The 1,153,433-nt window shown below is 37.6% G+C and overlaps 1 protein-coding gene, 1 non-coding gene and 1 pseudogene across 2 annotated transcripts; all 3 read right to left on the reverse strand.

The window, feature by feature from the left end:
- Positions 1-48,811: 48,811 nt before the first annotated feature.
- Positions 48,812-845,608, reverse strand: DGKB (diacylglycerol kinase beta). Its single transcript, XM_052638442.1, has 25 exons — positions 845,539-845,608; positions 732,914-732,990; positions 729,316-729,336; positions 712,395-712,548; positions 691,459-691,599; positions 672,269-672,318; positions 668,040-668,114; positions 663,155-663,274; positions 652,669-652,786; positions 649,835-649,923; positions 649,636-649,752; positions 635,740-635,838; positions 606,170-606,205; positions 597,272-597,388; positions 588,985-589,058; positions 584,675-584,749; positions 555,574-555,659; positions 553,886-553,975; positions 545,813-545,973; positions 439,471-439,535; positions 271,354-271,444; positions 254,741-254,936; positions 83,924-84,044; positions 79,991-80,051; positions 48,812-48,919 (listed from the first exon to the last, which is right to left on the reverse strand). Exons 1-25 carry the CDS (start codon positions 845,606-845,608, stop codon positions 48,812-48,814), a joined length of 2,412 nt encoding a protein of 803 aa, XP_052494402.1.
- A 114,798-nt stretch (positions 845,609-960,406) lies between these two features.
- On the reverse strand, positions 960,407-960,989 carry LOC128046878 (60S ribosomal protein L12-like; annotated as a pseudogene).
- A 5,767-nt stretch (positions 960,990-966,756) lies between these two features.
- LOC128047121 (U6 spliceosomal RNA) lies at positions 966,757-966,859 on the reverse strand. Its single transcript, XR_008199309.1, has one exon. It is a non-coding gene; the product is annotated as a U6 spliceosomal RNA (small nuclear RNA).
- Positions 966,860-1,153,433: the final 186,574 nt, after the last annotated feature.

Here is a 1,153,433-nt window from a genome sequence, read left to right on the forward strand (position 1 = left end):
GGCTTTACGTGAGCAGAACAGGTATCTTTGTTAGCCTCTTAGTTCAAAACACTTCTCTGCATCATTCCCATCAATTAAACCAGGCATCCCAATCGAGCTGAATCTACCTGGAGAGGAAGGCCTTCATCTCTGGGGCACTAAGTTGCTGTATGGCCCCTGGGATTGGACATTCTCTTCCCAGCTGCCAAGGCTCTATAGCATGGATTGATCTTTTCAGTGAAGCAGAGCTTCATAACTCTCTCACACAGAGTGAAAGTGAAAATCGCTCAGTTGTGCCTGACTCTTGCTAAGTTGCTTCAGTCGTGTTCAGACTCTGTGCGACCCCATAGACGGCAGCCCACCAGGCTCCGCTGTCCCTGGGATTCTCCAAGCAAGAACACTGGAGTGGGTTGCCATTTCCTTCTTCAATGCATGAAAGTAAAAAGTGAAAGTGAAGTCACTGAGTTGTGTCCAACTCTCAGCGACCCCATGGACTGTAGCCTACCAGGCTCCTCTGTCCATGGGATTCTCTAGACTAGAGTACTAGAGTGGGTTGCCATGTCCTCTTTCAGGGGATCTTCCCGATGCAGGGGTCAAATCCAGGTCTTCCACATTGTAGGTGGATTCTTTACCATCTGAGTCACCAGGGAAGCCCACACATGGTATTGCTGCTATATTAGTCATCTACTACACATGACAATTCATCTCCAAATTTAATGGCTTCAAACAACCATTTATCATCTTTCAGTTTCAGTATTGCCTGGATTTGAGAGAATCATAACTGAGTGATTCTGGCTTTAAGTCTCTCATGAGATTGCAATCCAGATCTCTGCAACCATCTGAAGTCTTGACTGTGGCTGGAGGATCTCCTTGCAAAGTTGTTATCCCATGTAAGCTCTCACGCTGCTCTTGACTCTTGGCAAGATTGTCTCCTTTCCCTGTCAGTCTGCTTCCCACAGTGCTGCTTGGGTATCCTTCTCTAATACCACCTGGCCTCTCTGTGAGGGAGTGACCCAAGAAAGCAAGGTAGAAGTCTCAGTGTCTTTTATTTTTATTTGTCCATTTTCTTTCTTTCTTTATTTTTGTCCATGCTGTGCAGCATGAGTGATCCCAGTTCGCTGACCGGGGATTGAACCCATGCCCCTTGTAGTGTGGAATCACGGAGTCTTAACAACTGAACCACCAGAGAAATCCCTCAATGTCTTTTATTACCTAGCTTTAGCTACCACATTCCATCATTGTTGCAGTACCCTGATGATTGCACAAGTCAGTCCCACTTAATACAGAAGGGCCCAATGAGACAGTGATCGTAGGAGGAGATGAAGACCATGAGGGGCCATGTTAGAGGCTGGCTCCCACAGCTGCCCCAAGGAGAACCAGGTCTCACATTTCTAGCATAAACGTTCTATTTTTGAGAGGATGGATCTGCATGCTGAAGGCCCGGATAAATGGACTTTTCTAAGGTTATACAAATATTTAACTTAGCAGTTTATGTTTAAAAAATAGTTTTCATACTTCCCTGGCTGCATTTACAATACACCTCAGCACTCAATTCTCCAGGAAGCTTGGCAAGATCAATCAGTTTAAGAGCGAAATAGTGAGAAGATGGAATCTCTCTGCTCACATCATAATAAAACATCTATTACTGGCACTCTAAGAGCAGTCATGAGTGCATAATTCTCATTAATTTAACATTAAATATCAAGCAAGCATTACCTCATCACATAGGTCCTGTTGCTATAGCAGTACCACATCAACTGTTTTCTAATCAATTTAAATGTATTTTTGAGTGGAAACAGTGATGAAACCCAAGTAATCTGTAGATTTATAATGTAATTTTTAGGTTGGAGGAGAAAACACACATGATCCAATTAAATTGGATTGATTACACTGAGAATTTCCCAACTCTTAGGGAGTTAGTGTTGTTTTTACTAGTTAACTGATAAGAACATGATTATCTACATTAATACAACAACTTACTCGGGATCTAACAAGAAAAATAGAATAATCACGAATTTAATGCGTCCTGTAAAGTTGAAAAGAACCTAATCCAACATTTAACCCAATAACCCCCAGCCCTCAACCTACCACTCCAGCTTCAACATGAATAACAAGTGGTTATCTAGACCAACTCTCAGCCAACTTTTTCTGTAAAATTTGATACCAAGTATTTTAGATCTGAGAACTAGATAATCTTCCATAAGTACATGGGCAATACATGAATTAATGAGCGTGGCTATGTTACAATACAACTGTATTTACAAAAACAGGCAGATACATGAATATTACCCATGAGTCATAGTTTTCCAATCCCTGATTTACACAATGGATCGTACACTGGCAACCCAGGCCAAATATGAAAACAATAGCAGTTTTCTTTGATTACCATTGAGTTCATGCTTATTTTTAGAATGAAATCCATTAAGCAAACATGTTCTTGGAAATACAGCCATCTTAGACTCTGCTTTTTCAAACTCAGTCAGCTTTTAAACAATTGTATTTATTGTCCATGTTCAAGTGCATTTGAGTCCAACTCACATTTGGCTCAAGTGCCTTCTGTGTTTGGAATCTCAGTATCTTTCGAGGTAACTTATTAACTGATTGAATGTATTTAAGCAAATTAATCACTATATCCTCCGTTCTCCTTCGGTATGTTCCATTACTTTCACTATTTATTAACTTTGATAGTGTAGAGACTAGTCTCTCCTGCCCAACTGAACATTTTGAGACATGAAATTATGTCTCATGTACTTTTTAACCTCAGCATCAAGTGCATTGTTCAGCATATGAAAAAGGGCTTTAATATTTTTTGCTGTTGTTGAATTAAATATGAAAGTTTATCTTCTTTTGAACTTCTTCCCGTGGACCTCTACTGCCACTGGGAGACTAATATCACTTCCAAATCCAAGCCATGTAGTGAGGACACCACGAGGCCACCACCATCGTGTGTTCTCTCAGGCTTACTTCTGATGACTTCTAACTTCTGGTGACTCAACACAGTGCATGGCCTTGGACCCTTCATGACCTTCATCCTCCATCACTGGGTGTTCTTCCACTTGTTGGCATCCCTGTTAAGATGTTATGCTCACAGAGGCACTCAACTCTTCATAAGTCTTTCTTTAGCACTTACTGCATGCCACTTGCACAGGGCAAGGCGCTAGTAAGCCCTGGGCTTAACCAGGGCAAGTGCAGGTGGTGCTTCATCTTTTTCTTTGTTTCTTTCCTTTACCTTATGAGCGTTCACAGATTATTTTAAATATTCTGAAATTTAGATCAAGATGGAAGATAAGCCCCTTGGTCTACCAGCCCACTGTTTCCATACCTTTTTTACCCTTTGGCTTCTCCACTGGTCATTATACTGCCTTCAATAGAATGATAGGGGCTCAAGGAGATTTATTAGAAAGCCCTTGGATACTACATTTCTGGACCAGAGATAAAACTCTACTTTGCAGTTTAATTGAGATATAATTCATGTAAGATTATACAAACTGAAAGAGTACAATGTGCTGATGTGGTACATTTATGTTGAAAAATGATTACCCTCATTGTGTTAGCCACTACCTCCGTCAAGTCACATGATTACCATTCCTTTTTTTGTGATGAGAATATGAGATCTACTCAGCAATTTTCAAATATACAATATAGTATTATTAACTATAATCACCATGCTGTACATTAGATTCTCAAAACTTATTCACCTTATAACTGTTCCCTTTGACTAACAAGAGATAACACTTGAACAGTCACTGCCCTCCTGTAGGCTCTTTATTTTTTACTTAAATTCAGCGTGGCAAGTAAAGAGTTTGTTAGATGCTACTGGGAATCTTTTGAAATAGTAATGATGTAAGACTTCATCTGTGACACACATGACAGAATATATTAAAATTTTACAGATTCGTTGAAAGGAACTAACAATCTGATTGACAGGCCAGGACAACAGGGTAACATTCATAGAAAAGGAAATCTGTGCAGCCTGTAAACCTCCTCAATGATCAGGGAAGCCCTGTAACACGTATGTGGACACATGTAGTTACTTTTCATAAGTATCTTATTTACCTTCCTTGAGTTTTCATGTATAGTAAGAATCTGACGTTACAAAAATCTGCCTACAGTGTGGGAGATCTGGGTTTGATTCCTCGGTTGGGAAGCTCCCCTGGAGGAAGGGATGGCAACCCACTCCAGTATTCTTGCCTGGAGAATTCCACGGACAGAGGAGCCTGGTGGGCTACCGTCTATGAGATTACAAAGAGTCAGGCAGGACTGAGTGACTAACACATTCACAGTTGTTCAGTGTTTTCTGTATTGGCTACTCGTCTTTTTCTATGAATTTTAACTCAAGCCATCAAGTTTTATTTCAGTCTCTAATCAAATACACACACACACAGAGTCATGTCTAATATCTTCATTTCCTTTAAAACACCTTTATTTCTCCTAACAAAAATTTGATAGCACCAGCAGTGCCCAAGAGACTTCCAATTTCTTATTACATAGATATGTATGTTGTGTTTCAACTAGCTTCTAAAAACATTCTAACATAGTAACCTCAGAATTATTGAGACTCGATAAATACTTGCTAAATTGAATGTAAATGCATGATGTGCATTCTGTCTTCCTATGAATCATAAAGGTGACAGCAGTGAGCGAGGTTGATATATACCACAGAATAGAGAGATACTTTCTAGCTAGCTGGGCTAAACTTGCCTCATGAGTACCATTCACCAATGGGTATTTTGCAAAGTTCTCTGACACAAATGAGAAATTTTCAGTTCTCCCATCATCTGAGAATCCTCTCTTCCACTTGAATTCTCTTTCTTCCCAAGCCCTGGATCACTGTTTTGCAAACTAATGTTAATGAAACATGAAATCAACTTACAACCAGTATTTTTTAAATCAAGTGTTATTTTAGCCTGAGTCCCTTTCATGCTCCTCTCCCCAAAAAGGAGAATTTATGTGTCTAGAATATATGTGTAAGTGGTTTATTTAGGATCTGACCCCATTCCAAGAAATAGTAGTTGGGGATTTAAGAGCCGGGAAGCCAGTACATGGAAAACCAATCCACAGGTGCTTTGTCCAGGATGTTACTACAGGCACAAGGGGCAGAGTCCACTGGTTTGACCCTGAAAAGCACGACTCCTGCATCTCAGCAGAGGCATGAAATAGAGGATGATTCTCCTGTCCCTTCACAAAAATTACTTCAAAACGAATTAATTACCTGACACTTTTAGTAATATGTATCAGAATAGTTGATGGTACTCTCATCTAGGCCAAGGTAGCAGTGGTTGAGAAGCTTCAGGGCAGACAGAAAGAAATAGTTGGCCCAGCCGAGGCAAAGACTAGCATTGAGATGCATAGCAAGACCCACAGCAGATACCTGGAGAACATTATGTAGCTCCAACACAAGTGAAATAGAATACAATAGGATGGATGAAATGACATAGGATATAGTGGGTTAGAAAATGTCAGAATAATGTCACAGGTAACAACGGCAAGTGTTATTTTATTAAAGCTTTACCAGGTGTGTGTGTTACTGAATAAAATAAAATATATATTTCTTAGCTTTGGCCTGTGGTTAGAGTTTGAAAGCCACTTTGGCAGTGCTCTTCTACTCTTGCACACACTGATACCCGAGTTTCCTCTCCAGAACCCAGATTTTTTTTTTTTTCTTACTTCTGTGATCATTTTACATTGAACCATCATAGTGTCTAATAAACAGGACCATACAGAGCAACACTCCAATCTTTCTCCTACCGTTTATGACTGAGTATTAATTTATAGTGCAAGCATCTAAATCACATACAGAGAGCATTTGGCCTAGATTGTGGTTCACCCAGGAAGTTAGGCAAAAATATATTGTGCTTTGCTTATAGCTAAGGAACAATGACTGCACCTTGGAATCTACTATGAGAAAAATCAATCAAATGAAATAGGGGCAATGCATTGAATTTTAAAAGAATTACACTTCTGGAGTATAAAACTCATCTCTATAAAGTGCATTTCACCTTATGCACTTGGTGGTTACCTAAGGAGAGAGAAAAACTAAGTAATATTTAGAGGCCTACAAGTAAGGTACAATGTTTTTTAAAAATTCAGAGTTTTGATTATTAGATGATCTCTCCTGATGTCCTCCTCCATGTAAGGTTTCTGGCTACTGTTGGGATATTTTCTAGAAGTACAGTATTTGAGCACAAAGGAAAGCAGTGAGTTGGATCTTTCACCTATATGGCATTCATGTTGAAAGACTATATTAAGGTCTGTAAATTGACAGCTTTGGATAAATTATTTTAAACTCCTCTATGTTCTGGATGATCAGGAGCAGAGCCTTTTTTCTGTAAGGTGTTTGTCAAGGCCTTCCTCAGGGAAATGTTGGAGAAGTTAAGGAATGTGTGGGCTGGGATGGAAGTTTCTGTTTCATGCTTAACATGTTTAATACTACTGGTTATCCAGTCTGTGAAGTAGGCTAAGAAAAGGTCATTTATTATTTAAATGTTGTCAACATTTTAGAATAAAAATAAAGGTATATACATTTCAAGGATCATCTTATTTTTGTTTGGTTTAGAGAATTTGCTTTGAAAATCTTACTAATGATGTCTTGGTTAACAAACACTTAAACCACCATCTCAAGCACTAGAAGTCAAGTGTTAAATTGAATTTTCTGCCTGTGTCATCAGTGTAATGTTTTCTTACTAATACTTGGCCGTCCCTAATTTTTAAATGAAATAATACTTTCAATTTCCATTTTCTATAATACTAACTCTAACAGCTTGAATGCTATTAAAGAAGAGCAGCCACTTCTTTCAAATGTGTGTCTCTGTTCTTAATACTGATGGCATTACTCATAGACAACTAACCAGTGGCATTCCAGCTTTGGGTATGTGGACATTTTATCTAGTTTATCATTCAGTCAACAAAGTCAACTAACCAGGGAAAAGGGCCAGAAGTTGTGATAATGTTCAAATTTTCTCTGCTGGGAAAGAAATAATCATTTGGAGACACAAAACAGACGGGCTTCCCCTCAGTGGCTCTGTGCAAAGACTCTGCCTGCAATGCAGATTCAGTCCCTGGGTCAGGAAGATCCCCTGGAGAAGGAAATGGCAACCCACTCCAGTATTCTTGCCTGGAGAATTCCATTGACAGGGAGCCTGGTGGACTACAGTCCATAGGGTTGCAAAGAGGTGGACACAACTGAAGTGACTTAGCATGCATGCACAGATAAACAGACAACCAATGATAGGGAGCCAGAGGTGGTAGTGGTTGGAGATTAGAGTGCTGTTTCTAAGTCATTAAGAAAAATCCCTGATACCTGAGTTTTAATGACTTCTGGTGCTGTTACAGGGCTCCAGGAGGAGAACATGTATATAGTAGAAAATACTTCAAGTAGCACCAAATCCTTAGCTGGTCTTTCATCATGGTAAAGTAAGCTGGACTTTATGTGATCTAAGAAAATTCTTTTTGCTTCTTTAAGGCTTAGATTAAGTCAAACTCAGTCTACCCTAATCTTCTTCCCAAGCTTACATTTGAAGACTATCTTCATATAGTAAGAAAGCATGGAAGACTCAGATATGCAGATGACACCACCCTTATGGCAGAAAGTGAAGAGGAACTAAACAGCCTCCTGATGAAAGTGAAAGAGGAGAGTGAATAAGCTGGCTTAAAACTCAACATTCTGAAAACTTAGATCATGGCATCTGGTCCCATCACTTCATAGCAAATAGATGGGGAAACAATGGAAACAGTGACAGACTTTATTTTTGGGGGGCTCCCAAATCAACATGGATGGTGACTGCAGCCATGAAATTAAAAAACACTTTCTCCTTGGAAGAAAAGCTATGACAATCCTAGACACCATATTAAAAAAAAACAAAAATATTACTTTGCCAACAAAGGTTCATCTAGTCATAGCTATGGTTTTTCCAGTAGCCATGTGTGGATGTGACAGTTGGACCATAAAGAAGGCTGAGTGCCAAAGAATTGATGCTTTTGAAACTGTGGTGTTGGAAAAGACTCTTGAGAGTCTCTTGGACTGCAAGGAGATCAAACCAGTCAATTCTAAAGGAAATCAACCCTGAATATTCATTGGAAGGACTGATGCTGAAGCTCCAGTATTTTGATCACCTGATGGGAAAAGTTGACTCATTGGAAAAGACCAATGCTGGGAAAGATTGAAGACAGGAGGAGAAAGGGACGACAGAGGATGAGATGGTTGGATGGCATCACTGACTCAGTGGACATGGGTTTGAGCATGCTCTAGGAGATGGTGAAGGAAAGGGAAGCCTGGTGTGCTGCAGTCCATGGGTTCTCAGGGAGTCGGACACAACTAAGTGACTGAACAACAACATTGAAGACTCAACTCATAGGAAAAGAATACCTCCCTCTCTTAAAAACGTGTGTTTGGCCAGCCATCTCACTCTTTTTGTGACCCCAAATCCCACCCATCCTGCTTGACTTTTCATCAGCAGAGAATCAAGTTTATGCTTACATTTCCATACTCTCCATTTGTGAAGAAAGAGAGGAGATGGAAACTGCTGTCCAAGTCCATAAAAATTCATGACCATTAAAAAAAAATCTTATTACATGCCATGTACTGTTCTAGTCTATTTACATTTAATATCTTATATTTATAAGGTGAGAACTATCACTGTTCTCATTTTATAGTTTAAAAAAACAAGAGTGCTGTGATTTGAGAAGTCCAGTGTGAAACAGCTTGTAAGTGGAGGCTCTGGGATTCAGAAGAGTACCAAAGAAAGACATTGGTTTGCTCACCTCCCACTTCCCATCTCTAGCTGTGCCCTCAAACCACATACCCCATCCTGCACACACAGCCGTGTGCCCCCCTTAAGGAAGGGCAGGGAGTGATAGGGAATTTGACTTACAGTAAGTGAGTCTTTCGATGTCATTTATTTTTTAACTTATGGAGTCTATTATTAACATTCTTTCCATGACAGTCTCCCTAGATTTCCAAGGAGGGAAAATTCTAAGTCTTTGAGAATGGAATCTGTTGTATTATGTGCACAGACTGAAGTGGCTCTACAAATATTTAGCTCCTGTTTGATGCCAGTGTCAAAACATCCTGCACTCATGCACAGCTTGTCATCTGAAACACGTAGCAGAGCTTGTGCCTGTGGGAGTTAGTGTCCTATAGGGATCGCCTGACTTAGGATGCAGTTTTGAAGGGGAGAGATATTTTTACCAACTTTTTTTTACACTTATTTCACTCTCCTGATGAACTTGCTTTTTCCAAATATTCTCTAAGGACAGGAGAAATTAATAGTAATGGGCTCATTTGGAAAGCAATGGGCTCATGATCATTTTGGCTTTGTTCACTCTGCTAAATGGCTCCTGCTCACTTTATTTTAGGGAATTTTGCTTAGGCAAGATGCTGAGTGCAGCAAGGTGGTTTTCACTAAAATAAACTTATTGAATTTTGGTGAGCCTCTGGGACAAAAAAAGGAAAGAAAATTGCCTATATAATGTGGGATTGTTATCTTTTGGTGAAGAAGAACAGTAGGTGTATGCAGCTTCTAAGTGATAAACATGTACATTTCTAACTTCATTTGGACACCTGCCAAATTTCCCCAGCAGCTGTCTACATTACAGCCATCTGAGCACTAATAGAAAAATCCAAAATTTCCTCAGCAACATGCATCATAACTAAACTCGAAAATGGTTTTTCTATGATCAGTTGGAAAGTTTAACAGAATGTATAGGATATTTTAGAGTACAAAGTTTGTGGAGATTTTTATTCATTTTGTTTTACATAAACATTATGGTTTCAAAGGAGAGCACATTTAACACTTGGGAGTGAAAATGGCAACAGAGACTCTTTCAGAAAGCAAAGTACCTGATATTGTTACAGAGACATAGGTAGTAACAGTTGAAAGTGTCAGTTGCTCAGTCATATCTGACTCTTTGCAACCCCGTGGATTATAGCCCTGCCAGGCTCCTCCATCCGTCCTCCATTCATGGGATTTCCCAGGCAAGAACAGTGGAGTAGGTTGCTATTTCCTTCTCCAGGGGATCTTCCCAACGCAGGGACTGAACACACATCTCTTCTATTGCAGGAAGATTCTTTACTGTCTGAGCTACCAGGGCAGCCCCATTTGATCCAAAAATGTCAAGAAAATGGTTGTATATAACAGGTTCCTATTCTCCATGAACACAGTTTTGAATACCTGGGTTTTGTTTGTTTGTTTTTGTTTTTCTGGTTGGGAAAAGTCAGGAACATGGAAAGGAGCAAACACTTCTTGCTGCTCATGGAGATTCTCCAAGGTACTACATGTGAGCCATGAAATTAACAGACGCTTGCTCCTTGGAAAAAAGAAGTGACCAACCCAGACAGCATATTAAAAAGCAGAGACATTACTTTCCTGACAAAAGCCTGCCTAGTCAAGGCTATGGTTTTTCCAGTAGTCATGTATGGATGTGAAAGTTGAACTATAAAGAAAGCTGAGCGCCGAAGAATTGATGGTTTTGAACTGTGGTGTTGGAGAAGACTCTTGAGAGGCCCTTGGACTGCAAAGAGATCCAACCAGTCAGTCCTAAAGGAAATCAGTCCTGAATATTCACTGGAAGGACTGATGCTGAAGCTGAAGCTCCAATAATTTGGCCACCTGATGCGAATAACTGATTCACTGGAAAAGACCCTGATGCTGGCAAAGATTGAAGGCATGAGGAGAAGGGGACGACAAAGGGTGAAATGGTTGGATGGCATCTCTGATTCGATGGACATAAATTTGAGCAAGCTCCGGGAGTTGGTGATAGACAGGGAGGCCTGGCATGGTGCAGTCTATGGGGTTGCAAAGAGTCAGACATGACTGAGTAAATGAACTGAACTGAACATGTGAGCAGCTCAGAAGTTTGCTTACCCAATGGAAGCCTGAAAAGGTAGACTATGGAAGCCTTGCTAGTTTTGGCTTGCATTCCTGAACCTTCTCTTACTTATTCTGTTGCTTTGTGTAATTTATTTTGTCTTTCTGAGTGTACCCACTTGAAAAATAAGGGTGAGGACCAGTGTCAACTGTGTTCAGTTATAATAACTGCTAGATAAGATCACATGTGCTAAATGCTTAGCATATTACCTGGAACATATTGCTAAAAAAAAGGCAATTAATCTTACTCATGTGAAAGCTGGAAAAATTTATTTGGGAATTGATTTTCAAACCAGGTTTGTTTACAAACCAGGACTTATTTGTAAAGAGCTTAGGAAGGACCTGAGAAAGTGTCCTGAAGGCTCTACTTTGGCACCATGAAAAGGGACCTAGTAGGAGGTCAGGTTAATGTTGCATAGTGAGGCAAGATACACGTCAGAGAAAGCAAGCTTACTCTCTCATGAAGGAAATGAGGCAGATGACTCCATGGGTGTGTGTGTCTGTGTAGTGCTTGCTTCTGGCATTTGATTGGGAGAAAGGGAATTCAAAAGCATGTTGAAATTATAGAAGACAGAAATTCCAAAAATCTAACTTCGACCTCAACACTTAAAGCCAGTAGCATTGGAACAACATTCAGAAATTGATTTTCAGTCTGTTGTTCACTGATATTGGGCAACACGTTGGGATGGGATTTTACATGCTTATAAACCTTTGTTTTTCTAATAGAGGAGTAAATAATTCTTTCCTAGCTTCAAAGTTACATGACCTTTCAGGTTTTATAGTCACCTGATAGACTAGAAAATTGATGGCTTTCAAAGCAGGCATAGCTATGGAGTCTTAACCAAATCAGTTGCTTTGAACTGAGTGTTCATAAGACAATGAAGGTTTTAATATCTGACATATAGGATTTCTGAGAGAATCAAAGCAAATAATCTATGAATCAAAGCAAATAATCCAGGGCAGTGCTTGCCTCATTGCATGTGTCTGAGAGACTATATTAGTCTCTTTACATTTCGTAATGGATTTCTCGATGTTAACTAGCAGTTGTAGTGGCAAAGAGTTTATGGACATAAACAACCAAAGATGTTTCTTGTAAAAGAGTAACTGAACCAGATAATCTTAAGAGATGATGATTTGGTAAAGCTATTCACTTAGTAATACTGCTGTTGCTGCTAAGTTGCTTCAGTCGTGTCCGACTCTGTGCGACCCCACAGACGGCAGCCCACCAGGCTCCCGCTTCCCTGGGATTCTCCAGGCAAGAACACTGGAGTGGATTGCCATTTCCTTTTCCAATGCATGCAAGTGGAAAGTGAAAGTGAAGTCACTCAGTCCTGTCAGACTCTTCAAGACCCTGTGGACTGCAGTCTACCAGGCTCCACCATCCCTGGGATTTTCCAGGCACGAGTACTGGAGTGGGGTGCCATTGCCTTCTCCTTACTGAAACCAAAACAGGTACTAGGTTAATTTCTCACATGCATCCCTAAGGCCAGTCCACACAAAAGCCCTCAGATATCAGGAAACATAGACAAGCACACAAGCTTAGAGAGAGTCTGCAGTGGTGCTAAATATTGTTCTTGTTAAATGTAGGAGGTAAAGAAGATGCAGATACAACCGCATGTACACAAATTAGTAAGTAAGCTCTAGTCCCTTTTAAAAAACGATTATTTTCTAATCTGACTTACAATGGAAGATTAAAAAGAATTTTCTGTAGTTTGGTTTCGAGCAAGACATTAAAATTAGTGACAAAGTTAGATATTCTTTTGAAGTACTATTTTTTTTTTGTAATGACACTTTATTATTAGTGTCTTAAACTTGTCTGTGGGACGTATTTGTAAAAGAGTTTTAGAGTGTCACAAACCTTCTTAAAGGCAGGAAAATGGCCAGAGTAGGCCATCATAATCTTGGGGCTTTCATTTCAAACCTGTCACAATTTATAACTTTGGCAAAGTAAAAACGTTTTGAAGCTCTCTTTACATAATCATTGCAATGAAAGTATGATCTTGATTTTGTTAGATCTCGTCTCCTTCAAAAAGTGTTCCAAGGTCATACAAATAAAACAAATACAAATCATTTGAGTCATTTGAACTGACTGCTTTTCGGCATAAAGAAACCACAACAGGGAAGCAGCAACATTTTTCCACGACTGTGAAGAATCTGCTGTACCATTTTTTACAACACGCTGAAGTGAACATTTAAAATTATTCATGAGACATTGCTGCAAGAAATATTCAATTACAATCGTTATTCTTTCAAGGGTTGCAGGCTGGTTATGTACAGATTCACTCAAAACGCATGTAAATTTAATTTTCCTTTATTTTAGATGTCACTGTTGAATAACGTATCAATACAACCCTTTACGAATCAATCCATATTGAGTTTTCGAATCCTTTTTTGTTTTGGTCATGTTAAATGCAGATTTTCCTATATGAGATGTACATCGTAAGAATATTATATTGTCATTACTAATACATATAAGAATGGTTCTGTATCAGTTCACTTTGGACATTAGATTTATTCTACCCCTTGTCAGAAGCTTACAGCTGTCATCATAAGAAGATTTTGTTTAAGATTAGAGAGCAAGTATAAAGGTTTCAGAGCTTGGTTCTATGAGGGAAACATTAACAAATAAAATCAACGTGATTTGAAGCTTTCTAGGACTTAGTGGCAAAGTTCACTTTAACTCTAAATTATTTATAGCACAGAAGGAGACACTTGGTAAATAACAGGAAAAGGGTAGAAATCAAATGAGATTGTGGTATCTGCTAACATTAACACTTGCGTTACCAAAACCCAAGCCTAGTGATAATTTATTTACTCTGAATTACTCCCCCAAAATAGTTACATTTCTGGTGGAAAAAAAAAAGTAGGCCATTAGCAAATGACTAGAAAAACTTCACAGGGAAAAAGAAAAATCATTCTTCTGATTTTATGTTAAAGCAAATTGTACAAAACTTCTAGGAATCTGAAAATATTTTTTCTTAAAACTTACAAATGGTTGAAAACAGCCAATCCTATTTAAGTATAAATTAACATCGCATGTTTCCATGTAATGCAATATACCACCTCCAGGACAGTAAACAAACCCTCACAGGAAAGTTAGAAACATAGATATGGTCAGGGGCTTCCCTGATTGCTCAGATGATAAAGAATCTGCCTGCAATGAAAGAAACCATGGCTCGATCCCTGGGTCAGGGATCCCTGGAGAAGGGAATGGCTACCCACTCCAGTATTCCTGCCTGGAGAATTCTATGGGGTCACAAAGAGTTGGACATGGCTAACACTTTCACTTTAATTCATAAATTGTTAAATAGAGGTTAGGAAATTATATATCTATATATACACACATATATATATACACACACACATATATAGCTTACTTGAGAAAGCTACTAACTAAAGAAAAAAAAAATCAAAACCAAATACTTTGTGTCAACTCCAAACCAAGCTAGAATTACAGAAAAATCCATCTCTTCTTTCATTCAATGCACTTCAATCTCCTCTATGGTATGCAACTAATTATTCTTACTTTTAAAGCATTTTCTTTTAATACTTCAACACTTTTTTATTTAAACTGACTTCTACTTGTGGATTTCATTTCCGACACCGTGAACTTGAATACTAAGGATTTGGTCAGCCTCCTTTTTCATGGAAGGAAATGGTCACAGATGATGTTTCCTTCTATTAAATTCAGTAGAGAAAACTTTCATTGGCATCTGCTCCTGATGACATCTGGTTTATTTGTTACATAGCGAAGTGTTTTTCTTTTTTAAGCTGAAGTCATAATACTTTTTTTCTTGGAATTTCCCTTAAAGTTTCACTAGGCCTACCTTCTTAAAAATCCAGTATTCATTATTTATATTGTTAAAGTTCATGGTAAACTCCCTTTAAATATAAATACCACATCATCCACTTTAGTTTCCAAGTGGCAGAGTCCAAATAGAGTAATACCTAGAGCATGAGTGCAGCTTTTCCTTTTCCACTTATCTTTGGGATCTTGTTCAGTTCTTCCTTTTCCTTCTCTCATTTTTTCTTAGGAATTTGGAGTCGAGTGAAGCTGACTGCAAAGCCAGTGTACCTTCTGCTACCCAAGGCTGTTTCTTAAAGGAAGGACTTTGTAAAAACTAAAAAATCCCTGAATATCTTAGACCTGGTTATAAACATTTCTTATAGACATGGATCATGTTATCAGTTTCTTGATCCAAGAGGCAAGTGAGATCTGTTTCAGTGAGAAACATTATGCATTCTAGGTAGAATGCAACAATTTATAGTTGAGATTCACAAGGGGACCCTTAAAGAAGATGAGAAACATGGAAGGAAAAAAGAAAAAAAAAAAACACTGAAAGAAGGTTAAGTTTGCCGAATTTGTGATTTGGACCAAGGCCAGATCAAGACACACATGCTGGAATAAAAGGTACTTGATCAGGCAATGTTTATGATTGTATCTATATATGTGTATGTATGTATGTGTCTTCTCCAAGAAGAGCTGCAGGTAAGTATAGGTTTTATGGAATTGTGAAAGGGAGGAGCTAGGAGAGCAGGAATCCTGCAGAATGGTAGGATAGAACCTTGTGACTTCATCATGACTGATTTCCTGAGGTTCCTCGCTGGTGATGGGGAAAAAGCAAGCAGCAGGCATACATGTGGGAGATTGGAAATCTTGACCCTTGGCCCCTGAAATGGAAAGGTAAAGAGACCAAAGTAGAACAGGATGTTTTCAAAAAGACCTACTGGCAGGGAAAGTAAACATCACTCCTAAAAGAAAACAGCTGTGAGGAAAGGTAAAGTCTAAGGTGGTATTTACAATAAGACAAAGGTCTAAATGCTTTTGAAGAAGGGTTGGTGTGAATAAAGCTTTCCCTTGGAGGAGGAAGTCCATCCCGATAGAGCAACCACTGCCTGGTGTTATATTTTATATTGGGGGGAAATGGCCAAACACTGTGAATAAAGTAAAGGAAAGCCAACTTTAGAAGCTATGCTCGGGGTGCAGTAACTCCTATGGCACGCAGGGATCTGCACCAGCAGAAGCATCACCAACAGGAAGTGTGTTGATAAACTTTAGTGGTGTCACCTAACGGCTGAAACAAGCAATGGCACAGTCGCAGGGGTCAAGACTCCTCTTGGCCTCTCTCTGTACCATCCCCTCATCCTTTCCTCTGCTCACACTACAGGCCCTGGTGATTCCTGCACCAGAAAGAGGTATGAGTTGGGCTTCATGAGAACAGGATATGTGAAAACATGAGCAATCAATTGTAAAAATAAATGCGATGTGACTATTTTAGAATCCTGAGTTGATGATGTAGAAGGTCAAAGATTGAACACATATACCTTTTCTTCTCTATCTGCCAGAAGATAACTCTGTTAATCTGCTTGTTTCTGTTCTTAGTCACTAAGCTGTATCTGACTCTTTGTGACCCTGTGGACTGTAGCCCACCAGGTTTCTCTGTTCTTGGGATTTTCCTGGAGTGGGCTGCCATTTCCTTTTCCAGGGGATCTTGCCCACCCAGGGATTGAAACTGCATCTCCTGCCTTGCAGATGAATTCCTTACCACTGAGCCACCTAGAAAGTCCATTAATCCACTGAAAGGGTACAAGGAAGTGATTCAGACATCATCACCAGAAGAGAGGAGAAGCAGGAATGCATGTCCATGTAAGCATGGGCAATGGCGGGAAGGAAGAGTCACTTCTGTCACTTCCAGTGCAAACCAAAGGTTGAAAACAAGCCTCGGGAGTGACTTTGACCCTAACTTAAAATCTGCATCAAGCCGGTAGAGGTAAGTTAAACGTGAGTGTCTATACTACAAAATGTGGCTTCCCCAGTGGCTCAGCTATAAAGAATCCACCTTCAGTGCAGCAGATTCGAGTTTGACCCCTGGATTGAGAAGCTCCTCCTGAGGAGGGTATGTCAATTCACTTCTGTTTTCTTGCTGGGAAACCTCATGAACAGAGGACCCGGTGGGCTACAGTCCATGTGGTGGCAAAGAGTTGGACACGACCGAAATGACTGAGTACACACAGTACAAAACATATATGAGGTATTCACTCTTCAAAGTGTTAAACTAAGAACTTCATTTTATTAGTAAAATTCCTACAAATCAGTTTTTAAAGAAATGTTTTGAACCTAAAGGAAGAATAGTATACTCTTCTTTAATCTAAGCATCAAATATTGTTATCACTTTACACTTAATGTTACGACTAGAAAACATACCTTGCTGTAGTGTTTATTTATTTTTATGGTTGTTTGTTTAATTAATTAATTTTTGATTGAAGGTAAATTTCTTTACAGAATTTTGTTGTTTTCTGTCAAACCTCAACATGCAGACTGTAGCCCACCAGATCCTCTGTTCATGGGGTTTCCCAACAAGAAAACAAAAGCGAATTGACATACCATCCTCAGGGGGATCTTCTCTATGCAAGGATCAAACCCACTCTCCTGCATATAAATATCCCCTATACATACATCCCCTCCCTTTTGAGCCTCCCTCCTACCTTCCTCCCCATCCCACCCTTCTAGGTTGATACAGAGCCCCTGTTTGAGTTTCCTGAGCCATATTGCAAATTCCCATTGGCTATCTATTTCACATATGGTAATATAAGTTTGCATGTTACTCTTTCCATACATCTCACCCTCTCCTCCCCTCTCCCATATCCATAAGTCAATTCTCTATATCTATTTTTCCATTGGTGCCCTGTAAACAAATTCTCCAGTACCATTTTTCTAGATGCTATATATATGTGTTAGAATGTGATATTTATGTTTCTCTTTCTGACTTACTTCACTATGTAAAATAGGTTCTAGGTTCATCCATGTCATTAGAACTGACTCAAATGCATTCCTTTTTATGGCTGAGTAATATTCCATCATGTATATGTACCACAACTTTTTATCCATTCATCTATCGATGGACATCTAGGTTGCTTCCATGTTCTAGCTACTGTAAATAGTGCTTCAGTGAACAATGGGATACATGTGTCTTTTTCAGTTTGGGTTTCCTTTGTGTATTTGCCTAGGAGTGGGATTTCTGGGTCATATGGTGGTTTTATTCCTAGTTTTAAAAGGAGTCTTCATACCGTCTTCCATAATGGCTGTATCAATTTACATTCCCACCAACTCCACACCCTCTCCAGCAGTTATTGTTTGTAGACATTTTGATGAAGGCCATTGTGTGAGGTGATTATCTCATTGTAGTTTTGATTTGCATTTCTCTAATAATGAGCGATGTTGAGCATCTGTTCATGTGTCTGTTAGCCGTCTGTATGTCCTCTTTGGAGAAATTCCTGTTTAGGTCTTTTTCCCACTTTTTGATTGGGTTGTTTATTTTTCTGGTATTGAGTTGTATGAGCTACTTGTATGTTTTGGTAATTAATCCTTTGTCATTTTTTTCTTTAGCTATTATTTTCTTCCATTCTGAGGGTTGTCTTTTCACCTTGCTTATAGTTTCCTTTGCTGTGCAAAAGCTTTTAAGATTAATCAGGTCCCACTTGTTTACTTTTGGTTTTAATTTTGTCACCCTAGGAGGTGGGTCATGGGTCATAGAGGATCTTGCTTTAACTTATGTCATTGAATGTTCTGCCTATGTTTTCCTCTAAGAGTGTTATAGTTTCTGATCTTACATTTAGGTCTTTAATCCATTTTGAGTTTATCTTTGTGTTTGGTGTTTAGTGTTCTAGTTTCATTCTTTTACATGTAGCTGTCCAGTTTTCCCAGCACCATTTATTTAAGAGGATGCATCTTTGCCCCATTGTATATTCTTGCCTCCTTTGTTAAAAATAAGATACCCATAGGTGCATGGGTTTATTCCTGGGCTTTCTATCTTGTTCTATTGGTCTATATTTCTGTTTTTGTGCCAGTACCATACTGTCTTGATGACTGAAATTTTGTAATATAATCTGAAGTCAGGAAGGTTGATTCCTCCAGCTCCATTCATCTTTCTCAAGACTGCTTTGGCTATTCGGGGTCTTTTGTGTTTCCATATGAATTGTGAAATTTTTTGTTCTAGTTCTGTGAAAAATGTCCTTGGTCATTTGATAGGGATCACATTGAATCTGTAGATTGTACTTGGTAGTATAGTCATTTTCACAATATTGATTCTTCCTATCTAGGAATATGGAATATCTCTCCATCTGTTTATGTGGTCTTTGATTTCTTTCATTAGTGTCTTACAATTTTCTGTGTACAGTTCTTTTGTCTCCTTAGGTAAGTTTATTCCTAGAAAGGAGTGGCGGCTGGGGAGTGCAGGAGGGGCCAGGAGGAGCTACCACACGTCCAAGGTAAGGAGCAGCAGCTGCGCTTTGTTGGAGTAGCTGTGAAGAGATACCTCATGTCCAAGGTAAGAGAAACCCAGTTAAGACAGTAGGCACTGAAAGAGGGCATCAGAGGGCAGACAGACAGAAACCACAATAACAGACAACTAGCCAATCTGATCACATGGACCACAGCCTTGTCTAACTCAATGAAACTAAGCCATGCCACGTGGGGCCACCCAAGACAGACAGGTCATGGTTGGGGAGGTCTGAAAGAATGTGGTCCACTGGAGAAGGCAATGGCAAACCACTTCAATATTCTTGCCTTGAGAATACCATGAACAGTTTGAAAAGGGAAAAAGATATGACACTGAAAGGTGAACTCCCCAGGTCAGTAGGTGCCCAAAATGTTACTGGATATGAGTGGAGAAACAACTCCAAAAAGAATGACGAGACAGAGCCAAAGCAAAAACAGCACCCAGTCGTGTATGTGACTGGTGATAAAAGCAATGTCTGATGCTGTAAAAAGCAATATTGCATAGAAACCAGGAATGTTAGATCCATGAATCAAGGCAAATTGGAAGTGGTCAAACAGGAGATGGCAAGAGTGAACGTCAACATTCTAGGAATCAGCAAACTAAAATGGATTGGAATGGGTAGATTTAACTCAGATGACCAGTATATCCACTATTGTGGGCAGGAATCCCTTAGAAGAAATGGAGTAGCCATCATGGTCAACAAAAGAGTCCAAAATGCAGTACTTGGATGCAATCTCGAAAATGACAGAATGATCTCTGTTTCCAAGGCAAACCATTCAATATCACGGTAATCCAAGTCTATGCCCAAACCAGTAACGCTGAAGAAGCTGAAGTTGAACGGTTTTATAAAGACCTACAAGATCTTTTAGAACTAACACCCCAATAAGATGTCCTTCTTATTATAGGAGACTGGAATGCAAAAGTAGAAAGTCAAGAACCACCTGGAGTAACAGGCAAATTTGGCCTTGGGAGTACAGAATGAAGCAGGGCAAAGGCTAATAGAGTTTTGCCAAGAGAACGCACTGGTCATAGCAAACACCCTCTTCCAACAACACAAGAGAAGACTCTACACATGGACATCACCAGACGGTCAACATCGAAATCAGATTGATTATATTCTTTGCAGCCAAAGATGGAAAAGCTCTATAGTCAGCAAAATCAAGACCAGGAGCTGACTGTGGCTTGGATCATGAACTCCTGCTTGCCAAATTCAGACTTAAATTGAAGAAAGTAGGGAAAACCACTAGACCATTCAGGTATGACCTAAATCAAATCCCTTATGACTATACACTGGAAGTGAGAAATAGATTTAAGGGACTAGATCTGATAAAGTGCCTGATGAACTATGGACAGAGGTTCATGACATTGTACAGGAGACAGGGATCAATACTATCCCCAAGAAAAAAAAATGCCAAAAAGCAAAATGGCTGTCTGAGGAGGCCTTACAAATAGCTGTGAAAAGAAGAGAAGTGAAAAGCAAAGGAGAAAAGGAAAGATATACCCATTTGAATGCAGAGTTCCAAAGAATAGCAAGGAGAGATAAGAAAGCCTTCCTCAGCGATCAATGGAAAGAAATAGAGGAAAACAACAGAATGAGAAAGACTAGAGATGTCTTCAAGAAAATTAGAGATACCAAGAGAACATTTCATGCAAAGATGGGCTCAATAAGGGACAGAAATTCTATGGACCTAACAGAAGTAGAAGATATTAAGAAGAGGTGGCAAGAATACACAGAAGAACTGTACAAAAAAGATCTTCATGACCCAGATAATCACGATGGTGTGATCACTCACCTAGAGCCAGACATCCTGGAATGTGAAGTCAAATGGGCCTTAGGAAGCATCACTATTAACAAAGCTAGTGGAGGTGATGGAATTCCAGTTGAGTTATTCAGATCCTAAAAGATGATGCTGTGAAAGTGCTGCACTCAATATGTCAGCAAATTTGGAAAACTCAGCAATGGCCACAGGACTGGAAAAGGTCAGTTTTCATTCTAATCCCAAAGGCAATGCCAAAGAATGCTGAAACTACCACACAATTGCACTCATCTCACATGCTAGTAAAGTAATGCTCAAAATTCTCCAAGCCAGGCTTCAGCAATATGTAAATCGTGAACTTCCAGATGTTCAAGCTGGTTTTAGAAAAGGCAGAGGAACCAGAGATCAAATTGCCAACATTCGCTGGATCATGGAAAAAGCAAGAGAGTTCCAGAAAAACATCTATTTCTGCTTTCTTGACTATGCCAAAGCCTTTGACTGTGTGGATCACAAGAAACTGTGGAAAATTCTGAAAGAGATGGGAATCCCAGACCACCTGACCTGCCTCTTGAGAAATCTGTATGCAGGTCAGGAAGCAACAGTTAGAACTGGGCATGGAACAACAGACTGGTTCCAAATAGGGAAAGGAGTACATCAAGGCTGTATATTGTCACCCTGATTATTTAACTCATATGCAGAGTTCATCATGCAAAACACTGGTTTGGATGAAGCACAAGCTGGAATCAAGGTTGCTGGAAGAAATATCAATAACCTCAGATATGCAGATGACACCACCCTTATGGCAGACAGTGAAGAAGAACTAAAGAGTCTGTTGATGAAAGTGAAAGAGGAGAGTGAATAAGTTGGCTTAGAGTTCAACATTCAGAAAACGAAGATCATGGCATCTGGTCCCATCACTTCATGGCAATAGATGTGGAAACAATACAAACAGTGGCTATTTTTCTGGACTCCAAAATCACTGCAGATGGTGACTGCAGCCATTAAATAGAAAGATGCTTACTTCTTGGAAGGAAAGTTATGACCGACCTAGACAGCATATTAAAAAGCAGAGACATTACTTTGCCATCTAGTCAAGGCTATGATTTTTTCCAGTAGTCATGTATGAATGTGAGAGTTGGACTTAATGAAAGCTGAGCACTGATGAATTGATGCTTTTGAATGTTTGATGCTGTGGTGTTGGAGAAGACTCTTGAGAGTCCCTTGGATTGCAAGGAGATCCAACCAGTTCATCCTGAAGGAGATCAGTCCTGAGTGTTCATTGGAAGGACTGATGTTGAAGCTGAAAATCCAATACTTTGGCCACCTGATGCGAAGAGCTGACTCATTTGAAAAGACCCTGATGCTGGGAAAGATTGAGGGCAGGAGGAAAAGGTGACAACAGAGGATGAGATTGTTGGATGGCAGCACTGACTCAATGGAGATGAGTTTGGGTAAACTCTGGGAGTTGCTGATGGACAGGGAGGCCTGGCGTGTGACTGAGCTACTGAACTGAACTGATTCAATTCACTTTGTTGCAATGGTAAATGTGATTGATTCTTTAATTTCTTTCTGCATTTCCATTGTTAGTATACAGAAATGCAAGTGATTTCTGTGTATTGATTTTATATCCTGCAACTTTGCTATATTTGCTCTAGTAATTTTCTGATACTATCTTTAGGGTTTTCTATGTACAGTATCATGTAATCTGCAAACAGGGAAAGCTTTACTTCTTTTCTGATTTGGATTCCTTTTCTTTCTTTTTCTTTTCTGATTTCTGTAGCTAGGACTTTCAAGAACTATGTTGAATAATGGTGGTAAAAGTGGACACACTTGTCTTGTTCCTGATCTTAGGGGAAATATTTTCAGTGTTTCACCATTGAGAATAATGTTTGCTGTAGGCTTATCATATATGGCCTTTACTTTGTTGAGGTAGATTCCTTCTATGCCCATTTTTTAAAGAGTTTAATCATAAATGGGTGCTGAATTTTGTCTAATGATTTTTCTGCATATTGAGATTATCATATGGTTTTTATCTTTCAATTTGTTAATATGGTGTATCACATTGATTGATTTCCATATTTTGAAGAATCCTTGCATTCCTGGAATAAACCCAACTTAATCATGGTATATGAGCTTTTTGATGTGTTGCTGAATTCTGTTTCCTAAAATTTTGTTGAGGAATTTTGCATCTATGTTCATCAGTGATGTTGGCCTGTAGTTTTCTTTTTTTGTGTTGTCTTTGTCTGGTTTGGGTATCAGGGTCATGGTGGCCTCGTAGAATGCGCTTGGAAGTGTTCCTTCCACTGCAATTTTTTGAAAGTGTTTTCGAACAGTAGGCATTAGCTCTTCTCTAAATGTATGATAGAATTCTCCTGTGAAGCCATCTGATCCTGGGCTTTTGTTTTTTGGAATATTTTTTATTACAGCGTCAGTTTCAGTGCTTGTAATTGGGTTGTTCATAATTTCTATTTCTTCTTGGTTCAGTCTTAGATCGAACTTTTCTAAGAATCTGTCATTTCTTCCAGGTTATCCATTTTATTGCCTTATAGTTGTTCATAACAGTCTCTTATAATTCTTTGTATTTCTTCATTGACTGCTGTAATCTCTCATTTTTCATTTCTAATTTTGTTGATTTGATTTTTCTCTCTTCTTTTCTTGATGACTCTGGCTAAAAGTTTGTCAATTTTGTTTATATTCTCAAAGAACCAACTTTTAAAATTAATTTATTGAAATTTTATTTGTCTTTATTATTGTTTCTTTCATTTATTTTGCTTTGTTCTTTATGATTTCTTTCCTTCTACTAATTTTGTTTTTTTGGTTATTGTTCTTTACCTAGTTGTTTTAGGTGTAAAGCTAGGTTGTCTATTTAATGTTTTTCTTGTTTCTTGAGGTAGGATTGTATTACTATAAACTTCCCTCTTAGAACTGCTTTTGCTGTATCCCATAGGTTTTGAGTTGTAGTGTTTTCATTGTCATTTGTTTCTAGAAATTTTTTATTTCCCTTTTGATTTCTTCAGTAACCTGTTGGTTATTTAGAAATGTGTTGTTTAATCTCCATGTGTTTGTGTTTCTTATAGTTGTTGTGGTTGTTTTTTCTTGTGATTGATATCTAGTCTCATAATGTTGTGGTCAGAGAAGATGCTTAATATGAATTTCAATTTTCTTAAATTTACTGAGGTTTGATTTGTGACCCAAGATGTTGTCTATCCTGGAGAATGTTCCATGTGCACTTGAGAAGGTGTTTTCTTCTGCATTTGGATGGAATGTCGTGAAGATATCAAGGAGATCCATCTCATTCAATGTTTCATCTAAGACTTGTGTTTACTTACTAATTTTCTGTTTTGATGATCTGTCCATTGGTGTGAGTGGGGTGTTAAAGTCCCCTACGATTATTGTGGTACTGTCAGTTTCACCTTCTATATCTCCTAGTGTTTGTCTTATGTATTGAGGTGCTCCTACATTGGGTGCATCAGTTCAGTTCAGTTCAGTTCAGTCACTCAGTCATGTCCAACTCTTTGCGACCCCATGAATCGCAGCACGCCAGGTCTCCCTGTCCATCACCAACTCCCGGAGTTTACCTAAACTCACGTCCATCGAGTCGGTGATGCCATCCAGCCATCTCATCCTCCGTCGTCCCCTTCTCCTCCTGCCCTCAATCCCTCCCAGCATCAGAGTCTTTTCCAATGAGTCAACTCTTCACATTGGGTGCATAGATATTTACAATTGTTATGTCTTCTTCTTATATTAATCCCTTGATCATTATGTAGTGTCCTTCCTTATCTCTTGTAATCTTTATTTTAAGGTCTATTTTGTCTGATATGAGGATTACTACTCCAGCTTTCTTTTGCTTCCCATTTGAATGGAATATATTTTTCCATCCTCTCACTTTCCGTATATATGTGTCTTTAGATCTGAAGTGGGTTTCTTGTAGACAGCATATATGTGGGTCTTGTTTTGTATCCATTCAGTCAGTCTGTGTCTTTTGGTTGGAGCATTTAATCCATTTATATTTAAAGTAGTTATTGATATATATGTTCCTATTGCCATTTTCTCAATTGTTTGGGTTTGATTTTGTAGATCTTTTTTCTTCTCTTGTATTTCTTCACTATATAAGTCCCTTTAACATTTATTGTAAAGCTGGTTTGGTGGTACTGAATTCTCTTAACTTTTTCTTGTCTGAAAATCTTTTTATTTCTCCATCAATTTTGAATGAGATCCTTGCTGGATACAGTAATCTTGGTTGTAGATTTTTCCTTTCAGTACTTTAAATATATCCTGCCTTTCCCTTCTGGCCTGCAGAGTTTCTACTGAAAGATCAGCTCTTAAGCATATGAGGTTTCTGTTGTATGTTACTTGTTGCTTTTCCCTTGCTGCTTTTAATATTTTTTCTTGTGTTTAGTCTTTGTTAGTTTGGTTAGTATGTGTCTTGATGTGTTTCTCCTTGGGCTTATCCAGTATGGGACTCTTTGTGCCTCTTGGAATTGATTAACTATTTCCTTTTCCGTGTTGGGGAAATGTTCAACTATAATCTCTTCAAAAATTTTCTCATACTTTCTTTTTCTCATCTTCTTCTGGGACCCTTGTAATTTGAATGTTGGTGCATTTGATATTGTTCCAGAGGTCTCTGAGACTATCCTCAGTGTTTTTTTTTTTTGGTTCTTTTTACATTATTCTGCTCTTCAGAAATTTTTTTCACCATTTTATCTTCCAGCTCACTGATTCATTCTTCTGCTTCAGATATTCTGCTACTGATTCCTTCTAGAGTATTTTTAATTTCAGTAATTTTGTTGTTTGTCCCTGTATGTTTATTCTTTAATTCTTCTAGGTCTTTGTTAATTGATTCTTGCATATTCTCCATATTGTTTTCAAGGTTTTTGATCATCTTTACTATCATTATTCTGAATTCCTTTTCAGGTAATTTGCCTATTTCCTCTTCATTTATTTGGACTTCTGTGTTTCTAGTTTGTTACTTCATTTGCATAGTATTTCTCTACCTTTTCATTATTATTTTTTTAATTTATTGGGTTTGAGGTCTCCTTTTCCCAGGCTTCAAGGTTGGATTCTTTCTTTTGGTTTCTCGCCTCCTATGTATGGTCCAGTGGTTTGTGTAAGCTTCATATAGGCTGAGATTTACGCTGTTTTTGTTTTTTATTTTTTGTTTGTTTGTTTGTTTTTCATCTGATGGACAAGGCTGGGTGAGGTGGTAATCCTGTCTTCTAATGTTTGGGTTTGTATTTTCGTTTTTTGTTGTTTAGATGAGGCATCCTGCACAGGGTCCTACTGGTGGTTAGGTGATGCTGGGCCTTGAATTCCACTAGTTTCCTCTGTGTGAGTTCTCACAATTTGATTCTCCCTAGGGGTAGTTCTCTGGTAGTCTAGGCTCTTGGCGTCAGTGCTTCCACTCCAAAGGCTCAGGGTTTGATCTCTGGTCAGGAACGAAGATTCCACAAGTGGTTTGTTATGGCATTAAGTGAGATTAAAACAAATACCCAAAACCAATAAACCAAAGAGGAATCCCAGACAAATGACAGTTACAGAATCAGGCAAATAATAATTAAAATAATGGAATATACACATATACATATACACCCCAAAGCAAAGTCAAAACAGTCCAACAAAAATAAACTACAGTAGACTGACCTGGAGAACAAAGGAAACCAAAAATTCTATCTACCAGTTCAGAACAAAAGTAACTAAAGCACAACCTGGAAAACAAAATTAAAGCAAGGTGTCAATTGGGGAATAATGCAATGAAAATAAAAACTAACAAATATGTTGAGAGGGAAGGAAAGAAAGAAATGAAAGAATAGGTGTGCAAAGTTAAATAGAGATAGGAAAAGAAGATTTATATACATTAAAGATTAACTACAAGAGGAGAAGAATAGTAGGATAAGAAAACAAAGGAATAAATGTAGAAAAAACAATAATAGGTTTTAAAAGTTAAAAATTAAAATTAAAGAAAGACAAAGGAAAAAAAAAAAAAAAAGGAAAACTCCACAGAACTGCAAAAGCTCAACATAGAGGCAGAGGTTTATTAGATTTCCTAGTACCAACAAAACTGACAAATACAAAAAGCAGGGGGGAGGGGCGGGATAAAAGGAAAAAGAAAACAAATCCAAAAGAATCTACTGAACAAGTCAAAACATAAAATTAATAAATGTTTTTCTTGAGTCTCTGCTGTCAGAGTCCTTTCCCTCGCTGGGAGTCACAGTCCACCTTACCTCCCTAGGATGCCCTCCAACACTGCTGGTCTCTGGACCTGCCGTGGGGGAAGCTCAGATGTTAATCTGGCTCCTGTGTGTTCTTGCCTCCAACGTCCACAGCTGTCAAAGCTAGTGCATTTTCTTTTGTGGAGCTCTCAGTGTCCCTTCATAAATTCCACAGAGAGAGTCTGCCTAGTTGATTGTGTGGATTTAATCTGTAGCTTGTAGAGCTGGTGGGAAGGTTTAGGTCTTCTTCATTAGCCACACTGCCCCTTGGTTTCAGTTGTGGTTTTATTTTCATTTCTTCATGTGGGTTGTCCACTGGGGTTTGCTCCTGAGGCTGCCCTGGAGAACTTGGGTTTTCCCCTGTGAGGGCCAGGGGTGGAGGTGGTGCAGCTGCTTGGGTTGCAGGGGTTCTGGCAGCACCAGGTACTCAGGGGAGATGGTGGCCAGGGCAGCAGGAAATATAGTGTTCTAGAAAGAGATGGCAAACAGTATTGGCCAATACACTCCAGTATTCTCGCCTGGAGAACTCCCCTGACAGAGAAGCCTGGCAGGTGACAAAGAGTCACAAAGAGTTGGATTACAGAGTCACAAAGAGTTGGACACGACCAGTGCAACCCTGCATGCATAGACAAGAATTTTTTTGCCTGTGACATCTCTGTTCCAGTGAGAGTTGAGCATGAAGGTGGCACAGCTGCTTGGCTTGTGGGGACCCTTGTGGTGCCAAGTATTAAGGACACTGACTGCCTCTGCCGCAGGAGTTATGGCCCTGTCAGGGTCTTTTTTTTTTTTTGAGCTTGTAGCTGATGATCAAAAGGGCCTCTTTGGCCAGTCTTTCTCCATAGCTCTGCCTTTTCAGGCACTTAGAGGGCTCCCTTGCCTGGGGTCCTTCTCTGTTGTTCAGCACATCAGGCACATAGAGAGGTCCCCCTGGCAAGGGTCCTACTCTGTAGATTGGTGCATCAGGCACTTAAAGAGACACCCTGGGTGGGGTCCTACTCTGTAGTTGAGTGTGTCAGGAGTTTGATGGGTCAGCCTCTCCACTGTTCAGCTGCCAATGCTGGCATGTGGGGAGAGAGAGGCTATGATGACTCTGCTTCCATGGCTGCCTGGCTTTCCTCCACAGGCATTTCCCACCACAGTCTCCTCCCTCACGTCCCCTCAATCTGTCTCTCTCCAGTCAACAGCAGTCCTCTCCCTGGGATTGCTCCACAATCCCTAAACTCCAGCTCCCAGCCTCTGTGCCTTCTAGGGGACCTGAGTCCCTGTCCAGGGTACATATGGCTGTGGCAAGGACTGTCTGATTCTCATTCCATTTAGGCTGCCCCAGATCAGCTGTTTCACTCTCAGCCTTAAATATTTCTCCTCTGACTTAGATAGTTGCCCCAATGTGGGGGATCAGACCCCTGCTTCAGTTCCCCCACCCACCGAGGGCAGGTCCAGTCCTACTAACACTCCTGTTTTCCCCCTGGTTCCTTCCTCCTGCCGAGTTTTGTGTGGTTCTATATATTCTTTTCCACTGGTCAGGTACTCCTGTCTGCTCTCAGCTGGTGTTCTGCATGCACTTCTGTGTCTGAAGGTGTATTCCTGATGTATCCAGTGGAGAGACATGTACTCCAGCACCATCTACTCCTCTGCCATCTTGTTCTTCTCTGTGGTGTTTCTGAATCAAGTTTTCTAAACAAAACAGATATAAAAACTTGAAAGAGTCTGGAAGCCTCAACTTTTAAAATAACAAATAACCAATAGTTAATTTAAGCATATTCATGCTTAGGTTCCCATATTGTTGTTGTCATTATCCTTAGTTATTTCAATTACCTAGCTTATTTGGGGTTTTGCATTTTACCCAGGACATATTAAAACTCTGAATAACCTTGCCAACTCATGTCCACTCCACTCCTCAATTATCCCCATTATCAGGTATCATTCTTTCAGAAGAAACAAATTTTAATATTTGCCTAATAAAATATAATTATGCAAATTGCCTCTACAATTAATTATTCTCTGAAACCAAGTGTTTTGAAAATAGCTATACTACTATAGACTTTTATTGGAGAATTCAGACTTGACTAGAATTCTATTTGAAAAGTCTATTAGAATTTGGTATTTGTTTAACAATTTGAACTATTTATGGAGAAAGAAGTAGCTTGGAATAGGTGGGTGCTTTATTCCTAGTTAACTATGAGAATGTAGACAAAGAACTTAATCTATGCAAGCATAATTTTTCAAAGTATGTTTAATGAGGGGTTCTTACAGCCCTAAATATTTGGTTCTAAAAGTGCAAAGTGTTACTGGGGCTGATTTAGATAAATTAAAAATATGGTAGAAAGTAAATGATAGTTTTGACAAGATAAAGACACCAGAGAATGGGAATTCTGTTCACATACCTGAAGTACAAATCCCAAGACATAAAAAACAATTTAAAAACTAAAATGAGCTATAAAAAATTGTTTTTTTTTTAATTTATGAAAGTCAAATTCCAAAATAGCTCAAAAATGAAATGGGTATTTCAGTAATTTAACCATTATAAAATTAGATGCTATTATGCTTGTCAAAAGATATATGGACTAGAAACCAATGGAAGATTGAGTTCTAGGATGGAATACTGATTTGATGCTATTGTTTTCTATTTTCAAATGCCCATTACCCCTTCTCTCAAATCAACAGACATTTCTAGTGTAGGAGCATTTATAAATTAGGAGAATAAAATCACTAATAAGAGCAAAGGAGTTAAAAATTTATTCTTGAACTTCTAAATATCGTTCTTAAATGCCAAAACTATGTGTTTAGCAGCAAAGTTATTTGAAACCAAAAGATCATTTAGAAACCTTAATTTATGCATTCATTAAGGAATAGAGTATTACTTTTTTAACCAAAGAATCACCACTGATCTTCCAGCTGTATGGACCAAAAGGAACCTCTTTTTGGCCTATTTGTTTTCTTTCATAAAAATAAAAAATAAACAACTGAATAAGCATTTTCCATAACAATCAAAATTCCTTTAACACTATAAAGCTTAATGCCTTGAAATTGATACAGGTTATATATAACTGACTCCCCCATTCTTCAATTAGATTTACTTTGCCAAATTGTGTGTGAGGTAGCATGTGTTATGTGTGTGTAAATAAATGAGTGGTAGACAAAACTTGTGTCTTTTTCAAAGAACCTCTTCAAAAGGTAGAAAACACACAGTGAGAACAAGAAAAAAAAATCTATGGTATAAAAACTTTAAAAGACATGCCAGATATTTAGAGTTGCATATGTTAAGGTAATCTAAAATATTACAAGCCAAAACCCAAGTAATTCTTCGTGGATGTGAAAAATAGAGCTCCCAGCATGCTGTTACTAGAGAGCACAGAAAAAGTTACAAATATGTGCAAACATTTTGAAAATATTTATTAGCACATCTGCAGCTCTTTATAGATGCTAAGTGTTTTAAACTCCTATTTTATCCATTATTTCTTGCACAATTACATTGTAAGTCACAATTTAATGACTGGAGGCAGTGAAACAAGCTTGGAATACATTAATGAGTTCTCTAATAAATAATAGGATATTAAAAGCCCTGCATTTTCTAAGATTACAAGGATGTTAGAGAGTAAAAAAATATGAGAGTAGAGGTCCTGAAATTCCTTGAAGAACTCTGAGTTCTGCTCAAAGTCTCCTAAGTTAGCTATTGCTCAATGCTTTTCTATATATGTGGTGGCTAAGGTCCCTTCTTCACTGTAACATACCTAACTTGATTCTGGACTGTGATTTTGATGAGATGATTGCTGTGTATTTTTATTACTCTTGTTCTTTCCTCCTCCAGTCAAAATAGCTTATTCTATATGCAACAGAGTAAAGATATTATAAGATTTTTAAAGCTATTTGCATGTACATGAAAAAGAATTCATTTTATTCAGCATGTTTTCCTACGTTATTAGTAGTGTATGAGTAATATACCACTGGAAAAGGGTACGGCAAACCACTTCAGTATTCTTTCCTTGAGAACCCAGTGAACTGTAGGAAAAGGCAAAAAGATAGGACACTGAAAGATGAACTCCTCAGATTGATAGGTGCCCAATATGCTACTGGAAAAGAGTGGAGAAATAACTCCAGAAAGAATGAAGAGATGGAGCCAAAGTGAAAACAGCTCCCAGTTGTGGATGTGACTGGTGACGGAAGTAAAGTCCGACACTGTAAAGAACAATATTGCATAAGAACATGGAATGTTAGAAACATGAATCAAGGCAAATAGGAAGTGGTCAAACAGGAGATGGTAAGAGTGAACATCAACATTTTAGGAATCAGTGAACTAAAATGGACTGGAATGGCGAATTTAATTCAAATGACCATCATATCTACTACAGTGGGCAAAAATCAATTAGAAGAAATGGAGTAGCCCTCATAGTCAACAATAGAGTCTGAAATGCAGGACTTGGGTACAATTTCAAAAATGACAGAATGATCTCTCTTCATTTCCAAGGCAAACCATTCAATATCACAGTAATTCAAGTCTACGCCTCAACCGTTAATGCTGAAGAAGCTGAAGTTGAACAGCTCTATGAAGACCTACAAGACCTTCTAGAACTAAAACCCAAAACTGATGTCCTTTCCATCATAGGCGACTGCAACGCAAAAGCAGGAAGTCAAGTGATACCTGGAATAACAGGCAAATTTGGCCTTGGAGTACAAATTGAAGCAGGGCAAAGGCTAACAGAATTTTGCGAAGAGAATGCACTGGTCATAGCAAACACCATCTTCCAATGACACAACAGAAAGTTCTTCACATGGATACCACCATGGTGATGGTGAATACTGAAATCAGATTTGATTATATTCTTTTGCAGCTAAAGATGGAGAAGCTCTATACAGTCAGCAAAAACAAGACTCCTTATGGAAAAATTCAGACTTTAATGGAAGAAAGTAAGGAAAACCACTAGACCATTCAGGTATGACCTAAATCAAATCCCTTACAATTATACAGTGGAAGTGACAGATAGATTCAAGGGATTAGATCTGATAAACCAAGTGCCTGAAGAACTATGGATGGAGGTTCATGACATTGTACAGGAGGCAGTGATCAAGACCATCTCCAAGAAAAAGAAATGCAAAAAAGGCAAAATGGTTGTCTCAGAAGCCCTTATAGACAGCTAAGAAAAGAAGAGAGGCTAAAGCAAAGGAAAAAAGGAAAGATACCCATCTGAATGAAGAGTTCCAAAGAATAGCAAGGAGAGACAAGAAAGACTTCCTCAGTAATCAATGCAAAGAAATAGAGGAAAATAATAGAATGGGAAAGATTAAAGATCTCTTCAAGAAAATTAGCGATACCAAGGGAACATTTCATGCAAACATGGGCACAATATAGGACAGAAATGGTATGGACCTAACAGAAGCAGATGATATTAAGAGGTGGCAAGCATACACAGAAGAACTATAAAAAAATATCTTCATTGCACTGATAACCATGATGGTGTGATCACTCACCTAGAGCCAGATATCCTGGAATGTGAAGTCAAGTAGGCCTTAAGAAGCATCACAACGAACAAAGCTAGTGGAGGTGATGGAATACCAATTGAGCTATTTCAAATCCTAAATGATGATGCTGTTAAAGTGCTGCACTCAATATGTTAGCAAATGTGGAAAACTCAACAGTGGCCATGGGACTGGGTAAAGATCAGTCTTCATTCCAATCCCATAGAAAGACAATGCTAAAGAATGGTCAAACAACCACACAAATGCACTCATCTCACATGCTAGCCAGATAATGCTCAAAATTCTCGAAGCCAGACTTCAACAGTACATGAATTGTTCAAGCTGGATTTAGAAAAGGCAGAGGAACCAAAATCAAATTGCCAACATCCACTGGAGCATAGCCAAGCAAGAGAGTTCCAGAAAGCCATCAACTTCTGCTTTATTGAATACACCAAAGCCTTTGTGTGGACCACAACAAACTGTGGAAAATTATTCAACAAATGGGAATAGCAGATCACTTTACTTTCCTCCTGAGACATCTGTATGCAGGTCAAGAAGCAACAATTAGAACCGGACTGGGAAAAACAGAGTGGTTCCAAATTAGGAAAGGAGTCCGTCAAGGCTGTATATGGCAACCCTGCTTATTTAACTCATATGCAGAGTTCATCATGTGAAATACTGGTCTGGATGAAGCACAGGCTGGAATCAAGGTTGCTGGGAGAAATATCAATAACCTCAGATATGCAGATGACACCACCCTTATGGCAGAAAGTGAAGAAGAACTAAAGATCCTCTCGATGAAAGTGAAAGAGAAGAGTGAAACAGTTGGCTTAAAACTCAACATTCAGAAAACGAAGATCATAGTATCCAGTCCCATTACTTCATGGCAAATAGGGGAAACCATGGAAACAGTGAGAGACTTTATTTCAGGGGACTCCAAAATCACTGCAGATGGTGACTGCAGCCATAAAATTAAAAGAACTTGTTTCTTGGAAGAAAAGCTATGACAAACCTAGACAGCATATTAAAAAGCAGAGACATTACTTTGCCAGCAAAGATCTGTCTAGTTAAGGCTATGGTTTTTCCAGTGGTCATGTATGGATGTGAGAGGTGGACTGTGAAGAAAGCTGAGCACTGAAGAATTGATGCTTTGAACTGCAGTGTTGGACAAGACTCTTGAGAGTCTGTTGGACTTCAAGGAGATCCAACCAGTCCATCCTAACGGAGATCAGTCCTGGGTGTTCATTGGAGATCAGTCCTGGGTGTTCATTGGAAGGACTGATGTTGAAGCTGAAACTCCAATACTTTGGCCACCTGATGCGAAGAGCTGACTCACTAGTAAAGACCTTGATGCTGGGAAAAATTGAGGACAGGAGGAGAAGGGGATGACGGAGGATGAGATGGTTGGATGGCATCACTGACTTGATGGACATGGGTTTGGGTGGATTCTGGGAGTTGGTGATGGATGGGGAGGCCTGGCATGCTGCGGTTCATGGGGTCGCAAAGAGTCGGACACGACTGAGCGGCTGAACTGAACTGAAAGGAAGTCAGTCCTGAATATTCATTGGAAAGATTTATGCTGAAGCTGAAGCCCAATACTTTGGCCATCTAATGTGAAGAAGTGGCTCACTGGAAAAGACCCTGACTCTGGGAAAGATTGAAAGCAGGAGGAGAAGCAGACGACAGAGGATGAGATGTCTATCACAGACTCATGGACTTAATGGACATGAGTTTGAGCAAGCTCTGGGAGCTGGTGAAGGACAGGGAAGACTGGCATGGTGCAGTCCATGAGGTTGCAAAGAGTCAGACATGACTGAGCAACTGAACTGAACTGAATATGTGAGTGTTAAAAAAAAAAAAAATACATGCATCATGCAGTAGGATAACCGAAAGCAGAGCAAAGTGAAAGTGGGTAGATGAGTTACATAATTACTGAGAAGAGTTCAAATGAGAGATAACAAGAAAAGCTAGCCAACAACACGGGGAATAGAAGTACAAGATAAATGAAAAGATGTGAAATGAACTGAATAGTAAACCTTGGGTAACTGATTAGATATTGAACAGTGCTATGCTTGTGCGCTTAGTCGTGTCTGAATCTTTGCAACTTCATGGACTGTAGCCCACCAGGCTCCTCTGTCCATGGAATTTCCCAGGCAAGAATACTGGAGTGGGTTGCCATTTCCTACTCCAGTGAAATAGTAGGTCATACCATTTCCATTAAATTGAAAAGGCAGCTACAGACCCGGGGAAGTTTGTTAGGTGAGAATGTAGAAGAGTCAAATTTCCAGCACAGTGAGTCCGTGATACCTGTGGAACATCCAAGCAGAGTTACCAGGAGGCAGCTGGATTAGGTCTGTGGCTTGGAAATGAGATTGGGCTCTTGGTGAAGATTTAAGTATGGAACAGGGCTTTACCCAAACCATTGTCCAAAGTCCTGATGTAATAAACCAGAGAACTCGAGGGACTATTTTCAATGACCTATTGCAAACCTGAAGCTTCACTTTAATATTTGTTCCATTTTAAACATGTGGATGGATTTCTGTTGGTTTTTACATAAATTTTTTCCCCACATTTTAGGTAGATATGGGAATCCCAAAGATACTTGCTCTTTGACACCCTACCTTAAAAGGCATGTATATGTTGAATAATGAGAACTACTTTGTGGGATTTAAGTGCCTATTCAATCTCCTTATAGCTAAAAACTCTGGATTATCTTCAACTCCATTAATTAAAAACAGCAACATCATGTAATACAAATAAAACATCTACCATATTTATTTGTTTGTCACAATAAACTGTGGAAAATTCTGAAAGAGATGGGAATACCAGACCACCTCACCTGCCTCTTGAGAAATCTGTATGCAGGCCAGGAAGCAACAGTTAGAACTGGACATGGAACAACAGACTGGTTCCAAATAGGAAAAGGAGTAAGTCAAGGCTGTATACTGTCACCCTGCTTATTTAATTTATATGCAGAATACATCATGAGAAATACTGGACTGGAAGAAACACAAGCTGGAATCAAGATTGCCAGGAGAAATATCAATAACCTCAGATATGCAGATGACATCACCCTTATGGCAGAAAGTGAAGAGGAACTAAAAAGCCTCTTGATGAAAGTGAAAGAGGAGAGTGAAAAAGTTGGCTTAAAGCTCAACATTCAGAAAACGAAGATCATGGCATCTGGTCCCATCACTTCATGGGAAATAGATGGGCAAACAGTAGAAACAGTGTCAGACTTTATTTTTGGGGGCTCCAAAATCACTGCAGATGGTGATTGCAGTCATGAAATTAAAAGACGCTTACTCCTTGGAAGAAAAGTTATGACCAACCTAGATAGCATATTAAAAAGCAGAGACATTACTTTGCTGACTAAGGTCCATCTAGTCAAGGCTATGGTTTTTCCTGTGGTCATGTATGGATGTGAGAGTTGGACTGTGAAGAAGGCTGAGCACCAAAGAATTGATGCTTTTGAACTGTGGTGTTAGAGAAGACTCTTGAGAGTCCCTTGGACTGCAAGGAGATCCAACCAGTCCATTCTGAAGGAGATCAGCCCTGGGATTTCTTTGGAAGGAATGATGCTAAAGCTGAAACTCCAGTACTTTGGCCACCTCATGCGAAGAGTTGACTCATTGGAAAAGCCTCTATGCTGGGAGGGATTGGGGGCAGGAGGAGAAGGGGACGACAGAGGATGAGATGGCTGGATGGCATCACCGACTCGATGGACGCAAGTCTGAGTGAACTCCGGGAGTTGGTGATGGACAGGGAGGCCTGGCGTGCTGCGATTCATGAGGTTGCAAAGAGTCGGACATGACTGAGCGACTGAACTGAACTGAACTTTGTTTTATTATGTAAAGTCATTTCAGGAAAAGTTCTGAGTGAAACTAAGAGTTAATAAAATTTGATTAGGAAAACTGAATAAAGAATGAAAAATGTCCTAAACTTAGTGATAATATGAAAGTTATGACTTCTCCTATAAATTACTTGTTTATAAACTTCCCTAGTATGGCCTCATGAACGTTTTTAATTAAAACTTTTAGGTACTGGCATTTTAAATGGCACCATGGTCCCATCAGTTAGAATATATTAATAATCTCCATGAGGACAATGACCTTTGCTTTAGTCACACTTCCTGAGGCATTTGATAAACATTTACAGGCATTTAGTAAACACATTTGGAGAAGGCAATGGCAACCCACTCTAGTACTCTTGCCTGGAAAATTCCATGGGTGGAGGAGCCTGGTGGGCTGCAGTCCATGGGGTTGCTACGAGTTGGACACAACTGAGCGACTTTACTTTCACTTTTCACTTTCATGTACTGGAGAAGGAAATGGCAACTCACTCCAGTGTTCTTGCCTGGAGAATCTCAGGGACAGAGGAGCCTAGTGGGCTGCCATCTATGAGGTCACACAGAGTTGGACACGACTGAGGCGACTTAGCAGCAGCAGCAGCAGTAAACACATACTAAATTTGTTAAAGGAATCAAGAGATACACATTATTTTCATCTTAGTGTTTCAGCATATTTAACCTCAGCTGAAACAACTGGCATCAACAATGATCCAGACTTCTTAGCAGAGAGAGAGAATGCGGTAAGATAGTAGTGAGTCTCATCATTACCAGGTAGACAGATATCACTATTTTTCCTAACTACAGAAGTGGCAATTTACAGAAGAGGAAAAATTCTTAGTACTTAAAAATTTGGGGCTGAACAACACTAATACAAGTGTTTTGGCTTGTTTGTTAGCCACACAGCATGTTAAAATTAAAAGACTTCATACAAAAATCTTAATTTGCCATTCCTCTTGGAAAGCGGAAGAGATGGTGATGTCAGCATACCTTTCTCATTTGGTAGCAATCTGCTTGCCCCAATGTGGCTCCAGCGACCTATAAACCAAGTTTTAGTGTGTCAGTTCTGACACAGTTCTCACCTTTATCCAATGCCCACTTACATGATTTAACCAAAGGGCTATGGTCCTTATGTTACCCCTGTTAAGGTGGGGGGAGGGGGTGGAAACAGGTTCAAAATAGAGTTGCTTATGTTAAGCTTCACATGAAACAGACTTAAATACAGTTTCAGCTCCTGAGAAGTGGAATCTTAAACCAGTCAGTCCAGAATCTCCTAATCAGTAGTTAGGTATCTGCCTGATAAGATTCTAGCCTCTCACTCAAGCAAAGTAACCTTGCAATAACCACTCAGCTTTTTGCCTCAGATTACTTCTTTGTTCCTGCTCCCTTCTGTGTATGAAAGGCTTTCATTTTGAACAAGTCCTTGGAGCTCCTTTCTTTTTGTTAAATTAGATGCTGACTGATTCTAATTGATTTTTGCTTTTTTAAAAAATTGATGATTTTAATTGGAGGATAATTACTGTACAGCATTATGATGGTTTTCACCACACATCAACCTGAATCAGCCACAGGCATACATGTGTCCCCACCATCATGAACTCCCCCTCCCACCTCCATCCCCACCCCATCCTTCTGGGTTGTCCCAGAGCTCTGACTTTGGGTGCCCTGCTTCATGCATAGTCATGAAGGTCATCTTTTTTGCAAATGATGATATACATGTTTCAATGCTATTCTCTCAAATCATCGCACCTTCACCTTCTCCCATACAGTCCAAAAGTCTGTTCTTTGCATCTTTGTCTCCTTTGCTGCCCTGCATGTATGATCCTTGGTACTGTCTTTCTGAAGTTCCACATGTATGTGTTAATGTCCAGTATGTCTTTCCCTTTCTGACTTACTTCACTCTGTAGAATAGGCTCCAGTTTCATCCACCTCATTAGAACGGACTCAAATGTGTTCCTTTTTATAGCTGAGTAATATTCTATTGTGTTTCTTTGGAAGAAATGATGCTAAAGCTGAAACTCCAGTACTTTGGCCACCTCATGGAAAGAGTCAACTCATTAGAAAAGACTCTGATGCTGGGAGGGATTGGGGGCAGGAGGAGAAGGGGATGACAGAGGATGAGATGGCTGGATGGCATCATGGACTCGATGGACATGAGTCTGAGTGAACTCCGGGAGTTGGTGATGGACAGGGAGGCCTGGCGTGCTGCAATTCATGGGGTCGCAAAGAGTTGGACACGACTGAGCGACTGAACTGAACTGACCACTCAAATTAACTCTACATGTTTAACATGACTCAGTTTACCTTTTCACATCCTCTTGGCCTTTTTGGGTATTTGTCACCTTTCCCTTAAGCTTTGATAACTAGTTCCCTTTACAAAAGCAGCAGTCTTAGGTAGGATGTTAGTGCTGCCTTTGTGCTCAGAAAAGCTCCCTCCAGACAAGGGTCCCTCCAAAGAAAAGCGAGATTGGGTATAGGAGATCAGTCCTGGGTGTTCATTGGAAGGACTAATGCTAAAGCTGAAACTCTAATACTTTGGCCACCTCATGCAAAGAGCTGACTCATTGGAAAAGACCCTGATGCCAGGAGGGATTGGGGGCAGGAGGAGAAGGGGATGACAGAGGATGAGATGGCTGGATGGCATCACCGACTCGATGCACATGAGTTTGGGTAAACTCCAGGAGTTGGTGATGGACAGGGAGGCCTGGCGTGCTGTGATTCATGGGGTCACAAAGAGTTGGACACAACTGAGCGGCTGAACTGAACTGAACTGAGTTCATGTCGAAGGTAAAACCAGGAAGCAAAAGTGAGAAACAGAGGAAGGCAAGAGACCTAAGACAAGGTAAAAAAAAAAATGTATGTCAGTGAGGGGGCTACTGCTCTAGGCAACTGGGACTCAGGCTCACTGGGGACCCTCTGAGAAACTGCACCTCTGAATTGTCAGGACTAAAAGGACAAGAGAACCTGGGACATTTATCAGTGGACTTCCACTCCAACTGGTTGAAATCTGAGCTGGGGGCTAACACTAGGCTTCACTTCCGAGTGGAGCCTAGGCATGCCCTAGCAGGTTTAATTCCTTGCAGATGAGTGTTCTCAGCAGAGAAGTGTCAGTGTAAGGACCTTTCCAGAGCTGCAGGTGAACTCAGGATCTGGGGTGTATGGCCCTTTGACAAGTGCCTATATCACCAAATTGCAAACCATCAATTTCTTAAATCTTTCCAACGGCAATAGCAGTTATTCCTACATTCTGATTTTTTTTTCAAATTATTTGATTGCATTTAATCAAATTATTTGGAAGATAAATTTCTGAAAGGGAATATTATTTTATAGGACTGGAACTTTGAGACAGTCCTTAGACTCTGGTAATGTGCCTTCATTATACGAATTTTTCATTATACCAGAGATTAATGGTAATGAAAACATTGACATTTGTTCCATGACACTTGTTTAAGCAGGGTAAGAACATCATTACTGGGGCAGGGGCTATGGCGAGAGGTACAGGAACTGTAACCCAGCAGGACCTCATGGAGCCTTTCTGACTCCAGGGAGCTCCCCACCCTGACCCTCCACCCCTGAGCCCATGTCTTTCAACTGCTTCTTTGGAGAAAAATCTTAGCCTCCTAGGGCTACACCAGGTTGCAAAGAATAAATTTTATCAGAGAAGTGAGAAAATGCAGAAATGAAGGAAAACAGTCAAGCAAGACAAAATAATAATTTAGCCATTAAATAAAGTCAAGGACCTTTAGTTCGGCCTCAAGGGAACTAAATAATATTCTCAGCCATATCCTTTGAGCTGCTTTGCAAATGCTGAAACCCCCACCAGGTGGAAGAAGTTAACTTCATGCTGCCCCAAAGCACATAGACCCCAGACCGCTTGGAACCTGAAGGTTGATATTGTTGTCTCCCAGTGATCTCACCAGCAACCAATCAGAACTTTCTCCACAAGCTGATGACATACCTGGCAACTCTCCCTCACCCTGCCACTAAAAACCTCTCCCTGAAAGCCGTCATGGAGTTCCCGCCTTTTGCATACTAGTTGCCTTGACTCAGTGCATGATGCCCTGCAGTAAAAACTGCATTTTCCTTCACCACAAACCAGTGTTAGAGGATTGGCTTTACTGTGCAGACCCAAGTTTGGTTTGTAATAGAACCATTGCAACGGAACTTTACGATAGAGGAGAGAGGCTGGACTCAACTGTAAATACGACATGGGCAAGTGGGGATTTATAGCTAAGGGGCAAATTACTTAGAATTGGATGGAAAATTACTCAGAAGCAGCATCTGGGGCAAGGGGGCAGTCTCCCCGAAGGCAGGCACAGTAATCAAGTGTCATCTGATGGGTAGTGGTGGGGATGAGAAACCTGATTAGCTATCTCATGATCAGATGTGGAGGTTGGGGAACTGGCTAAATTGCCTCAACAGGATTCTTGCTGGAGCTGGACAGTGCAGAGACAAAGAAATCCAAAAGTTGAGGCTTAGTTGGAGAAAAGTTCAGGTGAGCCCAAAGTTCAAGGAGGGAATTTTTGTCACTAAACTGTACCAAGACCACCGAATTGATTAATTTCCCCCAGGTGGGTGGGTGGCAATTTCAGTGTGTGCAACTCACCATAGTGAAGGTTCTGGAATAGGAAAAGGAGTCAGGTTAAATATATGCTAGGTTTAAGTTTTCATCTGGCTGCAATCTTCCTTTGACTTGGGAAATTCTTGTTTAGAAATAGAATCCAGTATGTCTTTTACATTGTAAAATATTGGCAAGGTATCTTAATTTCCCCCTCAAATTATCTGATATTTTTTCACATAAACCAGTTTAAATTAATTAGCATTTACCAAGCACACTCTTTCAAGGCTTCAAATTGGGATAGCATTCCAAAAGCAAAAGTAGGGCTCTGACCTGGAAGAATGGGTGGCTTCATTAGTTGACTCTGTTCAGCTATTGCTCCCGCTGAAGCTGAACTTGGAAGGGAACGTGCAGGAAACTGTGGGACTGACATAATAATTTAATTTGAGAAGGTAACTCTAAACCTCCCCTTTAAAGACATCTTTCTATCATTCCTTCCTCCTCCAGGCAAAATTTGTAAGTGTCGTTGGTGTCCCAAGAAGGGGAAAAATCATACTACAAACTTCCAAATAACTAAAACCAGGATAAAGTATATCAACGCACCCTCAAAGCCTCTCCGACTCTGATCTCCTCTTCTGACCTCTGACTGCTTCTACTTTAAAGGGCCCTTGAGATTACATTGGGCTCATCTGGATAATTCAGAAGACTCTATTTTAACGTCAGCTGAGTAGCATTCTTGATTCTTCCTGAGACCTTAATTCCTCGTTGTCTTGTAACATATTCACAGGTTCCAAAGATGAGGGGGCCATTAGTCTGCTTATCATCTCCCCAGCTTTCTTTGGAGAAGGCAGCTGTCCACTGCTCTAACTACTGGCATGGGCATGCAGATCCCGTGTAGACTGACTAACATCCGTTTGTGAGTTGAAGTGTGCCATGAGTGAGCTCAGTCCTGTCAGACTCTTCGCACCCCCGTGGACTGTAGCCCTTGAGGCTCCTCGGTCCTGGGATTTCCCAGGCGAGAATACTGGAGCCTGTTGCCATTTCCTCCTCCAGGGGATCTTCCCAACCCAGGGATTGAACCTGAGTCCCCTGTGTCTCCTGCCTCGCAGCCAGATTCTTTACCACTATCGGTCACTAGATTCACTAAGTTGGAAATACTGTACTATTGCATATGGTAAAGTGACGGGATGAAAAGGACATTAGGATAAAGTATAAGTTTACTCACCCAATGTTTATAAGGCATAATAAAGTACTTCTTCTGTGGTATTAATATCAATTTTATGATGTATTATAGACTTTTTCCTTCCTTTTTAATATTTTCTTCTGAAGCAAGGAATACATTTTATAGTGACTGGGACTTATTTTAGTGGCTGTTATTTACTCATTCAAAAATTATTGGATATCTAATACAGGATAGTCCAGGGGAATAGTTAATGATGAGGACCAAAGGCTAGCTTTCAAATGACTCTTAAGTTTAATGAGAAAATCGGGTATGTAACTATTTGAAATACAGAGTGAAAGAACTTTAGAATAGATGTCAGAGTTTTAAAGGAGCACCAAAAAAAAGAAAAAAAACCACCACCACAACAACAAACCTCACCAGAATAATTCATTCTAATGCATTCAAGACCAGGGTGGCTCCAGAAATCCTTCTGAATGGAGGTAAACAAACCCTTGAGGAAGGGAATGTGGCAGTGATTATAAAATCTTACATAAAAACAATCTTATATAAAAACAAACTGCATGGTCCTGAAAGAACATGGTATATTTGGTGAAGGCAAATAGCTACAACTAAGTTTGCACATGGGGATAAGAGGGTAGAAGATACAGGAAAGGTTGACAAGGTTCAGCTTATGAAAGCCCTCCATGCATGAGGATTTTGAACTTTTATCATGTAAAAAACAGTGATCCAATAAGGAAAATCATCTATTTCCAGACAAATACAGTTGGCATTGAAGAGGAAGGGCTGAAGTAGGGACAAAGAGGATTTTCCTGCTGCTGCTACTACCAAAATTCCTATTATTACATTTCCATTAAAGCTGAAAAGAGTCATTTGAATGCTTGCCAATAGAAAGTAACTTTGAAAGTTACCTCGATTTAATCTCACAATAACCCTGAAATGGGTGTTGTGTTTATCTGTATTTTACAGGTGAGAAAGCTGAGGCTTAGAGAGATTAATTTTCTCCTGAAACATATTCTGTGAAAAAAGCAGCTGGGATTAAAGTTTACACCTCTGTGTCAAGAGCCTTCTTACGGCTCCCAAAGGCAGAGTTATCTTGAAGTTCCCACGCTGGATCTTCCATTTATCTCACTGGAATGGGCCCACTCCAAAGCTTGATGAATACAGGGGCGGATCAGCAGCCTGCTTAGTCATACGGTTGAGTCCTAGAGCACTGTTTCACTCTGGGGACCAACTCATCCACCAGGACATCAGGCAACACCCTGCGTAGCCTAGGTGAGCTTGCACGCATGCTCAGTTGCTCAGTCGTGTCTGACTCTTTGCGACCATATGGACTATAGCCCGCCAGCCTCCTCTACCCATGGGAATTTCCAGGCAAGAATACTGGAGTGGTTTCCATTTCAATCTCTTCCAGGGTGTCGTCCCGCCCAGGGGTTGAACCCAAGTCTCCAGCAGTTCCTGTGTTGGCAGGCAGATTCTCTATTCCTGAGCCACTGTGGAAGTCCAGCCTAGGTAAGCATCCATAACTAATCTTGACCTCAAGTAAAAGGGACCCCAACAAACACAGCTCTACTCCGAGTTCAGTGGCCATTTTCATCCTGGCATACTGGCCTCTGGGTCCTGTAAGGATGTGAATGAACCAGACCATGACTAGTGGGGTTAAAGGGCCTGAATTCTCTTCAATACCAGCTGATATGAGGCATATGAGGAACGTAAAAACAACACAAAAATGATACAAATGAACTTATTTACGAAACAGGAACAGAGTCACTGACTTAGAGAACAAACTTATGGTTCCCCGGGAGGGAAGGGTCAGGGGAAGGCATAGATTGGGCGTTTGGGATCGACATGTGCGCTCTGCTATACTGAAAATGGGTAAAGAATAAGGACCTACTGTATAGCACAGGGAACTCTGCTCAGCATTCTTTAAGAACTGGAATGGAAAAAGAATTTGAAAAAGAACTGAATCACTTTATACCTGAAAGTAACACAACAGTGTTAGTCAACTATATGCCAATATAAAATAGAAATTCAGAAATGTTTAACCACAAAAATGTTATTTTGGAGGAATGACCATGGGATATTACCAACAGGAACTAGAAAGGCAAGATGAAATTTGAAATTATCAAATTATCAAATTATCATCTTCTCTGATTCAAGAGCTCCTTCTTTCTCTTTGTCTCTTCATGTAAAAGACAAGTTAGCCTGAAAAACCATTTGCAGATTTATCTTCTCTAGAGGATTTTTGGAATTCCTTCAACCAAGTAATCTTTTCCCATTTGAATATGTATCACATTTTGCTTAACTTGGTCCTTTCATGCACGTATGCTCAGTTGCTTCAGTTGTGTCTGACTCTCAGTGACTCCATGAACTATGGCCTGCCAGGCTCCTCTGTCCGTGGGATTCTCCGGGAAAGAATACTGGAAGGGGTTGCCATGCCCTCCTCCAGAGGGTCTTCCTGACCCAGGGACTGAACCTGCCTCTCCTGCAGTGCAGGTGCATTCTTTACCACTGAGCCACCAGGGAAGCCCAACTTGGTCCTTACCTTAGTCAACAATTTAGTTAACTCTTCCAACAGATGGAAAGACACTTAGAGGCTTACATCATTAAAAAATTCTTTAATTTCTGCAGCTCCTTTGTAAAATATTGTGTACCTACTCAGTGCCCATGAGATATCTAGTGAAGTCTGTTACCCAAAATAAAATCAGAAATCAGTTTCATCCAGAAAATTCAAAGTAAGAAGCCCTCACAGAACCCCCAGTCTAGTCTTTCAGTCCCCTTGATGCTATCAGTGGGTTTGCTGGCCTTCCTGGAATTTATAAAATTGGTGGAACATTGTTCTTAGCAGAATCCTGGGGCCAAGCAAAGCAGAAATGGTTCAATTCTTAACGACACCAAATTCAGTCCCCCAGTACTCAGACTCTTTATCTCTGACAAAAGACAGGTGGCCTGCCTGGTACCCCCAGTGGATATCCACTGGGGTAGATTGTCAGCTGCTTGAAGAACTAATTTATGGACAAAATTTGGGCAAAATGGTGGAAAGGAATGACATAACCGAGTGTTAACATTTTTATTTTAAAAAGCAGGATGCTATATATAATAACACTTTATGAGAAAATAAGATAGTATAATGAAATGAATTCCATGTTTTTAAATACAATAAGGATATAGAGAATCCTTTAAATGTGAGTTTATTCAAACTTTATTTAAATAGAATGCACTTTCATTGAGAGACTTAAGGGGTGATTTCTGCATTTCCCCAAATAAAAGCTCCTTTGCAAAGTTTTGCTTGTTTATTTATTTATTTAAATTTTACATCCTCAACGTATATTACAAGGGCTTAATATTTTCATTTAGAATATATGTACTATATTTGAATAGCTCTTTGGGCTAATATGTGCCAAGAAAGGAACATTTTCCTTTTTATAACCAATGACAAACAAACTTCTGACACAAAAAGGAATGGGGCTGTTTGTCTTATTCAAGTAGAATACAGTCTGAGATTCAAAACAGATTCTTCCTTGAAAAGCACAACTGTTTCCCATCCTCCTAAATAAGGAAAAAAGAACAAAATGTGAAAAAAACACATATATGTCATTCAATAATTCTCACTGGAGTTAAATTTCCCCCTGCAGTAGAATACACTAAATATCTGAGTCTTTTGCTTTATTCTGGCTATAATCACACAATCTGTTTAAAAATAAAAACTCTTTTAAAATTCTATTTTCTTTACTTCCTATCAGATATATTTTCCTTCCACAATAAATTTAACAGCATCAGATATACATGGTATACACATGTAAGTAGAGGAATACATTTATGTCCTTTAAAATTCTCCATTCTACACAGACACCTCCTTTCCTGTTAGCAGTATAGATATCCAGCTTTATTCTGGAATTTCTATTTATCTACTCATTGTATGGCAATACTCAGCAAAGCACATATCTCTTTTCCCATTTTCCTCTGAACCCAGAAATCCCAGTATAATATTTACTCAAGAGCTTCATCCATTTAAAACTTTATACAACTATATCTACTGTATTTAGAAGAGATTGACTCAACAACGCGAACGTTCACCCACACACATATAAGAAAAGTTTCCACCTTACAAAGCTAACTGTATTTAATATTTCTATATACCATAGAGCTTTAAGTTTGGAATGTTTCTTAAAATACATATTCTTCACGTGAAGCTGTCAGAAAATGGTGAGAATATCTTCTCTGATTTCAAAACTATCAAACTAGTTTTTAAAAATCACTTTCCAAACCCCTTGAGTAGTGTTCTTGAAGGGCAAGCTCATCAGTGTCTTTAGAAAGTGAGTTGGGGAGAGGAAAGTTTGATTCCTGTTTGAACATTTATTATTGGTACCAATGAATCCCACTGACTGAAGATGTAACTACAATTATTAGCTACATTGAAGGAAAGCTACAGCCCATTATTTCAACTATTGAGGTCGTAAGCAGGTTGCTTGATTTCTCTCATCTCACTGTCTATTCAACAGCTCTTCAGTGCACAGATTGTTAAAACTGATTCACAAACTGGTACTGCCTTCAAACTATGAAAGGTAGCCAGGAAATAATTGTATGCTGTCCTGAACACAAAATAATTTGTGCCTTCAGAGTATGTTTCTGACACAAAGCCTGCCGGCCCATTACAGAAAATTTTGTCATTCTGTGTGAAAATATTTATTACCTGTAACCATAGATACACAAAAATCAATGTGTGTGTTATGTAACATTATGTCAGTAATGCATTTGTTACTGCTTTGAGATTTCTTTTGGTCTAGATAACTGCTCTGCCAAATAACTTTTATTATACTAGGGCAAGTGATTGCTGTGCTACATTTGCAACTATAACGATAATTTTCCTGAGAATGCTAAATAATGTCTTAATTTATTCAAAAGCTTTTATTTTTAAAGCAATTAAACGTTTGTTGATTTATATTTACCATCCAATGTTCCTGAAACACTAAAAGAAAACGCTTTAGACATAATCTTCCAGGATAGCACATTGCCTGAGAGTAGTATAACAACATTCAGTTGAGTCTTCCAATCCAAGAACAAAAATTATAGCAATTTAATTGGAAATCCATAAGTCCATGTACAGGATTATGTTCAAGAATCACTAAATGCTATCTGTAATTCAAAGATGAATGAATCAATAGAAAAACAGAACTGAAAGTCATTAGTACTTTAATGCAGAATGGAGAGAGAAACTAATAAATCATGCATTTCAAGCACTTGTTTTCCTTATGGCATGTTTAAAAACAAAACATGCAACGAGGAGATGCAGCTCAATATGAATGAACAATACCAAAACTGCTCAGAACAAGCATTTAATTTTATATCATAGGTTTAAATGAAACACTTAAAAATACTACTGCATAATTTCTTCAAACAATCAGAGAATTCAGCCATGCCATGAAAAACTTTAATAACAATCTAGGGCATTATTTCCAAATAAATATTTGAAAAGTCATGGAGATGGGAGTGTGGTAGTTGAAAGGGAGGGTGCTAACTGCATGCATGATTGACTTCAAAGAGCTCAATATTATTACAGGGATCAATTTATACTCGAAAGGAAATGATACAATCATTTACTTTCTCAAGTGTACTTAGCTGACCCATTCAAAATTATAGACACCTATACTCACAGATGATCAAAAAAGCAAGAAATTAGCTATTGAGCTTTGATTGTGTTGCATAGCTTATTGTCTGTGAAAGGAGATTTTTAATTATAATTAATGGGTAATTCCTTCTCTTCCAGAGTTTTAGCCATCACAAAATTAATCATTAGAACCATAAATTTTCTTCATGATGCTTAATTAATTATGCATAACCCATTTCTCTCAAGCATCTTTTTCTGAATCTTTGGTGGGAAATACAGTTAGGCACATAGTTTCAAACATCTATTTGGTTACTGTTGTGATTAAGAATTTTCTTCTAGATTCACATGCAAAAGTGAATAAGGCTTGCCATATTAACACACTTTACTACCAAGTAACATGATTTCACTTATGTGTAGAATTAAAAACAAAACTAAACAAAATAAAACCACTTCCTACTTCTCAGCACAAGAAAACTTTACACCTGATATTTTATTAATAAATTCCACTCCGAAGCATCAAGAAGTCAAAGAAAAACTATTTAGATACAGCAAATAGACAACTATTTAATAAAACCTTTCAATTAAAAGTTGCTCCTCAAGTCATAGGCCAAAGATCATTGATATGCTGTTTGATTCTTAACGGGAAAAGTATAGCAATCTGCAATTATGATCACTGAAGCATTATTAAGTAGTGCTTATTAATAACTGGAATCACATTTTCTGTGACATATCCTTTTTTTTGTTGTTATTGTACAGATTTTTCTTACAGGTTAGTACATGGAAATTGGTGAAGGAATAGATGGGAGACATAAAAATCTATGGGAATGCATGCAACAAAAATATGCAGTATCACTTCATGTAAACTTCCGCTTTCTTCATGCAAAGATGCCTGTAAAAACTGAGACAATAAATTTCCTATTAGCTGAATTGTACATTAACTCAGTCACAAAAACTGTCAAACCAATTCCAAGATTCTACATGAGCAGGAGACTTAAACTTGTTCAAAGATTTCCAGCATAAGTGTTCAATGGCCCAATTATGACAATCACAGTGCCAGCAATGGAATGATACAGGATTACTCCTTGCTTCGGTTTCTGCTTCTTTTGACGAGGGAGCAGAACAACCCGGTTTTGGGAGGAGGGCCCATCAGCATTGGGGCTTGGTTCTTGTGTATAATTTTTATCTAGGGAAAAAAAGAGAGAAAGAGGAGGGAGTAATCCTTGGGTACAATACGAATTTCTGAGAATCTCTGTTAAGGTTAATCACATTGCCTGTGTTACTGAAACAGCACAAGCGTAAAATGTAGTTTCAGAGTTTCCATTATTGCAAAAATATTTTTAAGGAAGATATGAATTTAAACTATATACCAATGCTCAGGGAGCTAACAAGAAACCAAACTTAATTGAAATTACATTTTAAGTATCATACTACTTCTAACCTGGCTTGTATTAAATCCCCAAATTCCTCATTCATGCCACATGGTTATCTAGTATAATTTATTGACCATTAGTTATGTATTATTTATTTAAGACAGGAAAGGATGCACCATTATAGTACTCAGAATCTCAATTATAGCCCCACATCAAGATGTACTTGGTACCAAGGCAAGCCTTATTTACCCTGTTAATCAGATTGTTTCTCTCTTTCAACATGAACTGCAAGCCTTAATTTCAAAACAATCATTAAGAATGAAAGTCAAAAGCTAACGTGCATAAAAGGTCAGAAATGATGAACTAGCTTTCTAATTTGTTAATTAATTGGTAATAGAATAGAATCAAATATTGAAAAGCCTGCTTAAAACATTCTGAAAGACTGTTCTAAAGCTCTTCTTTTTGATTTCTTTGAAATAAAACTACGAATCACCTTAAATGAGACAACCTTAAAGTAGATTATGTCTGTAATTTTCTCTAATTCAAGTCTAAATTAGAGAAGACATTTTATGAATATATGCTATGCTCAAAGCTAATTGAAAGCAATTATCAAAGTGGCATTTTGTCTGTGACTTTAAGATACATTGTAAGATAATAAATGATTCTCATTATGTAATAAAAAGGTCACATCATGCCTTTGGGCTAGTGACGCTAAGAGTTTTTCAAAAGCAATCTGAGACATTTTCTTTAGAGAACTGCGACTAATATAAGAACCATCGCTTATTAAATATCAGTTGTCACCTGCACAGCACTTGCATCAGAGATGAGTATTTCTTTCAAAAAGAAACACCAGCTCATTACAAGCTGCAAAAATATATCTCTTAAAGTGCATAGCTGACATTTTCAAGTTAAAATGAATACCCTTCACTTGTCATTCACTAATAGCAATAAAAAAAAAAAAAGGATGTCACATGGACTGGATCATTAAAATTCACACTGAGGCTTTTGGGAAGTAGAGATCTTTCTAGACAGTCTAGAAAGACAGAAGTATGTCAAAAATCAGGATAAATGAGCAACTTTATTTAACTCTGTTGGAATCAGGTTATTCTGGGAAGATTCAGTGTTCTTTGTACTGTAAAAATAAATTGCACCTGTAAAAGGCCACCAGGTTAAACCAGCCTCAAACTCTCTGGATATCTGATTTCATTTGATTTTACTTTTGTTATCTTATTAACTGAGGAATCAATAGCCAGATACTTAAGATGTCAGAATGTACCTACCTATGTAGATTGAAAAAGATCTCAGCCAGATTTTCTCTCCTAATAATTCACACTTAGATTTCACTGTACCTCTTACCATTGATTTTTACACTCCTCTAGAGTAACTAATATACCATCATTCATTCATTTTATCAAATGTATTGAGCCCCTACTATGTTTCAGACACTGTACCAAGAGCCTTTAACAAATAGAAAAAGCACAAATCTCTACCCTCAATAGATTCTAGTCAAGTAAGAATCAGAAATTTAACAAGTATGTTCAATAGTGTTATAGATGCTGAAGTATGAGGCTAGGCAGAAAGGTACTATTTTTTAATGCTGAATATAAAAATGAATCTTCTTGTACAAAATGTCCTTTAAAAATGAATATGTGAGGATGCAGTTAATACATGGCACTTATAGAATAATCTTATATTCAAACAGAATATAAGAAGCCATGGTAAGAAAGTGAAGATTTCTGATTCACAGTTATTGGACTAAATCCTTTAGAGGGTATGTTACTATTAGGGTCTTTTGGAAAACAATATCATTATTACCAAACTATTGTTGTTGTAGGAAAAGAAGTATATCATGCTAGTCACTTAAAAAAGGTTAGCATCAATTTATAACAAAGTAGAACCAAAATACCACAATTTATTGTGTATGAGATTTTATTTGCCTTCTGTATTAAAATTTTTAGGTTATTTAGATTTTGCTTCATCATAGCTATCTTTTTATTAACAATATCTTTTAAAAGAAATCACATGTTACTATTCCTTTGAAAATAGAACAATATCTCACTAAGTGCTCTTGACACAGTAGGACCCTAATCCATGCTACTGACTACTTTGAAGTTCTAGTTCTAGTTTCTAAGCTGGATAATGGCCAGTCTTATTTTTAAAATCATCTATCCTCTGTCCTCTTAGTTGTTTAAGCACTTCTCTGGTCACACACAACTCTTTCACATTATTTCTGTAAAAACTGAAATCTGTCTTTTTGTCCATTCTTTATAAAAATGAGAAACAACTGGCTGTTTTCCTCTCAGGGAGATACCATGGAAGAAAGTTGCACTCATGAGATTTCTATTATGTATCCAGGCTCTTTGCATACATTGCCTCATTGAATAATCATAGATCTTTGAATATTTCAGCAGAAGCAAACTCTACTCCAATAAGGATGAGAATAATACCAGTCCAGTACCAGGGTGAACTGCTGGTTTTATAATCACAGAAAGCCTAGGCGTAGGCTTCAGAAAGCTGTTGGGACTAAAGTGTTACTTATGTTCAGATGGTTCGTGTTGGGGGACCCTGGTTAAGGGTGTCTCAATAGGCATGCAATAATGACTCAGATGCCTGTTCCAACTCCACACTCTTATATTTTTATTACTATTTTTTAAACTTGTTATCCATGAGGAAAACAATACTGAGAAAGGAGTAACATATCCCTCAAAGACATTAGAATAGATTAAATCTCCGCAGTCTGAAAACATAAACCAAACATTAGGGTCTCTTTGAGTGCTTCCATTATTTTAAGAGTTGGGTAGTTACTTAGTTGTTTCTGAATACATTAATATTTATTGAGCACCAACTATAAGCAAGAGAAGTTTGCAACTTGACTGTTTTGTTTGGAGGGAATCTGAGTTTATAACTGAGAGAGACCTGTTGGCAATCCTAAGCAATGGTGATGGGGTGCCTCAGAGCTGGAATGGCTGTATAAAGGTAGAAGTGTGAAATGTTAGTCACTCAGTCGTGTCGATTTGTGACCGCATGGACTGTAGCCCACCAGGTGTTTCTGTCCATGGAGTTCTCTAGGCAAGAGTACTAGAGTGGGTATCCATTCCCTTCTCTAGATGAAGGTCTAAGAGCATTGCTAAGATAAATATTGCCAGAATTAGAATGACGTTTTGTATAGTTTTTTCATTTCTACTTAGCTATTCCTTTAGAAAGCAACAGCATGAAAATCTCATGACTCTTTCTACTTCCATCTTCCCATGTCAGATTAAGATTGAGCATCTCTAAAAATAGAAAGATGAAAATAGTTGGTTTCAGTTTTATAAGTATTTAATATGAAATAAAAATGTGCATATAGAAACCAGATGAAGGATTACAAGGCACAGTTTTCTTGTCTGTATAGAACTTTCAGGGTTATATAGTATGATAGGTGGCCCCTATCATACCTTATAATTATAGTATTAACACTAATAATGACAAGATTTGACTCAGCGTGTGCAGACTATTACACTAAGTGCTTTACACAAGATATTCAGATGCTACCTGTCTCATCCTTCTCTTTGAGTTGCTCTTGACAAAAGTCTACTCTCATAAAAGTATTATTATCAAAGTACATAGAATTGAAAACCTATGTTCTAAAAGGGATAGAGGAGAGGTTTATAGCCTACAGTACATGATGAACAGTGTCTAGTTCACCAGCTGTTTGTGTTCTCTCCAAAGACTTTGTTTTGTTGTTGTTCAGTTTCTTAGTCATGTCTGACTCTTTGCCAACCCCATGGATTGTAGCACACCAGGCTTCTCTATACCTCAGTAAATCCCAGGGTTTGCTAAAATTCATGTCCATTGAGTCAGTGATGCCATCTAACCATCTCATCCTCTGTTGCCCCCTTCTCCTTTCGCCCTCAATCCTTCCCAGCATCAGGGTCTTTTCCAATGAGTTGGCTCTTCCCATCAGGTGACCAAAATACTGGAGCTTCAGCTTTCACATCTGTCTTTCCAATGAATATTCAGGATTGATTTCCTTTAGGATTGATTGGTTTGATCTTTTTTGCTGTCCAAGGGATTCTCAAGAGTCTTCTCCAACACCACATTTCAAAAGCATCAATTTTTCAGTGCTTGGCCTTCTTTTTGGTTCAACTCTCACATCCATCCATGACTACTGGGAAAACCATAGCTTTGACTATATAGACCTTTGTCAGCAAAGTGATGTCTCTACTTTTGAATACCCTGTCTAGGGTAGTCATAGCTTTTCTTCCAAGGAGCTAGTGTCTTTTAATTTCGTGGTTGCAGTCACCATCTGCAGTGATGTTGGAGACCAAGAAAATAAAGTCTGTCACTCTTTCCATTGTTACCCCATCTATTTGCCATGATGTGATGGGACTGATTGCTATGATCTTCGTTTTTTGAATGGGGAGTTTTAAGCCAGCATTTTCACTCTCTTCTTTCATCTTCATCAAGATGCTCTTTAGTTCCTCATCACTTTATGCCATTAGGGTGGTTTTATCTGCATATCTGAGGTTATTGATATTTCTCCTGGCCATCTTGATACTAGCTTATGCTTCATACAGCCCAGCATTTCACATGATGTACTCTGCATGGAAGTTAAATAAGCAGGGTGGCAATATACAGCTTTGACTTACTCCTTTCCCAATTTGGAACCAGTCCATTGTTCCATGTCTACCTGTAACGGTTGCTTCTTGACCTGCATACAGATTTCTCAGGAGGCAGGTGAGGTAGTCTGGTATTCCCTTCTCTTTAAGAATTTACAACAGTTTGTTGTGGTCCACACAGTCAAAGGCTTTAGTGTATTCAATGAAGCAGAAGTAGATGTTTTTCTGGAACTCCCTTGCTTTTTCTATGATTCAACGGATGCTGGCAATTTGATCTCTGGTTCCTTTGCCTTTTCCAATTCCAGCTTGTATATCTGGAATTTCTCAGTTCACATACTGCTGAAGTCTAGCTTGAAGGATTTTGAGCATCATGTGAAATGTGAAATTGAGCATGTGAAATGGAGTGCCATTGTGTGGCAGTTTGAACATGCTTTGGCATTTCCCTTCTTTGGGATTGGAATGAAAACCGACCTCTTCCAGTCCTGTGGCCACTGCTGAGTTTTCCAAATTTAGCTGACTTTAGTTCAACTAAAACTGAGGAAGAGAGGAAAGTCTTTCTGGATTCATCCTCCAGGCATTATTTGGCCCAGCTCATTGATATTTTCTTTCCTAGCTCCTTGTTTTTCAGCTTTGAATATTCCTACCTATTCTTTGTTGTGAAGAGTATTATTTTTCTTCCTCATGTTATAGGAACACCCTGCTTAACACCCAGTCTCTGTATGCCACATCCACCAAACCAAGTACTTATCAGAGCATCCTAATAAGATTAGAATGTGGATGGATCTATCTTCAAGGAATTATCATACCTAATACCAAAACAATATTTTTTTCATAACTTTACTTACATATTATCTAAGTATACCCTCCCAATAGCCCTAAGGAAGTAGGTGTCAACACCCTTATTTTATAATACAGGACAAAAAATTAGGTTCTGTAACCTGAAATGCCCCACTCAAGTCGGTTAATGCAAGGGCTGGGTTTGAAAGCTGATTCTCAAATCTTCCAAGCACTCCTTGCTGATTCCTGCTTCTGAATCTTTGTGCCAAGCAGTGCTCTCGAGAACCTTCCAGCAAACTTTGATCCCTGTCCTTCCCAGCTCAAATCACACATTATTTTGAAATTTCAGAGCACAATGACATACAGAAGATTCTAAATGTCCTCTGAAGCTGAAGCTCCAATACTTTGGCCACTTGATGTGAAGGGCTGATTCACTGGAAAGACTCTGATGCTAGGAACGATCGGAGGCAGGAGGAGAAGAGGGCGACAGAGGATGAGGTGGCTGGATGGCATCACCAACTCAATGGGCATGAGTTTGAGCAAACTCTGGGAGATAGTGAAGGACAGGGAAGCCTGGCACACTGCAGTCCATGGGGTCACAAAGAGTTGGACATGACTTAGCGACTCAACAACAACAACAACAACAAATGCCCTCTGAGAGGAAAAACGGGTCACTTACAGAGACCTGAAAATCAGCATGGCATCAGGCTTCTCAAAAACATTAATGGTAGAAGAAAACAGAGGAACGCCTTTAAACCTCAGAGGAAAAGTTAATTCTGTCTTAGATTTCTCTATGTTGGTTGATGTATCGATTAAATGCAAGGGTACAATGAATATATTTTCAGTCATAGAAAGATCTAGAGAGCTTGCCCTTTATATGCCCTTTAAAACATATTTGAGGGTGTTCTCCAGCAAAACAGATGTATGAGCTAAGAAAGAGATTCAAAAAACAGAGGATCAAATGGACCACACCAAGCATTGGCGAGGATGTGGAGCAACAAGAACTCCCATACATAGGTACTGGGAGGGCAAAATGGTACTTTGGAAGACAGTTTGGTGGTTTCTTATAAAACTAAATATACTCATCATATGATCCAATGTTTGCATGCATAGAATTTACACAAAAAAGTTGGAAACTTACATCTACATAAAAACCCGTACACAAATATTTACAGCAGCTTTTTTTATAATTGCCAAAACTTGGAAACAACCAAGAGGTCCTTCAGTAGGTGAATGGATAAATAAATTGTGCTGCATCAATCAAGACAAAGGAATACTGTGTGTGTGCGTGTGCTAAGTTGCTTCAGTTGTGTTTGACTTTGTGCGACCCTATGAACTGTAGCCCACCGGGGTCCTCGGTCCATGGGATTCTCCAGGCAAGAATACTGGAGGGGGTTGCTGTGCCCTCCTCCAGTAGCTTTTCATGACCCAGGGATCGAATCCATGTCTCTATGACTCCTGCGTTGGCAGGCCAATTCTTTATCACTAGCGCCACCTGGGAAGCCCAAAGGAATATTATTCAGTGCTAAAAAGAAATGAGCTAGCTAGCCATGAATGCACATGGAGGAAACTTAAATGCACATTATTAAGTGAATGAAATCAATCTGAGAAGGCTATATCCAACAAGATTCCAATTATATGACACTCTGGAGGAGGCAAAACTATGGAGACAGTGAAAAGATCAGTGGGCCAGGGGTTATGGGAGAGAGAGATGAATAAATGAAGCACAGAGAATTTTCATGACAGTGACATTCCTTGTGATGTTATAATAATAAGTATATTATTATTATAAAGACCTTATACACTTGCCCAAGCCCATGAAATGAACAACATCAAATGGACCCAGTGCAAACTATGGACTTTGAGTGAACACAATGTGTCTATGGAGGTTTACCAATTCTATCAAAAGTACCATTTGTGGGGGTAATTCTGTCAGTTGGGAGGCCATGCGTGTGTGTGGGATGAGAGCTATACGGGAAATATCTGTATCTTCCCCTTAGTTTTACTGTGAACCTCAAAGTGCTCTAAAATATAAGTTTATTAAAAACAACAATGGCAACAAAAAGAGGATCCAAGTGAGACCCTGATCTGCAAGAAACTCAGGAAGAAACCTGCAGTCAAGGGCTTCTTCCATATAAAGAAGGGAGTGGGGAAAATAGATTAATTGATATGGTGCAGTGTTTAAGAAATGAGAATTATTATAATGATGCTTTACAAAGAAAGGAAAAGAGATGATAAAAGCTCTGTAGGAAAAGAAATGTAATTGTGTGTCAGTAACTTGGTTCTATAGTTGATGACATTTTCATAATCTCAATCATTCTATGTTTTATATGGATTTAAATATTCTTTTTTCAGAAGCAGAATAGAATACTGGTTAAAAAATCAGACCGACAGGATCCCCACTTCCTGTCTGGAGACTTTGGGCAGATGACATTCATTTTCATTATCTATACCATAGAGATAGTGCCTATTTCATTGGTTGCTTGTAAGGACTAAATGAATCAATGCATACAAAATGCTTAGAACGTTATCTGGCACATAAAAATCACCCAGCAGATATTAATTATTAGTAAGATTTAAATGGAGTAATGTTACAAACCACTTTTGTAAAGCATAAACTAAGCAGAATATACCTAAAACTATTAAGCAAAAAAAACAAACACCCCCCCCCAAAAAAAAAAACTATAGCAAAGCAGATTGTTTGAGTGAAAAAAGTGTTAATCACTCAGTTGTGTCTAACTCTTTGTCACCCCATGAACTGCAGCCTGCCAGGCTCCTCTGTCCATTCGATTCTCTAGGCAAGAATACTGGAGTGGGTTGCCATGCCCTTCTCTAGGGCATCTTCCCGACACACAGATCACACCCTGGTCTCCTGCACTGTAGGCAGATTTACTGTCTGACCCACTGGGGAAGCCTCAATCAGAAGAGACAGCCAAAGAATCAAAGAATGGATCTGGTGACCCAAATGATGGGACAGAAGCTAGTCATTTTCCTTGAAATTCCATACATTTTGTTCTTTTCAATGCATACCTATAACTTTGGTACATGTATTTAACAATAAAAACCCTTTGGCAAGAAACAGCTTTTCTCTCTAGTGTTTTGGTTCTCCAAATGTGGTCCACAAACCAGGAACACTGACAGCACTGTGAGAAATGCAGTCTCCTAGTCCCACCCCAAGCCTGAATCAGATTCCACTTTATAATAAGATTCCCATGTAATTCACACACGCATTCACCTTTGAGAAGCCTTGGTCTGTGTGTCACTTGCTTCTCTTTCTAGGGGGGTAAGACCAGTAGGAATCTGTTGACTGGGTGAATAAATGAATGACCAGCACCTTCTTACACTCATTCCCCAAACGTATTGCTGAAAGCTAATATCAATGGAACCAAATAACCTAATTTAACTCAATTTTAATTAGCTTGGTTGTTCATCTACTAGGTCTAGCTTTTTTCAGTATAGTGATGGGGATTCCAAGTTGAACAGATACTCTTTAAAACATCACTGAGGTGCACAGAGTCAACTGATGGTAACATATGTAGCAGTAGGATGTGACTCACGTTGTGCTATGGAGATATTCTCAGAATGCAATGGGAACACAAGATAATGTCCTTCAGATCATGGGTGAAGGACAGGACATAATTAAACTGAGTCTTAGCAGTGAGACTCAGAAGCATGGCTTAGGGGCTGCATGTCATACCAGAAACAGGGAGATAAGATGGGAGGTGAATAAAATAATCTAGAAAAGAAGTAAACTGGATTTTAGTTGCAGCATTGGCAATGGGGACAGAATAGAGGGCAGATCTGAGAGATAGCAAGGAGGCACGTGTTGCAGGGTATGATGGATGCAGGGAGTAATCAAAAAGAGAAAGGTTCTAGAATGACTTTCATGCTTTTAGCTTTGCTTGTTGTGTGTGTGGTGATGCTTTTTCACAGAAAGAGATGTATTTTTTGGCATGAGTGAAAGGCAGTAAGTTGGTGAACTCCTATAGAGTGTGATATTCTAGAGGAGATGCTCAGTGTCTTTGGGATAGGTAGGTCTGGTGTTCAGAATAGAGAATGGGTCTTGAGACAGATTTGGATGTAATGACGCTGTAAATAACATTATCCATTGGAAAGAGATGACTAAAGGACAGATGTGTGTTTCAAATGTGAATCTCAGACATTATATTACATAATGGGGGAACATGGATATATAACAGTGAAGCAGGAAATTATATACTATGAAAGAATATGAGGACAAGTAACCCTCCCATGGATGGAGGAGCCTTGTAGGCTGCAGTCCATGGGGTCGCTGAGAGTTGGACACGACTCAGTGACTTCACTTTCACTTTTCACTTTCATGCATTGGAGAAGGAAATGGCAACCCACTCCAGTGTTCTTGCCTGGAGAATCCCAGGGACGGGGGAGCCTGGTGGGCTGCCGTCTATGGGGTCACACAGAGTCAGACATGACTGAAGCGACTTAGCAGCAGCAGCAGCAGCAACCAGGGAGTTAGGAGAAAAAACTAGAAAGAAGTATGATCAGGCAAACATTTCAAATCTGTCTTCAATGTGGCCTACTCGTTTTCTATTAATGAAGGTGAGACATTCAAATTACATGTTAAAAGATGCTTACTCCTTGGAGGAAAAGTTATGACCAACCTAGATAGCATATTGAAAAGCAGAGATATTACTTTGCCAACAAAGGTCCGTCTAGACAAGGATATGGTTTTTCCAGTGGTCATGTATGGATGTGAGAGTTGAACTGTGAAGAAAGCTGAGCGCTGAAGAATTGGTGCTTTTGAACTGTGGTGTTGGAGAAGACTCTTGAGAGTCCCTTGGACAGCAAGGTGACCCAACCAGTCCATCCTAAAGGAGATCAGTCCTGGGTGTTCTTTGGAAGGACTGATGCTAAAGCTGAAACTCCAATACTTTGGCCACCTCATGCGAAGAGTTGACTCACTGGAAAACACTCTGATGCTGGGAGGGATCGGGGGCAAGAGGAAAAGGGGATGACAGAGGATGAAATGGCTGGATGGCATCAACGACTCAATGGATATGAACTTGAGTGAACTCCGGGAGTTGGTGATGGACAGGGAGGCCTGGCGTCCTGTGATTCGTGGGGTCGCAAAGAGTCAGACACGACTGAGCAACTGAACTGAACTGAACTGAACTGAGGCTAGGCATGCCTCCATTTTCACCATGATTTGCATGTAAGTTATGTAAACTACTAAATTAATGCTAATTCTAAATCTAGAAATCATATTTGAGAGTTATATTACTGTAAGATGCTTATGCAATTTAGGGGTTGGCAAATATTTTCTGTAAAGGGCTATATGGTAAACACTTTAGGCTTTGTGGTCTATGAAGTCTCTGTAACAACTCAACCCTGCTATTGTACACAAAAGTAGCCACAGACTAAATGTAAACAAATGGATGTGACTATGCTCTAGTCAAACTTTATGTATGAAAACTAAAATCTGCATTTCATATACTTTTAACATCATGAACTATTATTATTATTCTTTTGGATTTTTCAACCACTTAAAAATATAAAAAAATATTCTTAACTCTTTGAGACTATGCAAAAACAGGTGACTGTGTAGATCTGGCTCAAAGATTAAACTTGCTGAACCTTGATGCAATTACAGTTAAATAATGAACATTAATTTAAAATTATGACTTAATGGGTCAATATCTAAAAGACTGCTTGACAGGTGGCTCAAAGAATCCAGTTGCCAATGCAAGAGGGACGGGTTCAATCCCTGGGTCAGGAAGATCGCCTGGAGAAAGAAACTGTAACCCACTCCAGTGTTCTTACCTGGGAAATTCTATGGACAGAGAAACCTGGTGGGCTACAGTCCACGGGGTCACAGTCAGACACGACTTAGCGACTAAACAACAACAAGCTAAAAGATGAATAAAAGTGGAAATAGTCTCATATGGCATCTCTTTGCTATACTGAGTGCCACCATTCAGAATTTATTCTGTGAAAATTCTGAATTAGAATATATACTAGCTTTCTCAATTTTAGTAACAGATCAACTGATCAAATTTGGCTTCAATGTTTAATCTCTTTATTGCTTTGCACCAGGGTGGGCTTAATAATATTGTGCTTCTTAGAAAGTATCTCAGAAGGTAGGATTTTCCTTTTTAAATATTTCCCCTGCATTTAGCCAAAATCTTCTTTTCCTGATTCATCTCTTTAAGACTTTATTATCACTGGATTTATTCAGCTACCTTAAAAATGAATGGGGTTTTCAGAGCAAAATAAATGCCATAAAATATCTGCAGAGAGAGCTTAATTTAGGAATTATCTGGAACATTAAAAGTTACCTAGCTTGATTCTGGAATAAGAGTGTCTCTTTCCAATAATGGAAACCATTTTGAATTCATGCGTGTAGCTGAGCCATATGACAGAGGGAATAAAGAGCATGCTAAATTTTTCAGGTCCATAACTGCCAAAAAAGCAAAGCAATGAAACATAACAATTTTCTAAAATCCCTGTGCCAGCTTCTTTATGATTCCAGCCATTATTTTCTGGAATGATAGTAATTTCCAAGTTTAATGTCAAAGTCTTTGATCTAACATCAAACTCAAAGAAATCACTGTGGAGATTTACAATGAAATCTCTAAAAGAATGGGTTTGAGAGGTTTACTTGCTGATTAAATTCACAGGAATTTTAAATAGGTATGACAATAAGAAAAGAGAAACTTTCTCCTGAAAGTGATGGGCTATTTGTCCACACAGCAGAGGAAATATTCATACCTGGGTTTGAAATCTCTTTTAAGGTATAAATTTGGTTTTCATTTTATTTCATCATTATAAGCTGGTAGCCAGGAAGGTCAATGACATTGTAAAAAACTGTTTTTATAATTTTCATGTCTTTGCAGAAAAATGATTTCACAACCTAACCTGGAAACTATTTTTCTTTTCAAGGGTCTCTCCAAATATTTGATCACATGGAAAAAAAGCAAAAATTTTAAAAAAGAACAAAACAATAAAATATTTCTCCTTGACTGTAACTGGAGAATATTAACAATATTCACAATTTTAGATTCTACTTTTCATGAATAATATTTTATATATCTTCTTTTATGTGGTCTTTTCACATAGCAAATTGTCACATGGATAAAGCAATGTACAGGTATACTTCCTGCATTTCATTTTATTGTGCTTTGCAGATATTAGGTAGTTTTTAAATACAAACTGAAAACTTGTGACAACCCCACATCAAGCAAGTCAATGCACACAATTCACACAATTTTCCCAACAGTCTTCATTCATTTCATGTATCTGTGTCACATTTTGGCAACTATCACAATGTTTCCAACTTTCTCATTATTATTCTGTTTGTTGTGATGATCTGTGCTAGGTAATCTTTGATGTTATTATTGTAATTGTTGTAGGGCACCATGAACTGTACCCATATAAGATGGCAACCTTAACAGATAAATTTTGTGTGTTTTAACTGCTCCAGTGACTGGCCATTCCTCCATCTCTCTCCCACTTTTCAGGCCTCCCTGTTCCCTGAGCACTACAATATTGAAATTTGGCCAAATAATAACCCTACAATGGCCTCAAAATGTTCAAATGAAAGGAAGAGTCATACACCTCTCACTTTAAATCAAAATCTAGAAATTATTAAGGTGAGTGAGGAAGGCATGTCAAAAACTGAGTCAAGCCAAAAGCTTGGCCTCTTGTGTCAAACAGTTAAGTTGTGATTGCAAAAAAAAAAAAAAGTTCTTGAAGGAAACCAAAAATGCTACTCCAGTCAACACAAGAATGATAAGAATGTGAAACAGCCTTATTGTTGAGATGGAGAAGGTTCCGTGGTTTGACAGAAGGCTGAACCAGCCATAACATTCCCTTAGGCCAAAGTCTGATAAAGAGCAAGGCCCTAACTCTCCACAGTTCTATGGAGGCTGAGGGAGATGAGGAAACCTTAAGAGAAATGTTTGAAGCTAACAGAGCTTAGTTCAGGAGGTTTAATGAAAGAAGTCATCTCCATTACAAAACAGTATGAGGTGAAGCAGCAAGTGCTGATGCAGAAGCCACAGCACACTATCCAGAAGCTCTAGCTAAGACAATTAATTAAGGTGGCGACATTAAACAATGGGTTTTCAGTGGAGACAAAACAGCCTTATACGGGAAGAAGATGTCAGCTAGAGAAAGTGAAAATGTTAGCAGCTCAGTTGTGTCCAACTCTTTGCAACCCTATGGACTGTAGTCCACCAAGCTCCATGGGATTTCCCCGGCAAGAATACTGAAGTGGGTTGCCATTCCCTTCTCCAGGGGATCTTCTCAACCCAGGGGTTGAACCCAGGTCTCCTGAATTACAAGCAGATTAGCACTGAGCCACCAGGGGTCAGTACTCATAGCTAGAGAGGAGAAGTCAATGCTCGGCTTCAAAACTTTAAAGGACAGGCTGACTCTCTTGTTAGGGGCTAATTCAGGTGGTGATTTTAAGTTGAAGCCAGTGCTCATTTACCATTCTGAAAATCCTAGGATGCTTAAGAATTATGCTAAATCTACTCCACCTGTGCTATATAAATGAAAGAACAAAGCCTAAATGACAGCACATCTGTTTATAACATGGTTTATGGATATTTTAACCCCAGTGTTGTGATGCACTGCTCAGAAAAAAAGATTCCTTTCAAAATATCATTGCCAATGCACCTGGTCATTGAAGAGCTCTGATGGAGATATACAATGTGATTAATGTTGTTTTCATGCCTGCCAACACAATATCCACTCTACAGTCCATGGAACAAGAAGTAATTTTGACTTTCAATTCTTATTATTTAAGAAACACATTTTGTTAGGTTATAGCTGCCACACATAGTGACTCCTCTGATGGATCTAGGTGAAGTAAACAGAAAACCTTCTGGGAAGGATTTACCATTCTAGACATCATTAAGAACATTCTTGATTCATGGGAAGAGGTCAAAATATCAACACTGCAGGAGTCTGAAAGTTGATCCAACCCTCATATATGACTTTAAGGGGTTCAAGACATCAGTGGAGGAAGTAACTATAGATGTGGTGAAAATAACAAGAGAACAAGAATTAGAAGTGGAACCTGAAGATATGACTGAATTGCGGTAATCTCATGATAAAAATTCCACCCATGAGGAGGTGCTTCTTGTGGATGGGCAAAAAAAATAGTTTCTGAAGATGGAATCAACTCCTGGTGGATACTGTGTAAAGAGTACGGAAATGAGAACAAAGAGCTCAGAAGATTACATACATTTAGTTGATAAAGCAGTGGCAGGGTTTGAGAGGACTGAGCCCAGTTTTGAAATAAGTTATCTTGTAGGTAAAATGCTGTCAAACAGCACTGATGCTACGGAGGAATTGACTGGGGGAAGGAAGAATCGATGCAGCAAACTTCATTGTTGTCTTATTTTAAGAAACTGCTACAACCACCCAATCTTTAGCAACCACCACCCTGATCAGTTAGCAGATGTTAATACCCAGGTAAGACCCTCCTCTAGCAAAAAGATTATGACTCACTGAAAGATCAAATATAAATAGTTGGTTTTTTTTTTTTAATTTAGGTTTACACTTTCTATTTTAGAAACATGCTATCATACATTTACTATACTACAATGCACGGTAAACATAACATACAAGCACTAGGAAACAAGCAAACAAAACAATTCATGTGACTTACTGTAGTTGCTTTATTGTAGTAATAGGGAACTAAACCTGCATTATCTCCTAGGTATGTCTGTAATATGTTAAAATCCTCTCTTTTAAAAAAATCTCCTCAAATTAGACATGTGCAAAGGTGTTCTGACTATTCAAGGAAATAAAAACAATAAATGAACACATGTAAGAATTAAAGATTTTAAAATTAAAAAAAATAAAAAAAATAATTAAAAAAATAAATAAATAAATAAATAAATAAATAAATAAAAAAATAAAAAGAACCACTTAAGCTAATGAAAAAAAAAAATAAATGATTAAATTTTATTCAGTGTATTTTATTAAGTTTTTAATTAAAATTTTAATTTGAAATTAGTAACCCATCTTGGGACTATTTCTATGAAATACTGTGCTCTATTCAAGGATAAAGAAGGTTTACTCTTGAAAACTTTTAGCAATACTGCATGTTACATTTTGAGGAAAAGTTTAGAATATGTTAGCCATATTTTCTAATTTTTAATGCACAAAATCAGAAGAAATGATGAACTAGATAGTCTTTCACAAGGGAGAAAAGTCAGATTCAGGCCTAATGAATCTATAGTTTGTATCCAAAAAAGAGACCTCTGACTGCTCTGGAAAGAAAAAAATCAAACTTTTCTATTGGTACAACAATGCCCATCAATTAAGAGACTTACTAACTTTACCCATTCTACAGAAATATATTTAATTTTGAACAAGATTTAAATATAAATGTCTACTGGTCCTTTAGAAAACTAATGACAAAATTCTGTTGAGTGCATATAATTTCATCACTTTTAGCATGTTCAACAGTCCCAGATCACATCAATAAAAATGCATAAGGTATTATAAACATATATATTTCTTATTTCAATTTCTGCCCTTTCATGTATTTGGACATTGTGTCCACTTTGGGTTTGGAGCTCCTACCCAAGAACATATCTATGAAAATACTATTATCTTCGAACTAAGCGGAAATGACCTTTTCTAAATTGAAACGGTGTAGATTAATCCAGGTTTCAAAATGAGAAATAAAAGAACAGTGTGGGTTTATTTCACAATATTTAAACAGAATGTATTAAAGAACTATAAAAAGGTGTAAGTCTAACTGTAAACATAACTCATTTGGGATAATTTTTAAAATACAATTCAGGAAGAAAATATTTAAAATATTTTTAATGTTTAAATATGTTTAAAATATTTAAACATGTTTAAAATAATTTTGTGCAAAATGCAAGCAAATCTAATTAGTTTGGCATCAATTAAGCTCTAACAATGTACTTCAGTATCTCTCCTAAGTAGAGCGATCTGTTTTCCCTTCACCCAGGTCGATTTGTGCACATTATGGTGTCATCATAATTTTAAAACATACTGAGAAAATGACAGAGCTGCAAAATTAAAATAAATGATTAATGGTAGTTTTTTCATGTTTTGTACTAATAGGTATTACTGAGACTTTAAATTAATAGAGCTGTCAGCCTCACGGATGTTACAGATCCAGCAATGAACCAAAATGGAAATTATATATTCCACAGACACCTAAAGATGACACTTTGGAATATTTTAAATTTTAATTAGTAGATGCAATTGTTTTGTTCCCTGTAACCACTGCAAATTAATTGGAAATTAGTCACAACCAATCCTTTTTTTTTTTTTAAACCAATCTAAGATGAAGAGGTTGGTGCTCTACACCTTAACATCTTTGTTTGCAGGCCAGAAAGCATACATGCAGTAAATTGTATTGTCAATTACAAAAACAACAACTGTTGTGAAATTAGGAAAAAATTATACACAGGTAAACAAAACTAATTAATGCATAAGTAATAGGGGAACACACAAAACAGTGCCACTAAACACTAACATGCCAGTCTTTGGGGCGGAGAAGAGGCTTAGAAATATAAATCTATGCAGGAGCATTTACCAATGAAGTCTTAGGTAAAAGGATGCTTTTAGTTTATGTTGTATTGAACTGCTTTTGGAGTCTTACTACCACTCATACCTTAAAAAGTATACCCACAAGAACAGCCATCTGATTATTCAACTATGTCTCCAGATGACAGAAGACTATTATTAATAGCCAATTTTCTTTTCCTCAAAATACCAAGATTTATACCCATAACAAATGAAGAATCTTAAGATTCATCCTTACTTTGTATTTAAATATTAAGTAAATAGTAATTTTCAGGTGTACATCCACCCATTAACAATTTTTCTCCTAATAATTTATGGGTTACCTCTTTCCTTTTAGCAACAAAAATACATGTTACCTTGTCTACTTTTTCCCTTTTCTAAAGTAAGCCCATTAGAACCTTAAGGTTCCTTAAAAATGGTGTATCTGCTACGGAGGCAAGTGTCACGTCACAATAGCTGTGTAACCTTTAATGAGAAAGTAGTTTTTTTTTATCAAATTTTCAAAATAAGACTTCCCAGGAAGTCAACCTGATGCATTAACTATTATTTAATATTATATGCAGAGTACATCATGAGAAACGCTGGGCTGGAAGAAGCACAAGCTGGAATCAAGATTGCTGGGATAAATATCAATAACCTCAGATATGCAGATGATACCACCCTTATGGCAGAAAGTGAACAGGAACTAAAAAGCCTCTTGATGAAAGTGAAACAGGAGAGTGAAAAAGTTGGCTTAAAGCTCAACATTCAGAAAACAAAGATCATGGCATCTGGTCCCATCACTTCATGGGAAATAGATGGGGAAACAGTGGAAACAGTGTCAGACTTTATTTTCGGGGGCTCCAAAATCACTGCAGATGGTGACTGCAGTCATGAAATTAAAAGACACTTACTCCTTGGAAGAAAAGTTATGACCAACCTAGATAGCATATTCAAAAGCAGAGACATTACTTTGCCAACTAAAGTCCGTCTAGTCAAGGCTATGGTTTTTCTTGTGCTCATGTATGGATGTGAGAGTTGAACTGTGAAGAAAGCTGAGCACCGAAGAATTGGTGCTTTTGAACTGTGGTGTTGGAGAAGACTCTTGAGAATCCCTTGGACTGCAAGGAGATCCAACCAGTCCATTCTGAAGGCGATCAGTCCTGGGTGTTCTTTGGAAGGAATGATGCTAAAGCTGAAATTCCAGTACTTTGGCCACCTCATGTGAAGAGGTGACTCATTGGAAAAGCCTCTGCTGCTGGGAGGGATTGGGGGCAGGAGGAGAAGGGGACGACAGAGGATGAGATGGCTGGATGGCATCACCAACTCGATGGACGTGAGTCTGAGTGAACTCCGGGAGATGGTGATGGACAGGGAGGCCTGGCGTGCTGCAGTTCATGAGGTTGCAAAGAGTGGGGCACGACTGAGCGACTGAACTGAACTGAACTGAAAGATGCTAAATATTATGGTGAAGTGATATCCTTTCCAATATGAGTTTATCTGTAAATGATTACAGGAAAACAGTAAAAATCACTGCTATATTTTCTATTAACACCTTGGCTAAATCTCAAAAAGATATCAACTACTATCCCAACACAAAATACCATGAGTTTAACTATTTTCTCTCCCTGTATGACTCAGAATAACAAGGAAGTTAGTCTAAACACTGAAAAAGAAGAAAATGTATGTATATTATTGGTTATAACAAAACTAATAAACACTAGAAAATAATATTTTTTTAGTGTTGACAAATGAGGTACAAACTAATTTTCAACAACCCTCCAGTACTGTCATAGTTTGTAGGTAGCTGGTTTCAGTAATAAAGAAACAGTTCCACAAGTAAGTAATTCTCTGAAGTCCAGAGGTTACCAGTACAACAAATATGATACCCCAGATTCTGGCTTTTATTTCTGTTTTCTTCCCATTGGGATATAGGTATTTTGCTATACTATTTCTAAGCAGCTTTTTCCTCCCCTCCTTATGAAAATACCATAAAACATTATTTTCAAAGAATGAAAAATATTTTTAACCTCAGACTACTTTGAATTTCTGCTAATGGGCTAGAGAAGTGGACTTAGTTATAGATGCCAGTTTCTCATATTTGCCCCATTCTCCCCATAAATCTTTTCATGGACTGTTTATATTTAGACTTTAGTAGCTTCTTGTCAGGAAACACTGTTCTGGCCATGATTAGCCTTTAAATATATTTATCGTATCTTTGGTAATCAAGAGAGAGGTATAAGCACATAAACGATGGAAACAAGTGATCCAATATCAAAGAAAGGCAATGCCAAAAAATGTTCAAACTACCATACAATTGCACTCATTGCACATGCTAGCACGGTTATGCTCAAAATCCTTCAAGCCAGGCCTTAGCAATACATGAACCAAGAACTTCCAAATGTACAAGTTGGGTTTAGGAAAGGCAGAGGAATTAGAGATCAAATTGCCAACATCCATTGAATCTTGGAGAAAGCAAGGGAATTCCAGAAAGACATCTATACTAAAGGCTTTGACTGTGTGGACCACAACAAACTGGAAAATTCTTAAAAAGATGGCAGTAACAGACCATCTTACCTGCCTCCTGAGAAACCTGTATGCAGGTCAAGAAGCAACAGTTAGAATCCAACATGGAACTGGTTCCAAACTGGGAAAGGAGTCTGTCAAAGCTGTATATTGTCACCCTGCTTATTCAACTTTTATGCATAGTATATCATGTGAAATGTTGGGCTAGACAACTTACAAGCTGGAGTCAAGATTGCCAAGAGAAATATTAACAACCGCAGATATGCAGATGACACCACTCTAATGGCAGAGAGCAAAGAGGAACTAAACAGCCTCTCGATGAAGGTGACAGAGGAGAGTGAAAAAGCTGGCTTAAAACTCAACATTCAAAAAATGCAGATCATGGCATCCAGTCTCATCACTTCATGGCAAATAGAGGGGGAAACAGTGGAAACAGTGAGAGACTTGAATTTTTTGGCTCCAACATCACTGCAGATGGTGATTGCAGCCATGAAATTAAAAGACGCTTGCTCCTTGGAAGGAAAGCTATGACAAACGTAGACAGCATATTAAAAAGTAGAGACATCACTTTGCCAACAAAGGTTCGTCTAGTCAAAGCTATGGTTTTTCCAGTAGTCATATATGGATGTGAGAGTTGGACCATAAAGAAGGCTAAGTGCTGAAGAATCTATGCTTTTGAACTCTTGAGAGCCCCTTGGACAGTAAGGATATCAAACCAGATATTTCTGAAGGAAATCAACCCTGGATATTCATTGGAAGGAGTGATACTGAAGCTCCAATACTTTGGTCAGTTGATGAGAAAAGCCGACTCATTGGAAAAGACCCTGATGCTGGAAAAAACTGAAGGCAAAAGGAGAAGGAGGTGGCAAAGGAAGAGATGGCTGTATAGCATCACCCACTCAAAGGACATGAGTTTGAGTAAACTCTGGGAGACAGCAGAGGACAGAGGAGCCTGGCTGCAGTCCATGGGGTCACAAAGAGTCAGACATGATTTAGCGACTGAACAAAAACAATCCATCTGATAGTATTGTATTTTCTAATATAATATCACATGAAATTCTCATTTAAATGGTATTCGCAAGCAGAAAGGATTTTCATGATATTCAACTTTACAAGTGGGCTGAAAGGGCCATTAAAACAATTTCTCTCCTTAAAGCTACTCAATTTGCTTCTCTATGTACGTGCCCTCTGCTTGGTTTGCAGTGGTCAGAAGCTGCCAGAGAAAATCTCACCGCCTGGCTGTTTGTTTTACACCTGTGCTCCTTTTCCCTCTACTGTGCATTACAAAAATTTCAGAGGCCTTGTATTTTCTCCTCTTTGAACTTTCTATCCTTAGGCAAATAAGCCCAATGAACTGATGATGAGACTGGAAAAAAACAAGTTAGAAATAGTCCCAGTTTCATAATTCTTTACTTCATGACCTCAAACATTCACCTAACCTCACTGCCACAGTCTAAAATCCTCCCATAAAATCACATAACTTACTTGCAATAGTCTTAAAACATGTTTACCTACACACGAAGTAATCTAAAAAAAAAAAAACCAAAAAACCCTCATATGGTCATCCACATCATTACTGTCTAGACAAATACCTAAAACTTACCTTTATTTGTATAGGAGGGTAGAAAATCTACGTCTTTTTGGTTGATTACTTTTACTCAAGTGACAAGGTAAATGTGGTCTCTGCTTAAATGCAGGACACAGGAATGGAAGAAAATTGAGGACGTTTTCTCATAAAGAATAAGATTTAAGATTCAAGGTTTAGAGCACTTCTGAGATTCATTTAGAAGTTTTATAAAATACATGTAAGTGGGGACTATACTGTGAAATCTGAAGTTGACAGATAGGTACTTCTGGCTAACAATATACCAATCTTATGGGGACTATTCATGCAGAGCTCAATACAGCCGAATACAAAATCTAAGGACAGTGGTGGTGTTTTCCATTCTAGTCAAAAAGAAGCAAGCACATTCCGTGACTCTCCCACTGAAGGCAACTACAAACCCTGCACAGAACGCATGGCACAGCTAAGTATGGACTGCTGAGAAGCAAGTGACAGTAGGTAGGCTGGGGAAGGAAACCAGAGCAGAGAGAGTCCCTGAACCAGTGATATCTTCCTGTTTTTTTCCTCCCCTCTCATATTTCCCAGTCTGGAGTTAAAGGTGGCTTAACACTTGGAACTGTACAAGTACAGATGGAGAGCTCCATCGAAAATCCCTGTGTTTCTGGTTCAAGGCATAGGAAATGAATGACCTGTAGGCAGAGGTCAGAGAGGGTGAGAGAGGCATCTTGCTTTATTTCGCCCCTCCCCTCGCCGCCTCAATCTCTCCTACCCCAGTCACCTGGGAGTTCCATAGCAGTGGCAGGTGCCTACAGCTCCAGGGACGCTCTCTCTGGTCCATGAAACTATCGTCCCCAGATCATGGGCAGATACCTACTGATTTTTTCTCTCTTTGTCCCCTTACCATAGGGCCCTGGAGGCAGGAGCTATATGAAGTACATGGCAATGCAGAGAAACGAAAGCCTTGTATTTATAATCAGAGGAGCCCTGGGAATCAAAAACCATCAAGGGGATCCTGGAGTGGAGAGGCCTCAAAAAGACTATCTCTTAAAGTTGTATATGATCCCCTGAGTTTTCCCCTGAGCAGTATATGCATAGATTTGACCTTATGAAGCCTAACATAGAGAACTGAATTTTACAACAGAAAAAAAAAAAATCAATGACCAAAATAAAAGTTAACTGCATGGGCTCAAGAACAGCATGGAGATAAGGGAGAAAAAAGTCAATGAGCTTGAATATAGGTGAATAGATATTATCTAGTATGAAGACTAGAAAGAACAAAGAGGAAGGAAAAAATTAACTAAGACTCAGATATTGAGATACTATATAAATATCTAAAACACATCATCAGGGTTTAGAAGGAAAGGAGAGAGACTGTGGGCTTAAGTCAATATCTGAACAAATAATGATTGAAAACTTCCCAACGTGGCCAAAGACATAAACCTACAGATTCATGAAGTTCAGAGAAACCAAAACAAAAATAAGTTCAAAGAAATCCATAACCAGACTCATCAAAATCAAAACACTGAAGAGTCAAGACAAAAAAAAAAAATTATTGAAAGCAGCCTTAGAAAAATGATGCATTACATATTGCAGAGCAATAATTCAAATATGGACTTTGCATCAGAAACTATATTATATACATGAGGTATGAGGAGGGAGTAAAGGTGAAATCATAAAATGCTTACTATTAAGTCAGAAGAGCTGGACAATATCAATAGAGAGTGACAGGAGTGCAAAGAATCAGACAGTTTACTTCAGACAGATAGGGAGTTTAAAAGGTTTCATGAGGAAATTGATGCTAAGCTTGCTGTTGAAGGAAGAGATCTTATTTTATTTTTGGTATATGTGCATTTATATTCTATTGCCTTCCAGAAAGATTTTAAAGTAACATACAAAAATATACATATCCCAACAGCACAGGATAATTAATTCAGGCAAAATAATAAACCATAGGGAAGATTAAATGAGTCCTGCTCTTGCCTGGAAAATCCCATGGACAGAGTAGCCTGGTAGGCTGCAGTCCATGGGGTCACTAAGAGTCGGTCACACCTGAGCGACTTCACTTTGACTTTTTGCTTTCATGCATTGGAGAAGGAAATGGCAACCCACTCCAGTGTTCTTGCCTAGAGAATCCCAGGGATGGGGGAGCCTGGTGGGCTGCCGTCTATGGGGTCACACAGAGTCGGACACGACTGAAGCGACTTAGCAGCAGCAGCAGCAGCAGCAGCAGCAGCAGCAGAGAACTGCTAGAAGAAACTAGATTCCCTGTGAGCATGCTTGAAGGCAAGAAGAATGTGTCTATTTCTAAACCACAAAGTAAGGGATGGAGATTTTAAGTACATAATTAAGCAGTATGAATAGAAAACCTTTGGAGAGTGGTCCCGACGAAGTATAGCTGGCAGATGGAAGCCTTGGGAGAATGACTTAATGACGTGACAAGGACACTGAACTCTATGCTGTAAGAAATGAAGAGACAATGAACTTTGAGATCAGAAAGTTGGATGATCGTAATTATGTTGCTCAGTAGTAATTCTGGCAATCAGATGGATGGCTTTGGCTATACTGGGAAGCAAAAAATAATGTATCAAATAAAGAGGAAAATGTAAACTAGGTGAAAAAGAACTGAATTCTGTCATAAATGATAAGTTGTAATTGATTACTAATACAAGCAACTGAGTGAGGCAGCAAAACCTCATAATTAAGGGAAAAGGCATTAGAGCCCACTGACTACCTCTAATTGTGTGGCCTTGAACAAAGCGGTTGGCTCATCTGTTTCAGGGTTTTAATTTTTTAATTTATGATATGGTATGGTTTCCCAGGTGGTGTAGTGGTAAAGAAGCCTCCTGCCAACACAAGAGGTGCAGGACACATGGGTTTTATCCCTGGGTCAAGAAGATCCCCTGGAGTAGGAAATGGCAACCTATTTCAGTATTCTTGCCTGGAAAATTCCATGGGCAGAGAGGCCTGGTGGGCTACAGTCCATGGGGCTGCAAAGAGGTGGACATGACTGAGCAACTGAGCACACACATAGGAGTTACAATAACTTTACTGACTTCTTAGGGTTGTTTTGAGGATCAAATAAAAATATGAATATACAGGACAGAAACTGGTAAATGATGCTAAATAATGTTAATAGTATTACTATGGTTTTTTCCAAACATCTTAATGACATCTAAATATTTTAAAATTCAATTAGCCTTCATCTACATATCACTAAATTCCTGGAACTGGAAAATCTTACATTTATAAAATTTGTGCTTTCTGTCTTAATGTCCTGAGATTAATTTGTATTTCAGCAAATGGTTTCAGATAAAATAACACTTTAAAATTATGATTATTTTAAATAATTACAACAAGCACATCAGTAAAATTATTAGGCCCCAAAACTCTGTTTCTCTTTTAAAGAGTTTGCATTTTAAAATTGTTCTGAACATATTCTCTTTATAAAAACAAGTGTCAAAATGAAGACAAACACCAAGTAACTTCAGTGTTTAGGGCTGTAGGAAAAAGATCCAGCCTTCCTAAGAGAGGGGGCAGGCAAAGGCTAGGAGGCAACTAGCCAATGTCTGAATCAATTACATGCTAGAGCCAGAGAAGGAAACTGGCGTGCAAGTCAGAAAACAGCATCTCACAGAATGGCTCACACAGTGGAAATGGGAACCGAAGGAGGGAGTTGGTCCATGGGCACTCAGTGAGCAAGTATGTGTCCCACAAATACTAGGGATCACGCAGCAAGACTACCATGCTTGGCAGGGATTGGCTGGGATTGGCTGACTACAGAGTCAGGGCTGAGTCGAGTGTTGAAGGTTTTTAATATTAGAGGCTGAGATTGGGCAAGTAGGTCAGAGTCCTGAGAATTATCATACAAAGGAAGGTATTTAAAATAGGCTAAGCAGGACCAAAACACTTGTAAACGCCTTCACTAGAAGTTGCCTTGACTTCAGCTATCACCTTCATATTTCACCTGTGGTCATTTCACCATTTAGTTCATGATGTTTTCTTGACTTCCTTCCCATCCTCTACCACATGGAAGAAAGTTTCAGGCATCCTTTCTGAATTAATCATACATAAAGCACCCAGAGTGATATTGCATTACAACCTCTTTGGCATTACTTTTCATAAAGGTAACACAAGTAATAATTCACATATGACTATTAATATTTCAACATATTAACAGAATGCAGCCTATACAATGTGTAAAATGAATACATAATTGATAATACAGAAGGAAGTGGCCCAAGAAATGTAATTGTCCTATATCAGGAAACAGAGATTAAGCCTTTTAAGGTTAAGAAAGTATTTCTTCCTGGTACATTGAAAATTCTTTGCTTTGAGAATGTAATGAATAAAGATAACTTAAAATAACTTTTACATGTATGTATATATGAAAAATATGAGAATGAATTGCTAGCCAACCTATATTATGTACAGTGAAAGATTTAGTAGAAAGCATTTTTCAAAATTGTTATACTTCTCCAAGAATTAGTTAAGGAACACAAACTCAAAATACGCATGGTGTTGGCCACTAATGATGTGTGAGGCACAGTGGTATTCTCTGGAGGTAGAGAGGTGACCAAAATCATAGTGCCTGACCTCACTCAGTAAGCTTATGTCTACCAAGAAGCTAGTCAAAAACCCGATGATTTCAGTTTAACATGGGAAGCTCTTTGATAAAGCCATATAGCACTGGGGCTGAGTTTTTAGACTCGTAGGGATCAGAGATGAGATGGAATGAAGGGAGTGGTGATATTCAAAAAAGGAAGAGTGGAAGCATGAAATGAGTCTCAAAAGACAAGTTGTATAATTCAACTGAAGACAAAGAAAAGTTTATTTGGGCAAAAGCAAAGTATATGAAAATAGCAAAAAGAAGTAATTGATGACTGCAATGAAACAGGAAGCTTGAGTCAAATATACTTTATCAGATAGAAAGTAATTAAATGTTTTAATTAGAAGAGTGCCAGGGTGAGATTAGTATTTTATAGTGATCATTTTGGTAGAAAAGCTAAGGATGGATTTAAATAGGAAAAAAAAAAAAAAGATGGAGAGGGGGAAAGACTGATGAGGTACCTGATGAGAGAGAGAGAGAAATGAAATGGGCCAAATCCAGGACAATGGTGGTAGGGATTAAAAGAAAAGACCCGGAAATATGACACTTGATCAAGTGTGCACAGATACTGAATTTCAGTGTGTGAAGAGAAGTATAGGATGACCTTATGTTTCTAGCTTAGGAAACGAACACTGAGCTCCACTAGCTCAATATGGTGAAAGGAAGGGTAGGAATTAAGGAACTTAAGAAGAAGTCATTATTAGTGGCTGGGGAGGAGATGGAAGAAGGTGCATGGAGAGTCCATCTTGGTTACATTGAATTTAAGGCTTGGTATGGTTGCTCCTCACTTAATGAAACTTAAATTAGGCACCCATCACTTGTAATACATTGGGGTGGGAGGGCTGGGTGTGCAGATCCAATACGAAATCTGACCTAGTACATGACCTCTCATACATTACTACTCTCCCTTTTCTCCTATTGAAACTATTCTTTTTTTTCTTCCCACAATGAGAACATATTGACAACAAAGTCAGTATATACCAAGTCCTCAGGGAGAAGGACTGGGGAGGAAGAAGATAGGAAGGGGAGCATAGTTAAGTTCTAGACTCCACCCTGAAGAAAGGCTCTTTATGAACTGCTTCAACATAATGTCTTCTAGAATCAACTGTGTCTTTAATTTGTCATGCTTATGCAACAGAAGATTAGATGGTTGGATGGCATCACCGATTCAACAGACATGAACCTGGGCAAACTCCGGGAGGTGGTAAGGGACAGGGAAGCCTGGCATGCTGCAGTCCATGGGGTCGCAAGGAGTCTGACACGATTTGGCAACTGAACAACAATTGTTAAATGGTTAAAATCTATTCTCCATTAACTCAGTGACTCTTACAAAACTGTGAACACAGGCATAACTAACAAGTTTCTGTTGACTACTTTATAGTAAGTTGATAATCATAAAAATAATTGCAAAGCATACATTTGAAGAGATAGCTTTAAACTCTTGCTTTCCCCTCCCCCTAGCCCCCGACCTGATAGTTGAACTTAGAATTGGTAAAATCTGTAAGTGAATATCACCTTAATTTTTTTCAATTGCTTTTTTTTTAAATTGTGGTACAACATATGTAATGTAGAGTTCACCACTGTAATCATTTTAAAATATATAGTTCAATTGCACTAAGTACATTCATGCTATTGGGCAACCATCACCACATCCATCTCCAGAATTTGTATTACTTTGGTTTTTAAAAAGTGTTCATTGATTGAAGAGTCAAGGCCTATTTGTCACTTGCTTTTCTATTTTAAATATTTCACTTACAGAAAAGCAGAACTTATGCTATGCTCTAAAATTATATCTAAAACAATCCCTTCATAAATTGAGTATCAGCTTATGGATATTTAAATTCAGCAAAGAATTTGAACATTCTATCATTTTTATGTTCTGTAAGAGGAACAATGTGTTATTCAAGTGAAGCAAAGAACACTCTTTAGTCCAACCATACCAATGCTATGAATACTAAATATTCTCTATAGTTAAAATGAAATTTAAAGTTCAGATTTCCATGTGATTCTAGGAAAAAGAGGGTATGCCAGAATGTGAAATAACAATAATGAGCCATAGTCTAGTACAGTTCTTGGCCCACTGTGTAGACTGCAATAAATGTCTTAACTGAATAAGAGAGATTACACAGAGTGAAAACTGAAGTAGACATTATATAAAACCGGTTACTAATTTAACCATTGTTTAGATCATGATAATTAATAGCTGAAATGAATATCTTGTTATTCTTTGAGAAAAAGCTAACAAAAGAGTCATTAGAAAAGCTTGTGTGAAATATGCTATAAGTATTATAAAATATTAATTAGATTTTAATAGATAACAGACTTCATCTGTTGGCTGGGGAGAGGCGGAAGGTGATTTATTAATAGCAAAGGTCATGTTCTAGCGTGGCAGGCCACAGGGATGGCCTGGGGCCTTCTCAGGTGGCGGGCAGCCATGAAGGAGACGGACAGCAGAGCCAGGCTAACTGCATTTTAGCTTCTACTCTGCCACTTACTGTGTGTGGAATCAGGCAAACTAACCTTTGTCTGCCTCAGCTGTTTTACCCATAAAATGATGCTTATTATATGCTTTCTGTGAGAATTCAATGTGTCAATACAGGTCAAGTGGCACAAAGTAAAAGCTTAATAAATGTTATATATTACTGTTGCCATTAATCTTTGTTGATTTAAAACATGGCACAGAGACTAAATCTTGCTTCTCTCTGAGAAGAGTCCAAAACAATGCAGGGTACTCATGGAAGCTGTTTGGTTTCACTATCTTTCATTTATTCTTTTGTGACCCAGACTGAAGACCAGTGACGTTTCATTAAAACAAGAAGACTGCTACTACCACTACCATCCTGCATCGTGACCACAATCACCACCACCACTGTGACCCCAAGCACCACCAACACTGATAGCACCTCTGCCAGTTCATCTTGACCACCACTGGCCGTCATCACCACTAGCACCAACATCATCAAAACGACCATCACCACAAGCTTCACCAGGACCACCACCATCCCAGTCTCTGCAATCAGCGTATCACCACCACCACTGACAGCAACAGTGACAAGACCTTTAATATGCATGTGAGTGTACAGGTGTAAAGGTCACGGGGAGAGTGAAGAATAAGAAACAAGATGTAAATATACACTTGCTGTTAAAAGGAGGAACAGGAGATTTTTTAAAACATACTTGGAATCAAGCACAGAGATACGAGAAAGCATAAGAAATTGCCATCCTCGAAAGACTTTTTGACAAGTTTGTCTTACATCATTATTATAGAATTAGTAGATTTCACACACTCGGGGCCAATTAACTACAAGAAATATGCCAGCAGTAAACAAAAAGTCACATTTATGTGTTATACCAAAGATTGATGAGCCAAATGCTTTAGAGTCAAAACCAATGGAAAGGTAAAACCCTAAACTCCCATATTATATGCTAAGCTGTGCTTCTGGAATTGGTAGCCAAAAACTAGTGATTAATGAAGGATGAAAGAGTCCTGGGTTGGAGTTCCATATGTGCTACATATCTGACCTTGAGTAAGTTAAGTGACCTTCTAATGACACAGTTTTCTCCCTCCGAAAAATGGTGATATACGTTATTTAGAGTTTGTGTGAATATTTAATAAGTAATGTTGTATGTCAATTATTCCTCTAAAAAAACACCCAACACAACACTCACCTATAACCATGAAACACCAGCACATTAGCACAATGCTTGTATTAAAGATTAAGACCTAACCTGGGGCTTCCTTGGTGGCTCAGAGGTAAAGAATCACCTGCCAATGCAGGAGATGCAGGTTTGATTGTTGGGTTGAGAAGATCCCTTGGAGAAGGGAATAGCAACCCCCTCCAGTATTCTTGCCCATGAAATTCCATGGACGGAGGAGCCTAGCAGCCCACAGTCCATGGAGTTGTCAAGAGTCTGACAGGCTGGGCAACTAAACAATAAGACCTACCTTGTCACTCCTTACACCCCTTCCCTCCCAATCTAAACTGCAGAGTAAATGGTACTGTTATTCTCAGATGGCAGCTACCTGCATGATTCATCTCCTTCCCTCATTCCTATCCCTCATCCCAAGGCAACTCATTAACAAATTCTCCCTCTTTCATGCCCAGAATGTACCTCAAATCCATCCACGTCCTAGCCACTATTGCTGTCCAAGAGCAGAGCACTTTGTTGAACCCTGTGTCCCAGTTGCTACTCAATGCAATCCATCCTCCACATAGCAGTTAAGTGAACTTTAAGAATGTAAATCAGATGATGCGTGAAGCCTTCAACAGCTTCCTAGTGTACTCTGAACCACATGTTAATTGTTCACCATCATTTTTTTCTACTCTATCTGTCTCCTGCCCATCTTTTCTACTTTGCCTCTTACACTCTCACCCTACATCTAAAACTTTGGTCACACTATCCCTCTTACTGTCTAACACACTGAGCTTTTGGATTCTTCTTTGAAAAAGACCTCCCAGACATACTTACCTGAAGTTGTCTTTTTCATGCTCCATTATATTTCATAACTCTTGTAATCAAAAGTTATATTATGCATGTTGGTCTATATTTATTGATTTATTAATTTACTTAATCTAGTATCAGAATGTAAGTCCCTTGAGGACAATTATATTATTGAATACATTCTATTTCATGTTCTTATTACTCCAATGTTTTATTATGTGATCAGTTTCTATTTTTAGTGCCAAGATTAGCACCTAACATAGTTTTGAAATGTAATAAAATATTCACTGTAAAAATGAAATTTAGCAAGGTCTAAATGTCTGAATTAAAAAATATCTCATATGGAGAGAGCAACTATAATGGAGTTTTTCTGTATAAGGAAGCCCTCAAATTCCAATTGGAGGCAAAGAAGAGATGAGTGATACATTTAGGAAGAATCATGTCTGAAGGTCCCATAAATATTTTTCTTATAAGGTGTTCGGAAATAATTACAAGAAAGGTTAAGAGAAACCTTAACAAATTTGTTTAGTTTCACATTTATAACTGTGGTTATATGTGGTTATATATAGATAACTATGGTATCTAAAGATTACACTTTGGCTAACATAAGCATTCAACTCTTAAATCATTGCCAAAGGCATATATTGCCTAATATCTGAATGCAATGGCTCATATAAAAAACAAAACAAAAAAGGCACTTGGTGATAGGTCCAAAGCTTAGGTATGGTGATTATCTACTTATAGGAGTATATGATTAGTTAGCTATGGCAGGATATAATATCTGGGAAACAAACAGGAAAGTGACCTAAGATTTTAATTACTCTGGACTCACAGTGCATGGGGTCTGCATCCATGGTTCCCCATCAATCTGCATTGGCAGAGACTTGCTGGTCCTGGAGGAAAAAAAAAAAAATCCAAGTCTAGCACAGAAATACTTTATACAGCAGACTGTATGTCCCATATAAAATGGTGAGACCAGGGAATACAAATATGGTAAAAGCTGGGCTCTGTTCTCAAGTTATCTTTTATAAAAGGAACTTTAGCTCTTGACTTGGGGTCCCCAGGAGGATCAATGGTGAAGAATCTGCCTGCCAATTCAGGAGATGCAGGTTCAATCCCTGGGCTGGGAAGATTTCCCTGGAGGAGAAGGTGGTGGCCCACTCCAGTATTCTTGCATGGAGAATCACATGGACAGAGGAGCCTGGTGGGCTACAGTCCATGGGATCATAAAGAGCTGGATATGACTAAGCACAAACCTTGACTATCAGTGAATACCCTGTATCTTAGTTACAGGAATGTTAAATGCTTCCTGTGATGATATACACAAAAAATTCTGGATAACAAAAGACAAATGTAGGGTGTACAGTTAATGACACAATCCGAATTACTTGGTTTGTTTCCAAGGCAAACCATTCAACATTACACTAATCCAAGTCTATGCCCCAAACACTAATGCTGAAGAAGCTGAAGCTAAGTGGTTCTAAGAAGACCCATAAGACTTTCTAGAACTAACACCAAAAAGAGATGTCCTTTTCATCACAGGTGATTGGAATGCAAAAGTAGGAAGTCAAGAGATACCTAGAGTAACAGGCAAGTTTGTCCTTGGAGTACAAAATGAAGTAGGGCAAGGCCTAACAGAGTTTTGCCAAGAGCTAACCCTTTCAACAACACAAGAGATGACTCTACATGTGTATATCACCATATGGTCAATACCGAAATCAGACTGATTATATTCTTTCCAGTTGAAGATGGAGAAGCTCTATACAGTCGGCAAAAAAAGACTAGGCACTGACCGTGGCTCAGATCATGAACTCCTCATTGCGAAATTCAGGGTTTAGGAAAACCAGTAGGCCCTTCAGTATGACCTAAAGAAAATCCTTTATGATTATATAGTGGAAGTAACAAATATATTCAAGGGATTAGATCTGATAGAGTGCCTGAAGAATTATGGTTGAAAGTTTGTACTAGTGTATAGGAGTTGGTGACCAAAATCATCCCAAAGCAGGGGGAAAAAAGCAAGAAGGCAAAAGAGTTTTCTGAGAAGGTTTTACCAATAGCTTAGAAAAGAAGAGAAGTGAAAGGCAAAGGAGAAAGGGAAAGATATACCCCTCTGAATGCAGACTTCCAAAGAATAGCAAGGAGAGGTGAAAAAGCCTTCTTAAGTGAACAATGAAAAGAAATAGAGGAAAACAATAGAAGACTAGAGATCTCTTCAAGAAAATTAGAGATACCAAGGGAACATTTCATGCAAAGATGGGTGTAATAAAGGACAGAAAGAGTATGGCCCTAATAGAACCAGAAGACATTAAGAAGAGGTGGTACGAATACACAGAAGAACTTTATAAGAAAGGTCTTAATTACTCGGATAATCAGAATGATGTAGTCACTCCCATAGAGCCTGATATCCTAGAGTGTAATGTCAAGTGGGCCTTAGAAAGCATCACTACGAACAAAGCTAGTGGAGGTGATGGAATTCCAGCTGAGCTGTTTCAAATCCTAAAAGACAGTGCTGTGAAAGTGCTTCACTCAATATGTCAGCAAATTTGGAAAACTCAGGACCACAAGACTGGAAAAAGCCAGTTTTCATTTGAATCTCAAAGAAGGGCAATGCCAAAGAATGTTGAAACTACAGCACAATTACACTCATTTCATGTTAGCAACGTAATGCTCAAAATCCTTCAAGCTAGGCTTCAGCAGTATATGAACCGAGAACTTCCAGATATACGAGCTGGACTTAGAAAAGGCAGAAGAACCAGAGATCAAATTGCCAATATCTGTTGATCATAGGAAAAGCAAGAGAGTTCCAGAAAAACATCTGCTTCATTGACTACACTAAAGCCTTTGACTGTGTGGATCACAACAAACTGGAAAATTCTTCAAGAGATGGGAATACCAGACCACCTGGCCTACTTTCCGAGAAACCTATATGCAGGTCAAGAAGCAACAGTTAGACTTGGACATGGAACAACAGACTGGTTCCAAACTGGGAAAGGAGTATGTCAAGATTGTATATTGTCACCCTGTTTTTTCAACTTCTATACAGAGTATATTATGTGAAATGCTAGGCTGGATGAAGCAAAAGCTGGAATCAAGATTGCCAGAAGAAATATCAATAATCTCAGATATGTAGATGACACCACCCTAATGGCAGAAAGCAAAGAGGAACTAAAGGACTCCTTGATGAAGATTAAAGAGCATGGTGAAAAATGGCTTAAAACTCAACATTCAAATAATGAAGATCATGGCATCCAATCCCATTACTTCATGGCAAATAGATGGGGAAAAAATGGAAACAGTGACAGACTTTATTTTCTTGGGCTCCAACATCACTGCAGACAATGACTGCAGCCATGAAATTAAGATGCTTGCTCCTTGGAAGAAAAGCTATGACAAACCTAAACAGCATATTGAAAAGCAGAGATATCACTCTGCCAGCAAAGGTCTGTATAGTCAAAGGTTTGTTTTCTCCAGTAGTCATGCATGGATGAGAGCTGGACCATAAAGAAAGTTGAACGCTGAAGAATCGATGCTTTTGAGATATGGTATTGGAGAAGACTCTTGAGAGTCCCATGGACTCCAAGGAGATCAAACCAGTCAATTCAAAATGAAATCAGCCCTGAATATTCACTAGAAGGACTGATGTAAACGGTGAAGCTCCATACTTTGGCCACCAAATGTGAAGAGCCACTCACTGGAAAAGACCCTAATTCTGGGAAAGATACAAGGCAAAAGGAGAAAGGGCCTCAGAGGATGAGATGGTTGAATGGCATCATCGACTCAATGGATATGAGTCTGAGCAAACTCAGGGACATAGTGAAGGACAGGGAAGCCTGGTGTGCTGTGGTCCGTGGGGTGGCAGAGTCAGGCATGACTGTGTGACTGAACAAGAACAACAGCAAAACGAGCCTCCTTGTTTCCATGCAATCCCACATTGCAAACGTGGAGGAAAGGTGTTTGCTATCTCATATTTTTCAGTATTAACTCTTTCATATACGTTAATATAACATCAGTTATATCTGTGCTATAATCTGTAGTTTCATGTTAGGGTAATATTAGAGTTTTGTTTTACTGGCATAATTTTGAAAAAAAGGGTTTTCAAAAGATTTAAATGCAATATACATATAAAATTTTACTTCATAATAATTCATTGTTTAATATATAGAAGCAATGGTGGACTTCATGAAAGAATGTATGTTAATGATGCCTTAACAGCATTTTCACTGGGTAGTTTGCCTATTAGATACTTCAGTGCTTCTGTAGATTCAACCCTGTGTGTACCAGACTAGAAGAGGTAGAATTTGTATGTTAGAATTGTATCCATGGTCTCAACAAAAGGTTATCAAATTCCAACGAACATGGTAAGTAACAGTGAATCAAATCTTTATAAATTCTGTCAATTTCCATTATTTTAAACTGTATCAGTATTAATCATTGATAACAATGTATAGATGAAACAAAATCATTATCAAAATCTTGTATAACATTAATCTAAATAATTTGTAGCTATGCCATCTCCGGTGGCTTGACAGTGAAGAATCCACCTGCAATGCAGGAGACTGGGGATTGAATCCCTGGGTCAGGAAGATCCTCTGGAGAAGGGAATGGCCACCCACTATATATTCTTGCCTGGAGAATCCCATGCACAGAGAAGCCTGGCAGGCTACAGACCACGGGGTCACAAAGAGTGAGACATGACTGAGTGACTAACACTTCCACTTCACTTTTCACATGTCCACCTCCTTGCTGAATTACAGAGAAGGGCTACCTGATGACAACAGAGGAGCACTGAGCCAGCCGCCGCCCAGCACTTTTCAGTCCTGTGTATATCTGCCCCATCTCCATGGCTCCTTCCAAGCCAACCACCTCCAGCAGCTGATCACTCAGATCTGAAAGGAAACAGAAGCCTTGTAAATTACAGTGCATATGCATACAATGCCGTGCCATTAGACATTATGGAAATGAAAAATAAAAGCTTCTTGAGAAAGAAGGCTTCTCTGTTTCAGACACCATACTAAAAGTAACAAAAAGATGGTCTGTCTTCTTCTGAAACTCTCAGTTTAAGCAAATCCTGAGGCCCTGTGGGGAAAGATGTGCTGTCAGCTTATCCTACAACAAAATGGGAAGAAAGGATTCTGAGCCAAACAATGCCAAAAAATATACCAGCAGCTTTAACATCAACAAACTTAACGTTATTCCACATGTATATATGGAACATTTATACCCCCCACATCAGACAGTTGGCAACAAATACACATTTCAGTATTATAAATAAAGTATGAGGACATGCTGTCAAACATGATTTTGTTGAATTACTCCGACAAAAGATCTTAGAGATCATGGAATTAAAGTTTCTTATTTTAAAGATAAGAAGACAAGGCATTAAATCACTGAGTGACTTGTCCATGTGCGGGTTAAATTGCTTCAGTTGTGTCCAGATCTTTGCAACCCTATGGACTATATAGCCTGCCAAACTCCTCTGTCCATGGGATTTTCCAGGCAACAATACTGGAGTGAGTTGCCATGCCCTCCTTCAAGGGATATTTCCAACTTAGGGATTGAACCCACATCTCTTTTATGTCTCCTGGACTGGCAGGCACGTTCTTTATGCCACAGTCATAGGGAAACTTGTGCAATTTTTCTTGACCTTGAAAACAGAAATGTTTTCCTGATGGTAAAGAATATGCTACCAAATTCTAGAGTAGGTTTGATAATTATCACCATATTAATACAGTGTCTTTTCTTTTTTTTTAACCAGAGGACAGTAAAAAAAAAGAAAAGCTAACGGTATTAGGTGTCGCTTGTCGAGTGTTTCCAAAGTACCTGTCACTGACTAAGCACTCGCTCCATATCATCTCACTTGCTCCCCTGGCAAAACCAATTTAAGACAAATATGATTATTAGAATTTACAGACGGAGAAGCTGAAAATCAGAGAAGTTAACTCAATTTATTTATATTAACATAAAGACGAAGTGACAGAGCCAAAATCTAAGGTGTAATCATAATGTTATATTTGGTAAATCAGCCATACCAAAGAGAGATCCTTTTAAAACTGATAGAAGTATTTCTTATTGAGGGAGTGACAGTGGTGTCTGCGTGAGCTGCCAGGTCCCTTTCCAACCTGCAAACTTTCACTCTCCAGAGTAGCAGAGGAGATAGCCATTATCAGTAAAACCCTACAGAGCACAAGTGTGGCACACAGCCCCTCCACTCACTTACCTGGCTCAGAATGCCCAAACCCTTGATTTGAAGGAAAAATTTTAGGTGTACATATATGGTCCTTGTCTATCATGATATTTTCATGTAATCCCATGTGTTTTCAAATGCAAATAAATTGTTTAATATTGTTTTCAGTAGCAAAAAGAGCTGGAGGGGTGGAATAGAGTGGTATAAGGTAAGATATGATTATACAAGTTAACTGTGTAATAACTAGTCATAGCTGAGTGTGGACTTGAAGCAAAACCAGCATATGTGTGTTGTATGTACTCCATTTTGTACAGAAAGTCCCATTTCCCACTAGTGAATCCATTTTAGCACAAAGTTCAGAGAGATGAATGATATATTTTCAGTGTTGTTCATGTGTGTGGTAAGTAGCACTTTGAAACCTCAAAATGTGTTAGGCCCATGATCTTTGGCACATTTTATCTAAGCTCTGAAAACACAATGTGTGACCAATCCACTGTACGTTTTTTGAACTGAACTGACTTTTAAAAACCATTGTGTTTTAAACTTTAAGCTCTAGCTGCAGCAGGAGATTTCTTCACATGTGGACACAACTATCCAGCTACTGAATCAAATGCTAACCAGTCATAGTATCTTAGAGCATTCACCTTGCTGTTCTAAACCATATTTAGACTGATTTCTCATCAAACTTATTCTGTGTTTCTAGTTAAAATTTATGTTGCCAAGAACAGATGGACAAGGAATGGAAACATATTCTTTCAGCTGTAGCCGGCACTAAAATGTGCTTGGCTCTATAGCCTGGGTGTTAATATACGCATTTCTTAGATATATATCAACCAGAAAACTGCACTGTGGCAAGCACTAAAACCCCAGATGTGTGTCTGGTGATATTTACAAAACAACAACAACAACAACAACCACAAAAATGAAGTTCGTGTTCAGTATTCTGTATTTTCCACTGCTTGGTTCTTAAATAGGTGAAATTTTACACTGATTTCTGTAATGATCTGGTGGATGGAAACTGTTCTACAAGAAATGAAATACTTTCTCACGACAGAGTTAATCTGTGAGCCCTAACTTTTCCATGAATCACAGGGACTGTCTACATCTACACCATATTGCTACTGTCTACCACCCTCTTTCAGATTTTTTTTCTTTCTTTTAATTTGTCTTTGTTTTTCTCCCTGCAAAAATGCTCCGAAAATCACTTCTACCATTAATCACTGGTAATGAAGACTCTGCTTATAGATTTAGAAGATGTAGGCATTCAACCTTTTATGTTCTTGCTAACACAAAGAACTGTATAGAAATAGTGGTGTGTTTACTAGTGCAAAATTAACAACATATTCCTTCTAATTAAGCATTCAGAAAAAAAGGAAATTCTAATTTGTGCTGCACAAATTTGCTCCCATAACACTTCAACAATTTTATATACAAACGCTGCCTCTCATCTACTATCTTTGGGGGCAGTGTCCTCACTGACTTCAGACAAAGATAATTTCTACATAATTTTGAATTCTATTTCTACCTGTGGTATCATCTAGAAACATCAAAAACTTCCTCACTTCACATTCTAGCTAAAATTTATTTTAAGCACAGGTCCCCTTGAGATGGCATAACCAACCAGATCCTCCTTAATTGGTTTGCTATGTGGCTATTTGCTTTGAGCTCATGAACTGAATCAAGCCCACTGTCTGTTTATGTATGGCTTGCAAGAATAGTTTTTACATGTTGACAAATGGGAAGAAAAATTGATAAATTGTGACAGCTGAAAATACATTAAATTCAAACTTCAGCATTCATTAATTAGCTTTTATTGGAAGCAGACCCCGGTTAGTTTAGGTTTCGTCTATGTCTGTTTTCACACTATAATGGCAGAAGAGAGTGGCTGCAGCAGGAACCACGTGGCCCAGAAAGCCTACAATGTTTATTACACAGACCTTTAGAAAGAAAGTGCCAAGCTCTGCCTGATTGCTTGAGTGAAATAGTAACTATTTCTGGCCACTGATGTTTTCAACGTTAGTGCATGCTGCGTGCTAAGTCGCTTCAGTCATGTCGGACTCTTTGTGACCCCCTGAACTGTAGCCCAGGAGGCTCCTCTGTTCATGGGAATGATTCTCCAGGCAAGAATACTGGAGTAGGTTGCCATGGTTTCCTCCAGGGAATCTTCCTGACCCAGGGATCAAACCCATGTCTCCTGCATCTCCTGCTCTGTAGGCAGGTTCCTTCCCCACTGAGTCACCTGGGAAGCCTGGGTTTCACTTTAGTGTTGCCTCTATAAATCCTAATGGCATCACAGTTGCCTGAAAGACATAATGTCTGAGCACTCATTCCTTAGTGTGTGTGCTGCTGGTTCATAAAAGAACTTCAACTATGGAATCTCACCATACTCATATACTGTGAGGTTTCCTATAATCAGTTTGTTGTTGATCATGAAATACCAGAGTTTCTAAATAACCCTGTTACAAAAGAAAGTAGAGCAGCTTAATGTTCAACATTATGCTCATTCATTGCATCTGGTTAGCCTTCTTGTGTGTGAAAGTTCAGTCATAGGTAGGAAGGCGAAAGTTGCACGCAGGCCTGAAGACACACGTGAGAGGTCTACCTGTGAGAGTCTCCAGCTGAGTACTGAGAAATCCTGACCTCTTGATACTAGGAAGTGTGTCTATTCCAAGGAAAATGGTGCTTTTCATCAATTTAATGTTACTTTTGAAGAGGAAAAACAGTACATTTCTGAAAGAGTTAACATATCTTTCCAAATGCCTCCATGGGTATAACAGAGGCAAGGAAAGCTGCCAAATTTAGTATTTCCATTTTTAAAATAGAAAGTCTAGAAAAGGTGTTCAGAGGGAACAGATGTCATGAAAAACAAAAACTGGGTATAGTAGAACAAGATTCTCAACACAGGGGCAGTGATTCTGAATGCAGAAAAATATGACTTTTTTACCAACATTAATTAAAATTAAGAACTTCTTTCAATTATAAATTTAGGCAAGAAACCACAGTTGTAGTAGAAATACCTCTGACTTTGTCACTGATAGATATCACACATATTTCCATATCACATTATAGTTGTTGCAATATTTAAAAATTCTATTTATACTTTATATTTAAGAATTCTATTTATATTTAAAATTCTATTTTTATAATCTTTGACATCTTAATAATTATTAAGCCTCTGCTAGATTTCTAAAAGTAATTTATTAATATGGGAAAAGAATCTAAAGAAGAGTGGATACACACACACACACACACACACACACACACACACACACACACACACACATAACTGATTGTGTCAGAGTCTTTGCGACCCCATGGGCTATAGCCTGCCAGACTCCTCTGTCCACGGGATTTCAAGAATGCTGGAAGGCTTCCCTGATGGTTGAGCGGGTAAAGAAACTGCCTGAATGCAGGAGACATAGGAGATATGGGTTCAATTCCTGAGTCAGGAAGATCCCTTGGAGGAGGGCACAGCAACCCACTCCAGTATTCTTGCCTGGAGAATCTCATGGACAGAAGAGGCTGGCGGGCTATAGTCCACAGTGTCGCAGAGTTGGACATGACTGACTGACTAACCCTTTCACTTTCTCCAGGGGATCTTCCCCACCCAGGGATCAAATCTGGGTCTCCTGCATTGTAGGCAGATTCTTTACTGTCTGAGCCACACACCACTGTTTATCAACTATACTCAAATAAAAATTTAGAAAAGAAGCACATATATTACTGAATTGAAATCTTAACATTTCAAATTATGGGTTTCCTGTGAAGCCTACATATTTTTTAATGAATTTTAAAACATTACTCCAAGGAAGAATCAGTAAATTTTATCAGAATGGCAAAGAGGACTATAGTACAAATATGATAAGAAACTCTACTTTAATCTGCCTTTGACTTTGTATACCTTTTCCTGAACATTGCTAGTGCTGCATATTGAGATATAGGTAATCTGGGGATATGAACATAAAATCTGAAGGTAGGTAGTGCAGTACAGATTTAAGAACACAGGAGCAGCACAGCTAATACATGGATAATACTTATTCATAGCTTAGGCTTTTCATTTTTGACAGTTACACACTGATAATACATCTCATTATGTAATTGTTTCAGACTGCCATATGTAGGGAACAGAAGAGGATGCATGACAAACACAGACTGAATGTGGGTTGTAGCATTTTGGCATTTCATTGAATAGAGTGTGTACTGAAGGGAGAGGGATTGGGGGGACAGGGCAGGGCACACTCCCTTGTGCATGGTGTCCAGCAGCATGCTGTAGCACAGAGGCCGGCTATGTCCTGGGGGTACACTCAGTGACTCAGAAAGGACGTTCTGTCATCACCTAAATTGCTAATTATATCACAACTCTTAAGGACTTATTGGCCAAGGTGACACCAGGCTAGCTATGGAGTTGTACCTTCTAAGTGCTAAGACTGTATGCCTTCCAGCAATGCTTATTTTAGCTAGCAAACATTTGAAACATGCCTGAGGATCCAGAATAAACTTTAAAACCCCTAGGGGTATATGAAATTACTCCACTAAAGTGAACGCTTCAAGGATGATTTTGTAGCATGTCCGTCTATTACCCACTGATTCTTTACTTTTAATTTATTTGGCTGGGTCTTAGTTGTGGCACGTGGGATCTTCACTTGTGGTGAGCAGGCTCAGTTGCTCCATGGAATGTGGTATGTGGGATCTTAGTTCCCCCACCAGGGATCTAACCTTGTCCCCTGTACGGCAAGGCAGATTCTTAATCACTGGACCACTAGGGAAGTCCCTGCCAATTGACTCTTATTTATTTATTTTTAAATATTTGTTTATTTTTTAAACAGTTTAGTTTTGTTCTGGGGTACAGCTGATTAACAATGTTGTGACAGTTTCAAGTGAACAGCAAAGGGACTCAGTCATATATGTATATATACACACACACACACACGTATCCATTCTCCCCCAAACTCCTCTCTCTCCAGGCTACCGCATAACATTGAACAAAGTTCCATGTGCTGTAGAGTAGGTCCTTGTTGGTTATCCATTTTAAACACAGCAGTAAGTGGCTTCCCTGGTGGCTCAGACGGTAAAGCGTCTGCCTGCAATGAGGGAGACCCGGATTCGATTCCTGGGTCGGGAAGATCCCCTGGAGAAGGAAATGGCAATCCACTCCAGCACTCTTGCCTGGAAAATCCCATGGATGGAGGAGCCTGATAGGCTACAGTCCATGGGGTCGCAAAGAGTCGGACACGACTGAGCGACTTCACTTTCACTTTCAAGTACATGTCCATCCCAAACTCCCTATCTATCCCTTCTCCCCATTCTTCCCTCCAGCAACTGTACATTCATTCTCTTTGTTGGTTATCCATTTTAAATAGAGCAGTATGTACATGTCCATCCCAAACTCCCTATCTATCCCTTCTCCCTATTCTTCCCTCCAGCAATTATAAGTTCATTCTCTGTGAGTCTCATTCTGTTCAGTAAGTTCATTCCTATCATTTTTTAGATTCCACACAAAAGTGGTATCATATGATATTTGTCTTTCTCTCTCTGGCTTATTTCACTCAGTAAGAGAATCTCCGGGTCCATCCATGTTGGTGCAAATGTCATTATTTCACTCCTTTTAACAGCTGACTAATATTTCATTGTATTTATGTATCTGTGTGTGTACACACACACACCACATCTTCTTTATCCATTCCCCTGTCAGTGGACATTTAGGTTGCTTCCATGTGTTGGCTATTTTAAACAGTGCTGCAATGAGCATGAGTCCATGTATCCTTTCAACCATGTTTTCTCTGGAGATATAACCAGGAGTGTGATTGCAGGGTCACATGGTAGCTCTATTTCTATATGTACGCCTCATGAACATAAAGCTGGTTTCTCCAACCTCCATAAATTAGAAAATGCAAGTAGAAAAGCAGCTGAGTGGAGAGAGCTAAAGCAAAAATGTATTAACATGAACTGTGTTTCAAGTTCAGTTCAGTGCAGCTCAGTCACTCAATCGTGTCCGACTCTTTGCAACCCCATGGACTGCAGCACGCCAGGCTTCCCTGTCCATCACCAACTCTCAGACCTTGGTCAAATTCTTGTCCATTGAGTCGGTGATGCCATCCAACCATCATCCTCTGTTGTCCCCTTCTCTCTTGCCTTCAATGTTTCCCAGTATTAGGGTCTTTTCCAATGAGTCAGTTCTATGCACCAGGTAGACAAAGTATTGGAGCTTCAGCTTCAGCGTCAGTCCTTCCAATGAACATTCAGGACTGATTTCCTTTACAACTGACTGTTTTTGATCTCCTTGCAGTCCAAGGGAATCTCAAGAGTCTTCTCCAACACCACAGCTCAAAAGCATCAATTCTTTGGTGCTCAGCTTTCTTTATAGTTCAACTCTCACATCCAGTTTTTCTAGAGAAACCATAGCTTTGATTAACAGACCTTTGTTGCCAAAGTAATTTCTATACTTTTTAATATGCTGTCTAGGTTGGTCATAGGTTTTCTTCCAAGGAGCAAGTGTTTTTAAATGTCATGGCTGCAGTCACCATCTGCAGTGATTTGGGAGCCCAAGAAAATAAAGTTTGTCACTGTTCCACTGTTTCTCCATCTATTTGCTATTTAGTGATGAGTCTGGAAGCCATGATCTTCATTTTTTGAATGTTGGGTTTTAAGCCAGCTTTCTCACTGTCCTTTTTAAGTTTCATCAAGAGACTCTTTAGTTCCTCTTCACTTTCTGCCATAAGGGTGGTGTCATCTGTGTATCTGAGGTTATTGATATTTCTCTTGGCAGTCTTGATTCCAGCTTGTGCTTCATCCAGCCTGGCATTTCACAAGATGTATTCTGCATATAAATTAAATAAGCAGGGTGACAATATATAGCCTTGATATACTCCTTTCCCAATTTGGAACCAGTCTTTGTTCCATGTTCTAACTGTTGTTGTTCACTTCTAACTGTTGCTTCTTGACCTGCATACAGATTTCTCAGGAGGCAGGTAAGGTGGTCTGGTATTCCCATCTCTTTCAGAATTTTCCACAGCTTTTTGTGATCCACACAGTCAAAGGCTTTGGCATAGTTAATAAAGCAGAAGTAGATGCTTTTCTGGAACTCCCTTGCTTTTTTCTATGATCCACTGAATGTTGACAATTTGATCTCTGGTTCCTCTGCCTTTTCTAAATCCAGATTGAACATCTGAAAGTTCTCAGTTCACATACTGTTGAAGCCTAGCTTGGAGAAATTTGGACATTACTTTGATAGCATGTGAGATGAGTGCAATTGTGCAGTAGTTTAAATATTCTTTGGCACTGCCTTTCTTTGGGATTGGAATGAAAACTGACCTTTTTAAAGTATCTTTAAAGCAAATCTTCTAGCATCTCATGGAACATACTATACAATTATAAGTCTGTCAAGGAAATAGAGATTTTATATATATATATATATATATATATATATATATATATAATGTATATGGTACACCTACTATGAGAAGACTTTCTGATAAGAGATTTATAGGCATTTTTCCAGTTAAGACTTCCAACAATACCTTAAGGCCAGTATTATTCTTTTTTTTTTTTTTTTTTTTTTTGAGGAGGAGGAAACTGTTATCTATTCAAGTCTTTATGCACAGTTGATAGTATGGTTTTCCAACTAGGTTGCTTCACTCCAAAATCCATGTAATTGGACATATCGAAAACAGTTAAGAACTAACCGATTAAATGTTATCAGTGACTGAAAGACAAAAATACAACAAAGAAATATATGATATCCTAAACGGTGCCATTAATAATCATACCACTGAATCAGGTCAGATGCTGTCACCAAATTATAATATAGTATAAAACTCTCATTCACTATGACTACTCCAGGTCATGCAAATGAATTATACTTAGAAGAATTTTGATAAGAAGTCTAAGACATGCAGAACACTTTTTGAAAGAATTTCTATCCAATGTGGTTAGAAAATAAAAATGAAAAAGGTTAAAGTGTTGTACATAAAGGATTAAGGAGAGTTACTTGGAAAATCTAGCAGTGTGAAGTATCCCATTCTTTGATTAAATCTGAAAAATAAGGAGTTAAGGTATATACAGAAACACACACACACACACACACACACACACACACACACACACACAGCAGAATCACATGCCTGACTTTAAAAATGACTTTTAAAGAATAGATTTGATCATCTCTTTTAAAGCCATCTGTTTTTTAAAAAAAACAACCAGCTAGAGCTGACTAGAGCTGACTATAACTTCATGTATTTTCATTCTAACATTCTGAACTTCCCTAAATGGATCCAAAAAAAAAAAAACCCACACACACAAGAATCATAGTAGTCTGGCATATTGTCAACAACTGCCCTACTGCGATCAAAGTGGTCCAGGGCTGGCAATCGCTTTATTATGGCATACTTGAAAGAGGACTTTCACCTGAGGACACACAACCCCAGAAATCATGGACATTTCATACACAAGGCCATAGAAAGCCAGCTTAAAGACTCCCCACAGAAAGCTATTGCTATGACTGGCAATGAGTATTATCAGTAAATGTAGGCATAGGGTTTAGGAGTACAAGCTAGCAGTGATTCTGAACACTGCTGCTTCTGGGGTCTTGAGTCGGTTTGTTCCTGTTAAGCTTTGAGGAGGGACTGAAGGCTGATGCTTGTTTTCTGTGTGAATGAGCCATTAGGGTGTGAGGGGCTGTTTTCACAACATCATGCTTCCCGTGCCCTCTTTCATAAACCAAACTACTTTACGTGTCTCCTCGCATTAGTGCCATCGCCAAACAAAGCAAGTGCACATGAATGAGGGCTGATGTCAGCAAAGTCTGGGTAACTTCTGGGGGGGCATCCTGAATTCCAACACTGAAGCCTGCTAAGGGGCTAAAGGCTTCCCTAGTGGCTCAGATGGTAAAGAATCTGCCTGCAGTGCCAGAGACCCCGGTTCGATCCCTGGGTCAGGAAGACCCCTGAAGAAGGGAATGGCAACACACTCCAGTATTCTTGCCTGGAGAATTCCATGGACAGAGGAGCATTGCAGGCTATAGTCCATGAAGTTGCAAAGAATGGGACACAACTAAGCAACTGAATCTATCTAAGAGGCTAAAGTGACCAGGAAGATCACCAACCCTTACCTTCTAAGAAATAAGTAGTTCCAATAATTAAAAAAAAATTTTAAATCCAACTTAAGAGAGGGCAGTGGTGATCTTATTGTGGCTCAGTGGTTAAAGTGTCTGCCCGCAATGCAGAAGACCTGGGTTCGATCCCTGGGTCGGGAAGATTTCCCTGGAGAAGGAAATGGCAACCCACTCCAGTATTCTTGCCTGGAGAATGCCATGGACGGAGGAACCTGATGGGCTACAGTGCACGGGGTCGCAAAGAGTCGGACACGACTGAGCAACTTCACTTTCACTATGTGATATTTGGCCTTCCCTGGTGGCCCAGAGGTAAAGAATCTGCCTGCAATGCAGGAGACACGGGTTTGATCCCTGGGTTGGGAAGATGCCCTGGAGAAGGAAATGGCAGTCCAGTATTCTTTCCTGGGAAATCCCATGGACAGAGGAGCCTAATGGTCTACAGGCCATGGGGTTGCAAAGAGTCAGACAAGGCTGAAGCAACTGAGCATGAGCATGATGTGATCTTAATATTCAGTTTCCAGAAGCGCTAGGAAAATGAGCTATTTTCTTGAAATATATTATAGAATATAATAGTATAGTCCAACAGTCTCCTTATTTTAGTTTTAATGAAATGTGAAATACAAACATGGTAATATATTGGAACTCACTTGCAAATTAAAATACAGACCAAATATAATTGTGAGGAATAGTGATTTACACTAAAAATTGTCCTGTATAACAGAGCTGGCTTTGATATCCAATTATTCCTGGTTACATATAAATATTATATGCCTAGCAAGAGTAATACATTGGGGTTACTGTGCTTTCTGAGGCTATTTGCATAAAAGTACTGCTGGTCAGAAGTAAACCTTACTCTACTGGCAGTTTGTTTTCTGAAAAGAGGCTACATGACTAATCAGAATTAAATCCAAGTAATCTTCTTTGGAACTTTTTGGTAGTGGTTAAGATATAGGATTATATCCTGAAATCACTTTGCCAAAAAAGGTCTGTATAGTCAAAACTATGTTTTTTTCAGTAGACATGCACAGATGTGAGAGCTGGACCATAAAACTCAGAGCACTGAAGAATTGATGCTTTTGAACTATGGTTCTGGAGAAGACTCTTGAGAGTCCCTTGGACAGAAAGAAGATCAAACCAGTCAATCCTAAAGGAAATCAACCCTACATATTCATTGGAAGGACTGTTGCTGAAACTGAAGCTCTAATACTTTGGTCACCTGATGTGAAGAATGGACTGATTGGAAAAGATCCTGATGCTGGGAAAGATTGAGAGCAGGAGGAGAATGGGATGACAGAGGATGAGATGGTTGGATGGTGTTACTGACTCAACGGACATGAGTTTGAGCAAGCTCCAGGAGATAGGAAAAGACAGGGAAGCCTGGTGTGCTTCTGTCCATGGGGTCACATAGAGTGCGTTTAAGGAGTTTTACTGTTATGCAAGGGCGAGGACCACCACTCGCCCCAAACAACCAAGGACAGGACACAGGAGCAGGACTGAGACAAGAACTATGACAGCCTCAAGCACTGAGAAACAACACACTTAAATCACCATTACCTCACCATTTAAAGAGGAACACTTCTTGATTCATTCAAGTCAGAGAAGACACTGTTTCATTTGGCTTATGATAAACTACAGACAGATGGGGTAATGTATCTAATATGCTACCTGTTAACAAGTTAGTATAGATTAAAATACACCTGAATTCTTCTGTTTTCTATCTATCCTCCTTGTTTTTTTCCTTATGCAGTAAGATAATTTTGTTGCATGGCTTTCTGGCCACAGAAGAAGAATTAAATTACATTCTGGATTACTAAATTGAATTAATGTTGACATAAGTAGTTTTATTTGGATGAGATTTTTAAATTAATCCCATTTGTAAATACTTATAAGAAATACAATATCCTTTGTCATGTCAATTAGGAAGTTAGCAGAGAAATCCATTACACACATGTGATCACTTAGAAGCGAGAACCTGTAACCTACTACTGTGTAGGAGCTTTGCAGTGTCTATTCAACTCATGACACTTATTAATCGTGTATTGACAAGCTTCCAAAGAGCTTGAATTTTTTAAAACATTGAAGAATAAGCCCTTGTATGTAGACATGTTGAGGGACTCAAATAAGTACAAAAGGTCTCTGTGAAAAAGTTTTTCTTTACATATTAAAAAGCATGTCATTTTAACTTTAGAAAAGAACCACACTGATACTAATTCATCTTTCAGGAAATACAGCAACATTCATGACTAATAGTAATGGGAAAAGTAGAAATGGAACATTCAAAGTATGTTCACCCTTAAAAACACTTGAGAACACAATAGAAGTTCAAATGCAAACTTTCAGATCTCCAATGCTAAGAAACTCAGAACTTTATCTCCCCTTTCAAGGACTGCCTTTGGGTGTGGGGGAAACCAAAACCTCTTTGGTAGCACAGACTTTACTAACATAACTCATTCTTCTCCTACCCCCTCATATAAGAGATATACCCTTAAAAAAATAGTTTAAAGTACTACCACATTGATACCCTCCACACAGAGAAAATTTATTCTATTTAGTATCATTCTTTGAAAAGTTATTTACTTAAAAAGGCTTTACTGTATTGGTCTTGTAGCCCTTCATACAGCTGAACAAAAGCAGTTCTATGAAAGAAGTCTAAACTTGGACAAACCGTAAAAAAAATAGCAAAGTTCCTCTCTGTTTTTATCAAATTTGATTGCTGCAGCTGTTCCCAGTTTCTGTATTTTAAAAATAGCCTTATTCAGTGCCTTGTTGGCTAAAGGCCAGAGTGCCATTAGAACATGCTGTACGGAAAACCTCTATTCAGTTACAGATACAGAAATATATTTAAGATCAGTGGGGGTCATCTGCAGCAAACACTTGGAAGGGAAAATAGAATTTTAACATGTTTGGACTGATCGCCACTTCTATCAGAAAGGTTAAAGCTCCTGTGCAGAAAGTTCCTATTCTTTTTTTTTTTTTCTCTTAGTTGGGTAAAAATGCAGAATGAGTATCAATTTCATTGGGAAAATATTATTAGAAATGTCTACCCCTCAAATAGTGTTTGTATAGCTGAGATGTGCATTTTAAAGGATACCTACTAGTGATTTCTGTTGGACAAGTATGGCTGGTATACGTCTACCCAGGGCAAAGGTGCACATTACCGAACAAATGCTATGGAAGGAACTGCAACTTTTCCCTGATGTAGGCCACCAAACTAAGGTCATCAGGCATGAAATAAAACAGTGCATGCAGGGGAAATGAGCCGAGGACCTAATTTTGGACTGATAAATCCATACCTTTGGGCTGGAAGTGTGAGGTCAAATAATTGAATTATTTGGTAGCATCTTAAAACTGTACTCAGATATTCAGTTCTTTCCTTTTTTTTTATCTTAGTAAAGGATTCAATAAAACTAGCATGTTCAGAATGGAAAGTTACTATAAATTGCAAGTGAAAAGACTGTTCTGCAAGTATCATCAATAAGAAGAAACTGTTGAAGCCCAGGAATGAGAGTAATAAGAAAAAATTAAAGAGCAGGTGTCTAGAAAGAACCTAGGTGAGAGGAGAAGTTTACACCAGAGAATGTACATCATGATCAAGAAAGGAAGTATCCAAGATTTTACCTTTCTTGAAAGCTACCATGATAACTTGCCATGATCTGAGGGAGTCTGGCAGAAGATAAGCACTTCTGGAGTCAGAGATCCAAGACTTTATTACCCACAACACTAATATCAGTGCCCTGAACTCTGGTTTCCACAAGGAGAGGCAAAGAGTATTTCCACCTTAAAGTCAAAGACAGGAAAGAAACTACGTCAGCAGTTTGCAGGCTTCTTGGGATAGGAGTGGGCTCACTGTAAACCCAGGGGCAGAAATAAAGCCCAGTTTTCACGTTATTTCCATGAAGAATGGGGATGAAAATATGATGCCCAGGAGTTCCTGGTGCAAGACATACCAGAACCAAATGTTCAGTGGGATTGAACTGGTAGGTAGAACAAAGCTGAACCATAAGTAGGCTATAGGTAGCCCATTGTAATGAAGATCTTTCTTAGATCATTAAATTAATACAATAATTGTATGGCTATTCTTTATGATTTTTGAAATAAAAATATTAGTGATGCAAGTATACAATATCTTAGATCTCTGGGAGGACTACTGGAAAATAGGACATTTCTTATTAACCACATGCTTATTATAATATCATGAATAACAGAATGTTAAAACAGAAAAACATCAAAGAAAGATTAAAATTATATGTATCAGTTGCTAAGCTAGGTGTTAAGGGTACAGTGGTGAGCAAGACATAAACAAAGATCGGATACAATCTTTGGACAGTGGAATTTCACATTGTAATATAAGTCCCCAAATGAACATGTCTGAAGCTTCTACTCTGCATGGGAGGAGCCATTCTGGTTAATAAATTGTCTGTGCACTTAGACTCAGCTATTCCTGAAATTTGTCATTGACTTCTATTTTTAGCTACATGATCAAATGCATAAATTTTGTATCTTTCAAAATCATTTTAGATATTTACAATAAAAGTGGCCTTGTTTTATCTAGTCAGTTGAATTGGGTTTCTCTCACTTGCAAACTGTAGGGCACCTGAGTGTCACGACTTACAGTTCTTACCATTGTAAAATTCACCCTGCTCAGTGTACTTGAGACTTATCATTCTCTTTCTCTGACACGTTTAATGATTCAGTTCAATTCAGTCGCTCGGTCATGTCCAACTCTTTGTGACCACATGGACTGCAGCATGCCAGGCTTTCCTGTCCATCACCAATTCCCAGAGTTTACTCAAATTCATGTCCATTGAGTCCGTAATGCCATCCAATCACCTCATCCTCTGTGGTCCCCTTCTCCTCTTGCCTTCAATCTTTCCCAGCATCAGGGTCTTTTTCAATGAGTCAGTTTTTCACCTCAGGTGGCCAAAGTATTGGAGTTTCAGCTTCAGTCCTTCCAATGAATATTCAGGACTGATTTCCTTTAGCATGGACTGGCTGGATCTCCTTGCAGTCCAAGGGACTCTCAAGAGTTTTCTCCAACACCACAGTTCAAAAGCATCAATTCTTTGGTGCTCAGCTTTCTTTATAGTCCAACCTTCACATCCATACATGACTACTGGAAAAACCATAGTCTTGACTAGACGGACCATTGTTGACAAAGTAATGTCTCTGCTTTTTAATATGCTGTCTAGGTTGTTCATAACTTTCCTTCCAAGGAGTAAGCGTCTTTTAATTTCATGGCTGCAGTCACCATCTGCAGTGATTTTGGAGCCCCTGAAAATAAAGTCTGACACTGTATCCACTGTTTCCCTGTCTATTTCCCATGAAGTGATGGGACCAGATGCCATGATCTTAATTTTCTGAATGTTGACTTTTAAGCCAACTTTTTCACTCTCCTCTTTCACTTTCATCAAGAGGTGCTTTAGTTCTTCTTCACTTTCTGCCATAAGGGTGGTGTCATCTGCATGTCTGAGGTTATTGATATTTCTCCCAGCAATCTTGATTCCAGCTTGTGCTTCATCCAGCCCAGGGTTTCTCATGATGTACTCTGCATAGAAGTTAAATAAGCAGGGTGACAATATACAGCCTTGACGTACACCTTTCCCTATTTGGAACCAGTCTATTGTTCCATGTCCAGTTCTAACTGTTGCTTCCTGACCTGCATACAGGTTTCTCAAGAGGCAGGTCAGGTGGTCTGGAATTCCCATCTCTTTAAGAATTTTCCACAGTTTATTATGATCCACACAGTCAAAGGCTTTGGCATAGTCAATAAAGCAGAAATAGATATTTTTCTTGAACTCTCTTGCTTTTTCAATTATCCAAAAGATGTTGCTAAATTGATATCTCATTCCTCTATCTTTTCTAAATCCAGCTTGAGCATCTGGAAGTTCTCAGTTCACGTATTGTTGAAGCCTAGCTTGGAGAATTTTGAGGATTCCTTTGCTAGCGTGTGAGATGAGTGCAATTGTGCGGCAGTTTGAACATTCTTTGGCATTGCCTGTTTTGGGGATTGGAATGAAAACTGATCTTTTCCAGGCCTTCGGCCACTGCTGAGTTTTCCAAATTTGTTGTCATATTGAGTGCAGCATTTTCACAGCATCATCTTTTAGGATCTGAAATAGCTCAACTGTAATTTCATCACCTCCACTAGCTTTGTTTGTAGTGATGCTTCCTAAGGCTCACTTGACTTTGCATTCCATGATGTCTGGCTCTAGGTGAGTGATCATACCATTGTGATTATCTGGATTGTGAAGATCTTTTTTGTACAGTTCTTCTGTGTATTCTTGCCACCTCTTCTTAATATCTTCTGCTTCTGTTAGGTCCATACCATTTCTGTCCTTTATTGTGCCTATCTTTGCATGAAATGTTCCCTTGGTATCTCTAACTTTCTTGAAGAGATCCCTCATCTTTCCCATTATAATGTTTTCCTCTATTTCTTTGCATTTAGTATTCCTTAAAGTGCAACAGCCTTGGCATTCAGCTGTCCGTAATTTTATTTCCAATATTCCTCTATGCAAATTTTCACACCTTGTTGAATCTAGTATTTTTCTGGTTCCTAAAATCTGTCCCATTGCTACTACTCTGCTCCTCACTATTAAGCAAAGCTTTTTCCTCACTTACTTAGACTCTGTTAATCCTTTAAGGCTTAGTTTAATAACACCTCTTTCTGTACTTTCTTTTATGCCACCAACCCACTGCTAAATGTTAAAAAAACACTCTATCTTTATGATTCTTTTGACACTCAACCCACACTGTGAGGCAGCAAACAGAATACCGAAGATTCGTATAGTGTGGATCATGGAGTGCCACACCTAGCAATTAAAAAAATGACACAAACCACTTTTCACTTTGGTCATTTCATTGCCTAATGGACTACATGAAAGCTCTAACTGTTGAATGTAATTGTTATTGATATTTTAGTCCAATTCTGATTTCCCCCCCTACACTACTCATAAAAGTAATCCCAACTTTTACATAGCTATTATGAATTTCTGATGATCTAATTTTATTCCATCTTGATTAGGAATTTTGGCAAGAATTTTTATTTCCCTGATTTAAATGTCATCTCTATTTTGTTAAATCATATATATTGTTTCAGAATAATTAACATTCATGTGTTCCTTTATCCATTCATTTCGTACAACAAAGTGACACTGAGTGCCAAGCAGATGCTCAGTAGGTCAATATGTGCCCAGCGCTGCGGAAAGTGACTGGGACTGATGCAAAAGCTGTTACAGTTCCTGACTTCAAAGAGGTCAGTATTCTTATGAGAAAGGATAAAAAGAGTAAATAAAAATTATAATGCAGCATAAATAATGCTACAGTAGACACATATTCAGGATTCCCAGGGAGCACTAGTGGTAAAAATACCACCTGCCAATGCAGGAGATTTAAGAGATGTGGGTTTGATCCCTGGGTTGGGAAGATTCCCTGGAGGAGGGCATGGCAACCCACTCCAGTATGCTTGCCTGGAAAATCCCATGGGCAGAGGAGCCTGGAGGGCTATAGCCCATGGTGTTGCAAAGAATCGGACACAGCAGAAATGACTTAGCACACACGCAGACACATATTCTAAGAATACATTGAAAACAGTGTTGAGTGTTTAATTCCATGGATGGTACCTGGGGGTGGGGAGAGTCAAACAGGAGAAGTTTAGGGAAAGTCTTGCTGGAGTGATGATGATGATGATAAATTTTAGTTTTCTGATGTTGGGTTAAGTGAAGCTCTTCCAGGATAAGAAAAGTGTATAGAAACAAAATGACATTTAAAATGACATGGTATGTTCATTGAATTATAAAAGTCTCCATTTTCCCTGGGTTATAAGAAGCACAGGGAAAAGTTATGAGAAGTGAGGTAATGAGGCCTCACTCATGAAGGGCCTTATAAACCTTGATTGGAAGCTTGGGTTTTTCCCTGCATTTGACTGGAGGCAATGGCACCCCACTCCAGTACTCCTGCCTGGAAAATCCCATGGATGGAGGAGCCTGGTAGGCTTCAGTCCATGGGGTCGCTGAGTCGGAGACGACTGAGCAACTTCACGTTCACTTTTCACTTTCACGCACTGGAGAAGGAAATGGCAACCCACTCCAGTGTTCTTGCCTGGAGAATCCCAGGGACGGGGGAGCCTGGTGGGCTGCCGTCTGTGGGGTCGCACAGAGTCGAACACAACTTATGTGATGACTGATGTGACTTAGCAGCAGCAGTTAAGATTTCTAAGCTGAAAAGTGAATACATTTAAATTTAAAAGTAGCAGTTAGGGAGTGATGTGGAAGATATATTGTAAAGAAACGAGGTAAGAAGCAGAGTGGGCAACTGGAACACTGCTGAAGAACCCTGGGTAAGGATGACAAGGAGCTATAGTAAGGCCACGGCCAGAGCATGGAAGGGAAACCGCACAGGAAGCAGAAGTGACCTTCCGTGAACTGGGAGATGGGGTGTGTTGGAAGGCACAGTGATGCCCAGGTTCATGCTTGTGAGGCCAGCCGATGGCAATGCCAACAACCAAGATGGGGAAAGTCAACAGAAAAGCAGAAAACATGGTGAATTTGGTTTAGGATATGCTGATATCATGGGCTTCCCTGGTGGCGCTGTTGGTAAAGAACCTGCCGGCCTATGCAGGAGACAGGAGAGATGAGGGTTCAATCTTTGGGTGGGGACAATCCCTGGAGGAGGGCATGGTGACCCACTCCAGTATTCTTGCCTGGGGAATCCCATGGACAGAGGAGCCTGGTGGGCTACAGTTCATAGGGTCACAAAGAGTCGGACATAACTAAAGTGACTTAGCACCCACTCAAGCTGATATCACCAGTCTCTGTGAAGGCATTCATGCAGAGCACTGTAAAACTCCAGAGAGGACTGCCTGAAGAAAACGAATCTGTAGATATGAACACTAGCGCCAAATTAACTTAAAACATTTAAGACTGAGAATCGTACACTGTGTTGCTCTGGAGTTTGTTTTTAGATCCTCAAATGCACAACTTGGCACAGAGCAGACAATCAATAAGCATATGCTGAATTAGTAATAATGTATTGTATTAAGTACACTTCAAGCTTTCTGATACTTCTCTATAAGAGTCTCCAAAAGAAAGACAGGCTCACTTTTCAATCTGTTTTATAACGAGTGCTAGCTGGGGAACAAAGAGGCTCCTGATTTTAGAGAAACATTCTTGAAGGGACAAACAATGTATTCTTTTTGATTACAGATAAATACTGATAGATTAGCTTTTGTTGTTGTTTAGTGGCTAAGTCGTTTCCGACTCTGCGACCCCATGAAGTGCAGCACACCAGGCTTCCCTGTCCTTTACAAGATTATCTTTTATGTAGTAGTAATTTCTTACACTTATATGGCTCTGTTTAGTTTCCCACATTTTTTCATGATTTAATACACTTATAGTACTTAAGGACTAGCCTTAAGCCATGGTTAGATGGAATTTTTTAATTTGCAATGGAAGATTTCTTACTGATACAATTTTGCTGATGGAGAAGTCACAGAAGACAAATTAGGGTGTCTAGGGTTCTTCTCAGGGTATCAAAATTCCTCCTTGCATCCCAAGGAGGCTGATAGAATGATTCTTTGGACTCTTCGGAAAACTGTCATTAATTAATAATGTCAAGGTCATTTTCAAAGGCAAAAACAGTTATTTGTTATCTAGCCATTTTGTTTTTGGTAACTAGTTTGTCATTATTAATTCTTCTTAACCTTTATCATGACTCAAAAATATTGATAACTTCATTATTTTTACTGACCACGTCACTGTTTTTACTTTTAAAAACTGAAATTGATGACCACATTCTTTGATATATTTTAAACCACAAAAATAAATTAGGAATATGTCTATAACAATATAATAAAGTATTATATAACTGCCAACTAAATGTTTTGTTTCAAATATTTCCAAAACTGATTATAATTCGATAAGATTTTTAAAATTAAAAAATTCTTTCTTTAAATTAGAAATAGATACTTATTTGTCAGTATAAGATGCTAATTATATCTTCACGTGGTTTAGTGTTAGAATTATTTTATGAATTTTGAATTTTATTAAATGATGATTTATTTTTTCCAAAGAAGTCACCATGCAAGAGGCACTTACTTATTACACATGTTTTTCAGCATATGTTGCAAGTTTATTTTAATGCTGAAGAGGCACATTATGATCAAAGCTGAATTCTGCCCAATTTAAACTATTCCAAGCTATTTTCATACATTCACTCATGTAATACTGTAAGATTTACATTAAAATGAATGTTCTTCTACAATTAAGTGATTCAGTCAACATTTAAAAAAAAGGTGCAAATGTGTGCAATGTGAAAAAAAATCAACAGATGTGCGAATAATCTTTGCTTGGGGTATCAAAAAGAACAGTAGCCCAAAAAAATAAGCTTCAAGCTTTATTCTTTCTATACTCTAAAGTTTTTCTGCACTACATGAAAGGACACACACATGAACATTCTCAGGATTTTCCCTAATACTCATAACTGGATTAGCCAATAAAAATTGGAATGAGGAGAAAATAATAAACTACAAAATTTATAATAGCACTCAGAGATGGATATATATTTTGATTTAATCTTGTTCTCATGCATTTTTTATTCTGATAATGAATAAATTCCAAGGACAGCAATGATTCATCCACGTTTGGAGAAATGTCATATATATAAACCAGAATATTCAGCATTAAAGCATGTAAGCTGGAGTGAGTCAGCCAGGATACAGTAACAAAAAGCAAAATTTCAGGTCTTAGAGGTCACTAAAGCTGCAGGCCAGTGCGTGCAGCTGTCCAGGTTGCATACCACATCACTTTCGGGTCACCATTCACATCCCTGTCAAGTGAATGGCCTCTCCTCAGATTTTACAGAGCACATCCTATATAATCACAGACCCCTGGGCCCTGGAAAATGTCATGAAGCTGTAGGAAATGTGAAGAGTTTTATTTAGATGGGATAAATGAGATGCAAGTTCTTCACAAAGCTTCATTTCTGTCTCCATGAGACATATCGTGGTGACCTCTGGAAGGATGTCCAGTCTTCATCTCTCTATGTCAGTAGGTGTGGGGCAAAGAAAACCTTGATGCCAACTGATAACCTGTAATATTTAGATAGGCTGACGCTGCTAGTTGAAGAGCATCCTTAATAAAAGGTACTTCAGCATCATTCCTATCCTCTCCTTTCCCAAGGAATTTCAAGATAGCTATCCTTTTGTCATGTTAACCAAGCTTCCCAGAGCCATCTACTTGAGAAAACATAAAATAGGAGGTGGTACTCATAGATGAGCATATTCCTGACTAGGAGGAAAATGAGTTGATGCAACTGTACTTAAAAATACTGTCCCGTAGTGTTTTCTCACCTACTTAACCTTTATGGAAATCACTGATACACATTATACTAAACCACACACTGCAAAATGAGGACAGGACAGTTCTTCTGTTCACAAATTTCAACACGCTGTGCTACAGTAGAGGACACTTGGACACACAGAAACTTGTTTTGCGTATGCTCAGTCCTGCACCCTTTCGCGACCCCAGGGACTGTAGCCTGATAGCTTCCTCGGTCTATGGGATTTTCCAGGTCAGAATACTGAAGTGGGTTGCGCTTTCCTACTCCAGGGAATCTCCCTGACCCAGGGATCAAACCTGAGTCTCTTTCATCTCCTGCATTGGCAGGAGGATTCTTTACCACTGTGCCACCTGGGAAACCCTGGGAACTTGTATACTGAGGCTTAATACATGCATTCATGTTCTTTTCTGACATGACCTAAATGTTCAGCTCTTCTACACAGATCCACAAGCAGCCTCAGTAGGTAAACTGAACCTTCTAAATGCGTCTAAGTGTGTTTGTCTATCCAGATAAATATGAGCAAGGAAACGGTTAGCCTGAAGTCTCTGGTTAAGTCACTGGCCATACTCCAATCCATTACATGAGACCAACTTGTTACACACATTTTAAACTGGGAAATATAAAACTGCTGAGAAAATATAGGGTTTATGATTGGCTGAAGAGTTAATATGATCTAAATTATCTGATAAAAATCTTCACTAGCTTTTTCCTCATGAGAACGAAAAGGTTTCAGTTCTTAGTGAACTGGCTAAAAGGAGACCGTGTCTTTGAAATACTATGAAATAGTCAAGATCCCTGTCATAACAAAAGGGCAGCAATTATTTTCCACACTTAGAAAGGATATTGAAAGAAGAGTCATGGGTATGGGAGAGGAACACATGCTCAAGTGGATCAATTCAAGGAGAAAAGAAATAAATTAATTGTTTCTGTTCTTTATCTCTGGTAGTTATTTTCATGCAACTCTTTGAAATCAGGGGATATGCTTTTATTTGGAAAAAATAATCATTTGAATAAAGCATACTGTGTGTGTGTGTGTGTGTGTGTGTGTGTGTGTGAGCCCACATTTGGTATTCAACAAAAATATTATAGCCTTTACTTCCTGTTAATCAACTTAATTGTGCTTAACATTTTCCCATTATCCATCTTCTTTGTACACTCCATCTCAGATATTTTAAAGAACCTTTCCTCTCTGAAAGTTGTATAATATCCAGTTGTTTAGTGTCATATTACCATGATTATTCAAGGGGCACAAGCTTGCATTTTGATGCCATGAATGTGTGGAACTGAGGAAGATTTCTGAGACTTGTCTCGGGGCTTTTTCTCAGCCCTTCCATCTGAGGACATCTTATCATCTTCTCAGGACTCTTCCAGGGTGCTGACTGTGGTGCTACAGCTGTTCTCAGGACCCATCCACAGCAACCCTCTCCCTGGCTGGTCTAGCAGAATCTTTCCTTTCCCCTTAAAGCTCCTCTTTCTTTGGAACATATCATATCATCTTTTCAGAGGGCAAAAGTCACAAATTGTTGGCCAGAGGGATGAATCTGCTTCACATACTTGTTTGACTCATACTATCAAAAGTTCTAAACTTTTAAATTGTTGCTAACTTTTTATTGGGCTTTCCTGATGGCTCAGTGGTAAATAATCCACCTGCCAATGCAGGAGATGTGGGTTTGATCCCTGGGTCAGGAAGATTCCCCTGGAGAAGGGAAAGGCAACCCACTCCAGTATTCTTGCCTGGAGAATTCCAAGGACAGAGGAGCCTAGCGGGCTACAATCCATAGGGTCACGAAAGAGCTGGACACAATTTAGCAACTAGACGACAAACATGAATCTCAAACCTTTTATTAATCTCTCAATTTTTAAAAACAAAACTACATTATTAAGGTATAACTGACATATAGAAGCTGAATATATTTAATGTATACAATTTGATGAGTTTGGAAATAAGAATACATCCATGGAACCATCATCATAATCTATGCCATAAACATCCCAGTTCCAAAAGTTTCCTTCCCTCCTTTTTTGTGATAACACCACAACATAAGATCTATCCTCTTAGAAAACTTTTAAAGTATGTAATACAGTGTAGTTAACTATAGGCTCTATGCTCTACAATAGATCTCTAGGAGTTTGCTTCTTGTACGACTGAAATTTTGTATCCTTTGAAGAAACTCTACTTGTTTTTCTGTTCCTGTAGTCCCTGGTACCCCTGCTTTTTATTCTTTGCTGCTTGCTTGCTCAGTTGTGTCCAAGACTTTGCAACCCATAGACTGCAGCCCACCAGGCTCCTCTATGCATGGGATTTTCCAGGCAAGAATACTGGAGTAGGTTGACATTTCCTTCGCTAGGAGATTCTCTCAGTTCACTAACACAAATTCTACGAATTTGACTCTTAGATTCCTCATATAAGTGGGATCATGTAGTATTTGTTCTTTGTCTGGCTTATTTCCATTAGCATAATGTCTTCCAATCCATCCATACTGTCACAAATGGCAGGATTTCCTTCTTTTTTTAAGGTCAAACAATATTTCATTGTACGTATATACCACGTTTTCTTAATTCATTCACCCATTCTCTATTCATAAACATTTAGGTTGCCTTCACGTCTTTCCTATTGTGAATAACACTGCAGTGTACATGAGAATACAGACACTGCTTAAACATTCTGATTTTTGTTCCTGTGGAAATATACCCCAAAGTGGAACTGTTCGATAATATGGTAATTCTACTAACTTTCAGAGGAACTTCTATACTGTTTTCCACAGGGGCTGCACCAATTTTTACATTCCCATCAACAGTGTACAAAGTTGCCTTTTCTCTGCATCTTCACCAACAATTTTTTTTTTCTTAATTTTCATAGGAAATAGCTATCCTAAGAGGTCTGAGGTGAGAACTCATTGTGGTCTTGATTTGTATTTCCCTGATGAGTATTGTTGCTGAGTACCTTTTATACACCTATTCTTAACTTATATGTCTTCTTCGGAGAAATGCCTATCTTGTTTTTGTTTTGTTTTTGCTAATCAGTTGGAGGGAAGTTCCTTATATATTTTGGATATTTACTGATTATCAGATACATACAATACTTTCTCCCCATTTGGTTAACATTTAGAAAAAGTAGATTACACATAAGAAGGTAATTCTGAGATTCTTGAAAGGCGGGAAGATCTGGCAACACCAAGCCAACCTGCCCTCCTTGCAAATCTCCTTGTCGCACTCAACCACGTTCCCGCCCACAGTGTTTCACTTTTGGTTCCACTTGGCAGTTGTGACTTTGTCTTCTGAGCTGATGATATTAACTACAAAAAAATCCCAAGCTGGAACATGGAAAGGTCTTACTGTATCTGTAAAACTGGGAATGGTAAAATACAGGCAGACAAGTCAAATAATAATAAATTGTGTATAAATAAAATAGAGATGCAGCCAGAAAGACGAACAAGCAGACGTAAACAAGAAAAACTAGACTTTGAATAAGACAGTATCTGCTATTTCATACTAAACAGGTGATAATTTATTAATGCACATATTCAGAAGAAATGTATGTACTAAATAAAAGCTGTCAATTTCCTTAAAGAGCTAGCATTTCTGAGAAGAATTAGGAAGACATGGTATGTATTCTCACAGAGATTCCAGCCTGATAAAGAGAGGAGGTGGTGTGGGGAATTCACATAGGCAAACAGTTCCCCAACACACTAACTGAAAAAAGGTGATAGGGATTAAGAAGGGGCTAAGTTCAAGATGCTGGGTAGCATGGAAGAAGGGAAATCCTTAAGCAAGATTTCTCAGAGGAACCTGGGAACAGCAACAACCTGAGAATATGAGACTCAGCTAGGTGAACAGGTAGGCAATGGCGGTTTTTGGCAGAGCAATAGCATGTGTAAAAGTACAGTGAAAAGTGAGAAAAATCCTGATTCTTAAAATGACTCAGAAATTGTTCAGTATGACTGCCCTCCTCTAGGGGATCTTCTTGACCCAGGGACCAATCTTCTTGACCCAGGGATCAATCCCTGACTAGAGTTCAGGGATTATGAAGGAAGAGGCAAATTAGATTCAGAAAATAAGCAAGTGCTGGGCACATGGTTTTATAAACTACCTTAAAGAGTCTGAATTTATGTTGAAGAGCTGCTGGTCTTCCACTGAAACACTTTATGTGACAGATAACAAAATCAAGTTTGGGGCACTGAGACCCCTCTGAAATCTAGTTTCTTCAATTTGTAAAGTGAAAATAATGTCATATAACAAGCTTGTCTTATTGGACTATTGCAGTGGTCAAATAATAAATGCTAGAGTGCAGCCAACTCTAAGATACAAGTAAACATCACATTGAATAAAAGTAATTTCTTTCAACTATTTTGTAGCAAGAAGTCTGATAGGGAAGTAAATTTTATTACTGGACCGCAGTGGTAAAGGACAACTTACAGCATTTGCTAAGAAATTATTCAACTAAAAGACATATATGATAGAGAAAATGTTAAGTATTAAGGTAAAAAAAAAGTATGAGAGGGAGAATAAAGGTGTTGAAAATAACTTTTCATCTTTTCTCTTATTCAGCGGTGAAGACATTTGCTTTTTTTCCCCCCTTGCTGCCCAGCACTTTTAAAGTCATCTCCCTGTGTTTCAGGAATATAAATTCTGCCTTCGGCAGAGAGCAGCAGCTTCCTGGCTCTGCCTCCTTTGGAGTCAGCATATGATCCATCAGCTTGTGACCCACCAACACATGGTGTGCCTGCACGTGACCCAGCACATGGGATCCAGCAGCATGTGATGTGGGCACTGCCAATAGGCACATCATGTGAGGCTTTCATTTGGAATGTGAGCCCTGAAGGAGGTGCCAGGCAGAAAGGACTCTGGCCAGGATGGCATGGAGAAAGTGTTTTCAGAGGGAAGACTGTCAGAAGGTAGCATCTATTGTAAGGTACCGTGCTCCTCCACAGAAGCCTTGACAGTAGCGTTCCCTGTGGAAAAGTGAGGCGATGGATTTTGCCTGTGGTTCCTGAGCGTGCAGCTTTTAAGCCTGATTCTGTCCTTTGGAGAGACTCTGGGGCTACTAATACCATTAAATAAAAAATAGGAGAAAAAAATGCAACCCAATCCTATATCCTCTTGGCAAAGTAAAATATAATCTTACAAATTAGCAATCTCAAAATTTAAATATTACTTAATACCATTTCTTATATGATCCTTGAACATGTCTACAGAATTTTGTTTGTAAAATTGCTCTATGATCTTCTCAGTAAAGTTTGCTAGTGATTAAACATGCAAATTTTATGCGCTCTAAATCCACATTGTTGTGACTTCAGTTACTAATTATGTGACCTTGAAAAATACTTTGCAAGTACCTGTCTCTTTGATTGCAAAATAAAATATCTATAAGAGAATATGTTTTAAAAAAAAGCACCATACTTGGTACAGGACAGGTTCTAAATAGCGGTTGCCAATATTGTTAACAATAAAAGCGTTTCATTTAAATAGTAAAATCATTCCAAGGGTTGAATAGTAATAGTGAGTACTAGTACTCCAGTTTCTTTTTAACAAATTATATATCTGTGAATTTATTTATGTATGTATTTATTTATTTTTGGCTGTACTGGATTTTCATTGCTGTGGTCAGACTTCATTTGTGGTGAGAGGGGGATACTCTCTAGTTATGGTGCATGGGCTTATTATTGTGGTAACTTCCCTTGTTGTGGGGCACAAACTCTAGAGCAGAGACTTCAGTAGCTGTGCACAGACAGTTGCCTCGAGGCATGTGGAACCTTCCTGGACCAGGGATCAAACTTGTCTCCCCCTGCAATGGCAGGTAGATTCTTTATAGTTGGACCACCAGGGAAGTCCCAGTGCTCCAGATTCTTGAACTGGAGTGGCAGTGTAGTACTAGAAGGCCTTAGAAAAATAAAAAAGCACAAAGATTAGTCCAGAATAAAGAAGTATATTCTATTTTATCCTCATTTTTGAAGTAGGTGGCCGGGAGGATTAATGGAGGCTCAAGTCAATTTCCAACATTTCTTGTTTATACTGGATGCTAGGGATTGCCAGGAAACAAGGCAGCTGATGTTAGGAGGTATATGGGAGTGGGGTAGGGTGAGAAGTCATGGTATATGGGAGTGGGGTAGGGTGAGAAGTCATGGATAAATTAAAAACTGGCAAGTATCTGTTGAAGCAGAGCCACTTTTTAGGGGGCATGAGAAAAACTGATAAGTCACCATTTTGGTCTCTCTAGAGAAATCCATTTATTGTTAAGAACTTAAGACCGTTTACTGCCATTCATGCTGCAAAATGCAGTAGTCACACTATTTCCAAAAGGATCCTAAAAACTGTAGTGCAAAAGGAATCTAAGGAAATAATTACAAAACCATCAACATTTTTCAAAGAAATGTGCTCAAAACAGTGACTTTAACAAAAAATGTGAATTTGTTTTAAATGAAAAAAGAATTCTCTCTGTGAAAGATCAAAGACTCATTTCACAGATAACTTATATTGCATTAATGACTTGATTAACAGGGTACGAATAAGGGTCGTAGACTCTTTTAATTAGGTCTGAGTGAACAAAGGTCCGTCTAGTCAAGGCTATGGTTTTTCTGGTAGTCATGTATGGATGTGAGAGTTGGACTGTGAAGAAGGCTGAGCACCAAAGAATTGATGCTTTTGAACTGTGGTGTTGGAGAAGACTCTTGAGAGTCCCTTGGACTGCAAGGAGATCCAACCAGTCCATTCTGAAGGAGATCAACCCTGGGTTGCAGGGAAGGATGGTGAAGCTGAAACTCCAGTACTTTGGCCACCTCATGCGAAGAGTCGACTCATTGGAAAAGACTCTGATGCTTGGAGGGATTGGGGGCAGGAGGAGAAGGGGACGACAGAGGATGGGATGGCTGGATGGCATCACTGACTCGATGGCCGTGAGTCTGAGTGAACTCCTGGAGTTGGTGATGGACAGGGAGGCCTGGCGTGCTGCGATTCATGGGGTCTCAAAGAGTCGGACACGACTGAGCGACTGAACTGAACTGAGCGATCAATATAAATACTGATGGGGGAGTGTTTTGTATCCCAAACTCCAATATTCCAGCTTTGTGTCCTGTCCTGTTATTATAATTTGTAAAAATCTTAACGACCTCACTCCCATATACCTCCTAACATCAGCTGTCTTGTTTCATCACTTCTCTGGGGTTCAGTGTGCAGTGAGCAATTTTTGTGTCAGAAATCCCCTGTCATAACAAACAGATTTAGCAAACTCAACTTACATAAAGCCACCTGTGTTCTCTTCATATCTCTGTAAAAAGATGTCCCTAATTGATTATGTAGTGTAAGAATAGTTGAAGATAGACCAGAAAGACCATCCGTGAATTAATTATCCTGCCTGTGTAGAAGAACAGTAATCACTGAAGAAAACTGATTAGTTGTTACTGGCCAGTTTAACTTATTCAAAGCCAAAACCTTTGTTATTTTATTGCATGGTAAACTAGTGAATTAATTGGAGAAGGCAATGGCACCCCACTCCAGTACTCTTGCCTGGAAAATCCCATGGACGGAGGAGCCTGGTGGGCTGCAGTCCATGGTGTCGCTGAGTTGGACATGACTGAACGACTTCACTTTCACTTTTCACTTCCATGCATTGGAGAAGGAAATGGAAATCCACTCCAGTATTCTCGCCTAGAGAATCTCAGGGATGGGGGAGCCTGGTGGGCTGCCGTCTATGGGGTCGCACAGAGTCGGACACGACTGTAGCAACTTAGCAGCAGCAGCAGCAGCAGCAGCAGGGATTGCCAGACAGCCCTGAGTTCTTCCTCTTTATATGTCTTCTTCTTCTTCTTTCTTTCTTCCAAGTCATGGATTGATGATTCTTTGCACCTATATGTACTCATATGCCGGTTTTTTTGCACAGAATCAAAGAGTTCTAAATGGAAATAGTTGCATTAATTTTAAAATATTTAAGAAACTACTTTTACTGCTTCCTTCTTGATTTTTCTGCATTCCAGCCTTATGTCTTTAACTTTGGAATACAGCACTACTAGGTAACCTCCACAGCAAGCCCAATTCCATAACTATTCACTGAATACACTGCCAGTGTTTTGTTCAGTCCTGTCCTAGAGCTCCAAGAGTTGTCAGAAATAAATCAAAGGACATTCAGAGCCTTCTGGGCTCTGGGTATAACTAGTTTTAATTTTTTTCATTTACTTCTTTCGTTTCTTCATTCTTCCTCTTGGATTCTCCTCTTCTTTCTACTCCATCCCTTAATTAGCTGGCTTCTTGATTGCCTCAATATTCGGCACAAAGAATTACTAAATTACTACAGTAATATTGATATAATGGCATGTGTTGTTTCCCTTTCCTCTGTGGGCACATGTATAAGTCTCAGGGAGAATATAATTGTGGCCATGTGCAGAACGGGAAGCAAGCAGGACATGAATATCAACCTGGAAAACTATTACTACTGATGAAAAAACTTTGAAAACCATCACCACTTATCTATTTTTAAAATATAGCTCATGTTTAAACATTTATTTGTTTCAAATGAATAATGAAAGGCAGTTCCATTTCCCCCCCAGACCAAAATTAAGTAGCACTGAAATTCCTTCTCATAGAGAGAGATCTTTCAAAATTAGCTATTTGGAAGGCTACAGATGCTGCTTGCAGTTATGAAAACAAGATCAAAACGTTTTGATGCCCTTTCCCTAGTTCAGTAAGATAGCAACTACACAAGGGTATTCTCTAGAGTAATGATCTTGCCTCCCTCCAAAGGTTTTTTTATCCCATATTCAGGAGGTCACATCCAGTCTCCAGCTGCACAGAGCTCTCTGCTATTAATTTAAAATGGGGCCTTCAGAGGTTCACATACAGGAAAATCTGCTCCTTAAGAGGTAAGCTCTACCAATCTATTTGAAGAGAACAGGAGAATTTAGCTTTGAACAAAATAATCCATTTATATAACCTATCTTCACTAATCAGAAATAAAAGCTTAAACTGGAGGTCCATAAAGTTATCTTTGCTTAAGGATAATTCAGTTTACTTCAATGTCTTAATAACATTGTTTTTATTTTATTTATTTTTCTTAGAGGGGGATCTGGCATTGTTATTTTTATCATCATCATCATCATTTTTGTCAAGTTATCTGGCAGATACAGAAGGTTATTCACTCTGTAGCTCTCTCATTAAAAAAATGTTGAGCAGTCATTGAAAAGGATGAAAGAAATCTGGTTGAAGATGCAGGTGCACTAACAAATGGGTGGTCTTTGGATTACAGTATTTATGTGTGCTATGGCAAAGCTGAACAGAAACCGAAATGTTATACATACAAAGTGGTACAACAAGAACATCTGTGTTGCAAGGATTGAACTGGCATGGCTAACACCTCCAGTGCCAGGTGCAAAGGAAATTTCAATACAGCTTGAGTAATCTTGACTGCTAGCATCTGCCTGCCTGAGATTATCTCCTGTATTCCTAGTCCACCATTCTCCATTAGAGCATTTATGTGATACATCTGGTGGTGCCATGGCCAAGCACGAAGGAGCGATGCCTCCACCACTGGGGGGTGAATGCCTGACTCTTTCACTCAACACAAAGGCAAAGAGGAATTCTTTTCAGAATCAAGGGCAGCCAGCCAATTATCTGAGGCTGGTTAGCAGACAGCACTCCAGATAGATGGCAGCTTTCATCTTTTCCATTTAGTTAGATATGAATCCATGAGCGTAATATGGAGGTTAGTTCTTCAGTTTACAATTCTGTCTCTACATATTATTGCCAGGAAAAGGACAGATTTTAATATGAGAATTGAAACAGAGTCTTAATGTGGCTTGGCTCGGCACACAGTCTCTGCATACAACTCATCTTCAGAATCAATCAGCACGGTAGGGTGAGGACGGTAGAGATCATCCATCCAGCAGTCTCTGCAGCACGGAGCCTCGCATAGACTATGTCCCTCTCTCAAACCTCCCCTACTCTCAAGAAATGACCACAGCACCTGCTGCTGAGAAACTAGAAATCGCTAGAAGGGCACTGCTTCAATAGTTTACTGTTTTAGAGCCTACACAACCCAGCACCAACCTGGTCCCCTTTGTTTCCCATTACAGTGGATTTGTGGGCTCTTTATAGAGCAAACCCATTTCCATCTACATTATATCCTCACCTTTACCTGAATTTTCATACTCTCTCTCTTTCCGTTGGATTTTTGCCCTCTGAATTAAACCCACTCAGGATTCCCTCCTTAAAAGAAACCCCCACTGACGCTTGCTCTGCTGCAATGGTTACCTTGCACCATTGCTCACCTCTTTCACAACTAAACATTTTTACACGTTTCTTTATGTTGTTCCTCTCCCACTTACCTCTCAAACCATTCAACTCTGGCTGCTTTCCTTAACATTTCATTAAAATTCATCATGTTGATGTCATAAGTCATCCCCTTCGTGATGCTAAAATCAAAGGGTTTCATCATGCTATTAGAGATGCCTGTGGCATATGATATATGTGACTGCTCTTTCTCAGGCAGTCTCTTAACCTTTGGTTTGTAATATCCCTTCATGTTTTGTTTCCCGCATTTCTGGCTACATATTCCTAGTTATGTATTCACTCCTCATTTTCTTTAACAATTAAAAAATGGAATTCTGCAAGCTTCTTTTTTTTTAGTCCTGTTAATACTCGTTCTTTAGAAATCCTCATTCACCAACATGATTTCAGTTCAATTTTGTAGCTGACTTACACATTTTAATCGCCACTTTTCTAAAACTCAGGCTTCCCTTGTGGCTCTCGCTCTTTCCATTTGCTCCTTCCCAATTACTTCTCGCACTTTCTCACTTTTGTTCTCTGATACCACCATCCTAGCCCAAAGTAACTGCAGCAGCTTCTGAACTAGTAGCCGTGCATCACCCTGTGTGCGTGCATGCTAAGGCACTTCCATTGTGTGCAACTTTGTGTGGCCCTATGGACTGTAGGCCATCAGGCTCCTCTGTCCCTGGGTATTCTTTAGGCAAGAATATTGGAGTGGGCTTCCATGCCCTCCTCCAGGGGATCAGTCACCCTCAGATGCAGATCTGATCACATCACTTTCCTGGTTAAACACACTTCAGGTCAGTTTAGTTCAGTCCCTCACTCCTGTCCGACTCTTTGTGACTCTATGGACTGCAGCACATCAGGTTTCCCAGTCCATCACCAACTCCCGGAGATTGCTCAAACTCATGTCCATCGAGTCCGTGATACCATTCAACCATCTCATCCTCTGTCGTCCCCTTCTCTTCCTGCCTTCAATCTTTCCCAGCATCAGGGGCTTTTCCAATGAGTCAGTTCTTCACATCAGGTGGCCAAAGTACTGGAGCATCAGCCTCAGCATCAGTCCTTCCAATGAATATTCAGGACTGATTTCCTTTAGGATGGACTGGTTGGATCTCCATGCAGTCCAAGGGACTCTCAAGAGTCTTCTCTAGCACCACAGTACTAAAGTATCAATTCCTCAGCACTCAGCTTTCTTTATGGTCTTAAACAAACTTAGTCTTGCTGATTATTCTCAAGACAAAACTCCAAACCCTACACAGAGCCAACATGGCCTCATATTTTCTTCTCCCTGCTCACCTCTTTGCTCCTTTCTTGAAATAAACTATAAACTATACATCAGAAGCTATAATAAGGTGAAGATGGTATTCTCTGTACTCCTATGGTGAGAATATAAACTATATGGTTATCATCACAGTTTTATAAATGGTGGAAGACACAAGACTTCTGGATTACAGATGAAGTTTAGTTTTATACTCTTAGCAACAGTAGTAGCCATAATATCAGTAGTTTTGCACTGATTCCCCAAGCCCTATTCCCCACAGAACGACTTAGAGAAGGCCAGATAACATCACCTCTTGTCATCATTTTCTACAGCAAATATAGCTTTTCTCTTTCTTGAATATGCCATAGACTTGGTTAGGGGATGTTCATTTATAAAGTCAAATTCAATATGCTATTTCAAATTTATATTTCCAAAGAAATTTATTATGATTTCATATTTTGGAAATAAGAAATTTTAAAAAAAGTGTGTTGTGGTTGTACATTGCAATATAAATACAAGTATAGGAAGAAAACATAGAGAAATTTTACATGGCAGTTATTTCTGGGTTGTCAGATCAATACCTATTTCTTATTTTAGTTATTTTAATTCCATATTCTTCCCTTTTCTGAAACAAATATATTTTATACTTTACCAGGCAAGAGTACTGAAGTTGTTTGCCATTGCCACTTCCCTCTCTTTTAATTAGAATATATTTTCTCAAAATCTTTTTTTTTTTTTTTGCCATTGTTTTGTGCTCTTCTATCACATTATTACAACAAAACAATGAAACTTCAAATGTGGTGCATGGTTCTACATGCAAGAATGCAGCACAAATTTGAAAATAGCAAGAGAAGATTAAGTGTGTGAACTGCTTCTTTATCCTTACCTAAACTAACTTCAAATTAATCAGAACTAAGGAAAAACAGCATTAAGCTGAGGGAAAATTGCACTGACTGAGAAGTTTTAGAGCCACACAGTGCTGTCTCAGCTTTTGCTACCCTATTGTTCACATGCTTCTGTTCCTCCTCCCCCTCAACACTCAGTACGCACCATCTAAGTCTGAAGGAGATCAGCCCTGGGCGTTCTTTGGAAGGAATGATGCTAAAGCTGAAACTCCAGTGCTTTGGCCACCTTGTGCGAAGAGTTGACTCAATGGAAAAGACTCTGATGCTGGGAGGGATTGGGGGCAGGAGGAGAAGGGGACGACAGAGGATGAGATGGCTGGATGGCATCACTGATTCGATGGACGTGAGTCTGAGTGAACTTGGGGAGTTGGTGATGGACAGGGAGGCCTGGCGTGCTGTGATTCATGGGGTTGCAAAGAGTCAGACACGACTGAGCGACTGAACTGAACTGAACTGAACTGAACTGAAGTGGAAGGATGGCTGCTAAACAAGTCAAGGAGCTCATGGTGAAATGGAGGAGCTGATCTAGGAACACCTACCCTCATCATGATGGCAAATGATAAGACAGAAGCATGAAGAAAATTGTTACTATAAGAGGTGCCATCTGAGTGGAGCCTCAAGGACAACGTAGACACGTGTTTGGTGGCTGAGGTTGCAGTGAGATTTTTCATATGAGGGAAACAAGAATGTTTCAACTTAGGCAAATAAAAACAACTTCATAAGAGAGGAACCTGTTATATCAGCATGCATGTCTGACAAATGGGTTAATGAGAAACCTGGGAGACAATGAAAGTTTTAAGACAAATTTTTTGTAAGAGTAAAATATGGATAATATAGTAAAAGCACTTCACAAAGTGTGAAGTGAAGTGAAGTGTAAGTCACTCAGTTGTCCGACTTTTTGCAATCTCATGGACTATATAGTCCATGGAATTCTCCAGGCCAGAACACTGGTGTGGGTTCCCTTCTCCAGGAGATCTTACCAACCCAGGATTGAACCCAGGTCTTCCACATTGCAAGTGGATTCCCTACCAGCTAAGCCAAGTGCAGGCCCATGGTAAGCATAAGTATTAATGTTCTTTCTTTTCTATCACTTGCATGCACAATTTCTTTCTCTTAAATTTCATACCAGTGTATGCATGCAGATAAGCCCACAATAATAGTGATGATAATGATAATAATAATATTAATGTTAAGAACATTTAATAAGTGCAGTAAGTATGGAAATGGAAACCACTTTCACTCAATCATGTCCAACTCTTTGCGACCCTGTGGGCTGTAGCCTATCAGGCTTCTCTGTCCATGGGATTTCCCAGGCAAGAATACTGGAATGGGTTGCCATTTCCTTCTCCAGGGAATCTTCCCAACCCAGGAATCGAATCTGGTCTCCTGCATTGAAGGCAGATTCTTTAACATCTGAGCCACCAGGGAAGCCCAAGAGAAGCAGTAGTATACAACTGTTTTATATGTTTTACCTTATTTAATCCTCAAATTGTTCCGAAAAGAAGTTACTAGTATCTCCATTTTATAGGTGAGAAAACTGAAGTAGAGTTAATTAACTGACCTAATTAATTAATGTTAGAGATGGGATTTGCAAGCAGGTAAGCAAATATCAATAACCTCAGATATGCAGATGACACCACCCTTGTGGCAGAAAGTGAAGAGGAACAAAAAAGCCTCTTGATGAAAGTGAAAGAGGAGACTGAAAAAGTTAGCTTAAAGCTCAACATTCAGAAGACGAAGATCATGGCATCCGGTCCCATTACTTCATGGGAAATAGATGGGGAAACAGTGGAAACAGTGTCAGACTTTATTTTTGGGGGCTCCAAAATCACTGCAGATGGTGACTGCAGCCATGAAATTAAAAGACACTTACTTCTTGGAAGGAAAGTTATGACCAACCTAGATAGCATATTCAAAAGCAGAGATATTAACTTTGCCGACTAAAGTCCGTCTAGTCAAGGCTATGGTTTTTCCAGTGGTCATGTATGGATGTGAGAGCTGGACTGTGAAGAAGGCTGAGTGCCAAAGAATTGATGCGTTTGAACTGTGGTGTTGGAGAAGACTCTTGAGAGTCCCTTGGACTGCAAGGAGATCCAACCAGTCCATTCTGAAGGAGATGAGCCCTGGGATTTCTTTGGAAGGAATGATGCTAAAGCTGAAACTCCAGTACTTTGGCCACCTCATGCGAAGAGTTGACTCATTGAAAAGACTCTGATGCTGGGAGGGGTTGGGGGCAGGAGGAGAAGGGGACGACAGAGGATAGGATGGCTGGATGGCATTACGGACTCAATGGATGTGAGTCTGAGTGAACTCTGGGAGTTGGTGATGGACAGGGAGGCCTGGCGTGCTGCGATTCATGGGGTCGCAAAGAGTCGGACATGACTGAGCGACTGAAGTGAAGCTTACTCCTTGGAAGGAAAGTTATGACCAACCTAGATAGCATATTGAAAAGCAGAGATATTATTTTGCCAACAAAGGTCTGTCTAGTCAAGGCTATGGTTTTTCCAGTGGTCATGTATGGATATGAGAGTTGGACTGTGAAGAAAGCTGAACGCCAAAGAATTGATGCTTTTGAACTGTGGTGTGGAAGAAGACTCTTGAGAGTCGCTTGGAATGCAATCAGATCCAACCAGTCCGTCCTAAAGATCAGTCCTGGGTGTTCATTGAAAGGACTGATGCTAAAGGTGAAACTCCAATACTTTGGCCACCTCATGTGAAGAACTGACTCATTGGGAAACACCCTGATGCTGGGAAAGATTGAGGGCAGGAGGAGAAGGGGATGACAGAGGATGAGATGGCTGGATGGCATCACCGACTCGATGGACATGAGTTTGGGTAAACTCTGGGAGCTGGTGATGGACAGGGAGGACTGGCATGCTGCAATTCATGGGGTCACAAAGAGTCAGACACGACTGAGCGACTGAACTGAACTGAATCTGATTTTGGATTTGAGGTCTTATCTAATATGATTAATAGTGATGCTATTTCTCTGTATACTAAAATCATATACATACAGAGAGAGAACAAAGACTCAGAAGGCATGTGTTTTATTCACAAAAGTCAAGCATTTTGAAACATGTTTGTTTATAGAATGCTAAGCTTATTTTCTCTATAAGTGTGCCACTGTGTACACATGGCCTGGATATTATTTCCTTAATCAGATTAAAATAGTTTCACTTACAAATAGTTACCAAGCTCTTACTATGTCTCAAGGTTTGTGCTAGAACTTCAAAGGGTTGAAAACAATTAGATACCATTCCTGCCTTCTGGGAGTTTACTGGCTAACAACATTAGCAGATTAATTTAAAAAAAAAAAAAACCCTAAGATTAGCAAATTATAAAGAATCAGTTCAGTTCAGTCACTCAGTCATGTCTGACTCTTTGCGACTCCATGAATCGCAGCACTCCAGGCCTCCCTGTCCATCACCAACTCCTGGAGTCCACCCAAACCCATGTCCATTGAGTTGGTGATGCCATCCAACCATCTCATCCTGTGTCGTCCCCTTCTCTTCCTGCCTTCAATTTTTACCAGCATCAGGGTCTTTCCCAATGAGTCAGTTCTTCACATCAGGTGGCCAAAGTATTGGAGTTTCAGCTTCAACATCAGTCCTTCCAATGAACACTGAAGACTGATCTCCTTTAGGATGGACTGGTTGGCAAGTTACTATGAAGGAAATGAACAATATACTACGAGGGGAAAGAATAATAAGGGAACACAATTTTGGTCTTTACCTTTTTAATCAGATTGGAAGTTGAATGTAAGGAGTACATTTAAGAAAGAATAGAATGACATGGGTAAAATAGAAGTTTTTAACAAAGTGTAAGGAAATATAAAGAAACTGACAGAGCTGAAGAATAAAATAAATGAAATACTAAACACACCAGAAGGAATCAAGAATAGATTAGATGATATGGAGGAATGAATCAGCGAACTGGAAGCAGAATAGTGGAAATCACGAAAGTTGAAGCGATGGTTCAATCTGAAAATCAGTCAGTGTGATAGACGGTATTAATTAACTGAAGAATAAAAATTATGGGATCATTTCAGAAATGTGAGAAAAACTTTAGACAAAATTTAACAGAAACAATTCCATTTATAATCTTGTCAAAAAGGATAAAATACCTAGAAATAAATCTAACTAAGGAGGCAAAACAACTGTACTTGGAAAACTAGAGGATACTGATGAAAAACATTAAAGGGAACATAAACAGATGGAAAGATATACTGTGCTCATGAGCTGGAAGAATTAATATTGCTAAAATAATCACATGACCCAAGGCAACCCACAGATTCAATGCAATTCTTATCAAAGTACTAATGAACTAGAACAAATAATTCTAAAATATATACAGAAACACAAAATAACCTGAATATATCCAAAACAATCTTTGATAAAGAATAAAGGTGGAACTATCACCTCCTTGATTTTAGACTATATACTACAAAGTTACAGTATACAAAATAGTATGGTACTGGCACAAAAACAGACACGTAGATATATGGAATAGAATAAAGGGCCCGTAAATGAATCCACACTTACATGAGCCATTAATCTATGAAGAGGAGGCAAGAGTATACAATAGGAAAATGATACTCTGTTCAATAAATGGTGTTGGAAAAACTTGACAGCTATATGCAAAAGAATCAAACTGGACTTTTGCACATCATGCATAAAAATATGTTCAAAATAGATTAAAGATATATATAAGGCATGAAATAATAAAACTTCTAGAAGAAAGCATAGACATTTTGCTCTTTGACATTGATCACAGAAATACTTTTTTTGAATATGTCTCCTTCAGCAAGGGAAACAAAAGCAAACATAAACAAGTGGGGCCACATCAAACTAAAAAGCTTTTGCACAATGAAGCGCATTTTCAACAAAATGAAAAAGCTGCCTACTGACTGAGATAAGACATTTGCTAACAATATTAAGAAGAGGTGGCAAGAATACACAGAAGAACTGTATTAAAAAGATCTTCATGACCCGGATAATCACGATGGTGTGATCACTCATCTAGAGCCAGACATCCTGGAATGTGAAGTCAAGTGGGCCTTAGAAAGCATCACTACGAACAAAGCTAGTGGAGGTGATGGAATTCCAGTTCAGCTATTTCAAATTCTGAAAGATGATGCTGTGAAAGTGCCGCACTCAATATGCCAGCATATATGGAAAACTCAGCAGTGGCCACAGGACTGGAAAAGGTCAGTTTTCATCTCAATCCCAAAGAAAGGCAATGCCAAAGAATGCTCAAACTACTGCACAATTGCACTCATCTCACATGCTAGTAAAGTTTTGCTCAAAATTCTCCAAGCCAGGCTTCAGCAATATGTGAACTGTGAACTTCCTGATATCCAAGCTGGTTTTAGAAAAGGCAGAGGAACCAGAGATCAAATTGCCAACATCCACTGGATCATGGAAAAAGCAAGAGAGTTCCAGAAAAACATCTATTTCTGCTTTCTTGACTATGCCAAAGCCTTTGACTGTGGATCACAATAAACTGTGGAAAATTCTGAGAGAGATGGGAATATCAGACCACCTGACCTGCCTCTTGAGAAATCTGTATGCAGGTCAGGAAGCAGCAGTTAGAACTGGACATGGAACAACAGACTGGTTCCAAATAGGAAAAGCAGTACGTCAAGGCTGTATATTGTCACTCTGCTTATTTAACTTATATGCAGAGTACATCATGAGAAACGCTGGACTGGAAGAAACACAAGCTGGAATCAAGATTGCCAGGAGAAATATCAATAACCTCAGATATGCAAATGACACCACCATTATGGCAGAAAGTGAAGAGGAACTAAGAAGCCTCTTGATGAAAGTGAAAGAGGAGAGTGAAAAAGTTGGCTTAAAGCTCAACATTCAGAAAACGAAGATCATGGCATCTGGTCCCATCACTTCATGGGAAATAGATGAGGAAACAGTGGAAACAGTGTCAGCCTTTTGAGGGGGGGCTCCAAAATCACTGCAGATGGTGATTGCAGCCATGAAATTAAAGAACTCTTACTCCTTGGAAGAAAAGTCATGACCAACCTAGATAGCATATTCAAAAACAGAGACGTCACTTTGCCGACTAAGGTCCATCTAGTCAAGGCTACGGTTTTTCCTGTGGTCATGTATGGATGTGAGAGCTGGACTGTGAAGAAGGCTGAGTACCAAAGAATTGATGCTTTTGAACTGTGGTGTTGGAGAAGACTCTTGAGAGTCCTTTGGACTGAAGGAGATCCAACCAATCCATCCTAAAGATCAGTCTTGGGTTTTCATTGCAAGGACTGATGCTAAAGCTGAAACTCCAGTACTTTGGCCACCTCATGTGAAGAGTTGACACATTGGAAAAGACTGATGCTGGGAGCAGTTGAGGGCAGGAGGAGAAGGGGACGACAGAGGATGAGATGGCTGGATGGCATCACGGACTCGATGGATGTGAGTCTGAGTGAACTTCGGGAGTTGGTGATGGACAGGGAGGCTTGCTGTGCGGTGATTCATGGGGTCTCAAAGAGTCAGACACGACTGAGCAACTGAACTGAACTGAACAATATATCATCAGATAAGGGGTTAATACCCAAAATATACAAAGATCTCTCAAAACTCATTTTTGAAAAATCCAACCTCATTAAAAAAGGGTAGAGGAGCTGAACAGATGTTTTCCCAATGAAGACATACAGATGGTCTATAAACATATGAAAAGGCTTAACATCACTAGTTACCAGGTAAATGAAAATCAGAACCAGAAAGTGATATCACCCAACACCTATCAGACTGGCTACTATCAAAAAACAGAACAAATAACAAGTGTTGGTCAGGATGTGGAGAGAAGGGAACCTACATGCACTCTTGGTGGGAATGTAAATTGCATAACCATGAAGAAAAACAGTACTGAGTTTCTTCAAAAAATTAAAAATAGAACTAATATATGCTCCAGCATTTCCACTCCCTGGTATTTATTCAAAGAAATTGAGAACAGTAATTAGAAAAGATAAATACACCCTTATATTCACTGGAGAAGGAAATGTCAACCCACTCCAGTGTTCTTGCCTGGAGAATCCCAGGGACGGGGAAGCCTGGTGGGCTGCCATCTATGGGGTCACACAGAGTCGGACATGACTGAAGTGACTTGGCAGCAGCTGCATGTTCACTGTAGCATTATTTATAATAGCCAAAAGATATGGAAGCAATCAAAATGCTCAATAATGGATAAAGAAGAGGTGATATACAAATATATACATATATATATATATATCAATACACACAAACATACATATATACATATGTACACATACACACAGCAGACTATTGCTCAGCCATAAAGAAGAATGAAATCTTACCGTTTCCAACAACATGGATAGACCTACAGAGAATTGTGCTAAGTGAAATAAGTCAGACAAAGACAAATACTGTGATTTCACTTACATATGGAATATAAGAAACAAAACAAATGAACAGTCCTAAGATGGTGGAGGAATAGGACGGGGAGACCACTTTCTCCCTCACAAATTCCTCAAAAGAACAAATTCCTCAAAAGAACATTTCAACGCTGAGCAAACTCCACAAAAAAACTTCTGAATGCTGGCAGCGGACATCAGGCACCCAGAAAAGCAGATCATTGTCTTCAAAAACAGGTAGGAAAAAATATAAAAGACGAAAAAAGAGACAAAGGAGGTGGGGAGGGAGCTCCATCCTGGGAAGGAAAGCCCATCCTGGGAAAGGAATTTTAAGAAGAGAGGTTTCCAAATACCAGGAAACACTCTCCCTGCTGAGTCTGTGGCAAGCCTTGGAAGCACAGAGGGCAACATAACAGGAAGGAAAAATAAATAATTAAAACCAAAAGATTACAAGCCCAACAGTAACTCCCCCAGTGGAAAAGCAGCACAGATGCCTGCATCTGCCACTAACAACTTGGGGCAGGGCAGGGAGGTGCAGGAGGTGCGTGCTGCAGTGCTTTGTAAGAATCGGGCAGGAATGCCCTGCGCGTAACCAGAACGAACTAACTTGGGCTAGCAAACCAGACTGTGGGATAGCTACCACGCGAAAAGCTCGAACATAAGACACTGCCAGGACCACGCACAGAACAAAGGATGGAACATTAGTAGCTGGCTACAGACCATCCCCCGCTGGGGACAGGCATCCAGAGCCGTAAGGGCTGAAAAGGGGCAATCGCAGCCCCGGAGAGACTTTACCTACCAAACTGTAAGTAGGCTTCTTTGCTAAGACTCCTGGGGGTGCTGGACAGTCACCATTTGCCTCACAAGGGGCGCCAGCAATACACCCAGAAAACTGAGCAGCAGAGACAGGAAAGGCGAAGAGTCACAGCGACCACGCTCGCCAAACTCCTGAGCTACTCGGACCTGGGAAGGGCACAAAATGCAGTCCCAACTGAATCTGTGCCTCTGAGGGCTACGTGAGCGCCAAACCTGAATGGCTTAGACTGGGGAGGTGCACGCAGCCTAGGACCGGCCTCAGACGGTTCCCGGCTGAGCATCGTAGAGCCAGAGCGGTTTGTGCGCCGTGAACAGGGACAGGCCCAGTGGGGCTGAGACACTACATGCACACAACAGTGCTATTTGTTTGCAGCATCCCTCCCTCCCCACAGCGTGACTGAACAAGTGACCCTAAAAAAAAAAGTGTCCACCACCATCCCCCCTGTGTCAGGATGGAAATCAGACACTGAAGAGACCAGCAAACAGAAGACGTTAAACAGAGGGAACTGCCTTGGAAGTGATCCCACACGGCCCACAACACCAGAGAAAGGGCCAGATATATCTTTACTATTTTTACAATCATTCCTTTTTTTTTTCTTTTTCTTTTTTTATTTCTTTTTTGTTGACACTGTTGTGGGGTTGTTTTTTCTTCTTTTCTTTTTCTTCTTTTTTTTCCTAACGTTTTAAAATTGTTAAGTCTTCTATTTCTCCTCTAATTTTTATTTCTATAAACTATTATTACTTTAAAAAAAAAAGACTATTTTTTAAAGCAAACACCATATATAGTCTTTGTGCGGTTGTTGTTGTTTTTTAATAATTCTCGTGGCTTTGGTTTTTTTTCCTTGTGTTTTTTTTTTTTCTTTTTTCTTTTTTCCTTCTTCTTCTTTTCTTTAATATAGTATTTTTGAAAATCCAACCTCTACTCTAGATTTTTAATCTTTGCTTTTCGGTTTTTGTTGTCAATTTTGTACATTTAAAAACCCAAACTTCACTACCCAATTTTATCTGAGAGCGAGATTACTGGCTTGACCACTCTCTCCTCCTTTGGACTCTCCTTTTTCTCCACCAGGTGGCCTCTGTCTCTTTCCTCCCCCATCTCTTCTCTATACAACTCTGTGAATCTCTGTGTGTTCCAGACGGTGGAGAACAACTAAGGAACTGGTTACTGGCAGGATTTGTCTCTCTCCTTCTCATTCCTCTCTCTTATCCTCCTGGCTACCTCTGTCTACTTCCTCCCTCTCCTCTTTCCTGTATAACTCCGTGAATACCTCTGAGCGGTCCAGACTATGGAGCACACATAAGGAAGTGATTACTGGCTAGCTTGCTCTCTCCTCTTTTGATCTCACCGCATATCATTCCAGTCACCTCTAACTACCCCCTCCCTCTTCTCTTCTCCATGTAACTCTGTGAACCTCTCTGGGTGTCCCCCAATGTGGAGAAACTTTTCATCTTTAACCTAGATGTTTTATCATCGGTGCTGTATAGATGGAGAAGTCTAGAGGCTACTGTAAAAATAAAACTGAAAACCAGAAGCAGGAGGCTTAAGTCCAAAGCCTGAGAACATCAGAGAACTCCTGAATTCAGGGAACATTAAGCAATAGGAGCTCATCAAACGCCTCCATACCTACACTGAAACCAAGCTCCACCCAAGGGCCAACAAGTTCCAGAGCAAGACATACCATGCAAATTCTCCAGCAACACAGGAACACACCCCTGAGTTTCAATATACAGGCAGCTCAAAGTTACTCCAAAACCATTGACGTCTCATAACCAATTACTGGTCACTCCACTGCACTCCAGAGAGAAGAAACCCAGCTCCACCCACCAGAACTCCAACACAAGCCTCCCTAACCAGGAAACCTTGACAAGCCACTGATACAACACCACCCACAGTGAGGAAGCTCCATAATAAAGAGAACACAAATTCCCAGAATATAGAAAGGCCACCCCAAACTCAGCAATATAACAAAGATGAAGAGACAGAGGAATACTCAGCAGGTAAAGGAACAGGAGAAATGCCCACCAAACCAAACAAAAGAGGAAGAGACAGGGAATCTACTTGAGAAAGAATTCCAAATATTGATAGTGAAAATGATCCAATATCTTGAAATCAAAATGGAATCACAGATAAATAGCCTAGAGACAAGGATTGAGAAGATGCAAGAAAGGTTTAACAAGGACCTAGAAGAAATAAAAAAAGAGTCAATATATAATGAATAACACAATAAATGAGATCAGAAACACTCTGGAGGCAACAAATAGTAGAATAACGGAGGCAGAGATAGGATTAGTGAAATAGAAGATAGAATGGTAGAAATAAATGAATCAGAGAGGAAAAAAGAAAAACTAATTAAAATAAATGAGGACAATCTCAGAGACCTCCAGGACAATATGAAATGCTCCAACATTCGAATTATAGGAGTCCCAGAAGAAGACAAAAAGAAAGACCATGAGAAAATCCTTGAGGAGATAATACTTGAAAACTTCCCTAAAATGGGGATGGAAATAATCACCCAAGTCCAAGAAACACAGAGAGTTCCAAATAGGATAAACCCAAGGCAAAACACCCCAAGACACATATTAATCAAATTAACAAAGATCAGACACAAAGAACAAATATTAAAAGCAGCAAGGGAAAAACAACAAATAACACACAAGGGGATTCCCATAAGGATAACAGCTGATCTTTCAACAGAAACTCTTCAGGCCAGGAGGGAATGGCAAGACATACTTAAAGTGATGAAAGAAAATAACCTACAGCCAAGATTACTGTACCCAGCAAGGATCTCATTAAAATATGAAGGAGAAATCACAAAAGTTTTATAGACAAGCAAAAGCTGAGAGAATTCAGCACCACCAAACCAGCTCTCCAACAAATTCTACAGGATATTCTCTAGACAGGAAACACAAAAAGGGTGTATAAACCCGAACCCAAAACAATAAAGTAAATGGTAATGGGATCATACTTATCAATAATTACCTTAAACGTAAATGGGTTGAATGCCCCAACCAAAAGGCAAAGACTGGCTGAATGGATACAAACACAAGACCCCGCTATATTCTGCTTACAAGAGACCCACCTCAAAACAAGGGACACATACAGACTGAAAGTGAAGGGCTGGAAAGAGATATTCCACGCAAATAGAGACCAAAAGAAAGCAGGAGTGGCAATACTCATATCCGATAAAATAAACTTTAAAACAAAGGCTGTCAAAAGAGACAAAGAAGGCCACTACATAATGATCAAAGGATCAATCCAAGAAGAAGATATAATAATTATAAATATATATGCACCCAATATAGGAGCACTGCAATATGTAAGGCAAATGCTAACAAGTATGAAAGGGGAAATTAACAATAACACAATAATAGCAGGAGACTTTAATACCCTACTCACACCTATGGACAGATCAGCTAAACAGAAAATTAACAAAGAAACAGAAACTTTAAATGATACAATAGACCAATTAGACCTAATTGATATCTATAGGACATTTCACCCCAAAACAATGAATTTCACCCTTTTCTCAAGTGCTCACGGAACCTTCTCCAGGATAGATCACATCCTGGGCCATAAATCTAACCTTGATAAATTTAAAAGAATCGAAATCATTCCAAGCATCTTTTCTGGCCATAATGCATTAAGATTAGATCTCAATTACAGGAGAAAAACTATTAAAAATTCCAACATATGGAGGCTGAACAACACACTTCTGAATAACCAACAAATCACAGAAGAAATCAAAAAAGAAATCAAAGTATGCATAGAAACTAATGAAAATGAAAACACAACAACCCAAAGCCTGTGGGACACTGTAAAAGCAGTGCTAAGGGGAAAGTTCAGAGCAATAGAGGCATACCTCAAGAAACAAAAAAAAAAAGTCAAATAAATAACCTAACTCTACACCTAAAGCAACTAGAAAAGGAAGAACTGGAGAACCATAGAGTTAGTAGAAGGAAAGAAATCTTAAAAATTAGGGCAGAAATAAATGCAAAAGAAACAAAAGAGACCATAGCAAAAATCAACAAAGCCAAAAGCTGGTTCTTTGAAAGGATAAATAAAATTGACAAACCATTAGCCAGACTCATCAAGAAACAAAGGGAGAAAAATCAAATCAATAAAATTAGAAATGAAAATGGAAAGATCACAACAGACAACACAGAAATACAAAGGATTATAAGAGACTACTATCAGCAATTATATGCCAATGAAATGGACAACGTGGAAGAAATGGACAAATTCTTAGAAAAGTACAACTTTCCAAAACTGAACCAGGAAGAAATAGAAAATCTTAACAGACCCATCACAAGCATGGAAATTGAAACTGTAATCAGAAATCTTCCAGCAAACAAAAGCCCAGGTCCAGACGGCTTCACAGCTGAATTCTACCAAAAATTTCGAGAAGAGCTAACACCTATCCTACTCAAACTCTTCCAGAAAATTGCAGAGGAAGGTAAACTTCCAAACTCATTCTATGAGGCCACCATCACCCTAATACCAAAACCTGACAAAGATGCCACAAAAAAAGAAAATTACAGGCCAATATCACCGATGAACATAGATGCAAAAATCCTCAACAAAATTCTAGCAATCAGAATCCAACAACACATTAAAAAGATCATACACCATGACCAAGTGGGCTTTATCCCAGGGATGCAAGGATTCTTCAATATCTGCAAATCAATCAATGTAATTCACCACATTAACAAATTGAAAAATAAAAGCCATATGATTATCTCAATAGATGCAGAGAAGGCCTTTGACAAATTTCAACATCCATTTATGATAAAAACTCTCCAGAAAGCAGGAATAGAAGGAACATACCTCAACATAATAAAAGCTATATATGACAAACCCACAGCAAACATTATCCTCAATGGTGAAAAATTGAAAGCATTTCCCCTAAAGTCAGGAACAAGACAAGGGTGCCCACTTTCACCGCTACTATTCAACATAGTTCTGGAAGTTTTGGCCACAGCAATCAGAGCAGAAAAAGAAATAAAAGGAATCCAAATTGGAAAAGAAGAAGTAAAACTCTCACTGTTTGCAGATGACATGATCCTCTACATAGAAAACCCTAAAGACTCCACCAGAAAATTACTAGAGCTAATCAATGAATATAGTAAAGTTGCAGGATATAAAATCAACACACAGAAATCCCTTGCATTCCTATACACTAATAATGAGAAAGTAGAAAAAGAAATTAAGGAAACAATTCTATTCACCATTGCAACAAAAAGAATAAAATACTTAAGAATATATCTACCTAAAGAAACTAAAGACCTATATATAGAAAACTATAAAATACTGATGAAAGAAATCAAAGAGGACACTAATAGATGGAGAAATATACCATGTTCATGGATCGGAAGAATCAATATAGTGAAAATGAGTATACTACCCAAAGCAATCTACAGGTTCAGTGCAATCCCTATCAAGCTACCAGCCATATTTTTCACAGAACTAGAACAAATAATTTCAAGGTTTGTATGGAAATACAAAAAACCTCGAATAGCCAAAGCAATCTTGAGAAATAAGAATGGAACTGGAGGAATCAGCTTGCCTGACTTCAGACTCTACTACAAAGCTACAGTCATCAAGACAGCACAAAGACAGACATATAGATCAATGGAACAAAATAGAAAGCCCAGAGATAAATCCACACACCTATGGACACCTTATCTTTGACAAAGGAGGCAAGAATATACAAGGGAGAAAAGACAATCTCTTTAACAAGTGGTGCTGGGAAAACTGGTCAACCACTTGTAAAAGAATGAAACTAGATCACTTTCTAACACCGCACACAAAGACAAACTCAAAATGGGTTAAAGATTTAAATGTAAGACCAGAAACTATAAAACTCCTAGAGGAGAACATAGGCAAAACACTCTCCGACATAAATCAAAGCAGGATCCTCTATGATCCACCTCCCAGAATTCTGGAAATAAAAGCAAAACAAAACAAATGGGATCTAATTAAAATTAAAACCTTTTGCACAACAAAGGAAAATATAAGCAAGGTGAAAAGACAGCCTTCTGAATGGGAGAAAATAATAGCAAATGAAGCAACTGACAAAGGACTAATCTCAAAAATATACAAGTAACTTATGCAGCTCAATTCCAGAAAATAAACGACCCAATCAGAAAATGGGCCAAAGAACTAAATAGACATTTCTCCGAAGAAGACATACAGATGGCTAACAAACACATGAAAAGATGCTCAACATCACTCATTATTAGAGAAATGCAAATCAAAACCACAATGAGGTACCACTTCACACCAGTCAGAATGTCTGTGATCCAAAAGTCTGCAAGCAATAAATGCTGGAGAGGGTGTGGGGAAAAGGGAACCCTCCTACACTTTTGGTGGGAATGCAAACTAGTACAGCCCTATGGAGAACAGTGTGGAGATTCCTTTAAAAATTGCAAATAGAATTGCCTTATGACCCAGCAATCCCACTGCTGGGCATACACACCGAGGAAACCAGAATTGAAAGAGACACATGTACCCCAATGTTCATCGCAGCACTGTTTATAATAGCCAGGACATGGAAACAACCTAGATGTCCATCAGCAGATGAATGGATAAGAAAGCGGTGGTACATATACACAATGGAGTATTACTCAGCCATTAAAAAGAATACATTTGAATCAGTTCTAATGAGATGGATGAAAGTGGAGCCGATTATACAGAGTGAAGTAAGCCAGAAAGAAAAACACCAATACAGTATACTAACACATATATATGGAATTTAGAAAGATGGCAATGATGACCCTGTATGCAAGACAGCAAAAGAGACACAGATGTGTAGAGCGGCCTTTTGGACTCAGAGGGAGAGGGAGAGGGTGGGATGATTTGGGAAAATGGCATTGAAACATGTATACTATCATATAAGAAATGAATCGCCAGTCTATGTCCGATGCAGGATACAGGATGATTGGGGCTGGTGCACGGGGATGACCCAGAGAGATGTTATGGGGAGTAAGGTGGGAGGGGAGTTCATGTTTGGGAACACATGTACACCCGTGGTGGATTCATGTCAATGTATGGCAAAACCAATACAGTATCATAAAGAAAAATAAAGTAAAAATAAACATTAAAAAAATTTAAAAAAATTTTTTTTAAATGAACAAATGTGACAAAACAGAAACTTCCAGATACAAAAATCAAAGAGGTGGCTGCCAGAGGAGCCAGGCATGAGGGGGGAAGAGAAATAGGGGAGCAAGATAAACAGGTACAAATTTCTAGTTGCAACATAAATGTCATGAGGATGCAATGCACAATGTGGGAAATATAGGCAATACTTATGTAATATCCCTGTGGGTTGACAAATGGTAACTAGACTTATCTTGCCGGTCTTCTTGAAATACCAAATCACTGCTTTGTAACAGGAACTAACAAAGTGTTGTAGAAAATTATACTTCAAAAACAATTCAAAGAGATCAGATTCATTGCTACTACAGGTAGCGGGTGAGGGGATGGGGAACTAAGTAATCAAGTTATAAGATAAATACTAGGAATGTAATATACAATATGATATAGGTAATCAACACTGCTGTATGATATATATGAAAGCTATTAAGACAGTGAATCCTGAGTACTCAACCCAAGGAAAATTTCTTTTCCTATTTAATATCGTACTTTATGAGATACATTCACGAAAGATATTGGGAAAATCTTTTCATGATCTATGTCACATCATTATGATGTATACCATGAACCTATGCAGTACTCTATGTCAATTATATCTCAATAAAACTGGAAGAAAAAAGTCTGTGATGAGGTCATAGAGGTAATTACAATAGATCTGGCTAGAACATAAATGGAAAACAGCAAAACAGACCTCAAAATAAGCTAAAGGAAAGTTCTACACAAATCTGAAAAAATGGCATCATTCCTTCACATATAGATGAATGAAAATTTCCATTCAGACTTGAGCTATTTAATTTCTTTCCCTCCCTGTGAAGTCACCACAAGTTTGCCAGGTGAACTGAGCCTTGAGGGAAAGGTATGCTCCTCTCAAGGCAGCTCATTCTCTTTCCCCTCTTCCTCCCTTCATTCGCTGAGGTCTAGGTAATAACAACTTCACTGCATCTGATACCCTGGTCCTACCCATGCTTTTGTAGTAAGTCCTTTGTAAATAAACCCTCCTCAAATTAGCCTTACTTGAGTGTTTAATCAGTTTCTTGTTAGGGTCCTTACTAATGGGCAAATGTTAAATTTCATTTAACTTTGAAATAAGATGTTTTATTTGGTAGGGTAGATTCATATAAACATAGATATATCTACCAGATGTGGCTTTATGTTCCTATCACTGCAGTCTTTAAAAAGAATTTGAGCAAAAAGAATAATCATATTCAATATGAGGTAGTTAATATTAATGTGTTCAAAATAGAGAACAGAAAAAGGAATGCACTGGTTTACTCAGAGAAAATAGAGAAAGAATTTGAAATCTTTTTCAAATAGATACTAAATCTGAGCTCTAACCTAACTTAGTTATGACACTTGAAATCGTATTTAAAAGGTAGTTTTAAGAAGTTATAAATCTTGATCAAGATTATATGTCTCAACATTGAAATCATTTTGCAAAAGCACTCAGTAGTTATATAAAAATATCACTCTAATAAAAAATTTGTAAAAACCACAATGATACTTGCTCGACCTCATAGGTGAATTTGTTGGTGGTCTAAAACTGTCTGCCAGAGAAAGCTTTTTCTGTGCTGTGAATTGACCAAAGGCCAAATGCTAATGGGAATGAAGACCTGATCTTCTTTGGAAGTGGCTCTTGCCCATAATGAATAAGATATGGCCTAAAGGAAGATAAGAAGAAGCTGATCATATTTTTGTCCATTTATGGGCTTTTCACACTACATACTTTGGGGAAGTAGCTGAACCACCTGGGGCAGAGACTGTTTTATTTGTTTATTTGCTTTTTACAGCTTTATTGAAACAGAATTCACATTCTGTAGAATTCAACCATTTAAAGTATACAATCCAATGATTTTCAATATACTCATAGTAAACTTTAGAACATTTTTATACCCTTTAAAAGACACCCTGTATCCTTTAATATTGTCCCCTTAGTCCCTAATCCCCAAATCTCTCAGTCCCTTTCTCTCCCCAGCAATTACTAACCTACTTTCAATTCCTATAAATTTGCCTATTCTGGATATTGCATATAAATGCAATCGTATGATATGTTGCCTTTTGTGACTTGCTTCTTTCACTTGGTATAATGCTTTTATGGTTCATCTATGTTGTAGCATGTATCAATAGTTTATTCCATTTCATGGCTGAATAATAATTCATCATATGAATATATTTTGTTTATTTATCCGTTGGTGGATATTTTGGTTGTTTCCAACTTTTGACTTCTATAAATAATTTGCTATAAACATTAATAAAAAACTCTTTGTGTGACCACATGCTTTCATTTCTCTTGGAAATTTACCTAGGAGTGTAAGTGTAATTTACCTAGGTCATATGCTAACTCTCAGTTGGTAAAGAATCTGCCTGCAATGCAGGAGACTCCATTTTGATTCCTGGGTTGGGAAGATCTGCTCAAGAAGGGATAGGATTCTTGGGCTTCCCTATGGTTCAGCTGGTAAAGAATCTGCCTACATTGCGGGAGACCTGGGTTCGATTCCTGGGTTGGGAAGATCCCCTGGAGAAGGGAAAGGCTACCCACTCTACTATTCTGGCCTAGAGAATTCCTTGGACTGTATAGTCCATGGAGTCACAAAGAGTCGGACACAACCGTGCAACTTTCACTTTCACGCTAACTCTATGTTTAACCATTTGAGTAAGTGCCAGGCTGCTTTCCAGAGCGGTAGCAATCATTTACAATCCAAACAGCAAGGTGTAAGGGCTGTGATTTCTTTACTTATTCTTCAACACGTATTATTAATCTGACTTTTTAACCCTAGCTCTCCTAATGGATATGGAATGGCAGTTCATTGTGGTTTCGAGTTGCAATTTTCTGATCAGTAATGATGTCAAGTACTTTTGCATATGCTTATTGAGCATTTGTATATTTTCTTCAAAGAAATATCTATTCAGAAACTTTCCCCATTTTTGAACTGGATTATTCATCATTTTGCTATTGAGATGTAAGAGCTCTTTATATATTGCAGATACAAGTCTCTTGTCAGATACATGATTCACCATTACTTACCCTTATTATCTGCGCTGTCATTTCACTTTCTGGATAGTGTCCTTGAAGCACATACTTATAATTTTGATGAAGTTCAATTTACATATATATTTTCTTTTGTTGTTCAAGCTACTGGTGTCTTACATAAGAATCCATTGTCAAATTTGGGCATCAAGATATACCCCTACATTTTCCTCTAAAAAATTCATAGTTCTAGACCCTCAATTCAGGTTTTTGACTCAAGTTAATTTTGGTAAATGTTATAAGGTAAGAGTCCAATTTCATTCTTTACATGTGGCTGGCTTGTCCAGGTGTTGCAGTTCTGTTTGTGGAAAAGACTCTTATTTCCCCATTTAATGGTCTGTGTGCCTTTGTCAAAATCAGCTGATCACAGACACATGACTTTCCCATTTCTATTCCATTGACCTATATGTCTGTCCTTATCCAAGTGCAGCACTGTCTTGATTACTTAGTGCTTTATACTACTTTCTAAAATTGGGAAGTGAGAATATTTCAAATTTGTTCATCATTTTCCTGATTATTGGCCATCCTGGATCCTGTGCAATTCCATGGGAGTTTTAGAATCAGCTGGTCAGTTTCTACAAAAAGTCTGCTGTGATTCTGACAGTGATCACACTGAGTCTGTAGATCAATTTGGGGAGTATTACCATCTTAATCAATACATGCAATCTTCCCTGGTGGCTCAGAGGTTAAAGCGTCTGCCTGCAATGTGGGAGACCTGGGTTCGATCCCTGGGTTGGGAAGATCCGCTGGAGAAGGAAATGGCAACCCACTCCAGTATTCTTGCCTGGAGAATCCCATGGATGGAGGACCCTGGAGGGCTACAGTCCACAGGTTCGCAAAGAGTCGGACACAACTGAGTGATTTCACCATCTTAACCAATCTAGACAGAATGACCAACCTAGACAGCATATTAAAAAGCAGAGACATTATTTTGCTGACAAAGGTCTGTTTTCTAGTCAAAGTTATGGTTTTTCCAGTAGTCATGTATGGATGTACAGAGAAAGTGAAAGTGAACTTGTTCAGTCGTGTCCGACTCTTTGCGACCCCATGGACACCAGGCTTCTCTGTCCATGGGATTTTCTAGGCAAGAGTACTGGAGTCGGTTGCCTTTTCCTTCTCCAGGGGATCTTCCCAACCCAGGGATCGAACCCAGGTCTCCCGCATTGTAGACAGACGTTTTACCATCTGAGCCACCAAGAAGTCAATGCAAATCCTCTCCAGTACTCTTGCCTGGAAAATCCCATGGATGGAGGAGCATGGTAGGCTGCAGTCCATGGGGTCATGAAGAGTCAGACATGAATGAGTGACTTCACTTTCACTTTTCACTTTCATGCACTGGAGAAGGAAATGACAACCCACTACAGTGTTCTTGTCTGGGGAATTCCAGGGATGGTGGAGCCTGGTGGGCTGCCGTCTATGGGGTCGCACAGAGTCAGACATAACTGAAATGACTTAGCAGCAGCAGCAGCAGCAGCATGTATGGATGTGAGAGTTAGACCATAAAAAAGGCTGAGTGCTGAAGAATTGATGATTTTGTACTGTGGTGCTGGAGAAGACTCTTGAGGGTTCCTTGGGTGGCAAGGAGATCAAAACAGTCCATCCTAAAGGAAATCAGTCCTGAATATTCACTGGAAGGACTGATGCTAAAGCTGAAACTCCCATATTTTGGCCACCTGATGCAAAGAACTAACTCATTTGAAAAGACCCCAACGCTTGGAAAGATTGAAGGCAGGAGGACAAGGGGACGATGCAGGATGAGATGGTTGGGTGGCATCACTGCCTGGATGGACATGAGTTAGCGCAAGCTCCAGGACCTGGTGATGGACAGAGAAGCCTGGTATGCTGCAGTCCATGGGATTGCAAAGAGTTAGACATGACTGAGCAACTGAACTGAACTGAACATCTTAACAATTTAAAATTTTCCATTCATGAAAAGGAAATGTTTAGAGTTTCTTTAAAATCTTTCAACAGTTTTTTTAGTATGCAGTGTTGGTTGAGTTTTGAATTTTGTTCAATTCCTGGTATATTATTTTATGATGCTATTATAAATGACATTTTTTAGTTTCATTTTTTGCTTAATTGCAAATGTTAGAAATACAACTGATTTTTATATAATGCTCTAGTATCTGATATGCATGTTCAATTTCAGTTCTAATAGTATTTTATGGATTTTTAAAAATTCCTAAATAAAAGATCATGTTTTATAAGAATAGAGATAGTTTTCCTACCTCCTAGGAACAAGAGATCAAATTGGCAACATCCGCTGGACCATGGAAAAAGCAAGAGATTCCAGAAAAACACCTATTTCTGCTTTATTGACTATGCCAAAGCCTTTGACTGTGTGGATCACAATAAACTGTGGGAAATTCTGAAAGAGATGGGAATACCAGACCACCTGACCTGCCTCTTGAGAAACCTATATGCAGGTCAGGAAGCAACAGTTAGAACTAGACATGGAACAACAGACTGGTTCCAAATAAGAAAAGGAGTATGTCAAGCCTGTATATTGTCACCCTGCTTATTTAACTTATATGCAGAGTACATCAAGATTGCCGGGAGAAATATCAATAACTTCAGATATGCAGATGACACCACCCTTATGTCAGAAAGTGAAGAGGAGCTAAAAAGCCTCTTATGAAAGTGAAAAGGGAGAGTGAAAAAGTTGGCTTAAGGCTCAAAATTCAGAAAACTAAGATCATGGCATCTGTTCCCATCACTTCATGGCAAATAGATTGGGAGACAGTGGAAACAGTGTCAGACTTTATTTTTTTGAACTCCAAAATCACTGCAGATGGTGATTGCAGCCATGAAATTAAAAGACGCTTACTCCTTGGAAGGAAAGTTATGACCAACCTAGATAGTATATTGAAAAGCAGAGATATTACTTTGCCAACAAAGATCCGTCTAGTCAAGGCTATGGTTTTTCCAGTGGTCATGTATGGATGTGAGAGTTGGACTGTGAAGAAAGCTGAATGTAGAAGAATTGATGCTTTTGAACTGTGATGTTGGAGAAGACTCTTCAGAGTCCCTTGGACTGCAAGGAGATCCAAACAGTCCATCCTAAAGGAGATCAGTCCTGGGAGTTCTTTGGAAGGACTGATGCTGAAGCTGAAACTCCAATACTTTGGCCACCTCATGTGAAGAGTTGACCCATTGGAAAAGACCCTGATGCTGGGAGGGGTTGGGGGTAGGAGGAGAAGGGGACGACAGAGGATGAGAAGGCTGGATGGCATCATCGACTTGATGGACATGAGTTTGAGTGAACTCCGGGAGTTCGTGATGGACAGGGAGGCCTGGCGTGCTGCGATTCATGGGGTCACAAAGAGCTGGACACGACTGAGCGACTGTACTGAACCGAACTGAGTCTTATGTTTGAATATAAAATGTATTCTATAGACAGAATAGAGTAGGATCATGGTTTTTTGTTTGTTTGTTTTTCCCCTCTGACAACTTCTGCTTTTTGATCAGGTTTTTAAACGAGTCACATTTAATGTCTCTTTTATATAATTGGATTTATGTCTGTCATTTTACTTTTATGTTTTTGTTTATTTTGGTATGGATCATATCGTTTTTGTATCTTTGTACTGCTGTTTTTGCAAGTAAATATTTTCTAACATAGTATTTCAATTAATTTAATGATTTAATTACTTTAAAGACTTTTTCATCATTATGTTCTTGAGCCATGTCAGTATTTGCCCTGAGGCCTACCAAATACATTTTTATTTATAAAAATCAGCTTCAAATTAATACTAGCTCAATTGCAGTTACATATAAAAGTGGTAGTCCTATAACTGTATTCCTTTTTCTATCCTTTTGTGATATTATTTTTATAATTATATCTATAAATGCTAATATTTTAATATTATATTCATAATTATCACATTACGTAATTTTCTGTCTTTTAAAGAAGTTGGGAAAAGAAATGAGAACAAATAAGCATCATTTCAGTTCAGTTCAGTCACTCAGTCGTGTCCGACTCTTTGCGACCCCATGAATCGCAGCACGCCAGGCCTCCCTGTCCATCACCAACTCCCGGAGTTCACTCAAACTCATGTCCATCAAGTCGGTGATGCCATCCAGCCATCTTATCCTCTGTCGTCCCCTTCTCCTCCTACCCCCAATCCCTCCCAGCATCAGGGTCTTTTCCAATGGGTCAACTCTTCGCATGAGGTGGACAAAGTATTGGAGTTTCAGCTTTAGCATCAGTCCTTCCAATGAAAACCCAAGACTGATCTTTAGGATGGACTGGTTGGATCTCCTTGCAGTCCAAAGGACTCTCAAGAGTCTTCTCCAACACCATAGTTCAAAAGCATCAATTCTTTGGTTCTCAGCTTTCGTCACAGTCCAACTCTCACATCCATACATGACCATTGGAAAAACCATAGCCTTGACTAGATGGACCTTTGTTGGGAAAATAATGCCTCTGCTTTTCAATATGCTATCTAGGTTGGTCATGACTTTTCTTCCAAGGAGTAAGGGTCTTTTAATTTCATGGCTGCAATTACCATCTAGCTTTTATTAATTAACCTTATCATTTCTGATCTCTTCATTTGTTCCTGTAAATCAAGTTATTATTTGGAATTAATTTCGTAGCCAAAACAGCTTAGATTACTCACTTCCATTATATTATTTTGTCAAAAGTATTACACATGTATATATTACAGGCCAAATAATACATAAAGTTTTTCGCCTTTAAAGTCAGTTAAGAAAAGAGAAAAAATATATAAATATGCTATATTTTATCTTTACATTGTTAACTTTATTACTGTTTTCATATGATTTGGTAAATTCCAGTTACTATCTGGGGTCAACTGCTTTCAGCCTAAAGATTTTCTTTTAGTATTTCAAACCATGTGGGTTTCTTAGAAATAAATTCTCATGCTTTCATTTGGGAATATGTTTATTTTGCCTTCATTTATACAATAGGTTTGCTCAATATAGAATTTTTGGTGACTTTTTTTCTTTGAGCAATTTTAGAATGTTATACATCTCCCACATTTTTTGTCTGGCTTCCACTGTTCTATTAATCTCATTGGAACTTTCTTTTAGAGTGTTTTTTCTGGTTGTTGATTTGAAGATTTTCTCCTTATCTTTGGAGTCAATATTTATACTGTGATGTCTCTGACTATGGACCTCTTTGAGTTTATATGACTTGAAATTTGTTGAGCTTCCTGCATGTGCAATGTTTTCAATAAATTTGGCAAAGTTTTTAGCTATTATTTGTAAATGGTATTTATGCTTCTTTCTCCTTTCCTTCTGGTACTCCTATTATACATATTTTGGTACACTAGATAGTGTCTCATATTTCTCTGCACTGCATTTTTCTTAATTCTTTTTTACCCTTCAAACTGTATAATCTTTATCAAGCAATTTTCAAGTCACTAGTTCAGTTGATATCTACTGAATTTTTCACTTTCAGGATCTACTCAGGAAGTACTCAGTAAGTCAGCTGAATAAAATGTAATATTCAATTTTCTGGTTGTGCTTATTTTTTTAATATACATTTTTATGATGTAACACTGTCATCATACTTTTACTTCTTTTATCATTTTTTAAATTTCTTTGAATACATTTAGATGATTACTTTGAAGATTTTGTCTGTTGAATCTAACATTTGGTTTAATCATAGGAAGTTTCTGTTGTCTTCCTCCCCCGCTCCGACTCCCCTTGTATATGGATCATACTTTTGGATTTCTCTGTAGTTGTCTCTCTCTTTTTTATTTTTTTGGAAATTTGACACTTTATAAATAGTGTGCTTTGGCAATTCAGGGTACTTCCCTCTTATCCTAAGGGCTTGTTATTATTTGCTTATTTGTTTAGTGATTATTTCAGTCAATTTTCCCACTACTACCAACTCTCCACTCACACCCCTTAGCATTAAGCCTCTGATGTTGCTTCTCAGGGAACACAATCTGGGATATTGCTACAGTCACTCTGGCACAACAAGAATTTTTGTGGGGCTCTCTTTGTCTCCTTCCCTTACCACAACCAGGCCTAATACTTGGTAATTATCTGTGCTCTTATTTTCAACAATGCCTTGAGCCATAAATTGTTGACAGACTGATCCAATCAAACTTGAGATCATCTGAAAGAACAGTTCCTGAGATTCTTGTTTGAGATTTGTTCTAATCCAAGGAAGCCACTTCTCAGATACATCTGTCACTGATTCTTCCCCTTGAAGTAGCCAACTTAAGGTTTAGCTTATATTTCCACTGAAGCTGTCAGTCTCCTCCCAACTGTCCTTTTTTCACAACCACAACTATATCTGAGAGTATTCTTCACTTTGAACTTCTCTACATTTTATTGCAGATGATGTCAGTTCTTGTGGAAAGATGTGGAGCTCCGAGCTCAAGCTCTGAAGCAGAAGTGGGGATGATAGGATGCTTCTCTCTGAATTTACAATAATTCTAGCAGATTTTGAGTGTTTCTTATTTGTTCATTATATGGTCTATGTTTGTCTTGCTTAGAAACCACTTAAGAGACTTTGAACGTTTCCTTAGGACCATTTCTGGAGGCAATTTTTTAAAACAATTTTTACCAGTTTCACTAGAGAGTGAATCCACAGAACTAAAAAGTCCAAAAGGACTACCATGTCAAAAATGAAACTTTAGAGGTGTTTCCTTGGCTGAAATTTGGGACCGGATTTACATAATTCAGCCACATTTTTACTTGAAATGTTTGTCCTGTTTTTTAACAGCTTGGTGCAGTCAAGCCACGGAAGCAGATAATTATTATATACAGACATTAAACAGCCAGTGACTGGTAGAATATTGTGATGAATTAATTTTAATTAGGTTAGCTAAAGAAAAAGACAATCATGTGATCTATTAAGGTGAATTGACAGAAATCAAGACAATAATAAAACTGAGTTTATTAACTAAGAATACAACTTTTCAATTTCCATGCAATAAAAAATGCCTAATTTATTCTGTAAATTCAGCCAGGTTTATGCCTATGACATGTGCTATTTCTGTATGAAGGGAATTTATTCTTTTAGCATAACAATTCAGGACATTTAATTTTATTATTAGTTTCTCTAAAATGAATTAGAAAAATATTATTCTCCTCCATACTTAGTAGAATTTCTATTTATTTTTCTCTCCCCATTAGGCATTGATTTTCTAGTTTCCACACTAGTCACTGACTTTCAGTTTGAAATATCTGAAGGTCAAATTATTACTTAGCTACAGAGATCCAAGGATTAAAAAAATGTCTAATCACATCATAAATAACATTTCAGAATCCCAACAAGGTAAAATAGAAATGAAATAAGTAAAAATAAATCCACACACAGAGACAGAAGCATATAAAAAATTATTACAAAAGGTTGAATTTCAGGGAAAATGTTATTACAAATATGTAATCCCTAGTTATTCATTTTCTCCCAGATTCTTAGATTTAAAGTCAGATTCCTTCATTATTTCTGACCTGATATGAAACACCATCTGGCATGTGAATGTTAGGAGGATTATATGTAAGCAAAATAGATATTTTTTCTCTTTCTGATTCTAAGACTTTTAAAATTAGATTAGTTTTAAGTTTGAAATGTGAATTATAACCAAACTGATAAAGAGAGAAGATGGTTTTCAGTATTAATTTTTTAAAGGAATTACACATTTAACTATTTTAACTGATATTCTGCAATTCTCTTTTTTGTAATTCTCTTATAAATTTCAGCCTCATGACTATTTTTCTTGAAGAAAGATTTTAAATCAAGACCTCATAAAGCAAATGATAACAAATATTTTTATAATTATTTTATGATATATACACATATCAAACTGAATCATATAGTTTACCAAATCTACATTGGCAATTTTTTTCAGATAATTAGCAAATACTTATGAATATCCAGTGGTCTTACTTATAATACATGAAATGAATCACATGTAAAAATAATTATGGCATTAGAATTAATTTCTATAATTACTTTTTTAGATGAGACACTTATGATGTCTTTAACATTCACTTAGAATCATAAACTTTTAAAGCTAGTGGCTAACAGGTCATATGGTTAAAATATTTAATTTTAATGATAAGAAACCTGAGGTCTACAAAGCTTACATAATTTATCTAATGACTGAGTGAGATATCCAGGGTTATACTACAGGTTATGAAAGTCTTGGTCTACTCTACTTTGAACTATGCTTTTTTCATAATCTTGATGAACTCCTGTCCAGAAAAATCTCACTCTGGAGAGTTTGAGAGATATATGGTTACCTCATCCTCACTTACAACACACTGGAAATTAAAACTAGATTTACACTTTAAAAAGTTCCCTTTTCTTAATTTTTTACTCAAACATAATAAAGTGTTTGAGTTTCAAAATATTTTCCCCAAATATGCCAGTTACTAGAGAAATCTATGAGTAAATAGCCAAACAAAAATAGCCAGTGTAAATTTTAAAAATAGACTATATAATAAAAATAAACAAAATTACTTTCTAAGATCAATTCACCAGGAATAAGTATCAACTGAATTTCCGTTTCAAGTATGGAATTTCACTGGGTTCTACCTTGATAACATTACACAAGGAGAAGAGAAAAGGAAGGAGGAAGAAGAGAAAAAGAGAGTCAGCAACGTTGTTTATTGTTTCAGTCCTTCATGTTTGACTCAATGAAAAAATATGCAAATACCCAAAGCATGGAACAAAGAGATATAATTCATACACATTTCATATATACATATGTAATATTTATCTATGATTTCATTAAAATGGAAAAATGCAGGTATAATAAAACTGCTTCCCTGATAGCTCAGTTGGTAAAGAATCAGCCTGCAATGTGGGAGACCCCGATTGGATTCCTGGGTGGGGAAGATCTGCTGGAGAAGGGGTAGGCTACCACTCCAGTATTCTTGGGCTTCTTTTGTGACTCAGCTGGTAAAGAATTTGCCTGCAATGCGGGAGATTTGGGTTCGATCCCTGGGTTGGTCTGGAGAAGGGAAAGGCTACCCATTCCAGTATTCTCGCCTGAAGAATTCCATAGACTATAGTCCATGGAGTTGCAAAGAGTCAGACACAACTGATCAACTTTCATTTTCACTTTAAAACCTGAGGTTCTGTTAAAGTTTGATCTACTCTCATCTCTTGCACAGAAGATCATATGTCTTCAGAATTCTGGACAACTGTGTGTGCTACTGAAAATATTAAATAAAATAGTTTAGTGAGGCTCATTAGTGTTGTTTGTTGTGTCTGCCAAGTGTATCATCAATTAAAACAGCATTTATCAAGCTATTGTCTATGCTGACTAGCTACTGTACAGAGTGGTTTAACTACTCATATTCTTTGGGCTCAGATAACTCAAAATCACTATCATAAAGAATTTCTGGCTTTGAAAACTAAGGTTGCTATGTCATGAGCTTCTGTGGCTCACTAATTCCTCTAGAAACAGGGTTCTCTGTAATTTATTTTAATTTTATTTTATAACTGATGCTATTTGCCTAGTGGCCACAGGATAGAAACAGCTACTGAAGTTGGGGATTTTTGGTTTTATATATTAGGAGCTTAAATGTCAAAACAAATAAAAAGACAAATAGACTGAAAAAATTAACTCTTCTTGGATCCTTAGGTGAGAGGAGAACACAGATCAAATTGGTCTCCAACTGACAGGCAAACGTAGGGAATCTAGGCTTATTGCAACAGACCTCAACTCACAAGGAAAAAATGCTGTGAGGATCACTGCTGAGTAGGAAAAGCTAAATGGTAAGTGATAAATTGCTGGAGGCTCAGTAAGAACAATTCAGAGTTAAAAATTCCAGGGGGCTTCAGTCATAGGGAGCCCTCAAAATACTGTAAGATTTACCTCCAAGATCTTAACCAGATTCCCACATTAAATATCAGAGAAAAATCCCCTCAGGCTTTGTGCATGGGGACAATAAAAGGAACCATTAAAAATATACCAGAATATTTTTTTCTTTTCGACAAAGCTTGTCTTGGGAAGGGGGGAAGGACTAATTAATCATAGCTTAACCTGCTGTAGTATTACCAGAGTTTAACTGAGTAGTGTAAAGGAAATACCCAACTCCAGTCCATTCAAGCCATTCAGGGAAGGAACCACACAAAGAGGGAGAAAAAAAGCAAAAATACTTCTGAAGTTTACAGTCAAGAGAACTAAAAGACTGAGACTTTAAGTGTAGGACCACAGAATGCTCCCTTTCTCTGACAACTCACTACCCACACTACTGCATGACTAAAAGTCAACGTATAGTAGTTCCTCTTACTGGATACATCATATTGCACTATCAAGAAAATTTTACAAGACACAGAATAAGGCAAAAAGGAAAATTTAAATAGAAAGAGCAAGCATCAGGACCAGATACAGCAGGGATGTTGGGATTTTCGGATCAGGAATTTAAAACAAGTATGATTGATATGCTAGTACTCTAATGAGGACAGTATGCAAGAATAGAGAATATAAGCAGAGAGACGGGGATCCTAATAAAGAATTCCAAGAAAATTCTAGAGATTAAAAAAAAAAAACAAAAACGCCACTTTAATAGAAATTTTTAAAATGGAGAAGGGAATGGCGACCCACTCCAGTATTCTTGTCTAGAAAATTCTTGTCTAGAGAATTGCATGGACAAAGGAGCCTATGGGGCTACAGTCCATGGGGTCACAAAGAGCCGGACATGACTGAGTGACTAATATTTCACTTTACAGGCTTAACTGAAGATGACTGAGGAAAGAATCTGAATGAAGACTGAAAAATACAGAATATAATATCTAAGAACTGTAGGACACCTATAAAAGGTGTAACATACATTTAATGGGAGTATCAGAAGAAGAAAGAGAAAAGGAAGAGAAGAAATATTTGAAACAAAAATGACTGAGAATTTCCTCAAATTAATGTTAGATACCAAATCACAGATCAAACAATTTTAGAGAATATCAAGCAAGATAAATGCCAAAAACACTATATCTAGGCATATCATTTTCAAATTAGAGAAAATCAAAGGCAAAGAAAAATTTTTTTAAAGAGGCAAAGGAATAAACACTTCACCTAGAGAGGAACAAAAATAAAAATTACATGCAACTTTTCCTGAGAAGTCATACAAGTAAAAAGAGCATGGATAAAATATCTAAAGTGTTATCAAACAAACAAAAAAAAAAAACCATCACCAACCTAGAAATCTGTACCCTGTAAAATTACTTTTCAAATATGAGAAGGAAATAAAGACTTTCTTAGACAAGCACAAATAGAAGACATATGTTGCCTGTACACTTGCCTTGTAAGAAATATTTAAAGGAGTTCTTTACTGAGGAGGATAACAATACAGGTCAGAAACTCAGATGTACATGGAGAAAGGATGACCAAAAAGAAGAAATAAGTGAAGATAAAAGAAAAAAATGTTTTATTTCTAATCCTTAATCAATCTAACAGGTAACAATTTATTCAAAAGAATAATAACAACAATGTATTCATATATACGCTTATGTGTGCTTATGTATGTGAAATAAATGACAGCAATGAAAAAAGGGAAGAGGGGAAGGAATTAAAATTATTTTGCTATTATAAGGTACCTACAGTACTCATGAAGTATATGGCTTCATTTGAAGGTGAATTTTTAATAACCACTAGAGAAAGTTAAAAATATCACAACTATAAGAGATACGCTAAGGATAGAAACAGAATCTTATGAAATGCTCAATTAAAATCACAAAAAGCAGAAAAAGAGTGGAAGACAAGAAAGGAACAGAGAACAAGGGCAATAAATAGAAAACAGGAATTAATATTGTAGCTGCTAATCCAATTGTATTAATAATCACATTTTTTAAAAGATTTACTTGTTTTATTTTTTGGCTGTGATGGGTCTTCATTGCTGCATGCAGATTTTGTCTAATTGAGGCAAGTGTGGTGTACTTTCTAGTTGTGGTGAACAGGCTTCTCATTGTGGTGGCTTCTCTTGCGGCAAAGCACAGGCTTTAGGGCACGTGGGCTTCAATAGCTGTGGCACATGGGCTCAGCAGTTGCAGCTCCAGGCTCTAGAGCACAAGCTCGATAGCTGTGGTGCACGGGCTTAGTTGTTCCACAGCATGTGTAATCTTCCAGGATCAGGGATCGAACCCATGTCTCCTGCATTGGCAGGCAGATTCTTTACCACTGAGCCACCAAGAAAGTCCTCACTAATCACTTGGAGTGTCAAGGGTCTAAATGCCCTAGTTAAAAGACAGAGCTTGCCATAGAGGATCAAAAATACAGCCCAACTATATGTTGTCTATGAGAAAACCACTTTAAGGGAATGTAATAATAGATTAAAAGTAAATAGATGAAGAAAATATATCATACTAACACTAATCAAAAGAAAGCAGAAGTAGTCATATTAAATATCTGACAGAGAAGACCTTAAAGCATGGAAATTTTCAGAAATAAAGAAGCACATTATATAATCATAAAGGCACAAATTCTCCAAGAAGACATAACAATTCTCAATGTGTGTGTTCCTAATAACAGAATATCAAATAAAGTGAGGCAAAAACTGACAGAACTGCACGAAAGAATAGACAAATCTACTGTCATAGTTGTAAACTTCAACATCTCCTCAGAAGCAGACAGATCTTGGAGGAAGAAAATCACTAAGGAACTGAAGGAAAATCACTAAGGAACTGAACTCAACAATATCATCAATCAAATGAATATAATTTATATCTATATGTCATTGAACAGTAGAAGAATATGCATTTTCCTCAAGCTCATAGGACACATCACCAAACAGAGCACATTCTGTACAAGAAAACACACTTTTATTAAAAAAAATCTTAAATAATGTCTACTCTCAGATCACAATGGAATTAAATAAAAAATTAGTAACAGAAGATAACTGGAAAATGCCAAACAAAGTACATGGAGATTGAACAGTACATTTATAAATAACACATGGATCAAAGAACTGAATGAATATGAAAACACAACTTATTTGTGGGATTCAGCAAAAGCTATGCTTCGAAGGAAATTTATAGCACTGAATGCATACATTACTACAGAAGAAAGCTCTAAAATCAATAATGTAACTTTTCATCTTAAGAAACTAGAAAAAGAAGAGCAAATTAAATTCAAGGCAAACAGAAGAAAATAAAAAGAATTAGAGCAGAAATCAATGAAATTGAAAACAGGGACCCAATAGAGAAAAATCAATGAAACCAAAAGCTAGCTTTTTGAAAAAATCAATAAAGTTGATAAGCCTCTACCCAGGATAACTACGAAAAAAGAGACAGGGTACGAATTACTAATATTAGAAAATGAAAGAGCAGATATCACTACAGACGCCAGAGAAATGAAAAGAATAATAGAGGACTACTATGAACACCTCTATATTCACAAATTTGAAAATACAATGAAGTGGACCGATTCCTCAAAAGATACAATTTGCCAAAACTCACACAAGAAGTATTTGCTCTGAAGAGGACTATATCTATCGATGATATTGAATCAACAATTAACAATCTTCCAAAACAAAAAGCACCAGGCCCAAATGGGCTCAACAGTGAGTTTTATCAAACTTTTTTTTTTTAAAGAAACTGTACAAATTCTATATTATTGCTTTGAGGCAGAGGGGATACTTCCTAACTCATTCTATAAGGCCAGTGTTACTGTAACACCAAAACTGAACAGAGACATTATAAGAAAACTATAGACCAGTATCTCTCAGAAACTTACATGAAAAACTCCTCAACAAGATATTACCAAACTGAGTCCAAAATGGTATAAAAAGTATTACACACCATGACCAGGTAGGACTTATCTGTTATGCAAGATGGGCTTAACATGGGAGAAACAATTATGTCTTTTTTCAACACATCAATAGATAAAACAGCAAAATCACGTGATTCTTTCAATAGGTGCAGAAAAAGCATTTGACAAAATCCAATACCCATTCTTGATAAAAGCTCTCACTAAACCAGAAACAGAGGAGAACTTTCTCAAGTTGATAAAGACTATCTACAGAAAACCTGAGCTTCCCTGGTGGCTCAGAGGTTAAAGCGTCTGCCCACAATACAGAAGACCTGGGTTCAATCCCTGGGTCAGGAAGATACCCTGGAGAAGGAAATGGCAACCCACTCTAGTATTCTTGCCTGGAAAATCCCATGGACGGAGGAGCTTGGCGGGCTACAGCCCACAGGGTCACAAAGAGTCGGACACGACTGAGCGACTTCACTTTTCACAGGAAACCTGCAGCTATCATATTTAATAGTGAGAAATTCACAACTTTCCTTTCAGGTATAAAGTTATCCTCTCTCATTACCATTGGTCAACATCAGACTGGCAGTTTTACTAATGCAATAAAGCAGGGAAAAGAGAAGGAATGGTGCCAAGATATGGAAAAAGAAATATAAAATTATCTTTGTTTTCAGCTGACAGGCTCATCTATAGAGAAAATTTGAAAAAAAAAAAAAAAAAAAAAAAAAAACAGAAAAAACTCCACAAACTCCAGGAGCTAATAAGCAATTACAGTAAAGTTACAGAACAAAAATCACTTGCTTTTTATATACACATAATGAACAAGTGAAATTTGAAATTTAAAACAAAATACCATTTACATTGACACCCTCCTAAGTTTAACACTTAGGTATAAATCTAACAAAATATGTACATGATCTGTAAGAGGAAAACTACAAAATTCCAATAAATAAAGTCAAACAAGTAAATGGAGAGATATTCCATGTTCATGGATAGGAAATCTCGATCTTGTCAAAGTGTCAATTCTTCCCAAATTGATCTGTATATTCAATACTGCTGCTGCTGCTGCTGCTGTTGCTTTGGTCGTGTCTGACTCTGTGTGACCCCATTGATGGCGGGCTTCCCCGTCCCTGGGATTTTCCAGGCAAGAGCACTGGAGTGGGTTGCCATTTCCTTCTCCAATGCATGAAAGTGAAAAGTGAAAGTGAAGTTGCTCAGTCGTGTCTGACTGTTCAATGCAGCTGCAATCAAATCCTAGCAAGCTGTTTTATGGATGTTGACAAATCGATTCTAAAGTTTATGTGGAGAAGTCAAAGAGTCAGAATAGTCAACACAATATTGAAGGAGAACAACTGAAGTTAGAAGACTGATGTCACCTGAGTTCAGGACTTGCTATAAATTTATAGTAATCAAGACAATGTGTTAATAGTTAAAGAATAAAAAATAAATCAGTGGAACAAAACAGAGAGCCTACAAACTGACCCTCATAAAAAGAGTCAATTGATCTTTGACAAAAGAGCATAGGCAATACAGTGAGGCAAAGGTGGTCTTTTAAACAAATGGTACTGGAAAACCTGGACATCTAGAAGGAAAAAGGAAAGAATCCAGACAGAGACCTCATATTCTTCACAAAAATTAACTAAAAATGGATAAGAGGCTTAAATGTAAAATATATATCTATAAAACTCCTACAAGATGAGAGGACCAAGATGACTTTGAGAATGGTGATGCCTTTTTAGACATAATACTGACCCATGAAAGAAATAATTGATAAGCTGTACTCCATTAAAATTAAAAGCTTTTCCTCTGAAAAAGACCACATAAAGAGAATTAGAGGAAAATACTTGCCAAAGGGGAAAATACTTGCAAAAGTCACATCTGTTTAGACGTATTGAAAATAAACAAAGAACTCTTAAAAAATCAACAGTAAAAACCAACCAACCAATCGAATCGCCAGTCTATGTCTGATGCAGGATACAGCATGCTTGGGGCTGGTGCACGGTGATGACCCAGAGAGATGTTATGGGGAGGGAGGTGGGAGGGGGGTTCATGTTTGGGAACGCATGTACACCCGTGGTGGATTCATGTCAATGTATGGCAAAACCAATACAGTATTGTAAAGTAAAAAAAAAAAAAAAAAAAAAAGGCCAATGATCTTAGCAGACACCTCATCAAAATCATATATGGATGAAAATATGCATATGAAAAGATGCTTCGCATTATATATCATCAGGCAAATGCAAATTAAATGAGGTACCACACACATTATATATCATCAGGCAAATGCAAATTAAATGAGGTACCACAACATAGCTATCAGAATGGCCAAATCCAGAACACTGACAATACCAAATGTTGACAAGTATGTGGAGCAATGAGAACTCTACACTTTCCTACTGGGAATACAAAATGGTACAGCTACTTTGAAAGACTGTTTGGAGGTTTCTATAAAACTAAACATATTCTTACCAAACAATCCAGCAATCATGCTCTTTGGTATTGATCCAAAGGAGTTTAAAACTAGGTCTTCACAAAAATATGAACATGGATATTTATAGCAGCTTTATTCACAACTGCTAAAATTTGGAAGCAACCAAGATATCTTTAGGTAAGTAAACGGATATATAAACTGTAGTAATTTGGAAGAGTGTAATATTAAAGAGCCTCCTGATGAAGGTGAAAGAGGAGAGTGAAAAGTTGGCTTAACGCTCAGCATTCGAAAAACAAAGATCATGGCATCCGTTCCCATCACTTCATGATAAACAGAATGGGGGGATAAAAGGAAACAATGAAAGACTTTATTTTCTTAGGCTCCAAAATCACCGCAGATAGTGACTGCAGCCAAGAAAGACATCTACTCCTTGGAAGAAAAGTTATGACAAACCTAAACAGCATATTAAAAAGCAGAGACATCATTTTGCTGACAGAGGTCCTTCTAATCAAAGCTGTTTGTTGTAGTAGTCATGTACTGATGTGAGAGCTGGACCATAAAGAAGGCTGAGTGCTGAAGAATTGATGCTTTTGAAGTGTGGTGCTAGAGAAGACACTTGAGAGTCCCTTGGACAGCAAGGAAATCAAACCAGTCAATCCTAAAGGAAATCAAATCTGAGTACTTATTGGAAGGACTGATGCTGAAGCTAGAGCTCCAATACTTTGGCCACCTGATGCAAAGAGCCAATTTATTGGAAAAGACCCTGATGCTGGGAAAAATTGAGAGCAGGAAGAGAAGGGGGCAATAGAGGATGAGATAGCTAGATGGTATCAATAGACATGAGTTTGTCTACAGACATAAGTTTGAGCAAACTCCAGGAGATAGTGAAGGAAAGGGAAGCCTGGTGTGTTGTGGTTCATGGGGTTGCAATGTGATTGATTGAGTGATTGAACAACAACATTCAACATTAAAAGAAATGAGCTATCTAGCCATGAGAAGACATGGAGGAAATTTGGTGGCTCAGGTGGTAAAGAATTGGCCTGCAATGCAGGAGAACCAGGTTCAATCCCTGGGTTCAGAAGGTCCCGTGGGAAAGGGAATGGCAACCCACTCCAGTATTCTTGCCTGGAGAATTCCATGGACAGAAGAGCTGGATTGCTATAGTCCATGGGACTGCAAAGAGTTAGACATGACTGAACAACTTACACACTAATGGAAAAAGCCAACCTGGAAAAAGATCAGCGGTTGCCATATATTAGTGGGGAGGAACAAATGAACAGGCTTAGTGCAGAGGATTTTTCGGTCAGTCAGTTCAGTCACTCAGTTGTGTCTGACTCTTTTTTGGGGGCCATGAAAATACTCCACATGAGACTATAATGTTGGCTTCATGTTATTACATGTTTGTCTAATTGCACAGAATGTACAATATCACGTGGAACCCTAATGCAAATTATGAACTTTGGATAACTATTATGTCTCAATGGAGATTCACTGATTGTAACAAGTGTAACAAGGTCCATATAGTCAAGGCTATGGTTTTTCCAGTGGTCATGTATATATGTGAGAGTTGGACCATAAAGAAGGCTGAGCACTGAAGAATTGATGCGTTTGAACTGTGGTGTTGGAGAAGACTCTTGAGAGTCCCTTAGACAGCAAGGAGATCAAACCAGTCAATCCTAAAGGAAATCAATCCTGACTATTCAATGGAGGGGCTGATCCTGAAGCTGAAGCTCCAGTACTTTGGACACCTGATGCAAAGACCCAGCTGATTAGAAAAGACCCTAATGCTGGGAAAGACTGAGGCATGAGGAGAAGGGGACAGTAGGCGATGGCAGAGGACGAGATGGTTGGATGGCATCACCGACTCAGTGGACATGAGTTTGAGCAAGCTCTGGGAAATGGTGAAGGACAGGGATGCCCTATGTGCTGCAGCCCATGGGGTTGCAAAGAGTCAGATAAGACTAAGAACTGAACAACAAAAAACAACAAGTGTACCACTTTGGTGTGGGATATTGATAATTAGAGACCCTTTGCATGTGTGGGAAGCAGTGATGATATGGGAAATCTCTATATTTTTTCTCAGTTTTGTTGTAAATCTAAAATCGCACTAAAATATATTTTTTTAAAAAGTCATAGACCGGGACCAAGAAAACATTATTAGGACAAAAATGCTCAACACAATAGGCCTCAAAAGAAGAGGTTAACTTAACATATGGTAAAAGATGCTTTCTCTTCAGTTCCTCACTTGGCAAATCCACACAATTCATTCTGTGTGAATTATTTTATTAGAACACCTGACTTACCACAAATGGGTGAGTGAATTTTTGCCTAAAACACTAATGTCAACATAAAACCTCTTATGGTCAAGTCACTCAGTATATTCTTGGGGGAAAATGTCATTTCACTGTGAAAAATATGAAATCTAGTCTATATATTTTCAAAAACTCTTGTACTGAAAAGTCATTACCTGAAGAATTATTTTTTTAATTAATTTATTTTTTACTGAAGGATAATTGCATTACAGAATTTTGTTTTCTGTCAAGCCTCCACATGAATCAGCCATCAGTTCAGTTCAGTTCAGTCGCTCAGTCGTGTCCGACTCTTTGCGACCCCATGAATCATAGCACACCAGGCCTCCCTACATAAATCTTTGTGAGGTAATCTGTAACGTTAAATATCTTCCACAAATAAAGGAAAAGGAGAAATTAATGACATCAAGATAAGACAGAGCAATAACTAAGATATTCAACTGAAAAACTGGTATAACCAGAAGATTATTGTAACATTAACAACTTTGCTACATTTCATATAGCAATACAGATTCACAAGTATTTTAAAATGCTAAGCTTCAGTAAACTTGCTAGATCAGTAGACCATTCTCACTAATCTTGTCCCTTTCCATTCTCTTTGATGTTTACTTTCCTTAGCTGAAATAAGGAAAGTAAACTCACTTTAAAAGACCCTGATGCTGGGAAAGATTGAAGGCAAGAGGAGAGAGCATCTACAGAGGATGAAATGGTTGGGGATGGCATCACCAGCTCAACAGACATGAGTTTGAGCAAAGTCCAGGAGATAGTGAAGGACAGGGAAGCCTGGCATGCTGCAGTCCATGGGGTTGGAAAGAGATACAACTTAACAGCTGAACAACAATTAAAAACAATCAAGACCTAGCCTTCTCTACTCAGTGTATCTCTCACACATGCTAATATATCTGTCTGGAAAATGACCTTCTCCCTATGTCTTGCTAAGTCTAAATACTTTAGGGCAGTCATCCTTTCTATCCTACCAGATGAAACATGTCGTGAAGGTGTAGATCTATTATAAATATCTTTAAAACAATTAAATAATTATTATGCAAATATTTGTATCTTCATTATTATGCTGTAGTCCTCCTGGAACACATGTTTCAAGTCTCTGTTGCTCATTTTTTTTTCTGTTGCTCATTTTTGATTGAAAAATTGGATTAAGCAAGAGTGTACCTTTTAAGGACTACTCAGGTGATGCCATATTTGCTAATACTATTCTACAAAAGAAAACTATTCTGTAAAAAAGTAATTCATTAGCATTTTGAAGAACTGACTATATCAGAAATTAATGACATAACTTCTACAAAAGAATAGTTTGGCATATGGTCAAATTACATATTATGTGCATATATGTATGTGCATATTTGTACATGCATGCTGTATTTATGGTATATACATATATTGAAAAGTTTCAGTCACTCAATCGTGTCTGATTCTTTGCAACTTCATGGACTATAGCCCGCCAGGCTCCTCTGTCCAAAGAATTCTCCAGGCAAGAATACTGGAGTGGGTTGCCATTCATGTTTTCCAGGGGATTTTCCCAACCCAGGGATCAAACCTGGGTCTCCTGCATTGCAGGCAGATTCTTTACCATCTGAGCCACTAGAGAAGCATATACATATATGGGTGGATTTCTACATATATGTATGTGTTATATATTTATATACATAGCCTCTTGGTATGGAATGAAAGATAATTTTTTGTTATTCAGGAAAAATATTGCCTAAAACTAGTTACTATGTTATGTCTTTGACAATGCCTGAAGTTTTATCGTATTGTAATTCTGATGAAAGAAAATCATGGTTACTGAGTTTCTGAAGGGGAAAAAAAATTTAGTTGATATGCATTTATAAGAGAAAAAAGTACAATATTATTCAAATATCCCAAATTTATCAAGTCTGGCTTACAATGTTCAATTTAGTGGAAGCCCCTTCCTCTGAGTTGGGGAGAAGTTGATTAGATTTTACTGAATTTTCCTATTAATATTTTTAAGAGTTCTCAGGAATGCTTTCATGATGCACAAACCTGCCAAGGACTTATCTCCTAGTGACCACTGCCCAGATTCTTCTGCTGGTCCACTCCAGTGAGCTATGAACTACTGGTTCAGATTGTTGTATTCCTTCTGCATTCTTCTGCCTCTCCTTTAATTCCCCTACCATCTATGATACAACTAAACAAAGATTTAACAGGAGGGAATTAAATGAAGGAAAGTAACAGATTACAGTGAGTAGTAAATATCCCCTCTTCTAGAATGCAGGCTTCTAAAATGGTTCAGTGGTAAAGAAGTCATCTGCCAATGCAAGAGACCCAGGTTTGATTGCTCAGTCGGGAAGATCCCCTGGAGGAGGGAATGGCTGCTCATTCCAGTATTCTTGCCTGGAGAATCCAGTGGTCAGAGCAACCTGGTGGGCTACAGTTTATGGGATTGCAAAGAGTCGGACACAATTGAGCTCTCATGCTTCTAGAATGTGTAAGTCTCACCTCCCCAGGAGTCCTACCTATGGGCCCTCTTTATCCTTAGTCCTTAAGTACTTGGAAGTTTCAGAAGCCATGTGTCTTCAGTAGAAAAATGGCTGCTCAAAATCCCTTCCATTCAAAGTTCAGGAAAATTTAGGAGGGGGGAAAAAAAAGAGCTCTTTTCCTCAGGATCCCAGTTTCCTTTGTGTTTGTATGATTAAAAGTGTGACCATGTATCTGCTATAGTAGAATATTTACATCCTACCATACAGGGTGGTCCAGACCATGGAGACAAAGGCAAGCGAATCTTTAAAGGAGAATGACTGGTTCTCAAAATCTATGTGATTCAGTCTCACTCTACCTGGCACATGCATGCACTAAGCACAGGGTGAGCTCAGATTCCTACTGGAATTAACTAACCTTTTAAGGACATCCAAAATGGGAAAGAAGCACCTCTTAGGAAGCACCCAAGACACGTTAAGTTAATATTTACTGTGAATTGTCTAGTCACTAGTTCAAGGTGTCTCTCAGAGCCATGAACAGGTATCTGTATGACTAAAACATGCTCTGCAAAGTGCAGTTCCCAGAATGATGAGCATGCCTGCTCAGAGGACAAATATCAGGCTCCTTGTGAAGCAAAAATTCTTCACAAGCCCTAAGATATCTGCTTCTAAGCTCCAACAATTGTGAGATACAGACTACATCCAGACCAACAGGAAGAATCGGCCGACCATTTAAAAATAGCATTTTGTCCTTGACACACAGAGACAACTCAAGCTTATTATCCATGCTTGATATTTTGCTTTAATGGTTTAAAAAAGGAAGAATGATTTCTTGAGGTGTCTTGGCTAGAGTTGGAAGACATGAAGGGAACTCAAGACAACACAAGCCTATGTATTAAAAAGGCTTGCCTTAAGCTATGAGCAGGCAAAGAAAGACGAAAGGGAACATGGACAGGAAGTAGTGGGAAATGATTTTTCCAGACAACACACCACCCTAGTCTGGTGAGCCAACAACAAACTGGACTATACGGAGAGACTGAGTGAAGAGCAGTGTATGAGTATCTCTGTCTTTCTTTTCCTTGTACTTTATCTCTTAGCCAAGGGAGGCTAAGGGAGCCAAGGGAAGCTATTTGCTATTTTGTAAAGAATTCATGCCAATGTCTTTTCTTCTTTCCCATAAATTGAGTTCCAGAATTTCCTTTTTGATGTCCTATTGAGTCCCAGGACTCATTTTTTTTTTTTACCCCTCTGAGTTGCAAACTTAGCAATGTAAATATTCTCATTTGTTCCTTTTGTTCCTTTGTCTTTGTCTTTTTAGCAAGTGTGAGAGAGGGTGATTGGGAGAAAAAGTCCTTCCTCATCAGAGGTCTGTACTGCTCAGTAGTAACCATTCTTAGCCAGAGGGATGGAAATAACTCCCTGAGGTAAAGGTAATAATGTAGTGTGTGCTTGCTCTGTCGTGTCCGACACTTGGTGACCCCACAGTCTACAGTCTGCCAGGCTCCTGTCCATGGGAGTCTCCAGACAAGAATACCGGAGTGGGTCGCTATATCCTTCTCCAGGGGATCTTCCAGACCCAGGGATTAAACCTGCATCTCTTGCATCTCCTACACTGGCAGGCAGATTCTTTACCACTGAGCCACTGGGGAAGCTCAGTTGTGACATGGGGAGTGACAAATGGAAGCTTTATTTTCTGCTTCTTTCCCTTTCTGGGGGTAGGAGTAGAGATGGCAGGGACAGAGGTAGGAGGCTCTCTTCTCTCCATCTATGGAGACATGCACCTCACCCACTCCCTCTGCTCTGCTTCCTGCTTCTTAATGTTCTTAATATAGATAATGTTCTTCTGGGACTACCTGCCCCCCTCCCAGCTCCATATAACTTAATATTCTTAGATAATGAATATTCTTAATGTTCTTAGATAATGATAATCTTAGATAACAAGGGGCTTCCCTGGAGGCTCAGATGGTAAAGAATCTGCCTGCAATGCAGGAGATGTGGGTTTGATCCCTGGGTCAGGAATATCCTCTGGGGAAGGAAATGGCACCCCACTCCAGTATTCTTGCCTGGGAAATCCCATAGACAGAGGAGTCTGGCAGGCTACACTCCATGGGGTCACAAAGAGTCAAACACGACTGAGTGACTAAACAATATCACAACTGCCTTAGCCAGAGGAAAGGCCTGGCAAGGACGATTTTAACTGTGATGCTCAGAGGAGGAAGTACACCTAGTCTGGGTTCAAAAAAGGGAAACCAAGTTGCCTAGAAGACATGCTCTCTTCAAAGTGCTCCTTGCCGGGCAAGTAACAGCTCTTGAGAGCTATAAACCTCTGCCTGCATGCTCATTCTTCTACCTTTCTTTGGGGTAAAATTTTCCAGCCTGGAAGAAAAGTAAGGAACTTCGTGATGGACTGTGAAATTCAACACACTACAAAACCGTGAAAGGAAAAAAAGTCCTCTATTCCTTCTCACAAACACAGTTACATATATACTTGTCATTGCTAAGTAACTGGGGAATTAAGCATAAGGTATCAACCACAGATTTAAAAAGAAAATGCATTTCATATACTACTCTCCAAAAGTAAATATGCAAACACACAGATGTATTTTTATGGTTCTTAGACTATTTGGAACTATCTTAGCAATATCTCCCCAATAAAATATTCCTCTTCTTGAAAATGTGAAAAAGACAATGCTAAGAGAAACACTTGCTATAAATATTTTTACAAATATTTACAAATGCTCTAAATGCCAAATTAATTGCTAGAAATAAAGATAATATTTTTGAAAACAGTTTCGTGTGGATGAATTGTTTATGCAGACAGATTTGAAAATCTGAATCAAAACAATAAAATTCAGTTTAAAACAGCCTCATTATAGTATACCACCCTGTCCAGATTTTATCAATACTTACACTCTTGGAACATTACTTCCTTATTGATACTTTTCCACTGGCAACAGTAAAATTCCAAAGAAATTAGAAAAGGTGATGGATCTAGTCTTAGATCATAGAAGTATTCACTTTAAAGCAATGTAATCCTTTTCTGTTTCTGCCCCAACATTTCATAATTATGTCATTTTACAAGAATTGTGTAATTTACATAACCACCTAAATTGTCATAATTGCTAGAAAGTGCTGAAAAAGCATACGTTAGGCATTTCGGATTCATTTCTGCTCTCTGTTTTAAATGCATTTGAAATGCCTTTTGCATAAAAATTCTTTTGGTCAACAAAAAAGTAACTTGGGTTTGATTTTGAAGGAACCATTTCTTCTGCTCAAGCTGGCTCCTCCTCCTCTTTCTTCAGGGAGCCTTTGCCAGGTGGATACAGAGGTTCCACGGAGGTAAACAAGTCTCTCATCTGGATTTTACAGACAAGGAAACTGGGACCTGCAGAGGCTGGCTGATTCCATCTGACTCTTCCAGGTCACCTCCATGGGTTAAAGTTAGAACTCACTATTTTTTTTTTTGACTTGCATATTCTGTTTACTGCTCCATACCTTTATCCACTGCATTCAGAAAGAGGAAAAAGGAAGGATAAAAGAAGGGAATGGTTTCTCCACAGTTTTCTCAGCATGCCATTTCCATTATAATTATCTTAACCATCTGTTTTGCTTGGAACAGGCAAAGGAATTTGATATTAAGAAACTAAACTGTCATTCTGTACAGCAGAGAAGGGCTTCAGAAATGGGACCCTATTTCAGGATGCGGGAGTGAATATCAATTTTATCAGGGGTTTTTGTCAGCTTCAGTGAAGCACAATGCCAATATTTGATCACTACTCTCTGGAAAATTAGTGGTTTGTAATTTCATAAATAAAAATTTATAATTAAACATCATTGAAGCATATTGTATATGGTACTTGCTAAAAGTGTAATCAGGCAACGTGTGAAGTAAGGTACTGATAGATAGATAAATGTATTTCAAAATGCCAACTAATTCTCTTTAACTCTGCTTCAACCTCTCCTCTGAAAAGCTAAACTATCCTTACATATTGAAAAACAATGAATTAATGTTTAGCTTCTTGAAGCTAATTTGGATGTTATGTAAATCTATAAAATGTTATGGCAATAATGTGCATAAATAGCAACCATATTTTTCCAGTGCTTCTGCCCCCATGCACACACACACATGTATGAACATAGGCGGCCACACAACACACATGCACAGTTAATTTATGATACTACTAAGTCAGGCTGACTTTTGAAAGAAAATAAATAAAAATGAGCTCATGTACTTATTTGATAATTTTTATCAAAAGTTACTGCAAAATATGCATTTTAATCCTGATTTTAAAATAGAATTCAAAGAGTGATGTAACTATTTTGCAGTTACAGACTTTTCAAATTACAGATACCATTTGAAGAACCAATAATACTTCATAATCATCATTTAAAATGAATTATAATTGTTACAATTTAACCAAGCATCAGAACAAGTAACTATCAACAAAAAAGGCAGCTTATCATTTCCCAAATAAGTAGGGATGGCACAGCAGTTTTCTTAGAAAAGTGAATTTTATTCAGTACAATTAAGGAAGAAAAGTAATGATAAATTATTATTTCTGCCAAGCTAAGGAACCAGAGACCCTTTGAACAAATCACTATTGTTCCAGAATATATAATTTATCATAATGTCATTGAAGAAGAAAAAAGGTAAAAAATTAAAAATATATATTTGATAAAAGGACAATTTTGAGTTTTCAATAAACATCAAATTAAGAATCAAATTTCACACAGCTGATGAATGTAACACAGTCCTCTGATTTAAATAATTTTAGAAATAGTGGGAAATCTTTATCCGAAAAAAAACAATGTTCATAGAATTTTCTAAAAATCAAAGCAATTTAACTTTTCCCAACTCTGAATTATTTATGAGAAGTAATTTAATCCTAGATTTCTCTTTTCTGACATAGTTGCTAGCAAAACATTTATCAACCTTAACTTATCAAGTTAACAGACTTAAATCAATTCAGTTTTTCCATGAGAAATACTAATAGAATGACTATATTTCAAAAATTAAAACTAATTGGAAAAAAGTTTTAATGAAAATAAGCTGTGGGCAACTAAACATTTTCAGAATATTAGGTCTATTTTTTTACTTCCTGGACACTTTTCTTTTTTTCCTTTAAGTCTTAATGTAATATTTACCCTCCATTTTCTAATTTTTTCATAACATCATAGATCAGTAAATCAGTCTGGTAAACAATCACCTAGAGACAGACATCCTGGAGTCTGAAGTCAAGTGGGCCTTAGGAAGCACCACTATGAACAAAGCTAGCAGAGGTGATGGAATTATAGTTTAACTATTTCAAATCCTAAAAGATGATGCTGTGGAAAGTGTTGCACTCAATATGCCAGCAAATTTGGAAAACTCAGTAGTGGCCACAGGACTAGAAAAGGCCAGGTTTCATTCCAATCCCAAAGAAAGGCAATGCCAAAGAATATTCAAACTACCACACAATTGCACTCCTTTCACACAAAATAGCAAAGCAATGCTCAAAATTCTCCAAACTAGGCTTCAACAGTACATGAACTGAGAACTTCCAGATGTTCAAGCTGGATTTTAAAAAGGCAGAGGAACCAGAGATCAAATTGCCAACATCTGTTGGATCATCAAAAAAGAAAGAGAATTCCAGAAAAAAAAATCTACTTCTGCTTTACTGACTATGCCAAAGCCTTTGAATCTATAGATCACAATAAACTGGAAAATTCTTCAAGAGATGGGAATACCAGACCACTTTACCTGCCTCCTGAAAAATCTGTATGTAGGTCAAGAAGCAAGTCAAAACCAGACATGGAACAAAGGACTGGTTTCAGCTGGGAAAGGAGTCTATCAAGGCTATATTTTGTCACCCTGCTTATTTAACCTATATGCAGAGTACATCATCTAAAATGCTGGGCTGGATGAAGCACAAGCTAGAATCAACATTTCTGGGAGAAATATCAATAACCTCAGATATGCAGATGACACCACTCTTATGGCAGAAAGTGAAGAGGACCTAAAGCGCTTCTTGATAAAAGTGAAAGAGGAGAATGAAAGAGTTGGCCTAAAACTCAACATTTAAAAACCTAAGATCATGGCACCCAGTCTCATCACTTCATGGCAAATAGGTGGGAAAACCATGGAAACAGTGACAGACTTTATTTTCTTGGGCTCCAAAAATCACTGCAGATGGTGACTGCAGCCATGAAATGAAAAGATGCTTGCTCCTTGGAAGAAAAGCTATGACAAACATAGATAGCATATTAAAAAGCAGAGACATTACTATGCCTACAAAGGTCCATCTAGTCAAAGCTATGGTTTTTCCAGTAGCCATGTATGGATGTGAGAATTGGACCATAAAGAAGGCTGAGCATTGAAGAACTGACACTCCTGAACTGTGGTGTTGGAGAAGAGAAAAGACTCTTGAGAGTCCCCTGGACTGCAAGAGATCAAACAAGTCAATCCTAAAGTAAATCAACCCTGAATATTCATTGGAAGAACAGATGCCGAAGCTGAAGCTTCAATACTTGGTCCACCTGATGCAAAGAGCCGACTCATTAGAAAAGACCCTGATGATGGGAATGATTGAAGGCAGGAGGAGCAGGTGATGACAGAGGACAAGATGGTTGGTTGGCATCACTAACTCAGTGGACATGAGTTTGAGCAAGCTCAGGGAGATGGTGAAGGACAGGGAAGCCTGGTGTGCTGCAGTCCATGGGGTCACAAAGAGTTGGACACAACTGACCAACTGAAGAACAACAACAACCATAGAAAAGGTAAATTCAGTTAATCCAAACAGGTATTTCCTAGTAAATCAGCAGTAAAAAATTTTCTGCAATGCAGGAGATGTGGATTCAGTCCCTGGGTTGAGAAGATCCAGGAAATGGCACCCCACTCCAGTAGTCTAGCCTGGGAAATCCCATGGACAGAGGAGCCTGGAGGGCTGTAGTCCATGGGGTTGCAAAAGAGTTAGGACACGACTTAGTGACTAAACAGCAAGAATTCCTAGTAAAAAACTTTAGTCAAAGCTGTATCTGATTTGACATATAGTTCTTCAAACTAATATTTGAGGAAAATATTAGTTGATTAACTACATAATATATCTATGTATAAATGACGATTAACTTTCTGATGCTTGTTGAAGTATTATAGGAATATTGCCTAAGAAAGTTAGAATGCTTTGTCTTAGGTCTTAATTTTTTTTTTTCTTTTCTTTTAACTTGTCAAAAGGAGATAGAGGCATATAAAGCAATGATTATATTACAGTAAAGAGAGATTTTGTTCTGTCAGCAATAGAATATCTTCCAAGGGAGATAGATGAATGCCCACTCCCAAAGCCTAACTTTGTAACTGCTTGTTCTGTTAGTTTCCTCTCATTCATTTTGCATTCGTGTTAGGCTTGCATCTGTTTATGTACTTGTCTATTATTCATCTACAGGATAACTGCTCAGCAGTCGTTACTTCCTTTCATATCTTTTCTGCATCTTTTGTTTCCATGGGTTGTTTTGGCAATAAAACCAAGAAAAGGGTACAAAGCTTATAAAAAAGTGCAGTTGGAACATCATGTTTTTACAGCTCTAGGAATGTTATTGCTGATTTCAAAAAGTTTAAAAAAATGTTAAAATGCATTCAGCAAAGTTTAAAGCTCATAGGTATGATAAATTTGAAAATCAGAGAGCATGGAATTTAAAAAGTGCTTTCTGAAAGAGTTCACTTTGATCTTTACATGGCAGACTGCTTTGTGCAATTTTCTGTAGACTGTACGTTTTCATACCAAAGTCTCAAGCAACGCAGTCACAGTAATTTCTTACATTTGTATAGCACTTCATCACTTCATCATGTGTTTGCTCATCCATTACGTACTCTGAACTTTCTAGGTAGATGATTAGTATCTTCATAGTAACTCAAAAAAAAAAAAAAAGAAGAAGAATTTGTTAAATTATCTTCTAGGTCAAAAGGTCAATGAATCTCTGAGTCTCGACTAGAATTTACATTTACCAGACATCCATCCAGCCTCATGTAAACCAGGAAAAACTCCACAGTATATAGTTGCCCCAGGCTTCTTGCGAACCAATGAGAGTAAAACATAATTTGGAACTCAGTTTATGTAAACATAGTTCTACGTGTGATTTTAAATTAGTATTGTGTTCTCAAATTCAGAAAGACTCTGCTGCTGCTGCTGCTAAGTCGCTTCAGTCGCATCCGACCCTGTGACCCCGTAGACGGCAACCCACCAGGCTCCTTCGTCCATGGGATTTTCTAGGCAAGAGTAATGGAGTGGGGTGCCATTGCCTTCTCCGAAATAAGACTCTGCTGCTGCTGCTGTTAAGTCGCTTCAGTCCTGTCCGACTCCGTGCGATCCCATAGACGGCAGCCCACCGGGCTCCCCTGTCCCTGGGATTCTCCAGGCAAGAACACTGGAGTGGGTTGCCGTTTCCTTCTCCAATGCATGAAAGTGAAAAGTGAAAGTGAAGTCGCTCAGTCTTGTCCGACTCTTAGCGATCCCATGGACTACAGCCGACCAGGCTCTTCCGTCTGTGGGATTTTCCAGGCAAGAGTATTGTAGTAGGTTACCATTGCCTTCTCCGGAAATAAGACCCTATTGGTAATTAAAGTCCATTACCCCTGAACATGGGCTTCCCTGGTGATTCAGATGGTAAAGAATCTGCCTACAATGCTGAAGACTCGGGTTTGATCCCTGGGAAGACCCCCTGGAGCAGGGCATGGCAACCGACTACAGTATTCTTGCCTGGAGAATCCCCATGGACAGAGGAGCCTGGTGGCTTACAGTCCATGAGGTCGCAGAGTCGGATATGACTGAGCGAATAAGCGCAAGCACCGCTGAACACAAAATTTTTATGTTTTATTTCTGAGGGATGATTACGGATTCTCTGAAGCCTTTTTATTCACCCCAGAATAAAAACTTCAACTCTGTATGATTAATTTGGTCTCCTTAAGCTACATTGTTTCTTAAGAATCTGATTTAACATGGTAAATTGGGCTGAAACATAATGCTAGGTTATATTCAGAAAAAAAAAAATAATAAAATTGAAGGTCCATAAAGCCTATGCAGATAATCAAAAGCAAGACATCTGTATAAACTCATGAATTCAGAATACACTTACACTTCTTTCTTTGTGAAGATTGCATACGTTTACATGAGATGATCTGTAGATTATTAGGACTAATTGCTCTTTTCCCTATTCAGATACATATTAATCTGTTCAATAAGCCTTCACAGCTATGCTGCTGCTACTGCTAAGTCTGCTAAGTAGCTTCAGTTGTGTCTGACTCTGTGTGACCCCACAGACAGAGGCCCACCAGGCTCCCCCGTCCCTGGGATTCTCCAGGCAAGAACACTGGAGTGGGGTGCCATTTCCTTCTCCAATGCATGAAAGTGAAAAGTGAAAGTGAAGTCGCTCAGTCGTGTGTGACTCTTAGCGACCCCATGGACTGCAGCCCACCAGGCTCCTCTGTCCATGGGATTTTCCAGGCAAGAACATAAATAACTATAAAAGGCAACTGCAGTGTTATTCCTTCATATATAAAGCCCATTAACCATGATAATATTACATTCCTTAAATCTTGATAGGCACAATAAAAGAAACAATGAAAATCACAATAAAGTCCTTGTATACAATACTATCAATACTTAAACTTGGTTGAGTTAAAAATGTTGAAAATGTCACATAGAATTGGTTCTGACTAGGGTGAGAATTTTATGTGAATAATGCAAAATACTCTATGGTGTGGGATGCCTAAAAGTTTTCTCAGATTTACAACAGTACTGTGAAAGTGAAAGTCACTCAGTCCTGTTCAACTCTTTGCTACCTCTTGGACTGCAGCCCGCCAGGCTCCTCTGTCAATGGAATTTTCCAGGCAAGAATACTGGCATGGGTTGCCATTTTCTCTAGGGATCTTCCCGACTGAGGGGTCGATCCCCAGTCTCCTGCATGGCAGGCAGATTCTTTACCCTTTGAGCCACCAGAGATTCTTTCAATGAAAGCCAAAGACTTCTACCGGAGCCTATTAAGATAGGCTGCTGGTGCTGCTAAGTCGCTTCCGTTGTGTCCGACTCTGTGCGACCCCATAGATGGCAGCCCACCAGGCTCCCCTGTCCCTGGGATTCTCCAGGCAAGAACACTGGAGTGGGTTGCCATTTCCTTCTCCAATGCATGAAAGTGAAAAGTGAAGGTGAAGTCGCTCAGTCCTGTCCAACCCTTAGCAACCCCATGGACAGCAGCCCACCAGGCTCCCCTGTCCATGGGAGTTTCCAGGCAAGAGTACTAGAGTGGGTTGCCATAACCTTCTCCGTTAAGATAGGCTAGGATTTCCAAAAGAACACTGAGTGGGGTCACTGGTGATGAGACCATGCCTCTAGCTGTCCTGATTGTTATGAGACTGACATTTAGTTGGTACAAGGGATTAATATGAGATGAGAGCTTAAAGATAAACCTATAGAGATAGATGTATTTAACCTTATTACAATTTATAGACCCTATAGGAACACATTTAATGTTGATGAGAAATATATTAATAATTTTAAAATAATGTAATTGCCTTACTGGCCATGATACACAAATTGTTTTTAAAACATTAATGGAAAGGAAAAGGGGAGGAAGAGAAGAAGACAGCACAGTAGAGGTCCACATATCTTCTGTGTCCCCCTTACCAATTATGCATTGCTAATATGTTGCTATTATCCAGAAAATACTTTTATGCTTAAGAGATTTCATTATTAACTCCCTCTGTTAAATGATTTCAACCTTCTACATCCCAGGGTGGCAATAGAATAACAAGGTGATCCTCCAAAGCCAAGGTTCTGCTTAAAAGAATTTTTCTTTGGTGACTAGCAGTACTTGTGAAAAATCATAGCATTTTAACAAGCCATTTGTATTGCATCCAAAATAACCAAGAAGTGTCAACGTTTAAATAGCTGTGTAATTATTTTAAAAGTTCTTATCTTTGGAGAAGTTAAGCTATCATTAAGTGATAAGTGGCAAAATGATTTTATTTTGGCTTGTGACATCCAGGATTCTCCTCAGAAACCTATGTCCGTGCTTCCTTATTATAATCAGCACAGTCACTGTAGCACAAGATGCCTTATAAGAAAAAATAAACCACTTCCCTCTTTCAATCCCCTCAACCAGAAATGTCATAAAGTGCCCCTTACCTTTTGTTCCCTCCCCAAAAGAAAGATCTTTGAAGAAAGGGCTTAGCTTCTACCATTTGGGACTCCTATTTACTTTTATCAAAAAATAAAGAGAAAGCAAGTGGCGAGAAGCTGCATTTGCTCTGACATCTTGCTCTTCCTTGTTTTTCAGTTGCTCAGTAATTAACTCTTGATAAGCTAAGACATCTTCAGTAAATGGTTACTATTTGTAAAGATGAATAGAGGTGCTATGCTATTAAAAAAATAAAAAACTAATAAGCCTAAGGAGTCCCTGGAAATTTTTAAAGTACCTCTTACTGAATTTGAGGGGCTTCCCTCATAGCTCAGTTGGTAAAGAATTTGCCTGCAATGCAGGAGACCCCAATTTGATTCCTGGGTCAGGAAGATCCGCTGGAGAAGGGATAGGCTACCAACTCCAGTATTCTGGCCTAGAGAATTTCATGGACTGTATAGTCCATAGGGTCACAAAGAGTCAGACAGGACTGAGTGACCTTCACTTTCACTTTCTTTCTTTTATTGAATTTGTAGAATCTGAGTTAATCATTTCACAAACCATTTGGGGAAGTTCTCTTCAAGTCTCTTTCAAGTAACTATGACCACAGATGTTCTTAAAGTCTATGTTACCTTTATCCTCCTTTTTGCCTCTTGATAAATAAATGCCTACCAGTTGTTAGAAACTCAAGCACCACCAAGAAATGGTCCAGAAGTGACTTAACTGCTAACTGACTTAGATTTAGTCAGATCACTAATTAAATGTATGGAGCTTTCTTCTAAGCTCATTCCACAGGCATATAATTAAAGTAAATGGTCATTATTAATATTGCTATAAACTATAACGGTAGTAATTCCTATGCATACTGTATATCAGATAAAAACTCAAAATATAAAGACAGTTAGTAATCTTGAGTATTCATTAGAAGGACTGATACTGAAGCTCCAATACTCTGGCCACCATATGCAAAGCACAGACTCATGGGAAAAGGCCCTGATGTTAGGAAAGACTATGGCAAGAGGAGAAGAGGGCATCAGAGGATGAGATGGTTAGATAGCATCACTGACTCAATTGACATGAGTTTGACCAAACTCTGGGAGATAGTGAAGGACAGGGAAGCCTGGCATGCTTCAGTCCATGGGTTGAAAGAGTCAGACATGACTTAGCAAGTGAACAACAACAAAAGCCTGATTTTCTCTTAGTAGTTCAAACATCCACTTTCTCCTAGCTAAGATCTTTATCTTAGCATTTTCTTCCACGGTGATTCATAACTCTATAAAGGCTATCAAAATCCTGAGTAACTTTGATCACGTGAAGAGGAAAGTGAAGTCGCTCAGCTGTGTCCGACTCTTTGCGACCCTGTGAACTGTAGCCCACCAGGCTCCTGCATTCATGGGGTTTCCCAGGCAAAAATACTGGAGTGGGTTGCCATTTCCTTCTCCAGGGGATCTTCCTGACCCAGGGATCAAACCCGGGTCTCCCGCATTGCAGGCAGACGCTTTAACCTCTGAGCCCCCAGCGAAACCCATGTGAAGAGGAGTCCTACATAAATCTTAATATATTAAAATTACATATGTGAGTGTTATATTCCTAAACCCAACTCATACAACTTATGAAAAATGACATACAATATTCTATAACACTTATTATGCATGTCCTAAAATGACTTTTAAGCAGCTTATATGCATTTAATATGAAACAGTACAAATGAACAGGCTCTTAAAATTTTAATTGAATTAAAAATGTTCTGTTTTAGCTGATTGGCTTTTACCTGAAAGTAGGAAAGTAAAGTAAAATGAATGAATAATATTGATATGCCTGAACTCCAGGGAACTTATATATATCATGAGAATATTTATGCAGATAGAAAAACAGAAAGAAGGCACGTGTGAGAGATATAGCATGGGAAGTCCTGGAGAAAATATTAAGAAAGAAGCAATTTTACAAATATTATAAAATGATTGTAATTTAGTGATTAAAATAAAGTATAAAGAAACTCCCTTGCAATATCTTATTTTTAGAAGTAACAGGTATCAACAAGCTAGCTGAGGTAATAGAACAAATTGTATTACATTACTGATCTGCAGTGATTTATATATTTCAACACATCAGTACAAAAGGCCAACGTGAAACAAATCAACATTCTCTGGTCCATATTTATTAGGCATATGATGCCTGGCAGACAAGAAAACCTACACTGATTTCATTTGATTCCACCAGCCCCTGACCTGCCTGCAGGCTGACATCATTTTCCTTCATAGAAACCATTTCTGGTGGTTACCAGATTTGATCTCATCTAGTGGAGAATGAGTTCTCTTTGAATTACTGGAACGGGGTGTACCCAGGATGGATAAATCAGTCAAAGAGAAAGGCCTCATGGGGCAAAGAAGCAGTAGGGCACCTCTCCTTGCATTGTCCTGAAAATGACCTTGAGAGTGACTTTCTGCAAGGTAAGAGGTAATTCTGTCTCCACTTTGGTGCGGCTTATATCACTCACAGTAAAGGTCACAAATCCTGACAGCCTTCTGTGCTTGAGAATCAGATTACTGTTTGTCTGAGAAGGCGCGCAGAGCCATGCGGCCTGCTTCTCTTAGGAATCTAGGTCAGAATTCATCCAGTAACACCACCCAGGCCCTTCAAAGCAATATCTTACATTGTGGAAATACTTTGAGTGTATCCTGATGGTTGTTCATAAATTATATTACAACCTGAAGGAAGAAAAAGTTATTCTGCTCTTCTTTTGACTCCGGCTTTTCATAAGGTAAGTTATAAAATTTAATTGGTGACCTTGGAGAAAGGTCATAGTTCTTAAATTCAACTATACCCTTCATAACTTCCAAGTCAATAATAATAACTGAAGATGATGTTACTGCTTCTAAATTCTATAGAAGTCTCATAAATATAGAAGAACCACATCCAAATATATGAAGGCTTTGTGTGTGTGTGTGTGTGTGTGTGTGTGTGTGTGAAGCTTTCTGCATGTTTCTGAGACACTGCAAGAATTCAGAGTTTGGACTTCATGCAAATAGGAAGCAAACACGTATTTCTTAATAAAGATGACAATATGAAAATTGGTAATTTGAAGATGATCTGATGGAAAAAGAATTACAGTAATAGAATAATCTTTCTTTGAAAATGTAGTTTGACGTTAAATGCAAATAAATGAGAAAGTCCATAAGCAAATGCATTAAGCCTATTTTTAGGCAATTTAGCTTTTCTTAGACTAAGAAAAGAAGAGATGGATAAGAAAAAGCTAAAATGTAAAAGGGGAGAGACTTGGAGAGAAACTTGCATGTTGGTCCGAGGCTGTACAAAGGTTGCCAAAGCTGCACCCAATGCCTTCTAATGAGTGGGAGACAGAATCTGCACTGAAGAAAGTGTGTGCTGTGACTGCAGCGTTTGGAAACCTATCGCTCCTATGGACAGAAATGGACATTTAGTTCTATCAAGGGGCAGACAGGTCAAAGGAAGTGAATAAGTGATGAGCTGGTAATGACACACAAGCAATACATTTAAAAATTCCTAGAACTAGATTTAGGTGAATGCTTTTTATTTGCTTTTAATATCAAGTAACTAACTCAGACGGAGAAGGCAATGGCACCCCACTCCAGTACTCTTGCCTGGAAAATCCCATGGATGGAGGAGTCTGGTAGGCTGCAGTCTACGAGGTCGCTAAGAGTCGGACACAACTGAGCGACTTCACTTTCACTTTTCACTTTCACGCATTGGAGAAGGAAATGGCGACCCATTCCAGTGTTCTTGCCTGGAGAATCCCAGGGACAGAGAAGCCTGGTAGGAGGCAGTCTATGGGGTTGCATAGAGTCGGACACGACTGAAGTGACAGCAGCAGCAGCAGCAGCAGCAACTAACTCAGATATCCTGATTTTTATCTTTAAAAGTCAAGGTCGTATGCTGAAATTACCAACATCTCATCCACCTAAGACATACTCAACATAGGGAAAGCACAATTTTAGCTCCTGATATGGCATTTCAGTTTCCAAAGCAAACAGATTCAGGAATCTCTTTTGAAGCATTAGCACACCAAAGCACACAGCTATTCAAATACTTCATGTAGACAAAAAATATTCAGGTTGGATTATTTCTTTAGCATACTATATCTGATACATAAAATCTCCCCTCTTAATAGTATTACTGTCCTCCCAATAAAACTGAGATGACAATTACCTTTGACTGTAGCCTCTTTCTGAAATTAGCCTATAATATTGTCAATGTTTCCTTCGAAATAACGCTTACTTTAAGAGCTGGACACAACTACTGAGCGACTTTCACTTCACTTTATCCTTTTATTTCTACAGCCATGCCATAATCTGAACCTAAACTGAGAGTCACAATAACTGATTTCTAGCCCCATCTTTGGTATTTGATACTGGTCAAATTTTCTAACTTTACTTCTCATTTTAATAATAAACATGATCCAAGCCTTGAATAATGAGAATAATGAGAATAATGTTAAAAAGATAGAGAAGGAAGTAAGAATGAATTTATCCACTATCATTCTTTTTAATAATTTTCTCACAATTTATTTTTTCATAAAATCTTTGAGCAGTATCACTAAATGCCAACCACTCCATGGAGGAGGCAAAGATTGCTAAATGCAAATTCCTATTTTTGATATTTTCCTTCTATATAAGATATTATGAGGGATTTTGTGGGAGTGTGGGGGGCAGAGATCCACTTTACAGGTGCTTCTTACTACATAAAGAGAATAAGGAGACTTCTAGCAAAATGAGAAAGACTGGGGAAGACATAAAGAGGAAATAGAACATGATCTAGGCCTTGAATAATGAGAATGATGTTAAAAAACTAGAGAAGAAAGTCAGAATGAATTTACCCACCACTGTTCTTTTTAACAATTTTCTCAAAATTCATTTTATCATAAAATCTTTGAGCAGTGTCACTAAGTGCCAACAACTAATTTTCCCACAACTTTCATTATCTTTACTCTTTATATTTCATCTGTAGAGAGAGAGGTATAGGAAACAGTTTTTGAGTGGAGAGAGGAATGATAATCATGGAAATGTCATAGAGAAGTCTTCCCCAAATTTGAAACTAATCTATCAGATTCATTTATATGAGGGAAATACACACACACACAAACATTCACACACACTATGATAAACTTTGGTAATAATAAAAGAAAAGGCTATCTGGTAAAATAAATATCCTCCTGAAAACTTTGATGAAACCTCAAATTCTAATTACTATTATTTAAGGATGTGGTCAGGTAAAGAAGATTGAAATTTGACTGCAATTAAGTCAAAACAACAACAAAATGACATGTTTAATGATATCATGACCTTTGGGGAAAATATCTCACAAAACAAAAGAAGGAAGGTTAATGAGCCAAGTAAGCATATGAAAAGAGGTATTTGAGAAGTTAGTGGGCTTCCCAGGCGTCTGGGTGGTAAAGTAATTGTGCCAACACAGGAGACTCGGGTTCGATCCCTGGGTTGGGAAGATTCCCCTGGAGAAGGAAATGGCAACCCACTCCAGTATTCTTGCCTGGAGAATCCCATGGACAGGAGAGCCTAGTGGGTTACAGTCCCTAGGGTTGCAAAGAGTCAGACACGACTGAGCAACTAAACCACAATAATGAAAATCTGTGCTAAGAATGGCATATAACTCACTGTACAGCTATGTAACAAGTTATAATTCTAAAGAATGCACTCAGTAGCTTTTGAAATAAAATTCTATGTTTTTGCTTTGGTCTTTTGTGGGGGGGGGGGGGGGGTGCTACAGAACTAGGGGTAACTAAGAAGTGAGGCACAGTGATAAGGCCTGTGAGTTTGGGTCTGTTCCCTTTCCTGGGTCCCGGCTGTCTGGCCCTGGCTATCAGCACTGGATTATCTAATGTCTCCTGAAAGGCCTGTATTACCTAGTCTTAATAATTGATTATTAACCACTGAAATAGCTACCGCTCCCTATATCTCTGTCCTTAATGCTCTTATGTCTGAAATCTCTCTGGCAACCAATTTTTTTTTCCCACCTGCCAGATTAGAGTTTTGAATACAGTAATGAGGACAATTTTTTATAGATGCCTTCAATAAAATCTTTTCATGCTTGGAAGTGAAAATTAAAAGGCCTCTCTGCTTCCTCTGTCCTCCTCTTAGAAGCATGTGTCTGCTCCACCATGGTGACTCCACCCCATACCCTTGTTGGCCTCCCCCTCCACCCTGCTGTACTCCACAAGACGACAGATCTGCTTGGCTCCATCAGTCATCTTCTGAAGTGAACACGTCTGTTTGGCTCGTCCTTGTGTGGAGAATGGTCCACTGTTCTCCAGAATACACTGTGCAGAGATGTGACTTTGGTTTAAGTACTAATGGTTATCTAGTATCAGTTATGACCAATGTAATAGGATCTCAAAAATGATTTTATGCTTAGATGCCAAAACATGGTTGCTAAATTCATGAGGGTTATGGGGAAATTTTTTTTTTTTGATTTATTTTTGGCTCTCCAATGTAAATATGAAACATTTTCCTAATAACAAGGCATTTAAACTCAATAACATTTGGTTTTCCTTTCATTTATGAAGAAGAGGAAGAAGAAAGAGATGAAGGAACAGAAGAAGAATGAGGAGAAAAATAACAAAAATAGCTACATTTCACATAGGCAAAAATCTGAAACACAGAGGGACTGAAAAACTTTTGGGAGGATATGACAAGTATCAAAATTTGAATTGAATGCAAGATGCTTGCCTGGTACTGCTATCACCTGAATTCCAGCATGGACTCCATGTTCTTTGTAAGAGTTCTTCTCTACACTCTTGTGCTTATCATATGTTTTACCAATCTTTCTCTTGCTCTCTCTCTCACACACACACAGACACACACACACACACAGAGTACTTCATATATTTCAATTATTTTAAGCTACGTCTAGATACTTAAAAATCTTTTCTAAATGTCCAAAACTGTGTTTGTTTCCCAGCTTTTCCTTGAGGACAAACACAGTAGCATGTTATCAAGTTTACCCTAAAAGATAAGAAATAAAAACTAGAACCCAATTGAGTTTCCCTGCTTTTTAAAATCTCATCTCAAACCGTTGCTTAATACTTCACATAGAATTCTTCCTTCTGTACATATTAAAAAATACTGATGATTTCCCAAGAGTGAACAATGCTCCTTAGCACTGAGAAGTGTAAACAATAGGATTTTTCTTTTCTTCTTGGCAGAGCAGTCAATGGAAACTGAAGGAAGTCCCACATCTGATCCATGAAATTAACTTCAAAAGAAAAATTCACAAATTTCTTTCAAGTAAAAATGACTACAGCAAGAAAAAGGGTTATAAAACAAAATACAGATGTGGAGGACAATGGGATGAAGTCTAAGTGGGTTGTCAAACCAATTAAATTTGCCTTCTCTTAAAGTTGTCCCCATTGTTGGAGTAAGAATTCTTGAAAATCAAAACAAACTTGAAAAGTCTTGTTGAAAGACAGATATAAATGTTGCAACAAAGATGAAAACATTCCCATATTAAGCCTTGGAAAAAATAAAATAATTTAATTAGAGGTGTTTTAATGATTAAAATATTTTAATATTAATCACCCTCCTATTGCTACTACACATAATGCAATCAGCAGAGTCAATATGGGTATACTCTTATAATAACAAAAGCTAAGACACAGAATTCAATTAAAGACATTTCACTCTACTCGAAGCATGTCCCTTGGCCCCTAATTAAGTGGGAAAAAAAAAAAAACCCTATAAAAAGTATCTTGAAATATTTTCAGAGACCTGTAAACAGGAACCACAGCCAGAGGTTACTTGCAGACCTCTCTGCTGTTTCAAAGGTAAGAGTGGAGAAGAAAGCTAAAATGATGTCTTTTCCAAAGACTTTCACACAGAGAATAATACTATGAATACATGCTTCCAGCTCCCAAACTCACCTCCCTCTCCTAATTCTCTCCCTGTGGTTTGCGAAAAAGCTCCACTTCTTTATTGGATTATCCTCCCAGCTTTTTCTCCTCATCTTCCCTTCACAGCTTTTAGCAAAATTATTGAGCTTTATTTTCTACACTTCCTCACCTGCCATTCACTCTTATGTAACTGCATTCAAGCTTTGATCATGTGCTCTGACCCCACTGAATCTGTACCAGAAAAGATCACTGAGGTCCTGCCAAGTGTTAGACATAATACACATATATTTCATTTCTTTTTCTCTTGAACTTTAGGGGGCTTGTGAACAACTCTTTCCAGAAATTCTCGTTTCAATCTCTTCATTCTAATGTCCTCTTACAATTCTCATTGTTTATTTACCATTCCTTTTAAAGCTCAGTACTTTTTTTCCCCATTATATTAACTCTTCCCTGGTGGCTCAGACACAAAGAATCTGCCTGCAGTGTGGGACACCTGGGCTCAATCCCTGGGTTGGTTCAATTCCTGGGTTCAGGAAGATCCCCTGGAGAAGGAAATGGCAATTGAGTCTGGTATTCTTGCATGCAGAATTCCATGGACAGAGAAGCCTGGTGGGCTACAGTCCATGGGGTCACAAAGAGTCAGGTACAACTAAGCAACTAACTAGACTTTCGAAGAACCAGTCCTTTTATTTGCTTATCTATGGAGTTTTTGTTTTCTAGTAAATCAGTTTCTACTATTACCTTTTATATGCTTTTCCCCTTACATGATTTTTGCATTTATGCTATTTTCCTAACATTCTAAGTTAATTTATTAACTCATTAATTTTCAATCTTTTCTTCATTCCTAGTACTTACATTATAGCTAGATATTTTTCCCTCTAAATATTGAGTTACCAAAGACAAAGTAAATAGCAGCATCATGAGAAACACAGAAGAAATGTGAGTAAAGAGCGAGCAAGGGCCAGGAGTAAGTACTTTTTCTATGAGTCTTTTCTAATCAAATAATAAGTGTAACTCATATTGGGTCTAAGCTTTAAGTTATCTGAGCCTGCACTAATGAATTGCACCTTTAACAAAAACACAGATATGATACATATTTATTATCCTAGTAAACAGATGTCAATGTAAAACAGTGGTATTCTTTATTTGGAAGTGTCCTGACTAGGAAAAATAAAATAAACCAAAGGACCATGATGAGTATAAACTGATGTGCATAGCAGTACAAGGACTTCCTTGTGACTGTGAAAAGCCTTTATATTAATAAATCCTGCTTAACATTCACTGTTTTTAAAACCGATAAGGTTTTGTGTTAGATATCACTTCCCTGATATCCTTAATTTTTGATGGGCACCCAGAATAAAATGCTGTTTTTGTGTTAGAGATAGGAAGACTTGAGCTTAGGGAAGGAACTTTGGATAAGAAGAGGAATACAGATTCTTTTCTGTTGGTGTCTTAAGATTTTTTTTTTCATAGTCAAGAATCAATAGACTTTCTGAATTAAATGCATTTTAGACTTGTAGCCCAGAGGAATAACTAAAGATACATTTTCAAGACCAAAATATGCAATTTACAAACTGCTGAATTTAGAGTGAAATGCAACAGGACACTTTGTCTTATAGCTTCCTTGCATAATCCAAGAACATTTAATCAGTTCAAATCTGCCTGAATGGAAGAGAACAAAAATTGCTAGAGGGTGAAAGAGATGGGAGGGAACAACCCAGAGATGGCAACTGCAGCTGTAGCTCTCCAATGGCAACAAGTGTTATGGAAATACACATAAGCACAATCAAGTCTATGTACAGCAGAAACTTGGTCTTTGGTACAAAGAGGAACAGACTTTTCACAGTTGATTTAATTTGCCCATGTCACAAGATGGAATAATGACTCAATAAGGAATGAAAAAGGGATCTGGAGCTCTAGGGTAAGTGTGTTTCTTCAACTAGGGTCCACCTCTCTCTAAAAAAAAAAAAAAGTGATTAGCCCTAGGAAGATCTGTAGCTTTTAAATTATTATTGGAAGGCATTTATTTTAAAACCAGAAAATTCTGATTCTTAAAGCATGAATCAAATACTGCTCTAATTTATAATGCAGATGTCTTATGTATTTGAATATGAAATTTGTTCAACAGGTTTGAAGCAACTATTCAATAGCACAGCTTTTTCCCCCTTGAACTCTACACCATTTCCTGTTAACATGATTTAAGAAATTCCTTGGACATCCATCTCTTTCCTACCTAGATTACAGATTCACTAATGGGCACTGATGGTCTCTGTCCTACCTAGTGAAAATTTTCATTGAAAGAAAAAAGTTAAAAGCAAACTCAGAAGTATACGACTATGCTCAATAAACTTTGACATAAAAGGGCTATTTCAAATATTTATCAACAAGAATTATTTTTTTAAACAATGCAACACTGGCAACATAACAAGGTTTGTTAACTTCAATGAGATTTTTTTGTATTTGTTCAAAATACAGTAAATGTTCATCCAGTTAAGTGAACATATTTAAAATGTTGATTTTCATTGTATTTGCCTTACAACTATGCAGTATATGATACTGTCAATGGAAAGCTATGGGTTTCTCTTTTTAAATAAGCAATAGGTACTTCTGATATGTCATTGAAACATTAATATCACAGAAATTTTTAATTGCATTTCCTCCTATTCCTCTTTTCACCTTTGCTTGAATGTTAAATGGTGTCTCTTAATTTCACAAGAATTATATTATATAAAATAAATACAATTTGTTGAGCACTTTATCTTCTTGGTTGGCAATTATGCATGTCCTGACTTTGAAACTTTATTGCCAATTAAAAACAGATTAAAACACACACACATATACACACACAACCTTGAATTTGCTTAGGAAAGAAATCCATCAAAATAAATAATTCATGTTGGGATGGACTGAAATCTAGTCTTTTAGGAGGTGCCAACAGATGGTTTACATTTATAGAATGCACACTTGCTGACTTCCAAACAGAAATTAAAATTCACAAAGTATGTCATTAGTACTCCTTATAAGCAGGATTATGTTTATGATATGAATTTGGATTTTCCCAGGTGAACAGTTTTCCATCATAATTTTACTAAGAAAAAAGTGAAACAAACTGCTTTCCAGTTACTATTTTGTGTTAGCAAGTTTAAAATTAAACCTTGCTGGTGATCAGCCAGCAACATAAGCCAGTGGGCTCACAGCTAGATGAGACTGTTGTTTTCATGACATCCAAGATATCATCAGAACTCCTAGACATTATCCATCATTCAAATAAAAGGGATTATTACAAATAACAAAATAAGGCAGCATCTCCAGCTTTCAATTCTTATTGCATCAGTAAGGTTAGGAACTTTCAACCAATATAATTAAGAGTGAGACTTCAGCTTATTAAAGGTCAGCCAACTAGGCATTTTTAGTTAATTTTAGCCACTCTTGGGGTCTATGTGTGACCACTTAATACCATGGAATTACAGTAACATTTCATTTCTGTGAACCTTACTACTAACCAAAATGTTAACATTTAACTCAGGTAAGGTTATGATTAAAACTTGCTTTAAGCCCACAGAAAGATACGCTTTATTGCTCATTAAGATTTTGTCTACCCAATAGAAAGGGAATATTGTCAACTATACATTGACTGTAATTAAAAGTCAAGAAAACCATTATAAAAAATAATTCTGGGACTTTATTCACTAAGTGCAGTTAGCTAAATAAATATCAAAGCTTCTTTAGGATGACTGCATTTACACTTGCAGAATGTAAGAAGATTAAATAAATGAACTGGGCAACTGCTTGATGATTTTAACTATGTTTTAACTGCTTTAAATTATGCAAGGTATGCTTTTTCATTCCCTTCTTCAACATATTGGGTTGCTTGATGTCAAAATAATTCAGACAAATATTATAGTGGCAAAAAGCTGTCATTTCAGTCAAACTGATATGTTTAGGTATCACAGAAATAAAGCAACTAATGCATAGACTGGATTTGCTATTTTTCAAGCAATATTTTCAAAATGTGTATAGCTAGCTCCTTCATATTTTTATGCAGAAATAAGTGCTGGTATGAATTATTTGAAGAAATGAAATTGTTTCCCTCTGTAAACTGCAGATGGTGAAGGATGAGAGACAGAAGTTTTGGACACAGCTATTCCAAACCACCTAGAATTAGGTTGATATTTTTGCTTTTTTAGGACTGACTTGATATTCTCTTTAGAAATTAAAATAGACTTTATATTTAGATTCAATTAATCCATAATAAATTTAATATATAGTATACACATGATCAGGCTTCCCTGGTAGTTCAGCTGATAAAGAATCTGTCTGCAATGCAGGAGACCTGGGTTCGATCCCTGGGTTGGGAAGATCCCCTGGAGAAGGGCAACCCACTCCAGTATTCTTGCCTAGAGAATCCCATGGACAGAGGAGCCTGGTGGGCTACAGGCCATGGGGTTGCAAAGAGTCGGACATGACTGAGTGACTAAGCGCAGCACAGCACATACACATAATCAAACATAAAATAAGATTGAGCAAGGTCCTCTTCCTTAAAATGGATGTAGGAAGAAACTAAAACATGGTCTATATAGCTATATTTTATTCTAACACAGAAAGTAATTTTTGCTATTTAAAAAAAGGTACATTATTGGTATCTTTTAACTGTTTAAGTACCAGGATTTGATATTCCTATGGTCTGATTCTTTTTCAACTAGACATGCAGTATGCCAAAAGATATCCTTATGAACACAAAACAAAAACAAATTCTTCCCTGTAACGCTTCCTAATGAAATAACTTGAGAACAAACTGTGAGAATAAGACTGCTTAGTAAAATCTGCTTTATATGTTACAGAAGACTTTGAATAAATTCTGGGGTTTTGTGGTGAATAATTAAGAATGGGGACTTATCTTCTCTGGCCTTAAGTTAAGAGAGGTATAGTGAGGGCAGAGGGAGTTTTCTAAAGATTCAGAGCTCTCCAGACAGTAACACAGAATTTGAATTTTCAGCTTCTCAAAATAAACTCAATATCTAATGGTGTTGAGTGGAAAGAGCCATCTCTTTTACCTTGTAGCAAGGCTGAAACCCAGATGGATACACTGTACCTGGAGGAATGGCTGGGGTGCCTCCTGGGCTCAGAGCCAGGGACCTGCCACAGGGCAACTGCAAAGCATAGTTCAAGCAGATGGAGCTGTGAAACACCCAGACAGAAAGAGGATATGAGATGCCACACACAGGGCTCTGGCCAAACCAGCTCCTACTAGTCAGACCACATTAAACTGTAGCTCAAAACACCAAACTGTAGCTCAAGTCAAACTGTAGCTCAGAACTGGACAAGCAGCGATGAGCAAGATGAGGTTTATCACTCAGACTCAAGGGAGATAGAAGACACTTTATCCAACAAGTCACACTTTCCCTTCCTATCATGAGGTGAGTTAGGCCACACCCCTCTCATCACATATCCAGATGAGATCCTGAAAATCTGAGAAGGGGTTGTACATTTTATCTTAGAATCACTAAACATTATGTAAAGAGATTCATTGGGTGTCTTAAGTGCATTTTAAAACAGATAGGACTATTATTTTTTCTTTCCTGCTACTCAGCAGGTGGTAGTAAATCAGACCCGATTAATTATTGGTAAAATAAACTAAATGTTGTCTACATACCTGAGTAAACTGTAAGTTTGCAACCTTTTAAAAGCAGGCAGTATTAACATGTTATGTGTTTATTTTGTGATGACATACCCTACAACTAGAGGAAGGAGGAAACCATGAAAAGCTCAACTTTTTAGTATTCATATATCTTTATAGAAATCTCTCTGAAAAAGCCATACCAAACATTATGGGTTTAGCTTTTCTACGTTAAATAAACCCAAAGATAAATTAAAACATTTGTTTCCAGGGATACCTCAGTAGGCCATCTAGGAATGCTCTTGTTGTTTTGTTTTCCTGGTAGAAATCCTAAAACGATCATAAGTCCTGATCATAATTAAGGTCCTTACTTAAGAGTATGGCTTCCCAGGTGGTACACTGGTAAAGAATCCATCTGCCAATGCCAGAAACTCAGGAGACATGGGTTCGACCTCTGGGTCAGGAAGATCCCCTGGAGGAGGGCATGGCAACCCACTCCAGTATTCTTGCCTAGAGAAATCCGTGGCCAGAGAGCTTGGTAGGCTACAGTCCCTGGGGTCGCAGATGGTTGGACCTGACTGAGCAACTGAGCATGTTGTTAGAGTGTAGGCTCAACTCTTGTGAGTGGCAGAGATCATCAGTAAACAGGGCCTACCCTTAAAAAGGCTAAGGAGCTACTGTGTTTGCACTTTTGGGAACTCCAACTCATTTTATAAGAAACGTGACTACTCTCATGGAGTGAACTTTAGAGAGGTCACGTGGAGAATGAGTCTCAAGCCTTCAGGGAAAGAAAGAGAGGCCAAATTGTCCAAGTGTCCCAGCGTGGGGTGCAGCATGTGAGTGAGATGTCTTGGATGTTTCCTTCCATTTGTGCACCTGGATGAACCACAGCCTCAGCCGACATCACCAGGAACAGAAAACCTGCCAAGCTCAGTACAGTAAATACACATAATCATGGGAAAAGAAAATGGTTGTTTAAGTCACTAAAATCTAGTTTGGTTTAGCAACCAAAACACACATACACATGTGTTACATGACAATAAGTAATAAAGCTGAAACATTACCAGAAGTATGGTTTTGCTAAAACATAAACCAGTCAATCCTAAAAGAAATCAACCCTGAATATTCATTGGAAGGACTGACACTGAAGCTCCAATACTTTGGCCACCTGATGCAAAGGGCCAACTCATTGGAAAAGACTGATGCTGGGAAAGATTGAGGGCAGGTGAAGGAGGCGACAGAGGATGAGATGGATGGATGGCATCACTGACTCAATGGACATGAGTTTGGGCAAACTTCGGGAGATAGTGAAGGACAGGGAAGTCTGGCGTGGTGCAGTACGTGGGTCACCAAAGAGTCAAGACATGACTTAGCGATGGAACAACAACAAACCACAAATATGTAGCATTGTCTTTCTGACAGGGATCGGGCAGAATCTGGAAGGGAAGGACTTTGAGAAGATGGTCGTGAGAGCTGGAAGGCTTCTTCTTTCAGCTTTCCATCCTTGACTCACATTTATGTAACAGTAACTTCACCTTCCTGTCTCTGGTAGGGTTTTTTTTTTTTCCCCAAGCCAGAGCTCATTCTGAAAACAAATATGTCATATCAGATTTTAAAACTTTCAAAGTAACTTCTTTAGAAATTGGATAAAAATTTTCACTTTTGTACCTGGTACTTCATGATCATGCTTTTTTACCTCTGGCCCCAACCATCAGCGCAACATTTTGGCTTCAGGAACTTTTCTCTATGTTTGGAATGCCTCTCTTTCTCTTGCATTTTCCTTTTTGTTTTTTCCTTAGCAGTTTTAGTTCATATGGGATTCAACTTATGACATAAACTTCCACACTCCTCTACTACCCACCCATACTGTTAGTTGCTCCTGATAGTCATATTCCTTTCATATTCCAAATATTTTCCTTGACTGAGCTAATTCTCAAAATGCCCTTTTGGTCTTTCTTTTGAGAAATATCTCCCCAGTTTTCCAAAACTTAGTTAGGATGTTACGTTATCCCATCCTTGTCCCAGTAACTGCATTTTCCAACTATCTGTTTATGTGTATTTTCCCTTTAGGTTCTCACTCTATTGAAGGCAAGAACTATGTCTATTTCTCTCTAGCCTAAGCATTGATAATAGGATCTGGCACATAGTATGTTCTTTAAATATATTCTGAATAAATGAATAAGTTAGAAAATGAAAAAAAAAATGATTGAGCCAAGCAGTTGTTCATTTTTTCATAATATAATATTCTTTCTGGCAAAGTAAACATACATAAAATGTCTTCCAATTTGGGGTGTTTATGTGAGTTTTAGTGTGCTACTTGCTTTTATTGCAAGGGGATTATATAGTGAAAATGAGGGTTAAAACAGGGTAGTTTGGGTTGTTGTTGAAGTACCCTCTTGCCCTTGGCCCAGACTAAGTAGGTAAATGCTACTGACTGTATGTTAGTGCTACATAAAAGGCAACCTTTTCTATGGTGGTCTATTCTCTGTGCTCATTCAATTGTTATTTTACAAAGCAAATAGCTATCAGTGTGTAGAGAAGCTATCAAGCTCTTATAGATGGTTTTAAAATACTGTTTTTAGTTTGTATGTCTTCAAATTGCACTTAAATAACACAGTTATTTTTGACTGATTGATTCTAAGAATTTTGCTATTACAGCCAAACTATGACATTTTGCATCATATATTTTTAGCATTTTTAAAGAATGAAATGCTTTTCTATTTTTTAAAATGATTTTTCATTTTGAGTTTCAGCCAAATATCTCAAAAATCCATAGCTCCTAGAACTCAGAGAAAATTAGCAAGGCCAAATAAAATATATGTGGCTTACAGCTGCAGCTGTATATTTTAAAGAAAGCTAATATATCGACTGGTTCTTAGAAGAGCATTCATAATTGCTGTCTTTGAAAAATGTTTGCAGCTATAAAGGCTGGAGATGATGTCATTTTGCTGCTACAGGTAGAGGCTTCTGTGCGTTTGACCTTTTAAGTATTTCTATTGAGATTCTAAATACCAATGTACCAAAATATATTCACCATTATTTATCCAACATGTCCAAAATAAAACAATATTCCACTGTATCATTTTATATTTTTATACAATTTTACTCTCTGGTTATTTTAATGGCTCAGTTTCCTTTAAATACACAAAGAAAATATATTGTTTTAACTAAATGGACAATGTTGTTCATTTTAATACAGTCTCATAACTTAAAATGATCATCTAATCCATTTCCTTGATACTAATATTAGATCACCAACAGCATTACAATGCAGTAATACTTAAGCAAGCAAATGTGCTTCAGTGTAACTAAAGCTTTTGTCTTTTAATTTCTCTGTCATTAGTCATTGGAAGGACTGATGCTGAGGCTGAAGCTCCAATAATTTGGCTATCTGATGGAAGAGCTGACTCATTAGAAAAGACTCTGATGCTGGGAAAGATTGAGGGCACGAGGAGAAGGGGAGGTCAGACGATGAGATGGTTGGATGGCATCACTGACTCAATGGACATGAGTTTGAGCAAACTCTAAAAGATGGTAAAGGACAGGGAAGCCTGGCATGCTGCAGTCCATGGGGTCACAAAGAGCTGGACATGACTTAGTGACTGAACAACAACATTACCTTTTATTTTAAAACCAATTTCACTTGAAATATAGATTATGAGCAAGTTGGATCCCTCTAGAGTTATCTGTTGTGTATGAGACATACTGGTGCATAAGTGCATATCTTTGCAAGTCTTCCAGGATGTGGCAGATTAAAGCTGCCATAATTATTTGATGTTTTTCCTATCATGTCCTAGAAAGCTCTGGATTGTTTAAATCAGAAGACAACAGCAGAGGTTATACTGTGCCAATTTCTGGGGAAGCCCTTAGGAAAACTGGCAGCCTCCACCTCCTGTCTGTTGGAACCATTAGATGGACCCACATGGACTTGGCCTTTCAGCTCTATACTAGGGCCGAGCTGGCGTCCAGGAAGTGACGTGATCCCAGTCATACCACAGGGAACAGAAGAAATACTCAACAAATTACTGACCCAAAGAACCTTGTTTTTTGCTAAACTGTTGTTGTTTTAAGCCACTAAACTTTGAGCATTTTGTTATAAAACAAGAAATAATCAGAACATAGGGCTTCTCATGTGGCTCAGTGGTAAAGAATCCACTTGCCAATGGAAGAGATGCAAGAGACCCAGGTTTGATCCCTAAGCTGGAAAGATCCCCTGGAGAAGGTGATGGCTACCCACTCCAGTATTCTTGCCTGAAGAATTCCAAGGACAAAGGAGCCTGATGGGCTATAGTACAAGGAGTCGTGGAGGAGTCAGAAACAACTTAGTGACTAAATAACAACAAGGGTAAATGGTGTGAATCTCTGGCTTGACACTCCACTTTGTGATTCTCTTTCATGAAACTATTTCAGAACCATTCTAATAAGTAGGCTACAATGGGCCAAACATCTAAATGTCAGAAACTAATTCATTATAAGAATATACAGAAATAATGAAATAATTAAGTCCTCAAACCCAGGGCTAAAGAAAAATCTCAGGGATGGCAACCAAGTATTACCCTATGTTTATGTTTGTTTTAGAGATATCAGGTCTGTTCGTTTCTAGCCCACTGATCTAATCCCTGAACAGAACAATATGACTTGCAGATTTTAAACATCTATCTTAAACATCAAAACAACACAAACACACTCCACATACTTCTCATCACCAATTTTATAAGTCATCTTATAAAGATTCTGTGAGCTAAGTAAGCAGTGAATTCACCTACCACCCACAGGCAGCTGCCTCTTGGGAGGAATTAATCTTCAATGCCAATAAATAAATAAAGCAAAAATGGAATGAAAAAGAACATATGCATTTTAGTATTCATATATTGTGTATATATGTGTATAAATACAAGATTCTTTAAGCATATGCAAAATTATTGATTTAGAATTCAAAATCAAGAGGTGCTCAAAGAATCCTCAGAATAACAATGTAAAAACATATAAGAAATTCTTCTTCTTCTTGGTTTCTTTTAAAATTTAAAACTGAAGCTAGCATGATTTAAGAAATAAACATGTTTTAGAGGATATAGAATCTTTGGGAATTCCTAGCATTACTAATTGGTTTTGGAGAAAGTAAATCTTGTTTTCCTTTAAAAAAAGCATGCAAATCTTCTGTTGGTTGAACAATTTAATTAAAAGTATAATATTTTACAAAGTATAACATATTTAGAATACACACTAAACATTTTGCAAATAGGGTACATTATGTATCATTTCTGATAGGGAAGCCGTTATTGACAAATAATTTGAATATCACAACATTAAGTACCATTGAGTTTGATAGTCTCTCTATAGAATGTAAGGGTAGGGTGTATATGTATACCTGTGTGTGTGTGTGTGTGTGTTTGTGTGTGTGAGTTGCTCACTCGTGTCTGACATTTTGTTACCCCATGGACTGTAGCCCACCATGCTCCTCTGTCCGTAGCATTCCCATGTCAGAATACTGGAGTGGGTTGCCATGCCTTTCTCCAGGGGATCTTTCCAACTCAGGGACTGAACCCAGGTTTCCTGTGTTGCAGGCTGATTATTTACCATCTGAGCCGCCAGGGAAGCCCCAAGGGTAGTGTACTAGTTATCTGTTATAGGTGACACACGAACTTCAGGTTTAGCAGCTTAAAACTGCAAGCATGTATAAATGCAGAGTTTCTATTGATCAGGAATCAAACAGGCTGATTATAACTTAGTTTCTCATGAGGTTGCAGCCAAGCGGTCACCAAGCATCTGAAGATTTACCAGGGCTGACCTGCTTCTGGTAATGGCTCACTCACATGGCTACTGGCTGGATGCCTCAGTCCCTCGCTGGCTGCTGGCAACGGCCTTAGTTCCTTGCCTGTGGATCTCTCCTGACACAGCAGAGGGAGGGGTCACAGAGAAAGGAGAGAGTTGCAATGCCTCTTTTGACCTAATCTCTGCAATCACATACCACAATGTACAATTATTCTAGTCACTGCTAGTGGGCCACCCAGTCTACCCTGGACTCAAGAGGAGAATTAGGCCCCACCTGTGAGCAATATCAAAGAATTTCTAAATGTATTTTAAAACCACCACTGCTGGATTGGATGAAGCACAAGCTGGAATCAAGATTGCTGGGAGAAATATCAATAACGTCAGATATGCAGATGACACCACCCTTATGGCAGAAAGTGAAGCGGAACTAAGTGAGCCTCTTGATGAAAGTGAAAGAGGAGAGTGAAAAAGTTGGCTTAAAGCTCAACATTCAGAAAACGAAGATCATGTCATCTGGTCCCATCAATTCATGACAAATAGATGGGGAAACAACGGAAACAGTGACAGACTTTATTGTTTGGGCTCCAAAATCACTGCAGATAGTGACTGCAGTCGTGAAATTAAAAGACGTTTGCTCCTTGGAAGAAAAGTTATGACCAACCTAGACAGCATATTAAAAAGCAGAGAAATTACTTTGCAAACAAAGATTTGTCTAGTCAAAGCTATGGTTTTTCCACTAGTCATTAATGGCTGTGAGATTTGGACTATAAAGAAAGCTGAGTGCCGAAGAATTGATGCTTTTGAACTGTGTTGTTGGACAAGACTCTTGAGAGTCCCTTGGACAGCACGGAGATCCAAACAGTCAATCCTAAAGGAAATCAGTCCTGGGTGTCCACTGGAAGGACTGATGCTGAAGCTGAAACTCCAATATTTTGGCCACCTGATTCGAAGAGTTGACTCATTTGAAAAAAACCCCGAGCTGGGAAAGGTTGAAGGCGGGAAGAGAAGGGAACGACAGAGGATGAGATGATTGGATGGCATCACCAACTCAATGGACGTGAGTTTGAGTAAACTCTGGGAATTGGTGATGGACAGGGAGACCTGGCATGCTGCATTCCACGCGGTTGCAAAGAGTCGGACATGACTGAGTGACTGAACTCAACTGAGTGCCAGGCTCAAAGACTCGCCAAGAATCAACTCCATCGGTTTGCTTGGTGACTGTCTAGTGCACACTGCACGGCTTTGAGTCATAGGTAGCGTATCGTTCTAAAGACTATATTCTTTCAAGGACTGTTTCTGAATTCACATTTCTCCAGTTCCACCACTCAGTCTCACAAAAATCAAATATATTCTCTCAAAATGTAACTTCATATTCTGGCAGTATGGGAGCAACTCAGGTCAAGGTACCAGCTAGATCAGAGGAAAATAACCAGCACTGAACTGCCATTCATAGGTTTAGAAACTTTTTGTTTAGATGCAATCCATTCTTCTTCTTTGTTTTATTTGTTAAGGAAATTTGGTTTTACTCCTGAGAAATATCGGGATCTGATTTGAATCTAAAATACATCTTAGAATGAACTACACAGAGAAGGTTTTATGATACTTCTTAAGACAGGTCACAAATATTTAATTATCTGTGTTTAAAATCCTGTAACATTTCATAAGATCGAGAATTAATGGGTAGGCACTGTGAAAAGATGGAAATTAACTGATTTTTCTAAATCAGGGGTCAAGGAATTCTATGCCTTTAATTAAATGTATTGTTTATTGTGTGTGTGTGTGTGTGTGTGTGTGTGCGTGTGCGTGTGTGTGTTACTTGCTCAGTCATGTCGGGTCAGACTCTTTGCGACCCCATGGACTGTAGTCTGCCAGCCTCCTCTGTCCATGGAATTCTCCAAGAATACTGGAGTGGGTTGCCATTCACTTCTCCAAGGGATCTTCCCAACCCAGGGATCAAACCTTGGTCTCCTGCATTGCAGGCAGATTCTTTACCATCCAAGCCACCAGGGGATAAGGCTCTTTACTGTTGCTATTCAAAAGAAGAATTGGAAAGGAGTTTAATTTTCAAGACGTATGTGGATATAAGCAAAAACAGAAACGAACAGCTATCAAAAGTGACGCAATTCCAGGGTTGGGCCACTCTCACGGAGCCTCTCACAGGCTGCACACTGTCTCTCACGGCATTTTCACTTTTTACTGCACATGCGCTACATTTTCCTCTCCTCCTCCCTCCTAACCAGGCTATTATGCTTACTCACAACTTCCATTCCCTCCCAGCTTGAGCTGGCCTTTGGTATCCCAGCTGTTCTCACCCCTCTGTAAACCATGCATTTCAGCTGTGAAGTCACTCCTCAGCCCAGGTTCTGTCATTTGAGTCAGGACCTCACCTGTGTCATTTGAGTCAGGACCTCACCTGTCCTTTCCATCAGCTCTGACTGGGGTAAATGTGGGCATAGGGGGCTGCAAAACACTGCCTCTTCAGGAAGAGACCTGGGAAATCGGCTCCTCTCAGAAAAAGGTTTTTGGTGGAACATGCATTCTTAGTACTGCTCAAGCAGTACAATGTTTAAGAAAATAGGCGAGTTTATGAATACACTATTTTAGTCCTATCTTTCTACTAATTTCCTATGTGACCTCAAGAAAATAATTTTATACATATGTTTTATCTGTCAAAGACAAATTCATTTTGGTAACTAAATAGACATATTGAAGGCTTCTTTCTGTGAAGCCATAGCTAAAACTTGTGGAGTTGTGAAAGATGCTTAAGAAGTTTGTTTACCTTCAAAAGCTTTTAGTAATTAACAGGACGGATGAAGCATGTAAACAAATGGGTAAAATATTTAAGGTTTTTGTATCTTAAAATATTTAAAGTGTAAAAACAAAGAAAGCAAAAATGACTTTTTAAAAGAGAAAATTTAAATATGTAGCTGTTAGGATTTAGATTAAAATTGGATAAACCATTATTATTATTATTCTGATATTGCTCAGCCATGTATGACTCTTTGTGACTCCATGGAATGTAGCTCACGAGGCTCCTCTGTCCATGGAATTCTCCAGGCAAGAATACTGAAGTGGGTTGCCATTTCCTACTCCAGAGGATCTTCCTGACCCAGGGATTGAACCTGGGCCCCCAGCATTGCAGGCAGATTCTTTACCATTTGAGCCACCATAAATCACGGAAAATAATATCTTCCTTAGAAACTTTATAGAAAATACAGTATTTTGCCTGATATAATATGCATCAAGCTCGAAGGGAAAAGACTGTAGGAATACATTTTGAAAAGAATAGAGTCCTATGGGAATACAGGCTCTCTTATGAGTAAACTGATTTAGGAATTGATGACTGACTAAAAAACTTAAAGAACGGCCTTGAACTTTTAAAAATGGTTTATAAGACTCTCAGACCTTTTCCAGAAGAAGTCTGTAGCTAAATTTAAATTCATTTTCTCAATAATTTAATAGATATCAGAACTTCCATTCAAAGGGAAATAGTATGAAAAAGAGAATATGTCATGCACCAAGCTATGCTGCTTGCTGTTTTATGTTGTTGTACGAGTCTTAATTTCCAAGGTCTCAGTCTTCCTTGAAAACATGAAATGACGTAGACCGAAGAATTTGAAAATCCATGTAGCTCTGTGATTCTATTGAGTCTGCCCCAATTAGTCAGAGAGTTACTTATCATTACAGAGGCTGTGGTGTATACATTTTAGCACCAAACCACAATTTAATAACAGGGCACAGGAGCCACACTGCCTCCTATTCTGTTCCATTACTAATTTATCAGGGGCTAAAAGCAACCAAACTGAGAATCCCGGGCAGACAATGGTGCCTTTGAGGGGCAGGATAAGCATCTTTAAAGGGAAAGCATCACCATCCTAAAATAGTGGCAGAGCACATGGCCTGAGTGCTCTGAAAGAGAGCACTACAAAAAAGGTATTCTCCACTTAAATGCCCTTAACACAAAAGCTTCTAGTTGGGATTTATAAGGAAAAAAAAAGAAAATAGCTCCCAAGAACTTGATTTCACCAGTATCCTTTTGTATGTGTGCTGCTGAGGAGGGAGTAGGGGTAAGGGCAAGCTCTGATTTGCCAAAAATCTAACAATACTATGTTTCTTATTTAGAACAAAACCCTAACGTTTTGCTAATGAGGATAAAGAGAGCAGAAGAGAAATCTCTGTGTTCTTGCCTGGTTTGGTTATGGAAAGATCATGCATATGGCCATATCCCGTCAGTGTGTTCAAGTTACAGTTCCATGTCTCTAGCCTTCTTCTTTCCTTGACACTTTGATTTAAAACAAGTAAACAAGCATACAATACTATATGTGCGGATGTGACAATTTAATTTGCTTTGAAGGGCAGCAGTTAGACTAAAAAGCAAAGAACTCTTGCTAATTATGCCATTTATATATTATCCTTCACCAACATCACAGGAAGATATTATATTTATTTGTAGAATTAGATGAATTAATCATCTTTCAATTTAAAGAAATGTAAAAGATGTATGTGAAAGTAACCTTTTAATATCCCTATCAGGTTGGCAAGGCACTTGGTCACAGACTCTCAATACTAAAGTTCTTTAATTGTAAAAAATTCTATACAAATGGCAGACATTATTATTACCATAAAGAAGGCAGATAGCAAACAACTAATGCCTTTGAACTGTGGTGCTGGAGAAGACTCCTGAAAGTCCCTTCAATAGCAAGATCAAACCAGTCAATCTTAGGGGAAGGGAAATCAACCCTGAATATTCAGTGGGAGGACTGATGCTGAAGCTGAAGCTTCAGTATTTTGGTCATCTAATGAGAACAGACAACTCATTGGAAAAGTCCCTGATGCTGGGAAAGTTCAGGGCAGAAGAGGGCATCAGAGGATGAGATGGCTGATCAGCATCATGGAGGCAATGAACATGAACTTGGGCAAACTCAGGGAGATGGTGAGGGACAGGGAGGCCTGGAGTTCTGGGGTTGTAAAAAGTCAGACACAACTGGGCGACTGAACAACAACAACGTTACTACCATATACATATGTGCAAGATTATTGGTTGGAAGAAAAATCTCCTGTGATAAAAAAGGAATGTGTTTTTTAAATCTATGTAGAGGACCATGAACTACGAAAGAACATTTATAATTTTAAATAAGAAAATCATATTTTCCAACCGTTTTTTTGGTTGAGATTTATGTCTTTGAAGCTATGCAGTTAGCTGAAGATTACACTGTAGTTTCTTTTTCTGCCATATTGTTAGAATCTTCTTCACTATGTTTATTTTCACTCCTTTAATGTTTAAACATCCACAACTGAAAACACTTTTTTCTCTGACCCGTTACTGTCTCTATATAACAAAATAAATCACATAAGAACCGAGAGATGTTCATAGTTCATAAGAATTTTTATCTTTTAGAAATGGCTGTTGCCCCAGCATTCTTAAATGAAAGATTCCAACTGCAAATCCATTCTGAATAATAAAAGATTTAAGCAGGAAATAAAAATGCAGCTTATATAGATGGTAGTACTGAGATTAGGGAGCCTATTTTTGGTGGTAGATAGAATAGTTGGACGAATGGGTGTTTCTGATAATAAGATATTTAGAATAGCAGAACCAAGAGGTGAAGATAATGCAACCCAATGTGTGTCCCATCATCAGCCTAAATCCATAACAAGGATCACAACTTTCCTCAACAGGAGATGTGATGATGTATTTGGCAGTCTCATTCCAGATGAGATTCTATAAGAGAATAAGAACATGAAACTGATGTGCATGTGTAGTTTATAGATTCAGATTGACTACTTAATACTCATAGCCAGTATATTTCTATGAAGCACTGTGAGCTCTCTGGTTTATCACATTGTGCTAGTAACGATGGCAAGGCTGGAGGGCTGGATTTGGGATTGATTAAGATTGTGCTATGGAGAAGGCAATGGCACCTCACTCCAGTACTCTTGCCTGGAAAATCCCATGGATGGAGGAGCCTGGTAAACTGCAGTCCATGGGGTCGCTAAGAGTCGGACACGACTGAGCGACTTCACTCACTTTCAGGATTGTGCTAATCCTTGGAAGGACTGATGCTGAAGCTGAAGTGCCAGTGCTTTGGCCACCTGATGTGAAGAGCCGACTCACTGGAAAAGATCTTGATTGAGGGCGGGAGGAGAAGGGGGTGACAGAGGATGAGATGGTTGGATGGCATCACCGATTCAATGGACATGAACTTGGGCAAACTCTGGGAGACAGTGTAGGATACGGAAGCCTGGCATGCTGCAGTCCATGGGGTCACAAAGAGTCAGACACAACTGAGAGACTGAACAACAACAAGGATCTTACTGTTCTGATTAGCACAAAAGTGAAAATGTTCGTCACTCAGTCGTGCCCCACTCTTTGCGACCTCATGGACTGTAGCCTGCCAGGTTTCTCTGTGCATGGGATTTCCCAGGCAAGAATACTGAGGTGGGTTGCCATTACTTTCTCCAAGGGATCTTCCTGATCCAGGGATCCAACCTGGGTCTTCTGTATTACAGGCAGATTCTTTACTGTTCTGGTTAGCATAGTATATTATAATGGCTGGTATTCATGTAATATGGTACAGAGAACAGATTATAATTGACTGACAACTCTACTTACAAATGCTGTGTATTATATATTTTCACTGATAAAATTCATCTCTTGTTCTGCAAAGGCATGTTCTAAAACTGCATAGACATATTACTCAGTTGTTACTAGTAAATGGTCTTTACTTTCCCTTCTCTTTCCTTTCCTTCACTCCCTCCCTTTTGTTCATGTTGAAGAGAGTGTGCGTGCATTTTTACAAAGATATATCTGCATATTAGTAATTTCATTTTGTACCCACAGATAAGCAATATGATAATATATGGAGTTATTTCATATTTTACTTGCAGAATGATTTTTAGAGGGATTTAAATCATTGGAAGCATAGTTATATTTCATCGAATTGTGAAAGACTGTCCTAGATTTGACCATCTATGTCCCTGTTTTTTATGAGCTTGAGCAATGCGCTTAGATGGGACTTTGGTTAGTAAGACAGCATCACAACCTGCATGCTCTTGTGCATAAACCACCCAGGATTTGAGGTAAAAGGTAACTTCCTGTGTAGTCAATGACTTCCTATTTGCTCCAGGTAGAACCTCACACCCCCACCGCCAAAATGTGACAGTCTTATCTTCAGTTTCTTCCTCTGGATTTTGGTATTCTATTTAGAAGGTTCTTTGCAAGTATTATGCAATGATCTGTCCTGCAATAGTCTCCAACTTTTAACCTTGATTTCTTCTCTTGTAACAACTTAATCCTAGTTTTATATATCTCGTCAGAGTTTTGTTTTTGTTTTGTTCTGTTTTACTAAGATGCCTACCTCCTCAAATCTATGAAAAATCGTCAGTAATTTCTAGTTATTCCAAATTCAAATGTGCTGGTATAGCAAAAAACACCCTTTATGAACTGACTCTTCCCTACCTGGCTTTAAATTGTTTTGATCACTTGATACTTGTTCTTTTTAACATCAGACTTACAGCTAGCTTCTCACATTCTGCTGTTTCTCCTTGCATGTGTAGCACAAATGCATTTTTGTCTATTTTGAAAGGCTTTCCCCTTTGCCTTAGATAAATTTCTCTTATTTGTTTAAAATTCAGATTAAGCATCACTACCTCTGAAACGTTCCTCTACCACCTTTGGGCAGAAGTAATGGACACTTTTTATGTTACAATTGCTTTGAATATACTTAACTCCCATGGTTTTTGCTTTTTTTCATTCTGTTTTTAAATGTGTATATATCTTTTTGAATCTTAAGGCAGACACCACAACTCACAATTCTATATAATCCCAATTCCTACCATTCACCCTGACATAGAGTGGTTAATCAATAAAAAGTCTTTGTGAGAAACCTTGTTGCACAAACATTTATTATAAACTTTCTTTTCCCAGTGACAGAACACAAGGTACTGGGTCATAATTCAACATAAGCCATTCCTTCAGCTGAACCAGGCTTACACTAAAATCTTTCCACACTTTTCTTTCTAATTTTTTTTTTACTCAGAAAGAGGAAAGCAACATTTAGCAAGCACGTAATCGCAGCAGGCCTCAGTTCAGTTCAGTTCAGTCGCTCAGTCATGTCCAACTCTTTGTGACCCCATGAATCGCATGCCAGGCCTCCCTGTCCATCACCAACTCCAGGAGTTCACTCAGACTCATGTCCATCGAGTCAGTCATGCCATCTAGCCATCTCATCCTCTGTTGTCCCCTTCTCCTCCTGCCCCCAATCCCTCCCAGCATCAGAGTCTTCGAAGGAATCAAATAAAGTCCACGTATGGAAATTTAACAGTTTCAATTCAAACAGGGTCTCTGCTTGTTAGAACAGCCATAGTTTCTCTGCTTCAGACATCCAGCAGAAGATAAGAAACAACTAAGAAAATACAAAATTTCTTGAGAAAATCAGCTAGCAATTCTTAATAGCCCTTAACAAATCCAAAATGTCAGTGATGTTCTCCCAGTTAAGATTAGAATTCCAAAAGTGTGGAAACACATCTCCAAAGCTAGTTTATAATGATGATGAAGCTAATGAAATTTTAGGACAATGCAAATTCTAAGTAACAAGCTAAATTGTCATTTAATCACTTATTTTAAAGTGAGTGCTTTTCTAATTGTTCATTCATAAAGAGATATTTCTTTATTCTTTAGGAATATAAATGCAAGAAGTTCTGAAATCTCATTCATGATTTTAGTTGCCAGCCTAATATCTATTAGTATACAGAAAATATTTTGTTCTTTTTTTAATACTCAAAAATCAGAAGGTATTAAATTCATGTTGCTGTGATGCAGTAGTTGAAGCTTAACTGTTTCTTAACATATTAACACACAGTTACATCAGTCCTGCTAAGGACTACAGCCTCACTATTTAGAGACAGAAATATTTTTGAACAGTGATACCACACAGCTCCCCAGTCTCTATAATAAAGTCAAGTAAACCTGCTTATCATTGTTTTATGAGTAGAACTACATATATTCTTACATCCTATCCCCTCCTCTCAAACAAACTTCTTTTATTAGGTAAACATTTCTTGAAAATCTACTGTTTTCAAAAAAGCAACTTTTTACTTAATAAAGACATAAAATGAGTTAAATTACAGTAGATTTAAAAGATAGAATATTAAACACTACTGAAATTGCATTAAATATATTTACAGTATAAAGTAGATGCCCAGGGTACATTTTAACTGAAAATTTGTTTTGCAATATTATACACCCAGTACTATATCAAATTTTTATTGTATGTATGTAATATACACATAATAGTAATTAGAAGTATACACTAAATTATTAGAGGGATTATACTTATTACTAGATCATACTACTATGCCTTATATCTATTTCTCCTAAGGTGCATTTCAGTATTACAAAAATAATATTAGCATTTAGAAAATATTGTATGCTGACCACGTGGTTAGGATCTTTCCTGTGGATTATGTTAGTTAATACAACAACCAAATGGTGTAGGTACTATTATAACTTCCATTTTAAACATGAAGAAAGAGAATAATTAAAAAATTTTTAAAGATTATTTTGAAAAAAAAAATAAACTGGAAAATTCTATTTCTATAATATTACTTAACCAGACTTTCTCAGTCTGCATCTGTGGAGAGAATTATTGGTTTATTATTTTTTTGTAAATTAATTTATTTATTTAAATTGGAGGCTAATTACTTTACAATATTGTAGTGGTTTTTGCCATACACTGACATGAATCAGCCATGGTTATACATGTGTCCCCCATCCTGAACCATCTTTCTAAATTCCATACATATGTGTTAATGTACTGTATTGGTATTTTCTCTCTGATTTACTTCACTCTGTATAATAGGCTCCAGTTTCATCCACCTCATTAGAACTGATTCAAATGCATTATTTTTAATGGCTGAGTAATATTCCACTGTGTATATGTACCACAGCTTTCTTATCCATTCATCTGCTGATGGACATCTAGGTTGCTTCCATGTCCTGGCTATTATAAATAGTGCCGTGATGAACATTGGGGTACACGTGTCTCTTTCAGTTCTGATTTCCTCGGTGTGTATGCCCAGCAGTGGGATTGCTGGGTCATATGGCAGTTCTATTTCCAGTTTTTTAAGGAATCTCCATGCTGTTCTTCACAGTGGCTTTACTACTTTGCATCTTCACCAACAGTGTAAGAGGGTTCCCTTTTCTCAGCACCCTTTCCAGCATTTACTGTTTGTAGACTTTTTGATAGCAGCCATTCTGACTTGGATGAGATGGTACCTCATTGTGGTTTTGATTGGCATTTCTTTGAATATGAGTGATGTTGAGCATCTTTTCATGTGTTTGTTAGCCATGTGTATGTCTTCTTTGGAGAAATGTCTGTTTAGTTCTTTGGCACATTTTTTGATTGGGCTATTTATTTTTTTGGAATTGAGCTGCATGAACTGCTTGTATATTTTTGAGATTAATTCTTTGTCAGTTGCTTCATTTGCTATTATTTTCTCCCATTGTGAAGGCTGTCTTTTCACCTTGCTTATAGTTTCCTTCGTTGTGCAAAAACTTTTAAGTTTAATTAGGTCCCATTTGTTTACATTTGCTTTTATTTCCATTCTTCTGGGAGGTGGGTCATAGAGGATCCTGCTGTGATTTATGTCAGAGAGTGTTTGGCCTATGTTTTCCTCTAGGAGTTTTATAGTTTCTGGTCTTACATTTCGATCTTTAATCCATTTTGAGTTTATTTTTGTGTATGGTGTTAGGAAGTGTTCTAGTTTCATTCTCTTACAAGTGGTTGACCAGTTTTCCCAGCACGACTTCTTAAAGAGATTGTCTTTTCTGCATTGTATATTCTTACCTCCTTTGTCAAAGATAAGGTATCCATAGGTGTGTGGATTTATCTGGGCTTTCTAGTTTGTTCCATTGATCTATATTTCTGTCTTTGTGCCAGTACCATACTGTCTTGATGACTGTAGCTTTGTAGTATAGTCTGAAGTTAAGTGGGTTGATTTCTCCACATCCACTCTTCTTTCTCAAGATTGCTTTGGCTATTCGAGGTTTTCTCTATTTCCATATAAATTGTGAAATTATTTGTTCTAATTCTCTGAAAAATACTGTTGGTAGCTTGATAGAGACTGCATTGAATCTATAGATTGCTTTGGATAGTATACTCATTTTCACGATATTGATTCTTCCAATCCATGAACATGGTATATTTCTCCATCTAATTGTGTCATCTTTGATTTCTTTCATCAGTGTTTTATAGTTTTCTATATATAGGTCTTTTATTTCTTTAGGTAGATTTATTCCCAAGTGTTTTATTCTTTTCATTGTAACGGCAAATAGAATGTTTCTTAATTTCTCTTTCTGTTTTCTCATTGTTAGTTTACAGGAATGAAACGGATTTCTGTGTGTTAATTTTATATCCTGCAACTTTACTATATTCATTGATTACCTCTAGTAATTTTCTGGTGGAGTCTTTAGGGTTTTCTATGTAGAAGATCATGTCATCTGCAAACAGTGAGCGTTTTACTTCTTTTCAATCTGGATTCCTTTTATTCTTTTTTCTTCTCTGATTGAGAAGAAACTTCCAAAGCTATGTTGAATAATAGTGGTGAAAATGGGCACCCTTGTCTTGTTCCTTACTTTGGGGGAAATGCTTTCAATTTTTCACCATTGAGGATAATGTTTGCTATAGGTTTATCAGATATGGATTTTATTATGTTGAGATATGTTCCTTCTATGCCTGCTTTCAAAATCACTGCAGATGGTGACTGCAGCCATGAAATTAAAAGATGCTTACTCCTTGGAAGAAAAGTTATGACCAACCTAGATAGCATATTCAAAAGCAGACACATTACTTTGCCAACAAAGATCTGTCTAGTCAAGGCTATGGTTTTTCCAGTAGTCATGTATGGATGTGAGAGTTGGACTGTGAAGAAAGCTGAGCACCGAAGAATTGATGCTTTTGAACTGTGGTGTTGGAGAAGACTCCTGAGAGTCCCTTGGACTGCAAGGAGATCCAACCAGTCCATTCTAAAGGAGATCAACCCTGGGATTTCTTTGGAAGGAATGATGCTAAAGCTGAAACTCCAGTACTTTGGCCACCTCATGCGAAGAGTTGACTCATTGGAAAAGACCCTGATCCTGGGAGGGATTGGGGGCAGGAGGAAAGGGGGACGACAGAGGACGAGATGGCTGATGGCATCAATGACTCGATGGGTATGAGTTTGAGTGAACTCCGGGAGTTGGTGATGGACAGAGAGGCCTGGTGTGCTGCAATTCATGGGGTCTCAAAGAGTCGGACATGACTGAGTGACTGAACTGAACTGATGCCTGCTTTCTGGAGGGTTTTTTGTTTTTTTTTTTAATCATAAATGGGTGTTGAATTTTGTCAAAGGCTTTCTCTGCATCTATTGAGATAATCACATGGTTTTTATCTTTCAATTTGTTAATGTGGTGTATCATATTGATTGATTTGTGAATATTGAAGAAACCTTTCATTCTTGGGATAAAGCCTACTTGGTCATGATGTATGATCTATTTAATATGTTGTTGGATTCTGTTTGCTAGAATTTTGTTGAGGATTTTTGCATCTATGTTCATCAGTGATATTGGCTTTGTAGTTTTCTTTTTCTGTGGCATCTTTGTCTGGTTTTGGTATTAGGCTGATGGTGGCCTCATATAATGAGTTTGGCAGTTTACCTTTCTCTGCAATTTTCTAGAAGAGTTTGAGTAGGATAGGTGTTAGCTCTTCTCTAAATTTTTGGTAGAATTCACCTGTGAAGCCATCTGGTCCTGGGCTTTTGTTTGTTGGAAGATTTTTGATTACAGTTTTGATTTCCATGCTTGTGATGGGTCTCTTAAGATCTATTTCTTCCTGGTTCAGTTTTGAGATGTTATACTTTTTTAAGAATTCGTCCATTTCTTCCAAGTTGTCCATTTTATTGGCATATAGTTGCTGATGGTAGTCTCTTATGGTCCTTTGTATTTCTGTGTTGTCTGTTGTGGCTTCTCCATTTTCATTTCTAATTTTATTGATTTGATTCTTCTCCCTTTTTTTCTTGATGAGTCTGGCTAACGGTTTGTCTATTTATCTTCTCAAAGATCCAGCTTTTATTTTAGTTGATTTTTGCTATAGTCTCCACTCTTTCTATTTCATTTATTTCTGCCCTAATTTTTGTGATTTTTTTCCTTCTACTAACCTTGGGGTTCTTCATTTCTTCTGTTTCTAGTTTCTTTAGGTGTAAAGTTTATTTGATTTTTCTCTTGTTTATTGAGGTAAACTTGTATTGCTATGAACTTTCCCCTTAGCACTGCTTTTAATGAATCCCACAGGTTTTGAGTCATCATATTTTCATTTTCATTCGTTTCTATGCATATTTTGATTTCTTTTTTGACTTCCTCTATGATTTTTTGTTATTCAGAAGCATGTTGTTTAGCCTCCATATGTTTGTATTTTCAATAGTTTTTTTTTTTTTCCCTGTAGTTGACATCTAATCTTACCACATTGTGATCAGAAAGGATACTTGAAATGATTTCAATTTTTCTAAATTTTTCAAGGCTTGACTTATGCCCCAGATTGTGATCTATACTGGAGTATGTTCTGTGTGCACTTGAGAAAAAGGTGAAATTCATTGTTTGGGGGTGAGATGCCCTATAGAAATCAATTAGGTCTAACTGGTCCCTTGTATCATTTAAAGTTTGTGCTTCCTTGCTAATTTTCTGTTTAGTTGATCTATCCATAGGTGTGAGTGGGGTATTAAAGTCTCCCACTCTTATTGTGTTACTGTTAATTTCTCCTTTAATACTTGTTAGCATTTGCCTTACATATTGTGGTGCTCCTTTGTTGGGTGCATATATATTTATATCTTTTTCTTGGCTTGATCCTTTGATCATTATGTAGTGTCCTTCTTTGTCTCTTTTCATGGCTTTTATTTCAAAATCTATTTTATCTGATATGAGTATTGCTACTCCTGCTTTCTTTTGGTCTCCATTTGCATGAAATATCTTTTTCCAACCCTTCACTTTCAGTCTGTATGTGCCCCTTGTTTTGAGGTGTGTCTCTTGTAGACAGCATATATAGGGGGCTTGTTTTTGGATCCATTCAGCCAGTCTTTGTCTTTTGGTTAGGGCATTCAACCCAGTTACATTTAAGGCAGTTATTGATAAGTATGATCCTGTTGCCATTTACTTTGTTGTTTCTGGTTTCAATTTACAATCTTTTTCTGTGTTTCTTGTCTAGAGATGATCCTTTAGCATTTGTTGGAGAGCTGGTTTGGTGGTGCTGAATTCTCTGAGCTTTTGCTTGTCTGTAAAGCTTCTGATTTCTCCTTCATATTTGAATGAGATCCTTGCTGGGTACAGTAATCTGGGTTTTAGGTTTTTCTCTTTCATCACTTTAAGTATGTCCTGCCATTCCCTTCTGGCCTGAAGAGTTTCTATTGAAAGATCAGCTGTTATCCTTAAGGGAATCCCCTTGTGTGTTATTTGTTGCTTTTCCCTTGCTACTTTTAATATGTGTTCTTTGTGTTTGATCTTAGTTAATTTGATTAATATGTTTCTTGGGGTGTTTTGCCTTGGGTTTATCCTGTTTAGGACTCTCTGGGTTTTTGGACTTGGGTGGCTATTTCCTTCCCCATTTTAGGGACGTTTTCAACTATTATCTCCTCAAGTATTTTCTCATGGCCTTTCTTTTTGTCTTCTTCTGGGACTCCTATCATTCGAATGTTGGGGCATTTAACATTGTCCCAGAGGCCTCTGAGGTTTTCCTCATTTCTTTTAATTTTTTTTTCTTTTTTCCTCTCTGCTGCATTTATATCCACCGTTCTATCTTCCACTAATCCTATCTTCTGCCTCAGTTATTCTACTGTTGGTTCCCTCCTGAGTGCCTTTGATCTCAGTTATTGCATTATTCATTATTGATTCTTTTTTATTTCTTCTAGGTCCTTGTTAAATATTTCTTGCATCTTCTTAATCCTTGCCTCTAGTCTATCTGTAACTCCATTTTGTTTTCAAGATTTTGGATTTTCTTTACTATCATTATTCTGAATTCTTTTTCAGGTAGACTCCCTCTCTCTTCTTCTTTTGTTTGGTTTAGTGGGCATTTATCATGTTCCTTTACCTGCTAAATATTTCTCTGCCTTTTCATTTTTAGATTGCTGTGTTTGTGGTGGCCTTTCTGTATGCTGGAAGTTTGTGGTTCCTCTTTATTGTGGAGCTTGCTTCCTGTGGGTGGGGTTGGACTAGTGGCTTGTCAAGGTTTCCTGGTCAGGGAAGCCCCTCGCCTTTCAGCTCTGGATGCTGCCTGCCTGCCTCTCTGCCTCTGGTGAGGGGATGGGCCAATCCACAGCAGGCTAGCTCTCCTTTGGTATTTCCTCAATCCTTTGTTCTGTGAGCAGGTCAGGCTGCACCTTAGGTTAGAGTTTTTCATGGGAAAGTTCTCTCTCTTTTTTTTCTCTCTCTGGCTATTCCACTGTTTGGGTTGCTATCTCATGTTAGCTCCCTCAGATTGTCCTCAGGGCATTCAGGCTGGGTCCCTATCCAAAGCATGCAACCTGAAACTCTGGGTGTTCAGCCCCTACTAACTGGTGGCTGACACGAGCGTCTGGGCTACTTCTCCACTGAGAGTTGTTGTTAGGCACGTATTCTGTGGGTTTTTTTTTTTTTTTTTTCCTCTCAGTTACGTTGCCCTCTGAGATTCCAAAATTCCCCACAGACCCACTGGTGAGAGTGTTTCTTGGTATTTGGAAACTTCTCCTCCTTGACAACTCCCTCCCTGGGATGGGACTCATCCTTAACTCTTCTGTCTCACTTTTTTTCTTTTATATTTTGTCCTACCTCCTTTTGAAGAGAATGGGGTGCCTTTCTGGGTGCCTGGTGTCTTCCATCAGCATTCAGAAGTTGTTTTGAGGAAGTTGCTCAACATTCAAATGATCTTTTGATGAATTTGTGATAGAAAAAGTTGTCTCCCCGTCCTATTCCTCTGCCATCTTAAGACTGCCCAGAATTATTGCTTAATGTTAAATTTAAAATAACTTATTAGAAATAACTCATTCCTAATATGTATATTTTATCGATTTGACCATTTATGTACACCAAGCCCTAAGTACACTAATAAAATGTACTGCCATTGCATGGGTGCTACAAAATCGAACAAGACATGAAACTTACTAGTGTGTCCAGAAAGTTATTGATTGCATCACAGTTACTGCTATAATAGAGAGGCTACGAAGTGGTAATGGACCTAAGTGGTGGGAAGGATGCAATAAGTAAATGTCTCAGAGAAGATGCCGTTTTAGGTGACGAAGATACCCTAATCTAGGGGTTTAAGCTGCTCATCCTATTCATCTTTCTCAAAGGCATTCCAAATGCAGCAGACTGAGAACTGACAAAGAACTAAAATTATGTGTACAACAGTTTAGCAGAGGTAAGGAAATGTTATTTGAGACAAAAGTCTCATAGACTACTTTGTGGAGGACAAATCAGCTGGGTTTGACTCATTGATGGTTATACATACCAAGCTGCATCTGATGACTCACAACATACATTAATTGGACCCCAATTAACTAAGCGCCAAAGATGGACATTAAATGCTTTTTACTTTTGAAATCAATTATGATACATACTTTGGGAAGGTACATTCATGTATGTGGGAAGATGTTACATAAGTAATTTAGAGAAACACAAATTTAGCACGTTTGAGAAATCCTTGACCTTAATAACCCTGATAACAGTCAGCATTTCTGGATTAAGTTCAAATAGTTAAATATCACATTATATTGTATTTAAACATTTTCAGAAAGACCTATGTTTGGAACTGCCTTTTCTGTATTACTAGAAATTATTCTGTATACATCCATGGACTGGTATAGGTTTTTCTTTTCTAAAAAATTCCCTTTAGAAAGTGACAGCAATTAGATGTTAGAGACCTCTTTGCCTACTGATCCACAAAATTTTCAATGTCAGAAATCATTATTTATAATTAGTGCAAGTATACAGCTGAGCATTCTCTTCAACCACTGTGGGAAGCCCTTCATGAAATCTATCTTATGTAACAGACAACACCTGTGAGCCAGCTTTGCCCAGGTCTGTGTGGTATCACTTCTTATCTATCCAAAGTATGTACTTCACTGAGCACTGGAGCATAATACTTTGGAAGGGTGGAGTACATATAACTGGACAAACTTAAGGAATAATATAACTTCATACATTAGCATGCCAACAATATGGGCTTTATGGCATCTAGATTTTTAAAAGTGAAATGAATAATGAGAGAGCACTGCTTGAACACTAATATCTTGTACTAAAGAATATGAGAGGAGACAAAATTTGGATTTGGATTTCAGAATCTCTTATGGTAACTAATGATGTTCAAAAGAGGAGGAGTTTGAACTGAGAATTGGGTAAGCATTCATACATGGAAAAGGTTACTTAAAAACGACATTCATGTATACTGTTCACTGTCCTAAACTCTCATTTTTGCAATCCTTTGGGAAAGATTGAGGGCGAGAGGAGAAGGGGGCAACAGAGGATGAGATGGTTGAATGGCATCACTGACTCAATGGACATGAGTTTGAGTAAACTCCAGGAAACAGTGAAGGACAGAGAAGCCTGGGGTACTGCAGTCCATGGAGTCCAACAAAGAGTTTGACACAACTGAGAGACTGAAAAATAGAAGCTGTGTTTCATAACATTTTTCAGATCTTTTTGGATGGGAAACTTTTGTAAGTTCATAAGAACTTTTTCGTAAGTTCATTGATCATTAAATGTCTGGATAAATTCTGAGATTCTAGACTGTTTTTCAATAGCTGCAGTTATAAATACATAAGCACATTACAACTTAACATATTTTAGTTATTATTAGAATTATAAAATACATGCCAAAATCTAAGACAATGTTAGAAAAATGTTTCCATTGAGAAGTGAAGTGAAGTGAAGTGAAGTCACTCAGTCGTGTCTGACTCTTTGAGACCCTGTGGACTGTAGCCTACCAGACTCCTCTATCCATGGGATTCTCCAGGCAAGAATACTGGAGTGTGTTGCCATTTCCTTCTCCAGGGGATCTTCCCAATCCCTGGAGGGAAGGGATTGAACCCGGGTCACCTGCATTGGAGGCAGATGCTTTAACCTCTGAGCCACCAAGGAAGCTTCTTTCCATTGAGAAGAAGGCACCAAAAACATAAAATTGTGAATGTCAACCCGCTCTAGTATTCTTGCCTGTGAAATCCCATCGACAGAGGAGCCTGGTGGGCTACAGCTCATAGGGTCACAAAACAGCTGGACATGACTTAATGACTAAATAACAACAACAATGAGTCCTGAGTTCTACATTTCAGTATTTCTTTTCTAATTAGGCTAGGGTTAATTCAACCAAGTAGGGTTTGTGATGCCATTTTTACTTATCGCCAAAATTTTTAATGGAAATTTTCTAGGAACTTCTAAGTTGTTCTAAATGTGTTACCATAGTTAACAATTGGTAGATGCACAACAAAGATGTGTTGAACTAATACTCATTTACTGATGGTTTTCACCTACATCTATTACATGGACTACATGACTGATATGGAAGCCATGTCACTGTAAACACACGATTAGAGTCCATGGTTCACGTGGTACTAGATCTTCACCAGGAATAACTGACAACCGTAGGCTTCAAACAAAACATTTAAGTGAAGTGCTCTTTAAATTAGGTAGTAGAATAATGAGAGAACAGTAGAGAAAGTGAGTGCAGAGATTTTTCAGTACACGTGTCCTAGAACTTGGTGCCAAATTGTTGTATTATTATACAACATGAAATAATAACAGATTTCATGAATATGCTTATATCTAAGGCATTTTAATAATTTTAGTTTAATAGAAGGGCCATTTCCAATGGGTTGAGCCTCACAGAACCTACTGTGAAATACATCTGAAAGGTCAGAATTTTAAGCACAACTTAATCCCATGGCACTGGCTCATTTTCACCTTGGTTCTTTTTGGGTACACTGGAATGTGTAATGGAATGGAAATGGCACAGGCAACTGAGACTATAACACTTCAGGAATAATAGAAGTTTTCTTTGCTAGTTTTCTTAAGATTCTTATGATCGTAATGTTCTCAGGATCAGAAATGGACAGAATGACAGATACCATGTCTAAGCCAAGAAGATCATGTTTGTGGGTATATAAGAAGTATCTTGAACTCTCTGAACTGGTTGGCAAGAATTTGAAGGTGTTAGAACTCCTGACCTTCTGGAAATGAGGCGTCTATCTGAGTTTTTACTATCAATAATCCAGGATGACTTTGGCCTGGGAGAGATTACATTTATTATTTTTCAATATTTTTAGTGCCATTGTTGTTACTGTTTAGTTGCTAAGTCATGTCCACTCTTCATGACCACATGGACTGAGGAATACCAGGCTTCCCTGTCCTTTAGTATCTCCCTGAGTTTGCTCAAACTCATGTCCATTGAGTTGGTGATGCTATCCAACCATCTCATCTTCTGTAGTCTTCTTCTCCTCCTGCCTTCAATCTTTCCCAACATCAGAGTCTTTATCAGTAAGTTGGCTCTCCATATCAGGTGGCCAAAGAATTGGAGCTTCAGCATCAGTCCTTAGAATGAATATTCTGGGTTGATTTCCTTTAGGATTGACTGGCTTGATCTCCTTGCAGTCTAGGGACTCTCAGGACTTTTCTCTAGCACCACCACGTCTATGGTATATTTCATACACTGAATTAATATACTAAGTTCATGGAATCACAAAGAATCAGACACGACTGAGTGACTAACACTTTCACTTGCACATTCATAATTTGAAAAGAACTCACTCAGGAACTGACTGTAAGAACACATTTTAGTCATTAGGCCTCACTCATGGTTGCGATGATTTACTTCTGACCAATTATATACTCCCAGGAGTAAAGTGCCCCTTGCACTTTTAACCATTACCTTCTCCTGTGTTCTTTCTTGCAACATTTTCCATGCTTGTCTGTTTCTCTTTTAACCCTCCATTTAATTGGCACCCTCTTTCTACTCTCTTTACCTTCATCATTTTATCCTTGTAGAGTAGCCAAAGTCAGCCTGTGCTTGTTAGTCAGACTCCACGGGCAATTCCCTCAATGTTTTCGTTGTTTACATAAAAGCATCCAAATGTATAGCAAATAGACCAGCTGGAAACCTCCTCACAGACAGACGTACCCAAACAGGAGGTTCCTTGATGTGTTGTGGTGGGTCAGTCTGGTTCTGCTACCAGAAAGCACAGCCCACACCCATATGCACTGTTGCTCCTGAATGCAAGGCTTGCGATAGCATCCACGCAGGCTGGGTCTCAGCCAACACTCAGCCCCTAGCACATACAGTGATACAGATAGATGTGACGACAACAGAGTTTTGGAGTACTGTTTGTAGCATGCTGTTCTTTGGCATAGCTCTTCAGGATCTAAGAACAGATTTCTCCTAATTTCCCAAGACACATGGTTTATTATAGAAACAGTCTTTGAAAATGTCTATAGATCTGGAAGCAATTGATAGATTTAATATTAAAGTCAACATTTACTGTAGATGTCTTAGAAATTGTTTTGAAATGTTGCAACAGAGACTCATGCTTGAAAAAACACCTAGTTTTTAGTGTTTTTTCAGAGTGAGGGAAGAAGAATATTAGTAATGAGACAAATGCACTGATACTTTAATTGGAAAAATGCAGTGAAGACTTATGAATAAATGTAAAATATTTAAAACTGAAGTAAATGTATTTGAAGGCATTCTAGAATACAGGTAATTTATGAACACAAATAATATATTTGAAAAAGTATGCATTTATATTAGACACCACACTTAAATTTTATTAAAAATAAATGCTTCAGGTAATTTATATGTTCTATTTTGAATATTATAGGATATGGACTAATCACACAACTTTAACCAGAAAATATTTTGTTATAAGTGATTTGAAAGAGTAATAACATAAATTTCTAAGTCTTGATAACATGCAATAACAGAAAAGGATAATACCATTAAATACTGTCTGAATTTTAGTTTGTTTTTTAAAAATACCTTTCTTTATCACTATACTTTAAAAAGAAAAAGAAAAAAGAAAAATTCCACAAAATTGTAACAAAAGCAATTCTATAAGAGAAGTGGGTTAGAGAGACATATTGTTAGCCTCTTCTAAGCAAATGCCTTGATAAAATATAAGTGTGGCTTTGTAAATCTGTATGCAGGTCTGGAAGCAACAGTTAGAACTGGACGTGGAACAACAGACATGGTTCCAAATCAGGAAAAGAGTACATCAAGGCTGTATATTGTCACTCTGCTTATTTAACTTATATGCAGAGTACATCATGAGAAATGCTGGGCTGGATGAAGCACAAGCTGGAATCAAGATGGTCAGGAAAAATATCAATAACCTCAGATATGCAGAGGACACCACCCAGAAAGCAGAGAAGAACTAAACAGCCTCTTGAAGAAAGTGAAAGAGGAGAGTGAAAAAGTTGGCTTAAAACTCAACATTCAGAAAACTAAGATCATGGCATCTGGTCCCATCACTTCATGGCAAATAGATGGGGACACAATGGAATCACTTTGTGAGAGACTTTGTGAGAGACATTTTTGGGGGTGGGAGGCTCCAAAATCACTGCAGATGGTGATTGCAGCCATGAAATTAAAAGACACTTGCTCCTTGGAAGAAAAGTTATGACCAAGCTAGATAGCATATTAAAAAGCAGAGACATTACTTTGCTAATAAAGGTCTGTCTAGTCAAGGCTATGGTTTTTCCAATAGTCAGTATGGATGTGAGAGTTGGACTATAAAGAAAGCTGAGTGCCAAAGAATCGATGCTTTTGAACTGTGGTGTTAGACAAGACTCTTGAGATTCCCTTGGATTGCAAAGAGATCCAACCAGTCCATCCTAAAGGAGATCAGTCATGAATATTCATTGGAAGGACTGATGCTGAAGCTGAAACTCCAATACTTTGGCCACCTGAGATGAAGAACTGACTCACTGGAAAAGACCCTGATGCTGGGAAAGAGGAGAAGGGGATGAAAGAGGATGAGATGTTTGGACGGCATTATGGACTCAACGGACATGAGTTTGAGTAAGCTCCAGGAGTTGGTGATGGACAGGGAGGCCTGGCGTGCTGCAGTCCATGGGGCCACAAAGTCAGACACAACTGAGCAACTGAACTGAACTTGCAAATCTGTATGATTAGTATCAAGAAAAACAGCTGTATTTTTCTGTCCTTTATGTTTGCTGCTCTGGAGTGGTCAACCTGAACTACAAACTCATTAACTGACATTCAGGAAATGTGCAAAATTAAATGGTAGAACCCAATCCAAAGTGCATGTAACACTGTTATAGATTTGGCATACATTACAATCAACATGCAACCACATGTATGGAAGGATGCACATAGACACAGTAAAGGAAAGAGAGACTCTGGCTTGACCCCAAAGCCCAACACATGTACAGGGTGAAAAGCTGTATTCCTTATTCTAAGCAACCTCAGGTTTTTAAGGTACTGCATTCCAAGAAAGAGATTTAGGAAACAGAGGAGTTAACATTAGATCTCTTATCCCTCTTTGGGAAAGACATTAAATTGAATTCCAGAGACTGATTGAAAGTTAATTATTTCATCTTCTACAATCTGAACATCTTGAAAAGAATGACTTCTTAGATTTAACTTCTGGCTTTGGAAAACATAGGTTCTGAGAGATCAATGATGAGAGATCAATCTGTCAAGAAAGGCTAGTTTATCTTGTTGCACAAAGAACCTAAGTTCTTGGTGAGTTACAATCAAAAAGCTTTATTTTTATCTGTGCTGCACATTCAAGATGAATTCTAAGTTGGCTGCATATTTCCTTCAAACTATCTGGGACACTGCTGACTGTTGTGATGGGGGTGGAGGGAGACATGCTAACTATACATTGCTTCTTGAAGGTTCTGCCCAGAGGAGACACCAACTACTTCTTCTCATATGCTATTCAGCAAAAAGGGTCACATGTCACACAGGAGGTCAAGAGGTTATAGGAGCATATGTATCCTTTCCTTCTGTCAGGGGAATATTTGTGAACAATAATTCAGTTTACCACAGATAGCATAATAAGGCAACCTAATTTCCAGGAGTTAAGTAGAGCTAAATCAGGGAATGTCAGACTCTTGGATGAACTGGGATTGCATAGTCAAGGAAAATGTCACAAATAACAGACCCATTGTGCCCCTACCCCCACAGAGTACTACTAGGGCCTAAGTGCCAAAATACCACATTTTCTGAAAAGTAGACAAATGCTGCTCATCATTAACTACAAAGAGATGAAACGTTAAATCATTTCCTAACTTGTAAATTTAAGGAATTTCTTTATTATTGACCTAGGTACAAGGAAGAATTTCATTTATGTCTCAAGGAGACATGAGTTTGAAGTGAAATTGGTCCTAAAATGTCTGCAGATTTTGGCTCTTTCCTTGGTAATCCCCAGTTGTTTTGATTCAAGTAAATCTTCCTCAGGGGGTTCCCTCATGGCTCAGTGATGAAGAATCCTCCTTCTAATACAGAGGTCATGGGTTTGATCCCTAGTCCAGGAAGATCCCACATGCTGCAGAGCAACTGAGCCCATGTGCTGCAAAGAAAGTGCCCTAGAGCTCATGCTCTGCAACGAGAGAAGCCATTGCAATGAGAAGCCTGCACACCACAACTAGAGAGTAGACCCCACTCCCCACAACTAGAGAGAAGTCCATGCAGCAGCAAAGACCCAGCACAGCCAAAAATAGATCATAAATTTAAAATATCATTTTAAAAAATCCTTCTTAGAGGACATTCTCCAGTCACTCTTAGAGTTATCTATAGTTTTGGCCTAATAGAAGTTTGAAATTCTCTCTACCATTTTTGTTTTGATGAGAAAATTTTTCAGTATAATCCCTTTTACATGACCCAGAGAAAAGCTCCAGTTTTAAAATTTTATTTTCAGAAATTTTTATAGATTTCAAATAGTAAAGAACAGGAATACATTGAGGTAATTGATTCAATGTAAGCAGAAAATTCTGCCATTGCTAGTAAAATCACAAACCCTATAAGTAGGCAACAAAGATCTTGTTGCCCTAAACATTTTGCTTCTCTAAGCAACAGATCATAAGGTTATTTTAGACAACAAAGCAAACACTGGCCAGACAGCCAACGGCTAATCTCAGGAGTTTCAGACAAAGTAACTTTTGGAAATTGTTAGTAACATCTACCATTTACCTCCTATTCAATTTTTTCATAAAAGAGGCACAATCTCTGAGGGATAAATGCTTGCTTTTGAAGTCTGAATGTTATGTTTAACATAGTATGTTGTGAAAAGCAGTAGAAATTATGACAACTTACTCATTTTGTTTGTGAAAATTCACTTTGGTTTAATATATTTTTGGTTTTAAAAAGTAATTATTAATGTATTTGGGAACATGTTAACTATAATGTTGAAATACAAAAGTCCTTCTCTATGAGAAGTTCTGTCTTTCACTGCACTTTTATCTATGGTGGCTATGACATGACTCACTTATGTGGTCTTCTCTTTCTCCTGCTGGGTCTTCCCCTGCAAAGTGGTGCTTCACCATCAGCACTGAGTCAGGATGCAGAATAGGGTAATGTTGTCTTTGTCACAGTATTTTAAGTGCATTCAAGCTGTGAAAAGTTTTGCAGCAATACTCCATTCTCTGTCATCTGAACTCTGTTTGCTTGTATTCATATCTTGGCTTAACTACAATTCAAACCTGGTTCTTTTTTTTAAATAAACTGGTACAAAGTAAAAGGTATAGTTCAGCAGTGTTTTGGAACTTTTAAATAGGGAACCAATCTTTGGACATATCTATTCTATTTCTTTCTGGAGGAGTATCAATCCTTAAACCAGAGGTGAAAGTACATGTTATTAAACGGCTCATTCTAATTCAGATCCTGGGTGGTCTTACTTATTGGATGAATTATACTACCATCTTAAGAAAACTATTTAACCTATCTGCACATGGAGAGAGCCTCTGCATACCTGCTATATTCAAACCATGAGATGAGCAGTTTCTGGTTTTGAAATCAGATTTCTCAGAGGTGCTGGTCTTGACAATGGCTCCTACTTCAGTCATTCCCTTCTCCAGGAGATCTTCCTCATGCAGGGATCAAACCCAGGTCTACTGTATTGCAGACAGATTCTTCACAGTCTGAGCCACCAGGGAAGCCCTCATTAAAAACAGTATAAGTATGCAGAGCTTTGGCTACTACTGGTTTCATCTGAGACCATCTTTACATGATGCAAAATACCAGATCAAAAATTAATCATCTAGTGTACTGGGTCTTCTGGATGGTCAAACCACAGATTGAGAAAGCTAGAATGATTGTCTCTAAATCATTCTTAGGATGAGAAAATAGAAGGAAGAAAAGTTCAGTAGACACCTAGTGACATGTCCTTTGAACCTCTTTGTTTAAAAATAATTTTCTTTATATTTAAATTAGAAATACTGCTATTTGTTGAACATGGGCATTTAGTGCATACATTATACTTAGAAACACCAATCACTGAACAGTTTGGAAATAAAGATTCTTTTATAAATTTGCTCACTTAAAAATAGAAAAACACCTCAGATATCATGTCAAGAAAGACAGTTTATCTGAATTTGCAGCTGTATGATAAAAATATCTCAGTGCCCAGCTTCTATTTGTACCTGCCAGGATGAAGGGGAACAGAGGAAACCATGAAATCTCCCCATGGTTTCTGTATTTCATTCCATCATGGGATACCCAATGTCATTTTCTCTTCTCTTTGCAGAACAGGACCTAATTATCTCATATCTGTGGCTGATTTATTCTCTATGTTCTTTGCCACTTATTGATTTTTTTTTAGCATACCATGTAAAATGTGCTCAATAAAGAAACTTGTAAAACAGAAAGAAAAAAAAAAAAAAGAAAACACATGAATTACCTGATATGTCAAAATTCAAAATAGCTAATGGTAACATGGTTTGGCTTTCTGGTACTTTTTTCTTTTTCTACTCCTCATCTCTTCCTGGGTTTCCTTCTTCTTTCTATCTGCATCCTTTTTCTAGGTGTTATCCTCCAGGCTTACCTATAATCCATCTTCCACAGAGTCGACTGAGTTTAATTTATAAAATTCTATAGTTTAAAACCCCTCCATGGTTTCTTACTTCGCTCTGAATAAATTTCAAAGTCCTTATATGCTGTTCTTGCTGAATCTTTCACAACTTTCCTCTCTGATTGTGTACAGTCTGATTTTCTTACTCTCCTCCCCTTTATTAGTTTTCCATTGTTGAAACAAATTAGCACAAACTCAGTGGGGAAGACAAATTGTTAATCTTTCAGTTCTGGAGGGAAAAAGTATAAAGTGGGTCTGAATAAACTAACATCAAAACGTTGGTGGATATGCTCCTTTCTGGGGATTATGAAGGGGAATCCATTCCCTTGTCTTTTGCAGCTTCCAGACACCATTTGCATTGCTTGGCTCCTGGGCCCCTTTCAAAGCAAGCAACTTTTGGCTGGGTCTTTCTCATGCCGCCTTCTCTCTGGTTTTCTCTCTTCTAATTCCCTCGTCCAATTATAAGGACCCTTAAGATTACACTGGACCTAACCAGTTAATCAAATATAATTTCTTTATTTTAAAGTCCGTGGATCAGTAGCCTTAATTCCTCTGCAACCCTCTTCTCTTTTGCTACATAACAACATAATTCACAGATGCCAGAAATGAGGATGCGATCCTCTTGCAGAGTAGGGAGCATTACACTGTTGACTACACTCTCAATCATTCTCTGGAAAGTCAAAGCTGGCTATCCACTACCCTCAAGAGCATGAAGCATACAGAGCCTGTGGTTGCCCATTGACAGCCACTCTGATGCGATGAGTGTCATGCTGTGCCTAACGAATCATTTGAAAAGTTGGAAATGTTGGAATATTGCCAATGGAAAGTATAAAAGAGGAGGAGGACATGAGGATGAGGGTAAAGTTATTCCAAGTTTATGAAAGATAATAAAAATACTTGTTTTGTTCTACTGATATCTGTTCATTGTGATTTACCAAATAGAGACTGTTATTACATAATTTCTTTGGAAGTGTGTCATGTGTTTTATTGCAACTTGCATTTTGGTGGCTGTCTGTTATTCAGTCATTCAAAAGATTATCTGAAAATCTATTATGGGATGACTTTGGGGAGATAGTTGTGAATAAGACCTAGGACTGGGCTTTTAAGTGACTCACCAGTTCAATGACAGAATCAGATGGCTAATAAGAACAATTAGCTTAGGTTTCACAGGATCTTTATGGGGGCTAAAAAAGAGACTAACCAGAGTTACCTGACCTTTTAGACTCGGAAAGTTCCAGAAATTTTTCAAAATGGAGCAGACCAGCTATTGAGGGATGGGATGTGTCATTGGGTACTACATTTCTCTCTTTGTTATCTTTTTCCTCTCAAAAGCCCCATGAGAGAAAAAGATCTTTCTCTTGATCATTACTGTTTCCTCAGCAGTAGTCCAGTTCCTGGCACACAGTAAGCTTTGTATAAATATTTAATGAAAGTCAGCATGATTGCATGTATAGAAAATATACACTTTTTCTTTATGAAAAGGGCATTGTACTGGATGAATTATTTGGTAACCTATTTTACTTTCAGTTAGCAAATATGTCACCATCATTGCCTGATCTCATTTTGGTAAAATTTAACCTCAAATAAATGTTTCATAGGTCACTTTATATTAGATTTATTTATTTAGAATTATAGAATAAAATACATTATTTCCTTTTATTTCTTAAATGAGCTTCAGGGGCCAAAAATGTGTTTGAATTATAATTTTTCAAAGCTCCAAACCTGCATGTATCTGTTAAAAGGCATTTGTGCTTTAGATCTTTGTGTGAAGTTTCTCAGTCGTGTCTGACTCTTTGCGACCCCATGGACTGTAGCCTACCAGGCTCCTCTGTCCATGGGATTTTCCAAGCAATGGTACTGGAGTGGATTGCCATTTCCTTCTCCGGGGGATCTTCCCGACCCAGGGATCGAACCCAGATCTCCCACATTGTAGACAGACGCTTCACCGTCTAAGCCACCTTCTCTCCATTTTCTATCCGAGTTCAGGGTTATGGGGCCTGCAACTTCATTTATCTTTTTCTTGGACATGGTTTTCTGGATAGTTTACTTTTTACATACTCGCTCAAAAACACAGAACATACTCTTGCTTCCCAGTAAATAAGTATCTGAATCTTCAACCCTCCCTCTACCTTGTTTCATGACCTTCTATAATTGGTTCTTTTCTAACACTCCTCATAATTTCAATTCATATTTATCCAAAGTTAGTGGAGGTGTTGGCTGTGGAAGTGGATATTAGAGGAAAGGTAAGTAGTAGCAGGCAGAAAAAGTGAAAGGGCATTTTATAAAAGTTCCAGGCAAGCTACAATGTAGAGTTTCCAGGGAAAAAAGCAAATGAAAAAATGGCTATGTGGAAAAGCCTAAATAAATATAAAATTACATTTCTATAATAAGAATCATTTGATCAAGGTATCATAATCTTCTAGAATAGTTTTTGACACATTTTAAGGACTCAATATTAAATGGGTGAATGAATAAATGATAGAATATATTTTTAAAAGTTTTAGGGAAAAAGATTTGCTTCAGTACAGAAAGCTAAAAAAAAAAAAAAAAACTATTGATATTAAGACTAATGTACTTCATTTAGACCAACAACTACTACAAAGTATTATACCCATTTCAGCTCATCCTTCTTTATCTTTCTCCCTCCCTCCCTCTTTCTTTTTCTCTCTTTCTCTCTCACACACACAGACACACACACACACAATGTATATCCACTGTGATAAAATTTTATGGATCAAACACTGAGTCACATGGTTTAGACCACATGGACAGGAGAGTATATGAAGAATTTCTGGAAAGGCAGAAAAAGGGCGACAGTTATAAACTCACTTGGGGGTGTTTTACACTTGGTACCTCTCTTATATTGTGTTACAGGTCCCCATGGGGCACAACCTACATTCCTCATGCCTGAGACAAATTGTCTATCAGGCTATTGCTAATAGTTTATGTTATACTTGATATTACTGAGCCCAAAGAGAAACAACACACCCACCAAAATCCCTGTATTTACAACCATTTGTTGTTCAGTTGCTCAGTCGTGTCTGACTCTTTGCAACCCCATGGACTACAGCACACCAGGCTTCCCTGTCCTTTACTATCTCCTGGAGTCTGCTCAAATTCATGTCCATAGAGTCAGCGATGCTATCTAACCATCTTGTCCTCTGCCACTCTCTTCTTTTGCCTTCAATCTTTTCCAGTGAGTCAGCTCTTTGCATCGGTGGCCAAAGTATTGGAGCTTCAGCTTCAGCATCAGTCCTTCCAATGAATATTCAGGGTTGATTTCCTTTAGAGTTGACTGGCTTGATCTCCTTGCCATCCAAGGGACTCTCAAGAGTCTTCTCCAACACCACAGTTCGAAGGCATCAATTCTTCCACGTGCAGCCTTCTTTATGGTCCAACTCTCATATCCGTACATGACTAGTAGAAAAACTGTAGCTTTGACTATGCGGACCTTTGTCAACAAAGTGATGTCTCTGCTTTTTAATATGCTGTCTAGGTACTTTTGATCAACTTTAACATTTTGTCAACTTTATATTTCACTCCTACATTAGATGTTTCTTCCATTTTTTTTTAAATACTTGTCCTTTAATCCTAACTTGCTTAAGCATCCAGAATCCAGTTTTAGCAAATACATCATTCATAGAAAAGTCTCCTCTGAAGCTCTACTCTTTTTTTTTTCATTTCCTGGCTTTGAATAGTTTTACTTTTAGCTTCAACAAGGAACTTTAAGAGACTTCCTTTCAACTAAGGCAAATGGTTGTTGAATTCACTGATTCACTCAGCAGAGAAAGTGATTAGACATTAGTTTATCAGTCAAAGATGACTTGTTTTGAACCAGATGGGTTTTCTTAAGGAGATCCTTCAACTGGATGCAGCTTTGATTGGATTTAATTTTCCTACACTATTAGGCATTGGAGTTTCATATGGCACATATTACCTGCAAAACACTGGCCATGATTTTAATAGTCAAGGTTTAAAAAATAAATTATTGTACTTTTCCTTTAGTTTATCTGTGGCATTTGAAATTTTATTTAATAAATGCACCATCCTATAATGATATTTCCAAAATGCAAAATCTGAGAACGTATTTTAAAAATGGAAAAATAACACCAAAGAAAACAATCTCATTTGACTAACATATCAAGTTGCAATGAAAGAGGAATAGCTTATCCTATACAGAATTTTCCCTTGGAAGTCAAGTTATTTAACATCTATATTTCCCATATCCTACATACCTGACAACTGGCAAGCCCTGAGATTCCTCCCTAAAGAAAAATAAGCTCTCTCCACAGATATCATGTCCAGCCAAAGATATCTTCATCTATTGTGCAGACAACAGAATTATTGATCTAGCTTATATTCTGTCTTTAATTCTTACCACTTAAGTAAACTCCATTCTTCTTAAGGTAATCAGTATTTTTAAAATATAAATTAGGAAGGCTTTACTTATTGTGATAAGAACTAGGTAATTTGGTCCAGTTCTACAAACAAAATAAGTAGTGTTGCTGTATAATACATGTACATATGCATAAGCATATCCATATACATGTACATGCCCAGGTATGTGTGTATACACCAACAGAGGTCCATATAGTCAAAGCTATGTTTTTTTTTTTCTAGTAGTCATGTATGGATGTGAGAGTTGAACCACAAAAAAGGCTGAGTGCTGAAGAATTGATGCTTTAGAACTGCGATGCGGAAGAATACTCTTGAGAGTCCCTTGGACAGCAAGGAGATCAAACTAGTCAATCCTAAAGGAAATTAAACTGGAATATTCATTGGAAGGACTGATGCTGAAGATGAAGCTCCAATACTCTGGCCACCAGATGCCAAGAGCTAACTTACTGAAAAAGACTCTGATGCTGAGAAAGACTGAGGGCAGGAGGAGAAGCGAGCGACAGAGGCTGAGATGGCTGGATGGCATCACTGACTCAATGGACGTGAGTCTGAGCAAACTCCGAGAGACAGTGAAAGATAGGGAAGTCTGGTGTGCTGTAGTCATGGGGCTGCAAGGAGTTGGACATGACTCAGCAACTAAACAACAAATGTGTATATATATGCATGGATGTGTAAATGTATACGCCCATCTACTTGAAGGCTTAGAAAGCTAATAAGGAAGTAAAGAACCTGGGTCACCCTTTGACTAAGGATGGAGATATCCAGGGAGTCGATTGTTTTTACCCTGTGGGCTTTCCTTCATTTCAGGAGGAATTCCAGGAGAGTGAAGAGTGTTTCTGTCACAGTCATGGGGCTGAGTTCCAGGCCACCAAAGCAGGTGGCTTGCGAAATACTGTTTGTCTTGGTTTGGGACCCCAAATGGCAGAACTCTAGCAATAAGAGCCAATTGAAATCATGCGATTCTCACAGGGACTGCATTCTACTTTGATTTTCTCAGTCTCTGCAATACTGTATAGCAACAAATATGACCAAACCAAAGTCAAAGACAACAAAATGAGCAGATTTCACAAATATAATACTGAATAAGTAAATGCAGATACAGAAGAATAAATGACTGAATTTATTTCAGCACACAAGTTAAACTATAATGTTTAGGGATACATTCTTAGGTGTTAAAGTTAGATGGAAAATCATGAAAGCATTTATCATCAAGGTCAGGATAAGCATCTCTAATGTGGTGGTTCAAGGCTAGAAGATGAAGAGAAAACATAAGGTAATTTTCTGGGGTGTTGCCAATGTTCTATATTTTTGGTGATGTTACACAGGTAATCACTCCATGATAAGTCACAGCAAGGTATTTTTTGTTTTGACACTTGCGTACATGAGCGCTATATTTTGTCCTAAGATTAATGAAGTGTTTATTAGATCCTGGTCCCTACTGAAAAGCTTCCAATAATCTGCCATTGTCTTCTCCTATTTTCATCTGTAAATAGCCTGCCTTCCCTCTGCTCATTTCACTCTAGGCACACAGAGTTCCTTGCTCTTGCTCAAAAAGACTAAAATATTTTGCCCACATCAGGATCTCTGCAATTCAACTTCCTTCTTTACCAGCCATATACCTTCACTGGCTCATCACATAACTGTTTCCTCATTTTTCTGCTTCAAAGTAAAGGAAGCTTTCTTAGAGAAGTGTGCCTCACCGCTCATTCTAAATAGAAAGGCATCCATCAATTACTCTATCCCGTCTTGTTTATTTCTCTCATATCAGAAAACACCATATGATGACACTGAATTTATAAATTTTTGTGTATATTTACTTAATGTAAAATCTTTGCTATAATGTAAGATCTACGACAGCAGGTATTCTTTTAGTCTTTATTCTCAACACAGAATGAAACTTTGGCCAAAAAAAAATCTTTAAGAGTCTCGAGAATAATCTATTATACTATGGAAGTTAGGAGAAGCCCAAGATCTCATTGTATAATATGGTTATCATAGATATGTTGCAAGGCAAAAAGAAATTTATTTATCCCAGCTATATAGAATTATATTAGACAAATTTCCATATGTATTCAAAATGACTTTCTTTCTGGCATACCTAAGTTAAGTATTTCTCTCAGGGACATTATGAAACATGGAAAGGGAAGACCATAGGTGGTAATGACAAAGTTTAATTGTAATATAACAAAGTATAGTGAAAGGGAAAGTGTTAGTCTCTCAATCATGTCCAACTCATTTCAACCCCATGAACTGTAAGCCTATCAGGCTCCTCTATCCATGGAATTCTCCAGGCAAGAACACTGGAGTGGGTTGCCATTTCTTTCTCCATGGGATCTTTCCAACCCAGGGATTGAACTTGAGTCTTCTGCACTGCAGGCAGATTCTTTACCATTTGAGACATCAGGGAAGCCCAACATACTGACAAACATGACTGTATTTCATTTTTATTTAAGGAATTGCATAGGTTCTTCAAGAAAATTTGTCTTGGTGTTTATGATTATTTTTCCCTTTATGGAAAAGTAAGATGAATTTATTTTTCTTTCTTTCATTTTAGGAAGGATGTTTCACATAAAACCACATTCACCCCTCCATGATAATAAATGGATACTTAGCCTGAATTCAGAAACAATGTATGTCTTACTGATTATTGATCCTTTTGATACTGTGCTTCTTTCTACTTCATTAAATACAATAACTTACCTGTTATATTTACCCTTTGAACCCTGGTTTACTTTCCCATTTAATTTATTTTTTCCTTTGCTGTTTGATGTTTCTTTGTTCAGACCAGACCTGGTCTTGATCCAGCTGCACTGTGCTTGTGTTCAGGTTCAAATACATTCACTAAATCATGATGGTACTCTCTATTAACTTATAAGCATTAAAGAAAGTCAGTTTAAACAGGGATAGAAATCCCAAAGGTCAACTGCCACTTATACTGAAACAATAGCTCCAGGTAAACACTGAAGTTCTTTCTTTAGTTATGAATAATGAGTGGCCAGGAGCCCTCTGAGTGCAGGCTGCAGAGTTTTTATGCAGTTTGTTTTCGGTCTTCTTTTGCCATCATAAAAATCATGCGAGGACTTAAAAATCTATCATGCATTAGAGGATAAATGCTATCATACACACAAACAATTCAAAGCTTTAATGAAATCCTAAACTGGAAGATGGGTTTGCTTCTTCATTTTTATTTTGTTTTATTTTTTATGTTATATGTCTGTTAGTTTACATAGCTTCCCCTTGTAAAACTAGCATCACATACACACACACACACACACACACACACACACACACACACACATCCTTATATATACACAAAACTTAAGCACAGGGGGCAGCTGCAAATAGATTTTCTCAAAAATAACAAATCAACCTGTAATTCTTCATGTTCAAGTTTATTTGCTTCAGGCTAAAATGACTGACCTGAAGATGAATTATCTTTTTATTTTTAGTTTTTATTTATTTATTTATTTGATATCTGCCTAGCCTGTCAGGGTTCTACATTTGGCATCATTACACGCAGTTAATGTAAGACAGCTTATTTTTGCAGTGTGGTGTTTTATAGATTTTTTTTTTTTATTGCACCATTAGGAGCATTTTGATTTCTGCAATATTTCCAGATTTCCTTGTCATAACATTCCACAGTGTCACTTTGTGCTAAGCCTCATAGCATTCACTTACATCCAGTTTTCTACCTCAGAAGGCCAGGTAATGAGATGAGCTTCAAGAAAAGAAATTGCAGGTTTAGTTTTTTACATTAGAGTCCAAGCAGATTGTTTTCTCTTTAAACATTAGCCAAAGCTCAATTCACAGACATTTCCCCTGGTAAGCAATCATTGCCAGTTTAGTGTCCAGTAGTGAGTTCATAAATGTCATTTGACTTTCAATTTTTACACTGAGAAATAAAATGTCTATTTTAATATGCTATGAATTTTAATAGAAATTTTGTGGAATTTTTCAACTTCTCAATAAAGTAAAAAATTGTCCATTTATGACACAGTAGGTCTATTTTAAGCCTAGTGAAAACCATTATGAGTTTACATTATTGATACTGACTACATCTGGCAATACTATAGAATTATTTCAATGACAGAAAGCAACCTCCAGTTTTGAAGTTTACACAGTTTATTACTGTATTATCTGTGACTTTTTACTCTAAGTATGTACATATCTCAAAAATACTATTTGAGATTTGTACCTCATTTCTTTTTTTGTTGTTATTAACAGTTATTATTCAGTTAACTCAATACACTTGCACAATATTTTTTGGTTTGCTTGTTTCTTTCTTGCCTCATTTCCAATGATATCAAGTAGGGACCTAATCTCTTGTAGTCAGGTGTGAGGTTGACATGCAGGGAAATAAAGCAGTCATGATTAGAAAGAACCAATTTTAAAGACAATGACTTTTCTCACATACGTGGATGTATATTCACAATCACTATTCAAATGCTGAAATTCAAGGCTTTCTGAACATGTGTAATGGCAGTTTTCATATATAGATCCAGTGGTTTGTGATCCATCAGATGGCCCCCTTGTCATTAACTTCAGAGACAAGAAGGTCTTCTTGGCACTGTTCCAATATATTGCATCAGTATAATTTTAAGACTGTGATTTGGTAATGAACTTATCATAGCAGTGATCCCTAAAGTCTTTTCAGGTTTCTTATTAAAAAAAAAAAAAAGGAGGATAATTGCTTTACGATGTTGTGGTGGTCTCATCAATGCAAATCAGTCATAATTACTTATCTCTTTTCCTCTTGAGGATCCCTTCCCCATATTCTACCTCTCTAGTAAGAAGATCCAACCAGTCCATCCCAAAGGAGATCAGTCCTAGGTGTTCATTGGAAGGACTGATGTTGAAGCTGAAACTCCAATACTTTGGCCACCTCATGCGAAGAGTTGACTCATTGGAAAAGACCCTGACGCTGGGAGAGATTGAGGGTAGGAGGAGAAGGGGATGACAGAGGATGAGATGGCTGGATGGCATCACCGACTCGATGGACATGAGTTTGGGTAAATTCCATGAGTTGGTGATGGACAGGGAGGCCTGGCATGCTGTGATTCATGGGGTCGAAAAGAGTCGAACATGACTGAGCGACTGAACTGAACTGAACTGAGGTCATCATACAGTACCAGGCTGGGCTCCCTGTATTATAGAGCAGCAGGTTTCTTATTTTAAAAGATAAATATTAGAAAGCAGAAGGTTCTGTAGTAATTGCCAGAGCTTGACAAGATGACTAGATTGCCAGCTTGAGTATTTTTTTCAGATGTTTGTATTTAAACTTTTATCTAAATGATAATGTCACTTTGCATGAGAATAGCAGAGTGCAAAAGCAGATGAATTTTCAAGGGTTAAAAAGAATGGATGAGACCATTTTTAATTCTAGGACTTAAATTTGAAGATTAGATTTATTCAACTAGTTGGCCTAAAATCTAAGTGATATTTTTCCTTTCTTTTTCCCTTAGAGCTGATAGCCCCAGGTAAGATTTTTAAACTCATTCCAAAGCAGTTGAAATTTTTGAGAAACTATTTACTTATCTGGAATCATTTGGTTTTGTCCAGTGGCACTGAGTCAGTCAGAGTCTCTGTCTCTGTCTCTGTCTCTGTCTCTCTCTCCACATACACATACCCATCTATATTTTGGTGATGTTTATAGGTAATTTGTGATAAATCACAGTAAAGCAAGATAAAGAAGTTAGACTAGAATCAACAAAAATTAATAATCCAAAAAGGTACATGCATCTCAATGTTCACTGTAGAGCACTATTTACAGTAGCCAGGACATGGAAACAAATATCCATCAAAAGAGGAACAGATAGATTCCTATCTATGAAGATGTGGTACATACATACAATGCAATATTACTTAGCCACTACTAAGGACAAAATAATGCTATTTGTAGCAACATGGAGGGACCTAGAGATTGTCATACTGAGTGAATTACAAAAGAGAAATACAAGTTAGATGGTTTACCAAGGGGTAAGGGGATGGGAAGGGATACAATGGGAGATTGGGACTGACATATGCACACTACTATATACAAAATGGGGCTTCTCTGGTGGCTCAGACGGTAAAGAACCTGCTTGCAGTGCAGGAGACCTGGGTTCGATCCCTGGGTTGGGAAGATTCCCTGGAGAAGGGCATGGCCACCCACCCCAGTATTCATGCCTGGAGAATCCTCATGGAAAGAGGAGCCTGGCTAGCTACAGTCCATAGGGTTGCAAAGAGTTGGACACAACTGAGCGACTAAGCACACAGCACATATATAAAATAGATAATTAATAAGGACCAGCTGCATAAGCACAGGGACTGTTACTCCATACTTTGTAATGGCCTGTCTGGGAAAAGAATCTAAAGAAGATTGGATATACATATATGTATAACTGATTTATTTGCCGTACACATGAAATTAACACAACATTGTAAATCAACTATATGCCAATAAAAAGTTTTTTAAAAGCTTGATAATGTATAAAATAAAGTGAGCAAGAAGGGAATAAAATAAAAGATACTAGTTGAAAAGCAAAAGAATTAGTAGAGGGATTAATGATCCTATAGCTGGTTTCTAAGAAGCGGCTGCTAATTAATATAGCAAGAATATGGCTGGGACTTGAAAGTGGTGTGGTTTTTTTTTTTGGCCAATATTAATAACAATGAAATAGGTACTGATAGTGGTTATTATATGTTTATATTGTGGCTTTTATCAAGTAAAGTGATTTTTTTTCTCAGAATTTTTGGCTTGCAAGGTTGATAAAGAACTAAAATGGAATGTTCCCTAGCTCCTATGACTCCATACTTCAGAATTAGGCCTGTGGTTTTGTTTTTTTTCTAAAGAGTTATGATGTATATTGGAAATCTTTCTGGCTTTGGGCAGAACTGAGTTCTTCATTTTACTGTATACCCACTTAGTGAGTTTGAGCACTATTTTAAAAGCTGGGTCAGTTGCATCACTTGTAGGGTTAATATTAAATTTATCTATTTGATGTGTAAGAAGTTTGTCCTCAGCTTCAGGGTTTCCAGTTCTCCTCTAGTTTTGTTTTGTTTTCACAATTAATCCTTGAGTTACTACTATGTACCAGGAACCAAGCTCAGTCCAGGGGAATATAAAAGGAAACAGAAAAGAATGCTCCTTGCCCTCATGATTCTCACAGTTTAGCAGGAGAGAAGGGGACACAATGCAAATAATCAGGCCAATCATTAGCCAATTCTAATGGGACTTCTTGCTGAATGTCTTCAGCTCTTCAAATGTGTCCTCCTGTCCCACCAGAAATCTGTTGTTATTATTTAATCATTAAGTTATATCTTACTCTTTTGCAATCCTATGGACTATAGTTCTCTGGGCTTCTCTGTTGGTGGAAATTTCCAGGCAAGATTATTGGAGTGGGTTGCCAGTTCCTTCTCCAGGGAATCTTCCTGACCCAGGGATTAAACCTGAGTTCTTTACCAGGGAGCCACCAGTGAAACCCCATCAGAAACCTAGAATAATAAAAACATTTATCTATATCTCTAGATACTTAATTCATTCTCATTCTTCAAGTCTTCACTTAATGTCATCTGTTTTGTAACTTCCCTGATCTCTTCCACAAGCTGTGGCGCTCCTAGTATATATTTCTATCACTAGTACTTCCCCTTATAGCTGATCATATACTTTATTATGGGACTTCCCTGGTGGCTCAGACTGAAAATAATTCACCTGCAGTAAAGGAGACCTGGATTTGATCCCTAGATCAGGAAGATTCCCTGGAGAATCCCATGAAGGGAGGAGCCTGGTAGGCTACAGTTCATGGGGTTGCAAAGAGTCAGATATGACTGAGCACATACTTTATTATAATTGCTGGTTTAATTTTATTTTCTACCTTCTATTCAAATCTATCACATTGCTTGACATATAAACTAGCACAATAATACTAGTAGAAAAATGGCTAAATAATTGAGTAATATGCTTAATTCTATGTTTGGAGCACAGTAGAGATCAAATACCTAACAACTATTATCACTATCTCAAATTGTACTTATCTCTAATTTCTAAAACAGGAAAATTTTTAACAGTATGAAAAAATGCTTAGAGTCATTTAATATTTCTAGACTTCAATTAATTCAAGTCTTTCATAGAAAATGATGTGGTATTATAAGCTTTCATCTAAGACATTTAATTCTAGTTTTAACATATTTCTAATGTATGACTGGGCATATTAATTAGACAGTCAAATAACAGTAAAGGTTAAAGACTAGAGAAATTTCTAAATGAAAGATGAGCTGCTGGCTGCTATATATGCATATAGGAAAAGAACAGCTGGAACTTTCTTAGGATTAGAGAAATGTGGCCATATGTGTACAAATAAAATATAAATTTTACCATGTACAGTACTGAATGCCAACTCATAAACAAACTGCTCTGTGATAGTAAACTCAGTATCAGTAGTTAATATGAATAACAGTAATGCTAGCAGACTTAAAGCACGTAATTTGTTTCACTTACATGTTGCTAACTACATCCATTGTGCTTTTCCCTAAATATTGTAATGCATCATTCACTTAATTTTTCTTTTTCTTCTAAAATCATAGTATCTTCCTCAAAATTTTTTATAAGCTCTTTAGATGTGTTCAAACCCACTGATATATTCCCATATTGACATTCTGAAATTATGTGTAAGTATCTTTCACTTTTGGAGAAGGAAATGGCAACCCAGTCCAGTATTCTTGCCTGAGAAATTGCATGGACAGAGGAGCCTGGTGTGGTGCAGTTCATGGGGTCACAAAGAGTCAAACAGTACTTAGTAACTGAACAACAACAACATGCTTCACTTTAGCTCAGATGTATCAATTAACTAATAATTCCATTGGCTTAGGGACTTAGGGTAAATATCAATAAGATTTTAAAAAAATAAAATATTGTGAAATACTGTATTTTCCTATTTTGAAAAGTACCCACTCTAGTATTCTTGCCTGCAGAATTCCATGGACAGATGAGCTTGGCAGGCTCTTCAGTTCAGGGGGTCTCAAAGAGTTGGGTGCAACTGAGTGACTCACACACAAACATAAACTAATTATAGAAAATTTGAAAAAATGAAAATAAAGTAAAAAATAATCTATTATCTCATTTTGGAGATAATTCTTTATGTACTTCATGTATATGTATATACTAAAAATAAAATAATAATAATGATTTTTGTATAGTTTTATATCAGTTTTTGTGTGTGTGTAATTCAACATCATAAACATCCTTAAATATTATTAAAATTCTGAGAGCATATTGCAATATATAAATGTATCAAATCAACACATGTATACCTTAAATCTATACAGTATTATATGTCAATAAAAGACCAAGTGAAAATATAAATGTAAAAGAAAACAATACTTCAACTTATGATTTTTGATGGCTATGCCATAACTAGTATAACATTTTCCCTAAATTTGGACATTTACATTTCTCTTTATGAAATTAATATATTTAGATTAAGTTCCTTCTCTACTTATTAACTTCTAATAGATTTCTTTAATAATGCTTATTAAAGGACCTAAATTTTTACACTATACTGCTAATATTAACATGCTATTAAATGGTATAAATATATCTATTCAGAGAATAGCCAAAATAAAAACAAGTTTTTTTCTTTTAATTACAAACATCTCTGTCAAATCTTATAACAAAAGAGAATAATATGGAGGCATAAGCATCTTTTTTTTTTTAACACAAATAAGGTGAGGTTATTGAACTAGTTACAAGGTGACAAACATTAACAACGGTTTAGAACTATTAGGTAAATCTAGAAATAAGTGTAGAACTATAAGTATTAATATAGACAGAGGGGAAATGTATGGGCTACATGAGGGAAGAACCAGGGACTATTAAATCTGATGGGAAACCTAAGGGGACAAAGCCCCTTAGAGGCTGTGCCAGGGTAGAATGAGGTCTTGCTTCTAGAATAAGCTAAAAATAGGGGACACACTTCACTCACTTCTATAAGTAGGTCTCCAACGGTGTCTATGCTCTCTGTTCTACTACTGATAAATGACCTGAGTTTCTTCACCTTTAAAAACTGGCATAGCTCTGCTTTCTTTGCAGGACTGTTGCTAAGATTAAATGAAAGGGCCTGCTAGAGGTAGAACATTCTCTCTTGTTCATCGTGTATACTCAGGGCCTAGCCTGAAACAGATCTTCCACACAATTTTTTTTTAATTGCTCAAGTGAAAGCAAATAGTATACTTGATTAATCAGTAATTCCAGGCAAAAAGGGAAAGCCAGAGGGCTTCTTATGCAAAATTGAAGGATATCTAATCTTCTATAGCCAGAGAGCAAGGACAGCGAAGGACCAGGCCTGGCACTTAGTCATGAAAGCACCGGACTTCAGAGAAGTTTAATCTCCTAATCCATGATCAGAAGAACCTTCAGAATTGTGGAATTTCTTTGGTAGTTCAGTGGTTGACACTTTGCCTTCCAATACAGGGGATGTGAGTTTGATTCCTGGTAGAAGAGCTAAGATCCCACATGCCTTAGGGCTGAAAAAACCAAAGCATAAGACAGAAGCAGTATTGTAGCAAACTCAACGAAGATTTTCAAAATGGTCCACATTAAAAAAATAAAAAGAGAGAGAGAAGAATCCTGAGAGCTACAACTGTAATAGCTGGATAGATGCAATTCAGAAATCAGATTTCCTAGATTCTCCCTGGGCTTGTAAAAAGTGGCTCTATCTCTCTTTTTATAAGATCTACTAGACCAGGTAGAGGCCTGACAAGAGGCAGGTTTCTGATATATAATCCTGCTTTCCCTTTGGATTTGCTGACATCAGTCCCCCTGACAACTAGACAAAAGTTAATGGTCACATATCAGCACCACCAGACCAGAGATGCTATGGGGTGCTAAGAGATGGAAGGGCTATCAGTGAAGTTGGTGAAGGATCTGCAGGAGCTGAGAGAGTATGCACAGCATGGGTCCTGAGGGTCCTTGTCAAGAGGTGACAGAATACACATTGAGATACAGTAGTTAATTGATATAAGAGCACTTTCCTGTGATACAGAATTTAAAACCCTGGCACATATCCTAGGAGATAGAATTAGCAGCTGCCAGGATGGTTCTTAGAAATTTGAGAAAATTTATGACCTATGCTAAGTGGGTAGAAATTCTAGAACTGCCAAGGGAGATGAAGGATGAACAGATCAAAGACTCAGTGAATTGGGCATGCCTCAGAAAAAATAAATATGTAAGGTCAGAAACCCCACCAGCTAATTATAATCTAGGGGCGAGCGCATCAGATGCTCCATTTACCAAATACTTAAGAATGTGCTATGGAGAGGTACTCAGTATCACTGAGAAGCTCAGTGGTAGCTGTCTTCTGTAGGCAAGGTTGGAAATGACATTACAGAACTGGGATTCTTGATAAAAATGTGAGTGACAGAATCTCTAAATAATAAATACCAAGAAGTGGCACTTAATGACCAGAAGAAAGGCAGATGCAATCATTGCAATGAGAAGGAACACAGGCGTGGCAAAACTGGGTATAACCTTAAAAAAAGAAGATAGAGTAAATAAATAGAATACGGAGTTTCCGCATCAAGACAGATGGGCAGGGTGTTGCTCAATTAACACAATGAGAATAAATCAAGAACAGATGAATAGAAGACTAGCTCAGGTTTCCCCCCTTGATCTCTTCCTCCCTCTACATCACTCCCGCTTCCCACTCACCATCTCTTGCACAGTTTGGAGACCTGGATTGAGTCTCAGACTTTTGTTTGAAGACTATCTGCTGAAGGACAGGACAGATCTCTAAGAGGTGGCACCGAGCAGTATTACAATAGCATGAAGTCGTAATTCCCATACTCCTTTTCCAAAGATTCTTAAGGGTCTTTACTCAAGGGACTATGCATTAGATAAAGAGAAATATGCAGAACTTTCAAGGATTGTTCACTCAGAGTCAAAACTAAAACTGATATCCTGAGGCCCAAAATGATACAACAGTCTTCCTAATAGAAAAGACATGGGAGGGAGCCAGATAATAAACGGAGTTCCGGCCTTCATCTGGCACATGGTAGTCCACAGACCCATCAGGTGGTCTTTTCTGAGACCTCTAAATATATTATTGGATTGCACATCTTTGCTAATTGGCAGATCCTTTCCATTGGTTTCTTGTTCTGTGTATAATTAATGTCATTTACAAAGATTTAAAGAAGGCAGAGGTAGTAGTCTGTCTTATTCTCATTTATGACACCAGCCTAACATCTGTTAAAAATAAGGGATGGATAATTGCCTAGAACAGTAGAAAACTAAACTTTACAAAATAGCAACATCAATTGCATTTGCTCTGCAAGATATGGTATTTTTCTGGAGCAGAGTAACACAGCCTTCAGTGTGAGGTATGGAGAATGTATTTATTTCTCTCTCTTTCAAAAGGAAGAATCAAAATAAGTTTATATCCATGTGAAACAGACAACAGTAAACTACAGATTCTTAGTTTGGGGCCCTGTTAAGTCTCTTGATCTGTCATAATGTGTACAGAAGGATGCACTAAGTCATAAGATGGAAGTGGGGCACCTGGATCAGACATGAGTAGGGCCAGGAAGTATGGAAAGTTGCAGGAAAAGGTGGGCCTGGTCTTCACCACTGCTGGACGAGCACCTCTCCTTCAGTTCCCTCCTATATCTCTTAGGACCAGATGTCAGAGAAGGAAAAAGTTTACACAAGTTTAATAGATGGTTTGTCTCATGTTATGGATCGTAGTCTGCCAGGTTCTTCTGTCCATGGAATTCTTCAGGCAAGAATATTTGTTTGGGTTGTCATTTCCTTCTTTAGGGGATCTTCCTGACCCAGGAGTCAAACCCTGGTCTCCTATATCGCAGGCAGATTCTTTACCATCTGAGCCGTCAGGGAAGCTCCTTGTTATGTTGGAGCACATCAAAAACCGGCTGCTGTTCTTCTAAAATGCTTTTTAAAGATGGAGGTAAAGGGAAATTCTCCCAGTGAACAGAATTCTGGAAAGTCATCCTTTGTAAGGATAGAAAAGTCACGTAAGGTGAAATTTACATGGACTCATGTATATCTTGATAAAGAGTTCCAAAGATGCATGCGCATGAATTTAGAGGAATGGGAACAAAGTTTGAAGATCTCTGTATCATAGATGAACACCTGATGAACATACTACTCATAGATGAATAGACGTAGCATTTCCTCCACAATATATCCAGATAGACAGAATTACTCATCTCACTAATAGGGGAAACTGATCATGTTGCCAGTGAAAGTATTAGTTGCTCAGTCGTGTCCAGCTCTTCGGCATCTCATGGCCTATAGCCATGAGGCTCCTCTGTCCATGGAATTTCCCAGGCAAGAATACTGGAGCAGATTGTCATTCCTTTCTCCAGGGGATCATATCATCAAGGGACCTCTCTTTCAGCAAAGAAGTAGAGCAGAGGGCATATTATTATTGAATACACTGATTCATTTACCTCAGCTACCAAGAAAATGCTGAACTGATAGCAAAGTGGAATGCTATTTAAAGACTCAACTGAAGTACCAACCAGGAGAAGTACTGCAAGGATGGACTGTCACCCTCTAGATACAGTCTACATTCTAAATTAATAATGGTTGTTTGGTGCTTTGTTCGCAGTAAATGGAATGCATGCATCTGAGAACAAAAGAAAGAAAGCACAAGCAGTCTTACTTATGATCACTCTTAAAATAACCCATCCTGAGAATCTGTGCCTCCAATTCCTGCACCTTTAGGCTCTGTGGAGCCACAGATCCCGGTATTCAAGGGGAAATGGATGCAGAGGGAGCAGGGGACAGTAGGTCTGATGTTTAGGTTACTATAGGAAAGTATTCTGATGCTTCCATGATCTGGCTTAATGAAAAGGGGCTAAGTAAGGACCCATAGTTTAGGAAAGACCAGGATCCAGACAAATCCATCAGATAAGCTGCCCAGTTCAGAAGAAATACTAGCTGAGTCATAGTATATATTTTTAAGATAATTACATTTTTAAATATAAGAAGAATTTTGGGTGCAGATGGCTTCAGAAAATATAGTAAGATAGTAAACTCCTTAACTTGTATTACAAGGCTGGCATAACTTTAAACTAGCTAATGAGCTTAACTAATGAGCTTAACCTGGTTTACCTTGTTAATTCAACCTAATAATAACATTATAAGAAAATAAGTAGTGATGATTCTCATGAATGCTAAATCTATTAGCAGTAAATTCAATCCAGTGCTGCACAGAGATGACAAGACATCATGCCAAGTTAGATTTTGCAATGGAATGCATGGTTGCTTTAAAATTTGAAAATTAAAGTAATTCAGGGAATGAAAAAGTAAATTTGCATGCTTTTCTCAATACATATGGAACCAAAACTTGATAAAATTCAACACTCATTTATAGTAGAAACTTAGTAAACTTGAAGGCTAAATCTTTAGTCTAAGATGTACTTATAAAAGCATGCAGCAAACATCAGATAAACAGTGAAATACTGAAATTCACCTCTTCACTCTCCAAAATCAAAGTTGCTCTCATCACCTGCATTTAGCACTTTACTGCAAACATTAAGAAGGGAACTAAGAAGAGTAAAATGGAAATAGCATAGATACATAATTTAGCATTCATGAGAATCATCACTACTTACTTTCTTATAATGTTATTATAAGAAAAAAATACAGCTGCTATCACTTGTATCTGATATGAAAACAGATATTTAAAATCCAACAGAATTGATGTATACACTGTCAGAACTGATAACTAGCTTCAGAAAGTTTTATATCTGTATAACAGCAACAATTAGGAAGTAAATATCAGAAAATATACTATTCAGAATAGCATACCCAAACATCAAATATCTAGGCATAAGACTACTATACATCAAAAATTATGAATCATTATTTTGAGAAATGTTTTTAAAAAACTAAATCAAGGAAAGATATAGTATGCTCATGAATTGGAAGACATAGATTGTAAACATATTAATTTTGCCTAAATGCACCAATGTAATTCCAATTACAATCCCCTCAGTTATTTATTTATTTATTTATTTCTTGATTGGAGGAATTAACATGCTGATTCTAAGATGTGTAAGAAAAACTTAGAGGGAATATTCTTCTTGAAAAACAAGACATTAATGAGTACAGTGCGGTATTGACATAAACATTGACAAATAGGCTGATGGTGGTGAACAGGTGTCAGCAAACTGTAGCTATGAGTCAAATCTGGCCTGCCACCTGTTTTTGGAAGTACTTTCACTGGAACAGAGCATGTCCATTCATCTATGTAGGGTTTTTGACTGCTTTTGTGCTACTGTGACAGAGTTGAATAGGTGTGATAGAGAGCACATGACCCCCAAATTTGAAATATTTATTCTCTGACATTAGAGAAGTTTGCCTATTTTTAGTATAGAAATACAGAGTTCAGAAATAAGTCAATACATAAACAGATACCTGAATCAACATTATGTTACCACTAAACAATGGAGTTAAGGAGGCTTTTCAACAAAGTGTGCTTTGTAAATTGAGTAATTATAGGCAAAAAGCAATTATTCCTGACCTCAATCTTAAACCATGCACAAAAATCAATTTCATTTAAAAGTTAAACAAATAAAGCTTCTCCAAAATAACACAGGAGATGTTAAAAGATTTAGAAAAATAATAAAAACAACCTAACCACTGATAAAAAGCAATAATCAAAAAGGAATAAATGTACTAAAACTTAAATCAAATCAAGAGGTTCTGATTTTCAAAAGACATCAATAATAAAGAAGTAAGACACATAGTGGGAGAATAAATTATCAATCCACAGAACCAACAAGACTCTAGTTCTTTCAAATATAAATACACAGTGAGCTAGCTAGATTGACCCAATAAAAAACAGGCAAGAAACTAGAGGATATCCAAATAACCTGTTCGCATAAAATGGGGCTCCACATCATCAGTCAATCAGTAACATGTATTTTTAAAACACAACAAAACAGAATGACTAAATTAAAAAGACTCATCATACAAAGTGTTGGTGAGGATATGGAATCAACTGGAAGCCTTATCTGCTGAATGGAGTGAAAACTGGTAAAACCACTTTTGGCAGTATCTACTAAAGCTGAACATATACATAACCTATGATCCAGTAATTTTCATTTCTTAGTCTATATCCAGAATAAATGCATATACACATCAAAAGACCTGTACAAGAATGTTCATAGCATTAGAATTTATAATAGCTCCATGATGAAAAAAATAGCATACTAATACAATGAATAAAATTGAAAAATAAAATTATGAAATTAAAGAAGCTTGACATAAATGAATATATGCTACATGACTGTACTTGTGTAAAGTTTAAAAACTGACAAAACTTATTCATAGTAATAAAAGCCAGGATACTGAGGAGGAAATGGGTTTGGGCTCTGTTCTGTGAGGTTGGTGATATTCTGTTTATTGATCTGGAAGAGTTGCTACAGAGATGTGTTCACTTGCCAAAACTCACCTGTTGTACAACTATGATATGTACAATTTTCTGTACAAGTGTTTTAGTTCATTAACGTGTTCAACTTTTTAACAAGGATAACACGTAGTAAGACAGGGGTAAGACAGAGAGTAGGGAGTGGGAAGGAATGGCATGATATTTTAGGTAGGTATGTGATCAGGGAAGCCCTTTCCAAAGGGAGCATATTTTATCAGCAATCTTAAAGAAGTGAAACCATGTGAAGAGCTAAGGTCAGAAAATCCCAGGCAGAGGGAATATCAGTGCAAAGGCTCTGAGATGGTGCCATGCTTGGTGTTTGTGATGAGCATCAAAAAGATAAATTTGGTGTGAGTGGAGTAAGTTAGAAGGAGATGATCACAAGTCCAATTGGCTGGTCATGTATGAAACAACTGAATGAACATCTTGTGTGTTTGTTGTTGCTTCTGGTCTTAATATCATTGCTCTTTGTTACCTATACATTAAGCATACATGTATGTTCAGCCACTCAATCATGTCCCAATTCTTTGTGACCCCATGGACTATAGCATGCCAGGCTCCTCTGTCTATTGAATTTTTCCAGGCAGGAATACTGGAGTGGGTTTCCATTTCCTACTCCAGGGTATCTTCTCGACCCAGGGATCAAACACGTGTCTCCTGTGTCTCCTGCACTGGCAGGGAGATTCTTTACCACTGAACAACTTGAGAAGCCCTAAGTATACATAGCACACTGTAAAATGATTTTAAAAATACTTCTCCTTCCTGGAGAAGGAAATGGCAACCCATTCCAGTACTCTTGCCTAGAAAATCCCATGGATGGAGGAGCCTGGTGCAGGCTGCTGTCCATGGGGTCACAAAGAGTTGGACACGACTGAGTGACTTCACCTTCACCTCAACCTCAGAAAAACAGATTTTAAACGAGGGAAATAAATTTGCTTAATTGAAGAGCTTATTCCTGTTTCACTTAATTTTTAAAGTTCTGTCCATCCTACACAATTTTTAATGACGACAAAAACCATTAGTTAATCAAGAAAACAGGTTGAGAAAAAAATGTTAATAAAAGCATAATCTGTTCATTCACTGATCATTTATGAAAAAAAGAGTTACATGCAATCTCTCTTGCTGCCTCTCTCTCTATATATATGAAGGTTTACACAGAGATAATGCTAGATATAAGACTTTGCACCAGCAATCCAGCAATAATGGAAACAATGGACTGGTTCCAAAGTGGGAAAGGAATACATCAAGGCTGTATATTTTCACCTTGCTTATTTAACTTATATGCAGAGTACATCATGCAAAATTCCAGGCTAGATTTAGCACAAGCTGGAATCAAGACTGTCAGGAGAAATATCAATGGAAACAGAAAAACAGATCATACTTTAAAGGGACATTTCACACTTAAAAGTCAATCTCTACTAGGGTTGTCCAGGAAATATTAATAACTCATATATGCAGATAACACCACCCTTACGGCAGAAAGTGAAGAGAAACTGAAGAACCTCTTGATGAAAGTGTAAGAGGAGATTGAAAAATCTGACTTAAACCTCAACATCCAAAAAAGAATATCATGGCATCTGGTCCCATCACTTCATGGCAAATAGATGGGAAAATCATGGAAACAGTAACAGACTTTATTTTCTTGGGCTCCAATATCACTGCAGATGGTGACTGCAGCCATGAAATTAAAAGATGCTTGCTCCTTGGAAGAAAAGCTATGACCAACCTAGACAGCATATTAAAGTGTAGACATTTCTATGCTGACAAATGTCCGTCTAGTAAAAGCTATGGTTTTTTCAGTAGTCATGTATGTATGTGAGAGTTGGACCATAAAGAAAGCTGAGCACCAAAGAATTGATGCTTTTGAACTGTGTGTTGGAGCGGACTCCTGAGAGTCCCTTGAACTGCAAGGACATCCCACCAGTCAATCCTAAAGGAAATCAGTCCTGAATATTCATTGGAAGGGCTGATGCTGAAGCTGAAGCTTCAATACTTTGGCCACCAGATGCGAAGAACTGATTCATTGGAAAAGACCCTGTGATACTGGGAAACATTGAAGGCAGGAGCAGAAAGGGACCACAAAGGATGAGATGGTTGGATGGCATCACCACCTCGAAGGACAAGAGCTTGAGCATGCTCCTGGTGTTGGGGATGGACAGGGAGGCTTGGCATGCCACAGTCCATGGGGTCACAAAGAGTTGGACATGACTGAGCAACTGAACTTACTGACTGAATATACCACACTCTAACTCTATGAGTCATTTTCCATATCAGTTTAAAAATTCTACTGTCAACATCACCAACAATAGTAAAACAACACATACAATAACAACAAAATAAAAATTCAAAGTCTTGAGACAATACAAAGAGTTCCCTGAGAACTGTGAACGACATGTAATGACACTGCAAGCCTGATGCCTAGAAGGAGCTTCTCTAAAGCAGGAGGCTTTAAACAAAATCAGAAAACTCTGATTTTCCTTTCCTTACTAAGTCTATGTTAAAGGGCCATAAATCTTGCTGATCATTATTGCCACATCAACTGGCACACAGTCAGTACCAGTTTGAAAAGAATTTTGCAGCTTAGCTAGCTCCCACTACCTACCCCTTGCCCTCTCCTAAAATTTATTTTCACTCCAGCAGGCAGCACCTCACAAAGTCAGTAATTGGTTACACAGCTTGTCCTCTCCAGTACAGCTTACTTAAGCAAGGGATTCATTGCAGGGTCAATTCCTGGGTCTGGAAGATCTGCTGGAGAAGGGATAGGCTACCCACTCCAGTGTTCTTGGGCTTCCGTTGTGGCTCAGCTGGTAAATAATCTGCTTGCAATGCTGGAGACCTGGGTTAGATCGCTGGGTTGGGAAGATCCCCTGAAGAAGGGAAAGGCTACCCGTTCCACTATCATGGCCTCAAGAATTCCACAGACTGTACAGTTCATGAGGTCACAAAGAGTTGGACACGACTGAGCGATTTTCACTTTCACTTATAAACAAACATCTCTATGAATCACCAGTAATGCTGCCAGGAGGGGAAACCAAAATTTAAGAGCAGCAGGTACAATCTGAACTGATGGGCAAAGTGACTTGGTGGGCAATTTGCTCATCTGGCTCCTATAGAATCAGTACTATGGCCACCACAATCTTAAGATCTTTGTGAGAAAGAAAGATGGAAGGTGTGCAATCAAAGGGAGTTCAGAAAGGAAACATTTTCCACAATTCACCATGAAGAAGAGAGGAATGAATGAGCAGATGAGACTCCAAGAAACTAACCAGCATAAACAAAGTATTTCAATCATCTCAACACCTGGAAAGAGTGAACTGAATTTTAATCAACTTGGGTTGGCACAAATATTTTAAAAGGAATTTGCATTTTCTTGGGAAAGGATGATTAATAATTGTTTTAATTCAATGGTAGATCAGTACTTATTTCCCTGTCAGATCTCATTTAAAGATTTCAAGTATTGAGAATTCTTCTATTTAACCATAAAACAGTTTCTCAGGAAAAGAAATATTTTTCATAATGTGAAGTAAGAATCCTAGTTATTTTTATAATTCTGAAGAGTGAGGATTAATTCTTAGAAGGGCTAAATTTTCCATGGATGGAGAATGACTGCTTAATCTTTGCCTCCTCTCTCATAAATGCAGGCCAAACATACAAGTGTTCCATATACTCTAGGGTGATAGCTTTGTGCATATCCTTAAGCTGATCAAATATGCACCTTACATTTCTATAGTAAATTATTTGAAATGTGTTAATATCTACAAATCACTCTGTAAGGTGAAAATATCAGAAAGGATTCTTTTCATTTATATACAGGTTAGAAAACAGATTTGCCAAGTTAACAATTGGTCTGAGGTCACAGATTTCTTTCTCTTTTCCATAAATAACTTATTATTACTATATTCTTATAGTCCAGAAAATCAAAAACTAAAGTCTATCTCTAAGAAATTCACTGATCTACATTGTCCATGTCAAAAGTCTTTCCCCTCAGGGGCTGTTGATTTGAAAAGACAGTAGGAAGAAGACAGTCTGGATTGGCATGAGGATTTTGTTTAAGACAAACAATTGGCATGATATTATTTTGCTCATTTTTTTTTCTTGCCATGGAATATAACTTCTTTTTATCACACACATCATGAGAAGACATATAATCAAAAAATAAAACGTGAATACAGTACAGTCAACAACACTGTACTACAAACTTCAGAGTTGCTAAGAAACTAGATCTTAGTTATTCTCAACACAAACAGAAATAATAATTACATGACATGATAGAGGTTTAGCTAACACTATGATGGTGATCACATTGCAAAAATATAAATGCATCAGATCAACAAAGTTGTACAGCTTAAACTTATACAATGTTATACGTTCAATTATAGTTCAGCTTTAAAAATGAAAGAGAGAAATGTCAATGCTGCATTGGTAAACAATGTCAGCTATAAATTGGCACTTGCCATCTACCTCTACGAGGATTAAATCATGTGCTCCTGCAGCTGCTGATTTTTAACACCCCCTGAAGAGAGTTCAGGATGGAGAGCAGCAATGAGACACTCTGTGCTCTGGAAGAACTGTCAGAACAGGTTTTCAGAGAGTTAGGTATTTGGGGGAGCCAATTTTATGAGCCCAATTTTTGTATCTCCTCACATCTAGAAAAGCATTAAAATCCTTCACAGTAATGACTGTTTCTCATGACTGGCAGAAAGCTTCAGGAGACTAGTAGAATCCTTCTGGAAAAATATGGGCTTGACTGCATGTACTCTCCCTTCACCAGAATCACATAAATACTGTCTTTCCCCCCACCTCTTCGGAGCAGTTTCTCAGTGCTATCTAGGTGCTGTCTCCTCAGCTCTAATATTCATTTTGCCCCCAATAAAACTTAACTTGCAACTTTCATGTTGTGTGTTTTTTTAAGTCGACACAATTTTCCCATGGACTTTCAGAAACTACTGTCTTCTGATTCATAAGTAGGTGTCAGCATACTGCAAGGATTGGTCAAGAGGGTTTAGATGAAGAGTGTTCGGCCACGTGACAGGGTCACTCTGGGATGGGCTTGCTCGTCTGAAGATGGAAGAGTAAGGGAATCTGAAGACAGCATTATTCCCAAAGGATAACATACAGTGGGGAAAAAAGGAAAGTAAGAAGGGAATAAAGAATTCCCTTCTACCTATTTTCATCTCTTTTTCCCTTGGAATAATGGGATCATGATTTATATTTTAGAGAATGCTTTGTTCTATCACGTTCCCTTCTATTGCTATTAAAACAAAAATAAAATTTCCCTTCCTTTCTTAAAGCAATGCTTTGTTTCCCCTGCTTTTCTTTCTGATTGGAACTTCCAAAATAAATTGTGTTCAAGTGATTCACTTCCATGCATCATTGGGATATCTGCATGTCCATATGTCTCACCCCATAAACTGTCAGCATATATGTCTATCTACAAAGACACACGCATACAAACTCTGTCACAGCATATACATGATTAAGGCATTTTATTTGAGTACTCACTTAATACACTCTTCTATAAAGTCTACCAAAGGTATTTAAAGTGTCAGATTTATAAAAATTTTAATTCGATTTTTAAGCCTAAATTAGCACATTTACTGCATTTTTTGTTTGCTATTTTCGATAACTTGACAATTTCTTAGATTGCAATGGAAGTTAAATTTCAATATCTACCATAAACAGCATATTCATTCCCTTCTTCAAGAATCAAAATACCTATCATAATCCCTTGTTAATCCCTAACTTTTGTATGAATATTGGATGAAATGCTTATAAATGTAACATATATAAAATATTCAGAAGCTAAATAGCACAAATAAAAAAATGAAAAAAAAAGAAATCTAAAAATAGTCTATCGTAACAAAAAGAGATGAAGACCTATATAATCCCTTCAGAAGAAACAGGTTTCATTAATAAAAAAAGGACAGAAAAATATATAAAGAAGAATTATAAAAATAACACCTAGCTACAAAAATGTACAATACCTCATATTCAACCTTTGACTCAAAATAGCATCATTAATATATCAGCATGTTTTGGTTGTATACATATAAAAGGAGACACACAGATTATTTCATTTCACAGCTCTGAGAGTTCTTCAGATCCTATACATGTTTAAAATTGCTGTTTATGTTTGATACAATTACTGTCTTTAAAAAATCAAATAGCATCTTTTATATTTTTTCTTCTCTACATTTATTTATTTATTTTAAATATAAATTTATTTATTTTAATTGGAGGTTAATTACTTTACAATATTGTATTGGTTTTCCCATACATCAACATGAATCTGCCACAGGTATACACGTGTTCCCCATCCTGAACCCCTCTCCCTCTCCCTTCCCCGTACCATCCCTCTGGGTTATCCCAGTGCACCAGCCCCAAGCAACCAGTATGGCAATTCATTTCATCATATATGATATTATACATGTTTCAATGCCATTCTCCCAAATCATCCCACCCTTGCCCTCTCCCACAGAGTACAAAAGACTGTTCTATACATCTGTATTTTTATACTGAATAAAAGATGCACTGACTCTCTGTTTCCCACTAAGCTCACTGAATATGATATCCTGTACTACAGTTTTAGCAATCTGGGCTGGATGATGCTAAGAAAAGACTACAATATAAGAACTCCAGGAAGAAAGTGTTTATCATCAAGTATAGGCTTGGCAAAATCATCAGTGATTGATATATTATTTTATTATTGTCCAGTTACTTACCATATAGATTTATGATGAGTTGACTTGCATGTGACCATGGGTAGCTTATTTCACAGTACCAACATGTTTAAATATGAGGTGCTATGTCTTAGACCTATTTTCTATTGAAGTTACATTTTTGTGCACATGAATTTCCTTTTAATTTTGAAAAGTCATTTAGTCACAAATTCTATGCAACTTTCTTGCAGTTTAAAAACAGAAAGTTCTTTGATATTGGTTGACTTTCTACTTACTATTTTTCTAAAAAGATACTCTTAAAATGTGAATGACATTTTTTTAGTAAGAAAATAGTATGATATAATATTTGGAGGAAGTAAATATTCTCAAGCATCAGTAGTGAAGAAGACTATATGCTAAGGGCTTTAACTATCAGAAGAGATATAGGTTATATCACTGTACATAAGAAGATTCTTAAATACTTTTGCTATTCAATGTTAAAAATGTTTGTTTCATTCATAGAAATTGAGTTCATTTCAAATAGCAGCTGATTCCTTCATTAAATCAGAACCAAATTACTAATTTCAGTATTAATGGTTAGCTTTGACATGTTTAAAAAGGGCAGAAGATACTTAATAGACTTGTCTTCCACCTTGAAACAAACTGTTCAGGGAAATGGAATTGTTCAAAGATACATTTTCTTTCTGTCAATCTGTGAGATATAATTATTCTCTTAATGAACCTCTCAATGAGTGGCAATCTTTCAGAACTTGAACAGGTAAAATATAATGATAATGGGAACAGCTTTATAAATATAAGGATAAAGTGAGGTGGTTATTTTATACCATATTATGGGACAATTAGAGTAACAGTGCAGCATTTGAACTTTCTCAAAAAAGCCGCTTGGGGGCTCATTTAAACTAGTTATGTTTATCCATAGAGGTTTTTAGTCTTTTTTCAAATGACTGTCACTTTACAACATTCAGGCCTCAATTTTTAATTTACTCTGATTAATAGCTGTACTGTACACCAGCCAATAGACAATGCCTTAAACAGACACCATCTGCTGCTGCTGCTAAGTTGCGTCAGTCGTGTCCGACTCTGTGCGACCCCATAGACGGCAGCCCACCGGGCTCCTCCGTCCCTGGGATTATCCAGGCAAGAACACTGGAGTGGGTTGCCATTTCCTTCTCCAATGCATAAGTGAAAAGTGAAAGTGAAGTTGCTCAGTCCTGTCCGACTCTTAGCGACGCCATGGACTGCAGCCTACCAGGCTCTTCCATCCATGGGATTTTCCAGGCAAGAGTACTGGAGTGGGGTGCCATTGCCTGCAGCCAAGTTATAAATCTATAATTTATCCAAGGAAGAACAATATGACTGTTAACCAGGAGAATAATTATTCAGTATGGAAGGAATCGTGATCTATATAAATCTCTATCAATTTCCACAAAAACAGAGTTGGCTGGATACTGTCCAAGAAGCTACCATTTCTATGTTAACTAGCTCTATACTGTATTTGTAAAAACTAAAATTCACGGCAGTGGAGCTCTAGTGGTTAGTCGTTTTGGTTAAAGGTACATACAGGTCAAAGATAATTACTTATGGTGAGATTTGATTCTTCCAAGGAACAAGTCTCTTTGCTCTCTGCTATACCCTACCCTGACCCTGGAACACTTTGGTAGTTCAGACAACTGTGTGTAAGGAATACCAGGAGCCAGACTGTGGCATTTTCATTATATCCACTAAAGTAATCAGAAATAAAACACTTATAAATAAAGAGGGGTAAAATAAAAAGTTCAGTGTCTCTTTCATGACATGAAATCATGAGACATACTATCACTCCAAAAGATGGTATAATTAAAGCTTCATTCTCAATAAGATTATATGTTTTCTTGGTTATTTTCTCTCGATGGAAAAGAAAATATGGTGTTTAATACAAATAGAAAAAAAAATAGAAACTTGACTTATATTTAACAGTTTATGTAGCTGATTTCATGTCTTTTTGATAGTTCTTTTGTCTTTACTGTTTAAAAATATTCCCCTATTATCAGGACATATGAAATCATTTTTACATGTACTGGTAATAGGAAAGCTATTTTAACTTCCCTGTTAGCTGAGTGTCAAACCATCACCCTCAAATGACAAAGTTATTTGTATATATTTGCTTTATATTTAGGACATTTCTATGAATGGCCTCATATTGGGAAACTTTTTGTGACTACTATTTGAAAGCATGCTCTACCAGTGTCAAGGAGGCGAGACTTACATAATCAGCCAATATTTATTTAACTTGGAAATATGCCTTGTATTTCTACCATGCACAGGTTAAATAGATTAAAATTTATACTGCAGTTTTAGCCTGGGTAAATAATCTGCCATTATTTAAAAAAGACTCATGACTGCATGTTATTCACAGAAACAAGTAAGATAGTTGTCTTATCCCTAATATTAGACATCAGCATTGTGGAGAAAATGACCTGTTAAAGCATTTATATTTTCCATCTTTCTCTGAATTTAAAATTAAACTCAGAGGTTGAATTTTAGTTAGAAAATAGTTAGAAACACAGAAATAATAGTTAGAAACACAGAAGAGTCTGGGAATAGCATTAGCAATTTGAAATGAAGAAGATACTTTGCCTTCGAAGACAGAGAAGGTAACAGCTGAACCTTCATTTAAAACTTCAAGTAAACAAATTCCTTTCCTTTTTCCCTTGCATCTATTAAATCAATTGCCAAATCACATATTTTTAAAAATCCAACCATTACTAAAACCTCATTTTTTTTTTCAAATTTCCCAGATTTAGTAGGTGAAAGCAAATGGCTCCTTGTTTTACAATTCCTATCTACCCGTTCTTTGGATTTTCTTCATTTTCCTAATTTCAATTTGTTTTCAGGAATAAACCTTTAATTTCAATGATATCATTAATATGTATAAGAAAACACCACATTTCTGTTTAAATGATAATTTATACCATGCTGCTGGTAAGTCGCTTCAGTCGTGTCCGACTCTGTGCAACCCCATAGATGGCAGCCCATCAGACTCCCCTGTCCCTGGGATTCTCCAGGCAAGAACACTGGAGTGGGTTGCCATTTCCTTCTCCAATGGAAGGTGAAAAGTGAAAGCGAAGTCGCTCAGTCGTGTCTGACTCTTCGCGACCCCATGGACTGCAGCTTACCAGGCTCCTCCATCCATGGGATTTTCCAGGCAAGAGTACTGGAGTGGGATGTCATTGCCTTGTCCAAAATAATTTTGTAGCCTTATTGATTTCACTATAAGAAATTCAAGAGTTGTACTGCATGTCAGATTTTATTTCTATAATTATATTGTATGTCAGATTTTGAAACTTTGACTGTTGAACATGGGGTATACGGGAATAATCCTAGTCACAAAATGGTATTTCATATAGCTCCATAGTGAATAAAATAATTTTCTAAAGATGGATATTTTAAGTTTTTATAGTGTCATGACAAGCAGGAATTTCATAAATACTTCTTCAATATATGCATGATTTTATAGGACAGCTAGGAAAGTTATGATCAACCTCGATAGCATATTAAAAAACAGAGACGTCACTTTGCCAACAAAGGTCCATCTAGTAAAGGCTATGGTTCTTCCAGTAGTCATGCATGAATGTGAGAGTTGGATTATAAAGAAAGCTGAGTGCTGAATTGATGCTTTTGAACTGTGGTGTTGGAGAAGACTCTTGAGAGTTCCTTGGACTGCAAGGAGATCCAACCAGTCCATCCTAAAGGAAATCAGTCCTGAATATTCATTGGAAGGACTGATGTTGAAGCTGAAACTCCAATATTTTGGCCACCCGATACGAAGAACTGACTGACTCATTTGAAAAGCCCCTGATGCTAGGAAAGATTGAAAGTGGGAGGAGAAGGGGACAGTAGGAGATGGCGGAGGACGAGATTGTTGGATGGCATCACCGACTCAGTGGACGGTCTGGTGTGCTGTAGTCCATGGGGTCACAAAGAGTCGGACACGACTGAGCAACTGAACCGAACTGAAAGGCCAAATACAAGAGCACATGATCTTATATTTTGAAAATATATTTTTATACATAAGAAATGTTTTGCATTTTATAACTTCTTTTTATAGTTGTTTATATATATATATATTTAATATATTCTCATAAGTTGTTTTCTGCTCTTGCTTCAGACCTGTTTGGCCCTTGTAAATAATGAGTATCCAATGGGAAAGATTTTGAGTTAGTTAGCCTGGTTTTTATGCATAATATTACTAGATTGTTAAACATTTTATTTATTTCTTTTTTTTTTTCCTGACACACTGACCACTTTATTTGTGAGCTCACTGAGTAGTGACAGAGTGCTTGAGAAAGAGTGACTAGTACAAATTTTAAATTCATGCTTTTTGTGAAAAATAAAAATAAAAAAAGGAGAGAGACCTATCACATTAAGATATACAGGTATATGATGTAATTTTCAAATGGCAAACAGAAATTTTGATATTTAGATGGCTTTATTAAGTACTTGCTATTATTTGCATTATCCATTGCTAGAAATTTTCAAAGGAGGTAGTTTAAAAACATACAATTAGAAGCTCAACTTGAGACATCTCTTTAAAGGTTACTAGACAGCAAATGTGTGGATTTATCTATTTTAAACTAATGAAATTGTCATGGTATTGGTATATGCATATATCTCTGTAAAATGCAACATCTCAAATGCCATGATCTTTTTTCAGCAATTTTTACATCGAGGTATAATAATGCAACATGAAATCCTTTTTTTGCTTCTAAATGTAATTGATTTAATCACTGAATTTAAATGCTTGGAAATTGTTCTGCTTTCTGGTGTTTGAATGCCAAATTCATCATCTACAGTTCTAAAATGAATGTTGCAGTTATATTTAGACAACTTAAAAAAAGAGGTGCCTTCTAAATTACCCTACATAACCCATAGAAATGTCTAGAAAAATTGTTAATGCATGACAAATGTCCATTTTTATCAACTTTCAGGCGTGGTTTAGTTGCTCAGTCGTGAACTACTCTTTGCAACGCTATGGACTGTAGCCTGCCAGGCTCTTCTATCCATGGGATTCTCCAGGCAAGAATACTGGAGTGAGTTGCCATTCCCTTCTCCAAAATTTCAGGTAACTGTAACTTTTACAAGGAGTAGGAAGTATTCAATTCTTATTATTTAAATATCCCTTGTACAGTTTTCTAGGCAATACAATAACAGCACACATAGGTTAATCCCAACTCTTCAAGAACTCACAGTCCCCATTTTAATGATAAAGACCTTGAAGCCTATAACCTTATTTTCAGAAACAAAATTCAACTTTAGCCAAGCTGTCACAGATATCAACTCATTTGTTTTCTTTGATCAGTTCAGCTTGGATTGATGTTTTTTTCCTTTCTACTTCTTCAGAATTTTCAAAATAACAGATAAAGTCATTTGATATAGAGAGTCCATGACAGTTAATCAGGTACACAGTTCTACCCTCTAGCTCCTAAAAAGAATGAGGGTTTTAGTCTCCCCCGTACAGAGTACAGACATCAAATAAGGTGGGGTAGGAGTATGTGCAGTGTAAGCTTATTTAGGTGGAACTTATACATAGTAAATTTCATACAAGATAATGAAGAATTTTTAAAAACTGTTTACACTAAGTATACAAAATCGGGGCTATGCAAATAAAACAAAGTGCTGGAATCTGTAATGTTAGCCTTCATGGAGTTTTCCACACTTTAGTCTTTCTGGTCCCACCATCCGTTTTTCCCATATCCATATACTTCCTCTATTATTTTTCAGTTTTGGCTCAGTGGTAAAGAATCCGCCTCTAATGCAGGAGCCGCAGAAGACATGGGTTCAATCCCTGGGCCGGGAAGATGCCCTGGAGGAAGTCATGGCAACCCACTCCAGTATTCTTGCCTGGAGAATCCCATGGACAGAGGAGCCTGGCAGGTTACAGTCCAGAGGGTCACAAAGAGTTGGATGTTACTGAAGCAACTTAGCACAGCACTATTTTAATTAAATGAACTTATTCCAAAAATGAAATTATTTAAAATTATAAATTAAGAAAAAAGTACCTCTTACCAAAAAGAAAACAGCAGCCACTGTACATTTAAAAACTATCACACTTTAAACTATTCATCTGGGTACAGCTCAGTTTTCCTTCAGTGGAGTATATACTACCCTGAGAAATTTGGCCCAAAGAAAAGAATTAGCATTGGTAAATGGGAATGAAAACATTGAAGATTTTATCGACAATATCATACGTTAATTAGCTTTTAAAATAAACTTTTCTATCTGTATCCATATGTGGGGTAGACAGTCACCTAGTTAATGAGGTTTCAAGCAGGAAGTCCAGCTGCTCCTGACAGTACCTCCCTTAGCTTTTGGCAAATGTTTGAAATTCTACGGCTTGAATGTAATTACTTTTGCTCACTGGTTTTCAAACTTTTTATAGCAGTCAACCTTTTTTTTTTTAATGAAGCAATATTTTTAAGACCAGTAAATTAAAGAGAAAATTAGAATTTTATGTCTGCAAATATATTTTAGAGGTTCAAATTGCTAACACCTGTGATATAGTCACTCTATGGGAATAATGGAGTTATGAGGAGAGCAGCTGCAGTGTTATAGGCAGCCTATTTTTCATTGATTTCTGGAGTTTTTTTTGTTGTTGTATGATATTGGGACTATCCTGATCAAGACAGATATGTAACTGTAAATGACATGAACTTTGTACCTCTCACTTGACAGTCTTGCACCATTCTGCATTCCTTACTGGAAAATGGTATAGTTAGACTTGTATCGTCAAAGCTTAAAACCATTAGAATACGTGAAAACTGCTCACATTACTTGAGAGGTCCTTGCTGTTAAAAAATACTTTTTACAAGTATCCTTTTAGTAGTTTTTCAACTTTGTCAATAAAATTTACTTGCTGCATGCTTCAGATGTTAACTCAAAGTTTCAATTAGTCAAATTTGTCTTATTTCTGCATATTATCTGAAACTATTTCAGTTTCATCACTGTCTCTATAGCAGAAGTTGTGAGCATGTTTGGGAGCATGTTTCGGAGAAGGCAATGGCACCCCACTCCAGTACTCTTGCCTGGAAAATCCCATGGACAGAGGAGCCTAGTGGGCTGCAGTCCATGGGGTCGCTAAGAGTTGGACACAACTGAGCAACTTCACTTTCACTCTTCACTTTCCTGCATTGGAGAAGGAAATGGCAACCCACTCCAGTGTTCTTGCCTGGAGAATCCCAGGGACGGGGGAGCCTGGTGGGCTGCCGTCTATGGGGTCGCACAGAGTCGGACACGACTGAAGTGACTTAGCAACAGCAGCAGTAGTGAGCATGTTTGTATCATAAATCTCTGTTAAAACTCCATTCGATATACAAAATAGTACAAACTTATTATTTGGCAGAGGCCATTCACTAATGCAATTTCTTATAATGCAAAAACTTTTCTAAGAAGTGACTTCCATTTTCATTAAAAGTATTAATTAGCATTATTATCACCACCTTGTTTTCATTTCCTTTGATTGTTAAGCTCTGTTTATTGTTTGTGCCAAGCAAAAGTACCTGAGCTTGCTGGCCTTTTAGTTGTGATTCACATACACTGTGGTGGTAATGTACCCATTTGTACAATTTTCCTCATTACATATACAATGATATATATTAAAATGACCATTGCACAGCTAGAACTTTCCAATTAATGTCACATTTATCTATTTACTCATTTAGATATATGTTTACAAACATGTGTGTGGAAAGAAATAACTATCATGTTCTCCATCTATCTACAGATCAATCCAGCCAGTGGGAAGAAGAGGAGGTGGAACAGGAGGAGGAAAGGAAGCTGTTTTGTCCAGTAACACAATTTGATGATTTAAGAATCATCAATATGACAAATTGTTTCTATAGAATGCACTTTATAGGGTTTTGTTATAGGTTTTCTGTTGTTTCAAAACATGACAGAAATGAATTATAAACAAGAACTGCAGTTATAGCTCAATGGAACACAGTGTGAAAAATAATGGTTTAGCTGAAGGCCTTTGCTTCTTTTAAAATGCAAATACCTCTACATTCATGAGCAATCAGTCATTTATATACTAATGTGAAGGAATTTATTAGATATCTTTCTGATGCTTGGATTTAATGCAGAAGAAGTAGAGAAAAATATTTATTTAGCAACTGAAAGAAATGGGAAAGACTATTATGGCTAAGGGCACTGAACGTCAAATTTGATGATCTCACAATTTTGCTTAAAGACCATGCTGTCAATATATGATACACACATTTATATTTCCTAAAGAAGTAAAAGAAAGCAAACAACAACAAAAACAAAACAAAAAGACAAACGCACAAAGAAAATGTCTGAATTAGATAAATGTACAAAAAAGTTTCAGAATTGCATCCAACTGTTCTAGAATATTTTACTAGAACAATAATGTAATTAAATTAATTACTTATAATTTTGATCAACTCAAATTAAATCAACCATAAAGTTTCCTAGTGAATTTATTGAGTGATGATACTCTGATCTGATACTCTGAGTGTCTTCAAAGATTGCAAGCATATAAATTGTACAGGAGTTACAGATCATGTAGGGCAAAGTATAAATGAGTATGTCATGCTCCAAACCTCACCTTGTACCTTATATCTATGACATTAAAAAAATTAAAACAAACTTGCAAACTTTTTCTTAAGTCTTCCCACTAAAGAATAAAAATTATTCATTTCAAGAATCAAGTTAGATATGCTTCCCCCCTCTCCCAACCACCAAAACTTCCTAAAGTTTACGGCAACAAGCTTATACTTTAATACAGCAAAAATTTAGTTTAAACTTTAAATCTTTTTACAGAGCCATATCAGAAAGTTGCTAGTTAATATTTAAAGAAGTGCATCTTAAAAAGAAGAAATTTAAATTATTAACCTATATAATTTATTTAATTCTATCTTTCTAAGAGTGAAATTATTAATTTGAACCTAGGTTAAATAAGAAAACTTGTTGGACTAGAATTATATTCTCTGTATTTCATTCTACAGACAATACCTGTCCTTTTATGTAAATTTGAAAATACAGTTAGATTTGAAATACTGATTGACCTTTAATACTATTATTTTGGCATCAAGAAATTGAAAGCAAGATCAAATGATAGAAACAATTACCATTTCAAAGAGGGATACATGCAGATATTTTAAGCAGTAAGTTTCTTTCATTTCTGATAATTAAGTATAACATTTAAGAATTGATAGAATAAATGTGAAATCAAAACTTAGAAACATTTTGAGATATTCTTAACTATTCTGTTGTGAAACATATCAAAATGAAAAAAATCTTGATAAAATTAATAAAAGGAAAGACTGGTTAATATAGAAATCTTTTAAAAAATATTCAGCTGATAAGGTAATTTTAAGCATTAACCTGCTCCAGTATTCTTACATGGAAAATTCCACAGACAGAGGAGCCTGGTGGGCTACAGTCCATGGAGTCATGAACAGCTGGACACGACTGAGTGACCGAGCAAGCACACTGATCTTGAAGTAAAACCTAATCCAAACTTACAAGCACAGTTGGTACAGAGAGGAGAAGAACAGTTTAGCCAAATCCATTATAAAGCATGTTTTTGTACTAATACAACTTTTGAAAACTCTGATCTCTGATGTTTTTCCTCCTCTTTGTACTCCCTGGTGGCTCAGATGGTAAAGTGTCTGCCTACAATGTGGAAGACCTGGGTTCAATCCCTGGGTCAGGAAGATCTCCTGGAGAAGGAAACGGCAATCCACTCCAGTATTCTTGCCTGGAAAATCCCATTGATGGAGGAGCCTGGTAGGCTACAGTTCACGGGGTTGCAAAGAGTTGGACACAACTGAGCGACTTCACTCATTTGTACTGAGAAAAATGTATCCTTAAGTCACAAACTCTGTAGGTTCTCACTTCTTTCTTTCCCAAGATTATGGAAACTCGAAACCAATAGTTTCATAGTACAAAGCAAGAAGATAGGATGGGAAGAGAGACCTTTTTCTAGAGTTATAGGCACTGACAGTCTATACTTCTGGCTGATCTGTCTGTTCTTCACTCCAAACGTGTATTCCTCAGCATACCAAGGGGGATGAATAAGGTTGTGTGTGCTAAGTCACTTTAGTTGTGTCTGACTCTTTGTAACCGGATGGAGTGTAGCCCACCAGGTTCCTCTACCCATGGATTTTCCAGGCAAGAATACTGGAGTCAGTTGCCATTCCTACTCCAGAGGATTTTCCTGACCCAGGGATCAATCCGTGACTCTTATGTCCCCTGCATTGGTAGGCAGGTTCATTACCACTAGCACCACCAGGATGCTAGATCCATAGTGAGTTTACAGACACTTATCCTGGTGGAGCACAGCCATGAATTTTACAAACTTTAACATCTCATTGGGTAAACATAGTCGGCAGCTGAGCATTGAGAAACAATTCAGATACACACCTGAAATATCTACATGCAAAGGACATGCCAAGTGTTAACATATAGTGATAAAACAGAAAAAAATAAATGTAGAAATTATTACATACATATTGTACACACACACACACACACACATATATATATAACTTCTTTTTTAACTCGGTGGACTATATTATTATATGTTCTCATTGTTTCCCTAGGGATAGAAGCAGAGATTTTTAGGTTTGGTCTTAATATGTTTCTTGAACTAATTTTTTAACTTAGAAATTTTTTAGGAATCTTTTTAGAAATCTACATTATTAGTGTCAACAACTCCTAGAAATAAATAGTTATACCTAATTCCCCTCATTTTAAAATTCATATAGCACAAATTGATTCATTTTTTCTATGTATCTCTCCCAAAACCATTTTTCTCCATGTTTTCATGCAGTTATATTAATTCTGAATTTAAAGCTTCTTAATTAATTCGGTACACACTTTCATGCATTAAATTCCACAACTCTACAAGATTTGTCTTTTTAGGATCACCAATACATTTAATGGGCATAAAAACTGTCTGTTATTGGCAGGTTGTAATAAAGACTTTCAAGAGGATACTTAATTGGCTCATCTGTCAATTTTTTTCCACCTTCGTGGTCACCACATTCCACATTACATTAGTCTCTACTGAAACTTGAATCAGATACCTGAAGACACCAAAACATGAAGCTATTTCCCACCAGCATCAAGCTGATCAACTGCCGGGAGATAGCACGGGGAGTCCCGCCCGTGGCAAAGGTCATGAGGTTAAGGGGTCAGACAGGCAAAGGCGACTCCGGCCTTAAGGGAGCCTCGCTGGATTTTCTCAAGCATCCACCCCCAAAACCAGAGTCTGCCTGCCATACTGCATTATGCTTTTGTCTTATGCTTCTGACATTAACAGGGGCTGTCCCCCCACCACCTTTTTCTGGAAAAAGTTAACTTAGAGCTTTTAGATAATAAGTCTCCTGGGCATAATAAAAGTGTTTTAATCAAAAAACCCCTCTGATGGCTTTCTAGCCTGCCTACAGGACTCTTAAACAGCTGCGCATGTGATTGTTTGCGGCCTTCCAACCGGGAGAGGCACAGGAAGCTCAAAACATCCTAGGAATGTAGGGGCTTCCAAGGAGTCAAAATCATTAGAATAGGACTAATTAAGGATTTCATTTGTTGAGCCAATACTTGCTGTCAAATTTTCATATCTTTTATTTGTTGATATAGTTGGTATATATTAAAAAAAAAAAAGTAGCAACATAGATCTTTGAGTTAAGTACCTTCTTTGTTATAACCCACTGCACCATTGTTCTATAGGGCTGTAACTTTAGTGCTTTGAGGGTGATGCAGATTAAAGAAAAACACTTCAGGGGAAATGGGATTAACATTCATTAAGGAAGAGAGCCATAAAGTGTTAACAGGCCTCTTGGCCAGAAGATAATGTAAATCACCTGAGACCTTTTGTATACAAAAAGCTATACAGAAAGGGTCAGGACTGCTGCCCCTGCATGACTCTGTATCTTCCATTATGTAAAACTTAGGGTATATAAACACCTTTTAAAAATAAAGTTATGGGGTTTTTGCACAAGCTTGGCCTCCCTCATGTCGACAGGACACTCTCTCTTTCTCCCTATCCCTCCCTCTCCTTTTCAGGCTGATCCCTTGGACTGCGGAGGCTCTCCGTGTCTACTTATTTGCCCGGGCTGCTAAGACCCACACGAGAGGGAGCCCAAGGTGGGGCACCCTCCGCTATTCAAGTGGGCGCCTATGGCCTAACGTAGATGGTGCAAGTTTCTTGTCTTAAGACTTTATAAGCTTTCTGTGTAAACCAAGGAATATCAGTCTCTTTTCTCCACTAATTTTCCTACTACACTATTCTTTCCTAATCTCTCTTTTCTAATTAAATAGTCCTCTCCTAGGTGCCAAATCTGTCCCCGCTTCGAATTCCCTGGATCCACCGGGGCTGGACCCCTACAATCAACCATGCTCACACTTTATTTCTTTATTAAAAAAACAAATTTTTATTTACTTTATTTGTCCCGTAAGTTTGTAATCACTTCCCATTTTGTCTTTGCTACACACGGCTGGGCCAATATGTTTTCTTGGCCATCTGAATGCCATCTGTGGTTTTAGGTAGATTCTAGAAGCCTAAAAAAATAGTATGGATACTATACATAAACTGGGACATGATCAATTATTAGAATACCACCAGTTTGGTGTCTGTGTAAAATCTATCATCAAGAATTCACTATCATGTCCCAATGTGAACTCTATTTCCGTGGAACTGAAAATTAATCCATCACTATGGCACCCTATTTTGTTAGCCCTTTACCTTTCATTTTCCAAACATTCCAAGTTTTACTAAATTTCTGGAAAAATAGAGGCAGATAATCAAAACTGACCATGGGATATTTAAACATGCCATTATATATGATGTTTACGACAACAGTTTCACGTAAGAAAGCTAAGAATAAAACCTGCAACACACCTCAGGAAAAGTGTTAATCTAGGCCATGTTTATAGCAACTCAAACATCTTAACCAAGATGATCACATTCTAGAATTTAATGTATAATAATCCTATATTATAATCTAGTAAAAACTCACATACATTTTTACTTCCTGTGTAAAGAACTATATCCAGAAAAGGAGAATAAAGGAGAAAAAGTCCATGAAAATATAGCCAGTTTATACATGACTTTTAGAATCTATTATGATATAACAATCTCACTTGTATATCTAATATCATTAAAAATATAACCACATAAATATACAGACTATAGGAAAGTGGAAAATGCTTTCATTTTAGAGTAGCCTTCAAGAGGTGATTATTAAGCCACTTAACAATTAAATGTTAAAAAACTTACCTTGACTTGCAAACTTCAACTCTTTGGCATCTATGAGCGTGGTCCTTTTGTCAGACCCTTTTTTCTCTATTCGGCGATGGCTTCGTCTTTTCTTAGACTCTCCCCAAAGATTGGACCCTCCATGCATGCTTGGTATATTCAAAATAGCAATTCCTTCCAGAGAGATGTTTATTAAATCAATCTGTACTCCATCACACTGATCAGAAAGATGAAAAGAACAGAAACAATATGATTTCATCTTTTGCATTTTCTCATCTTTTGGTAAGAATTTTTAAATCTATAATCTTATTCTTTCTAAACTAATCCTTTAAGAACACTTAAATGGTTACCCTAAAGGTCAATATAAAAGATAAAGCAGTCAATAACATTTACCAGGTATCATGAATAGTCTTTAAAAATGATCAAAGTAAGTCATTGATGTATCTTTGCTTACAGAACGAACACCTTTGGAAGGCACACTTTAGTGTCTGCATATATAATGAGCTGCAGATTTCCATTGTGTTACAAAGAGGTTGACTCTGTTAAGTTTGGTCACATTTCAGACCAAAATTGTAATGACTGCTTCCTATTTAGAACACACTGCAAGATATTATTGGGGGAAAATGAAGAAACAGAATTCATAATTCAGGGTCTCATTTTTGGGGAGCAGAGAAAGAAGTGGCTTAAAGATTTCCGAAAAGAGAAGGTAATTCGAAGAGATATGAATTACACTCAAGTGGCCAAGGATATTTTCCTGGACTAGATTAAGTTCCAAGCACAGTGTCAAAGGCAGAGAGATGCACAGCTATTTAGATGAGTATGGAGGAGCAGAGAGGCTGAGCACAGGAAATGCCAAGATCAGCAGCAGTAAAAGGAATTCCCATCCTGTCATTACTAGGAACTGCTGTAACAAAAGACTGAAAAATGAAATCAGTTAGTCCAGCCAGATTTTTTGTTTGCTGGGTAATAAGACATCCTTCACCCTTCTGACGGTGCAAAATAGGAAACATTCTACCAGATACTTATTCAGAATGGTCACTGTTTACTTTTTCAAATTTTCTATACATTTCCACTGATGGAAATGGGTGGAAAGTGACAAGGCCATACTGTATTTTTAAAGTATTATTATTTATTCATTTGCTTTGGGTTTTCTAAAGTGATCATTAGAGTAGTTTATAAATATATCCCAGATATTCCTCTGCCATTTTTAGTTAGAAGTTAATATGAGCAGATTAACTTGCTTTACCAGTAAGTAACCCTATGTTTTACAAGTAAATATTGTTTGGAATATGAACTTCACATATTAAAGTATAGCTTCAGTGGGATTATTTATTTGCTGTGTTTTTATTACAGAAAAAAATGTGGACATAATTTCATCATTTTCTTTCAAATAGTAATCATTGATTTTTGAACTTAGAAGAGATAATCTGCCACCAAAATTATAAAAACAAAAAAAATTAATTGTAAAAGAAAAAAACTACAAACATCTCTTCTCCCACATTTTCCTAATCATACTGAATCTAACACTGTATCTAGTTCACTAAGATATAAAAACTGTGAAATAAAGCAACACATCTTGAGCCTACTTGGAGGAGCTAGAAACAGATTCTAGAGAAGGTGCCAAGTTTTCAGTCAATTTGTTTCAACAAGGGTGAAACCAAGATCTGGGTGATGCCTTTCTTTTCCACCTCAGAAACAACTGATTTTTTTCCCCCTTCTTTTCATATATTAAATTAAGACAATTTCTTTTTACTAAAAAATTCTGCTCATGTGTATACTCACTTACTGCTATATATTCTAGATAAACAGATATTAATTTCATAATTAAAAGTAATCTTGTGTAAATACCCTGCAGGCCTCAATGAATCAAACACATACTGTGTGTCAGGCCTCCCACTGTCTTCAAGTGGAATGTACTGGCTGGATAATTAGATAGTACATATTTTTTAACCTTATTTGCATGCATATTATATCTTTTGCACACTGACAAGCAGCAGTAACAACAAAAGTCAGATTACCACAGGGAATTCCCACAAAGAAGTCTTCATTCCTTATAATTTGCAGCCTAAATTAAAATAATTTGATCTTTGACAAGGATGAAATGTCAAGCAGAAGGGGGTCCTCTACAAGCCACGGCCTGTGGCTTCTGAAATCTGCCTAATTTATGTCAGTCACTTCTTAATACATATTTAAGTATTACACGAAAAAGATGATAAATATGCAATCTGACACCTTTGGTATTTCCCTGCTGTTAATTTATAAAGGTCTGGCTTCCCCCAAACTGACTAAAATCATTTAAATAACAGAAGAATTGTGAAATAAGCTGGAGCTGGGGCCTGGCTTCCATTTTCACTCAGTATTGAACACAGCAGGTAGTCCACTAAGACAATTATTTGACTAGGCCTCTGAGCCCCACTGTGACAAGTTACTTTCAGAATTAGTGAAGGAGCATTCCTTTGTTCATCTGCAGAAAAGGAGAGCATGTTGCAAATAGGTTTTTTTGTTTGCTTTTAATTGAACTCAGGGAATCACATGTGACAGCTTAAAAACATCAGTGTATACTATTATTCATGTTTTCACTCTCTTGTCACATGTAGGTTTCAGGAAATAGTAAGCAGCTCTCTGAAAAGTCGAAAAAAATCCTTAAGAAATCCCAAAGAAGAAGGACCGATGAAGAACACTGAGGTTCCTATGAAAGGTGGACAATGTTCTTACATAAATGCCTATTTATTAATAATTTGTTTCTACTAGTTCTTGACTGCAGGCTACCTTCCTCTGTTGGCTTTAACACTGTGTTGATTAGTCTGGAAATTTCCAGAGCTGGTTCTGATGGAGACCAGGAGTTGTGGCATACCACTTGAGTGCATGGAAATAAAAGCTAAAGTGAAGGCTATGAAATATAAATGTTATAATACTGTGTCAGATAATATTTTCATCCGCTTGGAAGATTTACAATTTTTAAAAAGGTAGCACAGAGGAAAAGAATTTAAAAGCCAACAGCCTCAGTGAGTCAATAAATCCTGAATATTTTTATTATGTTGAAGAAAGTTCATTAACATATAGTGCTCTGGGAGCCATTTGCAGAGTGCAAGGTTGTCAGGCCACTGTCCACTCATTTCAGTTTTGAAATGGAAGATCTTATTCTAGAGACAAATTTACCAAAAAGAAAAGAAAATGATTTACATTTTTCTTCAAATATATTTTAATCCTAGGTTATAAATATACCATGCACCATACTACATAGAAGTATTAAAGAAAAATTCTTATATGTGATTTTAGTGTTTGAGATCCAGTTAACAAGCATTCAAAACATGTGAAGAACTTTGAAGAGCAATAAGTGTGCATAATAAATCTGATGAGATATGATTGATGATAAACTGTAAATATTTTTTCATAGTGAGTTTAATTCTATGCCCAGGTAAGATAAAATTATTCATAATTTTACTTAATAAAACATAAAACATTGCTTTGTTCATTGTTTAAAATGGCATGATGTAAAATGACTTAAATAAACCTGGTTTTTAAATGAGTTTCTGCAAAGTTATAGGTAATTCATAGTACGAATTACGTTTTACAGAAAACTACAGCAGCAAACCTGCAAGTTAAAACAGACACATACACAAAAGTGGCTCAACGGGACTTCTGATATTTGAAGGCTGTGTACTCTGTATTTCACCAGTGATTAAGCGCCGTGTTTTTTGAAATGCATTTTAAAAGTATTATCCACAAAACACACTGTAATATAGGGACTCAGAATGCCTTTTAGGTAATTTTAGTATTAGCTGGTAATCTGGTGATGGTGATAAAAGTGCTGATTACAGATAATCGCATAGTTTTTTTTACAGTGGAGTGGGAGACAGCAGGCAAAGGAGAGGAAGATGGAAGCACACCTGCATACCTGGAAAACAGGAACATTTAAACCTGGTGCCATGTATGCACATACACAGCTGCTGGACATGTTGAGCATAGCAATAGTTCTTTGGGTTCAAGAATCAAGCACTGCCACTGCTGCTGCTAAGTTGCTTCAGTCGTGTCCGACTCTGTGCGACCCCATAGACGGCAGCCCACCAGGCTCCCCTGTCCCTGAGATTCTCCAGGCAAGAACACTGGAGTGGGTTGCCATTTCCTTCTCCAATGCATGAAAGTGAAAAGTGAAAGTGAAGTCGCTCAGTCGTGTCCGACTCTTTGCGATCCCATGGACTGCAGCCTACCAGGCTTCTCCATCCATGGGATTTTCCAGGCAAGAGTACTGGAGTGGAAAGCACTAGCCATAAGTATTAGTAAAAAAAAACACTTTAATTTTGCACGTTTCTCTTTTTAGGAGATTCCCAGAAATTATAGTTGGGATATTAAATTTCTCACTAAAAGCTATTAAAAATAACTTCTGGTAAATATAGAAATTTCACCTTAACTTTTACTTATCTCATTTCTTCCTTACCTGCCTCAGTAAGAAAATATAAAATATATTTAACTTAATGAAATGGTAACACTGTCTGACCCCCCCACCACATTTCTTATTTTTTCCTGAAATAAGGAGGTATTTTGTTTGTTTGTTTGTTTTGGACTTAATTAATTCAATTTTTGTTTCCTATGATCATCTTCATTGAGATCCACATCTTACTGTTTCCCTTCATTTTTGCTTCTAGAACTGCACTGCCAAAAAAATAAAAAAACAGAACACCTGTGTAACTTTAGAAGCGAGGGAAGATCTTTTGACTGTTCTTGTCAGATATGTGTACACACACACATACACACACATGTGCACGCATGTAGAAAGAGGGCAAGGAGATACTTTTGGAGGTGATGAGATGTCAATGGCTTTGACTGTGATAATTCCATGGCATTACTTTTCTCCGAACTCATCAAGTTGTCTACGTTAAATATGTATAGTTTTACATACGTCAACTATGCCTCATAATTCAGTCCCCTATAATGAAAAGGATACCTTTTTTGGGTGTTAGTTCTAAAAGGTCTTATAGGTCTTAATAAAACCATTCAACTTCACTTCTTCAGCGTTACTGGTTGGGGCATAGACTTGGATTACTGTGATATTGAATGGTTTGCCTTGGAAACGAACAGAGATCATTCTGTCATTTTTGAGACTGCATGCAAGTAATGCATTTCAGACTCTTTTGTTGACCATGATGGCTACTCCATTTCTTCTGAGGGATTCCTGCCCGCAGTAGTAGATATAATGGTCATCTGAGTTAAATTCACCCATTCCAGTCCATTTTAGTTCGCTGATTCCTAGAATGTCGATGTTCACTCTTGCCATCTCCTGTTTGACCACTTCCAATTTGCCTTGATTCATGGATCTGACATTCTAGGTTCCTATGCAAAATTGCTCTTTACAGCATCGGACTTAACTTCTATCACCAGTCACATCCACAACTGGGTATTGTTTTTGCTTTGGCTCCATCCTTTCATTCTTTCTGGATTTATTTCTCCACTGACCTCCAGTAGCATATTGGGCACCTACTGACCTGGGGAGTACCTCTTTCAGTATCCCATCATTTTGCCTTTTCATACTGTTCATGGGGTTCTCAAGGCAAGAATACTGAAGTGGTTTGCCATTCCCTTCTCCAGTGGACCACATTCTGTCAGACCTCTCTGCCATGACCTGCCCGTCTTGGGTTGCCCCGCGGGCATGGCTGAGGAAGTAGGAAGTCAAGAAACACCTGGAGTAACATGCAAATTTAGCCTTGGAATACAGAATGAAGCTGGGCAAAGACTAACAGCGTTTTGTCACTATAATGCACTGGTCATAGCAAACACCCTCTTCTAACAACACAAGAGAAGACTCTACACATGGACATCATCAGATGGTCAACACCGAAATCAGATTGATTATATTCTCTGCAGCAAATATGGAGAAGCTCTATACAGTCAACAAAAACAAGACTAGGAGCTGACTGCGGCTCAGATCATGAACTCCTCATTACCAAATTCAGACTTAAATTGAAGAAAGCAGGGAAAACAGGTAGACCATTCAAGTATGACCTCAATCAAATCCCTTATGATTATACAGTGGATGTGAGAAATAGATTTAAGGGCCTAGATCTGATAGATAGAGTGCCTTTGAACTATGGAATGAGGTTCGTGACATTGTACAGGAGACAGGGATCAAGACCATCCCCATGGAAAGAAATGCAAAAAAGCAAAATGGCTGTCTGGGGAAATCTTACAAATAATTGTGAAAAGAAGAGGAGCAAAAAGCCGAGGAGAAAAGGAAAGATATAAGCATCTGAATGCAGAGTTCCAGAGAATAGCAAGAAGAGAGAAGAAAGCCTTCTTCAGTGATCAATGCAAAGAAATAGAGGAAAACAACAGAATGGGAAAGACTAGAGATCTCTTCAAGAATATTGGAGATATCAAGAGAACATTTCATGCAAAGATGGGCTCGATAAAGGACAGAAATGGTATGGACCTAACAGAAGCAGAAGATATTAAGAAGAGGTGGCAAGAATACACAGAAGAACTGTACAAAAAGGATCTTCATGACCAAGATAATCATGATGGTGTGATCACTCATCTAGAGCCAGACATCCTGGAATGTGAAGTCAAGTGGGCCTTAGAAAGCATCACTACGAACAAAGCTAGTGGAGGTGATGGAATTCCAGTTGAGCTATTTCAAATCCTGATAGATGATGCTGTGAAAGTGCTGCACTCAATATGCCAGCACATTTGGAAAACTCAGCAGTGGCCACAGGACTAGAAAAGGTCAGTGTTCATTCCAATCCCAAAGAAAGGCAATGCCAAAGAATGCTCAAACTACCACACAATTGCACTCATCTCACACGCTAGTAAAGTAATGCTCAAAATTCTCCAAGCCAGGCTTCAGCAATATGTGAACCGTGAACTTCCAGATATTCAAGCTGGATTTAGAAAAGGCAGAGGAACCAGAGATCAAATTGCCAACATCCGCTGGATCATGGAAAAAGCAAGAGAGTTCCAGAAAAACATCTATTTCTGCCTTATTGACAATGCCAAAGCCTTTGACTGTGTGGATCACAATAAACTGTGGAAAATTCTGAAAGAGATGGGAATACCAGACCACCTGACCTGCCTCTTGAGAAATCTGTATGCAGGCCAGGAAGCAACAGTTAGAACTAGACATGGAAAAACAGACTGGTTCCAAATAGAAAAAGGAGTAGGTCAAGGGTGTATATTGTCACCCTGCTTATTTAACTTATATGCAGAGTACATCATGAGAAATGCTGGACTGGAAGTAACACAAGCTGGAATCAAGATTGCCGGGAGAAATATCAATAACCTCAGATATGCAGATGACACCACCCTTATGGCAGAAAGTGAAGAGGAACACCCTCTTGATGAAAGTGAAAGAGGAGAGTGAAAAAGTTGGCTTAAAGCTCAACATTCAGAAAACGAAGATCATGGCATCTGGTCCCATCACTCCATGGGAAATAGATGGAGAAACAGTGGAAACAGTGTCAGACTTTATTTTGGGGGGCTCCAAAATCACTGCAGATGGTGATTGCAGTCATGAAATTAAAAGACACTTACTCCTTGGAAGAAAAGTTATGACCAACCTAGACAGCAGATTGAAAAGCAGAGACTTTAGTTTGCCGAATAAGGTTCGTCTAGTCAAGGCTATGGTTTTTCCAGTAGTCATATATGGATGTGAGAGTTGGACTGTGAAGAAGGCTGAGCGCCAAAGAATTGATGCATTTGAACTGCGGTGTTGGCAAAGACTCTTGAGAGTCCCTTGGACTGCAAGGAGATCCAACCAGTCCATTCTGAAGGAGATCAGCCCTGGGATTTCTTTGGAAGGAATGATGCTGAAGCTGAAACTCCAGTACTTTGGCCACCTCATGTGAAGAGCTGACTCATTGGAAAAGACTCTAATGCTGGGAGGGATTGAGGGCAGGAGGAGAAGGGGATGACAGAGGATGAGATGGCTGGATGGCATCACTGACTCGATGGACGTGAATCTGAGTGAACTCTGTGAGTTGGTGATGGACAGGGAGGCCTGGCGTGCTGCGATTCATGGGGTCGCCAAGAGTCGGACACGACTGAGCGACTGAACTGAACTGAACTGAACTGATGCCTCAGAAAGAATTTAAGAAAGAATATTCATCCAAAGTTTTATTTCTCCCATTCCAAGAGAGTCTTTTGGAGGGGGGAGGCTGGGCTCAGGTTCTCTAAGTACATGCTGAGATAACATCCAGGATGATTTTGATATATGGAGCATAGACAAAGCTGTGAAAATCTGCCTTACTGTCTTTAATAATTGTGCTTTACAGATTACTGGTCAATCAGAATCTTGTCTTTCTAATTCTGCTAATTAGCTTTGTGTCCCTGACACACTTCTTGAAATTTGTTAATTCTTGAACTCATTTAGGTTTTATGGAAATATCTAAGTTTTACATCTTAATCATTAAAACAAAACTCAGGATTGGATGATGGAAGTTTTGGCCTTAAAATACCATCCTCCCAAGTCTCACAAAATACCAAAAGACTGAAATACTTTGGAGAATGGGGCATTTTATTCTCTCATGAAGCTTGCCAGTACAAAGAGTAAATTAAACATTCATGAACTTCATAAGCTTCAATCCCAGTTGATGACATGAGTGTGTTAGGTACATATCCATGCTCCAGGTTAATATAAATGTTGCTTTTAATATATTACCTTGTAAATTTAAACTATTAATTTAATTTTTTAATTTCTCTATATTTTGTTATGAAGTTAGAAGATAATAAACTCTTCAAGTTAAAATTTTCACCTTTGTTAAATCTCTTTCACAGTATTTGAGCAAACTCCAAGAGACAGTGAGGGATAGGGAAGCCTGGCGTGCTGCAGTCCATTGGGTTGCAGAGTCAGACACGAGTTAGTGACTAAACAACAAAAATATGTGTGTGTGTGTGTGTGTGTGTGTGTGTGTGTGTATTCATTCTCCAATTGATTTGTTTCCCTAGATTTAAATATTTTGGCAGCAAGCAATACAATTCTTATTGTTTCTTTAAATTATGAAATAAAATGCTCATATGTGTCTCTGCACTAGAGAAACAATAGAATCTCTTTAAACGAAAGGATATGGGGGAAGACTAAATCAGGTAACAGATGTGCATTGCTTAGCACCAAGCATGAGGTATACTTAATAATTGATAAATCTTAACTATTATTACTATCAACTATTATTGTTCAGTCAGTCGTGTCCGACTCTGCAACCCCATGGACTGCAGCACACCCTATTACCTCTTGATACTAACATTATTCCAAATATTCACCTTCTTTGGGGGAAAAAAGAGCTTCCTAAATAAAAGATGTGAAATAAAGGGTCACACAGCAAATGGTTTGTTTTGAAGAAGCTGTCATCAAAAATATATATCTATTACTTGAGGTACTCTTGTACTGAAGAGCTTTTATTCTGTTATATGTTTTCAAACCATAGTTGGTATAATTTTAGGCCAAACAGGAAGCAAGAGCAAGCAGAATCAAATTTCCAAATTGCTGTTTTTATTATATTTAATTAGGAAGTAACCTTGAGGGTACAAAGGCGTATATTCTGCTAATATGATAGACTGGATTCATTAAAAAGTGAGTAGAGAAGCAGATTTTACATCACCATCCATACACACAAACACACACACAAACCAAGTTTTAGAAGTAAGATACATGCATACAAATTATAACAGTATTTCAAGATATACAACAATAGAATGAGGAGTGCACGGCGCTGGCTCTGACTTAATAAATGCTACCCTAGTGGTGGCTAGAATAAGGCAGTAAATGTAGAGCTGGGAAGCCAGACTTGGAGGACATGTAGAAACACGGCCCTAAAGAGTTCTTCTCAAGAAGTAAAGCTTGGTGGAACAAAATTACTGAATCTTACCACTTGTAATGTTAAAATCAATGTTTTCCATACTTATTTTCATCCCATGTCTTTTGCTATATGATATAAACTTTTCCTTGAACATTTTTCACTTTGTGACAAACATAATACTGTATGATAGATTGATGTGTTTTCTTTTTGGAAATTAAGAGTTTATTTTTTAGAGCAGTTTGAGGCTCATGGCAAAATTGAGGGGAAGGTATCGATATTTCCTGTATACTTCCTGTTCCTACAAGTGCATAGCCTCTCCCACTATCATCAACCCCTATCCGAGTGGTACATTTGTTACAACTGATGAACCTACCCCAACACTTCATAATCACCCAAAGTTTATAGTTTCCATTTGAGTTCACTCTTGGTATACATTCTATGGCTTTGAAAAAATGTATAATGACATGTAGTCACCATCATTATATCATATAGAGTATTTTTATTGCCCTAAAAACTTCTGTGCTTTGCCTGTTCCTCCCCGCCTCCTCCTTAATTGGCAATTACTGATCTTTTACTGTCTACATAGTTTTATCTTTTCCAGAATATCATATGCATTATACAGCATATAGCTTTTTCACCATGACTTCTTTCACTTAGGAAGATGCATTGAAGTTTCCTTCATGTCTTTTCAGTTTGGTAGCTTTTCAGCACTGAATAATATTCTATTGTCTGGATATACCACAACATATTTTTCCATTCATCTGCTAAAGGACCTCTTGTTTGCCTCCAAGTTGTGTCAATTCTTAAATAATTTTTTATTAACATCCATGGGCATGCTTTTGCGTGTACATATGTTTTCAACTCCTCTGGGTAAGTGCTAAAGAGTAGGATTGCTGGATCATGTGGTAAGGGCATGTTTAGCTCTGTAAGAAACTTCCCAACTCTCTTCCAAAGTCGCTGTACCACTTTGCATTCCCACTGGAAATGATTTGGACCCCCTATTGCTCCATATCCTCACCAGCTTTTTGTTTTAGCAATATCCTGATAGGTGTGTAGCAGTATCACTGTTGTTTTAATTTCCATTCTCCTTATGAAATATGACGTGGAGTGTCATTTCACCTGCTCATTTGTCATCTGTGTATCTCCTTGGGTGAGGTATCAGTTAAAGTCTTTGACCCAGTTTTCAATAGTGTTGTTTATTTTCTTACTGTTGAATTGTAGGGGTTCTCTGTACATTTTGAATATACAAAGTTCTTTATCAAATATGTCTTTTGCAAATATTAGTCTGTGATTTGTTTTCTCATTCTCCTGACACTGTCTTTCAAACACCAGAAGTTTTAATTTCAATTAAGTCTGGCTTATCAATTCTTTCTTCCTTGTTTTTTGCCTTTGGTGTTGCATCTAAAAGGCATCATTATATTCAAGGCCATTTAGATTTCCTCCTATGTTATCTACTAGAAGCTTGAGAGTTTTGCATTTTACATTTAGCTCTCTGATCCATTTTCAGTGATTTTTATTAAAGATGAAGGCCTGTGAAGGTTTTGTTTTTTTTTTTTTGCCAGTGATTTCCAGTCATGTCAGCACTATTTGTTTAAAAACTTTCTCTTCACCATTGTATTGGCTTTCCTCATTTGTCACAGAACAGGTGATTATATTTATGGGAATATATTTCTGGGTTCTACAGTGTTTTCTTGTTTTGTCTGTTCTTTCACCAATATCACACTGTTTTGATTACTTCGCCAGTTTCAGTTCAGTCGCTTAGTCATGTCCAACTCTTTGCGACCCCATGAATTGCAGCACGCCAGGCCTCCCTGTTCATCACCATCTCCTGGAGTTCACTCAGACTCATGTCCATCAAGTCCGTGATGCCATCCAGCCATCTCATCCTCTGTCGTCCATTTCTCCTACTGCCCCCAATCCCTCCCAGCATTAGAGTCTTTTCCAATGAGTCAACTCTTCTCATGAGGTGGCCAAAGTACTGGAGTTTCAGCTTCAGCATCATTCCCTCCAAAGAAATCCCAGAGTTGATCTCCTTCAGAATGGACTGGTGGGATCTCCTTGCAGTCCAAGGGACTCTCAAGAGTCTTCTCCAACACCACAGTTCAAAAGCATCAATTCTTCGGTACTCAGCATTCTTCACAGTCCAACTCTCACATCCATACATGACCACAGGAAAAACCATAGCCTTGACTAGACGGACCTTAGTCGGCAAAGTAATGTCCCAGCTTTTGAATATGCTATCTAGGTTGGTCATAACTTTTCTTCCAAGGAGTAAGCGTCTTTTAATTTCATGGCTGCAGTCACCATCTGCAGTGATTTTGGAGCCCCCAAAAATAAAGTCTGACACTGTTTCCGCTATTTCCTCATCTATTTCCCATGGAGTGATTGGACCGGATGCCATGATCTTCGTTTTCTGAATGTTGAGCTTTAAGCCAACTTTTTCACTCTCCTCTTTCACTTTCATCAAGAGGCTTTTTAGCTCCTTTCACTTTCTGTCATAAGGGTGGTGTCATCTGCATATCTGTGGTTATTGATATTTCTCCCAGCAATCTTGATTCCAGCTCGTGCTTCTTCCAGCCCAGCGTTTCTCATGATGTACTCTGCGTAAAAGTTAAATAAGCAGGGTGACAATATACACCCTTGCCGTACACCTTTTCTTATTTGGAACCAGTCTGTTGTTCCATGTCTAGTTCTAACTGTTGCTTCCTGGCCTGCATACAGATTTCTCAAGAGGCAAGTCAGGTGGTCTGGTATTCCCATCTCTTTTAGAATTTTCCTTTGGCATAGTCAATAATGCAGAAATAGATGTTTTTCTGGAACTCTCTTGCTTTTTCCATGATCCAGTGAAGGTTGGCAATTTGATCTCTGGTCCCTTGCCTTTTCTAAATCCAGCTTGAAGTTCACAGTTCACGTATTGCTGAAGCCTGCTTGGAGAATTTTGAGCATTACATTGCTAGCATGTGAGAAGAGTGCAATTGTGTGGTAGTCTGAGCATTCTTTGGCATTGCCTTTCTTTGGGATTGGAATGAAAACTGACCTTTTCCAGTCCTGTGGCCACTGCTGAGTTTTCCAAATTTGTTGGCATATTGAGTGCAGCACTTTCACAGCATCATCTTTCAGGATTTGAGATAGCTCAGCTGGAATTCCATCACCTCCACTAGCTTTGTTCATAGTGATGCTTTCTAAGGCCCACTTGACTTCATATTCCAGGATGTCTGCTCTAGGTGAGTGATCACATCATCATGATTATCTGGGTCATGAAGATCTTTTTTTGTACAGTTCTTCTGTGTATTCTTGCCACCTCTTCTTAATATCTTCTGCTTCTATTAGGTCCATACCATTTCTGTCCTTTATCGAGCCCATCTTTGCATGAAATGTTCCCTTGGTATCTCTAATTTTCTTGAAGAGATCGCTAATCTTTCTCATTCTGATGTTTTCCTCGATTTCTTTGCATTGATCACTGAAGAAGGCTTTCTTATCTCTTCTTGCTATTCTTTGGAACTCTGCATTCAGATGCTTATATCTTTCCTTTTCTCCTTGGCTTTTTGCCTCTCTTCTTTTCACAGCTATTTGTAAGCCCTCCCCAGACAGCCATTTTGCTTCTTGGCATTTCTTTTCCATGGGGATGGTCTTGATCCCTGTCTCCTGTACAATGTCACAAACCTCATTCCATAGTTCATCAGGCACTCTATCTATCATATCTAGGCCCTTAAATCTATTTCTCACTTCCACTGTATAATCATAAGGGATTTGATTTAGGTCATACCTGAATGGTATAGCGGTTTTCCCTACTTTCTTCAATTTAAGTCTGAATTTCGTAATAAGGAGTTCATGATCTGAGCCACAGTCAGCTCCTGGTCTTGTTTTTGTTGACTGTATAGAGCTTCTCCATCTTTGGCTGCAGAGAATATAATCAATCTGATTTTGGTGTTGACCGTCTGGTGATGTCCATGTGTAGAGTCGTCTCTTGTGTTGTTGGAAGAGGGTGTTTGCTATGACCAGTGCGTTTTCTTGGCAAAACTCTATTGTTTGCCCTGCTTCATTCCGCATTCCAAGGCCAAATTTGCCTGTTACTCCAGGTGTTTCTTGACTTCCTACTTTTGCATTCCAGTCCCCTATAATGAAAAGGACATCTTTTTTGGGTGTTAGTTCTAAAAGGCCTTGTAGGTCTTCATAAAACCATTCATCTTCAGCTTCTTCAGCATTACTGGTTGGGGCATAGACTTGGATAACTGTGGTATTGAATGGTTTGCCTTGGAGACGAACAGAGATCATTCTGTCATTTTTTAGATTGCATCCAAGTACTGCATTTTGGACTCTCTTGTTGACCATGATGGCTACTCCATTTCTTCTGAGGGATTCCTGCTCACAGTAGTAGATATAATGGTCATCTGAGCTGCGCAGGTGCAGGAAGGCCTAGAGGAGCTATCCCACGTTGAAGGTCAGGAAGGGCGGTTGTAAGGAGATACCCCTCGTCCAAGGTAAGGAGCAGGCTGTGCTTTGCTGGAGCAGCCGTGAAGAGATACCTCACGCCCAAGGTAAGAGAAACCCAAGTAAGATGGTAGGTGTTGCAAGAGGGCATCAGAGGGCAGACACACTGAAATCATACTCACAGAAATCTAGTCAATCTAATCACACTAGAACCACAGCCTTGTCTAACTCAGTGAAACCAAGCCATGCCTGTGGGGCAACCCAAGACGGGCGGGTCATGGTGAAGAGGTCTGACAGAACGTGGTCCACTGGAAAAGGGAATGGAAAGCCACTTCAGTATTCTTGCCTTGAGAACCCCATGAACAGCATGAAAAGGCAAAGTGATAGGATACCAAAAGAGGAACTCCCCAGGTCATTAGGTGCCCAATATGCTACTGGAGATCAGTGGAGAAGTAACTCCAGAAAGAATGAAGGGTTGGAGCCAAAGCAAAAACAATACCCAGTTGTGGATGTGACTGGTGATAGAAGCAAGATCCAATGCTGTAAAGAGCAATATTGCACAGGAACCTGGAACGTCAGGTCCATGAATCAAGGCAAATTGGAAGTGGTCAAACAAGAGATGGCAAGGGTGAACGTCGACATTCTAGGAATCAATGAACTAAAATGGACTGGATGGGTGAATTTAACTCAGATGATTACTTTGTAGTAGGTCTTAAAGACAGATAGTGTCAGTGATCCAAATTTGTTCTCCTTCAATATTGTTTTGGCTATTCGGGTCTTTTGACTCTCTGGATGAATTTTAGAATCAGTTTGCTGATATTCACAGAATAATTTGCTGGAATTTGGGGATTGCATTAAATCTTTAGCTCAAGTTGAGACGAACTAACATCACTACCACTGTGAGTTTACCTAACCATGAGCATGAAGTATCTCTCTCAGATAATTTTTTTCAATTTATGTTCAGTTTATGTTCAATCTATGTTCATTGGTAGGTGAAGGTACAGAGCAGTGCAAGAGGTTTCACAGTATTTACCCTATATTCAACCAAAGCCACACTTCAATTTTTTCTTTTTCATTTTTGCCTTTTGCTACAGATTTTCTTTAAGCAACAGTTTTTGAGGGCAGAAATATTTAAAATCTACTATATAATAAGTTTTTAAATAATGAGTTTTAATTAATGAGTTTTTATAAATATATATATGTACATATAGCTATATAAGTGTGTGTATATATATATATGTATAACATATACACACATATATCATCACAAATAGCAATCACAGAAAGTCCATATTGAGCCCAAATCCTTCACCTTTTGTGAAAATAATCCTTTTCAGGATTATGAGCTGTTTCAGTCATGAAGCGCCTTTCCCGTATCATGACCATCAATTTTATCTGTAATACTTTATTTATCAATCATGATGAGGAAAAAGTCCGAAGAGATATAGTCTGAATTAGTACCACTTTTGCTGTTATTAACAGTAAATTAGAAGGCTGGGATAATGAAGAACCTAGCCAGATGATCATATTTCTCTGTGGTCCCTAACTACTTTTGTCTACCAAACTTATTACCTGAAAAGTTGCCACTAAAGATTTAGGTCTCAGCTGACAAGTTGTTTCTTTTTAAAATGAAAAGTGTTAAAGCCAGTATTTCTCAATTCACATAAGCTAGTCATTAGGCATCCTTGTTTCATGATCCTGTTCATTTGTCTTTACTACTTATCAAAATTTAACTTTTCCTTTTTCTTTAACCCCTAAAATTCTCTAAATAAAACTAAGCCATTTTTTATTATAACTTGTCTCCAAAATTTTTAGTCCTACGATGTATCTAATTTTGATAGACATATTTGCTCCAAACCTTTTTAAAGTCTATCTTTTCTTGCTATCTTTGCTCTCTTTCTTGACTTTTTCACTTTCTACAAATGTAATGGGGAAATGGCAACCTCAGGAACCGAGAAAACCTAGCTAATGAATGGGCATAGGAAATGGAAAAGTATATTTTTTAACCTTTATTCATGAAAGTAAGTACAATTTTAGTGAACTGTATTTTTAAAGGTTATATGATATTGAGACCTAAAAATAATATGTTTTTTTCATGTATTCTGCAACTTTTTTCCTTTCCCTTCAAGTACTTTCTTTTATCTTACAGCTTTCTGTCCATACTATATCCAGTGATATCTACAGTTGTTTCCACCTCTCAGTTCTTTTATGCTGTGTTAAACAATGCATACTCACACTTAACTTTTCATTAGTATTTCAGATAGTGCTAGATTTTCAATGAGTGACAGAAATGACATTTTAGAATACTGGGTAAAGCTATGAGGATTGCTAAAATTCTAACTTCTTCCATGGGCTATCACAACAAATTAATAAACTCAAGCCATTTCATAGAATTATAAAGAGAATTCATTTTCTTACTTCTATTTCTACAGATTCATGTAGCTTCTTGCAGGTGGCTGAGAAAGTTTCAGATGTGCCAAACTCAAAATACCAAAATTTGTTCTTCATTCTGAAAAAGGAAAGGAAGAAGCAGCTTAGGCAATTATTAATAACAGAAGGGATTTTTAAAAATGGGGTAGACCTGTCTTGTATTATGAGTGATAGAAAAGGTGTGAGGACATGTACCATCTGTTATGTAAAAAATGCTCACATAATTTTCAAAGTTTAAGTGCTATTGTCAAATTATGTGATTGTCCTGGAGGGGATTATAGGGATGTGTTGATCTGACAGATTCAAGTATATCTTTGCCTTTTCTATAACAGTGGTTGCTCAGATTTTAAAATATGGTTTTAGTGCTTATGATTTGTAGCTAGTTCTTAGACAACTTGATTTGAGACCAGACACTCTGTAATCATTAGAAGAAAGAGAAAAAAAAAGTCTAGACTTTTCATGAGATCTTTTTTTTTTTCCTTTTTCAGGAAACTGAACTTAAATATGCTCAATTTTTCTAGATGGCTATGCATTGACTAGAAATTACCATGATTGGAAAGTATATTAAAAATAAAAAAATAGTTATCCATAGGATAAAATTTAGCATTTTTTAGATAACTATCAATTATCATTTAAAGATACTGTCCTCTGTTACATGAATGACAGTGGGAAATTATGATACAGCCTGATAGAACTAAAGAAGTAATAACAATACTTTATCAGCATGCGGCTGCTGCTGCTGCTAAGTCGCTTCAGTCGTGTCTGACTCTGTGCGACCCCATAGATGGCAGCCCACCAGGCTCCCCCGTCCCTGGAATTCTCCATGCAAGAACACTGGAGTGGGTTGCCATTTCCTTCTCCAATGCATGATAGTGAAAAGTGAAAGTGAAGTCACTGAGTCGTGTCCAACTCTCAGCGACCCCATGGACTGCAGCCTACCAGGCTCCTCCGTCCATGGGAGTTTCCAGGTGAGTACTGGAGTGGAGTTATCAGCATGACAAAGTTGCAAATAAAATATAGTTTTAAATTATTACAGTGTTTAACCTGGAATTAAGATATTCAAAATTTATTTTTTCCCAGAAATCAGTGACCATATCTTTGTTTCTTTGTACAGGTAATTAAATTAATGGTCATTTAAAGTAATTGTACAAAGGATGACTAGATTTTTATATAATCTAGTACTGGATCTAAAAATTAATTTTCACAAAAAGTTGCAGTTTTTAATTATACATAGTCTAACATACTGTCATGCCCTCAATTAGAAGAAAATACAGGTAAAATGAGATATATGTTTTCACACATGAAAGCAAAACTAAAGAAAATTTTTATGATATTCAAATGTCACTAAACAGCAAATTATTTTTTTCCTTATAAACACTGACATGTGCTTTTCACATTAGAATGCAAAACATTTCGACAATTAAAAAAGACACTTGGCAAGGACCTTACTATTTAATGCAAATACTATTGCCTGTTATAAAAAAACAGGAGTGCTTATTGTTATGCTGTCTTGTATAGAGTTCTCTAATATGAAATTATGAATTATAAAAATAATCTTATCTACCTAGACACATCCAATAATATTTAGTTTCATACAAGGTTTATTTGCTTACAAAACTTTCACTTGCCCTTCTTGCATTAATCACCATATTAAGGCTGATAATCTGAAAACCAAGGTAAGTTTCAGAGGATTCTAGCACTATGAATTATCATTCTTTTTCTCAAGACTGTCTTCCTTGGATATGGCCTGATTTCATATGTCTGAGTAGACAGAAATAGATGATAACTAGTTAGAGAAAACAATGACAAACATTTAACAATAAGATCTATGGGTCTAGGCCTACATTTATGTTAAATTAATGAAAACAGTCTACTTTATAGAATAAATGTAGTTTCACAATTTTACACATTGGTTGAAGTTTAGGAAAATTAAAAATATTTTCCTATTAATGCATCATTATCATAAAAAGATATCATTCAACAAATTGATAGGAAGACATTGTTCAGTATCGAATAGTCTCTAGACAATCTTTAAATAATATTTAGTATATGTTTTATGCTGCTGCTGTTTGGAATTGTCTTTCTACATTCAACAAGTTTTCTAATAATACTTTTCTGTTGACCTTTTATCCAGACCTTCCTGGATTCATTTTTTCATCACTCATGCAATCAACTTTCAGTGAGAACATTAACTTTCATATTCTGTGTTTATCTTAAAGATACAACTATGAACATGATTATCTTTGTCTCTAAGGAGCTCAGAATGTTAAAGTTTATGAGCATATAAAATAATTAAAAAGCTAATTCTCTAAATTAAATATGACTGAAATATTGTGAAAAAACAGTTTGGTGAATCTCCTGCTTTTACCTCAAGGGTCCAGAAAGCTTTAGACGAGAAGGTGACATCATAATGGATAAGCAGAAGACAAACAGGATGAAAGTGAGACAAGTTCTGGGGCAGGTTTTTAAGAGTGCAGTGTGACCTGGAGGGGTAGGGATGGGAGGAGGAAGGGAGGGTCAAGAAGAAGGGGATATATATACACTTATGACTGATTCCCAGTGTTGTATGGCAGAAACACAACACAACACTGTAAAGCAATTATGCTCCAAGTTAAAAAAAAAAAAAAAAAAGCATGCAGAATGACTTAAAGAGATTGCTAAGCATGGGCTAACTAGGGGTATGCCAAGTTAAGGGGTTTAGACTTGATATTACAGATTTACAGGATGCTATAGAAGTCTGTTAGCACTGGAGGGATGTGGCCAGTCTTGTTATATGGATAAAATAACATAAATGAATAACTGAGTGGCAATGGTGAAACTGTTAGTGCTATGGACAGAAATGTGGTAACTGGAATAGCGCAAGTGAAAAATAATTGAAGGCCTAAACCAAGGGGCAAGGAAAATGGAAGAAGAGGCTTAATTTAAGAGACATAAATTAGGGTGCATCAATACGAATTGGTAGTATTAGATAACACTGATTTCTGCCATACCTGCGTTATCTCTGGAGGTATACGTGGTGACGTCAAAGGGAAAGAAAGGGGGACTATGAGTTTATGAGTTTACATTTTGACAGGTTTGGTGATATTTTCAAACTTCACTGTATTGAAGTTTGAAAATTATATATATGACTTCAAATTGCATTAAATGATTACTCCCAATTTTTTTTTCCCAAAGTTCTTCATAGCTTATCCAGGATGATAAGGAGATTCTATAAGCTAACCAAGATATACTTACTTTAGCAAACACATCACAAGAAACAGAAATTCTGAATTTACATTCAGTCTTTTTTCACCATATTAGTTAGCATTACTGCTCATGTGCAAAAGCTGCTTTAAATTCTCCATTATTACAACCATTTTATGTTTCACTTAGATAAATATATGGAGGCAATAAAAAGCACATAGGATCAGATTCCACATGACAAATTAAAAGCTGTTAAATTTTATTTTTTTCAACCAAACTGGTTTTTAGGTTGTAGAAATGCAAAAAGCACATTTAAGCATGTATGCTATTTATTTTTATGGCTCACATTAGAAAATGATCCAAATAATTCAAACTCAAATTTGTCAGAGGAAACATATAGCTTTGGATTTGAAGAACAAGGTAACAGGACATTTAACCCACTATGAAATGTTCACACCACAGTCAAATTTATTGTATTCTTAGACAAGTTTTGTGATTACAGGTATGATGACATAAGTCCTCCAAAAAAAAAATTAAAAACAGTTATTCATCCTATTATAATTTTAAGCTATTAATATAGTAAATCCTATTTCAATGAATTTAATTGTAAGTCTACAGCCTTCAGTTTAATATTTAAAGTGCTTGGCTACCAGATGTTCAAGTAAAAATGAAATTAGCATTGATTTGCCAGGCATTCTTTTTTCTTACTACCAGTAATTTTGCTTCTTTTACACATTCTCAGGAAAATATGAACTATCAGAGGTATTGCTCAGAAAAACAATTATTCTTGTCACAGTGAAATTTAGGTAATATTTAGTTCGACAAGTTTTGTTCAAATAGGCATTTTAATTTCTAGCAATATATTTAACCTTAGAACTTGTCTTCCTGGTTTACAACTTTTTTTGAACTTTTGTCTGCTAAGTAATGATAATGTAGCAAACATAAAACAAAACAAGCAAAACATGAACTGCCAGTGCAATTCCCAAAAAAGAATACCGAGGAACCTAATTAGATATGAAGTTCACTTTAACAGAGATACAACATAAAAAGGGTGAAATTGCCTCATTTACCTTACTGTAGCAAACTTCAAAGTCATAAACACAGAAAAAGCTTTAATTCAGTCAAATTACTCTTAAATATCATTTTTTTCTCTCACAGGTGTGCACCTTTTTTTTTTTTTCATGTATTTAGTGGTGATGTAGGAGATACTGGAAGACCATTTATATACGTGTAAAACTGAAGTCTACTAATAGACAACTGAATGCATTATCAGACATCCTTAGCTAAGGGATTATATCTATACTATCTGAATAACATGCTCATCAGATAAAATAAAATTCTGACCTTTGCTTTTCAAATGAAAGCAAAAACATGAAGCCCTCAGGAGCTTAGTCAAAATGGATTTTAAATGAATATTTTTTTACTCATTAAGCATGTTTCAAAAACCTCATTTATATTAGCTTGCCTTCATTTTTTCCCTATTATCCTGTTATGTAAGCATTCCAAAGTCATTTCAAAACTTGTTTTAAAATTATTTTCTATGGAGAACAATGCTTCTAACATTTCATTCACTTTATTTTAATAATAAAAATTCAGTCTCACAATTTGATGGAATACTCTAGAAACAGGAATTTTGAATTTGGCTAACAATGTTGGTGATGAGAGATGTTGTACTGTTGACTTATAGCAATAGGGTGAGTGTTGAAAGTGGTACATTTATGTTGCAAAACTCAGTTCAGTTTTGTTTTTCATTGCCAAGAAATGTTACACCAAAAACAAGTAACAGAGTTACTCATTTATCCCTAAACGAGGTGAGGTGTTACTCTTAATATGATTATATCTTATAAAAAGAACTACATTTTATTGAAACCCTCAAATCTATGCTTTTTTTTAAATAGGAAGTTATATTCTCTCACAGCAAAAGAATAATGATGATAATACTAGTTTGTAAGGAAGAAACACAGCTGTAATGACTACAGTGGAGTCACTTTATATTCATATGGAAGACAGCAAACATTCCTCATATTTGCAAACAACAGGTAAAGACACATTTTTTTAAATGACATATAAAAATGCTTGCATCTAATGTGCATCCTTAAGGCACACTTGTTAAGCCCTCAGGAGACAATGAAACATGCTACAGAAACTGCAGACAGAATCATAAAACATTCTATCTTAGTATCTGAAAAAAAAAAAAAAAAAGAGGTGGGTAGTCTAAAAATGCAATTTTTAACGTGAATTACTTGTATAAGATCAAAGTTGCTCATATGTAAGATGAAAGCTGCTCTCAAAATTGAATATTTTAGTATGTTTTAATTCTCTTGAAGAAAGAAGAATATGTGGTTATATGAGACTATTTTTATATAAGAGGACTTTCTTCCTTAACAGAAAACAATTATTTCTTTCCTAAATGTTCTTTCTCCTGCTTTTTGATTCCGTGGTAGCTCAGTTGGTAAAGAATCCACCTGCAATGCCAGAGACCCCAGTTCAATTCCTGGGTGAGGAACAGCTACCCACTCCAGTGTTCTGGCCTAGAGAATTTCATGGACAGAGGAGCCTGGCAGGCTACAGTCCATGAGGACGCAGAGTCAGACACGACTGAGCAACCCACACTAGAAAGAATTAGGAGTGTTAGAATGGAAAAGTATAAAAGCAGTACTAATGTCATGTTACAGAATCTAAAATTCTAAAATCTAATATATATATACATAGTAAGACCTCAAAGAACGAGGATGAATTAATAATTAAATGAAATGTGTTTAAATGGGTGTTCAAGATGTTTAGAACTTAGTATCTTTCAATAGCAACTAGATCTCTATTATTAAAATAAGTATTTCATAATCATAAAATATTCTTAAAGAAAACTGTTAGGGAGATTAAATGAAATCTGTGATAGTAATATCTGTATGGTCATTCAGCATGGCACTGTCACAGGTGAACCCAAAGAGGTTTAAAGTCACTCACCCAACCTAACATGGGAAGCAGCAAAATCTAACTCAGAAATTCTACCTTTTTTCCCATACTGCCTCTTATTAAATATAATAATGAATGCAGCATCACATGAACCCTTTTTCTAAGCCATTAGGGAAATGTTAGAGGTCAGATGGGTGATCATCACTAAATGACTCTTTGGTTCATATTTCTATTTTGAAAGTATTTTTAACTCCCTTTCTTGAAATAAGTCAATTAAAGATGACAATGTAATCTCTAGAACAGACCAATGGGACCTGAGAGATGTTCCATTCTAAAAAAGAGACATGTAGAATGAGAAATCAAGGCTCATTCTTTCTCAGATGGTAAAAAATCTGCCCGCAGTGTGCGAGACCTGGGTTTGTTTGATCCCTGAGTCAGGAAGATCCCTTGGAGAAGGGCATGGCAACTCACTCCATTATTCTTGCCTGGAGAATCCCACGGACAGAGGAGCCTGGTGGGCTACAGTCCATGGCATTGCAGTCCATTACTGGATCTCCACTCATGTGAGATTTGTAAATAAACTCATTATTTACTTCATATATTCTGTTATGTGTAGCCAAAAGCATACTGACAGCACTGTCCATTATAGTTAGAAAGAGAATTTTCACAATATTATTACCAGTGAGATATTTGGAAAACCCAAAAGATATATATATTTGTTATACAATACAATTTTTCTAGATGTGAAATTTTGTGGTAGCTGAATTAAGGGAGTTAAGGTAGTGAATTTCTGTTTAGCATAATTCCCTGTGCTTATCCTGTGACTAGATATGCAAATATCGCTGAGAAGTTATCACCTTAAATTTTAAGGAATGATTTCTATGTTTATAGACTTGAAATAGCCTCAGCAAAAAAGTCACAAACCACCCCTTTTTGAAGTGTTCTTAATTTGCAACTAATACTGTTATCATAGTTATAGACTAGAAACCAGCTGGTAAGTTCACACTTCCCACTTTCCTCTGTCCCATATCAAAAACTTAGAAATCAAGTCAATGATATTTGAATTAATAAAATAGACCATGATATCTGAGATTATGTACAAAAATATTTAAGGGAGAATATCTCTCACTAATATAAATAGGAACACCTTTACATAGCCTAGCTGAAGTTGACAGTGAAACTGTAATGAAGGTTTATATGCCTCAGTATAAAATAAAGGTCTACTTCTTTCCAGTGGATTGTTGAATTCATAAACAGAAAATGTCCCTAATATAAAAATTCCCTTCAGTATGTATAAAAGCAAAAGAAGGTGTGTGTGTGCGGTCAGGCTCTTCAGTCATGTCCAACTCTTAGTGACCCAGGCTCCTCTGTCCATGGAGAGGAAAGCCCTACAAATGCAGGAATTAGGAACTTTCCATGCCTAACTCTGAACGTCAGGGGAAAGGAGAGAAACTTCTGCTCTCTACAGGGGAAAATTCATTTATCCATATTCTGAACACCTACTCTAGACGTGAAACTGTGACAGACGATGGGATTAGATCTGCACAGGACAGAAGTCTCTGCTCACATTACACTGAACTTCTAGACAGGAAAAAAAAAGTATATGAAATGATTTAATATCAAATGTGATGAGTTCTAAAAAGGAGGTTCATAGGATGCAATAAGAGTAAACATGTTAAAAAGGAAATGCAAATTTCTTTAAGGAAGGAAATTGGCTGGGTTTTTCAGAGTCAAGACCCATCCCTTTCCTTTGCTCTAATACCATAGTTAATAAGCAATCTGGAGCTATTCTGAAATTCCATGGATTTCGATATCATGAATATGATGTCTTGAATTATGGAACTGTTCATTCTACTCTGGAGAGGAATCACCACTCTTATCCCCCTGTTTTAAGTGGCTCAGAGGTTAAAGCTCTACCTGGAATGCAGGAGACCTGGGTTCGATCCCTGGGTTGGGAAGATCCCCCTGGAGAAGGAAATGGCAACCCACTCCAGTACTCTTGCTTGGAGAATCCCATGGTGGGAGGAGCCTGGTAGGCCACAGTCCATTGGGTCGCAAACAGTAGGACACGACTGAGCGACTTCACTTCACTTCTTCATACATTTTATTATATGGTAACTTCAGCAAGTGATTAACAGCCCGATCACTTCTGGGTGTCATGATACAATGATGTTTTTCCATTTTCTAAAAATGAGGATGAAACTGGGCTAGGATCACACAGTCAACATACTGCTCCCTGGGAAGATGTCTATAAGGCAGCTTTAAAGGCCGCTAAGCCCCAAAAGACAACTAGCTTGATAACAAATCGAGTATGTTGATCTAGATAGTAAAACAATTTCTTGCTATATCCTCTCTCTTTCTACTATTTGCCAGTTGACTTTCTTGGTTATATTTGTCTCCGTCTCTCTCTCTCTCTTTTCTCTGTTTTATTTGCTTTTACGGAATGTACTAAGCCAATCAAGTATTTAAGCACTAAATACAAGAATATAAGGCCTTCCAAGGTAGCACTAGTTGTAAAGAGCCTGCCTGCCAATGCAGGAGACACAAGAGATGTGGGTCCAAACCCAGGGTCAGGAAGATCCCTGGAAAAGGAAATGGCAACACACTCCAGTACTCCTGCCTGGAGAATCCCAAGGACAGAGGATCCTGGTAGGCTGCAGTCCATGGGGTCACAAAGAGTCAAACAAGACAGCAACTGAGGCAGTTTCCCTAGTTTCAGGGAATTTAACTAAATGTAATAGTTTCAGTAGACTTACAGTAAAAACAGCTCCAGTTTTCTGACCCGACTCATGGACAAGTCTTTAAAGCTAGAATATGAATTAATTTATAACTTTGTGCATTTGACAATTATGAGAAGGAGTCAACATTATTAAATTAATTAACTGTTTAATCACATTTGCTCTGCATGTTAAAATATTAATGACATCTGAAATCACTAAACTTGTTTCGAACATAGGGAATTCAACATGTGAAAAAGATTACATGAATATTTTTGCAAAATACATCTACTTTTCATTATTGAAAGGCCAATTAATTCTTTTCTATTACTATCCTCTGTGTCATAGAATAGCTTGCAATCAATAATGATGAATCATTAAAACATCTTTCACCTTGCTATATTTTTAATCTGTTTCTCTTAAAGAATTTTTAGATGCTGTATTTTGTAAAACTTACAAAAAATAAAGAAAAAAAGTTACATGTATCTAGCTCCTTCACCAGAGAAGGCAATGGCACCCCACTCCAGTACTCTTGCCTGGAAAATCTCATGGATGGAGGAGCCAAGTAGGCTGCCGTCCATGAGGTTGCTAAGAGTCGGGCACAACTGAGTGACTTCACTTTCACTTTTCACTTTCATGCATTGGAGAAGGAAATGGCGACCCACTCCAGTGTTCTTGCCTGGAGAATCCCAGGGACTGGGGAGCCTGGTGGGCTGCCATCTGTAGGGTCACACAGGGTCAAACATGACTGAAGGGACTTAGCAGCAGCAGCAGCAACAACAGCTCCTTCACACATTATTTCCCTTGCCTATATTCTGTTGAGGACTAACACAGCTTCACAACTTAAAAAAAAATTACTTCTAATACAACTTGTTTCTACTCTCTGAATATTAGTTAATGTTTTACTTTTGTTTTTCCTCACACATCAGCAGTCCTTTTCTAATTCTGTAGCAAGAACCACAGCTGTGCATTCTGAAAATGCTATTCACCTTAAAACTTCTCTCACGCTGGAATTAAAAATGAGACAATCCTCCTTTTCCCAATGGTATAGAGGGATGGTTTTACCAACACATTAATTATTTGTACAAAAATGATAAGGATAGGAATCAGACTACTTGAGTTATATTGAAAATACTGATATTTTCCATCAAATTGAAGAATTATGTAGTCTAACACATGAATAAGTAAATCTATTACTATTTAGATTGCGTTTTTTGTCACTGATTTATATCCTGAGGGACCCAGATGACTCCCTGAAATATCATGATCTGTTTTTGTTTCCAGTCAAGATACTAAAATTTATATAAAATATTCAGGTTGACTTGTATATGAACTAATTGACAGATGTAGGCTTTATTATTTGGAGATTAATCATTGTGCTGGTACATTCAAGTACACGTTAGACAATTCTAAGAAAGATTTCCACGTCTGTTCTCTCTAGCATTATCTATTTTTTATTTAAAAATTATGCCAAGCCCATATTCTATGTTCTACTGTTTGAAATTATGCTCAAATAAGCAGATAATAAGTGGAGATGAATTATAGTTGAAGATATTTTATAAGATAAAACTTTTTCCAATCTGCATTACCATCAACAAATCAATAAAGTAACATTTTTTGCTATAGTAATATACTTAGCAACACGTTGCATCCCTTCCCAAAATTTAAATAAAAAGTCATCTGTATTTTTCAGCTGAGGAAGAACAAAATGATACCTTTGTTCACAAAAATTTTGCTGAATCCAGATACAGTACTGAAGTCATTTCATACTGAATGTTATTGGATATTTATAGTCACTCATTTAGGTTAGTGACTCAGTGATGTTTCCTATTATGAACAGACTATAGAGATTGCAGAGGATATCTTGTTATTTTTATCAATCAATATGAAAATAAAATCTATTGGAGGCTCTTTTTAGCAAGTCGTCAAATGTAAAATAATTATAAGATTATTCATATGTATGTAATATGTTTTATTATTGCTAAATCTTGACAGAATTCATTATTATGGATTCATGGATGTATTCATGGAAAAAATATCTTACATAAAAACTCAAATAAACTTTTTGGACAACTCAATACACGGATGAGCAGAAACACTACTTGTCCCTCAGTCTTTTCCCTAAAAATTTAGAACCTAATCATTTGAGACAGATGACAAGAAAAAGTCACTTCCTTAAGAATGTAAAAATGAAGACCAAAGAAAGGGATGTCTATTAATTTTTCTCATTCATTCATTTATTCAACAAATATTTTATAAATACCTCATGCGCCAGAAATTGTTCCAATTGCTGGAAGTTCATTAGTGATTAAGTTCCTGCTCTTATACAGCTCACAGCCTTTATTTATCAAAATGTGAGATTAGATCGCCTATTATCTCTTAGAATTGATGAACCACTCTCTCCGTTTCTTCTCATTCTTAGAGCACAGTGTATATAAAATAAAAATCCAAAGCAAATACAACAAATCATAAAACATATATATCAGCCAATTCCTGGACTAGCTTCAAAATTAAATTATACTTGCATTTATAATTAATTAAAATATTACCGAATACAACAGTAGATTGTTTAACAGACACAAATTCTTCCCCATCCTGCATAAATGCCATTATGCAACAGGAGTATGCTACATTTCCTTTCCAGAGGAAAATCTTTTTCTTCACCCCCCTTGCATCTGGACTAGCCCTAGTGATTGACCAACAGAATAAAACAGAAATGATTCTGTGCAAGTTCAAGAGCTTAGGCCTCAACAGCTTTTTAAAGGCCACCCTCCCTCTCATGGAGCACTGTCTTAAGAACCTCTGGCCTAGGGTGGAAAATGATGGGATGAGAAAGATCTAATATCCTAGTTGAGCCCAAGCCCAGCAAATCCACCAGCTTATTGCAGCTGAAGAGTTGCCTTGCTAACCCCAAAACTATGAAAAATAATAAATTGCTGTTATTTTCAGGCACCAAGTTTTGGTGTGGTGAGCTGTGTAAAAATGCATAAAAGACACAGACTTATTACACATAAGTGTAATACACATGATACATTACTACACATTATAAGTTTTATAATGTGCTAAACAAGGGGGCTGCCCTCTGTGTGGTTGCACAGAGTTGGACATGACTGCAGAGACTTAGCAGCAAGCATAACATATAAAGAAGTCAGCAAAAGCTTCCATCAATTCTGCCTTAGAGACTCTGCCCTACAGTATAGTGGGAAAGATAGTAATTCTTCAAGCAAACACAAGTGAAATTGCTATGGTACCATGGGAAGGAGGAAAAGTGAGAATGTTTTCATGAGAGGTTATAATTACTAGGAGGGAAGCACATTTCTAGTATAGGTGACAGCACAAAGGCCCTGTGGCAGAAAACATACCCAAAGCCAAGTGGAGGAGACCAAACAACCCAGACTAGAATGTTAGCTCAGTGTGTCTAAGTGCTGCTAGAGGAGGCCAGACACTTTGCTGTGTAGAATATTTTTCTTATGATGAATACTGTCAGTGGCAGCACTTATACTGAATTTGTATTTCTTTGTCTATGTATATTATTTCTTTTGATACAATTATTTGCTACATGAGCATTCAGGAAGTGGCAGCAAAATACGTTCCTAAAAGATCAGCAGATAAATGCTTGAATTTCATTGTTAAAACCCTGTGCATAACCGAAGCCTCAGAGCTGAAACTAAGTAACCTGAATAAGTTTAATAATGGAAATGAATTAGAGAGAAGAGAGCTCTGGTAACTGTGGTTGTATTTGTCTTTCAATTGAATGATTTAGACTTTTACACAGATGAAGAGGAATATGATAGGGCAATTAAATACAGTAATAACCAGGCAAATCAACAAGTCTCTGTTGTACAAGTTGACTCTGTACTATGTGGTCATAAATTTCATTAATTCAGCATCATATAAAGAGGATGCAACATTCTGAAAGGGAGATACAATTTCTCAGACTCTCACTGTTTGCATGAAAGGGAAGTGTCAAGTGAAAAAGTAACAGTCAGTTACTTCCAATCAGATAAAGCTACTAAAATACTTCTTTTGGGAACAAAGTCTTGCTTTCCTCTCAGCTCAAAAAATATAGCGAATTAATGTTCCTGGATTTCCCTTCATTTGCTTATTAGACTCACAGTTACATGATTGCTCAAAGGATGAGGAGGCATTTGGGGAGATTACTGGTTTAAGAAAGAACCCCTTAAAGTAAGGCAAGCAGAAAGAAGAAAGAAAGAAAAGAAAAAAAAGAATCTGAATTCTTTTTGTTACACCCAATCGTCACAATAGAGTAATTTTCTCTCATCATCCATAAATCTATCATCCTGCTAATACTTTGGTAAAATCATTTCATTGTAGCACATAATATATATTAATAAGCTACTAGACTTTTTCTAATAATCTACTTTCCTTTCCACTTTAGATTTAACAATCATATAATAATCACTGTTCTGCTTGCGAATGAATCATATGCAATAGTAAGGAAATAGCTAAGAGGGAGATGCAGCCCATGAGAGATTTAATCATAGGAAATGGCTGACTTTTTATTTCCAATAACCATCTGCACTCATGGTAAATCAGGTGCTAATGAAGCTCAGGCCCAGACTGCACGGGAGCATAAATCTCAAGAACCAAAAGTCGTGGAGCAACAGACTTCAGAAAAACAGAATTTCCTAAGGAAATGCACCAAGATTATCATATAGAAGGTCACCATCTGCAAATGTGTCACATAAATGAATATATTTGGTAGTCCTAATTCCACTTTATGACACTGGCTGTGAACATCAAATATATACCTTTCTTTTGAAACATCATTTTAAAGTATTGTGATCATTTATGGTTTCCTCTTAGAGAGTCAACATTTTAAGGATTGAGACTCCATGCTACTGCTGCTGCTGTTGCTGCTGCTAAGTCGCTTCAGTCGTGTCTGACCCTGTGTGACCCCATAGATGGCAGCCCACCAGGCCCTGTCATCCCTGGGATTCTCCAGGCAAGAATACTGGAGTGGGTTGCCATTTCCTCCTCCAATGCATGAAAGTGAAAAGTGAAAGTGATGTCACTCAGTCCCATCCGACTCTTAGCGACCCCATGGACGGCAGCCCACCAGGCTCCTCCATCCATGAGATTTTCCAGGCAAGAGTACTGGAGTGGGGTGCCATTGCCTTCTCTGAGACTCCATGCTAATTTCATTTTAATCTTCTTCATAGTGCCACAGGCTTAGAAGTGCTCAATACTTAGAAAATCAATGATGAAAACAAACATTAATTGTGGAATCCCACTTTTAGAGCAGAAAAGTACTGCAGAGCTTTTTCTTTTTACCATCCCCCCAGCCCCCGTGAATGAGGATCTAAAGTGGGTAGAATTGGGGCCAGACATGGATTAGACTCAAGTCTTCTGAGAATCGATCAATATGACAGTGTCTTGTAAAACTTTCTGTCTCCATCATCATAATTCTCCACTTTCTGCCTCATTCAACCACTGTTGAAGTAATATCTGCGATATGAATCAACACAAAAATAGAGGGGCAGCATACAGCCCAGCATTTACAGTATCAATCAAATTCTATCACATGCACAAGAAAAAGGATTCAGTACTAAGCACTTGAAAAAATACTGACCTTTTTCTATATGGACTTTATCTAGCCCCATGATTTTTAATGATTACATTCTTAACCTTTTGCAAACACTACAAAAGCAAGGACCTGGAATTACAGGTAAATATGAGGCATGCGTTTTGTATTAACACTTGAGTCAATCTAAATTTCCTACCATCCCCAATGTAACGTGGCTTCATCATTCTCCACATGTTACCATGTATGCAGGAATTCCAGTGAAGTGCTAAAAAGTCTTTTCTCTCACTATCGTAAAAATAAATTGGAAAGCACATAAAAGATATCTAGATGCAACAGCCAATTAGTCTGTAACTAGCTTTAAGAATTATGTGAAGTAAATACAAAGAGCAATGGTTCATAGCTTTCTATGGGTCATGGACACCTTGAGAATTCAATGAATCATGAACCTTCTCTGCTGAAATACACAGGACACATATGTAAGGGTTATGCCTAAAACCTCTAGAGTTTTACAGTCTTCCTGAATTCTACTCATACTGTCCAGAACTACATAAATTCAAGTTAAAATTCATGACTGTGGTCATATTTGCAACCTTGAGAACTAACAAAAATCTTAGGTCATATGTGTTGTAAATGATAGATCTTAAAGATAAAGTATCTTTAATTTCTTACTCAAAGTTACTTGATACAGCATTTATCATGTTAGAGCACAAATGTCATTTTCAAACTGTATTTTCCCATTATCTACATAAAATAATTAGATAACTTATTTCATTTTAAATTCAGTTCAGTTCAGTCACTCTGAATAGTTCTATGAAGAGCTACAAGATCTTTTAGAACAAACACCCCAAAAAGATGTCCTTTTCATGATAGGACTTCCCTGATGGCTCAGATGGTAAAGCATCTACCTACAATGCAGGAGACTTGGGTTCGATCCCTGGGTTGGGCAGATCCCCTGGAGAAGGCAATGGCAACCCACTCCAGTACTCTTGCCTAGAAAATCCCATGGATGGAGGAGCCTGGTAGGCTACAGTCCATGGAGCCGCAGAGTGGGACACGACTGAGCAACTTCACTTCACTTCACTTCTCATGATAGGGGACTGGAATGGAAAAAAAAGAAGTCAAGAAACACCTGGAGTAACAGGCAAATTTGGCCTTGGGAGTACAGAATGAAGTAGGGAAAAGGCTAATAGAGTTTTGCCAAGAAAACACACTGATCATAGCAAACACCCTCTTCCAACAACACAAGAGAAGACTCTACACATGGACATCACCAGATGGTCAACACTGAAATCAGACTGATTATATTCTATGCAGCCAAAGATTGAGAAGTTCTATACAGTCAGCAAAAACAAGACTGGGAGCTGACTGTGGCTCAGATCATGAACTCCTTATTGCCAAATTCAGACTTAAATTGAAGAAAGTTGGGAAAACCACTAGACTACTCGAGGTATGACCTATTTCAAATCCCTTACAATTACACAGCAGAAGTGAGAAATAGATTTAAGGGACTAGATCTGATAGACAGAGTGCCTGATAAACTATGGAATGAGGTTTGTGACACTGTATAGGAGACAGGGATCAAGACCATCCCCAAGAAAAAGAAATGCCAAAAAGTAAAATGGCTGTCTGAGGAGGCCTTACAAATAGCTGTGAAAAGAAGAGAAGTGAAAAGTAAAGGAGAAAAGGAAAGCTATACCTATCTGAATGCAGAGTTCCAAAGAATAGCAAGGAAAGAAAAGAAAGCCTTCCTCAGTGATCAGTGCAAAGAAATAGAGGAAAACAATAGAATGGGAAAACCTAGAGATCTCTTCAAGCAAATTAGAGATACCAACAGAATATTTCATGTAAAGATGGACTCGATAAAGGACAGAAATGGTATGGACCTAACAGAAGCAGAAGATATTAAGAAGAGATGGCAAGAATACATAGAAGACCTATACAAAAAAGATCTTCATGACACAGATAATCATGATGGTGTGATCACTTACCTAGAGCCAGACATCCTGGAATGTGAAGTCAAGTGGGCCTTCAGTTCAGTTCAGTTGATTTCAGTCACTCAGTCGTGTCTGACTCTTTGCGACCCCATGAATCGCAGCACGCCAGGCCTCCCTGTCCATCACCAACTCCCGGAGTTCACTCAGACTCATGTCCATCAAGTCAGAGATGCCATCCAGCCATCTCATCTGTTGTCCCCTTCTCCTCCTGCCCCCAATCGCTCCCACCATCAGAGTCTTTTCCAATGAGTCAACTCTTCACATGAGGTGGCCAAAGTACTGGAGTTTCAGCTTTAGCCTTAGGAAGCATCATTTCAAACTGAGAGGCCATATTTTACTATTTGGTAGATAATTTAAGGATATGATATTATAGTTATATTATTGTTTTGATACTCTAACAAGAATTCACAAAATTAGAGTTGATTATATTTTATGGGTGAGTTTTAATCCTCAGTCTATAATCCTACCTCCTGCAAATTTACCTCGCTGTATCCTAAATACATTGACATTTGACTTCTGTTAATTGCTCAGTTGTATCCAACTCTTTGTTACCCTATGGACTGTAGTCCACCAGGCTCCTCTGTCCATTGGATTCTCCAGGCAAGAATATTGGAGTGGGTTGTTGTTCCCTTCTCTAGGGGATCTTCTCAACCCAGGGATCAAACTCAGGTCTCCTGCTTTGCAGGCAGATTTTATACCATCTGAGCCACCAGGAAAGTCCCTAATTTGCTGTTACAGAGAGAAGTATTTTTACATGTATCACATTATTTTCACTTTGAAAATAATAATTCTCAAATAATTTTTTTCTCTCATTAATTTTAATACATAGCAAAGAACTAATTTTTGCTTCATATTACAAATTATTATACTTGAAGCCAAATCCAAATCTATATTCTTAATTCCACAAATAATATGAAGCACACAGTGATTTTGTCATCTAACATTGCACTTAGGCATATTTTTGAAATAATCAATTAGTATTCAAGATAGAGGATGTTAAAAGCTAAATATTAGCTTTGAACTTAAATTTTGCCTCAAGGATTTCCTCTAGAGAGGAATATACTTTTATAATTATATCCCTGACTGTATTAAATATATTAGAAATTCTGCTAAACACAATATGAAGGAAAATACAGTTGGTGATATAGCCTATAATGAAAGTACTGAATACATCATAACTTGTGGCAACAAGTAGCAGAGTTTTAAAAAATATGCCAAAGCACTGCCATAGAAATATCTGCATCCTGTGATGCTTCTCTTTGTTTCATGATATCTTTACCATGAGAGGAATGTACATACAGAAAGAATTAAATATAGTCATGATTTCCTAAGGCAATTCCTAGAGCCATTAGATGGTAACAAAGGTGTTAGGTTTACATTTATTAATCTATTACTTTACATATTCACATTGTTTTATTCACTCATACACTTTCTTAGAACTCATATAAATCATAAATACGCTTTCAAAATTATACCTCTAGAAGACTTTATTCAAGTATATCCTTCAAATCCAGCCATTTAAAGTTTTATTTCTGTTACTTTAATCTCAGTCATTATCATCAATTGCCTTGATCATTTAATCACACAACTGGATAAATATTTTCCCTTTGGGGAACAAGATGAATTATATTTCCTGGTCCCTGTATGGTAGGATGGAGCCATGTGGCTGCTTTTGACTAATGGGATGTTAATGAACACAACGTGGGTCATTTCAGGACTGGAATATTTAATTGTCCTAGAGAGCTCCTCTGAAATTCTCTCCTTTCTTGAACGCTGAATGACAAAGTACAAGTACATGGCTGTGCTATCAACTTGGATTCTTGATTGGGCAAAGTAAACCAAGCTCCTTTGTCCTTGCAAAGAAATTGAGGGCATTATGGAGACAAATCTTTGGTGGTTTTTGGTAACCTTTAGTTTGGGATTGTTTATTATCTTAGCATAACACTTCTTAACATGTTCAAAACATGCTCTAACATATCTTTCCAAACATGCTGTTCCACTCCCAAACTATTCTCAAAAAGTAGACTTTTTTTTATTTGTTCAATTATGTAACAGTTACTGATTAAAGTGAGGTTATCACAAAAAAAAACTTTTGAGATTTGCTTTAAATTTATTCTATAATTAGTTCTTTGCTCAAAATAAAAGTTTTACATCATTAATTAAAATGCTAGTTTCATCAAAACTCTTAATCTAATTTAAAGTTGAAATTTCTTCCCTGCCATATCTAATGGTTGGTGAGAGAAGAATGCCTATAGTAAGGAAAAGGGAGTCAAATTCTTCACTCCTTTCTCACATAGGCCTTATTCTTTTCCCGCTCCATCTTACTATCTATATTCTCTGGCCCTTTTGATTTACAGCACGGAGCAGAAGAGGCAAGGAGAGCAAGATAGTTCTCATTTGTTTTGTATCACAGTGGGAAAACTTCTGTACTTTTAGTTCTGTAATATCTTAAAAATTCCCTTTTCCTTTGGGCCCTTGCTTTCATTCTTTAGAAATTTCTCCCAACACTGTCCTCCACCCCTTTCCCCCAACACTGGAGCTATTTAACCACAGTCTCCTGACACAGTCAAGATCGTTGTCACTCCAGCTCATTCTGCCCTTCTCCAAATTCTCTGGAAGACAGTCAATCTAACTTCCATCTCCTGCTGCAGCCACTTTGTCCTTTTCGAAGGATCTAAAACAATCCCAGAGCAGCTCATGTTCTCCCCTCTCCTATCCCACCTCCTCTCCCTGCACATGGCATCTTGCCCTCAAGCTGAACAATTTACCCTGGAAAACCCAGAGAGCATAATCCTTTCTCAAACTGCAGTCCTCCACTCTGCTATCAACAGCTGCCTCAGTCAGCCACCTACTGTTTACCTTGCTCAGAAGCAAATCCCACGCAATGCCCCACAAAGAGGCAGAGACAGAGAAAGATCTCCAAGTCAACTCCTTAAATCTCCTTTCCCAACACGGGTGAGGTGGGATTTGCAGGGACTGACTCCACTAGGAGGGTGAAAAGGACCCAATGGCACATCTTCCTCCAGAGAAATCCACCTCAAAAACCTTCCAGTTTATACCCATTAGACTCTTTGGTACTTTGGCATGGTGTGTCCTCAGTCATTCAGTCCTGTCCGACTCTGCACAACCGTGGGGACTGTAGCCTGTCAGGCTTCTCTGTCCATGGGATTTTCCAGGGAAGAACGCTGGAGTGGGTTGTTATCTCCTTCTCCAGGGTTGCTGTGGTAGAACATTTTAACAAGTCACATGTTGGTTCTGTATGAGCACCCATCTTTGGAATGTACGTGCCTCAGCGGAGACTCCCATTATCATAATCTGCTCCAAATAAAAGTCAAGTTTTGCCAAATCCATTTCCCCCCCACAACGTCACACCACTGCCCCCCACAGATCCTACAGTGAATTCATTTGAATTTAGGATACAATTTAATTAAGCCTATGAAGTCCTATGTGATTGTTTGATCACCTTCCGATGATAAGGTGTAGTCATAGGGGTCTTCCTTTTTTTTTTAAACATGAGACCATTATCCTGCCTTATAGCAGGATAAGGGCCAAATCATTCTTTGTTGTGGGCATTGTCCTGTGTGTTATAGAATATTTAGCAGCACCCCTGGCCTCTACTGCGCTTCCCCTGTAGCTCAGATGGTAAAGAAACTGCCTGCAATGTAAGAGTGTGTGTGTACTTAGTTGCTCAGTCGTGTCAGACTGTGACCCCATGGAAGGGAGCCCACCAGGCTTCTCTGTCCAGGGGATTCTCCAGGCAAGAATACTGGAGTGGGTTGCCATGCCCCCAGTGCAGGAGACCTGAGCTCAATCCCGGCATTGAGAAGATCCTCTGGAGAAGGGAAAAGCAACTCACTCCAGTATTCTTGCCTGGAGAATTCCATGGATAGACCATGGGGTCGCAAAGAATCGGACATGACTGAGTGACTAACAATAGCATCTTCTTGTGCCAGTAGCATTTACTGCCTTGTGACCATCTAAAATGTCCCCAGACATTACCAAATGTAGCCTTGAGGAATGGACAAACTGTCTACCTTCTGTCTTAGAAATTTCATCAAGGATACTTCCTTTGCTGGGGTTCCTTTTTATCATTTTTCACCTAGAAAATTCTTACTTAACTTAGACTTGGCTGACCCAAATTAAATAAGCTCTTCTCTCCAGAAAGCATCCCATAGGGCAACCCCTTGGACTGAAGCATTCCTGGGTTCTCTGTCCTTCACTATATCCCAGAGTTTGCTCAAGTTCATGTCCATTGAGTTGATGATGTCATCCAACCATCTCATCCTCTGTCAGCCTCTTTTCCTCATGCTCTCAATCTTTCCTAATATCAGGGTCTTTTCCAATGAGTCAGGTCTTCGCATCAGGTGGCCAAAGTATTAGAGTTTTAGCCTCAGCATCAGTGCTTCCAATGAATATTTAGGGTTGATTTCCTTTAGGATTGACTGGTTTGAGCTCCTTGCTGGCCAAAGGACTGTAACCGTTTATATTTCTCAACACTCTCTTTAACTTCATGAGTTACTTAATCCATCAAGTAATATTTTAAATATATTTTCTATCTTTCTTGTCACAAAGATTATGAAAACAGACATGTATTTTCATCATAAAAATAACCTTACATCAGTTGAAGATTCTACCAGTATGCCTCCAAAACAAAGTTACTAATTATGCAATTTTCCATTTTAAATTCCTGTCTCCAGAAACCTATTAAAAGTCGAGCACTCTATAGCAGAGGTAATACTGAATGTTCACAAATTCTAGAAACCATTGTTACAGTGCTCCAAACTCTAGCAAAGAGAATGATAAAAGCCTCAGAAAAACCATGACTGCCCCACCTCTGCCCCTCAAGCAGCATGTGTGTTGCTTATTTAAATATAAACTCATGTAAAGCCAACTTATGAAGACTTCTGTGCTAAATAATTTTCTAAGGTGATAAAGGATCATCCACATATTTCCATGCAGGCAGACTGGTGAGAAGTTGGTTTTTTAAAACAGAAGTAGTCTTTCTATAAATAACAGAACTTGGAAGAGAAGTTTGCATTTGGTATGAGAGTCTGGGACCTCTTCCTTGCCCCCAAAATCATGTGGAAAATTTCCAGGGCACAAGGCAGCCCAAGGCTTCTGTAACAAGCCAGTATTTAGGAAATGTAAGTGCCCGACTGTCTCTGCATTTTGCCGATTTCAGTGATGATGCTATAGTACGTGGGTTAAAGTGGTGGTGGTGGGGGGGGGTTATGAACCATGAGAACCCCTAAATTTGAGACAATTCTGTGCCATGAGATTCTGAGTTCTTGCTCAAGGGACTTTATCCTTTGATCCATTGTACAGAATGGTTTCCTAATCAGGTTCTTTCAAAGCTAAAAGGGACAAAAATGGGGTCAAACAGCCAGCCCCAAGTGTACCTTTTATAAATCTATCTCTACACTTGTAGAGAATTCTAACAATGGTTTCATTAATTTAGCAATCATTCAACATCATATCTATTATAATGTACTAAACTCTTAAGAGAGAAAGAAAAAAGAAAATTGTTTTATTCCCATGATTTAATCTAAAATGAAAGATGAAAAATTGCAATGATGGTAGTCTTGTTAAACTTTTAAAATTCTCTTTATGATTTTAAAGTATGGTCTTGCTTTTCTTGAGGGGCATGCTTTTGTATTCTATTTTAAAATTCCTCAGTGTGCATTCTTATCTTTCCAAGGACAGGTATGGAATCACTGAACTGATTTTAATAAAAATGGTAATATGTATTTAAATGCAGTGTCATGACTCTTTGCGACCCAATGGGCTGTAGCCCACCAGTCTCCTCTGTCCACAGACTTTTTCAGGAAAGGATATTGGAATGAGTTTCCATTTCCTTCTCCACGGGATCTTCCTGACCCAGGGACTGAACCCAAATCTCTTGTGTCTACTGCATTGGCAGGTGGGTTCTTTACCACTAGCACCATTAAACTTGGTAACAAATGCAGCCCCAAAAGCTGCATATGCAAAAAGTGCATATCAAAACAACACACCTTACCAGGACCCCAAGTTATCTATGGTAACAACAAAGTACCATGTCTCCCATCAATAATCGTATACATCACATTGGGCCCCTGTCCAGGATCCCTGGATTTTCTGGGGATTCTTGCCAAATGCAGTCACCAGCTCCCTTGGGATGATGTGCTTCTTTAGCTTTGTGCACAACTGTTCATAGTCAGGTTTTCCCTTGCGGTTTTCCCTCTGAAGTGTATTTGTAGACAGTACAATACCATCCTGTCTTCATAGTGCTCCTTGGATGGTGACCTAAAACAACTGTCTTTTCAATCCACACAGGACTTTCCTAGATTGGAAATGCACTGGGCCTGCCAGCCTATTCAGGGCCCCAGTGATTCTGCCGTGTAGCTGAAATCTATCAAAGATACCCTGTCAGAAACATTCTCAAGATAGTTTAGACTGTGCTCATGATGGCACAGCCAAAACTGTGTAAGCTATGTGATTGCAGGGGTGAAAGTCTTCTACTGAAAGCAAGAAAATAATGAAAAACAAATGAATTTAATTCAAGGCTCAAGAGGCCCTTTTCCTTCCTACTAATTTTGAAATTGACCTCTTTATGAGCATTGGTTCTTTTTGGAGATTCAGTCATTTCTAGGGGAAGAGAATGACATTCTAATCCATTTGCATATATAAACAGGAAAAAAACACATAGTAATGTTAATTTATCAGTTTGGGATGTTTACTTCTTAGTTTGGCAAATGTTTTATGACTAAGTTGTTAACTTTAGTGGAAAGCAGGTAGAAGATGAAATTATTTCATCATTGTGGATTTCCCCATCTCTGTGCATTCTTGGTATATAGAAATTCTCTATACCATCTTTGCAACTTTTCTGTAAATCAAAACTTTTTCCAAAATACATATCTGACTCAAAATATTATTTAGTAACCCCAAGCCCGAGGCCAGGGGCAGCGGGCAGGAGGAGCAACCCCATGTCCAAGAAGTGGTGGCTGTCCCAGCACAGAAGGGCCTAGAAGAGCCTCCCACGTTGAAGGTCAGGAAGGGCAGCAGGAGGAGATACCCCTCATCCAAGGTAAGGAGCAGCGGTTGTGCTTTGCTGGAGTAGCTGTGAAGAGATACCCCACGCCCAAGGTAAGAGAAACCCAAGTAAAATGGTAGGTGTTGCAAGAGGGCATCAGAGGGCAGGCACACTGAAACCATACTCACAGAAATCTAGTCAATCTAATCACATTAGGACCACAGCCTTGTCTAACTCAATGAAACTAAGCCATGCCTGCGGGGCAACCCAAGAAAGGCAGGTCATGGTGAAGAGGTCTGACAGAATGTGGTCGCCTGGAGAAGAGAATGGAAAGCCACTTCAGTATTCTTGCCTTGAGAACCCCATGAACAGTATGAAAAGGCAAAATGTAGGATACTGAAAGAGGAACTCCCCAGGTCAGTAGGTGCCCAATATGCTACTGGAGATCAATGGAGAAATAAATCCAGAAAGAATGAAGGGATGGAGTCAAAGCAAAAACAATACCAGCTGTGGACGTGACTGGTGATAGAAGCAAGGTCTGATGCTATAAAGAGCAATATTGCATAGGAACCTGGAATGTCAGATCCATGAATCAAGGCAAATTAGAAGTGGTCAAACAGGAGATGGCAAGAGTGAACGTCGACATTCTAGGAATCAGCGAACTAAAATGGACTGGAATGGGTGAATTTAACTCAGATGACCATTATATCTACTACTGTGGGCAGGAATCCCTCAGAAGAAATGGAGTAGCCACCATGGTCAACAAAAGAGTCTGAAATGCAGTACTTGGATGCAGTCTCAAAAATGACAGAATGATCTCTGTTCATTTCCAAGGCAAACCATTCAATATCACAGTAATCCAAGTCTATGCCCCAACCAGTAACACTGAAGAAGCTGAAGTTGAACGGTTCTATGAAGACCTACAAGACCTTTTAGAACTAACACCCAAAAAAGATGTCCTTTTCATTATAGGGGACTGGAATGCAAAAGGAGGAAGTCAAGAAACACCTGGAGTAACAGGCAAATTTGGCCTTGGAATGTGGAATGAAGTAAGGCAAACACTAATAGAGTTTTGCCAAGAAAATGCACTGATCATAGCAAACACCCTCTTCCAACAACGCAAGAGAAGACTCTACACATGGACATCACCAGATGGTCAACACCGAAATCAGATTGATTATATTCTCTGCAGCCAAAGATGGAGAAGCTCTATACAGTCAACAAAAACAAGACCAGCAGCTGACTGTGGCTCAGATCATGAACTCCTTATTACGAAATTCAGACTTAAATTGAAAAAAGTGGGGAAAACCACTAGACCTTTCAGGTATGACCTAAATCAAATCCCTTATGGTTATACAGTGGAAGTGAGAAATAGATTTAAGGGCCTAGATCTGATAGATAGAGTGCCTGATGAACTATGGAATGAGATTCGTGACATTGTACAGGAGATAGGGATCAAGACTATCCCCATGGAAAAGAAATGCAAAAAAGCAAAATGGCTGTCTGGAGAAGCCTTACAAATAGCTGTGAAAAGAAGAGAAGCGAAAAGCCAAGGAGAAAAGGAAAGATATAAGCATCTGAATGCAGAGTTCCAAAGAATAGCAAGAAGAGATAAGAAAGCCTTCTTCTGTGATCAATGCAAAGAAATAGAGGAAAACAACAGAATGGGAAAGACTAGAGATCTCTTCAAGAAAATCAGAGATACCAAGGGAACATTTAATGCAAAGATGGGCTCGATAGAGGACAGAAATGGTATGGACCTAACAGAAGCAGAAGATATTAAGAAGAGATGGCAAGAATACAGAGAAGAACTGTACAAAAAGGATCTTCACGACCCAGATAATCACAATGGTGTGATCACTCATCTAGAGCCAGACATCTTGGAATGTCAAGTGGGCCTTAGAAAGCATCACTACGAATAAAGCTGGTGGAGGTGATGGAATTCCAGTAGAGCTATCTCAAATCCTGAAGGATGATGCTGTGAAAGTGCTACACTCAATATGCCAGCAAATTTGGAAAACTCAGCAGTAGCCACAGGACTGGAAAAGGTCAGGTTTCTTTCCAATCCCAAAGAAAGGCAATGCCAAAGAATGCTCAAGCTACCACACAATTGCACTCATTTCACACACTAGTAAAGTCATGCTCACAATTCTCCAAGCCAGGCTTCAGCAATACTTGAACTGTGAACTTCCTGATGTTCAAGCTGGTTTTAGGAAAGGCAGAGGAACCAGAGATAAAATTGGCCACATCTGCTGGATCATGGAAAAAGCAACAGAGTTCCAGAAAAACATCTATTTCTGCTTTATTGACTATGCCAAAGCCTTTGACTGTGTGGATCACAATAAACTGTGGAAAATTCTGAAAGACATGGGAATACCAGATCACTTAATCTGCCTCTTGAGAAATCTGTATGCATGCCAGGAAGCAACAGTTAGAACTGGACATGGAACAACAGACTGGTTCCAAATAGAAAAAGGAGTACGTCAAGGCTGTATATTGTCACCCTGCTTATTTAACTTATATGCAGAGTATATCATGAGAAGTGTTGGACTGGAAGAAACACAAGCTAGAATCAAGACTGCCAGGAGAAATATCAATAACCTCAGATATGCAGATGACACCACCCTTATAGCAGAAAGTGAAGAGGAACTAAAAAATCTCTTGATGAAAGTAAAAGAGGAGAGTGAAAAAGTTGACTTAAAGCTCAACATTCAGAAAACAAAGATCATGCATCCAGTCCCATCACTTCATGGGAAATAGATGGGGAAACAGTGGAAACAGTGTCAGACTTTATTTTGGGGGGCTCCAAAATCACTGCAGATGGTGATTGTAGCCATGAAATTAAAAGACGCTTATTCCTTGGAAGAAAAATTATGACCAACCTAGATAACATATTCAAAAGCAGAGACATTACTTTGCCGACTAAGGTCCGTCTAGTCGAGGCTATGGTTTTTCCAGTGGTCATGTATGGATGTGAGAGTTGGACTGTGAAGAAGGCTGAGAGCCTAAGAATTGATGCGTTTGAACTGTGGTGTTGGAGAAGACTCTTGAGAGTCCCCTGGATTGTAAGGAGATCCAACCAGTCCATTCTGAAGATCAACCCTGCGAGTTCTTTGGAAGGAATGATGCTGAAGCTGAAACTCCAGTAGTTTGGCCACCTTATGAGAAGAGTTGACTCACTGGAAAAGACTTTGATGCTGGGAGGGATTGGTGGCAGGAGAAGGGGACGAATGAGGATGAGATGGCATCACTGACTCGAAGGACGTGAGTTTGAGTGAACTCCGAGAGTTGGTGATGGACAGGGAGGCCTGGCGTTCTGCGATGCATGGCGTCGCAAAGAGTCAGACATGACTGAGCGACTGAACTGAACTGAGAGAAGTTGAGAGAGTTAATGCTCAGGTAGGTTGATAAGAAGTCTGGGGTACCTAAGGAGGAGAAAGTGTCTGGGAAGAGAAAAAGACAAACTTTCTTTTCTTTTCCCCCCTACATTCCTTCCTCTTAGTCACAATTTTTTTTTTCTTTTTCCCTTAGGCCCAGGTCTAATGATTACACAACAAAATAACTCACCTTGCTCCAGGGTATGTTCTTCCTTAAATGCTAAACATTATATAACAACAATGTATCCTGCTGGAGGACATGTTTCTCCTTCTTAAGCACCTTCTGACTAATCCTGTTATCTAAAACATATATTATGGGAGTGGGAAGATCTTTCTATTATTAATTCTAATCCTGTTATCTTAAAATGTAAATTATGGGAGTGGGTCTGGTAACACCTTTACAACCTTGACACTTTCTTTCCATTTATTGTTAGTAACCAGTAGAAAGAGTATATAGCTCCCTTGCTAAAACTAGTGGCAGGCTCCTCTCCCTTCCTTTTCTGGTGTCTGTGTCAGAAGCTCTCTCTGTGTTTTTTCACTATAATAAAACTTCTGCCACACAAAAGCTCTGCGTGATCAAGCCTGGTCCCTGATCCTGAAGCTAAATCTTCTTCAGAGATCATGAATCCAACATGAATCCTACATCCTTCACCAGAAGCTATCAAAGTCATCTCCAGGAATTAAAAAAGTCAAGTACCGGGGGGAATCCTAAGATGGCAGAGGAATAGGATGAAGAGACCACTTTCTTCCCCAGAAATTCATTGAAAGATCATTTGAACGCTGAGCAAATATCACAAAACCACTTCTGAATGCGGGCGGAGGACACCAGGCGCCCAGAAAGGCAGCCCATTGTCTTCGAAAGGAGGTAGAACAAAATATAAAAGATAAAAAGAGAGACAAAAGAGTTAGACATGGAGATCCATCCCTGGGAGGGTTTCGTAAAAGAGGAGAAGTTTCCAAACACCAGGAAACCCTCTCACCAGTGGGTTTGTTGGGAGTTTTGGAAGCTCAGAGGGCACCATAACTGGGAGGAAAAAAATAAAAATAAAGCCCACAGATGCCTAACTGCAACTCCCAGCGGAGAAGTAGCCCAGACTCTCGCGTCCACCACCAGAAAGCGGGGGCTGAACAGGGAGGCGTGGGCTGCAATGCTTAGGGTAAGGACCAGGCCTGAATGCCCTGAGGGCAATCTGAGGGAGCTAACCAGAGAAAACAACCCAAACTGTGAGCCAGCCAGAGAGAAAAAAAAAAGAGGAAAGAGAGAGAGACAGAACTTTCCCTGGAAAAGTTCTAACCTAAGGCACTGCCAGGCCCACTCACAGAACAAAGGACTGAATGAATACCAGAGGAGAGTTAGCTGGTTTCGGACCCACCCATCCCCTGTTGGAGGCAGGGAGGCAGGCGGGCAACAGCCAGAGCTGGAAGGCAAGAGGCAAACTCGGCCCCGGTGATGGCATCCCCTGCCAAACTGCGAGCAGGCTCCCAGTTGCTAACCAAGTCTTCCTGGGATTCTGGATGGTTGACATCCGTCAGGAGGGTCGCAGCCAGAGATCAGCTCCCCAGAGGAGATACACAGCACCCCTGAGACAGCACTCCTGCTGTGCACCCAGGAAACTGAATGGCAGGGATCGGGGAGGTAATAAGACTTACTGCAGATGGGGAGAGTGCGCTCACCAAACACCTGGTTACTTGAGATGCTCGGACCTGCGAAGGGCAAAAAACGCAGGCCCAACTGAGTCTGCACCTTTGTGGAGTACCCGAGAACCTGAACCTGAGTGGCGTAGACTTGGGAAGTGCACACAACCCAGGGCCCACTTTAGACAGCTCTCCTGCAAAACAACCTGGAGCCTGAGCAGTGTAGACCCGGAAAATACACATGCTGTGAGCGGGGCAAACCCAGTGTGGCCCAGGCACTGCGAGCACTCCCCACACACACCAGTGATATTTGCAGTGTTCCTCCCTCCCTGCAGTACAACTGAACAAGTGAGCCTACATAAATGACCACCTTCACCCCCTTGTCTTAGGGCAGAAGTTAGATACTGAAGAGACTAGCAAACAGAGGAAGTCAAAATAAACAAAGAAGAGGGACCGGCTTTGGAAGTGACAGGTGCAACAGATTAAAATGTACTTAGCACTGGCTACACTGGAAGGTACCTATAGACCTTGAAAAGAAGTATAAGCTGGAACAAGGAACTATCTGAAACTGAACTGACCCCACACTGCCCTCAACAGCTCCAGAGAAATTCCTAGATATATATTACTACTATCACTTTTTAATTTTTTTAAGTTTTTTATTACTCTTTTAATTTTCATTTTTAAAATGTGCCATTAACTTGAAAAACAGACCCTATTTTTAAAGCAAATTTCATTTTTTAATAACTTTTGAATTTTTTTTTAATATTGTATTTTTGAGAGTCTAACCTCTACTCTAGATTTTTAATCTTTGTTTTTTGGTATTTGTTATCAATTCTGTACCTTTAAGAATCTAATCTTCAGTACCCATTTTTACTTAGGAGTGTGATTACTGGCTTGATTGCTCTCTCCACTTTTGACTCTCCTTTTTCTCCCCAAGGTCACCTTTATCTCCTCCCCCTCCCCGCCTTCTCTTCTCTACTTAACTCTGTGAATCTCCTTGGAAGTTCCGGGCTGTGGAGAAAACTTAGGGAACTGATCACAGGTTAGACTAGTCTCTCTCCTTTTGACTCCCCCTCCTATCCTCCTGGTCACCTCTATCTCCTTCCTCCCTCTTCTCTTCTCTATGGAACTCCGTGAACCTCTCTGAGTGTTCCAGACTGTGGAGAGCAAATAGAGAATTGATTACTGGCTAGATTGCTCTCTCCCCTTTTGATTCCTCCTCTTCTCTTCCTGGTCACCTCTATCTCCCTCCTCCATCTTTTCTTCTCCATGTAACTCTGTGAACCTCTCTGGGTGTCCCCCACTGTGGAGAATCATTTCACCATTAACACAGATGTTTCATCATCTGTGCTGTATGGATGGAGAAGTCTTGAGGCTACTATAAGAATAAGAGTGAAAGCCAGATGCATGAAGCCTAAATCCAACACTTGAGAACACCAGAAAACTCCTGACTCCAGGGAACATTAATCGACAAGAGCTCATCCGAAAGCCTCCATACCTACACTGAAACCAAGCTCCACCCAAGAGCCAACAAGTTTCAGAGCAAGATATACCAAGCTAATTCTCCAGCAATGCAGGAACATAACCCTGAGAATTAAGACACAGGTGCCCAAAAGTCACACCAAACCTATAGACACCTCAGAACTCACTACTGGACACTTCATTGTACTACGAGAGAAGAGATCCAGCTCCACCCACCAGAACACTGATGCAAGCTTCCCTAAACAGGAAACTTCGACAAGCCTCTCATCCAACCCCATCCACAGGAAGTAAGCTCCACAATAAAGAGGAACCACAAACTTTCAGCATACAGAAAGGCCACCCCAAATACAGCAACCTAAACAAGATGAAAAAGCAGAGAAATATTCAGCAAGTAAAGGAACATGATAAAACCTCACCAAACCAAACAAAAGAGGAGGAGATATGGAGGAGTCTAACTGAAAAAGAATTCAGAATAATGATAGTAAAAGTGATCCAAAATTTTGGAAATAAAATGGAGTTATAGATAAATAGTCTGGAGACAAGGACTGCAAGACAAGGACTTGCAAGAAGATGCAATAAAAGTTTAACAAGGACCTAGAAGAAACAAAAAAGAGTCAATCAATAATGAATAATAAAAAAACTGAGATAAATAGCACTCTGGAGGGAACCAACAGTAGAATAACTGAGGCAGAAGATAGGATAAGCAAGGTGGAAGATAGAATGGTGAAAATGAATGAAGCAGAAAGGAAAAAAGAAAAAAGAATTAAAAGAAATGAGGACGATCTCAGAGACCTCTGGGACAATGTTAAATGCCCCAGTATTCGAATCATAGGAGTCCTAGAAGAAGAAGACAAAAAAAAAAAAAAAAAAAAAAAAAAAAGCCATGAAAAAACACTTGAGGAATAGTTGAAAACTTCCCTAAAATGGGGAAGGAAATAGCGACCCAAGTCCAAGAAACCCAGAGGGTACCAAACTGGATAAACCCAAGGCGCAACACCCCAAGACACATATTAATCAAATTAACAAAGATCAAACACAAAGAACAAATATTAAAAGCAGCAAGGGAAAAACAACACACAAGGGAATCCCCTTAAGGATAACAGCTGATCTTTCAATAGAAACTCTTCAAGCCAGAAAGGAATGGCAGGATGTACTTAAAGTGATGAAAGAGAAAAGCCTACAACCCAGATTACTATACCCAGCAAGGATCTCATTCAAATATGAAGGCGATATCAAAAGCTTTACAGACAAGCAAAAGCTCAGAGAATTCAGCACCACCAAACCAGCTCTCCAACAAATGCTAAAGGATCTTCTTTAGACAGGAAACAGAGAAAAGCTTTATAAACTCGAACCCAAAACAACAAAGTAAATGGCAACAGGATCATACTTATCAATAACTTCCTTAAATGTAAATGGCTTCAATGCCCCAACCAAAAGACAAAGACTGGCTGAATGGATACAAAAACAAGACCCCTATATATGTGGTCTACAAGAGACCTACCTCAAATCTAGGGACACATACAGACTGAAAGTAAAGGGCTGGAAAAAGATATTTCATGCAAATGGATACCAAAAGAAATCAGGAGTAGCAACACTCATATCAGATAAAATAGACTTTGAAATAAAGGCCATGAAAAGAGACAAAGAACAGCACTACATAATGATCAAAGGATCAAGCCAAGAAGAAGATATAACTATAAATATATATGCACCCAACAAAGGAGCACCACTATATGTAAGGCAAATGCTAACAAATATGAAAGGGGAAATTAACAGTAACACAATAAGAGTGGGAGACTTTAATACCCCACTCACACGTATGGATAGATCAACCAGACAGAAAATTAACAAAGAAACACAAACTTTAAATGATACAATGGACCAGTTAGACCTAATTGATATCTACAGGACATTTCACCCTAAAACAATGAATTTCACCTTTTTCTCAAGTGCACGTGGAACACTCTCCAGGATAGATTATATCCTGGGCCATAAATCTAGCCTTGGTAAATTCAAAAACAAAAAAATTGAAATCATCTCAAGCATCTTTCTGATCACAATTCAGTAAGATTAGATGTCAACTACAGGGAAAAAACTATTAAAAATACAAACATATGGAGGGTAAGCAACACACTTTTGAATAACCAAAAAATCACAGAAGAAATAAAAAAAGAAATAAAAATATGCATAGAAATGAATGAAAATGAAAACATACAACCCAAAACCAACAAGATTCAGTAAAAGCACTGCTAAGGGGAAGGTTCATAGCAGTACAAGCCTGCCTCAAGAAACAGAAGAGAAATCAAATAAATAACCTAACTCTACAGCTAAAGCAACTAGAAAAAGAAGAAATGAAGGACCCGAGGGATAATGAAAGGAAAGAAAGCATAAAAATTAGGGCAGAAATAAATGTAACAGAAACAAAGGAGACCATAGCCAAAATCAACAAAGCTAAAAGCTGGTTCTTTGAGAAGATAAAAAAAATAGACAAATCATTATACTCATCAAGAAAAAAAAAAGACAAATCAAATGAACAAAATTAGCAATGAAAATGGAGAAATCACAACAGACAACACAGAAATACAAAGGATCATAAAAGAGTATTATCAGCAACTATATGCCAATAAAATGGACAACTTGGAAGAAATGGACGAATTCTTAGAAAAATGTAACTTTCCAAAACTGAACCAGGAAGAAATAGCAAATGTTAACGGATGCATCACAAGTACAGAAATTGAAACTGTAATCAGAAATCTTCCAAAAAAACAAAAGCCCAGGGCCAGATTGCTTCACAGCTATTTTCTACCAAAAAATTTAGAGAAGAGCTAACACCTATCCTACTCAAACTCTTCCAGAAAATTGCAGAGGAAGACAAATTGCCAATTCTATGAGGCCACCATCATCCTAATACCAAAACCAGCCAAAGGTGCCACACACAAAAAAAAGAAAGAAAGAAAACTACAGCCCAATATCACTGATGAACATAGATGTAAAAATCCTTAACAAAATTCTAGCAAACAGAATCTAACAAAATAATAAAAACATCATACATCATGACCAAGTGGGCTTTATCCCAGGGATGTAAGGATTCCTAAATATTCATAAATCAATCAATGTGACACACCACATTAACAAGTTGATAGATAAAACCATGTGATTATCTCAATAGATGTAGAGAAAGCCTTTGAGAAAATTCAACATCCATTTATGACAAAAAAACCCTCCAAAAAGCAGGCATAGAAGGAACATAGGTTCAGTACAATTGCTCAGTCATGTCTGACTCTTTGCGACCCCATGAATTGCAGCACACCAGGCCTCCCTGTCCATCACCAACTCCTGGAGTTAACTCAAACTCGCATCCATCAAGTCAGTGATGGCATCCAGCCATCTCATCCTCTGTTGTCCCGTTCTCCTCTTGCCTCCAAACCCTCCCAGCATCAGAGATTTTTTCAATGAGCCAATTCTTTGCATGAAGTGGCCAAAGTACTGGAGTTTCAGCTTTAGCATCATCCTTCCAAAGAAATCCCAGGGCTGATCTCCTTTAGAATGGACTGGTTGGATCTCCTTGCAGTCCAAGAGACTCTCAAGAGTCTTCTCCAACACCACAGTTCAAAAGCATCAATTCTTCGGTGCTCAGCTTTCTTCACAGTCCAACTCTCACATCCATACATGACTACTGGAAAAACCATAGCCTTGACTAGACGGACCTTTGTTGGAAAAGTAATATCTTTGCTTTTGAATATGCTATCTAGGTTGGTCATAACTTTTCTTCTGAGGAGTAAGCATCTTTTAATTTCATACCTTAACATAATAAAACCCATATATGATAAACCCACAGCAAACATTATCCTCAATGGTGAAAAATTGAAACCATTTCCCCTAAAGTCAGGAACAAGACAAGGGTGCCAACTTTCATCACTACTATTCAATACAGTTTTGGAAGTTTTGACCATAGCAAATAGAGAAGAAAAAGGAATAAAAGGAATCCAGATTGGAAAAGAAGTAAAACTCTCATTCTTTGCAGATGACATGATCCTCTACATAGAAAACCCTAAAGACTCCACCAGAAAATTACTAGAGCTAATCAATGAATATACTAAAGTTGCAGGATATAAAATTAACACACAGAAATCCCTTTTATTCCTATACACCAACAATGAGAAAACAGAAAGAGAAATTAAGGAAACAATTTCATTCACTATTGCAATGAAAAGAATAAAATACTTAGGAATATATCTATCTAAAGAAACAAAAGACCTATATATGGAAAACTATAAAACACTGATGAAAGAAATCAAAGATGACACAATTAGATGGAGAAATATACCATGTTCATGGATCAGAAGAATCAATATAGTGAAAATGAGTATAATACCCAAAGCAATCTATAGATTCAATGCAATTCCTATCAAGCTTCCAACAGTATTTTTCAGAGAATTAGAACAAATAATTTCACAATTTGTATGGAAGTAGACAAAACCTCGAATAGCCAAAGTAATCTTGAGTAAGAAGATTGGAACTGGCAGAATCAACTTGCCTGACTTCAGGCTATACTACAAAGCAACAGTCATCAAGACAGTATGCTACTGGCACAAAGACAGATATATAGATCAATGGAACAAAACAGAAAGCCCAGAGATAAATCCACGCACCTTTGGATACCTTAAGAAGTCGTGCTGGGAAAACTGGTCAACCACTTGTAAAAGAATGAAACTGGAACACTTTCTAACGCCATACACAAAAATAAACTCTAAATGGATTAAAGACTTAAATGTACACCAGAAGCTATAAAACCTGAGGAAAACATAGGCCAAACACTCTGATATAAATCATAGCAGGATTTTCTATGACCCACCTCCCAGAGTAATGGAAATAAAAACAAAAATAAACAAATGGGACCTAATTAAACTTAATCACAGCATTGTTTATAATAGCCAGGACATGGAAACAACCTAGATGTCCATCAGCAGATGAATGGATAAGAAAGCGGTGGTACATATACACAATGGAGTATTACTCAGCCATTAAAAAGAATACATTTGAATCAGTTCTGATGAGATGGATGAAACTGGAGCCGATTATACAGAGTGAAGTAAGCCAGAAAGAAAAACACCAGTACAGTATACTAACACATATATGTGGAATTTAGAAAGATGGTAATGATGACCCTGTATGCAAGACAGCAAAAGAGACACAGATGTGTAGAGTGGACTTTTGGACTCTGAGGGAGAGGGAGAGGGTGGGATGATTTGGGAGAATGGCATTGAAACATGTATACTATCATGTAAGAAACGAATTGCCAGTTTATGTTCGATGCAGGATGCAGGATGCTTGGGGCTGGTGCATGGGGATGATCCGGAGGGATGGTGTGGGGAGGGAGGTGGGGGAGGGGGTTCATGTTTGGGAGCTCCTGTACACCTGTGGCGGATTCATGTCAATGTATGCCAAAACCAATACAGTATTGTAAAGTAAAATAAAGTAAAAATAAAACTTTAAATTGAAAAAAAACTTAAAAGCTTTTGCACAATGAAAGAAACTATAAGCAAGGTGAAAAGACAGCCTGTGCAATGGGAGAAAATAATAGCAAACAAAGCAACTAACAAAGAATTAATCTCAAAAATATACAAGCAACTCCTGCAGCTCAATTCCAGAAAAATAAGTGGTCCAATCAAAAAAATGGGCCAAAGAACTAAAGACATTTCTGCAAAGAAGACAAACAGATGGCTAATAAACACATGAAAAGATGCTCAACATCACTCATTATCAGAGAAAATCAAGACTGAATCAAGACCACAATGAGGCACCATCTCACCCCGGTCAGAAGGGCCGTTATCAAAAAGTCTACAAACAATAAATGCTGGAGAGGGTGCAGAGAAAAGGGAACCCTCTTACACTGTTGGTGGGATGGCAACCAATACAGCCACTGTGGAGAACAGTGTGGAGCTTCCTTAAAAAACTGGAAATAGAATTGCCATATGACCCAGCAATCCCACTGCTGGGCATACACACCAAGGAAACCAGAACTGAAAGAGAACGTGTACCCCAATTTTCACTGCAACACTGTTTACAATAGCCAGGACATGGAAGCAACCTAGATGTCCATTGGCAGATGAATGGATAAGAAAGCTGTGATACATATACACAATGGAGTATTACTCAACTATTAAAAAGAATGCATTTGAAGCAGCTCTAATGAGGTGGATGCAACTGGAGCTTATCATACAGTGCAAAGTAAGTCAAAAAGAAAAACACCAATACAATACATTAACACATATATATGGAATTTTGAAAGATGGTAACGATGACCCTATATGCAAGGCAGCAAAAGATACATAGATGTAAAGAACAGATTTTGGACTCTGTGGGAGAAGGCGAAGCTGGGATGATTTGAGAGAATAGCACTGAAACATGTATATTATCATATGTGAAATCGATCGCCAGTCTAGGTTCGATGCACAAGACAGGGTGCTCAGGGCTGGTATACCAGGATAACCCTGAGGGATGGGATGGGGAGGGAGGTGGGAGGGGGGTCAAGATTGGGAACACATGTATACTTATGGCTGATTCATGTGAATGTATGGCAAAAACCACCACAATATTGTAAAGTAACTAGCCTCCAATTAAAATAAATTTAAAAATTTTTTTTAATAAAAGGGGAAAAAAAGTCAAGTACACACTAGGGAATGATGAATTTAGTCTATATAAAAGATGGAAAATTACCTAGTTTCCATCCATTAGAGCTGTGTGTGTGCTGTGCTTAGTTGTTGTCCTGTCTGACTTTTCGCAACACCATGGATTGTAGCCCGCCAAGCTCTGTTCACAGGGATTCTTCTGGCAAGAATACTGGAGTGGGTTGCCATGCCCTTTTCCAGGGGATCCTCCCAACCCAGGTATCTAACCCAGGTCTCCTAATTGCAGGCAGATTCTTTACTGTCTAAGCCACCACGGAAGTCCTTTTATTACAGACTAACATCAAATGCTTCAGTGAAGTATTTCTGTGTAACACACTTAGAGACTTGGGGGAATGCATGCAGTGGGATACAGATTGAACACTGAAAATCTCAAAAGGACCAAAACCAACCCTTGTTTTTAATAAACTGCTTACCTGCAAGCATCTACCTACTTATTTTCTTCCGATCTCTTTTTTACTTATGTATTTACACAAAGGATTAAGAAGGGAAGGGGGGAAATGAATGTTTCTGTTCCTGTCTATTATAAATACTTAGACAATTTGATGAAATAGAAAAGAAGTTGTTAGAAAAATTGGCTTGAAAGAGTAGGAAGAAGTGTTGGCTAAAAAGAAAGCATAATGACATTGAGGAAAATGTCATCTGTGGAAGAATTTTTAAATTTATTGTTTAGTTTTAGCCAACATTATTTTTTGAGAGTACTGAAGACAGTTATGTTACACACACACATTTTAAGAATTTTCCCTACTACAATAGATACCTTCAGTTTCTAAAGTGTTATCGTTAAGTCAAATTCATTTTACTGACTTCATTTTGTCTTATTAAGCTAAATTCAATGAGTGTTTTGAACCCTCTTTAAGTAAAACCTGTTATTTGTTTTTTTCATCTGTAAGTCCTCCATGAAGGAGTCCTTGGGTCTAGAAAAGAAAACAACTGTCTCAAAGGCCCTTGCTGAATCATCTGATTTCAGGGAAAACAAAACCAAACTTCAAGTCCCACCCAGATACCCCTGGCCTGTTGCATCTAGCTGGGACTTATCACCCCCTCCCCAGAAACCTCCCAACCCCTGTTAAACTACAAATGCCATCTCAACTAAAGATTACCCAAAATGTCCTGCCTGACTAATGTTTCCCTTATCACTTCCACAAACCTCCCTTTAAATATGAAGCCTCCCTGATCCCTCTCACCTCAGCCTGATCTTTAGGCTGGCTGTCGCCCCTCCCTGCCTGAGTAAAGGTAACCTACCTCCGCTGAGGTGGTCTCTCCTTCTTTTCTGCCTTGGCCCAAACTATACCTTACACTCCATGTACAAAATCATTTTTTCTTACACCAACTTCACACACCACAGTTACTAGAAATTCTAAGATAAATCCATCATTAGGTGCCTCCAAGAAATTATGGAGTTGATTTTTTCCCCCAGCTTTATTTCTAGTCCATATATGGAAGTTTGATGATTCAGGGAAAGAGGAAATAGAGTGGGGTGGGGGGAATCCTGACTGATGCCATGTGTTTGGCTATTTGATGACTTCAGCTGATTTTAAGCAACTGCTTTTAATAAAATAATTCCTGTTTTAATCTCTTCCCAGATAGACCTGTGCCCACCTCTAGAGACTGGGCAGTCCTCTCTCCTGATGACAGAATATGCTGGTGGGGACCCTTAGGCTCAAGGGTTGTCCAAGGAGATGCTGTGTTCAGGAGGTACGTGCAGACTGAGGTGCCCTGTAGATGGAAGCTAAGCCCCTTATAATGCTCCATGGAGCTGCGGTTGGGAAAAGAAGAGGAAAGGCCTGGCTGAGGGCTGTGGCTAAGGCATCACTTTCTCTGTGCTGTCATCTCCAAGTGAGAAACTTCACAAAGTTGGAACATGGCCCTCTATGTTGTTGTGCCAAGTTAATCAGATACAACTTATTTTATTCAGCATTAATAAACAAGTTGGTTGCTGCTGCTGCTAAGTCACTTCAGTCGTGTCCTACTCTGTGCGACCACATAGACAGCAGCCCACCAGGCTCCTCCATCCCTGGGATTCTCCAAGCAAGAACACAGGAGTGGGTTGCCATTTCCTTCTCCAATGCATAAAAGGGAAAAGTGAAAGTGAAGTCACTCAGTCGTGTCTGACTCTTCACGACCCCATGGACTGCAGCTTACCAGGCTCCTCCACCCATGGGATTTTCCAGGCAAGAGTACTGGAGTGGGGTGCCATCTCCTACTCCATTAGGATCGACTTAAAACTTATAAATATTTAGATATATGTATGGTATGTGGACCTCCATTTTTACTTTTTTTTCTAAGTCCTAAAATCCACAGGTACAACCTGAGAATAATAGTCCAATGATTAAAATTTAACTGAGTGGCTTCTATGTGTCAGACACTATGTAAAAAGTTCTACATGTACTACTTTATGGAATTCAGATAACAACTCATTGAGATAAATCACTTTGTATACACATTTTAGAGATAAGAAAATGGAAGTTACAGGAGTAGAAATGTATCTTACTAACAGGTTTTCCTTTTAGTCACAGAGCTTGTAGCACTGTTTCTTTCTTGGCATTGAGGTAGTGGATGTCCTCCTCAGTTTCTTTCTGTATTTAGCCATGGCTTAATCATAAACCTAAATGACAATCCTAAAGGAAATCAACCCTGAATATTCACTGCAAGGACTGATGCACAAGCTCCAGTAATTTGTATTGGAGCCAACTCACTGAAAAAGATTTTGATCCTGGGAAAGACTGAGAGCAAGAGAAGAAGGGGACAACAGAGGATGAGATGATTGGATGGCATCACTGACTCAATGGACATGAGTTTCAGCAAACTCTGTAAGATGGTGAAGGACAGGAAAGCCTGGTGTGCTGCAGTCCATAGGGTCGCAAAGAGTCGGACACGACTTAGCAACTGAACAACAACAATCGCAAACCATTTCCTAAAACATACTGGTCTTAGAGGAATGGTGATTAATATTCAGTTTCAATTCCCTCTGTGCTTAAAGTGGAATAGCACCCAAACAGCAACCTTTAGCTTTGGTTACCGATTCTACCAAATCTTTGTAATAGTGCAATCTTTTCATTTTGTCAGCATGATATCTTTCTGGATCCTGAATTATGTATATGGGTTCAAATTCAACCATCTTTCTTCAACTTATTTTTACATGACGATTTAGTCTTAGACTACAAATAGTCTTCATATAATATTTCACCTGCTAGTCTGGTAACAGTTGCCTGAATGGTCCTACAGAGAAGGACAATGGGATTGCATGTGGATACAGTATGGCAGAGCAACTTAGAAGACTAGAGTTGGGGTATGCCATCTATGAAGTTCTTACCCACAATTAACAGGGTTCTTTGTGCACAGAGGTAGCATTTTTGTGCACTAAAGTGTTATTAGAGATACCAAGGGAAAATTTCATTAAAAGATGGGGTCAATAAAGATGGAAATGGTATGGAACTAACAGAAGCAGAAGATATTAAGAAGAGGTGGCAAGAATACATGGAAGAACTGTACAAAAAAGATCTTCATGACCCAGATAATCACAATGGTGTGATCACTCACCTAGAGCCAGACATCTGGAATGTGAAGTCAAGTGGGCCTTAGGAAGCAGCACTACAAACAAAGTTAGTGGAGCTGATGGAATTCCAGTTGAGCTATTTCAAATCCTGAAAGATGATGCTGTGAAAGTGCTGCACTCAATATGCCAGCAAATTTGGAAAACTCAGCAGTGGCCACAGGACTGGAAAAGGTCAGTTTTCATTCTAATCACAAAGAAAGGCAATGCCAAAGAATGCTCAAACTACCACACAATTGCACTCATCTCACATGCTAGTAAAGTAATGCTCAAAATTCTCCAAGCCAGGCTTCAACAATACGTGAACCGTGAACTTCCAGATGTTCAAGCTGGATTTAGAAAAGACAGAGGAACCAGAGATCAAATTGCCAACATCTGTTGGATCATCAAAAAAGCAAGAGAGTTCCAGAAAAAAAAAAAATCTATTTCTGCCTTATTGACTATGCCAAAGCCTTTGATCATGTGGATCACAACAAACTATGGAAAATTCTGAAAGAGATGGGAATACCAGACCACCTGACTTGCCTCTTGAGAAATCTGTATGCAGGTCAGGAAGCAACAGTTAGAACTGGACATGGAACAACAGACTGGTTCCAAATAGGAAAAGGAGTACGTCAAGGCTTTATAGTCACCCTGCTTATTTAACTTATATGCAGAGTACATCATGAGAAACGCTGGGCTGGATGAATCGCAAGCAGGAATCAAGATTGCTGGGAGAAATATCAATAACCTCAGATATGCAGATGACACTACCCTTATGGCAGAAAGTGAAGAAGAACTAAAGAGCCTCTTTGCCAGGGTCCAGCTCTGATGGATCCAGTGAATTCGAAGCGGGGACGGAGTCGGTGTCTGGGAAAGGACTAATTTAATTAGAAATATAAAGAGATTAGGAAAGAATAGTGTAGTAGGAAATTTAGAGGAGGAAAGAGGCTGTATTCCTTGGTTTACGTGGAAAGCTAATAGTCTCAAGACAAGAAACTTGCACCACCTACATAGGCCACCGGTGCCTGCTTGAATAGCGGAGGGTGCCCTGCCTTCACCTTGGGCTCCCTCTTGCGTGGGTCTTAGAAGCCAGGGCAAGTAAGTAGACATGGTGAGCCCCCACACTCTAGATGGGAATTCAGCCAGAAAAAAAGAGAAGGAGAAAAGACCACACGGGGGAAACCAGTCTTTCCAGTGACTGGTCCATCCTTTATTATCCAGGTAAGCTTTTTATACTTTTGGTTGTACATAGAGATCAATGGATAATACAAAGTTATGCAGCATCAGCAGCCCTGACTCTTATCGAGATCAGGCTTTCTCTCTGCATACCTAGCTGTATACACAAGTCTTAAGTGATTTACATCATCTTCTGGCCAGAAGGCCTATTAGCATTTTATGGCCCTTGTCTGATAAGGGTCTGTCAACCGGAAAACTTATTTGCCTTGAAAGTGTTGTTCTTACTATAGTCTGGTGCCACTCTCAGAAAGCACTAATTAAGGTTATATTCTTATATAGCAAGGACACAACAATTTATAACAAGGAAAGAGGAGTACAGTGATTTATAACAAAAAGAAAGTTCACTAACTCAAAAGTCTAGTGTTGCTAACATCAAAACTACTATATTCCTTTTTCTATATCCCAATTACATTGATTAATATCCTCCAGGTGCCTAAAAAATAAAGAATATGGAGGCCTGCAGCAGTCATTGACTCAACAGTGAAACCCATCACCAATATAATTTTTAGCTTTTTAGAAAAGGCTCTATATCTTTAAGATGCTTTAAGCTGTGTGCCTCTTGCAGTTGAGGGGCTGTAAACAATCACAAGTTGTAAAAGTCTGTAACTGTCAGGCAAGTTAGAGAGCCATCAGAGGGATTTGAGCTGAGGCACTCTTTTCCTATGCAGGAGACTGTTAACTGGAGCTCTAAGTTAACTCTTTCCAGAGAAAGGTGGTCGGGGATAGCCCCCTGTTATGTCAGAGGAGTATAGTATAGCAGACAGTAAACAGACAGATTTTGGTTTCGGGGTAGATGCTCAGGCAGAGGAGCCCTTGAGACCTGACTCACCTTGCCCGTCAGGTCTCTCGGCATGACCTTGTCATGGGTGGGATCTCCTGTGCTGGCTCCCGGCATCTCTTGATGAAAGTGAAGGAGGAGAGTGAAAAAGTTCGCTTAAAGCTCAACATTCAGAAAATGAAGATCATGGCATCTGGTCCCATCATCGCATGGCAAATAGATGGGGAAACAGTGTCAGACTTTATTTTTTTGGGGCTCCAAAATCACTGCAGATGGTGACTGCAGCCAAGAAATTAAAAGACGTTTATTCCTTGGAAGGAAATTTATGACCAACCTAGATAGCATGTTCAAAAGCACAGACATTACTTTGCCAACAAAGGTCCGTCTAGTCAAGACTATGGTTTTTCCAGTAGTCATGTATGGATGTGAGAATTGGACTATAAAGCAAGCTGAGCACCAAAGAATTGATGTTTTTGAACTGGTTTTGGAGAAGACTCTTGAGAGTCTCTTGGACTGCAAGGAGATCCAACCAGTCCATCCTAAAGGAGATCAGTCCTGAGTGTTCACTGGCAGGAGTGATGTTGAAGCTGAAACAATTCATGGGGTTGCAAAGAGTCGGACATGACTGAGCAACTGAACTGAACAGAAAGTTTTATTCAAAGAGGCACACAACATATAGAGAATAATATACCTTGTATTCTTTCATATTTCCTTTCCTTTTATTTTCTTATCAACCATCCCCAAAGACCTTTTTAAGTACTTGCATATATAGCACACATACATTGATGCACACATAAACACACATGTCCCCAAATGGGTAAAACATTATGTAAGAAAGACCTTGATTCTGTTCACAGAAGAAATTATACTTCTTACTGAGGTATGATTACCTAAAAACAATTACTAAGGTAGTATTAAAACCAAAGTGAGTGAGTGAGTGAAGTCGCTCAGTCGTGTCTGACTCTTTGCGACCCCATGGACTGTAGCCCACCAAGCTCCTCCAGCCATGGGATTCTCCAGGCAAGAATACTGGAGTGGGTTGCCATTTCCTTCTCCAGGGGATCTTCCCGACCCAGGGATCAAACCCAGGTCTCCCGCATTGCAGGCAGACTCTTTAACCTCTGAGCCACCAGGGAAGCCCGAACAAGTAACAACTCTTACAAAATTAAGCATTTCAGAGGACATAAAGATATTTTGTAAAATAAGAGTGTTACCAATAGCATACTAGAGTGGGATATCATGCCCTCCTCCAGGGGATCTTCTCTACCTACGGATGGAACTTGTGCCTCTTATGTCTCCTGCATTGGTAGGCAGGTTCTTTACTACTAGGGCCACTTGTGAAGCCCAAGCATGCAAAGGTATTTTGTAAAAGAAGAGTGTTTAAAATAGGAAGGATCATAAAGTTTATGAGGTTTTAATGCCATGGGCTTTCCCCTGTAGCTACAGATTGAGAAGAAAGGACAAAGATGGTGTGTGGGGGTTCTGGGACTATGTTTCTGAACCTGAATAGGCAATGCTGGTGACTCTCGATGAGGTGGACTATGCATCAGCAACAGGGGCCACTGGGTGGTGAATGTGGAAGCGACAGTGAAGAGCCAAGAGGAGATCCTTCAGGAAATTTAAAATATGAAAAATATAATAACAGCATGCAGGGCAGGCAAGAAACTAATCTCATTGGTATTCTGACTGCCCATGGGGTAACATTTTGATAGTTCTGAGCAAGAAGAATTTCCTCTTCCTTTTCTTTTAGAGTAGACTGAAAAGTAAGATTTCTGATAAAAACAAAGTTCAACAGCAAAGGTTTTTTGTTTGTTTTTTTCAATAAATAGTTCCTATTTATGATGGTTCTCAGGGAAGAACATCTCTGGAGAACATAGGGTTTCCAAATAATATTTCAGATCTCCTCACCTCTTTTCTTTTGGGACTGGTGTCCAGGTAATACCCCTGGAGGAGGGTATGGCAACCCACTTCCGTATTCTTGCCTGAAGAATTCCATGGACAGAGGAGACTGGTGGGCTACAGTCCATAGGATCACAAAGAGTCTGACATGACTGAAGCGACTTAGCCTGCATGCCCAGGTAGTTGGTCTGAAGTATACCAGTTCCTTAAGTACTTAGGAAGTCAGGGTTTCATATGATCATCCGATGAACATTATAACCATTTTCAAACTTATGACTAATTCAGTCAAGTGTGATCATATTTTATAGCCCATAACATAAAAATCCAAAACCACATTAGTTTAAAAAGTTAGGAGTGCATTCATTTTTCATGTGGCAGACATCAGTAGGTACACAGTCTTTTGTGTTGGCTTCTTAGTGTCATAAGGGACCCAGATTCCTATCTTTCTGCTCAGCCATCCTCAATGTGTGGTTTCTATCCCCATTGTCCAACAGGGCCTCTACTGCTAAAGCCCTCATATCAACATGCCAGGCTAAGAAAACAAAGATGCCAAGGAAAACAAAAAGAGGCTCCTTGCTAGTAAACTATTTAAAAACATCCTTTCTGAATATCCTGCACAACACATCTATGAGCTATGTCTTAGGCCACTGCTTGAGTCATACAGTCACACGGAACTGGAGAAGAGCCTGAGAAATGTAGTCTTTTAGCTGAATGCATTATCACCTTGCAGTAAACCCAGGGTTCTAATTCTAAGGAGAAAGGGGAATATGGCTATGCAGTAGTATCATTTAACATAGCCTGTCCATAGAGGACATGTTAATTGGCTTTCATACTGAGGTTTTAATAAAGCATATAGTTTGTTTATAGGAACCAAGATTGACTATACTATGTGGCTGTCTTTGGTTATAATCAATCATGTACTGAAAGGCTTTTAAAGATGAGGTATGTATTGTCTAACATTTCTGTAACAATCCACTTACTCATTTCTACCTTACTTTCAGGCACAAGATACATAAATGTTAACAAATCTGTGAGGAATATGTCAAACTGATTCATTAATTTATATAAACAAAATTTTAGATATGATACAGTGTCAATTTTGAAAATTAGTATAATTAAATTATTAGCTGAATGTATATTGAATACATAGAATATGTTACTTAAAAATCATCTTTTCTTATTCTAGATCTAAAATTAATAAACAGCATTTAAAGCAAGAGTGAGAAACCTAGATTGCTGGCCAAATTTAGCTTACCATACCTTTTATGTAAATAAAGTTTTATTGAAACCCAGAGGCTCAAATATTTACATATTGTTGGTGTCTGCTTTCACTATATGATGGCAGAACTGAGCAGGTGTGTCAGACGGTCTGACCCACAAAGCCTAAAATATTTACTATCTGATGACACAGAAAAAGTATGCTGATATTTGATATAAGGCCTAACAAAATAAATAGGAGGGCATACTGAATTTTCCTCACATTTAGAAGTAAGGGCCACAGAACACTCTTGAAAAACTGCCTGTGTAACTGTATCATTAACTATATAACAGATCAATCAGTTTTCACCTTGACTCTGAAATGTTCCTAAAGAATGACAAATTCTCTTCTCTTATAGATATTTACTCCACTGCTTCTCAAATGGGTCCAATTTTGCCTGCCAGGAGATGTCTGGCAGTATCTGGAGACATTTTTAGTTGTCACAACTGAGGCAGGGAAGGGTACAAGAAGCTGCCACTGGCATCTAGTGAGCAGAGGCCAAGGGTGATAATAAGCATCCTGCAATCCACAGGACACAGCAGTCTACTGTAACTATCTGGCCCCACATGCCAACGGTGTGTGTTGAGAAACCCAGTGGCAAGTGAGAACATGAACAAGTGGTTGCCAATGATCAATCACTTCCCTTGAAAGAGTCTTGTGATATTCTATCTCAGTGTATGAATATAGCTCATACCTCACCTATTTTTTTTTCTCTCTCTGAACCAAAACACCATTTTTACCTGCACTTATCAACTCAACGTTTTCCATTCATCACTTAAAATGTACTAACACAATGTTTCCCACACAGGTTATCATGTTAAATGCTAGCTCTTAAGTTCTGTTCTGAAAGAGAAAAGGATTCCATGGCAAAAAAGAATTGGGGGAAGGATGCTTAGAATATCATAGTAACATCATCTTGGAGATTCACATTTACATAGGCTCTGAGAAGTCTGGGGGTGAAAAAAAACCTAGGAACCTCAGGTACATTGATCCCACTGAGGCAGCCAGGTATAGACAGAACTCTAGAAAAATGTGGTAGATCCATGGAGCAAGGGTCATGCCAAAATTTTCTCAAAAGTGTCCCCTGGAAGACTCATTCCAACTTGATTGTCAGTGGGAAAAATAAGGATTCAAAAATAAATAATTTTGAAATTACTAGGTTAGACATAGTTGAATAAGTTTATTCCTAGCAAAGGTTTTTAACTACTTTTCATGTAACAGATCCTTTTGACAGTCATCCATCCCTTTTCAGGATAATGTTATTAAATACACAAAACAAAATCTATAGAGTTTCAAAGGAAATGAATTGTACTGAAGTGCCATTATCAAAAGATAAAAATAAGTTTGTGGCAAATATCAATGCAAGTATTTATTAACATATTAAATAAAATCTAGTAATAGGTCAAATACCTACAAACATTTTAAAATAGGGTTGAGTATAAACAATTCTTCATAATAGTTGCAATAACCCTAATTTGATATGAAAACATCTGTAATTTGTAACTGGAGACAAAGTCTCAGGAACTAGTAGAGCTTTGTATCTTCATTCAAATCAAAGGAAATACTGAATTTCAATGAGAAGCTAGTAAAAACTAAAATATAAAATATCACAGAGCCTTTAAAATGTTATATGGATTGTGAATTTCCAAGAGTGAGGGTTATAGTACTTATTTGAACTTGTTTAAATATGAGAACTATTAATTTATTTCAAAACTACAGTTCCACATGGCATGTGGGAAATTTTGCTCTAAGCTAGTGCTTTCGGCCTGGAAGCTTCTAATGTCATAATGCAGTATTGCATTTATAATCATTGTTTTAAGCTAGCATTTTCAAATCCAGTTCAGCTCCCTGATAACAGCTGTTGTTTTTTTTTAATGATACATTTCACTTTCAGAAATAAATTTTTAAAATTTTTCTTTGAGCTTCCTACTTGTTCCTATCAAGTATCTCCATTTAAATTCCAAGGATAAAATCACTCTACACTTAGGGATTCAGGGCTGAGTGTGACCTTCTGCCCTAACATGTGACTATGTATCAAGGATGATTCTTTTCTAATTCAACAACTTCATTCACCAGGAAAGATCTGTGATGAGAAGGACTTGCATGCCACAGGGATCATAACATAACTACGTGCCGGTTACTGAAACAGTGGCAGAGATTTTAGTAAAAAGAAAGAGATAAGTGAGAAAGAAAGTGTGAATTGTCAGCCCATGAATTACTGCTGTCCCTGGTCTACAGTGATTACAGCAAAGTGGTGGCTAACTGTCCCTCTGGTGAACTCAAGCAAACATGTTTTTTTCAAGCTTATCAGCTTGACATGTACCACTCCTCTCCCAGGAGGTCTAGCTTCCTCTAAATGATCAAATATTTTGATAGGAGAAATGACGGACAAAAGGGAGGGGGAAGAGAGAGAGACAAAAAGATTATTAACATCAATTAGATTTTTGCATTTATTATATTTTGAAGGTCTTTCAAATAGGAGGTTTCTATGTTATGGTTTCACTAAGCAGCACTTGCCATTTTAATAACAATTAATGGATATAACAGAAAACTCAGGTAGCTAAATTTTGTACTGTGAAAGCAAAATAAATGAAAGAATCAGGTAAACCAAATTTTAAGCTATAAATTCAAATGATTGATCACCACTGCTATTACTTTATAAAATACTTTCATCCTCTCAAATATCTCATGTGGTATGTGCTCTATTATTATTCCCATTTTATAGGTTATTACTGTCAGATGGAGAAGGGTCCTTTTCAAACCCCACAGTTCCCCATCATAATGGAACTGTGATTTGAAGGAAAATTCTCTTTGACAGATTATGTAAAAATGCTTCTGAAATAATTTAAATGAAACAATATGCAATTTTTCAAAAGTTTTGGTTTTAATATTAGCAAATATACATACAAACCTAAACTCCCCCTCCCCAGAAGAAGACTGAAAGGAAAAATACTAAAAGATAACAGTACTTATTTTAGACTGAAGGACTTATGGGTGATCTTTTTAATACTTAAAATTTTATTTATTACCTAAATTTTCTGCCACATGCAAATATGATTTTATTGTCAAGAAAAAATATTATAAAGATAATTGTATATTATTAAAATTATAATAATAGATTGATGAGTGCAAAGTTCTCAATTGATTTTTACTGATAATACAATTTTTAAAATTCTTTCAGTAAGGTGAGAAAGAATAATCCCTGATAATTTTTCCAAAGAGCAAAATATCAAAAATTTAAAAGACAGTTATGGTGATGACAACTGAGAAGAGCACAGAGATGAAATGTGAAGCTTGTTGAACTCCTTTCTCCCTCTGTGGCCAACGCAGAATAGAGAACTTCCATATAGAATTTCAAGGGCCATCCTTCACCCCTTTGTTAACTCATTCTATACATGAAGGCAGGCACTCTCGGGAAGGTCATTTAAAACACTTAACTGCCCTTTCATTGCAGTCTTGTCATGCCCTTGCCCGAGTGAACAGTAAGTCACAGGCAATTTTTCGCTGTTATTGTTGAAGCATATCTTTCAATATTATAACTGATTTAAGTGTTGACATCTTTTTTTAATAGTCAGACTAACAAGGTACCATCTGGGATGAGCCCTCCTTTGTGTGTAGGCTTCCTTCCTTTGTTGGAGTTACACATTTTCTGTGTGTGGGATTGAGGAATCATGGAAAATTGCCACTTGTGTGATAAATTACTGTTTTCACCCATCAACATCGAAAATGCTCCATGCGAGCCTTGCACACCATTATGTTGTCCCATCTAGGACCCTTTGAAAGTCAGCGGGGTGCATTTGGCTGAAATTCAGTCAGGCGATTAAATTTATTCAAGCTTGGTGAACTTGAGAGCTTTCAAAAGGACAGACACTGAAGTGATGAGATTATAGTCCTGACAGGGCTCTGGAAAGGTGTATGACATCTGACGGTTCATAGTGAGGCATGATACCTTGTTCCCATTGATTTGCAACAAAGTCTTTCTCAATAAGTCTTTCCACTTAACATTTCCTCTCAGGGAACCCATGCAGTTGAAGATATTTACGAGTTGCTTTCAGCTTAAAAATAAATCATCTCTAATTCTTCTAAGCGAAATCAATCAAAAACCTGTAAAAAATGGACTGGTTGTTTGGTCGATTCAGGCAGAAAAGTAAACAGCACTTCAGCTTTTCTCCACCATTAAGGCCTAAATGGCCTAGAAAGTAAATCAATATTTCTAGTCAGCCTTCTGGCTATTGTTTAGCCAGTAGATATGGATTTGCTCTGGCTTACTGCACTCCGTCGGGACTAACCTATAATCCTCCGAGAGGAATAATAAGTTCGTTATCTAGTTCAGCTCTCTGTTGTACATTTAAATGGACCACATCCATCAACGGCCCTTGTTAAAGTTAAAAGATGATGGCGTGCCATTTAAGCCCCTTTATGGTGAAACACTTCCAACATGTACGGGGTGGGGGGCATCATAACTGGTTTGCAAATGACCTCCAAACCCTACGCGGGGGTGCAGGCAGTCATTTGAATGTAAGGAGACAGAAGTATATCACAGCTGTTTCCAGAGAGAAAATACTACTTCCCGTTTTCTGAGTGAACTGTGAGCCACACATAAAACTATCTGCTAACAGAATCTTTCATTATGCCTACTAATCACTCTTCAATATTTCTATTTAAATACTAGTGTAATTCCAAGTGGTAAGAGCTACTCAGAACTTTCTTCTCTTCTGATGCTGCAAGCCAAAATGTTTCCTTGTATTACGTCAGCAGACGAAAATCTCTCATACTCATAAAATTTAACTTTACTTATTTGTCTTAATAACTTGATAATAAAGGTCTTGAGGATTCTAGAAGAGGCTAATCTTAGGGAAGAGATATTTTCTTGAAGAAGAGAGATTTTCTTGAAGAAATAAATTTTTACTTGCCCTTTCAGCTTGATAAACTAAAATTCTCCTTTAAGTGCCATCCATGGCTTAACATGAGAAAGTTATAATGAAGGAACAATTTATCTTTGAACTATTTTATACCCTTAATTCTTATGTCATTTCATCGATTTCTTGACAAGAACCACAAAGAAAAAGATGAATTATAATCATCTGAAAATTTGAACATATTTATAGTGCACAAGACATTTCTTCAACAAAAAGACAACTACAACAACAAAACAGAAGAAATTGGGGTTATTTTTCACATATCTAAGAGCCAAAGGTATTTTATTTTATCTTGGTTTATATTTCATTCAGAGATCTTTTCCATGATTTTACTTAAGTTAAATTATCACAAGAGAATTGAGAAGGGAAAATAAAATTATTTACATAAAACATTGCAAAAGAATTTAGAAGATGGAATAGGTATGCATAAAATACTCACTTAGGTGAGAAAGGTGTACCAATTAACCAGTATTGATGGAGAGTAGATAAAATGACTTGTTTTGAGGAGACATTTTTGCTGTTTCCTTTAAGAACTCACCTCTTCAATTTCTGGAATGTTTGTTTTAGCTTCAAATAAGTTATAACTTAAATTAGAGAAACTTTAATTCTTTGGAAATTTGTTTTTAGCAAAAATTAATAAAATTCAAGAAAAATCAACATGAACCAGTATGTATTCAGTTTGACATATTTATTATCTCCACTTGCTAGTTAGAGGTATTTTTGTGATTAAAAGAACACATTTAGTAACAATATCACATTAATTCACTTTTAATTAACCACGTAAAACCAACTGTGTATGGAAATGTATAATTTTATCTATTTTGTTTTTTCCTGTGTTTAAGTCTGCGGTAAGAGTCTGACTGAAATTTTGACACTTCAAAGGTGAGTCAACTTTCTTTCCCCACAACCTTTCATATTCTATCATCCTACTTGAGCCATTCTAAGGAAAATGGAAGGAGATAACTTGAAAGATATTGGAAAATGGCCATCTGTGTCTTTCAGACATGATACACGGACACCTAAAATTCATACTTCCAGTTCTTTGGTAATACACATGTGCTAAAGATAAAATGAAAAATTCTATGTTTTCATTGTATCTCTGGATTGGAAAGATATAATACTGAGAGACTGTACTAAACCTGTAGATGAGAATTAGATAAATAGTTGATTTAGAACACTGAGTTGATTTTTATCTTTGATTGTACTTCCCATGTGACTCTAGTGGTAAAGAACCTGCCTGCCAGTGCTGGAGACACAAGAGACCCGAGTTTGATCCCTGTGTGGAGAACATCCTCTAGAGAAGAGAATGGGTACCCACTTCAGTATTCTTGCCTGGAGCATCCCATGGACAGAGGGGCCTGGCAGGCTGCGGTTCATAGGGTCACAAAGAGTCAGACACAACTGAAGTAACTTAGCATGCACACACACACTTACTTGAATATCCCTGTGAAAAGAGCTATATTAAAACTCCTTAAAAATATACATAAAAGCAATACCTCCAAGGGTATATTTTATATAAACTTCATGTGCTTCCTCAAAGAATATGTGAATAGCATGATAACACCAAAAAGTACCTGACCGTATTTTCTTTGTCAAGAAAGTTTTATGTTCTTTTGATATTAACTGCTTTAGAAATTTTAAAGCATGTACATTTTCTACTTTTACTTTCTTCTTTCTTCTGATCTCTGAAAAACACTAATTTACATAGAAAATACACTGTTGAATTTTTCAGGCAAAACTTTTTAAGACTGTACAATTGTAACCTTTTTCTGGGAACTGTGAGTACAAGAAGACAGGTAACAAAGGTCTAGCTTATTTCTCTATGTAGTTAATATCATGATGTAATCATGAAAATGGGGCTTCCCTGGTGGCTCAGCGGTAAAGAATCCACCTGCAATGCAGGAGCTGCAGGAGATGTGGGTTCAATCCCTGGATTAGGAAGATTCCCCTGGAGAAGGGTATGGCAACCGACTCTAATATTCTCGCCTGGAGAATCCCATGGACAGAGGAGCCTGGCGGGCTACAGTCCACTGGGTCACAGAGAGTCAGACATGACTGAAGTGACTTAGGACAGTACATTCATTAAAATATTCAGAAAATATTTCTGTGTCCTCATAATTATCAATGAGTGGATTATTCTATGTATTCAATAGGACTGTTTAGAAAGTATACGCAGTTAATAAGTAAATTAACATATATGAATATAAATAAACAATCATTTTGTTTCTGTAATTGAAGCTTAGGCCATTTATCCATCGATCTTTTGGGTCTCACTTGGGCACCAAAAATCACTGTTAGAGTGAATTCAGCAAGTGAATCAGATTGGTATTCTGGGCTGCATTTAGAAAGTAAAGAATAGTTGAGTATATGTGATTTTGGTCAAAATCTATTGGAAATTCCAAAACCCATGGGTAAAAAGTAATTTTGATTACAACTAATAGGATACTTTATTGTCTATTTGAAATCTTTTGAGAAGATTTTCCCTTGAAAATTCTTCTAAGAAAAAAAAATTGATAACTGCATGTGATAATGCATGTTAATTGTGTTGTGGTTATCATTTTGCAATATATATGCAGGTCAAATCGTCATCTTTGTGTACCTAAAACTGATATAATGTTTTATGTTGATTATATCTTAGGTAAAAAGACACGCAATTTTCATTACAAAACAAAGCTTCTAAATAAGAAAAAGAAAGAATTCAGTGATATTTGATCACATTTAATTGACTAGAAAACCTTTATTCTACACTTTGGGTACAGCTCTAGTTTGGGGTCCAAATATAGATATTTCAGGTAACTTTGGGCTAAGATTTCACCTAATTTTCCCATACAAGAGATAAAACATCTATAGAAAAATCTCTACCATAGGTCCAAAATAAAGAAAGGACTTGGCAAGGACTTGCAGATCAAAACAAATCTGTTTCTATATAGTTTGTATGTTTACAACTGATTTGATGACAAGGAACACAAAATTTGAAACAATTAAGCAAAGTATTACTCCCTTAAAATAGAAAATCCATTCTCATTAATAAACATGTATGACCAATATAGCACTCAACAAATATTATATTTAAATGTTATCAATAAAAATATATGAAAATGTATTTTCTTTCTTGTTATGTAATAACATATACAATACTGTTAATTTTGCACCTTACCCTGAAAGTCCTAAGCATTTATTATTTGCTTTTACAGAAAAAGTTTGTGAACCCCTTTAAGAATAGGGTATTATTGGTCTATTCCCTCAAGATCATAAAATGTTTACACTGCTAATTTACCTGATACATCTTTGGGTTTTCATTTTTTTTGTGTTTCCCTTACCATTTATTTACCTGTCTTACCGGGTTTCCAGTTGCTGATGGAGCAATCCAAGGATAAAGGTTTTATAGTTTCTAATGATTTATTTGTTTCTAAATCACGACAGGAAACTGTGACTACTACGCTGTTCTAGGAAAACTATCATCCAGCTATCTGAAGTGATTTATATAACACAAATATTGCATATGTCACCTCAGAGCCACTAAGAACAATATCAGGAAAGGACACAGGCAAAAAGGTGGCTATAGACACAGCTTGATTTCAGCTTGTGTTTCATCCAGCCCAGCATTTCGCATAATGAAGAACAAGCTGGAATCAAGATTGCTGGGAAAAATATCAATAACCTCAGGTATGCAGATGACATCATGCTTATGGCAGAAAGTAAAGAACTAAGAGTCTTAGTTCTTAGTCTTAGTCATCAAGAGAACTAAGAGTCTTTTGATGAAAGTGAAAGAGGAGACTGAAAAATCTGGCTTAAAACTCAACATTCAAAAAACAAAGATCATGGCACCCAGTCCCAACACTTCATGGCAAATATACCAGGAAACAATGGAAACAGTGAGAGACTTTATTTTGGGGGGCTCCAAAATCATTGCAGATGCTGACTGCAGCCATGAAATTAAAAGACACTTGCTCCTTGGAAGAAAAGTTATGACCAACCTAGACAGGACATTAAAAAGCAGAGACATTACTTTGCTGACAAAGGTCTGTCTAGCCAAAGCTATGGTTTTTCCAGTAGTCATGTATGGATGCAAGAGTTAGACTATAGAGAAAGCTGAGTGCTGAAGAATTGATGCTTTTGAACTGTGGTGTTGGAGAAGACTCTTGAGAGTCCCTTGGACTGCAAGGAGGTCAAACCAGTCCATCCTAAAGGAGATCAGTCTTGAATATTCATTGGAAGGACTGATGCTGAAGCTGAAACTCCAATATTTTGGCTACCTGATGTGAAGAACTGACTCATTTGAAAATACCCTGATGCTGGGAAAGATTGAAGGCTGGAGGAGAAGGGGACAACAGAGGATGAGATGGTTCAATGGGTCACCAAGTTAATGGACATGAGTTTGAGCAAGCTCTGGGAGTGGACAAGGAAGCCTGGTGTGCTGCAGTCCATGGAGTCACAAAGAGCTGGACACGACTGAGTGACTGAACTGAGCTGAACTGAGACATGGCTTTATGCTGTGTGTGTAAGTTGTTCAGTTGTGTCTGACTCTTTGCTACCCCATGGACTTTAGCCTGCCAGGCTCCTCTGTCCATGGGATTCTCCAGGCAAGAATACTGGCCATAGGTTGCCCTGCAATCCTCCAGGGGATCTTCCTGACCCAAGGATCAAACCCACGTTTCATTATGTCTCCTGTATCGGCAGGTGGATTCTTTACCACTAATGCCACCTTCCTAAACTTTATAAAAAAAAAAAATATATATATATATATATATATATATATAATAAGCACTTGCAAGTACAGTTCATTTCTTTTTATTTTAAATAGTAAGAAGGTAATCTTTTCCCATTTAATTTACAGTAGTATCTAGAAACCAGTGATGGAAAAGAAGATCAATTAGGTCATTTAGTTCCTTTCCAAGGTTTCCATTTTCTCATTCAGCATAATAACTTCTGCCTGTCCAAATTTAAGTGACTGAAGAGATAGGTTTCCACAACTTAACTTAGGAAATATTTCTAAATCAAATTCATCTGTATCAAAGCATCATTAAAGACTTTGCTATTAGAATTATCCTAAATTGTTCTGTGCTTAATTGCATCTCATTTGTCCTTTATTGCCCTTGGCTAACCAAAGCAAACTATTTTTTTCTTTGACTACATATATTTTATACCAGTGAAGTCCACATATATTATGAATAAAGAATGTACAAGTAATGGTTTCTGTTTATTGGATGTGTTGTTTCATAAATATCTGTATTTCTTTGCTCAAATTACTGTGAAAGGGAGGTGTTTATATTAAAATTTACCACATTTCATAGGAGAAATTCTTAAATTCAGCAAGGATTCCAAAGGCTTATGTGGAACATTTTCTAGCTTTATTTTTCAACATGTCAAACCATGCACACCTATATAACTTGCTCTTATATGTGCAGTTTCTTCCTGCCATGTGTTTCCCTGTCAATGCTTGCATTTTGATTTTCTGAAACCTCAATCACTTTATGCATTTCTTTTTCTGCAATAAAGCACAGCCTCTCTACCCTTCATTGATTATGTCTAACAAGAAATTCTGAGGATGCTCGGTTCCCTGGCATATTGTTCTCTTCTTCCTGCCCAGTTGATGGATATCCTGTAATACAACCTTGAATCACAAAATTAGCTGATTAAAGAAGTATTAAGAAAATCCATATATATGACTAAGTCAATCCATCAGTGTTTTGTTCAGTAGGGTCAACATTTTCTGTATGGAGAAAATAACGCTGCCAGGAGATAGTAATGAACTATGACCTCTGAGAGTTTTGTAGCAGGAACTAATGACAAGGAAACAGTTGCTATTAGACCAAATAGACTTCTAATCAACATATTATCGATCCTTTATTTTTGTCAAGGTCATTTTGTGCTTTAAAAAATGATCCTACAATGAGGCTTTAACAGGAAAAGTGGACTAATTTGATTTAAAGAGTAAATGCTATTAATTATGAAAGACAGTCAATAAAAAGCTTGTTCTTCCAAACATAAAGGCAAATCTTACAGTGCCTTTGATTTATGGTAATGAACACAATGATAAAATATTTTCACTACTATCTCTTACTTCCATCCCACCATTTGCTCTTTTTCATGCTCATACATTAGAAAAATCTTTAAAATAATCTTTGTAATTCAAAGCAAATTTTGGTTAACAATATTTCTTCATAATTTAATTACTATGCTTTTCAAATATGTAATAGATAAATATGTTAGTTAGCAGTTTGATATTATTTCTGGAATAAATGTAAAAACATAAAAAATCTTTTAGTTAAAGATCTAGGTAAAAAATTTAAAGAAGGTAATTCTAAAATGTTGATGTTCGAATTTACCATTTAATATATAAATGAGAATTCAGCACTCTAAAGTTCATATAAAAACATTTTAGAGAGCCGTCATGTCTAAATGATATCTTACCATATGGACAAATATGTACATTACCATACCATACATACAAATATGTACAAATTCCTAATATGCAATATCTTAGATACTTGGATCTATCAAACAAGTTTAGGTTTAATTAATGTATTATTCACATTCTATAAAGAAAAACAAGGTATAAATTATGTAATTGATAAAACAATAAACTCAGTTCATTTAAGGTAATAAAATCCTTGAACATTTAGGCCTACCTATTGAATTTCTCCAAGAAAATGGTAAATATTCCCCCCTAAAAATGACTTCACTGAAGCAATACAAGCTACTCCATATATCACTTTCATAACATAAAATTTCTTGGTTATAAAATATGCATTTGAAGAACTGCCTTCAATATAAGTTTTCCCATTGTGTGTCATCAATATATGAATTAGTTTGCTCTCCTAGACTGTAATTATGTGACTATGTCACCAAAGAATGACAGAGCAGGTCAACCTTGCACCTCTGTAAAGATGCTTTCTATTTGCTTCTTTATATGTGGAGTAAGTTAGGAAATAATATATTTTAAATATAATAACTAAATGAAAGTAAATGTAAATTCCCAGAGTTTAGTTTGACTGCAAAATGTTACCAGAGAAATCCCAAATATTATTCTAAATTTTACTGAGGATTTATTTATTTGAAAAAAAAAAATAGTATCAAGGTAGAAATCCAATAACAATCTTATAAAAAATAAGAACCAGTGAAGTTTAGTTCTGCATGGTGATTAAGTGTCTAAAACTTTATATGGAACAAATATCTTAGGCCATTTGTCTAAATTATTAAAAGATTATCTTTTCTAAATAAAGTATGTTGGCTTACCATTAGGAATCTCATTAATTATGGACTCAGAGCCATTATTAGTTAAACCTTACACACCAAGATCTAGAACAAAGACAATAATCAAGCTCACCCCAAAGCAAGAAGCAGCCCAGGTCTTTGTTGCTATGGGCCAAAAAGCTGTAATGAGCTTTTGTTTGTTGATTGGGATTTTTCAAACAGCATATTTAACAACATTGATGATATGTACGTCAGGCTGGTTTCCCATGTGGCTCGGTGGAAAAGAATCTGCCTGCCAGTGCTGGAGATGTGGGTCCGATCCCTGGGTCAGGAAGATCCTCTGGAGTGGGAAATGGCAACCCATTCCAGTATTCTTGCTGGGAGATACCACAGATAAAGGAGCCTGGCGGGCTATAGTCCATAGGGTTGCAAAAGAGTAGGACATGACTTTAGTAATGAAATAACTACAAGAAGAACAAAGCTGATTACACATTTAAACAGAATCAGCATTTCATTTTTAAAATGTGGTAAGAACTGTGCTTTATAGTGCTTCTTGCTCCCTTTCATACCAGGGTGATAATATGGTTCAGTCCACACCCAGCTCTCCCACAGCAGAAGCTGCCATGCTATGTGAATATCTACTAAACTGATAGAGTACTAGAACTCTAAAGACCAAGTGAAAAATAAAACCAAACAGGTTTGTTACTGAATAAAAAAGGCAGAATATGCTGCCCTGTTATCTACATCTGACTAATTCAGAGCAAGGAGAATTCCCAACTCTGAATTGGGTTGAGAAGTTGTCTACTAATCACTTCCCAAGCTTTCTATTGTAAAAATTATGCTACATGAAGATATTGGAGGGATATAATATTCTGTCCAAGGAACTTTTCAAGTTTTCTGAGAGAGTTTTATACTGATTTATATGAATTGGGGCACAGGAATCTCCAAAAGAATTACTGTTTTCTTTCAATATTGTTTAGGCAGTCAGAACATGACAGACTTAATTAATGATGGCAGATGAGATTATTAACATTAATGACATGTGTAATACTCTGTGAAGAGCTGAAATTAGAGGTGTCAGTTTTACTAGCACAGAACTGAAGAGGGGATAAGAACTGTCAGTGCATTAGCTGTGGATGTTTGCCATCCTCAAACTGTTTAAGCATAGTGGCTGGTCTACTTTTAACATGCAGACTATTTGGGAACTACAGAAGTTTCTGCTCATTACCTCTTTCTCCCTTCCCAATATTACCCAGTCACTGGAAAGAATCTATGGGCATATCTTCAGGTCCTAATGTGGTGAGTTAGACCTTAGCTTCTCTTCTCCTTTTAAGGTAGCTCACCTCTAGTATATACTTTCCATGAGTTCTGGAGTCCAGAACCACTGTGGTTCTACCAACAAAGCCGCTTTTCCTTCTATGCCTCTTCATGGTTCGGTTCATTTTCTTTAGCATTAGAGTCTCATTCACCACTTGCATCACTATCATTACCTTCATCGTTACTACCATGGTCCAATGAACCCTTCTTTACTGTCTTCCCTTTTCACTACACAATGCCACTTTCACTTGGGTTTGTTCAATATTGCTACTCTTTTGCTTCTTAGCTTTCATATGAAAAAGAAAAAGTGGATGGTTCTTATCAGCTGATGAGAGTATATACTATTTGGCTGCTTTATTATATCAAGTATAATCTTTGAGTCTTCTATTTCTTTTAGATAACTTTAGTTGTTCCTGGTTGCCTAACAATTAGACCCTGTTTTCAAGGAATTGGAGCCTCCTTCTACTCATGCTCTTTCAAGATGAATGGGGGAACAAGAAGTCTGGTTTCAGATAACCAAAATTTTACTGAAATCTCTGAACACTTAGCATTGATAGAAAAATTGGATTCACTTCAAAGAATGCTTTACGCGTTGCAGAAAATGTGACATAAGCACCATAAATGCTCACATACTGTACGCAACTACCTAAATATCTATTTTGATCTCATCCTCTTGAAGGATTTTGATCAATGATAATGACCAGCTGAAAGATTAAAGATGGTAAAAAACAAGAAATGCCAAGTTTTATACTATGCATGTAAAACATTACGTAAAACCACATTTACCAACAAATAGTCTCCTATGTTTCCTATGAGCTGAGGTTTTGAAAACGTCCTTGTGAATACAAAATGAATAATTATAAAAACAGAAAGACACCTTACAATGGATATCAGTGTGACTGGCAAACGGTTCTAAAGGTATAATTCATTCAAAGGCTTCACAATTGAAAATTAGGGCTTTGAGCACAAATTCAGATTAATGATTCTGACAAATTCATGTTATCACTTCAAAAATGAACAGGGGGGCAAAGTTACAACTACTTCCATAAAAAAGAAAACTAACTTGCATGTGTGAAGGCAAAGCCTTGAACTCTGTTTTTACTACCATTCTTTCTTCTCAAAAGAGAAAATGATCTACTGGAATAAAAGACTCAGTAGTAATTTATCTCTGATGAACTAGAATGAGGGTGCAGACAGAACAGTGGTTACAAACACATCATGGGAATGGAATTAGAATGAACAGTGGTTGGCATTTATTATCTGGAGTCATCTGTGAAGTAATGTGAGCATAGATGTTAACCCATAGTCTATGACTAAAAGGATGCAAAAACAAAAGGTCACGGCCTGCCTAAGGTCTTATTTTGAAAGTCATCTGGGTTTCTAAGCTGGCTAAATCAGTGGTGGGACCAGTCTAAGGCTACAAATTTTAAGGACTATTTAAATACAACTCTTAGCAAGCCATCTTGAGATACACCTGCAAACTCTACAGATAAAGGATTCCTACTCACATTTACACCTGGTGCAAATAGAAAAAAAGGTATGAAATTAGTAAGAAATTTTGAATAAAAAATGAATCTCCTGAAATTACCCTGTAATTGATAAAACATATGAATATAAACCAATGTTTTAAATTCTGTAAGCCTCAATTTCTTACTGGTAAAAGAGGAATATAACTATTATCATCATCACCATTACTACTCCTAAAACAAAAGCAGTCTCTAGCTTTTGAGAATATATTTCTCAAAAGAAATATATTAAAAATGCTTAAAGCACTTTAGAATGTAAACAATATATTTTTTGTTGTTGAGTCACCCAGTTGGGTCTGATTCTGTGACACAATGAACTGAAGCATGCCAGGACTTCCTGTCCCTCACCACCTCCCAAATTTTGCCCAAGTTCACATTCATTGCATTGGTGATGCCAGCCAGGCATCTCATTCTCTGATGCCCTCTTCTCCTTCTGCCCTCAATCTTTCCCAGCATTAGGGACTTTTCCAGTGAGTCGGCTGTTTGCATCAGATGACCGAAACAATGGAGCTTCAGTTTCAGCATCAGTCCTTCCAGTGAATATTAAGGGTTGATTTCCCTGTACATTGACTGGTTTGATCTCCTTGCTGTCGAAGGGACTCTCAGAGTCTTCTCCTGCGCCACAGTTTGAAGGCATCAATTCTTTGGCAATCTGCCTGCTTTTTGGTCCAGCTCTCACAACCACATGTGACCATTTGCAAGACCATAGGTTTGACTATACAGACCTTCTTTTGGCAGAAGAATATCTCTGCTTTTCAACACACTGTCTAGATTTCTCATGGCATTCCTGCCAAGAAACAATAGTCTTCTGATTTCATGGCTGCAGTCACCATCCACAGCATCTTTGGCTGCAAAGAATATAATCAATCTGATTTTGGTATTGACCATCTGGTGATGTCCAGATGTAGAGTCATTTCTTGTCTTGTTGGAAGAGGGTTTTTGCTATGACCAGAGCATTCTCTTATCAAAATTCTGTTAGGCTTTGCCCTACCTCATTTTGTACTCCAAGGACAGACTTGCTTGTTACTTTTGCATTCCAGTCCCCTATGATGAAAAGGACATCATTTTTTGGTGTTAGTTCTAGAAGGTCTTGCAGGTCTTCATAGAACCAATTGATTTCAACTTCTTTGGCATTAGTGGTTGGGGTACAGACTTGGAGTACTGTGATATTGAATGGTTTGCCTTGGAAACAAATAGAGATCATTCTGTTGTCTTTGAGACTGCATCCAAGTACTGAATTTCAGATTCTTGTTGACTATGAGGGCTACTCCATTTCTTCTAAGGGGTTCTTGCCACAATAGTAGATTTAATGGTCATCTGAATTAAATTCACCCACTCTGGTCCATTTTAGTTCATTGATTCCTAAAATGTCGATGCCCACTCTTTCCCATCTCCTGTTTGACCACTTGCAATTTACTTTGATTTTAACAGTCCAGTTTTCTATGCAACATTGTTCTTTACAGCATTGGGCTTTACTTTCACCACTGGACACATCCACAGCTGCATGTTGTTTCTGCTTTGGCTCAGCCTCTTCATTCCTTCTGGAGTTATTTTTCCACTCTTCTCCAGTAGCATATTAGGAACCTACTGACCTGGGAAGTTCATCTTTCAGTGTCATATCTTTTTGCCTTTTCATACTGTTCATGGGGTTCTCAAGGTAAGAATACTGAAGTGGTTTGCCATTCCCTTCTCCAGTGAACCACATTTTGTCAGAACTCTCCACCATGACCTGTCTATCTTGAGTGGCCCTACACAGCATGACTTGTAGTTTCATTGAGTTAGACAAGGTTTTGATCTAGGTGATTAGTTTGGTTAGTTTTCTGTGACTGTGGTTTTCATTCTGTCTGTCCTCTGATAGATGAGGTTAAGAGGCTTGTGGAAGCTTCCTGGTGGGTGGGATTGGCTGGCGGTAAAACTGGGTCTTGCTCTGGTGGGGAGGGCCATGCGCAGTAAAAAGATGATGCTGTTAAAGTGTTACACGCAGTAAGCCAGCAAATATGGAAAACTCAGTACGGCCACAAGACTGGAAAAAAATCAGTTGTCTTCAATGCCAAGGAAGGGCAATGTCAAAGAATGTTCAAACTACAGCACAATTGCACTAATTTCATATGCTAGCAAAGTAACGCTCAAAATTCTCCAAGCCAGGTTTTAACAGTACATGAACTGAGAACTTCCAGATGTTCTACCTAGATTTAGAAAAGGCAGAGGAATCAGAGATCAAATTGCCAACATCCACTGGATCATAGAAAAAGCAAGAGAATTCCAGAGAAACATCTACTTCTGCTTCAGTGACTATGCTAAAGTCTTGGACTATGTAGATCACAACAAACTATGGAAAATTCTTCAAAAGATGGGAATACCAGACTGCCTTACCTGCTTCCTGCAAAACCTGTATGCAGGTCAAGAAGCAACAGTTAGAACTGGACATGGAACAACAGACTGGTTCCAAATTGGGAAAGGAGTATGTCAAGGCTGTATACTGTCACCCTGCTTATTTAACTTATATACAGAGTCTATCATCCAAAACGCCTGGCTGGATGAAGCACAAGCTGGAATCAAGACTGCTAGGAGAAAAATCACTAATCTCAGATATGAAGATGACACCAGCTTTGTGGCAGAAAGTGAAGAGGAACTGAAGAGTCTCTTGATGAGAGTGAAAAGAAGAGAGTGAAAAAGCTGGCTTAAAACTCAACATTCAAAAAACTAAAATTATGGCATCTGGCTCCATCACTTCATGGCAAATAGATGGGGAAACAATGGCAGATTTTATTTTCTTGGGCTCCAAAGTCACTGCAAATGGTAACTGCATCCATGAAATCAAAAGATGCTTGCTTCTTGGAAGAAAAACTATGACCAACCTAGACAGCATATTAAAAAGCAGAGCTATGACTTTGCTGACAAAGGTCTGTCTAGTCAAAGCTGTTGTTTTTCCATTAGTCGTGTATAGATGTGAGAGTTGGACCATAAAAAGAAGGCTGAACATGAAGAATTGATGCTTTTGAATTGTGGTGTTGAAGTAGACTCTTGAGAGTCCCTTGGACTGTAAGGAGATGAACCAAATCAATCCTAAAGGAAATCTATCCTGAATATTCATTAGATGGACTGATGCTGAAACTCCCATAATTTGACCACCTGATGTGAAGAGCCTTAGAAAAGATTAGAAAAGACTCTGATGCTGGGAAAGATTAAAGGCAGGAGAAGAATGGGATGACAGCAGATTGAGATGGTTGGATGGCATCACCAACTCAGTGGACATGAGTTTGAGTAAACTCTGGGAGATGGTGAAGGACAGGGAAGCCTGGTGTGCTTTAGTCCATGGGGTCGCAAAGAGTCGGACATGAATGAGAAATTGAATAACAACAAAACTGTGTTTTGAATATGGATATAACTGTGGGGATAAAAAGGAATTTACCACTTGAATGTTCAGTTCTTCAGTAATTATTGATAGCTCTATTTTATGCCATCAACCGAAATATTATTCAGAAAAATTTATTTGATATTAGTCAAATCCAGAATCATTATATTGTATCATTAACACATGAGATCACTTAGTACCTCAATTCTAAAACAAGGATATTTCTCTAATAGAAACAAAGATGAAAATATTAGACTCTATATTGACCCACATTATAACCTTTAACTAATTCTATAGCCAAGCACTAAGGTTTGAGACAAGTAAGTTGATTACCATGTACAGTGATTATCCTATACATTTACTCCTATGAAAAAGTGAGTTTTGCCTTCGGCTTAAGGAAAAAAAAAAAAGAAAAAACAGACGGGATCACACTTTAATTGAGACAGACTGGGAAGTGACATTCAAAGTGTATGTTTCTAGAATGACAAAGAAAATCTACTTCAACATGGTGTCCTTTTAAAAAGCCATTTCTCCTGAAGTTCTCAGAATGAGGCAGAACAGGGAACAGATTATTTTGAAATCTTTGAATCTAACAAAATGAAAATTTAACAATCTTCAGACTGCCAAGATTTTTCCATTTTGATAGAAGAGATACATAATGACAATATCAACAAAAAAATTATTATGAAAACGACCATTAATTCTGACAAGAATAACAGAGTTTCATTTCAAAGTACTTCAAAGAATGGTTTGCACAAGTATTTATGAGACTATTAAAACCATTTGTACACTAGAGTGTGTGTAGCAATAGTTTTCTAAAAGTTCATTTTGAAATCCCATATAATTTTTTTCAATTAAGTTGTGAGTCTAACATGAAAACACCCTATATGCTCTCCCTTAGAGTTAGGATCATGATGTTACTTCCTTCCAATTCTCAGTCATGCCAAACGTAATGCATATGCAGTAAACAGAATAACCTACAGATCTCCTTGTGTTACATTTAATAATTTGTGACTCTTAGAGAAGTAAAGCAGTGATTCCTGAGAGAAATCACCCAGCTAATCCAATAATAATCTTAGTACTTCAGGCCTCTTCTGCTGTTTCTACACTGGCCAAGTACAAGCGTATACTCTGGCTTTTGGACAAATGCTGGTGCCTGTTCAGAAAGCACCATATTCTCCAGATATCTGGCAAGTCACAGGCTTCGTCTTGCCAGTGTAGAAATAGCATTAGAGCAAGACTAATTGCTGGAAAGCCTGTTCAGAAAGATTTGTCATTCAGGAGGGTAAAAATAATCCCACTTTTTAGAGTACATTCAAACTTAAAAAAAAAAAATTCCAGTATTTAATAGAGATCAAAACAGTTCCATTTCTCCAAGTGAATGCATTTTATGTAATACAGTTACTTCCTTTGATTCAAGTTCAAGCAGAGAAGCTAAAATGAAAGAAAAAAAAATCTGTCTAGACTTACCATGTTTGTTCCTCATGTAAGATGAAATTTATTAAGCCTAAAAGGCGGCTTTAGGAAGTATTCATGTGTTCCATAAATATCTTATTGAAAAGAAGCAATGCCAAGAGGGAGAGATCTTTTAGATACACATTTAAAATTACAGGAGAGTATAAACATGTTAGACCGAAGTGATGGGTCTAGAGATGTACAATAAAGGAAGTTCCATGGAACCTATGGGCCAAGCTATCCTTCACTGCTTCTTAACTTAATTTGGTACCCTGTGTTAGAATGTGACACCTTGCTACAAAAATACCACCAAAAATTCTTTCTTGTAGCAGCACTAGCCAGCACCTCTCCTGACTTTAATAATCTAATTCTGTCAGTGACCATATCTCTCATACAATCCATTGCCTCTTATTATTTTAATTGTGGGCTCAAACTTCTGATTTTTTTTAAAGGATGTCCTCCCTTAGAATTACAATCATAATCCAAAGTATCTTCCATTGTACAGGGTCAAACTGCCATAGTCTTAATCAAAACAAAGTCCAGATGAAGTCAATTTATTTACTCTTAACCTTTAATGGTGATGTGAACATAGCTGTTGTATTTCCAACATATTAGTATCCTTATCTACCATCCCATGAGCCTAAGGAAGCATATCTCTGGTTAGTAACACAGGAGAGCCAACATAACCCCAGCAAATAAAGGAGAAACATGTTATGATGTTAAGCCATGTGCACTGCTTGGCATTCATTCAGTTCACTGTAGCTGAAAAAATAACTGTGAAGTTCCATATCCCATTAACACAGTGTTAATTATTGTCATTGTCTCATCAGTGGTTTGTTTATGACAGCTCTGGCTGACAGGAGTAGTGGGATGTTCTGTCAAGGCCATCACCTGATGAGATTTTTATTGGCAAAAGATCTTTCTTCCCTTTACTCGACTATATTAGGGGAATCGGTGCTTCATTAACTCCAAACATAATCGTTTGCATTAGGCTAGTTTTAAAATGTTTTAGATAATTAGTATAATAATGTCTTTCTAGCTTTATAGTTAACAAATTCACTCTTTAAAAATGGAGAGACTCTTCAACCTTTCTCAGCTCAAAAAATTCAACTCAGGGGCAGTGAAAGGGAAACACTGCCTCACTGGGGGAGACTTTTAAAATACTGGTAGACAAATTTCTCTCTTTATGTATGACATCTGCAAATAAGAGTAATTCCATAGGAGGGATAATCCATCTCAAGGGGAAAAAACCCTATCATTTATATATGCACACACAGGCATACACACATCCTGTTCAACAAATACGAATCACTGCCCCTTTTCAACTGTGAAAAGACTTTTCAATCTCCTTCAGAGGGAGGGGGACTTCAGATTCCTTTGCAGAGACTGAAGGATTCCTCTTTAATTCTCTCTCCTTCCCTCTAGATATAGATACAGGTTATCTGAGAGAAGTAGGTATGTTTCATTTCTTAAATGATTTTCACATTTTTCAAAAGAAGAAGACAGAATCATTCTTACCATCAAAATTATTTTGTCACAGTTTACCAATTTCTGTTAAGTAAAAATATTTCAAGCTAAATTGAAGCTGTTTACAAATTCAAATGCATAGAATAATTTTAATTTAATGATAAAGATGTTCATACCAAAATAACCCTGCTACTCCTGCTGCTGCTAAGTCACTTCAGTCGTGTCTGACTCTGTGCGACCCCATAGACGGCAGCCCACCAGGCTCCCCCATCCCTGGGATTCTCCAGGCAAGAACACTGGAGTGGGTTGCCATTTCCTTCTCCAATGCATGAAAGTGAAAAGTGAAAGTGACGTCGCTCAGTCGTGTCCGACTCAGCGACGCCATGGACTGCAGCCCACCAGGCTCCTCTGTCCATGGGATTCTCCAGGCAAGAGTACTGGAGTGGGGTGCCATTGCCTTCTCCGAAAATAACCCTAATAACACCTAATTTGAATTCTAGGAATATATTTTCTTATTAGCAATTTTCTATTGGCTGCTAATTATATTCTTTATGACACTGGATGTGAACTTCAATGTACAATTTAAGACTTTAATGTTTTGAATGATTCTGTTCCCTTATTTATGTCAATGGACTCAAATTTGCTTCCCTGCTTAACTTGCAATAATGTTGGGAGAATATGAAATTTATGACTATGTAGTATGTAAAACTAGTTATAAAAATGTGAGAGTTTATTATCTATAGCACAGACCTGGCTATAAGTAGGTACAGTTAAGTCTGTTAGTTAATTTTAGGTGTCCACTTGGTCAGCCCATGATGTTCAAACACTGATACTAGGTCAAACATCAGTCGATGTGCTATTGTGAAGGTGGTTTTCAGATTAACATTTAAACTAGCTGACTTTGAATAAAGTAGGTAACCCTCCGAAATGTGGGTAGGCCTTATCCAATCAGTTGAATGCATTAAGAGAAAAGACAATGGTCCCTTTGGGGGAAGGGATTCTGCTCCCCAGATTGCAGCACAGAAAACCTGCCTGAGTTTTCAGTCACTGGATTCATGACTGTAATGCTAGTTTAGGTAAAACTTCCAGCCTGCTAGCTTGCTCTGTAAATTTTGTCAGTCCCACAATCCAACCACATGAGTCAATTTCATAAAATGTTTCTTTATCCTATATTGGAGACGGAAATGGCAACCCACTCCAGTATTCTTGCCTGGAGAATTCTGTGGACAGAGGAGCTTGGTGGGCTGCTGTCCATCAGGTCGCACAGAGTCAGACACGACTGAAGTGACTTAGCATGCTTTCTCTTATATACATATGCGTATATATACATATATATGTACGTACATACATATATACCATGTGCATATAAGCTTTTATATGTTTTATTTCATGTGTTATATATATACTATAGTATATGTCCATTCTATCGGTCCTATCTCTCTAGAGAACTCCAATACTTCTCTTCTAAACTGACTTCAGAATCCCTTCCTTGATAACAAAATATCTGACATTCTGGAGTAAGGAATCTCACTGTGTCATCATAATTTTCTGCTCCTACTACATTCCTGCCAACAGATACTGCACCCTCCTTCCTCTAGCCTTATACAAGCATGAAAGTAATTAATTCTCATGCTTATTTGAGTTTGGTTTGGCTTTAGCACAGCATGCTTTGCTTCACAAACCATAATTGATTCTGAATAATTGATCAATGACAAACATTCAATTTTCTTTATCTTCTCTTCCCTCATTCTTCTATGATAGATGTTTTCATTGGGGGACCATTTTCCACTTAAAAAAAAAAAGCCTCAAATGCAAGGCCTTTTAGTGATCAAATCAATTTATGGTGCTTTCTGCCAATTCACATCAATTCCAATGCAATTCCTCTTGGAGAACTCTTAGGGAACACTAATTAGTGTCCCAAAGTATCCATTAGTTTTCAATAAGGAAGTGAACTTCTCACATAAAGACCTCAGAAACTATTTACATATGACCACTTTGTCATCTACCTAACCACCACAGTGACTTGCTCTTTTCAAATAGCCTTTGACAAAGATTGTTATTGAAACCAGTAAACTCTATATGAATCATGGAAACTGGGAGGATAGACACCTAAAATCAAGACCTGTGATACAGGTGTGTGTGTGTGTGCATGCACTTTGTTAATTTGCTTAGTGATTATCATCTTCACTGAATGTGAAAGCAAGGTTACATTATACCAGCACCCCCACTTATCTAATTGTTATAATTTTTTAGCCATGAGCACAAGACCTTCTTTTAAGAAAGAAGTAAAAGAATTCCTTTGAGGAAGATCGTTTTCTGAGAGTTCATCCATTTTATCATGTCAGAAAGAAGTATATATCCTTCTGGCCAAAGTCATGCTTACTGTAATATACAAAGTCAGTTTAGAAAGGTTGAAAATCCTTTCCTCCTACAGTCAGACATAGGTATTAGGTAAAAATGTCAGAGTAAAGTAGGCTAGAAACTGTTTAATGCTGATATTGTGAGATGTTTCTACACACACTCTCAGATCTCTCCATTTAACCTACTCTTTCCTTAAGAAGCCACACTCTGCTTTCCACACCAGAAATCTGAAACAAAAATGCTCTCATTGGCTTCTCTTTATTGAATGCTATGCTATGTCATCCAAACCTTTCCAACCTGGTCAACTAAACATTTAAAAGAGCAAATCCACATACGGACTTTATTTCATTCTTCATTCTCCCTAGGAACAAACTAGCATATACACTCGATTGATTGACTCCGCTATAAACTATTCCTCAAATCAAATTATAACTCAGTATTCAAGGTGATCCTGCTGCATGAAATTAACGTTTACTGGGTAGTCACCATATGCCAGAAACTGAGCCCAGTGATGAAAAGAGAGATGCAACCTCATTTCATAATGAACTTCCCAATGCAGTGGTCTGTATGTACTTAAAAAAAATTAATTTATTTTTTGATGGGCAATTGTTTTACAGAATTTTGCTGTTTTCTGTCAAACCTCAACATGAATCAGCCATTGGTATACATATATCCCCTCCCTTTTGAAATTTCCTCCCATCTCACCCCTCTAGGTTGATATGGAGCCCCTATTTGAGTTTCCTGAGTCATACAGTAAATTCCCAATGGCTATCTATTTTACATATGGTAATGTAAGTTTCCATGTTACTCTTTCCAAACATCTCACCCTCGCCTCCCCACTGAAACACTATTTACAACAGCTAGAACATGGAAGCAACCTAGATGTCCACTGACAGATGAATGGATAAAGAAGCTGTGGTACATACACACAGTAATGGAATATCACTCAGCCATTAAAATGAACATGAAAAGGAACCATTTGAGTCAGTTCTGATGAGGTGGATGAACCTAGAACCTATTACACAGAGTGAAGTGAGTCAGAAAGAGAAAGATAAAAACCATATTCTAATGCATATATACAGAATCTAGAAAAATGGTCCTGAAGAATCTATTTACAGGGAAACAATGGAGAAACAGACATAGGGAATGGACATGTGTATTTTTTGATTACCTCATCCTACATGTTCCCACTCAACCTCAACCCATGTCCCCTCCCACTCTAACATCCCTCCCTCTTCCCTCCCCATCATATCCCTCTAGGCTGTTACAGAGCTGATTTCAGTTCCCTGAGTCATACAGCAAATTCCCTTTGGCTATCTATTTTACATATGGTAATGTATGTTTCCATGTTATTCTCTCCATACATCTCACCCTCTCCCTCCTCCCCCGCAACCATGTCCATAAGTGTGTTCTCAATGTCCATGTCTCCATTTTTGTTCTGCAAATAGGTTCATCAGTACCATCTTTCTAGATTCCTTGTATATGCGTTGCTGCTGCTGCTGCTGCTAAGTCGCTTCAGTCATGTCTGACTTTGTGCACTCCCATAGATGGCAGCCCACCAGGCTCCCCCGTCCATGGGATTCTCCAGGCAAGGGTACTGGAGTGGGCTGCCATATGCGTTAGTATACGAAAATCGTCAGTCTTCTCTAATATACCAAAAGTGCTCTTTGCTTCTCTTTCCTTTTCCCCCACTGTACCATTATTAATAAAAATCTTCATTATCAACGGCTTTCAGTGGCTGAAAGCCAAATCCAATGCCAGATGACCCAATAACCTGGCAAATTCATCCTAAGAATTCAACCTTCTAGCAGAAAAAGCAAAGGTCAAGGAATTGATCTGAGAACACAGTGGGCTAGAAGTAGCAGAAGATTCTTCAGGTCATTAAGGCTCACTATATTCAATACTTTGGGGAAAGGACCCTACTGCGAAGTGAAAGATGATGACCTGTAAAAACTATATTTTTAGTGATATAAAGAAAAATACTGCCTATCCCTGATATAAGAAGATGGGAAACAGACAAAAGTTATATATTCCTGATCAAGACCACACTTACAGGCCCTAACTGGCTGACTCCCAGAAAGATGGCTCTGTATGGAAAACTAGAAATAAATTTTGATAGTGAGCTTGATTTCTTTAGAAGGAAAACAAGCTTAAGGGTGCAGAGAACTGGCCCACTTTGCGACTGTCTAAACCTTTTCACTCTGGGAAATAAAGAGAGTGAGAGAAACCTCTAGAAGATCTTACACTTTCTGCTCTTAAGCTAAGTAGTGTCTTGAATAATTCATGAGCTATGGCAATATTTGCATCTCATTTTGTGGAGTTATTCAAGTTATACAATTTCCCACAATTATACTACTAGTCTGACTGAAGAAAGAATATAAATTGTGGCTTGATCTATGTTTGGGATTTGCAGGAAAGATATATAGCAAATGAAAGAGAAAGACTAGGTGAGGATTTACTCAAGTGAGTGACTATGGGTTCTGTATTGAATAGAAAGTTTAACTCAAGGAGATGCTGACAGTTATGGGAAAAAAATGGAGGCATCAATACATGAGGTTTTTTTGAAGTCAAAAAGCAATTAAGAAGGAATGCAGGAGTGAGAGAGCAAAAAGGATAAAAAACAGAAGTCAGAGAGTGAGGGCAATGATATATTTTACATATGAATATGACAAGGAGTAGAGGAACACGATGGAAATGATAGTTCTTTTAGTTCATGAATTTCAGAAACTATAATCTTAAAAGCTAAAAAGTTGCTAAAATGGATTTGGCTTCATCAAATGTATTAAGTAATTGTAGTATCTGCTAATTAGCTTTGGTCACTAATAAACAATTTCAAAATTCTCACTAGTATATAATAACAAACATTATGGTCTTTAGCCCATGGGTGTTTAGTTTGACTGTATTTAGTTGATCAAGGTTGGGCTCACCTGGGCCACTTTGTGCTAAGGTGCTTGTGTGGGATCTTTGCTGCAGTATTTTGATCTCCCCTATGTTGTTCTCATTTGGGTGGCCAAGCTGATGGGAAAGAAACTGCCTCGGCATGTTCTTCCTATTTTGGGTGACAAGAGGACAAGAGGCAAGTCTAACCATACAAACAAATGAGAGCCTTAACTCAATTAATATATACTAACATTGCACTGCCCAAAATAAATTACATGACTCAAATTGAGATTAATGATGTGGGGAAAAATAATCCACCTTTTCTAATGAGTTGTACTACAAAGTAATATGACAAAATCTGTGATTAAGGATAGAGAGTGAAGAATTCAAATGATGATGCAATAAGAATGAAGACAAATATTATATATAAGGTACCTTGAGACTACTGGCAAGTGAATGGGAGGTCAACAGAACTACCAATAAGGACAGATAGAATAAACAGAATTAGGAATTAAATTTCAAAGATTAAACCCTGCTGCTCTCCTCTAGATGAAAACAAGAGTAACAGCCTGGATAGAACAATAATGCAGCATTAAGAATAGAAGCTCCCATCCTCTGGGAAACACATGGAGGGGGTGTGGGTAACTTTGTGTTAACTATGTTCTCTGTATTTTTCTCTGCATAAACAGTATATGATCAGTAAAATACACTTGTTGGAAACTATGCATATTGACACAGGGAGATGTTAGAGGTGACAGAATTGTCAACTCTACAACAGTTTTGTACAAAATACAAAATCCAACAACACTGGAAGACATCACTTTTCAATTCTTGGGGGTCCATATTGATAACTGTTATTCACTTGGAGCTAAGGTTATATAATATATACTCTAAGAAGGTAGAACACATTTTGCACATAAAGTTATGAAGAAAAAATATGGTGGTTCTTGACAAAGTAAAACATTTCCTTTACCCAGCGTGTAGCCATCAGTTACTCATTTGAAGTTTTGGTCTCTGAAGGTTTAACAATCAGCTAGGCATTATTAATAAGTTCTGGGTGTCAGAAGAAATCAGGGACATGTCAATTATCATGGAAGTACTCCAAATTTTATCTTGGGGAGAGTAAGCACTGAAATAAAGAAATTTTTCAAATCAATAAGCAAACAACTATATATTTATTGACAATCATATGATCAGTATGGTTCAGTTAAAATAGGCAATTGGAGAAGGAAATGGCAACCCACTCCATTGGTCTTGCCTGGAGAATTCCATGGATGGAGGAGCCTGGTGGGCTGCAGTCTATGGGGTTGCCAAGAGTCGGACACAACTAAGTAACTAACACACACACACACACACACACACACACACAATAGGCTATATGGAAGGATTATAGAACAAAGCATTCATATACACAGCATATATGAGAGTGAAGTTAACCACATTATTAATGTCCAGGCTTTTAGGTAAACAGGAAATGTTTGGATAATTTATTATACTGGAAGTGTTAGTCACTCAGTCATGTTCAACTCTGAGACCCCACTGACTGTATCCTGCCAGGCTCCTCTGTTCATGGCATGCTCCTGGTGGCACAGTCAGTAAAGAATCCATCTGCCAGTACAGGAGACACAGGAGACACTGGTTCAGTCCCTGGCTCAAGAAGATACCCTGGAGAAGGGAATGGCTACCCACTCCAATATTCTTGCCTGGTGAATTACACGGACAGACAAGTCAGGCAGGCTATGAGGTTGCAACTGTCCATGAGGTTGCAAAGAGTCAACAAGACTGAGAGACTAGCACTTTCACTTTCTTTTTTTATACCGAGGTGAGAGCAAAGTAATTTGGGGAGGTACTTTGCAAATTTATGCAACTATTGCCATTTCTAACTTATTCTATAATCTTATTTCCTCTAGTTCACTGCATTTTTTATTTTAGATTTTTTTAACATTTTGCATTTTTTTCTTCATTATAGCAACAGTCATGGAATTTCAATGAATATAACACTATGATACTACAATTTACAACACCCTATCCATATGTAAATCCCTTAGCTATTCTTCTGTCAATTATTTTGATATTTTAATCACACCAAGCCTGTTTACATATATATATGTAAATACACACAGAGATATATATGTATATGCATACATATGTGTAAATATATATACACATATATGTATAGACACACATACATATATACACATATATGTATAGACACACACACATACATATATACATACTTTTCAAAAATAATCTTTCAGCAGAATCTTTTAACATATTTTAAAATTTATAATAGCATATACTTTTATGAAGTCTGGTTATGGGTAACTTTCTATTCATTTTGTCCCAAACTCATTTCATGTGTACATTCATTCTATTTCTAAAACCTTTTGCTATTCCTATCTCTAAGACATTTTTACTCAGCAAGACATACCTGAAATAAATTTTATCTACTTATATAACCAACCATTTTTACAATTTATATTTCTAAGCACACTTCTTTCAAGAATTATTTAACCTTTACCCATTATTAAAATGCTGTCAAAAGTCAAATCTTCAATATGATAAAAGCATATATTTTAAATTATTTGACTAAACAAGAGCTAAATTGATTGCAACATTAAAAGTAAATATACACATATACATATATACTTCATAAACTAAGTTAAAAGAAAATTAACAAAATAGGAAAACACCTGTAACATATGAGGCACATAGTTAATGCCCTTAATATAGACAGAGCTCTGGAGAATCAATCCTATTAAAAAAATATACCAGTACAAATGATAAAAGACCAGGCAACTCAGAGAAAGATACAAATGTACTGAAACTTACTTATACTCAAACATATAACAATGTACTAAAAATAAATTCATATGTCTTTAAATGGAAAAAAATATATTTCCTCAGTAAGACTAGAAAGAGCATTAGTACCGATGGCACAGATATGGAAATACAGAAGTATAGACTAGTATAAATTCTCTGGAGGGAAAGAAATTTAAAATGAGTATAGCCTATTATTAATAAGTCTTAATGTAATCAGATAGACTAGGACTCAAATTGTTGACTTTCCATTTGCTTGCCTTATAATCCCAGTAGTTTCCTTCATGCCATGAGTCTCAACTTACGTTTCTGTACAATGGAGATCATAATAACCATCTTACAGGATGCTTGTCAAATAAACAACATAACAAACATTAGATCTGACAAATAATAATTGCTTTTAAGAGCAATTAATCTGAAGGATTGAAACCTCTAGTATTTCATTATGCTTCTTTATCTCCTTGTTTTTATCTGGAACTAATTACAGATATAAACAGAGCTTAATATCAAAGATGCTAACCAAGTTATCATCTATAACAGTAAAATAAGATGATGGTGATTTAAAACATCTTTTCACATTCATGTGGTGGGATAATACACAGCCATTTAAGTATTACTATAGAAAAAATAATAAAATTATTTAATAAAACTAGGCCATGTTGATATAAGAAAAAAAGATTGTATACATATGTTTGATTATCAAAATTTGTATACATATGTATATGGGATAGGTTTAAGAGCAGCTATTTATATGTGAAGGTCATGTGTAGACATGATATGATGTGTACGCATAACAGTGTGCATACATGTGAAAGCACAGAGAAAAATGGGCATCTAAACATTCATTTATTAAAAAATATATAATGAATTCCTGCTATAAAGCAGATACCACACTAATATCTGACGATAAAAGTTCTCAGAAAAGATAAACACAAAGCACAGGTTTGTATAATACAATCTGGGGAGACAGATATTGTCAGAATAATCTCATGAACAGATTTCAAATAGTAATTGGAATAATGCTATAAAGGAAAAATGTATAGGAAAGTGTGTAACAGGGAAGAGAACTGTGAAGTTATCTGAGAAATGCAAGTGAGAGATTACAGGACCTTGAATGAGGGAGGTGTCAACAGAAATGAAATGAAGCGATAAATATAATATTTACTTATGAGGCAAAACTAAAATTATATAACAGTGGATTGGATATGGAGAGTACAGTGTGAAGAAAATGATAGTATCTTCCTTCTAGAGTTATGAAAATCAAAAGACAGTACGTCACTTAAACAGTCAGTACAGGGACAGGGCACAGAAAGGGCCAATACTGAGTGAGAAGGAGCTGATGAAGGTGGTTTATAGGACCCTAACTTGCAAAATGAGAACAGTGCTGCCATTCCAAGAGACAGCAAATGTTGGAATGGCATCAAGTTTCAGGAGGAAAGTTATTAAATCCATTTTATATATCCTTACCTTGAATTTACTTTCAAAACCTGCAAGAGCAGATGGCAATGAGGCAATTGGATAAACTAGCCTGGTTCTGAGGAGAAATCTGGATTGCATGTACATTTAAGAATTACATATGGGGTCAACAAAGTAAAGGTAAAAGGGGTTAATAATGAGTCTTTAGCTATTCCAGATGAAAGGGGAATAATCCTGAAGGGGAGATAGAGTAGAAGTTGCTAGAGATATGCTATCATAGTATTCAAGTGAAAAAAAAATGTTTTTAGAAGTATCCAACTGTAATGTCAATCATAAAGGCAATCAGTCCTGAATATTCACTGGAAGCACTGAGGCTGAAGCTGAAGCTCCAAAACTTTGGCCACCTGATGCTAAGAACTGACTCACTGGAAAAGACCCTGATGCTGGGAAAGATTGAAGGCAGGAGCAGAAGAGGAGGACAGAGAATGGCATGGTTGGATGGCATCACCAACTCGAGGGACATGAGTTTGAGCAAGATCAGGGAGTTGGGGATAGGCAGGGAAGCCTGGCATGCTGCAGTGCGTGAGATCACAAAGACTCAGACACGACTGAACTGAACTGTAATGAACCCTGCAGAAAGCTCATGTAAGAATTGGTTAAAAGGAATCTCACTGAAGAAAGTGACATGAAAGTCACTGGCACCCACAAAAAAACGTGTGATCCACGTAGGTAAGATTGGATCAGACTTGAGTAGTGGAAACAAGAAATATAGAAAACTCCTTCAGCATTTTGGCTATAAAGAAAAGGGGCTATAAAGCAGATTAGCTAGAAGGGCATGAAAGCATAAGAGCAAAGAGTTGTGTCCAGCTCTTTGCGATCCCATGGCCATCCTCTGTCCATGGGATTTCCCAGGCAAGAATTCTGGAGTGGGTAGCCATCCCCTTCTCCAGGGGATTTCCTGACCCAGGGACTGAACTCAGGTCTCCTGCATTGCAGGCGGATTCTTTACCATCTGAGCCACCATAGAAGGGCATAAACTATGCAAATAAAAGACTCTGTTTTCCAGTGGGAGAGATTAGGGCATATTAAGAATAGAGGTTTGCTCTTAGAAGTTAGAGGCTAAATCTACAATAATCCAGCCCAGAAATAAACCCTCACCCTTACAGTTAATCTACAACAAAGAAACAAAAGATAAATGTAGAAAACAGTCTCTACAGTAAGTGGTGCTGAGAAAATTGGGCAGCTAATTGTAAAATAATGAAATCAGAACATTCTCTAATACCATATATAAAAATAAACTCAAATTGCTTTAAAGACTTAAATGTAAGACCAGAACCTACAAAATTCCTAGAGGAAAATGTAGACAGAACAATCTTTGACATAAATCACAATATATTTTTGTATCCACCTCCTAAAGCAAAGGAAACAAGAGCAAAAGTAAACAAATGGGACCTAATGAAGCTTAAAATTTTTTGCACAGCATAGGAAATCGTGAAAAAACCAAAAGATAATTTATAGAAAAGAAGATATTTGCAAATGATATGACTGATGTGGTGTTAATACTCACCATACATAAACAGCTCACACAACTCAACATCAAGAAACACCAATAAAACTATTAAAAAATGAGCAGAAGAATGAATCAATAATATTTACATTATTTTAAATAGATTGTACATATTTTAACTTTACAGGCTTATAATCTTTCTCAGGCAGTTCAAGAAAAAGAGTAAATGAATACTGGTAAAAGATGCCTTAATACATAACAATTAGAAGATGAAGCAGATGAATACTAAAGACAAATGAATATCCATTCCATATGTCTAGAGTTTAGAAAGTGAAAGTTTGTAAGATACTAGACAGGGCAGAGAAAAAGTGTGTATAAGGAATATGAAGGAGGTTAAGCAAAGTTTATGCTCTGAAAGCAGAACAGAGCAAATTTGGGGATGATTTTTAAATTTATCTGAACAGCTGAAAAGAGTCACATGATATCAAGGCCATTTCCATATTGCCCTGGAGATGGTAACAGTACAGTATAGCTGAAAAGTCCCTTTCCAGAAGTCAGGTGCAAGGGCTTGCTCTCATCTCCGCCAATAAAAAAGAGGGGCACCTGTTTCAGATATTTAATTAATCCAAATTTTAGTTTCTTTACAAGTGTAATTCAAGAATTTGCCTACATTATCTGTCTCTTACAGCATTAAAATTCTTTACTTCTGCTACCTAAAGAAGAGAATAGGTACGCTGCAAGAAAACAAAACAAAACAAAACCAACCAACCAACCAACCCTGAAATAATCTGAAGTATCTGTATATCATGATATAGAATTTTTTTTTTTCAAATAACATGATAGAACTTTTTTTAAAATTATAGATTCCTGTAACTGGGAATAAAAGCTCCACACATTCCTTGGCTTAATACTGAATAGGTTGGCAGAGTTGTGAAATAACAATCTCCAGCCTTAGGGATGTGTGAAGGGCACTTCACATTTCTGACAAGCTGAGTCATTTGATTTGATCCCCTTAGTAACTTATCCATTAAAATTTTATTTCTTGTGCACATAATTTGATAACTATGTATAATTTACTCCAAATAAGACAGCAAATCATTTCAAGACTTTTTCATGTGATTTATGTTTAAATCAATAAAATACTACAACAGAGTATTAGTAAAGAATGGATTTAAAAGTTAACACATATTTCCTGATGTAAACATGTTAAAAAAAAAGTGTGCAAAAATAGTGAATGAATGACATATAAAGTAATTACAAGTAAATACATCTATTTCTTTTTGGAAGCTTTATTTTCTAGTAAGTATTTAAATTGGTTTGGCTTTATGCATAAAATCAATGATTAACTTTGAGTCATATTATATTCATGTATTTATAAATACGGCTTTGCTTTGATTTCATTTTATCTAAATGAATAAAATTCTGTGGTGCTTCTTCTCAGCTGTCTTATGAAACTGGGGAACTTTGATATTTTGGAAGATTTCACTTTCATTTTTTAAATTATCAAGACCAAAATTTAAAATTTTCTTAGATTATGTATCAGGACCAAAATCTTGCACTTAACTTTAAATTTATTCATAAATAATTTAAATTAGTTCATTTCTATAACTCCAATCAAAGTTACTCAACATTTCCTTTGGTGGGCGACTAACGGAAATCTTTTCTAAGTTGCAGCTCATGCTTTCAATGGTCAAGACTGTGCTCTGCTCACCAGGCATCGCTCATGGGATGACTTTTTTCCCTTCATGTTAAGTTTCTGATACAATCACATGCTAACAGTTACTATGTATATCATTGATATTAAAGATATATATATATATGATAGAAAGAGTGAGAATCATAGGAACTGATATATTTTCACTTTTCCAATAAAGCATTCTATGACATTGGGGAAGATATATAAGTTCTCTGCTTCTCTACTATTTTCACTAAGGATTATTTTCTTTTCAAACTATTGCACAATTGTGCTCATTTCACATGCTAGTGAGGTAATGCCCCAAATCCTTCAAGTTAGGCTTAAACAGTACATGAACTAAGAACTTACAGAAGTACTAAAGATGGATTTAGAAAAGGCAGAGGAACCAGAGATCAAACTGCCAACATTGTTTGGATCATAGAGAAACCAAGGGAATTCCAGAAAAACATCTACTTCTGCTTCATTCACTACACTAAAGCCTTTGACTGTGTGGATCACAACAAACTGGAAAATCCTTAAAGAGACAGGAATATGAGACCAATTTGCTTGCCTCCTGAGAAACCTGCATTTAGGTCAAGAAGTAACAGAAACAATCAGGGAAGAACAGATTAGTTAAAAAATTGGAAAAAGAGTACCTCAAGGCTATATACTGTCACGCTGCTTATTTAACTTCTATGTACTGTACATCATGCAAAATGCTGGGCTGGATGAAGCACAAGCTGGAATCAAGATTGCCAGGAGAAATATCAATAATCTCAGAAATGCAGATGACACCACCCTGATGGCAGAAAGTGAAGAACTAACGAGCCTCTTGATGAAGGTCAAACAGGAGAGTGAAAAAGCTGTCTTAAAACTCACACTCAAAAAGCTAAGATCATCACATTCAGTCCCATCACTTCATGGCAAATAGATGGGGAAACAATGGAAATATTGACAGAATTCTATTTACCTGGGCTCCAAAATCATTGCAGATGGTGACTGAAGCCATGAAATTAAAAGATGCTTGCTCCTTGGATGAACACCTATGACAAACCTAGACAGTGTATTAAAAAGCAGAGACATCACTTTGCTGAAAAAGGTCTGTTTAGTCACAGCCATGGTTTTTCCAGTACTCATGTATGGATGGGAGAGTTGGACCATGGAGAAGGCTGAGTGCCAAAGAACTGATGCTGTCAAGTTGTGGTGCTAGAGCAGGCTCCTGAGAACTCCCTGGACAGCAAGGAGATCAAGCCAATCAATCCTGAAAGAACTCAATCCTGAATATTGATTGGAAGGACTAATACTGAAGCTCCAATACTTTGGCCACATGATACAAAGGGCTGACTCATTGGGAAAGACCATAATGCTGGGAAAGATTGAAGGCAGGAGGAGAAGGGGTCAATAGAGGATGAGATGGTTGGATGGCATCACCGACTCAAAGGACACGAGTTTTGGCAAACTTCAGGAGATAGTGAAGGACAGGGAAGCCGGGCATGCTGCTGTTCATAAGGTAGCAAATAGTTGGACATGGTTGAGGGACAGAGCAACAACAAAAGTGTTTTTTGAAATCTCATTCCAAGTTATAGGATTCTACATTTTTGAGTATATTTAAGATGATTAATTGCATAATATCAAAGAATTCAGTATTTACACTTATTTTATTGTTGTTATATATAGACACTACACTAGAATAAAATAAAAACTGTGAAATAACTAGGAACTTCAGTGTTCACAGCTTCCCTGGTGGCTCAGATGGTAAAGTGTCTGCCTGCAATGCAGGAGACCCATGTTCGATCCCTGGGTCAGGAAGATCTCCTAGAGAAGGAAACAGCAACCCACTCCAGCACTCTTGCCTGGAATATTCCATGGACGGAGGAGCCTGGTAGGCTACAGTCCATGGGGTCGCAAAGAGTCGGACATGACTGAGCTTCTTCACTTCACTTCACTTCAGTGTTCACATAAAACACTTCAGGGAAACATAACAAACAGACTTACTATGGTTCAGTGAGATAAGCTATAAATTTTTTGAGTGGTAAAAGCTGTTAGAATAAGTAATCATCTTTTATTTCAGACTATGAAAATTTTCATATAGTTTCTGAATATTTTCCTGTTACTTCACCCAAGAAAAGATTATTCTTGAACTTCAACAGAAAGATTTGATAAGTAACATTTAAAATGAATAAAAATCATTCACCATACAAATTAACTTATTTACAAAACAGCTAGAGTCACAGATACAGAAAGCATACTTACGGCTACCAGGGGAAAAAGGGAAAGGGATAAATTGGGAGATTGGGGTTGACATATACAAACATTAACAGGCTTCCCTGGTGACTCAGTGGTAAATAATTTGCCTGCCAATGCAGAAGATACAGATTCAATCACTTGGTCAAGAAGATCTCCTGGAGAAGGAAATGGCAACCCACTTCAGTATTCTTGCCTGGAATATGCCACGGACACAGGAGTCTGGCATGGTGCAGTCCATGGAGTCACAAAGAGTCGGATACAACTGGGTGACTGAACATGCATGCATCCAAACAGTATACACACTACTATATATAAAATAGATAACTAATGAGAACTTGCAGAAGATAATAAGAGGTGGCAAGAATACACAGAAGAACTATACAAAAAAGATCTTAATGACCCAGATAACCATGATGGTGTGATCGCTGACCTAGAGTTAGACATCCTGGAGTGTGAAGTCAAGAGGGCCTTAGGAAGCATCACTGTGAATAAAGTTAGTGGAGGTAATGGAATTCCAGTTGAGCCATTTCAAATGACCAACCTTTATGGCAGAAAGTGAAGAGGAACTAAAGAGCCTCTTGATGCAAGTGAAAGGGGAGAGTGAAAAAGACAGCTTAAATTTCAACATTCAAACAGCTAAGATCATGGCATTCAGTCCCATCACTTCATGGCAAATAGATGGGGATACAGTGGAAACAGTGAGAGACTATTTTCTTGGGCTCCAGAATCACTGCAAGTGATGGTGAAGCCATGAAATTAAAAGACGCTTGCTCCTTGGCAGAAAAGCCATCAGCAACATGGATAGCATATTAAAAAGCAGAGACACTACTTTGCCAACAAAGGTCCATCTAATCAAAGCTATGGTTTTCACAGTAGCCATGTATGGAAGTGAGAGTTGGACAATAAAGAAAGCTGAACGCCGAAGAACTGATGCTTTTGAACTGTGGTGTTGGAGAAGATTCTCTCTTGAAAAGATCTCTAGTATTTCCCATTCTACTCAGTCAGTTCAGTTGAGTCACTCAGTCATGCCCGACTCTTTGCGACCCCATAAACGGTAGCATGCCCGGCATCCCTGTCCATCACCAACTCCCGGAGTTCACTCAAACCCATGTCCAAGGAGTCAGTGATGCCATCCAACCATCTCATCCTCCACCATCCCCTTCTCCTTCTGCCCTCAATCTTTCCCAGCATCAGGGTCTTTTCAAATGAGTCAGCTCTTCGCATGAGGTGGCCAAAGTATTGGAGTTTCAGCTTCAACATCAGTCTTTTCAATGAACACCAAGGACTGATCTCCTTTAGAATGGACTGGTTGGATCTCCTTGCAGTCCAAAGGACTCTCAAGAGTCTTCTCCAACACCACAGTTCAAAAGCATCAATTCTTCGGCACTCAGCTTTCATTACAGTCCAACTCTCACATCCATACTGGAAAAACCACAGCCTTGACTAGACGGACCATTGTTGACAAAGTAATGTCTCTGCTTTTTAATATGCTGTCTAGGTTGGTCATAACTTTCCTTCCAAGGAGTAAGCGTCTTTTAATTTCATGGCTGCAATCACCATCTGCAGTGATTTTGGAGCCCAGAAAAATAAAGTCAGCCAGTTTTTCCACTGTTTCCCCATCTATTTGCCATGAAGTGTTGGGACCAGAGGCCATGATCTTCATTTTCTGAATGTTGAGATTTAAGCCAACTTTTTCAGTCTCCACTTTCACTTTCATCAACAGGCTCTTTAGTTCCTCTTCACTTTCTGCCATAAGGGTGGTGTCATCTGCATATCTGGGGTTATTGATATTTCTCCCAGCAATCTTGATTCCAGCTTGTGTTTCATCTAGTCCAGTGTTTCTCATGATGTACTCTGCATATGTACGCCTCTTCCTATTTGGAACCAGTCTGTTGTTCCATGTCCAGTTCCAACTGTTGCTTCCTGACCTGCATACAGGTTTCTCAGAGGCAAGCCAGGTGGTCTGGTATTCACATCTCTTTCAAAGTTTCCACAGTTTATTGTGATCCACACAGTCAAAGGCTTTGGCATAGTCAATAAAGCAGAAATAGATGTTTTTCTGGAACTCTCTTGCTTTTTCCATGATCCAGCAGTTTAATCTCCACTTCCTCTGCCTTTTCTAAAACCAGCTTGAACATCTGGAAGTTCCCAGTTCAGGTATTGCTGAAGTCTGTTTTGGAGAATTTTAAGCATGACTTTACTAGTGTGTGAGATGAGTGCAATTGTGCGGTAGTTTGAGCATTCTTTGGGATTGGAATGAAAACTGACCTTTTCCAGTCCTGTGGCCACTGCTGAGCTATCCAGATTTGCTGGCATATTGAGTGCAGCACTTTCATAGCACCATCTTTTAGGATTTGAAATAGCTCAACTGGAATTCCATCACCTTCACTAGCTTTGTTCGTAGTAATGCTTTCTAAGGTACATTTGACTTCACATTCTAGGATGTCTGCCTCTAGGTGAGTGATCACACCATCATGATTATCTTGGTCGTGAAGATCTTTTCTGTGCAGTTCTTCTGTGTATTCTTGCCACTTCTTAATATCTTCTGCTTCTGTTAGGTCCATACCATTTCTGTCCTTTATTGAGCCCATCTTTGCATGAAATGTTCCCTTGGTATCTCTAATTTTCTTGATGAGATCTCTAGTCTTTCCCATTCTATTGTTTCCCTCTATTTCTTTGCATTGATCACTAAGAAATGCTTTCTTATCTCTTCTTGCTATTCTTTGGAACTCTGCATTCAAATGGGTTTATCTTTCCTTTTCTCCTTTGCTTTTCACTTCCCTTCTTTACACAACTATTTGTAAGGCCTCTTCAGACAGCCATTTTCCTTTTTGCATTTCTTTTTCTTGGGGATGGTCTTGATTGGTGTCTCCTGTACAATGTCATGAAACTCCATCCCATTCTATGTTTTCCTCTATTTCTTTGCATTGATCATGGAGAAAGCCTTTCTTATTTCCTCTTGCTATTCTCTGGAACTCTGCATTCAAATCGGTATATATTTCTTTTTCTCTTTTGCCTTTAGCTCCTCTTTTTTTCTCAGCTATATGTAAGGCCTCCTCAAACAACTCAAACAACCATTTTGACTTTTTGTATTTCTTTTTCTTGGGGATGGTCTTGATCTCTGCCTCCTGTACAATGTCACAAACCTCTGTCCATAGTTCTTCAGGCACTCTGTCTATCAAATCTAATACCTTGAATCTGTTTGTCACTTCCACTGTATAATCATCAGAGGTTTGCTTTAGGTCATACCTGAATGGTCTAGTGGTTTTCCCTACTGTCTTCAATTTAAGTCTGAATTTAGCAATAAGGAGTTCATGATCTGAGCCAGTGTCAGCTTCCAGTCTTGTTTTTGCTGACTGTATAGAGCTTCTCTATCTTCAGCTGCAAAGAGTACAATCAATCTGATTTTGATATCGACTATGTGGTGATGTCCATGGGTAGAGTCTTCTCTTGTGTTTTGGAAGAGGGTACTTGTTATGACCAGTGTGTTCTCTTGGCAAAACTCAGTTAGCCTTTGCCCTGCTTCATTCTGTACTCCAAAGACAAACTTGCCTGTCACTCCAGTTATCTCTTGACTTCCTACTTTTGCATTCTAGTTCCCTATGATGAAAAGATCTTTTTTTGGTGTTAGTTCTAAAAGGTCTTGTACATCACCATAGAACCGTTCAGCATCTTCTGCGTTAGTGGTTGGGGCATAGACTTGGATTACTATCATACTGAATGGTTTGCCTTGGAATTGAACAGAGATTATTCTGTCATTTTTGAGATTAAACCCAAGTACTGCATTTTGGACTGTTTTGTTAACTATGAGGGCTCTCCCTTTCTTCTAAGGGATTCTTGCCCAGAGTAGCAGATATACTGGTCATCTGAATTAAATTCTCCCATTCTAGTCCATTTTAGTTCACTGGTTCCTAAAATGTCATTGTTCACTCTTGCCATCTCCTGTTTGATCACTTTCAATTGACCTTGATTCATGGACCTAACATTCCACATTCCTATGCAATACTGTTCTTTATAGCATTGGACTCCATCACCAGTCACATCCACAACTGGGTGTTGTTTTTCCTTTGGCTCCATTTCTTCACTCTTTCTTGAGTTACTTCTCCACTCTTCTCCAGTAGCACCTACCAACCTGGGGAGTCCATCTTTCAGTGTCATATCTTTTTGCATTTTCATACTGTTAATGGAGTTCTCAAGGCAGGAATAGTGAAGTGGTTTCCCATTCTCTTCTCCAGTGGACCACGTTTAATCATAACTCTCCACCATGACCCGTCCATCTTGCATGGCCCTATGCAACATGGTTCATAGTTTCATTGAGCTAGACAATGCTGTGATCCATGTGATCAGTTTGGTTAGTTTTCTGTGATTGTGGTTTTCATTCTGTCTGCCCTCTGATGCATAAGTTCAGTTCAGATATGAGCTAACTAAATCCTTACCTAAGTGATGAGAAAGAAGCTATCATTCACACATTACAAATGTATATGCTCATTTGTTTCTCAGAATTTACTTCATTCATCCATCAAAATGGCTCAAGGTATTTCGGAAAAGCCTTATGTGGTAGTTTCTCACTGTTAGGCCATAAACAAATGATTTTTATGGACAGATAAATCCCTGGGTCAGGAACATGCCCAGAAAGAGGGCATGGCAAACTACTCCAGTATTCTCGCCTGGAGAATCCCCATGGACAGAGGAGCCTCCAGACTACAGTCCATAGGGTCTCAGAGAGTTGGATGTGACTAAAGCAACTTAGCAAACATGCATGCAAATAGAGAGAGAGACAGAATGATAAAGATAACACATTTTATAGGTTTTGCTCAGGCTTAATAAAATAATTTATTTTAAAAGTACTTCTTAAACTGTAAACTATTACATAATTTATCAGTTATTGCCCATGTTTTCTATGCCCCCCCAAGTCAAATAAAGTGGAAAGTGGATATTTGTTCTAAAATAAGTCACTCAAATTATCTAGAATTATCATTTAAAAAAGAAGAAATTTGCCTTTCAACCTTTATCAATGGAAAACAGTTCACTCAATCTTAAAATATAATTTCCATATATATTTTATTGGGTAGAGTATATTTTAAAAGCTCTAAAATAAGAATATTGTTGTAATGGAAAACAATGTTTAGTATCAACATTGAATAGGCAAAAAGCATACTCCTGTAATTAGACACACTTAGACAGACAGCTAAAGAAACTATACCTCTGGGAGAAACTCTGACTGCTGTTATTGTTCTCAAACAAATATGGAACTCAAAAGTACCTATTTCAGTGCTGATATTAAATGTCTCACCATGTTCCCATTATAAACCCTTCTTTTAGGAGTTTATAACAGGCAATAAAAATTCACTTCAGACAATATTTAGCATCCAAAAAAGCTATTACAGCCTCCTGGGTAAATAATAGGAATATTTGTAGAATGTATATATATAAATATTGATATATTATGTTTATCTATTTTTAAAAGTGCACTTGTGACAACTAATCTCCTTTATCATATTGCTGAATCATGTTACCATCTTCAGTTCCAGTAATCTAAAAGGAAAAATACAATTACATTTAGTGCTCTTTAATTGTTTCTAAATATGATTAATCTAGAGTCAACCAGGTATCACTGTACTTCAGAATTTGCTTGCTGGCCTGTAGAAATATCAAGAGAAGGGTCAGCTCCCTTAATGGGAATAACTTCATATTTATTTTTTTGAAGTTTATTTTTCTGTTATTGTTGAGGACTACCATTGCATAAATGTATGCAAATAAAACCTCTGTTTTTCTATTAAATAAAGAAAGAAACATAAGAGGAGAGATAAGAAAGGCTTCCTAAGTGAACAACGCAAAGAAACAGAGGAAAACCACAGAATGGGAAAGACTGGAGACCTCATCAAGAAAATCAGAGATACAAAAGGAACATTTCATGCAAAGATGAGCACAATAAAGGACAGAAACGGTATGGACCTAACAGAAGCAGAAGATATTAAGAAGAAGTGGCAAGACCACACAGAAGAACTATACAAAAAATTCTCAGTGACCCAGATAATCATGATGGTGTGATCACTCACCTAGAGCCAGAAATCCTGGAGTGTGAAGTAAAGTGGGCCTTAGGAAGCATCACTATGAACAAAGCTAGGGGAGGGGATGGAATTCCAGTTGAGCTATTTCAAAACCTAAAAGATGATGCTGTGAAAGTGCTGCACCCAATATGCCAGCAAATTTGGAAAACTCAGCAGTGACCACAGGACTGGAAAAGGTCAGTTTTCATCCCAATCACAAAGACAGGAAATGCCAAACAATGTTCAAACTACCGCACAATTGCACTCATTTCAGATGCTGGCAAGTTCAGTTCAGTCGCTCAGTTGTATCTGACTCTTTGTGACCCCATGGACCGTAGCATGCTAGCAAGGTATTGCCCAAAATCCTTCAAGCAAGGCTTCAATAGTATATGAACTGAGAACTTCCAGATGTACAGACTGGATTTGGAAAAGGAAGCAGAACCAGAGATGAAATTGCCAACATCTGCTGGATCATGGAAAAAGCAAGAGAATTCCAGAAAAACATCTATTTCTGCTTTATTGACTATGCCAAAGCCTTTGACTGTGTGGATCACAACAAACTGGAAAATTCTTAAAGAGATAGGAATACCAGACCACCTTACCTGCCTCCTGAGAAAGCTGTATGGAGGTCAGGAAGCAAGTTAGAATTGGAGATAGAACAATGGACTGGTTCAAATTTGGGAAAGGAGTACCTCAAGGCTGTATACTGTCACCTTGCTTATTTAACTTATATGTAGGGTACATCATGCAAAATGCCAAGCTGGATGAAGCACAAGCTGGAAGTGTGATTGCTAGGAGAAGTATCAATAACCTCAGATATGCAGATGACATCATCCTTATGGCAGAAAGCAAAGAAGAACTGAAGAGTCTCTTGATGAAAGTGAAAGAGGAGAGTGAAAACGCTGGGTTAAAACTCAACATTCAAAAAACTAATTCATGGCATCTGGTACTATCACTTCATGGCAAACAGATGGGGACACAATGGAAACAGTGACAGAATTTTACTTTCCTGGGCTCCAGAATCACTGTGGACAATGAATGCAGCCATTAAATTAAACGATGTTTGCTCCTTGGAAGAAAAGCAATGACAAACCTAAACCGGGTATTAAGAAGCAGAGATATCACTTTGCTGACAAAGTTCCGTATAGTCAAAGCCACGGTGTAGGGAGAGAGCAAACTAACCAAGATGGCGTGTTCAAACTCTCTAGCTCCACCTTTTGTAGATAATGACTATGTAACAGCTAAGGTCATTTATAGCACTGCGCATGTGCATCGCAAGGTACTCATTTGGACCCAGGCTGTGTGCTGTATGCATATATGAGCTTCACCTAGAAAGTCACATCATTACTGCTGTGTTACAGCTGTGTCCATTGGGTCTACTATGAGAGGAGTGAATATAGCCTGTCTACTGCTATAGCTGCTGCATCAGCCAGGAGAGACACTGTTAATAGCCGCTGTGTCAGCCAGGAGAGAAGTTGTGTTGTGTTAGGTTATGCTATGGCTGCTCCTACAGCTGTTGGGTCAGCCAGGAAACAGTAAATATGTCTGCAGTTCCCATGGCTCCTCGAGTCTTCTTCCAGCCTGTTAGCTTGCCCCTTGCCTACCCCGGGTTCAGCAAACAGTGTGGACAGTGTGAACAACAAGACAACTGGCATCACAAACAGCATCAATGTTACGTTTTGTTTTTCCAGTAGTCATGTACAGATGTGAGAGTTGGACTATAAAGGAGGCTAAGCACTGAAGAATTGATGCTTAGGATCTGTAGTGCTGGAGAAGACTCTTGAGAGTCCCTTAGACTGCAAGGAAATCAAATCACTCAATCCTAAAGGAAATCAGTCCTGAATATTCACTGAAAGGACTGATGCTGAAGCTAACGCTGCAATACTTTGGCCACCTTATGTGAAAAACCAACTCATTGGAAAACCCTGATGCTGGGAAAGATTGAAGGCAGGAGGAGAAGGGAATGACGGAGGACCAGATGCTTGGATGGCATCACCGACTCAATGGACATGAGCTTGAGTAAACTCCGGGAGATGGTGAAGGAAATCCTGACGTGCTGCGGTCATTGGGGTTGCAAATAGTAGGACACAACTTAGCAGCTGAACAACAACAACAAATACTGTCTTTAAATGATTACTTTTAAATCAGAAAAGCTTAAAATTCATGAACGTTTTATTCAGGTAAAAGACCATCCAATTTTTCCACAGTTATTCACATATAGCAACATGGAACAAAGAGAACTCCCAAGCTTTATTTATTTCAAATATCAAAGGATGCTCTTGAAAAGAAAATGCCTTTGATATATTTTATTTGATAGTATTGTTTTAAGATTTTATTTCTCTTACAGGATATTTTTAATCTTAACTGCTAACAAGTTCTTCACATTAACATATTTTTAATGCTTAATGCTATGTTATTCATCTCGAGTTTGAGCTATCAAAACTTCCATAAGTACAGTAGAATCATCAAAATAATAACACAGGTTAATAACAATATAAGAAATATTGCCTGCAAGCAATTATTGGTACTATTTATATCTCTGGTATGGTGTTAAGTTCTTCATACATTACATCATTAAATTACCTCTATGAAGTCAATGCATATTTTGATGAGAAAACTAGGCTTTAGGTACAAAGTGACTGATGTACTATTTTATAGGTAAACACTGGAAATGCTTGGACTTAATTTTTTTTCTGAGAATATAGCTTGTATTTCATGATCATGCTCTCTCTCTCTTATAGAGAACACCATTATGATTTAGTAAATTAAAAGTCCTAACAATAGGAACATTACAGCTGACCTAATTAATAGATGGATAACTATATGACAAGATAGCCAGATGGCTAGACAGTAAATAATACAATATCTATATGATATTGAGACTCAATAATATAATGTATTTTTGCCATCCTAGAAATTATTCTTTAAATTTATTACATACTTTGTATTTTAGTCTGAAAGGTAAGATGAATGAAATAGCCTATCTTTAAAATAACTGTCAAAGAGAATAATGCTATTTGTCTTCTGAAATCAGCAATGGAATATTAACTGCATGAACACTAATAAAATTATCTGACATTTAAGAAGTTTTAAATGGCTTCATAATTTACACTTTTAGTCTTTACCAAATAGGCTCAAATATCATCTGGTCCATAATTAGTATATAAAAGCCAATGAATCTTGTCATGCATAAATTTTTTATTTAACTGTCATTACTCCTTAGCAGTTCATTAAACTGGTTTGGAAATATTTTGAAAGAGTTAGCAGTAGCTTTGCATCTTTTAACTCAAGAATGTTATTCCATATAGTTTAACTAAAATTCAGAAAGGAGAATTTCTGAAAAAAGTTAACCAAAATCGTTGACATTTCACACAGTGATTACATCTAAACCACTGACATACATTTAACATTTTTAACTGTTTCAATCTTTGAATTTGGTACTTGGAAATAAACTGAAAATAAAACTCATGATCTATTCCTTATCAATCTGATTCTCCTACAATTGTCTCCCCTTAATAAATGGTTCATCTACTTTCCTAGTTGTTCAGGCATAAATTTTAAAGTTTACCATGTATTTATCTTTCACATGCTACATATAATCAACCAATGAATCCCGTTAATCACCTTCAAAGCATATCCAGAATTGAGCCTCATCTCACCCCATTCCAACTAGTATCACTCCCTGCCTAGACTGGTCTTGCCACTTAAATCCTTACTTCCATTCAGTCATTATTCCAGGCAGAAATCAGAGTTGACCCAATACAACTTGCCAAACCCCACCAATCAGTAAAACTTAGTCCTTATCACTCTGAGAGGCCCAATGTGGCCTGGACCTCTGCTCTTCTGTCCTCATTCTGCCCCCTCATCCCCATTTTTTCCTTTTGTTCATTCTCTTCCTATGACATTGCCCCATTGCCTTGAATATGCCAAGCCTGGATTTGTTCCTGGTTTTTCATACCAGTTCTCCTTGATGCTTAAAATACTCTTCACTCCAGATTTTTTGTGCATCACATTCGCAAGCAGGATCTTAGTTCCCTGACCAGGAATGCCCCTCGCACTGCGAGCACACAGTCTTAACCACTGGACTACCAGGGAAGTTCCCAGATCCCTTTCCTTTTCCTAAGTCTCTGCCCAAATGCCATTTAGCAAAAAAGCTTTTTTTTTTTTTTTTTTTTTTTGACCTCTCTTATATACAAGAGTTAAGCTTCATCACTTTCTTTCTGGAAGTTTCATTATATTAATATTCCAGGCACCCTGTAAATGTATTATATACACTATCTCACAATCTTCAAAAACAACTTTAAGAAGTGGGTTTTATTCTTTCTCTTTCATCCAGCAGGCTGGAGAGCTTAAGTAGCTTACTAAAATTTATCAAATTCTCTAGACATATGACTAAGATTCAAACTGAGTCGCCAGAGTCTTTAGCTCTTGCTCTTTGTCAACTATTCCATCTTGTGTATTCTTCCGAATTCTCCCATTTTAACAGAGGGACATGAGAGTGAAGAGTTTAAGAAAATTGTTCAGGATCCCATAGCAAGTAGATGGTAGAAAAGGGATTCAAACCTAGGTTGATCAAACCTGGCGATTAATCCCCTGCATCACACTGTCTAAGATATGTGTTAACCCTGCATGTCTTCCCAGCTTCTTACTCACTTATCCAACTTTCATTTAAGTAAATGATTACTTCAGTTCTATGGTTTGGTTGGAGTTGAAATATAAGAAAAGTATTCATATTATAAAGAACATCACCAATACTGACTTTATCCCAGAAATTGTTTAGAATTGAGACATGATTCCCACTGATTTTTCCTCCTTTTATTGGCTAATTTATTCTATCCTCTTAATACTGTAACTGTTAAACTTCTCACTTTTCAATGTCCACACTGGACAAATGCATGCATTAAAATTCCTCTAAAATGATAACTAGGAATGCCTTTAAATATACTTTTAACCATAATATAAAGCATATTCTTTTATAATCTTTGTGATGGACCACTGGCATTAAGGCCATAACACAAATTCTCTTGATTTGCTTTTATATTTAGTGAAAGATAAAGATCGATTCTGCCATACATTTGTTTATATATAAATCAGCCTTTGGGGCTTCCCTCATAGCTTGCTGGTAAAGAATACACCTGCAACGCAGGAGACATGGGTTCAGTCTCTGGGTCCAGAAGATCCTCTTGGAGTGGGAAACAGCAACCCACTCCAGTGTTCTTGCCTGGGAAATCTGATGGACAGAGGAGCCTGGCACGCTGCAGTCTATAAGGTCACAAAAGTTAGACACAACTGAAGCAACTTAGCACAGCACACACCTTATGTATCACATTACACAAATTACCTAACCCAAAATACCTGCAGGTATTGAAGCTGTTCAGTCTACTTTGGGGTTAAAAAAAAAAAAGCTTATTGCAATGGAAATTTGCTATATGTACATTAAAGGGTAAAGCTGGACTTAGAAATCTGTACACTAAGATAAGTGATTTGAGGATATGTAATCTGCTTGTGAGATATATGAAATCACACCTGATTCTTTACTGTAAAAATAAACCTCCCCTTGAATAGAGTAGGAGATCAATAAATGATTGTTAAATGAAGTATGGATAGATGGCCTAATATAAGAAATTTCCTTATATAAGAAAGCCATCCATCACAGTAAGGAAGGGCAGAGTGGGAAATAAAAAGCCTTTGCAAAATAATTTGACTAAAACATTGTAAACCTTACTGTACCCCTCTGCTTGGCCTCAGATTTAAGCAATTTTTTGATAGTGAAGTATTTCAGTCATTTCTTACTCAAATTATAAGTAGAAGAAAGAAACTATTAAGCAGATTACGATTGTCATGAAAGCTATCACTGAGCCTTGTGTTTAAAGTTTGTTGAATCCAATACAATTACTTCTACTAAATCTGTATTAAGCAATACTACTATGGAAAATTTATTTTTACTGAAGGACAGTCATATCCCTAAATTCATTTGTTACATCATTGTTTTATTGTTTAATGAGTGAAAATTATGACCTTTTTACATTTAAAAAATGATTTGAAATAAGTCTGTTTGCAGAAAAAATGATTCAAAACCTAAAATAATTAAATATTTCTTATATCACTAAAAAGTATCAGAGTATTCCCAGCTTAAGGTACTTAAGCCATTTGCTTGTTATTTATTTACTTCACTTTAATTCCATCTATTCAAGTTTCCATTAACTTGCACCTGTTTCTTCTTTAATTCAGTTTTAAAATATTTTATATCTATTTGCTCAGTTTGAATAGCTCACATTTCTCCAATGTGAAAACTGAACTGACCATAACGTTCATGTAAATATACTAAGTCACTTCAGTCACATCTGACTCTTTGCGACCCTACGGCTCTTCTGTCTGTGGGATTACCCAGGGAAGAATACTGGAGTGGATTGCCATACCCTCCTCCACGTGATCTTCCTAACCCAGGGATCAAGCCAGAATCTTATACGTTTCCTGGGCTATTGTCCATGGGTTTGCAACAAGTCAGACACAACTGAGTGACTAAGCACAGCACAGCATTGGCAGGCGGGTTCTTTACCACTAGCGCAACCTTAGCCCCATAATGTTCATACCAGTGCTAAAACAATGGTTAATATAAATAGGTGACCACTTCACTATTTCTAATGATAAAGTTGCCCATATGAATTATTTTGTTATGCATATTTATATGACTTGACATCTTAGAGCCAATTCATCTCAAACCAGGATTGATTAAATGCAGTAAGACAAAGGAACTAAGTACTTTCATTTATCAAAAGCACTTATTTAAACAACTTTCCTGACATCATTATATGAAGACATTTTTGACTTTGCTTATTGTTTCAACTAACATTTTACCTAAGATAAAACAGTTAAGCTTATAATAAGTTAATTTATATACTATAATAAATAATAACAAATATACTTCATATATTATTAAATATATAGACTGGTATTGCTTCATTATTTAAATAAAATTGTTAAAAATAAATAAGTGGTTCAAAATGGAGTCACTTTTAGCCCCATCAAAACTTAATACCTAACCTAATTGCAATTCTAGTCTCTCCCAGTAGAATTTTAAACCAGTCTGTCTGGAATATCCTGATCAAGGCTAGCAAAATAATCTGCCTGATAAGACCCTAGTCCTTCCTGGTCCCTAGGCAGAGGTGACCTTACCAAAAACAATGTATTCTTTTCTTTCACTAATACCCTTCTTGTCCCACAGTGTTTCTGCCTATGAAAGCTTTGCATTTTGTACAGCACATCCCAGTGCTTTCAACTTACTAGATGATGATGCTGCCTGATTCATGAAATGGTGAATAAACCAACTAGATCTTCAAATAAACTCAGCTGAATTTTTGAAAATAACATAAAATTATTTTTAAAAATTATTTAATTCAAAAAGTTAAAAATTAACTTTTCAGTTTCTATTTATTTTTATTTATATTTCCATTTGTTTATTAAAAATATTTAAAGAATGGCATTCTCAGTCTCAGTTCAGTTCAGTCGCTCAGTCGTGTCTGACTCTTTGCGACCCCATGAATCGCAGCACGCCAGGCCTCCCTGTCCATCACCAACTCCCGGAGTTCACTCAGACTCACATCCATCGAGTCAGTGATGCCATCCAGCCATCTCATCCTCTGTTGTCCCCTTCTCCTCCTGCCTCCAATCCCTCCCAGCATCAGAGTCTTTTCCAATGAGTCAACTCTTTGCATGAGGTGGCCAAAGTACTGGAGTTTCAGCTTTAGCATCATTCCTTCCAAAGAAATCCCAGGGTTGATCTCCTTCAGAATGGACTCGTTGGATCTCCTTGCAGTCCAAGGGACTCTCAAGAGTCTTCTCCAACACCACAGTTCAAAAGCATCAATTCTTTGGCACTCAGCCTTCTTCACAGTCCAACTCTCACATCCATACATGACCACAGGAAAAACCATAGCCTTGACTAGACCGACCTTATTCGGCAAAGTAACGTCTCTGCTTTTGAATACGTTATATAGGTTGGTCGTAACTTTTCTTCCAAGGAGTAAGCATCGTTTAATTTCATGGATGCAGTCACCATCTGCAGTGATTTTGGAACCCCAAAAAATAAAGTCTGACACTGTTTCCACTGTTTCCCCATCTACTTCCCATGAAGCGATGGGACCGGATGCCGTGATCTTCGTTTTCTGAATGTTGAGCTTTAAGGCAACTTTTTCACTCTCCACTTTCACTTTCATCAACAGGCTTTTTAGTTCCTCTTCACTTTCTGCCATAAGGGTGGTGTCATCTGCATATCTGAGGTTATTGATATTTCTCCTGGCAATCCTGATTCCAGCTTGTGTTTCTTCCAGTCCAGTGCTTCTCATGATGTACTCTGCATAGAAGTTAAATAAGCAGGGTGACAATATACAGCCTTGACGTACTCCTTTTCCTATTTGGAACCAGTCTGTTCTTCCATGTCCAGTTCTAACTGTTGCTTCTTGACCTGCATACAGATTTCTCAAGAGGCAGGTCAGGTGGTCTGGTATTCCCATCTCTTTCAGAATTTTCCACAGTTGATTGTGATCCACACAGTCAAAGGCTTTGGCATAGTCAATAAAGCAGAAATAGATGTTTTTCTGGAACTCTCCTGCTTTTTCCATGATCCAGCAGATGTCGGCAATTTGATCTCTGGTTCCTCTGCCTTTTCTAAAACCAGCTTGAACATCTGGAAGTTCACGGTTCACGTATTGCTGAAGCCTGGCTTGGAGAATTTTGAGCATTACTTTACTAGCATGTGAGATGAGTGCAATTGTCTGGTAGATTGAGCATTCTTTGGCATTGCCTTTCTTTGGAATTGGAATGAAAAGTGACCTTTTCCAGTCCTGTGGCCACTGCTCAGTTTTCCAAATGTGTTGGCATATTGAGTGTGGCACTTTCACAGCATCATCTTTCAGGATTTGAAACAGCTCAACTGGAATTCCATCACCTCCACTAGCTTTGTTTGTAGTGATGCTTTCTAAGGCCCAGTTGATTTCACATTCTAGTATGTCTGGCTCTAGGTGAGTGATCACACCATTGTGATTATCTGGGTTGTGAAGATCTTTTTTGTACAGTTCTTCCATGTATTCTTGCCATCTCTTCTTAATATCTTCTGCTTCTGTTAGGTCTGTACCATTTCTGTCCTTTATCAAGCCCATCTTTGCATGGAATGTTCCCTTGGTATCTCTAATTTTCTTGAAGAGATCTCTAGTCTTTCCCATTCTGTTCTTTTCCTCTATTTCTTTACCTTGATCAGTGAAGAAAGCTTTCTTTTCTCTTCTTGCTATTCTTTGGAACTCTGCATTCAGATGCTTATATCTTTCCTTTCTCCTTTGCTTTTCACCTCTCTTCTGTCACAACTATTTGTAACACCTCCCCAGACAGCCATTTTGCTTGTTTGCATTTTTTTTCCATGGGAATGGTCTTGACCCCTGTCTCCTGTACAATGCCATGAACCTCATTCTATAATTCATCAGGCACTCTATCTATCAGATCTAGGCCCTTAAATCTATTTCTCTCTTTCACTGTACAATCATAAGGGATTTGATTTAGGTCATACCTGAATGGTCTAGCGGTTTTCCCTACTTTCTTCAATTTAAGTCTCAGTTGTACATATATACAACCGGTAAGATTGAGGCAAAAGGAGAAAAGGGCAGCAGAGGATGAGATGGTTACATAACATCACCAATTCAAAGGACATGAATCTGAGCAAACTGATAGTTTGTGAGGGACAGAGAATTCTGGCTTGTTGCAGTCCATGGGGTCACAAAGATTTGGATATGACTTAGCTACTGAACAACAACATGCAACTTGTAGTTCTTTCATCAAGGTATCTTTAGGAATGTTTTTTGCATGTTTAAAAATATTTATGTCAAAATAACATTTTCGCTGGTTAAGAATCTTGGATTCACTCTATACACATTTAAGAATTTCATAGGAAATTTTTCCTACTATCTTCTAGCACTGAATGTTTTTTTTGTGATAAGTCTCAGACCAATCAGAATTGTTTTTCTTTAGGGCCAACTTGAAATTTTTTGCCTAGATACTTCAGAGAGTCTTTATCTATATTTCAAACCTAATGTAATATTGTTTGAATCCAAGTTTGGTCTGCTAGCCACAGAATAAGCCATTTAATCAAGAGACAAGGTGCTGAGGCAAGGGATAGGACTTTATTCAGAAAGATAGCTGACCAAGAAGATGGCAGACTAATGTTTAAAATATTCATCATGGGGGGTCTGGATGTCAGATTCTTTTATAAGTCAGAGAAAGGGAGGGGTTGAGGAAGTATAGACTGTTATATTGCAAATATCTTCCAGAATGGCCAACCTCAGGGCAGGGAAGTATTAATCTCTTCAAGCAGAGGGACAGGGCTCCTGGAGGCAGGGCACTATGTACGATTATAAAAGCAAAAGCAATGAAAAACAAAGGTTAAAGTCAATGGAACAGAATGATCACAGAGTCAGAACAGGCTCTTCTGTATAATAATACGATATGTTTTAGAGTTGGTCATTTACATTTGGCCCTATAAAACTGTAAATTCAAGTCTATATTCATTTAAGTATATGTTTATATTATTTTTTATGTGTGCAGTTTTCTTTCAGAACACCCATTTTATATAGGTTTATTATTTGTTCAACTGGCAATCAGCAATAATAAGGCTTGTTATGCACTAGAAACTGTGCTAGGCTCTGTCTTATAATTTTTTCTGATGCATACATATGTGTGTGTGTCAGAAAAAAATTTTTTTCTACAGTCACTTCCACTTTCCTTTAATTTCAGTTTGCTCTGCTTCATCAATTCTGTTCTTTGCATCCCTGGGATTTTCTTTTCTGTAATTGTTTTCTTAAATATATCTTCCACATCTTTCTTAATCTCTCTCTTCCAGTTCAGGTTTTACCTTAGTAAATCCTGAGGTATTGAAGTTTTGCCTTCTTGACTTATTGCACTGAGGCTTTCGATGGGACTGAGGGAGTGTATATTTCACAATAATAAGACAGATGTGATTTCTTTGTGCTCATGGCAATACTTTTCTGGTGCGTTTTCTCAGCCTGTATTTCTCTGTTGCTGTACCACTGTATAGAGTCTGCACTGGGACCTTTTATTGATTACTGCTTTTAAATGAAGTATTTAGTTTATTTGGACCGTGGGGATAAGTTAGGAACTCTAAGGCAGGATAGCAGAGACATTTTTGATTTAGAGAAAGCTTGTTAGGAGAAAAACATATTTGTCCAAATATATGCATGTATGCATGTGTTACATTATAAACTCTCTCCTCTTTTAACCTTGATATTTACTAATTCAGATTAAGGGAAGACCTAAAAGCAAAGGAAATTGAGCCTTTTGTATCGGATGTAGCTAGAAACCTTCATGTAATTAATAAACAGGCTACTTGTTTTAGGAAGGAAAAAAATTTATTTTGTCAGGAAAAAGAGGAATTTTTATGTTATTCATGATAGTAATTTACTATCATAGTAATGCTTTGTTTGGTTTAGTCACTAAGTCATGTCCAGCTCTTGTGACCCCAAGGACTACCTGCCAGACTCCTCTGTCCATGGGATTTTCCAGGCAAGAACAGTGGAGTGGGTTGCCATTTCCTTCTCCAGAGGATCCTCTTCACCTAAGGATCAAACCCAGTTGTCCTGCATTGCAGGCAGATTCTTTACCATCTGAGCCATCAAGCAAGCCTATGAAAGTATTAGTCACTCAGCCAGGTCCTATGCTTTGAATGTCTTTAATCCTTGTCACATGTAATATATATCTCAAAGAATCTAATCTGCACTTCATCCCGGTATTTTTCTACTTTCTGATGGGTTCTAGAATACATAAGAAAACCTATTATGGGGAAATAATGTCAAGGCTACTAGTTTTAACACATATTGTTCTGGCTTCCCTTAGTAAAATCTTTGGTTTTACTGATTTTGTCCTTTTTCTAGAGTTCTTACTTTCATTCTTTCATAGAAATGCTGTTGGGTTGGGCTAGACTGTATTTGTTGTTAAGGTATACAAAGTCCTCTTTGGTCCATTTTGGCCCCCAGCAGGGCAATGATTAGCTTACACTTCCACATATCAATCGAACCTTTCTGAGCAAAATGAAGTAAGACTCAGAATAAGATCTATGCTTTTATATCCCACCATACATTTGTCTTTTAAAAATATTTCACATTCCCATCACTTCTATTTAACATAGTAGTAAAAGTCCTAGATGACGATCAGGCAAAAAATATAAAAGGAATTAAAATTGGAAGGGAAGAATTCAATCATCACTATTTGCCAATGATATGATACTATATATAGAAAACCCTAAAGTCTCCACCAAAAAACTAGTAGAACTGATAAATGAATTCAGTAAAGTTGCAGGATAAGGGATTAATATACAGAAATTATTTTTGGTTTTTCTATTTACTAATAAGCTATCAGAGAGAAAAAAGCAAAAAAGAAAAACAATTGGTTTAAAATTGCACCAGGAAACAACAAGAACAACAAAGAATAACAGCCAAGGTATGCTATGAAAAACTACAAAACACTGATGAAAGAAACTGAGGATATAAAGAGATGAAAAGAGACTTCATTTTTAAGGACTGAAAACTTAGTATTTTTTAAATGTCCATACTACCCAAAGCAATATATAGATTTAATGCAATCCCTAACAAAATGCCCATGACATTTTCCACAGAACTAGAACAAATAATCCTGATATTTATATGGAACCACAAAAGACCCTGAATAGCCAAAGCAATCTTGAGAAAAAAAAAAAACTGAAGATATCATACTTCCTTGCTTCAGACTATACTACAAAGCTATAGTACTAGCACAAAAACAGATACATAAATCAGTGGAACAGAATAGATAGCTCAGAAATAAACACACGTACTTGTCAATTAATCTAAAACAATGGAAGCACAAATGTGCAATGAGGAAAAGACAGCCTCTTCAATAAGTGGTGGTGGGAAAACTGGACAGCTGTATGTAAAAGAATGAAATTAGTTCATTTTTCTCATACCATGTACAAAAATGAACTCCAAATAGATTAAACACCTAAATTTAAGACTGGAAACCTTAAAACTACAGAAGAAAACATTGGCAGAACACTCTCTGATATAAATTGCAACAATATTTTTTTTGTCTCTGTCCTGAAGGCAAAGGAAACAAAAGTAAAATAAATAAATGGGGGCTAATTAAATATAAAATGCTTTCTACACAGCAAAACCATTGACAAAATGAAAAAACGACATATGAGGGGGAGAAAATATTTGCACAGAATATGCAATAAGGGGCCAATGTCAAAATACATAAACAGATCATACAACTCAATATCAAACAATTCAATTTAAAAATGGGCAATGGATCTGAATAGACAATTTTCCAAAGAAGATATAAGATGGCCAACAAGCAAACAGAATGATGCTGAATACATTTAATCATCAGGGAAATGCAAGCCAAATTGACAATGAGATATCACTTGGCATCTGTCAGAATGGCTATCATAAAAATACAAATAAGTGATGGTGAGGACATGGAAAAGGGGCAGCCTTAGTACACTTTTGGTGAGGATATAAACTGATGCAAGCAGAATGGAAAACTGCATGGTCATTCCTCAAAAAATTAAAACCAGAACTACCATATAATTCAGCAATTCTACTCCTAGGTATACACCAAAAGAAAAGAAAACACTAATTCTAAAAGCTGCATGTACCCCAATGTTCATAAAGCATTATTTACAATAGCTAAGATAGGGACACAAACTAAGAGTTCATTAGGAGATGACTGGTAATGATCATGTGGTAAATACACACAATGAAATACAACTTGGTCATAAAAAAGAATGAAAATTTGCCATCGGTAACATGGATGATCCTAGAGGCATTATGCTTAGTGAAGTAAGTCACACAGAGAAAGACAAACGCTGTACGTTTTTTCATATATGTGGATTATAAAAAGTAAACAATTGAATATAGCAAAACAGGAGCAGACTCACAGATACAGAGAATGAACTAGTGGTTAACAGTGGTAAGAGGAGAAGGGGAAGGGGCAACATAGAGATAGGAGACTAAGACATACAAACTACCATGTATAAAATGAGAGACAATGATACATTGTACATTAGAGAGAATATAGAGAATATTTTATGATAACTTTAAGTGGAATATAATCTATAGAAGTACTGAATCATTATGTTGTACATCTGAAATGAATATATTTTATATCAACTAAACTTCAATAAAAATGAATACCTAAATAAAATATTACAAATTATGGTGCTTTTTGTTTAATGCCTAATAATATTGGCTACATTTTGGCTGATCTTTTGAGACTCATGTGACTTTCATCTATAATTTTGAATCAGTAAAATAAGTTGTTGCATATTAGACATGGAAGATATTGTAATCTGTCAATTTATCATTATTTTAAATTACATCCAGAAACAAAAATCCATGACTGTTTACCATGTGCTATAGTACCATTATTCTTATTCAGAATAGGTAATTCGAAGCCAGGTCCATAGTTTCAATATCTAAAATCTCATATTTCTATGATTAATAAGCAACAAAACATTCCAAACCAAATCTCTAATATACTGAGTCAGTAAATATGTTATGTCCAGCACTTAGATATCATTAGCTTATATTTTAGATGAAAATAACATTTATCTAATTTCCCTGGTGGCTCAGCCAGTAAAGAATCTGTCTATAATGTAGGAGACCCGGGTTTGATCACTGAATTGGGAAGATCCCCTGGAGAAGGAAATGGCTGCTGCTGCTGCTGCTAAGACACTTCAGTCGTGTCCGACTCTGTGCAACCCCATAGACAGCAGCCCACCAGGCTCCCCCGTCCCTGGGATTCTCTAGGCAAGAACCCTGGAGTGGGTTGCCATTTCCTTCTCCATTGCATGAAGGTGAAAAGAGAAAGTGAAGTCGCTCAGTCATGTCTGACTCTTAGCGACCCCATGCACTCTAATATTCTTGCCTGGAGAATCCTATGGACAGAGGAGCCTGGCAGGCTACAGTCCATGGGCCCACAAGGAGTTGGACAAGACTGAGCAACTAAGTACAGCATGTTCATACCACACCACATAGATTTTCTAACTCTAACCATCACCCCCTACCCCAGACAATACTAGCTCTAGATTCTTTTTCAATTCTACATAGAAATATCTAATCTAGAATTATATACCTGGAATTGCCTATATCAGAGAGGAATTTCTTCTAAAGCATCATTTCCTTGTGCTAAGTCTCTTGCCTTCCTTGTTCTGCTCTATCAGTTAACATGGCTTTCTTTCCTAGCTGTGGCTGATTTTCGGAATCTCTGATCATCTCCCAGTGTAAATAGTTACTTCTCTCTTGTACTGCTGGTTTTCTGCTTCATTATTACATATCCTTATTAGACTTTTCCTTTCGTGACTGGGTGATTTTCTCCCCTGACTTATCTGATTTGGTATCTGCTTTCCTGACCACTTACCTGGCATCTGACCCAACTATCTGTTCTACAGCTTCATTTTTACTACCAGTTGAATTTCCTTAAGCTTTACATTTTTACCTACCTCTAGTGAGATACTACTTTAAACTGTTGCACTGTAATATCCATTTGAAACACAAACCTTCTGCTTTTCTAGGTGAAAAAGTAGTTGAATGACAGAAATTTAATTGGATCAACTTAATCTTAAGGGTAGACATACACTGTGCTGCTGAAAATGTTTGGAAAATAAAACTACTTCAACACTCTAAAACCATTTCATGAACTAAAGGAACAATTTGACAGCTCTTACATAGCAGATTTTAAAATTATCTTCAAATGACATTAAGTACTTACTTTCTTAAAGGCAATACTCTAACAGCCTTAAACTTCATCTGTAATTAAGTATTAAATATTTTCTGACAATACTTTAGTTTCATACTTAATCCAATAATTAAGTTATATTACTCAAGTATTGATAAATTTTTAAGGAGAAAGAGGTATATATTGATTTATATGAGATTTCTCATAAAAATTACACTGAAGCAAAAACAATTTATATGTATGTAATCGCAAGAGCAGTGGCTGCACGGTGCAGGAGCAGTCGAGAGAAGATACCCCACGTTCAAGGTCAGGAAGGGCGGCTTTGAGGAGATACCCCATATCCACAGTAAGGAGTGGTGGCTACGCTTTGCTGGAGCAGCCGTGAAGACATACCCCATGTCCAAGGTAAGAGAAACCCAAGTAAGATGATAGGTGCTAAGAGAGGGCATCAGAGGGCAGACAGACTGAAACCACAATCACAGACAACTAGCCAATCTGATCACATGGAGCACAGCCTTGTCTAACTCAATGAAACTAAGCTATGCCATGTGGGACCACCCAAAATGTACGAGTCATGGTGGAGAGGTCTGACACAATGTGGTCCACTGGAGAAGGGAATGAACAGTATGAAATGGCAAAAAGATAGGACACTAAAAGATGAACTCCCCAGGTCCGTAGGTGCCCAATATGCTATGGGAAATCAGTGGAGAAATAACTCCAGAAAGAATGAAGGGATGGGGCCAAAGCAAAAAAAAAGAAAAAAACACCCAGTTGTGGATGGGACTGGTGATAGAAGCAAGGTCCGATGCTGTAAAGAGCAATACTGCATAGGAACCTGGAATGTTAGGTCCATAAATCAAGGCAAGTTGGAAGTGGTCAAACAGGAGATGGCAAGAATGAACATCAACATTCTAGGAATCAGCAAACTAAAATGGACTGGACAGGGTGAATTTAACTCAGATGACCATTATATCTACTACTGTGGGCAGAAATCCCTTAGAAGAAATGGAGTAGTCATCACAGTAGTCAACAAAAGAGTCTGAAATGCAGTACTTGGATGCAATCTCAAAAATGACAGAATGATCTCTGTTCGTTTCCAAGGCAAACCATTCAATATCATGGAAATCCAAATCTATGCCCTGACCAGTAACACTGAAGAAGCTGAAGTTGAATGGTTCTATGAAGACTTACAAGACCTTTTAGAACTAACACCCAAAAAAGATGTCCTTTTTGTTATAGGGGACTGGAAAAGCAAAAGTAGAAAGTCAAGAAACACCTGGAGTAACAGGCAAATTTGGCCTTGGAATACAGAATGAAGCAGGGCAAAGGCTAATAGAGTTCTGCCAAGAGAATGCATTCGTCATAGCAAACACCCTCTTCCAACAACACAAGAGAAGACTCTACACATGGACATCACCAGATGGCCAACACTAAAATCAGATAGATTACATTCTTTGCAGCCAAAGATGGAGAAGCTCTATTCAGTCAGCAAAAAGAAGACTGGGAGCTGACTGTGGTTCAGATCATGAACTCCTTATTGCCAAATTCAGACTTAAATTGAAGAAAGTGGGGAAAACCACTAGACCATTCAGGTATGACCTAAATCAATCCCTTATGATTATACAGTGGAAGTGAGAAATAGATTTAAGGTACTACATCTGATAGACAGAGAAACCTGTATGTAGGTCAGGAAGCAACAATTAGAACTGGACATGGAAAAACAGACTGGTTCTAAATAGGAAAAGGAGTAAGTATGTCAAGGCTGTATATTGTCACCCTGCTTATTTAACTTATATGCAGAGTACATCAGGAGAAATGCTGGGCTGGAAGAAGCACAAGCTGGAATCAAGATGGCTGGGAGCAATATCAATAACTTCAGATATGCAGATGATACCACCCTTATGGCAGAAAGTGAAGAACTAAAGAGCCTCTTGTTGAAGGTGAAAAAGGAGAGTGAAAAAGTTGGCTTAAAGCTCAACATTCAGAAAACGAAGATCATGGCATTTGGTCCCATCACTTCATGGCGAAAAATGGGGAAACAGTGGAAACAGTGGCTGACTTTATTTTTTTGGACTCCAAAACCACTGCAAATGGTGATTACAGCAATGAAATTAAAAGATGCTTACCCCTTGGAAGGAAAGTTATGACCAACCTAGACAGCATATTCAAAAGCAGAGACATAACTTTGCCAACAAAGTTCTGCCTAGTCAAGGCTATGGTTTTTCCAGTGGTCATATATGGATGTGACAGTTGGACTATAAAGAAAGCTGAGCACCGAAGAACTGATGCTTTTGAACTGTTGTGTTGGAGAAGACTCTTGAGAGTCCCTTGGATTGCAAGGAGATCCAACCAGTCCATCTTAAAGGAAATCAGTCCTGGGTGTTCATTGGAAGGACTGATGTTGAAGCTGAAACTTCAATACTTTGGCCACCTGATATGAAGTGCTGACTCATCTGAAAAGACCCTGATGCTGGGAAAGATTGAGGGCAGGAGGAGAAGGAGATGACAGAGGATGAGATGGTTGGATGGCATCACTGACTCAATGGACATGAGTTTGGAAGTTGGTGATGGACAGGGATGCCTGGCATGCTGCAGTTCATGGGGTTGCAAAGAGTCGGACACAACTGAGCGACTGAACTGAACTGAACTGAATTAGAGGAAAGCCACATGAATATACGGTAAGAGAGATCATGTCTTTATTATGATCTTCACTTGCACATTACCATGATTATTTATAAGGTACATTTTGCAATGTCTTGACATTTGTTAGCTGTGAAAGGGTATGCCAGATATGCTTCAGTGGAAAATGAAAGTGCTTGCCCAGAAATATGAAAACAATGATGACTCTCCTCCTAATATTTACACGTTTTTATTTCTGTTGATAAAAACAGACTTCAATATGCTTTCTTGCTGCTGCTGCTGCAGCTTATATATATGCAAACCCCCCTATTTATAAAATCCCTTACAATTATTGGTTCCTCACTGCTAAGTGAAGAAATTGCTACCATCAAATCAGAAATGTTTCCCTTTGTATCTTTCTGTCCTTATTGTTACACCTATAAAGGGTTCTCTTTGTCACTTTGGCTATGAATTATGTAATTTTCAGAAGAGAAAGTAGTAAGAAGTCCATATAATAACCCTTCCAATAATTATGTTTTACTTACATGCAGAGTACATCATGCTAAATGCCTGGCTGGATGAGTCATAAGCTGAAATCAAGACTGCTGAAGAAATATCAACAACCTCAAATATGCAGATGATACCACTCTAATGATAGACAGCAAAGAAGAACAGAAGTACCTCTTAATGAGGGTAAAAGACAGTGAAAAATCTGGCTTAAAAACTCAACATTCAAAAAACTAAGATCATGACATCTGGTCCCATCACTTCATGGCAAGTAGATGGGGGGAGAGTGGAAATAGTGCCAAATTTTATTTTCTTGGGCCCTCAAATCACTGCTGACTGTGACTGCAGCCATAATATTAAAAGACGTTTGCTTCTTGGAAGAAAAGCTATGACAAACCTACATACTGAAAGCAGAGACATCACTTTGCTGACAAAGGTCCAAATAGTCAAAGCTATTGTTTTTCCATGTATGGATATGAGAGTAGGACCATAAAGGCTGAGTGCCAAAGAAATGATGCTTTTGAACTCTGGTGCTGGAGAAGACTCTTGAGAGTCCCTTTGACAACAAGGAGATAAAACCAGTCAGTCCTATAGGAAACCAACCCTGAATATTCATTGAAAGGACTCATGTTGAAACTGAAGCTCCAATAGTTACCTGATGTGAAGAGCCAACTCAATGGAAAAAATCCTGATGCTGGCAAAGATGGTGGACAAGAGAAGGGGGCAACAGAGGATGACATAGTTGGATGGCATTACCAACTCAAAGGAAATGAGTCTACCCAAACTCAGGGAGATAGTGAAGGACAGGGAAGCCTGGCATCCTGCAGTCCATGGGGTTGCAAAGACTCGGACATGACTTTGCCACTGAATAACAGCAACAACAAGAGTCATATGTTCGTATATCACCACCAGGCTCTTTTTAGACTTCCTGGTGGCTCAGATGGTAAAGAATCTGCCTGTAATGCCAGAGACCATGCAATGCAGGAGACCTGGTTCAGTCCCTGGTTTGGGAAGATCCCCTGGAGAAGGGAATGGCTACTCACTCCTGTAATCTGGCCTGTAGAATTCCATGGAGAGAGGAGCCTGCAGGCTACAGTCCACGGAGTTACAAAGAGTTGGACACAACTGAACGACTTTCACTCACTTCACCACCTCTTTCAGTGAAAACTGGGCTGCAAACACTATCATTGTGTATTGCAGTCTCTTTCAAATCTCTTTGCTCTTTCAGGATATGTTTCTAAATTGATTCAGCCCCAAAGTCTTTCCACCTCTTCTCCCTTTCTTATTTGTGATGCTACTTCTACTTCCCCAGGTTTGGACTGCAGCCCTCATCTCTCAGAAAGAGTTTCAATTGCCCTCCATGGTCTTTGGCTTTATCTGTATCCCCTGGGTTTACTGGCTTGCTACTACTTTTAAAAGTTATACACAGAAATTGACCTGTAAGGTCCATATGGAAATGAGTTTGTGCAAATTCAGGGAGATACTATGAACCATAATCTATGAACTAATAATCTATGAACCATAATCCCCCAAAGAAGGATATTTGAGGAGGTTCCCCTGTATGTCTACCCACTGCCAAAATTCTGACTTCTTTAGCCTTGTCCCAGTTCTAAGTTCATTGCCTCCATTTCCCTCATTCCATGCTTCACGTTCTATCTCTCCTCCTGTTTTCTTTTCTTCATTCTGCTCCAGAGCCATCTTTCTTTCTCAAGTGACACATTTCAGATGTGCCTAGGAGAAATAAGGAAGTATGAAGCCCAGAAACCAATCCTAGGGAAGAAAATCAAATGCCGTAAATAGATGGAACTCAAATAGGCATAGATGGAAATAACACATGAGGACAGTGTATATTCTAGTTATCTTTCTATTTCCTCCCTTCGAAGACTAATGTTCCCATTTTTCTAGTTGCTGAAATACTGACAGCTGATTGCAGCTGGGCAAGGAAGAACCTCTAGCCTTCCATCACAGCTTCTCCTAGGGAAGAAGGTCAATCAAAGACAGAGAAGTTTCACCTTTTGCTTTAAGAAAAGTTTCACCTTTGGCCATTCTACTTCTAGAACTGTCCATGGGATCAACTGAAACTTTTTTGAGATTTAATTAAAGTTCAACACTTCTAACCATAATCTCTTTGTTCCCTCATCATTGTTGATACCAATGCATTTCCTGTATACAAAACTCCACTTCAGAATAATTTTCTAGGGAACTTGACTTGAAACTATAGGCATTGGGGTCAGAGAAATCTGGGTTTTAACCCAAGCATTTTAATGTGCTGTGTGACCTTGGGTTCTTAAGTATCCTCAGGTTCTGTGAACAAAAAATGGCAATATGAAGGCAACAGTATTGTATTTTATGAGAGTGACATCATGGATTTGTGCAACCTGATTATCTGGAAAAAAATGACTCAAGTGAAAAATTAAATAGTATATTCAAAACACATTATTTTGTAGAAAAGACTCAATAATTATATATGTGTATATATATTCCTTTCTAACTTTAGGGAGATTGGTGAAAATGAGAGGGCAATCAAGCACAGTTAGTTAAAAATATATAATTACCATTTTTGGAATACAAAACAGTCATCTCAGAATCAAAAAGACTTTAAGCTACTTTAATTGTATCAATAAATCTAAGCTAGACAAGCAGTTTCACGCTACTGTTTGTTGTGGTTTTTTTTTTTTTTTTTTTTTTGACCAGGAAAGTTTACTCTTTGTATTAGGCAGAATAATCCCCACCTCCCTCAAAGCTGTCTAATCTTTTATGTCCTCACCCCACAAAGCGATGACAATGTGACAGTATATAGTCAAAAGAGCTTTCCAGATACGATTAAATTTAGGACTTTGCATGGGGAGATTATTCTGGATACCTAGTTGAGCTCACTATGATCACAAATGTTCTTAAAAGTAGAAGGCAGAAGAAAATCAAAGGGATATGTGATAGTACAAAAGAGATTAGAAGATATGATGTGAAAAGAACTCAACCTGGATTTGAAGATAGAGAACAGGGACTGTGCTGGAAAAGTCATGAAAATGGTTCTCCTCTAGAAGAATGCAGCCCTGCCAATGCCTAATCCCTAACACAAACATGTGGCAAAAATTTCTGACCTAGCAAACTGCAAAATAATAAATAATAAGTTCTGGGGGTTCTTTATTTCCTTTCTAAGTAGTTTGTAACTTTCTAGAGACTACATTTAATGTAGACTACATTTAGACTATTTATGTATATACAAGAATTTCTTTCTTTGTCTGAAGAGAACTCAATTTTGGTCAGATTCTCAAAAGGAGATAACCAGTGGTACAGGATGAGAAAACGTGTCTGCTGTACAGTGTTTATCACATACTTCTAACATGTCGTGGTCTTGATAAACCAAAACCTTAAACATTTGTTATTTGAAATTTTTATATCTCAAGTAACAAATCAGAGACAATGTTGAATATCCCCTCCCAAATCACATCTATGCCCCATCACCCCCTGTTGCTGTAAGACACTAGGTTTGAGGTAATATGCACAGCAGCAAAAGAAAACTAATATAATCTTCATGACTCATGCATAGGACTAAGTGGTCAGATAGACTTAAGCTCAGTTTTTCCTCCCTCATTGGGTCAGTATGTGATATTGAAAAATTTATTTCAATGTCTAAATCTCTTCTGAAAAGCAGGCTGTACTGACCCAATGGGGTGATTTTTAGTACAGTAAATGCAATTAAAGTATCGTGGCAACTAGATAAAAAACAAACAACTTATTAATAAATGACATTATTTATTATTATTTTCTTATAAGAATCAATAAAAGTAGTAAATAATGCCATGACAATGCTCCCAACATGATAATCAATGTCATATTATCTTCAATGGTTTATCTGCTTCATTTCACATATTTTTCTAATTTCTTTTATTTCTCTTATGCAAGAAAAAAGCAAACTTACTTGCTTTCATCAATTTGAATATTTAATTATGTTTGAAAATATTATTTATTTAATTTTCTACTGTAAATCATGACAGAAAGCAAGTTTTCTGAATACATTTATGAAAGCAATCTCTAGAAATATGTTCCAAGCTCCAAACAAGAAGATATAGTTGCTAAATGTGACACAGGTCGTACTAACATTTCTTTTCTGGAAATACAGGGAAAATGAGTGCTAGAATTGATTATGATTTAGAAAAATACCAAAGAAAGGATCGATAGAAATTATCAGTGTTCTTCAGGCAAAGAGTATTTCAAATGGAATTTAATGCCTAACTATCCTGATTACATGCATTAGCACTTTAGAAAATGCAGAATTTTAAAAATTAATTTCCAATACCAATATTAATTCCTATTTAATTTTAACAGTACTGAATGTTTAACTTTGAGCAAAGAGAACTATGAAATACATAAAAGTTAAACATTAAATTCATCAAACTAATAGTTGTTACTAGAGTTGGATTCATTTAACAATGGAATGGATATCGCACCTCTTGTTTGGCTGCTGCTGCTGCTGCTAAGTCGCTTCAGTTGTGTCCGATTCTGTGCGACCCCATAAACGGCAGCCCGCCAGGCTCCACTGTCCCTGGGATTCTCCAGGCAAGAACACTGGAGTGGGTTGCCATTGCCTTCTCTTGTTTGGCTAAGGACTGAGAATTCTTGATCCCTGTCTTCACAGGCATTTCTGCCTCCTTGGATAGTTGTGTTGGGAGGGTGTCCACTCAGGGGAAGGGTGTCCACTCAGGGGAAGGGTGTTATAAACCTCTGACCACTCTAGCTCAGAGAGAGTGTTTGGGTGTGCTCAGTTAGTTGTGTCTGACTCTGCAACTGCGTGGGCTGCAGCAGGCATCAAAGCCACATCTGCATCCCCTGCATTGGCAGATGGATTCTTTACCACTGCACCACTTGGGAAGAACCCCCCTTAAAAAAAAAAAAACAACAACTGTTTTTTAACTAAGTTTTTCGTTTCACTCTTAGTGACTTCTTAGTGATTCATCAGCAAGTAGTATATCTATTTTGCTCATAAAATTCATTCAAGATAGTCTTGCCTTAGCTCAAACTCTAGGAGGCTGACCTTCATTTTAATTAGAATTTTTAGTATAATATTACTAAAAGTACTAGAACACAAAAAAGCAAGCATAATCTGAAAACATTTAATGACTCTCAAGACTGAAATTACCTAAGTGAACTATTAAAAACTATGTAATCGTTAAAATGCTTTCACAGAATTTACTAAGACAACTAATTTCATGTTCCTTAATGAACTTAATTTGCATGAAGGCTTTTTTTTGGGGGGGGTTCTCTTTTTGCTTATTCGTGTGTTTCTGCAGTAAAGAACTGCAACCTCAGCAAACCATAAATTTCATTTTTATACACAAAACACTTTTCTGGGAACCAAGACTTTATGATTTATGGAGATGCATTTCATTTTTAAATATATAAAGGAGATGAAATGATAATAACAGAAAAAAATCTTTATATTGAGGTTCAGAAAAAGTGATAATAAATAAAAACTAAGCTAGAGTTGATTGATTCAGTAATCAAGTCCACGAAAGTAGAGATTGAATTTTTACATTACTTAGTACTGCAGAATTAACATAAAATGACTTTGATACTTTTAAAAGTATTCATATTTTTTTACTGATTTCAAATTTCCTCCACATTTATTGGTTCCTGGTTTAGAAAAGTAAAATTTAATTTAAGTTGAGGAGCAATACAGAAAGTATGTTCTACTCTTTAAAGTGTGCTAAATATATCCATTAAAATTTTCATTAGAAATCATTTACTTACCAAATGTGACTGTACATGCCAGCTTTCTTTAAGTGCTTTATTATTTTTAATTGCATTATCTCCTAAATATATTTTCAACTAAGATAACTGTGTTAATTGGAATCTTAAAAGGCAATCTCCAAAACAGAGAATTGTCTTTAATCTCTAGGGATTTAAAATATTTTCAACAATTTATCATGAAATTTTCAAAAGTCAATTTCCCCACTTGCACTCTATAACCCCTCAAATCTCCCCTAGTATTCTCCTTTAAGTCTCTCTTAGAAAATAACTGCAAGATTGTGCCTTAGAGAATTCTAGAGAAAGCATTTTCAAGGCAGAATTTATTGGCCTTTAAGTAACTGAAAAATAAGACAAAGAAAAGGAAGCTTATAGGTTAACATTTTCTGCTCAGTATGGGAAAGATAAAATTACAAAATTTAAATATTGTATTACAAGATAACAATTAACAAAAATCATTAATACGTGACAGTACCTAGATGGCAAAGCCTTATTATCAAGTCTGCAGTTTGTGAACACATAGTATTGTGTTCTATGTGTATCTATCTAAATCAAACAGAAACGCAAGGATACTAGGACAAATTAATTCAGACTGGAGAGTTTGCTGATCCAACTTGTCAGTGTAACATTAGAATAGCCAGGATTAAGAAAAGGGGGCTCAATCTCTCCACCGTGTTATTGGGTTTTACCCTGACACTGAAGCTTAGTGAGCCTGATGGATCTGCATTAGTTGGTCAAGACAGCAAAGGTGGGGAGGCAGTCCTAAGATGGCAGAGGAATAGGACTGAGAGACCACCTTCTCCCCCACAAATTCATCAAAAGAACATTTAAGCGCTGAGTAAATTCCACAAAACAGCTTCTGAATGCTGGCAGAGGACATCAGGCACCCAGAAAAGCAGCCCATTGTCTTCGAAAAGAGGTAGGAAAAAATATAAACGTTCAAAAAAGAGACAAAAGGGGTAGGGATGGCGCTCCATCCCAGGAAGGGAGTCTTAAAAAGAGAGAAGTTTCCAAACACCAGGAAACACTCTCACTGCCGAGTCTGTGGTGAGCCTTGGAAGCACAGAGGGCAACATAACTGGGAGGAAAAATAAATAAATAATTAAACCCCACAGATTACGAGCCCAATGGTAACTCCCCCAGTGGAGAAGCAGCGCAGACGCCTGCATCCGCCACTAGTAAGCGGGAGCTGGGCAGGGAGGTGTGGGCTGCATTGCTTAGAGTAAGGACCGGGCCTGAATGCCCCAAGGGTAATCAGAGTGAACTAAATTGGGCTAGCAAACCAGACTGCGGGATAGCTACCACGCGAAAAGCTCTAACCTAAGACACCACCAGGACCGTGCACAGAACAAGGGACTGAACAGAATTAGCCAGCTGCAGACCATCCCCTTTGGGTGACAGGTAGCCAGAGCCAGAAGAGGGAAATTGCAGCCCCAGAGAGACATTATCTACCAAACTGCAAGCAGGCTTCTTTGCTAACTAAGACTTCTTGGGGTTCTGGACAGTCATCATCCGCCTGAGAAGGTGCACCGGTTGAACACCCAGAAAACCGAGCAGCAGGCATGGGAGAGGTGATAAGTCACAGTGACCACGCTCACCAAACACCTCATCACCTGAGCTGCTCAGACCTGGGAAGGGCACAAAATGCAGGCCCAGTGGAGTCCTCGCCTCTGAGGACTACCCGAGTGCCTGAACCTGAGTGGCTTAGACCTGGGAGGTGCATGCAGCCCAGGGCCGGCCTCAGACGGTTCCTGGTGGAGCAACCTAGAGCCTGAGCTGTGTGGGTAAGGAGGGCACACATGCCGTGAGTGGGGGCAGGCCCAGTGTGGCTGAGACACTGTGAGCACATGCCAGTGTTATTTTTTGGCAGCATCCCTCTCTCCCCACAGCGTGACTGAACAAGTGAGCCTAAAAAAAGTGTCCACCACCGCCCCTTTTGTGTCAGGGCAGAAATCAGACACTGAAGAGACCAGCAAACAGAAGAAGCTAAAACAGAGGGAACTGACTTGGAAGTGACAGGTACAATGGATTAAAACCCTGTAGTTAGTACCGACTACATAGGAAGGGGCCTATAGATCTTGAGAAATATAAGCTGGACCAAGGAACTATCTGAAAATGAACTGACCCCACACTGCCCACAACACCAGAGAAAGGCCTAGATATATTTTTACTATTTTTATGGTCATTCTTTTTCTTTCTTTTTTTTAACTTTTAAAAATTTTTAAGTCCTCTATTACTTCTTTAATTTTCATTTTTATAACCTACTATTACTTTTCAAAAAAAGACCCTATTTTTTAAAGCAAACTTCATATATATATATATTTAAATAATTTTTGTGACTTTTTCTTTCTTCTTGTCTTTAATATTGTATTTTTAAAATCCAACCTCTACTCTAGATTTTTAATCTTTGCTTTTTGGTATTTGTTATCAATTTTGTACCTTTAAGAACCCAATCTTCAGTACCCATTTTTACTTGGGAGCAAGATTACTGGCTTGACTGCTCTCTCCTCTTTTGGACTCTCCTTTCTCTCCACCAGGTCGCCTCTGTCTCCTCCCTCCCCCTTCTCTTCTCTACCCAACTCTGTGAATTTCTGTGTCTTCCAGATGGTGGAGAACACTTAGGGAACTGGTTACTGGCTAGATCTGTCTCTCTCCTTTCCATTCCCCTCTTTTATCCTCCTGGCCATCTCTATCTCCTTCCTCCCTCTTCTCTTCTCTGTATAACTCCGTAAACATCTCTGAGTGGTCCAGACTGTGGAAGTGATTAGGAAGTGATTACTGGATAGCTTGCTCTTTTCTCTTTTGATTCCACCTCATCTCATTCGGGTCACCTCTAACTCCCTCCTCCCTCTTCTCTTCTCCATGTAACTCTGTGAGCCTCTCTGGGTGTCCCTCACTGTGGAGAAACTTTTCATCTTTAACCTAGATGTCTTATCAACAGTGCTGTATAGAAGGAGAAGTCTTGAGACTACTGTAAAAATAAGACTGAAAACCAGAAGCAGGAGGCTTAAGTCCAAATCCTGAGAACATTAGAGAACTCCTGACTCCAGGGAACATTAATCAACAGGAGCTCATCAAATGCCTCCATACCTACACTGAAACCAAGCACCACCCAAGGGCCAACAAGTTCCAGAGCAAGACATACCATGCAAATTCTCCAGCAACACAGGAACACAGCCCTGAGCTTCAATATACAGGCTGCCCAAAGTTACTCCAAAACCATTTACATCTCATAACTCATTACTGGGTACTTCATTGCACTCCAGAGATAAGAAATCCCGTTCCACCCACCAGAACACCCATACAAGCTTCCCTAACCAAGAAACTTTGACAAGCCACCGATACAACCCCACCCACAGCAAAGAAACTCCACAATAAAGAGAACTCCACAAACTACCAGAATACAGAAAGGCCACCCCAAATGCAGCAATATAAACAAGATGAAGAGACAGAGGAATACCCAGCAGGTAAAGGAACAGGAGAAATGCCCACCAAACCAAACAAAAGAGGAAGAGATAGGGAATCTACCTGAGAAAGAATTCCAAATAATGATAGTGAAAATGATCCAAAATCTTGAAATAAAAATGGAATCACAGATAAATAGCCTGGAGACAAGGATTGAGAAGATGCAAGAAAGGTTTAACAAGGGCATAGAAGAAATAAAAAAGAGTCAATATATAATGAATAATGCAATAAATGAGATCAAAAACACTCTGGAGGCAACAAATAGTAGAATAATGGAGTCAGAGATAGGATTAGTGAAGTAGAAGATAGAATGGTAGAAATAAATGAATCAGAGAGGAAAAAAGAAAAACGAATTAAAAGAAATTAGGACAATCTCAGAGACCTCCAGAATAATATTAAATGTTCCAACATTTGAATCATAGGAGTCCCAGAAGAAGAAGACAAAAAGAAAGACCATGAGAAAATACTTGAGGAGATAATAGTGAAAACTTCCCTAAAATGAGGAAGGAAATAATCAACCAAGTCCAAGAAACCCAGAGAGTCCCAAACAGGATAAACCCAAGGCAAAACACCCCAAGACACATATTAATCAAATTAACTAAGATCAAACACAAAGAACACATATTAAAAGCAGCAAGGGAAAAACAACAAATAACACACAAGGGGATTCCCATAAGGATAACAGCTGATCTTTCAATAGAAACTCTTCAGGCCAGGAGGGAATGGCAAGACATACTTAAAATGATGAAAGAAAATGACCTACAGCCCAGATTACTGCACCCAGCAAGGATCTCATTCAAATATGAAGGAGAAATCAAAAGCTTTACAGACAAGCAAAAGCTGAGAGAATTCAGCACCACCAAACCAGCTCTCCAACAAATGCTAAAGGATATTCTCTAGAGAGGAAACACAAAAAAGGTGTATAAACCCGAACCCAAAACAATGAAATAAACGGCAACAGGATCATACTTATCAATAATTACCTTAAATGTAAATGGGTTGAACGCCCCAATCAAAAGACAAAGACTGGCTGAATGGATACAAAAACAAGATCCCAATATATGTTGTCTACAAGAGACCCACCTCAAAACAAGGGACACATACAGACTGAAAGTGAAAGGCTGGAAAAAGATATTCCATGCAAATAGAGACCAAAAGAAAGCAGGAGTAGCAATACTCATATCAGATAAAATTAAACTTTAAAACAAAGGCTGTGAAAAGAGACAAAGAAGGACACTACATAATGATCAAAGGATCAATCCAAGAAGAAGATATAACAATTATAAATATATATGCACTTAATATAGGAGCACTGCAATATGTAAGACAAATGCTAACAAGTATGAAAGGGGAAATCAACAATAACACAATAATAGTGGGAGACTTTAATACCCCACTCACACCTATGGATAGATCAACTAAACAGAAAATTAACAAAGAAACACAAACCTTAAATGATACAATAGACCAGTTAGAGCTAGTTGATATTTATAGGACATTCACCCCAAAACAATGAATTTCACCTTTTTCTCAAGCACACACGGAACCTTCTCCAGGACAGGTCACATCCTGGGCCATAAATCTAGCCTTGGTAAATTCAAAAAACTTGAAATCCTTCCAAGCATCTTTTCTGACCATAAGGCAGTAAGATTAGATCTCAATTACAGGAGAAAAACTATTAAAAATTCCAACATACAGAGGCTGATCAAGATGCTTCTGAATAGCCAACAGATCACAGAAGAAATCAAAAAAGAAATCAAAATATGCATAGGAACGAATGAAAATGAAAACACTACAACCCAAAGCCTGTGGGACACTGTAAAAGCAGTGCTAAGAGGAAAGTTCAGAGCAATACAGGCATCCCTCAAGAAACAAGAAAAAAGTCAAATAAATAACCTAACTCTACAAGTAAAGCAACTAGAAAAGGAAAAAATGAAGAACCCCAGGGTTAGTAGAAGGAAATAAATCTTAAAAATTAGGGCAGAAATAAATGCAAAAGAAACAAAGGAGATAGCAAAAATCAACAAAGCCAAAAGATGGTTCTTTGAAAGGATAAATAAAATTGACAAACCATTAGCCAGACTCATCAAGAAACAAAGGGAGAAAAATCAAATCAATAAAATTAGAAATGAAAATGGAGAGATCACAACAGACACCGGAGAAATACAAAGGATCATAAGAGACTATTATCAGCAATTATATGCCAATAAAATGGACAACGTGGAAGAAATGGACAAATTCTTAGAAAAGTACAATTTTCCAAAACTGAACCAAGAAGAAATAGAAAATCTTAACAGATCCATCACAAGCATGGAAATTGAAACTGTAGTCAGAAATCTTCCAACAAACAAAAGCCCAGGTCCAGATGGCTTCACAGCTGAATTCTACCAAGACTTTAGAGAAGAGCTAACACCTATCCTACTCAAACTCCGCCAGAAAATTGTAGAGAAAGGTAAACTTCCAAACTCATTCTATGAGGCCACCATCACCCTAATACCAAAACCTGACCAAGATGCCACAAAAAAAGAAAACTATAGGCAAATATCACCGATGAACATAGAAGCAAAAATCCTTAACAAAATTCTATCAATCATAATCCAACCACACATTAAAAAGATCATATCCCATGACCAAGTGGGCTTTATCCCAGGGATGCAAGGATTCTTCAATATCTGCAAATTATTCAATGTAATTCACCACATTAACAAATTGAAAAATAAAAGCCACATGATTATCTCAATAGATGCAGAGGAAGCCTTTGACAAAATTCAACATCCATTTATGATAAAAACTCTCCAGAAAGCAGGAATAGAAGATACCTCAACATAATGAAAGCTATATATGACAAACCCACAGCAAACATTATCTATATGGTGAAAAATTGAAAGCATTTCCCCTAAAATCAGGAACAAGACAAGGGTGGCCACTCTCACCACTACTATTCAACATACTTCTGGAAGTTTTGGCCACAGCAATCAGAGCAGAAATAGAAATAAAAGGAATCCAAATTGGAAAAGAAGTAAAACTCTCACTGTTTGCAGATGACATGATCCTCCACATAGAAAACCCTAAAGACTCGAACATAAAATTACTAAAGCTAATCAATGATATAGTAATAGTATCAATCATATAGTAAAGTTGCAGGATATAAAATCGACACAGAGAAATCCCTTGCATTGCATTCCTAATACACTAATAATGAGAAAATAGAGAAATTAAGGAAACAATTGCATTCACCATTGCAACAAAAAGAATAAAATATTTAGGAATATATCTACCTAAAGAAACTAAAGACCTATATATAGAAAATTATAAAACACTGGTGAAAGAAATCAAAGAGGACACTAATAGACAGAGAAATATACCATGTTCATGGATCAGAAGAATCAATATAGTGAAAATGAATACACTACCCAAAGGAATCTACAGATTCAATGCAATCCCTATCAAGCTTCCAACGGTATTTTTCACAGAGCCAGAACAAATAATTTCACAATTTCTATGGAAATACAAAAAACCTCGAGTAGCCAAAGCAATCTTGAGAAAGAAGAATGGAACTGGAGGAATCAACCTGCCTGACTTCAGGCTCTACTACAAAGCCACAGTCATCAAGACAGTATGGTACTGGCACAAAGGCAGAAATATAGATCAATGCAACAAAATAGAAAGCCCAGAGATAAACCCACGCACCTATGGACACCTTATCTTTGACAAAGGAGGCAAGAATATACAAGGGAGAAAAGACGATCTCTTTAACAACTGGTGCTAGGAAAACTGGTCAACCACTTGTAAAAGAATGGAACTAGAACACTTTCTAACACCATACACAAAAGTAAACTAAAAATGGATTAAAGATCTAAATGCAAGACCAGAAACTATAACACTCTTAGAGGAGAACATAGGCAAAACCCTCTCCAACATAAAACACAGCAGGATCCTCTATGACCCACCTCCCAGAATATTGGAAATAAAAGGAAAAATTAACAAATGGGACCTAATTAAAATTAAAAGCTTCTACACAACAAAAGAAACTATAAGCAAGGTGAAAAGACAGCCTTCACAATGGGAGAAAATAATAGCAAATGAAGCAACTGACAAACAACTAATCTCAAAAATATACAAGCAACTCCTGCAGCTCAATTCCAGAAAAATAAACCACCCAATCAAAAATGGGCCAAAGAACTAAATAGTCATTTCTCCAAAGAAGACATGGCTAACAAACACATGAAAAGATGCTCAACATCACTCATTATCAGAGAAATGCAAATCAAAACCACAATGAGGTACCATTTCACACCAGTCAGAATGGCTGCGTTCCAAAAGTCTACAAGCAATAAATGCTGGAGAGGGTGTGGAGAAAAGGGAACCCTCTTACACTGTTGGTGGGAATGCAAACTAGTACACCCACTATGGAGAACAGTGTGGAGATTCCTTAAAAAACTGGAAATAGAACTGCCTTATGACCCAGCAATCCCACTGCTGGGCATATACACCGAGGAAACCAGAACTGAAAGAGATATGTGTACCGCAATGTTCATCGCAGCACTGTTTATAATAGCCAGGACATGGAAGCAACCTAGATGTCATCAGCAGATGAATGGATAAGAAAGCGGTGGTACATATACACAATGGAGTATTACTCAGCCATTAAAAAGAATACTTTTGAATTACTTCTAATGAGGTGGATGAAACTGGAGCCGATTAAACAGAGTGAAGTAAGCCAGAAAGAAAAACACCAGTACAGTATACTAACACATATATATGGAATTTAGAAAGATGGTAACAATAACCCTGTATGCAAGACAGCAAAAGAGACACAGATGTATAGAACAGTCTTTTGGACTCTGTGAGAGAGGGAGAGGGTGGGATGATTTGGGAGAATGGCATTGAAACATGTATAATATCATATAAGAAACAAATCGCCAGTCCAGGTTTGATGCAGGATACAAAATGCTTGGGGCTGGTGCACTGGGATGACCCAGAGGGATGGTATGGAGAGGGAGGTGGGAGGGCAGTTCAGGATTGGGAACACGTGTGCACCCGTCACGGATTCATGTTGATGTGTGGCAAAACAAATACAATATTGTAAAGTAATTAGCCTCCAATTAAAATAAATCAATTTAAATTTAAAAAATTTAAAAATAAAATAAATTACTACAGAAAAAAAAAGAGAGAGAGCAAAGGTAGTCTTTTTTTTTTTTAACAGTCTAACGAAACGTGACATTTTGGAGGAGGACTTAGTAAAGAAACCATCAAAAGCAGTGTTATTTTTGTATTGATCTTCTAAAAAGGAAAAAAAAAAGTAAATGTGGACTCTCTTATTAAAGGAATACTGTCAAGCAGACTTATGTGTTATTGAGAACCATTTAATACCCAAACCCACTATACAGACAACATAGTAATTTAGATAAAAACAGAAAGTGCAGTGTATCTTGCTTCCTGGAGTGACGGAGGTTGGAGCATGGGTGAGATTTCAATGAACTTCACTTAGGAGTGGCCATGAATTATAGATGACAGCATTGTTAGATGCATTATTTTATCTCAAATTAGACGTGACTTTGTGAAGCAAGATGTCCTTCTAGCAATCTAAGTAAGTGTTGGCAGCAAGAATCAGTTTCAATCTAGAAATATATTCCTTAAAGAAACATTCAATTAAGTATCACCTAATTATCTTCTCTATGCCTTTTGAAAGGTTAACACTTCCATGTCTTAAAATCTAAGTAATAAGGAAAAAAAAATACATACTGAACTGAATATATTCCCTAACCTTTAACAATTTCTAACATTTTAAACATTTCAAATCCTTTAATGATGAAAAAATTATATATTACTGGGAGATAGCCTTGCACTTTTTTAATTCAGGCTTTCTCCAAGTCAAGAGTGCCTGATATTTAATTGAAAACATAGTCAGATGAGACATCACCAAATAAAGTGTGTTTAAGGGAAATAAACATTGAAGGAGATGTGGCTTTCCTAAGGTAGGCTTGCTTTTATTACATGTACTTATATCTAAACTTCCTCTTTATACTTACTCTGTATCACACTCATTCCTGAAATAAGCTGATGTAATGTCAGTGTTACTCCTACTTCAGTAGAGAAGAAAATGAGATTTTATGGCATTTGCAAATGTTTGTTAAAGTATTTCAATATAAAAGCCATATACTTTTCTATTTCTATTGAAATATTATTACAAAATATTTCATATATAACATGATGAATAGAAGTATTATAAAAATACTGGTGATCCCGTCAGATAGTTCCCCTCCTCTTTTCACATAGATAACTACTTTATTTCACATAGATAACTACTGTCTTTAATTTGACACTTGTCATCTCCATGGATTGATTATGCTTTCTCTATGTATGAATTTCTAAAACATAAAAATGTTTGTAAGTTTTAAAACTTTCTGAAAATATTATTAGAGATATGCATTTTACTGCACTTTCCATTTTTGGATCAAGCATTGGGGTCTTTAAGATATATTCAGGCTGACAGATGTAACTCAAATTCTTTCATTACCATTTCTGAACACTATTCCACTGTTCGAATTTGCTACCACAGTTTATTTATCGACCTACAGTTGACTGTGTGGATCACAATAAACTGTGGAAAATTCTGAAAGAGATGGGAATACCAGACCACCTCACCTGCCTCTTGAGAAATCTGTATGCAGGTCAGGAAGCAACAGTTGGAACTGGACATGGAACAACAGACTGGTTCCAAATAGGAAAAGGAGTACGTCAAGGCTGTATATTGTCACCCTGCCTATTTAACTTATATGCAGAGTACATCATAAGAAACGCTGGGCTGGAAGAAGCACAAGCTGGAATCAAGATTGCTGGGAGAAATATCAATAACCTCAGATATGCAGATGACACCACCCTTATGGCAGAAAGTGAGGAGCTAAAAAGCCTCTTGATGAAAGTGAGAGAGGAGAGTGAAAAAGTTGGCTTAAAGCTCAACACTCAAAAAACGAAGATCATGGCATCTGGTCCCATCACTTCATGGGAAATAGATGGAGAAACAGTGGAAACAGTGTCAGACTTTATTTTTGGGGGCTCCAAAATCACTGCAGATGGTGATTGCAGCCATGAAATTAAGATGCTTACTCCTTGGAAGAAAAGTTATGACCAACCTAGATAGCATATTCAAAAGCAGAGACATTACTTTGCCAACTAAGGTCCATCTAGTCAAAGCAATGGTTTTTCCTGTGGTCATGTATGGATGTGAGAGTTGGACTGTGAAGAAGGCTGAGTGCCAAAGAATTGATGCTTTTGAACTGTGGTGTTGGAGAAGACTTTTGAGAGTCCCTTGGACTGCAAGGAGATCCAACCAGTCCATTCTGAAGGAGATCAGCCCTGGGATTTCTTTGGAGGAATGATTTTAAAGCTGAAACTCCAGTACTTTGGCCACCTCATGAGAAGAGTTGACTCACTGGAAAAGACTCTGATGCTGGGAGGGATTGGGGGCAGGAGGAGAAGGGGACAACCGAGGATGAGATGGCTGGATGGCATCACTGACTCGATGGACGTGAGTCTGAGTGAACTCTGGGAAATGGTGATGAACAGGGAGGCCTGGCGTGCTGCAATTCATGGGGTCGCAAAGAGTCGGACATGAGTGAGCGACTGAACTGAACTGAACAGTTGATGGCACGAGCTTCCCTTGTAGCTCAGCTGGTAAAGAGTCAGCCTACAATGTGGGAGACCTGGATTCGATCCCTGCATTGGGAAGAGCCTCTGGAGAAGGGAAAGGCTACCCACTCTATTATTCTGGCCTAGAAAATTCCATGGATTGTATAGTCAGTGGGGTCACAAAGAGTCAGACATTACTGATCAGCTTTCACTTCACTGTTGATGACACAGTAGGAAGACTCAAATTTATCTTTCAAGTATAAAGAATGCAAAGAATGTTTACCATTTTCAAACAAATCTCGTGGCATATATATGTTAGAATTTCTCTAGAATACATAGCTAGAAATAGAAGTGCGGGATCCTAGCATATGTACATCTTTACATCTGCTGATACACTGTTCTTCAAAGTGTTTCTATCAACATAAACGTGATAGGCAGTGTTTAAGATCTGCCTTTGCTTCTCATGCATGCCAACACTTGGTGTTATCAGACCTTTAATTTTAATTATTCTGAAAGCTATAAAATGGTAACTTTTAATTTGCTTTTTCCTAATTGAAACCAACTGAATAATTTGTATTCATTGGGTACACATTTTGCCTTATAGAATTGCTTTATTCATATCTTTTGTCCATTTAAATTAAAAAAAAACCTCACTTTTCTGTTTACAACCACAGAAAGTTTTTTCATGTTCTAAATAATAATCCTTTAACAGTTACAGACATTACAATTATTTCTCCCTAGATACAGCTTATCTTTTGTATTGAAGTTTTATTTGAGATACAGATGTTGTCAACTTATCTGGTCAATTTTATTAACATTAAACTTTTTTTTAAGTTTGTGATATGATATAGAGATCTGATTTACTTTTTCTGAAATAGACAAATAACCCCTGAAGACAATTTAAACAATCTCCTCTTTGATTTACAATGCTATTTGACATATGCTATGCTTTCCTGTGGTGGGACTTGTATCCAGGCACTCCTTTCTAATTGCTGTTGCTGTTAAGTTGCTCAGTCATATCCAAAACTGTGACCCCATGAACTGTAGCACAGCAGGCTTCCATATCCTTGGCCATCTCCCAGAGATTGTTCAAACTCATGTACATTGAGTTGGTGACACCATCCGACAATCTTGTTCCCTGTCGTTCCTTCTCCTCCTGTCTTCAACAGTTCCCAGCCTCAGGGTCCTTTCTAATACGTCAGCTCTTCTCATCAGGTGGCCAAAGTATTGGAGCTTCAGCTTCAGTATCAGTTCTCCTCATGAATATTCAAGGTTGATTTCTTTTAGGATTGACTGGTTGGATCTCCTTGCAGTCCAAGGGACTCTCAAGAGTCTTCTCCAACACCACAGTTCAAAAGCATCAATTCTTCAGCACTCAGCTTTCTTCACAGTCCAACTCTCACATCCATACATGACCACTGGAAAAACCATAGCTTTGACTAGATGGACCTTTGTCGACGATGTATTATCTCTTCTTTTTAATATGCTGTCTAAGTTTGTCAAAGCTTTCCTTCCAAGCAGCAACTATCTTTTAATTTCATGACTGCAGTCACCATCTGCAGTGATTTTAGAGACAAAGAAAATAAACTCTGTCACTGTTTCCATTGTTTCCCCATCAATATTCCATACATAAAGTGATGGGACTGGATGCCATGATCTTAGTTTTTTGAATGTTGTGTTTTAAGCCAACTCTTTCATCAAGAGACTCTTTAGTTATTCCTACTTGCTTCCATAATGGTGGTGTCATCTGCATATCTAAGGATACTGATATGTCTCCCAGCAATCTTGATTCATGTTCAAACTAATGCGCAGTTGCACTCATCTCACACATTACCAAAGTAATGCTTGAAAATCATCCAGCCCAGCATTTCACATGACGTACTCTGCATAAAAGTTTAAGTAAGCAGAGTGACAATATACAGCCTTAATGTATTGCTTTCCCACTTTTGAACTAATCCATTGTTCTAAGTTTGGTTCTAACTGTTGCTTCTTGACCTGCATACAGGTTTCTCAGGAGGCAGTTAAGGTGTTCTGATATTAGTATCACTTTAAGAATTTTCTACAGTTTGTTGTGATACACAAAGTCAAAGGCTTTAGCATAGTCAATGAAACTGAAGTAGATGTCTTTCTGGAATTCTCTTGTTTTTTCTATAAACCAATGGATGTTGGCAAGTTGATCTCTGGCTCCTCTGCCTTTTCTAAAACCAGCTTGAACATCTGAAGTTCTCAGTTCACGTACTGTTGAAGCCTAGCTTGGAAAATGTTGAGCACTACTTTGGTAGTGCGTGAGATGAATGCAACTGTGCATTAGTTTGAACATTCTTTGGCACTGCCTTTCTTTGAGAGTGGAATGAAAACTGACCTCTTTCCTGTCCTGTGGCCACTGCTGAGTTTCCCAAATTTGCTGGCATATTGAGTGCAGCACTGTCACAGCATCATCTTTTAGGATTCGAAATAGCTCAACTGGAATTCCATCACCTCCACTAGCTTTATTCGTAGTGATGCTTCCTAAGTCCCACTTGACTTTGCACTCTAGATGTCTGGCTCTTGGTGAATAATCACACCCTTATGGTTAACTGGGTCATGAAGATCTTTTTTGTATAGTTCTTCTGTGTAGTCTTGCCACTTCTTCTTAATATCTTCTGGTTCTGTTAGGTCCATATTGTTTCTGTCCTTTATTGTGCCCATCTTTGCATGAAATGTTCCCTTGGTATCTCTAATTTTTTTGAAGAGATCTCTAGGCTTTCCCATTCTATTGTTTTCCTCTATTTCTTTGTATTATTCACTTAGGAAGGCTTTCTTATCTCTCCTTGCTATTCTTTGGAACTCTGCATTCAATGAGTATATCTTTTCTTTTCTCCTTTGCCTTTCGTTTCTCTTCTTTTCTCAGCTATCTGTAAGGCCTCCTCAAACAACCGTTTTGCCTTTTTGCATTTCTGTTTCTTGAGGATGGTTTTAAATACTGCCTCCTCTACAATGTAATGATCCTTTGTCCATATTTCTTCAGGTACTCTGAGATCTAATCCCTTGAATCTACTTGTCACTTCCACTGTATAATCAAAAGGAATTTTATTTAGGTCATACCTGAATGGTCTAGTGATTTTCTCTACCTTCTTCAATGTAAGTTTGAATTTTGCAATAAGGAGTTCATGATCTGAGCCACAGTCAGCTCCTGGTCTTGTTTTTGTTGACTATATAGAGCTTCTCCATCTTTGGCTGCAAAGAATATAATCAATCTGATTTCAGTATTGACTGTCTGGTGATGTCCAGGTGTAGAATCATCACTTTTGTGCTTGTTGGAAGGTGTTTACTATGACCAGTGCATTCTCTTGGCAAAACTGTTTTAGCCTTTGTCCTGCTTCATTCTGTATCCCAAGGCCAACTTGCCTGTTACCTCAGGTATCTCTTGACTTCCTGTTCTTGCATTCCCTTCCCCTATGAGGAAAAGGACATCTTTTTTTTTTTTGGTGTCAATTCTAGGTCTTATAGGTCTTCATAAAACCATTCATCTTTAGCTTCTTCCGCATTAGTGGTTGGAGTATAGACTTGGATTACTGTGACATTGAATAGTTTGCCCTGGATACAAATAAGGATCATTCTGTTGTTTTTGAGATTGCACTAAAGTACATGTTTTGGACTCTTTCATTGACTATAAGGGCTACTCCATTTTGTCTAAGGGATTCTCACCCACATTAGTAGATATAATGGTCATCTGAATTAAATTCTCCCAATCTGGTCAGTTCAGTTAATCAGTTGGGTCCGACTCTTTGTGACCCCACGGACTGCGGCACGCCAGGCTTCCCTGTCCATCACCAACTCCAGGAGCTTGCTCAAACTTATGTTCGTCAAGTCGGTATTGCCACCCAGACATCTCATCCTCTGTTGTCCCCTTCTCCTCTTTCTCCTCCATTTTTGTTCACTGATTCCTGAAATGTCAGTGCTCACTCTTGCCATGTCCTGTTTGACCATTTTCAATTTACCTTGTTTCATAGAGCAAACATTCCAGATTCTTATGTAATATTTTTCTCTACAGCACTTAATAATAAATTTAAATAATATCCTCTTTGATTTACAATGCTCTTTGTCATATATTATGCTTTCCTGTTTTTTTGGGGGGCCTTGGGTGGGCTTGTTTTCAGGCAATCCTTTCTAACAGTATTTTTCCATTTTTGCACCCAAACCACATTTCACATTGCCTTAATTTTCATAACTTCATAATACATATTAATATTTGGTAACACAAACTCTTATACTCTATCTTGATAGTTTGTAAACATTTGCCTTCCATATACATTTTAAGATAAGCTTGTCCAGTTCCATTTAAAAAATACGTTTTTAGGATTGTAAATGAATTAAAAGTTAAGGTGAACTGACATTTTGATGATAGCCTTCTTACTAATGAATAGGTTTTTAATACCCTTTTATAATGTCTTAGATGGTAAAGAATCTGCCTACAATGCAGGAGACCCACGTTTGATCCCTGGACCAGGAAGATCCCCTGGAGAAGGGCATGGCAACCCAGTCCAGTATTCTTGCCTGTAGAATTTCATAGAAAGAAAAGCCTGGCAAGCTACAGTCTATGGGATTGCAAGACTGAACACCACCAGGCAATAATCAGATATGCATAGGGTCTAATCCTAACTTCAACATTTACTGGCTGTGCCCTCCTGAACAAGTTCTATAATCAGGGCACAACTGAACGACTAACACTAACACAATAAATGCATCTTATTTTTTTGTTCTTGAGGGTCTTATGCAACTTTGTTAGATTTATACAGTGTGATTTTTATTTTCTGACATGTTTGTAAATAGAACTTAATTCTCTTTCCTTTGGATTATATTTGAAAACTACAAAATATCAGATGGCTCATATTGTTTCTAATAACTTGAATATAGACTATTTAGTGTTCTCCATATAATCATGTATATAACAAATAACACGGACAATCTAGTTTCTTCTTTCCCAGTCATAGTAAATTTTGTTTTACTTCATGTTTTTGACTTACTAATCTGATACATTCTGGTATAGTGTTCCAGAGAAATAATGAGATTGTAAGCATCTTTGTATTCTTCCTCATAAGTATATACTTGAGTATATACATAAGTATATACTTTCAATTTTCATCATTATCTATCAAGTTTGTTAAATTTTCTAATATTTTTTATCTTTTATTCCCAGTTGCTAAGGATTTTAATTAGCAGATTCTTAATTGTATTTACTGTCTTTCTTTTAATATTTTAATGGGATATATAAACATTATTTTAAAATGTTTGCTTTTGATATATGTCTACTACAAAAGTATTCTAATTTTGAATAATTCTTGTAATCTTGGGATAATCTAACTTGATATAGTATACTTAATATTTTAAAATCTGGTTTAGGATTTTATTTCCAAGCATTTGCTTAGAATTTTGCAGCTATTTTAATATATGAAATCAGGTTTAGTTCTCATCATTCTATTTTGGACTATGCTTATCAATATGTTCAAAAAATAAAATGAATGGTTTATACTCTCTAGTGGTATGTTCACTATTTAAATTCACACATCCTGAGTATTTGTCCAAGCATGTTTTAAAAAAACGTTTGTTAATGAATGAGTGCTTTAATTTTTAACTGCTATTTAAATTTTTTTGTTTTATACCTAACAAGTTTTAGTTTTGTTAAGTTTTATAAATTGTATTAATCTTACAAATTGCCCTCTTTCCAGATGCACTGTATTCAAGTTATTTATTTTTATTATCTTGATTTCTGCATTTCAATTCTCTTACAAAATTCCTGAAATTCTTTATTATTTCTGTTGTGACCTAACTTCCTAAAAAGTTTTATCTTCTCCATAAGCAAATATTTAACTTTTTTTCAAATTTGTTTTTGTTCTCTATATATATTTCTTTAATATCATCTCTTATAAATATTTGGAGAAGGAAATGGCAACCCACTCCAGTACTCTTGCCTGGAAAAATCCCATGGACGGTGGAGCCTGATAGGCTAAAGTCCATGAGGGTCTCAAAGAGCCAGACATGAATGAGCGACTTCATTTCATTTCATTTTCTTATAAATATTTTAAAGATACTAAATATTTTAAAGTATCTGTGAATTATTTGAGGGTATGCTAACTTTTTAAGTTAAATGATTGATTCATTAATTTACCTTTTTTCCCCTAAGATAAGTGTTTACAGCTATAACTTTCCTTTAATTACACACTAACTATCATAAAAGTTTTAATATATTTTCATTATACTTCATTGCTAAATATTTTCTGCTGTCCATATGGCTACTTTCTTTGATCTCTAATTTGGCATTTCTAAATAAGGGTTTTACTTATTTTCTTTCTGTTATAGATAATAATTGATATGGCTGATTAACTTTTTGTATAAAAATATAATTTTCATTATCATGATTCTTGAAAACATAGATAATATCACTTACATATGAGGCATTTTCATAAATACAAATTGCCAATGACTGTTCTGTACCTGTCAAGTTTAATTCAAAATAATATGTTGGGTATGCTTTTATGTTCTCTATTTTATTCCATTTTCTGTAGCTCTTTTGCAAATTCTTTTATCTTCCTTTGTTTCACTTAACATTTGATTCCTTATTTTTTTCTTTACTGGCTTGGAAGTAGGGTTCTACTTCTGAAGCATACAGTAAACCTAAAATCTTTATACCCCTTCATTTCTCTCTCAACTTATGTGTTTGAATTATACTGTTATCTACCTCTCAGTTAGACATTATTGATTTATTCAGCCAATACTTAGACTTGTCTTCATTTACACAAATATCTTCTCACATGCTAACTTTTATTCTGAACAGAAGTTAAATTGAGAACTTCCTGAAGTAAAAGTTTATTGGAGATAAACCCTCTTATTTACTGTAAAAACATGTTTCATTGTTTTGTAGTCCCCAAATGATAAATTAGCTGATTTTCAAATCATGGGTTATTGGTTACTTTCTCAGAAATGTGAAGATACTCTGCAGTACTCTGACTTTTATTGATAATGTTAAATAATTAATTGTCCCTTGTGTTCTTCTGAAGAGAACCTGTCCTTTCGCTCTGGCACTTTTTTAAGCCTCTCACTCTGTTTCTCTCCTTCTCTGGTACTCTGTCGTTTTACTAAGATGAATCTGGAAGTTTTATTTTTTATTTTTTCTTACTTTTTGGATTATTATTTTTACTATATCAACTTTGTGTCTAGGCCAAAATAGGTTTGTTCTTTTTTTTCCTGCCTAAGGATGGACTTTTCTTTCAACTCTCTTTTCATTTAGTTTAAAGCATTTCAAGTGTTTAGCTTTGTGGGAAGGTAACCTTCTAAAACTAAATTAAAGACACTGAAAATCTTAGCTAATGACTCCATTGGAATAGGTAAAATGTAATTTTTTAGAATACTAAATTCTGTAGACACACCCAAAGCAGCTTTGCTTCCAGTTAAACTTATATTATCAATGTTCCTCTCCCAGTTTTAAAACACTGAGAAACTCCCTGTGAATTGCAACACAGCCATGAATTTATATTTTGCATTTTATCATAGCCAGGAATTTATATTTTACTCAGCATTTTTAAGTGTTTGGCTTGAGGGTTGTCACAATATCTATCCACTACAATTATTGTTTAGTCACTAAGTCATGTTTGACTCTTTGTGACTGCATGGACTATATCCCAACAGGCTCCTCTGTCCATAGGATTTTTCAGGCAATAATACTGAAGAGGGTTGCCATTTGCCATTTGCATGGGATTTTCCTCACCTAGCGATTGAACCCACATCTCTGCAGTGGAAGGTGGATTCTTTACCACTGAGCCACCAGGGAAGCCCATCCACCATAATGCAAAGAAATAAAACACTATTTAATTACCTGCATTTTTTACTTTGGAGAAGAAATTTATAAATGTTGGCTATTACATGGAAATAATTATACTTTATAAATATAATTAAAATCATATTCACTGCAAATATTCCTTAAGTTTAGTTATTATACTGCCAAATTTTATAAGTCCTCTTTATATCTACAACTGTAGTAATTTGATAATGATGATTCTCAACAATATCCATGATTTATTATATCTGTAAGCTGTAATTAAGTTGCATGGAGATTTTAAATTATCCATCCCTAATAACTGCCAACATCTGCTGGATCATCAAAAAAGCAAGACAGTTCCAGAAAAACATATATTTCTGCCTTATTGACTATGCCAAAACCTTTGACTGTGTGGATCACAATAAACTGTGGAAAATTCTGAGAGAGATGGGAATACCAGACCCCTTGACCTGCCTCTTGAGAAACATATATGCAGGTCAGGAAGCAATAGTTAGAACTAGACATGGAACAACAGACTGGTTCCAAATAGGAAAAGGAATATGTCAAGGCTGTATCTTGTCACCCTGCTTATTTAACTTATATGCAGAGTACATCATGAGAAATGCTGGAAGAAGCACAAGCTGGAATCAAGATTGCTGGGAGAAATATCAATAACCTCAGATATGCAGATGATACCACCCTTATGGCAGAAAGTGAAGAGAAACTGAAAAGCCTCTTGATGAAAGTGAGAAAGGAGAGTGAAAAAGTTGGCTTAAAGCTCAACATTCAGATAACTAAGATCATGGCATCCGGTCACATCACTTCATGGCGAAAAATGGGGAAACAGTGGAAACAATGTCAGACTTCATTTTTTGGGGCTCCAAAATCACTGAAGATGGTGATTGCAGCCATGAAATTAAAAGATGCTTACTCCTTGGAAGGAAAGTTATGACCACCTGGATAGCATGTTGAAAAGCACAGATATTACTTTGCCAACAAATGTCCGACTAGCCAAGGCTATGGTTTTTCCAACAGTCATGTATGGATGTGAGAGTTGGACCGTGAAGAAAGCTGAGTCCCGAAGAATGTAGTGCTGGAGAAGATTCTTGAGAGTTCCTTGGACTACAAGGGGATCCAACCAGTCCATCCTAAAGGAGATCAGTCCTGGGTGTTCATTGGAAGGACTGATGTTGAAGCTGAAACTCCAATACTTTGGCCACTTCATGTGAAGAGTTGACTCATTGAAAAGACCCTGATACTGGGAGGGATTGGGGGCAGGAGGAGAAGGGGACGACAGAGGATGAGATGGCTGGATGGCATCACCAACTCCATGGACATGAGTTTGAGTGAACTCCGGGAGTTGGTGATGGACAGGGAGGCCTGGTGTGCTGTGATCCATGGGGTCACAAGGAGTCGGACAACCATGAGCAACTGAACTGACTGAATAATTCTAAATTTCTGGGTCAGATTTTGATATTATATTAATATATGGCTGTTATAATTTGTAGTATTATTCAGTTGATATGTATTAGCACTGTTTTTCTCACTAACAACTGTATACTATTTTTCTTTATAAAACTTTAATGTCACAGCAATATCATGTGAAAAAAGATATGGTATACTTGTTTATTAACATAGCAGGTTAGCCAAATTCATAGACTTCAAAGATGGACAGATTTTAAGGATGGATAGACTTGAAAGATGGTTAGATAAGAATTCAAATAGTCTATCCAATAATTAAGTTTTACAATTTATGTGACCTCTCTTATTTACCTTCAATTCCAAATCTGGAAAATTGAATAGTGAATACTGTATCATTACGTGCTAAAGTAACAATAAAAATAACAGCAATGACAAAATAGATAAGGTTGAAAATTTCCTGAAATTTGCACTAAACTTTTGTTATTGATCAGACTTTTCATCTTGACAGGAAACGATAAATGAGGTCCTATTGTTATTTCCACTTTCAAATATATGTGATGTATATAAAGCCCTTACCTTAATACCTACTAAATTATAAATAACCCCCAAATTAATGTATGTTATCTTTATGTATTGTTATAGCTAGTATTACTAAAACCTACAATTTCAAGATAAACTCATGAATACTGTGTTTTATCACTGCAGATGGTGATTGCAGCCATGAAATTCAAAGACACTTACTCTTTGGAAGAAAAGTTATGACCAACCTAGATAGTATATTCAAAAGCAGAGACATTACTTTGCCAACTAAGGTCCATCTAGTCAAGGCTATGGTTTTTCCTGTGGTCATGTATGGATGTGAGAGTTGAACTGTGAAGAAGGCTGAGCGCCAAAGAATTGATGCTTTTGAACTGTGGTGTTGGAGAAGACTCTTGAGAGTGCCTTGGACTGCAAGGAGATCCAACCAGTACATTCTGAAGGAGATCAGTCCTGGGATTTCTTGGGAAGGAATGATGCTAAAGCTGAAACTCCAGTACTTTGGCCACCTCATGCAAAGAGTTGACTCCTTGGAAAAGACTCTGATGCTGGGAGGGATTGGGGGCAGGAGGAAAAGGGGACGACAGAGGATGAGATGGCTGGATGGCATCACTGACTCGATGGACGTGGGTCTGGGTGAACTCCGGGAGTTGGTGATGGACAGGGAGGCATGGCATGCTGCGATTCATGGGGTCACAAAGAGTCGGACACAACTGAGCGAATGAACTGAACTGAACTGAACTGAAGGAATGTTATTTAAAATGGCATAAAATAATAAATAATATATTATATTTGAAATACCTTAAACCACCCCAGAATATACCTATTTATGTCCTGTAGCAAATTTACTTGAGAAATATCATGATTAGCTATTTGTTTGCTAAATTAAAAAAATTAATTTTCCAATTAAAGAGTCAGACATGACTAAGGGACTGAACTGAACTGAACTGAATGAGTAATAAAGCCATAGCATTAACCTTTAATATATTTCCGATTATCTACTATTGTCTCCAACATCTCTGTCATTTGTATACTTCTATATCTTCCTTTAACAGCCATCCTGATGGTTCCTTTATCTTTCTATAAGATCCAGGACTAATTTCTTTTCTGATTATTATGGTTGCTGCTGCTGCTGCTGCTAAGTTGCTGCAGTCGTGTCTGATTCTGTGCGACCCCATAGCACAGAATCTGTGCTTCTCCAGGCAAAAGTACTGGAGTGGGGTGTCACTGCCTTCTCCAATCATTATGGTTACCTGATACCAATTCCCAGGTTTCTTACACTAATACAAAACAAATAGCAGAGTATATTTTGAAGGTCAAACAAAGAAAATCAAGCAGAAATGTTAATCTTTTCTCAAGTATAGGATCTATTAATTATGAAATTTTTATAATGTCTATTTTCCATGTTACAAATGAAAAAAGACTGTATATATTGTTTTTCCTTCACTGAATGAGTTTAAAATACTATAAAATCTATCAAAAGGTACATATTTATTAGCTGTAAAATGAAGGCATTTAAGTTACAAAACATGGAAGACAAAAGAAAATACAATTTTAATATGAAAGACCAACTAATACATAGAATCACATACCTAATTAAAAAACTTAAAACAGAAAACAAACCAACTATCAAGTCACTCTTAATGTTAATCCTTGAATGATTTCTTATTTTAAGTTCATGTAACCATATAAAGTACACTAGATCTTCAAGATGACTATTTTCAAGGAATTGTTCAAAAATAAATAGCACTTAAAGGTTATTATGGCCAATTTAATTTAAAAAAAACTAATTAAACATTCCCAGGAAAAATTTGTGCAGGCAAATTTTAGCAACATCATTTAGCAGATGACCATTCTGTAGAGACATTTAATAGGAAAGAAAAGTGGGGGAATATGTCCAAATCCTAATGCTCTAGCTGTTAAAAAAAAAAAAAAAACCACTCTGTATAATATCAAAACAACTTATTATATACTGCAAAATCATTTCAGAAAAAAGTATAATTGTTAAAAATTTGACTAATCATCTCCCTAGCTTATTTCTTAATTCTTGCTGTTTCTTTTCTTTGTGGCACCTTGTCATGATGTATATTATAAAATGTGCATGGCTTCTAGTATGACAAACTGTGAAGAAAATGAAGAAGTAAAGCCCCTTATCTCTTAATTTCCGGTATTTTCATGACATATTTTGGATATGCTGTCTCAAAGACTGTCCACATTCCACTGCATTATTATCTTCAAGGTGAAATTAGTGTTCATTATCAAAGCAAAAATTGATCTATACTGAAAAAAAAATTCAAATAGAAATATCCCAATTTTGCATGTCTTTTTTATTTGTTAATCATATTTCTTTTTATTTCCCCAAATTATTTAATAATGATTTACTAGTACACATAAAATTCAGAAATATAATTAAATAAGATGAAGCAGCAGAAAAGAAATAATGGAATGAAGGTCATAATAATGGAGCCCCAAGTATGAACTTTGGCTTTACTTGCTCATGATAATAAGAATAGATAAATCATTTTCTTTAATTTTAAAAGCTGGAAACTATTTCCAAGGATCATAAAGAAAACCCTGCATCTTCAAAGATAAAGTGTCTATAATGCCATATATCCATTAAACACAGCCACAAGTTTCATGTTTCTTATAAACCAAGACATCTATCAAAATGCTATTTTTTTGTTAGAATTATGATTTTCAAAACAAATGCAAGTCTTAAAATAATGCCTTCTATAAAACTCAACTACTTTTTGTTGCAGAAATTCCTTTGAGTTCACAGTTCTACCAGAAGAGGAAGTCTACACTGAATTTTTTAGAGGCTTTTTCTTTTTTAGATTTTAAGTTAAATTTCAATCAGCATAATTTGTAACATGAGGAAAATCCATTTTTCATTGACTTCTTTGGCTGTTTATCCTCTCTTTTATATACATCACAATCAAAATTGTCTCCAACACTTCTAGCAATCTCCTGTTCAGTCAATGTATAGGGCCTCCCCATACATCATGAAATGAATTCCCTTTGAAGTCAATTTGTGTTCTAAAAGGAATGGAGAAAACCCTGTCAACAGTGGACCCAAGAATCATACAAAGTCTGTGTGTTTTGAAAGGCAGCTGCTTAACTAATGTTCCACTCCAACAAAATGTGTTCTTTTCTAAGACAGTTATCTGCACATCCTTAGAACCACGTCTAAGAGCCTCAGCAAACCTTCGTGAGAACTTAGGTAAATTGGTTTACTTAGTTGTTTTATCAATTGCTCTATTAACTCCTTAAGAATGATACAAGGGCGGAAAGAGGTACAGTTTTCTTTAATAGAAACTTGCTTTGTTAGCTTTTTCACACTCCATATATGACTTTAACACATGACATGCAGCCAGAAACTGCATGTTATCATAAACGTCAATCAAAAAGTTCAATTAAACATTGACCAATGATCAAATCTTTGATTAATAATACTTGCAAAGAATTATGATAAAATACCAACTTGTATTCCATGTGTTTTAAGAGCTTTCTGTATTTCTCTCTTACTCAGCTTACCACTTTCTCAGTTTGTATCTAAGGACATATTTAAAGTGTCTCCTCCAGAGTTCTGGCTAAGAACTTATCCAAGGACATATGGAGGCTCAAATAAAAACAAGCTCATAGGTATTATTTAACACAGGTCAGAATGGCCATCACCAAATGTTTATAAACGATAAATACTGGAGAGGGTATGGAATAAAGGAAACCTTCTTACACTGCTGATGAGAAAGCAAATCCATACAGCCACTATGGAAAACAGTACAGAGGTTCCTTCAAAAGCTAAGAATAGAGCTAACATATGATCCAGCTATCCCAATCCTCCGCTAATACTCGGAGAAAATTCTAATTTAAAAAGATACATGAAAACCACCTAAGTGTTCATTGACAGATAAATGGATAAAGAAGATATGGTGTGTTTATACAACAGAAAAGAATGTCATAAAAAGAATGAAATAAGGCTATTTGCAGCAACAAGGATAGACCTAAAGAATATCATACTAAATGAAGTCAGACAAAGATAAGTATATATATTATATCACTTACATGTGGATTCTAAAAAAAAAAGAAATACAAATGGACTTATTTACAGAAGAGAAAAAGATTCATGGACACACACACACACACACATAAAAAAAATTACTAAAGGGGAAAAATGGTGGGAGGGATAAATCAGAAGTGTGAAATTAGCAGATACATACTACTATATATAAAATAGATAAACAACAAGGACCTCCTGTATGGAACAAGGAACTATATCCATTATCTTTTAATAAACTATAATGGAAAAGAATCTGAAATATATGTGTATTTATGTGTATAAAACTGAATCACTTTGTTGTACAGCAGAAACTAATGGGATGAAGCAGGGGTCTGTAGGGCCCACCCTGGTACAAATTCTTTCCATGTCTCCTATTTCTTGTTTGCAGAAAACAGGCTCCATTCATTCCCCTTGACCTCCCCTGCATTCTAAAGGGGTGATTCAAACAGTTGCTGATCAGGAAGGCAAAGGAATACAGACACAAAGGAGGAATGGTCAATTATAGCCTTGGAGCAGGGTCCTGGTTCTTCCTGAAGAAATATATATATACATATATATATATATTTGTACATATATATATATACAGACATGACATTATCTTTGAGTTCTTCTGTAGGAACTAAGAACATATATATAGAACTAAGAACATATATATATATATATATATATATATATATATATATATGTACATATATATATATACAGACATGACATTATCTTTGAGTTCTTCTGTAGGAACTAAGGCTCCCACCCAGGTGGAGGACGGTAACTTCAAGCTGAACACAATGAACAAAAGACTCCTGGAACACCGCCCTGTTACCTTACCACCAGTCAAAGAGAAGAAAGTCGCATACCCTGTAATCCTCACACCAAATTTTGCCTTTAAAAGCTTCTCTCCCAAAATGATAGATGAGTTCAGGTTTTTTTTGACCTCATTAATGCCAGGTTCTATTCTAGTAGCTTTTAAAATGTGGATCATGGGTAGGGTACATCAGTATATTACAATGGGTCTAAAAATTCACATATCCAGAAAACAAGTTAGAAATATTTTGCACCTATATACACAAATAATTCTCAAAGATACTCATCTTAATTAGGTTATAAGATACACTCATTTTAAAGCATTAGTATATTTATGCTACTTTGTATAATTATTTTCTGTCACTGGGTACTGAAACTGCCAACACATCCAGTTCTTAGACTTGAAATAATGAAAACCCTTCTTAACAGGAACAGGCCTATGCTAATAATCATGCAGAGGCTATGTTGACTGAAGAAAAGATGCACAACTTGAGAGCTGTGAGTTAGATTTTATTTGGGACAAAATGAGGACTGTAGCCAGGGAGGCAATACCTTAGAAAGCTCAGCAAGACTGCTCCAAAGAGGTATTGGGAGGAAGTTCAATATATAAGGTTTTGGAGAAGGCGGAGTCCAATGCAATCAAGTGTGTACTTTACAGGAGGTTTTCTGCTAGTCAGGAGGATCTTATGTCACCATGAAGGGATTTAGTGCTTTTCTAGACATGAGGTCAAGTGTCAGTTTTATGAAGCTGACATATCAAGTGCCAATTTGTAGTTTACACATCAACTACAAATTGGCACTTGCCAAGGGCATTGCCAATAACTGAACAACAAGGGCATTTGCCATCTGCCTCTGCAGAGACTGAACACTGTGCTCTTGCAGCTGTTGACCTTCAAAACCCACCGAGGGAGTTCAGGGTAGAGTGAAGCACTCTTTGCTCCATGGAATCTGGTGGGACAGGTCTTTACATAGGCGGATATTTTTAGGAACAGATTTATGATCTCAATCCTTGCATTTCCTGATATCTACATATTGACCTTCCTCCCAATGTCTCTTTGGAGCAGTCTCTCAGAGCCATCTGAGATGCTGCCTCCCAGGCTACAGTCCTCATTTTGCCCCAAATAAAACTTAACTTACAACTCTCAAGTGCATCTTTTTTTAGTTGACAGCTACAACTGTTGCTTCTGTCATAGCACATCCACTGGCATTCTCCAAGATAAAACCCATTAACTGTTTCTAAGCTTCTGTGTGTATCAGAACGATTTTCTGACTTTGGTCATCTCAAGTAACACTAATTCTGTGCTTTCACTGAAAATTTTAAACTAAGTATCTGATTTTTAGTGGGCTCTTGACTAGAGACATTTTCTTAAACCTGACAGAATGACACTGAAATTCTGAGAACCTGAGGCCTTCTAATCTCTTTAAAACACAAGAAATCCATTTGTTGAATACTCCAATTTATGCGTGCATTTACTTATCTGCATATTTATTTTCTCATTCACCATAGACTTAGGAGCATCTTTTGCGTGCAAGGATAGGCACTGAGTGATGATGCTACATACACTCTTTAAGAATTTAGCAACTTAGCTAGAGAGACACTACGGATTACAAAAACAATTTATCACCAACACAACATCGTTATATGTGTGTTTGAGGAATTTGAAAGGGGAAAACTACATCAGGAGAGGGTGCAAAATAAAGCCAAGACACAGGAGACAGGGTAAAGGAGGTATCTGAATGTTGTGCCTGATCTAATATACAGCTTATGGATGGACATGAGTATGGTATTGGAATGCTGATTAGCATCCTAGTTTGAGGAAAGCTACAGGTTAAAAGATGCAAGCAGCAAAATACAAAAGGAATGGAATACTGATGGTAGAATACCTGCCTATGGAAACAAGATTGGTTAAGACAGGAAAATCAAAGGCTGGTTGAAAAGACCTTGAATGCCTAAGAATTTTTAATTTTTTGTTGTGCAGCAGAGAGTCCTAAAGTTTTCTGAGTATGATCATGACCTTTATTTAGTCAAACACAGTGCACTTGAGAGGTGTCCAGCATCGCTTTAAATCTTTTGCAAATAATAACACATTTATTCTTCTTAATGAAGCCACATAGGACCATGTGGGACTCCCGGACACCAAAGCCTTTCTCGGTTGTGTTCCCAGTTTCTTGTTTGTAGGAAATAAGTTTCAGCCTCCATGACCTTCCCTGATTTCTAAAGGGCAAGTTCAAACAGTTGCTAACCAGGAAAGGGAGGAGATGCAGAGACAAGGGAGGAACAGCCATGAAACAATAGTGCAGTCTTGGGGCAAGGTCTTGGTTCCGCCTCAAGGGATACTCATAACAAAATCTTTGAGCTCTTCTATAGAATTACCACCCCATCCAGTGGAAGCATTCTTCACTCCATAGAGAAGGTCACAGTGTGATAACATTGAAAACCACAGATCATCAGGAGACCACCGGAGGCCAGATGAAAGGGATGCAGGCTCTACACACACTGATTCTTATCAGCAACCCTGCCCTTGAACCATTGCCATAAAACTCCTTGTCAAATTCATCCCATCACAGGTTGGGACACAGTTTTTAAGGGCACAAGCCCCTCTGTCCCCCTTTGCCTGGCAAAGCAGTAACACTAGACTTCACCCAAAACTCTGTCTCCAATATTTGATTTGGCACTGGTGCACAGAGGTTGAGTTTTTGTTATCTATAACAACTTTCTGAGGTAAGTAATTTTAACATCCATGTATTTGATATATACTTTTAGAGCTAGTAAACTGAGAAGTTACAAGTAAGTTGCCCAAGATCATAACTAGGAAGAGGCAGAACTGGGACTCAAGCCTGGGTAGTCTGTTTCCAAGTTTTATATTCTTATCCATGAATCTATCAAGTGAATGAGTAAAACCAATTTTTAAGAAAATCAATCTGAATGTAACATATTGGTTTCTTTAACTGGAAAGGCTGGGAATGGAATTAGATTTTCCAGTGGTACTTGCATGGGGTAATGTTATTTAAACCAGAATGGAGGTTGTAAGTAATGGCTGGATGGGATAAATTCAAGAGTCATTGTGAACTCAGATAACAAACATAATGACTACACAAGTTAATCCATGTCAATTCTCAAACAATCTATGTGTATGAAATCTTAGATGTTAATCATATTTTTTAAATGCTTGATGAAATCTGATCTTTTAAAACTCAAACTCAGAAGGCATATTAGTAAAGTTTACCTAATTAGTAAATTATTTTTTGTTGATAAGCAACAGCCCAGTGTTAAATGTGAAAATATTGACCATGGTTTGCTAAGTTCTATTTTACATGTTAACTTTCTGTTTGTGTAATTTTGCATTTTTCTGATTCCTTACAGCCGTAACTATGTCTTTGTGAATTGTCTGTAAGCTTTCTGGGATATAAATTTCAGGTTATTTTGAAGTTATGCCTGTTTGTATCATTCGCCCACTCAAGATATCACACATTCTTCCAACCACCCCCTACACTTGGAACAGGCACTCAATTAATATATGCCAGGCAGGCAGGCCACCTTGCTCTTCTCCTTCAAAAACTCCTAAAAAACCATCTGCTCTGGGAGGCATTCCAGCTAAAATAACCACCTACTACTTTCAATTGCCTATAATATCTACATCCACTTTCTTGAGCACAGCTGACATATTTTACCATTACAAATTCCATGAGATATTTTTTAAAATATCTTATCATGGTATTTAACCTTCTCTCAAACATCTACATTCCCTTAATAGATATTCTTGCAAGCTTTTCTTTCATGGCCGATTAAGGAAATACCAGCTTCAAAAGAATAAGAGAATTAACATTTAATTTGTGTGTGATTCTTGGGTCAAAATGTTTAGCCAACCCAGTTAGTTATTCTGTTCCAGTTTTGGGCCAGACTCACATGGAGAACATTCAGTGAAACCATCTAATTGGTGACTTTATAAACATACTACATAGCATAGAAAGTAAACAAAGGAGTACATTGTGTAATTGAATTAGTGGACTTTGATTTTCAAAGCTCAGTATGGTTTACTTTTAAGGTAAAAATAACTCACTGTAATTTTATGATATTTCTGATAAATTATTTCATAGAATAAAAAATAATATAAGAACATATTTTGTGATTATGCCACATAGATACAACAAAGTAGTTTTTCTTATTTTTGAAATATTACATTCATGTTTGTCTTGCTGGTTAATAACAAAATCATGAATGCCTGTGAATCCCCTACTAATTACATAAACATGCATATCATTGTGGGGATGGCATTATCCAGCTAATCAACTAAAGACACACATTTCTGACTTTTTAAAAAACCAGGCCTACTTGAAAGACAAGGGGCCTTTGTACTTCCACAGCAGAGATTTACACTTCAAGAGACAGGTACCAGAAGACTGAAATGAATTAATGCACAGAAACTGCAGAATAAGGAGACATAGCAGGGATTTCTGCTAAACGAGAAGGGCAAAGCCCTACTGTTACTGGGTGGCAGAGGTGGGTGACAAGATGGGAGAGAAACCGCTGGTAATGGAAAGACAAGAGATTATGTCCAAGTGTTGCTTCCCTCACTCTTCTGGTCAACCACTCAGATTGGAAAAGGAAAATACCTACATAGGATGAGGCAATCAAAGAACCTAAGAGCAACCTAGGGACATCCCATCTGTGAGTAGAAAGAACAATGTTTGTATAATTCCATGCCCTACATGGCATAGGCTAAGTGAAGTAGTAATGGTGAAAGAGGTGTCCAGTCAAATGCATCTGGAGAAAGACCTTGAGGGTGACAGAGACCTTACTATGGCAAAGAAAAAGTATCTTGGAATTCTAAGACCTTTCCAAAACATGGACTCAAAAGTGTTAAGAGGATGAAAGAGAGGAGGCATAGATTAAGGGCAAGTTGATAGTGAATGCAGAATGCTGAGAAAGAAAGCCCTTACACAGTCCACAGTCCTGAGAAGCAGGTATCAGCCATCTCCACAGAGGATACCAGACAGAGGAAGATGCCCAGTGACTCCTGCTGCATTTCATTAGAGATAGAGGCCACCTGATAGAGATCAGATAGTTTTTCCTGTGTTAAGAGGAAATGTCTTATGCCTTTTGTATCCAAACACTGTTCTGGGAAGGAAAATGGGCAGGACAAAGGCAGTGAGTAGAGACTGATACCTAGAAAAACTGGGAAGCTAAATGAAAGAGAAAAATCTCTTTTTTTTTTTTTTTTACTTTTTATTTTATATTGGGGTATAGCCAATTAATAAAGTTGTGATAATTTCAGAAGGATAGCAAAGGGACTCAGCCATAGATATACATGTATCCATTCTCCCTCATGCTCTTCTTATATCCAGGCTGCCACATACACTGAACAAAGTTCCCTGTGCTATACAGCAGGATCTTGTTGATTACCCATTTTAAATACAGCAGTGAGGAGTGTCTACATGTTGATCCCAAACTCCCTACCTCTTCTCCCCATTCTTCCCCCCAGGTAACCATGAAGTTCATTCTCTGTAAGTCTGTTTCTGTTTTGTAAATAAGCTCATTTGTACTGTTTCTCCTTAGATTTTGCATGTAAGGGATGTCACACAATAAAGAGAAAAAATTTTTAATAGAAATGACAAACATTTTAATTGACAAAACCAATTGTTTACTTCTTCAGTGAGAATAGGGACTCAAAAACAAGATGAGATCAATTATAGAAATTAAAAAAAGGCACTTTTTTGCACAGATTTATGATTGCTTTATATTTTACTGCTTGTATTAATGTAGTTTATTGCCAAGGCTAGTAATTTTTATATAATAATATGAAATGAACTTAGCTACTCTTACCATTAACTCTATTCCACAAATATTTAGAGATCATTAAAACTTCCATTGAAAGGTAACAAGAGACATTTAAAATTTATATCCTTCGATACACTTTGAATATCTACTGTGTACTAGGCACTTGATAAAGAAGATACAAAGATGAATAAAGCATGATCTCTATCTTTAAAAATTAACATAATCATTTGTAACAACATTCAAAATAGACTTTCAAGACAATTTCTACTTTTTTTTAAAGTTCTTTTTGAAGTCATTCAACAAGTTTGTTTTGAGATCTATTTGGAAAGGTACACCTGTTTTCTGACTGTTTAGAAAATATTAATTATCACCATCAATATGCTTGCAATATTTCCTGCCAAATAGAAAAGAGCATACGTGACATACATCTCTGAGCTTGAACATCTCAAGATCACACAAAATAATGCATAAAAAGTAAATTAAAAATTGTACATCAGTATGTACATGTATTTTATTATTTAAAAAATAATGACAAAGGTCAAAAATTTTTTTAGAACTCAAAAAACAAGCGATAATTACCTAGGATATGTTAACACTTTTATTCTCATATGAATTTAAAACTATTCAACTATGTCTTTTAAGATAATATTTATTTTGAAAATAAGGATAAACTCAGAACTCTAGAATTGCAAATTTTGTCTTTTAGTACAAAAGTATTTATGCTTCACTTCATCTATTGAGGCCCCAAAGAAATATTTATATAGCGACTAACATTTAGATAACTATTGTTTGCAAATCACTTTATAATACACTTTCTTGACTGAAATTTTCAGATAAGAGTCCATTTGTCCAAACAGATATATCTATATGAAGGTAAAATTAAACCAGAGCCCAATGAATGCCAAAAAAAAAAAAAAAAAGTCAAATGAGACTGACTGAGTTCACACTGCACAATGTAAATCATAAATAGTAAACAGAAATGGTACAGGTAATATAAACTAATATATGCATGTGCATGGAAACACAAGTAGCAATGGCTTATGCATATTGTGACTAGTACATGCCAGTCATAGTTCTTTGAGTTCTACATTAACTCATACACTGCTTTCCTACTCTCAAGGACAGGAATTACAGACATGCCTTTTTAAAGAGAAGGAAACCAAGGCACAGAGAGGGTGCCCTGCTCACCCAATTGGTAAACAAAGGAGCCTGGATTGAGATCTAGGCTGTCAGATTCCAGAGCGTGTCCTTGTCATTGAGGACACTATAGCCATCACCATCACTATAGCCATTTCTAAGATCAAATTAAACGTTTCTGGTATCCTAACAAATAAGCAAAGCTGAACCAGATACAGACTAAACACAGAGTATCTATTTCACATGTCCTAGTTCACAATTTTGTGTAACACATACGGATCAGAACTAGAATGTATTACCTTTTGCAGAGAACTCTCAAAACTCACACATGATTTAAGATTAGAAGTCTACTTAAATTCTTCATCCACAGTACAAGTAAGCCCTCACGTATTGCAAGTTTGCTTTATGTCATTTCACTTTTGTGAAAGACTATTTTCCCTAACTTAAAGAAATCCTGACAGGGTCTTCACTTTCATGAAAAAAGGAGAAAAGCAAAAATAGTGTTCAGGTTGATTTTGTAGTAACAGCAGGCACCCCAACAACAGAGTAACACGTTCAAGCTCCTTCCCTGAGAACTAAGCTCGGCATTTCAGCAGTAAGTTATCCTAGTTCTGAACTGCATCTGTGAGCATCTCTACTTTATCTTGAATTATCTTGTGTATCCACAAGTTAGCTTCTTAGCTTTACGCCATTTCGGCTTAACGAAAGATATCATAAGAATGGCCCATTTTCAGATAGTGAGGGAAACCTGTATTTCTCAATTGTATCTATTGTTTATGTCCCTATGGTATAGAACTGGAATTTTCTCCCCTCCTTTCATATCCTCTGATATCTACCCTCACTCTTTTGAACATTTGCTCCATAATTATAGTTTTCTATCTCTTCCAGGGGGTAAATTCTTCTGTAAAGGACCTGATAGTAACTATTTAGGCTATGCGGATCACATGGTCTCTGTCACAATTCAACTCTGCTCACGTGGTTTGAATACAGGCATAGATAGCAGGAAAATTCAGAAACTTGGCTGTGTTCTGAAAAAAACCTTTTTTCTTTTTTTTTTTTTTTCACAAAGCGATCAGAGAAATAGAACTGGTATGGGACACTATAGTTTTCCAACCCCTGATCTATCTTGCTTGGCTATACTAGAAAGTGATCATAGCTTGTGCTGTCTTCAGGAGGGAAGGATATTCTGAAAATGCTCTTCCATCTAGAGATACCGCTGAATTCTACAGCATTCTCTGTATGTACATGTGGGTTAAGTTGCTTCAGTCATGTCCGACTCTTTGTGACGCTATGGAGCCCGCCAGGCTCCCCTGTCCATGGGATTCTCCATAGGAGAATACTGGAGTGGGTTGCCATGCCCTCCTCCATGGAATCTTCCCAACCCAGGGATTGAACCCACATCCCTTATGTCTCCTGCATTGGCAGGTGGGTTCTTTATCACTAGTGCTACCTGTATGTATCTATCAACTTTATCTTCTCTTTTTGACCATGATTTTTATTGGAAAATCATCTTGAGCCAATTCCTGTGCTAGCCTGTGTTTTCATGAACATTAGGTTAAAGTGCCTGCCTTCAATGTGGGAGACCTGGGTTCGATCCCTGGGTTGGGAAGATCCCCTGGAGGAGGAAATGGTAACCCACTCCAGTATTCTTGCCTGCAAAATCCCATGGACGGAGAAGCCTGGTAGGCTACAGTCCATGGGGTCGCAAAGAGTCGGACACGACTGAGCAACTTCACTTCACTTCATCACATCAGAGAGGTACAATGAACCAATGATGTGTCTGATCAAAATCATTCCAGTTTAGAGGAGGTAACTTCCACGACCAGGAATAATAACATACTTTGTAATCTAAATTCTGTGCTCTTTTTACTATCACACAATTTTTGCATTACATAGAAAAATCCTATGTGATTATCAGACACATGCTATCTTTTTTTTTTTGGCCATGCAACATGTGGGAACCTTAGTTTTTCAACTAGGAATCGAACCTGTGCTCCTTGCATTGGAAGCAGAGTCTTAACCCCTGGACCACCAGGGAAGTCCCATGCTATTTACCTGTTAAATACTAAATTTTTCAAAAACCTCCTACTTCATTTTCCATTTTCTGTAAATCACTTAGTATTTCTCACCTGCCTTCCTAAATTCCAGAGAATTACTGGCCCCTTTATTCTGACATCAGTATTCCTTATGCACTTCAAATGATAATATTGATAGTAAATTCTGATGGGAATAAAAAGCAAAGAAAATGGAATTACTTTAGCTATATCTTCTGCATTATTCAATTTAATCTTTTAACAACGCTGAGAACTAGGAATTCTATTATTATTCTGTAAATGTTTCTGTTGTTTTAAGTGATAAAATGGTGCTGATTTGAAATAATCTGCCCAAAGTTTCAGAGCTGGTAGAAAGCAGAAATAGAATTCACACACTGTGTGCACTTGCTATGACAACATGACGGGCCGATTTCAAATTTCCGCATCATCAGTCTACTTTTTCTTATGTAAGCTCTGTTTAGAGTCTCAACAATTCTTAATGAGGACCAGGAAAACTTGCTTGTATCATTGGAACAATAAAGTTAAAAATCACAGAAATAACTTCAATATGAGTTTTATTACTGTTTATGTGCTAGAGAGCTTGAAACATTCAGAATGAAATTAAAATCATTTCATTGGTACGGAATCATGAACATTTGTCAAGTTGTTTTGTGCAAATTCTCTAGGTTTTCACAGCTGTATAAAAGCTCCCTCAAAGAAATAATTGCAGAATGAATAAAAACAGATGTGGCATTTTTGCATATTATCAATAAAATCTCCTTTTATCTTGCCAGTGTCTTACCATAACTTCATTTATGTCATAATTCTGTATATAACATGCATAAAGAAAGTACATGACATTTGCAGTATATGTAACAAGGTTTTCTGGTTACTTACATTTCTCTACAGATTATCTTTGAGCAGGAGCTAATTCTGTATGTTTTCTAACTAAAACCCAACCTTTCATGATGTACAGTCAAAGCTACACCAAACATTCTTCACTCTATTAAAAATAATTGAATCAGAACATTTAAAGGTATTTTAAATGAATGTGCACTGAACAGTCTCCAACTTGGTTCAGGAAATAGATTTAGGAAAGTTTTTAATACTCTGAAAACTTTAAGAAGAGGAAATTACCTTTGGTTATTTAAAGCTAGAGAAAATGAGGCTTTAGAAATTTAAGACAACGTGCCATCATCAAGCACAGGCAATGAAAGAGTTTTTCTTTTTAAAAAATCACTTAGTGTTTTGCTTTTATAAATTCTGTTTTCACTGTTGGAAATTCAAACACCATAGAGTACTTTTCAGTACTCTTCCTATTTGTGGGACTGAGTTAATTTTGTGTAATATAAAGTTAAAAATGAAATATAATCATTTATAGTATCTGACAATGATTTAAGCCCTCAACATTAGAAATTGAGGATGTTAATATACATGCACAAACTGATTCTATGTGACTTCTGAAAGATTAAACTGCAAGATCTGTGTGGACAGAGCAAGAAATTAAATCAGGATATGAATGAGTGTAGTTTTATTAGGTAAATGTTCCAGCAAAGCCTAATACTATTGCTTTACCTAAAAAGTTAATCACCTCTTACATTATTTTTCCAATTGTTAACCTTCCAAAGAGTAATGTTAGCTTAAATTAACTTGGTATATTGGCTGTATTCACCTAAAAGTTCACACAGAATAATATTTTACAGCTTTTAATTGTTTCAAGTTTGTATAAAGGATTAAATATATTTTAACTTGCATCTATATAACAGACATGATTATTTTATTCTAATCTGAAAACCTAATTATCACCTTCTTATGAAGGACAGGGAACAGCTTTAGAGGCAAATTAATGTATCCTATCAGTGGGACAGTTTGTCACTTTATTAAATAATCATCATCTTGGCAAACTTGGCAAACAAAATTGTAACAAGCTTCATCAAATGAAGAAAAGAGGCTGGACCCCCTCACACTATTAAACATTAAAATTAACTTCCTGCAGGTTTCTAAACAGTTTACTACACTTCCACTGTGTTGGATCATAAAGTAGAAATGAGAATTTTTAACTTCTCTTTATAACATATGAAGCAAACATATTTCACAACAGCTTTTAAAAGTAAACAGATTTCAGCAACTCAACAGATATAGCATGTATTTAATCGAACACAGTTTAAAAGTATGCTTCATGTTACAACAACAAGAAATCAGTGTATGCTGGTAAAGAGGGCATTTAAAAGGGCCAGCATCATTAAATTAATATTATGAAGCAATTACCTAAAATACACAGTTGTCAATAAAGTATATACATTAAAAAGCTTCTCTGAACTTAAAAATGTTTTCCTTATTTTCTTATCTAAATGGAAAATTTAAGAAAATAATAATAAATATATGTAAAATATGAAATTAGCTAAAATGCTTTTTAAAGAAAAATATTATATTTTCTAATATTTAGAAGATAATATTTTTGCAAGATCATTAAATATTCTAAGCCCAGGAGGGGAGGGATGTTGAAAAAAATCTTAGAAATAATTTATGTATTATAGCATAGTAATGCTATTGGTCTTTAATTATCTAAGAATTTTTTTAAGTAATATTTTTTCTTAGAATGCCCTCAGTTCCAATTAGACAATTGCTACAGACATTTGGGCTTTTTTTAATTAGTAACGTTACAATTAAGAAAGTATCAAAACTTTGACATTTAGTTTGCCTTAAGTAACATCCTTTCCACATCAGATTAAATCTGGTCCTGTCTATCAATTGTGATCAAAACCTCCTTAGCTGGTTAGCAGGACTAGGGTACACAAATGTCCTTTGACCTCTCAACACAGATTGCTCAGATTTTGACTTTTTATAACAAACTCTCAAGTGTTCAAATACAACTCAAAGTGCACTTTGCTAAAACAGATGCATATTTACATAAGATAAGGACTACTGGTATAAATATCTACCTTCTGGTACTAACAAAACTCTCTGCAAAACAATTACTTTGCCAGTGAGCTTATTAAGAAAGAACTCCCTGCCTTGATGACAAGGATTGCTGCAATGACTGAGTGTGTGTGGGCCACCGCCCTCTGCTGGTTTGATTTTCAACTTCTTTAAAGAATCATTTCAAGACTTTTTATGATAAGGATGTCCTGTCTTTCTTTCTGGAATTAAGGCTCTATGGAAAGGAAACTATGTAAGAATGTGAACTTCAAACTTAATTCCAGGAGTTCTAACAAAATGAAGTTTTCTGTGAGGGTCACAATAAAGGTAGATTATTAAATTTCTTATCCCAAAACAATTAAAGACAGAACTTAATATGCTAATATTCCAAAATAATGAATAATGCTTCTGAAAAAATAGCCTAAATAAGCAAATAAATTAAAAAATCTACATAAATGCCTCTTCTAAAACTAGTTATTAATAATGTATATAATTGCATATATTACTAGAGTTATATGTAATATAATTTTATCTTATAATATGTGAAAATACATTAATAATTCACTAATGACTTTAAGTCAGTGTCTTCAAAAAGCCACTTATTATAGCAAGTATAGTTCAAAGCATCCAAAGCCAGTCAAATGACAGAGTTATCACTAATCTGGATTTTACCAGTGCTCTACCTTATAGATGATGTGCCAAGAATGGTTCTTTTAATAGCTCCTCATCTCAACCCCAGACGCTTCATAGAATGCCAGGCCAGTAAAAAGGATCTACTGTCCATGGAACTGATCTGGCTTTTCCATAGACAGATATCTCACATTCAACAAGCATAGAATCAAATTCATAATCTTCCTCCCACATACCACCTCTTCTTCCTATATTCGCCTCTTGGTTGGTATTGCTACCATTCTGCCTTCATTCAAATATTTTCATCCCCTATTTCCTTCAAGCCCATATTCACAGCCATGTCAATTACTAAGTCTGATAAATTGGCTCCTTTTCTAAAAATCCATTTCCTTAGTCTATATCCTGTCGTAAACCCTATTATTGTCTCATATTACCTCAAGGACATAAAGTCCCAGTTCCAGTGGCACTATCCAAGTTCTTTGTGATCAGAGTATGATCAACAAATACCCTTCAATTTTTTAATATTTTTTACATTTCAAACTCATCTATCTATCTATCTATCTATCTATCTATCTATCTATCTATCCATTCATCCATCCATCGATCTATCTGAAACTATTTATGGTTCTCACTACATATGGGTGTGCTTTATGCCTCTTTATCTTAACATATGATATTTTTTTCTGTTAACTCCACAATCATCTTTCAGAACTATGGTCAGGAATCACATTTTATACAAAGCCTTCCCTTGTGCTACCACATGAAAATTATCTTCACCTTCATATACTTAGGTATGATGCTGTGATTACTGCATTCATTTCATAGTATGGTAAATATTGTTTCCCATGTGTGTACATAGTTGCTAAGCCATGTCTGACTCTCTGTGATCCCATGGACTGTAGCCCACCAGGCTCCTCTGTCCATGGGATTTTCAAGGCAAGAATATTAGAATGGGTTGCCATGTCCTCCTCCAGGGGATCTTCCTGACCCAGGGATCAAATTTGCAGTCTCCTGCATTGGCAGGGGGATTCTTTACCAGTGAGCCACTTGGGAAGCTGCTACTAAGCCATAGATTCCATGTCACTGGAATGGTATCAAACTCATATCTTACCTTGAGCAATAAAAATATTTTCTGGTTAGTAGATATATACTAAATGACTTCATCAGAACAGAAGGCTTGTAACTTGCTGAATATGTAAATTAAACAAGTTCCTTATAATTCTAACTCTATTTTCCAACAAAGAGTGGGAATAATGATAGCGCCAATGTCATAGGTTTGTGTGCAGATTAAATAAAATAATATAAAAAAACCATTTGGTAGCATAACTAGAACATAGTGGAGCCTTTAAGACATTTGTGATGAGTTTTATTATAGTACATGGTTAGAACAAAATACAACTATCAGATTTGTAACTACTAGGCTATGAGAATATAAGATGGGTACTAATAAATGTGATATTATGTTAAGTGTTCATGGTAATTCATGGTATTCTTAATGAAATAATCTTTCTAATAAATAATGAAAATGAATAAAGAGAAACAATACAGTATTTATTAGACTTTTTATTCTTTTATGCATGTCACATAATTGTTTCAGCTAGTTTGTATATATCTGAATACTGTTTAGATAATACAAAACAGGCTAAAACATCTAGTTTGAAATGTAAAAATACCAATAAATGTAAAGTGACTGAGTATGACTATAACTATAGTTATATTCATAAATTCACAGATTACATGAATTAAAGGACATGAATGTTTCTGTACTTCAAAAGTTATTATCAAAATTCCAAATGACCTTTGTAATTTGAATATGACTTAAAAACTAAAGCAAAATGTATTAAATAAGGGAAAAATGTAATGACAGCAAGATGAAAACATGTAAAAAATACGTGTAAAGAAGTGAGTATGTCTATGTGTAAAAATAATCCAAAACAAATTATGCTGTCACAGTAAATAATGAACTTTTCAGCAAACTAGAAGGGTGACATAAGTGGCATGTGCCCTGCCTAGAGATAAACAGACAAGTAAAGATTTAAAGTTACAAAGCTGATAAATGTGGGACTGACCACTTGTATTATGAACTGGTTTTATTATGTAAGGTTTTTTTCACACTATTAAGTATTTTTGTTACATTATTAAGCACACGTAATAGAAGATGAGGACCACAGAAATTCAGACATAACTGACTTCTGAAACCTGACAAAGTGAACTAAGTATCCTAAGGTCCATGAACAGCCCAACTCACTTTTACAATACATTTAGATTTTGGCAGAGTCTGCTGCTCAACTTCCATTTTCCTTTCTTTCTATGTGTAGCGCTTCCCAGGCTTCAAGTGGGCACCTATCCCCACAGTGGGAGACCACATTTTCCTGAGCTCTTGCCTTTCAGGATGGCTGTTTCAGAATCACACTGTGAGCAGAAGTGACATGTGTGACTTTCAGAGGAGGGACTTGGCGATGATGCTGTAAGCAGTGGACATGGCTATAGAGAAGACTAACTTTTAAGGGTAATAGCCTCTTTCCTTCTTACCTCCAACAGAACCAGACACTTCTCCTAGTAGCATACTGTACTCAATTTTTCAGTTAACTTTAGCGATAGTTTTTACCACATTTTATTGCGATTACATGTTTGGTTTGTCTTCCCCACTGCCCTAGAGGCTTTTCAAGGGCAGGGAGGATATTTCATTATTAACCTCACTTATTTTCCAAGCACTTTTATATTAGAGACCAGGAATAAACATTTCTCTCATGTTACATGACTGAGTGACTAACACACACATTGAATGGAGAGGGTAACATGGAATCATACACATTACCATATGTGAGATAGATGGCTAGTGGGAATTTGCTGTATGACACAGGGAGCTCAGTCCCTCTGCGACAACCTAGAGGGGTAGGATGGGGTGGAGTGGGAGGGAGGTAAAAGAGGGAGCGGACATATGTATACTTATGACTGATTCATGCTGATGTATGGAGGAAATCAACACAATACTGTAAAACAGTTATCCTTCAATTAAAGATAAATTTAAAAAGTAATGGAAAAATATGAAACTGTGTTAAGGGTGTTTGAGTTAAAATTGTGGAACTTTTTAAAATTTGGTAGTAATAGTTTTTTTGCTTTTATCAACAGACTGTAACTGTGTAAATCTTTAATTCTCTACTGAATAAGATATATGAGTATTCTTGGAAATTTAAAACATTCAGCCATAAACTAAGAAGTGATTAATTTTTCAAGAGTCAATATTTGCCTAAAAGAATTATATATATTTGATGTATATACATGGTACACTTCTAACATTTTCGTTATAGGGTAAATCTATTTGTTGATTAGACAGTTTCTTAGAAACTTGTACTCAAGTTTTCTCTCAGCACTTAGAAAAATTTTCAGAGATGAGCCATTGCACACCAAAGACAGAGGAGACAAAGAGAGAGCTGGAAAAAATGAGACCCAAAGAATTCACATTTACTTAATTATTTGAAGATTCACATTTATCTAATTATTTGAGGATCTAGCTATGCTAGGCCCTTTCATCTTTTATAGAATAAAATTATTTTAATGCTGATTGTAACTCCTTTAACGTTTTCAGGCAGCTTAAAAGTAATTTTATAAATGAGCTTAGGACTTGCACAGATATTCAAATACCAATATTCAGCAGCACTATTCACAATAGCTAAAAGGTGAAAAGAACCCAGATGTTCATCAACAAATGAATAAATAAACAAACTGTAGTATATATGTACAATGGAAGATTATTCAGCCTTAAGAAGGAAAGAAATTCTGACTATACCACACTACAAAAAAGTTACAATATGAATTAACCTTGAAGACATCATGTTAAGTGAAAGCAGCCAGTCACAAAAGGACAGATATTATATGGCTCCCCTTACATGCAGGAGTCAGATCAGAAAGACAGAGAGTAGGATGGTGGTTACCAGGGACTGGAGAGAGGGGAGAAAGGGGATTGTTGTTTAAAGGGTACAGAGTGTTACTGAGAAAAAAGAAAAGTTCTGGACATAGATGGTGGTAAGGGCTTCCCTGGTGGCTCAGACAGTAAAGAATCTTCCTACAATGTGGGAGACACAGATTCAATCCTTGGGTCAGGAAGATCCCCTTAAGAAGGGAGGGCTACCTACTCCAGTGTACTTGCCTGGAGAGTTCATGGACAGAGGTGCCTGGTGGGCCCCAGTCCATGGGGTTGCAGAGAGTTGGACACGACTGAGTGACTTCACTTTTTTTTTTTCAGCAGACACTTTACGATCTGAGCCACCAGCTGTACACATAAAAGTAATTAAAGCAGTACAGTTTTGCTGTATGTATTTTACAATTTTAAAAATTAGTTAAAAACACAAAATATAAATCAAATTTTGAAAAAACATTCATCAAAAGAAAATAGACATCTGACTACGACTTTATTTATGCCCTTATGGCAGAAGGTGAAGAAGAACTAAAGGGCCTCTTGATGAAAGTCAAAGAGGAGAGTAAAAAAGTTGGCTTAAGGCTCAACATTCAGAAAACTAAGATCATGGCATCTGGTCCCATCACTTCATGGCAAATAGATGGGGAAATAGTGGAAACAATGGCTGACTTTATTTTTCTGGCTCCAAGATCACTGCAGATAGTGATTGCAGCCATGAAATTAAAAGATGCTTACTCCTTGGAAGGAAAGTTATGACCTACCTAGATAGCATATTCAAAAGCAGAGACATTACTTTGTCAACAAAGGTCCATCTAGTCAAGGCTATGGTTTTTCCTGTGGTCATGTATGGATGTGAGAGTTGGACTGTGAAGAAAGCTGAGCACCAAAGAATTGATGCTTTTGAACTGTGGTGTTGGAGAAGACTCTTGAGAGTCCCTTGGACTGCAAGGAGATCCAACCAGTCCATCCTAAGGGAGATCAGTCCTGGGTGTTCAGTGGAAGGACAGATGTTGAAGCTGAAACTCCAATACCTTGGCCACCTGATGCAAAGAGCTGAGTCATTTGAAAGAACCACAATGCTGGGAGGGATTGAGGGCAGGAGGAGAAGTGGACGACAGAGGATGAGATGGTTGGATGGCATCACTGACTCAATGGACATGGGTTTGGGTGGACTCTGGGAGTTGGTGATGGACAGGGAGGCCTGGTGTGCTGCGGTTCACGGGGTCGCAAAGAGTAGGACTCGACTGAGCAACTGAGCTTAACTGATGACTTTATTAAAAGTCATACAAGTATGTCTACATTAATAGTCTTTATTCAGCATACAAAATTTGTTATGTGTTGTATATGACGAAGCTTACATTAAAAAACTGAAGTCTGAAAACTGAAAATTTGGAATTATGAAACAACCATGACTAGATTAGAGAAATAAAACTAGGAAATTTTAACAACTATAAAGTACATTGGAAATAGCACTCAGTAAGGTCTTCCTTTTTTTTTTTTTTTTTTAATATTTTCATGGCTTAATGCAATTGTCATTCTTTCCCAGGCATGACCAACTCCAACATTAGTTTCCTAAGTACATTGCTCTTTATTGTCAGGTAGCTTTGAAGTGCTATAAAACTACATATTTTAAAATAAAGCTTTTCTGTTGTTTCAGATCACTTCAGAGATTCTGCAATATCAGAATTATGACTACAACAGAAATATCATGCCCTGAGTCCTTCAGGCTTCCACTTTTGATATTCGCAAGCTAGGATTATGAAATTTTAAAATCTGTTCTCAAACATGAACTTCAAGTATTTTGAAATTTAATTACTGAGATTTGTGACCCCTTCTTCCCTAACCTTATCATGAAGTAGTTGCTGTTGTTCAGTCGCTAAGTTGAGTCTAACTCCTTGCGACCGCATGGACTGCAGCGTGCCGGGCTAGCCTGTCGCCACGGTCTCCTAGAGTAGACAATGCACTGAAATACAGTTTGGGGAAGGGAAGAGCCCGGAAGCTAAATCAAACTTCTTCAAGGAATTAAAGACACACCAAAGATTGGTCCTCTTAAAAACATACAAAAAGAAACGCATAAAGTAGTTCAGGAGCCTAAAACCCAGTCAAGTGAAACAAAGAAGCAGTAATTCAGTCAGTATCATTCTAATGAAGAGCAACAGCCAATCTAAAAGGCAGGGAGATGCCAAAACAGCAAAGGACGGAGAAAACGTCAAAAGTCAGGCCAGGAAACGAATCACGGAGCACCTTATAAACTAGTAGGGATTGGAGAAATTAGTGAGCTTGATAAAGGAAGGTGGGCTAACTCTCACCTTCCTTTGAGATCACTCTCAAAGAAGTTTCTGGAAAGACTCTCAGAACTTATTCAGTATTTAATGATAACAAGAGGATCGTTAAAGTAGTTGTTCCTCCTTCAGAAGTTCTGAGATACAAGTCATTTTCCCAATAGAGTTTGGGATAAAGTGCCAGGATTTTCCCCAAATAACAATTTGCTCTTAATAAGTTACAATAGCCTGTTTTCCAAACCAGGTCATCTCAGTTCTGCCTATAGACATGAAATAGTGTCCATGTTATTTATATAACCTATCTAAAGAAGATTATATGTAAAATCTAGCATTCCCTTTGTCACCCTCACCAATCCTTAGCAAATTATAGGCACCTAATAAGCACAGTGAAGATCTGAGTACTTGGGACAGGTTTCAAACTCAGCAACCATGCTTAGCAGTAACTGGTAATAATGAAACACAATTAGCAATAAAACTACTGAAATGTTACCAGATTTAAAGGATCTAGAAAATGAAGAAGGCAGTTGGGAATTCCAAGAGAAGATCTAAGTCAAGAACCAAAAGAAAGTAAGTACCATAGGAACAAGGGCAGGGCATGAAGATAGTGTGGAGACATCATTTACTCCTGACTATGCTTGTGTCTCACGGGCATGAGCTTTGGTTCTCCTATGAAGTGTTTTTGGACAGTAACCATGTCTACTACACGTCTACTACTACTACAAAAGAAAGACAGCAATAGTTACAGAGCAGCCATTCTTTAAGGATTAAAGAAGTTATCATATGATAAACTCAGTTTAATGATGTGAATCCCAAAGGAAATCAACTATAAATATTCACTGGAAAGACTAATGCTGAAGCTGAGGCTCCAACACTTGGCCACCTGATATGAAGAGCCGACTGACTCACTGAAAAAGACCCTGATGCTGGGAAAGATTGAGGGCAGGAGGAGAAAGGGGTGACAGAGAATGAGGTGGTTAGATGGCATCACCAAATCACTGGACTGGAGTTTGAGCAAACTCCAGGAGATAGTGGAGGACAGGGAGGCCTGGCCTGCTGCGTGTGGTCCATGGAGCTGCAGAGTCGGACGTGACTGAGAGACCGAACGGCAGCGACAACAAATGATGTGAAAGTGTTATTTCTAAATAAATAGTAGCTTTTACTAAATGGTATGTTGTGATATTGTTCCCATTAAACTCAGTTGCTTTGAAACAAGACCTTAGTATTCTTCATCACTGAATCCCTTCTGTGAAGGTTACTGAACATATTTCAGTATTCCTCTGCAAAGATATCAATGTCCCCTCCCTTTGAACCTGACTAAGCCTTTGACTACTTCAATCAATAAAAAGTACAGTGAACATGAAACTCTGTGACTTCCAAAACTAAGTGATACAGCTTTTCCCTGTCTTCTCAGGACACTAACTTTTGGAGGCCTGAGGGGCCATGGTAGCAGTCTGGTTGTCCTAGACCACCAGACTCTGAAAATGCCCAGGTCACAGGGAGAAGTCATTCGTAGGTACTGGTGAGAGTTAATTTTATGTGATAATTTGGTCACAGGGTGCTCCAATTAAACATCATGTCTGGGTGTGTTTGTGATAGTGTTTCTGGATGAGACTAGCATGTGAATCTGTGGACTCAGTAAAGTAAGGTATTCTCCCCATTGTGGGTGGGCATTATCCATACTGTGAAGGACCTGAATAGAATAAAAGGCAAAGGAAAGAGGAATTTGCCCTTTTTCCCCTGCCTCACTGACTGAACTGGGACATCTTATCTCATCTTCTCTGGCCTTCAAACTGAGATTATCACCATCTGCTCCTCTGAGCCTTTGGCTCAGACTGAATTACACCACTGTATACCTGGGTCTCCAGATGGCAGAAGGTAAATTCTGGGACTTTTCAGTCACTACAGTCACATGGCTGATACCATATACTGGTTCTGTTTCTATGGAGAACACTGACTAGTAAATGCTTCAGATAAGGTCTCAGGCAACAACCGGCATCACCCACCAGATACCCTCCATTGTTTATTCGCTAAGTCGCGTCCGACTCTTTGTGACCCCATGGACTGCAGCCTACCAGGCTCCTCTGTCCGTGCGATCTCCCAGGCAAGAATACTGCAGTTGGGTTGCCATTTCCTCTGCCAGGGGATCTTGCCAAGTGAAGGACCAAACCTGTGTTTCCTGCATTGGTAGGTGGATTCTTTACTGTTGAGACACCAGGGAAGCTACGATCCCATCTACTAGCTATCAAATCACTTCCAACCAGTGAGTCTTCCCAGCTGAAGATCAAGACGTGGTGAAGCAAAGAAAAGCCATCCCTGCTTCGTCCTGTTTGTACTGCTGACCCATGGAAGCTATGCATATAACAAAACAGTTGTTTTACATTGTCAAGCCCTCGAGTAGTTTATTATTTAGCAATAGTAAAGGAAAGAGATTTTGATATGTGGAAGTGAAAGGCAGCAAAACAGATAACATGTGACAACTGCCTTGGAACTGAAGGTTGAAAAGAACCTGGAAGAGACAGGAGGACACCGACGGCCTTAGGATACTGCCAGTGAGGGCTTCCACCATATAGGAACAATGTTATTGGAAAAGGGAAGAACTTGAACTCCTATGGTGGCAAAGAGCTTGTTATGGAGCAATAGCAAAGAGAATACCTTGGTGATTCTTAGCGTATTTTGGGCTCTTGTAAGTGTTTGCCAAACAAAATCTTAAAAAATACAATAAAGTTACACCATGTTTGCTACTTTCCTTGATAGAAGCTGAGGTGGAGAGGGAGATAACTTCTAAAGAAGTTAAAATTAAAAATTTATAATAAATCAAGGTTTTTTGTACTTCTACTTTCTAAGTCTCCTCAGAAATTTATCCATTAAGGAAATTATTTTTTCTTCATATTTTAGGGCTAATACATGGAATACTGACGGTGACTTAAATAAGATTCCACACTTTGTGAAAATACTGGTCATGTAGAAATACAAAGCAGAAAACACAAACTTCAAGATGCTGCATATCTGAGAATATCATCTTTCTCTCCAAAGAAAAATATATGTGGGAAAACCGTTTCTTTAAAAAAAAGTAAGTCTGCCATTCAAGGTTATCTTTAAGAATTAATTATATTTAGTCAGAAAATAATGCCAAGCATACCCATATAAGAACACGTATTCCAAAAGGAAAAGCATTAGTAACTAATGCTTAGGTGGGGCAAGAAGCAATGGAGAACATCTAATTAGTTCCAATTAGCCATGCAGGAGGATTACTCTCCAGGTAAAATTACCTTATAATGAGGTGATTAACCTCTTTGGAAAGAGTTCAAGATAGACTTACTTTACACTTAATATGTCCCATAAAGAACTGGTACAAAAAGGGTCTTCAAGGATCCACGCCAGGGATAATTTTTAACAGGAATCAATAGATTTTATTTTGCAAGGCCCCAAAATATTTCTATTGTATTATTGATGGAATAAATCCTAAAGCATCTGGATACTATAAATGAGGCATTTAAACTTCATATCAAATTAACTAACTTATCTGGGACTAACTTTATCTATACTAAAGAATGTAGGAATTGAACTCTTAACGAATTACAAATGCAAGCCTCTAGATTACCGATGAACATTAAAGGAAAAAAAAATTCTGTCCTTCACACTGGTCAGTGTTACAAGCTCTTTCCCCAAAATCTTCTGTCCACGGTCTAATTAGTGCAGTGGATCCCCTCAGCCCCTAGAGCACACTTGGTTCTTGTTACAGTTAGACTAATGCTAAACCCGGGAAGAGGCCTGAACACAAAGAAAATAGAAGCTTCAGTGCTTCCAACACTAAAACACTTGGTAAATTGAGGATAGGGTTCTTAGAGCTCTATCTTCAATTCAGAGCTTAAAAAACAGCAGCTTTAACTTATAGCTAGGCTTATCTTTGGCTTTTCTCTTAAAATTGATCATTTATCATGGATTTCTTAAAATTATATGTATGTATATATATGTACACATTTTTATATATATTACATATATATATATGCTGTCAGCTTAAACAAGAAATAATTTAGTGTTTCAATTTGATAATTTTTTTCTGAAAGATTCCATGTACACATAGAATCTATAATAATGAGCAGAAATTCTTTTTAAGTTGCCTTCTGTTTAAATTCTTCCCTGTAAGAAAATACTTTATATCTTTGATTATTTATGTCTTGGATTATTCAGTTGTGGCTTTTCAGACATCATCTCTGAATTAACCACTGTTACTTCACAAATTTAGTTTCTTAATTTGGTATCCTAGGAATTGTGTTTGTGTGTGAGTCAAAAGCTTTGCATAAAACAGTTGCAAATTCATGTAAAGCAAAAACACAAATCCTGAGAATAGAGAGGCAAAATCAAGGAGGAAAAATTTGGAATATTTGCATGGAGATGATACTAATAAAATATCTAAAAGTATCTTGCAAGCAAAAACTAGAAATGTTTCTTCTTTAGCTAAATCAGATAATATATAAGCAACCCTTACAATACTCCTTAGAGCTCAATGTTCACCTTAGCTTGAGAGCCCCATAAATTATCCCTCTGTACTGTTACAATGTCGAATTTTCTCCCAGTTTACATTCTTCTGCAGGACCTAGAACCATTTATGGTTTCTGTATAACCCCAAATTCATTTTCCTCATTTGCCTTAGAGACTTTAAAAATTCAACATCTGGTGCGCTGCCCATTACATGAAAAGAACTACTTATTAAATGTCTACGGAATAGTCAACCAAATCAATAGCAGACACCGATATTTTATCCAACTTCAAGACCATCACTATTCCTTTTGTTACTCCCCTGCAGTGTCAAAAATAAATAAAAAAAAGAGAGAACAGGAATAAGAAAGCTGGAGAAAATGAAGAAAAGACAGTGAGAGGCAAAGATGGAAGAAAAAGTTACTGAATCTTTTCCTGATTTATGCTCCAGTTCTCACTCACTCTATTCCAAAGAGCTATCTTACAAACATGGTTTTGAACAACTCTGATATAAAAGTTAGCATTTCAGTTTAATGGTACCAGGAAATAATGCACAAAGATTCAGGGGAATCGAATCTCTTGTGTCAGTGTTCACAAGGCTTTAACTCGCTTAACCATTTATATTTCCACCTGCTCAGATCAGACACACATTTAATGAGTTTCAACATACAAATGAAACTATATGGATAGGATAGCTTAGTAACTAAATTATTTTAACTTCTATATTACAAATACAGCAATAAGACATATAATTATGAAAAACAGTATGATATGAAAAGCTGAAACTCTCAGAAAATATATATAGCATGTGAAAGTGAAAGTGAAAGTCACTCAGTCGTGTCTGACTCTTTGCGACCCCATGGACTGTCCATGGAATTCTCCAGGCCAGAATACTGGAGTGGGTAGCCTTTCCCTTCTCCAGGGGATCTTCCCAACCCAGGGATCAAACCCAGGTCTCCCACATTGCAGGCAGATTCTTTACCAGCTGAGCCACAAGGGAAGCCCATGTATAGCATAAATGTACCCAAATAAATAAATCTATGCAACACAAATGCACATTTGCATCCCCATGGACTATAGAGCCTGCCAGGGTCCTCTGTCTATGGAATTCTCCAGGCAACAATACTGGAGTGGGCAGCCATTCCCTTTTCCAGGGAATCTGCCTGACCCAGAGATAGAATCTGGGTCTCCTGCATTGCAGGCAGATACTTTACCAACTGAGCCACCAGGGAAGGTGTGTATATATGTACACAAAAGTATAAATCTAAGTTTATATACCTATCTATTTATCTACACAATATATCTTATATGAGGATAATAGTTCAGCAATCTGTAAAAGCTGACCTAATAATGCTTATACAAAAAACGAAAGAAATGTTATTTAAATGATATAATTCAGTAGTCATTCTAAGTGCCAATGAAAAATGAGTAAGTTTTATTTTTAAACATAGATCAAAGTTGGCTAGGTACACAGAAAATAAAGACATAAAAATGCTTTAGGTCATGAGAATCTCATGAGTATATAATTCTGTCTAAAACGTCCCTGTTCAATTTGAAAAATTCTAATGAATACAGCTTCATTCAAAATGCTAAATGACAAATATTCAAAATTTTAATATCAATAATGTCATTTCCCTAGTTGGTTTTTAAAAGATGGTATCATTTACAAATGTGGAAGTTTACAATGAAACATAATCTGTATTTTTAAATAGAAAAAAATGTTTCACTATGCAATAATGAAGTTGTCTTGACTGGTGGATGCGAAAGTGGGGTCAAAGGCCTAAAATAAACTGCCACACAGAATTTGAACATTGCTTGTGAAGCTTTGAATGTTTATTTTATTGAATTCTAAGAATATATTGGGCTTCCCAGGTGGCACTAGTGTTTAATGAATCAGGCTGCCAATGCTGGAGACAAAAGACACATGGGTTCGATCCCTGGGTCAGGACAACCCCCTGAAGAAGGAAATAGCAACCCATTCCAGTATTCTTGCCTGGAAAATTCCATGGGCAGAGGACTCTAGTGGGTTACAGCCAATGAAGTAGCAAAGAATTAGACATGACTAATCAGCTGAGCACACACACACAAGAATATATTATGACTGGTTTTGACTGATAAAAAATATTTGTGTAGTAAAATATCTCTTCAGATTGTTATAACTTAGGCAAGATTTAGTTTATTGTCTTTTACTTAATATCACATGATATACAACTGCAAAATAATTATTGCATATACCTGTGTACAGAGAAGGTAAGACAGAGAGACCTTTTCTATTCACTCTTTAGTTAAACACCATCACAGGGTGCATGCTTCCTCAGTCACGTCAGTCATATCTGACTCTTTGCAACACTATGGACTCTAGTTTGCCAGGCTCCTCTATCCACGGGGATTCTCCAGGCAAGAATACTGGAGTGGGTTGCCATGCCCTCCTCCAGGGGATCTACCCCACCCGAGGATCAAACCCATGTCTCTTATGTCTCCTGCACTGGTAGGCGGGTTCTTTACCAGTAGTGCCACCTGGGAAGCCCAAGGTAATATTAATAACGGAGAATTACATATTGTTAACCTATAAAGTTGATAATACAAGTGTTAAAACAAATCTATAAGTAAGCATATGCTATTAATTAGCAAAGCATTCACAGTGCTCAGGGATTTATATAGTAAAAATGTGTTAACTGCTGGCTGAGGTCCTGGGATATTAAATACATGAATATAGAAAAATCTTATAATACCTAAAAGAATAGTTATTTAGAATCAAGACTCATTGTAGGCATATTTCAACTCTCTTTCCATTATCTTTCTCGGCAATAAGTAGTTATTTCAAAAACAAATGTACCACTTAATAATGTATAATTTAATGAATAAATTTAGTAAATATCTATTGAGTGCTCATTATAGTCCATGCACTACATAGATACTAAAGTCCCAGAGAGAAAGAGTCTCATTCCATGATCTCTCAAAGCCTATCATCAGGGAAAGAAGTCAAGAATCACTCCACAGCGTGAGTGTGTTTTTAAAGGCAGAGGCAAATCTTCTAAATTCATGTTGACTATTAATTTGAGCAATCTGCAGAGCACAAATTCTTTTCAAAATTAGGTTTTATTAATATAGTGGTGGTGGCTTAGTCTCTAAGTCACGTCTTACTCTTGCAACCACAGGGACTGTAGCCCACCAGGCTCCTCTGTCCAAGGGATTCTCCAGGCAAAGAAACTGGAGTGGGTTGCCAATTCCTTCTCCAGGGGATCTTCCTGACCCAGGAATCGAACCCAGGTCTCCTGCATTGCAGGCAGATTCTTTACCAACTGAGCTGTGAGGGAAGCCCCTTGTAAATATGATAACATCAAATTATCAGTCTAGAATACTAATTTTTCAGTTTTGTTTGTTCTCATACATCTAGAAGGCAAAGCTCCTCTGTCATATCTTATATCACTACCTAGATTCTTAGTTAAACTGCATTATTAAAATTTACATACCAATTTAAGTTTTCTACTTACAGATTTCTTCATAAAACAGCAGAAAGTAGGACAGAAATAAGGCTCATACCTCTTGAACAGGGGACTAAGAAAATGATCTTTGTTTCATTCAGGGAGTTAGAGATGAGATACTTTTAAGTGATTAACATGACATAATGAAACAGCATCTTTGTGGAGTACTGCTAGCCCTTGATGTTTGATAGCAGGTTCATTAAGTGTTGTATGTTAGGAATTAGAATTTGTACTCTAAAAACAAGTTATGACTACATTATTAAGAAATTTCTGCAAATAACTAAGGCTTTTTCCATAGTTAGCTGCATTTTGCATATTACTTATAAGTCCTTGTCAGTGTTACACATATTTACACATAGAATTCAACCATTTTCTCCAAATTATTATAACCCTTCATAATTATGTTAATATTTTAGTGTGTTTATGTCTAGTTAATTTTTTTAGGAAAAGTGAAAACTTAAAATTCTTCTTCTAAATAAAATTAGGAAAAGTATAATGAATTTGAATTATGAGCATAAGACATAGTAGCACAGACACTTCAAGAATTATTTTTTCCAGCCTAAAAGAACAGAAATATTTATTTAAATTCAGTTTGATTAAAGACTATCTTAAAGTTTAGAAAGTTGAAAAGCACATTTCCTTTTAACAGTTAACATAGATTTATGTCGAAATTTTGGAAAAAAATGTGATAACCCTCTCAACTAGCACTTGCTTAAGCACCACCAGAAAAATCATTATCTTTCCCAGTTCTTTCAATTTCTGTCATAAGAAGCATAGAGAACAGAACTATATATTTTGGTAATTAATTTCCTTAAGATAATGTTAGAAACATCATGTTCTTTAAAATATAAATGAATTTCAAGGTGAGCATGCTAGAGGATAATATTAATGGCGTATGATTTATTGTGACAAGAGATCTGATCTGAAACATCATTATTAGGAGTACTTAAAAAAATCCATTTGCAAATTCCTGAACATATGAAAGTGCTCTAGCTGAACCTGTATCAATGTTGAAATCTAGAAAGTTGTCCTTGTGAGTATGAAAGTGCTTGTGCACACTATCTGGCCTTCCTCCTCATATAAATTTATTAGAATATTTTCATATTCTGAATATGCTGCATTGTAGTGCAGGGAATTACATAAATGCTCATAACACTGAGTGAAGACAATCTACAAAAGTACAGACTCAATAAATATGGATAGTTAACTTGGCAATATATATAATTTTAGGGCTGACTGTTACCTAAAAAAAATAGTCAGCGATAATTCACTGAGCAACTACTGATATAGCTGGCAGTCTTTGAACTCATACTAGAAACATGTGAGCTGTGTCAATATAGAAGGGATTTTCTATGTTATTACCGTTCCAAATGAAATACTCCCTTTATATAAGCGAGAGTTACTTTTGACTTAAATTTACACTTAAACGTTTCAGTAAGATGCAATTTTACATCTTCTAATTTGGGATACATAAACACATTGTAGTCAATGACATCTAACCACATGTTAGGCAGTGAGCAATGTCATAGATTAGTACTGCAGTTAATAATAAAAAACCTAAATAGACATATATGAATAATAGAAGTCTTCATTATTAAAATAATTAAAATTATTCTGGAGAACAGAATTGATTAGCTTTGAAGGAGCATTATAAATACTGGCATTCTAATAAAGGCCATCAAACTTGAGCATCTCATATATCGATACACTGCTCTGTACTCTTCTCCTTTCTGCCTCCCCATCGCACATGTCTCTCTTTCTGTTTCTCTGGTTTTCTCCACTCTCTCCCTCATCCTATCTCTGTTGAATAAGTTTGGAACAAAAATTTCCCCCTGTAAGCATATTTTAATGCATTGATGGGCTTTTAAATTGTAAATCTCCTATAGGGGTGCACTGCATGCAGCATTTCTCAAATAGCATCTTTTTGGCTTGAAACCTATTTTAATATATGAATATCAACACATGAAAGACTCATAGAATGGCACTGGGGAAAGCATAAGAGAGTTGATTCTATAATATGGCTTTATGTGCATTAACAAATGTGTTCATTTCCAGTATATTCAAGGTGGATCATCAAGTGCTAAAATACTTACAAGGTAAATCTAATTTTATTGTTACATCATTTTTACATAAATTTCATGAAATAAAATCAAATCTTGTAAAATGAAAATGTATAGTCTAGATATAAAGAAAAATGGTGTAAAGTTTTTAAGAAATTACTTTTGACTTAATTTTGTAATATAGATGGCATAAAATTAAAATACTGCAATAAAAATTCAGTATCCATCCCATCCATTTCTTTCCCTTTTCTAGAAGAAACCAAAGTTAAAAGATTTTTGCAAATCTTTCTAAAGATAATATATGCACATATATATATATTTATTACATACTTTTTTCCATTTTCCTTAAGACAAAATCATAGATGCTTGAACTATGAAAGAAAAAGTAAACCATAGCATCATGATTTATCATCTGTAGGGTAGGAAGATCTCAAGGTGATACCTGGAGTACATTTTAGAAATACATTTTCATATGTCTTGCTAAAACATTTAAATAGATCAATATAATGAAAAATTAGGTAGGATCTTCCATGAAACTATTTAATATGATAATTCTTATATAAAGAAGTACACTAAAGTCTATTGTTAAAACATCTAAAATAGATTTAAAATACATTCATTTATTATGGAATCACATGGAAGAAAATTATGTCAATCTCCTAGTGTATAACAAAACTGAAATAAACAGAAGAATTTCCAGTAGTTCTAAGTGTTCTATAACACTCATGGTATAATGTCAACCTAGCCAAATAGAGAGATCCCAGGGCCTTTGACTTTGAACATTAATATATAAATCACTTAAATATGTATATATAAATGTTGACTATTATTTTGTAACTGGGAAATGAACAAAGTAGAAATGGGTATAATTAAACAAAATACCCTTCTGCCCAAAATTTCCTGGGTAGTGGGATGGAGATGGCCATATTTCCTTCTAGAAATGGGGAAGATAACAAAGCCAATCTTTCTCAATTTCCCTGAAGATCAGCAAAAGTCGGTATCTACATTTCTGAGGAAATAATGTCTGTGTATTGTTACAGCAGCAAAACTAATTTTGGCTTTCAAGGGCTTTTGCTTTGAAGAGAAAGTCTTTAACAGTAGTTTTTGTCAGCACTTATATTTCTCTGGTTTATTTTCCATTTAGCTGAAGCCAATACAGGACTGATAGTACAAAAATTAGAGGTCTTATATGATACCTATGGAATGTACAGTTACTCAGCATGACCAAATCAGAGCCTCGTGTTTCTCCTTCAGATTTAGGATGATCACCCCTCACATACTGGGCCATGTAAAGGCTTCCAGTGTATCCTAATAACTACTTTCACCTTATACTTGATATATTTTTTCTCAGTATGAAAATGAACCAAAGATGACCACATTGTATTCCCTATTATAACCTCCCTAAAATTTAGCAAGGAAAATTACATATGTTTACATTTATGTCTTAATACTTATACACATGCCAAGCCCTATTCAGTCATTTATATGTTAAATGTTTTATATCATACAGTGACCCTTTTTATGACACAGTCCATCAACAGCAACCATAATTATAATGAATCATTTTTTCATCTTACCTACTATTGAATTTTTCTGGGTGTTTCTCTCTCATGATATGGAATCTGTGTGCAATGGAAGCATCCTAAGGAGAGAAAGAGAAACAAAAGACAGGACAGTTTATGATCCTAATATCTTGTGGAAACAATTAAAAGAGAAAAACTTAATTAATAATATTTTAAATTAACCTTTCCTAAAAAATACCATTGTCAAGAAGATATTGTGTAATCAGGCAGAAATGAGTAATACACATAAATTCTGCACAAGTATGAATTAGTCACTATTGGTTACTTTTCATATTTACTTCAAGGAATTAATTCCTATATAATGCATACACCTCCTCTACATGCCTTTGGTCTATGCTTAAAGAATGTTTAAAATAGTTCATATGTACATAAATGTCAAAAAATACTTAAAATTCTTGTTATACAAAAGCTAGAAAGATGGTGTAAGTGGAGAAATGATCGAGTGGAGAAGCTCCTAGTCTCGTCTTTTGAGATCAATTATGGGTAAAAATATAACGTGAGTGTTTCTATTTAGTAAAGATAAGTTTAATACATGACTTCAAAGTTTGCTAAGAATGTATTGGATATGTAGTTATTAACTGCTCATTTCACAAGCTACTTTCTGACTTATCTTGCTTACCAGAGAAAAATAACAAAGGGGAAATTTATTTCTGGAAAATTGGTGACAAGTGTAACTAAACTCTGAGATCCCAAATATACCAGTTCCACACCCCAGTGGATATTTCTTCCATTTAGGAAATGCATTCAGAGTTTCTATGACACAGAATCACACAATATGTGAGACTGGTGGAATATTGTGATTCATGCTTCTCAACTTGCTGTTCTTTCTGACTTTTAATAGTTGTCTCTGTTATTCTAAGCAAGGAGATATTTTCCCTTTCTCCATCGACACATGATTAATCACTCCAATGAGAAACTAATATATTTACCAGTCATCTCAGAAGAAATGGGGCAATTTTGGTGAATAACTGTTAATTTTGTTTCCTAGTAGGGATAAAAGAAAAAGATAAACCAAACAGAAAGGAAATAAAGAAGCTGTGTATTTGAAAGAATCCTGAAAACACTAATCAAGGATTAAAAGTCTAATGAATGAAATGAAAAGGCTAATGTGCTTACTCATGCATAACAAAGCATTAGGCACAAGAGAGGGACCAATGCCCTCTGCAGATGGCAGACAGAGCGCTGCTTTCCCCCAAGATAGAGATGTGATAGAACTCTAAATGTTTGTGTATATTTTATCCTCTAAAAAATTGTTGAGTAATTGAATTAATCCACAAGGGTAAAGGACACAAAGGTATAGACAGATGTGTACTGAAACAACACTTGTACAATAAAAGTTATTGAAAAATTCTATGTTTTGATATTCTGATATAATTTTGTTATACATACATGGTCAATTTCCTGGTTTACTAAGTATGAATATCAAGGTGTTTACTCTTATTAGTCCAGTAGCTTTAAAACTTAAAGTTTCTTCCTTTTAAAAAAATTTTCACTAATAACTCATAAAAATACATTTTAAATAAAGCAAAGTTCTGTTGCTATGGTATGAAATTATAGGAAAAATCTGAGTTGGGCTATTTATGGTGTATTATACAGCATTATCATTAATTAAATTTTAAAAATCATTTATTTTGATTTTATCCCTAATCTGGTTCAAAATTGATTTGGAATACCTTATTATGTAGTTAAATGCCTTCATCCAATAAACTATTTAAACAAACATAAAGAAACATGAATCAAGTACTAAGAATGAATGGTCAAATTAGTTATCCACAGGGATATGATCAGTGAATTTACCTCTGCTTGAATTATTTGTTTCTAAGTTATAGTAGTGAAACTTTTAAAAGTGGATTGTTTCACAAGCATATATTTTTGCAATAATAGGTCTCTTCCTTTCCAAAACAACATAAATAGGACAGATGGAGGGAGAGGGGGAGGAGAAGAGAAGAGAAAGGAGAGGATCGAATCAAAAGACCATTTATGTAGACTGGACTATAACTGACTAAACTCCTAGAAATACAGAACAACACACAGCCAAAGATAAACTTAGCCTTAGCTCCTCTATTTCCAAGACACTCAGGCAATGAATCATGTAGGAAAGAGAGGAGGGAAATAAAAGCTAGTGAAGAACACTGGCATGCCTTTTCCTTGTGTTGAATGGGTCCCACCACAAAGAGAGAGCTGGCATTGCTGACTAAAGGATGGATAAGGGACAATGACAGCAGGTGTTCATTTGGATGAAAATTCAGACTAAATTCCCATGGGATCCTGTCCCTTTGGCATAACCCCAAGAGACTTCAAAGAGAACTGCCAAACCCTGCAAACTTACCCAGCAGCCATATTTCAGGGACACTAAAGGTTCTCTAAGAAGACCAAATAATAAAACACCGGCTTCCCAAGTGGCACAGTGGTAGAGAACCTGCCTGCCAATGCAGGAGATGTAAGAAACATGGGTCTCATCCCTGGGTCAGAAAGATTCCTTGGAGGAGGAAATAGCAACTCACTCCAGTATTCTTGTTTGGAAAATTCCATGGACAGAAGAGCCAGATGGGCTATAATCGATGGGTTCACAAAAGAGCTGAACACTACTGAGTGTGCACACACACACAGTGTTGGTTTTTTACATGAACTTTGCCCTTTCAGTCTCTATATATTGCAGTTTTTTGGAAACAAAACCTAAACTGGCTTCTCTTTCATATCCTAGAATGGTTAAATGTTGAGTTCAGACAGCCTTTCACTTCCAAGACTTGTTACTTTGAGCAAATTACTTATTTACCATGAGTCACAGTTTTCTTACCTTTACAAGAAGATACTAATACCCCTTTATAAAAGTACTCTGGTGAGATATTTTTAGATTATTCTATATAGCAATTGCAATAGTCTTCTGTATAACTGGGGTGTTCTTATATTCTACACCCACATTAGACTGTTACTAAAAGTTAAAGAGAATGCTAAAAAATAGTTGAATTGGATAATTTTGAAAGATATATTTCAGTTCAGTTCACCCCAGTTCAGTCGCTCAGTTGTGTCCAACTCTTTGCAATATATTTACTGACTCTCAATTTGGTTTTATTTCCTGAATTTAAAAAATTTCACCTTAATTTAAAAAATAAAATCAGATAGAGGAAATAAAACTTACTGATCTTTTTTAAAGCAAAAGAAATTAAATCTCATTAGGTTGATTTTCAAAGCAGAGTATTTTGTGTAGTACTTTATAATTTATATATATGTAAATATGTACAAGTGTGTGTGCATATATACATACATAGGAAAATGTGTATATATGTATGTTTATATATATATATACACACACATGCATACAAATATATCAAAGAATTAGCTTCTTAGCCATATCTACCTTTAATACTCTGTACTGCTATTTCTCTAAAGACTGATTTTTTTCTTTTCTATGAGAGCTTATTATTTTTTAAAAAAATAAAGTTACCCTAAATCTCCAAAGTTGCATTTTAAGTTATGAAAGACTTGATTATTTTCTGTAGGTTATAAAATTTTAAATAGAGCAAACAAAATTGCTGAGATATCTATAAAAAGCAAACTCTACTAAGAAGACATTATCAATACTAATCTTTTACTTGAGCTATAAAATATGCTTACCTAAATATTATCATAGGTACTATATTTTTAATTCATTTAAGGAATATTTCTCTGATAATTATTTTTACAAAACTTGACAAATAATTTATTTCTGAATATTATAGCAAATTAAACATTTTCTCAATTCCATTACAGTTTATGATAGAATATAAATCTAACCAATGACAAATGGATGTTATCGAGTTATTCCAAATGCAACCATAGAATTTAAAATTAAACTTTGTATACTAGATGAATTTTCATTGATTTCCTGAAATAGTTCAGTTCCTCCTTAGTTTTTGATGAATAAATTACTTCCTGTGTGTGAGCTTTTTCTTCTATAGTAACTGTGATTTCTTCAAGAGCTTCAAAAGCTGAAATGTGTGATGTTCCATTTGTTATTTTTGGAATATTTTTCAAAGATTTTCAAATGAAATTTTGATGTATTATTTACATATAATAAAGTTTACCAATTTTAAGGGTACAATTAAATGTCTTGAGGAAGGTTTTAATAACTACTTTCAACAATCATGATACATAAAATTTCCATCACCCCTAAAGTTCCATAAGGCCCTTTGCATTTATGTACTTTCATACATATATACATATACAAATCATGGATCTGCTGTCTTTATAGTTTGTCTTTTCTAATATTTCCTATAAATGGAAAGTACAAGTACTCTCATGTCTGGATTCTTTCATTTTACTGTAATGTCTTTAAGATTCAGTCATTTGTTCCAATGTTGGGGGTTTCTCCCTTTTAATTGCTAAGTAGTGTTCTATTAAATAAGTATACCACAATCTGTTTGTTCACTCACTAATTGCTGATGTTTGGCTTTTATGCATAAAGTTGCTATGAACTTTTGAGCACAATTCTTTTTGTATACATGTGTGATTATGCCTTTTTGTAAAAACTTAGGAATGAGACTGCTGTGTTAGATGGTATGAGTACATTTAACTTTATATTTTAAAAAAACTTATTTTTCAAAGTACTTGCACCATTTTGCATTCCTACTAGTAAAGTATGTGAGTTCCAGTTACTCCACATCTTTACCAACACTCCACATCTACAGTCACTCTTGATAGGCTTTTTAAATTTTACCCTCCTAAGATCCGGTCCCATCACTTCATGGGAAATAGATGGGGAAACATTGGAAACAGTGTCAGACTTTATTTTGGGGGGCTCCAAAATCACTGCAGATGGTGACTGCAGCCATGTAATTAAAAGACGCTTACTCCTTGGAAGAAAAGTTATGACCAACCTAGATAGTATATTCAAAAGCAGAGACATTACTTTGCCGATAAGGTCCGTCTAGTCAAGGCTATGGTTTTTCTTGTGCTCATGTATGGATGTGAGAGTTGGACTGTGAAGACAGCTGAGCGCCGAAGAATCGATGCTTTTGAACTGTGGTTTTGGAGAAGGCTCTTCAGAGTCCCTTGGACTGCAAGGAGATCCAACCAGTCCATTCTGAAGGAGATCAACCCTGGGATTTCTTTGGAAGGAATGATGCTAAAGCTGAAACTCCAGTACTTTGGACACCTCATGAGAAGAGTTGACTCACTGGAGAAGACTGTGATGCTGGGAGGGGTTGGGGGCAGGAGGAGAAGGGGACGACCGAGGATGAGATGGCTGGATGACATCACGGACTCCATGGACGTGAGTCTGAGTGAACTCCGGGGGATAGTGATGGACAGGGAGGCCTGGCGTGCTGCGATTCATGGGGTCGCAAAGAGTCGGACATGACTGAGCGACTGAACTGAACTGAACTGAAGAAATGATATTCTGTTTTAGAGCGTTAACCCTTATTGAGTCACACTATCTGCTTCAGTACAAGGGTCTGTCAATTCTGGTAAAATTATAGGATTTCAAAGTTCTGGTACAGATTTAATAAATGCTTGAAGCTTTATCACAATTTATTCATTCTCACAGCTTTTAGTATATCTTCTCAGCTTTGCTATATTCAACAATTACAAAATAGCAATGAGCACTCTGAAAGTCCATTTGTGCATTCAACTCAACACTCATCCCATGCACATCCTCAAGGATTTCAAAGGATTTTTTTTTTTAATTCCTTCAAAAGATATTCAGAGAATATCTTAGGGTATCTCTTTTTAAAGAACTTGAGCTCTCAAGTTGATTATGATCTTTTTCTTTGGTTAAAGTGAAGTAAAATTGTTAGTTGCTTCAGTCTGTCCAGCTCTTTGCGACCCTATGACTATAGCCCTGGAGGTTCCTCTGTCCATGGGATTCTCCAGGCAAGAATACTGCAATGGGTTGCCGTGCCCTCCTCTAGGGGATCTTTCAAACCCAGGGACTGATATGTAGCATTAGTTAGTTAGTTAGTTGCTCAGTCATGTCCAGCTCTTTGCAATCCCATGTGCTGTAACCTGCCAGCCTTTTCTGTCCATGGAATTATCCAGGCAAGAATATTGGCGTGGGTAGTCATTCTCTTCTCCAAGGGATCTTCTGGACCCAGGCACTGAACCTGGTCTCCTGCATGGCAGGCAGATTCTGTACCATCTGAGCCACCAGGGAAGCCCATATACTTTAAATAAAAGCAATATTACAAATTTCAGGGTATATAAAAGTATATAAAATGTGAAAGAACCACCTTTCCCCAATTTTAATTCCGACAGATAATAACCAAGGTCCTTTCTCATGCATCATTTGAAAACAGCCTATCTAAAAAGCATAAATGTATGAAAATATATATGCACAACTGTATATTTACCAAAATGGAATTATACACACTGTGCTGAAACTGGGTTTTTTTTTCACTTATTAATAAAGCATATACATATCCAGGAAACAAGAATTTTCCTTATGTTTTTAGTGCCAGTAGCCTATTGTCCTTAATAGATGTGAATTATTTATGCAGCTATCTCCTATTTGTAGTGGTTTGGGTTTACTATTTTGCTACCAAAATTAATATTATTTAATGTTTTGTTACCAAATTCTATACAACCTTCATGCATCTCTGTGAATATATAGTTACAACAAATACTCAGAAGTGGAATTCCTGGCTGAAAGTGTAGGTAAGTATTATGTTTTATTGTGTAGTGAAAAATTACTCTCCAAAAGGTTAACACATTCCCACTAACAGTGTCTAACGTGACTAGTCATCATTATCACCTTCTGAATTTGATGGGCTAAAAAGTATGACACAATTGTTTAAATAAAGTTTTGTCATTGTTGACTGAAGTTGATGATCTTTTCATATGCTTTTGTTCATATTTATTCGTTTGTGGAGTACCTACTTAAGTACATTATCCATTTTGTCTGTGTACATTAAGAAACTATTTATGTTAATAACCATAGTGAGGAAATAGTACTTACATAGTTACTACTACTGAAGCACTGTTTTAAAAGCTTTATATGTAGTATTTCATTTAACCCCATAAAAAATTTTATGAGCTAGCTATTGTTATATAGCATTACAAATTAGGAAATAGGATTACAGAATTTTTAATCATCCCAGACCATATAAGAAAGGGCTGTGGAATTAACAGTTGAATACAAGAAGCATCTTTATCATGCAGGCATTTCATGCCTTTTTATCTAGTATAGAAAAAGTCATGCATTGCCAATATTTCACAAGTCTGTTTTCTAACTTTTTTACCTTGTAGAGTTTAAACTATTTATATTTGTTATATCAAAATTTTCTGAGTTTTGAGTCATGCTTAGAAATCTCTTTCTTTTCTCCAATTTAGGAATAACATTACTTTTTGTATGTCTTGGCCATTATGACTTCATATTTTACAGTGTAATATCTGAATCATTTCATATTATTTTGGCATAAGAGTTAAGCAGAAATCTTGCCAAATTTTTGCCAAAAGATATATTATTTATGTTAATACGAGTTTGTCAACAGTTCGTTTCCCTCTTTGTTTGAAAGACAAAACTTATATATAATAAATGTCCATCTCTGCATTTCTCTGTTACTCTGAACCAGTATACCAAATTACTTCAATTGTTGTAATTCTGTAATTAATTTTCATATTTGTTGGGCAAGGGTCATATTCCTCATTTAACTCTTTTAAAAATGTACGATTATTTAGAAGATTTGATGAAATTTGACATCATTTTTATTCACATTACCTTGCTATGAATATTCAGCTAAAATCTTTGGGTTTTGCAATTAGATCTGACTTGATAGATAAATTTTGGAAGAACTAGAATGTTTTATAATATTATGTTCTATTTTTTAAGATATATTTCTCTGCTTACTATATTTTCTCATATGATTTTTAGTAGGGTCCAAAATTTTCTTCACATTAAGTCCAATATATTTTTATTAATTTCATACATACTTATCTTACTTTTGTATTTACCATAAGATGATTCTTTACTATTTTGTCTTTTTAACTATCTTTTATAGAGAAACATTTTTATTATTTATTATTAATCTTTTTTTAATTTTTATTATTTATTTATTTATTATTTTACTTTACAATACTGTATTGGTTTTGCCATACATTGACATGAATCTGCCACGGGTGTACATGAATTCCCAATCCTGAACCCTCCCCCCACCTCTCTCCCCATATCATCTCTCTGGGTCATCCCCGTGCACCAGCCCCAAGCATCCTGTATCCTGCATTGAACCTGGACTGGCGATACGTTTCTTACATGATATTATACATGTTTCAATGCCATTCTCCCAAATCATCCCACCCTCTCCCTCTCTCACAGAGTCCAAAAGTCTGTTCTATACATCTGTGTCTCTTTTGCGGTCTTGCATACAGGGTCATCATTGCCACCTTTCTAAATTCCATATATATGCCTTAGTATACTGTATTGGTGTTTTTCTTTCTGGCTTACTTCACTCTGTATAATCGGCTCCAGTTTCATCCAAATCATTAGAAATGATTCAAATGTATTCTTTTTAATGGCTGAGTAATACTCCATTGTGTATATGTACCACTGCTTTCTTATCCATTCACCTGCTGATGGACATCTAGGTTGTTTCCATGTCCTGGCTATTATAAACAGTGCTGCGATGAACATTGGGGTACACGTGTCTCTTTCAATCCTGGTTTCCTCAGTGTGTGCGCCCAGCAGTGGGACTGCTGGGTCATAAGGCAGTTCTATTTCCAGTTTTTTAAGGAATCTCCACACTGTTCTCCATAGTGGCTTTACTAGTTTGCATTCCCACCAACAGTGTAGGAGGGTTCCCTTTTCTCCACACCCTCTCCAGCATTTATTGCTTGTAGACTTTTGGATCGCAGCCATTCTCACTGGTGTGAAATGGTATCTCATAATTCTGTTATTTTATATGGTTCCCTTCAATTGATTCATTTTTTTCTTGGAACACAGTCCTACCATCTATAAACATTCTCCAGCTCCTTTCAGACATTTCCACCTCTAAGTCTTTTTTGTTATCTAATGGCTTTACATAGTACAGCCAGAACAATACCAAATGGAAATGCTGGTATACATTTTGCATATTTAATTTAATAATAGTAATATATGTAATGTGTTGTTATTACTCAAAATTCTTGCTTCACTTTTGAGAAATTTTGTTTTTATCAGACTTAGAGATGTTTTATTCAGTTATATTTTATTAAGAGTTTGTTTCCCTTTCTTGCTTTATTTTTTCTATAATACCAATTATCATCTTACACACAGCATGCTAACACAATATGACAGGCTATGTATTTGTCTTTTGCAGCTTTTTTATCATCTCCTCTTAAGCACTGTGCAAGGTGATGAAAGCTCAGTGAGTATTCACATTTTCTACCTGCCTGATTCACTTTCATACCACAGAACTGGATATCATATCATTTTACTAGCCTACGAAAGACCAAGCACTCAAATTGTGATTGACTGAATGGACGAATTATTAAAATAATCACCAGACACTGACTGACGATAGCAGAGAGGTTAAGAACTTGGACTCTGGAGTTAAACTGCCTGGGTTTGAGACCTGCTGCAAACTTAACAGGATCTTTGACCTTAAAAAGTTGCTTAGGCTGTCAGTGTTTCTAATTTCCTATTTCTAAAATAGGAATGATACTAGTACTACCTGTTTTACTATGAAGACGTGGATGTTCTAATAAAATAGTGCCTGACATTATAAAGCAAGCAAATAAATGCTAGCTCTTATCATTACAGAAATATATTTATCACTTTGAGAGTCACATGATTTTCTCTTTTGGTTTGCTGGTATAGTAAATGAAATAAATTCCTATATGCATTAGATGAAGTACTTAAGAGACAGTTGGGCTTTGGTATTTAACACTTTGTGGACTTCAGAAAAGTTACCCTATGCATAAAAGATAAATTAAATAACAAACCCAAAGGGTCAGGAACAACATGTTGTAAAATTCACATTTTTCTGTACTAGGACATATGGATATTGACTACACTGCAAAGAATATGCCAGTTCAGATTATACATCTCACAAAGTAAATAATGAAAATATTAGTTTTCTGAGCTTTGTTAGGTTTTGAAGTTTTAAATAAGAGATGCCAGTCCATAATATATTACCCATCTGCAGTTAACAATCTGTGTTCTCCTGACACTCTTTACCTGAATATCTGAAATACACAATGTATTTTCTGTTAATATTTTATTTGAGAACATTACATCAATAGTTACAGATAAGATTATTTCATAGGCAGATTTTTGTCAGATATTGATATTCATTGTATTGCCTTAAAAAAGGGAGTCAGGTTTCCGTTTTATGGTTCACAATAGTGAATACAGCAAAGAGTTTGTTCTTTGAAGGTTTTAAAGGACTATGTATGAATTACTGGCCTAGCAGTTTTTGGAAGAAGCAACATTATGACAATTTTTAAAATTTCTGTGATTTACTTAGGTTTTCTCTTTACATGTAAGTCAGTATTTTTCATGATGTCTTCTGTAGTAGGCTGAAAGGTGGCCACCTAATTCCTAGAAGGTATTAAAACCTAATTCCTACAGCCTTGTAACTGTGCTATCTTGCCCTTTCTTTCAAGCAGGAATGTTTAACTGTTATACTGTGTTTGTTTCATCACCATAGAAAGCAGTTAACTTGGTTTCTAGTTTTATACAATAAATAATTTTTTATGAGACTCATCTATAACTGATTCTGATGATTTAGAAGATGGGATTTGGTACTGTGAGGTGATGATATTTACATCTGATTTCTGACTAGAGGTGTGATTAAACCAGTCATAAAATAATAAAGTATGTCTGAAGATTTTCCAAGCCAGGCTCAAAATTCTCCAAACCGCACTTCAACAGTACATGAACCCAGAACTTCCAGATGTTCAAGCTGGATTTAAAAAGGCCAAGACAGAGATCAAATTGCCAACATCCATTGTATCACCAAAAAAGGAGGATAGTTTCAGAAAAAAGATCTAGTTTTGCTATACTAAGATAAAGCCTTTGACTGTGTGAATCACAATAAACTGTAGAAAATTCTTCAAGAGATGGGAATACCAGACCACCTGATCTGCCTCCTGAGAAACCTGTATTCAGGTCAAGAAGCAACAGTTAGTCCTGTGCATGAAACAAAGGACTGGTTCCTTTGAATCAGTCTTATGAAAGGAGTAGGTCAAGGTTGTATATTGTCACCCTGCTTATTTAACTTTTATGTAGAGTACATCATGTGAAACGCCAGGCTGGATGAATCACAAGTGGGAATCAAGACGGCTGGGAGAAATATCAACAACCTCAGATATGTAGATGATACCACTTTAATGGCAGAGAGTGAACTAAAGAGCCTCTTGATGAAGGTGAAAGAGGAGAGTGAAAAAGCTGGCTGAAAACACAACTTTCAAAAAACAAAGATCATGGCATCTTGTCCCCCATCACTTCTTGACAAACAGATGGGGAAAAAGTGCAAACAGTGACAGATTTTATTCTCTTGAGCTCTAAAATCATTGTGGACAGTGACTGCAGCCATGAAATTAAAAGATGTTTGCTCCTTGGAAGAAAGCTATGAGAAACCTAGACAGCGTATTAAAAAGCAGAGACATCACTCTGCCGACAAAGGTTCATATAGTCAAAACAAGGTTTTTTCCAGTACTCATGTATGGATGTGAGAGTTGGACCATAAACAAGGCTGAGCACCAAAGAATTGATGCTTTTGAACTGTGGTATTGCAGAAGACTCTTGAGAGTCCCTTGGACTGCAAGGAGATCAAACCAGTCAGTCTTAAAGGACATGAACCCTGAATATTCATTGGAAGGATTGATGCTGAAGCTGAAAGTCCAATACTTTGATCACCTGATGCAAAAAGACAATCCAGTGGAAAAGACTCTGATGCTTGAAGGACTGAGGGCAAGAGGAGATGGGGGCGACAGAGGATAAGATGGTTAGATGGCATCACTGACTCAATGGACATGAGGTTGAGCAAACTTAGAAAGATAGTGAAGGACAGGGAAGTATGGCATGCTGCAGTTCATGGTGTCACAGAGAGTAAGACATTATTTGGTGCCTGAACAACAGCAACAACAATGCCATGTGAATCTATAAGCTAAATACTATGGTAAAGAAAACAGTGAAGTTTCATCAGTTTGTATAACCTACCATAGGTTATCAAGTTGGAATAGTCACACACAGAGACACATACACACAGGAAAAAGTAATCCACTGTCTCTAAAGGCCAATTGCTTCCAAAATAATTCTAGCTTTATTAAAGAATGATTTCCAAATATGACTATATTCTTTATGTCTGAAAAATGATACTAAGAAATGGTTGATTTCAATAATGTACCTGGAAGTGACAGTGTATGTTCTTCTCACTTGGTCTGTCTTAGAGGACAAGCTCACTGGAGTACTGCACTATATTTCATTTCCTGTCCTCTTTCCCATTCCTGTCCCTCCACCTTCTCTTTCCTATCTATCTGTCATCATTCTCTGTCTTTTTAATACACACATACTAAAAGTCCCTTAGGTAGATTTCATCTTTATTTTTCTCCAAGATATTCCTTTCCTAAAACAGTATACCTACCCATAGCATTTTGGTTCTAATAGGGTTAAACATAGGGTTAAACTGGTCTGTGGCAGGTGCCACCTTATGCCTTTCCAATATATATTTCCATCCTCTTTTTAACCAATGGAACTCTCATCTCATCTGGGCAGCTGTGTACCCACCCAGCTAATAAACACATGATCAAGCAAGAAGCAAGCAAACCCTAAACCCTCAAGGTTCCTCTTTATGGCAAAGAACTGTGATCTAGATATAGTTTCTTTCCATCCTTTACCACCACCACCACCACCAATTTAATCACAGGAAATTGGGTGTAATTCCTAAGAGGTATAAGCAGATAACTTGAAAACATAAGGATAAAAGTCTCTGCTGAAAATTGCAAAGGAAAAAAATAAGAAGCCTGATTCTTTCAAACATCTTGATGGTCACAGTAGCACCTGAACACCAGATATCCCACCAAAAAAAAAAAAAAAAAGGATCCCCTGATTTGTCATTTTGTAATTGCTTCATAAAGTCAAATACAATAGAAGAAAACACAGGTGATAACTTCCCAAGCAACTCATTCCTCTGAAAACATAATGACAATTCAAGTGAAAATGTTAGCCACTCAGTCATATCCAATTCTTTGAAACTCCATGGACTGTAGCCTGCCAAGCTCCTTTGTCTATGGAATTTTCCAGCAAGAATCCTGGAGTGGGTTGCCATTTTCTACTCCAAGGGATCTTTCCAACCCAGGGATCAAACCTGAGTCTCCTGCACTGCAGTCAGATTCTTTACAGTCTGAGCCATCAGGGAGCAACTTGTTCCTCTGAAAACATGACAGGGAGTCTGCAAATTCTGTCTTGGTGATTTCTGGGAAATATTTCCCTCAACTATTTTTCCCTATGTGTAAAATTCAAAATGCTATATTTGTACAGAGATATGATTTCTAAAGGACTTCTGGAAAATTATCTATTTTGACTCTATTCATTTTACAAAATTAGGTATTTGCCTTTTTTGACAGAAAAGACAGATACTAATATCTTTATTTCAGAATGAAAAGATCTACCTGGGTGTAATGGCCCTTCCTGAGGTGATACACCTAACCAGATGGACAAATGACTTCAGTCTTTCATCCCCCAGTCCATTGCTCATGGTGTGACCCCCTTATTTAATTCAGCAATATGGACAGGTCACTTAATGTTCCTTTTGATCACATTCTTTTCAAGAGGTATTTCATCATTAACTGCTGTTAATGCTATCAGCATATTTCCTAAAACAACTATTATTATTTAGAGAATCAGGAGACACTGCTTGCATCCATAACTCTATTTGCAATGTAACAGTAAGCTTCATTTAGTTAATGATGTATTTCCTAGGTGAGTCTGGGAAACAAAATGAAGTTGACTGGTAGTCATTAAATAAATAAATTTGCCCTTATTATTTGTCCTCAAGAACAAATGTAACATTAGCTGTCCTTTCATATAATTATATTCACTCCTTGAAGAGAATAAAATCAGTAAGTCAGTAGCTTCAGACCATAATCAGAGATGCCTGATTCATGTAAGGTAGAAGAATTTGACCAAAATCCCTCACCCAAGATACCTTTTGCCTTAGTGCTACAAAGAACATCATACAAAGTAACTACAGACCTCCCACAAAAGTAAACTAGTGAGGATAAAGGGCTATAACATTACTGTTATGAATTAGTAATATTGGTAAGTAAATTTGCAAGAGATTTCAGAGATAAAAGTACTTTCCTTCTAACATAATAATTAAAAAAAAGTTTACTCAATATCTAGGAAAAGTTAAAATTATAAGGGAAAGTTGTCCTTTCCGTCTGTCACACAACTCCAAAACAAAATTGTTTGTCCTACAAAAGATTTATCATAGTGACAAATAAAGACATGTAACCCTTACATGTTTTAATGTATAAAACACTAATTGTGATAGGATACACTGTAAACACCCAAGGACTTACAACTTCCTTCTCTGACGTTTGCCCACTTCTTTTTCTCTTTCTCTATCTATTGCAAATGGAAAGTTCAGATACCTCTTAAATTGAATTTTGGAGGAAAGCACTATTAGACAAATAATTCCATTTCTTATGAGATATCTAAAAGAGTCAACTTAATAGAATCAAACAGTGGAATGGTGGTTGTCAGGGGCTGGGGAGAGGGAAAAACAAAGTTACTAATTCAAGGGCATAAACTGTCAGTCAAATAATATGAATAAACTTTAGAGATTTGCTGAACAACACTGTACCTGAGTCTGTATATACTGGACACTTAAAATTTTCTTAAGAGGCTGAATCTCAGTGTTTTGTTTTGTTTTTTTTCCATAATAAAACAACATAAAAATAATTACAATACCCAGAGGGAGGATATAATATCTGAATGGGAATATAATATATCTGATGCACACCTTGTGGGGCTGTGTCATCAAAAAGAATGCAAGGATGAAGAAGGCAACATAATGCAAGGGAAACCATTGAGTGCTGTTGGAACTGGGGAGTTTAGAGGTGCCGCCTATGGGGTCACACAGTCGAACACGACTGAAGCGACTTAGCAGCAGCAGCAGCAGAGATGAGTTCATATGAGTTGTGTTCAAGGAAAATAATTCTGTTTGGCTCAACCTTTAAACTGAACTTTATTCCAAAATAAGCTAGTTGGTCTACAGGTTCTAACTGAATGACTTTGACCTTTTGGGCATATTACACATTCTTACTCTTTCCACACCTGTGAAGGCGGACTTATTACCTATAACACACATACACACAGACACACACACACAGACACACACACACAGACACACACACACACACAGACACACACACACACACAGACACACACACACAGACACACACACACACAGACACACACACACACAGACACACACACACACACAGACACACACACACAGACACACACACACACAGACACACACACACACAGACACACACACACACACAGACACACACACACAGACACACACACACACAGACACACACACACACACACAGAGACACACACACACACAGAGACACACACACACACAGACACACACACACACACAGACACACACACAGAGACACACACACAGAGACACACACACAGAGACACACACACACACAGAGACACACACAGAGACACACACACACAGACACACACACAGAGACACACACACACACAGAGACACACACACACAGAGACACACACACACAGACACACACACAGAGACACACACACAGAGACACACACACAGAGACACACACACAGAGACACACACACAAACAGACACACACACACAGAGACACACACACAGACACACACACACAGACACACACACACACAGACACACACACACAAACAGACACACACACACACACAGACACACACACACACAGACACACACACACAGAGACACACACACACACACAGACACACACACAGAGACACACACACAGACACACACACACAGAGACACACACACAAACAGACACACACACACAGAGCTAACCAAAGAAACTTTCCAAATATACCAGTTCTCTTCCACTCTAACACAGGTCCCCTTCATCCATTCCAAGATCAGCCCCCAAACCCGTGCTTAGATCCTATCTCTTATCGACCTCCTAAGAATCACAATACCTCAGGAGTTTATACTCTTTCTCTCCAGTACCTCATCCTCTTCCTCTTTATTGGCTCTTTTTTTATAACATTAAATTGCTTAGGTCTCCATAATGTAAACAATAATCTCTTAAACTCCTGTACTACAAAACATTGACACTTTTCTTCTCACTTTTTACTCAGACTTCTTAAAAATACTGACTTAGACTTTCTGACTTCACTTTGTCAGTCTCTCTGACCATACCGAAGTCTGGCTTTCAATATTACAACTTAAAATTTTCACCTATGATTTCCCTCTTTGCTTTCTCTACTTTTACTCCCTACCGTATTGCCATCTAGAGTGTAATTTATCAGTCCATTATCACTGATAGCCTTGATCTCAAGGTAAATCGGATTCTAACTTGTTTTGTTCCTTTAATACTCTCCTCATTGATTTGTATCAGACCAACTCAACTCCTGGTTTTCCTTCTATTTTCCAGGCCACTTCATCTTGGATTACTTCATTGCTTTTCTGCATATCACTTCAATAATGACCTTTCTTGGAATTCAGTCCTCATACTCCTTTTTACTAACTCTACACGACTGGGTCTTAAAAGTAAAGACTATTCATGTTAGGAAGATGAGACTTCATTCTAAAACCATGAAACTACAGGAATGTTTTACACCAGGCATCTGGTTTGCATTTTAGAACTATCACTTGGACATTGCATGAATGATTTATTTGGTGGGGTCAATATTAGGGAGATACAAAATAACTACTGAGTTAGAACTGCAATATGTATAATAGTAAGGGTGGAAAGGAATGTACCTGCTCATAAAATATTTATAAGGTCAATACTTTAATCAATACCTGATGATTGATTGACTGATTAGGCAGTGACTGAGTGCTAAGCAGGAAGAAAGGATTAAAAATGGCTCACTGGTTTTCAGTTTGGGTAATCTGATTCATAAGATACCTCCCTCCAACTGAGATTGAATAAGATTAGGAAGTTCATCAGAGATAACAAAATCCTCTGTGATCATACTGAAACTTTTTGCTAAACTTTGCACTGAAATTTAACATCTAATTTATAAAAGTGTATACAATGAATAAATGAACACAACTGTGTAACTAACATTCAGAGCAACAACAAAAACTGAACATTTGTGAGGTCACCAAAAGTCCAGTCCCATCATGAAAAGCAGAGTTTTACTCCTATAACAGTTTGTAGTGAGTTCCTGACTTGACTCAAGTGTAGCTCATATATAAAAATTACACAAACACCTACACACACAAAGCTTCACCTCAATATTACAGTAAAATATGCAATTTGACTAGAGTCATTGCCTATGTCTTTGAAAGGCTCAATGGCTAAAAGCCTACTTAAAGTTATTTCTGGAATTCATGAACTTATATGAAACTATAATTATGTCATGGTGTCAAGAATGACTTTTAAATAACAATACAGTAGACTGATGACTAATGAGATTATCATTAACAGGAGATTCTGTGTTAACTAGAAAATATTAAGACTATAAGAATATCAAATCTAAACTTATGTAATATGTTGCTATAGTATTAACAAAGTGATTTTTTTCTACAATTTATGTTTTCTTTGAAAACTGGCTTCCGATAGAGCTATTTCAAATCCTAAAAGATGATGCTGTCAAAGTGCTGCACTCAATATGCCAGCATATTTGGAAAACTCAGCAGTGGCCACAGGACTGGAAAAGATCAGTTTTCATTCCAATCCCAGAGAAAGGCAATGCAAAAGAATGGTCAAACTACCACACAATTGTACTCATCTCACATGATAGTAAAGTGATGCTTAAAATTCTCCAAAAAAAAAAAAAATCTATTTCTGCTTTATTTTCTATGCCAAAGACTTTGACTGTGTGGATTACAATAAACTGTGGAAAATTCTGAAAGAGTTGGGAATACCAGACTACCTGCCTGCCTCTTGAGAAACCTGTATGCAAGTCAGAAAGCAACAGTTAGAACTGGACATGGAGCAACACACTGGTTCCAAGTGGGAAAAGGAGTACATCAAAGCTGTATATTGTTACCCTGCTTATTTAACTTATATGCAGAGTACATCATGAGAAACGCTGGGCTGGATGAAGCACAAGCTGGAATCAAGATTGCCAGAAGAAATATCAATAACCTCAGATATGCAGATGCCACCACCCTTATGGCAGAAAGTGAAGAAGAACTAAAGAGCCTCTTGATGAAAGTGAAAAAGGAGAATGAAAAAGTTGGCTTAAAGCTCAACATTCAGAAAACTAACATCATGGCATCTGGTCCCATCACTGAATGGCAAATACATGGGGAAACATTGGAAACAGCGGCTGACTTTATTTTTTTGGTCTCCAGAATCACTGCAAATGGTGATTGTAGCCATGAAATTAAAAGAAGCTTACTCCTTGGAAGAAAAGTTATGACCAACCTAGACAGCATATTAAAAAGCAGAGACATTACTTTGTCAACAAAGGTCTGTCTAGTCAAGGCTATGGTTTTTCCAGTGATCATGTATGGGTAAGAGAGTTGGACTATAAAGAAAGCTGAGTGCTGAAGAATTGATGCTTTTGAACTGTGGTGTTGGAGAAGACTCTTGAGAGTCCCTTGGACTGCAAGGAGTCCAACCAGTCCAACCTAAAGGAGATCAGTCCTGGGTGTTTGGTAGAAGGACTGATGTTGAAGCTGAAATTCCAGTACTTTGGAAACCTGATGCAAAGAGCTGACTCATTTGAATAGACCCTGATGCTGGGAAAGACTGAGGGCAGGAGGAGAAGGGGACGACCGAGGATGAGATGGTTGGATGGACATGGGTTTAGGTGGACTCTGGGAGTTGGTGATGGACAGGGATGCATGGCATGCTGGGTTCATGGGGTCGCAAAGAGTTGGACATGACTGAGTGAATGAACTGATTGAGTGAAAACTGGAAATCATCAATGCTTAGATAAAACTTAAATTACATATATGAATAAATTTATGGAATGCTTATATGTATATGAACAATTCAGATTTTGCTACTTCATTATTCCAGCAATGTCTACTCTTATTTTTTTATACATTAAATGAATAACCATTCAATTTTTCACTGGGAAAAAAAAAACAAACATGATTCAGTATTAAATAATTCTTACTTTAAATATTTTCTCCATCACTTACTAGCAGTGGAATCCTGGGGAAAGAGTTTCTACTCTTTGAAGTTATGGTAAGGATTAAGTTAGAAAATAATTTCATAAAGCAGTCAAACTAACAGCATTATAGAAAATACTTGATAATAAAAATGATAATTATTTTCTTTTTTAATTTCTTTGGATTTACTAATGTAAACACATGGACATCACCAGATGGTCAACACCGACATCAGATTGATTCTATTCTTTGCAGCCAAAGATGGAGAAGCTCTATACAGTCAGCAAAAACAAGACTGGGACCTGACTGTGGCTCATATCATGAAGTCCTTAATACCAAATTCAGACTTAAATTGAAGAAAGTAGGAAAAACCACTAGACAATTTAGGTATGACCTAAATCAAATCCCTTATGATTATATAGTGGAAGTGAGAAATAGATTTAAGGGACTAGCTCTGACAGACAGAGTGCCTGATGAACTACGGAGTGAGGTCCATGACATTGTACAGGAGACAGGGATCAAGACCATCCCCATGGAAAAGAAATGCAAAAAAGCAAAATGGCTGTCTGGGGAGGCCTTACAAATAGCTGTGAAAAGAAGAGAAGTGAAAAAAAAGGAGAAAAGGAAAGATATAAGCATCTGAATGCCGAGTTCCAAAGAATAGCAAGAAAAGATAAAGCCTTCTTCAGCGATCAATGCAAAGAAATAGAGGAAAAGAACAGAATGGGAAAGACTAGAGATCTCTTCAAGAAAATTAGAGATTCCAAGGGAACATTTCATTCAAAGATGGGCTCAATAAAGGACAGAAATGGTATGGACCTGACAGAAGCAGAAGATATTAAGAAGAGGTGGCAAGAATACACAAAAGAACTGTACAAAAAAGATCTTCACGACCCAGATAATCATGATGGTGTGATCACTCATCTAGAGTCAGACATCCTGGAATGTGAAGTCAAGCGGGCCTTAGAAAGATCACTACAAAGCTCATGGAGGTGATGGAACTCCAGTTGAGCTATTTCAAATCCTGAAAGATGATGCTGTGAAAGTGCTGCACTCAATATGCCAGCACATTTGCAAAACTCAGCAGTGGCCACAGGACTGGAAAAGGTCAGTATTCATTCCAATCCCAAAGAAAGGCAATGCCAAAGAATGCTCAAACTACCACAGAATTGCACTCATCTCACACGCTAGTAAAGTAATGCTCAAAATTCTCCAAGCCAGGCTTCAGCAATACGTGAACCGTGAACTTCCTGACGTTCAAGCTGGTTTTAGAAAAGGCAGAGCAACCAGAGATCAAATTGCCAACATCTGCTGGATCATGGAAAAAGCAAGAGAGTTCCAGAAAAACATCTATTTCTGCTTTATTGACTATGCCAAAGCCTTTGACTGTGTGGATCACAATAAACTGTGGAAAATTCTGAAAGAGATGAGAATATCAGACCACCTAACCTGCCTCTTGAGAAATCTGTATGCAGACCAGGAAGCAACAATTAGAACCCAATGGAACAACAGACTGGTTCCAAATAGGAAAAGGAGTACGTCAAGGCTGTATATTGTCACCCTGCTTATTTACCTTCTATGCAGAGTCCATCATGAGAAACGCTGGGCTGAAAGAAGCACAAGCTGGAATCAAGATTGCTGGGAGAAATATCAATAACCTCAGATATGCAGATGACACCACCCTTATGGCAGAGAGTGAAGAGGAACTAAAAAGCCTCTTGATGAAAGTGAAAGAAGAGAGTGAAAAAGTTGGCTTAAAGCTCAACATTCAGAAAACGAAGATCATGGCATCTGGTCCCATCACTTCATGGGAAATAGATGGGGAAACAATGGAAACAGTGTCAGACTTTATTTTTGGGGCTCCAAAATCACTGCAGATGTTGACTGCAGCCATGAAATTAAAGGACGCTTACTCCTTGGAAGGAAACTTATGACCAACCTAGATAGCATATTCAAAAGCAGAGACATTACTTTGCCCACAAAGGTCCGTCTAGCAAGGCTATGGTTTTTCCAGTGGTCATGTATGGATGTGAGAGTTGGACTGTGAAGAAAGCTGAGCACTGAAGAATTGATGCTTTTGAACTGTCGGACATGACTGAGCGACTGAACTGAATTGAATGTAAAACTTGTTCAGTTCAGTTCAGTTGCTCAATTTTGTCCCCCTCTTTGCAACCCGATGGACTGCAGCATGCCAGGCTTCCCTGTCCATCACCAACTCCTGGAGCTTGCTCAAACTCCTGTTCATTAGTCAGTTATGCCATCCAACCAACTCATCCTTTGTCATCCCCGTTTCTTCCTGCCATCAATCTTTCCCAGCATCAGGGCCTTTTTCAATGAGTCAGTTTTTCACATCAGGTGGCCAAAGTATTGGAGTTTCAGCTTCAGTGTCAGTCCTTCTAATGAATATTCAGGAATGATTTCCTTTAGGATGGAATGGTTTGGTCTCCTTGCAGTCCAAGAGACTCTCAAGGGTCTTCTCCAATACTACAGTTCAAAAAATCAATTCTTGGGTGCTCAGCATTTCATAGTCCAACTCTCACATCCATTTGTGACTACTGGAAAAACCATAGCTTTCACTAGATGGACCTTTGTTGGCAAAGCAATGTCTCTGCTTTTTAATATGCTATCTAGGTTGGTCATAGTATTTCTTTCAAGGAGCAAGCATGTTTTAATTTTATGAATGCGGTCACCATCTGCAGTGATTAGGGTCCCCCAAAATAAAGTCTCTCATTATTTTAATTGTTTATCTATTTGCCATGAAGTTATGGGACTGGATGCCATGATCTTAGTTTTCTGAAGTATTTAAGCCAACTTTTTCACTCTCCTTTTTCACTTTCATCAAGAGGCTCTTTAATTCTTCTTTGCTTTCTGCCATAACGGTGGGTCATCTGCATATATGAGGTTATTGCTATTTTCCCCAGTAACCTTGATTCCAGCTTGTGCTTCATCCAGCCTGGCATTTTGCATGATGTACTCTGCATAGAAGTTAAACAAGCAGGGTGATAATATACAGCCTTGATGTACTCTTTTCCTGATTTGGAACCATTCTGTTTTCCATGTCCAGTTCTAACTACTGCTTCTTGACCTGCATACAGATTTATCAGGAGGCTGATCAGGTGGTATGGTATTCCTATCTCTTGAAGAATTTTCTACAGTTTGCTGTGATCCACATAGTCAAATGCTTTGTCATAGCCAATAAAGCAGAGTAGATGTTTTTCTTCAACTCTCACGCTTTTTCTATGATCCAACAGATGTTAGCAATTGATCTCTGGTTCCTCTTTGTTTACTAAATCCAGCTTGAACATCTGGAAGTTCATGGTTCACGTACTTCTGAAGCCTATCTTGGTGAACTTTGAGCATTACTTTGCTAGCATGTGAGATGAATGCAATTGTGCAGTAGTTTGAACATTCTTTGGCATTGCCTTTCTTTGATATTGGAATGAAAACTGACCTTTTTCAGTCTGTGGCCACTGCTGAATTTTCCAAATGTGCTGGCATATTGAGTGCAGCACTTTCACAGCATCATCTTTTAGGCTTTGAAGTAGCTCAACTGGAATTCCATTGCCTCCACTAGCTTTGTTCGTAGTGATGCTTACTAAGGCCCACTTGATTTGCATTACAGGATGTCTGGTTCAAAGTCAGTGATCACACTATCGTGGTTATCTGGTTCTTGAAGATCTTTTTTGTGTAGTTCTTCTGTGTATACTTGCCACCTTTTCTTAACATCTTCTGTTTCTCTTAGGTCCATACCATTTCTGTCCTTTATTGTTTCTGTCTTTGCATGAAATGTTCCCTTGGTATCTCTAATTTTCTTGAAGAGATCTCTAGTCTTTCCCACTTTTTGTTTTCCTCTATTTCTTTGCATTGACCACTGATCAATAATTAATGTAAAACTTGTTACTGAAAAATTATACGAAAAGTGTAACATTTATGATTTCACAAGATTTTTAAATAACTATATGTATTATTTGGAGAAGGCAATGGCAACCCACTCCAGCGTTCTTGCCTGGAGAATCCCAGGGACGGAGGAGCCTGCCGTCTATGGGGTCGCACAGAGTCGGACATGACTGAAGCGACTTAGCAGCAGCAGCAGCATAAGTATTATTATCCTTTATGGATACCAGTTAAAATGCTCCTCACTTTCATGTTGTATACAATATATGGGTCTATTTTTTAAATAAAGTGTTTCCTTCAGAAAAGTAACTTCATACACTTAATATAGATATAATTATTGTTTTATTCCTAGATTCTCTGTATCTTTTCAGCAATTCTTAAAATTTACACATTTAAAAATGTGCCATATATTTGTTTCAAGATCTTTTTTGAGTGATACTGAGAAATATTTCACTGACAATTCTGATGAGAAATCAGTTATTCGTAGTCCACAGTGTGAGAAAATAATCCCAAGTCACTGAACTCCAAAGTGTTTTTCAGAATTGTTCTCCTGCCCTGCAACACTGTCCTCCATTTCTTCCAAAAGAAACAGTCTTAAAATCCAATGCTCTTAAAATCTCCACATCTCTGTTTACACTCTTCTCTACAGCTTTCAGCTATTCTGATAAAATCTAGTTCAGTATCTGCAACCTCGGCTGCGCTCGTTCTATTCAGACCCAAGCTTCCAAATCCATACTTTATTCTGCCATTCAGGTCCCATGTTGAAAATTCAAATCCAACATCATCTTTTCCCCCCAAAATGGATGCAGTTCTCAAACTGTTATTTCCATCACTGATGCCTTCATCCAAATACTAGCTACTTGGATTCAGAGTAAAAGTTATTTCTTACTTTCCCTTTTCTTCCACATCCGGTCAATAATCAGTCCTATAGATCTAACTGAAGCTATCAAGTTCAATTGAAGCTATGCTAGTTCAGAATTTGAGGCTTAGCTTTCAAGCCCTTTTATTCCCTGGCCACTCTAACATTTAAAACTTAGTAGCTCTGGGAATCTATTCAATATTTATGAATATTTAAATATAATCTTTATACTTCTGTTGTCACAACTCCTCTGCAATTAACTAGTACATATATCTAGTATGCCATTATAAAGTAATTTCACAAACAGAAAACTGCTTTGAGTACCTTATGTAATTACTGAACCTTCAAAATGAAGAAACATGGGTCATCTCTAAAAGAAACAGGTACCAAGAAATTTAAATCATTTTGATATTCTACATTCAATAGCAATACAAATCCTAACAATAAAAGTATTTATTTACAGTACATGAAAATAAAACATTTAAACTTGAGTGGAGTTGAAAAGGTGAAAAATCTGTTAATTATACCCTTTGTAGGTTTAATCATAGTAATAACCACAGGCAAACTTTGCATAAGTCAAACTAACACACATACTTACTCAGACATAAGCATTTTCAATATATCTACTTTGAATGCTTAATCCGTGCAAACACTTTTAGAGACATATTTGCCTACTGTTACTATTTTCTGATAAAATAATTTTATATCAGTGTGTTTAGCAAAATGGTGCTATGATTAGGCAGACAACGATGTTCAATTCTGTTTATTTGAAAAAATTAAAAATGGAGTTTCACATTCCATATTGCTATTTGGAAATTAAATTTCTAAGACTCCGAAAATTTTCATTCACCATGAAAAATTCCACATATAAAACTATCATTTTAACTTTAAGCACAAAAATCATCACAGAGTTCCATATTGTAGTTATTTACTCATCAGAGCACTTAAACAGAAATGAACCAGTGAAGTTGCTCAGTCGTGTCCAACTCTTTGCAACCCCATGGGCTGTAGCCTACCAGGCTCCTCCATCCATGGAATTTTCTAGGCAAAAGTACTGGAGTGGGTTGCCATTTCCTTCTCCAGGAAGATATTCCCGACCCAGGGATTGAACCCAGGTCTCCCACATTGCAGGCAGATGCTTTACCGTCTGAGCTACCAAGGAAGCCAGCAATGAGATCTTAAATCAAATGCCATAATATGTGAGTGGGTAAAAAGTTCCATATTTTGGTACCAACATATTAGTTTCAGTCTTTTAGGGGCTTTGAATGTTTAAACATATAGAAGTGCTTTCCAACTCAAACTATAAATTCTCCCTGCTTAGAGAAGATGTATGACTAAAATGTATTGTCTTATAAAAATTGTCCTTTAAAGAGTAAATCTTTAGTACATTTAGTATTTTATCTCATTTAGTATTTATAATTTTATCTTATATGGTAATCTGGTATTTTAGTTTATTTAGTGCTTCATAAAATGACAAGATTTTAGATGTCTAACTCAAAATGTATGCACAGCTTAAGACAAACTATATTTAATATTTCCAATGGGATAATTTTTCATTTTTGTGCTGGTCTTAACTCAGGATCCCATTATTTAAAAGAAGTACAAAATCTCTCAGTTTTTGCAAATATAACAAGATAAATTTAAACTTTATCTCGTTTCATATTACCAACATTTATAAAAATAGCTTTCAATTGAGGGAGGGGGGTTCATGTTTGGGAACGCATGTACACCCGTGGTGGATTCATGTCAATGTATGGCAAAACCAATACAGTATTGTAAAGTAAAATAAAGTAAAAATAAAAATTAAAAAAAAAAGAATTATAATGACTTAAAATTAGTCTTACATGCAAAATATTATGGGGTACCTGGGACTGAAATGGTTTGCTAGGCAAAACATCACTGACTCTGACATCAAATATGAAAATAGAAAGTTGATAGCACCTATGGCTTTCTAAAGATATTCAAAATTAAATGTCTGTAAAACACTACTTTGCTTCCATGATTTAGTTAAATCACTTTATGTAAGTTACATTATGTACTATTCTTTCACCCTAATGTGAAATGAAAAAAAAAAAAATATATATATATATAGACACTAATCCAGTATCTAGTATGACTACTGTTGGCAAGCTTAGTGAATATATGTGATACGGATTCATGATAAACAGTTATCTTTCCATGATTAACAATAATGGTTCAACAAATAAACTAAAAGCAATCCTTCAGAAAGGCAAAGGTATTAAGGTGGTTAAAATCAAATTTGATATTATTTTTGATATTTATCACAATCAAATTATTTGCATTGTTTAAATGAAAAGTCCAAATACATTCTTATTATATTTCAGGTTGACCTGTGAACATCTAGATGCCACTAATTAGTGGCACCATGGAATTCAGAAACAAGTCTTTTCTGATACACACAATGGAAAAGACTTTAATAAGTGAATGCCTAAGAATCTATAATACCATTACACAAAGAGAACTATAATAATAGTCAACAAATGGCTTTTTAAAAATGTACTATTTGTCACTAAACACACTCCCATTATAACAAGAAACCTTTTGTGCTTTAAAAGGGTAACTTTCTCTCAGTAAAATATTTATGCTTTATAAATTACCAGAATATATAGCTCATCCACAACAATTTCATTGTTATTGCATAAAATAGTAAATTATTTCTTTTAAATTATTAATTCAATAGAGAAAAGAATTTTTTCAGGCATATAGTCTTTTGAAAGGACAGCAAAATAGATGAAACAAAACCAAAATGACAATTTCAGCATTTAAAATTTACACATGATAATTCAAACAAATGTTATGACATTTAAGATAATGAAACCCTTCATTTATTCTACTATCTGGTATGAGTTTTGTTTCACATATAAGGAGTCAGAACAGATGTCCAAATATTGTAATGCCAAAAGAAAGTTAGGGCATATCTTGATTAATACCCTCAGAGCAGTCTGAAGTGTCTCTTTAAAACTGGCATGCATTACCTCAAAACAACTATTCAAATCCATTCTAGGAAATATAGCTAGTCAAAGCGTTCCCGAGACAAAAAGAAAACAATAAAGCTCAGAATAACCCTTTTAGCAATGTGAGTTGCATATTATTGACAGATCATTCATTGCAATCAGGGAATGATTAATTGCAAATTTGTTGCTAAATTGACCACACTCAAAAAAAAAAAAAAGAAAAAAACAGATAGGCTTCAGGCTACTGTTAAAGAGGAAAAACTAATGTTAAAAATGATGACAGACTTTTTGCAGTGAATTAATTCTAATCAATATGCTTGTTGACTACAAAGTAGAAAAATGACTTCCTTAAATAGCAGAAGTACCCATTATTGTAGACATTGAAATTAATATTTAACCTACTGACTTGCAGTTTTAAAAATTTATTGAAGTAGCATTTTCTTGCTTTACCTTTAACAAATAGTCCATGTTTTATCAAACATGTGTGTAAGATTTGTTTTCCTATTTCACATGTAGATTGCAGAAGTAATGCCAATATGGTCAAACTTAATAACTGCCTGAAGCATTTTGTTTTTGGACTTTTACCTTAGTGGCATATTAAAAAAATAAAAGGTGATAAGATAGTACAATGTATGAGTATTTTTTTCTTATTTACAAATGGCTGTTATTTCTTAACAGAACGTCCTCAGGTTCTTTTATTCAAATCAGAGTGATTCCGGCAAAACAAAAAAAAGAATGGTACAGGGGTATATTATTATTGTACTTTATTGAAAACGACCATTTTCATCAAACTAACTTTCAAAGTCATTTCTTGTATAAATATTTATTCAGAATCTACTATTGGCTAAACATGGTGATGGGTTCCAAGCTGACAAAATTAAACATACTTAGACCTGTGCTTAGGAAAATCACAACAGTTGTAAATTTCTATTTGTCTTACTTTTCTTTGATGCAACAGTGACAAAAAGACAGGAACAATACTCTGACGTTCTTGTAAACAGAAGAAGCAATGTTTTTTGCAATAAAAATGAAAACAGAAGGTGGAGTTGCTTCAGGTATTTACAGAAATTATATTACTGCTCTATAATTATGTTGATGATTATGCAATTCCAATTTCAGGTAGAGTATCAAAAAGTCGACATACCTAATAGGAATGTATTTCTAAAGATAAGTGAGAATGCTTCAAGATGTAGGTTGTACAAGGCAGGAGAGTGGTATAAAAAGTGAAAAATCTTTAAACACTAGCTCTCCACATTGACATTACTTTATTTATTTGGGAAAAGTACATCAAACTCTGAACTTCATCCCCCATGTTACAGAGAATGTCTTCTGTGGCTAACTTCATGCTCCTGGGTTCTTCAAACAAGGCATCTAACAGAATGTGTCACTCTGTTTCCCAACACACATCTAGACAGGGACGAGTAAGCTTAAACAGCCTGCACTACATAACTTAAGAGAATATCAAATGACCCAGAGTTTGTAAGCAAGAACCGAAACTTGGCAGGATTACCAAGAATAATAACCAGAGAAAATCATAATTCAAAAAGATATATGTACCCCAGTGTTCATTGTTGCACTATTTACAACAGTTAGAACATGGAAGCAACATAAATGCCCACTGAGGAATGGATAAAGACCTGGGGGCTGTGTGTGTGTGTGTACGCACAATGAATATTACTCAGCCATAAAGAAGAATGAAACAATGCCATCTGCAATAACATGCATGAACTCAGAAATTGTCATATTGAGTGAAGTAAGTCAGACAAAGACAAATGTCATGTGTTATCAGTTATAAGCAGAATCTTGAAAACTGGTACAAATGAACATATTAGGAAACTGAAATAGAGTCATGGACATAGAAAACAAAATTATGATTACCAACAAGGTAAGGCAGGGAGGGATAAATTGGAAGATTAGGATTGACATATATACCCTACTATATTTAAATAGATATAATTAATAAGTGTTTACTGTATAACACAGTAAACTCTACTCAATAGCCTGCAGTGACCTATCTGGGAAAAGAACCTAAAAAATAGTGGGTATATGTATATGTATAACTGATTCACTTTGCTGTACAGTTGAAACTAATACAACATTGAAAATCAGCTATACTCAAAAAAATTAATTGAAAATAAAAATAATCCACTGAGTTTGGATATTACTGTATATACAGTTGAACAAACTGACGTTCAACAATGCTCAATAATCGTGCAATGTTTTAAAATCAATATCTGGTTTCAAGTGGGATTCAAATAGCTCTGTTCTAGGAGACAGTCGGTTATCTGATTTACATGTCACCAATGCTGAGAAAACTGCTATCACCAAATGCTACTCAAATGCTATGTCACGCATTTGACATCCTGCTGCTACTGCTGCTGCTAAGTCACTTCTGTCGTGTCCGACTCTGTGCGACCCCATAGACAGCAGCCCACCAGGCTCCCCCGTCCCTGGGATTCTCCAGGCAAGAACACCGGAGTGGGTTGCCATTTCCTTCTGCAATGCATGAAAGTGAAAGGTGAAAGTGAAGTCACTCAGTCGTGTCCGACCCTCAGTGACCCCATGGACTGCAGCCTACCAGGCTCCTCCATCCATGAGATTTTCCAGGCAAGAGTACTGGAGCGGGGTGCCATTGACATCCTAGCATTACTAAATCTCAAAGCAAAAGTTTGGTTGTACACTTAATTTTATTAATATAAATATATATTTAAAGTGTTTTGATTTTAAACTTTTATATCCCACTTATATTGAATTAAATTCTTATAATTTTAAAATATATGGGGAAATACTCATATTTTACTCTATCTGAAGGGTTTAAGTCCAGTCCAGGAATATTTTCCATTTCAAAAGTTATGTAATTTTTACCTGTTTCTTAATTTGTGAAAAGTACCTTTTGAAACAAACAAAAATTATCTTGGAAAAGCCAATTTGCTGCCTTATACATTCTATTTAATAGCATTTGTTGAAGATGCTTACTTTGCTTAAATGCCTTTAAAGCTCATTAAAATATATTCACAAACATAACTGTTACATTAAAAATAACCTCCTCTACTAAGGATGCATTAATATCGCTAACCTAATTAACACACAGTATTATAAAATTATACAGCTAAAAACTGAAAAGAAAAACAGCATAAGTAATAAGCCATGGAACTCTAAAACCTTGAAGAGGCTTTCGAGAGTCATCGATTCAGAGGATAATCTGTACAACAAATTATTCAAAATCAAAATCCATTGTACATTAAATCATTTTAATTAAGGTCATGAAGTAATTCCAGGGAATTATCAATTTTTTTTCCTCAAAAAGTATAGAATTCTATCAATGAGTATCAAGATTTATCTATAAGCACTTGTCAGTTTTTTGCTAGCAAGGGCATATAGGACCAAACTAATTTGGATGGTACAATGAGAAAACATTCATCCCAACAGACTGAAAATGTCAAAACTACTAATTACTTTAAATAGTGATATATATTTACTTGCCTTACATTTATTAATTGCTCACATATGGGGAATAATTATAATTGATAGGGAAGCAGAAGAATCACATGGAGATGAAGTTAGAAGAAAACTGGATTTTTAAGAGAAAAAATAAAGACATTTGTATGAATATGAAAGGGCTGTGACAATGTGAAGGCAAAGAGTTTTAATTTGATTTGATTGACAATTGAGTCCTCATCATATATTCTTGAACAGAGTGGGTAAAGGGTATATCTTAGAGTCTCAATCTAAAAAGATAGCTGTGATTCTGTTTTGGAAAGCTTACCTTATCACAATATTAATAAAAGGTTTTTACATGTGTTTCTTAAGTGGTAAAATGCAGCAAATAATGTCCCAAATATAATTATGCTCAAACTATTTTCTGTCCCTTTCCCTGGTTTTGCACAGCAATATAATTCTGTTCTGAGCTGGCATCAAGTAGTTATTTGAGGTACAGCGTTACCAGCTTTAATGGGAAGCAAGGTTTTGTTTCATTAAAATAATAAATGTTTCCATTTTTCAGTATGTTTTGTTTATCTGGAACTATTCAAGAGAGATCAGTGAGTTTTTTGTTACCATACAAAGCTTGACAAACTCTGGGAGATGGTGAATGACAGGGAGGCCTGGAGTGCTGCAGTCCATGAGGTTGCAAAGAGTCAGACATAAGTTAGTGGCTGAACAACAATCTACAAAGACATGATTTGTATTGGCTATCAATATCACTTTTGAAAGATTCATTTTTGGTTTGACTCCTCTGTCTTCTGGTGCAAGAATTCCTAAATACCGAAAATGAAATTAAGATATTTCAGACCAGGGAGAGATTAACATAATCATAAATATGTAATCTCACAGATCATCTTGTTCGAAATATCTCGTACAAGCAAGAAAACTGAGGGAAACACTCTGAATGGAATGATTTGCAAATAGTTAACGAGCTGTGGCAGCAATATCTGTCTCTTGAGTCCTAGCATATGCCCTTATACTATACAATCTAACTTTGATGCCAAGTAGCAAATAAATCAAATACTTTCTGAAGAGTGGTAGAAGTTGTTCAAAGCATGGCTGAGTGCAATAATAGAAAATATAGAACAATTAATATTTTTCTACATACTGAAAACAGAATATCTAAGACCTATCAAAATGGATAAGATGCCTGGCTATTCTAGTATTTTCTTTTCTGGCCATGACAATGAGAAGAGGACACATTTCTCCTCCCACAGGTCAAGCCCCAAATACATTAAGCTGAAGCACAATTATCCTTATGATGTTATTATCATGAATCTGTTATAGCTTTTCTGAATATTTTATATATTTCTGTTTCCCAATTTTATATGGTCTATAAATAATATTCTGTGAGTTTTATTTGGTATAAATCAATGTTAACTTTCAAGAATAAACAATGGCTAATTTTCCTGTATTTTTAGTTTGATTCACATCTTTCCCCTTTTAACTTTACCAACCTAGACTATAAGTCATCTAAAACTTCGTCTTTTGGGATTAAAAAGTTTGTAAGATTTTCATGGTTTTATTGATCAGCCTTTCAAATAAAATTATCTTACCTTTCTCTGCATTTAAACATTGCTCTTTTTTTATGGTACTGATGGTACTTATGATGCTCTTTTATGGTGCTCTTTTTTACGGTAGGGCAGGAATAGAGATGTAGGCGTAGAGAAAGGACTTAGAGGGTGGGGCCATCTGAGAAAGCAGCATTGGCGTAAATACAGTACTATGTGTAAAGCAGATTGCTAGTGGGAAGCTGCTGTACACAGCAGAGAGCTACGCTTGCTGCTCTGTGACGACCTAGAGGAGTGGGATGCGGAAGGTGGGAGGGAGCCTAACACAGGAGGGGATGCTATTTATACTTATAGCTGATTCACGTTGTTGTAAAACAGGAACCCAAACAACCTTATACAATTAGACTCCAATAAAATAAATGCAATTTTAAAAACTGCTCCTATTTTTACGATTAATTCACTTGAATTTTCATATATGTTTGGTACCAGAATTAGGGCTTGAGTAACAAAAGGACATGATTGAAAAGTTCCTTGATCTTCTATTGCTAGCATAACTTTCCTAAAGTGGGATAATCAGAAGCACTGTAAGTAACTCTAGTAGTACTCCCATGTACTCTGTAAAATCTCACCTCCACCCTTCTGATTCTACGATTACTATTACCAATAATAAAAACAACAAGTAAATGATATATATACTACACCTAAACATAAGCAATCTACTGGTACTGTAAGCATTTTTGCTGAAAGTATTGATCTGGGGAGTGGCTGATGTGCAGAAACTCAAAGGATATCAGAACATCTATTGGTGAAATTTGAACTGTTGTTCAGTCGCAGAGTCATGTCCAACTCTTTGCGACTCCATGGACTGCAGCATGCCAGGCTTCTCTGTCCTTCACCATCTCCCAAAGTTTGCTCAATCTTATGTCCATTGAGTTAGTGCAAAAATGGTACTGGGAATTGAAGAAAAGAGGACCTTTGTTATATAGTGGTGAAATGCTGAGTAACATTTCTCCTCCTTCTTACATGGAAGAAAGGAATGGTATCTAATAAATTCATGAATATGGTCGCAAAACTATCTAGGCAAAAGGTAAAAAACAATCCTTTCACATCTTCTAGTTGCCTGTAATAAAATGCAAGACAGAGAGGGAGGGAAAGATGAACCAAATATAGGAAGTTTTAAAGTAAAATGTAAAGGAAAAAACATAATGAGCCAGGATTTGATGAGTTTGAAAAAATTGTTTCTCATTCTCAATCCCTCTCATCAAATATTCTCAAGAACTGGCTTCAGAGGGAAGATAAAACCCAGGTACCACAAATAACATATGGAACCAGGCTTAAGATCACAAAGTTGCTACTATGGTTCTTTGTTAAGATATCAAAAAATTTTAAGGTCCTGCTTAGTGGGTCTTCTAAGACTCTTAACAGTATGCTTTATAGACTCAGTTAATAGGGTTTTAAAAATCTTAAGAGAATTCTCCCACAGGAGACTCAGGAAAGCCAAGTTAGAGAAAAGTCTATCAGGAAGATATATAGGGGTATGCCTGCTGTCTAGTGGGGTGGATTTATCGTTTGACATGTAGGCAGCATGAAAAGTTTTTTAAAGAAACTCTTCCAGTTGGACCGATGGGGACAGAGACAGAACAGAATGAAAAGAAGTTGCTGTAGCCCCATCGTACTATGGGAAGGCAGAAAGCTGAGTAAGAATTTAACAGAAAATACGGACTACATTTTTCTGGAAACAAAACAGTGTTTCAGAAAGCAGGACTAGGCGTTCAGAAAATCATCTCCAGAAGCCTGAACTAGATGCTAAACACAAAACTGACAAGATGTGCTCTGGTGAATTTCAGAATTGTTATGAACCAGTCACCGCTACGACTTGATACTTCGCATTTCCTTACTTTTCAGTGGGAGTGTCTTCGGCTTCTTTTCCCATGTCATTGTATGTTGGGTGTGTACAGAGGGTAGAGAGCTCTTAATAGATCTTTATTTCAGGATAAATCATACTCAAGGAATTGTAGTAGAGGAAGTGCACTCAGGAACCTCATCCTTGCTTGCACCTGATTTCAATAATGACTTTCTCGAATTTGAGCTGATGTCATACTGGGCTGAGGCTCTTGAAGGAGATGGCATATTCTGCATGTAATATGGCCATAAATTTGAGGAGGGGTGAATGTTATAGCTGTCTCAATAGCAGTTGCTTTCTATTCCTGTATCATACCCACATGAAATGTAGTGCAGTCAAATGTACAGTGTATTGTCCCCTTTTTGTACCTGGGCCTGACTGAAAGAATGGAGTGGAAGTGATATTCCAGGCCTTGCAGCTGCCTCTTCAGTCTCTTGGAGTGCTGTTTCTGAAATATTTGCTTTGCGGGGGACCCACCGGGCCTCCATGTAAGAAGCTCAACTAAGCTGAGACCTCCATGATGTAAGAGAGAGAAGAGCCTTACCATCCTCGAGGCAGAGGAAAGGCAAGTAGAGCACCACCGGGCCAGATATGTCGGTGAAGAACCTATTTTGGATTTAGATCCCACAGCCCCAGCTGCCAGAGATAATGTCCATGAATTAGAGATAAATCACCCACTGATACTTTCCAAATCTCTGCCCTTCAAAACCGTGAGAAAGATAAAATGGTAGTTTTAAGTCCTCACAGTTTGAATTGGTGTGTTACACAGCAACAAAATAATTTTTAACTATGCCAAATACACCTATCCTGTCATTTCACTGTTCATTTATGATTTGGAAATCCTTTGGCAATTGTTTTTTTCTGGCACTAACATGTTATTAATAAAAGTTGAGCCTTGAATGCAGTTGATGGAAATAAAAAGATCACAAAATTTGACATTAGATTGACAACTTAATTCAAAGTTGATTTAGACTGTCTTGAGTCTTATAATTGCTGTTAAAATGCCAATACATAGTCCTTGAAAATATGATAAGATCTGTACTATTGCTCCCATCACAGTGCATCCCAACTGCAAAACTGCTCTTGCTGCTTGTCCATATCACCCAAAGCCCCTTACATTTCCTACCAGATTTCAAAAACCTTACCTAGTGTTCTGACTCTCAGACTTCCTTTCTCCTTCACTTAAGAACTTTCTACTACCCTCAGCTACATTCTCCTCCAATGGTGGGCTACATTGTCCCCCAATCTTCCATTCAAGGACGAGTTTTCTTATTTAAAAAACAACAACAAAAACTGGAATCAATGAAAGCATCACTAGAGAGCTTAAGATTTCAAAGGTCTTGCTCTGTCCTTCTTTTGAATATTTGCTTTCACTCCAGCAATTAAGTTTTTGTCTTTTTCCTCTTGTGATTTTGTTTCTCCGGGATTTAATGTAGGTGACTGTATGCTGTTGCTAGTCTTTCCTTAGAAACGTCTGCATTCTTGTACAAACTCTGCATTTGTGACTAAATTTCTCAGGAACTGACCAACCCTCGTCTACCGTGTTATCCTTATGGAGGAGACTGACAAACCTCTTTCTTTCTACTATAACACTATAAGGGTTACTTACATACCCTGATTTTTCACATACTTTGAACTTACGATCTATATGCAACTCCTTTTTATTTAGGTAAAAGTTTAATCATTTTATTAAACTGGGAGTATATTTTACATACTGGTATTCTGCCCGAAGTGGGGCCTCCCTGGTGGCTCAGCGGTAAAGAATTTGCCTGATAATGCAGGGGACATGGGTTTGATCCGTGGGTTGGGAAGAATCCCTGGAGATGGAAATGGCTACCCACTCCAGTATTCTTGCCTGAAGAATTCCATGGACAGAGGAACCTGGCTGGGCTACATTGTCCATGGGGCTGCAAAAGAGTTGAACACGACTTAGCAACTAAACAATAAACAATTTTCACTACAGAAGCGTTTTTCAAAGATTAGTATAAATAAAATCAATTCCTAGACTTATACAGAGGATCTGGAAAAGAGCTTAAAATCTGCATTCCAGAGGTTTCTGGTCCAGAGACTACAGTGTAAAGAGTGCTCTATACAATGAGGTTAAAAGTCAAGACAATTGTCTACTAGTAACATAAAGAAGTGACAGACCAGCAAACGGGTTCAGTTAGAAAACCTTTGTAAAAGTGTAATGAAGAGCCACCAGAAGCCTGATCTAAACAGCGGAATTATGGATAGAAAGGAGGGGACAGATGGCAGCTAAACTAGCTATTAATAAGTTTGTGCAACTGTTTTCTATAAAAGCTGCCTTGAAACAAAAAATGAAAATGTACTGTTGTTGAGTACTAAAACAAACACAACCAAAAAATGTTTTCTTAACTGGGAAATTATGATGTGCAGTTATGTTTGGTACGTCAATGCAAATTCTGCACGGAGGCTGCATTTATGGAAGAACCGAAAACCACCACAATATACCATATTATAACAAAAACAAAACAAACTAGCTGTACTTGGCATAGTAATGATAAACCCTTTAAATTAAAGCTTTATGCAGATTCTATTTCCTACTCCAAACTTTTCATGGAGCCTGTGTAATTTTGATGTGTAAAGCAACAAATGGATATGCTGTGTGTACTGAGTAGCTGGTTTGGGTACCAGCTGGCTTGGCTGCATGCCTTTCTAATGGTAATGAAGTCACACAGCTGCTAGGACAATCAGCTGGAGTTCATATTATCTCTAGCTAAATGGATATCCATTGACTTGCTTCTTATCCGGACTCATTAAAGTTCAGTATTGACAAAAGAAGGGTGGTTAGAAGGTTGTAGCTAAGAGGCATCTAGAAATGAACTTGTTGACTTTTTCCCCTATAGGTTTCTCGTCATGATACACAGGGTACCATTCATCCATTTGAGACGTGTAATTACTATAAAATTTTAAGTACTCTCCATTACTGTTTTTAAAGCGAACAAATACTCCAAAGTGACTAGTTACATGCATCACTAAGAAGTTGTCAATATATGAAAACAAAATCATCACCAGTAAGTACTGTTTTTCTTTCAACCAAACAGATAAAGACATGATTCTCACAAAAACTTCATAGTTGAACTGAAATTGATTTTTATTTAGACTCTTCTTCACTGGCATTTTAGTGGATAATCTCCAAAGTTTGACTCCAACTGCGCTAGTCTGTGTGTCACTGAAAATGAAATTTCTTTCAACCTAACAAACCAGTAAAGTAAGTCATGTAACTTAGTTACTTCTATATGTAATCACTCCTTGAATGTGCTAAAATATTTTCAAATCCTCAAATTCACAAGGATTTGCATTCAATACCTGTTACACTCTAAAGATCAGAAGCAGAAAATAATATTTTACATTCCAACAAAGCTCTCTAATGTTGTTCTTTTAGCCCCTGCTGCAGTCAAGGCATAGAGCTCAGAAATAATATCCCCTTTTCTGAACTTGTCAACTATTTATTTCATGTTCTTAATTTTTGTTTCATCTTGTTTCAAGACTGCCTAACCTTATTTCCCACACTCATCTGCATCCTCCATTATCTTGTGTAGACTACCTTCTACTTGCCACAAGTTCACTGCCTTTGCAAAGATTTTAAAAAGGCTTAGTCCATGTTATTCAAATTATACCTTCAAAAATCACCTTTAAAATTGCCTCCTAAACATATATGTATATAATTATTTGCCTTAGGCTTTGATTAAATATTCTTTAAACCCTTTCTCTTTTTGAAACAGAAAACAAATCTTTAACTGACGTTCCTCAAGAAGATGGGTTTCCCAGGTGGCGCTAGTGGTAAAGAACCAGCCTGCCAATGAAGGAGACTTAAAGAGATTTCTGGGTTGGAATGATCCTCTGGAGGAGAAAAAATGGCAACCCGCTCCAGTATTCTTGCCTGGAGAAGCCCTTAGACAGAGGTGCCTGGTGGGCCATAGTCCATGTGGTCACAAAGAGTATGGAAATAGCAAAGTGCTGGGGTAGTACACATGTGAATGAAGCTCAAAACCCCAGTTTATTTTATTTGCTTCTTTACAAAGTCCACATGTAAATTCTCTATCCTCTCTCTGATCTGCAGCACATTTGTTTAATATCTAGGTCTCTTCACTTGTGATTCTAAAGACAGAGCAACCTTCTTCCCCTGCCAGCAACGTGACTTAAAATGCTTTCACTTTTAGCTACACACAGATTCTTCTGTAAGAGCTGCATCGCATTTTCAAGTGTAAGGACCACAAGGCAGAACTTATGGCATTATCGAATGTATATTCTCTAATTCACAATGCACTACCACTATGACTAACCACACTTCCTGATAACTCACAAGAAAGATTTTGGCAGAATCCTCTTAATAGGGAAGAACAAAATTCCAGGCCTTCCACAAACTAATAACTGTAAATGCACCCATAGCAAGGACGTTGTCCTGACTGCACAGAGCATGCTTACGGCAAGTCCAGACCGTCACACAATGCACGTTTGTGGGGAGGCAAAATGGCAAACTCCTACAGTCAAAAATGACTTTTTAATCATTTTTTAAATTTCTTAAATTGGACAACGATGTTGTCCAGCTTCAAAATATTTACGCCAAAAAAAGAAAAAAGGTAGAAAATCTGCAAATAAAGTGTCCTCTGTATTGGAACAGAGCCTCACCTGGAATCAGAAGATCTGGCTATTTTGGAAATTGATAAGAATCATTTAATCTCTTTTGAGTTGAGCAATACTATACGAGAAGAGTTTTCATTCATTCATAACACAAAAACATGCCACAGACTGTGCAAGGCCCTGGAAACATAGAATCAGAAAGCCATGAATAGACCTGTGAGGAGATGACACCTGGGATCCCCAGGGTATATGAAAATTCAAGATTCTGTCGGCAGGTGAATGGGTAGGAACATCGTGACACCCTTGGACCTTCCACACAAAAAAATGTTTACTGCTGACATCTGCTGCTGTAGCAGTGGCTGCTCACACTCCCTGATACTCTCTTCTCCTCTGTATTTCCTAGCAGGTTAGCCACTGGCTAGTTCTGGCCAGTAGATTTTAAGTGGAGGAAGTAGGAGAAGTAGCTACACTTGTGTCCAGGTGTAGTTACCTGTCCAGGGCTCCTTCGTTTTGCCCTATTCCCCACTCCTTCTGTAGGCTGGATGATACCAAGGTGACGATGTACTTACAACATGGCAGAGGTAGTAGCTGCAAGAGCCCGGGGTATTTAGAAGACAACTGCCTAACCCATGGACAACATATAATGTCTACTGGGTTAAAGCATAGAGATTTAAAGGCTTGTTTGTTGTTGCAGCATCAGCTCCCACTTGTTCTTGCTCAGTTGCTCAGTTATGTCCGACTCTGCAACTCCATGACTGCAGCACGTCAGGCTTCCCTGTCCTTCACTGTCTCCCGGAGTTTGCTCAAACTCAGATCATTAAACTGATCATCCAACTATCAGTTCAGTTCAGTCGCTCAGTCGTGTCCAACTCTTTGCGACCCCATGAATCGCAGCACGCCAGGCCTCCCTGTCCATCACCATCTCCTGGAGTTCACTCAGACTCACGTCCATCGAGTCGGTGATGCCATCCAGCCATCTCATCCTCGGTCGTCCCCTTCTTCTCCTGCCCCCAATCCCTCCCAGCATCAGAGTCTTCTCCAATGAGTCAACTCTTCGCATGGGGTGGCCAAGGTACTGGAGTTTCAGCTTTAGCATCATTCCTTCCAAAGAAATCCCAAGGCTGATCTCCTTCAGAATGGACTGGTTGGATCTCCTTGCAGTCCAAGGGACTCTCAAGAGTCTTCTCCAACACCACATATGCTTAATTCAAACAACTATATAATATTAAAAAGTCTCACTCACTGACATAAAAAATTAAGATCAACCAGTGCTTTCCATGAAAATTCTAAAACCTAGCATCTGATTCTTTGACCCACAAAACTCAAAAGTATTTAAGCTCTGATTATTTTTTCCAAGGAATACTGTGATTTTAATGAAACACTTAACTCTCTGAGCATATTATCAGATATGCTCCTGAAATAGTAAATGTGCTTATAAAAATCTTAATGGTCTATTACTAATCAACATTTTCATGGAGGTTCCACATATGACTTAATTTTAAATATGTCAAGCCATAAGGTGTATGAGAATGTTTTCATTTCGTACTTGTATAGACATCGTCACAGCATTCTTACTTTTGTTGCCATTTGGGAGTATCTGTGGATTTCCTGTCTCTGTTCACCCTTTCTCCTCAGGTATTCATGGAAGGCCATATGTTGAACCAACGTGGTGCCCCCTGAAGCAGGTTTTCTCCTTTAAAATGTTACATTTTGCAGCATTCTATGTAACATCCATCTACATTCCATTATGTTGGCACAGGTCTGACCAACTTGCAAGTGGGCATAATGCCAAACACACAGATGGCATGGTGTGGGGGGGAGCCAAAAAAAAAAAAAAAAAACACCACAAAACATGTGACTTAACTGTGTGTACTGATGGCACAATTCCCAGACATGAAAGTCCAAACACTTGTCCATCCTAAGCTTATAGTGCATGCTCACGGATACACAGATTTGTCAACAGTCATCTAACACTGATAGATTTACATTATAAAATATTTTTAAAGTCACCTTTGGTTGCTGAGGATAATAGCTACAAGGCAATACTGCTACAAAGGCTGATGACAGTCTTCTATCACCCAGGTAACTCTCCAAGAGACAACTGGGCAGGACTCTTTAAAAACTGTTTCTAACGAAATCAGTTATAAACAATGGAAAAGGTGTATCTTGGGTTTATTCATATATACTGTACAATAAAATCAGGAAACTATATGCTAGGACCAACGATTATATAGCAGGCTTCAAACTGTGGCTTTGTTAATATTCACCTTTCACCCTTCTATCTGTGTGATCAAAAAACATATTGCTTCATTTTCTTATTTTTAAAGAATATTTATTTATTCATTTGTCTGTGCCAGGTCTTAGTTGTGAGATGCAGGATATTCCATCTTTGTTGCAGTGTGTTGGACCGTTAGTTGCAGCATGTGAATTCTTAGTTGCAGCATGTGAATTCTTAGTTGCAGCATGTGGGATTTAGATCCCTGATCAGGTATGGAACCTGGGGGCCCTGCATTGACATCACAGAGTCTTAGCCACTGGACAACTGGGGAAGTACTCAAAAATGTATTGTTGTAAAAACTAGTAAAATATTATCAGGATTGGATCTGGGAGCACCTGAAATGGACAGTACATGATTTGAGGATTCAGAAAACAAAGCTCATGGCATCTGGTCCCATCACTTCATAAGAAATAGATGGGGAAACAGTGGAAACAGTGTCAGATTTTATTTTGGGGGGCTCCAAAATCACTGCAGATGGTGACTGCAGCCATGAAATTAAAAGACACTTACTCCTTGGAAGAAAAGTTATGAACAACCTAGATAGCATATTCAAAAGCAGAGACATTACTTTGCCAGCAAAGGTCTGTCTAGTCAAGGCTATGGTTTTCCCAGTGGTCAATATGGATGTGAGAGTTGGACTGTGAAGAAAGCTGAGCGCCGAAGAATTGATGCTTTTGAACTGTTGTATTGGAGAAGACTCTTGAGAGTCCCTTGGACTGCAAGGAGATCCAACCAGTCCATTCTGAAGGAGATCAACCCTGGGATTTCTTTGGAAGGAATGATGCTAAAGCTGAAACTCCAGTACTTTGGCCAGCTCATGCGAAGAGTTGACTCATTGGAGAAGACTGTGATGCTGGGAGGGATTGGGGGCAGAAAGAGAAGGGGACAACAGAGGATGAGATGCCTGGATGGCATCACTGACTCAATATACGTGAGTTTGAGTGAACTCCAGGAGTTGGTGATGGACAGGGAGGCCTGGCGTGCTGCGACTCATGGGGTCGCAAAGAGTCAGACACGACTGAGCGACAGAACTGAACTGAACTGAATAGGGATCATCGACTTAAAGAATGCCTTCCCTACTGTCTTGACAGGCTGTCTAAAATTTCTTAAATTACTGCTACTTAGGTTAAGCTATTTTACCTCCTGAAGATGCCTATTTGAAGGAAAACATTTTTTTAGGGAAGAAACAACAGAAGATTTCGATTTGGGGGACAGATGATGTGCAATTATTGCAGCAAAGACCTTGTGGACCTATTGGGAAAGACTCCCAGAATCCTTTCTCCTTACTTATGCACTCTATGGGAATGTTCCCAACCCTAGGATCGAACCTACATCTCCTGCATTGCATGCAAATTCTTTACCATGTGAGCTACCAGGGACACCGATACTAAGCATAATTCCTATTAAATCAGTTTTAGAGATAACATATATTAGATAAGTTGATACTGAACTCTTTGAGGCTGAAAATACTTAGAATATTAATTTAGGACCTAGATTACCTAATTAATATATTTAAAGTGACTGAGTGAGTCATATATTTAACTCAGGTTTCTTGAGCCCAAATCCAATGCTATTGTTATTATCTCATTATCCTTCCATCTTACAGGGTTGAATTAGGTCATCTACATAACGTTTACAGTTTAAGATGTGAATAGGAATATTATATTCAATTTTTAACTGATCTTTTATGAAATGTCTACTATCATATAAGATTTCAATCAGGAATGGAGGAAACAAGTTGTCCTTTCTAAATGGTTGATTAAACTATGTTGTATTTTCATAATTTTCTTCAATTTCATTGCATATAGTATACACAGACATTTAGTCTTTTCTACAATTAGACTGCTCACTACTGTTTTAACGTTCTTGTTGTTCAGTGGCTCAGTTGTGTCTGACTCTTTGTGTCCTCATGGACTGCAGCACGCCAGGACTCCCTGTCCTTCACCATCTCTCGGAGCTTGCACAAACTCTTGTCCATCATGTCGGTGATGCCATCCAACCATCTCATCCTCTGTCATCCCCTTCTCCTCTAGCCTTCAACTTTCCCAGAATCAGGGTCTGTTCCAATGAGTCAGCTCTTTGCATCAGGTGGCCAAAGTATTAGACTCTCAGCTTCAGGATCAGTCCTTCCAATGAATATTCAGGCCTGATTTCCTTTAGGATTGACTGGTTTGATCTCCTTGCAGTCCAAGGGACTCTCAAGAGACTTCTCCAACACCACATTTCAAAAGCATCAATTCTTTGGCGCTCAGCCTTCTATATCGTCCAACTCTCACATCCACAAATGACTACTAGAAAAACCATAGTTCTGACTATATGGACCTTTGTTGGCAGAGTAAGGTCTCTGCTTTTTAATGTGCTGTCAAAGTTTGTCATAGCTTTTCTTCCAAGGAGCAAGCATTTTTTAATTTCATGGCTGCAGTCACCATCTGCAGTGATTTTTGACCTGATATCAAATTTTAATCTTGATTCCAGTCAGTTTGCATCCATTATCTATAGGTATCTTATTTACCAAATGATGAATACACACCTCCAATACAACATATTCACATTTGTACAACATTAAATACAGTCACAGAAACTGGTATATGAGAAGTCTGCTATATTGCTTATTTTCCTACAAGACGGAATTATTCTGCTTCATTTGATTACCAAGGAGGATCTATGTAAGGGATATATATTTAATGACTACTCAAACAGTAAAGTTTTTTCAATCACACCTTTGTTTTTCTTGAAAGATAGTAAAATGTTAAGAAATAAATTATCTCTTGAAGTGTACCTGCATATGTGGTAGTATTATGCCCTTAGATAGCTTGAATCTTCTAAAATGTCATCTGGAGAACTCCATCTTTAATTTGTCTTAAAATGTTCCTATAGATAGCTCAGATTTTAGAAAATGGATTAATAGCCATTGCCAAAACAAAGAGTATCATACACATCTCTCAAATTATAATTAAGGTATACAACTTGTAAAAACTTACTGTGTTATCCATTTTTCCTACTAAATATAGTTGAGAGTCCCAGTCGATTAATATACCATAGTACTCAATTATCAAAAAGTTCGCCATTACAAAGGTTTCAAAAGATGACAAATCAAAAAATCTACCTGGCAGTAGAAGTTTACACACCAAAACCTGAAAACAGTTTACCTGAACTAAAGAAAGAGATTTTTGCTTTGTGACAATTCATTTCTTTTCTTTTTTATTCTTTCTTTCATTTAATCATGAGATCATTTATGCATTCACCAAACAACTGGTGAGCATTTATTACATGTCAAGAACTGAGGCAGTTACAAAGAAAATGTGGTATGTAGTCAACAGAAAATTCCTCTGGTACAAGATTCCAAATTGAAAAGATTGTATAACTTCTGCAATGAATACATGAAAGGAGATGAGATTTTCATCCAAGGTAGAAAATGACATCCATTATAAAAGTGCTATTAATAACAGACCTTTAATATTTAATAGAACAGAGTGATTAAGACAGAATCCATACTTTATTATTCTATCTTCTATGTATTAAGTAGGTTTGACCACATTTGGGGGTATTACATATAATTAAGAATAAATGTAAAAAAAGAAAATTAATGTCTATAGAACATAGTAGATGCTTATGTCCGTTTAGAACAATTGTATCTATGTCAAATGCTTATTCTGCTTTTATTACATGCAAAATTGGGTAACTTTTACTTTCTCACTAAAAAAATAAATAAAATGAATTAGCTCTGTGACCATGATGGGGGAAGTTTTTTGAGAGTTTATTCATTTAAATTTTAAGAGACAGACTCACTCTAATTCTGGAATCAATTAAGACTTAAATAATTATTACCTACATTTTCCTATTATACCAACAAAAAGGTTTTACTAAAACAAGATTTTTTCAACATACCTACTAGATTTTAAACACTATAGCTGAAGGTCAATTTTTTATCATGAGTGTTGCCAAAATTTTATACTGAAATACATTCTTTTACTAGGCTGTAAATCTTCTTATGGGTAGAACTATACGTTATTCAGCTTTGCTTATTCCCTAGGACCTAGGATAATGTTTCATTTAATGAAAGAGTGTTAGAATGAAACTAAAATTGTGAACATATGGATGATTTTCTAAATATAAAACTCCTCTATGCAGTTACTATGTTCCACTGATTACTACTGGTTAAAATGTTCTACCTGCTATTTTGTGCCTAAATTTGCTGGTTCTGCTTTTGGGTTACCGACATTTCTAGGCAGTTAATTACCAAAAAGTAATCTGATTCTCATTTTAAAGTTCCATTTCTTTGCAAGGCAAATTAAAATCTTTAAACCCAGGAGATAAATGATAAATGTTAACTGTATAAAAGTGCCAATGAAAACCCTACTAATTAACTTGAAAACCAATTATATTTTGGATACTATTTAAATCACAAGGCTTTTATAGTTCTAGCTAATGAAATACTTTTTGTGATGTAACTAATAAACCAAACTTTGATCTTCTTTTTAAATCATGCAGGTACCTCGCTCACTATAAAAGTAACTTGTTTTCAAAAACTTTAGTTTGGAACTGACAAAGGAAAATATATGAGGGTCATATTCCTACCTCAAAATAACATTAAACATAGGACATTAACTTGACTTTCTTAGAAGTTATACTCAAGTCGAACTGTATAAGTATCAATTTATTACTTGAATACTATTACTTATACTCCACAGAGTTGCTTATAATTGCAGATAATCTTTTAATATCTGAATATGAAATATACTATGGATTGGTAATCTAATTATAAAACAAGCAAGTGATTAAATATGTTATGAGCAAAAGGTGGTAATACGAAGCATTCAGATATCAACAGATACTGAACTATTATTTTGTATCAAATTAATCTATTTTTAACTTTACCTTGTATCAAGTATAGTAATAAAATGAATATTCTGAATATTTTACTACAACTTTACAAGAAAGGTGCTATTAAATTCCCAATTTAAAAGATTAGTAGACAAAAAGTTAGCAACTTCGAGATCCCCCACTCAGAGCTGAGATAGTCCTTCAACAATATAAATCTTTAACTAACAATTCTCATGTTTAGAGAAGCAGAAGGTCAGTTAATAAATATTAAAATCAGCAAAAATAAAAAATGGGGACACTAATTATAAGTATAGTTTCATTTTTTTCTATTTCATTACTAATTTGAGGAAAATTGTTCCAAATCTTTGAGAAAATTGATTATAGCAGATTCTGTGACTATTTTCCAGGAAAATAATGAAATCAGCAGTGGCAGTGTTCAAGGTCTCAAAATAAGTAAAGGAGTTGTTTGCTCTGAGATGGATTATCTCGTAGTTGTTCCTGACAGGCAAATCAAACACTTCTCCTTTCACTATTATGAATAAATCAGAAACTGATTCAAACAACCTAACATGTTCAATAATTTAAATTTATTAAACTATCTTTTCATTAATCTATTAAGTTGAATATCCCTGTTTTCAAAAAGACTTAGGAATCTAGTCAAAAAAAGTATGAATCAGGGAGAGGGAAAAATCAATAAATTTCACATTTCAAGGGTTTAATAAAAAAATATTCACACAGCTGGGTACAATCTGGCCACCACCTCAACCTTCTACATTTTCACCTAGAAATAAGAACTTTATCATTAAATTATCTAAATAATCACCTTATCTTTTTTTAAAGCTATATAGGTTATAAATAAATAGTGTGGTTGTTACAGAAATGTAAGAAGATTTCTCATTGGAAATTGCTATCACAGAAGTTCTATTATTTTAAAAGGCAAAAACTGTTTTACCAACACAAGCAAATCTATCCACTCTAGGAATAATTAAACTGTGACTGAGAGTCCTGAGACTTAAAAAGAAAAAAAAGTAAACCCTCCAAATAACTACACAATGTGAACATAGTCATTGAACTAACTGAAAATATGGCTACAAAATCAAACTCTACATACTATCTCCCAGAACTGTTACAACAATACTATATTAAAAATATTTTCTTGCATATTTGAATAATTAAATGTGGTTTCCAAAATCTGTAAGTTGTACTGAAGTAGTTTGGGATTTAATTGAAAATTAAAGGTAAGGAAATTAGACCCCAAAGGGTCATGCAGATAATGAAGATGTGTGAAGGAAGCTGTGTGGGATGAAGACACATGAAGAGCCCTCTGTGTCTCAAGGGATACACAGGACCTGCTCCAGCTCAATACTGCCATGGAGGGAAGAGCAGAGGAGTACTGACTCATCCTGTGGTTTTTTCCAAGAGAAATATGAATTTATGCTTTTGTATATAATACTTATGTTTAAAAAATACTTGCCTATTCAACCTTAAAAAAAAAAATAAAAACAGTATTTGGCTTGTGGAGACTTAGGAGCTGTGTATTTATTTTCACTCAGAGAAAGAGAACCACACTACTATAGGAATATGAATGTATGTGGCTCTGAAATTCAAGCATACAACAGAATCAAGGTGAAGGCTTACTAAAATAGACTGCTGCCTCCCCTGCCCAAAGTTTCTGATTCAGAATGTCTGGGGTAATGTTTGATAATTTGCATTTCCAGTGATACTTCTTCTGCTACACTGTGACACTGATGTACATTATTCTCTTTTGAGTAAGAAGTAACAAATCATAAGCCTCCATTAAAATTTTTAAATGTTACTGAATAGAGATACATGTATTTCCACCGACATAACTTTTCATTTCCCTTGGATGAATTAAATTTTTAAGAAATTGCCTAATGTATTGAAAGCAGTTGTTCCACATAACCCATCAGAAATTAATGTGGGTCTCATGTTTTGCACCTTCTCTCCATCACTCAGTATTATCTGGCTTTTGATCATAGATTTCCTGCTGGGTATGCAGCAGTATACTTCAGCAAGCATCACTACACAAACAAAGCTAGTAGAGGTGAAGTAATTCCAGTTGAGCTATTTCATTTCCTAAAAGATGATGCTGAGAGAGTGCTGCACTCAATATGCCAGCATATTTGGAAAACTCAGCAGTGGCCACAGAACTGGAAAAGGTCAGTTTTCATTCCAATCCCAAAGAAAGGCAATGCCACAGAATGCTCAAATTACCACACAATTGCACTCATCTCACACGCTAGTAAAGTAATGATCAAAATTCTCCAAGCCAGGCTTCAACAATTCATGAACCATGAACTTCCAGATGTTCAAGTTGGTTTTAGAAAAGGCAGAGGAACCAGAGATTAAATTATCAACATCTGCTGGATCATCAAAAAAGCAAGAGAGTTCCAGAAAAACATCTATTTCTGCTTTATTGACTATGCCAAAGCCTTTGACTCTGTGGATCACCACAAACTGTGGAAAATAATAAAAGAGATGAGAACACCAAACTACCTGACCTGCCTCTTGAGAAATCTGTATGCAGGTCAGGAAGCAAGTTAGAAATGGACATGGAACAACAGACTGGTTCCAAATAGGACAAGCAGTATGTCAGGGCTGTATACTGTCACCCTGCTTATTTAATTTATATGAGGAGTACATCATTAGAAACGCTAGGCTGGATGAAGCACAAACTAGAATGAAGACTGCTGGGGGAAATATCGATAACCTCAGATATGCAGATGACACCACCCTTATGGCAGAAAGCAAAGAAGAACTAAAGAGCCTCTTGATGAAAGTGAAAGAGGAGAGTGAAAACGTTGGCTTAAAGCTCAACATTCAGAAAACTAAGATCATGGCATCTGGTCCCATCACTTCATAAGAAATAGATGGGGAAACAGTGGCTGATTATTATTGGGGGCTCCAAAACCACTGCAAATGGTGACTGTAGCCATGAAATTAAAAGACGCTTCCTCCTTGGAAGGAAAGTTATGACCAACCTAGATAGCATATTGAAAAGCAGAGACATTGCCAACAAAGGTCCGTCTAGTCAAGGCTATGGTTTTTCCAGTAGTCATGTGTGGATGTGAGGGTCGGACTATAAGCTGAGCACCAAAGAATTGATGCTTTTGAACTGTGGTGTTGGAGAAAACTCTTGAGAGTCCTTTGGACTGCAAGGAGATCCAACCAGTCCATCCTAAAGGAAATCAGTCCTGAATATTCATTGGAAGGATTGATGTTGAAGCTGAAACTCCAATACTTTGGCCACCTGATGCAAAGAAATGACTCATCTGAAAATACCCTGATGCTGGGAAAGATTGAAGGCAGGAGGAGAAGGGGATTACAGAGGATGAGATGGTTGGATGGCATCAACGACTTAATGGACATGAGTTTGAGTAAACTCCAGGAGTTGGTGATGGACAGGGAGGCCTGGTGTGCTGCAGTACAGGGTATCACAAAGAGTCGGACACAACTGAGAGACTGAACTGAACTGACCTGCTGCAGAGGTTTATTATTGTAATTTATTTTCCTATTGATTAAGAATGCTATGCTCTTCATGTACTTGTTTTTTAAAAAGTATCTGAAAAAAAATTTAGGTCAATATCATATGCAATGCTGAAATAACCCAGAATTATTTTCTCAAAATTACAATTTCCTGGAAATCTCAGTCATTTGTGGGCCTACAATGAGGAGGAGTAGTTGAGAATCAAAGTGACTTTTTTCAACCTGGAGGGTCATATACCTTTGAACAAATTAATGTTTGTTACTAAAAGCTTTAAATCGAATATAATTTATTCTGCACCTTAAAAAAATAAATAAATGTTTTTGGTGAAATGTATATTCATTTGTCCATTTTATTAATCAAGTTGTTTTATTATTCTTGGGTACTTATTTATATAATATGGATACAAGGCATTTATCAGACATAGGATTTGCAAATATTTTTCCCACTTTAGCTTTTTGATATTTTTCTTACTTCTGTCTTTTAAAGGACAAGAATGTTTAATTTTATTGGAGTCCTAATTTTCAATTTTTAGTTTGTGGGTCATGGTTTCACTAGCATGCCTAAACTCACTTTGCCTAATCCAGAGTCACAGAGATGTTCACCAGTTTTCCACTGTGAAAGTGTTAGTCACTCAGTAATGTCTGACTCTTTGTAACCCCATGGACTGTAGCCCACCAGGCTCCTCTGTACATCATATTCTTCAGGCAAGAATACTGGAGTGGGTTGCCATTTCCTTCTCCAGGGGATCTTTCTAATCCAGGGATTGAACCTGGGTCTCCTGAATTGCAGGCACATCCTTTGCCATCTGAGCCAGCTGGGAAGCCTAGTTTTCCTCTATGAGTTTTAGTTATTATTCTGGATTTTGGTAACTAGTATTTTTTTTCTCGTATTTTCTTGGTTAGCTATATTTCATCAATTTTGTTCATTTTATCAAAAAATAAATCTTCAATTGTTTCAGTGATTTTTTTCTATTACTTTCTATTTTCTATTTCACTGATTTCTGCTCTAATATTTACTATTTCATCCCTTTTGTTTGCTTTGGATTTAGTTTGGTTTCTTATGATGGAAAACTAGGTAACTGATATAAGACCTGTCTTCTCTGATGTGAGTGAGTGAAGTCGCTCAGTCGTGTCCGACTCTTTGCGACCCCGTGGACTGTAGCCTATCAGGCTTCTCCACCCATGGGATTCTCCAGGCAAGAGTAGTGGAGTGGGGTGCCATTGCCTTCTCTGATACAGGCATTTAAATCTATGAATTCTGCTCTAAACATTGCTTTAACTACATCTCGTAAATATGCTGGGGTTTTATTTTCATTTAGCTAAAATATTTTTATTTGTGATTTTTCCTTTATTCATGTATGATTAGAAGTGTCTTGTTTAATTTTTACTATTTGGGGTTTTCCCAGGTTTCTTTCTGTTGTGGCTTTTTCATGTAATTAGGCTGTGGTCAAATTATATACTACATAAATATATACTGTATGTCAATATTTTTACATTCATTGAGACTAGTTTTGTGGAACAGCAAATAATTTATACAGGAAAATGTGCCATGAGTGTGAGTGAGTGAACAAAATGTGTATTCTGCAGTCATTTGGTGGAATGTTCCCTATATGCCAATTTAATATAGTTGGTTGATTGTGTTGTTAAAAACTCCTATATTATTGCTATTTTCTGTCAGTTTTCCTATAAATTACAAAGAGTGAAGTATCAAAAAATCAAGGCAATGATGTTAAAGTTTTCATTTTTATTTTTAATCTTTTAGCTCCTGCTTCTGTATTTAGCAGAGAAGGCAATGGTACCCCACTCCAGTACTCTTGCCTGGAAAGCCCCATGGATGGGGGAGCCTGGAAGGCTGCAGTCCATGGGGTCGCTAAGTCAGACACGACGGAGCGACTTCACTTTCACTTTTCACTTTCATGCACTGGAGAAGGCAATGGCAACCCACTCCAGTAGTCTTGCCTGGAGAATCCCAGGGATGGGGGAGCCTGGTGGGCTGCCATCTACAGGGTCGCACAGAGTCGGACACGACTGAAGTGACTTAGCAGTAGCAGCGGTATGTATTTAGGGGCTTCATGCATTTAGAAGTCTATGTATGTTTATATCCTGAATTCCATGGGTACATACACATTTATAAGTCTTAAATAATCCTGATGTACTGCCATTTGTCATCTTTAAGCACTCCAGTTCTCTTATGGTTGCTATGTGCATGGTATTTCTTTTACTATTCTTTTACATTTAGCCTATGTTTGCATTTGAATTTAATGTTAGTCTCTTACAAATAACATATATAACTGGATTTGTAAAATCCACTCTAACAATCTCTATTTTTAGATTTGGGTATTTAGTCCATTCTCATTTAATGAAAGTATTAACAAGGCTGAATTTATGCTTGCTATTTTGTTACTGTTTCCTATTGTTTAAGGGCATTTTACTTTTTTGTTTCTCATATACTGCCTTATTTTGTGATAAATGTTTCCAGTGTATCTGTTTAATTTCTCTGCTAATTTTAAACATGTCAGTTATTTTCTTAGTGGATTTGCTAGTGATATCAATATGTAACTATACTTATCAAAATCTAATTTAACTTAATCCTGCTAAAATATAGAAATCTTCCTCCAATATATCTCTACTCCACTGGAGTGGGTTGCCATTTCCTTCTCCAATGCATGAAAGTGAAAAGCGGAAGTGAAAGTGAAGCCGTGTCCGACTTTTGCGACCCCATGGACTGCAGCCTACCAGGCTCCTCCATCCATGGGATTTTCTAGGCAAGAGTGCTGGAGTAGATTGCCATTTCCTTCTCCAGGGCATATTTCCGACCCAGGAATTGAACCCGGGTGTCCCACATTTCAGTCAGATGCTTTACCGTCTGAGCCACCAGGGAAGTCCATCATAATGACTACTTGATACCATATTGTGTATTTTAAAACAATTAACAAGTGAAACAAGAAAACGGGACTCACAGAATCTTTTTATATTTCCTTACATATTTACCATTTCTAGCAATCTTAACTACTTCCTGTAAATCTGAGTTCTTCACTGGTGTCACTTTCTCTCATCATGAAGACCTCTTATAGTACTTTTTGCATGGCAAGAAATTGTATAGGAAATCTTCCAGTCTTTGTCTGAAAAGATCTTTACTCATATTTATTCCTAAGGATAATATTGCCCAATAAGTTATTCTTGTTGACAGGTTTTTTTCTTGCAGTACTTTGAATAAATTACTCCCCCTTCTTATCACCTTCACTGTTTCTGATTAGAAGTTGCCGATTTTTTGTTCTGTAAGAGTTGCTTCTCTCTTGCTACTTTCAAGATGGTGATTTCATCTTTGAACAGTGTGACATACAGCATGTCTCAGTGTGATTCATTTAATATTTATCTTATTTGATTACTTCTTGATCTCCAGGAGTTTCAATTAGTATTTTTCATCAAGTTTTGAGAGTTTTCAACCCCTGTATCTCAAACCCCCTTGCTCATTCTAAGACTGTCATTATCTGTATCTTGGTATATGTAATATTGTCCCCCAAATCCCACACTCTGTTCATTTATCTTCAGTATTTTTGTGTGCTCAGATAAGAAAATTTCTATTGCTCTGTGTTCATGTCCACTGGTTCTCGTTTCCTTCTCTCTTTCCATCAATCTGCTATTGAGCCCTTCTAGTGAATTTTTCATTTTTCAGTTACTGTACTATTACTTTCAAATTCCCACTGCTTTTTAAATATGTTTGCCCTTGTATATAATCTATTCACTGAGTCATTATCTTCATATATACTTGAATTCTTTTAATAAAGTTTGTTTTATTTTTTAACATATTTATAATAGCTAATTCAAAAACTTGGCCTACCATTTTCAACATTTGGAAAAATTCAGACAAATTTCTCTTTTTTATTTTTTTCATAAGTAGGGTCATACTGTTTCTTTGAACATCTCATAATTTTGTTGAATATTGGGCTTTTTAGATAATAAAACAATCAGAGTATTGCTTTCTTTGCTTAAAGATATTGCTGTTGTTCTGCTAGCGTGTTGTGCCCAGACTAAATCTATGAAATCTCTCTCCCCAGCAATGCGTGATCTGCAACGTATATCTCTGTTCAGTTGGTTTTTTCAAGCCTGGCATTGTTAACAGCGGCCTCTGTTATTATATAGCTTAGCGTCCAAAGAAAAATTTGGTCACTGTTTGTGCTCACCTATCTCAGCCATTAAGGCTTTTATTTTCTGATGGGTCTACTTGTGACCCAGATAGTACACTTACACTTTAGACTGTGTTTTCAAGTTCATCCTGGGTTTTACTTCTTACAAGGCTCTCAGATGTCTGTGCCACCCAGTGGGTCTATAGCCAAAGACTGCACGTTTCTTAGGACTGTTTTGTTACAAGAAAGCCTGTAACAAGACAGCAAAAGAGACAGAGATGTAAAGAACAGACTTTTGGACAATGTGGGAGAAGGTGAGGGTGGGACGAAATGAGAGAATAGCCTTGAATTACATTACTATGTAAAAGAGATGACCAGTGCAAATTTGATGCGTGAAGCAGGGCACCCAGAGCAGGTGCTCTGGGACAAACCAGAGGGGTGGGGAGGGAGGTGGGAGGGGGGTTCAGGATGGTGGGACATGTACACTCATGGCTGATTGATGACGATGCATGGTGAAAACCGCCACAGTATTGTAAAGTAATTAGCCGCCAATTAAAATAAATTAATGAATAAAAAATTAAAAAGAATGCAGCTAAGTTTCTGTCAACTTGTGATACATGGAAAGTTTGCCAAGCCCTCTACGTCTTCCTGACCTCCTAAACTTCTGTTAAGTTTGTGGACAGTCTCCTGGACCTGCGTAGGCCATACGGGCCTGTGCACTAAGTCTTAATAAAGTATTCATTATCTTCGTCAATTTGCTCCTGAGATGACCACTTTAAGTGACAATACTCCAAACTAACTGAGCCACAGTTGGCAGGGGCAGCAAGAAAGTCCCCTCCCTGATTTAACTACCAGACTGACACAGGGGAAGGGAGTGTGGGAGCACACCCAGGCAAAAATGATACATAGACTTGAAGTGTTCTTGCCTAAAGTTCACATTTTTCATGAATCAACACCCTTCACTTTATATTTTTGCTTTAATTCTAGAGCAAATAACTGTTTGCTTTATGTTTGTCCAACTTTAGACTTGTTTGGGGGGGGTGAAAGGATCTGTTGACTCTTCACTTGGTTATGCCACCCACTGACTTTTGATTTACAGAAGATTACTAAAAAAATAAAACAAGCTACTGAGATCAAGAAACCTAACTGTTTTTGTGAAGAAAACACTGAGACAGGAAAAAGTATAAAACTAACCAGATCTGAACTGAATGTGTTCGACCAAGTTGAACCTAAACCCACCTCTTATCAACAGCCCCATACCAACTATCACATTATGCTTCCTGAGCCAGGAGACACAGGAGACATGGGTTCAATCCTTGGGTTCGGAAGATTCCCTGAAGGAGGAAATGGCAACCCACCCCAGTATTCACTCCTGGAAAAATCCCATGGACAGAGGAGACTGGTGGGCTACAGACCATGGGGTCACAAAGAGTCAGACACAACTTAGTGTCTGAGCAAACCCAGGAATGGACTATCAATAATTTAGTGTTTTCTGAGCCAAAAAAGTCAGAATTTTTTGATGCTAAGATAAAAGATAAATGTCAATAATAGGAAGCTGCAAATTGAGATCAAATGGATAATATCCTTTCCTCTGTTTCTTAAAAAATTCTCTTTAAAAACATATTTGAAGGTAAAAATGATCAGTCATAAGTTCTCTAAAAGTCATTTAATTTTGATAACATCTCCTTTGACAGAAGATATCATGGAAACTGAGAAGATAGACTTCAATTTCTCTTGTTCATGAAAGTTGTTTAAACTAAAGAGATTACAGTCTTTCGAACAACTGGTATAAGATATTCCCCAAGCAAGTCTGTCACAGGTACAGCCTTTTTGACTAACAAAAAAATAGGTTATTCCTCTATACTGAAGAAACGTTTCCTTCACACAGTTCAGTTAACAACCTAGAAGACAGGCTCACCTACAGTAAGCTGTAGATCCCTGAGAATATCTGTTAAAACTACACTCCAAATCAAGGCTACATACAAAATACAAATGTTTATATTTTAGAACACAGTGTAAAATGGATGATGTCAATGAAACAGTCATATGCCATCTTGTTTGGATATAATTATTATTTACAAATGTTCTCTACAAATAATTATGAGTCACAAGATGTAAAACTGCTGCTAAATATGTTTCATAGGAAACACAGCATACTGCAGTAAAAAGAACGTGAGTTTCAGATTAAGACACATCAATGTCTGAATGCTAATTCTACTACATATTAGCTGGGTGATTAATGTGATAAAGTCTTTCTCTGCTTCAGATTCCTCATCTTTATAACAAGGATTGCAATAGCATCTATACTGAATATCTCTAATAACTAAATGATGCACTATACTGTATAAAGACAATTATTAAAGTATCTGACATATATGCCAAAAGTAAAACCTGTCCTTTTCTTTGCACCCCCAGCTCTGAATGGAGGCATATAGGCATACTGAATAAATTAATTGCCTTGTATCTCCTCAAAGAGTCACTTTGGAAATGTCTAACATTGATTTATTAAGACCTGAGAGTGACTGTCTATTAAATTTTTGTATTGTATATTTATTGTGTTATATTCAAAATATTGTAAGATACATTCCAAAAGAGTTTCCTAGGAAACACACTAGTAGTTTAAATTTAAACTTGAAAAAAACAAAATCCAACGTTCTTGGAAAACAGCATTCCCAATGAATTGGTTATAGTTCCTTTCTCTGAGTGTAGGCCACTATTCTCACTCCCTGCTGAATTCCAGGCAAGAGAATTTAAGAGCAACACTCTCTTCCCAAATTGGAGCCAGGCCACTTGTTACTCGTGAAATCCCCAGATCCTATCTACATATTTCAAAATAGTTCATTCATTAAACTATACCCAATTAGCCCAATTTGATTGTGCCATTTTTTTTCTATTAGGATTGTGAAAACATTAAGGAATTATTGCTAATTTTGTTAAATGTGATAAATAGTAACTGTATAATAATGCCTTTAGCAGTTAGAGACACATACTATAATCCTTACAGCTGAAATAAAAATTGGCAAGATTCTATTAATTATTGAAGTGGCTTTAAAAGTATATAACCATTCTCTACATTTTCTGGTTTAAACATTTCCATGGTAAAAAGTTATTTTTTTAAACTATTCCTACTTATTTTTTTTTCTATTTTAGAAAACTATTGCTACTTTAAATCCCCTTGATAATATTATTCTTAGCATTATCTCTGATTTGGTGGCCCTGCCATGAATATAAATAGAAAAACCATTTTAAGGCAAGTGGGTTAGTATTTTCTGTTTCGTCCACTCTGTAACTCTGATCTTGGTAACTTTCTCCAACTTCAGTTAAAATTTTCTTTATGCATGATTCCAAACTTCATCTTCATTTGTTTCAGGGGAGCTCTAAGTTTCATTTGTGATGTTAGATTGAGATTGAAGAAAAAACGAGAGAGAGAGAGAGACATTCTGAGTGGTTTAAAAGTTAGACTTCGCTGGAAACAAGAATGACTGTTCTGGAAATTATACTCTTTTGCTACATTTCTACCATGTCTCGAAAAGAGTGTTATCAAGTTGTCTCCATGAAGCAGCACAGGAAAAATCATTCTGCCCAACAAAGATTTCTCTCTCATTTGGCTAATCATTGGGTACATGCCCTTGACAGGTCACTTAAGTGACTTGGTCTAATGACCTTTAAATTAGAGCCATACACTGTTCATAAAAGGCAAGACGTGATGATCCAATTGCTATAATGGATGTAGAGACACTGGTAATTCAAAAGAAATAACCAGTAGGCAGACTGAGACAGTTTTACATGTGCAACAGTAAAAATATTTTAGCCTTTTTTATGATTTACTAAGCCAACTACCTATCTACCCATCTAAACATATTCCCCATGAGTTATTAATCTCTATTAATAGCATCATAACAACTGTGTCCACAGTTTGGTTATGAAAGAAGTATTTGAAGAAAATTAGCATTAAAAAGGGAAAATTTTAGGATTTTTATGTCATTAAGAATAATGATTTAGTGTAGCTTTTTACATATGCTGAAAATTATCTGCCTGCTTCCCAAAAGCTAGGCAGGCTAATTTTTACTTTACAGTTTATAATACTTTTCAAACTCAATCTCATGTAATTTTTTCTTCATTTGTGTATGTTTTAAAAGATTTGAGCAAAACAGAAAACATTCTGCTAAAATTCTATAAGGTTAATATAGACTCTTAAGCCAAATGTATGCTCATTCCTTTAAAGCAGGGTTTTCCAATCCCAGGTCTATAGAATTAGAACTGAGTAATTCTTCACTGTGGTGGGCTATACTGTATACTGCTGTGTACAGTACTTATACTAAGGACTGTACTATATACTATTTAGGAAAATCCATGGTTTCTATTTAATAGATGTCAGTAATATCCCTCCTAAGTCGTGACAATCAACTCATCTCCAAAAATTGTCAAACGTGCCTAGGGAGACCAAATTACCTGCTGTTGAGAACCAATGCTTTAAGGTACATTTTGCTTTGCATCTACCTAAATTCTAATCACTCCCAAAGGGTTATAAGTCAAATAACAGGAAGAGTAAAACAAGAACAAGACATGAAGAATTTTGAAAAAGGCATTGAAATTAGAAGTTTTCAATTAAAAACATTTTTAAACTAAATAATTTCAAGTAATGTTTACTGAATGTGAGGATCTAAAAAAGAGTACCACAATGAGCTGTGGCTTTAAAATCTAAGTTGCTTATAAACACCAGGAAATAGTAGGAAGACAAGCAATGCATTTTTCACCAATTTGCTTTGATATATTTTGATCTAGAACAGTTCATCATAGAAAAGGAATGAATTTTAAACCTTAACACATCCAAACCAAAACTGGCCAAAGGTAAATACACACACACACATTTTGACATGAGAAAAGTTAATTTTTAGTTACTTAACATTTAACCTATTCTCCCACCTCCCTTTTTAAAATATCAAGTGATAATGTTAAATATAGTTGAACAGCTAACCGAATTTCCTCTTAGGTATTTACAAAGCCTGGGCTTGCCAGGTGGCATTACATGGATTCAACAATCACTGGGTCAGGAAGATTCCCTGGAGGGAGGCATGGCAACCCACTCCAGTACTCTTGCCTGAAGAATCCCCACAGACAGAGTAGCTGGGCAGGCTACAGTCCATACGGTCACAAAGGGTCGGACATATATGAGGTGATGTAGCACACGCACACATTTACAAAGCCTGCAAGTATAAGTGATTCATTTATTTGGCTTTTGAAAATATATTCTAAATAGCATGAACACGTAAGTTCAAAAACAGCCTTGAACTACTTTGAATATGCTTGCATATCTTAGCATTGTTCTCTGGCTGATTTTATGTCTACAAGTAAACAGGAAGCTCATTTGGTTAGCACTGTCCACTGTACAAAGAAAAGTATTAGGACGACAATAAAATCTGAGTAAGTGTTTAAGACTTAAATTGAGAAACATTTTTCCCTGTTTTGTGGTTACCTTAACTTTTAGTATCTCCATCAAAGAAAAGTCAAAATTAAAGAATAATAAAAGTACACATCCAAACCACTGGTGAACTACCAACTTTGCCAGTTCTGGCATAGATCTATTACTTAAGAGAATTAAGGTTAGATGGATTTCAACTCAGAGTTTCCCTGGGATTTCTAGACATGCCTGCTTCTGTCTGAACTGCTTTTGGGAGTTTTGGAGAAAGTGTAGGACAATATGACCATAAATGTTATAAATTTGGTTGGGTTTGAGATTTACTTTTTTCCTCTTAACACCAATAATGCCAATTTCTTTTCATGAAACTTGACTATAATTAAAATAAACATGTAGAAAATAAAGCATTAAAAGAATTACATAGCTCAGTATGCAATTCAACCATGTACAGCTATTTTTAAAGCATCAACTTTTATTTAACTCTCAAAGTGAAAAATTATCAATTCTTGCCATGCAACAACTCAATAAAAAGAAAATGTGCTAACTATGATCTTTTGCTGAGTGCCAGGTGCTGGCACTTAAAACTTCTAGCTATAAGAAAGTGAGATGGGAATTTTTAGTGTGTGAACCTTGTACCGTATAATTTAAAATGGTCTATTAGTAGCCCCCCAAAAAGCATCTTTGGATAAAGTGAAAAGAGATACTGTAGAAAAAATGACTTGCTGAAAAGAACAAAGTGATGGACTACCAAATTTTAAACAGTTAATATAAATTCTAGGTTTTCTGTTTCTATACATATTTTATATTTACTTTTAAAAATGTCAAAAATCTCAAAAACCACTACTTCACTTTAATAGGCCTTTCTACCTTACTGCCACCTGCTCTCACCTTTACAACATGGCCCCACTCCCTCAGGCAGTTCTTCCCCAATGCAGCCTGCAGTGACCTTTCCACGCCTGAGTCATGAATACCTAAACATAGGGGACGAAATCACTGACATGCCTTACATATGCTGGTGTGAATGCACTACAATAATTGCTCTGTAATTACATGGTAATTATTGACCATTTAAGTACATTTAAGAACAGGGTGAGTACTATGTAATCAAAGACTAATTATCTAATTATTTCTGTCTTTTAAACTGCAGGCTTACAAGATATAAAAATTGCAAGTAACATGATGATTAGTCATTGAACTACATGCTAACTTGAAGTATAATTATGAAGTAATCTGTAGAAATCGTATTTTTATTGTGGGTCTCCTCAAAGGTGATTGCAGAGTAGCTATATTGTAATATACAGTCTCTAAAGCATAACAGAAAAAGTCATCAATATGTTATACTAATGGAGCATGCATATGGGTAACCAAAGATATCACACAGTTCATTAGAAAAACATGTGGATGGGGAGATACATTTTACAAGATAGGTAGTAAACCTCTGATTGTATCTTTTAACAGCTGTGTAATATTTTTGCACATTGCTTCAACAAAGATGACAGGGCAAATGGCAAATAAGATAGGGAAAGAGAAGTGGAAGGATATTACAAGGTCAAAGCAGAATAAGTTCAGAGACTGATCATTTGCACTGGTGTTTAGTGGCAGAATCCAAACCAAGAGTGAAACTTAAAATATATTACTAATTGGTATTCTGAAGGAGATCAACCCTGGGATTTCTTTGGAGGGAATGATGCTGAAGCTGAAACTCCAGTACTTTGGCCACCTCATGCGAAGACTTGACTCATTGGAAAAGACTCTGATGCTGGGAGGGATTGGGGGCAGTAGGAGAAAGGGACGACAGAGGATGAGATGGCTGCATGGCATCACAGACTCGATGGACATGAGTCTGAGTGAACTCCGGGAGATGGTGATGAACAGGGAGGCCTGGCGTGCTGCGATTCATGTGGTGGCAAAGAGTCGGACACGACTGAGCGACTGAACTGAACTGAACTGAGGACCCAAGTTGGAATCTTCGCTGGTGGCTCAGGGCTTCCCTGGAGGCTCAGATGGTAAAAAAAAAAATCCACCAGAAATGCAGAAGACCTGGGTTCAGTCCCTGGGTTGGGAAGATTCTCTGGAGGAAGGCATGGAAACCCACTCCAGTATTCTTGCCTGGAGAGTCCCATGGACAGAGAAGCCTGGTAAGCTATAGTCCATGGGGCCACAAAGAGTCAGACATGACTGAGTGACGAAGCACAACAAAGATATTTACTTAAATTATTTTCAAAGCTTCGACTTTAAGTTTGGAAATGGATAATTATGGATTCTCTCCTGAAAATTTATTTGATATTGTCTGAATTTAAAAACCTAAACAAATATTAAAAGTGCAGCGTGCCAATGATAAATACCAGGAGAAGGATTTCGTGGAATATGATTTACTTATGTATTTGCTGAGGGTGAAGATCAACTATTTTGCTGAGGAATGCCCCTGCCCTCTTGTACTTATCTGGGATTGCATACTTACTTTGGTAATAAAACGTAAAACTGTCTGTCAACTCTGGGTAAAAGTCTTTAAAATCCAGTACTGAATCCAATACCATTTCCCCCTGTGACAGTGAAAGATGCTCTGGATGGGGACGACTATCAGCCTGAGTCCCTGAATTAGCACACCAGGAATATTGTGCCTGCTGGACAGTGACAAATATATAACACATTAGCAAGAAATAAACTTTCAATGTTTTTTAAGTTCCTACATTTTGAGGATTTGTTTTCTCAGCATAAACAATTCTATATTGGCAAATACACTTATTACTTTTATTTAACTCGTTACTCTTTTATCCAGTAATTGTATCTGTAAAAATACTAAGTCAAAAATAACAAATCGATTTTTTCATAGTTCTTCAATCTTCTCAGCTAGATTACAATCATTTTTAAGGGAAATATCACTTATTATGGTACTTAAATAATAATCTTACCAACAAGGACAATTACATTCATGTAGGTAGAAAGCAAGGATTTGAATTAATCTTTCAGTTTCCTTCTTTAGTGACTTCCCAAGTGTTTTTAATGACTTTTGGTGAGCATATTTTTGGCTTTGCCTGTCAAAGAATGCTTTCCTCTTTTTCATAATAAAATGTCTCTTTACAATGAGCAACTTATTCTTTGTAACTCAAAAAGGAATTAAAAATCTGTAAAATCAATTTAAGCTACTATTTCTTATTTAATATTATAATTAAAAACATCAGTAACATGAGCCCTGAAATAGAGATAATGTCAATTCCATTACATAGTAATTATGATGATATTTTGTATGTAATATTGAAATGGACCTCTGGAATGTGTCAGTACCATCACTGTCCATGAAAAAAATGTTTTGAGCAAAAGATAAAATTTTCTTACCTAAAGGATAAAGATGATTTGACAGCATCCAAAGAAATGATAATGCTATCATATTGGAGCTTGCTTACTTTCAAATCTTTGCAAAATTTTTCAACATAATCCAAATGCTGTTATTTTTTAGGAATTGTCTATTTTTTCCCACAGTTCCATGAAATACAACATATACCTTCAAGTATTTCTACATGGTTTATTTTGGATTAAGCCTTAATTTATATTGTTTTGCCTGCTGTGCCTTCTCCAAGGAATTCTATACTACAATAAATTATAACCTGAAGTACTTTCAAATATTGTCCTATACAATTAGCCAGATACAAATGCATAGTCAAGTGAAATGCTATCAGTAGTCACTTATGAATTTGTTAGTCTTTTGACCTGGGCGGCTACTCATAAAGTGAAATCCAGAATGTACTATGGTAGATTTATTTGATCAGCATCGATTAATTCTTATGTCATTAATGAAGCATTTTTTTGATTGAGATCTCATTAAAGGTTTCTGCCTTACATAAAAATGTCAATAATCCTTCAGAGACAGGAATGCCACTTTACTGAGGCTATATTTTTTAATGTTGTAACTAAAAATTATTTATAAATGCTTTCCCAAAGTGAATCGTTACACTATTAATTTTTAAAATAAATTATTATACACTGCTTCATGAAGCATAAAAAATTGGGAGGTAATAAATAAAGATCATGCATTGAGTAATGCCTTTGGTCAGCCTGAAGAAGGGAGTTGGTAAGTAATTAACATGGCTAGCCAGTCTGTATGTACAATAACTCATCTCAAGTTGCCTCCTCCCTTGATTATTTAACTGAAATAGCCTACAATTTAAAATTTCTGTCTCCTTTATAAAGAGGGAACCGTGAAAAGTGAATGGCATATATAAAGTATGAAAAGATGTTTTACGTGTGTTTACCATACAATATTGGGTGTCTCATGAACACATCCATGAGATCAAGCTACTCATATTTAAGTTCCTGAGAAGAAACATGCCATCATACAAAAGACAACAAAGGTAGATTAAACCGACTTAACAATCGCACCATGAATCTTTTCTGTAATTTACCATTAGACTAAACATCTCCTCTGTCTTCCTTTCCCTTACTAATTAGTTGCTCTAGTACAGGATAACATTTCTCATAAAATAAAGAAGGTAGCGTAAAATGCCATGAATGGATACCAAGTTTTCCAGTTCATTTTATCTAGGCTGTTTCCCCCTATAAAATAATTTAAAAACATATCTAGTAGACCTAAAGACTCTAAATCTAACAGAAAACATTAAAAATTGCTATATAATATGTAATAAAAAGTAATTTTAGTCTGTTTAATAACATTATCAAATATTGTCAAAAATATTCTACAATTACATCACATCTTTATATTGGCAAACACATAAAAAGCAAAGTTTGTGTCCTCAAATCCACTTGAATATAGCCCTTAAAAATTGCTGCACTAAATGGAATATCCTTTCATCACTTATAATCAAAGCTTCCACTAAAGGTTACAGCTAGAGAAACAAAGGGAATAAAAGGAATTACATATGTCCAAAAAGAATGGAAAACTGCATTTTATTTGCAGATGACATAATCCTTTATGCAGAAAAAGGATTCCTCCACTCCTACAAGCCCAGTAGAAAATTACTAAAACAAGGAGTTCGCTGGTAGCTCAGTGGTAAAGAATTCACCTGCCAATGCAGGGGACATGGGTTTGATCCCTGATCCAGATGGACCCCACCTGCCATGGAGCAACCAAGCCTGTGCACCAAAACTACAGAGGCTGTGCTCTAGAGCCCAGCACCAACTACAGAGCCAATGTGTCACAACTTCTGAAGCTCCCACATCCTAAAGGCCGGGCTCTGCAACAAGAGAAGCCACTGCAACGGCATGCCTGCACGAGAGACTAGCCACCACTCACTGCAACTAGAGAAAAGCCCAAAGCAGCAGTGAGTACCCAGCACCATCAAAAATACACAAAATTTTTTTAATTACTAAAACAAGATACAGAAGTCAATCTAGCAAAATTGATTCTATTTCGACATACTAGTACTGAACAATCTTAAAGCAAACCGACAAAATACTATTTATAATAGTTCCTAAGACTAAAATTCTTTAAAAATACCTGAACAACACATTGCTAAGAGAACTGAAGGAAATCAAAATAAGTGAGAGACATTTTATCTTCATGGGTTGGAAAACAGTGTTGTCAATATCACAACTTTACAGAAATGCACTACAGATTTAATGAAATCCTAATCAAATGCCTTTTCATACTGTTCATGGGGTTCTCAAGCCAAGAATACTGAAGTGGTTTCCCATTCCCTTCTCCAGTGGACCACGTTTTGTCAGAACTCTCCACCATGATCCATCCGTCTTGGGTGGCCCTACACTGCATGGTTCATAGTTTCAATGAGCTGTCCGTGTGATCAGTTTGGTTATTTTTCTGTGGTTTTCAGTCTGTCTGCCCTCTGATGGAGAAGGATAAGAGGTTCATGGAACGTTCCTGATGGGAGAGACTGACTGAGGGGGCAAACTGGGTCTTGTTCTGATGGGCAGGGCCACGCTCAGTAAATCTTTAATCTAATTTTGTGTTGATGGGAAGGGCTGTGTCCCCTCCCTGTTGCTCGACCTGAGGCCAAACTATGGTGGAGCCAATGAACATAATGGCGACCTCCTTCAAAAGGTCCTGTGCCCCACTGCTGTACTCAGTGCCCCAGCCCTGCAGCAGGCCACCGCCGACCATGCCTCCACCCGAGACTCCTGGACACTCACGGGCATGTCTGGCTCAGTCTCTTGTGGGGTCACTGCCACTTTCTCCTGGGTCCAAGTGCACACAAGGTTTTGTTTGTGTGCTCCAAGAGTCTGTTTCCCCAGCTGTGTAAGATCTGATGGTTCTATGGTGGGGAGATCCAACATGTCCATCCTAAAGGAAATTAATCCTAAGTATTCATTGGAAGGACTGATGCTAAAGGTGAAACTCCAATACTTTGGCCACCTGATGCAAAGAACTGACTCATTTGAAAAGACCCTGATGCTGGGAAAGATTTAAGGCAGAAAGACAAGGGCATGACAGAGGATGAGATGGTTGGATGGCATCACCAACTCAATGGACGTAAGTTTGAGTAGGCTCCGGGAGTTGGTGATGGACAGGGAAGCCTGGTGTGCTGCAGTCCATGGTGTCGCAAAGTGTCAGACACAACTAAGCGACCGAACTAACTGACTAACTTATCAAATGCCAGTAGCATATTTTGGAGATACTGACAAGATGATCATATGACATATGTGGAAATAAAAAGAACCCAGAATAGTAAGAACAATTTTTAAAAGGAAAAAAATTGAAAGACATACACAATCTGATTTCAGTACTACAAAGCTGTAGCAATGGGGCATATGGTATTGGTATAATGATAGCCATGTAGACTAATAGAACATGTTTAAGAGTCCCAAAATAAACCCTTAAAGTTATAGTCAACTGAATTTTGACAAGGACATCAAGTTAATTTAATGATGAAGAGGACAGAATATCTGCGAATGGCAGTGGGATAACTGGATATCAATAAACACACACACACAAAGAACTAAGGATTTTCCTTCAAGCCATATACAAAAATTAACTAAAAATGGAGCCTACATCTGAACAGATGAGGTAAAACTACCAAACTTCTGGAAGAAAACGTAGGAGAAAATCTTCATGACCTTTGGATTGGACAAAAGAGTTTGTAGACGTGACACCAAAAAACAAAGATCCACAAAATTTTTTAAACTGGACATCATTAAAATTAAAACTGTTAAACATCAAAAGACACAATTCAAAAATGGAAGACAAGTCACAGACTGGAAGAAAACATTAAAAACATATATCTGATAATGGGACAATGCCCAGAATACACAAACATCTCTTATAATCAACAGTAGAGACCTTTTTTTTTTCTTTATGGACAAAGTTTTAAGTAGATATTTAACCAAAAAGAGATACATCCTATATATTCTAATATACACATGAATAAATGATCATTGTCATTAGTCATTAGTAAAATGCAAACTAAAATCATGAGACACTGCTACACCCCTTTCTTGATGACTCAAAAAATGACCATATCACGAGTTAGCGATGATGTGGAGGAACTGAACTGTTCGTGTAATGCAGGTAGGAACATAAAGTGGCACACAGAGCCCCTGTGAAAAGCAGTTCCACAGTTTCTTAAAATGTTTACCAGGTACTTGCCAAACAACTAAGCAGGAATCTATCTGACAGAAATGAACATGGGTATCCACATGAAGAAATGCATATGAATGCAGCATTATTTATATTACTAATAGCTCAAACTGGGAATAATCCAAATACATATTAATTAATGAAAGAATGTACACTACTTGATATAACTATATAGCGGAACACCACTCAATTAAAAAAATAGACTAGTGACATATGCTATATTACAAAACTTAAAACATTGTGCTAAGTGAAAGAAACGCCAAAGTCTGTGATTCTAGTTTTATAAATATTTATAGACATTCATACAAGGTAGACGTATACATGGCCAACAAGCACATGTAAAGATGTTCAGCTTCACTAATGAGCAAGGAAATGCAAATCAAAATCACAATGAGATACCATCTCACACCTGTCAGAAAGATAACAAATAATAAGTTTTGGCAAGAATGTGGAGAAAAGGGAGCCTTCTTGCTCTATTGATGGGAAGGTAAGTTGGTATAATCATTATGGAAACAGTATAGAGATTCCTCAAAAAATTAAATGTAGAATCACCATTTAATCTAGCACTTCCACTCCTGGGTATTCACCCAAAGAAAATGAAAACACTTATTAGAAAAGATAAGTGCAGCCCTATATTCCCTGCAGCATTATTTACAATATTGAAGATATAGGATCAAGCTAAGACAAATCTATCCATAGAAAAATGGATCAAAAAGATGTGATATGTGTATATATGTCTATATTAATATATATACATATACACAGAAATATATGAATATATATATAACAGAATATCACTCAGCCATGAAGAGGATGCAACCGTGCCCTTTGCAACAACATGAATGGACCTAGAGGGTACTGTGCTAACTAAGGTTAGAGAAAGACAAATACTGTAGGATTTCACTGATATATGGAATCTATAAAAGAAGACAAATGACCAAATGTAACAAAATGGACACAGAGTCAGAAACGGAATAAGAAAGTGGTTACCAGAGGGGAGGAGCGGGGGAGAAGAGAAAAACCGGTGATGGAGATCAAGAGAAACAGAATTCCAGTAAGAAAATAAGTGAGTCATGCTATAAAATATACAGTAGGGGGACACAGTTAACAATTACACAAATTTCTGGAAATAGAACTCCCATATGACCCAGCAATCCCATTGTTGGGTATACACACTGAGGAAACCAGAATTGAAAGAAACACCTGTTCCCTAATGTTCATCACAACACTGTTTACAATAGCTAGGACATGGAAGCAACCAAGATGTCCATCAGCAAATGAATGGATAAGAAAGCTGTGGTACATATACACAATGGAATATTCAGTTCAGTTGCTAAGTCGTGTCCGACTCTTTGTGACCCCGTGAACCACAGCACGCCAGGCCTCCCTGTCCATCACCAACTCCCAGAGTCCACCCAAACCCATGTCCATTGAGTCGGTGATGCCATCCAACCATCTCATCCTTTGTTGTCCCCTTCTCCTCCTGCCCTCAATCATTCCCAGCACAATGGAATATTACTCAGCTATTAAAAATAATGCATTTGAATCAGTTATAATGAGGTGGATGAAATTGGAGCCTATTATACAGAATGAAGTAAGTCAGAAAGAAAAACACCAATACAGTATATTAACGTATATATATGGAATTTATAAAGATGGTAACGATAACCCTATATGCGAGACAGCAAAAGAGACATAGATATAAAGAACAGACTTTTGGACTCTATGGGAGAAGGCGAGGGTGAGACGACTTGAGACAATAGCATTGAAACATGTATATTACTATACGTGAAACAGATTGCCAGTCCAGGCTCAATGCATGAGACAGGGTGCTCAGGGCTGGTGCACTGGGATGACCCTGAGGGATGGGATGGGGAAGGAGGTGGGAGGGGGTTTCAGGATAGGGGCCACATGTATACCCATGGCTGATTCATGTGAATGTATGGCAAAAACTACTACAGTATTGTAAAGTAATTAGCCTCCAATTAAAATAAATAAATAAAAATATTTCGGTACAGTGGCAGTAACTAGACATATCATGGTGATCATTTTGAAATGTATAGAAATAACAATCATTATGTTGTTTATCAGAAATTACCATAGTGTTACAGATCACTTGGATCGCATGTACACCTGTGGTGGATTCATATCAATGTATGGCAAAACCAATACAGTATTGTAAAGTAAAATAAAGTAAAAATAAAAATTAAAATTAAAATTAAAAAAAAAATTTCAATAACTAAACAAGCTAACAGAGTCATAGAAAAAGAGATCAGAATTGTGGTTACCAGGGGTAGAGGGTGGGGAAAGGAAGAATTAGATGGAGGCAATCAAAAGGTACAAGCTTCTAGTTATAAGATAAATAAGTACTAGGAATGTACAACATGATAAATAATTCACACTGCTGTATGTTATATATGAAAGTTGTTGAGAGTAAATCTGAAGAGCTCATCACAAGGAAAAACATTTTTGATTTATTTAGTTTTGGATGGCAACCCACTCCAGTATCCTTGCCTAGAAAATCTCATGAACAGAGGAGCCTGGTGGGCTGCAGTCCATGGGGTTGCAAAGAGTCAGGCGCAACTGAGCGACTAACTTAACTTATATCTATATAAGATGATGGATGTTCACTAAATTTATTGTGGTAACCATTTCATGATATATATTATTCAAATCATTATGCTGCACAACTTAAACTTACACAGTGTCAGATGTCAATTATATCTCAATAAAATGATATGCAGGTCAGGGAGCAACAGTTAGAACTGGACATGCAACAACACACTGGATACAAATAGGAAAAGGAGTACGTCAAGACTGTATATTGTCACCCTGCTTATTTAACTTATATGCAGAGTCCATCATGAGAAACGCTGGACTGGAAGAAGCACAAGCTGGAATCAAGATGGCCGGGAGAAATATGAATAACCTCAGATATGCAGATGACACCATCCTTATGGCAGAAAGTGAAGAAGAACTAAAAAGCCTCTTGATGAAAGTGAAAGAGGAGAGTGAAAAGGTTAGCTTAAAGCTCAATGTTCAGAAAACTAAGATCATGGCATCTGCTCCCATCACTTCATGGCAAATGGATGGGGAAACAGTGTCAGACTATTTTGGGGGGCTCCAAAATCACTGCAGATGGTGATTGCAGCCGTGAAATTAAAAGACACTTACTCCTTGGAAGGAAAGTTATGACCAACGTAGATAGTATATTGAAAAGCAGAGAATTACTTTGCCAACAAAGGTCCATCTAGTCAAGGCTATGGTTTCTCCAGTGGTCATGTATGGATGTGAGAGTTGGACTGTGAAGACAGCTGAGCACCGAAGAATTGATGCTTTTGAATTGTGGTGTTGGAGAAGACTCTTGAGAGTTCTTGGACTGTAAGGATATCCAACCAGTCCATCCTAAAGGAGATCAGTCCTGGGTGTTCATTGGAAGGAATGATGCTAAAGCTGAAACTCCAATACTTTGGCCACCTGATGTGAATATTTGACTCATTGGAAAAGACCCTGATGCTGGGAGGGATTGGGGGCAGGAGGAGAAGGGGACAGCAGAGGATGAGATGGCTGGATGGCATCACCAACTTGATGGACATGAGTCTGAGGGAACTCAGGGAGTTGGTGATGGACAGGGAGGCCTGGCGTGCTGTGATTCATGGGGTTGCAAAGAGTCAGACATGACTGAGCAAGTGAACTAAATAACTAACTAAAATGTCTAAAAAGACAAATATATTCATACATAGTATATCAGTAATAGTTTGGCTGAAGATGGGACTGGTAGTAGCTTCAAGTGAACATTAAGAAGCCAATGAATGGTATACTTAAAATGACTTAATTTTAGACTGTGTAAATTATACTTCAACTGTAAAAAAAAAAAAAAATCAGAAGAATAAAAATGATACAGAATAGAAATTTGTTAAAATCCAAAAAATGAGCAGTAAATGAAAACAAAGGAACAAAATTTCATGAGATCTGCAGAAAATAAAGACAAAACAACAGATGTGAAAAACATACCAGTAATTATAGAAATTGAAAGGACTTCTTACTTGCAGAGAAGATCAACTTGGATACAAAACAAGATTCAACCATAATCTGTCTACAAGAAACATGCTTTAGATTCAAAGACACAACTAGGTTGGAAGCACAGGGGTGGAAAACAGTATAACACATAAGCCGTACTCCTAAGAGACCTGGAGTCAATGTAGTAATACTTAAGAAAAGAAACTTTAAAGCATGAAAGACCGCTAGAGGCAACAAGTTTCACAACGACAACCTGTCAAACATAAGGAAGGTATGATAATCATAAAGTAAACTCATATCACAATAGATCCCAAGACACACAAAATAAAAAGTGACAAAACTGGAAGAAAACCAGACAGTTTAACAATTGTATTTACAGATTTAAAGATTTCACTCTTAATATTAGGTAAACCAATTTAAATATAGATGGCTAAAACAACACTACCAACCATATCGACTAAGCTGGCATTTCTTGAACACTAGACCCAAGAATAGAAGCTACACATTCTCTTCTCGTGTATGGGAAGTATCATCCAAGATAAACAATTTAAACCAATAAAAAGAATCAGCAACTGTAAATTAACTGTAATGGGTCACTTCAAAGGATGTGCTTCAATCACGACATGAAACTGGAAATCAATCACATAAAAAATACAAAGAAATTACCAAATATTTGTTAAATGTCACACTTCTGGATGCACATTGGTCAAAGAGGAAATCATTAAGGAAACTAGAAAATGTCTGAACAGATATCAAAACATGAAAAAAAAAGTATGGGTTGGAGCTAAAGTGACGCACAGAGGGAAACTGATATCTTTAAAACACTGTCATTTCTATAGGTATTGAAAAATAATTTGGTAAAGTACAATAAAACTCACCATGATGATCTATCAACAATCCAGCTTTAAAAAGGAAGTTTCTCACCTTTAGAAAAGACCCTTGAATTTAACTGCTAATCTCAAGTTTATCCCTATGATTGCAAACAAGAAAAATATACCCACTTACCAGATTGTAATCAGTGCAATAAAGTAAGAAACAAGAGACTGAAAGGAAATTGCTAGATGTTGGAGGTGACTACTACAGAACTGCCTGCATGAAGGACTGACTGCAAAAACAGGAGGTACTCTGGGGATGACAGAAGTGTTTAGAACTGTTTTATGCAGATGGTTACACAGTGATACAAATGTAGTAAAAATCACTGTGTGTCGGGGCTCAGTCAAGTCTGACTCTTTGTGAACCCATGAACTATAGCCCACTAGGCTCCTCGGTCAATGGGATTTCCCAGGCAAGAATACTGGAGTGCGTTGCCATATACTCCTCCAAGGGATCTTCCCCACCCAGGGATCCGTCCTACCTCTCCTGCATTGGCAGGTGGCTTCTTTATGACTAGCACCACCTGGGAAGCCAACCTGAGTCCTACTTACTGTGAAAAACATTATATATATATACACAGATACATATAATTTATTTATATATATTATTTATATATGTAAGAGTTTGCAGCTATATAGTGGGTAACTAGGAAACAGCCCCATGATACTGAACTAGATGTTATGATGCTATTTGTTGTTGTCTCAGTCACCCTGTCATGTCTGACTCTTTTGCAACCCCATGGACTGGGATTTTCCAGACAAGAATACAGGAGTGGGTTACCATCTCTTTTCTCCAGGGGATCTTCCCGACCTAGTGATAGAACCCATGTCTCCTGCATTGACAACTGGATTCTTTACCACTGATCCACCTGAGAAGCCTCCCAAAATCACTGAACTTTATTCTTAAATGGGTTAATTCTATGGTGTGTAAATTTTATTTCCTAAATGTTTTAAAAATACTGCCAAGATATGAAACCTGAGTAAATTACTTACATTTACATTTCACAAGAATTTTTAAATTTTTCATTTTTCATTTCAAAATCAAAATTCTTCTTGACAGCCAGAAGCATTCAGGCTGTAATAAAAAATATAACCCTAGAGTTGCTTCTGCTCAGTGTTCTGTGATGATCGAAATGGGAAGGAAAACTAGAAACGAGGGGACATATGTATATGTAAAACTGCTTCACTTTGCTGTGCAGCAGAAACTAACAACATTGAAAAGCAACTACCCTCCAATAAAAAAATCAATAAAGAAAATAGCACAATCCTACAGTTGCTATCCAATTACTCAAGCAGCATACTAAAATAGTTTATATTTAGGACACGCCTTTTGGTCACCTTCACACTACTGATTTGTGCCTATACTTAATCAAGATCCAGAGGTGGATATTGATCATTAAATAGTCACAGTATGGGGACTGTCTTTCAGGAGTAACTCCTTCAGAGTATAATACTTAGACTTTTTAATTACTGACTGTAACATACCTTTAATTCTCTGTAGTGATTTGAAAAAATTTGACTAATCTTCCACAGTACAAATTTTCACATGATAAGCAGATAAAACATCACTGAGCCCATTTCTCTCATCATATCATTGTCATCCTTTAAGCGAAATATGTGATAGAATGCAAAACTCCCTTGTTTGTTCTTCTAAGGTATAGGTCAATAATGCTATGATACAATCAATAGTATCATTTGACACAGGAATTTTCCCATACATCATTTTTTGGGGGGTATGAGATTTATTAACCTTGCAGATGTTGTTATAATACTCTCAGCAACCATGTGACATATTTCCTACGAAAATGTGACTTTAATGATGCCTTTGAAATGCTGCTCTTTTCCTTGCCTTTGGCAAAAGTAATAGTAATCAATTTTGTAAACACTGTATTATGACTGTTCTGAAATAACTCAATTGGTTTGCCACAGATATTATTGTTCTTTGTTTGAAAATTAAGCGTAAGTTCATACCCCCAATTGTCAGAGATATCTAACCTAAAAAGCTCTAGGGTAAGGTATAAAAAGTCATTAATACAATAAAATCTAATTTTAGAAGAGTTTTATCTTCATAATTCCTATCATATCATTTTCTGTTTTGGCTGCTTGTGCAAAGTCATTACACTTGTTAATGTGCTTCCCTGAGAATATTCAGTTTTATCTTCTACACTTACAATACAGTCTGGTTCACAGTTTGAGTTACAACTTCATGACTGATTTCATTATATTTATATTTGAATGGCCCATTTTGAGGCTCTAGTTAACTTTCAATGAATTGTGGATAAAACTCAATGTAACAGTAAAAATGACAAATGCGTATTTATAACATGCAAGCAATAAATGCAAGTAATATGAACATATCAGGTGAAAGGAAATTCACCCTGTTATTGGAACATGTTTTAAGACAAGTGATCAACGCTGTCCTTTTAGCATGGATATATCCTTTCAAATGCAACTATTATTATAGTATAATAGGGTATTTATGAAAATAGTAATTAATCTTATTTTCAAATTAGCGCGATATATGTGGACAAAACTCCACTGTGCTTTCATCTAAGCCACCAGACACCTTGCTGACATTTGATAGGTCATCAATATTCACTAGCGGTTCATGGTTTACACTTGGAAAAATATTCCATTAAAAATGTTTTTTTCCAGACACATTCATATGACAAGTGATGCCCTATCCAAAGATCTGTGATATTCTTTCATTCATGGGGACAAAGAATAACTCAAAGTAAATGACAACCGCAGCATTACAAAAATAATGATTCTATGCTCATAAACATTGAAATAAAAATTATTCAGAGATGTGGGTCAGTTATAGTACCATTTCACTTGTAAGGCATAGTGAAGTGCTTCCCAACTGAGTTAAAGATTTGGCAGTGCTTTATGGCCCAAATGGGACTGTAGGAAATATATCTTGTTACTTGCTATACATGAAAATTGAAGCAAGAATGAACTGAGCCCAAGTATAAATAATAAAAGATAAAATATCACTGAGATTTCCCCACAAATACACATATAGAATAACATATTTTAAAGTAATTATTTGTGCTTTAGAGTTCCAATACTAAGAAACAATAGACATTTTTGTTTCTGATACTTAGAGAACTGTCTCTGCTGCTGCCAAGTCGCTTCAGTCGTGTCCGACCCTGTGTGACCCCAGAGACGGCAGCCCACCAGGCTCCCCGGTCCCTGGGATTCTCCTGGCAACAGTGGAGTGGGTTACTTAGAGAACTACACAGAAGCAAACTAAACATTTTTAAAGTCCTCAAGGTATGACTTATTCTCTCATTCAGAGACCACATTTTTTTACATTCTATAGGATTTTCCCAATGATATCCCATAATAATCTACTCTCAAATTTACTACCACATCCTCTTTTGTGTTACAGACCTGAATTTTCAATTCAATCAGAAGGTTCTGAAGTCATAACATTTTTACTAGCCATATGGACCTCAATTCAAATCCATTACCAAAATTTCTCAATTGTTCCTCAGGTCTTTAGCATAGCTTGACTTCTGATATCGCCATTCTAATAATCCTATTCTGTTTCATTACATCATCATCTAATACCATGGAAACTGCTAGCCTCTGAGCTCATTACTGGTCTGCCTGCCAGCACTTTTAAATACATTTATTGGCTGCAGTCAGATTATTCTTCCTAAAGTATCATTCCTTTCAAATGATCAACTGTTTTCCTAAAATCTTCAATGGTTCTTTACAGACTGTATGTTAACCTCCAAACTCCTTATCAATTTTTTCATGGTGAAGCAGACTGCTGTTCTTGAACTCTCTTAGGGTCATCTACCAGCAGATACCTGTTAAGTCACAGTGGTCACTTTCCCTCTCCCCTGAACACGGTTAGTCTAGTGAAGTCACTCAGTCGTGTCCGACTCTTGGCGACCCCATGAACAGTAGCCAACCAGGCTCCTCCATCCATGGGATTTTCCAGGTAAGAATACTGGAGTGGGTGGCCATTTCCTTCTCCATGGGATCTTCCCGACCCAGGGATTGAACCCAGGTCTCCCTCATTGTAGGCAGACGCTTTACCATCTGAGCCACCAGGGAAAGAACATGGTTGGTGCTACCTAATTCCCTACTTCACAACCGCTCAAATCATTCTTCTTGTCCAGGAAACTGCGCATACTTCATTTTCCTAGATAATGCTTACACTCCTTTATATAATCCTGGAGAAAAAGATTTTCTGTACAGTTTTACCAATTTTGCATTTCATTAATTTGCCTAGTCACCTGAGCCAACCTGTAGCTGCCTCTCTCTTGTGGAGCCAAACGATTCAGACATTCAGATAAGAATATAACACTTCTGCCTGTCAGTGGCCCATGCACATAATTTGCAGATTTTCTGTTGGGGAAGATCCTGCTTGGGGATGTCTTCAGTCATGCCTCCTCTCTTCTCTCCCAGTACAATGCCAGCCAGGTTACTATGGAGGCCACAGTACTTCAGGAGATATTGATGTGCAAATAAAATGCCCTATCTCTACAACTAAACTGCTCCCAAATAAAGGATTATCTGATTTTGCTGTGATGGCTTTGAAAATAGAGTGGTTCCATTAGAACCATTTAAGGATTCTGCAATAAAGAGTTATTTGCACAGTTTTATACTATGGACCATAAAATATTACAGGTCCGCATCATATTTTATTCTTTCTTAAAAAGGTGAGAAATTAATTTCTATATATAAAGTGATGAACAAATTTCCATATTATCAAGGCTACAGTATTTTAAAAGGATATATTTATAAAGAAGGAGATAACAATAACAGTTATAAAACCTACCTGAAAAAAGTAAGAATTTTTAGATCACCTTCTCCTGTACCAGCTGCATCAATATGGTAAAAATGATCTCCCCGAATCTCAGTTTTCTCATCAACAAGAATGAGAGAGGAACTGTAGTCACTAGCTCACAGTGATGTGAAGATAATCAAATGAATTAAAATTTGTAAAGCATCTAGTACCAAGTAACTTTCACATATAGAAGAAGCTCAATAAACAATAGGTCATTATTATGGTAATAAATTTAAAATCAAGACACTGCTACCTCAAAAGCTATGGATTGGTTGCAAATGCTAGGGAGAGAGTTCCACAGATCATTTCTGGACATCTTCATATACGTCAGGGATTTCAAAAGAGATAGAAAGAACATTGTAGATGTAGAACACAATATGCATTTTATAAAAATTACACGTTGATAAAAAGAATATTAACTAAAATTCCTTTTTAATATATTAAGCATATTACTTTGTTTTCAGGATAGAAGGTTTACTTCTTTATGATCTAGCCATTAATTCTGAAATTTCAAGTCACCTTTAGATAATTAAAAAATATTCAGGTTACAGTTATAAGGTAACCATCAGATATGTAAAAATCACATATATTTAGGACATTTCAGCAGGACATCACAAGACAGTCTTTGTGTTGGATCAGGTTATAATAATGAAAGAAAATAATCCCCTCTTTAGGCACAGTCATTTTGAATATTAAATGACTAAATTCATCAAATAAAAATTATACAATATAATTTTTTATAATGTTGCATTTATGAATATTTAGCTGGTGGGAGTATAAATTGGTGCAGTCATTATGGAAAACAATATAGAGGTTATTCAAGAAATTAAAAGTGGTGGTGGTGGTTTACTCGCTAAGTCATGTCCAATCCTTGCAACCCCATGTATAGCCTCCTAGGCTCCTCTGTCCATGGGATTCTCCAGGTAAAATTACTGGAGTGGGTAGTCATTTCTTTCTCCAGGGGATTGTCCCAATCCAGAAATTGAATCTGGGTCTCCTGTAATGCAGGCAGATTCTTGATCATATGATCCAGAAATTCCATTTCTGAGTATACATGCCAGGGAAGTAAAAACAAGATCTCGGAGAGAGATCTGCATTGCCATATTTACTGCAGCACTATTCACAATAGTTAAGTTACAGAAACAATCAAAAATATCTATCTAAAGGAAAAATGATATATATACATAGTTATGTATGACTCCTGCAAGCCCATGGACTATATAGCCCACCAGGCTCCTTTGTCCAAGGGATTTCCCAAGCAAGATTACTGGGGTGGGTTGCCATTTCCTTCTCCAGGGGATCTTCCTGACCCAGGGGTAGAACCTGGGTCTCCTGCAGGCAGTCTCCTGCAGGCAGTCTCCTGCATTGCAGGCATATTGTTTACCGACTGAGACACCAAGGACACCTATATAAATATAATGGACTATTATTCAACTATGAGAAAGAAGGCCATTCTGCTGCTTGTAACATGGTTGGACATGGATGGCATTAAACCAAGTGAAATAAACTGGAGAAAGATAAATACTGTATGATATCACTTAAACCTAGAATCTAAAAAAGCTGAACTCATAGAAACAAATAAGAATGGTAGCTACCAGGGTCTGAGGGGTAGTGGTAGTGGACAGACACTTGTCGAAGGGTACAAATTTCCAGCCATAAGATGAATTAAGTCCTGGGGATCTAAAGTAGAATATGGTGATTACAGTCAATACTATCATATACTTGATACTTGCTAAGAGAAGAGATCTCAAATGTTCTCATCAATGAAAAGAAATAGTAATTATGTGACATGCTGCAAGTGTTAGCTGACACAATGATGGTAACATTTTGTAATTTATAAGTGTATCAAATCATACATCTTAACCTTTGACAGTGTTATATGTCATTGATATATCATTTACATCTCAATAAGTTTAGAAAATCTTATGTAATTTTCTATTTATAAATGTTTAGTAGAAGAGCACTGATTTTCATAAGCTTTGAAGATACTGGTCAAGGAATATAGGCTTATAAAACAAAGGAAATACACCTGACATACAGAATCATTCAAATAATAGAAAATCTTCATTAAAGAAATTCAAAATTCACCAACATGTTTGGAGAGTCCCTCATTTTGTTGGTATAAAAATGTCCAGTTATATTTGATTCTCATGGGTCCCTAACACTCCTGATACACAAGTCAAATTTTTGTCTTTAGAGGAAAACAATTCGGGGTTGGTTTTCAAAGAATATTCAGATTATCTGGCACCTTTATTATTAGGATTGCATGAATAGTCAAATATGTTGGGCTATGAATAATAGTAATGATAAGACTACACATGCTGTATTTGACAGGAAAATTCTTCTAGGACAAGAGTGTTAATAAATTTCTTAGTAGTGTTGTTTTCTCTTTTTATAGAAATCCATTTTTGCTTTTCAGGCCTATCACACTTTTTTTTTCTCTATATAAGTCAGTTCTTCCTTTGCTTTCTAGGCTTGCTCCCAAATGTCAATTTTCCCTTTCATTCACTCCCACTTGTATTCCTACTGTCAGATGCTTCTTCATGTTGATGCCAAGATATGCCTTTTTTTTTTTTTAATAAACTCAGGTTTTGAAAGTTTACCATTTCCTTTAAACCTGCTATTCTACCCATTCTATCACCATCCCTCTAACCTCCCCCTATTGCTAAACGTTTTCTCCCTTTTACAGGTTTTCCTAAAATTGCATTTACTTTTTCTACTCCTCTTTATGCATTCAATCTGCGATAATCATTAGGGCTGTTTATCCGAATTTCAGTTTCCTTTTCCCAGGCACTGAACAGAAATTAGGAAGTGGGCATGTGACTTGTTAAAGGAAAAAAAAAAAAAAAAAGTGAACCAAAGTGATACATATCACTGTCAGTCAGATGCTTTGAAGAGCCTGTGTGTAATTCACTGTATCTCTTTTCTGCTGCCAAGACAACCATCAACTTTCCAAGTTGTAGAGACAACATCCAATTATGGTCCATGAATGAGGATGATATGGATCAGAGAATCCTGGCAACATATGCTGGACACAGAGCTTGAATGAAAAATAAACTGTTTTTAATCCACTGAGACTTGGAGTGTTTTTTGTTACCACACTGTAACAGAAATTGTTATCTTATAGAGGAAATTATCATGATTTGAAGAAAAAGGAAAAAAAGAGAAAGAAACCCTTACGACACTGGCATAGCAGTTAGGCTGAAGATGCTGTATAGTAAGGAAACTATTATCAAAGATAGTAGGAAAGAAGGTCATTACACCTTGGTGAAAATGAACAGGATCATACGCTAAATATCTAGAGCTCTAGGAGAAACCTTTAACATAAGTACTGTGTGTTGGTTGCCACTGCTAGCATTTGGCAAGGTCTTTCAAGAAAGAAATAAGCACAGAAAAGAACTGGAGATTTGTAATGAAAAATAAAAGAAGATAAAGATAATTCATTAGGGCTGGAAGAGGAAATTTCTCAATCTCATACAGTACAAGATAAAACTGACACAGTTTTAGAGAAACAAAAAAGCAGATTAAAACTCAGTTTTCATAAAGAAAGAGTATGAGGTTTATACGGATTATTAAATTTTTTCAATTTATTAAACTGGCTCAAGATAAGGATGTGATTCAAGATACAGTCTTTCTCCCATTGTTAATGGGCTTCCCTGCTGGCTCAGATGGTAAAGAATCTGCCTGCAATGTGGGAGACGTGAGTTTGTTCCCTGGGTTGAGAAGCTTCTCTGGAGAAGAGAATGCAACCCGTTCTAGTATTCTTGCCTGGAGAATTCCATGGACAGATGAGCCTGGTGTCTAAGTGCATAGGGTTGCAAAGAGTCAGACATGAATGAGCATTCACTTTCACTTTCCACAGTGTTAGAACCTCTGAAAGACTAATATTCACTACAGAAAAAGCTAGGCTAATGTGGGTGGCACCCAGTAAATTCTTATAGTTGCACAAGATGGCTCAAAGAAAAAAATAAGATCAACAAGGTTGAATGTCTATAGTTGAAGTTTATATAAATTAAGCATCAATTAAAAGGGATTGTAGGTATATGTATTGGACCATGTTGCTGACTAGAATCGAACAGCAAGTCAACTTACAGGTCAAAATGCTGTATATTTATTTCCTACTCTTTTTATGACATCATTCTCACCATAGGTCTTGACACACTTGTATTCATGTATTTGGCTGTGCTGGCTCTTCGTTGTAGCACACTGGATCTTTGATCTTTGTTGTCATGTGCGGGATCCTTAGTTGCAGCATGTGGGATCTACTTACCTGACCAGGGATTGATCCTGGGGCCCCTGCATCGCCAGCTGGGAGTCTTAGCCACTGGAACACCAGGGAAGTTCCAATAGTCAAAATATTTTGAAAAGCAAGAACTAAAAAAGCTTAAATCTACAAGATTGTAATGACCCATGAGGCCTTAACAACCTTTGAGTAGAACCTTTGCTGAGAACACATATCACTTCTCGAGAGACCAATTTCCAAACACCTACCCTAGATGTAGCCAAAGAGGACAATGAAAAAGGCTACAGCAAAGGAACTGGGAACAATGGACAGCAGAGTCTTTGGAAAGCAGAAAATAAGTTTAATTAGGTCCCATCACACTTTCCCATTTAGCCTTTTTGCATTTCTTTTTCTTGGGGATGGTCTAGATTCCTGCCTCCTGTACAATGTCATGAACTTTTGTCCATAGTTCTTCAGGCACTCTGCCTATCAGATCTAATCCCTTGACTCTATTTCTCATTTCCACTGTATAACCATTAAGGGATTTGATTTAGGCCATACCTGAATGGGCTAGTGGTTTTCCTTACTTTCTTCAATTTAAGTCTGAATTTGGCAATACGGAGTTCATGATCTGAGCCACAGTCAGCTCCTGGTCTTGTTTTTGCTGACTGTACAGAGCCTCTCCATCTTTGGCTGCAAAGAATATAATCAATCTGATTTTGGTAGTGCATTCTTTTGGCAAAACTTTATTAGCCTTTGCCCTGCTCATTTCGGTACTCCAAGGCCAAATTTGCCTGTTATTCCAGGTATTTCTTGATTTCCTACTTTTGCATTCCAGTCCCCTATAATGAAAAAGACACCTTTTTGGGGTGTTAGTTCTAGAAGATCTTGTAGGTCTTCATAGAACCATTCAAATTCAGCTTCTTCAGCATTACTGGTTGGGGCATAGACTTGGATTACTGTGATACTGAATGGTTTGCCTTGGAAACGAACAGAGATCATTCTGTCATTTTTAAGATTGCATCCAAGGACTGCATTTTGGAATCTTTTGTTGACTGTGATGGCTACTCCATTTCTTCTAAGGTATTCTTACACTCACCCATTAAAGTCCATTTTAGTTTGCCGATCTCTAAAATGTTGACGTTCACTCTTGCCATCTGTTTGACCACTTCCAACTTGCCTTGACTCATGGACCTAACATTCCAGGTTCCTATGCAATATTGCTTTTTACAGCTTTGGACTTTACTTCCATCACCAGTCACATCCACAACTGGGTGATGCTTTTGCTTTAGCTTTATCTCTTTATTCATTCTGGAGTTACTTCTCCACTCTTCCCCAGTAGTGTCTTGGGCATCTACCAAACTGGGGAGTTCATCTTCTAGTGTCCTATCTTTTTGTCTTTTCATATTGTTCATGGGGTTCTGAAGGCAAGCATACTGAAGTGGTTTGCAATTTCCTTCTCCAGTGGACCACATCTGTTTAATCAAAGCTATGGTTTTTCTAGTAGTCTTGTATGGATATGAGAGCTGGACTATAGAGAAAGTTGAGCGCTGAAGAATTGATGCTTTTGAACTGTGGTATTGGAGAAGACTCTTGAGAGTCCCTTAGATGGCAAGGAGTTCCAACCAGTCCATCCTAGAGGAAATCAGTCCTGAATATTCATTGGAAGGACTGATGCTGAAGCTGAAACAGCTGATGCGAAGAACTGACTCATTTGAAAAGACCCTGACGCTGGGAAAGATTGAAGGCGGGAGGAGAAGGGGAATACAGAGGATGAGATGATTGAATGGCATCACCGACTTGATGGACATGAGTTTCAGTAAATTCCAGGAGCTGGTGATGGGCAGGGAGGCCTGGAGTGCTGCAGTCCATGAAGTTGCAAAGTGTCGGACATGACTGAACAACTGAACTGAATTGAATTGAACACTTTTCCACTGTTGGAACCCTTACGGTTATATAGGCTCAAGAACCTTTAAGAAATGCTAAAAATTAGGGTCAGCTGGGTGATTTCCATTCTTTCCCTTTGTAGGAGCATGTATTTGGGTCATCTTGTTCTGAATCATCATATACATGGTGAGAAAGAGGGCAGGAAATTGCTATTTTTAATTCTACATTTCTAACTCAAGAGAGGTCAAACAAAGAACTGAGATAGACTACTTTCTCAGCTCCTGAAGAAGAAACAAGTATGATTAGGTCAGAGATTGTGGACTGTGACCAGTTTGGATGTGACTGGCTAAGCGTGTAGGGTTGGCATCCTTGATCAGAGCACAAGTGTACTGGGTATAGTGTAGAGGTTACACTGTTTCCTAACCAAAAGATCTAATTCTGCTAATCACTGCACATATTCCTCAATATTATTATTCTAATGGGTTGTGTGTTATTTAGTTGTTTTTTAGTTGCTAAGTCACGTCCAACTTTTGTGACATCATGGATTATAGCCTTACAGGCTCCTCTGTTCATGAGATTTCCAAGGCAAGAATACTGAAGCGGTTTGTCAATTCTTTCTCCAAGGGATCTTCCCAACCCAGAGATCAAACCCAGGTCTCCTGCACTGGCAGGCAGATTCTTTACCACTGAGCTTGTTCTTCTAATGGGTACATGGGGCAAAAATAAACTTCCCTGCCCTCTCACAGTTATCTGGGGCTTCACATTTCCTTTGATAATGAAGTGTAAAACTCTTTTGTGTCAGCTTTGGGCAAAAGCTTTTAAATCCAACATCAAATCCAATACCATTTTGCCCTGCCATAATGAAAGGAGATGTTCCGGATGGGGAAGACTCCATCAGCCAGAGTCCCCTGAATTAGCACACCCAGAATACTGTGCCTTCTGGACTGTGACAGATATGTAACACATTAGCAAGAAATAAACCTCTGATTTTTTTAAGCTCCTAGATTTTGAGGATTTGTTTCCTCAGCATAACCTAGTCTGTTTTGGCAAATACACTTTTTTTTTTTTTTACTTAACTTGTTATTCTGCTTTTATCTAGTAATTGCATCTGTAAAAATAAGTCAGAAATAACAACTCAGTTTTTTTATGATTCTTCAAATCTTCTCAGCTAGTTTGCAATCATTTTTAGAGGAAATAACATTTATTATGGTACTTAAGTAATATTCTTACCAACAAGGAATTATGTCCATGCATGTGGAAACCATGGCTTCCCAGGTGGCATTAGTGGTAAAGAACCCATCTGGCAATGCAGGAGACATGGGAGACACAGGTTCGATCCCTAGGTCAGATAAATTCCCCTGCAGAATCCCATGGACAGAGGAGCCTGGTGGGCTATGGTCCAAAGGGTCGCAAAGAGTCAGACATGAGTGAAGCATCTAAGTGCACACACACAAGTAGAAACCCAGGATTTCAATAAAATTTTACTTGAATTAATCTCTCAGTTTCCTTCTTTAGTAACTTCCCAAGTTTTTAATGACTTTTGGTAATCATGGTTTTGGCTTTACCTACCAAATATCCCTTCCTCTTTTTTTCATAATAAAATCTCACTTTAAAAAGGACAACTTATTCCTTGTGACTCAAGAAGAAATAAGCTCATCACCATCAGCACCACCCTTCTTTGGTACAACAGTTCCCCAGGACACGGGGATTGCTTCAGGCAAGAGTCCATGCTGAGCTGAGCTTCAGGGGCATAGGACTTGTGTAATCAAAAAGGGCCTCATCATCAGGAGGGTCTTTCAGTAGGTTCTACTGTTTTATTCTTGAAACTCTTAACCGCTGAACAGAAGGCTCTTCCTTCTCAATTTGCACTGGGCCTCACAAATTATGTAGCCCATCTTGAATGTAGGTTCAAAAGTTTTTCAATCAAATGCTTCCCTAGGGTTTGTGGCTGCAACTATGAGGCAAGACTGCATCTTTCTACTATGGATGTAGAATTTCAGGAAATGAGTTCTTCCTCTAGATGAGGCGAGTCTGAAGTAGATCAGAAAATTGAGATAATTTCAGAATTATCCAGATAATACTTAATCCAGATAATACTATCTGGACCAAAGCTAGAAAACAAATCAAAGATCAACTGAATTGAGGGATAAAATAAGAAATATGGTATTGATGATTGTGTTGAGCCTCTAAACCCAGCTTGAAGCCTGAAACACTACTTACTGATCAGTTATGTGAGTCAAATTATTCCCATTTTAGCTTAAACTAGCATGAGTTGGGTTTTGACCATGTGAATCCCAAGCAGTTCTTAGAACCAAATCATGTTTTATATCTGTGTTGAGTCTCATTTGTTTTCCTAATTCACTAAAATGTTCTTAAACGTGTCTAGAAAAGCACCATACTTTGAAAAAAGTAAGCTCTCTCCTGGCTAACTCATATCCATAACAATCACTGAATGCCTGAACTTGTGAAGATTCAGTATTCAGTATGGAATGTATGGAATAAACACCTGGTTTTTAAAGTCAGTATTTACTTACTTTCTTTGAATCTTTTCTCCTTTACATGTATTCAATGCAGACTGAATGCCACACCTCTGCTTTACTATTTATTGTATACATCTCCACATTCTCAAATAACTCAAAATAGACCTGCTGCATGAAGTGTCAGTCAGAGGTAATCACAATAAATCAGGCTTTATCTTCAATTTATTCATTTCTGTACATACAATGTGAAGAACTGACATCTAATCCTGCCTTTCAAACAGAGGGGTAAATGGAATAAAATGAAAATGGATGACAATTATATTACGATAATATGACTGAAGTATTAAGATGAACTGTTAATCATTACTTAGCAAATTACAACTTTCATATGGAGAAAATAATACCTTACATATATAATGAATAACATTACACTTGGACTAATATGGCTGTAAGTTAATTACAGACTACACAGCTGATTTAGTTTCATTTACCTAAGGAGCTGTTCTCACCCTGTTGCAGATTAATTACATCTTCAGGAATACAGTCTCATTTATCAATGTCACTTGCAGCATTATAGCTCTTACCAAGTGTGTAGGGCTTTTTTTAATATTAAAAAAAAAATTCCTTGTCTGTGATAACATTTTGCATGTTTAGTCGTTAAAAGCACATGGCAGCTAAAACCAGGTAAGATTAAATTAGTTATGGAACATTAGGAAAGTCCATGTCCCAGAAATTAAATGACTTTATGAAAATAAAATTCTGTTAAAACCATACAAGTCAGAAAAGGCCTCTCCTGTACTTACAGATTGTTTGAGAAAACCCCATGCTTTGAAATACATGTATGAAAAGTATGCAACACATTATGAATTCATTTATACACATTAAGCAGATTTACAACCTTCCTATTTTCCAAAGTTAGTAAAAATAGTCAAAAGAATACCATGTCAAACTTTCTACATATATAGAAAAGTTTTAAGTTATGATGGAAATTCTTTAATGCTTGCTTTTCTCTAACAATGAGAATGTTCTTAATTAAATGTGAGCAAGAAAAAGAACCACAAAGATCTGACTGTAGCTTGGAAAAGAGTGGAATATTTATTCATTCACAGTAAATGAGCATTTAATGTCTATTAACAAATGCTATATGCTAATGTGTGTGCAAAGAATAGGCATACTTGAATAACTTACATTGCTAATCTCAAAGTGCTCAGATTCTAGGGAAAGACAAACAGATGACTATAAAATGTGATTAATGTTAAATAAAGGTATGTGAAGAGAGACATGAGGTACAAAAAAAAAGAGTGTCAAACCTAGTCTGACAGCTCAGGAAAGAATTTTTAACTGAAACATAGCATGAGTTGATTATTCACAAGTGTACTGCTGCTAACCTTATAATTTGTGAATTAGAAAAGGGTAGATATATTTGGGGAAAATTAGTGATGGGGGCTGGGGGATTGATGAAGGTGATCTGTTTCACCCTGACAGAACTGCTGGCATGAGAAAAACTGTAGATTACGGAAAAGCATTTCAGAAAGGACAGGCAGTTTCCAAAATAGAGATAAAGCTGAAGATATGTCAGGGCCAGACATGATAAGGAGGTTAGAGTTCATCTATATGACATATCGAGCCACTGAAGGCATAGCTGCTTAGGCAGAGCCTGGATTTGAAGAGTTAAGATGGAGGCAGAGAGGAGCCACATGGAGAGACCAGAACAGTGAAAATTAGAGGTGATAAGAGTCTGAGCTCCTTAGAGGCAAAATAAATAAATAAAAATAAACAAATAAAAAATAAATAAACCAAAGCAGAATAAAAGAAAATTGAAAAGGAAACACAGAATATTCACATACAGAACCATCACAATTCCTTGATTAGGTGTGGAGATTTGTGAAACTCCAGAAGACATCTACATGTGTGATACAGAGATTGCTACCCTATTTCCAGATAATGACTAAAACCATGAGGAGGAATGAAATAGCCTACCAGACATAGAGAAAAAAGTGCAGAGCTGGTGATTATTTACAATTAAAGGAGAGATAAAGTTAGAAAAGTACATGAAGGTGACACATAGTCAGCAAGGTGGTCAGAAAAGCATTCTAAGTTTTGAGAGGGTATGTGGCCAAGGCAGTGCAAAGAAGTGAGAAAAGAAATTCAGTAAACAGAAAGTGATTCACAGTTTGCTGTTGTTTAGTAGCTCAGTTGTATCCAACTCTGCAGCCCCATGAACTGTAGCCCACCAGGCTCCTCTGACCATGAGATTTCCCAGGAAAGAATACTGGAGTGCGTTGCCATTTCCTTCTCCAGGGAACCTTCCTAACCCAAGGATCAAACACGTGCCTCCTGCATTAGCAGATGGATTATTTACCAGTGAGTCACCAAGAAATACAAAGTGATTCACAGTTAAGTGCAGCAAAATATTGGGAAACCAGTGTCACTGAATTGGTGAATCTGAAGGTCAAGGATAACAAAAGAAAAAGAAGTTTTGGGAAAGTGGTGTGAGAGAAAGAAGAGATAATAAAGCCATCTTGTACTGGTTCCGCAAAAGGGAGAGGAAGTAGGGGCAACTAAAATTCTTTGGACTGAGATTTTACCTAAGGATAAATATTTCTTTTTCTAAATGTAATATGTGTTTTACACTTCCTTCCTTTCCCAAATTTTATATTCTATTTAAAATTTTACAATAAAATTTTATATTTCATTTGAAATTATTTAATATTTAATTATTTAATGTTTTAATTAAGGATTTTAAACACTGCATGTATCATCTTCACAGATCAAAGATCTGTGTCAATAATCAAAACCACTATAAATTTTCTTGAGTGATAAAGGAAGTGCAGGATAACTAACTCAAAGTATTTAAACATGCACATTAGAAAAACTGAATACCTGGAGAGAAAAAAAACAGTCAGAAAATACAGCAATCAGAGGCTTAATGAAAGAGCAATACTTGAACATTTATTAATATATGAACAAATTTGTCCCAACTTCAGATACAACGTTGTAGTTTGGAGTTTTTGGTTTTGGGGGTAAAATCTAATTATAGTATTATCAGTTCTTATTTGATGGATCTGTTTTTCAAACAGCTCAATAGAGTCAGCAAAAACAAGGCTGGGAGCTGACTGTGGCTAGAATCATGAAATACTTTCTGCAAAATTCAGACTTAAATTGAGGAAAGTAGGGAAAAATCACTAGACCATTCAGGTATAACCTAAATCAAATCCCTTATGAGTTTATAGTGGATGTGACAAATAGATTCAAGATATTACATCTGATAGAGTGCCTGAAGAATTATGGACAGAGGTTTATGACATTGTACAGGAGGCAGTGAACAAGACCATCCCCAAGAAAAAGAAATGCAAAAACAAAAAATGGTTGTTTGAGGAGGCCTTATAAATAGCTGAGAAAAGAAGAGACGCAAAGGCAAAGAAGAAAAGAAAAGATAAACCCACTTGAATGCAGAGTTCCAAAGAACAGCAAGGAAAGATGAGGAAGCCTTCCTCAATGATCAATGCAAAGAAATAGAGGAAAACAACAAAATGAGAAAGAATAGAGATTTCTTGAAGAAAATTAGAGACACCAAGGGAACATTTCATGCAAAGATGGGCACAATAAAGGACAAAAATGGTAGGGACCTAACAAAAGCAGAAGATACTAAGAGGTGGCAAGAATACACAGAAGAAATATACAAAAAAAAAAAAAAAATCTTCATGACCCAGTTAACCACGATGGTGTGATCACTCACCTAGAGCCAGGCATCCTGGAATGCAAAGTCAAGTCAGCTTTAAGAAGCAACACAAGCAAAGCTAGTGGAGGTGATGGAATTCCATTTGAGCTATTTCAAATGCTAAAATATGATACTGTTAAAGTGCTGCACTCAATATACTAGCAAATGTGGAAAACTCAACAGTGGCCACAGGACTGAAAAAGGTCAGTTTTCATCCCATCCCAAAGAACGGCAATGTCAAAGAATGTTCAAACTACTGCACAATTGCACTCATCTCACGTGCTAGCAAAGTAATGCTCAAAATTATCCAAGTCAGGCTTCAACTGAACATGAACCATGAACTTCCATATGTTCAACCTGGATTTAGAAAAGGCAGAGGAACCAGAGATGAAATTGCCAACATTCGTTGTATCACTGAAAGAGCAAGAGAGTTACAGAAAACACCTACATCTGCTTTATTACACCAAAGTCTTTGATTGTGTGGATCACAACAGACTGTGAAAAATTCTTAAAAAGATGGGAATACTAGACTACCTGACCTGCCTCCTAAGAAATCTGTATGCAGGCCAAGAAGCTACAGTTAGAACTGGATACGGAATAACAGACTGGTTCCAAGTCAGGAAAGGCGTACGACAAGGCTGTATACTGTCATCCTGCTTATTTAACTTAAACGCAGAGTACATCATGCAAAATGTCAGGTTGGATGAAGTACAAACTGGAATCAAGATTGCTGGGAGAAATACCAAGAACCTTACATACTCAGATAATACCACCCTTATGGCAGAAAGCAAAGAAGAACTAAAGAGCTTCTTGATAAAAATGAAAGAGAAAAGTAAAAAAGTAGGTTTAAAGCTCAACATTCAGAAAACTAAGATCATGGCATCTGTTCCCATCACTTCATGGCAAATAGATGAGGAAACAATGGAAACTGTGAGAGACTTTATATTTTGGGGCTCCAAAATCACTGTAGATGGTGACTGCAGCCATGAAATTAAAAGACGCTTGCTCCTTGGAAGAAAAGCTATGAGCAACGTAGATAGCATATTAAAAAGCAGAGACATTACTCTGCCAACACGGTTCCATACAGTCAAAGCTATGGTTTTTCCAGTAGTCATGTATGGATGTGAGAGTTGGACCATAAAGAAAGCTGAGCACCAAAGAACTGATGCTTTTGAACCGTGGTGTTGGAGAAGACTCTCGAGACTCAGGAGAAGGAAATGGCAGTGGATAAGATGGTTGGATGGCATCATTGACTCAATGACATGAGTTTGAGCAAGCTCCAGGAGTTATTGATGGACAGGGAAGCCTGGTGTGCTGCAGTCCATGGGGTCACAAAGAGTTGGACACAACTGAGCGATTGAACTGAACTGTTTTGAAAAGAATTCTCAATATTTTATATGACACTTAATGAATAAATTATTTATCATTCAGTAAAGAGTAAGTTGATTATTCTGTAATTTACTAAAGAGTTTAATGTGGCTGAGCCAATAAAAGAAACACTATGTAATTTTAAGAAATTGGTTAGAAGTTAATTTGCACTGAAATTTTGTAGATAAATTGCTGTGAGGTAAATTTATCAAGTATTTGAGATCACTAATTTTTGGTGGTTGGCAATTTACTCAAATACTATAAATCTTTTTAAAATAGCCTATTTCAGAAACAAATATCTAATGAAATGGAATCTTCCAAAAAAAATATGAAGTTAACTATCCAGAAAAACATATTATTCAATATAGCACTAATATCATTATAAATTTCTCCTTGTCATAAAATGTGGAAAAACACATTTCAAAACAATTTCATTTTATAATGAGAATTGTAGACATTACTTGATTAATGTTTCTAATTTCTAAAATGTATAATCCAAATTTCTCATTTAAGAAAATACACAATGACTGGCTTAATAACAGAATTATCTTTATTAAAAATTATATAATGTTTATAATAAAAGGTAAATGAAGTGGACAAAGCAAGGAAATGAGATTTTAAAACAAAACAGATTTGCTTTAAATCTGTTTAAATTTAAACAGCCTCAAATCTGTTGAGTCTAATTTAACTGATTTCAGGACCAGACCAAAAACTCTGTTTTTAACCAGTCTGTGATCATAGCTAAATGTATGCATGTGTGCTAAGTTGCTTCAGTCCTGTTTTTTGCAGCTGTATGAACTGTAGCCTGCCGGGCTCCTCTGTCCAAGGGATTCTCCAGGCAAGGGTTGCCATGCCCTCCTCCAGGTGACCCAGGGATTGAACCCATGCCCCTTCGGTCTTCTACATTGGCAGGTAGGTTCTTTACCACTATTGCCACCTGGGAAGTCCACCTAATGTATAAGGTTAAGATATTTCCTTTGTATTTGCAGTAAAGGCGTAAGGAAACATGTAAGATGAGGCTAATGACTATAAGAACTCTGATTGCTAACTATTTCACTAACTTGATATTTATGGTTATGAGAATTAAGTAGTCACATTTTTCCTATACTGGAGAAGAAAGAAGCTCTTAGTGACTGACTAGGGTTGAAGGCTATTAAATCACAGCCATGCAAATATCTATTTGATAGGACGTCTGGGTGGTAATATATACGATGCACTAAAAGTCTCCTAGTCTTTCTCAGATTTCTTCCAGACTCAGAGAGTAATTCTACAGGGATAACAGACCCACTTCCAATTTCAGAAGTACAAATATGAATAAGGTTTTAAATTTCATGTTGGCTTTCACTTTTTACACAGCGTGTGATACTAACTTGTTTCTGGATACGTTCTGCAAAAACTGGAGGACCTTTCCAGAAGCCTTTGAAATTCTTATTGCCTTGCTTGTTTCTGCTCACAGTGCTGACTTCTGTGTTGAAGAGTGTCCAAATTGGAACTTACTGGGATGATTAACAGCTGCTACAAAATCAATACTCTATGTAGGGAAAACAGAATTGGACTAAGATGATCTTACATGAGCACTAGTCTGTGACTGAATATCTAGCAATGTCAACAAGCCAGATACAATTTATGTTAGTGGAAGCGTTTCCATGGATATAATCCATGGTCTTTTCAGAATAGCCCTTAGAAACCTAGAGGGCGGGGGAGATAACTCATAGGTTTTAATTATGCATAATTATGCATGTTCTCAGTTGCAAAGATGATCACTGATATACTTAGTGAGAAATGGGTTTTCTTATATCTTCCATTATTTTAACATTTATTATGGTTGAAACACTGAGTCATACTATTGCTTCTGCAGTGAAAGTGAAAGTCGCTCAGTAGTGTTCAACTCTTTGCGACCCCATGGACTATACACTCCACGGATAATCCAGGCCAGAATACTGGAGTGGGTAGCCTTTCCCTTCTCCAGGGGATCTTCCAACCCAGGGATCGAACCCAGGTACTGAAAGGTAATACAGATGTTTGTATATTTATTTTATTATACACTGATTGTCCAATTAACAGTAAGGTAATAGCTGACATACATCCTAAAAATCCTATCTATTTTGGAAAGCTAAGTATTCTCTATAATTATGTATTGTTCTCTTTATACTTAATATCATTGTTCAGTTCAGTCACTCAGTTGTGTCTGACTCTTTGTGATCCCATGGATGGATTGCAGCACACCAGGCTTCCCTGTACATCACCAAATCCCAGGGCTTGCTCAAACTCCTGTCCATGGAGTTGGTGATGCCATTCAACCATCTCATCATCTGTCGTCCACTTCTCCTCCTGCCTTCAACCTTTTCAAGCATCAGGGTCTTTTCAAAGGAGTTAGTTCTTCACATCAAGTGGCCAAAGTATTGGAGTTCAGCTTCAGCATCAGTCCTTCCAATTCAGGACTGACTTCATTTAGGATTGACTGGTGGAAAATGCTTGCAGTCCAAGGGGCTCTCAAGAGTCTTCTCCAACACCACAGTTCAAAAGCATCAATTCCTTGGTGCTCAGCTTTCTTTACAGTCCAACTCTCACATCCATACATAACTACTGGAAAAACTATACCTTTGACTAGATGGACCTTTGTTGGCAAAGTAATGTCTCTGCTTTTTAATATGCTGTCTAGATTGGTTATAACTTTTCTTCCAAGGAGTAAGTGTCTTTTAGTTTCATGGCTGCAGTCACCATCTGCAGTGATTTTGGAGCCCAAAAAATAAAGTCTCTCATGTTTCCATTGTTTCCCCATCTATTTCCCATGAAGTGATGGGACCAGACACCATGAACTTAGTTTTCTGAATGCTGAGTTTTAAGCCAACTTTTTCACTCTTCTATTTCACTTTTATCAAGAGGCTCTTTAGTTCTTTTCTTTCTGCCATAAGGCTGGTATCATCTGCATATGTGAGGTTATTGATATTTCTCCCAGCAATCAGGATTCCAGCTTTTGCTTCACCAAGCCTGGCATTTTGCATGATGTACTCTGCATGTAAGTTATATAAGCAGGGTGAATAACACATAGCCTTGACGTACTCCTTTCCCGACTTGGAACCAGTCTGTTTTTCCAAGTCCAGTTCTAAGTGCTGCTTCTTGAGCTGCATACAGATTTCTCAGTCAATATCATAACCTTAAAATAATAAGATAAAGACTTCCCTGACGGCTCAGCTGTAGAGAATCTATCTGCAATGCAGGAGACCTGATTTCGATCTTTGGGTAGGGAAGATCACCTGAAGAAGGGAATGGCAATCCACTCCAGTATCTTGCCCGGAAATTCCATTGACAGTGGAGCCTGGTGGGCTATAGTCCATGGGTTCACAGGAGTCAGACATGATTCAGCGAGTAAACCTCCAATAAGATAAATATGCTGACACTTTAAAGGGACAAAAATTAATTCCCTGAAACATTACTTATTGGTATACCTTCTAACCACATTAAAGGAAAGATGCATGTGTGTAATGACTTATGTTCCACATGGTGGAATTCATACTTTTTTCTGGCTCAGTGTTCATCTTTGTACCCACTATAATGCTTATCATGAACTGCAACAGGCACTGAATAAATATTTGTAGAATACACTAATAAATAAACTCCCTTGTGACTAAAATACTAATCAGAACTAGGGTACTATATGACCATGATGAGTCAATATTTTAGATTTTACATGTTAATGTAAGTACAATCAGAAGTTATGAAATATTTATTCTATATGCCATTTATAAATTCTAGTAAATGGCCCATAAGAATATTCTGCTACTCTTTTAAACTGGACACTGCACTAGGAGTACCTTTGGTATTAACAACCTTCCTTCACTGATCTTATACATGAATACTCTCCTTGTTGCAATATGGCATGTTTTGTTTAGGTGGATGATTACAAATAGGGCAGGGAAAACGTAATAGTTACAGGGACTTATAATGATCTTTTGAGTCTTCCCTTGTGGCTCAGCTGGTAAAGAATCCACCTGGAATGCAGGAGACCTGGGTTGGGAAGATCCCTTGGAGAAGGCAAAGGCTACCTATGCCTATATTCTGGTCTGAAGAATTCCATGGACTATATAGTCCATGGGGTCGCAAAGAGTCAGACACGACTGAGTGGCTTTCACTTTCAATGAACTTTTTGTGTATTTGAGGCAGCTATTACTAATTTGAACTATACCCTCTGCATTTTAAATATATAATCTCTCTTGCTTTCTTTACTGGTAAGAAAAGTGAATCAACAGAGAACTTTCACAGAGTATGAGTTCTACAGTTTCCAGATGTACACACTTCCGATGAGTACTGACTCACCAGGAATTGACTCACCAGTGCAAAGCCACAAAATCAAAAACATGACAAGGCAGAGTCAGTGTCATTATGGAGGGGAAAGCCACAGCTATCGAAAAAACCAGAAAGCTGAAAAATAAAATTAATGAACCAGAAGTCTTTAGGCTAATAATAAGTACCTTGATACACTTGGGATGCATAAGGCCAAACCCCCAAAGGGAAGATAGACAAGAGAAAGTGGAGTTGTAAGAAGCAAATGGAGAAAACACTAATTGGAAAAGATACATGCACCCCCAAGTTCATTCATGCACTATTTACATCAGTCAAGATTTGAAACAAGCTAAGTTGAATTGAGGGATGGACAGATAAATGAGGCATAATGCACAATGGAATATTAGCCATAAAAAGAAAGAAATCTTGCCATTTGTGACAGCATGGACGAACCTTGAAAAATCCATGCTAAGTGAGATAAGTTAAAGTGAAATACTGTAAGGTTCTCACTTGTATGTGGAATCTAACAAAATAAATAAATAAACAAAAAAAGCTCATAGATACAGGAAATGACTAGTGGATGCCAGGAGAGGGGATGAAAATGGGTGAAGGGGGTCAAAAGGTATAACTTGCCAACTATAAAGCAACTGTGACTGGAATGTAGTATACAGCACAGAAACTATAGTCAGTAATACTGAATTGCATATTTCCAAGGTGCTATACAAGAAAGTAGGTCTCAAAAGTTTTCAACATGAGGAAAAAAGAAAAAGAAAAAAAAAACTTGTAATTGTGTATTGTTCAGTTCAGTTGCTCAGTTAAGTCCAACTCTTTGCGACCACATGAACCACAGCAAGCCACGCCTCCCTGTCCATCACCAACTCCTGGAGTCCACCCAAACTCATGTCCATTGAGTCGGTGGTGCCATCCAACCATCTCATCCTCTTCATCGTTCCCTTCTCCTCCTGCCCTCAATCCTTCCCAGCATCGGGGTCCTTTCAAATGAGTCAACTCTTCGCATCAGGTGGCCAAAGTGTTGGAGTTTCAGCTTCAGCATCTTTCCTTCCAATAAACACCCAGGACTGATCCACTTTAGGATGAACTGGTTGGATCTCCTTGCAGTCCAAGGGGCTCTCAAGAGTCTTCTCCAACACCACAGTTCAAAAGCATCAATTCTTCAGCGCTCAGCTTTCTTCACAGTCCAACTCTCACATACATACATGACCACTGGAAAAACAATAGCCTTGACTAGACACACCTTTGTTGGCAAAGTAATGTCTCTGCTTTTGAATATGCTGTCTAGGTTGGTCATAATTTTCCTACCAAGGAGTAAGTGTCTTACTTTCATGGCTGCAGTCAACATGTTCAGTGATTTTGAAGCCCAGAAAAATTAAGTCCAGCCATTGTTTCCACTGCTTCCCCATCTATTTCCCATGAAGTGATGGGACCAGACGCCATGATCTTCATTCTCTAAATGTTGAGCTTTAAGCCAACTTTTTCACTCTCCTCTTTCACTTTCATCAAGAGTCTTTTTAGCTCCTCTTCACTTTCTGCCATAAGGGTGATGTCATCTGCATATCTGAAGTTATTGATATTTCTCCCAGCAATCTTGATTCCAGCTTGTGCTTCCTCCAGCCCAGCGTTTCTCATGATGTACTTTGCATATAATTCAAATAAGCAGGGTGACAATATACAGCCTTGATGTACTCCTTTTCCTATTTGGAACTAGTCTGTTGTTCCATGTCCAGGTCTAACTGTTGCTTCCTGACCTGCATACAGATTTCTCAAGAGGCAGGTCAGGTGGTCTTGTATTCCCATCTCTTTCAGAATTTTCTCCAGTTTATTGTGATCCACACAGTCGAAGGCTTTGGCATAGTCAAGAATGCAGAAATAGATGTTTTTTCTGGAACTCTGTTGCTTTTTCCATGATCCAGCAGATGTCGGCAATTTGATCTCTGGTTCCTCTGCCTTTTCTAAAACCAGCTTGAACATCAGGAAGTTCACGGTTCACCTATTGCTGAAGCCTGGCTTGGAGAATTTTGAGCATTACTTTACTAGCATGTGAGATGAGTGCAATTGTGCAGTAGTTAGAGCATTCTTTGGCATTGCCTTTCTTTGAGATTGGAATGAAAAGTGACCTTTTCCAGTCCTGTGGCCACTGCTGAGTTTTACAAATGTGCTGGCATATTGAGTGCAGCACTTTCACAGCATCATCTTTCAGGATTTGAAACAGCTCCACTGGAATTCCATCATCTCCACTAGCTTTGTTCGGAGTGATGCTCTCTAAGGCCCACTTGACTTCACATTCCAGGATGTCTGGCTCTAGGTGAGTGATCACACCATCGTGATTATCTGGGTCATGAAGATCTTTTTTGTACAGTTCTGTGTATTCTTGCCACGTCTTCTTAATTCTTCTGCTTCTGTTAGGTCCATACCATTTCTGTCCTTTATTGAGCCCATCTTTGCATGAAATTTTCTTGAAGAGCTCTCTAGTCTTTGCCTTTCTGTTGTTTTCCTCTATTTCTTTGCATTGATCACTGAGGAAGGCTTTCTTATCTTTTCTTGCTATTCTTTGGAACTCTGCATTTAGATGCTTATATCGTTCCTTTTCTCCTTTGCTTTTAGCTTCTCTGCTTTTCACAGCTATTTGTAAGGCCTCCCCAGACAGCCATTTTGCTTTTTTGCATTTCTTTTCCATGGGGATGGTCTCGGTCCCTGTCTCCTGTACTTTTATATTTATATTAATAGGTAATTTTATAAAGGAAGGATTTAGGGTCATTTTCCTATATGTTTACCTAGTATTTGGCAACTGAAGTTGATTTACTAGTTTCATTTTTAGCTGATGCATATTGACTATATATGACATCATATCATCTCCAAATAACATTATGCTTGTCTCATGTCTATATTTATACACTTAAATTTTTATTATTAAATTAGCTCATTTTCCAAGAAATACTAACTACAGTGATGACAAATATAATCCCTGCATTCTTTTTGATTTTATTTGGGATGCCTCTAGTATGCCACTATTAATATGATATTACATGTTAATTTGTAGAAAATGGTTTACACATTTTCAGTGGTTTTCAATTATAAAACTCACAAACCTGCTTTTTATTTAAATAATTATGCTAATAACACATTTGCCTTTGTTGAAATAAACCCTACTCTGTCAATAGGTTGTATTCCTTAATTTCAATACTTGAATTTACTTGCTAATGTTGTTGTTTGCAACTGTTGTATTTATATACTTGTTCTTTTTGGGGGTTGTGTTAGAGAGGTTTTTATATTGAGGTTTGCTAGCTATACAAAATGAAAGGGAAAACATTCTATCTTTATACTCTGGAACAGTTTTTAAAATATAAGAATTATCTGTGCCATGAAAGACTGTTTAAATGACACCAGTTTTAATAGCTCTTTTACTATGTTCTCACTTCTTCCTCTTTGGTTGTATGCTTAGAGAAATGCTTCTCAAAGTGTGACCATGGACAAGAGATACTGGGATCACCTGGGAGATGTTAGAATCGTCAATTCTTGGACTCCATTTCAGAGCTACCAAAAGCCTGGGCTTGAGGGTCACAATCTGCATTTTAAAAAGTCCTGCAGGTGATTTTGATACATACTTAAGTTTGAGAACTACTACCTTAGATTTCCTACCCCTTCAGCAGGGGTTCCCAATTTCCTGAATCTAATCTGTAAGAATCTAAGGTGGAGCTGAGATAATAATAACAGAAATAAGGTACACAATAAATGTAATGTGCTTCAATCACTCTGAAACTACCACCCCCACCCAACCCCCCAAAAAGTGTCTTCCACGAAACCAGTCCCTGGTGCCAAAAAAATGTTGGGCACTGCTGCCATTAAGCATATTTCACTTTTTCCATTTAGATGGGCAATACTCAATTTCTTCCACATTGTAAAGTTTATTGGCACAGATGCACATGATTTACTCTTATAACCACTGAAATATTTTCCATAACTGTGGCTGTATTTTCAGATTTATTATGCTCTGTGTTTATTTCCTTTTGTTTAAAAAAAAAAAATCTTGGCGGAGAAGTGGGCAAGATAGTGCAGGGGGCGTTTTCTGCAGTCACCCTCCCCCCATCCCCACCTCAAGAAATACAGCTTTCCACAATCACTAAGGAATAGATAGTACCTTAGCCGAGTCAGGGAGTCCAGCGGAGAAGTTCCAGCACAGCAAAACATCCAAGAACAGCTCCACTGAAGGGGTTGCGAACACCTTTCCTTTACTGGCATGTCCCCTCCCCCAGCGTGGCCCAGCTCAGTGCCAAAAAAGGCTCCATTCAGGCTCAGATTTCCCTCAGCATCGGGATGGAGTGTTCAGCTTCCTGTGCCTCGCAGGATGCTGCCGCAGAGGCCACTTCTTTCTCGACTCACATGGAGCATCGAGGGTCTCAGCACCAGTTTGGTGGGGAGTGAGTGGCAGAGCCTGGGAGCAGGTAGGAGAGAGAAGGCTCCACAATCACTAGGGCATTTGGACCTCAATGAGGAGCGATGGAGCCTACAGATCAAAGCAGAGATTCCTCCAGGAGCATGGCCCATGAGCTGCTTCTGAAGCCTACACTGATGATTTCAGCAGGCAACTGACCCCCCGGGTGCCTGCACAGGTTTGCAGGCCTCCTCTCTCCCCACCTCCTGGCTGGCGCTCCGTGCACAGGCACGTGCGCTGCGTGTGCCGCGTGCGTGCGTGCGTCTCACGTGGGCAAGCAAGCCGAGAGCAGGTGAGCACCTCTAGATGGCAAGCTAACTTCACGACTAGAGGCAGATTCTAAATGTGAGCATTTGGGGACTCTGCCCTAAGGAAAACACACAGGTGGCGCTCAGCACCCAGCCAGGCTTTGGGGAATGAGAGAAACAATCCTAAAACTGCCTCTCCCCTACCTTCTCCAAGAGGGAAGGAGGGGTGAGGAGTTCATCCATCTATAGAAAAGAGCCTAGAGAGCCTCGGGATCCCTAGTTGGGCTGACAAGGTGTTTCTCTCTCCAGCCTGGTTGAGACTGGAGAAATTGCTTTTTAAAATGCAGACTATAGATCTATGTAAATATATATATTTATTATTTATTTTGGTGTCCTGGGTATTAGTTGCAACACGCGAAATCTTTAACTTGTAGCATGAGAACTCTTAGCTGCAGTAGATGTGATCTAGCTCCCTGATCAGAGATTGAACCTGTGACCACTGCACTAGGAGCTTGGAGTCTTCAGTCAGTCGACCACCAGGAAAGTCCCAAGACTATGGCTCTTGAGGCTGCCCTGTAACCTGGCTGCAGTCCCCCTCTTAGCTATGGTAACAGGGTCCTATTTGCTCAGGGATCCAGGAGACACGCTCATCCTTGCCCCAGAGGAGGCCCACTTACATCTTTCCTATTGTCCCCTGAACATACTGAAGCTGCCTGTAAGTCAGTATAATTCCAGCCCTTCTCAACTATTTCTTTCTGCGAGTGTTTCCACATTCTGAGGTTTATACTTACCAAGAGTCATTTGTGTGGTTTCCAACACTGTTTATGCCAATTTTAGTCTTTATTATAATTATATCATTTAATTACCTATTATAGCAATGGAAAATATAATTACAAAAAGAGCCTTTGTTTTATATATGAAAACAAAGATGATTTGGGAAGATTGGATATAAATGCAGTTGTGAAACTGCTATAGAATTATACGTTCTTTGCCATAGAATTATATGTAAGAGAGAGCATTATAAAAGGTTTTTGAAACTATTGTAAAAATCTAGAAGGATTTTATACTCAGATTGCTTCACAAGTATCTCTTGAGTTTTTGTTCCACTTAAAAGAATCTAAAAATGGAAATAACAGATGGTTTATTATGGAGTGTGATTTATACAAGCAAACTTTGTAGAACCCCCATTGATGACCGACATTCAAATAAATGACAGTAGCTGGGCCTTTAAGAAAAAATTGGTCAATTCAATTATTTTTATAGATTTTAGGTTAAAATGAAATATCCAAAGCTATATGGATCATTTTTATGACACTTGTTTTACCTTTCTATTAATGTCTAACTTCACCTCTAGTAGAAGACCTTCTGCTACACATAAATTGGACTAATTCATTTCCTGATTGTATTCACTGAATCATTCAATGGCCTCTCTTAAAAAACAAAGACCACATTTTGGCTTCAAAACATCTTTAAGACACAGAAGCAGCCATTTCTGCTATTGTCTTTTTTGTTATTCATTCCCAGCTTCTCTCTTTATGTTCCAGGCACACTGACCTTGTAGGTCAGAACACACCAGGCCATTTCTCTCCTCAGGCTCTTCACATATAGTTATACCTGCTTGGTATGCACTTTCCATCTCTTTCGTGTCCACCTGACTTACATGTATTCCTTAGATCCTCTCTTAAATGCACCTTGTTTATACTGACCTTCTTTGACTATGATAACTAAATGTGTCCCTTATTCTAGCTCTTGGCAACTTTTGTTGTCTTTCACAGTATATATCACAGTTTCCCCCCAAAAGTTGTATTTGTGCATTTTTTAATACTTCTACTATTAAAATCCAGATTTTAATAATGAGGTGATCTGTCTCTTTTATTCATTTCTACAACTCCAGGGCCTGACCAAAAAAAAAAAAAGATACTTTTGATGAATGTAGATACTGATGAATGAAGAATCAACAATGAGCGTGAAACTAATGGCATATATGAATTTGATGTTATCCGGTGGATGAAAAATTTTCTAACTGTAAGTTCTGAGATTATCTATAGTCATTAAAGTACAAAATCAGACTAAAAAGTAGCAACTATCAGTTTTTCTTATTAATTTCCATCATCTGTATTTCTAAAACCCAGATGGTAAGTCTCTCATGACAATTCTGTCTCACCTCAAATATTGTACGTTTAGTGATTACATAGACTTCTTCTATCCTTTTCACTGCCAATCCTCAAACAGCATCTAACACAAGAAAATAATTAATAAAGAATCTTTTATTTAAGGATCACCACTGTAGATGAATACCTATTTACAGAGTTAACTGTGACTTCAGAATTATTTCCACTGTTCTGGCTAAAAGTGAAAGGCATTACAAAGAAAAAATTAGGAGAAACTGGCTATTTACCAATTCCCCCTTTTCATCTTGGGCAAACAGAATTCCTTTCTGAACAGTCATGTGCATGCTAAGTTGCTTCACTTACATCCAACTCTGTGCGAACCAATGGACTATAGCCCACCAGGCTCCTCTTTCCATGGGATTCTCCAGGCAAGAATTCTGGAGTGGGTTCCTGTGCCCTCCTCCAGGGGATCTTTTCAACCCAGGGATCAAACATGCATTTCTTACACCTAACCTGCATAGGCAGGTGAGTTCTTTACTACTATTGCCACCTGGGAAGCCCATCCTTACAATTAGGTGTAACTAATTGATTAGGATACGGCCAGTGGGTTATAAGCTGAACATCTTCCAGGCCTGGTCCATTTAAAAAGAAAAAACACTTTCAAATGCCAATATTTCACCCTCTTTTATCACCCAGTTGTTGAATAGAGAGGACTCTGTATCTAGAGGATGGTAGAGCCACAAGACAGAAAGGAGCCTGGGTCAATGACCAACTGGAATAGAGCCTCTCCGAAAAAGCCAACTCCTCTGTCTTAACATGTGGAGGAAGAACTAATCTTCAGTTGTCAGGCCACTAATTTTTGAGGTTGTGCCAAAACCCACTCTAATACAAAGGTTATATCAAGCTGTATATGAAGATTACATTTGTATATTTCTAACTCACAGATTCTCTAAAAATTTGAAGCAAGGCTTTATGTAAACTGTAAAGCACTTACAGTCAGCATATGAAAGGCAACCATCGAAATAATGAAAACAACATCGACGGTAAAGTTTTGAGAATATCTTACAATTAGGAGGTAGGAGGGTTCCTAGAGATAATTTCAAGTACAAATTATAAGCCATCTTAAGCTTTCTCATGCTGGTGATAGCAAAAAATGGAAATGTGCCCCTTATACTTTCATTGCTCCAATTCAACTGTTTATTACATACTCAGCAATAACTTGAGGTGCATGATTCAGTTCTTTTTGTTGTCTGGTGGATTTACTCACCGGGGCAGAGGATCATGAGTTGATAAATAGAACTCACTGAGTGAAAGCTAGAACTTGAACTCTATAAGGTCTACTGGTCTGATTTGACACTGAGTGTTGATCCTCCATCTTGCTGGGACAGAGGCAAATATTTCAGGCAAGAATGCTTTCCCTCTTTTCACACCTCTCCTTCCCATGTCATATTCAGTGAAAGAGGCTGCAAGTTAAATAGAACAGCACTCTTCTAAAGAAAACAGTCAAAAGCTGCCTTGTTTAGTTCTGTGCTACCTTAAAATCATAAATGAGTGCCATTGCATATTATTTTATACTTTTATTAGGCCCTAAACCTTCCATTTCAACTTTAGTACTTCAGTATTTCTAGCAATTGCCTATGTAATGTGAGACAGAGTTCTAGCAAAATTTCCTCTCCCTAGGAAGCTAGTATTTGAACACATATCAACTGAGCACCATTATTTTTCCAATGAGATTTCAGGCTACATCCATTCTGTCAAGTTTCTGTATGTGTCTCTCTGCTTTTCCATTGAGTTCTTCATCTACTAATTCATTACACCATTTTAATTATCCAATTCATTTGAAGCATGTCTAATTTGGTAAAATTCTTTCTTCTTATTAAGATGTAATGAGCTACTTTGTTACATATATTTTGGAAAAAGTTTTTCAAATTTTTCATACAAATCCAGCTCTAATTTTGATTAGTTATAGGTTAAAGGCATACATTAATGTGCAATATTATATTAAGCTATCTCATCTAAGAATAGAAACTATCTCTATTTATTCTTATTTTTATGTCTTGTAGAGAGTTTTAACATTTCTATTTGTAGGTCTTGTATATTCTTTATCAATTTGTAGATACTTCCCATTTTTGCTTGCTGTTTTTGTTAATGTGTTGAATATTGCTTATATATGGAATACTATTGAATAAATTTATTTTCTACTCAGTAACTGTGCTACACTCCCTTATTTAGTCTTAATATATTTTCAGTTAGGATATTACTTTTTGTCTTTATGGAGTGATTTTTGTTCTTTATCATTCTATATTATTTGCAATTCTCTTTACAATATTTTTAAAACATCAGTTTTGCAGTAGATTTGATTATTCTTTGCTATATGTCCTATCATTTCTATTACAGCTTTTCCTTCTCATTTCTTTAGGTTTTAGCTATTTTCCATTTTCCAACATCTTGAGTTTTGTAATTAATATTTTTTTCTTAATATTAAAGTTTCTCAGCCTCAGTTGTATTGACATGTTGAACTATGTGGTTCTTTCTTGTGCATTTGCGGGGCTGTTCTATAAAATGGGAATGTTTAGCAGCATTCCTATCTTCTACCCATTAGCTGGCAAGAGCAATATTCTCTCACCCATGACAAGCAAATGTGTGTCCAAACATTGCCAAATGTCTCCTGTGATGGAACAGAAATAATTTCTCTTGAAGACCACTGAAAATTCATCAGAGGCCTATAACAAATTGACAACTGTTTACCAAAAAAAAGAAAAACACTACTGAACCTACGATAAGAATGCTGGCAATCTGTGATGTTTCAATCTTGAGCTTCTACCTCACACTTCAGTTCCATCAGTGCTATAGTTCTAGCAGGGTTGGGCACACTAAGAGCGCAAGCAACTTTACTGTCAGGGGAGCTAGCATGATTTGGAGTGGAAGCTAGAGAAATTCCGTTACCCAGAGAGTTATCTAAAATAATAGTCATCTCAGTGGCAAATGTAGCAGCTTGCCTAAGTTTGCAAAACTGATTAAGGCAAGCAGCTAACCAGGCAACTAGCCAAATTTTTAATAGGAGATCTTGGGAATGATACAGCCATAATGGGCCTCAATGCTGCTGCTGCTTAGTTGGTTCAGTCAAGTCCAACTCTGTGCAAACCTATGGTTGTAGCCTGCCATTCCTCCGTCTGTGGAATTCTCCAGGCAAGAACACTGGAGTTATTGCCATGCCCTTCTCCAGGGGATCTTCTCAATCCAGGGATTGAACCCAGGTCTCCTGCATTGAAGGCGGATTCTTTACCATCTAAGCCACCAGGGAAACCCCATGGGCCTCGATAAGTTGCCACATATTCCTTGCTGTCTGAAACTCTATATGCATAGTTGTATATATGTGCAGGACAGACTAAAGAGGGTTGCATATGTGTTCAGAACAGACTAACCCAGGCCCTAGTTATCTACACATCCTTGGCTAAGTGAGCGGCCTTGTACATGAGCACAAGACATAAAAGGGCCAACAGATATTAAAAGCTGAATTAATAACTGCCTGAAGTTTGTGTGTGTTCCCCAATGAACATACAGATACAGCAGCAAAGGGATGAAAACCTACTGTCTCAAGGGGTTTAAACACAAACTTTGGTCAATCATACTGACATAGGAACAATCCCCAGAAGCCAGTGTTAATATAAAAGCAAAAGGAAAAACAAAAATTCAGAGGCATCATTATATCCATACACTAGAAGAGAGAACAGCTCCATATAATTAGTTCTGGGAACTCTCTAAACAAACACAGGAACAACCATAACCCCTGTGGGAGAATGCAAATCCACAGCTGTTACAATATGTTATAATCTCTAGTTTCCAACCAAATGTTCACAAACAGGCAGAGGAATGGGAAAGTGTAACACATACTTTGGAAAAAAGCAAACAATGTCTCTGATGGATTCTAGATGTTGGACTTAGCAGACAAAGACTTCAAAACAATATTATATGTATTTTGATGTATTATATAAAATTGTGATATATTATAAATACATCAAAGAACTAATGTAAACTATGCTTAAATAATAAATGAAAATATAACGATGACTATTCAAATAGAAAATGCCAATTAAATGCCTAGAAATATAAAAAAGTAATCAAATAGAAATCCTTGAGTTAAAAAGTATACTAACCAAACTAAAAAAAAAAAATTAATTACAAGGACTTAAAAGAGTAACATTATTTATAATATCCAAAGACTGGAAACAATCTAAATCTACATCAAATTGTGAAGAGATGGACAATATGTTATACGTCCATACAATGGGATACTTACTACTCAGCAATAAAAGGAATACAGTATTTCATGTAGTTCATATAAGTGAACCTCAAAACATTATGTGAAGTGACAGAAACCAAATGCAAAAGACTATATATTGTATTATTTCTTTCATATGAACTATCCATAAACTTTCTATCTTAGAGATAGAAAGATTAGTTGTTGTTTGGAGCTAGGGTAAGGACTCAGAATTGACTACGTGTGGGCATGAGGTTTCTTGCCTTGGTGATAAAAACATTTTAAAATGAGACAGACTTATTAAAATCATTAAAAGGTTTACTTAAAATGAGTGAATTAGGTCAGTAAAGCTGTGTTAAAATACTGCTATTCACATTCATATAAATGGGATTTTTACGGGTCAAATGCATTACATTTTTCTTGAAATAAATAATTATTATCATACTATAGTAACAATTGTATACTTAGCCTTCATTATACATCGTTATATGAGGCTCTTTACATGCATAATCACATTATTTATAACTATGAGGGAGAAAATAATAACCATCATGAAACAGGTAAATTGTTGAAAACTAAGAAGGGAAAAAAACTGTTGAAGAACTCTTATCAAGGTAGCTTGACTCCTAAGTTAATGGACTCAACCAATACTTTCTATAGTTTGCTATTTGTGTTTGTGTGTGTGTGAGTGTGTGTGTGTGCATGCACATCCATAAGAGAAATGAGACATGACATACATTAATATTGGGTGAATATGTTCAATAAAATGTAATGCTGTAGATATATAGTTTAAGACTTCATAAGTCTGGGTAATATATTTATATAATTACATGTAATATCACTGTTAACTTTATTAATTCCTTAGGGATTGAAATTTCAATAACTCTTTAAATTGCCAAATGATATTTTAATTTCAGTCTCAAATTTTAAGAAATTAAGACAAAAGTTAGTTTTTTGACTGATTAACCACTTGAAAATACTAACAGCATTTTTCTTAGCCTTTAAACTAAATCATAATTTAAAAAATAATGTCTATAAGTAGAAAAGTAATACATTGTGATATTGTAATATAGATTTCAAAATAAGATAACATTTGATGCATTCTTGTCACAATTTTAGTAATGTGAAACTTAAAACCGTATAAACCATTTTACAAACCTTATAAACCATTCTAAGCTTAATTTTACTAAAAAATGATCAAACAATTACATATAACTTCTTTTCTTTGTTTTTCACATAAAAAAACTATCACTGATTCTCTGATTTTAAATAAATTCAGAAGTTTTACTATTTTTACCCATTAGAAGAGGTGTTTTGCTGACACAAAGCTAAAATAAATTACTTATAAGCAGTAAATCTTTATAAATAAGAGCTTATGTCAGTGATTATGCAGAACTGGTTAAAAAAAAAGAACATTTAGTGGAAAATCTTACCACGCCAATGGAAAAATAATTATTGATGATACTGTAAGGCACTGGGTCTCCCTTCTCATCTTTGTCATTAGGTATGACTTCAAACTTCCACCTGTCCAACATGATTTCTGTGCTGTTTTCAATGTCTTTTAAGATTTTCATCAAATTCTCACCTTCATAACCTAATGAAAAAAAATTATCTTGAGAAAAAATATAACCAAACAATAAAAGCTATAACTTATATGTATTTACGTGTGTGAATGTTTGTATCATTCTAAAGCTAAATAATGCATTTCAAAGCAAATTTAATGCAAGTTGAAGAATTAAGACCAATCTTATTATACTCATATCAATATTTTATCTGTAGCTTTAATTTGCAACTCATATTTCTCTCCTGTGGTACAAATTCTCAGTATAGCCACTGCATACCCCTCACAAAACTTTTTATCAATATATTCAAAATGGAATTGATGATCTGTGTGGGTATCATCCTCCTGTGAATTCTTGCTCCCAAAGAAGACACCCTCCACCCACTTGCTAAAATAAAAGTTCTTGCTGCCACGTTGAACTTGTCCTTTGCTTGTACTCTCTCTGCAGGCTTTACATTTGATAATACTTTTTCCCAGAAGCCACCCTCCCAAAATGATAGATTCTATACAGGACCATAACACACAGTTCTCAAAACCAGCCATACCATAGAACTAGTATACTGCACTATAAATATTGACATCTTTCTCCTTAGATGTTCCTTTTCCCAGATGTACCCTCCAGTAATGCTCAACAAATCCATTTTAAATAAATCTACTATAGATAGTAACCATGGCCTGAGAGTTATTGCTTAATATTGTATTTTCTCTTAAACATACCTTTAGTTATCTAACGTTATAGTAAATTAGAGCTGTGGCCTAATCCTAGCTGTGTTATTTACTGAAGTGTTTGCTTTTAACATTCGAAATAGCTTCTTTCTCCATAAAAACTTAGCTTTGGTGTGAGACTGAAGTGAGGAAAAAAGAGAAAATGCATAAAAGGTCCTAGTCTATGAGGCAAAAGAGTAGAAAGTTGTCAACAACAATACTGATGATGACATTAGGATATGAAATAACTAATGTATCTCCCTCTAACTCTATACACACAGATTCTTGAAATGATGTTTTGAGTTGGAACATTGTCATAGATGTTTTTCTGTGTCCAACTCAGGTTTATATTTTAATAATTTATCTGTTGAATAAGTATATGCCCGAGGCTATGAGTCCTCATTAGAGGTGTTAACATACACTTAAAAAAAATGAATTGGGTTAAAAGAAAAAAGAGTAAGTACCATATCATACCAATATGCTCTAAAGACAAATAAATTATATTTATGGTGTATTTGTTGAATTAACTATTAGAGGATTAACTATTAACCAAGAATCAGGAATACTCATCCTGGAACCTACATCTCTTCTTATCATACACAGGTCTAAAAAAATAATTATGCACTATTCAATACACAGAGCAAAGAGTACAATAAACAGTGATTACACTCACATAAACATTAAAGGAAATAATAGATCCCATATCACATTTATAACATAATTCAGAATTGATGAACATATATAAAATGCATAGAATAGTAGTCAGTGATAAAACAATTGTTTCAACTGCAAGGCTACAAAAATTAAGTGTGCTTATTTTTCAGATCTTCTTAATAGTTCCATGCTCATTCTCAATATTTCCTTTTAAAATTTCTTTTAAAACTCCCAATTATATATATATATATATTCCACATTGAATGGAATAAAAGTTTATGTTCATATATTTTCCAAATTCTACTCTTATTTGAAAATAAGTTTGATGGTTTTAGATATAAATAATTTTTATATATTAAACTAATATTGTATAATATAGTATGGAAATATATACACACTAAGCATAAATATAAGTAAATGATAATGCTTTAAACGAACATTGAGCTTCTTTTCAGCTACAGCTTATGTTAATAGAAGCATTGCCAACATAACACTGGAAAAATGGAGGAATGGAACTGATGAGGAAAGAACACAACAGAATTTAATTTAATGAAAATATTAATAAAGTGAGATTAAGTAGGGTCAATCAACTTAAATTCTTAGCACTGGAAATGTTCTCAAAGTTTTTATGGGTAAGTATGAAAAAGGCTGGGCTTCCCTGGTGGATCAGATGGTAAAGAATTTGCCTGCAGTGCAGGAGACCTGGGTTTGATCCCTGGGTCTGGAAGATACCCTGGATAAGGAAATAGCAACACATTCTAGTATTCTTGCCTGGAGAATTACATGGACAGAGAAGCCTGGCAGGCTACAGTAAACTGGGTTGCAAAGAGTTGGACATGACTGAGCAACTAACATACAGATGAAAAAGGCCGGTATCAATCAGTCTTCTAGCCAAGTAAAAATGGAAAGAGAGGCAATAAATCTCTTTTGAGAATCATACGTGAAGTTCAGTATTAATTCACAAAGGTGAAGAATTCCAAATTGTTGTTCTCCACTTAACAGATATCTATGCCCTACATGTTTGTATTTATCTGTGCTCAAGCTTGTTAAATAGTGATTCATAACTATAAATAGCATTCCTGAACTCAGTATGATTATATTTTTTAAAAAGATAAAGTTACTAATAAGCAAACAAAAGCTTGCTCTAGAAAAGAATGATGCTACTCTGTTTATATTATTCTGATTTAAAGCCTATAATCACTCTAGGCTGAAAAATCAAATGAAAACATAATTAGTATTTACCTTCCATTTAATGATATGATGTTATCATAATACCTGAAACTATCTAGAAAATCATTTTTACAAATTTAAAATCATATGAATAAAACATTTATAAGAGTGTGTTCCATCTAAAACTCTGTCTCTTACTCCCTTACTCTTCACGGTATTTTTTCATGCAATAATTTTCAGAATTTTGTTTGAGGGATTAAGTATTGCCAGAAAAAAACTGCAAAGGAAATGAAAATTATTTTCTCAAATGTCCTAAGAAGTCCTACATTTGTACATGTTATATTTTCCAAAATTTCTAATACATTCATAAAAATTAAACTTCCAGTCAATAGATTCCAGTGACATTAAGTGAACCAAATGATTATTAGTCAAATAAAGTAATTTCTTTCCCAAATATTAAGTATAATGATAATTAGTATAATTACAAGAAGGGCTCAGACACTGGGCAAATAACTTGATATCTGGGGTGTAAGAACCCTCAAGGTAGGGTTCTTAGTGCAAAGTGTCAGTCGCTCAGTCATGTCTGCCTCTTTGAGATCCTATGGACCATAGCCCGCCAGGCTCCTCTGTCCATGGGTTCTCCAGGCAAGAATAATGGAATGAGTTGTCATACCCTTCTCCAGGAGATCTTTCCAACTCAGGGGTCAAGCCTGTGTCTCTGCTGTCTCCTGCACTGGCAAGCGGGTTCTTTACCACTAGTGCCACCTCCAACTATTTTCTTCAAGTTCTGATGAAGAACCTGAAGTTCTGATGAATCTGAAGCACACAGTTTTAAGCAACTTGCTCAAAGTTAGACACCTGACAAGAAATAATTCACACCACTTCAGAGTGTGTGTCTACTAGTAAACTCTATCAAATGGCACCCTCATTTTCCTAACTGCTCATCTTGAGCATCTTGCAGTGCCCCCTTAATACCCCACTTTCACCAAAGCCCCCACCCAATCCACGGGCAAGCTGTATCAGCCTATCCCTGAAAATGTCAGTGTGTCCACTTGTTTCATTAGCATGACCACTGCCCTAGCTTGGTCTGTTCATCCTCTAATTTCAATGGTCATACAAGTTCTGGTCTCTAAAACTATGCTTCCCCACATCTCCACATTTTCTTACCATTTTTTATGTCCCCAAATTAACTTATTTTGAAAACGTAAATGTCATTGTGTCACTCTGCTTTTGAAACTCTTCCAAAGCTTTGCTGTGTGCTTCAATAACATAAGTTTCTATCACGACCACTAAGACTTACATAATCTGCTCCTCCTTCTCTTTCCAACATCATATTCTTCCCACCTCCCTCCGGAGGCCGTACCTACCCGTCACCCAACAACCTCTTAGAGTTACATCATCACTCTTCCTTCATTCCTTTCAATACAGAGAGCTCTTTCTTTTTCCGCATATTTTAAACCCAGCTTAAATGTTACTTCCTAAAGTACATCTTCTTGACTATATAGCTGAATAGTTTCCCTCTGTGTCTTGCCGTGCTAAGTCACCTCAGTCATGTTCGACTTTTTGCAACCCTATGGACTGTAGCGCAACAGGCTCTTCTGTCCATGGGATTCTCCAAGCAAGAAAACTGAAGTGAGTTGCCATGCCCTCCTCCAGGGGAGTTTCCCTCTATTATTCTCTGAAAAAACATTCTGATTCTTTTATAATCTTGACTTATTTTGTAATTATATATTTCATTATTCACTGATCTATTGTCTGGATACTCAGTGAAAATATAATTATCAAATAGTAAAAGCCCTTTATTTCTCATTCACTATTTAGCACCTTAAACAGTGCCAACATATACTAGATACAAAGAGTTCATCATCAATATACACTCTAACAAATACTATAATCCACCTGTCTCTGTCCACTGATAATATCTTTAAAACTGTTTTATAAGGAAAAAATTAGAGGATACTCTGGAACTTCTATACTCAATTTTGAGATTTAAGTCATTTGCCAGTTTAGAACTGAATAAAGTTATTAATTTTCAAATACCAAAAATACTTTTGAGAAGAATATATAAGAAGCCACATGAACGAGTCTCTTCTTTTTAATCAATATGCAAATATTAACACTGGAATATATGAGCATCGCATAAGCAATGGTTCATTCTTTCTATCTATCTTTAGATTCTATACAATTTAACACATCATTTTATAATATTCTTTTATTGTTATATCCTTAATGAAAATCACAAATATATCATATGCCATGTTTTTAACTTGGTTTCAAATTCTGTCATTTACACAAATACATATACACGTTGTAGAGTCCATAAGTTATCCAGGAACAAATGGAACAATTGTTCTCAAATTTTTCTGTGAATCAAGTTACTTCAGAGAAGGCAATGGCACCCCACTCCAGTACTCTTGCTTGGAGAATCCCATGGATGGAGGAGCCTGGTAGGAGGCTGTCTATGGGGTCGCACAGAGTCAGACACGACTGAAGCGACTTAGCAGCAGCAGCAGCAGCAAGTTTCTTAAGGAGTTTGCTTAAAAAGGAAATCAGCTGTGCAGTTTCATCCCGAGAGATTCCAATTCAACTTATATGAGGTGAGGTCAGTCCACTGTATCTTTAACAAGCTACCCAAGGGTTTCTGACTCACACTGTCTTAGTAGACACTTTTCAAACTTCACTGGGTTTAAATGCTAAAAATATTTAGGATTCAGTTCTTGCTTCTTAGCAAATATGGTTTTCTTTTCTTTGATATCTTTAGGTAAGTTTAGCCTATTAATGATATTTCAAATTATTTTAAGATTTCATCTTGAAATATTCTCCATTTTCTCATCTGTTCCATCTACAGTATTCCATTTTTGAGTTCCTTCAGTATGTCAAGTGACTTCCTATCTCTACGGCTTTAAACCTGATGTTTCTTCTGCCTGTCAAGTCCACCTTCAATACTATATGGCTCTGTCATTATCCACCTATTAGAGTACTCCCTATTTGGGGCTTTTCTCTTAGCTCACATGGTAAGGAATCTGCCTGCAATGCAGGATACCTGGGTTCGACATGGAAGAACAGACTAGTTCCAAATCAGGAAAGGAGTACGTTTAGTCTATATATTGTCACCCTGCTTCTTTAATTTTTATGCAGAGTAAATCATACAACATGCAGGGCTGGATGAAGCACAAACTGGAATCAAGATTTCTGGGAGAAATAGCAATAACCTCACATGCGCAGATGACACCACCATTATGGCAGAAAGCAAAGAAGAACTAAAGAGTCTCTTGATTAAAGTGAAAGAGGAGAGTGAAAAAGATGGCTTAAAACTCAACATTCAGAAAACTAAGATCATGGCATCCGGTCCCATCACTTCATGGCAAATAGATGGGAAAACAATGGAAACAGTGAGAGACTTTATCTTTTTGGGCTCAAAAATCACTGCAGATAGTTACTGCAGCCATTAAATTAAAAGACGCTTGTGACTGCAGCCGTGAAATTAAAAGATGCTTACTCCTTGGAAGAAAAGTTATGACCAACCTAGATAGCATATTCAAAAGCAGGGACATTACTTTGCCAACTAAGGTCCGTCTAGTCAAGGCTATGGTTTTTTCTGTGGTCATGTATGGATGTGACAGTTGGACTGTGAAGAAGGCTGAGCACCGAAGAATTGATGCTTTTGAACTGTGGTGTTGGAGAAGACTCTTGAGAGTCCTTTGGACTGCAAGGAGATCCAACGAGTCCATTCTGAAGGAGATCAGCCCTGGGATTTCTTTGGAAGGAATGATGCTGAAGCTGAAACTCCAGTACTTTGGCCACCTCGTGCAAAGAGTTGACTCATTGGAAAAGACTCTGATGCTGGGAGGGATTGGGGGCAGGAGGAGAAGGGGACGACAGAGGATGAGATAGCTGGATGGCATCATGGACTCAATGGACATGAGTTTGAGTGAACTCCGGGAGATGGTGATGAACAGGGAGGCCTGGCGTGCTGCGATTCATGGAGTTGCAAAGAGTCGGACACGACTGAGCGACTGAACTGAACTGAACTGAACTCCTTGGAAGAAAAGCCATGATCAATCTAGACAGCATATTAAAAAGCAGAGATATTACTTTGCCAGCAAAGGTCCATCTAGTCAAAGCTATGATTTTTCCATTAGTCAGGTATGGATGTGAGAATTGGACTATAAAGAAAGCTGAGTGCTGAAGAATTGATGCTTTTGAACTGTGGTGTTGGAGAAGACTCTTGAGAAAGTCCCTTGAACTGCAAAGAGATCCAACCTGTCCATCCTAAAGAAATCTGTCCTGAATATTCATTGGAAGGACTGATGCTGAAGCTGAAACTCCAATACATTGGCCACCTGATGTGAAGAGCTGACTTACTTGAAAAGATCCTGATGCTGGGAAACATTGAAGGCAGGAGAAGGGGATGAGATGGTTGGATGCATCACTGACATGTCGGACATGAGTTTGAGTAGGCTCCAGTAGTTGGTGATGGACAGGGAAGCCTGGCTGTGCTGCAGTCCATGGCATCGCGAAGAGTCAGACAGGACTGAGTGACTGAACTTATTTGGGGCTTCTCTCTTAGCTCAGACCGAAAGAATCTGCCTGCAATGCAGGAGACCTGGGTTCGATTCCTGGGTTGAGAAGATCCCCTGGAGAAGGAAATGGCAAGCCACTCCAGTATTCTTGCTTGGGAATCCCATGGACAGAGAAACCTGGTGAGCTACAGTCCCTGGGGTCACAAGTGTGGGACAGGACTTAGTGACTAAAGCACCACTACCCCTCACGTTCTCCCTATTTTACCTTGTCAATTCCTAAGTAAGGTCATTCATTATGCTGATTAGTATCTTGCTTGTCAGTAAGAAGTCTCACAATTTACATATGACTTCCTATTCCACTAGAATTTAAGGCCCTTTATAAAGCAGATCTTGTGTTCTTTCTATTCTTAACTGTCTATTCCAAGTGCAGAACATACCACACAGTGCAAAGTGAGTCTCAGAAAATTGGTTACATCTTGTACTCACTCCTGGACAAGTTTTCCTTTCACCTTTCAACATTTTTCCTTTGTTTGTGATTCTTTCACACAAGTCAGAGATTAAAAATATGAACATTATTTTAAATTTAACCCCTGCTTACCTCATTTCTTCAGTGGGAAACCCCAAAACCAGAGAAAGTTTGACACTTGCCCTCTCATCTAGTGTATAATTAGCAATCGCAGTCTAACTCTTGGTCCACCGTTTGTTTCTCTACCCTAGACTATTATTCAAAATTATATTACATATCTGACAGCAATTACATTTGCTAAAAGCACATGAAAGCTGTCATGCAGTGAAGAAACGCTAAATTGCGTGTATTGAAAGAGGGCGCTCTGCACTATATTACTGTTTTTTAAGATTTTTGTTGTTGTTGTTGGTTTGTCATTTCTATTTACCTCCTCCCCATCGCAGGCATCTTGCTAGATCATTGCCGGTCCCGAGAGGCAGAATAGCCACTGGAGGATGCTTGACTACATTAGCCTTTTCTGTATAATTGAAAAATTAAAAGAAAAAAAAATTGATCACTGACTGAACAACAATTAAAAAAAAAAAAAAACAACACAGCTTGGCATGGAAGGCATTGTACAGGGTACTTAGAAAAAGTCACATTTTATAGATATATACAATTATAAATTCTGATGAACATATGCATTTGTAGAAATTTATAAAACAGGTAAATACCATAATTCACAGGCTGACAGGAATTTTTAAGACTTATATGTGAGGAAAGACTTTTAAATATGTTAATTTAGTTAAAAATTGTAGCACGTTTGACTTAACTCAGTTGAAATTCTCAAGGGTGCAGGTATATGCAACACAAGGATTTCACTAAAGTGGAAAAGTAGGTTCCTTAGAAAGGTCCTTTGGCAACATCAAGTCTAGGTATACTTTAAGAAAAAATATATTTTGAAAACAGTTGAATTCTAAAAGTTAGTGAAATGCTAACAATGGTTGTGTTGCTCTGTGTCAGAGTCAACAACAGAAGACATTACCAGGTTTTGTTTGAGATTCAAGTTAATATAACATAGTGTTTGGGTTCAGAAAAGATCATATCACTGAAATTCCACATGCTTTCATTTGAGTCACTGAAGACATCTCACAAACATATATTACTTTATTTTTCTCCCTTCTCCGCCCCTCAGAGTAAGCATATGTGGGTAAAAATGGGTAAGGAATAGATTATGTAGGGATGTGCCACAGTAGACTACCAAAGGCTTAGATTTTAGGGACTAATGAAAACCAATAATTCCTACTGTTTTCACTAAAATTCTTACAAGTCCTCAGACACTGTTCAAAGGACTCCTTAATTTTGGTCGTTCTTGAACTCTGGTTTTGTCCTTAAAATATCAATACTACTGACATTGTTTATTGGTGGGCCAAAGAATACAATTTTCCCTTTTCTTTTCAAAATTCCAAAAAAAAAAAGTTAGTAGAGTAAAATTGTTAGGTGCTTACCAAAAGGGTGTTGACAATATGTATTCATCTTTAATCTGAATATTTTTGAGGGTATGAAAAGTTCAAATATTCTCAACTGCATTGATTGAATGAAACTTTGCTTCAATACATATAGATAGTAAAGCTTCTTTGAATCAGGTCTTTCCTTTTTAAGAAAGGATCTATTTTTAACAAAGAATTGGTCAGTACAGAGCTGGAAGTATCTGTGAAAGTCATTCGGTCATGTCCAACACTTTGCAACCCCATGGACTATACAGTCCATGGAATTCTCCAGGCCAGAATACTGGAGTGGGTAGCTGTTCCCTTCTCCAGGGGATCTTCCCAACTCAGGGATTGAACCCAGGTCTCCTGCATTGCAAGTGGATTCTTTACCAGCTGGGCCACCAAGGAAGCAGGTTTATTAAATTCCACGAAAAAAACTGAATGAGAAAACAAGCATTTCTAGTTATTTGTAAATTATTTTGATGGTTAAAAATCTGAAATACAGAATAAATTAAGCCATCAACATTCCAGATGTCTGTTATCACTGTGTATTTTATTTAACAAAGATATGGATGTGTTAAATAAACAAATGAAATACACAGAATTTAAGGTTTCCACTCTGGCCCAAGCCACATGTCTTCATTACCTATGCAGTCCAAAATCCACCCTACAGTTCCATCTCCACCGCAGGCTAACACTCTGAAATCAGGAACATCACGGAAAAAGTTTAACCTGAAAAATAAGCATGTTACAGCATATGATTGATATTTCAAAGTTAGGACATTTTTATTTTTATATATTTAGCATTTCACCTAATGAAAGATTTAGGTTTTGTTGAAAAATAGTAAACCCTTATCTACAATGAAATTCTAAAATAGAAATATCAACATGTCTTAATTTAAATGTTATCATTATAATTTCTATATTCCATAATATATTTTCTTTTAACAACTCTAAAGTGAAAAAATAAAATTAATAAATTATAATAATTTTCATTAAGGTACAGTCCCATATGTGATATGCAGTTTACCTAAACTATACAGATTATCTAGACATAGGTATAAAAACCTTGTTTTATTTACTAATTTTTATTTACCAACAATTCTCTCTTGAACAATTATATACATGTAACTAATAGCTCAGTAAAAAATGTCTTTGAGAATTTTCTGCCTTCTCCCTTGCTGGGAGAAATTGATCAGGCTGTATCTGAGGTTTTAGCCAACTGTTTTCAGGGTTTCCTTCTGACTTTGAATCTGTGAATAGAAGCCAGGCTTCCTCCTCTCTTTTGACCTCCGTGTCAGTGTTTAACACCCAGGAATACACAAAAATGTCTGGGTTGGTTGTGATAATGCTCACCACTTCTGCTGCTACCGCATGTAGCATGCTTATTAATGCAACCTACCTTGGGGAAAACTACAAAGACAAATAATGCATCTAGCTATACAATCATAACATGCCTATTTTCTTGAAAAAAAAAAAAAATGAAACAGGACAGAATATCTGGAAATGTGTCTCTTCAATTTTCTAGCCCTGGTGGTAACAATATAATACAACTGGCTCTTCCTATCTGTAGGTTCTGCATCTGCAGATTCAACCAACCAGGAATTGAAAATCTTTAAAAATAAAATCCAGGAAGTTTCAAAAAGTGAAACTTGAATTTGGTGAATCACAACTTATTACAAAGCAGGTATATTGTATTTTACAACTATATACATAGCATTTCCATTTTATTAGGTATTATAAGTAACCTAAAGTTCATTTAAGTGTATGCCAACAAATGCCACTTTATGTAAGGGACTTAAAGCTCCTGTGGATTTTGCTATCTGGAGAGTCCTGGAACCAGTCACCTGTGGATATCAAGGGAAGACTGTATGCAGTCATCTAAGAAAGTTTTCTTTAAGATTACATATATAAACGTACACGTCAATTTTATCACACTGGGGCTTCCCTGGTGGCTCGGATAGTAATGAATCTGCCTACAGTGAAGGAGACACAGGATCAATCTCTGTGTAGGGAGGATCCCCTGGAGAAGGGAATGACAACCCAGCTCCAGTATTCTAGCCTGAAGAATTCCATGGACAGAGGAGCCTGGCGGGTTACAGTCCATGGGGGTCACAAAGAGTCGGACACGACAGAGCGATTAACACAATATAACATTCTATGATTAAAAATACTGTCATTTCATGTACTTTAAAGTATTTTTAGTGTTTCACTGCCACAAAATAACAGGTATTATAGTTAACATTGTTTGGATACATTTATTTGAACAAGTATATCAGTTTTGAAAGCTAATCTTCTAGAAGGGAAATATTCCATTTCAAAAACACATTACCCTCTGGATGGTTCCCGCTATAGAAAATGTACGTGTCCATTTCCTTGAAACTTCAAAACACTACTTATAAACAACTTTATGATATTTCTTCAATAAGTAGAAAAAAAAAATACCATGGTGCTATTATTGTAAAATCAGATTCCCCTTTTTACTAGTTGTTGAACATATTTTTGTAGGCTCACAGACCTGTTACCTCCTTTGTGAACTGCATCATCAAAGCATTGTACCTCTTTCCCATGAGTTGTATTTTATTCTTATAAACACTAGACATGATTAGTAATATTTTCATTCAAATTAGCATCATTAAAATTTTGGATAATGTAATACAAAATGTGTAAATATAACAGTAATATAAACAAATCAACTGAACCACCACTACATAGTAATAGTAAGCACAGATATTTAGAGCACAAAATTGTCCTGTACTTTGTTGTGTATTATATTGTGGATATTTACCTTTTGTTAGACACATTGCAAAATTTTCTTCCAGATTATCACTTTGCTTAGATTATATAAGCAATACAATGTACCAGCTGTCCACCCCAGAGAGTAGAACATTTCTAATAACTTACATATCCTTCTGTGTTCCTTCCCCATAGGACCCTCCTCCCTTGTTAACAAAGGTGGGCATTATTCTGAATTTCAGGTTATCATGTACATGCCATAAATAACACACTGTTTGTATTCTGCCTGTTCTTCACAGCATTGTTACTAAGATTCCTCCATGTAGTAGCTGAATTTCCATCCATGAGTAGTTGAAGTTATTTTATACCTACTGCTGTGTTCAATACCATTTGTGTGATTATGCTTTTTAAAATCCATGCCATTGGATATTTGGAGTATTTTATATTCTTATAAAAATCCGTTTTCGGAATGGTTTCTAATGCACACGGACAGTGATCACTCTTGCAGTTTGACAAGATATTACCAATTGGTATCCTATAGTAGTTATAGCAATGCATGTACTTATCAGGAATATTAGAAAAAGTGTGCTGAGCCCATCTACTCTAATACTTTAATGTCACTTTTTTAAAAATTTCATGTGTTGCCTCATATGTGCAATGTCTTCCCCATCTTTACTCCTTACTTCTTGCTGATTTGTAAAAATTCTTCACTTTTTTTAACTTTTAATCCTCTGAAGGATTTTTTTGTTTGTTTTTTTAGTTTGTGGTTTTCTGCAAATACTTCCTCCAGGATGAAAGTTTCTTCTTTTACTTTACTAAATGAGTATTTTAACAAACAAGATTTTAGTTTTAATGTACTGAAGTTTATCCATCTTATGATAAATGGCTAGCACTTTAGCTTGCTTTGGGTAACAAAATAGTTGTTTCCTCAGTGGTCAGAAGAGAACACATTTACTCTCTTAAAATTTCAGTTTTATTTTTGACAAAGAAATTGTCTGTGGTGATGTGAGAGAGGATGGTATGAAGTATTAACATAGAAGAGAATATATATTATACATAAAATATTCACAGCATTCTACACTGGTTGTGTCAAAAAAGGATCCCTTTCTTTTCCCTTCTTCACTACCTTTCTTCTTCCTCTACCCTCCCTCTTTCTCTTTCTCCATTTCTCCCTTTTTCACTTCCTGTCCTCCTTCCTTTAAGAATTGTGAAACAATTTCCATCCGTAAACCCATCTTTTCATGTTTTGGATAACTCAATGTAATATCACGCCGATCCATCATGAATCAAATTTCCATATGTGGGTATTTTTCTTTTAGACTCTATTCTATTTTTTTTTTATTTTTTTAAATTTTTTTATTTTTTATTTTTTACTTTACAATGCTGTATTGGTAATTCATGAATGTGTCCATCTCTGCACCGTACCACACTATTATAATAGTACAGCTTTATAGTTAGTCAATATTTCAATGAGCATGAAAAATTTTAGCTATTATTTCTCTTTTGCTTTTCTATATACATATTGAATTTAATTTCTCATATTCCATAAAAGCCACAAAAAATCATTATTTTTAAAAAATTGGAGTTACATGAAGCCTATGTATGATGTTATTTATTTCCTCATCCATGGATATAGGATGTTTTGATTACTCTTTTAACATCCTTAAATTTTTAAAACTTTTTGCTTGCAAGTCTTTGTTACATTTATTCTTAGATGGTCTATAGTTTGTGTTAGTATCTTAAACTTTTAAATTGTTTATTAATGTTTTTGTTGCTGGCATGTAAAATACATTTGACTTTTCTTTATTGCTCTTAAACAGCCACATGATTCTTCATTTTTTCTATTGCCTATATTTTATTTGTAGACTTATTTGGATTTTTATTTAAACAACTGTATCATGTGCTAATGACAATGGTACTGTTACTGATCTTCAATCCTTATAATTGTTATTTCTCTCCCTGTCTTATTGTGCTGCCCATGGCTGGCTTCAATAATTTGCTGAATTAGATAATGTATAGCTTGTTCCTGAAATTAAATGGAATACTTTCAGAATTTCCCCAACTAAGATGATGTCTGTGGTAGGCATTTTCTTCTTCTTTTCTGAGTAACATCTTAGATAAGGTTAATAAAATTTTCTTCATATAGAAAGAATTTATATTCTAATTCAATGTTAATATTCTCTGTACCTTGTGAAATACTGATATGATTCATTTAACTGGTAATGTAGGAGTATACATTTACATATTTATGTATCACTAAACCATTCTTACTATACTTTCATGTGCTCAAATTGACACTATTTATTAACATTTTTATAGAGAATTGGGTTTGGTTTGCTAACATTTTATTTACAACTTTTCATGTATATTCATGGACACAACAGATTTAATATATTTTTCTTCATACCAGCTCTAATTTTTTATCAAATTATTCCATCTCCTAAAACCCCTGGCAGAATATGCCCTTATTTTGGAGCATCTGTATATAAAAATTGTTAGCACTTGCAACTACCCAATTTCTGGTGAGTCTTTGATTTTTTAAATTAAGAGGTATTAAATATTACAATTCCTTTAATAATTATTGAAAGAGGCAATATTTTTTCATTCTTCCTAAATTAGTTTATACCAACTATATTTCTGTATTAATTTGTCTGTCTCCTACATTTTCAAAGATCTTATCATTAAAGTCTCTAAAAGCTTTTCAAATATGCCAGTATCTGAAATGTCAACCATAACTGTTTCAAGTAAAAGCCTAATCACCCATATGACTCACCATTGCTCTTCTATTCCATGGTGGTGTTTCATCGGTTATTCATTCTTGTTTTCTTTTAAAATGGTCATACTTGGTTCTTCTGCAAGATCCTACCCCCAAACAATAAACTGTGTGTGACTGTAAAATCAGCTTACTCTCTGTAAACTGATTGCTAAATGGATTGAAAAACTGACTTCTCTCTCTTAACTTCTTATTCTACTCCATCCATGCACTTTTCCCTAGAGATTAATTCATTACTTACTTCATTCATTCCTTGAATACCATGTGTGTGTTAGTCTCTCAGTCATATTTGACTCTTTGTGACCCCAGGGACTGTAGCCTGCCAGTCTCCTCTGTCCATGGGATTCTTCAGGAAAAGAATACTCAAGTGGGTTTAATTCCCTTCTCCAGGGCCTTGAATAGTAGCCTTAGGAGAGCTTCAGTTTTGTATCTTTAAAATGGAATTAATACCTCCTGCTTTATTTGCCTGTTTTGTGGAATAAACAAAGGATGTATATAAATGTAATTGTATTATAAGCCATGCTCTGTAGAGACACCCAAGACAGACAGGTCATGTTGGAGAGCTCTGACAAAACGTGGTGCAGTGGAGAATGGAGTGGCAAACCACTTAGCATCTTTGCTGTGAGAACCCCATGGACAGAATGAAAAGGCAAAAAGACAGGACACTGAAAGAGGAACCCTCCAGCTTGGCAGATGTACAATATGCCACTGGAGAAGAGCACAGAAATAATTCCAGAAGGAACGAAGAGGCTGAGCCAAAGTGGAAATGACACCCAGTTGTGGATGTGTCTGGTGATGAAACTAAATTCTGATGCTGTAAAGAGCAATATTGCATAGAAACCTGGAAAGTTAGGTCCATGAATCAAGGTAAACTGACAGTGGTCAGACAGGAGATGACAAGAGTGAACATCAACCTTTTAGAAATCAGTGAACTAAAATGGACAGGAATGCGTGACTTTAATTCAGATGACCATTATATCTACTACTTTGGACAAGAATCCCTTAGAAGAAATGAAGTAGCCCTCATAGTCAACAAAAGAGTACAAAATGCAGTACATGGATGCAATCTCAAAAACAAAAGAATGATCTCAGTTCATTTCCAAGACAAACCATTCAATATCACAGTAATTCAAGTCTATGTGCCAAACACTAATGTTGAAGAAGCTAAAGTTGAATGGTTCTATGAAGACCTACAAGACCTTCTAGAACTAACACCCAAAAAAGATGTCTTTTTCATCATAGGGTACTGGAATGCAAAAGTAGGAAGTCAAGACATACCTGGAGAAAGAAGCAAGTTTGGCCTTGGAGTACAAAATGAAGCAGGGCAAAGGATAACAGAATTTCGCCAAGAGAATGCACTGCTCGTAACAAATACCCTCTTCCAACACATGGTACGACTCTACACATGGACATCACCAGATGGTCAATGCCATTATCAGATTGATTATCTTCTTTGCAGCCTAAGATGGAGAAGCTCTATACAGTCAGCAAAAACAAGACCAGGAGCTGACTGTGGTTCAGATCATGAACTCTTTATTTCAAAATTCAGATAAATTTGAAGAAAGTAGGGAAAACCACTAGTCCATTCAGGTATGACCTAAATCAAATCCCTATGATTATACAGTGGAAGTGACTAATAGATTCAAATGATTAGATCTTAAAGTGTGCCTGAAAAACTACAGATGGAGGTTTGTAACATGGTACAGGAGGTGGTGATCAAATCATGCCCCCAAAAGAAATGCAAAAAGGCAAAATGGTTGTCTGAGGAGACCTTACAAATAGCTGAGAAAAGAAAAGTGAAAGGCAAAGGAGAAAAGGAACAATATGCCCATCTCAATGCAGACTTCCAAAGAATAGCAAAAAGAGATAAGAAAACCTTCTCAAGTGGAAAATGAGGAGAGATAATAGAGGAAAACAACAGAATAGGAAAGACTAGAAATCTCTTCAAGAAAATTACAGATACCAAGAGAATATTTCATGCAAGATGGGCATGATAAACGATAAAAAGAGTATGGACTTAACAGAAGCAAAAGAGATTAAGAAGAGAATATGCAGGAGACTTGTACAAAAAAGGTCTTAATGATGCAGATAACCAGGATGGTGTGGTCATTCACCTAGAATCAGACATCCTAGAGTGTGAAGTGAAGTGGGCCTGAGGAAGTATTACTAAGAACAAAGCTAGTGGAGGTGCCGTTCCAGTTGAGCTATTTCACATCCTGAAATATAATACTGTTAAACTGCTTCACTCAATATGCAGCAACTCTGGAAAACTCAGCAGTGGTCGCAACTGGAAAAGGTCAGTTTTCATTCCACTCCCAAAGAAGGTCAATACGAAAGAACATCAAACTACTACACAATTGCACTTATTTCACACGCTAACAAGGTAATGCTCAAAATCCTTCAATCTGGGCCTAAAGAACCGAGAACTTCCAAATGTATAAGTTATATTTAGAATAGGCAGAGGAACCAGAGATCAAATGGCCAACATCTATTGGATCATAGAAAAAGGAAGGGAATTCCAGAAAAACATGTATTTCTGTTTCATGAACTACGCGAAAGCCTTTGACTGTGTAGATCACAACAAACTGGAAAATTCTTAAAGAGATGGAAATACCAGACCACCTTACCTACCTCCTGAGAAACCTATATGCAGGTCAAGAAACAACAGTTAGAACTGGACATGGAAGAATGGACTGGTTCAAAATTGGAAAAGGAGTATGTCAAGGCTGTATATTGTCACCCTGCTTATTTAACTTCTATGCAGAGTGCATCTTGTGAAATGCCGGGCTAGATGAAGCTCAAGGTGGAATCAAGATTGTGGGGAGAAATATCAGTAACCTCAGACATGCAGATGACACGTTCTTAATGGCAGAAAACAAAGAGGAACCAAAGATCCTCTTGCTGAAAGGAAAAGAGGAAAGTAAAAAAGCTGGCTTAAATCTCAACATTTAAAAAACTAAGATCAAGGTATCCAGTCCCATCACTTCATGGCAAATAGATGGGGATACAAGGAAAACAGTGACAGACTTTATTTTCTTGGAATCCCAAATCACTGCAGATGGTGACTGCAGCCATAAAATTAAAAGAAACTTGATCCTTGGAAAACTATGATAAACCTAGGTAACATATTAAAAAGCAGATATGTTACTTTGGTCCATATAGTCAAAGCTTGGCTATTCCAGTAGTCATGTATGGATATGAGAGTTGGACCATAAAGAAGGCTGAGCACCAGAGAACTGATGCTTTCAAACTATGGTATTGGAGAAGACTCTTGAGAGTCCCTTACACAGCAATGAGATCAAACCAATCAGTCCAAAGGAAATCAACCCTTAATATTCATTGGCAGGACTGATGCTAAAGATGAAACTCCAAAACTTTGGTCACCTGATGTGAATAGCCAACCCATTGGAAAAGACCCTGATGATGGGAAAGATAGAAGGCAGGTGGAACAGGGGACACAGAGGATGAGATGGTTGGATGGCATCACCAATTCAATAGACATGAGTTTCAGCAAATTCCAGGAGACCGTGAAGGACCAGGAAGCCTGGTGCACTGAAGTCCAACAGGTCGTGAAGAGTCAAACACTAGTGAGCACTGAACAGCAACAACAATCCAGAGATATTATTAATTCAAGAATTTTCTCTTTATGAAAAGTAGTAAATATGTTTTATAAATCAGATTGTCCCTCCTCTATTTTACCACCGTCTTCACCCATCATGTTCCGACAAAAAGGAGCAAAGCTGGACAGTGATGAAAGTCCTATCTCCCAGCAGAAACTACTGGGAGACCTACTTATGGCAATGGGGACAGAAATTGCATAGGGAAACAGCTCTGCCTGAAAACAAAGGCAAGAGACTTGGCAGAGTCAAAGTGGAAGGCTTTGTGTGACAATTGACTTTTCATTCATTAAGCTGCAAAAACCAGCAGCTATGAGGCTCATACTTCTTAAGTCATACCAAGGATGCGGAGGATGAGAGAATGAGGAGTGTTTGAAAAGATTCGCCTTTGTGGACACTTTTGTACTGTAGACTATATGTTTTATCTGTGAAGGTAAACGTTTCACTTGAAGAACCAGTAGGTTCTTTTTTTTTTTTTTTCATTTTGCAATGAAATAATCATGTATGGGTCCTGAATTTATTTTTTTGCCATTTAATAGAAATTTTTTTAAAATAAATTGGGACACTTTTTAAAGCAAATCAATGATTCTTGCGTTTTCAGTGTTCATCATTATAGCACTGACTCTCCTAGAGTATTTTTTATTTATCCCTGATAGCTAAACTCGAGCAAGAGCCTATGTAATGTGTGGGTTAAGTAACTCTGTGTCTAATGCCTTCACACTTAAAAAAAAAAAAAAGTGAGTAGTAAGATCAAGATGGTTAATGCCACTAAAAGCAAGTAAAAGTATTTCATCTAAGATTCAGAAGTCTACTTTCCATTTTAAGTACGTATTAGGATAAAACAGGTACAGAAAAATTAGGAAGTTTTCACTTGTGTCTGATAACAATATCTAAAAAGCACACCAGAAAAACTTGCTAAGAGAGAAGAAAAATTGCAGCACTGATTCCATTATCTTGGAAAGTGTCTTATGACCGGATTTTTTAAAGCACAATATGTTGGAATTTCTTTTAATTCCAATTTCACATTTTATTATTGATAGAAAATAAGTGATACTGCCATTTGTATATAATTTTTATGTATCAGATTGAGCATATAAATATAAATAAACATGGTTATTAAAATGTACATATTGTATATTATATATTGCAAAATTATATTCTTTGATACTTATAGGAAATAAATGTGAGACTGACAAATATTGTTAGCATAATGATCCAGAGTGAATGCTCATTTCATTGTACATATTCACTTCTTTGTATTAAGGATCCCAAATAAAGGCTTCCCTGATAGCTCAGTTGGTAAAGAATCTACCTGCGATGCAGGAGACCCCGGTTCTGTTCCTGGGTCAGAAAGATCTGCTGGAGAAGGGGTAGGCTACCCGCTCCAGTATTCTTGGGCTCCCCTTGTGGCTCAGCTGGTAAAGAATCTGCTCACAATGCAGGAGACCTGGGTTCGATCCCTGGGTTGGGAAGATCCCCTGGAGAAAGGAAAAGCTACCCACTCCAGTATTCTGGCCCGGAGAATTCCATGGACTGGACTTTAGCTTTCACTTTCATTTTTTCCTTCTCTTTGTTTAAAATAGTTTACTTCAAGAGTTTGCCTTTAAAAAGGTCTACATTTTGATTTAAACATTTTGAGCCAGAAACAAGGATATTTAACTCTTATTATTCAGCTCAATTCATATTCATTCCTCCCTTCTCCAGCAGATCTTCCCAACCCAGGAATCGAATCAGGGTCTCCTGCATTGCAGGCGGACTCTTTACCAACTGAACTATCAGGGAAGCCCTCATACCTACATATACATAGATACATATTATTCTTACACTTATAAGATTAGATGGTTTCACAACTGTCTCGCTAAAATTAGGCAAAATATTTGGTCTGTGATATTGTTATGATTTGAAACTATTTTCTTTTTGGTCTAAAAAAACAATTCTTAATACCTTCCACTTTGATTTAGTATACCCATATTGTGTCTATACATACTTTGATATCATTGATATTATTACTGCTGTTGCAGCCAATCTGAAAAAGAACTATGCGTTTTTATATATTAAAAATATTTTTTTTAAATGTAATTAAAATATTTTTCAGTTTGTAAGTCATACAACTACAACACAGGTAAAACTGACTAACAATTTTAGAATGAAGTGAAAACTATAATAAGGGGGTTAATTTAGCCAGAAATTATACATATTTCCTGATCTTTCAAAGTTGCTGCTAAGTCGCTTCAGTCGTGTCCGACTCTGTGTGACCCCCAAAGACGGCAGCCCACCAGGCTCCCCTGTCCCTGGGATTCTCCAGGCAAGAACACTGGAGTGGGTTGCCATTTCCTTCTCCAATGCATGAAAATGAAATGTGAAAGTGAAGTCGCTCAGTCGTGCCCGAATCTTCGTGACCCCATGGACTGCAGCCCACCAGGCTCCTCTGTCCATGGGATTTTCCAGGCAAGAGTACTGGAGTGGGGTGCCATTGCCTTCTCTGTCTTTTCAAAGTTAACTTGAAAAAACTCATAATAATTCTTAATACTTTCAATTGGAAAGCATAGATTTATAATCTGTGGTACAAACAACAGTCTAAACCCCTAACATGTCGCAGTAAAAGTGATTACTTTGTTTGGGGCTGTTTGGCAAGGCCACTCAAATCCATTTTGTTATCCCAATGTTTTTAATAATTAGGACGAATTTTATTTCATATGCATCAGATCATTCTACCAAGTGACTTCAGAATGTGAAGTAAGAAGTTATTCTAAATTAGGAAATAATCTAAACATATATAAAGATAAAATTTTACTTTGACTAATATCAAATACAAAAGAATAGTTATATCTATAGAAAGGGATACATTTAATCCAAAATCCATATACCTAAAAAAATTTATGAATGATATAGGACCTGCATCAATTCTCTTATTTAATATGCATTTATTAACAACAACTGTGTACCAGAAACTAGGTTACAGTCCAGAGACTCAAAAGCAGTTAGAGTCCTTGCCATCAAGTATCTTAATTGAGAAGGAAGACAAGAAAATATCCAGTTCATATCACTATGGGATGTTTTCTGAAAAAAGTTAATGCATTTAATGCAGATTAGCAAGAGGAGCCTGCTGCCGTCTATGGGGTCGCACAGAGTCGGACACGAATGAAGTAATTTAGCAGCAGCAAGCAGCGAGAGGAGAATAAATGCATAGGAAAGTGAATTTTTTTTTTCCATTCATCAAGTTATAGTCAGTGAGCAAGTTTGGAAAAGAATGAGAGAATGAAATGTATAAAATGTAAAATTTGAGATGAAGTCAGGAGGAGAAGGGGACGACAGACGATTAGATGATTCGATGGCATCACTGACTTGATGAACTTGAGTTTGAGCAAGCTCCAGGAGTTGGTGAAGGACAGGCAAGCCTGGTGTGCTGCAGTCCATGGGGTCGCAAAGATTCGGACATGACTGAGCAACTGAACTGAATTTAACTAATGGGACATTAGCATGGAATTGTAGACTAATTAGTAAAATAAGTCTACATGGGGAGATAAATCTGAGATGCAAGAAAATATTCATAAGGAATCCATGTACACTTGATGATCAAAATCATGAAATGAGAATAGGTTCCCTAAAAAACTTGAAACAGAGCTACTGTATGATCCAGCAATCCCACTTTGGGGCATATATACAAAGAAAACTATAACTCAAAAACATACGTGCAACCTTATGTTCATTGCATCACTGTTTACAATAGCCAAGAAATGGAAGCAACCTAAATGTCCATTGACAGATGAATGGATAAAGAAGATGTGGTTTTATATATATGATATATATATATATGATTATTATTAGGTTTAGGGGTGTGTGTGTATATATATATGTATGTATGTATATATATATATTTTTATATATGCATACAGAGTTGGGAAGGTAAGTAGCTATGCATTTGTACAGAGACGTTCTAATTAAAAATGAAAGTGTCCTCACGTTAACCTGTTGCTCACATTTTGCAACTCTGGAATGACCTAGGAAATGTTATTCTGTTTTCCCCTTTGTTCTTGAACCTCTCTCCTCTAACCATTCCTGTTTAATCTGTGATTATAACACTTTAATCATCACACATGCTTCCATACACTAACCCATATTATTTTATGCAGAGTAGTTATATATTAAGAGAGCTTACATACTTGAAATACAAAGCCAGTAGTATAGGAATAGCTCAATATGAAGCAATGAGATGAGGTGGATATAAATAGAGTATCAAAGAAGCAAGAGGAGCAGGCACCCAGAACAGAAGCTGAATATACGTTATGTATGAGGAGAGATGCCTCTTCAGTGAGAGAACGGGGAAGGAAGTCAGGATGGGTATGAATATCAACATGTTCATCAGGGCAGGAGTAATGAAAATAAATTGAGATAATTTACTTGCCATGCCCTCTGATTGATAAATTAGGGTTAAGGATGAATACTGATTTTCTGGAATGTGATGGTTAGAAAAATTGGAAATCCTCTTTAAAAAATATGCAAAAATATATACAAATTTAGGTGTATATAGATTATATACACATATATAAATCAATATATAATATACACATAAAATTTATTAAAATAAATCATAACACTGAAAATTTAAGGTAGCTCATAGATATCATCATAAAATCAAGAATAAAAACACAATTATATTAATTAGCTTGATATACTTAAATTTTTTCATTTAATTGGCTTTTCATATGAACAATTTTGAACAATAATTTTATGAAAAATGAAAAGATAAGATCAAATTGTATATTTCTATAAGCTGATTGCCTCCATATCAGATTATCTTAAACTTGAGTTTTACAGTTTTACATTGATAAGGAGGGCATAATTTGAAAAAGTCGAGCCAGTATACTGTTATCCATAGAGATTCTGAAGACTTCATTACCTCAGTGACCTAAGATTTGAGTCTTACTTTTTTCCCCCTAAAGGTCCCTTAGTGTCTGTAGAATCAGTAAGAGAATGATTGAATAATTTGTGAATGTGTGTGAGCATGTGCTTACGCATACAACTTGACAATTAAGGCTTTCATTGTAATTCATAAGACTGTTAAAGTGTCTTTGAAAGCAATTATGATTTATGTGCATGCCACAACCAATTCAAAGCATATATTTTTGTCTATGTTTCTTACTTTAGTAAAAAATATTTTTGTCATAATAATGTGGTTTACCAAGATGTCTATTTAAATTATCACCACAAAAACAAATAATTGAATCTTCAGGGCTGTACTTTTTAACTGAGTCTATGGATAACATTATCACTGATGTCCAGTGTTTTCCATCACTGAAATGAACTTCCAAAAACGTGACTGTGAGTTCACAAATTGAATGCACCAAAATAATTATTGCAATAAATGAATTTTCTATCTAAAATATTCTGATGCCTCTTATGTAAAAATGGCATCACTTTCTGTTTTAAAAGTTTTTCTTTTACTTGTATAACCAAAATTTTAATAAATATTCTTACTTATACCACAAAGAAGAAAGTTTGAAATAAAAAATGTACATTAAAAGTCACACTATATCTAAATGAAAAAATCATATTTAAAAATGTGCACATGTGCTAAGTCACTTCAGTTGTGTCTGATTCTGTGCAACCCTATGGACTACAGTCTGCCAGGCTCCTCTGTCCATGGGATTCTCCAGGCAAGAATGAGTACTGGAGAGGGTTGCCATGCCTTCTACATGGGCATCTTCCCTACCCAGGGATTGAACCTGCATCTCTTATATCTACCTGAATTGGCAGGAGGGTTTTTTACCATGAGCACCATGTGGGAAGCCCCATATTTAAAAGAGTGATATGCAAACAGATTTTCTTCAGTTAAAAAGATTGCTTTCAAGCAGAGAACTCACTATTAATTTGAAACAGAAACTGATGCTTCTTTAGCATATTTGTGTTTATGGTTTCCATGTGGTCTGTGATATCACTAAAGTTCCCATCACAAATGGAATAGATTGGTAAATATTTCATACAAATGATGTATTCATCATCAACACTTTTTAAAACACAGAAATTCAGACCTTAATTTTTCACTTAATATGCATTTTCCTTTTTGAGAAATATTTGATGAAAAGTTTTATTGCAAAATAAAAATGTTTTATATAAAAGTATTTTAATCAGAAAGGCTCAACACAATATTTATGTATGATATATTTGTTTAATAAGACACTTAGGAAGAGTATTCAAACCTCATTAAACGTGTTGAGCAGACTGTTCAACTTCTCTTCCTCACATATATTTCATGTCCATCTATTCTATGATTTCTCAGTTCTACACTGACAATGCTGATTATTATATCTGTTTCCCTTTTCATCTTACAAGGAGATGAGAGGCACAGGCCACAGCATAATAGACTAGCATAACAAGTATACCAGTCGGTCAACAAGGTTTTCCAGTGAACATTGACTTTTATCTTTGAATTCTCTGTATATTGTATTTCAGAAGAAATTGTTGCTTTCATGTGGGAAGGGTTGGGAAAAGAGGTTTTTTTCCTGCTTTTTTAGATGAAATAATTATAAGTCAAAATGAAAACTCTGTTCATTAGATGTGTTCATGAACTCTGTTCATTAGACATCTTGCATCCTGTTAGAGGATAACAGTAGAAGCATGATGAACAAATTAGACAAATTACAAACCCCTCAAGTTTATTATAATGTACCCATTATATAACATACCCATTAATAATCATACTTAAATTAAAAATACCAAATTCTTATGCTAATACTAAATTGGGTTGGATGCTGGAACACCAGGAATAAACGAAGAGAATCCCAGGTAAAATAATTATTATGGTCACAGTAGCTGTAAGACCCTATGTGATGTGGCCCATCAGTACTATCCTAATATGCTATCTCTATTCATTCTGCTCCAGCCACCCTGACCTTCCTGCTACTGTTTCCCAATTATGTCAAATATTCTCCAATCATGATGCTTTTACTCTTGCTCTTTCCTCTGCTTTAAATGCTCTTACATCTCCTGCACTGGCAGGCAGGTTCTTTACCACTAGTGCCACCTTAGAAGCCCAGATGTTATTCTATAAATAACCAAATGACTTGTTCGCTCATCTCCTTCATGTCTATACTCAGTGAGTCCTTCCCTGCTCAGCCTATTTAAAAGAACCGTCACAGAACACTGACTATCAATGTACACTCTTTGCCTTCCCTGCTGACATGAATATATTTTATTACTTTAATGTGTGCCTTTTTCTACTAAAATATAAGACTATGAGAGCAGAAAGTGTTGTCTCTTTTGTTCATACTGGGTTGGCAGTGCTAACACTTTTTCCTGGCAACTGGTAGCCACTGAATGAATATATGCTGAATCAATTTACATTACTAATATTAAATATATATATATATACCCATATATGTTGTTATTATTAAACTACCATTCCACATTTAGTTGTTGCATCATTATTCTGTTTAGAGTGGACTACATTTAATAGTCCAGTTATTATTTCTAATATAGGAGTAGTTTACTAAATTATCATTAATAAAGGATTCTGAGATAATCATCTGCTATGAGTTTTCTTATTTTCACTCATTAGTAAGACACTGCTATTTGACTCCCTGGGGCTGACAATAAAGTTATGCCAGGGAGCTTGCTTAACAGACTTAGTAACAGCAAACTGAGGACAGTCAACTAAAATAGCTTGTGATACTTATTAGAAAGTTGACTTTTGTAGAATAAAATAAGCAACAGGTAAAAGGATATAGACAAATGAATGATTCATTTCCAACAGCCAATTTAGGAGAAAATATCATTTTTTTACAGTATTCAATAATTTGGATAAGTAATCACCTCTAACAATAGCTTAGGATCTATAACCTGTTGTTGAGCTATTATTTCTCTGTGAAATGAATGATAAAAGGTCAGATTTTTCAACATCTTTAAAGTCATAATCAATTTGTTGATGTTTGTGGAAAGTGACTATAGAATTGTAATACCCAAAATTCTTTTGCAAGACTGGAAGTTATATGACTTTGTTAACTCTAGGAGCATGTTGTATTTTTGTTACTTGTATAACCTGCAGATCTTTAGTACAGAAGCATAGATTGATTCTCAGACTCAGTTGCTAAGACAGAATTATGGTCAAGGCAGAGACAGAATTATGCCCACACACTTAACTGGGGGGTTGCAAAATCATCTACAGCACATTTTATGATTAATTAGGATTGAAAGGGTAAGTTGAGAGCTTTATTCTTACACTACCAAAACAATGCTTATTTCTCTGGAAATTTCCAGTAGAGCCAGATTGAGTTTTTTTTAATTAATTTACTTATTTTAATTGGAGGCTAATTACTTTACAATATTGTGGTGGTTTTTGCCATACATTGACATGAATCAGCCATGGGTGTACATGTGTCCCTCATCCTGAACACCACTCCCACCTCATTCCCAATCCCATCCCAATGGGTCATCCCAGCACACTGGCTTTGATTGCCCTGTTTCATGCACCAAACTTGGACTGGTCATCTGTTTCACAAATGGTAATATACGTGTTTCAATGCTATTCTTTCGAATCACCTCACCCTCACCTTCTCCCACAGAGTCCAAAAGTCTGTTCTTTATATCTGTGTCTCTTTTGCTGTCTCGTATATAGGGTCATCATTACCATCTTTCTAAATTCCACATATATGCCTTAATTGAACTGATACTGTATTGGTGTTTTTCTGACTTACTTCACACTGTATAATAGGCTCCAGTTTCATCCACCTCATTAGAAATGATTCAAATGTGTTCTTTTTAATAGCTGAGTAATATTCCACTGTGTATAAGTACCACAGTTTTCTTATCCATTTGTCTGCCAATGGACACTTAGGTTGCTTCCATGTCCTGGCTATTGTAAACAGTGCTGCAGTGAACATTAGGATACACGTGTCTCTTTCAGTTCTGGTCTCCTCAGTGTGTATGCCCAGCAGTAGGACTGCTGGGTCATATGGCAGTTCTATATCCAGTTCTTTAAGGAATCTCCACACTGTTCTCCATAGTGACTGTACTAGCTTGCATTCCCACCAACAGTGTAAGAGGGTTCCCTTTTCTCCATACCCTCTCCAGAATTTATTGTTTGTAGACTATTCGATAGCAGCCATTCTGACTAGTGTGAGATGGTACCTCATTGTGGCTTTGATTTGCATTTCTCTGATAAAGAGTCCTATTGATAATCTTTTCATGTGTGTTAGCCATCTGTATGTCTTCTTTGGAGAAATGTCTGTTTAATTCTTTGGCCCATTTTTGAATTGGGTTGTTTACTTCTCTGGTATTGAACTGCTTGTTTATTTTTGATATTAATTCTTTGTCAGTTGCTTCATTTGCTATTTTTTCTCCCATTCTGAAGGACGTCTTTTTACCTTTCTTATAGTTTCCTTTGTTGTGCAAAGCTTTTAAGTTTAATTAGGTCCCATTTGTTTATTTTTGCTTTTATTTCCATTACTGTGGGAGGTGGGTCATGAAGGATCCTGCTGCAATTTACGTCAGAGAGTGTTTTGTTTATGTTTTCTTCTAGCAGTTTTATAGTTTCTGGTCTTCCATTTAGATCTTTAATCCATTTTGAGTTTATTTTTGTGTATGGTGTTAGAAAGTGTTCTAGTTTCACTCTTTTACACTTGGTAGACCAGTTTTCCCAGCACCACTTGTTAAAGTGTTTGTCTTTTCTCCATTGTATATTCTTGCCTACTTTATCAAAGATAAGGTGTCCATAGGTGTGTGGATTTATCTCTGGGCTTTCTATTTTGTTCCAATGATCTATATTTTTGTCTTTCTGCCATGAACATACTGTCTTGATGACTGTAACTTTGTAGTATAGTCTGAAGTTAGGCAGGTTGATTTCTGCAGATCCATTCTTCTTTCTCAAGATTGCTTTGGCTATTCAAGGTTTTTTGGTATTTCCATACAAACTGTGAAATTATTTGTTTTACTTCTGTGTAAAATACCATTGGTAGCTTGATAGGGATTGCATTGAATCTATAGATTGCTTTGGGTAGTATACTCATGTTCACTATATTGATTCTTCTGATCCATGAACATGGTATATTTCTCCACCTATTTGTGTCATCTTTGGTTCCCTTCATCAGCGTTTTATAGTTTTCTATATTTAGGTCTTTAGTTTCTTTAGGTAGATTTATTCATAAGTATTTTATTCTTTTCATCACAATGGTTAATGTGATTGTTTCCTTAATTTCTCTTTCTATTTTTTCATTGTTAGTGTATAGAAATGTAAGGGATTTTGGTTTATTAATTTTGTATCCTGCAAATTTACTCATTTATTCATTGATTAGCTCTAGCAATTTTCTGATGGTGTCTTTAGGGTTTTCTATGTAGAGAATCATGTCATCTGCAAACTGTGAGAGCTTTTCTTCTCCTTTTCCAATCTGGATTCATTTTATTCCTTTTTCTTCTCTGACTGCTGTGGTTAAAACTTCCAAAACTATTTTGAATAGTAATAGTGAGAGTGGGCACCCTTGTCTTGTTCCCAACTTTAGGGGAAATGCTTTCAATTTCTCACCATTGAGGATAATGTTTGCTGTGTGTTTATCATATATGGCTTTTATTATGTTGAGGTATGTTCCTTCTATGCTTGCTTTCTGGAGAGTTTTTGTCATAAATGGGTGTTTAATTTTGTCAAAGGCTTTCCCTGCATTTATTGAGATAATCATATGGCTTTTATCTTTGAATTTGTTAATGTGGTGTATCACATTGATTTATTTGTGAATATTGAAGAATCCTTGCATCCCTTGGAAAAAGCCCACTTAGTCATTATGTATGATCTTTTTAATATGTTGGATTCTGTTTGCTAGAATTTTGTTGAGGATTTTTGCATATATATTTAGCAGTGATATTGGCTTATAGTTTTTTTTTTTTTTATTTTGTGGCATCTTTGTCTGGTTTTGGTATTAGGGTGACGGTGTCTTCAAAGAATGAATTTGAGAGTTTACCTTCCTCTGCAATTTTCTGGAAGAGTTTGAGTAGGATAGGTGTTAACTCTTCTCTAAATTTTTGGTAGAATTCACCTGTGAAGCTATCTGGTCCTGGGCTTTTGTTTGTTGGAAGATTTTTGATTACAGTTTCTATTTCTGTACTTATGATGGGTCTGTTAAGATTTTCTATTTTTTCCTGGTTCAGTTTTGAAAGGTTATACTTTTCTAAGAATTTGTCCATTTCTTCCAAGTTGTCCATTTTTTTTTGCATATATTGCTGATAGTAATCTCTTATGATCCTTTGTATTTTTGTGTTGTTTGTTGTGATTTCTGAACTTTCATTTCTAATTTTGTTGATTTGATTCTTCTCCCTTTTTTTCTTGATGAGTATGGCTACTGGTTTGTCTATTTTATTTATCTTCTCAAAAAACCAGCTTTTAGTTTTGCTGATTTTTTGCTATAGTCTCCTTTGTTTCTTTTTCAATTATTTCTGCTCTAATTTTTATGATTTCTTTCCTTCTACTAACCCTGGGGTTCTTCATTTCTTCTTTTGATTAACAGTTTCTTAACATATTAAGGATTTGTTAAGCTCTCTGACATAACAAGATTTCATAACAAGAGATATAAGTAATAGGTCTTAAATTCTGATTCAAGAGGGTTTTTATTTAAGTAAAATATGGTAGAAATTTTGTTACATTAAATAGCATTTTAAATTAAGAAAGTCATGAAATCTGTGGAATGTGTTATGTGTTTTCTAAATTACAAATTTATTTTAACAGGAGACTATATTCCAAGGCTTTAATATGGAAATATGTGTAATACTTGGAATATGCGAATCTGTATGTTGACTGTTACATTTCTTTTTTTTTTAATTATATATGTTCTACATTTAGTTCAGGTAGATGAAACCAAAGACTTTTATAAGGCACTCATTCCAGAACAATTATTTATCCCTAACTATGCTGAAAGATCTGGAAAAAAGTTTACATAATTTAAAAATATTGATCTTGTATATTTTTTTCAATTCACTAAATACTTTTTATTTTTTACTTAAATATTTTAGGGATGATATGAGAATAAGCCATCTGTACTTTCATGAAGCTTAAAGTCAGAGTGAATAACCAATATCACACATATACAGAAAACTTGATATTAACTTTTCATAAGTCACATTAGCATATGCAGTTGGTATAACAGCTAGAGATGTGCATATTTATTATCATGTTGTGAGGGAAAGAAAACTCATTCTATGAAGACCAGTGATATATATACATACACACATATATATTTCTTTTTTGCAACACATTTGTACCAGCAAACAAATTATTCAATTTTATCACAATATGTTCATTAGGATGAAACAAGTTATAGGATACAGATTCTAGTTTCAGATATGTTTAACTAAAATAGTCATTACCAGAGTGAAAGAGTTTATGTAAAGAGAAATAATAAAAACAAAGAAACACTTATTTATGTCTTAAAAACAAAGATAAAAAGGGAAGTGACTGGAGAGTTTTGGTAGTTCTAGCTAACTCATACCAGGTATCAGCAAGGCTTCAATACATTAAAAAAAAAAAAAAAGCTTCTAAACAAAATGTGAGAAAAGAAATAAAGATAAGATTAGAGAAGAGATGTACTCAAGAAGATTTTAAAAATTGGGGAAAAGGAAAAATGAAAAATAGGAAATTAAAAGAATGAATAAAGTTTCTGCAGGTTCAAGGTGGCAGATAAAATGTGTATTTTTAAAAAATATATCTACTTTTTAAAAGTAGCAATGGAAAAGTAATAAACCAAAAATAAAAATAAAATCACAATGGTTATTAGGTTAGTAAAGAAACTTAACAGAGTAGAACAGTTTCAAAAGCAATACATTGAAAGGGCACCACTGTAAAGATACCTCCTGCAGCTGACCCAGGATCAGGGATGGTACAGCTAGAAGCAGGGATGGGAGGAGTTATAACAAGTGAGCAGGTCAGCTATGGGATTAGTGAAGGCTTACAGCATCGCCTGACCAGAATCCTGTTTCTGAACAGCTACCTATGGCATTTGCCTCCTGGAATACATCTGAGGAGCAGCTCTCTTAGAAATGTGGGTCTACCACTAGCCATGCAGCCTGGACACTGACATCAGAGATAAAACAGGTCACCCTTCCCCAATGAGAAAGTAATTTTCCTGCCAATAGTGTGGTCAATGAGAAAGGCAACTAAAGGAAGAAAATTTCCAGTTGAACTAATATGAAACCCATTTGCTAATCATGGGGGGAAATAAAGCTTTTAAATAGTATAAAAAGAAATGATTAAGATTAAACTAGAAATTCAATCCAATTCCATTCAAACTCATATTTTAAGATTCAAGACAATAACAACATATTGAGGAGAGTAAATGTCATTAAATTTTGAGGGCATAATAGGGACTTACAAAAAGACAGTCACTAGTGAGAACCAATAAGAAGATCAATGAAGCAAAAACAAGTGCAATGATAGTCTAACATAAATATGCTTTCACCTTATATGAAGGATGTCAAATCAGTGGTAAAATGGTGAACTAATGAACAACTTTTGTTGGGACAGCTAGATTTTGATGAAGGAAAAAAGCATTCCATTCTGATGTCATCCTTTCTGTCCATGCATCTCTAAAAAACTTGTAATATTCAAAGATTAAAGGTTAGAATTTAAAACAAAATATAAAGACTAAAATATATAAAGAATATTTCAGTAATTTTGGCTTGAGGAAAAGTTTTCTAAAACATAAAATTGAGAAAGCATTCAGCATAGAATTAACAGATGAAATTTTATGTATTTATATGGACAAAAAAGAACAAACTATATAAATTGAAAGCAACTAGAACAAAGTAAAAGAAAACTCTTCCAACATATATAAAATGATGATGTAAATACTTATGCCATAAGATTTTAAAATGAACATGAGAAAAGACAAATCAAAATGAAAATAGGCAAGTAAAAGGTCATATGCTTTACATAGGAAATAAACAGTTAATATATGTAAGAAAAAGTGTTTGTTTGAATCATCTGTTGCTTTGGTCTTATTTGATTATAGAGGAAATACGCTGCTGAATACAATATCAGAACATCTATCAAACAAAGAAGCCAGCTATATTGACCCAAACAATAGGATAGGCAGGTAGCCAAACCTAGGTCTATGAGATTGTTTTTCTAAATTTGAATAAAGATCAAAATAGATTCCTGATTCAGCCATATGAGGCAACCTACAAAAATGGTAACACAAAAGATTCATGGTTGTCAAATAATTTAAAGTGATTATTTATTATTAATTTAATTGGGAAGTTACTCCAACTCCATCATATCAGTATGGCCTGTAATACCTATTATATAGCAATTAATCTCCTAAATCAGTGCTTATCCATGCCATCTCCATATAACCAGTTGGGGAGCTTTGTCTAGGCCCACACCTCAGATATTCTACATCAGGCTGTACTCCCAAACCCTCTTACAACCCATACCTATGCCCTCATAGGGAGTCCTCCATTCTCATTGTTTAAGGATAAAATAAGAGGCACTCATTTTCCAGTGCCTCTCCATGATATATCAGAAGTAGCTGGCAGTAGGCTACAGTGGCAGTACAACTAAACCAGGAATAATTTGAGTATAAGGAAAAAAATGACCTCTGACCAGTGGGCAATATCTCAAACAATAAAATTTCCTGTTTACCTTTACTGGATAGAGAGATGTTCAGAGTTGAGGAAACACATGAATTCAATAATACTGACTAATTACAAATATGTGTCACACTATTAAGGAACTGGAAAAGACAAGAATGGACTATTAGCGATGGGAGGAAAATTTATGCAAGTGAATTTCTCAGAGTGGACCCAGTATTGGGACTATTCCTGGTCCAAAGAAATGCCAGTTGGCAATTTTTCATAGTCACTCCATGAGTGTTCAAAACACTCATGTTCATGTTGGTAGGGACAGAAGCTCTGGAAGGGATAAAGAACACGAATTTAACTTTAACAAGAAGAGTAGTTACTGACTCTGGAGTACTCAATTTTCATTGAATGAACCAATTAGTTAATTCCAATATGTTACTATAACTCAAGGGAATTTAACCCATTTACTTAAGGGTAACCTAAAGTCACTGGTCCCTTTCCATAATACAACTGCAGCCATTTGTCCTTACTACCTAGACACTGGTTCTAGAAATTGTACTAACTTTGCCTTCCCATTATGCCTTTGTCAATGGTCACAGCAAATGGCTTACTGAATGCTTTATCATATGCCCAGTCACTCAGTCAGGTCTGACTCTTTGAGAGACTATGGACTGTAGCCCACCAGGCTCCTCTGTCCATGGGATTATTCAGGCAAGAATACTGGAGTGGGTTGCCATTTATTTCTCCAATAAACTATCATGGTGTCTCACATATTGCTGTCTCCTTTCAAGAAATGCCTTTCACTGAGAAGGAAGAAAGAGAGTGGGTTGATGCCCTAGAGACATAAAGGTCATCTTATATGTTTTATCAGGGAGAAACAGTTGTTCATAGCACATTGAAATGACCTACTAAAGACTCAGTCACTGAATCAGTAGGAGCACTAAGAAACAGCTATGTCATATATTCTGAACTATATGATGCTATATGAACTATATATATATATATATGATATATATATATGATATATATGATGCTATATGATGCTGTCTTACCCAATTCAGAAAATATGGTTCTAGAGCCAAAATGATTCTGGAGTTTGAGTATTGAAACTTATAATTTATTATAGTTAATACTCACTGTGAATCTTAATTTTATGTGTCAAATTGGCTAGGCAATGGATGTCCAGAGAGCTGATCAAACATTACTTTGGGTGTTTCTGTGAGGGTATTTTTCAATGAGATTTAACATTTAAATCAGTAGACTGTGTAAAGCAAACTGCCCTCTCTAAAACAGGTGAGCCTCATCCAATCAATTGAAAGTCTGATAGAACAAAACGCTGATCCTATCCCAGGAATGAGAATTCTCCAGTGTGATCACCTTTGAACTAGGATATTGACACTTCTTAGTTCTATAGCAGTTTACCAGCCTGCGAAAGAAAAAATAAATATCCACTCTATAAATTTGGATTTGTCAGCCTCAATTAACATGTGAGCCAATTCCATATAATAAATCTTTCCTCATAATATATACTATTGGTTCTGTTCCAGTAAAGAATACTGGCTAATATACTCTTTCAAACATTTTGCTTCAGACTCTCTAGGTGTTTAACTCTTATGTTTCAAATGTTTTAACACCAAAGAGGAATGCTACCATTTAAGATAAAATTTTCATTGAATTGAAGCTGAAAACTAATACCTGGACATCTTGAGGTGCCTCATACCACTAGACAAATAGGCAAAAGTGACAAATATGATGTTGATTGGTATAAAACTGACTCTAACTCCCAAGGAGAAATAGATTCACTGATCTACAATGGAAGTAGGGAGTACTAAATAAGATTTCTGCTCCAATCACTGGTTTAGTTGTAAGGGTGAGGTTACACACAGTACCAAACAACCCCCAGTATTAGTGGCATAATCTTACAGAGGCTTATTTATCATTCATTCTATGGAGATCTTGGTTGGGTAAGGCTGGGGACGGGGGCCCTCTCTCACCATATTTTCATGCCAATGCTGCTGATCACTGTGGTAAAGGAAGAGAAAAAGTGGAAACTCTACTTTCTGGTCACACTTTATTGTAAGAGAAAGTCAGACACCACGCTTAATACCAAGGTGAAAGGAGTAAAGTCAAAATCAAGTGCCTGGAAGGAGATCTGGAAATATTTGCTCAACAATTCTAGTAGTGCCATGTACTACCACACCTGTCGCTCAAAGTAAGTGAAAAATGAATTCTGCTCTACACAAGCAGTACAACCAAAATCTCAGACCTATCCACTAAAACTACTTGAGTCCCTACACTAGGGAAACATTTCCAAGAAGCTGAGAAATGTTTTATGCTTCAGCTATAGCTTTTAATCAGTAGTAAAACTAGGACTATAGGCCTATAGATTTTCCACGTGTTTCATTCTTCATATTATTAACACTGTCATTTAATGAAATTCACTTATAGTTAAATATACATTTTTCTTATTGTATTTATGTACATTGAGGTCAAATGGATAAAGATAAAGGAGAAAATAATCATCTCCAGAAATGTTTCCAAGAACCAGGACTTGAAGCTGGATATAGTAACTATACAAGATTCTGGGTTATCTACATTTTAGGAAGACGTGTATTTTTGCTGACATATTTAGTAGCATTAGTAATGATTGGGTTTTTTTTTTCAACTTTTATCTTCAGAAAAGAAAAGATATTGGATAATTTGGTGGTTGGATGGTGGTGAACACATACTGTTTACTCCCGCCAAGAATTTGTCTTTCATGCTCAGGTTATGACATCCTCATCTGGCTTTGAGGAAACAAATAATTTGATAGTAATCTTGTAAATCAAGGAGCCCTATTCCAAAGTGCTAACACTGTAACATGGGAAACAAGGAAAACCAAAAATATGATTCTCCTAAGGATCTGAATCTTGAATAGAAGAATAAGGATACCTAAAGCATTTGGAATCAATTTCTCTTAGGAGTAACCTATGGACTCTGTCTTCTTAGTCAGAGTTTCCTCAAACTGTTCTTTTCTTTCTTTCTTTCTTTCTTTTTTAATTGAAGGATAATTGCTTTACAGAATTTTGTGGTTTTCTGTCATGCATTAACAAGAATCAGCCATTCCAACTTGAGGAGTTGCCTCAAACTGCTCTGATTCCTATCTTTTCTGAAACATATTTCTTCATTTTTCCATTAATTCTATGAGCAACTTCATAACTTTTCAGTAAACTCTATTTTGGGTCAGAAACTAGATTTTATTTCTGTTGTTTATAGGAAAGTCTATCTAACTAATGCCATTTCCAACTTTAAAACTGATTACCATGCAAATAAAAATAAGGATATATTTTTACCTTTGACAAAAACAGAAATTACTGAAGATAGCCAAGTTAAAAGATGTTATGGGAAATAAAACATTATATATTGCTTTGGGGATTATAATTCAATACGAAGTTTCTGTATAGTAATTCAACAGAACCTGACAAGTAAAATTTAAGATATTTGAATATGCTTCTAAAAACAGATTGATTGTTAAATTATTCCAATAATTTTAAAGTGCAGGCAATATAAATATTTCCCAGTAAGAGTAGCTAAAAAAAAAAAAAAAAAAAAAACTATGGAATACTGTACAGCTCTTAAAAACATTTAAGCTTATCAGTATCTACTGAATTTGGACAATATTTACCATATGCTTTTGAGCAAAAAGAAGCAAGCTGCAGAGCAATAAAAAAACTATACTCTAAATTATACAAAAGATCTATTTCTCTATACAAAACATACATGTAGGTCTATATATGAATACATTGTATATATACAAATGCATTCACTCAGTCATGTCTGACTCTGTGTGTGATCCCAGGGACTGAAGCCTGCCAGGCTCCTCTGCCTGTAGAATTTTCCAGGCAAGAATACTGGAGTGTGGTACCATTTCCTACTCCAGAGGATCTCCCTGACCTGGGGATTGAACCCATGTGTCTTGCATCTCCTACATGGGCAGGCAGATTCTTTACCATTGCACCACCTGAGAAGCCCTAATATACATATATTAATATCTATATTTATAGAAGGTCTTAGAGGATACACACAAACAATTTGCAATGATAATGATAATGAAAGGTGCTAGACCTTAAAATGGGGTCCTTAACTTAATCTCTAAATTATATTCATTGTAGTGTAGAATTATACAAGTGCATATTTTACTTTCATTTTTCAACATATTAAAATAGATAAGGTAATAGGATGCCTAACAGTCAAAGAGTAAAAGGAAACATGTAATATATATTTAAAGTACAGTAGAAAAAATGAAATGTGAAAATAAGGCTAACATCAATGTTACTACAGTATATTTACATAAAGCTACACAGCAATTATGTTATTAACTAACATTACCTCAAATGATACTGATAACAAATAAAATTCATCAGGGACATATTATGTAGTAAGCACTTCATGGAACTCATCCCAAATTTACTTCATAACTATCCTATGATGCTGGTCCTATTTCTTCATTTCATGGAGAAGATTATGACAACACAGGGCAGTTAAATGATGAGGTTTATAATTATGAGTCAGCAGACATTTAGTTTAACTATAAAATACCAGCAAATCCTAGATTTACTTGGTCTAGTAGAGCTACAGAGGTCTTGGAGTAGCTAAACTTCTTAAAGCACAGTTCCTTAATCCTGCAGTGAGTGCCGAATAAGTCGCTTCAGTCATGTCCAAGTCTCTGTGATACTACAGACTGTAGCCTGCCAGGCTTCTCTGTTCATGAAAATCTCCAGGCAAGAATACTGGACTGGGTTGGCATGCCCTCCTCCAGGGGATCCTCCCAGCCCAGGGATGGAACCCGCATCTCTTACGGCTCCTGCATGGGCACACAGGTTCCTTACCTCTAGTGCCACCTGGGAAGCCCCTGCAGAGTAAGAGCTATTTTTTGAAGTGCAGAGAATATTAAAGAACCAGAAAAAGAGGTGCCCTGCTTGAGCATCTGTGTTAATATCAAGGCTTTACTTTTGCTTGTCTTTGACAAGGCTGGAACTTACTGCATGTGGCTAAGTTAGTCAATAATCTGATCATGATCCTCTACTGGAGTTTGACAAAGGCAGTGTTCTGAACTAAATTCCTATGGGGAGCCTGCCTTCTACAGCAAGGTGGTTCCACCCATCACTGCTCAGCATTTGAAACTGGCCCTGGACAACAGGTAGCAGGGAGGGAAGAAAAAGATGAGTATAAGTGTGGGAGCCTGTGCTAATTAGTTGCATATAGTTTCATTTATCTAACAGAAGATTTGATGGCATACATTTTATTCTGAGCATTTAAGAGACAACTTTAACATCTGCTTTCTCATTTCTGAGAATAACCTAGAAGACTTACTTTGATCATACTGACATATTTTTCAAAAAGAACTTTGTTTATAGACCTTTTTTCTACTTCATCTGGTATAATGTTTCCTATCATGTTGATAGACAGAAATCAGATCAGTGAAAGATGACATTAATTAGTTAAACGGGCCAAACTAATAATGATTTATTTCAGTGCAGACTGATGACATCAAAAGTATATGGTATCTGTTGAAAAATAATTGTATTTCACTACATCTTGCCTATTACAAGGTATCTTATAAGAGAGTGATAGCTATTGGATTTGGTAGGTAGTAAATGAAAAAATCACATTATGATTTCCAGTCTTTGTTAACCAGCATTTTTTCTTCTGTAGTAGATCTGTATCTTACATTTAATAAAGAAAGGAAAAGAGAGCAGCACTTCCAACCAAAAGATGGTTTAGTTATTTCAGCATCCAGCTAATACACATGTATGTTTGTGGTGCAATTATTATTATTATTATTAACATTAGCATAGTATGAGAATTACTTCACAATATTTTTAAAAGGAGGACAATCTGATTGAAACAGGTCATTTTGAAAACCAGCATCTGCATTAGTTACTCTTATGTAGTTGATATTCAGTGTTGTTATCTATACTAATCTGGCTGCTGTATTTGAATAACATTATTTCTAGGTTTGTCAGGCTGCTTATTTAATTAATTAGTAGTAAATAAGTTAATGGCAATAATATATTTAGACTTACCCTGGCATTGGTCCATTTCCAGCAAGACTGTAAACCTGACGAGGATTTAGTAGGTATTGGAATTTTCTGTAAATTCTATAAAGGTGAAAACATAGAAGAAAAAAATTAAATTTAGTGGTACCTCCAAGTTTTTATTCTAAAATGCACATTGATTTGGAACATTCTCTATCCTGCTTTTGCATATTATTTATCTAATAAGATTTCAAATAAATACTTTAAAATACCAGGATAAAATTAGTTAAATATCTTTCTTAATAGATCCTTGTGTAATTTACAAATTGGACCACCCTAACAGAGATGAAAGTTATTTATCCCATATATATAATGGTTTTGGACACTTTGTATGTATATATGTATGTTAGTGAAGACTGTGATCCCATCTGCTTAATTCCTTCACATAAACAATCAGCTTGATGAGCTAGTTCACAAAATTACTAAACTATTTCACCAGGAACATATCAAACAATTCATTTTTTTCTGAAATAAATTAATCATTGTATAACCAATACAATAGAACTGTTTCCAAGTATACACACAATCCCAAGTATACACACATATCAGAATTCTGAGGCAAAATATCACATGTAAAGAAATATTTTTAGTTTTTAAAATTAGCTTTTACATACATGTGAAAATACTACTATATATCTTAATGCATCCATCTCATGTTTACTGATAGGGCTTCTTTGATAGCTCAGTTGGTAAAGAATCCATCTGCAATGCAGAAGACCCCAGTTTGATTCCTGGGTGGGGAAGATCCCCTGTAGAAGGGAAAGGTTACCCACTCCAGTATTCTGGCCTGGAGAATTCCATGAACTGTATAGTCCATGGGGTCACAAAGAGTTGGACATGACTGAATGACTTTCTCATACACACACGTTTACTGATAGAAATCTCCAAATATCTGTTTATATCGTCCTGCTTCCTTGAGCAATACCCTTGCATTCTAGATCTTGAATAATGATTACCACTCAGTGTCTTAAGAATGATTTTAGTCATTCTCGGGACCTCTTTTTCCCCAGCACCTGAAACAGAGGACAATCCTGTACCTTCTAACTGAGTAATGTCTACCATACCTGGTTATTCTATCTCGTGCCTTACTTCAGGCTTTCAAGTTCTCTCACCAGATCTGTGAAAGTCTTGCCTATACAGCCTTCTTCTGTTCTGCTACTTAAGTACAGTCATGCTGTTTCCAAGAAGAAAAATCACTGCCAGTCAGGAAACATATATAATATTTTATTATATTTTCTCATCTTTCTCCTCCTTCCTCTTAAATTTCAACCCCAATGAATATCTTCTGGCTCCCTACCAAAACAGCACACTCATCCACAATTATGTCTTTTTTTTTTCCTTTACCTGTCCAATACCTGCTGCTGCTGCTAAGTCACTTCAGTCGTGTCCGACTCTGCGCGACCCCACAGACAGAAGCCCACCAGGCTCCCCCGTCCCTAGGATTCTCCAGGCAAGAACACTGGAGTGGATTGCCATTTCCTTCTCCAATGCATGAAAGTTAAAAGTGGAAGTGAAGTCACTCACTCTTATCCAACTTTTAGCGACCCCATGGACCGCAGCCTACCAGGCTCCTCCATCCATGGGATTTTCCAGGCAAGAGTACTTAAACCAACTCAAAAGCTAGACTTTTGAGTCTTCAGAGACAATGACTGTTTTCCTCTGAACTTCCATGGCAACTTTATTTTAAACACGCTTAACTAAGCTTCTACCTTGGGGCTGCTGTAGAAAATCTATTTATGTGTCTGCCTCCCTGTAGGACTATATCTTCTATCTCATCCCCAGTTTCTAGCAGAGACTAGATTCTCTCAAGTGTTGCCGTCTAAATGATGTGTGAGCACTTCCACAGCTGTTGATGGGTATGGGAAACTACCTATGTGTGAATATTTATTTCTGTGACCTTTTCCTGCTTGCCTAATACATCAAAGAAGAAAATCTACATATTTTGAAAGGAAAACCCTGAATGCTGTGCTGTGTGCTTAGCCACTCAGTCATGTCTGACTCTTGGTGACCCCATGGACTGCAGCCTGTCCAGGTTCCTCTGTCCATGGGGATTCTCCAGGCAAGAATACTGGAATGGGTTGCCATGCTCTCCTCCAGGAGATCTTCCAAACCCAGAAAATTGAACCCAGGTCTCCTGCATTGCAGGTGGATTCTTTAGCATCTAAGCCACCAGGGAAGAAACATATTTTGAAAAGAAAACCCTGAATAGAATCCCATTATTTGTGAAAGATGGCCCCTATGCATTTATGATCACACACATAATAGACCTCCTTTAAACATATTTACAGTTCTTTTGATTTTGAATGGTCCTTGTTAGCGTATAAAGGACAAAACGTGAGTGAGTAATACTGCTGCTGCTAAGTGTCTGACTCTGTGCGCCCCGTAGACGGCAGCCCACCAGGCTCTGCCGTCCCTGGGATTCTCCAGGCAAGAACACTGGAGTGGGTTGCCATTTCCTTCTCCAATGCATAAAAATGAAAAGTGAAAGTGAATTCGCTCAGTCGTGTGTGACTCTTAGCGACCCCATGGAGTGTGCATACAGGAGAACTCAAATATCCTCCTTGCCCCATTAAATTTAATTTATTGATAATTTCAGTGTATCTATCAATATTTTTTAAAGAGTTATTTTTAGGTACTAGGAGAAGAGGGAGAAAGATATTTCATTTAAGGGTCATTTGGCATGATTAATGTTATTTTATTTTGAGGGAGATTTTTCCACTTGAAAATTTTTTTCACTTTATACTCCATTTGTTTCTAATTTCAAATATGAATTTTAGTCTCATCTATTGCTTTGTGAAGAGTGTGCTTCTTTTCAAGATATCTATAACATAAACAACAACAAACTATGAGTAGTAAAGGAGGAAATGATTTTATCATCATCATTTACTATTTCATGGGTCTAAAAGTAAGGCAACTAGTCTCTTTAGTAAAACATTATAAATACTTTATATCAATAAGCCACTAGTTATTTAAAATAATTTCTATCATATTTAGCAGAGTTTAAAATATATATGGTGATAAAAAGGGAAAACTTTTTAAGCAGAATTAATATTTTATTGAATGGAAAATGACTATTCTTCATTTAACTGAAATAAAGTTGGAAAGTTAAATGATAGAAAAGTAAATTACTTTTCAAAATTCCATTATTCATAGAAACATTTCAACTTCGTTATTTGGTAAAACCACAATAGAAATTTCTATTTTATTATCATAGTGTTTTTGTGAATGCTTTTATCTGATTGCTCATTTTTTGGCTGGGATCAGTAAAAATTTCTAGAAATTATTAAGGTATCAGGTAACAACTAAATTTCTGTTTATGACACTCTTTAGGAAGGAATGATGCTAAAGCTGAAGCTCCAGTACTTTGGCCACCTCATGCGAAGAGTTGACTCATTGGAAAAGACTCTGATGCTGGGAGGGATTGGGGGCAGGAGGAGAAGGGGACGACAGAGGATGAGATGGCTGGATGGCATCACTGACTCGATGGACGTGAGTCTGAGTGAACTCTGGGAGTTGGTGATGGACAGGGAGGCCTGGCGTGCTGCGATTCATGGGGTCGCAGAGAGTCGGACACAACTGAGCGACTGAACTGAACTGAGGATGACATAAAATTTACTCTTCAGTGTGGCAACTTTCATATCTTTAGTAATTATTATAATTTAATCATTAATTTTACAAAAAGGAAAAAAAAATAGTGTCCACAAGAATACTGAGACTATAGGTAATGCAGCTCATTATTATTCTGAGTAAATATACTATTCTTCTCCAGTGTATATGTCATCATGTTCTCCAAACACACATGCAGATAATCATTAAAATATATTTTGTCTAGAAGCTGAATGTAAATTCCATTTCTCACTACTGGGCAGGCGATGAATTTTGTTCCTCACTACTGGGTGATGATTTACCTGAAGTCACCTGTTGACCATCTAGAGAATGAATTTTCATCCAACTATATTTATGGAGCTGTGCTATATGCAAAGCTCTTTATTAATGGCTAGGGAAGTTAATAGGCAGGGTGGAGAGAATTCAGATATCTGAGATATGATAATAAAATCTCTGCAAAAGGCCATTACTATATTAAAATTTCAACTGTAAAACAGGGAGAGTCATACCAATATACATTGTTACACAGAGATGACAGCACCATTTATTTCACATTAAAATTACTGAACCATGAAGGATAATAGTTTTAAATGTTTTTATACCATAAATTTAGTTTCACATGTATATGACATAGTAATAAAGCTGATTTTTTTAAAAAAATCAGTAAATAAAGCTGATTTTTAAAAACATACCGTTCTCCTTGCTTCCCACCACTTTTGGGGTTCACAAAAACTAAAAGTGGATGAGTACCAGGAACTGGAGTGATCTAGAAGAAAAGTTGAATATGTGGACAAATTATTTACATTAGATATAAAGAGAACTCCTTGTTATTTCTACTTTATGACATGCCAATTAGCAAATTCAAGAATATGGTTCTTTCGTCCTGTAATGAGGAGATAAACAGCACAGATAGATAATAGATACTAGATCTATTTAATAACCTAGTTAAATCCTGTGCTTCGTCTCCATATGTATCAACAGGAATACCCACTCCACTAGGAACAGGGGCAGAGGGTAAGGCAGGTATAATATGGAAAGAGAATAACCTCTCAGTAGCTATGAGATGAAAACAATAGGTCCAATTGTGGGACACTGAATAAACCACCCAGAATAAAGCAGAATATAGTGGGGAAGAAAGTTAGGAAAGAAAGAGCTCAAATTAGATCCATCTTAGAAATGATCCCTACTCCAGAGCTTTGTAGCACGTTTGGAATCCATCTTCCCAACAACTTGTGAACGAGACTCTAAATAAGATCGTTTGAGGCCACTTTCAGCCTGAGTCCCCATCTGCACAGCACCTCCTCAATGCTTTCTTTTCCTACTTGAGAAGCAGAATGCCAGTTAATCCAGGCTACTTGCTAAACAGGAATTCATTAAATTGACTGAGCCCCTATACACCATGCACTTTTCATCATTATATACTTGATTTAATCCAAAAAAGTGCCTGCTCTAGTGGAGCTTGTAATCTGGGAGATAAACATGAGAAACAAACAAATATATATTTAGTAATGAAAAGTATCACCAGAAACAAAGCAGGTAAGGTAATAGCATTTCATTGACAAGGGGGAGAAATTATCTTTTGATAGAGTGGCAAAGAACACTTGTATTTTACTTAAGTTCTATGTTAAGAGATAAGCTCTTTTAAATAAAAGTATTTCTATTCAATGTATGACTATGTAACTCAGATATGCTCTTTTAAATAAAAGTATTTCTATTCAATGTCTGACTATGTAACTCCCATTTAAACATAGTTTGATGATAATAATATTTTAATAATAAAACATGCAACTAACATAATTCTCTAAATAAATATTAAGTTGAAAGGTTTTAGATCAGTCTACTTTTTGAAAGTAGATTCGAAATATCCTTTATTGCTCTGGTATTTTTCCCTTAGAAAGTACTTGAAATATTCAATGAGGAGATTAAAAACAACCATTTCATCATATCATCTTTTTTCCTTTTGCTTGTTAAACAATATGTTAAAATATCCTACCAATCTATTTTCTTCTAATTCTTCTGAAATGCCATTTTTCTAATGATTATAGGCACTGAGAAATTGGTGACATCTGCAGACTGTATGAGGAGGTTGAATAAAACATTCACAGTTCTTCTACTCTTACCTAACTTGTTCTTCTCACAAGCTATTTTTTTCTGACTCAGTTTTACTTCCCTTTGTAAAGAGGGCACATGGATTTTGTTTCTGATTAGTCTCTCATTCAGCTGGGAGATGAGATGGATGAGCTGAATGAACCTGGAGTAAGTTTCTAGCTCTTCTCCCCTGAACTCCATGAGCTCAATTATTATTGTACAGAAGGTGCCTCTGAGGTTAAGCCATTGTGTTACAAACTTGCAGTGCATCTTCCCCTCACTCTCATTAAAAGCTGAACACCAAAACACACCTCTGACAACTAGTATTCAGTCTCCTTTACTTCTCACTCTATTACAAATCAGACGGCACTCCTAACATTTTCACATGCAAAAAAGTAATAGATGTGGATCTTAGTTGATTTTTTAACTTCATTTAAATTGCTAGTCCTTATTTTTAAATGGAAGTGGCATTCTCAAGGTAAATAAAAATTTTTAGGAAAACATAGCCTCTGAACCCAAATACTAAGTTAGGGTGATCATCTGAAAATTCAACATTCAGCTTACCATTACATGAGATTACATTACATTTATTTGGGCAAATTTTCTAATTCACTTGAAAATATATCCTGGAATGTCTTTCAGAAAGGCTTATTAATTGAAATGTTGAAAGACATAATTATGATTTATCAAAAAAAGGCTGGTATCATGCAACAGAATATTGTGTTCTGAGGAAACATTATTATGAAGATCCCACCAGAATATAGTATAATCTGTTGTTTAGTCACTAAGTTTTATCCAACACTTTTGTCAACCCCATTGACTATAGCCTGCCTGGCTCTTCTGTCTATGGGATTTCTCAGGTAAGTGGGTTGTCATTTTCTTATCCAGGGTATCTTCCCAACCCAGGGATCAGACTCATACCTCCTGCACTGGCAGGTGGGTTCTTTACTACTGATCCACTAGGGAAGCTCCAATATAGTCTGCCGAGGATCTCAAGATACAAAAACCTAGATGTCATTTTTAGGAGTCAGTAGATGGATAATTATGTCAAATGGATTAAAAAATATGAGAGAATCTAAATAAAGAATTTAGGATAATGATGATACTCTACTCATCACAAAAGTTAACTACCAAACAAATGGAAGAACAGAAATAAAACCAAGCTATCAAACTTGTCCTCACACAGCCCCTTCCCATAAATTAGACTTGTTAAATAATACTATATAAAAATAAAACATTAAACACTTCAATATTTATTTGTAAGTTATCAGAGACTACAGAATAGTGCCTATTTGACCATTATTCTAACAGATAAGTCACCTGACCTAACATAACTTCCATTGAAGGAGCAATATGTGATTCCATATCAGAACCACAGAAATTCTGGTATCAGGGAATCATTTAACAATGGTGGTATTTATGTAAGAAATGTGATGGTTTCAGGCAAATCAGCATCTTTTTCAGCGCTCATTCAAAAAGCTCCAGAATTCTGCTAAACTTTGTTACTATAAAGTCTAGCATACTAAATTTGGGTAGGAGACCAAAGACTGTGTTTTTAGATTTGAGAGCCAAAGACCTACAGTACTACAGAGCCATTTTCAAGTCTGATGAGATAAAAATAAACAACTACTGTGTTCACTTATAGTCCTGAAGTGAGAAGCAGCACGTTCTGGGAGATGGTGAAGGACAGGGAAGCCTGGTGTGCTGCAATCCACGGGGTTGTAAACAGTCAGACATAACTGAGCAAATGAACAACAAGAGGCAGCATCTTAGTGACAGAGTCTATAATTCGTAAATTAAGTCTCATATTCCTCTTCATCCTCAGTAAAAGAAGCCCGGGCTTTTAGGATTGCCTACATATGAGAACATTCTCTTATCATACATAACACAACCATAAAAATCAAGAAGCTAGCATGATTCTGAACTAGTTTCTTTTGTTATAAAAGCATTATTGAGACAACTGATGAAACTAGAATGAAATCTCAAGATTAGATAGCACTAATACATCAATTTTACATTCAAGTTCACTAATTGTCTTTTGAATTATACCTAATATAGTCTTTAACAGGACAAATTTTGGATTTTTACTTTTATGTAATAACTCTGAAATAAAATGTAAAAGAATTACTTTGAAAACTGATTTATTGTCATCCTAAAACCTCATATGCATTTTGCTACAGATTTTCGTGGGATGGGAAAGAGTAAGACAAAAATACAAACTCTGTCTAAAACTCTGTTGTGCCTGTGTATATGCTCAGTCATGTCTGACTCTTTGCAATGCCATGGACTGTAGCCTGCCAGGCTCCTCTGTCCATGGGATTTTCCAGGAAAAAATACTGGAGTGGTCAGCCATTTCGTACTCCAGGGGATCTTCCCAACTCTTTGACCTTGGAAGTAAATATTTATATAGCGCTTGAAATAATTTCAAGTGGAACAATATATAAAACAGATGAAAAGCAAATTACTCTGTCTGATGTGTAAAAGAACCCTGAACCTGTTCTCAGCTTCCCATCACACCACTCTTGTGCTGGAGGTATGTCTATGCAACCTTTCTCAGAGCAGTCTTTAAAAAAACAAAAACAAAACATTGGGAATGGGTAATACAGTATAGCAAAGAAAACACTGATGGTGGGGGAAAGTGTTCAGGAATATTTTATAGCATGTGTGATACTTGAAGTCCTGCAGAATGGTTCTAAACTAGGTGTGAAGGCACTACATGCAGTAGGAAAGAGCTCATACTGGGTTCTCCTCTATAAAAATAAATCACGCAAGATCGCATTTACTCATATAGAGGAGCAGTTTCATTTATATATTGTAAACACTTTAGAATATGGCTTTAGGGTCAGACTGGTTCGGGATCCCAGTTCAACCATTCTCTCGACATATACTCTCTCCCTTAGCAAATTAATATGTGATGGTATTAAGTGCAATCAGTATGCCTTTCTGTCCCAAATTCATATCTACTCTCACCCCTGAATTCTAGACTCACATATCTGTCTGCCCACTCAATACTTCTATTTGGATGTTGAACAGCATCAGACATTTTACTACAAATTTTATTCATCCAAACCCCCTCCATCTCAGGCAATGGCAACTCCATCATTTCAGTGCATGGGCCAAAGCTCTTGGCAATGCCCCTACTCTTCACTTCTTAATGAGACCCAGTCTCTCTATCTTACATAAATTATACACAAGGCCGATTCTCAGCCCTGACACATCTTATTCAGTTCCATATTTTCATTTATAACTGAGCACATTTTATATATATGGAGACCAGAACTCATTTTAGAGGTTGTTATAATACCCAAAATATAGAATAGGAATTCCAGACTTAAGAGACTTAAAATGACAATGAAGAGCTGATTATAAGAATCAGTAAGCCTGAGGATCCCAAAGTGGACATACATATACATATAATCAAAGAAAAAGAATAAATTTGATACCCATGCTATACATTTCTGTATAGTGCATATATGCATGTGTAGTTTACAGTTTGGGGAATTATAAGAATGCGATAATTGTAAATAATAAAAACAGTAGGGAAAGAGAAAAGCAGTTGTGGTGGGCACAACACTAGTTCACTTTCAGATATTTCATTATAAAGGTTCCTCTTTATGTTTTGCTAAGAGTACTACACGCTATAGACTTTTTGGTTTGTAAGTGACACATTTCGGAAATTTTTCTCAAAAGAATGTTTAGGGACAAGGTAACATCGGCATAATACAGTTTAAACAACTGTTCTGTTTTTCTAATTGTTTGTTCTCATGTAGCTAATCATCTGTATTTTCACATCGTTTGCATGTTTCAGTTACATTTGATCATATGTATTAAATGTAAACCTGTGGTGTGAGCGATGACAAAGACGGAGTGCCTAACCACCTCTATTTGAAGTCCCCTAGGACTCGGGTTAATTAATGAGACTCATCCTAAGGTTATACATGATCTATTACTTCCTCTAATTAGAAATAATAATCCTGATCATTATGCTGGTTAGCTGGAAAGAAGTAAGATGAATGTGCTTAACTGTGATTAATAGTCTATAAGCCATGTAGATCTCTTCTGTCACTGAGTTATATGCAAACTGGGCTGCAACTCAATGCTTTTTGGTGATATATATTTTTATAACTCGCAGAAAATTAATTTTCTGGAAGATATTTTTAAATTTTGTGACAAAGAATAAGCATTTTATTATTTTAAAATTGATTACCACAACAAAAATTATTTTTCCATTTTGTATGAAATAGCTATCCAATAATTTATTGTCCACTATTTAAATATTTTCTCCCAAATTATGTGAATACCTATGTGCATCATATTTTAGTCCATTCTGCTGAGGTGAAAGAGATTGCATGTGAAAGTGAAAGTGAAGTGATAATGTACAACTATTTTTAAGATAAAAATTAAAGTGATGATGATCACAGTATTTACTTACTGATGTGTTATAAGGGCTGATGCCTTCCCTTTGCTAACCAACAAATTTACCTGACAATTTTATATGCCAGAGAAAACTATAAAGTTATTATCTGGTTAGAAAAAGGAAACACATACACAGAGAAGGTTAATCATCTATTTTTTTGATATGATTTAGTTATAATAAGATTGAAAATTTTGCATCCTTTAGAATAAAAAAAGAAAATACATCTTATATTGCTATGTCAGTTTAAAGTCTTTAGAACACTCTGCATGCACCATTTAGTTTTGGTTTTGATGTTTGAGGTAAGACAGGTGTAACTATAGAAATATTAAGAAAGAGACTAAAGCAGTTATAATTCTAGCACTTTCAAATTTTTGTTTCAAAATTTGCAAAAGTAGTACATGGAAGAGCAAGGAGGTCAGAAATTTAGCATTTCTAGACCTGTTAAAATTTGTTAACCAAGGGAACAGGGATCTCAAGAGTGTAACACAAGCTCTGAGTCTGATGACCTTCGTTCTCACCTCACTAACTGAGAGGCCCTAGGAATAATTTTACTTTAGAACATCAATGTATTCATTTTTAAAGTAGTAATAATAATATTTATTATATGTTGGAGACAAGAATTCATAATTATCTCAGACATCATTGAGAAAGATCACTTAATATTCATAAAATATTATCACAGTGGCTAGCATATACTGTTTAACAACTGATGCATGTTTCCCATCCATGTATGCTGGAAGTACGTTGTGAAATATATTTGAATTTTAAAATCTGTGGAAAATATTTAAATTTCAAAATTAGGTTTCCTTTTGTTATTTTTATTGCAGGAACCCAGATTAACTATAGATTTAAACTAACCAATATCATCAACTGAGCTATTAAAACTACAAATGTTGATTATTTTTCACTAAAAATTTCACAGGATCACTAACCTAAAAGTTTTTACTATCATAATTGTGGATAAATTTTATATTTGGGACTTTCAATGAGATTGCTTAACACACAAGTATGCCTTTCAAAATGTGTAGACATTGACTTCCTCTTTTGATAATTAACTTCTATACTCTCTAACCAATGTAAATAAATTTATCATTCAGAATTTCCTCTTTTTACATTTGAATTTAATGACTCATAAACAATTTTCTATTTACAATGTTTTATTATGTCAAAAAATCAGTAATCTGATTATCGTTAGCATAATTATTGTTTTCAGTGAATGAAAATAATGAAAAAGAAAGCATTTAGGCAACTACCATGTGATCTCAACTGTCCTTGCAAACTGAGGACATAAAAGACATAACCCATAGAACCACAGATAAAATAGTAAGTGAAAAAGATATAAACTATATTGAATTGACGTATGTAACATACTATATCTTTGTGTGGTAAGAGGTTGGTAAAGTTTCTTGGAGAACATGAAGACTGCAGCATATTCTTAAGGAAAAGAATTAGAAATTGGAAGAGAGAAACATACAGATAGGAAAACAGAACAAAAATGACTTCAGAAAACAAAACAACAAAAACTTAATCCATAGATTAAGCCAAGTTCTTTGATTGTGTTCATGTTTGAAAGGGACACAGGTTCAATTCTTGGTCCAGGAAGATTCCACGTGCCATGGAGCAACTGAGCTCAGGGGGCCACAACTACTGAGCCCGCATGCTATAACGACTGAAGCCTGAGTACCTAGAGCCTGTGCTCTGACACAAGAGAAGCCACCACAATGAGAAAGCTGAGCACCACAAGGAAGAGTAGCCCCTATTCTCTATAACTAGAGAAAGCTAGTGCACAGCAACGAAGACACAGCACAGTAAACTATTAATTAATTAATTAATTAATATTAATCATTTAATATATAGATGGTAAGAAATGTTTCTCTTGATGTCAGGGACCCCTAGGGGTAACTCAGAGATTTTTAAAGTACTAAAAACATGATTTTGAGTTACCTGTGTTAAAACAGATACATATATGCAGTTTCAATGTCAACTTAAAACACTGGAAGATATGGATAAATTATAATGGATTCTTTATTTTTATTATTGATTTGAAAAAATTCTACACAGAAGAGTTCATTTTATTATTTTCTGAAAACATGTTTTTCAGTCAAAATGACTTCCAAATAGATACAATAATATATACAGGGAGAAAGTATGCTTGGAAATAAATAATGCATATATATAATACAAATGTATATATTTTATACTAATTTGCAAAAGCTTCAGATTGACAAAAGATCTCTTATAAATTTAAGTTTAAATGAAGACAATGTCATAAATGATTAATCTAATCAGAATGTCACTCTGTCAATCAACTATAAAACTGTCATCTTGATAAATTAATAAAAATGTTTCTAAAATTATCTACTGAACAAATTTGCACATTAAATAAATGTGTTGATAGCTGGACATATGCCCTTCTAAGAGCACCAAAGTAACAAATATGAAAGCTACTAAAATTTGGATTAAAATAATCCTACCTGCAGGCCTTGTCCATCCACAGTAACGGAGTTGGCTCTTTGCATTTTGTTCTTGTCGGTCACTTTGTTTGACTGATGGGAACCACCCTTTTCCCTTTTCACTGTCGCTTGTCTTTCCTATTAGGAAAAAATCTTGTATCAAAATATTGAAAATATTTAATTGCTTTACTACAAAGGCAACATAGAGAAGAATCTCATGGCTACTAACTTGGATCCAGCTTCTTAATTTGGGGTTTCTAGTGAATAATATGAAACCAGATGCTTAGAACTGGCTCAAAATATATAATAGATGCATGACCAAAATATCAGTTAAATAAAGGTGGTGAAAGAAAACCAAAACATATTATCATAGGTGCCCAATTATGACTCTGTTAAAAGTTCTTAAGGACTACTAAAGCTAATCATTTTCATAAACAATGGTACAGATAATACTACAGGACTGTAAAGGAATTTGTACTGAGCACTAAATTTAATGCTTATAAATACAGGCAATATTGAAAACAGACCCTTAAACTACTACTGATCAAGAATGACATAAAACTTAAAACACACATTCCTTCCCAGCTAATATTTATATTCACCAGAACAGAAAACATTTTCATAGTTGTCTTCTTCCTGTTTCTATTACTTCTCCTCTCACTCTTTCCAACCCAACCTAATAAACCCTTATCACCATTAATGCACCAAATCACCTTTTATTCAAATCACCAGTGACCTGCTCATTTGCTGCACTTGTTGATCAGTCTTTAACTTCTCAATTTTTAAGCAGCATTTGACAGAATTGACCTTTTCTTCTAGAAAATTTGGTTCAACTGGGTTCCAAAACACCTTTCTTAGCTCTCCTCTTACTTTACTAACTTCTCCCTAAGTCTTTTCTGTTTTTCCTCCTCCAGCCTTATAATCTCAATGTTTAACCCTTGACCTTTCCCTTGGGCCTCTCATCTTCACTGTCTACACACACTCCCTAGGTAACTTCATTTACACCCAAAGCTTTCGACTTCAATTTGATAATGAAGACTAAGTTTATATTCCCTGTTGAGAAAAGGAATATTCTTGCCATATCAGTAAACAAGGATATCACAGAGATCAGCAATTGCATCCCTCTAAATGTGGATTTCTGACCCCTAAGGGCAACCAGGAAGAACAATACCACCTTGCTGCAGCCACTCCCTATGGTGAGCACTGAGGAACTCAGGGTGTGAAAAAAATGCAGGATGCTGGTCCTAGATAGCTGAGATGCATATGAAGGGAATGATTTCAGTGTCCAGATTCTTGCATCTTCCCATACAGAAAAAGCTCCAAATTTCTTAACCTGAGATATCTGGTTTTAATTCACAAAAACATTTTTGATGTTCATACTACGTGCCTTTTGTTGCAAATTTCTATATATCCTGACTCCTGCCCCCACATCCTCAGAGCAATTCTCTCAGGGTTACTTGAAAGGCTTTCTCCCGGGCTTGACGTCCTAAAAATTCCCACCAAATAAAACATAACCCTGAGCTTTTAGGTTGTAACTATTTTTTTAAGTCAACACTGTTCAGAGTTTCCCCAGGAGCTTAATTCCTACAAATAAATGCCCTTTCTCTCTGTCCACATAAGTATCTAGAACGCATATGAATCCTGAAACAATAAAAACTAATTAAAAGTTTCTCCCTATCCACCTTAAAAATAAATCCCGAACTGGATGATTATTCATCACATCTATCATTACATGTTTTAAGCCCCCATTATCTTATTTGCCTTAATTATTGTGGCCATCACCTTAATGAGTCAATCACTTTCCATTTTGTCTCCCTCCAGTTGATTCTCTATGTAACAGCCACACTCATTCCTTATTATTGCAATCCAGCTACATCAACCCCATCTTTGTTTCTTGATCACAATAATTGTGCTTTTAATACTGGGCTCTTACATCCATTCTGCACTCTGCTGGACAGCTCTTCTTGCTCCTGGTCAAACATTAGACTCTATTCCTTTATATGTTTGTGTGTATGCATATTGTTTTATATAATTTAAAATGTTATCTATTTAATACTGGTCTTCCTACACTTTAATCAAAGCTTCATAGAGAAATGACTTTGCTTAACTGTTTCACATTAAATCCTAGATCAGTGCCTGATAAAATCACTATAAATGAATGCAGAAATAAATCAATTTTAACATTCAAAAAATCAAGCAATTTGAAGTGCCTGAAATACTGTGTTGAGAAGAACTCCTAAGGCATGTCTAAGCTTGATGTGAAAAACAGTCCTGATCAATTACCAATGTCTCCCATGTGTGCTTAAAGGTTTGAGTGCCATGTATTCTCTGTTATATATTCAGATACATATATATGTTTCTGTTCCTATATTTGCATGTATTTTGTAAATTACTTCTCAATTACTGTCATTTAGGAAAATATATTTAAGTGCAATTAAAAGTAAAGCTCTTTTTTATATATATTAAGGCCAAATGGAATAGAAAACTTCTTGGACCAAAATAAATGCTAATCAGCATAGCCCTTTTATAATCCTTGCAATTTCATGGTGCACTGAATATATTTTTGTGTAGATAAAAATGGCTTGTGCAATAGGATTCCTGAAATTTAAATTCTTTGGAAACTGATATATTCTCATATAAGCAGAATTTCTGGCAAAGATATTGATATTTTAAGGAATAGATCATTCTTTCTAAGCTTGCAACTTACATTTTGTCCACAGATAGTTAAGGGTATAATGAATAAATGAGTGAATTATAGGATGAGATTTGAAGTCAGAAATCCCAAGTGGAATCCATCTCTGCTACTTAAATACTATGTAGCCTTAGAGAATTGAGTCTTACTCAAAATGGAGTCAGCAATACCTATTTCTTAAAGTTGTATATGACTTAAAAGAAAATATATAAAGTTCTAGCCTATATTAGTGCATGTGCTAAATAAATGAAAGTTATTGTGAATAATGTAAAATAGGTATGGTTCTTCCATTAGGGTGCTCTTTAATATCACCATTATGTAAAATGTTTGTTATATTTTCAAATACATATATATGAAAAAGTTAACTAATTACAATAGGCATATTTTTAAATGAGTAAAGCTCAGCAACCTACATTTGAAAATCCACAGCATGTTGTGCTGAGTTCAAGCATGTCATACTTGGTGGGTAAGGGGATTTTTTTTTCTGAGTTCTAACATTCAGGTAAATAAAACATGGTAACAGTGTTTTATAAAAATCTATATTGTGAAAGTTATCATTTGTACATCGTATATTCTGCCTTGTAATCCAACATTGTTATTTAGCATTAAATTCCTAAATGCTTGAGTTATAAGATATAAATAAAATTTAAGTTGATTAGTTACAATGGAACTCAGTATTTGCATCCAGACTATTTATAAATGTAACTCTGGGCATGTAAACATGTGAGTGTATGTCTGTAAAGAATTACCAAATTATCAATTAATAATATTTTATTCTTAGCCCATAGAGCTGGGCTTCCCTGGTGGCTTAGCGGTAAAGAATCCACCTGGAAATGCTGGACACATTTGATCCATGGGTTAGGAAGATCCCCTGGAAGAGGAAAGGACAACTCTCTCCAGTATTTTTGCCTGGGAAATCCCATGGAGAGAGGAGCCTAGTTGGCTACAGTCCATGGGGTCCCAAAAGAGTTAGGCATGACTTAGCAACAAAACAATAAAAAAGTGTATAGCTGGGGAAAATCCTGTGTGACTGAGAATCTCTAGCTGGCAGAAAGCACTTGTTTAAGTGATTTCATTTCTTTCTAGGGGGGTCATCCCTCTGAGAAAACTGCAGACTAAACTAAAGCTATTTCTAGTAGCAATTGTAAAATTTAAAAAAAAAATTAAAAACCTTAAATTGACTTTTCAATTGTTAAAACTTTATTTTTAAAGTCTAGAATCATAAGAGGTATATCACAGATTATGAAAAAAACTTCAGTCAACTCATCAGCAGGTGAATTTTACTATATGATCTAGATAACAAAACATATTTATTCAAATACACACACACCACCGAGAACAAAGTGGTTTCTTTGTTTGATGGAAATATGCTTAGTGGTTGGAATTTCTAGAATTAATCAGACTGACAATTTATAAACAAGAAAGACTCATAAACCATTTAATATTTTTCCATGGTTTTCTTTGTATTATACTCATTTGTTTCATGTTTATTTCCAAATTATATGGAAGTCTCTCTGAGCTATTCACTATATTTTACTTAAGCAGCATAGGATAACAGGAGGGTAGTTGAATACTTTTCCCTATTTCCACTAAGAAAATCTTCACTTCTTTTTGATTCTATATGAGCCACAGGAAGGGCCAAGCAATTACATCTTTGAAAAATCTGATGTCCACCAAAATGTCACTGGCCCGTGTTGGGGGTTGATTCTCCCTGACTGGCCAAGTTCTATTATGATATCTAATAATGTTACTTCCAATGCTAAAGTTATAGAAAAATTTCAGGAAGAGCTTGCTGGCATTATTTTGCATCTTTATTCAGGATAAAAGTGCTCTGTGATAATACGGGGCAGTACTTATCACTTCACCTTCAGATCTTTTTTTTATGTTTTGGGGCTCTAAATCACAAACTAAATTACTTTGTTATAATTAAGGTAAATTTTGTTCTGCCAGATAAATTATCCTAGATATAAAGAGTCAGAAAATTATTGCTTCAATCAATAGGAATTATTCAAACACTGAAAAGAGCTGCTTTAACCAAAAAAAATGAAAGAACATAGAACATATAACTACAAAATATAAAATACAGTTATCAATATTTCAGCATTTTCAAATATCAACCACTTGTGTTTGCTATGCAGACATTTAAAACATAGAATTCAGTGTCTTGTGATCCTTAGACTCCACTAGTAGCACAACAGATCTCAACTGGGTAATATGTTCTATTAGAATTCCAAAATAATCACCATCATCGTAAACAGAGAAGAAAAGATGAAAAGACAATCCACAGAAAACAGAAAGATGCGATAAATGAAATAAAAAGACGTCACTTTAAATATGTGCTCTAAAAAAAGTCTTTTTCTATCTCACGCTGGTTCTCAGGAGTATTTGTAAGTTGCTGAAAAGTGCTTTCACAAAAGAGACGTTTACCACAATACTTAAGCCTGCTGTTATCGATCACTCACAAACGACAAGCAGCAAGTGATGATTACCTCAAGCACAGGATTTTCTTCTCTTTGTCCAGTCTCAGCATGAGAGACAGGCAGTGGCAAAGCGCCTTGATTGGTACAAAAGCCACAAAGGGTGGGGGCGAGTTTTGCTTGCCTGCCAACAGTATCCTTTACTGGAATCTCATAACCTGCTTTCTCTGCTACTGCATTACTTGCCCAAGTGGTGACTTAGCCCGTTCTGCCACTGCAGCTAGTCCCTAAGCATTTCCCTGAAACTCTAAGATTTTAACCTAACACAGTGTAAAATATCTCCCTGAAGCAGGAGTGTTACCATGTTCATCAGGATTTAGACAAGTTACAAACTCCAAGAAAGCAACTTAATGACAGTTGCAAAGCTGCACCTTTAATTATCATAACCTTATTACAAGATTTAAACGTGTTCCTGCTGAGAAACATTAAATCATTACAATCATGGTGAAGGCTCAAAATCTACTAGAAATCCTTAGAAGTTGCAGTGAAACACAGCTGAGTAGCAAAGTAGTCTTGATTTTTTATAAATATTTTATATAGTTTTAAGCATAGCTATGACAAATGATATAAAGATTTCCATTTCTTTTTAATTAGTTAAATACTTATTCAACAAGCAAAAAATATTTTGTACAAAGGCAAACAAAACATGTGAGCTTGGGGGCTATATTCGAGCTTTGTCTCTGTAAAGACTTGGGCAAGTAAGTTATTTACCTTTCTAAGCCATCCCTTAATTCATCTATAAAATGGGAAGTTTCATGTGATGATAAATTGAGAAAAAGCATTAAGTAGCATAAAGTACTAGCATAAATTAGGCACTTGGTAAATGACAGTGATTTTTAAAATAGTTTTTAAAAAAGGCTACATTTTACCATTAACTCAGGTAAGCTGTTTAGTAAAGATGGGTATTGTGAAGAAGTACTTTATTAACTTTACAGTATTTTATTTGTTTTTCAAGGATGTCACCATAACTCGGTGTGATTATCTGAGTCTTTTGTAGGAAGACAGAGGAAAACAAACGAGAAAGACTCATTCCTAGTCTTAACATACCTGCAGGTGCTACTCACCAACTCAGCCTGAAGGTAAAATATATACTTTGATCCACAGCCCTGGTTTTCATATATCACACATGATAATGTCTATTCTCATCTAGAGTATAGTTATGTATGTTAAGTATGAAAGATTAGAAGATTTCTGTTCAAGAAATTTTGATTGGAAGAAATGAAATTTAGGAATGGGAAAGTCCACGCCAAAATCATTTGGGCTGTTTACTAGCTATGGCTGGGCCACTGGAAAATCAGGTCCCAGTATATAGAGCTCAACACCACTCACTCTCCATTCCCTTGATAAACCGTAATAATTGATGGCCATGGAAAACTGAAGATTAAAAATCTATAAGTAGCTCTCTTGTATTTTCATAGTCATTATCTCTTTCTATCAGGTGAGTTAAAAGCTTAACTTAGTAATTTCTATGTAGCCCCCTATCTGTTTATGCAAGTTCTAAGTAGAATTTATCTTTTAATTGAAACTGTATAATTTAATTATCACTCAAACCAATAAGTTTTGATTATAAAATAAGGTGTTACCGTGAAAAATTACTTACATCCTTTGGAAAGGCACATAAAACAAGATACGTGTGTGTGTGTGTGTGTGTGTGTGTGTGTGTGTGTGTGTGTATGTGTGTAGGAAAAACAGTCAAGTTGGCCTGGACACAATGTCTATGAAAGATCTGAGAATTAGTAATAAAAAGTGAGAGGTTTTTTTACACTGAAATTGATTTGTAGATGTCTATGAGTTTTTCTTATACTTTTAAACAATTGAAAGTATTTTCTTACTAAGCAAATATCTTTTCACAAAATAAGGTATACTTTTGTTATATTTTGAAACAATTGATAATTGAAACTTATTGTGGGCAATAAGGCTATGATGTATGCAAGAAAGGGTCTATGCCACTTCTAAATATTAGATGTATCCACAAAGAAAAGCTCTTGCTCCCATGCGAAAAGTTTAGCCAAGAAATATACATTTACATGTATGCACACACAAAACCAATATAGCTTTATATACCAGTATAGGAAGACTTTTTAAAACTTCATAGCAGAAAACATTGACAAATTTAAAAAAATCACGTTTTGAAAACAGCAATTTTGGTCTATTAATTTTATTTATAGTGTATAAATTACATAATTATATATGGGAGAGCTTTTGAGATTAATAAGTCTAAAGAGAAAATTTTTAAATTCACAGTTAATTATCTAATGAGCTATGATGGGGCAAATATAAACTCAATTATCTTAACCATAAAGTTAATTCTCTGACACTAAAAAAAGTAGCCTAAATAATAAACTTTCCTAATACCTATGTTACCTGAGTGTGTAATTTAACATGTCTACTTTAGAATAATTATAATAATAAGAGTATCAGCTGACTTAAAGAATACCAAAATAGTTTGATATCTCTCAGATTAGAAACAGTATATATCAATCATAGCTACTAGTATATTTTAAGTATGTCTGTAGTTATAAAAGGAAATTTTAAAAAATGTAATGAGGCAGTCTACAATGATTAGAAAATATTTTAGAGCAGAAGAGAGAGAGGTTATTACTTTCTGTGCAATTATGTAATGTTCTAAGTGGTGTTGGAGAAGACTATTGAGAGCCCCTTGTACCACAAGGAGATCCAACCAGTCCATCCTAAAGGAGACCAGTCCTGAGTGTTCATTGGAAGGACTGATGCTGAAGCTGAAACTCTAATACTTTGGCCACCTGATGCGAAGAGCTGACTCATTTGAAAAGACCCTGATGCTGGGAAAGATTGAGGGCAGGAGGAGAAGGGGATGACAGAGGATGAGATAGTTAGATGGCATCACCAACTCAATGGACATGAGTTTGGGTGGAATCTGGGAGTTGGTGATGGACAGAGAGGCCTGGCGTGCTGCGGTCCGTGGGGTCGCAAAGAGTCGGACACGACTAAGCGACTGAACTGAACTGAAAATAAATCATACTCATATAGTATTTAGATATCATGAGTAATATATTCTAAGCAAGCAGAATCAAATTATAATTTTAAGTGAAAAAATATCATCTGAGCATATGCTTTAGAGATAATAGCAACTGAATGGGGATCATCACAGAAAAATGTGGAGGCTTTACTTCATTAACTTGAAGGTAAAGTTAACACTTAACTGAAAATAAATGCTGTGGCAATGCCTACATTTATTTTCAAAATCAAAGTAATTTATTTAATGACTATATTGTATTCCTATGACTTCCTATGCAATGTTATATGCTAAGTGATTAATGTAGATGTACTCTTTTAGAAGTAACAGGCACTTCAACGTGAACAAGAGTTTCTCGATTTACTATCACTGCAAGCTACATTTTAAGGGCTTACACTAGTGAACTGTTTGGGTTTTCTGCGAAGTGTAAATGTGACAAATAGGAATAACGCTATTCTTACACACTGGTCAAAACTCTGCAAAGTCACTATTATTTTATCCTGCTTATTCTGTGCCACATAACTTCTTGTTTCCCTAATGCCTGTCACGAAGGTAGACAGTATAGGCTTCAAGTCTATCCCAATATGAAAATGTTAATGCAAAGATCCCAATTCCAAATATAAGAATATGAGACAAAATAAAACGTACGAATTAACATTAGTATGTCACTCTCACAGCCCAAAATGGTATTTATAACAATACAGATAGATAATGACCTATAATTGTAAGTGTGAAAACCTTTTTTGCTTACGCACCTCAGGGACTGAAACTCCTGAAGTGGGCAGAGTCTGCTGAAAAAGAGAAGTTCATATTAAAGCCGAAAAAAATGTCATACTGAAAGCAAATACCATGAAAATTATTATACCACTATACACTTGCGAAATAATTGAGTACATTACAAATGCATTTCTTTGTCATAATTTTTCTTCTTACTCTGTTTAATAAACAAAGATCTCTTCATGAAATAAAGATCATTCTAAAGCAGAAGAGATCATGTTATAGAGTTACTTATTCAAAATACAATTTCATATGTTTAAAGTAGACTAATATTTGGTCAATTTCACAGACCTCTCTATAATAACCGTGATATATTACACTCGTATTTTGGAATGAGACCTCATCTCCAAGTTCCATTATCATTCATAAACCATTCTTACTAACTTTTTAACTGGCCCATTTACTCAGCCCACTATTTCACTTTCCCGTCCGACTCTCAATCCTATCTCAAAAACACTCATCTTTTTGATGTAGATACAGCTATGGAGTTGAATTAATTTGTGATATTCTGGAAATAAAAAGTATATATTCTATTAATAGCAGTAAGAATTCAAAATATAATGAAATAAGTAGAAAATTTTACTTGAGGATAATTATTACAAGATTAAGTTAAATACACTGAAACCAGTCTTTGTGACAGTATATCTCCAATTATCCACGATCCATCCTTTTCTGAGTCAGATGGGGCATGTTTTGTTGCTGTTTTGTTTTGTTTGTTTGTTTTGTTTTTATTTTTTCTGGCAAGAAACAGAGATTCATTTACCAAAGTCCAAAAGGCTGTGGCCTATGGGACTTCATACCATAAAACACAAACCTGGACGAACAGGTGATAAATTACACTCATCATACTAGATAAATATTTTCTTTGGTTCAAGCGGGAGTAGGAAATGTTGATAGGAAGGTAGTTCTTGGACACTGTGTGTCTCTAGAAAGAAGAGAACACTCGGAATATTTGAGTTTCCTCTCCTGTACCAAGCCATGTGAGGAGAACTCCCAAAATGAAAATGAAAGAGCTAAGAGTTCAGATATTAGTTTACTCCCTTACCCAGTAGAACACCAGAAAGGAAGCAAAACCCAGAAGAATAAATGCCTACATGAGAGGTTCGTGGCTACCTGTACAGGGATGGACTAGAAGGAGCCAATACACCCAAGAGCAGAACAAAACAAGTGTAGGACAGCCCTAGAGGAAATCAGTGTTCAGGAATAAAACTCTTTTTGCCTGTTTATACTGTGAAGGAGGAGAGTGAAAAAGCTGTCATAAATTCAACATGGAAAAAAATATCATGGGGCATCATTTCATGGCAAATAGAAGGGGAAAAGGTGGAAGCAGTGACAGATTTTTTCTTCTTAGGCTCCAAAATCACTGTGGACACTGACTTCATCCATGAAATTAGAAGATGCTTGCTTCTTGGAAGGAAGGCTATGACAAACCTACACAGTGTATTAAAAAGCAAAGACCACTTTCCCAACAAATGTCCATACAGTCAAAGCTATGGTCTTTCCAGTAGTCATGTATGGAGGTAAGAGTCAGACCATAAAGAAGGCTGAGCACCGAAGAACGGATACTTTCAAATTGTGGTGTTGGAGAAGACCATTAAGAGTCCCTTGGACAGCAAGGAGATTAAACCAGTCAATCCTAAGGGAAATCAACCCTGAATATTCATTGGAAAGACTGATGCTGAAGCTGAAGCTCCAATCATTTGGCCACCTAATCTGGAGAGCCGACTCACTAGAAAAGACCCTGATTCTGGGAAAGATTGAAGGCAAAAGGAGATGAGGGCTTTTTTGGATACAATCACCAATTCAATGGACATGAACTTGGGAGAACTCCAGGAGGGACAGGGAGGCCTGGTGTGCTGCGGTCCATGGGGTTGCAAGCAGCTGGACATGACTTAGCAACTGAACAACAATAACAACCACAATTCAGCACTAGAATATATTTCCAGAGAATAAGCATAAAATACTGTAGCCACAGATTTCCTTCAAAAAAAGTTATGGCGTCTGGGAAGATGAACTTGGGACAACTATCCCATTAACAGGAGAAGCCTCTGGGGGCCACTGATGCTGTTTCTCAGATGGATTGACAACAGGTTTGATAGAACTTTCATTGAAAGCTTCTGGTGTTGATAATATGCTTGACTTCTGAGCCCAAGTCAGTCAAAATAACACCCAGGGCAATTGGAGGTAGGGAAATTGTGTGTGTTAGCTTCTATTTGGGCCAGCTCAGAGCATCTTGTCAGTCTTCTACCTTTCTTGCTTCTTGGTTGAAGTTTAGATCTAAATAAACATTTAAAGACACAGATGTAGCTCTTCTATCTTTATTACAATATACCAATGTGTGATCTCCTTAAATCCAGATTAAGTGGCTTATCCTATTCTATGGCAATGACCTGAGAGAGTCTCCACGGACTCTCAAGAAATCAAATAAAGATGCTCAACCATGCTACACATGGACATCACCAGATGGTCAAAATCAAAATCAGACTGATGATATTCTTTGCAGCCAAGATGGACAAGCTCTGTACAGTCAGCAAAAACTAGACTGGGAGCTGACTGTGGCTCAGATCATGACTCCTTACTGCAAAATTCAGACTTAAATTGAAGAAGTTAGGGAAAACCACTAGGCCATTCAGTTATGACCTAAATCAAATCCCTTACTATTAAACAGTGGAAGTGACAAATAGATTCAAGGGGTTAGATGTGATAGGCAGAGTGCCTGAAGAAGTATGGATGGAGGTCTGTAACACTGCAAAGGAGGTAGTAATCAAAACCATCCCCAAGAAAAATAAATGCAAAAGGCAAATGTTGTCTGAGGAGGCCTTGCAAATAGCTGAGTAAAGAAGAGAAGTGAAAGGCAAATGAGAAAAGGAAAGATACACCCATCTGAATGCAGAGTTCCAAAGAATAGCAAGGAGAGGTAAGAAAGTGTTCCTAAGAGAACAATGCCAAGAAATAGAGGAAAACAATAGAATGAGAAAGACTAGAGATCTCTTCAAGAAAATTAGAGATACCAAGGGAACATTTCATTGCAAAGATGGGCACAATAAAGGACAGAAATAGTATGGGCCTAACAGAAGCGATTAAGAAGAGGTGGCAAGTTACACAGAAGAACTGTACAAAGAAGATCTTAATGACCGAGATAACAACAATGGTGTGATCACTCACCTAGAGCCAGAAATCCTACAGTGTGAAGTCAAGTGGGCCTTAGGAAGCATCATTACGAACAAAGCTAGTGGAGGTGATGGAATTCCAGCTGAACTATTTCAAATCCTAAAAGATGATGCTGTTATAGCGTAGCACTCAACATGCCAGCAAGTATGGAAAACTCAGCAGTGGCCACAGAATTAGAAAAGTTGTTTTCATCCAAATCCCAAAGGACAATACCAAAGAATATTCAAACTACTGCATAACTGTACTCATTTCACAAAGTAATGCTCAAAATCCTTAAGCTAGGCGTCAACAGTATGTTAACTGAGAACTTCCAGATGTACAATGTGGATTTAGAAAAGGCAGAAGAACCAGAGATCAAATTGCCAACATCCATTAGATCATAAAAACAGCTAGAGAATTCCAGAAAAAATGTCTACTTCTGCTTCATTGACCATGTTAAAGTCTCTGACTGTGCAGACTACAAGAAACTGTGGAAAATTCTTCAAGAGATGGGAATACCAGACCATCATACCTGCCTCCTAAGAAACCTCTATGCAGGTCAAAATCAAGAGTTAGAACCAGATATGGAACAACAGACTGGTTCCAAATTGGGAAAGGAGTACATCAAGGCTGTAGATTGTCATCCTGCTAATTTAACATATATGCAGAATACATCATGTGAAATGCCGTGCGGGATGAAGCACAAGCTGGAAACAAGAGCAGGGAGAATATCAATAAATTCAGATATGCAGATGACACCCCCCTTACAGCAGAAAGCAAAGAGGAATTAGAGAGCCTCTTAATGACAGTGAACTAGGTGAGTGAAAAAAGGCTGGCTTAAAATTCAACATTCATAAAACAAAGATCATGGCATCTGGTCCCATCACTTCATGGCAAATAGATGGGGAGACAATGGAAACTGCGACAGAGTTTTATTTTCTTGGGTTCCAGAATCACAGTGGATGGTGACTGCAGCCATGAAATTAAAAAATTCTTGCTCCTTGGAAGAAAAGCAAAGGCAAACCTAGGCAGGGTATTAAAAAGCTCAGACATCACTTTGCCTGCAAAGGTCCATATAGTCAAAGCCACGGTTTTTCCAGTAATCATGTATTGATGTGAAAAAAAAAGACTGAGCACTGAAGAACTGATGTCTTCAAACTGTGGTGCTGGAGAAGACTGCTCAGAGTCCCTTGGAAAGCAAGGCAATCAAACCAGTCAATCCCAAAGGAAATCAACCCTGAATATTCATTGGAAGGACTGATGCTGAAACTGAAGCTCCAATACTTTGGCCACCTGATGAGAAGAACTGACTCATTCGAAAAGATCCTGATGCTAGAAAAGCCTGAAGACAGGAGGAGGAGACAAGAGAGGATGAGATGGTTGGATGGCATCACCAACTCAAAGGATATGAGTTTGAGCAAACTCTGGGAGATGGTGAAGGACAGGGAAGCCTGGCATGCTGTAGTCCATGGGGTCACAAAGAATCAGACATGACTGAGAGATTGAACAACAAGGGCATGAATCTCGTATGCCTTCTATACCAAGTGAAAAAACTACAGTTATCAAATGGTTCAGAATAATAGCCAAGTGTAGGGCAAGAACTTCAAATAGCTCCTGTCCACCCCAGCACTACCAACAAAGAGATAAAACAATCTACGTAAGTCATTTTTAGATAATTATTGGCATAGAAATATAGAAAGAATTATTACTGATTTATGGAATAGCTAATATTTTCATAATAATATTATAAATGTTGTTCTTATCTTAGAACTTACCTGCTGAAATATTTAGAGATATGGCGTCATACTAGCTGCAATTTACTTTCAAAAGGTCCAACTTAATAAATCATATATTAGTGTGTATATTTTTATAAAATATATACACATGCATACATATAACCATATATACATATATAAGAATCATTAAAAATTCAATCATTTTATATATATATGTATATATTTCATAAGAATGACTGATAATTTATACAAGCTTGGGGATATACTGGATTCATATGTATTGTGTTTGAGAATACTTGCAATGAAATTTGTGGAAAAAATTGATCTCTCTTTTTCTCTTCTACCTACATCCTCTAGTTCCTAAAAGAGTGCAAAATCTATAGTGAAATAAAATATATGTATGTGTGTTTAAATATATATATATACATACATATATACATTTTCCATGAAAACATGGCAAATTCTTAAAGTTTAGGTGGAGACAGCATGATGTGCATGGCAGGCAGTAATGAGCACTATTTTCATGGAGATTCAAGAGTTCTCTTTTCAAAATTAAAAAAAATTAGGTATTCATCCAGGTTGCTGGGAGAAAGAAGCAGAGAGACACACAGAGGGACCATTTGAAAATAAAAAATAAAAGGAGGTACTTCAGAAACTTTTTTCAGATGAGGCAGAAGCTTATATAAAAGCTATTAGTCTTTTCCAAATCTATTCATTTTGAAAGTGAAAAGAAAGAAAGAAAGAAAGCGAATGTCTCTCAGTTGCGTCTGATTCTTTGCGACCTCAAACTATACAATCAGTGGAATTCTCCAGGCCAAAATACTGAAGTGGGTAGTTGTTGTCTTCTCCAGGGGATTTTCCCCATCCATGGATCCAACCCAGGTCCCCCGCATTGCCCCCAACTAAGCCACCAGGGAAGCCTAAGAATACTAAGAAGCCTATCCCTTCTCCAGAGGATCTTCTAGACCCAGGAACTGAACTGGGGTCTCCTGCATTGCAGGTGGATTCTTTACCAGATTGCTTTTGGAGGGGCCGTTGAGAGGGGAGGGGGGCATGGTGCAGGTTTCCCTGGTGGCTCAGTTGGTAAAAAATCCGCCTGCCAAGTGGGAGACCTGGGTTGGATCCCTGGGTTGGGAAAATTCCCTGGAGAAGGGAACGGCTACCCACTGCAGTATTCTGGCCTGGAGAATTCTCTAAGCCACTATTCACTTTGAGGGAGTGTCAAATGGTGAAAAAAAACAGCTTTGAGATTGTACTCACAGGGGTTTGGAATGCAAAAGTCTATAGGGACCAAGAAGATAATACAAATAGGCCCAATGCCACAAAAGGCAAAGACTGTGCCAAGTTGGATAATAAAAATCCGATTTTAAGGTATCCCCCATGAAAACACTATGGGGTGAAATTGAAGCCTGGCTGCCATTTTGCTATCACTTTCATAGAGAATCTGTTACTTACAGATACTCATGTTTGTAAGCTTCATCTTTCTCAAGAGTAGGGGGGATGTGAGTTATCTACAGAGGGTGGGTAAATTTGGCAGAGAGGTAGTAGAGAGGAAGAAATTAAGGAAATAGTACAAATTTTGTCACTATTTCCCAGAAAATGGGAAAGCAGCTGATGAATAACAGGATCAAGAGAAATTAAGAGCTCAGTGGGAACTAAAAGTAATAAATACATAAGAGAGAAAACAACCCGCTCTGAGAATTTCACCATCAATGCTCAGCCATCTGATAGCAACACTAGAAATTCACTCCAAGAATAAATGTGATGGAAACAACATATACATGAGCTTAGTTTCAATCAAGATATGTAGGCAAGGAGTATACATTAAATTAACTTGCTTATCAGTAGCCTGAGTTACAATAAGAAAACATGGCATCTGGGAAAAATAAAAAAAAGCAACTTGACAGAAAACAAATTCAGAAATTTCATACTTCTTTTTTTAATTTCTGTATATAATTTTTAAATATCAAGGGTGAGCAGAGTAAATGTTTCAGTTTTTAAAAAATTATCATGAATGTGTAACTCTATATGTAATGTATTTTTAATCAGAATTAATACAAGAGATGTGTATTGTTTTATTTAAGCAAATGTGAGGTGTGACTACAGAGGAATGTGATTGATTTTATTTAATCAGTACCATTTTAATATTAAACAGAATACAAAGAACAGATAATTAGTTTAAAAGATACATTTGCCTTCAGGGCACTTATTAAGTTTAACTTAATATTAAGAATTTTTAAAAATCCTATTATTCTTAAGTATTGAGATATCTCTTGTCTTCATATTTTCTAACATGTAATCATTTTAAATTGACAATTTAATTCAAATTATCATAAGACAAAGGAAAAATCTTTGGTGGAGAGATTAGAAGTTTGACAATGTTTAAAATATAATCATAGTATAGTGCTAGCATTAAAAGGGTCATAGTTATTTCAACAGAATACCAAATTAACAGAATTATATCATTAAATGTATTTGCTTATTAAAAATGTCTGCTGCTGCTAAGTCGCTTCAGTCGTGTCCGACTCTGTGCGACCCCAGAGACGGCAGCCCACCAGGCTCCCCTGTCCCTGGGATTCTCCAGGCAAGAACACCAGAGTGGGTTGCCATTTCCTTCTCCAATGCATGAAAGTGAAAAGTGAAAGAGAAGTCACTCAGTCATGTCCGACTCTTAGCGACCCCATAGACTGCAGCCCACCAGGCTACTCCGACCATGGGATTTTCCAGGCAAGAGTACTGGAGGGGGTTGCCATTGCCTTCTCCATAAAAATGTCTAATTAGTTATAAATCATTATTAATTATATTAATACCTTATACCAATATAAGAATATTTATACATTTTTGAAAATGCTTGTGGTATCATTTAATCCTCCCAGTAAAACAAGATATCCCATTTTCTAAATTGGAAAATAGAATCAAAAAGCTTAGATGACTAGCCAAGAAATAAAGTTAGTGACAGAATTCAAACCTATTGCTTCTCTGTGCAGGAGTCATTAAAACAAAAGCAGACTTAACAAAAACTTTTTTTCAAAGCTTTTGTTTTATAACCACCTCTATTTTTTAAGTGATTTGGAAACAGAATTAGTTTAAATGTTGACAAACACAGCCAAATAGTTATAAACCACAGTGTTTTCCTGTTCTGACTGAGAGAACAGGCTTGCATGTCAGCATGGATTAGTTAAATACAAAAACTTTCAGTGCCATGATAAACCTAAAGTGTCCAAATAAAGCTACTGGAGTGGGTTGCCATGTTCTTCTCCAATGCATGAAAGTGAAAAGTGAAAGTGAAGTTGCTCAGTTGTGCCGACTCCTAGCGACCCCATGCACTGCAGCCTACCAGGCTCCTCCATCCATGGGATTTGTCAGGCAAGAGTACTGGAGTGGGTTGCCATTGCCTTCTCTCTGCACTGCTTATCCCTAAGAGGGTAAATTATTCCTTCCTCACACATGATAAATTATATATATATATATATATATAGCTCGAGGACATCTCTAGGTATAGAAACCTAATATGTTTCTAGGAATTTTATATTTTACATTGAAGTGTCATAATTTATTTAACTTTTTATGATTTTGCACATTCTTAAGTATGTACACTCACAAATCTGAACACAATACAGATTTTTAAAGGAAATGGATCAAAATGATTTTTATGCTTTCATTGTTTATTAACATCTTTAACCAAAGGTTATTTCAATGTATGGCAAGTGTATCAGAAGAAACATGATTTGTTTCTCCTTTCCCCTGGCCCTTGACATATTTGATTAATATGTGAGAAGGAGGGATGGATTCAGAGTTTGGGATTAGCAGGTGCAAACTATTATATATAGAACAGATAAACAATAAGATCCTGTAGTATCCTATAATAAATGAAAAAGTATATGAAAAAGAATATGTATATTCATCATATATAATGAACATATATATGACGAATATATATATTCATTACAAATAATTAATATGTATATATATGATTATATATATATATATATAAAACTGAACTACCTTGTTGTATACCACAAACTGAAATACCACTGTAAACTGACTATACTTCAATAAAATTTTGTTTTTAGAAAATACACATACTGTAATCTTATCCAGTGTTCTTAGCCTAACCACTTCTCACTGGAGCAAAATTTTGAACCTTGCACCAACATAACTTTAAAGATAAACATATTTTTAACTGAGATGATTTCACTCTCTTACAATCACTCACAAAGGTGTTCTATTCTTACTTTTGTTGATGTGATTGTTTCTGTGTGTTTGCAGAGTATGTTCAGGAGATACTGAAGGGAAGGGCTCCCTCCTTATCTCAATAAGCTCACTCAATATTCGTGCCTGTGTCCAGAAAGAAAGCACACTGAACCATCTGGGAATGCATACACCTGGTAAAATGGACAACTGGAAACAAAAGTGGTGCCAAATGTTTTCAGTGTAAATATTAAAAATGTTTAATGGTGATATCAAAATCATTTCAAACATCACTATCTATATATAAAAACAATCAAGAATAATGTTATCGTTTGCCTCCCTGATTACATAATGAAATAAAGCCACTAGAAATATTATCCGATTTGGTTAGGTCTCATAAAATTATCAGAAGCCAGTACAGTGAAGGGAGTGTTTTCAATTTCTTTCTGGCTGTGATTCACAATAAATGTAACTTCACAAAGACTGCTTACATTGCTTGCCTACTCTCTGATCTATTATTCTCTTTTCATTTCTTTTCTCCTCTACTTTACTTCAGTACTTTTCTTCAGCATTTTTCTTCTCATTCCTTTTTGGAAGGTCTAGATGCCCCAAATTTATTTCATATCACCAATTTTGGAGGATGGTAGTATAAACATAAAAGATAAGTTTACAACATGGGATTCAGGGTAAGGCAGGTATTGCTTCTAACACTTGCATGTTGTGTTAACTTAGTATATTCCTTCTTCTCTCTAAGCTTCACTTTCCTCAAATGCAGAGGGAACATCATCATTATATCACCTTCAGAATTAAAAAGATGTCTGGCAAGTAAGTTCCCAATTAATGTTAACTGTTTTATGAACTGTAGAACCCAAACCTTTCTACTGCCTGCTCAGGGCTCAGCAAGAAAGGACTGACTGTATTTTCCTTATCAGAAAACACTTTTGTTGCTAATAAGGACATGGTACCAGGCAGATTTATCTTTTAATGAAAGGATGTGAGGATTATTAGAAGAGAGAAAGAAAGAAAGGGGGTGGGGGTAAAGAGAAGTGATCAAAGCAGAAAGCAATGAACAAAAAGGAGAGGATAAGCGAATAGTTTTAGAAGACAAGAGGGTTGGAAAAAGCTAGCCTCCTCAATCTTGGAGAATGTCTCTTCCAAAATCTGAGCAAAGGAAACAATGAAATTGAGTAAACAAAGGATGAGAACCAATATTTAGACCATGTCCTCAGACTTTGGCTTGAAATATTACAAAATTCTAAATATCAGATTTAAACATCGCCAAAATGCATTCCAAAATGAAACATACATGACTTATTGGTTATTTTTTCAGATAATTCTTTACAACACTTACTTTATAAATAGATAATTAAAAGTTACCTATTTGTGGGAATGTAATATAATTATCCTTTGAAAGTGGGGGGCAAGAGTCTGAATGAAATATGGTAGTTTGAAATAATAAAGCACCCTAATACAGTAGATTAATGTCTACTGAATTTACATCCATTAAATGAGTAATTCTTCCTGCTATGCCTATTTTTTCTCTCAACAAATATATGAACCTGTTCTAGAAATGTACCATTCATTGTATCTTTAGTGACTCACTTTCTAAAATACAGAAAAATCTCTCAAGGTAATGAAATAATATTGATAATAATATTTAGAATTAAAGCATGAGGCTGCTAAGTTTTCCTTTTCATCAATCTTGGAAAATACCTTGAATTTAGAAATGAATAAGTTATAATGAAATTTGCTTTCATCCTTTGCCCCTCTAAATATCCGCTGATCTCACACCAAAGCATTATCTAACCAGGTTAAAGTCCAATTCTGTATTCACATTTGGCTTAGATTCAGTTGAGCTAGAATTTTACACTGACTGCCAGTCAACCTTATCATGAACTTTCATTATGTGCATGTAATTAATTGGGTCCAATGAACAATATCAGTACTGAGTTATAGACTCTTTTCCCCCGACCATATAATTAGAATATAATTACCCACAGGATATCAGAATGATGCAAAACCTTTCCTCTAAATGCGCCCTCATTAGGAAACAAGTCTCAATGTACATTTATTCAATCAGTGTGAATTAATTAAAATGTTACTGAAATAAAAGAGGGCAGCGATAAAAAGTATCTGATATCTATTAAGAGACTATTACTGGGGCTCTGCATGCACTTTATATTTAATCCCATTTAGCTCATGTAGGAACTTAGCCATGATGTTACATACATCCAGCATGTTAGGAAATCTGAGTAAATGAGTCAGTGTGTGCCATTATTTCTGAAAAGAGCATAATACAAAATGCATATACACATCTTAAAGAATCTGGATAAAATGCCAGAGGCCCCTTTATTCCCTGATGAATCCATAAATTTGTTATCATCACATGGAACATATTGGGTGGAAAAAAAAATATTTTTAACTTGAAGTATTCAGGCAATTAGGTGTTCATCTCATAGCTTTTTATTTAAGTCTCATCTATTTATTCTAATCTGGCTTAGGAGATAATGGTTGGAAAGGCACTATTTTCTTTTAATAGAGAAGATATCCTTAATTACTCATGCTAGATCAAGCTCCTTCAATTGTATATTTCCTTTAAGCAGAAGATTCCTGTGTACCTAAGGATATATTCCTTGTAAGAATACATATAATATCACATCACATATTCTGATTATACAAAATATGGAAAAAATAGTAAATGCATAAAGAAGCCACAGGACATAAGATGCATATCGCACAAGAAGCTGCTGATTCACATAAAGTCATTCTTCCTAAAAGCTATTTATCTTAGTTTAATACCTGGCATAGTGTCATATACAATAAAATTTTACTGAATAAATTAAAAGATAAATAACCATCACACAAAGGAATACTCAGCATTATTCGAGAGCAATATCATAAACAGCAGCAAAAAATTTTAAAGCTATGTAGCATCTCTGTATATTTAAGTTAAACAGAAAATTTTAAACCTTCTATATTACATAATCCCTCAGACATTTTTAGCTTTAGAAGTAGGTTTAATAAAACTTTATCCTGGTAATCAAAATTCAGTATTCATACTTACAAACAAATATACAGAGGAAATTTGTAATGGAAATTCTGAATGAGCTCTAAGATAAACTAAGCCATCTACAAATTGCTCTTTTTCATACATGCTTTAGAAGCAAACTCCAACCAATCTGTCAATATTGATAATTATAGCTTACTTTTTATAAGATATTTTAACTTCATAAATTATATATTTGTAAATGTTCTGAGTGCATGTTATATTTACAAAATGATATAATGCTTCATTCAGATATTAGATTGATCTCAGGAAAACCCAAAACTGAAAGAAATAATGGACTCATTCTTGCTAAGCAAGGAGATTATCACATACTAGTTTGCTTTATTTTGAACATAAAAGTTTTTTTAGAACTTCAGTTAACAGATATGCAACTATGGTTCCTTACTGAAAATGCTGCGATTTGAGTAGCATTAACTAAAATAGCACAGGTACTAATAGTAATCACCACAAAAAGAACAAAAAAAAATCTAATATAATACGAATAATGTAAAAATTGCATCTTGTAGTATAAATGAATTTTGAGAATTAAGAAAATATTTATAATATTTCACAGGAACTACTGTGCTACTTAAGCTATATCCTTAAAATCCAATTTTAAATATAATTTAATATCCAGGAGAAAACATCTTAATTCTCCCAGAATTTTTAACTGTTTGCTTAAACTCTACCTGCAATACCACTTTAAACATTAGGCATTTTACAGTACCATCTATTGGATACTTTATATAACTACAACACCATAACAATCACAAATTTTTCAAAGTATAGTAACAATTTTAAAATACCTCAAGTGCCACTCCAAAAATACCATGCTAACTTGACATTCACTAATATTATCATGACACACTTCAAACTCAATTTTATTAGCTTATAACAATAAAATTCAGTTATCATAGGTTATCTACGATTTTTTAAAATATAAGCTTTGTTACTGCATATTCACTTTAATTTGTATTTAATATTTCTATCGTTGTGTGATGTATTTTCTTCCTGACTCAGGAAAAAGAGAGTGATGACTGTTTGGAATAAAAGAGCTGACTGTTAGTCATTAACTCAGTAAATATTCGTTGAGCACCTATTATATGTCAAATTGAATTAGGTGCTAAGCATAAAGAGATACACCATTCCTGGTACATTGGCTTTGAGGCCTCCAAAGGAAATTTAAAATGTGACATTGAGTATTCAGATCTAAAGTGTGTAAGGGAGAACAGATATATTCAAATGCAGTAGTTGTGCTCATGAAATTGGATGAGGTAATTTATATAGAACATAATGACATGAGAATATAACTTAAAATGGGCATCTACACATATTTAAGAATAGAAAGAGGACTAGGAGTTTAGCGATGTGGACGTGTGGCTAGAGAAGCAGGAGCTAGTAGAAATGCCATAGTTGAGTTTGACAGAATATGACAACAGAGCATTTCAAATACTATCAAATACTGTCGAGGATTCAAAAAAGATCATCCTTGGAAAGCGTGTCTCGTAGATGCTGCTAGCAGTCCAAAGCAGATCCGCAGTTACTTGAACAGAGCATTGATCCCCAACTGCTCTGAGTATTGACGGCTGAGAACTCCCAGCTATCCCGTTTTCAGCAGAATTATCCTTTGCTCATCGGAGCAGGCTCTCCAGGGAGCACCTCCTATTCTGCAGGAGGCCACAGCTAATAAATGACTGATACAGCTAGTTTTAGAAAAGGCAGAGGAACCAGAGATCAAATTGCCAACATCCGCTGGATCATGGAAAAAGCAAGAGAGTTCCAGAAAAACATCTATTTCTGCATTATTGACTATGCCAAAGCCTTTGACTGTATGGATCATAATAAACTGTGGAAAATTCTGAAAGAGATGGGAATACCAGACCACCTAACCTGCCTCTTGAGAAATCTGTATGCAGGCCAGGAAGCAACAGTTAGAACTGGACATGGAACAACAGACTGGTTCCAAATAGGAAAAGGAGTATGTCAAGGCTGTATATTGTCACCCTGTTTATTTAACTTCTATGCAGAGTACACCATGAGAAACGCTGGACTGGAAGAAGCACAACTGGAATCAAGACTGCTGGGAGAAATATCAATAACCTCAGATATGCAGATGACACCACCCTTATGGAAGAAAGTGAAGATGAATTAAAGAGCCTCTTGATGAAAGTGAAAGAGGAGAGTGAAAAAGTTGGCTTAAAGCTCAACATTCAGAAAACGAAGATCATGGCATCTGGTCCCATCACTTCATGGGAAGTAGATGGGGAAACAGTGGAAACAGTGTCAGACTTTATTTTTTGGGGCTCCAAAATCACTGCAGATGGTGATTGCAGCCATGAAATTAAAAGACGCTTACTCCTTGGAAGAAAGGTTATGAGCAACCTAGATAGTATATTCAAAAGCAGAGACATTACTTTGCCGACTAAAGTCCATCTAGTCAAGGCTATGGTTTTTCCTGTGGTCATGTATGGATGTGAGAGTTGGACTGTGAAGGCTGAGCGCTGAAGAATTGATGCTTTTGAGCTGTGGTGTTGGAGAAGGCTCTTGAGAGTCCCTTGGACTGCAAGGAGATCCAACCAGTCCCTTCTGAAGGAGATCAGCCCTGGGATTTCTTTGGAGGGAAAGATGCTGAAGCTGAAACTCCAGAATTTTGGCCACCTCATGCAAAGAGCTGACTCATTAGAAAAGGCTCTGATGCTGGGAGGGATTGGGGGCAGGAGAAGAAGGGGACGACCGAGGATGAGATGGCTGGATGGCATCACTGACTGGATGAACACGAGTCTGAGTGAACTCCGGGAGCTGGTGATGGACAGGGAGGCCTGGCGTGCTGCGACTCATGGGGTTTCAAAGAGTCGGACACGACTGAACAGGTTACAGAGGGGCTCCTCAGGTGGCACTGGTGGTAAAGAACCTGCCTGCCAGTACAGGTAGACAGATACGAACTCAATTCCTGGGTTGGGAAAATCCCCTAGAGAAAGAAATGGCAATCCACTCCAGTATTCTTGCCTGGAAAATCCCATGGGCAGAGGAGCCTGGTGGGCTACAGTCCATAGGGTCGCAAAGAATCAGCCACGACTGAAATGACTTAGCACGCACACATGGGTTAAGAATGTCACCCCCTTGTTTTAAGAAAAATCCTATGATATGATTTTGTCCAAGAGCCTTCAAGATTTAGGCCAAGGTTTAAACTCTCTCTATGACCACTTCCTTGCTCAAAGCCTGCCTCTTGCCTCTTCTGCTTTCTCCTCCCTTAAAGATTATTTTTGCTGAGTCATTCAGTCGTGTCTGACTCCTTGCGACCCCATGGACTGTCGCCTCCCTGGGCTCCTCTGTCCATGGGATTTTTCAGGCAAGTATAATGGAGTGGGTTACCATTTCCTTCTTCAAAAGATTATTTTTAATAAAGAAATATTCCTATCACACACAACTAAACCGAGTTCACGTTCTACTCCTTGGGAATCCAACTAAAAAGAGTGTCCTTGGATTTAGGAAAGCCAGAGTAGTTTTTAGACCCATTTTACAGTCAGAAATTAGAATAATGTAGGTTGAGGAGGAAGGAGGAAATTTGATACACTGAATGTATCATTACACCTGCAGATACCTATACACTGAATATACACCTGCATATACCTATGGCTACATTAAGAGGCAGGAAAAGACAACATCGATACATAACTATGGAAAACAACATTGCACATGAGAAAAAACAGCCCCTTCATCTGGTATGGGCTCTTTGACAACTAAACAACTACATGTATAAACAGAGAAGTTCAAGTGCTGGGTTCAAATTATAGTGCCATCAAATGCTACCTATCATAAACATGTTAAATTACACCTTGTTTGAGATTTTTTCAATTGGAAGTTTGCAAATCAGTATATTATTAGATTGTGACTAATATCATAAAAGGAAAAAATTGGGGAGTTCTAGGAAAGAGAGGGCAGACAATGCTTGAATGAAAGAAATTGGAGGAATATAGGCCTTGGATAACTTAAGGATGTTGGAGAACTGGTAACCACATGGCATAATTTGAGAATATTAGTGGTGGGGATGAAATAAGAGTAATGTCATAGGAATAAAACAAGAGGAGATGAGCTGTAGTCCTCTAGAACTTGGGTTTCCTTGGGCAAACAAGAAAGAATTGGTGAAAGTTCCTATTTAGTGTTAGGAACAGAATTTGGAATGATAGATTTTATCATCTAGACTGAAAAGCAGAGTGGGGCATGGAGGTCTCCCACAGAACTAAACTATCCTTATTCCATATTTAGAGAAAACATAGGTTGACCTAAGATTGAGTTAAAAAAAATCACTGCACTATGTATCAAATTGATGTATAGACAAAAAGTTATATATAAATCAATTCTGGCTCAGGTTTCAAGTGAAAGTTGAGAATAGACAAGTTATATTTAACAGTAAAACAGAAGAAAGCATGTATATAAGTACTTTATGAGTGCCACCATTTCACCTAGAATCATTAAAGCCACAAAAACTTAACCAACAAAGGTTACCTTTGCAAGATGGATTTATTCTTAAATGTCTACTGGTGAAGGGACTCATTGTTACTGAAATCAAAATTTAAAATGTAGAAGAAAGGAATGATATAAAGCATGTATTTCTACTGTAATGAAATCAGATCTGTATATTTGTCCTGTACTAACCTCAATCTTTCTTTGGTGAGGGGAATGGGATTGGGGGAACAAGCAGAAATATCAACCCTAAGATGTATTTGGGAGCTTTTAAGACAGTTGAGGGCAATTTGATCTTACCAATGTTTGAAGAGAATAGCCAATTTTTTTAATCCTTTTCAACAATGAGGAATATAATTTCAAAAAAGTTTATTTCATTTTTCAGTGTGATAGTCCTGACTATTCATAAGCTTTAAGTCTTAAAACTGTTTTTTAGTTATTTGCATTATTTTTACACAACAGGGCTTTTTGTTACAATGCTATCTTTATCTTGATTTGTAAGTTTTAGCCTTTACCATTTTCTAAAGAAAATTTTGAATGGCCAAGGCTGTCAACTTTTATTTTTCTCTTTAGGAAAAAAAAAAATAAAAAGCCTTTCAAAAGGCAAAAATTAAATCCTCAATCCACATTTGATTTTGGAAAAGGTGGAAAGTAGAATTTATCTTAATTTAGCTTATTATGTGGCTATAGAGTAATCTCAACATGCATAAATTTCATTAGCCCCTACCAGATTGGATATGCAACATTCATCATATACCACACAATTACATATAGTTCAGTATGTTTTATATCTTCTTCCAGTTCTTTGTAACTCCCAGAGCTACTATTCCATCAATGTGATCACTGTAGCTTTAGTAAATATATTCTTAAGATTTGTTAATACAGGTCTTTCCTTACTTTCCTTCCTCAGAATTTATAATATGTTTGTGCACATTTATTCTTTCAGGCAAACTTTGGAATCATTTTGTCAAGCAAAAACTATTACATGGAAATTGCATTAGGTAGATGGGCAAATTTGAAGAAATGTAGGCTCTTTTTCAAGAGGCACAGTGGTAAAGAATCCACCTGCCAATGCAGGAAATGTATGAGACACAGACAGGTTCATTCCTTGGGTTGGGAAGATCCTCTGGAGAAAGAAATGGCAATCCACTCCAGTATTCTTGCCTGGGAAATCCCATGGACAGAAGAGCCTGGTGGGCTACAGTACATAGGGTCTCAAAGAGTTGGACAAGACTGAGCACTCACCTTTTAGTTCAACTTGACTTTCTTCAATATTTAGACAAAATAGATTTAATTTTTTGTTTAGGGGGTAGTAAAGTCTCTCTATCTTCTCATTCTCCTTTTCATTGTAGGAGTTTCTTAACCTTTTCCTCCAAATTACTGATCCAGTTGTTCTCAATGTTGATTTTCCCTGTGTGGATACTGATGCATTTTAGTTTCTGCTAAGGCATTATTTTTTTTCTCCACATATTTCCTTGACCTTCTATATATCCCTTTCAAATCAGTATGTTGTGAAAGAGATGTTTTATTTAGTATTCTTGGTCATGTAATTTTATCAGCATTTTCATCTGTCTGATTGCTCCAATCAATCTTTATTTATTACATCCATCTAAACTTTTAACTGCTATGCTTGTTTATTTACTTATTGCAGAATTATTACTATATTATTTTGGCAATAGGCAGACTCATTTACACTAAAATGCACTTTGGCCACAAGCCATCAGTCTGCATTGACAGTTGTTATAAAAAGTGAAACAAAAGGAAACAAACACTACCAGACCGATTACAGCAATATTACTAAAGTGTAGTCCCATACCAATATGATCTCACATGGAAGAAATTAATTTTGAGTCTTAGTAATAACACTAACAAAAAGAAGAGTTTCCTCTAAGAGAATCATTTGTTTTTAAGGTGTGAATGGTCAAATCAATATTTTCCCCCTTTTCTGAAGGCTACTAAGTAACTCAGGTACAAATTTTTGAATTATCTTTGTCAACTTTTTAGGATACTTTACATAAATTTCTAAGTCTAACAATTTGGCACAAACATTACGTTTTATGTTACTGCTCACTGTATGTTCATATAAGTTGCCTAGAATATTGTTGGTGCTAAGTTGTAGAATAACAATTCACTAACATAATCTTACATCCTCACATTAAAGTCAGGCATATACATGATATTCTTTACTTTGAGTCTATTTCATAGATTTTTAGGTTTTGAATATTTTTAATGCTTCATTTTTGTCTACATGTTTTAGATTTCAATCAGATTTTCAAGTAACTGAACTTCCAGTTTATGCCATATTAGTCATTTGTGTTTTTTTGGGGGGAGGGGGGTTGCTTGCTTGTTTTTAATTTTGGCTGTGCTGGGTTTTTGTTGCTTTGCACAAGCTTTCTCTAGTTGCAGGGAGTGGGGGCAACTCCCTAGCTGCAGTGCGTGTGTTTCTCATTGTGGTGGCTTCTCTTGTTGCAAAGCATAGGCTCTAGGCATGCACACTTCAGCAGTTGCAGCATGTGGGCTCAGCAGTTGCTGTATGTGGGCTCTAAGGTGTACAAGCTTTAGCAGTTGCAACACATAGGCTCAGTACTTGTGGTTTGTGGCCCCTAGAGCATGGGCTTGGAGGTTGTGGTGCACAGCTGAGCCACTCCGAGGCATGTGGAATCTTCCCAGAGCAGGGATTGAACCCATGTCCCCGGCACTGGCTGGCAGATTCTTATCCATTGTGCCACCAGAGAAGTACCAGTGTTTTATTTTTGACAAAACCAAGAAGGTATATATTTGTTTCTTAAAAAAAAATGTTATAATTTGCTCTGGATACAGCAATATTTTAGACATAAAATATCACAGAAACTTGTAGGAATATTTCTGTAGTCCTATTAAAAATAAACTAAAACCATTTAGTCTCAGAAATAGAATTCTACCATAATCACTAAGTAAGACTGTAACTCTGATATATTAACTTTTCTGCTATATTAGACCCTGCCTATGGGTATACATATTCTGTCTAATATAGCCTAGGTTAGCATAACGATGGGTTCTTTAGAAACCAATAAAACTGACTAAGACAAAGTAATATATAAACGGTTAACCTCACAAGTACAGATGATGGAATCATCACTAAATGATGCTGGGTCCTTTTCAGCCTTCTTGTACTATGGCCCATTAAAGTACATGAAGACTACGCCCAAACAAAATGGATCTACAGATATTTTATAAACATTATAGTTCTCTCCAATAATATATCCTTCATTGGATTTTGAAGCAAAAAACCACAGGCAAAAAATATAAGAACATTTAGAATTTAATTTTATATATGTAAAAAATAAATTTAAAAAAGCAGCTCTCCTTTATGAATAATGCCATGAAACTGAGTCTGAGTTAGATTTTCAAAATATGGGGAAAAATGAGATTCCTTCTTGCCTATCATTACTCTGATGACAATTATGAATTGATCTATAATGAATATTAATTAAATGAATATTAAGTAATGACACTGATGAAACATTTATTGAGCACTGACAATGTGCTTTGTTCCACTCTTTAGACAAAAAGTGAAAATTACATAGCGCAAACCTGTGGTACCTTACATAAAGAATTTTCAAGGAAATAGATGACTTTAGTAACTGTGGTTAAGGTTAAAGAGGTAAATGGAAAATGAAGCAGCTGAAATGATGTTAAATAAAACGTGCAGCAAGTCACATCCTTAGCCAACTGTTCACACCTCTCTCCCAGACTCTCTACACTTCTGTGCACTCTCTGACTAGTTCAGGAAATAAGGTTAATGAGAATTCAATATCCAACATTCAGAATCACAGAGAATTCAAATATCTCCCTCCTTCTTTTAATGAGCTGATGTTTGGTATTGAGGTTGTTGCTATTAACAGTTACTGGTTAGGGTTAAGTGAAAGATGGGACAGGAAGAATTCAGAATCCTGGGACTGTGACAAAGAAAGCGTATGTGATACTTCCACTCCCTAACAGGCCTCTGACATCACTGGGGAGTAAACACATGCTCGAAGGAAAGATTTAACATACTCTCTGCTATTTAAGACTTACCATATCTACAATGCATAATTTAGTAGAATTCTTATAGTAGTGGAAGAGTAAGAAAGATCGGAATAAGAGGAAAAGTTAATAGAGACATATGGTTCTCTGAGGCTGTTATACCTAGAGATACACAGATTGCTGCCTCAGCAATACCATGACTTGGACACATTGCAAAGTCACAGTAAAGAAGAGAAAGGTAGAATTAGAATCATATGAATCAAATCTAAAGACTATGTTTAAAACCTATATTCTCTCAGTAGTTTTGCTTTCCTTTCTCCGAGCTAACAAGTTTTATTATTTATTTTATTAGCATTCATAAAGGTGAATTTAAGGTATAGGATATTACAGTAAGAGAAAATGTTCCAGGAAGAACACACCACAATTGGTCCAAAGAAGCATGTTGCTGAACATATTATTTGTTTTATATCGCTTCCTGTCAATGAATACTATCTTTACAGTATATTCTGATAATATTATGTTTGTTTAAAAGTAAGATAAAGTAGTCCCACCAAATTAATCTTTTAAATGTTTAAATAAGGAATGAGTTCAGTTCAGTTCAGCCACTCAGTCATGTCTGACTCTTTGTGACTGTAAAACTAGTGTTTGACTTTAGGATGCAACTCTGTTCTGTATTCCTGACTTGGAGGTGTGTTCATAGCACAGAAAAAACAAAACCACTGTGAAATCTGATTCATTTGCAGAAGAAAGTAAGTTTGTTTGAGGAAGAAGTAATACTTTGTAGTTCTGATTAGAGAGCAACTTGGAAAAGACACTCTTCATAAAGATGTTCACTAAAGTGTTATTTCTAAGATCAAAGTAAGAATTGCAAATATGCTAAAAATAAATACTGTTTCAACTGAACTATGTCTTCAATTAATGAGATATTATACAACCATTAATAGTGATGTTACACAGTATGTAGAAATATATAGACACTTAATGATGTCAGTTTATATGTTAAAATAGGATGGTACATGATATGCCAAGGCTAATTACAAAAATGCCAAAATAAACATTTAAACATCAACAGGTAAACTTAAGTAGTGGTTCTGCTGCTGCTGCTGCTGCTGCTGCTGCTAAGCCACTTCAGTCGTGTCGACCCTGGGTGACCCCATAGACGGCAGCCCACCAGGCTCCCCCATCTCTGGGATTCTCCAGGCAAGAACACTGGAGTGGGTTGCCATTTCCTTCTCCAACGCATGAAAGTGAAAAGTGAAAGTGAAGTCACTCAGTCGTGTCCGATCCTCAGCGACCCCATGGACCACAGCCTACCAGGCTCCTCCCTGTCCATGGGATTTTCCAGGCAAGAGTACTGGAGTGGGGTGCCATCGCCTTCTCCGAAGTAGTGGTTCTATTGATACATTAATAATTGTTCTTATATAACTGTTTTAGAGACTTTTAAATGTTTTTCTAGTCATTTCATATTGTTTCAATAAGTTATATACAATAAATGCATAGTTCTCATATAATAAAGGGTTAACACTCATTTTCTGGTTCAACATAATGGACTTTACCATCCTTTGAAATTAATTTATCTTGAAATAAAATCAAGCCCTAATATTGTGTTCTCTGCTACTATCTTCTATCCTCTTTCCCTCAGTTTCTTCCTCTGTTGGTGTTTTGTGATTTTTTTTTCCCTCACAACCTAGTAATTGTACTCTCATATCTCCTCTGCTCTCTGCTTTAAATTTACTGAACTTGAATTATCTTTCTAAAACACAAATCTGATCATGTAGTGCTTTATCTATATTGGATAAAGCCCACTTCCTTGACAAGAAAGGTCAAGATTTTCAGCATCTCAGACTTTGTCTTGTCTGTCTCTCCACACCTCGCATTTCTTCATAAAACTTAATAAACATTTTGCTGTTTCAAGATCTTACCCTGCGCTGTCTTATTTCTGAGACTATCTATATGAAGCTCACTTTGCATTTGCTGGCCAAATCCTTGTTTTATTCAAGATTCAGCTCACGCATCTTACATTCAAGAAAATTTTCGGTTACTCTTCGAATTACCCTCAGAATAGATGAAGATTCTGCTCACTGAAAAGCCCCAGTAAGCCAAGATTTACCACACTGGAATATGTAATCTCCTTGCCTGTCTTGCCCAACAGAGTCAAAATTACAGTGAATAAGAGAACTGTTCTGATCTGAATTTTTAGCTTTGGTGACTTATATAAAAGTCAGTGGAAGAAAGGAAGAAAGAAAGAAGGAAAGAGAAGGAAAAACAGGAGGAATCTGGCACTGCAGCTATTATAAATAAAAATAATATACATTGTTGATCAGCAATGATCTGAAAAACAATTTAAAGGCATAGTCTTAACAGTTACATGAAGAATGGATACTTATATGTAATATAAATCCAGATTTAAAGTAATCAACATTACATAGTCCCCATATTTTATCAACTTTACTAATATATGTTGATATAGAAAATTACTAAATAATTAGCTCCTTGTTAGTTAGAAAATAGAAGCTTGCTTTTAAATTCTAATGTAAAGTAATTGTTTTATAAAGAGAAAATTAAATCACAGAGCTAAATATAATAGAAATGATTTTTATGATGATCAGCTTTTGTTGTTCAAATATAAAGTTAAAAAAGCTACTTCCTCAGGAGACATCTCAAGTATTCATTTGTTGACAGGAGCAGAATTAATTGAATAAAACCCCAACTCAAACTGAAAAACTATTATAAAAACACATGTAATCACAGACACTCAGTTACCCTGATCATTAGAAAAAAAATACATAAAATTTATAATTAATGTAAGACTTCCCCTATTTCTAGGGAAGTATCAAATGTAAAGCTTCCACCATAAAATTATTCTGAAAATCAGATGGACTCTATCTGGCCTATTCCATTGATTTTGGGGACTTAAAAAAATTTTGTACTATCAAAAATAATTTGAGAAGGACTGAATGAGACTATTATAGTGAACTGAATTTATGAAATGGATAACAACAGACTTATAGATTAGCACACGGAAATAAATAACATACAACTGAGCATCACAGTCAAACGTCAGAATAAATTTTACTCTATTCTTCTTAAGGATAGAAGATGAAACATGATAATAATACTAATATTCAGAGGTTATTAAACGATAATAAACACAGTGGAAAGGGACTTCTGTTAGAAAATGAAAGAATCTCTAAAAACATATCTTTTTCGTTACAATGGAGCAGCTTCATATTATTTTTTAAAGCCTTTCAGTGTAGGTTGATGACACAGTGGTACAAAATAATTAAAGCAAACCTCTGAGGGACTAAAACAACATGGGCCAAATCTGCCTGGGTTAGGAGTAAAACTCATAAAAGAGTGGGCAATTTTCATGCTCATCAGGTCATGGTGTATATGAAATTATTACAGTTTTTACATTGACATTTGATTGGGATTAGGAATCTGAAATTTCTGAGAGTGATCCAAAACAAGAATCAGGAATGCATTTTTGATGGAGTCCATTAAAGGAAGAACATCTGTTTTGACTATCATTTGATAAGGGTTAATGGCTTTTTCTAGAAATTAAGCTGCTGATCAAGAGTCCTGACTAATTGGACTGGATTGGATTCACTTTCCAGTTGTTTGGAAGTGAGATGAGGATAGACCTTCAAGAAATTTACCTTTGTAAACAGTCCTGAATTATCCTCAGTATGGAAGTAGAGAGAGAATAGTTCTAGTCATTATAGGTTCATAAACACAGTCACAAAGAACCTAGATAAGTTACATGATGAAGTGTCTTTTGATCATATACTTAAAATATGCTAGGAATCAACTGCAATTCCAGAAATCCATGATTACATTTGATATATGGAATCATTGATTACATTTCTATTTTAATTTCAGAATAGTTGGCTTTATTTTATGGAAGTAGACACTATCAAGACAAATTAACTGCGGAAGTAATTTTTAGTGTATGCTTATAAAAGCATGTCATCAGTGCAAAGAACATGCTGACTTGGCTAATCTTCATAACAGGTAAGCACATATCTATTGAATCATTAAAGCTAATCAGTATCTGGGAGAATTTGGGGTCTGAGAAGAGAGGTATAGAAATTTTCAAAATAAATGAATAAAATTGATACCTGAAGGGATGCTCTAAAATATAAGAAGACTGTTGCTACTGACCTTGACCTAGAAGTATGCCATTAAAATGCTTCAACCAGAGATAAGATATCTAATCTGTAGTAAGTTTACATTGCTTATTCAATAACTGATTCCTGACAACAGAGTCAAAGGGATTAAAAACTTCAATGAAATGTTAGGTTTTAATTCTTCATTCCATATTTTCTAGAATGAGCTATTAAATAATGTTAATGACCACATTGCTACTGGGTGAGAAACTGAGAACTTATATTTTTAAGAAGAAAGTTGTTATTAGATAATAAAAAATATTGTATTATGTGTGAGGACTAAGGATTTTCTTTCAATGAAAGTTTAAAAATTCTAGTAGCAAGTACAGTGTGAAATCATTCCTGGGAAGTTATGGAAAATTCACAAATTAAAAAGCCTCAGAGTCTATCAGTTGAAGCATATTAGGTAATTTTGTGTGCAGAACAACTTTATTAATTTGTTTAAAGTTTTAGTATTTAAATAGCTAATGGGTTTAAGAATCAAGCACTAATTCCATGATCAGAAAGCAAACTTTAATTTCTACTTAGCAAGGCAGCAAGGCAAAATGATTCAGGCCAATTTATTGACTTGTACAAAACTACAAAGGCTTTGGAGAGCAGGTATACTTAGAGAATTTCAAGTAGTTGAAATCCTTGATTTCTAGTGTGTAAGACAGTGTGTAAGGGATTACGTGGAATGATTCAGTTAAAGAGCCTTATTTACCTTGCTAGATACTTTGTAATTCAAATAAGAATCACTAAAAATATTTTAAGTAGTTTAACATATTTGAGTAGGAAAATCTTTTATTGTGTTTTTGAAAGTGGATCCCGGAAGCAGTGTGGAGAATGAAAAGAAGAGGCAATTCTATAATAATTCTACTAATATTAGGAAAATTCTGGAAAACAATTTGCGAGTAACATATGAGACAGTTACAGTTGGGTTGAAGGCAAAAGAGAGAAGTAAGAACGTCAGTATAGGCTGCCTAATGATAAAACTGACATTCAAGATGAAGACCAATGATAATTCTTAGGGTTCCAGCTTGGGAAGGTTGGAGAATGAAGGCTCTAGAAAAGGCCAATAGCAGAAGACCTATCTTGGGACTTGGAGAAAGGCTAGAAATGATGAGCTCAGTGTACAAGCTCTGGAATGATTGTTCTTGTGTTCCAATCTTGGATTGCTACTTCATAGCCATCTGACACCAAAAATGTACTTAATCTCTCTGTTTCTCACTTTTCTCATAGGTAAAATCAAGAAAGTTGCAATATTTACTTTTTTGCATCACTGTGATATTTAAATTAATTCATATCTATCATCATCAATAACTGCAACCCCTCCATAATTTCAATTGTTATCTCACTCATTCTTGTAACTTGACACTAATAAGGTTGATTTCAACAATCTTTGATCCCACTGTAACCCACAAATGTATTTTCCTAACATCCCTTACTGTACTTTACTCTCCATGTCCTTAACTTCCCTTGTTTCCCAGCTTAAATTCCATAGCCAATCCCAATTACTTGCTTGCATACACTCTCAACTCCTTTGATTCCCTCTCCTTTGATCATATTGGGTAAAACACAGTCTCATTAAAGCTGACTCATGGCTATTCTACTCCTGGAATTAGAATATAACTGGAGAAATAAGACTGAATATCACCAGAGAAATGTACCCATTCAAGTTTACTGATCTTGTTCTAAATTCATTATTATTAACCCGAGACTATTCCTTATTCCCTGGCAATCATCTGGTATTTCCTTGATCCACATACCTCCCATTCTCCAAGTGACTGTTGTGTAATTTCTTTCTGATCCGCAAAACTCTCAAACTATCCTTTTTCTCAGCAATGAGCCAGCTTCCTACTTTTCTAAAGAAAATCTAAGTGCCATTTCCTTTTTCCACTGTTAGCCCCTAAACACACCAGTTAGACTGATGTTCTTTTAAATATATAAGTCAGATCATTCTCTCATCTGGTCTGACTTCCAATTTCTTTCACAGTAAAGGTTGGTGATGGACAGGGAGGCCTGGCATGCTGCGATTCATGGGGTCGCAAAGAGTTGGACACGACTGAGCGACTGAACTGAACTGAACTGAAAGGCTAAAGACCTTAGAATAACCTAAATTGTCCTAGGCATATGAAAATCTTAAGACATATTTGAAATTCTCTACTATTATTTGCGCTGCAAAACAGACCCAGGCACTAATGTCTTAAGATATATCAGGCTTCTCCTGCTGGAGCCTGTGCTTCTCTTCCTCGGTGACTCCTCTGTCTACAGAGTTCTGTCCCCAGAGAGCCACAATAGCAACTCTCTCCCATTCCTCAACTCTTGGCTCTACGATTTCCTTGAACTCTATTTTCCTTGAACTCTATTTTCCTTGAACTCTTCACTTGCTCTCTTATAACTGCAGTTCCAACATTTCTTCTTTTCTTTTCCCACTTTAATTTTGTCCTTTAAACTTTAAATACCACCAGTAAGTTAATATAAAATTGAAAGTGTTTGTTGCTCAGTCACGCGCAACTCTTTGTGACCCCACGGACTGTAGCTCTCTAGGGTCCTCTGTCCATGGAATTTTCCAGGCAAGAATACTGGAGTGGGTTGCCATTCCCTTCTTCAGGGGATCTTTCCACCCAGGGATTGAACTTGGGTCTCCCACATGGCAGGTAGATTCTTTACCATCTGAGGCACAAACAGATACTAAATCACTTACTTATTGCTTTGCTTATTGCCTATTTCACACCACTGGAATGAAAACTTTATGAAGGCAAAGATTTTATTTGGGCTTCTTTCACTGTTAATACTATTGGGCATACTAAACAATAAACACTTTTCAAATGGACTAAGATATTTAGCATAGTAGCTGGTATAATATATGTGCTCAACAAGTAGAAGTTGCTGTTATTACTTATAATAATATATCATGCATGTAAACAACATGGAAGCTCCAGGTTGAGCACTTGAGACTCATAAGTGGAGGTTGAACTTAATATAAATTAATACAATAATGAAATAAATGAATAAGCAAGATCTCACTGGGAAGAATGTTAAGAGCAGAAAGCCATGGCATGTGAGTGAGGGTAGGGCATATGGATGGGAGCCAACATGGGGCAGGCTGACCTCTTGAAAACCAGGAAAGATATAAGAAGCAAGTAGCTAGAGAAACACAAGAAGAATCAGGAGAGGGTGGGATGATGGGAATCAAGGAAGGTAGACATTCATGAAGGATGAGGTGGTTAACAGTGCCTAATACTTCAGTTAGTACCAAGAAAATGATAATACAGCAAATGCTGAGATACAAATCATGATAAAAAAACTTTAGGAAGATTTAATGAGAAAATAAATCTTCAGAATCAAATGTGTCTACAAAAGCAATGAAAGAGTCTGCAAGACTGTTCAAGACAAAACCATTTATTCAACACATGTTCTTTACCTTTGATTCTTTCAAAGAAAGAAAGGATGGGATAATAAAAGAATCTATCTCATTTTTGAGCTTATAAGACTAGAGGCTGACATTAGTAGGTCAAAGAAATTATCCCCTGGCTCACTGAATTTAGTAGGGTTTTAAACAGATAGCTGGATAATAGAATGACGTAATAGATTTTTTCCTTAGAGTTAAAATCTGAGATTAAGAATGCATCTAAACCAGTACAAATTACTATGTATTTTTTTAAATGCAAATATATAAAAATTCTACAAGTTCTTTCTCTTTAAGAAAATACTACAAAAGAATAAAAAATTTAATATGGCTCTCATTAATTTTAATTAATCTTATTTACTACAGGATGTCTTATAATTCTTACACGATAAAGGGAAATTTAGAATTGGTTATTGCTATCCTCAGCAATATGGAGGTATTTTCTTCTGCTTTTTCTTTGCAGTTTGAAAAAATAAAGAGTTTTTAATTTTTTTTAAATAAAGGCATTTAAATACATCCAGTATTTTACAGATAATTACAAAATGAATCATAAGTGGGTGCAAATTGAGTAATTTGATTAATTTCTAAGTTGACCTTTAGAAAAGTATTTGTCTAACATTTCTTAGTTGTTGTATTTTTTTACATCAAACTGAAGTTGCAGCTAGTTAATTCCCATGTTGTTTAAAAAAAGATGAGAACTGCATTATGGATATAAAATGGTTTGTTTTGTAAAATAACTGCTTCACTTTAGAAACAATTTGTATTTTGAAAGGTAATGTGAATATTATCTTTGAATAGCTGCTTCTCTTTATATCAGGATTTGCTCTTATCAAGGTTACTTTACTTAGGCTTTTTTTTTTCACTTGTATATTTATTGAATCAAGTAACTGTTTTGCAGGTAGTTAAATTTATTGTTCTCTAATAGAAGATAAAATACACCTCGTGGCAGTGCACAGCTCTCTTCAGGTGTGTGTCCTCATTCTAGGTAGCCTCTGACTTAGGTGAGAGACTTCCCAATTGCAGATACATAATGTGCATCTCCAGCAAAACTGCCCATAAGAATAACTTCATTATTCTGGGAAGCTCGATCTATAAAACATGTAAAATGTGGAAGTGTTCTGCCTATACAATTTCTGGTAAGTACAACATGACTGAGTGATAAAACCTGAGTCAGCTTCAGTTAGAGCATACCTTACTGATAAGTTTATTGTGCCATGAAGGCAAAAGGAAATATAGTGGGCAAAGAGGTCTTCTCTAAAGTAAGGAGGTATTTTAGGTCTACTGAGCTCTGCCTTGATCAATGGAAAATGACCTCTGAAAGCATCGAGTGGTAGGGTACACCGGTTAGTTACAGAAATCCCAAGTTATATCAGAATGATGAGAAGGAAAAACTCACCAGTACCACTGGACAGATTGTGGTGGGTGGTAAAATATGGTCCTTCAAAGGTCCGCAGTCACATTCAGGTTTCAGATGAGAAGCACATTTATTATGCAGCTAGGGAAGGAGAAAGAGGAGACCATCATTTTGCATAACAACAGCAAACATGAAGCAGGTTCTACTTCACCTGAGATGCAGCAAATACATTTAAAGAATTACAAGAACAAACAAACAGGATCATAAAGGGACTCCTATGACATCTGTTCTTATACAGTCTGCCTTAAATAAACTGTGCAGCAACTTCCGTGACCCAGCCTATATATTTTCTAATTCTCAGAAATGTTTATATTAGAAATGTCCTTTAGGTTTTTCCCCTGAAAAGCCTGATTTCTTTGACAAACACACATTATCATCCATTACAATCCTTCCTATCTGTTAGCGTAATCTTGAAACCACTGTGCACTGTAGCTGCTTTTTTTTTTTTTTTTTTTGACCCTCCTGTTTTCTCAAAGTCATTCCAAAGTGCACAGCTCAGTATGGGGCATAATTGATCCCATCATTAGTTTTAACTTTCTAATTCAATATGTAAATGTAACCAGAGATTCATCTCAGTAGGAGCAGGATATAAATATAAGAAGATGATTACGATTATAAAAATTTATCTGTATATTGTATTTATCAGCTCTACATTAAGTAAGTGTATAATCATAAGTGTAATTTACTTTTCAAAATGTATGACTTTAAACTGACATTTTTATCAAACCTGGCCACAAGTTGAAATTAAGGTATTATATTATGGTATATTAAATAAGTGATTTTTTTTAATTGAGGTGATAATTCTTATTGGAGCCATATAGAATTGTTAAGGTAATAGTTGTTTAAAGGCACCTATGGACACCTTTATCCCCAACTCCCTATCAATGTAATACGAAATAGTCATGCTTTTAAAAAAATTACAGATGTTAATAAAATAACAGGTTTTGTTCAGAACCAAAAAGGAGTTGACTCATTTTTCAGTTTTGAACCAAAAGCCACCCCATTTAAATCTTGGTTATATTAATTTCCAACACAAGCCTACCTTTTTAACAGTTCCTTAACACAAAGCACAGGAGTCTAATGAGGAGATGTGCTGCTGGCGATAATAGCTCACCTGAGTAGCGCACTACTGAAGGGCTATCTCTGTTGTCCTTGGATCTAAAACATCTATCATGGTAACGCCCTGCCTTGGAATTAAGGCTACTTGTACTATAATTAACTTACACTAGGCCACATTACATGAAATAAAAATACCTTTACACATTCATCCATAATTAGCAGTTTTGCTTCTCAGTGACACGTAAACTCCTTATTAAAAAAGTGGTTTCATCTTACCAGGCATTGCTTTGTCAAGAGGCAAGGGGTATTCAAGATAAAGAAGCACTTGAAGCCATATGCAAAAAGAACTAAATTAACAGGCAATCATCTGGCAAGTGGAAAGGCACAGTTTCCACAAAATAAAATTAGTGACTGGTTTAAATATATTATTAATATATTAGACTTCATCAAGTTTCTCAGAATAAATCATGACCCTGAAATTTGGGATTCAGACCAAACAGAGTATCAAGGGTTGCAGGTTACATTGAGTCTTTCCCCAGTTAATGTCCTGAATTCTAGTATCTGTACAATATGAACTCATTGAGAACTAAAATCTTTGTAGGCATATTCAAGTTCAGTTGAAGTTATACTGAAATAGCTTGGAGTTTAACCCAATGACTGGCTTTCTTATGAGAAAAGAGACATCTGGATATAAAGAGACAGACACGGAGGGAAGCGGTCACGTGACAACAGAAGCAGGGATTTGGTGATGAAGCCAAAGGCCAAGGACCACCAATGATTGGGGGCCACTCTCAGAATCAGGAAAAGGTGAGGGTGGATTCTTCATCACAGGCTTCACAGGGAGCATAGCCTGCTAGCATCTTGATCTTGGGTTTCTAGCCTCTAGAGTTATGAAGAGAAGGCAATGGCACCCCACTCCAGTACTCTTGCCTGGAGAATCCCATGGACGGAGGAGCCTGGTGGGCTGCCGTCCACGGGGTAGCAAAGAGTCAGATATGACTGAGTGACTTCACTTTCAATTTTCACTTTCTTGCATTGGAGAAGGAAATGGCACCCCACTCCAGTGTTCTTGCCTGGAGAATCCCAGGGACGGGGGAGCTGGTGGGCTGCCGTCTATGGGGTCGCACAGAGTTGGACACGACTGAAGTGACTTAGCAGCAGCAGCAGCAGAACTATGAAAGAATAACTTTCTGCTCTCATTCTCAGCGTTTCGTTATGGTAGCCTTTGGAAAGGAATGTACCAATTGCTATGAAAAGTGAACCAAAAATCAAAATCAGGCTGTGTGTCTTGAAGGCTCTTTTGTACCGTGGTGTCACAGAGAAAAAGCTTCTGCTTTTCAATCCTGCACTACCTATTTAAAACTGACAATGCAAGACTCTAAGATAAAATTTCTGTGTGCACAGAGTGAGAAAAAACTGAATTTCCACACTTGCTTGCAGTGACTGAAGTTTTACATGCAACTCTGAAGGACAGAGAGGCAGGATACTAAGATCTTGCCAGCACTGACCACCTACACAAGCTGAGCAGCTCAGCCTCCACCCTGCCTCCATCCCATGCCTTTCTAACAACCTGCAACCGATATGGGAAGGGATGGCTAACCTCTCTATACAGTTATTTGAGGGTTACCAGATGTAATAAAAGACAACAAAAATAAAATGAATTTAATGACAGCTTTTTGGTATTTAAGCTAGTTTTCCAGCAAAACAAACAAGGAACTGAGCACTCAGAAAGAATCACGAAGTTGATAAGCCAAACAGAATATATGGAGTACCTCTTCATATTGAGGTTTGAGGGTTTCAGAGCATAGGTACTGGACCGGGTCCTATGAAACACTGCTCCCTGCATGTGTACTGTGTGCTAAGTCACTTCAGTCACGTCTGACTCTTTGCAACCCATGGACTGTAGCCCACCAGGCTCTTTTGTCCATTGGGATTCTGTCCAGGCAAGAATACTGCAGTGGGTTGCCATGCCCTCCTCCATGGGATCTTCCCAATCCAGAGATCAAACCCACATCTCTTATGTCGCCTGCACTGGCAAGTGGGTTCTTTACCACTACCATCACCTGGGAAGCTCTGGCTTCCCTGCAGAGGTAAGTGAACTCAGCATGGCACTGCCCAGTTTGATTGCCATGTGGTCCAGGTGGCTATGAGACAGAGTCTTGCAGGAACATAAGCATGTAGCAGGATCTACAAGGATGTCAGTAACCATATCATCATCAGTGGAACAGGAAGACACGGTGCAAGAAAATTCTCCTCAAGAAGTCTGCATTAACTAATAACGTATAAGGTACCTTACATTTCTCTTAAGACTGGAATCTGGCAGCTGCTAAATATGTGTGGGTGTCCATCAACATCATGACATTATTTGTAGCCGGAAGTATCAAAGCTGAGGACACCACATTGGAAAACACTGATTTTTCCACAGTGTATATAGCAGGTCTACTGCACTGACCGTATTGTTCATAAACATACTTGAAGACAAACTATAAAATATGAAGGACAATGAGAAAATGCTTATGATTCCCAAGACTATCAAGATTAAAAGTGTACATAATTTTTGCTGTAAAATTAAAACTTTGCAACAAATGTAGTCTATTTAACAACATAGAAAATATCAACAAAATAGAAACCATATACTAGAATTTAAAAGCCACTAGCCCCGAAAAGTATCTTAGGTTACTGGTAATGCTTTGCTTCTCCATCAGGTGTTAGCTACACATAGTGTTCATTTGTGCAAAATTCACTGAGCTCTCTCCCTGGGATATTTATAATTTTCTATATGTATGATATGTTTCAAATAAAAATGTAAAAAGGAATAAAGTGAGTATAAACAGTAGTAATAACAAGTTGCTTAAACTCATCACCATGCCGTTTTACAGAAAAAAAAAAAAAAAAAGTCAAAACTGAGTCCTTCTCAGTGACAGTAAGATACTGAAGTCTGACAATTATCTTAAAGATAACCCAGATTCTAAATCAGCAAAACAGAGGAAAAGCCTCATCAAGAAGAACAATAAACTAGAACACTGATGAGTCCTGCCTCTTAAATGGAATGGCCGATGGAGCCCCAGAGTAAAGAAATTGTTACCTTTTAAAGTGTTTTTATTTTTGTTCACAGTTAACTTTGCATTTTTAGAGTAAGGCATAGAAATCATCAGGTCGTATTTTATTATATGTACAAAAACTTCCATTTCTGTGTAAGCGTAGCTGTATCATAGCTAGAAAATTCATAAAATATAAACCAGCTATTTCTGGAAGTGAATTAAACATTTGGAAATAATTTCAGAATTTACAACATTTCTAATAGCACTTAATTTAGAGCCAGATCTGTGTTTATCGAAAAAAGCTGTCTCAATTTAGGAAGAAAAAGAAAATGTGTGAATAAGCTTGTGTGTATATGTGTATATGTATATGTGTTTATGGGATGGAGTTGAGAAAAGAGTGAAGGTGTTGTACTGAGAAGAAAACAGAATCTAAAAAGTTGAAAGGAAGAAAAATAGAAAATAAATTTCTGTAAGAATTTGGAAGAAAAAAGAAATAGATTTTCTGCTGAAAAGTGAACTGACCAGATTAGAGGAACATTTGTTGATTTATATGTATTTTTATCTCTAACATTTTTCCATTTCAGGTGCTGCGTTAACGCTGGCATTTGCTAAAGCATGAATCTCTCTATTGTAAAGTCATTGGAAACCTTTAAACATTATTGTTAGGAGTTGACTATTTTAAAATAAGTAGTAGTCCTACATGATACCAAAAGTCAATAATCTATAGTCACAATATAGGCTTGCATTTGCCAAGCTCAAATGAAAAGTAGCATCTACCAATACTGTGAGTCCTGCCCGACCATGGACATTTTACCACAACCAGGAGCAAATGACAACCTATTTTAATAGAATGTCAAGAAAATGCTTTCATGGTAGAAATCAACAGGTATAAACAGTGAGATCTTTTTCTAAAAAAAAAAAAAATTTTAATTGAGTAATGATTACAGTATTATGATGGTTTCTGTCATATATCAATAAGAGTCAGTCATAGCTATATATATGTCCCCTCCCTCTTAAACTCCCTTCTATCTCCCTCCCCATCCTACCCATCTAGGCTGTCACAGAGCACCAGCTTTGGGTTCCCTGTGTCATACAAAAAATTCCCACTGGCTATCTATTTTACATACGGTAATGCATACATTCCAATGCTACTCTCTTAAATCATCCCACCTTCTCCTGCCCCTACTGTGTCCAAAAGTCTGTTCCATGTCTGCCTCTCCATTGTTGCCCTGTAGATAGGTTCATCAGTACCATCTTTCTAGATTCCATATATATGCATTAATAAATGATATTTCTCTTTCTGATTTACTCCACCCTGTTTAATAGGCTCTAGGTCTGTCCACCTCATTACAACCAACTCAAATGCATTCCTTTTTATGGCTGAGTAATATTCCATTGTGTATATGTACCATTACTTCTTTATCCATTCATCTGTCAACTCACATCTAGATGGCTTCCACGTCCTAGCTATTCTGGTTTCCTCAGGGTATATGCCTAGCAGTAGGATTGCTGGGTCATATGGTAGTTTTATTCATAGATTTTGAAGGAATTTCCATACTGTTCTCCATAGTAGCTGCATCAGTTTGCATTCCCATTAACAGTACAAGAAGATTCGCTTTTCTCCATACCCTTTCCAGGATTTATTGTTTGTAGATTTTTGATGATGGCCATTCTGACCCATGTGAGGGATACCTCACTGTGGCTTGAATTTGCATCTCTCTAATAATAGTGATTAAACAGTGATATCTTAAGGATCAGAGAATATCAGCAAGAGGAGGAAAAAAGAAGTGATGAAGACATTCAGCCCAGATGACTGAATTACAAAGCACAGGAAAGCGGCTGCCTAAATGTCAGAAGGCAGATTATATGGTTCTTTCTTAGGATTTTCCTGTTTTCATTTTTAAGTGGTGAGACTTACAAAAGGAGATAAAACTCAGTTCTAAGAGCCTAACTTTCTATCTAAATGATGGCAAAATTCTGTAACATCAGGAATCCACAGGTTCTGAATAAAAAGGGTTGTTTTCCCTGGTGGCTTAGACTGTAAAATATCTGCCTGCAGTGTGGAAGACCTGAGTTTGATCCTTGGGTTGGGAAGATTCCCTGGAGAAGAAAATGGCTACCTACTTCACTATTCATCCCTGGAGAATTCCAGGGACAGAAGGGCTTCATGGTCTACAGTCCCTGGGGCTGCAAAGAGTCGGATGCTACTGAGTGCTGGGAGCCAGCATGGGCCATCCCACCCATGACAAGGTCATGTGGAAGAGAACTGTTAAGCAAGGCTTCAGGACTCAAGGGGCTCCCTAGACCAGCTCGAGCATCTACCCCAAAACCAGAATCTGTCTGTCTTACTGTTTTGTGCCTTTCACCAACTCTCCTGACATTAACAGGGGGCTATCCCGACCACCTTTTTCTGGAGAAAATCAACTTAGGGCTCTAGCTAATAAGTCTCCTGGACATGAGAGGAATATTTCAAATCAAACCCCCTCTGTTAGCATTCTAGCTTGCTTGGCAGGTTTATCCAGACTCTTGCAGCTACACATGTGATTATTCGCAGCCTCCCAACTGTGAGAGGCATGGGAAGCCTAAAACATAGAGCCTTTCAAAGAGTTAAAAGTTATTAGAGTAGTGCTGGTGTAGGATTTCATTACTGGGCCAATGCTTGTTGCTAAGTTCCCATATCTCTTATCCACTGTGCACCTGGGAGTGCATTAGTTAACATAGTTGGAATGTAAGAAAAACAAGTGTAGCCTTGAATTAACCACATCAGACCTTTGAGCTAATTGGTTCTTTCTTTCTTGTAACTCATTGCACCTTTGCTCCATGAGAAATGTAACTCTGTTTAGCATTTTCTGGGGCTGACATAGATTAGAAATATAAAAGAAAAAACACTTTGAGGGAAAATAAGTTTTCTGGTTGAGCAGCCTTTATCAAAAGAGGGTCAAAAATGTTCACAGGCCTCCAAGGCCAGGAGATAATGTACACAACATCATTTGTGGGAAAGGTATGCAGAAAAAATTCTGGTTTTGATAAGGGCACAACTGCTGGAATGTTTGGGCTGACTCTGTTTGACCTTGTATCTTTCATTTCCCTCTATGTACAAATTAAGGTATAAAAGTCCCTTTTGAAAATAAAGTAACGGGCCTCGCTCGAAGAAACTTGGTCACCCCATGTCTTCATGTCTTATTTTTTCTTTTCCTTTTCTCTCTTACACTCTTTTTCAGGCTGATCCCTTGGAGCATGGAGGCTCCCTGCGCTCACTTATCTGCCCGGGTTTCTAAGACCTGAATGGGAAGACGTTCTGCATCTTCACTCCCTCGGGAGACCGGGAGGGCACCTGTGGCCTCCGTGAACAGAGCAAGCTCCTTGTCTCAGGGCTTTCAGTGTGAACCAAGGAATATCAGCCTCTTTCTCTCCTCTATTCCTCTCTCATTCATTTATTCACCAACGCCGTTTCTCCTGAGGGTTCCCCTGGATCCTGTGGGGGCTGGACCCCATCAGCTGAGTGACTAATACTTTTTTTTTACCTTTAAGTATTTGTATACACACACTTGTATACCTGATGTATATTTAAGGATTACAGGATGTTTAAAAAAAAAACAATTTAAGTCATACCTTTAAAATTCACTATTTAGCAGTAAGAAGAAAAGGATGCCTGTCATGAAGGTGAAATTGTTGAGGATATCCTCTATATTCGGCACTGAACCAAGATTTAGGGTGATCAGGGTGACCCACAGGTGCATATGGGATTGGGAGCTGGATAAGACTGTGATCAAGCAGTGCAGACAATGTTAGCATGCACACGTGACAGTTCTAGACAGCAAGTCAGTCCTCTTTTGGTGCGGAATAAAAGTTCGGAAAGTATTCTGAAAAAGTAAATATATAGTGTCAAGGAAGATCTCAAGGGAAATACGGAACTTAATTTGGTTCTTGAAGTGTAGTTAGAATTTGAGGTGGGTGCATCCAGGACAATCAGAGTGGGCAAGGGACTTCCATGGTGGTCCACTGGTTACAATCCACCAATGTAGGGGCCACAGGTTCAATCCCTGGTTCGGGAAGACCCCACATGCCATGGGGCCACTAAGCCCATGTGCCATAACTACTGAAGCCCACTCATCCTAGGGCTTGTGCCCTGCAACAAGAAAAGCCACAGCAGTGAGAAGCCTGAATATGAGTGGCCTTCACTTGCTGCAACTAGAGCAAGCCCACATGTGTCAATCAAGACCCAAACACAGCAAAATAAAGAAATAAAATCTTTAACAACACTAAAAAATAAAATAAAGCAAAGTGAGCTAAATAACATGGGGGTGAAGTATGGCTTTCCCTGGGAACTGTCCACAGACACACTCAACTTACAGCAGGGCCTGGGCATGGAGGGGAATATTACATACGTCATGCACTTAGGCTTTGCTCTCATATTTGGGGAAATGAAAACCAGGTTGAGGTAGGAAGAGGTGAGCTGCATTTATTTTCACAGAACTATTATGGGTTGCCAAAGGTGGCATGTGATAACAAAACAGTATTTTCAGAAGTTGATTCTGGAGGTGGTTTGCAGCCTGTGTTATAGGAAAAGTACCTTCTGTTAGGGAAGTAAGCCAAGATTTCTGACTCTAATCTAGTTAAGAGGTGCTAAGAGCTTGCACTTGGGCTGTGAATGGTGAAGACAAAAACCAAATCTGAGAGAGATATTTTAAGGAGGAAACTTAGAGGCTCAGTGACAGGTTGAATAAATGAGATAGAGGTGAAAGACAAGGATAAGAGATTGACTTCCAGCTCTATTTCCAATCATTGCAAGCATGATGTTACTATGTTTCATAGAAGAGAGTTTGTGAATATAAATAAATCAGCTTAGTCTAGGCTTTAGTGATATTCAGGACCACATGTTTCTGGATGCTTTTAGAACATGCAGGTGTTATTCTTAGACTGGGAAATTAGAGATCCTTCCAGAAGGGAGAGAGATGGTTTGAGTAACATTCATGGAGTACCCTCTGTGAGCCAGAGGTTGAGTTTTGTGCCCCCACATGACAATTTACCTGGGCTTCCCAGGTGGTACTAGTGGTAAAGAATCTGCCTGCCAATGCAAGAGACACAAGGCATGTGGGTTCAATCCCTGGATTGAGAAGATCCCCCTGGAAGAGAACATGGCAACCCACTCCAGTATTCTTGCCTGAAAAATTCCATGGACAGAGGAGTATGTTGGGCTACAGTCCATGGGGTCGCAAAGAGTCAGACATGACTGAGCACGCCCACACACACATGCACACACACATACACACGACGTTTTATCTAGCCTTCGCTGTGAAAGTAATTGCCAATCACTAAGCACTAGTACGGGCTTCCCAGGTGGAGTTAGACATAAAGAACATGCTTGCCAATGTAGGAGACTTAAGAGACTCGGGTTTGAATATCCCCTGGGGAAGGAAACGGCGACCCCCTCTGGTATTGTTGCCTGAAGAATCCCATGGACAGAGGACCCTTGTGGACCACCGTCCATGGGGTCTCAGAGTCAGACAACTGAATCAACTTAGCACACATGCAAGCATTGTTGTGTATGAGATTCTGCAGTAAAGATATTTATAAAGGGAGAAGTAAATAAAATAGAATTGAAAAAAAAAAATCTTACAAGATAGGTAACATTATATCCATTTTGACAATTAAGAAACTGGCCAAAGCTTGTATATACTTTGTCCAAGATTATACAACTACTGCCTTAGTTGTTGAACAGAGACACTTATAGGAATATGGTCAGTCTAACTTATGACTAAATTAAGACTCAAGCCCTATGTTTAAAGGAAGTGATAGCATTTGTAAAACCACTGAAATGAAACCAGGTTTCATTCTCTTTGTTCCTCTCTACAATCTATTCCATACAGACTCCATTCAGATAGGCCTCCCTAACACTCAGCTCTGATGGTGCATATCCCATCACTTTCACAGCTTCTGCTAGCTCTTTCGTATATTTATAGCACTTTCTGGGAAGCATAAAGATATAAGAAAGTAGATTCAGTTTGTTTAAAGGCAAGCAGGGGACTTCCCTGGTGGTCCAGTGGCTAAGACTCTATGTTCCTAAGGTGGGAGGCCCCCGGTTCAACCCCTGGTCAGAGAACTATATCACACGTGCTGCAACTAAAGAACCCATGTGCCACAACTAACAGCCAGTGCAGCCAAATACATAAATAAACATTTTTTTTAAAATAAAGGCAATCAGGAGTGTGTCAGTCAAAACCAGATCAACTTTAGACTGAAATCTTCATACAATAGCTCAAGAACAAAGTACAGATCATAGTAAATATAGAAATGGTCAGAGGTAGATATCTTCTATTTAACCTAGGCAGAAAATCAATAAATTGATAAATACATTCATATAATTGCTTAACGTTAAAAAGCCAAAAGAGTACAGAAGCTGAAGCTACGTATAAGAAGCTTATATATATATATGTATGTATGTATGTATGTATGTATGTATATATATATATTCTTTCTTCTGGAAACATGAGAACTTTTTTTTTTTTAATTTTGAGTTTTGTTTCATGAACCAAACACAGAACCCTGGATATCACAGTTTATAGCAAATAAGGCTGAAGTTACCCAGAAGCTTCAGGTCTTGGGAGAGTTTAGTAAGCTAAGAAGCACCCTGAGAAGCTTCATTTCCCTCTGACTCTGCATTAAACCCTTCCGTGTTCCCTGTTAGCCTATACTCTGGGTAGAAGGTGGGATTTGAAGACATTTATAGTTTATATTGTGCTTTGTTGTAGTGACAAAAGAGTCATCTTCAGGTACACATTGACCTTGAGAGTAAGATGTTAGGGGCATGTTGTCTGAACTGAATTGGACCTGAAATCCTCAGATTACAAAAGCAGAGTTTATTCAGACACGGTGTCTTCTTTCCTACAAAAGGAAAGGCCTAATTTCTTATAACACTAGGATCAGGATCAAGACCAAAAATAAGTGTATAACTGGAGATTTATGGGGCTAGAAATGTAAATTTTCAGGGTCAGAACCACTGCAACAAAAGAAAGAAAGCAAGAAAAGCAAAATGGAATATAAAATAAGAAAACACATTTCAAGATGCCTTGATTATCACTAAGACACTATTAGCAATGGTAACTCTGAGGAGAGTAATTCCCACAGAATGAAAAAGGCAGAAGACGTTAAATCAGGTAAAGAGAAGAGGAGTCAAATAAAGAAGCTTAAAATCTCTAAAAGCTTTTATAGCAGGAAAGGAGGCAGTGCATAATTTTATACTGTTCAAATTTTAAACACACAATTTAAAACATACTGCAGTGTTCACTGCAGGACTATTTGCAATAGCCAGGACATGGAAGCAACCTAGATGTCCATCAACAGGGGAATGTGTAAAGACGATGTGGTCCATGTAGACAATGGAATACTACTCAGCCATGAAAAGGAGTGGAATTGTGCCATTTGCCAAGACGTGGGTGGACCTAGAGTCTGTCATACAGACTAAAATGAGTCAGAAAGAGAAAACCAAATGTTGTATATTAACACAAATACACGGTGGAACAGATGGACTTATGTGCAAAGAAGAAATAGAGACAAAGACATAGAGAACAAATGTATGGATACCAAGAAGGGAAGGGTAGGTGGACTGCACTGGGAGATAGGAACTGAAATATATACACTGCTGCTGCTGCTGCTGCTGCTGCTGCTGCTGCTGCTGCTAAATCGCTTCAGTCGTGTCTGACTCTGTGCGGCCCCATAGACGGCAGCCCACCAGGCTCCCCCGTCCCTGGGATTCTCCAGGCAAGAACACTGGAGTGGGTTGCCATTGCCTTCTCCAATGCATGAAAGTGAAAACTGAAAGTGGAGTCACTCAGTCGAGTCAGACTCTTAGCAACCTCATGGACCGCAGCCCACCAGGCTCCTCTGTCCATGGAATTTTCCAGGCAAGAGTACTTGGAGTGGGGTGCCATCGCCTTCTCCGATATTTGCACTACCATGTATAAAATAGACAACTAATGATAACCAACTGTATAGAACAGGGAACTCTACTCAGTGCTCTGTGGTGACCTAAACAAAAAAGAAATCCAAAAAAGAGGGACCATATGTATACATAGAGCTGATTCACTTTGCTGTACAGCAGAAACTACTAACACAACATTGTAATGCAACTATACTCCAATTAAAAAAAAGAAATTGAAAATGCGAAAGAAAATAACACATTTGAAATGTATCAATGATGGGAAATAACTTGAAATACAAGGAAGAAACAAATTCTGATATTCTCCAACTTCAGTTTACAGTAAAATAAAGATATAACTTACAAAAGATGTACTCCATGGGGAAAATAAGAGGAATAGAGTTATATAAAATCTGAAACAAAAATTAAATTTTTTATAGATGTTTAGAAAAGGAAACTAATATTTTAATGAGCACAAGTTTTTAAGAAATAAAATAGTTATGGTCTTCTTAAAACTGAGAAATCAATATGTTTAAGTCATTCACATGTATAGTTTAAATCATTGTTAGACATTTTAATACCCAACCACTTCAAAAAAATAAAACTGTCTTTCATAATTGAGGAAATTTCAGATGTAAATATAATTTAACTGAGTAATAGCTGAAAATGATTGAAGAAAATGTGTTCATTTAAAAAAAAGTACTTAATTGTACTTTTGAATTACAAGTCACAGTTTGTTTTTCTCATTATCCTGCGTGTGTATGTGTGCTTGAGAAAATTTTTAAATGCTGTGTATGTTGGGGAGGACTGCTCAGGGGCACTACACAGAAACTTACTTGCTTAAGTGATACACTGCTCTCTACTGTTTAATTCCCACAACGCAAGAACAATTTGTCCTATAAATAAGGTGACTCACATACTAGATGTAAATAGAAAACAAAGTCAATGGGGGGAAAACTCAGCCCCATAAATGTTTTTGTACTAAATGGTAAAAAATGGTTATTCTTAAAAATGTGCGTTCTAATTAATTTCCAGAAATACAACATGAAATACTAGAGGTTCCACCTAATAAATATGTTTATCCCAGAAATTATTTGAAGCAGCTTTTTCAATTATGCAAGCCAGGGAGAGTGTATAGATTTCCCAGAAAAGACCAAGTGACCTCCTCTTTCTTCATTGTCAATGCCATTAATGGTTAGCATTTACATCCATACCTGTATCCCTCAATCTATGACTTAATGAAAGGAGCAAGGCAGCAACACATTGTAAAGAAGGATTAAGTGAGTTCTTAGAATCATCAAGAACTAAAATATGGACACACCTGCATCTCTGCTTAGCTGTGTGGTCATTAATGATTTGCTTAAATTTTCTTGGTCTTAGTATCTTCACTATAAAATTAATTCTTTTGATCACATTATTCATGGTTCTACCCTTTTTAAGCCTAATAGATCCTATACTTAAAATAAATATAGAATATGTAGAATAATAAATTCTACCAAAATAGAGTTTCAGGGCAGAGAGCTAGCTGAGCTCTACCCAGTCAATATTCCAAGCTCACTGCCCACCCACAGCCACGGTGCCTTGTTACCTTTCTAGAACTCCAAAGAGCACAGTTTGAAAGCCTCATGACAGTACTATCTGTAAGGTTAGCTCTAAAATTCTGGACCCTCTGAGGTCAAATTCGACTCTGACCTTTATCCCTTTGGGAGCCACACGTGAGATGAGAGGTTCCCATTATGCTATGCTAACTTGGACTTAGTCTAAAATTCAAGATGGCCTTCTAAGACTCATCAGAGAGCATGGGATACAGCGTGTTCATCAGGAGTGAATGGAAGAGATATATTCTCCAATGTTACTCACTGTGATCTGACACCAAACACAGTGCAGTCCCGTCAAGCCCTGGTAGCATTTGACCGTTTTGTGGCACTTATCACACTTGGTTGGGCAGTTGCCTTCAACCCAGTAATGATGCATCACCTAGAACAGAACAAGAGCGCTGCAGTGAGAAGCAGCATCCACAAGCAACGCACTCCAGCAGCCAGCACGGCCATGCACTCACATCAGTGTTCTTCTTGGACTTCACGTAAGTCTTGATACACGAAGGAGGCGCTCTAGCCACGCAGCGCTCATGGACTGTGTACTTGCAAACTGAAAGAAAACGTGTACACAAATTCAGAGCTCATCCGGGCCCAGACTGCAATTTTACAGAGAAAGAATGACGTTAACAGAACCTTGATTCATAGCCACTGCTCCCTAATCAATCCAATCAGCGACATCAAGAAAAGGCCCAAGTCTACTGTTTTGACCATGGAACACAACAGGCCAATTAGTACAGGAAATATTATGCATGTGAAAAACCAAGATTCTTCTCTCATGGCACAGCAGGAAATGCTTAATTAAATCAGGCCTCACTCAGATTTTTCACAATGATTCCCAGATGACAAAAATATTAAAGACAAATTGATGACTGCCAAATGGCTTGGTGTCATTCGTTAGAAGGAAAAGATCTATATTTTACAGAGTATAGGCATGAGAGCAGCTGGCAGGCATGGGAGTAAAAGCCCATGAGTTTCTGCTGTTTTGTCTATTGATTTATCTAAATCTTAAATAGCTGGTTAGTCTATTTCCAGAGAATAGATTTCCTCATACATGCCAGGCCTTCAGCTAAACTTCACCCTTCATAGCCATCATGGCAATCTGTCTCCAAAACGAAAAACCTTTGCTAGACAGCGTATGGTGTGTGTGTATGTGTGGGTGTGTGCATGTGTGTGCATGTGTATATAAGTATTTTATGATATATAGATGCAAAAATTAATATATATACACAAATGTGTATATACACATATACAAAGATATAAATGAGTATGTATATTTATATTTTATGGTATATATATATATACACACACACAAAATTAATATGTATATGCAAATATGTATGGGTTTCCCTGGTGGCTCAGATGGTAAAGAATCCATCTGCAATGCGGGAGACCTGGGTTCAATCCCTGGGTTGGGAAGACTCCCTGGAGGAGAGCATGGCAACGCACTCCAATATTCTTGGCTGAAGAATCCCCAAGGACAAAGAAGCCTGGCAGGCTATAGTCCATGGATTTCCAAAGAGTCAGACATGACTGAGCAACTAAGCACAAATATGCATATATTCACACATACAAAGATATATATGGGTGTGTGTGTGTAAAATGTGACACAAAGCCAACATATACAGTTTACTGCATCTGTAATTCACTACATAGCTTGATTTTGAGTATACCTCAGGGTCTTATAAAGATATTCTTTAATAAAATACTGGTTTCTAATTAAGAATAATAAATGCATAAATACAGGGAATAAAAATTAAGTAAAAAAGCAACCAGGTAGCTCTCTCAACAAAACAAAAAGAAATTAACCACTACATGGAATTAGAATGAAAAAAATACTAAGTTCACATAATACTTATATAGTAAAACTCTTCCCCAATAGCCACATCTGTGACTCCCCTTGGTAACAGTGAGGAAGAAAAGGTAGTTCCTCTTCTGTTCCCTAATGGTAATAATGTTATATATTACATTTGCTACACTTACCAGTTAAAATTTGGGAGTAAGATTCTCACTCTTACATGACACTACCCACATTATTTGAGAATTACCATTTTGTTTCATAAGCTCCCATCAACAGAAAATACTCTGAAAAATTATTTTCCTTAAAAATAATAAATCCTTGAAAATAAATTACTTCCTTTGTATATGGAGAATGTTCTGGGGTAACCAGCCTCTTAAATGTGGCCACCAGAAACAGCCCTCTGAAGTGGTATGAGGTAATTTTACGGTACTTTATTAAAATCCATAAACACTTAAAAGTGGTCCTAAAATATGGTTTTTAATGTCAAATAAAACATCTGAAAGTCTTCTCCCAAATATGCTACCAAAGAAGCCATTAGCTAAAATTAATATCTGAAAAGTATATATTATATGGAAGCCAGGTAAGAAATTAGATTTATTATAAATGCACAAAAATGGGATGTGTCCAATAAACCTGACAGGTTCAGCGAACATACACTGCAAAAAAGGGTATGGTTGGGCAACGTGCTGGACTAAGACAACGTCGCCCTTAGTGAGGAGGACTCAGCATTCCCCCTGTTTTAGCAGAAGCAGCACAGAATGCAGAAGTTCCTCAGGAGTACACGCTGTTGGTTTAAAAATTCTTAAGTGCCTTTTGTCAATCGATGCAAGCATTATTCAAAAATTCTAGTGGGCAGTATTCTGTAGAATAAAATAAATATTGCAAAGATAAGTGTGCTGAAATAAAAATAATGGCTGCAATTCATGAACAGGCAAAACTTTGCATTCTAATACCCATTAACCATATATGAAGAACTTCTCCATGATAGAATTAAAACTCATGTGTCTGAGGTACAAGATTAGTTTTTATTCCTTGTGATTTCTTAATCTGAGTGCAAACTGATCAAGTAATTATTTTTAAAAGACTGAAAGGAATAAGCTCATTATAGGAAAACAATGTGAATAAAGCATCTAACTTGGGGAAAAAAGGACAAATATGCATAAATGTAAGATATAAGCATGAGAGGCCAGTGGAAATTTTCCTAATACTCGCAGAAGCAGTGAGAATCATGAATAAACTAAATTACAGTGGAAAGAAAATGGCTTGTGAGTTGGAAAATGTCCTTATTCCTTTCCCAAGGAGAGGGTTTTCCAAAATTGAAGGAAGTTAAAACTAGAATGACCTAAGTCTTCAGAAACATACGACAGGGAGACATAAATCATAGGAACAGGAAGGATCAGGTTAATTTCTTGACTCTGTCTACAAAGAGGACTGTGCCATGAAATCAACCTTTCCTCACCGGAGGTGATACTGTCCAGGCAAAGGGAACATACTCACAGGAGCAGCAGAGGCCCTGCTTCCCTACGCCGATCAGCATGTTCAGGCAAAGATTGCAGTAGGCAGGCTTGTTAAAGTGCTTGAGTCGCCACACATGCTGTCCGTCATCCTTCACATTCTGCACGGGACGTAAGAGAAACAGATTTCACTTAATGAAATAAACAGTGGGATAAGAAAATGCCAATAAAATTCAGAGCTGGACGGCAGCATTTGAAGACAATCTGTTATTTCATCCCTGACTTTCTGCAAGATCGCCACAGAGTCTAGAAAAACACATGTGCTCTAGTGGAATGGGATCCTGCTAACAAATCTCAGATGCTACAGCAACCCACAGATTCCCATCTAATATCAACAGTTCAACAGGACGTCCCGAACCAGCATCACGGTCTGCCCAGTTGAGCACTCCTGAGAACAGAGGCGTGTCTGCCTCACCTGGATATTTCATTTTTAGGACAATTCCATAAATAAATACATGAATAAAGAAAGACAAAATATTCTTGATTAGATGATTCTAAGAGGTGAAAAGCTAGGCTGAATATATTAACATTGGATCTTCCAGACCAAAGGATCAAACCTGGGTCTCCTACACTGCAGGCAGATTCTTTACTGACTGAGCTACCAGGGTAGCTCCAAAGCCTTGCTTAATAGTACGAATATACAAATTTCATGGTGGTGACTAGGTCTTTCTTATAAGGAAGCAGAGGGGTAGGATAGGATGAAAACATACGACTTAGAAGTAAGTTACTGATGGTATTCTAAGGCTTCAGCTGGGGGATTCTTTACATGTTATAAGTTACATTCATATATTTTTGTATGTCTCCAATAGATAAATTTTAAAAAAATAAGTATTTGTAAGGCTCTAATTAATTTTTTCTTTACTTCTCTTTTGCAAAACATGAATGATCATAAGAAAAGAAAAAATATGAATGAATTTAATTTCATTGAAAAAATGGCAAAATATTAAGTTATTGTCTTTATTTGTAACAATATCATTCTTTACCACAATAAAATCGAGTTTAATTAATCCAAAATCTTGGCAAAACTGTAATTATCATTTATTCTTCTAAAACTCTATATAATATCATAATAGTTATCCTCTATCAGATACTGAATTACATCTGCATTGCCCAACACTGAAGTAAAACAAAATAATAGGATGCTTACAAATCTCTTGAATTCCTTACAAGGAGGTCAAGATATTAAATGAAGTTACTATATATTTGTTACTTTTATCACCATCATTTTCTGTATTAACATGTACTCCTTGCGCATCATTCACCAAATTGTATCCAACTCAGATTAATTTTAGACAGCATTTATTGGTATTCTATAGAAATCACTGCCGGTCTTGGTTCTTCAGGTCAGTCAAGTTGCCATATTTCTTAGAACACACAGACCTAATAATTTTTTGAGCACCTATTATGTGCTGAGTCACTAACACAAATTCTGTGGGAGTGAGATAATATAAACATGTCCTGATCATCTTGTTTCTCTAAATAATAAAATAGTAATAATAATGCTTCCTAACCACTTTTTCCTATTCCTAGTCAAGACATAAACCACCAGATTTGAAGCACTCAATTAAATTCATAGTAACTGATTCTTACATTAGAACCAGAAATGTCAAATTTGCATCATAATATGAAACATTAATGAAAATGCTTCCTGGGAGATAGTTCTCCATGGGTCTCTTGATCATCTGCACATTTTGTAAGCAGAACTGTCCTCTTTCAACAATGTACAGCCTTGCATTTTGAGACATATCTCCCTCCAGAGCAGAGGGCAGGTTTACTTACAGTCTGATATAATGAAAATAATCTGTCTTTTATAGGCAAGCTTGTTTACTGCCTATGATAATATGGCTCAGCCCCGGTGGCTCAGACCGTAAAGAATCTGCCTGCAACACGGGAGACCTGGGTTTGATCCATGGATGAGGAAGATCCCTTGGAGAACGAAATGGCTACTCACTCCAGTATTCTTGCCGGGAGAATCCCATGATCAGAGGAATCTGGCGGGCACAGTCCATGGGGTTGCCGAGTCAAACGTGACCGAGTGACTCACACTTTTCCTTTCACTTTAGTTACCCCAGGCCAGAGGGTTGGCTCTGATGTTGTTACTTGGGCCTCTGCATCACCCCAAGACTTTGCAGGCCTGGAGAACTAGATCAGCTCTGAGACTCTTACTGCTTCTTTGCTGTGACAGAGCAATCTTGGTTTCTGACCCAGACACATGTCCTCTGCCAGCACCCACAGAACTGTGGCAAGTTCATTTGTTCACATACAAGTAGGTAACTCTTAGAACCTTCACAGTTCTTGATAATACACAGCTTCATTTTCCAGACAAAAGACTCACAAGCTCTCCACAAAAACACTTCTGCAGAGGGTGTCGTGGAGAGGACATCTCAAGACAATGGGGTTTCATTTTTTTTCCCAAAAACTTAAGAAATAGATTTTATAGTAATTTCTGAATCCAATTCTGGTTTGCTTGAGTCATAAGATTTCTAGTATCTTCTATGAATGGAATATTTTACACGAGTGTGTGCTTAGTCATGTCAGATTCCTTGTGACCCCCATGTAGCCTGCCAGACTCCTCTCTCCTTGGCATGTCCCAGGGAAAACTACTGGAATGGGTTTCCATTTCCTTCTCCAGGGGATCTTCCTAACCCGGAGATCAAACCTGTTACTCTTGTATGTTCTTATTGGCAGGAGGATTCTTTACTGAGTTACCTGGGAAGCCCAGGTGGGAAAGCTTTATATATTTGCTTAATTCTGCTATAGTTTATAATAAACTGTCTATATTTTAAAATATTCTATACCTTCAAATAAGAATAAGGTAGCCTGATACTAAAAGATTAAGAGGTGAATTTTTAAAAAATATATTGATAAATTTAGCATTAAATATTATGTAATAGGATTAATGCTTAAAAAACATTTTTAAGTGAAAAAGAGAAAGGAAAATTTAATTCTCATATGTATGACTGTTCTCATAATCCCTGTCATTTTATTTTTAAATGAGTGTCCATTCCTTGTGAATAAGCCTCCTCCCGTGGAAGAACACATATGGACTAAGTTAGCTGGCATTTTCCTTATCAAAAAATAAACAAGTCTGAACGTGGGTGTTCTGTCAATCAGAACACTTAGCCATGTTACAGGCTGCCACTGATGTACAAATCCATTATCCAGACATCAAACGCTTTACCAAAAAACAAATTAAATAGCTTTATAGCTCTTAGCCGGATACATCACCAAACTATGCAAAGGATGAAATATGTATGTGACTTCAAGAGAAGAAATTGAAACCAGGAGCCAACTACTTCTCAGCAGTGCAAATTACACTCCAACGCTCTGTGTTTTCATGTCTTGTCTTGTTTGTCTTATTGAGATGGTAAACTTGGTGGGGGCGGGGGAGGATGGGTCCCTTACTATATTCCATCAGCGGGGACAGCATATGCCTATTAGTACTTCTATTGCAAATAAATATTTATTGTCATAGGAAGGAATTCATTTTTCTAAAAAAGCAATGAAGAGCTAATCTGGAAGGCTTGATTCCTGGCCCTGATGAAAATGTGGATAAGCCATTTCACCTTTATTTTCCTCTCTAATAAAATGACAGTAACCACTTTCCTCACCCAGACCGTGGTGTGAGGTTTCATTATACAATACCTGTGAAGTCAATTTAGCTCCTCAGAAGATTGGTGTTACATAAACAGCAAATATTATTACCATCATTGGGTTGAGTTGTGTAACATCCCAGCATTTCAGCTAAAAGATTTGAGAAGGATGTTTGTAGATTTAAAATGGTTTATTTCATAAAAATTGTGTTCTCCTATTTTTTTCCATCACTAGACATTACTCTTAATAAAAATGTATTCCTGATATTTAGTAAACACTGTATATTATAATGAAGTAGTTCAGTTCTGTGCTGACGTCAGAGAAATGTTTAATGAAATCCAGGAAAATTCAGAGCAGCATCAGGGTTTTCCTCACCTTTTAATTCCTTTTGACCTTTTAAGTTAAAAGGAAATTTCAAAGAGAAGAATGCTCTTTGGAAAATATTGAAAACTATTTCTTTACCTAGTGATTTGTAAAGTTTTAGCTTTTTCCCCTGAATACCTCAGGATCGTACACAGTGCTCAAGTGAACTGAGGATGTTGTAAATATCATTATTTTCTATAGATGGAGAAGGAAATGGCAACTGACTTCAGTGTTCTTGCCTGGAGAATCCCATGGGCAGAGGGGCCTGGTGGGCTACAGTCTATGGGGTTGCAAAGAGTCAGACACAACTAAGCAACCAACACACACACACACAGGTTTTCTAAAAATGTCATGGAGAAATTTCACTGATGTCAAAGCCAGAATGCTCCCATTCCCCTGCTAGGCTCATTTCAGCTGCCTTCAATTATAACACATAGAGAGCTAAGGTTGCAAATGGATTCCAACTCAATCAACAATAAGCACCATTAAATTATCTTTCTTTCTTGTTCAATGTCTCAAAAAATATAACAATACAAAAGAAACTGCCCTTTTAGACAAAAAGAAAATGTAGAGAGTTTTAAAATTCTGAGCAGAGCTACAACCAACTATCCTTCTCCAGATCACACTTTCTGAAGTCAGGCTCAGACCCTGATAATCTTATGGTTCAAATGCCAGTTCAAAAGACTGTAACATCACATGGTCATTTTCCTTGAATGACCTGATGTGGAATCTCAAGAATGGTTGCATTTATCCAGCTTCATAACTCCTTTCCTGATTGAGCAATGTATAAACAGCAGAACAACATTGCAACCAAATTTAAAAAATAGAGTGTGAAACATGACTTTTCCAAATACAGCTTAGAAGACTACATCACCTTCTGCTCTCCATTCATATTCACCAGGGGACATATTTCATCAGAAATCAAACCAAACAATTCTTCTACTTTATTGAATCAGGCACAAAAATACATATACCAAAACATTTCAAACAATGGCAAAGTTTAAACTGTAAACTGCCTATAGGGTTTAAAAACCAGGACTCTGAACAAAAATAAAGAAATCAAAATAAATAACCACTCAAAAATCACACAGGCCAGACTTGGCACCAACAATCCAAGACTAAGAATTTAAGGTATCCTTATTTTAAGCCAGGCTTCTATTTAAATCTGTATTCTAGTTTTTATGATAGTGTGAATTTAGAAATTTTCTTTGAAAAATCTAACAATGATCCTAAATAAAAGGTTTCAGGATTTGGAGCATCATTAATTGGGGCTTCCCAGGGCGCACGAGTGGTAAAGATTCTGCCTGCCAATGCAGGAGACTTAAGAGATGTGGATTCAATCCCTGGGTTGGGAATATCCTCTAGAGGAGGAAACGGCAATCCACTCCGGTATTCTTGCCTGGAGAATCCCATGGACAGAGGAGCCTGGCAGGCTACAGTCCACGAGGTCACAAAGAGTCAGACACGACTGAGCAACTTAGGACACGCTCACAGCATCATTAATTATCTTGTTCATGTAGTACAACAAACGTTTGAACTGAAAGAATATTAGAAAAGGAAAGGGATATTCCTGTCTACCTTCTTTGAATGTGTCCAGAGATGACTGTCTGGCACAAAATCACCTGCTTAGTTCATAACCGAGCCAGTTATTGTTGTTGTTTAATCACTAAGTCATGTCCAGCTCTTTGTGACCCCATGAGCTGTAGCCCACCAGGCTCCTCTGTCCACAGGATTTCCCAGGCAAGAATACTGGAGGTATTTTCTTCTCCAAACCAAGTCAGGGTGAAGGCCAATTTGATAATGTTAACTGCCATTCTATCATCTCTTCATTGGTCCTTACTGGAATGATCTAATTGATCTGTTTTTTTTTAATCAGACTTTTCTTTCCAAAATGATTTAAAACCAGTTAAAACTCATTGTATTTTATGACAGAATATATAATATGTAATTTGTGATATGGCATAATAACAATAGAATAAATCAGGGGTCAGCAAACTATGGCCCTTGGGTCAAACATAGCCAACAAGCTATTTTTGTAAATAAAGTTTTATTAGAACACAGCCCTGCTCTCTCAATTAGCTGCTAGAGTCCGGCAGTTGCAACAGAGACTTTATGACCCACAAAGTTTAAACTATTTGCTATCTGTTCTTTAACAGGCAAAGTTTGTCATCATTCAGAGTTTATTGCTAGACACAGTTATTTTAATACATTTTATCCATTCAAAGTAGATTTAACAAAAAACATATTCTTAATTGAGATGAATGCTGAAGGAAGAATGATTCAGTGGCATACATAAGGTTTTTATTGTAATGAAATGCCCCCCCAAAATGACAGACTATATCATTTTATACTGGGTCTCATGAAGTTTGAAGGAGCTCTTCTAAGGGAAAGAAAATGACTCTTACCCTCTAGCATTTGATAAAGAACAAGGTTCGGGTAAACTACGATTCTGATTTTGGCACCAAAATAGGTATAATGTAAAACAGCGTAGATTTAAAGATCCTGTTGGTGGAGAAAACTGAACTACAGTAAAATCACAACGGCTCTGCCTAACATTACAAGTGACGACTGCTCTCCCAGGACAATTTTCTATCTGTGTAATTGGGCTAGTACACCACGGTCATTTTCAAATACACTGTGATATTTAACATGCACTATCAATTAGCATCTACTCCCTGAGCTCATAATAGACAATAGACAAGAATATATAGGACAACATAATAAGACAGGCCTCATATTAAGTGGCTGAATTCAACCTAAAACTTTTAGATTTCTAATCCGAAAAGTAAAAGTAGGGTGTAGGGTATGGGGGAAATGGCTCCATGAATTAAATTCTCCACAGGTAATAATATAGCACATTAATTGCCTACAAAAAAGGAAATAAATCTCAGTTACTAAAAAGAAAAGGCCCTCATCACTCAGTTGTCATTGCGTCATTCCTGGTTTGTAAAATACTTACCATGTCTGGGAATTAAAAAGCTCTTTTTAACAAACAGATGCTCTGATTTGTGAATAAAATTAATGGCTTCTCTATTTTATAAAAGACAACATTAAAAACATTATCAGCTTTTTTTTTTGTTTAAGAAGTGAAGAAAACACTCTCAGAATTGTTCTTTACAGGGAAAACATCCAATCTCATAGTCCATCTACAAAAGTTAAACAATGTAGCCCTGCCATCTAGTGGCCATCACTGGAAACGCGGCTCAGGTTTCTTTGAACCCTGAATTAATTTCTCTCATTAAACATCCCCCCAAAAAATCTTTTAACGAAACACATACACTATAAATCTAAGAATACCAATATAAAGTAAATTATGTAACATTAACATGATGGACATTAATGGCATAGAACTTTCATTCCGCTGAATTAAAGAAATTGCTGCTAGAAACCGGAAGGAAAGGAAAGAGAAGCCGCTCAGTCTTGTCAGACTCTTTGCGACCACACGGACTGTAGCCTATCAGGTTCCTCCGTCCATGGGATTTTCCAGGCAAGAGTACTAGAGTGGGTTGCCATTTCCTCCTACAGGGGATCTTCCCGACCCAGGGATCGAACCTGGGTCTCCAGCATTGCGGCAGACATTACCCTCGAAGCCACCAGGGAAGCCCTCTAGTATCTGGGGTATACCATATTTGTTTAATATATTTTTAATTAACATTCGTACAGATTTGTGGACCCAGGCAATGTTCATAATTTCACAAATATCTGTACTTATTAGTAAAGCTGTAAAAAAATTTGTAAGCAATGTCTTCCTAAGAAAAATATTATTTCAAATTTTTTCTGGGATATTAAAAATATGGAGGTTTCCAATTCTCCAGTTTCCTGTCAAACCTGATATTATCAAATAATTTGCTTGCTCATTCCTAAATCTTCTCTCATACTAGAATTTCCATAAATGTTTAAAAAAAAATTTTTGGTTTTAAAAGTATAAAACTCCATTCTCGGGAACCACTATCATTGGAACATCTTGAATAGTCATTTGCCAACTATCTTTCAGTACAGAACATACACCAAACCTTCTGCAGTTAGGATTTTGTCAGTTTATTTTCTGTTTCACCCAATATTCTGATTTATATATGCCTTTGTCAGAAAGTATATTAAAAGATGAAACAAATATTTTTGATGCAGAGATACATAGTAAGTTATTACAAGAAGATACTAGGTTATGTATAGTATAAGAACATCAGACACAAGAAGTATTGCTTTATTAATTCTCAAAATGTGTAACTATGTATCTATTAATAAGGCCTATATTATTTTTGTTTTAATAAATTATTTACCTTAAGATTAATTTCCTATTTATCATCTATTAGTAATTCTACTTTTCCCTCCTCTGACCATTTCTAAAATCCCATGGGCCCCATAAGATTAACCTGAATGTAGAAGAATTTGAAGATCCAGATGAAACAGACGAATTCCACCATCCCAAAGCCTATTTATATATTCCCAAAATAATATGTAAAAAATGTGCAACATATTTTTACACACTATCACAGATTTTACACAGACTGCAAGAGCTCTTGGGAACTGACTTAAAAATTGGGTATCTTGAGTTAACTAGAGCATAGTCGTGACTTTGAAAACTGTTATTGCTGGTAACAAGAAGTATAAAAGGGGCTTCCTTGGTGGTTTGGTGGATAACAATCTGTCTTGCAATGCAAGGGGTACCAGTTCAATTCCTGGTCCAGGAAGTCCCCGATGCTGCAGGGCAACTAAGCTCAGCTGCCACAACTACAGAAGCTGTGCTCTAGAGCATGGGAGCTGCAACAAGAGGAACCATGCAATGCGAAGCCCACGCCCCACAACTAGAGAGTAGCCCACTCTGCAGCTAGAGAAATTCCACACACAGCAACCCAGACTCAGGGCAGCCAAGTAAATAAATACTTTAAAAAGTACGAGAAGTTTGGGGGGCAGCAGAGAAGCAATGAACATTATGATCTTGCATCTCAAAACTCTAACTATTCTACGTGCCATGCTGCTTTCCATAAGTAATGCTCTTTGAATCTAATTATACATTATACTATCTGAAGGTGATAGTTAATTCTTGTTTATTAAAGCTAAGTATAAAAATCCAGTATTGAATTTTTAAATTAACTATTACCGAAATTCAACCACACTGGGGTAGTAAGCTCTATATTCAAAGTCACTATCACATCACATTCTGATCTTAGGTTGCTATGTTATTCCCCAAACCACCAGTTTTAATTACCACTGGAGGCAGTGATATGAGAAAACGCTGACAGGATTAGAAGGAAAAACTTTGGCAGACTACTGCTATGTAAGGAAAACAGAAAGATGCTTGCTCCTTGGAAGGAAAGCTATGACAAACCTAGACAGCGTATTAAAATGCAGACACATCACTCTGCCAACAAAGGTCCATATAGTCAAAGCTATTGTTTTTCCAGTAGTCATGTACAGATGTGAGAACTGGACCATAAAGAAGGCTGAGCGTCGAAGGATTGATGCTTTCTAATTGTGGTGCTAGAGAAGACTCCAAAAGTCCCTTGGATAGGAAGGAGATCAAACTAGTCAATCCTAAAGGAAATCAACCCTGAATATTCACTGGAAGGACTGATGCTGAAGTTGAAGCTCCAATATTTTGGCCACCTGAGGCAAAGAGCCGACTCATTGGAAAACACCCTGATGCTGGGAAAGATTGAGGACAGGAGGAGAAGGGGCAGAGAATCAAACAGCTAGAGGGCATCACTGCATCAGTGGACTTGGATTTGAGCAAACTCTGGGAGACAGTGAAGGACAGGGGAGCCTGGTGTGCTGCAGTCCATGGGGTTGCAAAGAGGTGGACACGACTGAGCGACTGAACAATATATATGGAGTGCTGTGGAGTGTTGGTCACTCAGTTGTGTCCGACTCTTTGCCGTCCCATGGACTGTAGCCATCCTGTGTCCCTGGGATTCTCCAGACAACAATAATGGAGTGGATTGCCATTTCCTTCAACAGAGAATCTTCCTGATCCAGGGATCAAACCCCGGCCTACTGCATTGCAGGCAGATTCTTTAACGTCTGAGCCACCAGGGAAGCCCAAGTCCAAAATATGCATACACTTACGTGTACATATAGTCAACCACCTAGATTATAATTGGCTCCTCCACTTACGGGTTTGTTTACCGATAAACTAGATCATCTTCACGAGGAGAGGAAGTATAGAAATGGATGGAGTGTGGTAAGAACCACAGCATGCAATCATGCTGGGGCGTTTCTTCCATTAGATAAAATGAGGTCGATACTTTATAAACTAGATTGCACTTTAAATAGTGGGGAAAAGAGAGCAATCATGTATTAAACAATAAGGTAATACCTAAAATGAACTAATATATTCATGGCAAGTATTACTATACAAGGAGCTACTGTTAAATTGCACAGTGTCATACCTATTAGAAGGATCAGGCACTCAATAAATACTTAATTGTAGAAAACAGATGAATTTATAAGCAAAATGTATAAAAGAGGCCTCCAGTGACTTACCACCAGGTTACCTCATCTGTGTAAATACTTACATTTTCTAAGCCCAGGAGCACAAGGAGTGGAATTGTTGTCATGCCTCCTTGAATCCATTCCTCCAGAGAGACTGTCCCATCATGATCATAGTCAATTTCTTCCATCATTTCATGGAGGATCTGGAATAGAGAAGTTGAGGAAAAATTTGATAATGAATCAATAAAATAAGTTTCATGTGATACAACCAAGTATTACAATGAACTGATTATAATAAACTCATGTGTGTGTGTGTGTGTGTGTGTGTGTAAGTTGCTTCAGGATTGTCTTACCCTTTGCGACCCTATGGACTATATAGCTCTCCAGGCTCCTCTGTCCACGGGATTCTCCAGGAAACAATACTGGAGTGGGTAGCGATCAAACCCGGGTCTCCTGCCTTGCAGGCAGATTCTTTACCATCTGACCCACTTGGAAGCCCAATAAACTGTGACTAGCAGCCAACTGCTCCCTCCCCATACCATCCCTCTGGGTCATCCCAGCGCACCAGCCCCAAGCGTCCTGTATCCTGCATCGAACCTGGACTGGCGATTGGCTCCTCCCAATTCAGGAGACACGGGTTCAATCCTGGGTTGGGAAGATCCCCTGGAGTAGGAAATGGCAACCCACTCCAGTATTCTTGCCTGGAAAATTCCATGTACAGAGAAGCCTGGAAGGTTAAAAGTCCAGGGGGTTGCAAAGAGTTGGACATGACTCAGTATGCATACCCACATGTGCACGGGCACACACACACACACACACACACACATACACCAGCAGCTAACTGGGAAGTTGAGGTGACTATCTAGATAACTTGGTACAATGTTAATCCTGTCATTGAGAATAACAGTAGTTTTGCTATGATTTCTAGATCATGACTACTTATACTGATCAACTTTTAAACATAATTGCTTAACTTTTTAATATTTTGTCATTGAATGGCAGGGCTCAGACAAAAAGGTACCTTTAATTTATGGATGAAAGTGATCTTTAATTGCTGTCTCTAGATTATTTTTTTTAATTCAAATATATGCCAGATAATGACTGAACAAATTAACTTCATGGCAAAGAGCTGAAATAATTCTTTGCTAAGTGGTATGGGGCAGGGGAATTAAGTCACTTTTAATTGCCTATCAGGACTTAATAGAGCCAAGAAGTTAAACAATCAGACCATTTGGATTAGATTTCTTTTCTAAAGATGACTCGCATACAGTGTCCCGAAGTGTTCTCCACAGTATGTGTGATACATTTACCTCTTGGCTGCATAGTGCTAATGTGTGTTGTGAACGCCAAGGGTTGGTGTGAGAGTCAGATGCGCTAATACAGTACAAGTATCTTTGAATAGTTTCTAGCATACATAGTAAGTTTAATATAGGTGCTGTTAGCGTTATATTGTCTGTTCAGTGGGTCAGTCATGTCCGACTTTGTGGCCCATGGACTGTAGCCTGCAAGGCTCTTCTGCCCATGGGATTCTCCAGGTAAGAATACTAGAGCGGGTTGCCCTGTTTTTCTCCAGGGAATCTTCCCAACCCGGGATCAAACCTACGTCTCTTGTGTCTCCTGCATTGGCAGGCAGATTCTTTACCCTCGTGCCACCTGGGAAGCCCTATGTTACATTAGCAGAAATTATATTACCCTCGGCTGCTGGAAAGGCGTAGTACCTCCTATCTGATGGCACCAAAGAGGAAAATGGGGAAGAATCCAGGGAAGGAAGTAACTCACCACCTTTATCTAATATGGAAGTTTTAATCCATTCAAAAGGAAAGAAAGAAAGAAACACAGAGCACGTTAGAAGAAAAATGTGAAGAGGTGCAATAAATGGAATACTTGATATGTTTGTTGATAGAAGGATCATTTGCCCCAACATCGCTGAACTTGGTTGATTGGTGTTTTTCCTCAAGAAGTATTTTAAAATCAGATTATTTTCCTTCATAGAAACAAATATATCTATAGGTATTGGAAAGAGTCTTGGGAAAAAATGATGCTGTAATACTTTCATTACTCTCAAAATGAAGGACAAGGGAGTTCATTTAAAATTGGACATAAGGTCTGATTAAAAGGCTTTACCTCCTTTTTGTTCGTTTGTTTGGTTTGTTTTAATTTAAATTTATTTATTTTAATTGGAGGCTAATTACTTTACATTATTGTACTGGTTTTGCCATACATCAACATGAATCCGCCATGGGTATACACATGTCCCCCATCCTGAACCCCCCCTCCCCCCACCATCCCTCTGGGTCATCCCAGTGCACCAGCCCCGAGCATCCTGTATCCTGCATCGAACCTGGACTGGCGATTGGTTCTACCTCTTGAAGGCACTCTCATGAACTAGCAGAAACGAACAAATGGGAAGAGAACTAAAACACAGAGCATTTGTTTCAGAGAACTGATCCATTCATTTTGTACTTAATTATCTAATGGGAGAGCCTGGGTTAGTTTTTAAGAACTCTGTTCAAGGACATCTCATCTCCCCTACTAACTGCCATCAACATCAAATGTACCCTTCTCGTTATTTATCATGCCAATTTAAGAGTCAAACAATGTATATAAAAGTATACACGCTTGAAATGGGGAGAGTTGCTGAATCATCAGGCAGGATGAGGCAGTTACTATGACAGCAACTACAGACACAGGCAAGGCTTTTATCCTGACACTCTATACTGCCCACAGAAAGGACAGACTTATTAGTATATGCCACAAATGACTAATACTGCTATTTAGCTTCTTAATCACATTTTCCAGTATGTATTTGTTCTAATTAGACCACCCAGCCACCACTATCCCTTCCATAGAGCATCCAGATCCCCATTTTCTCAAACCCCACCACCACCAAATACTTTTGTTGTGATGTAGTGGTACTTCCGTCTGCTTAGAAAGCTGACTAAAAAAGGGTCTCTTCCCTTTATTACTCCAGTGAGCACAAGAGGCTTGATTAATAGATAAATTATATTCACAGGTATTAAGTATGATAGTGAAAGCTGTTTTACATAAACACAACCAACAAAGGCAGCAGAACTTACAAGAAGTCCTTTGATTTCAGTGAAAACGGTATCACGGTGAATCAAGAGATATGCTTCTAATTAAATATGTTACCATCTACTTTATTATTCCATATGCAAACTGAAGGTTTGTCAATGATATCTGCCACTCATTCTGTGTACAGTATATGCATTTCCACATTCAAAAAGGAAAAAGAAAAACCAGGTGAGTTAAAACGTGGAAAACCCTAATCCCAGTAAGAATGGCGCTGGCCCCGTGCACAACATTGCACTGATCTGGTTGTGCTTTAACTGCATTAGTTTGCAACGCAAGGAAAATGTGATTTGAGCTCTCCTATCACATTATCATGCCATCACCATGGAGCTGACTGCATAAATGGGAATTTATGTGGTTAAATGGGCTCTTTGAATTCATATAAAATGTAAACCATTTAAATTAAATTGATTTGTATTTACTTAATTAATGTACAATTTCCTAAACTGAGTTGGTTTCAAACAGAAACTAAAATCAATAACATTCATTAACTCTCCCCCAAATATTACCTGTGGCTGAAATAAAAATTTCAAACCACGTATGTTTTAATACATATTTGAATAATATTGGTAACTTGGATATACATCTATGGAAAACAAGACGTTTTTATGCTCTTATAGGCACTGTTCGATACTGTTTCTTTAAACAATATGATTAATGTTTCCTAGATCAATCTTTAACTAGCTAGAGAGTTTGGGGCAAGTCACTAACATTTTGGGGTCTCCCTGCAATCCTGAGCATGTATCTGGAGGAAATACGATTCAGAAAGATACACACACCCCAATATTTATCGCAGCACTTTTTACAACAGCCAAGACATGGAAGCAACCTAGATGTCCATTGATGGAAAAGTGGATAAATAAGACCTGTTACATAGACACAATGGATTATTACCCAGCTATAAAAAAAAAAAAAAAAGATGAAATAATTCCATTTGCAGCATCAAGGATGGACCTAAATATTATCATTTAAAGCAAGGTAAGCCAGACAAAGACAAACACCATATGATGCCACTTACATGTGGAATCTAGACTATAATGCAAATAAACTTACCAATGAAACAGAAACAGGCTCACAGCCACAGAGAACAGACTTGTGCTTGCCGGGAAGGAGGTGGATGGGAAGGATGGACTGGGAGTTTGGGGTTACCAAATGCAGACTATTATACATAGGATGGATAAACTACAAGGTCTTACTGTATAGCACAGGGAACTATACTCACTCCTGTGATAAACCATAATGGAAAAGAATGTGTATATAAGTATAACGGAATCATTTTGCCATACAGTAGAATGTAACACAACATTGCAAATCAACTATACTTCAATAAAATAAATTAAAACAAAAACTTTTGGGGTCTCAATTTCCTCATGTGTAAAATGAGTCAAACAGTAGTATCTACCTCTTAGGGTTGCAAGCCTTAAATAACACAGATGGAAAGATAACAGTGTTCTGTGCACAGACTACATCACTATCATCTTCATAATCACCTTCTTCCTCTTTCAGGTTGACTACTCCAGCTATTTCCATATAAGGGAAAACGTGGAGATCCTAAAATATGTGTCTATTTGATTTTTTCATGGCATGGTATGACCTTGGTAGTGTCATCAACAGCGTGTTTAGTTACACTTATTTAAGACCATCATTCAGATTAATTTCCATGAGAAAGAAAAGCAAGATATCACTGCTAAGAACTTCAGAAAACCAAATACATTATTTTATACTCAGAATCCACTTTGACTACTGATTATAAATAGTAACTTAAGAGTTATGAAAAGATAAAATCAAATGCCAGTTACATACTAGGATGGCAAAAAAGATGAAAGAGGCAAGTGCCTTCTAGAAAGTAGCCAAGAGTTAAATCATCCCTATACTTACTGGATTCAGTTCAGTGACATCCCATTCGAGGTACTCGGCCACATGCATCATCTGACTGATGATGTTTTCTAGTTCCTGGAGGAGAGGGGAGGGGGAGAGAGAGAGCGAATACAAAGTCTTAGTAAGTTCTTCAGCTTTGACCTGCAGGAATTGATTTGTTCAACATGTAGCTCAAACACTAGAAGAGTGCAATGATTACTTTTATATAAAAAGTAAACATATGCATGCATGCTCAGTCATGTCCAACTCTTTGAGACCCCATGAACTACAGTCCTCCAGGCGCCTCTGTCCATGGCATTTCCCAGGCAAGAATACTAGAATGGGCTGCAATCTCCTCCTTGAGGGTATCTTCCGGACCCAGGAATCTAACCAGCATCTCCTGTGTCTCCTGCATGGGCAGCAGGGTTCTTCACCACTGTGCCAACTGTGAAGTCGACTGTACTAAATATCTGCTCCTTCTGGACTTTGTCTAGAAAGCTTCACCAGGAGAGGGCACAATTATACAAAGAAAGAGTTCCTTCCAGCAGAAGATTTTTAGGAAAAGTTTTGTTTGGAAAGCAGTATCTGGTGAAAGTAGGAGCAAGCATAATTTCACAAACTGTCATTTTTTTTAATTTGTTCTTTAATTGAAGGTTAACTGCTTTACAGAATTTTGTTGTTTTCTGTCAAACTTCGATAAGAATCAGCCACAGGTACACCCTTGTTCCCTCTGTTCCAAACTTCCCTCCAAGTATCCTTACTCCACAGCTTGAAAAACAAATGTGGAAGGGTGGGAGGAAGTGTTTGAGGGTAACTCTGAGGTTTATTTTTATTCTGATATAATGAGAACGTATATTGACTATTTTAGCCATTTATTGGTATAATTTGCTCTGCTAGAGGTGTGTTCAGGTCAAGGTTTGGAGGCTAAGGCATGTAGAATTTATTTTACGAGGAGACAGAATTTTAGTTTGAATTTTCACATTCTTCTGCTCAGTGACAACTTTGTGAAGAAGTGCTGGTTAATATAGATGCCTTGGCTAAATAACTTAAAATATATTTTCATACCGATTTATTTAATGTTTTAATTCTTCTGTATCTTTAGAACAGACTAAATGCACTTTGTGAATGTTAATAATTTTAATAGTCAGTAAATGATATAATTAGAAGTATTGTTTTATAGTATGACAATTTAAAGTATAAGAAGTATAAAGGAAGAAAGCTGAAAAGCATATCAATAAAATATATTCTACTCAAATCTCTAATCTAATATATATGGTTAATATAAAATGAAGAAGAAAATATGGTTAAAGAGGTTCTCTTGATAGAAGGATTTGTGGATCCTTCTGAGAAACTGAAAAATATAACTCTAATCATAAAAGTATTATTTTTATAACATAGGCTGTCTCAGAAACAATGCAAATACAAATGTATTTATTTATTACAGATAAGAAACAATTTTAAACACATTTGGCCAGGATCAAGTGTAGTATCAGGACTTCACTGTAGGTCAGATGGTAAAGAATCTGCCTGCAACACAGGAGACCTGGATTCAATCCCTGGATTTGGAAGATCCTCTGGAGAAAGGAATGGCAACCCACCCACTTTTGCCTCAAGAATCCCATGGACCGAGGACCCTGGTAGGCTACAGTCGGTGGGGTGGCAAAGAGTTGGCCACGACTGGGCAATTAACACTACTATTTTGGAATTAGAGGCTAGAATTTGTGTGTGTGTGTGTGTGTGTGTGTGTGTGCGTGCGTATGTGTAACTAATCTTCCAGATACTTTATCTTTGCGTATGTACACCTTCCTACTTCTGACAATCCCCTCATTGGGCTTCCCTGGTGGGCCAGTGGTTAAGAATCTGCCTGCCAATGAAAGAGATGCAGGAGATGCAGCTTCCATCCCTGGGTCAGGAAGATCCCCTGGAAAAGGGAATGGCAACTCATTCTTGCCTGGGAAATCCCATGCTCAGAGGAGCCTGGTGGGCTACACTCCTTGAGGTTGCAAAAGAAGTGGACATGATTTAGTGACTAAACAACTATGATTTGGGACCATTGAGGTCTCTGGCTATGTTTTGAGAAATTGAAACTATTTTAGGTACGCTATTGTATGGGCATGTGATATCAGATAAGTCATTTAACCTCTCAAAGATTCAGTTCTTTCAACAGTAAAAATCAATATGCTAATAGTACCTAGTTCATAGAGTTGCTACAAAGATTAAATACATTATATAAAATACATTGCTCTTATCTGACACAAGTAATCAATAAACATTAACTAGTGTTATTAGACATATTGGTCATTTCTCAAAGCATTAATTTTCTTCTGCTGTGTCTCCAATATATGAACAGCTAAGCCTTTAAATTTCTAAGAAAATGAGATTGGAATTGCAGTTCCAACCTGGTGGTGAAGGAAATCTCCTGGGGCAGAAAATTGTGTGGCCAAAAACCATAGAGCTTTATTTACAAAAAAGACTAATTCAATCATAAGCAAACATTTATCCTCAGCTTGTGTAATATTCAGAATATAATTATAAATATTGTTAGTAATCTACTATATGTTAACCAAAAAATATCCAGAGACCAAAAGAAGCATTTGACTGGATTTTCAAATCAGTTGCCAACCCATGGCTAAAAGTCTAGTAAAGACACATTCTTTAATTAAAAAGAAAATTATTTAAATAAACTAATTTTTTTAAAATAAAGTAATAGAACTATTAAAAAAATAAAAATTAAAACAAATCTGATTTAACAATGAATTTACATTAGTATAGTCAGAAGTGTTACAATAAGCATATTGACATAGGTGGAAGAAACCTAAATGCCTAGCCATGAAATGCCCCCAGAAAATGAGAGAATGTATCATGCAGCTTAATATTCCTAAATGCAAAGCTGAACACTACTAGGCACTAAAGATAACAGTATTTGAAAAATTAGAAATACCCTAACATAAGAAATCCCACAATCACAGCATCAGTTCAGATTGGTGGTCATTTTCTAAATGAGGAATTATATATTTTTATCTCTCTGTGGAGAAGCTAATGTACCATTATCCTACTCAGTGTTACATTAATGTGTGTCCAACTTCATTGTTCTGCTTGTAAAATCTGTTTGAGTTCTGCCATTGGGAAGTACATCAGATGATGAGAAAAACTCATTGTCAGAAGTGTTTATTTTAATCAGTATTCAGTATATTGAACCATTTGTTTTTATAGGTACCTATGTACTTCAAATTTTCCATAATCTGATACTTATTCTTTTAATAATATTCTTATATTTTCTTCATACAATAGGACATGATATAATATCCAAAATGTTAGAAAATATATCTGAAATACATATATACATTCATCTGTTAAACAGATATATTTATAAGGCTCTGATTTGAGAACTAAGAAGCTAACTACTCCTCTGAAACCTGTGAATGATACACCTATATTATGAATAAAATAAACATTTATTTATTGCTTTCTGTGAGATTATATTTTCTTCTATTTCTTTTCATAACTAAAACCATAGAGTGTAAAATGGGATAAGGTGTTTTTCAAAGGGAAGTTTACCAAAGCATTTTTAAAGATAACTGCCAATTTTATCAACATATGAGACTAAGAGTACTTTTAAAATGTGTGTGGGTGCTATGTGTTGTCATGTCTGACTCTTTGTGACCCCATGGACTGTAGCCCGCCAGGCTCCTATGTTCATGGGATTCTCCAGGCAAGAATACTGGAGTGGGTTGTCATTCTCTCCTCAGGGGATCTTCCCGACCCAGGGATCAAACCTGTGTCTCCTTCATTGGCAGGAGGACTCATTACCACTGCACCACCTGGGAAGCCTCTTTAAAAAGTGGGAAAATAATAAAATGACTGAATTGACTTTATAATTCCTTTAAATTCTACCTGTATTCTTGACATTTTCCTAAGTGTCAAATCTCATTGATATATATATATATATATACCTTTTTAGAGCATTGCCCTCATCTTTCTCTTACACTTTATTCAGACAGGGCTGGAGTCTTTTTCTTTCTTTGTATAAAAAGTCACTTTTTTTGTAGTAAACTTATTTAATAGAACAACTATAATCCTAATAGTTTCCTCAGACCACTTGCTTTCAAAAAGTCAGATGATAAAAATGTTGTATGAGTGCATGGAAATTATATTGTGTCTTCTGTGGTAATAGGTATAAATTTATTCATTGCATTTTTCAGAACAAACTACTCTGAAATTTTCACAGAAAATTTGAAGAAAAAAATTACCGAGCTGTCCAGGAAGCCATTTCCATCTGTGTCATAGAGGCGAAACATAACTAGAAATAAAAGAGGTGTTGAAAAAAAGATTAGAGGTGAGTAAGATCAATGCTAGGATAAGGCATACTCTTGAAAATTTATTTTCTGTCAGAAATAAACACTACTAAATCCCTCCCCACCTTTAAGTAGTTGATTTATGGGATCATTTCTTAAGCTTTCAATGTGAATTAATCATTAATCATTAATAAAAGTACTGGATATCAGATATAAGTTCTACTTATTTTTGTTATTCAGCTAGAAATCATGAAAAACTGCTATTGTTTGTTCAAATTTTTTTACAAGATCATTAAATGGAAATTCAAAAATAACAGAAGAGAAGGAGTTTAGACATTCAGAGTCTGGATATTAAAGAACACTGTGGATAAGAAGAAATAATTGATTTAGAGGTTTGGAGATCAATTATAATCTGAAAACTGCCATCCACCGTTATGTGAGCTTAGTCAAACACTGCTTTCTTATCTATACTATGAGAATCCTCACCATGTCCTAAGACACATATTTGTTGTAAAAGTTAAGCAAGATGATACACACACACACATATATCAAAAGCTATAGGTCATAACACACATATAAGCCGTTGATCTGACTGATCATTAGACAGTATGTGAAAGGAAAACTTAGTGTAAAATACAGGAGTTTTTCTGATAGAAGATGCAGAAATAAAATTGTGTTATTGTCATGGGTATAGTGATATATTTGTTTAAATCTGAGCTGTAGTTTCATGGGGTAACCAATTTTTGAACTAATCAAACATGAAAAAGATGCTGTTGGCTCCACCACAGAGAGCTCAGGAAAGCAGGATGGCAGAGGTCCATGGCTGGCCTAAGGACCCCTTGAAGAGCTCACACACCACCAGGATACTACAGAAAAGGCTGCAGGTGCTGGGCTGAGATCAACAGAGAAGAATGCCACAGCTGTAAAAATAGAGGAATGGAAATGAGGGCTTATGTTGGGTTTGTATAATTTTCTGAAGAGCCTTGATGTCTGAGGCTTATAATGAACTAAAGACAGCGACAACTAGGAGACATAGTTATGAAATGATTTTAATCTGTAACTCATTATTTTTCATGTTTAAAAATAAGTATTATATTTTAAAAATTCTAAGATATTTATAAGATGCAAAACTAGCCTGCTGTTGTTCAGTTGTTAAATCATGTCCGACTCTTTGTGACCAGGAACTACAGGACTTTAGACTTCCCTGTCCTTCACTATCTGCTGGAGTTTACTCAAACTCACGTCCACTGAGTCAGTGATGAAAACTAGCCTGCATATCACTAAAAGGAAAAAAAAGTCTACCAACCTAGCTATGATGTCCTATTTATTATAAAATGGAAACAGACTTTAAAGATGTTGAAAAGTAAGGGGAAAATGTATACCTATTGAATTAAACGATACAATGTTAGGCTTGCTTAATGACATAAATATCTTGCAGACCATGATAATTGTTCTTATATACTAAATAATAAAATTCAGGAAGAAAAAAAAGAACTTATCACAACATAGATACTATGCATTTCAAGATTTTCTAGTATACCACAAAGCTACAGTCATCCAGACAGCATGGTACTGGCACAAAGACAGATATAGAGATCAATGGAACAAAATAGAAAGCCCAGAGATAAATCCATGCACCTATGGACATCTTATCTTTGGCAAAGTAGGCGAGAATATACAATGGAGAAAATCTCTTTAACAAGTGGTGCTGGGAAAACTGGTCAACCACTTGTAAAAGAATGAAACTAGAACACTTTCTAACACCATACACAAAAATAAACTCAAAATGGATTAAAGATCTAAACGTAAGACCAGAAACTATAAAACTCCTAGAGGAGAACATAGGCAAAACACTCTCTGATGTAAATCACAGCAGGATCCTCTATGACCCACCTCCCAGAATACTGGAAATAAAAGCAAAAATAAACAAATGGGACCTAAAAAAACTTAAAAGCTTTTGCACAATGAAGGAAACTATAAACAATGTGAAAAGACAGCCTTCAGAATGGGAGAAAATAATAGTAAATGAAGCAACTGACAAAGAATTAATCTCAAAAATATACAAGCAACTCCTGCAGCTCAATTCCAGAAAAATAAACCACCCAATCAAAAAATGGGCCAAAGAACTAAACAGACATTTCTCCAAAGAAGACATACAGATGGTTAACAAACACATGAAAAGATGTTCAACATCACTCATTATCAGAGAAATGCAAATCAAAACCACAATGAAGTACCATTTCACACCAGTCAGAATGGCTGTGATCCAAAAGTCTACAAGCAATTAATGCTGGAGAGGGTGTGGAGAAAAGGGAACCCTCTTACACTGTTGGTGGGATTGCAAGCTAGTACAGCCACTATAGTGAACAGTGTGGAGATTCCTTCAAAAACTGGAAATAGAACTGCCATATGACCCAGCAATCCCACTGCTGGGCATACACACCGAGGAAACCAGAATTGAAAGAGACACATGTACCCCAATGTTCATCGCAACACTGTTTACAATAGCCAGGACATGGAAGCAACCTAGATGTCCATCAGCAGGTGAATGGATAAGAAAGCTGTGGTACATATACACAATGGAGTATTACTCAGCTATTAAAAAGAATGCATTTGAATCAATTCCAATGATTTGGATGAAACTGGAGCCTATTATACAGAGCGAAGTAAGTCAGAAAGAAAAACACCAATACAGTATATTAATGCATATATGTGGAATCTAGAAAGATGGTAATGATGACCCTATACACAAGACAGCAATAGAGACACAGATGTAAAGAATAGACTTTTAGACTCAGTGGGAGAAAGTGAGGGTGGGATGATTTGAGAGAATAGCATTGAAACATGTATATTATATGTGATATATATATATTACATGTGAACCAGTCCAGGTGCAATGCATGAGACAGGGTGCTCAGGGCTGGTGCACTGGGATGACCCTGAGGGATGGGATGGGGAGGGAGGTGGGAGGGGGGGTTCAGAATGGGGAACACATGTATACCCCTGGCTGATTCATGTGAATGTATGGCAAAAACCACCACAATATTGTAAAAAGTAATTAGCCTCCAATTAAAATAAATTTTATAAAAAAAAAAACAAACAGAAAAAGATTTTTTAGTATAGCATAAAATGATAAAAATATCTTTTAAGTGGCAAGAATTCTTACACCACTCAAAGAAGGGGTTAAATGCCAGGAACAAGGCCAGGACTTTCAAAAACCTAACTATATTTTACAATGAGGGACAGTTGTGACTGTGTTAATCTTTACTGGAATAAGGATTAAGTAAAAGCCAAACAATTTCATACAGCTCTGCTAGGTGGAAAACCTATGCCTACTGGCAAGTTTTCGTGGAAATATGAGCTCAAAGACGCACACACAAGTGGTGTGAATGTGTGGGTATCTGCCATTCATTTTGGGCAGCATCTGAAACTTCTTCCTCGATTCTAAAAGCCAGACTTTATAAAGCACCATAACAGGTGAAAAGTTAGAGCCTTTTCTCCACCAGCCTGACTTGAAAATAGAGTTTGCACAAGAGGCAGCCTCCACCGATCAGAAGCACAAGCCTAGAAGATTAGCCAGATGGCAGTGACCCAAGGAAAAAGGACCTTTTCATAACCCACGGTGAGGACAGGCAGCAGCAGTGATAATTGAAGAGAAGGATATGTGACAGGGGGCTAACACTGAAAGGTGCCGTCTGTGCACAGAGAAGCAGCGAGGGGTTGGCATACATATAAGAAAATAATTATTAAAACTATCTTTAATTACAAATGATGCATCTGTATGTTTACACAATTCTATTGAATCATCAAAAAGAATTGGAACTTATATATAATAATATATATTTCATATATATAAGAACTTACATATGTATTAGAACATATATAACAAATATATATATATATATGAAAGTGAAAGTGTTAGTTGCTCAGTCATGTCTGACTCTTTGCAAACCCATGGACTGTATGTAGCCCACCAGGCTCCTCTGTCCATGGAATTCTCCAGGCAAGAATACTGGATTGGGTTGCCATTCCCTTCTCCAGACGATCTTCCCAGGGATCTAACCTGGGCCTCCTGCTCTTACCATCTGAGCTACTAGGGAAGCCCCATTATATATATATAGATATGTCTTACATTGAAACATATATATCATATTTATTATATCTATATTAGAACTTATATAACTATGTTAAGTAGTACATCTTATATAACATATGTTATATATTATATTAGAAATTATAATGTATAAATACTGATATAGATGTTTACCTACAACTATATATATGTATACATATTCAATGATGTGGTAAGATAAAAGTGCAACTGCAGTTTTATTTCTTGTAAAAAAACAAAAAATTGAAATTGAGAAAAACAAAAAATAGAAATTGAAACAAAATATACCTTTCACAATAATATTCAAAACCTTAAATACGTAAGAAAAATTTATTGAGTTGGACAAGACCTTTGTGCTAACCATATAAAACTTCACCAAGAAAAACTACATAAAACCTATATAAATGAAAAGATATATTATGTTAATGAATTGAAATATTTAATATCATTAAAATGTAAATTCTTCACAGATTGTTCCATATAATGGAGACAATCTCAACAAACATAACAGCAGCTTTGTTTTAAATATTCACACGACTGATAACTTAGCAGGTAAGAATCTTCTGGCAGTGCAGAAGACACAGGAGACTTGGGTTCAATCCCTGAGTCTGGAAGATCCCATCAAGGAGGAAAGGACAATATACTCCAGTATTCTTGCCTGGGAAAGCCCATGGACAGAGGAGCTTGGTGAGCTACAGTCCAAAGCATTTCAAAAAGTTGGACACAACTGAGCAACTAAGCACAGAAATATAAAAATTAAAAAAATAAACTTGGAATATCCAAACAACTTTGAAAAGAAAAAAACAAATCTGAAGGATTTACCTAACTTCAAGAGTTGATAAAAATCCAAGGAATCAGGACAGTGGCATACTGAATATGCAAATAAAACAATGGGAGCTAGAGAGGACAGACAGAGATCCGTACATGCATGGTCAACAAGGGCCAAAACAACTCAGTGAGATAAGAAAAGTCTTTACATCAATGTATGGCAAAACCAATACAGTATTGTAAAGTAAAATAAAGTAAAAATAAAAATTAAAAAAAAAAAAAGAAAGAAAAGTCTTTACAAAAAATGATGGAACAGCTGGACGGATATTCATACTAAAAAATCACCATGACCCTTACTTCACACCAAGTATGAACATTAAGCTCAAATTGAATTACATGAAGGCAGAGCTTTAAAAATTCTAGAAGAAAAGATAGGACAACATCTTCATAAATCAACATAAGCCAATATGAACCATCAAAGATTGTATTTTTTAGTAGTTAAATTAAAATTCATCAAAATTAGAACTTCTGTTCATCAAAAAAAGACTATTAATAAAATAAGTCAGCTGCAGATCTGAAAAAATATTTTCAGAACACACATCTATATAGCAAAGGACTTGTTTCTAGAATATTATGAACAGACCATATAGCTCAGTAATTTTAAAAAAACTGCATTTAAGAAAGGCAAAAAAGTCAAGCAGATGCTTCAGAAAAGGAAGATGTATGAGTAGTTGATCATAATAAAGTACTCAAAGTTATCCATTATAAAGAAATTGGAAATTTAAATCGCACTTAGAAGCATAATACACTTACTAGAAAGACTCCAGAATTCAAGGTTTTCCCCCAAGATCTGTCTACCAAAGCTCTTTACCTTTCAGCCTCTCAGGCATCTAAGAAATTACAGTTTAAAAATATTGGCAAAAACCTGGCTCCCCACTCCCACGAAATTGACCCACAAGTTGGACAACATTGTCTTAATAAGTTTACAAACAGGTTTTTTTTTTTTTTTTTTAAATATAGAGTTTAAATGTTCTAGTTGTTTTGAGCAGGAAAGTTGATCTGAAAACACTTTGTTGCAGAAAAGAAGCCAATTGTGACTCCATGTTGGAACTGTTTCTTTGACTTGCTTTTAGTTGCTTTTGTTATTATTATCATACAGAACGGGCTGCCTCAGAGAATGCTGCCCCTCTACCTGACTGTTAAAGCACCTTTGTTCAGAAAGAGGTCCACCTGTAATTGGCAGGAAGGGAGAAATTAACACATCCCCTGCCAGAGGCTTGCCATTCTAGAAAATGTTTGCAAAATTAATAGCTGTTTTACTTTGCTTCCTCACCTTCCCCCCCGTTTCTGATCTATAAAAGAACCTGGCATCCAGACCCTGATAAGACAGTTTATTTTGAGGCAGCAGCCTGCCATCTTCTCAGTCACCTGGCTTTCCAAATAAAGTCATTTTCCTTGCCTCAACACCTCCTCTCTCAGATCCACTGGCCTGTCATGCGGCGAGCAGGGCAAGCTTGGACTCGGAAACAGTTTCACTACTGAATGAAATAGAAGCCCTAGTATACTTTTAGTGTTGATTTCTAAACACATTAACAGGAGTTAACTGCTGTCTACAAATTCAAATTCATCAGGGAAGAAAGCTGGAGAAATTCAAGTTTTAGTTATTATAGCAATAATAAAAATAACATACATATATTGAGCACTAAGTATCCAGTAGTCCAAATCTCATCAAGTATAAATCAAAGACAAACATTTTCTTTGATCCTGGATGAGACAGAGGAATTCTAAAACTTCTATTTTCAAAAGTAAGTCCACTTTCCTAATTTAAAATTGTAGCGGGGTCGTGCAAAATATGAAATATTAAACATGTACATTTAAGTTACCTTTCTATTGAAAGTCCACTGGCAACAATTAGGGATGAAACAGGCATAAACCCACAAGTAGAAAGGAAACGTGAGGGGAAATAGGAATCATAAAATTTTAAAACCTGGAAAAGACATGGGGACTGACCGAGAAACTTAAGGAATATAAACTTAAGCTGGTGGTGAAGAGGGGGCACAGATTCGCACAGAAAGGGAAACTAATTAACATTTTTCATGAAGAGAAATTAGTCCTTTCAGTGCAACCCCCTCACACCTTGGACCTGAGGGTATGCCAACCCCCCTAACCTATAGTATACTGGACCTTTGACCTTTACAGCAGTCAAACCACAGGGGCTCTGAGCTCAGGGTGTTCAGGTATTCTGATGGTAGGTGTATCATACCAAACAGACTGTAATCACATGAAGGTGTATACACTGAACACTGAGAAAAGTTAACTCCCCCTTCCTCATCTCTCATGAGTCAGGCTTAAACCTCACCCACCCATCCACCTACCCACAAGCACCAAGCAGTTGTTTCAAATCAAGGCAAAGTATTTTGGAAGAAACCAGCAAGCAGGAAAGGAGGAAGGGGAATCTTATAACTAAGAGGAAAGTCTCAAGCTATGAAATAATAATAAAGGTAAATAAGGATGCTGTTGAGAACAAAATGGATTCTCTGTGAAGTGCAAATTATGCTACAAAGAGTTTAAAAAAAAAAAAGGCATCATAGATGCAGAAGATGTGCTCAGTCATGTCCACCTCCTTGGGACCCAGTGGACCGTAGAGCGCCAGGGTCCTCTGTCCATGGGATTTCCCACGTAAGAATACAGAGCGGGTTGTTGTTTCCTCCTCCAGGGGGTCTTTCCAACCCAGGGATCAAACCCCTGTCTCTTGTGTCTCATCTCCTGCTTTGGTAGGCTGACTCTTTACCACTGTGCCACCTTGGAAGCCCATAGTAGATGTCTCAGATGTCAAATAAAAGACACAAGAAAACAAGTTGTAAGATTTAACAATATTATAAGTTCTGTCTTGGAACTCTAACATCTAAAAATAGTGATTTCAAAGATTGAGCAATGAAGATAAAAGTGGAAGGTAACTAACAATGAAAGGTGAGGGAATGGATGAAGAGCACAAGTTTCTAAACCAGAATTTAGGGTGGAAGATTTGAAAATTAATTAGTTATATAGGAATAGAAAAACTAATCAAATAAAGAAAATAAGGCAGTTATTAACATTATGGAAGATGAAACTTATTTGGCTTGGTAAGCCTATAGATCCCATGGATGGAGGAGCCTGGTAGGCTGCAGTCCATGGGGTCACTAAGAGTCAGACACGACTGAGCCACTTTACTTTCACTTTTCACTTTCATGCATTGGAGAAGGAAATGGCAACCAACTCCAGCATTCTTGCCTGGAGAATCCCAGGGATGGGAGAGGCTGGTGGGCTGCTGTCTATGGGGCCACACAGAGTCGGACATGACTGAAGTGACTTAACAGCAGCAGAAAGCCTATAGATACCTTCTGTTCTAAAATCATGTCTGAATAATATTGATAAAATTAATACCTATCCTCAAACATTATAATAAGCCTATTTCTGTTAGAATTTAAAAATACAATTAGTCTCCAAGGTCAAGTGAATTATTGAACCAATAGGTTTTATTTTTAAAGCCAATATATAAGGACATAGAATTTTAGGTGCAAAAATAATTTAAGCTCAATATTAAAATTATTCTGTCAACACGATACCTTCCAAAGATGGGTACCTGTTACAAAATCACAAACTCATTTAAACTACTTTTTTTCTATTTTTATGCTCATGCAATTACACTTTATATAGAAACAATTATGTGCCCACACATGAATTTGGTTAAAAGATCAAAGGAAAGGCACATTATGTAATATGAGGATAATTCATCTAGAATTAGTTTGTTTTCCAAAAGATTTTCAGGTTTTTAATCTATCTTTGCATTGAATATGTCTTTGTTTTTTGCATAATATGTTATTGATATGAAAATATTATTATGGAAATTGTTTTTAAAGATTACAGTCTATATTTTAAAAGACATTTAAGCCAGAAATTATTTAACTCTTAATTTTTTACTGTTTTATGTATTTCAAGACCTACTTAATAAACCATAAGGGCAGTGGCAAAAATAATACTTAGAGTTTTGGCATCTAAGGTAATGGTGTTATACTTTTTCCTATTTTCTACAATAGAAACAGTAATCTAAAAAAGGAAAGGCAGCTTTGCAAAATAAAAAGAGCATCAAGTCAGAGGGATTTCCTTGATGGCTAAGACAGTAAAAAATTTGCCTACAATGCAGGACACTTGGGTTGGTCCCCTGGAGAAGGAAATGGCAACCCAATCCAGTATCCTTGACTGGGAAATCCCATGGACTGAGGAGCCGATGGACTACAGTCCATAGGGTTTCAGAGTCAGACATGAAAATGACTAACAGACACACAGCAGGTCAGAAATCATGCATTTTAGTCAGAGCCAGCTAAACTTATAGTATAAATAATAATAAACCTCTCTGGGCTTTAGATTTTTCATTGACAATACAGGAAGATTAACTAGATGATGTCTAAGGAGAGTGAAAAAGTTGGCTTAAAGCTCAACATTCAGAAAACGAAGATCATGGCATCCGGTCCCATCACTTCATGGGAAATGGGGAAACAGTGGAAACAGTGTCAGACTTTTTTTTTGGGGGGGGGGTTCCAAAATCACTGCAGATGGTGTTTGCAGCCGTGAAATTAAAAGACATTTACTCCTTGGAAGAAAAGTTATGACCAACCTAGATAGTATATTTAAAAGCAGAGACATTACTTGGCCAACTAAGGTCTGTCTAGTCAAGGCTATGGTTTTCCCAGTGGTCATGTATGGATGTGAGAGTTGGACTGTGAAGAAGGCAGAGTGCCGAAGAATTGATGCTTCTGAACTGTGGTGTAGGAGAAGACTCTTGAGAGTCCCTTGGACTGCAAGGAGATCCAACAAGTCTATTCTGAAGGAGATCAGCCCTGGGATTTCTTTGGAAGGAATGATGCTAAAGCTGAAACTCCAATACTTTGGCCACCTCATGCGAAGAGTTGACTCATTGGAAAAGACTCTGATGCTGGGAGGGATTGGGGGCAGGAGGAGAAGGGGATGACAGAGGATGAGATGGCTGGATGGCATCACTGACTCGATGGACGTGAATCTGAGTGAACTCCGGGAGTTGGTGATGGACAGGGAGGCCTGGCGTGCTGCAATTCATGGGGTCGCAAAGAGTTGGACATGACTGAGCAACTGAACTGAACTGAACTGAAGGTCTTTTCAATGTTAATTTTCAGTAGTTCCAAGATTGATTCTAGACATAGCAGTAACTTTAACGTACAGGGTAGTTCTCATTATCTGTATGTCAATTATCTATTTTCTGGATATTTTTGTATTGATTTCCTTTTCACTAACTATAAGCTCACTTAGAACTTATTCTAGCTAAGTCATCAATAATTTGATAAACACTAATTCAAAACTGAATGGCAAGTATTTTAAATAAATGTGTAAAATTAATATTATTTGATAACTTCAAACAGTTCAGTTCAGTCGCACAGTGGAGTCCAACTCTTTGCAACCCCATGGACTGCAGCACACCAGGCTTCCCTGTCCATCACCAACTCCTGGAGCTTGCTAAAACTCATGTCCATTGAGTTGGTGATGCCATCCAACCATCTCATCCTCTGTTTTCTCCGTTTCCCCCACCTTCAACCTTTCCTAGAATCAGGGTCTTTTCCTAAGAGTCAGTTCTTTGCATCAGGTGGCCAAAGTATGGGAGTTTCAACTTCAGCATCGGTCCTTCCAATGAATATTCAGGACTGATTTCCTTTAGGATGGACTGGTTGGACCACCTTGAAGTCCAAGGGCCTCTCAAAAGATTTCTTCAACACCACAGTTCAAAAGCATCAATTCTTCGGTGCTCAGCTTTCTTTACGGTCCAGCACTCACATCCATATGACTACTGGAAAAACCATAGCTATGACTAGACAGACTTTTGTTGGCAAAGCAGTGTCTCTGCTTTTTAATATGCTGTGTAGGTTGGTAATAGCTTTTCTGAGAAGGAGCAAGCATCTTTTAATTTTATGGCTGCAGTCACCATCTACAGTGATTTTGGAGTCCCCAAAAACAAAGTGTCACTGTTTCCATTGTTTCCCCATAAATTTAACATGAAGTGATGGGACCAGATACCATGATCTTAGTTTTCTGAATGTTGAGCTTTACGCCCACTTTTTCACTCTCCCTTTCACTTTCATCAAGAGGCTCTTCAGTTCTTCTTCGCCTTTTGCCATAAGGGTGGTGTCATCTGCGTATCTGAGGTTATTGATATTTCTCCCGGCAATCTTGATTCCAGCTTGTGCTTCCTCCAGTCTGGCATTTCTCATGATGTACTCTGCATATAAGTTAAATAAGCAGGGTGACAATATACAGCCTTGATGTACTCCTTTCCTGATTTGGAACCAGTATGTTGTTCCATGTACAGTTCTAACTGTTGCTTCTTGACCTGCATACAGATTTCTCAAGAGGCAGATCAGATGCTCTGGTATTCCCATCTCTTTCAGAATTTTTCACAGCTTGTTGTGATCCACAAAGCCAGAGACTTTAGAGTAGTCAGTAAAGCAGAAGTAGATGTTTTTCTGGAATTCTTTTGCTTTTTCCATGATCCAGCGGATGTTGGCAATTTGATCTCTGGTCCCTCTGCCTTTTCTAAATCCAGCTTGAACATCTGGAAGTTCATGGTTCATGTACTATTGAAGCCTAGCTTGGAGAATTTTGAGCATTACTTTACTAGCATGTGAGATGAGTGTAATTGTGCAATAGTTTGAACGTTCTTTGGGATTGGAATGAAAACTGACCTTTTCCAGTCCTGTGGCCACTGTTGAGTTTTCCAAATTTGCTGGCATATTGAGTGCAGCACTTTCACAGCATCATCTTTCAGGATTTGAAATAGCTCAACTGGAATTCCATCACCTCCACTAGCTTGTTCATAGTGATGCTTCCTAAGGCCCACAAGACTTCTGACTCCAGGATGTCTGGCTCGAGGTGAGTGATCACACTATCTTGGTTATCTGGGTCATGAAGATCTTTTTTGTACAGTTCCTCCGTGTATTCTTGCCACCTCTTCTTAATATCTTCTGCTTCTGTTACGTCCATACCATTTCTGTCCTTTATTGTGCCCATCTTTGCATGAAATATTCCTTTGGTATCTCTAATTTTCTTGAAAAGATCTCTAGTCTTTCCCATTCTATTGTTTTCCTCTGTTTCTTGGCCTTGAAGGAAGGCTTTCTTATCTCTTCTTGCTATTCTTTGGAACTCTGCATTCAAATGGGTATATCTTTCCTTTACTCCTTTGACTTTAGATTCTCTTCCTTTCTCAGCTATTTATAAGGCCTCCTCAGACAACCATTTTGCCTTTTGCATTACTTTTTCTTGGGGATGGTCTTGATCACTGCCTCTTGTACAATGTCACAAACTTCCATCCATAGTTTTTCAGGCACTCTATCAGATCTAATCCCTTGAATCTATCTGTCACTTCCACTGTATAACTGTAAGGGATTTGATTTAGTCATACTCGAATGGTCTAGCGGTTTTCCCTACTTTCTTCAATTTAAATCTAAATTTGGCAATAAGCAGTTCATGATCTCAGCCACAGTCAACTCCGAGTCTTGTATTTGCTGACTGTATAGAGCTTCTCCATCTTCAGCTGCAATGAATATAATCAATCTGATTTTGGTATTGACCATCTGGTGATGTCCATGTGTAGAGTCTTCTTTTGTGTTGTTGGAAGAGGGTGTTTGCTATGACCAGTGCATTCTCTTGGCAAAACTCTATTAGCCTTTGCCCTGCTTTGTTTTGTACTCCAAGGCCAAATCTGCCTGTTACTCCAGGCATTTCTTGATTTCCTACTTTTGAATTCTTGTTCCCTGTAATGAAAGGACATCTATTTTGGATATTAGTTCTAGAAGGTCTTGTAGGTCTTCATAGAACCATTCAACTTCAACTTCTTCAGCATTACTGGTTGGGGCATAGACTTGGATTACTGTGATATTGAATGGTTTGCCTTGGAAATGAACAGAGATCATTCTGTCATTTTTGAGATTGCATCCAAGTACCACATTTAGGACTCTTTTGTTTACTATGAGGGCTACTCCATTTCTTCTAAGGGATTCTTGCCCACAGTAGTAGATATAATGGTTTATCTGAGATACCTTCAATAATTTCCATTATTTTTCTCTTGTCAAGCACCCATAGTCTACAGTTCCATATAACTATCCTTAATCAAGCATCTATCTTTTGAAAAATACACAGACTCAAGTGGTAGGTACTAGAGTGGGAATTTATGCCCAGCATAAGGGTACAAGGAAGGAGAGTGAAATACTTTAATTAGAGATGGCAACACAATTCATGATGTGGGCAGGGCTTTAAGTGCAGACTATACCAGATGGCGATAGTGGTAAAGAGCCCATCTGCCAATGCAGGCGACATGAGAGATGCAAGCTCAGTCCCGGGTTTGGGAAGATTCCCTGGTGGGAGAATCCCATGGACAGAAGAGCCTGGTGGGCTACAGTCCACGGAGTTGCAAAGAGTCAGACACAACTGAAGCAGCTTATCATGTATGCACAGACTGGATCTAATATACTGTGGGAAACATATACACATCTAGCGAAGGCACATTTTAAGCAAAGGCATGAAGCTGGAGAAGCTCCGGGTTTGTCCAGTGACTAAAAAGTAGATTCATGAGCCTGGGACTTTTTATGCAAATCAAAGCCAAATGCAAGATGGGCCCAGTAGGTTGGGGTCAAATTGTGGAGCTGGATTTGTATATGGATGCTTAAGTTAAGGGCTCACTTTTGTGTTACTCAGTAGGGAATGATCAAAGGCACACATTCATCCTGAGTCAGAAAAGAAAGAGGAAAGCACAGGTGTAAAAGCTGACACGATTTAGGTAATATGAGAGGAAGTTACAAGAATTCACAGCTCAGTGAAATGACGATTACATAGTAGGTGTTTGAAGTAACAAAACACCTAAATGAACTTCTAACTAGAGGAAAATCAATGATTAAAGAAACTCTGAAGGCACTGAAGGCCAGCTGAGGTTTGTGAGTAGAGTTATAATCCATTGAACTGTATTTGTATTTCACAGTATCTCTGGCAGCTTGGTATATTAGCAAATAAACTGGACTGTCAGAACCTAAGTGAAAAGGAATGGTTGACCTCACAGATTATGAATCAGTCTTTACGTGATGGGGTGGGAGATGCAAAAAGTGCAGGCAAGCTCAAGAGGAAGTGGTCAAGGGGTGAGAATTCTCATTTTTATTTCACTTAACATTCACAGAAATGTAAAGGAGTTTATGTTAGCAAATAATGGTTCATTTAATTCTTAAAGGAACATACAAGATAGACACTATTATTATATCAGTTTTACAGTTGAGGAAACTAAGGCCTGAGAGGTTTTACATATGTGCCCAGATCACTTAGATAGTAAGGGTCAAAACTAAGATTCATTCAATTAGTGAAATGAAGGGTCCAAGTTCTCAAGAATTGTGCTATAAATATTTAAATTAAAAGTTGGAAAGTAAGTTAAGTAAACACAGGCTGTAGTACCAGTAAAACCCCAGAATTTAAATTTTTAGAATGAAAGTAGTCTTTGGAAATTACAAGCCTCGCGCATGTGTGCTAATTTGTCTCAGTCGTGTCTGACCTTTTTCGCCCTTATGACTGTAGACCACCAGGCTTCCTCTGTCCATGTGATTCTCCAGGCAAGAATTCTGGAATGGGTTGCCATGCCCTCCTCCAGGGATCGAACCTGCATCTTTTCTGTCTCCTGTATTGGCAGGCAGGTTCCTTACCACTAGCACCACCTGGGAAGCCCTACAGGTTTTAGGGTGTAGCAACAAAAGTGAGTGGCTGAAATAAAATGGAGGTGAAGTCACAGATTTGAGGAATGTAAGGAGACTCTAAGAAGGATATACTGAATGACTCTCCATAAAGCACTGTCGTGGGCTTAAGGGAAAGAGGGCAAGTTGGCCCTGGCATAATGTTCTCATCTATGCGTCTGGATGGTTGGTAACTTGTGCCAACGAGGACACATAAAAATAGAATTCCTCCACAACTTGAGGACATGCACACACATGCATGCACACCTACTTTCCAAGGGTGCGTGGGAGCAGGTGAATAAATACCTTGTATTGATTGGTGGGGGGAGGGCGGCGAGGGTGGTCTCAGTACCTGGAAAGCCCACATTTGGGCATTAGCGTTGAGTTAAAGACTAGTGATGGAAAGCAAGTTGAAAATGATGTAATCAGGGGAAAGTTCAAGAGCTTTGGTTTATCAGTTTCCTTTCAATGGGAAAAAAAAAAAATGCTTTCTTCTAAACATTTTGTAAATGCCTGGCAGAGAAGAGAGGTGGAGAGATTAGAAGTGGCAGCAATCACTGAATAGATCTATAAAAGATTGTTTTGTGGGGGGAAGAAATTTAAAACAGTCCCATTCATTTGTGTAATAACCCAGGCAAGTGAAGTGAAAGTCACCTAGTCGTGTCCGACTCCCCATGGACTGTAGCCTGCCAAGCTCCTTTGTCCATGGGATTCTCCAGGCAAGAATACTGGAGTGGGTTGCCATTTCCTTCTCTAATGATCCAGGGAAAGCATATCAAATACTGTCACAGACAATTCCAAGAAACAATTGTAGTTTCAGGTGAATTGTGTGTCTGTGTATGTGTGTGTGTTAAGTATTTTCATTAGACAAAAGGAATTGCATAAACCAATGCTTCTCAAAATGTGGTTCCTGCCACATAAGCATGACCTGAAAATTCTAAAATCCCATTCCAAGCCTGCTGAATGAATAGAGTTGAGGCCCATTAAGTGTGTTCATAAGTCCTGCAGGTGATTCTTACACGTGATAAAGTTCAAGAATCTCTGACCTAAGGCAATGTGTCTCTACTGCTTTATTACTTAGCTACTTGAAAACTGAGATTCTAAAACAACACTCAGCTGCAAAAGTTAATTATATCAGGTGCTTCATCATATCCACTTTTGTGTTAATTTTAATTTTCTTAGTTTCTTCTCTCTAGAATATATTGTGTTTAATAAGTCATAACCATTTCGGAAATAAGTATGTATTAAATTAACTACCAGGGGTTTCCTTGCTGGCTCAATGATAAAGAATCCACCCACAGTGCAGGAGCTGCAGGAGATGCTGTTTCGATTCCTGGGTTGGGAAGATTCCTTGGGGAAGGAAATGGCAATTCACTTCAGTGTTATTGCCTGGGAAATCCCATGGACAGAGGAGCCTGGGGGGCTACAGTCCATGGGGTCGCAAAGAATCGGACACAACTGAGTGACTAAGTACACAGGCACACCAATTAACAACCATTATATTTTTTAAAAAACTTATTGAAAAACTTTTCAGAATCTGTAACTGTAATACAACATATGAATGTTCAGTTCATTTCAGTTCAGTTGCTCAGTCGTGTCCGACTCTTTGCGACCCCATGAATTGCAGCACGCCAAGCCTCCCTGTCCATCACCAACTCCCAGAGTTTACTCAGACTCACATCCATCAAGTCTGTGATGCCATCCAGCCATCTCATCCTCTGTCGTCCCCTTCTCCTCCTGCCCCCAATCCCTCCCAGCATCAGGGTCCTTTCCAATGAGTCAACTCTTTGCATGAGGTGGCCAAAGTACTGGAGTTTCAGCTTTAGCATCAGTCCTTCCAATGAACACCCAGGGCTGATCTCTTTTAGGATGGACTGGTTGGATCTCCTTGCAGTTCAAGGGACTCTCAAGAGTCTTCTCCAACACCAGAGTTCAAAAGCATCAATTCTTCGGCACTAAACTTTCTTCACAGTCCAACTCTCTCATCCATACATGACCACAGGAAAAACCATAGCCTTGACTAGATGGACCTTAGTCGGCGAAGTAATGTCTCTGCTTTTGAATATGCTATCTAGGTTGCTCATAACTTTTCTTCCAAGGAGTAAGCGTCTTTTAATTTCATGGCTGCAGTCACCATCTGCAGTGATTTTGGAGCCCCCCCCAAAAAAGTCTGACACTGTTTCCACTGTTTCCCCATCTATTTCCCATGAAGTGATGGAAACAGATGCCATGATCTTCATTTTCTGACTGTTGAGCTTTAATCCAACTTTTTCACTCTCCTCTTTCACTTTCATCAAGAGGCTTTTAGTTCCTCTTCACTTTCTGCCATAAGGGTGATGTCATCTGCATATCTGAGGTGATTGATATTTCCCCCAGCAATCTTGATTCCAGCTTGTGCTTCTTCCAGCCCAGCGTTTCTCATGATGTACTCTGCATATAAGTTAAATAGGCAGGGTGACAATATACAGCCTTGACGTACTCCTTTTCCTCTTTGGAACCAGTCTGTTGTTCCATGTCCAGTTCTAACTGTTGTTTCCTGACCTGCATATAGGAATTTGTAAATGTGCAATTGTAAAAGGGAAAATGTACAAGTACATGGCTAGGGAAGTACATGAAAGAAATGTTTCTGATTTAATTGGCAGAGCAAGGAGCCAAACACTGGCATTTAAGAAACAGACATAAACAGAAGCTCCAGATGAGTAAGAACCAGGTTAAGGTCCTCCAAACTTGAGGACGGTAGAGAGGAAAACCACAATATAGCTGGTACCTTCATGTGCTTCTGAAACTGAAATGCATTTACTTTCCAGACCTGGTGAAAACCACAGCAGTAATGTCAGGAGCTAACAGGTCTGTCTATGAGGAAAAGCTAAAGATATGGTTAAGACAAAAAGAAAATGTAGCTGAATGTTATAAGCTCAAAAAAGAGCTGGAAAACAAAAAGAACAGAGAGAAGGGGAGTGATAACACTGAAGAAAGGTAAGCGGCAGATCAGGTTTGACTTGATTCATCAAATGTTTTTGAATCATTCCTGGGTTAACATTCTGCCTTGCAATAGCGGACAAAGACTACAGATTCAAAGATTCAAACAGAGAACTTAAAACATACCAAAACATAGCTCTTAAGAATTCTACCTTAAAAACAAAATACTTCCAGTTGACCTAAAAATAATTAAACTGGACCACAAAGACTGTCTTGGGAGAAGTAATGCTGTCTTTATTCATTCTCAGACCTGGAATAGAATATTTGTCTTTGGATTTTTAAAATCATCCCAAACCTGGCCCTGATAACACCTGAGAAAACTTTCTCGCTGGCCTTTACTTCAATAGAAATTCACTAAACATTAATATTTATTTTGGAATGAGAGAGATTTCTACAGGTTCTTAGGAATACAAATAAATCTTGAAATGCAAATATTCAACATTTAGAACTAATAAATATGTATTTAAAGAATGATGTTAATATGGTTTATTCATAACCAAAGCAGGTGTGACTTAAATAATCATATATTAAATTCTTTATTAGTAACAGGAATATTATTTTAAAAGTTATCATTAAATTTAACCAATCATGCTACCTAATCATAGTTCTGAGCTGTCATAATATTCTATATTTGATTTTAAAATATCAAATTTAGGATTCATTGTCTTTACTATCATCCCAGTAGCTAGCAAGAATGTTTAATTCATTTTAATGCTATCTAATATAACCAGGCTAATCAGATTACCGAACAAACCACCAGCTCTCTATTTAGCAAGGACTTTAGAGACAGAATAGATTATTAAATGATTGGGCTTACAGTAAAGGTTTAAAAAAAAGTATATTCCTGCCTTGCAATGAGTACAGTCCGCCACCAGAGAGAGCTCAGTAACTGTATTTTATTAAAGAGATCACATTTCCTTTCAACTAGATTGAAATTCTCTATCAGAAATGCCTGCTACATGCTAGAAGGAAAATAGCTATTTTTTAATTATAATATTCAGAGCTAGTTTCTAGAAATGAAACTCTCATATTTGGCATTTAAGAAATTATTTGTTCCTAGCGAAGAAACTTAGTGCAGAAGCTTTCAATGAAGATTTCCAAAGAGAAAGGCTCAGATGGACTGTGTATAATGAACTGAACCCTCTTTCTGACCAATGAGAAGATCTTTTATATATTAGAAGTAAGCGTTTTGTTTTTTTTTTAAAAGAACACAAAAGATACTTTTCAACATTAACCTGGTTAACAAACTGAGCAAGTTAAAAAAAATAGGTCAATTGATGAACATACTCAAATACTCAGAAATAAATAGACTTTGATCAATAATAACCTAAAATTGATAGATTCTTAGTATCTTTTAACTGTCTGATTTTCAGTTGGAGGATTTTTTATTACTAATAACCAAGGTCACTTCATTTAATAAGAATGTAGGCAACCCTAGTAGAAACAATTTTAGGTTTGTCAATATCCGGCCCTTCCCCCACCCCAATCATGACAAGTAAATCCAATGGAGAAGCACATACACTCCAGTTTATCCTCAGGTCTTCCTCTTTCAAGGAGAGACAGGTAACAGACTATGTCTTTCAGGTGGATTACTTCCGGGGAACACGTGCTTGCTGGAGAAGTACGAGGAGGGGTGATGGCACCTTTATTCATTTTCAGACCTGGAAAAAAAATGATTTGTCTTTACATACTTAAAGAAATTCACAGTGCTCTCAAACAAACAAACAAAAAAAGGAAATGGAGAGATAATGAATGCATAGACCATATAAAGAACTGTATATTTCTTAGGCATCAAACAACCCAGACCTCTGGTACTAGTACAACGGAGACAGACATTCCATGACTCTTTTAAGCAATGGAGAGTTCTTCGGCATTCAGGGACACTAGGCTGCTCTGCAGACTCACTGGAGGGTATGTGGGTCAGAATTCTGTTGCCCAGGGTTGGCTGGTGGACAGAATCCAAAGCATGAAGCACTACTTTCCTATTCCACCTTTCTCCACTTTAGGCAGTGACAGCTGTAAATCATTTGGAAGACTGAAAAACGGTCTTTCATTAAAATTAAAAAAAAAAAAAGCTGAGGATGTGTGAATCTGTCACAATACGATTTATATACTGACAACCAGGTATCATTCGTACATAAAAACATGCATTTATGTCCAATCATGCAAAAGACATCCTTTTTGCCATCAAGGAATCTTCCCGTGGGTAAGAGAAAAAGAACATACAAAACACCTGGATAAACATGACACATTTAATTAGCGAAGTAAGACTACACAACTGCAGTTTAAATGCGGTCCATACTTTATTTCTGACACCTATTCATTGTGCCTATTCCAAGACAAGGGTAGTGAACTTGAATGTGTACTCATAAGAGCTAATGACTGCAGATTATCTGGATGATGATAAATAAGCTGAAACCTTTTCACAATAAATAGTTCCGTCTTACGAGAGAAGCCTCTGAAACAAGACCATATGCATCTGACAAGGTAAACCCCGATCATCCTCTGAGGTCTGTTTGGTCATATGAAAAGTATGAGGGTGAGATGGCTAATGGGGCGAATGGTTACATGGTTCCTAATCAACCAGGAGTTACTGGAACAGAAGGAATAACCTTAACCAAATACAGTCTAAAAGCCTGTCATTCATCTGTCATTCACCAGCACACCTCAACCTAATGACATCTGTTGCTCTAGTTTATTTCCTTCCATGTGTAACTTTGATAAAATACCTGTCATTTCCTTCAGCCATGTCAAGATATCCAGGAATACAATTTCATGCATTATGAAAAGTCAGAAGTTAGTTTAGTAATCACAAGGTTACTACTAAGAAAATGTGTCACTTACTGACTGTGTGATATGCCCAGGAACCACGCTGGGCACTTGAACATGAAACATTGTCTTACTTAACTCTCCCATTAACCCTGTGAAGGAGACTGCATTATTACCATTTTACAGATGAGAAACAACCTTAGTGAAATTAATTGCCAGAGTTTCATAACTAGCAAATTTGTCCTCTTTAGTCTACACTAAGCTTACAGACTATTTTTGTTCAAGGCCAATAGGAAGAAAAAGTAAGGAAAACAATTTACATCTTAATCCAGCACAAATACACACACACACTAGGAGGTTTCCTACACGTGCCAATATTTTCCTTCCACTGCTAACCTATTCTCTTCTATTTCATTCTTAAAATTCTTTTGTCAAAGACCCCTTAAGTTGAATTCATTATGGGCCACAACCCACAGTTTGAAAACCAGTGCTTTACATCTTTCATTTTTACCAAAGCCTTATTTCAAATATAACTCTATGCTTCACGTTAATGCTACTTCTGTTTACCATTTTGAAAAAGATATACACACACACATATATATACATATACACATACATACATTATAAATTGATTTCCCCCCTTGACAAAGTGTCACTGTATAGCTAATGCAAAGTAATATGGTCACTTTTATAAACCAAGGGCAGAGAATAGAAGACAATCCTGAGCTTTAAAAAGAAAATACCTGACTACTTCTAACTAACCATCTAAAGCCTCATGAGCTGCAGGAATAAGCAGTTTCAGTCTATGATAAAAGACATTTTGGCACTGATCCTTCACATGGCCATAACTTCCAGACTTGGAGAATACAGCACTTGAATTATGGTTGGATAAACTATGACCTAACTCATCCTGCATGAAGAGCTAATCCTCTCTTCCGTGCTCCCCCTTTATGGCACTGATTTAATAAGTTACATTTAATTCTTTTACACCGCAACTCAGCACAAAATAAGAAAGAATAAAAAGTGTGTGTTGTCACATTCATCTGGAAGAAAGACAAAAAGTATCCATTTTCATTTACATCTTTTCATTTATGATCATCTTTATTTATAAAACGAAGGTTATGGTATCTCAGTATCAGTTTTCATAATACTGAACACGAAACTTTGGAGAACATGAGTATCAGTTTTCTGCTTGCCTTTCTTGTATGTAATGTACATACTGAACATAACACAAATGTATAATTTAAATTTAATACTACTTTTGGTCAAGAAACATGTTACTCTACTAAAATTGTTTCTGCTAGACAAAAGGACCATTTGCCATTTGCAATTCATGATATGTTATAAACTAAAAGTTGTATGATGCTTTGAATTGCACCTTAATTTCACATATAAAAGAAGTGAAAAGTTATTTAAAAAGAAATTATGGGCATATATGACAACTTATAAGGAAGAACGAATCCAATTTTCCTTAAGCCCAAGTTCAGCTAAATTTGAGAGGTAAAATGTGTACTTTTTGCAAAGATTTATAGGCTGCATCAGAGAAAACAAATAAAATGTCAAAGGCCTTTTTCACAATTACTTTACAACAACAAAAAAATAGAGAGAGAGCTGGACTACTACTAAATCTCAAGGTATTGCATTAAAACCCTTGGGATGGTTCTTGCCCTAACCTTTTCCCTTAGATCAGCCCACTTTTTCTTACTTGATGAAAATGTTTATTTTTTCATTTAATATTTTGAAAACAGGTCATAGGGCCTCAATCTGTCTTCACAGAGGTTATTTTTACATCTGTACTCTACCCTGTAAAATTTTTTTTCCTGTCCCTAAATTTGGCTGTAGGTCTTACCCAGTACTTACTCATCTCTCAGAAAGTACACTTCCCTGAAGAAAAGTCCTTTTCCTTTTAAGCAGTTTGTGCTGAGGGTTGTACAGAAAACAGGAGATTGCAAATGGCAAATGAACATAGCAAGCCTGGTTTCCTGCCTACAGCATCTCATGAAGTGAGATGGTAAATGGAAATCCACAAGTCTCTTTAGCAGTAATAGCCTCTGAAGAAGAGGCTCAAAAGCCTACTTCCCTTTAACAAAGCCCGTTTTAACCCATCCAATCACTGGCAAAACTTTCTCTTCGCAATTGGAACTGTACGTGAAGCTAGGTATAAAAGCAAGGTGTCTTTGTTTTGCCTCAAGTGGTCAATATTTAGTTCTGAAGATCATGTGATTGACACCCAAATTCACACATTCTCTGACTTGCCCAAGGTTATGCTTCTTTAAAAATTTCCCCACAAAAGTGAAGAGTATACACCTGCACATATGCCATTTATGTCCACAGACCCATATATAGCTATACACATATAATATATATTACAAGGTACAACAAAGTACAAAATAAAATGAAAAATAAGCATGGCAATTAGAGTCTATTAATTTTATTGGGAATAATTAAACTGTACTCTGACGGCATTTTTCTGCTTTTATGATGACTTTATATATATGTATATATACACATATATATAAACATTCTTCTCTGCAAAGTTTTAAGTACAAAAATAATTAACATTAGTCAAATTGAATATTGTTTATAACTAACAAATTCTTCAAACACCTTATTTTCATTGTATTCTGATATGGATACTCCATTTCTTGAAACAATGATTTTAAAGGTTCTATTCTAATAGATACATTTAATTCCAGTCTCAAGGTTCAATTATTAGCAAATCTGTCTTGGTACATGTTCAATTTCCGTCTCTGCTCCAGTTAATTTTATTTTCAAACACTAGCATTCCAGATAATGAAAACGGTAGTGTTATTGCCATTATTTCCCGTCCTCTATTAAAATGAAATATTCAAAGCTAATAACATAAATTAAAATTCTGAAGTTATCACACAAGAAAACACTCTGGTAATTTGGTTTTTCCAGTTTTTATACTGGTTCAATTTGCAGAAATTTGTCAGGCTTCTCAAGCAGTTTATCACATAGTATAATCAACATATCGAGGTTTCCCAGGTGGCTCAGTGGTAAAGAATCTTCTGGCCAGCGCAGAAGACACAAGAGATGTGAGTTCAGTCCCTGAGTCAGGAAGATCACCTGGAGAAGGAAATGGCCATCCGCTCCGGTACTTATGCCCACAAAGTCCCATGGACAGAGGAGCCTGGCAATCCCAGGGGTCACAAAGAGTCAGACACGACTCAGCGACTGAGCATACAAGCACATCTTATTTCAAACTTCTGGCTCTTTTCAAAAAGCAGTAAAAACAAGACTTTTCTCTCAGTCCTGACCAGTATAATATTCTGCAATGATAAAAATTTTCTGTACATTGCACTGTTTAATACAGTGCTATTAACCACACACAGTTATTTAGAGCGTGAGATGTGGCTGGTATTTGAATAAAGAACGGAATTGTTTTAATTGATTGTTGAATTTAGATTTCAGTGCTACCTTGAGCTAGTGGCGACCACAGTGCAGGCGACACATTGTCTGTCCACAGGCTGCGTATTGAGAGTTTGTTGAATTAATCTCAGTTCCCTAAATATACTCTAAGTGTGGGAATTAAACCACCACATGTGAAAAGTCGTGTTACCAAAATTCCTGTATTTGTCACATTAAAATGAAATCTCCATAATACTTTTTATTTTTAATTAAAGAATTAACTAATTTGGCTGTGCTGGGTCTTCATTGCTTCATGCAGGCTTTTCTCTAGCTGAGGTGAGTGGGGGCTATTCTCTAGGTGCGGTGTACAGGCTTCTCACACGGCAGTTCTTTTTTGGCTAAGCATGGGCTCTCGGGCCCACAAGGCTTCAGCAGCTGTGGCCCTCAGGCTCTAGAGCACTGGCTCAGTATTTGGGGCCAATGGGTTTAGTCACTCCATCGCATATGGGATCCTCCTGGACCAGGAATCGAACCCATGTCCCCTGCCCTGCCAGGCAGATTCTCATCCACTGTAACACCAGGGAAGTCCCTAATAATACTCTTTAAATTTTACTATGCTCTTTCTGGATGTATGATATTGTAAGGGGGAAAAGACTACACTGAATTTGATCTTTATTCTGTATTTGCAAAACTGAAATACAGAAAAATGACCTATTTGTGAATAACAGTAATAGCCGGCATTGTTAATGTAAATTACATTTTTGAGTCTCACACGACCCAGTAAGACAGATATTATTTCCATTTTGCATTCAAGAAAACAAAGACCAGTTGTGTACCCACAATTTAAAAGGCAACCTGATGCAGGATTATTTCAAGCTTTAAGTATACTTTTGTGGCGCTACAGAGCAAAAACCAAATCAGTGAAATCTGTCTCCTGCCTCTCAATAAATGACCTTTTAAGACTGGTTTTCAAGACTCTCAAGAGTACCTATACTGATTATTTCATAAACTTCTGGAACGAAATTAGAGATCCTAGCCATGGCTGAGAGCTCTTAAACGTTCACCTTCCATTCAGATCAGTCCTTGGGCCATCTATTTAATAAAGGTTTGTGAAAAGACTGTATACACTGGCTTGCATGTATGAGCATGCACACATACAAATACATATTTACCAAATCTTTACATGCATTTTCTCAGAGGGAAATGGATTATGAATGATTTTTCTTTTCGTTTAATAGGTATACAACTAGCATATCCTTTATAAGCATGTTGTTGTTATGTTTAGTCACTAACTCATGTTTAACTCTTTTATAAGCCCATGGACTGTAGCCTAGCAAGCTCTCAGGATTTCCCAGGCAAGAACTGGAGTGGGTTGCCATTTCCTTCATCAGGGGATCTTCCCAACAGAGGGATCAAAAAACAAACAAACAAACAAAAAAAACCCACTGTCTCTTGCATTGGTAAGTGGATTCTTTACTGCTGAGCCACCAGGAAGTCCCAAACGTAAATAAATATTAAAGACCTTTAGTGTTATTCATGTAAAACTAGGTTCTAGGCACAGGAGATCAAATATTGAACAACACAGATGAAAATCCCATTTCCATAGGGCTTCTGTTCTAGCGCCTAAAAGCAAATACCTAATATCATGGCATATTTTCTAGCTTGCTACTAAATATTTTTAGAACACATCACAAAGTAAACGATACCTATGATTGATTTGAAGCTCTGCAAACTAATCCAGCTGGTTTTAGAAAAGGCAGAGGAACTAGAGATCAAATTGTCAACATCCGCTGAATCATGGAAAAAGCAAGAGCGTTCCAGAAAAACATTCATTTCTGCTTTATTGACTATGCCAAAGCCTTTGACTGTGTGGATCACAATAAACTGTGGAAAATTCTGAAACAGATGGGAATACCAGACCACCTCACCTGCCTCTTGAGAAACCTATATGCAGGTCAGGAAACAACAGTTAGAACTGGACATGGAACAACAGACTGGTTCCAAATAGGAAAAGGAGTATGTCAAGGCTGTATATTATCACCCTGCTTAATTAATTTATATGCAGAGTACATCATGAGAAACGCTGGGCTGGAAGAAGCACAAGCTGGAATCAAGATTGCCAGGAGAAATATCAATAACCTCAGATATGCAGATGACACCACCCTTATGGCAGAAAGTGAAGAGGAACTAAACAGCCTCTTGATGAAAGTGAAAGAGGAGAGTGAAAAAGTTGGCTTAAGGCTCAACAGTCAGAAAATAAAGATCATGGCATCTGGTCCCATCAATTCATGGGAAATAGATGGGGAACCAATGGAAACAGTGGCTGACTTTATTTTTTTGGGCTCCAAAATCACTGCAGATGGTGACTGCAGCCATGAAATTAAAAGACGCTTACTTCTTGAAGAAGGAAATGGCAATCCACTCCAGTACTATTGCTTGGAAAATCCAATGGACAGAGGAGCCTGGGAGGCTACAGTCCATGGGGTTGCAAAGAGTCGGACACGACTGAACAACTTCACTCACTTCACTACTCCTTGGAAGGAAAGTTATGAGCAACCTAGATAGCATATTCAAAAGCAGAGACATTACTTTGCCAACAAAGGTCCATCTAGTCAAGGCTATGGTTTTTCTAGTGGTCATGTATGGATGTGAGAGTTGGACTATGAAGAAAGCTAAGCAGTGAAGAATTGTTGCTTTTGAACTATGGTGTTGGAGAAGACCCTTGAGAGTCCCTTGGACTGCAAGGAGATCCAACCAGTCCATCCTATAGGAGATCAGTCCTGGGTGTTCTTTGGAAGGACTGATGCTAAAGCTGAAACTCCAGTACTTTGTCCACCTCATGAGAAGAGTTGACTCATTGGAAAAGATTCTGATGCTGGGAGAGATTGGGGGCAGGAGGAGAAGGGGACAACAGAGGATGAGATGGCTGATGGCATCACTGACTTGATGGACATGAGTTTGAGTGAACTCCAGGAGTTGGTGATGGACCAGGAGGCCTGGCTTGCTGCGATTCATGGGGTTGCAAAGAGTCGGACACGACTGAGCAACTGAACTGCACTGAAACTAATAAATATTATATTGCCCTTATAAGGTTTCAGGATAAAAGATTTATTGGAGTAACATAATGTAAGCATTACTACTAATAATAGTACTAATTAGAAGTCTGAATTTGGCACTATAGAGGTACAAAAAATGTAATGGTAGATATATAAATGCTAGTTGGCCAGTGTATAAAAATTCTTTTATCTGTATTTCTAAAGCATATATATGTAGGCACATAAACTGCACAGACTCTAATCATGATTATCAATAAAGTATATCTACATTAATAAATGCTCAAATATCTTTAAAATGGCCTACTGTGTGCCAAGAATCTACTCATCTCATAGTTACATCATCGTGTACTGTGTTCAGTTTGCATTTGGGGGCAACTGCCCCGCCTCTGCATGGTGGAAACTGAATAGCTTATTAGATGCAAAAGACCTACAAAACTTACAGTAAACACACACAAACACACACACATCCACTGAATATCCTTAAGAAAGTCCTGATAAGAGTAATACTTTCTTCTCAGCACAATTAATGAAGTGCGTCTTCTGGCAAGAACATTCAGCAAGGTCATTCGGCAAAGGAACATTTTCCCAAAGTTTAAGTACCTCATTTTCACTATACAATTTTCTGTTCTTAAGTTGATTAACCTCCTTATGAACCAAAAGGATTTGCTTCACCTTTTCTGTCTAAAACAAGCCCTTGTGGTATGACTGTTTGGTTATGCAGACAATATGACAAGAGCGAAATACCATTATTGATAATGGAGCATCTCAGAACAAATCCACTGTGCTGTGGCCACATCAAACGGGCAATGAGAGCGGACCCAAGATGAAAAGTACCTTAACGTTTGTCAGAAATGGTTTTTATTGTTCTCAATTTTTTATACTCTCAACCTCATCTGCCTCCATGATAGCTTCCACACACCTGACAGTGGGTATTTTCTGCCTTACATTCTTTCCACAGCTCTCCATTTTCTTCTGGATAAAATTCAAAATGCAGCATGATGGACAACGCTTTCCACCATGGGATCCTGGCTACCCAACTCATCTGTGCTCTGATCATGTCATCTGTCCCAGTCTAAATGAGTCAAAGCCCAGCCTAGGTCTCTCAGGGTGCCCAAAAAGCCTAGCTTCTTGCCCATTCCAAAGGCCAACAGGACTCTTATCCTGCCAGAACCCCTCTCCAAACCCTATCTCCAGGCTGAGCCCAATACTTCCAAAGTCATGACTACTATCCACTCTGGCACCATCAAAAATTACCTCCTTCTGACCCTCATACCAGTTTCAATCAACCACGAGAAACCTAGGACTTTCATTCATCCTCAGCCTCTACTCACAGTTCCTGATTCATTATTGCCAAAAACACTCATTACCATCCAACCTGATATAATTTTTTTTAACTTTTTTATTAGTCTTTCTTTCCCCACTAGAATGTAAGTGACTATGGGAGGGTTAGTTCTATTTTGGTCACTGATGTACTCCCAGTAATTTTAATAATACCTGGAACATTGTAAGTGATCAATAAATATTTTTGAATAAATAAGTATTGACTGTCTTAAAGTTTGTGCTCTGTACTGTGATGGGACACAATTTTAATATTTAAAGAGAAATGTACAGGTTGCTTTCTATTCCTGGAACTTCCAATCCACTCCCACTCATACCTACCCCTACCTCTAGCTGACCTGGATATTTTTAATTTATGGTTCAAATCTCAGACACTCCTGATAAATAGAGGGGAGCATTTATTTTACTGTTAGATAATTGATCACCTAACTGCCTGTTTTTCTCCCTGACTCTAAAGGATCCTCTGTTCCTTAAGGAATTCCTGACACATAGTATGTTTTGGAAAAGGAATGTATGCATGAATTAATGAATAGTAAAATGAATAATTATATGGCACAACTGGTCAATTCACTGCAAGATCTGATTTAAAGGATACTAGGAAAATGGTCTCTTTGTACCCTATAAAACAGCTAATAAGAAATAACCACCTAAATTTTACACTGACCTAACGTCCCATCGGAGAAGGCAATGGCACCTCACTCCAGTACTCTTGCCTGGAAAATCCCATGGACAGAGGAGCCTGGTAGGCTGCAGTCCATGGGGTCGCTAAGAGTGAGACATGACTGAACAAATTCACTTTCGCTTTTCACTTTCATGCATTGGAGAAGGAAATGGCAACCCACTCCAGCGTTCTTACCTGGAGAATCCCAGGGACGGGAGAGCCTGGTGGGCTGCCGTCTATGGGGTTGCACAGAGTTGGACATGACTTAAGCAACTTAGCAGCAGCAAGGTCCCATCATATCATGGTAAATAGATGGGGAAACAATGGAAACAGTGGCAGAAATTTTTTTGGGGGGGAGCTCCAAAATCACTGCAGATGGTGACTGCAGCCATGAAATTAAAAGATGCTTACTCCTTGGAAGAAAAGTTATGAACAACCTCGATACCATATTCAAAAGCAGAGACATTACTTTGCCAACAAAAGTCTGTCTAGCCAAAGCTAATGGTTTTTCCAGTAGTCATGTATGGATGTGAGAGTTGGACTATAAAGAAAGTTGAGCACCAAAGAATTGATGCTTTTGAACTGTGGTGTTGGAGAAGACTCTTGAGAGTCCCTTGGACTGCAAGGAGAGCCAACCAATGCATAATAAAGGAAATCAGTCCTGGATATTCATTGGAAGGACTGATGTTGAAGCTAAAACTCCAATACTTTGGCCACCTGATGCGAAGAGCTGACCCATTTGAAGAGACCCTGATGTTGGGAAAGATTGAAGGCGGGAGGAGAAGGGGACGACAGAGGATGAGATGGTTGGATGGTATCACCAATGTAATGGGCATCAGTTTGAGTAAACTCCAGGAGTTGGTGATAGACAGGGAGGCCTGGCGTGCTGCAGTCCACAGGGTCGCAGTCAGAGACAACTGAGCAACTGAACTGAACTGATGGCTAGTAAAGAACGTTTACTGTTATAAGGGAGATTCCCTGGTGGCTCAGTAAAGCATCTGCCTGGAATGCGTGAGACCCGGGTTCAATCCCTGGGTCAGGAAGATCCCCTGGAGAAGGAAATGGCAATCCACTCCAGTACTCATGCCTGGAAAATTCCACGGATGGAGAATCCTGGTGGGCTACAGTCCATGGGGTCGCAAAGAGCCAGAGACAACAGAGTGACTTCACTTCACTTCACTTTTCTGTTATAAAGTTAATATTCTGGGCCCTGGGAGCCCAACAGGAATATACAGAATGAGTGTTTGAAGCATCTAATAAACCATACAACCTCCTCTTCTAATTGCCCTATTATTAGAGAAAGGAAGGTTACAAATGTCACAAATATCTACTTTGAATTGCTATCTTATACAAAAAGAAGTAATATTTAGCTGAAGTGCGTTATTTCTAGGAATGCATGTGCTACAACAGTCACAGGTGGGAGCTAGAGACAGGCATGGATATGCCAGCTATCCTGCAAGCAGCAGATGGTGGGACTTTTACAAGGGTGCCCAGGGTGCTTCCCAGCAGCATTCTCTAGGGACCCCATCTCTCCCATCACTGCACCCCTAATATGGAACACAGCATATCCTCTTGAATTAGAATGAAGCACTCTCTGAGACATGAAGGAACGGTGTTTGCTGTGAAATAAGGGCAGAGGAAACATGCAGAAAAGTTCAGAGTCCTGAGTAAGCAAAGCACGTGTTAAGTCACAGCTAACAGTTGGACATGAAAAGGATCTGGGTGCATGGGGCAAGGAGACAGAGAGTGAGGGCTGGGGGCAGACTATGCCAGCTGATGTGCATGCCTGCGTGTGTGCTCAGTCATGCCCAACTCTTTGCGACTCCATGGACTGTAGCCCACCAGGCTCCTCTGTCCATGCAATTCTCCAGGCAAGAATACCGGAGTGCCTCGCCATGCCCTCCTCCAGGGGATCTTCCCGCCCAGGGACAGCACATGTATCTCTTAGGTCTCCTGCACTGGCAGATGGGTTCTTTACCACTAAGGCCATCTGGGAAACCTCCTGAGTGAAGTGAAAGTCACTCAGTTGTGTCCTCTTTGTGACCCCAAGGATTACACAGTCCATGGAATTCTCTAGGCCAGAATACTGGAGTGGGTAGCCTTTCCCTTCTCCAGGGGATCTTCTGAACCCAGGGATTGAACCCAGGTCTCCTGCATTGCAGGTGGATTCTTTATCAGCTGAGCCACAAGGGAAGCCCATGGCATGGACTTAATGCTATGAAACTCAGACTTTGTCACCTTCTTGACTGTCCTGCCCAGGCCCTGGAGGCTCAGCAAGGGCACTTCAGGAGGGGGTGTATCCAGCCTGGGGAAGGGGGTGGCGATGAGGGTGTAGGAGGGAGGCAGAAAGATTAGGACTTCCTTGTACTTAGACCTCTCCTGTACCATCCCCAAAGCAAAGGAACTCAGCTTTAATTAACTTTAAATAACTAGGATTTACATTTACTTGGAAAATAAAGGTTTAAAGAACATTCCAGCAGGTGACAGTGAAAGCCAGAATCTCAAAATAATATTATCACACTGCTGTGTTAGAAAAACCATTTTGCACACAGAAGGGTAGGGCCTGGGAGTCACGCTAACTAAAAGTCTATGACACAATGAATCAAATGACACTGGCAGAACGTTTGAGAAGAAGAAGTTACAACGAGTAACAGAGAGCACTTTTCGATTAATTAAACCTGAGGAGAAAAGCAGTGAAGGGTAGTGAGAGTCCAAGATTTTCAGGTAGGGAAATTGATAAATACTCAGGTTCCATTCACCAAGACAGAAGATAGGCATAGAAGCAGATTTGGGTAGAATATAATTATTTGACTTTCAGATACAATTAGTTTGATTCCTTATGGAACACTCAGACGAAGGGCTCCATCTGGAATATAGTAATATATGTTCTCCGAAAGGGTAATAAAGAGTTTTGGATTGTGTGAGAAATAACTGAGGCTTTTTATGTTAGACAATGCCTGCTGTGTGTGTGTGTGTGATGTTAAAAAAAAAATGTCATCTGTTGAGAGTGAGGGGAAAGATATGAATAAACTAAAGGAGGTTTCAAAAGTTTAATCTAATTGATCTAGGAGATGAGAACAAGACTAAATACTTTTCAGAATAGATTTTTTTCTTTTTTTTAAAGCTGAAGAGGTGTTAAGACCATGTTAATACTGGGTGTTAGCCTGTTGTTCTTTAGTTGCTAAGCTCTATCCATTATCTTTGAGACCCAGTGGACGATAGCCCACCAGGCTCCCACGTCCATGGCATTTCCCAGGCAAGAATACGGGAGTGAGCTGCCATTTCCTTCTCCAGGGATCTTCCCCAACCAGGGATCGAACAAGCATCTCTTGCACTGGCAGGCAGATTCTTTACCACTGAGCAACCAGGGAAGCCCGTGGGTGTTCAGTCACCATGAGTAAATTAGATAGCTAGCAGGAAGCTGTGGAGAAGGCAATGGCACCCCACTCTAGTACTCTTGCCTGGAAAATCCCATGGACGGAGGAGCCGGTGGGCTGCCATCTGTGGGGTCGCACAGAATCGGGCACGACTGAAGCAGCTTAGCAGCAGCAGCAGGAAGCTGAGGTACAGCACAGGGAACTCAGCTCTGTGCTCTGTGATGACCTGGAGGGAGGGAGGGATAGAGACTGGGAGGGAGGCTCTGAAGAGAAGGGATACACGTATACTAATGACTGATTCATGTTGTTGCATAGCAGAAACCAACACAACCTTGTAAAGCAGTTATACCCCAATCAAAAAATAGAAGGGAAAAGATACCTGGTGTTAGGAATTTATAGTGGCAAAAATCTGTGTATTTACGAGATTTCTCTCTGGTTATGTTGTGTTCAAATCATAGGGACTGAAATATGGGATCATAATAGTGATCCATGACTGAGGGTTTGTGAGCCTCTTGAAAGGAAGAAAAAAAGGGATTCCAAATGAGAAAACCTTTTTGTAATGGTAATAGTTCAAGTGATAGATTCTAGAGAGGGTAAAATGAGAAATGGGTCATTGGAATAGTAAAGAGATTTGGGATGAAGGATTTGGCATTGACAATGAAGCAGAAGAGGTTATGGGAAAGGTGGAAAGATGGTACATAGGAGATACATTCAAAAACTAAGAGTACAACATGGGAACAATAGAATTAATCATCATATGTTTAAATATGTGATAAGAGGCACTTATCGGCAACAAAATGTTCCAAAACAATATATCATCTGCTACATGAAATGCCAGGTGGATCATTAGGCTTTACGAGTTCAACAAACACAACTACCTACACACTCATAACACTTATACCTGCTGCTGCTGCTGCTGCTGCTGCTGCTGCTAAGTCGCTTCAGTCGTGTCCGACTCTGTGCGACCCCATAGACAGCAGCCCACCAGGCTCCTCCATCCCTGGGATTTTCTAGGCAAGAATACTGGAGTGGGTTGCCATTTCCTTCTCCAATGCATGAAAGTGAAAAGTCAAAGTGAAATCGCTCAGTCGTGTCCGACTCTTGGTGACCCCATGGACTGCAGCCTACCAGGCTCCTCCGTCCATGGGATTTTCCAGGCAAGAGTACTGGTGTGGGGTGCCATTGCCTTCTCCTTATACTTACTTATGTTTATCTTAAAATATTTTATTCTATAAAAACTAAGTATTTTACTTTTACCAAATACATGATCATTGTTCATTAATAAGAACAATAGTTTTTCCTTTTAAAATGTATGCCGTCCTGTTAAGAAGCTCTTATTATTCAGTCTATATAATCAAGAATGGCTATCATATTCCTGATGGTAATGTGGTGATGAAACAGATAAATTCTCAGAGTGATCAACAAAGCAGATTATAGCACCTCATTATTCAATAATAATTTGTGACTTGTTTTCAAACATGAATACATCTTATGTAGATAACTTAGATTATTTTAAGTCTCAAGGAATTATATATATATATATATATATATGGTTTCTGAGTCAAGGTTACCCCAGGTCTTGAAAATTTTATTATTATCCAGTGTTCTTTATTTCCCAGAAAAAAAAAAAAAAAACTATCAAAGGTAATCCTGCAAAGTACATAGAATGAGAAAGAGTGCTACCAAGGACACTATGCACCTATGTTTTAAAATTGGAGGCCATGCTTTGAAAAGGCATCATGGTTTAATTTATTCTTGTGGTATAAGAGTTACATAGCCTACCTTGTAATTCCTTTCAAGTAGGTCTTTGTAGAATGTGTGATTATCCCAAATGAAGTACAAGCTGTTAGTCCTTATTTTTTCCCCATTTTGAAACCCCATTTGATCTCTACTCCTTGTAAATCTGGCATCTTACATGTAGCACTTACTATATGCTATCTAAAGAAAAGAGGGTTTGAGACTTGAATTCCTTATGAGACTACCAAAATAATTCAACTTGTCTCTTTCTTCCAAGTCTGACACAATTAGTCTGAATCTGTTGACTCAGAGAGAGAACATATCAAAAAATATTCCCGCTTTTTTTTTTTCAAAACCCAAGGACAGTATTGCTTGCTCATGTAAATTTAAATAAGGGACAACTTTGCTATGTCTGAATGTGCAAACCATTTATAGAATGAAACAGAGAATACAGAAGTTTTAATCTCTAGATCCAAGTAAGAATCTCTACCATTTAAAAATATGCAGCACAGAACACTGGAAAGCTGAAACAGACGCATCAGAATAAACTAAATGAATTCCACTCAGAGAATCAGCAAGTGTGGGGAGTCCTCTCACTTCATGAGATATGGGGAATTATTTGAGGAACGAAAATATTTGATGGGTAAAGGCATATTAATTGTTTAATATTTCAAAGGGATAAAAATATCACATATGAAAGGTGTACATCTGTTTTAAAAAGCAGCTGCTAAGTCACTTCAGTCGTGTCCGACTCTGTGTGACCCCATAGACAGCAGCCCACCAGGCTCCCCCATCCCTGGGATTCTCCAGGCAAGAACACTGGAGTGGGTTGCCATTTCCTTCTCCAATGCATGAAAGTGAAAAGGGAAAGAGAAGTCGCTCAGTCGTGTCCGACTCTTCACGACCTCATGCACTGCAGCCCACCAGGCTCCTCCATCCATGGGATTTTCCAGGCAAGAGTACTGGAACGGGGTGCCATTGCCTTCTCCATTTAAAAAGCAGGGAACAACATAATTACCCAAGGAAAAATATATGACTTTTCTAACAGAAAGGGAAGGAGTACAGTATAAGACTTAACAGTGTGGACTCTTCATCAGATTGCTCACTTTTGGTTTATGACTCAATCGCCTATTTCTTAATTACATGTTTTATTTTTTGTTGTTGTTATTTTATTTATTTTATTTTTTCAGATTTTATTTTACGTTACTTTATAATACTGTATTGGTTTTGCCATACATCAACATGAATCCGCCACAGGTGTGCACGTGTTCTCAATCCTGAACTCCCCTCCCACCTCCCTCCCCGTACCATCTCTCTGGGTCAAGTGCTAACTAGTAAAACTCCCATCATTTCTTTACCCACACTTTGATATTCTACATTGTAATGTCGGAGCAGGAAGTCTCTAGACCTGTGGCTCCCATAGGATAGCTGAGTCTCTCTCAGGAGATTTGTAAGGTCAATATGGTATAAGTTTGGATTCTGAGCTGTCATTTGTTTTTTTCACTCTCATTTCCTCATGAGGGTACAGTGGAGTTTTCAAGGGGTTACATGACATATATGTTGACACAGAAGCAAATGTGGTTACTCAGCTGTCTTCTATGTAGCTGGACAGTAGTCATTTGTAACAGTATAATATAATGTATACCTTTTCATTATTTAGTTTGAAAATGATCATTTTTCATAAAGATAATATTGTTGTCAACATCTAAGGGGTTTATCCAAAGGAATATTTCATGCAAAAATGGACACAAAAAGGAGAGAAAGGATATGGACTTAACAGAAGCAGAAGCTATACAAAAGAGATCTTAATGACCCTGATAACCAAGATGGTGTGATCACTCACCTAGAGCCAGACAGCCTGGAGTGCAAAGGTAAGCATGCCTTAGGAAGCATCACTACAAACAAAGCAAGTAGAGGTGATGGAATTCCAGCTGAGCTATTTCAAATCCTGAAAGATGATGCTGTGAAAGTGCAGCACTCAATGTGCCAACAAATTTGGAAAACTCAGCAGTGGCCACAGGACTGGAAAAGGTAGGCTTTCATTCTAAATCCAAAGAAAGGCAATGCCAAAAATGTCAAACTACTACACAATTGCACTCATCTCTCACACCAGCAAAGTAATACTCAAAATTCTTCAAGATGGCTTCAACAGTACATTAACTGATAACTCCCAGATGTTCAAGCTGGATTTAGAAAAGGCAGAAGAACCAGAGATCAAATTGCCAAATCCTTTGGACCATAGAAAAAGCAAGAGATTTCCAGGAAACACCTATTTCTGCATCATTGACTATGCTAAAGCCTTTGACTGAGTGGATCACAACAAACAGGAAAATTCTTGAAGAGATGGAAATAGAAGATGACCTTACCCGCCTTCTGAAAAACCTGTATGCAGGTAAAGAAGCAACAATTAGAACCAAACATGGAACAACAGACAGTTTCCAAATTGGGGACACCAAGGCTGTATATTGTCATCCTGCTTATTTAACTTATATGCAGAGTACATCATGAAAAATGCCTGGCTGGATGAAGCACAAGCTGGAATCAAGATTGCGAGGAGAAATATCAATAACCTAAGATACGCAGATGACACCACCCTTATGGCAGAAAGCAAAGAGGAATAAAGAGCCTCTTGATGAAGATCAAAGAGAGTGAAAAAGCTGGCTTAAAACTCAACATTCAGAAAACTAAGATCACGGCCTCTGGTCCCATCACTACATGGCAAGTCTATGGGGAAACAGAGAAAACTGTGAAAGACTCTATTTTCAGGCTACAAAATCACTTAGAAGATGGCTGCAGCCATGAAATTAAAACACGCTTGCTCCTTGGAAGAAAAGCTATGACAAACCTAGGCAGCATGTTAAAAGCAGCGACATTACTTTGCCAACAAAGGTCCATCTAGTCAAAGCTATAGTTTTTTCAGTAGTCATGTATGGATGAGAGGTGGACCACAAAGGAGGTTGAGCACTGAAGAATTGATGCTTTTGAACTGTGGTGTTGGAGAAGACTCTTGAGAGTCCCTTGGACTGCAAGGAGATCAAACCAGTCAATCCTAAAGGAAATCAGTCCTGAATGTTCATTGGAAGGACTGATGCTGAAACTGAAACTCCAGTACTTTAGCCATCTGATGTGAAGAACTGACTCACTGGAAAAAACCCTGATGCTGGGAAACATTGAAGGCACGAAGAGAAGGGTACAATAGATGATGAAATGGTTGGATGGCATCACCGTTGCAATGGATATGAGTTTGAGCAATCTCCAGGAGATGGTGAAGGTCAGAGAAGCCTGGCATGCTGCAATCCATGGGGTCACAAAGAGTCGAACACGACTCAGTGACTGAACAACAGTGGGTTGATCATTTTCATTTATAGAATGTGTCATCTTTAATATGATAAATAGAAATAAATATCACACATATAAACAAAACCGTTTGGGGATCTTTAAGGATTTATGGTGTGATCACTCACCTAGAACCAGACATCCTGGAATGTGAAGTCAAGTGGGCCTTAGGAAGAATCACTACGAACAAAGCTAGTGGAGGTGATGGAATTCCAGTTGAGCTGTGTCAAATCCTAAAAGATGATGCTGTGAAAGTGCTGCACTCAATATGCCAACAAATTTGGAAAACTCAGCAGTGGCCACAGGACTGGAAAAGGTCAGTTTCATTCCAATCTCAAAGAGAGGCAATGCCAAAGAATGCTCAAACTACCGCACAATTGCACTCATCTCACACGCTAGTAAAGTAATGCTCAAAATTCTCCAAGCCAGCCATCGGCAAGACATGAACTGTGAAATTCCAGATGTTCAAGCTGGTTTTAGAAAAGGCAGAGGAACCAGAAATCAAATTGCCAACATCCGCTGGATCATGGAAAAAGCAAGAGAGTTCTAGAAAAACATTTATTTGTGCTTTATTGACTATGCCAAAGTCTTTGACTGTGTGGATCACAATAAACTGTGGAAAATTCTGAAACAGATGGGAATACCAGACCACCTGACCTGCCTCTTGAGAAACCTATATGCAGGTCAGGAAGCAACAGTTAGAACTGGACATGGAAAAACAGACTGGTTCCAAATAGGAAAAGGAGTACCTCAAGGTTGTATATTGTCACCCTGCTTATTTAACTTATATGCAGAGTACATCATGAGAAACGCTGAGCTGGAAGAAGCAGAAGCTCGAATCAAGATTGCCAGGAGAAATATCAATAACCTCAGACATGCAGATGACATCACCCTTTTGGCAAGAAGTGAACAGGAACTAAACAGCCTCTTGATGAAAGTGAAAGAGGAGAGTGAAAAAGATGGCTTAAAGCTCAACATTCAGAAAACGAAGATCATGGCATCTGGTCCCATCACTTCACAGGAAATAGATGGGGAAACAGCAGAAACAGTGTCAGACTTTATTTTTCTATGCTCCAAAATCACTGCAGATGGTGATTGCAGCCATGAAATTAAAAGACACTTACTCTTTGGAAGGAAAGTTATGACCAATCTAGATAGCATATTGAAAAGCAGAGACATTACTTTGCCAACAAAGATCCATCTAGTCAAGGCTATGTTTTTTCCAGTCGTCATGTATGGACGTGAGAGTTGGACTGTGAAGAAAGCTGAGCACCGAAGAATTGATGCTTTTGAACTGTGCTGTTGGAGAAGACTCTTGAGAGTTCCTTGGATTGCAAGGAGATCCAACCCGTCCATCCTCAAGGAGACCAGTCCTGGGTGTTCATTGGAAGGACTGATGCTGAAACTAATTCTTTGGCTACATCATGTGAAGAGTTGACTCATTGGAAAAGACCCTCATGCTGGGAGGGTTTGGGGGTAGGAGGAGAAGGGGATGACAGAGGATGAGATGGCTGGATGGCATCATCAACTTGTTACACATGAGTCTGAGTGAACTCTGGGAGTTGGTGATGGATAGGGAGGCCTGGCTTGCTGCGATTCATGGGGCGCAAAAAGTCGGACACGACTGAGCGATTGAACTGAACTGAAGGATTTTTCAGAAGCCTTAAAGAGTCCTAGATCTGAGTTTGAGACATACTGCTGAAGATTACATTTCTCCATTGACTGATGGAATCTGGCTGGGTTCAGAGAGGGCATGAAAGAGACCTGAGAAGGGAGAAGAGAGAAGGGCTTGGTTCCTGCCATTCTACCTGCACTTCCTCTTAGATCTTTCCAACATCTCACTCTCGCAGAACCTGGCTCCAGCAGCAACTGTCCTCTAGCCTGCAGCTTACAGCCCGCCATTCAGTCCTGCAGAGACCATGGTGATGTTGAAAGAGGTCTGACTTCCAGGGCTGTGGGCTCCTCCCTGAGTTCCTGAGCTACCAGAGCCTGTCAGGAAGGATCCTCTGCACAGGAGTCTGATGGTCACCATCTGCCAGGCAAAATCCCCTACCTTCAAACTCTGCCTTCCAGCTCAAGAGGTCCTCCTTCCTAGCTTCTGGGTTTTGATGACTCCAACCTGGGGGAGGCATATGCTTCCCGTGGTTGTACCTCCGCATGCCTCAGTGTTCATCTTTGCATTTCAAACTCTCCAACACTGTTTTACCCATTTCCTATTTCACATTCCCTAAAGTAACATAGTGAGATTTCTGTTTTCCTGACTGTGTGGAGAGTGACATACTTAGTGACAGGTAGTAATGCATTAAAACCTACACCTAATAAGAGACCTAAACATCTCTATGGTGACAAAATTGAATTAAGTATCTAAGAGGAAAATTAATACTCTGAGGTTACAAATCTAAAAATGTGAAAGAATACTGGTAATTTGAACAAGTGATATTAAATACTATGTTTTTTAAGACATAACTGCCTTGTGACTACTGATATATGATATATGATACATGGTGTATGATACATGATATTATATATATCCCAGTAATTTAAAAGAGCACTTTCTTAAATTTTATGGAAGTATCTCTTAAAATTATTACCTAAAACATAGACTTCTAAGACACTGTAATGACAAGTGATGTATAATGATAAAGTATATTTTCTCTAATGTTTAGTTGTACAATCTTAGTTTGAAAAGATAAATCCTGCAACAAAGGTAATTTCTAAGCAAATCATCTCATCTTATAGAGAACTTGTACTGACATTGCCCTTTGAGGTTTTTTGCATTATATAGACTTTTAGTAAATACTTGGACTTACCACTTGAGAGGAGAGCAGGCTTACTTTTTACCATTGGACTAGAATGAGGAAACTTGTTGCTAAATGACATGAAAAGGTGTGTTGTGAAATCATCAGGAAGCTCAGCTTCCAGGAACGTCTTCATAAATAGCTTGAAACCTTCAAAATCTATTGTCTGAAAAAAAAATTTAAATATATATTTTAAGACTCAGCCAATGTTAAGATTGTTTGCAGCATTCAAGAGCATTAGCAGGAGAAATGATCTCAAACATTCGTACATCCAAGTCTACAAAAGGAAGGTAACTCTTTGAGAAATACACCAGGCAATCCTACACTGACACTGGTGATTAGATTTAGATGTCTTACCTGCAGCAATGGAGCAAGAAAAACAGGAGCTTTCCAGTCAGGCATCCCTATTTCCATAGTGTCTGTGTGGCCTTAAAAACTTTACTCTTTGAAAGTTAATTTCCTCCTTTGTAAATTGGGGAGAATAGTCACAATTCCATGGAGTCATGATGATTAAATCAGACAACTATGTGAAGGTGCTGATGCAGAATCAAGAACACAGCATGAACACAGAAAGTTATCCCTCTTGACTCCTTTCTTTGTCTCTAATAATAAACACTATTTTCAACCACTGGAGAAAGTGGTTAACATGAAAGTTTTACCTTAACACCAAGACCAATGGATATAAAATCCTGAAGTGAAATTCTAAATCTTCCTAGGCAATTGTCAAAGAAATCTACTTCAAGATCTCTGCCAGCTCGTACTCAGAGCAGAGCTATAAAAGAGCTGACATTTGCATGCAAAGAACCATTGCTACACTGAGAATCTCCATGTCCACTTGGGGAAATGGTGATGGGCGCTACCTTCTATTCTCAAGTTCGTGGGAGAATTTCACAGGAGCTACTGAGAGAGCTTGCTTTCTCCAAGCAGATGAGAACGGTGGGCCAAGATCTGACTCCTGCCTGGGAAACTGCCTGGGTGCAGGTACTTTAGGGCCAAAACAGGACAATGGCATTGCATTGGGCTTAGCCAACCCTCCTTGTCACTGCAGGGACACTCGTGCATAAATGTTGTCTGGGAAACAGATGTAGACCTCATGGAAGAGAAGGCCCCTGGAGTTGTGTTGGATTACTATCTACTAGGCCATTTGAAGGGACTAGGAGACTTACAGAGAAGAAACTGAAATGAAGCCACATCTGTCCAGATCAAAGGACTGCAAGAGCTATAGGCCTCATAGGAAGCCCTTAAAAGGTTTCTTTTTTCTTACCAATTACTTCAATATAATGGAGATGAAACTAAAAATAAGGCCCAAAAAAAACTACCAATTTTTTTAAAACTCCTGGCAGATGAGAATAAACTTAATTCCATAAACTGCAAATTTTGGATACGAAAAGCTTATTTTTTCTTACATAAAATTATTGGGATATGGTGGTAGGGAATGACCAATTTTATCACTGTACTACTTCGAATAAACCTAAAATGGAATAAGACATATAAGGATATCAATATGAGAAAGTAAATTTTTGCATATTAGATCATATAACATTTAACTATATATACTATGTATGCTTTTGTACCAAATATTATCTCAAGCCAATATAAAAAACACTTATTTTGTTTATTAATGGTTCTAAGATCCTGTCTGCAACTTAATCTGACATTTTTAATTAAGTCTTGTTTTGCTTATTCATTCTCAGTAGGGCACTTCAAATATTTTTATATATGTGTGTGTATATGTATATTTATATATATGGCAGTGGTGGTTTAGTTGCTAAATCGTCCCTGACTAGTGCAATCCCATGGACTGCCAGCCTCCTCTGCTCATGCAATTCTCCAAGCAACAACACTGGAGTGGGTTGCCAGTTCCTTCTCTCATATATATATATATATATATATATATATATATATATATATGTATATATATATATATATATATTTATAGTGGGTTATATATTGGCGGTGGTAAAAAGACTTCATCTCTTTCCATGTTCAATGGATCATCACCACCACAGAATATTACAAATTCTACTAGTAGTTCAGTTCAGTCTCTCAGTTGTGTCCGACTCTTTGTGACCCATGGACTGCAGTCTACAAGCAGCTGAACCACAAAACTAAAATCTATGGATATCATGAATATTTAAAGAACAGCATCAATCAGCTGAAGTACTTTCAGAAAGCATTTGCTACAACAAGTGAAGAAGGAAACCAGGAGTTAATTCAAAAAGTTATAGGAAATTTGTGTGATAAACATATTCACAAGTATCATGACTAATATTTAAGTTACTTATAGTATCTCTTCTCTCTGTACCTTTTGGTAAGTCAGCTTTATGTTTGGAAACATAACAGATGATAGAAGCGTGGTCTTGAAGTCAGACTCCTTGGATCAACTCTTGACCCAACACTATCCAGCTGTGTGACAGTAGGCAATTTATTTATCTCTCTGTGACTCAAGTTCTTCATCTATATTAACAATCTCTTAGTTTGTTAGGAAAAAATCCCAACAATATTGGAAGAATGAACCTTAAACCAAATCAACATAATGTTTCCATTTGCCTTTAATAAATAGATCATTACCTAGTCTACTTTTTTCTTTCCTTTCTATTTTTGTTTGTTTGTTATTTGCTTTTCCTTTGTTTTTGCTTTTGAGAAATCTGGTAATTAAGTGTGAACCAAGGACTGTAATTACTGAATTTTTTCCTCTGAGTCTTCCTTTATAGTAAGATTATATTTTAAAACAGAAGTTTTTCAAGTCAAGGGTTTAACACAGAAAAACAACAACAGCCAACCAACAAAAACAACAACCAGGACTTCAGAACAAAACCATTTTGTTTCATATTCCAATACCTCCACTCACCACCTGAGTGATTTGGGGCAAGGCATGCATCTGCTCTTTTAAGGAAAACTCTGCCTCATCCCAAATGTGTTTATGCCCTTTATAGAGCCCTATATCACCCACATAGAACATCCTTGAAATCGGTGCCTGTGACTTAATGATGAAAATCAGGAAAATAGCCAGTCCAAAGGAAAAAAAAAGTGAACTTAATGTATGACATCTCTCTTAATGAGGAATACATTTCTCCTGGATACTTTTTTTTTTCAGGTCTCAGGAAAACGTTTTTGAACTTGCTCCAGTGTTGCAGCTCTCCCTTGCTCAGCAAGCAAAAAAAAAAACAGCTTATTTTTATTATCTGACACCTCGATACCTTAATTTCCTCCACGTAAGATGAACCATTCAGCAGTGCTGCCTCCACATAATAATAAATTTATGTAAAGCACTTAATGTACCCTTGGCCATCAAGGATGTAAATACCCTTGGGCATCAAGGATATAAAAGAAATAAAACAGTTTAAAAAAGAAAAGTGAATAAATAAAAAGAAGCACTGATTTGAAGTTAGACTTTTGTAACCTTAATTTGCCCTAGTCTATTGATTCAGAATATTGGAATTTCATTGCATTTTTCCAAATTTAACCCAGAGTTTTTGTGTCTTAGATATTGTGCTGTAATTGTTCTGGGTCAGGCAACATTGGCAAATGATTGCCTTCAGAAAACAAGCCTTTAAAAGGAGATTAACTTACTTTAAAATAACTAAAAGCCTTTCAAAGACATAAGAATAGAATAAAAAGTTCCTTAGTTCTTAAATGATTTCCACAAGATGATGTCATCCTATTTATGACTGATGTATTAGTGATGATGTCAGCTTCTTCCTCTAGCTTCTTTACAGTGTTGGTAGGAGCAAACTTCCTTTCTCTTACATTTCCTGTCATTACACACAGCTTGCTGCTGCTGCTGCTGCTGCTAAGTCACTTCAGTCATTTCCGACTCTGCGCAACCCCATAGACAGCAGCCCAACAGGCTCCCCCGTCCCTGGGATTCTCCAGGCAAGAACACTGGAGTGGGTTGCCATTTCCTTCTCCAATGCATGAAAGTGAAAAGTGAAAGTGAAGTCGCTCAGTTGTGTCCGACTCTTTTCGACCCCATGGACTGCAGCCTACCAGGCTCCTCCGTCCATGGGATTTTCCAGGCAAGAGTACTGGAGTGGGGTGCCATTGCCTTCTCCGTACACTCAGCTTACAATGTTGTAAAACCCAAACTTCTTCAAAGCCAAAAGGCAGCTGCTTCAGTGTTTCATGTTCATTGAGGAATTAATCTTCAATTCCTTTCCTGGTTAAGTCATTTACTTCTCATTAGCAAAAGATTTTCCAATCTTCTCTAAAATTTTGTGTTTTACATTGATACTATCCTCAGTCTGTACATTTTTCTTATCTCACGATTTAGCAGAATATTTCCAAATTTACATCTCCTATTTTCTACTGCTGTCATGTAGCAGCATTAGCATTGGTTTCTGAAGATCGTGACCTTTAAATAGAATGAAATCATTTATATGCATAGCAATAGAAACACTAACGCAAAAAGTAGGATCAAACAACCAAATGAGTTCTCAAAAATCAAATTGGCTGGAAGTTCAGAGACACACAATCCAAATTATATTTAAGATTTTGAAAACTGTTTTTTCTTTTTTTTTTTAACTTGAAGGAGCGGCCACAGACTATTTAGGGAGATAGAGAGAATCTCTAAAGAATACAAACTCGGGAAGCTGCTCAGAGCTTGCTGCCAAGTTGGCACAAATTCAAAACACATTTCTATGTGCCTTTCATTATTCTATCTGACCATCTGGATTCTTGATGTTTAAATTCCTACTAATACTAAAGAAATAGCTCTAGTATTCATCCAAGAAGATTCAAAGTGAATGAAAAGAAATGCCGTCACTCTATTAATTTATTTTGGTAGTTTCAGGATGAAGATTTTCTCCTATTCAGCAAATGTACATTATGCGTATATCCACTTTGTACTGGGCTCTGTTCTAGGTCATGGGGTAAAGATGTTACTGATACATGCAAAATCCTTCCATCAAGGGGCTTATCTTCCAATAACGGGAATAAGAAAAAAATAATACATAGCTTAAATGTATAGTGTCTGAAGGTATTAAGTAGTGTGTACATATGTGCTAAGTCATATCTAACTCTTCGTGACCCTATGGACTGTAACTCACCATGCTTCTCTGTCCGTGGGATTCTCTAGGTAAGAATATTGGAGTGGGTTGCCACTGCCCTCTCTCCAGGGGATCTTCCCCATCCATGGATCAAACCCACATCTCCTGCTTTTCCTGCACTGCAGGTGGATTCTTCACCACTAGCACTACCACCAGGGAGCCCAATTAAATGTTGTATAAGAAATAAAGAAGGAAGATATTGTATATTGGGGGTGGTGCTTGTAGTTTTAAACCTGATGATTAGGTAATAAGAATCTGTTCTTTGAATAAAGACTGAAATGAGATGAGGGAGCAAGCTTCACACATATTCTGGAGAAAAAAACATTCCAGAGAGATAAAAACAGGTGGTGCAAATGTCCTGAGGCATTAAGATGTTCTTGTTTTAGAGGATTTTCTATAAGAGGTACTGAAGAAAAGCAAGAGACTAGAGCAGGATTGAGGAAGGACTAGAATTATAGAAAGGAGGTCAAAGACAGGGTCTTTGCCGGTGTGTATATGGGGGCAGACTCTGTAAAAAATATTTTAGACCATCAATACAGTGCTATGGTGAGACTTTCCTGGTGGTCCAGTGGTTAGGACTCTATACTCCCAATGAGAGGGCCCATGTTCAAACCTTGGTCAGGGAACTAAGATTACACAAGCCACAACTAAGCTTGGTACAGCCAAATAAATAGGTAAATAAAAATAAATAAATTTTAAAAATAAACCATTATGGCTTTAAAGTCGAGTGAGAGTAACAGTTATTGGAGGGTTGCAGCAGAAAATCATGTGATCAACATAGTTTAACAGGATCATATCATCATAATAGGGCTTCCCTGGTGGTTCAGATGGTAAAGAATCCACCTGCAATGCAGGAGACCTAGGTTCCATCCCTGGGTCCAGAAAAGCCTCTGGAGAAGGTAATGGCTACCCACTCCAGTATTCTTGCCTGGAGAATTCTATGGACAGAGGAGATTGGTGGGTACAGTCCATGGGGTCACAAAGAGTTGGACATGACTGAGCAACTATCACTTTCATGATCACAATAGGATAGTAAGACTAATAATAATAGGATAGTTTTATATAACAGGATCTTACAACATTTATATCAGACAAAAAGTCCAATTTTCACAATTGCTAATGAGCTTGTATACACCGCTGATTAATAGGTGATCTTTAAAAGACAAAAATGAATCACTGAAGTATCAAAGATTAAGTAGCTAAAACCATTAACAAAGAAATTACTTCAATTCATTTATCATTAAGTGTTGACTGAGTGCCTACTATGTGTACAATACTGCTGGCTACTGAGCAAAAGAACTCAAATGATGTAGGCAGTAATTTGTTAGTCAGAGGCTTTCTTTCACCATTTCCATATCAATTTTCCTAGTTTGTATCATTATGTGTAAGTTTATAACTAATTTATATCATTAACTAATTATGTTAAATCAAACACTGATATAAAGGTTACTGAACCAAAACATATACATTAATATGTAGTATGGCTAACTTTCTGAGATTCTAAATACATAATTTTGATATTAAAATATTTTCAGAAAAGAAAATCTACATTTTAAATGTCTCATTGCTTATGCTTATCAGAAGGCAATGGCACCCCACTCCGGTACTCTTGCCTGGAAAATCCCATGGATGGAGGAGCCTGGTAGGCTGCAATCCATGGGGTTGCTAGAGTCAGACACGACTGAGCGACTTCACTTTCACTTTTCACTTTCATGCATTGGAGAAGGAAATGGCAACCCACTCCAATGTTCTTGCCTGGAGAATCCCAGGGACGGGGGAGCCTGGTGGGCTGCCGTCTATGGGGTTGCACAGAGTTAGACACGACTGAAGTGACTTAGTAGCAGCAGCAGCAGCAGCACTGAAACTGATTCTGCAATAGACTGTACATTACTTCAGATTTCAGAGCACTCCTTGATAATCTCCTACACTGCCACGGAGAAACTTCCATCAAAGAGAAAGAGTGAAAGTGTAAATTTCACATTGGATATTTAAAACTTAGTTTTGGCAAATGGAATTAGCTTCACTACCTCAGAAGTGCATAATTTATTAACTGTACCAGTCTTTACTTAAAACTAACATTTATTAAGTCTCACAGAGAAAAATGGACATTTTTTTTCAGCAAGAGATGGCAAATGGCAAGAATAACAAACAATGATACTTCAAATTATTTTAGTAATTATGAAATGCACATAATAGATTAGAAAAATTTTAAGCGGGTTACTTTTATTGTGATTTTCAGTATATCTTGTGATCAAGAGTCTGTATCCAACTAAATTTTGTACTTCAGCTGAAATCTACTCTTTTAAAAAATTTTTACTGGAGTATAGTCGATTTACAAAGTTGTGTTAGTTTAAGGTGTTTAGCAAAGTGAATCAGTTATCCATATACATATAAACACTATTTTTAGATTCTTTTCCCATATATATAGACCACTGCAGAGTATTGAGCAGAGTTCCCTATGCTATACAGTAGGTTCTCATTAATTCTCTGTTTTATACATAGTATATATATATAAATATATGTCAATCCCAACATTCCGATTTATCCCTCCTCTTCTAACCCCCTTAACCATGAATTTGTTTTCTACATCTGTGACTCTGTTTCGGTTTTGTGGACAAGTTCATTTGTACCATTTTTTAAAAATAGACTCCACCTTCATCTCGTAGGATGCTGTCTTGCCTATGTTTCAGTGTTGTCACTAGAACTGGTGTGAGTTATAACTGCACCACACACCAAATGCTCTAAAAGTTATTTCTCCTCGAAAAATAAAACAGAATAAAGATTTTGTGAATAACCATGCATCTGTAAGTTTTTAAGGATTGCATACTTGCATCTTCAAGGAGGGAGATGGGAAGGCGGTTCAAGAGGGAAGAGACATATGTACACCTATAGCTGATTCATGTTGATGTCTGAGATAAAATAACAAAATTGTGTAAAGCAATTATCCTTCAATGAAAAAAATAAATTTTTAAAAATTACCAAATGACTCTCTTAATGCATGTATGTGTACAGACAGAATTACAAGTATCTCTTGTTTCCTGCTAGACTATAAGATCCAACACAACTCTGCACCACAGAGTGCTTAACATAATTCTTTTACATTGCAGGTTATCATGATATATTTGAAATATGGACACTGGAATAGCAAAAACAAAGAAAGAAGCACAATTTCACTTAATACCTCTTTGTATGACATCTAGCAAGAAAGAAAACTGATTCAGGTAGGATGGTAAGAATTTGTGAAATAGAATAAATGCAAAAAGTTTTTGACCAGGAATATATTGTTTTAATAAATCTCAAATGAGATTATTTTAAAGTACGATAGCATATGGATATATATGTAATATTGTAGCAAATTAAAATAAAACTAAATCAACAAAACTATTGATAAGAATATAACCAAAAATTTGGAATGATTTCAAATACATATTATCCTAAAAATTATCTTCTTTCTAATCCATCAAGGCCCAAATATGTCTGAGTTATTATTGGGAGAAACATCAAGATGACATGCTCAGCTACCATGTGAGAGTAAGGGATTGAGAGTCTACAGGGGGGTCAGGGAACTCATTGATTATTTTCAGGACTTAAGAATTCCTTAGTAGTTTAGCGTTAGTCTCTCAGTTATGTCCGACTCTGACTCTATGGACTGTGGCCCACCAAGCTCCTCTGTTAATGGGATGCTCCAGGCAAGATTTCTGGAGTGGATTGCCATTCCCTTCTCCAGAGGATCTTCCGGCCCCAGGGATCAAACCTGGGTCCCCTGCCTTGCAGGCAGATTCTTTACCATCTGAGCTACAGGGAAGAGTCCCTAGTTGAAGTATTTGGCCAGCAATTTGTAAAATATATTTAATTGCTTGATACTTCTTGGTAGCAAGGATCATCTTGACCATTTCTATTTCTTCCACATGTCCAGATACAATGCAGGTAAAAGTAAAAGTGTTGGTCGCTCCGTAGTGTTCGACTCTGTGCAGCCCTATAGACTGCAGCCCACCAAGCTCCTCTGTTCATGGGATTCTCCAGGCAAGAATACTGGAAAGTGTTGCCACTTCCTACTCCAGGGGATTTTCCCAACCCAGGGATTCAACTCCTGTCTTCTGCACTGCAGGCCAATTCTTTATTGTATGAGCCACCAGGGAGCAATATCTGATATATAATACACATGCATTATTTGGTATGCAACCCAGTAATTTCTCTTCCAAGTGCTTTTCTCACTTGCTATATGTTATCCTCACTGGTATCTTTTTTTTTTTTTTTTTGCCAAACTACTTCTTAAAGACTTCAACCTCTCCTTTCAATCTTTATAGTCAGTAATATGCTCTATTATCCATAAATGAAAAAATTAAATTAGAATTTCCTTAAAGTATTTGTTGCATATATGGAAACTTATCTAAATGTTATTGTGTTCTAGGAACTGGACTAAGTATGTTATGTGTATGCTATACTTTAATAATCACAATAACTCCATGAGCAAATGCGACTATCACTCCTATTTTATAGCCAGGAAGGCTGTAAAATGAATTTTCTGAGCCTCAGAAAAATCAAGTAAAATGCCCAAAGTCAAAGGTTCCTATTTATTGCCAAGGAGCTAAATATTTATGATTTCAAAAGCTTCTATGTTACAGCTAAGTAAAATTCTATAGGCAGATTTTGATTTTCCAAAATCCATATCTAGTACAACTGGTTTGTCACCAACAACTCTGTTGACTAGTCTAACAATAAGCTAATCATTAGACAAAAAAGGGAAACAAATATAAAAATAAACAGTGATGATTATCTCAGTTCGACAATCTTGAAAACTCTGAGTTGACTATAACTCTTTTTGATATTCTAAATGTAACCTATTACTTTTGACCACATTACTGAAAAATATTCTAAATCTGCCCTCAGGCTCTATTATAATCCTCCTTGCCATTCCAGTTTTCATCATTTGATTGGACTTCTTCAATAATATATACCTGGTCTTCTCTTGAATGCAAGCCTATTATTCCCATTGGCTTTAGAAATAAATTAATAAATAGAAAAGTTAACTTATTGATCTTCAGTTCAGTTCAGTTGCTCAGTCCCGTCTGACTCTTTGCGACCCCATGAACCGCAGCACAGGAGGCCTCCCTGTCCATCAACAACTCACGGAGTTCACCCAAACTCATGTCGATTGAGTCAGTGATGCCATCCAACCATCTCATCCTCTGTCGTCCCCTTCTCCTCCTGTCCTCAGTCTTTCCCAGCATCAGGGTCTTTTCAAATAAATTAGCTCTTTGCATCACATGGCCAAAGTATTGGAGTTTCAGCTTCAACGTCAGTCCTTCCAATGAACACCCAGGACTGGTCTCCTTTAGGATGGACTGGTTGGATCTCCTTGCAGTCCAAGGGGCTCTCAGGAGTCTTCTCCAACAGCACAGTTCAAAAGCATCCATTCTTCAGTGCTCAGCTTTCTTTATACTCCAACTCTCATATTCATACATGACTACTGGAAAAACCATAGCCTTGAAGAGTTGGACCTTTGTTGGCAAAGTAATGTCTCTGCTTTTGAATATGCTATCTAGGTTGGTCACAACTCTCCTTCCAAGGAATAAGTGTCTTTTAATTTCATGGCTGCAATCACCATCTGCAGTGATTTTGGAGCCCAAAAAAATTAAGTCAGCCACTGTTTCTACTGTTTCCTCATCTATTCGCCATGAAGTGATGGGATCAGATGCCATGATCTTAGTTTTCTGAATGTTGAGCTTTAAGCCAACTTTTTCACTCTCTTCTTTCACTTTCATCAAAAGGCTCTATAGTTCTTCTTCACTTTCTGCCATAAGGGTGGTGTCATCTGCATATCTGAGGTTATTGATATTTCTTCTGGCAATCTTGTTTCTAGCTGTGCTTCTTCCAGCCAAGCATTTCTCATGACGTACTCTGCATACAAGTTACATAAGCAGGGTGACAGTATACAGCCTTGACGTACTCTTTTTCCTATTTGGAACCAGTCTGTTGTTCCATGTCCAGTTCTAACTATTGCTTCCTGACCTGCATACAGGTTTCTCAAGAGGCAGGTCCGGTGATCTGGTATTCCCATCTCTTTCAGAATTTTCCAGTTTATTGTGATCCACACAGTCAAAGACTTTGGCATAGTCAATAAAGTAGAAATAGTTGATTTTCTGGAACTCTCTTGCTTTTTTGATGATCCAGTGCATGTTGGCAATTTGATCTCTGGTTCCTCTGCCTTTTCTAACACCAGCTTGAACATCTGGAAGTTCACGGCTCACATATTGCTGAAGCCTGGCTTGGAGAATTTTGAGTATTATTTTACTAGTAGGTAAGATGAGTGCAATTGTGCAGTAGTTTGAGCATTCTTTGGCATTGCCTTTCTTTGGGATTCACATGAAAACTGATTTTTTCCAGTCCTAGTGGCTACTGCTGGATTTTCCAAATTTGCTGGCATATTGAGTGCCGCACTTTCACAGCATCATCTTTTAGGATTTGAAATAGCTCAGCTGAAATTCCATCACCTCCACTAGCTTTGTTCGTAGTGATGCTTCCTAAGGCCCACTTGACTTCACATTCCAGGATGTCTGGCTCTAGGTGAGTGATCACACCATCATATCTGGGTCAAGAAGATCTTTTTTTGTACAGTTCTTTTGTGTATTCTTGCCACCTCCCAGTCTTGTTTTTGCTGACTGTATAGAGCTTCTCCGTCTTTGGCTGCAAAGAATATAATCAGTCTGATTTCAGTGTTGGCCATCTGGTGATGTCCATGTGTAGAGTCTTCTCTTGTGTTGTTGAAAGAGGGTGTTTGGTATGACCAATGCGTTCTCTTGGCAAAACTCTGTTAGCCTTTGCTCTGCTTCATTCCGCATTCCAAGGCCAAATTTGCCTGTTACTCCAGGTGTTTCTTGACTTCCTACTTTTGCATTCCTGTCCCCTATAACGAAAAGGACATCTTTTTTGGGTTTTAGTTCTAGAAGGTCTTGTAGGTCTTCATAGAACCATTCAACTTCAGCTTCTTCAGTGTTACTGGTTATTGATCTTAAGAATATCATTTATCATTTCCTCTAGCTATTAAAACAAACAAAAAACTTAAACTCCTTAGACACTCTACGTCCTTATACACAAATGTCCAGATTTTCCACTAATATCCTTAAATGTATTCCTGCTGAAAATATCTATTCCTACTGATGCAAGTATACAAATAAACACAATAGACAAACCTTCAGATAAGTTTTAGGTGTAGCAAGCACCTAAAGAATTTTCTCTATTTGCCTTTGTGCTCTGTCACTCAGTCATGCCTGACTCTGCAAACCCATGACTGTAGCCTGCCAGGCTCCTCTGTCTACAGGGATTCCCCAGGCAAGAATACTAGAGTGGGTTGCCATGCCCTTCTCCAGGGGATCTTCCCAACCCAAGGTTCAAACCCAGGTCTCCCACGTTGCAGGTAGATTCTTTACTGTCTGAGCCACCAGGGGAGCCCAAGAATACTGGAGTGGGTAGCCTATCCCTCTCCAGTGGGTCTTCCCAACCCAGGAATCAAACGGGGGTCTCCCGCATTGCATCTGGATTCTTTACCAGCTGAGCTACCAGGGAAGCCCTTATTTTTCCTTAAACAAGTAAAAAAGATCACCTGAAGTTCCCAACATCACTTTTTCTCTGATTTTTAACTTTTATATGAATTATTTAATAACATAAAAAAATGAAAGACCATCTGCAAGTCTTCTTTGGAGAAATGTCTGTTTAGGTCTTCTGCTCACATTTTGATTGGCTTGTTTGTTTTTCTGGTATTGCGTTGCATGAGCTGCTTGTATATTTTGGAGATTAATCCTTTTTCAGTTGTTCCATTTACTATTATTTTCTCTCATTCTGTCTTTTCAACCTGTTTGTAGTTTCTTTTGCTATGCAAAAGCTTTTCAGTTTAATTAGGTCTCACTTGTCTATTTTTGGTTTTATTTCCATTACCTTAGGAGGTGGGTCATAGAGGATCTTGCTGTGAGTTTTGTCATAGAGTGTTCTGCCTATATTTTCCTCTAAGAGTTTTATAGTTTCTGGTCTTCCATTTAGGTGTTTCATCCATTTTGAGTTTATCTTTGTGTATGGTGTTAGAAAAAAAAAAAAAAAGAAATGAAAGAGTAACCTATACAGAATGTTTACTACATGTCAAAGTTAGTGCTTATCATCAAATTAAAGAGAGTTAGCAGCCTATTTTTCAAATTATTTAAGCTTGTTTTAGCAGCTCATCTGTAGAAAAAGCAATTGGAAGCAATTAGTATAATTACATTTTATATATTCTAAATATTTACTTATTTTCAAATTTCTGTATATTTATTACAGAACATTAAGGGAGAAATGGATCATTTGTGACATGTTGACTGTGACAGATATCACCTAGTCACTTTAAGCAGTTAAATCATTAAGCTTGCAATTTAGGATAAGATGTGGCAGATGGTCCATTCTCAAATTCTAAATATTTTCACAGATATAAAACAGTGTGTTTTTTTGGAAATGATGAGATTTGCTCCTCAGTGCAATTACTAGAAACCTGCAAGGAATTATTCAAATTGATTTGTTTAATTATGACATAACTAATTAATCTCACAAGGAGCTAGGCAAATATTTTCTCAAATTTTTGGACATGGTCCATTCCATGTGAGAGCAATTCTTGGAGTATCAAGGGCATAAAAACTGAGGCCACGTGTTGAAATAAAAGTTACAAAGTATTTCAACAATAAGTAATACAGGTGGGAGGGGGGTTCATGTTTGGGAACACATGTAAGAATTAAAGATTTTAAAATTAGAAAAATAAAATAAAATAAAATAAAATAAAAAAAACTATAAGTAATACATAATCAAAATCCCGACAGGATGATAGTAGGCATTTTATTCTTCCATTTCATGGTATGTTTTCAAAACTGTGTTCTGGCTATAAGTTTGATAAGAGGAGGAGATGACTGAAAGTGTTTTGATAGCAATAGGGTAGAAGTGAAGCAGAAATATTGGTAAACATGTTACATCCATTCCTTGCTAACTAATTGTCCTGGCATTTATGCAGTCGTGGGGCATGGGGAACAACAGACACCCTAACTCGACCACCAGGACAGCATTCTAGATCGCAACAAGGCTTGATCAGGGAAGCAAATCACATGACTTGTGCTCCACTCATACCTTAGAAGGAAATCAATTGAGCGATGGAAAAAGACATCAGAGTCACCGTGTTATACCTCCTAACTTTTTGGATGAGAAACACTGAGGCTATGAGAAAATTGAGGTTCTAGGATTGGTTGGGATATCTCAGATATTCTTGGTTTTATTGTTTATATATTCTCCAGAAGTTTCATTGAAAGCCTGTTGATCCCTACAATGTGACCAACAACCGCTGCCTCAAAACATCAGTGGAACACCTGTCAGACACGGGGGTTAAATATTTTACATCTACTTTAGAATGTTACCTTTCCAACAACTAAGCAGAGGCAATAGTCTCTTCATTTGGTAGGTGAACAAACTGAGGCTAGGAGAGATGAAATAACTCATCTAAAACCTGCTTGTATGTGGCAGACATGGAATTTGAACTCAGTTCAGTTGGATTCCTAAGACTGTATTTTCTCTATTACACTTCAAGGTGGTTTCTTTAATGGCAAAGGTTGAATTTGATTCTGGAAGGACAATTATAGCTTAAAATAGAAGGGTGTTTATCTTTGCTACTAATTATAATAGCATCAATATCCTTTTTAAAGACATTTAAAATATACATTAGCTAGCAACACTACAAAATGTAGGTTCTGAATTCCCAGGTTTCTTCTTGAGGGATTGAGGCAACTCACTTGTCTGAATATAAAGGCTATGCACATTAGCATAAACCCAGTACAGAGTACTGAGTACAAAGATAAGGTATACCCAGGGAGCTATAAAAAGTTAACTCAGCCTTGGGCCAAGAATCATCTACTGACAGGAAATGTAAAAAGAAAATCTTACACTCACAGGACAAGGTAGACAAAAACCACATGGAGAGCAATAAGTATGCAAGCCTCACACGACTTTTTCCCTTGGGCTACCCTCAGCTTTCCACGTTGTTTATACTCTGCAACTGAAATGGCTTCCATGCTAAACTACATCCAGAACAAAGACTGAACAAGGAACAGGAAGGAGGCAGCTCACTAGTCTGACCCCATACAGAGACAGGCTCAGCTGCCACCAGTTTTCAGACAGCCTGGAGCGGGAAGGCAAGTTGTGTGGGATGGTGTGTTTGTGAACCAAAGTATACAACAAATGCCCTTCAGAAGCTAGAGCCTGCTTCATAAAAACAACTGCTTATTCTGAAGTGGTGGTTGTTGTTTAGTTGCTAAATCATGTCAGACTCTTTTGCAACCCCATGAAATGTTGCCCACCAGGCTCCTCTGTCCATGGGAGTTGCCGCCTAATAACATAAACCTCATGGAAGTGCCTTTGGGGGAGCTAGTAGGTTTCCTGTGAGGTCAGGTCTAAAAGGGGCTAGTAACAATTATCACCACCAGTGAATTTCCATTTCAGCTGTGTTGCAGCCTAGGAGAGTGTAATACATAGGATCAGCATCTAAGTCAGTCAAGTTCATTCTGATGTAATCAACCATACTGAAACATGTCAGGGACGAAACTACAGTGCATGCTGTCACTGAAACAACATGGAAACTAGCAAATAAGAAGCAGCTAGTGCATTTTTCTCCAAAACTCTAGATAGAGTTTCTAATGAGTAGCCATGCTTAAAAGCAACTGGACTACATGATGACCCTTTATCCAACTTGTTTCACTTTTTCTATTGCATACTCAATGCTTCCATTTCATTTAGTTTATGTTTTCCAATTTCTCTATCTCTTCTTTTTTTGATGTTCTTTCTAAGCCTTTATCAAGCATAGAAAAAAGCCTTTTCTTTTGCGTATTATGTATAATATATGTATTTTTGAAAACATGAATTTTTTCCTAGCTAAAATTTTTATTGCATTTTGATTCCATTTGTTTGACTTAATATGAATAGAATGCTAGATTTCTAACTTAAAACAATAGATATGCAACAAGCAAAAAGTTTAAATGTATAGCACAGGGAACTATAGCCAATATCTTGTAATAGTCTATAGTGGAAATCATCTGAAATGGAATATATGTGCATATGTATAACTGAATTGTGTACCCGACACATTATAAGTCAACTATACTTCAATAAAATATATGTATCTTAATAAAAAAATAAGCAGCTAATACATACCTAGTATGGTCCAAGGGAGACAATATGGTTTTAGACAGCTCGTGCATTTTATTAATAGTAAAATTGCATGCACACATTCCTACTGGGATATAAACATCCATTCAGAGAACTCGCCAATGTATTGTAATTCTGTGCATCCAACTGAACTATGGACCTTAAAACCTCCTTTACGAAATGGACATTACTAAGAGAGAGTGGCTGAAACCACAGATGGGTTTACTCTTTTTCCCAGGAGGGTGAAAATCAAGAGCTTTTCATTCATATTTTTCTCACATATGCTAATAGCACTGTAGACCAATCAGAAGTTCTTATCAATTGCATTTAAATCCTATTGTTAAATCTCTCATCATAAATTAATAATTTAAGACTTTCATTAAACAAATCTTTTTACCAGAGCCTGATGATATTTTGGTGAAATTAGAAAAATTAAGCTCAAGAGTCTACAAAACTGAAGCCTGCACTCTGGACCCTTTTTGATTCTATTGAGGTATAGTTTCTCTGTTTGAGAAACTTGAACAAATATCAGTCACTTTTATCTTTATAAGTATTACAGTTAATCTTATATATGCATCTCACTGGTACAAAAGTATAGCTCAGTGATATAGATGAGAAATTCATAGCTCACATCAGAATAAAGAAAGAAAAGACAGATTTTAATAGAAAAGAAAATGTCTTACTTGATTAAGAATGTCTTGTTTCTGTGCATGCAAGGAAAGAAAGAATACATGTGTTAATGTAAGATAATTTATACTCATCATCTCATACTGCTGATAATGTAACTACAAAGTCAAGTTTACAGATTGATTTGAAAACACACTTTAGATGCAGGGGTCTCAAAATGTGGTTCCGAAATAGCTTCAGCATCAACTGGGAAACTGATAAAGAGAAATTTTTGAACTCCATTCCAGAAACTAAAGTGGGGAGTCAGCAAACTATTTTAGGAAGACCCCAGGTGATTCTGATGCCAGCTAAAACTTGAGACTCATTGAGTAGATCAGTCTTAGAATGTAATAAGCAAACAGTTCTAATTGACATAGGAAAATATAATGAATAACACATACAGTATAATGGAAACCTTCCAGAGAAGAATATAAATATATAATAGAATATATAAAGGTATATTTGATTATACTTATTCCCCACTTCTAATGATTCCTCCTGTCAGAATAACATGCCTAGCTTCTCTCCATCTCTTTAAAGGTCAATATTTAATTTCTCTACGTATATGCTACTACTTAATTTCTTCCCATTGTTTTAGATGCCAACAAAACAGTTTGATACGGAATTTGAAATCCAGAGGAAAATATTTACATTTCAATGCCACACTGATGGTCATATTACAAAATTCTACTACTCTTATGAATCTATTATATCTGTGATGTTCTGACTGGTTTACTATGAACCTTCTCACTAAGAATGGATGGCCATTACAATCTACCTATATGATAAGCTTTACATTGTTCACATAAGATTAGGTGAAACTAATAGGCATCTCTTACCTTACTGGGTATGAGTTAGTGATAATTGGGTGCGATGGAACATACCATGCTCATATATAAGTTATGCCATTCAATGCATAGGAAATAGGTTTTCCTTCCCCTCATCCTTCTCATATCCCCTGGTTTCCCCTCTCATTCTAATGGCCTCATCAATTAAGTAAACAGGAAATATCTTAAACTGGGATTACACACATCTAGATTTTAATTATAGTTATTGTCACAAACCTAGATGGTGCATCTTGGGAAAGGCATTTTACTCTACTTAAAGTGAGTTTCTTTATTTACCATCATTTTTGGTTCTCTCAAGACCTTCCTCAAGCTTTTATGCTTAAAACATCTTTAAAGCCATTGTTGAAATGTATATTTTATGATTCTGTCATTTATTTCTGCATAGGAACTAAAATAAATGATTCATCCATACATTACACTTAATATTCTCTGTTCACATAGACTAAAACAGGTCACATTTTCATTCGATTAAGTTTGTATGCACAGCTTTTATAATTCAGTAGCTCAAGTAAGTGATAACAAAAATAATGCATCTACCCTTTAAGGAACTTTACTTAGTAAAGGAGAATATGATTTGAGAGAGATTTAGGTTGTAGTCTCTTTGAAAATACATTTTCCATGGATGATACAGACTATGTCTATTTTAGAAAGCAAAGTATTAGTCATTTACTATAAAGCATGACTGGATTAATCACTTTCCTAGTTTTTCTTGTATAGCTGAACATTAATTAGGTACTCAACTATGTCTACTCTGAGCTCAACTTGACCAGTCAATAGAGTGATATTTTCACACATGTGAGTTGACAGTATGAATTATTTTCTACTATTAGAGCAAATTTTTATAAACTTGATGAAGGTATGCACCAAACAGAATCTTTAGACCTTGAAGTTTTAATTCTAAACACTGAATCTAAATATTTAAATATTTAGATTTAAACATATCCTATTGATTTTTATAAAATACATACTAGTGTTTAAAAGATTCATAAAAACTTTAAATTTTTCTCCTGAAAGGAAAATACCCATCAACTTTAAAATTTGAGAGAGGTTTTACTCAAATTAGAGATAATTTTGAGTCTTAATAAGATCTAGCTTTTTGTTTTTCAACTGTTCATTATTTTAATAATGCATTTCAAGAGCAAATCTGTGCAATTATGGAGAGGTATTACATTATTGAGAAGGCTGACATCATATGCATCTAATAACGGATCTAGTAATTACCTCAATAAATCCAGTTATCAGTCAGATTAAGTCCTGAAAGCCCTTTAAATAAGAAATAATTGAAGCAAAAAGTCTATTTGCAAACAAGACCACATTCCAAATGAATTTATAGATGACAACTATCTTTAGGGAGAGAAAACTGGTTTTCTCTCTGTATATAAATAGGTACATGCAGGTTTTCAACTATGTTTGAGAATGTAAATAATTACTGAATTTTGGAGGTCTTGTAACAATTCAGTAAAGCTGTCATTTTTACCTTTTTAACCCTGCTTTCTTGGTGTTTGAGATTTTCAGTTCTACAAATTTACCTGCCAACATTTTTTTTTCCTCTCTCTCTAAAGATCTAGGAAAATAAAATCTGAGCAGAATGAGGGAAAATATGTGATTTTTCCCCCACGATATAGGCAAATGGAAATGACTTTAAGTTGTCTATTTTCTGTATCATTTGTAGGCACTAAACATTAACTTTATTTTTTAGAAAAACAAAATTAATCTCAGATTAAAAAGTTTTAAAAAGTATATGTATTGGAATGCAGACAGAATAAAAATATAAAAGGAAAAAGAGTAATTATTGTAGTAAAAATAGTAAGTATTGAAAATACTAAAAGGAGGTCAGAATTTAAAGACTGGGTTTTGACTAAAACATTAGTTCTATAACTCCCAGAGAAGCAAAATATTAAGGATAGTCAAGAACTGTCATTTTGTGAACATTCAAAACCACAATAACAATGATAACAAAAACCAAATCACATTTTAATCAGCAAACAAATCCGTCTAAATAAATAATATATCCAGGTAAAAGAGTTCTGGGCAGTTTGTTTTAACTACCATACAACCCAACTATCTGGGCAGTTTAACTCCCATAAAATCCAACTATCACTTGGTAAAGTTGCAAAATAACTTAGAGCAGTGGTGATCAAACATTTACTATGTAGCATTTCTCAGCTAACATAAAAGACAAGGTTATTAACAAATAATTAGGAAGATAAAGGCATTCATTTAAGAAAGGGGTTTCAAAGCAATTGGACAGTACATCAGGTTTTTATAAGGAAAGAATTTCAGGGACTCAAAAGCTTACTGGTACCAGACAAAAACAAGATAAGGAGAATAAATTCCTCTCTTTGTATCAAAGCTTGCTTTTTAAAGTAATAGATCTGATATCCATCACAGAATTTTTCTTCAATCAAGGCACCACTTCCTGCCCTGATGCTGAGTTAACATTAAGTCAGTCTTAGAGAGAGTCAGACACACTTTCTCTCTTTTTCTATCTAAAAATTTTTCCTGACTTTTAGGAAAAGAACCTAGCATATATTATAGATAATCTATACACTACCAAGCATACAATATAGAAATGCAATTTTCAATAGCAAAAAAATTTTTGGATGAAAATAAGCAGTATACCATTTAATGTGTCTTCCAGAATAGCATCTCATTATGAATTTCATTTTGGATATGAATGTATGTTTCCAAGAACTCTTCGTTAAGAAATCCCTCCTCCAAACATCTACATGAAACTTAAATAAAGAAAAGAATAAAAAGGCTTTACCCCTTCAGGATTATACTTTGCAAGCACACCATTACCATGGAATTCTTCAAGTACATCTTTTAATTTCTTTGTAGAATCTATAAGAAATAGAAAACACATTGTTTATATATGCTAGTACGCTTGCATAACCCAGTTCAGAAACAAAGACTTCTTAAAATATAAATAAATACCATCAGATACTAAATTTTAAGATAAATATGCAAAACATTCTTTATCATTTTTGAAGGGATATATAATTGGAAAAGGCAATCACACATACACACAAAAAGAAAGAAATGGGAATTTTCTGGTGGTCCAGGGGTTTGGGCTCAGCGCTTTCACTGTTGGGCCCAGGTTCAATCACCAGTCAGGGAACTAAGATCCAGTAAGTTGTGTGTGTGGCAAAAAAGAAAAAAAAAGAAAGAAAGAAAGAAAGAAGAAAGAAAAGAAACAGAAGAAAACATGTTCTGTCCAAGAATGGGGCCACTGTTTATTACTATATGAATTAATATGCAAATAATGAATCAGTAGCATGTTTTTCCCTTTTCTTTTCTTTATAACATTTAAGTGAATGACAGTTTAAAAAAAAAAAAACAGAAAACCTAGCTGTTCTCTGTTGAACTTTACCATACACAGTGCATTTTCCATATATCACTCCATTAACTAAAAATAGCCCTGCTGGATAAATAAGAAAAATAGGATCCATTCAGAGGCAAACTATACATCTTTGTATTTTGCAGGAGAGAATTTTCTAAATATCCATAAGGCTCAATTTACCTTATGTCAATTAAGAAAAAAGTTTAGATATGTTACCAAAAGTATTTTAAGTTATGATTTTCCAAAAGTTTTATACCTTTGTGGGGAGGGAGGTGGGAGGAGGGTTCATGTTTGGGATCGCATGTACACCCGTGGTGGATTCATGTCAATGTATGGCAAAACCAATACAGTATTGTAAAGTAAAATAAAGTAAAAATAAAAATTAAAAAAAAAATTAACACAGGAAATCATGTCATGAAAGGTCACAATTATGAGCTTAAAATTTATATATAAATGTAATAAAAATGTGTGTAGTCAACCTGCTAACATAATGTTATCATATCAAAATACAATTTTGACCAAGACATCTAAGAATTACAATATATTTAAAGAAGAAAGTTACACAAGTATCATTGTCTTTTAAATATTCAATCAAGTTTAAATAACAATGATAAAATGAGCTTGAAACTAAAATCTGGGAAATAAGCAGATTTTTAGTTTTCTGTTATGGGCTAGGGAGTGGATACTATTTCCCAGCACTTGAATATAATCCTTCCTGCCTACCCTCAAAACTCAGTTATATTTGAATCACCATAAAACATTTTCCAGTTCCCAAAACAACTAATTTACAAATGAGCTTTCGAAAAAACTCTTAGAAAATTCACTTTTAGATGCCCATTAAGTGCATCATGCCTATATTTTACAAATGATACTTTTATTTGGAATTTATAATTTTCTTTATATTGCAAATTGTGTTTAGTTTTAAGTGTATGTGACTGTACTTTTTTACTGCAATAAAATTCACAGAACATAACCTTACCACTGTAACCATTTTAAACTATACAAGTCACTGGTTTATTAGTATATTCACAACACTGTGTAGCCATCACCACCATCTACTTCCAGAATATTTTCTTCACATCAAAAAAGAAACCCATGTTTTAGACATTTCATACAAAAGGGATCATATAAGGCATTGTCTTTGTGTTTGACTTCTTTCATTTAGCATAAAGTCTTCAAGGTTAATGTATGTTGTAGCACATGTTAGCACTTCATTCCTCTTTACAGCTAAAAATATTACATTTTATGATTATACCACATTTTATTTTTTATTCATCAGTTCATACACGATTGAGTTTTTTCCATGAATAAAAATGTTACAAACATTCACGTATACATGTTTTTATTCAAAAATATGCTTCAGTTCTTTGGGTATATGCCTAAGAGGACAATTGCTGGGTCATATGGTAATTCTATGTTTAAAGTTTTGAGGAATTGCCAAACAGATTTTTACATGGCTGTACTATTTTACACACCTACCAGCAATGTGTAAGGGTTCCAATTTTTCTTATCTTTGTCAATACTTGCTATTTTTTAGTTTTTGTCCCTTGGACTGCAAGGCGATCCAACCAGTCCATCCTAAACAAGACCAGTCCTGGGTGTTCATTGGAAAGACTGATGCTAAAGCTGAAACTCCAATACTTTGGCCACCTCATGTGAGCTGACTCATTGGAAAAGACTCTGATGCTGGGAGGGATTGGGGCAGGAGGAGAGGGGGACAACAGAGCATGAGTGACTGGATGGTATCACCGACTTGATGCACATGAGTTTGAGTGAACTCCAGGAGTTGGTGATGGACAGGGAGGCCTGGCGTGCTGCAATTCATGGGGTCGCCAAGAGTCAGACACGACTGAGCGACTGAACTGAACTGAACTGAACTGATGGATAAAATGATTACGATTTGTACTGGAGTAGTCATTTACTAAAGACTAATGATCTTCAACATCTTTCCATGTGCTTATTGGCTATCTGAATATCTTCTTCAAGACTTTTGACCATTTTTAAGTGGATTGTTTTGTCTTTTGGCTGAGATTCTCTGGTTTGAGTGTTTGTGTGTGCATGCACTATAACATGCTTAAAGCCTGTGCAGCTTTCTATAAATAATTTTTTTCATTATATATTTTGCTAGCAATTTCCATACTGTGCTCCCCTTTTCTGGTCATAGTTCACCCTGGAATAGTTTTAGAGGGAGACCACTAAGAACAAACTAATGAATTAAAAGCCAAAATCTCTATTTTGATGACTGCATTTTCCATGATCTGAGGCTCAGTGACGATCAGGGTCTGGGACAATTTAAGAAGCTCTGATTCATGTTCAGATGAATCACCATCAGCTCAACTGGTACTCCTCTTCCAATTCTCAAGTTCCATTTTTAACGTCTTGACATCTGAAGTTTACCCACAATTCAATCCCCACTCCATAATCTAGTTTAGAACCTGGAACCTTATCTTGCTCTTCTATTCATGTCCCAGGAACTCCTCTTGGGTCCAATCTTTCAAAGACTGAGGTCTTGACTTTTCTAGCCAACCTTCTATAGATAGAGATTTTGGTACAGAATATCAAAACATTCCAGATATCTTGTCTTAGCCTCATGCTTTTTAAACAGAATCCCCTTATGTAAACTGTCTACACATCTGCTTGGATTCCCAAATTGCGCTAGACTGTGAAATACCTACTGCTGTGTGCTAAGTGCCTTTATAGGAGAATTACATACTAACTTATTTTGTATATCAGTTGCTTTTCTGGATTTCACCCTATTACCTATAATCATAAATATTGCTAACTTTTTGCTTATATCAACTCTAAATCATGTCTGTCTAAAACAATACTGGACAGGAATTCCCTGGTGGTCTGATGGTTTGAACACTAGCTTAAACTGCAGGGAGCATGAGTTCCATACCTGGCCAGGGAACTAAGATCCCACAAGCCACATGGCACCTCCAGAAAACAAAAACAAACAAACAAACAAATGGAGCAACAAAGAGAAGAAAGGATGCCTAGCTATATTCATCCTACCCTCTAGCAGAAGATATACCAAGGACGTGACGCCTAGATGAACAGATAGCAGCTGAGTGAAAGACATAATTTCAGTCATAGTTCAGCTAATATTAGAGCTTCAAGTGTAAGAGCACAGTGACAGATTCTGGGCTGAGAAATCCAGGCAGGAAGCCAAACAGGCAGGCAGCTGTGAACTGGGAGATCAATTCACAGTAAATATGTATTTGTAATGGGACAAAAGTCCAGCTTCCAAAAAGACTGACAACTGAAATACTGAGCAGCCAGATTCAAATAGCTGGTTTAACCCTTGGAATAAGGAATCAGCATAGATGCTCAGCACAAAATACCGAGTCTCCTACAAAGCCAAGGAGGATTGTGACTTGAGGCAACTCTGAAATACAGGGCTAATTCCAGAGCCCTCAAAGCTTGCCCTGGCTACTAGGAAAGGAAACTTGGAGAAGAACACTGGATACCAATTGCTGCCTTTGACTAGCATATCCATCCTACGAGGAAGTAGTTTAATGTTAATAACCACAACAAAGAGAATGGGTTCATTTTAGCTGGTCTTTTCCATCACTCTTAGCGTGATCTAAAAAGCAAGGTGGTACCGAGTCTAAAAGCAGGACTAATTTTGTTCAGCAAATGCCTTTGATGTATGCTTGAATGGAGGAAATTTACCTGGGAATTGATAGAGGAGATTTTGGCTTCTCTTTCTAACACCTGCTCTATTGCATGAGTTGTTCCAGAAGTCTTTTAAAGGGCTCAGTTTCTGAATCCTTTCAAGTTTGGCTGAGTCACAGAAAATCTAATGCCAAGAGAGCTAAACTAGTTATATTTTAGAAATGTATAGCTAGTAAAATTCTGAATGTGTACATGATTTTCAAGGAAAATTTAAATCCTTTTACATAATTCTGACATAAAAATAAAGTGTATTTGGCAATGTTAAGAAAATAAAAGAATCAAACTAAAAGGTCCTATAAAACACAGCTGAAAAATAGGTTTCATATCTCTTTAGGTGTCTGTTGCATCTCAAATGAGCTTCCTTTGTGATTTCACTGCCTCTTTGCTTCCTTATTCCAAAAAGGCTCAATGTGCAACTGTCAGATTAATTGCAAAGGTCCCATAGAGTCTTGGAAAGATTTAAAGGCAGATAAATTTGGATTTGAGTCGTGGCTCCAGAACTCTTTGTCTGAATGTCCCTGGGTATATATTTAATCTCTCTGTGGCTCAATTTTCTAATACTTAACATTATAATAATGACACAGACCTGGAAACACTGCGTACAGCAAAGTGTCAAGTATCCAATAAATTCCTTTTCCTTTCATGTTCCATCCTAAACAGACTTCAAACATATCACCATATTTCAATGCTTTCTTTCGCCTTTGAACTGAAGTACAAGCTCCTCCTATTGGCATCACAGATGTGTCAAAATATGATCTACAGCTACCTGTAAATAATCCTGTTCTGTGCCTTCCCTGTCAGCAATACACAGACATCTAATTCCCAAGGCAACTCATGATTTCAGAGCCCTTCCTTTCTTCATGACGTTCTTTTTACCCAGCATCCCCTTCAATATCAAGTTCAAGTTCAAGTGTATCCCATATTTATCTGACACCTTGTCCGCAAAACTCTCAGGGTCATCTTGAACTATAGCAGACAATTTGCCCTGTGTGGAGCTCCTCATCACAATTCTCTTAAAATCTATACCTGCTTTATGCTCTGAATACTATGAACACTATGAATTAAAGTTTGTGTGCGTAGAGTGTTTTGGAGATTGCAGTGTTTTATCTTAAATTAGTTAAAACTCAAAATTACCTTATTACTTAATCAAACTTTCTCCCCACTTAACAAATCAAGGTTAAAGAAGCCATTATTATTCAAAGTCTCACAGATAAAAGAGAGTAACATAGTGATCCAAACTCTTTTGTATAACATAAATCTGGTCTGTTTATGATAGAAAAATAAGTAAGAGAATTTTCCATTACAGCCAGGTCTTCTCCTTTGGAATCCATGACTTTTGTGAGTTCAGAAAATTATATTACTTATTTTTCTAGTACAAGAAAATAGTCTATATTTTTACTGACTTAAATTAACAGATGAAGAAATATCATCTATGTATACAACAAGCATAACAGGAGGGGCCAAGAGAGTGGAGGAGAAGTTTATCTCCTTCCACGGCACACCAAAATTACAACTCTTTACAGAGCAAACAGCAATGAAAACAATCTAAAGACCAGCAGGAAAGATCTTATAAAACCATAGATACAAAGAAGCCACAAGACTAGAGAAGGGATAGAAATGTGGTATGGATGGTCAAGACCCACAAACTGGAAGGCGCAACCTGGAAGCCTTGCACTAGAAAGACAAGTCCCCAGAACATCTGGTGCTGAAGAGTGAGATGGGTATTCAAGAGAATGGAAGGATGGTGGGAAACAGACACTCTCCCCTTAAAGGGTGCCCACAAAGTCTTCACATGATCTGAGACCCAGAGCAAAGGAGTAATTTGAAAGGAACCTGGGTTGGACCCATCTACTGATCTTGGATCTACAACCCAAAGGCAATCTCTACTTGACTTTTGGAAAGGCAAGTCCCTAGTGTCTCACCTGGGGACACAGGACAGCCAATAGTTTTACCGTCCAAATAACAGTCATAACTAATAAGAGAAGATAATCATCCCACGGGTTAACAACATGACTATTCAACTTGTCAAATTCATTTGCCATTTTTAAAAAATAACAAGTTTTAAAGAACTCATAATAAATTAATAATCTTATCATTTATTTGCCAAACTAAACAATGCCATGGGTCCCTCCTTCAGTGAGGACATGGGGTTTTCAGGGAAAAATAAAAGCTTTGATAACCTGAAAGAGGCTAACAATGCCTTTAATATTCATGTTAGATGGGACTATGGAAAAACCATCTTTTAGTTCTCTCAACTCAGTGTTTTCAAAAGTTTCCTTCAAAACCTAGACTTATCAGCAGAGGTTTTCCCCTTATCACAAAGATTTGTGACTTAGAAATCTTTCCTGTGCCCAGTCAGAAGCATCTTGGCAGTGGCTGTTTTAACCCTGTAATAGTAGGGTTGCAGAGCTGCAACTGTGTAAAGAGACACACACTTTAGACATACTTTTCTAATATACGTACTGAGTTAGCATTCATGTGTATAACATACTAGCACAGATATTCGTAATTTTGATGGGGTAATGTTCTAATAAGCCCAACATAAGCTACAAATACCATAACCTGAAAACACATTTAAGACATCTAATATCTCAGCAAACACCACAGCATAGCCTAGCCTAATGGAAATGTGCTCAGAACATGTACATTAATGTTTTTAGTGATTCAGCAAAATCGTCCAACACAAAGACAATTTTACAATAAAGTGGGAAATGTGCATTCAGATGCTAGTCATGTCCTACTCTTTGAGGCCTCGTGAACTGCAGCCCGCCAGGCTCCTCTGTCCATAGGATTTCCTAGACAAGAATACTGGAGTGGGCTGCCATTTCCTTCTCCAGGGAATCTTCATGACCTGGGGATGACACCTGCGTCTCATATGTCTCCTGCATTGGCAGGCGGATTCTTTACCAATACCAATAGTGCCACCTGGGAAGCTAGGTGGATCTCATGTGGAATATCTCAAGCCATTTGTTGAATACTGTTGTGGTTCAGTTGCTCAGTTGTGTCATGGACTAAAGCATACCAAGCTTCCCTGTCCTTCACCGTCTCCCAGAGTTTGCTCAAACTCATAAACATTGAGTTAATGATGCCATCCAGTCTTCTCATCCTCTGTTGCCCCCTTCTCCTCCTGCACTCCATCCTTCCCAGTAACAGGGTCTTTTCCAATGAATTGGCTCTTCACATCAAGCGGCCAAAGCACTGGAGTTTTACCTTCAGCATCAGTCCTTCCAATGAATACTGTACAGAAAGTGAAAAACCAAATGATTGTATGGGTAGACAATGGTGGTAAGTATGTGGGTTGTTAACCCTTGCAATCCTGCGACTGACTGGGAGTTTCAGCTCACTATTACTGCCCAGGATCATGAGTGAGTAATGTACTGCAGACTAGCCTGGGAAAAGATCAAAATCCAAAACTCAAAGTAGAATTTCTATTGAATATATATTTCTTTTGAACCACCATAAAATCAAAAAAGCAGTAAGTTAATCCACCATAAGTTGAGGACTATCTGTAAACGGTACAAAATTATATGTGATAATTAACATTTCCCTTAGCAACATATGGTATTTAAAATTAGCAAAAGAGTCAGACATCCTGGAGTGTGAAGTCAAGTGGCCCTATGAAGCATTACTATGAACAAACCTAGTGGAGGTGATGGAATTCCAGCTGAACTATTTCAAATTGTCAAAGATGATGCTGTTAAAGTGCTGCACTCAATATGACAACAAATTTAGAAAATTCAGCCATGGCCATAGGACTGGAAAAGGTCAGTTTTCATTCCACTCACAAATAAATGCAAAGCCAAAGAATGCTCAAACTACCATACAGTTGTGCCCTTTTCACATGCTAGCAAAGTAATGCTCAAAATTCTTCAAACTAGCCTTCAACAGTACATGAACCAAGAACTTCCAGATGTACAAGCTGGATTTAGAAAAGGCAGAGAAACCAGAAATCAAATTGCCAATATCTGTTGGATCAGAGTAAAAGCAGGAGAATTTCAGAAACATCTACTTCAACTTCATTAACTATGCTAAGCCTTTTATTGTGTGGATCATGACAAACTGGAAAATTCTTAAAGAGAGGAGAATACCAGACTGCTTTATCTGCCTCCTAAGAAAAATATATGCAGGTCAGGAAGTAAAAGTTACAACCCAACAAAGAACAACAGACTGGTTCAAAACTGGGAAAGGAGTACATCAATATTGTATATTGCCCTTCTGCTTATTTAACTTATATGTAGAGTACATCATGCGAAATGCCAGGCTAGATGAAGCACAAGCTGGAATCAAGATAACTGGGAGAAATACCAATAACCTCAGATGTGCAGATGACACCACTCTTATGGCAGAAAGGGAAGTGGAACTAAAAAGCCTCTTGTTGAAGGTGAAAAAGGAGAGTGAAAAAGCTGGCTTAAAATTCAACATTCAAAAAACTAAGATCATGGCATTTAGTCCCATCACTTCATACCAAATAGATGGAGAAAAAAATGGAAAGAGTGGCAGATTTTATTTTGGGGGTCTCTGAAATCACTGCAGACAGTGACTACAGCCATGAAATTAAGACACTTCCTCCTTGAAAGAAAAGTTACGACAAACCTAGATAGATCATTAAAAAGCAGAGACATCACTTTGCTGACAAAGGTCCATATAGTCAAAGCGATGGTTTTTCCAGTAGTCATATACAGATTTGAGAGCTGGACCATAAAGAAGGTTCAGGGAGGAAGAATTGATGCTTTTGAGCTGTGGTGCTGGAAAAGCAAGATCAAACCAGTCAATCCTGAAGGAAATCAACTCTGAATATTCACTGAAAGGACTGATGCTGAAGCTGAAGCTCCAATCCTTTGGCCACCCGATGTAAAGAGCCAGATCACTGGAAAAGACTCTGATGCTGGGAAAGATTGAGGGCAGGAGGAAAAGAGGGGAACGGAGGATGAGATGGTTGGATGGCACCACTAACTCAATGGATATGAGTTTGAGCAAACTTCAGGAGACAGGGAAAGACAGAGAATCCTGGTGCGCTGCAGTCCATGGGGTCTCAAAAAGTAGGACACAACTTAGCAACTGAACATCAACAAAAAGCTTTATCTTTGTCCAACCCAAACAGTTTTGTGTCTAATCCAGTGGTACTCAAACCTAGATCCATCTTACAATCACTTGTGTAACTTTTAAAATATACTGATGCCTGGGCCCAAAACATTGTGATAAACAATACATTGGTCTGGGATGGATCTCAAAGACCAGGATTTTTTAAAAAGATCCTCACATGATTCTGATATTCAGGTAAGGTCGAATTAACCATAGATCTGATTCTCTAAAAGATATACAAATAAATTGAGAATTAATCAGCAATTAGTCCCTGCTGCATTTTCCTATGCATGTGTGTGTGTGTGGGTGGTGTGTGTGTGTGTGGGTGGTGTGTGTGTGTGTGTGTAGTCTGGTTATTGCTCAACTAGCTTCAATCCATGAAATAAAATTGTATTAGAACATTTTATTTAAAAATTTATGAACTCTCACTCCACTTACAATGGCCAAAAAACGGTATGTTGAAAATCCAGAAATTGATATTGCTGTTAAAGCAATTCCTCAGGTGATACAGAACATGCTCTACTTACACTCTATTCAGTAGCAGAAAAGGAACACCTATGGCAACATAAAATAAGATATTTGGAGAACTAGTCATCAGGAGACAGAAGTTCACGTCTCTTTGTATGAAAATTACAGTAAAAGCACCAAGAGACTGAAAAAAACAGGGTAACTTGTTAAAAGTAAAGAGTCAGAGAGTAGCACTACTGGAACCTATACACCTGCAGTTTAAAAGAACATCCTAAGAAGAATATTCTAGTGATACAAGTACATAGAGAAGAGATATAAAATAAACTCTTGACCTGTTCTCAGTGTATGTTTCCTCTCCACATATGCTTGCAAATTTCTCGGGATTACTATTAACTTATAAGGTGATGGCCATAATATCATAGAGAAAGGGGCTACAGGCACTGCAGTAGTTATCTCCATTATTCCAGAAAGACAAATATTTAATTCCAGAATAACTATTGGTTTGAGACTATGAAGAAAATTTCCTTTCTCCTTTTAATATTCCTTATTTGCTGATAATGCTCTTAAACAACTAATCCTGAAAACACTTTTATGCATTTGCTCTTATTTCTTCCCTTCTTCATCTACCTATACTCAACTTCTTGATGTGTGCCTCTGCCGCGATGTCTTGGACAGGATATTCGTAGGAGAGAATCTTGGGTAAATAAAACATCTGAGAATTTTGTTGACAAACTGAAGGCATCTGGATACTGTCCTAAAAGCCAGTGAAATAATATATATTGTATACACACTATTGAATAGGAAATTCGTTATGACAATATATACTTTTATTTGAGCCACTCATATATACAACATCACAAAATTGATAAGGAAAACAATTTTATTTAAGAATTTTAATTGGTGGCTGAATTGACTGGCCAGATGCAGTGTTGTGCTTGCAAATGTTTAACAATTACTGAGGATACAGGGTGCTGACTTGATGTGTTTGCTGGTTTAGCTCTTATAAACATTCCCATCGTGGCCACTTCAAGCCTTCGACGAGACATGAATGTGGAGTTGGGAAGAGATGATAACACTGCACTCATATGGGCAGTATTCAATGAACTAATAAACACAAAATGTTTATATAAAATATACTTCAGGGAGAAAGAACAGGTCTTTCATAACAAACAGAGATAAAGACAAAAACAAAAACCCCAGTTTTAAGTGTGCAATTATTCTTCCAAATATTTTTTCTAGAACAAGTATTATTCTAAGTCCCTGAAATATATATCATTGCACAAAACCAAAAATATTCCAGTTCATCGGGTTTATAGTCTAGTACAAGAAGATAGAAGATAAACATAATACACAAATATAGTATGTTAAGAGATTTCAACTACTATGGAGAAATATTATAAGGTAAGAAGGATTATCCGCTTGCAGAAAGTTTATGGTTTAAAAGAACAAGATTAGAGCAGACTATTGTGAAAAAGCAAGATCTGGGCAAAACCCTGTCTAATTTATACTTTAAAAGAAGCACTCTGTTCATGTAAAACTGATGAATAAGTTTTGTGGATAATACCGACATTTATTTTCTGGTTTTGAGAGAATTTTATAAACTGTAGTTACATAAGAAGTAACCATCTGCAACTGGTACATGGAGCCTCCTGTACATATATTTTGGTACCTTTCTGTGAGTCTATCACTATTTCAAAGTATTTTTTAAAGAGCACTATATTGTATTAAAAACAGACTGTAGAAAAGAAGGATAAAAGCAGGGAAATAATTATGGAAGCATTATATCAATTCAGTCAAGAGACATGATGACTTTGCATGAAAGTATTAGTCTTGGAGTAGTTATTTTGAAAGCAGAGTCAAAAGGATTTTCAGATGGATTGGATATGGACTGTGAACGTGAAGAGTCAACAAGGATCCCCAAATTTTGTTGATATGTTTCAAGAATTAGAAGGATGACATTGCCGTAAAGGGGAATGGGGAACACCACAGAAGGAGCACTGAGATGGAGAGTTCTCAACTTTAGTTTAAGGCAGTTCATATTTGAGAAATCTACTAGACATCCAAATGTGTCCATCAAGAAGGCAATAGCTACTCAGTGTGGACTTCAGAAGAAGGTCTGAGCTAAAGAACTAACTTTGAGTGTGATTTGTATAAATGACATTTAAATGCAGAACTGGATGATACTACGTGGACAGTGAATGTAGAAAAGAATACCAAGGACTGAGACCAGAACAGTCCAAGGTTCAGATGTCAGGAAAAAAGGGGGAACATGCAAGGAGACTAAGAATGAGTACTGAGTGAAATACCTCAGATAAGCAGATGACACTGTCCTTGACAGAGAGCGAGAAGGAACTGAAGAGCCTCGATGATGGTGAAAGAGGAGAGCGAAAAACCTGGCTTAAAACTCAACATTCAGAAAACTAAGATCATGGCATCCAGTTCCATCTCTTCATTGCAAATCGATGGGGAAACAGTGGAAACAGTGAGAGACTTTATTTTGAGGGCTCCAAAATCACTGCAGATGGTGACTGCAGCCATGAAATTTAAAAGACACTTGCTCCTTCAAAGAAAAGCTATGACCAACCTAGACAGCATATATTAAAAAGCAGAGACATTACTTTGCTGACAAAGCTCCATGTAGTCAAAGCTATGATTTTTCCAGTGGTCACGTATGGATGTGAGAGCTGGACTATAAAGAAAGCTGAGTGCCAAATAATTGATGCTTTTGAACTGTGGTGTTGGAAAAGACTCTTGAGAATCCCTTGGAATGCAAGGAGATCCAACCAGTCCATCCTAAAGGAAATCAGTCCTGACTATACATTGGAAGGACTGATGCTGAAGCTGAAACTCCAATACTTTGGCCACCTGATGCGAAGAACTGATTCATTTGAAAAGACCCTGATGCTGGGAAAGATTGAGGGCAGGAGGAGAAGGGGATGACAGAGGATGAGATGGTTGGATGGCATCACTGATTCAATGGACATGAGTTTGAGCAAGCTCCAGGAATTGGTAATGGACAGGGAAGCCTGGCACGTTGTAGTCCATGCAGTCGAAAAGAGTCAGACACGACTGAGCTGAACTAAACTGAGTGAAATAACAAGAACACCAGGAGACGCAAAGAGGCATGAAAGCAAAGTGTTATATAATGTAAAGTAAGATGAAGAGCGGACTGGATTTAGGAAGAAGAACGTCATTCATGTTTTGTTAATAACAGTTTCAGTTTGCTGCTGCTGCTAAGTTGCTTCAGTCGTGTCCGAATCTGTGACCCCATAGACGGCAGCCCACCAGGCTCCCCCGTCCCTGGGATTCTCCAGGCAAGAACACTGGACTGGGTTGCCATTTCCTTCTCCAGTGCATGAAAGTGAAAAGTGAAAGGGAAGTTGCTCAGTTGTGTCTGACTCTTCACAACCCCATGGATTGCAGCCTACCAGGCTCCTCTGCCCATGGGATTTTCCAGGCATGAGTACTGGAGTGGGGTGCCATCGCCTTCTCCCAATGGTTTCAGTTTAGAGGCTGAGAAAAAGCCCAGTCAGAGTGAATTAAGAGAAAGTAAGATGAGGAAGGGTGCAGCAAACAGAGGCAACTCATTAACAAGATTGCTCCAAATGGAAGCAAAGAATTTGGGCAGTAGCTAGACTGCAGGAAGTGGACTCAAGATGATTTTTTAAGAGGAGAAAAAAGAAAACAGCATGCTAATAGAAATGATCTAGTAGATGGGGAATTGTTGAAAATGAAGAGAAAAACCACTAAAATAGTGGGAAAGAAATGATGCAATCTCATTCACAGCAGGAAGTCAGAAGGTCTGGGTTAGGTAGGGGTTTGGACAGTTTACCTAAGGGAGATGGGAGAATATATGAGTTCATGTGCTCGGGCAACTAGGTGTCCAGTTGGTATATGTAAAGCTCTCTTCCGATTAGAGTAAGTCTTCTACATACAAACCTTCAAGTTGTGAACTTTCAAAAATGTGCCCCTGTATGCCAGTTGTACTGTACCACTGTACAAGGCACTGAACTGTGAAATTAAAAATATTTCCTTTGCTTTTTTATATATCATTTGTGTGAAAGGAATTATAAACCTATTACAGCACAGTGCTATATAGCCAATCGTGTTAGTTAGGTACCTAGGCTAACTCTGTTGGTTGATGTTCAGTTGCTCAGTCGTGTCCAGCTCTTTGCGACTCCATGGACTGCAGCACAATGGGCTTCCCTGTCCTTCACTATTGCCTTGGAGTTTGCTCAAACTCATGTCCATTGAGTCATTGATGCCAACCACCCATCTTATTCTCTGTTGCCCCTTCTCCTCCTGCCCTCAATCTTTCAGAGCAGCAGGGTCTTTTCCAATAAGTCTGTCATAATGTGGTCCACTGGAGAGGGAATGGCAAACCACTTCAGCATTCTTGCCTTGAGAATCCCATGAACTTTGTTGGACTTATGAGCAAACTGGACTTACAAATGAGCTCTTGGGATGGAACTTGTTTGTACATAGATGACTTACTGTACTTTACTCAATGAAGAAGAAAGAAAGGGCATTAACTGAGAAGAGAGAAGAGAGGAATTCATGGAGATTTGAAGAAAGGTCTGGGGTTTTGAGGGCTTCCCAGGTGGCACTAGTGGTAAAGAACCCATCTACCAACGCAGGAGATGAAAGAGATGTGGTTTCGATCCTTGCGTGTAAAGATCCCCTGGAGGATGGCATGGCAACCCACTCCAATATTCTTGCTTGGAGAACCCCATGGACAGAGGAGCCTGGAGGGCTACAGTCCACAGGGTCACAAAGAGTTTGAACTATGGTGTTGGAGAAGACTCTTGAGAGTCCCTTGGACTGCAAGGAGATCCAACCAGTCCATTCTGAAGGAGATCAGCCCTGGGATTTCTTTGGAAGGAATGACACTGAAGCTGAAACTCCAGTACTTTGGCCACCTCATGCGAAGAGTTGACTCATTGGAAAAGACTCTGATGCTGGGAGGGATTGGGGGCAGGAGGAGAAGGGGACGACAGAGGATGAGATGGCTGGATGGCATCACTGACTCGATGGACGTGAGTCTGAGTGAACTCCGGGAGTTGGTGATGGACAGGGAGGCCTGGCGTGCTGCGATTCATGGGGTCGCAAAGAGTCGGACACGACTGAGCGACTGGACTGAACTGAACTGAAGAGACTTAGCACATACATGCTGGGGTGTTGGAAAGTCGTGCAGAAGACAGCCAAAGTGAACAGATAAGAGAAATAGGGCATGACTATCTCACTAAACCAGTGAGATATATTGCGAGGGAAGAGTTCAAGTTACCTAGGGTTATGGTTTGTCCATCCAAGTGCTACGGAGTGAGACAGGGCCAGAGAGCTGCAGGAGGAAACAAGGGTTCAAGTTCAATGACTTCTCATGGGGGCTGCCCTTGGGTTTTAGATCATTACTTCAACTTGGGAGGACTCCACTCTGATGTTGCTGGTCATCCTCTTGAGTTTGAAAGAACAATTTTGAGCAGTTGCTATGCTTTTCAGAGCTTTATGCCTTCTACTTAGACACCAACCTCCTTTGTACCAGCTATAATGGGATGTGGAAGAGAGAAATTGGCACCTCGGGTTGCTTTCTATGTGTGCTTCCCTGGAGCCAACAGTACCTCAGTGGTCCTCATCTTTCTTTGTGCTCCCGTTCCTTCCATTTTCTCTCTATTCTGTTAAGTGTCCAATTACACTTAGACTCACAATGTTCTGTTCAATAATGGTCCTTTTCAGCCTTCTTCCTTGTTCAGAGGAAGACAAAATAGAAAGCTCATGCAGTTCAGCTCTAAGTCGAGTCATCACTATTCATAATGAAAAGGATTATTTCTCTAGAGAGGCAGGATAAGACTCTTGTCCCCTTTTCTACCACCCTTGCTCTTCCCTGCCTGTCGGATGATTCTCCACCCACGCCAGTACAGACTCATTCAATTCACTTTGGAGAGGGTGAAAAATAAAGAGTGAAATGATTCTTAATACTCTCCATTCCTTGATGACACTTCTAACTCGTGTGTGGTTGAAATTACTTATTCTTTCCCCAGTCTTTGAACTTAAAGTCAAGCTCATTTATTCTCTATAATTTTTTCTTTCTTTTAAAACATCATCTTAAGTCATTTATCAGCTTCAGTGAAGGTAGGCTTCACATACTGAATATGTTGCATTAATATTTTTTTCCAGAAAAAGACTATACAGACAGATATATAGGTAGATAGACAGATGTACAGTGGCAAGAAACAATCATTTCATGCAGTATTGTTCAAGCAGCCCCTTCACACATATGATGTAACATCTTCAAATTAACGAGCTCCTTTTCAACTAAATATTGATTTTTAGATTCCTAAAGAGTCTGACACAACTGAGCGACTTCACTTTCACTTTTCACTTTCATGCGCTGGAGAAGGAAATGGCAACCCACTCCAGTGTTCTTGCCTGGAGAATCCCAGGGATGGAGGAGCCTGGTGGGCTGCCGTCTATGTGGTTGCACAGAGTTGGACATGACTGAAGCAACTTAGTAGCAGCAGCAGCAGTGCTAATTAAGGGGGTTCCCTGGTAGCTCAGCTGGTAAAGAATCTGTCTGCAATGCAGGAGACCCCAAGTCGATTCCTGGGTTGGGAAGAACCCTGGAGAAGGGATAGGCCACCTACTCCAGTACTCTTGGGCTTTCCTTGTGACTCAGATGGTAAGGAATCCACCTGCATGGCGGGAAGCCTGGGTTCAATCCCTGGGTTGGGAAGATTCCCTGGAGGAGGACATGCAACCCATTCTAGTATTCTTCCCTCAAGAATCTCTATGGACAGATGAGCCTGATGGGCTACAGTCCAAGGGGTCACAAAGAGTTGAACACGACTGGGTGACTAAGCATAGTGTTAAATAACTACCATTCACTATTTGTGATGACAAAACTGCTATTTGTAAATTGGACAATGATAATACCTTCCTTTTGCTTCTGCTGAGATTAGTACCCGGGACACTTTAACTATTATTATATTATTAGTTAATTATTTTTAATATAAATTTATTTATTTTAATTGGAGGTTGATTACTTTACAATATTGTATTGGTTTTGCCATACATCAGCATGAATCCACCACAGGTATACACGTGTTCCCCATCCTGAACCCCCCTACCCTCCCACCCCGTACCATCTTAACTGTGAGCCCTTATCATCATCTGTGCTGTCAGATTTACACTGAGCTCTGGGAGTGGTTTTTTTTTTTGTCATAACCTTAATTTGAGATTATTATTCATTTTCATTCTCTTTGCATTTTCACTAGATATTTTAAACTTCTTATTTACAACAATAACCAAGACATAATATAAAATGTTTTAAAGTTATATTTAAAGTATTAATTTTAAGCTTATGGGAAATTCACTTATAGGCAACAGAATTAAATGGCCATGTATATGTGCTTCAATCAAAATATTTAATGAAATGCAACTATGAGTTATAATTTTAATCTACACATCATTAAAAATTCTGAAACTCATATAAGCTCAGATATGTAAGTTTTATTTTACTGTTTAAGTTATTTTGTGGGCTGCAAAACATGTACTGAGGAACCAGACATTCTGGAAACAATACTATATTCTGTAGTTGCAATGCTAACAATACCCTGTTTTAAGACAATACAAAAATCATCAAAATTTCTAAATAGTTTCTGACTGTAAAAATTTCCAGCACTCTGTACATTTGCTAACATACACAGTATTATGCAATCTGGAAAAATGGAAACTTATTTATTTTCCTGGTATACAGATTTCAAAGAACATAATTTGCTCACATACATATTTTAAAGAACATAAAACTCTAAAATACTGTCCCCATGTTTTAAATTCAAAGCAGAACTCAGGGAAATGGGCCATATTTATCTTGCGGCTTTCTGCACCCACTCATCCTTACCATGCCTCTGGAGAAAGTGAAAGCTTTAATGTGAAAAGGAGAGCTGTCACCATACATGGAATTATTCTAGACCCCAGATCTCAGATGATCTATAGCAGTGGTCCCCAACCTTCTTGGCACCAGGGACTGATTTCATAGAAGACAATTTTTCCATGGATGGAGGTGGAGGGGATGGTTTCAGGATGATTCATGCACATTACATTATTGTGCACTTTATTTCTAATCTAATGCTGCTGCTGATCCGACAGCCCAGAGACAGAATGGGGACCCCTGATCTATAGTATAGCCCTCTCATAAGACAGACCTTCAGTTTCTCCCTCTAACACTGATGAAATTAGAAGAAACAGTATTTAAGGACTCTTCTAGCCACAACAGTCAATGACTCATAGTTGAAAACACTACCAGATATGCTAGAAGGACACTCAGCTCCGCATGCCATAAACGTTCCCTTCCTAATATGCTCATCTCTCTTAAATACTTCTCAAACTTCTCTTAAATACTTCTCAAACTTCTCTTAAATATTATCCAATTTTTAAATAGAAAGTTCAGATTGAGGCACTTGGAGATTTCTGATCCCACTACCAGATAAAGTGAGAAAAGGAGAGAGGAGCAAGAAATCCAGGTCTAAAAGGAATATGCTTTTCTGGCATGTCAAATTCCTCAGGACATCAGAACCTCTAGTAACATTAGCACAGGTATCAATATTTGAGAAATGTATTTAGAATTATACCGACTACTCTGAAAAGTGATTGGCTTTGATTACATTCCCTTAAATTGACAATGTTAAACCGAAAATTTTACCTACCATGTGACAATCAATCTTTACATTTTTACAAGTTATTGATCAGAAAGTAGACTGGAGATAAAACACTGGGTTTGGATATTGTCACTTAGTGTTTTGAATATCACTATCGGTATTCAGAAGATAAACTTATGGCGTTTTTTTTTTAATGGTTTCTCTCACATTCTACAACTTACATTGGAATATTTGCTATAACAACTTAAAACTGACTTTACCATAATCTGCAATCAAACTAAAAAAAAAAAATCTTGCTAAAATGCTAATAAATGTGGTGGCTATTCTGAGTGAAAGGATTTATTTCTGATGCAGTTTAACTGTGTTTCAAGCATTCATCTATTAGAGTAAAAGCTTGCCCCACAATATTTAAATATTTTTGAAGATCTATAGAAAAGAAGGGAATGATTAAGGGTGACGATTTTGTAAAGGAGTTTAGTTACAAAGCAGCCAGAAATGCTTTAAGGACTGTGCACCATTGCATCAGTTAAGAATCAGAAATGAGAGAATTGAATGGGGCTGTAGCAGCCTCCCCAGGGAACTGCAGGAATCCATTGATCAAAGTGTTCTACTACAGAAAACATTCTCAGTCATGTCTGAGAAGGGGGAGAAAAAAAAAAACCTGCCACCAAAACAAAAGCTGCCAAAAGTAAGTTTAGGTGTTTCTTAGGCTGCTGTAAAAAAAAAAAAAAAAAAAATACAACAGACCAGGAAGTTTAAAACAATAGAAATTTATTTTCTCATGGTTCTGGAAGCCAGTAGTTTGATATTAAGGCAGCATCAAGGATGGTTCCTTCTGCAGACTCTGATGGAGAATCTGTCTTCTGCCTGCTCTTTAGCTTCTGGTGCCAGAAATCTTTGGCAATCTGGGCCTTGTTGACCCATCACAACGATCTCTGTCCTTATTGGAACACGGCCTTCTCTGTTTCACTGTATCCGCTCCTCTCCTGCCTTTTATAAAGGACACTGGCCTCTAGACTTAGAGCTTTCTATAAATCCAGGATGAGATCATATGGAAACTTTTAATGACATTGGCAAAGACCATTTTCCTCCAACAGTTTCCAGGGGGTTGAATTTGGCCATGTCTTTTTGAGGGGCACTATTCTACCTCCTGCACAGTAGATTCAGGCAGAAACTTTAAAGGTGATGTTCAGCCAAAACTTTTATGGCAGCATTGCTTTGAAAAAGTCAGGGATCTTAATGGAATCTTGTGAGGTTAATTTTTTGTTAAACGGTATGTTACCTCAGCTTCTCTGAGATGTTCATGTAAAAAACATGGAGAACATGTGTGAAAGATAAAAGGGAGAACCTTCAGAGTCTAAAGCTGGTCTAGCACTTGAGGAAGGAAATGAGAAAGAAGAGAAAAGAGAAGCCAGGCCTATGAAGTGCTGCAGCTCTGAGAAAATCTCCACCAGAGCAGCGAGGAGCTCCTGAGCAAACACCACCCGCTGGAAGCCTGTCCTGTTGAAAACTCGATCTATTGCCAACACTGTCATGCTTGGTCACTGCCTAGGAGCAATCCAGGAAGAAGACTGTGGTGAGTCCAAAGCGTAACATGTACATGATGAAAAGGCAGTCACAGCTCAGTGACAAGCTTTCTGCCACCATTCACCAGAAGTTTCAATGTTCACTGCAACATTATTTACAATAGTTAGGACATGGAAACAACCTAGATGTCATTAACAAAGGAATAGATAAAGGTGTGGTACTGTGTGTGTGTGTGCTCAGCTCTGTCCAACTCTTTGCGACCCCATGGACTGTAGCCTGTCCATGAGATTCTCCAGGCAAGAATACTGGAATAGGTTGTCATGCCCTCCTCCAGGGGATCTTCCCAACCCAGGGACTGACCACGTCTCTTATACCTCCTGCAGTGACAGGTGGATTCTTTACTATTGAGCCACCTGGGAAGACCCAGATGGAATACTACTCAGCCATAACAAGGAATGAAATTGGACCATTTGTAGAGACGAGGATGGGCCTAGAGACCATCATACATAGGGAAAGTATGTCAGAAAAACAATTATTGTATATTAACCCACATTTGTGGAATCTAGAAAAAAATGGTACAGATGATCTTGTTTGTACAGGAGAAATAGAGACAAAGATTTAAAGAACAAATATACGGACAGCAAAGGGGAAATGGGGGTGGGGGGAGTTTGGTGAATTGGGAGATTAGGACTGATACATATATACTATTGATACTATGCATAAAATAGATAACTGATGAGAACCTACTGTATAATTCAGGTCACTCTACTCATTACTCTGTGGTGACCTAAACGAAAAGGAAATCCAAAAAAGAGGGGCTGTATGTATGCATAGAGCTGATTCCCTTTGCTGTACAGTAGAAACTAACAAAACACTGCAAAGCAACTAAACTGCAATGAAAATTAATTTAAAAGAAGTTTCAAGAAGAAAGAAACCCCCACAAACAACTTTCCTGCTATATCTAGGGCATGTCTTGCTCAAGGACATCCTTCTAGGATTGTTGATTATGAGATAAAATGCAAGCAACCTTTCTATCTCCCCTTACCACTGTTATTAGTACAGCCAGCGATACTGGCAATATTGGAGATAATATGATGTGATGCAGTATCTGTGGTGGGATGCTGATGCACATGACTTTGCTCTGATGGAAGATTAATTATAATGGTCCTGATATCAAAAAGATACTCAAATCAATCAACTGGGATACAAAACAGATCTCATGCCTAACGATAAATAAAATATGAAAAAAGACCTTGTTTTATACTTCGCTGCTAAACTTTCAAAACTTTTATGAAGAGAAATAACCAAACACACATCTTGGGTCTAACACAGAGGTCACATTTACTACTATGAACAGTAAAAATATTGCAGAATAAGTTTGTATGCAACAGCAAGGAATTGCAACAAGAAATTCATTCAAATAAAGTATTATTATAAATTGAGAGAAAATATAAATATTTGATGCAAATCTTTAAATAAATACTAGACCATACAGATGAAAACAATTTGGCAAAACGTGTTAAAAAACATAGTCTGTCAATTAATTATTCTTTCAACTAAAACTGGTATCCTATGAGAAAAGAGATTAATTCATCTAGCACCTCCAATAATTATGCAAGTGCTTTTCCTTGGGAAAACATATTTCTCTGTCCATCAGAATTAATAGTGCCATGTTGGTAATGTTTTAGTCACTAAGTCTTGAGACTCCATGGACTGTAGCCCTCCAGGCTTCTCTATCCATGGAATTCTCCAGGCAAGAATATTGGAGTGGGGTGCCATTTCCTTCCTCAGGGGATCTTCCTGACCCACCCAGGGATTGAACATACTTCTCCTGCATTGGCAGGTAGATTCTTTGCCACCGAGCCAACTGGGAACCCCCTTACTAATGCATATTTCTTATTAATCTTTTATTACATCGAATATTAAAAAGACACACTCAACTGCAAAGATTGAATTAAACTGATTATTTTAATGCTTATTCAAAGACACCCTTAATTAACTAAATAAATTTTAAAATAAATGCATGTTCTCATGAAAGGAATATGAATAGCTCAGATTGTCATATTATCACGTTTTATTGACACAAACAAAGGGAATGGAAATGGACGTGGAGTTAAGAGTTTCAGCCTCCTGTTGTTATATATAGCATCAGCTGATAGTTTTACAAGCATCCATTTCTAGAGCCAAAAGGGCCAAAAGGACAAAGCTGTCTACTGGTTGCATGTACTTGGACATGGCTTTGTACTGAGACATGGTCAAGCCTCAGGCATTTATTCCTGCCTCGCTCACACTTTCACCAGCCCCCTCCTGCTCCTCTTTCCACTTCAGCAAGCAGCAGCAGCTTTGCCTATATCTTCCACCTCTTTTCTCACCACTAAACTTCAATCAAAAAGTCTGAGTTTAAGTTAAAATCTACCTTGTCATTTCATTGTTTCCCTTTTCTAAAGGTTATTTTTATTTACTTCATCTTTAACACATTAATCATTCTTCAAGTCTGTGCTTAGGAGGAAAGGTAATTTGTATTTCTAATATTTTACATGTCAGTGTCATTATGGACTGCACACATATATACTAATACACTCCAAAGTGCTAAATAATTGTGTTAAATGATTAAGTAACTGTTGCTTTAGTGCTTTACATTATGCAAAAGTCTGTGAAATTTTTATCAATATATAGGTGCTTCAGTATTCATTACAACTTCGGAAAATTTGGGTGTTTTTATAGGCTGGGAATGCATTTTAACTTTCCTATTAAAAATAATGGCATAAGACTTCTATTTAAAAAATCAATAGTCAACACATTTTCAATAATAGATTTGATACAGATAATGAGGGATGCATACATTCCAATTACTATGTAGAAATAGAATGTATACACCCAGCGAATTCAAAGTAACTGCAGAATAACGAAGGTAATGAGGAAGAGACCACAAGAGTGAGAAAAGCCAAGAATGGCACTGGAATTTAATGCAGTCTATCAGAGGATCCAGGCAAACCTGAACAGTACGATCCCCAATATCAGTTGTTCTCAATAAGGAGTAATATTCTCAGGTGTATTTTTAAAAAGTGTGAAGTCATCAGTAGTGAAGAGCAGAGAATACCTAATTAAACTATACTGTAGAAAATGTCAGGAAATGAGTATCAGAGGACAAAATATGAGATCATCAGGAGACATAAATGAACCATAAGTAAAAATGACTATATTGGGCAATATCTCTGGGAAATTCTTTTTTGTTGTAACCTGTCAAACATCATGATAAAAGCACCTTTGTATCAGACAGTGATGTCTTCATAAACCTGTGAAAGTGAAAGCCACTCAGTCGTGTCTGACTCTTTGTGACCCCATGGACCTATAGTCCATGGAATTCTCCAGGCCAGAATACTAGAGTGGGTAGCTGTTCCCTTCTCCAGGGGATCTTCCCAACCAAGAGACTGAACCCAGGTCTCCCACATTGCAAGCGTATTCTTTACCGAGTCACCACAGAGATCCTCTATAAACGCATACTGCCTCACAAATTTTTTTGCAGTGTCTGCAGCAAACAGCAAAAAAAATGACAATAAGCTCATTTTCCTGACAGTGTGACTTCTGTAAATTGGCTTGAGTTACTAGAATGTGTAACAGCCAGCTGCCTTGTTGGATTTTTGGCCCTTACTTGCATCAGAACCATTTGCTCTCACTTACAGAATTGGGAAGAGTATAAGGACAAGTTGGGCTTCCTTGGTGGCCCAGACTGTAAACGGTCTGTCTGCAACGTGGGAAACCTGGGTTTGATCCCTCAGTCAGGAAGATCCCCTGGAGGAGGGCATGGCAACCCATTCCAGTATTCTTGCCTGGAGAATCACACTGACAGAGGAGCCCGGCAGGCTACAGTCCATGGGGTCTCACAGAATCAGGCACGACCGAGAGACTAATACACACACACACACACACACACACACACACACACATACAGACAAGTTACAAGCCTGAATGATTGGGCATAAGAGATTTACAGGCTATGGTGAAATCATCTTGATGTTGTTTCTGTGACAGGAGAGACTGAGAAAACTGAGAAAGTATCTCCTCCATAGTTTAAGAGAATCCCAAGAAATTAAAATAAACTCATTATTATCTAGCAAGAGCTTTATGTAACTCAGGCACATAATTCAAGTACATACACAACTATAAAGAAATTCTAAATAGTTTTGAAAGTTGTTTCAGTTGAAATCTGAAATTATGGAAAAGTTGAGAATAGTGTGAAATGGAAAGTGGTGAAAGGGTTTAGGTTTTCTCTTACTCATTTGTTATTATCATTGTCATTTTGCTGTGGCATACTGACTGGTTTTGCTTGAATGTTACTCTGAAGTTATCAGATTAAGTCTGTAACAACTGTCCCTTTGCCAAGGCTATTTAAAGCTTAAACAGATTACAATGGAATATCAATCATTCTTTTTTTAAGTTTAAGAAACTATGTATCATATGCAACAATCTTTTCCAAATTATTAGATTTTCTAAGAAAGTCTAAGTTAACCAAGACAGATGGCCAATTACATGAAACTGGCAGCCAATTTATCCAAACTTATGACATTATAAACAATAATTTGTTATTGTCTTAGTATTCTCCAATTACTTTCCTCCCTTCTGTCACACATTACTTTACATGTCTCAGCTCTCAATGCCCAGAATGACATCATGTTAAGTGGCGTGTGTTCCTTTGCCATTAAGATTTTCATATATAAAGCCAAGATCATTGCATTTTTTATGAATATATAGATCATAATGCTCATTTAAAAAACAGAATGCACTTAAATATAAAAAGATATGACCATTTATAATCTCTCTACCTGCAAATGACTACTATTAACATTGTGATACTCTTCTGGAATGCTTTCAATATGCATGTATAAATATATATTTAGAAAACTGTCATCAGAACTTATGAAAAATGTGATTACAGATTACATCACATTTTCAAGTTGCTTTTATATTTACTGTATTTTAAATCTTTTTTTAAGTTGATAGACATATATCCACGCCATTAGTATCATTAGAACTGGATGAAAATTATGTCCTTGTGTGGGTGTGTTTCATTTATGAATCTCTTATATTTAAGAGCTATTTTTTTAAAATATGTTAATATTGAAAGCATCATAGACATGCATGCGTGCACGCTCAGTCATTCAGTCATGGCCAACTCTTTTGTGACCGCGTGGACTGTAGCCCACCAGGCTCCTATGTCCGCAGGATTTTCCAGGCAAGAATACTAGAGTTGGTTGCTATTTCCTCCTCCAGGGGATCATCCTGACCCAGGAACTGAGCCCACGTCTCTTGTGTCTCCTGCGCTGGCAGGCAGTTTCTTTACCCTGCTCCACCTGGGAAGCCCATAATGAACATGACATATATATACATGCATCTTTACACCGTATTCACTTCTGTCCTTGGATGAATTCCTGAAGGAAACATAGACGCGTCAAAGGTTTAACGTATTTTAAGACTTTTTTTTCCATCATGTTGATTTGCTCTTCACCAAGTTTGAACCAATTTAATTTGTCATCACAGTGTATACGTGGTACTGGGTACAGAGTCTGGACATGATTCAAACGTGGTGCAAATCTACTTGCACTCTAACTATAGTGATCATGTGCTCAAGTAAAAATGCCACATTAATTTCTGATTCTATACTGCTATGGATATTAATAATTAAGTTGCGTTAGTTATGTCCGACTTTTCCCAGCCCCATGGACTGTAGTCCACCAGGCTCCTCTATTCATGGGATTTCCCAGGCAAGAATATTGGAGTGGGTTGTCATGCTCTCCTCTAAGGGGTCTTCCCAGCCCAGGAATGGAACCCACATCTCTTTCATCTCCTGCATTGGCAGGCAGGTTCTTTACCACTAGCACCACCTGGAAAGCCTTAAGTAGACATAGGTATTACTAGTAAATTATTTTTTCTTGCATTGGAGCAATGTGATTACTGAACATCATGCTCTTAAAGAATATCAAGATAAACAGATTGAAGAATAAAAGTGCTCTCAAATGGATTGAACACAAGATTCAGAGTTAGGAGAGCAGTACCACTAGGGCAAATATACTCCTTGGACCTAATTTTTGTTATCTGTAAAGAGAGATGATAGATTGAGCAATTTCTAAGCCTTTTCCAGTTGTAAAACACTCTATATATGCTATATTGCAAACTCCATTAGGTAAATGACTATGACTTATTCCTAATTTTTTCCACAGCACCTGATATATAAAGTACTTCCATAAAAGTTTTTTCATAATTGGTACACTGATTATGTTAAAATCTTTTCATAAATGAGTACACTAGCTGCTTATTAACCAAATCTCATTTCATAGGATTGTATCAAAATAAACTGAGAATTGATTTTCTAGTATTAATTACTCTAGAACCCTTTGGAGATGGAATCATTTTTCCTAATTGCTTGATTTTTTCTAGAAAGTAAAGAGAAAAAGGTTGAGGTCCTGTGTAACACTTCTGATACAAAATATCCAGTCAACTAAGAAAGCATTATTTTCTTATTTCTTGCCTTCAGCTAAAAGAACTGAAGGAATTGACCTTTACCTTTTATTCTTGTAGAGACAGCACTGCAGTTTCAATATATTTTAATTAAGAGACACAGCTATCATGTTTTAACATTATTCTACTTTTAATTACAGAAATACTATTACTGTAACCATCATTTAAGACTAATATGGTTAAAGTATTTATTTTATGCTGGATTAAAATATTCAATCAGTACCAAAAGGTATGAAAGTAAAAACCTCACCCAAACGCCAGAATTAACCATTTTGCTATCTCTGTTCTTCTCTCTCTATCTGCTGTTCTGCTCAGTGATCTGTTTCTTGTCACAATATCTTTTATTATAAAAGAAAAGAACTGTGTTGTAAATAAACCTTTCCCAAAACACACAGACCTATTCAAAATTTTACTGGTTCTATCCCTAGTTTTAGTTCTCTTGATTAGCATTTTATAACTGCAAACAATTCACTAAAACTCTATCTCTTGATCCTCCAATCTCAATATATCAGTTGTCTGTTCTCTATGCAGTCTGGGAAAATTGTTTGGTCTACACTATTTCACTGCTACTTTTCCCAATTTTTCTTAACCATGTCTTTATGTTTACATATTTATTCTGTGATGGAGATTCCTCTAATGTAGTAGCTGGGCATATGGCCAGCTTAGATGTAAAAATAGGGCATGGAATACCAGGAAGTTATTTGTGCTAATTCCAAACTGGGACACTTTGATAGTGATGCACCTTCTTCAGGCTTTCTCTTTCCTGGTTTTGCCAGCTGGAAAATGAACAGGACCTACTCGCAGCCTAGAGTGTGCTCTGGCAAGGCCACAAGATAAAAGGAAATGACTCTGTGATGTAGAACCACCCACAGATCTGGAACATTCACTACCCGTTTTATGCAGGAAGGGTATAAATTTGTTCCTTTTATAAATCAAAGAAAGTTTAGTTCTCTCTGTTTGAGCTCCTGAGTTCAATGTAACAAACATACTTCAATATTTTCCCTGTTCTTTGATTCTAAAATTTCAAAACCACTCAGCATTTATAAAAATAAGCACTTACTAGTAACATTTACTTCTTAAACAAATAATGTGACTTCTCCCTGAGGAAAAGAGCTGTAAAGCTAATCTTATGTTATTAGAAATGCATCAAGTAGATGCCATTTCTTACAGTCAACAGCTCAAACCATTCCACACATTTTAGTCTGCATAGCATTTTGAACATGTTATTTTTATGTAGATTTTTTTCCAAATTCCCTAACATCTTTATTATTTCTAAGATTTTTACTAAATGAATATTAGACTTTACAGCTCTCTGTTATTTTGCCCTTTGTGCAAAATGGATCCATTATTTACACTCACAGCATCAAGGTCTTCTTCACCTATACATTATTTGTATTACTCAACATTTTTTTAATATTGGCATCATAATTTTAATATTGGAAATGTCTTGCTAATCTTTGTTCCTACTTCATCATAAAATTGCTGTTTTATTATATAGCAAAATTTCTTAAATCTCCCTAACAATTTAGTGAGAATTTCTTAATTAACAGTGACAATAATATTTACAAATGCTTTTTTAAAATATTAATTAAATCTATGGCTTGGTTAGTGGAAAATAGGTGATATTTTTTTATAGCTTCCTAGCCATGAATATGAAATATGACACCTTATATTTATGTCAGCTTCAATAAACTGTAATAAAATGTTATGACTTTCTCCATTAGGCTATTGTACATATTTTGTCAGAATTATTTTTAAGTACAGTATATATTTACTGCTATTTTGAATAACATCTTTTTTCTTTTTAATTACATTTTCTTGCTGTCATTTTTGGAATGTAGATGTTTTTTGTATTTTTCTTACATCTTCAGTTCAGTTCAGTTCAGTCGCCAAGCTGTGTCCGACTCTTTGCGACCCCATGAATTGCAGCACACCAGGCCTCCCTATCCATCACAACTCCTGGAGTTCACTCAAACTCACATCCATCGAGTCAGTGATGCCATCCAGCCACCTCATCCTCTGTCGTCCCCTTCTCCTCCTGCCCCCGATCCCTCCCAGCATCGAGGTCTTTTCCAATGAGTCAACTCTTCGCATGAGGTGGCCAGAGTACTGGAGTTTCAGCTTTAGCAGCATTCCTTCCAAAGAACACCCCGGGCTGATTTCCTTTAGAATGGACTGGTTGGATCTCCCTGCAGTCCAAGGGACTCTCAAAAGTCTTCTCCAACACCATGGTTCAAGAGCATCAATTCTTTGGCGCTCAGCTTTCCTCACAGTCCAACTCTTACATCCATACATGACCACTGGAAAAACCATAGCCTTAACTAGGCGGACCTTTTTGGCAAAGTAATGTCTCTGCTTTTCAATATGCTATCTAGGTTGGTCATAACTTTTCTTCCAAGCAATAAGTGTCTTTTAATTTCATGGCTGAAATAACCATCTGCAGTGATTTTGAGGCCCCCAAAATTCAAATCTGACACTGTTTCCACTGTTTCCCCATCTATTTCCCATGAAGTGATGGGACCAGATGCCATGATCTTAGTTTTCTGAATGTTGAGCTTTAAGCCAACTTTTTCACTCTCCACTTACACTTTCATAAGAGGCTTTTTAGTTCCTCTTCACTTTCTTACATCTTGCACCTATTCAATTATTAATCCTCAAAATGTGTTTATAAAGCATTTAATTTTTTTTTGGCTTAATCACTAATTTTCAGTTAAGTTCAGTCGCTCAATGTGTTCTACTCTTTGCCACCCCAAGGACTGCAAACCATCATGTTTCCATGTCCATTACCAACTCTCAGTGCTTACTCAAACTCATGCCCATCGAGTTGCTGATGCCATCCAACCATCTTATCCTCTGTCATCCCCTTCTCCTCCCACCTTCACTCATTCCTAGCATTAGGGTCTTTTCAAATGAGTCAGTTCTTCGCATCAGGTGGCCAAAGTATTGGAGTTCCAGCTTCAGCATCAGTCCTTCCAGTGAACACCCGGGAGATGGAACACCCAGTGTATTTCCTTTAGGATGGTCTGGTTAGATCTCCTTGCAGTTCAAGGGACTCTCAAGAGTCTTCTCCAACACCACAGTTCAAAAGCATCAATTCTTCAGTACTCAGCTTTCTTTATAGTTCAGCTCTCACATCTATACATGACTAGTGGAAAAACCATAGCTTTGACTGGAGGGACATTTGTTGGCAAAGTAAAATCTCTGCTTTTTAATATGCTGTCTAGGTTTGTCATAGCTTTTCTTCAAAGGGTCAAATGTCTTTTAATTTCATGTCTTCAGTCAGTATCTGCAGTGATTTTGGAGACCAATAAAATAAAGTCAGCCACTGTTTCCATTGTTCCCCATCCATTTGGCATGAAGTGATGGGATTGGATACCATGATCTTAGTTTTCTAAATGTTGAGTTTTAAACCAACTTTTTCACTCTCCTCTTTCACTTTCATCAACAGGCTCTTTAGTTCTTTGCTTTCTGCCATAAGGGTGATGTCATCTGTGTATCTGAGGTTATTGATATTTCTCTTACTAATCTTGATTTCAGTTTGCGCTTCATCCAGTCCAGCATTTTGCATGATGTACTCTCCATGTACGTTAAATAAGCAAGATGATAATATACAGCCTTGACATATTCTTTTCCCGATTTGGAACCAGTCTGTTGTTCCATGTCCAGTTCTAACTGTTTCTTCTTGATCTGCATATAGATTTCTCAAGAGGCAAGTCAGGTGGTCTGGTATTCCCATCTCGTAAAAGGTTTGTGGTGATCCACACAGTCAAAGGTTTTGGCATCATCAATAAAACAGATGTAGTTGTTTTTCTGGAATTCTGTTGCTTCTTCTATGATCCAATCGATGTTGGCAATTTGATCTCTGGTTCCTCTGCCTTTTCTAAATCCAGCTTGAACATCTGGAAGTTCATGTTTCATGCACTGTTGAAGCCTGGCTTGGAGAATTTTGAGCATCACTTTGCTAACATGTGAGATGAGTGCAATTGTATGGTAGTTTTAGCATTCTTTGGCATTGCTGTTCTTTGGGGTTAGAATGAAAACTGACCTTTTCAAGTCCTGTGGCCACTGCTGAGTTTTCCAAATTTTTTGGCATATTGAGCGTTGCGTGGTGCTGGAGCAACTTTAAGGAGATGCCCCATGTCCAAGGGCAAAGGAGAAGCCATAGTAAAATGGTAGGAGGGGTGAAATTTTGTTTAGAATCAAACCCCATATCCACCAGAGATGATCAGGGGGCTCAAAAATACCTTGTGTGCACCAGGCCCCAGAGACCCCACAGAGATTGAGACAGAACTGTGTTTGAGGGTTTCCTGAGGAGGTACAGGTCAGCAGTGGACTGCTGCATGGGCAGGGGCTCTGGATTCAGTAGACCTGGGTATGGCATACTCCCTCTTGGAGGAGGTCACCATTAACCCCACCACAGAGCCACAGAACTTACACAGCACTCTTGGAGGGCACAAACAGAACCTTGTGTGCACCAGGGCACAGGAGAAAGGAGCAGTGACCCCAAAAGAGACTGATGCAGACTTGCCCGTGAGTGTCCAGGAGTCTCTGGTGAGGCGTGTGTTGGTGGTGGCCTGCTGCAGGGCTGGGGGCACTGAGTGCAGCAGTGCGTGCATGGGACCTTCTGAAGGAAATCTCCATTATCCTCATTACCTCCACCATAGTTTGGCCTCAGGTCAAATAACAGGGAGGGAACACAACCCTGCCCTTCAACAGAAAATTGGATGAAATATTTACTGACCATGGCTCCACCCATCAGAACAAGACCCAGTTTCCCCCTCAGTCAGTCTCTCCCATCAGGAAGCTTCCATAAGCCTCTTATTCTGCTCCATCAGAGGGCAGACAGACTGAAAACCACAATCACAGAAAACTAACCAATCTGATCACAGCGACCACAGCCTTGTCTAACTGGATAAAACTATGAGCCATGCCCTGTGGGGCCACCCAAGACGGATGGGTCACAGTGGAGAGTTCTGATCAAACATGGTCCACTGGAGAAGGGAATGGCAAACCACTTCAGTAAGGACAATGAAAGATGTCCTCCCCAGGTTGGTAGATGCCCAATATGCTACTGGAGATCAGTGGAGAAATAACTCCAGAAAGAATGAAGCAATGGAGCCAAAGCAAAAACAACACCCAGTTGTAGATTCGACTGGTGATGGACGTAAAATCCAATGCTGTAAAGAGCAATATTGCCTAGTAATCTGGAATGGTAGGTATGAATAAAGGCACATTGGAAGCAGTCAAACAGGATGGCGAGAGTGAACATTGACATTTTAGGAACAAGCAATCTAAAATGGACTGAAATGGGTGAATTTAATTCAGATGACCATTATATTTACTGCCATGGGCAGGAATCCTTTAGAAGAAATGGAGTAGCCATCATAGTCAACAAAAGAGTCCAAAACGCAGTACTTGGGTGCAGTCTCAACGACATAATGATCTCTGTTCATTTCTAAGGCAAACCATTCTATATCACGGTAATCCAAGTCTATGCCCCAACCAATAATGCTGAAGAAGCTGAAGTTGAACGGTTCTATGGAGACCTACAAGACCTTCTAGAACTAACACCCTGAAAAGATGTCCTTTTCATTATAGGGGACTGCAATGCAAAAGTAGGAAGTCAAGAAACACCTGGGGTAACAGGTAAATTTGGCCTTGGAGTACAGAATGAAGCAGGGCAAAGGCTAATAGAATTTTGACAAGGGAATACACTGGTTATAGCAAACACCCTCTTCCAACAACACAAGAGAAGACTCTACACATGGACATCATCAGATGGTCAACACTGAAATCAGACTGATTATATTATTTGCAGTCAAAGATGGAGAAGGTCTATGCCACCAGCAAAAACAAGACCAGGAGCTGGCTATGGCTCAAATCATGAACTCCTTATTGTCAAATTCACTTAAATTGAAGAAAGTAGGGAAAACCATTAGACAGTTCAGGTATGACCTAAATCAAATCCCTTATGATTACACAGTGGAAGTGACAGATTCAAGGGATCAGATCTGATAGACAGAGTGCCTGAAGAACTATGGATGGATGTTTGTGACATTGTACAGGAGACATTACCCATAGACTATATTAATTTGCTCCTCTTATTCCAACCCTGTATCTTTTGTTTCTTTTCTTATTTTACTGATAAGAACCTCCATTATAATGTTCAACAGAATTAGTGACAATGGGCATCCTTGTTCTAGATTTTAGAGGAAACACCTATACTGTCTTGCCATTACAAATGATACTTATTATACTTTTCTGCTAAATGCTTTTAATCAAGTTAAAGACTTTTTCTGTTTTTCTAGTTTATAAATAATTTTTAATCAAAAATGTCTATTGACTTTTATTAAATGTTTTTAATTCTCCTTTTTCAAGCACAATGTGATATTGTAAACTGCCTTAATTGCACTTTTACTGTCAAAAACTTTCATTTCTGGAGTAAATATAGTGAGATTAGGATATACTGTATTAATAATTTTTTCAGCTATCACTATCTACTGACTTGCTGCCCTCAGCTCATGTTCTTTTTTGTACTTTTCTGCTTTGTATGTCCTACTCTGTAAAATATTATTTGAATGGTTACACTTGAGATAAGATTATACTTATATTAATAAAGTCTAATTTTAATAAAAATCTGAACAACAAAAGAGCCATTGAATACTTTAAACGTATTCACCTCCCTTCCAAATTATATGCAAGTTGATTAGAGTTCTAACTATGCATTTTTTAGTCTTCATAATAAATTATTATGATTATCTATATATTTAAGAGTGATTGAATTATTGATAGTATTCTTTTCCCCAGGGTAACAAGGTTTCTTTGTTCTCTTACCCATTCTGTTTGTTTGTGTGTTTTTTCCTTTGGAAATTTTTCATGGTTTTGTGTGTGTGTGTGTGAGTTCAACAACAATATATTTTAGTGCATGCTTACTTTTGCAAAACTTCTCAACATGGCTAGACTGCCACACTGCTGAAAGACTCTCTCCTTCCTTTACCAGAGCACAGCTGTCATAAACTAAGATGCTGGCTGTGTCAGAGTAACATGTCCCACATCACTATGTACCATAAGATGAAGGTACTAATGTGCTTTCTATGATAAAGAGCAAGTCAGAGTCATCTAAATACTCTGAACGACTTTCATCTCTATTTTCCATTTTCCCTCGACAGTTTACATTTATTTTCCATATGATTATTTCTCATATCAAAGTCTCAGAAAAATGCATGGTAAAAAGTAATATGATATAAAAATATGATACTTCAAAGATTTAGAATTAGCTAATCAGCTTTTTTTTTTTTTTTTTTTTTTTTTTAGGGGATTTTTATTTATTTATTTATTTATTTATTTTTTAATTTTAAAATCTTTAATTCTTACATGTGTTCCCAAACATGAACCCCCCTCCCACCTCAAAGACCCTGATGCTGTGAGGGTTTGGGGAGAGGAGGAGAAAGGGATGACAGAGGATGAGATGGCTGGATACCATCACCGATGGACGTGAGTCTGAGTGAACTCCGGGAGTTGGTGATGGACAGGGAGGCTGGCCGTTCTGTGATTCATGGGGTTGCAAAGAGTCGGACACGACTGAGTGACTGAACTGAACTGAACTGAAGAAATGCCTTTGGTCATGCTTTTCTAACCTTGCCTTGTCATTTGATTTATTTTTAAGTAAAATATTTTGGCTGTAATATTGTTAGGTCATTAAAATCATACATGTATGTAGGATTATACATATATGTAATCATATACCATCCATATATGTAATAGAGAACTAAATCACACATATATGTAATAGAGAACTGAACTAGAAGTCTAAGGCCTCCTGCATGAAAACAGAAACTTGTGAGAAAGAGCATGTAACAGGATGAGTGTGACACAAAGAAAGTCAAGTCCGATTTTCCAAGCTGAAAACCCAAAACAGAAAATCAAATATTGAATCATAATCGCAAACTGTACAGACACTGTACGTTCAAAAAAAATCATAAATAAGACCACTTCTGAAATACCAGATTAACATAAACATTTATTTCATATACCAAAATTTGGGGTAAATCAAATTTACCTCAATAGTATTGAAAAGTGCAATATTCAGATATCAAAGGAAGAATTTTTCTTTTTTCACTACAGCTGAAAGATCTGTGGATCAAAGAAAGCTATATTATAACTTTCTGTCCCATAAGTTCAAATAATTATTTACAAATAGTGTTTGAACTCTTTAGCAGAAAGTCATTAGGAAGCATCACCTATCTCTCTTTTTTTTTTTTTTTTTTTTGCTTTTCATGTTCCTAAGCAATAACAGATATCTCCTGTTACAAACTTCATAGGAAGCAAAGGTTCAAAAAATTTTCAGAAATACACAAACATACACATTTACAGTATTATAGATTCTGAAAAAAATTCATGGCTAAGACTAGGCTAGAGCAGAAGAACAAAGACATGCCACGGGACCCCAGGGGACTGGACTGAGTAACAAGCAACAGTAGGACACCGCTGGGGAAGGGACAGACAGCCCTCTGAACCGATACCAAGCAAAAGCTTGCTGCTATTGAAAGAGGAGCAAGAAAATCTCTAATGCCTTTCAGAACATGGCCCTGATACAGAGCAGAGGTATGTTGCCTCTGAGAGAAGGCCAGGAAAATTCAGAACCTCGGGAGCCCTGAGGAGAGCGTCCACAGACTCTTTCTAGGTCTGAGAACACAACAGATGATATGAAATTCTCCGCTGTCGTTCCTATTCCACCAAAAGCATTTATATTGACCATGCCTTTTGGTTTTTGTACTTTCACGCTTTGATGTCTTGGGCCTTGCTGAACCTGAAGGGATGGTTCCTTGCAGGGTGAGCTAACTCTCAATCTTGCCTGTGGGCTTCCCTGATAGCTCAGTTGGTAAAGAGCCCACCTGCAATGCAGGAGATCCCAGTTCGATTCCTGGATCAGGAAGATCCCCTGGAGAAGGGATAGGCTACCCACTCCAATATTCTCAGGCCTTCTTTGTGGCTCAGCTGTTAAAAGAATCTGCCTGCAGTTCAGGAGACCTGGGTTTGATCCCTGAGTTAGGAAGATCCCCAGGAGACGAGAACGGCTACCCACTCCAGTATTCTGGCCTGGAGAATTCCAGTCCATGGGGTCACAAAGAGTCGGACATGACTGAGTGACTTTCACTTCAATCTTGCCTGTGGGGTTTCCCCGGTGGCTCAGTGGTAAAGAATTTCCCTGCAATGCAGGAGACCCAGGTTCGATCCCTGGGTTGTGAAAATCCCTTGGAGAAGGGAATGGCAACCCACTCCAGTACTCTTGCCTGGAGAATTGCATGGACAGAGGAGCCTGTCAGGGAATAGTCCGTGGAGTCACAGAGTCGAACATGACTGAGTGACTAACACTTTCACTTCTTGCCTGTGAGCAGACCTTTTCATCTCAATCCAGAACTTACAGTCCAACCTCTCCTTAATCAGATTTTTACTGTGGACCATCTATTTGCTCTGTTGACCCCAGAGTCAAGCGCCATGCAACCAGAGCCAGGTCCAAGAACCCACAGCTTGCTGAAATTAATTATTCAGATTAACCAATCCTCAACTGACTTACCCTGCCTCACTCATTCTTTCCCTGCCTCAACTATTCTTTCTCACAGAAATCATAATAAAGGCTCTCACTCAAGCTTTCTCCTCGCTTCCTTTGCCTCCTGATTGGCCCTGGTACTTCCACATATAGCCCCTCATCAGAGGATGTGCCCCTTCTCTTAAGATCTGTGAATGCATCAAGCTGTCTTCTCAATTGCCAGCATTTCCTGATCTGTTAGCCTTGCTACACCTAATAATAATACAATCTATTTTTTAAATTGTATTTTCCATTGGAGTGTAGCTGACTAACAATGTTGTGATAGCTTCAGGCGGACAGCAAAAGGACTTCATGTATCTATTTTCCCCAAACTCCCCTTCCAACCAGGCAGCCACATCACACTGAGCAGAGTTCTCTGTACGACACAGTAGGTCCTTGTTGGTTATCCATTTTATATATAGCAGTGTGTACCTATCCATATCAAACTCTCTAATATAATGTATTTTTAAAACACATTACACCGAGCAACAGAGGACCGCAGTCTACTACTGTAGCATGGGAGGCAGCAACAAAGCTTCATCTGTGCCATAGGCACTGAGGGTCTGCTGAAAGAGGCAATGGATGCAGCAAGGTCACAGAGAAAACTCCCTCAGTACTCCCACCCTGAACTTTGGCAATGAGCAGCTGCAGTTTACCCTGGGGGGTGGGGGTGGGGGTTAGGTCAAACATTTAAATCTGAGCGTACTGTAGACGTATATGTAGTTCTAAGAAATGAAACAGAAATCTCATGTGTTCTTCTCCTAGCTTTTCTCAACAGTAATATCTTGCCATTTCCCAGTTTGCTCTAGCTGCTACCTCCTTCTTAGTCTGACAAACACTCATCTCTTCTTTGTTTTTATAACTTTGTATTTTCGAAACCATGATATATATGACATCATACAGCACACAATATTTTTTGGATGACTTCTTTCTATCAGCATAACCTCCCTTAATTTATCCAGGCTGTCACATGTGTCAATAGTCAGCTCATTTGTATTTCTGGGTACCATCCTTCTGTATGGAGCTCCCAAGGTTTGTTAACCATTCACGAGGTGAAGAGCAACTAGGTTGTTTCTAGTCTATGGTAATCACAATGCTTTTTAAAAGATTTATGTACACATTTTTATGTGAACATAGTTTCAGCTCCCTTGGATAAATGCCCAAGGTGGCATTGCTGGGTTATATGGTAGTTGCATGCTTAGTTTACTAAGAAAACTGCCAAACTACTTTCTAGAGTAGCTGTAACATTCTAAATTCCTGCCAGCAAAGAATGAGCAGTTTCTCCACATTCTCTCCAGCATGTGGTGTTGCCACTATTTCTTTATTTAGCTATTCTAATAGGTGAGTAGTGATGTCTCATCAATGATATTGACATCTTTCCACATGCTTATTTACCATCTGCATATCCTTTTCAGGGATATAACTGTTCAGGTCTTCTGTCTATGCGCTAAATGGAATGTTTGTTCTGTTTTCTACTGTTGAGTTTTGAGAGTTCTTGGAATATTTTAGATAGTGATCCTTTTTCACACACATTTTGTAAATACTTTCTCCCAATGAGTAGCCTGTTCTTTTTCCTTGTAACAGAGTCAAGTGCACAATGTTTTATTTTGATGAGGTCCATTTTATCAGGTTTTCCTTTTATGGACCTTGTTTATAGTATCAAGTCTAGCATTAAATCTCCAAGATTTTCTTCCATTTGGTTTTTCCCTAAAGGTATTATATCATTAAAAATAAGGTTGTGATTCATCGTGAGTTAATCTTTTAATAAATTTTAAGATTTAGGCTCATTTATTTGTAGCTTAATGTTTAGCTAAAGCATGCCTAATCGCTTAAGCACTTCTTGTTTCAAAAGTTCTTTTCTCCATTAAGTTTTGCACTTTTGTCAAAAATTGGCTAGGCATATTGTTTGTGGGTTTATTTCAGTGTCCTCTGTCTACATTAATCATGTCTCTAACCTGAAAAAAAAACACACAGTCTTGATGACTGTGGTTATACAATAAAATTTTGAAAGTGAGTAATTAATTCCTCTCACTTTATTCTTTTTCTAAATTGTTCTGGCTATTCTAGTTCCTTCAGCTTTTTGATATATATTTTAGAAAAATACTGTCTGTATCTACTTAAAAAATCTTGCTGAGGTTTTGATAGTAATTGCCTTAAATCTGTGTATTATATTAGGGATAATTTCCATCTTTGCTATGTTGAGGCTTCCAAACCATGAACATATCTGTCCATTTACTAAGATTTTATTAGATTTCCTTCATCTCAATTTTTAATTTTGAGCACACCAGTCTTATGCATATTTTGTTAGAATTACATCTAAGTATATTTTGACTAATTATAAATAATATTGTTTTGAACTTCAGTGTCCCTATGTTCTTTTCTAATTCACAGGAAAACAACACATATGGTAATCTTTATATTTTATCTTGAAAACAGAAACTCTCTTAATAATTCTAAGTTTTAAAAATTGATTTCTGAGGATTTTCAACAAAGACAACTATTTTATCAGCAGATAGTGATAGATTTATTTCTTATTTCTTTATTTTTATTTCCCTTTCCAATACTTTGGCCACCTGATGTAAAGAGCCCACTCAATGGAAAAGCCCCTGAAGCTGGGAAAAATTGAAGGCAAAAGGGAAAGGGGGTGGCAGAGAATGAGATGGTTAGCTAGCATCTCTGACTCAATGGACATAAATTTGAGCAAACTCCAGGAGATAGTAGAGGACAGAGAAGCCTGGTGTGCTGCAATGCGTAAGGTCACAAACAGTCAGACATGACTTAGTGACTAAACAACATTTCCTGTCCTTTCCTTATTGGGTTGACTAGAAATTCAAACACTCTTTGAATTAAAAGGGGAAAATAAACATCTTTCCCTTGTTCCAGTCTTCAGGAGAGACATTTTGTCTTTCACCATTAAGCAGAATGTTGGCTGTGTCTTTTGTATAGATGCTCTTTATCAAGTTGAGTATATCCCTCTCTCTTTTTTTGACAGTTTTTCTTTATGACATATATTTAATTTTATCCAGTGATTTTTCTGCATTGATTGAAATAATTGTGCGGTTTTCATTCTTTGGCCTGTTAACAAGCTATATTGAATTGTTTGATTTTTTAATACTGAGTCACTCTTATATCCCTGGAATATAGCCAAACTTAAATATACTGCATTGCTTTACACATTGTATTTGCCGAAATTTTATTAAGAATTTTTGTGCCATTTTTGTGAGGGATGGCAGGCTATCATTTTTTGATATTCTACTATCTTCATCTGGTTGTGGTATCAGGGTAATGCTAGCTTCATAAACAAACTGCTCAGTATTCCCTTCCTTTCTATTTAATAGATCAGTATGTGTAGAACTGGTGTTCCTTCTTTAAATGCTTGATAGAATTCTTCAGTGAAGTCATCTAGGCCTAGAGATTTCTTTTAGGAAATTTTATCAAACCACAAATTCAATTTATTTGATCGTTATAAATGGGGAAACAGTGGAAACAGTGTCAGACTTTATTTTTCTGGGCTCCAAAATCACTGCAGATGGTGATTGCAGCCATGAAATTAAAAGAGGCTTACTCCTTGGAAGAAAAGTTATGACCAACCTAGATAGCATATTCAAAAGCAGAGACATTACTTTGCCGACTAAGGTCCATCTAGTCAAGGCTATGGTCTTCCAGTGGTCATATATAGATGTGAGAATTGGACTGTGAAGAAGGCTGAGCACTGAAGAATTGATGCTTTTGAACTGTGGTGTTGGAGAAGACTCTTGAGAGTCCCTTGGACTGCAAGGAGATCAGCCCTGGGATTTCTTTGGAGGGAATGATGCTAAAGCTGAAACTCCAGTACTTTGGCCACCTCATGTGAAGAGTTGACTCACTGGAAAAGACTTTGATGCTGGGAGGGATTGGGGGCAGGAGGAGAAGGGGACGACAGAGGATGAGATGGCTGGATGGCATCACCGACTCGATGGATGTGAGTTTGAGTGAACTCCAGGAGTTGGTGATGGACAGGGAGGCCTGGCATGCTGCGATTCATGGGGTCGCAAAGAGTCGGACACAACTGAGCGACTGAACTGAACTGAACTGACAGGGCTATTCAGATTATCCACTTCATAGTATGTGAGCTAAGACTGGCTCTGCTCCCTGCTTCATTCCTGATAGCAGCAATTTGTGTCTTCTCTCTCTTTACTCTGTCACTGTTTCCAGAGATTTGTCAATTTTTATTGATTTTTTTCAAAGAACCAGCTCTTTGTTTTATGTAATTTCTGTGTTGTTGTTGTTTGTTTTCAATTTTATCGACTTCTGCTGTCTTTGTAATTTTCATCCTCCATTCTTGGTAGGATTTAGTTTGGTCTTACTCTTCTAGGTTCTTGAAGTGAGAGATTGGAATATTGATTTGAATTGTTCCTCTTTCTAATATATGCATTTAGTGCTGTCGATTTCCCTCTTAGTCTTCATTAACCACGTCCCACAAATATTGATATGTTAAATTTGCATTTTCATTAAGTTCAGCCTTGTAAGGCGATGGTCCGTCCCATGGTTATGAGAGCAAGAGGTAAAAGAATAACATTGAAGTACCTAGGAAAACGCAAATGAGTCCTTGAAGAGAGCTAACAGAAGCACAGGAATGGTGGAATAATCAGCTTTGCTTTGCTAATATCCATAAAAATATTAAAAATAAATAGGAAAATTATTTGGTGCATCTTAAAAGCTGTCTTTAATCTGCTTTTCTGAAAGAGTTCATAGAGGTCATTTTCAGCTATAACATAAAGCATCTTACAGTCCCCATCAGGAATTTAATATGAACAGATGTGTCTTCTTATTTGCTAGTCCTCTGTCAAATGTTCAAAAGCAATAAAAAGTGACAATGAGATGAATCACAGATCAGAGGGCATCTTGCCAGTTTAAACTGTCTGAAGAATTTTCTGACATTTTCAGTACTGTATTACTTAAAATAGCCATCTAGCTGGGTGTGGTGGTTATTACTGTTCCAGGAATAGATTTGCTTACATGTGGCAGGAAGCCTTGACAGAATTCAGACTGAGTTGTATGGTCATTAGCCTTGTTTCAAGAGCTATAATCTGGTTTGCCTTCCCAGAGCAAAATGTTCTAACATCACCAAATATGAGAATGAAGAAGTGCAGAGCTTATTCATGCCACTGTAATCCTCAAATCCAATTAACATTCAACCTTGTCATGTAGCTACCCTTCTCATGCTTTTTTAGCTCCATGCAGTTCTGCAGCTCTGATTAAAACCAGTGGGTGGCCTTGATCACTGAAGATGCTTCTTATAAAATCATCAGAAGCCTAGCACAGAAAGAGACCAAATAGAAAGATGGAGTCTATATAACAGTTCAAAAGAAAACCGCACTGCTGTATACCAAGAAAGACATTTTCATCTTAAACATTTTTTCATTCGTTGACAAGACTGGATGAGGAAGATGGAAAAGCAAACTCATATTTTTTATAAGATTAACTTGAATAATAACATACGGGAAAGAAGATACAATTTTCTACTATATGGCTACAATATGTTGCATACTCTCTCTGTTCACATTAATTACCTCATTTACCCTCATCATGATCTTCTGAGGCATCTATTATTTTTCTCATTTTACAAAGGAGGTAAATGAAGATCAGAGATGCTAAACAACTAATTTGTGTTCATGGATTCAGTAAGTAGCAATGAAGACTTCAAATCCAGGTCTCTCTGATCCTAATGACTATAGTTTAGGGGAGGGGGTTTGGTCTCCAAAACCTCTCATTATATCATTCCACTTTTTAATTCATCAATTAACTTCCTGGCATCTCAATAACTACACTGTCTTTTATTCACACCACATCTCTGATATACCAATTTGAAATGACTTTATCTCTGTAATTACATAGAAGTATGAGATGAGTTTGGTAACTGCCAGGAGTGAAAAAAAGATCCTTCCCAATTTCTAAAACAAATATATATATGTATATATATATACATATATATATATATATACATATGCTTTGAGGATCACTGAAATAGGACTGCTACAGGGAAAATTTCCTTAGATAATAAAGAATACAATGTAGCTATTAAGAAATAATGAGAAAGATCTTTATATACAGCTAGGGAAACAGTACCAGTTAAGTAAAAAAGCAGAGTACAAGAAAAAATATATATCTCAGAAAAGTTTTGCTTAAAAAGTAAGAAAGAAAATGATGTATATTAGATGTTGCTTATATTTGCAAAAAGAGACCCTGGGAAGATAAATAAGAAACCAATAAAATGAGTTACCAACAGGGAACCAGAGATGAGGAAAAGAATCAATAGGGACAGCCCTTCAGTGTTATGGGAATGAGACTTCTTAGATTATTCTCTTTCTTACTGTCTAACTTTTAAACCACATACATATTCAACCTATTCAAAAATAATTTAAAGAGAAAACTAAAGATCCATTTCAGACAGTGAGAAGAGTGAGGACAGCAGTTGATAAGGACAACCTTAAGGGCTGTTCAGCACAGGATCTTGGAGAAGGCGATGGCACCCCACTCCAGTACTCTTGCCTGGGAAATCCCAGAACAGAGGAGCCTGGTAGGCTGCAGTCCATGGGGTTGCTAAGAGTCAGACATGACTGAGCGACTTCACTTTCACTTTTCACTTTCATGCATTGGAGAAGGAAATGGCAACCCACTCCAGTGTTCTTGCCTGGAGAATCCCAGGGACGGGGGAGCCTGGTGGGCTGCCGTCTCTGGGGTCGCACAGAATTGGACATGACTGAAACAACTTAGCAGCAGCAGCAATGGATCACAAACATTTACTGTTCCATTCAAGTAAAGGATCAAGAAGCTTAGTTGTAATGTCAGTTGGGACAAGATTGGACATTGGGACAAACAGTCATGAGTTTAAATTCTAGCTTTCTTGTTTCCTAGCTATGTGATACTTGCAGGTTACTTAATATCTCTGAGTTTCAGTTGTATTCGTAGTAATAATGGTATCGACATCAATAGGATATAATGAAAGTTAAATGAAATAATGATTGCAAGGTCTTACACACATTGAAGAACTGCCATCATGATAATCATCATTCTCATCTTGAAGTGGAAAGGAAACAGACAATACTTCTTAGAAGCCATTCAAAGAAGGAGTAGAACAGTTTCAAGTAGCTGCACAATGATAGAACTAAACTGTTCTGTCTACTTTGAAACTTACTTTGTAAATATAATATTAGAGCATTTTGGATTTGTTTAATATAATGACACCTCATCTTTTTGCAAAATGTCTTTAAGGAAAATGCATCATATCTCCAGAATTATCATTAAGCCCTTCATACTTTTTCCGTTCAAACACCTTTAAGTCAATCCACTAGAAAATTTCACCACATGGAAACATAATATTAGTTTCGTAAAAAGAAATTCTATAGGAAATTATCTCCATGTTAAACTAAATTTCTTGAATCTGACAATTAAATTTAAAGAAATACATTCTTTCAGCAGAACACTAACATCCTCATTAAGGAGAAAAGGAAAGCACATGTCTATGAAAATATATACATGATATAAAAAAATCTGATGAGGCAAAATTACCAGTTGAGATGCTTAAAAAGGACTGCACTGCATTAACCATACTTGTGGATAATATACACTATAATATACATCTTAGAAGAAGAGGAAATGAAAACATCCGAGACAACAGCTAGAGAAGCTTCTTAGAATTCCTAAAGGAATAAGATGCATTTGCTATTCTGCATTAATATTGGAGTGAATTTTAAGAAAAATAATGGCAGTCATTCTGGCAAAAGACTATTGGCAAAAGACTCATGGACTATAAGAAATAGTCCATGGAGCTTCTCAGATTCAGAAAAGACAAAACTATTTGAATGGGATTCCTCTCTTCATCATGACTTATCAAGATGTGTCAATCCACCACTAACGTCCCAAGAGAGCATTCCTGCCTCTTCTCCTTCCATCCTTCACTTGTGATATTCAAATACTGTTATTTCCTCTTTCAGCTTCCATAATGCATTGACCCTGCATCTGCCTTCTCTGTCTGGGTATCTGAATCTTACCACAATACTCAGTTTTTAGAAATCAGGGAAAACTGTATGATATTTAAGTATCCCTCAAATATTTCGTATACTTTGTACTCAGAATTTTAAAGAAGACGATTAATAATGCTTGTATACTTTGGCCACCTGATGCAAAGAGGTGATTCATTAGAAAAGAACCTGATGGTAGGAAAGATTAAAGGCAGGAAGAAATGGGGATGACAAAGGATGAGATGGCATCACTGACTCAATGGACATGAGTCAGAGCAAGCTCTGGGAGATGGAATGACAGGGAAACCTGGTGTGCTATAGTCCATGGGGTTGCAAAGAGTTGGGCACGACTGAACGACTGAACAATAATATTGCTTTCCAGAAGCAGAGAGATGTACACACATCTCAGGTTTTACAAAAAAATGTATGTACAAGTTGACTTTAAAAGCAAACTTGTGATAAGATTAGCAATCTCCCTGAGAAATTCTTATATCTAAAGTTACATCTATTGTTAACGTCAAGGATTTTGTCCCAAATTTATGGTCCTTTTAAATCAAGAGTTCACTATTATATTATCAATTAAAGCCTATTAATTTGATTTTAATCATTTTTGTACTTGATTTAATTTCCAATTTACAAAATCGCTGCCACTACTGTAACTGCAATCTAATTTTAAAGGAGTACTCCTTTCTACAATTCTTTTTTGCCTTCTTATTTCTCTGCTGTCATGAATTTTACAAATGCAATTATTTTTCTGCAAATGTTCATTACAACCAGTAGGAATGTGGGGTAGATCCATTAAGTTGGTAGATCCATTAAAATCTAGCCAGCCTGATATTAATAAGGCCAGCAGTATGTATTTGGCTTCTCTCAGGCTATTTTGTGAAGATCACACAAAATATTATTTTTAATTTCTGTGATCATCTCTGAATTTTTTTTAAATCTTTACTTGTTAACATTTGTAACATTAACATTTGTAATAACATTTGTTATTACATTTATAATGTAATTAATTTATGAAACAAGGTTGAAATGTTATCAAATTCTGATTGAAGAAATTATTATTCTATTAGTAATATTTCAAAAATGCAGAGAAGCTTAGAGAATAAAATTATAGTCATAAGTATACCCACCACACATATTTAACAAATGCTGTGTTATATTTTTCTTCAGTTCACTTTTAACAATTCAAAATAAAATCCATTCAAAATAAAAAGATTCATTAAGCCTGTATACATATTCCTATCAATACCACCTGCAAATAATCACATCATAAAACTGAAGAGGATCTTCACCATCCTGATTTCTTTTTACATTTGCTGCATATTTATGAATTCATAAACAGAAAGAGTATATATATTTAATACTTGCAGAAAATTTTTCTCATAAAAATTTTAGCAATTTATCTTTATTCATAAACTAAAAAACAAACTATAAACATAATGAAAAATCTCAGAAATTACAAGGCTGAAAAATAAAGCAAGAAAGGAGGGTTTGAAGTGTTTGAGCTGAGGGTAGTTTTCAATATAAATAGAGGAATGAATTTTAAGTTTCTTGGAGAAGGTGTCATTTGAGCAAACATTTTAAGAGGAGAAAGTGTTTTATTTTCCTCCCCTATAATTACATTGGTTTGGATCCCTCAATACCAGCAGACAGCCTACTTATTTTTATTAACACTTTTGCTTTTAATTCTTTTTTCTAGCATCGTTATACCAGCTAATTGTGTGAGTGTGTTTGTGTGCAAAGAGTGATTACAACTTTCCTAAATATCTCCTGCCATTATTTTAGTTTCACCCTGTCTTGTTTATTTCTCATGTCTTCATTTTTGGTTGATTTAAAAATATCAAATGGCTGTCTTTTTCTTCAAACCTGTTAGGCACCATCCCTTCATGACTGAGTTAACGTGTTTGACTTAATTATGATTGCTTTTTAATTGAACTTATTTCTATCACATGGTATATGTGAGTGTCTATGTATTTGCGTAGTTGGGTATGTGCGCTTTTTGTACCATTTTTTCTTTGTTTTATCTTTAGAAAACTAGACACGATGTTTTAAGTTGATTATGCTTATATGTATTATACCAAGAGCCAATATTTCTAATATCTAAAATAGTTCTGTTTTTCTATTACTGTTTCAAAAGGGTGTTAGCATATTTCAATAACAAGTGAACACTGCCCTTATTTTCCTTGTAACTATTGTCTAGAATTGTAATATTTTCTTTTGAAACTTAAAAAAATCCTTATTATTAATTTTTCTACTCAACAGTGCATTACATTTACCACGTTGCTTCCTGTATGTTTCTTTACATTGAGTTCACTTCTGTTTTTGGTGTTTTTGTCAGTAGTTTTTTAAATTCAGGTAGTTTTGGGGCTAAGCTTTGAGACTGAGTATTTACTTGCCTCTACTTTTAAATCAGTTGACATCAATTTGAAAAAGTATATTTTTTCCAGTTAATTTCCTTGAGCAGTTTGAATTATTTTTTCATTGTGTGGTGATTTCACTTATTGAAGAAGATTTCAGCCCCTAAGCATTTAAAAAATAGATCAGGTATTGTCTTCTTCATCAAATTTCTTTTAATATTTACTTCTTATATATTCTGCAGCTTCAACATTATAGTCTCAATACATTTTTTGTGTTTCTGTGCTTATCTACATATGCATGTATGTATCTCTTTATTTCTACTCAACCATCCATCCATCTATCCATCCTTCCACCTTTCTATCTTTCTTGGTCAACACTGGGCATTCACTTTCAAATAGAAGATTTGTGTCTTCCTTCAGTTCTAGATAATTCAGGGGAAACATTTTTCAAACATCAACTCACAACTTCCATTCTCTTTCTCTAGCACTCCCAACAGTCACATGTCACATATTTTCAATCTAATTTTTCGTGTCTTTGTAATGTTCCTTTCTTATTTTAACTTCATCTGTTCTACATGGGGAATCATCCTCTACTATCTTCCAATTTACTCATCTACTTATTTCCAACTTAGGCATTTTTCTACCTATTCAGTTTATTGCATCTCAGTAATGATATTTTCTTTCCCAGAGATTTCTTCGCCTCTTTTCAGATGCACCTATTATTTCACTTCTATTTGTTGTAATTCATCTTGTCTTGTTCCTGCAGTTGTTTACAAATTCTAGTTCTTTGTGAAATTTTTCAGTCATAAAATTATTAAAATTCTGTTAGAACTGATTTTTATTAGCTGCGTTTTGTTTGCTTGTTTTCTTTTTCCTTATTGGTTATCATATTTACATTTTTAGGTTTATTTTGAGCAGATTTATTCCTTGTTTTAGTCTCATCTCTTTCTTTATAGAAATTATATAATTGCCTTCATTCAGTCTTAAAGCCCACTGCCTAACCTTAAGATTTAGGTTGGTGAATTGTTATCCTAAGACCACGCAACTCTAGTGGATCCATTTATTTGGGCTACAATGCAAATCATAACCCTGAGAATTGTGCAGTATACCATCCATCTAAACACTGCAAGCTGCTGCCCTGTGGAATACTACTCAAGCGAAAATGGAACTATCACAGAAGTTATAATCCAGTGGGTAGTCATTCTAAGATTCTAGCTGCTTTGTTCCCCTTTCTTGTTTTTGATGTTCCAAGCAACAAGGACATCATCTTCAAGCTTATTCTCACAGATTAGACTCACCAAAGAACCTGTTTCCTAACTTTGACCATATTTCTGGCATCTCATCTTTTGTGAGGTCCTTTTAGCTCTCAGTGATACACAAGCACTGAAATCTCAGCCTCTTATATATGATTCTAAAAGCAAATTCCAGGATGCCTACATATTTAATTACACATTTCTCTCCAGTTTCTAGTCCATGGAAGCGTATAGATTTTTTTAAGATAAACTATGATTGATTTTGTTTTCAACTATTGAAATACCTAATTGATCAATACTAGTAAGATTTTTAAATAAAAGGTGTGACCTTACAATTCCATCTTGGAAGTATTCCATGGAAATGATCTCTATGCTTCTTTCTGGTTCTCAAAATTTTTAAGCCTATAACTTTTCCTTCCAAAGTAATTTTACTAAGAATTCATAGAATTTAAATCTCAAGTGTATTTATATATTTTTAATTAAAATATATCCTATATTTGTAATCATGTTTTAAAAAGATCTTTATACCAATTCAAATCATTTCTGCTTACTTGAATTTGCAGTTTACAATGTTCTGGTAATAACCACTATTATTTTACATATACACTAGGATGTTAATAGTTCTTCATATTTTATTCCAAAAATATTTGAATACTTTGTGCAAATTTATATGTCATGTTATTCTCTGATTTTTCCATCATAATTTTACACAGCAGTGTTTAGCTTCTATTTTTCTTATAACTCTATCTTAATTTACAATTTTCCTGAATAGTTAACTTTAATTCAAGGTGAAGTTCAGAAAGATTAAAAAAATGTTCTATAACTAGTTTATATTTGAATGATTCTAGTATTCTTTCACATACGTATATGGGATTACTTCCTAGCATTGTACTGTATTTACTGATGATATGGCTATAGGTCTTATAGGCTTCTATAAAGTTCCTAATGAGTCTCTGGATCTTACACATGTATAAATTAAAATACAGTGAAAATCATGACACAATACCTAGTTCTTCATAACTAGTTCTGTAAATACATGATCCCAAATAAAGGGAAAAGTAAACACAAATAGGCAACTTATTCTCTGCTTTATAAAAGCCATGTGAATGCATGTATAGTGCTATAGCTAGTAAGAGGGAAAATTTTGAATATGAAATCATACTCTTGCCCTTAATTCACATGGAGTCACCTTGGTTGATGTACAGTATCCCTCCTAAGCTTCCCCAAGTACCATGTAACATCTTATTTGTCAACATCTCATTTTCTGCAATGAATAGCTGTCACATTTGCCTACTTACCAATCTCCTTTAGAATCCACTTCCCTCATACTCTCAGTGTTATTCCAGAGGCCCTCCCTGAATGGCACTATAACAGAGGTCCAGACAGTCAAAGCCACGGCACTTGTGGCAACGAGCGAGTTGAGACGCTATTTAGCATCATCAGCTCTAGGATTTCCCTGGACAATCACAATCACAGCTCTTTCTGCCAGGTTTGTACACCAGTAAGGTATTCATGGATCACTGCTCAAGTCACCCTGCCACCAGAAGGAAAGACAAGGAAGCTTCAGGGAGAGAAAAATCAGAGTTGAGAAATGGAGACAAATTCCTGAAAGCAGGAAGCTATGCCTAAAGCTAAAGCAGTCCTGGAATTTTTCAGGTAATTAGGTAAATTCTCTCTCTCTCTCATTCTCTCATTTTTCCATAGACAATTAAAGTTTAGCTTCTTTGTAATTGCAGGAGCTTTACCTCCCAGATCATATAATTTCCCATTCTCTCCTTTGTATCACCCACTATATTATGTCTCTTGAGAACAGAGATGATGCCTTATTAATCCTTTTATGTTAAGTTTCTATCATAGTATCCAACTCAAATACTTAATAAAAAGAACAAATGAATAAGCATCAATTTTCATAGCTATAAGACTAGATCTTAATAATTTAAAATAATTGATACTTTTGTCCATAAGTCTGGGTTAAATAATTTGAACTGGCACTAAATAAATATTATTTTCCTTCTACACTGCCCCATGGGGGATTACTATGAAAAACTGGAACATTAGTTTAGAAAAACATGGCATCAAATCACACTGATGAGGAAAGATTAATATTGATGTGTAACAGAAATTATATAAGTGGCATTGAAAGGGATAGTGTTGCAAGTCCTAGAAATGCCTCCTAACACACATCTTCTCATCTCTGTCATAGAGTTCCTACATTCCAAAATTATATTATCCAACAAATAGGAGAGAAACATTTGGGTATTACTGCTTTAGAGCATCTTCTTAGTATAATAGTCCTTTGTTTGGTTTCAGTTTTGTTTATAAAAAATTTCACAGTATGAAAAACATCCCCTCAAACCAGCTTCAGTAATTGTAGTATTGTGTCATATTTGTTTATCTGTCATTTATCTGCATAAATACATGTTTCGGTGTTACTTTATGGTAAGTTATAGACACGACACCTCACCTATACTTTCTTCATCATATAACTTCTAAGAATAAGGATCATGACAAAGTTAAAACACCATTATGACACCTATAATAACTGACAAAAATTCATATCTAGTCTTTAAACCATATTCAAATATCCCCAGTTGTTATAAGAAAGTACATTAGTCTCCTTTTTTAAATTAGATTCATGCACTGCAAGTGGTCATTCAGTGTTTTTATTCTAAACTAACAGGATTTCTGTGAGTACTGTTTCTATGAACAAATAAATCAGATTTTCCTTACTTGAACACTCCCCAAAATACTACTGCTAAAAATTGTTAATATTTACAATACATAAAATATTATAATGAAGCAAATAAGTGCTTCAGAAAGAAGAGTCCTGTACAAAAGTAATAAATAAGAGGACACATTTGTTAATAAGTGGAGTAGCTGTACAAAAGATTTTGAACTATTCAAGTCAGGCATAAACACTAAGAGTTCATCACCCTCCATTAAAACTCTGAAGAGTTCAAAAGAAATGTAGTAAGGCTGAATTTAAAAGAGAGAGAGAGATTGCAAATCAAAAAGATTTCAAGGACAGTTTAAGGACACTGAACTGGAATGAGTAGTCAGTGAAGGAGTATTGTACAGGATAAAGACTTGATGAAGACAATAATTGGGGGGAGACATAAATGTAGCAAATTTTTAAATTTCTCATTTTTAATTTCAAAAATGAAATTCTTGATAGCCAGGGCAATTCAGTAATAAAATATACAACCCTAGAGTTGCTTCTGCTCAGTGCTCTGTGACGATCTAATTGGGAAGGAAATCTAAAATTGAGGGGACATATATATATATATATGGACTCCCCTGGTAGCTCAGCTGGTAAAGAATCTGCCTGCAATGAAGGAGACCCTGGTTCGATTCCTGGGTCTGGAAGATCCCATGGAAAAGGGATAGGCTACCCACTCCAGTATTCTTGGGCTTCCCTGGTGGCTCAGACAGTAAAGAATCTGCCTGCAATGTGGAAGACCTGGGTTCGACCCTCCAGCAGGGAAGAATTCCAGTATTCTGGCCTGGAAAATCCCCACGGACAAAGAAGCCTGGCAGGCTACAGTCCGTGGGGTCACAAAGAGTCGGACATTACTGAGCAACTAAGCACAGCACAGCCTGAATGTAGCACAAGAGATTACAAAAAGGAAATAAAGCATGGACTTGGGCTGTCATAGCAACCCAAGTGAAAACAGACAAGAGAAGAATGTTGCCTTTAATTCACACGATTCATTTTGCCAGGAAAGGCCAAGAGCTTCTTCAGAAATAGTGGAAAAAACTATACCAAGATACAGATACTCCAGGTCTTCACCCCAGATATGTCACTACTTAGCTAGGTGACCCTGTATAACTCACATACCTAGGCCTCCTGAAATCTGAGGGACAAAACAGATGACAACTAAGGTAACAGCTCCAAGTGTCTCTTACTTCAGGAGTAGCTCGACCATATCAGACACCCTTCATACACACTTAAATTTTAAAGTTTTCAAATGATGTGGATATAAAAGCTCTTAGTTTTTAACAGGAGAACTCTAGAAACAAAACTTGAGAAGGTGATACCTTAAATGTAGGCCAAGTTTTTGCCTAGCATCCTCTTTCTAGCTCTTGTGGGAAGTGTAACTAATTAAGAGGAAGACATAAATCAAAGCATCTCATTGTTGTTGTTCAGTTGCTCAGTCATATCTGACTCTTTGCAACCTCCTGAACTGCAGCATGCCAGGTTTCCCTGTTTTTCACTATTTCTCTGAGTTTGCTCAAACTCATAAGTCAAGCTCATAAGAAAGTCTATGTCTAGGTTTAAAGATTCTCACTAAATTTTTCTAAGTAACATAAGTGTTTATATTTAAATATTTATTTGCATGTGAAGTTTGTGACTTAATTTACAACAGTATTAATTATTTGCCCATAAGCATCAGGTTTCTTGCTGTAGGCCAAGGGTTAATATCTGATAGTTCAGGTCAACTACTAATAGAGGTCATATTTTCAAGGTCATATCAAAAGGAGTGAACGAACATTAAGTTTAAGATTTCAAGTTCAACTGAAGCTAGGGTCAAGGAGTGTGTGAATTATATAAGAGGTGCCATCATTTCCAGAAACATGGAGGTCTTATTTTACCTTCCACTCAAATAAGAAAAGCAGGAAATTTTTTTTTAAACAAATATTCTAACACATTTGGGATTCTCTAATAAATGTTCATTTTCATTAGTAAACAATGTCTAACAGTGGGCAATTTTTTTTTCCATGAAGATTCTTAGGTTTTAGGAAATGTTTTACAAAATCAGTGTGAATGCATGTCTGATCAACGGATATCAAATAAAAACATATAATAATTTAGAGCCAACAATGCAGCAGAGTTTTAGGCAGTAAAAGGATATAAAGTGAAAAACATCATTCAAAACAGTAAATGCAGTTCTTTCCTCAAGAAATTTTAACCTTATTTCTTTAGATTACATATATGAAAGTGAACAACAGATCCTTTACTCAGGAGGCACATTTTAATGATATCAGTGTGCTGCATTAATAGGAAAAAAACGCATCTATGTAGATTTCCAATATAAAACTTCTAGGATTGTGCTTACCTGCCTCTTTTCCACTTACTCTGGCCCACAAGCAAATTCCTGTTAAGCCTGTTAGGATCTTGTGTTAACTCTTTCAGCTCACTGAATTTCACATTTTTTAGTCTCCTATTTAAGTTTTTCCCAAAGACTTGAAAAAATGTACTATAGTGCAAACTTGAATGACTTATTAACTTAGAAATTGTCCTGAAACTAGGAAAAATAACTCTCAAAGGCTCTACTCAGAGATCAGTGGCAGAAGCATCCATGTTGCAGCTCTCAAGAAATGGCAGAGATTTGGGAAGAAGGAAACTATGGTTTGGGGCTTCCCTGGTGGCTCAGATGGTAAAGAATACTCCTGCAATGCAGGAGACGAGGGTTCGATGCCTGGATTGGGAAGATCCCCTGGAGAAGGGAATGGCAACCCACTCCAGTATTCTTGGCAAATTCCATGGACAGAGGAGCCTGGCAGGCTTCAGTCCACGGGGTCACAAAGAGTTGGACACGACCGAACAACTAACACTTTCACTTTCAAGCTATGGTCTTGCTTCTGGTAATCTAGCTGAAACCTAGTCACTCTTGACAATTAATCTCTATTCTAAGTGAATGCATCTCATCCTGAAGTGGTTTTCTCATTGTGAGGTTCAGCTATGTTTAGGTAATAACATTCTAGGACAGCATTTGCTATTATTTAAATAGAATGCAAGCCACAAAGGTAGTTTGCCAAAAAAGTGCCACAAAAGTTGGTTAAAATTTTGTAGTTGCCATATTAAACAAAGATAAAAAGAAATAGGCAAAATACTTTTAAATAATTTAATTCACAATACCTAAAATATCAACATTTCAACATGTATTGATATTTTAAAATATGAATGAATATATGTACTGATATTTTAAATTATGAATTAATACCTTTATCTTACTAAGTTTTGAAACATAGTGTTCATTTCATGTTTGTTGAAAATTGGAGTAATACCAAGTCACACACTCAGTAGCCACTCATGGCAGTAGCTACCGTATTAGACCACGCAGTTCTGCAATGTTCAGTTTTCAAAAGCTTTAAACAGTGCCAAGTAGAGTGCCGTGAGCTGGAAGATTATTTAAATGCCCTTTGATTATCATAGTATAACTAAAAGTTGGGGCTTTGGAGGACTGGAAGAGACCTATTTGAAATATTCCATACTTCTCAGTCGCTATTAATATAATACTTATAAAGTTGTGTTGCTTTAAAACCAAATAGTAAGGGATAAATCAGGTGTTTGAGAATAACATATACACACTACTAAATATATATATAACCAACAAGAACCTCCTATATAGCACAGGGAACTCTACTCAACATTTTGTCTCAACCTATAAGGGAAAAAAAATCTGAAAAAAAAAAAGATATATATGTATGTATAACCGAATCACTTTGCTATACTTCTGAAACTAATACAATATTGCAAATCAACTATACTTCAATAAAAAAATAGGACGGGCAATGTTAAATTATTCTTGGTGTTTACTTATAAAGAATTATGGACTTCCCTGGTGTTAATAATTAACTAGAGATTAATAATTAATTGGAGATTAATAACAGTCTCCAATTATTATTGGAGAAGGAAATGGCAACCCACTGCAGTATTCTTGCCTGGGGAATCCCATGGACAGATGAGCCTGGCAGGCTATAGTCCAAAGGGTCACAAGAGTCAGACACGACTTAGCGACTAAACCACCACCCTGGGTATTGCAGTAAGTAAGAATTTAGTTGCCAGTGCAGGGGACACAGGTTTAATCTCTATTCTGAGAATATTTCTCATGCTGCAGAGCAACTAAGCCCATGCACCACAACTACTGAGGCCATGTGCTGCAACTACTGAAGCCCACACGCCTAGAGCCTGTGCTCCACAACAAGGGAAGTCACGGCAGCGAGAAGACCACCCCTACTCGCTGCAACTAGTGAAAGCCCATGCACAGCAGTGAAGACCCAGCACTGACCAAAGTTAAAAAAAAAAACAAATTATATCTAGGAGTTATACAAGAAGAAAGAGTACATACTTTAAAACAATGGCTCTTCTAAAGCAAAATTCATAGTTTTCATTAAGGTTTTATTATTCAGATATGAAGTACTTTCAATATTTTTTATTTATTCTATATAAGTGGAAATGAGTACATTATCTACTTTGAATGAAAGAATATTCAAATTATGTACATAATTTGTTAAAACAGCCTAAGATCACAATTTCCTAAGTTGATTGTTTTCATCTCATCCCTTAAAGTTTCTAAAATTGGGGAGGGGGAGGCTTCACTATTTTTTTTTATTGTGGTAAAATACACATAACACAGAATATACAGTTGTAACCATTTTTAAGTGTATAGTTCTGTGGCATTAAGTACATTCAGGTTGTTCTACAACTGTCACCAGCATCCATCTCCAGAACATTTTTATTCCTCCCCCAAGGACATGACATGTTCTACCCATATCAAATAATAACTCTCCCTTTCCCTCTTCCCCTAGTCCCTGGAAATTAACATTCTGCTCTTTGTCCCAAGGGCTTTGATTACTCTAGGTACTTCATACAAGTGGAATCATACAATAGTTGTCTTTTGAGACTGAAATATCTCATTTAGCGTAATGTCCTCAAGGTTCATCTAAGTAAGAGAATGTATCAGAACTTCCTTCTTTTTAAGGGTAATATTTCTTTCCATGGCATTTTGCTCATATATGCATCATTTGATGGACATTTGGGATCCTTCTACCTTTTAGCTTTGTGAAAAATGCCACTATGAACTTGGAGCATACAAATAACTGAGTTCTGGGCTTTTGCATTTATTACCTACCTAAGTTTGTGGTCTGTCTAGTCAAGGCTATGGTTTTTCCAGTAGTCATGTATGGATGTGAGAGTTGGACTGTGAAGAAAGCTGAGTGCCGAAGAATTCATGCTTTTGAACTGTGGTGTTGGAGAAGACTCTTGAGAGTGCCTTAGACTGCAAGGAGATCCAACCAGTCCATTCTGAAGGAGATCAGTCCTGGGTGTTCTTTGGAAGGAATGATGCTAAAGCTGAAACTCTAGTACTTTGGCCACTTCATGTGAAGAGTTGACTCATTGGAAAAGACTCTGATGCTGGGAGGGATTGGGGGCAGGAGGAAAAGGGGACGACAGAGGGTGAGATGGCTGGATGGCATCACTGACTCGATGGAAGTGAGTCTGAGTGAACTCCGGGAGTTGGTGATGGACAGGGAGGCCTGGCGTGCTGCGATTCACGGGGTCGCAAAGAGTCGGACATGACTGAGCGACTGAACTGAACTGACTGAAGTTTGTGGAGCACTTATCTTTCCTATTCTTCTTTCATTAAAATGGTAGCAGATTTTTCTTTCACTCTAAAATAAAATCTTTCCTCTTAGTGCTGGCAATACAATATATTTTCCTAATAGAATAGACAAACTTATTCTCTTGAAACATCTCAGTTTTTTCTGCCCCTTGCTTCCTAGTTCTTATTTCACTATATTCTTCTAAGATTATCATTCTTTAATATTAAGTCATTGTCCATGTAGAAATATTTGCATAATGAATTCAGAAAATTAAAAATATCTGTAGAATATTCTAACCTACAGCTCCCTGGGTCCCAGATAAATGATCCCAGTTTCACATTTGGGTTGGAATTTATCTTGTCACAGACTTGAGGCTTCAGTCTTTCAACCCTCTCTTCACTCTATTCGTTCTCTCAGCTCCCACATGTGAACTATTCTTGGTATTAAAAACTCATTTTTAAAGCAATACGATTTCAACAACTAAAATACCATGTGTGCTTGTTAGGTTAAATTTAGCCTTGTGAAATTGCACCTTAGCAATTTTGCAGCATCAGTAAGTGTTTCTCCTATCTTCAGTTCCCTTTTATCCTCAATCCACAACTTGGATTCAATTGTAATTTCTTCCCCTCTAGTAAATACGGCTTTGAGGGCACAAGATCCAAACCAAGGAGAAAAATAAACACAATGATGTACTAAGTATGATCTCAAAATATGAAAACAAAGCTCATAAAATCTTGAGAACTGATGCGCAAAGCAAAACCAGCCTGTTCTCTTACTTTTGCAATGCCATACTTAAAATGTTCAAAGACTTGTGAGAAGCATAAGATCATTTTGTTAATAACCAGCAGTATTCCAAGGACCTTGACTGTGTGAATTTCTAACACATTCAGTCCTCCTAACTTGCAGCTATTTCCTTTAGCAAGCCTTAGTAGGAGAGGAAGAGAGATATAGATGAGCAGATGTAAATAATGCAGCTTTCAGTTTTTGCTTCAATTGCAACAGAAAAACTACTCTCATATTTAGTATACCTAAGGCATATTTCCCCAGCTTTCCCAGCCAAGATTGCTCTTGGGAACATCAAGCTATCACAGAAATGAAAAGCAGTGAGAGAGAAAGAGAAAGAGAGATGACATGGAAAAAATATAGGCATACATATAAATGTTGGAACCACTATGAGCCAGGATTTCTACTACTGTGGCCCAAAATCCTGTTGACGGTAAGAATTTCTTCAAGTAATACTATTTTGATTAATAAAGAACCAACTGATTTCAAGATCACAAAACTTATATAAATATCTGGGTATTCATCTCTATTGTGTTCATTTATGAAAGGGTTAGCTTCCAAATCTTAAACCTATTCTCCACTCAACTTTAACTAGCATAACTTCATCTTCTTCTGCAAACTGGCTCTGAAGAGGGAAATCTGAAATCTGATCAAATGTTCTAATTTAGAAATCACCTGCTTAAGTACATATAAATGTTTTCCTTATCCTTCAAAGTTAAAAGTATTATGAGAGTATTCTAGGCAAGTGTTTCTTTTTATTAGCTCTGTTCACTCTTTTGGTCAGTAGACATGTGTCCTTCAGCTCAGAAAGGCATATTCTAATATATAATTAACTACCGTTTATGATCAATTTCTTCTGCTCTTTTGTTCTGGCATTTCAATTACAGTATTTTATAATTTCTCTAGTCTTCATATTTTCTGTTTTCCTGGCAATCCATATTATTTTAAATGAAACATTATGAATTATACATGAAATGTGATGAATTATGAATAAATATAAAGGGTTATAATCAGGAAATGGAGGGATTCGGAAGGAGGGGCTACTGTTATGTTTTATTTGTCTCTTTGGTGCTTCCTGATTTCCAACTTGCCATGTTATCCAAAGTTTTTCTGAGCTCTTATCCATGTTGATGGCTGAAAATTATCATTGATCATTATTTTTGGCTTCTACTTGCTATAGGACAGAAGGAATCGTGACCATTCAACAGAATAGCAAATGAAAAAAGAACATAGAGTATGTAATCAGACACACATATATTCCATTTCTGACTACATAGTAAAGCTGTGCCACCTCTTAAAACCTTAACCTGAGGCTTCTGGTTCAAGTTGAAGTAACAGACGGACATGCACCCACCACCTCCTGTGAGAGCATCACAATTACAACTGGTTGTTGAACAACCATCGAAAAGAGGATGCTGGAACCCACCAAAAAAAGATACCCCACATCCAAAGACAAAGAAGCCATAGCAAGATGGTAAGAGGGGATCAATAATGATAAAATTAAATCCCATACCTGCCAGGTGAGTGACCTACAGACTGGAGAACAATAATACCAAAGAAGTTCTTGCACTGTTGTGAAGATTCAGAATGCCATGTCAGACACAGACAAAGGGGACCAGACAAAGGGACAAGGAATCCCCAGGGAATCTGGCCTTGAAGCCCAGCAGGATTTGATTATAGGTCTTCCAGAGGACTAGGGTAAACAGAGACTCCAGTCCTGTAGGGCACAAACAAAATTTTGCATGCACCAAGACCCGGAGGAGAGGAGCAGTGACCTCACAGGAGACTGAACCAAAATTGCCTGCTAGTGTTGGAGGGTCTCCTGTGGAGGTGTAAGTTGGCAGGGGCTCACCACAGGTTTGGGAGCACTCCAAGGTCCTCTTTGGCATAAACCCTCTTGTAGTTTGCCATTAACCCTACCAAAGAGCTCCTAGATCCCAGGGCTGAGTCCCCTCAGGCCAAACAACTGAAAGGGAGCACAACCCCACCCATCAGCAGATAATTGAATTAAAGCTTTCCAGATGTTCAAGCTGGATTTAGAAAAGGCAGAGGAGTCAGAGATCAAACTGTCAACATCTATTGGGTCATCAAAAGAGCAAGAGAGTTCCAGAAAAACATCTACTTCTGGTTTCTTGACTATGCCAAAGGCTTTGATTGTGTGGATCCCAACAAACTGTGGAAAATTCTTAAAGAGACAGGAATACCAGACCACCTGACCTGCCTCCTGAGAAATCCGTATGCAGGTCAAGAAGCAATAGTTAGAACTGTATCTGGAACAACAGACTGGTTCCAAATCAGGAAGGCAGTATGTCAAGGCTGTATATTGTCACCCTGCTTACTTAACTTATATGCAGAGTACATCATGAGAAATGCCAGGTTGGATGAAGCACAAGCTAGAATCAAGATTGCTAGGAAAAATATCAATAACCTCAGATATGCAGATGAGACTACCCTTATGGCAGAAAGTGAAGAAGAACTAAAAGGTCTCTTGATGATGAAAGTGAAAGAGGGGAGTGAAAAAGGCTTAAAACTCACTGAAGGCAGGAGGAGAAGGGTATAATAGAGGATGAGATGGTTGGATGGCATCACCAACTTGATGGACATGAGATTGAGTGCGCTCTGGGAGTTGGTGGTGGACAGGGAAGCCTGGCGTGGTGCAGTCCATAGTGTCACAAAGAGTCAAACGTGACTGAGTGCCTGAAATGAACTGAACTGAGCAAGGCACTGCCCACCAGAGCAAGATCCAGTTTTTCACATTGCCAGTCCCTCCCATCAAGAAGTTTACACATGCCTCTTGGCCTCATCCATCAGAGGGCAGATAGTAAAAGCAAGAAGAACCAAAATCTCACATTTTGTTTTGTGGCTAAAACAAAAACCATATTACAGAAAGCTGATCACAATGAAAAATCAGAAAGTTATGTCCCAGATAAAAGGACAAGATAAAACCCCCAAAAGACAACTAAATGAAGTAGAGATAGGCAACATTCCAGAAAAAGAATTCAGAATAATGATAGTGAAGATGATTTAGGATCTTAGAAAAAGAATGGAGGCAAAGCTTGAGAAGATGCAAGAAATGTTTACCAAAGAACAAACAAACACAGATGAAAAATACACTAGAAGGAATCCAAAGCAGAATAACAGGGGCAGAAGAATGGATAAATGAACTGAAAGACAGAATGGTGCAAATCACTGCCATATAATAGAACATAGAAAAAAGAATGAAAAAAAAAGAAGATAGTCTAAGGGACCTCAAGGACAACATTAAACACAGCAACATTCGCATTATAGGGATCCCAGAAGAAGAGAGAGAGAAAGGAGCTGAGAAAATATTTGAAGAGATAATACCTGAAAACTTCCCTAACATGGGAAAGGAAATAGTCAACCAAGTACAGGAAGCACAGAGAGTCCCAGGCAGGATAAACCCAAGGAGGAATACACTGAGACACATAGTAATCAAATTGACAGAAAATAAAGACAGAGATAAAATAATAAAAGCAACAAGGGATTAACAACAAACAACATACAAGGGAATCCCATCAGGCTATCTCAACAGAAACTCTATAAGCCAGAAGGGAAGAACCTACAACCAAGAATACTCTACCCAGCAAAACTCTCATTCAGATTTGATGGAGAAATCAAAAGCTTTCCAGACAAGCAAAAGTTAAGAGAATTCAGCACCACCAATGACCTAGGGAATTCTGTAGGCATGAAACACAAGATAAAGAGAAGACCTACAGAAAATAAATCAAACAATTAAGAAAATGGTAATAGGATCATACATATCAATAATGACCTTAAATATAAATGGACTAAATGCACCAACCAAAAGACATGGACTGACTGGATAGATGTATGCACTTCCACTTACCACATCACTCTGCTTGATGACCCCATCCCCACCCAAATTGTATACAATTATTTTGGCTTGTAATTATCTTTATTTATTTATTTATTTCATCTGACTATTAATTATAAAAACTAATAAATATCTTTTACTATTGTGATTATGTAACTATTACTCATTTAATGCCATTGTTATCATGATCGGTCAACAGAAAAATAATAGAAATCTGTATCACCAAAACTAAGATCTAATAGAAAAATCTGTAATCATTTTGTAAAATACAGATGCATATCAGACTTATCTTGAAATTTTTTGAAAAATATAAATGCTTAGGTATTCCTTTTTATCTCCAGAGCTCCAGATATGTCTATAATGACCAGTCATGTTTAAAAACAAATGGAAGATATGATGATCTTTATTATTATCAAGTTTGTTTCATTTTTTGTATTTCATGTCCAGTGCTGCCATATCATTTAGTTTATATTCTCTAATTTCTCCATCTTTTTTTTTAATGTTCTTTCTCAAATCTTTATCCAGTGTAGTAGAAAAGCTTTTTTGTCTGTGTATATATATATATATATATATATATAAAACATGAATTTTTGCTTTACTAAAAAATGTATGGCATTTTGATTCCACTTGTTTGACTTCGTAGGAATAGAATAAGTCAGTTCATTCACTCAGTCGTGTCCGACTCTTTGCAACCCCATGAATCACAGCACGCAAGACCTCCCTGTCCATCACCAACTCCCAGAGTTCACTCAGACTCGCGTCCATCATGTCAGTGAAGCCATCCAGCCATCTCATCATCTGTCATCCTCTTCTCCTCCTGCCCCCAACCCCTCCCAGCATCAGAGTCTTTTCCAATGAGTCAACTCTTCGCATGACGTGGCCGAAGTACTGGAGTTTCAGCTTTAGCATCATTCCCGTCAAAGAAATTCCAAGGCTGATCTCCTTCACAATGGACTGATTGGATCTCCTTGCAGTTCAAGGGACTCTCGGGAGTCTTCTCCAACACCACAGTTCAAAAGCATCCATTCTTTCGCACTCAGTTTTCTTCACAGTCCAACTCTCACATCCATACATGACCGCTGGAAAAACCATAGCCTTGACTAGATGGACATTTGTTGGTAAAGTAATATCTCTGCTTTTCAATATGCTATCTAGGTTGGTCATAACTTTTCTTCCAAGGAGTAAGCATCTTGTAATTTCATGGCTGCAATCACCATCTGCAGTGATTTTGGAGCCCTAAAAAATAAAGTCTGACACTGTTTCCACTGTTTCCCCATCTATTTCCCATGAAGTGATGGGACCAGATGCCATGATCTTCGTTTTCTGAATGTTGAGCTTTAAGCCAACTTTTTCACTCTCCTCTTTCACTTTCATCAAAGGCCTTTTAGTTCCTCTCCACTTTTTGCCATAAGGGTGGTGTCATCTGCATATCTGAGGTTATTGATATTTCTCCCTGCAATCTTGATTCCAGCTTGTGCTTCTTCCAGCCCTGCGTTTTTCATGATGTACTCTGCATAGAAGTTAAATAAACAGGGTGACAATATACAGCCTTGACGTATTCCTTTTCCTATTTGGAACCAGTCTGTTGTTCCATGTCCAGTTCTAACTGTTGCTTCCTGACCTACATATAGGTTTCTCAAGAGGCAGGTCAGGTGGTCTGGTATTCCCATCTCTCTCAGAATTTTTCACAGTTTATTGTGATCCACACAGTCAAAGGCTTTGGCATAGTCAATAAAACAGAAATAGATGTTTTTTCTGGAATTCTCTTGATTTTCCGTGATCCAGCAGATGTTGGCAATTTGATCTCTGGTTCTTCTGCCTTTTCTAAAACCAGCTTGAACATCAGGAAGTTCACGGTTGACGTATCGCTGAAGCCTGGCTTGGAGAATTTTGAGTATTACTTTACTAGCATGTGAGATGGGTGCAATTGTGCAGTAGTTTGAGCATTCTTTGGCATTGCCTTTCTTTGGGATTGGAATGAAAACTGATCTTTCCCAGTCCTGTGTGCAGTGGAGAGGAGCAACCCCACGTCCGAGGTCAGGGGCGGCAGCCAAAAGGAGTTATCCCCTGTCCGAGGTCAGGGACGGCAGGCTAGAGGAGCTACCCTGCCTCCGAGGTCAGGGGCGGAGGCCAAGAGTGCCAGGCTACAACAGTTCAGGAGTTTTTGAGAGGAGATACCTCCGCCCAAGGCCAGGGGCGGCGACCAGGAGGAGCTGCAACACACCCGAGGCCAGGGGTGGTGGCCAGGAGGAGCAACCACATGTCCAAGGAGCAGTAGTTGAGTGGGCACCGGAGGGCCTAGAGGAGCTATTCCAAGTTCAAGGTCGGGAGGGGTGCAGTGAGGTGATACCTCTCCTCCAAGGTAAGGAGCAGCGGCTACGCTTTGCTGGATCAGCCGTGAAGAGATACCCCACGGCCAAGGTAAGAGAAACTCAAGTAAGACGGTAAGTGTTGCAAGAGGGCAGACACACTGAAACCATAATCACAGAAAACTAAAATGGCTGTCTGGGGAGGCCTTACAAATAGCTGTGAAAAGAAGAGAAGCGAAAAGCAAAGGAGAAAAGGAAAGATACAAGCATCTGAATGCAGAGTTCCAGAGAATAGCAAGAAGAGGTAAGAAAGCCTTCTTCAGTGATCAATGCAAAGAAATAGAGGAAAACAACAGAATGGGAAAGATTAGAGATCTTTTCTAGAAAACTAGAGATACCAAGGGAACATTTCATGCAAAGATGGGCTGGATAAAGGACAGAAATGGTATGGACCTAACAGAAGCAGAAGACATTCAGAAGAACTGGCAAGAATACACAGAAGAACTGTACAAAAAAGATCTTTACGACTGAGATAATCATGATGGTGTGATCATACATCTAGAGCCAGACATCCTGGAATGTGAAGTCAAGTGGGCCTTAGAAAGCATCACTATGAACAAAGCTAGTGGAGGTGATGGAATTCCAGTGGAGCTATTTCAAATCCTGAAAGATGATGCTGTGAAAGTGCTGCACTCAATATGCCAGCAAATTTGGAAAACTCAGCAGTGGCCACAGGACTGGAAAAGGTCAGTTTTCATTCCAATCCCAAAGAAAGGCAATGCCAAAGAATGCTCAAACTACCGCACAATTGCACCCATCTCACATGCTAGTAAAGTAATACTCAAAATTCTCCAAGCCAGGCCTCAGCAGTATGTGAACTGTGAAATTCCTAATGTTCAAGCTGGTTTTTGAAAAGGCAGAAGAACCAGAGATCAAATTGCCAACATCTGCTGGATCATGGAAAATCAAGAGAATTCCAGAAAAAACATCTATTTCTGCTTTATTGACTATGCCAAAGCCTTTGACTGTGTGGATCACAATAAAATGTGGAAAATTCTGAGAGAGATGGGAATACCAGACCACCTGACCTGCCTCTTGAGAAATCTGTATGCAGGCCAGGAAGCAACAGTTAGAATAGGACATAGAACAACAGACTGGTTCCAAATAGGAAAAGGACTACATCAAGGCTGTATATTGTCACCCTGTTTATTTAACTTCTATGCAGAGTACATCATGAAAAACGCTGGACTGGAAGAAGCACAACTGGAATCAAGACTGCTGGGAGAAATATCAATAACCTCAGATATGCAGATGACACCACCCTTATGGAAGAAATTGAAGAAGAACTAAAAAGCCTCTTGATGAAAGTGAAAGAGGAGAGTGAAAAAGTTGCTTAAAGCTCAACATTCAGAAAATGAAGATCATGGCATCTGGTCCCATCACTTCATGGGAAATAGATGGGGAAACAGTGGAAACAGGGTCAGACTTAATTTATTTATTTATTTATTTAGGCCTCCAAAATCACTGCAGATGGTGATTGCAGCCATGAAATTAAAAGACGCTTACTCCTTGGAAGAAACGTTATGATCGATCCAGACAGCATATTCAAAAGCAGAGGCATTACTTTGCCGACTAAGCTCCGTCTAGTCAAGGCTATGGTTTTTCCAGTAGTCATGTATGGATGTGAGAGTTGGACTGTGAAGAAAGCTGAGTGCTGAAGAATTGATGCTTTTCAACTGTGATGTTGGAGAAGACTCTTGAGAGTCCCTTGGACTGCAAGGAGATCCAACCAGTCCATTCTGTAGGACATCATCCCTGGGTGTTCAATGGAGGGAATGATGCTAAAGCTGAAACTCCAGTGCTTTGGCCACCTCATGTGAAGAGTTGACTCATTGGAAAAGACTCTGATGCTGGAGGGATTGGGGGCAGGAGGAGAAGGGGACGACAGAGGATGAGATGGCTGGATGGCATCACTGACTCGATGAACGTGAATCTGAGTGAAATCCTGGAGTTTTGATGGACAGGGAGGTCTTGCGTGCTGCGATTCATGGGGTCGCAAAGAATCAGACACAACTGAGCAACTGAACTGAACTGAACTGAATCACACTAGGACCACAGCCTTGTCTAACTCAATGAAACTAAGCCATGTCATGTGAGGCCACCCAAGACGGGCGGGCATGGTGGAGAGGTCTGACTCAATGTGGTCCACTGGAGAAGGGAATGGCAAACCACTTCAGTATTCTTGCCTTGAGAACCCCATGGACAGTATGAAAAGGCAAAATGATAGGATACTGAAAGAGGAACTCCCCAGGTCAGTAGGTGCCCAATATGCTACTGGAAATCAGTGGAGAAATAACTCCAGAAAGAATGAAGGGATGGAGCCAAAGCAAAAACAATACCCAGTTGTGGATTCAACTGGTGATAGAAGCAAGGTCGATGCTGTAAAGAGCAATATTCATAGGAACATGGAATGTCAGGTCTGTGAATCAAGGCAAATTGGAAGTGATCAAACAGGAGATGGCAAGAGTGAATGTCGACATTCTAGGAATCAGCGATCTAAAATGGACTGGAAGGGTGAATTTAACTCAGATGACCATTATATCTAATACTGTGGACAGGAATCCCTTAGAAGAAATGGAGTAGCCATCATGGTCAACAAAAGAGTTCAAAATGCAGTACTTGGATGCAATCTCAAAAACGACAGAATGATCTCTGTTCCTTTCCAAGGCAAACCATTCAATATCACGGTAATCCAAGTCTATGCCCCAACCAGTAATGCTGAAGAAGCTGAAGTTGAACGGTTCTATGAAGACCTACAAGACCTTTTAGAACACCAAAAAAAAAAAAAAAAAAGATCGATAGAATGCTAGATATCTAATTAAAAAATAGATGTGCAACAAGCAACAAAGCTTTCAGTTCAGTTCAGTTCAGTCGCTCAGTCATGTCAAAGCTTTACTCTATAGCATAGGGAACTAGAGTCAATATTTTGTGATAACATATGATGGAAAATAATTTCAAAAATAATATGTGTATCTGCATGACTGAATTACCTTGCTGTGCACCTGAAACACTATAACTCAACTATACTTTGATGATTATATATACATATATATATATATGTATGGCTTCCCTCATAGCTCATTTGGTAAAGACCCTGCCTGCAATGTAGGAGACCTGGGTTTGATTCCTGGGTTGGGAAGATCCCATGGAGAAGGAAATGGCATCCCACTCCAGTATTCTTGCCTGGAGAATCCCATGGACAGAAGAGCCTGGCAGGCTATAGTCCATGGGGTTGCAAAGAGTCGGACACAACTTAACTATTAAACCATATGTATTAAAAAAAAATACAGGGAACATATAAAGGAACAGTGATCTAAATACACACTGGAGGCAATGGAATAATGCCTTCAAAAGTCTGGAATAGAATTATTTCTAACATAGAATTCTATACTCAGCCAAGTGTTCCATCAACCGGCAAGGTAAAACAGGGATATTTTTAGATATTCAAGTTGCAAAACAAACAAACAAGAAACAAAACCAGGATGCAAAAAGAGTGTGCCTACCTTAATAAGAGTGGAAAATGTGTGTTACCAAAATATGAGACTAAACCAAGAAATTAAAAAACAGAGAGAAAAACCCCAAAACTAGACAAAAAGGAAAGGGAGGCATAGTTAAGAGAGAAGACCCACAAAGCACTTATTCAGATTGAAGCAGTGCAATTCAGGAGACAGGATTTGGGCAGCGGTCATCACGTCTTTTGTCATTTTCAACCTGACTATTTTACTGAATGATGCAGCCTTTTGAACAAGAGAGTAGAACAAAGAAAGAAGAAGGCATAAAATCCATGAAGTGGGTAAACAAACTCAAAAAAAAGGTAAAGGGAATTCCAAGGATGAAAGCAAAAAGAAAACAAGGGAAGCTCAGATGAAAGAATTTCTCAAAGGAGTTCTCTAAGAAAAAATATGTAACTCTTCATGCTCTAATGTTATGAAAATGATATCAAGAGATTAATAAAATGTATGAGAAGAATAAGTGTGTAGCCATGAATCAGATACAATAATATATAATCAATGCCTTAAAAAATTGGGGGAGAAAGAATAAGTACAAACAGAAAAAGTTACTAACTTCAATAAAAATAAAAATAAGAAAGAAAAAAAACCGTTAAACTTTTTAGTCTAAAAAATAGTATAAATAGTACTGTCTCTTAAGTTCAAAGTAAAGAATAGCAAAGGACATATCACACTGCTTTACATATGGGCGCATGATATTATAGGATGATACCTGTATTCCCTGTGAACGCTTTTACTGCAACAACAAACACTCAAATTTCTGAACCAACATGGCTTATAATAATGATGTTCACAAAAAGAAACAAACCTGAATGAAAAATGCCCTGTAGGAAAGCCGACATATTTATGCACATATCATTCAGGGATGAACTCTTGATGCAAAGTATGACTTTATGTTCTACACTGCTGCTGCTAAGTCGCTTCAGTCATGTCCGACTCTGTGCGACCCCATAGACGGCAGCCCAGGACACAGTTACTAAAGAGAGCTCACAGACTACTGCCAGTTTTCTGTCTGTAATATGCTCCATTTCATATTACGCATCAATACTTGTTTTTTTATTTTCCTCATTTCAAATCCCTTCTAAAGTTCAGACCTTGTTCCAGTTTTTGAGATTTCATGAAATACCTTAGGGCTAAGAGTATCATGAAGTTCATCTCCCGCTTTAATTTGATCATAATCTCGCTCAGGGATTGTGACATTCTGTTCTGAGGATATTGGTTTATAACTGCAACTACCACACACACATACATAAAATGAAATGCCATTGAGATACTTTAAGTCATCTGTCCCACTAAGAACCCATCTCATAGTCTAGTAAATGCTGCAAGTTTTAATTTGTTAACCATAATATTAATGTCTAGTTACACTAGAATAAGAATTTAATTACAAAAAAAAGGTATAATATTTATTAAAAAAAAAAGATGAAATCTAGTCTGACATTCTTACTATAATTTTAAAAACTCAAATAACCAACTATATAAGTAAAAACATAAAAGCGTCAAGGGGTTAACTACAACAAAAATGATCAAGGAGAGATTAGTAATAAAACCGAGTAAATATTAGATTAGAGTTTGAAGAGTTTTAAAAAATATTCTTTTTCAAGGTGTCTAACAAGTATGCTTCTTTAGTAATATACTGATTTTAGAATTTGAATCAGAAGTAGATATGTTAATTAACATACATTTTTGCTTCTTACTAGGGAAATACACGTTTTCATCTAAATCAAACACAACTGACACAATGTCTAGATTATATTGTCAAAACCAATTGTCTACTTAGTGTCTATTCCCATATCCCTGTCACAGATATTGACAATAATGATTCAGTACAAAGTAAAGTCTATTTTTAATCACTTCCCCGTGAAATATAATAATACAAATGTACATGTGCTTGCAGAAGCACAGAGATCATGGCCTGATGCTGACAGCAAGAATCAATTCTTGCAAAAACAACAATAAAGTACCAGTAGGCGTCGTATGTATCTGCCAGGCTTAATTCTGAATTGCTCTACTATGTGCTAATATAAGAGAAAGCAACCCAGATAACAACTGGGAAAAACTCCAGGTTTTCTCTTGGGTATACAAATCGTGACTTCTGCTAGGAAGCGCTGATAATATCAACGATCCAGAAGATTAGAACATGAATTCTTAGGAGCCTGAAACTGCTATAGGCTCACTGAAGGGGAGCTTTGAACAACTAAGCACATTTGTTTCAAAAATATCAGGAGAATTTGAGACATTGTAGCAATCCTCCTACAAGGGGCTATTGAAAGTGGTTGAAAGGTATTTTCCAGAAATAAAAATACAGTGACTGAAATCAGGGGTGGTCCAAATTCTATTCTTTCTTAATTCAGTTATTTTAACTCTGCCCCCTCTAATGCATGCAGTTCTAGAATCTTGAACCAGCAGGCTAAGATGAGAATGCCAACCCGCCTACATCAAAGGAGAGCAGTAAAGAGCCAGGTGGAGTGGCCCCCTCTGCTCTCCAGCAGTGAGGAGAAACAGTCCATTAAACCCCTGCAGGCGCCCCTTTCCCTTCTCCCTCCTGTCACAGCACCAGAAAACTGGGTAAGGCTGTCAGTAGAGGATTTGAACAAAGGAACAATAAAACAGCTGCAACATAAGGGAAACAGAAGCAGAGGCAATGGCTGTTTGGTAAAGAAAAAGAACTAAAAAACACAATTGCCTCCAGTCCAGTTATTATATTAGTCAGCATTCTAAATCCAACTTCCAGTTGTTAAGCGAAGTTTCCACCTTGCAATCAAGAAGAAGGGAATAATGATAAAGACGATTGCGTGTTTATGTTGTTGAAACTATATTTGGATCACTGTATGCTCAAATTTCGGAGAAGGCAATGACAACCCACCCCAGCACTCTTGACTGGCAAATCCCATGGACGGAGGAGCATGGTAGGCTGTAGTCCATGGGGTCGCTAGGAGTCAGACATGACTGAGCGACTTCACTTTCACTTTTCACTTTCATGCATTGGAGAAGGAAATGGCAACCCACTCCAGTGTTCTTGCCTGGAGAATCCCAGGGACGGGGGAGCCTGGTGGGCTGCTGTCTATGGGGTCGCACAGAGTCGGACACGACTGAAGCGACTGAGCAGCAGCAGCAGCATGCTCAAATTTCATCTATTAGGGATGGTACTATCTGAATGAGGGACAGAGAGAACAACTAGAGATAATGGGACTGTAAGGATGGGCAGAAACACAAAGTCAGGCATGAGTGCCTGTTACAAAAACAGGTTTAGTTCTGATGCAGTTTAAAAATAAATATAAAGCAACAAATATTTAATTATTCATTAAAAGAACTGACTGCACTTAATCATTAGAGCGTTTGCTCTTGCCTTTATGCTACTCGCTTTTCATTTTTGCTTCCATTATTCCATTCTCAATCATTTCCAGATGCAAAGGATACACTTTCCAAATTTGCTTTCTTTTGAACAATATCTATCATTTTTCTAATACATACAGAGTGTATATGATACAAAACGGGAATAAATAGGCATGGAGACATTGATGTCCAGTTATATGTATTCTATTTGGATAAACTAATTGGTTTATTGACCAATAATGACAAGAAGTAAAGATTATACTTACTGGCAGTACGTCCCCATGACATATATACTATAATCATCTACATTTTACAGATGAGGAAGCTGAAGAACACAAATGAAGCCATTTGTCCATAGCTGCTTAGCTTGTAAAGCAAAATTCAAACCTAAGCAGCTTAATTCTAAGACTACATTCTTAACCACTATATCATATGACTTAGAGTTTTTTTAAAAGTACGTAAACATTAGGTTAAGTCATTAAATGAACAGTAAAATGAATGGTATATCCAATAAATCTAATAAATTCTGAAAAGACAGAGATTAGGATAGGTTGAAATATTCAGAAAGAAAACCCTCCTCCCCCACCCCATATGTTTGGGGATCCTGTGGGTAAGAGAAAAAGCTAGAAAAAAAAAAGAGAAGGTGGGAAGAAGAGAGGGAGAAGTTACCCATTTTTTTCACCCTTTCAATATACTGCCTCATGCCAGTTCATTGAACAAAGACCTAGTAACCTTCAATTATCATTCATCTAACGATGCCCTATGCCTTAAATCATGCTTGGTCACCTTCTATATAAACAACAGAGATTCTAGATCAATTAGAAAAAAAAAAAAACTTTTAAACTCAGTTTAAATAACCTCTTTTTTTAAACATCATCCAGAAAATCCTACCCTTTTAGTATAATAATATGTAGGCAATCTTGTATTATATAGCACTGATATATAGTAGTGTCTCGTTGTTTTCCAAATTGCTTAGAGCACACACTATTTCAAGATAGAGTTGACTATCTCCATAATCTAGTTCCGTTAAGTACTAAAATCTTCAAACAAACAAACCCAAAAACCAAAAAGACTTGACACTGGCATTTTGTAGTGAGTGATGATTTAACACTTGGAGAAATGCCCTTGCATTGACCATTTTAAAACATTTTTCAAAAATTTTAACTGCACATATAAGCAGGAAATAGTGTTTATTATTTATGGTTTCCCATTAGCTAAAGTCATGTATTAAATTAGCTTGCTCAAAAAAAAAAAAAATCTTGTTGAAAAATTCAAAGTATTTCAATTCAAAGATAAATACAAAAAAGAAGCAAAATACTCTCGATGAACTTAGAGTTGATCATTGGGTGGACAGTTGGAAAATGTTTAATGTAAGTGGACTGTGTATGAAATGCTTTGAGGGAGATAGACCTTGATATGTCTTTTTTTTTTTAAATCAGGTTTAAGCCCAGAAACTCTAACAAAGTTAATCTAAAACTATCAAAGAGATTTATCTCAGAACTAGAACTCTGAAAAGTATAGAACAAAGTGTGGCTTTGTTGTTAAATCAGACCCGGAAAACCTTAGTGAGTCCACTGAATACTTTTTGACCAAAATTTCATAGTTATAATCTCAGACTAACCTTTTTAGAAACACTTCATATATCTGCAATAAATGTGCTAAGTTCTCTGTATGATTCCAAAGGTGTGTCCTACAGACACGTTATTACTTGGAGATTAAAAAAGAAGATGAAAAATAAAGGTCTATTTATATTCTTCACATCTAAGTCAATAACATACCCATGACTAGAAGAAGGGAAATCTTGAAATTATAAAAGCTTATCTTTGTATCAAAAGTTTATTTTTGTTTATTTTTGAGTATCCTATCATGTCCCATTCTATATATACAGACTAGAGCAATTTTCTCTATCTTAAGTTTCATTAATTCAGTAGTTTCTTATTTATTCAATGCCCATTGTGTGTTAAACGCTATGTTTAAAGTTGGATATACACTTGTGAATTCCAAAGTTATGGAATAATAATAGCACAAATTCAAAATGCAGCAACCTAATAGATTAATAGAATTGTATTTTAACTTTTGTTTTATTTTGATGGAACAGAAGGGAATTAAGAATTCAATTTTAGATGTGTTAAATGTGAAATGTCAAGGAGACATCCCGCTGAAGATGTCTACTAGACAGCTGCAAATTTAGAGCTGAAGTTGAGGGGAGAGGATTGGGTTAGAAATATACATCTGGAAGTCATTGTCCTATACACTTCACTTAGAGGAAATGAAAGCTGAGTTTTAGAAGGTAAGTGAATAGGAATAAAACACACGCTTCTTTGGCGTAGTGATTATTTAAGCTGGCTGTTTTTAAGAAATGGTCAACACAAAGTAAAGCTCTGAAAACTAAGTACAAGTTACATTTTTGTAACAACAACAACAAAAATACATTCAGTAATTGCAGGTCCCAGATTCCAGAGCACAGGTTCAGTAGTTGCATGGGCTTAGTAGCTTTAAGGCAAGTGGGATCTTCCCAGACAAGGAATCCAACGCATGTCCCCTGCACTGGCAGACTGATTCTTAGCCACCAAACCACAAAGGAAGTCCAAGGTAAGAATTCTTATGATGTCAGTTTCACAAATCTCTGCCAATAGGGTCTGAGGAAGTGGGAATCCTTTCATTTTTCTAAATTTAGCATAGCAGGAGAAAATACCTGTGAAATTAATTATGTGAATATAGCTAAAACCAGAGGGAACGCAGCAGGGCACAACTTTTGAAAGAATGACATAGCCAGAGAACACAGCATAAACTGATTAGAATCAAATGGGTCCAAGATGGCAGACAAGTTAACTTCCACTGGCCCTTGATCCTCAATCAGCAAGCTAAATGACACACCCAGAGGCACCTTGACAGTTCCAAAGCACTGTCAATTGACCAAACAGTGGGCAGTGGCCCAATTCCTCCACCCCTTCCCCAAAATAGTTGGAATAATTCTCCCATTCATTAGCCTATGAAATACCCAGCCCATAAAAACTAATGACACCACATTTTGGAGCAACCGCACTCACCCTCTGCAATGGCCCACACTCTGTCTATGGATTGTGTTTCCCTCTGCATAAATCTACTTCTTTGTATCACTTTGTCTCTCACTGATTTCTTTCTGCAATGAGACATCAAGAACCTAAGCTTCATTAGGTCCTGAAACCAGGTCTGTAATATCAGTTGGAAGACTGTGGATTTTGGCTGGGTTCAAGTCTTGGCCACGTGGGTTCAAGTTCCAAACTAGGTTTTGGCTGTGTTTGAGTTCTGCCTTCATGGATTCAAGTCCCTATCTGAGATTAAGGGTTTCATAGCGACTTTGGTAATAATTTCTTTTAAGTACTCTCATTTTATGATTCAGAGATAGTTATTGTTTTGTTCTGTGTGTCATTGGTATAAGGAGGAAAATCACAGTCTGATAAGGTTTTCCTTTCATCTTGTCCTATGTCCTGATAGACTGACTTTGTTACCAGTGAGAATATTCCCTCTGGTCTCCACTAATTGGAGGATGTTTATGTACTGGGATGCATTTGGTGGACAGCTGAACAGGCTACTGATCCAATAAGCAGCATTCTCTTTGTTCAACCTTGATGGCTCTCAGAGGAGTTTGTCAAAAACTTGTTGCAATGCAGGGTCTTTGTCATCACAACCTTCATTGTTTTGTTAGTTCTAGGAAAGTCCCATTCAGGTAGCACCTGAACAATGTCAGAGATTAGTGGGTCTACTGCTGGAAGCATCTCACATTCTTGGAACCTGGAATGTTCTATGACAAGGAAAGTTCTTGCTTTCTTAGGCTAACTTTGGGAGTGAACTTTCCAAATCTTCTTGTGTTTTACCTCTTACACCCTTAGTCAAGCCACAAAATGGCATATTAGTTTAAATTACTACTGAGATTAATAGACCCTACTCATCAACAGGCAGATAATGGATCGTTTGCTCTCATCCTGAACAACTGTATTATTGATACCTAAGGAAAGAGGACACAAAGAAGTATAACACCTTATCCTTCTTCTAAGGCCGTAGGAGTTCCTTAATAGAATGAAAGAACAGCAAATGGACTTAGAATAAAAATTAAGGTCCACATCCAATGTAAATTCTCTTCACAAAATCTCCCCCCCATCTGCCTGTTTTAGCTTCCCTTATCTTATAAGATTTAAGATCACTCCAGCCTGATCTCCAGGACCTTGGTATACAGGTTAGTCATGTAAATACTGAAAGCCAGGAGGTGAATTTAGCGAAAGAACCTAGGACAGGCAGTAGGGCTCAGTTTGCTGTCTCTCAGCTCCTCCTGAAATGGAGCAGGACTCGGTGGGACTCTCCCAGGTACAAATTATTTCCATATCCCCTGTCTCTTCTTTGTAGGAAATAAACTTGACTTTCCCTGAGTTCCAAAGGCAGATTCAAACAGCTGCTAATCAGGGAAGGTTCACAGTTTCATTGAGTTAGATAAGGCTGTGGTCCCTGTGATCAGAATGGTTACTTTTCTGTGACTGTGGTTTTCATTCTCTCTGCCCTCTGACTGAGAAGGGTAAGAGGCTTATGGAAGCTTCCTGATGGGAGAGACTGACTAAGGGGGAAACTGGGTCTTGTTCTGATTGGTGGGGACGTGCTCAGTTCAGTTCAGTTGCTCAGTCGTGTCCGACTCTTTGCGACTCCATGAATCGCAGCACGCCAGGCCTCCTGGTCCATCACCATCTCCCGGAGTTCACTCAGACTCACGTCCATCGAGTCAGTGATGCCATCCAGCCATCTCATCCTCTGTCGTCCCCTTCTTCTCCTGCCCCCAATCCCTCCCAGCATCAGAATCTTTTCCAATGGTCAACTCTTTGCATGAGATGGCCAAAGTACTGTAGTTTCAGCTTTAGCATCATTCCTTCCAAAGAAATCCCAGGGCTGATCTCCTTCAGAATGCACTCGTTGGATCTCCTTGCAGTCCAAGGGACTCTCAAGAGTCTTCTCCAATATCACAGTTCAAATGCATCAATTCTTCGGCGCTCAGCCTTCTTCACAGTCCAACTCTCACATTCATACATGACCACTGGAAGAACCATAGCCTTGACTAGACCGACCTTAGTCAGCAAAGTAATGTCTCTGGTTTTGAATATACTATCTAGGTTGGTCATAACTTTCCTTCCAAGGAGTAAGTGTCTTTTAATTTCACAGCTGCAATCATCATCTGCAGTGATTTTGGAGTCCAAAAAAATAAAGTCTGACACTGTTTCCACTGTTTCCCCATCTATTTCCCATGAAGTAATGGGACTGGATGCCATGATCTTCATTTTCTGAATGTTGAGCTTTAGGCCAACTTTTTCACTCTCCACTTTCACTTTCATCAAGAGGCTTTTTAGTTCTTCTTCATTTTCTGCCATAAGGGTGGTATCAATCTGCATATCTGAGGTTATTGATATTTCTCCTGGCAATCTTGATTCCAGCTTGTGTTTCTTCCAGCCCAGCGTTTCTCATGATGTACTCTGCATAGAAGTTAAATAAGCAGGTGACAATATACAGCCTTGACGTATTCCTTTTCCTATTTGGAACTAGTCTGTGTTCCATGTCCAGTTCTAACTGTTGCTTCCTGACCTGCATACAGAGTTCTCAAGAGGCAGGTCAGGTGCTCTAGTATTCCCATCTCTTTCAGAATTTTCCACAGTTGAATGTGATCCACACAGTCAAAGGCTTTGGCAGAGTCAATAAAGCAGAAATAGATGTTTTTCTGGAACACTCTTGCTTTTTCCATGATCCAGCGGATGTTGGCAAGTTGATCTCTGGTTCCTCTGCCTTTCCTAAAACCAGCTTGAACATCAAGAAGTTGGCGGTTCATGTATTGCTGAAGCCTGGCTTGGAAAATTTTGAGTGTTACTTTACTAGCATGTGAGATGAGTGCAATTGTGTGGTAGTTTGAGCATTCTTTGGCATTGCCTTTCTTTGGGATTGGAATGAAAACTGACCTTTTCCAGTCCTGTGGCCACTGCTGAGTTTTCCAAATTTGCTGGCATATTGAGGGCAGCACTTTCACAGCATCATCTTCCAGGATTTGAAATAGCTCCACTGGAATTCCATCACCTCCACTAGCTTTGTTCATAGTGATGCTTTCTAAGGCCCACTTGAGTTCACATTCCAGGATGTCTGGCTCTAGGTGAGTGATCATACCATCCTGATTATCTTGGTTGTGAAGATCTTTTTGGTACAGTTCTTCTGAGTATTCGTGCCACCTCTTCTTAATATCTTCTGCTTCTGTTAGGTCCATACCATTTCTGTCCTTTATCAAGCCCATCTTTGCATCAAATGTTCCCTTGGTATCTCTAATTTTCTTGAAGAGATCTCTAGTCTTTCCCATTCTGTTGTTTTCCTCTGTTTCTTTGCATTGATGGCTGAGGAAGGCTTTCTTATCTCTTCTTGCTATTCTTTGGGACTCTGCATTCAGATGCTTATATCTTCCCCTTTCTCCTTTGCTTTTCACTTCTCTTCTTTTCACAGCTATTTGTAAGGCCTCCCCAGACAGCCATTTTGTTTTTTTGCATTTCTTTTCCATGGTGATGTTCTTATCCCTGTCTCCTGTACAATGTCACGAACCTCAGTCCATAGTTCATCAGGCACTCTATCTATCAGATCTAGGCCCTTAAATCTATTTCTCACTTTCACTGTATAATCATAAGGGATTTGATTTAGGTCATACCTGAATGGTCTAGTGGTTTTCCCTACTTTCTTCAATTTGAGTCTGAATTTGGCAATAAGGAGTTCATGACCTGAGCCACAGTCAGCTCCTGGTCTTGTTTTTGTTGACTGTATAGAGCTTCTCCATCTTTGGCTGCAAAGAATATAATCAATCTGATTTCAGTGTTGACCATCTGGTGATGTCCATGTGTAGAGTCTTCTCTTGTGTTGCTGGAAGAGGGCATTTGCTATGACTAGTGCATTTTCTGGGCTGTCCTCAGTAAACGTTTAATCCAATTTTCTGTTGATGGATGGATCTGTTTTCCCTCTCTGTTAGTTACCTGGGGCCAAACTATGGTGGAGGTAATGAAGATAATGCCAACCTCCTTCACTCAGTGCCCCCAACCCTGCAGAGAGCCACCGCCAACCCACGCCTCCACGGGAAACTCCTGGACACTCACAGGCAAGTCCAGGTCATTCTCTTGTGGAGTCACTCCTCCTTTCTTCTGGGTTCTGGTGCACACAAGGTTCTGTTTGTGCCCTCCAAGAGTCTATTTCTCTAGTCCTGTGTAAGTTCTGGTACGCTTAATGGTGACCTCCTCTAAGAGGGCTTATGTCGTACCTGAGTCTGCTGCACCCAGAGACCCTGCCCCTGCGGCAGTCCACTGCTGACCCGTACTCCATAGGAGACACTAACACAGCTCTGTCTCAGTTTCTGTGGGGTCTGGGTCCTGGTGCACACATGATTTGTTTGAGCCCTCTGAGCATCTCTGGCGGGTATGGGGTTTGATTTTAAATGCCATTTTGCTCCACCTACCATCTTGCTGGGGCTTTTTCTTTGCCCCTGGACATGGCGTATCTCTTCAAAGTCGCTCCAGCACCACGCAGCCATCGCTCCAGCACCATCCATCTTGCTGGGGTTTCTCTGCCCTTGGAAAAAGGGTATCTCCTCGCAGCTGCTCCAACACCGCACAGCCACCAATCCAGTGGCTTTTCATTGGATCATTGAAAAGGCAAGAAAGTTCCAGGAAAACATCCACCTCTGCTTTATTGACTGTGCCAAAGCCTTTACTGTGTGGATCATAACAAACTGTGGAAAATTCTGAAAGAGATGGGAATACCAGACCACCTGACCTGCCGCTTGAGAAATCTGTATGCAGGTCAGGAAGCAACAGTTAGAACTGACAGACTAGTGGAACAACAGACTCATTCCAAATAGGAAAATGAGTCCGTCAAGGCTGTATATTGTCACCCTGCTTATTTAACTTATATGCAGAGTACATCATGAGAAATGCTGGGCTGGAAGAAGCACAAGCTGGAATTAAGATTGCCAGGAGAAATATCAATAACCTCAGATATGCAGATGATACCACCCTTATTGCAGAAAGTGAAGAAGAACTAAAGAGCCTTTTGATGAAAGTGAAAGATGAAAGTGAAAAGGTTGGCTTAAAGCTCAACATTCAGAAAACAAAGATCATGGCATCCGGTCCCACCACCTCATGGCAAATAGATGGGAAAACAGTGACAAACTTTATTTTTGGGGGCTCCAAAATCACTGCAGATGGTGACTGCAGCCATGAAATTAAAAGACACTTGCTCCTTGGAAGAAAATTTATGACCAACCTAGACAGCATATTAAAAAGCAGAGACATTACTTTGCCAACAAAGGTCTGTCTAGTCAAAGCTATGGTTTTTTCCAGTGGTCATGTATGGATGTGAGACTTGCACTGTAATGAAAGCTGAGAGCCAAAGAATTGATGCTTTTGAACTGTGGTGTTGGAGAAGACTCTTGAGAGTCCCCTGGACTACAAGGAGATCCAATCAGCCCATTGTAAAGGAAATCAGTCCTGAATATTCATTGGAAGGACTGATGCTGAAGCTGAAACTCCAATACTTTGGCCACCTGATGCAAAGAACTCACTCATTTGAAAAGACCCTGATGCTGGGAAAGATCAAAGGCAGGAGGAGAAGGGGACAATAGAGGATGAGATGGTTGGATGACATCACCAACTCAATGGACATGAGTTTGAGTAAACTCTGGGAGTTGGTGATGGACAGGGAGGCCTGGCGTGTTGCAGTCCATGGGGTCACAAAGAGTCGCACACTACTGAGCAACTGAACTGACTGAATCAGGGAAGGAAGGGGATGGAGAGAAATGGAGAAAACAATAGTGCAGCCTTGGGGCAGGGTCCTGGTTCTTCCTCAAAGAATATACATAATATACAGAACAATACCTTTGATTTCTTCAGTAGGAACTAAGGCCCCTATTCAGGTGGAAGATGGTAACTTTAAGCTGAACACAAGATTCCTGGAGCAACACCCTGTTACCACGAAATCAACCATTCTGATGAAAGTTGTAGATAACATGCATTCTGACCCCTTCCCCAAATGATTCTCCCTTTAAATGTTTTCATTGGTTTTGGACATGAATATGCCTTCTCCCCAGTCTGCTGGCCTCCTAAATAAAGCCATCTTTCCTTTCAACCAACACTTGCCTCTAACATATTGGCTTACAAGCTACAAGCAGCCAAACCTGAGTTCAGTAACACTGTTACTTCCCAGGCCTCTGTAATCAGGATCTGCCAACTTTAGACATTTTTATACAATGTCCTCTGCAGATGTATCCTGGATCCCCAATGCAAAGAATTCAGTTCTCCTGGACAGTGGCAGATTTTCAAAAAACTATGCAAATCAGAGGGTATAAGGAGTTGTTTCATTTTGTAGATCAGTGTCATCAGGTTCCTAAGGAAACTACTGAAATGCTGTTGATCCTTGAACAGTGCAAGATTTAGGGAAGCCAACCCCTCACATAGAGAAGGCAATGGCACCCCACTCCAATACTCTTGCCTGGAAAACCCCATGGACAGAGGATCCTGGTAGGCTGCAATCCATGGGGTCTCAAAGAGTCAGACAGGACTGAGCGACTTCACTTTCACTTTTCACTTTCCTGCATTGGAGAAGGAAATGGCAACCCACTCCAGTGTTCTTGCCTGGAGAATCCCAGGGACAGGGGGAGCCTGGTGGGCTGCCGTCTATGGGGTCACACAGAGTCGGACATGACTGAAGCGACTTAGCAGCAACCCCTCACACAGTTGAAAATCCATGTATAATTTTCCTGTTATCCCTCAGTATTTGTCGTTCTACATACATGGATTCAGTCTACTACAAATCTTGTAGTACTATAGTATATATTTATTGAGAAAATCCTACAGTAATTGGAACGATTAAGTTCAAACTTGCTGAACAAGGGTGATTAGTTTGGAAGTCATGTCTTCAATTTTGAAGACATGGCTCCCAGAGTAGAAAAGCATGTTTCGGTTGATATAGACCCAAGAGCTCACTACCCAGGTCACATGGTAAATGCTATAATTAAGGGGTCCTTTGCACAGGAGCACCTCATATAATCTTATTGTTGCAAAACCTAAAAGCAGTTTGGGAAAGCTTATTAGATTTGTTGTCTGATCTTCCCCTTAAGGGTCTTACAGATGCTAATAAAAAGATTAAGTTAATTAATAAGAGTAAGAGAGGAGGCCAAGGGGACAGTAAGGAGAAACTTCCCTAAAAGGTGGAAAATTTTAAATTATAATTAAAGAATAAACTGAATACTGACTGGGTCAAAACAAAGAGGAAACATAAAGGGGAGAGTAAGAGGACTCATCCCAACATTGTAAATATCCTTAGATTTTTACTAAGAATTGGTTAAATCAACCACTGATGGAGTCAAAGTAAAGGTTGAAAGTTATAGTTACTCTAGTAGTCATGTATGATGTGACAGTTAGACCATAAAGAAGGCTGTGCTGAAGAATTGATGCTTTTGAACTGTGGTGTTGGAAAAGACTCTTGAGAGTCCCTTGGACTATAAGGAGATCAAACCAGTTAATCCTAAAGGAAATCAATCTTGAACATTCAGTGGAAGGACTGATGCTGAAGCTCCAACACTTGAGTCATCTGAGGCAAAGAGCCAACTCACTGGAAAAGACCCTGATGCGGGAAAGACTGAAGGCAAAAAGAGGAGGGAAAAGCAAAAACTAAGATGGTTAAATAGCATTACCAACTCAGTGGACATGGATTTCAGCAAACTGTGGGAGACAGTGAAGGACAGAGAAGCCTGGTATACTGCAGTTCATGGAGTTGCAAAGAGCTGGACAGTGACTGAACACCAACAACAAAAATAAAATAGATGGACTTGAAGCAAAAGTTTTGATACAACACAATCAAAGGTTCGTGTGACAAAAGGAACCTTCTGTTGGTCCCCCAAAATTAAAGGTCCCAAACTAGTCCACTCTAGATACTCTAGCTTGAAGAAATTTTAAAACGGGAAGGTAGTAATTACAATGAAATATCAGACCAGCAACCATTTGGGTTAGCACTTAGGCAGGTTAGTCAAGTTAAAGGCTGACGAAAGGGCCAACGTCCCTTGGCTCAGTTCCTCACTGAGTACCCACAGCGTTTTACAGAAGAGTCAGCAAAACCATCATGAGGTGAAGCAAAGAAAGTTTCCAGGAGTATGCAGGAGACTCATGCACTGTGGCCCAAAAACCACTGATGAAGCCCTGGTGTGGGCAACAGTCAGTCTGAAAGACTACAGGAATGTAAGGGATTATAGGATTCTAAAGAGTATAACATTTAAACAAGCTTTATGTAAAGAACTTGTGTCAGTTTTACCTGAATACTTTATGGGAAAAGATATGTCTGGCCAGGAGCACTTGTATTCACTACGTAAAAACAAAACTTCTTGAAGTTTTAACTATATTCTTATAGTTAAGATATAAGAGTTGATGGAATTAAGTACAAAGTTTACAGTGTGAAGTAACAATCCTGTATTATGGCAAGACATTAAAAATTTTGACTTTAAAAAAATGTTCTCTGCCCCTCCTCTTTCCCCATTATTGCATTATACATGGATGCCGGGAGCCAGCGTGAGGAATCCCGCCATGGCAAAGGTCATGAGGAAGGAAGCCCGACAAAACGCAAAGGTGTGATCTAGCTTCAGGGGTTCCCCCTGGGTTTTCCTGAACATCTACCCCCCCAAAAAACCAGAGTTGGCCTGCTCTATTGTACTGTGCTTTTCATTCTTGACATTCTCTGGAAAAAAGTTAATTCAGGGCTTCAGTCTCCTGCATATGAAAGGAATGTTTCAGCTCAAACCTCTCTGATGGCTCTCTAACTTGCCTGACAGTTCCCCCGGACTTTTTACAACTTGTGACTTGCTTACAGCCCCCCAACCATGAGAGGCACAAAGCTTAAAGCATCTTAAAGATATAGAGCCTTTTCTAAAGAGCTAAAAATTATATTGGTGATGGGTTTTCACTGTTGACTCAATGACTGCTGCCAGGCCTCCATATTCATTATCTTTTAGGCACCTGGGAGGATATTAATCAATGCAATCGGGATGCAGAAATAGGAATATAGTAGTTTTGATGTTAGCAACACTAGACTTTTGAGTTAATTACTTTTCTCTTTGTTATAAATCACTGTACTTTGTTATAAATTGTTGTATCCTTGCTATGTAAGAATGTAATTTTATTTAGTGCTTTCTGAGAGTGGCACCAGACTTTGGCAAGAACAACACAAATAAGTCTTCTGATTGACAAATCCTTATCAGAAAAGGGCCATAAAATGTTAATTGGCCTTCTGGCCAAAAGATGATGTAAATCACTTAAGACCTGTGTATACAACTAAGTATGCAGAGAGAAAGCCTGGTCCCGATAAGAGTCAGGGCTGCTGACGCTGCATAATTTTATATTATCCATTGATCTCTATGTGCAAAAAAAAAAAAGGTATAGAAAGCCTTTACAACAATAGGGGATGGGCCAGTCACTGGAAAGACTGGTTTCCCCCGTGTGGTCTATTCTCCTTCTCTCTTTTTCAGGCTGAATTCCCATCTGGAGCGAGGAGGCTCACCATGTGTACTTACTTGCCCCGGCTTCTAAGATCCATGAGAGACGGAGCCCAAGGCGGGGCACTCTCCGCTATTCAAACGGACACCGGTGGCCTAACGTAGATGGTATAAACTTCTTGTCCTGAAGTTTTATTGGCTTTCCCCGTAAACCAAGTTATTCAGCCTCTTTTCTCCACTAAATTTTCCTATCATACTATTTCTTCTTAATTTCTTTTATATTTCTAAATTAATAAGTTTTTCCTCACCATGCTGTCTCCCCTTCAAATTTCCTGGATCCACCGGGGCTGGACCCCGGCACATGGACCAAACCTCCCCGTGTACAACCAGCTCAACCATGAAGAGCAATGTTCTCCTAGCACCTATCAGACAACTCCTTAAAGATAACATTTCCTCTTGATCTTGTAAGGGGTTATGATGACCTACCACTTTGTACCTGCAGATCTGCATTGTGTAAACTGTCAGTTATACATCATTTAATGCAGAGCTTTCTGTTTCAAAAACATATCACTGTGCTCTGAATACTAACTGGTGGATTCTAACTACGCTGACTTAAAACTATGCTGGGTTATAATCCACAATTTGGCTCTAAGAAAATTTCCCACTTTTTTCTTATACCAACTGATTAATTCTTCATGGACAGTAGGAAAAATGGTATACTTTAACAAGCTTTATGTAGAGTGACTGTGTCTCTTCTACTTGTATTTTGAGGATGAACATTGTAGCTCAATGGTGAATGTATACTTTATCCAGTACTGTAAAAACAGAAGGCATATAGGGCTAAGCAGTATTATTTGTACATGTTAAGGGGACCAACAAAACTGCCAGAAATCACACAGTATGGCACAGAAGCTAGAAGTTGATAGTTAAGGCTTGATAGAAGCCACATTAGAGGTTTTTTCCCCTTAGAGTGAACTGGTCTAAGATTGAATCATGCACTTAGAAAAAGAATATCCAAATGCCTTTGTTAGAAAGCTTTATCCAGAGTTTAAAAAGGTATAAATCTTTTGGTTTCCATCTTAGCTGGAAATCTTCTACATGATATAATAAAGGAAATAGAAGATAATTTAGTTGATGAGTGAGCCAGTGCTTGATATTCAATATGCAATCCAATTCTTTGAGAATTTGGAAGTAACCATTCCCTCAAAGACTCTCAAGAGTCACTTGGAAAGCAAGGAGATCAAAAGAGTCAATCCTAAAGGAAATCAACTCTGAATATTCACTGGACGGACTGATGCTGAAGCTGAAGCTACAATATTTTGGCCACCTGATACAAAGAGCTGACTAACTGGAAAAGGGCCTGATGCTGGGAAAGACTGAGGCAGGAGGAGAAGGGGGCAGCCACAGATAGGATGGTTGGATGGCATAAGCCACTCAACGGACATGAGTCTGAACAGACTCCAGGAGATAGTGAAGGACAGGGAAGCCTGGCATGCTGCAGTCCATGAGGTCACAAAGAGTAGGACATGATTTAGTGACTGAACCACATCCCATCAGAAAATCTCCACAAGGCCAGTGGTGTGGTTCCACAGCCAAGTCTAAGCCCTACCAAGACCCAAACCCCTATTCATCCCCAAAGGCCTGTAGGTACTGGGAGATTACAAACAGAATTGTTCTCCACCTAAGAAGAGAAAAAAATTAAATACTAAGTACTCTAGATCTGTGATAATAAACAAATGTGCCCTGAAACTCCATCCTGGAAATAAACAAAAGCAAAAAAAAAAATTTGGAAACTTCCTCTGTGCTTTTGTGATTTGGATTGTCTAGCACTCCTGTTTTCTAGGACCTAAGAGCCATTCTTTGAAATGCAAATTTTAGAGAGAGGTTTCTAATCAACAAGAAGAAAAAAATAAGAAGGAGGGTATTTGGAAATTGGGCAAGAGAAAAATCCTCTCCACAAATATTAAAACTATATAAATTCTCTGCATCTGTATTTATGTTTATTTGTGTCTACACAGGTACACTCTAAATAGAATATTTCTCTACCAATGGATGATATTACCAACATTAATTAGTAAAAGAGGGTTAATTAGTCAGGTGGAAGGCAAGCATATAAGAATTGCAAGTATATAAGGCAGGTAATCCTCATATAAGATTTCAGTTCAGTCGCTCAGTCATGTCTGACTCCTTGCGACCCCATAGACTGCAACACGCCAGGCTTCCCTGTCCACCACCAACTCCCGGAGTTTACTCAAACTCATGGCCATTGAGTCGGTGATGCCATCCAACTATCTCATCCTCTGTTGTCCCCTTCTCCTCCTACCTTTGATCTTTCCCAGCATCAGGGTCTTTTCAAATGAGTTCTTCGCATCAGGTGGCCAAAGTATTAGACTTTCAGCTTCAGCATAAGTCCTTCCAATGAACACCCAGGACTGATTTCCTTTACAATAGACTGGTTGGATCTCCTTGCCATCCAAGGGACTCTCAAAAGTCTTCTCCCACACGACAGTTCAAAAGCATCAATTCTTCAGTGCTCAACTTTCTTTATAGTCCAACTCTCACATTCATACATGATTACTGGAAAAACTATAGCTTTGAGTAGACAGACCTTTGTTGGCAAAGTAATGTCTCTACTTTTTAATATGCTGTCTAATTTGGTCATAGTTTTTCTTCCAAGGAACAAGCGTCTTTTAATTTCACGGCTGCAGTCACCATCTGCAGGGATTCTGGAGCCCCCAAAAATAAAGTTTCTCACTGTTTCCATTGTTTTCCCACCTATTTGCATGACGTGGTGGGACCAGATGCCCTAATCTTAGTTTTCTGAATGTCGAGTTTTAGGCCAACTTTTTCACTCTCCTCTTTCACTTTCATCCAGAGGCTCTTCAGTTTCTCTTCACTTTCAACCATAAGGGTGGTGTTGGGGTATACTAAAATTTTCAGAAATATAGAAACTAACCCAAATTTTTTTCAAGTTCATATAATCTGGGGTAATCTTCCATAAATAAAAGCTAGTTGAAGTTTGTTGGCTTAATTAAAATAGCATATCTTCAGAGCTACAAGGACTTCCCAGGTGGCTCAGTGGTAAAGAATCTTCCTACCAGTGCAGAAGTCATGGGTTCCACCCTTGACTTAGAAGATACATGGGGGAGGAAATGGCAACCCACTCCAGTATTCTTGCCAGAATAATCCCACAGACAGAGTAGCCTGGTTGGCTACAGTCCACAGGGTTGCAAAGAGTCAGACATGACTGAGCACAGCACAATTCAGAGTTATAAGTATTTCATATAATTCAGACATACAACTTTAATTCTGCCCGAGTTTACTAGTCATATAAATTCATATTATATCTTTTACAAAATTTGTCAGCAAGAAAATTAGCTTGAGATAATGGCTGAGTTTGTCTAATGTCTCATGAGTTTTCATGAATAATCCAAACAAAACTGTTAAAAGCAATTGACTTATTGTAGATAGATATAAGTAGGATAAGAGTTTTTAAGTAAACCTTTTGCAATTATTATGTTTTAGGGTGTGTGTGGGTGTGTATGTGTGTGGGTGTGTATATGTGTGTGCTCAGTCACTCAGTCATGTCTGACTCTTTGCTACCCCATGGACTGTAACCTGCCAGGCTCCTCTCTCCATAAAATTTTCCAGGCAGGAATACTGGAATGGGTTGCCATTTCCTCTTCCAGTGAATCTTCCAGACTCAGGAACTGAACCCATGTCACTTGCATCTCCTGCATTGGCAGGCAGATTTTTTATCACTGAACCATCTGGGAAGCCCCATGTTTTAGGGTGAAAGTGTGAAAGCATTAGTCTCTCAATCGTGTCCGACTCTTTGTGACCCCATGGACTGTATGTAGCCCACCATGCCCCTCTGCTCGTGGAATTCTCTGGGCAAGAATACTGGAGTGGGTAGCCATTCCCTTCTCCAGGGAATCTTCTCAGCTGAGGGACAGAACCCAGGTCTCTTGCATTGTGGCTGCTAAGTCACTTCAGTCGTGTCCGACTCTGTGCAACACCATAGACGGCAGCTCACCAGGCTCCCCCGTCCCTGGGATTCTCCAAGAAGGACTCTGGAGTGGGTTGCCATTTCCTTCTCCAATGCATGAAAGTGAAAAGTGAAAGTGAAGTCGCTCAGTCATGTCCGACTCTTAGCGACCCCGTGGACTGCAGTCTACCAGGCTCCTCCATCCATGGGATTTGCCAGGCAAGAGTACTGGAGTGGGGTGCCATTGCCTTCTTGCATTGCCGGCAGATTCTTTTCTGAGCCACCATGGAAGCCCCCATGTTTTACGGTATATATACTTAAAAATAGCTTCATAATTTTTTTGATAAATTGAAAGTTCAGTCTTGCTAACTTAAATGTTGGAAATTTACTTAATTCCCAACGAAGAAATCAAAATTTTAATAATATGTATACATCCTATATAGGCTTCCCATGTGGCACAAAGGTAAAAATTTGCCCTCCAATTCAGAAGATGCAAGAGACACAGGTTTGATACCTGGGTCCAGAAGACCTCCTGGAGGAGGAAATGGCAACCCACTTCAGTATTCTTACCTGGAAAATTCCAGGGACAGAGGAGACTGGTGGGCTACAGTCCATGGCATTGCAAAGAATTGGACACGACTGAGTGACTGAGCATAGAATATATCCTGTATATGTGACAGAAACCCAGGAAAACTCAAAATAGCCATTTTGAGCATCCAAAATGGCCATCGCCACCACCTTAAATACTGTTTCAAGCAAAAGACAAAACAAAGATTTTGATGTAGGAAAGATCATTTAGGGGAGGTGATAGGGAAATTAAGTGGAAATAGTCTTATTCAGGCTTTAGAGACAAGAAAGCAGAGCAGGCCTCTGACCTTGCTTCTGACCTGCCTGGACACTGTGCTGACTAGGTATCTGCCAGTAGGTGCACGGACTGTTACCAGTAAGATGAGCAGCAATACAGATAAAATAGGGAGCAAGTCTTGGAATTCTTGAGCCCCTGGAGGAGGTCTAGCAAACCGTGCATAGGGCTTAACAAAATCCTATAACTCATAAGATAAAACAAATAACATTATAAAAAAGATTAATGTGATATTAGACCTGCAATTTGCTCACAAGCTGATGACTATATCAGTTTTTGGTCTAGGACTATAAGTGGAAGCCCTCAAAACTGCAATTTTGAAGTCTCACTTGTCAGGTGTACACACCACCTGGGTGAAAGTGTTAGTTGCTCGGTTGTGTCCAACTCTTTGTGACCCCATGGACTGCAGCCCACCAGGCTCCTCTGTCCATGAACTACTTATGCCAAAGAGGTATATTGGGGGATGGCAAATTCTGTTCCCCTTCATAGTGAAGGAATAGTGAGGGACTACATAAAGGGACAAGGGAGCTTACGAAAGGATAAGCATAAACTACTAAAAGACAGATGGAACTACTAGAGCATTCTGCAACTGTTCTTGCAAGCACAAAATCACAAATTTAAGACTTTGAAGTTCTGATTATGATGGCTTATTTGTAGATTTTTCTTTCATCTCAGAAATCATGTATATCTAAAACTATAATATTTTTCAACTTAATATTTTAAGCATAGTTGAATGATGTAATCTATTCTCAGCTAAATTCACCCAAGATTTAAACTAATTTATATATTTTTATTGTGTGAAATGAAATTCATATTTTATGGTGAAACATGAAAAATTTAAACATAAAAAAACTTTTCTCTGCCCTTTATCCTCCATTCTCCCTCCAATTTTGCATTGTATATCTACATCATGCATTAAACAAACCTCCCCATTGGCAGAAATACTGGCCCCACCATAAAGTACAATATTCTCCTAGCATCAACAAGACAGCTTCTTAAAAGATACATTCCTTCTTGATCCTGTAAGGGGTCAGGATGACCCAACACTTTGTACTTGCAGATCTACCTTGTGTAAACTCAATAATACATCATTGAATGGACAGCCCTCTGTTTCAAAAAACTGATATAACTGTGCTTTGACTTCTAAAGGGTAGAAGAGTTCTCAGAGTTTTCTGAGTTGTTGCTCCCAGGTTGTATGCTCAGTTTAGCCCAGACAACATTTTCCATTTCTTTCTTAGATCAACTGATTTTTTTTTTCATGGACAATTGTGAACAATTCATTTGATAATTAAATTTATATCTACTTATATCATTTGAGACAAGTTATGAGCCTAAAATTTCTTCATACATTAAAAGAAAACTATAATTGAGGAAGCAGTATGATCTCAGTGCAAACTAAAGTTAAAGTAGGAAGGACAAAGAAATGACTAAATTAATGGATAGAATATTGAAATATATAGATAAGATGCAACATTTAATTATTAATTGATTAACATTTCTTATATCCTCAAAACGACTTTTGATTCCTAAACCAGCAGATTTTTAAAGTGGCTTCTTAAAAACATTATGTCTGTATACACTGAATATAGGATATTTTTGCCAAATTAGAAATTAGTTTTTGATTAAGGAAACAATTCCATTCACCATTGCAATGAAAAGAATAAAATACTTAGGAATATATCTACCTAAAGAAACTAAAGACCTATATATAGAAAACTATAAAACACTGATGAAAGAAATCAAAGAGGACACTAATAGATGGAGAAATATACTGTGTTCATGGATTGGAAGAATCAATATAGTGAAAATGAGTATACTACCCAAAGCAATCTACAAATTCAATGCAATCCCTATCAAGCTACCAGCGATATTTTTCACAGAACTAGAACAAATAATTTCAAGATTTGTATGGAAATACAAAAAACCTCGAATTGCCAAAGCAATCTTGAGAAAGAAGAATGGAACTGGAGGAATCAACCTGCCTGACTTCAGGCTCTACTACAAAGCCACAGTCATTAAGACAGTATGGTACTGGCACAAAGACACAAATATAGATCAATGGAACAAAATAGAAAGCCCAGAGATAAATCCACACACCTATGGACACCTTATCTTTGACAAAGGAGGCAAGAATATACAATGGAGTAAAGACGATCTCTTTAACAAGTGGCACTGGGAAAACTGGTCAACCACTTGTAAAAGAATGAAACTAGATCACTTTCTAACACCACACACAAAAATAAACTCAAAATGAATTAAAGATCTAAATGTAAGACCAGAAACTATAAAACTCCTAGAGGAGAACATAGGCAAAACACTCTCCGACATAAATCACAGCAGGATCCTCTATGATCCACCTCCCAGAATTCTGAAAATAAAAGCAAAAATAAACAAATGGGATCTAATTAAAATTAAAAGCTTCTGCACAACAAAGGAAACTATAAGCAAGGTGAAAAGACAGCCTTCTGAATGGGAGAAAATAATAGCAATGAAGCAACTGACAAACAACTAATCTTAAAAATATACAAGCAACTTATGCAGCTCAATTCCAGAAAAATAAATGACCCAATCAAAAAATGGGCCAAAGAACTAAATAGACATTTCTCCAAAGAAGACATACGGATGGCTAACAAACACATGAAAAGATGCTCAACATCGCTCATTATTAGAGAAATGCACATCAAAACCACAATGAGGTACCACTTCACACCAGTCAGAATGTCTGCAATCCAAAAGTCTACAAGCAATAAATGCTGGAGAGGGTGTGGAGAAAAGGGAACCCTCTTACACTGTTGGCAGGAATGCAAACTAGTACAGCCACTATGGAGAACAGTGTGGAGATTCCTTAAAAAATTGCAAATAGAACTGCCTTATGACCCAGCAATCCTACTGCTGGGCATACACACCAAGGAAACCAGAATTGAAAGAGACACATGTACCCCAATGTTCATCGCAGCACTGTTTATAATAGCCAGGACATGGAAACAACCTAGATGTCCATCAGCAGATAAATAGATAAGAAAGCTGTGGTACATATACACAATGGAGTAATACTCAGCCATTAAAAAGAATACATTTGAATCAGTTCTAATGAGATGGATGAAACTGGAGCCGATTATACAGAGTGAAGTAAGCCAGAAAGAAAAACACCAATACAGTATACTAACACATATATATGGAATTTAGAAAGATGGCAATGATGACTCTGTATGCGAGACAGCAAAAGAGACACAGATGTGTAGAGCAGACTTTTGGACTCAGAGGAGGAGGGAGAGGGTGGGATGATTTGGGAGAATGGCATTGAAATATGTATACTATCACGTAAGAAACGAATCGCCAGTCTATGTCTGATGCAGGATACAGGATGCTTGGGGCTGGTGCACGGAGATGACCCAGAGAGATGTTGTGGGGAGGGTGGTGGGAGGGGGGTTCATGTTTGGGAACGCATGTACACCTGTGGTGGATTCATGTCAATGTATGGCAAAACCAATGCAGTATTGCAAAGTAAAATAAAGTAAAAATAAAAATTTTTTTAAAATTAATTTAAAAAAAAAGAAATTAGTTTTTGGATGTAACACAAATGATACTCCAATAAAAATTACCTTAAAAAAGAAATTAGTCTTTAGAGGAAAACACATAGCTATTATAGCATCTTACTAAAGGTAAAAATAATACAAGGACATAGAAAGCTTTATAGTTCAGTTAATTTCAACTGAGAGAATGCAAAAAGTTGATAGTACTTTACAATATCAGAGATAAATTTTTAAATTTATGATTATTTTCTTAACTGAGAGAAAAATAAACAATATTTACAATCAATTCAGTTCAGTTCAGTTGCTCAGTAATGTCCTACTCCTTGCAACCTCATGAATTGTAGCATGCCAGGCCTCCCTGTCCATTACCAACTCTAGGAGTTCACTCAGACTCATGTCCATTGAGTTGGTGATGCCATCCAGCCATCTCATCCTCTGTGGTCCCCTTCTCCTCCTGCCCCCAATCCCTCCCAGCATCAGAGTCTTTTCCAATGAGTCAACTCTTCGCACGAGGTGGCCAAAGTACTGGAGTTTCAGCTTTAGCATCATTCCTTCCAAAGAACACCCAGGACTGATCTCCTTTAGAATGAACTGGTTGGATCTCCTTAAAATCAATTACCTCCAAACAAACAACTCTTAGAAAAATAGATTAACAATGAAGAAAGAAGTGAAACTAAAGGTATTACATTTTTTCCCTCTTTCTCTATATTTTAGAGATTACCTGAAAAGAAATACATGGCTTTTAAAATAATTTTAATTCATTTCATTGTTCTCACTCCCCAGTCTATATTAGCATAACCTGTAACCCTATTAACTTTTGTTTTAGATGTGTTATCTTTTTCACCTCATTTATTTTCTCCCTAAATAAACAGCAAGTAATAAATGATGCAAAATTCCATGTCAGAGAATAAAATAATTTTGTTTTTTCCAATGAGGATACTAATTTTTCCTAGGATGATAACTTTCTCTCTCAGAATTATGATTAAAAAATGGTGTTTGAGGGAAGAAAATAGGAATGAAATAGAATGACTATAGAATATAGCCTGAGAGGAAAAGAGGATGAGAGATGGATCAAATTCAATTACTTAGGAGAGGAAAATTAGTAGCAAAATATTTTCATTACTGATTACAATTCAGAATGCTACATTATATAGCTAAATATATATATATATATTAACATATTTGAAAGTTTCTTCAATAGCCTAGATTTGGAGAAGTTTGTGTATACCGTTTGATGTATCACAGCGAAGTTGGGTTATTCCAGAGATCAGAGGCACATTAAGTTTATTTACACCTACCATTTATTTAAATCACTAAATTGATGGTTTGATTAGTCTTTGTTATTTGAGATCACATTACAAAGTTATATAAAGCAAAACTTAAGGATCTATTTTTATTGATTGTAAAACAATAATTTTAGATGTTTCAATTCTCATGATAAAGGACCCATTTCATATGGATTAGTCCCAACAGAAACAGCTTGCTTGATGGACATATAAATTGGAGCCAAACTAAGAAAATTGTGTACCAGGTGAGCAGAACTATTACAGAGCATTCATTCAGCTATTGTTCTGCAAGTTTTCTAGGTGGGGGGAAATACACGGTACCCTATAGGCTTGAACTGAAGATCCCCTTTCTAGAGCCAGGTATCTCTTACATGTACTAGGCTGTTCATTGGCTACCGCCTAACAAGGCACTGCCCCAACTCTACAAAAATACTTTTCAAAACGGTCACAATTTAAACAAGCGATCCAGGCTATTTCTCCTTTCCCTAAAATCAACTCTCTATTCAAAAGAAAAGGATAACTGAATTCCTACCCATTTAAAACAAAAACATAACCGAATTCTTACCTCTACATCCTAGCAACAAAGGATAGAGTATGAGGTGGAGTGCAAAAGGAACACAAACACAGAGCTATCCTGGGCTTCCTGGCCGATTCATTTCATTTTTGTCAATTGCATTAACTCTCCAATCGCAAACTTCCCTTTGTCCACTTACTAGATTATACCTTCAGCATTTCTTGTTACTGCTGCTGCCTGAGGCAGCCCATTTGATTTTGCCCACACTGCTCAGGGACTTCCACAGAGCAGTAGTGTTAAACTTGCAATAAAAAGGAGCCAAGCCTTTAATGCTTCCTCAAATAACTTGGCAGACCCCATCATGCTTCTTCCTACTAAAGTCCAGAAATAGATTCTGCCCGGGGGAAATATAGCTTCTTCATCAAAGCTTCTGTCCATAATCTCTAATTTTTTTCATGAGACTCTGACTATTTTCAAGTGACTCCAACTCCCTGTCCATTGGAACTCTCTTCAGGCTGCCTTAAAAGGTGTATTTTCACACCTTTTCCAACACTTGGAAAATGATTCATTTCATAGCCCAGCAGCCTTCAAGAAATACCATACTTTATATTTTGTCTTCTTGGTCATAGCAAATATGCACATCCTTTATGAATCATTTGAACTTCTTAGGACCTTCATTCATTTTTCCCCTTCCTATTCTCATTTCTGCTGGAGAGCAATTTTGTTTGTTTATACTTTGTTTAAAACTAATGATCAACCAAAGGATAACAGTATAGCATGGTGATTAAATGCATGGATCCAAGACACAGTCCACCTGATTTGAACCATGTCTATACTTTAATACCTCTGTGACCACAGGCAAATTATTTAATTTCTCCAGACTTTCATTTCCTCATCTTTAAAATGGAGATAATCACAGTAATTGCTGGCCTCATAGAGTTGCTATGGGGATTAAATATGTCAGTATAGTTAAAGCACAAGTACTTAGAAGAATGTGACCAAAATGAACTCATGGTAAACTCTTTGTAAGTATTAGACAGTATATTATTTATTTGTCATCCAAGGTGTGTTCTGAGTAATAATAAATATCAGCATGCAAACATTTTGCTTGCTTTAAAAGTGCACCACTCTGAATACTCTAAAATAGACCCAAGGTCTGCAATGAGCTATCTTTTGCCCTCATGGGATGAAGCTATGGATAATAGCTGATCATAACTACCCAGGACACCAAAATAGTGGTCTTGTCAGCTTTGATCCAGTGGGACTCAGGCAGGAGGGAGCCAAGACATTGCAAAGAGCTATGGAAAAAATAGAGAGAGAGAGACAGAAGAAGGAAAACAGGAGAATAAAGGACAGAACAGATGAACAAATGTTTTGTCTTATTTTTTGTATTCTAGGTTATGTTTTTGATCAGATATTACATTTTTTTGTGAAACATGGACAGTTCCTGAACACCCTTTGAACTTCGTATGGAGTAATAGCATGGGACTAGTTGGAGAAGGCATTGCTCAGGATTTTTGACCTTCAGAATGGTTTCACTTACATTCAAGCATACAATAGACAGTTTCAGAAACTTCCACTGTGGTATTTTACTTGACAGTAGAGTCATAGAGCATTTTAAGAGAAAAGGCACTGGCAGCATGGAGATATCTTAGACTCTGAAGTGAACCTGAAGGAGAAACATAAGCTTTGAGAATAATGTCTCCACTCAAAAGCTAGGAACAAGCTATACTGTGTGTGTGTGTGTGTGTGTGTGTGTGTGTGTGTGTGTGTGTCGAGGAAAAATTGGAGGAAGTGGCAGTATCTCTGTATACTGAGGTCTATGCTATTAGCGGTTTCAAAAGCAAATTTTTATTAGAGAAGGAAATGTCCAGATACCTATGCTAAGTTCTTGATCACCCGGGCAATAGAAGATAAAATAAATGCAATTCTGTGATACACTAGAAAGTTTTTACAAAATATGCTGGAGAGGAGGGCTAAGAAAAAGAAAGCCAGGTACAGTTCAAACAAGACCTCGTAGGAGCAATTATATGGCCCAGTGTCATGCTCTGCCAGCCATCCATCTCTCTTAGATGTCTGGGTATCTCTGTGGTTGTTATTAATTCAAACAAATCAAGAAAAGTCAGAGGTTATGGTGAACCAGAAAAAAAAAAAAAAGCTGATAAAGCAAGGGTCATATCGACTTATAAGATACAGACAATTGAAAGCTGAGATGTTAGTAGACACTTTATGTGGCTGCAATGAGAATTTCCAATTTTCACCTCATTAAGTGAAGCGACACAGTGGGCAAGCTACAGGATTCACTTCAAAAAAATCATCCCACCTACTACTGAGGAAGACATTCTGGAGAAATGCATAGTACAGGCTGGTAACTATGTTTCAAATGGACTCTTTCCTTGAGCTGGACAAAAATGCCATACTATTGCATCTGACTGCACTTCCTATAGTAGTGTCCTGCTGGAGCTACTGACTTGAAGACCCTGAGAGAAGTGTAACGATTCCAAGGTATCTGCACTAACAGAGGAAGAATTCTGGACAGAGTCTCCGGGGACTGTTACTATTTAGTTCACCTCTGGACATTACTGTTCACATTTCCTTAGAAAGAATATGGGCATATCTCTACAGTCTAAATGTAAAAAAAATCTGTGCAGCTGGGTTGACTACACTGAGAAGGCTCTGAAGTTGCCAGAGGAGAACAAGGGCTTCAGAAAAATGGTGGACTCAGAAAAATGTGGGCTTCAGAAAAATGTGGACTCAGCACCTGTAAGCACCTGTAAGCAGACTAATGCTGCTACCAAAGGTCAATTTCAACTTCTTTTAGGTACTGACCTATTCTTTATCTCTCACAGGAAGGACTAAGTGGTACCTTAACATGTTCCCCTTATGTGCCTTTGTGCCAATTTGTATGGTCAGTTAGAGGTCAAAATATCATCAGAACAAATCCACATGTCTTAGCCTATAGACTGCAGTGGAAAGGAGCCAACAGAAAGTAGAAACTTTTTTGATATTGAAAGTTTTCAGGTACCAAAGGACCTGCAAGAAGTAGATGAAAGGGAAACTACAAAGTAGGAGAAAGAGTTCTTTCACTTTATACGGAATATGGACTCAGGAATACTGAAGCAGCATATAATTATAGGAGACATGGAATTTTATCCGTGATCCATTTACAAATGTCTGTTTCTCCAAGATGGAGCCTTTGAAGGATTACATTAAGTAACTCTTAAGTTAATGGTGTTGTTTTTCACTTTTGAACTCTATGCTTTTTAGATTAGACTGGGAGATAATGTAATATAAGGAAAATGAGCAGAGAATTCAATATAATGCAGATGGCAGCCAATAGTGGAAGAAGGAGGAAGAGTTCTGCAAGGTTCTTTGGCCAGAAAGCAGCTTGGGAAATGGCAGAAATCATCATTAAATGTACCATATAACAGTGCTTCATGAAAGGCCTGTGAAAGTACTTATTGCTGCTTCAGAAATAATTCCCAGAGACACTGAGAGAAACACCTGATGTCTTTGACACCCAAGAAGAGAAAAGAGGCTGGATATCATGAGGATGTAAGTTTTCTGGTCCCAAAGACTCCAAAATGTTTAAGATGTCTAATTTTCTTTAAAATTCTGCCATTCGTCAAGTGAATATATGAGAGGAGTAGAAAGGAAAATATGCCCTCCCAGAAAGGTTTATTATTTTAAAATAATTCTGGCTCATTTATAATATTTTCTTATCATAAACAGTTTATTTGATATTGGTAACAGGATATATCAGTAATCATATCAAATTATATCCTACCAATAATCAGAATATAAACTCTGTTCCATGCTTTCCTTGGCATTCCTTTCATTACAGGCTACCTCCTTGAATACTTAACTAAAGCATATCTTTCATGAGTAAATTTCTAGATAAAGATCCTCATTTGAAAGAATTTAAAAATTACCACTACCAACGTCTGATATCCATAGGGAAACTGTAAATAAGAAAGATTTGGCAGAATTTTGTAAACATCTGGGGGATGCTCATGTCCAGGTTGAATTTATGGCTACCACCATTTTACTCTTTTCATGATTTTTTTTTTTTTTTAATGTGAGAGTTTTGATTTCCCACTGTCTTCAGTTTGGGGGCATGTTTCAAGGGAGAGTGGATTATCCTAATTTATCGATAAATTAGGATATCCTAATAGATCCTAAGTCTTAAAAAGATCTAGAAGTCAGTTATCATTTGGCAGCTGTAGAAGCTCAAATGAGCTTCCCTGGTGGCTCAGCTGCTAAAGAACCCACCTGCAATAGGAGAGACCTGGGTTCGATCCCTGGGTTGGGAAGATCCCCTGGAGAAGGGAATGGGTACCCACTCCAGTATTCTGGCCTGGAGAATTCCATGGACTATATAGTCCATGGAGTTGCAAAAAATCAGACATAACTGAGAAGCTTTCACTTCTACTTTGAGAACTCCTTGCAATTGCATGAATGTTGAGGGTCCTGCCTCATGTCATCAGTACCTTTGGAGCAGAACGTATTACTATTTGAGCTTCTGAAAGTGAAAGTCGCTCAGTCCGACTCTTTGAGACCCCATGAACCATTCGATCCATGGAATACTCAAGGCCAGAATACTGGAGTGGGTAGCCATTGCCTTTTCCAGAGGATCTTCCCAACCCAGGGATTGAACCCAGGTCTCTCCCATTGTAGGCGGATTCTTTACCAGCTGAGCCACCAGGGAAGGGGCAACGTATTCAACGAAAGGGGAGAATTTGCCCGGAGTGAAGCTTTTGGTCTCCCTCTCCCAGATCCTTTCTTTCTGTGCTCATTCTATAACAAAGCAATGAAAAATAAATTAATGATTGCTACTTGCAAGAAAAAGGTGTGTGTGTCTGTGTGTGTAACTGTATTTTAAAAGACTGACTTTTAAAAAATAAAATATAAGAATTATGCCTCTTTTTCACAGTAGGCTCTAAAATAGCTTTAACTAACTGTATTTCCCTTCATCCTCTCTGGATGAATATAGAAAAGTAGGTGACTCTCCTATCTTGAAAAGTAGGGTGTAAATAGGATGTACCTGAAAACCCAGTGTTGGGGCAGAGGGAAAGAAGAGGAATCAGAGACCAAGACAAGGAGATATCTGGGCACAAATCTGAAGTTGTCTTTATATGAACTGAAAGGCAATCTGATGGGAAAGTTTTCAACAATTTGTGGGGTACTGATTATGGTGGTAAAGACAATCACAAGTTCTTCTAAGACTATAAGTACGGTAAGATCTCAGACCCACTATAGTCTTGGCAGTGTTCTTCCTTATAAAATACACTTTGGGAGTATGCAAAAATAATCCCTGCACCTGATGTTCCCTAGGCAAGGCTTTGAAAGAGGCAACTGGATTTGAAGATAAATTGTGGAAAATTAGGCCACAAGAAATAGGATGGTATTTCTTACATAATCTCACAGAAACAAACTACACAATTCAATAAATAATAAGATTATAAATGTGTATTTGCAAGAAACAGAGATACTGAACTACAAAAATGAAAAGAAATAGCAGAACGATAACTCAGAACATTCTAATGATAGTAACAATAAAAACAATAATTAGCTTACATATGGTAGTTTGCCATTTACAATGCATTTCCACACATATTATTTTATTTGAGACTTACAATATTCTTGTGAGTGGGCTTTTTATTTTCTTAATTACACAGTAGAGAAAATTAAACTTTAGAAAGGTTACGTAACTTGATAATGACCAAAACTAATACATTAAGAAAATAAACAGTAGAGAAGGACTGAATAAGAAAACTGAATAAAACCAAAACATAATTCTAGATTTGGTTAAGCTCAAAATCTTTCATCACCAAGTGTTTCTCTTTATATGCTGCCCAACTTGTCTCCTATAAACATGTCTTTCTTTCGTATGTGAAAGAACAAAATCCCTCTTTTTATTCGATTACCTTTGAGTCTTCCTCTTTTTTCTCATGGCTAAGATTCTATGAAGAGCTTGTATATATTCTGCCTTTCTTCCACTGAGTATCTTTACTTTCTCCCAATGATTATATGTTGATAGGCAATGTTTTATTAATGCCACTTACAGATTGGTATTGTATGACTGGCGCTGAATTCTTTAGTATTGTCTTCATACACATGTCCGTGTACACACATATCTGCTGAGACACAAATATACACATACCCCAACACACATTTCCAACTCTTCCCTACTTTCCCAACTTTCTTTCATGCCTCAACACATGCTCTGATATCTATTTGGAGTTTCTCTGCTTTTTGAAAAACTCTATTCAATACTTTCAATTAACATTCCTCTCCCCTTTCAACACCTATCCATGTGAAGAAGAGTTAAAAGCTCTCAAAGAGTCTTGCTAGATTTTGGTTCAAAAAGGTGACTCAGGAAGCTGCTGAACTCACTTCCTCTACAGCTACATGGAATAATTCCCTAAGTAAGAACGCTGTAAACAATGAGGATGTGAATGACCCCTACGTATAGGGCAAACAAGAAAAAATCCACATCAAAATAGGTACTAAAGGCTGAGGTACAATTCTGCCATGAGCCCCGGGCCTACTGTGGTGATCCACAACTAGGAGGGAACTCATAACTACCAGCTTTTCCCTGATGAGCCAGGGGTCTGAACATCACATATGGTGTCCCAGCTTTGAATCCTTTCAAAAAAGAGGGGCCTCCAAAACGTCTATCTGTGAAAGCCAATGGGGCTTGTGTCTAGGAGGCCCACAAGGCTTTTGGGAACTGAGAAAATGTTCATAACAGCCCAAGCAGACTTACTGTGGCTAAGCCCCCAGGTCCAGTGCAGAGGCAGCAGATTAAATATGTAATGCTCAGATTTCAAAATGAAACATATTATGTATTGTTTATCAGACATCTGTACATACATAGAGGGATGTAGATATAGATATATTAATGTAATCAATACCACTGAGAGATCATGGAGTGATGCAGAATTTTAAATGAGTAAAATTATATCTTCCAGAACAAAATTTGCAAAATTTTGTGTATGAAAGATGTCCAGTCTTTTCATTAAAAAGGGCTATTTTCTTAGCTTAAAAGCTGTGGCCTGAGGAGCAAGCATCTAATTTAATACCCATCTAGGGGCTGACTGTAATACTCTCCAAAGACAGGGGGCTAGCAGGCACCATCTTTGCTCTCTCTTTCTCTTTACCTGCCTTGCTCCAGGTGGCCTGACATTCCAGAAAGGAGTTTGCACAGAGGTCTGGTACCCCAGCTTTTGCAGCTGTGCCCAGAGGATTTACCCCCTGATTATCTGGCTCTCCTGGCCAACAGGGTTTATGTCCCAAAGTCTCACAAATCTATAATAGAATATAAGTTTTCAGTTGGCCCACAGGACACAGTGCAGAAGCTATGGATTGAAACACCCATTTGCTCAGAGAAAGATGCTTATTTCTGGTACAAACTGGGGTGCTCTACATCACTTATCATTAAGAAAATGCCACATGAAATCACAGTGAGATAACACTTCACACCTCTTCAAATGGACATCATCAAAAAGAGGTAACAAGTATCAGCAAGGATGTGCACGAGAACCTTGTACACTGTGATGGAAATAGAAATTGGTATAGCCACTATGGAAAACAGTATGGAGATTATTCAAAAATTTAAAAATAGAACTACCATATTATCCAGCAATTCCACATCTGAGTATTTATATGAAAGAAATAAATCAATATCCTGAAGAGATCTCTGTACCTTCATTTACATTGCAGCATTATTTGCAATTGCCAAGATATATAAACAACCTAATTGTCCATAGACAAATAAATGGTAAATAAAATTATGTGTATATATATATATATAATTTAAATGCAATACTTGCATGCAATCTCAAAAATGACAGAATGATCTCTGTTCATCTCCAAGGCAAACCATTCAATATCACAGTAATCCAAGTCTATGCCCCAACCAGTAATGCTGAAGAAACTGATGTTGAACGGTTTCATGAAGACCTAAAGACCTTTTAGAACTAACACCCCCAAAAAATGTTCTTTTCATTATAGGGGACTGGAATGCAAAAGTAGGAAGTCAAGAAACACCTGGAGTAACAGGCAAATTGGGCCTTGGAATGTGGAATGAAGCAGGGCAAAGACTAACAGAGTTTTGCCAAGAAAATGCACTAGTCATAGCAAACACCCTCTTCCAACAACACAAGAGAAGACTCTACACATGGACATCACCAGATGGTCAACACCGAAATCAGACTGATTATATTCTCTGCACCCAAAGATGGAGAAGCTCTATACAGTCAACAAAAACAAGACCAGGAGCTGACTGTGGCTCAGATCATGAACTCCTTATTACCAAAACCAGACTCAAACTGAAGAAAGTAGGGAAAACCGCTAGACCATTCAGGTATGACTTAAATCAAATCCCTTATGATTATACAGTGGAGGTGAGAAATAGATTTAAGGGACTAGATCTGATAGATAGAGTGCCTGATGAACTATGGACGGAGGTTCGTGACATTGTACAGGAGACAGGGATCAAGATTATCTCCATGGAAAAGAAATGCAAAAAAGCAAAATGGCTGTTTGGGGAAGCCTTACAAATAGCTGTGAAAAGAAGAGAAGCGAAAAGCAAAGGAGAAAAGGAAAGATATAAGCATCTGAATGCAGAGTCCCAAAGAATAGCAAGAAGAGATAAGAAAGCCTTCTTCAGCGATCAATGCAAAGAAATAGAGGAAAACAACAAAATGGGAAAGACTAGAGATCTCTTCAAGAAAATTAGAGATACGAAGGGAACATTTGATGCAAAGATGGGCTGGATAAAGGACAGAAATGGTATGGACCTAACAGAAGCAGAAGATATTAAGAAGAGGTGGCAAGAATACACAGAAGAAATGTACAAAAAAGATCTTCATGACCCAGATAATCATGACGATGTGATCACTCATCTAGAGCCAGACATGGAATGTGAGGTCAAGTGGGCCTTAGAAAGCATCACTACGAACAAAGCTAGTGAGGTGATGGAATTCCAGTGGAGCTGTTTCAAATCCTGAAAGATGATGCTGTGAAAGTGCTGCACTCAATACACCAGCAAATTTGGAAAACTCAGCAGTGGCCACAGGACTGGAAAAGGTCAGTTTTCATTCCAATCCCAAAGAAAGGCAATGCCAAAGAATGCTCAAACTACCGCACAATTGCACTCATCTCACATGCTAGTAAAGTAATGGTCAAAATTTTCCAAGCAAGGCTTCAGCAATACGTGAACCATGAACTTCCAGATGTTAAAGCTGGATTTAGAAAAGGCAGAGGAACCAGAGATCAAATTGCCAACATGCGCTGGATCATGGAAAAAGCAAGAGAGTTCCAGAAAAACATCTATTTCTGCTTTATTGACTATGCCAAAGCCTTTTGACTGTGTGGATCACAATAAACTGTGGAAAATTCTCAAAGAGATAGGAATACAAGACCACCTGACCTGCCTGTTCAGAAATCTATATGCAGGTCAGGAAGCAACAGTTAGAACTGGACATGGAACAACAGACTAGTTCCAAATAGGAAAAGGAGTACATCAAGGCTGTATATTGTCACCCTGCTTATTTAACTTATATGCAGAGTACATCATGAGAAACGCTGGACTGGAAGAAACAGAAGCTGGAATCAAGATTGCCAGGAGAAATATCAATGCAGATGACACCACCCTTATGGCAGAAAGTGAAGAGGAGCTAAAAAGTCTCTTTCTAAATTCCATATATATGTGTTAGTATACTGTATTGGTGTTTTTCTTTCTGGCTTACTTCATTCTGTATAATTGGCTCCAGTTTCATCCACCTCATTAGAACTGTTTCAAATGTATTCTTTTTAATGGCTGAGTAATACTCCATTGTGTATATGTACCACAGCTTTCTTATCCATTCATCTGCTGATGGACATCTAGGTTGTTTCCATGTCCTGGCTATTATAAACAGTGCTGCAATGAACACTGGGGTACACGCATCTCTTTCAATTCTGGTTTCCTCAGTGTGTATGCCCTGCAGAAAGATGGCAATGATGACCCTGTATGCAAGACAGCAAAAGAGACACAGATGTGTAGAGCGGACTTTTGGACTCAGAGGGAGAGGGAGAGGGTGGGATGATTTGGGAGAAGGGCATTGAAACATGTGTACTATCATGTAAGAAACGAATCATCAGTCTATGTCCAATGCAGGATACAGGACGCTTGGGGCTGGTGCACGGGGATGACCCAGAGAGATGTTATGGGGAGGGAGGTGGAAGGGGGATTCATGTTTGGGAATGCATGTACACCTGTGGTGGATTCATGTCAATGTATGGCAAAACCAATATGGTATTGTAAAGTAAAATAAAGTAAAAATTAAAATTAAAAAAAAATAAAACAAAAAACACAAAAAAATAAATAAATAAAAATAAAAAGTCTCTTGATGAAAGTGAAAGAGGAGAGTGAAAAAGTTGGCTTAAAGCTCAACATTCAGAAAACGAAAATCATGGCATCCGGTCCCATCACTTCATGGGAAATAGATGGGGAAACAGTAGAAACAGTGTCAGACTTTATTTTTTGGGGCTCCAAAATCACTGCAGATGGTGACTGCAGCCATGAAATTAAGAGATGTTTACTCCTTGGTAGAAAAGTTGCGACCAGCCTAGATAGTATATTCAAAAGCAGAGACATTACTTTGCCAACTAAGGTCCGTCTAGTCAAGGCTATGGTTTTTCCTGTGGTCATGTATGGATGTAAGAGTTGGACTGTGAAGAAGGCTGAGCGCTGAAGAATTGATGCGTTTGAACTGTGGTGTTGGAGAAGACTCTTGAGAGTCCCTTGAACTGCAAGGAGATCCAACCAATCCATTCTGAAGGAGATCAACCCTGGGATTTCTTTGGAAGGAATGATGCTAAAGCTGAAACTCCAGTACTTTGGCCACCTCATGCGAAGAGTTGACTCATTGGAAAAGACTTTGATGCTGGGAGGGATTGGGGGCAGGAGGAGAAGGGGACGACCGAGGGGCTGGATGGCATCACGGACTTGATGGACGTGAGTCTGAGTGAACTCCGGGAGATGGTGATGGACAGGGAGGCCTGGCGTGCTGTGATTCATGGGATTGCAAAAAGTCGGACACGACTGAGTGACTGAACTGAACTGATACATATGTTATCTATCCATTAGAAAGAAAGACATTTGTGACAACAACATGTGTGGTCCTTAAGGACAATATAGTAAGTGAAGTAAGTCAGAAGAGAAAAAGACAAATATTGTATAACCTCACTTAAATGTGGAATCTCAGAAACTTACAGGAACAAAATTGTGCTTCTCCAAAAGCAAGGGGCAAGGAGTAAGTGTAATGGGTAAGTGTGTTTAAAAGGTACGAACTCCCCCTTATAAGAACAGCATAGTGACAATAGTTAACAATGCTGTATTATATAATTGTAAGTTGCTAAGAGAGTGCCTCTTAAAAGTTATCATCATAAGGAAAAAATCGTCATTGTGTTGATAGATGTTAACTAAATTTATTGTGGTAATCATTTTGCAATACATATCAAATCATTGTGTTGTACACCTAATACAATGTTATATGTCAACTGTATCTCATTTAAAAAGAACCTTGCATATATATTAGCAGGAGTAAGTATTTTATTGCTTTATCATCATTTGCCATGGTATTTACTCTCTCTGAATAGACTAAGCTCTTTGACTAAAAGAACCATGATATTCATTTCTATATTATCTGAAACCAAGCTTACTGCCTAAGAGTAAAAGGTACTAAATATTTCTGGCTAAATAACAAGCAGTGAGTAAAATTAAGTTCCTCTAAATAGATGGGGAAACAGTGGATAGAGTGTCAGACTTTATTTTGGGGGGCAACAAAATCACCGCAGATGGTAATTGCAGCCATGAAATTAAAAGATGCTTACTCCTTGGAAGGAAAATTATAACCAACCTAGACAGCATATTAAAAAGCAGAGACATCGCTTTGCCAACAAAGGTCCATCTAGTCAAGGCTATGGTTTTTCCAGTAGTCATGTATGGATATGAGAGTTGGACTGTGAAGAAAGCTGAGCACCGAAGAATGATGCTTTTGAACTGTGGTGTTGGAGAAGACTCTTGAGAGTCCCCTGGACTGCAAGGAGATCCAACCAGTCCATCCTAAAGGAGATCAGTCCTGGGTGTTCATTGGAAGGACTGATGTTGAAGCTGAAACTCCAATATGTTGTCCACATGCTGCAAAGAGCTGACTCACTGGAAAAGACCCTGATGCTGGGAGGGATTGGGGGCAGGAGGAGAAAGGGATGACAGAGGATGAGCTGGTTGGATGGCATCACCAACTCGATGGACATGACTTTGGGTAGGCTCGGGGTGTTGGTGATAGACAAGGAGGCCTGGCGTGCTGCGGTTCATGGGGTTGCAAAGAGTCGGACACAACTGAGCGACTGAACTGAACTGAAGTATACATACTCATATTAGTGCATGTGTGTGTGTGTGTATGCATATGTGTGTGGGGGGCACTTCCTGCTAAAATGTAGATGGCAGCATCTAAGGAAATTTCTAGAAAATAGCAACCTTTAATTTACAACTCAATTAAGGATGAAGTGCATAATTTAACCTATATGAATTTTTGTGATAACTTTTGTTACAATTCATCATACTAATATTAGTAATAACAACAAGACTAATTATTTATAAGTGGGGAGTACTAGCCTCATTTTATAAGGTGAAGAAACAGAAGCTTAAAGAGATTGCAATGACTTTCTTAATGATCCACAATAAATACTTGTGAGTTACTGTTCACATTTGTAGTTTTCACCAAATATTTCTATCTTCCCCGATGCTAGACAGACAGAAAGAATGCACTTCTGTACTCCTTTCAAGTTAGATGTGATCATGTGGATTGCTTGGGCCAAAGAAACGTAAGCAATGACATTATCAGGATGAAGCCTTAAGAGTCAGCCCCCAGTGTACAAAGTCTATTTCTCTCTGTTACAGCATGTGCCAATTTTTAAAGCTGATGACTACTCCATCTGACTGGGACTTGATTAAGGACAATGTGAAATTAAACCATTTGCTGATTCAGATTTGGAAATGTACATAGGACCAAGAAATAAGCTTCTGTTTTGTTAAGCCACTGAGATTTTGTTAACTTTTCCAATCATAGCCCAATTTGGTCCACTCTGACCAAAACATTTCTCAGAAATCCTAACTTCAATATTAAAGTTTGTTTGACCATAAATCTTAATTTATGGCTTTGGGGCAATTTTGAAAAGTTGAAAAAAAAGTAGATGTTAAAAGTCATTGAAAATGATGGTTTTTCAGGATACTGAAATAATGGAAACTTAGACATTCATAGTTATTACTTTCTTTGACTACTACAAGATTCAGGTATTGAAAAACTTCAGCTACATGGACCCAGAGAAGCCACCAGCAGGAAATTCGGCCTGAAGCAGTACAACAAATAGCAACCAAAGCCAGAGATGAGGCGAAAGAGATTATGCAGCCAACATACATTCCAGAAATAAAATCTGGGTGAGAGCCAGGAACTGCTGAGTTAATCAATGTGAATAAGAAGAAACAGGGTTGGAAATGAAAGACATGGATTATCTAAAATAGAGTCACAGATTCCAACTGCAGACAAGTGTCAGGGCAAAGTCAAGACAGTCTGCGTGAGTAGTAGAAGTGAGTAGGCATAAATCCAAGAACAGAGTCCTCATTTTTACAGGAAATCACCTCCATCACCACCATTAGGATTCTCAACAAAAGACTAATTTATTGAGTACTGAGCATGTTACAGGCCTCTTCACGCTGAATCATTATTGCAATCCTATGGCATAGTGAGGAAAACAAGGTGTGCATCACAGCCCTTGAACTCAAACCCAGTTTAACCTAACAAGGAGTTATGTGTTTTCAGCCACTATGCTAACTGACTCTGAGCCATTTATTCTTCTGTCTGGGCAAAGAGAGTAATTAGCATTAAGTGGCTTGGCCTCCCAAAATAGAGCCAATGTAACAAAGAGTCAAGGACAAAAGTAAGAGAGCTAATCCCACTGAGATGAATCAGAGGGCTAATATGTGATCTAAACTTGTTTACCAATAAGCTGAATATGCACAGGGGAGGTCTAGTCTCTCCCTTCACTTCCTTAAACCTTCAGGTATGGATCAAGCACAAAAGATATCTCAAAGATACAGATCATCATGCTGAAGGGTGGGGTTTCTTGCGAGAGGAAAGCTACTTAAGACGGAAAAAGACTCTGCCAATTTTTTTTATTATTATTACAATTGTGTGCTGATTTTATTCTCCTCTCTTTTCCCTCCCATGTTTTTCATAACGAAGAGTAAGGGAGGTTCCAGAAATAGGAGAAAGACGTGTGGGCAGGATGAAGAAAAATGACTCCACTTAAGACAGGGCATCATGGAAGTCCACACAGGATCCAGTGTGATGAAGCAGAATAAGAGAGCAGAAGGGTATATTTGGGAGCAAAAGCCACAGCCACAGTTAGAAGCTCTGTCCTGTACACAAAAGCCCTTTGAGAGATGGTTGTGGCTGTTGGAGATAAGAGGACCCGATGAATCCTGGATTCCAGTTTCTCCTACATGTGAAACATGATTAACAGCCTGTTTAAGAACAAAGTGATCTTTGTAAAAAATACTAAATGAATTATTACTGTTCTGATCTTTGCCATCACTTATTGTGCCACAGCAATGGGCCAAGTAATCTTCCTAAGAGATCATCTGCCTCCTCTAAGGTTTACTGTATTAAATGAATCAATACTTGTATTTAGAACAGGGTACTAAAAATCTATTACTGATGATGATGGCTACTGTCTCATTAAATCCTACAACACTGTGAGGTGGAATTCCACTTTTCCAGGTGAGTAAGCTGAGCCACAGGTAGTATATATAACCTCCCCAAGGCCCTAGGGCTAATAAGTTGAAGACAGAGCAGGGGTTCAACGCTGTCAAATATTAGTTTGCCTGCAAAGCCTGTGTTTTTTCCACAAAGTCATACTGCACGCCTCTCTCCAATGGAAGAAATTGTACACTTGGTCCAAATATTAGGCACACTGGTCCTTATTGAAAAGAACAAGTTCATCATATAAATTTGCAACCCTCTACAATGCCAGCTGCTATAAACAGTATGAAATTTATGAAAGTTCAGAAGTGTTCCCACTGTAATAACACAGTATTTCTCAAAAATAATTTACATGCTCTATAACACTCTTTATAAATAGCAAATAAAAAGATAATCCTAAGTGACAATATGTGGGCAGATAATGAATCACTTGGAAATACTGTGTAGATTTTACATAGAAAATATGTTCATCCATGAAAAGATTTGGAATTTCTTAACCCTTTGCTGTGTCTTGAAACCACAGCAGGAAGCACTGACAAACTAGTAATCTGATAAGCTCAATTCTCTACACGGCAGGAGTGAGAGCTCTTCATTTTACAACAACAGTTTGGATGACTTTTTATAGAGTGGGAAAGAAAATTATACTCCTCTCCCACATATCAATGGAAATGCTTCCCATGGAGTGACTCAGTCTGAAAACTTAAACAGGAGCATGCGCTCAGCATGCTGTAGGCGGCCACAGCGGGCTTCGCATTAGCTGCCTTGAGCATTTGTGGGGACAACACAGATCTGAGGCTGCCAACAGCACCAGAAGCTTCTACCTTGTGGGAAAAATTTGGTCCTGTAGCAGAAAAAAAAAGACATTGGTTCTTCATGCTCCAAAATGTGGCACTTTTTAACTCGATCATCAACAATATGTTCAAACAGCCAACAAAACAGTCCCTCCTTCTCTACTAAAATAATGATTGTAAACAGCTACATTACTTGCAATTCACAAGGCACTGTTCTCATTACTTGACATATATTAACTCATTCAATTTAATACTCACAACATTTGACATATTTATTATTTTTCCCATTTTAGAAGTATGAAAATTGGGACACAGAGATGTTATATAACTTTTGAAAGTCAGACAAAGTACTATGTACTTTGCTGCACTATGGTGGGACCAGGACTTGAACACAAACTGATGTGCTAGCTGCCTAACCAGGAATGCTATGCTAATATCGTTTCATTTTTCCCCAATTAATTATGAGGAAAGCCTAGAAGTTGAAACAACATGTATAGTTGCAGGGTATAATGGACTAAAATTTGTGTCTCCCCGAATGCATATGTTGGAATCCTATTTCACAATATGATGGGGGGGTTGTGGTTAGGAGGTAAATGGGCTTCCCTGATGGCTCAGCCATAAAGAATCTGCCTGCTCTGCAGGAGACGCAGGAAACCCTGGTTCAATCCCTTAGTCAGGAAGCTCCCCTGCAGGAGGAAATGAATTTCTCCTGAGGTCCGGAAGCTAGAACTCTGATTAGAGCCTTTATAAGAATCCCAGGAGAACTTGCTGCCCCTCTTGCTCTTTCGACCATGTGAGAATACAAGAAGCTGACAGTTTGCAACTCAAAAGACCTTTATCAGAATCCATGCCAGGCACCCTGATCTCAGAATTCCAACCTCCAGAACTATGAGAAATAACTTTCTATTCTTTATAAGTTACCCAGTCTGTGGTATTTCATTTTAGCAGCCTAAACAAAGTAAGACACGATATATTATGGCAATTGTGGAGAGAACTCAAGATCAGATAACTTGAGGAAAAGATCTATATGGTATTATAGGACTAACACTGAGTGATTTGGTTTTGTGGGGGTAAGAGTTCCATGAATTCATTCATCTCAACCAAGAAATTGACAGCCACACCTTCATTCCCCAAAAGCATATAAAACACTTATTTGAAATATATCACATATAACCTTGGCATGCTACAAATATAGACTTAAGTTAATAACTTTTAAAAATTGAGTCATTTAATATATACAAACAATTTCTTATTGAAATTCACAAAACAATTAAAATCAAGAAAGCAATTAAAATCTAATATAGCATTTTTCTAATAGACTGTGGAAGAATGTCACTTTGCCAACATTGCATTGCAACATGAAAAATCTGATTTAAAGCTGCAAATAAACTGATGACATGTACTGAATAGCATGGAAAATATATCCCTTTTATAATCTTCAGGCTAATAAATTTGTTTCCAGTTATGTTTTGACAATGGCAATTTGTTACACAAAGATACATCCTAATCGTAATGGTCTTTGCTTTTTAATTATACAGGAAACTTCAAGGATTAAATCTAGCACTTTTCATTGCTGTCGAGGTTATTTAAAAAAGAGAAGAAGTTTAATGATCATGGAACCAGTACTATTTATTTCTTTACAGTTAACTTGTCTCCTTAAAAAATCTGCTTTAATAATGTTCTTATACTCACTGGGTCACTGCTCACTATTTTATGGAATGCCCATTAGTCTTTGTCTCAATAGGTTACAACTTTTACATTTGACAATTTTTATTATACCTGTCATAGGTATTTCTGCAAATTTATTACAAAATGAAGGATTTTAATGATGTAATTAAATGTACTCCCATATTCCTTAGCCAATAAAATAAAAGTAGTGGTCAATAATATATTTAATACTTTAGCATTAAATTCTACTTATCAGTTCAAATGCAATTTGAATATTTGAGCCAAAGTTATTCTAAATAATAATTTAGCTGCTCTGGCAATAATTTATCTGTTTTATATTAGTGCCTCCATAGGTATGTTTCCTGTAGGTATCTAAGCACTGGAAAATATATTTTAAAAGTCCAGCTAAGTTCAGTATAACCTAAACAAAACTATCATGTTTATTCTACTTGGGGAATTATGTCACCAAATTCCCCGGTCTTTCCAATCAAATTTTTAGAGCTGAAATCTGCTCCTCTCTCTCAATTCTCATATTTTATTATTGCCTAAATTCTCTTCCATTAGTTTTAATGATATAATATTAAATCTATGTTTTTATTATCATCTTTCTCCATTCAAATTTTTAATTTATTGCAGTAGCTCACTGCCATAATTTCAGTCTGTTTCAAATACTATTTTCATATTTGCAAATCCAAATTCTTGGGCTATAATGCTGTTCATAACAACCAACCCTTAGCATCCTACAAATACTTTTCACTGTCTAACTCAGGTTGGGTATTGTATATTTTAATTCCATCTCAGTTTTACAGCCTTAATTCACTCACTTCTTTAATTTGTGTTGTAGCTAAATGTGGCTCATCTCACTTTCTCAAATATATGCTAAATTTTTCTTTTAAAATATATCATTTGTTTGCATGTACCTTGTCTTTTTTTAAAATTCATTTCAAATTCCTCTTTCATGAAGATTTCACTTTCTCCCTATCTCAAGTGGCACACTGTAACCCTACAGATACCTAAACTTTGCTTGTAGCCCTTCGATTATATTTTATCTAGATCTAGAGTCATTTATCCATCAGTTCCTAGCCTTCACTAAACTGTAAATTCCAAAAATGCATACCTTCATTTCCCACCATGCCAAGCAAAATACTCTCCGTAAAGATGTTCAGAAATATTTACAGTAAAGAGCATATAAAAATTAGAAAACACAGGTGAACCAATTTTTCAGTTTCAGTTCAGTCGCTCAGTCGTGTCCACTCTTTGCAGCCCCATGAATCACAGCACGCCAGGCCTCCCTGTCCATCACCAACTCCCGGAGTTCACTCAGACTCGTGTCCATTGAGTCGGTGATGCCATCCAGTCAGCTTCAAAACTACTGAGTATAAACATGCTGACAAGAATTCAGCCATTCTGGACTAAGCTGTCCTCATGAGATAAGTAGATGAACTGGGCTTTAAGGGGCTCCAAACAGTTTTTGAAGCTGGGACCACATTTTGATATCAATTATTTGCCCTCCTCCCCCCAATTTGGTAGTCGCTGTTTGTTTTGTTTTGTTTATTTTTAATCATTATTGATGGAGAAAACTCACAGGTTCTTATAGGAATTTGCATCTTCCTTACAAATACCCATCAGCACTCTCAAAACCTTACCCAGAACACTTCAGCCCTCCAGTTAGAAAGACTGGAATACCTATTTATTGGCCTTTTCAGATAAACAGACATTCTAAGACAGTTCCTGTCTTATAATATGTACCCCATAAATCAGTCTTATTATCACTCACCTATCTACTTATTATTATTCAAGATCCCTCATTTGGGTTTAATCCTTTTCTCCACCTGTCCTTCAAAACATCATTCAGTTCATTCTTGTCACTTCTCTCCTACACACCCCAACTCTTGGCATAAGCATCTCCAGCCAGCTGCTCCACCTTCTGCCTCCTTCACTACCGTGTGCTATTGGTTCTTTCTCACTGTCCATTTCTTGCATTTTCGTCACTCATAATCACCATTCTTATGGCATTCTCTGCTTATTTTTTCTCTACTCATCATGCTCCCAGCAACCTCTTGCTGCTTTCTATTTCTTAGTTGCTTCATTTTCTCTAATACCTTGACACAGCTGCCCCCCACATTTACAGCTGGAACTCAATTTGTGAAATACATAAATTTTCAAAAATCCATGGTAGAAACAATAAATACAATCCTGCTGTTTATGTGTAAAGATAATCATATTTAAAAATTGCACACTAGAAAGCAAATCACCATGGCTTATCTTCATACTAATACACACACCCTAATACCTTCTCTTTCTTTTACAATCTCTTATTCTATTCTGTATTTTTATTTTACAACCTCTTATTATACATGTGGGATTGGCCACAATGTATCTAAGACTCCCTGTTCCCAGTCTTATAGAAATGTTATGCTAACAAACAAGGGGAAAAAAATTTCACTTTTCCTCTTACTTCTGCTAATCCTTCTTCTTGGTTACAGACTCACCAATCTCTCTTCTCCCAAACTTCTTTATCCTTTGCATCGCACCTATTACAGCTGGAAGGTTCCCAAGTTCAGTTTTGCATCTAACATCCAGTTCTTTTTCTTCTAGATTTAGTGATTTTCCTTTTCCTCATGCCAAACAAGTAGCTTCAAGTCCACTTACTTGCCAACACAAAAGACGTTTATCCCAGTGCTGAACAGGACCTATAATCTGTTATTGAAAGTATATAATATGCCATTTAAAATAGATACCAAGTAAAGTCATATCAATATGAATACTTACACTCAGCATATTTCTGAAGCTGGGAAAATTCTGAGGGGCTGAGATGGGCCCACTTTTCCTGGTTTGTCATGGTGGTGGTCAGGAGATCTCTTACATACCAGGTGAGGAATTCTTTATTCAGATTTTGGCAGAATTTAGGCTTCAAAGTTTCCACATGGCATGTTTCATTATAAAATATGTCATGCTTTCAAACTATGTAATCTGTCAACATGAGACCACTGTGGATATGAGTTTGTAGTTTCAATAAGGTATTAAATCACTGTAGAAAGAAAAACATAAAGATTGAAAGATTAGCATTATTAAATGAAGAAAAAAACTGACAAGTTACAGAATGCTAAAGATTTTAAATTCCTAAATAACATATTTCAAAGTTATTTTATTTTGCATAATAATATTTCATTGCTCACTCTTTAATGGCATTTTATATACATTTTCTAATACCAAATCACAGAAGAAAAATGATTAAAAATACAAAGTGTGCAGTAAATTTTATAAGGTCTAGTTTCATACAAGTAGTTTTTTTATGTTGTTCAGCTTTATAAACTCCATATTCCAAGAGCAAAGAAAGGTGCCATTTTTATCAATCTGAATTATCAGTATTTAAACATCTAAATAATGTTATATTTAAACCAAAATTTTTAAATGAAGCTAAGTAAGATCTAAGTTACCTATACAAACAATCTGATGCCCTGTCCATTTTCTAACAATGGTTTGCAATGGTAATCAATGGTAGCACAGATATTTGTGCTTGTGTGTGTGTGCATGTGTGTGTGTTCAGTCACTCTGTTATGTCCGATCCTTTGTGACCCCATAGACTGTACCCTGCCAGGCTCCTCTGTCCATGGGATTTTCCTGGCAAGAGTACTAGGGTGGGTTGCCATTTCTTCTTCCTGGGGATCTTCCCAACTCAGGGACAGAACCTTCATCTCCTGCCCTACAAGCAGATTCTTTATCACTGAGCCACTGAGGAAGCCCACAGCATATATATTTACAATTATGCATATCAGTATGGGAGTCGTATAAACTGCCTGTTTTCTTAGCAGTAAAAAAAAAAAACAATTAATTTTACCATGTGTAAAACTCCCAATAAAATTTACCAAACTAAAGCAATTTCAAATGTCTGACAGACTTTCATAATGATAGTAGATGGAACTACTGTGAGTCATGCTTAAAAATAAGCTCCTAGGTTGTCATGGCCCTACATTCACTGCAACATCTATAAAAGCAAACAAAATGAAAAACCATCTGGCTTTAACTTTTTATCAGAGACAGTAATCAATCGCTCACTGACCCACCAGACTGGCACTGTCATCATTACCGAAACTAAAATATTTAGAAACAATTACTTAGATATTTATGCAATTAAATCACTGGAAGGCTTAAGTACATAGATGTCATTACCTAAAGGCATGGAACCTGTATTTGGCATTATTGCCTAATCTTTTTTCAATATCTCTTTACTCTTCTCCACTATCAACCCTACAACCTTACTGTCATAGTCTGTCATCTTACCCTAAAGAAAAAACAACAACAAATCTCTTTGTGTTGGTTTAGGGTTCTGGCAATTAGTTTTACAAGGTGATAGTTTGCTTTTAAATGGAAAAAAAAAAGAAATGAAGATACCAATGCATTAACAGAGGCCAAATTGCTAGATCTTTTTCTTTTCCTCCCAGGATATGCTCTTACAATCACAACCATAACATTGTGGAAGCAACACAAACTAAAAGGAATGAGACTATGTGACAGACAATTTTGCGCTTTCCACCCAGTTTCTTTCTGCTGATTTCATCCTTCACATTGATTTCATCCTGACTCTTTGCTTCTCTCCAGTTAGATGCAATTTTGATGGGACTGTAAAACAAGGTGCACTGTTGTATCCAAAGGGAGACAGATGATTCAGTAACATTTTGATCATCAGACTCCATCTCATGGGGCTTTAACTGTTGAACAGAGTTATGCAAGAACAGCATGAAAATAGCTCTGGTCTTAATGATTATAGCAATAATGAGGATACCTGTCCCTGTTTGACCCTGACATTCTAGGTATCCTGTCACTTCTAAAGGTATCATTATTTTAATAACAAATAAGCAGGCCAGAATCAGTTTCTGTTACCTACAACTCAAAAACCTAAACTGATGACAATGGCAGTTCATTAATTTATTCCAAAAAATGTTTCCCAATCTCTTATGTGCTTGAAAGCATTCCAGACACCAGAAATATAACAAAGAAACACATAAAAGATGAAAATAAGGCAATTTCAGGAATGTGTCAGTTTTACTAAGAGCCTACAGTATACAGAATGTTCTCCTGACAGTATTTATGTGTTGGATTATTCAGTTCAGTTCAGTTGCTCAGTCGTGTCCAATTTTTTGGACCCCATGAACCGCAGCACACCAGGCCTCCCTGTGTATCACCAACTCCTGGAGTCCACCCAAACCCATGTCCACTGAGTTGGTGATGCCATCCAACCATCTCATCCTCTGTCATCCCCTTCTCCTCCTGCCCTCAATCTTTCCCAGGAACAGGATCTTTTCAAATGACTCAGTTCTTTGCATCAGGTGGCCAAAGTATCAGAGTTTCAGCTTCAACATCAGTCCTTCCAGTGAACACCCAGGACTGATCTCCTTTAGGATGGACTGGTTGGATCTCCTTGGAGTCCAAAGGACTCTCAAGAGTCTTCTCCAACACCACAGTTCAAGTGCATCAATTCTTCAGCGCTCAGCTTTCCTTATTGTTCAACTCTCACATCCATACATGATCACTGGAAAAACCATAGCCTTGACTAGATGGACCTTTGTGGACAAAGTAATGTCTCTGCTTTTTAATATGCTGTCTAGGATGGTCATAACTTTTTTTCCAAGGAGCAAGCGTCTTTTAATTTCATGGCTGCAATTACCATCTGCAGTGATTTTGCAGCCCCAAAAGATAAAGTCTGTCACTGTTTCCACTGTTTCCCCATCTATTTGCCATGAAGTGATGGGACCAGATGCCATGATCTTCGTTTTATGAATGTTGAGCTTTAAGCCAACTTTTTCGCTCTCCTCTTTCACTTTCATGGTCAAACTACTTCACAATTGCATTTATCTCACACGCTAGTAAAGTAATGCTCAAAATTTTCCAAGCAAGGCTTCAGCAATGCGTGAACCATGAACTTCCAGATGTTCAAGCTGGATTTAGAAAAGGCAGAGGAACCAGAGATCAAATTGCCCACATCCACTGGATCATAGAAAAAGCAAGAGTTCCAGAAAAAGATCTATTTGTCCTTTATTGACTATGCCAAAGCCTTTGACTGTGTGGATCACAATAAACTGTGGAAAATTCTGAAAGAGATGGGAAAATCAGACCACCTGACTTGCCTCTTGAGAAACCTATATGCAGGTCAGGAAGCAACAGTTGGAACTGGACATGGAACAACAGGCTGGTTCCAAATAGGAAAAGGAGTCCGTCAAGGCTGTATATTGTCACCCTGCTTATTTAACTTCTATGCAGAGTACATCATGAAAAACGCTGGGCTGGAAGAAGCACAAGCTGGAATCAAGACTGCCGGGAGAAATATCAATAACCTCAGACATGCAGATGACACCACCCTTATGGCAGAAAGTTGGATTATTCAGTCTTTACCAAACAACTCTGTGAGGCACTAACAGTCTCCCATTTTGACAAATGAAGAAACTGTCACACCTGTTAGGAATCTGACAGGACAGAGACTGCTAGAAACCCACACAATACCCATTCTTTCTTGCTTTCTTCATAACAAGAAACCTAACTTTATTAAATGAAAATATATCCACCTAAACAGATTCCTTTGGTGCTTTGCATGAAGAAGTACTCAGTGAGATGTGGCAGATGTCGGGTGAGATATGTAGGAAGGTTCTATTTGAGAAAAGAGCTGGAAAGTGCTCTCTTAATCTCTTCTCTCTGCCTCCAACTTCCCACCTGGAATGTTGACACACTGGCTACAAATTCAGCAGTTTCTTATGCTAGTGAGATAACTTCTAGAATGGAAGCCATAAGCTAAGAATGGAAGTCTCATAAAGTAGACCTAGGCTAGGCAAACAACTGATTACAGAAAATATTGGCTCACCACCTATTTATGTAAATAAAGTTTTACTGGAATGCAGACAAATCTATTAGAGAAACCAATAAGAGGCCAATTTTTACAGAATTTCAATGCTAAATAGGGAGGTTGGGGCACTTTTCTGAAAGTAACAAGGAACAAAAAGAAATACAGGAAAGGCAAGAATCCTGATTACATTGGGAAAATGTCATTTTGGAAAAACGTCAATGTCTTCATTTAGTTTCTCATTCACTCGGATTGTGATAGCTGCTTCTTCTTTTTTTGTGTGTGTGTGATAGCTTCTTAACCTGCTCCCCTGGTCTCTCTACTCTCCTTAACATGGCCTGTCCGTGGGTATTCATGAACTGACATGATTCCAGAGGTCTGTCTGATAAATTACCAACAAGCTAATTAAAATTACAATAGTAATTTATTAATTAACTACAGGTTTCCACCTGGATATCTGCTCTGAAATTTACTAAAATTCCTCAGTTAATTTGGTATAAGAAACTCAAATTTAAAATGATGCATTAAGAGTGAAATAAGTCAGAAAGAGAAATACAACTATCGTATATTAACACATATATGTGGAATCTAGAAAAATGGTACAGATGATCTATGTACAAGGCAAAAATAGAGACACAGGTGTAGAAAATAAATGTATGGACACCAAGCGGGGAAGTGGGGTCGTGGGATGAATTGGGAGATTGGGATGGACATTCATATACATATTATTGATACTATGCATAAAATAATTCACCTACATATAAAATAGATCACTATTGAGAACCTACTGTATAGCACAGGGAACTCTATTTAATGCTTGTGGCGACCTAAATAGGAAGGGACTCCAAAAATGGGGAATATATGTATACACATAGCTGATTCACTTTGCTGTAACAGCAGAAACTACTAACACAAATTGTAGAGCAACTATACTCCAATAAATATTTATTTTTAAAAAAGACTGATTAACTAACATTCTTCAGATCTTTACACAAATTATGTTTTCTCAGTAAAGTCGCACCTGGTCATTCAATTTATACTTGAACATTCATACACACCATCCCTCCATCACACTTTTGTTTGGAATACAATATCTTATTATCAAATGTTCATATCAAATTTGTTTATTATCAAAAAGAGACATGTCCAACTCTTTGCAAACCCATGGACTGCACAGTCCATGGAATTCTCCAGGCCAGAACACTGGAGTGGGTAGCTGTTCCCTTCTCTAGGGGGATCTTCCCTACACAGAGATCAAACCCAGGTCTCCCACATTGCAGGCAATTCTTTACCAGCTGAGCCACCTGGGAAGCCGAAGAATACTGGAGTGGGTAGCCTATTCCTTCTCCAGGGGATCTTCCCGACCCAGAAATCGAACCAGGGTCTCCTGTATTGCAGGTGGATTCTTTACCAGCTGAGCTATGAATTAAGTAACTAAAAATACTTATTGAACCTGCCTTTCATTGGAACCATATTTATTAGATTTTGAGTCACCATCCTCTCCTGTGCTCTAAGATAGAAGTTCCATGAAGGCATGGATTTTTATCTGTTCACTGCTGGTTCACAGGGCTTAGAAGAGTGCTTGGGATATGTAAATATTTATAGAATGAATTCACTTAAATGCTTTTTTCCATAATGAAAAACAAGGATAGGGCAGTTAAAAGGTGGCCCTGAAGTTGATAAAGACAAAATGGCTCAGAAAGAAGGAGTCAGGAACAGAAGTCACCAAAGGTTCCACTTTCCCTAAAGCCACCTCCCCTCCCTTCAACTGACTGGACATAAACAAAATAAGTTGAGCTTAGAGATACAAAGTTTTTACAATTAAAAAAGAAAAAAAAAGCTTTACTTCCCATAGCTTCTATGTTTGGTTGTTAAATATAATTGACTTTGTATAAATGAGCATTTCCAAAGGATGCCATAATTGAGCTGTCAGTTAAGCAATATGTAATAACAACACTTACACATGAGCACCAGGACAATCTATAAATTACATCTAGATATTTAACAAAAGCACTACTTAGCTTTTCTTTATTTAGCATTATCTTGTCACCTTAGGTCTGCACTTTTTGTATCAAGGACAGGATTTCTGAATTGATCTAATCCATTTGCATTTCAGCAAGAGGTATTTAGAGGGTAATGACATCCCTGAAGGATTCAAAGTAAGTTCTCTGGTTCTTTGATCTGGTTAATCCCAACACCAGTGTGCTCTGAATAGAATTTCTCCTTCTGAATCTTCTCCTAATGGAAGCCTTTTGATTTTCACAATTCTGGTTATTTCCAACTCTCACCAAATGGCATGCAGCCAAATAAGAAAATAAGTAAGGGTGGGGTAAAAATGAAGACGGTTTTCCTAATCAAATGTTTTAAACTAGATGAACGAACATTTCATATTTCCTAAGCAAATATTTTAAACTAGCTGAAATAATGTATCATAAGTCTGTAAAGAAAAATGTTGCATGTGTAATATTAAATCAAGAGGCATAGCTATGCCTCAGAAGGAGGTGGGAATGATGGCAACATTTCCTTATAGTCTCTGCCTCTGTATAAATGTATACAAAGAAAATAGCAGTATTCAGCTGAGATTTCTTATGACACTTTCAACAGACTTACTGTTTTCCTGCATGGGGATTTCTCTGGGCTCGTAAAATGAAAGCCAGGAAGAATCCACTCTGCTGGCTGTTGGAGTGCATTCTCAACTAGTCAATGGATGTGCCACTTTGCTTAGTTGGTGGTAGGAAATACACATAGTGGAGGAGTTGGATAAGGCTCTTCGGCCTGTTGTACCTGAATTAAAACATTTCTCCAGAATTAGGAAAAGAAATCAATCTCTTCACGAATGAGGCAAAAACAATGTCTGGATAAGGGGCTTCCCTGGTGGCTTAGGGGTAAAGAATCCACTGAGCCATGTGGATTCAATTCTTGTGTCAGGAAGATCCCCTGGAGAAGGAAATGGCAACCCACCCCAGTATTCTTGCCTGGAAAACAAACCAACTACTGAAATAAATAATTATAAGCTGCAGTGTGTGTGCTCACCCACTAAGTTATGTCTGACTCTTCACCACCCCATTGACTGTAGCCTGCCAGGCTCCTCTGTCCATGGGATTTCCCAGGCAAGAATACTGGAGTGGATTGCCATTTCCTCCTCTAGGGGATCTTCCCAACCCAGGGATCGAATCCACACCTCCTGCGTCTCCTGCCCTGGCAGGAGGATTCTTTACCACCACCCCAAACTGTAAGTAAGTTATATGAGATACAGGTAATGGAACTCTATGAAAGAGCCCTGGTTTAGATTAAGAGTTCCAAAGTAGAGTACACAGAGAAGTTTTATTTAAATTAAATCATAAAAGTTGAGTAATAGTTATAAACTTGAGTGAGAAGAAAAACATTTTGAGCAGAACCTGGAAGTGAAGAGACAAACACAAAACAAAAGAATATAAATATTAGAAGACCTCCAGAGAAGGCAAGTGTGACTGAAGCCTGGTGAGGAAGAGGGGAAGGGGATTAGACCTCAGAAACAGGTAAAAGCCACAGCATGAACTTTCTCAGAGGCCATGTTGAGGATTTAGCTCAAGTAAATTAGGAAGCCACTGACATCTATGACAGGAGACAAACATATTCCCCATATATCTTACAAAGTTTTTTTTTTTTTCTTCTTCAATGGATTGGAAGATAACAGGAATGGAAGTGGGAAGGCCAAAACAGAAGGCTATTCCAGTAACTGGATAAGAGCTGGTAGTGGCTTTAAGTAGGAAAGTCACACTAGAGGTGACAGTGAAAAGCCAAAATCAAGATACATTTCTGGAGTCATATCACACAATAGGATACACTGTGTCCAGGATGAGGGGGTCAGGAATGACTCCTATAGTTTTGGCTTGAGCACAGTTGTATACAGGGCTTCCCTGGTGACTCAGTGGAAAAGAACCCACCAAGCACTGCAGGAGACAACTGTTCAACCCCTGGGTCAGGAAGATGACATGGAGAAGGAAATAGCAACCCATTCCAGTTATTCTTGCCTGAGAAATCCCTTGGACAGAGGAGCCTGGCAGGCTTCAGTCCATGGGGTCACAAAGAGTCAGACATGACTTAGCAACTCAACAACAACAACATAGGGTACATAAGGGTGGAGTTTAAAGTTTCTAAATACTAGAGCAGTATCAAGTTTAAGAAGAAGAGAAAAATCAGTATATTTGTTTTGGGATGTGGTAAATTTGTGAAGAGAACTCTAGGTTTAAAGGATTATTAGAAAGTGAGATAAGCCTAGAACTAATTAAAAAAATACGGTGGCATGATATTGTGAATTTTCTGATACAGACAATATGTGAGGATACGGAAATACAGTTTCCCTGATACGGCGACCATAAAGCTGTGCTACCAAGCTCTGCCTTCAAGAAAGAACTTGCATTCAGCTGCAAAGGGTTCAGTTAGCTGACAGTTTTGAGTTCTTTTTCCTTCAGAATACATGTAGCTTTTGAAGCAAGGTCACATTCTTCAGAAGTAAAGGTTGATGATGAAAGATGATGGATGTATGAAGGTCATGCCACTTTGTCCAATGGAGGAATCCTTTAAAGATCCATATTTGCTCCAAAACTCCCCAGTGGACTGGCTGAGACTGGCCTGTCTGCATTATAATCTGATGCTATTCATAACCAATGCTGCATCTTCCACCTTCCTTCTTTTCTCAGGTACTTGAGCTACATTGTTGTCTGAAGGCTCTTTCTGCCTTATCTTCCTTTTCTTCTTTTTTAATCTTTCACAGGAATAACTTCCAGATAAGCCTTTGTTTCTGTAACTCCATCTCAGTCTTTGTTTCCTGGTGAAGGATCCCATTTGTCAGGATCCCAGTAGGAAACAGAAGATACCATTAAAATGAATAAGTAGGAGTTTAATAAAAGGATTATTTAGGAAGTGTAGACAGAGATTAGAAAAGCTATTAGAGGCTGGTGCTGTATCCTGCTCTAGAAAAAGCTGGGAACTTACTGACCCTAAGCCCAAAGGGACTAGAGATGTTGCAGCTAAGAAACCCCAGAGTATACAAAATCACGATAGGAAGCACAGACTTGTATAGTAGGGTACTAGAATGTATCTCCCTTTCAATGATTTAGCTGGGAGGAGATGGGCAATAACTTCCCCCACCGTGTTATCCTCCAACTCTCCAGTATCCTCCCTTGCGTCACACTGACCAAACCCAATCATAAGCCATAGTGCAAAGACAGCCACTGGTGCAGCCCATAGGAAACCGCCCCATGAGTCACCAACCCAAGTGGGAGGAGGATAAGTAGGGAATCTGAAGGGACAAATATGAAATATCAAGCACATCAGCACAAAGTGTGTGGCATGAGGAAGTGGGCCCAGACAAAGCTTTAGGGCATTTCCAAATTAGCGATTACAAGTGGAAAAACACTGGGGGAAAAAAGAATGTGGTGTTAAACCAACTACAGAAGGGAAAGAAAAGAATCTTTTAAGGACAACGAAGAAAGGCACTTTTCAAACGTTGCTAAGCAGTTAAATAAGAAGAGAATTGAAACATCCAATGGCAATATGCTGGTCTCTGGTGACTTCAACAAAGCAATTTCTCTGAAGCTGACTATGCCAAACTGAAATGGGTTGCATAGTAAAACTGGATTTGGGAAGACTGTGAATATCATCAACTCCTTGAGAACTGTGATTGTGGGGGTGAATGGACGGCCGAAAGGAGCTATGGAGAGGAGAGAAGAATGGGCAGTGGATTTCATCTGTTTGTAGGGCTCCCTGGGAAAAAAACTTGTAAATTGAAGAGAATAATTTATAGTAAGAGTGATTCAAACTTCAGGAAAGAGAGCAACTGACTGGGGTTTCAAAGTCCTTTTATAAAGGATTTTAAAAGTCCTTAACAGCAGGAGAAGATAAGTTCCATGCATTACATAAGGACCAAAATTAATCTTACCAATGTGTATAGACACAAGTGGTTTTATAGATTTGGTGCTGATAAAATGAAAGACTTCTGATCGACAATTTTGGTTTTCTCAATTTTTATATCTCTATATATCTATTATTAGCTGAGAGATTAGTTAGGCAATGATAAGGGAAGAGGAAAGTAACAGTGTATAATTGAAAACAATTATACACCAGTGTGGTAAACTGAGCTCATTAAAGGCATGTAGTATAAACAACAGGCAGAGTTAAAAACTAATGGGATATTGCTTTTCATTAATTTAAAATTATAACAGCCTGATTTTAATTGGTTAATTCTTAATATATTCTTAAACTACCACTTCTGAATCTGATAGCTCTGTATCCCCATTCAAGTTTTGAGTTGTATTCCTGAGGTAAAGCAATTTAATTAATCTATCTGAGCTTTAATTCCTTTTTCATGAAAAGTAGATAATACCATGCACCTCCCATAGGTATTATTAATGAAATAACATGTGCTTGGTGCATAACAAATAAAAGATTCTCCATAGCAGTTTCTCTTTCCTTGCTTTTGTAAGTAAGGATCTAAGATATATCTATAGTATTTAATTTATACATATATACAGTATGCATATATGGGAAACAGATTAGAAGTCTACAAACCTTTTAGAAGACTGTGTGGGTGGCTTAATATAAGATTCATAATTGTGTTATTTTTGAACTCTGCCAACACTTTCAAGGGAAATCTTTGATGATGTAAAACAGGGAAATAAATCAAGCTTTGTATTAATAGTCTGCATTTTGGACTCCTGGTTTTTAACCTGACTATTTTATTCTTCTTAAGAAAATTACTTTACGTGAATTTTCTTCTTCTTTTCACACATAGTCTCAAGGAGGATACCCTCAGGATAGAGGATAGACGGTAAGGGGAAACGATGATCATGCCCTGGGCACAACCTTTCTCAATGTGAACTTGAGTATAAATACCCTTCTAGATCTCTGTATATCGTACCTTTCCAACAGGTGCAGTCTGTTTCCTCCTTGTGTGAGTACATTACAGCTAGTTTTTCGCCAGTAGATTACACTGGAAGTGATGCTCTATGATGCTCTGGAAGAGAGCCTGACGCAGTCATGTGAAGGGACCACCTGCAGATGCCATGTGTGGCTGTATCAGTCAACAGTCCAGGGGAGTCTCGGTCAACATCCAAAATCACTCTCAAGTATGTGAGTGAAGACGCCTTCGGATGATCCCACCCCAAGTTATCAAGCAGTCCCCTTCTTCAAGCTGGCAGTTTCCCAGAAGAGGCACCAAAGAGTAGGAAAAAAAAAAACAAGTGAACCCACGAAACCCATTCTAAAAGCCTGACCCACTGAGTCCATGAGTGCAATAAATGGTTTTTTTAAAGCATAGAGTATTTTGTACTTTCTTATGGGACAGTGAAAAGAACAAGTGACTTGGAGCAATATTTGACACACACAAAAAGTACAAGAAGTATCATTTTACTATGGTGACGGTGATTACATTTTCATAGATGTTCAAATATGCAAAATGTATGTGAGTATATGAGTGTTTAGCTGTTAATTTACTATTCTTACATTATACAGTCAAGTTCATATGGCCAAGTATTTTCTATCTCCCTCTGAAGGGAGGAGTAGAGCCTTTGGGAGTGGAGTATAAATATTTAAAGTGGGTTTTCTTCTAACTTTGGACTTTGCAGTGATGGATTGCTCAAAGACTGAGAATCTTGGAACAAAAAATCAAAACCTAGCAGGATATATTACTCAAAGGCAAAGATCATGAACTCAGAAAAAGAAAAGATACATTTCATATGCCAGTTTTTTGTTGGTGTTATATTTTGACAGGAAACAAGGCTTGTTTGTCTTCTATAAAGATTTTCCAAGTATAAATTTAAGCCCAAATAAAGAGGAGAAAATGAAAAGGAAAAAGGATAACCCTTTCCTTCCACCTCCAGGATGGAACACTGATCAAGGAAGAATGCCATTAAAAGGCTTTTTCAATCTATTTGACCTGGGACTTCTTCAACAGAAACAGTACCTAGAGTGCTGATTATGGTAAACTGATAAACGTTTCTTTACTGTTTTCGACATCTAGCTTAAGAAACCAGAAATTCACTAAAAATAATTCTCCAAATATTAACTCCTTTCCTGAAGAGCCTCCAATATAATACATTCAGATTTTGTATTGAATTAAGAATGCAGGTGCTTATAATCTTCTATTAATTAAAAAAATAATAAATTCAGTCTCAGGCACTTCCTGTAAATTGATGATTGCTGGAAGAACTAGTATCCTTCAAACATTTAATCCCTTGAAAATAATCAACTCTAAAGATGTTATTCAACTTCAAGTTACAGTACACAACTGCCTAAGGAAAATCATTATTGAAGTACACCAGGGACCTTTTTACCAAATGAAATTTGATCTTTGCTCTGAGGAACAAGTAATGCTTGTAGCAAATCCACAGTACAAAAACACAGAGCTGTATTCAATTTACGGACACACAGGTAGATATCAGCAATAGAATATTAAACATCTTTTACCAGCCAGCCCATTCTAAAGGAGATCAGTCCTGGGTGTTCTTTGGAAGGAATGATGCTAAAGCTGAAACTCCAGTACTTTGGCCACCTCATGCGAAGAGTTGACTCATTGGAAAAGACTCTGATGCTGGGAGGGATTGGGGGCAGGAGGAGAAGGGGACGACAGAGGATGAGATGTCAGGATGGCATCACTGACTTGATGGACGTGAATTTGAGTGAACTCCAGAAGTTGGTGATGGACAGGGAGGCCTGGCGTGCTGCGATTCATGGGGTCGCAAAGAGTTGGACATGACTGAGAGACTGGACTGAACTGAAAATTACCAAGGGTTCAAGATTAGTGATTTTTTTTTTACCATAAACTACAGAAACTTTTAGAAGTGAGCTTGTACATTTTTTGAATGTAACTATTTTCCCTAAAATTTATGTAAAAAAATGGTGGTTAGTTTAAATTTCACATGACATCCTATAAGCAAAACATACATTGTCTCCATCCCTCTGGTCACTGCATTACAAAATATCTATATGACATCTTCCCTCATTCATTTGACCCCAGCCCTCTTTATTCCATTATCAGCACTGCAATCAAGGTACCCTTTCTAAGAACCCATCGGCATTTGTGAATCTGACCTCTGATCTGACCTCTGACATCCTTTAATGGTTCTTTATTACCTACAGAATAATGTCCAATTTGTATCATTAAGCATATAGAAGTAAACCATAAACTCTAAACTGACTAAGAAAACACAATTTTAGCATGGTAACCTCAAAGCCATATTTGCCCTAAAACTGTTACTTGGAACAATATTTAATTTCTTTATATCCTACCTTGGGCAAAATGATAATTTAAATAATCTCTGCTGCTGCTGCTGTTCAGGGGGTATTAAATATGTTGTGGAAGGCACTATATTTACTACACTGAATAACTGAATGGAAAGAAGGAATTTTTTTTTTTTACAAGTTAAACTTTTAGCCTGCAGAAGTTTGTCCTCATAATTACAAAAGGAACAAATCAACTAATGAAATCAGGCATATGTTAATTGTCATGAAGGGCAAAAAAAAGTGAACATTTCTATAACCAAAGAGACATACACAAAAAGATTGTTTTAGTTATGGAATTATTCTAAAATTCTGGAGTAATTCCTCAGGAGAAGCATGCTGTAGGGTAATGCATTCCAGACAGCCTGTAGGACGTCCTTCAGAAACCAGAAACAGTGACGAACTGAACCATATGACAAAGGTTGTAATGTACAAGAGGTTTCTTTAAAAAGGTACTGAAATTAAATCACTCTTTCTGAGAAGAATTCAAGGTGTGAAATGAGGTTGTAATATTTTAAATCAGGTCTATCTCAAAAAAGATTGAGGAACAGCAGCAGCTGTTTGGAGATCAGCAGAGAAATAGCACACCTCAGCCTCTCCTGGTTAGAATGGCCTAAATTTAGCAGCACTTGTAAATTCAAGGAGAGCCTAAATCACCCATGAGAACTCTTTCCAACTAACAGATTCTATCTTCAAAGTTCTTTCAGAGACAAGCTGTATATCCCTTCCACTTAAGGCATATACTTTTAATCTTGAGATGTTTGTTACAGCTGTTTCTATGACACATTGGACAAGGATGAAGATCTGAACATTTGATTCTGTAAATGTGTATTTCCATTAATCAACAGACATAGCTGACTCTCATACGCTTACACAAGTACACACACACTCAAAACACATGTACCCATTTTGTCAGAGACTGATTGAGCATGTTGCTTTCCTAAGTTAAAAGTGATTAAACTCTTTTAGTCTCAGATATTTCAAAAGCGTTTTTGAATAGATGTTTTTGGAAAGACCAGATTCTTTCTATATTCAATTCATTGTTCTCATTTTAATTTCTAAATATTAACACTATTTTGATTGCAAATGGCTTTAGATAAAATTCTATTCTTTTGAAGAATAGCTCATGTGCACTTTAAAAGATATTTGTTTACCCTGAGAATAGGGCAAAAGCAATAAAAATTAAAAGATAATGTAAAACATGCAGAACACAATATATAAAAATATCATTTTATAGTTATACTATGGCATTAGTTTCAATTTAGACGGTGCAATAAATACTAGTAATTAAATTTTTCCTAAACCTATAGTACAACTGAATTTCTGGATTTCCATCAATTTTAATGATAGAAATAATACCATAGTCAAATATGAAATCTCATAATATTCAAGATACTTTTTATAAGGGAACTTATAACTGAACAACTTTCAAGGAATAAACTTCACCTTATTAGCCTCCTGAGGCTTATTTCTAAGAACAGAAAAATTCCAGATTAAATTTTAAAAACTGTCTGCATGGAATATAGCAAATAGATCCCCAGGTGTCCTTTGAAAAAAGTTTCTTATTGAAATACAAATTAAAAAGTTCTTAGTTACAACTGATATTTTTCCAACTGGTAAGCATACATTTTTTTCATGCATACAAATTCACTCACATCTTCTAAAGTTCAGATGTTAACACCACTATTTATCACTTCTAGCTTCTTTTTTTCTTTTACTGTGTCTGTAACATATCAATAAATAGATAGATGTGTGTAGGTATAAACACTATATAGTATCATTTTATATGTTTTGTCACTTTATATACTTTGTATAACACTTTCTATATCTTGCATTTTTCACTCAATTCTTCTATAAATAAATATCTACATACATTCATACATATATTTTATCTATATATATATGTGAATGTATAGCTCTGATTCATTCATTTTTACTGCTCTGTGGAACAAAAGTATTCATTGTATCAATACATTGTATCAAAAAAGAATAAAATAACTTGGAATAGATCTACCTAAGGAGGGAAAAGACAAGTACTCTGAAAACTATGAAAGAAAGGGAAGCAAACTCAAACAGATAGAAAGATACACAATGTTCTTGTATTAAAGAATTAATACTTAAAATGACGATATTACTCAAAACAATCTATGGATTCAATGCAATCCCAAATTACCAATGGTATTTTTCATAGAACTAGGAAAAAAATGTTTAAATGTATGTGGAAACACAAAAGACACTAAATAGCTAAAGAAGCATTCTTGAGAAAGAATTACAGACCTAGAGGAATTAGGGTTTCTGACTTCAGCCTATACTACAAAGCCACAGTCACCAAAAGAGTATGGTAGCAGCACAAAAACAGACACATAGATCAACATAACAGGATAGAAAGCCCTGAAAAAAAATCCCATGCACTTATGGTAAATTAACCTATGACAAAGGAAGCAAGAAAACACAGCGGAGAAAAGAAAGTCTCTTCAACAAGTGGTCCTGGGAAAACTGGACAGCTACACGTAAAAGAGGGCTTCACTGGTGGCTCAGCAGTAAAGAATCTGCTTGCCAATGCAGGAGATGTGAGTTTAGCCTCTGGGTCAGGAAGATTCCCTGGAGAAGAAAATGGCATCCCCTCCAGTATTCTTGCCTGAGAAATCCCATGGACAGAGAAGCCTGATGGGTTACAGTCCATGGGGTTGCAAAAGAGTTGGACACGACTTAGTGAGTAAACAACAACATGCAAAAGAATGAAATGAGAAGACTCTCTAACACCATACACAAAACTAAAGGCAAAATTAAAGACCAAACTATATGGCTGGATACTCAGAGAAAAATACAGGCAGAACACTCTTTGACATAAATTGCAGCAATATCTTTTTGAATGTGAATCCTAGAATAATGGAAATAAAAATAAACAAATGGGACCTAATCAAACTTACAAACTTTTGCACAGCAAAGGAAATGATCAAACTAAAAGACAACCTACAGATTGCAAACTTCGCAATTAACAGGAGTTTAATTTCCAAAATATATTACACAAACAGCTCATATAGATCAATATCAGAACAACAACCCAGTGAAAAAATAGGCAGAAGATCTAAGCAAGACTTTTCTCCAAAGAAGACATACAGATCACTAATAGGTACATGAAAAGGTGCTCAATAGCTCTAATTAGCAGAGAAACATAAGTCAAAAGTACAATGAGGTATTGTCTCACTCTGGTGAGTACCAATCATCAAAAAATCTACAAATAATAAATGCTGGACAGAGTGTGCAGAAAAAAGAACCCTCCTTTAGTGTTGAGGGACTGTAAATTGATACAGCCACTGTGGAGAGCAGTATGGAGGTTCCTCTCACAACTAAACTAGAGTTATCTGCAATTCCACTCCTGGGCATATATCCAGAGAAAAATTCTAATTCAAAAACATATATGTACCCCAATGTTAATACAGCAATATTAACAACAGCCAAGACATGGTAGCAACCTAAGTGTCCAATGATAGATGAATGGATGAAGATGTGGTATATATACACAATGGAATGTCATTTGCTGTAATAACAAATGAAATATGCCATTTGCAGCAACATGGATAGACCTACAGATTATGATACTAAGTGAAGTAAGTCAGACAGATACCATATAATACTGCTTTTAGGTGGAATCTAAAACAAAAAATGATACAATGAACTTATTTACAAGACAGAAATAGACTCATAGACATTAAAAAACAAATGTGTGGATACCAAAGAAGAAAGCGGGGTTCAGTTCAGTTTAGTCGCTCAGTCACGTCCGACTCTTTGTGACCCTATGAATCGCAGCACGCCAGGCCTCCCTGTCCATCACCAACTCCCGGAGTTCACTCAGACTCACGTCCATCGAGTCCGTGATGCCATCCAGCCATCCCATCCTCGGTCATCCCCTTCTCCTCCTGCCCCCAATCCCTCCCAGCATCAGAGTCTTTTCCAATGAGTCAGCTCTTCGCATGAGGTGGCCAAAGTACTGGAGTGGGGTAGGGAGTGACAAAGTAGGAGGGATGATCACCCACTACTACATACACAATAGATAACCAACAAGGACACACTGTATGGCACAGTGAAAAAGTGGAAAAGAATCTGAAAAAGAATACATGTGCAGAACAATCTCTCTACATAGAACTGAATCACTGTGGTACAACTGAAACTAACATCATGAATCAGTTATATTTCAATAGACTTTTTATGAATATGTCAAATTTATCCATCTACTTTTCTACTTATAGAATTTATATTTTATTTCCTATTTTTCATTATTAAGAGCAATAATGCAATTGGACATTTTTTCATATATCTATCAGGCACATAAATATACATGTGATTGCTGGCTTTTTAGAGCACACTTTACTATATGCTGCCAAATTTCTCTTCACAATGAACTTATGTTAGCAAGCTTAAGTTTTTGCCCATGAGTGTGAGAGACACATTTGAGGTTGAATCCCAGTGAGTTACACCCTAAAATAATCCCTTCCCCTTAACTGTGGATGACAACTGTGATTTACTTTTAACCAACAGAATATGGCAGTGGTCACTCCTTTGATGAAGTTTCATTATATGCCAAGGGGTTTGTAGATAGAAAAAGTCCTATAAGACCTCTAAGAGTATTCTTTCAACAGAATCCAAATAAATATTCAAGATTGTGTTAAGAATTTGGAATGTGAGCTGAAACTGTTTTCTAATATTGGCCTGTTGTTATTGTTTAGACACTAAGTTCTGTCCGACTATTTTGCGACCCCATGAACTACAGCCCATCAGACTCTGTCCATGGGATTTCCCAGGCAAGAATGCTGAAGTGGGTTGCCATTTCCTTTTCCAGGGGATCTTCCCAATCCAAGGACTGAACCTGAGTCTCCCACACTAGCAGGTGGATTCTTTACCACCAAGCCACCTGGGGAGCCAATACTGGCCTGTGCTGCTGCTGCGAAGTTGCTTCAGTCGTGTCTGACTCTGTGCGACCCCATAGACAGCAGCCCACCAGGCTCCCCCATCCCTGGGATTCTCCAGGCAAGAACACTGGAGTGGGTTGCCATTTCCTTCTCCAATGCATGAAAGTGAAAAGTGAAAGTGAAGTCACTCAAAGTGTCCCACTCTTAGTGACCCCATGGACTGCAGCCCACCATGTTCCTCCGTCCATGGGATTTTCCAGGCCTATAGCACTATTGAAAGAAGAAAACCCAAGAACCACACTTTAGGTTGTTTGTTTCCAATTGCCTCCATAAGATGATACTTCAGAGATTGTCCACAGCAGATCTTTAGGTTAAAAAATAACAATTAAAAGGATGTTGAAGACCAACAGTAATATACATCAAAGAACTAGCATGACTACATTCTTCTCATGTTATTGTAGGGTATGAATGTATATATCCTGAGGAAAGTAAAAACAGAAAGTATGTGTATCCAGACATAGAAATGCATGCAAAAGCAATGGGAGGCATATGCAAAAGGACACAATCAACTCTACATGAGATTAAGATCCTGCCCCATGGAACACAAACAAAATTTGTTTAGTGAGGTGGCACTCGCTTTGAAGGGAGCACAATTACTTGGCCTGCCAAAAGGGTATTATAATTAGGTGGGAGAGCTCCATGAGGGATATTAAGTTGTCACGGTGTCACATGGCAACAGATCAAGGAAGGAGAGGAAAGAGAAAGAACCACTAGAACAGCAGGAAGATACGAACAGGAGCCTCCGTTAATGACCAACAAAGCCACCAGGCAGATCATCCAGGGAGCTGATAAAAACCAGCCAGAGTGGGCAAGGCACTGATATTCCAATCACACACTCATCAAGTGACAAGTGCATGTCACTGTCGTGGGTTCTGGAGAAAATAAACATAATTAAGCAGTGTTTTTGCATCTCAGTGAACTCATAGTCTATCTGGAAAAACAAACATAAACACATTCACCTTCACATGAGGCGGCTCGGTGAACAAGCGCACTACTGGAAGCACGGAGGTGAGAACGTGATTCTGGCTGGAAAGATCAAGGTGAGCTACAAAGCGGAAGTGTACAAGCCAAGTCTGACCTGAATAACATGTTCACCAGGGGACAGAGAACAGGACAGAGGGCTTTCCAGGCAGCAAAAGCATTGTGGTCAGCAATCAAGAGATAACCCAGGCAGAGAGTATGGACTGTAAGGTATGTCAGGTAAGAAAACCAAAATCTGAGCAAAAGGGGTTGGCACCTGGACAAGAGATCTGAATATAACAAAAAGTTAGTGTTAGTCGCTCGATAGTGTCTGACTCTTTGTGACCCCAAGGACTGTAGCCCACCAGGCTCCTCTGTTCAGGGAATTCTCCAGGCAAGAGTACTGGAGTGGGGTGCCATTCCTTTCTCCAGGGGATCTTCCCAACCCAGGATTCAAACCTGCATCTCCTGTGTCTCCTACACTGCTGGCAGATTCTTTACCATCTGAGTCACCAGGGAAGCCCGAGTATCAAGAAAAGAAGGTAGTGAAAGGATGTGGTATCAGAGTTGAGTCTCCTTACTAGTCTTGGTAATGACATTTGATTCTTCAGTCATATGTGACAATATTGGGTAAGGAGGAAATAAGTTCTGGAACCAATCCCCAGTACATACCCAGGGACAAGATGTCATTATCAAATATGTGTTTTTTCAGAGTCATAATATAAGTGAGTGCCATAAAAGATAGGAAAGCTTGACTCCAAAAAGATGAACCAAGAGAACTGAAGTACAAAGATCACTGGCTTTCATCTTCAGACAAACAAGAGCAGAGAAGGAGGTAACTAGCAGTGTAGGATGTTGGAAAGACACTTTTTTCTCTCTCATTATTGTTTCAAGAGTTCACAATTTCCTTCTCCAGTCTCCTCCTACCAAACCACTGAAGATTACTGCTGCTTTAATTATGGAATCTTCATGTTGTTTAATAAATACCTTCCTTTCTCACCTCCTTTCTTTGCTAAATGCAAATATTAATACCTAAATTAGATTAAATGCATATCTCACAAGAGTTATGTTAGATCCAAGAATTATTTTATGTAATAATGTCACTTTCAATATACATTAAGCACACCCCAAAGAGATGCAAAATATAGCCAAAGTTGTAACAAAAGGCCTAGTAGCAAAAATTAAGGTGATTTCAATAAACAGCCATATGGTCAGAAAACAGTAGCAAGACATAAGAAACAATTTGATGACATGTATTTACTTATTTTCACTAAAACAAAATGACAAGAAAAAATTTCATTAACTATACATATATGGGCAGAAGTGGCTTTATATTTTCATACTTCAATGATAGGCACAGTCTAACAACAATGTGCCAGGTATTTCCTTTGTTAAGTAACTTCTTTGACTATAAAAGACAGCATAATAAATACTTTAAATATAATCTATCATTTCTGTCATTTTAGAAACTGAAACTTTGTAACTTCAAGCACCTGTTTTAAAATGTTTTGTATCTTAGATCTATTAGGTGCTAAGTATTTTCTTACAAAACACAAATTCACTTTTGAATGACAAAAGTCATCCACTCTTGAAAACTCTTGGCCTCTTTCGTAATATAAGTGCTTCTTGAACAAACTTTGAGCTCTGACAACAATCATGTACATCTATATTTATCTCCCATTATATATTTCTTTTATATGTGTACATAATCCTAATAAACTGGAACTCAGGAAACGATTTTGTGAAGGGCAGACAAAAACTGAGATAAGACAGGAAGCAAAAGAAAATGATTTTAAAATGGCATTTTGGCATCATTTTCTAAAGACAGATACTCTATTCTCTTTTTATTACACTGTAAAATTGGATGATATGTAAATACTAAGAGGCATTTCATTTCTCCAGTGTTAATCTGGGTTTCCCTGGTAGCTCATTGGTAAATAATTCGCCTGCAATGCAAGAGACGTGGGTTTGATTCCTAGGTGGGCAAGATCCCCTGGAGAAACAAATGGTAACCCATTCCAGTGTTCTTGCTTAGAAAATCCCATGGACAGATGAGCTTCATGGGCTACAGTCCATGGGGTGGCAAAAGAGCCAGACACGACTTAGCAACTAAATAGCAATAACAGTCCATATTTATTTACTAATTTTATAGTTTCAAATGGCATAGTTAAATATTATTCACGTTTAGAGGATCATGTATAACAATCTCCTTCCTTCAGTTTCTCCCCTCAGGATATTTAATCATTCACAGACAGTGTCAGGGAATCTTTGAACACCCTATTAGTATGTGCAAAATTGTCTGACTATGTATATAAACAAGAGAGAAAATTCACAGATTTTGAGACATTCTAGAAAGGCTCTAAGAATTTAAATACTGACTTCCCCTGGGAATTTTGAATGATGCCAAACACTTCCTTCATAAACAGTGAATGATACATTATATCCCTGTGTTACTACATTGGGGTAAGAAAATGACTCTTAGTAGTGATACAAGATACCACTGTAGGGAAAATTCACACTCAGAATTCAAACTCAGGATGATTTTTCCCACAATCTCATTTTATTTCAAGATAGCTGGCATATATATATAATACTAGGCCCCTGACAGTCTTCGGCCACTGTGTTTATTTATGAATCATATAAATGTATGGGTTTTTCTCACTATTTGCATTTGCACATGTTATCTTTCTCATTCTAGCGTGGGCTCAGTTGGTCAGTCATATCAGACTCTTTGTGCTCCTATAGCCTGTAGGCCACCAGGCTCCTCTGTTCATGAGATTTCCCCAGGCAAGAACACTGGAGTAGGTTGTCATTTTCCCCTCAGGGGATGTTCCCAACTCAGGGATCAAACTTGAGTCTTCTGCGTTTCTGCATTACAGATGGATTCTTTACTGCTGAGCCACTGCAGAAGCCCCTTTTCAGACTCTAAAACCTCCAGGAAAATATATAAAAATATTTCTGCTCAATTATACTTTCAAATATAAGTATACTAAAAAGATTTTACAACAGAAGAAAATGTGCTTAAATGTTTAACTTTCAGCATAATCTAAGTAAACTGTGAAATGGTTAAAAATAGGAAATGATCAATACATCGAAAAATATAAAAAGATAGGTAACATTTATTAAGTGTTCTCTATAACCTAGATACATGTTTAACCCTTTATATTTATTTAATGGTTATAACAACGTTCCAATAAGGTAATATTATTTCTGTATTTCATATAAGAAAACTGAGATGAAGATTTATTTGCCTCAAGTTACACAGTTAAATAACGATGGAGTCAGACGGCAAACTCATGGGGTCTAGTGGAGGAACCTCCTCTCAATGGATTGCAACCACTAAATTCTACTGCTAGCTCATTTATAGACTAAATATTTTAAAGGGCCCTCATTACTTCTCTTTTCTTTTTTTCTTTTTAACATATACTGTAGTTGTATCATTAACTTGGGTTTCCCTGGTGGCTTGGATGGATCTCCTTATTCACCTTCACAATTTTTTTTTTTTTAATTTGTGCATTTACAAAACATTTTGTATATTTCTGTTTTATTTCAACCACTCTACTTCTATTGCATTAAATGTATTATAAAGGTCACAAAAACCTTTAAATTTACTTTGTTTTCTGTGCTTTCCCTTAGGAATTATTATTTAAAATAACTCTCAGTAGAACTCATTGTCTACTAGACATGACAAGAGGTGATGAGAAGAGGACTAGTACAGAGTCAGGAATTGCAGACTTGCCCATGGCACTGAGCTCTGAGGAAATGCTGGATGCTTTTGAATTGTTCTTAATCTATTTTATTTGATGATCCAGGAATGGTAAACCATTGTAAATTACACTTCTTTAAGTTGTAGTGAAGCTGTGAGCAACTTTTGATATTTATTAGACATTTGTAATTTTCTGTCTCTTCTTTTTCACTTTGTCCATTTTCTACTGGGACTCTGCTTTCTTATATATGTAATTAATTTTTTATATTAGGTATTAATCATTTGGGTCTCATATGTCATTAATATTTCTCTCATTTAAATTTCAAAAAATATTGGGTATAATTTGCAATTATAGCAAAAGCAAAAAAAAAAAAAAAACAGACCATTCTGTGCTAGGGTTCCAAGGTGTGGGAACATAAAGACCTAAGGGAGACACCTGACAGGTTTTCGGGGGCTTTGTTGGTTTTGGGGGCAGATAGCTGAGCAATGGGTGCTGAAAGGACAGCTCCTACCTGCCCCACTGCATGAAACAGCACCTCCTTGTGTAGTCTTCCCCTCCAATGCCCACCCTGAGTGGACCACCTGCCAGGCCTAAAGGGATGCTAAAGGAGTCAAGGTGAAGGGTGAATCACAGAGAAGGTTTTTAAGGTTATCTACTAAACCCACTCCTTCAAAGTCAGAGCCCAAACCGAAAAGGCAAAACGAAAACTAAAAAGATCTTGATTAAAGTTACATATTTTAGAATGAAATAGAAAAGTAAACTTCAAAATATACTATTTAGTATGAGAAAAATGGGAAAACCACTTCAAACCTAAAAGGAAAGGGTATTTACTACTTATATCTAGTTGTGTAAGGATTTAAGAATATTATAAGATACATTAAAATATAATTTTAAAATTTCAGGTAGCATGTGTTAAAATTTAAAAGATACCAAATTAAAGGTAGGATACTGACTTTGCAAAATTAAAATTGTAAACGTTAATCTTAATTTAATTTTCCTATAGAAGCTACTTTATAATGATCTTTATTTTACATAATAGATACATTTCTGTAGGTATCCCTACTTGTTCTTAAGTCAAAGGACAGAGTGTATGTATTAAATTATTAAATACAAGGAGATAAATATGGGCTTGCACGGTGGTAACGAATCTGCCTGCCAGTGCAGGAGATGCAAGAGATGTAGGTTTGATCCCTGGGTCAGAAAGATCTGCTGAATAAGGAAATGGCAATCCACCCCAGTATTCTTGCTTGGGAAATCCAATGAAAAGAGGAGCCTGGTGGGCTACAGTCCATGGGGCCACAGAAAGTCATACACAACTGAGCATAGTACAGCAAAGGAGGAGATAAATACAAATAGAATTACATATGACTAGGCATTAGAGAAAAGGTTTTGCGAAAAATGAGGCATTTGAGAAGAATCCTATAGAAGCACTAGGAACTAGCTAGGCTGAAGGAATAATACATATAAAGAAAGAAAAATAAACAGGTAACAGCTAAGGGTATTATAAATCATTTAAAAGCACTGAAGAGAGGCTATGGAGAAAGGGATGATAGATGATAACTGGAGGAAAAAAAAATGGAATCAGAGACCAGGCTGAGGCCTCCAGACTATTCTTTGGAAAATTGGTAATTATGGCAAAAATATAAGCAGGAGAATCTCATGGTTCTAATCATATCTCAGCAAGAACTGTGCTGGCAGTGAAGTCTAGAGGCAGGGCTCCTGTGAGGCAGCTCTCAATTCAGTTCAGTCACTCTGTCATGTCTGACTCTTTGCCACCCTAGGGACTGCCCACACCAGGCTTCACGACTGTCCATCAACAACTCCTGGAGCCTGCGCAAACTCATGACCATCGAATCAGTGATGCCACCCAACCATCTCATCCTCTGTCATCCCCTTCCTCTGTGCCTTCAATATTTCCAAGCATTAGGGTCTTTTCAAATGAGTCAGTTCTTCACATCAGGTGGCCAAAATACTGGAGCTTCAGCTTCAGCATCAGTCCTTCCAGTGAATATTCAGGGTTGGCTTCCTTTAGGATGACTGGTTTGATCTTCTTGCTGTCCAAGAGACTCTCAAGATTCTTCTCTAGCACCACAGTTCAAAAGCATCAGTTCTTCAGTGATCAGCTTTCTTTATGGTCCAACTCTCATATCCATACATGACGACAGGAAAAACCATAGCTTTCACTAGACGGACCTTTATTGGCAAAGTAATGTTTTGAGGTTTGTCTAGGTTTGTCATAGCTTTTCTTCCAAGGAGCAAGTGTCTTTTAATTTCATGGCTGCAGTCACCATCTGCGGTGATTTTGGAGGCAGCTCTGTAAGGGTACAAACAGAGCTCTAATGGGCTTCCCTGCTGGCTCAGATGTAAAAGAATCTGCCTGCTGCTGCTGCTGCTCAGTCGCTTCAGTTGTGTCTGACTCTGTGCAACCCCATAGACGGCAGCCCACCAGGCTCCCTCGTCCCTGGGATTCTCCAGGCAAGAACACTGGAGTGGGTTGCCATTTCCTTCTCCAATGCATGAAAGTGAAAAGGGAAAGTGAAGTCACTAAGTCGTGTCTGACTCCTAGCAACCCCATGGACTGCAGCCTATCAGGCTCCTCCACCTGTGGGATTTTCCAGGCAAGAGTACTGGAGTGGGGTGCCATTGCCTTCTCCGAAAGAATCTGCCTACAACGCAGGAAACCTAAGAGACTTGCATTTGATCCCTAGGTCAGGAAGATGCCCTGGAGAAGGAAATGGCAATCCAATCCATTCTTCTTGCCTGGGAAATACAATGAACAGAGGAGCCGGGCAGGCTACAGTCCATGTAGTTGCAAAGAGTCAGACATAACTGAGTGACTAACACTCTCACTTTCACGGTTAGACGCAAAAGTCACAGGGGTGGGGATGGAGAGGAAATGGCAAATTCTAGAGATATTTCAGAGCTAATTTTGTAAAGAATTGACCTACTGATGAACTAAAAGACGATCACAAACAACCCAGGTAAATATTAATTCCATTAATAGGACTCTAGAATGGGATTCCCTGGTGGCTCAGATGGTAAAGAGTCTGCCTGGAATGCAGGAAACCCAGGTTCGATCCCTGGGTCAAGAAGATCCCCTGGAGAAGGAAATGGCAACCCTCCCAGTGATCTTGCCTGGGAAACCCCATGGACAGAGGAGCCTGGTGGGCTACCGTCCATAGGGTTTCACAGAGTTGGACACAACTGAGCAACTTCACTTTCACTTTCAGAAGAGGAATGGATTTGTTATCATCAAGGAAAAGGACTCTAATGAAATGATCTTTTGAGATATATGAGCTCTAGTCTGCTTATTTACAGTTCCTGTTATTCCTACTATAACCTCACCTCCTTTGGTATCTGAGGTTAGCCAACTGTGACATAACTCCCATACAGAAACCAGCTCACAGGAGAGTCAGAAAAATTAATCTGGTTTTTAAAAGTTTCAACTAAGTTTAGAATTACAGATGGCACCTATTTTTTTTAGTTGTATTTGAATTTATTGGGCTCTTCCTTAGGTATAAGAAGTCCATTTCTAAAAAGCAAAATGAGAGTAGTTGTCAAAGAAATTGACATTCAACAAAGTAAGTCTGGTCACAGGCAGAATGTTCCACAAATAACATTTTATCTCTTCTGAAGAGCATCTTCAAATAAAATGACTTTAATTAATTTATTCATTAGTAACAAATAATCTTGGTTGGCCAAGATGGAAAGGGTCACAATACTAATTTTTTGAGCTACAGTATTATACAGAGCTTGTGAAAGTCAGCACAAATAGGAAATCTAAATTATTTTGTAATAATTATGAATAATATGAAAGTGTGAAAGAGTTAGTCACTAAGTCATGTTTGACTCTTGCGACCCCAGAGGAGCCCACCAAGTTCCTCTGTCCATAGGATTCTCCAGGCAAGAATACTGGAGTGGGCTGCCATTCCCTTCTCTATGGGATCTTCCTGACACAGGGATTGAACCAACGTCTCCTGCATTACAGGCAGATTCTTAATCACCTGAGCCACCATGAATAATATAAGCAAGTATTAAGCCTTAGAATAATGTATGAAGGTAGCTCAGATGGAGTTAAAGATGACTTTGATGGGGCACAAGCTCTCACACTGTAACAGTTTTTCCCCGGGAGACAGTTGGCAATGTCTGGAGAGACTTTTGATTGTTAGGACTGTGGGTGGGTTTGAGGACACTATCGGCATCCAGAGGGTAAAGGTCAGGGATGTTGGCTACACACCCAGTGATGCCCATGACAAGCCCCAAAGAATTCTCTGGCCTCAAATGTTAATAGTGGCAAAGTAGAGAAATTCTCTTATAAAGCACTGTAATGTAAACTAGTATTTTTAAGATATTGATATGCATAGTCTTAGGTAAATTACTATATTTATAAGGCTGGTGACTACTTTAGAGGCTACTTAATTATTTGAAGAGAGTGGTACTATGTTCTAATCCAATCACATAAATTTATGAAATACTTTCAGAAAATACTCATTTTCTACTTACACTGTTCTTCTAAAATGTCATTTCTCTTGAGTTTCAAGCACTTCAAGAACTAATTTCCAGCAGGAGGCAAAATATATTAAAGCCAATATTTTTCTGCTTACATTAAAAAAAATATACATTCTTGAACTGCGTTTCATTTTATGAGATAGTATTGCTAAATTACTCTTTAAAGCCTGACTGTGTGTTTTTTGAAACTGGAACAGTAATTTTTCAAATTCATTTGCTTAGCAGTGTTTATGAAAAACAGTAATAAAGCTCTGAATATTTTTAAATTATTAAAAGAAAATGTAGTTAACCTATATAAATATCTGAAATGAATCATATTTTCTCGTTTACTTTTAATGGAATGTGAAACTAACTTAGGCTTCCATTCACTCCTTTGAGAATCATCCTTAATAATACCAGCAGAGCTGAGAAGTACACTTCCTTAGGACATATTACTATATTCAAGAACCACTAGCACTGATTCTCTGACTGATGTCTAATTCTCAGATATCTGTCAAAACAATCAAATCAGCTATCCAGGCATCGTTAACAGAATAATTACTAAGCTATCATCAACAAAGGATATAGCAGTGTTTCTGAGGTGTTTCCTCTTGGACTGATAGCTGATCTCAAATGGCATGCTAATGGAGTAGCAACATATGAGATTTGGCATCAGACAGACCTGGACTGCACTGTTTTTAACATCTCTGCTTCTCCATTTCATCATCAACATGTAATCTTCATCTAAGTGAACTTTGTTCTGGCTCTAGTCTGACCAAGAACCCTCCTGAGGTCAGTTTCTCACTGACAACAATGTGGACTATATGGAAGGTTTTACAATTCAATACAGAAGAAGGAGCTATTAACATTTTCCTTTAACCTTCCCTGGTCAGTTCAGTTCAGTTCAGTCACTCAGTCGTGTCTGACTCTTTGCGACCCCATGAATCGCAGCACGCCAGGCCTCCCTGTCCATCACCAACTCCCCGAGTTCACTCAGATTCACGTCCATCGAGTCCGTGATGCCATCCAGCCATCTCATCCTCGGTCGTCCCCTTCTCCTCCTGCCCCCAATCCCTCCCAGCATCAGAGTCTTTTCCAATGAGTCAACTCTTCGCATGAGGTGGTCAAAGTACTGGAGTTTCAGCCTCAGCATCAGTCCTTCCAAAGAAATCCCAGGGCTCATCTGCTACAGAATGGACTGGTTGGAACTGCTTGCAGTCCAGGGGACTCTCAAGAGTCTTCTCCAACACCACAGTTCTAAAGCATCAATTCGTCAGCGCTCAGCCTTCTTCACAGTCCAACTCTCACATCCATACATGACCACTGGAAAAGCCCTGGTCACCACTCCTCTATAGCTTCCGTGCTCACAATCTCACTTAGAGAAGTTCTATGCACGGTGACTCTGGTTCTACCCCCAATCTCAGGCCTTCCTCCCACCTTCGCTTTAACTCTCCACTTCCTTTCATGAACTGTTTCTCTTCCATTCAACTTTTCTAATGTTCCATTTTCCAGTTTCCCTCTTTAGAAGTGGAGAAGAGGGTAAATCTTCCCTAATACATGAAATGAGAAGACAGTACCTACCTCAAGGGGTTCTGATGGAATTAAAGTGTAACCCTAAGAAGCTACCATAGTCTCTGTTCATATTTCAGCACTCAGTCTATATTAATAAGCTGTGCACTCCTTGCTTCCTGGCACGAAGGCAAATTTCAGATGCCTCAAAAGGAAGATAAAGACATTAAGTAGTTCCAAGAAAATAGTGGAAAAAGAAATCCCTGCCACTGCATCTTCAAGACAGAATGTTTTTATCAAACTGCAAGGACATGCCCTCTAGATTTTATAATCTAAACACTGTAAGAATTCTTTATAACTAAATGTTATAAATCCTTGTGATGGCAATCACTAAAATTTAAACCTACAGAGATGAGCAATGACATCTTGCCAAAGGGAGTATTACATACAAAGAAAAAGAATTACGTTGCTCATCAAAATGAGTAATGAAAAGCCAAAAATATCCTATGTAATTCTTGGAAAATGCAAGTAAGAATTCAGTCTAGGTTTTTATTTTACATCATGGTCCACTCTAGAGACTTTGAGACTCTATCATGTTTTAACAATTAAATACGTAGGGCTTACCTCAGTCCATAATTTCCTGTACATTTTATCTTGTACCAATGCAGTTTATCACAGTTTTGTAATTGAGCATACATTCCTCCAAAAATAAAATATTCATTCCACTTGTAGGAAAATGTTTACGCTGCTATGTTGTATCATATGGTTATCAATACCCATTCTTAAATAAATCAATCAATTCATAGCAGTTAAGTACTTTACTTTGAACAATATATAATTAATCATCTCAATAAAAGTTTCTGAAAGTTTATTCTCATTAAATTTTATAAAGGTAGTTCAGTAATAGGAAAGTAAACATACATTTACTATACATGGGCATTTCTCTGTTCTATAACCAATTTTTCTTTGAAACAATTATATATACAAAATATACAGATTTTTAAATTAATTATGCTGTGCACTTATAATAATTTACTGATATCTAGTTACTATCAAGGAGAAGTAAATGGCAACCCACTCCAGATTTTCTTGCCTAGAGGATCCCAGGGACGGAAGAGCCTCTTGGGCTGCCATCTATGGGGTCATACAGAGTCAGACACAACTGAAGTGACCTAGCAGCAGCAGCAGTCACTATCAATGACACAGCAGTAGACAAATAAGAGATAACTCATTAATGTTCATGCTATGTCAGATCTAGTTTATAATCTGGGAGACAATAGTAAATTATGTTTTATAATCTGGCACTTACTTTTTATATTATGCTCTTTGATGATACTTCTACCTCTCTATTTTCTAATTTCTGTTATCAACTTTTCTTAATTTCCACAACACTTTGGCCCAGAGTTGTATCTTGCGGGTCTTGACTTTACATACTTTTTGCCTTAGTGACCTCACCATATCTATGGATACACTGACACCTATATGACAAGCCTTCTAAACTTATCTGAGTCCCTAATTTTCATGTAAAATCCAAGCCCACAGAGTCATATATTAACTTGAGCTTTTCATCTAGGTATTCCACAAATACCTTAAATTAAGTGGTTGCTTCAATCCCCTGTTTATTCCATTTTGCAGCTTCCTATAATCTGCACTATAGGTACACAAGCAATTTTTTGGGCATTGAATAAATGAGTGAAATGAAATAAATACACACATGAAATAATGAGTTAATTCTTTAGAAAATACTTTGGCCTTCCACTAAGGCTATTTTCTCTAATGCCTTGGAAAAAAATCTTTTCTCATTTTCTCTAATTATGGAAATCCTGACAAAGACTAACTTAAACCTGACCTTCTTGAGAAAATTTGTCTCTAGGTTCCAAGATTAACTTTATTCTGATTTACTATCCGTAAGGTCAGTCTTATACAGTTTATTATTTATTTATAACATGCTTACTGTTTTTTGCCTTTGATAATGTTAATATACCTCAACATTTGGTATGCTAATATTATATAGAATTCAGACTCAGAAAGATTAGGTTTTTCATTTCTTATAAAATATGCACAGTATAGAGCTGAAAAAAGACTTAGGACACATAGACCTGCCATCTATCAAATAACAAGCATTCAGTGAGCCTTTACTAAGTACCCAGCACTGTTTAGATCTTGTAAAAACATAAACAAGTTTACTGTTAATTGCTACATATGGGGAGATATAAAGACAGATGGCACGGTGCAGACAATAGCCGATCATTATCAAAATGAACTGTAATGTTTACCCATTTAGCTTCTGTACTTTTTTATCTTAAATGATCTTTAGAAGCTTGAAATGTTAACATTCTCTAATGTTTTTTGCTAAAACTTCTATCATGGTTATGGCACTTGGCCAAAAACAAGCTATCATTGAGACAGGACTAAAATTCTCAACAACATTCACCTCTCTAAGTTCATTGTGAAGCAAAGGGCAAATGGTGATTCATTAGATCTAAAAATAAATACGAGTTTGTAAAGGATGAAGACTCTAGCATCATAAGTCATTTCTGCAGTTTAATATAAAAATTATTAATCTGCTCATATTATATTTATATTTATATAAATATGATACCTATAAAGCACAACTACTTTTTTTCAGTGAAATGCCAATTCTAAAAAAGAAAGTTGTAGAACAGGGATAGCAAATACATCACATACCTGCTACCACTAGACACTCAAACAGCCACGATAATAAATAAACAATTTAAATAGTTTACTGCGGCACCAACAGGCAGGCTCAGACATTTCCTCTGTACAAAGCACTGGAGGCAAATACTAATAGTTGATTAATGCTGGCATATGTAATGAAACCTATTTCTTGCCTGCCCTAAAATCACAGAATTTACAGGAAGTATCTAGACAAAGTATCTGTCATATATTTTATTATATTCCAAATGCCCAGCACAGTTACTGATTTACGGTAGGTACTAGATAAATGCTTGTTGAATGAATAAGATAATCATTAGTGACTATTTCTATAGCACTGACATCATCAGTATTGTTTCAAGAACCCAAGTGGCTCCAAAACTTCTGAAAATGAACCCTGCTTGTTTTGCTGCCTTTAGTTATTTTCAGAATTGTGCCCTTTATAAGTGCCTTTTCTCTAAGACATTCTTCCAGCCTCACTCTTAGCTCCCAGCAAAGAAACTTGCTTATTAAAATATTTGCATGCTGTAAATAATAAATATTTCTCTGAGAAGCTTTTTCAACTCTGAAATAGCCAATGTGAAAGGCGTAAGGAATTTAACATTTTATTTGACAAACAACTTAGTAGGAATACAACTATTTAGTGATAATCATAACATACTCAAATGCAATCCAAAATGTAAGTTCAAAAAAGTCATCAAAGAGTGGTGTCATCTACAAGAACTGACCAGTGTAATGGAAAATTCTAATCACTGTCAAAAGTAAGAAAAGTATCCTGGCTCAAAAATAGAATTTTCCAAAAGCTCTGTTAAACTTCTTAGGAATAATATATTATCTTTCAGTTCAGTCGCTCAGTTGGGTCCAACTCTTTGCGACCCCATGGACTGCAGCACACCAGGCTTCCCTGTCCATCACCAACTCCCAGAGCCTACTCTAACTCATGTCCATTGAGTCAGTGATGCCATCGAACCATCTCATCCTCTGTCGTCCACTTCTCCTCCCGCCTTCAATCTTTCCCAGCATCAGGGTTTTTTCTTCACATCAGGTGGCCAAAGTATTAGTTTCAGCTTCAGTATCAGTCCTTCCAATGAATATTAAGGACTGATTTCCTTACAATGGACTGGTTGGATCTCCTTGGAGTCCAAGGGACTCTCAAGAGTCTTCTCCAACACCACAGTTCAAAAGCATCAATTCTTCAGCACTCAGCTTTCTTTATAGTCCACTCTCACATCCATACATGACTACTGGAAGAACCATAGCCTTGACTAGATGGACCTTAGTCAGCAAAGTAATGTCTCTGCTTTTTAATATGCTGTCTAGGTTGGTCATAACTTTCCTTCCAAGGAGTAAACGTCTTTTAATTTCATGGCTGCAGTTAATTTCTTGTTAGAAAGTACAAATTCAACACAGTCAGCATTCCTTCCTACTACCCCTCTGCAGTCTTCCATTCAAATATGAACCCACTCAACTTCATCTTTACTTGTGTTGTTATGAAGGACAAATAAACATTTTCACATTTTGTTCTTAATCATGAAAGTAGCCTGTTTAGTGGGCTTCCTAGGTGGTTCAGTGGTAGAAAAACCTCCTGCCCAAGCAGGAGATGTAGGTTTGATCCCTGGGGTCACGATGACCCCCAGGAGAAGGAAATGGCAACCCACTCCAGTATTCTTGCTTGGGAAATCCCATGGACACAGGCACCTGGAGGGATACAGTCCATGGGGTCGCACAGAGCTGGTCACAACTTACTGACTAAACAACAACAGCCTGCTTAGGAGTACAATAATTAACACCTGAAAATATTTATTGATACCTTATGCTCTTGTGCGACGGCACACAAACGTGGGTGGCTGCAACGGTGCACGAGCACGGCCAAAAGGAGCTACCCCACGTCCGAGGTCAGGGACAGCAGCTGAGAGTGCCAGGCTGGGACAGCACAGAAACGGCCGAGAGGAGCTACCCCCCAAGTCCGAGGACGGGGCGGTGGCCAGGAGGAGCTACCCCGCATCCAGGGTCACGGGTGGCAGCCAAGAGTGCCAGGCTGCGACAACGCAGGAGCATCCGAGAGAAGCTACCCCATATGCGAGGCCTGGGGTAGCGGCCGGGAGGAGCTACCCCACGCCAAAGGAGCAGTGGCTGCACGGGCGCAGGAGGGCCGAGAGGAGCTATCCCATGTTGAAGATCAGGAGGGGCAGCGGTGAGGAGATACCCCTTGTCCAAGGTAAGGAGCCGGCTGTGCTTTGCTGGAGCAGCCATGAAGAGATACCTCATGACCAAGGTAAGAGAAACCCAAGTAACACGGTAGGTGTTGCAAGAACGCATCAGAGGGCAGACACACTGAAACCATAATCACAGAAAATGAGTCAATCTGATCACACAGACCACAGCCTTGTCTAACTCAATGAAACTAAGCCATGCCGTGCAGGGCCACCCAGGACGAGCTGGTCATGAAGGAGAGGTCTGACAGAATGTGGTCCACTGGAGAAGGGAATGGCAAACCACTTCAGTATTCTTGCCTTGAGAACCCCATGAACAGTGTGAAAAGGTAAAATGACAGGATACTGAAAGAGGAACTCCCCAGGACAGTAGGTGCCCAATATGCTACTGGAGATCAGTGGAGAAGTAACTCCAGAAAGAATGAAGGGATGGAGCCAAAGCAAAAACAATACCTAGCTGTGGATGTGACTGGTGATAGAAGCAAGGTCCAATGCTGTCAAGAGTAATATTGCATAGGAACCTGGAATGTCAGGTCCATGAATCAAGGAAAATTGGAAGTGGTCAAACAAGAGATGGCAAGAGTGAACGTCGTCATTCTAGGAATCAGAGAACTAAAATGGACTGGAATGGGTGAATTTAACTCAGATGACCATTATATCTACTACTGTGGGCAGGAATCCTTTAGAAGAAATGGAGTAGCCATCATGGTCAACAAAAGAGTCCGAAATGCAGTACTTGGATGCAACCTCAAAAACGACAAAATGATCTCTGTTCGTTTCCAAGGCATACCATTCAATATCACAGTAATCCAAGTCTATGCCCCAACCGGTAACACTGAAGAAGCTGAAGTTGAATGGTTTTATGAAGACCTACAAACCTTTTAGAACTAACACCCAAAAAGATGTCCTTTTCATTATAGGGGACTGGAATGCAAAAGTAGGATGTCAAGAAACACCTGGAGCAACAGGCAAATTTGGTCTTGGAACACAGAATGAAGCAGGGCAAAGGCTAATAGAGTTTTGCCATGAGAATGCAGTGGTCATAGTAATCACCCTCTTCCAACAACACAAGAGAACACTCTGCACATGGACATCACCAGATGGTCAACACCGAAATTAGACTGATTATATTCTTTGCAGCCAAAGATGGAGAAGCTCTATACAGTCAGAAAAACAAGACCAGGAGCTGACTGTGGCTCAGGCCATGAGGTCCTTATTGTCAAATTCAGACTTAAATTGAAGAAAGTAGGGAAAACCACTAGACCATTCAGGTATGACCTAAATCAAATCCCTTATGATTATACAGTGGAAGTGAGACATAGATTTAAGGGCCTAGATCTGATAGATAGAGTGCCTGATGAACTATGAACTGAGGTTCGTGACATTGTACAGGAGACAGGGATAAGAACATCGCCATGGAAAAGAAATGCAAAAAAAACACAAATTGGCTGTCTGGGGATGCCTTACAGATAGCTGTGAAAAGAAGAGAAGTGAAAAGCAAAGGAGAAAGGGGAAGATATAAGCATCTGAATGCAGAGTTCCAAAGAATAGCAAGAAGAGATAAGAAAGCCTTCCTCAGCCATCAATGCAAAGAAATAGAGGAAAACAACAGAATGGGAAAGACTAGAGATCTCTTCAAGAAAATTAGAGATACCAAGAGAACATTTCATGCAAAGATGGGCTCGATAAAGGACAGAAATGGTATGGACCTAACAGAAGCAGAAGATATTAAGAAGAGGTGGCAAGAATACTCAGAAGAACTGTACAAAAAAGGTCTTCACAACCAAGATAATCACGATGGTGTGATCACTCACCTACAGCCAGATATCCTGGAATGTGAACTCAAGTGGGCCTTAGAAAGCATCGCTATGAACAAAGCTAGTGGAGGTGATGGAATTCCAGTGGAGCTATTTCAAATCCTGAAAGATGATGCTGTGAAAGTGGTGCCCTCAATATGCCAGCAAATTTGGAAAACTCAGCAGTGGCCACAGGACTGGAAAAGGTCAGTTTTCATTCCAATCCCAAAGAAAGGCAATGCCAAAGAATGCTCAAACTACCACACAATTGCACTCATCTCACACGCTAGTAAAGTCATGCTCAAAATTCTCCAAGTCAGGCTTCAGCAATATGTGAACTGTGAACTTCCTGATGTTCAAGCTGGTTTTAGAAAAGGTAGAGGAGCCAGAGATCAAATTGCCAACATCTGCTGGATCATGGAAAAAGCAAGAGAGTTCCAGAAAAAACATCTATTTCTGCTTTATTGACTATGCCAAAGCCTTTGACTGTGTGGATCACAATCAACTGTGGAAAATTCTTCAAGAGATGGGAATACCAGACCATCTAACATACCTCTTGAGAAACCTATATGCAGGTAAGGAAGCAACAGTTAGAACTGGATGTGGAACAACAGACTGGTTTCAAATAGGAAAAGGAGTACGTCAAGGCTGTATATTGTTACCCTGCTTATTTAACTTCTATGCAGAGTACATCATGAGAAAAGCTGGGCTGGAAGAAACACAAGCTGAAATCAAGATTGCTGGGAGAAATATCAATAATCTCAGATATGCAGATGACACCTAGAGAAGGAAAAGGCAACCCTCTCCAGTATTCTTGCCTGGAGAATGCCATGGACAGGGAAGCCTCTCGGGCTACAGTCCACGGGGTTGCAAAGAGTCGGACATGACTGAGCAACTTCACTTCACTTCAGATATGCAGATGACACCACCCTCATGGCAGAAAGTGAAGAGGAACTAAAAAGCCTCTCGATGAAAGTGAAAAAGTTGGCTTAAAGCTCAACATTCAGAAAATTAAGATCATGGCATCTGGTCCCATCACTTCATGGGAAATAGATGGGGAAACAGTGGAAACAGTGTCAAACTTTATTTTGGGGGCTCCAAAATCACTGCAGATGGTGATTGCAGCATGAAATAAAAGACGCTTACTCCTTGGAAGGCAAGTTATAACCAACCTAGACAGCATATTGAAAAGCAGAGACATTACCTTGCCAACAAAGGTCCGTCTAGTCAAGGCTATGGTTTTTCCAGTAGTCATGTATGGATGTGAGAGTTGGGCTGTGAAGAAAGCTGAGCGCTGAAGAATTGATGCTTTTGAACTGTGGTGTTGAAGAAGACTCTTGAGAGTCCCTTGGACTGCCAGCAGTTCCAACCAGTACATTCTAAATGAGATCAGCCCTGGGTGTTCTTTGGAAGCTGAAACTTCAATACTTTGGCCACCTCATGCAGAGTTGACTCACTGTAAAAGACTCTGATGCTTGGAGGGATTAGGGGCAGGAGGAGAAGGGGACGACAGAGGATGAGATGGCTAGATGGTATCACCAACTCGATGGATGTGAGTTTGAGTGAACTCCAGGAGTTGGTGATGGACAGGGAGGCCTGGCGTGCTGGGATTCATGGGGTCGCAAAGAGTTGGACACCACTGAGTGACTAAACTGAACTGAACTGAACTGATACTTTGATCACAATGACCAAATAAAAACATAAAGGAAGAATATAATAAAACAGATATAAATTTAGAAATTTACTTAAGTAAACGTTACTCAAGAATAGCAAATAGTAAAAGTTCAAACAGATTACATTTTTTTGAAGACTATACCTATGAATTTGTGTGAAATATTCCAAATATAACAAAACAAATAGAAATATCACCAACCTAGTATCAACTATCCCAATAACTTTTTAAATTACTTTTTAATTGAAGGATAACTACTTTACAGAATTCTGTTGTTTTCTGTCAATTAAGTTTTTATATGTTTTTATATATACACATGCACATGTTCATATATACATATATGCAAGCACACATTTATATATATATACATTTGCACATGTGCATGGTTTTTTATGACACATAGGTGTACAATGATGTAGTTACTTTTGCGTTCCACTATTCCTGGGGAAAGTTACCAAAGTGCAAACTTGCAAATTCATTATTACTAAAGATGTCTGAACTTAATGAAAATTATTTAAAACTGTTTCAGTTTCTCAAAGAAATAAAAGTGGCAGATTCAGTAATGGCAGTATTTATGTATTCCATTAGTAAATTAATTATAAAATATTACATAGGTGGTGAGTACACAGATATGGAAAAATAATTTTTATTAGTCAAAATGTGAAAAACTAGAATGCTAAGTAACTAACAATGAATAAAAAATATACAGTTGTGATTTTTAAATATTTTTAGTAATAGCTTTTTGTCCTCTGAATAAAATTCTACTAGTTCGGTCAATGCATCAGAGAATGAATTTCTCTAGTTGAAGAGACTTATCCTGTTATCCTGCAGTATTACCTATGTAAGTGTGCATGTCCATGCATGTGTGCACGTGCAAACTCACACACACACAGACATACGCACATACACACACACCTGTCCTTGAGAAATCTGTTTTGAAAATGATGATAAAATAAGGACCTGAGTTCCTCTGCTCTATTTATTTAGTTGCCCCATTTACTTCTCTTTAATCAGGATTTATTTTATCATAATTGAACTCATGGATCATTTCAGTAGACATGCATTCACTATAATGCAATTTTTGTGGAGAAAAGTTAGTTGATACAGTTTAGCACTGGAAATAGAATATACTTTCCATATTTCAGATTCAATCCATTAAGGTTAATAACATGAACAAACTGTTTACCTCCATTTGTCCTAATATATCAGATGGATTAATGTATGAGAATTTCAATTTTGTTATCTACAAAATCTCAACATGAGTTTATAATTAAGAAAAATATTATATTACTTTAAAATACAGTAAGCAATATGATATTGCTAATAGATAATACTAAACATTAACATACAGTTAAAATACTGAATATACATATATGATAAAAAGGAGAGTATCACTACAAAAGATTTAAGTCATCTGAAATAGGGCTTTTTTTCAGTAACAACTGGAAAAAAGTAACATTACAACAAGATTCATTATATCCTGAGCTTTGAGGCATTATTTGAAATCAGTCCCCCTACATGGATTTATTATTAGATACAACAAAAAACTTAGATCACACAGTCCCCTGAATGTAAATTTTCAAGTTGTTCCTCTAAAATAAGAAGGAAGAAAAAATAGCTTTGCAATATCTTCCTTTCCCAAACCCTTTTTTCATCTTGCTAGCTTATGGGAAGAAAATTAAATGACTAGATATTTTTGCATAATTCCATAAGCATCTTTGCATGGTAAGGGATTTTCCTTCTGTGTGAGAAAATAATGCTCATTATCTACAGAGGAGTTCGATGTGTCATTAACAATTTCAGCGTGATGAATTTCCCTGAGTTAAAATGAATTTACCTGAAATCCAGGACAGCATTCAAAGAATAAGAATTTAACCACAGTTCGATCAATAACATATTAACAGAAGTGACGATGAAGAAATGAAGCTGTCTCTACAAGCTGCAGACAAAATAAGTTCTGTTCCTCTAAAGTTATTTGCCATCTAGGACTTTCTATTCTTTTTCAGGCATCCTCACTAAATGCCAAAACCACTTCCTTTATTTTGGAAGGGAAATTCTGCTTCCTATATCTGCTTGTAGCTTAAAAATCTAAGAATATTTTAACAGTCACTTTTTAGAAGTCATCATGCTTTTTCTCATTAGGCCACAGAGGTAAGTGAATGTTCTATATTTGAACTATAGCAATTTGCACCCCTCTGTAAAATAAAAATGCTTCTGGTAACTACTGATACAATGTCTTATGAATATCATTTAGAAATTAATGTGAATGAATATGTACATACATGCTAAATGTTAGATTTAGTACACACATACCATATCCTTAACTCACCATCATTCATATTAAGATAGAAAGAAATTATCTTGCCTAATACACTATTAAGCATCATTCCAGTAAATAACTGTTGTGGCTACATTTTTGCCTTGAAAACTAAGAAGAGTCAAGCTAGAACCCAAATAATTTTCCTCGGCTGTTTTTGTTATATTTGTTAGGTTTTCATGCTTATTTATATCAGTGCTACTATGTCAGCTTTATACTGGTTTTTTTTGAATTGTAAATTGCAACAAATTCAACTCAACGTAACTCACCTGCATTTCTGAAGTTGTCTTTCCTGTACAGCTGGTGCTCAAGACAAACTGCAGGGTGCTCTACAGTGTCATTTGGTGACATGGGCATGTCTCCTTAAACAGGCCACATACATGTTCTGTACTCCAAATCTACTGTGCCTAGCACTATCTATAGTCTATTCAATGTAAATAATTGTCATCAATAGAATCAAATCATAAAAAACTTTTATTTCAAACTGCTGCCCGCATATCCTGTGTATCCTTTAATGAAGATTAGTAACAGCCACCAAATTCTGTTTTAGAAAATAAAAATTTCTCAATGTTCGCCATTTCAAGATCTCGAAGCTTTTTCGGTGCTAAGAACTGTGCTTAGTGCTGAGAAGATAATAAAAGGACATTAATAGTCTTAGACATCATGTGAAAAAATTAAGAGGACTTACATGACCACAGTTTTCTAAACTCATTCATTCATTGATGTTTGTCTGTGCTGGTATTTGTGCTGTGCAGGCTTTTCTCTAGTTGTGGCAGGCAGGGGCTACTCAGTGGGGTGGCTGCTCTCACTGCAGAGCACAGGCTCTAGGCACACACAGGCTTCAGTAGCTGCGGCTCGCGGGCTCTGTAGCCGCGGCGCGCGGGCTCTAGACCGAGGGCTCAGTAGTTGCGGCACCCGGGCTTAGTTGCTCCATAGCACATGGACTCTTTCTGGACCAGGGCCTGAGTTCATGTCCCCTGCATTGGCAGGCGGATTCCTATCCACTGTACCACCAGGGAAGTCTTGACCACAGTTTTAGTTAAGAGTTTTTCTCCTTGTGAAACAATGCTGGGGATGCTAAGGGAAGTTTCGTAACTACTGTATATCATTACTGTTGTCTCTGAGAACTCACATATGTAATTTAAGGTCTACAATATTATTGCTGAAATTCAGCCAATTTTGGGGTCTCATTCCTACTGATATATTCTTTTGAAAAGTCCTGTTTTGGGTAATCACTTGGGCACTGCACTTCCATCACCCTTGTGCGCAGCTGGTGCTGGCTTGCATGTGTCAGCGGCTTATAACTTATATATATGCCTTCTTTAGCTTTGGAATGTTCTCCAGAATATCAAGCTTGTGATCGATGCTCACTGTTTATTTACTAAAGAAACTTTTCCTAGGGGATAATGAAGTAACTCTCCACAGAGCAGCGTTCTACAAAAAAATAGTCCCTTGAAGCTTTTGAAAATACGCTGATTTGTCATGAGGAAAAACTATATATAGGAGAATTAAACCAAAGCCCTCGCTTTGAGGGACTGATTGTCATTTTATGATTTTTTGTAACTCTAGTGCCTAATTTATATGTGTTCAAAAAAAGAATTCATATTTGTGCCAATTTTTACAGAAGGGGCAGAAATAGACTTTTCATTTTAACTTACAGTGACTTTGAAATTGTCCAATTAATGGGGAAGCTGATAATATTTTATCAGTGAACTGTGTACATACACAAATAAAGTCTGTCAACAAATTTTTTATGTCTAACTGTTATACATATGCATCTATAAATCAAGTGAACTAGAAAACTTTATGCCAAAAATAATCCAGAATTTAACACTTCCACCTTTCCCTTTATTTCATCTGTATCCATAAAGAATAATGGAGAGTAAAACTTGGACTAATGTTCTTGCATTGAAGCTTTAAGTGATGTCAGCAACTACAGTAGTTATACAACTATATATACATAATTTATAAGCTGGTGAAAAGTTGTAGTTTATAAACTATATTTTTATTGGGTATAAAAAACTCAGATGCAAATATTTTTATATTATGTGATCTATTTAAATATCTTACATACTAATTTTGCTTCCCTCCTATTGAATTAATTTTATATCTTGCATATATTTTAGCTTAGGAGCATAGGTCATAAGATCTCCCCAGGCCATTCGACTTGTATCAAAAACCCAACAACTATGTAAACATCACCACCAAAATAAAACCTATAGTTCTATAAATCATTCTATTTTAGGACACGAAAATTCATGCCTTTCTTTGATAATGAATGGTATACTCACAGCCTCATGTAACCAGACAGAAAAATCTATCATACAGATTTCTGATACATCTGTTTTATTAAAGATGTATTGTGTATCAAGGCTCACACTCAGGGTAATGTAACTCTTTCCAAACAAAACAAATAAAAAGATCTATAGTGATGTGTTTCAAAATATTCATCACCTGGGCTTCCTGTTGGCTCAGCGATGAGGAATCCACCTGCCAATGCAGGAAACATGGGTTTGACCTCTGATCTGGGAAGATCCCACATGCCGTGGAGCAAATGCTACTGAGCCTGTGCTCTGGAGCCTGACAGCCGGAACTACTGAGCTTGCGTGCTGCCGCTACTGAAGCCCACAGACCCTAGAGCCCACGCTCCGGCAGCAAGAGAAGCCGCCACAATGAGAAGCCTGCACACCACTAACGGGGTAGCCCCTGCTTGCCACAAATAAGAGACAACCCTGTGCAGAATCGGAGACCCAGCACAGTCAGAAAGTAAATAAAAATAACATTATTTAAAAAATATTCATAACCAAGGTAAAGGATATCCTCTTAAGATATGATTTGTCTATGGTTAGCTAGCCAGGCCTATCTAATGCGACAATTTAATATGATAAGCTTCCACTCTTTGCATTCAGTACATGACTCTGGTCAGATAAATCATTTGAAAGAGACTGTTTCTATTACTTCAGTGGGAGTTTGCCCCCTAAATATAAAACACTTCACTCTTCTTCCAAGTTAGTTGGATAGTTTATACTTCATCTTGTCAGAACATCCAACATAATGCTTCATTCTATCTAAATATTTGTCTTTAGAAGGTTCCAAACCAAATAGTCAAAACTTTTTTTAAAATCTGAAACAACCTAAGTCTATAAAGTCCAAAAAATAGGCCTATGATCTTAAATATTTAGGCTAGTAAACAAATTTATAAAACTCCCTTCTTTTATCCAATGAAAATGTTTCCAATTAACCACCTTATAGTTGGGAATAAAGATCAAGCAAGGACAGTCATTCTTATCCAAGGCAAATTAATACTATGTTGAAATAATCTTGCCACACGAGACTTTTGCATGATAAGTCAAAATCCTTTCTAAATGATACAGTCCAGAATTGTACACCTGACCCTTGTTTTCTCTCATAATAGGGTTCTACTTTTTAAAAATTACATTTAATGAATATTTATCTAGTTCATCTTGCAGAGCATGCTCAAAATCTTCATATTAGCAATTCTGAGCTTCATATGAGGTCGATTTGGTTTCTATTAAAAAACTAAATTCTCCGGAATCCTTATGAGAATTCATGACTGGGGGACCTAATTTCTACTAAAGGATCAAAGTGACAATTACAGGCAAGTGACAGAGTGAATCAGCCAAAAAAATTTCGGGAAATATGGTTCCAGCGAGAGTGTATGGTAGTGAATAGAAAGTGTTTAAGTTAAGAAAGAATTACTCTTTTTCAAAATAAATTAAAAATTAGATATTATTCCTCAAGGCTGTTATGGAGTACTAGAGTTGCTCAAGGTCAAGTTGGAGCAGAAGTGAATCACAAAAGACTTACAGATGGGGAAAGAAGTTTAGATTGCATTCTTCATGCCATAAGAAGTGCCTTGAAAGATAAATTTACATGTAAACTCAAAAACACTAATGTTCTTTTAAACAAAATGCTAAATTATCAAATTTTAAAATGTATTTTGGAGCCTCATATCAGTCTCATAACTGCAATCTGATCACTGGTAAAATTTTGTGTGTAACTTTTCTCTGCTGATACAACCTCATCATAAATAGGAAATACTTAACGCTCTTCTCTTAGATGTTTTTTCTTTTTTAAAGATATGATCTTCATGTAAGTCAAATCACTATGCTATATACCTCAGGCTTATACAATACCATATGTCCATTATAATCTCAATAAAACTGGAAGAAAAAAATAGTCGATCATAAGCTACACATTCCATAGTTTACCATTATTACTTTTAAAACAGAAAAGACATACGGTGATTCTAACATTCTCTGTATCCACAGAATATTACATGTATGGAAGTATAATTTACTCAATAATATCTATTGATGCTTATTTGCTCTTATTTCCAGTTTTATGCTATAATAGATAATGCCACAATTAAAAAAACACTGCCATATTTTATGTTCAGATATCTTTACTGAATAAAAATTAGTGGAGCTGTTGGGCCAAAAAATGATGGGAAATTTGAATTTTAATAAGTTATGGCAAGATGCTTTTCAAATTTTCCACAGCATTTACAGAATTGCTGACAGCTCCTAAGAGCAATTTCTTTATATCCTTGTCAATACTGGAAGCATTTAAATGTTTTTAAATTTCTCCAATCTAATGGGTGAATTCTGAATTATATTATTGTTGGTGGTGCTGGTGGTATGGTGTTCATTTTGTTTCTATGACAACAATTGAGACCGGGATCATTTCATACTCTTAGCTATCAGAATCACTTTTATAATTTGTTCTTTCTATAGCTCTATCGCCTTTTCTAAAATTGTTTTTTACACGTCATTGAACATGAGAGAATTGAGCACTTGACTCTTATTTGAATAAAATGTATTTCCTCCCAACAAATCACTTTTAAAATTTTAATTGATACCTTTTTCATAAAGGTGATTTAAATTTCTATCTAATAAAACTGTCAAAATATTTATAACATTTTACAATTTCCTAGGGAAAATAATAGGAGTTAAGACTATACACAGAAAAATCAAGTCATGCACTTTTGTCTCTATTTGGAAACAGCCAAAGGATTACCTGGTGTTATTTCTGTAGAGTGGTTGAGTGCTATATACCAGACACACCCAAAGGGGAGATTTTTTGACTTTCCAGGGCTGGATACTTTTGTTCAGCTTCCTATTTATTATTGATCAAGATATGCTGCAACTACCTAAAAGTAAAGGTTAACTTGTAGAACTGACTGAAATGCTGATGACCCTTCTTTGAGAAAATTTTAAATGATTTTTGTCTAGGAGAAATAGAAATGACTTCTATGGCAAAACTCAACTGCTATTATTTATTACCTTGTATGACTATAATAACCACTTTTGTATCTTTCGTTTAGTTAATTTTTCATTCCTAAGTGACCAACTCTGTAAATTTCAACACTGTCTAATTCTCTTTTGAATCATTCTGGGCATTTTACTAGGTCCTTCAGTAACTGATAAAGTGAATAAAATCTTTGGAATGAGCTCATATTGAGTCACTTCCATCAAAGTCATATTTTTTGCTATGAATATTCTGCATTTATTATATACACATATACATGTATACACACTTTTTGTTTTATATATTTAACTGTACATATGGATATATACACATACACAGACACATTACTTAAATTAGTACATGCTGCTAAGTCACTTCAGTCATGTCCGACTCTGTGCGACCCCATAGACGGCAGGCCACCAGGCTCCCATTCCTGGGATTCTCCAGGCAAGAATATGGAGTGGGTTGCCATTTCCTTCTCCAATGCATGAAAGTGAAAAGTGAAAGTGAAGTCGCTCAGTCATGTCCAACTCTTTGCGACCCCATGGACTGCAGCCTACGAGGCTCCTCCGTCCATGGGATTTACCAGGCAAGGGTACTGGAGTGGGATGCCATTGCGTTCTCTGAAATTAGTACGTACACATGATTTAAATTTCAAGAAGTTAAGTATAGGTACTAATCTTGTACACTAGATCTCTAGAACTTATTTATCTTATATAATAGAATTTTTATTGTGCACTTTAAAATATTAAGAGGTTAGATCTCACATCAAGGTTCTCCCCAAAAATACAATCAAAGAAACCATACACACACACACACACACACACACACACACACACACACATACCGCCAAAGAACACAAGGAAATTTGGGGGAATTTGGAAGTAATAGATACTTCAGCTTTAACAGAAGTTTCGTAAGAAAGAAAATTTGGTGGTTTCAAATAGAATGATGAAAATAAACAGTAGGGGAGTTTGGAAGTAAGAAAACAGAAACTGTAAATATATTTGAGAGAATGAGGAAGAAAGAGGATAAAGGATAAGACAAAGAATGAATGAGACTTATTAAGGGAAACAAGGCAGTCCACAGAAGGGGAGAGAGTCTGGCAGAGTATATACTGAGACCCTGATGCTGGGAAAGATAGAGGGCAGGAGGAGAAGGGGGCAACAGAGGATGAGATGGTTGGATGCCATCCCTGAATCCATGGACATGAGTTTGAGCAAACTCTGGGAGATAGTGAAGGACAGGGAAGCCTTGCATGCTACAGTCCATGGGGTCCCAGAGTTGGACATGACAGTCACAACCAAACAACCACAAATGCTGAGACCGTTAGACTCCACAGAGGACCAAATCTTCCTCTCATACTAGCAGAAAGAAGGAAGGGTGGGGATGGAATCATTCTGTAATTTGGTAGGGAGCGCTGTATTTCCTGTTTCAAATGTTTGAATTTCTGTTACATGTTTCTACATGAAATAGGAGCTCCAGTGTTCTGAGAATTGCATGAAAAGTAATGGCTGAAAATTTAAGGAGAATGGAAAAGTTAAGTGTCATTTTAAGCATATAAAAACAAGCTTTTAGAAGCCCCCTTGTGGCTCAGACGGTAAAGAGTCTGTCTGCAACGCAGGAGACCCAGGTTCAATCCCTGGGTTGGGACTATCCCCTAGAGAAGGAAATGGCAACCCACTCCAATAATCTTGCCTGGAAAAGCCCATGGATGGAGGAGCCTGGCAGGTACAGTCCATGGGGTCGCCAAGAGTCAAACAGAAAAAAATTAATGGGATTAGCAGAGTGAAGTGGAAAAAAAAAGTGAAGTAAAAGTGTTAGTTGCTCAGTCATGCCTGACTCTTTGGGACCCCATGGCTGGTAGCCCACCGGGTTCCTGTCCATGGGATTCTCCACGCAAGACTACTGGAGTGGGTTGTCATTCCCTTCTCCAGGGGATCTTCCTAACCCAGGGATTGAACCGGGGTCTCCTGCAATGGAGGCAGATTTTTCACTGTCAGGGAAGTCCCACAGTGAAGTACTTAGTATAATTATGAATGTATAAAGAGACTTCTCTGGGATATATTTTCTCCTCTCATCTTGTTTTTTTCCTTCTCACTTTTTGCCTTAGCTAAATAATTACTTTATTAGAAAAAGGTTCTGTAACTCTTCTGTCCAAATGATCATGCCCTATAACAAACTCTGTTTTTACCTTCTGTATATGGCCCATGATAAATTTGTCATTTTACATATTTTTTTTTCCTTTTTGATGTACTTATTTATCCCTAACACTACCTTGTTACACAAAAGACAAAAGGCTCAATGTGGTCAAATGTACCAAGACTTGGAAACTGCCATCAAAAGATGCAAAAAGACAAGTGTTGCAATCAGCAGGCCAGGCAGGTGGCCAAACCAGGCAAGTCAATCTGCTCCTGTTGCCTGGAGAAGGGAGTACACACACCCAGGACAACCAAGATCTGTTTCTCAAAGGATGGCAGACATGCACAGGTCCTGATTTGTGTGTATCAGAAACTCAGTGCTTTTGGAATTTCAGGCCTGAATCTCTGAGGTTAGAAGTCAGGCAGTGCTTTCCCCTGAAGGATGGGGATGACCAGGATGGGACATCTAGGGGAACAATGGGAATTTTCTGTTTCTTGATCTGGCTTAGCTACATGGGTGTGTGCAGCTTGTATTTCATGGAGTCATACGCTTAAGATTTGTGCCTTTCCTCTCAGATAGAAGGTAAATGGGAGAAAAAAATATACATGCATGTGAAAGTATGAATTTGTCTGTGATGTATTGTCAGGGAATGTTTAACAGTAGGATTCCTGTGTGCTGTTTCCTATCTCTCTTGAGCCCTCTGTTCCTTATCAGTTCCTGATAGGAGCAAGCAGAGTGGCAAGCCACTCCCAGGACTGAGATCAAAGAGATGGGATTTTTGCATAGGATTGCCTTCATTCAGTTCAGTTCAGTTCAGTTCATTTAAGTCGCTCAGTTGTGTCCGACTCTTTGCGACCCCATGAATAGCAGCACACCAGGCCTCCCTGTCCATCACCAACTCCAAGAGTTCACTCAAAATCATGTCCATTGAGTCGGTGATGCCATCCAGCCATCTCATCCTCTGTCGTCCTCCTGCCCCTAATCCCTCCCAGCATCTGAGTCTTTTCCAAGGAGTCAACACTTTGCATGAGGTGGCCAAAGTATTGGAGTTTCAGCTTTAGCATTAGTCCCTCCAATGAACACCCAGGACTGATCTCCTTTAGAATGGACTGCTTAGATCTCCTGCAGTCCAAGGGACTCTCAAGAGTCTTCTCCAACACTACAGTTCAAGAGCATCAATTCTTCGACGCTTAGCTTTCTTCACAGTCCAACTCTCACATCCATACATGGCCACTGGAAAAACCATAGCCTTGACTAAACGGACCTTTGTTGGCAAAGTAATATCTCTGCTTTTGAATATGCTATCTAGGTTGGTCATAACTTTCCTTCCAAGGAGTAAGCGTCTTTTAATTTCATGGCTGCAGTCACCATCTGCAGTGATTTGGGAGCCCCCCAAAAATAAAGTCTGACACTGTTTCCACTGTTTCCCCATCTATTTCCCATGAAGTAATGGGACCAGATGCCATGATCTTCGTTTTATGAATGTTGAGCTTTAAGCCAACTTTTTCACTTTCCTCTTTCACTTTCATCAAGAGGCTGTTAGTTCCTCTTCACTTTCTGCCATAAGGGTGGTCTCATCTGCATATGTTAGGTTATTGAACAAACCCACTGAACCTATTGTTCAAACCTACTGAACAAACCTATTTCTCCCGGCAATCTTGATCCTAGCTTGTGCTTCATCCAGCCCAGCGTTTCTCATGATGTACTCTGCATAGAAGTTAAATAAGCAGGGTGACAATACTCCTTTTCCTCTTTGGAACCAGTCTGTTGTTCCATCTCCAGTTCTAACTGTTGCTTCCTGACCTCCATATAGGTTTCTCAAAAGGCAGGTCAGGTGGTCTGGTATTCCCATCTCTTTCAGAATTTTCCACAGTTGATTGTGATCCACACAGTCAAAGGCTTTGGCAGAGTCAATAAAGCAGAAATAGATGTTTTTCTGGAACTCTCTTGCTTTTTCCATGATCCAGCAGATGTTGGCAATTTGATCTCTGGTTCCTCTGCCTTTTCTAAATCCAGCTTGAACATCTGGAAGTTCATGGTTCACGTATTGCTCAAGCCTGCCTTGGAGAATTTTGAGCATTACTTTACTAGCATGTGAGATGAGTGCAGTTGTGCAGTAGTTTGAGCATTCTTTGGCATTGCCTTTCTTTGGGATTGGAATGAAAACTGACCTTTTCCAGTCCTGTGACCACTGCTGAGTTTTCCAAATTTGCTGGCATATTGAGTGCAGCACTTTCACAGCATCATCTTTCAGGATTTGAAATAGCTCCACTGGAATTTCATCACCTCCACTAGGTTTGTTCATAGTGATGCTTTCTAAGGCCCACTTGACTTCACATTCCAGGATGTCTGGCTCTAGGTGAGTGATCACACCATCGTGATTATCTGGGTCATGAAGATCTTTTTTGTACATTTCTTCTGTGTATTCTTGCCACCTCTTCTTAATATCTTCTACTTCTGTTAGGTCCATACAATTTCTGTCCTTTATTGAGCCCATCTTTGCATAAAATGTTCCCTTGGTATCTAATTTTCTTGAAGAGATCTCCTTCATTAGCTTTTCCTTATGCTGAAAGGGATTATCTAAGACCCTGTTTTCATATGGATTGTCTTTTGGCTTTATGGCCTCTATTACTGTTGTTTCCTTCGTAACTTGTAAAGTCTGGTCTTTTGATCTTTATCTGAAGAGGCTACCTTGTAATATGGTATGTATATCCATACAGAATTCATTAAAGTACCTTTGTTCCACCAGAGACTTGGGTCCCCGTGTACTTCTTTCTCTCTCTCTCTATCTCTCTTTCTGGCTGATTCCATGGAGTGCGGAGGCCAAGCTCATTTTCCTGCCTGGGCTTTCAAGACCTCTCCAGAATTCTTGAGAGGGCACCCTGCGCCTACATGAGCGGTACAAGCTCTGTCCTAGGGCTTTATTGGTTTTCTGCATAACCCAGGGAATATTAGCCTCTTTCTTTCTTTCACTTTTTCTGGTCCATTAAAGAACCCCAACAAAGTATTAAATATTTATCCTCTCCAATTATGAAGATTTGGCAAATTTGGGAGTTGTGCCTTTTTGCTCCCTTTTAGTACCTATCACAGTGCTAATATTTGATTAGATGATCATCAATGAGTGCTTGTAAACATTTAATACATAACTAGAACACAAAATATGTAGATATATATAAAGTATTAATACATTCAAATTTTCTAGTTTTTTGAGTGAATATGTAAGATGGAAGAATACACAGACACAGATTGAGATGTTAGAGACGAAAAGAGACAGAGACAGAGGTAGAGTGTGGGACAGTCTATAGGGCTTTTGCTAGGAGTTTATACTTAAGGCTTTGTGGTTTTACATTAACCACTGTGACCATTTGTACTTTTGAACAGTTTGGAGACCCTTGAACCTACAGGTTTAATTGGCAATTTGCTCACCCCAGTAGACTGTGTAGCTCTACAACTAATACCTAACTCTGTGACGTCTAATTAAGCCCCTCATCAATACTTTAGTTGGATGAGGCTGATATAAATTTATTGTCTTTTCACTGTTAGCCCTATTTTAAACCCAATTATATCTGACAAATGAATCAATCAGTAAAATAGTATACCAATAATTAATAGATGAGCTTCCCAGGTGGTCCAACGGGTAAAGAATCTGCCTGCCAATGCAGGAGGTACACTGAGTCAGGAAGATCCCCTGGAGGAGGAAATGGCAGTCTGCTCCAGTATTCTTGCCTTGGAAATTCCATGGACAGAGGAGGTTGGCTGGCTACAGTTCATGGGGTCACAAAGAGTCAGACACAACTGAGTGACTGAACACATACACACACAATAAACACAGCTGCCATCACAATTCTGTCATTTATCACAATTAGAGTAAGCTTCTTATTCATGTCATTCTAGAAAACAAAATAGAAAAAAATGTCCTTCTTGGCCAGAAGTTAACGATCTTTTTCTTAAAGGGTCACCAAGCAAGTACTTTAGGCTTTGCAGGACTAAAGGTCTCTGTTGTGACTACACAACTCTACTGTTTTCGTGCAAAAGCTGCCACAAACAATATCAACCAATGACTTCAGCCACGTTCCCAAGTTTTGTTTACAAAAACAGGCCAATATCTGCTTTAAGCAAACCTGGGACAGTACTTTTTAATATAGTTATTTCTCATATCAGGATATCTATTCCCGAAACAGAACTTAACTAGCCAATCTTCCTCAGTTCTGCATTACTACAGGGAAAAGAAATATTCATGTTTGAATAGTCATAGATTTCAGATTATTCTTTATGCCTGGGCAGCCCATAAATTCTAAACAAAATGGACAGAAAGCCATGTCAGACTGACCTTCTCCCTTACCTTAAAAAGTTCTCACACAGGTTTTTAAAAGGTCTGTGCTTCTCCTGCCCCTGCTTCCCAAACGTGGAGATAAATATGTTCCCTGACAGCCTGACTTTCTCTAAGGCAGCACTCAATTTATCACTGCTCCTGGAGCACATTTTCCAAAACCTGACAAAAACATCCCTGAAACCTTCAGAGGGGAAAAATAAACCCTCATCTCAGGCTGTGTAAATTACCACCAAGTATAGCCATGAATAAAATAAGAATCAATCTTGATTCATGCCTTTGGAACACCCTAAAAACCGGCAGCTCATGCTCCAAAGGCCAGGACTCGGCAAAACTTCGACCACAGGAAATTAGGCAGGAAACAGAAAAGATATTAAATATTCTTCTTTTATGACACTTTTTTTTTAAGAAGCCAATTATTGGAGATCTCTGAGTGGAACAGCATTAAGCCGGCTGTTTGGCTACCTCTGCTAAGACTGCTTCCTCCAAATTATGAATAACTGGGAGAAAAAGACACCAAAAAATCCCCCAACTAATGACTTGGAACACAAAAGCAGGCCCATTGTTGCCAGAAGGGCTTAGTTAAATGTACTCAGAGTTCCTGAGAGCACAGGAAAACACATTAGCAATGATTGGTTTAGAAGCCTGCTGACTTAAAAGCTCCTATCCTTAAGGAAAAAGATCTGGGACAGGTAATTTGATGTTTCTGGATGTGGAGTAGAGCCAAAATCAGTGTGTGAGAAGGAAAAGAGAGAATATGTACAGGTGATTGAAGGAATTTCCCACTTACACCATACTCATTTCTTTACAAATACTGGAAACACTATGAATGTTATACAAATAAATTTCCTATGTTCAAGGACCACTGGGTGGTTAAGGCAAGAAAGCAACAGACAAGGCTACAGATAAAGAGCTGATAAGATACTGGGTTGGGCAAAATGTTCACTTGAGTTTTTCTGTAAGATGTTACATGTTGAGGTCTATAAACATGTGGGGGAACAGAACCTGAGACTGGGGAGAGGAAGGGCTGAATGAGGAATGCTTACAAGAGGGAGAGAGAAGTAAACAGGGAGGGGAAGGGAGAGGAGAGAGAGTGAGAGAGAGAAAATGGACCTGTTCCTTCAAGATATGAAATAATTCAAACAGGAAGAAATTGTGTTGGGGGGAGAATCTGCCAAGAGAAGGAGAAAGCATTCTAGACAGAAGTATGTGTGATACGCCATGTGCTCCACGTCCAACTCTTTGGTAGTCTACCACGGAAGTCCACCAGGCTCGTCTGTCCACGGGATTCTCCAGGCAAGAATACAGGAGTGGGTTGCCATTTCCTCCTCCAGGGGATCTTCCTGATACAGGGATCAAAACTGCTGATTTTCTTTAACTTGCTACCCTGTCTAAAGCAATAAAAAGTGAAAGTGAAGTCGCTGAGTCGTGTCCGACTCTTCAGGACCCTGTGGACTGTAGCCCGCCAGGCTCCTCTGTCCATGGGATTCTCCAGGCAAGAATACTGGAGTGGGTTGCCATTTCCTTCTCCAATGCTTAGGTTCAAATCTTGACTTTAGCACTTAAACCAGTTGCATGATTTGGGTTGTGTTGTTTAGTTACAATTTACATCTCCTCTGTCTCCTGTATTAGCAGGTGGATTTGTTACCCACTGAGCCATCAGGGAAGGAGTCTAATATGGCACCAAAGGGAATTGAAAGGTGTGCTCACGATGTGGTTAAATCTGTGTCTGCATACAGAGCAGGCACATAGTGCAAGACTCACAGAATTATCCCAGAATTTGTATTAAATGTGTGTCAGCTTTGTGCCAGGGGCTGTGCAAAGAGAATCTCATGTATTTTGACATTAAAACAACCATGTAAAATGAGTTGCTTTTATTAACTCCATTTGAAAAACAGAAAATTGTAACTAACCAATGCAACCCAAATCACACAACTGGTAATTGCTAAAGTCAAGATTTAAACCTAAGCATTGTCTTAGACAGTGTAGCAAGTTAAAGAAAATCAACAATTTTATTTATTTATTTATTTATTTTTAGCTGAATGCAAACCCGAGGGGAACTTACGGCTTATTTCAAAGGAAATGGGGAGACACTGAATTATTTTGAGCACAGACATGAGAAAGTCAGAATCTTACACTGAAAATTTGATACGGAGGATTAAAAAAGAAGTACAAAGCAAGAAATGGATTGAAAATGAAGACACTACATAGCAGGTTAAGAGTACACATGAGTAAAATTTAACAGTTTGAAATTGCTTGGTTGTGTAAAAAAGGTAAAAGAAGGGAAAAAAATGTGAGAGAGAACAGATAGGAAAGATCAAGAGGCTTGATCTTGAGTCAGCTAATATGGAAGCTGAGAGGGTACCAGGAAGAGGGGACATTTAGGTGACTGAGCCTGGGATCATGGAAAGGAGAAAGTTGGGAGGATAAACATAAACTTAGTTTTAATAATACTCTTGAGAAGTCAATAGGATGACAGAAAATTCTAGTAGGCAGATGAAGAGGGCTCAAACGTCTCTCAAATGCAACTGAATTCATTAAGGCCCACAAAATTAATAGCAAACCCCTAGAATCCTGCTCCAATTTTCTCTCCATTTGGTACCAAGGTACTGCCTCTCTACACCAAATGATAAAAGTTTAGAGCTCATTTCAACTTCTCTACATCATTTCCTCATCATCTCATAACCAGATTGCTATAAGCACTATTCACAGTTCATAAATATCACTCAGATTTATCTTTATCTCCCTTGGACAGCAAAGGAGATCAAATCAGTCAATCCTAAAGAAAATCAACCCTGAATATGCACTGGAAGGACTGATGCTGAAGCTCCTTTGGCCACCTGATGCAAAGAACTGACTCATTGGGAAAGAGCCTGATGCTGGGCAAATATAGAGGGCGGGAGGAGAAGGGGACAGCAGAAGACACAGTGGTTGGATGCTATCACCGACTTAAAGGGTATAAGTATGAGCAAACTCTGGGATAGAGTGGAGGACAGGGAAGCCTGGCATGCTGCAGTTCACCAGTGGTTCTAAGGTTTCCATTTTTCACACGAGGTCGCAAAGAGTCAGACATGAATTAGCAGCTGAACAACAACGACGACTTTCACTATAACTGCTATAAACTAGACGAAAAAATCACTAACCTTTCTCACCACAATGCCTTGCTAATGGGTTACTCAACTGCCATCAACCTGCTATTCATTCTATACACACTACAGCTAGAGTAATCTAATCAGAATAGATAATATTTTCTCCTTAACAGCAGCTCCCTTAACGCAGCTTTATACCGTCTGACCCCTCTTTAAGCTCATACATACTCCCTCCAAACTGAAAAGACTTCTCTTTCACCCATCAAGTATGCCATGCAATTAACTCTTCTTATATCATTTTCTATTTCTGCTTTATTATCTAGCTGATACTTTCAGACCTCAGTTTATTATCACTTCATAAAACATTTCAAGCCCTCTTGACTGGGTCAAGTAATACTGTTATATTTGGACCATTCATTTTGTATGTGATTTCCCAATTTACTTGCACTGGTATTTAATTCGTCTTCTTTCTACATTAATACCAATCACTCACATTTCAGTCTGCTTAAGTCTGACTTTTGCCCCACCACTCCCCTGAAACTGCCCTTTGCAAGGTCAACCAAGAACTCTCTCTTCCAATCCTGTGATCGACCTGTAGCTATCTTGCTGGTCTTCTCAGTGGCAACTGCACATTTCAGCAGACCTTACTGAAACACTTTCTTATTTGGCATCCTGGGAAGTAGTGATACGCTCTCCTGGCTAGCTCCTGCCGCTCCTTCTCAGTTGTTTTTGTAGATTCTCCCACCTCTTCTCTATCCCATGAAATGTTAGTTTACCCCAAGGCTCAGCACTGGATTTCCTTTACCTACATTCAACCTCTAGGTGACCTCCCTTGGTTCCAGGTCTGTACACATGTTCACTTTTTTAAACTGAGGTAACACTGATTTGTAACATTATAGGAATTTCATGCATACAATACTATTTCTATTTCTGTACACCCTGCACAATGACTGAGACCAGCAGTGTAGTTTCCACCCATCACTGTAAAATTGATCCCCTTTACCCACTTCTTCCTTCCCAACCCTCCTCCTCTGGTAACCACTACTCCGTTCCCTGTATCTCTGTTTTTGTTTGGCTTGGTTTGTTCATTTGACTTGTTGATGCTCACATTCTTTTGTCTCCAACAACTTCCCTTAATTTCAACTTTGTTGACCCAACTGCCTACTTAATACCACCTCTTGAATACATCAAAAACATTTTAAACTATTATATACAAAGTAGATAAACAACAAGGTTCTACTGTTGAGTGCAGGGAACTTTATTCAATATCCTGTAATACATCATAATGGAAAAGACTACGAAAAAGACGCACACACACCTATATATATATATACATAAAACTGAATCACTTTGCTGTACACCTAAAACTCAACCAGCACTGTAAATCACCTATACTAAAGAATTTCAAATGTAATATGTATACATAAAATGGGACAAATTTTTAAAATAAATATAAAATAGTACAGTATTTAAATTAAAACCTGTTCTCACTTTCTTCTTGTCCTTAGTTTTTTTCACGACACTCATATATAAAATTATATATTTCATTGTTGAGCTTCCTAGGTGAGACAGTGAAATTCACACGGACAGAGGAGCCTGGCAGCCTACAGCCCATAGGGTCACAGAGTCCGACATCACTGACAACTCCTCTAAGAAAATTTAAGTTTTTCAATGTCCTATTTTTTACACTCCATTTCTGATGCCTAGAATAGAACTTCACACCACATAGGTAGTATGAAGTGAAGTGAAGTGAAGTTAGTCATGTCTGACTCTTTGCGATCCCATGGACTGCAGCTTACCAGGCTTCTCTGTCCATGTAATTTTCCAGGCAACAGTTCTGGAGTGGGCTACCATTTCCTTCTCTAGGGGATCTTCCTGACCCAGGGATCGAACCTGCATCTCCCACAATGGTGGCCAAATATATTTATTAAATTAAATAATAAATGATTAATATCAATCCAGCTCCCTAAACTGTAAGGTCAGTAGGGACAGAAACTATTTATGTGTTTGAATAGCATTGTTTTCTGAGTGCCTGGCAAATAATGGTCATTAAATGCTTTTGACTGCTTGAATAAATAGAAATGATGCTATAGTAGTGCATTCTTAACACATGACAGAGGATAGAGATGTGACAGTGAGTGAAGCTATCAAAAATGGCTAATGCTGAAGAGGCTGAAGATGATAAGAAATGATAAAAGGTGAATGCACCTGATAATTCAGAAATTATTAATAAATTATAGGTCAATTATAATGTAGGTGCATGTTGATGGCAACTGTAACTGTTTACAGAATTAGTGGGTGGCGAAATGGTAAAGAATCTGCCAACCAATGCAGGAGAGCCAGGTTCAATCCCTGGGTTGGGAAGATCCATTTGGAATAGGAAATGGCAACCACTCCAGTATTCTTGCTTGGAAAATTTCATGGACAGAGGAGCCTGGTGGGCTACAGTCCCTGGAGTCGCAAAGTGGCAGACACAACTGAGCAACTGAACACACACACACACACACACACACACAGGCCACCAGAGTAAGAATTCTATAGTAGACATTATTCTTAACACCTGGGTCTCCTTCATTGTACATGCCAGTGTTGGTATTTCTTGAATCATTTAATCAACTAAGACTCTAATACCTCTCTTCCCTGTGTTTAACGAGTCCTCTTTCCAATTGCTATCTTAAATCTGAAAGGATCAACCCTCTTCATTGTCAATTTTTTGTGGAAAGAGAGGCATATATCTGAAAATTAGAAGGCAAGGTCATTGCTTAGAATGTTCAGTTCAGTTCAGTTCAGTCACTCAGTCATGTCCAACTCTTTGAAGCCCCACGGACTGCAGCACGTCAGGCTTCCCTGTCCATCACCAACTCCTGGAGTTAACTCAAACTCAGATCCATTGAGTCGGTAAGGCCATCCAACCTTCTCATCCTCTGTCGTTCCCTTCTCTTCCCACCTTCAATCTTTCCCAGCATCAGGGTCTTTTCAAATGAGTCAGTTCTTCACATCAGGTGGCTTCACATCAGCTTCAGCATCAGTCCTTCCAATGCATATTCCAGACTGATTTCCTTTACGATGGACTGGTTGGATCTCTGTTCAAGAGCATCAGTTCTTCAGTGCTCAGCTTTCTTTATAGTCCAACTCTCACATCCATACATGACTTTTGGCAAAACCATAGCTGTGACTAGATGGACCCTTGTTGGCAAAGTAATGTCTCTGGTTTTTAATATGCTGTCTAGGCCGGAGAAGGTAATGGCAACCCACTCCAGTACTCTTGCCTGGAAAGTCCCATGGACGGAGGAGCCTGGTAGGCTGCAATCCATGGGGTCGCAAAGAGTCAGACACGACTGAACGACTTCACTTTCACTTTTCAGTTTCATGCATTGGAGAAGAAAATGGCAGCCCACTCCAGTGTTCTTGCCTGGAGAATCTCAGGGATGGCGGAGCCTGGTGGGCTGCCATCTATGGGGTCGCACAGAGTCGGACACGACTGAAGCGACTTAGCAGCAGCAGCAGCATCAGGTTGGTCATAACTTTTCTTCCAAGGAGCAAGCGTCTTTTAATGTCATGGCTGCAGTTACCATCTACAGTGATTTTGGAGCCCAAGAAAATAAAGTCTCACTGTTTCCATTGTTTCCCCATCTATTTGCCATGAAGTGATGGGACCAGATGCCATGATTTAGTTTGTAGAGCATAGAATATAGAGCATTGCTATGAAGTTTCAAAGTTCGTAACATGTATGTAGTGTTTGAGCTCTCTTATTTAAATACTGAAATTAGGAAGTATAAGTAAACAAGCATTGGTAAGAGTAATATCTGCTGACCTGTCAGAATTTTTTTTAAACTTAATGATTTCTGTAATATTTATTAAAAGTGTACATCTTGCACTCCAGGGGGTATGATATGGATAAAAAGGAACACGATGGAACCAGGTAGTGGTGATGTTATAGAGGACGTGGCAAGGAATCTATGCCTAGCCCAGGAAAGATCTTTTCTATCATTGACTCTAATATGGTGAAAAGAAAAAAATCTGGTTCAGATTCTAGCATTGGCAAGAATTAGGACCATGACTCAGCTCTGTTTGGCTTTCACTTTGATTCACAATTACACTAGCAAATAATCCTTGCAGAGAATAAACACAGGATTAAGAATGTGGGTGAGTAGGTGCTCCCTGAGGCTTTGTTTTATTCCACACAAGGGCACAGTCAAAGTTCAAAGTACCAGAATATTATGCAGAGGGCGGAATCCTCCCCACCAACACAGTGTAGGACCTGGGATTTGGTTCTTTTAATCACCACCTGGGTAGGAGGACCATATCAGTACTAAAGGGCCAGCCCTCTTCATGTAACTGGCATTCTTGCTGCACCAAAGAGCTATTTCTTCTTCTCTTTCCTGTCCTTTATTAGGCCAACCAACCAAACTGCAGAGGGCCTAGCTCTAGCCTACCATAAAGCCCACTGGGAAAATCCTCCAGCTCCAAAACAGATGGGAGAGGAAGGTCACCTCATAAATCAGTGCTCATTTTAAGAAACAGAACTGCATATTACCTAAGAGACAATGAACATCCCCTGGTTTGTAACAGGCCACCAACACATTGCTCATTGTATGGTATTGCTGCTGTTTACTGGCTGTTTTGTCCCTCTCCTTGTACCCGATGGACTGTAGCCTGCCAGGCTCCTCTGTCCATGGGATTTCTCAGGTAAGAATATTGGAGTGGGTTGTCACATCCTTTTCCAGGGGATCTTCCCAACCCAGGGATAAAACCCTTGTTTCCTGCTTGGTAGGTGGATTCACTACCACAGAACCACCTGGAAAGCCCAGGGAAGAACAAGTCTTCAGGTGAATCAATGAATAGTTTTTAATTAATCCCTTGGCAATATAAAGTGGAAAATAAAAAGGAAAGATGTCAAATAAGAAAATAAAATTCCACCCCCAACTGACAGAAACAAAATAGTGGAATAAACAGACTCTGGACAAGTAAGACAGGGGGAACCTTGACTTCCACCACCTTTAATTCAGACCAATCAAGGAAGTCATTTTTCAAAACCGAAAACTAGTTTTTCGTGTTTTTTTCCTGTTTAAAAAAGTGAAAGTCACTCAGTCGTGTCCGACTCTTGGCAACCCCCTAGACTATACAGTCCATGGAATTCTCTAGGCCAGAATACTGGGATCTTCCCAACCCAGGAATTGAACTACGGTTTCCTGTACTGCAGGCAGATTCTTTACCAACTGAGCTATTCCTGTTTTGCCTACAATAAATGTTATACAGAAATACATTAACCTCTTTCAGTGATGTAAAAAAACAATAAAAAGGAAAAAATCTAGCATATCCAGTTACATGTGTCAGCTTACCAGAATTTACCAAATGTAAAATCTAATAGCTTCCCAGTTTGAAAGGCTTCTCAAAAAAAAAAAAAGAAAGAAAGAAAGGCTGCTTTTTCCACACAGTTTTAATTTCCTTGTGAAGTTATACTTTTTTTAAGTCCTAGAAATAAAATTAACGAAGGCACATACTATACTGTGTTCTAGGCAAAATGACACTCTGGTATTCTTGCCTGGAGAATCCCATAGACAGAGGAGCCTGGCGGGCTACAGTCCATGGAATCACAAAAGAGTCAGACATGACTTAGCAACTAAACAACAAGTTTTTTATAGGTCTCAGTTAACCTTACTTATTTATATTGCTTAGGTAAAAGTACATAGGAAAAAAAAAAACACTAGAAATTCAAAAGCTTTTTCAGGGACACCCTCAGTCTATGATTTCTGAGACTATATGTAAGTGAAAAGTCCAAATTGCAAAGCAGACTAGTGTATAGCTATGAATAAATTCACTTGAAATCAAAGTTGACAGGAATAATATTTCCTCCAGAAAATGCCCTCAGTTATCTCCTTAGTTGAGATCTGCTTCTATGGTAAGACTGGAGGATGGATGGGGTTATGGGAAAGCAAGAATGTGAACAAGTGACCACCCACACACCAGTTGTGCCTGAAAATCACAATGAAAGCTTTCTATAAGAATTTTTCCACATTTTTTCTAATATGCCTGAGAAAACTATTTCTTTTTCTGTTATTGGCACATCACCATTTAAATAAGGCTCTGAGAAAGTGTCCCAGCACCGGGGAAAACAGACTAGGTTATTTTCTATTCTCTCCACATTGGTGACCTCTTAGCTTTCTGTTTATTTCCTATAAGCCCTCAAAGTCTCCCTCCTTGTTCTTGTCAAATATTGAAAACAACCCTGATCCTTTTCCCTCCTTATATTCAGGTTCACAACTGAATGCCAATCATCAATCCGCAGATAAATGTCACAAATAAAACAAATGCCTAAATCTAATGTAAGCTGCCAATCTTGCAGAAATAAAGCTCTAATTCCTACCCTCATATAAAAAAAATAATCTCTTCCTGTATGGCAGAAACCAACACAACATTGTAAAGCAATTATCTTCCAATTAAAAATTAACAAATTTTTAAAAATTAAAAAAGATTACTCTCATTCTCTCAAAACAGAATCACATGACTTCTATCCAATTGAGCAAATATATTTATTACTATTATGTTCCAAGGGGAAAACATATGCTAAAGCATAGACAGTTGTTCAGAATCAGTGAAAAATCATGCTGAAAAATGCACAGGGAGGACATAAGAAACAATGTATTTCAGAGAATGAGGATAAAAACATTGCTGACCCAGGGAGAGGCTCTACAAGATAACTGATCGACCCTAGTCTAGAAAGAGACATTTTCAAAGTTCACTTACATATTCAGTGATTTTTTAAGGTACCTGTTTTATACCAGTTACTGTTCTAAGCTCTGAGAAATAAAGAGCGTGAGACACAATGGAGAACAAGTCAGATGAGAAAGGAGCACTGACAGAAAGGGTATTTTAAGCAGCTTAATGTCAAAAGAATACTAGGTTGGAAGAGAACAGAGTGGCAACAGGCATTCTTGCAGAGATAAAGAGGGGCAGTGTCATGGAGTTTTATCTCCATGCATGGTTAGTCACATCTGACTCTCTGCGACCCCTAGGACCATAGCCCACCAGGCTCCTCTGTCCATGGGATTCTCCAGGCAAGAATACTGGAGTGGGTTGCCATTTCCTTCTCCCCTGAGCAAGGGTATAGAGAAGGTGGGTGGCAATGGGGAACAAGGTTGAAGTAATTGTGGATATTCATATTTTTTAAAATTCAAACCAAAGTTAATTAAAATATTTAAATGCCAGTACAAAAAAGTAAATGACACAGAGGAAAGGTTACAGATATTCAAGAGTTTCTTTTCTTAAGGAAATATGCAGTACCTGTGCGGCAGGGTTATGAGAAGACTGCTGTGGAGAATGGTAAGGAAAATAAAACATAGGCACTTGAAGAATTACAAAGATGAGACTAAGATGGGAGATCACAAATTTATTATGGTACTAGTTTTCTTTTCTTTTTTTTTTTTTTTTTTTTAATTTTCACAAGCATTCAGTACCCCAAGTGAAAAAGCAAAGCCAGGGTGCTCAATAGAGAGATGGTAGATTTTGTCAGATATAAAATGAAAGAAAAGAATACAAAGGAATAAAGATCTGGTTGAGCAAAGAGGTATTTATTGAAGTTTTACACTAGTCCTTGCCCGAATAGTATAGAAAAGGTGAATGAGAAAGAAAGCATTGGAAGAAAAGAAGGTATGTCAAGGTACTAGAGACTGGTAGGAGGTAGAGAGAATTAGGTGATGACTGCTTCATGATGCATTATCTCAAACATGATAAATTTCAGGTAATATCAAGATTCAGACTGGAGTCATTGTCCAGTGGTTAACCTGCAACAGAGTGGTATGTTAACCAAAGTAAGGTGGCTAAGGAATTTCTGTAGGGTATTGATTGACTTATCTACCTATATACTTTCATTAATCATTATCAAAATAGGAGATATAAAAAACTGTCATCCAGATTTCTAAATTTGAAAGAGTAATAAAGATGACAGATGATACCAAAGGCAGTTGCTGCTGCTGCTGCTGCTGCTGCTAAGTCGCTTCAGTCGTGTCCGACTCTGTGCAACCCCATAGACAGCAGCCCACCAGGCTCCCGCGTCCCTGGGATTCTCCAGGCAAGAACACTGGAGTGGGTTGCCCTTTCCTTCTCCACCAAAGGCAGTAGGGGATGATAATATAAAAAGCAAAGCAAAATGAAACAATGTATCTCAGATGAACTGTTTTTATGCCATACCCTGACCTGCTGAAAGGAGTCACACATTGAGTGATAAACAGTAATTTACTACTATCATTGTAAATTGATTACTTAAATGCCCCCCACTATAATCCAGATTCTAGATTTCTCTTATCATAAAGTCTCCAGCACTGTCAAAAAACTTTCAATTTTCCCCACTTTGTACAAATTCTACAAAATAAATTTAAATTCCAGAAATATCCTCAATTTAGCACCACAAAACATGCACACCTACTCAGATTGCTCTTCTCCTCCTTCCTTTCCTCTTTCTTTATAGAGAATGTTACTCGTGGCCCAAGCCACCAATTCAATTCCACATTCTGTGGTATCCATAAAACATCCCTTTAGCTTCTACATTTTAATTATTTCAACATCTCATAGTTATGTAAACATGCTCAAGAATCTCCCACATTAGAAAAGAAAAAGCTTCCTCAAATGTCTATGATTCTTCAGAACCAGCCTATCTTTTCTCTAAAGCTTTGTAGACAGACATGTAGCATGAGTCACTCTATCTCCGTTTCCTGAGCTCCTACTCAGTCCTTAACACATTTTTTATGTCGGCTTCACCCCAATCACACCATTAACTAAGGAAGATCAGCATGGAGCCCCCTGTGTTCAAATCCAAGGATTTTTTTTCTTTTCACTCCTCATCTTAACCTCTCAGCAACATCTGGCAGCTATGAATACTTCGTCTTTCTTGTGGGAGGTTTTTCTCTGGTCTTTGGAATACCACAAATCTCTCACTGTTTTCCTCCTCTGTGACGATTCATTTTCCTCTTCAAAATTCCATCTACTCCAATACACTCAGAAATATTAGAATTCATCAAGATGTGTTCCCTAAATTATATGCTTTCTCATTCTACATTATTTTCTCATGAATTGTTATCTATTTCAAAGGAATGAATTACCATCTGCACCACACAATTTATATATCTCTTTCCCTTCTTTGCTGCTCTCATCTCTTTACTCATGTAGCCAACTGTTCACTCAAGAGTTGTGCTGGATGAACGAAAGGAATACTGGTTTCCACTTGAGGGTAAAAGAATAATGATCTCTTGTGAATATATCCTTGTGGATACTTTTATTGTCCTTTTTTTTGATAAATTCCAAATTTCCCTCAAGACCCAACTCAAACTCTAAATGATCTGTGATTAATTTCTTAGTGTCTTATTTCTTCATCTCCTATAGCAATCAGGTAAGCCTCTGCAACTACTTTTATTGCTGCACGTAGACCATGATATTATAATTTCTACATCTATGTGTCTTCCTGCAACACCCAATTTAGAAGCTACTTAATGTTAGGGCCAGATTCTATTTATAATTTTCTTCCCAGAACTTACTAATCTGATGTATGGTAGATGCTTGGAAATTAGAACAACACATTGTGTTCTGGGGTTTTCAAGTATATATTAATAGATACTTCCATAAAGAGGGATTCTGTGATTAAATAAGGTCAGAGAATTTTGTACTAAATCTCACTCCAAGAGAATCTAACACACACTTGCATCTGAAGAATTGTAAGACATCCTTAATATGGAAAACTATTTAACTTTGCTTAATGTGTAGATGGGTTTCCCAGGTGGCACACTGGTTAAGAATCTGCCTGCCAAGCAGGAGATGTGGGTTCGATCCCTGGGTCAGGAAGATCCCCAGGAAAAGGAATGGCAACACACTCCAGTATATTTGCCTGGAAAATCCCATGGACAGAGAAGCCTGGCGGGCTACTGTCCATGAGATTGCAAAGAGTCAGGCACAACTGAGCAACTAAACAACGTTTAGATAAGGAAAGCTTCCTTTCCCTTTTCTTCTCTTAAAACACATTGGTATTTCTCAAACAATTTTTCCTTATTTCTTGAGATAGTTAGGATTTTAACTTATTAGGATCAGCAAAACAGATGTCAAAGACCCAGAGAGTATGGCACATCCTCTTCACCCATGATACTCAACAACGTATAGCTCCTTCAAAAGAGCTCTGACACTTAGCAGAAAAGAAATTTTGATCAACAAAGTACTACAATTCTATTGACATATACATCAAATCTAACAGATTCTTAGTGTTTCCTTTTTTGCAAAGTTATTAATTTCAAGAATTCAACCATAGAATAGGAAAATTATTACAGCCACATTGAAACCATTCTTTTGGGGTTTTTTGAAAGTGCGCTTATAAAGATAATATGGGCTTCCCAGGTGGCGCTAAGTGGTAAGGAACCCACCCAGCTGCCAATGGAGGAGATATATGAGATACAGGTTCAATTCCTGGGTTGGGAAAATCCCCTGGAGGAGGGCATGGCAACCCACTCCAGTAGTCTTGCTTGGAGAATCCCATGGACAGGGGAGCCTGGCAGGCTACAGTCCATAGGGTTGCAGAGAGTCGGACATGCCTGAAGTGACTTAGCACACAAAGATAATATAGTTACCTCAACACCAGCTGTGCCACCACGCAGTTCTGCAGGTAGTTTGAATGAAAGGAGCATTAGTAGCTCCAAAACAGAATCCCCATTTGAAGCTCAAAAACCTTACCACTTTACTCCCACAGAATGCTGTCTAGTACACTTTGGATAGAGCACATTTAAAACCAAAGACCCAAAACAAAACAACAGCCCTCCCATGAAAGGCTTTTATGCTTTGCTTTCTTCCATGTGTTATAGGGAAGGAACCTCTACTTGCCAAACAGAAAGTTCTGACATATGGCATGGCAAATAACATTATATAACAATAAAGCACCCATCCTGGTAATCAGAACTCTTATTAGGAACAACAGGATCGCAAAGTGACTCATCAGCTTGCGTGCTCTTTCCCGATTCTAGTAATTTGGGACAAGTGTGGGGAAGTTACGAGTTGTTTATGTGCAGCCCAAAATGACAGGCAAGAGAAGTTACTAAGCAACATTGAGTACATGCATTTTTCTCATCTTTAAAAGCTGCCACGAGCTGAATAATCCTGTAATATAAAGGTAAAGGGAAAAGCAATGTGGGAGTCATGTTTTTGCCTGAATGAAAATGTTTTGCTCAATAATTCTGAAATTCTGATTCACCATGAGTTCATCTGTCTTGGTTTAAAGGATTATCTCAGGTGTATAATCCCCTTCTATTCACTGTGAACACTAGAAATTTGTTCTATAATGAAAAAGGAAAAAAAAAAGAGGGGGGTGTGGGGGAGAGTAGTTTTCACGGGTCTTGAAACCAGTTTGTCCTCCAGTAAATGGGATCTTTGTTCTCTATTCAGCATTTTGTTTTTTTTCATAGCATGTATTACAACGATAACAACCACAACAATAAATCACGCCCTGGGGTCTTTGTTTAATCTATCTGCTTCCTGTTTCTCTCTCAGTGAAGTGAGGCCAGTACTGTAGGAACTTGTCTATTATTTTCCACTGCCTTCCCTGAGTCTGGCCCAGTGCCTGACAAAGACAGTAGCCCATCCATGACTGAGAGATGAAACAGAATCCAGTGTCATGGTGTTACGAGTTGTGTTTCTTAAGGAGATGGTTTTATTAATAATGTCTACTGAACCTTACATTTCCCAGAAATAGTTGAGTGTTGCTGACAATCTCTACGACATATACTACAAAGAGCAGGCAAGTGAGAATTCCGCAGCTCTTATGTCTTTTGATTAAGGAAGCAGCAAAGGGATTCCTTGGTCAAAAGCCCAGGAAGAGCTTTTCCTTACATTCTCTGTCTCAGCAAAACAACTTGCTGAATAAACTACAAACTCATCTTTTGTGCTTTAAGCCTGTTTTCAGGTCAAGGATCCTATAATGCTTTTGCACAGCACCTCTGTTTCTTCCTCTATCCAGTTCATCCAATTCAAAAGGAGCTGATCTAGGGAGTAATCAGTCTCCTCACAGAAGAGGTCACATTTCCCAGCAGGCTTGGCTATAAACAGCAGAGTAGTCAATATCAACGAAAACAGAATATCATTCTGTACCTTAAATGAATGATGTAGGTGTGTTAGTCACTCAGTTGTGTCCGACTCTTTGCAATCCCACGGTCTGTAGCCTGTCAGGCCTCTCTGCCCGTGGAATTCTCCAGGCATGATACTGGAGTGGGATAGCTGTGACTATACTTTTAAGAAGAAGAATGAAAATGAAAGACCTCTTATTATGATTCTAGTTAAGAGGAGGTGAATTAAAATTTTGCCAGCCACTCTATGGGTGGTCTTTACATGTGTTATTTAAATGATCTGGGTTAACTGTTACCATTTTTTAAAATTCAATAAAACCCTTTTGGGAAAAACAATAAGACTCTATAGAGAATGTTGATTATAACACTTAATAGATTTTATGAGTCATATTTTTAATAATATAAAACTAAGATTAAAAACTACTTTTAGATTTAGATTTTATTTCAAATATTTTCTGTTATTGATATTTCATTCTTTACCTAAGACAACATCCCCCAAATTAATAGGAAATCATAAATAACTAATACTTTTAAATATTTATTATGTGCCTTCTGTTCTCAGACCCTTACATGATTAAATCATTTAATTCTAAGAAGTGGGTATCATTTTCATTTATCCCTGCTTTTCAAAGAGAAATCTAAAGCGTAGAATTTAACTAACTTGCTGAAGGTCATCCAAGTAGTAAAGATTTGCAGCTAGGCAATTTGAATATAAAATGTAAGTTTTAACCCCTATATCATAGTGTCTAAGAAGGGAATAATGAAATTCAAATGAGCATTGTTGCATGTTCAGAAATTATACATGGAGTCAACTTCTCCACAGCTTCAAGATGAATCATCAAACTATGATATGAGCTAAGATTCTTTCAACTTAATTGTAATTATATTACAAAAGAAGGCCTAGCCACCTTAGTGGGGGAAGCTTATCCAGAGATTAGTCTGTTGACAGAATTTCAAAGAGATTTTAAATAGCTACCGCACTTCTCATTCCGTCTGTCCTTTTCCTGGTTATAATTTAATATTTCATAACTAATTCATGTGGATTAGAAAGAGACTGAAATAGAATCATTTGACCTAAGATGATATTTTTAATAAAAATATTGTGTTTTGGAAAGCCTTATGTGATGTCCATCTAGTTCACATTGTTATAATATTTACATACTTACTGAAAGAAATTTTAAAAATCATTTACCAAGTAAAACCCAAATTATCCCATAAACAGAAAATGCTTCTTTTGGAGGAGGAGAAATGGGGATTAATTTTCCCACCATTATCCAGGCTTCCCTTGTGGCTCAGCTTGTAAAGAATCCTCCCACAACGCAGGAGAACTGGGTTCTATCCCTGGGTTGGGAACATTCGCTGGAGCAGGGAAAGGCTACCCACTCCAGTATTCTCACCTGGAGAATTCCATGGACTGTATAGTCCATGGAGTCACAAAGAGTCGGACACAACGGAGCAACTTTCACTCTCACCTTCATCCATTTCTTCATTTTTCTCTAGTGGTAGTCAAATTTCTATCGTCTGGTCACAGATATGACTCAATATTTTTGAGCAATGACTGAATTAAAGCCTCAAGACTTTTCCTCAAAAAAGAGTTCAACAAACAATTTATAAAAAGCACCATTTCGCAACTTTATGGTCCCACAGAGCAAAACATTTTTAATGGATAATTTATTCCAATATTTATTCCAATATTTCCCCCTTAAAAATACATTAGTACCATAAACTAGCTATCATTACAAATTTCAATATTATGATTTGGAAATAAGTATGACATCTATCATATCATAAAACATTAGCTCCTATGTTCTAGATATGCAGTCCCAGACAGGGTGAGAAATATCTTGTGAGTAATTTTATAATAATTATGAGTTCAATGTATTAAAATATACTACATGGCTCAGACCTTGCAACTTACAACTGAAAGACTATTCTCTAGCTTTCCTTTGCAGAGGTAAAGCCTGTGAAGGGCCTCCCTTGTGGCTCACTGATAAAGAATCTGCCTGCCAATAAGATCCCCTGGAGAAGGAAATGGCAACCCACTCCAGTATTCCCTGCCTGGAGAATACAGAGGAGCCTGGCAGGCTATAGCTCATAGGGTCGCAAAGAGGCAGACACGACTTAGCGACTGAACAACAGCAAAGCCTGTGAAAGGGACTAATTTTTTCATAGACTTGAATTAGAGCTTTGAATCCAGTGTACCAGCACTGAAGTCCCAGAGATAAAAAAGGCTTGGTTTCCTTAGATAAGATTATTCAACCTTCTGTGGCATATTCAATTTTAAAGTCAAGCACACATTTCAGTGGAACCATTGAGAAGGACAGTGGGGCCAGTGGTGGAATATAAACAGAATTCAAGAAGGTGATGATACTAGAGCAGAAGCTTAAGAGATACAGATGCATAAGCAGGTAAATCCTAACAGACTGACTGTATCCAGAAAGAAGTTATAGACAGAGATAGCCTTCTCCAGGGGAATCTTCCTGACCCAGGGATCAAACCTGGGTCTCCTACACTGCACACAGATTCCTTCCCATCTGAGCAACCAGGGAAGCCCCAAAATAGCCATAAGTGAAAGTGAAGTTGTTCAGTCATGTCCAACTCTTTGCAACCCCATGGACTGTATCCTATCAGGCTCCTCTGTCCATGGGATTTTCCAGGCAAGAGTACTGGAGTGGATTGCCATTTCCCTCTCCAGGGGATCTTCCCAACCCAGGGATCGAACCCAGGTCTCCCGCATTGTAGGTAGACAGACGCTTTACCGTCTGAGCCACCAGGGAAGTCCCAAACAGCTTGTAACATGCAGGGTCATAACAAACCAGTGATAAGAGTAGGTTGGAGCTCTTGGTTAAAAGCATGGGCTCCAGAGCCAGACTGTTGGGTTCCCATCCCAGCTGGATCCTAGTCTCTAACTGTGTGGTAAGTCATTTAACCCTCTTGTGCATCAGTGTTCTCTTTACAAAATGGAAATGATGATGATAATAGGATTATCCCATATGAGTACTTTCAAGATTATACGCTCAAAATGCTTAAACAAGCAACTAGCATGTAGGAAGCACACAATAAATGTTACTGTCACTATTTTTAAAATATGAGGGCAAGAAAGCCAAGGCACCACATTGAAAAATCAACCCTTGAAACTAACTCTATTCCTAACCTCCACCGGCAGTATCACAAATGATAAAGAAAAGAGAAAGAATCAGGGCTGACATCATGAATGTATTTGCAAAGCCCCATCACCATACAGATCTATGAAAACAGCTCAGTAGCATCACCTTTCCTTATGGAGCATGTACATTTATACATTGATTTTGAAGATGACAGCTTTTGTGCTCCTTAATCTGTAGTGACTGGCATATTGCCAATAAGAAATAACTGAGTCAAGGACATTGTGTTTCAAACTTAAAATGCAATACAGACTCCCTGTTACAAGGCAAATTCTTCATTTCCAATTGTTGACTCAGATAATACTTAAAAAAAAAAGAATTTCAGCTGTTTAAATTTAGCATGCTGAGAAAGACCAATCTTAAAATATTGTTTGGCATTATGCCCATAACATTTTCATTTTATTCCTTGTTAGTATTTGTCTTCTGTGATGAGATGACAAATGACAGTAATCATGTTATTCTTAACACTTCAAATTTTACCTAAATGAACCATTTTGCTTTTATCCTCACCAGTTAAAGATGGCCTTTCATTTCCTGGCAAATTTTCAGAAGGTGATTATGCAAGAGCCAGTGATATTTCCAAGCACTGTTTTTCCTCTTCAGTCATCATCTAGTCTTTATCCCTACTTTCCTTTGAATCATCATTTTTACTCTTGAACACACATACACGCACACACACACAAAGGAGATTATCTGGACACAAGGCTAATCTAATTTTTATAATCAGACCTATTTAAGGAGATATTTTGATTCTCTGCTTTATCTGTGTCTTTAAACATCTCCACCCCACACATAGCCCAAAGAGGTTGTTTTTAAGAGTTCCCCAGAGCACAGAATCTAGACAAGGTCTCAGCCCAGCCTCCAACCATGTGATCTCCTTATTTTACTCCCACATTAACTCCATCATCTTTCTTCCCAGCAAAGATGCCCTCAGCTTCATTTTCATGATTCATGAAGCCAGAGCAGAACACTGAAATTGGAATTGTAAAGTACGCCACATTTGGTTTTGGGGTCAATTTAGGTTCCAATTTAAGCAGATTCAATCTTGGGTATCAACAAAGCTGAGAGTTCTCTCTTGACTGATATAATTTTTCAAGCACTCTGAGCCCACACCATCCACAAAACAATCAGCTCATTCCACTTGATCCATGGTAGAGTACCTTTGTAATAAAACAAAGTGACAAAGTGATGAAGGGTTGGAGCTCGTCACACTTGAGGGCTAATGCAAACCCACCATTACTAAATATGTTCTTTTGGTAATTTGCTTATTCCCTCTGGGGCTGAATTTCTTATAAATGGGAGAGAATGCCATCTCTCTCCTGTAGCTCTTATCCCATAAGTGAGAAAACATATTCAAAGTGCTTAACCTTGGGAAGGGCATGACAGGGGAAGGTACAAACTACTTGGTTTGAAATAAATAAAATACAAAGATGTAATATACAGCTCGGGTTATACAGACAACATTTTATAATTTTTCAATGGAACACAATCATAACAATACTGAACCACTATGGTATACACTTGAAACTCATACTGTAAATTGACTACAATTATAAAGCAAACAAAGTGCTTAACCTAAGTCCTGCCATTACTGCTCACTATAACCAGGAACTTCTAATGGGTTACATGGTGAGAAAACCACGCATGCAAATAACTTAAGGAGCTATCAAGGAGTTGAACCTACTTCACAGTCAATACCTTAAGGATGAACAGGCGGGTGGGATTCTTACTGGAGGTCATATTTTGTGTTGGTGTTTTGCAAGAGAAAGAAAATGCCATGGATGCAAGGGGAACACTAGGAAGAGGCTTCACCAATATCTTGTCTAGAACTCCCTCCAGGCAGGTGCTTCTAAGCCAAAGGCGTTACTCTTATAAAGAGAATAACGCTAGAGTACCAAGCATACATAAGCACAGTTCTATTCCTGAGGCCAGCCAGAAAGAGAAGCACCCAGGAAAGGATATTCTTAAAATATCATTTCAAGCCTGGATATCAACGTCACAGTCATGATTGGTAGGCAGAGTTAGATTGAGGGACCAGATGATCTTCGTCCGGCTTGTCTGGCCACAGCTCTTCCTTCTTTCACGTGTGCAAGGAAAAGCATGAGTCACAGGAGACTTGTCTAGTTCAGACTCTGTTCCAGCAAACCTTACCAATGGTTTAAACTTCAAAATAATTATTTTATTCCAAAAATGGCTTTGAAAATCTTCTCGGATATAACACGAGGTTTGTTTACCGATAGGACAACCAAAATACCAAGCAAAGGTATTCCCCAAACTCAATACCACCTGCCTAAGATTTTTTCTTTAAAAGATCCTGAAGGATTCCTATTCAATCTAAATTTTTATCAATTTCAACCAGGTTCTCAGGCTGATTTTTATTCTCTTTAGCTAAATTATTGAAGTTCGGATAATGATTTATTCTAGAGTTATCTGGGAACTACTTATAAACTCACCACAAACATATTCTTTTAGTCTTTGTATAGATTTTTTTTTCTTTTTTGCTAAAAACTTTAACCACCATCATGCATGCACTATCATAACAAATATATCCCCTGGATTATATTTGACTTTGTGATGTAAGTTTTTTTGCACTGAGAAATTATGCATGTGTGGAATGGACTATCTCCAACAAGCTGTGTATTTCAATAAGAACACAAATATACCTGGAGATCCCTAAGATGCATAGGCAAAGTAATTTAATTATATTCAGAATATGTTTATAAAAAAACATAATTAGGTAGCTAGACAAATATTGATAAAACTGAAAACTATAATATTTGGAGATTATTAAACTAAAATAATTGGAAAAGACTGATCTTTTGTTTCCTCTTTTCTAATAATAGAGAATTCCGATTACTTTATATTTCACAATAGTTGCCTCATAAGGCTTTGACACCCCTTTCCACCTATAGAATTTATGGCAGTACATGAAAGTGTTCAGCTCAAAATTCTGGATTATGTTTTGGATAACCTCTGCTTTTCCATTAATACTTCTTGGAGAAAACTATAGTAACATAGTATTGTCTTCAACTATCCTGTAGCTAAATCTAGTATTTTTGTGACATATTCTTTCTGCTTGAGAGTCCTCTTTTTTTCTCTATTATAAAAATATAGTCAGTGTAAGAGAGGACCTGGTTAGAAATACCCCAGTGTTCTTAGATTATTCCTGGTTTCCTTTTTGAAAAAGACCTTTCATGTTCTGCTTGTATTCACATTCATTTGGTCATTTGCTTTACAATGGGCTGACCTGTTTCTACCTCCCTTTAAAAGTTGGTTATCTGCAATTTGAGCAACCAGTAGAAGTCATTTTCTTAAAAAGTTTTTTAAGCCTCATTTTTTTTTTCCAGTGAACACAGTGCTGCTTGGATCTAAGTATAAATCCATGTATGTAATAAACCAACACTTAGAAATTTCAAAGAAGGCACCGTTTAGCAAGTGGAAGAGATTATTGCTGGAGTAAGAAAGTGGGGAAATCCTGTACCCACTAAAGAGTACTTGAATGTTTCTCACATCATCAGTGTCGCCTCAGGTTGTTGCCTAGCAATTATTTAAAGACCTAACTTCACGTCTTAATAAAGTAAATCAAAGACTCTTGTTTTGTTTGATGGCTTCTTTACAGGTTACCAGTAAGTCTGGAATGAAACTTAATTAACTGGGCATTTGAAAATCTAAGCCAGCCTCCTCACAAATTTTCTGTTGAAAATGCAAGCTGTTATGCACTAGTAACTTTCAGAAGCCCACTCTTGTAAGTAAATCTAGAAAACGTATTTACCAGTGTTGTTGCCGAAAATCACCATAAACAGGGTGCTTCCTGCAGACCTACCGGACAAGCAGTGTCCGTAGGTACCTAACAGAGTAACTCGGTCACAGCCTAACTAGGACGGAAGTCAAAGAGACAAACCGATTCAATATCTCCTGGAGAATCCAAAGCTCTGCTTTTCTAACTTTCCTCGCCATTTCTGGTCAGCTTCCCTTCCCCCCGCACCACATACCCAGAAGCCACTCAAATTACCAACCGTGTCGAGCTGAACTTACTGCAGTGTGATGCAGGCGAAGGCTGGGCACAGCTCTGAAGCCAGAGCGACTGCTTTTCCGGAGAGGAACCGGGACTCGCCAGCTAACAGGATCCCTTCCAATTCACACGCTCCGCTCAGTCAGAAGGCTCCCTCTCAGCTCGGCTTCCCCAGAGGAGTGGAGCTTCAAGAACTCTGCTCTCAGCATCTCCTCCTCTCGACTTCCACCCCCCTTCCAGAACACCCAGCCCAGTCTAACTAGTGTCTGAGAGATGGAAATTCACTTCCAGTCAACAACACGGGCTGCCGGCAGCCTCCCGGTTCCTGACAATTTGCAACTCAAAAACCGCGGAGGCTGAAAGCTGGAGGTTTCCGGAGCCTCAAAGTCATCTTGGCAGCCCCCCTCCCCACCCCTCACTCCTCCCACTTCCCCCCTCCTCTACCGCGGCCGCCTCCAGGCTCCCACTAGGTATCACGAATGATTATTTTATTATCCATACCAATAAGCATCGGGAGGAATTTGTCAGAGATGAAATACCTGTTGTCCATGACTAATGCTCTTCTCTCGTGTCTTTGAGTCCTTGATTTATAGCAAGATGCGTTGATATTGAAGTGTGTGTGCGTCTGTGTGTGTGTGTGTGTGTAGCGAGGAGGAGGCGATCCACGCAGCGGCTGCAAGCAACAGCCTTGCCTATCTCTGGCTGCCGCTTCTACAGCTGCTGTTGCTACTACTGCTGTTGGAACTCAGGGAAAATGAGACAGGAGATGGTGCTCTACAGCTATTTAACTGCTGGACCAGTTATAAGACAAGGGAGGAGACTGGACAGGTATGAGTGGCTGTCGTTGAAGCACTGAGCTTGATTCACGGCAATTACTACCATTCAGAATACAATTCCCCTCCAACAGGAAACCTGATACCTGTCTGTCTCTCCCTTCAGCCAGCTAAAGTCCTTGATGGGTCATTGTTCATCAATGACCTGCCTAACCCACTTCTAGAAACTGTAGCAGCTGCACACTCTTTCTATATTCGGACTTGGTAACCTGGGAACAGGTGACTAGGGGATGGATGAGGATGAAGAAGGAAAGGATGGGAGAGAGTAGGCGAATATTAAAAGAGTTGTACATCTGCCTAACCAATCAGGGCACAGGTAAAAATGAAAGTTTTGAACTATGTGTATAAAATGATGAATTGGGGGGTAATAAAAATATGTCAGTAAAAAAAAAAAATGCCTGTTTTACAAAATGTGTGCAAAGACAGACAGCTATTAAGGAGTGTGTTTAACAGCTTAAATGCAGACAATGTTGATATACATGCCCCTGGGTGTCTCTCAGCTCCCCTGTGATACATCTACTGTGATTTCACTGTGTTAATAACACTGTTGGCTACAAATTCTGGTGAAACCTACTGGTTACCGCTGTCTATGAATGTTCCCTTTCTCCTTATTGGCTGCTCGTTCCTTGCCCTGTTATATCTCCAGATTATTCTCACATAAGGTGATATGCAGCAGAATTTATAAATTAAAGAGGGTCTCCAAACCCCCCAAGACTAGAATACTTCTTAATGACTAAATTTATCTGCTATAGTCTGTCTTCGTGTTCTTGTTCTGTAATAGGATGGGAGACTATGAACACACATATGCAGGAGCACTCATGCACTTACCTTAATTGAATATTACTTTTAATCCTCTTTCAGCATTCAATTTTCTGAACTAAAAATAAACTTAATTATTTTTTATTTTATTAGTAATGAACACCTTTAATTATCTCTACCTTGCTCTGAGCAATCTTCATATTTGCCATACATTTTCCCAGTTGTTAGAGATTGTAGAGTCAGGATTAAATTGAACAGATGTTAATGCAAAAAAAAAAAAGAAAAAGCCCCTGGAAATACAACAGGGAACCCAGAAGGATGGAAGAAACCCAAAAGGATTAGATAGTACATCTTTTCCTGATCTATTTACATTAGAAAAATCACTGCCTTTAGCAAAACAAAGGCCAGTTAATGTTCAGAGCATTTCTCAATTATCCAATAAATATCAATTTTACTAAACCAACCCAACTACACTTGTAACAGAAAAAAAAAAGTTTTCTTTTAAAAATCATGCAATACAGTAAATTCAGAGTATCTACAACTTTTCAAATGTCAAATTCTAATGAAAACTGATGCCAAACAGCCACATATTTTTGCCTCAATCTCTCCCCTGGTGGCTCAGATGGTAAAGCGTCAGCCCGCAGTGCGGGAGACCCAGGGTTTGATCCCTGGGTTGGGAAGATCCCCTGGAGAAGGCAATGGCAACCCACTCCAGTATTCTTGCCTGGAAAATCCCATGGACAGAAGAGCCAGGTAGGCTACAGTCCATGGGGTTGCAAAGAGTCAGACACAACTGAGCAACTTCACTTTCACTTTCATTAAATAAGTATCATATAACATGCAACTGATATTAAAAATCTGAAAAGTAAATAGCATGAAAACATATACACTACCATATGTAAAACAGATAGCCAATGGGAATTTGCTATATGACACAGGGAACTCAAATCAGGACCCTGTGACAACCTAAGGGGTGCAATGGGGGGAGAGGTGGGGAGGAGGTACAAGAGGGAGGGGACATATGTATACTGGTGACTGATTCATGTTGATGAACGACAACACAATATTGTAAAACAATTATCCTTCAATTAAAAATAAACAAATTAAAAACATAATAAAAAATGTGAAGAGTAACTCCACACTTCGTATTTATATACAATGGAACCTAAGGAACTAGCCAAAAGTAGTGTACATCACTGAAAGACACATTTGATACAGAGACTAACTTTATTCCTAGGTGATGTGATGTGAAAGTTATTCTGCCCTTCAAATCCCATCGTTTAGCAATATGGGTGGGGGGCAGGGGTTCAGCTTTACTTTTACTCTCATTTTAAAATTCAAATATATTTAGGAGGAGTAATTACATTGTAAACATTCTCGAGAGAGAGAGAATTTCTTAGATATCTTTATTACAGACAAACAGGAAACTAAAGATCCAGCCTAGACAGAAAAGAAAGAACCAGGAAGAATTGAAATAATTGATCATGAGCACTTAGTTTGGCTGGCTTTTAAAAACTTGCTTACAACTTTTGTGAGATTTAAAGAAGAAACCACTTTCTTAACAAGACTACCACACAATCCCCAAGGTTTGATAATGGAAGAAAAAAAGTTTTGGTTGGGGATTGATGGCTGATCCTTATCTCTGACCCTTGTAACTCAGTATTTTCCATTTTGGAGGAAAACTTAAAAATAACTGCTTCATAAACTCATGCCCATTTCTCTAAGATGCTTCTTGGCCCCCAGCTCTAAATTTTCAGAAACTTCCTAGGGATCATTGAATACTTAATCTAAAAAGATAGTGATAGAAAAATGAACTTGTCCTATAAATTCCCATTAGTCAAAAAAAAATCTGCAATTTATGGGAATACAGAAACAATTTCCTAACTTTCAACTAAATCTCTTTTACCATAGAAACATGTATTCTCAAACTAAATTCAGTGATTTAATAATACTCATTCACTGCAAAGAAAAGCCAAAGTTTAGTAAACCTACAATGGCAGAAGTCCTGTTTGTTTAGCTCACTCATGTACCTCTGGAATCCATCAAAGTGCTTAAAATATGTGTATGCATAGTAAATAGTTGTTTTTTTTTAATAAATGAGAAAATGAGTCAATGCATTAGCCTATGAATGCAAGGCATTGGAAAGATAAGTGGACAGGGAATAAAGATGTTTAAATTCACCCAGCCCTTACTCTGCTGGTAAATAACTGTGGCAGTTTAGGGAAGTGACTCAATTCTTGTGGTTTCAAGCATCCTTTCAGGCGTATCACTCAGACCCCACAAAACTGTAATAAATGCCTCTCCCCAGTACTTCTCCAAAATGGTTTTTCTACTATACAAATTCAATCAATAAAATTCCCTAAAATCTCATTTCCTGAACATTGTACAAACCAGTCACAACAGGACCCATATAATCTCTAAGAAACACATGGTTTTCTCCCACTTTTGACTCTTAAATCTGCAAATGGTCTAATGAGTACTGGGCCAGATGCTTAAAGAAAATAGGATGTTACACGCTTAAGCGTGTGTTTCTAAAATAATAGTCCTGAATCGGTGATTACAAGCAAGACCTTTGTTGACCTTCTACAAATAGAAAGAAGGTAAATCTTATACAAACAAAAAAATTATGAGAAGCAAAGCTTAAATAATGTAATACCATAGATTACTTACAGTAAATATAAGTCCATGTTCAATCACAGACTTTCACGTAAGCTGGTATTTAAAAACACCTTGTCATGTTAATTTTATTCAACAAACATTTACTGAACATCCATTTACTGCAAAGCATTGGAAAGATAAACACCATCCAATTGCATTCACAGGACATATGGCCCCATAAAAAATGTATTCCTACTTTGTAATTAAATTTTTTTGATTTAAGTATATTATGATTTATAAAAATAAAATAGTTCAAACTTATATCAAACATGATTTAAAACCTAGCCAAATTCGACTTAGATGATGAAAGGAAAGCTACCTCTTAAATTGAGCAGACTGTCACATGGGGAATATTCCACTGGTTTCCAATCTGTGAATCAGTAGATGTCGCCTGGGAGGTTGGGGAAGATCCAGAAAAGATACAATCTTATGGAACTGACTTTAAAAAGTAATAATCACATGCTGGCTATGGACAGGCCCTTTGACCTCATCTAGTTCAATTTTCATATTTTATAGGCTAGAAGCTAACATCGTATTTCATCACGGTTTACTGCTGGGAAGGTTATTTATGAGTTTCTCCACTGTGAAAGAACAGCACAGTGTTAGAGACTGGAGTACCAGACCATCTTACCTGCCTCCTGAGAAACCTGTATGCAGGACAAGAAGCAGTAGTTGGAACTGGACATGGAACAACAGACTGGTTCCAAAGTGGGAAAAGAGTACGTCAAGCCTGTATACTGTCATCCTGTTTATTTAACTTTTATGCAGAGTACATCATGCAAAGTACCAGGCTGGATCAAGCACAAGCTGAAATCAAGATTACAGGGAGAAATATCAGTAACCACAGATATGCAGATGACACCACCCTAATGGCAAGAAAGTGAAGAGGAACTAAAGAGCCTCTTGACGAAGGTGAAAGAGAAGAGTGCAAAAGCCTGCTTAAAACACAACATTAAAAATGAAGATCATGGCATATGGTCCCATCACTTCACGGCAAATAGATGGGGAAATAATGGAAACGGTGATAGACTTTATTTGCCTGGGCTCCAAAATCACTGTGGAAGGTGACTGCAATGATGATATTAAAAGAAGCCTGCTCCTTGGAAGAAAAGCTATGACAAACCTAGGCAGCATATTAAAAATCAGAGACATCACTTTGCTGACAAAGGTCCATATATTCAAAGCTATGGTTTTTCCAGTATTCATGTAAAGATGTGATATTTGGACCATAAAGAAGGCTGAGCACCGAAGAATTGATGCTTTTGAACTGGAGAAAACGCTTGAGAGTCCCTTGGACAGCAGGAGATGAAACCTGTCAATCCTAAAGGAAATCAGTCCTGAATATTCATTGGAAAGACTGATACTGAAGCTGAAGCTCCAATACTGTGCCATCTGATGCAAAGAGCAAACTCACTGGAAAAAGACCCAAGTGCTGGGAAAGACTGAGGGCAAGAGGAGAAAGGGGCGACAGAGGATCAGATGGTTGCATGGCATCACTGTCTCGATGGACATGAGTTTAAGTAAACTCAGGGAGACAGTGAAGCACGGGGAGGCCTGACATGTTGCAGTTTATGGGGTCACAAAGAGTCAGACACAACTTAGCTAATGAACAACAACAACAACATGTACATTATCAGGATCTCAGAAGGAGAAGAGAGAAATGGGCAGAAAATGCAATTGATGCAATGACGGATGAAAATATCCCTTCACTGAGGTATAATCAACAAAATTAGAATATATTTAAAGTGTACAGTGTGATAATTTGAGGTACATATACATTATGAAAGAATTCCCATTACCAACTTAACATACCCATCACTTCATGTATTTGATTTTTTTCTTATTTTTGTGAAAACACTTAACACTTCTACTCCCTTGGCAAATTTCTATTATAAAATATAGTTTTACTCACTATGTCACCATGTTATGTATTAGGCCCTCACAATATATTCATCTTAAAACTGAAAGTGTGTATCCTTTTACCAGCCTCTATCTAATTCTCCCACTACTGTTGATAGTTCAAGTATTTTTTTAATTCCATATATAAATAAAACCATGCAGTGTTTTTTTCTCTTACTTATTTTATGTAGTTTAATGCCCTCCATGATCACCTATATTATTAAAAACCACAGAATTTCCTTCTTTTCAAGGCTGAGTTATATGTGTGTGTGTGTGTGCGTGTGTGTGTGTGTGTGTGTGTGTGTGTGTGTGTGTGTGTGTCCCAGGTAATTGCAGAGTGGTGGAGGCCACAAAAAGGAAAATGCTCTTTTTGGATTAACACTGTTGGCAGGTCATGGGTGGGACTCACAGTGACCTCATTCCTGATTCTTGCAGCTAATTCTGCTGCCTGGAGTGAGAGCTACTCCCTGGTTGCCAAAGGGTACCCACCTGAGGACACAGAATAGGATGTCTAGAATGAAAAATGCAACTTAGGGTAAAGGGCAAGGAGAAGCAGATGCTCTGCAGTGGCCAGAAAATGTTTACATGCTGAGGTGGAGGCGCATCCTGTTAGGGGGGTGTGGGTGTGGGTGTGGGTATAATGGCTTCCCTGGTGGCCCAGACAGTAGAGAACCTAACCACAATTCAGGAGACCTGAAGAACCTAACCACAATTCAGGAGACCTGAAGTTTGATCCCTGGGTTGGGAAGATCCCCTGGAGAAGGGAATAGCTACCCACTCTGGTGTTCTTCCCTGGAGAAGTCCAAGGACAGAGGAGAAGCATCTTCTTTATTCATTCATTGGTTCACAGGCCCTTAGGTTGTTCCCATACCTTGGTTATTGTGAATGATGCTGTCAGGAACATGGGAGGAGAAATACTTCCTCAGGATCATGATTTCCTTTCCTTTGGATATATATGTATATACACACAGAAGTGAGAATGTTGGATCATACAGTATTCTTAATTTTCTGAGGAATCTACATACTGCTTCATAGAGAGGTCACACTGGTTTATTTTCCCACCTACAGTTCATGAGTCCCCATTTTTCACATCCTTGCCACCATTTAGCTCTTGTCTTTTTGATAACAGACATCCTAACAGGGGTAAGGTAACATATCACTGTGGTTTTGATCTGCTCTGATCTATGCTATTTCCTTCCTTCTGCTAATGAGCTTAGTTTGTTCTTTTTTTTCTAGTTCCTTGAAGTCTAAAGCTAGGTCATTTACTTGAGATCTTTGCTTTTTCTAAATGTAGGCATGTATCACTACCAACTTCTGTCTTCCAACTGATTCTGCTGCATTTCATAAGTTTGGTATGTTGTGTCTCCAACTTCATTTGTCTCAAGATTTTTTTTTTTTCATCCATTTGTTGTTAAGGAGCATGCTGCTTAATCTCTATATATTTGTGAATTTTCACTTTTTCCTCTTGCAGTTGGCTTCCAGTTTTATACTGCTGTGCTTGAAAAAGATACCTGATATGATTTCAATCTTTTTAAATGTATTAAGACTTGTTTGAACTCTGGGAGTTAGTGATGGACAGGGAGGCCTGGCGTGCTGCAATTCATGGGGTCGCAAAGAGTCGGACACGACTGAGCGACTGAACTGAACTGAACTGAAGACTTGTTTTGTGGCCTAACATTTAATCTGTCCCAGAAAATGTTCAATGGGCATTGTGAAGAATGTGTATTCTGTTATTGTTAGAATGACTGTTCTGTGTATGCGTGTTATATCTATCATATAGCCTGAGTCCACTCTTTCCTTATTGATTTTCTCTCTGGATAATCAACCATTATTGAAAGTGGGGTATGAAGTCCCCTGATGCTGTACAGCTGTCTATATCTCTCTTCAGATCTGTTAATATTTGCTTTATACAATTATGTACTCTGACACTGGGTGTATAAATATTTATAATTGTTATATAATCTTGATGAATTGACCTCTTTATTATCATGCAATGGCCTTCTTTGTCTCTTGTTGCCATCTTGGCTTAAAGTCTGTTTTCTTTGATATAAACATACCTGCCTCTGCTTTCTTTGGCTTGTCTGCATGAACCCTCTCTTCAGTAAATCACCTATCCCCTTTTCACCAAGATCATTTTCTAAAGATTTATCTTCTTCTTTTGTTTGGAACATATTCCTATATTTCTTCCTTTCCCTTGCCTTTCCAAGTTCGTTTCTGAACATTAGGTAAGACAGCCACCTCTCCTAATCTTGACACACTGCTTTCTTGTAGGAGACGAAGTCTATCAGTCAGTCCAGATCAAGCTCTGGGTTTTCTCTCAATCCTTTGTGATTGTCCAAGCTGCAGTCTTTGTTCTCAGTGGCTCCCAGTATTTGAGGGTGTGCCAAGACCTGTCAGTACACCAAAGGGACTGCTTGCAATCAGCACCTAACAGAGTATCTAGCAGGGTAATTAGAAGCCAGATCCTCAAGTATCAGCTGGAAAAGTATGCAGTTAAGCCTCCACCCAGGAAAAACTGGGAGATGGGCAATTTTGCCTGTTTCTTCTGTGTTGAATATGGGTGTATAATCATGGTACGGGGGTGAGGTACTCCTGTTCCCATTTAAAAACTGCTTCTTTTTAAATTAAACTCATTTATTTTTAATTGAAGGATGATTGCTTTACAGTATTGTGTTCATTTCTGCCAAACATCAACATGCTAACAACTGGTTCTTTAGAAGACACAGATACATGAAAAGATATCCTCTGCTCATGAATTCTAAGAATTAATGTTTAAAAGTGACCATTCTACCCAAAGCAATCTGCTGATTAAATGTAATCTCAATCAAAATCCAATGACACTTTTTACAGAAATAGAAAAGCCCTAAAATTGGCGTAAAATCACAAAACACTTCAAACGGCCTAAGCAATCTTGAGAAAGAACAAAGCTGGTGACACACTTCCTCATTTCATACTGTGCAGCGCTAAGTCGCTTCAGCCGTGTCCAACTCTTTGCCACCCTATGGACTGTAGCCCACCAGGCTCCTCTGTCCGTGGGATTCTCCCAGCAAGAACACTGGAGTGGGTTGCCCTGCCTTCTTTCAGGGGACCATTCCGATGCAGAGATCAAACCTGTGTCTCTTATATCTCCTGTGGGTTCTTTACTACTTGTGTCACCTGAGAAGTCCAAGTTCCTTGATTTGTTTCTGGCAAAGATTTTTTTAGATATAATATCAAAATATAGGAAACCAAAATAAAATGTGGACTACAAGAATCTAAAAACTTCTGCACAGCAAAGGAAACCAACAAATAAAAGGGCAACCTATGCAATGAGAGAATATATTTGCAAACCACATATCCAAAAGGGTTAACATCCAAAATATAAATGATATTTACATTATTCAATAACCAAAAAAAAAAAAAATTACAAAATAGAACAAAGATGTGATAGTTTTTTTTCAAGGAAGACATACAAGTGGTAATAGATATGTGAAGGAATGCTCCAGTCACTAGGAACATGCAAATTAAAACTACAGTGATGTATTGTCTCTCACCTGATAGGATGTCTCTCATCAAAAAGACAAGAGATTGCAAGTATTGCTGAGGATATTGACAAAAGGGTACCCTTGTGCTTTGTTGGTAGGAATATAATTTGTGCAGTCAGTGCAGAGAACAGTATGGAAGTTTCTAAAAAATTAAAAATAGAATTAGCATATGACCCAGAACTTACATTATTTGATATATATCCAAAAACTGAGAAGAGGATCTCAAAGAGACATCTGCATCCCCATGTTCATGGCATCATTATTCACAATAGGCAAAACATGGAAACCTAAGTGCCCACCAAAGAATGAATGGCTAAAGGTGAATTAAACCTATAATATATACACACAGTGGAATTTTATTCAGTGATGAGAAAGACAATCCTGCCATGTTCAACAACATAGAAATCCTTTGATTTGTATACATGCCTTAAATCATCACAATATACACCTTAAATATCCTATAATTTTACATGTTGATTACACCTCAATAAGGCTGAAACTTTAAAAAATTTAAATAGAAGCTATGAATTTATATACAAAACAGAAAGAGACTCACAGACACAAAATCAACCTTATGATTACCAAAGGGGAGAAGGGAGGAGTGATAATTAAGGAGTTTGAAATTAACATATACATACTAATTATATATATATATATACATATATATATATATATATATATATATGTATATATATACATTTCAGACTCTTTTGTTGACTATGATGGCTACTCCATTTCTTCTAAGGGATTCTTACCCACAGTAGTAGATATAATGGTCATCTGAGTTAAATTCCCCCATTCCAGTCCATTTTAGTTCACTGATTCCTAAAATGTTGATGTTCACTCTTGCCATCTCCTATTTGACCACTTTGAATTTGCCTTGATTCATGGACCTAACATTCTAGGTTCCTATGCAATATTGCTCTTTACAGCATCGGACCTTGCTTCTATTACCAGTCACATCCACAGGTGGGTGTTGTTTTTGCTTTAGCTCCATGTCTTCATTATTTCTGGAGTTATTTCCCCACTGATCTCCAGTAGCAAATTGGGCACTACCGACCTGGGGAGTTCATCTTTCAGTGTCCTATCTTTTTGCCTTTTCATACTGTTCATGTGGTTCTCCTAGAGCCAGACACCACGGAATGGGAAATCAAGTGGGCCTTAGAAAGCATCACTACAAACAAAGCTAGTGGAGGTGATGGAATTCCAGTGGAGCTATTTCAAATCCTGAAAGATGATGCTGTGAAAGTGGTGCCCTCAATATGCCAGCACATTTGGAAAACTCAGCAGTGGCCACAGGACTGGAAAAGGTCAGTTTTCATTCCAATCCCAAAGAAAGGCAATGCCAAAGAATGCTCAAACTACCATACAATTGCACTCATCTCACACGCTAGTAAAGTCATGCTCAAAATTCTCCAAGCCAGGCTTCAGCAATACGTGAACCACAAACTCCCTGATGTTCAAGCTGGTTTTAGAAAAGGCAGAGGAACCAGAGATCAAATTGCCAACATCCGCTGGATCATGGAAAAAGCAAGAGAGTTCCAGAAAAACATCTATTTCTGCTTTCTTGACTATGCCAAAGCCTTTGACTGTGTGGATCACAATAAAGTGTGGAAAATTCTGAAAGAGATAGGAATACTAGACCACCTGACCTGCCTCTTGAGAAATCTGTATGCAGGTCAGGAAGCAACAGTTAGAACTGGACATGGAACAATAGACTGGTTTCAAGTAGGAAAAGGAGTACATCAAGGCTGTGTATTGTGACTTATTTAACTTCTATGCAGAGTACATCATGAGAAATGCTGGGCTGGAAGAAGCACAAGCTGGAATCAAGATTGCCAGGAGAAATATCAATAACCTCAGATATGCAGATGACACCACCCTTATGGCAGAAAGTGAAGAAGAACTAAAAAGCCTCTTGATGAAAGTGAAAGAGGAGAGTGAAAAAGTTGGCTTAAAGCTCAACATTCAGAAAACTAAGATCAGGGCATCTGGTCCCATCATTTCATGGGAAATAGATGGGGAAACAGTGGAAACAGTGAATGACTTTATTTGGGGGGCTCCAAAATCACTGTAGATGTTGATTGCAGCCAGGAAATTAAATGACGCTTATTCCTTGGAAGGAAAGTTATGACCAACCTAGACAGCATATTAAAAAGCAGAGACATTAACTTGCCAACAAAGGTCCATCTCGTCAAGACTATGGTTTTTCCAGTAATCATATACAGATGTGAGAATTGGATTATAAAGGAAGTTGAGCAATGAAGAATTGATGCTTTTAAACTGTTGTGTTGGAGAAGACTCTTGAGAGTCCCTTGGACTGCCAGGAGCTCCAACCAGTCAATCCTAAAGGAGATCAGTCCTGGGTGTTCATTGGAGGAACTGATGGTGATGCTGAAGCTTTAATACTTAGGCCACCTGATGGGAAGAACTGACCCATTTGAAAAGACCCTGATGCTGGGAAAGACTGAAAGCAGGAGGAGAAGGGGACAACAGAGGATGAGACGGTTGGATGGCATCACTGACTCAATGGAGATGACTGTGAGTGAACTCCAGGAGTTGATGACGGACAGGGAAGTCTGGAATGCTGTGGTCCATAGGGTCATGAAGAGGCAGACATGACTAAGCGAACTGATATATAAACAAAAAACAATCAAGGGCTTAATCTGCAACACAAAGAACTGTATTGAATTCTGTAATAACTTTAAATGGAAAAGCATCTGAAAAAGAATACACATACACACACACACACACACACACACACACACACACACAAATCACTTTGCTGTATACCTGAAGCTGACACAATATTGTAACTATACTTCAACTTAAAATAAAGCAAAAGAACAAAACAACTCTGCTGTAGTTCTGTTGGAGTTGTGAATGCAAACTCTACTGGCTGTCAGAGCCAGGCCATCTGATGGTCACACACCTCAGGTGGTTGTCATAAAAACTGGGACCCAGGCTCTTTAAATGAGCTATTTCCAGAAAGATGTTGGTGATCTCGTTTTATTGTTAGAGTGCACTGGAGGAAGGAAGCAGTGGAAGTACCCACTGGCTCCTCCTGACATCGTGGAGAATCACAGCTTGCTCCTAGACACAGGCGAATTAGACCTGAGAAAGGAAGTATCATGCGAAGCATGTAATAAAATCCCTTCCAAGTGAAGACTGAGAGCATGGGCATTTTTTCTCCTCCTCCTGTGTTGAGCCCTGGGGTGATAGTTTGGTCAGTTCTTGAGTGCCTGTTAAGAACGGCTTCTTTGTTTTCTATAGCCCAGATAGTCTTGTGGACATAAGCCCCTTTGACTTTCAGAACCATCCCTCACATGGAAGCCTTAAAAGTTGGTCCATTGAGGGGTGCTTCAAACCATTCACTCCTCAGAGAGAAGCTAGGAGTTAGGGGTTCCCTCCTAAGTATATGGCTCTGTGCCAGGAGTGGGGTTTCTGGGGAGAGGATGTCTCAGCTTTTTCTATCCACTTTGATGTGGGTATTTTCTCATTCACCCGACGTGGAGGAGTCGCTCAGCTAGTGTCCGGGTTTCTCTCAGCTCTGTATATGTAGCTGTGCAAGTGGTGCCGCCGTGAGCTGCTCCTGCAAGGTGTTGGGAGCCAGTGTTGCCATCTTGGTCCCTCTCAAAATGAGGATAATAACAGCGCCATAGAGTGATTTAGAAAGTCAAAGAATTTGGCACGTGGAAAGCACACAGGTCACTGCCTGGTAGAGTTCCATGTGCACTTATGCACACGTATGCTCGTGCAAGTCTCCCCCCACATCCACACATGCATTCACACATGCATACATATCCACACATTCACACACTTTCACACTCACACACACATGCTCACACTCACATGCACACACATTCACACACACACACACAAGAACTATCCGTTTTATGGTTATTATCTCTCCTCCTCACTGGAGGTCAAGTTTTAAGTAAACGGCTTTCCTGTTATTTAATTTACTTTAAATGAATAACATTGTAGAATCTGCATGATTCCCTTATGGGCAGCAAGCATACTGCTGGTATGAGAAAAGACACTTTTTAAAATCACACAGAATTCCCCCCTCTACTTCAAGGATGGTAAATGGTAAAGAGGTCTGACAGAACAAGTGATAATATGAATTACTGAAGAAACAGCTCAACGAAATTTTTTAAAGCATCCACACTGTGTGAAGTCCTGAGCTACACACATGGTTAAACATTACAGGAAATGCAGCAAAACATGATTCAAAGCACAAAACAGAAAGCCTATGACAGACAAGTTGGAGTATTGAAATGGAAGTTTTACATGGGAAATTAGCAGTCTAGCCATTCATTTGACTGTCTGCATGATAGATGTGGATTACTCTGTAATTGATTTAGCAGTGGTCATCCACAGAGTGAATTGTAAGACAATTCCTGCAAATGGTCATATTTTATATTGTATATTTATTAATTGGGCCAATGACTTAAAAGAAGACAAAGCATACCTATTCTGCAATGACTGGTTTTGTGTTACTAAGAAACCAGATAGGTGGATTTAAATAATTCTCTAATCCTAGAACAACAACCTTGTCATTCTCTCTAACATTTTAGAGCTATTTGTTTGTCTTTTCCTAGATCTACAGGTCAAAATGTACGTGTATTGTATTTGTACATGGCTTACAAACATAAAACACTCATGTATACTTATGGCTGATTCATGTTAATGTATGGCAGTAAACAGCACAATATTGTAAAACAAGTATCCTTCAGTTAAGAATTTTAAAAAGAGAAAACACTCAAAGATTTTTCAGTTGCACTGATATGGAGTTGTAATAAATAATCCTTTTAAATGCAGTTTTTGAAAGAGAATACCTAAGTCTTCATTTAATAGCTGGATTCTCTCATAGCTCTGTTAGCAAAGAATCTGCCTGCGATGCAGGAGATCCAGTTTTGATTCCTGGGTCGGGAAGATTTCCTCTGGAGAAGAAAATAGCAACCCACTTCAGTATTCTTGCCTGGGAAATCCAATGGATAAATTTCAAGCTTATTAGCTTGATAATTTATAGATACTTTAGCTTTAAGCTATTTAACTGGTTAAATATGGTTTCCATTACTTAAGTTTAGGAAAGACGGCCATAAGACGAAATGTAGGGATTTCTGACTAGGGGTAGAGGTTGAAAAGCTTTCTATTGTATCCTTTATGTGATTTAAACTTAAATGTCTATTAAACTGGAACTTACATTTCTATAACTTCTAGAGTGGCAAGTAACCTGAAAGGAAGAGCCTGTATTAAAATCTGTAACAGTAATTATGCCTATCTGCACTATGGGTTGACAATGTATATACATACAGATTGTTTCAGGTGAATTTAACAAAGCACTTTGTTGAAAAGACAAATGCTATACAATCATGAAAATTTTAATAAGATTCATTATCTTTATCTTCACTACTATGAAATCAGCCATCTGTATGATATTTGAAATTAGTTTGAGAAACTTAGGATGTATCTTTTTAATGAAACGTCTCAGTCTCAGTGAGATAAATATTTACCAAGAGATAAATATAAATATGAAAATATTAAGTACATGCACAAAATAGAGAAGCTCATTCTAAGCCTTAAGTAATTTTTTTTTTCTTAAACTGAACTCATTTCTTTGTGATGGCTTTCTATGAATTTTTTGCATCCAGTTTGATGGAGGAAAAAATCATATATGTGACCTGTACACCCCAAGCAGCTAATTCGTTTCTCCCTACAGTGAGTAATTTCTTCTCTTCAGATTGTAACTATTTTTAAACATCAGATTCTCAAAACACTCAGTGTATAGAAAGATTTCCTGAAAGAGGGGATGTTTCGGTGTCCTGTTATCTTTTTCTAATCATTCTTAACAATTTTTATAATCTTGCCATTCTTCTTATGTATACCAATATCAGGTATACACTGCATTATTGGGATGCAGCCTTGTAGTTCTTCTTAAAGTAATATGAGGAGAAACACAACAGTATTTTTCATTGCAGATTTACTAAATAGTTATATATATACCCAGGCCATTGTTTAAAACTAAAATTTCTTGGCCAATATGAAAAATTAAATTTGCAAATGGGCTTCACTACATGTCAGCCTACAAATAAATTGCATAATTAAAACAGACAATGACTAAATATATTTTTAAAAATCAGTCCTTTTCCTCAGTTGGCATGACCTGAATTCCAGGCACTGTATTTGTCCTGGATGATTTATCTAAAAATGGTTTTTGAGGTTGAATAGTTCCATGAAGTACTGGCTCATAAGCACTTCTATATCAATGGGAATTGACGTCAAATGATTACAGGAAAGCTTACACCTATTATGATAATCCTGGGAAGCTGTGATGTCATGATACTTTGTACAAAAAAAAAGTATGACATTATTTTAAAAGCTATAGAAACAAACGCCTATAGTAAGCAAATATTTTATTGGAAAGATTTATTCAAAAATACATTTTTAAAAAGCTTGACAGCTTTTTTGTTTCCTTTTCATCCACCAAAATATATTCATGTTCAATAAGAAATCATTTTCTTCTAGGCAATAATCTAAAAGTTATATAATACACAATGGTACTTCATTTAATAATCAAACCCATCTCAAAAGGCAGATACTGTTGTGATTTCCAGTTTTCAGAGGAAGAAACAAAGCATTGAATATTTAGGTAATTTATCCAAGGACCATATTCAGTGATGAATGGTGAAGGGCCTAGAACTTTATAATGTGGCTCCAGATGTCATATTCTTAACAGCTCTGCATTATCATTTCTCTACTTATAACAGGGAAGTATCATTTAATATATGAAATTAGAATACTTAAGGCAATACAACAGATAACTGATTAATCTATGTTTAATCAGTACAGGATGTAACTAATATTTAAAACGTCAATAATTTATATTAACATTAAATTACTTGGAAGCAGATTTCTTGACAATTTAAAATCTTAATTAAGCTATGTTTCTCATCCTATAATTTATTTCAGGCAGATGCATATTTATTATAACTGATACTTTGTATCTGATATACATCATACCAAATTAAAGATTAACAGAACCATTAATTTATGTGTTTTAACAATCTTGTTAACTCTAAATGCATGCATGCAGTGGGACAGGCTACAGTAGTACAGTTACTCTGTGGGCTCACCCTCATTACACAATAAACTCAGTGAGGAAAAGACACTCATTTGCCTTTGTGGTTTTACTTCTTTGGAAAAAAACTGAAACTAGAAACATGCCATAATTATCACAGTATCAATAAACGTGTCTGTGTGTGGATCTGTCCAAATGCTGAAAACACTTTAAGCAGTTGATTTTACATTATGTAAATGTTATAGCCAGGTGTTGAAAAAGAAGTATGTGTTCCTTTTGAGGGCTTAGGATAATTATGAATTAAATAGTGCATTTATTGTTTATTTGCTTAATATTTGCCAATGTCACTTGTAAGCTCTATGAGAGGGAGGATTCTAATTTTTCTTTTCTTTTTTTACTATTATAGTTTCAACATGTAGCTCAATGTCAGATAGTCACTAAAGTTTAATGATTTATTAATTACTCACATCTAAATAAAATTAATAAATTCAAGAAGAGGTGGTAAGTCTTTTTGTTTGTTTGTTTTCCTTCAAAAACCACACTGACTTTTCCAAGTCTCAATCATCTGATAAAGATGGGTATGATTATCGGAGACTTTCAGGAGTGCTTTAAAGTACATTGTAAGCACCTGAGTACCAAAAGCCAAAGAAGTTAAGCTGCAGCAATATTGTATTTCATTTAATCTCAGATGGGAGACCAAGGGTGTCGAAGTAAAAGTGAGAGTACAGGTGGTGGTTTAGTCGCTAAGTCGCGTCCGACTTAGTAAGTGATTATTTATTTTCTGACTTAATTTATATAACAATATGTTGGAATGTCGTTGCTCAGTTGCTCAGTCATGTCCTACTCTTTGTGACCCCATGGACTGCAGCATGCCAGGCTTCCCTGTCCATCACCATCTCCCAGAGCTTGCTCAGACTCATGTCCATTGAGTCGGTGGTGTTATTTGTATAACAATATGTTGGAATGTTGTACGACACTAAAATAGTATATGGAAGCCATACAAAAAGAAGAGCTTGGCTAACAGGCTAAGATCTTTGGACTATATTCAAAACATATCTGAGTTTTGATTTTTGGACTTGTTTTAGTTTCTGTCTACTCCTACTTAGCTCTACTTCCCTGTCTTCTGGTAACAAACTCTGATTTTCCTTTGGATACAATTTTGTTGGATGGTAAATAAAGATATCTTTTTCCTAAAGTCAAGGGAACTAACTTAAGCCAGTAGCACTCTCTCACTAGAAATTTAAGTTTCCCAAACTATATGAAGATATTGCAGTTGATAAACTTCCATAGAAACATCCTCACATGTTTCTGTCTAGATCAAGTCAGCCTGTTTTCTAAACTTTCTGAAGACTTGTCCTATTGTGGCTTATTTAATTTATGAACCATTTTCTCTTGGTGGAATGATACGATCTTGCGTCAAGTAGCCAGGATCTGTTTCACTGGTCAGCAACAGGAACATTAGCAGTTGATCAAGCAACGTTGAAACACTCAGAATGTGCTTCAGAAGAATGAGTTCATTGGGAGAACAGTTAGGATGATTCACTTGGTGATAATGAGTAGAATGGACTAGAATCAAAAGAGACAAGCACCAGAAGAATAATACAGGAAACTGTTGAAAACTTCACATGAGAAGCCAGAACTGTTTTAGTGACGCTAAAATGAAAAATATTTAGTGTTATATAGATTCAGGGAAGCCTGGTATGCTGCAGTCCATGGGGTCACAAAGAGTCAGACATGACTGAGCAACTGAACAACAACAAGTTTCAGACACAAAACTCATCATTTCCCCCCCTAGGTACAAAAGTGAAAGTAAAGTCACTCAGTCGTGTCTGACTCTTTGTGACCCTGTAGACTGTAGCCTACCACATTCCTCCGTCCATGTGATTTTCCAGGCAAGAGTACTGGAGTGGGTTGCCATTTCCTTCTCCAGAGGATCATCCCAATTCAGGGATCAAACCCAGGTCTCCCACATTGTAGGCAGACGCGTTAACTAGATACAAAAGTAGAGATAAATAGATGCCAATGTCAAAGCTAAGTATTTTAGTGGAAACCTATTATCTGGGGCTTCCCCCAGTGTTTCAGCTGTAAAGTATCTACCTGACAATGCAAGGAGCAGTAGGAGATATGGGTTTGATCCCTGGATCAAGAAGATCCTCTGGAAGAAGAAATGGCAACCCACTCCAGTATTCTTGCGTGGAGAATCCCCTGGAGAGAGAAGCCTGGTGGGTTACAGTTCATGGGGTTGCACAGGGTTGAACGTGACTGAACATTGCCTTGTCTGCTTCCTCACCATTTTCACTCTGATGATCCCAATGGTGGCTTCAGGCTTATTTCTTTTGTAGAGTGCTAAGTGTCCTGCACACATGATGGCCTACACTTCTCTATGTCTTCCCTACCTTCACACCCTCTCTCACATTGCCTTGTTCCAGAATTTCTTCTCTGTTCCCTTTAAGTTGCCCCTTCTTGTTCTGAACCACTTTCAACGGTCACTACTCTCATTTCCTTAATAATACACTATTTCAGGTGTTAGGGTTTTCCTTGAGACTCCCACTTGACACACTCCTCTTACTCAGAGCAAATGACCTTGTCTTCCACTTCACTGAGAAAGTTGATACTGTCACGCATTCTGCTCAGCTTCAGCCAGACTCACACATAATGTTCCAACATATGGATCAGTGAGTCTTCACCCCACCATGCGGTCACTCACATTCACACTCTCACTCAAGATGTCATCTCTGTTCTTTCAAGATTGGTCCCCCTGGGACCCTTTTTTGTTTTGTTTGATTCAAGCAACTCTTTCATATTGAGTTCAGGGTTCCTCTTCTCTAGAATACATGAAACTTATCCTCTCATAGGTAGTACCTGTGCACTCAACAATTTTTGTACTTTTTACCTTATATATAGAATACCTATTAGTTTCCCTGTTACTCCAACTAAAACATGTAAGTTAAAGTTAGGCATCATATTGATCATAATATTCATTACTTTTGCATATGAAAATTAAGCCCTGCATGCTAGATATGGTGCTATGCATTATAAACACTGAGATGAATGATACACCACTTTCCTAACATAAAGAGCCCACCAAGCAATTCAAAGATTACAGACGAAGGTGATAGCATTAGTAAAAGTAGGAGAAGGAGAGTAAAGAAGGGTATGCGGTAGATCAAATCAAATAAAATAAAAATGGGAATTTTTATTATGACATGAAAATTTTCATTAGGTGCTTGATATTTGAGGAGAATTTTTAAGGATGAAATGCTAAATGGAAAGAAAAAAAGATAGTCTATTGACTCAAAATGTTACCCTTGATATATAAAGAGCTTAGAACTTGTCATTCCCATCCTCACATCAAGACATATCTGAAAAATGGAAATCAATGACTTTTCTTATAACTATTAGAGATCTGAGGTCACAAGGCAAAATACCATCCAAAACTAGAGAGACCAGCAAATATAGAGAATCACAGTGGTAACCAGCTTAGCAGTGGCAGAAGCCATATATTTTGAGGCTTTGTTGAGTAAGTTAAGATCACTGTGTATTCTTGGCAGATGGAACCTTTTTTCATTATGTAAGGGCTCTCTTAGTATCTAGTAATTCTCTATGTTCTGAAGTCTACTTTATTTGATATTAATATAAGTATTCCTGTAATTTTCTACTAATATCTACAAAGTATATTATTTCTTTTTTTTTTTTACTTTCAACCTGTGTATGTTATGTTTAAAATAAAATTGCAATAGTTGCATTGGGTTTATTTTAATCTGTCTTTTAACTGTTGTATTTTGACTACTTATATTTTAGTAATTATTCATATCTTAGATCTTAAGTATGTGATGATAATTTATGTTTTGTATTTTGTTGGTTTACTCTTTTTTACTTTTCTTACATTTTTATAGTGAAGTGAAATCGCTCAGTTCACGTCCGACTCTTTGCGACCCCATGGACTGCAGCCTGCCAGGCTCCTCCGTCCATGGGATTTTCCAGGCAAGAGTGCTGAAGTGGATTGCCATTTCCTTCTCCAGGGGATCTTCCGGACCCAGAAATCGAACCCAGGTCTCCTGCATTGCAGGCAGATGCTTTACCATCTGAGATTCCTATAGGTGACTTTAAAAGTTTGTTTTTTAAAGACTTCTTCTTGATTTATTCGTAGTGCTTTTGACTACTGATATATTGCATTGTATGTTTTTCAGTGGGTGTTCTAGGTATTACCATGTAGTGCTTCACGACAACTTTAAATCTCACTTCCCTTTAGAATGATTTACCTTACTTTTAAAAGTGAAATTTTAAGTTAATGTTCACTAACAATTCTTTTTTAGTTTTCTTTTGTCTGAGAAAGTCTTTATTTTTTCCCATTCTTGATGTTTACTTTCATCAAGAATTTGCAGTTGACATTTTTCTTTCAAAACTTGAAAAAGGTCATGTCCTTCCTTCTGGCTTCCATAAATTTCAGATAAGAGGTCTACTATCAACAACAGACTAGTTTCAAATAGGAAAAGGAGTACGTCAAGGCTGTATATTGTCACCCTGCTTATTTAACTTCTATGCAGAGTACATCATGAGAAACGCTGGCCTGGAAAAAACACAAGCTGGAATCAAGATTGCCGGGAGAAATATCAATAACCTCAGATATGTAGATGACACCACCCTTATGGCAGAAAGTGAAGAGGAACTATAAAGCCTCTTGATGAAAGTGAAAGTGGAGAGTGAAAAAGTTGGCTTAAAGCTCAACATTCAGAAAACAAAGATCATGGCATCTGATCCCATCACTTCATGGGAAATAGATGGGGAAACAGTGGAAACAGTGTCAGACTTTATTTGGGGGGCTCCAAAATCACTGCAGATGGTGACTGCAGCCATGAAATTAAAAGACGCTTACGCCTTGGAAGAAAAGTTATGACCAACCTACATAGCATATTCAAAAGCAGAGACAGTTCTTTGCCGACTAAGGTCCGTCTAGTCAAGGCTATGGTTTTTCCTGTGGTCATGTATGGATGTGAGAGTTGGACTGTGAAGAAGGCTGAGCACTGAAGAATTGATGCTCTTGAACTGTGGTGTTGGAGAAGACTCTTGAGAGTCCCTTGGACTGCAAGGAGATCCAACCAGTCCATTCTGAAGGAGATCAGCCCTGGGATTTCTTTGGAAGGAATGATGCTAAAGCTCAAACTCCAGTGCTTTGGCCACCTCATGTGAAGAGTTGACTCATTGGAAAAGACTCTGATGCTGGGAGGGATTGGGGGCAGGAGGAGAAGGGGACTACAGAGGATGAGATGTTGGATGGCATCACTGACTCGATAGACGTTGAGTCTGAGAGAACTCTGGGAGTTGGTGATGGACAGGGAGGCCTGGTGTGCTGCGGTTCATGGGGCCGCAAAGAGTCGGACATGACTGAGCGACTGAACTGAACTGAACTGATCATTCAAATTGGTGGATTCTCTACAATTAATGGCTTGCTTCTCTCTGGTCACTTTTGATAATTTTTCCTTTGTTTTTAGTTTTCATAAGTCTAATGATAATGTGTCTTGGATCCCTTGAGTTTATCCTTTACAAAATTTAATTCAGCTTTAGCTTTTAGATTTATAGCTTTAACCAAATTTGTGAAGTTTTCTGCCGTCATTTCTTTGCATACTGTTCTAGTCCCACCTCTGTCTTCTCTGCTTCTGAGACTGCATGAGAGGAATGTTAACTTGTACTGCAAATTTTACAACTTTACTTTCTGGCTGTTTCAATATCACCACAAAGAGGCTGTGATAAGCACCCATGTGATAAGGCTTGCTGTTGCTACAAATTACCCCATTCACTTTCCTATGACTGAGAGCTAGTGACATTCAAAGAACCAATGTAATCCCCTTGCAGCTTCTCTTTGTGTACTCCACCTGACCCCACAAAAGGCATTGCCCACAGGTCCTTGCTTTCTCAGCTTTCAAGCAGTGGCAACTGCTTGGTTGAACCCGTTCTCTTAGTACTCATCCCATCTGGTCATCTGTGGCATGTGGTGACTCTGTTTCTCTAGAGCATGTGAATATGATATTAAATTTTTGTGAGTGTGTGTGTGTGTGTGTGTGTGAGATTCTTTTCTCTTTATCAAGCATCAAGTTTTCAATACAGGCAACTCCCTTCTGTTGTTGGAGTTGTTGGGAGACGGATGTATCTACTTAACTGTTTCAAGGTGATTTAGATTTTGTGCATCCTGATTTTATGCAGATGGGGAGGATGGTGGTCTCGTCCACAATGAGTGGAACCTAGGCTCTTTTCTTCTCTCTCCTGTATTGCTGTTACAAACATATCACTCATAGTACTTTATCTAGATGAGATGACAAGAGCAAGTAATGGAGTTGCTTGAAATTTTGTGATATCTAATTAAATAAAATTTTATTGCAGAAGTCCTTTCAACTTGGCAACAAAAAATCTATTTAAAATTAGATTTATAAATAAAAGTTAATGAAAATAGATATGCTAAAATATAGAATAAGTCTTTCAAATATTCACTGAGCAAATATTATTTGTCAAACACTAGTAATTCATAAATGAACATATTTATGGCAACATAAAGATTTATCATATATATAAGAAATTCTAACTATATAAATACCTAGTTATCCTAGCAATATGCTAATTATAATCAAGCTTTCCTTAGAATTTTATTGAAACCACTAGCATCTCAAAATAATATGTTCTTTTCTCTGCCAGACTATAAAAATCTCTTGGATCACACATATTTCTTTGTCTGTTACTGAATTTCTCTGTTCTTTCAAAGCAAACCTTTTTTTCAGTAGAAATATACACAGCCTGGATTAATATCTTCATTGTTTCAACACACTCTTCTCTGTATTCTGTGTTCTACATGTCATTTAAACTACTCTTAACAATGCCAGCAGGGCCTCCCTGCTTCACTGAGTGTGGATCATGGGTAAAGAACCCTCCTGCCAATGTAGAAGAGGTGGGTTTGATCCCTGGGTGGGGAAGATCCCCTGGAGAAGGAAATAACAACTCACTCCAGAATTCTTGCCTGGGAAATCCCATGGGCAGTCTGGCAGGCTATAGTCCATGGGGCTGAAAAAGAGTAGGACACAACTTAGTGACTCAACAACAATGATGTCTGCAAGGACTTCCCTTCTATCAAAACCAACTCACATTTTTGGCTTTATCTGAATTACTAGCAGTTTTCCAAATGCATACCATACTTCCAGATTATCATGCATTTTATTAATCATATAGACAAACTTTGTAACACACATGACTTGTTATATCACATCCACGGCAAAATCTCCCAATGCTTTTTTAATTGAAGTATAGTTGCTTGGCATCACTGACATGATGGACATGAGTTTGAGTAGGTTCCAGGAGTTGGTGATGGACAGGGAAGCCTGGCATGCTGCAGTCCATGGGGTCGCAAAGAGTTGGACATGACTGAGCGACTGAACTGAACTGATAGTTGCTACACAATACTAATGGAAATTACAGGTGTACAATATTGTGATTAACAATTTTTAAAGGTTTTACTCAATTAATAGTTATTATAAAATATTGGCTATCTTCCCTGTGTTATACAACATACACTTACAGCTTATTTTACCTCTTAATCCCATACCCCTGTATTTCCTCTGACCTTTCCTCTCCCCACTGGCAACAACTGATTTGTTCTCTGTATTTCTGAATCAGTTTCTCTTTGTTACATTTACTAATTTGTCAAATTTACCGATGCTGTTCATATACATTAAGGGACATTCAAGAATTAGGAAACAAGCTAAGCTTTTCAAACATGGTTGCTTACTGTAAATAATTGGTTACTCAGATATCAAAAGGCTAAAGGAAAAATGGGCTATAAAAGAAGTCGTTGCAGTCCCCAAGGCAAGAAAAAAATAAAAAGATTCAAAAGTATCATCAAACTGAGAGTTGAACAAAACTACTGAATGATGGGCAAATTTAATTGAGATAACCATTATACTGTGGACAAGAATTCCTTAGAAGAAATGGAGTAGCCCTCATAGCCAATGAAATAGTCTGAAATGCAGTACTTGGGCACAGTCTTAAAAACAACAGAATGATCTCTGTTTGTTTCCAAGACAAACCATTCAATATCACAGTAATCCAAGTCTATGCCCCTACCACTAATGCTGAAAAAGCTGAAGTTGAAGAGTTCTATGACGACCTACAAGACCTTTTGGAACTAACACCAAAAAAAAAAAAAAAAAAGATACCCTTTCCATCAAAGGCGACTGGAATGCAAAAGAAGGAAGCCAAGAAACACCTGGACTAACAGGCAAGTTTGGCCTTGGAATACAAAATGAAGTATAGCAAAAGCTAACAGAGTTTTGCCAAGAGAACACACTGTTCAGAGCAAACACCTTCTTCCAACAACACAAGAGATAACTTATCTCTATACATGGACATCACCAGATGGGCAATACCGAAATCAGATTGATTATATTCTTTGCAACCAAAGAGGGAGAAGCTCTATACAGTCAGCAAAAACAAGACTGGGAACTGACTGTGGCTCAGATCATGAACTCCTTATTGCTAAATTCAAACCTAAATTGACAAAAGTAGGGAAAACGACTAGGCCATTCAGGTATGACCTAAATCAAATCCCTTACTATTATACAGTAAAAATGAGAAATAGAGTCAAGGGATTAGATCTGATAGACAGAGTGCCTAAAGAACTATGGACAGAGTTTCATAACATTGTACAGGAGGTGGTGATCAAAACCATCCCCAAGAAAAAAAAATGCAAAAAGGCAAAATGGTTGTCTGAAGAGGCTTACAAGTAGCTGAGAAAAGAAGAGAAGCAAAGGCAAGGAGAAAAGGAAAGATACCCATCTGCATGCAGAGTTCCAAAGAAAAGCAAAGAGAGATAAGAAAATCTTCCTAAGTGATCAATACAAAGAAATAGAGGAAAACAATAGAATGGTAAAGGCTAGAGATATGTTCACGAAAATTAGAGATACCAAGGAACTATTTCATCCAAAGATGGGCACAATAAAGGGCAGAAAAGGTATGGACCTAACAGAAGCAGAAAATATTAAGAAGTGGTGGCAATAATTCATGGATGAACTATACAAAAAAGGTCTTAATGACCCAAATAACCACGATGGTGTGATCACTCACCTAGAGTCAGATCCTGGAATGTGAAGTCAAGTGGGCCTTAGGAAGCATCACTACGAACAAATCTAGTGGAGGTGATGGAATTTCAGTTGAGCTATTTCAAATCCTAAAAGACATATGCCCTTCTAGTGCTGTATTCAATATGTCAGCAAATTTGGAAAACTCAGCAGTGGCCACAGGACTGAAAAAGGTCACTTTTAATTCCCATCTCAAAGAAAGGCAATGCCAAAGAATGTTCAAACAACCACACAATTGGACTCATTTCACAAGCTAGTAAAGTAATGCTCAAAATTCTCCAAGCTAGGCTAGGCTTCAACAGTATGTGAACCCAGAACTTCCAGATGTTCAAGCTAAATTTAGGAAAGGCAGGGGAACCGAAGATCAAGCAAGAGAATTCCAGAAAAAAAAATCCATTGTTGCTTCATTGACTATGCTAAAGGCTTTGACTGTGTGGATCACTACACACTGTGGAAAATTTTTCAAGAGATGGGAATACCAGACCACCTTACCTCCATCCTGGAAGCCTGTATGCAGGTCAAGAATCAATGGTTAGAACAGGGCATGGAAGAATGGACTGGTTCCAAATTGGGAAAGGAGTACTTCAAGGCTGTATAGTGTCACCCTGCTTATTTAACTTATATGCAGAGTACATCATGTGAAATGCCAGGCTGCATGAAGCACAAGCTGGAATCAAGATTCCTGGGAGAAATATCAATAACCTTAGATATGCAGATGACACCACCCTTATGGCAGAAAGTGAAGAGGAACTAAAGAGCCTCTTGATGAAGGAGAAAGAGGAGAGTGAAAAAAGCTGGCTTAAAACTCAACATTCAAAAAACTAAGATCATGGCATCCAGTCCCATCACTTCATGGCAAATAGATGGGGAAATAATGGAAACAGTGATAGACTTTATTTTCTTGGGCTCCAAAATCACTGCAGATGGTGACTGCTGCCAAGAAATTAAAAGGTGCTTGCTCTTTGGAAGAAAAGCTATGAGAAACATAAACAGCATATTAAAAAGCAGAGACATTACTGTGCCAACAAAAGTCAGTATAGTCAAATCTATGGTTTTTCTAGTAGTCATGTACAGGTATGAGAGTTGGGCCATAAAGAAGGCTGAGTATCTAAGAACAGATGCCTTTGAACTGTGGTGTTGGAGAAGACTCGTGAGAGCCCCTTAGACTGCAAGGACATCAAACTAGTCAATCCTAAAGGAAATAAACTCTGAATATTCATTGGAAGGACTGATGCTGAAGCTGAAGCTCCAATACTTCGGTCACCTAATGTAAAGAGCTGATTCATTAAAAAAAGACCCTGATGCTGGGAAAGATTGAAGGCAGGAGGAGAAGGGCCTGACAGAAGACGAGATGGCTGGATGGCATCACTGACCCAGTGGACATGAGTTTGAGCAAACTCCAGGAGATGATGAAGGACAGGGAAGCCTGGCGTGCTGCAGTTCATGGGGTCACAAAAAGTCATACAGGGGTGAATGACTGAACAACAACAACAACGGTAATCATGACCGAAGGGCTTCCAGGTGGCATGCAGGAACCTGGCTGGGGATTACAGTGTAAGAAGAAGAGGTGACGGAATATGGTAGGAACTTTATGAGTAATTCTTGGGCCACCTTGGAAATGCTAAGTGGTTGACTCTAGAAGTACCGAACAGCACTAGAGCTGCTAGAGTTTGCTGATGCTAAAAAGATGCAGATAGAAATTGTAGGGAGAAAGACAATCCCTGCTCTTCTCTAACCTTCCAATAACACACCATCGCTTCCCAGATAGTAAAGAAATTGCAGAAATGGAGTTTGTTGACTCCCATTCCCAATATCACAGAGAATACAATAAAATGGGTGAAGCTGGCACTGAGAAACAATAACCTCCACAGGATATTTCACTTAGGATATACTTTTACTTCCAGATTAATCATCTACTTACGCATCTCCAGGCTTCGCTGGTGGCTCAGTGGTAAAGAACCTGTCTGCCAATGCAGGAGGCGCGGGTTAGATCCCTGGGTTGGGAAGATCCCCTGGAGAAGGACCTGACTTAGCAACTAAACAGCAACAACAAAGCATCACCACTTACTCTCTAATAGATTATTCTCTGCCACCTGAATACACTTAAACTTGCCTTTATGCACATTACATCATGACAACTTTGTATGCCTGGAGTTGTCTTCCTGTTCTCTCTTCATCACTGGAAATTGTATCTATCAATCCCTTAGTTCCTATCTTAAATTGATTTGTTTATAAAGATTTTCCTTATCCCCAGAGTTAAATTTTTATTCTTCGCACAGTGTTGGCATATAATCTATGGGAACTCTGTGCTGCATGAATGAGGTCCAGCTATATTTCTACCTCTCTCAAGGTTACTACATTCTGCCTTTTTATTTAAGTAATTATTGTGCTAATTTGATCACTTCACAAGTTCCTTCAGGGTAGAAATGATGTCTTACTTATAACTGCAGTCCCCATATGTTAAGTGCCCATCAATTGATGGAATTTCCAAAAGTGATGTACAAAAAGAGAAGAAAAAATTTCACATACACACAAACAATAATTTTATGAAGATAAAATTTCAACTAGCTTCAGAACTCAATTTTTTTCAGTTTTTCTACTTTCTGCTTTTCTGCTCATTAATTATAGTTAATATTTAAAACAACAAACATACCTCACTTTCAATGGTTCCAGAAGCTTCTCTATTCAATTGATGCTTGAAAATTACAAGGCACTGCTTAGTTATTTTCTCTGTTATCAGTTATGGCACAGAAGTGAAGAACTGGAAAAGGCTGCCTCCTTAACAATATTACATCTCAATATATCCTCTCCAGAATCTACCCCCTGACTCTGTAGAAAAAGGATGCCCTGTCAGTAGCAATTTTTCTTTGTGGCATCACAAAAAACGACACCCTTTCTGACTACCCTTTCATTGTTTTGTATCTGCAGATGATCAATGTCCTCAGGAAAAAGCAAACATTTAAAGTACCTGTCAGCTCTAGATTCAGTAAGTATGCTTTCAGTGTTTCAACCTCATGAATAATTTCAACTTCCGTTCGATCAGCAGAAAAATAATTTCAATTATTTTTCCCTTTTGACATCTCTAACATTCAAAATTACTAATTTAATAAATCACTCACAGGAGAGGAATAGTACTCCAAAAAATTTTAATGGCAAATCTTATTTTTTGTTATGCAAATATGCTACAAGTATATTTTAATATGATAAATAAACATTTGTAATAAGAATAAAAAATATGCTATTTATAAATGCAATTATCTGATAATCTGAAAATTATCAATTCTTTGAGTGCAGGAGTGCTTGGCATGCTATAAATTATCAATATGATCTCATTGAATTAAAATTTCATTTATTTATTTTCAGTCATTGTTGAGAGATTAAGCTATTGCTTTTTGAATGTGCTGATTGAGGACTCCAAAGTAGAGAATTTATAAACAATAAGAAATCATTAAATGCTAATTTTAAGAATAATCAAGAGTGAATTTTTATATATATTCTACCACAATTTATTCCTATTTATATCTCTACAATATAATCTGTCTAATATAATAAATTTTATCATGTAAAAATAATATGCAGAAATGGGTATATTTCTGAATGAATACTCACTTAAGCAAATGAAAAATAAAGCCAAACAATTACAAAAGAAATGTCTGTTTCAATCAGCCCCCTTAGCTTGATTAAAATGCCATGTGGTATATTGATATGTACCTGATATCTGCCCAATTTTTTTAATTCAATGACTTTTATCAGTGACTGAGGCAAACAAAAGAAAACCCATACAACTGTATTTCTTTTCCATCATCATTTTCTCTACAGCCTAATGTTACATTTGGAGTCTTGTGGTTCTAAAAGCACTTTACTAATGCTGAGACAAGCCTTAAACTGCTTTGAGTTTTATTGGACAAGAAAGCATTCACGTGTCATCTTTACTTTGGACATATCAACTGACAGATCAGTGGTGACTAGGTCCTATCTCATTGCGGGCTTTAATGAGCTTGCAAATAGGATAGCAATTTAAAATGGCTTCGGCAGCCTTATCTGTCTGTGAATTCATGATGTTTTTATAGGAAATCTCCAGAAAGGAAGACAGTCTTTATTGTGAAAATGTGCAAGATAGGTGAGTGTGTCACACTGAGGGTATTTTTTTTAACCAAGGAGAAAAATAAAATTTATCTCACATCAACAGCAGGATGAACTCTTTAGATTTTAAAAGAACCATGAAAGAGTCTCAAAGATTCAGGAACACCTCAAATAAGATAGTGTATATCAAGAAATTTTTTTCTAAAAATATCCTACCATATAATTCCAAACCAAAAAAAATCTGTGTAAAAATAATATAATAAAGCTATTACATGCATTTTTGACTGAAAATGTTCACATAAAACAGTCACATAAATGTTTACAGTTAGGTTTGATAATCATGAATAAGAGCAATAATGCTATATGAAACAGAAAATGAGGGAGTTGGTGAATTAGACCAGTGTCCAATATGCTCTTTACAAGACCTCTAAAGTATATTACATGAAAATATTCTTTCTTTATGTAAGGCTTTAAGCAGCTCATCACACCGGGAATATTTAAGAGGAAAAACAATCGGTACTCTCTCTCTTCTGTCTGCTGCTTCCTTTCCTTCCCCCACCCTTCCCTACTCACCCCTTCCTTCCTTCCTCCTCCTTCCCTCTTTACTTTCCTCCTTCCGTCCCTCCTTCACCGTTCCTGAGTGCCTGTCTCTCTCCAAAAAATTTCATGGAACTCATATTTGACAGAAAATGAAGTGTTAGTCATTCAGTCGTGTCTGACTCTTTGCAACCCCATGGAGTGTAGCCCACCTCTGTCCATGGGATTCCTTTCTCCCGGAGATCTTCCTGACCCAGGGATTGAACCCGGGTCTCCTGGATTGCAGGAGGATTCTTTACCATCTGAGCTACCAAAAAAAGGATCTTATTAAAAATGTAGGTTCTAATTCAGTAGGGTCTGAGGATTCTTCAATTCTAGAGTAGCATTGAAACATATACATTATTATACGTAAAACAGATAGTTGTGGGATGTTACTGCATAACACAGGGAACGCCACCTGGTGCCCAGTGACAAACTAGAGGGTGGGATGGAGGTGGGGGGAAGGAGCCTCAAGAGGGAGGGGACACATGTATCCTTATGGCCAAATCACGTTGCGGTATGGCAGAGACCAACACAACACTGTAAAGCAATTATCCTCCAGTTAAAAATAAATTTAAAAAACAAACAAACAAAAAATTACCTGATGAGAACTATATAGCTGGTGTCTCAACCATACTTTGAGTAGCAAGACTATAGGATTCATCCTGAGAAATGCTAATCTAGGCAAAAAATAAATGGGCAGCCAGTCAGGAACTGTTGTCTATAAAACTGAGAAGAGGGATTTTTCAGAGCCAGAGGTTGAGTGATGAGAAGCATCTCCATGAATTATTAATGAGAGGGATTGATAAGAAAACAAAGGTGATATTCTTAGCAAGAATAGAGGTGTCACTATTTTGGATCTGACTTGCTGGGAAGCAAGTTCCATTTTGGTATGGTTGAGGCAACAGCAGGATAGTAAGTGAAAGTGAAGGAAAAAGTGAAGTCGCTCAGTCGTGTCCAACTCTTTGCGACCCGTGGACTGTAGCTCACCAAGCTCCTCCATCCATGGGATTCTCCAGGCAAGAATACTGGAGTGGATTGCCATTTCCTTCTCCAGGAGATCTTCCCAACCCAGGGATCGAACCCAGGTCTCCCACATTTGGCAGATGCTTTAACCTCTGCACCACCAGGGAAGCCCTTTAGTTAAGTGAAGGACCTAAGCAAAAGTTAGAAAGTTTTTAGTGGAGAAGTCACACTTATACCTATACATTTAGCTGAAGTCTAAACAGAAAATGTTTAGCACAATGAAAAAAATGGTTGAAAGACAGCTTAGAAAACACACATATTTTAGAGGTGGGGAAGGTAAGAAATATCATAGCAGAGACAGAGAAGTAGCTATCAGAGGTAGGAGGGTAACCACACATGGAGTGCTTGAAAAATGAAAGAGAAGAAAGTTTCCATCTGGTGCTTTCTGAAAATACAGAGAACATGAGAGTAAAAAGAGTAAGGACATACATGAAACAATTTTATTTGCTAGTTATCTTTTTAAAAACAACCTGTGGAGCATTCAGCATCAGACCCCAAAGTGTAGGTGAAAAATAGGAACAAGAAAATGAACCTAGCAGGTATAGAGTAAAAAAAGAGAGAGAGAGAGAAAGCAATGGGGAGAAAAAGAAAGACTGATTGAGAGGGTATTAAGAGTGAAGGAAAGACTTGTTTTGCTTTCTCTGCAAAGGGCACGCCTGAGCACACCAGCTGGGAATTGTACAAAGGAAAATGAAGGAAACTGATGTAGAACAGTTCTTGTAAAAATTGGCTAAATTGAATCAAAATCACAAGTGAAAGTACTCCACCTGAATGAATACGGACATAATTTAGGAGCAGAATGGAGAGGAGGATGAAGAAAAAGAAATTCCTGGGAAGCTTCCCTGTGTTATAACAGTGGGGACTTGGGGAATGGCAGACAAGCATCTCTAGAGGGCACTTTCTGTTCCTTTTCTCAGTCCTTAAATGTCCTCCTTAACTTTGACTTGTCTATATAGAACATTCTTCTGCCCCCTAAAGAAAACATGAAAGGAAGGAGAAAAGAAACCGAGGAGGCAAAGATCACAATTTATGGCTGCACGTAAACAAAGGGCAGGCTCATCTGCCTGCTCAGCATCCTTTCCACCCTCTTTTGCAAGCGGATGTAGACTTCTCTTTGGGAAACTCCTTCTATCATTCTGTATCATCCTGTTCAAATCTTTACTCAGAAGTCCAAGTTTCTAAGCCAATAAAACTTGCCTTTACAGAAATGCAGAGTTCCAAAGACCAGCAAGGAGAGATAAGAAAGTTTTCCTCAGCAATCAATGCAAAGAAATAGAGGAAAACAACAGAATGGGAAAGACTAGAGATCTCTTCAAGAAAATTGGAGATACCGAGGGAATATTTCATGCAAAGATGGGCTCGATAAAGGTCAGAAATGGTTTGGCCCTAACAGAAGCAGAAGATATTAAGAAGAGGTGGCAAGAATACTCAGAAGAACTGTACAAAAAAGGTCTTCACAACCAAGATAATCACGATGGTGTGATCACTCACCTAGAGCCAGACATCCTGGAATGTGAACTCGAGTAGGCCTTAGAAAGTATCACTATGAATGAAGCTAGGGGAGGTGATGGAATTCCAGTGGAGCTATTTCAAATCCTGAAAGATGATGCTGTGAAAGTGGTGCCCTCAATATGCCAGCAAATTTGGAAAACTCAGCAGTGGCCACAGGATTGGAAAAGGTCAGTTTTCATTCCAATCCCAAAGAAAGGCAATGCCAAAGAATGCTCAAACTACCACACAATTGCATTCATCTCACATGCTAGTAAAGTCATGCTCAAAATTCTCCAAGCCAGGCTTCAGCAATACATGAACCGTGAACTTCCAGATGTTCAAGCTGGTTTTAGAAAAGGCAGAGGAACCAGAGATCAAATTGCCAACATCTGCTGGATCATGGAAAAAACAAGAGAGTTCCAGAAAAACATCTATTTCTGCTTTATTGACTCTGCCAAAGCCTTTGACTGTGTGGATCACAATCAACTGTGGAAAATTCTGAAAGAGATGGGAATACCAGACCACCTGATCTGCCTCTTGAGAAACCTGTATGCAGATTAGGAAGCAACAGTTAGAACTGGATATGGAACAACAGACTGGTTCCAAATAGGAAAGGGAGTATGTCAAAGCTGTATATTGTCACCCTGCTTATTTAACTTCTATGCAGAGTACATCATGAGAAATGCTGGGCTAGAGGAAGCACAAGCTAGAATCAAGATTGCCAGGAGAAATATCAATAACCTCAGATATGCAGATGACACCACCCTTATGGCAGAAAGTGAAGAGGAACTAAAATGTCTCTTGATGAAAGTGAAAGAAGAGAGTGAAAAAGTTGGCTTAATGCTCAACATTCAGAAAATGAAGATCAGGGCATCTGGTCCCATCACTTCATGGGAAACAGATGGGGAAACAGTGGAAACAGTGTCAGACTTTATTTTTCTATGCTCTGAAATCACTGCAGATGGTGACTGCAGCCATGAAATTAAAAGATGTCTACTCCTTGGAAGGAAAGTTATGATCAACCTAGACAGCATATTAAAAAGCAGAGACATTACTTTGCCAACAAATGTCCATCTAGTCAAGGCTATGGTTTTACCAGTAGTCATGTATGGATGTGAGAGTTGGGCTGTGAAGAAAGCTGAGCGCCAAAGAATTGATGCTTTGAACTGTGGTGTTGGAGAAGACTCTTGAGAGTCCCTTGGCCTGCAAGAAGATCCAACCAGTCCATTCTGAAGGAGATCAGCCCTGGGATTTCTTTGGAAGGAACGATGCTAAAGCTGAAACTCCAGTACTCTGGCCACCTCATATGAAGTGTTGATTCATTGGAAAAGACTCTGATGCTGGGAGGGATTGGGGGCAGGAGGAAAAGGGGACGACACAGGATGAGATGGCAGGATGGCATCACCGACTTGATGGACCTGAGTCTGAGTGAACTCCAGGAGTTGGTGATGGACAGGGAGGCCTGGCGTGCTGCAATTCATGGGGTCGCAAAGAGTCGGACACGACTGAGCGACTGAGCTGAACGGAACTGAACTTACAGGAATAGTCTAGTAGTATTACACCAGGATAGAGAATGATTAAAGTAAAACTATTGTATTTGTAGGTTTTATACAAGCATGCTCAGTTGCTCATTTGGGTCCAACTCTTTGTGACCCCATGGACTGAAGCCCACCGGGATCCACTGTCCATGGAATTCTCCAAGCAAGAATACTAGAGTGGGTTATCATGCTCTGCTCCAGGGGAGTTTCTTAACTTAGGGATTGAACCTGGGTCTCCTACACTGCAGGCAGATTCTTTACTGTCCGAACAACCAGAGAAGCCCCAGATGACTTCAAAGCTTTAAATGTTCTTCTTGCATGCTTTTTTAGCATTCTGTGTACATACTTTATATCATATGTAATGATATAAAGTCATCTTACTTATCAAATTTTAACTCTTCAAAACTAGAATACTTCATTAATATTTCTGTTCCATGCATTTTATTCTGTGCCAATCAAGTAGGTGATCTATATATATATATATATATATATATATATATATGTTTTCCACAGTATGAAAGAAATAGTAATAAATCAGATCGCTTTCCTGCATGTACAAAGAGTTAGCCTCAATGTTAAAATAATCACTTGCAGTTATTTTGGAAACATAAAGTTAGTGATTTGTGAAATGTCCAAAACTCCCTTAAGTGTTTTATTCTTAACCTTGGTGGTAAAAATGTTTTTCTCCACTTAAAATCTTCTTTATGCAATACTCAAATTCTGGGAAAAATTTAACCGAGCAGAGAGACTGGCAAGAGTGGCAATGTTCTTTCTTTCATGACATTAAAAACATATATATAATATGTATGTTCTCTAAAACATCTGATACATGTAACATGTGTTATCTCATTTGTAAACTAGGATGATGATTAATACCAGCTTCATAGCATTGTTGCAAAAATTAAATGAAATAATATATATGATACACCTAGACAGAATCCAATCAAACAAGCCATGAATGAAACATCTGTGCCTTGCCTTTTCTTTCCTCTACTGTTTTTACGGCCTCTGTGCCCAGCTATAGCGTATGTAAACCTGCACACAACACACAAGGACCCGAGTAGGCAAACGTGTTAATGCTCACGGATGCGATTAGCGACACAGAAACCATGGAGGTTCTGCATGTTATCTGTACCTCCGCAATACACACACAATTCCAAATTGGTTAAAAATATGAATACGTTGTCCATGTCCAAAAGTCCCTGAAAGGATTTTTAAATGCAGTTTTAGAAATGACATCCAAGAGAGGAAAACAGCAAGTAAGAAGGGCCCTAGAGTAAAGACTATTAGGCACTGGAGTTGGGCTGACTGAAATAGATGAGCAGATAATAAGGCTTGAGTCTCCCTCATAGACAGGCTTCCCTGGTGGCTCAAATGGTTTTCTTTCTTTTTTTTTTAAACTGCCTGCAATGCAGGAGACCCCAGTTTGATCCCTGTGTTGGAAAGATCCTCTAGGGTAGGAAATGGCAACCTACTCTAGTCTTGCCTGGAGAATTCCATGGACAGAGGAACCTGGCGGGTTACAGTCCATGGGGTCGCAAAGAATTGGACATGACTGAGCAACAATACTTTTCAGAAGAAATACATAAAACTTTCAGTTGCATTGTTTTTCCTGTCCAATAAAGCAGATCATATCAACAAATGTATAAAGTTAAATATTTCATTCTGGAGACGCAACAATATTTTTCTGTAAGGCACATTTGTCTGGAACCATATTTTGCCAAAAGCATCATAAATCAGTGTTCAAAATTTAACATTTCCTATGTTACCATTTTTTTTAATGACTAAGGACACTGATAAATCCTATTTCAATTCAAATATATATATTTTATCATAGTAAGATATGATTCTAGGTATTTTGTTTCATGGGAACATGAAATTAAAAGGTTTTTAATAATCCTCAGACTGTTCCTTTCAAGTAACATATGTCCAAAATAAAACTTTGATTGAATATAAATTTATTATTTGAAGTCTCGAAGTATACAGATCATACCTTTACCTTCAGCATTTTTTCCATTGAAGTATAGTTGATTTACAGATCGTACTTTTTGTAATGGTAAGGATCATGATTTAAATATTAGATGTGAGGAAAGCAGAGTTATATTTTTTCATGAAAATTTATGAGATGAATTACTTATTCTTGCTCAGAGCAAAGGTCAACTAACTTCAATAGAGCATAGACAGTGGGAATGATTATAAAAAGAACTGATATTATCATAAGAACTGCATCTGTTCAAGCACATATAAAAAATTATTAAATCAGTAGTGTCTTATATAATGAATAGGAATCTTAATTGGAGATTGTTTGGGGGAGGATTTTTGAAAAGACTGTCTTATCCATAAAAGAATTCAATGTGTGATTTTAATCGATGTTTTTTTATATAAAAGATGATTTTTGAAATAGTAATTTAAATCAGAATTCCTATCTTGTGTGTGTGTTCAGTCGCTCAGTCATGTCCAATTCTTTGCAACCCCACGAGCTGTAGACTGTCAGGCTCCTCTCTCTGTGCAATTTTCCAGGTAAGAATACTCGAGTGGGTTGCCATTTCCTCCTCCAGAGGATGTTACTGACTCAGGAATCGAGCACAAGTCTCCTGCATTGGCAAGCAGATTCCTTACCACTGCACCACCTGGGAAATCCCTGAGGCTTGTAGAATTAAGGGGTGCTTAAATGGATTTTATAGAGAGTGTTCACTGCAGAAAACGTGCATAATTTATACACGTATATGTTGTTCATGGAGATGGCTGATAGTTTACAAAAATTCTTGAGGTGGTTCTCAGGTAATTAATAATAATGATTGAAATATTGGTGAATAATATCCAGTACTAACTTAAATTTCTTGTCACTTATTCTGAAAAATCCTCTGGAAGTGACTAACTAGCTAGAAAGGTCAATTCCTAATCACTTAAAATAATGATCACATAAGATTTTAAAAATAATACTAGATTTTAGAAATTGGTTATAATGGAAAGATACAGAAATTATACTAAACAGTTTAGGTAAAAATTAACAAAGTGTACGCTTAGAAGCAGTATAGATTTAAGATATAATTTCACAATTTACTAAATTATTACTTTGAATGCAACTTAAGTAACAGTCAATTTTAGAATCCAATTAGTAATAGTTTCTTTGGAGCTGTACTCATTTATATTAATCTAGTTCACAGATTTATCTTTGCTATTGCATGAAAGATTTATCAGTTCAAATAAACTGAGGAACATAAAGTGACAGATATTGTTTGCCCACTCAATAGCAATTATCCCCAATCTTACCTTCCTTTTAAACAGAATCATAAATTTATTTTTAAAAAATTACATTAGGCAAATAATTTGTTAGGTAAAGTGAGCCTTTGTCCCCACACTAGATCCTGAATCATGGATGTCCAAAATGAGGAACTCTGTCCTCCTTTGCCAGTGACAAATTTCTACTGAGACCTGATAGAGGTTTTCATATCAGTTCAAAAGAGAAAGAGGCATGAGGAGGTGAAACATGCATTGAGAATTGCTTGTCTCTTACATTGGTCAAAGACATGATACATAGAGGACAAAAAGAATCCTTAGGCCATCAGAGAAAAAGAGTAAAAATTTGTATAATATAAATTTCAGTGGCATTCTGACTCGTTGAGCCTTTAAATTGCCTAGAGTTGCCTAACTCTAGCTTCTAGTTCAGGATAAAAAAGAATTAATGACGATTCCTACTGTTTAAGACACTTTGAGCAGAGGTTTCTATTACTTGCAGCTCAAAGTATCCCAAATGAGTCCATGGCATACTATCTTCAGGTTGTTTTACATGGAAATATTCCTACAGCTGAACTTTGAGTTTTATTCATGATAATGTTTTAAACTACAGATAAGCAATATTTAAATAAGCCTATTATAATTTCAACCACATATGTTGAAACATATAATCATAATCATGAAAATTCTAAAGTTTTAGAAATAGTATTTTACAAGAACTGCGTATAAAATGATGAATCAAAAGTGTGTTAGAGAGCTAGAATAGGGAGGGAATATAAAAATGTCTTTATAATATTTTCAAGCGCAAAGTTGAATACGGAGGGTAAACAACACTGAGAAAAGGAAATTTTTCATTGCACTTCTTATTTCTTGCTCCTAAAAAAGAGCCTGACACTAAAATGATGCATATAAATACTCAGTACATAAATGAATTAATGAAGCAAATTTCTCCAAAGAAAGGTTATTATAACAAAAATGTGCACAGAAGATGGAAATGCAGGTTAATTTAACAGGAATAATACTATGTTCATTCCTGTTCATTTGTATTATTATATTATTAATAATAATTTTATTTGAAAGTTATTTCTCATATATATTTTTTATACAGGGGCAATTGGGGGTCATAATTTCCCTGTTTTAGTTTTAATATTGTGATATATCCTAACAGGGCTTAGCAATTATTGATTCAGTCTGTGATTCTGTTTTCTTTTCCGTTTACTATTCTCAGTATACTCTGCTCCAGCTTGCTTTCCAGGTGGCGCTAGTGGTAAAGAGCCTGTCTGCCAATGAAGGAGATGCATGAGACTCTGGTTTGATCCCTGGGTCATGAAGACCTCCTGGAGGAGGGCATGATAACCCAGTCCAGTATTTTTGCCTAGAGAACCTCATGGTCAGAGAAGCCTGGTGAGTTGTAGTCCATGGGGTTGCAAAGAGTCAGACATGACTGAAGTGTTGGGCACGCATGCAGCTTTCTTCACTTCCCTCTGTCCTTTGAATTCTCCAAACAAGCTTCTGCCTCAGGGCTTCGGCACTTTCTGCTATCTCTGCCTGGAATTCTCTTCCAGATAGTCCCTCCCCTAGATATGTGCATGACACAGTTTCTTCTTTTACTTCAGCATCAACTCAAATGTTATCTTTCCTAAGGTCCTTCCTTCATCACTTTAAAAGACCTTCTCCATTTCACTTGCAATCCTCTTCTTTTCAAAGAACAAACATAAATGAATCAACATGAAACGAAGGACAAGCTCCGAAATGAATGCAAAGATGTGCTCTATTTTATTCATACCTGGAATAATTTAACAAGCACACTATAACTGCTCATTAAATATTTACTGGATAACCAACTGACTTATTGAAAAAAGTATGTTTATTTTCTTTATTTTTGTATTTAAAATACAGAAGTATAAAAAAATATATGTACAGATTCCTTTACTTGAGATATAATGAAAGGTCATTTTCTGTTGTATTGTAACATTGCTTTTAGCAGGATGAAAACAGAGATTATTAAAGTTAATGAAGTCTTAGTTTTAGAATGGAAAAAATCATGTTTATACACATCAATGAATTTATTTTCTGAATTCTAATGCTATACATAATATGTCATAGGAAAATAAAACCCCACAAAAAATTCAGATTATCATAATAAATCAAGTGTAGCCTACAATAGATAACAATGATTACAAGTAAATGGTTATTTTATAGACATATTTTCTGTTCAGGGAATGTATGAACTCATAATCCAGAAGAAATTATCCACATTATTTTTATTGTCAGGGAATGATGAAGATGAGTCTTAGACTCTGGTTTCTAGATAGTGTGATAATATGCAGATATTTTTTGCCAGACATTTGGTGAATAGAACTTTGATTGTAATGCCTGTTTTGAGATAACAAAGCACATGTGCAAATATCACTCGTGCATTTTCACAATCAGTGTCCCTCAGTGGTTTGCAAAAGGCAATTGTACCACCTCAGGAGAGTCAACTGTACTACTGAATTTTCAAAACTCTGCTGATTCAACTGTTAAACACAGCTATTGCTAGAATTAACTTACAGTTAAACAAGGTACATTAAAATAAAGTGAATAAATATGCAAATAAATGTCTTCTAATTACTACATTTTACTATTATCAAGAGCATTTCACTCCTCTCTTGGTCCCCACAATTCTTTCCTTCACAGTGTTATTTGACTTCTCTTTAGCTGTGGATTACTCTTAAGCTATTACCCTACAAAGACTGTCCCTCCTTCTCTCAAGAAATGTGCCCATCAAAGGTCACTTTATCACTGTAGCAGGGTTTTTCTGGGGGTCATTGTTAAATAAATTCAGGCTCATTGTCAATAGCATCTAGACAATTAGATTTCATTGAATGACCTAATAAATTCATCCGTGTTGTGCTTTATTATCCCAATGTTTCACATACTTTACATGAGGAATTGCATTCAAACCTCAGAATAACTCTACATACTAATGCCAATATTCTATACATGGGAGGATTGGGAAAAATAGAGACTCACTAGCTTATCTACTATTACAAGATTTGTAAACGGTAGATTCAGGAACCCAGCATTATTTGGACCCACTTAAACACAACAACTTGCATTAGAACTTTTTGGATGCTGCAATTAGCTAATTAAAGAAGAAATCTGTGATACTTGTGAAGAGATGCACTAAGCAATAACTGCTGATGATAAAATTTGGGGGGAATTTATAATAAGGAGTTTAAAGTCATTCTTCTGGATTTTGTTTTTGCTTTTTTTGTTGTTGTTGTTGTCAAATGATCCTTTATTTTTCTTTTTCCTTTGCAGTTCTTAACTAGTGGGGTGCTCCACTGTGCCACTGTTGATATCATCTATGATGTCATGAGGGTGGCGGCCATCAACATTGCAGCCCACAGACTGGGCGGTCCCAAGGAGCTCTTTAATGGTTCCAGAAACTTCTCTAGCTAGAGACTGATGCCACATCTGCCAGGCAATGTTGACAATCTCATCAGATCTCATCAAAAGTGATATTTCCATTGTGCTTAGTGTTTTTCTGCTTCTTTCTGTCCCTTGGTGGTTCCTTGAGGGCTTTGATCAGGGCAGAAGCAGAAGGTACCATCTCAATCTGGGCTTGTCTGTTCTGAATGGTCAGTTTCACTGCAATCCTCAGACCCTTCCAATCACCAGTTGCCTTGGCGATGTCATCACCGACCGTTTTTGGAGACAGACCCAGAGGGCTGATCTTGGGGACCAGGGCAGACGTGGCACCGATTTCCCCACTGGTGCACCTCAGGTACACGACTTTGATCTCTTTGGGGTCGAATTTAGGTGGCATGGTGGAGGCAGCTGGTGTCGGATGAACCCGGATTCCGAAGGACCGAAGAAAGTTGCACCTTTGCCGCCTCCAAGCCAAAAGCCGAAAGCTGGATTTTGTTTTAAATGGGATATTCATGCTACAATTTGATGTAGAATAAAATTTTTAAATTATTTGTTATGGGGGGACTTCCCTGGTGGTCCAGTGGTTAAGAATCTGCCTTCCAATACAGGGGAACCAGTTTAATCCCTGGCATGGGAACTAGGATCCCACATGCTTTGGGGCAACTACTGAGCTAGTGGAGATAATGGAATTCCAGCTGAGCTATTTCAAATCCTAAAAGATGATGCTGTTAAAGTGCTGTACTCAATATGTCAGCAAATTTAAAAAATTCAACAGTGGCCACAAGACTGGAAAAGGTCAGTTTTCATTCCAATCTCAAAGAAAACCAGTGCCAGAGAATGTTCAAACTACCACACAACTGCACCCATTTCACATGCTAGCAAAGCAATGCTCAAAATTCTCCAAGGGCTTCAGCAGAACATGAACTCAGAACTTTCAGATGTTCAAGCTGGACTTAGAAAATGCAAAGGAATCAGAGGTCAAATTGCCAATATCTACTGGGTCATATAAAAAACAAGAGAATTCCAAGAAAACATCTACTTCTGCTTCATTGACTATCCTAAGGCCTTTGTGTGGGTCACAACAAAGTGGAAAATTCTTCAAGTGATGGGAATACCAGACCACCTGACCTGCCTCCTGAGAAATCTGTATGAAGGTTAGGAAGCAACAGTTAGAACCAGACATGGAACAACAGACTGATTCCAAATTGGGAAAGAGTAAATCAAAGCTGTATATTGTCTCTCTGCATATTTAACTTATATGCAGAGTACATCATGTGAAATGCCAGGCTGCTGAATCACAAGCTGGAATCAAGACTCCAGGGAGAAATATCAATAATCTCAGATACGCAGATCACCCTATGGCAGAAAGTGAAGAGGTACTAAACAGCCTGTTGATGAAGGAGAAAGAGGAGAGTGAAAAACCTGGCTTGAAACTCAACATTCAAAAAACTAAGATCATGGCATCCGGTCCCATCACTCCATGGCAAATAGATGGGGAAACAATGAAAACAATGACAGACATTATTTTCGGGGCCTCCAAATTACTGCAGATTGTGACTTCAGCCATGAAATTAAAAGACACTTACTGCTTGGAAGAAAAACTATGACAAAACTAAACAGCATATTAAAAAGCAGAGACAAATTGCTGACAAAGGTCCATTTAGTCAAAGCTGTGGTTTTTCAGTAGTCATGTACGCATGTCAGAGTTGGACCATAAAGAAGGCGGAGCGTCTAAGAATGGATGCTTTTGAACCGTGGTTCTGGAGAAGACTCTTGAGAGGCCCTTGGACTTCAAGGAGATCAAACCAGTCAATCCTAAAGGAAATCAATGCTGAATATTCACTGGAAGGACTGATGCTGAAGCTCCAATACTTTGGCCACCTGATGCGAAGAGCCAGCTCATTGGAAAAGACCCTGATGCTGGGAAAGATTGAAGCAGGAGGAAAAGGGGATGACAGAGGATGAAATCATTGGATGGCATCACTGATTCAAAGGACATGAGTTTGAGCAAGCTCTGAGAGATGGTGATGGACAGGGAAGCCTGGCATGCTGCAGTCCGTGGGGTCTGAAAGAGCAGCAAAGGACTGAGCCACTGAACAACAACTGAGCCCACACTCCACAGCTGGGGAGCACATGGGCTCTGGAGCCTGCACACCATAAGCAGAGGAGCCTACTCAGAAGAGCCTGTGAGCTGCAACAAAATATCCCACACGCTGCAGCTTAGACCTGATGCAGCCAAAAAAATAAACATCACTGACTCGATGGACGTGAGTCCAAGTGAACTCTGGGAGTTGGTGATTGGACAGGGAGGCCTGGCGTGCTGCGATTCATGGGGTCGCAAAGAGTTGGACACGACTGAACGACTGAGCTGAACTGAATATATTTTTAAAGTATGTGTTTATTAAGTTCTTTTTGTGTGCGCTTTTGGATTTTCATGATCTGCTCATCACCTCCAGTAGAATTTAAGCTTGACCTTTGACAGAAAGTTTTCAGAAAAAAAAAAAAATCACGCACCAATTCTTGCAGAGAAAAATCAATATACCGTCTGTTTTCTTAACTATCACATTTTTCTTTAGGCCAGACTCCACTTGCTTTTACACTCATTTCTTAATATATTTCTATTTTAATCACGGTAATCTTTGTTTTAAACTGATTTCACTCCCCTTAAAACACACACACATGCTGCATAAAAACAAAAATTCGGGCGTCCCTGGTGGCTCAGGGGTAAGGAACCTACCTGGCAGTGCTTCAGTCACTGGTCCAGGAAGATCCCACATGCCGCGGAACAACTAGCCCCGTGTGCCACAACTATTGAGCCTGTGCTCTAAGAGCCCAGAAACCACAACTACTGAAGCCCACACACCCTAGAGACCCATGTTCGGCTGCAAAGGAAGCCACTGAAATGAGAAGCCTGTGCACTGCAACTAGAGAGAAGCCCCGCGCTCACCACAGAGCAGCAATTACTCAGCACAGCAAAAATAAATAAATACAATTTTTAAATATATTAATTAAAATAAATTTAAATCTACATTTCATAAGTTGTAGTCGATTCTGTATCTTTTTAATATGATATAGCTCAATGAGAGCATCCTCAATTCCCATTTCAAAACTATAAGCGTACAGTTCAGTTCAGTTCAGTTCAGTCGCTCAGTCGTGTCCGACTCTGTGCAACCCCATGAATCGCAGCACGCCAGGCCTCCCTGTCCATCACCAACTCCCGGAGTTCACTCAGACTCACGCCCATCGAGTCAGTGATACCATCCAGCCATCTCATCCTCTGTCGTCCCCTTCTCCTCCTGCCCCCAATCCCTCCCAGCATCAGAGTCTTTTCCAATGAGTCAACTCTTCGCATGAGGTGCCCAAAGTACTGCAGTTTCAGCTTCAGCATCATTCTCTCCAAAGAAATCCCAGGGCTGATCTCCTTCAGAATGGACTGGTTGGATCTCCTTGCAGTCCAAGGGACTCTCAAGAGTTTTCTCCAACACCACAGTTCAAAATCATCAATTCTTCAGCGCTCAGCCTTCTTCACAGTCCAACTCTCACATCTATACATGAGCACAGAAAAACAATAGCCTTGACTAGCCGGACCTTAGTCGGCAAAGTAATGTCTCTGCTTTTGAATATGCTATCTAGGTTGGTCAAAACTTTCCTTCCAAGGAGTAAGCGTCTTTTAATTTCATGGCTTCAGTCACCATCTGCAGTGATTTTGGAGACCCCCCCCCAAAAAAAACATTGTTTCCACTGTTTCCCCATCTATTTCCCATGAAGTGATGGGACCAGATGCCATGATCTTCGTTTTCTGAATGTTGAGCTTTAAGCCAACTTTTTCACTCTCCACTTTCACTTTCTTCAAGAGGCTTTTTAGTTCCTCTTCACTTTCTGCCAAAAGGGTGGTGTCATCTGCATATCTGAGGTTATTGATATTTCTCCCAGCAATCTTGATTCTAGCTTGTGCTTCATCCAGTCCAGCGTTTCTCATGATGTACTCTGCATAGAAGTTAAATAAGCAGGGTGACAATATACAGCCTTGACCTACTCTTTTTCCTATTTGGAATCAGTCTGTTGTTCCATGTCCAGTTCTAACTGTTGCTTCCTGACCTGCATACAGATTTCTCAAGCGGCAGGTCAGGTGGTCTGGTATTCCCATCTCTTTCAGAATTTTCCACAGTTGATTGTGATCCACACAGTCAAAGGCTTTGGCAGAGTCAATAAAGCAGAAATAGATGTTTTTCTGGAACTCTCTTGCTTTTTCCATGATCCAGCGGATGTTGGCAATTTGATGTCTGGTTCTTCTGCCTTTTCTAAAACCAGCTTGAACATCTGGAAGTTCACGGTTCATGTATTGCTGAAGCCTGGCTTGGAGAATTTTGAGCATGACTTTACTAGCATGTGAGATAAGTGCAATTGTGTGGTAGTTTGAGCATTCTTTGGCATTGCCTTTCTTTGGGATTGGAATGAAAACTGACCTTTTCCAATCCTGTGGCCACTGCTGAGTTTTCCAAATTTGCTAGCGTATTGAGTGCAGCACTTTCACAGCATCATCTTTCAGGATTTGAAATAGCTCCACTGGAAATCCATCACCTCCACTAGCTTTGTTCATAGTGATGCTTTCTAAGGCCCACTTGACTTCACATTCCAGGATGTCTGGCTCTAGATGAGTGATCACACCATCGTGATTATCCGGGTCATGAAGATCTTTTTTGTACAGTTCTTCTGTGTATTCTTGCCACCTCTTCTTAATATCTTCTGCTTCTGTTAGGTCCATACAATTTCTGTCGTTTATTAAAATACAAATATCAAGACCTCAAAGTTTCTGACTGTCTTGCACCCAAGGAGTCTATGTCATCATGAAAGTTGGGCAGTTGATAAATTTCAGAAGGAGACATGACCTGCCCACAGTTACATAGCCAATGAGTAATAAAAAAAAAAAGAAAGAATGAAAGAAGATTACTCTGTCTTTTGAAATTCCTTTCTCAATACTGTACCTATATCACTTGGCAAGATTCTTCTAACATTTGAATCAAGTTTCTTAATCTGTTGTTGTTATACTGGATTGATTCATCAAAACTAGCCACTTTATATTTTTCATCAGACAGAAATAGTGGAAAAATGTTTCCAAATAAAATAGTTTGTTTCTAACATGCAAGAAATAATAGGTTACAACCTAAGAGAATATTTAAATAATATTGTATTTTTTTAAAATTAAAAAAATTCACATAGTGAGACTGTTGTTAAGACAAGTGATTAACAAAAAAAGGCAGAAAGTCTGAAGAAAGAATTATCTGTTGTATACAGTTTCAAGAACTAGTAGAAGAGCAAAATTCTAATTTTTATAGTGAGTCATCTTCTTATTTTTACTAAGCATCTTTATAATGTTTCAGTTTGTTATGCTTAAACCTAAAAAGTATAAGGTCTGTTTAGGTATCTAAGAGCCTAGCAACAAGAATATTGTTTTAAGCCATTTGTCACTTTGCTTGTAAAACAATTTCCTTTACAAAAACAAAACTGTTCTCTTATGAGTCTTTTAATTTATGTTTCTGTCATTCCACTTGTTTCTAGGTGAATTACTGTTCAAATGTAAATTTCTACCTAATAATTTATTTTTGCATCCTTAGCTTTTTGAAACACAGAAAATATGTATACGTATATTTAACCACTATTCTTGTATTAATGAGATTTATTCTGAATACACTGGAGTCAGGTTAATGTAATTATATGATCGTATAATAGAATGTCGGAGAAGGCGATGGCACCCCACTCCAGTACTCTTGTCTGGAAAATCCTATGGACAGAGCAGCCTGGTAGGCTGCAGTCCATGGGGTCACTAAGAGCTGGACATTACTGAGCGTCTTCACTTTCACTTTTCACTTTCATGCATTGGAGAAGGAAATGACAACCCACTCCAGTGTCCTTGCCTGGAGAATCCCAGGGATGGGGGAGCCTGATGGGCTGCCGTCTATGGGGTCGCAGAGTTGGACACAAATGAAGTGACTTAGCAGCAGCAGCAGCATAATAGTATGTACTGAATAATCCACATAAGAAAACACTCTTCTTGGTTTATATACATAAAGCACTTTAAAATCAAACAAATCTGAAAATACATGTGGTTATCTTAATTTGTATCATAAATAGTTTATCATGTATCTTCAAATAGAAGTTCAAGAAAAGCAATTGCTGAAAGAGATATATTAGACATAGCTGAATGTACTCAGTTCCAGTATTTTTGTCCAATCATTTTTTTTTTTAATATGGAACACTTCATGAATTTGCTTGTCATTCTTGAGCAGGGGCCATGCTGATCTTCACTGCATCATTCCAATTTTAGTATATGTGCTGCTGAAGCAAGCCCTATCCATGCATCTCTCATTTTTTCTTTATTTTAGAGGGTTCAATAACTCCAATCAGTCCATTACCATTCATCTACGGCTTTCATTGCACAACTTTCCACATTAATTCTTAACCTTCCCCAGTCACTGGCTTCCACATAAAACCCGCATATTATGAAGACCCAAAGTGAAATATACTCCTCCCAAGGTCAAAATACTAAAGGGTAAAAAGTCATTTGTTTAACCAACACACCTGGAGCAATCCCCTCTATTAATAGGTAGTTTACAAATCTAAGTATAACATATTGACGATTGTATTTTCCTATCTGAAGAGAAACTTGCAAGAGAAGAAAAATAATTCTTGAGGTCTAGAAAATGTGGTTCAATAGGAAGACTGTATCAGAGTATCCAAAATAGAATAATTCTGAGATTACAAACATCCTAATGTCACCCTTTTCTATCTCCACTGGTTTTTTTCCTTAATCTGGACTGAAAGATTATTTACTTTAAATCCACTCATTATGAAAATTCATAACAACTCTTCCCTCTTATGTTTGTACTGAAATTTTACTTTTTAACTTCAAACTTTTCAGCATGCCATTTAAAACAGTGACTTGGCAGACGAATCCTCTAAATACCCACCCTCCATCCCACTGAAATATGCTAAGTCTCTGTATTAACTACAACATACAAAAATTTAACACTTTACTGGGTTAATTAGAATGTGGAGGACATTTCCAAATTGTAAATTCACAACAACAAACATGGGGTTTAACTTTCAGCAGCAATAACAGACAAGAAAATCTTAAAGTGTTTTATCTTAAGATAGTAATCAGAGATCAGGATGTTATTATAGGTCCCCCAAGTATCTGAAGAAGCTAACGCTTGCCATCTTAAGTTCAGGACCCATAGGAAGGTCCCAGAAATGCTTATCTAACTGACTTAGCATGTGGTACAGGAATCAGTGTTTTTTTTAAAAAAAACTCCACCAGTTATTCCTACCATGCAGCTAAGACTGCGAACTTCTCAGCAGAGCAAGGCTTCTTAAGGTGTGGTCCTTGGACTTGCAGCATGAACAGCACCTGGGGACTTGCTGGAAACATGGATTTCGGCCTTTCATACCAGCCTTACTGAGTAAGAGACTCTAGGGTTGGGACCCAGACATCTGTGATTTACTAAGCCCTCCAGATTGAGGAGCCTGGTAGGCTGCAGTCCATGGGGTCGCTGGCAGTCGGACACGACTGAGCGACTTCACTGTCACTTTTCACTTTCATGCATTGGAGAAGGAAATGGCAACCCACTCCAGTGTTCTTGCCTGGAGAATCCCAGGGACGGGGGAGCCTGGTAGGAGGCCATCTATGGGGTCGCAGAGTCAGACACGACTGAAGCGACTGAGCAGCAGCAGCAGCAAGCCCTCCAGATGATTCTGATGCTGCTCTAATGTGAGAAGCACTCTATCAGGGGATCAAAGAAGGCTTTTCTAAAGTTTCATCCATGTAGGGAATCTCAGATTTAAGTATGCGTGAAGAGAGAAAATGATGTAGATCTGCTTGTTCAAGTGAAAAACCTGGATGTCATCTCCGACTCTTCGACCTCCACATTAAATTGCTCTCTATGTGCCGAGATGCTGCACTTCTAAGCGACAACTGATGTCCATGGTGATGGCCATGACAAAGAGTCTTTTAGTCATGGGTAGAGAGCACTTCGGAGAGATGAGCACTGAGGATGAGTTTGGAGAAATACATTAAATATTAGGTAGAGAGTTATGAGGTGAGGCTGAAAAATAAAAAGTTATGCAAAGCCTTGCAAGGAGCACCAAGGTTTTGAGTTTTATCATATTACAGTAAGCTGTTAATTGATTTAAGCAGTGTAAAGATGAGATTTGCATTTAAAATAATCACTCCAGCCACAGAATTGAGAATAAACTGCAAGAACAGAGAGAGTGAAACTTAGAAGGTTAACAGGAGGCTCTTAGAGTCATTCTGGTAAGCATGGTGATTCCTTTGAATTACAGAGCTGGTGTCAAGATAAGTAAATGTGGACCTAGTTGAGACATTCTGGAGGAAGAACCAAATCCAATAATTACTTATATATTAGATATTTAGTTCAGTTCAGTCGCTCAGTCGTGTCCGACTCTTTGCGACCCCATGGACTGCTGTAGTATGCCAGGCCCCCTGTCCATCAACACTAACTCCCTGAGTTTACTCAAACTCATGTCCATTGATTTGGTGATGCCATCCAGCCATTTCATCCTCTGTTGTCCCCTTCTCTTCCCACCTTCAATCCTTCCCAGCATCAAGGTCTTTCAAATGAGTCATTTCTTCGCATCAGTGTCCAAAGTATTGGAGTTTCGGCTTCAGCATCAGTCCTTCCAATGACTATTCAGGACTGATTTCCTTTAGGATGGACTGGATGGATCTCCTTGCAGTCCAAGGGATTCTCAAGAGTCTTCTCCAACACCACAGTTCAAAAGCATCAATTAGGTAAAGACAAAGGAGATAAGAAGAATATATAATAAAATATATTAAATATAGAATATATAAAATATGTAAAGTAGATGCCTACTAGATATCTAAGTGGGGATTATGAGTAAATAGTTGTCTACATAGGTCCAGAGATCTGAAGAGAAGTTTAGGTTCAGGATCAAATTTAGATGTCACTGGTATGTAAATATTTTTCCAAATACATAGAAGCTACAGGGAGAACACACAAACAGGAGCTGGTATACAGTTGAGTCTGAAGAAAGTCTACAATTAGAAGGTTCATTAGAGGAAGAGTGGCCAACAAAAGAGACTTAAGCCAAAGAGTCAGGAAGAAGTCTCAATAGGGCTTCCCACTTGGCTCAGTTGGTAAAGAATCTGCCTGCAATGCAGGAGACCCAGGTTTGATACCTGAGTCAGGAAGATCCCCTAGAGAAGGGATAGGCTACCCACTCCAGTATTCTGGCCTAGAGAATTCCATGGACTGTATAGTCCTTCGGGTTGCAAAGAGTTGGACACGACTGAGCAACTTTCACTTTCACTTTCTCAGAAGACTGTCAGGTATAAAGAAAACAAAGTGTCTGGAATCCTGTGAGATCAACTGCGATAAGTTGTTGAGACGTCAAATAAAATTAGAACTTGGAAGCACACATTTGATTCAACAATGAAGATAATTTGCAGGTGCCAGTCCAATGGAAACTTTAGGGCAGAAGCCAGATTTTTCAACTGCAGAGTGAAGAAGAGAAGTAGAGAGAACCCCTGTGAACAAGTCTTGTCAAAGTTAGTGCTTCACACAATACTGTTTGCTAGTTGGCTATACCCTAGATCAAAAAAAAAAAAAAAAAATTAAATAGTGCTTCACAATCTCTTTTGCAAGCTCAATTCTCTTTTAATTTCTTAAATCTTGGAATTCCACTCTTTGACTTTCATTCTACACACTTTTCATAAGTTATCAGAACTATACCTTTTCCATTAAGTAGAACTTTGACCTCAGAAATATTTCTTTGTATTTGCCTAAGTTCTTTCTAGAAATAGATTTCTATTATTAGTGGTGCTTCAACCTCAACTTTTCACCCCAAATAAACACATGTATACTTGATCATCCTCCTGTTTTCCCTTCTTCTGTGATTGGCATGAACTTCAACAAAGTTGCTCAAGTCAGAAACTCGGGAGTTATCTTTGACTTTCTAGTCTTCACCCTGACTAAGTACAGTCATCCATACAGCCTGTTGATTTCTGACTCCCTTAATCACTCTATCAAGTACTCTATTCATATGTCAGCCTTTGTTTCAATCCTTTTTTAAAATATTTTTTCAATTTACCTGCATTTTGTTTTTCCAATCTACAGTGCTCTTTCTCTCACAATTTATTCTCCAAATTAAATATATTCCATGAATCTAATCTGATCATCTTATTTCCCTTCCTTCCTTGTAACCAGAAGTCTATAGTTTTTTAGCAAAATGTGCAATTTGTAAAATATCACTATTTGACAATCTAGTGAAATCATATCCTACCACTTTCACTGTCATGCCCAATTCTTAAACCATAAAGCATCTGGTTTCCCAAAGCACTGTATTATTTCTGTTTGCTCTCACATGAACCCTTTCTTTTATCTTTAAAACTCTATCTTTTGGGCACACCATCAAAAATTACTTTCTCCTCATCTTTCAAAATTCAATTTAGGTATCCGGCTCTTGACTCTTTGTCACTAAGTCATGTCTGACTCGTGACAACCCCATGGATTGTTGCCCACCAGGTTCCTATGTCTTCGGAATTCTCCAGGCAAGAATACCGGAGCAGATTGCCATTTCCTTCTCCAGGGCTCTTCTTGACTCAGTGACTGAACCCGGGTGTTCTGTATTGCAGGGAGATTCTTTACGGTCTGAGCCACCAGGGAAGCAGGTATATTGTCCCACATTAACTGAGTTTTTAGCCCATTCCCCTTCCCAACCTCTGCTGTTGGGTCTCTTTCCCAGGCTTACATTGTTTCTATTATGGCACCTTTGCAAACTGTAATTGTGTGTTAACTTGTCCCCTTGACCACACTGTGAGCTCCTTTTTTCTGTGGCACCAGCACTTGTCATATAGGAATAATTCTGTTAATACTTGGAAAGGAAATGGGTAAATACTACATGTATTAAAAATGGTTGCTTTGCTATTGTATTAAGAGTCAAAAAGAATGTTGTTGGAAAATTATTTGTTTTCAAAGTAGGGTAAAATTATTAAGCCATGTACAATGGTTTAAAACAAAAAATGATAGTTGGAGACAGATGGTTTTGATTCAAAATCCAACTATAATGTAATAGTCAATGTCCTAGGAGAACCATTTAACCTAAGTTTGTCACTTAAGAGATTTAATGACCCTATAGGATGGTGTTATAGACTAAATGTGTCCTCCTCAAATTCCTATCATGAAGCAATAAGCCCCCAACTCCAGTGCGGTGATATTTGGAGGTGGGACATTTGGGAGGTAATTAGACATAGAAGATGACATGTGGGTATTGTCCCATGATGGGATCAGTATACTTATAAGAAGAGGAAGAGACCAGAGCTTGCTGTCTGTTTCTCCCCATTAGAGGATATAAGAAGAAGATGGCTGAATTCAAGCCAGGAAGAGAGTCCTCCTTACCTGGAAACCTAGGTGTTTGCACTGAGATCATGTACCTTTCAGCCTCTAGAATAGTCAAAAATATTTATTGTTTAAGCTACCCAGGTTCTGAGATTCTAATATAGAAGCCTGAATGAATTAAGACAATGACCAATATCATAGGATAGCCAGGTTTTAAATAAGATACTGCATAAGAAAATGATTTATGTTCTGTGTTGCTTTTAGCAAATATTGTCTACAATTTTGAAGACCCAGTTCATGAAGCTATTGAAGAGGCAGAACAAGGACCAAAAATCTAGGTTTATTTACTCTTAGTTCAATAGGTTTGGTTTGAGCATAGCACTGCTTGGATCTCCTAACCTTCCAGTGGGGCCATGTAGGCCTACAGAGGCCACAATTCATCCCTCTGACTGTAACTGGTCCTTTACATTTTCTCAATGTACTATACAAATGGTAATGTTTTGTAATTGTGCAGTGACTGCATCAAATTTAGATATCACTAGCGTACAAAACCAGCCCACCTCCCCCTTACTTACTGATGGTCTGTCCTGGTTGTCAGGCTCTGAGTGGTTTTAAAGCAGAACACAAACAGGATTTTGGACAGGGAGCTGTAACCCTGATGCTACTGGCTAGAGGCAGTTTCAATGTCCTTTGGAACCAAAGAGGCCCTGTTTATGGCTATGAAAATGGCTTTCCCACTACTCCTGCATCAGCTGCGTGGTACTTCAATGATACTGTCTAAATTATGAACACAAGGGTCAAATCTCCGAGTTTCCCTTGAAAATTTTGTTATATGTTGCTTTGATTACTTGCAAAGTAAAAAGTTGGCATACTTTGAGGGGCAATGACCTAGCCAAAGGATTTGCTGCCTGAAGGGTAGAGTATCTTAAAGTCAACAGGAGGAAAAAACTGATTACATACACCTTCAATGCCTTTGAGCCATCTGTAGTGGAGGCCAGTCCTCTGATGCCACAAACCCTCTATTTGGCAAAACTTAATGCTAATACTGAACAGGTCCAACTTTTCACTGGAGGATAGAGTCAACCTTCTTGGCTGAGAACGGGAAAGCCAATCCTATAAAAAGCCAGTCCTATAAAATTTTACTTCCTGGACTAACGGTGACTTATCTGGAAGGACAGTCAAGTTCGCTCAAAGAACCAGCCAAAGTGCTCCAGTTCAAACTCACTGACTTCAAAAAACACCTGAAATTCATCTCTGAACACTGCAAAGCAGCAGAAGGAGGAGGGAGACATTTAATGATATTGATGTGAACATGTAGCTTCAGGAATACCTAGAACTGCTTGTCTAAGAAGATGCCAGCTGGAAACAGAGTTCAGGAGCTGGGACAGAAAGATATGGTTTAAAACATCAACACCCAGTGAAAATGGAAGGCAGTGATAAACAGAACAGGATAAAATGTCTGACTGAAACTGTGCTAAGTTGATAGTCACAGATGATACACAGGATCATGAATATACAGGTAATAACCATGTAAGTATTTGCTGTACAAGCACTATAAGCAGAAGGCATATCTGAAGGTGGGCATCTCTTCATTTGACTTTAGGCCTTTAGAATGTAATTCTTTAGAAAGAATGATCACAAGTTCCATTGACGAAGCCAGTATGAGATATATATATCTTCTGGGGGACAATAATACCTGTAACATGGAAAAGTGATCATTTTAAGAGACAGATTAAAACTAACATTGGCAAAGCTCAAGTGAGGCTACTTGACACTTTTCAAAGACTTTTGAATACAGTGATTTATGTAAACAAATCTTCCCCAAATCAAAACTAGTTTTGCCTCCTCACAATGACTCTGATGCCCACATAGTAAGTTTGGTTCAGTTCATTCACTCAGTCATGTCTGACTCTTTGAGACCCCATGAATTGCAGCACGCCAGGCCTCCCTGTCCATCACCAACTCCCGGAGTTCACTCAGACTCATGTCCGTCGAGTCCGTGATGCCATCCAATCATCTCATCCTCTGTCATCCACTTCTCCTCCTGCCCCCAATCCCTCCCAGCATCAAAGTCTTTTCCAATGAGTCAACTCTTCACATGAGGTGGCCAAAGTACTGGAGTTTCAGCTTTAGCATCAGTCCTTCCAAAGAACACCCAGGGCTGATCTCCTTCAGAATGGACTGGTGGGATCTCCTTGCAGTCCAAGGCACTCTCAAGAGTCCTCTCCAACACCATAGTTAAAAAGCATCAATTCTTCAGCACTCAGCTTTCTTCACAGTCCAACTTTCACATCCATACATTATCACTGGAAAAACCATAGCCTTGACAAGACAGACCTTTGTTGGCAAAGTAATATCTCTGCTTTTGAATATACTATCTAGGTTGGTCATAACTTTTCATCCAAGGAGTAAGCATCTTATAATTTCATGCCTGCAGTCACCATCTGCAGTGCTTTCAGAGCATAGAAAAATAAAGTCTGACAATGTTTCCACTGTTTCCCCATCTATTTCCCATGAAGTGATGGGAACAGATGCCATGATCTTCATTTGCTGAATGTTGAGCTTTAGGCTAACTTTTTCACTCCCCTCTTTCACTTTCATCAAGAGGCTTTTTAGTTCTTCTTCACTTTCTACCAAAAGGGTGGTGCATCTGCATATCTGAGGTTATTGATATTTCTCCTGGCCGTCTTGATTCTAGCTTGTGCTTCTTCCAGCCCAGCGTTTCTCATGATGTACTCTGCATATAAGTTAAATAAGCAGGGTGACAATATACAGCTTTGACATACTCCTTTTCCTATTTGGAACCAGTCTGTTGTTCCATGTCCAGTTCTAACTGTTGCTTCCTGACTTGCATATAGGTTTCTCAAGCGGCAGGTCAGGTGCCTGGTATTCCCATCTCTTTCAGAATTTTCCACAGTTGATTGTGTTCCACACAGTCAAAGGCTTTGGCAGAGTCAATAAAGCAGAAATAGATGTTTTCCTGGAACTCTCTTGCTTTTTCCATGATCCAGCGGATGTTGGCAATTTGATCTCTGGTTCCTCTGCCTTTTCTAAAACCAGCTTGAACATCTGGAAGTTCACGGTTCATGTATTGCTGAAGCCTGGCTTGGAGAATTTTGAGCATGATTTTACAAGCATGTGAGATAAATGCAATTGTGTGGTAGTTTGAGCATTCTTTGGCATTGCTTTTCTTTGGAATTGGAATGAAAACTGACCTTTTCCAGTCCTGTGGCCACTGCTGAGTTTTCCAAATTTGCTAGCGTATTGAGTGCAGCACTTTCACAGCATCATCTTTCAGGATTTGAAATAGCTCCCCTGGAATTCCATCACCTCCACTAGCTTTGTTCGTATGACGCTTTCTAAGGCCCACTTGAGTTCACATTCCACGATGCCTGGCTCTAGGTGAGTGATCACACCATCGTGATTATCTGGGTTGTGAAGATCTTTTTTGTACAGTTCTTCTGTGTATTCTTGCCACCTCTTCTTAATATCTTATGCTTCTGTTAAGTCCATACCATTTCTGTCCTTTGTTGAGCCCATCTTTGCATGAAATGTTCTGTTAAGTCCATACCATTTCTGTCCTTTGTTGAGCCCATCTTTGCATGAAATGTTCCCTTGGTGTCTCCAATTTTCTTGAAGAGATCTCTAGTCTTTCCCATTCTGTTCTTTTCCTCTATTTCTTTGCATTGGTGGCTGAGGACGGCTTTCTTATCTTTCCTTGCTATTCTTTGGAACTCTGCATTCAGATGCTTATATCATTCCTTTTCTCCTTTGCTTTTTGCTTCTCTTCTTTTCACAGCTATTTGTAAGGCCTCCTCAGAAAGCCATTTTCCTTTTTTGCATTTCTTTTCCATGGGGATGGTCTTGATCCCTGTCTCCTGTACAATGTCACCAATCTCTGTCCACAATTCATCAGGCACTCTATCTATCAGATCTAGTCCCTTACATCTATTTCTCACTTCCACTGTATAACCATAAGGGATTTGATTTAGGTGATACCTGAATGGTCTAGTGGTTTTCCCTACTTTCTTCAATTTCAGTCTGAATTTGGCAATAAGGAGTTCATGATCTGAGCCACAGTCAGCTCCTGGTCTTGTTTTTGTTGACTGTATAGAGCTTCTCCATCTTTGGCTGCAAAGAATAGAATCAATCTGATTTTGGTGTTGACCATCTGGTGATGTCCATGTGTAGTCTTCTCTTGTGTTGTTGGAAGAGGGTGTTTGCTATGACCAGTGCATTTTCTTGGCAAAACTCTATTAGTCTTTACCTTGCTTCATTCCTCATTCCAAGGCCAAATTTGCCTGTTACTCCAGGTGTTTCTTGACTTCCTACTTTTGCATTCCAGTCCCCTGTAATGAGGAGGACATCTTTTTTGGGTGTTAGTTCTAAAAGGTCTTGTAGGTCTTCATAGAACCGTTCAAGTTCAGCTTCTTCAGTGTTGCTGGTTGGGGCATAGACTTGGATTACTGTGATATTGATTGGGTTGCCTTGGAAACGAACAGATATCATTCTGTCATTTTTGAGATTGCATCCAAGTACTGCATTTCAGACTCTTTTGTTGACCATGATGGCTACTCCATTTCTTCTAAGGGATTCCTGCCCACAGTAGTAGATATAATGGTCATTTGAGTTAAGTTCACCCATTCCAGTCCATTTTAGTTTGCTGATTGCTAGAATGTTGAGGTTCACGCTTGCCATGTCCTGTTTGACCACTTCCAATTTGCCTTGATTCATGGACTTGACATTCCAGGTTCCTATGCAATATTGCTCTTTACAGCATCAGACCTTGCTTCTATCACCAGTCCCATCCACAACTGGGTATTGTTTTTGTTTTGGCTCCATCCTTTCATTCTGTCTGGAGTTATTTCTCCACTGATCTCCAGTAGCATATTGGGCACCTGCTGACCTGGGGAGTTCCTCTTTCAGAGTCCTATCACTTTGCCTTTTCATACTGTTCATGCCCACACATAAAGGACTCTAAATTTGTTAAAAGGCTGAGTACTGTTACTGTAAAGTTGATTATTATGTATGTGCTGTTATTTCATTAGTTTCATTCAATATCTGGTAAAGATTTTATGAAGCCTTTTTTGAAATGCAAAATCTGCTGCCAAGTAGTAACATATTCATTGTTGTTGTTTAGTCACTCCGTTGTGTCTGACTCTTTTGGAACCCCATTAACTGTACCCCACCAGGCATTTCCCAGGCAAGAATACTGGAGTGGGTAGCCATTTCCTTCTCCAGGGGATCTTCCCAACCCATGGTCGAACCCGGGTGCAGGAAGATTCTTCACCATTGAGCCATCAGGGAAACCCAGTAACATACTAGAGGAGCCCACATTTTTATGGGATGTGAAAGTGTGTTGCTAATTAATTCTATTTATCCAAAAATTGATATGCATTCTATCTGTACCAGAGAGGCTACATGAATGAGTATGACAGCTTCTCAGCTTTTAATTAGAACCTCTTGGCTTCTAACAACATTCCTGTGTCTGTATAAGAAATATTATCATAACATCACCAACCAACTTAATTGCATAAAAAATATGGGCTCTTAGAGAAGAAAAAGATAAATATACCCATGTGTGCAGCACAGCAGATGTTAAGATGAAGTTTGGGTTGTATATGAAGCATGAGACTTTGCTTTGGTTAAAAAAAAAAAAAGAGAGAGAGAGAGAGAGAAAAGACATTTCATTCAAAAAAATACAAAAGGCAAATGAACAGAGAACAACGTTAAAACATTTATGTAGCCTTCCTTCTTGTTTCTCTCTCCCTGGCTTCTCTAAATCACCCTTCACAATTCCATTGCAAAAGGAATGGTCTCTCTAACCTGTAGCAGACCAATCATATGCTAACACCAAATCTGAATTTGTGAACCTCTTAGTTTTTTAGTTTCATGGTTCAAATTTCATATTTTTGAATCTATTATCTTCTTAAATATTTTTGCTTCATTTTTAAAACCAAAAATGGTGTAAAAACCATTAATAAAAAACTCTAAGCATTTTTCAATGCCTCCAAAAATTAGTTCTCAAGCAATCTTTGAAAATTGCTGATTCTCCTCTTTTTTTTTTTTTTTCTTTCTATATTACTTCTGAAGGTTTCTGGAAATGTCCCAATAGGAACTGTGTGAAAGCTTCTTTGACCCACTTAAAGAGTTATTTACCCTGTGATAACTTTGGGATGGATAAAATAAATAATACTGCCTAGTACTGGAGATATTTTCTTATATCACAAAACCAGGCTCCTCCGTCCATGGGATTTTCCAGGCGAGAGTGCTGGAGTGGGGTGCCACTGCCTTCTCCAGAAATATAAAATAGAATATGTTAAAAGTAGGGATTGGGAAGCGTAAGAACATGAGAAGGAAATAGAGAGATTAATTCCAACCAAGGAAGACTGAGAAATATTACAGATGTGTCTACAAGGATGGGAAGGGTTATGAATATGTTTTCTGCTGCTAGCTATTATTCACCTAACAATAACCCTGATACCCTTCCCTCACATTACATCTTGACATGTGTTTTGTAAGCTCCTCTTTTTAACATGAGTCTGTGATGATTTTTACCATGCCTATTTCTATATACTACAGATTTTATACCTGTCCCAAAATATTGTACATAAAGGCCTAAATGATATAATTTGACAATAAGGCAAATAGACTCATTTATAGAGTTTTGCATGAATGAGTGAATATAACATACAGTGAAATTTCAAAATTAAGTTCACACTTGTATAGTTGCACAGAATCTGTTATACTGCAGACTCTATTATATTGTACATGTACAACTTAAATGCACTGTTTTGAAACCCTTATACAACTTCTAAATCATTATATTATTCAAACAATTTTTACAAGAATTAAATCAACATCCAGTCAACCTGGCACCCATATCATTGTATCTTTTAGCATCCCCAACTGCTGTGATAGGCATTTGTTTCCCTTCCATCTGCAAAATTTTCAATGATGTAGCTAAGAAGGCCTCCAGGCAGTTCTGGTGACCTCATGAGGATGGGATCTTCAACAGAGGAACCCTTTCATGACAGAAGATATTTTAGTAGATGGCAGATGGTAAACATGCAAAAAGGAACTGGGTAGTTTCTTACCTTGTGAAGCAACCCTGTTAAAAGATAAGCTGAGGCACATTTAATTTTCAAGAGTTGATTTTAGCATATACCAATTTGAATTGGGTAGGATGAAACCCAGTGTAGTGAGGAGGGCTATATTGACAGGAATTAGGGGAGACCTTTTTATAGAGAAGATGAGGAAGCAAAGCAAGGACATTGATTGGCTATAGTTTAGACAGTTGCCATAAACAGGAAAGCCTAGTTGGCTATGCAATAGGTTGTTCTTGGGTTTTATCTCCTCAGACTTAGTGGCTGCATTGACTCTGACTTAGATTTTGGTTTGCTTCCATGCGCTCCTGAAGCCTGAGAGCCATCTCGGTCTAGTGGCCTTCTTGTTTAATTACATTAACACCACTCTCCACCAATCTCTCTACATATACATACCCCTTCCAGAAGATAGTACTAAAATAGCAAAGAGAGAGAGAGAGGAAGGAGGAAGAGAGGGAGGGAGCAAGAAAGTCAAAGTCTCAGGAAATGTGTTCAATACTTTTCAGCCCAAACTACCTGATTTTCTTCCTTTAATGATTGGTTTTATGACCAAAGTTCCCAAAGATACCATTTCTAGTTCTTAAAGTAACTGATGTTTTCATTACTTCAGGGTTTTCAGCTCCACCCTCTTTGTTGATCATCTCCACACAGGTACCATGCAGATTCTTAGCCAATTTTTAAATCATCTCTTCATGTCTTTACATCTCATCTTTTCACAGTGATTCCTATGAAAGAGACCATAGGTCGTCCATGGGAACTTCTCTTGAGAAGGAACTTTTAGGTGTTCTAAAATTCTAGGCATAAGGAAATGTCCCAGTTCATAGCTAAATAAATAGTTTTATTCTTACATCAAAAGTCAAGAAAGAACCTAGCTATGTAATTCCAAAGTTTCATGGTGGTCATTGTTTTTGAAATTAACTTCTTTTTGTAGAGAAATCACTGATGCTGATTATTTTACTTGGTATTTTGTTTGGGATTGGACTGAGTTATAAATGAATAGGAAGGGAGGTTAGACGAAACCTGACATCTTCACGAATATGTATTCACATTTAGGAACAGTGAACTTGCTTCCCCTTGCTCAGATCTCTCACACGTTTTTAGTAAAATGCTATAAATTTCTTGATAAAATAACTGCACATTTATTGATAGGTCTATTTCTGGTATTAATAGTTTTTTTCAGTTACACTGTGTAATTGCCTATAGTTGGGTTATGTGAGAACTGCTGATTCTGACAGAATGATTTTGACACCTGGCTCTGACTCTCTTGTTTGCCAGCACAGGAGGGAGATCTTTTTTAAAAACACATTTTTCATCTTTTTAGGGTATTTCAGGTAAACAAGAGTTACATGCCTTTATTTACTCCATCTGCCATCATGATCCAGTTTCTTGAACTAAAAATTTTTAAATTTGAGGGAGGAAACTAAATCAGGTATTCACAGTCCTACAGTCCACTAAGGGCGGCATAACTCATTTGTAACCAGTAACCATTTTTGTTACTAAATTACATATTGTGGTGCTAGCTCACTAAGTACCTGCTCCAATGTGCCAACCTGAAAGAGGTCACTGGAAATCTCAGTAATTTAAACAGTTTAGTTCTATTCTTCCAGTCCCTGCTGTCAACAAATGAAAAGCTCTAAACATAAGATTTTATTACTGAAAGTGAAAAAGAAAAAAACGCAAATACAAACTTGTTTATGTTATAATTTGAGAAAATTTAATTTATAAATATCACTTTATTTAATAGAGCAAATCTAGCCGAGGAGTGAAAATGACAGTGACAACTGTGATTTTCCTCCAAAACCTATATTGACACTGACTAGTGTGATACTGCTGTCAATGTCCCATAGCAGATCCTCTTTTGCTTCATTCTAAAGTTAATGTGAACACTGTATGCTCAGTACTGAGAATCCACTTATCTTCTCTATCCAGATTTTGAAAGTTTTAATAATAAATACTTCTTTTTCTGTCAAATAAAATAAAAGCCATTGGTAAATTTTTCATTACTCAGGATCTCAGGCAGAAGGGCTCAGACACCAGAGAACATCACATCCGAACTTACAGATTTATTACATGTTTTAATTCCACATACTCACTTGCACATCTGGCAAACTCATTCTTGGAGGTGATAGTTATTTTAGGGGTTGTATGGTTTCTTTAATATATGTTCCAGTTTAGAAAAGACTTTTTTAGGTCCTTCTTTTATTCCATTTTCTTTGGCATGGCTCTACTTATGCTCATCATCTATTTCCTTTTATCCTTGAATTTTTATTCTATTTTGAAAATGGCTTTGTGTTTCATTTGTTTCGAAGATTTGTATACATGCAGGTTAACTGCTTATTTTTGTTTTATTGAACAGAATATTGATTTTATTTCCATATCTCTCCTTCCAATTGCCACTCGAGCACTAGATACTTCAGTAAGCAAAACCTTTCTAATTTAAAAACACAGTATTTAGAATTTTGGCCAACGGTCCTGTTTCTCAAAGAACTGTGCTTACTAACTTGATTAACACACACCTTTCTTTGTCTATGTATCTCCAGTGTGCCCAGATGGCTCAATTGTAAAGGATCCTCCTGCAATGCAGCAGACACAGGAGACTCAGGTTTGATCCCTGGGTTGGGAAGATCCCCTGGAGGAGGAAATGGCACTCCATTTCCTTCAGTATTCTTGCCTGGAAAATCCCCATGGACAGAGAAGCCTAGTGGGCTACAGTCTGTAGAGTCGCTCAGAGTCAGGCGTGGCTGCACACCACAGGGATGTGCCATGGTGATGCAAGGACAGCATCCTTGACCAGCTCTGCAGAGCGTGGTTCAGATGATGGCTTCCATTTACCAGGTCTTTCTCATTCATCACAAATTTTGAGCCAAGGCCACTCTTTGGATGCAGCAGATAGTTGAGTAAACTGTGGTATACAAGTTGGGTCATTTCTGCTTAACAAAGGACTCTTCTAATGAGTAACCTTTCTTTCAGACTTCTCTGTTGGATCGACAGAATTTAATAAGTTCAAACCTTGGACTGAACATTTCTCCTGCAGAATCCTGCTAATTCCTCCTCACCTACTTTTCTTTCTTCTTCTTCTTCTTTTTTTTTTTAACAAGTTTCTTTTTTTTTTTTTTAATTTTACTTCACAATAAACCTTCACAGCCCTTCTGAGTAGATAGATTGTCAGCAACTACTTCTCAGAGGATCCACATTGCATATAATAGAAAAAATATAATAACATGAAGACACGTAGTGCAGGCTGCTTCATTACGACATCTATCCACTGGCTAGACACACTTCTCTTAGCCTTGATATCACATGGGATGATATATTTGTGACTCCTTTATAAGCATAGTCTCACCAACCACACAACCATTTGTCTAGAATTGTGAAAAAAATACTTGTCAGTATGAACACTGTATGAGAAAGTTTATAATCACCAATAATCATCAGTTTGACTTATTACTGATCATGTAATGGTTTACGCGTTTTTATGAGGTACTTCAGACTCTCCAACTTGAGAAATAAATTTATAAGCTCCCCTATCTCTCCAATTTCAGAAATGAATAAGGTACTTTCCAATTTGAAAAGAGTTGTCATAAATGACATTCCTCACTTCAGCTGCAGAAGTATAGAGGACGTCACATTTTTGCTTGAAAATAACAGCAGCAACAGCAAAAGCACAGCATCACCTTTTCCAAAGATCAGAATCAGCTTAGCATTTTACGTTTTGAATAAAATGATTTATCCTGGGGTAGAAAGTACATGTTCACATTAGAAAAAATGAGCTTTTCATCACAATCCTGGCAAATCAAGATTTTTGACTCAATTCATTCAAAGTATAATGAAATGTCTCCCTCTGCCTCTTTAGAACACATTAATGTTTATGGAATTCTTTGTAAATAGATACAGGTGTAGTGTGTGTGTGTGTATGTACACACAAAACAAGATAGTACTAGTAGCAAAGCTAATAAATGCTTCTACGATTATTTCAAGTGGTAGTTTTCATTTTCCATCTTACTTTCAACAAATATACAAAACCCTGAAGCTGTTAATAAAAATACACATATATATGTATATATACTCAATTTTATTTTTTAGGATTCCATTGGTTTCAAGGGACAGAAATGCAGGTAAAATGAGCTCAGGCCAGATATGGACCACAGGTCCTAAGGAAGGCCACCAGAAGTGAGAGCTTACGAACCATTTGTGTTCTCTGCCCCTCTGTCTGTCTGTCTGTCTGTCTCTCTCTCTCTGCTGCTCAACTTTGTCTCTCTTGGCCTACTTGTTTGCTTGTTTGTTTTAAATAAGTTCACATTGGATTAAGAGTGGGTGGGATATCTGCCCTTGAGAATCAATTACCTCACTAAAATCCAAAGACAATTGTTTGATGTGCTAGGGAGTGATGGAGCAAGATTTGACTGGCAAATAAGCTTGTTCTAGAATTCCTGGTGTTAAACATGAGCTATACACCCACTCCACAGCTAACATGTATCAAAAATTCTTTATTCTTCCTTTCAGTAGGTGGAAGATTTATTCTGATTCAACCGATATTAATAAAAATCTATCATACTGCAGACACGGCATTAAGCAATGGAAATATGTAGATAAATATAGAATAGACCTTTCCCTGAGGTAGTATATAATGCAATAAAAAAGAAAAATATATAAATAAAATTTAAAATATAAATCTATGATATTTACCCTAAGGAGTTTACATATAAAACTTTATATTAGTAAATTTGATTATCTTTAGGGAAAAGGGTTGAAATTTAGGAGTAAGGAAAGACTTTACATTGGAAGTGATGTCTGAGAAAAATTTGGAAGAGCTGATGTGTTGAATAGTGGAATTTTATAGATAAGAATATAAAGTGCTACATCATAGAGTCACAGAATAACATAGCACTCTGAATAATTGTAAATATTTCAGATAAATGGCAAGTAAAGAATGTAAATTAGTTTAGTAGACAAAGAATTAGATAATCAAATAAAAAAAAGATCTTATAGATTATCAAAAGAACACTGGAATTTATTCTAACATAATTAAAATTTTTAAACAGGAGTTGGGTAATCTGGGAGCAGTGAAAAATTATTTCTAAATTTTCATTTTAAAGAGATCTTGCTGACAATAGTGAGGAGAAAAAACTAATGAATAACTGACTGTTGGCCATTAAATGAGATAGGGGCAAGAAGTATAATTTCTTTAACCAAATCAGTGACGCTCAAGATGGCAGAATGATGATAGAAACTGGAGCACCATTTACAGCAAGGTCTGTAAGAAAAAAATTCCAATCTACATTTTAGAAGAGACATTAAATTAAACGAAACCAAACCAAAACACTTGTCTCTTAATTGTGGTTTAGTGATGATTTGTATTCATTACATACACAGACCACTTAGTTATCATTAGGAAACACAGATTTATTTCAAAACATAGAAAAATAAAACAGAACAGAGTAATAATAACATATTAACACCACCATCCAAACCCTATTAAATCTGGATAGGCCTACCATCAAAAGAACATTAAATATTATGAACAAAATTTCTGATCAGTTCTACAATCATATATTTGACTTTTCAATGCTCTTCATTATTTGGCAGCACTCCCATATATTTAAGATCATTTTCAGGAAGGGGAGGGTGAGATGAATCAGGAGAGTAAGATTGCCATATATACATTACCTTGACAAAAATAGATAGCTAGCGGGAAGCTGCTCTGTAATACAGGGAGCCCAGCTCAGTGATGACCTATCTACAGAGGTGGAAATGGGGCAGGGTCGCTGGAAGTACATGAGGGGGGGGATGTATGTACATATATAGCTGATTCACTTGGTTGTTCAGCAGAAAGTAACACAACATTGTGAAGCAATTACACTCCAATTAAAAAAAATCCCAACTCATACATAGCAAGCACACTCCCAAATGGCCACTCCTTTCTCCCTCTTAAATACGCTATTTCTTCCTGACTCATATATTTAATTATATTTTTCCCATCATAACCTATCTTTCATTCTTTCTGTCAACAAAACTATAACCTCCCAAATTCTCAAGGCCTGACTCAAGTCTTTTTCTTCCGTGGTGATTTTATAGTAACGGCCCATGCTAATCATTTCCTTCTCTCATTTCCTGGGAGTGAAGGAATAAGATACAATTTAGCTTTTTAATGTGTCTCCCTAGTTAAGACACAGTGTCTTGATGGAAGGACTAAGGCTTAAAATGCTTTTTTATATCTCACATAGTACAGCATTAAAAGCATAGTAAAATTTTGCTAAATAACTTTTTAGTGATTCATGCTGGTGATATCAGAATGGATTGGCACCATTTTCCTGGTTCGAGGGGAAAATCCTAATTAGACAGCAATGGGAGAAGTTTGTAAAAGAATGTTCAATCACTGTTGCATACTCTCGGAGTCTGTGCTGCCTCTATTAAACCGACTGGCCAGATGAGGGATCGAGTTGGATTTTTCCCTCGGCCCCAGTGCACGATAACCTTAGGAGGTCTAATTAATTTTTAATTTTCTTATGTGGTTAACTCAAGCACAGGGATATTGTAAAGACAAACAATTGAGAATTAGAGAAGGAAATACTTCCATTGGATTGCTAACACAATTTTGTTAAAATATACCATATAAAATCTATATTAGAGATCATTATATAAAAATAAGAAGATGGAAAATTCTTCACAGGTAAAGCCCTTTAAAATTGCATCTTAAGGACATAATATGAATAAACTGTACATTTTTACAACAGATTCTGACATGTTTTATTCATTCCACATGTAATGGAAATTTTATAAGAGCCAGTTATTTGAGGGTTCTCTTTTTTAATACTTATTTTATTTATTGTTTACTTATTTGGCCTCACTGGGTCTTCATTGCACATGTAGGATCTTTAGTTCAAGCATGAGAACTCTTACTTGTGGTGTATGGGATCTAGTTACCCGACCAGGGTTCAACCCTGGACACCTTACATTGGGAGCTTGGCGTTTTAGCTACTGATAGACCAAGGAAGTCCTCTAGGAGCCAGGTATTTGAAATGAACAAATTTAATGACATGCCTCAAAATAGTTATTGGTTCAGTTAAACTACTGAATTAATACTAAGTGTCAGACTGAAACATAGCTGGCTATCTACACAATTTTTTTTTTTACATGAAAGATGAAAGCACTTTTAAATGAAAACTGTAATCCAAACGTGCTATGGAAAATTTAAGATTCTTAAACTCTCAAATAAATAGAAATAATAAACTATTTTATACACAGCATACCTTAAATAAGAAGAGCTTGCTAACTTTAAACAATGTGATTGATACTTTAGGTGAATGGCTTTTATAATTAAAGAAAATTATGAAAAACTACTTTGATGTGACATACTTTCAGATTTGATTTGGGGGCAACATGTAATTGTAGAGCTGAAAAGACTTGAATTATATTTGTTGAAGAACAATATTGTTTAAAATATAAAAATTACCAAAGTATGTACAACTAATAAACTCTACTGGAAATGTCAGCCAGAAAAATAATTGGAGCTCAAGGTGTCTGAGAAACTGAGAGACACGGGGAAAGACAGACAGGCAGACAGGTTTACATTTAAAAGAAGGAATCTACTCTAATATTTGCTGGAGATCTTTCTGGCAAAGAAATGAAGAGAAACATGTGGTAGCCCATGAAGCCATGTTCTATGTATCAGAGAAAATTGGAACAGAAATATCTGTGTCTACGTTCTGTTTTCTTTCTGGAGTTATTTCTCCACTGGTCTCCAGTAGCGTGTTGGGCACCTACCGACCTGGGGAGTTCCTCTTTCAGTATCCTATCATTTTGCTTTTCATACTGTTCATGGGGTTCTCAAGGCAAGAATACTGAAGTGGTTTGCCATTCCCTTCTCCAGTGGAACACATTCTGTCAGACCTCTCCATCATGACCCGCCCGCGGGCATGGGTTAGTTACATTGAGTTAGACAAGGCTGTGGTCTTAGAGTGATTAGATTGACTAGTTTTCTGTGAGTATGGTTTCAGTGTGTCTGCCCTCTGATGCCCTCTTGCAAAACCTACCATCTAACTTGGGTTTCTCTTACCTTTGGTGTGGGGTAAGAATGAAGGGATGGAGCCAAAGCCAAAACAACACCCAGCTGCAGATGTGACTGGTGATAGAAGCAAGGTCCGATGCTTGAAAGAGCAATATTGCATAGGAAACTGGAATGTCAGGTCCATGAATCAAGGAAAATTGGAAGTGGTCAAACAAGAGATGGCAAGAGTGAACGTCGACATTCTAAGAATCAGCGAACTAAAATGGACTGGAATGGGTGAATTTAACTCAGATGACCGTTATATCTACTACTGTTGGCAGGAATCCCTCAGAAGAAATGGAGTAGCCATCATTGTAAACAAAACAGTCCGAAATGCAGTACTTGGATGCAATATCAAAAACGACAGAATGATCTCTGTTCGTTTCCAAGGCAAACCAATCAATATCATGGTAATCCAAGTCTATGCCGCAACCAGTAACACTGAAGAAGCTGAAGTTGAACGGTTCTGTGAAGACCTACAAGACCTTTTAGAACTAACACCCAAAAAAGATGTCCTCCTCATTACAGGGGACTGGAATGCAAAAGTAGGAAGTCAAGAAACACCTGGAGTAACAGGCAAATTTGGCCTTGGAATGTGGAATAAAGCAGGGCAAAGACTAATAGAGTTTTGCCAAGAAAATGCACTGGTCATAGCAAACACCCTCTTCCAACAACACAAGAGAAGACTCTACACATGGACATCACCAGATGGTCAACACCAAAATCAGATTGATTCTATTCTTTGCAGCCAAAGATGGAGAAGCTCTATACAGTCAACAAAAACAAGACCAGGAGCTGACTGTGGCTCAGATCATGAACTCATTACCAAATTCAGACTGAAATTGAAGAAAGTAGGGAAAACCACTAGACCATTCAGGTATGACCTAAATCAAATCCCTTATGATTATACAGTGGAAGTGAGAAATAGATGTAAGGGCCTAGATCTGATAGATAAAGTACCTGATGAACTGTGGAATGAGGTTCGTGACACTGTACAGGAGACAGGGATCAAGACCATCCCCATGGAAAAGAAATGCAAAAAAGGAAAATGGCTTTCTGAGGAGGCCTTACAAATAGCTGTGAAAAGAAGAGAAGCGGGAAAAAAAGGAGAAAAGGAAAGATATAAGCATCTGAATGCAGAGTTCCAAAGAATAGCAAGAAGAGATAAGAAAGGCTTCTTCAGCAATCAATGCATGTTGTACTCTGCATATAAGTTAAACAAGCAGGGTGACAATATACAGCCTTGACATACTCCTTTTCCTCTTTGGAACAATGCAAAGAAATAGCGGAAAAGAACAGAATGGGAAAGACTAGAGATCTCTTCAAGAAAATCAGAGATATCAAGGGAACATTTCATGCAAAGATTGGCTGGATAAAGGGCAGAAATGGTATGGACCTAACAGAAGCAGAAGCTATTAAGAAGACTGGCAAGAATACACAGAAGAACTGTACAAAAAAGATCTTCACGACCAAGATAATCATGATGGTGTGATCACTCATCTAGAGCCAGACATCCTGGAATATGAAGTCAAGTGGGCCTTAGAGAGCATCAATATGAGCAGGGTTAGTAGAAGTGATGGAATTCCAGTACAGCTATTTCAAATCCTGAAAGATGATGCTGTGAAAGTGCTGCACTCAATATGCCAGCAAATTTGGAAAACTCAGCAGTGGCCATAGGACTGGAAAAGGTCAGTTTTCATTCCAATCCCAAAGAAAGACAATGCCAAAGAATGCTCAAACTACCACACAAATGCACTCATCTCACACGCTAGTAAAGTAATGCTCAAAATTCTCCAAGCCAGGCTTCAGCAATACGTGAACCATGAACTTCCTAATGTTCAAGCTAGTTTTAGAAAAGGCAGAGGAACCAGATATCAAATTGCAAACATCCGCTGGATCATCGAAAAAGCAAGAGAGTTCCAGAAAAACATCTATTTCTGCTTTATTGACTATGCCAAAGCCTTTGACTGTGTGGATCACAATAAACTGTGGAAAATTCTGAAAGAGATGGGAATACCAGACCACCTGACATACCTCTTGAGAAATCTGTATGCAGGTCAGGAAGCAACAGTTAGAACTGGACATGGAACGACAGACTGGTTCCAAATAGGAAAAGGAGTATGTCAAGGCTGTATATTGTCACCCTGCTTGTTTAACTTATATGCAGAGTACAACATGAGAAACGCTGGGCTGGAAGAAACACAAGCTGGAATCAAGATTGCCGGGAGAAATATCAATAACCTCAGATATGCAGATGACACCACCCTTATGGGAGAAAGTGAAGAAGAGCTAAAGAGCCTCTTGATGAAAGTGAAAGAGGAGAGTGAAAAAGTTGGCTTAAAGCTCAACATTCAGAAAACGAAGATCATGGCATCCGGTCCAATCATTTCATGGGAAATAGATGGGGAAACAGTGGAAACAGTGTCAGACTTTATTTTTTGAGCTCCAAAATCACTGCAGATGGTGACTGCAGCCAAGAAATTAAAAGACGCTTGCTCCTTGGAAGAAAAGTTATGACCAACCTAGATAGCATATTCAAAAGCAGAGACATTACTTTGCCGACTAAGGTCTGTCTAGTCAAGGCTATGGCTTTTCCTGTGGTCATGCATGGATGTGAGAGTTGGACTGTGAAGAAGGCTGAGCGCCAAAGAATTGATGCTTTTGAACTGTGGTGTTGGAGAAGACTCTTGAGAGTCCCTTGGACTGCAAGGAGATCCAACCAGTCCATTCTGAAGGAGATCAGCCCTGGGATTTCTTTGGAGGGAATGATGCTGGAGCTGAAACTCCAGTACTTTGGCCACCTCATGCGAAGAGTTGATTCATTGGAAAAGACTCTGATGCTGGGAGGGATTGGGGTAGGAGGAGAAGGGGATGACAGAGGATGAGATGGCTGGATGGCATCACTGACCAATAGACGTGAGTCTGAGTGAACTCTGGGATTTGGTGATGGACAGGGAGGCCTGGCCTGCTGCAATTCATCGGGTCGCAAGAGTCAGACACGACTGAGTGACTGAACTGAACTGCACTTTCTGCTTAATGGTGATGGTAGCAGAAAATTCAAGAACATTTCTATTATCCTCATACCTTTAAATCTCAGATAGATTTGATCTTTTTGCTTCCTTCTTTCCCGTCAAATATTAAAATGCATATCACAATGAGAAAAAAAAGCTTCAGTTGACTTTCTTTCAGATTAGTCAAGAAACAGTAAACAGAACAAGCCTGCTCCAAATTGATAAGCAAGTATGTTGATAAGCAACTAGAATGTGAATAAGGAAAAAAAAATGAGCTTCTAATAACTTGAGGCTTTATAAAATTTTATTTAAAAGATTTTTGATTTGTTGAGTCTGCATGTATGGCTAACTGAATCAAAATATATGCAACAGTACTGTTTTCACAGTGAAAATTAAAATATCTGTGATAATAAATTACCCATTTGTAGCTCTTTTTAATACAGAAGGTGGAACTAAAATTATACATTCTCAAGAGAGCTCTCTTGAAAAACAAATTAATATATCCACTACTTTTGATAACTGGAAACAACAGATTCTGTCTTTACCCATTTCTTCCTGGGGTTTTTGTTGTTGTTACTGTTTGGGTTTTTAGTTTGTTTGCTTTCTAGTCTTGAATTACTTAGCCAATAATCTCATTTCAGTCTTGGATGAGACTTGAATATCATACACTCCTTTCTACTATCCATTACTGGAATGTTCCCTGTAACTTGACTGAGAGACAATTATTCATTTTTTCCCCAAAGATCTCCTTGGGGTGAGGGTCAGGTTTCTTGCTCCAGAAGAACGTGAACTAAATCAAATCATCCCTGTTGAAACAGAAGTAAAATTTTAGTATCCACCTGATAAATGCAATGCATGATATCCTTAATTTAAGCATATATTTTTACCAAAGAACATGAAATTTCATGCTTTTAGCATTTTCACTATACATTTGCATCATTCAAAGAATGTGGTATGTTTTGTTCTCACACTAATATTCTGGGCATTTTCTTATTATGCATTGCTGACTATTTTTTTTTTAACTTAAATACAAGAATTTCCATTAATTTTTGTAAAACACTAGCTCTTTATTTTGACATGTTTTCTGTGTGTCAAAATTATTTTGATTGTTCATGGCGCCCCTACACGTTCATTGTCCTGTCCTGCATTCTGCCATTCGTAAGGGACCTGTGGTCCAGTGGTAAGGAATCTGTCTGCCAATGCAGAAGACACAGATTCCATCCCTGGTCTGGAAGGCTCCCACATGCCTTGGAGCAACTAAGCCTGTGCATCACACCTACTGAGCCAACGTGCTGCAACTACTGAGCCCACATTTTGGAGCCTGTGCTCCACAAGAGAAGCCACTGTGATGAGAAGCCCTTGCACTTCAACAAAGAGTAGACCCTGCTCACTGCAACCAGAGAAAGCCTGCATGCAGCAATAAAGACATAACACAGACTAAATAAATATTAAAATAATAATAAAAGTTAACAAAAACTCTGATAGCAACAACCGTGCCAGAGGCAGAGGATGTTGGAATCAAAACAAGGATACACTCTTGTTGTTACCATCAGTCTTCTTTAAGGATTTTTGAATCATAAACAATATAAGGACAATTAGGGGCTTTGCCTCAAGTGATGGTTTCTTTAATACATTGTTAATCTCTCACACACAAAAAGTAATTCAATACTATCATGTAAGAATCGAATCACCAGTCTATGTCCAATGCAGGATACAGCATGCTTGGGGCTGGTGCACGGTGATGACCCAGAGAGACGTTATGGGGAGGGAGGTGGGAGGCGGGTTCATGTTTGGGAACACATGTACACCCGTGGTGGATTCATGTCAATGTATGGCAAAACCAATACAGTATTGTAAAGTAAAATAAAGTAAAAATAAAAATTAAAAAAAAAAAAGTAATTCTAATGCCTGTGGAATACCAATGGGCTGGAAAGATGATGAAAAGGAGAGATTGCAGAAACCCTCTGACTATAGGAAACTTTGGGTTATCTGAAAGTGAAAATGTATGGAATCAATTGGTCATTAAGTACATTAACATGATTGGGGCCTTATCAATGCCAATGATTCCCCTAGTAAGACTTCCTTCATTCATGCTTTCATTTTTGAACAAACATTAAAAAATTTTAACAAAAGGTAGCTACTTAAATATTATTGTTGATGCCAGGCCACCCACTAAATCTGGGAGAGTCAGCATTGAACAACGTGGAGACATTCTTTTTCTCACAAGGTGCAAATTGTGAGAGGGAAACAGACAATGAAGCAAACATTTGTTTGGATGGCATCAAGTAGTGAAGAAATACTAGATGGTAATAGGAAAACGCAAACTCTCGTATTAGGAGCAAATTCAGCAAATAGAGTGGCTTGCTGCTGGTGCTAAGTGGCTTCAGTCGTGTCCGACTCTGTGCGACCCCATAGACGGCAGCCCACCAGGCTCCGCTGTCCCTGGGATTCTCCAGGCAAGAACACTGGAGTGGGTTGCCATTTCCTTCTCCAATAGAGTGGCTTACAATGCTAAAATGGTTAGTACATACTAGTTGAATGAATAAGTTAAAGAATGAATGACAAGGGGAAAAGGAAATAAATGAATGAATGACTTGGAGGAGAAAAAGACAAAGAGGATAGAAATCAACCTCAAAATGCTTCCCTCATCAATATCAAAGAGAATGCAAATAATATTGCCCCTCAGAATTTCCTGCCCATTCCCCAAAGTTGCCTTTTTGGTGATTTTTCTCCTGGGAAAGCTATCCTTGTTTTAACAGGGAAACAAATCTTAATGAGAACATACTGTGCAATAGTCCTTAGACTCTCTTCCAAAAGATGGCCCTGAACTCCTGCTGTGGAAACCATTTATAAATCTCTCTGTTGAGTGCAGATCAGCTGTAAAGACTAGGTTGGCACAGAACACAGGGCTAGAGGGTGGCGGTGTCACAGGGCTCTTGAACCATTTTTGTGCTAAGTCCTAAAGTGAAATTTCAAATGCAAATCTGAATGAAAAATGATTAGCATTTTCTTTCCATCCCAAGGAGTCAGATCAAGTAAACTATTGTATCACAATGAAAAAAAAAAAAATTCCTCTACTCCCTAAAGGACAATTTCAATTGTTGGAATAATTGATTTCTCAGTTGAACAACATCTGCACATCGGCTCATTCTTTTGCTGCCTCTATTCAACTCAAAATATTTTCTGACAGATGGTGATATAGCAAGTAAATAGGGCCTATGTATTTCAGAGCCTGAAACATGTCTGGGCTCACAAAATAAATATCATAAATAAATATATTTTATGGTATCCCTATGTATACTGAGCTCTGAGATGGTAGAGGAAAAAAATATCTCATTTATGTTGCAGAAAATAAAGCTTCCTACCTTCTTTTGCATAATATTAACAAAAGACTCACCTCATATTCATAGCAGAAAAGTCTGGTCCCAGGATATCTCATTTGTGGACACTAAATACAATATTTTTTAAACAGTTATTTGATTTAAAATTTGTAGGTGAGTAAAAATATCTATCGATTTTCTATTTCCTAACTACAAAACAAAATCTACTGAATTTAAAACAAACTTTGTGAAACCAATTAGGTTTATACAAGAAAAAAGGAAAGGAAAAATAATTAGGTATATTAACATTAAGCTTGTGAAATACAATACTAAACGTGGAAAAATTCCTCGATTCATGAAAGCCTTTTTTTTTTTTTTTTAGTATCTGATCATACCTAAACCTGCTTATAAAAGAACACTGAATGTAACTTTAAGCTAAATCAAGATGATACTGTTTAAGGAAAGTAATGACACACTACTTTGCCTTAGGAACTGGATAAGGTAAAAATCAGTGTCTGGGATCTTTGTCGTGCTAGTCACAAATGCCATTTTTACCACACATTGCACAGAAACTAAGGCTTGATATATACTCTAACAAATGTACTAGAAAAAAGTTTCCATTTTAAATTGAATAGTTTTTTAAACATTAGGATTCCCTGTGTGCGGTAAAAGCTATTTGATGTAACTTAAATAGGCAATCTGCAATAAATCAGTCTGTGTATAACACAGAGATTATGCTGTCCTTTCATTCTAAATTTATAAGCAATAAATTTTATTTATTTCCAGAGCAATTAAATAAAACACTTGCTTTTTAAATCCTAAAGAAAGAAAAAGACGAGTACTTCACTGTCTTCTATTTCTGACGTGCTATAAAATCACAGAACTTAAATTTAAAATACTAGGTGAGGGAGTATTCATCATGTTAAAGTGATTGATTTAGTAGGATTAATATCCTATTAGATCTAAACCATATTCCTTAAGATTTGAACTCCTTTATGATTCTGATGCCCTAGCTCTCTCAGAGATTACCATAATATCTATGGCTGCTTAAATCTTCAAATAAAAAATTGTTCTCAGGGAACGGAGTTTTAAGTTGGTTTACTTTTGTAAGAATTTTAAAGGACAGACATAAAAATAAAATTATTGTAAACCATATCAGATGGGTTAGAGAGAAGAAGAAACATAAAAGCATGTAAGTGTGTGTTTGTGTCTGTGTGTATGGGAAAAGGCTGTAGAAATTAGGTTAACTTTATAGAGGATACAGGAAATCTAATGCTCGTGTTATTATATGATAAAAATAGGTTAGATGAGTGATACTGAGCAGATTTTTTTAGTTATATACAATATGCTCTGCTAAAGGCTTACTTTAAAATAGAAACTATAATTTGCAGGGGAATTATGCCTCATGGAAACAAATTTCTTAAAGCAATCAATTTGAAGTTGTTGTTGTTTTCTCCCACTAAGAGTACAAGTCTGAAATTCTCTCTTCTCTTAAGTTTCTGCATAGCCAACAGATTCTTGATTATTTTTCTTCTCTTCATATCTATGCTTATCTGTGTTTAATTTTTGCTCAAGATGCCATTGAAATATTTTCAAAACACCTTATATTGAAATATTTATTTTCTTCTTTGTATACTAGATGGTGTTTAATGCAGCTATCATAAGTAGAATTTGGAAAACAAAAGTTGTTTAATTTAAAAAACAGCATAATCAGGGAGCGAGGAAAAAAAATATAATCAGAATATGTACATTTGTGTTCTAAGACAGAGACTTATACCAAAATACATACATATTGAATGTTGAGTTAATCATATCACTTCTCAGAGAAACTTCAGGATGTTTACAGATAAATATTATCCATGTTCAATTTTTTGCGATTATTTTCCCCAACTGTTTCAGATGGATACTCGAGTAACACAAAAACATAGTGTTTTTGCATCAAATAATATACTTGGAATAGCACGCCTTTTGTCAAAAATGTTTATTTTTCCTTCAGTGTGTCTAGCACCAAATGATGCAACATACATTTACAATTAAGAAAAGTCTTTCAATCATGTTCATTAAGGATTTTGTAATTAAGGGAACACATTGACTAACTCTATGACTGCAGCTCCTGTTTCTATGTGATATCTGTCATATTATCTTAACTCTCAAAATGAAAGGTAGAATTTCAAAATCAAGATAAGTCATACCTTTGCTTTCCTTTTTATAGGTCAACCAAGTCTTATAAAGAAGGAATTCCTCTAAAGAGTTTCTGTTTGGCTCAGATCAAATAAAAAGGCAAACATTCCTGGGAAGATTGACATTTGCCAACTGCTTCATGTCATGTTGTGTGGTGATAAAGTTCTCTAAGCAACAAATGTCAGAATGCTGACACTCTACTGTACAAACCAACACAAGCACAAAACTGAGCATAAATATTCTAAAAATGTAGGCAGCAGAGTGTGTTTATGGGGGCTAATGTTGTCTCTCTAAGGGTACAGCATACCTTTGTTTATTTTCTGTAGGACATCCCTATTGGAAGGGGAACAGAGATCGCAGGAGAGGCAACTTATTTTTAAAGCTAACAATGAAAACATGGTTTTGAATCCTTGCTTAATTAAAAATGGAACAGTACAAGAGGGTGACTCACTTCTATCACAAGAAGCTGAAAGTTAAAAATTATGCAAAATCCTAAAATCATAAAGACTGATTCAAATACTGCTTCACATAGAAAACTTCAAGATCCCAAAGCTCACTTATTTATTCAGACCGTTTGTTGATATCATAGCTCTGTGCTTCCTTAAATGAAAAACAAACAAAACAAAAAAGCAGATGAAGAGTACTTATTGCCTCCAATACTTCCTTATAATGATAAAACAATTGATTCCTTTCTAACCTCCTGAAAAATTAAAGTATAGAATCCTCAAATAGTCAAATCTTACCTTTAGGGAAACATAAACAGGAATGGGGTCTTCATCCAACTGTGATTCAGAACTCCCTAGCCATTAAGGTACTAATTTATGCAGGAAAATAGAGATTCTAATGTGTGTTACATTTTATTCGCAAATACAGATGACAATTCCTTTTACTAGGTAGCTGAGAGTGACTAGTTCTTGTCATAATGTTGTCATAGTGATAGTGACATCAATGTACTTCATGGTAATCAGTGCAGAGATTTATCTGAGAAAATAGTCGTGCTGATTCCTGATGCATTTTATATTTTAAAATGTTGAAAAATAGGCTATCTAATATATTACAGGTAGATGTGTTTTCCTTAAGCAAAGCAGACAGAAACTCTAGACTAACTGATGGATATATAAATATATCCATATATATATGAAATACACACACACACAAAAAAGCAAGCATCTGAATGGATGATGGGGATATGGGTGAACAAGCCATGAGATCATGATTAAGTGGTTGCTAAGGAAGAGCCTGCTCTCAAGTGCCTTTGCCAAATGCAAAAGCTCCTCTAGTCATGAGCCTGGTTTAATTATTTTGTTAAATCCTTTTTAATATTTTTGGACTCCAAGAGTGATATGGTGATGATAGTCCTGAATTCTGGATTCCGTCCCTCACATCTTGGCAAAACACTTTCAGTCCTCACCTTTCATGCCAAAGGGTTGTCATTGAAACTTCAGATGTTGCACTTAGTGGTTTAATTACCTCTTACTCCAACACTTCGCAGATGGATGTCACGATAAGCAAGGAGAACACTGGCAGAATCTCTCAAAGATGGAGAGAAATCCCATTTTTAGGTCACCAGCATATTAAAAATGAAAACTATATATATATATAGTTTTCAAATATATATACATTTATATAAATATATTTAAATATATACATATATTCAAATATATATATTTATATATACACACAAAAATGATTATAATTCTCTATATTTAAAATGTCTGTTTAGAAACTAACATCAAACTATGATACAATAAGTAAGCTTTCACACAAAATTATAGAATTTATTATTTTAAAATAGTAATTCCTAATGAACCGTGGATATTAACCAGTAAAGGATCCCAGGCTTAAATCTGGAAGAACGTTGCCTTCTTTTTCAATCCGGGCAACATGTGTCTGTGACTGATTGTGCAGCCTCATTTTGAGATTGTAATGCCCTTCATGCATGTGTGAGTATGGCCAGTCATAATTCCTTATCTATGAGTAATCAATCCTAATTAAAAGAAAGGGATTAAGAGGCTCTCAGGGCAAAGGAGACCTCACCATACTCAAATTCCAAACTCAAAAGCTTTTGTTGGTGGTGGTTTTTAATTTTACATTTTCTGATTTGTGTGGTGGTTTAGTCGCCAAGTCATGTCCAACTCTTGCAAGGCACGTCTGTCGATAGAATTCTCCAGGCAACAATGCTGGAGTGGGTTCCCCACTTCCTTCTCCAGGGGATCTTCTCGACCTAAGGATCAAACCCAGGTCTACTGTATTGCAGGCAGACTCGTCCACTGACTGTGCCAGCAGGGTAAGATCTATCATTTTGTGGAGGATAAACTATAAACTATAATCATTGCATTGCATCTTCACCAGCCTTGTAATTTCACTTCAAAAACAGTGACTTAGATATGGCCAAACATAATAATTTCTCTGCACTAAAAGGACATATTTTGGTTGAGTAAAAAAATGATGTGTTTACTCAGGGCTCTATTAATAAAGATAGATTACATAGAGGTGATTTTCATTTGGTATTATTAATCAAGGGTTTTATTTCCACTTACGCAATTTGCACAAGTCATAGATTTGATATTTGCAGATTTGAGTATTTACCTGATACCATAGCATCTCAGACTGGTTTAGTGTAGAGGGATTGGAGGCCAAAAGCAATATTGAATATTTGCTGTCAGTAGCACGTTCATGTGTTATATTTACATTTATAGAAACATACATATGAACATGTTCATAATTCTGAGAAATGATCATAGAACAGAGCTTCCTAAATACAGGCTATTTTGCCACCCAGGAGACATATGCCAACAGTTGGAAACATTTTTGTTTGTCACAACTGTGTATGAGGGGGCGCTACTAGCATCTATTAGGTAGAGGACATGGATGCTGCTAAACATTCTACAATGCATAGAACAGGCCTTTCTTTACAACAGAGGCTGACACAGTTGCAAATGACTCAAATGTCAACAGTGCTAAGGTTTACAAACACTGCCATGCACACACACACACCACACATGAACATACACACACACACACACAGGATATATAAAATGAGCTGATAATCATGGCCACATACTGCTGCTCAAAAAAGCAGATCAAATAATATACATTTTATAAAATGTGAATTTATCAAGGTTTAATCTTAAGCATGATATGTGGGGAACCATCCCAGCATTCAGACACATGCTCAGGCTACTTCAAAACCAGTACCAATGCTGGACAATGTTTCATATATGTTCTAAGTGAGCATGCGGTTTGCTGAACGGAGATGAGTATAAGTTGCTGCAATGCATATCTAATTGGGAAAGTCACCATGCTTCCACTCAGCAAGACTTAATAGACAGTACAACCCAAAAGGATTCATGATGACCTGTTCACATCATGCCCACACTCTGTCTGGATAGCCAGCCACATTATCAGGAGCATATTTTCAGATGCATTTAGGAAAGTCTTCTGAATGTTGCATAAGAGCAAATGCTTGCTGTTTTTGTTTTGTATTACTACATGTGTGCCCAGAAAAACATTTACCACCCAGAAGAGTAGAGATCAAATCCAAGATAATATACTATCTCTGGTAGAAAAAAGAGAAAGAAAGACTCATCCAAAAGGATTAGGGATACCAAGATTGCATAGAATCTTTTATCATAATTGGTATATCTGTCTTCTTTAGGTTAAAAATGATTTTTTTCCTCTAAGTGCATTCTTTCTTACTTTTTATCACTTTTTCTCCTGGGTTGTTTTATCTTATCCTTCAGTTGGCAAACATTCACCTAAAATACTGATATGTTCCATAAGACTATGTCTACAAATAATACTGGAAGTAGCTGAAGGAATTAATAGGCACTGGTATTCCAGAAGACAGCTGTTCAATGGGACTTTCTGCAATGCAAGAAATGCCTTTTTGCACCCACCAGTATAGTCACAGCTAGTAGCATGCGCCTACTGAGACCTGGAAATGTGGTTAGTGTAACTTAAGGATAAAAAATTCTATTGTATTTTATTTAACTTTGACTAATAGCTAGTGTATTGAAGAGTGCCATTCTAGAATACCAATGGCTCAAAAAAGCTGAGATCAGAGGAAACAAAACTGATTTGAACAGAACGACAGGAGAAATATGAAGACAAAAAAGGACAATGATTATGATGAATCAATGCCTGTAAGAGTTTAATCTTCTTCTGACATTTAGGTTCTTTTGACATTTAGGTCACAAGGCTTTATTGGAGGTGTAAATGTATTATCTAAATTTTCGGTAACTTAAGGTGATTATTTTTGCTTTGGGGCAATCCTAAGAATTTAGAAATTTCAGATTTGGGTGAAACATTCCTGTTATTGCTTTATAGTCAAGGAAAATAAACTACATGTTTCATGAGATTTAAAGATTTTTTGATAGAGGAACAAAACATACTGACATTTAGATAGATGAAAAGGAGAACTCCCTATCATTTAGAGTTCCAAAGAAGAGATGGCTACCAGACAGAGACATGGAAGAATTCCCCTCCCCACCATCCCATCAGGTACCAGCAAGCTATAGCTATAGAGGATAAGGAGAGAGGATTAGCTGGGTCCAGAGGGATCCCTGTGGGCTGGCTACTTTGTATGCTTTTTCTGGCTCAGGTCATAGGGGCAGTCCTCCGTTGCCTGCTTCCTGACCTTGAGGCAGTTAGCATGGAGGAGCAATGGTTCTGAAGTTGGAAGCCTGATAAGGGACACGGCTGGAGTGTGGACTTAACCAGTTGCTCAGGAAGTGGACTGACCACTTGTTAGTTAGGTCCTCAAAACTGAGTCTAGACAGCACAAAACCAAACCTATATTACAGCTGACCTTCTGTTGTCTTGGCATCAGTTCTGAGCTCAATTATCTAAAGAAATCTAGTAGCCTAGGTAGTAGAGGAGATATCAGAGAGTAGCAATTTCCTAAATTGCTTAGGAAAATATTTTATTATGAGAGTCAGAAGGAGGAAAACAAGTAGAAGCATAAGTAGGTCAACCTGTAACCAAGTTTCCTATTTGAAGGCAAAAACTGATCTGAAGTTTGGGAGTCTCTAACAATATCATGATGCTGTGAAAGTGCTGCACTCAATATGCGAGCAAATTTAGAAAACTCAGCAGTGGCCACAGGACTGGAAAAGGTCAGTTTTCATTTCAATCCCAAAGAAAGGCAATGCCAAAGAATGCGCAAACTACTACACAATTGCACTCATCTCACACGCTAGTAAGTTCAGTACAGTTCAGTCGCTCAGTCGTGTCCAACTCTTTGCGACCCCATGAATCGCACCATGCCAGGCCTCCCTGTCTATCACCAACACCTGGCTTTCACTCAAACTCGTGTTCATCAAGTCAGTGACGCCATCCAGCCATCTCATCCTCTGTTGCCCCTTCTCCTCCTGCCCTCAATCCCTCCCAGCATCAGAGTCTTTTCCAATGAGTCAACTGTTTGCATGAGGTAGCTAAAGTACTGGAGCTTCAGCTTTAGCATCATTCCTTCCAAAGAAATCCCAGGGCTGATCTCCTTCAGAATGGACTGGTTGGATCTCCTTGCAGTCCAAGGGACTCTCCAACCCCACAGTTCAAAAGCATCAATTCTTCGGTACTCAGCTTTCTTCACAGTCCAACTCTCACATCCATAGATGACCACTGGAAAAACCATAGCCTTGACTTGACGGACATTTGTTGGCAAAGTAATATCTCTGTTTTTCAATATGCTATCTAGGTTGTTTATAACTTTTCTTCCAAGGAGTAAGCATCTTTTAATTTTGTGGCTGCAGTCACCATCTGCAGCGATTTTCGAGCCCCCCAAAATAAAGTCATTCACTGTTTCCCCATCTATTTCCCATGAAGTGATGGGACCAGATGCCATGATCTTAGTTTTCTGAATGTTGAGCTTTAAGCCAACTTTGCACTCATCTCACATGCTAGTAAAATAATGCTCAAAATTCTCCAAGCCAGGCTTCAGCAACACGTGAACCACAAACTTCCTGATGTTCAAGCTGGATTTAGAAAAGGCATAGGAGCCAGAGATCAAATTGCCAACATCCACTGGATCATCGAAAAAGCAAGAGAGTTCCAGAAAAACATCTATTTCGGCTTTATTGACTCTGCCAAAGCCTTTGACTGTGTGGATCACAATAACCTGTGGAAAATTCTGAAAGAGATGGGAATACCAGACCACCTGACCTGCCTCTTGAGAAACCTGTATGCAGGTCAGGAAGCAACAGTTAGAACTGGACATGGAACAACAGACTGGTTCCAAATAGGAAAAGGAGTATGTCAAGGCTGTATATTGTCACCCTGCTTATTTAACTTCTGTGCAGAGTCCATCATGAGAAACACTGGGCTGGAAGAAACACTAGCTGGAATCAAGATTGCCAGGAGAAATATCAATAACCTCAGATATGCAGATGACACCACCCTTATGGCAGAAAGTGAAGAGGACCTAAAAACTTCTTGATGAAAGTAAAAGAGGAGAGTGAAAAAGTTGGCTTAAAGCTCAACATTCATAAAACGAAGATCATGGCATCTGGTCCCATCACTTCCTGGGAAATAGATGGGGAAACAGTGGAAACAGTGTCAGACTTTATGTTTTTGGGCTCCAAAATCACTGCAGATGGTGATTGCAGCCATGAAATTAATAGATGCTTACTCCTTGGAAGGAAAGTTATGACCAACCTAGATAGCATATTCAAAAGCAGAGACATTACTTTACCAACAAAGGTCCATCTAGTCAAGGCTATGGTTTTTCCAGTGGTCATGTATGGATGTGAGAGTTGGACTGTGAAGAAAGCTGAACACCGAAGAATTGATGCTTTTGAACTATGGTGTTGGAGAAGACTCTTGAGAGTCCCATGGACTGCAAGGAGATCCACCCAATACATTCTAAAGGGGATCAGTCCTGGGTGTTCTTTGGAAGGAATGATGCTGAAGCTGAAACTCCAGTACTTTGGCCACCTCATGCAAAGAGTTGACTCATTGGAAAAGACTCTGATGCTGGGAGGGTTTGAGGGCAGGAGGAGAAGGGGACAACAGAGGATGAGATGGCTGGATGGCATCACTGACTCGATGGATGTGAGTCTGAGCGAACCCTGGGAGTTGGTGACGGGCAGGGAGGCCTGGCATGGTGCGATTCATGGGGTCGCAAAGTGTCGGATACAGCTGAGTGACTGAACTGAACTGAACAATATCATGCCGGACTTGTAAGGTGTGTTAATGTCCAAATTATATATTTTTGATAATATTATCTTGTATTCCCTGAGTCAAGGTGGTAGGTGCAGCATTTTATAGATGGAGAGCATGAACTGCTTTGGGCTTCCCAGGTGGAACAGCGGGAAAGAGTCACTTGCAAATGCAAGAGACTCAGGAGATGCAGGCCCATCCCTGGCTTGGGAAGATCCCCCGAAGAAAGAAATGGCAACCCACTCCAGTATTCTAGTCTGAAAAATCCCATGGACAGTGGAACCTGGTGGGCTACCGTCCTTGGGGTCACAGAAGAATCACAACATGACCGAGCACACACATATACACACACATGTATTGCTAGTTCAGAAAGGTATACGTAAAGGTTAGTGGTATTTGTTCATAGCCAAGGGCAAGAGGTGGTTTTGGTGGCCATATAGGGTGGGTGGTTGTGGTGGCAAGCTGGAGGGAGAGAGGAAGCGGGATAAGGCTCTGCAGAGTGGGAGGTCCAACTAAAGGGTGGACCAATGTGAGGCAGTTACCTACTTGGGGAAGAAATAATTCCTATTAATTTTTAGAATGGCACAGAGAGCAGTAACCTTTATAAGATGTCCCTTTCGGTCTGTAAGTGTAGATATAGAGCAAGGAGCATACCACAGGCTAAGTAAACAGCAAAAGTCAAGAAACATACAAAATCCCAAATCTACAAAAATAAATAAATAAAATAAAGAGTTCATGTCCAGTTGGTTGGCATCTAAGGAGAGTCAGTAAGAGAGTGTTTCTGGGATGGTGGTCTCAGTGTTTGGGAGTAGCTGTCTCTGTCACAGGGTGCCAAGTCATTTCCAAGTCTTAGGCCCAGGTAGTATTATCTAACGTGGTATTTTTTCTAAGAGCAGACTCCTAGTCCAGGGCAAAGAAATTTGGGATATGGGACTGACGTATCTTTATATATGGATATCCACTCAAGTTAATCAGGGTCTTGATTTTGTGGCTCGATAGTATTATAACAAGACTGAACCTCTTGTAAAATATGAAGACAATTTTGATCCTGGGAGCTTGACTTAAAAAACATTTTTAAAATCAAGGCTTTGTGGATGAACAGCTAACAAAGATGATGTTTGCCTCAATGAAATTACCATAATTGAACTAAAGCACCAGAACCCAACTGACATAATTAAATTTGTAATGAAGGGTGGCCAAATCTAAAAGCTCCCACTGTCCAAGAGATTGTCTAGATGGATGATGAATGGGATTCTATTGCAGACAGGTTTTAAATCACATGATCGATTTGGGGTACATCTTGTTAATGGGATGTCATGTTTGTAAATTAAAATATCTGTGGCTGAGTGTGGAGCTCCAGCATTACCCCATAGGCAAGCCCTCCCATTTAGCCAATTACCATGGACCCTTTACCTCAGTTGTTGATTTGGTGGGTAATGGGCAAGCCAGTAAAGACATCAGGTTGTAGTGATGTGGGTTCCAGAAACTGCCAAATTTGGTTGAAACAGTAACTTAGCTGGAGGATTGGAGCCTCTGAATTGCAATCCAATGAAAGCATCCAGACCAATAGCAATAAGATCAAGTTCTGTAGTCGCTCAGTCATGTCTGACTCTTTTGCACCCCATGGACTGTAGCTTGCCACGCTTCTCTGTCCTTGGGATTTTTACAGGTGAGAATACTGACTGGGTTGCCATTTCCTTCTCCAGATCAACAGAATAGTATGTGACTGCACTTGAAAGACTTGTTGTTTGATGTAGAGTTTCCTCTGGCATGTGTAATTACCAACAAGGGGTTGTCTGACTTCATCATTATGGGATATGATGTTGGTTTTATTATTATCTCCTCATGTTATCTTCATTTTATTTACTAAGTCCAGTTTTCTCCCTTTTGGTAGCCCACACTGTCTAAGGGAATGTTCCCAGGGAAGTAATTTTAATTTTCTGGAAGAAATCAGCTGGAGAGCCAAGATTAATTATCCTGAATATTGATGAAGATTCTTGGAGTGGTGGACGTTTGGGCTCAAATGAGTCCCATGTCAGATGGGCAGGAACTTGGCCCATGAGACAGGCTATAGTGAATGGGTCTATGGGAGAGGAACAGAATTGAAATCTATAACAGCAGGAAAAGACATTATTACAGGACCTCATATATAATGCATCTTTATATACAAGTAGGCAGACATCTTTCTCTTTAAATAAAGCAAACGTCTAAAGGTAGGATTTTCTGAAGGCTGGTGTGTGGTATGAGTTGGCTAAGAAGCCTTGACTTAAGAGGGATTAATGCCTGGGGGCAAGATAGACACTGTCCAGTGGTTTGTCATCTTTTGACTGAACAGAGAGTTCTTTGAGGGGCCCATTAGGCCTCTCAATTAGACCAGCTGTCTGGGACCTATTGGAGAATTGAGTTTTATTGGCTGCCAGTCCAGCAGCACAGCACCGTGTATTCTGAGAAGTGAAATATGTGCCTTGATCAGTGTCAGCAATGTCTGGAATGCCCAAAGGGATAAGGAATGACCTGCTGGAGCCTTATATTGTGACCTTAATACATGCAGAGATATGTGTGACCTTGATTTCTATTCTGGGCTGTGAGCAAAGAGGTTCACAGAGTTTTTTATCCTAAACAGAGGGAACAACTTTTAGGCAATGATTCAAGAATATGTATACGTAAAAAGCAAAGAAAAATGTATACAGAGTAATTCACTGATGAGGGCGTCCAGTGCTAAAATGCTTGTCTGAAGCATGGCAAATTTTCTGACTCTTGGGCCCTGTCCTTTATAACAGACTTACCACTTGGGAGATGGGAAGCAGTGCTATACCACTGAAGTGAAGCAAAGTGAAGTGAAAGTCTCAGTTGTGTCCAACTCTGCAACCCCATGGACTATACAGTCTATGGAATTCTCTAGGCCAGAATACTGGAGTGGGTAGCCCTTTCCCTTCTCCAGGGGATCTTCCCAACCCAGGGATTGGACCCAGGTCTCCTGCACTGCAGGTGGATTCTTTACCAGCTGAGCCATAAGGGAAGCCCAAAATGTTAGTTGCTCAGTTCTGTCGGACTCTTTGTGACTCTGTGGGCTGCAGGCATGTCCATGGAATTCTCCAAGCAAGAATACTGGAGTGGGTAGCCATTCCCTTCTCCAGGGAATCTTCCTGACCTGAGGATTGAACCCGGGTCTCCTGCATTGCAGGCAGATTCTTTACCATCTGAGCACCTTCCCTGATAGCTATACCACTGAGCTTCATCATTCATGATGGTGGCAATGCCGCCTAATAGTTTACAAAACTGCACTTCTCTTCTATCAGTTGATCCCCAGGACCTCCGTTGGTAGCTAAGGTAACTGGGGGAAAGACAGCCTTATCAAGCAGCCTGTCATCTGGCAAGAGACTGAGGATAGGAAAGACCAAGCGCTCCTCGGGCAGAATATCCCAGAAGGCTCAGGTTTGGTTTCGTCCTTTAAGAAGAAGGACTAAGTAGAGGTGCTAAGTTTGAGGGGTGCTGCATTTATAAACCAGGGAATAATTGCCAACTGGGTATAGAAGGTCACATGCTTAGGGATCTGTGAGAGCCACCATTTCTAGGAAAGGCCAGTATGTGGCAAGTGATTTTTGGTCTCGTGGTGTACAGCATTGAACCAAGCTCAGTTACTAACATCAAAAACCTAAGGGCAACCTATGGGCCCCACAAGCATCCTGAAATTCCTGCAGATGTGAGAAGAGGTTGATAAAACCTTTGTAGTGAAGGAGCCACTAACAGGACTGCCTGTCAATTTTTTTTTTTTTTTTTCTAAATCAGTGTTTTTAGTAAAGAGAAATATGTTTCTGTGAGAAAATAACTAAGCTTCTTGGTTTGTAGTCGTTTCAATGATACAATCTGATATTTAGCTGAGAATAATTACTACAACTGTTGAGATCAATACTAGTTAGTGACTCTGTATTAAGGTAGAGATAAGCCTCACTGGCGCTTCCTTTTAGAAGGGATATATCCACTGAGATGAAAGGCCCAACTCAATTTTTCATGAGATGCTATTACTTCGGATTTCATTTTCTGCCCATCAGTATCACGCTCAATGGTGTTCCCTGTGAGACTATGTTTTACTGCAAACCTTTGGCGCCAGCTAGCATGTTTGCACATACATGGGGGATTTTCCTCCAGCAGGGAGAAAATATGACTCTTGAGAGCAAGCACAGTTGCATGGCTTCTACCAGACTTTTGCCTCAGACACTGACACACACTGGGATGTGAGTTTCCATATGTTGTTTTCTGTCTCCTCTGCGTTTGAACGTTTCCTGGCATACTTCATTGTGTTGTTTCATTTTTTGTGGTTTCTCTCCCATTTCTCTACCACAGTGGCCATCTCTTCTGATGTAAATAACCTTAATGTAGTGATCCACTGTGAGGCATTGTTCTTTTTCCCCTTCAATTATAAGAGGTTTAAGTATAGGTAAAATTCGACTATTAAATAGAGAGGTGGTGGACATAATCACCTAATTAATATAGCACCTATATTAATTAGGTCTTATACAAAGCTTGAATTTTTTTAAGCCCCTGTTTTAACTCATTGGGCCATCTTAACTATTTTCACTGGGAGGTACATGGAGTCCTTTTATATCAAGTCATTACTTAGCTTCAACTTATTACTCATTGTTTCAGAGTGTCCACATCCAATATAGAATATTTTAGGGCAACAGATATTATGACTATAGGAAACCTAGGCAGGGCTATAACAAAATGAAGAATACCTATTCTTTCTCCTTTATAGTTAGTTACTCTCCTAAGGTCAGAGGGGGTTCCATGTTTAAATTTAGTAGGATCTCCTGACAAAACTGTAATATGAGATCCAGTACAATTAAGTATATGACGCTTTGTCAACTGGTGCACTTTAGAACTTGTTAAAGTAAATTTAGAGCCTGTGTTTAGAGGCACAAAAGGCAAACAGCAGCCTTTGAATCCTTTTGTTGAAGAAATTATTCTAGTAAATTTTGGATTTTCAATTGTTTTACGTTGTGGACCTTTGTTTAAAAATATATACAGTATATTATATATATGTACGGGCTTCCCAGGTGGCATCAGTGGTAAATAAGCCACCCGGCAATGCAGGAGACATAAGAGACACTGATTCGATTCCTGGGTCGGGAAGATCTCCTGGAGAAGGAAATGGCAAACCACTCCAGTATTCTTGCCTGGAGAATCCCATGAACAGAGGAGTGTGGCAGGCTACCATCCACGAGGTCACAAAGAGTTGGACACGACTGAGCAACTAACACACACACAGCAGGTCCCCAAAGGTGCAGCCTATGATATTCCTGAGAATCTACAGAGCATGAAGTTTCAATGAGATACACAGCAGCAAAGACCAGTAGTTTCTACCCCTACTCAAGCAACACCAAAATGAGACTCAGCTGCTATTTCTCTTTTATGGGGTGGTCTCTCCTATGGGGGAGCCCAATCGACATCTCCCTGCACAGGGGCCCCATGAAACACACAGACCAACCAGAATTCTGCCCCAAACAATAGCAAAGAAACTACCACCACCGACAAGAAGAATCCCCTGGAACACGTCTCTGGCAAACACAGACTGTGACTAAAAGCAGCCCTGCGGAATCTTCTGGCCTGAAAAGCATGGCTCAAGGGGCCTCGGGCTTCAGGACTAAAGCTCAAGCTCGAATTCCATTCCCAAACTGCTCTCTTTTTGGTCTGGAGCCAATTAGTGGGCCAGGAGTGGTCACCCAAGAAGTTGTCCAAGTCAGTGGTTTTGACCACAGCGCCAATTGTTTTATAAGACTTGAAGAATTCTTTTGATGGTAGCATACAACACACTGATTAATGCAGATGAAAGGCTGAACACTTTGTTACTTAATGCAACTGAGGAGAGCTGGCCGCTGGGCAGGGCACTCAGGGAGCTGCAACCAGCGAGGGGGTGACAGCCATACAGGTAGCTTTGGCAGGCAAAGTAGAGTCAGGTTTATAAGGCTCGTGAGGATGGGCTGATTTGAATCATGAGCAGAAGGGTTATCCCTCGTTGTCTGGTTGTTGTTTAGTTGCTAAGTTGTGCCTGACTCTTTTGCAACCCCATACACTGTAGCCAACCAGGCTTCTCTTTCCATGGGATTTCCCAGGCAAGAATACTGGAGTGGGTTACCATTTCCTTCTCCAGGGGATCTTCCCAACCCAGGAATATAACTCACATCTCCTGCATTGCAGGCAGATTTTTTATCACCTGAGCCATGAGGGAAGCCCAGATGTCTGGTTGTTGTTGCTGTTCACTCAGTCGTGTCCAACTGTTTGCAACCCTATGGACTGTAGCACGCCAGGTTTCCCTGTCCTTCACCATCTCCCATAGCTTGCTCAAACTCATGTCCATTGAGTCGGTAAGGCCATCCAACCATCTCATCCTCCATCATCACCCTCTCCTCCTGTCTTCAATCTTTCTCAGCATCGGGGTCTTTTCAAAAGAGTCGGCTCTTTGCATCAGGTGGCTAAAGTATTGGAGCTTCAGCTTTAACACCAGTTCTTCTAGTGAACATACAGGATTGACTTTCTTTAGGATGGACTGGTTGGATCTCCTTGCAGTCCAAGGGACTCTCAAGAGTCTTCACCAACACCACAGTTCAAAAGCATCAATTCTTTGGCACTCAGCTTTCTTTATGGTCCAAATCTCACATCCACACATGACTAATGGAAAAACTATAGCTTTGACTATATGGACCTTTGTTGGAAAAGTAATGCCTCTGCTTTTTAATATGCTGTTTGGGTTTGTCATAGCTTTTCTCCCATGGAGCAAGTTGGTACTTGCCATTATTAGGGTGATGCAATGTGATCCCGACTGTAAGAGCCTGGAAAGGGAAGTTAACTTTCCAGGGCAACATGGTGGGCTCCAGCAAAATGAATCCTACACCCAGACGCTGACAGCAGCCAGGTTACAAGGCTGAAACAACCTGACCTTGGATAAATATCCAAGTCCCTTCACAGTTTATAGGCAGATTCCATTTTTAAAAAAGTCTAATGATTGACAAAGGCCTTTCCCCCCTCCACTTCTTGGCGCATAAATGGGATGTTTAAATGAGGCACTCAATTTTCTTGGTTACTTTTTAATAAACATGAAATACTGGTTCATTTGATGAGATTCTTTTCAGACTTTTCTAAAATTCCAATAAAATATGGATAAATGATGTCAACTCTTAAAAACCTTCCACCTGAGTGCTTATTTTGAAGTCTTGAGAGAGTTGCTGAATTTCACAAAGTGTTATATTTGTAAGAAGCCTGCTGACTAAGGAATTCTTACCACAGATTAATTAAGCAGAGTTAGGCAAAAAAGAAAAAAAAAAGATTTTCCTACTCTTGGTCAGTTTTTTATTGTTTTTAAAAAATTAACAGACACTTCAATAAATGTAAGTTTTAGGGGTGATAGCATCCAAATTAATATGGCAATGCAATATAACATTAACAGGCTATTATAATGATTTGTAGATTCGTGCAAAGTAGCTTCAATCAGTATGAGCTTTCATACGGCTCAGCAGTCCATCTGCATTACTCTAGAAACTTCCTCTCTCAGTTTCCCCAATGACTGATTCAAATTTTCTTCTCTTTCCCGGTATGTCTCCATCTTTCCTATTACATTAGGGGGAGTTTTTCTTTCCCTATCCAAGGCAACTCCTCCCATCTGTGTGTTTAGACCCCATCATAATTTCTCAGGAATATTATCTAACTTCACTTTCTCTAATATTTAACCATACCTTCTCAACTAGAACTTTTCCATCAACATGCAGTCATCCTAGGCTTCTATCATATATCACCCTTACTTACATTTCCACCTCTCTGCCACTCCACAGTTGGTCTTTAAAAGAAATTACTTGTTTTGCTGTCTTCATTTTCTCCTCTCCTATGCATCTGCTAGCATACTTCATGCCAACATAGCTATGTACCATTTATTTATGGAACAATCCTTCTTAAGGTCATCAAGGACTTCTGTTTTGCCAAATCTAGGGCATATTTTTAGTGCTCGTTTCATCGATTTCTCAGCAGCATCTGGCACTGTTAACTGCTTACTCTTTCTTTAATTGCCCTCTTACTTGTGCTCCCATGATGCAATGCTCCTGAACGATGCCAGAATTAAAGTACCCGAGTGAAAGAAACATCAATAGGAATGTAAGATTAAAGAGAAAAGAGAGATAAAACCCATCACCAGTAAACCCAACTGTCCAAAAATAATTATGTGATGGTTGCCAAGACCATCCACCAAAATCTCTTCTCCCTTCTTTAATAGCAACTGGATATAAGACACCTAGTTACATTACATTTTTCAGCCTCTCTTAAAATTGGCGGTGACGACTTGCTGAAATTCCTCGAAAGGTAAATAAGAAGCACTACAATGGTCCTATGAATGACACATCACCTCACTCTGGTCAGAATGGCCATCATCACAAAATTTACAGTCAATAAATGCTGGAGCGGGTGTGGAGAAAATGGACCCTCTTGCAATGGTGGGAATATAGATTGATAAAGCCACTATGGAGAAGTATGCATGCATGGGTGCTAAGTTGCTTCAGTTGTATCTGACTCTTTGGGACCCTATGGACTGTAGCCTGCCAGGCTCCTCTGTCCATGGGATTATCCAGGCAAGAATACTAGAGTGGGTTTCCAGGACCTCCTCCAGGGGATCTTGCTGACCCAGGGATCGAACGTGTGTCTCCCACATCTCCTGCATTGCAGGCAGATTCTTTACCACCGAGCCACCAAGGAAGCCCAGAGACTAGTGCAGAGGTTCCTTGAAAAACTAAAAATAGAGTTACCATGAGACCCAGTAATCTCACTACTGGGCATATAACCAGAGAAAAACATAATTCAAAAAGACGCATGCTCTCCAATGTTCATTTCAGCACTATTTACAGTAGCCAGGATATGGAAACAACCCAAAAGTATATCAACAGAGGAATGGATAAAGAAGATGTGATATATATACACAATGGAATACTACTCAGCCATAAAAAGGAATGAAATTGGGTCATTTGTAGAGATGTGGATGCATCTAGAGACTCTCATACAGAGTGCAGTAAGTCAGAAAGACAAAAACAAATACCATATATCAGCACATATGTGTGGAATCTGAAAAAATTAGTATAGACTATCTTATTTACAGTGCAGAAATAGAGAAGAAACATGGATACCAAGTGGGGAAGGAGGAGGTGGGATAAATTGGGAGATTGGGATTGACATATATATGTTATTGATACAATATATAAAATAACTGAGGATGGTATACTGTATAGCAGAGCAGTCTCTACTCAGTGCTCTGTGGTGATCTAAAGGAGAAAGAAATCCAAAAAAGACGGGATTTGTATACATGTAGCTGATTCACTTTTCTTTACAGTAGAAACTAGCATAACACTGTAAAGTAGCTATGTGTGTGTTCAGCTGCTCAGTCATGTCCAACTCTTTTGTGACCCCATGGATTGTAGCCTGCCAGGCTCCTCTGTCCATGGAATTTTCCAGGCAAGAACACAGGAGCAAGTTGCCATGTCCTACTCCAAGGGATCTACCCATCAGAGGGATCCACCCACGTCTCTTGTGTCTCCTGCACTGGCAGGAAGATTTACCACTGAGCTACCTGGGAAGGCAAAGCAACTACACTCCAATAACAATTTTTAAAAATTGCACCTAAAAAAAAGAGAGATCAAGAAACTTCCCACATATTCTGCTCTGTGTTCTTACCCGTTTCATGAGGGCAAGTTGAAGATGGCAGAGATATAATCAACTTGGGTCTCTGAATGACTTGGTAAGGCAGAGATATCCCCTTTCACTATCATAAACATATATCTCCCTGGGTTGGAAAATTGTCCCACAGATTTTAATGCACATCAGAAATATCTGGAAAATTTACATATATTGCTGGCCCTCTAGATGAGAGTTTCTGATTCAGTACATCTACAGTGGGGCTTCCCAGTGGTAAGGAACCCAACTGTATTGCCGGATACATAAGAGACACAGGTTTGATCCCTGGGTTGAGAAGGTCCCCTAGAGGAGGGCATGGCAACCCAACTCCAGCATTTTTGCCTGAAGAATTCCATGGACAGAAGAGCCTGGCGGGCTACAGTGCATGGAGTCCAAAGAGTCGGACACAACTGAAGCGACGGCATGCAGAGAGGGGCTCAAAAGTCTACCTCCCTTACAGTTCTCATACTTTGAGAAGTGCTGTCCTAGACTATTGTGTAGAAAAAAACTAATATTTTTAAGTCTCTTTTTTTCAGCCACTACATTCAGGGTCTATTGTTAAAGCACTGTAGCCTCCCCTATCTAACTTAGAAGTGATTATGGAAACATGGTCAAAATCATCATATTTTCATGCTGATACAAAAAGCTAATCTGACACAAACTACAATGCAACCTTGTAAGCAGACTGAGTGATTGGGAAACGGGTCAAACTAAGTTCTGTAGCTTGCCACCTTTCTACAGATTGTCCTATTTCCCCTACAACTGACCCCAGCTTCTAGGCCACAGTATCGTCCATAGATGCCCAATGTGTGAATAATTGAGTTAAGGCTTAGAGCAGAAGAAACGCAGAGACAAGAAAATGGAACGGGAAAGGTACTTCACAAAGCAAAACAACTGTGAACTTTGAAAAATAGAAAGATAAAATTATTCCTAAGTTTATTTTGTAGTTTGGGGTGAGGGGTTTGGAGTAGGGGGAAGAATGTGTATGCTATTTTAAGCCAAATTTAAAAGGACAAATGCTCTCCAGAAAGAATGAGTGTACTGGATAAGAGTCAGCAGAAATGGTCACTGATTCAAATTCTGTAACTTTTCAGATGAGAAATATTGGATGATAGAATTCAACCACGAAGGGAGTGATTTAGATGAGCCCTAAGATCCCAACCAGATGTGACAACCTGACTCTTGCTGAATGGCTTATTTTATAACAGGGAAGAGAATAGACCTTTATCATTCTATAATGACATATATATAGTAGGCTCAAAACATTTTGATGCACAAATATGCTTTTCACGACATTTAACGAGAATAGAGAGAAAATTCCATCCTTAAGTCTGACATATTTTGATTTAAATGCCTTGGATTTTTTTTTTTTTCCTATTTTGGTGGGGGAATAAGATTTAAAGCAGAAATGAAAAGTTGAGACATGCTGGCTCTTAAAATTTCCAAGTAATACAGGATAAGGAAGAGAGCTTTCCTTCTTAAAAGCCAGTTTGTATAATAGCTTTACTAATATTTAGTGTTTAAATTTGTCTCAGATTTAGAGGATGCTTTTATTTATCTTCTAAATGTCCATAGGCCACTCAATGACTAAACATAGGCTTTACCTTTCCCAATATTATTTTCTAGCTATTTCATATAACCATGATTAATTTAAATTGACAGTCTTTTACTGGTTGACATTCAAGACACCTTAAATTTTTCAAAAATCATTTAGAAAATAATGTTTCCTTTACTCCTTCTCTCCATCGATTAGAAGGATAAACCCTAAAGAAACACAAATATTGTCTTTGTGTTTTCAAAGATACTCCAAATTTTGCTCCTGGAAATACATTTCATAATTTCTTATCATCCCATGTCTCTCTTCTACTTTATTATTACATGAAACAATGGAAAAGTTTCCAAGCAAGAACAAAGTGTGGCAACTTACACAAACCAGAAACTAAAACAATAAGATGAGAAAAACACCTACCAAGGAAATCTAAAGTTAATCTGATTCTATAAGGCAGGAATAGAATTGAACAATGATCACTAATATCACTGTGTGCTAAGCCTCTTCAGCCATGTCCGACTCTTTGTGGCCCCATGGACTGCAGTCCACCTGGCCCCTGTGTCCATGAACTGAACAGTGTCTCAGCTGGTCAAGAATCCACCTGCAATGTGGGAGACTTGGGTTCGATCCCTGAGTTGGGAAAATCCCCTGGAGAAGGGAATGGCAACCCACTCCAGTATTCTTGCCTGGAGAATCGCCATGGACAGAGGAGCCTTGCAGGCTACAGTCCATGGGGTCACAAAGAGTCGGACATGACTGAGCAACTAACACATACCACCTGGGAAGCCCCAAATCACTGCATTTTATAATACATTACAGAGGCACATTCAATGGAAAGAGATGAGAGACTAAATTCTCATGTTAGGGTGATTTCTAAGGATATTAGACATCAGGTTATGTATGCTATGACGCAGAAAACCTGAAAATAAGATGGGCGGTCTGCTCTCAAGGCCTAACTATCGCACCCTACATCATTTGAGGTTAACTGGTTTATTGAGTGAACTAAATTTGACAGAAATGTGTTCTGGAAGTCTATTTTTAACCAAGTATTCCACTTATCATTCCTTTTTGATCAACCTTCCCTGCTCCCTGAGAGCACATTATGCAAATCTCGTAACTTCCAAGTGACTTCTATTTCCTCTTCAGTTATTCTGACTCACTCAGTCAACTTCTTCAAAAGTTCAATCTAGTCTAAATCACAGCTCCAATCTCAAATTCCATTCAGAGCTTCTTTCTTCTCCACAATTCAAGACTGGCCCATGGCTCAAAGGCTTCCTATGAGAAACGGCATTTTTCACTTATCTTTCACTTTCCCTCATCCTTCTCCCCCTTCCTTTCCTGCTTCCTCTTGGACTGAGGTGAGAAAAGAGGAATTAAATGAAGAAGGGCAAAAGTCTTTTCTCCTATTTCTGTAGTCTGGCCTTCGTTTTCTTTCATGACAGCATTCCTGTATGTTTGCTGTCTTCAGGCACATTGTGTGGATTTTCTCAGAGGGCTTGGAGCGGAGTATGGATCTCCACAATGCATAGGATTGTATTGTGGGTGCTAGGCTCTGGGGATCTCTTTTTGGCAGCTTTCCTCTTTCATCTGCTTGTGTTGTGCTTAATCGCTCAGACATGTCCGACTCTTTGTGACCCCATGGACTGCAGCCCACCAGGTTCCTCCACCAGGCAAGAATACTGGAGTGGGTTGCCATTTCCTTCTCCAGGAGATCTTTCCAACCCAGGGATCAAACCTGGGTCTCTTGCTTCACAGGCAGATTCTCTACCACCGAGCCACCAGGGAAGCCCAAAGCTTTCATTATATTCAGGCATCTACCCTGCAGGGATTCAGTTAAGCAGTGTCTTGTGTTCTACTCCAAGGAAGCCCACAAGATAAGCCTGTGAGTTTCTGTGACTCCTAAGCATTCAACCATGGTGTAGCACGGTCTGCCTTTCTTTAAGGCACTGTCTCTATATGCTTTGCATGGGTCACCTTATCTTGGAGGGAAAGAGCCTCCATGCCCCAGTATTCTCTTCTGAGCTCATGGCTCAACAACCCAGATGAATTATTTGTTTCTAGATCTTATTTAGACTGAATGAGGTGCGAGTGTGAGGGTCAAGAGAACTGCATTAAGTGAATATGAAGAAGCAGATGGTACACCTCCTCCTGTTATATTTTATCAAAGCAATAATGATGGCTCAGAGAAGGCGAGCCGACTGAAGACAAGGAATGACTGAAGAATAACACATCAAATATAAGCCACGTGGACCACAGTCCTCACTTACCTCCAGAATAGAAGAGCAGTTGCTGTACATCAGGTTGATGGCCTTCTTCTTAAGAATTTTTGTCACAGACTTTTTAGCTATCTCACCCCGCTGATACTGATACTCATTCTAAGCTGAAAGCACTATGGAATGATCTTATACCCCAATAAACATTGTTACTGCTGCACAACCATGGTAGAATTAGCTTGTTGAAAGTGCTAGGTTCATTCTGCAGAGGTGGAAGCAGGGCACTTTAGCGTTGAAGAATGTGGTTGAATGTCTAATTCATAAAGGGCTGCTGTTCTGTTGGAGCCGGTGGCCTCTGGTATGGAAGACCTGTATTTGATGCTGAGCTTGTGAAACCTAAAATGAATAAATATTTTCCCATCAAAAAACCGCTTGCCATACCATCTTTTTGTAAGTGCTTTGTGAATTACTTGTAACTACTTGACAGTCTGAAACATGGGAGTGATTTCTGCCTATGATGATAAACTTTGGAGCACTAAGAGCACAGACACAGAACACTTAACTCTCTTTTACCAAGGTGTTGTGATATTGCACAAGGTACCTAACCGTTACCTGAGTTCCCCAGCTGGGCTGCTGTATTAATGTCCTATGAGCATTATAACAACCTACCACAAACCTGATGGCTTAAAACAATGCAGATTTATTATCTTTAAAAAGTTTTGGAGACTAGAAGTTTCAAATCAATTTTATTGGGCTAAAGTCTTGGTGTTGACATGGCTCATTCTTTCTAGAGGCTCCAAGGAATTATCCACTCGTTTACCTTTTCTAACTTCTAAAGGCTACCTGAATTCATTGGCTCATAGCTCTTCCTTACATCACCTCAGCCTCATTTCCAAATTAAACATCTGCTTTCTCTCAGATCTCCTGCCTTTTTCTTATCAGACTCCTGTGATTACCGCCCATCTGGATGATCAAATGGTCTCTTCTTCCCAAGGTCCCTAGCTAAATCACATCTATAGGGTCTCTCTCTATTATCAGGCATCCTTTACAAGTCCTGGGGATTAGGATGTGAAGCCTTTGGAGGCTAACATTCAGCCTATCACAGTTGCTTTATGGATTATATTAGATCATAGACTTAGATAAGTACCTATTGTAATATCTGACACATATTAACACTCAGCACACGTTCATTTCCTTCCTTCTACCTCCTCATTCTATTTACTAGGTTTTAAGATTTGGGTTAAGACACCTGGTAACTTAAGAGCCCTTGCTACCTCATCTGGAGAACTGGATAGATTTAGAGATAGATATATTTATAATATACCATTTAGAAATGTAATGATGGATAAGACTGACTCAGCATCTGCTATACTTAAGTTTTGAGATTCACATTCTCTTCAAGGGAGCAGACAAGAAAATCATCTTATATATGATATTATAACATATATAGTTCTATGATGTTAATTAGTGCCATACAAGACTTTAGTCAGGGGAGAAAAGATAATGGGGGAAGGGCAGGATCACACAGAGTCTACTCTTTGTATTTAGTTAGCCCTGTTAAACCTCACCTCCTTAGAAAGGACCTGATTGACCATGTGATGTAGAAGAGTATCCCTGCCCCCCTATCTTTCTCCTTTTCCTTGAATTGAATTTTAGAGCACTAATTACTATTCCAAATTGTATACTCTTATTTTATTTACTAATGTCTCTCCCTCGAGTACAATGTGAGCTTCTGGACAATGGGGGTTCATTCATCTTGTTCATCATTACACTCATAGAAGAGTCTGACAAGAGTGGGAGCTCAGTTAATGTTTATCAAGTGAATTGAGAGGCTGTTTAAATCTCATTAAATACTACAGTCCAGGGTGTTGCAGAGTCAGACACAACTGAGCAACTAACACATTCACATGTGGCTGTATATCATCATAACAGACAATCCAATAAAAACATGGGCAGATTTAAACAGCCATTTCTCCAAAGAAGACATAGAGATGGGCAAGAAACACATGAAAAGGTGTTTAACGTCACTAACTACTGTTGTTCAGTCGCTCAGTCGTGTCCAACTCTTTGCGACCCCATGAACTGCAGCATGACAGGCTTCCTTGTACTTCCATCTCCCAGAGCTTGCTCAAAATCTTGCGCATTGAGTTGGTGATGTCATCTAACCTCCAACCATTTCATCCTCTGTCATTCAGCTTCTCCCCCTGCCTTTCTTTTCCACCATCAGGGTCTTTTCTAATGAGTCTCCTTTTCTATTCAGGTGGCCAAAGTATTGGAGCTTCAGCTTCAGCATCAGTCTTCTAATGAATATTCAGCTTTGATTTACTTTAGGATTGACTAATTTGGCTTTCCAGTCCAAGAGACTGTCAAGAGTCTTCTCCAACACCACAGTTCAAAAACATCAATTCTTCGGCACTCAGCCTTCTTTATGGTCCAACACTCACATCCATACAAAACTACTGGAAAAACCATACCTTTGACTATATAGACATTTGTTGGCAAAGTAATGTCTGTGCTTTGTAATATGCTGTCTAGGTTTCTCATACCTTTTCTTTCAAGGAGCAAGCACCTTTTAATTTCATGGCTTTTGTAGACACTGTCCTCAGTGATTTTGGAGCCCAAGAAAATAAAGTATGTCACTGTTTCCATTGTTTCCCCATCTATTTGCCATGAAGTGATGGGACTGGATGCCATGATCATCAGTTTTTGGATGTTGAGTTTTCAGCCAGCTTTTTCACTCTCCTCTTTCACCTTCATCAAGAGATCGTTAGTTCCTCTTTGCTTTCTGCCAAAATCGTGGTATCATCTGTGTATCTGAGGTTATTGATATTTCTCCCAGCAATCTTGATTCCAGCTTGTGATTCATCCAGCTCGACATTTCATATGATGTATTTACTCTGCAGAGAACTTAAATAAACAGAGTGACAATATACAGCCTTGACACACTCCAGTTTGGAACCAGTCTGTTGTTCCATTCTAGGTTCTAACTATTGCTTCTTGACTTGCACATAGGTTTCTCAGGAGGCAAATAAGGTGGTCTGGTATTTCCATCTCTTTAAAATTTTCCACAGTTTGTTGTGATCCACACAAAGGCTTTGGCATAGTCAATGAAGCAGAAGTAGATGTTTTTCTGCAATTCTCTTGCTTTTTCTATGATCCAACGGGTGTTGCAATTTGATCTCTTGTTCCTCTGCCTTTTCTAAATCTAGCTTGAACATCTGGAAGTTCTTGCTTCGTGTACTGTTGAAGCATAGCTTGGAGGATTTTGAGCATGACCTTGCTAGCATATGACCTTGCTAGCAATTGTCTAGCAGTTTGATCATTCTTTGGCATTGTCCTTCTTTTGTATTGGAATGAAACTGACCTTTTCTAGTCCTGTGGCCACTGCTGAGTTTTCCAAGTTTGCTGGCATATTGAGTGGAGCACTTTCACAGCATCATCTTTTAGGATTTGATATAGCTCAGCTGGAATTCCATCACCTCCACTATCGTTGTTCATAGTGATGCTTCCTAAGGTCCATTTGACTTCACACTCCAGGATGTCTGACTGCAAGTGAGTAATAATACCATCATGGTTATCCAGGTCATTAAGATCTTTTTTGTACAGTTCTTCTGTATATTCTTGCCACCTCTTCTCTATATCTTCTGTTTTTCTTAAGACCATATCATTTCTGTCATTTATTGTGCCTATCTTTGCATGAAATTTTCCCTTGGTATCTCTAATTTTCTTGAAGAGATCTCTAGTCTTTCCCATTCTATTCCTCTATTATTATTAGAGAAATGTAAATAAAACTACAATGAGATATCACCTTATACCAGTCAGAACTGCCATCATCAAAAAATCCACAAACAATATATGCTGGAAAGAATTTGGAGAAAGGGAACTCTTCTATACTATTGGGTATGTAAATTCATATAGCCACTATTGAAAACAGTATGGAGGTTCCTTATAAAAATAAAAATAGAGTTACTTTATGATCATGCAATCTTACTCAGGCATATATCTGGAGAAAAACATGGTCCAAGAGGATAAATGAATCCCAATATTCATTGTAACAGTGTTTACAATAACCAAGACATGGAAGCAACCTAAATGTCTATCAACAGAGGAATAGATAAAGAAATTGTGGTACATATATAGAAGGGAATGTTATTCAGTCATTAAAAAGAATAAAATAATGCCATTCAAAACCAACATGGATGGACCTAGAGACTATCATACTAAATGAAATCTTAGAGAAAAAGAAACGCAGTATGATATTGCTTATATGTGAAATCTAAAAAAATTGATACAAATGAACTTATTTACTAAACAGAAACAGACTCACAGATTCAGAGAACTCACCCAAGGGAGATAGTTAAGTGTCTGAGATGGACATATACACATTGCTTCATTTAAAAGTAAATAACCAATAAAACCTATCACATTAAAAAAAATGGAGAGGGAAAAGTGACACATAGGTGAGATGAGATTGTTCATGTGTTGATAATTCTTGAAGCTAATTAATGGACTTGTGGGGATTTATTACACTACTCCTTTCACTTTTGTGTATGTCTGAAATTTTCCACAATAAAAAAGGTTTTGAAAAAAGATGTTCATCATTTACACTGATGTCCTCATTAATGAATTATTGATTAAAAATAAGAACACATGGTATTTACTGCTTATTTCAACTAATCATTATATATGTATTATAAATATAATTTTGTGTAAATAAGTACGTTGGTCAATAATAAGACTCTAGGTTTGGACACATCTTTAAGTAAAAAAAATATTCAAAAGAAAACATGTGCTTGTTTAAAAAATCTCATTTGAGAATCCAGTTTCTTTGCAGAATTGAAATTGGTAACGCTTATCTTCATAAAATTAAAATATATGTTATCTGATCTACAAAATTTAAAAGCAGAGTTCACATACCATTTAAATATATACTGCTATCCTAGACATTCCCACTAGTTTCAACCATCTACATTATAGTCTGTTTAGTTGTTTTAAGAGTTGGCAAATAAGAGCACCCTAAAATTGCTTACAAGCTACATTTCTTGATAAACTCAAACAACATATTTTCAGCAAAAAATACTAGCGGCTTCTTGATGGGTACCACTCAGTGTGTACAGTCTTTCTAGCATCCTTGGTTCCCTCAGGGTTGATATGTCAGAAGGTAGTAAACAAATAGATTCTACTTGTGTGGGAAGAGGTCCTGCCAGGTTTGAGACAGCAATGAGTGGAGGCTTCACCCAACTTCTCACTCTCCCATCACAAACTAAATATGACCACAAATGCTTTGGCACTCTCCCCATTAACAATCAGGATCTCATGGCCCTGCCCCTTAATTTGGGCTGGAGATGACAACTGACAAATAGAATTTGGCACAAGTGAAATTATGCTAGTTCTGGGCTCAGCTTTTAAGACTGTGGGCAGCTTCCACTGTGGTCTTTGGGAGCCCCATACATCCACGTAAGTAGTCTAAATACCTGGTAGAGATACAGAGATATTGTATGGTGAGGCCCTAAAACTACACAGCAAAAGAAAGGAAGAGAAACCCAGCTAAAACCAGCACTCCAGCAATCCCCACCAAGAAATAAGGCATGTAAGTGTAACAGTCTCAGACCCTCCAGTTGGGCTCAGCTAACTGGATACTGACCAGTGATCCAAACCACTTCCATGGGGAGCAGGACTGTCTAGATGAGCCCTACCTGAATTTTTAACCCTCAAAGCAGGAGATATATTAAAGTGGTTGTTATTTTAATTCACTAAGCTGTAGGGGAGTTTATCAGGGCAACAGGTAACCATAACAGCTCCTAAGTCAGTCATCCCGACTTTAGCAAAATTAACCTTATATGTTTGAAAACAGTCTTTGTCAAGCTATGTTACCATATTAAGCTCCAGAACAGGACACACTGTCTTTACATCACCCATGCTGTCCTTGTGCAGTGGCCACAGTGATGAATACAGGAGAGGACTGTCTCTCACTTGCACAGTAAATCAAAACTATGCAATGTTATAACAAGCATGCAAAATCACTCATGTTCTGCTTGACAAGGTCTAGGAGAAAGTGAGAAGGGCAGAAATGTCATCCTTTAAGATCAGTGGCTCTAAAGCAGATCAGTTCAACTTTCCTCTTTGCAAAAGAGCAAACACTGATTGTTCAGTCAGATTCAAGACATCAGAACCATTTTCCACTACTGTATTGCTCAAATAAAATTAATATCAGAGCTCCATAACATCTAACATTTAAAAAGTGTATTGTATTATATAGGCCTTAGCCCCATTTATGGATTTGAGGTCTTTTCCTTTTCATAGTTTCCCAAATTCATCCCACTAGTATTTTTATGATTTCATTTTCTACGTTAAAAATTGTCAGCAATTCCTAACTATTTTGCTCTTTTTCAGTTGCTCAGTCATGTCCAACTCTTTGCGACTCTATAGACTTCAGCACACCAGGCTTCCTATCCTTCACCACCTCCCGTAGCTTGCTTAAAATCATGTCCATTGAGTCAGTGATGACATCCAACCATCTCATCCTCTGTTGTCACCGTCTCTTCCTGTCTTCAGTCTTTCCTAGCATCAGGGTTTCTTTCTAATGAGTCAGCTCTTGGCATCAGGTGGCCAAAATACTAGAGCTTCAGCTTCAGCATCAGTCCTTCCAATGAATGAAAATGAAATGAAAGTGAAAGTCACTCAATCATGTCTGAATCTTTGAGACCCCATGGACTAGACAGTCCATGGAACTCTCTAGGCCAGAATACTGCAATGGGTAGCCATTCCCTTCTCCAGGGGGTCTTCCCAACCCAGGAATCGAACCAGAGTCTTCTGCATTGCAGGCAGATTCTTTACCAACTGAGCTATCAGGGAAGCAATATTCAGGGTTTATTTCCTTTAGGATGAACTGGTTTGATCTCCTTGCAGTCCAAGGGACTCGCAAGAGTCTTCTCCAACACTACAGTTTGAAAGCATCAATTTTTCAGTGCTCAGCATTCTTTATGGTCCAACTCTCACATCCATACATGACCACTGGAAAAACCACAGCTTTGACTACATGGACCTTTGTTGGCAAAGTAATTCTTAACTATATGTGATATTAAAAATCAACTTCTCATTCTTGTTTTCCTGTCCTTCCACAGTTCTAGAGTATTTTCTGCTGACTAATCCTAAAATTACTTAAAAAAAAACCTCTGCTGATCAGTATATCTAACTGTAGAAAATAATATCCAATTCTGAGAAGGAAAAAGTTACATTCTTACTTCGCTAAAGAGAAAGCTGAGGTGAGGCTCACATCAATAGACATTATACTTTAATTATACATTATATTATGCAATAATTATACATTATACATAATTATACATTAATTATACAATATATTAGACATTATATTTTAAATTAAGTTTTAAATGTTAAAGAAAATGTTTTACTTCACCCATGTTCTAGAATTTTTGCCCAGATTGAAGGCAGCATGATGGAGCTGAAAAGATAAAATGGGCTCATGTCCACTGGCAGCTTTCAGATGGTGGCTATGGGGTTTAGGTCAACTGAGAAACTGCTTGATGGGCCCTTTAAAGAGTATTAACTCATATGTCACAATAATAGATTTAGATCAAAGAAAACTAGAGGTAACATTTCCCTGTGGTTAATGGTGGTTCAAATGGTAAAGAATCTGCCTGCAATGTGGGAGACCTTGGTTCCATCCCTGGGTTGGGGAGATCCCCTGGAGGAGGATAAGGCAACCCACTCCAGTATTCTTGCCTGGAGTATCCCTATGGACAGAGGAGCCTGGCAGGCTACGGTCCATGGGGTCACGAAGAGTCGGACACGACTGCAAGACTAAACATATACACTAAGAGCCCATAACCAATCAGTAAATACCTCCTGCTTCTCTCACTCTACCAATCTTAACTGATAATCTGTTTTGTACAACTCATTTTAAAACCACTCAAACCAATCTCCAGTACCCTGTAAAAGCTTCTCACTATTTCCTCAGATTGAGAAAGTCCCAAGGCTGGCCTGTGGAGTGTTCTCCCTTGCTGCTGCTGCTGCTGCTAAGTCGCTTCAGTCGTGTCCGACTCTGTGTGACCCCACAGACGGCAGCCCACCAGGCTCCACCACCCCTGGGATTCTCCAGGCAAGAACAGTGGAGTGGGTTGCCATTTCCTTCTCCAAGGCATGAAAGCGAAAAGTGGAAATGAAGTCGCTCAGTCGTGTCTGACTCTTCGCAACCATAGGCTCATGGACTGCAGCCTACTAGGCTCCTCCGTCCATGGGATTTTCCAGGCAAGAGTACTGGAGTGGGGTGCCATTGCCTTCTCTGTCTCCCTTGCTACACCAAGCTAAATAAACTTGACATTGTATGACTATAGAAGCGTCCCTGGTAGCCTTTGGCCAATGGGCGTCAGAATTATCACTAACAAAACATGCAATTATGGCCTAGTTACATAAAAGTCATGAAACTCATGTCTCTTTCTTTGTATAATACTAATAATACTTAACTTGTAGTTTGCAGTGAGGTTTGGGCTTCCCAGGTGGCACTAGTGGTAAGGAACTCACCTGCCAATACAGAAGACGTAAGAAACACAGGTTTGATCCCTAGGTTGGGAAGATCCCTGGGAGGAGGGCATGTCAACCCACTTCAGAGAGTCCCATGGACAGAGGAGCCTCTGGGCTACAGTCCATGGAGTCTCAAAACAGTCGGATATGAGTAAAGTGACTTAGACCATGTGCACACGTGGTGAGGTTTAGGGACAATATGGGGAAAGTATTTAGTGTTATACGTACTAGATAGTAAGCATTATTAGATACTGGGTAATTATTTGTATATTTAAGTTGTTTTTAAAAATACAAATTGCACCTAATAGAATTGGCACTGCTCCTGATAGAACTCCTGGCTCATTTCTTTTAAACTTAATTTTCATAGTAGCCTATGTCTGGGAATATAAATCTGCATGAACTGTCAGACAGGGACATTTTGAACAGGGATGACTAATGCTAATTTGGAAGACTGAATAGAACGTTCATAGTCTATTGGCTTTTGAAAACTAGAACTGCAACTGGATTCAATGACCTTTCAAAATTTTCTGTCCTTATTAAATCATGCATCTAGAAAAGAAAAAGTTGGTGTTCTGTATTCTTGATGTGATCAAAATTTGATCAAAATTGCTAAAGAATAGAAAGTGGGAGGTGGTATAAGACTTTTTGAGACAATGAGCAAACTAATTTAATAAAATGATGGTAAAGTAATGGGAAAATGCAGAGATTTCCCAATTTCCTGTTAGAGTGTATGCATTTTCAAACTGTAATTAATTAGAGAGGAGGCCAATGCCAAGGTCAGTGCCCTAGGAGGCAGACTCTGAGACTGACATTTGTTTACACGTGGTATATTGAATAGCACTCTTCAGAAAAACACCAGAAAGAGAGGTAAGGAGGCAGGATTGGGCAGAAGGAAGAGTCAGACTATGAAAGGGTGACTGCAGAGGTCTGACCTGATTCCCTGGGGAGTTCTGGGGTTGGCCTTCTACCTAAGAAACTTCCCAAATGGAGGCAAAGGGGCTCAGGTTTTGTTCCCTTTTACTCTTCCACCTGTTCTGGAGAGAAAGTTCCCTTTGGCAGAAGACAATTCTTAGGAGGGTTGTGAGCCAGGAACTCCCCCATCTGCAGAAGAAACTTGTGCATTACTTCTAAACGGGTGGTCTATCTGGTATACCTCAACATCCACTACAGTAGAGTCAGGAAGAAGCTGCAAATTTATCTAGTTTTGTGTTATAGGACATGTTATCTGATTATCTTCTATTTGTCCTTTGAAGAAATAAATATTAATTTAAGATTTATTAAGGAAACAAGTTTGATTAAGTCTATATTGTCAAATCCAATAATGAGACATTCTTAAAATAACCACTCCCTCACCCTTTTAGCACATAGATTGTTGTACTGCTGTTTAACAATTATTTTCACCTCATTCTCTTTTTTTAAAGATTTTTTTTAATGCGGACCATTTTAAAAGTATTTATTGAATGTTTTGATATTGCTTCTGTCTTATTTTTTGCTTTTTTGGCCACAAAGCATATGGAATCTTAACTCCCCGAAAAGGAATTGAACCCACATCCCTTACATTGGAAGGCAAAGTCTTAACCACGGGACCACCAGGGAAACCTCCCACTTCATTCTCTTGTCTGTATTTATTCTTTGAAATATTAAACTAGGCTTATGTGTGGTGGAGATGACAGTCTTCAGAACTGGGTTGCTCACACCTTTGTTCTTTAATCACATTTTTGGTGGGTCTCTACTTATTATTTTGTCAATGGCACAATAGTTGAGTTCTAATTTTGCTTTTCCTCTTACACAAAATTGATGGACGGCTGCATGAGACAAAATGGTTTGCCAAGCACAGCCACTGAGCATTTAATCATTAGTGCATGGGAGAAAGAAGTGGCTTCAGAGTGTTGGTGTGAGACATATATCATATATCAATTTATGAGCTGAAACTTTCCCGAAACACATTTACTTAGTTTCTATATGAGACTGTTTCCATTTGATTAGTTTATTTACACAGTGATGTAAAGTAATATAATCATTTGTGATATTTGTATCTGGTTTTGTTTTTCCTTCATTCAGTTTCTGAATGTCAACTCAATGCTGACCTAAGCTAATCTATTTCCCATGGCAGTTCCCAAATCCATAATATGTCTAGTACTTCATTGAGCAAACAAAACAGTTAATAAATTATTTTCAAATCTGGATCACATGACCAAGAATCAACTTATTTTAAAATAAGGAACATGAGTCAATAATGTGGTCCATCACATTTAGATTTTTTTTCCTTCTTTCAGGCACTAGTGTCTGTATATTGAAGACCTGATGAGAAGAGTTGACTCACTGGAAAAGACCCTGATGCTGGGAAGGATTGAGCGAAAAAGGAGAAAGGGGCAGCAGAGGATGAGATAATCAGATAGCATCACCAACTCCAATCGGACATGAATTTGAGCAAACTCTGGAAGAAAGAGAAGGACAGGGAAGCCTGGTGTGCTGCAGTTCATGAGATCACAAAGAGTCGGACGTGGTGGCTGAACAACAACAAATATTTATGAGGAATGCTAAATAGGTAAAGCGAAAATGCTTCCTGCAAATATTTAAAGTAGATTTTCTAAAACAAAACACTTTCCCTAGTAAGACAGTAGAACAGGGACATACTTGAAGACAGAGAGAATAAAATATGAGGCTAACATTCAACTAAGAATGATGGCTGGTTCTGCCTGAGATGATTGATATGCTCTTAGCATGTAACCTATGCTTCATTCTGCCCTGGGCACTGCCATTATTTTATTCTGTCCCTTAGAGTCTTTAAATTTACTGTGGAAATTTCAAAGACCACTTTAACTTATTGGTAGGGATAGTGTTGTTCATTTTCCATTCTCTGATGAGACTCTCAAAATCTCTCAATGAGCACTTTATTTTGTGATCTCACTGAGCCTAAGACATCCTGATAAGTAATCTGTAGTACCTGTGGAACACCTTTGTCACCCTTTGTAAATCTCTGAAGGGTAAAATCACACTAGAAATGAAAAGAATGTCCCCACAAGTGGTTTGTACTATTTGGAATGCGTAAGACTCTCATTGTAAAATGAATTACCCTTGCTCATCCTCTTTCAGATAAACAGAGGTAAAGACATTTTCTTTTCTGTCACGCTCTGTTTTGAGTGTGCTATTTGGATCTGTCAGTCAGAAGTTAAAGATAATAGAAGTACATTGATATGTCTTGGGAACTTCTCTGATTCAATATGTTTGATGAATAAAAAGATGTGATGGTTAAAACTTTCAAGTTAATTAAAAGCTATTTATCTTCTCATTCTCAATAATGTGTATGTAGTATGTTACAAATATACAACAAATTTGGCTGTTATTAAAACTAAAAATTAGTGTTTTAAACATTAGTATCTTAGCATGCTCTTTAAGAGGTGAGAACAATAGGATACATCATTTCACTAGAATCTTAAGAAAACCTCAAGAGGCATCCAATTTACTTAGGAGGCCTCAGCTCAGACAAGGTGAGTAAACTGAGTCCATAATACATGACAAGGCAGAGCTTAAACTTTTGATTCCCAATCCAGTTTCTTTACTCTTAACCACAGTACCTCAATTTATTGAAATGTACACAGTCCACTGGCCTACGTGAAAGATCCTTGTTGATGAAAAATTAATTAAAAATTTCAGCTTATATAGCAATGCTGAGAGCTAAAGAAGGAAAAATGGTAAGTAGTAGTCAATAATTGGATTTAAACACACGCAGCAGCAAGATCTGTTTAAGAATTACATTTCTAAACAAGTGCAGACAATCTCACACTCTAGCTTCTTCCAAGATAGTTTACTTGACACGGAGAAAGTGAACATGAAACAGACCATTGCAATGTTTCATAAGCCTAATGACTTTGTTTGCAGTTCTATCCCTCATATATAAAATAGTGCTTGCACATAGTATACTGAATGAATGAAAGAATTAATGGTTTGTAAGCAGCCAACCTATGGAATGATTTATAAAAAATAGTTCCTTAGCAAATATGTGATTAGATCCTTGAGCAGGAGGATAAAACAACTCTACTATTTTGAGATTACTCATTGAAGGCTGAATTTGATCATAAAATACATCCTTTTGTTCGGAAAGTTTAATTCTTTGATTGATGTTTCATAAGTAAATATTATAGAACTAAGTTAATAAACTGTGCAAACTGGAGAATCTATCAATGAATATGGAATGATTTCTTTTCATCTCTTACTCAGAAACAGTACAAAACTAATGCCTCTGACTTTAACTCAACATTTCTTCTTTATGGATTATAATTAGGCTAAGAGGCCACCAGGAAAGTCTTTCTCGGGGGGAAGCAAACATTGCAATTTATTCAAACAAAAACATATTATTGATTTATTGATGTAACCTTATTTGTAAATAGTTATTTCTGAGGCTTAAAATTCTGACCTTTAGAAATGTCTACAATTTATGAACTAGTAATGCTTTAAAATAATTTTTACTTTCATTTCTGAAATATTTCCCAGACTCATTTTGACAGAAAGCCATTTGATAATCTTCTGTGTGACATTTTTACCATTAGCTTCAATTACATCTGAAGAGTGAGTTGTCTGCCTCATCAGGTAACAGGCACAAAGAATTACAGAATGTTGAGCTGAGGTGGACCTCAGATAGCCTGGTACAGTCATTTGGCTTTTGCAAATGAAACAGAAGGAGATCCAGAAAGATGATGTGATCTTCCTGAGGTAACAAAGGGAGATGTTATCAGCACCACGGTTGACAGGCAGAAGCCCAGCCCATTCTGCTGCAGGGGACTCCATTGCTACAGAAACACAGTGCTTAAAAAGCCATGGAATGTTTTTTCTCTAGATTTAACCCATTTTGGACAATTTACAGGTAGCACTGTGCCACTAAGCGTCATCTAACCATAATCATGAAACCATGAAACTCTATTTTCTCTAATCAAAGTATATACTCTGTAGTTTTCTCTGGCTCCTCTTTCTTTCAAGTACTACATTCATCCTGTCACCGCCTCCTTTTGGGCTACTTTTTTTGTCTACCTTGAATTCATTTTCTTTCAAGATTCACCCACGTTGATCCAAATAGCAGTTGGCGTCCAATCCGTCTATTGCCCTCATCCTCCTCTAGCTGGTCTCCCCACTTCTAATCCTACCTCCCTATGTCTAGTATCTAAGACAAGGGAAGTCAAGAGGGTTGCACAGGCCTGAAAACCTTTCTCTGATTCTCCATCTTTCTCTGAATCTAAACCAAAGTCCCTACTGTAACCTCTGGGCTCCATGTTAATATTCCCTGAAAATTTAAGTCAAAGAGAGATCCATTTTTCTCTCTCTTCTGTGTGTGTGTGTGTGTGTGTTTACACACGTGCACATGCTCAGGAGTTGCCAAGCTCTACAGTCTCAATAGAACAGCTGGGGCATATAACCAAATTCACTACTTGCAAAAGAAGTACCATGGAGTATTTTTTTCCTGGTGTTTAAGAGTCATAGCCTGAATATAGATCAAGGAAAATTTCAGATCCTTAGTGGCCAGGAATAAGCATTCAAGCCAGTGAACTGATATGGGTCTGTTGTGAACTAACTGTTCTTTACGTCTCAATCCTGTGTCTCCAATGAGGGCAGCAGGTTTTTCCATGAGATTAAATCATTTAACATCCCATTCAAGAATGTTATCTAAAAGTAAGGATGAAAGCAACCTACAAAATGGTAGAAAACATTTGCAAATCAAATGTTTTCCCTGATAGGGGTTAATACCCCCAAAAAATATAAAGAATTCACACAGTTCAATAGCAAAAAAAATAAATAAATAAAAAGCAAACAAACAAAAATGATTCAAAACTGGGCAGAGGAACTGAATAAACATTTTCCAAAGAAGACACACAAATAGCCAACAGGTATATGTAAAGGTACTCAACATCACTAATCATCAGGAAAATGCAAATTAAAACCACAGTGAGATACCACTTCACAACTGTTAGGATAACTGTCATCTAAAAGACAAGAAATAACAAGTGCTGGCAAGGATGTGGAAAAAACGGAACACTTGCGCACTGTAGGTGGAAATGTAAGTTAGTGCAGTCATTATGGGAAACATTATAGAGGCATCTCAAAAATTAAAAAAAAAAATTATTATATGATCCAGCAATCTCACTTTGGGTATATAGCCTAAGGCAACGTAATCAGAATCTTGAAGCGGTACCTGTATTCCTATGCTCACTGTAGCATTATTTTCAATAGCCAAGATATGAAAACAACCTAAGTGCTAAGTGTCTGTCAATGGATGAATTAAGATGATGCAACACATATATATAATGGAATATTATTCAGCCACGAAAAGGACATCCTTACATTTGTGACAACATGAGCAGAACTTTAGAGCATTAGGTGAAGTAAGTCACACAGAAAGATAAATATTATATGATATCATTTATATATGAAATATGAAACAGCTGAACTCACAGGGGCTGGGCTTGGGAAAGAAGAGATGTTGGTCAGAGAGTATAAACATCCAGTTATGAGGAGGCTCTAGGGATCTAAGGTGCAATATTGTGTTTATAGTTAATAATACTGAATTAAGTACTTCAAAGTTGCTAAGAGAGTAGATCTTAAATATTTTCATCATGCATGTGTGCATGCTAAGTCATTTCACTCATGTCTGACTGTTTGTGACCCTATGGGCTGTAGCCCTCCAGGCTCTGTCCATAGGATTCTCCAGGCAAGACTATTAGATGACATAATGCAGGTGTTAGCTAACACGATGATGGTAATCATTACACAATACATCAGTGTTTTATTTTTATCTCAATTATATCTCAATAAGTCTGGAGAAGTTAAATGGGCAGTCTTTCTTTTTTTCCATAAAACAGCCTTTGGAGGGAAAAACCAGTTGAAAAATGTGAGGTTCGATTTGGGTTGTATCACCCATGTTAGCCAAGACTTAGCACACTTATGGGTAGGCTGGGCAGGGATGCAAAGCATTCTATAAAGTCTCTCACTTCTTTCCTGTCATTTCTACATATCTGTATGTGCTATATATGTGACTAACACACAGAAAACTATAGTGAAGCCTTAAAGCAGAAAATGCAAATGATAAATAGAGGTGCAAATCAGGGCAAAGTTGCTGTGAGGAACTCATTCCCACAACATTTAAGAATTATGCGTATCTTTGGTTTAAGTGTTTCTATTTCTAGTTGAGTTCTATTTTAGTGTCAATACTCCCTCAGAAAAGCACTGCACAACTAAAATGTTATCTGAATGTCTTTATCCAGAACTTTCTTCTTCATCAAGAAAGAGAAAGTATCCAAAACATGGGGGTAGGGAGGCACTGGATGAGTGGGATGAGAAGCGAAAGGAGAGTGGGTAGTTTGGATGGGAGGTGGCTATTATTTGACCTACAGTACACGTCTGTATACTGAGGCTGAGAAGCTATCCCGCCAGTCGGCTAAGTGGTCATGCATGTGTGCATGCACTTACCTATTTGTTGCTGTTTAGTCGCTAAGCCGTGACCCCATGACTGTAGTCTGCCAGGCTCCTCTGTCCATGGGACTTTTCAGGCAAGAATGCTGGAGTGGGTTGCCATGCCCTCCCTCCAGGGGATCTTCCTGACCCAGGGATAGAACCCGGGTCTCCTGCACTAGCAGGCAGATTCTTTGCCACTGTGCCACCTGACTCCAGAGCTACATGATGACTCGCTAGACCAAAGGGTTAATTATGTTTAATGTTATCAAGCTGCCTACCTGTCCTTTGCTCCTTCTTGTCTATAGGAATAATGTCCAAATGCAATGTTATAACAAATCACAGCAGACAGTTGTGAAAGTGAAAGGCAGTATGGCCTGGTAGCTTACAGTGCTAAGTAATGTTGGGCAAGTTGTCTCTGTTCCTCAGTTCCCCCATCTGACAAAAAGGAGATAAAAATACTTACATTCCAGGGTGGTTGTGAGAATCAAATGAGGGCTTAGAATACTGCCTGGCATGCAGAAAACATTCAGGGAAGGTTTTGCTATTATTGGAGTTATTGGCTTCATTTCGAATCTACATCTTACTTTTTTTTCCAACTGATCAGAATGTCTTTAGTTTTAAAGGAATTTTAGCTTGGGAGTAGTTTTGTATTTTTAAAAATATTACGTAGTTGCTTAATAAAAGGCAAAACTGTTTAAATCAGAAAATGAAAGTGCCTACATTCTTCCTCGATACCGCTTCTCACTCAGATATTACTGTTTATAGGCATATATAATGGCTTCCCTGGTGGCTCAGAGGTTAAAGCCTCTGCCTGCAGTGTGGGAGACTCAGGTTCAATCCCTGGGTCAGGGGGATCCCCTGGAGAAGGAAATGGCAACCCACTCCAGTATTCTCACCTGGAGAACCCATGGACCAAAAAGCCTGGTAGGCTGCAGTCCACGGGGTCGCAGAGTTGGACACGACTGAGCGACTTCACTTTTACTTTCATAATATATACCACTTTTTAAGTCATTCCCATTTCTTTTCCTGAGTTGTGATTTTGCTCTTCACAATTTCCAGCTATCAGTGGCCATGAAAATGAACTCCAAACGTTGCTCCTCTTACAATAAACTAGCTAGTGGCAGATTTAAATGTGTAAAGATGCCACTTGGAGCAGATAGTGAAGTGCCTGGCACACTGCTCTGCAGCTGCAAACTCCCATGTCATGATGAAAAGAAAGGTGTTTTTCATGCCAGCTGAGGATCACAAAAAGGGGTAAAATAAGGCCAGATTGTGAGCCCACCACTGAAAATCTCATCTGCAAACCCTAGGTCCTCACTCTCCGCATCCATTTTGCCCTTCCTCCACCCCAAGACACGTGCTAACCCAGGTGCAACCTGATTAAAGTCAATACCAAGGGCAGAGGCAGTAAGTGAGAAGTGGGGAGAAGGGGGAGTGGGTGGCAACCGGGGTTGTTGGGATGGAGAGGGGGTAGGAAAAGAGGAGGCTGTCTGGGTTGCCTTGGCAATACACAGAAGAAAGTCAAAAGGGAGGGATTTATCTGCCGATGCTAATTGCTTTTGCTAATTGCATCTATTGTGCTGACCTGCCCGCTTCCCCAGCTCTTCTTTCTGAGTCATGAAGCCTCTTTCCCAGAGCTTCCCTAAGCAAAGTGTCTCCTTCCAGTCTATGTCGTCCCTCTCCGCGGCCCCAAGCTGGGTAATCAGAGTGCTACCTGGGTAATCAGAGTGCTACCTTTGGCAACGCGCTGGGGAAGGTTCTGTTGACTCTGCAAGGTTTTTAGAAATCTTGCAGGGAAATACTTCCCTGCTGGAGTGTGCTGGGAACTCCAGCAAAGCAGTTGCTTTGCTGCTCAACCGAAGCATGGATTTACAACTAAAAAAAGCAGCTGAAAAAAAAAAAAAAAAAACACAGAGAAAATAAATCTGAAAGAAACTTCCCACAGTAAAATGCAGGCTGCAAATGATTCTCCGGGGTGGGGGGCTGGGGGGAATACTGAGCAGTTCCCTCTGGAATCCAGTGTACCTTCAGTTGGAAAGTTGCCTGGACAAGGCTTTGAGACGTGTTCGCTTGCTCCCCCTTGTGGGAGTTCCATTTAATTACAACAAGAATCTGAGCAATTAAGCACATCTGAATACATCAGTAGCTACTTGTGAATAATGCTTTCTTATGCCTCCTCATCACTGAATGCAAGTATTAGCTTCCATCACTTCGTGCAGGTGGTAAAAATCACCAAGACATGACAAAGCATGAAGTTTCAATGGATATGTGAACACAGTCAAAGTCATGCCATATATTTAAATATTTCAAAAGTAATACATATATGATCGTGGCTACCCAGATTGTGCTAGTGATAAAGAACCGCCTGCCAGTGCAGAAACATATGTGGTTTCAGTTCCCTAGGTTGGAAAGATCCCCTGGAGGAAGGCATGGCAACCCACTCCGGTATTCTTGCCTGGAGGATCCCATGGACAGAGGAACCTGGCAGGCTAGAGTCCATAGGGTTACACAGAGTCGGATACGACCTATGCATTTTAGCCCGCGTGCACATATGAGATCTGGGTTAAAGTAAGTTGTTTTTCATTTCTAGACGTATTCACTTTTCCCTTTGATCCTTATTTATAAGCAGAGCCTAAGAATTGGCAAGGTCTTTCTTCAGTCTATTTTTGTTTCCCTTAATTATTTTTATCTCCCTTGATTTAAACATTTGCCCTCCCAGGTCATTCCATCTCTACTAATTTTCTAAGAGTACAATTTTGCTATTTTGTTCCAACTCCTGCATTTTAACAGCAGACCTCTGAATTCTTACCTGGTGTTTCTGTATTTCTCAGGCAGTGAGGCTCTTCACTGCTCAGAGCTCAGTTGGCTCTTGCAAGGATGTAAAAGGCAGGTCAGGCCTTCTCTAGGCTGTTCAGTGTCTATCATCCTGTTTTGCATTTGGTCATAAAGTATGGCAGATTTATCTGAGTGGAAAATTCTTTCTATGGAAAAGTTTAGTCACCTACACGTTGAAAAAACACTGCCTGCTGAAGAGCAGACGCCATGCTATTCTGAGTCCTTGGTCTCACACCAGTGTTTTTCCCTTTTATAAGCCTATGAAATTTCTTGCAGTCATCAGCAAAGATATAGGGAAAAGGAGAAAGAAGGGGACATTGGCTGGGATCCCTGATCATTTTGATGGATTTGCTATACCTATATCTGAAACCTAGGCCCATTGCTGGCTGTGTGATCCTGAGACCACGTTCATTAGTTTGCCTTTGTATAGCGTCACAATAAATAACAATAGCAGGTGGTTTGCCATGCGGAAATTGTTAAGGGGAGCAGAATTTATCACCCCAAACTATGCCTTCTTGAAATAAATGTTATTCTAGCCTGATTATTTTTAAGAAACAGCAGACATAGGAAAAGCTCTGAAAAATGAGTGGAAATTACCCTTTCGCAAGAGAACTTTACATTTATAAGAGAAATCTCTAAATCTGCAGCAATTCTTATCAATGAAAAAGGCAGTGACCTAAACCTACTTAACTACCATTCCCTTCATAGCCTTTTTTGCTATGTTTCTCCCAGTTACCTCCCATAACTGGCCTCCCCACTCCCAATATCTTTCCTTTGTCTTTAGCTGGAGAAAGTATTTAATGTGCTGGTTTTGGCCATTCTGAACACTCAGTTTTCCCAGTTATTTCCCATGTGTACAGGAGATATATATATGTTATAAATTTTTGTTTTTCTCTTGTTGAACTTTTATTATGGAGGGGGTGTTCCAACCATGAACTTAGAAGCATAGATGGAAAATTATTCTTCCTACCCAACAATTGCCATTTTCCATGAGATTTTAACACAGGGTCTGAATCTGCCTGGATGCGATGTTTATTTGTTTTCTTACTGACACAAAATTTGGTGGGTGGGGAACACCTCGATGGTATTCCAGGCTTGGGAAATGGATGAGACATGTTCTCCCAACCACATCAAAGCCTCAGTTAAAAGAAAAGTAATGTAATTTTGAGAAAAGTGAGAAACAGTCACTAAATCTAAATCTCACTCAGGGTTTCATGAATTTGTGCCTGACTCCTAAGAGGGATGAGTATAAGTTTTAAAAATATCAGGAAATAAATAATTTCTTCTCTGAAAACATCTGCAGAGGACTGGAATACAAGATGTTATTGTTGTTACAAGGTACAATTCAGGAAAGACTGAGGAGTCTTTTCTTTTTCTCTGTATATTATTCAATGGAGTGAGTCCACACAGAATGTTTTAAAGCACTCAGCACGAAAGGGCAGCAGCAGCACATGCGGTGGCAGAGACCAGCAATGGTGCCTGAGAAGTTACTTCAGTCATGTCTTGACTCTTTATGACCCCATGGACTGTAGCCCACAAGACTACTCTGTGCATGGGATTTCCCAGGCAAGAATACTGGAGTGGGTTGCCAATCCCTTCTCCAGGAGATCCTCCTGACGCAGGGATCGAACCTATATCTCTTACATCTCCTGCACTGGTAGGCACGTTCTTTCCCAGGTACTTTACCACCTGGGAAGCAATGGTGCCTGAAAGGAAAAAATGGAATTTGACTTGCTGAGAGCTTGGAGCACAGTGGCAGAATCCATTCACACAGGTCCTTTAGTGGCAGATTATCCATAGAGGAGAGGAAAGGGAACAGCAGACATATGGTAACTGACAGGAGGGATTCATGAGCACACGTGCAAATCCCTTAAGACCTCCCAGAAATAATGGAGGAAACCTGTTTTAGGGAATGAAGGTCCTGTATTAGTAATGTAGGATGACATGTTAACTAATTTCTATTAATGGTAATTAATTTGTACTCCCCAGGGAACCGGAATAGCAGAAAAGTGAATTCCCTATTTTCAAATATAAAGTAACAAATCTTTGTTCATTTACACTTATTTAGTTTCACCTCTGTTCTAGAAAGTCTGTAATGTTGCAGTAAACACGGCAGACTTGGTCCTTACAGACGGTAAACAAATTTTAACAGAAAATAGGTTAATTATAAGTGGGATACTGGATATAAATAAAAAGGACATAAAAAATATATTTGGGGGAAACCAATGCAGGTCTCAAGGGCCTCCCTCGTGGCTCAGATGGTGAAGAATCTGCCTGCAATGCCAGAGTCCTGGGTTCAATTCCTGAGTCAGGCAGATCCCCTGCAGAAGGAAATGGCTACCCACTCCAGTACTCTTGCCTGGAGAATTCCATGGACAGAGGAGCCAGGTGGGCTACAGTTCAAGGGGTCACAAAGAATCACACAGAACTGAGCGACTAACACACACAATGCAGGTCTCAGGTGATGGGATGTGAGGTGGGTAGGGGAAACTTCACTGGGAAGCAATATTCAGTTGTGATTTGAAGGAAGAACGGAAAAGAAGTCCGGATAACTGAGAGGAGTCTGAGCTGAAGGATCACTCTGGGCAGAAGAAATGACACCTGTGATGATGCCAAAGCAAGGAGTTATGCAGTTCATAGAGAATGGGAAAATTTGGCGCTGGCTGCAGTCATTAACATAGGCAGGTCCAGAGAACATCAGGCACGTTAAAAAGTAGAGGCTTTTTGTAAAATAGTGATGTCTTCATACTAAATATGTATAAGTATTCAAGCCATTTATTCCCTCAAATATTTATTCTGAAATACCATGTGTCAGGCTAGATCCAGGCTAGACCCTACATGGAAAAAATGACTCACTGTTTATGATGTAATCACATTATTTAAAAATATGAGAATAAAGTGTTGTAAAAATATACGAACTAACACAATTAATCAATTATAAGTAATTAATCAATTAATTGTAAGTAATCAATTATACTTCAAAATAAAATTTTAAAAATTAAAAAAAACTTTTAAAAACTAAATAACATAAACTAAATAATTAAAACTAATACAATGGTACATGTCAATTTATATCTCATTTAAAAAAAGACAAATATAGGATAATTTATGATTTGAGAATTTTCAGGAATTTTCTGAGCAAACAAGAAGATGAGATTTCTCCTTTAACCAGAGTTTACATTTGAGTAGGAAAGTTATAACTAGTAAAAAAATGCAATCAAATTAATAGTTTATTAATGGAGACAATAAATCAGGTGACATGATAGAAACTGAGTAGAAAGGGCTTCATTAGATAAGATGGTCTTGAAATGCCTCTTTGAGAAGACACGTGGGCTAAGACCTAAAAATTGAGAAGCCAGCTATTCAAAGCTCCAGGAGAAAAGCAACCACCACAATCTTGAGACGGACAAGAGCCGGTCCTCTTCGATGACACTGGGAAGATTAGTGTAGCTTAAAACCAGTGAGCGAGCAAGTGGGATTATAAAAAGGCAGGCCATGGAAAAGACTGTGGCTTTTATTCCAACTGGAGTGGGAAGTCACCGGAAGGTTCTAGTGAAAGAATGATATTGCTGCTGTTTTTGTCGAGGTCATCTCGTACTTCTCCAGTGCTGATAGAGTAAGCACGAAAAGGGCAAAGAGCAGAAGCAGAGAGGCAACATAAAGGCTATCACATTGGTCTAGGAAAGTGAAATAGAGCAAAAACTGAGACTGATGGTGCAGATGGAGAGAAGCACATGTGTTCTAGCTAAATTCCGGAGATTAGAAACGGCATAACTTATTGATGTATTGGGCCACAGGAAGGAATAGAAAGAAGATGATGAAGATAGATGGCTAAACTGATAATGATGACGTTTCCAGAGAGAGGGAAATTTAGGGGGAGATAGTAAGAGCTCTGATTGGACATGTTAAGCAGGATGACTTTTAGGCATTTGATGAAGGTGTTTTAGGAGTAGCTGGATATAAATCTAAAGCTCAGGAAGAAGAAGACAGTCAAAAGTCAATAAATTTATGGACGAGTGGTCTATGGGCAAAATTTGATCCAAAGATATGTTTTATTGATCTATATATAATTTTATTTTGTTTGAAAATGGTCATCAACATTTAAAAATCAAGGGAATTCACATAAATTGGATCTGGTAATAATAGCTCTGCATTCTCACAAGATTCCAGTGACCTGGAGCCGAGTAATGCCTGTGCCTCTCCTATAAGGCTTTTGTCCTTCCATTTGCCACACTCCCCCCCACTCCTCATTGTCTCTTACACAATGAGTCTGAGTGTCAGTTTTCACTGATAAAATTTTTATAGTAGAAAAGTATTTATATTATAAAAGTATTTCCATTTACTCATGTCTGAACCACCCAGGGAGAAAACAGTAATCCCGAAGACCATATTTTATTTGTATCCAGCCTGCATGATGTTATTCATCTATGTTTCCTGTGAGGCACTTTCTGATATTGAAGGTTGTGATCCCCTCACATAGATCAGATTCCACAGCATGCAAGAGAATGGGAATGTAGACACAGGGAAGAAGTGGGCCCCATCACAGAGTTCAAGGTCTTGCCACTTGCAAACGATGTGACTCTTCCTTTCAATCCTATCAGGAAGGGGACCAGTGGAAGATGAGAAGAGAATGCCAGAGAAAGCAGACATCAAGAAGGCAAGGAGGAAAAATAGCGGAGGAAGAGCAGTATTGGAATTTCCCCAGAATGAATGGAAAAGGATGAGGTCTCTCTCTCTCTCTCTCTCTCTGTCTCTCTCACACACACACACACACACACACACTACACACAGTAAATGGTCCCTCAACATCCACCTGAGATTACTGAAGGAGAGCCACAGTATGACTTGGTCATGGTTACTAAGGTCATTGTAGAGCTCGTGCTATTCTAGCGGTGAGTACTAATAACATTTATGACAGTTTTAGAAAAATTAGTCTTCTCCTTTCTGACATAGTGAAGGAATGTGGTGTTCTGGTTAGTCAACTATCCTAAGGAATAAAGAGGGCATTTCACCCACATTGATACATCATATATACACCACAGATGTATTTCCACACTGCAAAGTTATAAAAACGATGACTAGTCTTATGCAGAGGAGGTGGCTGCCTCCATCGTATCCATGTCTTAAAATATTTTCATCACCAGGCTGTCTTAGGCATCAAAAGTCCATTATTCCTTAGACTTTAAGTACCCTAGCCAAAATAAAGTGTAAATATTCTACACTGACATTTCACACACTTTCAATATCATACAATTCAACTATCAATTGTCATAGTAACAAAAGTATGTGCAAATGTTCAGAGATTGGATATTTCCAGATGGTAAGATAGCAGGCAATAGATGCCTTTGCATATACTGTTTTGTGAGCACGCGTGCTTTGTGTATTATGTAAGAAGCTAGAAGTGTTCATTTATTAAATGTCTATCAGAAAAAAATAAACTCAAGCAGTAGAAGATAATGGCTCAGATCTGATTCAAAGCCCAGCTGACCTGGCCACCACCCTATCAAGAGATAGAATCTGCTTCCCCTTCCCCTTGCACCTGTGCAGTCCTTAAGATGGCTTTGACCAGGAGCACACACTGGGGAGGATTCTGTGTCCCTTCTGGGCACAACCCTGAGCTGGGGTTGACAGGTCCTCTTTCATGGAAGTCAGCCACCACATAAGAAAAGTGAGTACCCTGAGATCACCATGGTGCAAGATGTCAGCGTCTCACTATGATGCCAGATGGAGACAGGGAGCCAAAGGGCACCCAGAGAGCAGACCTGTGAATGAAGAAGTCATGCTGGAAGTGGGTCATCTGGTCCCAGCTGCTCCACAGAGACACACCTCTCAGCTGAGACTTGCCAAATTCCTGATGCACACAGTTAAGTGAAGTGCTATAAATATGATACCTCATATGCCCTTAATAGGGCTTCCCTGGTGGCTCAGATGGTAAAGAATCTGCCTGCAAGGCGGGAGACCCAGGTTCAATCCCTGGGTCAGGAAGATCCCCTGGAGAAGGAAATAGCAACCCACTCCAGTATTCTTGGGAAATCCCATGGACGGAGGAGCCTGTAGGACTACAGGCCGTGGGGTCACAAAGAGTTGGACGTGACTGAAGCGACTTAGCATGCACAGAGGTGGCACTAGTGGTAAATAATCTGACCTGCCAATGCAGGAGATACAAGAGTTGTAGGTTCGATCCCTGGGTCAGGAAGATCCCCTGGAGAAGGAAATGTCAACCTATTCCAGTATTCCTACCTGGAGAATCCCATGGACAGAGGATCCTGGGGGCTACAGTCCATAGGGTCGCAAAGAGTCGGACATGACTGAAATGACTTTGCACGCATGCATGCTCTTAATAAATTGTCATAAGCATAGAAGAAAACAATTATTTGCATAGTTCATTACAGCTTATAAAGTATTTAAATTTAATCCTTAAAATTTCTGAGGGAAAACTGACATTTTTGTTTTATCAATGAGAGTCTAGAGTCAGAGAAGATAAATCATGGTCCCAAGATATCACAGAGCTGTGCCAGAAATAACACCTGGTCTTCTAATTCTAAGCCAGATGCCTAGCCACAGCTGTCTTCTACAAAAAAATTATTTTCTCTTCAAGGCAGTGATTAGACTATGGGACCATATACACTAGGAGGAAAGAAGTTAATCATCTTTCTTCCCTTTTGCACAGTATCTGATTTTACACTGTAGGGAAAGGATTTCTGAGAATCATCTGTATGATTAATCTATGAAGCCCTGAACTAGCATTTATTTCCATAACAAATAGAAAGTGAATCAAGGACATATTCTTCCATGCAATAAAGCACTTTGTGGTATGATTTAAAACAAGCCAAGTTTCTAATTAGGACCAATCATGACTAAATTATAGTAAGATAAAATGGATTTATAAATATATATATTCACATACATATTTATATTCATTTAAAGTTTTCAAGAACAAACTATGCTTTTTCTCATTATGCGTTTATTTAGTTTCAGCTTGATTCTAAAACGTCTTGAAAAATTTGCTTAGTCATCATTTGAGATTCAAAGATCATTCATGCACAGTAAGTTGCTTCAGTTGTGTCCAACTCTTTGCAACCCTATTGACTGTAGTCCGCCAGGCTCCTCCATCCACAGGGATTCTCCAGGAAAGAATACTGGAGTGGGTTGCCATGCCCTCCTCCAGGGGATCTTCCAGACCCAGGGATCGAACCTGCATCTCTTATGTTTCCTTCATTGGCAGGCAGATTCCTTACCACTGAACCACCAGGGAAGCATATATATATATATATATATATATATATATATATATATATATATATACATATATACATATATATATACATATATACATATACATACACATTTATGAAATATATAGGAAGATTTCTAGTTCATGCATTAAAAACTGGATGCCTACTAGCCAAATTTCCCCCCTGAATTATATTTCAAGATAGGACAGGTATTATAAATGATCATGAATGTTTTTTTTAAAGGCATCTTTATGTGACTAAAGCAGTAGGTATTACTTCTTTCAAGTATCAAAAGGAACCTTCACATCTCCCTGGCATGAAGTATGATGCAATTAGGGAAAAGAGACAGAGGAAGGAGTGATTAAGCATTAGTGAGCACTCTAAAAATAATCAGTTTTAAAAGATTGCAGTACTTTGTTCTAAGGCTACATGAGTTATAGTTATTTGATCGTTGTATTTAACCAAACAAAATTATGTATTTTACAACCTCACTGTATTAAATAGGGCTAATACAACTCATATGCCACCCTCTAAATAATTACATTTGACCCAATACTTTTAAAAAATATATTACCTTTTTAACAAAATATTTTCCTGTTCTGGGAGAGCTTTTTTTTTTTTTAATCCACCTCCCTCCTCCCCACTTTCCAGCCCACACACATGCATATCCCAAATGGGAACGGAGATATTTACCACCCTTTGCCTTTGCAATTGCTTCCCTATCCTTTCTTTGGTGTTTTTTTTTCCCCCATTCTTCCACTTTCTAATATTCTTTAAATCTCAAAACCTCAGATTTGTTTGCTCAGTTGTGAGCCCATTCTCTATAATTCCTACACAGGTATCAGTTTAGTTCAGTTGCTCAGTCATGTCCGACTCTGTGACCCCATGGACTGCAGCACGCCAGGCCTCCCTGTCCGTCACCAACTCCCAGAGTTTGCTCAAACTCATGTCCATTGAGTCAGTGATGCCATCCAATCATCTCATCCTCTGTCATCCCCTTCTCTTCCTGCCTTCAATCTTTCCCAGCATCAGGGTCTTTTCAAATGAATCAGTTCTTCATATCAGGTGGCCAAAGTATCGGAATTTCAGCTTCAACATCAGTCTTTCTAATGAATATTCAGGACTGATTTCCTTTAGGATGGACTAGTAGGATCTTCTTGCTGTCCAAGGGACTCTCAAGAGTTTTCCCCAACACCATGGTTCAAAAGCATCAATTCTTCAGCGTTCAGCTTTCTTTATAGTCCAACTCTCATATCCATACATGACTACTGGAAAAACCATAGCTTTGACTAGATCGACTTTTGTTGGAAAAGTAATGTCTCTGCTTTTTAATATTCTGTCTAGGTTGGTCATAACTTTTCTTCCAAGGAACAAGCATCTTTTAAAATTTTCATGGCTGCAGTCACCATCTGCAGTGATTATGGAGCCCCCCCAAAATAAAGTCTGTCACTGTGTCCACTGTTTCCCCATCTATCTGCCATGAAGTGATGGGACAGGATGCCATGATCTTAGTTTTCTGAATGTTGAATTTTAAGCCAGCTTTGTCACTCTCCTCTTTCACTTTAATCAAGAGGCTCTTTAGTAGCCCCTTTAAAAAATAACCTATGTGGAAAAAAGTCATCCTTTTGGTTCTTATCCTATATACATTTATATATGTAGGTGATAAATATATATGGTGCAAACTAAGGTTCTTATGCCCAAAGTACTCATGCTTACAATAGCTGGTAGCAGCACTACCCTTAAAACAAAAGAGGACAAAGATAGTTTAAATCGTTACTTTTTTATTCCTATTCCTGTTTTTGTCATAGTGGAATGAATTCTAGGGACCAAAGCCGTTAAACCCAACCTACTACTTACCTACAGAAAAGCAAGCCAAATCCCAGTTATATAAATAAAGTGAATGTATATTGTATTTCAAAGTTAAACATAACAAAAAGGAAGTAATTCCAAGTCAAATAATGAATGTCAGTTATTTTTCTAATATGTGCATAGCTATGAGATTGACTTTATCATGTGTGTACTTTGCTGGGAGCTCCTTTGAAAGAGAAAACAAGTGAGTTCTAGCCTGGACCATTAGCGGGCGTCTTGTCTCCCCCTCGGCTGATAAAGACCTGTGATCACTGAGGGTGTAGCAGAGGCCTTTAACCTTGGCTGGAAATGAATCACCTGAGGATCCTTTAACATTTACTGGTGACTGAGGCCCTCCCTAGATGAGTTAAATCAGAAACTCTGGTGGCAAGATCTGACCTTAAGTATAGTGAAAAAAACTTCCCAGGGCTAGATCTGCTGTAGCATTATCATTCCATTATTAGGGGAGAAAAAAAAAAAGCAAAAATGATTATTGCCAAGGCCACACACTTTGACATTCTAGGCCTCTGGATTCAATATATAAAACCTGGTGATTTGTCCCACAGCTGCTGTAGTGAATGCTCTATAGTCTGGTATGGATTATGAACTTGAAACAAAACCATGGCACAAAGATAATCCTTTTGAGACTCTTAAGCAATGAAACCCATATCTAGATTTCAGCTGTCAGTCTGTTTCAAGCTGGTATGAAGATGTCAAAGGTTAAGCAGCCCTGAGGAACAGCTCTCACCTCAAATATAGGTTCAAAAGAGTAACAATGAACAGAGCTCAAGTGGAAAATGAAGTCTCTCAATCAATAGATTGTACTTTCAGATAAATCATCATCATAGTTGAGTATCATGACATGGCCTGAATGGATTTTGAAGGACAGCCAGACTGCAAATATACAGGTCCTGGAATATGTAAAGAGCTGGGCAAGGGAACCCAGGAGAGAGAGACTGGGGTTCCATTACAATGATTTCCCTACATTAACAGTTTTTTCTAAGCCTATTTTTATATTCTGGAAAGAAAAATCATTAATCATTCTGAAGTAGGACTAAGGATCTCTGAGTTGTCAGGTTATGGATACTTTAAATGTTCAGCTTTTGACCTAATTAGAAGTGTCTAAAATTAGTATCTTAGTTCAGAAAGAAAAATATAACCTTATATAAAAATGTAGTCAATCAAACTTAAAACACTTCATTTGCCTATTCCAAAATTCTTTTTCTAGCAGGCATAATAATATTTGGTTCCATTAAGAATCAATTGTGAAAAAACAATTTTTGCCATAGTTACAAATGTTCTAAATGGCATGGAACAACTGATGCTTCTAATTTGGGTTCAGTAAATGAACCTTCTCAAAGGAAATGATGGCAGTGAGTTAAAAGAAGTCAAGTAAAATGTCTTTCTTGAATCAAATTAAGCATAATCTTTTGGAGTTTTAATAAATTTGTGATAGCATGAGTAGTTCATATATACTAAAATGCAATAAGCAGTTTTCTCTCTGTACTTTGCTACAAATTCCTTACTACTTGTATCCTCACTAGGAACAGTGAGCCAGGGATGTGTCTTGATGTACTGGAGAATGTCCTGCTTTAGAAACCAGGACATTTGGATCCTGGTTCTGCTTGTACTCTAATATATTCTATGACTTCCAGTAAATCACAAAACAACTACTCTTTAAATTTCCCCATCTCTTAAAAGGGAACAATATACCTTATTTCTTCTGAAGACTTTCTCTGAGACTAGTAGACTTCAACAAGATAAAGAACACAAAGCATCTTAAATATGTATAAAACTACGTTATGTTGAGCAACTTTTGGTATAGTGTGGATATACAGTTTGTGAAAGCAACTTATATGGGTACAAAGATGCATTAATTCCTTCATCTGTGAATTATTCACCTCTGAATAGATAGACATGCTTAACCAAAATGTATGGCTATGAAGGGAGGAGGAAGAGAGGATATAAAAGCTTGTCAAGTGGTAGTGTCCGGTTTCACAAAGAGAAAAATAGATGGAGGAATGATGATGAAGCTCCTCATTGTCCAAAGGTAAACATGGAGGTGGACAGAATCCAAAAGACCCACCCACAACATCAGGCTCCAGCAAAAGTGATTCTGTAGAAAGCATGAGGGTAGCTATTGAAACGGGTCAGTGCTTAGGGTTTCCCCCAAGGACAAGGTTTTCCTTCCTCCCAGTTATTGAGCAAATGTTTTCTTCTTTAATTAGTGTTACTGGGAGGCTTGTAAACAATATCTGATGCAGTCACATAGGCAATTATAACAGATTGTCATCACTCGGGAAACTAACCACATTTTTAGACTACACTAGGCTTAGTTTGCGGAGAAGGCAATGGCACCCCACTCCAGTACTCTTGCCTGGAAAATCTCATGGGTGGAGGAGCCTGGGAGGCTGCAGTCCATGGGGTCGCTAAGAGTCTGACACAACTGAAGCGACTTAGCAGCAGCAGCAGCAGCAGGCTTAGTTTGAAAAACACTAAGAAATTAAACTTCTTTAAGAGGAAAAATACATTGTTTACTTAAAAACTATTCATACTTCGTATGAAGTGGCATGTTTAATCCAATTTTTATTAAAGTTTTCCCATCTATGTCTTTTTAGCTATCTATTCATGTGTTCTTCTCTCAAAATATATGAGAGGGATATGTGGAAATGTGTTAATCTAACTTTTAATAGTATTTGCTTGCACATATGAGGTGATCTTTTACATTTTTCTTCTGGATTTAATGCACTTTTAAGAACAGCAAGCATGCACTGTTTTTAGAAAATAAAAAATTCATTTCTTAAAACATTATTCAAGTATTTAAATATAGGCATAACAGTTACAGGGGAAATTCTCAAGAATCTACTAATGTGTGGTAGATTTGTTTGTTTCAATCACAGTGAGAAAAATGTAAAAAGTCAGATTTTATCACTGACAATGATTTATGGTCTCTTTCATGATCCTGTCCACATTTGTATGCAAATTTATTATCTGTGACAGTGCTGGAAACTTTGAATGAAATATACTCACAAATAAGAACGTGACTGTGTAACAAATTCAAGATAGTAGAACAAATTCTGTAACTGCTTCTTTGAAGCTATACCTATTTTTTCATTTCTTTAGTTGGCATTGAAAAAAAATTGGTATTATTATCACACTGCTGCTGCTGCTGCTATGTCGCTTCAGTCATGTCCGACTCTTTGCGATCCCATGGACCGCAGCCTACCAGGCTCCTCCGTCCATGGGATTTTCCAGGCAAGAGTACTGGAATGGGATGCCATTGCCTTCTCTGATTATTATCACACTATCCAATTATTAAAACAATGTTTTATTTTTTTCCAATTTCTGCAATTCACTCTGCCGAAAGAGGTTGGAGAAAGACTCTTGAGAGTCCCTTGGACTACAAGGTACTTAAGAGTGGGTATCATGTCTCATTCAACTTTATCTTTTCTCCTAACAGAGACCTAAGACCCTGTAAAGCATGGGGGGAGATCAATGAATCGCTGAAGAATGAATGGGAGAAGCATGGCTCCTGCTTTCTTGCATTTCTACTAGGATAAGAATAGCAAAATGGACTCTACTGACCTCCTATGTGATAGAGAGAGCATGATTTCTGAATCAGACAAACCTGGACTTGAATCTTGATTTTCTCATTTAATAATACTACTGAGTTTCTCTAAGCTCATGTTTCTCAGCCTACCAAGCAGCCAGTAACCTTCTTTTTGTGTAGGATTGTGTGAAGATAAAATGAAATTGAGATGCAAATCCCAAATAGCTCTTGGCACAAAAATTGCCAGATGGAATAATTTTTTTTCTCTCTTTGTTAAGCCATTGAAACAAAGAATGATTGACTGAATGATCTGGTTTGCAAAGCTAGATGAATGTGGACAATATAACTAAACTGAGAGTAAACAGGATTGAGGTTTAAAGGTGGGGAGGGGGAGGAATGGTAGATTAACATAGAGAGTCCAGACTGGGATGACTTGAATTTAAAATGTCCATGAGACTTCTGGATGGTCTAGTTCATGAAAGAAGTCTTTATTACAGATACAGATTCAAAGATTACTAGACTCTAGATGACTAGTGAAGTTTTGGAAGTGATGTGCTCATCCATGGAAAGACTTAACTTTCTTCACCTTTTCTGTGTTATTCACTTCTTTGAGAGACTGATAAATCTATGAAAGCCTTAAACAACCTTTTTAAATGTGTAGAATTAAATACACAGGGTCACAAAGAAAACCATTTATTAAAACACAACTCCTAAAATGTTGGCAAAACACATTTGAATGATCATACATCCACCTCTTCACTAAAAAATCAATAACAAGATCCTGTGGAAAACTAAAAACTACTATAATTTAAAAGTAGGGGTGAGTATAAGTGATATATTGGGTATCTATAATAACTGTCCTGTGATATAAAACGATTTAATGTCTATTGCAGTCACAAACATACGGTACTGTTACTACTACTGTGGGTTTCATCTACATTCAAATTTTAAATGAAAGGTTAGTGAATATAATTGTAACTCTTTTTCTTATCCAAGTTCACAGATCCGCCTCTGAGTTATAACAACAACTTTGAGGTCTGTGAACTTCGAGTTAAGAATATCTACCTGTCTTGCACTGACAGAACCCTGGGGAGAACTGATCCTTAAAGGGGACACAAAGGAGAAGCAACTGCCAGCTAAAGAACAGAAGGAAAAGGAGTTAAGAGGGGGAAAAAAAATCAAGAAAGAGTGATCATCTTGAAGTCAAGGTAGAATACAGTAACTACCAATAGGTGGTGGTCAATGCAATGTAATGCCTGAAGGAGATCAAAACAAGTCTGAGAAACAAACAAGGTTAGTAAATAAAAAGCCATTGGTATTCCAATGTTCCAGCCTCTATTAGCTATGCTGACACTGAAGAAGAACTCAGTGCCTATATTGAACACAAAATAGAACTTGAGATACTTAATAAAACAATAACCCAGATAATTTTGACCACTACCTTAGATATTGCAGATATTTCAGAATAAACTAAAATTAAAATAATTCAGAAGTTAACAGATGGATATTTACGGAGTACTGTCTTCTATATTAGGTCATACCACCTCTACATTACAGTTGCTTTGTACTTTTAACTAAATTAATTAAATGTATAATACATGAACATGAAAAAAATAAATCCACCACTGAAAAAGAGGTCAAACATAAGGATCTCTTCTGAGGTAATAAATTCTCCTCACAAAGGCTATGTCAGTTCACCATCTGTGTACTCTTCAAGAGATTTTCTATGCATATAGATGCATATATATTATATATCAATACATATATAAACCTTTTTAATAATAAAAGGCTACATTATAAAATTTTTCCACCTTTCACTTTTTACTTAAGAATATATCTTAGAGATAAATTGTATACTTTTAAAAAGCTATTGCATAGTAATGTATTAAATGGATAACAAAGAATAATGATTTATTCAACCAATGACCTACAGGAAGTTGTCAGTTTCAATGTTTTGTTATTGTTAAAAAAAACACAACAATGATATATATGCATGAAACATACCTGAAAAATCTATCTCTGGGGTAAATTTTGAACAGTAAAATTTCTAGTTAAAAGTTAGATGTGAACTTCAAATTTTTATGCATAGAAAATATCACTCCTTTCTTGTGGTCCTACCAAGCTACACTCCCCACATTTCTACAGTGTATGAAAAATTCTGCCTTCCCAAGCCCTTATATCTCTACTATCAAAATGTGATTTTGCAAAAATAAAAAACAAAAAAGAAAATGTTATTTTGCCAAAGTAATAGGATAAAAACATATCATTGTTGTAACTGCCTTTATTTAACTGTGATTGGGTGAGCATCTTTTCAATAGTTCAGAATACTATCTAAATGGCTAGATTTCCCATATCTAGATGGCTGAAATAATCCCAGTGAATGCAGTTGATCTAATTATTTAGGCTATTTCCACAACAGGTTCAGACACACAATCCTATTAAGGCTGCTTCAACAGAGTGTTCAAGACACATAAAATGACAAAATGAAGTCAATCTTGAGTTCCTTCTTTTTCTCACACCCTGCGTTTTTTCCATCAACAGATCCTTAATTCAGGATCTGAACCATTCTCATCACCTTCATAGCTATACTTTAGTGCCATAATCAACTCCTCCCTGGGTTATTATAATCCTATTAATAGATCCCACCTACTCCATCTTTTCAAATCTGCATTCTGTTCTCAACACTCATGAGAGGGATTCTGCTAAAATGTAAACCACATAAAATCAACTCAAGTAAAACTCTTGAGAGTCCCCTGGACTGCAAGGAGATCCAACCAATCCATTCTGAAGGAGATCAGCCCTGGGATTTCTTTGGAAGGAATGATGCTAAAGCTGAAACTCCAGTACTTTGGCCACCTCGTGTGAAGAGTTGACTCATTGGAAAAGACTCTGATGCTGGGAGGGATTGGGGGCAGGAGGAGAAGAGGACGACAGAGGATGAGATGGCTGGATGGCATCACGGACTTGATGGATGTGAGTCTGAGTGAACTTCGGGTGTTGGTGATGGGCAGGGAGGCCTGGCATGCTGCGATTTGTGGGGTTGCAAAGAGTCAGACACAACTGAGTGACTGAACTGAACTGAACTGAAAAGCAACAGTTCTTATCATGCCCTAAAACCCCTCCATGAGCAGGGCCTCTGAAGGCCATGGGCCCCTAACCATTGCTATGTCTGCTGCTTTTCTGCTAAGGTTAGGCCCAGCCACACTGACCTTCTGGCTGTGCAGTAAACATGTGTATTAGGCTCAGAATTTTAACACTTCTCAAGTTTCTTTTCTCAGAGCACTAGAAAAATAAAAGAAAAATAAATAGAAAAGACTGAGAGAGGAGACTTCTCTGGTAGCTCAGATGGTAAACCATCTGCCTACAATGCGGGAGACCCAGGTTCAATCCCTGGGTTGGGAAGATCTCCTGGAGTAGAAATGGCAACCCACTCCAATATTCTTGCCTGGAAAGTCCCGTAGACAGAAGAGCCTGGTAGTCTGCAGTCCATGGGTCGCAAAGAGTCAGACCCGACTGAGTGACTTCACTTAGCACTTAGCACTTAGCACTTAGAGAGAGGAGAACGTTATCATTAGTGGTGGGGGTTTCATTTAGAAGTCTGATTTTGCAATCAGAAGTTTAGGATACCTAATCATTCATGCTAGTTGCTAAGTCACTTCAGTCGTGTCTGACTCTGTGTGACCCCATAGACGGCAGCCCACCAGGCTCCCCCATCCCTAGGACTCTCCAGGCAAGAACACTGGAGTGGGTTGCCATTTCCTTCTCCAATGCATGAAAGTGAAAAGTGAAAGTGAAGTCGCTCAGTCGTGTCTGACCCTCAGCGACCCCATGGACTGCAGCCCACCAGGCTCCTCCGTCTATGGGATTTTCCAGGCAAGAGTACTGGAGTGGGGTGCCATTGCTATGATAGACGTGGAAATCTCATCCTGATTTTATAAAATATGGTTCCAAGAATAAGTAAATTATAGTTATGTCATTTCTAAAGATGATATAGATTTCATTAACAAGTATAGCCATGCCACATGATTCTCAGATCCAGTTTGTGAAATTCTGATAAGAGAAGCATGTATAGTTCTGAGAAGGAGGTATTAAGAAAGGACACTCTGATAGATATTATATAGAGACAGCCTGTTAAATGTGTCCCAAAGATTGTCAAGAGAACCGTAAACAATTAAAATGGTTTTCTTTCATGACCCACTGAACTGCCCAAGGGCAGAACACTCTGAACATCCTCTCTGTTGGCTGCCAGCCAATCTAAAAGGAAAAAATTACTTTTACCAAAATCATCTGTATTTGTATTTCTTCTCACTCTCATCTTGGATGTAAATCATTCTGCTCTTTTTCCTTTGATGGGTAAGAACAATCTATTGATTGTTATACTTTATATACAGGTGAAAACATTTCCAAAAATTAACTATATGCCTGAATTATTCTTTGGAAGTATTTATAATAACAAAAAATTTAATCTCCAGAGGGAAAACTTGGATTTAATTTTCAAAAGCCTTCTTTATATGTACTTGTCCATTTAATTTTTTGTCTCAACAATATTCAAAACCACTTTGAAAGGCTAACAGGGCACAGAGCTCTGCGGGTCACTGTGATATAGCATGTTTCCCAGTTTGGTCTGTTACAGGAGTTTCTAGTCCAGTGGGAAACAGATTAAACTAAAATCTTTATCTAGTTTTCTTGAAGTTCAATTTCTGCCCCCATTAAGGGGAAACTCTCGCTGTCCCTTTTCCACTACTGTCCCGTTTTGAACTGTTTGTGGGGTAGGAGAGTAGACAAACAGAGACGATAAGGTATATGTTCATAAACTTTGTTTCTGCAACATGGAAGACCTGAAATTAATCGAACTATTTCTTCATGAGAGACTTAGTAAGGTTCTCAACGATGGACCAAAGGATTACAGGCACACATGAGGCAACGGTAGGAAGATGTACAGCTACAGCTGGAGGGTAAAGTGAGCCCACTCACTTTTGTGATAGCAAATGGGAAAGCTAGTCCTGTAGTAGGCATTTCTGATGTGCAGCTACTGTATTATATGCCTAGGATTGTGAAGGTTTAAACTTTCAATGTGCTTGAGGTCCTAGGTTGAAGAGTTCAAAGGCTGAACTTCCAGGAGAACGTTTACCTTTCACGGAAAATAGAAGACTTGAAGTAAAAAATGAATAGACAAAAAACACTGGGATAATTAGCCAGCACAATGTGATTGCCAATGTAAAAATTCTGGATAATTTTTAAATGAGTGGGGAATCTAAGTACCAGTAGAAGCTGGGGAAAATAGTGAAAAAGAAGGGAGAGGGAAAAGAGGGACAGAGGAGGAGAACGAGGCGGAGACAGATACCTTGGTAATTGCTAGCAAAGGTGGCTGGCTGGGTGAAATGAAACCGAAAACCACAGAAGAGAGAAAATATACTCATCACATTATCATTAATTTTGCTTTTAGTACCAACATATCTGGAAGCACTAAATCATGATATAACAACTAAGAGGGCTAATGTTCATATTGCCCATTAAAATACATAAAGTTTGTAAAAATGTAACTGTGTTATAATAATTCTAAAAACTATATGCTCAGGAAATTGATTAAGTCTCTTGGGACAACTAAACTCAAATTTTCTTTGGTGTGCTTTAAACCTGGATGAAGTAAGTTGTACATCCATCTACTTTAAATAAGAAATTAATCATAGGTGGAAAGGAGGCTGAAGAGGGAAGGGACAAATGTATACCTATGGCTGATTCATGGTGATGTATGGCAGAAATTAACACAATATTGTAAAGCAATTATCCTCCAAATAAAAACTAAAAAATAATAAAAAAGAAATTATTCACAAATGATATATAAATAATGTCAATTTCCTTAACATTCAACGGATAGATTACAAAATATTTCCTCACTTTCATTTTCAATGCTCAGTTCAGTTCAGTTCGGTTCAGTAGCTCAGTCGTGTCTGATGATTTGCGACCCCATGAATCGCAGCACGCCAGGCCTCCCTGTCCATCACCAACTCCTGGAGTTTACCCAAACTCATGTCCATAGACTCGGTAATGCCATCCAGCCATCTCATCCTCTGTTGTCCCCTTCTCCTCCTGCCCCCAATCCCTGCCAGCATCAGAGTCTTTTCCAATGAGTTTACTCTTCACATGAGGTGGCCAAAGTATTGGAGTTTCAGCTTTAGCATCAGTCCTTCCAATGAACACCCAGGACTGATCTCCTTTAGGATGGACTGGTTGGATCTCCTTGCAGTCCAAGGCACTCTCAAGAGTCTTTTCCAACACCATAGTTTAAAAGCATCAATTCTTCAGCGTTCAGCTTTCTTCACAGTCCAACTCTCCCATCTTTACATGACCGCCAGAAAAACCATAGCCTTAACTAGACTGACCTTTGTTGGCAAAGTAATGTCTCTGCCTTTTAATATGCTATCTAGGTTGGTCATAACTTTCCTTCTAAGGAGTAAGCATCTTTTAATTTCATGGCTGCAATCACCATCTGTAGTGATTTTGGAGCCCACCCCCAAAAAATGTCTGACACTGTTTCTACTGTTTCCCCATCTAGTTCCCATGAAGTGATGGGACCGGATGCCATGATCTTAGTTTTCTGAATGTTGAGCTTTAAGCAAACTTTTTCACTCTCCTCTTTCACTTTCATCAAGAGACTTGTTAGTTCCTCTTCACTTTCTGCCATAAGGGTGGTGTCATCTGCATATCTGAGGTTATTGATATTTCTCCTGGCAATCTTGATTCTAGCTTGTGCTTCATCCAGCCCAGCATTTCTCATGATGGACTCTGCATATAAGTTAAATAAGCAGGGTGACAATATACAGCCTTGACGTACTCCTTTTTCTATTTGGAACTAGTCTGTTCTATGTCCAGTTCCAACTGTTGCTTCCTGACCTGCATATAGGTTTCTCAAAAGGCAGGTCAGGTGGTCTGGTATTCCCATCTCTTTCAGAATTTTAACTGTGATCCACACAGTCAAAGGCTTTGGCATAGTCAATAAAGCAGAAATAGATGTTTTTCTGGAACTCTCTTGCTTCTCGATGATCCAGCAGATGTTGGCAATTTGATCTCTGGTTCCTCTGCCTTTTCTAAAACCAGCTTGAACATCTGGAAGTTCATGGTTCACATATTGCTAAAGCCTGGCTTGGAGAATTTTGAGCATTACTTTACTAGCGTGTAAGATGAGTGCAATTGTGCAGTAGTTTGAGCATTATTTGGCATTGCCTTTCTTTGGCATTGGAACGAAAACTGACCTTTTCCAGTCCTGTGGCCACTGCTGAGTTTTCCAGATTTGCTGACACATTGAGTGCAGCACTTTCACAGCATCATCTTTAGGATTTGAAACAGCTCAATTGGAATTCCATCACCTCTACTAGCTTTGTTCCTCGTGATGCTTTCTAAGGCCCACTTGACTTCACATTCCATGATGTCTGGCTCTAGGTGAGTGATCACACCATCGTGATTATCTGGGTCGTGAAGATCTTTTTTGTATAGTTCTGTATATTCTTGCCACCTCTTCTTAATAGCTTCTGCTTCTGTTAGGTCCATACCATTTCTGTCCTTTATCAAGCCCATCTTTGCATGAAATTTTCCCTTGGTATCTCTAATTTTCTTGAAGAGATCTCTAGTCTTTCCCATTCTGTTGTTTTCCTCTATTTCTTTGCAATGATTGATGAAGAAGGCTTTCTTATGTCTCCTTGCTATTCTTTGGAACTCTGCAATCAGATGCTTATATCTTTCCTTTTCTCCTTTGCTTTTCGCTTCTCTTCTTTTCACAGCTATTTGTTAAGTGTTACTAGGAGATAAATATTATTCTCTTTATTTTTTTTCCCATGAGTAAGCCTCAGAATTTTTATAAAAAGTTTTGAAATCTGTATTAATCTCCCATTGCCTACCGTTCTAGGCAAATAAAGAAAAAAAGAGATGGGATTTCAAGTACTTTCAAAGGTTTCTTTAACTCTGTTTAAAAAATGTATTCTTTTCTTTTGTTCCTAGAACAGGTTTTTCTAATAAATGGCATATTCCCAAAGCAATTAATTTGAAGTGAATTATGCAGTGATGAGTTTGGAAATGTCCCATTTACTGCCCATTCATATTTCAGTCATCATACAGTCCTAAATGATGTTGGAACGTAAGTATCACTAAGACACTTGAATTAGGATACGTATGTGTCATCCTTATAATTAAAAATCCTAGTGAATACCAGACAGCTATTTTCTGTATAACACAGAAAGAATCTATCCCCTGATTATTTTGATTTATGAATGATTTAGCCAAGGAAACATAAAAATAAACAAATATATACTGACAAAAGAATTTAGGTCGTACAGAGTATTATATGATTTCAACAATATAAGCTAAGAAAATATAAGATATCTACAGCTGAAAGTTAAGAAAGATTTACATAACCATGTATTTCAGTAATTCTTTGTAATGTAGTGGACTGCTTTGCAAGTGTTAATGAGGGAACTAAATTAAGTCTTGGAGGAAAATCCACAGTGACTAAAATAAATGAAGATGAGGGTGTAAAATTCGTGGCCAAAAGACAAAACATGAAAGGTTTATTAGGAAGAACAAAAGGAAATTAAAAGAGGAATTGAGTTTGATATAAGGATGCAGGGACAGTTTTGAGATATAAAATAAGCTTAGATTGGCATATTCTATAATAAAACTGATAGGTAAAACTGATAAATATATGTGAAAATTATAATAGACTTCCCTTTGCCTTCCCAATTTTCATTTTAAGAGAATCAAGACCAAATAATATAATATTTTAACTTCCCTTTCTTCTTTCCTTTATAGCATCTTTTGCAATCTTCTCATACATTTTACAATATGTTCAGAATTTAATCATCAGTTTCTGAAATTCTCCTTACTTAGTCACTGTAGTTGTAAGCAACAAATGATAAAACTGCCATTTACCCAGCTAGCACTGAAAAGACTGCTTTATCATTTTTTCTATGTATGAGTGAATGTTAAATTTAAGTATTAAGTTATAAACTATACACTAAAAACTAACTGCCAGAAAGATAAATAAAGAAAACAATTCTATTTACCATCACATCAAAAAGAATAAAATTCTTAGGAATAAACGAACACCCAAGGAAGCAAAAGACCCATACTTTGAAAACTGTAAGACACTGATGAAAGAAACTGAAGATGACACAAACATATGGAAGGATATAGCATGCTCTTGGATTGGAAGAATCAATATTGTTATAATGACCACACTACTCATGGCAATCTACAGATTCAATCCCTGTCAAATATTAATGGCATTTTTCACAGAACTAGAACAAAAAAAATCTATAAATTTTTATGGAAACACAAAAGACCCCAATTAGCCAAAATAATCTTGAGAAAGAAGAACAGAACCGGTGGAATCATGCTCCCTGGCTTCAGACTGTACTACAAAACTACAGTAATTAAAACAGTATGGTGCTGGCACAAAAACAGACACACAGATAAACAGAACAGAATACAGAGCCCAGAAATAAAACCATGCACTATGATCAATTAATATATGAAAGAATATATCATAGAGAAAAGAAAATCATTTCAATTAGTGGTGCTGAGAAAACTGGATAGCTACATGTAAAACAATAAAATTAGAACATTCTCTAATACCATATACAAAAATAAACTCAAAATGGATTAAAGTCCCAAATGTAAGACCAAATACTATAAAAGTACTTGAAGGAAACATAAACAAAACACTCTTTGACATAAATTGCAGCAATAATTTTTGGATCCATCTCTTAAAGAAACGAAAATAAAGCAAAAATAAACAAATGTGACTTAGTTAAAAGGCTACCTTAAAAAGTTTTGTACCGCAAAGGAAACCATTAACAAAATGAAAAGATAACTTACCAGATGGGAGAAAATATTTGCAAATTATATGATTCATAAGGGATTAACATCTAACATATACAAACAGTTTGCACAATTCAACATCCAAAAAAATTTCTAAAAATGGACAGAAGAACTGAATCGACATTTTACAAAGAGAAATTTTCATATGGAAGCACGTGAAAAGATGTTCAATATAGCTAATAATCAAGGGAATGCAAATCAAAACTGTAATGAGATATCGCCTCATACCTGTGAGACTGGCTAATATATATAAAAAAATAGTTGTCAAGGATATAGAGAAAATGGAATCCTTGTACACTGTTGATGGGGATGTAAACTGGTACAGTCACTGTGGAAAACAATATGGAGTTTCCTTAAAAACAAACAAAAAAGTCTAAAAGTAGAATTACCATATGATCCATCAATTCTACTTCTGGGTATGTATCCAGAAAAAAAAAAAAAAAAGCCACTAATTTAAAAAGATAAATACCCCACAGTGTATATAGAATTATTTACAATTGCCAAGATATCAAGATATGTAAATAATCTAAGTGCCCATCAACAGATGAATGGATAAAGGAAATGTACACACATATACACACAAAGACATATACATGGGCTTCCAAGGTGGCTCAGTGGTAAAGAACCCACCTGCCAAGCGGGAGTTGTGGGTTCAATTCCTGGATCAGGAAGCTCCTCTGAAAGAGAAGAGGGCAACCCACTCCAGGATTCTTGCCTGGGAAATCCCATGCACACAGGAGCCTGGCAGACTACAGTCCATGGAGTTGTAGAGTTGGACATGACTTAATGACTCAACAACAACACACAAACAATGCAATACTACTCAGCCATTGAAGAGATGAAACATTGTTATCTGCAGCAACATGGATAGACTTGGAGGGCATTAATGCTAAGTAAAATAAGTCAGATAGGGATGGAAAAATACTCTATAATATTACTAATATGGAATCTAAAAGATACAAGAGACTAGCAAATGTAACAAAAAAGAAGCAGAGTCACAGATACAAAGAATAAACCAGTGGTTACCAGTGGTATGGGGCAGTATGGGAGTTGGGGACTGGAAAGTACAAATTATTGGATGTAAGATAGGCTCAAGGGTGGGTTGTACAACATGGGGAATATAGCCAATGTTTTTTAATAACTGTAAACGTAAAGTAATCTTTCACAATTGTATAAAAAATAAAGAGATATACTACAAAAGACTGCTCAATCAGTTTTCTATGTCTGATTGAATGTTAAATTTAAGCATTAAATTCTAAATTTTATCTTAGCACATTAGAGACAATTCAATTAGCTAAGGAAAAACTGGTTAAAAAATAAGTGCAAAACAACAGAGCATTATAGCATATTTGAGAAATGAGGAAATTTTAAACACTCACTCACAATCTACCTATAGTTAATAACTCAATAAAATTATTCTGACTGCCTTTTAAAAAAATCATTGACTTTTAAAATTAATTAAAAAAATTTTTTTAATGTAAAATACATCAGTATGTACTGACCAGGCATTGTTCAAAACATAAAATATAAGTCTCATGTTACTGCAAGCAGTTTTAGAAATACAGCAATAGGTGCTGTCTAAACTTGATTGCAAAAACAAACCAACTAAAGAACAGTCCACAAGAGGGAGCAAACAGCAAAGCGTGTAGTTGAGGAAACCACGAAGTAATCTTATTGTGAGGACAGAAGTAGAAGGTGGGTCAGTCAGTAGGAAAAAGTATGTGCCTTGTACCCAATGGATGGTAAAGCAGGTCATCTAACAAGATGAAAATGACTCCCAATATATGTGTTCTTGAAAAATCTGTGCATGTTATATACTCCTATTTTCCAGGATAATATTCTGGAGATTTTTAAAGATCTCTCCAAGAGTAGAAAATAGTATTAATAAATCATCAAGCTTCAAAACACCATTTTTTGACTATATAAATGAACTATATATGTGAAAAGAGCTTTTGAGTTTGTGTATGAAGTCCTTTAAGTTCCTGAAAATAATCACAGATTTTAAAGAAACTTATCAGCTTGATCTCAGCTCAAAAGTGGAGGCTGGCCTGGAGGACTTAGCAATGAGACTATCGACTGACCACAGTCTTTGCAACTGGTCAATGAGTCCTTTCTTGAAGAAGATCTGCCACCATCCTCCCTACGTGCCACATGAGTCCACTTACCCATATACCTTTAGGGAGCCCTCATCCAGAATTTGACTGTCCCTGCTTTAATGAGGGGACATTTAGAAGGAGGATGTTAAGGTGGATAAAATATAGTCCTTTTCAAGCTATATCTCTCAGGTCTTCCCAGAAATGTAATATTCTGCTAGAACATCAGGTTTTACCCAGAATATCTATTCTTTCATGCCCACTTCCCTGAGCCTTTTCATTTATTTCTCAACTGTCTGCCAAAGGATTTCTGGCATTTCACATTTGTGTCCAGCAAAGTCATCACTTTCTACAGGTTTCTAGTACCATCCCCACAGTAAATTTTAGGGTTCTTTATGTGGTATTAAATCCTATATATCAAAAGAAGTTACCAGTCAGTAAAGGCTTTTTTATCTAGTCTTATGGGTTGGGTAGATCCCCTGGAGAAGGAAATAGCAACCCACTCCAGTATCCTTGCCTGGGAAATCCCACAGGCAGAGGAGCCTGGCAGGCTACAGTCCATGGGGTCACAAAGAGGCAAACACGACTTAGTGACTAAACAACAAATTCAGCCTTATATGACCCTCTTGATCTAGCACCCTTAAAATCGAGTCCTACCTGTACTACCCCAATTCCTGACAATATCCAGCAGATAACTGCTATAGCTCTTGTGACATAAAGTCTTTCTCCCTTAAGATATGTGACCTGACTAAGATAAGCGGTTACTTCTCCCTTCCTAATGGCTTGAAGACAGAAGAGAAAGTAAGGATAGATCCTCATGATGGCCCCCTGTTGCCCTGGTTGGGAGAGGTTTTGCAGTGTCTTCTCTTGCAGGGAGACCATAAGCTCTTAACAGAGAGAACTGGCCACCTATGTGCACTCTGAGGCTTCAGATAAATCTGAGGAGTGGAATGTTCAGATTTGCTCACCAAGATCCCATGTGTCAGGGTCCCAGGTTCTCCCACCTGCTCAACTGAATATTAAAAATGTCATTGAAATTTTAAAACTCTATTAAATCCTTTAGTTTATTATTTTCTTCTCTCCTCCTGCAGGAGATAAAACCCTCTGGCTTTCACACTTAGTTTTCAATTATTTGTTAAAAGCTTTTAGGCTTTCAACATGCTTCAGTTAGGATATGAAAGGAATTTAATTTCAGTCAACAGATTCTATTGACCTTGCATGCATAGTTTTCTCTGCATTTGCTATCAGTGACAAGGTGAAATTTTAGTAACTGGACTGCCATCTTGAGCTAAGCAATATCCAGGCCCCACAGTCCTCTTCATATGTGGTTATCATTTCCAGCTAGGCAGGAAGTGATCCCATTCTGAAACTTCATTTCTGGCATCATCAAGTCCTCTGAGAATCAGATACCCATATGGAGTTAGGAGTACAAAAGTTACATTTGGGAGACATATCTGGGAAAGGAAATTGGAAAAAGCCAGATTGGAAAGGGATAGTCATCAAACCACGGTGTATGTCAGTCTGCAAAACCTGTAATGAATTTGACAAGACCCACTCTGAGCAGAGGTGCCTGTGTCCTGATGCCACAGCCTGACTCAGTCATTGGCTGGGGCCTTTCTGTGCAAAGCCTGTCCTCAGCTGCAAAGCTGAAGTGGACTTGATGGAGTTTAAGCTACAGCTTTCCAGAGTCCTTGCTTGAAGAGGGATCTTGAGGCACTTCCATGCCCACCATAGGTTGCTCAGTTGTGTCCAACTCTTTGCTACCCCATGGAACCTAGCCCACCAAACTGCCCATGGAATTCTCCAGGCAAGAATACTGGATCCCGAGCCAGGGATCAAACTTGGGTCTCCTGCATTGCAGGCAGATTCTTTACCATCTGAGCCACCAGGTAGCTCAATAACCAACTATTTGAAGGAAGGAAGGAACAAATAAAATAAATATTCTGGCAGCAGTGATTTCACTAGTAAAGCAGGATGTCCTGGGTAAGTCCATGACATACGATAACCAAAGGTCAATTCAGGTTTATCTTCCAGGTCATGATATGAAGACTTTGAACAATGATCTGTTACAGATCTCCCAATGTTAATTTGTAGAACCTGGGTTGTACTGTGAATCAAAAACCAGTTTCAGAATGAACCATTAAGGACAAACACAGCGTTGAATTTGTCAGACACGAATAACCCATTTGTAATTCAATATCACAAATGCTTTTTCCAGCTGCACTTTATTCAAAATACCAGCCTTTGCACAAATGCCATTGTCTTCTGTGGGGAGCATTTATTATGTTATATGTATATAAACCAAATTCACTTCAATTCTTCACAAAGTAATAGGACACTATAACAGGGAATATGAATAAACATAATAAATTCATCCAGATAGGATGAACCAGAAACATGTAAGAAGATCAGTTTTAAAGTAGAGCTGACAGTGAAAAGACTAGTGATAGTTTGTTAAGATATTAAAACTGGGATTGGTGGAGAAAAATTGATAACTATTATTCAGAGTGTACAAAAACCATTTTCAGATACTAAACCCAGAAACAGAATGTCACAGATTGGGGAAAAAAATATTTAGAAAAACACATCAATTAGGTATTAGAGGATATTAATTAGGTATTAATTGGAGATTTAGAGAAACAAGAAGGAGTTTCTGATTGAAATCTTATACTGCATTTGCTAAGGCAGGTCTACTCAATGGCATCCCACTCCAGTACTCTTGCCTGGAAATTCCCATGGATGGAGGAGCCTGGTAGGCTGCAGTCCATGGGGTCGCTAGGAGTCATACACGACTGAGCGACTTCACTTTCACTTTTCACTTTCATGCATTGGAGAAGGAAATGGCAACCCACTCCAGTAATCTTGTTTGGAGAATCCCAGGGACAGAGGAGCCTAGTGGGCTGCCGTCTACGGGGTCGCACAGAGTCGGAAACGACTGAAGCGACTTAGCAGCAGTAGCACTGCAAAGTAATGAAGATCATGCAACTATTTAAAGGAGAGACAAGCACATTTTCTGAATGCTTTTCCTTTTCTTTTCCCAGGGGCATGGATCTGAGGGAAGGACAATGGAAAGACTGAGAAATCATGTTCTTAACTAAATAACTGGAAAGCTCTTTATAGAATCAGCCACAAGAAGAAAGCATGTTTGTGTTTATCTATGCATATACTTCAGGAAAGGCAAAATAATTTGCACAAAAATTTGGAGCTACACACGTCATAGAAAGCTATTATTAGCAGATTTTGAAAAATCTGATATTGCAAATATCTGAAACCGCTCTTCAGTTCCCATGTTGTAATTTTATGCTCTCCAAGCAATCTTCTGATTATAGCTTTTGTCCACAGTGAAAGAATGCATAGAGGAGCTTAGTCTCTGTACACCAGCCTTTACAATTTTTAATGTAAACCAGTGATTTTATCATAGACACACTGGTGTCAGTGAGTTTAACTGAATTCTACCTGTGAGAGATTTATGAAGAACCATTTGGTTTACAAAATATTGGGTTTCTGTAGCTATGCGGTTGAAGGCTGGCCTATGAAGTGAACTGATTTCACTAACATAAGAGCCAATTTACAGGGACCTGTCTAACAGGCTTCCACAGTAGCTTAGACAGTAAAGAATCCACCTGCAATGCAAGAGACTCAGGTTCGATCCCTGGGTCAAGAAGATTCCCCGGATAAGGGAATGGCTACCCAGTCCAGTATTCTTCCCTGGGAAATCCCATGGACAGAGGAGCCTGGCAGACCACAGTCCATGGGGTGGCAGAGTCAGACATGACTGAGCAACTAACACTTTTCAGTAGGCACATGATCCCAGATCCCTCATTTACTGTGAGACATCTTTGAAGTTTTCAAATAACTATGAGTATAAATAATTATTAGAATCTTGTAGAACTTAAGCTCTATGAGTGCAAGCAATTTTGCTTTATTCACTGATGTATCCCAAGTGCCTAGAAAAATGCCAAGCATAGAGTAAGCACTCAATTAATACCTGTTGTTAACAACTCACTCTCATTAAATAACATTGTTTCTATATATACTTTTAGTGTAAGTTTTAGATAAATTTAGATTTCTATGAGTAACTGGGGATTATGGATTTATTAATATTTCATGAAGTACAGAGCAAAATACCACTCCCTATTCTAAAATTTATTACAATAAGCAACATATTGGGTTGGCCAAAAAATTCATTCAGGTTTTTCCACAACCTTTTGGCCAACCCAATATACTGTCAGCTCTTAAAATAACAGTTAACATATTAACTTATCTAAAATTATCTAGTTTACTCTAAACTATTTATTTTCTTCATTTTTATTTTTGTCCATATTAGAATTTAAGGGTGATGGATTATTTCCATACTTGATAGACTGTTTTCTCTAGAGAGGAATTTACCAGGTGTTGAGAGACTTCATGGGTGAAATTGTAAATTTCGTATAAATGGAAAAGTTAGTACAAACCAATTCTTGTCCTAAGAGTGAGTGCAGACAAGGGTTTGGCGCTTATAAAAGCTGGAAAAGTTGGCTTCCAATTTTCTGTTTTTCTTGCAGCGACAAACTACTTCTCAATTCTAATGATTTCAGGTATTCTATTGTAACATACTTGAAATCAAGTAAAAGAATGTTTACACTCGCCACATTGTAAATGGATTCTTAGAGTTTCTTTAAGTATGTTGTTTTCCTAAATATTTAAAGATGATGGAACTATCTTTCAAAGTGAGGTACTCTCAAAGAAATGACTAAAGTACAGAGTCAAAAAGTGATGGAAGGCATAAACCTGAGCGCAGTGCTGGGGTGCCATGGTAGCTGCTTTTGGTTGCCAGGCATGGTTGTCGCCTGTCTTTCTTCTAGTCACAACTCTGACCTTGGCGACAGGTGAGCCCAGCATACTTCACAGTAATGTCTAGGCACACGACCCAGCAGGACCAATCAGTATCCTTCTCTAGAATTTTATATGAATGTGCATGTATGCTCAGTCATGTCTGATTTTTGTGATCCCAAGGACTGTAACCCGCTGGCCTCTTCTTCTGTCCATGGAATTCTCGAGGCAAGAATACCAGAGTGGGTAACCACTCCCTTCTCCAGAGGATCTTCCTGACCCAGGGACTGAACCTGGGTCTCCCACATTGCAGGCAGATTCTTTACTGTCTGAGCCAACAGGGAAGCCCCTTCTAGAGGAACAGTGGGGAGTTATTCCTGCTCTAGAAGTTGATCTACATAAAATAAACTTGGAATTTGGGGCAGCATTTTCCCAAACCATGAAACAAAAGTTTGTCAACAGAAGGAAGAAACACACCGAGGAAAGCTGAAGTGAGATCAAGAGAAGGGCAGTTGCAATGGAACTGGTTTGATGTTGTTGTTTAGTTGCTCAGTCACGTCCGACTCTTTAGGCCTGAGGAGGCCTAAAGACCCCATAGGCTTTAGCCCATCAGGCTTCTCTGTCCGTGGATCCTCCAGGCAAGAATACTGGAATAGGCTGCCATGCCCTCTTGCAGGAGATCTTCCCAACCCAGGGACTGAACCCAGGTCTCCTGGATCACAGGCAGATTCTTTACCATCTGAGCCACCAGGGCAGCCCTTAGTTTGCTTGGGCTATCATAATGACATATCATTAGTAATATTTATAAGTATTTATTTCTCATAGTTGCAGAAGTTTGGAAGCCCAAGGTCAAGTGCTGGCAGATCCATTTTCTGGTGAGTGCTCTCTTCCTGGCTTGTAGACAGCCACCTTCTTGCTATGTCTTCTCCTGGCCTTTCTCTTCCTCTTCTTCTAAGTACCCCAGTCGATCTGATTAGAACCACACCCTTATGATCTCATTTAACCATAATTACCTCCTAAAAGACCCATCTCCAAATATCATCACACTGGGCTGTACAGCTTCAACATTTGCATTCTCTAAGGACACAAGTCAGTCCATAGCAATCATGGAGTGAAATGCCGTTTCTTCACTTTTGCTTGATCTCTCCCATAGCAGTGCCTTTATGCTGTGTCTCCTCCACTTGGCCTTTAATGGTTACTCATCCACAGCTCAGCTAATCATCATTTCTTCATGGGAACTTTCTCTGACCTCCATGATTAGGTGAAATATCTTTATCACACTCATTTTATGTTCTCATACTGCTCCATGCTTTTCTTTTGCAGCACTTTCATAACTGTCAGGTTATTTGTGCAAGAATTTGCTCTCGGTCTGTTTTCCTAGTTTTCTTTCCTTGGGGCCAAAGACTGTGTCTTATGGGCTCACCCATGTATCTGCAATGTTATCATAGCACCTGGTATGTTGTAACTAATAAGAGCAGTTTCTTGACCAAAAAGATAAAATATAAATATATGAGTCATTTGGTTATAAAATAAAAGACCAAGTATTTTCCAAGCAGAGGTAACAGCTTATGCAAAGACTCTGAAATAATTAGGATCATCTCTTATTGAAAAGTGGAAATGTTAGTCTTTCAATCATGTTTGACCTTTTGTGACCCCATGAACTGTAGCTTGCCAGGCTCCTGTGTCAATGGAATTCTCCAGGCAAGAATATTGGAGTGGATTGCCATTTCCTTCTCCAGGGGATCTTCCTAACTCAGGGATTGAACCTGGGTCTCCCACATTGCAGGCAGATTCTTTACTGTCTGAGACACCATGGAAGCCCTTATCTCAGTGAAGGAGCTATGAAAAACAAAACTACATTGAGTGAAACACAGACGGTGAAGATGGTAGATAGCTTAGAAGGAATTTGATTCTATACGTTCTTATTTTTCCCGTGAGGGAATTTTGTCTTTTTTCCTAAGAGAAATGAGCAAATATTGAAGAATTTTAAGCAAGAAAACGGCATGCTCTGTTTTGCAGATTATTAGAATCTCTCTGACTCCTAAGCGGGAAAAAATTGGACAAAATCAAGATGGATATAGGTCAACAGAGGGAAGAATCTAGAAAGGAGATAAACTAAACTGAGGTGGTGATATGGAAATGGGAAACCAAGAATATTAAAAGGTGCTTGAATGAGGACATACAATAGTTTGTATTTGACCTATAGTAAAGCAGTCTGATGGACATGAGTTTGAGTGAACTCCGGGAGTTGGTGATGGACAGGGAGGCCTGGCGTGCTGCAATTCATGGGGTCGCCAAGAGTCGGACACGACTGAGCGACTGAACTGAACTGAACTGAAAGCTGTCCAATACTTCCATTGTAACCAGCTAATTCTCCGCTTTGCAAATAATATGTCAATTTTCCACTTATGTCAAGACTACTCAATATATGCTGTTATGGTTAAGGTTATTTAGTGCCAAGAAAATAGAAATGAGGAGTAGCAGTAATAAATGAATGGAAAGTCAATGATCTGCTATTAAAATCCTTCAGGCATTCAATTTTATGGAGGCCCTGCAACCAGCTAAGAAAGAAACCAATTCATAAAAATGCATAAATACACTTCATAATGTTCAGGGTATGCTCACTTATATTTAGCTGTATTCATAATAAATTCCAGAGCTTAAATCAATAGGTATATGAATTAGAGGTATTTTACTGAGTACTTTGTTTTATAGTCTTTTGGAGATGCTTAATTTCATTAAACAAAGAAAAAAAAATTTAGAGTGAAGCTTATAAAAATTCGCAATAATCAGAAAACATCAGTAAAGTTTTTGAAGGATATAAGCTGCTTTGTTCTTTCTTTTGTTTTTCCATTGACTTTCAGTCAACGGCTAGGAGTCAGGAATTTGCTTATTATTTTAGAACTAATTTAGTGACTAGTTACATCATAGTTAAAAATGAATAAAATATCTGCCTAATGATATATTTAGGTCAAGAAGCGTGACCTAAATATGAATACTCAGGTTTTTTTCTATTCCTTTCGGAAAACATATTGAAATGCCAAAAATAAATACTAATAAAATAATACCTAGGCCAGTGACCTCAGAAGACTGCAAGGACTTAGCAAAAAGAAAACTGAAGGGTTAACAGAATTGCTTGAGATCTAAAAGGGGTCACTGTGATTGTGAAACTTAGGATAACTGAAGAGTTGGTGAGCTCCCACCAAAGACAGAAACCAGCTTTAAAGGTGAGTTTTCATGACAGAATCTTGGAGTCAGCATGAGAAGGGGACTGAGGACTGCTTTATGTAGTCTGCCAAAGGGTGGCAAAACAACTATTCTTATTTTCTTTTTCTAAATGCTGCTGCCTCCAGTGTTAGTCATGGCTTCACCATGGAGTCAAGTTCATCAACTGGAAATGTGGATGTTTTGATGTAGGAAACTCTGAAAAAGAGCACTGGGGTTGAGGAAGTAGAGTACTGCCATAAGTAATTTTATCAAGAGTTTGTTCTGCATCAATTAATAAAACTTTATAAGTCTCTTTTTATACGATTAATATATAAAGTACATTAATTTTTTACTTTAAACCTGCCTTGTATATCTAAAATAAATTTAACTCAGTTTTGATGTGTTATGTCTTTTATATTTTATATTTGTTTGTTGCTATTGATTTATTTATATTTTAACATCTATGTTCACTAAAAATATTAGCCTGCAGATTTCCTTTAGATCTTTGTCAGATTTTGATATAATTATGCTGGCCATATAAAATAAATTGGTAAGTATTCTTTTCTTTTCTGCTTTGTGTAAATTTTATAGAAATTAGTTCTTAAAGTCACCGTTCTCTAGTCTGCTGTTTCTTTGCATCATGCCTTTACAAAAAAAATAATGTATCTTCATCACAGCATAACTCATTTTACTATTCACCTGTATAAAGTTTACAATTCAACATTTTTCTTTTTTTATTTTTAACTGCTTTGCATTGTTGTGTTGGTTTCTGCCATACAACAATGTGAATCAGCCACAGTATATATATGTCCTCCTGACCCTTGAACCTCCTTCCCAATTCCCAAACCATCCCACCCCTCTAGGTTGTCACAGAGCACCAAGCTGAGCACCCTGTGCTATGCAGCAACTTCCCATTAGCTATCTATTTTACACATGGCTTAGACGGTAAAGCATCTGCCTGCAATGTGGGAGACCTGGGTTCTATTCCTGGGTCGGGAAGATCCCTTGGAGAAGGAAATGGCAATCCACTCCAGCACTCTTGCCTGGAAAATCCCATGGACGGAAGAGCCTGATAGGCTACAGTCCATGGGGTCACAAAGAGTCGGACACGACTGAGCGACTTCACTTTCACTTTACATATGGCAGTGCTTATGTTTCAACGATACTCTCTCAATTTGTCCCACATTTTATTTCCCCTGCTTTGTCCACAAGTCTGTTATCTATGTCTCCGTCTGTAAACAGTTTTCTTATATTCATAGGATGGTACAATAATCACTACAATCAATTTTGGAACATACAGTTTATTCTAAAAAGAAATCCCATATCCTTTTGCAGCCACTTTCCATTTATTCTCAACCCGTACAAACCTAAGCAACCACTAGTCTACTTTCCAACTACATAGACTTTCCTAATATAGACTTTTCATATAAATTAAATCATAAAAAATGTGATCTTTTGTGACTCGCATCTTACACTTAGTATAATATTTTCAACATTACACAAAAATGTTGTAGCATGCGTCAATATTTCATTACATTGTTAAAGAGATTGGTAAACAATGTCTATAGGCCATGCAACTCTAAAATTATCCAATCCCACCATCAGTCTTTTCATCTTTCAACAGTAGTGTCTATCACATGTACCATTCTCCCATTTATTTGATGATCAGTAATGGAACAACTGGCCTTCTCTGGTGGCTTAGTTGGTAAAAAACCCACCTGTAATGCAGGAAACCTGGGTTTGATCTCTGGGTCAGGAAGATCCCCTGGAGAAGGAAATGGCAATCCACTCCAGTATTCTTGCCTGGGAAATCCCATGGACAAAGGAGCCTGGCAGGCTGCAGTCCATGGTGTCACAAGAGTTAGACAAGACTTAGTGATTAAACTACCACTACCAATGGAACAACTCCTATGTGGCAAGTTCTAGTGTTACAAAACAGTCTGGTCAAGGAGACAAGCGAGTTAAAAGACGGCTGCAATACACTATGAAAAGTAAAATTAGAGAAGCTAGACAAGCCTAGTGAGATGCACTGAAAGCTCAGTACCAACAAGAATTACAATAAAGTGAATTTTGAAAGAAAAGTGGAAATTAGTTAACTTTAGTGTTGAGACCAGAGAATAGAATTTTCAAAGTAAAGGGGACAGTACAATAAAGAGAGTAAAGAAAATTAATCTGTGACTTTCAAAACCACAGATGGCTTTGTAGTTGAAGCACTGGGCCTGACAACTCTAGTGACAGGGTATCATCTGAGCATACCATCACAGGGAAGTTACTGTAAAGTTCTGGGGAGGACTTTAAATTTTCCATTCTATATGTAAGGCGCTTGTAAATCATCACTCCGGTCCACACACCAAAAAAAAAAAGGTGATCAAACTGAAAAAGTATGTTTGAAATACACTGAGCACTCCCTGTGCTTTTTAACAAGACAACTGCCTCAAGAGAATCTATTTCATCAGAGCCTAACTTCCTGGGATTTTACCAAAGCCCAAACTGACCAGGAGAAAGGGAAATATGAAAATATAGCCTTCTCCAGTCTTTGATGTGGGAAAAGAGAAATACCCAACTCAGGCTTACTAGAAGACAGACCTAACCATATAGAATGCTTCTCCTCTTCCACACCTCACTAGGGCTGTTGTACAATAGTAAGGGATTACAACTAAAAGACATACAAGGCTTAGATCCTATTGAAGGACTCTCTAGACCCAAAGACAACATTGGAGATAAAAACAAGGATATTTCAGAAAATTTAGCCTCTGATACCACAGCTACAGCTGCGGAGTCAAGTCTGACTCCTAGCCAGCTAAACATAAAGCTACATACTAACAGCCTCTCTACCCCAGTTCCTTTAACTTCACAGAATACATCTGACTTTTACAAAAGTTAACAAGATGTGCTGAAGGTCAAAAAACACAGTCTAAAGAGACAGAACAGGTATCAAAAACCAGATTCAGAAATGGCAGAGATGTTGGAACTATAAGACTGGAAATTTAAAGCACCTACGACTAATATGCTAAGGGATATAATTTAAAAAGTGGACAATATGCAAGACCAGATAGGTAATAAAACCATCTCAAATGTTAAGAATTAAAAACAAATGTTAAGAAGATACAAATTACAGACAAAAAATGAAAGATTAGTCATCATTACAATACCATGTTTTTTAAGTGGATAATAAGGGATTATTATTAAAAAAAATATGTTTACAAATTTGATAACTTAGAAGAAAACAGATCTATTTCTTGAAAGATGCAATCCACCAAAAGTCACACAAGGAGAAACAGACAATCTCAATAGGCCCAAATGCATTAGAGAAATTGAATGATGAATTAATAACTCTCCAAAGATAAAGTACCATGCATAGATGGGTTCACTGGTAAATCTACAGAACATTTAAGAAGAAATGATATCATTTTTCTACCATCTGTTTCAGAAAATAGCAAAAGGAACATATTTCCTAATTCATTCTATGAAGCCAAACCAGGTAAAGACATTTTAAGAAAGGAAACTGCAAATCAATGTTTCTTATAATCATAGATATCAAAATTCTTAACAAAACATTAGCAAATCAAAACCAACCATATATACAAAGAATTACACAGAATAACCAAGTGGGATTTAATTCTAAGCACTCAAGTTTTACTCAACATTTGAAAATATTTATGTACTCTGAGGCTATTTTTCTATGTGCATACACATCTAAAATTGTCATGAATTTCACTTTATCATTATAAAGTGTTCCCCTTACAACCTACAAACGGCTTGAGTGGAAAATATGGTGTGGCTTTAAGTAGGGAGAATTTTTTTTCCACATGCGCAGCTTGAAATACAGTTTAGCCATCTGCAATGAATTCTTCACTTTTGCCTGTTATTATACAAGAAGTCTTGATTGTGCATATTTATTGATATCGCTGAAATTTTCAAGTCTTTCTATAATTAACAGTTTATCTTTCAATTTTAGAAAGACAAATGTGCATTCTAAGTGGGGGAGTTTACTAATATCAAATCAATTTTCTTATCAAGAACAATTAACAAAGCAGATAAAAGACAAATAAAATCTTATTTTTAAAGGCATCAGAGAGTCACCAGGTTTCCAAGGCAAACCATTCAATATCACAGTAATCCAAGTCTATGCCCTGACCAGTAAGGCTGAAGAAGCTGAAGTTGAATGGTTCCATGAAGACCTACAAGACCTTCTAGAACTAACACCCAAAAGAGATGTCCTTTTCATTATAGGGGACTGGAGCACAAAAGTAGGAAGTCAAGAGATACCTGGAGTAACAGGCAAATTTGGCCTTGGAGTACAAAATGAAGCAGGGCAAAGGCTAATAGAGTTTTGCCAAGAGAACGCACCAGTAATAGCAAACACCCTCTACCAACAACACAGAAGAAGACTCTATACATGGATATCACTAGATGGTCAATATTGAAATCAGATTGATTATATTCTTTGCAGCCAAAGATGGAGACGCTCTATATAGTAGGCAAAAACAAGACCAGGAGCTGACTGGGGCTCAGATCATGAACTCCTTATTTCAAAATTCAGACTTAAATTGAAGAAAGTAGGGAAAACCACTAGGCCATTCAAGTATGAACTAAATCAAATCCCTTACATTATACAGTGGAAGTGACAAATAGATTCAAGGGATTAGAACTCCTAGATAGAGTGCCTGAAGATCAATGGACAGAACTTCATAACATTGTACAGGAGGCAGTGATCAAAACCATCGCCAAGAAGAAGAAGTGCCAAAAGGCAAAATGGTTGTCCGAGGAAGCCTTACAAATAGCTATGAAAAGAAGAGAAGCAAAAGGCAAAAGAGAAAAGAAAAGATATACCCATTTGAATGCACAGTTCCAAAGAATAGCAAGGAGAGATAAGAAAGTGTTTCTCAGTGATCAATGCAAAGAAATAGAGGAAAACAATACAATGGGAAAGACTAGAGATCTCTTCAAGAAAATTAGAGATACCAAGGGAACACTTCATGTAAAGATGGGCTCAATAAAGGACAGAAATGGTATGGACCTCACAGAAGCAGAAGATATTAAGAAGAGGTGGCAAGAATACACAGAAGAACTGTACAAGAAAGATTTTCATGACCCAGATAATCACAGTGGTGTGATCACTCACCTATAGCCAGACATCCTGGAATGTGAAGTCAAGTGGGCCTGAGGAAGCATCACTACAAACAAAGCTAGTGGAGGTGATGGAATTCCAGTTGAGCTATTTCAAATCCTAAAAGATGATGCTGTGAAAGTGCGGTACTCAATATGTCAGCAAATTTGGAAAACTCAGCAGTGGCCACAAGACTGGAAAAGGTCAGTTTCATTCCAGTCCCAAAGAAAGGCAATGCCAAAGAACACTCAATGTACCTCACAATTGCACGCATCTCACACACTAGCAAAGTAATGCTCAAAATTCTCCAAGCCAGGCTTCAACAGTACATGAACCATGAACTTCCAGATGTTCAAGCTGGGTTTAGAAAAGGCAGAGGCACCAGAGATCAAATTGCCAACATCTGCTGGATCATTGAAAAAGCAAGAAAGTTCCAGAAAAATATCTACTTCTGCTTTATTGACTATGCCAAAGCCTTTGACAGTGTGGATCACAATAAACTGTAGAAAACTCTGAAGGAGACAGAAATACCAGATCACCTGACCTGCATCTTGAGAAATCTGTATGCAGTTTAAGAAGCCTCAGTTAGAACTGGGCATGTTGTAGGGTACGGAGTTAGAGAAAGAGAGGTTCAGAGAAAGAATGAGACTGGCACTTTACAGGAACAGATCACCTTTAATGAGGCGAGAAGAGGCAGCAATCAGATTAGTGAGCTGCTCAACTAACCCAAGAAAAGAGTAAATATATATAGGCATATATGTGGAAATCTACTGTCTTAAGGGGACCTGTTCTTCTCCAAGGTTGTTCAGAGTAGTTATCTCTTAAATGGCTGGGGCAAGGAATTCTGGAGATAAGCCAGAGGCTGGACCGGCTGGGAGTTGGGCAAATCAACCTTAATGTCCATTCTTTTGTTCAGGTGAGAGAGTTCTTTGTTTTGCATAGAATGGTGGGGAGGACCCACGGGGAGGGGAGTTTAACTCCAGGCTGTTTTGCCATGTAACTTTCCTTCACATGGAACAACAGATTGGTTCAAATCAGGAAGGAGTAAGTCAAGGCTGTATATTGTCACCCTGCTTATTTAACTTATATGCAGAGTACATCATGAGAAACGTTGGGCTGGAGGAAGCACAACCTGGAATCAAGATTGCCAGGAGAAATATCAATAACCTCAGATATGCAGACAACACCACCCTTATGGCAGAAAGTGAAGAAGAACTAAAGAGCCTCTTGATGAAAGTGAAAGAGGAGAGTGAAAAAGTTGGCTTAAAACTCAGCATTCAGAAAACGAAGATCATGGCATCCGGTCCCATCACTTTATGGGAAATAGATGGGGAAACAGTGGAAACAGTGACAGACTTTATTTTTGGGGGTCTAAAATCACTGCAGATATTGTCTGCACCCATGAAATTAAAAGACACTTGCTTCTTGGAAGAAAAGTTATGAACAAACTAGATATCATATTAAAAAGCAGAGACATTACCAACAAAGGTCCATTTAGTCAAAGCTATGGTTTTTCCAGCAGTCATGTATAGATGTGAGAGGTGGACTATAAAGAAAGCTGAGCGCCGAAGAATTGATGCTTTTGAACTGTGGTGTTGGAGAAGACTTTTGAGAGTCCCTTGGACTGCAAAGAGCTCCAACCAGTCCATCCTAAAGGAAACCAGTCCTGAATATTCATTGGAAGGACTGATGCTGAAGCTGAAACTCCAATACTTTGCCCACCTGATGCAAAGATCTGACTCATTTGAAAAGATCCTGATGCCAGGAAATATTGAAGGCAGGAGAAGTGGACAACAGAGGATGAGATGTTTGGATGGCATCACAAACTCAATGGACATAGTTTGAGCAAGCTCTGGGAGTTGGTGATGAACAGGAAAGCCTGGTGTGCTGCAGCCCATGGTGTTGCAAATGGTTGGACACGACTGAGTGACTGAACTCAACTGAACTGAGAGTTACCAAGACTAGTAAGGATTTGAGGAAATACTTAAGTGGTAAGAACCTTTCTACTTTCCCCTCAGATAGTACAATTTCTGGAATTTTTAAACAACATAACAAACCTACTTAAATATTTGTTTTATTCTGTAACATATTCTCAAGAGTTCAAAACTACTTCAATATTTCTTTATATTTCTTGAAATAATTTTCAAAATTTCTATACTTGTGTCCTTAAATCTTAGTGTTGTTAACAGTCTCTAAGAAACCTAAAGTCTGGCAATGTACACTGCAAATGTACATTCAAACAATAGGAATTTTAAACTGATACAGGGGGTATATAATTTTTGCTACATACTGGCCTCACTTAAAACAAAAATCTAATCAGAGACAAACCTTCTTAGTTAGACAGATTAGAAATTGAGGCAAATAAATTGTCATCATGTCTAAATCTCCTATAATTGCAAGCTTATATATTTCCTCATTGGCTTCAGATGGAACTGCTCTGCACTGAAAAGACAGACAGGATTAACTTGCTGTCAAGCAAGGAATGAAAACTAATCCTTGTTGACAAGGTATATCTGTTGTGAAGAAGTGATGACACTTTCTTCTAAACACTCAATTTTCCAAATGTTCCCTACCAAAATCTTATATTTTTCAAAGTTTCGCACATGCAATTCTCAATAAGGAATGTTTTAAAAAGCCTGATAAAGACATGCTAATATAATGCCTAAATTTACATATGATTTACTTTATAGTTAGGGCACATTGATTATTTCCTACCAAAAACAATGCAAGTGAGGATATTTTAGATATGCACATCTGTATCTTTTTTAAGACATGCTTTCTTCTAAGTTTCGGAAGACTACTATAGAAGACTTCTGATAGAAATACATTCCAGAACCCACAGTGGATGCCGAAAGTGAGAATAGCACAAAATCCTATATATATTACGTTTTCTCCTATACGTACATACCTATGGTAAAGTTTAGTGTATAAATTAGGCACAGTAAGAGGTTGACAACAAAAATTACCAACAAAATAGAACAATTATAATAATACACTGTAATAAATGTTGTGAATGTGGTCTCCCCCCTTTCAAAATATCTTATTGTGCAAGTGTAATGCCTTTTTCCATCTTAACTGAGCATTTAGGTACTGTGGCTATTACTTTGCAGTTTGAGGTGCATGGATTTTTTTTTCCTTCATCACAATTTCACAGATGGAAGATCTGTCCTTATTGAACATCTTAGCAATCTCAGCATGTGACTTTTTTTTTTAATCTCATTAAGTCAAGAATTTTCACTTAAAGGAAACACTTGATGGCTTCTCTTTGCCATAAATTGCCAGCATCACTACTTTTATGCACTGTGGCCGTTAAGTAAAATAAGGGTGACTTGAACACAAGCACTGTGATACCAAGCAGTAGATCGGAAGTGACTAGTGAGCAGGATGTGTTAGACAAAAGGATGATTCACATCTGGTGGGCTAGCATGAGATTTCATCATGATAGTCACTGCTCAGTCAGTCATGTCTGACTTTCTGCAGCCCCATGGACTGTAGCCTGCCAGATTCCCCTACCCATTGAATTTTCCAGGCTAGAATATTGGAGTGAAGTGCCATTTTCTCTCCCAGAGGATCTCCCCAAGTCTCCTGCATTGGCAGGCAGATTCTTTTCCACTAGCACCACCTGGGAAACCCCATGCTACTAAGAATGATGTGCAATTTTAAATATATGAATTATTATTTCATTTCATATTTTTGGGATTCAGCTGACCATGGGTTAACAAATCATGGATGAAACTTCAGATAAAGGGAGTCTGCTGTACTTCAAAATAATGTATCTTTCTCAGTATGTTTTATTACATGATATAACTCAATTTGATATGTCATAGTAATAATATATCAGGCTGAGGACATTTTGAAAAGAAACATTCTTGTTCAAAAGACTAGCAATTCAAGATGCTGAAAATACTTTGCAAGATCTGGGGAATTTTTAATCTCAAATTTACAAAAGTCAGTAACTCTGCCATATTAGCTTTTCCTAAATAAATGACTTATCCTATTTAATGTTGCAAAGTAGTGTTTGTAGAGAAGGTCAGCATTGATTTTTATAGTAATTACATGTGTTTAAAGATGTCCTCCAGTATATATAAGTGCTGTGACTATATAAATGGTTTTTCTCCCTTTGAGGCCTCCTCTATAAACTGAAGGTTTATCATTTTATCAAGTACACTTTAGATATTTATTTGCATAATGGAACATACAGAAATAAAGAGTTAGGCATGACTGGGAAGCTCTTTGTTGACAAATAAGATCCATCATTTTGTTGCTAAGTTCAATTCTGTAATAGAGAATAGAAACAGCCAGTTCCTAGAACAGAATAATCTGGCTGGAGTGGATTTGAACAAACATTTAGTTGCACAGTTCTTCATTTCAATGTGGGAAACAGGATCAGAGAAATCGACTCTTTTCCAAATTCTCCATATCAGTGTGAGAAAACATCACATCTGAAATTTGAACTCCTATGTGTCTATACACGGCCCATCAAGTACGTCAATGTCCTCTCTACTGGGGAACAAAGATGCCAGAGAGAGTGAAGAAAAGTGGCCCCAGGCAACCACCAACAGTTTCATTTCCAGTATAATCAATGTATTTCTGAAAAAAGAATTCAAGTTATCATGAAAAAAGATCTGAGCTTGGAGTCAAAGTCAAAAGGAAATTCACAGACACTTGTTACTGTTTTGGCCCCAAACAAGTCACTTTACAACGCTGAATCTGTTTCTGTTTCCGCCTACTTTCTTTCATAAGGGTGTATGAGTTAAATGAGTCATTGAATTTGAAAGCTCCTTGAAATCCATAGAGTGCTAAAAAGTAAAGGCATTAAAGAATTGTATGAAGCATTCTTAAAGCTGGTTGCAGCTGATTTGACAAGTGTGGAGCCAAGAAGCAAGCCTAGCAATTTATCTCCATTTCCAATATGTAAGATATGCAGAAATTAAAATTTTTATTAATGATATTTTATTCATACATGATATATATATTAAAGATGATTTTATTTTCTCCTTAAAGCCTTTTACAGGGACTTGCACATAGCAGGCTCACTAAAATATTTTGTTTATATTATGTAAAATATTAATTATATATTCATACACAAATAGAGTTGAATACTCCTTTAGTTTTATTTTATACAATCACTGAAACAGAAAAATGGAACAATTAATGCATGAAGAAGGAAATAAAACTGTACAGAGCACATTTTAGACTCCTAAAGGAAATAACTATAGGCACCATATTAAATAACTATAGGCACCTAGATATTAAAGTATATTTGTATTCATCTGTACATACCATAATAGCATCCAAATCCCAAAATATCTATACTTTAAGAGTTGTGCTTTGTCTTTTAAAAATAAGGTATTTGTGAACCTAAAACACATAAAAATACAATAATAATAAATATATTTAGATTAGAACAGACAACATGGAAAGCAATATTAATAAAATATTGAAAGGAGACATGAAGGTTCAGTTCAACAAAATACACTGCTCAAATAAAAAATATTTTATTTTAACATATTTGTCTGTGAGAAACTGCTCATTTAATTTGTTTAAGGGTAAATGAGCATACTGATACTCATCAAATATTTAGTAGTAACTTCTAGGCTCCCAGATAAAAATGATTAGTGTCCTTTTTTTGTGAAATGTGTCAAGTTATAAGTTTGTTTTACTCTATGCAATGCACTGTGAGACAGTTGGGTTTTAATTTCAAGGGAAAATATAGAAACTTTCATATGTTTGATTTTTACTAATAAAATATTAAGCCATAATATCCTAAAATATATCATATAAAGTTAATAATATTAAATACCAAAAAAGCTCGAGTTAGGCATTATATTTAGATGTAGCAATATACCCATTTGGGATGAGAGCAGAGAGGAGATACAACTGACCGGTAAACTTAAACACACTGAATAGTGCATATTAGCTTATATGGAAAACTTTGGAGACCCCTTTGAGGGAAATGACTTCTAATCAAATCCATAACTGACATTAGGATATATACAGATTGGTAGATTTGGAAGAACAAATGGAAATGAAACTGTAGGGAACCAATGAGATGTGTAACAGATTTCTTCATAATTGAAAATGTCTGGTTTAGAAAGACCAATTTAGCATCAGGATATACCTTTTAGACTGGGATTGGCAGAACCAGAATCAGACTAACTCAGCAATTTAGTGAGTATAAAGATGTCTGAGAAAAATTATTCATTTGAATTGAAAGAATCAACCTAATAAATTCTATAACATGAAAAAATGTGTGCATATTTTAGGAGAGTTTACAAAATTTCAGTCACTTGGCAGCCTACAAATTTTAAGAATATTAGGAGATAAACTCTATAAATATAAATAAATTGTGAAAATTTAAAACTATTTAAGAAATATTTTTCTTTTACAGATTAAAAGGGCAGAAAAAATGTATCATTTTCAATATATTGTTTTCTTGCAGATTACAATTGTTTCTACAGATTACAAAAGAAGAAAACTGCAATAAACCTATAATGAATTTCTTAGAGATGATGGTGCATATTTAGTTCTAATTGCTGCTGAGGTTTTACAATATGAAGTAATTTTTTTTTTCCTTTTCCCTTTCTATTCTCCTCCTACTCCTCTATTGCAGACCCTTTTCTGCCACTCAACTTGCTTATTCATCTCAAGAATTTCTAGCTAAATCATAACACTACTGCTAGCCTTCAGGCTTTCCCATAGGGGAAAACTAAATAAAATGCACAAAACCTTTGTAGAGAATAACACAGTCTCTCTAGACTTTGCTTTGTTGAGAAAGCAAACTAAAGAAAAAGCTAGTGAATATACATGATTACTGAGAAACCAGCTGAACAGAAGTATTTGTCGTTTTCATACAAAATGGTAAACACAATGAACATGGTTCAAAGACTCATATTCACAAATCATTTACTCACTGACCACTGAGACATACACCTCAACTAAAAAATAACACAAAATAGAGAAACATGTCACTATACTATTAATTAAAAATGTAGAAATACTTACATCCTAAAATTATTTCTCTTTAAGATTAAAAGTAATGAGGATCTAAATCTTTACTGTTTATATGATGTAGTAATATAATGAAGAGAGGCATATTAGGATAAAATGGAAAATATGTACAATCATTATTTGGCTGTGCTTGGTCTTAGTTGCAACACACAAGCTCTTCCATCTTCCTTGCAGCATGCAGGATCTTTTACTTGCTGCACGTGAGATCTCGTTCCCCAACCAGGGATTGAATCCAGGCTCCCTGCACTAGGAGCACAGAGTCTTAGCAACTGAACCACTAGAAAAGTCACCAGTTGGTCATTTTAATGAGTTAAGTATGAAATAGGCAGTTGTATCCTACCATGAAAAGTTTGAAGCTTTCAAACTATATAAGATCCCATACAAAGTTCCCAAGTATAATTATATATATATGAGAAAAAAAAAAATCTATGGACCAAATAGTAATCTCTGGCACTTGAAATTATAAAGTACCAAGAAATAATATAAAATTTGCAAACAGGAAAAGAAAACCACAACAAAACGAAATATGCATGCCCTTTTAATGTCATCATGTACCTTTTTTAATAAGAATCTTTTCATTTTTTGGACCCAAGAGAATGTATCTGTTTTTTTTTTTTTTTACTTTCTGTTTATTATTTAATTGTAGTTCATAAAATGTGATGTTGCTATTAACTTGTAACTTTCTGTCTGGTGGACAAAGCTAGCCCAAAGGTATGGATATATTGCCTTGTAAGACAATAAATAGGATTGTATGTAATTAATCTTATCCTCACAGCACTCTTCTCTTCTCTTCCTCCTACTTCTCCTTTAACTTTGTATACTTCAATAAATTCTCAACTTCTTGAATGTTCTTGAAATAAGCTTTACTGTTTTTATTTGAGTGATTTCCTGATTAATGAGTATTAAATCTTTGACATTTTATTGAGGTTTAGAATGGATCTTTAGAGTTATTTCCAAGTGCCAATATCCTGACAGTACTTTAATCTACTCCCCACCCCCACCCCCTTGTCCTCATTTTGTTTCAGGTTATTGATCAACTATGGTACTGATTCTACTTTATGTATGACCAATACCTTATTTCTTACTGGGCTGCAGAAACAATTAGGATTCTAGTTCTATAATCTGAACATTTGATAATCTTTTCTGAGGTGATGGAGATCTTTTTCAGTCAGGTGAGAGATGACATAAATCTATTTAGGTTTTTATTTTGTTCATTTGCATTCTTTGTGAACTTGATGAAGAAAATATTTCTTGCCCACTAGAAAGAATAGCCCTTTGAGACTTGCAGCATTGATTTTTTTGTTGTTATTGTTTTGTGCTTATTTTTGTGACTGATGTTGTAAAAACAAACCTGCAAGCTCTACATATCCGTGTATTTATAATTAGGAAACATCTGTTTCTCTTGATGTGAGTTTTGAAATTGTTCCTTCTTTCATGTTACATCAATATATTGGAACTATAAAATCTCTTAAGGGGCACTGTTTAATTAGCTTATAGAGACTAATAAAGGTCACATAAACCAAATATTAGGGAACCCATGGCAGCCCACTCCAGTATTCTTGCCTGGGAAATCCCATGGACAGAGGAGCCTGGCAGGCTAGAGTCCAGGGGGTCACTAAGAGTTGGACATGACTGAGCAACTAAACGAAGTTTCAGGAAATCTGAGGGAGAAAAAAATTCTAAAACTTTATGCTAATATAAGTATTAGTTAAGAATTCATAAGTATTCAGTTTCATTTTTGTCTGTAAGCTTAACAAAATGTTCAATTACCTTACTTATTTAAGGATAAGCCTAGCCCAAAGGTATGGATTTATTTCAAATATTATTGTTGTTGTTGTTGTTTAGTTGCCCAGAGTGTCCAGCTCTTTGCAACCCCCATGGACTTCAGCACACCAGGCTTCCTTGACCCTCTCCTTCTCCCAGAGTTTGCTGAAGTTCACGTCCACTGCATTGGTGATGCCATCCAACCATCCCATCCTCTGATTACCTCTTCTCCTCCTGCCTTCACTCCTTCCCAGGATCAAGATCTTTTCCAATGAGTTTTCTGTTGGCATCAGGTGACCAAAATATTGCAGCTTCAGCTACTGCATCAGTCCTTCCAATGAGTATTCAGGGTTAATTTTCTTTAAGATGTACTGGCTGGATCTCTGCTGTCCATGGGACTCTCAAGAGTCTTCACCAGCACCACAGTTTGAAAGCATCAGTTATTCAGTGCTCTGCCTTCTTTATGGTCCAGATTTCACAACCATATGTAACTACAAGAAAGACTATAGCCTTGATCATACTGAATAGTCACTGGAAGGACTGATGCTGAAGCTGAAACTCCAAAATTTTGGCCAATGATGTGAAGAACTGAATCCTTGGAAAAGACCTTGATCCTGTGAAAGATTGAAGGCAGGAGGAGAAGGGGACAACAGAAGATGAGATGATTGGATGGCATCACTGACTCAGTGGACATGAACTTGAGCAAGCTCCAGGAGTTGTTGATAGACAGGGAAGCTGGTGTGCTGCAGTCCATGGGGTTGCAAAGAGTTGGAAATGACTGAGCAACTGAACTAAACTGATACAGACTGTCTAAGTTTAAGATCTGACAGAATGTGGTCCACTGGAGAAGGGAATGGCAAGCCACTTCAGTATTCTTGCCTTGAGAACCCCATGAACAGTATGAAAAGCCAAAATGATAGGATACTGAAAGAGGAACTCCCCAGGTCAGTAGCTGCCCAATATGCTACTGGAGATCAGTGGAGAAATAACTCCAAAAAGAATGAAGGGATAGAGCCAAAGCAAAAACAATACCCAGCTATGGATTTGACTGGTGATAGAAGCAAGATCCGATGCTGTAAAGAGTGATATTGCATAGGAACCTAGAATGTCAGGTCCATGAATCAAGGCAAATTGGAAGTGGTCAAACAAGAGATGGCAAGGGTGAACGTTCACATTCTAGGAATCAGCGAACTAAAATGGACTGGAATGGGTGAATTTAACTCAGATGACCATTATATCTACTACTGCAGGAAGGCATCCCTCAGAAGAAATGGAGTAGCCATCATGGCCAATAAAAGAGTCTGAAATGCAGTAGTTGGATGCAATCTCAAAAATGACAGAATGATCTCTGTTCATTTCCAAGGCAAACCATAGAATATCACAGTTATCCAAGTCTATGCCCCAGCCAGTAATGCTGAAGAAGCTGAAGTTGAACGGTTCTATGAAGACCTACAAGACCTTTTAGAACTAACACCCAAGAAAGATGTCCTCCTCATTACAGGGGACTGGAATGCAAAAGTAGGAAGTCAAGAAACACCTGGAGTAACAGGCAAGTTTGGCCTTGGAATGTGGAATGAAGCAGGGCAAAGACTAATAAGAGTTTTCCCAAGAAAATGCACTGGTCATAGCAAACACCCTCTTCCAACAACACAAGAGAAGACTCTACACATGGACATCACCAGATGGTCAATACCGAAATCAGATTGATTATATTCTTTGCAGCCAAAGATGGAGAAGCTCTATACAGTCAACAAAAACAAGACCAGGAGCTGACTGTGGCTCAGATCATGAACTCCTTATTGTCAAATTCAGAATTAAATTGAAGAAAGCAGGGAAAACCGCTAGACCATTCAGGTATGACCTAAATCAAATCCCTTATGATTATACAGTGGAAGTGAGAAATAGATTTAAGGGACTAGATCTGATAGATAGAGTGCCTGATGAACTATGGAATGAGGTTCATGACATTGTAAAGGAGACAGGGATCAAGACCATCCCCATGGAAAAGAAATGCAGAAAAGCAAAATGGCTGTCTGGGGAGGCCTTACAAATAGCTGTGAAAAGAAGAGAGGCGAAAAGCAAAGGAGAAAAGGAAAGATATAAGCATCTGAATGCAGAGTTCCAAAGAATAGCAAGAAGAGATAAGAAAGGCTTCTTCAGCGATCAATGCAAAGAAATAGAGGAAAACAACACAATGGGAAAGACTAGAGATCGCTTCAAGAAAATTAGAGATATCAAGGGAACATTTCATGCAAAGATGGGCTTGATAAAGGACAGAAATCGTATGGACTTAACAGAAGCAGAAGATATTAAGAAGAGGTGACAAGAATACATGGAAGAACAGTACAAAAAAGATATTCACGACCCAGATAATCATGATGATGTGATCACTCATCTAGAGCCAGACATCTTGGAATGTGAAGTCAAGTGGGCCTTAGAAAGCATCACTACGAACAAAGCTAGTGGAGGTGATGGATTTCCAGTTGAGCTGTTTCAAATCCTGAAAGATGATGCTGTGAAAGTGCTGCACACAATAGGCCAGCAAATTTGGAGAACTCATCAGTGGCCACAGGACTGGAAAAGGTCAGTTTTCATTCCAATCCCAAAGAAAGGCAATGCCAAAGAATGCTCAAACTACCGCACAATTGCACTCATCTCACATGCTAGTAAAGTAATGCTCAAAATTCTCCAAGCCAGGCTTCAGCAATACGTGAACCATGAACTTCCTGATGTTCAAGCTGGTTTTAGGAAAGGCAGAGGAACCAGAGATCAAATTGCCAACATCTGCTGGATCATCAAAAAAGCAAGAGAGTTCCAGAAAAACATCTATTTCTCCTTTATTGACTATGCCAAAGCCTTTGTGTGGATCACAATACACTGTGGAAAATTCTGAAAGAGATGGGAATACCAGACCACCTAACCTGACTCTTGAGAAATCTGTATGCAGGTCAGGAAGCAACAGTTAGAACTGGACATGGAACAACAGACTGGTTCCAAATAGGAAAAGGAGTATGTCAAGGCTATATATTGTCACCCTGCTTATTTAACTTCTATGCAGAGTACATCATGTCAAACTCTGGACTGGAAGAAACACAAGCTGGAATCAAGTTTGCCAGTAGAAATATCAATAACCTCAGATATGCAGATGACACCACCCTTATGGCAGAAAGTGAAGAGGAACTAAAAAGCCTCTTGATGAAAGTGAAAGAGGAGAGTGAAAAAGTTGGCTTAAAGCTCAACATTCAGAAAACAAAGATCATGGCATCTGGTCCCATCACTTCATGGGAAATAGATGGGGAAACAGTAGAAACAGTGTCAGACTTTATTTTGGGGGGCTGCAAAATCACTGCAGATGGTGACTGCAGCCATGATATTAAAAGACTCTTACTCCTTGGAAGAAAAGTTATGACCAATCTAGATAGTATATTCAAAAGCAGAGACATTACTTTGCCGACTAAGGTCTGTCTAGTCAAGGCTATGGTTTTTCCAGTGGTCATGTATGGATGTGAGAGTTGGACTGTGAAGAAGGCTGAGCACTGAAGAATTGATGCTTTTGAACTGTGGTGTTGGAGAAGACGCTTGAGAGTCCCTTGGACTGCAAGGAGATCCAACCTGTCCATTCTGAAGGAGATCAACCCTGGGATTTCTTTGGAAGGAATGATGCTAAAGCTGGAACTCCAGTACTTTGGCCACCTCATGTGAAGAGTTGACTCATTGGAAAAGACTCTGATGCTGGGAGGGATTGAGGGCAGGAGGAAAAGGGGACGACAGAGGATGAGATGGCTGGATGACATCACTGACTCGATGGACGTTATTCTGAGTGAACTCTGGGAGTTGGTGATGGACAGGGAGGCCTGGCATGCTGTGATTCATGGGGTTGCAAAGAGTCGGACACGACTGAGTGACTGAACTGAACTGAACTGAAGTTTGTCATAGCTTTCCTGCCAAGAAGCAATCATCTTCTAATTTCACGGCTGCACTCACCATCCACAGATATTTTAGAGTCCAAGAAGACGATATCTGTCACTACTTCCACCTTTTCCCCTTCTATTTGCCATGATGTGAAATAAAATCATTAATAAACAATATTTTGTTGTTGTTTAGGGATTCCCTGGCGGTTCAAATGGAATCTGCCTGCAATGCAGGAGAAACGGGTTCAGTCCCTGGGTTGGGAAGATCATCTGGAGAAGGGAATGGCTACCCATTCCAGTATTCTTGCCTGGAAAATTCCATGGACACAGGAGTCTGGAAGGCTACAATCCATGGAGTCGTAGAGTCAGACATGATGTCACTAAGTTGTGTCCAACTCTTTGAGACCCCATGGACTGTAGCCTTCCAGGCTCCTCTGTCCATGGGATTCTCCATACAAAAATATTGGAGTGGGTTTTCCTCCTTAGGTAGATCTTCCCAACCCAGAGACTGAACCCGTGTCTCCTGCATTAGCAGGTAGATACTGATGAGCCTTCAGGGAAGCCTCCAGAGAATATTTAGATACTTTGTAAAATATTACAAAGTCTGAATTATATATATATATATAATTATATATATATATATATATATATATATATATATATATATATCAGTATCAGTTCAGTTACTCAGTCATGTCCAACTCTTTGTGACCCCATGAACTGCAGCACACCAGGCTTCCCTGTCCATCACCAATTCCCAGAGTCCACCCAAACCCATGTCCATTGAGTCAGTGATGCCATCCAGCCATCTCATCCTCTGTTGTCCCCTTCTCCTCCTGCCCCCAATCCCTCCCAGCATCAGAGTCTTTTCCAATGAGTCAACTCTTCACAAGAGGTGGCCAAAGTACTGGAGTTCCAGCTTTAGCATCATTCCTTCCAAAGAAATCCCAGGGTTCATCTCCTTCAGAATGGACAGGTTGGATCTCCTTGCAGTCCAAGGGACTCTCAAGAGTCTTCTCCAACACCACAGTTCAAAAGCATCAATTCTTCAGTGCTCAGCTTTCTTTATAGTCCAACTCTCATATCTGTACATGACTACTGGAAAAACCATAGCCTTGCCTAGATGACCTTTGTTGACAAAGTGATGTATCTGCTTTTTAATATGCTGTCTAGGTTGGTCATAACTTTCCTTTCAAGGAGTAAGATATACATACACACATATATATATGCACACATTTTTTTGTTACTTTAGCATGCTACAGAATGGCTATACTTGGCGGTCGAGTTAATGAACACGTCCATTTAGTCAATTAAGAATGGGTAAATGTAGTGTGGGTATCAGTAGGTAGCCCATTATTTTGCTCCAGATCCTTTGTTGTCTAGCAACATGGTTGACATTGACAGTTATCATTCACTACCTTCAGTTGCAATAGAACTTACCTGACTGAAAGTTATAATCAATTTTGATGTTTGAAATTAGACTAAGAATTTTAATGGCATGGAAAAAAATGACTGCATCTATGCAATAAGTTCTTGGTTTTAAGAGAAAGAAAGATGTAGTCTTGTCCTCAAGCAAGTTTTTAAAATGTGAACTGATGCATTTTTTACAGCCACATATTAGTGCAAGACAGAATTTAGGTATCAATTAATATCATTATTTAAGTATGTTGTCATTTCTTAACATCAGTCAGTTCAGTCGCTAGTTGTGTCTAACTCTTTGCGACCCCATGGACTGCAGCATGCATGGAGTACTGAAATGGTATGCTCAAACAGCTACATTTTCATGCCTCATCAGAGTATCCAAATAAATGTATGATTTTGTTTTGTCCTCATCATGTCCCTGATATTTAAACAATGAAAAATATATTGCTCATATCAGAAGGAGCTGAGATTTCTTCTCTCATGTTTACTTAAAGTATTATATTGCCATACTGATTAATTGTTCTTAGACACCTAGGAGCCTATTTTAATCAGATGACCAAATTTTCCATGCTAATCTTTTTTGTTTTCCTTTAGATCAAACCCTAAATTTAGTCCCAAAAATGCATGTCTTTTCTATCTAAAACTAAGTTTAGAGTTCTTAGAGACGTTTGGGGAATAATAAAGGCTTGTTTTCCTCATTTAATCAAAAGGGAAATAGAAAAAATTAGATTTATTTGAAATGCTCCATATGTCTTGGCCTAGTTTAACACTATTATAAGAGATGCATGGAAAGAGATTCAAAGTAAACGGTTTTATACAAGTAAATTGTGAATTACATAAATATTTCAGAGATTCTACAGTTTTCAAAATGGATTTGAAAGCCCTAAAGATTTGTCAATGCCCTCGCTGTCCTTAACTTGTCCTCAGAGACAACGCTGATACAATTCTTATGAAAGAATTATTCCTGATACCCCAATAAAGAACTTTACTCCTCTCCACACTGAAACTGGTTCTGTAATACATTAAACACAGCTATTCAGTCTCATCTACATATATTCTCTGCATTTATCTCGAGCATCTACAGATATTCTCTGGATTATCTCATGCTTGGTTCTGCATAGGATATAGGCAAATGTTCATCTTCAACAAAGAAAGGTATGCTCACTTTCCTGGAAACCAATAAACAAGGTTTTGTTTTGTTTGTTTATTTTTTAAATTACTGATACCTATAGGATTAGACTCACAGTGTTAGGCTTTGGAGCTTAAACCTACCATCATTTAGACAATGGTCAGGCTGTACCTGGAGATTCAATCAGGTAGTGAGGTTTTTGTTGTTTTTTAATCTAGAAGTGGAAAACTATACATGGTCATTTGCAGATTTCTGCCTGGAGAAAAGACACACTCAACAGGATTTTATTGCCTCCAGTTTTGTATCTGAACTAGAAATCTTCTAACAGTACCTTTTTAAAAATGTGTAAAAATATTCAGTTGCACTGGTAACTACTAGGCTTCCCTGGTGGCTCAGAGGGTAAAGAATCTGTCTGCATTGCAGGAGACCCAGGTTTGTGATCTGGGTCAGGAAGATCCCCTGGAGAAGGAAATGGCAACCCACTCTAGTATTCAGGCCTAGGAGATCCCATGGACAGAGGAGCCTGGTGGGCTATAGTCCATGAGATTGCAAAGCGTGGACATGACTGAGGGACTAACACTTTCTTCCTTCTCCCTTTTCACCAGGGTGTGATTCTGAATTACCTGTCCTCTGCCCAGATCCAACCCAGGCTTCAAGCCCAGCGAGCCCCTTCCCTTCCACAATTCTTCCCCCAAGTCCTCAAGTCCTAAAGCATCTCACATCTACATCACTGGTAACTACATTTTAATGCCCACTGGTTCCTTCATTAATGAATTCAAAATTCTTTGACATGTTCATTCTATATATTTATGAGTCAAGTTATGAAAAATATGCTTTGAGAAGGTAAATTTGCTATGCTAATTTCTGTATTTTTTAATGCTTACATTGATTTTTATATTACTTTGTTATAAGAAAAAAGTAAAAAAGAAATAAAACAGGTTATTTTGTATCTGATATAGCAACGCTGTTCTAGGGGGGAAACATTATCTTTTGTTATATTTTAATACATGGAAAGTCAAACTTTTTGTTCTTTCATAACGAAAAATACCACAATTATCTGGTGTTGAGCACCCAGTTCACCTGCAGTATATCTGAAAAATATAAGACAGAGATTCAAAATACAGTGGTAGTATGTGATCTCTCAGATATGCTCACAGGCATTACTGTTCTGCATTGATTAGAAGTATTCTTACCTTCTCTGATACTACTGGTTATGCCTTCTTACTTAGTTCTGTGTATTAGGTCCGTCAGACAGTGGCAGTATGCAAGTGAATGATGGAGAAGAATAGACAGGTCAATGTTATATCCCAAACTCACTGAAAATAGAAACTCAGCACCACTTTTCCGCTTTTTCCTGCACACACCCTGAACAAATACTCCCTTGAGGGAAGGGCTACATACCATTGGCCTACAAAATATCCTATTACAAATGGAGCCCAGTTGCAAAAAGGCAATAAAAACTGTCCTAAAAATTTTTTTTGGAGTTTATTTTTATGTTACTTTGGTTGAAGCAGGAAAGAAAATAAAACTCTGAATAAAAATAGATTTATCAGAATAAATAAAAGTAAAAATTTTACTAAAGTAAAAAGTTTACTAAATGGAAAAAGAAACCTCATCTTTTGCTACATTCCTGTTAGGTTTGTAAGTAGAAGAGGGAAGAAAAAAATTTTAATGACTTCTCTGTGGCAACCAAATTTGTCACTTAGAGTTCAATTTTTAGAAGAAGAGACTGTATCTTAGGTTGCTCCTTGTTTTTCAAGAGTTTGTAATTCTTTCTAGTGATCCTTTTTTCCCTGCTGACATTTTCAGTTTGCACAAATTGTATCAACCATTTGAAAAATTTAAAGGCTTTCCAAAAAAGTAGTTTTAGGTCTTTTATGGAAGGATATTTATGGATCATTTAAAAGTTTGAAGAAAAATTCAATACCCTACCTTCAAAGGCTTGACTAGAAAAGAAAAGCATGCTGTATTGAAGAGTGAGATGGTAACATGTTGATGCTATTCTTGGAATTGTAAATTTGTTCTGATGTTTCAAAGATATTGGTGTTATCTACATGCTTAGGCTATTTCTACAGGGCTAAAAGTTCCTGAAATAAATTCTCAGATGAAGAAATTCTTCTTTGGAACTTTAGTGAAGGTTGCTATTAAACTATAATATTAACTTCAATGTGCTGATTCATTAAGTAAATAAATTTTAAAAAAATCTATATTCAGTCCAAGAAAATGACCAGAATGAAACGTCCAAAAAATATGTTTAAGATGTGAAAACATGAAGATTATTATAGTCATTTGGATATTTTATATATTTGCTCTTAGCAGAACACCATCACAGATATTTTTACATCACAGAGATCAGGAATCATTCCACCCCCTAAAAGATTAAACACAAATGAAGTGACTGGAGACCCAGTGGCTTTCACCTATGAAACAGAGGTACAACAAGTACCCACTCCAGAGAGAGCCCCACACCCTAATCAAAACTCTCACTTTTCTTCCATTACAGCTCTCTGTTGGTTAAATAATACACTGTGGATATTTCTATTACTCCACCTCCCCTTCCTCTTGATGACTGCTGGCTCCACTGAGTCATTTAACTTGAATGAATTTGACAATAAATAAGCTGTGTATTCTCTGCAACCCATTTCCTTTCGGCTGGATTTTACATTTCCTGAAATAAAAGTCCAAGAAAAAAAATATGTCTCCTGTGACTTATTTAGCTTATTTTTATGCATGAATATGCATATGTGTGTATATGAAGAGGAGGTTACTTGGAAGGAGTACTTCTTTAATTTAGAGAAGTAGTTGCACATTAGACAAATCTAAAAACAGCTTATGCCCCCATCCTTTTATGACTTATCCATCTAGGCAAAGTCAAGAGCATAGGGGGGAAATATGTTTCTAATGCATCAGAGAACATTTGGGGCTTGGATTTAAAATTTTCAATCGAGAAAGAAAAAGCAATGGCCCCTAAGGAATGGATTGAAAATGAAAAATAATTCAAAGGAACGTTTGTTTTTGTTCTTAAATCACTTAGTCACACACAAAAAGAAGTCACTGTAGAAGAAAAGAATGCTGTACAATTATTTTAATGTAATCTGCAGGAAATATTAGGCCATTTTCAAAAACTAGAAATTTTAAAGTTACAAACTCTAGGTAATACTGATATTACTACTTCCCTATTCTATTTTATTCTTTCTCCTACTTATACTGAGCGAGGAAAGGAACAGGCCGAGCTGACTCCATCTTGAGAAAGAAGGAAACTCCACCTTGCACTTTCACTGAGCCTTGGACTACGCGCCTGGTAACCATGGGTATAACATACCTATGGCCGAACTGGCCTCCTGGACTGATACACATCAGATTCTATACCAAGATTTCCCATTGCCAGAAAGAGTGTAATAATCCCCTTGTAGACAAGCGCCTTTGTAATCTTTATGGCACCCATTGGTACAGGCTACAATGTATAAACAGCTGGCCCTTCTTATTATGAATCATGGCTGTAACCTGATTGTATCTCCCTCTAACACTTTCCAGGCTAGGTTTAAGGAATTAGGGGATGTGGGCTTGAGCAGTGCATTTAAAGTATACAAGGTTTTCACAAAAGTCTGTTAGGGTCCTTGGCTAAGAGGAGACTCTGGGCCTGCCGATGTAATAAACTGCTCTCCACTATCTGCATTGTTCTTCTGAGTGAGTTTGTTTCCCAGAACGTATGGCTACAACAATACTATTCAATGATTTCTTTTATTAATGATTATTCTTAAGGCATCAGTTCAGTTCAGTCGCTCAGTCATGTGCAACTTTTTGCCATTCCATGGACTGCAGCATGCCAGGCCTCCCTGTCCATCACCAACTCCCACAGTTTACTCAAACTCATGTCCATTGAGTCAGTGAGGCCATCCAACCATCTCATCCTCTGTCATCCCCTTCTCCTCCCTCCCTCAATCTTTCACAGCATCAGGGTCTTTTCAAATGAGTCAGTTCTTCGCATCAGGGGGGCAAAATATTGGAGTTTCAGCTTCAACATCAGTCCTTCCAATGAATATTCAGGACTGATTTCCTTTAGGAAATCTTAAGGCATACTTTGAAAAAATGCAGTGGTCTAAAGTATTTAAGAACAAGTAGCTCTATTTTGGCCTTTCCCACACTTTTCTGATATATTTTGTCAAGGGGAAGAAGTTAAGTCTTCAGATCAATGCTTTTGCTTAGAGGAAATTTAACATTTTTATATTTGAACCTGGTAGACATGTTGCAAATCACAGTAATGAATGCTGTCAAACTTATAATTAAATGTCCTTCAGGCCTGAAATATTATTTGCATCTTATCCTCTAGTAAGGCACTATTTCAACTCTATGTATGTGTGTGTCATTTCATCACACACACACGTGTATATATGCATTCATCCATAAAAAGAGTGAATTGTCAATTAATCTACTAAAAACAAGGTGAGAGGAGATAATTATAATAATTTGCTTATTCCTTGAGTAAACTGAATTTGACATAAGAAATTATTTACTTGAAATGTTGACACTTTGGCATTAGTTGGCAGCTATACTGATCCCACTGTCAACAATATGTTGGTTTACTAAAAATCAATATATTTGAACCTTAAACTATTTGGTGAAAAAACTACTTAGTATACTAATTGTCCCCTTTTAGGCAAAGAGTCTGATAGTTAATTCAGATAATGGAGAGTCAATGTTGAAAAAGCTATTTATTCAGATATAGGTAAAAAAGAGTATGTTTGTTCTTAAATATATCAAGAGATAAAATCAGCTTTTTAAAGAAAATAAATAGGGAAGGATAGAATATATTCAAATAAATTTTTAGAACTCTTCTTTTAATTGAACTTTTATTACCATCTTAATATTTGGCAAAAGATACCACAATCCACAGAGTGGAAAAAATATTTGCAGTATATATACTCTAACAAAAACATATTTAAAATAAACTTATTATAGGAGAAAGACAAAAATCTAACAGAAGAATATACAGAAGACTTGAACAAATATTTGCAAAAGATACTAGATATTTAAAAGCCAATAAATATTTGAAAAGGTATTCCTTACTGTTACCTATAAATTTTAAGTTGACTAAAATGGAATATCCTTACAAAAAGATACTACACAGTAACAGGAATGAATGATTTGCAACTAAAGGCAAAAGCATGGATAAATTTCACAAGTAAAATGTTGAGACAAAGAAGTCAGAAACAGAAGTGCACATAACGTATGATTCCATTTACATTAATAGCAAAAAAAGCAGAACTAATCTAAGCTCTTTAGAAGTCAGGACAACAGTTACCTTTATCATTAGGGTTATTAAGTGAAATGGGGTACTCAAGAATGATTTTTGGTATCTTAATAATGCCCTACCTCTCAATCTGGGGGGCAGTTCCATTACTGTGTTCAGCTTGGTCAATACTCATTGAGTTTGACCCTTGAGATACGGTCTTTGCTTGACAAAATTTCAAAAATGAAAGTTTATCTCCTGAACACTTCTATAAGAAGAAAGAAAGATAAAATATTATGGAGGAAATTATATTTATGAAAAATAACATATATAATAATATATGAAACTATTTACCTATAACTCTTACTGTTTTAAAGATATATGTATGGCAAGCTTCTTTGAACCATAAGTTTCTTTCCAAATAATTACCATTCATAATTAAAACAAAATGAGTTTTATTATACCTGCATTTGATTTTAGTTTAAAAATATGTCAATATATAATATAGCAATTAGCAATGTATCTACATAAAAAAAGTGAAGGATTCACTATGATTGGCCCCCATTATATCCCCTTTGGGGCTTCCCTGGAGGCTTAGATGTTAAAGAAACTGCCTACAATGCAGGAGACCTGGGTCCAATGCCTGGGTCAGGAAGATCGTCTGGAGGAGGAAATAGCAACCTGCTCCAGTATTCCTGCCTGGAAAATTCCATAAACAGAGGAGCCTGGTGGGCTACAGCTCATGGGGTTGCAAAGAGTTGGACTGGACTGAGCAACTAACACAGACAGACACAGACATATCCCCTTCAGTTCACTTACATGGCCTCTGGTTAGAACCATATGGATCACAGTAGATGATGATGTAAAGGGCTATAGTGTTATCAATATGGTAATCTTAATTAAAACTGCCATATCTCATATGGAATGACTCATTTTCACACATTCTTTGGCACTTATTCTGTAGAAACTGATTTGACAAAAATTTTCCTCTTTGAAGCTTCCACAAGCCTCTTACCCTTATCCATCAGAGGGCAGACAGAATGAAAACCACAATTACAGAAAACTAACCAAACTAATCATTTGGATCACAGCCTTGTCCAACTCAATGAAACTATGAGCCATGCTGTGTAGGGCCATCCAAGACAGATGAGACATGGTGGAGAGTTCTGACAAAACGCAGTCCACTGAAGAAAGGAATGGCAAACCACTTCAGTATTCTTGCCTTGAGAATCTCATGAACAGTATGAAAAGGTAAAAAGATATGACACTGAAAGATGAACTACCCAGGTTAGTTGGTGCCCAATATGCTACTGGTCAAGAGTAGGGAAATAGCTCCAGAAAGAATGGAGAGGCTGAGCCAAACCAAAAATGAAGCCCAGCTGTGGATGTGACTGGTAATGGAAGTAAAGTCCAATGCCATAAAGAACAATATTACGTAGGAACCTGGAATGTTGTGTCCACAAATCAAGGTAAGTTGGAAGTGGTCAAATAGGAGATGGTAAGAGTGAATAGTGACATTTTAGGAATAAGTGAACTAAAATGGACCAGAATGGGCAAATTTAATTCAGATGACCATTATATCTACTACTTTGGGCAAGAATCCTTTATAAGAAATGAGTAGCATTCATAGTCAACAGAAGAGTCCAAAATGCAATCTCAAAAATGACAGAATGATCTCTGTTCATTTCCAAGGCAAACCATTTAATATCACAGTAATCCAAGTCTATGACCCAACCACTAATGCTGAAAAAGGTGAAGTTGAACAGTTCTATGAAGACCTACCCAAGACCTTCTAGACCTAACACCAATAAAAGATGTCCTTTTCATCATAGGGGAATGGAATGCAAAAGTAGGAAGTCAAGAGATACCCAGAGTAGAAGGAAAGTTTGGCCTTGTAGTACAAAATGAAGCAGGGCAAAGGCTGATAGAGTTTTGCCAAGAGAACACAATGGTCATAGCAAACAGCTTTGTCTAACAACACAAGAGATGGCTCTACACATGGTTATCAACAGATGGTCAATAACAAAATCATATTGATTATATTCATTGCAGTCAAAGATGGAGAAGCTCTATCAGTTCAGTTCAGTCACTCAGTTGTGTCTGACTCTTCGCGACCCCATGAATCACAGCACGCCAGGCCTCCCTGTCCATCACCAACTCCCAGAGTTCACTCAGACTCACGTCCATCGAGTCAGTGATGCCATCCAGCCATCTCATCCTCTGTCGTCCCCTTCTCCTCCTGCCCCCAATCCCTCCCAGCATCAAAGTCTTCTTCAATGAGTCAACTCTTCACATGAGGTGGCCAAAGTACGGGAGTTTCAGCTTCAGCATCATTCCTTCCAAAGAAATCCCAGGGTTGATCTCCTTCAGAATAGACTGGTTGGATCTCCTTGCAGTCCAAGGGACTCTCAAGAGTCTTCTCCAACACCACAGTTCAAAAGCGTCAATTCTTCAGCACTCAGCCTTCTTCACAGTCCAACTCTCACATCACAGGAAAAACCACAGCCTTGACTAGATGGACCTTAGTCGGCAAAGTAATGTCTCTGCTTTTGAATATGCTATCTAAGTTGGTCATAACTTTTCTTCCAAGGAGTAAGCATCTTTTAATTTCATGGCTGCAATCACCATCTGCAGTGATTTTGGAGCCCCAAAAAATAAAGTTTGACACTGTTTCCATTGTTTCCCCATCTATTTCCCCTGCTCTATACAGTCAGCAAAAATAAGACCAGGAGCTGACTGTGGTTCTGATCATGAACTCCTTGTTGCAAAATTCAGACTTAAATTGAAGAAAGTAGGGAAAACCACTAGGCCATTCAGGTATGACCTAAATCAAATCCCTTACATTATACCGTGGAAGTGACAAATAGATTCAACGGATTAGATCTGATAGATAGAGTGCCTGAAGCTCTATGGATGGAATGTCATAACATTGTACAGGAGGAAGTGACCAAAACCATTGCCAAGAAGAAAAAGTGCAAAAAGGCAAAATGGTTGTCTGAGGAAGCCTTACAAATAGCTATGAAAAGAAGAGAAGCAAAAGGCAAAGGAGAAAAGAAAAGATATATCCATTTGAATGCAGAGTTCTAAAGAATAGTGAGCAGAGATAAGAAAGTCTTCCTAAGTGATCGATGCAAAGAAACAGAGGAAAAAAATACAATGGGAAAGACTAGAGATCTCTTCAAGAAAATTAGAGATACCAAGGGAACATTTCATGTAAAGATGGGTAAAATAAAGGACAGAAACTGTATGGACCTATGAGAAGCAGAAGATATTAAGAAGAGGTGGCAAAATACACAGAAGAACTATACAAAAAAGATCTTAATGACCCAGATAACCACAATGGTGTGATCACTCACCTAAAGTCAGACATGGAGTACAAAGTCAAGTGGGCCTTACAAAGCATCACCATGAACAAAGTTAGAGGTGGCGACAGAATTCCAGCTGAGCTATTTGTATTCCTAAAAGATGATGCTGTGAAAGTGCGGTACTAAATATGACAGCAAATTTGGAAAACTCAGCAGTGGCCACAGAACTGGAAAAGGTCTGTTTTCAGTCCAATCCCAAAGAAAGGCAATGACAAAGAATGTTCAAACTATAGCACAATTGCACTCTTCTCACACACTAGCAAAGTAATGTTCAAAATTCTCCAAGCTAGTCTTCAACAGTACATGAACAGAGAACTTCCAGATGTTCAACCTAGATTTAGAAAAGGCAGAGGAACTGGAGATCAAATTGCCAAGGTCCGTTGGATCATATAAAAAGTAAAAGAACTCCAGAAAAACATTTGCTTCTGCTTCATTGACTCTGGTAAAGCCTTTGACTGTGTTGATCACAACAAACTGTGGAAAATTCTGAAAGAGATGGGAATACCAGACCACCTTACCTGCCTCCTGAGAAATCTGTATGCAGGTCAAGAAGCAAGAGTTAGAAACAGATGTAGAACAATGGACTGGTTCCAAATTGGGAAAAGAGTATACAAGGCTATATATTGTCACCTTGCTTATTTAACTTATATGCAGTGTATATCATGCAAAATCCTGAACTGCATGAAGCACAAGCCAGAATCAAGATTGCCAGGAGAAATATTAATAACCTCAGATATACAGATGACACCCCCCTATGGTAGAAAGCGAAGTGGAACTAAAGAGCGTCCTGATGAAAGTGAAAGAGGAGAGTGAAAAAGTTGGCTTAAAACTCAACTTTCAAAAAACTAAGATCATGGCATCCGGCCCCATCACTTCATGGCAAATAGATGGGGAAATAATGGAAATAGTGACAGACTTTACTTTCTTGGGCTCCCAAATCACTAGAGATGGTGACTACAGTCATGAAATTAAAAGACGCTTGCTCCGTGGAAGAAAAACTGTGACAAATCTAGACAGCATATTAAACAGCCGAGACATTACTTTGCCGACAAAGGTCCATCTAGTCAAAGCTATGGGTTGTCCTGTAGTCATTTATGGGTGTTAGACTTGCACCAAAGCGAAAGCTGAGCACCAAAACTTGGTGTTTTTAAACTGTGGTGTTGGAGGAGACTTTTGAAAGTCCATTGGATTGCAAGGAGATCGATCCAGTCAATCCTAAAGGAAATCAGTCCTCAATACTCATTGGAAGGACTGATGCTGAAGCTGAAGCTCCAATACTTTGGCCACCTGATGCTAAGAACTGACTCACTGGAAAACACCCTGAATCTGGGGGAAAACTGAAGGGAGGAGGAGAATGGGATGACAGAGATGAGATGGTTGAATGGTGTCTGAACCATTTCCGGGAGGTAGTGATGGACAGGGAAGACTGGCAGGCTGCAGTCTATGTAGTTGCAAAGAGTCAAACATGACTGAGTGACTGAACTGAACTTTCTTCTTTAGCTCCATGATAGGGAGCCCCAAAGCGGCTTACTTTCATATGTTAAAGCCAACCATGCAACTTCAATGTAGAACTCAGATGAATTCTCTTCTTCTATCATAATATACACACATAGGCTTTGATTTTCTTTGATATACCCTACAAAATTACACATGATGTTCTTGTGGTCTACAGAACATCATACACAATTTACTGTATTGGAGCAGGACCCTATGGGACTGTCCTGGGACAGGCCTTCTCCCATAATCTGCTTTAGCTTCTCTCTGAAGTACTTAGACAACAGAATTTGATGCAAATTTCCTGAGCTGTTTTGCAGATGTGAAAACCCCCTACCAAAAGGAATATATTAACTACCTCCTGGGTGAGCACATAGCCCCAGGCTTCCTAGAGCCTAAGGACTGACAATCTTAACCCCTGTGACACCCTGTTCCCGCATCATCAGTCAACCAGAGAAATGTGCACAGTCTGATCATGCACCCCATGACCTCTTTCTCCCTCATCTGGCTTTTAAAAAATGCTTTACCAAAACCCTTGGGAGAATTCAAGGCTTTTTAGCGCAGGAGCCACCTCAGCTCCTTGTATGGCCTTGAAATAAACTTTTCTCCACTCCAGACTCCGACGTTTCAGTTTGGTTGGCCTCACTGTGTTGTCGGGCACACGACTTGTGTTAACAGAACCGTTGCCCTCAGACTGAAACTTGAACCCATGTGCTGGGACTCAAACCCAGCCAATACGCAGGTTGGGACTCAAACCCACGTGACCAGGACTTGAACCCAGCCTAGGTCCATGGTACCTGGTTTCAGGACCTAATGGACCTCAGGTTCTTGATGTCTCATCACAGAAGGTACTCAGTGACAGATAAAGTGGATTTATTCAAAGAGATTCAAAGAGAAGCACACCCCACAGACACAGTGTGGACCATTGCAGAGGGCCAGTCCAGCAGCCTCGAAATGTGGCGTGGTTAGCTTCTATGGGCTGGGTAATTTCGGGCTAATGAGTGGGAGGATTATTCCAATTACTTTGTCTAAGAGGTGGAGATTTCCAAGAGTTGGGCCACTGCCAATTTTTGGTCTTTTGATGGTGTCTTGGAACTGTCATGGGCTTCCCTTATGGCTCAGCTGGTAAAGAATCTGCCTGTAATGCCAGAGACCTGGGTTCAATCCCTGGGCTGGGACGATCCCCTGGAGAAGGGAAAGGCTACCCATTCCAGTATTCTGGCCTGGAGAATTCCATGGATTGTATAGTCCATGGGATCACAAAGAGTTGGACACAATGACTGACTTTTACTCACTGAAACTGTCATGGTGCTTCTGGGTGTGTCATATACCTTGCTGACTGAGGATCAAGACAGCTTGACTTGTCTTCTCCCTTGGACTCACTTGATTCTAATCAGTTTATGTCGTATTACTGGGCTATACTATTCTTTCAAAAGTTAAGCCCTGCTCAACGTTTTGTTGTTGTTGTTGTCTGACTCCTTGTGACCCCATGGACTGCAGCATGCCAGGCTTCCCTGTCCATCATCATTTCCCAGAGCTTGCTCAAACTCATGTCCATTCAGTCCGTGATGCAATCCATCCATCTCATCCTCTGTTGTCCCTTTCTCCTGCCTTCAATCTTTTCCAGCATCAGGATATTTTCCAAAGAGTCAGTTCTTCACATCAAGTGGCCAAAATACTGGAGCTTCAGTTTTGGCACCAGTCTTTCTAATGAATATTTAGGGTTGATTTCCTTTAGGATTGACTGGTTTGATCTTCCTGCAGTCCAAGGGATTCTCAAGAGTCTTCTCCAACACCATAGTTTGAAAGCATCAATTCTTCGGCACTCAGCCTTCTTCATGACTACTGGGAAAAAAAACATAGCTTAATACTACTAGAAGTAACACCATACTGATCCTGATAAGCAGAATGCTACATGTATCTTAGATCACCTAGTAATTCATTCAGATCAGTTCAGTTGCTCAGTCGTGTCCGACTCTTTGCGACCCCATGAATCGCAGCACGCCAGGCCTCCCTGGTCCATCACCAACTCCCAGAGTTCACTCAGACTCACATTCATCGAGTCAGTGATGCCATCCAGCCATCTCATCCTCTGTCGTCCCCTTCTCCTCCTGCCCCCAAACCCTCCCAGCATCAGAGTCTTTCCCAATGAGTCAGCTCTTTGCATGAAGTGGCCAAAGTACTGGAGTTTCAGCTTTAGCATCATTTCTTCCAAAGAAATCCCAGGGTTGATCTCCTTCAGAATGGATTGGTTGGATCTCCTTGCAGTCCAAGGGACTCAAGAGTCTTCTCCAATACCACAGTTCAAAAGCATCAATTCTTCAGTGCACAGCCTTCTTCACAGTCCAACTCTCACATCCATATATGACTACTGGAAAAACCATAGCCTTGACTAGACAGACCTTAGTTGGTAAAGTAATGTCTCTGCTTTTGAATATGCTATTTAGGCTGGTCATAACTTTTCTTCCAAGGAGAAAGCGTCTTTTAATTTCATGGCTGCAGTCACCATCTGCAGTGATTTTGAAGCCCCCCAAAAATAAAGTCTGACACTGTTTCCAATGTTTGCCCATCTATTTCCCATGAAGTGATTGGACCAGATGCCATGATCTTCGTTTTCTGAATGTTGAGCTTTAAGCCAACTTTTTCACTCTCCACTTTCAGAATATAAAAGAGATTTCATGCAGCTGGCCTGCAACAGCTTTTGAGATCCAAATGTGTGTATCTCTTCCCAAGTATGGATTCTGAAATGCCACTTTGATGATTTGAAATAAGCCATAGTGACGATGCTGAGTAGGGCCCTATGGGACTCCTGGGCATAGAGGCCTTTTTGTTCCCCATCCTTGCAGGCAACACTCCAGCCTTCATGACCTTCTCTGAGTTCCAAAGGGCAGAACAGTCACTAATCAAAGGAGAAGCAGCAAGGAAACCATCTAAGGCAAGGTAAAGTGACCATAGAAGCACATCAAGATTAGGACACAACCTAAGACCCTGAACACACTATAAGCTTGTCAGCAACCCCACCCTTTCAAGATTTTGCAGAAAAGAAATGAAGATTATGACTGCCTTGATCCTTATCACATACCTCAGTTAGGGGAAGCACACTGACCGAAAACGCACCCCCTGGTCAGGCACCATAGTAACCATTTGCATGAGTTATTTTATGACAGGAGGTCCTAGTGGCAGAGCAATTCTCCCAGGTTCCCTTATGCTACTGCTCCAGGGTGCTCCTTACAAATCAAATCTCTTCCTTTGTCAGCATGTAGGGCTCCTTGGACAACTCATTTCCAAGTGTTAGACAAGAGCCCACTCTCAGGCCCTGAAGGGGTCCCTCTTCCTGCAACACTCTTGCCTGACTATATAACCTCTCCCTATTCCCCAGGGAGGAGGGCACAGTTTTTGAGGTGCTAGCACCCTTTGCTTGGCAAATTAATGAAGCCAATCTTTCCTTCTCCTCCATAACTCTCTGTATTTCAGTTTGGCATTGGTGCACAAAGAGCCAAATTTTGGCAATAGTGGAAGTAGTTCTATGAAATAATTTACGTATCTAAAAAAGAGTACATTTTTTTTCTTTGCTAGAGAGCTAATTGTTAAACATTTCAGTTCAGTCACTCGGTCATGTCCGTCTCTTTGTTACCCCAAGGACTACCGCACTCCAGGCCTGCCTATTCATCACCAACTCCTGGAATTTACTCAAACTCATGTCCGTTGAGTCGGTGGTGTCATCCAGCCATCTTATCCTCTGTTGTCTCTTTCTCCTCCTGTCCTCAATCTTTCCCAGCATTAGGGTCTTTTCCAATGAGTCAGTTCTTCACATCAGGTGGCCAAAGTATTGGAGATTCAAATTCAGCATCAGTCCTCCCAATGAATATGCAGGACTGATTTCCTTTAGGATGGACTGGTTGGATCTCTTTGCAGTCCAAGGGACTCTCAAAGAGTCTTCTCCAATACCACAGTTCAAAAGCATCAATTCTTTCGTGCTCAGCTTTCTTGACAGTCCAACTCTTTTATCCATACATGACTACTGGAAAAACGATAGCTTTGACTAGACAGAATTTGGTTGGCAAGGTAATGTTTCTGCTTTGGAATATGCTGTCTAGGTTGGTCATAACTTTTCTTCCAAGGAGTAAGGGTCTTTTAATTTCATGGCTGCAATCACCATCTGCAGTGATTTTGGAGCCCCAAAAATAGTCTGTCACTGTTTCCACTGTTTCCCCATCTATTTCCCATGAAGTGATGGGACCAGATTCCATGATCTTAGTTTTCTGAGTGTTGAGTTTTAAGTCAACTTTTTCACTCTCCTCTTTCACTTTCATCAAGAGACTCTTTAGTTCTTCTTCACTTTCTGCCATAAGGGTGGTGTCATCTGCATATCTGAGGTTATTGATATTTCTCCCGGCAATCTTGATTCCAGCTTGTGCTTCTTCCAGCCCAGCATTTCTCATGATGTACTCTGCATATAAGTTAAATAAGCAGGGTGACAATATTGGAACCAATCTGTTGTCCCATGTCCAGTTCTAACCGTTAATCATTTACCAACACACTATTGGAGAAATTCTATAGATATTGAGGGGTCTGGATGACAACTGTCTGTGATGTTCTAGGATATTTAAGATAAAAAGAAAGATTTTTCATTGTATTGTACTTCCTGACACTAACAACTAAGACAACAGCTTTAGGTCTTTTGAAATTTCAGAAGTAGCATACAATACACTTGAGAATAATATCCCAACTCAATTATATAAGTTGTGAATAGTTGCTAGCTGTGAGTGGATCCCAATGGAAAAGGATTCTGAAGCAAGTTCAAAACTGCCATCCATAATCTACATGTTACTGTGTTACTAAGTCATGAAAACATGAGTTATTGCAGAAAATCATCATGCAGTGGAGACCATCTAATCAGGAGAGAACTAACAACATTCTAAAAAACACAAGAAAATTATATGAACATGCAGTTTCACAGACACGTCCATTAACTCAGCCAAACGGGATAAAAATACTATCTTTCAGAAAAGTATGGAAAGGGTAATTTAACTTATTTGCATACCTATTATTCTGAAGAAGGGAATGGTAACCCACTCCAGTATTCTTGTCTGGAGAATCCCCACGGACAGAGGAGCCTGGTGGGCTACAGTCCATGGGGTCGCAAAGAGTCAGACACAACTAAAAGACTAACACTACTATATCTATGATATCACTCCCCCACACCTACCCCCACCTCCAATGCTGGTCAAAGTCAAATTTCATGACAAGAGAAGCTAATATTCCTGATTTCAGTTGTATTATCTGGTCATTCTCTAGCAATTGCAGAAGTCAGTCTCTGGAGGAGGGAATGGCAAACCACTCCAGTAATCTTGCCTTGAGAACCCCATGAACAGTATGGAAAAGCAAAAAGATACGACACTGGAAGATGAGTCTCCCAGTTCAGAAGGTGTCCAATATGCTACTGAGGAAGAGCAGAGAAATAGCTCCAGAAAGAATGAAGAGGCTGGCTGAGCTGACGTGGAAACAACGCCCTGTTGTGGATGTGCCTGGTGGTGAAACTAACGTCCAGTGCTGTAAACAACAATATTGCACAGGAACTTGGAATGTTAGGTCCCTGAATCAAGGTAAATTGGACACGGTCAAGCAGGAGATGGCAGGATTAAACATCAACATCTTAGAAAATCAATGAACTAAAATGAATGGAAATGGGCGAATTTAATTCAGATGACCATTATATCTACTACTGTGGGCAAGAATCCCTTAGATGAAGTGCAGTAGCCCTTGTAGTCAACAAAAGAGTCTGAAATGCAGTACTTGAGTACAATCTCAAAAATGACAGAATGATCTTGGTTCATTTCCAAGATAAACCGTTCAACATCACAGTAATCCAAGTCTATGCCCTAACCACTGATGCCGAGGAAGCTGAAGTTGACCTGTTCTATAAAGACCTTCAAGACCTTCTAGAACTAACACCAAAAAAGATGTCCATTTTATCATATGGGATTTGAATGCAAAAGTAGGAAGTCGAGAAATACCTGGAGTAACAGGTAAGTTTAACTTTGGAGTACATCTCTAAGTAGTGGGAGGATGATGAGAATTTGGGCTTCAGTCTCAAATGGGTGGAAGACCAAGGACACATGGGTTAGTTGTCCTGGTAGCAGTTGATGGAGCAAGGGAACAGACCAGGAGGCAGGTAAGGATAAAGGAATCTGACATCCACCATGACTGAGATATGCCCAGCGTACATACACTTACAAAAACTGAGAGTCTCACACAAAATTTAAATATATAGCTAAATTTTGCTTACTTGAAACAAAATAACTACTGTCAAATACTTATGTCAAGTACTTTTCTAAGTGATTTACATATGTTAAGTAATTTACTCTGCATCAAACCTTATGTCATGGACACTATTGACTTAGAAGATTAAAAGAAAAAAAAATCTACATAAGAAAATCATGAAAAATAAAGAGGTGAATTATAATTTTCAAGCAAAGTAGCATGCACAGCAGAAAACAATAAATGTGGAAAGAAGTCACACTATAATATAAGCAAGTATGTATATTGCAAAGGCATAAGGATTAAAAACATATGCCAGCAATGGAGCAATAATATTATATACCTAGTGAAAATGAGCCCATATTCAGTCTATATATGTCTAAACAGTAAAAATCAAGTAGCAACAGATCAAAATGAAAAATTATATTCAATACAAATAACACCCGCATATAGTCTGATGACAGAGAATGCTAAGGCTTTCATACAGAAGAAGAAAAGTAATTCACCACAGAGCACCATATGATCTTTCACACTATCCTGTCGTTTCCTTCTCGTGGACAGGCTTATTGGAATGAAAGCAAATGATGAAAAGCTGTACTGAAGACAGAAGAAGGAACCTAAGCTATGCGTGTTATAATTGCTTTCTAAAAGGAATTTTTAAGTTTTTCCTTACTGCTAGTGCTTTCAAATGATTTATAGAGCAATGAGATTATCTGGTTTGAAGGACTGGTAGAATTCCTTTGTGAAACCATTTGAGCCTGGCACTTACATGATAGTTCCTTAATCATTTTCTTGATTAGGGAATTGCCCTGTTGAAGCTGTCTAACTCGACTAGGGTTACTTTTGTTAATGTGTATTTCCCTAAGAAATTATCCATTTCGTTGAGGTCTTCAAATTTATTTGAATTGAAAATATACAAATGTATTTAAATTTAAATTTCTTATATTTCTATAGTCATCTCTCCTTATTATTTCTTAGTTTGAATATTAATGCCTTCTTCTGTATTTTTCTTCATCAATTTAACACAGCTAATAGTAGGTTTGTTTTAATACCATATATTCATCATGAATGAAAAATTTACTGTATTTGACTTATGATAATCTTTTGCTTCTTTAATCTAGAAATTCATGAACACCTATCAGGAAATCTATATGCTTCACTGCTTAATGGTTCAAAGGAGGAAAAAAATATGAATTAAAGAAATCTCAAATTTTAAAAAATAAATCACCATCCATTTGTGATTATAAAACAAATAAAATTCTTGGTAAAATATCAACAGAAGAGATATTTCTATTAACTGAAGAATACTGTAATATTAATAACTACTGTTAGGCAATATAACTATTTTCATTTATCTGAAAATGTTAGCTAATATTCTGATGGCTCAGACGGTAAAGAATCTGCCTGCCAATGTGGGAGACGTGGGCTCAATTCCTGGGTTGGGGAGATCCCCTGAAATAGGAAGTGGCAATCCACTCCAGTATTCTTGCCTGTAGAATGCCATGGACATGGGAGCCTAGTGGGCTACAGTCCATGGGATTGCAAAGACGTGGAAATGACTGAGCAACTAACACTTTCACTTTCAGGATTGCTTTCATTTACCTGGAAATGTTAGCTAATATTAAAAGTGAGTGAAAGTCATTCAGTCGTGTCTGACTCTTTGCTGTATAGTCCATGAAATTCTCCAGGCCAGAATACTGGAGTGGATAGCCTTTTCTTTCTCCAGGGGATCTTCCGGACCCAGGAATTGAACTGGGGTTTCCTGAATTGCAGGCAGATTCTTTACCAACTGAGCTATGAGGGAAACCCTTAGCTAATATAGATTAGAGAAAAATAAGAGCTAAAATATTTAATCAATGGTGAAATTACTTAAGTCTCACAAAGCAAATCAATGCTTATAAATATTTTGTGCAACAGTCTCCCTTCCTGGGGCAAAAATGTCATATAATTGTCAAAGTTAAAAAATTTTGCATGAAACATATTTTATACCTTTAAAATTCAGTTATTATCTACATATAATACATAGACAATATTATGAAGACATAGTTCTCCTTTTTTTAATCAAAAATTTGATTACCACTTCAGAAAAGAAAAGGAAATTAATACAAACTATACAACCAAGCAAAAGCAAAATTTAAATGGGCTTCCTTGGTGGCTGGATGATAAAGAACTGCATGCAATTTGGGAGACCCAGGTTTGATCCTGCATTGGAAAGATCCCCTGGAGAAAGTAATGGCAATACTTTCACTCCAATACTCTTCGTCTGGAGAATTCTATGGACAGAGGAGCCTAGTGAGCTACAGTCCATGGGGTCACAAAGAGTCAGACATGACTGAGCAACTAACACATAAATACACAAAATTTAATTACAGTAAAAAGTGATTTTCAAGATGAACATGCTAAAATGAAGTTTAAATAAATATTTGAAAACACATGAGATTGAAAATGACCATGCACACATAATTATTTCTATTTAAGCAGTTTTATTTATTTTTTTAATGGCCATATGTGCTAAAAATTCAAACTCACAAATATATGTGGGAAGAAAAAAATACTAAGGTTCTCTTTGCCAAATAGGCCTGTTTTAAGGGACTAGATCTGATAGATGGAGTGCCTGAGGAACTATGGACAGAGGCTCCTGACATTGTACAGGAGATAGGGATCAAGAACATCCCCATTGAAAAGAAATGCAAAAAAGCAAAATGGCTGTCTGAGAAGCCCTTACATATAGCTGTGAAAAGAAGGGAGGCAAAAAGCAAAGGAGAAAAGGAAAGATATACTCATTTGAATGCAGAGTTCCAAAGAATAGCAAGGAGAGATAAGAAAGCCTTCCTCAACAATCAGTGCAAACATATAGAGGAAAACAACAGAATGGGAAAGACTAGAGATCTCTTCAAGAAAATTAGAGATACCAAGGGATCATTTCATGCAAAGATGGGCTCGATAAAGGACAGAAATGGTATGGACCTAACAGAAGCAGAAGATATTAAGAAGAGGTGGCAAGAATACACAGAACTGTACAAAAAGGATCTTCACAACCCAGATAATCACAATGGTGTGATCACTCACCTAGAGCTAGACATCCTGGAATGTGAAGTCAAGTGGGCCTTAGAAAGCATCACTACAAACAAAGCTAGTGGAGGTCATGGAATTCCAGTTGAGCTATTTCAAATCCTGGAAGATGATGCTGTGAAAGTGCTGCACTCAATATGCCAGCAAATTTAAGAACTCAGCAGTGGCCACAGGACTGGAAAAGGTCAGTTTTCTTTCCAATCCCAAAGAAAGGCAACACCCAAAATGTTCAAACTACCGCACAAATGCACTCAGCTCACACGCTAATAAAGTAATACTCAAAATTCTCCAAGCCAGGCTTCAACAATATGTGAACCGTGAACTTCCAGATGTTCAAGCTGGTTTTAGAAAAGGCAGAGGAACCAGAGATCAAATTGCCCACATCTGCTGGATCATGGAAAAAAGCAAAAGAGTTCCAGAAAAACATCTATTTCTGCTTTATTGACTATGCCAAAGCCTTTGACTGTGTGGGTCACAATAAACTGTGGAAGATTCTGAAAGAGATGGGAATACCAGACCACCTGACCTGCCTCTTGAGAATTCTGTATGCAGCTCAGGAAGCAACAGTTAGAACTGGACATGGAACAACAGACTGTTTCCAAATAGGAAAAGGAGTATGTCAAGGCTGTATATTGTCACTCTGCTTATAAATTCTATGCAGAGTACATCATGAGAAATGCTGGGCTGGAAGAAGCACAAGCTGGAATCAAGATTGCTGGGAGAAATATCAATAACCTCAGATATGCAGATGACACCACCCTTATGGCAGAAAGTGAAGAAGAATTTAAAAGCCTCTTGATGAAAGTGAAAGTGGAGAGTGAAAAAGTTGGCTTAAAGCTCAACATTCAGAAAACTGATCATGGCATCTGGTCCCATCATTTCATAGCAAATAGATGGGGAAACAGTGGAAACAGTGTCAGACTTTATTTTTGGGGGGCTCCAAAATCACTGCAGATGGTGATGAAATTAAAAGACACTTACTCCTTGGAAGAAAAGTTATGACCAACTTAGATAGTATATTCAAAAGCAGAGACATTACTTTGCCGACTAAGGTCCGTCTAGTCAAGGCTATGGTTTTTCCAGTAGTCGTGTATGGATGTGAGAGTTGGACTGTGATGAAAGCTGAGCGCCAAAGAATTGATGCTTTTAAACTGTGGTGTTGAAGACTCTTGAGAGTCCCTTGGACTGCAAGAAGATCCAACCAGTCCATTCTGAAGGAGATCAGTCCTGGATGTCCTTTGGAAGGACTGACGCTAAAGCTGAAACTCCAGTACTTTGGCCACCTCATGTGAAGAGTTGACTCATTGGCAAAGACTGTTGCTGGGAGGGTTTGGGGGCAGGAGGAGAAGGGGACGACAGAGGATGAGATGACTGGATGGCATCACTGACTCGATGGAAATGAGTTTGAGTGAACTGCGGGAGTTGGTGATGAACAGGGAGGCCTGGAATGCTGTGATTCATGGAGTCGAAAAGAGTCAGACATGACTGAGTGACTGAACTGAACTGAAGAAATATCATAATTCTCACACAGTCTTCAAGGCAAATTTATGCTTTAATTGCCTTTTGTACGTATGCCAATTAAGCAATATCTATCTGAGTTTGGAAAGTGCTATATTTACATCTGCAAAGAAACAACTGAAAAACCAACTTCCAGTTTGAGGCAATCTGAGTAGGTAACCTTCAAGAGTTTTGCAGTGTTTCCAAGTGACTGAATATTTTAACTTTCAGAGAAAATGAAAGCCATTGTCATTCTACATCCCCTATGTCCTTAACACTTCTTTAGCTTTCAAGACAGAGAAGGCAATGGCAACCCACTGCAGAGCTCTTGCCTGGAAAATCCCATGGGCAGAGAAGCCTGGTAGGCTGCAGTCCATGGGGTCGCTAAGAGTCAGACAAGACTGAGCGACTTCACGTTACACTTTTTTGCATTGGAGAAGAAAATGGCAAACCACTTCTGTGTTCTTGCCTGAAGAATCCCAGGGATGGGAGAGCCTGGTGGGCTGCCGTTTATGAGGTCGCACAGAGTTGGACACGACTGAAGTGACTTAGCAGCAGCAGCAGTAGCTTTCAAGAGTTTACACGGTTAAACATTTCCAATATATTTAAAGGAGATTCAGGATATTTTAGAGAAAATACCATGCCCACAAATAGGCCAATTAATTTGAAATCTCATTAAGTTAAATGTTTTTTCTAAACACATGTAAAGACAAAACTGACTGGGTAAAGCGAAAAGTGAATAAATCAATAACTTGGAAAATTATGAAAAATTAAAAAATTAAATCCAAATAAAGCTCTGGGATAATATAACTCACCAGTGATTTTTTTTTAAGCTTTAAAAGAACAGCTAATTGCACATTCTATAATTCATACAAACACTTTAAAATTTCTTTAGATTGACAGTATATGTAAAACCTAACTTTAGGTTTTCAGTTCAATTCAGTTCAGTCGCTCAGTCATATCTGACTCTTTGTGACCCCATGAACCACAGCACACCAGGCCTCCCTGTTCATCACCAACTCCCGGAGTCCACCCAAACCCATGTCCATCGAGTAGGTGATGCCATCCAACCGTCTCATCCTCTGTCATCCCCTTCTCCTCCTGCCCTCAATCCCTCCCAGAATCAGAGTCTTTTCCAATGAATCAGCTCTTCCCAAGAGGTGGCCAAAGTATTGGAGTTTCAGCTTCAACATCAGTCCTTCCAATGAACACCCAGGACTGATCTGCTTTAGGATGGACTGGTTGGATCTCCTTGCAGTCCAAGGGACTCTCAAGAGTCTTCTCCAACACCACAGTTCAAAAGCATCAGTTCTTTGCTGCTCAGCCTTCTTCACAGTCCAACTCTCACATCCATACATGACCACAGGAAAAACCATAGCCTTGACTAGATCGACCTTTGCTGACAAAGTAATGTCTCTGCTTTTGAATATGCTATCTAGGTTGGTCATAATTTTCCTTCGAAGGAGTAAGCGTCTTTTAATTTCATGGCTGCAATCACCATCTGCAGTGATTTTGGAGCCCAGAAAAATAAAGTCAGACACTATTTCCACCATTTCCCCATCTATTTGCCATGAAGTGATGGGACTGGATGCCATGATCTTAGTTTTCTGAATGTTGAACTTAAGGATTTTAGATTTTAAAGAAGGTTAAAAAGGTATACATAAAGAAGGTAAAAAACTGAAACAGCTGAATAATCAAACTTCACAAAATAAGAACTGGTAGACTACTCAGCATAAAATTGGCCATTATATCTTATCCTATTCTTGGCAGATGTTTATTTTTTCTATGTAATTTAGCTTATCATCTGAGCCATCAGAGAAGCCCAATCTAGCATCTCTTATTCACACCAATCACTTTTGTTTTTTAAAATCTACTTTTGTTTTAATGACTTATTTTCTTTTTGTAAATCTTTGAATTCAAATGTCTCATGGATAGAGAGGACAAAAAATGTGCCATTTGCTGAGTCAACATCGTTAGTGATCCCCTTGTTTTGTTCAGCCACTACGTCACTTCTGACTCTTTGTGACCCCATGGACTGCAGCACGCTGCAGAACAGAGACTGTGGCTTTCCCATCCTTCTTTGCTCAAACTCATGTCCATTGTGTCAAAGATGCCATCCAACCATCGCATCCTCTGTTGGCCCCTTCTCCTGTCCTCAATCTTTCTCAGCATCAGGGTCTTTTCCAACAAGTCTGCTCTTCACATCAGGTGGCCAAAGTATTGGAGCTTCAGCATCAGTTCTTCCAAAATAAAACTCAGGGTTGATTTCCTTCAGGCTTGACCTCCTGGCTGTCCAAGGGACTCTCAACAGTCTTCAGCACCACAATTTGAAGGCATCAATTCTTTAGTGCTCAGCTATTTCTGGTCCAACTCTCACATCTGTACATGACTACTGGAAAAACCATAGCTTTAACTATAAGGTCTCTTTTCAGCAAAGTGATGTCTTTGCTTTTGAATTTGCAGTCTAGGTTTGTCATATCTTTTCCTTCAAGGAGCAAGCATCTTTTAATTTCATGGCTGTAGTCACCATCTGCAGTGAGTGTGAAGCTCAAGAAAATAAAATCTGTCACTATTTCCACTTTTACCTCATCAACTTGCATAGGTTGAATAAAATTTTTTTCATATGGGCTTTTTTTTTTCATATAGGCTCCATATGCATGAAGTGTGGATTCAATTAATTGGTTAATTGAATATGTGTTTTTAAAAGATTATGTAAGACCATTAAAATAAATATATGTTAAAATCCTACTTAAATTCTTGGCAACTGAAATCAAACACCATGATTAACTGCTGCTGCTGCTGCTGCTGCTAAGTCACTTCAGTTGTGTCCGACTCTTTGCGACCCCATAGATGGTAGTCCACCAGGCTCCCCCAACCCTGGGATTATCCAGGCAAGAATACTGGAGTGGGTTGCCATTTCCTTCTCCAATGCATGAAAGTGAAAAGTGAAAGTGAAGTCCTCTCAGTCCTGTCCAACATGTAGTGACCACATGGACTGCAGCCCACTAAGCTCCTCTGTCCATGGATTTTTCGAGGAAAGAGTACTGGAGTGGGGTGTCATTGCTTTCTCCAAGATTAACTGAGATTTACTCTACTAAGTAAATAATACCATTACGTTATCATTACATTATATCCTAGGTTGCTAGGGAAAAAAAAATCATGACTACCTTAATAGATGTCTATTTCTATGGAATTCATTCAGTACAGTTCAGTTCAGTCGCTCAGTCATGTCCAACTCTTTGTGATCCCATGAATTGCAGCACTCCAGGCCTTGCTGTCCATCACCAACCCCCGGAGTTCACTCAAACTCACGTTCAGCGAGTTGGTGATGCCACCAGCCATCTCATCCTCTGTCATCCCCTTCTCCTCCTGCACACAAACCCTCCCAGCATCAGAGCCTTTTCCAATGAGTCAACTCTTCCATGCGGTGGCCAAAGTATTGGAGTTTCAGCTTTAGTATCAGTCCTTCCAAAGAAATCCCAGGGTTGATATCCTTCAGAATGGACTGGTTGGATCTCCTTGCAGTCCAAGGGACTCTCAAGAGTCTTCTCCAACACCACAGGTCAAAAGCATCAATTCTTCAGCGCTCAGCTCTCTTCACAGTCCAACTCTCACATTCATACATGACCACAGGAAAAAACATAGCCTTGACTAGGCGGACCTTAGTTGGAAAAGTAATGTCTCTGCTTTTGAATATGCTATCTAGGCTGGTCATAACTTTCCTTCCAAGGAGTAAGCGTCTTTTAATTTCATGGCTGCAATCACCATCTGCAGTGATTTTGGAGCCCCCAAAATAAAGTCTGACACTGTTTTCATTGTTTCCCCATCTATTTCCCATGAAGTGATGGGACCGGATGCCATGATCTTCGTTATCTGAATGTTGAGCTTTAAGGCACCTTTTTCACTCTCCTCTTTCACTTTCATCAAGAGGCTTTGTCGTTCCTCTTTACGTTCTGCCATAAGGGTGGTGTCATCTGCATATCTGAGGTTATTGATATTTCACCTGGCAGTCTTGATTCCAGCTTGTGCTTCCGTTTCTCATGATGCACTCTGCATAGAAGTTAATAAGCAGGGTGACAATATGCAACCTTGACTTACTCCTTTTCCTATTTGGAACCAGTCTGTTGTTCCATGTCCAGTTCTAACTGTTGCTTCCTGACCTGCATACAGGTTGCTCAAGAGGCACGTCAGGTGGTCTGGTATTCCCATCTCTTTCAGAATTTTCCACAGTTGATTGTGATCAACAGAGTCAAAGGCTCTGGCGTAGTCAATAAAGCAGAAATAGATGTTTTTCTGGAACTCTCTTGCTTTTTCCTTGATCCAGCAGATGTGGGCAATTTGATCTCTGGTTCCTCTGCCTTTTCTAAAACCAGCTTGAACATCTGGAAGTTCACAGTTCACATATTGTTGAAGCCTGGCTTGGAGAATTTTGAGCATGACTTTACTAGCGTGTGAGATGAGTGCAATTGTGCGGTAGTTTGAGCATTCTTTGGCATTGCCTTTCTTTGGGATTGGAATGAAAACTGACCTTTTCCAGTCCTGTGGCCACTGCTGAGTTCTTAAATTTGCTGGCATATTGAGTGCAGCACTTTCACAGCATCATCTTCCAGGATTTGAAATAGCTCAACTGGAATTCCATGACCTCCACTAGCTTTGTTTGTAGTGATGCTTTCTAAGGCCCACTTGACTTCACATTCCAGGATGTCTAGCTCTAGGTGAGTGATCACACCATTGTGATTATCTGGGTTGTGAAGATCCTTTTTGTACAGTTCTGTGTATTCTTGCCACCTCTTCTTAATATCTTCTGCTTCTGTTAGGTCCATACCATTTCTGTCCTTTATCGAGCCCATCTTTGCATGAAATGTTCCCTTGGTATCTCTAATTTTCTTGAAGAGATCTCTAGTCTTTCCCATTCTGTTGTTTTCCTCTATTTCTTTGCATTGATCGCTGAAGAAGGCTTTCTTATCTCTTCTTGCTATTCTTTGGGACTCTGCATTCAGATGCTTATTATCTTTCCTTTTCTCCTTTGCTTTTTGCCTCCCTTCTTTTCACAGCTATATGTAAGGGCTTCTCAGACAGCCATTTTGCTTTTTTGCATTTCTTTTCCATGGGGATGGTCTTGATCCCTGTCTCCTGTACAGTGTCACAAACCTCCGCCCATAGTTCATCAGGCATCTGGCCATCAGATCTAGTCCCTTAAATCTATTTCTCACTTCCACTGTATAATCATAAGGGATTTGATTTAGGTCATACCTGAATGGTCTAGTGGTTTTCCTACTTTCTTCAATTTAAGTCTGAATTTCGCAATAAGGAGTTCATGATCTGAGCCACAGTTACTGGTCTTGTTTTTGTTGACTGTATAGAGCTTCTCCATCTTTGGCTGCAAAGATTATAATCAATCTGATTTCGCTGTTGACCATCTAGTGATGTCCATGTGTAGAGTCTTCTCTTGTGTTGTTGGAAGAGGGTGTTTGCTATGACCAGTGCGTTCCCTTGGCAAAACTCTATTAGCCTTTGCCCTGCTTCATTCCCTATTCCAAAGCCAAATTTACCTGTTACCCCAGGTGTTTCTTGACTTCCTACTTTTGCATTCCAGTCCCCTATAATGAAAAGGACATCTTTGGGGGGTGTTAGTTCTAAAAGGTCTTGTAGGTCTTCATTGACCATTCAATTTCAGCTTCTTCAGCATTACTGGTTGGGGCATAGGCAATTCAATTCAATTCAATTCAATTAAACTGTACTTAAAGTTAAAAAATAACTTCAAAAATTAAGAAATCCTCATAAACTAAAAGCTTGTATGATACTAGAATCATTTACATTAACATTAGAATATTGCTGTCAATAGTATTAAGTCCTTCATCTGAAACATCTTGTCAAAAAAATTTTTTTCAAAGAATGTTGTAGCAGTGAAAAGAAAGAATCTATGTTTTTGTGCTGTTTTTTTAATACAAATCTATACGTGAATGATTTCATCTAGAAAATCCAAAGCAATGATTTGGAAAATTATAAAAATTAAAATTAATGATTTCAGTAAAGTGGATCAAGATCAGGGTTGGCAAACAATTCTCTACAGACCAAATCAGCCTACTCACCGTATTTGTAAATAATGTTTCCTTAGAACATAACCACGCCCATTCCTTTAGGTGTCATCTATGACTGCTTTTATAGGCAGAGTCAGAGCACTTGTGCCAGAGACTCTAAAGGGTGTTAGACCTTCCAAAGTTCTAAGATATTAATATTTAGCCCTTTATAGAAACATTTGTTAACCCTGATGAAGATAAATATTTGATAATCAAAAAATTTAACCAGCAATTAATAGTTGCAGAAAGAGATAACAAAGAAAGATACAGGGAGGGAGATTTCTTGGACCTGAATCCTATGGATTTTCAGATTACGTATAAGGACTGTCTGATTATTCCATAGGAAGAAAAACATCACAGTAAGCCAGGCAAGATCATAATGATACTTCAAACCCATATTCATATCTTCTTTCCAGAGAAGGAAAAAGGTTACATACAAAATTCGCAGGGTATTTCAACCTATAGGTATTCAGGGTATTTCTAGAAGATCAATCTAGAAAATTAGAAGTCAATGAAATAATTTCAGCCTACAATTTAAAGTCAAGTCATAATTACACGTATGAGGTCTTTAAATGCTTTACTCCTGATCTCTTAGAAAGTACTCCACCTAAATTAGGAAGTAAATACCAAAATGGAACACATGAGATCCAATAGAGAAGTCAGAGGAAGAAAATTCTCAGGATGATGAAAAATGGTAATATTCAAAGCCATATGTGCAGTGGGTTTTGTGAATAAACAGGTCAGATGGGAGCAAGGGAAACAGAGAGATCCAGGAAGGACATATCAAGGGAAAAATAGTAAAACTTACAGATGTATATTAAGTATTAGATCATATTGAAAATAATTTTACAGTTCTTTGAAAGCATTTGGGTGCTGAGTTAGTGTTAAGTATATAGAAAAAAGCAAATGAAGTGAATGAGGTAACTCCAAGATAAAGAAAAACTCATACAAGAAATGAAGTGTTAGTGTCTTTAGTATAGAAATGAAGTGTGAAAGTTCTGACAATGACTCAACTGAGAGCAATATTTGCAAAACCATAAAAATGTAAACACTGGAATCTGACATAACCAGGAAGTTAGATATTAGTATTTTAGGAGAATGGCTATAGAAGTGGAATCCCAAAGGGAAGAACTCTACAAGGTAAATCCTCTTCTATAATGTAAGTCCATAAGTAAAGTTTAACAGTGAAAAATAAAGACATGGTTCTGTAAACTACATTAGTTAGAAATGTGGAGACAGTTTTTGAAAAGGAAGATGGAGGGCATAAGGAGAGTGATAATGGTTGATGGAAAAAAAGGGGGGTGTTGTTATCATTAGCTGGGTACTACTTTAGAGACTTAGAAACAGAACAGAATTTGTCAATTATGATTCAGTAAAGCTGCAGAAAAGTAATATAAATTGAAATAAATAAGACCCAAACAAATTATAGCTTAAGAATGCAAGTTCTATATTTTAAAGGCCTATGTATAAACTGAACTTGGCCAAATACTAACTGCAACTTTGAGTGACTAAATCTGTCTCAGTTTTTTTCCTTTTTAATATAGGTATAATAAAAGTACATGAGAGACATCATAGACAGTATGTAAGCTAATGCAGGTAAGACTTTTATTTTAAAAACAGATTTTATTTTGTTAAAATAGCAATTATGATTTTAAAGTAATAAGTATAAATGAGAAAACAGTATCATTACAGTAGGTCTACAAAAGAATAATCTGTATTAGTAATATCTAAGACCTATACAAAGTGTCAGCAAACTGAAAGAGAGAAAAATTTTGAAAAATCCTGAATGTGAAATCAGTCTATTTAAAATTGCTGTTAATCCTAATAATAAAGCTATATTTTCCTGTTGTTGAATCAGACTATTTTATTTGAAGACAACTGTATACAACATTTATGAAAAAGGTGAATAGAATAATTTTCATAAAATTTTATAGACATTTAGAAGACTACTGGCCCTTAGAAATTTTTTCCTAGGAAGAAAATCTTAAACATAAAAGAAAGAAGTTCTATGAACATCAACAATTTAGGTAATTTTAGAAATGTTTTTAAGAACCTAGTTTTTTTCAATTTGGTTTCTTAAATAGATTTCATAATTATATTATTATATTTACCATTGCATATTCACAGCTCTTTTAAAGCTGTCAGATATCATTCCCATTATACCAATAATATTTGTAAAGTAACCAATAACTATAATTCCTGGTTATTAACAAATATTACTATCCTTTTGATGAGATGGGGAGAACTGCTTTAAAAATGTATATACATAATCTAAAAGCTTGGTCCAGAGATAAACACTTAAAACTGCATGAAATAGTCCTGAACTCAAAGGAAAGTAAAATAGTTCAAAGATTTTTCCTCTCTCCAAATAGAATACTTATTTTGAATAGAGACTGACCTCATAGCAACCACTAACTTTCACTAAAAACTGAAGAATTTAACCACCCAGTGTGTGACATCCAACAGGATTTCCAGTCTCAAAGTAGTTTGCCTAAATATACCCAGAAATACCACACCTGAACTTAAGAAAAATGTCCTGGCATCATGGAAAAAAAGTCAAAGATCATGCGATCTCCTCTGCTGGTTCAATCCTGCACTTATTACTAATATATACACATCCAGTTAGTTAAGATCCCCTCCCTGGCTTAACTGCAAAAGCATCCCCTTTTTCCAAGACATACTTCAGGATTTTCTAGAAAAAATGATATAAAATTCCACACTTCCTCCTAACTAGCTAATCTTTTAAAAGGGACAGTATCAACCTACTTATATGGCATTTTAAAAGCATTTCTAAAACTTTTTCTTTCAAAAGACTTTCAGAGAACAAAAAGAGCTGCATACTAGGGATAACTGAATAGCTCCCTACCAGAGACAAGAGAGTAACTGGACATAAAACAAGCTTATTAGATGAAACTTAGCAGAACTGTATATACAGATAATTGCTGGCATGGACAGAATACGGTGGGACAATCTTGACTGGCAAGACACAATATGGGGCAGCAGACATCTCACAGGTGGTGGAGATAGCACATGAGAATGATTACCAGCCCTGATGGCTCAGTGGGTAAATATTCACCTGCAATGTAAGAGACACAGGAGATGTGGGTTTGATCCCTATGTCCAGAAGATCCCCTGGGGAAGGAAATGGCAATTCACTCCAGTGTTCTTGCCTGGAGAATCCCATGGACAGAGAAGCCAGGCTATAGTCCAAAGGGTCGCAAAGAGTCAGACATGACTGAGCAATTAAGCACACACCAGACCAGCCTGGAGCCCTGCTGAATGGATTTGAAGTCCAGATCTGCCACTTACTAGCCGTGTACTGAACAACTGATTTGCACATTGTGTGCCTTAGTTTAATCATCTATATAACAGACACAACGCTAACACCAACTTCTTAGGATTGCAGCAAAGAATAAATTGACTCCTGCCTGTATTTAGTTCATAGCAAACATCCTCTTCCAACAACACAAGAGAAGGCTCTACACATTGATATCACCAGATGGTCAACACTGAAATCAGATTCTTTGCAGCCAAAGATGGAGAAGCTCTATACAGTCAGCAAAATCAAGACCGGGAGCTGGCTGTGGCTCAGATCATGAACTCCTTATTGCCAAATTCAGACTTATATTGAGGAAAGTAGGAAAACCACTAGACTATACAGGTATGGCCTAAATCAAATCCCTTACAATTATACAGGGGAAGTGAGAAATACATTTAAGGGACTAGATCTGATAGACAGAGTGCCTGAGGAACTATGGACGGAGGTTCGTGACACTGTACAGGAGACAGGGATCAAGACCATCTCCAAGAAAAAGAAATGCAAAAAAGCACAACGGCTGTCTAAAGAGGCCTTACAAATAGCTGTGAAAAGAAGGGAAGCAAAAAGCAAGGGAGAAAAGAAAAGATATACCCATCTGAATGCAGAGTTCCAAAGAATAGCAAGGAGAGATAAGAAAGCCTTCCTCAGTGATGAGTGCAAAGAAATAGAGGAAAACAATACAATTGGAAAGTCTAGAGAGTTCTTGAAGAAAATTAGAGATACCAAGGGAACACTTCATGCAAAGATGGGCTCGATAAAGGACAGAAATGGTATGGACCTAACAGAAGCAGAAGATATTAAGAAGAGGTGGCAAGAATACACAGAAAAACTGTACAAAAAAGATCTTCACGACCCAGATAATCACAATGGTGTGATCACTCACCTAGAGCCAGACATCATGGAATGTGAAGTCAAGTGGGCCTTAGAAAGCATCACTACGAACAAAGCTAGTGGAGGTCATGGAATTCCAGTTGAGCTATTTCAAATCCTGGAAGATGATGCTGTGAAAGTGCTGCCCTCAATATGCCAGCAAATTTGGAAAACTCAGCAGTGGCCACAGGACTGGAAAAGGTCAGTTTTCATTCCAATCCCAAAGAAAGGCAATGCCAAAGAATGCTCAAACTACCGCACAATTGCACTCATCTCACACGCTAGTAAAGTCATGCTCAAAATTCTCCAAGCCAGGCTTCAGCATTATGTGAACCGTGAACTTCCAGATGTTCAAGCTGGTTTTAGAAAAGGCAGAGGAACCAGAGATCAAATTGCCCACATCTGCTGGATCAAGGAAAAAGCAAGAGAGTTCCAGAAAAACATCTATTTCTGCTTTATTGACTATGCCAAAGCTGTTGACTGTGTGGATCACAAGAAACTGTGGAAAATTCTGAAAGAGATCGGAATACCAGACCACCTGACGTGCCTCTTGAACAACCTGTATGCAGGTCAGGAAGCAACAGTTAGAACTGGACATGGAACAATAGACTGGTTCCAAAGAGGAAAAGGAGTACGTCAAGGCTGTATATTGTCACCCTGCTTATTAACTTCTATGCAGAGTACATCATGAGAAACACTGGGCTGGATGAAGCACAAGCTGGAATCAAGACTGCCGGGAGAAATATCAATAACCTCAGATATGCAGGTGACACCACTGAGAATGACAAATTGGCACTTACCAAGAGCACTGCCAGTGACTGAACAACAAATGCATTTGACATCTGCCTCTATGGAGACTGAATCCCATGCTGCTATAACTGTTGGTTTTCAACAATCCCTGAGGGAGTTCACAGTGGAGTGAGCCACACTGTGCTCCAGGGAATCTGGTGGGACAGGATGTATATAGTTGGATGTTTTTAGGAACAGATTTTATGATCTCAATCCTTGCATCTCCTCATATCTAGAGAAGCACTAAATCCCTTCATGGTGACATCAGACCCTCATGACTAACAAAAAACCTTTTGTAAATTGAGTGTTTCATGGTAGTGAACTCCCCCTTCACCAAAACCTTGTATATTGACTTTCTCCCACTGCCGCTTTGGAGCAGTCTCTCAGAACTATCTGAGATGTTGCCTCCCGGGCTGCAGTTCTCATATTTCATTCAAATAAAATGTAACTTGCAACTCTCAAGTTGTACATCTTTTTTAGTCGACACTACCCTTATGGCAGAAAGGGAAGAACTAAAGAGCCTCTTGATGAAAGTGAAAGAGGAGAGTGAAAAAGTTGGCTTAAAGCTCAACATTCAGAAAACTAAGATCATGGCATCTGATCCCATTACTTCATGGCAAATAGATGGGGAAACAGTGGAAACAGTGATAGACTTTATTTTGGGGGGCTCCAAAATCACTGCAGATGCTGACTGCAGCCATGAAATTAAAAGACACTTACTCCTTGGAAGAAAAGTTATGACCAAGCTAGGCAACATATTAAAAAGTAGAGACTTTAATGCCAACAAAGGTTGGTCTAGTCAAGGTTACGGTTTTTCCAGTAGTCATGTACAGATGTGAGAGTTGGACTATAAAGAAAGCTGAGGGCTGAAGAATTGATGCTTTTGAACTGTGGTGCTGGAGAAGACTCTTGAGAGTCGCTTGGACTGCAAGGAGATCCAACCAGTCCATCCTAAAGGAAAGTGGTCCTGAATATTCACTGGAAGGACTGATGCTGAAGCTGAAACTCCAATACTTTGGCCACTTGATGCGAAGAACTGACTCATTTGAAAAGACCCTGATGCTGGGAAAGATTGAAAGTGGGAGGAGAAGGGGATGACAGAGGATGAGATGGCTGGATGGCATCACCGACTCGATAGACATGAGTCTGAGTAAATTCTGGGAGTTGGTGATGGACAGGGAGAGCTGGTGTGCTGCAGTCCATGGGCCACAGTCGGACACAACTAGCGACTGAACTGACTCACTGAGTGTGTTTAGAGGAAGAGTAGCTGGTACAAAGAACATCCACATGGTCAACCAAAGGTATAATTTTCTTGTTCCTCAAGTTGCTCCCGGTCTATATCCGATTATTTCTTTTACCCTAGATTTGCTGCCCTGTGGCCTTTTTAGAGATTATTTCACATCTGTGTGAAACACTTCACATGAAAATTCAGGCAGAAAATTCATGTGAAAATTGACCTCCCTCAAACAAAGATTAACTGGTAAATGATTGCCAAGCACTTGGAACCCCTTAAGTGTTCCAAAAACGTTGCTTGTTAACTCTCCTCATTCTGAGAAGGGCCAGCTGATGACAATCCTAGGCTGAAGTATCTCATGTCATATAAACACTGAATCCAAAGTTGTTGTCAAATTTCCTATTTGCAAGCGGCGAGAGGGCACACTAAGAAGACATTCACAGAAGAGCATTGCATTCTGCACCTGGCGTAAGATTAGCGGCTGCTTCAGGGAAATGTTATTTCCAGCATTTGGTTTTCAATTTGACTTATTTTTTCACATTTTTCACATCTGACTAGTTAAGGGAGCCTCACATAGCAATCTTCTTGTCATATAAGAAGATCATATGGTGAAAGGCAATATTATCTGAGAAAAATCTGGATTGAGACTATGGAAAAAAATTAATATTTTTTGTGTGTTTAGTAAGTCTTGCAGATGACATCACATTGACAATTTTTATTGTCTTATAATCCTTTAGGAAAGCTACTTAATGGTCCCAGTGGCATCTTCAGCAGAAGTACACAGTGAAATCTGAAAGCAAGCTGTTTTCATGGTATTGTGAATTGCACAGGAGTACCATCGAGAGATAAATATTCATAAGTCATTAACAAATTCCAGATCAGTTCATGATTATTCATCATAAGAGCACATGTACTCAATTTTAAATGAATTATTCATTGGCTTTGTTTATGAACATCTTTAACTGATTAATGGTAAATCTTGATGAATATTCCTGAATTGTTCAAACCAAAGCACAGATCATAATGAATGAAGTCATGCATTGCTTTTCAGGAGTGTGAGATGAATAGCTGATACTGGGGAAAAAAATAAGAAATTGCAATGGTTTTGCAAATATGTCTGGTTTGGAAATCTTAGGGCTTAGCTTTTGATTAGTAACACATTGACAATCAACATCCTACTCTTTGAGCTATGAGTTTTGGCTTCAGGCTCAGAAAAGGTGATGCAACATGGTGCCAGGAAACATGCCTCAAGCACTTTAGACTTTCTTTGGTCCAGTTTTCTGAAACCAGGCCTCAGCTTTTCAATAGGTAGATCATCCATTTGAGGAGCTTCTTCAAATATGACATTTAATTCTAATTTATCCAATAATATTATTTTTGTGTTTTACTGTGGCATGAGTGCTAAGTTGCTTCAGTCATGTCTGACTTTGTGCAACCCTGTGGACTGCAGCCCTCTAGGCTCCTCTGTCCATGGGATTCTCCAGGCAAGAATATTGGTCTGGGTTGCCATACCCTCCTCCAGGGGATCTTCTCCACTCAGGAATTGAACCCGGTCTCCTGCATTGCAGGCAGATTCTTTACTATCTGAACCACCAGGGAAGCCCTTTACTCAGGTAGTAATTACTATGAGTTCTAACCTCCTAACAAATCTTTAAGTGTATAATGCAGAACTGTTAATTCTAGGCATGATAACATACAGCAGATCTCTAGAATGTATTCAGCATGCACTACTGAAACTTCACACCCTTTGGTTAGAAGCTCCCCATTTCCCCTTCTCTCCTAGCCCTGGCAACCACTATTCTGCTCCCTACTTGTATTAGTTTGACTATTCTGGATATCTCATATAAATGAAATCATGCCATATATACCCTCCTGTGGCTGGCTTATTTCATTTAGTATAATATTTCTACAATTCATCCATGTTTTCACATATTGCACAATTTTCATATTTTTTCAGGCTGAGTAATAGTCCATTGTATTTTTATACCACATATCCACTGATGGATATTTAGGTTGGCTACTGTAACTAGTACTGCAATATGGAAATGCTACTATCTCTTCAAGACCCTAATTGCAATTTAAATAAATACCCAGAAGTGGGATTGCTGGATCATGAGGCAGTTTTGTTTTTCATCTATCGAGGATCCTCCATACTATTTCCCATAGTGGCATCACCATTTTTGCATTTCCTCCAACAGTTTACAAGGGTTGCAATTTCTCCACATCCTGGACAATACTCATCTTTTTCTTTTAATAACCATCCTAACAGGTATGATGGAGAAGGCAATGGCAACCCACTCCAGTACTCTTGCCTGGAAAATCCCATGGATGGAGGGGCCTAGTGGGAGGCAGTCCATGGGGTTGCTAGGAGTCAGACACAACTGAGGGACTTCACTTTCACTTTTCACTTTCATGCATTGGAGAAGGCAATGGCAACCCACTCCAGTGTTCTTGCTTGGAGAATCCCAGGGACACGGGAGCCTGGTGGGCTGCCGTTTATGGGGTCGCACAGGGTCGGACACGACTGAAGCGACTTAGCAACAGCAGCAGCAACAGGTATGAAGTGATACCTCATTGTAGCTATAATTTGTACTTCCCTAATGGTTAATGATGTTTAACACCTTTTCAAAAACCTGTTCACCATCTGTATGGCTTCTTTGGAGAAATGTTTATGCATGTCCTCAGTTCATTTTTAATGCTATTGGTAGTTTTTTCAATCTATTCATTGTTTCTTTTTCTCCAAAGAGTTTTAGTTTGACTGCAAGACATAATATTTTAAAAATGTCCATATTATCCAAAGTGATCTATAGAGTCAAAGCTGCTGCTGCTGCTGCTAAGCCACTTCAGTCGTGTCCAACTCTGTGCAAACCCATAGATGGCAGCCCACCCGGCTCTGCCGTCCCTGGGATTCTCCAGGCAAGAGTGCTGGAGTGAGTTGCCATTGTCTTCTCCAATGCATGAAAGTGAAAAAAGAAAGTGAAGTCGCTCAGTCATATCCGACTCTTAGCCACCCCATGGACCGCAGCCTACCAGGCTCCTCCATCCATGGGATTTTCCAGGCTAGAGTACTGGAGTGGGTTGCCATTGCCTTCTCTGATAGATTCAAAGCAATCCCTATCAAAATCCCAATGGCATTTTTTATAGTAGAAAACACAATGTAAACTACATTTGGAAACACAAAATATCTAAATAACCAAAAAATTTGGAGAAGGCATCACATTTACTTATTACAAAATGTACTTCAAAGATACAGTAATTAAAGAAGTATGGTATTGACATAAGGAAAAGCATTCACATCAATGGAATAACATATAGAAAACCCAGAAATAAGTCCATGTATCATATGGTCAATCGATCTTTGACAAGGGTGAAAAAACGCACAATGAGGACAGGTTAGCTTCTTTAATAAATGGCATTTAGAAAAATTGATATCCACATACTTAAAAATGGAATTGGGCCTCAATCTTACATCATAAACAAAACTCAACTTAAAATTGATTGAAGACTTAAACAATTCCCCAGACTCCAAAGCTTCTAGATGAGTATACAGACATAAAAGCTCATGACACTGGTCTGGCAATGTTTCACAGATAAAACATCGAGGCAAGGGCAACAAAATGAAAATAGACAAAAACAGGGGTATGCATCAAAATTCTTGAACATCAAAAATAACCTTATTTTTTCATAAGAATTGAAGTTTCTAGATGAGAGATTATTTTAAAGCCAGTCAATGAAGCAGATTAAAAAATGGAAAAATTAAAAGAGAAAATAGTCTATGTTTTTTCCTATGTTAAAATCTAGTAGAGTTCTTGTACATATTTATGTGTATTCAAGAGTCAATTTTCATATATATTTTCTTATTTCAGTATTTTTAACCTGACCTTTGATATTTTACTACAATAACATTTTATGATGGAACTGGAAAATAACATTCTGGTATTAGTAATTTAAATGGCACTAAAATACTAAAGGCAGAGTTATTTTGTGGCATAGACTTTAGTCAGAGTTTACTACTAAGCTATTATTAGAAAAGTCCACTGAATCAGAGCAAGTATGAGAATGAAGACAGATCCTTTGGGAAGTCTGGATAAAGGAAAAAACTGCATTATAAAATGAAATAAGTAGAAAAACCAAGTGAAAACGTGAAAACAGGGAATCTAGGAGGACCATTTTATTGAAGTTAGATATTTATTATTCTTGATTTTTATATTTTAAAAAGTAAGCACAAGGGATAAATCACAAGCCCTGGAAAGAAATTTCCCTTTGAATAAATGGCTTACTTTTAAAGTTTCTGTGGATGCCCTGAACCAGGCAAACTGCTTGACTGTTCCAAAAATATAAGTACATTCTTAGACCAATCAAATTGCCACACCATATCTCTTGGTATTAATTTTATTAAGCTAGTGATTCCCAATCAGGTGTATATATTCCAATCATCTGTATGGCTTTTTGAACACATATACACTTTGAGTGAGAATTCTGAGGGAGAGGGGTATGTTTCTGTTAATATGTTCCACAGATGATTATAACTCCTACAGTAGTTTCCAATGTGTTCATATCACATGTGGTAGACTATTTCCATTGCTGACCTAATTCTGCTCCCCACCTAGTGTTCATGTTTTTTGACCTAAAACTAAACAGAACTCTCCCACCATTACTACGGATTTGGGCATAAGACTTGCTTGGTCAATGGAATATTGGCAAGTATTTTAAAAGCAGAGCCTTGAAAAGTACTTGGAAGCTTTCAGTTGTGCCCTTGCATCTCTGTCCTCCCTGAGAAAATATGCTCAACCTAGACATTTAAGGGCAAATGGTGAGAGTCAGTTGCACCAGTTTTCCCATAGCTAATCTAAATCAGTTTATAGCTATTGATTACTAGATCTGAGTAAGTCCAGCCAAAATGAACAGAACTGACCAGGTAAGACTAGGTTAAATCAATGAACTGCATGTTTATGGGCTAATAAATGCTTATTGTTTTAAGCCATTGAGTGTTCATGTATTTCATAATTCAGCATTACACTCTCAAAAGAAAATCAGTATACCATTTTAAGCAATAAATTATTTTAGCTAGATTCCAATTTATATTTCCAATTTCAATTATTTGGAAAAGTCCAAGGTAGTATGGGAGAATTATGGAAAATAGAACTAGATAATGAGCATATTTCATGAAAAATATTTTAAGTGATTTTGGTCATATGACCCATCAAATATGATGACCACATGATATATGCAAATATTTTAATCCCTTATTATTCCATTATAAATGCCACATAATATCCATTGAGTCTAATAAAATCTGTATCTAAAAATAAGCTAAATAAACATTAATGGAGTAATATGTAAAATTTAAGAATTATTTTATTCATTGATCTATTACTTTTTAAGAATAATGTTTCTGTTACTCTACTATATACAAATATATGTTAATTATGATACACATATACTATATATGTGCAAATATAGTATATAAGCACATGAAAGAAATGGCATAAAACAATAAGGAAAACTACTTATCTGACCTCTCAAAAGATAAACAATTTTAATATTAGAAAGCATATTCTCCATTATATAACATGCTATTTGATCACAATTGTTTTGCAAGTTTTTAGAAACTAAAAAGTCATGAATCTGCTTGGCTATAATTATTAATATTCCATTTTTTCAATAGCATTTTAATGACTCATACATTTGTATGTATGTAAAGAAGATATACTGTGTATTAAGAGATGCATTATACAGAGATGACACATTGCATATGGGGAGAAAATATATTATCATGTACATATAATTATGTATATATCACAGAAAAAAGAAAGATTCAAATGTAGCCCAATATATTCCAGTTCAAGAGTACAATGAGGAACAGAAATCAGCCTAAAAAAAGGAAAAAACCTGAGAAAGGAAAGCCAGAGAAGTAAGAAGAAAATCACCAAAGGGTGACGTCCTATAAATTGCAGAAGCCAATGTTCCAAAAAGAGGGTGCAGTCAACTGGGTTGTCTGCTGCTATTGATAAGAGTCATTGACCTTCATGGAGCCGCCATGGAGGAGGTGGTACTCACTTCTCCACTCTGGGAAACAACACAGAAGACATGAGAGAGGGTAAAGAGACTGAAACACTAAATATAGTGGAACATACAGAAATCTATCAAAGATAACTTCTCTGTCTCCAATAGATTGTCCAATTAGCTCCAGTGTCTTGACCTACATAAACTGGGGATGGTGAAGAATGGTAGTGCTAAATGGTTAGCAGTCACATGTGGATTTAAAATGTGAGAATCCAGAAATCTTGGATAAATGGAGCCAGCGGAAGGTGCAGACAATACCAAAAAAGAAAGAAAGGGGGGAAAGAGGAATGACGGAAGGAAAGGGGGAACCTGAAATGTAAATATAAAAAATGTTATTGTGTCTTTCAGTTTATAGACTTAAAGTGTGCATTATACAATGTGTCATGTTATAGTGATGGAAAGCAGGGGTGATCTTGGAGGTGATCTTGAAATTTTTCTTAGAAATTTTGGTTTTTGACCTGAATTAGAAATGGTACTTAAACTTCCTCTATAGCTTTCTTGCACAGAAAAAGCTGACACAAAACTTTATTTGGTGAGTTGGTCATATTTTTCTTTTCTCTTTATTGGAGAAGGAAATGGCAAGCCACTCCAGTATTCTTGCCTAGTGAATCCCAGGGACAGAGGAGCCTGGTGGGCTGCCGTCTATGGGGTCGCACAGAGTCAGGCACGACTAAGCATGCATGCATGCATGCATTGGAGAAGGAAATGGCAACCCATTCCTAGCTCCTACAAAAAGCAGAGTTCTAATTCTAGTAATCCAGAGTGTGCAGAGCATTTTGTGGAGACAATACGTGGCATCAGAAAAAAAGATAATGGAAGTGATAAAAACCTGTATCACAAAGAGTAGAGAATTTGAGTACAGCTACTTAGAATGCACCCTTCTACAAGAATTATGAACCTATGCCTCAAACTTGGTTTCCTGAATTTTGGGTTTCAAATCATTCCAACTTGTCATTCAGTCCTATAACTTTTTTTTTTTAATCAGTAATGATATTTGAAATTATAGACTTTAGAGATTTCAGGTTTTCTCATGACAATGCAAAAGAGAAGGAAAAGAGATGAAGGGTAAGAAAAAGGTATTTTTACAGCTAGCTAGGGCTGAGTGATATTTAAGATTTTACTTAAACGGCAGTTCCTATTATATATATACGCAATGCTCACCTGCACTGTTGCAGTACTGTTGGTAGACTCTGGGAACACCGTTAAGTACTGGTAGATGAGAAATCATTGAAGTATCAAGTTGAGATACATAATCTTTTAAGTCAAAGAGAAGGCCACTTCATCATCAGTGACAAGGGACAGAGAGACCATGTCCTGGGCAACATTTTCTGTCCAGTATCATATAAGAATAAGCAAGCCATTTCCTGTTTAATCTAATTTAATGCAGGTTTTTAAACAGGTTTTTTGTTTTTTAAATTTTGTTTTAGGACAGACTGCTGCCTCCATTATGTTTAGACTGACATAACCGAAGTATTATGAGTCTGATCTACTGGTGGTATCAAGGTCTGACTGCCCAATTTCATTTTGGGATTGTCTCCGCAGGGCTACACATTTTAGACATCAACCACTATTGCAAATTGAAGCAGAACGGTTAGGAGGCAGCAGGAAAAGTAAAGTGTAGGATGACATATATAAACAAATGGTGGAAGTGCAATTACACCCAAGCCAACAAATTCATGGTCAGAAAACCATTTATCTGGCAAGTAGTTGCTTATTCAATAGGCAATTTTTCAAAGCAGGTAGATCTGTGGAAAAACTACTGTTAACTGTGTCTGAGAGCAAATAATGATGGAATTTAGGGAAACAACACTTATTTTCCTCTCCATATATGCTCCTCAATAATTCTTTTCTATAAAATCCCCAGCTATGGTTTTTGCAGTAGTCATGTATGGATGTGAGAGTTGGACTATAAAGAAAGCTGAGTGCAGAAGAATTGATGCTTTTGAACTGTGGTGTTGGAGAAGACTCTTGAGAGTCCCTTGGGCTGCAAGGAGATCCAACCAGTCCATCCTACAGGAAAACAGTCCTGGGTGTTCATTGGAAGGACTGATGATGAAGCTGAAACTCCAATAGTTTGGCCACCTGATTCAAAGGGCTGACTCACTGGAAAAGACCCTGATGCTGGGAGGGATTGGGGGCAGGAGGAGAAGGGGACAACAGTGAATGAGATGGTTGGATGGTATCACCGACTCAATGGACATGAGTTTGAGTGAACTCCAGGAGTTGGTGATGGACAGGGAGGCCTGGCATGCTGCGGTTCATGGGGTCACAAAGAGTCGGACACGACTGAGCAACTGAACTGAACTGAACTGAACTCCTTTTATTTCACTAATTGTCCCAGTATGAAAATTCTCAAGTTTTTGTTTGAAACTTCCTTTCAAGCTCTCTCCTTAATTTTGATTTTTAAAAATGTTTATTTCAGGATTAGTAAACAACAATGCTTCAAAGAACTGTATATTTGTGGGCAAACAGAATACATGGTCATGGACTGAATAAGTCCTTTTAATGGAAAAGATGAATTATCACAGTATAAACTTGCCATGTTTTAATGAACTCAGTTAATTCAATTCACTGTTTCTAAATTATCTGGGCTATTATCACTTTGCTCATGTGATAGACACTCAAAAGTTCCCAAATTACCATGACTCTTCCACTGGATTATCCATACTTAGATATGATCATACTTAGATTATTCATACTTAGATATGATCTTCATGGCTTACTTAATGCTTCTTTCAAGATTATTAGAGATTCTTGCAGCCTGTGGTGGTTTAGTCACTAAGTTATGTCTGATTCTTGCAACCCCGTGGACTTTAGACTCCCAGGCTTCACTGTCCATGGGATTCTCCAGGCAAGAACACTGGAGTGGGTTGCCATTTCCTTCTCCAGGGGATCTTCCCAACCCAAGAATCAAACGCAAGGCTTTTGCACTGCCGGCAGATTCTTTACCAACTGAGCTAGCAGCCTATTCTCTTTTAAATCATTGTTTTGCTCATATCCTTTACAAAACAGAGCCACGTCTGAAACTGAGCTGGAGTCCAGGGTCGAGGTGAGAACTGTAATGTTTATGGAACCTAACAATGTTGGCTTAAATTCTGCAGAGTTTTATAGATTGGAATGACATACAATTCTACATTTTTATGGAAAATTCAGTTTATTGAATTTTGCGCATGACTGGATAAAGATTCTTTTATCCTGAAAATAATTTAAGAAAAAAACAAAAAACACTTGAAGCAAAATAACGTAACCTGTATTTGAAAAACACTAAAATGCTCTTCCCCAAAAAGCATAAAGTTACTGAAGTTCAATTATCACTTTTATAAGGTTTGTAATAAATATTATGCTTTTTAGATATTTAAAGATCTCTATTATTAAAAAAAAAAAAAAAACCAACTACTACTTAAAAGCATGTACCCTCCCAGTTGTATTACTTACAAGTCAATTGGCCTTGGGAAAGTTATCTGACTTTTTCTTTATCTCTAAATGTGTAAAAGATAAGTCCTTTTATCAGTTGAAATAAAGCTAAATGTGAAATTCTTCATAGTTGAGCTGAATACATACTACAAAGAAAGCTGTTCTGTGCCAATAGGGTCAAAGAAGCACTCATGATGATACCTCTATTATCAGTGACACGAAAACCATTTAGATGGTTTATGAACATGGTTCACTGGGCCTTTTATCATGTGACTTGTTACCATGTTGTCAACATTTTAAATCAATTTTACGTTGCTTTTTGTCATTTATTTACAGAAAGTGACATTTTAAGTAACACCAGAAGGAAGGAGATAAGTGAGTCCATATGAATGTGAAGAAAAAAGCCGTCTAGAAGGGGGAACAATAAAGAGTTAAAAGTGTAAACTGGAGCATGCTGGTATATTTCAGGAATAGCACAAAGGCAATTGTTGCTGGCGCAAGTAAAAGAAGAGGAGCTTGGTAGGACATGAAAGAGATTAGGGAGGTTAGATCATATAGAGTCTCATTGGCCTTGGTAAGGAAATTATAGTTCTTTGAGGAAAGTATATAACTTTCCTTATATTTAATATTAATAATTGATTCATGGCAGTCTGAGATGCTGATATATCAGAAATTTAAACATATTTTAAAAAATTTAAACATATTAAACTACCACTTCTAAACCAGTGCTCTAAACTTCTAACTAAAACTCAAATCATGCAATTACTTTATTATTCTGTTATAATTTTAAACTGTTCTATTATTGACCACATAGAATCTAAAAAGATATTCATCTAAACTCTTACCAGTATAATAAACAAATAAGTGTTAATTGCTCAATCATTATCTGACTCATTGCTGCCCCTTGGACTATAGCCTGCAAGGCTCCTATGTCCAGGCAAGAATACTGGAGCGGGTTGCCATACCCTCCTCCTGGGGATCTTCCTGACCCAGGGATCAAACCCAGGTCTCCAGCATTGTGGACAGATTCCTTACCATCTGAGCCACCAAGGATGCCGCAAAGAAATAAAGACGATTTTAAAACCTTAATTTCAAGACAAATATAGTGAATATGCTATATTTTTAAGTGGGCAATAACTTTAAAAGTTATTTTAAAATAAATTTTTATTTTAAATAAAATTTAAATGATACCACAGGTATATGACTGTCTAATATCAAAAAGTAAGAACTGAGTCAACATTAGAAAGCTTTTTTCCTCTCTCCACTATGATAGCACCATGGACAGTGACTAGCCAATACCAAGAGTTAAAGCAAGTCTGTTGGTTAATATCGAAAATTCATAACTACCACCGGTTTTTTTAAAGACAACTACATAACAAGGCTTTAAGGTAATAATTAAAATCAGATATATGATTTAGTTCCTAAGCTTCATGAAAAAGCATAGTATAACATAAAGAGAATTGAATCAAGAATAAGGACAAGTATTTAAATATAGCTCTAAATACAGAAAACTAGACTCTCTTTGGTAGGCCAATGAATGTTTCAGGAGTTCACTGTACTTGTTATAAAATGGTGAGGTGGAAAGAAAATGTACAAAATGTTACCTTAGGTCCTCTCTCTTCTAAATTTTAATATTATCTAGAAGTTGTCCTACAAATTTGGATGAATGCAACCCTAACTGATACATCCATGCCATTGATATAAACTTTCAATGCTTTCAAATCCACTCAGAAAGAATGTCTATCACAAATAAGTGCTTCAATATATTGAATACCAAGCAGAGACCAGGGTTCGACCCCTGGGTCAGGAAGATTCCCTGGAGAAGGGAATGGCAACCCACTCCAGTATTCTTGCCTGGGAAATCCCATGGACAGAGGAGCATGGTGGGCTACAGTCCATGAGGTCACAGAGTCAGACATGACCAAGTGACTAACACTTCAAGTATCAACTATATGCAAGTTAGAGAAGAACCCAAACAAGCTAACTCGGCAGTATAGAAATTTCATATTGCAGCTAAAAAGATCAGAGTCAGAATGACTGGCTAATTTAGTGGATACATTACGTCATAATGAGTCATTCTTTCTATGATTTTTCTCTGCCTACATGTATGTTGACTAAGTCTTTAATGTTGGCTCAAGTCATGTTCCCAAATGAGTGCCAAAGTTTCAGGTGTCACAAAAGAATCCATCAGAGAGAAGACTTATTTTGCCTCTACTTTTTCTTGCTATCAGTGAGAATAAGTCTTTTCCAGAACCCTCCTTGCAGATTTTCCCTCATCTCTATTGAGCCAGAAGTCAACCACATGTTTCAGCCATCAGCATGAAAACTGAATTATAATCATAGGCTTAGCTGAACAAAATTAGCCCCAGGTACATACACTCTAAAATATATGACCTTTAGTATTTGGCTCTCCAGTGCCTGAACAAAAGTGGCGTTCTGTTAAAAAGAAAAAATGAGAAATGGCTATGAAGTCTACATTGTTTAATTTAAAAAGAAACACACATTCTACCCTATCCTGTATTCTTCTCTATATGCAAGCTGACATTGACAGACATGTACAACTGCTTTGCAATGAGGTATCATTTAGGAAATGGACCATTTCTTAATAGAAAGACTGTTCATCCATGACTTTTCAAACTCTTGACTTTTATCAATTATAGCATCACTATTATATGATTTTTAGATTGACAAATAGTAATATCTTATTAGTACAGCACTTATAACTCTAGTTTAACTGATAGGTTTTTGACGAGTATTACAACTACCTTGTTTCATACAATTATTCCATAAAATTTATCCCAAAAGCTTATTAATAAAACATGACCATTTCCAGTCATTCTCATTTCCAATTCGATGCTAAACTGTACCGAAAAATTTTACTAAATTTCCTTTTACCAGGTGTAATGTAACATTATCTTACCTAAAACCAAATAGTCTCCTTAAAGTGCATTTTATCATTTCCCTCAATCTTAATACCCTTAATATCTACATTTTAATTTTTACTTAATGCTAACAACCCTAAATATTATGATATAAATATGATGTGCAATTGACTTAAAATATTAATGTAATTATTCACTTAAAATCTTCTTCAAATCAGGACTTCCCTAATGGCATGGTGGATAAGAATCTGCCTGCCAACTCAGGGGTCATAGGTTCGATCCCTGGTTTGGGAAGATTTCACATGCCGTGGAGCAACTGAGCTTTTGCACCGAAACTACTGAGCCCAGGCTCTTGGGCCCATCAGCCACAACAAATGAGCCCCAGTGCCACAACTATGAAGCCTACACATCCTAGAGCAGGCAAGTCACAACTACTGAAGCTGTGTGCTGCACCTACTGAAGCTTGTGCACCTAGAGCCTGTGCTCCACAATAAGAGAAGCCATCAAAATGAGAAGTCCCTGCATTGCAACTAGAGAGTAGCCCCTGCTCTCCACAACTAGAGAAAGCCCATGAAGAGCAATGAAGACCCAGAGCAGCCAAAAATAAAAACAAATAAATAAAGCAGTGGATACATGTCAAAACAAAATCTTAAGGAAAAAAAAATCTTTAAATCATCATAAGAGGGTATGCTTTAGTTTTCTTTGCCAGAGAAAGCCATTAGCACCTGAACAGTATAAAAGTTTTCAAGTTAACATGCAAAATGTGAAATTTTACTTTCCAAAGCTCTAAGTCAGTGAGGAGGTATTAAGCATGATTAGCCTTACTTTATCAATGACACAATGCGCCGACAGGTCAACAGATTTCAAACACCAAAATTAGAGACTGAGAACAAGGTCAACTTGAGTATATTAACCAACTCTATTCTTAATTCTCGCAGTCACAAAAATATGATTAATACAGCAAATGCAGGCTTGTTACCTGATTATTATCCCTTCTGGGTATGACATAATCCTGCCTGTCTCTTTACAAATATATTCCATGTGTGATGTTGATCCAGTGCTCTGCAAAACACACCAGGAAGGCATTAAAGACTCTTTGCTCAAGAGAAAAAAATCATTAGATTTATCCAAGCATTGAAAATGGAGATTTATATTGTTAAATGCCATATGCCATTTTAGCAGGGCTCTGGTTTTTCCAAGTACGACATCATAATTGTCCTATGAGGGAGACAAAGAATGGGGAAAATAGTGATTAGTTGACCCTTCAAAGAGCAATGGCTCTTGGATCTAAAAAAAATAGATTATTATGTATCAATCTTCTGATGATGTATTTTGGGCTTCTTTTCTTGAACATATGCAATATGAAAGGTCTTATTTAGCCCCATAAAGCATTGGGCTGGGCTCTATCCTTTGTGTTAAAGCCTAAAGTCAATGGGTAATTCCCATGAGAATGCTGCTTCTAATCTCTCCTTCACAGAATGCATTTAATATGTCATAGTTTCTGAAAATGAGGGAAAAGACAAAGGCAGAGGTAATGAAGAAGTCAGAAGACCCTCTAGGTCAGAAGGTATGCACCATCCCTTTATTTATACTGCTTAATATACAGTGATCACACTTTTTGAGTAGCTCTACTGCCCTGTGAAAGGTCAACTTGCCACAGACAGCAGCATCCTTATGAGAACCTAGTGCTTAAAGACAAGTGGTACACATTGGTGGAGTAATACTGAAGAGTGGACTAGTATCACCTGGAAGCATTTCTCAGAATATTAAGGTCAGGTGGTCTTGCTTTGTGATATCTCTGCTTACACATTTAAGTTATGCACCTTATAAAAACTGCACTTATGGATTAAGAACTGCCTGTAAAACTTTTCTGTATGTAAACAAGGATTTAAGAATCTTGAAAATAAGTTCCTCAATAAAACAGTGAATAACACTTTGTAATGAACAAATCCTTATGATTGCATAATTAGGCAGAAATAAATTATTTTCAGGAAAATTATTTGTAGAAAATTGTAAACATGGAGGTAAAGTAATATTTCTGTTTTCCATAAGAGATTAAAGGTCACAGGTTCAGAGGTCCACAGCCATACTAAAAAGGCAATTAAAGTTCAACAAAATCTACCAAGATTTCATAGCAGTTGTCCTTCTGACTTCAACAGGTCACTAGAAGGCAAAGGCACCCCACTCCAGTACTCTTGCCTAGAAAATCCCATAGACGGAGGAGCCCGGTAGGCTGCAGTCCATGAGTTCGCTAGGAGTCGGACACGACTGAGCGACTTCACTTTCACTTTTCACTTTCATGCATTGGAGAAGGAAATGGCAACCCACTCCAGTGTTCTTGCCTGGAGAATCCCAGGGATGGGGGAGCCTGGTGGGCTGCCATCTATGGGGTCACACAGAGTCAGACACGACTGAAGCGACTTAGCAGCAGCAGCAGCAGGTAGATACTGTAAGAAAATCAAGTGCATTTGTTGATGTACATAAGTGTGAAGTCAAGATCTTTTAAAAAAGAAAAAAGTTGCTTTATTTTGAAATAAAGCAACAAATGAATAAATGGACAAACATAATTCTTATAAACACTGAAATAATGTAATTAGGTGGAGCTTGCTTTATTGAACACTTATTCTCTGTCAAATCAAATGTTCCTGTGAATCAAATTTTCTAATTTTACATGTTCTTTTCCTATAGAAAGTTTTAAATTAATTTTGCTTTAGATTTTTTATTGCTTTATATTGATTTTTTATAAAATGCAGACATAATAAATAGATATATGGAAGAAAACATGAACCACCCACAACCAATATATAAAAAACTGCCTTTTCTCTGATTATCCTGGAGGAAACTTAAAAAGCACACTCAGAAAAATGTAACACTAACATAACATTAATCATTATCATTTTGTTTTTGCACAAGAATGCCCTATCCAAACATGTGAGGTTTTTTAAAAAATTATTTTCTTTGGTAGATGTTGAGGGTTTTGAAGTGTTCAACAGTTAATATACTCAGTTAATTTAACTTACATTTATCAAGTCATATACTACACTTCTGCATCAAGTTGCAACTGGAAGTTTATCTCATTTTATAAGATATGAGAGAATTGATTACCAAAGAAGAAAAGCTGGAAAGTATGTGACTCACGAAGACATTTGTTAAATCTTCAATTTTCTAAATAATTTAGATGGTATAAATTTGCTATGAAATTTTTAACTGAAATTACTATTCCAAATGGGAAAGAAACACAATAAATGAAAATCAAGTTATTTAAAAATAACTAAAAATTAAAGAATTAAAGTATTGTTTACTCCCTAGAGTACGTGAGATTTACTTGAACAATTTCAGATCTATTATACTAAGACAGTATGTGGAACAATTTTTACACACTTGTTTTCAGGTCTTCAAATTTTTCGACAATTATTTTTCATATCTTGTTGTGGCAATACATAGCCACATTTACATCTATGTGTTTTTATATTTATGGTAAAACCATAGGATAGTTATCACCTTATGCTTTTATTAAATTGAATAAAAGCCTCAATTATTAACTAACATTAATAACAACTATTCGCTGAAGATGACAGAATAAACCAGGTACTTCACCCACAGTTGAAATCACAATAACCCAAAGATACGGATAGTATAAGAGGAAACTAGAGCTCAGAGAGGTGAAGTGGTTCACCCAAAGTCACTCAGTTGGTCAGAAACAACCAAGATTGAACCTATCCCTAGTTGATTCCATTTTAAACTCAGATAGCATATTCAAAAGCAGAGACATTACTTTGCCAACAAAGGTCCATCTAGTCAAGGCTATTGTTTTTCCAGTAGTCATGTATGGATGTGAGAGTTGGACTGTGAAGAGAGCTGAGCGTCGAAGAATTGATGCTTTTGAACTGTGATGTTGGAGAAGACTCTTGAGAGTCCCTTGGACTGCAAGGAGATCCAACCAGTCCATTCTAAAGGAGATCAGCCCTGGGTGTTCTTTGGAAGGACTGATGCTAAAGCTGAAACTCCAATACTTTGGCCACCTCATGCAAAGAGTTGATTCATTGGAAGAGATTCTGATGCTGGGAGGGATTGGGGGCAGGAGGAGAAGGGGACGACAGGATGAGATGGCTGGATGGCATCACCGACTCGATGGACATGAGTTTGGGTAAACTCCGGGAGTTGGTGATGGACATGGAGGCCTGGTGTCCTGCAATTCATGGGGTCATAAAGAGTCGGACACGACTGAACTGAACTGAATTTTTAATAGCAATTATGTGTCACCTTGACAGCTAATATTCTTGTCACTTGCATATCAAGCAGTGAAATGGATTATAAGGAAAAAAAATTAGGCTAGAAACCTGTTTAATAGACCTGCTTTAAATTTCATTCAAAATACTTTGTTGGCATAACCTGAAGCCATACTCTCGAACTGTTGATAAAAGGTTTTTATACAGAAGAACCAGCTATGTAGGGCTAACATATCTATCATTTATTACTTATTCATTGCTTTCCTCCAAAAATGATCTGGGGCATTTCTAAAATTGACAAAAAATTTATAATAGCTTTTAATATCCTAAATAATGTGGCAGAGTAAAGACTGGCTGATCCTGGAATTTCCTAACTCAAAAACTAACAAAAGTAATTGATGAGGATATCTGGGTTGTGTGTTTTCCAAAAGCAAAAGGATCCAAATGCACTGGGGAAAAATTCAAAGCTCAAAAATATCTCTAACAAGGATAGAACATATTCCAACCAGGTGGTGTAAGCCCTGTGACAGAACTCCTGACTAACTGCCAGTTCCCAAACTGAATACATAGTTCTAACTCAGCACTTTTGACCCTAACCCACTCCCACCTTCCCCTACACAAATACTGGCATATGTTCAGGCTCCTGGAAGACCAAAGAGAACATACAATTTATCCCTCTCAGATAAAATGTTTGAGGTGGAGACAAGTCTTTGATAAAACAGTAAGAAGAGTTAAGGAAAATTTAACTAAATCACATGAGAAAAACAAAATATTAATACAACTGTTCAAATTAGAAATGAGTGAATCTAACTAAAATAGATAACTAATGAGAACCTATTATATAGCACAGGGAACTCTACGCAATGCTCTGTGGTGACCTAGCGTGTGTCAGTTGCTCAGTCGTGTCTGACTCTTTGTGACCCCGTGGACTGTAGCTCGCCAGGCTCTTCTGTCCATGGAATTCTCCAGGCCAGAATAGTGAAGTGGGTTGCCAAACCCTTCTCCAGGGGATCTTCTTGACCCTGGGGTCTCCTGCACTGCGGGCAGATTCTTTACCGTCTGAGATGCCTGGGAAGACAGTGGTGATATAGACATGAAGGAAATTTTTGGCCACATAGGAGGCTGGTCATCCTGAAACAGACAGCAAGATACTTATTTCATAATCAGTGCTACTGATATGGATCATTTGCTTTAAATGCCTATAAAGATCAACATTTTGCATGAAAAATGTGTGTATAAAAATTATGTGTTCTCCTTAATCCTTGTGCTTTGGGACTTGTAAATGGATTATTATCATTATACTTTTCACAATAAAAATATTTGTACATAAATAAAAAAAGAAATGGTGTGATCATTCACCTAGAGCCCAACATCCTGGAATGTGAAGTCAAGTGGGCCTTAGGAAGCATCACTACAAACAAAGTTAGTGGAGGTGATGGAATTCCAGCTGAGCTATTTCAAATCCTAAAAGATGATGCTGTGAAAGTGCTGCACTTAACATGCCAGCAAATTTGGACAACTTAGCACTGGACACAGGACTGGAAAAGGTCAGTTTTCATTCCAGTACCAAAAAAAGCATTGCCAAAGAATGTTCAAACTACCACACAATTGCACTCATCTCACACACTAGCAAAGTAATGCTCAAAATTCTCCAAGGCAGGATTCTACAGTACATGAACCTCTGTGAACTTCCAGATGTTCGAGCTGGTTTTAGAAAAGGCAGAGGAATCAGACATCAAATTGTAAACATCCGTTGGGTCACTGAAAAAGCAAGAGAGTTCCAGAAAAACATCTACTTCTGGGTTATTGATTACTCCAAAGCCTTTGACTGTGTAGATCACAACAAACTGTGTAAAATTCTTAAAGAGATGGGAATACCATATCACCTTACCTGCCTCCTGAGAAACCTCTATGCAGGTCAAGAAGCAACAGTTAGAACCGGACATGGAACAACAGACTAATTCCAAACCAGGAAAGGAATATGTCAAGGCTGTATGTTATCACCCTGCTTATTTAACTTATATGCAGAGTACATCATGTGAAATGCCAGGCTGGTTGAAGCACAAGCTGGAACCAAGACTGCCATGAGGAATATCAATAATCTCAGATACGCAGATGTGCTGTGCTAAGTCACTTTAGCTGTGTCCGACTCTTTGTGACCCCATGGATTGTAGCCTGCCAGGCTTCTCTGTCCATGGGATTTTCTAGGCAAGAATACCGGAGTGGGTTGCCATTTCTTCTTCCAGGGGATCTTTCCAACCCAGGGATCAAGCCAGCTTGTCTTATGTCTCCTGAAAAGTTCTCCTAAAAGCATCCAACTGTCTAAAGACCTGTCCCACCAGATTCGCTAGAGCACCTCACTCCACCCTGAACTCCCTCAGGGGTTGTTGAAGGTCAATAGCATGGAGCTCAATCTCCTGTAGAGGCAGATGGCAAATGCCTTTGTTGTTCAGTTGTTGGCAATGCTCTTCATAAGTGTCAATTTCAGCCCCCTTGTGACACAGCTCCTTTGTGGTCATAAATCAGACCATACTTTGGGGGGCATTTCATGACCATTTTGTCCCATGTTGCTGGGAAGGCTTGTTCCCAGTTCTGAAGAAGGTTTTTGTTGATAGGCTACTCAAGGTGCTATTTATTACTGGACTAGGACTGGAACACAAAAGTAGGAAGTCAAGGAACACCTGGAGTAACAGGCAAATTTGGCCTTGGAACACGGAATGAAGCAGGGCAAAGATTAATAGAGTTTGCCAAGAAAATGCACTGGTCATAGCAAACACCCTCTTCCAACAACACAAGAGAAGACTCTACACATGGACATCACCAGATGGTCAACACTGAAATAAGATTGATTATACTCTTTGCAACCAAAGATGGAGAAGCTCTACACAGTCAACGAAAACAAGACCGGGAGCTGACTGTGGCTCAGATCATGAACTCCTTATTACCAAATTCAGACTTAAATTGAAGAAAGTAGGGAAAACCGCTAGACCATTCAGGTATGACCTAAATCAAATCCCTTACGATTATACAGTGGAAGTGAGAAATAGATTTAAGGGCCTAGATCTGATAGATAGAGTGCCTGATGAACTATGGAATGAGGTTCATGACATTGTACAGGAGACAGGGATCAAGACCATCCCCATGGAAAAGATATGCAAAAAAGCAAAATGGCTATCTGGGGAGGCCTTACAAATAGCTGTGAAAAGAAGAGAGGCAAAAAGCAAAGGAAAAAAGGAAAGATATAAGCACCTGAATGCAGAGTTCCAGAGAATAGCAAGAAGAGATAAGAAAGCCTTCTTCAGCGATCAATGCAAAGAAATAGAGGGAAACAACAGAATGGGAAAGACTAGAGATCTCTTCAAGAAAATTAGAGATACCAAGGGAACACTTCATGCAAAGATGGGCTCGATAAAGGACAGAAATGGTATGGACCTAACAGAAGCAGAAGATACTAAGAAGACATGGCAAGAATACACAGAAGAACTATACAAAAAAGATCTTCACAACCCAGATAATCATGATGGTGTGATCACTCACCTAGAGCCAGACATCCTGGAATGTGAAGTCAAGTGGGCCTTGGAAAGAATTGCTATGAACAAAGCTAGTGGAGGTGATGGAATTCCAATTGAGCTGTTTCAAATCCTGAAAGATGATGCTGTGAAAGTGCTGCCCTCAATATGCCAGCAAATTTGGAAAACTCAGCAGTGGCCACAGGACTGGAAATGATCAGTTTTCATTCCAATCCCAAAGAAAGGCAATGCCAAAGAATGCTCAAACTACCACACAATTGCACTCATCTCACATGCTAGTAAAGTAATGCTAAAATTCTCCAAGCCAGGCTTCAGCAATATGTAAACCGTGAACTTCCAGATGTTCAAGCTGGTTTTAGAAAAGGTAGAGGAACCAGAGATCAAATTGCCAACATCTGCTGGATCATGGAAAAAGCAAGAGAGTTCCAGAAAAACATCTATTTCTGCTTTATTGACTATGCCAAAGCCTTTGACTGTGTGGATCACAATCAACTGTGGAGAATTCTGAAAGAGATGGGAATACCAGACCACCTGATGTGCCTCTTGAGAAATCTGTATGCAGGTCAGGAAGCAGCAGTTACAATTGGACATGGAACAACAGACTGGTGCCAAAGAGGAAAAGGAGTACGTCAAGGCTGTATATTGTCACTCTGCTTATAAATTCTATGCAGAGTACATCATGAGTAATGCTGGGCTGGAAGAAGCATAAACTGGAATCAAGATTGCCGGGAGAAATATCAATAACCTCAGATATGCAGATGACACCACCCTTATGGCAGAAAGTGAAGAGGAACTAAAAAGCCTCTTGATGAAAGTGAAAGAGGAGAGTGAAAAAGTCGGGCTAAAGCTCAACATTCAGAAAACGAAGATCATGGCATCTGGTCCCATCACTTCATGGGAAATAGTTGGAGAAACAGTGGAAACAGTGTCAGACCTTATTTTGGGGGGGCTCCAAATCACTGCAGAAGGTGACTGCAGCCATGAAATTAAAAGACACTTACTCCTTGGAAGAAAAGTTATGACCAACCTAGATAGCACATTCAAAAGCAGAGACATTACTTTGCCGACTAAGGTCCATGTAGTCAAGGCTATGGTTTTTCCTGTGGTCATGTATGGATGTGAGAGTTGGACTGTGAAGAAAGCTGAGCGCCAAAGAATTGATGCTTTTGAACTGTGGTGTTGGAGAAGACTCTTGAGAGTCCCTTGGACTGCAAGGAGATCCAACCAGTCCATTCTGAAGGAGATCAGCCCTGGGATTTCTTTGGAAGGAATGATGCTGAAGCTGAAACTCTAGTACTTTGACCACCTCATGTGAAGAGTTGACTCATTGGAAAAGACTCTGATGCTGGGAGGGATTGGGGGCAGGAGGAGAAGGGGACGACAGAGGATGAGATGGCTGGATGGCATCACTGTCTCTATGGATGTGAGTCTGAGTGAACTCCGGGAGTTGGTGATGGACCGGGAGGCCTGGCATGCTGCGATTCATGGGGTTGCAAAGAGTCGGACATGACTGAGCGACTGAACTGAACTGAGGTCTTAAAAGTCAAAGTTCTCTGGACACCTGTATTCTAGTTACGGTCCAGGAAAGTATTCCCTTTTGTTGCGTCTTCCTATATCTAGAGTTACACTGTTACAATCATTGATCACATATCGAGCTATATGTTTGATCAACTGCTTTAGGTCTAGTCATCATTATTTCTGTTCAAGGCTCAGTCATACATTTTGTAATACAAGAAGCAATAATCTTGTGAAACAGGCAAAATACAAATAGTATAGTTAATATTATTAGCGGAATTAAAAGTAAATATTTTAGCCATTAAACTCCCACATCAAACCAGTTTTTAAAAAGATCATCAAGACTAGGGAATGGGTTACTTAAAGCAGAAATCTGATTTTTCATATGGTTCATCAAATGTGTTACATACATTAAAGGATTTTCAGGAATGAAAATATAGTATTCACTTTGAATTGTAGCACAGATATCTCCCTGAGATCCTGTAAGATGTCAAGGGCCTTGCAGTTGTGTAGCACTGCCTTTCTCAACAGAGAGATCTCAGAATTCAATAGGCTAATAGTGCAGTTACTATCATCAAAAGCTCATGAAATTTAAGGCTTTGATATGGCCAATTACATCCTCTAACCCCACTGAAGTCACACACACACACATAAAGCTGCTAGATGGTCATACCAGTAGAATACAGATCTTTGACCCATTGGGATCATCCCAATGGTAGATTGGTTGGGGTTACCTCTAATTTGTTAACATGTATAATCTTAAATTCATGGGACTCCCATCCTACAACTTCATATTCATTCCTGTAGATGTCAGGGCCATAAATTCGTGCCACAAACCCACTGAGTTCTATACCAATCACTCTCTCTAAGGGTAATAATAGGCATATGTCATAAAGCACCCAGCCTTGTCTCGTAATTATCAGGTTGATCATTTTTTAGTATGATTTAACCATTCCCAACATAGAGGGGCAGAAGGCAATGGCAACCCACTCCAGTACTCTTGCCTGGAAAATCCCATGGGCAGAGGAGCCTGGTAGGCTACAGTCCATGGGGTCACTAAGAGTCAGACATGACTTAGCGACTTGACTTTCAGTTTTCACTTTCATGCATTGGAGAAGGAAATGGCAACAACCCACTCCAGTGTTCTTGCCTGGAGAATCCCAAGGATGGGGGAGTCTGGTGGGCTGCTGCCAATAGAGTCGCACAGAGTTGGACACGACTGAAGTGACTTAGCAGCAGCAGCAGCAACATAGAGGAGCTTTTAAACTTAAATGACCATAGCCTGGTGTTAACCATGTAGATTCACCCCGTAATTGTGGGAGTTTTCCCACAATTAACAGATAAGAGGTTAATTTTTTATTCAGACTTAGCTCATCATTCTGATTGAGTTTGAATGACCCTAAGAGAAAACTTAAATCTATGGCCAGCATCAGAGCAGGTATTGTTAATTGGCCAGGTGAGAGAATCCCATCTAGTAATATTATGAATAGATAGGACAGGACTGAACATTGATCTGAAATAAATTTCCTAGGGTGTATCCAACAGAGCCCTAGAGAACAGAAATCCCTCAAGGTAACCCAGAAGTACTAGACTCAGGTAACTGGCCACCACCAAACAATCAGATTGAGTTTTAAACTGGCATAGAATCATGTCCACAATAGAAAATATTTGATTGATAGGCATAGGTCCAAGGAATCATGAAAACATGATAAATGATCATAAAAGTCAGATCAGCATCTTGGGCAAGCTGTCTGCTTCTGATGTCATCTTCTTCTTGTCCTGGTGTAGTGCAGTTTCCTCTGAGCATTGTTTTAAGGTGAGTTTGAAGTCAGAAGCCTTCTCTATAGACCAGTCCAGCTTAGGGCCCTTTGGAAGTGGGGATTAACCCAGGAGTCAATTTCCCTTCAGTTTCACTGGGTATGAGCTAGTTAAGAGTACCTGATAGAAAGGTCTTTCCATCCATGTTGGAGACAGTTCCTTAAATTATGTCTTCTTCCAGTCTTGGTTGCTGGTCACGCTTGAGGCATCTGATCTTCATCCAAAGAAAGATTACTGAGATAAGCGTCAGAACAACCCTAGAGTGTCCCAAATTCATCTGCACCCCCTGGAGCCCCTCCCTCCCCCCACCAAGGAGGCGGATGGGTACAAGGGGCCACTGCTGGTACCAAAGCTCCAGTTCCTCGTGGAGTCAGGTTGAAGGAAGTAAGCCCACTCTGGGTCACTTCGTCGGTCGCCATAACTGTTGACTAAAAAATGATGTACAACTTGAGAGTTGTGAGTTAAGTTTTATTTGGGGCAAAACGAGGACGGCAGCCAGAGAGGCAGCACTGCAGACACTTTACCATCTGAGCCACCAGGGAAGCCCATATGCAGATGACACCACCCTTATGGCAGAAAGCGAGGAGGAACGAAAAAGCGTCTTGATGACAGTGAAAGAGGAGAGTAAAAAAGCTCGCTTAAAACTCAGCATTCAGAAAAGTAAAATCATGGCATCTGGTCCCATCACTTCATGGCAAAGAGATGGGGAAACGATGGAAACAGTGAGAGACTTTATTTTGGGGGCTCCAAAATCCCTGCAGATGGTGACTGCAGCCATGAAATTAAAAGACGCTTGCTCCTCAGAAGAAAAGCTATGACCAACCTAGACAGCATATTAAAAAGCAGAGGATTACTTTGCCAAAAAAGGTCCATCTAGTCAAAGCTATGGTTTTTCCAGTGGTCATGTATGGATGTGAGAGTTGGACAATAAAGAAAGCTGAGTGCTAAAGGATTGATGCTTTTGAACTGTGGTGTTGGAGAAGATTTTTGAAAGTCCTTGGACTGCAAGGAGATCCAACCAGTCCTGAATATTCAATGGAAGGACTGATGCTGAAATGGAAACTCCAATACTTTGGCCACCTGATGTGAAGAACTGACTCCTTGGAAAAGACCTGATTTGGGGAACGATTGAAGGCAGGAGGAGAAGGGGATGACAGATGATGAGATGGTTGGATGACATCACTGACTCAATGGACATGAGTTTGAGCAAGCTCCAGGAGTTGGTGATGGACAGGAAAGTCTGGCAGGCTGCAGTCCATGGGGTCACAGAGCCGGACAGGACTAAGCAACTGAACTGATGCACACTTATAGCTGATTCACTTTGCTCTACAGCAGAAACTAATACAACAATGTAAAGCAACTCTACAACAATAAAAAAAAATTTTTTTAAGACATGAGTGAAAGGAGAAATGAGGCAAAATGACATCTATCCACTACAAGAAGATACACTAAAGACATTAAAATCAGAGTGATGAAGTATTTAATTCTGACATTAAACAAAACCCAGACACACAAAATAACTCCACTAGTATTATAGGTGTTTCCATAAAAGGATTTAAACACAGCATACTTTGAATGAAATGAGATATTAAACATGAGATGATTAACGTGAAAAACTAAACAAATAGGAGGATTTTAGACTCAGGGGAACAAAATCATGAACGAAGCAACAATATTACAAAAGTAATGAGTTTGAGAAAGTGAATAAAAATATCCAAAATAAAATGACATAAAGGACTTAAAAATCACAGTTAACACCAAATACTAGAAAAAGAACCAATACAACAGAATATTTTCTTCCACTGAAAGAAGAATTAAATAAGTACACTGAAAAGGCATGTTGTATTACTTAATTAAAAAAAAACTGTTTAGATTATTCAGGGAAAATGACACACTGAGACACACCCTGTTTAAAGTGCTGTATTTTCAAGAAGAAAAATTATTTTTCAGGCAATCGATACAAAAGTAAGGGGCAGAGAGTTTATGGGAGTGGAGGAGAAAAAAATCGGACTGATCTCAGACTTCTCATCAATATCCAGTGTCATGAGATAGTTAAAGACTGAAATATTCCAGGAAAAAATAATGTGATTCAATTTTTTTTTAATCTGCAGTTTAGCTGTCCTTACAGTATAAAATTAATGGGCAGATATTGCTAAACTGAAATATGTCAAGGTAAATAGAACACATGATCCCTTGCTTAAAAGATAAAATGTGATAAAATTCAATTTAGGAATTAAACTTTAAGAGCCAGAGAATGGCTCACCAGACCCGATTTCTTTCCATTTTCCCCATTCAGCAACAGAAATGTACCAGATTGGGGTCAATAAACTTTTCAAAATGGGTCACATAGCAAATATTTTAGGCTTGGCAGGCTTTAGGGTTGCTGATGCAGGTGTTTTCCTGTGCTGTCTTAGTTAAAAGTAGAAAAAATGAATATATAAATAGATGGGTATGGCTGAATCTCAATAAAGATGTACTTACTAAAACAGGGAGGATGCTGTATTTGGCCTGTGGGCTGTAATTTGTCAAAGCGTGGCTTAGATGGTCACTTCCGTATTAGCCTTGGGCCTGCAGTGAGGTGAGCTAGAGGAAAACCTACAGTAACCCACCAAAGAAATATCATGAAGAGAAACAAACATGCTTTTTTTTTCTTTTTAACTGTAGGATAATTGTGTTACAACATTAGTTTCTGCTGTATAGCAATGTGACTCAGCTACAAGTATACTCCACGTGGTTTTAAACTGAAATTTTGGTATTTTTGGTTAAATGAGCATAACCTACTATGTTCTGCATAACAAAAATGACAGTGTGAATTAATGCAAACATTTAGCAGACTAAATTGAATCTCAAATATAACTAAGTTAGTTCATAGTTGTGAGATAATAAATCCAATGATAAGCTAAAAAAGTGAAAGTGAAGTTGCCCAGTTGTGTCCAACTCTTTGCAACCTCATGGACTGTAGCCTACCAGGCTCCTCTGTCCATGTGATTTTCCAGGCAAGAATACTGGAGTAGGGTGCCATTTCCTTCTCCAGGGGATCTTCCCAACCCAGGAATCGAACCCGGGTTTCCCGCATTGCAGGCAGACGCTTTATCATTTGAGCCACCAGGGAAGTATGCTAAAAAAGGATTAAAATGCTCATAAACAGATAATTACTTTGCCAACAAAGGTCCGTCTAGTCAAGGCTATGGTTTTTCCAGTGGTCATGTATGGATGTGAGACTTGGACTGTGAAGAAAGCTGAGCGCCAAAGAATTGATGCTTTTGTACTGCAGTGTTGGAGAAGACTCTTGAGAGTCCCTTGGACTGCAAGGAGATCCAACCAGTCCATTCTGAAGGAGATCAGCCCTGGGTGTTCTTTGGAGGAAATGATGCTAAAGCTGAAACTCCAGTGCTTTGGACACCTCATGTGAGGAGCTGACTCATTGGAAAAGACTCTGGTGCTGGGAGGGACTGGAGGCAGGAGGAGAAGGGGACGACAGAGGATGAGATGGCTGGATGGCATCACGGACTCGATGGACGTGAGTCTGAGTGAACTCTGGGAGTTGGTAATGGACAGGGAGGCCTGGTGTGCTGTGATTCATAGGGTTGCAAAGAGTCAGACACAACTGAGCGACTGAACTGAACTGAACTGAAACAGATAATCTGTAAATAACCTCCTTTGCCTCCATACAGGTAACCTACAACATGAGAATTCTTTACTAGGAGCATGAAAGACTAGCTATCATTGAAATATCCTGGCGTTAGTCATGGTTCTCTCTTACTGTCTCTCTAATGCATATGTATATTATGTGTGTGTGTGTGTGCATGCACACGTGTGCTCAGTTGCTTCAGGTGTACCCAACTCTTTACAACCCATGGACTGTAGCTCACCATGTTCCTTTATATATATATCCTCTATAATTGCATAATTCATATATATGTGTGATTTATTGTAAAGAATTGGCTAATGCAATTATTAAGGCTGAGAAATACCATGACCTGCCATCTGCAAGCTGAAAACCCAGGAAAGCTAACTGTACAGTTCTAGTTCTAGCAAGCTCCAAGTACAAAGGCCTGAAAACCAAAATAATCAGAACTGATGGTATAAAATCTAGTCCAAATGCACCAGGATCGCTCATGGTATAAGTCCTAGTTGAAGGACAGAAGACCAATGTACTAGCTCTACAGCCAGGCAGACAGAATATATTCTCCCCTCCAACATTTTGTTCTATTATTCAGGCCCTCATGACTGGATGATGCCACCCATACTGAGGAGGGCAATATCTTTACTCAGTCTACTGATCCGAAAGCTAATTTCCTTCTGAAACACCCTCACAGACACACCGAGAAATAATATTCAACCTGGGTACCCCATGGCACAGTTAAGCTGACACAGAAAATTAATCATCACAATTCTGCTCAGATAGTAAAGATAAAGGTTAAAATCTGGAGCCTTTGTGGCTCAGACAGTAAAGAAACTGCCTGCAATGCAGGAGACCTGGGTTTGATCCCTGGGTCAAAAAGATCTGCTGGAGAAGGGAATGGCAACCTACTCCTGTATTCTTGCCTGGAGAATTCCATGGACAGAGGACCGTGGCGGGCTACAGTTCATGGGTTTTCAAAGAGCCAGACATGACTGAATGATTAACACTTCAAAGGATAAAATATTTTTAAAAGCCTCTTTTTCAAATAGTTTAATTTGTCCAACAGTAAAGAGAACAGAGATCCAAAAGGTGAAATAAGATAGAATGACAGGTGTATACACACTGTTGTACTTTTAGAAATTATAAGCAGTCCATTTTTATCATTAATGCATGTTACTGAAATCTGCAGTAGAAATTATAATTTTTAAAATAATTCTAAATTTTTATGTTATGATTTCTGTAATTTCCAGCTATAAACTGCACATCATTGCAATTTTTAGCCACCTGGCCAAAGGTGTATCATTGTGATGGTTAAATTATAAGGAGATATGTTGAAGAAAATCTGAATCACTGAAATTTTCATCTGCTGTGTCATTAATAATTTCCTACTACATTGAAATACATATGATGTGGTAAATATAGTAAGTATTCTCTTTTACTAACTAGTCAAGGATATGACTATTGTAATATATTTAAATGTATTTGCAGCTTTCCTGCTGACTTAAATTGTTTTCATTTTAGACTTGCTTTTATGGGTTTTATAATTAACTTGATTTTTCTGTGTTTCTGTGGGATTTTGGTAAACAGACATCCGAATACTTAAATGTGAAAAATCCTATTGAAAATATCAGTTTTCCCCCAGCTTCTCATTTAAAAGAGTTGTATTTATATTGAACTGTTCTTATTCTCCTCTAGGAGTGTTGATATCATTGCCTTGTCGTTGTTTAGTTGCTAAGTTGTGTCTGACTCTTTGCAACCCCATGAACTGTAGACCAACAGGCTCCTCTTGTCCATGGGATTTCCCAGCCAAGAATACTGGAGTGGCTTGCCACTTCCTTCTCCAGGAGATCTTCCCAACCCAGGGATCACACTTATGTCTCCTGCATTGGCAGGCAGGTTCTTTCCCAGTGAGCCACCATCTTCATCAGCTTTCTGCTCAAACTCATGATTACAAATTGTATAAATATGTGCTTCAGTTTTAATTTGTGTTTTCACCTATATTCATTGGAAACAGAAGTGGAGAGTCAATGTCACTACTGAGAAAACTGATAAAATGGTGATCTAGTGTGGCTGGTGGAAATAAATTCCCTCTTTAATTGCTTAATTCTTCATTTACTTCCTTTGTTTAGACACAGCTAAATTACACATAAATGAGACGGACAGTCATGACAATGTTAAGGACATGTGGTTTTGCTTGCTTCTTCAGGGTAAATTACTAACATTCAGAATTGGCTGCAATATAAACAACACTGGAGAAGCAATTACTACACAATTAATTTTTTTTTTTAATCAAGCAGGGTACCCTCCAATGTTATTGATGGAGGTTGCTCATTCTCATACTCCCTCTGGGAACTCTCACCAAATAAGATGTGTTCAATATGTCTTCAATCCGTTCTTGGCAACAGCAATAAAGGATATATCAACCTATGACATCTCCATAAACAGATCAATGAACCAGAAGCCTCAAACAAATTTGTATAGACCTTGTTCCCATAACACATTTCACTGGCTGTGCCTTCAAGTATCTCATTAGCTGTCCATTTAGTTTAAGACATTCTCTTTCCCCCCAGGGGCTTCACCCTGTGTGCTATATGATGACAGAATGTCATTATCAAGCTTGCCTGGATGCAGTCTTCATCTACAGTGTCAAAAAGGTGTTCCTGATAATGCAAGGAGCCATTCAAGTAAAACCTTAGAATTATTGGTTTTCCTGCACAAGTTCTGAATCATTATCAGTCTAACTTTTTAGCAAAATGGAAAGATTACCTGATAAAGCATTGGCTTTCTTGTTTTATAGACTGATCACCATAAATTTCAATACTAAAAATCACCCTAATGTATACATTTGTTACAAGTAAAAAATTACATGTACTCAAGGTAATTTTCAAGGGATGTTCTCAGGTTTTTTTTTTTTTTTTTCTCTTTTAATATGAAAATTGATGCCCATGAAAGAAGCAATAGAATTATAATTATCAGTCTAGCTACTCACACATAAAAGCCAGTAAAGATGTAAATATTAGAGATGGCACCCTTATTACAATGTGTCATATAAGAGCATGGGTGAGTATGCAAATTAGATGACAAAGGGCAGGAACCTTTTATTTCAAGTAGAATTGCAGGATGAGTAGGCATTATTGTCATTATACTGAGAAAATCTTCATTCAAATATGTGTTCTAATCTCTCCTTTTATTTCAAATGAAGATAAAAATAGGTTGAGGGATGCCAGAGGATTATGTGATAGGATTTATATAATAAACTTTCCACAGAACATGTCAAACAGTAAGTTCTCAGAAACGTTACCTGTAATCAGTAGCAGCAGCAAGAACAGCAGAAACAATCATCAGTACCATCATCATTATCATAATCATCATTTGAATCTATTCACTTCTCTACTCATACTTCCCCTGGCTTAATCTGATCTCCAGCTCCTGACCTAGGTTGACATGATACATTCCTTATTATTCTACCTCTTTTCAGATTTATCAGTTTTTGAAAGTAGTTTTTTTTTTTAATTTTGAATGAAAATTGATCATGCCTGCCCCCTACTTAAAATATATCTACAGCAAAATCCAACTCCTGAATATATAAGTTTTGATGATTTGATCATCGTGTGTCCCATCTGACTCATATCATACAATCCATCTATTAAGGAAACTATACTCCAGGTGTTTCAGAAGTGCAAGCACTTCTTAACATAACATTCCATCCAGTCACAATCCCACATTCACCTGGAAAAAACGTGCCATCTTTTCCTCTGGAAAGCTCTCCATGGCCCCCCAGTACAGAAGTGTGCTTCTGTGCTTCCAAAGCATCTCATTCATACCTCTCTCATGTACATTACTGTCTTAGGGTTAACTATCTCTCCACATAGATGTTATGCTTCATAGTGTAGAGGCTATACATTCTGTATGGTTAGTCCTTGCACAGTGCCTCATGCATAGCTGATATATACATGGATGGGAAATGAATGGTATCTTTTTTCCAGCATTCCTTTTTGTAAAGACTTCTTGTTGTGCTTGATCTTATTGTCTCCAACAAACTACAAAAAATTATTTAAAAATCTGCAGAAGTAAATTTCTCAGTAATTTACACAGCCAATCCCAATTCCTTCTGATGCCACGAACTAATATTCATCAGCTTCCCATTAGTTGTTCTCTATTTTTTCTTTATAATGCTCAAAATTCTCCAAGCCAGGCTTCAGAAATACGTGAACCGTGAACTTCCTGATGTTCAAGCTGGTTTTAGAAAAGGCAGAGGAACCAGAGATCAAATTGCCAACATCTGCTGGATCACCGAAAAAGCAAGAGAGTTCCAGAAAAACATCTATTTCTGCTTTATTGACGATGCCAAAGCGTTTGACTGTGTGGATCACAATAAACTGTGGAAAATCCTGAAAGAGATGGGAATACCAGACCACCTGACCTGCTTCTGGAGAAACCTGTATGCAGGTCAGGAAGCAACAGTTAGAACTGGAGATGGAACAACAGACTGGTGCCAAAGAGGAAAAGGAGTATGTCAAGGCTGTATATTGTCACCCTGCTTATTTAACTTATCTGCAGAGTACATCATGAGAAATGCTGGGCTGGAAGAAACACAAGCTGGAATCAAGATTGCCGGGAGAAATATCAGTAACCTCAGATATGCGGATGACACAACCCTTATGGCAGAAAGTGAAGAGGAACTCAAAAGCCTCTTGATGAAAGTGAAAGAGGACACTGAAAAAGTTGGCTTAAAGCTCAACATTCAGAAAACGAAGATCATGGCATCCAGTCCCATCACTTCATGGCAAATAGTTGGGGAAACAGTGTCAGACGTTATTCTGGGGGGCTCCAAAATCACTGCAGATGGTGATTGCAGCCATGAAATTAAAAGACACTTACTCCTTGGAAGGAAAGTTACAACCAAGCTAGTCAGCATATTCAAAAGCAGAGCCATTACTTAGCCAACAAAGATCCATCTAGTTGACGCTATGGTTTTTCCAGTCGTCATGTATGGATGTGAGACTTGGACTGTGAAGAAAGCTGAGCGCCAAAGAATGGATGCTTTTGAACTGTGGTGTTGGAGAAGACTCTTGAGAGTCCCTTGGACTGCAAGGAGATCCAACCAGTCCATTCTGAAGGAGATCAGCCCTGGGATTTCTTTGGAAGGAATGATGCTAAAGCTGAAACTTCAGCACTTT

The sequence above is a fragment of the Budorcas taxicolor genome, chromosome 4 (genome assembly GCF_023091745.1).
Source record: "Budorcas taxicolor isolate Tak-1 chromosome 4, Takin1.1, whole genome shotgun sequence".
In the NCBI taxonomy this organism is placed as follows: Eukaryota; Metazoa; Chordata; class Mammalia; order Artiodactyla; family Bovidae; genus Budorcas; species Budorcas taxicolor.

What these genes read in the sequence shown, in the direction of transcription:
- DGKB (XM_052638442.1), bottom strand. Translation starts at nt 845,608, where the DNA reads ATGACAAACCAGGAAAAGTGGGCCCATCTCAGCCCCTCAGAATTTTCC. An exon ending in ATGTCACTGAACTGAATCCA is followed by an intron (nt 663,275 to 668,039) that starts GTAAGTATAGGG and finishes TCTCTATTCCAG; the next exon opens with ATCCTCCATGAAATGATGGA. An exon ending in TGCTCCTCTGTTGTCATCAG is followed by an intron (nt 80,052 to 83,923) that starts GTAGCCCTTCTC and finishes TTTTTCCTCCAG; the next exon opens with GACCAGCAAGTCTCTGCCAA.